The following is a 1153433-nucleotide window of genomic DNA, read 5'->3' as shown; positions in this document are numbered from 1 at the left end:
GGGTATTGAAGACTTTGTCCGCCACCCACCATTTGAAACTGTCTGGGCCATGTTGCAGTTCAAGAAAATGAGCCACAAGAGGGGCTGTCATGGTTTTGCAGCGAATTCTGGAACGATGTTCAACAATTCTTTTATGAACTGGCCTCGATGTTTGTCCCACATAGCGTAATTTACAGGGGCATTCTATAATGTAAATTACGTTGTAGGTCTTGCAGTTAATAAAATGTTTTAATTTCCATTCCTTGTCATTAATCATGAACGAATTCATTTTTTTGGTTTGATTACATGCTGAACAGTTACCGCACGGGTGGTGGCCGTTGATCTCTCTAAGATTCCACAGTGCAGAACGAGTGTTGGTTTTCGTCATTCTGGCATGTGTAAGCATGTCTCTGAGATTCTTAGATCTTTTTAATGCCATCCTAGGTAGTGGTTCCTGTGGAAGGCTGAGCTGTATCAATGGCCAAAATTTACGTATGGCCCCTTTAAGTTTGGTAGTGTTGGGGCCAAAGGTAGTGACACATGCCATAGTGGTTTCTTGTTGGGTGTCTTGAATTTTAGGTGTCAGAAGTACTTCTCTGGGTGTAAATCTCGCTCTTTTCTGTGTATCTCTGAGGAGCTTTCTGGGATAGCCCCGAGCCTTCAAATTAGTCGCAAGGGCTGCTGCATTCACTTTGTATTCTTCTATGTCTGTACAGTTTCTCCGTACTCTAAGAAACTGGCCATAGGGGAGGTTGTTTCTTAGGTTCCTCGGATGATTGCTTTTATAATGCAGCACTGTGTTACGGTCTGTTTCTTTCTTAAACATGGTAGATTCCAAGCTGTTATTCTTAGATTTGATGGTAAGATCCAAGAAATTGATGCTGATGTTACTACTACTTATTGTGAATTTGATCTCATCTGTACGGTCGTTGATCCAACTGAAGAAGTCTGCCAGGGTGCTATTTTCGCCTTTCCAAATGAAAATAATGTCGTCAATGTATCTGTACCAAAGTATAATGTTATCAAGGTACGGATTACATAGATTAAGGACATTATTATATTCATATTCAGCCATGAAAATGACAGCCATACTCGTGTCTGTGAATATGTCTGAGGTGGAGGAGCAGCTGGCAGGTGTGGGGGTGGTGGAGGTGTGGAGGTTGGGGAGGAGAGATGCACATGGGGATGTGGTGTCTACGACTGTGGCAGTGAGGTTTGCGAGAATGGAGTGCCCGGAGGTGGTGGAGATGGGTTATCAGAGGTTCCGTGTGAAAGTTTATGTGGCGATGCCGTTGAGGTGTTATAAGTGTCAGCAGTTTGGACATATGGCGAGAGTGTGCAGAAATGAGAGGCATTGTGGGAGGTGTGGAGGAGATCACGATATTAAGGAATGCAAGGTGGAGACCCCGGAGAAGTGTATGAATTGTGGGGGAGAGCACTGGACTGCGTTTAGGGGGTGTGAGAGCCACAGGGTGGCGAGAGAGGTGGTGCAGGTGAGGGTGGCGGAAGGTTTGTCTTATGTGGAGGCTGTGGCAAAGGTGAAACCGGTACGGGTGGTGAGTGAGGTGTGTGGGAAGGAGCCGGTGGTGGATGGGACTGTGGGAAGAAAGAGTATGGTGGGTGAGGTGAAAGGCGTGAAAATGGTGGTTGTCCCGAAAACTGAGTTTATGTGCTTTATGGTGTGTGTGCTGGAGCTGGTTCAGGGGAATTTGTCTGTCAGTATGTCGGATCTTACGAAAGGAGTGGTGGAAGCAGGGAGGAGGTTTTTGAGTGTTGTGGATGTGTTGGAAAAGGATGTGTTCAGGATGGTTACTAAAGTGTGGAAGCAGAGTGGGGTGTCGGCCTGAGGATTATGCAGTGGAACGCGAGGAGTTTGTTGAGGAATGGGCAGGAGTTGAAAGCGGCACAGTGTGGGGAATTGAATGTTGATGTAGTTTTTATTCAGGAGTCATGTTTAAGGGGTGAACTGAGGTTTGTGATTCCAGGTTTTGAGTTGTTTCGTAAGGATAGGTTGGAGGGAAGAGCGGGGGTGTGGCTCTGGCAGTTCGGAAGGCGTTAGTTGCAAGAGAGATTGTGGTGGATGGAGCAGTGGAGGCTATCGGGGTGGGGATTCGGGTAGGGGGATCAGAAGTATTGGTGTTAAATTATTATAATCCGTGTGAGGTGGTGGAGGTGGGTGTGCTGTCTGGAGTGATAAAGGGACATGTGGGACCTTGTGTTTTGTGTGGCGATTTTAACAGTGCCAACATGTTGTGGGGTAGTGATCGGACAGATGCGAATGGGGATCTGTTGGAGGACATGGCGGATGAATTGTGTCTGTTTTTGATGAATGATGGTTCCGGTACGCGGTTGGATGTGAGGACTGGGAAGTTGTCGTGTTTGGATTTGACCTGGGTGTCTGCTGTGATTGGGGGGGAATGTGATTGGGAGGTGCGTGAGGATGGGGATATGGGGAGCGACCATTCTGGTATTTTGGTGACTGTGAGCGGTGAGGTAGGGATCAGGCCACGGATGTCTGGGAGCCGGTTGAATTTTAGGAAGGCTGATTGGGAGATGTATAAGGGAGTGTGTCGGGAATTGATTGTTCCTCGAAGTAGGGATGGGGGGGGTGGATGAATGGAATGAGCATCTGGTGCAGGGAATGAGAGCAGCGTCTATGGCGGCAGTTCCGGAGATTGAGAAGGGGAAGGGTGGGAAGGTCGAGGTTCCTTGGTGGTCGCTGGAATGTTCGAGGGCTGTGGCGGTGCGTAAGAAGGCTAGGGCCAGGGCAGTGAGATCAGGAATGTTGGTGGATATGGTGGCATATAAAAAGGCTAAGGCGGTGGTGCAGAGGGTAATTAGGGAAAGGAAATGTGAATATTGGAGGGGCTATTGTGGGACCCTGGGGAGTGATTCTGGTGTGGGTGAGGTTTGGAAACAGTTCAAGCGAATGTCCGGATTGATGAGGCCGCAGGGTGGTGTATCAGTGTTGTTGAAAGGGGAAGAGGTGGTCAGTGTGGATGGGGATAAGGCAAATTTGTTGGGGGAGTATTTTGCAGGGGTGCACAGTTCAGGGAACTTTCCAGAAGCAGTGAGGCTAAGTATGGGTGTGGTTAAGGAGGAGATGCGGGAGTTGTTGGTGGATGTTGGGCCTTGGGAGGAGCAGTATGAGGTTCCGTTTTCTATGGTGGAGTTGGATGGGCCAATTCAGAAGGGGAAGTGGTCTGGCCCAGGGGTGGATTGGGTCATGTATGTATTTTTGGAGAAGTTGCCAGTGGAATGTAAGGTAGAGGTATTGGCTCTGTTCAATGAGACCTGGAAGAGTGGAGGTTTGCCGAAGTTGTGGAAGAGAGCGGTTGTGGTGGCGATTCTGAAGGGTGGCAAGGTTCAGATGGAATGTAAGTCGTATAGGCCGATTGCGCTGACTGTTGTGCTGTGTAAGGTTATGGAACTGATGGTGGTTGAGCGATTGGGGTTTTATTTGGAGTCAAATGGGTGTTTGAGTGATTTTCAGAGTGGGTTCAGGAGGAATCGGTTGGTGGCTGATCCGTTAGTGAGGTTAGTGACTGGGGTGGAGGAGGCATTGTGTGATGGGGAGTTGGTGGGAGCGTTCTTTTTGGATTTGGAGAAGGCGTATGATATGGTGTGGAAGAGTGGGTTGTTGGTGAGACTGTTGGAGATGGGTGTGAAGGGGAGGATGTTTCAGTGGATTAGGGCGTTTTTGGCTGATAGGACCTTTCAGGTGAGAGTGAGGCGGGTGTTTTCTGAAGTTTGGAAGATGGAGAATGGGACGCCGCAGTCGAGTGTGATTAGTGCAATGCTGTTTAATGCGATGGTGGATGGGTTGATTCGGGCTTTGGTGGGTTTCGGGTGTCAGGTGGATTTCTTCGCAGATGATGGTGTGGTATGGGTAAGAGGGCGGAGTTTGTTGTTGGTGCAGAGTCAGCTGCAAGCTGCGATAGTGCGTATGGATGAGTGGTGTAGGAAATGGGGCTTTTCCGTGTCTGTGGATAATAGTGTGACTATGGTTTTCCCAAGAAATGGGTGCAACAGGAGTTGAACTTGGTTTTGAAAGGTGTGAGGGTGAAGAGCATAGAGGAGTTTCAGTACTTGGGGGTGATTTTGGATAGGAAGTTGAACTGGAATTTGCAGGTGGATGGTGTGGTGGATAAGTGTAAACGTAGGTTGAATTTGTTGCGGGCGGTGTCTGGGAAAGAGTGGGGTGCGCAGCAGAAGTGTTTACGAATGTTGTATAAGGGGTTGATTTTGAGTGTGATGGATTTTGGATGTCAGGTGGCAGTGGGTTTCATAGCGAGTCAGAAGCTGCGGTTGGATAGGGTGCAGGCGAGGGCATTGAGGGTGTGTTCGGGTGTGATAAGGTCCTCTCCAGTGAATGCGGTGCAGGTGTTTGTGGGGGAGATGCCGTTGGGATTGAGGAGGGATGCGTTTAATATGAGGTGGTGGGTGAAGTGCAGTGTGAAGAGTGTGGCTCATCCGGTGCGTGAATGTTTGAAGTATAATTGGAGGTTTGACTACTATGGGGACCGGTGGAGGAGGAAGGGGGGCACTTTGGGGGAGAATGGGGTGGGAGAAGGGGGTGCAGTGGGGTGTGGGTGAGTTGTTGGCTGTGACGGGTACGGATTTGGTGAGATGGCCGATGTGGACAATGGGGTCTCCAAAGGTGTGTTTAGAGTTGGCGAGTGTGGTGTCGAAGAAGCGGGGTTTGCGGGGTGAGATCAAGACTTTGGGTCAGGAGTATGTGGCAGGGAAGGAAGGATGTAAGGTGTTCACGGATGGTTTGAAAGATCCTATGTCTGGGAGAGTGGGTAGGGCGTATTATCTGGAAAGCACTCGGGAGTATAAAGTGGGGTGACTGACGAATGATGTGTCTATTTGTATGGCTGAGTTGGTGGCGATTGCATTGGCGATTGATAGGGTGTGTGAGTTGGGGTATGAGAAGATGGTGGTGTTCTCGGATTCATTGAGTGGGTTGCAGGCGATTGTGGCAGGGGATGGTGATAGGAAGGATGTGATTTTGGACATTAGGATGAAGATTGATCGGTGTGTGCGTGGGGGAATGGATTTGGAGTTGGCGTGGGTCCCGAGTCACAGTGGCATTTTGGGTAATGAGTTGGTGGATCTGGCGGCGGGTGAGGGTATGAGAAGGGGAGCGGTTGATGTGAGGTTGCCTTTGAGTGTGGATGAGGTGAAGGCTGTGGTGGTGAGACGGGTCCTGGATGAGTGGCAGGAGATGTGGGTGAGTGGGGTGAAGGGCAGGTGGATGTTTGGTGTTCGTGGGAAAGTGTAGGTGAAGGTGGATGCGGGGAGTCTGGAATGGAGGAGGGGGGAGAAGGTGATGCTGAATCGGTTGAGGATATGGCATGTGGGGCTGAATGACTGTCTGTTTCGAGTGGGGAAGCATGAGTCGAGGGACTGTGTGGTGTGTGGGGTGCCTGAGACTGTGGGACATTGTCTGCTTAGGTGTGAGAGACATGTTGAGGAGAGAGAATTGATGAGGGTTCGGTTGTCTGCGCTGGGTGTGGCTGAGCTGAGTGGGAAGGCTTCGCTGGGAGGTGACGGGTGAGAGGCAGGAGGAGGAGCAGTGTGATGTTGGATTTTGTGTGGCAGACGGGGCGGTGGGAGGAGTTGTGAGTTTATGTGAGCTAAGTATTGATTAGTGGGTCTGGTGCACATCATCCTTTAGGATGGGGAAGCGCCTCCGTGGGTCCGCCCATGCATCTGATAATTGAGAAGAAGAAGAAGCTCTCACAGCAACTGTCCACGAATGCTGTTCCGCGAGCCTTCTAGAACTGTGGGAGAGGGCTCTCAGAACAGCAAGGTCCCTACACACTGTACCACTCATGTCTGCTGGGCTGCCACAAAAATAGAAGCGGGACTCTGCTCAGAGCCCTTCTTTCATTTCCATAACAGCCATATTTCGCAAGCGTTTCTTTGAAACAATTGATTGCGTGCTTCAAAGAAATACATTGCTATTAGCACTTCAGGGTGATAACTCAGGGTGCTAATTTAGCCATAACCATGCATGCTGAGGACCGTACCAGGTATTAACATCCAGGGGCCCTGGTTATTAACTTGGCAAAAGTGACATATAATGTACCTTACTGACCTGCTCTTCCTTAAAATATCACAAATCTATATTGTCCTGCAGGATTCATTTAAGTCTCCTCGCCTCACTGTGGCGCATGGTTCACATAGAACTCCAGTAGTTTGTTGGCTGACATGTTACTACACAAAGTCCTTGCCAAACTGCAAATGTACAAACAGTGTATCAGTAATATAGGGCAGCCCCCCATAGGAAGATGCCGTGTTCATATAAGTAGCGATGTTCACAATGGTGCTCCTGAAGTAGTGCTATCATGAAATGTTAGGGCCTGATTCTGAGCTCCAGGTATAGTAAGAAAAGTGTTGTTCTGTGTAAATATAGCCACATAATAAAGAGCAAATATGAAAAGAGCCCTTCCACATACAACGATGTTTTTCTTATTTGGCGCTCACAATTGGGCCCTCAATGTATTGCAAGTCGGCTTACTTCACTTCATATTTAAGGCATACATATTTCGCTCTCAGTGTTTGAGCTATCATAGCCTGTCTGTTTCTGTTTTGCTTCTAGTGCATAACAATAAGGCAGTCACGCATAAAACAGCCCCCTTGCGTCCTTAACCTGCCTGAATTTCCAGAATTTACGTATGAAGATTTAAGAACCCAAAAGAAAAGTATTCAGATGGCATCATCTCGGTTGAAACAAATATTGTGAATTAGATATCAACCAGGAGAGGGCGCTGAAGTACACTAATTGGAAACCGAATGCACAATGTGAAGATAAGAGCTTAGTGTTTCTCCCTACCTACAGTACTGTCAACCGAATCTAGTTTCACATAAGGTGCTGTACTAAGTTAAAACGATAGTCTGTGTTAGTTTGAAACTGAGGATTAGCCGACAAGCAAAGGGGCGAAGTGATGGGTTCGGGTTACGGTACAAAACACAGATGGTCTGATTCTGTACTCTTGGGAAAAGTAGCGTAGAAAGCCTGCATTCTCCCCTCCAGATTCAAGCACCACCTTTCTAAGGTGGGTGGAAAGGGATTGTGGAGGGGAGCTGTTATGCTTTCCAGCTGTAAAAGTGATACATCTTGTTTATTCGTGTTTTCACAGACGTTGAAAATCTGCACTTGGTTTGTGAAGTTTGGGTTGACCTGAATTCGGCCATTTAATGTTGTATTTGTTTTTTAATGTTGGGCACGCGCCCCACTCGTACACAGCCCCACGTCCTACGCCTAATCCCCTATCCCCACATAAGTATAATATATATGTAATTGTCCATTTTGACCAAAAGTGCATAATAAAAGTGCAGACTTTTTTTAGCGAAGTCTTTTGAAACCCATATGATGGAAACCTTTCCTTTTTGGGAGGAGTGTGTATGATTTCTAAAACGTCTGCCAATGTTCTGATTTACTGAGCATCAGTAAATCTGAAAAATGGTGTTGCCACCCAGGGAAAAGCCCAGATTAAAGGAAAGACATGTGTAGAAATGTCAAGGACTCCTTACAGGTGCTCTATAGTAACTCTTTTTTTTTACATACAAAATTAAGGTTTTGCAGAGGAGACTGCCCTTGCGGAGACTGCCCTGCAATATTTATGGCCACTAGGGCCGTTGACAGGCCATAAATCAGCCAACGAATGCGCCATCGCCACAGTCGAGGCTTTGAAGCCAGAAGGCAACATTCGTTCTTTCACAAAATATGGTGTTTTTAAGAAAAGTGTTCTTCCTCTGCAAAAAAACACTTTTTGCGTTTTGCACACATCCCTGAAATGGGCACAGAGAAGGGCAATAGAGACAGGCAGAACGAAAGAAAAAAATAAATCGTTTACATTTGCAGTGTTCTGTTTTGAACACTTTGAACCCCTTCTGTTTTGCATATTTTGAATAACTGAAGTACAGGGTTCACTCTTTGTTGACAAGCAGAATGGGAAGAGACACACCCAACTACGCAATGGCAACAACATTTGCCAAGCTGCTGATAGTTTCCATGACGCTGCCATGCCCATCGTATGCAGATGCTGTGAAAGGGCACTTTGTATTTTTTATTTTCTTTTATTTTGCGTGTGCTTGTTGTGTCCGTAGCACTGGGCAGCTTCTGAATACTTAACATAACAAATGAAGTAAGCCTTAACATTGTTATGGATCGGAAAATTAATTTGACATAAAACTGAGGGAGCGCAAGGAGTTTGACCAAAGAAGGGAGATACTAAGTGGGTTCCTTGACGATACTCCCGGCACTTGGCAACCCACGTGCCCCACTATAAGAGCAAGCACCCTGTATGCCAACGCAACAATCCAATAACATGGTGAACTTTACAGTTCTGTAATCAAATCTTTTTATTAACAGGTTTATGAAATACCTTTTGCATTATATATCTTGCTTACAGAATGTCCAAATGCCAAAGTATAACAACAGGTAAAATATAAAGAAAATATGAACCAATTAAGAACTTAATAAAAGAACCAGAACCAAGAATCTCAACTGAAATGATCAGTGCAATGAGACAAATCCATGGAATCCATGCCCTCTCCCCAACTGGGAGCCACCGCCACTGGGACTTTGGAGGTGAGCCCGCTATGAATAACACCTCCTAGAGGACAGGGAACGTTTTCTCGGATCCCACTAGGGGTGACCACCCTTTTGATGGACAGGCAACCCTTAGTAATGTCTTACTTTGTTATTTGGAAATTGCGCCAAAGTACTGTGGGACTGTTTTACCTGATTTTCTTTGTGACCCTGTACTGTTGCCATCACAAAACCAATGGAGTGCAGTGTTCCATCTCCATCCAGAGATGGATGTAAAGACAACAAAAGACTGCCACGAAGGAGAGGACGAGAGAGAGCTGGAGTGCAGCTCTCAAGCCTGTGGAACCAAGATGCAGAGGAGGGCCCATCCCCTTTCGAGGCAGAGACAGAAAGTAGTTTCACGCGGATGGCATGCACCAAGGTAGAGCGTGGAACCAGGCAACCGGGCAGAGACCTGGAGAAGCTTGGCCTGCTGCACCGAGAAGAGATGCAGCCACCTGAACCGTGGTTGACTGGCACCGGTTGGAACCAATGCCGAAATCCTGTGCGGAACCATGCAGTAGATGAGAGAGAGGCCGGATCTGCGTTTCCTCCTCCCTCGAAGAACATCACCACAGTGGTACAGGTACGCGGTAAGTTCAAGGAACCAGGAGGAGGGAAGACCAGCCCAGGCATAACCCTAACTTTGGTGACAGAACGAAAATGCCAAGAGGGATTGAGGCATCAATTAGCCCAAGACCTGGAAAGAATCTGCATACCCAAAACTAGGGTGAGAGCACGACAGGCCCAAGTGTGGGTAACCCACCATAAAGCCCTCGATGGGGCGAGACTTCATGTACCTTCTTCTGGGGTGAGACTGCAAAGAACCCTAGAAGAGTTGAGGCAAGAAATTGCCAGAGACAGCAAATTCATCTAAATACCCCATGCCGGGGTGCAAGATTGGAAAGCTCTTGAGTGGCTGAGAGCTCGAGAGCCCAAGAGGGGCAGAGGGAGTGGATACCACATGAGGGTTTGTGAAACCTGAGACCCCAGGAACTGAAGGGGTTCTGAAGCAAGCCAAGAGAGGTCCAGCTACTCAAGGACACATGAAGACACTTTGATTTGTAGGTAACTGAGCAACAGGCACGTAGGCCTAGAGGCATTCAATTTTCCTGCATGCCGTGGGCAGGAGAACCAAACAAAACATTTATGTTAGAACTGGAAGACACGCAGAAGCCCCAGGGACATATTGGTTGGTGACACGCTTGGACAGAGCAGCAGGAGTCAGAAACCAGCCAGTTGGTCAAAAAGCTGTTAGGTATTTTTAATTTGTAGATCGTGTTACTTTATAGTGCTAGGAGTATAACAGGATTCTTACTTACCATATCATGTGGAAATGTTTATTATACCAAAAAACATGCCTGAGTGTTTGAGTGTTGGGTGTGAGTGGGAGGGGCACAAGAAGGGGCATACACAGATTTCACAGATCCTCACAGTGTTGGGTTACACTAGAGATCTGGGCCCATTGTGTTCTGTCGTGGTCTAAGGCGCCCTGGCTTTTACTCTGAATCTGAGGTCCTCCTAGTCACAGGGCTTCTCACAATCACATCGTCCTAACGGAACGGAGGATAGCTCAGGGGCAACATGCTCGCCTTGGAAGCAAGACCACACGGAGCAACACAGGTTTGATCCCCGGGTCCGAGGTTAGAAACCTCTGGGTATTAAGCATGTTATAAATAACCTATCATATCAAGGGCCTTGGAAAAAACTTAGATTTTGAACTTTTCTAATTCCGAGGCCCTACTAGTTACAAGGAGGTATGTCTACTACAAGGCCATCCAATTTTGAGAGGCTCTTCTCTTTCCCTAAATCCAAGGGAAAGCTACTCTGGGAACATTATCATTTGCTAGGCTAGTATGAGGCTTCCTGACATTGCAAACCTTAGTCTTCAGGCATTTGGAAACTTTGGATATCCAAATGTTTTGAACCACAACTTGCATCAGCCCTAGCCATCGTAGTTAGTGGGTTGGTATCATGGGAGTCACAGTCCAACACATCTGGAGAGAGGCAGATTGATTGTAAAAAGCTCCTGCTCTGAGCGGCTGACACATGCGCCTAGTTTCTGAAACCCTCCTAGGCTGTGGAGATTTTGTTCAAAGGCCCTTTGACACTTTCCTAGTCAAAGGGACATTAACTCAGGGGCCCTAGTGTTAGTAAAGGTTACGGCTCCGTCTTTGTCCAAAGAGATACGCCTCTGAGAAGGTTTGTCTGTGAGTTGCTCCGACCTTTAGATACTGCTCCTTTGTGTAGCACCGATACTGACACTCAGGGGTGTTGCTAGGTCTGGATAAGATCAGGGGCTAAGCTAATGTCGGGACGTGCGGGATACAAGGCTAGCTATAGCTTTTTGGTTGTGGTCCCTGAGCTTCTATCCGGGGCTACAATCAAAAGACCCGGGACTATAGCCTCCTCAGCCCTGCCATAGCAATGCCTCTGCTGACACTATCGAGACACGTCTAGAGTAAATACCTTGCTTCTTTTAGAGGACATATTTTTGGTTATCTGCTCACAGCATAGTTTTCATTGTGTATAAAGTAGAAATCACGCATGGTGCAGAGTGTAGAACTTGGATAAATATCAACAATGGGAGGTTCAAAGATCAGTGGGTTTTCACGTGTTCAATTTCTCCCTGACTGCAAACTATCTTTCACCAAATGGATGTTTCTATTTACAAGAAGTTAGTGCTGTATTTGCTGAACTTCACTCCAGTTGCTCACATATCCGGGCAGCAGTATCCTCTAAACAGCTAACCATCGTGCATTGTGTTTCATAATTTACCAAAGAAAGCCATAGACAGAATTAGCACCCCAAGAAGAATCCATTTGGCTATTTCGCCTCTGGTCACTGCACCCGTTGCGTGCAGCGTGTCTCTCAAACCCGGGGCCCGCGCAGCCCCCTCCCTTCCTTTTTATGCAGTGTCCCTCTCACTTGCCTTAATTGCAAGCTGCTACCTTCTTTTGGTATTCCTCCTCTTTCTCATGTCACTGGCTGCTATAAGCACAACGGCAGCACAGCGTGCATCTCCACCTACAGTGTCTATCACCTGTTTTCCAACTATTAATTATTCAGTTTGTATTTATTGATTTATTTATTTATTTATTTGTGGTTTGGTTACAGAAAGAAACCTTGACAAATTGTAGACACGAAAAACAATCAGATAAAAAGGTGAACTCATCACATAATACAAACATTAATACATTAATGATTTATATTTATTGAATGTTGTAGTGTTGTTTTGACCAGTGTGAGAAACCTGAGAGTACTCTCACATCTACAACCCAGGGATCCTCTGTTCAGGTGGCCATGGAAGGGCCATCGCTTTTTGATCCAGACCCTGGGTGCAGACAAGTGAGGGAGGATCACCTGAGTAGAGAGTCCTTGGGGATTGGTGAGAGGTTACCTGAGAGTGAGACATGGTGTGCCCCATTTCCTGATAGTAACCTACACTCCCCTCCCTTTGTTTTTATGGGCTATTGTCAGTCCTATTCCTTTATCCCTGTAACTCTCCTTGGAGTACTTGGAAGAAGAAGAGGCAACTAAGAGCAATGCAGATTACCCAATGTAAAAACCACTTTGGTACTGTGACGACAAAGAGAAGTTTAGAGGCTTGTAGTCATCAAGATCAGGCAGGTCACTCTAATAGGTGTTCGCAATGTCTGGCAATTAGGAGTGACTCAAAACACCTGCTGCCCTTTGACATTCAGAGAGTGTATAAACGGAGGAGGTGCAAAGACAGGTGTGAGCAATAGGGAGACCTGGGAGCCGAGGAGCAGCAGGTGACCCATGTATGAAGGCGGAAGTGGTGGTCTAGGAGGAGAAGCCAAGATGCCGGCAAGAGACCCAGAGGACTTGTGGGACCAGAAATAGAGGGGCAGAGGTATTCCCTTGAGCCAGGGAGCCTCCATAGTATTGAGCAGCAGGAACTGCTGGGAGATGCAGAACCCTGAAGCTGTGGTCCACGTGTGAGCATCTGCGCTGGAGATACAGGCTTAAGAAAGAGAAGCTGTGCAGAGAGAGAGAAAAAAGCTGTGTAGCGAGCAAGCGGCACTCGCACCGGTGGGTGTCCCTGCTTCCAGAGAGAAGGAAAGCTGCAGGAAACACTAGAAGAACCGATACAAGGTTGGTGAGTGTTGGGGGGAAGCTTCAGTGTCGGGAAGCTGCCAACAAACTCCTAGTGAGTAATAATGCACAATTAGGCATGTATTGAATACCAAACTAAATAGAAACATTGTATGGAATGAAGCAAAGGGATAATTGAGCATTGAACGTAACAAAGAGCCTGGGCTTATAAAAATGGAATGTTGAGCACATTACGTGAAACCAATGCATTCCTTGTTGACTTTGAGGCAAGAGTGGCTGTCGGGGCCCAAACCAATAGAAACTGCATATTGTACATTTTTCCAACGAGGCACCTCAAGATTGCTTTGAACTGTTGAACCACTGTGCATCAACTGGAGGGACCTCATGGTTGCGTGACCTATAATGGGTGGACTGTGTGGTCTGACAACTGCACGTAGACCAGTGGGTTTTCTTGTGTCAACTTTATTAACATCAAGACTCAATTTACAAGCACAACAGTTGGCCTCTAGTGGGATGACCTGTAATAGGTGGACTGTTTGGTCCGACAACTGCACCAACGAGACAACTCAAGAATGCTTTCAACTGTTGAACCATTGAACATCAGCTGGAAGGAACTCATGGTTGAGTGATCTGTGATGGGTGGACTGTATTTATTTATTTTATTTATTGGGCATTTGTATGGCGACTATACACCAAGTGTTTCCAGGTGCCACAAAACAAGATGGGGGTGGGGGAACCTGGAAATAACAAAGTAGAGCAAAAAAAAAAGAAAAAAAAACAGTTATACTGGCCTTGTACAATACTACCGTGCAAGTGCATGAACAAGGTGGTAAGTGTAGGGGGTAGAGGGAGAAGTGCTGGAGTGGGGTGACCCAAAGGATGCGGGCGGGCAAGTGCCGGCTGAGCCAATTCGGCAAGTGCCAAGGGGAGGAGGGAGGAAGGGAGGATGAGTACAGTGGACAGGGAGGACCAGGTTGGGCTGGTCCAGGAACTGGTGCCCAAGGGCAAATACTGGCAAAGGAAACTGGGGGGAGTGGTAGGAGGTGGTCTGGCCCCTCTATCACTCTGAAGGGACCAGGCTCCAGTCGCAGTGGCAGAGGGAGAGTTAGCACGGGAGGGGTAGAGGGAAAGAAGAGGAGAAAAGGAAAGTCTTGAGAGGTTTCAGAACTTAAGAAGATCTGGCTGAAGTCTGAGGGGACGAGACAGGCAGTGCAGAGGGAGGAACCAGCCAAAGAGAGGGATCTACCTCCCACTCTCTGCTTCAGGAAACTTATAAGCTGCAGAGGGCTGGAGCCAGAGGACTGAAGGAATCTGGCTGGTAGGTATTTAGGGAGGGAAAGCTGAATGTAGAGAGGTCCCAGGCAGCCCTCTGGATGAATCAAAGGGTCTTGAATTTGATCCTTGCGGACACCAGGAGCCAGCAGAGATATTTTAGGGCAGGAGAGATGCAGTCCCTGGATTTGAGGCCAAGGATAAGTCTTGAAGTCCTTTTCTGGATTAGTTTAAGGGGCGAAGGGAGGAAAGAGGCAGAATGAGGCAGAGGCTGTTGCAGTAGTGCAGCCTAGAGATAACCAGAGCTCTGGAGACATTGAGCTTCTGGGTGAAGGTGAGGAAAGGTAAAATGCCCATAAGGAGGTACAGCTGAATGTTGGATTTCTTGGCAAGGTGTGGAGAGAAGGAGAGAGATGAGTCAACGATGATCCCAAGGTTTTTTGTCTCACAAGTGGGTGAGGGGAGTGGACTCAGGGAGTCAGGCCAGAGAGTGGGTAGGGAACAAGGGGCAAGTGTCCCAATGAGAAGGATCTCTGTTTTACCAGCATTAAGCCAGATACTATTGGTATAGCACCATGCCTGAATAGCAGCCAGGCAGTCAGGAATGAGGGAGGAGGCGGAGAAGGTAGAGGATGGCCACTTGGAGGAGAGCTGTGTGTCGTCTACATAACACTGGAAGTGGAGGGAGAAGGTGGAGATCAGGTGGGCCAAGGGAGCCAGATTGACGTTGAAGAGTCATGGCAACATGATAGAAACCTGAGGGATGCCACAGGTAGAGATTGAGATGGAGGAAAGAAAAGTACCCATTTGCAGTTGAGATGTTCTGTCTGATTGGAAGGAGGTAAGCCATGCCAGTGTCCTTTCCTTGTTGCCTAGGGTATCATGGAGACGGTTTTTGAGGATGGAGTTGTTGACTGTGTCAAAGGCAGAATAAAGATCGAGGAGGATCAGAACAGAGAAGTGTTAGAGTCCGGATTAGAGAGTAGTTCTTTACAGGATTTCAGGAGAGCAGTTTCCATGACTCTGGACTCCCTGAAACCGGACTGGTGGTCATGGAGGCAGCAAGCCTTTTTGGTGTGGAGGGTCAGTTGGGGGATGACCAGCTTGTCCATGAGTTCATCCAAAAAAGGAGTGATAGAGATAGGGGAATAGAAAGCTGGGCAAGAAGGGTCAGCAGATGTTTTTTTTCTGAGAGGGTACACAAGAGAGTGCTTGAGAGGTTGGGGAAAGGAGCCAGTGGCAAATGCATACTTGCAGAGGTCAGCCCAGGCTGGCTCGAGAGTGGCAATGTTGTCCTTGATGGTTTTGGAGGAGTAGGGGAGCACCTGTTTAGATGAGATTTTAATAGAGCAGACAACAACAAAAACAAAAACAACAACAACAAACAACACAAATAACAACTTTGAGAAACCAAAGAGAATCATCTAAACGCATAGGTGACAACCGATTGAATAACACTATATCTTGCTGCTGTTGTTCTACTCAGCCATAACAATCCACAAATGACACTACTCAGCAGATCCATTTAGCAAGTTGGAACTTGTGTGGGTTTACACATTTAATAGGCAACTCTGACAATCAATTAAATACCTTTGTTATAGTTGCCCTCCAAGAAACATGGCTCTCTGAAACCCCTTTGTGTGACAATCATCAGATTGCCTTACACCCTGCTAAACATGTGACAAAAGGAAGACCTACATCGGGACTATTGGTGGCTGTGAAAGTTAGCTGTGGGTGGAAACTAGAACCATGGGCTACTCCAAACCAGTATACCCAATTGGTCAAAATAAATTTGAACACTAGAACAATTGCACTTATTAATGTGTATTGGAATTCCATGGGAATAGCTAGTGATAGATTTTTTCATCATCTCAAAACGATCTTCAATCTTATCACACAGTCGCCACATATTACACATACCATACTTGCAGGTGATTTGAATCTGCAAGGCCTCTCAGGGCCTGGGACAATTAAGAAGTAGACTTCTCAACGCTGGATGTCCTTTATGGAACAGGGAAACATTATAATAATTAATGGTTCGCTGCCAGGTAATGGTTCGCTTCCCTCAAAAAGTACATGGTGAAGAGGCTTACAAGAAACTACTATTGACTATATATATATATATATATATATATATATATATATTAGAACCTATTCGCAGAAGCATATCATTTTGAAATTGTAAAGCAAAAACATAATGATCACTGCATTCTAAGTCTAAAATGGTCATTGAGTGGTAGTCTATTTAATGGCTTGAGGAACAAAATGAAGGGCCAAATAATACTCACAGGCAGAAGAAACTGATTTAAATGGTCCACATCTATTTTAAATCATTTGAATATTTATTTTATGCAAGTGTAATATTTCCCAGACGAGCAGACCAACTATGAAGGGAAACATTATGTATCTGTACTACAACTGTTTAAAATTCAGCCATCAAATTTGGAGAAAAAGAATGATAAAAATAAACGTATAAATGATCCACAGCGAAAGGACAGAAAAACAAAATTCCGTCAAGATAAGAGACTGGTCTTACTCCTGCCCCTGAGTGAAAGATCGAGCGCTTTAAAATCCTTAAAAATCAAATTTAAAAATTGGCTCAGAGCCTGAAACATTTTATTATTTCAAAGACAGAGAAATCATGCTGAAAACCTCCAAGAATTCAGCCCATACATGGTCATTACTCAAGCAATCAATCTCGACCACACAGACCTCGATACAAATCAATGGGGTGTCAGAAATACAGTGGGTGGAATATTTTGCAGCTTTATATGCACCATGTTATCCGGTTCCTTTTGTTCATGATAAAACATTATTGAATGAATTTGATCTTCAAATGTCCAAAGAAGACATTTTATATTACATCCTTAAATCCAGCCGATCTCGAGCTCCGGGCCCAGATTGGCTGAGTAACCTGATGTTTAACGAACACCCCGAGCTCTGGGCCACGATTCTTTATAACATGTATCTACATATAATTCAAACAAATTATTTACCAAGCTCGTGGTGACAACTATAGACCTAGAGCCTTACCCGATGCGCCTGGAAAGATCTTTGCTCGCTTCATCAGAAGAGATTTTAATGATTGGCTGAATAACACACATAATCGCGACCCAATCCAAAAAAGTTTTGTTGCAGGATTGGGTGCTTCCATCAATTTAATAACGCTTTCTGCTCTAAAATCCCATTTTCTTGCCCAAAAGCAACCATTATATTTAGCATTTGTGACATTTCGATCCATATTTCACTCTATTTCGTGACCATTACTATTAATTAATCTACAAAAAGCACAATGTTCAGAATCTATTACTACCCTAGTTAAGTTACTACATTCAGACACCTCAATACAGGCGCATCTTAGTCTAGATGGGTTGCTGTCCACTCCAATTACCACCCCTAGAGGGCTAAAACAGGGGTGCATCATGTCATCTACACTCTTTAACTTCTTTAAATTAGATCTAAAAGAACAACCTATAAATATTGTAGTGGATGCACCAAAGCTAGGCACACAACAATATTGTGGCTGCTTTACGCAGACGATTTGGTGTTGTTATCGAAAACCCCCATAGGTCTACAGAAACTCCTAAATGGTCTAGCCTCATATGCAGAAGATTACCATCTAGAAATGAACCTTGATGAAACAAAGGTTATGCAGTGTGGCTTACCTTGATCGGCCAAAAAACCTTACATATGGAGGTTATATGGTAAACAACGCCAGGTAGTCAATCAATATACTTATTTGGGTACAAACGTGAATGATCAGAATGGTGACCACTTATATTTAGATGATATTAAGAATAAGTTCACTACAGCCATATCACAGGCAAAGATTATAGTTGCCAAGTATGGCAAATTCTCATGTGCCCCAGTAATAACTTACTACAACCAAAAAGTAGTGCCTGTTTTGCTGTATGGGCCAGAGACTACAAATATTTTTCGAGAAAGCTTTTGGCATAAAATTGATGGCAATTTCTAGCGACGTATTCTAAACCTTCCCCAGGATGTTCCGATATCTGTGTTCATTTAGAATTGGGGCTACATTCATTATACAGCACGTATACATGGAAGTTATGTGCCCCACTACGAAAATGTATACTAATGCCCAAATTGAACATGTTGCTAAGCATTTTAGCTTCCTATATGTTTACATCTATGGACAAGTTTATAACATTGTGGAAGACCACTATTTTAAAGACTTTAGCGGCTATTGATAAAACATTAGATATTCTGCTAAACAACCCAACATGTCCTAAACAAAAATGAGAGCAATCTGATTGGATAGAAACACAGCAATTATGGCTAAACTATAGTGATTTTAAGAATAACCCTTTTGGTAATAAAAAATATCATGTGCTGGCAAGTTATGTAGCAAAGGCGTTTCGCCCATGCATAGAAACGCTTATCTACGTTTTAGACTCAATTTGTGGCCAACCTGTGATGTGTTGTCTAGACGAGGAATTATTAATAAAGCAAAAAACATATGCCATTTTTGTAAAAGTGTGGACCAATGTGAAACCTTGAGAATTGTAATTACTGAATGTCTTATGCTGAGTGAAAAGCGCAATTTTTATTTGAAAACATATTTTAAACTGTACAGAATTGTCTTTCCAAATATACTCTGGCAGAAAACATTTTCTGCTAATTATACAAGTGTTAGAATTGCGACAGTGACATTCCTGCAAGTAGTAACCCTAAATTGAAACTGGAATGAACTAAACTACCAAATGGCTGATTGCCCTTGTTGCATTTCAGATGATGAAAATGTTTCTATTCTGATAACTTGTTTAAGAATATATACTAGAAATATGAGCACTCGCAAAATCAGAATGTAATTTCTCTATATTCATGCAGTGAGGAATGAGGCAATTGTTTTACCTGGCAGATATGTATATCTGATTTTATATGTCTTGATAATAATTTTGTCGAAATGATCTACGGACAATCGTGACATCTTAGTATTTGTATGATGATCTGTAACTGATTTAATATGTAAATTGTTGTTTTAATTTTGCTGTACGATAACATTTTATTTATTTTGTATATTTGCCGATTGAAAGGTTGAATTTGATTAGCCAAATTAATTTTAAAAAATCTCATCTGGTGCAATGGGAGAGATGGAGGAGAGTAAGGGTGGAGGAGAGGTGAGCCAAGGGAGGCAATAGAAGGGGGGAGAGATGGAGGGAGCAAATGACAGAGAGGACAGGATGTCCAGAGTTTTGTAGGAGAAGTGGGCGGCCAATGCAGAACAGAGGGCATGGGACGAAGGAGGAGAGGAGACTGCAGAAGTATTGGACAGTTCCTTGCAGAGTTCAGCCATGATATTTGTGGCTCCAGAGATGCAGATTTGGACATGAGCCCTCTTCTTGGAGGATATGGCGAGACGATATTGCCTTTGGAGTAGGTGGCATGCCAGTTTGTCAGAGGATGAGCTAGATGCCTACCACTTCTGCTCTGCAGCTTTGCACTTGTGTTTCAAAGCTGCCAAGTTGGAATCATACCAAGAGTTGCATTTGGAGACCGGCTTCATGCGGATTCTCATGACAGGGGCAAGAATGTCGAGAGTGTTAGAGATAGAGGGATTGAGGTTAGCTAGAACAGAATCAGAAGGAGAGTCTAATGAAGGTGGCGGAGAGGGATGAAGGAAGAGGCAAATGCATTGAGTGACACACACTACATTGGTTGAATGATAGAGAAGGAGACTGGCAGTGTGGTGGGTGGCATCATCAGGGGACAGGAGAGGTCAAGCTGCGAAGAGAGGAGAAAGTGGTCAGACCAGGATAGAGGGTTAGTAAGAGTTTTGGAGAGAGGGATGGCAGTGGAGATGAGTGCATCCAAGGTGTGTCTAGAAGAGTGGGTAGGGCCAGGTGGAAGGATAGCAAGGGAAAGAGCGTAGCAGAGGTCGCAAAAGAGAAAAGTAGCCACATCAGGAGAGTCGAGATGGATATTAAAAGTCCCCAAGGAAGATACGTTTTGGGAGGAGGGAAGAAGAGAGGAGGACAGGTTGGCCCATTCTGAGAGGAAGAGGGAGGTAGGTCCGGGGTGCCTGTAGATGATAGCGAGAGTAAGAGAGAAGGTAGGCGAGACAGAAAGTCTTCAGACTGGATTTCAAAGGAGGAGTAGCTTTGAGTGAGGATGATGAAGGCAGGAACCCACTCAGGGAAGATCAGAGTCAATCCACCACAAGGCTGGAACAGGATTTTGTAGCCCTCAGGGAGGAGAGTGTCAAAAGCAGTGATGGATCTGGCCTTGAGCCAAGCCTCAGTGAGAGCAAGGGTGCCACTGTCGAGGTCATCATGGAGGAGACAGATGTCAGAAGCAAAGTGAGGATTGAGGGCAGATAGAAGAAACTGGTTACCCCTTTAAAAGATTTGTAAGAGGAGTACAGGGGGGTGGGGTGAGGGATGGATGGGTGGCAATAGTGGGGGGATTGAAAAGAGATGGAAGACGCCTGTCAAGAAGGAGGGTTTTGGGCTGAGAGCCCTGGGCCATGATAGTGCAATTGGGGTAGACATTAATGGTGCATTTGGACGATGCAAAGTGAGCCAAGATCACTTCCCATCTGGTGCCAGGGGAGAGGACAGAGACCATATGGGAAGTCCATACATAGAAGAGGCAACATCAAAGAAAATGTCAGTGATAGCCTGTCTGGAGGAAACATTGATGTATGTGTCTGCAGTGGGCAGACCAGGGTTGGAACTAAGGAGTGCCTTTTAAAGTTTCTTTCTTCCAGACTTCATGAGAGAGGGAGGATAGCTGATGGAGAAGCAGTTAGAAAGGATATGTGAGACTTAGAACACCATGGGGGCTTAGATAGGTGGGGGGGTCAAAGGATTGCAAAGGAGAGGGTCAGAAGCACTATGCAACAATAGAATATCACCAAGTGGCCAGGCAGACGAAAACAACGAGTGCACTGGGAATGGCCAGATTACACATCATTAAGAAATTGGAAAGCACACCTAAATTCGAATTTTGCTAGAAAGAATGAAAAAAGTTTTAAATAATTTGTTTTATGTCATTTTTCTTTTTTTAAACAGAGTATTAAGAAAGCAGTAGAGAAGCCATCCGTATGTGGAACATTATGATGCAAAGTTTAATTTGTGTGGAGATTTGAGGCAGGTGGGAAATGGAGCAGAAGACAGTTAGAGCAGTCATTGTGTCCGGTGGGGATGGGGGGAGAAGGGTTGACAAAGTGATCGGTATTCCTTACCAGAGCAATTGAAGTCAAGGTTTTGATTGTGTTCCGAGTGAACAGGGGAACAAAGTCAGTGAGAGATTTTCAGAAGTGTTGCCGATTAGCGGCAGGGAGAGGTGCTCCCTTCAGCTCCAGAGAGGGCCAGACAGGGTAGACCATGGACCTTAGGAACAGTGCCTTAGGGAGGGGCCAGGTCACCGCCTGTCGGGCTCCCCTGGTTGAGCCAAGGGAAGCATGCCAACCAATCAGGGAAAGTGGGTGGGCTCAAGCTGCCCACAAAGAAAGAATAAAGTTACAAGAAGTGATGGTGGCCATTTTGAAAAGGTTAGCATGGCTGTACAGTTAAGGGGGCATCAGATGTTGGATATTCTTCACTCTGTAAATGTGCTTCAGCAAGCACTAAAGATGAATTAGCTTGAATGCACGGACAAAGTGGGCAATGAGGCCAATTATTAAATGCGATTTTCTGTGATGCCAGCAATATCCAATTGGAAAATCTGTGTTCTGAGCAAAAATGCACATACGTCCTGGGACTGCAAGAGCTGAGAAAAGAGGGTGCTGCATGCTCAATGCATCTCTGGTGTAAAGTATGGTCTGACAACTATGCCTAGTCCAGTGGGTTTCCCTGTGTTAGCTTTATTAACATCAAGACTTAACTTACAAACACAACAGTTGACCTCTGGTTGCATGGCCTGTAATGGGTGGACTGTGTGGTCCGAAAAATGCGCCTAAACCAGAAGCAACGAAAAAGGTTTTGACAAGTTGCAAGAATTGAAATTTAAAGGAACTATAGGTGAAACTAACCAAAGGAGGGTCGGGTGGATCCAAAGTTCTTTCATGAACTTGTGAATGAATGAGCCTGTGAAGTTGGCAGGTTTTAACTACTGTGATGTAGACTCTTAGGTAAGAGGTCCTTAAGAGGTGAAGTTGGAGAAACATTGTCTTGGGGGAGGGTGCCCCGAAATTACAGTGATGTGTGAATTGTTTGTTACATTTTGAACTTGGGGAAGGGAGACCCCTAAATCCTTGTTTTGATGTGAGTTGTGATATCAGTGAATCCACAGAAGGTGGCCTCAGAACTTCTGCGATCCTTGCTGAGAAGAGATTATATTGGAATAGTGTTGAACTTGAACCAGGAGCTTTATGGGAACGTGAAGTAACATTTGGTGAACATTTGCTTTGGAACACTGACTCAGGTTGATAGCATTCTCCCACTAGTTTTGTTGAAGTTGTGAGGAAAGCATAGTTTTTTTGACACATTCAGACTTTTGCATTTGGACATCCTGACATAGACCTCATTTAGGTTTCACTAGGCAGGGAAATCCTGCAATAGGATAGGGTTAGTTAGGCGTTACAACATCCTGATCATTAATAAAGTTATTGAAATTACATTTTCATTGTCTGTGTCATCTCTCTTGATATCACATCTGTCTCAAATCTGAAATTATTACAATGGAAGAAATACAGCTGACAGAGCCACTCTGAAATTAGGGTGACTTTACAAAAGATAGCGCATTTCAGATCAGCGGTAGTCGGTTAATGAAGAGGAAGGGTAATACTACATAAACCATGTACAGGGATTAAAGAAGAGAAATAATTAATACACACTCTACTTCCTTACTTCCACTATAAACAGTAATATATGCATGTATATACGTAGAATGCATGTCGGGCTTGGTGGGAAAAGGTTTGCTAGAGTAAGTTATTTGGAGTCCAGGGTTGTCTGAAGCCTATTTTCTCACCAGTAAGTGGGGTGAGTCTGATCGTGAAGTGATCGACATATGCGCTTGCTTTGAAGTCATCAGAGAGAAGTTCCAGCGAATAGGACAAGTAGGGAGATGGAGCAGAAGTAGGAGGAGACACGGAGTGGGAGACAGAAAGGTTAAAGAGGATGGAGGGCCATAGATTTCAAGAGGTCGTGCACAGCGAGAAGTGGATAGCAATTTGAGGGGTCAGACTATGTATAACTTTGAAATCTACAAGTAGGAATTTAAAGAGGAGCCCTTTTGGATGCAAACGAGCCATCAAGCACAGTGACAGAGTTTATAGGTGGGGACTAATCTTTTGACTGAGTGCTGGGTGAGATGGGGGGGCAGATTTTCCTAACATTGAGAAGGTTGACGGACATTGTAGTAGTTGCGATGAACTGTTGCAGTCCAAGGTCAATGTCAAGGAGGACTCTAAAGTTGTGCATTTTAGAAGAAACTGCTTGGATGCATGTGATGAAATGACTAATGCTATGTTGGAGTACAGCTATGAGTAGTGGGAAAACTGCCTACTCAGACACGTTGCCAGTAAACAGGCAGTGATCCCAATCATAAAGGTGAAACAGACACAGCACAAAAGGTGTATCTTCTTTTCTGGGTGTGGTAGCACAGCCATGTAATGACTATATGTTCAGGTGGAGGTTTGGCATTATATTTATTTATTTATTGAGCATTTGTATGGTGCCTATAAAGCAGAAAATGCTTCCAGGTGCAACAAGGCCAAGGAGGAGGGAAGGAACTGACGAGGATAAACAACAATATACAGTCCTACTAGTCATTGTGACATGTGGATCATGCAAGTACAGCAAACAGGAAGTGCAAGGGGGGAGGCGCAGGTTAGGGTAAAGGTAAGATAAGGGGAAGGGGAGAGCAGGGCAGGATGTAGGGTGGCCCAAGGTGATGGGTAAGTGCTAGGGGGAGCCCAGAGGGCAAGTGTGCAGGGAGAAGAAATAGGAGTTAACCAGTGCAAGGAGGGGGTGGACAAGATGCAGTAGTCTAGCCAAGGAAGAGTGCCAAAGGTAAGCAAAGGGAGGGACCAAACTGCCAGTAGCAGCAGCAGCAGGGTGCATTAGCAAGGAAGGAGGAGAGGGAAGAAGGAGGAGAACGGGAAGGTCTTGTAAACCTTCTGGAAATTAAGGAGATCCAGCTCAAGTCTGAGAGGGGCAGAGGGGCCATTCCAGAGGGAGGCTCCTGCCAAAGAAAGCCCCCACTCTTGGAGAAACATTGGACCTGCAGAGAGTTAGAGCTAGATGACCATAGGACATTAGCACAAAGGTGTTTAGGGAGGGTAAGTTGGATGTAGTGTGGAACCAGGCCCTAGAAGGCCCTCTGGATGAAGCCAAGGATAAGTCTTGCAGTCCTATTCTTGATTAGTTGAAGAGGGTGGAGGGAGGAAAGAGGCAGATTGAGGAAGAGGCTGTTGTAGTAGTCCAGCCTGGAGAGAACCAGAGCTCTAGAATCATTGGGAAGGTGAGGAAAGAGAGAATGCCTCTGAGGAGGTGAAGCTGAAAGTGAGCCTTCTTGGCACGGTCAGCAATATGAGGCGAGAAAGAGAGAGAGGCGTCGAAGATGAAAACCAGGTTTTTCGACTCACAAGAGTGTGAGGGGAAGGGGATGCAAGTTGGGCAGCCAGAGAGTAGGGGGAAGTAAAGGGGGTATTCCAATGAGAAGGATCTCAGTATTACTGGCGTTAAGACAGAGATCATTAGCAGCACACCATTCCTGAATAGCAATCAGACAATCAGAAATGAGAGAGGGAGGAGAGGAGGTAAAGAAGGGAATCTTAAAGAAAAGCTAATTGTCATCCACATAACACTGGTAGTGAGGAGAGAAGGTGGAGATCAAGTGGGAAAGAGGGGCAATGTAAGTGCTGAAAAATCACAGCCAGAGGCTAGAGCCTGAGGGACGCCGCAAGTAGATAGTGAGGTAGAGGAGAGAAAAGGGCCCAATTGAACCTGGGAAGGCCCATTCAAATGGAAAGAGGTCAGCCAAGAGAGTGCCGGGTCTGTGATTCCCAGGGTATCACTGAGTTGATTTAAGACTGACATGATGGACAGTGTCGAAGGCAGAGTATCGATCGAGGAGTATGAGAAAAGAAGGAGAGTTGGAGTCGTGGTTTGAGACCAAGTCATTACGGGTATTTGGGAGAGCAGTTTCCATGCCGCTGGCTGCTCTGAAGCCAGACTGGTGGTCGTGTAGGCAGTGACCAGATTTAGAGTGGTGGATGAGTTAGGGGATGACCAACTTCTCCAAACGTTTACACAAGAAGGGCGTAGTGGAGGAAGTGTCTGAAGATGGCTTTTTTTAGGAGGGGTGCACAAGGGAGTTCTTAAGAGGAAATGGGAAGGAGCCAGTGGCAAAAGAGAGGTTGCATAACTCAGCTAAAGAGGGAGCGAGGGCGGCAATATTGTCTTTGATAGTTCTAAAAGAACAGAGAAGCACCTGGTTCAACAAGACTTTCATAGAGCAAACAGTCTTGGTGACCTCATCTGGTGCTATGGGTTAGAAGAAGGAGAGTAGGAGGGGTGGAGAGAGAGAGAGAGAGAGAGAGAGAGGGGCCAAGGGATGCCTAAGTGCAGATGGAGGAGGGAGAGGAGTAGAGGATAGTGAGGACAGGAAGTCCTGAGTTTTGGTTGTGAAGTGGGACGCCAAAGCATGCTGAGGGCAGAGGAAGGAAGAGGAGTTGTAAGGACTGTTGTAGGATTGGCAAGTTCCTGATCGATTCTGAAAAGTTAATCAGTGTTGTTGGTGGCACCAGAGATGCAGGCTTCAATATGGGTCCGCTTCTTGACCCTTATTGAGAGTCTGTAATGCATTTGGAGCAGGCAACAAGCCAGTTTGTCAGAGGATGTGCACGAAGCCAACCACTTCCATTCGGCATCTCTGCACTTGCTTTTCAGCAAGGCTAGGTCAGAATCATACCAACTGTTACATTTGGAGGCAGGCTTCATGAGGATCTTCATGGCAGGAGTACATTTGTCAAGGGTGTTGAATCTGGAGAGGTGAAGGTGATAGCAGTAGCAACCCAAAGGTTTCCTAAATAAAAGAATGGACAATCAAGGTACTATAAAATGATGGACTTTTATTTAAACAATGGGAATTCTAAAAAACTAACTAAAACACTAACAGAAAACCACCCCTGTAAAGAAACACAGAAAATGCAGACTATTGTAGCGTGAGACTCTTGGTAGATGGGTAGAGGTGCTGAGGCACTTATTTGGCACATGGTCAATGTTCAAGAATGTCTTAGGAGAAATAGGTAGAGAATAGGGGCTTAAAAGTCACTTTAGTCCCAAAATTAGACCAGGGAACCAGGGGAACAGGGCCTTCTCACAGTACCCAATTTCTTTATCTTGGGCACTCGACAGTGTCAACCCAGGCTTCCATACACATTCCTGTGGACAAGCTGGTGCTGAAACTGGGCTAATCGTGTTGATCCAGCGGTGAGTTGGCATCAAGATGGGTCTCTGTGTGGATCGAATCAGCACTTCAGATGATGCACGTCAATGGTTCCAATTGGTCCCTGGAAATATCCTTTCTATTGATGGATTGAGGCTTGTTCTCTGCATTCACCAGGTTGGAAGGAAGATACCAATACTCTGGATTCCACCCAAAACAGGTATTCAGCATAAGCGATGCAAGCAGTTTAACAGCACTTCTTGCTGTCTGACCTGTGAGATTTAATATGTTTACAACCGTCCCCTGTGGGCTAGATTGTCACTAAAGAAGCCCAAGTTAACACAGATGCAAAAGCCTATAAGCAAGGGCTATGAAGCTTAATATTGGAATATTAGTAGGCAATTGGAAATAACAGGTGCAAAGAAGGACTTAATCACTGTTATAAGGTCTTATGTTGTTTCCCTCTCAACCTTCTGCATACATTCTCAATAGCTTCCCTAGCCAACAATCACGTAGTGGTTGCCTTCCCCTGGCCACATGGGAGAAGGTCACAGCTGGGAAAATAGTGATGAATCCATCAGATTCATCAAAAGGTACAGAGCGTGAATATTATGGTTCCAAAGAGCTATGCATCAGAACCGAAGGTCCAGGTTTGGATCTGCTCTGGGCCGGGGGAAGTTATGACTCCACCTCGTCTCACAAGGGGCAGTAGTGGCCACATCAATAGCAATGAAAGTGGACAGGCTGTATAAACGCCTTGCTCATGAGAACGTTTGGTTTACTGCTCTATCAGATTGTTCTAATCAACTAACCCAAATGGGTGTAAAAGTGGCAAAGTCTATCTCAAAGCAGAGGTTTAAAACATTCTGCTTTAGAAGACTGCATTCTGGAAAACAAATAATCTACTAAGTCTTGCACAAATACATTCATCTGATGTATCTCCAGGCTCAAATGTCACAGATGAGGGACTGGTGAAAGCCAAGGGACTGGTGGCAGTCTACAAGTGCTATAGCTTTGGCATCCCCAATGCACATTTACGTGATAATGAAGTGTCCTTATCAACTGTGGTATTAATGAGGCTCAGTCCAATCATGATGTTTGGACTATGGGCTGCCCTATACCCCTGCAAATGAAAAGATCTGTGACAAGGTGTCCGATAAGAGCCCTACTGCGATATCAATTAAAACCCCAAACAGATTGATTGATAGTCGTGCCTGATTGGTTTCATTTTGCAGTTATAAATAGAGCATTTCCCAGCAGCCATAGAGAAGAGTTAGCAATGGATGAGAATATTTTGCAAGCGCTTAAGTCAGATTGAGTAGGTGCCTTGCACTGAACCAGGCACCGACTCATCATCTAAACTGAAGCGAGCAGACTTAGATATGACATCAAACAGCCCATTACTAAAATAACTGGAGTCAGACAAGATGATTAATAGTGTTATACATGAAGACAAGGCTGGTTGCCAGGGCAGTGCAAAACAATTGGTGAGAGAACAGTTCCAACTAAATCCACTAATACGGCCAACTAAAACAACTGCTAAAACATTGGAAATTGATTTGTCTACCTAAAGTTTCCTTTTCATCTGGTAAAAAGCAAGCTCCCAAAAAGCCTCATGATCCAGTCGGAACTGAAATCAGAGATGAGTGGAGTGGGGAAGTTAGCACAAATGCCTCAGAACTATTGCCTGCAATTTGTGTTCCTCAAACTAAAATGAGTTGATAATTCAGCAAGAAACTAAGATGGTAATTCATAGAATTCAGCGCACAAGTGGCGCACGCGGCTGGCGCAGTGTGCGTGTGCGAATTACTGCGCCAGCCGCGTGCGCTAAAATCCATTTCCGCGCACAGCGTATTCATGGATTTTAGCTTCCAAAATCAGCCGTGGCGCAGAGTGGCGCAGCGACCCTGCAGCAGCGCCAGTTACGCCCCCAACCCCATTCCAATGCACCATGCACAGCGCACAAATCCCGTACATGGTGCACAGGCCCCCAACCACGAAAATGGCTGTAAAACTCCCCGCGCACCCCTCCGAATACACGTACCCCGCTGCACGGGGAGTGTCACACGTGATTGGAGCGGGGTATGTGTATAACAGGGGTTCGCGGGAAGTTTGACACGCGAAATGCCCTGTGCGAGTGGGGTACGTGTATTCCTGGGGTGTACGGGAAGTTTCACACGCGATAGGCCCTGTGCGAGTGGGGTCGTGTACTCCTGGGGTGCGCAGGAAGTTTCACATGCGATTGGAGAGGGGAACGTGTATTTCGGGGGTGTGCGGGAAGTTTTACACGCAAAATGCCCTGTGCAAGTGGGGTATGTGTATTCCTGAGGTGCGGGGGAAGTTTCACATGTGATAGGCCCTGTGCCAGTGGGGTACGTGTATTCCTGGGGTGCGCGGGAAGTTTCACACGGGATTGGAGAGGGGAACATGTATTTCGGGGGTGCGCGGGAAGTTTCACACACAAAATGCCCTGTGCGAGTGGGGTACGTGTATTCATTGAGGTGCGGGGGAAGTTTCACACGTGATAGGCCCAGTGCAAGTGGGGTACATGTATTCCTGGGGTGTGCAGGTAGTTTCACACGCGATTGTAGAGGGGAACGTGTATTTTGGGGGTGCGCGGGAAGCTTCACATGCAAAATTCCCTGTGCGAGTGGGGTACGTGTATTCCTGGGGTGCGCGGGAAGGTTCACACGTGATAGGCCCTCTGCGAGTGGGGTACGTGTATTCCTGGGGTGCGCGGGAAGTTTCACACGCGATTAGAGAGGGGAACGTGGATTTTGGGGGTGCGTGGGAAGTTTAACACGCAAAATGCTCTGTGCGAGTGGGGTACGTGTATTCCTGGGGTGCGCGGGAAGTATCACACGCGATAGGCCCTGTGCGAGTGGGGTACATGTATTCCTGGGGTGCGTGGGAAGTTTCACACGCGATAGGCCCTGTGCGAGTGGGGTATGTGTATTCCTGGGGTGCGCGGGAAGTTTCACACATGATTGGAGAGGGGAACATGTATTTCGGGGGTGCGCGGGAAGATTCACATGCAAAATGCTCTGTGCGAGTGGGGGACGTGTATTCCTGGGGTGCGCGGGAAGTATCACATGCGATAGGCCCTGTGCGAGTGAGGTACATGTATTCCTGGGGTGCGTGGGAAGTTTCACATGCGATAGGCCCTGTGCGAGTGGGGTATGTGTATTCCTGGGGTGCGCGGGAAGTTTCACACATGATTGGAGAGGGGAACATGTATTTCGGGGGTGCGCGGGAAGATTCACATGCAAAATGCTCTGTGCGAGTGGGGGACGTGTATTCCTGGGGTGCGCGGGAAGTATCACATGCGATAGGCCCTGTGCGAGTGAGGTACATGTATTCCTGGGGTGCGTGGGAAGTTTCACACGCGATAGGCCCTGTGCGAGTGGGGTATGTGTATTCCTGGGGTGCGCGGGAAGTTTCACACATGATTGGAGAGGGGAACATGTATTTCGGGGGTGCGCGGGAAGATTCACATGCAAAATGCTCTGTGCGAGTGGGGGACGTGTATTCCTGGGGTGCGCGGGAAGTATCACATGCGATAGGCCCTGTGCGAGTGAGGTACATGTATTCCTGGGGTGCGTGGGAAGTTTCACATGCGATAGGCCCTGTGCGAGTGGGTTACGTGTATTCCTGGGGTGCGCAGGAAGTATCACACGCGATAGGCCCTGTGCGAGTGGGGTATGTGTATTCCTGGGGTGCGTGGGAAGTTTCACACGCGATTGGAGAGGGGAACATGTATTTCAGGGGTGCGCGGGAAGTTTCACACGCGAAATGTCCTGTGCGAGTGGGGTACATGTATAACTGGGGTTCGCGGGAAGTTTCACACGCGATAGGCCCTGTGTGAGTGGGGTACGTGAATAACTGGGCTTCACGGGAAGCTTCGCATGCGATTTTGCTGTCAGAGCGGGGTACGTGAATTTCGGGGGTGCGCGGGAGTCCCACACGTGTATTGGCAGTGTGGGTCCTCGCAGGTGTTCCCTCTACACCCTCCACGGCCCCTGCAGGCGGCCCACACCACAGGGGACTACCCTGCAACCCTGGTCATGTCTCGCAGGCAGCCCATCCACCATGGGCATGCCCCCCAGCCAAGCCACATGTCACCTTGCACTAGTGATCACCAACTCATGTCCCCCAGCACCCCCACCCCCCAGCAGTGAGAGGCACCTGCCAGCAGGCCCCCATTCATGTCCCCCAGCACCCCCACCCCCCAGCAGTCAGAGGCACCTGCCAGCAGGCCCCCACTCATGTCCCACACATGTCCCCCAAGACCCCCACCCCCAGCAGTCAGGGGCACTTGCCAGCAGGCCCCCACTCATGTCCCCCAGCACCCCCACCCCCCAGCAGTCAGGGGGACCTGTCAGCAGGCCCCCATTCATGTCCCCCAGCACCCCCAGCAGTCTGGGGCACCTGCCAGTAGGCCCCCACTCATGTCCCACACATGTCCCCCAGCACCCCACCCCCCAGCAGTCAGGGGCACCTGCCAGCAGGCCCCCACTCATGTCCACCACCCCCCTCCCCCCCAACAGTGAGGGGCACCTGCCAGCAGGGCCCCACTCATGTCCCCCAGCACCCCCACACCCCAGAAGTCAGGGGCACCTGCCAGCAGGCCCCCACTCATGTCCCACACAAGTCCCCCAGCACCCTCAACCCCCAGCAGTCAGGGGCACCTGCCAGCTGGCCCCCACTCATGTCCCCAGCACCCCCAGCCCCCAGCAGTCAGGGGCACCTGCCAGCATGCCCCCACTCATGTCCCACACATGTTCCCCAGCACCCCCACACCCCAGCAGTCAGGGGCACCTGACAGCAGGCCCCTCTCATGTCCCACTCATGTCCCCCAGCACCCACGTTATGACGATCCTCAATCATGGGCCTCATGGCCACCTACATCATACCCCATGCCACCCCAGCCCAAAGACCCAAACAAGTATTGCATCCACCCACAGAGAAATGGCCATTACATGATACAACCCGAAGGCAAGTATGTACATGAACACATGTCCGTCACACACACACAATGGGTGCAAGTGAATGTGAAAACCCATATCATGACATGCATGAAACCAATGAGAGAATACCACACATCGAAGTATGAAACAAAAATGTATTGAACACAACATGAATGTAATGAAGAAAAAAAAAACTCAGTAATGAGAATAAGAAATAAAATGCAGCGTGTCCGGAAAAAAATAAAAAATATGAAATCAGAATCCAAAGAAATCCAAATGAAAATGTGTCCAAAGTCTCAGTCCAACAAAGCAAATCCAAGGGAAAAAAAATATATAAAATCCATTGCGCCATGGTGAAATTAAAATAAAAACGAGAAACATCCACTGTTCAACTATATACAAATCACCAATCCAGGGTCCATGAGCCCAACAAATGAAATGAAACCTACAAAAAACCCTACCTAAAATGAACTATATACAAAAATGTGGTGCATTGTCCAAGTGGCCCAAAATAAACAAAAACAGAAATGAAACCTAACACTATCTAACTATTTACAATGGCAGTGGGCTAGTCCGACGGCTCACTTTTTGATGTCCCGGGCCAGGGCATCATCGAACTGTTCAATGTCCTCGAGGCGGTCCTCTTCCATGGCCCCGAGTGTTCGCAGGGACGACGACATGTTCACCTCCAACTCCCTGCGAATTACCTCGAGGCACTCGGCCCGCCTCAGGGCCCTCCGGATGGAGTTCTCCGCCCTGACCATTGTGAGCCGTGCCTCTTCCGCCCGCTGCCGCTACGCATCTATGGCATGGCCCAACCGCTGCCACACGGAAGACACTTGAAATCCGGGGTCTTCCGGCCCTATGGCCGATGCCTGCCCCTCCGATGTTGAAGGCCCTGAGCCATCATTGCTCCCAACATGTTGCTGCTGCTGTGCCTGTGCCTGTCCCTGCACCCTGGCTCTTGCTGCCTCATGGCTCCTGGATAGCCACATCCGCAGGGAGAGGAAGGTCAGTTGTTGTGCGCTCATTCCCTCCCTGAAAACGGGTCTGGAAGTAGGCATCCCTGCTGGTGCCAGATAATGCAGTGACAGGATCAGGGACAGGATTACACACAGGCACCTCCGCGGCTGCCTGTGCTGCCTCCTGTCCCTGCCCCTGCACTGCACCACTAGCACCAGTGGAATCCCCATCTCCAGACCCCGTGTATGTCCCTTCCGCGGCCTCCTCCTCCACCAAACCCCCCACCAACCTGGATGAGTCTGTGCCATCTTCCTCCATTGGACCCTGTGGGGTCTCAGCTGCGCCTTATGTTGCCGAGGAGTCCACCTCCGACCTCTGCCTCTTGGACCTACCCTCGGCAGCTGCGGCCTGGGACGCGGCACCAGACTCCTCCCTCCCTGACGGGATGACAATCTGGGAGGGGAGCCGGGCCTTGCGTCTCCGGCTGGTGGTGTGATCCCTGCTGCTGTGCTCCACAGCACCCTCTCCGCCCTCTTCATCAGTTGACACTGCAGACATGGAGAGATAAAACACAGACATCAGGGCATTGTACAATGGACTGATACACACATGGCAGTTGCACATGAGTGGCAGTGTCAAACTTTAGACATGGCATCACACTCCATGACACACATGTAATTTCAACTCACATGAGCATTTCCACAGCAGTATTGCACCAGGCAGCAACATCCATACACATACAACAGCATGAACAGCTGAAGGTGAGCCTGAAATCACATGAAACACAGGGAATGCACTAGACATGCACACACGCCACCACACTTACATGCATGTCTACATCTCCTATAACTGTCGCAGTGATGCGATCGCCATACATGTCACATCTGGCTTTCAGCCTTCTACATATCAGTGACACGTGCATCCATGTTTTATCACAGTTGCACACTTGTCAAATACACACACATGCACATGTACACAATGCAGATACATGCACCAGGAACCACCATCCATGTGTGACACCACAACCATGCCAACGTACATACACAGAAATTCAAACATGTGTGCTACCACACCTGCATTTGCACAGCATGCTTACCAACACATACACCATCGATGTGTCTCACACCTAAGAGGACTCACATGTGGCAGCCTCACGGCCCTGTTCATACTCATCCCTACATTGCCCTAAGAAAACACATGTGCAACCTGCCCACTACTGGCACACGCACAATCAGTATGCATGTACACTTACCGCTCGACTCCAGACGGGTCTGCCTCTCAAGGACCTGGACGTGGAGCGCTGGGCATATGTGTTCCAGGACCCTCATCTGGTGGTCGGACAGGTGGCCCCGGCGCCCCTTGGCATCAGCTGCCTTCAAGAGGTGCCGGGCTTTGTTGAGGGTCCTGGACCTGAAGTCCTCCCAGCTCTTCTTGACATGATGTAAGTCGCGGACTGCCACCCCCTCCGCGTTGATGGAAGTCACGATGTCCATCCAGATCCTGATCCGTCCTTCATTCATGCCACCAGCCCCTGTGGTTCTGGGAGATGCAGCTTCCGCATCTGGCACTGGTGCCCGTGTGACCCAGCAGTCCGTTTCATCGACTGCCACGGGCCCAAGGGTAGTGGTAGCTGCAGGTGCAGCTGTGGACACCACCTCCCAGGCTCAGAGTCTGCCAGCGCAGGCTGCGTTGGCACTTGAAGAGCCCTTGGAAGATTTCCAACATGCCAGGAGGGAAACCGTAGGGGCACGCAGGGCTGCCTTGACCAAGACACGTGTCCCTGGGGCAGTTATGTCATCTGCTGCCCCGAACAGCCGGGTGTTGGCAAGTGCAGGGGCAGATGCACCCAACAACACCCCGGTTGTGAGTCTGCAAACCAGGACAGTTGCGGTCAATGACCCTGCCACAGTGGATCTTGCTGCGCAGGGTCCATTAGAGGGCACCCAGCTGCCACTGACACAAGTCAGGCCTTTGGTCGTCCCTCCACCTGCCACTGCCTTGGATCAATCCACCGAACCCACTGGCCATACTGATCAGGGCGGCATTAGCCAGCCAGGGTCTGCGCCACAATCCAAGAGGAGGAAGGTTGCACCTGCAGCACAGGCTGGGACCCCACACACAGCCACGACCTCCGGCACGTCGAGGAAGAAGCCTTTCTGCAAACAGGAACAGGACTTCCTCGTGGACTACGTGCGGGACCACAGCCGTGACATGCTAGTGGGTGCTAATCGTCAGACTACTGCTGCCCACCGTGATACCCACTGGAAGCAAGTTGCGGAACATGTGAGTGCATTCGGCCATGAGGTGCGCACGACGCAAGAGTTCAAAAAGCGTAGGAATGACCTAAAACGGAGCGCTAAGGCTAAGCGTGCCTCATATTACAACTTGACTCTGGTGACTGGCAGCGGGCCTGCACCAGAGGAGGAAGACCTCACTCTGCATGAGTCATTCGTTGTGGAGTTCATACCATCTGAATCGGTCGAAGGAGAGGGAGAGATGCCGGACTTTGATGCCCAGTCCAGTGAGTGTTGATGCGTGTTTGTCAAGGACATGTGTGTTTTACTTGTGTGATGTGTTGTGCATGACTTCCACTACATGTCACGTGTACATGTTTCTGATGTGCAAGTAATGCAATTTTTCCCTGATGCATGTCTACTCTGCTGGATGGTGGATATGTGGAGCAGACGTGGACTGTCTGCATCACCACTATTGCACCCTACTCAAATGCTGATTACCAATATGCCCTCCGGTCCATGTTCCAGCTCACTGGCACTTCTGCATGTAGCAAGGGGGGACCTTCCTCTCAGCCCAGGGACTATGCATAGCATGACTGACGTGCATGTTGTTGGGTGTCCTGACCCACGTTTGAGCTATCATGCTGCAATATTTGGTGCTGTGGGCTTAGAAAATCCAAGATGGCCTAAAAAGCACACATGTGCGCCAGAATCCAGGAGAACCATGCAGTTTGTGCGCACACCAAAATGGTTACCTAACTTGCCACCCACCAGTGTAAAGAAAGATCTTTGTTATCAAAATCCACTGTTACTGATGTCAAAAAGTTGCTGAAATCGTGGCTCATCGGACCACTTTAAAGATTCAACCCTTTTGTGGGGTTCCACATAACCATTTTACTGTAAGGAGCCCCATCAAAACAATGTTAAGCAAGGATTATTTACTACCATGTAAGAACCATTCCTGTTTGGAATGCATTAATCCAAGAAAGATCCCAAAAATGGATGCAGTAGCAACAAAATCCTCAAGGCGGCGCTAGCGGTCCAAACTCTGACAGGAGAACTGAGTGCAGTTGCTGACAAAGGAATTTGACTCAGCTGACTTCAAAGGCTGCATTTTAATCAAAAATTAGCCACCTGCTGTTCCCAGAGGCCAGAAGCCTGGGAAACCCTCTCACCTCAAGAGATTCACACCACAGCCCAGGATATCACATGGTCATAATAACCAAATGCAAAGTGACCCCCTGGTCTGCTGACCTAAGCCTCCTGGAGACCACACAATAGGCTCTTGCACTTGAATAGAAAATGTTGATTTTGACTGTTTCCTGTCAACAAAGGCCTGCATGCCAGCAGAGGCATGGTCACTGACCCACCCAAGTCTTGGAGGCGGACTCCAACACTCTGAGAACTGAATTGAAAGCAAAATATATATTTTACAAAAATACTGATAACTCTTTGTAATCAAATGACAGTAATGTATAACTTTGAGAGCCTTAATTTAAAAAATGTACCTTCAATTCAAGCCCAAACTCCAATTTGTGTGATGTTCAGGGGCAAAACCCTGCTATTTTTTGACACCACATACTTTGTGTTTAAGCTAGCGGCCTGGAAAGTTACTGAGATATGTGTGGGAGGGGGGTGTACATGTGTACAAATCTGAAGAGAAATCCGATGTTGCAAAACCCACTAAAAAGCACAAAATGTTGCCATTTCTGAATGCAAGCCCCCAGGAAGAGCAGAGTTTGAACAGAGTATACCTCATGTGATATGTGATGGGTGCATGTAATTTTAAACAAATGTGTACCTGTGCAAATATGTATTTGGGTAAAATATAGATTTGTGGGCAAATTGACAGGGGAGTATCCTTTCTGCAGACCATAAAACAGCATCACTCTGACTCACATTTCCTTCCCCCAATCATGGGAGAGGGGAGAATTGGGCCAATGACAAGTAGAAAGGGGCAGGCTTAGCTAGGCCCAGGCACACACCCACTTTCAAAACACATAAAAAGAGACTGCTGGGACAGGTAGAGACAGTCAATTCCATTTGCTGCGGAGCACGCTGACCGACGACTTCACATCCAGAGATCCTACACTTAGACTTCCAAGCTAAACAGAGACTACAGAACTTTGAACCAAGAAGGCCCACTGCAAGCAAAAGTATTTGTCAGCAGGCCCAAAAATCATTTGCAGACTATTCACAGCCGGACCCAGCTGTTAATTTTGGCCTGAAACCCTGTGCCAGAAAGATCCAGAAGCAGTGCTGTACCCAGAGAAAGCAGAGCAGTATCCAGAACCAGAGGCCAGAGATCCACAGTGACCCAGACCGCTGTTAGCAGAACCAGAGAGCTGACCCAGATCACTGTGAAGTGCCGAGACCAGAACCGGAGTCCAGTCCAAAACCTGACCAGATCCGTGGCGAGGCCTATTTCAAAAATATATTGTGAGTACCTAGCAGAACTGTGCAGAACCAATCTCTTAGTTAAAATAATCTAATCCAAACTATTTTAATCTAACCAGAACTGCCTCCTAACTGTCACCTGTCATTTGTAAAGCTGCACCACTGTCATTTGTCAATTCTGCAGCTGCAAAGCTGTAACCTGTCGCTTTGAACTTTTAAAATTTCAAATCCGAAAAACAACCTTCACAAAATCGTTCATAACTCCGTAACCGTTTGTGCTAGGAACTTGATTTAACTTTCCTCTGAAAGCTTGGAATCTAACCTTTTCAACAAGCGTAGATCCGACTCCTAATACTTTTTCCGCAATCACGATTCACGCATTCGCGAATTTTGCCGCGATTTGCGATTTGGCCCGATTTCTTTACTTGTAAAAAGATAGCTGATTTTGCCTGAACTGCTAAATTTCGTTTGCCTCTTAAGAACCATCCCTGAATCATTGCTAGAGTGCGCCTGAACTCATATTAACTAGATACCCCTCACCCTGAACCTCCTGAAGGGAAATAAAAGCTTTTTCAGCATATTTCTCACCGCATTGTCACCATATTCAAAGCATTTTGCCTGTGTTTCAAACTCCTATCTGTTGTATAAGCTGCTGGGGGGGAATTGAACTGAATTCTATTTGATTGGATTCCTAAGAACTGTGTGCTCTCATCTTGATCTCCTTACATTGCATAAAGGGGGGGTGAATTGTCCAAGAAAGTGATTACATTGGCCCTCATTACGACCCTGGCGGAAAGTGACTGACCGGACCGCCACAGCGTAAATAGCGTTTCCGCCATTGCACGAAGGAGCAAAGTGCGGCCCATTCCGACCCATCGGGCACGAGCACCACGCCATGGCGGAAGTGCAAAGTCCGCGATGGCGGAAATGACCCCAAAACGGCCCACACCGCCGCCGTACGGCGCCCTAGGTGCAATACCGCCACCCCTCTTAGCGGTCACCGCAGTGTGCGCCTACCGGAAAGTACGGTGACCGGAAATATACGGAAACGGAAGCAAAAACATGGGCCCGGAACGGGAAACATCCCGCCGTACACCTATAAAACCACTAAAACCACACAACCACTAAAATCACTACCCTGAAACACACCCCAACCCGTCATCCACCCTAGCGAAACCAAGAAAAATGGGAAAAGTAGCGAAGAAAGCGTGCGACCGCAAGCGGCAGGTCCACTTCTCCCGTGAGGAACTCACCGTGCTAACAGAGACCCTCCAGGAGAATGCTGCCGTCGTCTTCTCCACGCAAATGACCAGAACGGCACTTGCAAACAAGAAGGCCATATGGGCTCTGGTGGCACAGCGGGTAAGTGCGGTGGGGACCGCACCCCGCACCCCACAGCAATGCCGCAAGCGATGGGACGACCTGCGGATACGCGTCCGCAGCATACTCTCTGCCAACCGCAACATTGCCACAGCCACCGGGGGAGGTCCTGAATCACCCATCAAGTTGACCCCCTGGGAAGAAATATGTGCCTCCACCATCGGAATGGAGAGCATAGAGGGAGTCGGAGGGATGTAGAAAGGAGTGCAGACATCCGAAGAATCAGGTAGGTGGGCCAAATAATACAATGCCAAATCCACACAGTCCATCCATGTGAAGTACCATGCGTCCACATAGTGCAACAGAAACACATGTCCAGGAGAACGTCCACACACATCGGCCTGATAGCGCACGTTAAAACCCACAATAAATACATAAATAATTAAAAACCCCTAAAACACGCACTACACGTGCAGCAGGCACACCCTAACTGCAGGCTGCCAAACAACTGCACCCTCACTCCACACACAAATGAAAGCACCTCCAAGGCCCCGACCCAAATCACCCTCAGGTACCACCCCAATGCATGTGATACAATGCCATTCCAATTCCCACAGACCCATCAATAACCCTCGCCCTCCTTTACTCCACCACAGGGTCCGATCCAAACGACGAGCTACAGGACACCCCTACCAGCACACCTGCAAAGAGGGCCAAGACCAACGGCCAGAGACCCTCCACCTCAGCTGCACGCATCAAGACACGGCAGCAGCACAAATCATGTGGCAGCACAGAGGAGGGAACATCAACAGGCACCACAGCAGCCAGCATGCCCACAACACCACCACCACAGGTCCCCCCAATGGATGCCACAGAAGGCACTGCCTCTGGTGGCAGCAGCACCATAGGTGACACCCCATTGATGGCAGCATGCTCCGACACAGAAAACGGGGATGTCGAAGTCAGATCCATCCATGACCTGTCCCAATCCCCCTGTCTGTCCCATCCCGTACAACATGAGGATACCACGCAGGGGCACCCACAAGACGACGACTGGCCATCCCCCACAAGCCCTGTGGCAAGGCAACATGAGGACAACAGCCCCTCTGTGACACCCCCGCAAATGGCCATGGCCCAGCAGAGGCAACAGTCCCTCGACCAGTTAATCGTGCAACAGCAGCAACTGGCCACGCTCCTCAAGGACCATGCCGATGAATGTGGGGGCACTAAGGCAGACATAGAAACATCAACTGAGACACTTAGGGCAGAAATGGAGAGAGGTACAGAGACGCTAAGGGCACAAATGGAGAGTAGCACCAAGAGCCTGAGAGTCCAAATGGAGAGTAGCACCGAGAGCCTGAGAGTCCAAATGGAGAGAAGCACCGAGAGCCTGAGGGGGGAACTGCATGCGACGTCCAAAGACGTATGTGCCGAACTTGCCGCAGTGCGCCGTGTGCTCACTGAGCTCTCGCAAACCCTTAGGGACATGCATGGACGTGAGCAGGCAGAGACATCATCCGTTGCAAGTTCCGTCCAGGGAAGCCCCCAACGTAGATCTGGGAGGAACCTGCGCTCCACAGGCAGGGGTGCCCCTGATACCCGCAGAGGGGGCTTGCAATAGCGACAGCCCACTGACAATGAGCATCTTTGGACACTGGTGTTCGGGGGGGAGGTAGGAGGGTGGAGGGGGTGTGTTGGGCTCACTTGGGTGGCGGGTCGATAGGGTGTTTAACATGATATCACATATGCCATAAACAGTGCACGATCAACCAATGAGATGTGTGGACATTGATCTTTGTGTACTAGGCCATCATAGGCGTACAGTCCATATTGTGCATGTCCCAGACACACACAGTGCCACGAGTCCCGTGTCCATGTATCAGCCACCAGGCGTGAGTGCTAGAAGCATGCATCAATGAGATGCTGACGAATGTCACGGGCCTCCGGTGCCTCGCAGACTCCATGATGTGCTGCCACATCCCCACCCTCATCATGACCATCATCAGGTGCTTGCAGTTCTGCGTCAGGGGGCATGGGCACATTTCTACGTACGCACATGTTGTGGAGCATGACACATGCCATGACCATCTTTGCAACCTTCACATGGCGGTACAGGAGTGCCCCGCCAGACCTGCTGAGGCAGCGGAAACGACCCTTCAGTAGGCCGAATGCCTGTTCAATGACTACACGGGTACGTGAGTGGGCATGGTTGTAGTCCTCCTCATGCTGGTCCCGTGGGTTCCGGACTGGTGTGAGGAGCCATCTCTTCAGTGGATATCCAGCATCACCTGTATGTGGACGAGAAACGTATAATGTGGAATGCCATTGCTACGTACGCACACCCCCCCCCCTTCCTGCCAGGTCATTGCCAAATCACATACCCCACATAATCATGCATGTAATGAGACTCACCGAGTAGCCAGGATCTGTTCCCTGCGTGTCGCTCCATGTAGCGTGGTATTGTAGAGTTCCTCAAGACCATAGAATCATGGGTTGATCCAGGGAATCGGGCACAACAATGTGTAATGATCCTGTTGGAGTCACACACCATTTGTACATTCAGGGAATGAAATTGTTTTCGGTTGCGGTACTGGGCCTCCATGGCATGTGGGACGACCAATTCCACATGGGTGCAGTCGATGGCACCAATGCAACCCGGTATGCCGGCAAGTGCATGGAATCCCACCTTTGTGTTGGTAATTTCCTGCTCCGAGCGTGGTAGAGAGATGTAGTCGTCTGCGTGCTGCAGGAGGGCATCGAGCACTTGAAATAGTGTCCGTGAGAACAGTGGCTGAGAAATGCCATGCAACTGTCCGACTGTGTGCTGGTAGGTGCCTGTGGCCAGGAAGTGTAGTACAGACACCACCTTCAGTAGGGGTGGGATGGCGGTTGGGCTATCTATCATGCTGACAAGGTCGGCCTGTGTCATGTCCACAATGGCGGTTATGGTGTCCCGGTCCAAACGGTAGAGGGTGTGGATCTGCTCATCAGTGAGGTTGAACGGATGTGCTCGGAGGCGTGGGATTGCGGGCTGCCTGCGTGGTGGTAGTGGCTGTGCTGGCGGCCCTTGCTGGCCCTGCCTTGGCCTCCTCCTCCTCCTGCGTCTCCTCCGTGTGGCCGGTTGTAGTTGGTGTTCGTCTTCTTCTTGGAGTTGGAGTACTTGCAGTGCTATCAGGTCCCCCAGGGCCAACATCGCGAGTCCTGCCGGTAGCATTTCGGTGTGGTTGTGGGAGGAGACTGGCTGTGCAATTTATGTGTTTTCAGGCTGTATGGCCTCCACCTGTGGTGATTCATTCCACCTGTGCAAACTGCTCTCCCCTTTGGCCGGGCACGTCCCGCGCACAACGCTGCAATTCGGGGAATGGCATCTTGCTATTGCAATCATGTATTTGTACCCGATGGCCGTGTAAGATTGTTTGATATGTTCATTCTGCTGTGGTCCCATTGTTTCACATACTATCTGTGCAGTCGCGAACAGACTTGTGAAGGGTCAGTGGAACGTAGTACTCGAGTAACGGTGGGCCCTCATGCATCACTGTACCGAGTTGCAACGACGGGCGGGGCGTCCCATTTGTGGGTGAAGGCAGTTGCCATTTTCACACACAGCCGCACTCGATGGAATAATTAGTGATTTCAAACGGCCACAGATGCCTCTTCGACGTGATGTTGCAAATGAGGAATTCGAAGGGCGGCGCTTTCGGTTTTCAGCTAGCGGCGAGGAAATGCCCACAGGTCTGACTGCAAATATAACGTACTATTGTTCAATGTCCTTGAGACAGGGGCCATGGCGAGGATGCAATGATTGATATGAATAGTTTGGGATGCGCAATTGCGACGTGGGCGGTGAGGCCGGACGTTCCCAAATACATGTTACTTCACTACACTGGAATTCCGGGCTGGGGCACTGTGGATTTTGCAGGCTGCATAACGCACAGACTCAATGGATATTTCTAATGTTATGTGAGTAAATATTCAGGCGTTTTAATCCCGGGATGAGGGAATGATGAATGGATGCATGGGCAGGTGATTTGATACAGAGTTTGCCATGTACAGGGCTTCTTGGGATCTATCCGCCTCCCCTACGCTATGTGATGCAGGGCTGCCATAGTGGGACCATCGTCTATCTGGCCTTGTTGAGCCCTCCCTGTCTCGACGCGCCCTCAGACACTTGTGTCCATGCACGTTAACATTCCCATCTGATGGATTCTGTTTTGACAGACGCATGCACAGGTACACTCGTTTGTGATGGTGTTTGCACCTCGATATAGATGGTTATGAGTCGCAAGTGGTTTTGGGGTGGTGATGATCCTTTGGAGTGGGCTAGCATGCATATGGCTGTGGATTTAGTGTGATCATTGGAGTGAGTTGTTGGAATGTAGTTCTGATGGCCATTCTGTTCTTTTTCTTTTCTTTTGGTTGACAGGTATCTCCTCCCCTTTTGCCACTGCCATCTGTATGCCACTCCTGCAGATGGGTTTTACTCCCGACACCTGCTGCTTCGTGTTAATCAGTGGAGCAGCATTACGATCTTATGGGACGATCGCCAATGGGCCACATGCCCTTACGCAGTACTGGTGGCTCGGAGCAACATTTCGGCCTTTCAGCTGGACTAGTGCCTCCCCATTGGGACGGCCCTGCGGTTCTGTGCGCTTCCATGTTGCCTTTTCGTACGTGAATGTGGCTCTGTGTACCATGATGGAACAGGGCGTCACACAAGTAGTGGCTGGTCATTTCTTGCGGATGCAGCCCACAATGGTGAAAAGTGTTTTGGAGTTCATGGCCTGATGGCTGTATGGGCTTGGTGATTTTGATGTGCATTAAATTTCTATTCTGATTTGGCCCGTGTAGCGTTTTTCTTTGCAAGTGATGTGGCATGTGCCTATTTGGGGGGCGATGTATTGTGAGGAGATCTGCATTGGGTTCCAGCTTCGGAGTTTAGTTGCGTGGTACTGTACTGGGCGCGTTTGCCTACGAAGCCCGTGTGGTCAGGGATGGGGGCTGCCAATATGACAGTTTGAATGTTGTCATGCTCAGGGGCGGGGGATTGGGTTTTGTGTAACAGATGCCGGTCAGCCAGGTGGACTGGTGGAATGATGTGATTCTCGGAATATTGCTGGTCACAGGTGCCTGTGTTTGCGTGCGTTTCTTGGTGGGGGACTGTGGTCATGTCCATTGGGATGGCTTCTGTATTCGTGCCATCTGTGCCCTGCAGCTCCCATTGGCCCCTCTTGTGTTTCTTTTGTTCGTTGGCATGCATGGGTGACTTGTACATTTCACTGGTTGCATTGTGACTTCATTGCACCTACGGGGAGTTGTACTTTGTGGGCAGGGAGCGGTGTACAGGCACTCAGTGGGGCCGTTTACGGTTGATTCGCGATGCCGTACTTCTCACCATGGCGGAATGGTACATTCCGCCATGCTTGATGGCGTTAGGTACATGTCCGCTAGGGTCGGAATTGGCGTACCCTTGCGCCATGGTGGTGTTTGCGGTTTGGCATGGCGCGCGCGCGCGTGCTTGGTGCAGTTAGCGTTGGCGTTCACTACGGTGTCGCTAATGGCTTCGTACTTTGCGGTGACGGGTCATAGTCGCACCGAGCGCTATTCGATGGCGGTATTGCATTTCCGCCATCGTTTTCCGAATTCCGCCAGGGTCGTAATGAGGGCCATTGTCTTTTGCTGAAATCCTATCAAGTTATTTTCTGCACTGCATTTTCATTCCACATTGCATCTATTTGAAACCATAAAAGTATTGTTGCTATCTTATCCATCCTATACCCACTCATCATTGATTATAAAGAAGTGTGCTAGTGCCAGACTATCCATTATTGATTACTGCTCAGATTAAGTGTGATATTCAATTATTAATTTATTATAAAGTGTGATATATATATATATTGTTTACATTCTCAAATAAACCTTTTAAACTTGCAAAACAGAACTACTTCTTGGCTCAGTGGAGTGGATTCTAAGAGAGGGGTGTTATATAGGGGTAGTCATCCAGAACTCATGAACTGGACATAAAGCTATATCAATAAGGGTTTCCATTCAGTATCCCAGACTAGGCATTGACTTAGCTGTAGTGTTGAATTGAATCCTCTTACAAATTGGGGGCTCGTCCGGGATGTCTGGGTTAGATCTATCACTTGTGCAGCTTAATACAGTGTGCTAACTGACGGGATACATACATCCAGTCGGATCACCACGCTGTTTTACGCTGTAAAGCACTCTTCAAAGGGACACTCTAAGGAAAAGGTCTGTTTTGCAAAAATAAAATACTAATTTCTGTAAGTCAGGACAGAGATCAATCTCTAGAATGACGACCTTGGTAGACATGAAAATGGCGAGAGAGCACTTCTTACATAAGCTATTTGTGAGAGGTGAGTGGACTCATCAGGACCAAACGGTCTGGTTGCAGGCAATCGCGCAACAGGTCACTGAAACAGGGTCAGATAAATGGGGAGATCAGGGTCCCCTACATGTGGCCCTGAGTGAACTATATATGGCCCCTAAGGCCAAGGATGAGCACCACAAGATTGCCAGGGTAGCGGCATATTTATATTTACATATGGGAGCCATGCAGGACAAATGTGCTGAAGGCCAAGATCTGGCGAGTAGGCAACTGCTGGCATTACAGAAGGCCCAATCTGATCTGAACTCTTCTGAGCAGAGACTGCACAGAAGCCAGGAGTCTGAAAATGAGAGTAGACAGTACATCATTAAAATAAAGAAGGATATGGATATCCTGCAACAGGAAAAGGCTGACCAGGATACCAGAATTCTGGCTTTGCAGAAGGAGCACCAAGACAGTTTGGACTCCTTACTGCAGTGCCAGAAAAAGCTGGAGAAACAGATCAATTTCAACAGGGCATGCACAGAGCAGGTGCCACCCTGCAAATCCAACTAAACAGAGAAAAAGAGGAGAGCAATAAATTGATTCTGAAAGACCTGGATACCCAGGCAGAGTTTGATCAGGAGCGCCAGAAAGCTGGTGCCTTCCCAAGGCAAAGGGACGACCTGACGGCACAGAAGCAGACTCTTAGTCACGAAAGGGACACCTTAGGCCAGGAAGTCTGCCACTTGAAAAGAAAAATGGAAGAAAATCACCTGGCCCACCAGGGACTGGGTGACCACCAAAAAGAACACCAGGACTTGCTAGAGCACACCAGGAGGGTGGAGGAGGCTATGGCAAGACAGGAGCAGGCCAGTAGGGATGGGATTCAGGAGGTAACTCTCCTGCAGCAAAGACTGGCCCAGTGCTCCAGGACCAATCAGGAAACGCAGAGAGAGAATGAGGCTCTCTGCCAGCACAATGATAGGCTCCAACAACAGGTAGCGATGCAGGAAAGACTGATAGAGTCTAGTAAGGCCTTAACTGACGAACTGAAGGCGCAGGCTCTTGCATTGCAACAGGGAGCAGGGGCGGATAGAGACCAGGTTCGCTGGGAAAGGGAAACTCCTGAGCATAACCTCAGGAGCCCTAGTACCAGAGGCCTTTATCTCTCTCAGTCCCTGGACTCTGCCACCCCCATGTCCCCTGGCGCACATGAGCACCGGGCCACAGGAATGGCAGATTACTATCCAGCCAGAAGCATGGGGCTCATAGGCCAGTACCTCCCAGGAATGGATGGGCAGGCATCCGGGTATGGGCACTCAAGCACAGTGCAATTTAGTGGGGAACCCCAGGAGAATAGGCCCATTAAGGGCATCCTGAAAACTTCTGCCCAGTTAGGTCAGTGGGGGGGGGTACCCATCAAATCCTGGCAGCAAGAAGGAATCTGAAGACTCCTCTGAACGGCGCAGGACACAGGAGACCAGGTCCCCACATTCTGCCAGCCATTCCCAGGCTCGCAGAATCCGGGAAAACCTGGAAGATCAGACAGGAACCTCTGGGAGCAGTGCCTCTGAGTCAGAGGATGAATGGACCAGGGTTACCCAAACCAAAAAGGCCAATAAGGCAAAAAGGGCCTTGCTTAAGGACCCATTGAAACAGATTAAGGAAATCAGGAGTGTCATCACGCCTTATGATAAGAACGCCAAATACTCTGTTTGGGAACACTTGGAGCTCTATGAGCAAATGATGGAGACTTTCCATTTGAAGGACAGCAGTAGCTGCATCCAGTACGTCAAATGGACATTCTCCCCAGAATACTCCAGTTTCTTTGCGGGGCTGGAGGACCAAAATCATTTAAGATGGTCCACCTATAAGGCGGCCATCTTGAAACATTTTTCTGTTCACAGAAATCCTCAAGAGGCTCGCAAGGCAGCCTACAATTTGCAATGTGGGGAGGATCAGGCCCCACAAGAGTTTGTGCAAGAATGAAAGCGTGCTTTTGCGCAGACCGCCAGAAGGGTGCGCACAGACAGCAAAGAGTTTATCAATACATTTTTCCATGCTCTCCCTAAATATATAATGACCCAGCTCGTGAGAGATTTTCATGAGAAAAGATCTTTAGACTGGATCATTCAACAGGCTACCCGGATCTATGAGGTGCATAAGCCTATCGAAAATAAAAATAATGCGCCGAAAAACCCCAAAACCAACAGCTGCTGCCAATGTGGCAGAGGTAAAGGTTGCCCCCGTTTTAGATTTGGAGATGGGGGGGCCTAAAAACCTGCCTGCACCAAATAACTCACAGACCAGAAGGCCCTCGGGCCAGTCACAGACAGGGAGTCGAGGAGGGAGTCGAGGAGGTAGTCCCACAAATGGGGTCCCCCGCTCCCCTGACTATGTAAGTCCCCGCTACAAGGGAAACCGACCAATCCTGGGTTATGTGTGGACTCCTCCAGCCCAAGGGGGGGATCCAGCCAAGCACCTAACCCAGGGAACTTCCCTCCCGACTTCCCCCAGGAGGGCAGAAATTCTCCAAATCCTGGGCAGAACTTTTTCCCCAGGTATCCACCCAATTTCCAGCCCCAAAATCATCCATCCTTCTTTCCCCAATTCCCTGAGCCCAGACAACCTAATCCGGGAGAGGGGAGGCCAAGGGTGGAGGGGGTACCAAAATCTTCCCAACCAGGGGTACTACCAGAGAAGGGATAGCTACCCTTCCCGGGATCAGCCCAGGGGAGAAAATAGAGCCCCGTATCAGCCTGAGCGGGTTTCCCAGTTAGAGCGCCAGGTCCAAAATATGGCACGGGATCTGGGTCACATACTGAGGGCTCAACAGAACCCTCAGATGAGCATGCCACCGCCGAATACCCCAAACTCTGGACCTGGTGCTCCAGAACAATGACGGGGGCAGCACCCCGATAACACACCGGTTCCCAGGGAGGAGGCACAAGGGGAAGGGGGGTGTAAAGCCTTAGAGGAAGCTTCCTTCCCAACTTGTAAACAGCCCCTGGAAAACCAGGAACTGGAAACAAAATCTCCTGCCCCTGAAAGCCTGCCTCCCAAGGGGCAGAGGGGGGGTAGGAGAAACAAAGGACCCAAACAGACCCACTTTGTGGAGGAGGTACAGCTCTTCCACTTTTGAGGGAGAGGGATCCTCAGAAGATCCTGGGAAAAGGATCTTCTCCTTCAGAGATGGGGAAACTCCTCCCAAGGAAAAATGGGTCCCAAGGGATGTCAATTCAGACTGGGGAGATATGGAGACTGAGCTACCGCCGCCCATCATCTCATCCCAGAACCCACAATACCGAAATCCCCTGGTTCAAACCCATCCTGGTGACTGCCTCCAAGAAGGGGGGGCGGCCCAAAACCAGAACCAGGGGAACCCACAGTGGCTCTGATCTCCAGTTGCCAACTTTTTCTTTCAGATTCCCAAGACTCTCCACAGAATTCTACCCACATCTCTTCTCTAGCAATGTCCAAAACCAGAAAGGTAGCCCACCAGTTGTCCAAAAATGTGCATTATCTGTGCCCCCTTGATGAGAAGGAGGGAAGATACAATGCCCCGGTACAAGTACAGGGGCAGGGTACAATTTTGGCACTGGTGGACACTGGATCCCAAGCTACCCTTCTGTCCAAAAGGGCCTTTGAGGAACTAAATGCAGGAAGGGGGGAGAATTACCGAATTCCTCTCACCTCTCTTCCCGGACAACTGCAGAACTTTGACGGGAAGGAAATTCCCGTTGAGGGGACTGCAGTCTTGGACATTAAAATTGGGCGACACAAGGTGAAACACCCGATCATAGTAGTGACTCCAGAGGGCACCGCTTGTTTACTAGGGAATGACCTCCTGAGAAGGTTGTCACCCCTAATAGATTGTGTAAACAAGGTCCTCTGGACCCAGACTAGCCGACCAATAAAATTAAAACAGAGTGTCAACCATGTTAGTTTAAACGGCACCTGCCACAGGGTTGAACAAAAATCTGACCAAGTAGAATTTCACTTCCAGAACAACCAAATTCCAGACGTGACAGTAATAGCAGTAGGACAACAGACTGGTGATGGGGGGTCCTCTCTATTTCTGAAAATCAACCTTCCTTCCAGTTTAAGGTGGTATCCCACACTGGAAGGAAACACCCTGAAATTCTTTACTAATCCACAATCAGAAACTCCCACTCCTATAGTCCAGAAAGATGTGAAATCAGCTGAGAGCCTGGCTGATATTCAGCAAATTGGAGAGCAGTTGTTCATCCCTGTCCAGTTAAATGATGGGAAGGACTCTGTTCTCGCTCGAGTGTGTGTGAACAACGGTAAGAGCTTCATCAGTGAAGCCATGTTCCGCCAACTCCCAAAAGATCCAGCCATTCCCACATTCAAACTGATAGACAAATGGGAAATGGACCTGGAAGCACCTAATTCCAAACAGCTCCTGCCTAGCAGGTGTATGCTCAAAATCTCCATTGGCAACAAGAGCATAGTCCATAATTGTTGGGTCGTGCGAGACGTCACTGCCGCCTTTTACTTAGGCAGTGACATTCTCAATCGCTTTGCCATTAGTTTGGACCTAATAAACTTCAAAGCTTGGTCCCGATTAGCGGATAATCCCATGGGCTTTGATGATCCAGAAAAAGCATTTAGGTCAGCTCAATTGCTACCTTATGCAGTTGAAATTCAGATTAAAGAGGAAGTCACCATCCCAGAAAGGACCCGACAATTCTCCCTGGAAGTGAAAGTTAAAAGAGGACAACATTTGAAAAACCCTGATGCTTACATACATCTAAATGCTTCTCTCCAACAGCAAGCGTTGGGGGTAAACCCAACTCCATTAGTGAACATAGAACATGACACCATTCTAATAGAGGTGGATAACAGTGACTTAAAGAGTATTACTCTAGCCACAGGCACCATTATTGGAATTGCGGTTGATGACCGACATTTTTCCATCGATTTAGGAAATTAACTGTTAGGACCAATCCCCAAGGACTGTTTTGACAGTGACAGTGATGACAATACAACACCAGACAGGATTTTTACCCGGCATGGGGGGAACTTCCTGGTGTACACTTCCTGCCCCTATGGTAAGGAAGATGTGACTTGTGACTTCAGGAGGGATGAGGTGATTTTCCAGGTCCATGAGAGTTGCCTTTCCCACCTGAAGCCTCCAGTCCAAATCAGCACTCTGACCAGGGACTTCTCCACCCTGCTGGAGGAGGCCGCTGAGATAGCCAAACCAGAAGTCTTTCCAGGCTTCAGGCAGATGGTGGAAGAGAGAGTCAACCTAGCTGATGCCTGTGTGACTCTGGAACAGAAGCAAAAGTTGAAGCAAGTTTTCTTGGATTTCCAAGATCTCTTTGCGGTAGACTCATATGACTGTGGTCGCACCGACATCCACACAATCACAATCCCCACGGACCCTGGCATGACTCCAGTGTTTGTGAAGCAATATCGCTTGCCTCTCGCATCAATGGAGTCCCTTACTGAAATAATTAAGAACCTAGAGTGCCGGGAAATAATCCGTCCAATCCACAGCACTTTCAATAACCCGGTGCTGGGAATATTGAAGCCAAACGGCCAGTGGAATCTCTGCGCCAACCTCAGGGAGCTCAACAAACGGGTCCATACTTCCCGATGGCCTCTGCCCTACATTGACCAAGGGCTGGCCCAGATCCAGGGGTCACAGGTATTCACTGCAATAGACCTGACCAATGGATACTGGACTGTGCCTGTCAGTAGGGAGGACCAATACAAGCTGGCTTTTACCTTTGGGGGCCAGCAGTACACATGGACCCGGACTCCCTTTGGATACCTCAACTCCGGCAATGAAATCAACATTTTCTTACACAAGGCCATGCCCGACCTGGGTGCAAGGGGTAACCTGGGTTATGTAGATGATGTCCTCATCAAATGTTCATCTGTGGAGGAACACATAGCGGAGATCCGTTATGTTCTGACCCAATTGAGGGCCGCCGGAGCAAAACTTTCCTTTCAGAAAGCACAGTGGTGTAGAACCCGTGTTAATTTCTTGGGGCATGAGATTACTCCTCAGGGTCTCTGTCCCCAGGAAAAGAAAGTGGAAGCACTTCAGAAACTGAAAGACCCCACAACTCTGCGGGAACTAAGGAGCCTCCTTGGACTGACTAATTACAGCAGAAAGTTCATTGAGGGCGACGCAGAGATCACCAGACCCCTGATTCATCTCCTGAAGGGGGGGTCAAGTGGGAATGGGGTCCAGAACAAGCCAAGGCAGTAAGACGACTCAAAAGAAGCCTCTCACAAGCACCTTGCCTAGCTTACCCTGTCAGAAACAAGGAGTTTTTCCTGGAGACAGGGTTCTCTAATACGTGCTTGACGGCAGTATTATACCAAAAGCATGATAAGGTCAATAAAGTAATCTCCTATGCGAGCAAAACTTTATCCTCTGTGGAGGAAAAATTCAACGATTGTGAGAAGGCACTCCTGGCAACGGTGTGGACATTGAAGAATTACCGCCCGTTTATCCAGGGGGAACACATCATAGTGGAGACTCCACACCAGCCTCTGCAATATCTCCAAAGTGACAGAATCCGGGCCGGAAATGTGAGTAATTCCCGAATTACTTCCTGGATTCTGTCAATGCAAGGCTTTCCTGTGGAGGTCAGATATGGCCAAAACAAGAAGAGTCCCCTCGCGCAAGGTTTGGCTGACTTGCATGATTGTGTTAGAGAAAACTGTCTCGAGGACGAAATTCTAAAAATCAAGGACAACAAGGAGGCATATCTTAATTCCCCACACAAAGTCTTTGAAGAGGACAGGTGTGAGGGAATGCCCACTGTCTATGTGGATGGATGCTCTTACCATGTTGAAAACGATGGGGAGAAAGAACTGGTGGCTGGCGTAGGGAATGCATGGGTGAAGGAGTTCCCAGAACCCTCCGCCGGACACAAAATTGGTTCCCGAAGTAGTCAGGTGGCAGAATTGATGGCTGTGCATCAGGCCATCCTCACTGCTGTCCAGCATCAACTCCACGAACTGGTCATAATCACAGATTCGGATTATGTACGGAACGGGTTCGTGGAGCACCTGGTTAATTGGAAAACCAGAGAAATGTTATGTGCTAATAACAAACCCTTGAAACATGGGAAGTTAATCCAAAACATTGATGATCTGGTCACAACGAATGGGATGACCATCTACTGGAAAAAGATCAAGGGTCATTCCAAAGTAGAGGGACCAGACAAAACTGGAAATGACTTAGCTGATCAGCTGGCCAAAACCGGGGCCATCCAAGGGGATCTAATTGAGATTGAGTCCCTGTTGGGGGAAATCCAGGTCACTGCTATCACTAGGTCCCAGAAAAATGCTCACAATGATCTTTCAATTGCACAATGGAGTAAGGAGACCCCTGATGCTGATTTGATTACCGCTCAGAAGGGGGATCCAATAATTGGTAAATTTTACCAACACATTGAGGACCCTGAGAACTTTCCCCTGACGGATACCGATTACAACGGGAAAGAGGACCTTAGAGTGTTGATGAAATGTCCAAAAATGTTCCGGATCCAAGACGGTTTGTTGGTAAGGAAATCCCAAGCTGGCCATGATCAGTGGGTGGTTCCTACCTCCTTCCGAAGCCTGATGTTAAGTCACGCCCATGATGCCGCTACCACCGGTCATAGGGGGTTTCATACAACACTTGAGATCTTAAGAGAGGTTGCCTACTGGCCGCACTTGGGCCAGGACCTCAACCAATATTTGAAGGGTTGTCTTGTGTGTGCACAATTTCAGCCAACATCCCTCACACACCGGGCACCTCTCCAAAAGAGGGGAATGACACTCCCATGGTCAGATTTGCAAATCGACTTTGTGGGCCCCGTGATTCTCTCCGCTAGGGGGAATAAGTACATGTTGACTGTGACATGCTTGTTTACCAAGTGGGTGGAATGTCTCCCAGCCCCAAACTGCAAGGCAGAAACGGCAGCTGCCTTGATGATTAACCACATCTTTTCCCGTTTTGGTCTACCTCAAAGGATTGAGTCAGACAGAGGTAGCCACTTCACCAGTGAAGTGATGACAAAGATGTGGGAGATACTGGGGGTCAAGAGAAAGCTACACATTGCTTACAGGCCAGCTTCTTCTGGAGCAGTGGAACGCTACAACCGGACAATTGTGAGCATCTTAAAAAAGTCTGTGGCAGATTCTGGGCCAAGTTGGGATATCCGATTACCTCTGGTCCTGATGGCCATCAGATCTACCCCTTCATCTGCAACCAAAATGTCACCATTTGAGTTGATGACTGGACGCAAGATGGTTCTTCCCCAGCATTTACTCTACAGAACCCAAGAGCAAACGTTGATAAATGCCTCCACAACTCATGAGTATGTGGAGAATTTAAGGAAACACCTTCAACATGCTTTTGCCTATGCTCAGCGGAATCTAGAAAGATCAGCCGAGAGTATGAAGACCCACTATGACCTGAAAACTTCCAGGAAGGAATATCAGGTGGAGGACCGGGTCTATTTATTCAATTTCCAAAGGAACCAGGCCAGACAGCGCAAATTCTTGCCTACATGGAAGGGACCATTTGAAATTATAGACAAGATCTCCCCTGTGGCCTACAAGATCCGCATCCCCAAAGGCGGTTTGGCAGAGGGGGAAGACAAGTGGGTCCACATAAACCAGTTGAAGTGTTGCCATCCCAGGCACACTTTGCAGCAACTGGAGGAGTCCTCTGCAATCCCAGAGGGTACCGCTCCAGAGTAATTCAATTCCAACCCTAAAATATCCTGCATATAGCCTATCAAATTCTGTGTTTCTCAAGTTTATGTGTTCCTGTTGCTTAATTTAAAAAAATGTGCATGTTCATATCTGTTGAGTTCTAAAATATATATGCCACCCCACTATATCAATGGTGGGGGAGAAATGTCCATGAATAGGTATTGCCGCTCTTCCTTTGTCGTCCTAGGGGAAAGAAAACCTGGAGATTGGCCAAGGAGGACGATCCGGAGACCGGGAGCAGAGACCCGAGGGGCCCGGGGTGCCGCCCAATATTCCTATGAGGACTGGCGAGGAGAACCGATCGATCAGTACCGGATGGAGGAAAAGATGCTGAACTGTGCCATTTGCAGAATTGGAAGAAGATTATACGGACATACCAGTACGTGGGTCAAAACACTCTTTGCACCCGACTCCCCATCGACTCAGATTTAAAGTACAGTCGGGTGGGGGGGCCTTGTTGGGTGTCCTGACCCACGTTTGAGATATCATGCTGCAACATTTGGTGCTGTGGGCTTAGAAAATCCAAGATGGCCAAAAAGCCCACATGTGCGCCAGAATCCAGGAAAACTACGCAGTTTGTACGCACACCAAAATGGTTACCTAACTTGCCACCAACCAGTGTAAAGAAAGATCTTTGTTAACAAAATCCACAGTTACTGATGTCAAAAAGTTGCTGAAATCGTGGCTCATCGGACCACTTTAAAGATTCAACCCTTTTGTGGGGTTCCACATAACCATTTTACTGTAAGGAGCCCCATCAAAACAATGTTAAGCAAGGGTTATTTACTACCATGTAAGAACCATTCCTGTTTGGAATGCATTAATCCAAGAAAGATCCCAAAAATGGATGCAGTACCAACAAAATCCTCAAGGCGGCGCTAGCGGTCTAAACTCTGACAGGAGAACTGAGTGCAGTTGCTGACAAAGGAATTTGACTCAGCTGACTTCAAAGACTGCATTTTAAACAAAAATTAGCCAACTGCTGTTCCCAGAGGCCAGAAGCCTGGGAAACCCTCTCACCTCAAGAGATTCACACCACAGCCCAGGATATCACATGGTCATAATAACCAAATGCAAAGTGACCCCGTGGTCTGCTGACCTAAGCCTCCTGGAGACCACACAATAGGCTCTTGCACTTGAATAGAATATGTTGATTTTGACTGTTTCCTGTCAACAAACGCCTGCCTGCCAGCAGAGGCATGGTGACTGACCCGCCCAAGTCTTGGAGGCGGACTCCAACACTCTGAGAACTGAATTGAAAGCAAAATATATATTTTACAAAAATACTGATAACTCTTTGTAATCAAATGACAGTAATGTATAACTTTGAGAGCCTTCATTTAAAAAATGTACCTTCGATTCAAGCCCAAACTCCAATTTGTGTGATGTTCAGGGGCAAAACCGTGCTATTTATTGACACCACATACTCTGTGTTTAAGCTAGCAGCCTGGAAAGTTACTGAGATATGTGTGGGAGGGGGGTGTACATGTGTATAAATCTGGAGAGAAATCCGATGTTGCAAAACCCACTAAAAAGCACATAATGTTGCCATTTCTGAATGCAAGCCCACAGGAAGAGCAGAGTTTGAACAGAGTATACCTCATGTGATATGTGATGGGTGCATGTAATTTTAAACAAATGTGTACCTGTGCAAATATGTATTTGGGTCAAATATAGATTTGTGGGCAAATTGACAGGGGAGTATCCTTTCTGCAGACCATGAAACAGCATCACTCTGACTCACATTTCCTTCCCCCAATCATGGGAGAGGGGAGAATTGGGCCATTGACAAGTAGAAAGGGGCAGGTTTAGCTAGGCCCAGGCACACACCCACATTCAAAACACATAAAAAGAGACTGCTGGGACAGGTAGAGACAGTCAATTCCATTTGCTGCGGAGCATGCTGACCGACGACTTCACATCCAGAGATCCTACACTTAGACTTCCAAGCTAAACAGAGACTACAGAACTTTGAACCAAGAAGGCCCACTGCAAGCAAAAGTATTTGTCAGCAGGCCCAAAAATCATTTGCAGACTATTCACAGCCAGACCCAGCTGTTGATTTTGGCCTGAAACCCTGTGCCAGAAAGATCCAGAAGCAGTGCTGTACCCAGAGAAAGCAGAGCAGTATCCAGAACCAGAGGCCAGAGATCCAGAGTGACCCAGACCGCTGTTAGCAGAACCAGAGAGCTGACCCAGATCACTGTGAAGTGCCGAGACCAGAACCGGAGTCCAGTCCAAAACCTGACCAGATCCGTGGCGAGGCCTATTTCAAAAATATATTGTGAGTACCTAGCAGAACTGTGCAGAACCAATCTCTTAGTTAAAATAATCTAATCCAAACTATTTTAATCTACCCAGAACTGCCTCCTAACTGTCACCTGTCATTTGTAAAGCTGCACCACTGTCATTTGTCAATTCTGCAGCTGCAAAGCTGTAACCTGTCGCTTTGAACTTTTAAAATTTCAAATCCGAAAAACAACCTTCACAAAATCATTCATAACTCCGTAACCGTTTGTGCTAGGAACTTGATTTAACTTTCCTCTGAAAGCTTAGAATATAACCTTTCCAACAAGCCTAGAACCGATTTTTTCTTATACTTTTTCCGCAATCACGATTCACGCATTCGCGAATTTTGCCGCGATTTGCGATTTGGACCAATTTCTTTACTTGTAAAAAGATAGCTGCTTTTGCCTGAACTGCTAAATTTCGTTTGCCTCTTAAGAACATCCCTGAATCATTGCTAGAGTGAGCCTGAACTCATATTAACTAGATACCACTCACCCTGAACCTCCTGAAGGGAATTAAACACATTTTAAGCATATTTCTCACCGCATTGTCACCATATTCAAAGCTTTTTGCCTGTGTTTCAAAACTACTATCTGTTGTATAAGCTGCTGGGGGGGAATTGAACTGAATTCTATTTTATTGCATTCCTAAGAACTGTGTGCTCTCATCTTCATCTCCTTACATTGCATAAAGGGGGGGTGAATTGTCCAAGAAAGTGATTACATTGTCTTTTGCTGAAATCCTATCAAGTTATTTTCTGTACTGCATTTTCATTCCACATTGCATCTATTTGAAACCATAAAAGTATTGTTGCTATCTTATCCATCCTATACCCACTCATCATTGATTATAAAGAAGTGTGCTAATGCCAGACTATCCATTATTGATTACTGCTCAGATTAATTGTGATATTCAATTATTAATTTATTATAAAGTGTGATATATATATATTGTTTACATTCTCAAATAAACCTTTTAAACTTGCAAAACAGAACTACTTCTTGGCTCAGTGGGGTCAGGGGGATTCTAAGAGAGGGGTGTTATATAGGGGTAGTCATCCAGAACTCATGAACTGGACATAAAGATATATCAATAAGGGTTTCCATTCAGTATCCCAGACTAGGCATTGACTTAGCTGTAGTGTTGAATTGAATCCTCTTACAATGTGTCCTCTGCCTGAAAGCGGGTACTCAATGTAGGCATGCTCCCTTGCCCCTCAACCCCCCACTCTGCACCCCAATTCCACCTTAGCACTGGTCTGCTACAATATTGCCTTTGGGTACTTCCCTGTTCATTCCTCCTGTGTACATGCTAACATCCAGCGGCCAATCTGCCAGACATATGCTGTGTGGTACATCCTTAGTACTTGATGCAGGGTGTCTCACGTGGACTGTGCAGAGGTCAGATGCCCCGCAGGGACATGAGTGCCCATTCATGCTCATGTGCATTCCACGCATGCCCCTATGTGTCCATGACTGGATGATCACTGTAATACAAGTCCTGGATGACCTACATTGCATGGCATTTCATCTGCCTTCCCATGTCAACTGTGTTCAGTACTGCGTTGCACACATATTTAGGGTCTGACAATCTGTGTGGGTCACAGGCCTCAGCCTGTTTAATGGTCCAACTGGTGTAGTGTCTTCTTCACATGTGGGTGTACTCCAGAGGTTTCATCATGTGTCCTGCTTACTGTCCCATCATCATTTGTTGTGTTGCCACTTGAATCACAAGATGCTGTTGATGCTAGTCAACACTGTCTGTCAATACACAGGTCTATGGTCAGCCTTTTGATACCAAGCTAGGCATCCCTGCTTTTGCACTTGGGGGGAGGGGTGGTTTGCTTGTAGACATGCTACCCATTGAATGCACATTGCACGTGATGCCTGAAGTTGACCTTGCACTGCTTTCACATTTTCTGACACACACCATGAAGTCCTTGTACATGTAGATAGTGAGTAACATACATATTTGCTGCACTGCATAGACCCACTTCAGTGCAAACTGCCTCATTTCCACAGGTCTAATCACAGAAGCAATTTCAAGTTGACCCAGCATGCATGCCAGGTTCTATTTTGTGTGTCACATGTCTGCCTGATGTGTTTGGTGTCGGGGTGTGTGTGTGTTGTGTGCTTCTAACATGTGTAGTGACCTTTTTTCTTTCTATTTTTCAGGTGATGACGAAATGGAGCCGGAGGATGGTGTTGTCATGCCAGGCACAGGGTTGTTATCACTACGTCAACCCAGCACAAGTGGGGGTCGTGGGGTGGTAGGCCACGAAAACCCCCAAGTGCTACAGTCCATCTTGTCTCTGGCTGCCTATGAGTCCAGCCCTGATGAACACTCTGACGACCATGTCGAGTTGGATGAGCATCAGGTCCATATGTTAGGGGTGAGTGATTCTGATGTGGACACTCCTTTGTCCGCGACACCTGCACTGAGGAGTCAGACAGTCTTGGAACCTCCGCCCGTGGTGGAATGGGACGCAGGGTCACCCTCCACACCAGTCACAGATGTTCCTGGGACATCACGTCGATGGGGGCATGTAGTCGTGCAGCCGCAGGCGGTGCCAACACAACGAGGACACCCAGTCCTTTGGTCCCGCAGGGGTCAAGCCCAGCAACGCGGTCGCCCCGCGCAACCGCTGTATACTGAGTGGGAGCAAGACATGACTGCCAATTCTGAACACCAGGGGGCAGCAATGGAAAACATTGCTGAGAGCATGGAGCGTGTGGCCAGATCTGTGCTCCCCCCTGCTAGGCAGGTGCTTCTCCAGCAGCAGGCGGCACGGTCCACGGCCCGCTCGCTCAGGCTGGGCATGGCGGCCTCAGACAGGGCACGCCAGGCTGAAATGTTGTCTCTGCGTCAAGCAATTGCTGCTCAAGCAGAGGCACACATGGAAGGAGTATGCTTCCCTCAGATCCACTCTGGGTGTCCTTCTGATGTCCCAGAGGGAGCGGGCAGAGGAGAGGTTTGCACAGCTTGAGCGTACCATCTCGGCTGAGCTACATGTTTGCCGGGAGGTGCAGAGGTTGTCCAGCCAGGCCTTACAGGATGAACTCTGTGTTACACGTGCTACCTTGCAAGAGGAAGCACGTGTATCACGGGAGGTTCTGCATGCAGACCTACGTGTCATCGCCACACAGAACCAGGCTCAGCCGTCCGGCAGACTTGCTGCCGACGAGGGGCAAGCTGCAGCTAGGCGTGGTCATGCTCCTGTGCCACGTCCTCCTTTCCAGGAAGAGCCAGACTCGGACGACAATCTATCTCCCACATAGGTCAGGCTGTGCAGTCGTTGAGCCCATGGGTTTTTTTTTTTCCTCAGCATCATCGCATGTGGGTGTTGAGCAGCACCCTGTAGCTCCCCCCTCCTGGGTGCCCCCCCTCCCGTGTCGTATGTGGCCATTTTTGATTTTTCTTTTAGTTTAGTTAGTTAAGTTTCTGTTTGATAGTTAGTTTAAATAGGTAATGTAGGTTTTTCATAGTTAGTGTAATTAGTTAATATAGTTAAAATTGCTTGTCTATTGTGCTTTCATGTGACAGTGTGGTGCTTTGTGGCTTTTGAAAGCATCCACTGTCTGTTCCAGCTGGGCCCTTCAAGCTTGTCTTGTGTATGTGTTTGCTGCTTGGGGTCCTTGACTCACATATGCCACTCCTGCTTCCCTTATCCATGGGCTCGGAAGAATGGTTCGGTGTAACAGCCTATTACACAAGGGCTTTGGACTGTCATATATGTGGCATGTCTGCTGCTGTGGAACTTGTGTTGACACCCCTAGTGGGGATGATTGGGGTGTAATTGACCACTGTTATTCTTTTGGTAGATGGGGTGTTTCATAATTCATGTGTACATTCATTGCTATGCATTGTGTAGTATGTTTCTTATCTTTACTGTACATGTGCTTGTTGCAATTCATGCCGTAGATAGTGTGTTCCAAACTTTGGCTGTGAATGACGGACTATTGGTGTGATTTCTGATGTACGTCTCTGACATGGTCCAGTCATGAAATGCCTGAAGAGACACACACAGATGAATCTAAATCATTAATCATGTGTTTCATGACCTTTCTGCAGGGGGATGAGCCTCCAGACCACCTTTGCCAGGAGACATGGGCCATTGGACGTCTGGAATCTGGACACGTTTGGTGGTGCCGACATGCGCATGTGTGCGCAAGCAGTGGCACAGGGATTGTGATCATACATCCGAAAACTGCTGACGTGTTTTAAGGGACTCCAGGTAAGGTGAGCATCACAGGGGGGGTCACAACACAGCAAAAATTCCACCAGGCCAGTTGCACATGCATGCTTAGTAGCAGCACTGATGGTGAGCTTGGACAAATATTGGTGTTGAAGCGCACAATACAGCTTAGATGTGTTAGTGGACTGTTGGCTAGTTGATAGCTAAAGTTGTCTGGGGCACCTGCAGGGGCAGTGGCACATACCCTCCTGTCCACCATGGGCCATTGAGGCACTTGTATTAGCAATGTAGCGTTCCGAGACATGGAAAGAAGCAGCTCATAGGGACAGACAGCAAGGGAAATACTCGGGTGCAGTGCATTTCATTTCCAAGTAGAATTTGAAACATGCACTACCTACTTTATTTTGGTCATGGTGGTACATGACTTGTTCTGAAGTCATACCTTGCTATATGCGTCTGTCTGCTTACCCAGGGAACATTGCATGGTAGTCAGTCAAAATCTCGAAACCAAAATATCGAATACAAAAAGACCGGAAAAAAAAATATCGAAAAAAAAAATATCGAATTTTTTATTTATTTATTTATATATGTTTTTGGGGTCAGGTAAGTAAAAAAAAGGGGTAAAATAAAAAAAAAATGAAAAAAAGGGGGGTTGGGGGGGCAACCCCCCTATTTAAAAAAAAAACACATTGAAAAAAAAATTCGATATTTTATTTTTCGGCCTTTTGTATTCGAGATTTTGGTTTTCGAGATTTTGGTTTTCGATATTATCACTATGAACCATATTGCATGTTGTGTGAATCGTGACACATTGGTGTTCCATTTGCCATGCACCCAGCGGCGCCTGATTTACTGCATTGACTGTGTATGAACCATCACAGGGGTAATGTTACGTATGGGTACGAAGCATCCGCAGAGGATTGTCTGTTTGTAGAGTAGTTTGTTACTTTGGGGCATATTTGGTGGTGTGTTTGTGTGTTTTGGGCATGCACAGATTATTAACTGTGGCTCTCTTTGCAGCATTGAACTGCTCCTGTTACCGGCCCTGAGGGTGCGCAGGCAGGAGGCCAGCATTCACCCCAGAGATAAGTTTCTCTTGGACTTCCATTTGAGTAATTTGCTGCTATGTGCATGATGAACAAGTTTGGTCTAATTGTGTATGTGTTAATGTGAGTACTACATTTTTGTGCATTCCCTACTTTCCCGTGTCAATCCTCCTCCCCTCTCCTGCCCCTCATTCCGGTTATCCAGTATGCCAATGCCTGTCCCGACTGCATATCCCTGACCCTCCTTCCCCACCAGGGTCTGAGAGGCCTGTGTGAGTTTGACCTTGCAGGCACCCAGACCACGGTGGGGGTGGTTGGTTTGTGCCACTCCTGCGCCTGTAAACGGGAGCTGTGACAGTACACATCCGTTCGTGGTGCATCATTCTATGTTATGTACCACACATGGTACACATCTTGTTGTGACATTGTTGTACTGTGCTACCTTGGTTGTTAACATCATTGTGGTAGTACTTGGCCTTTGTGGCGTACTGCTACTTCAAGTCATCTACTGGAGACTGTTCTGGTTTGTTTTCCTGCCTGCATGCTATTTGCTTGGCTTCTGTGTTGGCCTGCTTTGAGTTCTCTTGGATTTGGTGCTTTTGCAAATCAAGGTGGACTCTCAGGGTGCTGGCAACTTTTTACACACAAGGTGGGAGATGGTGACAAAGGGGAAGGGTGATCCTGTGGCCAGGTGAAATTAAAGGATGAGGCTGAACAACCCAGGTGCAGTTGTTCAGTGGTTTGTGGTGATTTGTGAGGGGGCGGGGGAGTTTTGTTGTTGATAGTTGCCTTTCCCTGCTGTGTGATGGGCACCCTAACATTGTAATTGTGGTATCCTATGTACATGATGTATTCTGCTGATCAATGCTTGTTCATGTGTTGTGTTTACCTTTCAGGTGTGAGGGGATAGTTGTGGTTTGACATGCTAGGGTATACACATGGTGAATGTTCACATGTGATGTGTAGAGGACACTGATGGTCACTTGATTGCACATGCACATGTTGAGTGCATGTCCCTACTGACCCACACACTCGCACTATTATCCACTACATGTACAACCACCCTTCCATGTCTACGTGTACACTCTGTTTGCCTTCTGGTGCCCACTGTGTCCCTGCAACACATGTTCTATGAATTTTGTGGATCCTGTACATGCCTAATTTGCTTTTTGATGTAGTTTGTTGCTTAGATGTGATGCTCAGGGTGCGCATCACACACAATGGCTGTTCACTGTGCTGTGCACTGAGCAGTATGTGGTGCAGGAGCTGGATACGGCACCCAGAAGCAGTAGTGTTGATTTTGCAATGCACATTGTGCATGTAGACAGGCATTCATTGTTATGTTACAACCACAACTTTTGGAATGCATTTGGGTATGACTTATTTTGGGTGGGAGGTTGTTGGTCAGTCATTTCATCTGATTCCATGTCAGGCATCATTGTCTGATGCCAATTTACATTTTTCACATGGCAATATGTACCTTATTGGTACTGTGTTGGTGTATGGCTATTGCTTGCCATGTCATGTTGTGGTTTGGGAGGGTTGAGTGACATACCAGTGATAGTCATGGCCTGTTTTGCAGGTCTGTGTGATTCACACCTTGCATGTGTGCCTTTTGGTCACACAGGATTGCTTGTGTTTAAGTAGCCAGGGATGCACACAATGTGGCAATTCCATGGCAACAATCTCAGGGTGGTAAGGTTGTGACAGTTGACTGTGTCTTTGTCATCATCGATTGTCATTTGGTATGTGCCAGGCCTGTGTGCACTCCGCAGGGTTGGGAGTTTAGGTGAAAAATGTGGCCACAAGCTGGGTCTGGGCTGCCTCGCCACGTGCCCTATCCCCTCCCATGCCTCGCCACGTGTCCTATCCCCTCCCATGTGTAGTGCCTGTGCCATGTCCACCGGTACGCCCTGCCGTGTTGCAACATTGTGCAGGACACATGCTGCCACAATGATCCTGCACACTACTGGGGGTCCATAGAGTAGCTGCCTGCCAGAGCGGTCAAGGGAGCGGAAGCGTGACTTGAGCACTCCGAATGTGCACTCCACTATGGCCCTGGTTGCAATATGGGCGGCGTTGTATCTTACCTGGGGTGGTGTGGTGGGGTTCCCGATTGGCGTCATCATGTGGTTGCTCAGAGGGTAGGCACTGTCCCCTGGAGAGGTGACAATGGTTGTGATTATTGGGGTTTGTGTATTTGTGTGTGTGTGTGTGTGACATGCATATATGTGCACAGGCATTTGTACTCACCTAGGAGCCATGTGTCGCCATGCTGCCCAGCTTCCAGGGCCTGGTTCAGGGCGGACATTCTGTATATGAAACTGTCATGGGTGGAGCCAGGGTAGTTTGCATAGACCGAGATGATGATTCCCTTTGCATCGCATACCACCTGTACGTTGATGGAATGCCAGTGCTTGCGGTTTCGGTAGATGTGCTCAGTGGCCCTAGCTGGACGTAGGGCCACATGGGTGCAATCTATGGCACCGAGCACTTTGGGGATGTGTGCCACCCTCTAAAAGTCATGAACAATGGCCTGCCTTTCTGTGGGTGTTCTGGGCATGTATATTTGCCTGCGGACTGAGGGGCGCGCTGTCATAATTGTCAAGACCTGGTGTAGGCAGCGTGACTGCGTGTCCTGTGAGACCCCCCCCCGCTATGTCAGTAGTCCGCTGAAATGACCCAGTGGACAAAAAATGCAGGACATTGCGCACCTTCTCCAAGGGGCTCAATGCTTGGGAGCAGAGGGTGGGGGATGTAAGGTCATCTTCCCACTCCCTGTCCAGGTCTAGGATGATACAGGGTGGAAACCTATACCTTCCATAGATCTGGTCGTCAGGCATCCCAAAAAGGCTTGTCCGTGGTGAAAAAATGCGTGCCCTGTTGTAAGCGATATTCAATCAACACTACAGCTAAGTCAATGCCTAGTCTGGGATGCTGAGGAAACGCCTTATTGATGTATTTTTATGTCCAGTTCAGTACTCTGGGTGACAACCCTTGTATAACACCCCCCTCTTAGAATCCCCATGACCCCACTGAGCCAAGAAGTAGGTTTGTTTTGCAAATTAAAAGGTTTATTTGAAAAATTAACAAGATATATATCACACTTTTATAATAAATTAATAATTGATATCACACATATGGATATAATGTTGATCAACAATGGGTAATCTGGCACTAGCACACTTCTTTACAATCAATGAGGAGTTAGTATAGGATGGATAAGGTAGCAAAAATACTTTTATGGTTTCAAGGGAAAAGCAATGAGGAATAAAATGCAGTACAGAAATACTTGATATGATTTTAGCAAAAGATAAGATATTCACTTTTTCTCTGGCAATTCACCCCCCCCCATGCAATGTAAGAAATGGAAGGAGATGGAAAGAGGAGCACACAGTTCTAAGGAATGCAATCAAATACAATACGAAATTCAGTTCCCCCCAGCAAGCTTAGAGGAAACAGGTAGAAGTTTGAAAAACAGGCCCAAAATGCTTTGAATGTGATGACAATGAAATGAGAAATGTGCTAAAAATGCTTTTAATTCCCTCTAGAGGTTCAGGGGTATGTGATATCTAGTTTATATTAGTTCAGGCTCACTTTAGCAATGCCCTATGAGTAACTAGCAGGTTAAAATGAATTTTAGCAAAGGAAAGCAATGAGCTGCTGATTTTTAAACGTGGCTGAAATTGTGCAAAATGTCAAATCGCGTCAAATTTAATCGCGTGCGTCGAGCGTGATTGCGGAGGCACTATAAGGAGTAGGAAGTCGGTTCTAGGCTCTTTGGAAAGCTTAGAATCTTGGAATCTTAGCTTTAAGATGACAGTTAAAACTCGCTCCTAGCACAAACGGTTCCGGAGACACAGCCGATTTCGTGAAAGGTAGTTTTTCGGATTTGAAATTTAAAAGTCCAAAATGACAGGTGACAGTTTTCAGCTTTAAAAATGACAGAATGACACGATTCTAGGAGGCAGTTCAAATAGGCTAAAATAGTTTGAATTAGATTATTTTAACTAAGAGATTGGTTCTGCACAGTTCTGCTAGGTACTCACAATATAAATTTGAAATAGGCCTTGCCACGGATCTGGTCAACACGTCCAGTGGCGGTTCTCTCTGCTCGGCGGGTCAATCAGGCACCGGTTCTGCTCACAGCGATCCGGATCTCTGGTTCTGCTCAGAGCGGTCTGGGTCTGCGGTTCCGGCAAAAGTTCTTGGCAAAGAATTCAAACAGCTTGCCTGGCTGTTGAATAGTTTGGTTAGGTTTGCTGGATTCTGAAGTCCTGCTGAGAATACTTTTGCTTGCAGTGGGCCTTCTAGGTTCAAAGTTCTGTAGTCTGTGGGTCCCTGGTTCTGGTCTCTGTCTGGATGGGATGTCGGCCATCAAAATGCTCCGCAGAAATGGAAAATGAATGTCTCTACCTGTCCCAGCAGTCTCTTTTTATGTGTTTTGGAAGTGGGTGTGTGCGTGGCATAACTGAGCCTGCCCCTCCCTACTTGTCATTGGCACAGTTCTCCCCTCTCCCTTGATTGGGGAGCTGGGTTGGGTGTCATCTTTATGGCTTACAGAAAGACACTCCCCTTTTCAATGTGCACACAAATCTATTTCTGATCCAAATACATATTTCCCAGATACACAATTTGTTGGAATTACATGTACACATTATATATTCCTTATGGTCCATGCTTGTCCGCCTCTGATCTTCCTGGGGGCTTGCATTAAAAAATGACAACATTTTGCACTTTTTGGTCGGTTTACCAATATCGGACATTTACCAAAAATTACACAAGTGTGCGCAAGGAGTATGGACATTAATTGATGAAGTGTCAGATTTTTAACATGCAGACATTTGGAGTAAGACCCTATTTTCCGCTAGCAACCCCCCAGAATACACCACAGGGTCCTAACACCTCTTAAAATGTGCACGGAAAAATCCCAAGAATAATGATATTATTTATATCATTTTGACCAGTCCGCACTATGAGTTATCTATCTTTTTAAAATTATGCCCTGGTCAAAAAGGGGTGTGGCTTCCCACATCACATGGTGGAATCACTGGTTTATCCACTTCCCCCAAGCTCAGCTTGCTAGCAGAGGCACTGCCCCTCCCAGTTTCCCCCAAGAGGAAGCCATTTTACGACCCCCCAAATATAACATTTGCCTGAGCCCAGGACAGGGCTTTGTTCAACCTCCTGCAGTCTGGAGGTACCCCTCCCTTAATTCAATCAGAGAGGTGTCATCTCCTTTTGGCAGGGGCAGCAGGATGCAGCTAGGCCTGGGAAGAGTGGCTGAGCAGGTTTCTCCTGTCGGGGGTAGTTGTCAGGAAGAATTCAGCTAAATGTCACTTTAGTTCCCAGTTTAAATCAAACTTACAATTTTTACATATACATTAAATAATTACTCCCTTCAAGTCATTTCAGAATATAGTTTTACATTGTATCAACCTCTTAGCAAGTCTTTCCTTGCCTGGTTTCGGTTCCTCTGTTCAGTTTTACACAAAAGTCTGGTGGTTTTAAAACACCGTCTTTCTGATAGTGGTGAGTACCGGTATTGCATCCATTTTTGGGATCTGTCTTGAATTACTGCATTTCAATAGAGTGGTCTTTTGCTTGATAGTATAGGACCCTTGCTTAACATTGTTTTGATGGCATCCTTACAGTAGGGTGGTGATGTGGAACCCCCCACAAGAAGGTTGTATCTTTGGAGTGGTCTTGTGCCAACTGCGCAGTTCTCCTGGATTCTGGCGTGAATGTGGGTGGCGACAGCTCATCCCCACATCCACCCAGTCTATTGATTTAGTTTGTTCTGGGATAGAATAATGGGCGGCGACAGCTCATCCCCACATCTACCCAGTCTAATGATTCAACATGGGTCAAAACCCTTGACAAACCCCCCGCCCGACTGCGCTTTGATTCGAGTCGAGGGAAAGTCGGGTGCCAAGGATGTTTTGAGCCCTGTGCTGTTATGTCCGCATTATCTTCTTCCAATTCTGTAGATGGCACAGTTCAGCATCTTTTCCTCTACCCAGTTGGATCGATCGGTTCTCCTCGCCGGTCCTGATGGGAATATTGGGCGGTACCCCGGGCCCCTCGGGTCTCTGCTCCCGGTCCCCGGTCGTCCTCCTTGGTCAGTCTCCATGGTTTCATCTCTCCTAGGATGATAAAGCAAGAGCGGCAATACACATTCCTAGACATTTTTCCACCACTATTAATGGTGTGGCGAACATGTACATTTTATACATCCGAATGCATTTTGCAGTCTGATTTGAAAAACAATATATAACAGTGAACATTTGCATTACGTTACTATATTTTTGATATGTGGAATATTTTAGAGTTTGAACTGACTTACTCTGGAGCGGCCCCCTCTGGTATTGTAGAGGACTCCTCCAGTTGCTGCAGGGTGTGCCTGGGATGGCAACACTTTAACTGATTTATATGTACCCACTTGTCTTCCCCCTCTGCCGAACTGCCTTCGGGGATGCAGATCTTGTAAGCTACAGGGGAAATTTTGTCTATAATTTCAAAGGGTCCCGCCCATGTAGGCAAACATTTTCGCTGTTTGGCCTGGTTCCTTTGTAAATTGTATAGATAGACCCGGTCCCCCACCTCGTATACTTTCCTGGTGGATTTCAGGTCGTAGTGGGTTTTCATGCTATAAGCTGATCTTTCTAGATTCCGCTGAGCATACGCAAAAGCATGTTGGAGGTGTTTCCTCAAATTCTCCACATACTCATGAGTTGTGGAGGCATTTATCAATGTCTGCTCGTGGGTCCTGTAGAGCAAATGTTGAGGAAGCACCATCTTGCGTCCAGTCATCAACTCAAATGGTGACATTTTGGTTGCAGATGAAGGGGTAGATCTGATGGCCATTAGGACCAGAGGTATTCGGATATCCCAACTTGGCCCAGAATCTGCCATAAACATTTTTAATATGCTCACAATGGTTTGGTTGTATCTCTCCACTGCTCCAGAAGAAGCTGGCCGGTAAGCGATATGTAATTTCCTTTTAACCCCCAGTATCTCCCACATCTTTGTCATTACTTCACTGGTGAAGTGGCTTCCTCTGTCTGACTCAATCCTTTGAGGTAGACCAAAACGGGAAAAGATGTGGTTAATCATCAGGGCTGCTGCTGTTTCTGCCTTGCAGTTTGTGGCTGGGAGACATTCCACCCACTTGGTAAACAAGCATGTAACGGTGAACATGTACTTGTTTCCTCTAGACGAGCAAATTACAGGGCCTACAAAGTCGATTTGCAAATCTGACCATGGCAGTGTCATCCCCCTCTTTTGGAGAGGCGCACGGTGTGTGAGGGATGATGGCTGAAACTGTGCACACACAAGACACCCCTTCAAGTATTGGTCGAGGTCTTGCCCCATGTGTGGCCAGTATGCAACCTCTCTTAAGATTTCCAGTGTTGTGTGAAACCCCCTATGACCGGCGGTGGCCGCATCATGGGCGTGTCTTAACATCAGGCTTCGGAATGAGGTAGGGACCACCCACTGGTCATGGCCAGCTTGGGATTTCCTTACCAACAAATCGTCTTGGATTCGGAACCTTTTTGGACATTTCATCAACACTCTTAGGTCCTCCTTCTCAATGTAATCGGTATCCGTCAGGGGAAAGTTCTCAGGGTCCTCAATGTGTTGGTAAAACTTACCAATTATTGGATCCCTCTTCTGAGCTGTGATCAAATCAGCATCAGGGGTCTCCTTACTCCATTGTGCAGTTGAAAGATCATTGTGAGCATTTTTCTCGGACCTAGTGATAGCAGTGACCTGGATTTCCCCCAACAGGGACTCTATTTCGATTAGATCCCCTTGGATGACCTGGGTTTTGGCCAGCTGATCCGCTGAGTCATTTCCAGTTTTGTCTGGTCCCTCTACTTTAGAATGACCCTTGATCTTTTTCCAGTAGATGGTCATCCCATTCGATGTGACCAGATCATCAATATTTTGGATTAACTTCCCATGATTCAGGGCGTTGTTATTAGCACATAACATGCCTCTGGTTTTCCAATTGACCAGGTGCTCCACGAACCCGTTCCGTACATAATCCAAATCTGTGATTATGACCAGTTCGTGGAGTTGATTTTGGACAGCAGTGAGGATGGCCTGATGCACAGCCATCAGTTCTGCCACCTGACTTCTTTGGGGACCAATTTTGTATCCAGTGGAGGGTTCTGGAAACTCCTTCACCCATGCATTCCCTAAGCCGGCCACCAGTTCTTTTTCCCCGTTGTTGTCAACATGGTAAGAGCATCCATCCACATAGATAGTGGGCATTCCCTCACACTTGTCCTCTTCAAAGACTTTGAGGGGGGAATTAAGGTATGCCTCCATGTTGTCCTTGATTTTTAGACTTTTGTCCTCGAGACAGTTTTCTCTGGCACAATCATGCAAGTCAGACAGACCTTGCGCGAGGGAACTCTTCTTGTTTTGGCCATATCTGACCTCCACAGGAAAGCCTTGCAATGACAGAATCCAGGAAGTAATTCGGGAATTACTCACATTTCCGGCCCGGATTCTGTCACTTTGGAGATATTGCGGAGGCTGGTGTGGAGCCTCCACTATGATGTGTTCCCCCTGGATAAACGGGCAGTAATTCTTCAATGCCCACACCGTTGCCAGGAGTGCCTACTCACAATCGTTGAATTTTTCCTCCACAGAGGATAAAGTTTTGCTCGCATAGGAGATTACTTTATTGACCTTGTCATGCTTTTGGTATAATACTGCCGTCAAGCACGTATTAGAGAACCCTGTCTCCAGGAAGAACTCCTTGTTTCTGACAGGGTAAGCTAGGCAAGGCGCTTGTGAGAGGCTTCTCTTGAGTTGTCTTACTGCCTCGGATTGTTCTGGACCCCATTCCCTCTTGACCCCCCCCTTCAAGAGATGAATCAGGGGTCTGGTGATCTCTGTGTAGCCCTCAATGAACTTTCTGCTGTAATTAGTCAGTCCAAGGAGGCTTCTAAATTCCCGCAGAGTGGTGGGATCCTTCAGTTTCTGAAGTGCTTCCACTTTCTTTTCTTGGGGACAGAGACCCTGAGGAGTAATCTCATGCCCCAAGAAATTAACACGGGTTCTACACCACTGTCCTTTCTGAAAGGAAAGTTTTGCTCCGGCAGCCCTCAACTGTGTCAGAACATAACCGATCTCCGCTATGTGTTCCTCCACAGATGAACTTTTGATGAGGACATCATCTACATAAGCCAGGTTACCCCTCGCACCCAGGTCGGGCATGGCCTTATGTAGGAAAATGTTGAATTCATTGCTGGAGTTGAGGTATCCGAAAGGAGTTCGGGTCCATGTGTACTGCTGGCCCCCAAAGGTAAAAGCCAGTTTGTATTGGTCGTCCCTACTGACAGGCACGGTCCAGTATCCATTGGTCAGGTCTATTGCTGTGAATACCTGTGACCCTTGAATCTGGGCCAGCCCTTGGTCAATATAGGGCAGAGGCCATCGGGAAGTATGGACCCGTTTTTTGAGCTCCCTAAGGTCGGCACAGAGTCTCCACTGGCCGTTTGGCTTCAATATCAAGGTTCTTAATTATTTCAGTAAGGGACTCCATGGATGCTAGAGGCAAGCGATATTGCTTCACAAACACCGGAGTCATGCCAGGGTCAGTGGGAATTGTTGTTGTGTGGATGTCGGTGCGACCACAGTCATATGAGTCTACCACAAAGAGATCTTGGAAATCCAAGAAAACTTGTTTCAACTTTTGCTTCTGTTCCAGAGTCACACAGGCATCAGCTAGGTTGACTCTCTCTTCCACCATCTGCCTGAAGCCTTGAAAGACTTCTGGTTTGGCTATCTCAGCCGCCTCCTCCAGCTGGGTGGAGAAGTCCCTGGTCAGAGTGCTGATTTGGACTGGAGGCTTCAGGTGGGAAAGGCAGCCCTCATGGACCTGGAAAATCACCTCATCCCTCCTGAAGTCACAAGTCACATCTTCCTTACCATAAGGGCAAGAAGTGTACACCAGGAAGTTCCCCCCATGCCGGGTGAAAATCCTGTCTGATGTTGTGTTGTCATCACTGTCACTGTCAAAACAGTCCTTGGGGATTGGTCCTAACAGTTCATTTCCTAGATCAATGGAAAAATGTCGGTCATCAACCGCCATTCCAATAATGGTGCCTGCGGCTAGAGTAATACTCTTTAAGTCGCTGTTATCCACCTCTATTGGAATGGTGTCATGTTCTATGTTGACTAATGGAGTTGAGTTTACCCCCAACCCTTGCTGTTGGAGAGAAGCATTTAGATGTATGTAAGCATCAGGGTTTTTCAATTTTTTATCACCTTTTAACTTTCACTTCCAGGGGGAATTGTCGGGTCCTTTCTGGGATGGTGACTTCCTCTTTAATCTGAATTTCAACTGCATAAGGTAGCAATTGAGCTGGCCTAAATGCTTTTTCTGGATCATCAGAGCCCATGGGATTATCCGCTAATCGGGACCAAGCTTTGAAGTTTATTAGGTCCAAACTAATGGCAAAGCGATTGAGAATGTCACTGCCTAAGTAAAAGGCGGCAGTGACATCTCGCACGACCCAACAATTATGGACTATGCTCTTGTTGCCAATGGAGATTTTGAGCATACACCTGCTTGGCAGGAGATGTTTCGAATTGGGTGCTTCCGGGTCCATTTCCCATTTGTCTATCAGTTTGAATGTGGGAATGGCTGGATCTTTTGGGAGTTGGCGGAACATGGCTTCGCTGATGAAGCTCTTACCGTTGTTCACACACACTCGGGCGAGAACAGAGTCCTTCCCATCATTTAACTTAACAGGGATGAACAACTGCTCTCCAATTTGCTGAATATCAGCCAGGCTCTGAGCTGATTTCACCTCTTTCAGGACTATAGGAGTGGGAGTGTCTGATTGTGGATTGGTAAAGAATTTCAGAGTGTTTCCTTCCAGTGTGGAATACCACCTAAAACTGGAAGGAAGGTTGATTTTCAGAAATAGAGAGGACCCCCCATCACCAGTCTGTTGTCCGACTGCTATTACTGTCACGTGTGGAATTTGGTTGTTCTGGAAGTGAAATTCTACTTGGTCAGATTTTTGTTCAACCATGTGGCAGGTGCCGTTTAAACTAACATGGTTGACACTCTGTTTTAATTTTATTGGTCGGCTAGTCTGGGTCCAGAGGACCTTGTTTACACAATCTATTAGGGGTGACAACCTTCTCAGGCGGTCGTTCCCTAGTAAACAAGGGGTGCCCTCTGGAGTCACTACTATGACCGGGTGTTTCAACCTGTGACGCCCAAATTTAATGTCCATATCTGCCGTCCCCTCGACGGGAATTTCCTTCCCGTCAAAGTTCTGGAGTTGCCCAGGAAGAGAGGTGAGAGGAATACAGTAATTCTCCCCCTTCCTGCCTTTAGTTCATCAAAGGCCCTTTTGGACAGAAGGGTAGCTTGGGATCCAGTGTCCACCAGTGCCAAAAGTGTACCCTGCCCCTGTACTTGTACGGGGGCATAATATCTTCCTCCTTCTCCTCAAGGGGGCACAGATAATGCACATTTTTGGACAACTGGTGGGCTAATTTCCTGGTTTTGGACATTGCTAGCAAAGAGATTTGGGTAGAATTCTGTGGAGAGCCTGGGGAATCTGAAAGAAAAAGTTGGCAACTGGAAATGGTTTCGGGTTCTGGGCCCCCCTCCTCCCTTTTTGGAGGCAGTCATCAGGATGGGTTTGACCCATGGGACTTTGGTAATGTTGGTTTTGGGATAGAATGATGGGCGGCGACAGCTCAATCCCCACATCTACCCAGTCTGTTGATTCGGTTTTAGGTTCCCCTGGTTCCGGTTCTGGGCCGCCCCTGCCGTTTTGGAGGCAGTCACCAGGATGGGTTTGAACCAGGGTTTTTTGGTTTTGTTGGTTCTGGGATAGGATGATGGGCGGTGACAGCTCAATCCCCACATCTAACCAGTCTGGATTGGAATCTCTTGGGACCCATTTTTCCTTGGGATGAGTTCCCCCATCTCTGAAGGAGAAGATCCTTTTCCCAGGATCCTCTGAGGATCCCTCTCCCTCAAATTGGAAGACCAGTACCTCCTCCACAAAGTGGGTCTGTTTGGGTCCTTTGTTTCTCCTACCTCCTCTCTGCCCCTTGGGAGGCAGGCTTTCAGGGGTAGGAGATTTTGTTTCCGGTTCCTGTTTTTCCAGGGGCTGTTTACAAGCTGGGAAGGAAGCTTCCTCCAAGGCTTTACACCCCCCTTCCCCTTGTGCCTCCTCCCTGGGAAACGGTGGGTTATCGGGGTGCTGCCCCCGTCATTGTTCTGGAGCACCAGGCCCAGAGTTTGGGGCATTCTGCGGTGGCATGCTCATCTGCGGGTTCTGTTGAGCCCTCAGTATGTGACCCAGATCCCGTGCCATATTTTGGACCTGGCGCTCAAGTTGTGAAACCTGCTCAGGCTGATACGGGGCTCTATTTTTTCCCCTGGGCTGATCCCGGGAAGGGTAGCTCTCCCTTCTCTGGTAATACCCCGGATTGGGAAGATTTGGGTACCCCTCTACCCTTGGCCTCCCCTCTCCCGGATTAGGTGGTCTGGGCTCAGGGAATTGGGGAAAGAAGGATGGATGGTTTTGGGGTTGGAAATTGGGTGGGTACCTGGGAAAAAAGTTCTGCCCAGGATTTGGTGAATTTCTGCCCTCCTGGGGGAAGTTAGGAGGGAAGTTCCCTGGGTCAGGTGCTTGGCTGGATCCCCCCCTTGGGCTGGAGGAGTCCACACATAACCCAGGATGGGGCGGTTTCCCTTGTAGCGGGGACTTACATAATCAGGGGAGCGGGGGACCCCATTTGTGGGACTACCTCCTCGACTCCCTGTCTGTGACTGGCCCGAGGGCCTTCTGAGCTGTGAATTATTTGGTGCAGGCAGGTTTTTAGGCCCCCCCATCTCCAAATCTAAAACAGGGGCAACCTTTACCTCCGCCACCTTGGCAGCAGCAGGGGTGCTGTTGGTTTTGGGGTTTTTCTCCGCATTACTTTTATTTTCTTCTGCACCTCATAGATCCGGGTAGCCTGTTCAATGACCCAGTCTAGTGACCTCTTCTCGTGAAAATCTCTCACGAGCTGGGTCATGATGTATTTGGGCAAGGCATGGAAAAAAGTATTGACAAATTCTCTGCTGTCCGTGCGCACCCTTCTGGTGGTCTGCACAAAAGCACGCTTCAATTCTTGCACGAATTCTTGTGGGGCCTGATCCTCCCCACATTGCAAATTGTAAGCTGCCTTGCGAGCCTCTTGAGGATTTCTATGAACAGAAAAATGTTTTAAGATGGCCGCCCTATATGCGGACTATCTTGAATGGTTTTGGTCCTCCAGCCCTGCAAAGAAACTGGAGTATTCTGGGGAGAATGTACATTTGACGTACTGGCTGCAGCTTCTGCTGTCCTTCAAATGGAAAGTCTCCATACTTTGCTCATAGAGTTCCAAGTGTTCCCAAACAGAATACTTGGCGTTCTTATGATAAGGCGAGTTGACACTCCTTATTGCCTTTATTTGTTTCAATGGGTCCTTAAGCAAGGCCCTTTTTGCCTTATTGGCCTTTTTGGTTCGGGTCACCCTGGTCCATTCATCCTCTGACTCCGAAGCACTGCTCCCAGAGGTGCCCGTCTGATCTTCCAGGTTTTCCCGGATTCTGCGAGCCTGGGAATGGCTGGCAGAATGTGGGGACATGGTCTCCTGTATCCTGTAACGCTCAGAGGAGTCTTCAGATCCCTCCTTGCTGCCAGGATTTGATAGGTACCCCCCCCAATGACCTAATTGGCCGAGGGTTTCAGGAGCCCTTAATGGGCCTACTCTCCTGGGGTTCCCCACTAATTTGCACTGTGCTTGGGTGCCCATACCCGGATGCCCGCCCCTCCATTCCTGGGTGGTACTGGCCTATGAGCCCCATACTTTTGGCTGGATAGTAATCTGCCATCCCTGTGGCCCTGTGCTCATGTGCGCCAGGGGACATGGGGGTGGCAGAGTCCAGGGACTGAGAGAGATGACGGCCTCCGGTACTAGGGCTCCTGAGGTTATGCTCAGGCGTTTCCCTTTCCCAGCGAACTTCATCTCTGTCAGCCCCTGCTCCCTGTTGCAATGCAAGAGCCTGCGCCTTCAGTTCCTCAGTTAAGGCCTTACTAGACTCTATCAGTCTCTACTGCATCGCTACCTGTTGCTGGAGCCTATCAATGTGCTGACAGAGAGCCTCCTTTTCTCTCTGTGCCTCCTGATTGGTCCTGGAGTACTGGGCCAGTCTCTGCTGCAGGAGGGTTACCTCCTCAGTCCCATCCCTACTGGCCTGCTCCTTTTTTGCCAGAGCCTCCTCCACCCTCCTGGTGTGATCTAGCAAGCCCTGATGCTCTTTTTGGAGGTCAACCAGCCCCTGGAGGGCCAAGTGATTTCCTTCAATTTTTCTTTTTTAATGGCAGACTTCCTGGCCTAAGGTATCCCTTTCCTGACCAAGAGCCTGCATTTGTGACGCCAGGTCGTCCCTCTGCCTTTGAAAGGCACCAGCTTTCTGGCGTTCTTCATCAAACTCTGCCTGGGTATCCAGGTCTTTCAAAATCAATTTATTGCTTTCCTCTTTCTCTCTGTCTAGTTGAATTTGTAGGGTGGCTACCTGCTCTGTGCATGCCCTGTTGAAATTGATCTGTTGCTCCAGCTTTTTCTGGCTCGGCAGTAAGGAGTCCAAACTGTCTTGGTGCTCCTTCTGCAAAGCCAGAATTCTGGTATCCTGGTCTGTCTTTTCCTGTTGCAGTATATCCATGTCCTCTTTTATTTTAATGATATACTGCCTACTATCATTTTCTGACTCCTGGCTCCTGAGCAGCCTCTGCTCAGAAGAGTCCAGATCAGATTGGGCCTTCTCTAACGCCATCTGTTGCCTATTTGCCAGATCTTGGCCTTCAGCACATTTATTCTGTATGGCTCCCATATATAGGTACAAATATGCCGGTATCCTGGCAATCTTATTATGTTCATCTTTGGCCTTAGAAGCCATATATAATTCACTCAGGGCCACATGTAATGGATCCTGATCTCTCCATTTATCTGACCCTGTTTCAGTTACCTGTTGCGCGATTGCCTGCAACCAGACCGTTTGGTCCTGATGAGTCCACTCTCCTCTCACAAATAGCTTATGTAAGAAGTGCTCTCTGGCTATTTTTATGTCTACCAGTGTCGTCATTCTGGAGATTTGAGTTCCTTCCTGACTTACCGAAGTTTGTATTTTATTTTGCAAAACAGACCGTTTCCTTAGAGCGTTCCTTTGAGGGGTGCTTTCACAGTGTAAAACAGCGTGGTGATCTAACCGGATATGTGTATCCGGTCAGTTGGCACACTGTATTAAGCTGCACAAATGGTAAATCTAACCCATAATATCCCGGCTCCGAGCCCCCACTTTGTAAGCGATATTCAATCAACACTACAGCTAAGTCAATGCCTAGTCTGGGATGCTGAGGAAAACCCTTATTGATGTATTTTTATGTCCAGTTCAGTACTCTGGTTGACAACCCTTGTATAACACCCCCCTCTTAGAATCCCCCTGACCCCACTGAGCCAAGAAGTAGGTTTGTTTTGCAAATTAAAAGGTTTATTTGAAAAATTAACAAGATATATATCACACTTTTATAATAAATTAATAATTGATATCACACGTATGGATATAATGTTGATCAACAATGGGTAATCTGGCACTAGCACACTTCTTTACAATCAATGAGGAGTTAGTATAGGATGGATAAGGTAGCAAAAATACTTTTGTGGTTTCAAGGGAAAAGCAATGAGGAATAAAATGCAGTACAGAAATACTTAATATGATTTTAGCAAAAGATAAGATAATCACTTTTTCTCTGGCAATTCACCCCCCCCCTATGCAATGTAAGAAATGGAAGGAGATGGAAAGAGGAGCACACAGTTCTCATGAATGCAATCAAATACAATACGAAATTCAGTTCCCCCCGAGCAAGCTTAGAGGAAACAGGTATAAGTTTGAAACACAGGCCCAAAATGCTTTGAATGTGATGACAATGAAGTGAGAAATGTGCTAAAATGCTTTTAATTCCCTCTAGAGGTTCAGGGTTATGTGATATCTAGTTTATATTAGTTCAGGCTCACTTTAGCAATGCATTATGAGTAACTAGCAGGTTAAAACGAATTTTAGCAAAGGAAAGCAAGGAGCTGCTGATTTTTACACGTGGCTGAAATTGTGCAAAATGTGAAATCGTGGCAAATGTAATCGTGTGCGTCGAGCGTGATTGCGGAGGCACTATAAGGAGTTGGAAAGCTTAGAATCTTAGCTTTAAGATGACAGTTAAAACTCGCTCCTAGCACAAACGGTTCCGGAGATACGGCCGATTTCGTGAAGGTAGTTTTTCAGATTTGAAATTTAAAAGTCCAAAATGACAGGTGACAGTTTTCAGCTTTAAAAATGACAGAATGACATGATTCTAGGAGGCATTTCTAATAGGCTAAAATAGTTTGAATTAGATTATTTTAACTAAGAGATTGGTTCTGCACAGTTCTGCTAGGTACTCACAATATAAATTTGAAATAGGCCTTGTCACGGATCTGGTCAACACGTCCAGTGGCGGTTCTCTCTGCTCGGCGGGTCAATCAGGCACCGGTTCTGCTCACAGTGATCCGGATCTCTGGTTCTGCTCACAGCGGTCTGGGTCTGGTCTGCGGTTCCGGCAAAAGTTCTTGGCAAAGATTTCAAACACCTCGCCCGGCTGTTGAATAGTTTGGTTAGGTGTGCTGGATTCTGAAAGCCTGCTGAGAATACTTTTGCTTGCAGTGGGCTTCTAGGTTCAAAGTTCTGTAGTCTATGGGTCCCTGGTTCTGGTCTCTGTCTGGATGGGATGACAGCCGTCAAAATGCTCTGCAGAAATGGAAAATGAATGTCTCTACCTGTCCCAGCATTCTCTTTTTGTGTGTTTTGGAAGTGGGTGTGTGCGTGGCATAACTGAGCCTGCCCCTCTCTACTTGTCATTGGCCCAGTTCTCCCCTCTCCCTTGATTGGGGAGCTGGGTTGGGTGTCATCTTTATGGCTTACAGAAAGACACTCCCCTTGTCAATGTGCACACAAATCTATTTCTGATCCAAATACATATTTCCCAGATACACAATTTGTTGAAATTACATGTACACATTATATATTCCTTATGGTCCATGCTTGTCCACCTATGATCTTCCTGGGGGCTTGCATTCAAAAATGACAACATTTTGCACTTTTTGGTCGGTTTACCAATATCGGACATTTATCAAAAAGTACACAAATGTGCGCAAGGAGTATGGACATTAATTGATGAAGTGTCAGATTTTTAACATGCAGACATTTGGAGTAAGACCCTATTTTCCGCTAGCAACCCCCCAGAATACACCACATGGTCCTAACACTTCTTAAAATGTGCACGGAAAAATCCCATGAATAATTATATTATTTATATAATTTTGACCAGTCCGCACTATGAGTTATCTATCTTTTTAAAATTATGCCCTGGTCAAAAAGGGGTGTGGCTTCCCACATCTCATGGTGGAATAACTGGTTTATCCACTTCCCCCAAGCTCAGCTTGCTAGCAGAGGCACTGCCCCTCCCAGTTTCCCCCAAGAGGAAGCCATTTTACGACCCCCCCAATATAACATTTGCCTGAGCCCAGGACAGGGCTTTGTTCAACCTCCTGCAGTCTGCAGGTACCCCTCCCTTAATTCAATCAGAGAGGTGTCATCTCCTTTTGGCAGGGGCAGCAGGATGCAGCTAGGCCTGGGAAGAGTGGCTGAGCAGGTTTCTCCTGTCGGGGGTAGTTGTCCGGCAGAATTCAGCTAAATGTCACTTTAGTTCCCAGTTTAAATCAAACTTACAATTTTTACATATACATTAAATAATGACTTCCTTCAAGTCATTTCAGAATATAGTTTTACATTGTATCCACCTCTTAGCAAGTCTTTCCTTGGCCTGGTTTGGGTTCCTCTCTTCAGTTTTACACAAAAGTCTGGTGGTTTTAAAACGCCGGCTTTCAGATAGTGGTGAGTACCGGTATTGCATCCCTTTTTGGGATCTGTCTTGAATTACTGCATTTCAATAGAGTGGTCTTTTGCTTGATAGTATAGGACCCTTGCTTAACATTGTTTTGATGGCATCCTTACAGTAGAGTGGTGATGTGGAAAGGTTGTATCCTTGGAGTGGTCTTGTGCCAACTGCGCAGTTCTCCTGGATTCTGGCATGAATGTGGGTGGTGACAGCTCATCCCCACATCCACCCAGTCTATTGATTTAGTTTGTTCTGGGATAGAATAATGGGCGGCGACAGCTCATCCCCACATCTACACAGTCTAATGATTCAACATGGGTCAAAACCCTTGACACTGTCTATTCTCCTCCTCCTGCGGTGTCCCACGATCAGTGCTGCGACAAATGGGGCATTCATCGTAGCTGTATATACATGTTTGTTGTTTGCTGTTTGTGCACGGGGACGCTTCCGCCTACCTTCGTGTGGCGGACGCTTTGACGCCTGTGTGCGTCTTTTGCCATGCGCGGGTTTCACATATTCGAATCCATGAATACGGGTTGTTCGCGTGCGTGTGGGCGTTCCGTGAAGTTCCCTGCAGTACTTCCCCAGTTACGCCTTCTTTTTCACGCGTTATTCCCCATTCTGCGTGTTACACCCACTGTTCTGCCCACTTTTGTTGTGTGCGCCATGATATGTGCGCTTTTGCTGTGCGCGTAGCACACGCCGTTTGATGACGTGTGTGCCCGTGTGCGCCAAGCACGGATTTGGCGCACAACCAGTGGGAAACAAGCGCAGCACCTTCCTTGAATCGCACACGTGCGCTTGCTTTCTCACGCTTGCGCCACCTTGCGCCTGCTTGCGCTGGGATTTCCGGCGCACGTTTGTTCCATGAATCGGCCCCACTATGAGCAAAGGATTTGGAGACTTAAAATCAAGCTTTAAGGAGCAATATCACTAATCTGACAACCATGGCTACATCCCTAACTGCAAATCAAAGGGGGGGTCTGGGAGTCTCTCTACCAGCACAAACACAGCCCATTGACCTTTTCTTGGGTGGATGGCCCCTGGGAGAGTCTCAACCAAGTCTTGTAGAGAGACACCAAGACCCCCGTTTGTTTTGTACATACCTAACTGGCAGTCTCTTTGTGATAATGGATTTACAGTCAAATCCTTAAAAAGAAACATAGCTTTTATACCAAAGAGCTCTGCTTTTTTTCTTCGGTGAAAAGGGAGGATTTGACTAGAAAAGGGCTGAAAAGGAACACAGAAAATTATAGTCACAGCATTCAGTCGGGTCCTTGGTCACCTGGAACCAAGCCTAAGGAGGGACAACAAATTGAAGGAACAAGACAAAAGCAGGATTTGTCAATATTTTATTAACAGAGTTGAGTAACTTGCCTGCCCCTTACAAATTGACTCTTCTGTCATTACTGAATGGCAGCCTGCATCTTCTCGAGAAGACATAAATGAAACAAAAATATGTTTATCTGAGGAGAACATGAACATGAGGAAACCAAGAGTATGCATGGATTTCTTGCAGGACAAAAGAAACCCTGATCTTGCTTAATACGCCGAATGCAAGTGAATTTGAGAACCGTGAAAAATGGATTGACAGAACCTATAAGTGGTTGAGCATACATTTGGAGAAAGAACAATTATGAGGTCCAACTTTAAATGGATCAAGAGCTACAATATAAGGACCAAGCCCAGATTGGAAATGGTTAGGGACTTCAAACTAGATTCAATTTCTAAGAAAAATAGATTCCTTGACAAGTCCTGACAGAATTATCAGACTAAACTTCCCGAGTGGGCAGACCATCAATACGAAAGAATGCTGCACGGTTAAAGAAAAAGTAGTGAATTCAATGAGCACAAAAAACAAGGAGAGATGCATTTCAAAAAGAGGCAAAACTGCAGTGAGTGATTTTAGTGGTAAAGCATGAGTCCCCATCCAAGAGAAGTCACACAAGTCACCATGTTTAAATCTACCAATAGCATCAAAACTTAAGTCAAATAACTGCATATGAAGTCAGAACAAGGAATGTCGATTTTCCAACTTCTAAAGGTAGAAATATCAATGCTGAATTATCATGAAATAAGGTGAGTAACAATACAACCATTAACAAGAGGTGACCAGGGGACCATCACTTTACCCAGTGTGCTCTTTATCCAGAAATTTGACAAGAAGCCTCACTGATCTCTTGGTGTCGGTAAAAAACAGGGAGACACTGCCATATTGTATTTAATTAAAAAATATGATATAATTATGCTGGATGATACATGGATAACAGAAATGTGGGGTTTAGAGGGCTATCTTAATTTCCAATTTCCAGATGAAAAAGGAGCTCAAGTGAGAAACTCAGGGATCTTGAGGAGTCTTTTTTTTCTCCAGAAAGGTTTAATAAGGCCATCATTCATCTTGGAACAGAGAAAGTTGCAGGGCCCAATATGATTCCTACTGAAACTTTTTAGCATGTTCAGAACCGGTGGATTGAGGTATTCGAAATCATCTTTCCCATATCAGCAGCAATCCAAAATCTTGATTGAATTCGACCATTGTCCTATTATATAAAAAAGGTCCCACCAACATTCCATCTTCATATTGTGGAACGGAAAATTATATTGTGCCTCGTATTGTGTGAATATATGTATATTGGCCTAAGCCAAGCTGCTTATAAGTCGCTTACGGGAAAATCATGTTGCAAGGTCTTGACCTTAGATCAGTGTAAGCCGCCAATTTAGATCTATCTGCCATTTTAGGTTCTCCCTAGTCACCCTGTGTTCTAAGATGGTGGACAATGTCATTCCGAATGCAACATGGCCGTCTTGACCTCTGTGTATAAACTTATGTATAACTTGCCTGCAGGCTACATGTTAAGGTCATGAACTGAGACCTTGTCCTTCGCTGACCTATGTGTAGAGGATTACTTGCGCCAACGAAGCTAATCCATGAGCATATGTTAAACACAATGTATTCAAATACTGAAATGTGAACACTTGCTTGACTACATTGTATACGACTGTTTTAGAAGGTTTAACATGACATCCTAAGATATACTGTTGCTATTGAGGCTGGTTAGTGAATATATTAAAGGTAAACCCTAAATGTACAGATGTACGAACTCGGCACGAACCCTAGATCTGTAATGTATTAACTCATATTAACTGGGAAATGGGTTGAACATCATGATTTCGAGGGTATAAAGAGTGCGACTATTCTAATGTACAGTCCCACTCACTGAGCACACCGAACCACGCTGGAGTTCGCTGTGTTGTACTGAGTGCCGATAGCTATCTGTTGCTTTGTCCTTTGAAACTGTTCAGTATGAAATAAAGATCTTTTGTATGTTCCTTTGTAACCCGTGTTTGGTGTATTTCCTTTTGGGGTACTCAGCCTCAATATCTTCTTTTTGTTTTCACAATATAGACCCATTAGTTTAATTGATATGGACTACAAGATCATCAGCCACCTCATACTCACAGATCTAAATTGCTGGATCATTGCTAAAGGTATTCAGAATATGGCCTAGAGAGGCTTTAGACCTGGCCTCTCAAAAATGGACCAAGCATTCATTATGATGCATCTGGTCCATAAGTATTTACTCTCGTCAAAAACATGTTCTTATACATGCCCTTCTTTGACTTCTCATCCGCTTTTGACCTTCTGTAAAGAGGGAAGCTTTGGAGACAAAACTAGAGATGGGTATGGAAATGAATGTGTTAATTATAATTGTGGTTTATTCAACAACTCGCAGGCAGGTTTGCTTTGGTTGCAGTGGAAAACTTTCCAGGCTGACATCAACTTGGAGGGGAGTAAAACAGGGATGTTTACTTGCTCTCGTCCTGTTGTGTCTATACACATACTGTATGATCCCTGAAGTTCTGGCGGCATCATATGATCTGCCAAATATAGCCTGCCGACCCACCCCATGTTGCTTTATGCTGATGATTCAGCTCTCATTGCAAATGCTCCTAATACCTTAAAGGCTCAGTTGAACACAGTTTCTAGTTACTGCAAATCAAATTCTCTTGTCCTCCATAAGGCCATGTAAAACATGACAGTGTTTCAAAAACAGAGAAGGAGCAGGGATAAACATCACTTTAAGCTGGGTGATGACCCAATTGTGCTTCTTATACTTGTTGAAGTTATGTTAGCAGATATCTCTTCTTGGAAAACCCCACAACTCCATTGTACTGAGGAAGGCTGCAGCAGCAGCTAGAGCCCTAATAAAGTTTATTAGGCATCATAAAAACAATATAGCGCTGGAAGCGGGAATTATCTCCCAAGCAAAATATGGATGCTTTGTTGCTCATGGTGCTGAAATTTAGGGGCTGGACATAAACATCACTAGATCGGCACTAGCAAGAGAAATTGCTGGAAGCAGCTCCTATGTCTACCACATGCTTTATGACTTTGTCGTCAAAATCAGATGTGGGATATTTTCACAAGAAAGAAGGGTGGCAGATTGCCTGGCAAGATATGCCGTCAAAAGACTAACATAGTCTTCAACAAATCTAGTGGAAAGGGCATTGAAAGAACATTTCACCAATCTTGAATGTCCAAATACAGGAAACAATTGACAGAACAACTCGCCCTGCTCGGCTTAAACGGATTTTGGAACAAAACTCAGAAATGTTACCGAATCGCACTACATTGCTCAGGCAACTGAAAATGAAGTAAGATAAGCGGAATAATTACCTAATGGTTGGGGAGGTAGTGTGGCTGGATACTCTTGCTTGTGATGACATCTATGAGGTAACTCTTTACCAGCAAACATATTTGAGAACTCTATCACAACCAAATGATGGAGACCTCTTTGCTTTGGCAAGAGCAGCCAATCAAGCATTTGGTAACAATTTGAGGAGATGGAATAGCTCTGTCGATTCAAACTGCAAGGCATGTCATGGGGAGACTGAGGCTCTTGTGCATTTCTTGCTTCGAAGTTCAGGTTACAACTATCTGCAATTAAATAAAACCACTGCTCTTTTAGAGAGACAAGGCCTGCTGCAGGACAAACATCTGGCATTAATGCTACTCTTGAGCAGGGGTGGACAGGGAAGCAAAGGAGGCCCTGGAAATCATTTTCAAAGTGGCCATATATTACACATGTTCGGCAAGCCCAACCCTTTTCCTATGGGAACATGTGGAAATAAATCAGGTTACCATACAAGAGAGGCCCAGGGTGCAGAGATCTACTGGGAAATCTCCAGCATTCCCTGTAGGCCAGTCCATCCCTGCTCTTGAGGTCTTAGATCCAGTTTTCTTAATTTGTGCCTGGAAAAAAAGAGAACAATTTTGTAGGAGCAAGTCTGGCAGTGTAATTACCTCTCCCCTGATCCAGGCCGCCTTAACAGGAGCCTGAATTAGGTTATGGATGGTATAAATATTTAGTTTAATTGAGATATTGTGTATGTTTCATGGTGGGGTTGTATGGCACAATGTATATAGCACTAATGTATGTTTTATAAGGTCATGGACATAGACATTTTATTATCTTGTTTGTATTTGATTGTGTTACTGTTTTAATTATTGTATATTGTCACAAAACTCTCAAGTAGCTGAAATTGTACTAAATAAAATCACACTAAATCAGTATAGGAATGGTGCGACAAAGTTGTAGGGTGAGTGGTGAACATCCAGCATGCCACATGCATCCATGACCAGAATAGTGATTCATTCTCAGCAGTTCTAGATGTAGATTGGTTGACATGATTCCAAAGTTTGGCTCAAGGTGCTGCCACCTACTAAAGGTCCACCATCCTGTGGAATTAACGCCATACAGTGACCAACAATATCTGCATACTTCGGAGTAGGTTCATGAAAAAAAGTGCCCATATGATATATAGTTCATAGAAATATCACATGGCTGTTGGCCAATGCTAATATGTTGGTGTTATGCATTTAATGCACCCCCAAAGCATCAAATTGTCCATCTGTGCTAATGGCATGTCCTTCAACTGCACAGTTTGAAAGTACCCTTATCATAAGAAATGATGGTTGAAGAACTGTTCACTCAATGCAACAGGTCTCAGAGCTGAAACTGCCAGCTAGTACAGACCTATTTGTAATAAGAACATTAACCAACTGAGCAGTAATATTGTTAAACTTGATCCTATGTGAGAAACCTGAGGTAGTCCTCACATCTACTTGTTAGGGATTTTGTCAGAGGGCTATTACATAATGTGGTGGTATTTTAGTACTGTGGTAAAGATAGTTGTAAAATAGTGGTAACATGGTGGCACAGCATGTATATGGTGATGACCTATGTAACGTGACAAAGCTCCCCTCTGAACCTTGTGTTCTATTTAGAGTTAACTGTAAACACAATATAGAAGACTTAGTACCTATGGGAAATTTACTGTGCTAATTATTATTTCATTCCAGTCACTTATTTATGAAACTGCACTACTGTCTTTGACAGATCTGCTCAGCTGTCAGCATGCATAGCTGAGATATTGCACTCATACAATCTGGCTATCTATGAACCCACAGTAAACAAATGACACAACCCGGGAACCATCAATAATGTATCAAAACACGTGGTAACTTTTTAAATGTGCATTTATGATTGAACTTACTGATTGAAAAACAGCAACATTGCATAGTGACACAAAATAGACATGGGTACATAATTCAGCAAAAGAAATAAACAGCAAGTGAGAAAGTTCACAATGTAAGTTTCACCAACTTCAACCGACCTTGCGTCGTGCACATTTGGGAAGAGCTAAGTTTAGCATGAAATACAATTTCCACAAATCACATTTAAAATGTGCTGGATCATTTTACATAAAAAAATAACATCTCCCTAGCTATCTAATAACACATTTGGAAACACGCGCACCTCAATTCTAAAAATATACTCACATCAAATATGACCAAGGTTCTTTGTTGTCCTGCCAGCATGCAGCAGTATCACGACTCCTGCGCTCAGGCAACCCAAATGTAAAGCCACAAACTCCCTCTGACACAACTTCTCAGTCAGCTGCCTGGGGAATCTTGCCTCACTGCACTGCATTGCTTTGCTCTGCTGACAGCTGCACATCTGGTCTCCACTGGATAGGAAAAGACTGACACACCTCATCTGCCTTCTAAATGTATAGATTAGCTGTGTCACTCAAACTAAATCCAGCCCCTTCTCCTGATGTCTTACATCACCCCCCAACGGATTTTTCTGGAATCATAGCACTTGTTCACTCCGAACACCGCCTCCCAAATATGTTTGCATCCATTGCTTCCTGGAGCATAATAACTCCTTCTAAATGAAACCACAGCCCATGCATTCTGCTTGCATGTTTAAACTTCCACTGAAAAACCAACGGAATCTGTCATCAGGACCATTGGGCACTGCTTTGTTAAAGGGTACACTAATTACTGGGTAGTGTTATTTGCTAGGAAAGTGTTAGATGATTAATTTATGTTAACATATGTATTCAGTGCAAACTGGGTAGGTGGCCCATTCACCACAAAATTGATCAATTTAGTGTGCATGATGTGCATTTCCATTTGCTGTCTTTCATACACAGTGCCACTACAGCATTCAGTGTACTGCCTCCACTGAAAATGTAATGTTCCATACTACATTCTCCCCTTGAATCCCCTTTCCCAGGTTGCCAGGGAAAAGCCATCACTTTTGGATCCAGGCCCTGAGGTTGGAGAAGTAAGGGAGGATCAACTGGGTGGAGGGTCCTTGGGGGTTAAGGAGAGGACGTCCCTGAGGGAGACACAGTATTCTCCCTCCCCATTTCATAAAGAATCCATAATCCCAGAAGCATTTATAGGATGTTGTTACCCCTTTTCCTATGGCCAAGTTAACATCAGGAAGAATTATAAGTCCCAGAGACACAGAAAGAGAGTGAGACAAAAGAGATTGTCCGCAGGTGAAATATGACATACTTCTTTCCCTTTTCATAACCAACCTAACCTTCCCAAAAACTTTTGTAGGTTATTGCAAGACCTCGTCCCTCAATTTTCCCTATTAAAACTTTGTAAGTACTGGGACGAAGAAGAGAAGACTAAGAGGAATGAACACTACAAAATCATTTTACCACTCTGGTACTGGCAAGAGGAAGATGCCTGCAGAGTATGGTGAGAGTCAGGCATGCACCCTTTATTGTGGTCAGGCAGACCTAGTTAAGTATCCACACCTGCAACCTATTAGGGGGTTACAGGTGTACAAAAAGAGAGCCAGAGAACATTGTAGAGAGGAGAAACGGGGAGGACTGTGAGGGGAGGGCCAGCCGAGGAACTGCTTTCATAGGAGGCAGCCATGGTGGGACCTGTGGAGGAGCCAGGACGCCAGCCAGCATCCCAGAGAGGGAGCCTCCATGACACGAGAGCAGCAGCCGGAGCTGCAGAAATATATGAGAAAGCAGGATAACGTCCACGTCCGTCCAGAGGCGGCAGAGCAATCAGCATATGCAAGGCAAGTCCCAGCAAGTGAGCGGGGATTGCAGAAGCTGGTCACTGTCAGGTAATGCCAGAGAAAGGTGAGTGTCAAGGAAAGGCACGTTGTAACAAAGCGTTCAGAGCGGGCTGTAAGTGAGTTACCATTTACCAAAATAAACAAAAACATGAATTTGAGCAAAGTGAATGCATAATATTTACCGAATTAAATGAAAACCTGAAATTAAGCTTAATAAATATATATTGAATACCGAACTGAGTAGAGAGTTGATTTTCAACATATCAAGTGCGAATTAAATTCCGAACCGAGGAAATCTTGAAAGCAAGCATAACGAATATCCATTGAAAACAAACTGAATGAGATCTTGCAATCAAGCTTATTATAATGTGAAATGGAGTAAAATTTACATTGGCAAAATAAAAAACTGCCAAGGAAGAAATACCGATTTGAAAGTTACATATAGAAAAGAGTGCAAGTGTGAAAGAGTGCCATAGAAATGTGGGACATAAACAAAACCACTACAAGGTGAACGTTAAGAGTAAATGCAGTGTGGCAAGGCCAAAGACTGGCAAGTGGTGTGTGACACATTATGGCAGAGCCAAGAGGCTAACCAGGAGAAGCCAGGAAAGTGTGAAGCTGCATTTAAAGCCAAGAGGCCAAAAAAGGCAAGTTAAATGAAAGTAACTCTGCACACAGCAGCAGGTATAGAAGAACCTGTGTGGGCTGAAGAGCCTAGGGATCCTGGTTTGCACGACCTCTGATGGGTGGCTGTGTGGTCGGACGACTGCACCTAGACCAGTGAGTCCGGAACTGTGGACATTAAAGACATTGTGAAATCAATCAAGCAGATATACTACAAGTAAACAGGTGAAGCAATCCAGAAAGTGGGTCGCGCTAACCTTACATTGTGTTGAACCTTTTGAAAGACTGAAAAAATTATGTGTGATTGAGTAAAAGGCTTGGGGAAGGGAACCTCAAGACTTGAGGAACTGCAAGTATTGTCTTGAGATCAGAGTCTCAAGACCCTTTTCCTTGTGAATTGTGTTGTTTGGAACTTGAAGAAGGGAACCCCAAGTATTTTGTGGAGCTGCATTACTTTGAACGTGACAAAGGTAATTTTGAGACTTTTGTGGAACTTTCTTGAACTTGGGGAAGGGGAGCTGAAAAGCAAACTATGAGCTGGAAGAAGCTCAGAACTTTGAGTTGGTCATCATTTCTTTCAATTTTGATATCCCTACACATTGTTTAGCTTTAGTTGTGAGGGCAAGGATAGGTTTTGGACACAGCCAGACTTTTAAGTTGAACTCTTTGACACTGACATTCGTTAGTTTTGTTCAGGTAGGGAAATCCCATCTTAGTATAGGGCAAGTTAAGCCTTTTACCATCCTGACATTTAAGTTACTAAATATCTTTTGTTTGAAATTTGAATCTGTTGCCGGTGTCTTGCTTCATGATGCCTTAACACCACCCACTAGAATAATATAGCCTGAGATTGGGAAAGGTCCTTATCCTGAATGCATTTATAAACCTCCCGTGGTCTATATGCTAATAGCACAGAGCGGTAGTAATAATTTATGTATTGGAGTTTTGGTGGTGAAGTAAACAATTTTACTTTATTGGTGAGCAAAGTAAGAAGACAAACTGAGTTAGTCAATTTAATGTGCTTTTATTTCAAAGTATTTAAACAACAAGGTTGACTTAATATATCAATCATTTTAATTGCTAAGTGGGTTGAACTGAAACAGATTTACATTAGGTGTCATCTCATGTCAACCATGTCATCCTGCTCAACCGTCTTATGATAATCTGGGTATCACCGATCAGGCCCTGGCTTGATTGATTTCTTTCCTCTCCGATCGACCGTCCCAGGTCCAACTTGGGTCCTTCTTCTCCTCTCTCTCTATCTCTAGCTGTGGTGTTCCCCAGGGGTCTAACCTCTCTCCCTGGTTGTTCAGCCAATGGCTGACACTTTTGGCCTACTGCATTGCCGCTCTCTGTCCCAACATTCAGTGCTATGCAGATGACACTCAACTCATTTTCAGGCTCCCTTCCGCCACCTCTTCTCCTTCTCTCATCTCTGACTGTCTGTCTGCTATGCAGGAGTGGTGTGTCACCAATGATCTCTTCGTTAATGCTAGCAAGACAGAGATTCTCCTCATTGGCACAACTTCTCCCTCCTTTCTTGTCACTCTCTGGTCGGCCTCTCTTGGCCCATTCCCAGCTCCCTCCAGTGAGGCTAAAAGCCTTTGGGTCATCTTTGACACCCCACTCTCCTTCTCTGCACACACCTCTGACATTTGTAAGAAGTCACACTACAAGCTGCACCTGCTCAGAGGTATTTGTTCTTTCCTCTCCTTCCCCCAGAAGCTCACTGTCTCCAGAGCTTTTGTTGTCTCTTGGCTGGAATACTGCAACAGCCTCTTTCTAAATCTGCCTGCCTCTATACTCCGCCCTCTGCAACTCATCCAAAACAGGAATGCAAAACTTGTCCTTGGCCTCAAGCCCAGGGATTGTATCTCTCCAGGACTGAATTCTCTGCACTAGCTCCCAGTGGGGGCGAGGATTACGTTCAAAACCCTCTGCATTGTCCACAAGGCCTTCTGGGGGTTGGGGCCTAAATACCTTCAACTCTCTCTTCCTAAATAGATTTCTTCTCGAGCTCTTCGCTCATCCGCCTCAAACTCCCTCAGGGTCAGTTGCTTCTCCAAGCAACAAGTTGGTGGTAGATCTCTTGCTTCTGTTGGGGCCTCCCTCTGGAACAGCCTTCCTGTCTCTCTGAAACTCGAGGAGAACCATCTCCGGTTTCCGGAAGCACCTCAAGAGCTCCAGAAGCACCTCAAGAGCTTCCTCTTTGCGTCTGCTTTCTCCCCTCCTCTCCCTTGCTGACCTCCTGGCTTAACCTGAAACTGCACTGGTTAACTGGCTACCCTCTGATCTCAGTCCCAGGTCCCCTCCCCACCAGTTGCACACCTGCACTGCCCCCCTGGCAACACTTGCACTTGGGGACAGCTTCTCTATCCCTACAGCCGCTACCAGCACCTGACACTCTATGTCTGCGTTTACCCTTGCACTTGCCTCCAGCTGGCTGCACTTTTATTATTTAGTGTCTTATTTATTTTACTGTTATCTTATGCACTGCACTGCCCCTCCCCTTTTCCCCCCACACTTCTCTCCCTCCCCCCACCCCTGCACCTGCGTGATAGCAATTTTACCTGGCCTAGTAAGATCATTGTCTCTATCTTCCCTCTGTTCCCCCTCCCTTGCCTCGTCACGCCTTGAAACACTTGTGTACAGGTGTATTATAAATGCTATATCATACCATGTAAAAGTGAATGGTTTCTCCAATAGAAGGTGAAAGTGTTTTCTCTTTGTGGGTTAAATAGCATGGTGCAGCAGACAAGTTCTCCCGGCTAGGAAGTGTCTTTCTGAATGAAATCTTGGATGGGAATATCATTGTTGTTTCCCGGCCTGCTTTAGAAGACATGATGTTCAGAATGCAGTCAATACTAGTAGTTATTGACTGCACTGTAAACATTCTGATTGACTGAAATAAGGTCAATAACTGTCTCCATGTGCTAATAAATTAAACCTACTTATATGAAATTGGCACTGGTCTGGTGCTATTCTTTATAATCTGTGTTTTCCATACACCATAGTTGGGATATAATTGGCAGCCATAGCACTGTGAAATTGTTCTAAAAAGCCAATTCTCGTGTTCAAATCCAAACAAATTATTTTACAAAAAAAATAAGCAAATTCATTATATTGCAAAGAGCCCTGATTGATTGCTTTAATTTTAGCTCGCAGAATGGAAGTTGTGTCTATTATTAATCCTGATAGCATGGACATTATACTTATGATCTGCCGAGAAAGGGACCTGAATAATGACGATCCGGAAGTCAGAGGTCAGGAGGAAATGGCAGTAAAATAGGGAGGATTAGTCAAAGTGCATTTCTCATTCTCAACACAGAGAGCATATTTTAAACGTTGCTCCTTTGGGATTGCTGTCTGTTTGTCTGATATATTCATATGTTCAATTTACAGAACAGCCCAAAATACAGTTTCCCATAGTTCACCCCATCTGGAAAATAAGAATTCCTCTTAAAAATGTCAACACATGACTTGGCTGACTGCCTTCAAGTGTGTATTTTGGGGATAACAGAAACACGAACATGTGTTGTGGGTGAGTCAATTGATGGGACCTAAGGACTATTAACATTCACCCAAACATTGCTTTCTAATGGGAAACCTGAGCAGCATTGTTAACTCCGTGGGAGATACATGTATAAGTGCGGCTAAGCATGCAAAGCGTCATAATGGACATGAAATATACGTCAGGTGTGGCCCTTACTATGTATGAAATATCTGCGTTGATTAATTGCAGTTTTGCAACGATTTTCGCTCTGCCGGTTACTAAATACCTTTGCTGGTATAAATTCAGCCTGCGTAAGACATGTTTGACAGCTTTTTCAGCAGCTAATCGCACAATGTTGGGTATAAAATGTGACCCCTGTTGTTAAAAAAAAGTATAGTCACATATTGACCTTTCAGGGGGTAGGAATCAAATCTGCCTTCGCATTGCTGAAAGTAGTTGTGGGTTTTGCCCTAGTATGGACCAGGCCATAGGTTATATCATTTAAGCGAACAATGTCCAGTATTTTTGTTATTGTTTTTGTTCTATAATTCAATTATCATTAGTGCTAATACATGTTCTGCCTCCATTCATTCTACCATATGCTGTAACAAGGTGTAAGTAGTATTTTTTTACCTCTAAGTGTTATGTTTCCTTTTTGTAATGGGTGGTATTTTATCACCAGTGGTAGATACCAACATTGCCCTTTTCTGATAAGCAGCCAAAGGATGGCAATACTATCCAAGGTGGTAAGTAGGACATTCCACCAGTAGTATACGAACATTAATTACAGAGGTGCCAAATACCATCAGAGTGAACACTCTGCTGATTACTTTATCAATGAGTTAGAGGTGGTTGGAAAATTATTTGTAAATTGCGGTCAGCAGAAAAGAATGGGACCTACACCCCACCCACACTCAAAGCACTTGAGAAATTACCCAAAGAGAGTGACTCTCTATGCACCTACCCCAGTCTCAACTGAACGGGTGCACTTGATCCTCCCCTCCCTGTGACCCTGTGTGCACATGCACGATCCGTACGCAATGCGCCTGAAGATCGTCTGTCTGTTCTCCCTTGTCTTCACCACTAAATTGCAGTATTAAAATTGCAGAATCGGCCGTCAGGCCTATTTGCTGTCTCCCAAACTGTACATGTATTTTTTACGCACTTACGCTGCCTGTGCAGACTATTATGGCCTCCGAATTTTAAGGGCTCTAAGAGACTGTTTTTTTCCCCATGTTCCCACCCTGCTTGAGCACATTGGAACACTTGCCTGTGTGTAGGTGCTATATAAATAAACCATGCCATACCATACCATACCATACAAGAGACAGGGGCTGGAGCAATCCCTGACCAGCATGCATTACAAAGGGACAGATAGCTTTTTCAAGAATAGTTAGAGAAGTGTCACTGGAGAAAAACACATTGTCATCAGCTGTTCCATCACATACAAATATGTTGTCTTGAAATGGTGGAAATCCCATCTGAAATAACACCAGGGAAAAGCTCATCTAAAACAAAATAATTCTATTAAAATTTGCAATGCAAAATATGTTATGTGATGTCATATAAGACTTTTCTATTCATACATTCATGCTTTTTTTGCGGAAGAGAATCTAGTACTTCCAAATAAATGAAAACACAAGTGATGATAAACCACGCTCACAGCCACACTAATTCTCTCTTCCATGTATTTAGCATCACCAAATCCTCAGGGCATGCTGAAACTTGCCAAGAATCTTTAAAGGCAATAGAATCAGTGAAGAAGAGAGGACAAATAAAGCAATTGAAGCCATTTTCACAACATCTTCTCGTCAAGCAACCAGAAAGCCTGGAGTAAAGACATTGTGACACCTTCAGAGACCACTAACAGACTAGATGTCCATATATCTCCTAAAGTACCTACCTGAGCTAAACTATTTTGCTCAGTCCACCAAACTCCAGAAATGAACAGTATGCTGAATAACAGTTCACAACCTTATCCTAGCAACCATCGGTCAAACCCGCCCCACCAGCAAACCATACTGACACAAGGCCACAACCACAAGTTTACTAAACCCTTCATCACAAGACAACCTGAAACAATGATGATAACTAGAAAGGTGACCCTAACTCCAAGATGAATCTAATCAGTATGGTCAGAAACAATGCCTTAAAAAGGATACTCTGAAGCTGTCGGAAACATGAATATGCAGCCCAAACACACTCTGCAAACCGTCAAGACCCATAATAAAATGGCTGTCACCAGATGGTTGTTGATCACTTCTCTGCATTATCTCCACTTCTCGTGGGACCACACAGATCTACTCTTCATCACTGATAGCGGACTCTCGGATGATCAATCACCAGATACTCAAGAAAGTATCCCCATGCCATATGATTAACATGTGCACATCATGCTAATAGGAAAAGAGCACGGACAGCACTGGTCCAAAGAGATGCATTCAAAGTATCAACACCTACCATCAATGATATCCCAGACTGCCAATCACTTGCCCTTATCTGCTCAATCTCTAAGACATCATCACTAATTCTCTGCCTAGTCTACAAAACCACCATCATAGAGCCCGACCTTTGCCGACAAACTGACAAAAGTGGTCCTCAACCTATCCATGGACTACCAATACATTACATTACTTGGTGAATTCAAAATCTGTCTTGAGCAAGGGAGCACTCCTACTGCAAGGTCTCTTGCAGCAAACCTGCTGCATTATATCTCAAACAAATGGTCATGTGATTTGCCCACATCATTTTTCACACACTAGTTCCCATTTTCTGTATGGATAAAATGTTCATGGTTTGCAAATGTCACCTTACATGAGGGGGTAACTGATCAATTCTTTGTAAAAGACCTAACAATAATTAAGATGAGAGTCAGTAAACGTATATACGCAGAAATGCAAGGTAGATGAAACATATAGAAGCTTGCAATATAATGCAAGTAAAGCTGCCATGATGAAAAGATGGACGTCGGCTCTGTATAAATAATAAGCGAGAAGCCTTGAAGAGAGAGAATGTGGCTGCTGAGCTGACAGGCGCTGGAAAAACAGCTTTGTGCAAAGAACAAATAATATCTGTTGGCCTAGGATCAAGGATACCAGATCAAGAGGTAACAGCAAGGCACAAGGGGAGTCAAAGAGGATAAGCTACATACGCACAACACATTTCTCTTGGATTAAGTAAAGGAGTGAACCTTTGTCGATGTCAAGTATTGGACAATCAGAGATGTAGATAGCATATGTAAGGAGAAGCAACCGAGTCTCCTGAGCACAAGAACACTAATAACACCCAGCACAATTGAATTAAATAGCACTACATTAAAGGTTGAAATGGACAAAATTGTGGTCTCCTCACATATGGTCAAGGCTTAAAAACAAGGCCTATTCATTAAGCTCCAACTGAAGGTAGTGATGTACCTACACTCCCTTAAAAGTCCCAAGGAAGAGAAATGTCAGCACTGAGATGAATCCTTGGCTTGGGACTAACTGATGGGAGATGGTAGGGTGATTGACCAAGTCGGTATTGGGCTGATGTTATTCCCTGCACCTGCCCTTCGTTTTGCTTCTGTGCTGCTAATGAGTCGAATGTCCAAGGTTGGGAGAGAATGCCAACCAATCATGAGAGCCTATGTAGCAGTGTGCCATCAATTTTTGCAGATGCCAAATCCGCTGCTGTTATTCTGCTATTAATCTGTATTATACATAGTTAAGAGGTAGTTCATGGCATGCCTGCCAGATAAGGGGTGGCCAATTATGTTACTAACCCCTAAATAAAGGATAGGTATATATCCAATCCCTCCTTTCAATCGGTTTTTACTGTTTGCCATGTTGGATGACATCATAGGTGACGTACATCGAGGTATAAAGCTTTTGTGTAATCGAAATTTAGATGAGAGTGAGTGAGCTGCAATCTGTTTGTTTACTAGGTTTCCCTACTTCATTTGAGCTGATAATAAAGTAGTACTTTGCCATAGCCTTTCAGTCTGTCCAGTTATTTGGTTTTGAGATTGTTTATTGGTAATTCCATCTGGCACTTGGAATGCTCCAGGTGCTACTGCATATTTTGGTAGCAGAGGATTTGTCTTATCCAGTCTCCCGGGCCCAGATCCAGACTCTCAGATTGTTGACGTCTTCCACCATAAGCCAGAAGATTGCAGAGTTTCCTGTGGAGAATGGAGAAAAGAGAAATGTGTGACAACTAGACGGTCGGCAGGTGCCCCTTTAATGAAACTCTTGTCCGTTCCCGACAGGTCCCCCGTGGACTTACAGTGAAGTGGTAATTTACCGAGGGAATCGAGCTGAGCAACGGATGTAAGTAGAATATTGGAAGTGGCAAACAAAGGGGAGGGATTGCATTGTAAGTGTAAATATATATAGTAACGGGTTCTGGGTTAAGAGAGAGAGAGAGATACTTCTATTCCCGGTTGCAAGGGGACGGAAGGACATGCATTAAACTCCAAGTGGGGTATTTTGAGGGATTCCTGAGGCAAGGCTGTGCTGAAGAATGCATGCCAAACTCCAAAGTGGGGTAAACTAGAGATGAGATACATTTAGTAGAGAACGTATTATTGTGTTTAAACTCTGAGGCATAAAACAATGGTAATAATCTAGCTGGTTATTAGACTTTAAAATCAAGCAATTGACGTCAATCAGAGGATGATAAAAGTCAAGTAAAAATAATAAATGAAAGAAGATTCTTAGAGTGTCGATAATAAAACAGCAGGATAGCAAGAATCGATAGAACTATGAACGAAGGAATCAAGAGAACATTGTATAGGGTTTGAAATTGGTTCAAGAATTGTCTTTTGGTAAGGGGTGATGATTGAAGGTGCTTGCCCGAATTGATTGTTGTCGTATATTGGGTTAAAATAATAATAGAATAAAAAAGTCTGGTAAGTATTGGCAGTCATCATGTGGGACACACCCCTGCTACACTGTGTAAGACACTACTGAGATACACACCCGAGATTAGGAAGTACCACTCTGAATGGATAAAGGGCACGGGTGATAAATTGTATATGCCTTGGCCTCAAGTAGGTTCATTATCGAGAACGGTATTACAGCACATGACAACATACTTACCTGCTGCATATACAGGGAAGAAGTTACAGAAAAGGTTAGCCATTTTAGAACTATGGAAGAAAGGGAGTAAAACGAAAGAGCGCAAAGCGAGGGTGCGTGCAGTTATTGGATTGACCCACGCCTAGAAAGAGGGGTAAAATAGTCTGATTTTGAAGACCGAAAAGAAAAAACACCAGGACCAACACCAAATACTGAACAACCGCAAGCATGATCGCACAGTGCAGGGGATATATCCCCATTGTATTTAAGCAGATTAAGATAATTGCCAAGAAGAAGACAAACAGGCAAAGATGAGAAGTGTAGGTGGGTATGATTGTGGACCAGGATTTACAAAATATATACTGTGACCACAAAGTGTGGGAAAATGGATTTATGAGTTTGAAAGAATGAAAGAGGGAATGACGTTAGCAGCCATCCTAGGAGAGAGAGCTGACGCCATTTGGAGATGAGCAGGGTATGCAAGTGTAGCAGCGCAAAACATGACACACGATGGAGCGCCATTTAATAATTGCAGAGCAGACATATGAAGGGCACTCAGAGTAGAATAACCTGACACATCAGAAATTGGTGCGATTATGATAAGAAAAATGGTGGAAGATGAAGATCCTGTTGTCTTTATTCAAAAGATTCAAGAAGGTTGGCATCTCATGACAATGGACCCATGGGATAAAACGGTATGATATATGATATGATATGATAAGTCAATTATAAGGTGTGTTGGGTATTTTGTGTAGATTTGGGGCCTAGCGGTATTTTCATACCGCCAAAAATAAAAGTAATTTAGCAATAATCACTCCTTACATTTAGATTGGGTTGGTATTATGGTAGTATAGTGGTGAGCATTATTTCAGTACACAGATATATTTAGTTGGTGTGAATTTTTACTTGTGGGCATGATTTCTTTGTTTTATTTGTGGCCTCAACATCCAGATCCCCTTATTTTTGTTTAGAATGTTTGTGTGATCACTAGAGAGACCTCAGGCCTACATTTCAGAAACACCACATTTTCATATGGAGTGCCACCTTGGGCTGTTCTCACTGATTTACCTACACCAGCGAGTTAAATCATGTGGTATATCATTAATTTATTTACATTAGTGAACTATATCCAGAAGTCTCTCTTTCTGCTGACTCATTTACCTCCAGCAGACTATTCCATTATGTTGTGGGATGTTTTTACCCATGCATCCAAGCCCTACAATAAAATTGTGCAGTACTGGCATGGAAAACATCATGATGGCCAGAACTCCCCAGAGAGTGCACAGGGAAAACATTAAGAATAGGCTGCCACCCATGTTGTGAGCACAGGAGGGCACTGCCTAAAACCACCAGTGGGCTACACACACAGTAGCCTGAAACCATTGGGAATGGCAATGATGATTGCAAAAAAAGCAACTCAGAACTTTGGGGAATTCATTTTCGTAATCCCGACAGGAGTTGAAACCTGCTCAGCCACTCCCCTTGCCAAAAGGAGTTGTCACCTCTCTGATTAGATTAGGGGTGGAGCAGCTGGGGACTACAGGGATATGAACAAAGGCCTGTCCTGGACTCAGGCAAATGTTATATTGGGGGGGCGTAAAGTGGCTTCCTCTTAGGGGAAACTGGGAGGGGCAGTGCCTCTGCTAGCAGCTGAGCTTGGGGGAAGTGGATAAACCAGTTATTCCACCCTGTGATGTGGGAAGCCACACCCCTTTTTGACCAGGGCATAATTTAAAAAGATAGATAACTCATAGTGCGGACTTGTCAGAATTATATAAGTAATATCATTATTTTTGTGATTTTTCTGTGAACATTTTGAGAGGCGTTAGGACCCTGTGGTGTATTCTGGGGGGTTGCTAGCGGAAAATAGGGTCTCACTCCAAATGTCTGCATGTTAAAAATCGGACACTTCATCAATTAATGTCCATACTCCTTGCGCACATGTGTGTGATTTTGGGTAAATGTCCGATATTGCAAAACCAGTTAAAAAGCGCAAAATGTTGTCATTTTTGAATGCAAGCCCCCAGGAAGATCAGAGGCGGACAAGCATGGACCATAAGGAATATATAATGTGCACATGTAATTTCAACAAATTGTATATCTGGGAAGGATGTATTTGAATCAAATATAGATTTGTGGGCAAACTGACCAGGGGAGGATCCTCTGACCCATAAACAGACTTCATCATGCTGACAATCCATTTCCTTCCCCCAATCATGGGAGAGGGGAGAATTGGGCAAGTAGAGAGGGGCAGGTTTAGCTAGGCCCAGGCACACACCTATTTTCAAAACACATAAAAAGAGACTGCTGGGACAGGTAGAGACATTCAATTCCATTTGCTGCGGAGCATGCTGACCGACGACTTCACATCCAGAGATCCAGACTTCAAATCCATCAATCTCCAAAGACCAGAACTTAAAGCAAGGGCCTAAACCCACAAACTGAGAACTCTTCTCAGCAGGCCTCAGCATCCTTAAAATCATTTGCAACTATTCCACAGCCGGGTGAGCTGTTGAATTCTTTTGCCAAGAACAATTTCCAGAGACCAGACCAGAGATCCAGAGTGACCCAGATCACTGTGAAGTGCCGAGACCAGAACCGGAGTCCAGTCCAAAACCTGACCAGATCCATGGCGAGGCCTATTTCAAATTTATATTGTAAGTACCTAGCAGAACTGTGCAGAACCAATCTCTTAGTTAAAATCATCTAATCCAAACTATTTTAACCTAAGTAGAACAGCCTCCTAGAAATCGTGCATTTGTCATTTGTAAAGCTGCATAACTGTCACCTGTCAATTCTGAAGCTGCAAGCTGTCACCTGTCATTTTGAGTTTACTTTAAATCCGAAAAACTACCTTTATTTAATCGTCCGTATCTCTGGAACCGTTTGGGGGAGGAACGAAATTTAACTTTCCTCTGAAAACCTAGAATCTCAGCTTTCCAACGAACCTAGAACCGACTTGCTACTCCTTATACTTTTGCCATAATCACGATTCACGCACTCGCGAATTTTGCCGCGATTTGGCCTGATTTCTTTACCTGTAAAAAGATAGCAGCTTTTTGCTTTCCTCTGCTAAAAATGTGTTTGACTCTTAATAACCATCCCTGAATCATTGTTAAAGTGAGCCTGAGCTCATCCCAAGTATCTCTCACTCACCCTGAACCTCCTAAAGGGAATTAAAAGCATTTTCAGCATATTTCTCACTTCATTGCCACCACATTGTAAGCACTTCGGCCTGTGTTTTAAAACTCATACCGGTTTTCTCTAAGCTTGCTGGGGTGGGAATTGAATTTCGTATTGTATTTGATTGCATTCCTGAGAACTGTGTGTGTTACTTCCATCTCCTTCCATTTCTTACATTGCATAGGGGATGGGGGTGAATTGCCAGAGAAAAAGTGATTATCTTATCTTTTGCTAAAATCATATCAAGTATTTCTGTACTGCATTTTATTCCTCATTGCTTTTCCCTTGAAATCATAAAAGTATTTTTGCTACTTTATCCATCCTATACTAACTCCTCATTGATTATAAAGAAGTGTGCTAGTGTCAGATTACCCATTGTTGATTAACATTATATTTATAAGGGCGATATCGATTATTCATTTATTATAAAAGCGTGGTATCTATATTTTGTTTTATTTCTCAAATAAACCTTTTAAACTTGCAAAACAGAACTACTTCCTGGCTCAGTGGGGTCAGGGGGATTCTAAGAGAGAGGTGTTATATAGGGGTAGTCATCCAGAACTCATGAACTGGACATAAAGATATATCAATAAGGGTTTCCATTCAGTATCCCAGACTAGGCATTGACTTAGCTATAGTGTTGAATTGAATCCTCTTACAATGTCCCATTCAAATGTCACTGAGTGGAACCATGCACACAGCTATTTCACTGCCAAGTCTGATTTTTAGCTACCTTGTTCTTTCTGTTTTATCTACATGAAAATTGACAAATGCACTGTCTAAAATCTTCCCCATATTACCAGTGCTATAATGATAGATGCACCAAGAGAAAAAAAAATAATAAAAATAAAAACACACTACCCATCTGTTTTCAGATATTTTAGTGTATTATAAACAATTGCATTTCAACACCATCTTACCCTTTTTACAGAAATAACTGGAAGTTTCACAGCAGTAGAAATATTCACTTTTTATTTTATCTGTAACAAATGAAAAGGAATACAGCAAGAGAACAGTCAATTTGCAACATTAGACATGTTGATTAAATCCAGGAATTTCCTCTTCTACTCTGCCTGAATAGGTTTCACACACACACACACCGCCCCCCGCACTCTGCAATATATTTACCGAGCTTGTGCTGCATGCGAATTCCTCGGGCTGGTCGCCTTCTGGAAATGGCTCAGTGCCCCCTCTTAAATCACCCCAGCGAGGACGTGCATCTGCCATCACTCAAGCCAGGGCTTATTGACTGGAATTTCCCAACCTGCGTAGCAGTGCACTGGGACCTTCTTCTCAATCAGGAAACTCCTCAGCCACACCAGCCGAGTCTTTCTCCCAGCTGTGCCAAATGCCTTCTCCCTTTCTTTCTCTCCGAGATTCATCAGAAAAGCTCTGTTATATCCTACAAAACGAGTTCAACCAATAAAATTCTATCATGTCCTACCCTCCTTCTCTTGAACAATGGCTTACTTTTACAGCAAGCAACTGTAACAAAACTGATTTCCTGCTTATTCAAGTTTTTGCTTCCTGCAAATACTGTGGACAGAGCACAGAGAGAGAAAAATAAATAAATCTGCACACAGTCTAGTGTGAGTTTCAGCCTGCCTCATTTTGCACTGGAGAATATATTACAAAATTAAAAGTTAGAATTATGTTAGTACGGTTAATGGTGTTAATTCATTAATCCTCTAATGTGTCTCCTGCAACAGAGGCATTTCAGATGAGAAAAGAAAAAAAATGTGCATTTTACATGTAAAAAAAATAGTTTGCATTTTAGATGTAGAAATCGTTTTTGACTGAATAGCCTGTCTTCATATACATATCCATGTCACACTGGCAACACATGCCTTGCTGTACCACATTATAGCAATGCATTAAACCCATGCAGTGGTGCTGCGTAAAAAAAGCTAAATAAAATAATCTTACAGGTGCCTGTACACAAGTGTTTCTAGGTGCGGCAAGACAAGGAAGGGAGGACAGAGGGAGGACAAAACAATGATCATACTAGGCCTTGTGTCATTCAGATTGTGCAAGTGTGCGGGGATGTAGGGGGAGAAGTGCAGGGGTTGAGGGGGAATGGAAAGTGCAGGTAGCTCACAAGTGCTGCCGGTAAGTGGCTCATAAGTGCAGAGACTAGGGGACTGTAGGATTGCAGTGTTTGGGAGGCCCAGAGGCAGTGCAACGGCAACTGGACCTGCAGGAGCCTGGACCCGAAGTTCAGTGGTTGGCCAGGTAACCAGTGTACAGAGCAGTCAGGGACATCAGCAAGGAAGAGGGAGAGAGAAAGCGGAAGAGAAAAGGAAGGTCTTAAGTTCGGAGGTGGTCCTGCTCTAGTTTGAAAGAGGCAGAGAGGCTGTTCCAGAAGGAGGCCCCAGCAGAGGAAAGAGATCTAACCCCCACTGTCTGTCTGGAGAATCATATGACCCTCAGAGAGTTGGAGGTGGATGAGCAGAGGGCTCAAGAAGGAAGATGCTTAGGAAGAGAAAGTTGGAGTTAGTTCAGTGCCTGGCCCCAGAAAGCCTTGTGGATGATGCAAAGAGTCTTGAAGTTGATCCTTGCAGTCACAGGGAGCCAGGGGAGGGATTTCAGAGCTGGAGAGACACAGTCCCTGGGCTTGAGGCCAAGGACAATTCTCGCAGTTCTTTTCTGATTAAGTTGTAAAGGGTAAATAGTAGAGGCAGGCAGATTTACAGAGAGGATGTTGCAGTAGTCAAGCCTATCTAGGGCCAGGGCTCTGGAGACAGTGAGCTTCTGGGGGAAAGTGAGAAAAACAAGAATACCTCTGAGGAGGTGCAGCTGATAGTGTGACTTCTTAGAGATGACATAAATGTGAGGAGAGGAGAAGGTAGAGTCAAAGATGACAGCAAACTTCTTAGGCTCACAGGAAGGAGCAGGTACAGGGCCCAGGGTGAGCAGCCATAGTGAGAGTGGAAAGGAGGGAGCAGGTGTCCCATTTAGGAGGATATCAGTCTTACTAGTATTAAGGCAGAGACAGTTGGATGCACACCATCCCTGAATTGCAGACAGGCAGTCCGGTATGAGAGAAGGAGCAGAAGTGGCTGAGGGGAGTCTGACGGAGAGCTGTGTGTCATCCGCTTAACATTGGAAGTTAGTGCAGAATGCAGAGATGAGGTGGGCGAGAGGTGCCAGGTAGTGGTTGAAGAGCCAGGGAGAGAGGTTAGACCCCTGGGGAACACCACCTGTTGAAAGAGAGAGAGAAGAGAGGAAAGACCCAAGTGGACCTGGAAGGTTCTATCATTGAGAAAGGAGGTCATCCAGGCCAGGGCCTAACCAGAGATACCAAGGTTGTCGCAGAGGTGATTGAGCAGGATGGCTTGGTTGACCGTATCAAAAGAAGAGGATATATCAAGGAGAATAAGGACAGAAGGAAGGTTAGAGTCAAGATTAGAGAGCATGTCTTCACAGGAATTCAGGAGAGCAGTTTCTGTGCTTCAGGCTGCCCTAAAGCCAGACTGGTGATCGTGGAGACAACCAACAGATTAATTATGTAGATTAAGCTGGGAGATGGCCAGCTTTTCCAGGAGTTTGCCCAGCAAAGGAGTGATGGAGATCAGGCGATAGTTTGCCAGAGAGAAAGGATCAGTAGAGGGCTTCTTAAGAAGGGGTGCACAAGTGAGTGCTTAAGGGGGAAGGGAAGGTTCCAGTCGCAAAAGAGTGATTTCAGAAATCAGCCAAGGCTGGAGCAAGGGTGTTGATGTGGTCCTCGATGGTTCTGGAGCACCTGCTTTGATGAGCCTTTCATCGATCTGACTTGTCTAGAAACATTGTTTGTCGTGAACAGGGGAAAGGAGGAGAAAGTAGTAGCAGAAATGGCTGAAGAGAAGCCTGGGTGGTAGAGGCAGAGCAAGAGGAAGTAGAGGAAGAGAGTGTGGTCAGGATGTCCTGAATTTTAGTGTCAAAATGAGATTACAGAGCCATGCAAAGGGGCTGGGAGGGAACAGGGGAGGTAAAGACAGCAGCAGAATTAGCCAGCTCCTTGCAGATTTTGAAACATTCAGCCAAGTTGTTAGAGGCCGCAGAGACGCAGGTTTGGATGTAGGATCTCTACTTTGTGTGGACAGAGAGTATGTAATGCCTTTGGAAGAGGAGGCAGGCCAATTTCTCAGAGGGTGCGCTTGATGCCATCCACTTCCTCTCAGGGCCCCTACACTTGCGCTTAAGGGTAGTGAGGTTGGAATCGTACCAAGAGTTGCACTTGAATGCAGGCTTCAAATGGATCCTCATGACAGGGGCAAGGACATCAAGAGTGTCAGAGTATGAGTCGGACAAATGTGTGGGAGGAGGAGAGAAAGTAGCGGCGAATGCCTCCACTGATACACGCTTCATGGGCCAGATGACTGAGATGGTGGGTGGCAGTAGCATTATTCTATCATATTTTATGCCAGGGACTGCCCGAGCAAATGCAGTAGCAGATGAAGAGACAGGTAGAGATGGATGGAAAGCCATACAGTTGACAATTGTACATCATTTGTGAGTATTACATGAGACGAATAAGAAAAAGGCTGAGAGCAGAAAGCTAGAGGATGCAAAGCTAGTTCAGAAACAATTGTAAAGATTCGCCATAGAAGGAGCCTTAGTGACAAGCTCTGCAAGTGTGGCAACACATGATTTACAGTCAGCTCAGCCAAGCAATGCAGGGTATCATATAGATTAAAGGGGGTAACAATTTTGGCCATGAGGTAGAGGGAATATACCTAGAGGAGGATGAGGTGAATTTCAAAACCCACAAGGAGAAGGAGGATTTAATGGAGGACAGTCGCAGCAATATTTGAATTGTGGGGGATAGGCCCAAACGTGTGTAAATAGATTGGGAATGCAGCAGACCTGGCAAATTCCAAGAGGGGGATGGGCTATTCTCCACAGTATAATGCAGATCTGCAAAAATGTTATTATGCCCTCAGATCACACGCAGAATTGGATATGTACACCGCAAATACAGCAAGCGCAGCGAGTTCCATTACAAGCACAGTTGTCACAAGGACAATCACAGGAAGCGCCTATGCAAATGCAACAAGTACAGACCCAGCAAGCACAGGCACAATGAGAAATGGTTCCACAATGGAATGTGAAAACAGGAGTCCCACAAGCATCCACACCCAGGTTAGGGAGTGTGACCTTGGTAGGAGGAAATCCTTTCACAGGAACATGGATGAATTTAGATACATAATAGGAAAGCTCACAGAGCAACCTGATGTGTTCAGTACTATCAATGGCACCAGACTCCCAAGAGGAACCAAGGGTCAGTGGAATAATAGGAGGCAAGACATTCTCGTTTCTTGCAGACACTGGAGCGACTCGTTCCTGTGTTGCAGACAGGGAGTACTCAATGTCTGGCATTGCCATGAATGCGCAGGGATTCTATGGGCCTATGAGTTTAGTTCCTTTGACTGACGAGTAACCAATTTCTATAGGAGAGCATGACAAGTCTATGCCACTATTATATTCTCGGCAGACACCAGTTAACATATTAGGATGTGATTTGATGACAAAACTTTACATGACAATATCTTTTAATGACAAAGGGATAGTGTATTCTAATCCAGGGATAAATGACATGAATGAAAGAGAATTCATATTAGCATTTACAGGACAAAAAGCATTGCAAGGAGTTCCTTTAGATTCAGAAGTATTTTTGCGTGAATTAAATATTTTGTCAATGTGGCTTTGCAGACTGGGAGGTAAATTGTTGAGAATACCTGATGAAATGTTTTTTAGGTCAGAAATACCTTTGGATGATGACTAAGGATAGGTTATCTCTCTAGAACTAAACACAGCAATGGCCAGAGAGGAAAGCTTGGTTTTCCATGGGACAGATGCTGAGGGAAGAGGAAGGAGTACAGTAATAGCACTTGGTGAAGGATATAGACTAACAGATTTCACAGACAAAGAATTGTTTAGAAATTATTATTCAGATGATGAATTAGTATTTTGTATAAGTCTCACTTATTGGGTTAAAGTAGAGAAAAGAGAAATACTGCAGAGAATGGCATTGGTAAAAAGAAAAATGTAATTTTCCCATGTAGATTTAGAAAAGGTGCCAAGCATTCTATGCACTAGTAGTCCATATGACATGGGTCTATTGAGTGGAGAAGGAACAGTTAAAATTAAGCTCAATACGGGAGCAATTCTGCCAAGAGCAAAGCAGTACCCCATGTCCAGAGAATCAGATGGAGGTATATTTGAAACCATTGCTGCTTTAATACGGCAGGGAATATTGGTGCCATCAGAATCCCCATGTAACACGGATGTGTACCCAGTGAAGATATCAACAGGGTGATCATAGAGATTTATTCAGGATCTCTGACCCCTGAACAATATAGTTGAATCAGAGTTTCCTCTGGTTCCGAATCCAGCCATGATATTATGCAATATTCTGACCACAGCCAAGTATTTTACAGTGATAAACTTAAAGAACCTCTTTTTCTCAATACACCTTCATAAGGACACACGCAATTTGACTTCATTTTTGTATAGAAACCAGCACTGGAAACACACAAAACTGCCTCAGGGGTACTGTGAGTCCACCTCGATCTTTAACATGGTTGTCCAAATTGACGTGGGTGACGTACAACTCAAGAGCACAATAATTCATCACAATATCCAATATATAGATGATACATTGGTGTGTAGCAAGACAGAAGATAAGTGCAGAAAAGACTAAGTTCAACTAATGACCATACTAGCAAAGGCAGGTTACAAAGTAGATAAAGAGAAATTGCAATATTGCCAGGAAGTGGTCCTGTACATAGGACAGCTAATCTTTCAAAAAGGGAGAAAGTGACACCTGAGAGGGCAGAAGCAATCATGAAGACTCGTAAAATGGAGACAATGAGGGAAATGCACCAATTATTAGGCCTGTGTAACTATTGCAGGGGCAGGGTGCTTATTTACACCACATATATTCGATCACTTTTAAAAGGACTCAAGGAAGAACAGGTAGGCAAAAGTAATATAATATGGACAGATGAGATGACTGAAGGATTTGAAGGATTAAAAAAGGAAATCTGTACCGCTCATGTGTTAGGATATACAGACTATAACGAAGAGTTTTACTTATTCTCACACTCAAATGGAGAAGTAATGACAACAGTTCTCACAAAGAAGATGACATTAGGACATGGACATAAACCATTAGTTTACTATAGTGGTATTTTAGACCCAGTAATTTAAGGACATTATCCTTGCAAACAAGTGTTGACAGCTGCTGCTTTCACGTTTAACAAAATTGAAAGTATTGCCATGAGGTGTTCAATGATGATAATTGGTGCGCATTCCTTATTTGCCATTTTAGAAAAAAAACAAAAGTACATTGACTATATAAAGAACATCAGGGTATGAGGTAATGATTTTGAATCCAGCTATCAAAATTGTTTGATGTAGAGTAGTGAATCCAGCAAAATCCATACAAGAACCAGTGGGCAAGGAGGACTATGTACATGATCGCACAACGTATTCTGAATTCTATGATGATATTCCGCATGTAAGAGAAAATGCTTTCGGTGGGGACAGAAATTCTGTTAATTGACGGTTGTTCAAAAATTGACCAAACGATGGGGGAAAGGCAGTATCAAAGCTAAACAGGAGTGGTAAATTTAAAGTAGTGACAAGTGCAAGACTACATGCACATTGTTCAGCACATGCTGCAGAATTAGTGACACTTATTACCACACTTCAGAGATATGATGATGGGAAGTGACAGTATACTCTCGCTCCGCATATGTGACGTCAACCATACATTCAGGATTGCTATGCTGGAAAAGGAGGCGTTTCCTCTGTGCAGACGGCACACCAGTGCAATACGCGTCTCTATTGCATAAGCTCATTAAGGCACTAAAGCTCCCACTGGCAATCACCGTGGTGTAGTTCGCAGCCCATACTAAGAGGGCAGACATGATTTCTCGTGGTAATGAAACTGCAGACATTGAAGCGAAAAGGGAAGTATATTTCCCAAACATTTCTGATTTTGAAGTAGAAAGTTTTAAGCAAATGTCAGGACGATGTATGATGGTAAAGGAAGGTTTAAATGTGTTATCCATTGTACAGTTGATTGAGCTACAATGTCGAGCACCACAAGGAGAGCAGGATTTATGGAAGAGACAGGGTGTTCTTGTTCCCCATTGAGGCTCAATGGAGACAAGAAAGCACTGGAAATCCTGTTATGCCTCTAGCAGAATTGAAGGTGGTGCTGGAGCAGCTTCACTACACTGCACACACAACTAGAGAGAATCTTGCTGCCATGATTGCAGAGGACTGGTTCTCACCATATGTATTAGACCATGTGGCACAGTTTATTGTGAACTGCATTGGAAGCCAGAAGTTCACAGCAAGGCACACTTTGAGAACAGTGAGAGACACAAACCCAAGACACAATGTTCCTTTTCAGCATCTACATATAGATTATGTAGATATGATGCAAACATGCAAAGTTTACAGATATATGTTAGTGGTAGTTTGCCCCTTTTCCAGATGGATTGAGGCAGGTTCATGTATGTACTCCGACGCCACATGTGCTGCCAAGTTTCTCATACGCGAGGTGTTTCCTAGATTGGGTGAGTGCGAAGTCATGCGATCTGATAATGGGCTGAATTTTGTAAATGAATTGTTTGAACAGATAACTCTCTTATTATCATAAAGCACAAGTTTTAATTGGCTTATCAGGAACAGGTGAATGGTATTTGCGAGAGATTAAATGGACTTCTTAAAGAAAGGATAGCTAAGAACAAGATAACTTTGAAGAAGGGATGACGACGTTGCCTGCCTCCTGCATTATTTGCACTTAGACATCAGCCTGGCTCAGATCACCACCTGACTCCTCATGAGTTAGTAGCTGAACACCGTATGAGAGTACCTCTTGCTCCTCCCACTCAAATAGGAACTGATGCACACAGTGTAGCAAAAACATTAGTTGATGAGATGCATGATTATTTCACAAATATGACTGCTAGTGTTTCTTTTATTTCTCAATAGATCAAAAATCGGAGCGATGGGTCAATGAAGATTGAAGAAGACAACCACACAGTTGTTCGCAGTGACTTTTTAAAACAACCTACTTTGTACTTTGTGGACCAAGTGCTTGTACAAAGTTTTGTATGCACTTAGAATAACAAAAACAAAGAGGTGATGGCTGGAAGGTTTAGAATTAATCTTAACCACTGGCAATGCTCTGGGCAACCCTCCAGACCACCGTTCTTCGCCTGCCAAGCATTACAGAAGGGAAAGACCATATGCAAATCAGGCTTGGCCCCACCCCAAAAGGGGCAGTCCAGCCCGAACTGCTAGGCCACATCCCTTCTGCACGAGACCACAAGCATCCCCAAACATGTTTCGCCCTTGTTGGGGCTCATCAGTGAGGAGTAGCTTGGGTCTCTAGGCCCAGCAGGCACGGGACCCACGTCTGGGCATACCCGTCCCACTTGGGGTGACATAGCAAAAACAAAGAGGTGATGGCTGGAAGGTTTAGAATTAATCTTAACCACTGGCAATGCTCTGGGCAACCCTCCAGACCACCGTTCTTCGCCTGCCAAGCCATTACAGAAGGGAAAGACCATATGCAAATCAGGCTTGGCCCCACCCCAAAAGGGGCAGTCCAGCCCGAACTGCTAGGCCACATCCCTTCTGCACGAAACCACAAGCATCCCCAAACATGTTTCGCCCTTGTTGGGGCTCATCAGTGAGGAGTAGCTTGGGTCTCTAGGCCCAGCAGGCACGGGACCCACGTCTGGGCATACCCGTCCCACTTGGGGTGACATAGCAAAAACAAAGAGGTGATGGCTGGAAGGTTTAGAATTAATCTTAACCACTGGCAATGCTCTGGGCAACCCTCCAGACCACCGTTCTTCGCCTGCCAAGCCATTACAGAAGGGAAAGACCATATGCAAATATGGGGATGCTTGTGGTCTCGTGCAAAAGGGATGTGACCTAGCAGTTCGGGCTGGACTACCCCTTTGGGGGTGGGACAAAGCCTGATTTGCATATGGTTTTTCCCCTTTTGTAATGGCTTGGCAGGCGAAGAACGATGGTCTGAAGGGTTGCCCAGAGCAATGCCAGAGGTTAAGATTTATTCTAAACCTTCCAGCCATCAACTCTTTTGTTTTGCTATTGTCACCCCGAGTGGGAAGGGTATGCCCAGACGTGGGTCCCTTGCCTGCTGGGCCTAGAGACCCAAGCTACTCCTCACTGATGACGCCCAACAAGGCTGAAACATGTCTGGGGATGCTTGTGGTCTCGTGCAAAAGGGATGTGACCTAGCAGTTCGGGCTGGACTACCCCTTTGGGGGTGGGACCAAGCCTGATTTGCATATGGTTTTTCCCCTTTTGTAATGGCTTGGCAGGCGAAGAACGGTGGTCTGGAGGGTTGCCCAGAGCAATGCCAGAGGTCAAGATTTATTCTAAACCTTCCAGCCATCAACTCTTTTGTTTTGCTATTGTCACCCCGAGTGGGAAGGGTATGCCCAGACGTGGGTCCCTTGCCTGCTGGGCCTAGAGACCCAAGCTACTCCTCACTGATGATGCCCAACAAGGCTGAAACATGTCTGGGGATGCTTGTGGTCTCGTGCAAAAGGGATGTGACCTAGCAGTTCGGGCTGGACTACCCCTTTGGGGGTGGGACCAAGCCTGATTTGCATATGGTTTTTCCCCTTTTGTAATGGCTTGGCAGGCGAAGAACGATGGTCTGGAGGGTTGCCCAGAGCAATGCCAGAGGTCAAGATTTATTCTAAACCTTCCAGCCATCAACTCTTTTGTTTTGCTATTGCACTTAGAATAAGTCTCGCTTTGCAGGTCCATAGCAAGCAGAGGGGGCTACTCCCACTGCAGTGAAACGCATAGGAAGAAGAGCCTGGACTCATCTGAATGAAATAAAGCCTAGAAAAGGAGAAACCCTGACCCAACCTGCACCCTTTGACAGCAAGAGTAGAAGCTCCACGGATGATGACGAGATTGGCAGCCAAGAACCAAAACAAAGACTTATTGAAATAAAGACACTTAGAACCTTTAAAATTCCTAAGTGTAATGGGAAAGGACAAATGACTTTTGCAGACATTCCAGAATGTCTGGAGACAATGTGTTTGTGATCGGATACAAAGAAGAAGCGCACACTACACTTAATGTTGCCTATAACAATAACGTTGCACACATTCTTGCATGATGTTTTCACCTACATACTGCAGTCTTACCAATCCTTAGTAAGAGGAAACACTGATGTTACATTTTTGGGAAATACTAAAACCAGTCCTATTATTTTCAGGATCATCATTATGATAATTTTGCAATTTCTATTATTAAAAAAGTTTGGTTTATAAAAGTGATACAAATGGCACGTTGAATTAAAAATAATGGGAATTTTCCAAGTTACAAGAGAATCCCTGCCATCACGAAGATTGATACGTTTCTTTGGAATACTTCTTATAACCTCATTTTGTACAACGTTTTGTCTTTTCTTGCCTATTATTAAGGCATTTGGTCAAATAATGATTAATAATGCAGATGAAGTATTAAGCAATGAGACATCTCCTTTTATCCCTAACAAAAGCACGGGTAATATTTTCCCTGATATTTCTAAACAAATGACCCGACTTAAGAGAGATCCTAAAAAAGATCATGAGGACATAAATGCATATCTTGATAATTGGGCCCATTTAAAGAATAACATGTGGTATTAGCACACGAAGGAGGTGGGGGAAGACTGTCCCATGAAAGCTGATATGTGTGTTCTCTCATCCCGTATGCCATGAGCACAGCCAGAACATCAGCGTGCACAAGGAGAGCACAATTAGAATTAAAATGGGCGACACTACGATGAAGGTTGAGGAATACATTTCCATATGAAGATGAATATATAAAAATGAAGCAAATGTAAAATACCCCATACTGGAAAAGCAGAATTATCATGTATTCCCTCAGTTGTTTGTCTGGAGACCAGAAATGGATTGTTGAACAAAAGGGACTGGGTTGTGCAGATGCCAGGATTGCCAGGATGCTGGGAAAAACCTCAATTAATAGTATATGGTCAAGTGGCAACCATTAAATGATGGGAAGATGGAATGCTAGCCTGTAGTGTACATCGATTGATGACAGCACCAGTACAGATAGTGCAAGTAGTGAATGAAGAATGTCTGAAATAATGGGCCAAGTATTTAAATTGTTAACATCAGTACAAAATGAAGCAGGACCTGTATCCATACTACCAATGAACAATGCCACAGTGTGATTCAGGGACAGGAGACTGGCTAAAGTTGGAGAAAACAAGTAAAGCCAGCAGATAATTAATGTACCAGGAATGAATGGAGAAACGTCTGCACTAATGGACCTCTATCGGGCCTGTACCAGAGCTTATATGCAGCTGCTTAAAAATTGGGGGGGAATATGCACTATAGTGGTGATACATGTTCCTGCATTGGTGATTCCCCAAAGTGATCTCCATATTGAAGACTTTCCGAAGATGGATGCACACCAATGTAAGAAGAGGGTGCGTAACCACCTCCGGCTGAAGAGAGACAACTATTTCTCAGCAAAATCACTAGAAGCTTATGATGACATTTCAGCTGAGCATAAACTGTTAAGTAAAACCGCAGTGATATTTACAGCAGTATTCATGCCAGGAAATCAGACTGCAGTGAATGCCAAATGGTTTCAAATAACCAGGTGGGCGATGTTACAAACAATAAATATGACAATCAAAGGATTTAATGTGATTCATGAACAATTGAGGACTATCAGACTCATGACGCTCGTGAACAGATAAGTGTTGGACTTGATTGCAGCAGTGGAAGGCGGCATGTGTGCCAAGATCAGACCATCCTGTTGCACATACAAACCTGCCCATGATGGAGAAAACAGAATCCTGACAGAGGCAGTAACTATGCTGTCGACAATGCATAGGAAGATGGAGGAAGAAGTAGACGAGACTGAAGAGGATGACTGCTTCTGGTCCCTGTTCTCGTGGGCTCCAACCTGGCTGTCAAATGTTTTCAAGTTGCTTGGAGCATTACTAGTGTTAGTTTTGCTAGGATTCTGTCTTTTAAGAATAATCATAGGACAGTCCAAGAAGACAGCAAAGAAATATATTGGGATGAAAGAAATACTGAGACTGCCGAGCACATAGAGACTTAGAACCCCTGAAAGGAAGTCCCCTGCAACCCCCAGGAACAATGTTTTCTTACCCTAAGGATCATAAGAATTATGTAGAATGTTAAGTATTCTGTCAGCCAACAGGAGAGTGTTTCCATATGACCTGGAGTGTGGCAGAGCACATTTAGAAGGCAGGTGACCTGAGTGGGATGACAAAGATAAGGATTCCCAAAAAACAAAAGTTTTGAGAAAAGGTTAAGAAGATTAAGGAGGTGGTCGAGGACTCAACCAGAGGAAGACACTGTGCTTGACACTGACAGACTGATTTAGAAGTCAGTGTAAAAATATTAATGTGTTGTTCCAAGCCGGAACAACACATTTCTTAACTGCACCATATGCTGACAGGGAAAGAGTGTGGTGCAGGGACATGAAAACATCAGCTTCTGCATGAGTCTGATGTATGCATTGACAACAGCCATAGCAACCATGAGGATTGCAGTGGAGCCACTTAAAGGATATTCTCCTCCAAGCACCACTGGTTGAGCACATCAATAAAAGGTGTTATGATACATCAACTTGCGGTGCCGTTAAACTCCACCTACACACTTTTCCCCTTTCTAAACATAGCATTTCTTAGACTGCATCGCTATGTTTCTAGTTTGATGAAAATTTAAGAAAACTTTCTTAAATTAGAAAAGTGGCAGGAATGCTTCCAATGCCACTGGAACAAATGTTTCCCCCACAGTGTGTGATTGAAGCAGCTTTTGCTGCTGGAAAACACAACATCTCCCGTCCAATATTTCCACACACCAAAGAATGATGGTGCTGTAAACTGAAGGGGAGAATGTCATATTTCCATGCACTTTTCATCACAAGCTCAGAATCAGATCCCTGGTATCATCCCAATACAGCATCGAGGATACGAGCAATGTTATGCATTCAGACAACCATATTGAATGTACCCTCTCACACACACATGGTGGAAGGATGTCTGCATACACCATTAGACATCGAAGAGCTATAAGTGAAATCAGACCAAAGTAAAGTGATATCATGAAGCGGAGAAACAATGGTGCACTGAAACGATATGCGAAAACCTAAAGAATGAAGATCTAACTGAATTAACAAGAGAAACATGTATGCAAATAAGAAGTATCCATATATACTAAGATAAGTAAGAAGAGAGTCAGTAAATGTATATATGCAGAAATGAAAGGTGCATGAGACATATAGAAGCTTACTGCAGGAGGGAATATAACGTGAGTAAAGGGGCCACAATGAAAAGATGGACGTCGACTCTATAAATAATAAGCAAAAAGCCTTGAAGGGAGAAGCTGTGGATTCTGAGCTGACAGGCGCTGGAAAAACAGCTTTGTGCGAAGAACAAAGAATATCTGTTTGGCCTAGGATCAAGGATGCCACATCAACAGATAACTGCAAGGCACAAGGGGAGTCAAAGAGTATAAGCTGCATACGCAAAAAAAATATTTTAGATTAAGTAAAGGAGTGAACTTTTGCAGATGCCAAGTATTGAACAATCAAAGATGCAGAAAGCATATGTAAGACGAAGCAACCAAGTCTCCAGAGGACAAGAGGAGTAATGGCACCTAGCATAATTGAATTAAATAGCACTAAATAAAAGTTGAAATGGACAAAATTGTGGCCTCCTCACACATGGTGTAAGACTCAAAAACATGGCCTATTCATTAAGCTCCAACTGAAGATACCGATGTACATACACTCCCTTATAGCAGACACCTTGGCTTAGCGACTAAATGATGAGTGATGGTAGGCTACTTGACCAAGTGGTTTTCTGACGCTATTCCCCACGCATGGGTTTAATTTTGCTTACGTGCTGCTAACGAGCCGAATGTCCAAGATTGGCAGAGAAGGCCAACCAATCATGAGGGCCTAATTAGCAGTGTGCCATACATTGTTGCAGAAGACAATCTGCTGCTGTTATTCTGCTATTAATATGTATTATACATAATTAAGAGGTAATTCAAGGCGTGCCTACCAGATAAGGGGAGGCAATTATGTTGCTAACACCTAAATAAAGTATAGGTATATATGTTCCCTTATCCAATCCCTCCTTTTGTTAGGTTTGTACTGTTTGCCACGTAGGATGCCATCACAGCTGACGTACATTGAGGTATAAAGCATTTGTGTAATCGAATTGTAGACGAGAGTGAGTGAGCTGCAATCTGTTTGTTCACCAGGTTTCCCTACATTATTTGAGTTGATAATAAAGTAGTACTTTGCCATATTCTTTGAGTCATTCTGGTTATTTGGGTCTGAGATCATTTATTGGTTATTCCATCTGACACTTGGATGGCTCCAGGTGCTACTGCACATTTTGGATGAAGGAGAAGAACCATGATAACGAGCTACGGTGAAGGAGAAAAACTGTGAGAAAGGACTTTGCCAAAGGAGAAGGACTAGGATGAAGCAATATGATAAAGGACAAAGACTATGATGAAGACTATTGGTGTGACTTACCATGTCATTAGACTGTGCCATCTGAGCATTTGCTTCCGTCTGGTCAGATTACCATTAACAGTTGCCGCTAGGTCCTCACCCCTACTCTCCACTCTTGTGAGACTGCTGAGGTCTGTGGAAGGGTATGATCATGTGACCATCAAGACTACATCAGTGAAATGCAGCATTTGGAGTACTATTTCTGTGACTTACTGTGGTGTGAGAAAGGTCCGGCAGAATGCCTGCCTCCATCTGGACAGATTACCATCATCAGTAACCTCTGAGTCCTCCACTACTCCCTCTCACCGTGTAGGACTGCTGAAATCCGCTTTCTGGAAGAGTCTTGTGACTTGATCAAGTGACCATAAAGGAAGGCTGCATCAGGAAAGGGTGCAGTTTGGTGCACCATTTCTTTGGTTTACTGTAACGTGAGGCCATGTCATCTGAGCATCTGCTTCATTAAGGTCTTCATTATGTGCAAATAACCATCATGAGCGGCCTCTGTGTCTTTTCCTCCTCCCTCCTACCCTTCAGGGACTCCAGATTGGCACAGTCACTTGAGCCAGCCATGTGAACATCAATATTCTATATACTGATAATCCTTTGGATGCCCTGGCCATGGGCATCCTTTGTAAAGGGCCTCTGTTTTAAGGGCAGCATCCTTCCATTTGTTCCTGTTTGTGCTGTTTTGACTGGATATATAGCAACTATTCTAAAGGCATGCTAGTGCAGTAATACTTTCCTTTGCCATAGTACCCTCTAGATAAACCTTTCTTCTGCTGTTGTTTCATTTTTTTCACAGTGTTTTGTGCAGTAGTTTCTGTGTCTTACCCTGTTATTGTGTGTTAGATCATTCTTATCCATTTCTTTTCTTTTTCTTATTTTTAACTGGTGTCGTGTCTTTCTTGCTGTCGTTTGTCAGCTATCTCAACCTCTATTCCAGCCAATTTTCTGCCTCAATCATTGGTGCACTCCACTCATACTGGCAACTTATCTAATATGTCTTAACTTACTAATTTCCCTCATTCCTTACAGTTTCTCCTCATCTTTTTTAGTCTTTCATTTTCATCTTAAATCTCGCCTCCTTTCTTCTTTTTCATAAGTTCTTTTTTATTGTGCTTGGAACTTTCATTGTGATATTTCATTATACTTATTCATGTTTTACGGCACTTTGGCAAAACATGATGTATACATTGAATAAAATACAAAATCAAATGCAATTAAGGAATATATTAAGAAATATGTTTATAGACCATGATGAAGGAGAAGACTATGATGAAAATCTATGACTATGGACTACGATGAAAAACTAGGATGAAAGAGAAACACTACGATTTAGGACTATGAAGTTGGAGAGGGACTATGTGGAAAGGTTTTGAAGAAAGAAGAGGACTGTAACCAAGGTTTTTTATTAAGGCAAAGGTGGATGATGACTAACTATAATGAAGGAGAAGGAGTTTGATCAATGACAAAGATGAAGGAATAGGATGAAGGACTATGATGAAGAGTATTATGATGAAGGATTATGATGACAGAATTTAATGCAGGAGAAGTCTATGATGTAATTATTTTACTGGAGACTTCGATGAAGTAGAAGGACTAGTATGAATTACTATAATGAAGGATGTGGAGTCTGTTGAAAGACTATGGTGAGGGAGAAGGACTATGTCAAATGACTATGCTGAAGAAATATGATGAAAGCGGAGAACTGGGATAAGGGGCATTGATAAAGAAGAATGACTATGACAAAGGACTAAAACAAATGACTATGGGGAAGAAAAAAGGACTATCATGAGGGAGAAGGGCCAGGGCAAAGTATAAGGACTATTGTCATGTACTAAGATAAAGGAGGAATACAACAAAGGACTAGGATCAAGAACTATGATGAACAATAATAAGTGGGATGAGTAGATTTGACAAAGAATAAGGACTTCAACAAAGGTCTACGCCAAAGGACTTTTGGAAAGAAAAATAACTATAATGTAGATGGCCAAGAACAAACGCTAAGGACTGGAATGATTTGCCATAATGAAGGAGAAGGGTTATGATGATGGATGACTATGATGAAGGGTTATGATAAATAACATATACTGTGATGTAGATGAAGGCATAGCTCTCAACTCACCCGCTTTTGGTGGGTGTCACCCGCCTTGAAAGCAGTGGAATCACCCGCCAAGTCCCTCATACGGCCATTCACTTCTATGGGCCTCTCACCCGCCAAAAAGAATATTGGGTGTTTTCACCCGCCTTGCTGACAAAAAAGGTTGAGAGCTATGCCATCTATGATGAAGGAGAATGACCTGGGTGTAGGAGAAGGTTTAGGATGTAGGTTGAGTACAAGGAGGGAGGACAATGGTGAAACAAAAGGCTAGGATGCGATGAAGGAAAAGGTCCAGGTTAAAGGTCAATGATTATGGTGAAGTACCCATGATGAAGAAGAAAGGCTATGAATAAGGACTTCAAATATGGAGTATGCCGAATGACTATGATGAAGGACATGTATTAGGCTGATGACTCTGATGAGAAGAAGGACAAGGACAATGGATTGAGACAAAGGAAAAAAACTATGAAGAAAGTCTATGAAGAAAGATACAGATCCAGTCAAAAGAGACATATTATTTATCAACGATTATGATGAAAGAGAAGGACTATGATGAAGGAAAAGGACAATGCTAAAGGACAATGAAGGGAAGCAGGCAAAGTATTTGATGAAGGAGAATGACTAGGAGTGAGGATTATGAATATGGAATACAATGAAGGATAATGAGAAAGAACAATAACAAAGATGATGAAGTAGGATGACAGATTCTGTTGAAGGAGAAGAACTAGGAAAAAAGATTATGATGAAAGAGAAGGATAGGGCCTCATTACGACCCAGGTGGTAGAGGGTTAATGGTGCCGGTAGAGCTGCCAGCACCGTTAAGCCCCTACCGCCTCATTACGAGGTCTGCTCGTGGGTCCCGCGAGCAGACCAGGATGCTAACAACAGGCCCGTCATTAACGGGCCCGTTGTTAGCATCCTCCCCATTCCCATTGAGCCCTATCAACAAACCTTAAATGAGCCCTTACATTCAATCCCAGCGAAATATCCTTTATGGTCAATGGTGACTAAAATGAAAAGAACTTCTACTAATATGCCCTTGTGTTGTGATATCTTAGTTTTCATCAGTTGAAAGACCAATCATTATACCGCAGAAGTTCCACAACAATTCTGCTATTTTGGTGAAGTTCTGTACCAATATTTTATACAAAAAAGCTTTTGTGTCAGGTTTCGTTTAATAAAATGTTGCCAGTCAAAAACGGTCGCAGCCTCTATTCCCAATTTTGTTTGATTTTCTTAACAGGGTGTCACCCTACTCTCACTCTCTCCTCACCCTCTCGCCTGATCCATACCTGCACCCTCTGTAAGGCCACAACCTGGCTATGCTGGGGGCAGCATTTTGCTAAGCCATATCATTACTGCACCTCCAACTTATTTACAGAAAGGGACTCCTTGGTTCCATGTGTAAAGAGTATGTTCTGGTTTAATTCCTAACACATCAAATGATAATCGGGCAAATACTTGTTTGCAGTGGGGGAAATATGTGTTTAATCTGAAACTGAGAAGGAAATGCAAGTAAAGTGAAGGAGGGTTAAATAATGATGTTATGGCAGAACATTTGACATCTATATCCAGTACAGATTTTTGAAGTATTGTCTCATTATTTACTTTCCATCACAACTGTGTTTGACTATATACACATACATAACCCATGCATACATAAGCAATACATTGATGGATCAAACTTATAAGTCCATTGTAGAGCAAACATTGTATTAACACTTAATGTTGGCTTTTGCTTTCCATAGCTATGATCAAAAACACTCAACGCGCCAAACCCGACTTTGAAACTCACCACTATTACCTTTGTGTGCTTGTTTTGTGTTTCCCCTCACAGCAATGGCTGCAAACCCACAACTCCTCTAAACTGAACGTTTAGCTGTTGTACTCATTTCTGCCTGCCTTCCATTCTACTCCCAACTAGCACTCACCATCCCTCCTTTTAATCAAAGGAACCCCAAGCCTTATTGTTGTTTCTCAGCTTTAACTATATATGCAATATAACACTTAATCCGCCTATTAGATATGATAGTTTATGATATGATAGTTTATTTTTATAGCGCCTACACACAATGTGTATAGTGCTTCAAGGCAAGGGAGGGAACACGGGAAAATACAATGACATTCTTGCAGGCCATGAACAGTAAGGATGTGAAATTAACTCGGCCTGACAACATTTCAGATAATGCAAGAGCTAAGGCATAGATAAGGAATGGAGGGGGAGAGGGAAATGGAAGGAAATGGAAACACACATGCGACTACCATACTAGGGCTGACGACTTTTCAGATAAGATTACTCAAGCGCCATAACAGCTTCCAGGACCTCCACCTGGATCAAGACCAGTTAATGACACAGTGACGACATGGCCAAGCAAAGATGATGTCATCAGGTGAGATCAAGAAGAGGACCCACAGATGAAGGCATAGAATGGAAGGGGGGTAGCACAACAGTCTCACACTAACATCAAACTCTCAGGTTGCTAACCTGACACCCTTGTTTCTATACATTAGCGCACAGCAACCACGCTTCTCCCCCAGCACCTTTTAAACACCTCACAGGGACCTATCCTTGAAGAATGCGAATTATCACACACCCAACACGGCCAGCCTCTCCTTGGCCTTCACACCACACACTGACAAGCATGCCAATTGCCTCTCCGTGATTATTTGCCACACATGGTGGGATGATGCCTCCAGGCACCAATTGATGTCAAACAACCCAACCCCCCAGGGATAATAGCAATAGAGCAAACCAGGTGATTATTGTGCCTCGGTGAAATCTGCCCTGGATTAAGGGAAGGGTTACTCAAAATATAGGTAATGTATTTAGTGTAGACGGACTTCTGCATTTGTGGGCATATAGGAGGTAAGCGCCAAGCCTTAAACCAATTACACAGTCTGTTGCTAAATACACCAGTCACACTGCGCATGTCCTATATAGTCTTTCAGTGTTTGTTTTTGTATTTCTCAAGGAGAGTATCTATGCTTTTTTAACAACAAGTCTTGCCTTCCCAAACAAATCATTGCCTTAGCCAACACGTGTTTCGACCCATGTTTCTGCAATCTGCTTCTAATGACTATTATACTAACAGCAACCTTGCTCTCCTCGCGCTACCCCACTATTTGCCACATCCCTCATATTTGCCAAGATGCCAGGAACCTGGCCAGAGCTGCACTATATGTGACCAACAACCCAGTGCAGCATTGCAGTACCTTTCCAGGTGACAGTGCTACTTTTTACAAGAGGAACCATCTAAGAAGGTTGGAATGTGGAAACAACTTTGCAAATTTGCAGGGATTGGTTGGTGGTGTCACTGTTCAGGATGCACTCAGTGATCATAATGTAGTGGCGCATTTTGGGATACACATTATCATGTTAGGTCTATCCCATCTCTTCATTTCCCTGCTTCCTCCAACAGGGACGAATCTAAGCCTGTGATGCACAGTGGTCCCTACTGCACATCCCTTACAAAGGCCAATGTGGCTGAAACACGCCTGGCATTGCTTACGGGCCTATGCAGAAGGGAGTGACCTATCAGTTCAGCATGGACTGCCCCCTTATGGAGCGGGGTGAATCCTGGTTTTCATATCGTCTTTCCACTTGAATGGCATGGCAGGATGGAACACGATCATCTGGGCGGTTGTGCTGAACAATGCCAGAGGTTATGATTAATTCAAAGCCTTCCGGACATCATCCTTCTGTTTTGCTATTTAGTGTCCATTTTTAATTATGTTACCCATTTTTTGTACAAGACTTAAAATGGATAATAGGCCATTTCACTCAATACTTTGAAAGTCTCAACTGCATGTTATAAAACCGTGGGCCTGTCCTCCTCACTTGATGTTCGTCCCAGTACAGGCCTTGCAGCATCACCGTGGCGCCCCTTTGCAATGCCTGACAGCATTCAGCACAGCTGGCCAGACGAAAATCCGGGGTAAACGCTGCCAACAAATGCTCCACTGTGCTTGAAATATACCTGTTTATGAAGTCTTTCAATGTGGGTTATACATTTCTTACACAAATATTGGTTCAGGCTATAAAAAGCATTTTCTTTTGTGGATCATGTATTTTGGGTGTCCGTGGTTTTAAATACACTGGTATGATTAGTCATGTTTTTTTAGAAAATGTGTTATGCCAGCGGTCATTAAAAAAAAGTATTAGCCTTCACATTGAATTACATACCTTATGCTGAAAGAAATACATGCTTTCAAATAAAATATGCTTTTTATTTCTTTTTTTTTCTGAACTGCAGATGGGAACTTAGAATGTGTAGTTTAGCGTAATACTGTTCCAAAATTGAACATGATCTGTCTCAGCTAAACAATAAACAACAGAGAATGCAGTTGTGGGGTTTGTAGGATGTCAACTGAAATTGATTCCCCTGTGACCTTCCCCCCCTCTCCTTGGTATCTCTAGCTCTGCTTCTGTGACACCTGGTCCAAAAGAGATTGTGAGTGGCACAGAGTAAACGGGGCTATTGAAGGAGCCTTTTGTTTTAACTGCATTCATTTCCCACCCCCTGTTCCTCTTCATCCCACCTATTTGCTACTGAGAGGGCGAGGGAGAAAACAGTGGTGACATCTCCTAATACCGCTCACACTGGGTCAATAGGAAGTTGTTAATATAGTGCAAGCGAAATAGGACTGCACAGTGATGCCAAGCTGAATATTGAAGATCGTGCATGACACCGCTATGGATACTGGCAGAGGTACCGGAAATACATCCAAATTCTCTCCCTGCATGGACCCCGGTCTCCCTAACTCCTTGTTCATCACATCAAGGATGTTCTGTTTAAGAGGGGGCGCTCGAGAGCAAAGCCAAAATGGCCTTGTTTGTCTGAGTTGTGCAAAACCCCCGGAAGATTCTGCTCATAAATCCTGCTGCCAGCATTGTTGGTGTAACTTCTCCATATGGGATGGATGCTGGATGCACTGTGGTGCTGATGGCATGGGTCAATCTAGTGTGTTAGCAGGTGTCAGCATAATCGGCGTGCTTCTTCCCTGAGGTGGAATGCAGCTCTGGAGGCATGGCCGCTCTCTTACATTTGGATAGAAACCTGCTCCCTCTTAGAAAACTCTCGGTTTCCGTTTTGCCATTTACTCTGGCTCTAACGGAGGGAACGCTGCACTGAACGGATTGGGACTGAAGCCCCACTCACTGGACAGCTAGCACAATTGTCTAATGGCCTGGCTGACCGCGTTGCTGGGGCTCGCATTCTCAATGGGTTGTCCAGCCACTTCATTTAGAGCAATGCAGTTCTCAGCGCTCTGTAGAGCGGCCACCACAGGGCAGTTTCCTTTCTGACGTCTAGACTGCGCTGCTGCCTGGGAGTACTGAGGGCCGCAGAGGTGGCGACTTGGAGCATAAATGCAACTCGCACTTGGAAAGAGGGACGAGTGGTGAGTGACTGTGGCGAGAAGTGCAGCGGTTCGTGCACTCAACGGCCTGGGATCAGCAGGACAGACTGAGTCATTTGGTGCTGATGAACCCTAGGCTCTCACTGCTCCTGAGACCCTGGTGAGGAACATAACATAAGAGTGGAGCATAGAAACAGGCATGTGCTGATTTCGGGGCTCCTGCCTGGTGTGTTGTGGGGTGAATGGGGGTGACCATCTTGTGAGTGTGAGACTGCTCTGTATAATTATCTGCTCGAGCCCACTCACAGGGTAGCTAAATGGACTCACTGGGGGTCAATGTGGGTGCCATGTGAAACCAAGTGGACATCAACGAGTTGGATTGACCTTTAGTCCTGTTAGGCAATGGAGTTGGCTCCCATTAGGAAGAGATTGGGGTGTCTTCACCAATGTGGCTGGATGATACACTAGGGCCGCTTGTGGGTGCCAGCCACACTCCAGAGCGTAATGAGGAAAACAGAAAGGCAACAAACCAAGCTTTCCTTCGAAGCAGGTGTCTTAGTGTAAAAAGGGAGAGCTTTGGTAAGGACCTCCAGACCCACAGGTGGGCCCTCAGAATGGAGAGATGGGAAGCATTGGGAATATTAAAGATGCGTTTGTACAACTTTAGCACAGGTTTCACACCCTGGACACCGAAATGGACACTCTCTTACCTGCAAAGTTGAGCGCATGAAAATGCAGCTGGATAAACATGGCGAACATTTGGATGAAGCAGAAAATCGGATATCGGCAGTTGAAGATGGAACAGTTGTGGAACCAGGGGAAATTGAGTGAATCAAGAAACTTTGCAAGAGCTCACAGATAAGCAGAAAGACCTAGAATCACTGTCCTGAAGAAAAAATATGATTGTGGGGATTCCCGAGGCAGTAACATCTAATCTATGGAACCATTTTTGGAAGCGCTCATTAAAAAGAGCCTGGGATTGGATGGCTTCTCCTCAGTCTTCCTGGTCGTACGTGCACATTAAGTTCTGGGCAGACGACATGCACCCGGGGGCTCTGCTATGCGAATAATAGCCCATTTGCTTAATTTCACAGAATGGGGTATGGCTCTGCAGCTTGCACGAGAGAAAGGTCAATTGGTATACTGAGGAGACCAGATCTGTATTTTTCCGGACTTCTGAAACAAATTCCAGGCTGTGAGGACATCAAGTGAGCTATGAGGTTGGGAAGCATACATTTTAATATGATGTTTCTGGCCAACCTTCAGGTGGAACACAACGGAAAGGCCCTGTTCTTCAAAAAGCTGGATGATGCCAGAGACTTCCAGGACTTGCTGCCACCACTATAGACTCAATCACCCAGCCAGGACAGAGCATGTCCATTGCTGCCTGTGAGCCGGATTGATGAAGCTCCTTGGGGTCTGCATGCTCGTTCATGGGAGTCTAATAAATATGTTCTCTTCAATGAAACTGGTTGATTATGCTTTACGGGGGGTGTTGGCCGCTTGCCCTGAGTGACCTCCCGGGTGAAATACATACATGCTGGGGATGATTAATCCTTTAGGGGTCAATTACCAGCAGTTTGAGGTCGGTATTTGGGGCAAGGGGAGGGCATAGGTGTATGGTTAGTATAGAAGTTGTTCTGAATGTTTGTGTGTTTATGACAGCAGGCACGACACATGACCTTCAGGGGAGTTGGAAGCAGAGTGACTGCATGGGGCTTGAAGGGCCTAAATCAGTGAAATTGACTTTAGAGGTGGGGTCTCTAACTGCCATCTCACTGTGGAAAGAACCATTATATAGTAATGCACAGCACTACAGGGATGCACCTCCGCACATGGAATATACACGCTCTTAACTGTTTTTCAAAGGCAAGGAAAGTGGTACTAAACCATGCCAGGCATTGCGCTGATATTGCCTTCCTGCAAGAAAAGCATTTACTCAATGACACAGAAGCACGGGTTGTAAAGCAATGGGGTTGTCATGGCTACTACTGCTCTTACTTATCATTCTCAGGGTGGATGCATTTTGATCCATAAGTCATTTGGGTTTCGTCTCATAGAGGTGGTAATTAACTCCTAGGGTAGGGTGCAGGTAGTTAGGGGTGTGATTTAGAACTTGACTTTCACACTGGTTAACTGCTATGCACTGAATACTGATAATGTGGAATGCTTGGCTTGGATTGAGCAATAGTTGTTTAGGTCTAACGATAATGTGATTAGATGGGGAGGTGATCCTAACATAGTGTTGGATCCCATGGCAAATAGATCAGTGGGTATTCCCAGGCCATTCACAAAGGCAGAGGACGAAATTCTCCAGGCAGGCAGGTTACAAGGGCTGACAGACAAATGGAGGTATAGGCACCGGATTGAGTGGGAATATACCCCTTACATCCTTCAGTGCACCAATCATCCACGTATATAGATTAAATCCTAATGTCAGACCGAGGAGCCAGATGGGTGAAAAACTGAAAACCGGGCACGTACAGTATTTTATCACTCACCTTTGGGTGTGCACTTTGAAGTTCCTGGGAGGCTGGGCGGCACAACGGGCTGGAAGTTCAAATATGAGGCTATGACTGACGGGGTGTTTTAGGCAGAGATTCATGAGGGATTTGACAATGTATTAAGGAAATATGAAGGATTGGTGCCCTCTTCTCTGGTACTGTGGGAAGCCATTAAATGTGTCATCAGGTGGGTCTGTATCGCTAAAGAATGTGGTATACTTAAGACAATTAAAGGGAGCTGAATGAGCATAAGGAAATGCGTAGGGGCTTGAAAGGGATGGGGGAAAAAAGAAAGACCCGGTTACGCAGACCAGGATACACGCTATGCTGGCTCTGTTTAGTGAAATGGCACAAAGGGAGTGTAAATAGCAAACTGCAGTCCAGCAATATGGGAAGGGACAGCGGGCAAGGGAAATGTTGGCTTTGGTAGTGAGAGTGGAAGCACCCAATCCTATGGATCTCTCACTGTATCCATACCTAAATTCCCCTCTCAGGTGTACAAGGAAAGGCAGACGCTTCCTGATCCTGACCTTAGGGGTGATATGCCACAGGAGGATCACCTGGGAGGAGACAGCGCCCAGGGAGGTGTGGGATGAGACAAAGTATTCTCATTTGAAAGGGAATAACCTTTCATACAAACTAACACATACAATGGCTTTTTACTATCATAATGTCTATGATCCCCATACTAAGTTTAGAAATATGGGATAGCGGGAAGCAACATCTTTAAATGTCCCACTTAAGGAGGAACCCATCACACCTGATGTAGTTAAACATCTCCCTTTCTCTCAACGGTATGGAGAAAGAAAATGTGTAAATGATGGCATAAGTGAACTGCCTTTCCCTACTGGGATAAAACATGATGAAGTACTTTTAAAAGTGTGTAAACAAAATAGTTCTAAAGTTATGAATAGTGAATTACTAGTTAGAACTGATTTTGTTGCTTGGGACTCCAAGTCCCATAATCCCAAGAGAACTGGGACGAAGAAGAGGGCTGAAGAGCACTGCAGGCCTGAAAGTCGATCAATTAAGCTTAATAGCCCACGACTGAGGGAGGTTAGGAGGCTTAAAAAGCTTGGAGGCTTAAAAAGCTCTCACAGGTGAAGGAAAGTCGATTCAGTTGTGGTTGGAGCAGTAGTAGCATTTGTAGCAGCAGAAGTACTTTCTGGGCCAGGAGGAGGTGGAAGAAGAAAACACTTTGCTGGCGAAAACCACAGAAGTCGGACGAAAGAAGGGACGCTGGGATTTATCATCTCTTGGTTCCAGTTTCCAATCATGACTTGGTGCTTTTTCCTCAAAGTTTGGATTGCAGAGGTTGCGCAGTGGGAAACGTTAAGTCTGAAAGCTTTCCCCCATGTGAAACTGATTGCAGAGGTTTCATAGTGAGAAGCATGCAGCAGACCGTGCCTGGAGTCTAGCATACTCCAGGGGGTCGTGGTGAGCGGAACACCATGCCTGTGGGGAGGAATCAAAGGCGGTTTGCAAAGAGAAGTGTGCCCGGTCAAGAAAACCCCTCTGATAGAAGCCTTGCAGCCTGTGACAGAAGCTGAGGAGCTGTTGAGTGTTGCCACACATTCCTAAACTCTCAGGCAGTGCAGGCGGAAAAACTGTAACCAGTTGTTGTTCACTTGTATAAGCAAATACGCTGTGGAAGGACATTTTAAACCTTGTTCTTGATACAAAACAGCTTTAACAATATTATTAGTGTGTGGGTGCACTTAAAAATGACTTTAACACAAAGGCCAAGCCTCATTGAAAGCCTGACAACATTGTATCTTGTAAAACCAAGAGCAAAATCTCAAACAAGCTGAACAGGAAAGAACAAACAAACATTACTTTAACCCAAAAGGTGAACAAGGATTGCCCTCAGCCAAAAGAGACTGAAATGGGGGAGTGGCTAAGCGCAGATTCAAGCGGCAGCCTGACTCGCTCGCTCCGGTAAATTACTTAAATCATTTATAAACATAATGAAATCCTCTGTTATGCATGACTAACCTTTAATAAGGTTCAGGATTTTATATATTAATCCTTGGTGGTCCGTGGCGTCTCTGCGAGGTGCTGCCCAACTCGCCTCGCTCTTACGAGGACTTCCATGGGTGAGGCCTATATGACGGTAGAGTCTCGTGATTTATAGAACCAACGTCTCCTGTCAGCTTGTCAGCTGCAGTATTGCGGGGAGGACGCTAACTCAATGGTAGTACGTTTTCTCCATAACACATGTCTTTTCAAGGAAAATACTGTTTAAATACATGCACATGAAACATTTACCTACTATATTAACCCTAAAGCTTATTTTTTTAAGCTTTTTGCACTGTGGCATAAATATATTCAACTTGGCTCCTCCTCCTACCAGAAGACTTTTATTTATATAATCCTCACAGAAACCAAGGAACTCTTTATATAATTATATTTCATAAGAATTATCTAATTTCCATATTACTGTGAGACCGTTTGTTACATATTGTTTGCTGGGGCTAATAGGAGTGGCTTATCTTCAATACCACTAATTACCTTTGCGACCTGTATACTTCACTTTACCGGTACTAATCATTCTACGCACCTAATTACAATGTCATCTAAAAAGGGTCTACAGAAGGAAGTACCAGCATCGCCTTCTAATAATGTCAAGAGGCAAAAAAGTGAGTCACCGCCACCCAAAGAAGAATGCTTGGACCGGGAATGCAAGCCATTCTTAGTGAAATCGGGGCATTGAAAACCTTTATGGAGGATACAAACATTAAATTGTAGCAACTCAATGATAAATTGTCCGCCTTTGACTCAAGAATCACAGAGGTTGAGAGAAGGGTTGGTAACGCGCAAGCTGTTGCTGCCCAAGTCCAAATGTTACCAAGTTCAGTCAAGTTCTTGCAAAAACAGACAGAAAATCTCGAAAAACCATAATAGGAGAAAGAATCTCTGCATTATTGGCCTTTTGGAAGGAACTGATAGAGATAACATGAGCACATTCCTTAATACAATGCTCATTAAACGCTAGGATGTACCAAATTTGACACAACTCAACATTCAAAGATCTCACCGGATTGATCCCATCAATAACATACAGCCCTCCAATAATACCCCCAGAACCCTGATTTTTGCATTACTAGACTACACACGTTACACTTATAATGGAAACTATTGAAGCAGCTCTTCTGGAATGGCAGGAAAAGATACATTTTTCAGGATGTGTCAAATGCTACAGCTGCACAGAGGAAAAAACGACTGTCTTTAGACCAGCATTAAAACATTTAAATGCCAGATATGGCATCTCACATCCACTCACTCTAAAGATTACCCTCAATGGTCGAACGTCCAGCTTTCAGGATCCAGCTGACTTAAGGATCTTTATTCAAAACTCTAAAAAGGATGAAATGGACACTTCAAGGACACCTACCTGACTATTTCAACAGATAAGGTTACTATGATCACAGCATATAACTTCTTCACTTGACCGGAGTGGGGTGCGAAGGAGGATCTCACCTCTGCAGCCTTCTAACCGCCCATCCATTTTTTCAACATTGTTTTTTGTGGCTATTTTTGGTTTGCCACACCTTTTTTCAAGGTTTCTGTCATATATTTCATATATGTCTATGTTGTTTTTGTTTGTCTCCCTACACCCCTCTTGTATCTTCACCTTCATGTTCTTACCCTATGCACAGTTCTATTACTTTGCCCTTACGAATGGTTCACCTATAATAATCCCAGTTGCAATTATACTGATAGCTTCCACCAATTTGACCAATTTTACTATGCTATAATATCACTGTACGTATATCACTCCGTTTTCAATAATAACTCTTAACACCTTGTAATGTCAAAGGATTACATAATCCTGTTAAGAAACAGAAAATACTGTCACATCTCGATAGAACTAAGCCGTCAATAGCTTGTATCCAAGAGACTCGTTTATCACAAACTGAAGCTGCCAAACTCAAACGATATTGAGTTGGGCAAGTTTTCTCCAGTGCAGCCGATGGTAAGGACAATGGTGTGGCAATAGTAAATAAGAGATTTAAGTGCAGCATTGTTGCTAATGAATCTGATGATCATGGATGATGGGTGCTCGTTAAATTGATTATTGAATCTGTTCAATATACTATTTGAAACGTTTATGGCCCCACATTACCACACCCCCTCTTTTGGACACACCTTAGAAAGTATATTCTCCAATCTAACCCTAACAACGTAATTATTTGTGGAGATTGTAACAAAATTGTCGACCCATTTCTGGATAGGAAATCCAACTTTTGTTTCAGGAAAAATAAATCTAAAACACAATTTACTAACTTTATACTTGAATTAGGGATTGTTGATGCCTGACGCATCACTCACCCCACAGACCTAGACAACACCTTTTTTACTAGCCCTCACAAAACTTTTCCAGACTTGATTATATATTTATACCAAAATCCATGACTACTTCCCTATTAAAAGCCAATATTGGGTGTATTATGCTCTCTGATCATGCACTAGTTAATATCCAGCTTGCTTCACTGCAGACTCCTTGTAAATCCAATAGATGGAGGTTCAACTCGTCCCTTTTATTAGATGACTTGTTCACACCTTTCGAAACCCTACAACATAATTGTCACAGCTTCGGCTTCCAGGCGCGGGAGTGGCATGAACCAACCACCCCCACTGCAGTCTTGGTGCCTGCAAGACTAAGCTTACACAGACCTCCGAGACCCCAGCGGGGAAAGAGGGTAAGGATCATGATGGTTGGACAGGTACAGAGCAGAGGATAACCGGAAAGAGGGTTAGGAGAGGGGAAGTGGGCAGGTAAGGGGATACAGGACAAACTTATCAACAATACTCTATAAAAGCACACACATAATACATTCCACAATGCTTTCACACACACTATTAGGGAAAAATAAAGGCGCTTAGCTCTGGTTGTGAATGCTGGCCTCCTGCCTGCGCACTCTCTGGTCCAGTATCAGGAGCATTTCAAATGCTGCAAAGAGAGCTTGAATTAGTGATCTGCGTGCTACTTACACATGGCTCACAAGGTACACTGTGAACATGCATGCAGACTGGTGACACCCGCAGGGCAGGTTAGTGCAGGTTCATGCAACCTAGAACAGCTGTAGTATTAGGACTGCTCATGCAGCTCAGTTTGTGCAACACGTAGTCCGCTGCACAGCTGAATGATTAAAGGAATGTGCAACTATTGTCCGCCACACGTGGATGAAGACTGGAAGTCTCAATGTGCAACCAAAGTTCACTGTACGTGGCTTCCTGTAGAAGTCTCAACGTGTAGCTAAAGTTTGCTGCACGTGGCTATATATGTGTGGTTTGATATAGGGCTGCACGTGGCTAATTTGCATGCAGCATGAGGGAGAAAACCGCTGTCTCAATAGGCGCTGTGAGTGCGTCAAATGCAGTGAAAGTTGGGTGCAGAGCACTTAGCTTTTTACTCTGGGCAGCGGACGTGTTTGGTTTGGGCCGTGCCCCCCTGCACGTGCTCTTCAATGCAAGTGCCTCCCAGGTGCTCCATTTCCCCTCCTGTCTCTGCGCTGCTTCCATGATGCTGCGTGTTAGGATTTAAGCCTTGGTATCTCCCTGCGGCTTTAGCGTTAATTATCTGGTGTAAGCGAGGGGCCTTGCAGCTTCTTCCTCGGGGCGTGGCCCCTCATGTGTATCCACTTGTCAGGAGCTCTGGCTGATGCGTCTGCTCTGGTCGGATGCTTAAGCACAAGCCTCGTGCTTTTTCTCACGTGCATGCGCGCATGTGCCTCACCCAGCGTAGTTGTAGAAAACTAGTTCCCGGCCCAGAGTCTGCTGGGTATTGTTGTTTGTAGGTCTTTTTTCCTGCAGAGAGGACAGAGAAGCCTTTGATAAGGCTGGAGCCTTTTACCTTTGTCCTGTTTTGTTCTTTTATTTGTTGTCCTGTGCTTGGGGTCTGCTGGGGAGCCCTTCCCCCTCCATTCCACACCCTGCACACACACAACCGCACCTTGTGCCCTGACAGTACTCTGCCCCGCATGGTAGGACTTGGGTTTTGGTTTTCCCAGGTGGTTGTCATGGAATGTCTTTACCAATCTTTGGGCATGAACATTGTGCACGGGTTCCCACGACTGGTCTTCAAGACCATACCCCCATCCAGTCTATCAAGTAGTAAAGCCCATCTTTGCGTTGCTGAGAGTTCAAAACAGCCCAGACCTCATACTCTGGATGACCTTATACCAATATGAGCAGTGGTTTCTCAGTACGAATGGAGGGCCAAACTGGTAATAGCAAAGATACGTGGAAGGTGGGATGAATTTTCATTTGCTGGGTAAAACCAGCCTCACTGCCACTGCATTATTCATATCTGACACTGTAAAGGACCCAAGAATCGGGGCTGCAATTTACGGGTCAGTACCATTTGATATTTCGTGTTGACAACCAGAGTCGGTTGCCTTGTTTATACAGGAGTTTTTTACATCTTTTTTTATCTGCATAGTATTTATAGGATTGTTTTGTAGTGTCCAGGTTTTTCTGAATGTCTGCCCAAACTTGTTGCGCATGAATTTGGTGTCCCAACAAAGGGGGTACATTTGTCGAATGGCTACTCGGTGTCGTGGGAACAACCTGAGGATGGAATCCATTTGCTCCAAAGAAAGGGATGTGTTTTGTAGAGCTGTGCACTGTGTTATTATAAACTATTTCAGCCGGACAGACATATTGAACCCATGATGTCTCAGTATTAGCCATGTAGCAACCTAAGAATTGCTCCAGTCCTTGATTCACTTTCTCAGTTTGCCTGTCAGTTTCTGGGTGATATCCAGATGATAGACTAACTTCCATGTCAATCAGTTGACAAAACGCCTGCCAAAAGCGAGAGGTAAACTGTGAGCCTCTGTCTGTGATGACCCGTGTGGGTAATCCATGTAGTTGTTCCACATTGTGTAGGAGGAACCAGCAGTAGGGACGCCAACACACAGAATGAAGTGACTCATTTTGGTGAGGGAATCTACGACTACTAGGATCGAGGTGTACATTTGGACAGGTGGTAGATCCACAATCAGATCCATAGTGACCTTATGCCACGGAGCAGGCAGTGTTGGCAGTGGTTGGAGTAGTCCCGCCGGATTATGATGACTAGCATTTTGCCTACCACAGGTGCTACATTCTGATACATATACCCATACATCCCGAAGCAAGGTGGGCCACCAGAAATGTCGAGCCACATTTTGCTGAGTTTTAGTCTCCCCGGGTGCCTGGCTAAAGAGGCATTGTGACACCATTGCATAACTTCCTTCCTGAGTGCAAGCATGGGTAAGTACAAGGCTTTGGCGTAGTATGGAATACTATTCACCAGAGTATCCTGAGACCCTTTGGAGCACCAATCTTGCAGGTCTTGTGTGGACATAGATTTTAACACATCTTCAAAGGTGTTAGGCCTTCCTACCACCCTGATTGTATGGCTCACCGGAACTATTGGGTGAGCTTCACTTGCAGCCTTATCCTCTGGTTCTGGATATCGCAATAGGATATCTGCGTTCTTGTTGTCCGTTCCTGGGCAATACGTGATAAGGAAGTCAAATTCCGAAAAGAATAATGCCCTGCAGAGTTTGCAAGGCCTGAGTGTCTTTGCTGCTTTGATAAACTGCCAATTTCAGTGATCAGTTATGACAGTGATCGTGTGACGAGCCTCCATGAGGTAGTGCCGCCATTCATCAAATGCTGCTTTTACCGCCAACAGCTCTCAATCAGCTATGGTGTAGTTGACTTCTGCAGGAAGCAGCTTTTGGGAATAATAAGCTACTGGATGTAGCAACCCTGTTTTAGGTTCTCGCTGGGAAACGACCTAAAGCATAGCTTGATGCATCTGTTTCTACCAAAAATGGTTGGGTTAGATCAGGGTGTCTTAGTACTGGTGCAGATGTAAATGCTGATTTTAGTTGCCAAAAACCCTGTTCCGTCGACTTCTCCCATAAGAATGCCTTTCCCTTTCTGGGTAGTGCTGTGATTGGTGTTACTAATTCTGAAAAGTTTTTAATAAAGCGCTGGTAGAAATTTGAACATCCTAAAAATGGATTGCACCTCCTTAACGGACGTGGGGGCTGGTCAGTTTAATACTGCTTGTAGTATTCTTTGATCCATCTCTACCCCAGATGGAGTCAGAAAGTTCACCAAGAACTCCACTGTGGTGCGATGAAATTCACACTTTTACAGCTTGGCAAAAAGGTTATGTTCTCAGAGTCGCTGAAGCACTGCCTTGACATATTTGAAGTGGTCTTGTATGTTTTGAGAATATATCAATATATCATCGACATAAACTACAGCAAATACATCTAAGTACTCACGCAGTACTTCATCAAGGAAGTGCTGAAAAGCCGCTGGCGCTCTGCATAATTCGAACGGCATAACTTGGTACTCATAGAGGCCGAATTTGGTTCAGAACACCGTCTTCCACTCATCTCCGGACAGCCCTGGTACCAGGTGGTAGGCCCCTCAGAGGTCGAATTCCGTGTAGATAGCTGCATCTCGCACTTGATCCAGTAATACCGGGATCAATGGTAAAGGATATCAGTTTTTAACCGTGATATGGTTACTACCACGATCATCAATACAAGTTCTCAAATCACTGGCCTTCTTTGGTATGAAGAAGAGCGGCTTTGAGACTGGCGAGTTTGAGTGCCTAATGGACCCGCTATGTAAGTTTGTTTCAATGTAGTCCTTTAAATGCACTGTTTCATCCTGTGCCAGGGAGCACAAGCTACTGCAGGGCAACACTGCACCTGGCTCTAGGTCGATGCAGCAATTAAATGGCCAATGATGTGGCAATGTCTCAGCAGCTTGTTTACTGAACACATCTATAAACTCCTTGTAATCGGATGGTAGTTCACTCAGATCTAACGTCACTACAGACTTGACGGTAGGTCCCGATATGGGCCCCTGAATCATGGACAAGGTATGTTCAGTTGAGACACAATGAGTGAGACAATGCAATGCAATTAAAGATTATATGCCCTCAGACCAGATCACATGAGAATTGTCCCTATAGAACCATGGCAGCCCCTAGGATAATGCCAAATTGCGGTGCTGCTATGAGGTCAAACTGAATTTCTTCAAGGTGGTTTTGCTGGCAACGCAACATTAGGGTTTGAGTACATTGAGTAATAGGGCCTGAACAGAATGCAGTGCCACCCACAGCTCTCACAGACTCATGATTTTTCTTTTTACACAAGGGCACCCCAAATTTAGCAGCGTTGGCAATGTTCATGAAGTTACCATGGCGCCGGAATCCAGGAGTAGGGTAACCCAAACCTCCTGACCAAGAAAACCCAATAACCCAGACAACGTGATATGTGGAGCATAATTGACAAAACCTATGGCTGGGGTAATTTCCGCTACTTGGCTTGACCGTATTACCCCTACAACCGTTGAGCCGAGGTTTTTCCCTGCACTTTGGGTATGGTGGGACATTCTTTGACGAAATGCCCTTTAGTTCCACAATACAAACACAGACCCTCCTTACGTTGACGCTCCTTCTCATCCTTCGTAAGTGGGCCCGTGTCAAACTGATCTGCATGGGTTTGTCCCCGACTGTTTTTTCAGTGGGACGAGATACCTGTGATTGGTCTAATCTGGCTATCGGGCGCAAATCCCCTCATTTTTGTCCCTGCGCCGTTCCGCCTGACAGTGGTTGAGACGTAATGCAAGATCAATCTGGGGGTCTATCTGTGCTATAAGGTCCTTAAGATCATCACATAGACCTTGATATAAGAGGAACATCTTTTTATCGCATGGCCACTCAGCATCGGCCACAGCCTGTTAAACTGAGTGACGTATGTTACCAGTTCTTTGCTGCCCTGACACAGATTCAGCAACTCCATGTCCTTACACATGGCTGCAGCTCTACGATTGAATATTTATCCGAACTCCAACAGGAATTCGTCCCAATCATATAACACCCTGTCGTCCCGTTGTACCAAAGGATTTTCCCAAGCCGCCGCATCCCCAGTTAAATATGAAATAACAAAGGCCATCCTTGCCTCGGTAGCCCTGAATGCTGGTTGGTGAGAAAATGAAGCTGACATTGAGTCAGGAAGATTGTCACCTGTACCTGAACTGGGGTGGGGGCGGAAGCGCCTCCAGGGAGACGGGCTGTCTGTGCAGTCAAACAGCGCTCTTTGGTTGTCAGGACAGCAAAGTCCTGCCTGGTGTCAGTGAGCTCGGCTTGCAGGTCCTGTAGGACTTTAGTAAGATCCTCCATGGCCTGGCCGGGTCATACCACTCAGGCGCCTGTTGCACGTGGGCTTGTGCTTCTGTCACAGCTTCGGCTTCCAGGCACATGAGTGGCACGAACCAACCACCCAACTGTGGTCTTGGTCGCTGCAAGACTAAGCTTACACAGACCTCCGAGACTCCAGCAGGGAAAGAGGGTTAGGATCACGATCGTTGGACAGGTACAGAGGAGAGGATGACCGGAAAGAGGGTTAGGAGAGGGGAAGTGGACAGGTAAGGGGACACAGGGTAAAATTATCAACAATACTGTATAAAAGCAAAACTTAACACAATGCATTCACACACATTATTAGGGAACCAGAAAAGCATGTAGCTCTCGTTGTGAGTGCTAGCCTCCTGCCTGCGCACTCGCAAGTCCGGTGTCAAGAGCAGTTCAAATGCTGCAAAGAAAGCTTGAATTAGTGATCTGCGGGCTACTTATACATGTCTCACAAGGTACACTGTGTGACAGGCATGCAGACTGGTGAAACCCCCAGGGCAGGTTAGTGCAGGTACATGCAACCAAGAACAACTGTAGTATTAGGACTGCAGCTCAGTTCGTGCAACACGTAGTTTGCTGCACAGCTGAATGATTAAAGGAATGTGCAACTATTGTCACTGCACGTGGCTGAACACTGGAAGTTTCAACGGGAAACCAAAGTTCACCGCACGAGGCTTACTGTAGAAGTCTCAACTGGTAGCTAAAGTTTGCTGCACGTGGCTGTATATGTGAGGTTTGATATAGGACTGCACGTGGCTAATTTTCATGCTGCATGCGGAAGAAAAACGATGTCTCAATGGGCACCATGAGCACGTCAAATGCAGTGTATGTTCGGCGTGGAGCACTTAGCTTTCTACTCTGAGCAGGGGACAGGGTTGGTTTGGGCTTTGCCCCCCTGTGCGTACCCTTCAATGCGAGTGCTTCCCAGGTACCCCATTTCCCCTCCTGTCTCTGTGCCGCTTCCCTGATACTGCACATTAGGATCTAAGCCTTGGTATCTCTCTGCGGCTTTAGCGATACATAACTGGTGTAACCGAGGGGCCAGGAAGCTTCTTCCTGAAGGCGTGACCCCTCGCCTGAATCCCCTTGTCCGGAGTTCTGGCCGATGCATCTGCTCTGGTCGGATGCTTAAGCACAAGCCCTGTGCTTTTGCTTGCACGCATGTACGTGCCCCACCCAGCTTGGGTGTAGAAAAGTAGTTCCCGGCCCGGAGGCTGCTGGGTAAATTTGTTTGTAGGTCTTTGTTCCTGCAGAGAGGACAGAGAATCCTTCGACAAGGCTGGAGCCTTTTACCTTTGTCCTGTTTTGCTATTTTCTTTGTTGTCCTGTGCTTAGGGTCTTCTGGGGAGCCTTGCCCCCTCGACTCCACACCCTGCACACACACACACGCATCATGTGCCCTGACAATAATCAATTCTTTGCGGAAAATAGAACCCAAGATACTTCCGTAAGAAGAATTGGGATTGCTATAAAGTCGTTCTTTGTGGCGCCATTATTTCATTCGCTGCAAGAAAGAAAAAAATACTTAAACAAGAATCGGACAATATCTTTACACAACTCAAAACTCAAGAAAAAAAAAAGAATCATTATATACTAGCACCAACTCAGGAGCTATTCTAAACAATATTATTAAACTCAGAATACAATACAATAAGCTTGTCAGAGAATACTTTTGTGCAATTCTCCGAAAATACAAGCGAAAATAAACCAATCTTCTAACAGGTCTAGCAAATATCTTGCATCATAACTCACGTTAAAAGGGAAAAGGCTACAATTGCAGTAGTTAAAGATCCAACTGGTAATAGGGTCTTCTCGGACAAAGACATTATTGAACTATTTACTGAATTCTATCAAAAGTTATATACATCAGAAACACCCCAAGAAATGCTCATATAGAAGAATTTCTTCAGCGTATACCTCACTCTACCTATCCAAAAACAGACCCACAGATGCTAAGTAATCCTATATCCCTTGATGAGATTAACAAAGCCATCAAAGTTCTCAAAAAGGGAAAAGCACCAGGGCCGGATGGATTTTCCATCGACTTTTTTGCACACTTCAAACAACTCTTAGCGACCAAACTCAATTAGCTTTTTTCACATTTCATTCTAAATAACAAACATAAGGGTCCTTTTCAGAAGCTATGCAAAATGTTTTCCCAAAACCTAATAAAGATCCAGAGCTACCCCAAAGTTATAGGCTTATATCTCTCATTAACACAGACTGCAAAATCTTTGCAAAAGTGTTGTCAAATAGACTTCTTCCCCTATTACCTAATCTGTCATACATGATCAAATGGGTTATAGTAAAGGTAGGCTCTCTTCCTCAAATAATAGACTCTTTCTGAACACACTAGATCATGTACAAATCAAATGATCCATTTGCTGCAATCTCTCTTGATACAGAAAATGCATTTCATTGAGTGAAGTGGAGGTTTATGTTTGAAGCCGAACGTGGAATGGTTTTGATTCTAGTTTTATTTCCCTTTTAAGAATACTCTATTCAAATCCTAGAACTAATATTTTCATGAATGGACAACTATCTCCTTACTTTCTTCTCCTCAGAGGTACACACCAGGGCTGTCCACTCTTCCCCACTTCTCATTTTAGCTCTAGAACCATTTCTAGAGAGTATTAGGCAAGATGAAAATATAATGGGAATAAAATGTGGCAACATACAAATTAAAACTGCAGCATACGCTGATGATATCTTATTATTATTAAAAGACCCCCATCTATCCATACCACATCTTTTGAACAATAATCAGCATTCTCCCTAGTATCAGGATATAAAGTGAATGCTGATAAATCAGAAATGTTACCCCTAAATGTACACTGCACCAAGCATCATACCCTTATATCAAGAATGAAATGGTCCCCTAATGGTTTAAAATATATAGGAATCCCTATTTCTAACTCCATCAAGGATATCATAAAACTAAATACCCAATTTATATTGTCAAAAATCAAAGAACTTACTAACTCTTGGCCCCGCCTATTTCTATCATGGTGGGGTACACTGGAGTCTATTAAAATGATGGTATCTCCTATTATTATTATGTATCTGCTGTATATGCTACCACTACCCATTCCATCCTCATTTTTCAAATCCATAGACTCATGTCTGACAACATTTCTTTGGGGTGCTAAGAAACATAGAATTTCTATATGTAAGCTCAAGTATCCACAAACATCTGGTGGTGTTGGCTTTCCGGATTTTAGGAAATATCCTATGTCCTTTGTCCTGAAACAGTAAAATGTGGTTTATGTGTGACCAATCTATTGATGTACCTCAGTGGCTATGTTTGGAGAGCTATGGCTTCCCCCATCTCTGTGGTAGATTGTTATCTAATTAAAAAAAACAACACATTTATTAAATGTACAAATACTACTTTTTCATCCCGGAACCTTCGGATGTATGTATTTCCTCATATTCCAAATCATAGTAAATTTACCTCATCATACCTTTGGTTAAATCTGCTGATAAAAATTAAAAAATGTTTCCTCTTTTGGGGACAATGGCTCCCTCTAGGCATCAAACAGCTTAATCAGATTTGTGTACAGGTGCTCCAATTACTTTTAATGAACTTGTAACAAAATTTCATATTCCTTCCTCATTTATCCGACAATACCTGTTAATAGTGGATGCAATTATGGATAATTATGATTTTCTTAAATGTAATAATGTAGCTCCTAATATTGATAGACTAAAATCAGTCCATAGTTCTCTTATGACTGCCTCCCTTTTTTATAAAATTCTTTTAGGAGCCTCCTCGATCCACACTATGCAAAACTGATTTCAACTTGGCAAGACTGTGCTCTTCCAGATAATTAACTTCAATGGTCCCCAATATGGAAACATATATCGAGAGTTACCACCTCAGCAAACCTATTAAAAACCTTATTCTTTCTTCATCACAGATCTTTCATTACTCTGCCGCTACCCTACAAATGCGGCGTCTGAATGGATGACAATTGTGGAAGTTGTCTTCAACTTGCTGGAACTTTCAAACATATGATATCTGAATGCAAATATGTTAAACCTTTCTGGCTCAATGTGTGGAATGTACTCAAGAAAATATTTAATTTGCAATGTGATTTTTGCCCTCTTGTTCTCTTTATTGATAATGCGTACTCTGTACTTACACTGAATTTGCACACAAGTAATGTGAGCTTGTTTAACCTTTCAGAGTTGATAGCTATCAAAATGATAACATCCAGACAAACTCCATCTCAAGATATGGTGGAATGCAATATGAAATAAACAAGGATTAGAGAAGTGTAATGCTTATACCCCCCATTAATACAAAAATATGAATCAAAATGGAAACCATTTATTGAATTTTTAACCATAATCACCTCTGATTAGCAAACATACATTTAGTGCAATCTTAGCGCATTTTTCGTACACATCCTTTCCTTTGCTGTTAATCCCACCCATCCTTCTTGTATATAATAGTTATGTCTTGTCTTGTTCGTGATGTATGTCCAGACCCCACCCTTCCCACATATTAAAATGCTTTGGATGTATTATCCCTTTCAGTTCTATATCCATGCACATTTTCTGCTTATCCTAACTGATAATATTACATTATTTTTCTTTCATTGATAGTTGATGTATTCTATCATCATTCTGATGTATGCCTTTGTATGGTCTTTCTTAACAATAAAATAATTAAACAAAAAGAAAAGAGACTGAAATACAGGTTCCTGTGGGAATAACAGTTCAATAGACTTTTATTCAACAAATTGTCATCCAGCCACAGTTACAAATGAAAAACACAGAGTTCACATATAAAATTACACAAGAATACAACAATCTTTAGGTTTAATCATTAATACATTAAAATATAATGGCTTAAATTCATTCTACACAAATTAAAGGTGCCACAAGTGGCATGTAAAACCATGTAAAATGCACCACCTTTTTCATTCTTGTTTAGTCAATCAGGTAATCATGGCCCCACACTACCCTCCTTTAATATTTTGGCCCTGGCCCTCCAGACTTGAGTTAGATAGGTAGCCACACAGTATACCACTTTAATTTCGTCGCATTTTTGGAAAAAGTGGAGTGCAACATCAACATTGTAAAAGCCATTTCAATTCAACATCAGGACTAAGAGCCTATGGGCATGATTACGACCCAGGCGGAATGGGTTTAATGGCGCCGGTAGAGCTGCCGGTGCCATTAAACCCATTCCGCCCTATTATGAGGTTCCCTCGCGGGACCCGCTCTGGGCATCTCGTCAGACCAGACGTCCTTTGCGGGTCCCGCAAGGGGAACAGCATGCTAACAACGGGCCCGTCATTAACGGGCCTGTTGTTAGCATGCTCCCCATTTCCATTAAGCCCTTTCTGGGCTTAATGGGAATGGGCATGGTCCGGGTACCGGTTCCCTGAATGGGGAAATACCGAGCCCCCCAAAGTCGGAATGGCCTGGTATTTCCCCATTCAGGGACCACAGACCCGGACCCGAGTTTGGAGGCAGCCATGCCCTTATTAAGTGCATGGCTGTCTCCAAACTCGTAATGAGGCCCTATGTCTGGCAACTTGATAACCATCACAGAAAAAGAGGAAATGGTACAGCGACTCCTCCGCTAGCAGGCACACTTGGCAAAGACCATTCACATCTGGGACCCACTTCTTTGTGATACCTGCCCAGTTCAAGGTAAACACTCTAACCTTATATAAAGGTTGTGGCAGAATTGATGCTTGACCATATTGAGATTTCAAACTCCAGGCATGTCTTGCTAGCAAGGTACAAGGGACCCCCTGAAAGATGCCTGCACTTGTTCGCTAATTCGGCCTCCATAGGTGACCAAGCGCTATTCTTAGCTTTTGATCAGTCTGCCTGGGTTGGTCTCTGTGGATTCTACCATAGGTGTGACAAACCCAGCTGCCCCAGTAATTTTTTGACATGCTGGATCCATGGCAGGGATCTCCCTCCTTCACCCTCCAATATATGGAGTACAGCTTCTTGGTAACTTTTCAACTCCGGGGTTGACCAAAGCCTTACCCAGAAAAATGCTGGTCTGAAGTTGGCTTCTATCTCTATGGGTCTTAGTCCCAATGTGGTACTTGGTTTGGATTTTGGGAGCCCCAAGAGTTTCTTTAAAATGGCTCTCTCCGCCATGCCCAGTTTGTTACAATCCAACTACCCCAAATGTCAGCCCCCATACATAGCTGCAGAATTGGCCTGAGTTGGCCATGTGATTAAAAAAATCTCACTATCCTCCCCATATGTTTCTAACTGCAAACATGATTTACCCACTTAAAGGGGCCAATTCCCCTCGTCATTAAACCTAAGGCCTAGGTAGTCATATTCACATTCCTGGACTTGCTCGAGGGGGTATTCTTAGTGGGCCACCCCATTTTAGTAGATTTACTGAACTTCGGGCGAAAAGCCCAAACCTTGCTTTTTGCCATGTTGATCTCCAGACACAGCTCAGACCATTTTTCCTCAAAGGCCTCCAGAGTGGTCCTGAGGCCTTTTGGTGATGCGGTTAATATGACTGCATTGTCAGCAAAAATCAGCAATGGGGGGTCCAGACATTTCCATCTAACATGCCTTATCACCTCGCTGATGTAGAACAAGAAGAGGAGAGGGGCAAGCATGCAACACTGCCTTACCCCTCTTGATCCTTTGAAGGGGTCGGTTAGTTCCCCACCCATTCCCCATTGAACAGAGGTAGTGTTACCAGAGTATAACTGTATGAATATCTGTAAGAGGGCAGGCGGAATTCCTCTCTTTACCAAGATTTTCCATAAAGCTGGTCTCGACATGGAGTCAAACACGGTCCTGAGGTCGACGAAGGCATAATATACCTTAATCTTGCTCAGGGCCTTGTACTTCTGTGTTATGACATGCAGGCAAAATGCCTGGTCTAAATTGGAATCCAGCTTGGAGGTGGTCAATGATCTCATTTTGCAAAACCCATTCCTAGAGATGCATGCATATTGCTTTCGCAAAGACTTTCCCGATCCCGTCCAAAACCGAGATGGGCCTAAATTTAAATAGGTCCTCCAACCATTCTTATAAATCGGGATTATGATGGCCGGCCACCAGCAGGGCGGGACCCTGTTTTGTCTGAGGCATGCATTAAAAAGGAGCCATAACATGGGCCCCCAGACCGTTATCTCGTCTTTGAATAAATCTGTTGGGATAAGGTCAGGGCCCGGTGCCTTACCCCACTTTTGTGTTTGGATTGCATTACAGATTTCCCTCAATTCCAATTGAATACACCTGCTGATAACCCCATCCCCCCATCATGGTGCACTTGGGGCAGTGATAGTTCTCCTAAACCTTCATTCCTATCGTAAAGCTCCCAGTAATGTTTAGTCCAGGACTTATTTCAGAGACCACCCCCCTATCACATCATCCTCCAAACCACTCACCAACCTCCAGAAAGTCTGTGAATCTCCCGTCAAACCCAACTCTTGTAAATATTCACATTTTTGCTGGACAAAAGCCTCTTTCTTGGTATTCGTCAGGGTTTTAAATGTAAACCTTAGTGCTCTAAGCTTTTGTTTGTCAATGGGTTGTTTACTGTTTTGGCAGTTTAAAATGGCACTCTTGGCAATTCTACAATCCTTGTAATGGCACACTTTATTATACTCTTACTGGGTTTCGTGACAAGGGTTGAATAGTCCCAACAACTCTATGAAATGTGGGCAACATCTCTTTCTCAGCCATTTCTACCTAGGAGCACTTTCTTATTAAGGGCAAAATAGTGTCGTAGATTTGGTGCCTCGCTTGAGTTAAGTCCAAATCTGCCCATTTTATTCACTATTTGTTGAGCCTTGTATGCAAATGGGTACACTGTTATTAGGGGGCCATTTAAGCGCTCTCTGGGGGCGCCACCCCAACAAATGAACTTTTAAAATAGCGGTTTGTGGTCGCTCGCTCCTATACCCTACAAAAGATAGCTTTGGTGGTTAATCCTTGGGGAAGTGAGCATTACATGCCCTGAGCCCTAATACCAGTAATGTTGTGGCACAACTAAGCGCCGATGGATGGGCTCTCCTCCTAGGTGGTGGGACCAAGGCTGGCATGTCCCATGCCTCATCTCGCTCATCCAATGTGCCGTTCGTGTATAAAAGGTGTTTAATTCGACTATTCAAGTCACCCACACAAATAACACAGTGGTTTCAACTGACAAGGCGAAGCCTAGTCAATTCTAGGTCTCGAGCCAAGTCGATGGCACTGATCGAGGCATTGTGATCTACTCTATTGTGCAAGTTACATATAGAAACTGGTTGGGCACTGTTGCCATTCCACATCAAGTACTGAACGTCTGGCAAGCCGGTTTCTATGAATTCTACATGGAGATCCAGGGCTGTACTGATCCATGTTGCTAGCCCTCCCTAGGGCCGTGCCCTAGATCCCTGTCTAGCCAGTACCTGGAAGGCCTTGTATCCCTGGAAACTAGCTGGTTCCAAATCCTACGTCTCCTGCATATAGATCATATCATAGCCCCTTAACAAATCGCACAACTCATTATCCACCAGATGTTAAGCCCAGCTATGTTCCAGGAAAGCAGGCTGGTGTTTTATTTCTCTTGTCAGAGCCCCTACAACTGTGGCAACATTATGTCAATCATTGCCTCAAGATCTGCATTCATCACTCTAGGGTGGACAGCTGTCTTCCTTGGATCCATTAGGCAAAAAGGGGCATTGGTAGGACATATGTAAATTAGATCGCTTGTCATTCCACTGGCTCCCATCTGTGGGTTTAATCAATATTTGGGAGCCCGTTGGAGGATATGTCCTTGCCTCTATAGACAGAAGACTGTCCCTCAACCACACATTGTTTAGGGTGACCAAAATTCTGTCATCCTCATTTGGGGACGTTTTCTGTTTTTTGCAATCCATTATATCATTTCTAATGATTGATTTACAACCTCTCTTTACCCTTAGATAATGGATAACTTTATTGCTCAGGGCCTCCGAGTTTTCATGTGCCCCTGGGCCTGTTTCCCCACGTTGCACAAGGTGATAGAAGGTCCTGCCTGGTCAGACCTTACAATACGTAGTAAAGGAGTGACTTCCCTGTAATGACTGATCTGATAGCCTCCCTCATGGATGGGCCCGAGGGGTAAGGAGTTTGGGTCAAAGAGCCCTTGTGGAGTGCCCATGGTTTAGTGGGGGGAATGGGATGTACCCATCAGCCACCCTGTCATCTCACGCCACTGTTCCCATGATCTTTGCATGGCTCTACAAATGATGTTTGTTGCACCAAACCCAGGGATGGGCCTTAAAACTCTCATACCTGGCCCCCGGTCAAACCACTCTGGTTGCTGTGTTCGCCCCTAGGTTGTGGGATGGTTTTTACATTTTGGGCTCACAGGTTTTCACTTGGTTTAACCAGAGTTAGCATTTGGGCATTCACTAGGGTCCCATTTGCGCCAGGTACTGGGATCAGCCTGGACTCGATGGACGCTAAGTCTGCAGCAACCCGGTCCAGGTGGCTCTTAGTCAGCTTTTCTACCCAGCCGCATAAGAGGTCCGTCAAAGCCGAGGATTCACCCAGTGCATCCATACAACCCATGGCCCTCCCGAATGCAAGATTGGTGGCGGTTTCTGCCCCTTCAATCTGCGTTCCCGTGTCCACACACCTGCACTCAATGTTATGTTCACACGGTCCATGGGCCGGGGAACGGGTCCCTTTATTCTGTTTGAAAGGGCAAGCAATGGGACCAGGGATAACATAATTTCCTCCCTTGGACAATTCCTCCCCAGGACCAAATCCTATTTCGTGGTGAGCACCATAACAATACATTCCCCAATAATATCATTGACTGTGGTTGCATTAACCTCTGTCCTGACCCCTCCAAGCTCAGGGGCTATACGGGTCTCTTTCGCAGGAGAAGCTAAAGGAGTCTGGAGGATCGGATATTCCACTGAGATACCATCTAGCTCTGTTACTTGTACACATTTTTCCCCTTGTTGGGCGGTGTGGAATATGTCATTCTAGACCCCTTCCTGGCCGTCAAAGGGGCCTATTTTGTATTTTCCCAAGTGGTCCGGGGGTTTCCCCAATCTCTCTGACTAATTGTTTGAACTTGAACTATGGGCTTTAGGATGGGGGCGACACTTTCAAAGAGTATTTCGGTATCTTCAGTGTCCAAGATGCAGTTGGGAGCAGCAGCTGCCTTTTTATTATGGCAGGGCTTTCAGTTTCTTAACCATGGGACCTTCTATATTGTATAAAAGGCCCTTGATTTCTGTAATGAGAACATTAACATCATTAATTGGTTCAAGCATTTTGCGCGCCCTTTTACTACACCCCATCAGTGAGTGGATTGTGCTGCATAATGGGGGGTATGAAATAGGTTTGTTTAGGGGGATTGGGAGCAATGCTAAATATAATTACCGCAAATGAATTAAAACGGTGAAGAAACAAGGTTGTATGCTATTAAGAACACTGTTGTCCTACAAAAACGACCTTTTAAAATGTTTTGAAACATGTAGTTCAGTAAAATGTATGATTAAGTGCTAGTGCTTTTGCAGCTAGTAGCTCACAGTCTAACACAGTCTCTGCTACCACTACCGAAGACCATAGCAAAGTCTGTTGCAGTAGCAAGGAAATGTTAACCCTGGCACATGAATCCAAGCAGCCCAGACGGACAGGCCATGAGGAGGAGTACTCACTCCAAAGGTAGGGGCGGGCAGGACACGCTTTGACAGCTTAAGGAGCTGGCTGAGTCTGACTGCCCCCCTTGACCTGGCCTGGCCTTCCTTCTCACACACACTCTCCACCGGCGACAATGTTAGTTTCCATGCAAGTATTTTCAGAGACGGTGGGGCTACCACTCAACAGCCTCCAGAGGAATAACAACGAGTCAATGCAAAGGAGCATGAGGGTATAATTAGTCATATCCCTTACTTGGACGTGCCTCCAAGGTATACAGTGGAGTATGTTGGAGATGATTAGCCCAACAGCAGCCTATAGTGGTGGAGAAGCAAAGTTAGGTTTAGGCACTCGACTGACTGTAATATGCTGGTGGCAATGAAGGGACTCGTTGGGCCGTAGAAGCCAACGGTTCAACAGGTGATGTCATGAGCATGCAGCTCTCACAGGCACTCCACGGACAGCCACAGACAGGGTCGCCCTTATGCCGACAGGCTTACGCCGCAAGAGTCTTGTGTTAGGGGTTTTAACTCCTCCTCTTCCTCTCCTTGGTGTTGGTGGGCAGGGTAGCCACAATCAGCAGGATGAGCAGCAGACACATTCCGGGACACCCACAGTCACAGGCAGCGTTGCCTTTATGCCGGCGGGCTTACGCCACAAGGGTGCTGTGGTAGGAATGTTATCCCCTCCTCTTCCTCGCTTCGGTGTTGGAGGGTGGGGCAGCCACAATCAGCAGGATGAGCAGATGACAGATCCCAGGACACCCACAGCCACGGACAGCGTCACCCTTATGCCGGCAGCTTACCGTTACTACCAAAGGAAACAGGGCTGATATAACATCTTTAAAGGTAGGTCGTGTACATGAATGCCTATGGTGTGGAGGAAGCAGCTATTGGTCATGAACTCACAGCGTCAAAGCCAATAGAGGTTGAGTTGAAAGTACTTGGTTGGTGACTCAACAAAAGACAAGCATGGTTTCAAGGCGGCCCTAGAAGGAAGGCAGTTTTAAAAGGAGACAAATACATTTTTTGTCTAGCAGAGCAAAAAGGGCATTGGTGAAAATCTTGTCTTTGTAATAAAATTGCACAGAAATGTGGAAAGCTGTTTGAAGTTGAAGAAGTTGTTGTATTTAAAAGCAGAAAAGTGAAAACCTTATGGTATGCACTTGAAGAAGTTTAGTCTGGCAGGAGAGTCAACCAGACAGACAAGCAGAGGTAGAAGACTGGGAGTGGATCACCCCGGTGGAAGTTGAAGTTGTTGTGTTTCATAGTGCCAAGGGAAGAGCACTGTGAGGCGAGAAGGTGAAGTTGTTGTGTGTCATGGTGCCAAGAGAAAGGCACTGTGAGTAGAATCCTATGTTTCATGGTACCAAGAGAAAAGTCCTGTGAAAATAGTTTTGTGTTTCATTATGCCAAGTGAAAATCACTGTGAGGAGAGTCTTGTGTTTCATGGTGCCAAGAGAAAAGTACTGTGAAACGAATCTTGTATTGCATGGTGCCAAGGAGGAAGCACTGTGAAATGTTCTCAGTAGGCAGGAGTGTTTCAGTGTGTCAAGGAGTAAGCCCTGCGATATTTCTGAGTCAGGAAGTTGTTGTGGTACCTGGCACTGCAAGAGAAGCAGTACATTTACTTCCTGGAGGAGAAGGATCTTCTCTGGTTTGAACTGTGAAGTGTTGGATGTTTAATTAAATTCAAATAGATTTGATCAAGAACTGTGTTGGAACTCTGTTTCAACCTTGGATTTTCTTGTTGTTTTGTGCTGGACCTGACTATGAGGCTGGGGAAGGGACATTCACTCAGATCTTTGACATCAACTTTAAAGGTGTTACACATACAAGTGTTTATCTTACAAATTGCCATATACTTTCTTGTTTATGTTACTGTATAGGTGTGAGGGACAGAATTGTTAAGTTAGAGTGTTTTTTCTTAGTTTATTTGGGCAGGGAAGTCCCCATTAGAGTAGAGCTAGAGAGGTGTTGAATTTACAATTTTGGTGTAATAAAGGAGCATTGTTTGAAAAAAACCTATAAAAGGGGGCTGCCTCACATTTCTGACCCTTCACACTACACATATACGCTGTGAAAGACTGTTATCTGTAACTACAGATCACAGATGCAAGTATCATTAAAGTGATTACTGACTACAATGCCGAGTTAGTTACCCACCTCCGTACTGGAGCCTGCTCCGCAGCAAATCGAGGGATATTTGGATACGTGGATATGTTGGTGCAGTATTGGTTCTCCCCTACAGATAGGAAGGCACTCAATGCCCCCATTACGATATAGGAGGTTCAACTTGCAATGCAAGCACTTTCAGTGTGGGAGGGAAGATACTGGGGCCGGACTGGCTGTCGGCAGACTTTTATAAAGTGTATGCCATGAGGATAGCTCCATATCTTCAGGTTTATCAACCTGCCGGAGGGGGCTCACTTCCAGCGTCAAAGAGGGAGGCAATGGTGACTATACTAGTTAAGCCAGCAAAGGACCCGTTGAACTGCTCAGCTTATCAGCAGATATCCATCACAAACACTGAAAATACAATTCCTGCCAGGGTGCTGGCTAATAGAGGGGCACCTTTGATGTCCAGGTGTGTGAAGGCAGACATCAGGCAGTTCCACTTCGTATGAGCTCCGCCAAGTCTTTGGTTTGATTGATGTGGCAGACCCGGAGGTACCAGTGGTGCTGGCCCTCCTTGACGTGGGTAAGGGCTTTTATTTCCATTGAAAAGCCTTTTATGTTTGCTGTGATCAGAAGGATGGGGGCAGGTGCTCTATTTATCTCTCTGGTTTCACTAATGTCTAATCAACCCACTGCTAGGCTGCTTGTTAATGGCCATATACCCGATACAATCCTAATGGTTAGGGGCAAGTGACGGGGTGTCCCCTCTCGCCTTTTCTTTTTGAGCTATTTATAGAGCTGTTAGCAGAGCTGCTTAGGGACCACCATCTGCATAGAGGTGTGCAATTTAACAGACGCAAACTAATTGTTTCATTATATGCAGATGACATGGCTCTCTACATTAAACAATCCTCTGACTAATCTGACAACGGTTATGCCAGACGTTCTGGACTTTGGTCGTTATTAAAGGCCAGGAAGTATGTTCTCTTTCCCCACAAAGAGCGAGTGATGAAATTTCCGGATGGGTTGGAATGTCAGTGGCATATTGAGAGTATGCAATACTTGGGGGTGGAATTGGCTAATAACCCACAAATACTCTGGAGGGATAATTAGGGTAAGGTGCTGGTCAACACGGAAAGAAGAGTCAGTCGGCGGATGAACATGCTGCTATCACTATATGGTAGAATATCCCTCCTTAAAATGATTCTGCTTTCTCAGTTTCTCTGCCTATTCCTCAATGTTAACCTAACGGTTCCAGGGACCCTTTTCAAGAAATTGAAATGTACAACTACAGGCTTTATTTGGGCTGGTAAACATGGGCAGGTTAGCTGCGAGAAGTTGGGTGCCTCGCTTAACAGAGGGGGGGTTATCCCTCTGGTCTTCGAAAAACTATTACCTGGCTCTTCAGGTGCAATTATTAAATCATTGGTATTTCCCAAACCCAGACAGACCTCACGTTCGAATCAAGAGGTCGTTGGCAGCCCTGGCCCTCCTGAGGTGGCAATTCTTAAGGCTCCAGCTAGTGCAACAAGGGGGTGATCGTAGTTGACTGAACCTGTCCAAAATAGCACATAAAACGAGTAAGGTCCCAGGTTTTTTCAACCCTGCTGCCCATTGCCAACATACCAGAGGATCCCCTCACCAGTGAAAGGACCTACGTGCAATGTGTGAAAAAAATGGTCTTATCCAGAATTCAGGACAAATTCCTTAGGGTTCCATTTTTATCTCTTGAGGAGTTTAAAAGGTTGGGGACCATCACAGTGCTGGATATATTTCTTTATTTTAGGACACGTAATGTGGTAAAGTTTTGCTTCTACATTTCCGGCTCAGCCAGACACCATGCATCTATTTCATTATGCTATAGCGGCAACGGGGGAGGGCAGATTGACGTCATACCTATATGCTAAAATAACACAGTAGACAACAGGGTGTTCTGGGTATGTGCAGCATAGGTAGGAGGAATCTCTAGGACCATTCAATCCCAGATAAGGTATGAAGATATTTTTGCATGCAAGCTAGGCAGGTCTCTCACAGCAGTCGGTTCAAATGACAACGCTGTAAATTGAACCAGACATAATATACACCAGCGAGTCTTTGCAAATGTTGTCCGGATGCAACAAATGAATGTGAGCATTGTGCACATGCACTGGACACTTTCTTACATTTAGCTTGGGGATGTAATTCAGTCGCAAGCTACTGGGCTGATGTCTTCCACCCAATTCCGGAAATGGTGGGTGAGACGGTCAGGTTCTCCCCTAGGGTGGCACTGCAGGGTAAACAAAGGAAATCCAAGGGCACCAGAGATTCCTTGTGGGGCTGCTACAAGTTCTAGCTCAGCAACTTGTTGCAATGGAATGGGGGAGGGGTCCCCCACCATAAATGTGCAGGATTTTGTGTACTGTTATGACATGGAAACTGTGATAACTCTGTCGCTTCTCCCATGGTGAGTGCCCCTTCCCATTGGGCCAGCGTGGTGAGGCAGCTAACTAGCAATCCCCCTCGGGATGGTTCTCAGCAGGAAGATCACGTTGGGAGGGAATTCCACCATGGGATTTGGGACAAACTAAAGAGAACGTGGTATCCCTTTAGTATACCTGTCCCTGACCTACCTTCCCAAACCCTTCCCATGGATACCTTTCCTCGTGTTCCTATGTGCTTCTATGAACCCACCAACAGAGGAAGTACTGGGAATAGTCCAGGCAGCTCAAGGAACTCCTATGTATTAAATACTGAGGCGAGGGAGAGCCCATCTGACTCAATAAGAATATTTAAAGTCATTACTGCAACGAAGAAGAGTTGCAAAGGCATGAAGATTACCTTTACAAACAAAAGTGAGCATTTTAGTCATTTACGATCTTCTGTTGGCTATGATCTGATTGAAATAGAATAGGGAAATTCAAAGAAAGAGTTCGACCCTCTCTCAAGGAACCGAAGTGCAGTTTGTGACACAGAAGTGATAAGCTGGACAAAACACTAAAGGTAACAAGCCGTCATTCCAGAGATGAACTTTGAAGAGGAATAGAGGCAGACCAATGCACCCCATGGTCCAGCCAATGCAGATAAGCAGGATGGACTGACTGTGCCACCTCTTAAGTCAACTAGGACTTTGAATCCCCAGAAGCGAGTGGAAGCCATCCACTGTTGGGAGGGACCCGAACATGACCGTAGAAACCCTGACAAGAACTGACCCAGCGTGCACCATACTACAAGGAATGCGGGTTGTAGTCAGAAGGATTGGGAGAGGAAGATAAAATACAAGACGCCATAGAGTGGGGTCTGGGACCCAAGAGAACAGAAAGCACACAAGCGGGTATGGGTCCCGAAGAAAGAATATTGTCTAATGTGGGTCTGGCACACAAAATAAGCTCTTCATATGATACGGGTCGGGAACCTGAGAAATTGAATACTTGGAAAAAGACCCATCAGGAGGGATACCTGACACAATCCTAAACCAGGAAGTAACAGAGAAGCAGTGACATTGGGAACGGGATAACAAATGAACTGTAGAAGCTGGAGCAAACATTAAACAGTAGCTGGCAGGAGAGTACAACAGGTCTGTTTAGTTGGGCATTGATTGAAGCAGAAGTAGAGAACCTGAAAAACCAGCACACCAGGGTTTAGGGCCGATATGAATAGACAGAAAGGGATAATGGGTGCATTGTAAAGACTGGTACAAACTTTACAAAGCATCCTATGTTGAACAGTACACTCTCCTGCTAGGTACTCACACCAGGTCTGTTCAGTTGGACATTGAGTGAAGCAGGGGTAGAGAACCACACAAGCCACACACAGGGGTCTGGTCCCCATATGAAGTTGGGCAAGGCCTAGAAAGAAAAAGCACACAGGTAAAGGACCCATACAAGAGCAAAGAAATGCACAGTCATGGGGGTGATACCCAAAGCAAATCGGGGAAAGCCAGAGAGAATAGAAAAGGTTCTGGGACACACACAAAAGAGAAAGAAGCTATTTTCTGGAATGTTAAGTTATGTAGTCAAGTCTGGCATATTAGTGCACCAGACTTAAAGCTGTGATTTTGAGTTGGAGAAAGAGCATGGGGAAGAGGCCTCCCCCTACCCCCTGAAACAAGAAAAATATGGTGTTGTGATAAGAAGATTAACAGTTGAGTCTGGCAGGATAGTAAACCAAACTTGACACTACATTTGTGAACTAAAGAGACAAACAAGGGGAAGGGTCTCCCCCTCGATACTTGGGAACTGTGTTGAAAGCGTCATTCATCGTGTTTTCTCGTCAAGAACTGTACATTAAAAGTTTGTATCCAGAACGAGAGAAGGCTCCTTCTGGATCAAGAAGACACCTAGTTTTTTTTAGTTTAGAGTAATGGATGGAAATAGCTTTGGATACAGGACGGTGGACACTTTACTTTACATGACACCCTGACAGAGCCATTAGTGTTTTTGTTGAGGTAGGGCAACCCCTCATAGGAATAGGGCAAGATAGCTTTTTCCTATTCTTCACTTTTATAATAAAAGATTGTGCCAACAAGCATGCTACCACTGTGTCAGACTTGTGCTTCTGTACCCTTACAAAACAGAATACACGGCAGGGATACACTTCCAGCAACTTCTAGGCCCAGCGATATCTGGGGCCCATACAATAAAATCTAACAACCATACTGGTTGTACTCAATGTTCTCATTTATGGTATACAATTATACAGTTTTATCAGTAGACATATCATTAAAAAAGAAAAAGGTTCTAGCAACTCACAGTACAGGGAAGTAGAAAGTACAGCCAATATCTAGTATATACAACTTAAACGCCAATGCAACACTCAAGGAAATTGAAGTTGAACTTTCCACAATCTACATAGAGTAAAAATTGCTTTCAATCAAAGGTAACTCATTTATTATACATTCAATATTTCAATGGAATCCTAGTTTATAGGATCTGTAACAACAGGTAATACATTACATAAATCAATTACATTAGGAAACAAATAGAGAGTCAAGCAATACATGCAAGTGTATTCTTCATACAAAGTTTCATTTATGTGGCTTCAAACAACGCACATTTTCTGTAGTTGCTAATTCGAAGGAAAACTTAAAACATACATGTGCTTTATGCAAATCTACGCGTTAAATTTCACCAATTTGAAGTAGTTATGGATTTCATGTCCAACGCATTGTGAAATTACTTTCTTCATTAGGGACAGCCATCACTAATCATTTCTACGAGTAATGAGAACTTGGTTCCTATTAATAGTTAAATGTACACACTTTGAAGGCTCCTAAGAAAAGCCAGGACACTCACCAACAAAATACTAACATTATTGTTTCCTTCACTAACACCTGCAGTGTCACAAATCACAGTCAATGGGGCAGAAACTGTAAAAAAAAAAGAACGAAATCTGTAAGAATATTGTTGTATTCTAGTTAGACTCACACCCCAAATTTTCAAAAAAACATACTTATGGGAAGGAATTATTGGACTTCAATAATCCGCTGTGTCAAAGAAGCATCTTAGCAAAGGACGCAAACACAATCTTCAGGGTCAATGTAGTTGGGCAGATCTACCGAGAGGTAGTAAAATTTGTGCTATTAAACAATGTACAATGTAAGAATTCCAAGAGAACATCAATAATTATCCTCATAGTTACTCCTCTACCAGTAGCGCTGTAGAAAAAGTCCAAACAATACAGTCAAAACCCCACTCCTATTGTTTCTAAAAGAATCCAAATAAAGAATCTAAACCTCAAGCAGCATAAGAGTATTAATTCTATACAAGTACCACAATTCAACTCTAAATTCCAACTGTAGCTTACGTCATTCAAGTCCTAAAACAGGCTCACATGGATCAGCGCTATACACTGATAGGCATCCAAGGTTAGAGGTTTATACCTTGTAGGTCACCAGAGGCTGGAGCACCAGCCATCATGTGACCAAGGGTATAAATGTTGGTATATGTGTATGCAGCACGCCATCTTGGAAGGGAGTTTGCAAACCCAATTTCTATGCAAAACAACAGAACATTAGTTCCTATCATTATTGAAGAAACGTTGTGCAGTCAATAAAGGAATTCAGTTCAATTCTACTTAGATTATTTGTAAGAAAATCAAAATAAAGAGTTTAAGTATTATGACAACATAAACAAATTCATTCAAAACACATACCAACATTTCACCCTAATAACCAACAGTAACTTTCTTCCTAAAAGTCCTACAAATGGATCCCCGGAGCAGCACTATCAACTAATAAATGCCCAAGCTTAAAGTTGTATAGGTCAGATGAAGATGGGGCACCAGACATCATGTGACTATAGGTGTAGGTGTGGGTATAGGTGTAAGCAGCACCCCATTTTGGAATGGAGTTCATAAACCCACATTCTGTCCAAAACAGGTATCAGAACATTAGCTCCTATCGATATTGAGAGCCTTGTGTGGTCAATAAAGAAATTTAATAGAAACCAATTTGTAAAGAGGTAAATAAGTCTGATAATGTGTGTAATTGTAAAGGCTTGCAGAAATGCAAGCAGTAAAACATTTTAATGGATCAACTACACGTCAATACACTATTAGATGCAAAGGTACAAAATTGGACTGTAAGATTGATATCAAGAGCAATACCCTACATTAGATGTTCATACATAGTTGAATGATCACAAAACGTATAACCACCAATATTGGTGGAACCTCTGACATCAAAGTAGATACATTATTCAAAGCATTACAAATCAGAGTTACAGCTTTCACAAGAAACATGTTAAATCACATTCTTGGTTGAGGCCCTTGGGAGAGAGATAATCAAGTCTCTTAATCTCATAAACGTACCTGCATGGTAACAATTGTGCCATATTTCCCCTCTTTTAGAGGTCTTCAAAGATTCCAGAATTACAATTCTTAATTCCGATATAGTATGTCTCCATTCCTTAAAATGCAACGCTATTGGAGATGTCATATTACCAATCCTGATATTAGACTTGTGTTCATCCCATCGCCCCTTAACTCGACGTGTAGTCAAATCTACACAATGGAGCCCAGAGGGGCTTTTGATATCATCATAAATCACACATGGAGGTATGACAATACAATTTGTAGTCCTGTATGTGGATGTACTATGGTCGAACCTGTTATTATATTGTTGCAACTGTTGCAATTAATGCACTGTAAAGTGCCTTTGTAATTGCTCTGTGGGTGTACAGGTTCAGAAAGAATAGCATTTACCAGTCTATCTTTCAGGGAATTGCTTTTTTTATATAAGCAAAAGTTGGTAAATTGGTAAAAAGCTGTTGCACTTCAGGATCAGCTAACAAGATTTTAAAATTTGATTCAATGCAATATCTGACATTTTTACTCTGTTGAGAAAAGGCTATTACAAAGATCAAATTAGGTGGTGACTTCTTTGTTTTCTCCCTCATAGCTTCTGTCCGTGTTATATTCTGAATCTTCTGAGCTTATTCTAAACATTGTTCTGAATGCCCAGGTTCTCTAAATGTGTTTGCATCAGTGGCAATACTAGACAATAGTATACAAAATGGCACTTGAAACAATGCACTTTGTTTTTAAGATAGCCCCTGGTTTCATTCTACCATGCCAATTCAAGAATACCAAGATAAGAGGTAGATCAAATCTAAATAATGGAAGAAACAATAGACATTTAGATAAGGTAAACGGAAGATGCCATGCCAGGCTAATTCAGTTTTTCTCCAATAAGACACATTTCAGTACTTGTTTTGGTTATGTGTTGCTTTATATAGTCTTCTGTAATGAAAAGTCTAAAAATGTGGATTTTGAAATGTTTTAAAGTCATGGCGCCCCGAACCAGGACCTCTCCTAAGAGACATTCGAACAAGGGCTTCATGAGGTTGTATAATTAGGTCTCAGTCTTCCATAAGATGAACACATCTCTAAATATGGCCTGGTAAACCGTGCTTCCATGATGTTGGATATCTAGATACCTGGTCTTCCATAACATGAACAAAAATTCTAAGTCCCAACATGGAGACTTTGAAATTGTTTCAAGTTATGGAGAACTGGTCCAGTAGCTAGCTGCAGAAATATCTGACCGAAGACTCCATCAGGCCAAATAAATGTACTCGTAAGTCCCAGTCTTCCGAGGGCTGCATAAGGCCAAATACATCTGCTAGTAGGCCCCATTCTTCCATGACATAAAAACGCCTTCGTCCATTCACATTTTTTAAAGTTACGAGGGCAATGATATCTGACCTTAAGGAACACTAGCCCATCCACAGAAATATCGTAGTCCGGGTCACTTGCAATACCGCCAATGGTTGTTGTGGTTTTTTATGATTTGAAATTTCGTTTGGACCTTGGGTCCAGTGGCTACTTTGAATGGCAATGGCAATCTTTCTCAACTCTCATGCTGGACTTCCTTTACATCTTGTATTCATGGTGGCCCTGAATCATGCTGTTCCCATCTTCATCTTGTATCCTGGCTTGCAACATAGGGCCTCATTCCGAGTATGGAAGTAATCATGGTGCTATTAGTCCGCCCTTGTTCAATATCAATGGGGACTTACCGGTCTATTACGACCTTTGCGGGACCGGTAAGTCCCCATTGAAAAAGCTATTCCCCATTCCCATTTGAGCCCCCGAAGGGCTCAATGGGAAGGGGGAAGGGGCTAATAACGGTACCACAAATTGCCGTACCGTTATTAGCTCTAAAGTCCCTTGACGGATCCCGTCCATAACGCCTGGTAAAACCAGCCGTTAAGGGAGGGACCTGCTAAGGGAACTCAGAATAGGGCACAAAGGGATTACCGGCACTGCTGTCCTTACCGGTGCCCGGTATCCCTTTGCGCCCAACTCGTAATGAGGCCCCATGTGTTACTACTGACTTCTGCAATTGTATTCACTCTCCCCTCTCCACTCTTTTGACTGCTAACTCTCTGTTCTCTCCTCCTTTCACTTCTCCCTTTTCCTATCTCCTCCCCTTACTTTCTTCTGTGCACTTACTCTTTCAGAATTGTCCCTGGACCTTGTATGATAGCAACCTCGTCTGTCTCCTCCCCTTTCCCCTTACTGGTTTTTTTCCTCCCCACCTCCCCTCCAGCACTATCTGAAATTTCATCAGGCATAGTATGATAGTCACTTGTTTTGTTCCTCCACTACCTTTCTACACCCCTCTTCCTCAACTCTTGTTTTTCTCCGGCTCTACCAGAAATTTCGTCAGGCCTAGTACCATAGTCGCCTATCTGTTTACATTTCCTCTGCACTAGATCCCTCCCTTATCTATGTCTTAGCTCTTGCACTATCTGAAATGTCATCAGGCTGAGCATGATAGTTAATTTCACATCCTCACTGTTCATGGCCTGTAAGAATGTCATTGCATTTTCCCTTCTTCCCTCCCTTGCCTTGAAGCACTTTGAAACACATTGTTTATAGGTGCTATAAAAATAAAACTATCAAATCATATTCATCTATATTGACATCTATATCTATACCTATATATCTATATATGAAATAGTCAGGTGAAAACTGTTTTTTAAAGGGACATTATGAATAGGTTGCCTTTATAAAAAACTAAAATTCTGCAATTTCATTGAAAAATCTTTATTAAAGGGATGTTATCCTTGAAGAGCAAACTGTACAAACCAAAGGAATGTGTCAGATGTGGTAAGCTATGCAACCACCACTCAAACCCCCTCGATGCACTGCTCATACGAACCCACATGACATTACAAATGTCTTCATCAATGACTTAATTGTCACATATCCTGGATAGTTCCTTTTGTTTAATAGCAGTAAGCAGAGGCCTTGACATGAAGGTACTGAATAGAAAACATGCCACGGATTGCTGCAAATTGTGACTGGGTGAGGGATCTGACTCTGTCAAGAGGGGTGGGGACACCTTTCAATCGAGGGAATTAGGCTTACCAGTTTTGGTTTCCAGAGTCAGTCTTGCCCTGAGGCGGGGTGTGGGAATCGGAAGGGCCCCAGTCTCTGTTACTTCTACTTGTGCCTGGTGACAAATGTCAAGTTTCACTTGTTATTACCCCATACCTAGCATAGAAAATGCTTGTCAATGTCTTTTCTTTTCTCTTCTAAGTCCGCAAAATCCAGATGTGCTCATGGCAGAAAAGGGTGTACATGATTCACCAGTGAGAGAGCCACCAGAGAGCAACACGACAGCAGAGAAATACATCCTGTCAACTGGCAACCCATAGGCTCTAAACCATGCACCAATACCTTTTTTTTTTTTTTGAAAACCTTTATTTCTGGTCTTTTCAAACAAAGAAGAACAAAGTTACAATACTCAACTGTGCCACATCTATCCTCTCCCCCCCACCTGTTGCACTTGAGAATATCTTTGGCATGTAGTACATATATAAAGGTTGCTATGTGGGAACAGTAAGGCACTGTGGTTGTAAGTCCTGAAATCGTAGTTTTGTGACGGTGGGTCGCAGCTTAGTCTGCTGTTGTAAAAAAATCATTGATGTAGGGTCCCCATATATCCGGTGGTCTTGTGTGCAAGGGCACGGTTTTGATTAATCTTTTTTCCATATTGTGGCAGTATGCAACGTCTTGTAACCAGCGTTGTGTTGTGGTGGGTGGTCCCTTCACCCACGTCTTGGCTACATCCCTTTGTGCCAATAACAGCAGTAAACCTGCTAATCTTCTCGCTGAGGGTTGTAGTTTCCTGGTGCACCCCAGTACGGTTACTATGGGACCCTGTGTGAGCTGTTCCCCATATCATCGCTGAGGTCTTGACCATCACCTCTTCCCAGAATTGGCTGATAGCCGGGAACTCCAAGGCCAGGTGCAGGAAACCCGCCGGGGTCACACAGCACCTTGCGCAAGCTGCTGTTATGGTTGAGTGTTGTCTATGCAGCCTGGCTGGTGTGTGGTACACCTGGTGGATGAAGTTGAAGTGGATAAGCTTGTATTTCGAGTTCAGAGACACTTTTTGTGTCTGGTGTAAAGCATATGCCCAATCTTCCTCGTCTATAGTGTCCTCCAGTGTTCTTTCCCATCTCTGTTTTGGAGCTAACCGCTGGCTCGTGGCAGAGGAAAGCAAGTCTTTGTAAATGTTGGACACGATCCTCCCCTTGCCTTGTGTTTGGGTCAGACCATGTAAGAGTTGCCAAGTGGGGGGCTGAGCGGGGAACAAAGGGAACGGAGTTCTAAGAGCATGTCAGAGCCCAAAATAGTCAAAGATATCTAAGAGGGAATTTGCACCTCGCTCTCGTGTCTGTAGAACTGTTAGGACGTGCCCATCTACGAACCAGTCATTCAGTGTGATGATCTGTAATTTGTCTGCCCACTGGAGGAATATCTTCTCGGACGTGAGATGAAATCCTGGTATGAACCTTGCCGGGAGAATGGGGGAGAATCTGACAGCTATGTCACTTGCACATGCTATCCGTATCCGTATCTCGTACGTGGTATGTACCACGTCCAGAATTTTTGGTGAAACCTGGCAGTCACCTATGATAGCTGCCTGAAGGAGCTAGGGGGTTATTAGGGCCCTTTCAATCTGGAGGTGTGGGCGGATGTGCTGTGTGGCATACCAATGGCTCAGGAATTGTGCCTGTGCTGCCCATAAGTAGTATTCTAGGTTGGGAAGCGCTAAACCGCCTTTTGAGATTGGTTGAACTAGGGTCGCGTAGGCTACTCTTGCCGGTTTGCCTGCCCATATCAGATCGTGGATTAGGCCACGTAGGCCTTGGAAAAAAGCCCTGTGACAGTAGTAGTGGCAGGTTTAAAAACAAATATAGGAGTTTGGGCAATATGACAATTTTAACGATGGACACTCGCCCCCATAGTGTGAGTGGGAGGTGTCTCCATCTCGATATTTTGTCACTGAACTATTCTATTGCCCTTACGTAGTTGTCTCGGAACAGGTCTTCATGATTTCTGGACATCAACAGCCCCAGGTACCGGACTCTTAGGGACTCCCACCAGAACTCAAAAACGTCTCTAAATTGAGTCGTTTCCTGGGTCAGTTGGAACACGACTGATTTACTGTGGTTTATTTTTAGTCCAGAGAAGGTGCCGAATTTGACCACCTCTCGCCTTAACGGATTTAGGTTTGCCACCGGGTCACTTACGAAACCATGCACCAAGACCTTGAAAAGTGACTGTGTTTATCGCAAGCCACCATTGCAGACCTACGTCGGCCCCATGTTCATAGAGCTTGTGCATATGAACTTTAAGACTGATTATGTGCTTTACTGTCTGCCAATTTAAAACTCAGACAAGCCTATGTTAAAAGGCTATGCACATAAAAACTCTGAAATAGATTGTGTCGTTCATGGACCGCAATTGCCGAACTCCGGCAGACCCACATTGGAGGAGAGGACACGTCTTCTGAGGCATTTTAAAGCCTCAAATGTGAACGCCATGATTCCAGGGGAAAGGGGGGAAAGGATAGCAATTGGTCGGGGGAACCAGCTGGGCTCCAAGACCAAAGGGAGGAGTCAGGGGGGTAAAGGGGGACACAGGGAATAGGAGAGTGTGCGTTGCTCAGGTCAACGAAAGTAGGGGCAGGCAGAGAGACCAAGAAGAGGAAGTACAGTTTAGCAGAGGATATCAGAAGATTGTAACAAATGCCTGCAAGGGGAGGTATTGGTTGGTAAGCTAAAGTGGTACTTGTGTGTGATAGTGTGTGTATGGGGAGTCAACAGAGTGGCTGAGATTTAGAGTAAGAGGAGGGGCTATGTGGGAGAGTGAGTGTACCAAGTAAATGGCAGAGTGAAAGAAGGGTGACTGCAGGAGAAGGAGGGGCAGTGGAGATGGGAGAGGAGTGGAGTAGCGAAAGTAGTAGAGAAGTGGGAGATGGAAGAACATAAGAGGGACCGAGAGAGGGACAGAAGGGGGGCCCGAGGGGAACGCAAAGCGTTTCCCCCCGGGGTGTATTTCGGCGCTGCACATGGCCAGCGAGATGGCCTGTGGGGAGATTGCCTACGGGGGTATTTAAGGGGTCAGGGAAGGTTCGGGAAGCAGGCGAAGGTTGGACATGAGATTGATCAGGCATGGTCCCCTGCTCCTGAGCCTTCCCTGAAGTAGCTGGGCCTAGTGTGTGTGCGAGGTTAGATCAGGTGAGGTAGGGTATGTGTTAGTTATATTGGGTGGTTAGGCATTTAGTAGGTATTTGAATAATATATTGTCAATGTTCATATAGTTAGGAGTGCCGTAGATAAGACACCCCTCTCTGCTTGCCAGAGTGTTCCGGTGGGTCGCATATTTAGCAGCTGTTGTTCTTTGGAGTGGGGCGGGCATCACAGCTCGGTGTTGTGTTGGGGGAAGGTAATTAACTGTCTCCTCCATCGGGCATCCGGTGCCGGGGGAGTGGGGTTTTTTGTTTCTGAGGAGGCGGTTCTGTACGGCAGGAATCTTTGTGCCCCTCGTGTGCGGCTGTATCTCATTCAGCCTTTGTATCTGGCTACTCCGCGTGTGTGCGCGGTAGCATTCACCTTTGTAAGGGGGCACTGCAGTTCCCTTAAAGGGACCGCTTTATTTTTCTGTGCTAGTGCGGTGCGGCCTGCAAGCCTCTAGGGGGCAGTGTAATAAATTTGTTTTTTGCCCCATTTGATCGTGGGCATCTGCTTTTTGGGTGTTTTCTTCACTGGGGCATGTTAGGAGCTAGGGTGGGAGCTTTTAGGGCAGTGGTATTATTGAAAGGGGGGTATAAATAAAAAAAAATAAAAAATTCTGTTAGGTTCATAATTATTTAATCTATTTTATATCTTGGAATTATAGAGTTTAATTGACTTTTCAAGGATATTATCTTTTATAGCCCAATGCTCTTTACTGGGTTTCCCATTCCTAGGGGTATTGTCCATGGGTAGGTGCTGGCTCGGGGGCTTAGTTAGCTAGTGGAGTTGCAAGGGGCATTTTTTTAGTGCACATTCAGAGTATTGGTGCACAATGGTGGGTCAGGGAGCCAGTAAGAAGGTTCTGGTGGATGCTAGAGCTCTGAGGGAGACCCTGGATTTTATTAGCAGGGCATCTAAGGCCCAGTTGGAAGGGGCAGTAGTGGAAGTAATGGGACAGGGGGAGGTAGGTGGGTGTAGGCCGCAGCGTAGAGCAGCAGGGGATTGGCCTCTCGCGGCAGTGGTGGCTTGCACCCCCGCGGCAGGGAGAGGGGAAGTTTGGGAATCCAGGGGCAGGAAAATGAGGAGGGAGACTGACAGGAGAGTGTCCAGGGAGAAATAATTTCAGGTGGGGAGCCAGAGAGGGAGGGAGTTAATAATGACTAGGGGGAATTAGGGGATGTGAGGAGTGTTCAAAAAGGGTAGGTCAAGGGAGCCACAGAGGGGGGGATGATGGGGCGCAGAAGGGGGCGAAAGGGCAGAGGGAAAAAGGGCGTAAATACCTGCGGAAGAGAAGGAGAGAGAGGTCCCCATCAATTGATGAGGTTAGGGAGGGGCGCGGAACGGCCCCCCGGTTAGGAGGAGTTCGGGCGGAGGGCGCTGCGCAGCCCCCGCTGTACCAGAGGATGAATATGGAGAGGGTTTAGGAACGGCCCCTCCTTGGTCAGTGTGAGGAGAGTCTAGAGGGCGCAGCACGGCCCCTATCATTGAGAATCACAGGGTGGAGGAGTGCACACCTCGCCTGAGAGAAGAGGACCAGAAAGGGGTTTCTGTGGCCTCGCCAAGAAGATGTCAAAGGAGTGGCGGGACGGACGCCCCTGGCTCGCAAGAAGAGGATTGACTCAACCCGAGCATGAGCTTGCATCAACAATGGTATTTAAGGGGTGATGAAGCTGGGTTGGAGGATTATGTGGAGCAGTGGGAGGAAGAAGGTTATAGGGCCATAAGGAGGAGGGGGGAGGACAGAAGGATTTTGAGATGGGATTGGGAAAGGCACTAGCAGGGCGGTCGGGGGCCAAGAGGTCAGGGGAACAATTGGCTGGGTGAGACTGCTGACATGTTTTGTCCCCGCGTAGGTGCCTGTTAAGAAAAGAGATGAGGAGCATCGGAGGGGAGGCCAGACCGCAGACAGGCAGTATGGAAAGAGGTGAGCGGGAAAGGGAATGGTTAATTGCATGGCAGAGGGGGGATACAAGAACGGGGCAGGGAATGAAGGGTCTGGGTTGCAAGGGGTAAGGAGAGAGGTTAGCTTACAGGCTATTGGAGCTTTGGTGGATGAAAAGGGCAATTGCTCGGTGGAGGTTCAAACGGACAAGGTGGTGGAGCCATTGGCAGTCGAGGTACAGGTTTCAAAAGAAAAGGAGGTTGAAGGGAAGGGCAAGGAGAAAAAACTACCGTACATGGGTATCACGAAACCTTTGGGGTGCACTTGATGGCAGTGACCAGGGATAAGATTGAGGCGGGGGAATTTGTGGATGTTTTCAAGCTGCTCCATAGAAAAGTGAGAGCAAAGGAGGGGTCTAAGGAAGAAGAGAGAGAACTGGCTTCGCGCCCAAGGGTCCCAGTGACAATTGAGAATTGGACGTCAGCATTTATTATTTACGCCAGTGTCTATTGTGAGAAATTTCCGGAGCGATGCGTGGCTCTGCTAAAATATATGGATGTAATTAGGAAGGCATTTACGATGTTTGGGGGCTTTGCGTGGGTGCGTTACGATGAGGATTTCAGAGCAAGAATGGCTGAGGACAGTCAGGCTGTCTGGGGGGAAATAGACATGGATCTATGGCTGCAATGGATGGCTCCAACGAGGCCTGCACTGACATTGCGCACAGGAAGTGGTCTGCCTGTGCCTTTCCGGCCCTTTCTTGGTCGCTCCGCCCATGAGGGGGTGGGGGGAGAAGGCAGAGGGCAGTCCTCAGAAGCCTGTTGGGCATTTAATAAGGACGGCTGCACAAGGAATTTATTTAGGTTCAGGCATGAGTGTAGCAAATGTGCAGGGAAACACCCTCTCACTCAGTGTTTCCAACAGGGAGACAGGGGGAGGGGGAGAGGATCAGGCAGAGGGCTTGTGTGGACAAGCTTTTACTCCAATTAACTTGGATGTGCTGGAGAAGTGGTTACAATTTTATCCGGACAGGGAAAGGGCTAAGATTTTGAGTGAGGGGTTTTGGCAGGGTTTCATGCTGGGTTATCAAGCCCCAAGGGTGCGTCGCTGGGCGGAAAACTTGAAGTCAGCCAAGGAAAATGTTGAGATGGTAAGACAAAAATTGGGTAAAGAAATATCGGCAGGGAGGATAGTAGCGCCATTTGATGATCAGCCTGGTGGTTTAGTTATTTCCCCACTGGGGTAGGTGCCCAAGAAAGCCCCGGGGGAGTTCAGATTGATTCACCACTTGTCATGGCCCGAGGGCATGTCGGTCAAGGATTTCATTGCCCCAAAACAATGTGGGGTTGTATATGCAAGTGTGGACCAGGCAGTGGATTTGGTGAGGAAAGAAGGGTGCAGGGCCTTCATGGCCAAGTGTGACATCAGGGGCGTTGCTAGGGGGTGGCTAAGGGGGCTATAGCGCCTGATCTTTTGGTTGTAGCCCCGGATAGAATCTCAGGAGCTATAGCCAAAAGACTAGCTAGCCCCCAGTCCCAACAGTTCCGACATCAGCCTAGCCCCTGGGCTTTTCCAGACCTAGCAACTCCCCTGTGTGACATTAAGGCGGCGTTCAGGTTGTTGCCGGTGCACCCGGAGGATTTTTGGCTGTTAGGTTTGCAATTTGAGGACCGCATATACAAAGACAAAGCTTTGCCAATGGGGTGCGAAATTTCCTGCGCTTTGTTTGAGCGTTTCAGTTCCTTCTTACAGTGGTTTTCTTTCATACAGCTCGGGTTGGGAAAGTGTTCTGCATTACCTGGATGATTTTCTGTTCATTAGCGGGGCAGAAAGAGAGAGAGAGAGAGAGAGTGCAAGGAGATGCTAAAGTTGTTTCAGGAGTTGATGGGAGAGTTGGGGGTGCCTCTAGCGGAAGACAAAACAGAAGGGCCGGCAGTGGTGTTGACACTTCTAGGAATTGAACTGGATTCAGTGGCCATGACGTCACGCTTGCCGCACGACAAGGTGAGCGAATTGGTTGGACTGCTGGAGAAAGCGGTGGGGGTCAAGAGAATGATGCTAGTGGAAATGCAGAGATTGGTGGGGCATTTGAATTTTGGATGCAAGGTGGTGGCCCCAGGGTGGACTTTTTGAAGAAACATGGCATGGTCTATGGCGGGAGCTAAGTGCCCACATCATTGGATAAGAGTATCAGGTGCAGTGCGGGAAGATTGTAGAATTTGGCTGCATTATTTTGAGAGATTTAACGGAGTGTCCATGTGGTTGCAGGGAGATCCGTTGTCATGGGAGGTGCAGATATTTTCGGATGCAGCAGGAGCAAGAGGTTTTCAGAGTTTTCTGGGGAGGAAAGTGGTGTGCGGAGAAGTGGCCATCGCTTTGGTTGAAAGAAGGAAGGAGTATAGCATTCCTTGAATTTTTGCCTTTGCTGGTGGCATCAAAGTTGTGGGGGAAGGATTTGCAAAATAAGAAAGTGAATTTCAACATTGACAACGAATGCATGGTTCATGTAGTGAACAAGCAGTCAGCAAGAGATCAGAGGGTGGCGAGACTGATGAGAGAGTTTGTTCTGCGTTGCATGGAATGGAATGTAGTGTTTAAGGCAACACATGTGCCAGGGAAGGATAATGGCATCACTGATGCGTTATCTCATTTTCAATGGCAGAGATTCCGTGGATTGGCTCCAGATGCGGATCAGGAGGGGCAGTAGATTCCAGAGGAGCTGTGGAAAATAGGAAGCTGAGAGTGCTTGCATTGGTGGAGGGTTTGCTTGCCCCGGCATCTAGAGAGGCGTACAGGAGCGATTGAGAGGATTTTATAGTGGGGTGAGCTTGTAGTTGGAAGGGTAGGTGGGGTGCAGAAGAGCAGAGAAGGGATGATGTCACTAACTTCCTCTTGAGGTGCCTGGATAGGGGCTGGTCTAGGGCAACTATATCGGGGAAAGTGCCACGGATTGTTTTCTATGCGAAATGGTTTTGGGGTTGTCAGCCGAGCGGTGGAGAAATGGCAAACAGGATGTTGGAAGGATGGGCAAGGGAAAGTAAGAGGGATAAGGATAAGAGGAGACCGGTATCAGGAAAATTGCTAAGGAGGTTGTGTCAGGCTGTGGGGGGAGGTTTTGCTGGTCGGCAAGGGAAAGGGAGCTGATTGTGACTTGTTTTACTTGGCTATTCTTTAGGGCTATTAGGGTTTCTGAGCTGGTGGGGGGGAAAAAGTGGGATAGGGGACTGCAATGGGAAGATGTTCAATTTACAGAGTTAGGTTTGGACATCAAGATCAAGAGGTCTAAGACAGATCAAAATGGAAAAGGCTCTTGGGTTTTGCTGGGTCGAGGGAGCAAAGATTTATGCCCGGTTCAGTCAGGTTTGGTGTGGAAGGAGCGTTGTGGGGGGAGGAAAGGTTTGGTTTTTCAGCATGAGGATGGTGCGCCGGTATCAGCGGCACGAGTTCTGGGGGTATTGCGAAAGGTGCTCGTAGCTGTAGGGGAAAAGGCGGAGGAGTTTAGAACACATTCCTTTAGGATGGGTGCAGCATCTGAGGGTAGTAGGCTAGGCTTTTTGGAGGATGAGGTGAAATGTTTGGGGCGTTGGAGGTCTGGGAGATACAAAGGGTATGTCAGGGGTTTGGTTAAAGGGGAGGTTTGAAGGAAGGCTTCAAGGGACCTAAGTAGACTGGTATGTGGTAGGATGGTTTAATGTGTAAGTGATTTTGTGATTTATTTTTCAGATGCTGCTTGAAAGTCGGGGGAGATGGCGCAAATCTGGATTGTCGGTCATTCAATTGTTAAGTGGGCGGGGAAGGAAGCAGAGAAAAGGGTTTTTGGCAGGCAAGTGGGTTGCAGCTATAAAGATGTTTTGGTAAAATGGTCCGGTTTAGGGGGGCTTCGCTGGGATCAGTTACTTCCTATGTTGGCTGGGTTGAGGGAACGCTATGGGTCTCCAGATGGGGTGATTATTCATGCTGGGGAAAATGACCTGGTAAGGGTTACGGGTATGGCTCTTCTTAAGAAAATGAAAAGGGATTTGTTATGGGTCCGAGAAATGTGGCCTCAAGCATGTGTAGTTTGGACTAAGTTGTTGCCTCGGAGAGTTTGGAGGGGAGCGAGAAGTGAGGGAGCGATTGAGCGGGCGAGAAAGGGGATAAACAGAGAGATGGTGACATTTTTTGCCTCGGCGGCAGTGCAGGTTTTGGACCACATAGACATAGTTTATGAAGGATTCATGATATTTAGAGAGGATGGTGTCCAATTGTCAGTTATTGGAAATACTTATTATCTGTCGGAATTGATCTGGTTGGTGAGAGATATGTTAAAGAGTTGGAAGTAGGAAGGAATGGGGGGGTGGGGCAGAAAGAACAACATGGCCCTTTAGATGTGGGGGGAGGGAAGCACAATGGGGGAATGGTGCGGGAAAGGATGGGGGTGGGGCTGTTTGCACAAGCGGGCTACCGCGGGGGAACAGGTATTGAACCTGGAGGGGCATGGCCCCGGGGAGAAAGCGGGACCACTTCTCCAGGGACATCTGGAGAAGTGGTAAGGAGACGGTAAGGTGCAAGGGATAGTTAGGGAGGAAGTGGAATTATTTAATTATTTAATTGTGGGGGAAAATGAAAATGCTGAATTATTAATTGGTTGTTTAAAATATTTTGTTAGTCTGTAAGGCTATGGAGCCAGGTAAGTGTTTAATTGTATGCTTTGGCCTGTCACAATAAAGCAACCTTTTTCAGTTTAAATGAGTCTGGGTTTTTGTGCAGTAAACCAAAAGGAGAAGAATGGGAGGAAGGCAAGGGAGGAACGTAGATGGAACGAGATGGTAACCTACTGAGCGAAATGTGCTGCATCCAAAATGATGGCTGTTTCCAAATCCAGCACAGCAAACTAGACAAAGGACTGCAAGGGTGCTGCTGCTAATTAGCCAACTGTACATCGTGAGGACAAGCTCCTTTCATTCTAGTATGATACCATCCTGACAGATAAGGTTGCAAAGTTAACTTTGAAATGTTATGGCACTGTCATACATGTGCATGTGTGAACACTTTGCCATGCATAATTATAACAATGTTAGGGTTTCAGTATTTGTGTCAGCTTCATGTCATTGAGTGATCCAATCAGGAATCTATCAGCACTGCTTGGACCTGTCTTTTCCATAAACAAATCCATGCACGAGCTGCCAGTCTTGGGGACTAGTCACATTGTATGGGGCCAGGGAATTTGGAAGGGCTCAGTCATTCCAAGATTCAACGTTTTTGCTACTTCACCTTTGAATCTGCCCCCTATAAATATTAAGATTTATGGGAATGCAGTCTCCCAATGTGAACGCATACACAGCCTTTAGACCTGATCACAGTTAGAACATTAAAGAGAACTCATTTTTGTAACTCCCAAAAGTCTTTCTGCTTTTCTGGTGCCCCTGTGTGACTGTTAGATGATGGATCCCCCGTCTTTTCAGTTATGTAACGTTCCTTCATTAATTTATCAAGATGGAAAGGGATCCCCATTTTTTCTCATTGGCTGTTACTTGATCGAAAAATGTGTCATTACAGTAGTAGCAGGTTTTTACCATATTTATGTGAAAGGCCATATATACATTAGGGTCTTACGATAGCTTTCACGCCCTGACGGGCGTTGGAAATGGGCTTCAACGGCCCACCAGCCTGAGTTATGGTAGGGCCGAGTGAAGCTCGGGCCTCAGCTCAGGCTGCATGTCATTAAAGCCCATGTTCGCCCCCTGCCAGGGGGTGGAATCTATCCGCACCCCGAGATTTAAAGGGTTGCGGATACTTTTCTTTCTTTTTTCCTTCCGACGGGAGATCAGCTCAGCGTGAGCCCAGCTCCTGTCAGAGAATTGTTTTTTTTTGTATAAATATCTGCCACCATTGAAATGGGAAAGGAACTAGGTCCCTTTACAGACGACGGCGGCCATGGAAAACATGATCCAAAATGGCTGCCCTCATCCGAAAAGGGACCTTGTCCCTTTTCAATTTCAATGGCGGCGGTCAGATGGGTGAAGCTCAGGGACCACAGCTCAAGGCTCTGGTCCTGCAATTAAGCGTGGGGGTGTGAAGTGGAATGGGGTGATTTGAGGGGCTGCAGAGGTAACAGTGAGAGGCTCCTTGTTGCCTCCTCACATACAACAACAAAAAACGAAAACTATAAGCACCACCCAGGGAAGGTTTTCGGGTTGGTGGAACAGTGGGCAGGGATTGTTGATTTACACCCGGTGTTCCGGCCACCTGATTGGTTGGCTCACCCTCTACGGGTGTGGGTAACAGTGATGTCATTATCATTGGTGGTGTTCTGAAGAATTGCATCAGAGCCTCTCAAAAGCCGTTCACCTTAGTAGACTCCACAACACAAATAACTTTGTTTGTTTAGTTCTCAACCATGTGACCCTTCTGATCTGTTTTCACCTGTCTACCTCTGTCCAGTGATTCTTTAGTCAAAATATGTTAGTTGAGTATGTATTTTATATGTGCTCAAATATGCGATATGTTGGAGACTGAATCATACTATGTGAGGTTTGCGTGTGTGCAATGATAGAAGTATTGATGTTTGTAGGTCACAGATAAAACAATCAATGGGACTCAGTTGAAGTGTCACCTGGGTAAGAGATGGGGGAAAGGATGCATCGCTACTGTCTCGCTTTAAACACAAGTCACAAATATATGGTAAGGAGTTCAGGCATTCTTTATCTGTCCCTGCTGACCAATGGGGTTGATTTGAACGTGGCACACATAGCACCTACCTTTAATTTTCAAGTAAAATGGCCACTTTTTTGCTTTTAGATTGTCAGGGCTACAAAGTACTTATCTCTTGCATTTGACAACAACAATTCTAACGCAGGGCATGCACATCTTGTATTAGCATCAGCACTTTTTGACTAATGCAGTTACATTCATTTGATATGTTGAATCCGGGTGGTTTGAGGCATTACCTTTGATGAGCTAATCAAAACTGAGCAGTGTCTAAAGTTGATGGAATGCAATGTTACCACAATTGTATCACTATAGGGCCATGTACTTATTGATGGTAAAGTAAGTACGGTGTTTGCCTTTTGTTGTTGTGGTATCTGTCGGATCATGTTGCGTTTTTCTATGCAGCACTTAGCTCCTAGGAGTCACCAGTGGTCAATTGTTGTGGGTTGATGTTTACAGCCAATAGGGATATGACAACTGAAATCTTGTTTTTTACAAACCTGATTTTGAGGCTTTTATTGTACAAATGAGGTGGATACTGACATCAATGTTAACTTATGACTAAGTTCTCAAAGTTTTGCAAACATTTTAGAACTTGGTAGTAATTCATGTTTGCGCATCGCGCTCTGAAACACTTGTGTACGAGCGCGATATAAATAAATGATCATATCGTATCACAGGGAGATTTGGAGAACCAGGAAGGGATTTCCAAACTAGAATATTAAATTAGGCATATTTCCAGATTGCCGGTAATATCTTGTATTTCCCTTTCTCCTTTCCTTTCAGAGAGCAGTGGAGATGAAATCATGATATGACATTCTGTGTCTTTTTCAAGATGGCTGTCTAGTTTTAAACTATGATATTTCCTTACGAAAAGGGCAAGTTGCAACGTTTCTATATAATCTAAAATGGCAGGTATATTGTTTTAGTGTTCAAATAATATAGCCACATCTTTGAAAAAAGTCTTGTTTTTTTCCTAATAGATGGCACCATTCAGACATGGGTCACATTCCCCTTTTGACACGCATATCCAATTGGTGTTGCCTCTCCAGTATGTGTGGCTCACTTCGGCCCCTACATTGAAGATGCAGTTGACGTCCGGGATTCAGATGATATCTGGGGAGTTAAGGGGCATCTGGCACAATTAATATATGTTGTTCTTCCTTATTATGACATAATTTCGGATTCAATCCTTCTCCACCACTCTGATCTTTAAGTTTCATCTGTCTACACACCCCATGGACCATTTTCTATATTCCTAAAAGTGAAACTGTGTGGGTGTATTTGTGGCTCGGCGTAGTGTAGTTCCTTATATAATTCCATATTGTTTCACCATTCTGCACCAACGTTTGAATGGTTACCTGTTAGGACCCTCTGGACAATACTGGCTACATAACATTTGGACACCCCACCCCTATCCCCGTATTCCACAAAACTCTAAATTTGTTTATTGGTTTGGGGTTTGGCAAAGCGTTGTTCCTTCTGCAATTCCACACCGTTTCACCAAACTGCACCAAATTTTGCATACAAACCTGTTAAGGCCCTCTGGACATTACTGGCTCCATAACATTTGGACATCCTGCCCTGTTCCCTGGATTTCAGCACATTCACACATAAGACAGTTGCCTGAAATTTGCGAAACACCAATGTGGTAGTAGAAGGATCAGTCCCAACTCCAGAATGTATAGTTTCTAGGACATTTGCACCGCAATGCACCACAACAAACTGCACCATACCAGGGTGAGGCAAGTGTGGGGAGGAAGCACAGCAAGTCCAAGTATGGAAGAGCACATCAACACTCGCCCCCCCAAAAATCTGCTCCGGGGTATGGCAGCCAGCCAGCCACACATGCCCATTCTCACTGCAGTTTACTTCAGAATGCAAAGCACATCAAGTGATAAACAAATTGGAACAGCGACCTACACGATCATTGATTTTCAACAATTGATAAGAGTGTTGTCATGTCTGTCCACCGAACCCGTTAGTAAAATGCATACTTTTTGCTAGTCTCTTTACATAGAGAAGTGAAACTTGTGGATATTGTTTGTGCGTTTTTTTCAAAATGTTCAGCATACTTCACAATATGCTTCAAACCTGAAATCGAGCAGGTGGGTAGGGTCCATGGTGTAGACAATGTAAAAAGTATACAAATAAATGTGTCTAATTTATTTTTTAAGGGGCCTGCAATGCTCGGATATGTGTGTGTGTGTGTGTGTGTGTCTGTTCGAAATGTTCAGAATACCTCCCAACATGCTACAAACCTGAGATTTGGCCTGTGGGTAGGTTCCATGGAGCAGACAGTGGAAAAAGTATAACATATAAATGTTTCTAATTTTTGCGGTCTGCAATGCCTGGATACGTGTGTGTGTCTGTTTGAAATGTTCAGCATACTTCCTGACATGGTACACACCTGAGATTTTGCCTGTGGGTAGGTTCCACTTTGCGCCATAGTACTGCTGTAGTTCTACGTTCATTGTTCCTAAAGTTCAGCAGTTCATTAAAACATCACCAGTTCATTGTTCTTTTTTTTTTAAACTTTCCACACTATACGCATTCTAGCTCACATTAGTGACACAATACAGTGCATTTTTAGTAATGCGGGTGACAGGAAACAATGCATGCCACTTTAATTGTGCCAGCAATGACATTGTCCATCACATCATGGCAAATCTCTCATGTTAATGGCAGAAACTTAATTTCCATGGGAAGTTGATGAATCTATGCCATCTCAACAGTATTAAGCTTACATTCTTCAGCCGTACACGTACGGGTATGGCATTTCAAGCTTAAACACTTCAGCCCTTCACGGAGAGCACTTACGTTGAGGTTGCTTCTGCCTCGACTGTAGATTGGGACATCATTATTGTAGCTGCACAATCTCAACGCCCCAACTCAAAGTCGCTGGAACCAAATTATGGGATTCATGCTTTTCTCATGGTCAGCTCCATGTGGCTTGCTCCAGAGTTGGAAACAAAGACAATTTGTTTCCACTAGCTCCTACAGGAAAGACGAGAAATATTGTGTACAAAAAAGCATTGGTTCAGTTCATTAACTTCAAACTAGGACTGAATCAGGAATTACTGTGCGAAGCACGGATACACCTACTAGTATTACATACATGTAGAGTTAAAGAATGCTGAGGTCCTTGAATAGGCATCCATCATGCCAGTTACAAGCCATGTCCCACAAAATCATCCTTCTTCGTGACAAACATGTAACTCTTTTTCACACTGTTCACACCCATTTGCACGGTCATTGCCTTTTTATGGAAAGCTTAATTTCACCACATCTAAGCTAGAACTTTGCTACCGTCTTTCACAATAGTGATGAGGTTGAATCGGTCATTGGCAAAACACAAAGAGGAACATATAGATAAAATGAAACAAATATCAGCTCACTCAACTTGTGATTGGCATGTCACCCAGCCGACACTTATACATATATATGCCCCTAGATGGATTGCTTTTAAATGAACCCTTGCTGTTCAAAGGTACTTTTAATGCTGCTTACTGCTCCTGGTTGAACATAGTTAAGATAGCACTTTTGCTGTTCAACCACATAACAGTTGATGTACATGTGCATTGTGTTGGGGATCTGGAAGCTTTATGTTACATCAATAGACATTTACGTTGGGTCACCCAGGCTGGACATTGAAACAATACATATATGTGGTGTGTGTGGACCTTATGGAAGACATAGTAAAATGTTATTGTTTGGGAAAGTCCACCTGTACTTAAGAGAAAGAAAAACATCTTGGGCAATCATCTTAAACACACAACATGTGCCTCTGAGTATAGCTACTATTAACTATCTTCTAAAACTATGAGTATGATGAACACTAAAAATTAAGGAAATCATCCGAACATAATAATCAAAAATGTACTGCGCTGTGTCGCTCACACAGGCTCAAATGTGTACGTCCCTCCGGTTAAAATATTCCACAGCCGCCACTGGCATCAGACCTTATTTATAACTGAGCACTTTTTATATCATTAAACACTTCTCCCATACCTATTTAAATATTGCAGCGGCCTCCCCACTAATTTCACTGCAGACATGTTACAGTTCTTGCATGGGAGGCTACAGAATTCATCACAGCATGCATGTGCCTTATCCAAAGGCACATTTTGCCATTCATTTGGCCCTGTCCCAAAGAAGCCTCATGAAATGCCTACCTATAGGAAAATACAGTAATCTCAAATTTAACATAACAAGCATATTTGTGAAGCGCACGTTCACCTCTTGGCGCCAATAACACATGTTTATTGTTACCCAACTTAATGGTACTCATTTTATCGACCTTGGAAGAAAGAAGGATTTGAACCCGTGACAATGAGGTCCAACACAGGCCCCCTGTAGTAGATGCATTAGTCAACTGAGCCACAAACCCGGCTAAAATATACATAAGTAAGATGAAAACGTTACCTGGAAGTTGTTCATAAAGTAAGGAATGGCTTACACTTTCATATTTAATTTCAAATACCATGTGGGAAACATGTTATGTTATCCACAATTATAAAGCACATCGGTCGCCCAGAGGCATCATGGCTCTACCAAAAGGTACATGTGCAGACTGCCTCTTCTTTAGTTATCCCAGGCCTGCTTAATTCCAGTGATGCCAGCAGATGAATACAGTATCCAGCGGCAAGACATCTAATCCCCACACAAGCTTTGCAGTATCATTTTACAAATTCTGCAGACACTTCAAGGAAACTGTTGTTGATATATTCTTGTTTGCTTTGCTCTCGCATATGCCTATTATTCATATGCATATGAATAAAATATGAATGTGTGCAGAGCATGAAAAGCCAATATTATATTATGCTTATTTTCAGAAATGTAATCCTGTGTGTAAATTAACTTCTGCCGAGCCATACGAAACAAGGGGCTTCTCCAATTTGCAACACAAGGTGGGGTGATTGCTGCTTTGTCATTTCCACTTAGTCTTTGCTAAGGCTCGTTAACCAGACCCAAATATATTTAAAAAAAAAAACATTATAAATGCTTTGCGCGTGCAATTAATCAAGGATGGTTGAAAAAAGACTCTTAGTACTAAGTTGGGGTGCTGAAGCAACACTGTATGCATGCATCGAATTGCAACACGCCCAAACAAATAACTTTACAGCACATTTAAAACATATATGATTAGGTAGGAAAGGATGGCAATGATTCCAAAGAAACATCACTTTCATCAAAGATATGTCCCACGCAATATAAAAATGAATAAAGAAACTGAAAACTATGATTCCTTAAACACAAGATGACACTATAACTAAAGGGGCACATTAATGGAATAATATGCAACTGTACGCCTCTTTTGGTCGGAGGGGAAGCAATAAAAAATGTTTTAACTAATACATTTGTGATCGAAAGTCCCCAACTGAGCCTCTGGCAAAAGGCTCATATGTTTTTGCTCATTTCTCAGATTGATTTAGTTACTTTTTTCCTCGATGAGTCATCCTCCAAGTCGTGTCCAGTGAAGCAAACCTACAATGCTCCCCTAAGAAACACTCCGTCTTTGAGTCTTAGAGGGCCTCATTATGAGAATCGCGTTAAAAACACAGCCATTACCGGCATGGTGGTATTAGCGTATCCATGCACCCTCAACACTGCTAATAGCGGCTGATTACGAGAGCGCAAGCACGCGCAAACCCCCATGCCAGTAATGGCTGCACCGCCATGTCGCTAAAGGCCCCCTAACCCCCGGATAGCGGCATCATGGAACCCGCTGATACCGCCTCTGCCCAGGAGCAACCCCTTAATAACGGACACAGAAATACCATCATGCAAATACCGGGTTCGTAATACCAGACCCGGAAGGAACGTCATTGCGCCGGAACGGGAAATGCGGTGGCGGCCATCTTCAAAAACACAATCCATTACAATCCTCCGAACACAGCACTGGTACAGAGTGAGCAGGCCCAATCAATCAATAATGTCCAAGGCTACTCAGAAGTCCACCCCCCCCGCATGCGCAAGAAGTGCTTCGCGGACGAGGAGCTGAATATGCTAGCGGACACGCTGGTAGCCCATGCCGATGAGGTCTTTGTAAATTACCTAAAGTGTGCAGCCCAACTGCGCAAAAAAGAAATATAGGAGGAGGTGGCAAGGAAGGTGACTGCAGTTGGCACTACCAATGGCATGGTGAAGGATTGCAAAAAAAGGTGGGACGATCTATGTCTCCGGGTTCGCAACATACTGTCTGCCATCCGCAGGGAGGCCATGGCAACAGGCGGCAGAGACCACTCACCCAACAAACTGTCACGATGGTAGGAGACATGTAGCACCACGATCAATATGGAATCTATCGAGGGCTTTGGAGACATGGAGACGGGTGTGCCGTCATCGGCAGATGGAGGTGAGTGTCCCCACAAACCACAGAGAACCAAAGCATGATGTAGCACAACAGATGTGAAAGTGAACCAAGTCAATGCATGGCCCATCATACACACATATACGGATCCATGTCTAGATGGTGGCCCAAACCCTGTCACAATGATATGCATGCTACGTGCCAGTCCCATTACCAACAGACACCCAACACACAGGAAGAAATCACATGTCTCACATCACGCAAATCGCAATACAAAGGTATGCCACATAGTACACATCAGTCCAGAAAGGAGAGTCCATGACGTAAGCCAAAATGTCCCCCCCATTGCAAGTACCCTGTGTGTCACACCTACAAGAAAGCAATGCATGAAACGTGAACTACTGAACAGCACCAAATCATGCATCTGGCAGGTACCACCATCACTAATGCCCTGCATCTCTTCTTCCCCCACAGTCACAGATGCAGAAAGTGAACGCCAGGAGCCTGACCCAAAGGCCACAACATCCTCAAAGGGATCCAGGGCCAGTCAAGAAGGCACTGGACCTTCCACCTCCAGGGCAACGCCCAGACTGCAACACAGGCCAGACCCAGCTGTACAGGGCAGGCCAGCAGAGAAGGAAACAACCTGTGAGACACCAGCCAACGACACAGCCACAACAGAGTTGTCAACTGTTACAGAGGCAGAGGGTGATGGCACGCAGTCTGCTGCCACCAGTTCCATAGGGGAGGTAGCTGCCACTGCCCCCCTCAGCGATGTGGAGGTCCACGCTGAGGAATTTTTTGACATGGACAACAACCTCCATGTGGTATGTCCTCATACCCCGAGCCCCCAGCCCACCCCCCTGCACTCCACACAGGGCACACCAGTCAGCCCCATGCAAGAACATGGCGTAGTACTGGGGAGTCCACATCTGTCGTCCCCATCAGAGGGCAGTCCAGCATTGGCCCACCCTGCCACTGCACCGTCCACCTCCACAGCCACCACTAACATGGAGGCCCTTTTGACGAGGGTTGAGGCCCACCAGGACAGCATGATCAAGCTGATCTGGCAGTATGTGGCGGAGGGGGAACTGATCCGCCGTGAGATATGTGAAGCAAATGTGGCTACCATCATAGCCATGAACACCAACACCATGGTCAACCGAGACAGTTTAGCTGCAGTAACACAGGTCCTTGACAGGATTGTTGAACATTTGCAGCAACAGCAACCTGCACCGACGGTCGCACAGGCATCCACCTCTACCCCATCCACCACACCTTCCAGCTCGACTCCCGCAAGCCCTGTGCACATGACCAGGCGCAGTGCATGCCACACAGACATGCTGCCCCCAGACCCAAACAGAGGCCACAAACAGCAGGTCCACCCTGCATGTGCTAACTGCCACCTGTGCAAAATCATGATTGGCACATCACGTGTGGAATGACAATGGGTGAGGGGGGAGGTGGTGTTGGGGGTCTTGGGGGGAGGGGGATGGAGATTTTGGGGGGATGGGGGAGATGGTGTTGGGGTGTTGGGGGGAGGGGCAGGTGGTGTTGGGGGTGTTCGTGGGAGTGGGAGGTGGTGTTGGGGGTGTTGGGGGGTGGGGGGAATGGGAGGGTGTGTGTGAGGTCAAGGGTTCAAGCACAATAATGTTGAATATCAAATACACCCGTTGTGTCCAAAATCATATCATGACTGGACATTGTACATTTCGTGTGTGTTTATTCAATTCATGACAGCGCACAGTGCCCAACTCCCCACACACCCTGTGTCCATATGCACACGATCCCAGTGCCCAGTGTAGTACTAACACAGAACGATCAGCATCCCTGTGGATCCGAAGAAATCATCAATCAGTTATTGGCACGCAGCACGGCCATCTTGTGCATTGCGAACTGGCAGGGGTGCTGCATCTCCTCTATCATCATCATCATCCTCACCCGGTGCATGCAGGTTAATGTCAGGTGGCAGTGGTACATTTCGCCGGATGCACATGTTGTGCAGCATGGCACAGACCATGGTGATGTTTCCCACCTTCTCAGGCCCGTAATGGAGTGCTCCACCAGACCTACTGAGGCAGTGGAACCGCGCCTTCAACAGGCCAAAGGTCTGCTCAATCACAACACGGGTACGGGTATGAACCCGATTGTACTCCTCTTCGTGCATGTTTTGCCGTTCCGTACAGAGATAAGTAGCCACGGGATAGCCACCATCACCTGCATGGGAGCACAATGAGGTATGTGTAAGTCAATATCTGACCAAACACCTTTAGAAATCACTGCCATGGCTGCAGCTATTTGTGTTGACATGCACAGGTCCCTGGATGTATGCACACAGGTTCATTTGACGAAATGTGTGTTGTACTATGGTCTGCTGGTGTGCATTGCGTTGTCCAGATGATGCAGGGTGTTCAATTGCATGCTGACGCAGATGTACTGTTGATGCGAAACAATGTTTATCCACCCATATTTGCAAAGTATAGTACTCTGTATGTATTCCCACTAGCAGCATTCAGGTTGGGATGTTCAGGGCAACAGTGTTAGCTGTATGGGCATTGTCCACTCACCACCCAATCTCACCTAGCTGGAGTATGCATCCCCCTCAATCTTACCCCCCCACTGCACTGCCATGGGCCTGTCGGGCAACTTACAGAGCAGCCAGGCACGTCGTCCAGCAAGTCGCACCATGTAGCGGGGTAGCGAGGAGTTACGCAGCACCATGGCATCATGTGTGGATCCGGGATATCAGGCACAACAATGTGTGATGATCTTGCTGAAGTCACATACCATCTGCACATTGATGGAGTGGTATTGCTTACTATTGCGGTACACCGTCTCTATGGCATGAGGGACCACCAATTCTACATGGGTGCAGTTGAGGGCACCGACACAATTGGGAATGCCTGCCAGTGGATGGAAGACAACTTTAGTGGCCAGTCCGTGGTAGGGATATGTGGATGCTTGCGTGCTTCAGGAGGGCATCCAACACTTGGGTCAGCATGCGTGAAAAGAGAGGTTGTGATATGCCATGCAGTTCGGATTTGGAGCACAGACACGACTTTCAGTGGAGGGGGGATTTTTATCACACTGACAATGTCGTCGTGTATTATGTCCACTATGGTGGTGATGGTGTCCTGGTCCAACCGGTACAGTGTGTGGATCTGCACAGGGGTTAGGTCGAATGGACTGGCTCTGATGCGAGGGATTGGTGGCTGCCTACGTGGTACCACTGGCTGCACTGGTGGGACTTGCTGGGCCTGTCTCCACCCTCCTTCTCCTCCTGTATCACCTCTGTGCTGCCTGTTGTTGTTGTTGCTGTTGTTGTTGTTGTTGCTGGTGTAGCAGTACAGGCATGTCCTCCAGCCCCAGGATTACAACAGCAAGTGGGATCATTTTTGATGTAGGAAGGGGTGTGGTGTGTGGGTGTGCTCCTTTTGAGCTGGGACAGGCTCCATTGCCTCCACTTGCGGTGATTGTGTGCACCTGTGTCCAGTTGGCTACACTGCAGGTTGCTATTTACGGGTGATCCGTGATGCCTGTAATACCGCCATTGTGCAGGCCCTATTTACCGCCTTCGGGATGCCGGTAAGTGCATGACCGCGTGACTTGTGATGTCCTCCTGTAAGTGGCATCCCGGTATTGCTGCCACGATGGGGCGCATGTACGCGCGCATACCGGTAAGAAAGGGCACAGTACAGGCGGTGGCGGTATTTCCGCATTGTCGGCTCGTAATGGCCTGCACCAGTAATCGATGCTGGTATTACCATTCCGCCTTCCTCTTTTCCTTACCTCCATGCTCGTAATGAGGCCCAGAGTATCTGCAGGGCACTCTATGCCCTGTCCAAGCCTCATTGTAAAGCTGACTGTTTGCCCTTGATTCGTGGGTTGGAGTCTTTCGTGCATGATTTTAGTGGTGTTTAGCCTGATCGGCTGTGGACATGTTCGTACTACCAGGAACTCTTGTGTAAATCCAGTACAGAGACCAAACAGCGCATGGATCTCTCCTGCAAGGGCATGAGTGGGATTCAGAGGTTGCCAAATATGGCAAAGACTTCCGCCTGCATCAGAGACCAAGAGATCAGTTGCCAGGACTGATAGGCTTGGTTGTTTAATCGTTGTCTGGATTCAACCCTTCATTCTTACTTGGAGTTAAAGCTCAAGAAAAGGATGGGTGTTGAATGTTGCATCCCCCAGCAACCGGAAGGCTGCTGAAAATTTGAATGGAAATGTCTCTGCAACTGGGAGAACACATTCGGCTCCAGGTACCTAGCTTTGTTGGACAAATGGACAAGTCTGTTAGAAATGAAGAAGCCAACTTGTAGAACGAATGTTTTTATTATGTTTTTTATTTTTTATTGGGCTCTTCATCCTTCTAAGATTGTTCTGGTCGCGAAGGTCTGTCAGTTTCTGCAGCATCACTTCTTACTTCCACATATCTTGCTCGTATAGCCAGGTTATAAGCCCATGTGTCTCCTACCACGGTGTGCCTAGCTATTTATTTATTTATTATATTTATTTATTTGTATCTATTTTATTTATTTATCTATTAATCATGCGCCGTAGCCCGCAGGCATCAGGGCGCGCAAAGAACACAGATATCAGCCTATTAAAGAACAGGGAATCAAATTAGCCACTAACAATTAAACAATAATGTTTTTTAAACGCTTACGGAATGCTGTCAGGTTCTCTTCTTTCTGCAGTTCCATTGGAAACTCATTCCAGGCCAAGGCTTCCTGGACCGGGAAAGAGCAGTCATAACCTCTTGCACGCTTGAACCGTGGACAACTCAAACGCATGGTGTTACTTAACCTTGTAGTTCCTGCAGGTTGATGATGAAGAAAATGCTCAGGTAGATATGAAAGAGCCAGCCTGAACAAACATTAGTGATAAACTTGAAGCGAATCCGGTCTGCAACCGGCAGCCAATCTGGTTCTCTTCAGTAATTTGAAATAGGTTGTTTCTTAGAGATGTTTTTAATGTTGCAAACCACATCGTTCTGCAGAATTTGAAGTTTTTGGGTACAGGTTTTACTGGCGCCACTCAGTAGTGCATTACAGTAGTCAATCCTCAGCATTATATTCGCCCTTACCAAGGTCCCACAGTTTTTATTAGAGACATCGGGCCTGACTAATTATAACAATCTTAGATGATATTGAGATTTCTTTACCAAGTTGTCCACTTGGGCATCCGCCCCAAGAGAGGAATCAAAAACAACCACCAGAGTTTTAACCTTGTCAGACACTTCAATGTAGTAGCCATGAATAGAAAAACCTGCATACAGGGCGTGGCCAGGCGACAACAGATGAAGATGTGACTGCTGTAGTTTCCGTCTTGAGGCACCCAGAAACCCTCTAATGTTGCCTTCTTTGGGATGATTTTAAGCAACTCCTTCCTGACTGTGTGATCCCGGCTGCAGCCCACCCTCCTCCTTTCTGAGGCTCTGAAGATCTGAGGCATTGATGACCGCATGAGCCCTCTGCCTGACAAGATGGTGGCATCTGTCCTCCTGGGCGAAATCAGTGGCTGGTGAGGTGCTCCTATGGGCTTGTGCTGCCCTGCGCTGACCCTCCACCCTCTGGGTTTGAATGCAAAGGTAACCGGCTGCCTGCGTGCAGTGCCAACTGAGGATAGAGGTCTATGGTTGCTGGGCCGTAGCGTCCCTCAAGGAGACCAGGCGGCTCCTGCGCACCCCAGCCCATCTGCAACTGAGATTGTGGTGGACTACAGAGGAGGTCCGCTCACCAACCCTGCAAGCGGTGGTGTGCAAGTCTAACCAACTGAGGAGCTGTTGTGCTCCCTCCTGACATCTGTCGGCCCCCACTGAGAGCCCAATGTGTGGACCCGACTGTCTCCCAGCTGCAGGGACACAGAGGCTGCACCATGCTCTCCCAACTTGGAACCTGAGAAGAGCTGGTTGCGACCTGGGTGGCCAGGCCTTGAGTGTGAGAACTGAGAGGAGATCGCCATACCCCACTGTGAAGGATAGCCAGAGGAGCTTATTTAAAGGAAAAGGGCAGTCTGTGAACTCCTGGTGCAGATTGGAGCTCCGGGTGAGATGCTTGGAAAACCCCTCAGTCCCTGCTCTGTCCCTATCAGAATAACACACGTGGTGCCCTTGAGGCTCAACATTAACCCAGGTGTCTTTGCTCAGGAGTAGGGCTGTCACAAGCTGAGGACTTGTTTCCCCGTGTGCAAATAGAAACTGTGCCGGAGCTGCCACCTCCCCTGAGGAGACCAATTTCTATCCTACTAATCCTGTGGGATGAGCTGTGTGCCCCATCCGCAGCCATCTCTGTCCTGGCTTGAGGTCCCTACATGCTACCCATGAACCATCAAGGACCTCCTGGTAATGTGGGGCTCAGCTGCTACCTCCTGCAGTGAACCTGCACGCCTGCTGAAGTTTGGGGAGTGGAGATTAGGAATCTGGGCGGGTGACCCTGAAACCGCTGCTGCACTGAGAGTGGGTGTAGTCGTGCTCCCTGGAATCTAGTGGTGGTCTTTGCAGCAGGCCTGATATCTAGACCGTACTGATCTGATCCGTCATTCCCTTCAAACCCTGATGGCAAAGGGGAGCCTGCTGAAGCATAGGCTTACCTGTGATGACCAAAGTCAGAGCGAAGGCCAAGGTGGGGGACATCAAGGCTCTCCTGATCATGCAGGAATGTAAAGGGAAGTAAGTGCAGAGTTCAAAGCATGGATCCACTCTCCTCTCCTCGGAATGGCCCCTGAGGATCCCTCCTTCAAAAAGCAAGACCTCAAGGACATGTTCTCTACCTTGAGGTAAGATGTCATGCCCAAAATTAAATCCACCAAGCAAGCGGTGACAAGGTCGATTGCAGAGCTTTATTCCCACATATATGGACTGGACTCCCGGGTCGGAGAGGTAGAGGCTAAAGTATGTGACCAATCCCATCACCATGCTGATCAGGCTAAAAGATGGTGGGAATAGAAGAACAGCTGAAGTTAATTTGGGCTAAGCAGGAAGACCTAGAAAATCAAACATGAAGGAATAATATTCTGCTCTTTGGTGTCCCGCATCACATACCTGATCACGAGTTGGCAGATTATGTCCAGAAATTGTTTTGTACCCTACTAGATCGCCCAGAGTCTGCATGCGTCACATTGGATAGAACACACCATGTCTTGTCTTCGTCCCAGCAACGCCACAATCTGGTTCCATATGTATTTTCGAGGCTGCACTATTTTCAACAGAAGCAGGAGATTATGGCAGCGGCCAGAAAGAAAGAGCCGGTGCAATTTCAGGGATACTAGCTTTTGTCATTTAACGATATCTCTCCACTCACTCCAGCCAGCAGGAGGAGTCATTGTGGCTGTGTTTGCAACAGATCCGCTATAGATGGGGGTTCCTATGTAAACTGCTGTTTGAATTCTAAAACTGACACTATAATGATAATGATGTGTTATTTATATAGTGCCTTAATCAAAAGCGCTTTAAAGAGCACATATTTACATACAATATCACCAAACCGAAATTGGTACTCATTTATCGACCTCAGAAGTATGAAAGGCTGATTTGGCCTTGCCAGGGTTTGAACCTGCGACCTGCGGATTATGCTCAGATCTCAGCAGCAAGCACTCAACCCACTGAGCTATCTTACTGGCAATCAGCTCAGAAGACGTGGTGTCAAATTTTATGGAATCCCTGCCAACATCTCGGGAGAAGGGTGGCAAAACTGTGGAGGCGGTCAACCCATCACCTGCTGTTCAGAGCAAGTCCAGAAAGCCCAGGAGGATGTTGAAGATTTTTTGAGGTTATATCAAGTATTTCGTGGTATTTTGTGGTATTTTGCTATGGTGGTATTTTTGTAGTTATGAGACTAATTTCAGAATACTGCCTAATAATTATTTCACCAGGGTCACTAATGGTAAACAAATACTGAATTTAGCACACTCTCAATAAATGGCTCATGCTCTCCTGTGATGTTTTATCTACAACATCAATTTCATGCCTTTTTGGCTGTGTTTTGCAATATATATATAAAATCATGCAAATAAAATACAACATATTCATTCAGCCTCTAAAACGTACTATGACTAACTTTACTTTCACAATTCTTACAACACGGTCTATCTCCCTATGCATGCCAAACCAACGAGACTGAATGCAAAAAAATACAATGAGACTAAATTACTTTTTTGAATTAATATTTTTATTATAAAATAGAAATATGCAAGTTACACAGATTGACACCTGCGCCCACGTTGTCATTCACAACATAGCAAGGTTTTTCATGCAAAGGATTTCAATGCTCGATATGAGATAATGTGTAGATCCCTGCCGGTTATCAGCCTTTACTTCGTAACAAAAGTTGGCATGATCAATACACTTTGACTTGCAGCAAAACTTAGAGAAATACAAACACAGTTTTACATGCCTGTTTGCTAATGCAGCGCCTAAAAATGAATGGAATTATTTAATCTATGCTACGTAGTATCAACATGCACTTCACACGCCCCATACTTAACAACATAATTACCTAGGTTAAGCTGGAGATATTCACTGACTCACCTTGTTAGTGACCCAGGGTCATTCACAGAGAAGGTCGCTCGAGACTGCAGCTTTTCTAAGGATTGACAACCCAGGAGAGAGACAGCCACAGCCCACCAGACAGTCAGCTTAAAAGTACCAGAGAAACAGTCTGCCCAGAAATCAGCACTGCTGCCTCCTTCATCAGTGAGTGGAAGAATTAATATCAGCCCTCTCCCTTCAAACCCTTTTCACAAAACTACCTGTCACTCACAAGCACCTCCCTTTGACAAGATCATCCAACTTAAACAGCACGTGATTTCCTATGTGCCTTTCTGCATTTCTGAATAGAACTTGTTTCATCTCGCCTGCGTTACCTGCCTAGAACAATGTGATGTCTTTAGAAAAATGGATCTTCACATTGCTTATTTTACAACACAGCACAGATCCTGCCAGAACGTTTAAAGTTTATTTTTCTTTCCAGACCACCATGCATTATCTGCTTATATAACAGATTAATTTGCACTAGATGTTATTATGGGAGTCTGTTAAATGTGAACGGGTAAATTATTATATTAGTTTTATGTTAGTATTTTTTTTAATTATTTTTTCAGGCCCTAGTTAAAATTAAAACCCTTGCCTTAAAAGTGATTGATGAAATGCGGAGTCTGGGTGTTGAAATGCAGAGCCTACATTCTTCCTTCAACCCATCCTTTTTTTCTGCTGGGACATCACTGAAATCACTGCAGGAAAAACAAACATTCAATAATTTCAGTAAACCACATCTCTATTCCTGAGCAAAAGATAGAAAAACAATATTTTATTTCTCTTTTTTAGAAGTGTTTTTTAAATCGTATCTCTTGATCACCTTTATCTTGGATCTTCTTTTAATTGGTGATCTATTTATTTATTGTGTTTGGTATTATTTGGAAATGTATTTTTATATCTTTTTGCCTTATAAAATATTAAGGAAAAACATTGTCACTTTCAGAAAACATAAGTCCATAAAATTGTGCCATTGGCCTCAGTCTGATGTAATCAGTTTGTAAACAGAATAAAAATAGTCTTTTTTGTCAATTTAAAAAATCACTCAGGAAACCGTTCTTGGTTAAATGAACCTCCATCCTCTGTAGATGGGACTTCTTTCGGGGTCATCATCTTCTCATCTTTAAGGGTCATCATCTTCACCCCCTTCTTTGGTCCAAAGGAATCCATTCCAGTGGTATCCTCGAGGGATCCGGCACTCCAAGGATCCGGTGCACTGACAGGGAAAACAATTATTTTTATAGAGTAAAAAGAAAAGACAATTTATGAATCAAGTACACCAATCCCTTTACTTTTCCATTTTTAACTCAATATCTGAAATCAAATTCAGTTATGCACACAAATGCAAATTATACCAAATAACATATCACACAGCCAAGTCATCCCCTTAGGACCATCTGAAAATAATACAAATTAAGCAAACTAATACCACCTGGAATTTTCAGGCAACAGTCTCAAACAAAACACTCCTTTCTCTTAGTTACTTATTTACAATTGTGTTCACTAATTTGACATATCGCTCCCATTTTATCTCTTCAAATCCCGTTTTTATACCTTCACACTATTTACATATATTCACCTGCAATGGTAATTCTATGTAATAGTTAAGCGCTTTACTTTTTCACTCTCTGCTTCTCAATTTGCTCTAGTCTTTTCACTTCATGTTTCGGGTGAAAGGACTTAATTTGTTTAACATGGACAAACTGTTGCACTGTTAATTCTCCCTCCTTTTTAGCAATTCTGTAGACCACAGGTGAAATCGTATCTAGAATTCTATATGGCCCTTGCCATGCTGCAGGAAATTTAGAGTGTTAATGCTTACTTTTCCAAAGTTAAACTTATACACCTGGTCTCCTATTTCATATTCTTTCACAGATGTCTTCCTATCGTGATATGCCTTTGTACTGTCAGCAGCGTTTTCCAAATTGTGCTGTGCATATACAAACGAATATTACAAGTACTTTCCCAGTTCTTCCACATATTCATGAATCGTGGATGCATTTACAAGAACCTAATCATACGTTCTGTAAAGTAAGTGTTGTGGCAAAACCATTTTTCATCCTGTCAATGAGATTTGTTGATTTAGGGGGCGTCAACCTGAGAGCCATTAGTACCAATGGAAGCTGAAATACCAACACTGTTCCACTCCGCCTCAAGAGGAGGGCTGGTAAGAAATGTGTAACTTCCTCTTCACACCCAAGATTTGCCACATTTTTGTCATCAATGCGCTAGTGAAATGACTTCCACGGTCTGATTCTATTCTTTGAGGTAAATTAAATCTTGAAAAAATAGGATTTACAAGTAAAGTGGCTGCCGTTTTGCACACTGCAGTCTGGAGCTAGAATGCACACCACCCATTTAAAAATTAGACAAACGACTGTCTGCATGTAACTATTTCCCCTTGCTGATCTCCTCACGGGCACTGCATAATCGACTTGTAAATCAGACCATGGGAGTGTCAACCCTCTTTTCATTAATGGTGCTCGATGAGCTGGTGATGCAGGCTTAATCTATGCACACACTAAACACCCTCAGGTGTATAGCTCAACATCTTGAGGCATGTGCACCGATAGTTGTAATCTTTTTAGATTTCCAAACATTTCCATGCACATCTGTGTCCTTGAGTTATGGCATTGTGGGCATGATGTAGCATCAATTCCTGGAAATGGAAAAGCTACTACCCATTGGATTTGCCCTGTCACAGATTCTCTAATTATCAGTCCGTTTTGTAACCAAATTCTCTTTTTGTTATTTAATAGCACCCTCAAATCCTCTTTCCCTTTGCATTCCTCTTCAGTCAGAGAATCTTGTTCTGCATCTAGAAAATGGTTGTAAAATAAACCTAGAATAAGTTTGTCCTTTTGCGCTTTGATCAAGTCTTGATATGGAGTATCAAAACTCCATTGTGCTATAGGCTGTTCCACTGCTTTTGGAGTTTTCAACGTGTTATCACATCTACCTCTATTTTACCAAGCAGGTGTTCAATAGGAAATAACCCCCCAATACAGCTCCAATTTTGGCTAATTGATCTGCCTTATGATTCCCTTCCTTATCCTCATTTAGTGTTTTCAAATGACCATGTATTTTCCTCCAATAGATAATCAGGTCATATTCTGACACAAGTATTACAGCCTGAATCACCTTGCCATGTATAAGGGGCTTCTTGTTATAGGTGAGCATGCCTTTCAACTTCCAGCCAGGTAATTACTCCACAAAACTATTTCATGTATAATCAGGATCAGTCACTAGAACTATTTCTTTGAGTCTATTTTCTACTGCTGTAGATATTGCCTTATAAATAGCAGCCAGTTCTGCCACCTGACTGCTCTTGGGGCCTATCCTCATGCTCACTCTTGGAATGTTGTCAAATTTAATCCAAACATTTCCTAATCCTGCTACAAGCTCTTTAACAGTATCTTTTTCTACATGGCATGCACATCCATCTACATACACAGTTGGTAATTCCTTACATGTTTCTTTGTTGAAAGCTTTGTGTGGGGATTGCTCAAATTCATTCAAACTTGTCTCTAGCTCTGTGTCATCAGGCGTACAGGCAGCTGCACAATCATGCAACTCTGCTAGTTCTTGAGCAACTGGGCTCATTTTATTTTGTCCATATCTCACTTCTACTGGAAATGTCTGAAGTATTAATGTCCATGAGGTAATTCTTGACTGGGCCAAATTCCCTGATCTGATTCTCTTACTTTGCAAAAATTGCAGAGGCTGGTGATTTGTTTCGCAATCACCCGCTCCACTCGATTTATGGGATGGAAATATAGTAATGCCTAGACTGTGTCAGAAGCGCTTTTTCACATTCGCTAAATGTGGTCTCTACAGTTGAAAATGTTTTGCTAGATATGTAATGGTTGTGTTATTTGCGTCATGTTTTTGATATAACACAGCCGACATACATTGATCTGTAAACCCTATTTCTACAAAGAAAGCCTGGTTTTTCATTGGATTTGCCAAACATGGTTCTTTCATTAGACACTCTTTTAGCATGGCCACTGCCTCACTTTGTTCGTTTTCCCATTAACAGGGTACACCGTGCTTCAGTAATCTTGACAAGGCTTGTGTAACCTCTGCAAAATTTTAAATAGATTTTCTGTTGTAACTTGTCATTCCCAACAAACGCTTTAAAATGTTCAAATTAGTAGGACCCTTTAGTTTATGAATCACTTCCACTTTCGTCCTTTGTGGGTTTAACCAATGCTCTGTCACTTTATGACCTAGGACGTTTACCCATTTTATGTACCACTGTGCTTTCTGTAAAGATACTTTTGTCCCAGCATTCTGTAGCTGACTGAGCACATGTCTAATCTCATTGAAGTGGCTTTTTAGATCTTCATTTTTGATTAGCACATCATCCACATAGACTATTGTTCCCCTTTCAGCTGCATCCAGAAGTGCCTTGCTCAGGAATATCCCAAACTCACTCCCACTATGGACATACCCAAAAGGGTTACGGGACCATGCATATTGTGATTTGTCAAAAGAAAATGCAAATACATTTTGAATATCTTCATCTAGTGGCACACACCAGTATCCAGCTGTATGGTCTAATGTGGTGAACACATTTGACCCGTGAACTTGTGCAAGACCCTGATCAATAAATGAAAGAGGCCACCTTGAAATAGATACCTTTTTGTGTAATTCTCGTAGATCTGCACACAAGCTCCAGTGGCCATTGGGTTTTAGCACACCTAATATTGTTAAACGGTAATTATATAGTGCCTCCTTAGTATTTATATTGGCCTAAGCCTATTCGCGCTACACGGAAAACCGCGTTGCAAAGTTCCGATTTTTGGGTTAACTTCGCCGCCAGTTAATATTCATCCATCATTTTGATTTCCAATTGTGTGTTCTACATTCTAAAATGGTGGACTGTGTTTTTGACTTGCAACCAAGCCTTCCGACCTTTGGGTTCAGTTAATGTTTAGGTTGTCCAAGAGCTGACTGTTTAGACTGAGCAAAGAGACCTTGTGCTTCATATGAACTGTAACCCAAGTGTGGTCTGTGCTCACAAGCCTCATCCTTGTATAAACTTTGGGACAATAAAGAACAAGCTTTGAGCGTATACTTTGGCTGAACTACATTGTGAAGGAACTTAGTACAAGGCTTACCACGGGATCCGAGAACATAGCTCACCATTGTGTGTTCATGGAAATGCAAACCGTTCGCATAATATTGTATAATCTGTATGTGAACTAGGCACGAACTCTAGACCACGAATTATTAACTTGAAGAGAGGGTTGACAATATTGCACGAATTGTATAAAAGCACACATGTTTCGATGTTCATTTCTCTCTCACCTCCCCTTGTCGGCTGGTACACACTGCGAGGTGTTGGGAGCCAGATAACTATCTGTTTTGCTTTGTAAACTGTACAGTAATAAAAGATCTGTGAATCTTTTTAGCCTGTGATTGGTGTATTTCCTTTGTGGTACTCAGCCTCAATATTTCTTTGTTCTTTCAGATGGCGCCTAAAAAGGGACCCTCAAGATTGATGCCACCTCGTTGAAGAGTAGACGTGGCTTTTGGACCGGGATCGGACAGTGAGAAAAGGGGGCCTCTTTTGGATGAGATGCAACACCTCAACAGTACTGCACGATCCGATCGCTGGACGGTGAGCATACGGTCTGAGACGGCATCTTGACAAGGGTCCATATATCGAGGCGGGCAGTTCTAATATGCCTGGGAAATTGTCTGCCTATTTCAGGGAGTTATTCCGCAGAGACAGACAATCGTTGGAATTTGGGTGTCTGTCACCACAGGAGGGGTCAACGGCATGGACTATTTACTGTAAGTATGGCATTGGTAGTATAGTATTCAACGATATTTGGCACAGACAAATTAGACATGCTCCCGAAATTCCGTGGCCAGTCAATGGTGGTTTTGAGATTGCGCGAATAGAGTATTTAGAATCCATATTGTTAAAGAAAAAAGCTAGACCTGCAGCATTGGATGTAATACAAAATTGGAAAACGGAAGCTATGCAGCAGCTTAAGAGTAAAGAGAAGCATGCACATCGTCACATGTCAAATTCCGAAAAGGCATTATTGTATGATCAACAAAAACAGTCAGAGTCTGTTAGAAACATGGATAGAGTTTTTCAACTTGGTATACAGAAAATATATCCGTCTAAAGATTTTCATGCCTCCGATGAGCTAATTGATAAACTCTTAAATGAACGTAGACCTGGTGCCACTGCACCACCTCCTTATGTACCTCTTCCTGCCGTCTTACCTCTTCCTGCTGTCGTTCCTCCTCACATAGCAATTCCTGTTCTTCCTGTTGCTCCCCCGCCGCCAGTTATTGCTCCTCTTCCTGTTGTTCCTCCGACTGTACCTCCACCTTTACCGACTATTACTGTTCCAGTAGATCCGTATTTGTTGCCAGTGGTAGTGTCTCCACTACCTGTTGTACAGGATTTGTCTACTTTCTCTTTTCTGAACGGTTCTGCTCCGCTCGTAGCTGATAAAGGGGCAATTGCTGAATCACAAATTGTAACGCGAAACACAGTTTCCAAAGAGACGGGGAGAAATTTGAATGCATGGGCTAAGCAATGTATAGGGAAAGGTGAACAATCTACTGTCTTAGCTACACTCCTTAATCTAGAAAGTATTCCTGATCAGAATGTCTTTATTGATGAGATGGGGATACATTTGGCTGTAATGTGGAATAGATTCACAGACACAGATGTCCCACAAGGGTTGAGAGATTTGAATGTTTTAGCTTATTCAAGGGATACTGCGGAGAAAATACATGAGCATGTCGAGAGGGTTTTTGAGTTTAGAAGGGAGTTAGAACAGTTACAGAATGATGAAGTAGATGGTGATAGTTTGGATGCTTTTTACATGCAGAAACGATTCCTTCCTCCTTTTAAGTAAATGAGTGAAGAAACGCGAATTTGCGCAAGGGATGCGCTTAGATGGATTTCAGATATGTCGATATCTCCCGTAGAAGTATATGATAAGTATAGTCAGTATACTCAAGAAATACAGAGGAAAGTGTTACAGGTATTGGTAGAATACCTGCAGGATGAATGTATAAAGAAAAAGCTTTGTTGTCCCACAGAATTATTGAATATTTATAAGAGAGCTTTTGCGTCTGATACTGCTTGCACCACTTTAGTGCTCTATTTGGCTCTGTTGCTTAGTAAAAACGTTCAGAGTTGCCTACTTCTCAGTTGCCTATGAGAGAGGTTCCTCTGACATTTGTTCCCAAAGTTGAAATTCCGGCTGATGCTTCAACGGGTGCAGCAGCCATCAATATTGAAGCTCATTTTGTATCACAGTTTGTCCACATCCCGTTTGCAAGACAGGAAGTGAATACTATTAGACAGTGGATTCCAGACATTAGTCAAAATCCAACAGGGTTTTACAAAGAAATAGAATCTGTCTTGCATTCGTCAGTTTTCACTTTGGGTGATATAGGGCCTCATTACGAGTGCTGCGATAAGGGGTTAACAGTGCCGGTAAGGATGCCGGTGCCGGGGGCGTGGCTACGAGGGCCATGTAAGAGGACGCAATCTGGAGGAGCTCCAGAGATCCTGCAACGATCCGGGCAAAAAAGTGCGTGATGACGGGCCGTTGACCGCTGAAAATACACATGCCGGTGTGTGAATGATTGGGCTACGCGAGGTGAACTTCTGGATGGTACAGGAGGAACGGCGGCAGAGATCGGTGCGGAAGAGATAAGGAGCACCGGAGACGAAAGACAACACAAAATGGCCGACCAATGCCCGGAACAAAAGAAGAAGCAGGCCGCACGGTGACCTAGCAAAAGGGGCGTACTAAGTGCACCTTTGTCACTTGTACTCAACACAGGTCCTCTGGGTCATGTCGAATAGGACGGTGAGGCCGAAGGTGAAACAGGCCACCTTAGACGACTTCGCTAAGACGTCCCCTGGTCAAGACATTACCAAGAGCAGGGACAAGCTGCCTGCAAGCGACATGACGACTTCGGGCGCTAACCAAGAAGTCCTGGCTGCGATTGCGGACCTAAGGGCGGCCTGGGAATCTAAACTCGAACTAGCCGTCACTGAACTAAAAACGGCACTGGACCTCAAGGTCGGAGAGGTGCAGGAGGACGTTAATCTACTCCGACAGGATGTCAGGGCCTTGGCGGAGCGCACGGAGTCCATTGAGAAGGAAGTTAGCCCGAATACTGCGGATTGCGCCTCCCATAAAGCCGAATTGCACGCCCTGATACAAAGAGTGGGCAACTTGGAGAGCAGAGCGGAGGAGGCGGAAGGACGAGCCAGACGAAACAACAAACGCATCGTGGGCCTGCCGGAGGGATTGGAGGGCCACGATCCCACGGAATTCATTGAATCCATGCTACTGCAAGAGATACCCGGAGGAGCCCTATCCCAAGGATTTGCAGTGGAAAGGGCACATAGAGCCCTAACAAGGAGGCCGCCGCCGGGGAACCCGCCTAGGCCGGTGATAGCCAAAATTCTTAATTACCGTGACCGGGAGAGGATATTGGAACACTTTCGTAAGGGAGGAACGATCACACGAGGAGCGGCAAACATCACGGCTTACCCGGACTACACCCTGTCTGTGCAGCGTAGTTGCATGAACTTTGGGACGTCAAAGCAGAGATTGAGAGAGGCGGGCCACAAATATATGTTATTGTATCCGGCAAAATTGAAAGTCATTCATAAACATAAAACTTTGTTTTTTGAGACCCCGGAGGATGCCATGGGATGGCTCGATGCGCAAGGATGTCCCCAGGAGTCAGAAGTTCGGACGGAGAAAGAGCTTGGAAGAGATAAGTGATGCACGAAGAAGGTGCCGCAAGATGGCGCGGCACGTGGGACTTGAATATAGTCGCTTGCGCAGCCTTCAGTAGAGAAGGTCAGACTATTGCACTATATGTCATAAGCACTGTGGTTAATGTTGAATTAGCGGGAGCCTTACGGAGCGATTCTCTCTACCCCATAACAGTTTCAGTTAAGTGGCCATTAGGGCGACTTCACCCTACTGAGCTATGTGCATCGTTTAGTGCTTGCAGGGCTAGATGTGGGGGTGCCTGAGCTCCGAGAAGAGAGCTGGGCAGCAGTTGGGGTGTGTGATGTTGGGGAAGGGACGGGTGGGGGGAGGGGAGGGAAGTTGGGGATTTATCGTGTACATAGTTATGGGGAGTTTGAGCTGGTACGAGAAGCTACAAGCAAAAATGGAGGGCTGTATCTGTATCACGTGGGCAAAGGGGAGTCGCTACATGGGAGGCAAGAAGACACTCACAAGCCATGGGAGACCTTAAGATCGTAACATGGAATGTCAGGGGACTTTACAGCTACTTAAAAAGAAACAAAGTCATGATGTACTTAAAAAGACAGAGGATTGATATTGCGCTGTTGCAGGAAACACATCTGACGCAGCAAAAATTGGAACTGGTGGGGAAGAAGTGGAGAGGTACTGTAGTGGGCTCTCCGTACTCTGCCTATGCTAGGGGAGTGCTGGTCTGGGTGGCACCGCATGTTCCGCTCCAACTTACGCAAGAGGTGGTGGACACGGAGGGTAGGTTGGTCATATTAAAGGCCTTTTGTAGAGAATAAAGAGGTGTGCATTATAAATACATATGCCCCCAACCAAAACACTGCTACGTATTTTAGAACCCTATGTACTCATCTGGGCGCCTGTGTGGGGGGAGCGGTTATCTGGGGAGGGGACTTCAACTGTGTTCTCGACCCAAAGGCAGACAGATCTGATGGGAAGATTGATATGCCCACCCCGGCGGCCAGGGTATTGCAGACATTACTAGATGACTTTGGGCTGGCGGATGTTTCGAGACTGAAACACCCTAATGCAACACAGTACTCGCACTACTCAGCTCCGCAGCACCTGCACACGAGGCTGGATTATTTTTTTGCCACACCAGATGTGATGATAAAGACCACCCAAATAGAATATAGAGCGAGGGTCCTGTCGGACCACTCGCCTCTGGTGCTGACCTGGCAGCACTACCGCCCCAGATCGCGGATACCGACGTGGCGCCTCCGGGCGGAGGCGCTCAGAGACCCAGTCTTCAGGGAAGATATCAGGGATGCGATCTCACAGTACTTTGAGGTAAACACAGGCAGCGTAGATTCGGCGTGCACACTCTGGGAGGCCTTTAAGGTGGTGTTGCGGGGTGCCGCTATTGCTAAGTTAAAAGGCCTACAGGGTGGGGTCCTAACAGAACTAGAGAAAGCGGAAGAGAAACTGGAGCGCGAAAGCAATAGGGCAGGAGGGGACGCGGAACTTGTACTCGAGTTGCAGCAGAGGTGTGCGGAGCTTTGGGAAAGGCTCTGCAACCTTAACTACAAAACGTATGTTGAGAGGCAACATGCAGGTGGGGATAAAACTGGCCGCTTGTTGGCGTGGTTATACAAGAGCGAAACCCCCAGGCCCCTGATTAGGATAATAACCAGAGAAGACGGGGAGGTGGTTGACACCCAGGAAGGAGTCAACGAGGCATTCTTGGACTATTATAGAACATTATATGAGGACAGAGGAGGGGACAATCAGGAGGAGATTAGAGAAACACTAAAAGACATGGAATTACCTAAGATTAGTGATGAAGAAAGGGAGGAACTAGACGCACCGATTACCCTGGAGGAATTAGAGGAGGTGGTGAAACAGCTGCCCACCTGCAAGACCCTGGATACGGACGGATTCCCGGCTGAGTTTTACAAAACATATAAAGCAGAAGTACTCCCCCTATGCTAGAGATGCTCAATGAGTCTTTTGAGAAGGGTCGGCTACCAGACACGCTCAGAGAAGCACTAATCGTGCCGCTCCCCAAGCCCAACAAGCCAGGGCATTTCTGCGGCTCCTGTAAGCCGTTGTCAATGTTGAACCAGGACAGCAAGATCTTGACGGCGGTCCTGGCTAATAGGCTGAGAAGGGTCATCAGTAAACTGATACACCCGGATCAGACAGGTTATGTCCCCAACAGAAATATAACCCACAACCACAGGCGACTCCACCGGGTGATTGAAGAGGGAAACAGGAGCGATGGGGAAATGGCGGTGGTGTCCCTAGATGCAGTCAAAGCTTTTGATTCAGTGAGGTGGCCATGGTTGCTGGCGGCCCTGGAAGAATACGGGATGGGGCCGCGTTATGTTATGTGGGCGAAATTGTTGTATAGTGAACCACTGGCCAGAGTACGCACAGGATCGGTGATATCTGAGAGGTGGCAACTCAGTAGAGGCACCAGACAAGGGTGCCCCTGGTCCCCGATGTTATACATTCTGGCCCTAGAGCCCCTGGCAGTGTACCTCAGACAACAATATGACATGGTCGGTATTGAAGCAGGGGGAGAGAAGCACCTAATATCCTTATATGCTGACGATTTGCTACTTTATTTGAAATATCCGGAAGAAAATCTTCAGTATAGTCTAGAGGTCATGGAAAAGTATGCTGAATTGTCCGGCATAGTGGTGAACCCCCAAAAATCGAGCATATTCCCATTGGGGAGCTACATAGGAGCCCCTCTGGAACGGTTGCCAGTGTTGTCCGTACCTTGGGTGGCTGATTCCTTCCGCTACCTCGGAATAGATGTATATCATACTGTGGAGGAGGAACACTTGCATAACACTGAGGTGGCTGTGAAAAAAATCCGCACAAATATGAAGTTTTGGGAGAAGCTGCCGCTGGCGATGATGGGACGGGGGGCGATGCTCAAAATGGTGGTCCTGCCTAGGCTGTTACATTTCTTCAGTAATATACCATACTTGATACCCAAAAAGTGTTTTGTCAAACTGAACAGCATGTGTAGGGACTTCCTGTGGCACGGCACTCGCAATAGAGTGGCGCTATGGAAGCTACAGAACTTCCATGATAGAGGGGGCATCAAGCTGCCGAACTTTGAGGCCTATTATGTAGCCCGTCAGTTGCAATATGTAACCAAATGGCTCTCTGATGAAGAAACTCCTGAATCTAGGCTGTTTGGGCAGGACTGCACCCCGTTTGACCTAAATGAGATTATCTGGGTGACTAGACTTGAAATGAAAGAACGCCCGGGTATGCTGTTGCTTGGGTGGAAGATGTGGCACAGAGTATGCCAACTGATGGAGAACCCATGCCCGTGTTCCCCACAGGTGCCACTAGTTGCCTTAGCTAGGGGAGACAACCAGCTCAGGATGATAATCAGGACCTATTGGGAATCGGTTGGGCTGGTCACATTGGGAGACATATGGCAAGAAGGGGCTATTAAAGAGTTCGAAGAACTGGGAGAAGAGACAGGCTTGCATGGAGGCCAATATGTAACGTATCGTAGGCTAGTGCAGACTATTCGCAAAACCTGGCCAGAGATTGCACTGGCGGAAGAGCCAGACGTTCTAATGGGAACAATATATGATATATCAGAAGGAGGGCACGAGATCTCTAGACTATATGAGATGTTGATGACCCGGGTGGGGAAGGATTTAACTCACCTGAGGCTAGACTGGGAAGCGGAGGTGGGGGCACAGATGACCGATGGAATGTGGGAACGTGCTATAGGATACCACAAGAAAGTGTCCAGAAATGCTAGATTGCACCAGATACAGTTCTACATAACGCATAGAGCCTATATGACCCCGAAGAGAATATCTAAGTTTGCAAACGCAGGAAGACAAGCATGCCCAAAATGCGATGAGGAAGACACAGATATGACACACATGTTCTGGTCTTGCCCAGTGATTGAAGCTTTTTGGGGGGAAGTGGCACGGAAACTAGCGGATAAAGGGGTCTCGCTCAACATAGATACAGCCTGGGCCTGCCTGTTGGGAGGGTTTCCCAGACCACGGAACACTAAACACCTTGGGAAACTGAGGGACCTGGCATATGTGCTTGCTAAAAGAAGGATAGCTATGGGCTGGAAGCAATGCCACAAGCCACGGGTAGAGGTATGGTGGCGGGACTTGCAAAAATGGGCGGAGGCTGAAACGGTGGTGTGGCAGGAGGCATGTAGCAAGTGCGGGGAAGAAGATGTGGGTAACCTGATGGTTTGGAGAATGTTAATAACAGGACTGTTTGGCACAGTAGTGGATCCTGCAGCTTCGGAAGGAAGCGATACCCAGCCACACGCAGCGGATACAGAACCAGAAATGCAAATAAGCTCTTGGGGGGGGGGGATTTGGGGAGCAGTAATGAGCGTTAATTGATGTTCACGAGTTTATTATAAATAACGCTGCAAGTTTGGTTTGTATTGTTTATTTGTTTTCAAAATAAAAATCTTTTTTTTAAAAAAAAGGATGCCGGTGCCGTTAACCCCTTACCGCCGCATTCCAAGGTCCCTTAGCGGGTCCCGCTAAGGACGGCTGGTTTTAACAGCCGCCCTTGGAGGGAGCTGGTAAGGGACCAGGGAGCTAATAACGGGCCCGTTATTAACGGGCCCGTTATTAGCTCCCTCCCCATTCCCATTGATCCCTATGGGGGTTCGAATGGGAATGGGGATGGGTATTTTGAATGGGGTCTTACTGGGTCCTCCAAGGTTGGAATTACCCGGTAAATCCACATTCAAGGAATCCAGACCTGGACACGAGTTTGGAGGCAGCCCTGGCGCTAATAGCACCATGGCTGCCTCCAAACTCGCAATGACAGCCATAGACTTGCTCCTATCTGCTGACCTATGGAAACAAATTAGGATTGTAGATGATCCCGCAAGATTAGGCGACACAATGGTTAACTTGGTTAGGTTAGATGGGGAAAGGACAGCTGGTAAAAAAAGACCACCGCAGGTGATACTGACTTTGCCAGATAGAATAGTAATGAAATTAAAGACTTTAATTCCTGAGAGAAGGATTGTTAGGGACAAACTCACTGCATGTACCCAAGGAAAATCTGGAGGTGCTACCGAATTCTTTAATCGGTTCGAACAAGTATTCTCTGATTTTAGCAGACAGGATTTAAGCACCGAGTCAGGGAAAAGATTGTTTGTGGATAAGTTTGTGCGTGGATTGTTGCCTGATATTCAGTCAAAAATGATGACTTCTGAGAGTGCTTGGCAAGCTAAATCACAGTCCGAAGTATTGCACATGGCTCAGTATTACGAGAATAGAGTCAATAATGCAAAAGAAAGGATCAAAAAGAAAAGGGGAGATTTAAATACCAAAGTATTATTGCAACAGATGGTCAGAAAGCCTAGAGGTGGAACTACACAGTTTAGAGGTCAATTTGTTCCACAAAGTAATGCGCCGTTGGGTCCTGTACACGCAAACCAATGTGCTTATTGCAGACAAGAGGGTCATTGGCGAGCACAATGCCCGATCCTCCTGAAAAGGTTGAATAACACATATGGTGTCTTGGGTAGACGATCCAGAGGCCGCACTGGACTAGGGGGTCCTGGTAGAAGCCAGTTCGCTCAAAATTCTCAGTCTTTTTTGCAAGATAAGCAGCAACCAAGTGTAGATAGCAGAAATATTTTTGATAATCCTTCAACTTCCTATTTTTCTGAAGATCTTGACTTCAATGATATATTGTTTTGTTAGGACAGCCCGAAGCAGTGTCTGGAACCGAGGCCTATTCCCATTAATCAGAAAGGTCCCTACATTGAGATGATGGTGGGGAATAGGAAGCATCTATTTTTGATAGACACAGGAGCACAGAAGTGCTCCATTGATCATTCACAGGTTCCAGACATTTCAGTTGATGGTGAGAAAGCTTTGAAGTGTATAGTCTCCGACTTTGTGTACATTGTGGAGTAATTGAAGAAATTGCAGGAAGTATATGCAGTAGCCCGATTTTACCGGTGTATAAGAAAGGGGATAATGCGATCCCATTCCGTTTCATTATCGATTTACGCGCTATCAATAAGATTGTTGCTCCACAATTTCCAATTGTGCCTGATGTAACGAAGATACTAACAATGATTCCAGCTTCTGCTACTCATTTCAGGGTGGTGGATCTTAAGAATGCTTTCTTTAGCATTCCCATACATGTGGATAGTAGGTATTTGTTCGCGTTCACCCTAGGGGGATGCTCGTTTACATTCACCCGTGCACCACAAGGGTACACGGAGAGTCCGAGCATTTATAGTAGGGCTTTGAAAGAGAAGCTCGATACACTTGAGTTGCATTCTACTTGTACATTACAACAGTATGTTGACAACCTTCTATTAACTTCAAACTCAGAAAGTGCTTGCAAGGAAGGCACTGTGTTATTGCTTATTCATCTAGCAAAGCATGGGCACAAAGCTTAATTGAAAAAGTTTCAGTATTGTCGACAGGAGGTCGCCTATTTAGGCTATCTCCTGTCAAAGGAGGGAAGAAGATTGACACCTGAATGAATTAAGAGCATTTCTCGCATGTCTGTCCCAAATACACAGGAGGAAGTCAGAGCCTTTATAGGAATGGCTTCTTACTGTAGACAGTGGATTCCTAACGTCTCACTAGTGATCAAACCAATGTTGGCATTGACAAAGAAGGGCATTTCTTTGCCACCACCGTGGAACTTGGAACAACAGAAAGCTTTTGATCTGCTCAGGACTGCACTGTGTTCAGCACCAGTTTTGGGCACACCAAATTATGATAAGGCCGTTGTGTTGTATGTGCATGAACGTGATGGATGTGCTTTGGCTGTGTTAACGCAGGGACATGGGGGAAGAATAGACAGTGCGGTTATTTTTCCTCCACACTTGATCCTGTTGCATGCGCTTTGCCGAGCTGTTTGAGAGCTGTCACTGCTCCTGCTGTGTCTGTAAAGCAGAGTGAGGGCATGGTTTTAGGCCATACCTTAACCGTGTTAGTACCTCACTCTGTAGACATTCTATTAAATAGAACGCAAACACAACACCTTACTTCTGCATGATTAACAAGATATGAACTGATCCTATTTGTACCCCATATCCAAATTAAAAGGTGTTGCGTATTGAATCCAGCTGAATTGTTACCTCTTCCACAAGATATTGCTTGCAATGACGAAATGACACATGACTGCCTTTTTACTACAGAGCAAGAAACTAAAGGCAGGATTGTTTTGAAAGATACACCTCTGAATGATCCACAAGGGGAGCTGTTTTGAGATGGCTCCTGCTTCAAACTTCTGGATGGTACATCCACTGCTGTTTACGCCATCACTACACTAAGCACGATCATGGAAACCAAGAGAATTTTGCATAACTCCGCACAGGCCGCAGAGATTATTGCACTGACTCCAGCTTGTGAACTTTCCGAAGGGCTTAGGGTGAATATATATACTGACAGCCAGTATGCCTTTGGGGTGGTTCACAACTTTGGTAGATTATGGGCAGAACAAGGTTTCTTGATCTCACACGGAACGAAAATCCAACATGGCACCTTGATAGTTAAGCTACTCTGAGCACTTGCGCTTCCTACTCAACTAGCAATCATGAAGTGTGCGGCACATCAGAAAGTAGTAGATAATGTAGGGAAAGGGAACGGCTTTGCTGACAGGATAGCTGAAAAGACTGCTACTGATTTCTACTCAGAAATGTATGTTACAAAGGAAGCCAAAAACATTTGTACAGTAGATGAAGGGATTGATTCGATAAAGAATATTCAAGCTGATGCCATTCAAAAAGAACTTAAACACTGGGTTAAGGGTTTGGCAAGGTTGGATGAGCAAGGGTGTTGGGTAGACAGTTGAAAAGGAAGATGGATGCTACCCGATGCATATGTGACTGCTATGATCAAGATGGCTCATGGTCCCACTCACATATGTGCTAGGAAAATCTGTAAAATGCTAGAATCTGTCTGGGTGAATATCAACATCTAAAAACTGCTGAACGTTTTGCCCAAAATTGTATGGTTTGCTTACAGCATAATGCGGGGAAGGGTATGATGACACCGAGGGGGAGTTTTGGTCCCCCCACTGTGCCTTTTGAAGTGATTCATTTCAAGATGGAGCGCTATAATAACTACAAATATGTCTTGGTAGTCATTTGTGCCTTTAGCAAGTGGGTTGAAGCCTTCCCTGTGAAAGATGCTACAGCAATGACAACAGCGAAAATCAAGCTTAAGGAATATTTTCCTAGGTTTGGTTTGCTGAGAGTCATCTGGTCAGATAATGGTCCACATTTTATCGCTGCTGTTATTCTGCAAGTATGCGCGGAATTACAGATCGATAAACGGTTCCATTCGGCTAGACAAGCTCAGGGTGCTGGAATTGTAGAACGCCATAATGGTATCTTGAAGAATAAAATTGCCAAGGTTTGTGCAGCAATAATTTGAAATGTCCAGACGCCTTTCCTATAGCGCTGCTTTCCATGCGGAAAACCCCACAGACTAGAACTGGACTCTACCCCTATGAAATCATAATGGGAAGGCCAGCTAACATTTGGAGCCTGCCAAAACCTAAGAAATTAAAGGATGTAGAGCATTTGCTTCTTTCTGAATACTGTGACCAGTTAACTCAAAACTTGTATTTGATTTATCAACAGGTGCGAGAAGCCCTCCCAGTTAAATACGAGGGGCCAGGTCAAAGAATTCGACCCAGTGACTGGGTGCTCACAAAGTCATTTGAGAGAGCATCCAGCCTCGCACTGTGCTGGAGAGGACCGTTTCAGGTCCTGTTAGCTACACAGACTGCTGTACGAGTAGCTGGTCGACGACATTGGATACACCCTACACACATCAAGAGGATGCCTTTCCCTTTGCCACACGACGGAGAAGAAAAGAAGGAAACTACTTGCTCTGCTTCTGGTGATCAATCGGTCTTGAACAACATCAAGGGTATTTCAGAGACTCTTACTGAGCCTGTGGGGTCTGGGGAGACTGCTGCTTTGTCTCTGAATTATTCTTTGGATCTTTTTGCACCCTTGAGCGACCTTGCCTCTGTTTCACCACTTCCATCAGGAAGCAACAACACACTGTTCGCAGATCAGGCAGTGCCTGGAGTCTTAAGGTACGATCTGCGTCCTCAGCACTAAACTTACAGCACAGCATGGCTGTGCCCACAGGAAACAACTGTTGAGCTTGTCCCTTGCCACTTTTGCACTGAAACATAAGTAAGTGTCTGAGAACAGTAAAAGCTATCTTCAATCAAGATCACGTGGTCGGGAGATCACCAGCAAACGAACTACAGTGTTTATCGCAGAAACTTTTCAGAAAAGAGCTTCGAGGAACAATGCTTGTCGCTATCTCTACTCGTATGGAGCAACCGATCGATTGTGTGGCTAACAAAGACATTGGACAGAAAATTACATGGTCCTTGAGGATGTATTGTTTCCTTGTAATTATGTTAATCGGTGTAACAGTAGTAATTGCTCTTGGGTTTTGGTACATTGAAGGGGGGGCGTCCACTTGAAACTTTTATACCTACTGAGAGTGTCCCCACTATGTCTTCTCCTTTCATGCATCTGCACACTCTATCTCCTAGGGATTCCCAACATAAACAGAGTTATCACAACAATACGCTTTTGTTAATCATGAATGCGACTCACGCGATCTTGAATAGAACTAATTGCTGGATCTGTTTGCATTTGCCACAACACGGGGAAAAAGGGTTGGGCTCATTCATATCCTCTAACTACTGCATGCTATGCCTCTCTAGGGGCATTATTCTTTGGCCGTTGGAATGATAGCATCTCGGAAAACCTTGATGGGACTAATTTAAATGAATTTGAAAGGCGAGTCCTGACGCCTCTGGGATGCTCCCTTTTTGCAAATAGGAGCAAGCTTAATGTTGCTTCTATTAGGCCTTCTGATAGACTTTCCAGGCCTTTCCAATCGCTTATTTCTTTCAAGAATGCTCCCGTAGGCAACCGGGATGCTACACCTCCTTCCTATACTATCAATCACTGCCCCAACTCTGTCTCCTTCTGCATACAAAGGAATGGTTCTCAGTCAAGGGGTACTTTTGAGGGTTGTACCAATATTGCGAACTTGACTAGTGAGGACACACCTTTGTATGTAGGCAATCCTGTTTATTTCATTTGTGGAGATGAAGCTTATCCTTGGTTACCCAAGGATTGGCACGGTACTTGTTATTTGGGTATCTTGCTACCAGCGGTATATGTAGCTAGCACCTCTGAGGTCTCTATGGCTCGTCCAAGGTGGGACGAGAACGGTGATACTCCTTCACAAGTCATGGGTGATGTAGCAAAATCCTTTGTGTCATTTTGGGGACAGATCATGAATTCCAAGTATATTAGGAGACTAGCAAGAGTATTGGAGAGAACCATCAACCGGACCACTGATATACTATACAACATGACGTTAGAACAGAAAGCGATTAGATTAGTGGCTCTACAGAACCGGATGGTGTTAGACGTCATCCTGGCCGAGCGTGGTGCAGTATGTAAATTGAGGGATCTGCTTGTTGTGTTTTCGTACCTGACTCCTCCCTGACCATATTCAAGGCAATACAAAATCTGCATGTCCTAAGTACAGAAGTACATTTTCCCAAGGGAAACTGGGATCTTAGTACTTGGTTCTGGGGCTTTTACGGTCTTGGGGATGGAAACTCTTTTCAGTCCTAATGGTAATCCTTGGCATTCTGCTGTTCTTTTGTTGTTGCATACAATGTCTTTCAGTCATATGTTCGATGTTAGCGGGATGTTGTGCGCAAACTGTAGGAACATTAGGACTGAAAATACACGCACGTGAAAAGATGACTAATGATTTTGTAATGAAGGATATTACTGTCAAAGATCTGATGGCAATTGATACATCTGGTGAATGTGATTCAGGATGTACAGACATTGAAACGTGGAGTTACGAGTAAAGCAAATATTTTTAGTAAGGCCCTTGGCCAAAAGGAGGGTTTGTTAAATGGTAATTATATAGTGCCTCCTTAGTATTTCTATTGGCATAAGCCTATTCGCGCTACACGGAAAACCGCGTTGCAAAGTTCCTATTTTTGGGTTAACTTCACCGCCATTTTAAGATTCATCCACCATTTTGATTTCCACTCGTGTGTTATACGTTCTAAAATGAAAATGGTGGACTATGTTTTCGACTTGCAACCAAGCCTTCCGACCTTTGAGTTCTGTTAATGTTTTGGTTGTCCGAGAGCCAACTGTTTAGACTGAGCAAAGCGACCTTGTGCTTCATATGAACTGTAACCCAAGAGTTGTCTGTGCTCACAAGCATCATCCTTGTATAAACATTGGGACAATGCAGAACAAGCTTCCAGCGTATACTTTGGCTGAACTACATTGTGAAGGAACTTAGTACAAGGCTTACCACGGGATCTGAGAACATATATCATCATTGTGTCTTCATGGAAATGCAAACCTATGTAATCCTTCGCATAATATTGTCTAATCTGTATGTGAACTAGGCACGAACCCTAGACCACAAATTATTAACGTGAAGAGAGGCTGGACAATATTGCACAAATTGTATAAAAGCACAAATGTTTAGATGTCCATCTCTCTCTCACCTTTCCTTGTCACCTGGTGCACACTGCGAGGTGTTTGGAGCCAGTTAGCTATCTGTTTTGCTTTGTAAACTGTACAGTAATAAACGATCTGTGAATCTTTTTAGCCCGTGATTGGTGTATTTCCTTTGTGGTACTTAGCCTCGTTATTTCTTTGTTCTTTCAATATAGGTGCATTTGATGTACTATGAATGGGCCTAATGATTCCTCTACAATCAACATTTTAGATTATTTCAGCTAGTGTTTCCAAGCATGCCAGGGTAACCTATGTTTTCACTCAAATACTGGATCCCCTGCTCCTCTACAATTTTACAAAACTCTGGAAAGCCCTCCAAAGGGGAACCTCTGTACTTTCCTCTAATCGTGTGGCAGTATCTCTCTTGAGAGTTGCTACACTCAAATAATTAGGAACATTGACCTCCTTTTCAATATGCTGTTTTTCTCTTCTAGATTCACCTAATTCAAATAGGATACATGCGTCTGATGAAGGCATGCCATTTCAATTTCACTTGGCTCATAAAACATAGACTGAACTTTAAAGATTTCTTTGGGCTTCGACTCCAATGATTCTTTTAACTCACCCTGTGCAGTCACATAGCTTTCAGGGATGTTCCCGATCACTGGGTTACTGAAATCAGCAGTGTAGTAAAACTTCTGTATTGCCATTCCTATTGCTGAAGTCTCTTCCAAATGAATGTCTTGATACCGTTTATTGTCCACCAGGATTTGAATGGGTCCATCCCCAATCTCTATCAGTGGTGTATATTTGTATTCTAACCCTTGCTGCCTTATGGATTCATTTAGGCATACAAAAGCATCAGAACCTTTCATCTGTTGTCCCTTCCTGTATTTTTATGCTAATGTAAATTGTCTGGTAAATGCAGGAATGGTAACATCCCTTTTCACATGGAGCTCAACTGCATATGGCGCCATTTTGGCACAATGGGAAGCTTGTCTTTTGCCTTCATATTCAGGTGCTGTTCCACACAACCTGCACCAAACCTTTTGAATTAGAATGTTTAATACCATGCACATCATGTGCATGATATCATTTCCCAAATAAAATGTGTTTTGTGTCCGCTCATGATCCACACATTGTGATGAGCCAACTGTAATATTTAGCATGCATCTTCCTACAATTCTTTGTCCCAACTCAGTGTCATCTAGTCCAAAAAATGTGTTGATTCTTTATTCTGAACTTTGGATCGCCTCCTTGTCAATTATTTGGCATTATATATTTTCACAAATCAAACTCCTTTCATGTTCAAGCGCTAACATGGCTTCAATCATTTCGAGATGCCCATTCAGATAGATAGGGATCCATGGCTACCCTTCCCCCATGTGTATCTCTGAGATTGTTGAAATGTGTTTTTCTTTACTTAACTCTGGAGTAATGGCTGGTTTGCATTTTTCTTCATTTAGATAAAAATGCAACGTGTTTTCATCTATTTATGGTTCCTAGTTTGTCTTGGAGTCCAAATAAATCGCCAAAGACTGCTTCCCTTTTTCTCCTTGCATTTTATCCTGACACATGAGAATGACAGTGACATTAGGCACACAGCCATTCTGAAAATATACTTCCACTGAACTTGTTATTTTCTTGTACCTCAATGGGTTTTGGGCTAAGGACCACAATACTCCATTTACCTCATCAATGGGGGGCAATAACCTCTTCAGGCAATTCGACCCTATTAGAAAGGGTATTTCATTAATGGATGTGACCTATACTTCCTGTCTCATCGGATGCTTCTCTATCTTTATGTCAACCTCAGTGACACCTTCGATAGGTATTTCTTCCCCAATGAAATTGTGCATGGGGCATTCATTTCACCTCACCTTTGTTGTGGGGATCTCCCTTCATTGATATTTTTCAACAGTTCTTTTGATATTATGGTTGCTTGGGTGCCTGTGTCAATCACTGCAAATGCATTACATTTTTTTCAATGGTGATAGGAGCATAGTACCTATCTTCAACCTCTTCTAGTACACATACAAAATGAGAATTTTTGCTAATTTCAGGACTTAATTTTCTTAGCTCTTTTTTTACTCTTTGCTAGGCAAATGGGCACATGAAATGATATTTTACCCTCCTTTTTGCCCACTTCATTTCCAATTTCTTTGTCTATTCTCCTGGGCTCAGAACCCATTCAGAGTGTAGCCACTGACTGCCCCTCTGACTTGGGACCACTAGTATTCACATCCCAATTTCTCATTGTGCCTTTCCCATTACCCGGGTCCTCTCTACATACTTCCACAATGCACCCTATTAGCTGGGTATTTTCACAAGTGTCACATGACAGCATGTCAGCTTCTGGAGTATGTCACATGACGCTCATCTGCATTTTGCATGGAGCCTGTCATTTCTGTCCCTTGGAATATCCGTGGTTCAAAATACTCCTCAGGTGACTGACCAGCACTTGCCTTTTGGGCAATTGTTTCCTCTGTGTGGGTATCAACAGTATTTTGATTATCAAGTAAGGATGAGCTATCTGTTGATCCTAATTCTTCATTTTGTCAAAGATCACAAAGCTCCTCTATGTGGACGACATAATTCTCCTGGACCAGACAGCAATCGGATTAAAGTGTCAGTTAAACAGCCTTCTATCATATGTTTAAAAAAAAATTACCTGGACATGAACACCAACAAAACCAAGGTCATGATCATAAAGAAAGCAGCAAAAAAGACAGAAAACCTACGCTGGTTCATTGACTCTGAGAGACTGGAAACAGTAACCAACTTTACCTACGTGGGAGTCAAAATTAACCAAAGCAGAATTGAAATGACAAATGCAGGAGGTTCTTCATGCGAGAACCATTCCCTAGTAGCGCAAGCATCGATCCACGATAGAATATTTGGTAAATTTTCTTTATTGACAGTGATCCATTTTTACAAAGCCAAGGTCACACCTGAAATCACCTATGGTGTAGAGGCGATGCCACAACTTCCAGCTACACTTTGGAACAAACTGGAAGGCCTATTCTGGTGCAAGGTCTTAAAATTGCCATCTTTAACTCCTGCAGCAATAATTAGAAGGGAACTCAGCTTTTCTTCATTGAAATTCGTGACAGACAGAAACAGCTTGCTTTTCCTCAGAAAAATCCAAAGAAAGCCTCGCCATAAAATTCTGGAAATTATCCATAGCGAAATGATGAGCAGGAAAAGCTGGATGCTGATAGCCTGGTTTAAAGAAATGTGGACCTACTTGCGACAATTGGAAGCTCACATGAGGAATTACAATGCATACCGGACAAAGTGAAAGCAAAATAAAAAATCTGGGATTGGATTGAGACACTGGCCAAACCGAACGAATACAAATTGACCGCCCACTTGCCTATGGACATGCAAAAACTGGACGAGGTTCCAAAATACCTAAAATAATTCTCTGACAAAGCATTGCACGCAATATATTTAAGGGCACGACTGAACGTCCTAAAACCTAACGAGGTGTTAGCTATCAGAAACCAATCCTCCAGCAACACGTGCCACTATTGTAAGGACGCAAATCAAGTCGAGAACGTGTGACACTTCCTTCTGTTATGCCCAGGGACAGCAAATTTGAGAACTACTTACCTGAAACATCACTGGCAAGAGTTACACATATCCGAGGAAGAGACCTGGTGGAACAGGATGATTAGTTGAGAGAATACATCTCTGATCATTGCAACTGCAAAGATCCTACAGAGTCTGGACTTAGAGGGCAAAGCACAAACTTAACAGATCATATCCTGAAAACTTAACAGATCATACCCAAGAGAACTAGCTAGACATTGCACAAACAAAAAGAAAACATAAAAACAGACTGAGAGGAAACGGACATTAAGGGCTAATTCCTAACCTCACAAGTACAAGTTTATGATGCACTCATTTTGTAAAAATTGTCAATGTTACAATTATACACAAATAGAAAAAAAAATCTTAATTTTTATCCACATCTGAGGCTCTTTTAAAATCTGCGTCTCTACGCTTTGGGTTTTTCTTGTTAATTTTCCCCCTTTTTTTCTTTATCTTCACACACCTGAATAGTCTGATTCAACTCTAAATTGAACCACACTCCCTTTTTGTGTGTGTTGAATTTCCCTGTCTCACTTTCATTCATTTGTTTTCTCATTTTTAAATCAGCAAGCAATTCAGTAGTTTAATTTAATGTCAATTCATGGGCATCTGCGTTTTCATCAGTGCAGCGGTGATTAGCTGGTCACTTGTTGCTATGCACATGTTCATTGCTATGTCCTTCTGCACCTTCACTTGGCTGTTGCTTTTGGGCTGCTCATAATTTTCCCATCAGTTCAGACAACATTTTGACTTGGGCCTCTAAGCATTGAAACCTGTCCATGTCTCTGAGTTCCTCTCCTTGTGGTAAGGACCGATAATGATTAAACTCACTCTGATTAGGCCTGTTCTGATATCTCTCAGGAGATTGATTTCTATTTCTGTTACCTCTGAATTCACGTGGCACAGGAAGTGAAGAATGTGGAGTGACCATCCTTTGACCGTGGTCGACCAGTGGTCGTGACTGATTATATTGGCTAAGGACATCATTCATATTTTGTCTTTCATTTGGTGGGAATTTTTCCCAATGCTAGTTTCCATTTTCAGTGAATCCATCCACATTTCTTGGTCTTTGTATCGTGGCAAAATCCTACTCTGGGTGAACTACCAAGATATCTAGGACTAATATAAGAAGTCCAATTGCTGGGATCAATAGATTGGAACATGGGAGTTTGGGGGTGATGTCCTCTATGGAGGCATGCACTTTGATTAGGTGTTATGTCATTCTTTGCCTGAGTTTGGGCTGATCCTAGCAGCATCTTTAAAGATTTTACCTCCAAAAATGCTGGTGTGGATTCCTTACACTTTGGTTTTGTCTCTTTACTCTTAGACCCTCCTCTCTCTGATCAAATCTAACTTAATACCGTTTAGTCCCCTGTTTTATTATCCAGCCTAGGGACTTTTCCCTGTCAAATACACAAATTAACTTGGAGACAATTTATTTTTGGAGCCCATAAAAGTATGCAGTCTTAAATTCTAAAGTGTTAAGGTGAAAGGTCATATCAAAGCGTGAAATTGCTCTTTTTTAAGTTTTGAAAGAACTGGAGAGGTGACATATCTTGCTTTGTTGTCATAGTGTAGTTTGCGTTTTTGGTGTCCTCTATAGGTGAGAATTGATATCTAACCTCCTTCTCAAAGTCTGCCAATGAACAATGTTCCTGTTCATTGAGACCACAAATGATACTAGCAGATGCTGCATCTATAGTGAGGTGAAAGTACTGTCTTTATTGTTCCCTATGCATCTGGAGGGCTTTGAATACATCATTAATGGTCTCTAAATGGTCTTCCATGCAACAATCACCTTCCCTTTTGAATGGTTTAATTAAAGTTTTGATGGGTTTCATAATTTTAATAGAACTACTTGGTGCATTCTGGTGTGTGTCATTTTGTCGTTCATTCCTGTTCTCTTGTGGGCAAGAATGTGTGTGAATATTTGTAGGTGATTCGGACCCCACCATTATATAACTAGATTGGACCAAGGGAACAGCTGTTGGTACTTTGTATCCTTGCCTAGGGCTTTGATTGAATTTAGCTTCAGTGAGCGTAGCACCCTGTTGCTTTTCCTGAGATCTGAGATTTGAGATTAAACATTTGCTGTTCCAGATTCTTGCACTGCCCATGAACCTGTTCTGCCTCATGACAGGGATCAGAATTCTTATCCATGACCTTATTGATTATTGCTTGCAATTCATTGACTTGTGTCTGAGAACGATTAAGTGCTTTGGCCTTTTTGTCATGTTCTTCCAGTAATTTAAATATCTCCTGTTCCATAGCATGACGTTATTTATCTTCCTCCCTGCCATCGTCTCTAAGGACTTGCATTTCTCAAACAGCAACATCCTTAACTTGTCTTATATCATCCAATATTGCTTTTAGATGGGTTAATTCTTGCTCACTCTCATTAAGTTGTTTCTCTCTCTGAGCCAATTGAGTAGCAATATGGCTGGATTTGGCTTGCAATTCCGTGTCTACCTGCTTTAATTCTGCTTTTAATTGCTGCACCTGATCACATCAATTGTATAAACTGCACTGTAATTTGCTCATGACTTCACTGTCTTTCTCTTGCATCTTTATTGATCTGTGTAGCTGAAACCAAAGCTTTACGCACAGTCTGATGATGCAGTTTTTCTCAACTGTACGTTCTGTCACTCGGAACAACCTAAGGAGAGACACCTGCACAATGCTTCCTTCAAAAATATTTTTTTCAAATGTCTCCTTTTTTACCTCTGTGGTAATTCTGTTTTTCCATGTTGTCACATTTTCTGAGGACTAAACTGCATGGGCATAAAGCTTTGCCTCGAGGTATTCTGACAATTCAGAAAACTCAGCCTGAATCTGGGACATGGCGGCACTATTGCCAATGGTACTATGACAAGAGTCAACAGAGCACATAGTGCTGCACTACATCACTGCACTACTTAAAGTTATGAGTGGACAATATAGACATGCTTTAGGATGCAAGGCCAAACGCAGTAATTATTTTAAAGTTTCTGGGCCATCGCACACATCTGTTGGAGATTTTTTGGGGTTATATCTGGTATTTTGTGATGTTTTGCTAAGGTACTATGTTAATAGTGATGAGACATTTTCAGTACACTTTGAATGAATGGCTCATGCTCTCCTGCGATGTTTTATCTACAACATCAGTTTTATGCACTTTTGGCTGTGTAGAAAACATTCATTCAGCCTCTCCAATTTATTATGACTAACTTTGCGTTGAGATTTCTTACCACACTTTCTATCTCCCTGTGCATGCCAAACCAATGAAACTGAATGCAGAAAAATACAAAGAGACTAAATTACCTTTTTGAATTAATATTTTTATCATAAAATAGAAATATGCAAGTTACACAGATTGACACCTGCACCCACGTTGTAATTCACAACATAAACAAGGTTTTTCCTGCAATGGATTTCAACACTCTATATGCGATAATGTGCAGAGCCCTGTCTGTTATCAGCCCTTACTTCACTAAAACGGTGGCACAATATATACACTTTGAACTGAGAAATACAAACAGAGTTGTACATGCACGTTTAACTTCTTATTGCTAATGCAGCGCCTAAAAATGAACTGAATTATTTTATCTATTCTACATAGCATCAACATGCACTTCACACGCCCCTCACTTAAAAGCATAATTAGCTAGGTTAAGCTGACGATATTCGCTGACTCTGCTTGGCAGTGACCCATGGTCATTCACAGATAAGGTCGCTCGAGACTGCAGCTTTTCTAAGGATTGCCAACCCATGAGAGAGACAGCCACAGCCCACCAGACAGTCAGCTTGCAAGCACTGGAGACTCAGTCTGCCAGAAACCAGCACTGCTGCCTCCTTTGTCTGTGAGTGGAAGAATGAATTCCCAGCCCTCTTTCTTCAAACCTTTTTCACAAAACCCCCTGTCACTCAAAAGCACCTCCCTTTTACAAGATCATCCCAATAAAACAGCACGTGATTTCGTCTATGCCTTTTGCCGAAACACAAACTGCATTGCTGAATAGAACTTGCTACATCTCTCCTGTGCTTCCTGCCCTGGCACAATGTGATGTCTTTATAAGTATGGATCTTCACATGCCTAATTTTACGACACAGTGCAGTTTCAGCCTGAATGTATAAAGTTTATTTTCTTTCCAGACCATCATGCATTACCTGCTTATATAATGGACTCATTTGCACTAAATGTTATTATGGGAGTCTGTCCAATGGGCAGGGTCAAATTATAATATTAGTTTCATGTCAGTATTATTTTTTTAGTACAACTCAGCCCGTTAAAATAGCATCGTGGAGCAAAGTGTGTTCTGTGCAGTGGCATCTATTTAGATTCAGCCTGAGACTCATACTCTTAAGTCCATCACTGAGTCTGGCACCCTTGGCCCTAGTTAAAATTCAAACCCTCGCCTTAAATGTGTATGATGAAATGTGGAGCATGGATGTTGAAATGCAGAGCCTACATTAGGTGAGGTGTTGAAGACATGTTTGGGTTCAGAAATTGAGGACTTGCCTATTGACCTTGATTGAAATACCTGAGCTAGCTGCTCGGTCGGAACTTAGCTAACTCTTTAAAAGTAATAGCCTCGATTGCTGGGGTATAAAGGAGTTGGGTTTACTGGTTAAAAGTTGCTGTTATGTGATCACTTTACTACTGCAGTCTGGAAGCAGGAATGCAGGGAATCTGTTGCTGGGTGCCCAGGGGTATTGATGCCCATCTATTCCCTACTTGTGAGTTTCAAAATTAGCTTTTTAGCTTATATTGTTTTATATTTGTTGTTCGGGAACTATGTTTTACTTTTAACCACACAACAACGTTCTCTTATGGCTTCACAGTGTTAGCTGCCCAATTGCTTCTCTGCAGGTGCCTCTGGTGGGCTTGGGATCTCAGGATGTGCCTGAAAGAAGGAATGATGAGGACTAACAACTTTTCCTCTGTGACCCTAAGCATGCAGGGGTCTAAATCCCTGATTAAGTGCAGGGTCCTTCTTCACAGACTAGCTGCCCTGGATGCAGCCCTCGTCTTTCTCCAGAAGACCCACCTCTTGCCTACACATGAAGGTCAACTCAGTAATAAAATATATCCCAAAGCCTATTTTGCCTCTAGTGGCCTTAAAAAGCACATAGTCACCATCATGGTTCATAAGGGCACATCCCTGAAGGTGTTGAGGGTGATGAGTGGCGTAGACGGGAGACACATAAACATCACTGTGATCTTGTGAGGAAGTAAAATCACATTGGCCTCCCTCTCTGGCCCTAACGACAAACAAGAGGGGTTCATGGCCTTGTTATCAAAGGTACTGGCTAATTTTGCCCTTGGGGAGGTGATCATAGGTGAGTATTTCAATTGTGTGGTCTATCCGACAATAGACGTATTTCTAGCTCCCAACCCTAATGACAAAAATCATGTTTTAGCCATGACTACTCTCTTCAGGAAAGACTCACTGCTAGGAGCATGGCAGTTTTGCCACCGTGTGGAGAGGGAGTAAACCTTTTTTTGATGGTACACAAGGGGCTCTTGAGGTTAGACATGTTCTTTATAACTTATACATTTGTTCCCGCAATGGTTGTCATAGACATACACCAGAAGGCGTTCTCTGATCACGTGCCCCTTACTCTTGAACTGGCCTTACCATCTCCTCAAAGAAAACCATGCTGGAGGATTAATCACATCCTGGTAAGGGATGTGGCGGCAAAAGCGCACATATCAGAAGCAATATCTAATGATCTCAAAGAGAATGACACAGTGCTCTTGAGTTCCAAACGGTTTGGGACGCAGGTAAAGCAGTGATCCAAGGAGTTATAATTGTGCAGTCTGTACTTTGGGGGTGGGCCAAGAAACTGATTCCATCTCAATTGGAGAACGTCATCCGCTGTAGAGAACAGGAGCAAGCTCACATGTGCTCACACCGCACCCTTTGGGATGTTCAGGATTTTCCAGTGGCCAAGCAAGACTTGGAATCTCATCTTATGGGGAAGGCGGCTCACTATATCCTGCTTACTAAGCAACACTATTACACTAAAGGAAACAAGGACAGCAAACTACTAGTTGCTAAGCTAAAAAAGATAACCACGTATAATATCATTGGAGCCCTGACGGATAGCTTTGGGAGGAAGGAGGTGACAGAATCCGGAAAGATGGGCATAATGGAAGAGTTCTTCTGTTCAGTTACAGCGGAGCACCAAGGGAATCACATCCTCACACAAGACTTTATTACCTGTTCTCTGTTGCCTCGAATCCCACGTGAGTTGCAAGACTTTCTCGAAGCTGACATAACGGCACAAGAAATAGCCTGGCCAATTAAAGCCCTCCCAGTGGACAAAGCTCCGGACCCTGACATGTTTTCCAATACATTTTATACAGTGTTTATGGCTGTCCTGTTCCCACATTTAACCAAGCTTTTGAAATCATACTTAACCTCTGGTAAAGTTACTGACTCCATGGTGAAATCAGTCACTACTCTCATACTTAAGCCAGGGAAGGACCCTGAAAGCGGCTCCTCCTACTCGCCCATTGCGCTCCTAAACACGGATGCTAAGCTGTATAGCAAGATACTAGCTTGTCGCTTGAATGTAGTTCTCCCACACATAATAGAAAGCGATCAGAACGGGTTTATTCAAAATAAGGGAACTTACAATAATATTAGGGGGGTCGTGGACCTTTGGCTCCTCCTATACCAGGGGGTTTGTCCCTGCTCTCATTGGACGCACACCATGCATTCGATAGCATGTCCTGGGAATACTTAAAATTGCTATTGCTGGCTTATGGCTTTGGTACAGTTTTCTAAATTGGTCATGGCAAACTTTCAAATCCCGGCCACATGTATCAAAGTGAATGCCCAGTGGCCCCTGCTGCTTCCATTAGACAGGGGCACCAGACAGTGCTGCCCCATATACCCCCCGGTATTTGTGCTGGTGATAGAGCCACTAGCCCAGAGGATCCGTCTCCATCCTGATATAATTGGGCTGGTTTGTGGGGGATCCACCCATAAGGTGGCATTATACACAAACAATGTCTTAGCACATGTCTTTCCAACCACAACTCATGAAGCACCTCTCTGTGTACTGACATTGGGGATGTGAAATCGACTTTGGCTGGTCATTTTGCACCTCTACCGCTGTACATGGACTGGATTGTCATACCCTCATGAATCGACGTCCAAGGGGTCTTGTCTGTGCTGCAGGATCGTTGAACTGTTTTTTGTTTTTTGTTTCTTTTTCTTTTTCTTTCTTTCTCTCTCCTTCTCTCTTTTTTTGTATTCTATGGGGGGTTTGTTGTTAATTTAAAAATGAGATTTTCAAGTTGTATTAGTGTTGCTTATCCAAATAACTATTTGATGTATTTGGTCCATCATGATTTTAATCAAATATAACTTGAAAAGAAAATCCTGTATATTTTCAGTAGAAATGGATCGTTTGTTAATGGCCTTAGATGACTATAGACATTGGGATCTTAATCAAGCTTTTTAATTAAGGGAGTCACAACCAAATCTTTGTATACTATCTGAGACAATGTTGTGGCAAAAAGTCGCATCAGAGAAACGTGTGAGATATGGACTAAACCACTCATTATTATTTAGTATGCTGTTTGAGGGGATAGGGTAACCCAAACAGATGGGCGGCGCATCTTCCTAAGGGCAAGCGGCATCATGCTCACGGCAATACGTTTAAAAGTAAAAACTGGCCTGGTAGTTTGTAACAGGGGCTTTAAAACTTGTGGCGGATCAAGATTCCCGGTCTGGATCATATTCCTATTGATTTTGAGATGAGCTGACTTAACTTTCTCTGCAAAGGCCCGTTGGACCTCAATGCAGTTGTGGTAGAAATAAATGAATCCAGCTGCTCGCGAGGCTTTTCTAATTTCCTCAAGATATCGAAATGTTTATTTGTTTTATTTCCGAATTCTCCATCTGTGCATTAACATTTTTTTCTTATCCTCATCTATCTCATTTCACCATAACTTACCCAGTGTTTTCTAGATAGCCCCATTTTCTTCAGTCTTGTCTGTTTTCTAAACACATACAGCTCTTCTTTTTTCCTGTTTCCTAACAGATAGTGCAGATGTAAACTAATCCTGGTCGTTAGTTCTTTCTCTTATTTTCTTCAGCTTCATAGGGATTACTTGCTCCTGTAGATTGTACAGCAGTTTATCATATCTAGTTGCAAGGATGTGTGGGGCATCATTGTCTGAAGTAGTATCCATAAGCTTAGTCATGCAAGGTACTACATTTTTGGCCTCATTAGGAGATTGCCCGTCTGGTAGTAACGGCACCGGTAAGCTACCGGACTGGCAAACTACGAGTTCTGCTTGCAGGTGCCTTTCTGCCTGCCAGGTCTGACCTGGAGGGCGTACCGTTACCCACGAGCAGAGCATGTCAGATGCACCGGCACCATTCACGAATGTAATTATTACCGGCACCCGGCAATGGGGATGTACCGGGTCGGCCCGGGCAGGGACGGCTACCTCCAACATCGTAATGAGGCCCATTGAGTGCCAAGTTTGTTTTTATCCTACTGATGATTTGTTTAACACAGTCCTTCTCTCGGTTAACTTAATGGGCAATGTAAGAACACAATCAACACAATAATGATCTGACCATACACATGGTTTAACCACCGGAGAGCTGGGGTGCAGGTTCCTGGTTTCCACCCAGTCCAGTACATTACCTTTATGATGGGTAGGTTCATTGTTGTGAATTATAAATTTAAGGTTTTGAAGTGCTTTTTCTAGTGACTTTTCCTCGGAATCCAATTTATTAGCCAACCATCTATTAAAGTAACCTAAAGAATAGTAGATGTGTTTGGTATGTTCAAGGGAGTTAGAATGTTAGCTACTTCCTCATTAAAAGTAGGTATATCACGTACAGGGCGATAAACCAAGATAAGATTAATGCAATGATTAGGAGTGGGAGTGGTTTTAAGAATCAAGATTTCACATCCCTCAGAAGTAACTTGGACCTGGAAGAGACAAAGCGCTTGTCTAGCTAGAATGGCAACTCCTCCGCCTTTATGATGTTCTCGGTTTTGTCCAAAAAACGTATAACTTTCTGGAGTGGTTAAATCAATATTTGGCCCACTAGAACTTTTCAGCCTCTTTTTGGTGATACCTATAGTGTCAATTTGATAGTCCTGAATGTAGTCACAAATTTTAACAGCATGTTTCTCCAGGGAACGAGCATTAAGTAGAGAGATATTTAAAGTCTGACCTCTTCTGCCGTATTTTTCAAAATTATTCCAGATATGTTATATAACACTGCAATATAATCATGTGATTCAACTGGTAACATGGTATCAGCCATACCAACCTGAGGGTTGTCCAAACTGAAATTCACAGGTATGTCTTTTTTCAGTGCATCTAAGATAGAAGTTGTTTCCACATTCATTTCCTCATCTTTATTCGTCTTTGTCAACAGCCCATTATCACAAAGGCCACCAGAAACACATACCTCCTCTGAGCATGGCAATTCCACTATTCCTGATCGGTTTATAATATCATTTGTATAATAATACAAAATGTGTCTGTGATAGCTTGGTGTGCTAATCTCTGTAATGCAAGTAAAGTATCAAGTCTGGAATTCATGCTCCTGAAGATGGCGAAACTATAATAATAGAAAAAGAACCTACCGGAGCACCGAGGTTGTGGATAGCAGACAATTGGCAGTCAGCGCTGGCGCATCATGCGATAACTTGTGCAGACTTTTTGGACCCTGACGCGCTGGCACTGACACGCCTGGCAATAAATTAATATGTGCCTGGAACTACAATGCTGATGGGTACTGTAGTTCATAGCACACAGTGGGTTCTACAATACCAACAGGGGTTACTATTACTACGATGCACACAAGGACCCTACTTCAATGATGAATACAATTCTCAATTAAAATGCAGCATTACACAAACTCCTATAACATGCCTAAGAAATGCCTAAGAAATGCTAAGAAGTGCAAGTGCAATTAAAATCGAATCTGTCTGGATTTTCAAAAGTAATTTTGCCTGACAGTTTACTGCGACCTAATTTCAGTGTGCTAACGTTCTGTATGGATATTAATTCGTAAAGGGCGGACAACCTGCAAATATGAATACTGGTTAAACCTTCAACAAAGACATGCTTCTACTTTGGAGTATGTGAAGTTGACTGATGTCCGTACAACAAAGGAGACTAGAGAGTGAGAGCCCACATTGTAGCAACGTGTAGGCCCCATCAAAGGGCTTATAGTTAGAGTTCTGGAATGTAGGGACTTTTGGGAACCATGAAGTCAACATGAAGTCAGTTTGTACCAACAAAATCGCCTGCCTTTAATTCATCCAATCCAAAAGTCTGCATATGAGAATAGTGGATTCCTACAGATGACCTCTAACCCCCTGTTTGTCGTGTACCTGTCTAATGTATAATGAATTAGAGATGGCCCTGGTGTATCTTTTGGTATTTCTACCATTGAGTTTTCCTGCTAATGTATACTTATCCTGTATTTACCTATTTACCAATAACAACCCCTGGTGGCATTTCTTTAATGACTCAATATGTGTTTGCCAATGGAGTATTTTATCACCGGCAGTATTTACCAAGGACAGCAGCAATACTGCCAATGACAATGTCCATTTCCAATATGAATGTGATTGATTGCCACTATGTGACTTGGTAGTTTGAGCAGATCTGCTATTTACCACTAGCAGTATTTTTTCGTAATAAGCCCTTGCGAGTCAAAGCAGTGCTGCATATTGATGTGGTAGATGTGGTAGAAGCAGCAGTGGTATTGAATTGTCAGAGGAGCAAATCTGGTTTTGAACTTAGTGTTGTACCTGGAAACTGAAGTAGTGGTAGAGCAGGAGATAGAACTGACTGGGTCACCATTTTGGGGCAACACGGTATTTGTGAAATTCCACACAGCATCTTGCTAGCTGTCCTGTCTGCCTGTTCATCTTCCCTATTCTCTATCACCTGCCATTTCTTCTGTGACCTTGCCCGAGCTGGTTGTAGAGGATGTCTCTAAAGTAAACAGAACATCCTCAAATGTGGGTGCACAGAAGAGAAAAAAAAAACAATTGGAGCAAGGAAGTAGCTGCCTGCTCACCACTGACAATGTCTCAAGGTGCATTGCACTGGATTGTCCAGAGCCCAAGAGAATCCTGGCAGACATGTGGGGACTCAACTTTTCCAAGGACCTGGACAGGCATGTAGGGATGTATTCTGAGATATCATTTTCAAGCAATCTTTTGCTCGTGCCCTTCTTGAGGCAGGAAATAGTCAGCAGTGAGTGCTGGCCAGTACAGCCAAAGTAGCCAGTGTGGCTGCAGGTGTTTGCTACCCTCTGATTTGCTAAATCTCTTGCAAAGTACACTACCGTACCTGAGAGTAACATGTTGACATATCCCTATTTTTCATCACTAGAAAAAGTCACACCATGTTGACACTGCAAGAGAAATGCTTGATTGAATTTATTTTAGTTCATTCAGTTAAGGAAATATACAATAAGGGATCCATTACAGTGCATGCTGTTTTATGGAGTGTAAAGACTACACTGTAGGTACTGGGAGAAAGTCCTCTGTCTTGTTTTAGGGACATCCAGGGAGGTGACTCAGAGAGGGTGCAACCTCCCTAAACGAATGGATGATCAGCTTGGTGGTGATATGGAAAAAATCCCATAGTCAACCCAACATGACTTACGCAGAGTAATAATGACCATTACATCGAGAGTTCTGCAGGAATGTTTAGAAATCTCTTCCACTATGATTCACTGCATTCCCTTGAAGAATTCCCTTGCAGCATTCCCTTGCAGCAACTGCCTTGTTGGCACGAATACAACATTTATAATGACATTACTTTCACAGACCATTCACTCAGCAGAGAGACGCGGCGTGATAGATACAATTCGGGAACCAGTTATAGTAGCCGTGGTCCACTGTCTAATCCAGAAAATTGTTGCAAGTCTAAAATGAGTAGTCTATTATGCAAAAACCAATCAGTTAATAAAGTTCAAACTACCACATGCAGAAACCCTAGAATAAAGACAACCATGAGGGGGATGCAGGGGAGAATCAGCATGTAGCCCTGCGAGGCAGAACATAGAGTTTGGGTGCTTGAAGTAAGGTTGGAGCAGGGTTTAAATCAGGTTGGAGATTTAAGATTGAGCTGGGAGAAGGCGAATGGGGAAGGAGAGGAGGCAATGGAGGAGACAAGTAGTCAGAAGGTAAGAAGGTAGAACAATATATGGTGGCAACAGAAAACATTCAGGTGGTGGTGGGTAGAAAACAACACAATGGGAGAACATCAAGAAGTGGCAAGGAACACAGCAAGAGTTGACAGGAGGACATAATATATTGGTGACCAGAAGGATCTAGCAGGACTAGAGAGTATGGTAAGTAATCTTTCCCAGTGAAGGTAGCAACATGTTGGAACAAATTGCCACTAAATCTACGACTAGTAGAAAACTACCAGAGTTTCAGGAAATTGTTGAAAACCCACCTCTTCCAATGATAATCTTATTATCTTTCCGCAGACCGCCCTCTACAGCATATGATATTATGCGCACTGAATTAGCCCGGACACTCCTGCGCCCTGATGCCTGCAGGCTATTGGTGCGTTATAAACAAACACATAACACATAAGAATATCAATGAACTGGAAGGTTCAGAAACAAAGATGGTTTAATAAAGTGTTAAAAAGAGATGAGACCATGACCTCTCGATAGAGAATTGAGAAAGCCTTGTCATGAATCTAAGGAATTCGTCCTTTCTCCCCAAGTGGGAGCCACCCCTTCTGAGACTTGGGAGGTGAGCCCCTTGTCCAATATACTCCCTAGGGGACAGGGACAGGCCAATCAGGATCCATCCTTATGGGGACAAGACTTTCAAAAGGAAAGATATTTTTATACCTCCCTATTTTGATGAATGGTCATATCTTTGCCTGCCTGCTTGCACGCAGTCCCATCCCTGTCCCTGAGGATTGTGTGCATGCGTTGGCTGCTCACCCCCTTATGGAAACCTTATTATTGCTTCACCCCCTGCTGTAACCCTGCCTGCGACTACTGATTTGGACTTTTCAAAGCCTTGCACTGTCTAGCTTTTCATCTGCCTGTAACTTCTGATTATGACTCTTCACCCTGCCCCCTGCTTATCTTATTGCATCCTCTCCTACCTGCTTCACTGGCCATCTAAATGCTTGATGTAGCCCCATGTGCCATGAGGGATGGCTTTTCCAGACTGCATTCTTGTTTGTCTCTTCTGATTGTCTGCCTTTCCAGAGTGTACTGTACCTACCTGTACCTGCATATTACCTTTACCACCTGATCGTCATTTGCAGCCCTGCACCCTACTTTGCATTGACCTACCTGTGTTCCACTGGACTGATACTCGCAGCCCTGTGCTGCTTTTTTTATTGACCTACATGTTACCACCCTTGTTTTCAGCATGCCATTGCCGCACTTTATCTTTACTGGCACACTCAAGCAGCCCCCTGCACTTATAGGGCGAGCCTTCCCTTGTTGCATTTTACCTGCTTGTACAATACAAGCAGGTAAAATTCAAGGGACCTGGCGTACATGCATAGGTGTTGTTGCCCCTGGGACCCCAGGGTGAGGCATTGCTTGTTACATTGTACCTGCTTGTACATGCATACTTGTTGTTGCCCGCTGCACCTGAGGGTGAGACTTTCAATATTGTATTTGACCTACTTTTCATTCATTGTCGCACCCTGCACAGGGTGATTCTCTCCTTGTTGCATTTTACCTGTGTGTACATGATTACTTGTTGTTGCCCCCTGCACCTTAGGGTGAGACTTTGCTTATTGCATTTTCTCTACTTTTCATTCATACTGGTTGTTGCCCCTGCACCTGAGGGTGAGGCTTCCCAACGTGTGCACCCACTCCAATGTCGTCGTTCAGTTCCAGCCTGTGCCGAGTGTGAACCTGCTTACTTGCACTTAATGTACCCCCACCACTCTCCTGAGCATTAATCCTTCCTCCCCTTCCTGCACTCCCCCCTCTCATTTCTGTTACTGCATTTGCACGATCCAAATCATCGCAGGACTTAGTAGGAAGGTTTTTGTTTGCCTTCCTGCCTGTCCCCCGAACCACTCTTACTGGTTCCCCCTGTCTCCTCAATTCTGTTACTGCACGTGGATGTTCCGAATTGTCTCACAACCTGGTCGGATCGTTATTGTTTGTCTTCTTCCCTGTTTCCCCAACCCATCTCCCCACCACCCCTCATTTTGTTAATGCACTTGCACAATCCGAATTGTCTCTTGACCTACTAGGAACATTACTGTTGGTCCTTCTTTCCCTGTTTTCCCTCCAACTTACACGTCCCCCTCTGCCCCGACCCCCATTCATTTTTGTTACAGCACTTGCACGATCTGAATGTCTGAAGTCCTAGTCAGAACGTTATTCTTTGTGTTTTTTTCTACCATATACCTCCCCCTCCCTTGTCTTGATGCGCCTTGAAACGTTATTATGCTGTATAGGCGCATTACAAATACCCAATGAATAAAATAAATAGATACATCGCAGAAGAACTTTGTAAAAATATACAGGACACGCGTTTGGCTTGGTTTCTGAGCCCAGTACCAATACAGTTCTCTCTCTCTCATAGTAATAGACCAGAGTTGCCAGGAGGACCCAAGGGAGAAGCCGCCACACACGTGGCACTCTTGTGTACGGGGAAGCAGATGCAAAAGAACAGCATCTGACTGGCCAGAGGAACCCCAATCAGAAACCGACAGCAACAATGTCAGACTCGCAGTTCCGCTACCAGAAGATAGGTTGCCTTCCATACGAAGCCTTGCCGCAAGCAGACAGGTATGCAGCTGGAAACTAGGAGTGGGTGGAGGGCCGAAAGAGCCTGCAAGTGCCTAATATGGTGGACTGCCTTGAAGATGCTGAAGCTGCTAAAAACCCACGAGGGATTACAAGTGTGAGTGTCCTGGAAACGGAAGAACCCAGTGGAACAAAAGACCCATGAGTAGGCCAGAATGAGAAGACTACTATGAGTAATGATAGATTACATTGACATTTTATTTCAGTTGTATACACACAGCAGGGCCATGGATCTTCTCAAGGCTGCCATCTTGTCTGTTGGTATTTCAATAATATTCAACATGTCCATGGTTCAAAAAGAGAACACTTCTTTGTCTCAGGGCATTTAATAAAATGGGTTCTTATTACAAAACGCAATGGTACTCAACTCAGCAACCTCTGAAGGATGCTGAGGTGAGTCGGTCCCACGGGATTTAAATCTGTCACTGCAGGTTGCAAATAAATCACTGCGGCAAGCTCTTAACTCACTGAGCTATATAACTGGACGTTTACGACATGTGATTAGTTTTTTTTATTTATTTGTTCTTCTTCTGTTCTGAACATTTAAATTGGAAGCAAAAGGTAGGATGAGTGAGGCTGGCCATGGCTCTGCGTTGAATAAAAGGAAGCTAGGCTGAGTGGTGTCCCTGGCTGCTCTTTACCCAATTTGAATGCAGTTTATGAAACGTGAGGAACACAGATTGGCAATGCCTCAGAGGTGAGTTCAGTCCCGCAGAGCATCTTTTCTTTCAACTGTATTTTTTGAAGTTTGTTAGCTATACACATGGTCTCACTCACTCACTCACTCACTCACTCACTCACTCACTCACTCACTCACTCACTCACTCACTCACTCACTCACTCACTTAGCTCAGCTGGAAGAAATAAGATGTAATCTGAAAGAGTTTGTGTAATTCCAGATTTCTCATGGCTTCCTAACATCCCTTTGCATCATGTGAAATCTATAAAATAGCTTACTTCTGATGTACTCTATGGGAGTTGAACATAATATTGAATTTTAAGAGCATTTCTACATCTTTCTTATTTAATATGACTCCTAAATTGCAGCATGCCCTACAGATATGGTGGATTCGTGCCCTTTAGTGCCCAACAAGCTGACTAAACATGCCAATAAAAATAAGTCATCTAAATGCATCTGCTTTGCTATAGTCTGATCTCCTATCTCTGAGGGCACAGCACTCATGACAGGGCATTGCCATCACTCGGAGGGTGATCTCGAAAGCTCCCTCCCTGTACCACCTCCAGATAGCTCATGGCTTTGTTGATATTGCTCTGGAAGGACTGCTTTCCTGGGCTGCAAAGTCTCCTTAATGCCCTGGGATGGAGTCAGGGATCTGACTTCATCAGATCCACTTCCCCTTTTTATGACATCTAAACATCAGGGTGGATCCTCAAGCCAGTTTCGTGAAAAAGTCCAACATTGGCGTGGTGCTTACACTCAAAAGGTTGGATTGAGTGGATCCGTTGTTGTACAAACTCAGCAGCCACTTTTTAATTCAAGCATGTAGGTCTTTATGTCCAAATAGCCATGTGAGGGGTGCCTGGTGTGATGAAGTCTCCAGCCTGGCTCTTGGGGTAGAGAGTGGGGTGGTTACTGGGCACAGTCCTAACACCTGCTACCTGGTTCATGGCCTTCAGGTAGTGCAGGGAAGGATTCCATTGCAAAACCCCTTTGGCCCAGCCCTTTGGCAAGGCTTATCACCTTTAGCAGGATCATCATGCTGAGTGGCTTTACGAGGAGCGCCAAGCATGGGCAAATCAAGTAAAATGCAAACAATCCTCTGGTAGCATCATGTCCCAAGATTGCTAACTACAGCAGGTGTGGGATCTCCATCTCCTGCAAGGTGCTGGTTTTGGATACAATTCTCAAACTCTGCCAGGATAGCTATGGGGCCACTGGAGTTGAAATGTTTGCCAAGTCTTGTCTGCAAAGATAATAGTGCATCATATATGTTAGCATCTAGCACACATATGGGCCACTGTAAAAAAAATAAAAAAATACTGCTCTCTACAGGCAAACAATGTGCATGGACAACAACACACCACGAGACTGTTCTATTGTTGATTTGCATATGCAGTCTGTGAAAGTGGGACACATAGCTCCTCTGCAGCAACCCTGCACTCAGTGTTCATAACGTGTAATTCCAAGATGGCGGGAGCCTTAACATATGCTCTCTGCAGAGTTCAGTGCAGAGAGGGGCAGGGTCCCGGTGGCAGCTAGGAAGAAACTGCAACCAATTTCCACTTACCCAATCCAGTCATATACCTGAACAAGTGAAATACCTGAATGTGGCTAAGTGAGGGGGCTTGCTGATAGTAATGTTGGTGTTTGGAGGCAGAAGAGGAACTTCAGAGCGCAAGTTGGAGAGGAACAGAAGATTAAGGTGGAGCAGCAGGAAGGAGGCTGAGAGAGGTGGCTGCAGGGCAGGAGAACATGTGGTGAAGAATAAGGAACTGTGAGGATGAACATCAGAAGGATGAGGGGGATTGAAGGACACCTCAGCGAGGAAAGGAAGGTGGAAGGGGCAATAAGGAGGTTGAGTTGGAGGGTGACATCAAGGGAGAGGAGGAGAATTGTATTCAGCAGGAGATAGGAGAAGGCACCCAGGGAAAAAAGGAGGCATGTAATCAGTATAATGTTGCAGGCGGCATCCAGAGAAGGGAGGTGCAGAGAGTAAGGAGGGGGTTCAGAAAAATATATGGAGGAAGAAGTTGGGGAACACAGACGAGGTTGTTTTAGAAAACAACAGGAAGGGTGAGAGGCATATTGCAGAAGACATTTTAGAATAGGCAGATGCAAAGAAAGGGAGGAGGAGTAGAGGCGTATCATTGGAGAGGAGTCTGAAGGGGTTGAGAAGGAGCAGACGGAGCTGAGAAGGGGTGCAAACATGGGCATGTGGCAGATCACGTAGAGTTAAAGGGCGGGGTCATTTGGGAGGAGAGGACAGGGGAAGTAGAAGAGGTCACCATAGGCAATAGGCACAAGTCAGTTGTGACATGTCATGAAGGTAGTCAAGGTGGTGCCCGGTCATCATTTTGAATGCAAAAGGATCGAATGCAATACATTTGAATCAAATGGACCGGAAAAAAAGACTGAATGCCTTTTTTTTATGTATTTTTTTTGTTTTGGTTTTGGTATAGGTAAAATGTGTGGTTTTTGGCCAAAAAACGGGTGTTTGGGAGGGGGGGGAGGGGTCCGGGCTCGGTCCTTTTGTTTCAAAAGTATTGCATTTCGAAACTTTGTATTCAAATCTTTAACTATAAACCAGTCAAGGCTAGATTGTGGGGAAATGAGAGAGGATCCTGAGACAGGCAGGTGGCAAGAGTCTCTCCATAAAGGCTGTGAAGATACTGAATGTGCCTACCTCTTGGTACATACCTGCGATGGGGTTCATTTTGTCATTGTTTTGTCCTGGAGCTGCTTGTCTTGCCTACCATGTATGAGACGTTTGGGGACTAGACAACCGGGTGAGGGATCTCCCTCGAATTGAGGATGGGAAGCAGAATACCTGAATCTACAGAACAAAGAAGCAAAAATGAAGTGTGTGTGGGTACTGAAGCCCCAAAGAGTGTGAATTGATGAGAAGGGAGATTGCCTCCCAGGTAGGTGTCACCAGATTGAGGGTTATAAAAAACAGAGAATTTGTTTTGTTTCACCCAGGGAGAAATCATCCTGATTTCTGTTATAGAGATTATGTTGCAGAGAGACCATTGTGTTGATCTCAGTGTTGATTACATGAGGGCAGACCTCTGGGGGGAAGGGAAGGGTTGCAAGGCATTTATTGATTTTGGACCAATGTTGTAACTATGCTTCTCACATGCTTGTCTATTGTTGCTGCAACTCATTTATTTATGTATGTATTGTTTGTTTGCTAGGCACTTATACAGAAAGTAAATACTGTTTCCAACAGCAAACAGAGAATAGGGAGAAGACAAGGGGATATAAAAATGATCAAAATAAATAACAATATTAATACAGTGGGAGGGGGAGACAAAACTACTATGCCTTGTGTGTGTTTAGAACATGCAATTGCAGAATGGAGAGGGAATGGAATAGGTGCTGTGGTGCTCATGGGTTAGCAACAAAACAAGTGCAATGTAGGGAAAATGTGAGCCTCCAAGGTGGAGGGAAAGCTGTGGCAAGTGCTGAAGATAGACAGAAGTTGGGGGAATTCAGTGTGGGAGGTCAGGGCCACAGGGATGCATAAGGGCCCTGATTACCAAACAAGCAACCGTGAGATTAGCAGAGGAGAGGGGAGGGAAGGAGGAGGTAAAGAGGAAGGTCTTGAGAATTATCCGGAATTTAAGAACATCCTGCTCAAGATGAAGAGGGAGTGGGAGGCTGTTCCAAAGAAGGGAGCCAGCTGAGGAAAGAGAGTGACCTTCTGCCCTCTGTTTAGCAAAACACTTTACACATGAAGATTTGGTGCCAGAGGATTGCAGGGGTCTATTGGGGGAATATGTATTAAAAGAGTTGCAGATAGTCTGGACCCCAGCCACAGAACAGAGGGATCTGAATCTAATCTGTGAAGCAACCAGGAGCCAGCAAACACTTTTCAGAGCAGGAGAGATGCTGACCCTGTGCTTGAGGCCAAGGTAAGTCTTGCTGCCCTGTTCTGGATTAGCTGGAGACGATGCAGAGAGGAAGAAAGAAGATTAAGGAGAATTCTATTGCAATAGTCAAGCCTAGAGAGAACCAGTCGAAGATAACTCCAAGGTTTCTGGCCTCAGAGGAGGGAGCAGGGGGAGAGCCCATTGAGTGAAGGAAAGACATTGGGAGCAGGGGTCCCAATGTGAATGATCTCTATTTTGCTGGCATTGAGGCAGTGATCATTGGAAGTTCACTAGGCATGGATGGCAGAAAGGCAGTCAGGGATGAAGGAAGGAGGGTCAGCAGGAAGTTTGAAGAAGAGTTGTGTGTCATCTGCATAACAGTGGATGTTGGGGAGAAAGAAGAGGTGAGGAATGCCAGCTGAGAAAGGTTAATGTTAAAGAGCCAGAGCGAGAGGATAAAGCTCTCGGGGACACCACAAGAGGAAAAGGAAGTAGGAGAGGAAAAGGTGCCAAGGATGACTTGAGAGGAGCGGTCAGTAAGGAAGGAGGTCAGTTCACGCCCGCTCCGAGATACCAAGGATGTCATGGAGCCTTTGTATAAGGATGGAGTAGTTGACCATATCAAATGCAGAGGAGAGATCAAGAAGGATGAGGGCAGCTTGGGAATTGGAATCCATGGATGCAAGCAGTTCTTCATGGGTGTTCAGAAGAGCATTTTCCATGCCTCTGGATGCTTGGAATCGAGATTCATGGTCGTGGAGACCACCAACAAGTTCAGTGTGAGAGTTGAGTTGGGACAGGGCCAACATCTCCAGCAGTTTCCCCAGGAAGGGGGTGATGGAGATAGGGTGGTAGTTGACTGGACAGCTAGGGTCTGCTGACAGATTTTTGGGAAGAGGGTGCACAAGGGGTGCTTGAGGGAGGAAGGGAAAGAACCAGTAGCAAAGGAGTGGTGACAGAGATCAGCAAGGACAGTGGTAAGAGAGCCAAAGTTGATGGTTCTCGAAGAGCAAGGGGAACCCTGTTTGGAAGAAACCTTCATGGAGCGGAAAACTCTGGTGACTTCATCAGGTGAGACAAGAGTGAAGGAGGAGAAGGAGGAGAGGGGGAGAAGTGTGTGGCAAGTGCATTGCAGAGGGCCTGAGAGAGAGTTTGGGAAGGATGATACTGCAGAAGGGATGGCTAGTTCCCAGCAGATTTTGAAAAGTTCAGCGTGTTATTGGATGCACCAGATACCCGTGCCTGAATGTGAGCCCTCTTCTTGGCAGGCATATTGAGTCTGCATTGCCTTTGAAGCAGGTGGCAGGCCAGTTTGTCAGAGGGTGCGTCTGAGGCTTGCCACTTCTGTCCCTACATTTCAGGGCTGCAAGTTTGGAGTTATACCAGGTGTTGCACTTAGAGGTGGGTTTCAAGCGGATCCTCATGACAGGGGCAAGAATATCAAGGGTGTTGGTGATGGAACTGTGGAAGTTTCTGAGGGAAGTGTCAGTGGTAGACTCTGATTTGGGGCAAAGGGGATAAAGGTGGAAGTAAAGGCAGCAGCTGCCACTGTTTCATTGGGCGTCTGATCGTGATGGAGGCTGGCAGGGATTTGGAGGTGAGATCACAGGGCCATAGGGATCCAGGTGGGAGGAGAGAAGTGAGTGGTCTGACCAAGAGTGAGGGGTGGCCATGGGAGAGCGTAAGGTCAGAGTGTATGGGGGCGTCCAGAGTGTGTCCAGTAGAGTGGTTTGACCAGAAGGGAGAATGGAGAGGAATAATGTGGTGCAGTGGTCAATGAAAAGAGAGCACGCTGTGCCAGGAGAGTCCAATTGGATGTCAAAGTCCCCCAGAAGGAGCAGGTTGGAGGAGGTAGCAAGTAAGGAAGAACAGAAACCAGCCCATTCAGAGAGGAACTGGGAGGTAGCACCTGGAGGTCGATAAATGGTAGCAATTGTCAGGGTGGAGGAGGGAGAAATTACCAACCTACATACAAGGCTTTCAAAGGAAGAGTAGAGCTGAGTGGTTAAGATGGAAGAGGGTATCCACTCAGGGAAGATCAAGGCAACCCCACAGGCAGTACGGTGCAGCTTTGGCTTGCAAATATTTTAAAGCTATCAGGTAGGAGGGAGTCAAAATCAGTGACTGAGCTGGTAGTGAACCTTGTATCAATAAGAGCGAGAATGTCAAGATCTGTGTCTTCAAGAAGGAGACAGACATGAGCAGTGTGTTTGTTGGCTAAATGGGCATTCAGAGTCACAAGGTGGAGGCAATCACTGCTTTTGAAGTTTTTCTGAGGTAAAGTACAGGGGTGTGGTACTTCAGTCAGAGAGAGCGGGACAGAAGATGAAGAGAGGCAGAGAAAGGAGAAAATAATAAAGTTAATGAAGGATGGTAGGATCCTGTCAAAGAGAAGGAGTTTGGCTTGCAGACCCTGAACCAGAATAGTGCCAGTGTGATAGATATTATTGATGCAGCTTGAGGGGAAGATGCTCGCCAAGGGGACTTCCCACTTGGTGCCACCATTAATGGGAGAGGATGAGAAAGGGGAGAGAGTAGAGATGAGAAGAGGCATACAAAGTTCTGGAAAGGGGACAGAGAAGATGACATCCATGAAGATCTGTCTGAAACATGCACTGACATCGGTGTCAGTGATGGGAAGGTCCGGATTTGCACTTAGGATGCCTTGTTGGTGCTTTTTCTGTCCAGATTTCATGATAGTGGGAGGATAGGTGATACTGAGGCAATTAGAAAAGATTGGAGAGGTGGTGAGGGCCATATTGGTGGCAGAGGATAGATTTGGGAAGGAGGAAGGAGGGGTGCTGCACTGCACAGTCCTGGGCAATTACTCACAGGTGGTAAGGACGGCACAATTACAATACAAAGAAAAAGATGAGGTGCAAAAGGAATACAATGCAGTACACAACAAGAATGCAAGATATAAAGCCAAAGTACAGTGAGGTGCACAAAAAATTGATGCAATATGAAACGCACACCCACCTAGATTTGATTTTAAAATGGATTACAGGAAGTGCACAAAATAGGAAGCAAGATGAAAAGCACACCTACAAAGATTCAATGTTAACATGGATTACAGGCAGTGCACAAAAAAGGATGTGAGATGAAAAGCACAACCACCGGTTTTCCATTGTCTGTGTTCCCTTTTAGTTTGATGAGTTAAAGAGCAATGTTTTTAGAAGTTTCCAGAATTTTAGGTGATCTTCTGTTGTTCTTATTTCCCTTGAGAGCGAGTTCCAAAGTCTCAAGGCTGAGCAGGAGAATGCTTGTCCTCTGATTTTGTGTTTTGCGTATTGTTTCTGTTCGAGGTGAATGTCCTTGCTGGACCTGTTTGTGTTGGTTGGTAGATGGAGATTTTTCCTGTATGAATTCCACTCCTGGGCCATGGATTGCTCTGTGCGTTATGCAAAGTGTTTTGAAAAAGATTTGTTTTTGGACTGATAACCAATGTAGTATTTTCAGTGCTGGTGTGTTGTGTTCTCTCTTAGTGAGTCTGAGGAGTAGTCTTGCTGCTGCACTCTGTATTTGTTGTAGTTTTCTCATATGGTATTCTGACTTTCCGTGTTAGATGCGGTTGCCATAGTCTATTCTTTGCAACATTTTCAAGCAGCACTATTGGATGATGCATTGTTGTTATATGTGTTCAAAGCTTCCCAGATGTTTTATTTCAAAATCAACTAGTACTGATTGAGTATGTTGTATTTGGAAAAATATATGTGTGGTCTTGGAAGTGGGGATTAATCTTCAGCATCATCAAGATAGTCACATATTTGGCAGACAGATCTGTTCTTTGCTCTCTGATGACTGCCCACACTTTACTAAACACTTTAGAGTTGATGCTATCATAAGGGCACAATTGATATTTGATTGCCAGCCTGCTACATTTTGATGTGCTAATCAACTGCACATTATCTTCAAAATATAGCTTGAGCATTTTGTCCTTCTGCTTGCTATGGACATTTGTTTGGTTTGTGATTTTCTGAATTGAAATTTGACTATTCCTTTCCAAATTTAGTTCTGTGCTATTGATTGAAGCATCTGTAGATGAAGATATACTTGAACATGTGCTGCTGTACAGAACTGGTAACAGAATAAGGCATTGAAGAGGCTATTATTTTCCACTGTCCTGGGGGTGTAGTGGCAATGAAGGGGGTGGCTGCTGTGCCGCTTGCATGTCTCCATATGGTTATTGAATAGGAGGCCATCTGTTCTGTTACTTTCCTTGGAGGTTACAAGTGAGACCACTCCCTCTCTAGGGATCTGCAATCAATCCAGGATCCACCTTCTATATTTTCCGTATCACCTCTAAAAATAAGCAAGAAGGCATACAATCATGTTCTATCTATATAATCGATTTACAATTGTGACACAGAGGATCTCCTCACATCCAACTATGTGCTAATCCAGTCTTTTATTTCTAATTGATGGTATATTTTGTTGGCCAGAACCAAAGCTTCACAGTCACTTTGTTCTCTAATTGCCTGTCCTGTTGTCACTCACTGGTCTATGTGCACACAAATTAGATAATATTGTTATCATTGCAGACACGCTCTGCATCATATTCACCAGACAATTGAAGGTTAGCAAGCCATTTCATGAATCCCGACTACCTAGGATCCAAAACCTGACATGGATGCACTTGCTTCCACTCTGAGATGGATCACATACTCAATAGCTTTCAGATGTTTTACAAGGAACTAAAACATATATAATGTAAAATTCCCCTATGTGGAAAACTCTTGTATGAGGGTCAGCTGGAGAAGGCCATTTTGAATGTTCAATCTTCAAAGCCTTTTTCATGGCTTTGACAGAAAGGCTGAAATAGTGACACTTAGGAAAACATGGGATTTGGCCCTTTAAAGAAAAATGATTAAAGCCAAAGTAAATGTACACAAGTAGGAAAAAATAAATCCTCCTCTAATAAATAAACATTTTTTAGGTCCTTGGGATTCATTGACCATGAACTTTATCCACAAATCCTAGCTAGTCCTGAAGACCAGATTCTGTAGACCCACAAAAATACAAAACATCGGAGAATTCACTGCACACCTCATATCATCTGCCCCATGCCATCAGGTGAGGTTTAAGGAAAGAACGCAACAATAGCACAGGAGGGGAAGCAGGAGTCCCAAATTCAACCCATACACCTCAGAAAAGGCCCCCAATTTCCAAAATAGAAAAGCAGAAAGCAGGCAATGGACTATGATTCAAGATGGATGTCCTTCTGATATAGCCTTGCCAGGTCAAGGAAGTAACAGGGAGTAGGCAGTCAGCTGAATAACCAACACCCACCCCACAGCAGCAGTTGGTTTCATAGGGAACCTTCTCAGGGGAGGTTTCAATAGAGTATTGAAGGACCTCACCACTCAAACAGTGTGTGAGTCATTGGAGTCTGAGAAGCATGTCAAGTGGAGAGAGCTAGAGCATGACTGATGGAATGGGAGCTATGGCTGGAGGAGGAGACCGGAGGAACGAGTGTGGTAGAGAAGAAATTATAATGAATCGATGAGCAGACGTCAGTGGAGTTTGGAGGAGAATGGAAGGAGTAGTTTAGAAGATCATTAGTGAAGGTTGAAAACAAAGAGTTGGGAAAGGTTTGAGGTGGGATGAAGGGAGCATTGGTGAGAGCAAAAGTGAAGTTTCCAAACAGGGAAAGCCTGGAGGAGAGAGGAAGGAGTTTTTGATATCTTTCATGATGATTGAAACAGAGTGTTAAGAAAGGTTAGACGTGACAGGTAGGGGGAGGGGAAGGACTCATCATTGGAGGTGGAGGAGCAAGAAGCAGGAGGATTTACCAAACCAAGCTGCACACTCAAAGGATGCGTTTGGAAGAGTCTGGGAGAAAGCCATGTGGTTGTGACGTGCCTGCAGGTGGAAGAGAGCTGACGTTAAGATGGGGGGGCATTTCACCTCAGACGAGTATAGGTGAACAGACAGAACAGACAGAATTGAAGGAAACTGCTAAAGGTGTAAGAGAAGGATAGAGCTATGGCCGAGTTTCTGATTGAAAAGTAGAAGATCCCTGCACGGTGGTGACAAATACACAAAGCAGGGCCAGAAAGGAGGTCAGGACAAGTTCAAGTGATCCTACATCAGAACCTGTTATTCAGGCATATATAGTATAGGAGTACTCCATGATCCAGAGACCTCACATAAACCAATCTTGTGGACAGAACAACAATTAGCTCAGGAAAAGGTCTAACCTGATATGTTTGGGCAATCCTGAAACCAGATACCTCCTTTGAATAATCCTATGGATACCTCACAGTAACCCTGCCGAAAGTCTCCTCCCAGGTGGACAGGGGAAGGTAGACACTACCTGTTCACAACCCTGTGGGTGGTGTACTGTGGGAGGATCATCTGAGAGGAGACAAGGCCCATGGTGGTGAGAAGATTATGTGGGGTAAGGCAAAGTATGTTTCCTCTGATAGGAAGGCTCTTCCAAAGGTACCTAAAGAGGTAATAGTTCATTGTGATTGTAATGTCCCTGACTTTTATATTAAAACTATAAACGTGGAAGCAAGTCTTATAAGAATCGCACAAGCCTTACGAAAGGAAAGATCTTTTGGGGTATCCCAAATAAAAACCCTGGTCACTCCCAAGTACACAATGTACAGGAATCTTGAAAGGTTGTCTTTAATAAATGAGATTCCTCTATAACAACTAATTCTAATAGTCATTCTATTAATGAGTTCAGGGAAATTAAATCTACCCATAAAAAGAACTGAAATGTCAGAAGAACTAATTTTGTTGAAAGGAACTACAAGTCCCACAATCCCAGAACTACTGGGATGAGGAAGAGGGCTGAAGATGCAGATGTAGCAGCCAGGCAATTATACCGACTGGCCGTTTCAATAGTTCAATTGAGATTAAAAGTCCTCACCTGAAAATTGTTAATGAACCTGGGAGGCATAAAAGGCCCCTTCAGGAAAGGAGGAGAAGAAGGAGCTGGAATGAGAGATGGAAGGCAGGTTGCAGTAGTAGAAGTAGAGAAGAAGCATTAGACTGGCAAACCACAAAGGAGTGGGTGCAAAGACAGGACACCATAATGTGGAGACAGCAGATTTCACCTTCAAGTTCTGAGAGAGTCATGTTTACCCAAAATCTGAAGTGCAGAGGCTGCACAGGGGAAGCCCCTGATATCAACCTCATTGCATACAGACAGGTACCTATCAAAGTTTTGAGACATGAGTGGGCTTGAATAGAATTCAAAGGATGCAGTACTTAGGGGCATGTATATGTAGCGCACACGGGTGAGAGCATCCTTGAATGGAACCAGCAAGCTGCTTTGGAAATAGAAATATGCCTTGGTAAGCCTGTTCCTGCACTATGTGTGGAGGATTGGGAGCAAATGAGGCTGGAGGGAAGCGCATCTGAGGATTACTTGAGGAACAGATACCCTACCATATTTTTGGACAAGTTGGTTATGTTGCGTGGTTTTTCCCATAACATTGTACTGAAGAGAGGGGCAGTGCCTAAAGCCCAGAAGGTCAGAAAGGTACCGGTGTTGGCTGAAATGTGAACTTACAAAACTTAAGGAGGTGGGGATAATAGAGGCGATTGAGTCCTGGGAATGGTTGCCACATGTGGTTTTAGTGTGAAAACAGGATGGCGGGCTCACGATGTGTGTCGACTTCAGGGAGCTCAATGAGACCATCTGGGTGGATTGGTATACTTTGCTGTTGTTGTGAGTGGGACAGGAAGAGTGCAGTAGTTGTGGAGTTGGCATGGATTAAGGATGGTTTGCGGATCAGCTGGGCGAACATACATGTAAATGAAGACAGTACGGCCTATATGCATATTATCATTGATTTGACTTAGGGTCCATGGTGCATCATGAGAGGTGATAGGTTATTTCTGCCTCTCACTTTGAGGCCCAGGCTTGTTGAGTTGTCACACAATAGTCATGTGGGTAGGTCATTGCCTAAAAGGAGATTGCGAGAATCATACTGGTGGCCAGGAATGGATTAAAAGGTGGAGGTGGCTTTAAAAGAGTGTGTGGCTTGTGCAGCAAGTGATAAAAGCAGGGTGCGATATTCACAGCTGATTTATCCAGTAGAGGTTCCGGGTGAAGTATGATCAAAATTGGTGTTGGACATCATGGGCCCCATGGATGGTCTCGGTGGAGAGTTAAGGATTGCAGTGGTTTTGGTGGATGACACATCATGGTGGGTGGAGACTGCTGCATTGCAAACGGTGACAACTGGGAAGATTATAGAGTTTTTTTTAGCAGGGTGTTTGACAGGGAAAGTGTTCCAACTAGCAATGTAACAGACAACTGAGTTCCGTACATTTCTCTCCACACGCAATTGAATTTGAGCAATCTGGGTATCAGGTATCACATGACCTCGTTGTATAATCCTTCTGCAACTAGATTGGTTGAGAGGATGAATTGATTTGTAAATGGGGCTATTCAACTGGCCATTGCAAATGGTTTTTGTTTGAAGTGGAGTAGTGTTGGAAGCGCTGGTGGCTTATAGATGTACAGTGTTATCCTTTACCGTATGCTCACCGTTTGAACTCATGAGGGGTAGGAAAGCAGGTTGACAATTGAGGATCCCTGCCCTTTGGGGTGCTGGTTTCACTGAAGTCAGTATGTCAGAAGTGTTGGACATAGTATGTGCTCGACAGGAGAGAGCAAGGTTGTAACAAGTAGATAAAAAAACAATACAGTGAAGGTTGGTGTTTGCATGCATGTGAAAAAAAAGAGATTATTACCCCAGGGTGGGAGTGTGTATATGTCCCTGTGGATGATAGTGAAGGTGGGTGCAGACTACGTGCTTCTGGATGACGGGTCGCCAAGAAGCAAGAGGAAGACATTAGTCGAGAGAGGAGCACCTGTTGAGCTGGTTTCGATGGACACATCACTTTTCACATTGGGGCCTACTATGGGTCCTAATTTGAGTAGTTTGATCATTGAGGTGCATGAGGTTCTGCATGAAGAGGGAGTTGTGAGTAGATAGGAAGCTGCATTGCCTGTGGCAGAATGCGTGGACCAAGGGGACAATGTAGTGGATTCTCCGGCTAGTGCGGTTGTAGAACCTGTTAGTAGTGGCCGTATTCCTAGGATCAGGTTTCCTCCAGTCAAATTGAGAGACTATGGCCTCATTACGAGTTTGCCGGTCCGGATACAACGGTACCAGTAAGCTTACTGGTACCGTTGTATCCGGACCGGCAAACTCTGAGTTGTGCTCGTGGGTGCCTTTCATTCCACCAGGTCTGACCTGACAGAATGAAAGGCACCCGCGGGCACACCAGGCCTGTAGCACCGGCATGGTAATCAACCATGCCGGTGCTACAAGAATCCCCATTCCCATTTAGCTCTATGGGGCTCAATGGGAATGGGGACCTACTGGCTCCGGGACCCGCGAAAGGGCAATGACCGGGTCTAGTGGGGCCGGAATACCCCAGTAATTACCCATTCGCGGGTGCCGGACTCTGATGCAAGTTTGGAGGTAGCCTTGCCGGTTTTACTGGCAATGCTACCTTCAACCTTGTAGTGAGGCCCTATGTCTGGTGGGTATAGGAAAGTGAGCATGGCAGGAAAGTGGGCATGACACTGCAGTGGGGCAAGTTGTTGTGGATATTGTCAACCACTGAAATGTATCTGTTTATTGTGCTAACTATGTATCTGTTTATTTTTTCAACTATTTTTCCAACTATTTTCCCTCCCCTCTTTCTTTAAGGTTTTTTGCAATTCTCTTGCTCTTATTTCCTTTAGTGGCATCATTAAGAGGGGTAGAAGTGTTCTTCAAGGGGTGAAAGGTTGTGTTCCATTGCTTCTTGTGATGTCACTTCGGGGTGGGGTCAAATGACATTACTTCCTGTGATGTCATCAGAGGTCGAGGGTCGTCACTCCCGCTCCCCCTGGCATTTTGGTGAAATGACTTCCCTGCAATATAGCAAAGTAAAGTGGGCTAAGATTTGTATCTGCGTATGTTTGTGGAAGGGCATGAACATGGGATTTTGTAGAAGGAAAGAGGATTCTTTGCAGCTGCAGGCAGACCGATGGAAAACACACATTATGCGAATGCCCTCCTTGAATCTATAATGTTACCAAAGGAATGAGCAAAAGTAAAGTGCATAGTGCTCCAGGCCCTATGAGATAAACTCAGCTGAGGTGATTCCATTATAGACTAGGCAGCGAGGGAGGCTGCCCTTTTCTGTGGGTACCTCACATACAAAGTGAAGTCCATTGGTCCGCCTAATTCCGCACTAGATGGATTTACCGAAATTCAGGAATCTGCTCAAGAACATTAAAAATAATTGTGTGGCATAACAGGATGTACCTTTGACTGCAAGGTGATCGCACATAGGTCATTTAGTTGTTCTCAAGGCCCTGTTACATTATTGTTCCTGTGTGCTGCATAGGGTCGCACATATTGCCAAAGGGAATATGGTGATCATATACGAAAAGAATGGGCTGACCAAGGTTTTTCACAGGTGGCAGAACATGTATGCCAGCAGCATTGTGTCGGCCAACAGGGAATGTGGGGAAAAATGTACAACTTTAGCCGGGAGCACATCCAACCTTTGGGCTCCCTTTGGCCAGAAACGATTATATTCTATATACCTGCCAAGAGCAGCAGGTATGCAGTTTTTCCTTGTGCCTTTGACTATATTTATAAAATAGATAGAGACGTATCCGACCCACAGGCTGTGGTGAAGGGTTTGATATGTGATTATATGCCAAACTTGGTAGTGACAGTGAGTATTAACAGGGACTGAGGGATGCACTTCACAGGGAAAGTGATAAAGAAGCTCCGTAAGGCTCTTGATAATAAGCAAAAGATCCACTGCCACTATCATCCACAATAAGCAGGAGTAATGAAAAGACGAAAAGGAATCCTGAAAAATAAGATTTCCTACAGGTCCCTGCCCACCCAGTTGCACACCCACACTGCTTCCCGGCAACCCTTGCACTTGGGTCTGTATCTGTAACCCTACAGTCCCCCCACCTGCACCTTTGAACACCTGCTGTCTGCACTTACTCTTGCACCTGCCACCTTCCGGACGCACTTCTTGTTATTGTTTGGATCCCATACAGCACTCCCCCTCCCCTTTTCTCTGGCACTTTTCCCCTCCCCACTCCCCTGCACTTGCACAATCTCAATGTCACTTGGCCTAGTAAGATTGTTGTCTCTGTCCTCCCTCTGTTCCCCCATCCTTGCATCGTCGCGCCTTGAAACACTTGTCTATAGGCGCGTTACAAATGCCATATCATATTAGCACAGAAACTGAGAATGCAAAACATTGGAGAACCATACTTGCTTTTTGTGGGTGGATGAGTATTCAAAGGCATTTTTAGGCACAGGTGCATTTTGTAAGTAAGAGAGAATAATAAAGCATGAATAAATATACATGTAGAGAGACCAACAACTGTATTCTGTAGGTGGAGAACACCAAGTCAGTGTTAAGCACACATGCATTTTCTAAGCAGGGATAATGCCAAAGCTCTTGGAACACCACATGTATTTTGAAGGCCGAGGAGAATGCCAAAGCAGTGTATATGTGCTTTAAAGGCTCAGAGAATTTCATAACATTGAGAAATACATGTGAGTTCTGTAAGCAAAGGCGAACAATAAGCTTTGTTAGGCAACATTAACACTGTAGGGGGAAAAAGAAGGCCGAAACAGAGTTAGGTGTACATGTATGCAGTAGGTGAGGTAAAATTCCAAAGAAGGGAGAACACAATATGTGTTTTGTAGATGAAGGAGAAGGCCAAAGTCATGTTCAAGTCATGTGTATTTTGTAGGTGGGAGAGAATGCCAAAGTGGAGAGAAGCCCACATACATTTTGTAGGTGAAGGAGAATGCAGGAGTCACTGAAGGGCAGTGGTTAACAAAATTAAAATATACAAATGTATGAAACATGGGGGATTGGCAAGGGGCTGGATGGAATGTATTGCTGGACTCTTATTGACATGCTACAAAAGTAGCTGTATGCATTGGAGAAGTGAAGACAGTATGTGGTTCTGTGCTCCCTCCACACTAATCAATGAATAGATGTAGATGCCTTCTGCTATCTGGTGAACTGGGAATACATGTAATCTTGCATGTACCACTGTCACACTTTCTTTTGAGACAGAGGATGAAGTTCAGGCACCAGCATCTAAGACAAAAGAGGAAAAGATTACATCAGTGCAGGAAAACAAAGATACCAATTACACCAATGGTGAACAAAAGGTGTTTCCTTAAAATTCCTCAGCTCTGATTTCCTTGGAAAAAGACCACAATGAAGAACATAACTGGAATGATGGTCCATTCCCTGAATTAAGACTGCATCTCAGACACATCTTCTTTGTAGATATCACTGTGAGGCAGAGATAATGGGAAAGACAAAGAGTATTCAGACATTGAAGAAACCATGCAATTGTCAAGCACGTTGCACAGGAAGTAAGTTTCAGACTCTCTCCATGTGTCAGTGCACAACATTTTCAAAATTAAAAACAGTTTCAAAAACATGCTAGCTGTAGTACAACATCACAGCTATTTATAGTAACACCACTGTCTCCTCAGTCAACAACATTGACTGCACAGTACTCATAGGAGAGCCCAAGAAGGTGGAAATGTTAGGGCCTTTCTCAGCCCTCAAAATAAATATAACCTGTTAAGTTATTTGACATCAGACAAGCAAAACATGTATCTCCCACGCCCCCCCTCCCCCGAACTCCTCTTTATATATGCAAAACACACCATCCTGTTTCAGGTATTCAGGTAAGCCACAAACCAATTTCAGCACCTCTTTTATGTTGGCTCAAATGAGATGGCATCATCAACATGCTTGGTAAAAGGAACAATTAAGTGCAGGTAATGGACACATTTGCTCCACCATCCCACACCATTACATTAGAGCATCTTGCTGCTTCAGAGTTTAACAAGCCCTGTTTGGACAAGTTGTCTGCCTGCAGATCCATGCTTACAATGTATTTCCCCCTCAATATACCAGCCCTCCATTATTGAGGCTTTTGAGGACACTGTAAAATATCAAAAAAGAAATGAAAAGCTCTGTCTGTTCAATAACAACATTGGTGTAATGGTACCTAGAGATGAATTGCCCTACCATTAATTTGTTCAAAAGCATGGCTTCCGATGTCCCCTTGCTCTCATTGATCCTCACTTCGAGGGTCTGGGTCCAGACTATATCATGTAAGTGACTTCAATCCAGCACTCCAACCAAGTCAATGCTTAGTATGGGATGCCCAATGGAAGCCCTTATTTATATATTTTTATGTCAAAGTTCTTTAAATCTGGATGATGAACCCTCATATAACGCCCCTCTCTTTGAATCCCCCTGACCTCACTGAGCCAAGAAGTAGGTTTGTTTTGCAAATAAAAATGTTTATTTGAAGAATTAAACAATATATATATATATATATCACACTTTTATGAATAAATAATATCGGTATAGGACACTTATGAATATGAACGGTAATCGCCAATGGATAATATTACAGTCTCAACATCTCTTTAATCAGTAAGGAGTAGGAATAGGAAGGATACTGTATCAGAGAATACTGTATATGGATTCAAGGAAATGCAGTAATGGGAAAAATGCAACACAGAAATAAACTTCATATGGTTTCAATCAAAAGACACGATAACCACTTTTTCCCCTGTCACTACTCACTCCCCCCAGTATGCAATATGAAGAGATGGAAATGAGGGCACACAGGTTTCAGGATTACAATCAATAATGCAGCTCAATCCCAGTTCCCCCAGCAAGCTTAGAGAGACACAGGAATGATTTTAAAACAGGCAAATTACTTTTGAATGTGATTGTCATGAAAGGGAAAATATGCTAAACTGATTTTAATTCACTAAAGGATATTCAGAACTAGTGAGAGTTACTTTGGTATGGTTCAGGACAACACTAGCAATGATTCATGAATGATTATCAGATTGAAAACGAAATTCAGCAGTTGGAAACAAGAAACAGCTAATTTGGCATGTGTTGAAATGGAGCTAAATTGCAATTCGCTGCAATTTTTCAGTGTGCGTGAAACGCGATTACGGAAACACTATAATGAATTGGAATGTCGTCTTAGGTTCCTTGGAAAGCCTATGATCTTAGCTTTAAATGACAGTTAAATTCCGGTTCTAGGACGTGTGGTTCATAAGTTACAGAGGTTTTTGTGGAGGTAGATTTTCAGAAATAAAGTCAAGATTTCAAAATGACAGATCGCGCTTTACAGATTTGGAATCAACCGGATGGACACTAGATACTATAATGCAGTTCTGGACAGTTTAAAAGGGATGGAAGAGGATTACTTTAAACTAAGAGATTGGTTATGGACGGTTCTAGACTAGATACTCACTCCTAGGCTTTAGAATGGAGTGGGCCTCGTCAAAGATCTGGTCAAGGGTTTGGCTTCACTCGCCACGGGACAGGTCTCAGGCACTCTGGTCTGCTTTCAGCACTGCACTGCTGTCTGCAGCCTCTTGAACTGGATCTGATTGGTCTGGATTACAGCTCTGCTTTCTGGGTCTGGATCGGGGTTAAAGCACAGGGTTCTTAGCCAGACGCAAACAGCTCAGCCAGGCTGTTGGATTTTGAGATGCCCCTGGGAAGTTTAGGGGTTAGAATCAGGTTGCAAAAGATTCTGAGGCCTGCTGAAAAGAGTTCAGTTGTTGGGATTGGGCCTTTCTGCTTCAAAGTTCTGGAGTCTGGATTCTAAGTTCTGGTCACTGTATCTACTCTGGATCTGGTCTGGCAAGGTGCTTTGCAGGAATCAGTTGAAGAGTGGAAAGGATGTGTCCCTCATCTGTCCTAGCAGTCCTTATTTATGTGTTTCCAAAGTGGGTGGGTAGGCTGATTCTCTATGCCCAACCCTCTAAGGATTTGATAGGTTAGAGAATTCCCTGTGCCCTGACTGGAGAAAGGGTCAGCGTGTCAGAATGAGTCAGAGTGATGCTGTGTTTATGGCTTAACTGAAATCCCTCTCCTTTGCTTTTTCATCGAAACTCTATTTTTCCCAAAAAACATATTTCCCAGATACACAAGTTGTTCATAATACATATACACATCACAGATTAATTAAGGCATGTCTCTGTTCAAGTGCCATGTTCCTACCAGCTTGGGTTCAGAAATGACAACATTTTCCACTTTTGGTGGGTTTCCCAATATTCATTCTGCTCCAAATTTGATACATGCATGCATATCCTCTCTGAGCATATTACTGTAATTTCATATGTTCATAGCAAAAACACTGCAGCTGCAATATTAATAATTCTAGGGTTTGGTCTCATAACATCACACAGTGTCCAGTTCAGTCTTAAATCGTGAGGGAATTTTTCATTTTAAGAACCTCAAAATGTCATATTTTTGTCAGCTTGGTACACTTTGTTATAAGCATTTTTATAAAACATACATTTGTTTTCAATTCAATTCACACAATGGTTTCTCTCCGCCCCCGGAGCTGGCTGTCACATGTCCTGTCTCTCCCAGAGCAGTTGTTGACCAGTTACACCCAAATCAGCATATTCATATTCATCCCAAAGCCTCCATTGTTCCTTCCTCCGGGCTGCAGAGAACATCTCCTCCTCTCCTGATTTACATGTCAATGCAATATCCTCTCCTGTTGGTGGGAAGGCCCAAGGTGTGAAGGGTTCTCAGGAAAAGAAGCCTCTTTAAAGTTGTAAATAAATCAGATTACCTTCTGGTCAATTGCAACATAGTTCCTTGTAAAAAAAAAAATCATACATTTAAAATAAGCAACTTATCTTTAAATCCAGTCTTTTTCCACATTAAATCAATGTGTGGCACTCTATATGGCATTTTGATGGAATTCTCTTCTTTGGCATATTTAACTTCTGAAACACCAGTTCTCCTGTTAGAATTATAAATCGCCAGCACCTGACAGAGGTGAGTAACGGTACTACACCCATTTTGACAGTGTCTTTCCATCAGTTTCTTTAAAAGGGGATTTTGCTCTGAAAGCATATGATTCCTGCTGATATTGTATTGATGTGGATTCTTGCAGTAGAGTAATGTGGAACACCCAACAAGAAGGTTGGATCTTTTCGGTGGTTTTGTGAGCCATGATTTTAGCACATTTTGACACTCAAGAAACAGATTCCCAAACAGCTCTTTATTTCTTTTGGCAATCAGCATTGCTATTTCCAAGTGGTTTCAGGCTGCTTGGTGGATAGCTCAATGGTGGTTTTGGTCAGTGATCTCCTGTGCTCACTAAGATAGGCAAAGGTGGATGGCGGCCTATCTTTCAGATTTTTACTGCGCATTTTCTGGTGATTTCTGGCAAGCAGCATGCTTTCCGGCGGCCATTATGATGTTTCTGCTGCCAGCAAGGCACAGTGATGTTGCAGGGCTTGGATGAGTGGGTTGATACATCCTACAATCATGAGATCGTCAGCCATGGCTACAGACATGTTCTGGAAGCAATGGAAAGAGCACTGGCCACTCTATGTATAGAAATCTCCATGTGACAATACATACATCGACCATTGCTGAAGGTACAGATTTTCTGTCCATCATCAGACCTTGGGGCACCTTTCCCTGTAGCTGTTGCCAGCAACCTGGAATGCCTATCACCAGCAAGCCTCATTGTGTATTGAAGGTTTTGACAGCCAGTCCACATTGGAGCTGATGCCTATGAGAAGGCATGGGGGCTGTGGCCCATTTGGATATTCCCTTTGGTTTACCAGTAGGCTTTAACAGTTGAAAATGGGTCTAGTGTTATAGCTGCCCTTAGAATAGCTAAAACCAGGGTTGTGCTAGGAAAGCTACTAATGCCACATCCTCTCTTACAACTATCTAAAAGTTGCAATGCCAACCCAGTGGAATTCAACACTTCATATACAGAAGCATCAGCTTGAAACGTGCATGTCTGAATACTGAATGGCCAGATCCAGAAACAGGAGGGGGCCTAGATAACATCCACACAGTGGCACATGCTAGACAACGTTTGTTCTTTAACGCAGTATTTTAATGAATGAGTCCTGAGACTGTGTTAATCTTTATGCTACATCACTCAGAAGGTGCTACCAAAGGGGTCTTTGCTTGAATTAGAACTATCCAACATAAAATATGAACATGATATGTCTGGTGAAGCAGAAACAGGGCACCTGACCTCAGCCTTCTGGCAGGAACCATGTATTACCGTGATGAAGAGACACACGTCAACCTTTCTTGACCCACAGTTTGAAGTTAGGGTGGCAACTTTTGAACAATATGTGTGTGAGATTGAAAAAAAAAGCAGGGAATTTTAATGTGCAAGAGGATGTGCTACCCATGTGCAAGGGTGCACTAAACTAATTTTAAAAGCTTGATTGAAAAAGAAGAGAGAATAAAATGGACAATACCAAAACAAGTACATTTTGCAGAGTCTTCTTGGTTCCATAATGAGTGCCACAGGGAAGAGAAAGTTAAAAAAGTATCCCTACATTATAGCGAAGATGGACTATTAGTTACAATTTTAAGAAAATGATAAGGAATTGATAAGTGAAAAAAAGCAAGTTATCTGACAATCACTCAAGGAATTTGGATTCATCATTTTAAACATATAAACCAGCAAGAACATTAACATAAACATTTAGACATTTCAGAAATAATATAACACGAGAGACATACTCGACATTCAGTTAGTCAGAAACCAGCAACCACACTGGCAGTACACCACTGCAAAGAGGTTTATCTCACCGTGCAGACTCATTCTCCTCAATTTCTCACACTAGTTCTGTGGGCACAAGGTCAATAAGGCGTACAGTAGAAAAACAAAAGAATCTCTGGGGCAGACACCTCCCCGAGTTCTCAACATATGTGTGGCCTCCTGTACGTATTCAATTATACATGGATTCCATAAGCTTGCACCCACTAATGTGCCATATGAACGGGTATTTAACACTGCTGGGGCTATTTCTCCTGACCACAACTTACTTTCTTAAAAATGTATGTGCATTGTATTGCTGAAGACTATGTTGGGAGGTAACACAAGACCCATTACTTGGAAGACTGCACAGTATATTCTTTAGATAGCAATGGTCTGTGTGCAAGCAAACTACAGTCACAAAGATGGAGTGCATGGGGGATGGTTGTGATGACTTTTACTCTGAGAATGGAGCTTGATGCAGGTTTATTAATCTCTATATACAGAAATCCAGACCCAAAAGATCTTACTGAACACTATCTTCCAAACCGCTTGAACAGGTGTCATCGTACAAATACTTGGGACTCACGTTTGATGATAAAATGAAATGGGACCTACACTGGTCCGACCTGAAACAGAAATGTATGACATCAGTCAATGCTTTAAGTGCATTTATTGGTCGCAACAATGGCTATTGTGCATTGGCTGTTCTGTCCATCTATAATGCAAATATTGCAGCTATGCTGTCCTACGCAATAGCGATCTGGGGCCATACATTTAAGAAACAGATTATTACCTTTGAAGCAAAACTATTGAGGAAGATATTCCGCCTTCCACAATGTGTAAGCATCAAACACCTTTATCTTGAATTTAATATAAAAGGCGTTTGGAACATCTACACAGCCCAATGCGTATTGTTCTTTGAACGTCTACTCACCGTGCAAACCGACACCATCATGGTTCCGTATATGAAGGCTTTTTTAGGGCTTGTTGATAAAAGTCTGATAGGTACAATCAGTCTCTTAAAACTCACATGTTGCAACATCATGTCCCTGCACACACACATCCAAACATGACCCATTTCACACATGCAGCCAAGTAGCTAACTACCAAGACCCTACGACATGCCCTTTTTTAAACGTGAGTGCATGGCCACTTACCGCTCGACTCCAGACGTGGCTGCATCCTGAGGATCTGGCGGTGAAGCACTGGGCGAATGCACTCCAGGACCCTCATCTGCTGGGTGGTCCTGGACTTGTAGTCCTCCCAGCGCTTCTGGACGTGGTTGATGTCACGGGATGCCACCCCCTCCGCATTGATGGCACCCACTATGTCCTTACAGATGCACTTCCGTCCTTCCTTGTCGGCGCGCGATGGTGTGAAGAGGGCATCATAATGCCCCAGAACTTGCTCCATCAGGATACCAACTTCTTTTACACTGAAGCTGGTAGCCCTCTGCCTCTCTGGCTGGGGGTTGCCACTGGTGCCGCAAGGTGTTGTTTTGGACATGGCAACCCCCGAGGCAGGTGTGCATGGGTAACTGGGTTCTGGGGCTGGGCTGTGGAGTGATGGTACTTCAGTTGGGAGTCTTCTGTTCCAGCAGGGTGGTCACTGCAACTGGACCCCTGCAGATGGCAGATGTGCAGGCACCAAATGGCAGGGCATGGTGGCAGCAGGCAGGCAGGCAACAGCAGATGGCTTGTGGGAGGATGCGTGGGGCACTGGGGGGCAGTCATTCGGCCTTCTGGGCAGGAGCGTGGTCTTCCGTGTGTAGTCACGTGGCCAACTTGATACGGAGTGATTTGGCACGTGAAAAAAAAGCACATCAGCGTGTAATTCAAGGAAAGGCCCTTAGCGCGTAAGCGCATCTGTGACGTAACATGCACGGCCATTTCCCTCGCCACGGGTTGAAGGTCCCATGTGGGTTTCCATCGCTCTGTACGTGTCTTCATGGGATGCGGTACGTGAATTCCGAGGGTGCGTGTGGACTTTTCCACGAATTTTCGCTGGCACGAGCAAGGTATGTGTATTCTGAGGGGTGCGCAGTGAGTTTTAGACGCGTTTTCGCTGGCGCGAGCGGGGTACATGTATGCCGAGGGGTGCGTGTGGACTTATACACGCGTTTTCATGCTTGGGGGGGCTGTATGCTGGTCCCCTAGCCTTTGCGCCATGTAGGAGATTTGTGCGATGTTTTTGGCGCACGGAGTGGGATTGGGGCCGTTAATGGCTCTGCTGCAGGGTCGCTGCACCGCTCTGCGCCACGGCTGGTCATGGATGTTGAAATCCATCAATACGCTGTGCGTTGAAATGGGTTTTGGCACACGCGGCTGGCGCAGACTGCTGCACGCGCACTCTGTGCACCAGCCGCGTGTGCTACTTGTGCGCCGAATTCTATGAATTACCCGCTTTGTTTTAAAAGGAAATACAATGGATTTGAATCCACCAGATTTTAGTATATGAGAATCGAGCTGGGATTTACATTTCATCAACTTGGATTCTGGGCACAACGGCAACTTAATGAAAAGGGTAGTTTTACTAGTTTATTAGGCATTACCCCCTGTCATGCTATACTAATATTGATGTAATTGACGCATTAAAGCCTCAAAAATTAGATAAAGCACCACATTCTCAGGGATTTTTAAAAACATTTCTGAGCTATCTTCCTAAAAACTTGTATTACTGTTTAAATTCTTCTTATACGTTTGCAAAAAGTTAAAGAGGAGGAGACGTGTCCCCCTTTTTTGAAAAGGAAAATAGAGGTGACTCTTAACTCTATAACCTAATTTTATTATTAGATGCCCTGTACAAAGTAAACAGGAATGCTCTATTGTGGGATGATTGGAATCTGGTGTGAACATTTTGACATCTTGACATGTGGGTTTCCATTGGGGAATATCAATCACATACCAGGTGTTTAGACTCAAAATGCTCATGGGAAAGTATCTGGTCTTCGCACGCAAGCACTTTATATGGTCTTTGTTGACCTCAGGGCAGATGTTGACTCCGTAACCCGCAAATAACTTATGGAGAACTCCAAGACCAATTGCTCCATTTGATTTTTTGAAGCATATTGGACCTCATTACATGGTAGGCGGTAGCCATGGCGCTATTAGCGCCATGGCTACCCCTTTGCCGCATCCTGGGTCCGTGTTCCCGGAATGGGGACTTACCAGGTCATTCCGACCCTGGCGGGACCAGTAAGTCCCCATTCCGGGAACCGTTCCCCATTCCCATTTGAGCCCCCATAGGGCTCAATGGGAATGGGGAAGGAGCTAATAACGGGCCCGCTATCAGTGGGCCCGTTATTAGCTCTGAAGTCCCTCAACGGGTCCCTTCCTTAACGCCTGGTAAAACCAGGCGTTAAGGAAGGGACCCGCTAAGGGACCTCGTAGTAGGGTGGTAAGGGATTACCGGCACTGGTGCCCTTACCGGTGCCGGTAATACCTTACCGCATACCGTTAATTAGGCCCATTGTGTATATAATAGCAACTTTGTGGTGGTGTGGTGCTACCCTGAGGGAAAAATAACCCCATTGTTTCCAGTTTGAGCAGGCATCAGGCCGAGCTGCATCTTACCACCATTGCTTTCCTCCCGTGCATTAATCATATGGCCAGTATTGATGCCTGCCTAAAGGCTAGTGCTCCCTCGCTTGGTAGAGAAATGCTTTGAGAGCTTGTATTCATCGAAAACACTGCTTTATTACTAAGGAACCCAGTGGCTTACAATAAAAGGTGGAGCTTTGCTTCAAGTCTGTGTTCAGAGAGTTGTTGGCGGTAAATGCTTATAAGACTAAACGGGCCTCATTACGAACCAGGCGTTAACCATGACGCTATTAGCGCCATGGTTGATGCCGGTATTTTACCGATTGCGCCATGGTGGATGGCGGAATTACCGCCCCATTCCAAGTTTGGCGGGGCGGTAATTCCCCATTCACCATTGGCTCTTCCCCATTCCCATTTTTGCCCCCATTGGGCTCAATGGGAATGGGGAAGGTGGTAAATACGGTACCGCAAAGGGCAGTACCGTAATTACCTCGAAAGTCCCTTTGCGGGTTCCTTCCTTAACGGCTGGTAAAACCAGCCATTAAGGTGGGGACCCGCAAAGGGACCTCGTAATCAGGCGGTAAGGGGTTAACGGGGCCGCCACCTTTTACGGCGCCGTTAACCCCTTACCGCCTGGGTCGTAATGTGGCCCAATGAGTGTTGCATAATGCTAAACACCCACATCGACTCCTCATTACGCTGAATGGTCTTTTCCTTGAAGAAGTAGAATTCTTTGATTGCCTAGGTGTTAGACTAATCAGCAATGTGAAGTGGGGGTGCAAGAGTTTTGTAATGCTTTACGGTGGAAAGGCAATCAGACCTATCCTTGACCTAGCCCTGAGGTTTAAAAATCCAGGCAATGTTGACGGACCTTTAAGGCATGCAGATGTGGGTTTATGGTGATTTATCATCTCTTAAACGGTCCAAAAACAAGTTCCTTAAGAAGTATCTGAGGTTAGATGTTGCAGGTGGGGAGGAGGAGCTTGAGGAGGGAGAGGAGGCATTGGCTGTGCATGAAGAGAGACCGATAGTTCTTACGAAGGCACCAACAGAGCTGAAAGCTGTGCGCACATAGCCTGAAGTGGTGCAGCTGGAAGAGGCTGGTCCTTTGCAGGGGGCAATGTCAGGACACGGAGACCCTGAGCCACATTCAGAGATGTAATGACTCTTAAAAGGTCCATACCTATCAGGAGGAGTTTGTGCTAGCTGCGGGAATATTCCAAGACTTCCTGCAAAACATGGACGATTATATGGACCCTGATGTTTTTGGGGAGGTGACTGAGGTCACTGCACAATTGTCTGGCCATGCAGAGAGCGTATACTTGAACATGTTTGCTCAGGCTTTCCTTAAGAAGGTTACCTCATGCAAGAAGTCTTTCCCACCCAACTGGTCATGGGGTTTGCACTATTACAGATGTAATAGGCTAAGACTTTCAAGGGGAAGAATGAATTGTCATTTGAAACCTATGCCAGAAGACAGTTAAGCATTGTAAAACAAACAGGAATGTCTTGGGTACATCATTGAAGCACAAGCACTGTGTTGTCTGGCACAAGTATGTGTGCAGGATAAGAACATCAGCTACCACTGACGCGCTACTGCAGCACTCTCCTCCAGTAGTGATGGCAAAGAATTGTCAGATGACCTGCCGTTTCATCACTGGTCATGCTATAGCATGCAACTCTCACTCTGCACCAGTCCTAACATCGTTCTAGCATCCTGTGCCTTGCCCAGCAAAACATGACCAACTGGCACCATCCAAACTTCAATGCCACTTTAGCTCTAGACACACTGCAGCATCATGTTGGTGTATGTAGCGTTACTGGTGTGGCACCATTTGTGGATAGGTGGCGAGACAGAGTGATGAGGAATTCATGTTCACACTAACTGCACTGCCTATCACCTGTAAGTCAGGGGGAGCTGGATCTCATAGCAGTAGTGGAAGACATGGACAAGCACATGCTTTGGCACCACCATACAGTATTGGAGGTTACTAGTCAAGAAGGTGGAAAAAGTGGTGGGATGGGCAACAATAAGAGCCAAAACAGTTGAGCTAGACCCTCTTGTTTGTGAGTATCGTACCCAGAGTTGAAAAGTGTCTACATTCGTTGGTAGAGGCTAGCAAATTGAGACACCACAAGCAGGTTGTGAGGGCAATGCTAGGAATTAAGCAGAGCCACTTCTGGTTGATGGAGTTAAGTAAATTGAGGCATAACCTCCCGTTTGTGAATATTTTACTAGGACTTGGAGAGTTCTGATACTTGACATCAATGGAGATGATCTTTCTACTACGAAAGAGTACCTGTACCCTGTACGGGTTCTATAGACAGACATATCAGCATTCTCATCAATTGTTGAAAATCAATGATCCTGTAGGTCGCTGTTCTGAGTCACTTACCACTTGATGTTCTTTGCACTCTGAAGTAAACTGCACTGAGAATGGGTGGATGTTGGCGGACAACCCTGGATCAGACATGGTGGGGATGGGAGAGTTGACATGCTGCAGCATTTTTTGACTTTCAGGGTGCTCTTGTCGCTTGTCGCCTGACCCTGGCACAGTTCAGTGCATTGCAGTGCATTGCGGTTCAAATATCTTTGAAATGGTGCATCCTAGCGCCTTGAAACGTGGTGTTCAAGCCTTTGAGGTTTATTCCTCTCGTTGTGATGCTTAAAATTAGCATTGTCGGGTCCTTCTACGACTGCAGTGATGTTTCACCAATTTCAGGCATCCATCTCATGTGTGAAGGGGCTGAAATCCAGGGAATTCTGTGGGGTGTCCAAATGTCATGTGGCCAGTAATGTCTGGAGGTTCATACAAGGTAACTTGCAATATTTGGTGAAGATTGGTGGAACAGTGTGCAATTGTATAAGGAACACGTTAACATATTTTCTGCTTAATATATATATATAGTTTAGTTTAGTTTAGTTTATTAGATATACATACAGCAACAGCGCTTTGTATTACACATGACATACAATACATCTACAAAAATATTTATATAATTTATAAAAATATCAGAGGGGCATCTCAAAACTTATTGAACACACTTGAAAATTTCAACTAAGTACATATAAAAGTGAACAATTAAATGTATTAAATTTATGTCATTTCCTTGCATAAAAGCTAACCATAAGGAAGGTATTTCATTTGCAGTAGTTGCATTGTTATAGGCTTTAAAAAACTTAATTTGTAAATAATCTAGACATTCACATTCTGTGATCAAATGATAGACTGTTTCATGCACCAGATTGCCGCATAATCGACAACATGTTTTTCCATAACACAATTTATTACTCCAACGCTTAAGTGATAATACTACTGTGACATTATATTCGATTAGTAAATAAGTGCAGAAAATGTGCATGCTGGGATAAGCAGTGATATATGCAGGTTGGGTGGCTGGGGGACATGAGTCGGGGCCTGCCGGCAGGTGCCCGTCAATAGTGGGTGGGTGGGGGTGCAGGGGGACATGAGTCTGGGCCTGCTGGCAGGTGCCATCATTGCTTTTGGGTGGCTGGGGGACATGAGGCTGGGCCTGCTGGCAGGTGCCCGTCACTGCTGAGTGGGTGGGTGGTTGGATGGCTGGGGGACATGAGTCTGGCCTGATGGCAAATGCCCGTCACTGCTGGGTGGGTGGGGACATGTGTTGGGGCCATGTGGGCTGCCTGCGGGACATGGTCAGGGGTGTAGGGTAGTCCCCTGTGGTGTGGGATGCCTGCAGGGCATGGTTAGGGGTGTAGGGTAGTTCCCTGTGGTGTGGGAGGCCTGCAGGGCATGGGGAGGGGGGAAAGGGCACACCCGAGGGCCCACACTGCCAATTTATGTGTAAAAGTCCACGCGCACCCCTCGGAATACACATACCCCGCTCGCATCAGGTAAAATGCGTGTAGAAATCCATGCAAACCCCTCGGAATATGCTACCCCGACCGCACTAGCAAAAATGCATGTAAAACTCCACGCGCACCCCCAGGAATACGCACAGGCAGCCCATCCTCCCTCCACATGCCCCACAGGCAGCCCGTCCACCCTCCCCATGCCCCACAGGCAGCCCAAACCACAGGGGGGAATTTTTCCATGCATTTTACCTAATGCAAGCGAGGTATGCGTATTCCGAGGGGTGCGTGGGGAGTTTTACACACGTTTTCAGTAGCCGGGCGGGGTACGCATATTCTGAGAGGTGCGCATGGACTTTTACACACGATTTGGCAGTGTGGGCCCTCAGGTGTACACCTTTCCCCCCTCCCCATGCCCCACAGGCAGCACATCCACCCTGATCATGCCCTGCAGGCAGCCCACACCACAGGGGACTACCCTACACCCCTGGGCATGCCCCTCAGACAGCCCACATGGCACTATGCACTCGAGAGCACAGACTCATGTCCCACCCTCCCAGCAGTGACAGGCACCTGCCAGCAGGCCCCAACTCATGTCCCCCAACCACCCACCCACCCAGCAGTGACAGGCACCTGCCAGCAGGCCCCAACTCATGCCCCCAACCACCCACCCACCCAGCAGTGACAGGCACCTGGCAGCAGGCCCCAGACTCATGTCCCCCAACCACCCACCCACCCAGCTGTGACTGGCACCTGCCAGCAGGCCTTAACTCATGTCCCCAACCACCTACCCACCCAGAGTGATGGGCACCTGCCAGCAGGCCCCGACTCATGTCCCCCAAAAGCAGCGACGGGCACCTGCCAGCAGGCCCCAACACATGTCCCACCAAACAACATGTCCTAACAAAACTGACCCATGCCCCTAATGCCAACCCTATTACCCCTTGCCCCCTAGTACAAGCATGAAACCACCCACTGCACCCACTGCCAAATTACCCATGCCATGAGAGTCTAAAAAAAACACCATGGCCATGCATAAATGTACAACAGAGACACACAGTGGCAACACATGACTGAATCAATGCTCATAAAGACATGCACAAAACCAATGAGAGTAGACCACACCAATAATGAAGATATATGAAATGCATTAAAAATCGTATTGAAAAAAAAACATATTATGAATGCAAACTTGTAAATAAAGAGAAATCCAATGATAAACAACAGGCAGCCCATCCACCCTCCCTGTGCCCCACAGGCAGCCCAAACCACAGGGGGGACTTTTTCCATGCATTTTACCTAATTCGAGCGGGGTACGCGTATTCCCAGGGGTGCGTGGGGAGTTTTACATGCGTTTTTGGTAGCCGGGCTGGGCACGTGTATTCCGAGGGGTGCACGTGGACTTTTACACGTGATTTGGCAGTGTGGGCCCTCGGGTGTGCCATTTCCCCCCTCCCCATGCCCTGCAGGCAGCACATCCACCCTTACCATGCCCTGCAGACAGCCCACACCACAGGGGACTACCCTACACCCCTGGGCATGCCCCGCAGCCAGCACACTTGGCATCATGCACTCGGGAGCACAGACTCATGTCCCCCAACCACCCACCCACCCAGCAGTGACGGGCACCTGCCAGCAGGCCCCGACTCTTTCCCCCAACCACCCACCCACCCAGCAGTGAGGGGCACCTGCCAGCAGGCCCGACTCATGTCCCCCAACCACCCACCCACCCAGAAGTGACGGGCACCTGCCAGCAGGCCCCAACACATGTCCGACCAAACAACATGTCCTAACAAAACTGTCCCATGTCCCTAATGCCAACCCTATTCCCCCTTGCCCCCCAGTACAAGCACACAATCATCCACTGCACCCACTCCCAAATTACCCATGCCATGAGAGTCTCAAAAGAACCACCATGGCCATGCATAAATGTACCACAGAGCCACACAGTGGCAACACATGACTGAGTCAATGCTCATAGAGACATGCACAAAACCAATGAGAGTAGACCGCACCAATAATGAAGATATATGAAATGTATTAAAAATTTGGATTGAAAAAACATATTATAAATTCAAACTTGTAAATTAAGAGACAATGGGGGTCATTCTGAGGTTGGAGGTAAGGTAAAAACGATGCTGGTGGAGGCAATGGAGTCTGGCACAGCATAAAAGGAGCACACTGACACACCACACCCCCTCCCACACCAAGATGATACCAATAGTAGTAGCATTACTGGAGCTGGAGGCCCTGCTTGTAAGGCAGCAACAACAACAACAGCAACAACAACAACCACAGCCCCCACCACAGAGGATACACAGGAGGAGAAGGAGGGTGAGACAGGCCCAGCATGCCCCACCAGTGCAGCCACCGTTACCACGCCGGCAGCCCCCAATCCCTTGCATCAGAGCCACCCCCTTCAACCTAACACCAGAGCAGATCCACACCCTGTAACGGCCTGACCGTGACACCATCACCACCATAGTGGACTTGATACATGACGACATAGTGAGCCTCATACAAATACGCACCGCCATCCCCCCTCTACTGAAGGTAGTGCCTGTGCTCCACTTCCTTGCCACAGGCACCTACCAGCACACAGTGGGGCACATGCATGGCATTTCACAACCCTTATTTTTCTGGATACTGACCCAAGTGTTGGATGCGCTCCTCAAGCACACAAGGGACTACATATCCCTACCACAGACTCCCGAAGAGATATTTGATACAAAAGTTGCCTTCCATGCACTGGTAGGCATGCCAAATTGTATAGGTGCCCTCGACTGCACCTACGTGGAGTTGGTGCTCCTGCATGCCGTGGAGGTGGCGTATCGCAACCGCAAGCAATACCACTCCATCAACGTGCAGATGGTATGTAATGCCAGCAAGATCATTACACATTGCTGTGCCCGATATCCAGGATCAACTCATGACTCTTTGGTCCTGCAGAACTCCACGCTACCACGCTATATGGAGCGACATGCTGGACGACGTGCCTCGCTGCCTCCAGGTGAGTTGCCTGACTGGGCCATGGCAGTGCATCGGGGTTGTGAGGTGGGTGGCTGCATAGTCCACCTGGGTGGGAAGGGGGGTGCATACTCCACCTGGGTGGGAAGGGGGGGAGATGCATACTCCACCTGGGTGGGAAGATGCATTCTCCACCTGGGTGGGAAGGGGGGGGACGTATTCTCAAAATTGGTGGGAAGGGGGGGAGATGCATAATCCACCTTGGTGGAAATGTTGACGCCAGTGCACGATGTGCACCTCACCGAACACTGTGCCCCAAAGCACATGACTACCAAATCAAACAGTGATGAAATAAGGACGACACCTAACACTACATGATTAACAGGTAACCAGGCCACATCCCACAACACATGCACCACTCATTGGTGGCCCTCACACACCGTAAGGGCATCCTGCACTATGCACTGCATATGCATTATGTCGCTGCCTCCAGCATATAACCACACAGGACAGTCATCCCTGGGAGTGCATTGAAGTGAGCCTAACAGGGATACCACAGCGTGTCACTGGTGCCGCACACCCATAGGAGTGCTGCAAATCACCATGGTACTGATCAGTGCAGAATGACGAATATGCTACTGACTACAGCCAACACTCCCTGCTAAAAAATCTCACAGAACACAACACATCAATGATTTTTTTACAACACTGCTGCATGCATATACGATGCACGTGCAACAAGATGTGAGTGCACACCATAACCCATCTTGAAGATGCTACCCCCTCCATCATTCCATTGCACAGGACACACAGCGGGGCCAGAAATGGGGTCAATGCATCCAGGGACATGTGTGTATGGGCAGAAATCACCTGCTGCCATGTAAGACTAGTACAGTTGTCCACCATGAATGTACGAACACTTACCTTCATTCCCCTCTCATGCAGGTGATGGTGGCTATCCCTTTAAGGAGTCAGTTGCTCTCACTGCGCTTGCAAATCGTCTCTGGTGCACTGTGTAGTGCTAAAAAACACGTGCTAGACCATCTTGGTCGGTGCATGTGTTGGCTGCCGTGCAGATGAAGGGTATATCTAGTTTGAATTGGTCTTCTCTGTATTGGCAGGTGCAGGTTTAAAAACAAGAAAGAGATTTCTTCAATGGGTTTCTCTCTGGAGATTGTTCACCTAAAAGATGAAAGGGACCCCTAGGTATGTGGTCTAGGGGTCCTTTATCGGAACGAGTTGGACCTGTGCAGCTGGTGCTGTGCACTAGGTCTAGTCGTTCTGTAGCCAACCGGTTTCTGTGGAGCACTGCGGGTGTGCCACATTCATCAGGGCTAGGTAGGGGGCAGCTACATGTGTGCCCACTGTGATTCGTCTACATCAGCATGGTCTGCAATACTTGTAGATCTCTCCCTTTAGGGATGACAGGAGGGAGGGGAGAGAGATAAAGCACAGATAAATATCCAATTCTACACCTCAACTGTAGCTAGTTACCAGCTGAGATAATGATAATGATGTGTTATTTATATAGCGTCTTAATCCAATGAGATAGGATGAGGATGAGGCCTGCGTAAGCCAGGGCAACACCAGGACGACGTTGCGATTACCCGCACCTTCCATTTCTTGGGTCCAGGTTGGGAAAACTAGGAGATCAAGTGGACTTGCATCAAAAGAAAGGAAAGGAAGCAAGCATCAAGTCAAGTCAGACAAGTTTATTCGGATAAAAAAATCCATGAAACGACAGAGCAAAAGACACAATGTTACACACAATCAAAGGAACACATAAATCATAAGTGATACCTTAAATCCAATGCAAACGACAATTATGAACATTCTTAAAAAAGAGGCTCAGCAGGATAAAAAAGATACAAATTTCATATTCCCTTGTCCATAAAATCCAATGTTTGTGTGAGCAATAACTACAAAACATGTTAAAAAAAGTAATTCCTCCAGTTTTACATTTCTCATTATTGGCTGCCGTCACCCTGGAGCCTCAACAAACTTTTCCTAAAATACACTGCAGGAAGCAAACATCTAGAATGCCAACCAGGGAGGATCCTGAATCGCAAGATTGAGAGACCCATTTGAAGCAGTGCCAGACCGATTAAGTGCAAATGGAGAGTTGCTTGTTGACTGTATAAAAGAATGGGTGGGGGCTGCTGCCTCCAGACCTCATCCCTTTCCAAGTCTGGAAGCCTTATTATATAATGCAGTAGTAAGAGTGGGTTCTAGAAATTGAACGCTCATGTGCTGAGCTCTATGTGGTCGTAGTTTTTTCTCTGGTGTTTCTTTGTAAGGTCAAAGGGAGGAAGGGCCAAACCCAATGTCCCTTGTGGGAATTTCGTACAAAGGAGTCCTGGTTACCTTGCAGTAAGTTATTAAGGTTTTTTTACTCTTATAAATAAGAAGTATCTCACACAGGTTGCTGTGTCTTCACATGTGGTTTTTATTGTCCAAAATGTGGACTATGGTAACAGGAAGGTGGTCATCCGACACGTGTTTCAACCCATAAGGGTCTTTATCAAGGCAATAGTAGTATATCTGTGGAAATTGTAACCCATCTTGTTATAGCTGCCGGTTCGCACTGTTCCTTATCAAGCTTATAGAGTCCCTAAGGCTGTTGCCATATTGGTGGGGAAAGCTCTTCTGCAGAGTGTTGGCTGACCACCTTCCTGTTACCATATGTCCACATTTTGGAAAATAAAAACCACATATGAAGACACAGCAGCCTGCGTGAGATCCTTCTTATTTATAAGGGTCAAAAAAACGTATTATATAATGCATCTTGCATGTTCAAGGATACAGGTTTAAAAAGTTGCGGACATGGACAAAGAGGGGAGGAGGGAAAGGAAGGTTTACGTTTGTTTTAGAAAAGTTACTGCAATTAAGTGGAAGCCACAGTGCACATATGGGAAAGGAAATCTTATGGTGGAAAGTACTATTCTCTTGAAATTGCATTTACACATATGAATGATGTCAAATTCACCTAGTGGTGAAAGGATTGACTCAATCCGCAATGTTACGTGACATGTGCATGGTTTTAACTCCACTCTGCGAAGGTGGTCAGTCCTACAGAAATTGTCAGACCTATCAGCGGCAGTCATATGCTTACAAGAAGGACACCTGCTAAAGTCGAGTCCCATAATCAACATTTGTGCTAATTCTTTACCAATGGGGGAAGGAAAAGAGGGGTCACTATACTATTGGCTAGTGACATACCTTTCACTAACATCAGAGTCTTAGGAGACCCACAAGGGAGGTACACTTGCATGAAATGATATTTGTATGGTCACAAGATTACTATGGTTTCACTATATACAACTAACAGCAGAAAGGATCAGTGTGTAAGCACCTTCATTACTCAAGCAGTAGTTTTTGCAGAAGGACAAAAAATTTTAGGTGGCGACTTTAACCTATTCCCTAATAGAGATACTGATAAGATAGGTCAACCTACTAGACTAGACTACAAACATGTGATTTCATTTGCTAGGCTGCTAACGGAAGCTGGGGCTGATTGACATTTGGAGACTGTCCAATGGAGATGCCTGGGACTTTTCATTGTTCTTGCATGTCCATGGGGGATATTTTAGGATTGATATCTTATTAACAGCTGCTTTACTAGGCCTTTGCATTCAAAAGGCACATATGGAACCCAGGATAGTCTCAGATTATGCGACCGTCATTGCAACCATGTCAGTCGCTCAATGATCATCAGCCAACCTGTACCCTTGGAGGCTATATGATCCCATACAGAAGGATAGGGCCCTATATCAGGATATATCTGATGCTATCACTAATTAGTTTAGTGATAATCAAGTGATGGACCATCCAATGGCAATCATTTAGGAAGCTCTGAAGGCAGACGTGAGAGGGGAAATAATAATTCACACAGCAGCATATACAAGATCCCATAGGATAATTCAGACCCAATTAGAGGTGGAAGTTAAGTAGACTGTGGAGGAACACAAAAAGACAGCATCTCGGAAGTTCTGCGCAGAATTAACTAATTTGGAGCTGACATCACGAGCTGATCGGTCACTGGGCATTAGTTAATCTCCATTGATGTCAAGGTAATAACCCTCAAATGCATTGATCATCAATCCCTTTAACGGTCGAGAGGTAAAGGGGAGAGAGAGGCGGGACAGATGACCAATTTCTAAAATGCCTTCCCCCTAATGTCTACATAGTCAAACTGAACAACCACCATTAGAATTTGAAGGTGAGCACACTCTCATAAAAAAGTGTTTAGAGGGTCGAGACTAAATCACTTTGATGACTAATATGATGTAGAGTTGTGGGCTGCAGAACATGGAGTATATTTTGGCTACATCACTACAACCAGGCGAGTGGACTATGTATGGCTCTGCTCCTCTGTGGCTTGTTTCACTGTGGGGCCAGGTTTGTTTGCCTATAGTTCACTTGCCTTGTCCGCTTTCTGTGCTGCAGTGAGGCTGTGGCCTGCGAGGAGAGAGTGCAGCACTCTACCTCTGATTGCTCCTCTTTACCATTGAGAGGAGGAGCCATGCTGTAGCAATGGTGCAAATTTTCGCAGTCACACAGGTCTCCCTGCAACCAATTGCAGAGGGGCTAGATAGGTAATTAGGCATAGGGAGCAGGGAAATGCATTCAATATTGCCTTTAATGCTATTCCCTGGTTGGGAAATACAGGTGCAGCTGGGAAGAGCTGGTGGGAAAGCACCTGGGTAGTTGCTGACAATCCTAAGCAATGGGTAAAACACCAGGTAAGAGCATGGCAATCCTTTGAAACGTGCCAGATACCTGGGCAGTTAATGCTATCCCTTAGCAATAGAGCATGATTGAGTGCTTGATGGCAACACTTGGAAATTGAGCATGCACCCGAGCATGCGATTGTATTCATTGGCCACGTTCATTCTATTGGAATGGCTGGTTAACTGGCAATTTGATGAGTATCTTGGCATGTAAGGCAATCCCTGACCATAAGTGAATTCCTGAGTTTAAGCAACATGAAAGGTACTAGTACATGTCTTAGCAATCTCTGGCAATTACACATGTACATGTGCATTTGATGGAGCTCTCTGGCGCGAGTGCCTGGGCATTTTCATGGAAATCCTGGGCAATGTGGCAATACCCGGTCCTTTCTGTCCGGTGACAATGGCCCTGCTTGGGCATTCATGATCACCTTTACTGGTGTTAATCCTTGTCAGTAAGGTATGCATCTCTGGATATGATGGCAATCTATTGGAAAGGGCGAATACCTCTTCATTCAATGGGAATCCCTGGCAATGAAAAGTGCATGTGGATTTAACGGCAACCGCTGGGAGTTCTCTGGCTACCCGAGCTTGCAACGGCAATAACTTGCAAAGGATGCAAGTCATGGATATTTGATAACCATATCTGACACAGCAAGTGGTCCCTTGTTATATTGGAAACAGTATAGTGAGCAGTCTTGTGTAGTACAACTTTAAAACATGAGGCGGTCCCTTAGCACTAATGCTGGCATATCAAGCGAGCACCTGGCATTTTGTGGCAATACACAGCATATTATGTCATCACTTGTATTTGATGGGAGTAAACAACTTGTGATTTGAAAACCTGCCTATTCGATGGTAATACTTTATATGATGTGAGAACCTGGGTATATGGTGTAATCACTGCCAAGACATGAACAATGCAAGAAACGAATTAGGCTTTTCTCTTGCGTGTTCCCCTTGTACACTAACTGCACACTTCTGCAGATAACAGCAACATCCTAAACAGTGCTTTTTATGGTGTAACATAATCAATTATTTGTTAACATGGGACTAAAAACTGATTAGTATTTTATATCAACTGTACGTTTTCTCTGAACTACAATTAAAATATGGATACATCCTAGAAATATTTAAAGTTTTGAAATGTTCTGTCTTGCTTCATATGAATTTATGTTTTCAATCTGTTTCTATTTTGTTATTCGAATGCTCATTGCTACCTAGCCAACATCATCTCTGGTCCCACAACGTTCAATAGGAAGCAAGGAACTAGTCAGATTAGAGCTGCAGAAGTGCAAAAAAGAAAATAAGGCATTTTCAACCTATGTCTCCTGGTTATAGAACCTTATATCCATCAATATTGGACTCACAAACACCCTGATGCTTTCCAGAAAGTAGCTCAACGTCTTCCTTGTCAAGGAGCGCCTTCTTCATATACTGGCCGGCCCCCAGCTCATCTCTATTTACTGCTCCAATTGCTTTATTGTACCCTACTGTAACTTGTGCCCCCCTACCTGTATTCCTAATGACCCATTTTGATAAAGTGGCCCACTCCTTCACACAGCTAGGTCTGTGCTCAATAAATACTCAAAATAAAATGTAAAAACATGAAATAAATCACATTTGATGGATGGGAATTAAAGTTGCGTAAGTTGAATGCTCAGTAAATCAAACAGCTGATTGCCTCAAAATTATTATGGCAATGTCTGTCCTCTTAAATGCATCTACCAGTAAAAAGTTACAGTATTTAAATGACAATTGAGACTCATTTGTGAAAACCCTTCTTTATTTTGAGAGTGACATAGCAAAGGAATGATCTAACGCAAAATAAACCAACCAAAAGGAAATAGGCCATTGGTATTTTATACAATTATCAACAAATGTCTGTCATAAATAAATAATTACATACAAGGAACGTTGTGATAGTACCATCATCATATATTAAATTTCCAGAAATATATCTTTCACATCAAAAGAAGAATGCTTAAAAAATGAAGTTAATGCTTCCTTGCAATTAAATAGCTTAAGAATTCGGAGTCACTGATAAGGCCAGTCGGACATGTCGGAAGGGCAACAATAGGTTCTCAGTGGACCGGACCTACTCCAAGAGCCATGTTTCTACCTCCGCAAGATGGTAGAACATACAAAGTGCTTAGCGCATGTTCCCTGTATGGGAATTAAAGTTTTATACGTGCCTCTGTTCAACAGCTTCAATATTTCACCAGTTGTCCTTGTTTGACATTAACAAATGAAACATTGTGTTTATAAAATCAATGTTGAACTATGTAACAGATAGTTGTGTTACAAAATGGGGTCCTGACTCCTCAAGTAGGTTCTAACATTTACAAACCACATCAAAAGTCATTGTGTCAAACAAGGAGTGAATACAATAAGACAAAATGAGCAGGACACAATTCAAGAAGGAGAAAGAAGTCCCACCCATAAAGAAAAGAAATAGGAGAGTGTGAGGAATGTTGCTGTCCATGGAAGAATTCATAACAACTGATATTGTTGAGGCAGGTACGCAATCACCCCTTCGCATCGTAGAGGCAGAACGGATGCCCATCCTCATATCATATTTGGGAGTTTGGAGAATCTGCTACCTGAAAAACACCAAATCATAAAAAGGAAATTACTTTTTTTTTTAACCAAATATCACAACAATAAAGCATAATTTCAGTGGTGCATATATCAGCAACATGCAATGTCACATCAATCCATTCTTTATCCAATGCCAGAGGTCTGCATCCTGTGGCTCACCAGATGTGTTGGACTATGCCTCTCATGATCCCATACCATTAACTATGCTGGCTATGGGCTGATGGGAGTTGTAGTCGAAAATATCACATCATTACCTTCAATGGGAGTCTCAGGAGGATTCGGATAGGCCACGGAAAATACTTCATTACAAGAAAACAAGCCCTCATTGGGACCACAGTTCCCTATTGCTTAAACGTGTTGTCCCACCTCCAATGTCCTTTGTGTAAAGTTGTATGCAATTGTAATGTCCCTTAGAGTAGAGCACATGCTTTATTTTACAGCAGCAATTTCGAATTTAGCTTTTATTTCTAGGTCTAGATAAACCAGTTTCTGAAATAATTCTACTTTCAAGTTTAGGAGATTTTAAAGAGGGTCCAGTAAAAGGGTCTACTGCACTTGGGCTTTATGTTTATGTTGGAGCCCAGAAGTGACTTTTGCACTAACATTCCAGACTCTCTTGTGCAAACGTCTATTGCAGGGGGGCCCATGTGCATTATTTTATGTAGCATCTTCGGTTTTCAGACCTAATGGTAACTATGGATGAAGCAAAGTTCATTTGCAAGGGCATTGATGCTTGCTTGGAGGATTGCTATCAGTGTTTTGTAGTTTTCTCTAGTTTTGGAGGCCAGAAAGTGCCAAGCAGGATACATTAATGATCACAATCAAAATGAAGCGAGCCGATGCATTTGTAGGCGCTAGGCAGTCACCTATCAATCGTATTCCCATCTGAGGCCTAGCTGAGCAAGGATTCATAGTGCAGTACAATTACACAAGCCCCCCTTCTGAATCAGGGACTTGGATGTACTAATGGCCGATTCACAAAGAATTTACCAGGATTAATGAACAAATCAATTCACAACAAATGTTACTTATAGTAACTCTGACCTACTGCTGCTTAGTCTTCTCTATCCAGTAGGTAGCTAGGGCTCCTCCATATAGCAATATATGTACTCCTTACCGCTGCACATTTATGACTGAGAACAACTGGTCAACCATCCAGATGGATCTATCTTCTAGATGGAATGTAAAGTGGTCTTAACAAAGAGCATGAAGTAGGGCATCTTGTGTGTCTGAAATGAAAATGTGATTTATAACAGCAAAGCAATTGGTTTGTTGAGGAATGCCTTTATTGTGCAAACCTTCGCCATGTACTTTCATGTCTTTTATTGCCAAATATACACATGTATATGAAAGCTGATAACTATATCATACTTTTCCAATTCCATCTGAAATCTCAATGGTATCAATATGGTTTCACCTAGTTTTTTAATCTTAGCTAATCTCATCTTTGCTGCCACTCATTTTTCCAAACATGGTCTACATTTACATTTGAAAAGTAACATACATGCATACCTTTTTTTGCCTTTAACTTTCTCTGACATGGCATGCATTGTCAAAGATCATGAATTGGATTGTTTCTTTCTGACCCTGTGTGTGAACTTCGCTCATCCTGGTAGTTCTTTCTCACCATGTCACACCGGACCCAGAAATGATCAGTAAGCCACCATTCTCTTCAGATTTCTCATAATATGTGTATTCTCTGACCATTTTACTTGCTTCCTGAGCTTATCTTTCTTCTTTGTACATATTTGCCAGTGACATGTATGTACTTGTTGCCGTTTGACATTAATTTGGTAAGATTTCTGAAATCTGTGTATGCTTTTCTTTATTGTTGCATGTTTTCACACTGTGTGTGCCCAATAATTCAATATTAACTTGCCTCACACACACATTCATTTTTCTATTTATACCAATCGAATGTTTAAAATGACATTTAAAGATGTTTGTGAACTATTTTGGAGCTGAAGCATTTATTTTTCTTTACTTATCCATGTGAATAGTACATTGGTTCTTATAAGTGGGAGTAGGCAGGCTTTGCAACAATTTCTGTTGTAATTTAGGAAGAACATATTCACCCACAGAGCTTAAAGTGTTGGGCAATAATGAAGTTAACCTGCACTTCAAATACTAGTTTTTCCAAATACTGGGACCAGACTGACCTTCTAGTCAATGGCCCTCATTACGACCCTGGCGGAAAGGGGTTCACGCCGGCGTAAACCATGGCGCCCCTTTCCGCCTGAGTACGAGTTCCCGTAGCGCCATGGTGATTTTTACGCCTGCTTTTTGCAGGCGGAAAAATCCATGGCGCTACGGGACTTGTTGTTAATTACGCCACCGTAATTTACGGTGGCGTAATTAACGCCTTCCCCACTCCCATTATACCCTATGGGGCAAAAATGGGAATGGGGAAGGGTAAATGGGGATTGGGGACTTACCGCCCCGCCAAGGTCGGAATGGGGCGGTAAGTCCGCCAACCACCATGGCGGAGTTGGCAGCTTAGCGCCATGGACCATGGTGCAAATTGCACCATGGTTCTCCGCCAGGGTCGTAATGAGGGCCAATATCATCGAATGGCACACTCCAAATTATTTGTGATGGCTCTAACCCGCAGGGATTGCTATTTGCAAAGGCTCTATCTTACTTTTCTTACCACTCAGTAAATCATTGCTGATATGGTTTTCCATTTGAATGCAGATATTAGCCTTACAACCTAAAGGAAACATAGCAGAAATATGTATAGAATGTAAATGTGTAACTACCATAAATGGGCGAACATTGCAATGACAGAAAACAAATGCAAAGTTCGTATTGCTCTGATCTCTCTGTTGAAATGCACCAGCTGTTGATTAGTGCCTGTGTATAATCTGATCTTGTATATGACAGATCAACCCACGTGTCTCTTTCCCACCTGTGCCTGTGTCCATGAATCACCAATCCAGTGAGTAGATAGGCAAGGCAAGAAGGAAGCAAACCTACTCTGGGCCAAGATAACAATACCTGCCATCCTGCCTGCAACCTCTTCATATCCCTTGCTGTTAGCATCCAAAAGCATCTGTTCTACTGCCACTCTCTCTCACCTCCTTCGTTACCCTACCCCCCGAAAACAGAAAATGCAGGTCAGGCTGTAAAAGCCTCCTCTGGGCAGGTTGCCATGAAGAACACCTCTAGACTACAACACAATAATGCCTTGTCGCTTTCCAGTGAACCTTTTCAAGGAAGTCCATCAATTATGACAAAACAGTTCCTTGAAGGTGGGAATCTTCAAAGTCTATAATGTAAATATGTTAGTTTGCCTGTCTGCAGACCTGATGTAGCCCCCTGTACCATGAGGTGAGGCTTTACCAGACTGTGCACACCCACTGATGTTGTCCTTTGCTTGTCTGCACAAATGATGTAGCCCCCTGTACCATGAGGTGAGGCTTTACCAGACTGTGCACACCCGCTGATGTTGTTCTTTGCTTTTCTGCACACCTGATGTAGCCCCCATACCATGAGGTGAGGCTTTACCAGATTGTGCACACCCAGTGATTGTGTCCTTTGCTTGCCTGCACAACTGATGCAGCCCCCGTACCATGAGGCGAGGCTTTACCAGACTGTGCACACCCACTGATCTTTTCCTTTGCTTGTCTGCACACCTGATGTAGCCCTCATACCATGAGGTGTGGATATACTAGACTGTGCACACCCACTGAGGTTGTCCTTTGCTTGTCTGCACAACTGATGTAGCCCTCGTACCATGAGGTGAGGCTTTACCAGACTGTGCACACCCACTGATCTTTTCCTTTGCTTGTCTGCACACCTGATGTATCCCTCATACCATGAAGTGCGGCTATACTAGAACGTGAACACCCACTGATGTTGTTCTTTGTTTGTCTGCACAACTGATGCAGCCCCCGTACTGTGAGGCGAGGCTTTACCAGACAGTGCACACCCACTGAGGTTGTCCTTTGCTTGTCTGCACAACTGATGCAGCCCTTATACCATGAGGTGAGGCTTTACCAGACTGTGCACACCCACTGATGTTGTCCTTTGCTTGTCTGCACACCTGATGTAGCTCCCTGTACCACGAGGTGAGGCTTTACCAGACTGTGCACACCCACTGATGTGTTCCTTTGCTTGTCCGCACACCTGATGCAGCTCCGTTACCATGAGGCGAGGCATTACTGGACTGTGCACACCCACTGATTTTTTCCTTTGCTTGTCTGCACACCTAATATAGCCCCCATACCATGGGGTGAGACTTTACCAGGCTGTGCACACCCACTGATTTGTCCTTTTCTTGTCTGCACACCTGATGTAGCCCCCTGTACCATGAGGTGAGGCTTTACCAGACTGTGCACACCCACTGATGTTGTCCTTTGCTTTTCTGCACACTTGATGTAGCCCCGGTACCATGAGGTGAGGCGTCACCATGCTGTGTATTCATTCTGTAACTCTTAAGCGTGTTTTATGCACTTTGGAACTGTACATTGCACTTTCTGTAACTAGTGCGTAGATGCCTGTGGGTTTTGTGTGCTGAAATAAATGCAAAATAAATAAATAAAGGTAGTTCCGTGTGGATTAGTAAGTCTGGACTTCAAGGACTTCAACTCAAGAAGAAAACACTATACAGCTCTGCAGTTAGTTAGGGAACACGCACTGTGTTAGCTCATTGTTTTTCAATGCCTATAGTGGAACACATTACCCATTTGGGTGTCTAGAATTCTTTATAAGATGTACCTACCATGCTGTTGGGAAACCGAGTACATTGAGTGCATCAGCAATACAGAAAAATACTTTGAAATGTACACCCTGGCCAAGGTAAGCAACACTTTGACTGCCAAAAATGCACATCTGCACAATAATAGCTTTAAAGCAGCATTTTACTACAGCAAAAACAAATTCTTTCACTGTGTTTTTGCATCAAGGCCAAGTTTGCCCTAATGTTGAAATGGAATTCTATAATAACTAGCACAAACTTGAACCTGGTGTAAGAGCATTGATCTCATCATGTGTGCTTGCACCAAGGCAGGGATGCACACTTGCTTTAGCTGAGGGGGCTGAATGGGCCGCACATGTATCACCTGGTTGGCTGGAGTATGCACGAGATTGAGCCAATGGTTGTGAATCAGTGCACACATTTGAAAAGGAAAAGAAAAAACATGTTGAGGGGCACAGATGAATTGCTCTGTTTTATTAACTGCAAAACATTAATTATGTATTTAACGTGTTTAACATTTTCTGACAATAATTATTAATATTTCTTCTTCTAATAATAACGAATGAGAAACAAACCAGTAGGACTTAAAAGAATTCAGTGTCATAAACAATTGCAATGTAAACGGCTGTGGGAGTGGGAAGCAGGTAGGTGGAAAATCATGAGCATGTGTCTGATATCAACATAAACACCTGCACATTGCTGCAATTTCCCAACAGTATCAGCACTTCCCATGGGGGATATCCAATATTGATCAGAGTAGTGTTAGTACATCTAACGAAAGATACAACAAACCTCGAGTTTACTTTGAATGTACTGTAATATTTTGCAACGGATTATTTATAACGTGCTTAATACCCAGAGGTTTCTAACCGCAGACAGGGGGATCGAACTTCTCTTGCTCCGCTTCGTCTTGCTTCTAAGATCAGCGTGTTGCCCCTGAGCTATCCTCCCGAGACAAATCTGTGATGTGATGAATCTGGCAATGTCCTCACTTCTTTCCCTGTGGAGACCTCCTGCTATATGGTCAGGGGACGGCAGCTGCTGTCTGACCCCGGGGGCGGCTATATGAAGGAGGACCATCTGGGGTCAGGTACACCTCAGAGAAAGAAGAAGGCGCTGTTGGAGGAAACCACATACCCCCTTTTCATTTCAGGGATGTTCCCTCTGTCCTCCATAAATTAATGGCATACTGTCAAGTCTCCTCCCCAACCTCTATGTCAGTGGTCTTCAAACTTTTTTGGCCTGGGGCCCCCCTGAGCAAAATGTGGGCAGGCCAGCCCCCACCCCAAAAAATGCCAAATGGACAGTATCTATTGCATGCTGTCACGTACCCTACTCCCAGTATAGTCCCCCGGGTCCCCCACCTACTCTCATCACAGTCGCTGGGCTCCCTCATCCCACTCCTACCGAGTCCCTGGTCTCTCCCCACCCTGCTCCCACCACTATCCCATGGTTCCCGTCCATCCTGCTCCCACCACAGTCCCTGGGCTCCCCCAACCCGTTCCCTACACAGTCAAACGGCCAGTGGCGGCTGGTGAATTTTTTAAGTGTAGGGGCAAAACTATTTCCCCCAAATATGCCATAGAGACCGAGCGCAGCGAGGGAGCCCGAACCAATCAAGGGAAGTTTGGAGGGTTTTCCCCCATGACTTTTTTGTAAAATAATGGGTTCAAATGTTGCATTGTAGAGCATACTTTAAAAAGAAAAATGGGTAAATAGCCAAACAGTTCGCAAATGGTGCTGGGAGGTCCAGGGGGCAGGCATGACATTTTTTTTACTGGACATCTATGTTAGATGTCCAGTAAAAAGATATCATCCTTGTCCCCTAGGACACACTGGGCCTAACAAAATCAACATGATTATGTGTTTCATGCAAGGCGCTCGGGTGCCAAGAGGGAAAGCATGGTATTTTTGGCTGAACATCTATGATAGAAAACCAGTTAAAAAATACCATCCCTGGCCTCTGGGCTCCACAGTGCCTCAGAAGAAGAGCTGATTTTGGTAGGTGGGTAGGGGTATTGTGCACCAAAGGTATTTAGGCATTTTTGTTTTTTAAACTTTATTTATTGGCGCACACAATTTTTAAAATGCCTTTGTGTACAACCCTCCTTGCCCCTCAAAATCGGCTCAACGGACCAAAACAAACTAACACACACACACACACATTCATACAGCAATCACTCTATCATTCACACGAGCATCCATCACCAGACACTCACTCATAAGACAAGCATACACGCATCCATACACATGTTTAAATAAAAGAAATAAAAAATGAACATAATTGTACCTTCTGCATTGGCCTGCGTGTGGGTGCTGAAATGCCCTGCTCCAGGCTGCTCTGTCCGTATGTTCGAGGAGGGGCAGGAGCTCAGCCTCACACATACAGGCATTCAGTGCCCCAGCCAGCATTTCCAATGAGCTATGCAATGCTGGCGGAACAAAACGCCCCAGCCTTGCATGGCTCAGTGAGCATATGCGGCTGGGGACCTGAACTGAAGAAGGGAAATGGGGTTTCCCTTTGACAGACAGTTCAGCCAGCCCAGGAGCACTCCCTCAGCTGGAAAAAGCAGCTGATCGAGGGCTCATTGTTTCACTGGATTGGTTCCTTAGCTACTCCATAATGGTTAGGGGGCCACTGGGTGGGTGCCCCCTCACCATTATGAATGAGATGCCAGGTTCACTCTGGCCTACAGGGCAATAGGGCAATGCCTCTACCAAAAATGCAAAATGCTAGTGTGGACCAGTCAAAATGGGCCACATTTCTGGCCAATGTGGGCCAGTTTAATGAGTTACTTCACTATGCAGTTAATAATTTTGACCATTGTTGCTCAATAAATATTCTTTAATTATCACAATTTACTTACATGTTAGCACCCCCTTAGGTACTATTCAAACAGTCTGTGGCTAAAGGAATGAATATCCATTTACCACTATGAGCCACTTTTTCATTGGTACCTGAGACAGTTTCATGCTTTAGCCCGACCATGTGAGCTGCCCCAGCCCATTTCTTCCAATATAAAAAAAAAAAGTTTTTTTACACACTTCATGCTGGGCTCTCACGGCCACACAGGAATGTGGCCGTGGACCTCTGCGGACCACTATGGGGGCACGCCCCACAATTAGAATACTGCAGCTCAATGTAGATCTACTTTTGTTACTCCCAAAACTCCCATGAGGGATAGCATATGGACAACTGGGATGAGGAAGAAGCAGAGAGTAGCGAGGATTACTTCCAAAAAAGTTCAGTATCCACTTCCTCAAAGCCATTTAAGAAATGGCCCCATGACCACTGACTTAAGAAAGAATCATAGAGTAATGAAGATTATGAGACCCGGAAGACCAACGCATCGTCTAGTTGTTGGAAGATGAATAATCAAGCCGGGAAGTTTTAATATGGCCAGCTACACCTGACAGAAAGAAGAAGGAGGGGAAGAAGAGACGAGAGATGCAGAAGCTGAACCGCAGCACAAACTGCAGTAACAATGAATATCATGCTGGGAGAGAACAGGCCACGGCAGGCGAAGTAAAGGCAAATCTGAATGAGGAAAGGTGAAGCCATGATGTGGACAGCTCACTGCCAAAGGAGAGAGTGGTGGGAACTGCGGAACCACTGAAAGAGAGACACAAAGGGTACAGCACTTAACCAGGCACACACAAAGCCAGTACACTGCAGCAGTCAGGAGCAAAGGAGTGCTGGAGGGAACCGGAAAGCACACATGTGTATCTCTCCATAGGAATAACACAGATTGAAGGGAACCAAAGAGAGGGGGGGGCAGAAGTTACCGGTGAACCCTGAGCACACAGGTGGGTTACCGGATAGCCTAATAAAGCTAGACGCTTCTTGAAAACACGAGAGGCCAAAAGCAAAAACACTAAAGAATAAAAAGGATTTGTAAAACAAGTCACAAGTGGGTTATTGAACCCAAGCATTAAAGGGAAGGTATGTGTGTGATAAAGTCCTGGCAATAAAGTATACCAGGTGAAGTTATGTATTTGCAAGACAAAGTCCTGGCAAGAAAGTAAACCAGGTGAAGTTAAGTATTTATGTAATAAAGTCCTTGCAAGAAATTAAACCAGGCGAAGATAAGTGTGTAAAAGGTTCCAGATGGGAAGGTGTATCCAGGTGAAAGTAAAATTAAGTGTTGGTGTAACAAGTCCTGGCAGGAGAGTATACCAGGTGAAGATAAATTACAAAAAATCTGAAGGAAGGTAATACCCTTAGGATTATGAACTATACAGAATCTCAAGGAAGATAATGCACTTGTGATTATGAACTGTTGTGGAAAGATATAAAGGAAGGGAAAGTCCTTAAGAAGAGACATACCCTCAAGATTTGCAATGTGTTAAACGGTCAAGAGAAAGCCTGGGGAAGGGATGTGTTCCCCCAAAAAAGCAAAGATAGCAAGGGGGGAGAGAAATCCTCTTGGAACCTGAATATTCTTTTTGAACTTGTGATATTGGAACAAGTAATCTGGGGAAGGAAGTTATTCTATGGAACTTTGAAAATTGTTAATTGAAACGCTTTTCATTGAATTTGAACTTTTGTGTTGCACTTGTGTATGAGTGCGATACAAATAAAATATCAATATCAATAACTTGAACATTTGGTAACTTTTGAAAAACAAGAGACAATATCCTTCACACCTTAGAGTTTATTTAGAATGTGAGAGCCAGAAGAGGATTCGAGAAGATGGTGCTGTCTTGGGTGTACTACGTCGATGACACTATCTTGCTGGATCGTACCCCAATTGGGTTACAACGATCAATAAATGCCCTGGCAATCTATGCGGGGAAAAATAATGTAATTGTTAACTCATACAAAAATAAAACTTGCAGCCATTAGGGCGTGATCCAGAAGGGTATAGTTTAGATGGTTCATGAATGGGAAGGGCCTGGAAGTTGTTGATGAATATACATATCTTGGGTTCTATATATCTGTGGTTCTCCTACCTCCACATTTTTTAACGATTTTATATGTACACAGATCTTGAAGAAATGGTTCCTTTTTAATAAATTCATCCGTCTAAAGGGAGGAAATAATGTAGAAGGGCAAAAAGCTGCGTACTGGAAGAGTATTATCCCAGGAATCTTATATGGTTTGGCTGCTATTCCTGAACATCTGATGGGTTGGGTGGACGGTCTTGAAGGGAAGATATTGATATCTAATCTGGGGGTCCCAGAGTAGGGGCCTCATTACGACCCAGGCGCTAATGGGTTAACGGCGCTGTAAAAGGCTGCGGCGCTGTTAACCTATTAGCGCCTAATTACGAGGTCCCTTTGCGGGACCCGACCTTAACGGCTGGTTTTACCAGCCGTTAAAGTAGGGTGCCGCAAAGGGACCTTGGTGCTAAGTACAGTGCCGCAATTTGCGGCACCGTACTTAGCGCCTTCCCCATTCCCATTGAGCCCTATGTGGCAAAAATGGGAATGGGGAAGGGCCCATGGTGAATGGGGAATTACCGCCCCGCCAACCTTGGAATGGGGCGGTAATTCCGCTATTCACCATAGCGGACCCCGGCATGGACCATGGTGCTAATAGCACCATGGTTTAGCGCCGGGGTCGTAATGAGGCCCTATGTGTTTGACTTGTGTATATCAATAAAAATCATATATTTTTTTAGTCTGTTGACACTGCCTGTTAATTTAATGAAATAAGGGGCAGACTATCATCCAATAACATTGTTAGTCCTGAGGTTACCTGTGTGAAATGGAATCGAGATGCCCGTTTGACCCTAATGTCGTTTACTAAAGGTTGTTAACGTGTTGAGGGTTGGTTTCCCTTCTACCTCCTTTTTGTGTTGTTGGTCCCAGAGTCTGTGCCAGTGGAGGCCCTTCAATGCAAACTTGAATTGCAATCTGTCAGATCTCGCTGGGCTCACGCCATTTAATAACCTATATATTACGAACTTACTCTCTGCGAACATACCAAATACCCTTCAGTATTATCTAGCGGCCATAAATACACAAGTCTGCAAAAATGAGTTTTTATTGTAACTAGGCAAGACTTCAATGGGCCAGTTTGATGATTTCATTATTTTGTTTGGATGACCTACTGATTCTTCCAAATTGGACCTCTAGCTTAAAAAAGAAGTCTAGAACTTTTATCTTTGCAAAAATGCAGATTGTCTACAATGAGGTTGTATGTGGAAGATAGCACTCACGGTTTCTCTAGGCAGTTGCCCCGTTCGTATTTAAGCAAACTCTGTTCTACTCCTATACGTAGATAAATTATTTATTTGCACCTAGGCATCCTGCCAACTCATGAGCATACAGGGAGATTGAAGAAATTACCCAGAGACAGGGGGAAATGTTGCCTCTGTAATACGGATATTGCGTCAGCGCGACATATTTTGACACAATGCTCAGAAATGCACACTTACTCAATTTTTGTTACCAGCCAGCTAAGTAGAGAAGGCAAACAGTTTTGGAGCAGATTATTAGGAGCCGAATCTGTGTTAATCACGGCCGCTGTTTTTACATATGGAAGATTGCATCTGATCTAATTAAGAGTTTATTTAATGAAAAAAAAGTTACTTTTAAACTTACTTTTAATATTGCTATTTATATCTGTATCAATTATGTTACTATTTACTCCAATTGTTCCTATGAGATTAGCAGTGCTACTATACTGTATGTGACTACAATCTTTATGTTTGATGGATTGTTTTATATGCTTCATGTTGGATTTTAACTTTAGGACTATCGTGAATGTCTGTTGAACTGGGTATAAGGTTTTAAAACCAATGAACGCCACAAGATTATCACAGACACAGGACATACTTTTTGTTGGGCATCTTGACACCTGACAGACCCATTAGTTTTGGTTGAGGTAGGGAAATTCCTCCTAGATTAGGGATAGAGAGTTTTTTATTCAAACCCCCATTTAACGTATTAAATGTTTGTAGCAACAAACATGACTCCTCTGTGCTCATGCCTCACTCCTGGCTCCTCACAGCTGGCACATGTAAGCAGAGCGAAAGTACATGCAACTGTACATTACTATCCCAACTAGCAATTAATACAGAATACAAATTCAGCAACACGTGTGAGGCGTTGTAATGGCATTGCCACTTGTATGCGACTGAAATCATGTTTTTAAATAGTAGTTAAACACTGAAGGATGAGATTTGCCATTTTCCAGCTGAAGCAGATCAGTAAAAGTAGTGGATAACACTGTTTGTGCCAAAGAGAAAGAGAAAGAGAGAGCGAGAGCGTGAGGGAGAGAGAGTGCCCATCCTGTGTTGGAGACAGAGGACCCCAGCACATGACCTATGAACACTTTACACATTATGTTTCTGTCAGCAGTCTACAGCAGGACCCAGCACTGTATGGACAAGGAGAAAGTAAAGCACAAAGAACACCTGAAGGCTTTAGCCTATGACAGATGGGGGTGCAGTACATTATAAAACACATGTGACCTGGAGGGCAGCAAAGTATACCCTGCCACCTGGCCCGCAAGACATATGTTGTGCACCCCTCAACATGGTCATTACTATGCAAACATTGCCCTTACAACAGTGCAAAGGTTCATTAGCATGGCTCCATATATATGATTTAAAATCACGGTTCTATGTTCATTCATCCCTGTTTTTTGTTTTTTTTCTGGCAGAGATTTTTGCAGAAACCTTTTGGCTAAAGAAAATCATCTAATTTTTCATTTTTTTTTTATTTGGAGGGATTTTCCCCCAAACTCCGCTTCCCCTTTTATTTATTCCCAATCCGCCCACTCCCCATTCCCCTTATTTGCCCTTACCCCCGCCGCCATATTTTTCAATTCGTTTTTTTTGGGCAAAATATTTCGGCAATAAACTCTGCAAAATAAAATGGGCAATGAATGAAAGTTGTACCAAAATTGCATATCAATGCAGGATTATCCAGGTAAATTCAATTATAAAGCCTGGCTTCCCATTGTTATGCACTTACTGCGCACAAATCTACGCTCCACATACAAATCTACGATTAATACATTTTATCAAACTATTCAACAACTTTCTGTAAATGTTTACAATGGTGTGTTACTTGTTAAAGATTTCAATGTCTTACTTTATTCCAAATGTGTGCTTTGTTCCTGCCCTGATCACCTTCCTTGCATTATGACTCAAGCACCTAGGACGAAAAGATAGCTCAGCGAGTTAAACTCCTATTGGCAACCCGCAGTCAAGGTTTACATTCTGCCCAGGTTGACTCAGCCTTTCGTCTTTCTGTGGTAGATTAATGGAGTACCACAGGAGTGAGGTATTAATATCATTTGTTTTTGCAGCACCTCAAAAAGTTTGGAATCTGTTCGGAGGTGATCTGTAAAGATGAAAACCTGAGCAAAGGTTTCATAAGAACTGTTTTTGAAACCATTCTTCAGATGTCACGTGTAGGCCCAAATGGGAGCACCCTGAAGTGTACTCAGAATTGCATATTTCAGGCACACTTTTTTCATAAAGGAAAGTTGTGAAATCCCATAACATTTTTAAAAAAATAAAGGAATGCACAATTATCATTTGGCGGGAATCATACAATGAGATTTGAGTTAATATGTGATGAGTGGTTTCAGAAGTATAATTACTTTATTTAACACATAGTATTGCTATTCTTATGATTGAGGAAATGCATGTCTGTCTAGAAGATACCCATGTAAGAAGATTAGCATTAAACCGTGGGATACACAAAGCAGGATTCAAGGAATGGTTTTACATTCTGTAAAGCTATTTCAGTTTGACACATTAAAGATTCAGCTTAGGTTAAAATTGAATATTACAGAGAAGGAGAAAAAGAATTGAAGCGCCAACTCACATTACTTTTTTTGAGATGAAATTAGAATAATTCTATGCTAATAGATTCTCTGCAGAAGGAGAACTGGCAGAAGCGACAACTTTCAATTTGGTGCCATAGTAAATATTGTAAAGTGTTGTTGATATGAGGATGTCGCCACAGACAGAATGCAACGATGCCTCATGAAGATGTGTTGACACAAGTCTATGATGCAAAAGAAGGATATAACGTTAATGTTGTCTACAGTCTTGCACCCTAAGTTGCTATCGCTGGCTATTTTGGTTCTACGTCATTTCGCCTTCACTACCACCCCCGCCCCAAACCCTTCCCCAACCCCCTTTTGCCCCTTATCCCACGAATACCTAATTGCAATTCGAAGTAATATACACAAAGTAAATTACAATGAAGTCATTTATTTCGTGAAAACAACGGGAGACCGTTCTTTTATTTTATTTATTTATTTGAATGCTTATAAAGCGCCGGAAGCCAGCAGGCATCAGGGCGCTAACATAAAACATACATACAACAATGCAAAGTACAAACATGAAATAAACACGGAACCTAAACAATACAGTAACTTAACAATTGTAACACTGGTTACATTGAGAGAACATCTGGGCTAACATAAGAACCAGTGAGCAACATCAGCACCTAAAGAGTGCAAGAGGCTATAATGAGAGACTTCAACATTAGCATGTCAGTGCAATAGAATTCCCAGTTTGGTGGAGGAGGACACATGCTGTGAGAATGAGATTATATTCAAGTACTGAGGAAGGCAACTAGACCACAGCCCACAATACATCAAATGTATACATAAAATAATGGTGCATCATATAGCATTCCAAAAATATGTAATCACGGTAGTGTAATATATGTTCAGTTACAGTAAGCAAGATTGCAATTTACAATAAGGTAGTGTTAAGCTCACTTCTCAACAGAACTGCAAACCCAAAAAGCATGCTTGAATATTCATTGGGGTGCAAGGCTTCAGCATCTGGAATTGTCATAGCCGCCCTTCTTCAAAAAGTACATAAATACCTGCATCTTGAAGGACGCCTTCGAGATAAATACTGCCTCCACCAGGTTCCATGTCTTCAAATCGTGGCAAAAATGGCCGTGAATACAAAATATCACGACAAAAATGCCATGATTTTGCCGCCACAATCATGTATAGGATGCGGGGGACACCCTTGCAGCCCCTGGACCCATTATACCATTTACGGGAAGTGGGGGACACCCCCACAACCCGCGATACCCTTGAATGGTATAATGGGGTACACCTTTACCGTGTCAAACCACTGCATTTGTGCCGTGATTTTTTTTACCGGCGACATTTTTGCCATGATTTTATTACCTGATACCCTCCACCATGAGCATGCTCTTGCCCAGACGTTAGCTGCCTCCACCTCCCCCCCCCAACCGTTCTACTGGTACCAGCTAGAAAATACCCACTCAGAATGGTCACACCATTCTCCTGATGCAATAAAGCACTCCGGCCCATTGCTGGCCTCCCTATCATCAGACACAGAGTGCTACACCGAGGCCGCAAGATAACAAACAAGTACTTTTCAAGACACTTGAATACATAGATATACATAGCAATAGCTTCTCCATTCCTACAGCAATTGCCCCTGATTTATCCATTACCAGACTGAGGCAAATGCCTATGACCTCATGAGTGATGCCAAATGCCTTCATCAGAATCCTGTAACATTAAGAAGGAGGCGTCTAATAGATATCCCTTATTGGTTAGCAAGGCCGAAAGGAAGAAACTAAAGTCTCAGATTTCCAGGGCCCGGTAGCTTTCCATAGAAGCGGTAAAATGCTGCAAGTGTAAAAGATGGGGAAATAGTTCTATAGATTAGAGAATTAGCTTAAAAAGTCCCATATAGCCCTTACTCTAACCCTTCATTGTGTACTTCGACATTTTGCAGATATGGCCATTAAAGAGGAGTTTTTAATAGCCCTACTGTAAAGAGTACATCTGCATCATCCGAAATGGATCTATGTTTACTATGTCCTAAACTTGTTTGGGTGGTTTAAAACGTAGAGTTGCAACCATGACCATTCAGGTATCTCTCTCTTTAAATTATCAGACACTCATCTTGTTCACCTGGACAGGTTGCTTCTTTTAAATCATTGTTAGTATTTTGGGCTGATGCCATTGCTCCCTCATCGGTCAAAGCGCTCACAGCACCCCTGGAACATGCCCTGGAGGGTCAGGGTCATACACAGTCCTCTATTTGAACCTCTGACTATAGTCAACCTGAACTTCCTTACTATTGAAATAAATTATTTGCCTTGTAGCTGTTCCGTAGGCCAGGAGGATCTGTCAGCATCTTGTGATCTCCCCATATTGCACCTCTTATTTCCATCCAGAGGTTCTTATGACGTCCACATGTGCCCGGATATCATCCTCCCTTCCCTAACCTGGGATCTACATGTGGAGGTGGAAATTATCTAGCCTCTTTGTATGTCATGACTGTCATCTTGTCCTTTGTGGACAGTATAGGTGTCTTTCGCTCCAACAACAGTCTCTGCATCACCTTTGGCGCCTTGAATAATGGCCATAAGTCCCCCTGTCTCTCTACTAGTAGATAGATAAAGGACACTATTTCCCTGGCATTCCTGTTGTCTGCACCACACTGACTGGAGAGATTATTGGCTTTACCATAAGGGATATGGCCCACTATTGGGCAGAAACTTGGGGTGCCTCCCTGATTTACACCTGCAGGGCAGCTGTCTGGGCCGCCCACAGCTTGTATATGCACCATTATTAGCGCCATCTCCTAGGCAACACCAATCATTTTTTGATGGTGCAGTCCTTCTGGTTGCTCTCCTGTGAGGGTCAATTCTGGTTGAAGCATATGGTAACAAAGTGCAATGGGTTTCGCGGAATCTACGGAGCAGTCGCTCATTAATAGATTTAGTGGAATGATTTCAGATATCGGCTACACTTTATGAGAGTAAGTACTGGGACGAGTATGGGGGAGCATGGGTAAATGCGCTGATTACTCACCAGTGTTTGTTATTACACCTAGACCTTCTCTTAGTCACAGTCCTGATACCTGCTTCCTTCCATGGAGTGACTGATCGTCCGGATCCATTTGCTATGGGAACAGGAAGATCATCAAAGGATATTGCCTCTTAGATGCAAGCTGGCTGCTAGGGGAGGGGGCGGGATTTTAAAATAAATGAGTCATAAGAATGACTAGGGGCAGTGAAACTACTTTCATGTGAGTAACGACTCTGACGAGGAAAGGAAGGTCTAGTTATGATCAAGATCACCAGTTATTTATTTATTTATTTATTTTTACATTTATTTCAGCGCGCCAAACCCTGGGGCATCTGGGCGCTAGTTACAGAAGTGCAAAGTACATGGGTTGCAGGTTAGTCAATCACAAGATATGTTTGGGTGCATCATTTGGAAAGCCTCACCTCATGGCACAGGGTGCTACATCAAAACATGCAGTTACAGGAAGGTAAAGAGCGACATAGGTTTGGGTGCAGAATTTAGAAAGCCTCACTTCATGGTACGGGGTGCACAATGGGGTGCTACATCAAAACATGCCGTTGCAGGTGGGTGGGAAGCAATCTCAAGCCAATGGCAAGCTAATAGGAAGCATTCTTAACTATCAGGCTCTAATTGTATGTTTGCAGGTTCCAATCAATTCCCTGGATTTTCCAAATCACGTATCATGCCTAAAGCCACAGCTGTGTGAATCTGCTGTAGCTAGTCTCCTTACGCATGCCCTACCCATGCCCTATCATGTACTCCCCATCCAAAGGTCGCCTTTGAGGGGAGTACATGATAAACATAGACTACTTTTATGGTGTCCTAGAATTTACAAATGTACACTAAAGAGAAGATTGGCTTTTCACATGTTCCAAGCATTAGAAAACACTCCTAAGTGGACCCAATGGTGGAGTAAGCTAATTGCCAAGTGTGCCTGCCTGGCAAAAATAAATGCAAAGGAAGGGTTGCCCTGCTTAGTGTGCTAGCACATTTTCAGTTAATATCATCCTCTGGAGCACATTTTATATTGAGGCGTAATGTGAAAGAATGGCGTAAAAACCTTGTTTAAGACCCCCTTCCTTTATCTCCACTGAACAAATTATCCAGCATTTGCGTCGGCATGGATTTTTATGCCTGCACAAATGCTAGAGATCTTTGCCATGCTCAAATGACCAGTAGTATTCAACTGCAACTGTGCATGCTGCCTGCCATGCGAGTACTTCAGGAGGTGTGTATAATTAAAAGTAAATGGTGCTTGGCACGCAAGCATGCCAGGTAACATATTCTCACTTTTCACGCCGGAATGCAAAGGTTCAAGGCAAATGGCAACGTACACGCAATGCATTTACGCCCTCTTTTGACCTGTACATTTGCACTCTGCCGTATAAATGATGAAAATTTGGCGATGGGCTCCTGTCTGCGCCTGAGTGCAAACATACCAGGTCCCCGCCGTCAAATTACAGACAGGAGCAACATGAGATCCTCTGAGTTTATTACCTTTTTCACACCGACTGTTTGATAAATTGAGCAAAATAATTGCATTGAAATATTATGTACTGCAGGGGAATACACCCCACTTTTAAGAATCCAGAGCATGTTTAAAAAAAAAGTGTGCAGAGCACTTAAAACCCCAGAGACTGTGTGTGGCTGCTTTACTGCTGAGAGGGCAGATGTTTTCAGGTGAAAGGGGAAAGTGAGTGCCACAATCCTGAAGGAAAGCTTCTTATTTTTGTGTGCTCTCATTCTCCAATCCGTTGAGTCCCTTCCCTTCACTTTTCTGTTTTTTTAATTTAGATATAAATGAAGATCTTGGCTTTGAGTTGCCTGTTGATCCCTCTGACCTGACACTCTACAATAATGTGAGGCATGGCTACAGAACTCTGGGCCTCATTACAAGTATGGCGGAGCAGCCAAAAATTGGTGGTAATGGAATTACTGCCACTTTTCCCGCTCTGCCATATTGCAGGTATGGTCCTGGAGATCAGGATGTACCACCAACAAAATGCTGGAGGTAAATCCTTCAACTCTCTGGCGAGAAATCAGCAAAATCAGCAGAATTACCATGGCATAATTACTGGCACTGTAATTCCGCCAAAAAAGCCTCATTCCAACTCTGGAGGTCTGGTAAAAAAAAGTGCCAGTATTCATAGATACTGGCACTTTACAAGACTGCCCGACTACAGGTTTGCTGGTGTGGCACCTGGGCTAACTCCAGCGAAAAGCTCGAGTTAAACAAGGCACCCTACTGGCAAAAAAGCCTTGTTACCGACACCAGCATGGCCAGTGCCGGTAATGATGGGAAATCCCCTAATGGAGCCCTATAGGACTCCATGAATGGAGATTTACACCGTCATTCCGCCACTCTTCATCCGGCAGCAATGCTGCCGGACCGAGTGCTGGAAACGGTAACAGCCTTTGCCGGTATACTGGCAGGTTTACAGTCAGGATACCGGCAAGGTTGGAATGAGGCCCAGAGTTCATTGACTCGGAAAAAATGGGAACTTACACCACCACTTGTAATTTGGTTGTAATTCCGCTGGACCAAGTGGCAGCAATGGCAATTCAGTTTGGTGGTATCTGGGTGGATTTACTGCAACCAGTAATTATAGACAGCAGCATACATAGTTTATCTGGAGTGCCCATATATTGTCCAGAGGATGTTTTGCATGTGAGCCAGTGTGCATCACTGCTAAGAATTAATCACATCCTGATGTACTCAACCAGCAGTTTACAATGTCCCAACTCCCATGCTTGTTTAAGGATAAAAAGAAGAGACTTTCAACATGCAATTTATGTGTAGCATTAAAAAGGTTATCTTCATTTTAGACACTGTGACCAAAGACATCAGTGATAATTTGCCCATGATGAGTTGGTGCCATCGGGCAAGCACAAAGTGGGTTCCAGATCCGGACCTCTAATTTATTTAACCAAACATCCAAAGGGGTCAGTCTTAATTCTGTGCCTTATAACAATAGAATTTGCTTGTAGGCATTGATCAAAGGGGTGAGAGAATAACCTCCGTATTCCCTATCAAAATGCCGTATGACTTTAAAGGCAGAATATTATTTTTCTTTTCTCTTTTGCATGTTTCCCACTGGTGGATTTCGTCAGTTTAAACTCTAAATTAAGAAATTCCTTGACTTCCTCTATTGCTTGCTGCTCCAACTTCCAAACAAAATGTGCTCGTTATTTCTATAGTTGTTAATCACATTATTTTAGTTGTATCTGTATTGCTCTCCAGTGAATGTGCCTTTAAGTAAGATTAAATAACATCAAAACTCCTTTTAAAACCACTCCATGTTATGTCCAGCAATACCATATCCTCCACATTGGTGATCCAATGTATATGCTGCTTCCAAATCGTAGGAGGAGGACATTTCCTATTTGCCTTCAGCAACTCGGTTGTTGGGCTTTTCATTTCCCAGCTGTCCAGTGATTTCATATTGAGCTATTTTGGGCGATTGTGCTGATAATTGGGCAATTTTGGGCAACAATGTGTGCCAGCTTTTTGTTATCCTGCGGCTGCCTCTCTACCCCACCCACTTCACTCCCATTCTTTCTACCCCTACCCCCTCTCTCTACCACCACCCAACTCCCACTCTCTGAACCCCAACCCATCTACCCCTCTCCCATGATGTGTTCTGGTTGGGTTGTATATGGCTATTGTGTGCTACTTTTGAAAAGTGCTCTCGATGCTGCTTTGTTCTTCATGTTTTTGGCTCACAACCAACTACTAACCACCCTCCAACCCTACCCACACCCTCTCTACCCTAACCACCCTCTCTATCCCCACCCACTTCACTCCCATTCTTTCTACGCCTATCCCCACTCTCTCTACACCCACGATCTCTACATACCCCACCCTCCCTACCCACACCCACCCAATCCCCATTCTCTCTAGCCTCAACTACCCAATCCTCACTAACTCTACATACCCAAACTCTCTGTTACTCCACTGTATCTCTGTTCTTTCTATCCCCAGCCACCCCCTCTACCCCTACCCAGCATACCCCCACACATGCCCTGCCCCCACTCTCTCTACACCCATCCATCATACCCACACCCATCCACCATAGCCCCACCCGTGCAATCTACCTGCACTCTCTCTAGCCCCACCCACCGTACCCCCACTTCTTCTACACCCACCCTACCCCAACTCTCTCTCCAACCACCCACCGTACCCCTACTCACCCACCCTACCCCCACCCACACTTACCCCACTCTCTCTAACCCCAGCCACCGACCCTACCCCCATACTCTCTTCTGCGACTCAGCCACCTAGCCTTCCCTCACTCTCTACCCACACCCACCCACTCTTCCCTCACTTTCTCTACCCCATCCACCCACTCTTCCCCCACTATCTCTACTGCCCCCCACCAACTCGTCCCCCACTCTCTCTATCTTTACCCACGCTACGCTCACTCTCTCTACCTCTACCCACCCACACTACCCCTCTCTCTCGACCCCCACTCATCCACCCTACCATCAATCTCTCTTCTCCCTTCTACCGACCTTAACTCCTCCCTACCCCACTCTCACTATTGCAAGCCACCGATCCTACCCTCATCCCTAGCCACTGACCCTACCCATAATCTCTCTACCCCTACCCTACCCTCATGCTCCCTACCACCAGCTACTGACCCTAACACAATGCTCGCTACCCTCACCCAATCCCCATACTCTCTACCCCCATACCTGCACCACTGATCGCATCCTCTTTTGAAACTTTGCATTCTCCTCATTGCAGCCTGGTGCCTATAAATGCAAAATGCAAAGGACAGTAGTAAATGCCAACACTATTGGCTTTGCCAATGCTTGTCTACATTATACACATGCCTTTATAGCATGAACTCCTTTCATGACTCCTATGTCCTTTAAGTTACTGAAGCAATCTGAAATTCAAGATCCCTGTTCTCCCATCATTGCATACTTGTTTTGCAGAGAGACACACAGCCATCCCAGTGCTCTCTGCGGTATCTTTCAGGAACATCGTAAAATAATTCATGGCTTTTTGCATTAAAAATTAAGCACATTTTAAACAGACACCACCATGTGGAAAACACTGCACTCATGCAAGCATGTGAAAGTTAAAGCTCGTATTTGTTTAAATATAAATGACTGAATTCTTAATTAATGTGTCCATGCAACCTTTTCCCGAAATGGGTTCAGATAAGATAAGCAGAGAAATCTGTCATATAACTGTAGATATTTGAAATGTTGGACCCTATTTCTTTTCCACAACAACCAATGTCTCGGGGTTGTCTGCAGGAGGTTGATAACTGCTATGAGTTTGTTCAAAGAGCACAGAGCCATTGAGATTTAAAATCACTCAACAGTAAAAATAAAAATAAACCTTCTTCTAAGTGCTTGTTATTCAGAAGGGAAGTGGTAGAATTCACTAAAAATGCAAAGAGATCCTACTAGGAGATGCATCTCATATTTATTATATGGATTTATGTTACTGCAATGTGAAAGGTTATCTTGTTACACCTATACACAATAAAAAAAGATCAACTTGAATCCAATTTAAACTTGAATTTGTATCGCATCTTTTCATACCATGCAACTTTGATTCAACTATTTGCCCATCAATACTATGGCCGGGTCATGCCATGGCTTTGATTTCTCTGATGGTCGTTGCACTTTGTGCCCAAAATGTTAGAAATAATAATCCACTCTCTCACACGAATTGAGACATTGAAGGTATGGAGCACCAGCTGCACCCAGTGGAAATGCACAGTCCTTGATTCCTTCCAAGGCCTGTCACAGATGCCAGGAATGACATCCCCACCTTCTTCCTCCTACTGCTGCAGGTTTGCCATCAAATCTCTACATTCACACTGACTCCCTAGTCGCCAAAAGCTGGCTTCCCAGCAGGGGTGTTGCTAGGTCTGGAAAAGATCAGGGGCTACGCTAATGTCAGAACTGTCGGGACTGGGAACTAGTTAGCCTTCTGGTTGTAGCTCCTGAGATTCTATCCGGGGCTACAACCAAAAGACCAGGGGCTACAGCCCCTTTAGCCCCCCCTAGCAACGCCTCTCCTTCCCAGATTCTCAGTCCGACACTTCCACACTGAATAAAGATGCAATAAACGGCATTGTTTCTTTGCTGATGCCACCCTGACTCCATGCCCCTTTGTGGACCTTCTTCCTAGCAGCCCTTCCTAGTTCCTCTTCTGGTGCTAAACTGGACCCCCTGCCCAATCACCTGTCCATGCTCCATCCCAGCCATACGTGCACTATCTGTTGGGGCCATGTGCGTTTGTCTTCCAACTTCTGAGCCCATAGTTCCACCAAACAGCTCAACTGCCCTTCTGCTTCCAGCCCCGCCAAGACCACTGCACAGTGGATCTGGGCACATCATCACAATAACACAGCCCCTTATGGCTCCACTTGCTTTCAGCATGCACTATTGTGCTGCCAAATACAGACATCTCCAGCCTTGCACCCCGGCCCACAACCGGGGCATTAGCAGGGGCCAAGACAGTCCTTCTGCGCACTCCGGCACTTCTGGGCAAGAGTGTGCTCCCAACTTACCCCTCACATACTCAAACAATAATTACATTTTCCAATAACTCCCCTTCTTTAGGTTACAATTTTATGAATAATATTGTGAAAAGGCAGTTCTGCCCCACATTAGTACAAGGATATGTAATGGCTTAACCCCCTACTCAATCCTCACACTGTTACAAAACTAGCATGATACCAATCAAAAAGGTAACGTAGGCACAGTTGGAAGATATACCTCTTAGCCCTATATATTTAATTAAACATACCATATGCAAACATAACTTGATAGAACAACATTACACAAAGCCATCGCTGAGAAAAGAACACAGATTATGCAAGAAATAGAAAGATTCACTCTGACTAATTAAACATGGATGAAAGGCAATCAATAACCACAATGTTAATGGAAGGCTATATTTGTTATGCTATGTTACTTTGCATTTATATAGCGCCTTATGTACCATTGGTATGGTCTCAAGGCGCTGGTAAATTGAACGCCCTCGGGAACCAAAGTTCGAGTCAGTAGGGAGAGTAGAGAGAGTCAACAAGGTGCTTTTGAGCACCGGATATGTGTGCAGCTGGCGTGGCATTCGTGTGATAGCTGCTTCTTAGCGGTAGGTGTGATGGTTGAGAAATCAAAAGTATGTGTTCGTTCTGGGAGGTTTTTATCCAGACCGATTCTGGCTGCGTTATGCCTGAGGTGAATGCCTAGGATGGAGGGTGGGTAACCAGCAGTGTTTAGTTAGAGTGATGGGGAGTATGAGGCAGATGCTGGTATGAGAACAGCTATACCGAATGGTGTCATAGTAACGCTGTGTTCTAGTTGAGCGGTGGTGTAAAGAAGAGAGTAAGCGTGGAGATGTCATATGGTGGTTTTCTGTAGGTGTTTGACCCCATTCCAACTACATTTTCATTTGATCGATCCACTTTGCCCGTTCTATCCACATACTTCAATCGTTCTATTCAACATATTGACCCATTTAGTGCAAATAAAAGGTGCAAAAGAGGCTTAGCCAGCTTCTAGAGTCCCAACAATTGGACCAGGGGTCGCCGAGCCCTCTTTAGAGTACCATAATCAATTCTTGGCATTTTTATGGCATTGAACCAGGTTTTGTTGTGCTGTGCCAGTGGTCCAAACAGTTTGGATGCAATGAGTCGCAGTGATCCAGATAGGTATCAGGCGTCGAGTCAGGTTTGAAGAGAGGTTCACAGCGGATCAAATTCTACTGCAGTGCCGAGCTTCTGGTTTGGGCTAAGGTGACAACATGCTCAGCTTGCACAGTGCAGAGGCAAACTAATTCAAGGATACAGCAGCAGTGGTCCCTGGAGTTTGAAGAAGTGCCAAAGGCAGAACCACAGCTCCTGTTAGTTTGAATGCATTTGAACTAAGTCAAAATGCAGGAGACAAACTGCTTGACTTTTTCTGTCGCTTTGTATCCCAATCTAGGCGCTGACAGACAAGGTAGGACCTTTTCCCAAACACAGGGGATGATGGCAAACCCCTGCTTGGGTAATTCGCCACCACTGAGGTCCTGGGTACTGGTTTAGTTGGCAGATAGTGCAGGAATTATACAACAGCATTCTGCCCTCAATGTTTCCCATTGTCAATTGTAGCAGAGGGCTTTAAAAAGGATTTCTCTATCAAAAGGAGCCAAATTAATTCTAATGTCCTTAAGAGAGGCAGGTATTGGTCCAGCAGCAGGTCATCTCCGGTGTACCCTCAGGATGGTTAGTGAGCAGAGCTTGCCACTGCCTTGGTCACCTTCTTTCACCTCATAACTAGAGGACTTTTGAAAGAACTGTTGTCCCAGCAGCTTCCAATTAATTCTTCTTGAAGAGTTGCAGTCCAGAGATGAATCAAAGGAGTGGGAGACTGACTCTTTTAGAAGAAAAGGTCAACAGCTAATTGGACAAAATCAACCCTGCTTTATGGGTTCCTATCCCTGTCCTTGAGTCAAGTGGTCTTTGCTTTCTGAAATCCCCAAAGTGTATTCTGCTAACAAAAGCCGAAGGGACAGGAAAGAAAGAGGGGTACAGAGAGAAACAAGATAGTGGAACCCACATCCAAATATCTGGAACTCCCTCTGTCTACAATAACCTTGCCTCTTCTCAGACCCATAGAATCAAAGGCCTTTTGGTATGCAACACCCTCATGTGAGGCTAGTCCTTTTTTATAGGGTGATCCCTTTGATGTTAGTTTCCCAGGGCAACCCGTGCTGAGGGTCTGTCTCCCTGTAGAGATGTGTTGCCCAACCTCATAAAGGATCACAGGAGAGGCACAGTCATTGCATTCGGTTTCTTGCCCTGCTACTGGCAGAGTTAGGCTGTCTGATCACAATATGCACCATCCTTCCGTAGCTGTTCTGGTTCACAATGCTCACCCATGTACGTTATATATCAGATGTTGCTTTAATAATTATGAGAAATACTAGTAGCCATACCCTAAACTCAGGTATGGCTTATATTGAAATTGTACAACTGCTCGAAGTTTAGTAACTCATCATTATGTTGTTTAGGAACAGAGGTTAAATGTAACCTCTCTACTGAAGCAACTTGGCTGTCACGGCAATAGTTAAAAGGGCACCTGTGGCCTCTGAGCCTGCCCTGGGTCACTGGAGAGGAGGTGCTGCAAATCAGGTGACTGGTGCAGCCGGGCACCTGACACTATGTTTCGCATGGGGCGTATGAAAGGGGGATATGGTTAGCATATTGCCCTCTCTGAGAAGGAATTACCAACGAAAATTGTATTCATTAATACAAATGAAAAAGCCAGGACTTCTACAACATTGCCAGATGGCAATTCCTCACAACTATAGAAATAAAATGTAAATAATCAGAGAAAGAGGAAATAAAAGGAATTAATGTACAGCAAACTACACAACAATACATACATCTAGTAAATTGTGTAGTGTAAAACAACAATGAAAAGGCTACGAACAGAGACCAGAGGAAGAGTGACTTCCAACATGTAGTCCACACCAATCAATCAGTACAAATAAATAAATCACACTGTTACAAATCGTCCTAGTGTGGAATAGGAAGAAAGAAACACAGAAGAGGACATGCCCATTTACAAAGGTTTGGAACACAGTAAATAAAGGTAGAGCACAGTTTAACACACTTCTGCAAGATATGCAGACAAGCGGTAACACAAAAAAACATGATCACCACTGAGTACCACAGACAAACCGCTGCTGCACGAATAGTAGAGGAACAAGAGGATTCTTCTAGCATTATCAAAGAAGTGGGGGTCTCTATCAAGCATTGTCGGGCCATTAAAGTGGATACATAGCAATGCATGGTTTGGCAAATAAATTCCATCAGGAAGTTTCTATTGCCTTTTATTGTGTGTGTATATTTCTAGGACTAGACTTGAAATGTAAGTGTTTCTGCTTCGTAGCACCTACACATCTAGCAACTCTGAAACATTTAGCAATCACTTCCTGCGTGCAAGATCATTGGAGCTAGGCCCTTTCCTGGAAGACAAATTATAAATCACTGAGTCCACAGATCAGTAGGGCGGTTTTACACTATAGGGATTGCCTGCAACTACAGGCCATTGCTGCAAGAGAATAGTTTGGCAATAACTATGTGTCCCAAAGAGTACATCATGTCATTGTATGACAATAAAAAAAAATACTAAAATGAGGGCCTGATTTACAAACATGTTTTCAATTGGACTTTCCCATGTTAAAACATTTTAGTAAATCAGGCCCTAAGTATCTTCACAGGCTTCATGTTCGTCTTATATGTCTATCCTGGAGAGGCTGTACTGGGTCTGGGGTTTCAGATAAATGTGTAGAAACAATGACTGGACTCCCAAAGTAACTGACACATACAAATACTGATGCTGATGTTATGTAATGCACACTGGTATAAACAAAAGAAATGTGTAGAGTTGTTGTTTGTGGTGCCCACTACAGAACCATCACAAGCATACATGTCTGTGTAAACAAATGTTTACCATGAAATCAGATAAACCTACAGTATTTTGGCACATTGCCGCGCTCATATAAGCACATACATGACTGTATCGGATGGAAAACACTAGTTTGCATGCATGTGCATATGGAAGATTTTGCAACTGATGCTGCAGGAAACATGATGTTTTGTTATGGCTTATAGGATGCAGAAAATTATGCTAGCACCACAAAAGTCCATTCTTAGCGGGAAGTGTAATGCACAAAGGGGGAAGGAAGACACCTAGCCGAAAAAGCTTGTTGTCCAATCGAGAAATGATTTCTCAAGCCTAGCAATTTCGTCATCTCAATTGTCTTGTGTCCTATCATTTTCATATCTCCATCCACATGTTAGTTTTTATATTTTGTTTCATATACATAAACAAGCTGTTCCCGGCATAACATGCACCGTTGTAGCAAAACTTTGTGGGATGTATTGACCCACTTTGCTGTGCTATGCGGTATCACTCTAATACAGATGGTGCAAGGTACTGCAACAATGGCGGCAAAACCCTTGTGCGTGCCTAAAACCTACAAAAAACCTACAAAGTCCACTCTCAAGCACACAAAAAGATGGATGCAAAACCTGCCCCCCCATGGTGCATGTGTGGTGGAATAGAGCACACACTGCAGAATATGTGCCAGTGGGTTCCATGACCAGCAAACAGAGTGCTGAGAGAGAAGCAGCACTTTGTAAATAAAACTCCAAAATGTACCAACAAATGACATTTACTTTGGTGCTAAAAACTCCAAAATGCTTATAATACAATAATTCTTAACATCCAAAATCTTGCCTGGCGCTAAAGTTCATGTAATCTAATGAAGAATTGCAAACATACAAAGTCCTAATGTGAAGAGCGAAACTTTCTTCAGAAAAACTGGATTGTATGTAAACTGACAGCCCCTGTCAAAATCTGGGTGCAGTACCCTGGGCTACCTGAATGCCAGCTGTCAGATGAGATACTGATGAAACTTTAAAGTGATCTAAACTAAAAAGTCCGACGGATCAGCAAACATACAAAGGATTGTGGCTAGAAAAAAGAATACAGATCTCAGATGCTTTTTATCCCACAGAGTTAAAGCTGAGAAAATAATGTATTCATGTTTGATGCAACAAATGTGGTTTTTCCTGGTATTAATTAAGAATAAATTAGCTTGTCTGTGCTGCAACCCTTTAAAAGTGGACAAACAGGTTTCTCCCAAGAGGAGGGCCTTCCTCTCAGCAGAAACTCACGGGGAGGTTCTAATTGTGGGTTAACCCAGACTCTTGTCTACAAAAAGAGAATGAAAAATAACAGGCCCTTCAGCCCAGGAAACAGAGGTGTGAGAGGGTCGTAAATGGCTCCTGGAAGGAACAAACAAGGAGGGGGATGTTCCTAGACTCCAGGGAGAGAAAAAGGGGCATACCATTTGCTGTTAAGCATGAACAAAGAACAATTTTAATTTATGATTCAAAATGGTGAAAAATATACCATGGACATATCTGTAAGTCTAATTTTTGGCTGCACGTTTTAAGAGGCGGCAGAACCGTGTAACATGTTCAGGACAGGAATGGCAATATATGTGGTTTTATGTGAAATGTATGAATCCTAGAATTGTGAAAATGTAAACACACATTCCTATGTTAAACACAGACATTTGTGGAAATTTGCATAAAGTTTGGAAAGTCTGTTCATAGCAAAAAAGGACAACATTATGTAGAAAATTGAAACAAGACCCCACAGCTGCAGGATTTTCAGGAACAGATGCTACATAAAATATGGCATCTTTGTGTGTGATTTGTGTAAAAGTGACCAATGTAGAAATGTGTATTTAGTATAAAATCTGATTTTGAGACCAGTAGCAAAAGGGAGGTTTCTAAGACCTGTAAAGCAAACCATAAAATGTGACATCATCCGGCCTTGAGCCAATCACTCAAATGCAAGGCGGAGATAAAGTTTTGACCCAATCCCACCTCACAGGGGTAAGCTTAAGTAAACTGGCCCATACACCCATTTTGTGATGTCATTTTAAAGGATAAATTGAGACAGCTGACAACACATAGGGACTGAGCGATTCACTCAATTTCCTGATTCCGGCAAAGCACTCTGATCGAGCATTCTACATCCAGCATTAACAACTTTCCAGATCCAGATGCCAAGACTTTTGCAAGCAGTAGAGAACTATTGACTTTCTGAAAGGTCTAATCCTCAAACTTATTCCCAACCCCCCAGTGAAGCGCTGTGGGATGAGAAGACCTTTTGAACTAGTATCCTGAAATTCTCTGGCTTGTTACCACTAGGCTTGCCTGAGGAACTAGCTCTCCAGCTGATTGAAATATCCAAAGACTAGGAGTGCTGATTCTGTGCAAATCCGGTGACTGGCTTAGCTGACCCGATCCCGTGCCTGATGTGCTGTTCTTCCTAGAATCCAATTCAATCCAATCCTAGATCCAATCCATGACCAGAACTGATGGTCCAATTTAATAACTTATCTTGTGAGTATTAATAGAAAGAACTGTGTCCCATAGTGTATTTTCATTGTCTAATCCCAATCTCAACCCCATCCTATCTTTCATTCAGAACCATAGTGTTGCTAGAACTATCTTTGCACTGACTCTTTTCTCATCTGAAGAAGTAGAGTATCCACAAAAGGCAGGTTAAGCTGATCATGTGACTGTAAGATCCATCTGCGGAATTCACTTTTTCAGAGTCATAATCTATTGTACTCAACCAATCTGTCATTTTCAAAGTGCATTTCTGTTTTACCTTCTCGTGCCTATTTTACAAAAACAACCTTTAACTCCCTCAGTTTTTGTGATAGAAATGCAATTTCAACTCCTACTAGTACCTAACATCCATAGCTATCCATAGAAACAGTGTGATTCTCCCGTTATAGCAATATCGCGTAAGGAAAACTTTGCCGTAATTTTACATTCTGAAATAGCTTTAAATTGTTTCTGACTTGGACTTTGAGATTTCCATTGTTTTCTTTTGACTAAACCATTGCTTGTGATTGTGTGCAACTGTTCAAAGTGGTTCCCATAGGAATTTTTAACAATTTCAGTATTTTCGACCACATTTGGTCTTTTTTGCTAAGTCAATTTCAAAAGACAATTTCAAAGCCATCCTGACAGCTGAAATGTCAATTCCGTTTTTCTCTTGTGTTTGAAGGGGGAAGGTGGGACTGATATTCTGTTTGAGTTGTGCTATTCCTGAATACCTTCTCTCTCCTCCCATCTCTTTACATTGCCCATTGGGGGGTTGAGGGGTTTTGCAGGGGAACTCCTAACCATAGTACCATCTGTCCCACACCAATTCAAAAGTATTTGTTTCTGCGCTGCATTTGTTTTAGTGCTCATCACTTGATTCCTAGTGTATTAAAGATATCATTCAGTGTTCTGTCACCCCATTGGTGATTGTTGTTTACCTATTAAAATATATTGTGATTATATTTTAAATACATAAATAAATATTTACCTTTGCAAACTAGCCTGATTCCTAGAGATCCTTAGATATGGAGGTGGAGATGGGGGGCCTAAAAACATTCCTGCGCAAAATCCCACCAACCAAAGACCCAGAAGGCCCTCCGGTTAAACCCCAAACAGGGAGTCACAGAGGTAACCCCTCAAATGGGTCCACTAACTCCCCTGACTATATCAGCCCCCGTTACGAGGGCAATGGACCCATCCTGGGCTACGTGTGGACTCCCCCAGCCCAGTGGGGGATCCAACCAGGCAAATGCCAACCCAGGAAACTTCCCTTCTCACTTTCCCCAGGAGGGCAGTAATCCCCCAAATGCCAGGTTGAATTTCTTTCCCCGGTACCCGCCAAACCTCAACCCCCAAAACAACCCTTCTTTCTTTCCCCACTTTCCTGAGCCCAGACAGCCCAATCCGGGAGAGGGGAGGCCAAGGGTGAAGGGGTACCAAAACTATCCCAACAAAGGGTTTATGGAAGAAGGGATAGTTGCCCTTACTGTGATCAACCAAGGGTAAACCAGAGGACCCCGTACCAGCCGGAGCGGGTGTCCTAACTGGAGCACCAGGTCCAGAACTTGGCACAGAATATGGTTTGCATGCTGAAGGCTCAACAGAACCCTCAGATGAGCATGGCGACTCAGAACTCAAGGGTCTGGTGCTCCAGAGCAATGACGTGGAGAGAACCCAGACAACCCACTGGTTCCCAGGGAGGAGGCACAAGGGGAAGGGGGGTGTAAATCCTTAGAGGAGGCTTCCTTCCCCACTTGTGAAAAGCTCCTGGAAACCCAGGAACCGGAACCAGAATCTCCTGCCCCCGAAAATCTGCAAACTAGGGAACAGATGGCAGGTAGGAGAAATAAAGAGCATAAAAAGACTTATTTTGTGGAGGAGGTCAGAATCCTGAAGGAGGGGGGTACTCAGAGGGGGGTACTCAGAGGATTCTGGGAAAAGGATCTTCTCCTTGAGGGATGGGGTATCTCCTCCCAAAGAAAAATGGGTCCCAAGAAATTCTGATCAAGACTGGGTAGATGTGGGGACTGAGTTTAAACTGCCCAATATTGAACCCCAGAATGACCAGCAAGAAAGTCACCTTGTTCAAACCAATTCTGGAGACTGCCTCCAAAAAGGGGGGCAGCCCAGAATCAGAACCAGGGGAGCCCAAAACTCCCCCCATCTCCAACTGTCACCTTTTTCTTACAGGTTCCCAAGATCCCAAACAAAATCCTGTCCAAACCACCTCTCTGTCAGAATCCAAAGCAAAGAAATTAACCCACCAATTGGCCAAAAATACACATTATCTTTGCCCCCTTGAGGAGAAGGAGGGAAGATTTTATGGCCCGCTCCAAATACATGGGCAATGTACATTTTTGGCACTGGTGGACACTGGATCCCAAGCCACCCTTCTGTCAATAAGGGCCTTTGATCAGCTGAATTCGGGAAGGGGGGAGAAAAAACATATCCCTCTCACCCCTCTTCCTGGACAACTTCAGAACTTCAATGGGAATGACATTACTGTCGAGGGGACTGCAGATTTAGACATTAAAATCAGGCGACACAAGGTGAACCACCCGGTAATAGTTATGACTCCAGAGGGCACACCATGTTTTCTAGGGAATGACATCCTGCATAGATTGCGTAAACAAGGTCCTCTGGACCCAGACTAATCGACCAATAAAATTAAAACATAGTGTCAACCATGTTAGTTTAAATGGCACATGCCACATGGTTGAACAAAAACCTGACCAAATCGAATTCCATTTCCAAAATAACCAAATCCCTGACATGACAGTAATTGCAGGAGGACAACAAACTGATGATGGGAAGTCCTCTCTATTTCTGAAAATCAACCTTCCTTCCATTCTCAAGTGGATTCCACAATGGAAGGGAATGCTCTGAAATTCTATACAAATTCACAATCAGAAAAACCCACTCCTATAGTCCCAAATGATGAGAAATCAGCTCAAAGCTTGGCTGATATTCAGAAAATTGGAGAGCAGTTGCTCATCCCTATTCAGTTAAATGAGGGGAAGTACTCTGTTCTCGCCCGAGTGTGCGTGAACAATGGCAAGAACTTCATCAACGAGGCCATGTTCCAAAAACTCACAAAGGATCCAGCCATTCCCACATTTAAATTGATAGCAAATGGGAAATGGACCTGGAAACACTCAATTCCAAACATCTCCTGCTTAGCAGGTGTATGCTCAAAATTTCCATATGCAGCAAGCGCATAGTCCATAGTTGTTGGGTCGTGCAAGATGTCCCTTCTGCATTTTATTTAGGCAGTGACATTCTCAATTACTTTGCCATTAATTTGGACCTAATAATCTTGAAAGCCTGGTCCCGATTAGCGGGTAATCCCATGGACTTTGATGATCTAGAGAAAGCATTTCAGGCAGCTCAACTGCTGCCATATGCAGTTGAAATTCAGATGATTGGAAAGGAAGTCACCATACCAGAACAGACCCGACTATTCCCACTTAAAGTAAAAATTAAAAGAGGACAAAAACTGAAAAATCCTGACTCCTATGTTCACCTCAATGCCCATTTTCAACAGCAAGAGTTGGGGTTAAATCCAACAACACTAGTCAATACAGAACACAAAACCATTCCAATAGAGGTGGATAACAGCGACCTAAAGAGTATCACTGTGGGCACAGGCACCATTATTGGAATGGTGGTTGATGACTGACATTATTCCATAGATTTAGGTAACAAACTGATAGGACCGATCCCCAATGACTGTTTGGAGTGTGATAATGACAATGACACAACACCAGACAGGATCTTCACCCAGCATGGGGGGAATTTCCTGGTGTACTTTTCCTGCCCTTATGGTAAGGAAGATGTGACCTGTGACTTCAGGAGGGATGAGGTGAGCTTTCAAGTCCACCAGGACTTCCGTCCCCACCTGAAGCTATCAGTCCAAGTCAGTACTGTGACCAGGGACTTCTCCACTCAGCTGGAGGAGGCCACTGAGATAGCTAAACCAGAAGTCTTTCCGGGCTTCAGGGAGATGGTTGAAGAGAGAGTCAACCTAGCTGATGCCTGTGAGACTCTGAAGCAAAAGCAAAAATTGAAACAAGTTTTCTTAGATTTTCAAGATCTCTTTGCGGTGGACTCATCCACACAACAAAAATTCCCATGGACCCTCGCATGATTCCAGTGTTTGTGAAGCAATATTGCTTGCCTCTTGCATCAGTGGAGTCCCTTACTGAAATATTGAAGAACCTTGAGCCCCGTGGGATAATTCGTCCAGCCCACAACACCTTCAATAATGCGGTGCTGTGGATTTTGAAACCAAACGGCCAGTGGAGACTCTATGCTGACCTAAAGGAGCTCAATAAACAGGTCCATACTTCCCGATGGCCTATTCACTACATTGACCAAGGGTTGTCCCAGATCCAGGAGTCAAAGGTATACACTGCCTTTGACCTGACCAATGGGTACTGGACAGTACCTGTCAGTAGTGAGGACCAATACAAGCTGGCCTTTACCTGCGGTGGGCAGCAGTACACTTGGACCCGGACATCAATTCCAGCAATGAATTTAACATCTTTCTGCATAATGCCATGCCCGACTTGGGGACGGCTGCCAGAGCAAAACACTCTTTCCAAAAGGCACAGTGGTGCAAGACCCGTGTCAATTTCTTGGGGCATGAGATAACTCCTGAGGGTCTCTGTCCCCAGGAAAAGAAAGTAGAAGCACTCCAGAAAATAAAATACCCCACAACTCTGCCGAAACTATGGAGCCTCCTTGGACTAACTAATTACAGCAGAAAGTTGATTGAGGATTACGCAGAGATCACAAGACCCCTGATCCATCTGTTGAAGGGGGCATAAATGGGATTGGGGTCCAGAACAAGCAGAGGCAGCAAGACAACTCAAAAGAAGCCTCTCACAAGTGCCTTGCCTAGCTTAACCTGTCAAAAACAAGGAGTTCTTCTTGGAGACAGGGTTCTCAAATACATGCTTGACTGCAGAATTATATCAAAAGCATGACAAGGTCAATAAAGTAATCTCCTATGCGAGTAAGACTTTATCCTCTGTGGAGGAAAAATTCAACGATTGTGAGAAGGCACTCCTGGCAACAGTGTGGGCATTGCAGAATTACCGCCTGCTTATCCAGGAAGAACACATCATAGTGGAGACTCCACACCAACCTTTGCAATATCTTCAAAGTGACAGAATCCGGGCCGGAAATGTGAGTAATTCCTGAATTATTTCCTGGATTCTGTCAATACAAGGCTTTCATGTGGAGGTCAGATATGGCCAAAACAAGAAGAGTCCCCTCGCGCAAGGTCTGGCTGACTTGCATGATTGTGCCAGAGAAAACTGTCTCGAGGACAAAAGTTTTAAAATCAAGGACAACATGGAGGCATACCTTAATTCCCCACACAAAGTCTATGAGAAGGCAAGTGTGAGGGAATGCCCACTGTCTATGTGGATGGGTGCTCCTACCATGTTGACAAAAATGGGGAAAAGAAACTTGGGGCCGGCGTAGGGAATGCATGGGTGAATGATGCGCCAGAACCTCCGCTGGGTACAAAATCGGTCCCCGAAGTAGTCAAGTGGCAGAGCTGATCGTTGTGCATCAAGCCATCCTCACTGCTGTCCAACACCAACTCCACCTGGTTAACTGGAAAACCAGAGGCATACTATGTGCTAATAACAAACCTTTAAAACACGGAAAATTAATACAAAATATTGATGATCTGGTCACCTCGAATGGGATGACCATCTACTGGAAAAAGATGAAGGGTCATTCTAAACTATAGGGACCAGAAAAAAATGGAAATGACCTAGCTGATTAGCTGGCCAAAACCGGAGCCATCCAAGGGGATCTACTTGAGATCGAGTCCCTGTTGGGGGAAATCCAGGTCACTGCTATCACTAGATCCCAGACAAAGGCTCACAATGAACTCTCAACTGCACAATGGAGTAAGGAGACCCCAGATGCTGATTTGATCACAGCTCAAAAAGGGGATCCAATAATTGGTACGTTTTATCAACACATTGAGGACCCTGAGAACTTTCCCCTGATGGATACCGATTACATTGGGAAAGAGGACCTCAGAGTGTTGATGAAATGTCCAAAAATGTTCTGAATCCCAGATGGTTTACTGGTGAGGAGATCCATATCTGGCCATGACCAGTGGGAGGTCCCTACCTCCTTCCTAAGCCTGATGCCAAGTCACGCCCATGATGTGGCCACAGCCGGTCATAGAGGGTTTCATACAACATAAGAAATCTTACAAGAGGTTGGATACTGGCAACACATCGGGCAGGACCTCGACCAATACTTGAAGGGGTGTCTTTTTTGTGCAAAATTTCAGCCAACGTCACTCACACACCGTGCTCCCCTCCAAAAGAAGGTATGACACTGCTTGGTCAGATTTGCATGTCGATTTTATTGGGCCCGTGATTCACTCCTCTACAGTACATATTGACCGTAACATGCTTGTTCACTAAACGGGTGGAATGTCTCCCGGACCCAAATTACAAGGCAGAAACAGCAGCTGCGCTGATGATCAATCACATATTCTCACATTTTGTACTACCCCAAAGGATTGAGTCAGACCGAGGTAGCCACTTCACCAGTGAAGTGATGACAAAAATGTGGGAGATTCTTGGGGTCAAAAGGAAACTACACATTGCCGACCGCAGTCCTATAGTGGTCGAGTTGAGAGGTACAATAAAACTATTGTGAGCATATTAAAAAAGTTTGTGGCAGATTATGGGCCAAGTTGGGACAATGATTACCCCTTGTCCTGATGCCCATCAGATCTACCCCTTCTTCTGCAACAAAACATTCTCCATTTGAGCTGATGACTGGATGGAGGATGGTGCTTCATCAGCATCTGCTATAGAACCCAAGAGCAGACCTTGATAAATGCCTCCACAGCCCATGAGTATGTTGAGAATCTGAGAAAACACCTTCAACATGCTTTTGCCTATGCTCAGCAGAATCTAGAAAGATCTGCAGACAGTATGAAGACCCACTATGATCTTAAGACAACTAAAAAAGAATATCAAGTAGGAGACCGGGTCTACTTGTACAATTTCCAAAGGAACCAAGCAAAATTCTCCCAAGTTGGCGGGGACCTTTTGAAATTTTGACAGAATCTCACCAGTCGTATACAGAATCCGCATCACCAAGGGCAGTTTGAAAGAAGGGGAAGACAAGTGGGTCCACATAAACCAGCTGAAGAGTTGCCATCCCAGGCAACCTTCGTGGCAAATAGAGGAGCTGACCGGAAACCCAGAGGGGGAAAATCCAGAGAAATAAAAGAATTACTAAATGTTCACTGTGTATGTGCGAAAAGAGTGTTAAGACCATTAGTAAACATAGATGGGGAATATCGTGGACACAGTAGTGGGAACATTTCCATAACCATGATATGTTCTATCCTCTAGCATCTGGACTAAGAATCATCCCAAGAATTACCCAGGAGGACCACTCGGGGCCCGGGAGGAAAGACCCAAGGCTCCGACAGTGCCACTCCATACTATCAACCAGAACCAGCAATACTCCTGACCAGAACCGGCGAGGAGAGCGTGTCGCTCCAGCATTGATGGGAGAAGTGACTGAAATTCTCCAAACGGACAGAAAAAGAACATCCTAATCTCCCGACAACCCCTTGACAGGCGGTCAAAACCAAGTCGGGAGCGGGTGCTCTGTGGGATGTATTGACCCACTTTGCTGTGCTATGCGGTATCACTCTAATACTTGTGGTGCAAGGAACTGGAACAATGGCGGCAAAACTCTTGTGCGCACCTAAAACCTACAAAAAACCTACAAAAAACACATTCAAAAGCGCACAAAAAGATGGATGCACAACCTGCCCCCCATGGTGCATGTGTAGTGGAATAGAGCACACACTGCAGAATATGGGCCAGTGGGCTCCATGACCAGCAAACAAAGTGCTGAGAGAGAAGCAGCGCTTTCTAAATAAATCTCCAAAATGTGCCTACAAATGACATTTGCTTTGATGCTAAAAACTCCAAAATGCCTATATTACAACACTTCTTAACATCCAAAATCTTGCCTGGCGCTAAAGTTCATGTAATCTAATGAAGCTTTGCAAACATACAAAGTCCTAATGTGAAGAGCAAAACTTTCTTCAGAAAAACTGGATTGTATGTAAACTGACAGCCTCTGTCGGAATCTGGGTGCAGAACCCTGGGCTACCTGATTGCCAGCTGTCAGATGAGTTACTGATGAAACTTTAAAGTGATCTAAACTAAAAAGTCTGCCAGATCAGCAAACATAAAAAGGATTGTGGCTAAAAAGAATACAGATCTCAGTTACTTTTTATCCCACAGAGTTAAAGCTGAGAAAATAATGTATTTATGTTTGATGCAACAAATGTGGTTTTCCTGGTTTTAATTAAGAACAAATTAGCTTGGCTGAGCTGCAACAATTTGGAAGTGGACAAACAGGCTTCTCCCAAGAGGAGGGCCTTCCTCTAAGCCAAAACTCATGGGGAGGTTCTAATTGTGGGTTAACCCAGACTCTTGTCTACAGAAAGAGAATGAACAATAGCAGGCCCTTCAGCCCAGGAAACAGAGGTGTGAGAGGGTTGTAAATGGCTCCTGGAGGGAACAAACAAGGAGGGGGATGTTCCCAGACTCTAGGGAGAGGAAAGGGGCATACCATTTGCTGTTAAGCATGAACAAAGAACAATTTTTAAAGACTCATAACTTATGAATGAAAATGGTGAAAAATATACCAAGGACATATCTGTTAGTCTAATTTTTGGCTGAACATTTTAAGAGGAGGCAGAACCGTGTAACATGTTCAGGACAGGTATGGCAATATATGAACACACACATTAGTGGAAATTTGCATAATGTTTGAAAGTGTGTTCAGAGCAAAAAGGACAAAATTCTGTAGAAAGTTGAAACAAGACCCCACAGCTGCAGGATTTTGAGGAACAGATGCTACATAAAATATGGCATCTTTGTGTGTGGTTTGTGTAAAAGTGACCAATGTAGACATGTGTATTTAGTATAAAATCCGATTTTGAGACCAGGAGCTAAAGGGAGGTTTCTAAGAACTGTAAAGCAAACCATAAAATGTGACATCATCCGGCCTTGATCTAATCACTCAAATGCAAGGCAGAGATGAAATTCTGACCCAATCCCACCTCACAGGGGCAAGATTAGCTAAGCCGGCCCATACACCCATTTTGTGATGTCATTTTAAAGGATAAATAGAGACAGCTGACAACACATAGGGACTGATCGATTCACTCACTTTCCTGATTCCGGCGAAGCACTCTGATCCAGCATTCTACAACCAGCTTTAACATCTTTCCAGATCCAGATGCTAAGACTCTTGCAAGCAGTAGAGAACTGTTGACTTTCTGCAAGGCCTAATCCTCAAACTTATTCCCAACCCCCCAGTGAAGCGCTGTGGGATGAGAAGGCCTTTTGAAATAGTATCCTGAAATTCTCTGGCTTGCTACCACTAGGCTTGCCTGAGGAACTCGTAATCCAGCTGTTTGAAATATCCACAGACTAGGAAGGCTGATCCTGTGCAAATCCGTTGACTGGCCTAGCTGACTCAATCCCATGCCTGATGTGCTGTTCTTCCTAGAACAGATCCAATCCATGACCAGAACTGACAGTCCAATTTAATAACTTTTCCTGTGAGTATTAATAGGAAGAACTGTGACCCATAGTATATTTGCATTGTTTCATCCCAATCTCAAACCCATCCTATCTTTCATTCAGAACCATAGTATTGCTAGAACTATCTTTGCGCTGTCTCTTTTCTCATCTGAAGAAGTAGAGTATCCACAACAGGCGGGTTACACTGATCTCATGACTATAAGATCCATCTGTGGCATTCGCTTTTTCATTGTCATAATCTATTGTACTGAACCCATCTGTCATTTTCAAAGTGCATTTCTGTTTTCCATTTTCGCGCCTATTTTACAAAAAAACGACCTTTACTAAAACCTCTATAACTCCCTCAGTTTTGTGATAGAAATGAAATTTCAACACCTATTTGTACCTAATATCCGCAGCTATCCATTGAACCCAAAACCGCATTGCGATTCTCCCGTTATAGCAAATATCGCATAAGGAACCGTTTGCCGCGATTTTATATTCTATGAAATTTTACACGTGTGAAATAGCTTTAAATTGTTTCCAACTTGGACTTTAAGATTTCCATTGTTTTCTTTTGACTAAACCATTGCTTGTGATTGTGTGCAACTGTTCAAAGTGGCTCCCATAGGAATTTGTAATAATTTAAGTATGTTTGACCACAATTGGTGTTTTTTGCTCAGTCAATTCCAAAGACAATTTCAAAGCCATCCTGACATCTGAAAAGTCAATATCGTCTTTGTCTTGTGTTTGAGGGGGGAAAGTGGGACTGATATTCTGTTTGAGTTGTGCTATTCCTGAATACCTGTTCTCTCTTCCCATCTCTTTACATCTCTTTACATTGCCTATTGGGGGTTTAGGGCTGTTGCAGGGGGGATTCCTAACCATAGTGCCATCTGTTCAACACCAATTCACAAGTATTTTTTTCTGTGCTGCATTTGTTTTTGTGCTCATCACTTGGTTCCTAGTGTATTAAAGATATCATTCAGTGCTCTGTCACCCCATTGGTGTTTGTTGTTTACTTATTAAAATATATTGTGATTAAATTTTAAATACATAAATAAATATTTACCTTTGCACACTAGCCTGATTCCTGGTTCAGTGTGAGCGGGGGGGAGGGGTGGCGAAGAAGGGTATGATACGATTGGTATATCGTTCAGATTATTGAACTTATAGATAAAAATAAATAAGGGTTTCAATTGCGCACTACATGCTGGGCTTGACTTGGGTGTGTGCCGGATTGAAATCAGTTCCAGCTTAAATGTCAATAGTGGTCGGTAATTCATAGGGTCACTTCTGTCCCCCTTATTAAATATCAGAATTACCACTGATGCCTTCCAGGAAGGGGGGCATAGGTCCCGATGACTGATTAATGGTCATTGTGTATGGTAGTATAGCTCAGTGGCAGCATCTGGTGTGTTGCTAGGTCTGGAAAAGATCCGGGGCTAAGCTAATGTCGGGGCTGTCGGGACTTGGGGCTAGCTATCCTTTTGGTTGTAGTCCTTGAGCTTTTTTCCGGGGCTGCAACCAAAAGACCCGGGGGCTATAGCCCCCTGACACCCCCCCCCCCCTAGCAACGCCTCTGCCACAACATGCTTGTCTTGGAAGCAAGATGATGCAGAGCAACACAAGTTCGAATCCCGGGTATGTGTTTAAAAACCTCTTTGGAACTAAGCACGTTATAAAAAAAGATTTATAAATAAAATGGCTAAATGTATAGGAGGCTGTCTTCTTTTGAATTAAAAGGCATAAGAATCGAAGATGCTGTGCAGGTTCTTTCCCCATCATACAGTAAATGATGTTTTCCCCTGTATATTGTTAATCATATCAGTGAAGTTGTCACTGTACATGGGCATAAGAACACAGATTAGATCATACAGTGGAGGTTGTGTTACCTTGTATTTGTTTAGCCATGGCACTGCAGATTCTTCTGTGCATAGGCATGTAACCACAGAATTGAATATACAGTTGAGGTTGTTTTCCCCTGTATATAATCACATTATTGAAGTTGCCTGTCTATATAAACACAGAACAGAACAAACAGTGGAGGTTGGTTTCCCATTTCTTTAATCAACCATTCTGTTGAAGTTGCATCTGTACGTGGGCATATAAAAACAAAATAGAAATACACTTTTAGAAAGCATTTTTAGAATGCTATGAATAAGACAAAGAAAGAAGTTCATAAAATGGGCATTCCGAAAAATGAAAATTTAGCAGAGGTGCACTTTGCTATTTGGATAGCAGAGGGCAGCCTAACAACTTACCTGAGCGTTATATATATATATATATATATATATATATATATATATATATATATATGATAGATGGGTTCCATTCCACTATATGCTAAGTGCATGTTTTGTTCTGCATTTAGCTGTTATTTGCTAATAATAAGTTGCACAAATATTGAACATTTTCCTCAAATATAATACGTGTAATGCAAATTGTCATGTTTTATGGAGATGCTCAGTTGCAAAAAACAATGAGTTAAATGATCCTCGAGAAACGAAAGCTAGAGCATATGATACATTTTGGTGTGTGCATTTTTGAAGAACATAGAACAGAACATGAGGATAAACTGTGTATAGCTTAGGCATTGCCGTACAATGGGCCTCGTTATGAATTTAGTGGTATTTAGAAAGGAAATACTGTCAAAGGTGTTTAGTGATATGGCCACTCAATTTTTATGGTAAATCTGCTAGATTATGATTGGCAAAAAGGCTGTGTGGGTCCCCACTCATGGAGTCCATAGGCTTTCAGTAGGGATTCTTTTAGGATTTAACACAAGCACTAGCTCCACCCATGGGAAATCCTCCATTTTCTGAAGGATAAGAGGTGTATTATGATATGATATGATAGGTTATTTATAACGCGCTTAATACCCTGAGGTTTCTAAGCACGGACCCGGGGACTGAACCTGTGTTGCTGCGTGTTATCTTGCTTCCAAGGCGAGCATGTTGCCACTGAGCTATCCTCCCGAGCTAAACTGGAGGTTATTACCTTCGGAGCTGGAGGTGTTTCTGTCATTTGTCGTGTGTGTGTGCCTGTTTATGTGTGTGACACACCTTCTGGACTTCAAGTCTTGCCAGGGCAGTAGTCCAAATGATGCAGAAACATATTTTCAAAAAAATGTCAGGCATGTTCATGGTCTTCAATGTAAACTAGTAGCTGGTACCTTTTCAATGTATTATGCCATTGAAGGGGGAACAGATACATTTCCCTTAGGGTTATGCTGTTGTGCTATTTTCTTTCACTCATCGTCATTCTACATGCAAGACAGCATTCTGTGGTGGAAGTGAATTTACCCGTCTTGACCAAGAGTGGTGAAACCTATGAGTAGCTTCCTTGGAACAACAAAAAAGAATACATCCTATTTTTTTTACTAACCAAAACGATTTACTTCTGTGAAAGTACATTTATCATTACAATAACAATGAAAAGAAATGCTCACCCGCGAAAGCCCTCTCCAGATAAATAGGATCAGCAAGTATTTTGAGTCAGCCATCCTGACCAGCTGTCAATTAACTTGTAGCGCAAGAACTCGCCGGCTCAGAGACCCTTCCTGAAAGCTGCTGAATTTGGCGGAATGTTAATGCAATTCATGAAACTGCTTTGTAAAATGTCCTCTTTCCTAATATACAATCCAGTATTCTTTAATGAATGTTGCTAAAAATAACAAATTCTCCATGATCTAGGATAATAGTGGTATACAGAAAGCTTCTTGAATGGAAGCTCCTGTGCGGCCCACCTTGGGAGTACAGTATGCCTGGAGAGCGTGTTGCACCTCCTGCCTCAAAGCATCTGAACGGCATGTTCTTGACAGGCCCAGTCAAGTAAGACCCTACTATATTTAGCCGATGACACGTATTCTGTACCAAAGTCATTTGTTAACTACAGTTCACAATTAGGAAGAGCGCTCTGGACACACTGTCAAGAACACATTAGCCATTTTGACTATGTGCCCTTGAAGTAGATATGTTTTCAATACCAATTGGACTCTTCACAAAAACAGCAGCAACGCCTGCAGTAATAATCAGTTCAGTTCATAACACTTTATTTCGACAGAAAAAGTCATAAAAGCAAACATCCATTGTAACAATTCATTAAAATAATTCATAATAAGAGGAAAATATGCATCACAAGGAACTAAATAAAACAATCCAATAAAACATTATCAATAAAATAAGATATCCCAAGATCATTCTCACCGGTCCGGCGGTAACCGTGCTGGTGATACCGGTGGGTTACCGGCAGACCGTACATATTTACTGGCACCTGACTTCCCAGTAACACCAGGGGATTACACCCCAGCGGCCCGGAAAGTCAGGCGCCGGTAAAATTTTGTTCCCCATTCCCATAGAGTCCTATTGGAGTGGGGACCAGGGAAGCACCGACACCGTTAATAATGGGGCTGGTGCTTCCGTGAAGGTCTGCCTACCATGGCCGCTGTGCCTGTCAGGGTCAGGCCTGTGGTATGCGGCTCCGGCATGCAGACCTGTAGTATGTCGGTCCGGAAACAACGGTGCCGGTAAGTTTACTGGCACCGTTTTTTCCATACAGGCATGCTTTTAATGAGCCCCATTGCCTTCTTGGATCTTACTCTCCAGACCCACACAAGATATTTACCTGTAGCATAAACTGCAAGCGTATCACTAGGATTCAAACTAACTAACATTGCCTCATCGATTATCTGGCAGCCTCTAGCCAGAAAGAGTGGCCTCAAGTATTGTTTCCTCAGTGGGAGTGTAGCTGGACATATCATTAGGAAGTGAGTCATGTTTTCCTCCATACTACCACACAACAGGTACATAGAAGATACATTATTATTCCATGTAAGGCGCAGGCTTGAAGTGATAATCCCCATCGCATATATTGCAGTGGATGACCATATAATGCCGTTGGTGTCCCAAGGACTTAGCCAAAGTGACCTCAGTAGTTCCCCTCGCTACTTGGTATGCTCAGAGCCTCGCACACTTTGTCTGGATGTTGCCCAGTCTACGTGCAAAGCCATACACATGTCCGCACTCATCCACAGGCGCCATTCGTCGATTCAAGGGCATAGCAACCTTTCTGTAATATGAGGGTTTCACACTCTATCTTTATTATCCAGCTCATCAGCAAAGTGGGACGAACTGTTCTTCATATTCATTGTTAAATAATTTAACAAATTCTTTAAAAAGCAGTGGGCCTAATTACGTACACTGAGGAAATAACTGTGCCGCTCAGTTCGTGTACAAGTTGTGCCATACATTTCTACATTGAAGGCCTGATTCACAGAGTGTTTTCCTATGGGATTGTGCCATTATACAACGCTTCTGTGAAGCAGGCCCCGGGATTTTCGCCTTCAGCCATTTATTTAGTGTATTTGCATATTTGAGCCATGGCTCCCATACTCTGGTGGTATTACAAGACCTCTGCATGGGTGCAATCATTGTCTAAAACCACACAGAGTCGCCTAGAATGTGTTTTCCTTATTGGTATAAAGGTTTGCTGCATAAAGACACAATGCTGGTACAGTGCATTTACCTTCGTGTATTTACAGTAACATTTAACATTGATAGCAATTCCACAATAAGGCTAAGTACATGATAAAAGAACATATCAAAAACATCAGTTAATTATTATGTGACATAACAATGATCTGTAAAAAAACGTAGAAGCGTGACAACAAATAAAACAAGTCGATACTGCTTTCACTGGAAAAGTCTGATATCAGATTAGGCCTATAGATGATAATGTCTATGATACAACTCCTGGTGTGGTGATCCAAAGTTTGATCATTCACAAATTGAGAGCTAATGCTGGAATGTGGCCACTCTCACATCATAATGTATCACCTCAGAGTGTGGCTAAAAACCCAGAATCTGACATGTTTCGTTCCATTAGGACTTTAGAGGAACTTCGCCAACGGGCAGGTGATGTAGTGGACGGACTGTAAGGGATTGATAGCCGAGCATTATGTAGACTAGGTAGGGGCATATGATCAGGTGAAAGCAAGTAGGGAAAAGGTTATGTCCTACCTATTAGGCAAACAATCCTGAATAAAGGTTCAGGCATAGTTAATTTGTTCCCTTTTTGAATCAGGTAAAGATGGGTCGCTGTTTGGAGACATTAATACTTGTATTGATGCAGAGCACACCTAAATAAACCAATGGATGGCAACATTGAAATATAGAGGTATGTATACTAAAAAAGCAAAACATGCAAAGAAGTAACAATATATTTAAATTAATAAAATATTAGAGACGCTCAGAAGTCCCACGGGGCTTTAGTGTTTAAAGGTGTTCACAAAGTGGGGTAGAATTGCCTAAGGGGCGCTGAATGTATTCCCTGAGGAGGAGAACACAGAAATAACTCTTAATGAAATGCATCATGTGATGAGCCATCAATAAGACTGTGATGAGTCATGAATAATAGGACCCAGCGCCATTTCGTCCTACCTTATTGTTATTGTAGTTGCGATCCGTATGTATCTGAATACAAGTAGGAAGTGGAAGTAGGCACTGATGCAATGCGTATATGCACTGGTAAATCTTGCGAAAGAGTGGCAGGATTTGGTTATGACATCATCAAGTGGTGATGACGTCATGATGCCGCATTCAGGTCGCTGCGGACAAGGTAAACAAAGAGATGACATCCCGGCGGACGAGCCATAGACCTGTGGAAGTACACTAAGAATTAATAAATAAAATGTGGAAATAAACCAGGAGGATTATTAAGCGGTAATAATAGTCATTTATGTACAAGATGGTACAAAATGGAGGCCAAAAGATGGAAGAATTGCAAAATGGTCCTAGCGGGTGGGGGCACACAGCAAAAGTGGCCCCAGTGTCTAGAGGAAAATAATATGGAAGAAAGGCTGCTATTCAAACCCTCATAATAATCCTTTCTTCAAAGTTATTAACGTTTATCTCAGGCCTGGCTTTGTCCGGCCATGGGATTTTCTTGAAGACGGTTCATTGAATGTCGTCCTCTCTGTGGTTCGTACTGGTAAAATGGCAAACCAAGGGTGCTGTGGTGGCCGAGTTGCAATCATGGTCTATGCTTGTGCAGTCACATTAGCAGCAGTGCAAACGCATAATAACATTTGCGCATACCCAAAGACGCGGTAATCCCACCAATGGAGTTATTGGAAGAGTTAATTGCAAATTTTAGCAATTCACACTGAGGAGCAGCTGTCAGGAATATAAGATGTCAGTCAGTCTCTAAAGGCAGTGCTTTCCATTTGCCTGATTCGAAATGTGTATTGAAAGCGTTAAGGCGGTATTACAGAACCTCTGCACTGGTGTAAGTGCAAATAGCACTAAGGCTAAAACTGCTGAAGTGCTAAAAAAGTATTATATTAATGCATTGCTGTATTAGCACAATATTTGCTCTATTCTGAGTTCTTTGACCTGCTGCAAAGATGGAGTGAAAGAATGTGTTTTCTTGCACCACAGTACTTTTAGCCCTAGTGCTTACGGCACATTTACTGGCGCAAGGTTTCTGTCACCTGGTGTCATGCACTTGTACAGGGCTTCTCAATGGCTGCCCCTGTTGAAATTGGCCACATTATAAACATGGGTGTGGCTGAGGAAAACACGGGTTGCTCTCGTTTCAGATTACACAAACAAAACTCGCAATGCGCTCTCTCAAAGTACAATATATCCTGCTTGGGCCTAAGGGGAATTCTGCAATGCAAAACATGCGTTGACAGGATTTCCAAAGAAAGGTTACAGTGCCAAATAGCACTACCAGTATTTAAAAATACCCGCAGTCGGAAGCTGGCAGTCGACCAGGCATCTTTCGGAGGTCCACCTTCTGAGGGCAGGAATTATTTCTCAAATGCGGTCATGGTGTGAGGTGAGGTCTGCTGCCTGCAAGCGGATACTCGAGTCCACGGTGTCACGCAGCAGCCTGGTCCAGTATTGCGGTCCCAGTGTCGAATGCTGCAGTGACTGTTCCGCAGGAGGAAGCCGGTAGTCGGCACGTGCAGTGCCCATTAAGAATGTCCGGAGAGGATTAGGACTTATAGTGCGCATGCGCGACGACATTTGTTTATAGTGCATCACGAGATGCGCTGGTGAGGCAAAATCACGCCTCTACATGAAATACGTATGTTAGTTTCCTAATTATAGCACATCTCCCCACTTGTGCCAAAAAGGTGTATCCTCTCCCCAAAAGAAATATGAATGTGCATGTCATAGATGCAAACATTCACATATTCTGCACATTTGCAAAAACAAGGGGGCATTTCTGTGCATTTTAAAGCACATCCCAAATTCACAAATGCATTCCCCTGCTCCAGACTGGAGGGTATGCAACACACGATAGGTTCATTTATTTACGCATTTATATATGTTTTTATTATTTATTTTTAGGGTCATTTCTGACACTCGTGCATTTTAAGTTTGACAGCAGTGGTATGAAACACTACTATCACCTGAGTATTTCCATCCCTCAGAGATAGAAATTATTTTTTTGGGCGTGGGGAGGATTTCCCAATGAAGGACCCTTCAAGGGCCTGTTACTATGAAATACATCCCAAGCGCCCATGTGGGTTCTGGGCACCACATTGTGAATTTCTCAAATTGAAAAATGTTTCTCAAATTGACACAAGTCATAAAGATAGCGAGCATCCTCGTGTTTATTTATGTATGTTTTTGAGACTTTGGCTCATCAGAAATTCTGCTCTACAGTAAAGTGAGGTTTTACTGCTATGAGGACACCAGCATTTAACTTAAAACCTCAGATGTGTAAGGCTGTTATATTTCTGCTGACTATATTGCCCTGTGGGGGCAGAGGCAAAATAGACTGTCTCGCCTTTTGCCTGTCAGGAAATAGTATGGGGATGTGTGTCTAAAGGAGACACGGCTCAAATGTGCATACGTTCCCAACAACAGATCTGCAGGCTTTAGTCAAAGACAAGAACTCGGTTCTAATGAGCTCGCATCTAGGCTCCGCCATCGTTCCTACCCAGCCACTGAGCAGGGATTACACAAACAGCAGGAGAGTCTGCTCCACCAGGCACCATGGCACCGAGGAGTCACCACTACAACCAGTACATGGCAAGGTGCTGCATTCACTCCCTCTGCACTGCTTGCCTTTGCAAAAGGCTTTTCCCATACAGGGTAGGACTGGGCCATGAAATTGTCTCACTATTTGAATAGTACCCATGGAGGAGTTTTTTTGTTGATAAAATTCGATGCAAATTGTGCATTTTAAAGAATATTGATTCAGCAACACTGGGCAAAACTATTAGCCGCATGGTGAAGTAACTCATCAAAATGGCCCACATTGGCCAAAAAAATGGCCCAATTTGACCCAAAAACTGGGTCACAACAGCATTTTGCATTTTTGGTTCGACCATGGGCCTCTTGCCCTATAGGCCAGTCAGACCCTGTTCCCATGTGATGAAAAGGCATGAGAGAATGTTCTACCAAAATTGTCAAGCTTAGTGAAAAGCAGAAATCACTTGACTTCCTTCCACTATCTGCTCTTTTCCAGTGATGCAATTATCCCTCAGCCTTATTGCCGTAGAAACGGGGAAACCCTGAGGCTGTGCAAGTGTTTACCCTGCTCACTGGGGCATTTTAGATACCTCCCTGCCATATTTGTAGCCATAATCTTTCACCAGATATGGACAGACTTGACATTCTTGCCTTGGGGTGAGCACATCTAGCCCTTGTTTGCAATGACACCCTTCCTCCTAGTGCCTTTTGCCATGATCCAGTGTTTAGCTCCTGTGCAGAGATTTCCAACACGATCTGTCAGATATCAGTACTACTAATGGGCCTATGATACGGCGAATTCAAGATTGCAGCATTGAGTGACTGCCATACTAGGCCTGCACCAGCCCCCAAAGCAACTAACAGCCTTTCTTTCACGGTAAGCATGCACCACCCCGGCGTACTGCAGCCGCGAACCCCTCTTTAGGTAATGGTATGTTGCGCCCAATCCACAAACCACCTTTTATCTTGCCAGCTCCTCATCGAGCACCCCATATAAAGACTCTGATGCAGGGTTTATGCATCATTGCCAAACTGAGGTTATGGAGCCACCTCAACAGCAGGTGAGAGTGGGGGGGTGGGGTCATTCATATTTGGCCTTTGCTGCGTGCACTGTTAAAGAGGGGCGTGAAGTATTTTGCAGGAATGGGGGCAGATGCCTCAGAAAAAAAGCAAGGTATTATGGGCCCTTCCCCAATCGTCTGATACACATCTGACAAATACTCTTATTGTCCTGACTAACAACACTTTCTACAGGGTCCACCGAGCCTTGCACAGGATCAGGATAGGGTGAGGTGTGCGGTAACAGCCTGCCTGCCGAGCAGTACACTAAAGACAGTGAAGGGAGTGCCCGGGATTTCGATTTCTCAGGCAGCCCTTTCTCTGAACCTACCCTTCTTGCCTTCCATAACTCTTAGGTTTATTATAAAGAGTGGAGCTTGCAGACTGCAAGCCCCCCACCCCCACCCTCCATATCTGCCACTTTTCAAATTCTTGCTGCGCACAGTGGGCAACATTCCTTTTGGAGAACTGCAGGAGGCAATAAGAGGGAGAGAGAGATGTTGATAGTGGCAAAGTGAGAAAGGGAAATGGCAGCTGTCTGCAAAGGCCATCCTTGCTAGTACATGTTATGCCTTTCTATGTGTGGCTTTATTACACCCTTTGCTAACCTGATCCCCATTCTACTTCTACCTTATACTTCTCCCAGGTGACCCACTGTGCTTCTGCCCAAAAGGATTTGCCCCCGAGTGCCCTGCTGTCCTCCTGGTCCTGTGTGCCTTTCTGTAACTCTGTCCCTAGTGTGCCACTATGATTTCCCCGCCTGGTACAGACTGCAATTACTATCCTAGCATATACTGCTCTCTGATGCCCAATGTAATCCATGTCTGTTAAGATGGATTTCTGAACTCTGACCTGGAGGGGCAGAGGTTCAGAAGGCCAGCCTAGTTTCTTGGAACAGGGTAACCTCTGGACAAGCCAGACCAATCAGGGTAGCGATGGCGGCGGTCAAGACTAAGTCTCAAGAGGGGTGAGAGTGACGGAAAGACCTCAATGAGCACACAAAGCAAGGACACCTACAAATTACTCCAGACAGGTGTTATATTAAAAATATAGACACATTTATTACAAGGCCTTTGTAACATCGACCATAGCAAAGAATCACAATAATCCTAAAGTAAACCAACACATCACAATCAATACAATATATATATATACAAGACCGCGGGGTCTAAGGAGTTAGGAGCACGTAATATGTAGACCACCTAGATGGGGAGGAAAACAGGCAGTGCAAGTAATCATTAGACCCAGTTCGACATCAGAAATACCCCTAACTAGGAGGAAGTCCGAGCCCTACGAAGAGAGGAGCCTTATGCTCAAAAGTACGTGCACGCGCTGGTGCCAATGGACAAAGGAGGGCCTCTTCAAGGATATCAGGCAGTGCAGGAAGGTGAATGACGCAATGCAGAACAAGTCCCCACTACTCAAGCAAGGCCTCCACTGGTGGGCAGAGGCAGGGTAAGAGTGCGGGATAGAGTCGCTATATCGCAACAGCGGTAGTAGAGAAACGGGCTCCTGCGCGAGGGTCCACCGGTTGGGGCATGGACTACTCACCGGTCCCCGACGCAGGCAGACCCAGACTTCTCCAGTTCAGTTCACGTTGCTGGCAGGTTCAGCTGCGATGATCAGGATGTCTTGACACCGTGTAGATTCTGCATAGCAGGATGCAGGGTAGAGGGTGTCCCAAATGCAGCGGACGTGTACAGGTTGTTAACACAGCAGGGCAACACGGCAACCGCGTTTACACTGGTCCGGGCGCACTCGTCTCACTTCAGACCTGGGAATGCCAAGTGTACAAATTCGGTGTGAGGGTGCCGTGGACGCAGAGCAAGCAGTAGACCAAGTTTCGAGGGCTTCCCCAAAATGGCGGCGGTGACAGAGCAAAGCATCCTGCGTAAGCTGGTCAGCCCACTGGTTGGCCCAGGGACACTTCCGAAGAGGCTTACTTGCAGGGTTTGATGAAGGTGCCGGGAATAGTTGATCCCACTATTCCAATGGGTCGAATCGCCTTTGCAGACCTTCTAGGATGATCAGATGCAGAGGGGTCTCGCAGGACGACAGCAGCTCAGGGTGCCAAACCTTCAGTGGGTCACCAGCGGTTCCTCGACTCAGCTTCTTGTTGCAGGATACTTGGCTCCTTATCCCTTGTTCGGTGTGAACTCAGGAGATCGACATGGTAGTGGTGTGTTCAGCCTCCTCTTATCCAAAGTTCCCTTTGCGACAAAACGGAGAGGGCCCAATGGGGGATCTGCTCACAAACACTCACTCCATACGTGGACCTTTCATGGACCACGGTGGTCCCAGGTATTCAGGACACTCTAGGCTCTCTGGCACCCAGGATGTGTATTGGGAACAGACATCCCAGCCCACATCCTGGAGGCATACACAAGGCATGCAGAAGCCCGCGAAAGCGTTGTGTTTCGCGGGAAATAAGGACTGCCCCGGGTCGGCTCGACCTGGGTGAAGGTGACGGGGCAAGACTGTCAGCGGACAGAACAAAGAACCTCGTGGGATGGCCATTTTGGAGCCAGGCCAGTCATTTGTGGCAAACGCGGTAAGCGTGGATAACATGCCAAAAAACGGTTCAAAACACAAGAGAAACGATAGCTGCCACCAGTCCCATCCGTGACACACGTGCACATTTCATAATAAGTCCAGCAAGAGTTTCTAGGGCCTTTGGAATGACTAGAGTCCCAAGAGCGCGGTAATGTAAGTTACGGTGCACTCTTGTTTCATGTTGCTCAAAAGCTGCAACATGAGGAAAGGACTAAGGGAAACAAAGTCTCCCAGTACTGACTGTCTTAAGGGCATGTCAGTTTCCTCAGAAGAATTGAGCGAAAGCCCAGAAGAGTGCGGCAGAAGGCTGCGCTTCTCTGGCAAAGTCTAGATCAGGGTGTAAAACAACAGCAAAAAGTTTGGAGGTTGCCACATGGAGGGAAAATTACATACAATTATGAAATCTTTCCTAACAATGTCAATGGCTGCTAGTTATTTCACCCTGATGCTGTAGCATGCTCGGCCGTTCCTTCGGATCCCAACGGGACTCTGACCTCTTTAGAATCCCTACAGTGTACACAACTAGTGGAACTATTCTCAGGCACTGGCTACTTAGTACCCACTGCTGCATGCTCCTTAGGTTTTGTAAGAGTAAAGCAATCCTCCCTGTGTTCCCTAATTCTCACAAAAGGACAGGTCCCTGCATGCGGTACACTGCCGCAGATACTAAGCCACTCCAGCGTGCTTCAAAGCAGCTCTTCACTACCGAGACGTCCATCATCATGACAACCTCAAATGGATGCTCCAAATTGCTGACCAGGCACTCCACAAACCCCTATGCACTAACTGTCTCAACCTCCCTGCTCACACTCACTGTACACCTACCAAGCATGCCACTCATTTATGTCAATTTAATAACACTCACAACCGACATTCAACAACAGAATCCAACAACTCTACAATCAACTTTCATTTGACTTTACCAGCCAATGCATCCGAGCACCAGAGTGCCCAAGACTCCGGTCTCTAGAGAAATGCTTGTGTGCTCATGAGGCAGGGCACCTAGAAAACAGAACTTCATCTAAAGTTCCGTGTACTTCTGGTCTGCACCCATCAATACAATAGAAAAGTTATCTTACAGTTTCCCTCTTTCTTGACTAACCTATCCCCCTCGCTTTTAGATTACGTACACTATGATTGGCCCATAATTCTATATGTTATGATGAATATACACAATGCAATGGAGGCATTTTACAACAATATGAAATGTGTGTACAGTGAATTAATATCACACAAAGATGAAATTGATAAACTGTTGCTTCGACAAAACTGCCAATAAGCTCTTTGGAATAGAAAGCATAACGTAATCTTTATAGATATAAAGCTGAATGTATGTATGTGTGTATGTTTGTCCGGCTATACACGTCCACAACGTTGAGCCCAGGTCTACCAAATTTTGCATGGGTTCTTCTTTTGTCTGGGGCAAGATTGTAGGCTATGTTTGGATGCAAAAATCGTATATGCAAAAAAATGTTTGGATGTGTGCGTGTATGTTTGTCTGGCCATACAAATCCACACCGTTGAACCCACCTCTCCCAAATTTTGCATGGATTTCTCATTTGTCTGGGCAAGATTGTAGTCTATGTCTGGATGCAAAGAATGTGCTCCGTTGACACCCTCATTTACTGATGCTCACGCTGATTCACTGCAATAGGTACTAGAAGGAGGCAACAAACATTTCAATGTGTTGGTTATTCCTTTGAAATGTATTACTTCTGTATACAGTTTGAAAGTGTTTATTAAAGCATTTTTAAAGGGAATTAAAGGAAAATGTATTTTCTTTTTATCACGCCACTCCAAATATGGGAAATGGCAAGGTTACAGTTTGCTTAAATTCATTCACGGGAAGAGAGCACAATCAGTCAACATTTCTTGGACATTTTCTCAAATGTGCTGAAGTGGGAGAATGGAAAACCAGGCTCCCGTCCTTCACCTCTCGCGCTTGGCCTAGAGGGTCACGACCCAAACACCCGCCACGAGAAGAGTTTGCCCATTTACCAGACGACCAGATACCCTGGTACAGGAACATACGGATGTGTCCATCTGCTTGCCCAGCAGCCCGCACTGGCCATGCCGACACCTGCGGCACGGATCAACTAGACTAAAATTTACACGTCGTTAGAGATGCCATGACGACCTAGACAACGGGAAGCACATCTGTACAAATATACACACTGGACATTCCCACACCAACCTACACGAAGAATATACTCAGTGCTATGACGTAGGCGACAGGCATATTCACGGACGTGCATCTTTATTATTTTTATATAGGCTTTCAGAATGCAGAAACGCAAGACGCGTCATGAACTTTTACTAGCTTGCTCACGCTTCTCTTTGAAATCAGGTACAACGATGAGAAATATAATAAAGACAATACCGATTATGGAATTATATTCTCCTATAACCTAAAGCACCTGTGCACCAAACGAACAACTTATGCACCTGGCCAAAGTAGGCCTCAAACAAGAGCTCCCGTGGACATCAACAAGACAAGAGTCAGTTGCTGATCCTACAGAATGAGCTTGGCGAAGCAACCAGCCAAGGTCGCAATGTTGCAAACCCACGTTCCAAGAGCAAATCATCAAAGGCACGATGTTGCAATCTCGCACTCCGCGCACCAACGTTAAAGTCACACCGACAAATTAAACCAGACGCACAGTAGAAAAACAATATTAATTGTGCAGAATTATGCCTCTTTCACGGTCCCTCCCCACGTGATCAAGCCGAACCTGACGAGATGCCAAACCCGGGAGAACAGAGGCGTCTGGATCCCTCGCTACGAGACACTGGCAGATACACTTGAAAGGCTCAATGGACATCTGCAACAGTGGGAACGGTACCCCGTCTAGCTATGAATAAGTCCTCACATTGTCTGCATGTACCCATAGTGAAACATTGTTGCAACTTACAGGTACACCGAGAGCTGGGAACGACGGTGGTCCCAGGCTGGGAAGCTCACGGGTGCACCAATCAGAACTTGGGGCTCTTATCACTGACGCCAGCACATTTAGCCAATCCTCAGGAGCCTTCATGTAACAATTTTCATGTATCTAATTGTAGGGACAACCCAGATATACCACCTGACTACACCTTATCCACTAATATCTTTCTCTATATGTGTGCTATACTAACCCTACCACTCGAACATCCAATTAAGAGTGGCGATAGGTTTTTTGTTAACTTTCTGAAGTGACGCAAGTAGCGCGTCATAATACAGTAAAAAGGGCCTGCGAGCCCCACAATTGTGTGTGTCAGGACGAACGCGTGTGCTCCTTGACCCATCCCTGCCGTTTTGTCTAATAAACAGCAGAGTCACCTTGCTCCTTGTGTGCGTCTCATACTCTATCTCATCTTATCTGGGATACACACGGGAGGAGTTGGGGCCTCCCTGCCTGGAGGTCTGCGGACGGCCCGGCCGACCCCGGCAGAATTTCCCCCCGACAAGTTGGAGGCACCGCTGAGATCTGTTTAAGATCGACTTTTATTTTTACTTTTTCCAGGCACTCCCGTTGCGAGGAGGCCCGGCGGCGCGGCCCCCTCTGCCGTTGCCCCCTTCTGAGGACTACAGGACCATCGCGGAGCTGCGAGAAGACCGGACAGCGCAATCCGGATATTGGCCCTCGGGAGCCGGTTGAGAAGTATCCCGCCCGCGGTTGGCGAGTGTCCAGACGTGGTCCAGACGAGGGGAGGTGGCGAGCCGCTTGGAGGGGTGCACGCAGTCGAGCGGCCCTGCATCGAGAGAACTTGGTGAGCATGGCACACACAACGAGCAATGCGAAATTGTGAGGGAGGGGGGAGGAATTAAATAAGGGAGGAGGGAGGTGTTGCACAGGTGCGCGGCGAAGGTTTGACAATATAGTGTTGGCAATGGAATGAAAGGGAGTGAAAAGAGTGCGAGAGCAGTGACGTGAAAGAGGGGGGGCGGAGCACGAAACATCACGTGTGGTCGCTCGTAGACACTGATTGGCCTAAATCGCGACTAACGTGTAGGGGTGGGCGTGTGTGGTTTCCTACGATTTGGCATTCATTGATCAATGAGTAGATGAGGTTCCCTATTGTTCGAGCAAGAAACTCGATAGGTAGATGAGGTTTCCTATTGGTCGAGCAAGAAACTCGATAGGTAGATGAGGTTTCCTATTGTTCGAGCAAGAAACTCGATAGGTAGATGACGTTTCCCTGTAGGGGGTAGCTAGTTGCATAGTTGCCAAATACGGAAGATAATTGGCTGGTTAAGCCCTCCTGTTGAGGGGCGTATCACACGCGAGGCGACGCAGCGTGTGCAGTCCAATTATATTATTGATGAGATTACCTTGTTCCAGGAGAGACAGGAAGACAGCTGTAGGGTTAGCGGGGATAAGTTGCAAGTGTATTTTGAAACTAATAATGAGACTGTACTAGTAGCGTAGAGACATCGGTGACGTCACCAGTAGGGATTTTATAGGATATCACGAGCACAAGGAACATTGAGTTTTGAAAGTGGTGGGGAAGAGAAAAAAGATGAGGGAGCGGATAAGAAGATAAACAATAAACAAGTGGATTGGAAAAGGAGAAGGGGAGAGGGGCGTGGCTGAGCACGGAGAACGCCAGCCACGGCAAATGTAAAAGGGGGAGGAGAATGAGGAATAAGGACGACTGTATAAGATCGTCGTAAGGGGTACGCAGTCACAGGGGGCTGCGTGCGCTTCGGCCGCAGGGGGCCATAGGGGAAGGAATATACAATACAAAATTATACATATATATATATATTTGTGTTTTATTATTTCTTGTTTTTTTTATTATTATTGCATACTTTGTAAAGGATTGTCGTAAGTCCCCACACTTACGGGGCCAGGTAAACAATATAAGGTTGTAAATTGTAAACTGATAACGAAGGGAGGAGTAACAAGTAGGGCACAACTATGTCATATGGGACAGGGTCAGGAGGGTGGGGGAACACCCTCACTACCCCACTACAACACATATGCACAACACTGCCACCCCATAGGGAGAAATTAATTAAGTACAGCATAGAGTGGACCCAGGGGACGGATAACAAAATGTTAACACCATGGCCGCCTAATGGTAGTTTCGATCCATATGCCCAACATTCATTGCTAAACCATCTGCATAATACATACAAGGGGAAGAAGTTGGCGAGCCATATGGAGGTGTTTAACTTATGGAGGATGTTCCAGGGATCCCGACCAGGACCAAATGGAATGTTCTCTGTGGGAGAAACACCGGAAGTAAAGGAGATTATGAAGGAGGGAACGGATGGGGAAAAGGGGTGTGAAAGGAAAAAGAATGCGGAGAATAAAGGAGAGGGAAGAGAAAAGATTGACACTTTAGAAGACATAAAAAAGGAACCGAGCAACGAGATACCCATAACACCGGGAGTGAAAACTGAGAGAGAAGGGTTGTACCCTTTAAGAGAACTAGGAGAAATGGAAGGACAGTTAAGGGCGGCTGAAGGATACTCGAACCCGGCTTACAGCCCTCCACCATATGTGGCTCACAGGAAGATAGTGGGGGAGGGGAGGATTGGAGAAGAACAGATTGTAGAGATAGGACATGATGAGTGGGTAGCTGCACAGATATTATTAAAATTACGGGGTTCACTAACGGGAGAAGAAAGGGAGGCTGTAAAGAGAACAGGCGAGGATAGTAGAAGGGAGAGTGAGATGAAGGGGGAGGAGCTACTAATACAAAGAGAAGAGATTTTGGAGGAAAAATTGGCAAAACTAAGGGATGAGCAGAATGAATTACTAACACAGCTTGAGAAGGGGGAAAAAGAGAGAGTGAGGAAAAGGAAAGAGGGTAAAAACGAATTGGACAAATTAAGGGAACGAAATGAGGAGCAAAGGATAGAAGATGGAAGGGTAAGAGCAGCAGCAGAAAGGGTGTCAAGAGTAGTATTGAGAGAAAAAAAGAAGGAAGAAGAGGAAAAGGAAAGGGAATTGGAAATATGGAGGAGGAGGGTAGTATCAGAGGCAGCTAAGAAATATGAAGAAGAGAAAGCAATAGAAAGAGAAAGGGTGAAATGGGAAAGAAAGAAAGAAGATGAAAGAATATTGGAACAGATGAGCAACGAAATGATGGAGGAATTAAAAAGGAAAAGGGAGGAAAATAGTAGGGAAATGGAGGAGAGGAGTGAAGGGGAAAGAGGAGGGAGAAATAAGGAGAGTGAAAAATGGGGGGATGTATATAGAAGTAGAGAAGTAGCGACAACATCAACACCCGGGGGAACAGTTGATAACAAAGGAAGAGGAGAAATGGAGCGAATAGACTTAGAAACAGTAACAGTAAAGGGGAAAAGAACAGAGTGGGGGATACCATCTATGAATGATTTTTGCAGTGAGGAGGAAGAAGGAGTAGAAGGGGTAGGAAGAAAGAGTGAAAGGGAAAGCTTAGATAAGCTGTACCTCACTAGAACCAATATAGACTCGCCATGGATCCGTAAGAGAAGGGAGGAGCTGGAACAAAGTGAGGAGAGGGTGCAACAACTAGTGGAAAAACAAACCCATGAAGCCACACCATCGCCATCTCCATCACGCCCTCCCCCATCGCACCCTACATGTTCAACAACCACACGCACGCTGCGCAAAATAAAGCTTGCGCCATTCATGGACGAAGTGACTCCCTATGCGTGCTGGCTTAGAGACCTCCCTAGCCGCAGGCAAGACAGACAGATAAGCATACCCATATTAAGCACAGAGGATGACGAAACAAGGGGAAGGGAAGGAGAGATAGGTAGGAGGAGGGGTAGCAAGGAAGAATTTGATGTGGTAAGGGAAATAGGGGAGGAGGAGGGGTGTGAGGACTCAATATTATGGAACATAAAGGGTGACACAAGACACAACTTAATGCCACTGTTGGAGAGAGGAGGGGTTAGACCACAGTATGTACCATGGAAGCATACGGATAAAGAAAATATAAAATGTAGGCTCCCATCACTAAGTGGAGGTGCGGGTAAGTGGATATATGAAATGGAAAAACACACCGCAGGGCAAAAACTAGCAGTAGGAGATGTGAAAGGCCTGTTAATATCAATATTAGGGGATAGAGCGGACGACATTTGGAAGAGAGCGGGATTCCATGGGATAACAATAACAAACACATCGCATGATGGGGCGCCATTTGCAAACTGCAGACATGCGCTATGGCAGGCACTGAGAGTACAGTACCCAGACACATCAGATATAGGAGCAATCACTTCCCGTAAGATGCGTGAGAATGAAGATCCCGTTGATTATATACAGGATATTCAAGAAAAGTGGCGCATGGAAACGAGAGAACAATGGGATAAAACACCAGCCATATTTTATCATATACTAGTACAAGGGCTCCCAGAAGGAGTACAGAAACAACTAAAGAAAGTAGTGGGAATGGAAGTAAAACCATGGCCTGAAATACAGCTGACAATAGTACATCACTGCAGGATATGGCAAGGAAAAATGAAACAAAAGGAAGAGGACAGGAAAACGGAAGAGGCCAAACTAGTACAGAAAAAATTAACTAAATATACAATGGAGGGGGCACTAATAACTGCGCCCACAACAATGGCCCAAAGCCCCACGCAAATAGTGGCTGCACAAGACCCAGCTCTAATACCACCTCGACAAAGTATAATACAGCAAATGCCGCCACTACAATTACACGCACAAAACGTGGGAGGAGGGTACCAGATGCAAGGAGCTGGGTATTGTGGGTATAACAGAGGGAGAGGAGGATTTATGAGAGGGAGAGGATACGGATATAATACCCAACAGCAGGTGGGGGGAGTTGGAAGTTCATACCCCACAGGGCAACAGGTATACCAGGACAACACAGGGAGCTTTCCATGGCAAAACAGAGAACCACCAGTGTGTTGGAGTTGTGGACTACTAGGACACATGTCACGCACGTGTAGGGTCAGGCCAGGGACACCAGCATGGAATGAGCAGGCACAACCTAGGCCATCGCAAGAACAGCAGGGCATGCAGCAACAGCAATTAACACAACAACAGCCACTGCAGCAACAGCAATTAACACAACAACAGCCACTGCAGCAACAGCAATTAACACAACAACAGCCACTGCCACAACAGCAAGTAGTGATAACACAACAACCCCAAAATGAACAAACACAATTGGGTAGGGTGACGGTATTGGGACACAACCCTTACACAGGAAATGGCCAATCATTATACCCCCAATAGGACAGCCCACAGACGGCCTTGGTGTGTCCCATCCTGTCAGTAACACCTAATAGTGCGGAGGAGCCACGCATAGAGGTAACGATAGGTGACAAAAAATTATCTTTCCTTGTTGACACCGGGGCAACCCGGTCTTGCATAAGGGAAGGTAAATTTAAGATGTCAGGCGAAGCCATGAACACCCAAGGATTTTCTGGGGCTAAAGGATTGGTTCCTTTTACTGATAACGTTCCCTTATCTATCGGAGATTACGATCTGTCAGTTCCACTATTGTATTATAGTGCCTCACCAGTAAATATACTGGGGAGGGACATAATGAATAGGTTAAATATGACAATCTCCTTTACAGAGGATGGTATAATTTGCTCTACTCCAGGGATTAACATGTTAGCAGCACGACAGATTATGCAAGCATACTGTGGGCAGACAGCGATTAGGGCGGAACCAATAGATGGCGAGATATTCCAGTATGGGACAGACATGGCAATTGCATGGATGCCAGGGATAGAAGGTAAAATATGGAGGAGGCCAGCAGCTTACCTGTTCCGACCAGAAACACCTGTTAATGAACAGGAAGGAAAGGTGTTTGCAATAGACATTGAAAGCATTATTACAACAGCTGAGTATATTGCTGTGCACGCCCAAGACAAAGAAGGAAGAGCATGGAGGGCAGTGATTGCACTAGCAGAAGGATGTAGGTTGACCCAGGTGTCAGATGAGGAACTGTTTTCAGAAGAAAAAGAGGAGGGGGAAATGGTGTTCATGATGAGTGTAGAAATATGGTTACGAGTGGCTCACAAACATATAGCACAGAAAATTGCTATGGCACTTGAGGCACCTGCATGCACCCCAGTCCCCTTCTTTAAGGAGGATATGGCAAAGGTGCCCAAATCATTATGGACCATTAGCCCTTATGACGTAGGATGCATTAAAAGCATAGGGGGTGTACGGATAAAATTGAAAAAAGGTGCAATACTACCAAGAGTAAAACAGTACCCATTGTCAAAAGAGGCAGATGAGGGCATATATGAAACTATAACGGCCCTTATAAACAATGGCATATTGGTCCCCTCAGAATCACCATGTAACACGTCTGTGTACCCAGTGCGCAAGGCTAAAGGGGGGTCTTGGCGCTTCATACAGGACCTAAGGCCCTTGAACAACATAGTGGAAGCAGAATATCCAGTAACAGCAAACCCGGCCACAATATTGTGTGGCATTCCAGCAGAGGCATCACGATTTACAGTAATAGATCTTAAAAATGCTTTTTTCTCAATACCACTACACCCCGACTCACAAGATCTAACAAGTTTCACTTACCGAAATACTAAATGGAAACATACCAGGTTACCACAAGGGTATTGTGAATCACCCTCAATTTTCAATAGAGTTATACAGATGGATTTGGGTAACGTTGAGGTGGAAAGCACAGTGTTACAATATGTGGATGACATAATAATTTGCAGTACAAATGAAAGTAAATGCAGAGAGGACTCGTTAAAAATGTTGACTATATTGGCTGAAAAAGGGTATAAAGTAGACATGGAAAAAATACAATACTGTCAGGAACAGGTACTGTACATTGGCCAACTGATATCCCAATATGGAAGAAAGATTGCACCACAAAGAGCACAGGCCATATCAAGCACTCCCATGCCACAGACTGTGAGAGAACTGCAGCAATTTTTGGGGCTATGCAATTACTGTAGAGCATGGGTATTTGATTACAGCTCATACATAGGACCCCTGCTTGAGGGGTTGAAGGAAGCAAATAAAGGGGAGAAAAGGTTGGGGTGGACTATGGAAATGAGGGAGGCATTTGACGAATTGAAGGACGCGATATCAACAGCTCCAGTACTGGCATCCCCAGACTATGAGCGACGATTTTTTATATTTTCACATTGCGACTCAGCAGTAATGAAAGCAGTATTGGCCCAAAAAACAAGCATGGGCTATAAACCAGTAGCATTTTATAGCGGTCACTTAGACCCCGTGATGTTAGGCCACTTCCCTTGCGAACAAGGCCTCGCTGCAGCTGCTTTTGCAGTAGAAAAGGCATCAGCAATAACCATGGGGTGTCCAACTACACTGTTTGTGGAACATGCATTATTTGCAATATTGAATAAACCCAAGTCCACACTAACGACACAAAGGGCATCAGGTTATGAGATCATTTTGTCTAGGGCTGAACTAGCGATTGTTAGATGTAGCACTGTTAACCCTGCAAGATTTTTAGCAGAAATAATTGAGGAGGGAGATTACGCCCACGACTGCACCCAACTAAATGAAATGTATTCATGTACTAGAAAAGTTGAAGAGAATGCACTAGAGGGAGGTGAGCTTTTGTTTATTGATGGGTCATCAACTATTGATCAAGGAGATGGGATAAGGAGAACTGGGGCAGCAGTGGTAAAAATGATGGAGGCTCCGGTGTGTGTGGCTATGAAATGTGTACAGTTACCACAGCATTACTCTGCTCAAGCCGCTGAACTAGTTGCACTAATATTGGCATTAAAAGAAAGTTTTAACAAACGTGTAACAATATATTCGGACAGTGCATATGTTACATCCACTGTCCACTCAGGGCTAACAAAATGGAGGAGAAGAGGGTTTAGGAGAGCTGACGGCACTCCAGTGCAACATGCCCTCTTGTTGGCTGAATTAATTGAAGTAATAAACGACCCCCAAGAGCTAGCCCTAGTAAAATGCACCGCACACACCAATGGTGAAGACCATGTCTCAAAAGGGAATGCAGCAGCAGACGCACATGCGAAATATGCTGCATACTTTGGTGAGATATGGGACCCCACAGACTCACATAGAGGGAGAGGGAGGGGAATGGCTAGGGAGATGTTAATAAGAGAAGGATATACCCATCTCCCAGCCACACAGATTATGGAATTACAAGCAGCAGCACCAATGGCCGAAAAGGAAATATGGGTAAAAAGAGGATGTACAATGTCACCAACCGACGCACTATGGCGCCAGAGTGGTACTGGGAAAGTTGTAATACCATTGGCACTTTTAAATACCGCCCTGAGCCAATTACATCACCCAGCCCATACAGGCAAGGAAATAATTGCAGCACGAATTAGAGATGATTGGTTCTGTCCCGAGTTAAATTCTCATGTTTCAAATTTTATCAGCAATTGTCTCACATGCCAACAGTTTACGGCCGGTCATACCCTAAAAGTGATAAGAGGTACCATACCCCGGCCAGAAGGACCCTTTCGGCACCTCCACATTGACTATGTTGATATGATCAACATATGTCAAGGTAATAGATACATGATTGTAGTAGTATGCCCATTTTCTAGGTGGATTGAAGCAGGGCCCTGTTCACACCCAGATGCATTTAGAGCAGCCAAATTCGTAGTAAGAGAGGTCTTCCCCAGGTGGGGAGTGTGCGAAGTATTAAGATCAGAAAATAGCCCACATTTCGCAAACGAAATGTTCCAACATATCACAGCCCTGCTGAGCATAAAGCACAAATTTGCATGTGCATATCACCCACAGGCTAATGGCGTATGTGAACGCCTAAATGGCTTATTGAAGGAGGCAATTGCAAAGATACAACAAACAACAAAGAAAAGTTGGTTGTATTGCCTTCCGTTAGCATTGTTCGAGCTGAGGAACAGGCCAGGGTCCGACCACCACCTCACCCCACACGAGGTGGTTACTGGACGTCAAATGCGCCTTCCTCTAACGCCAACGTCAAGGGCATTCACTGACCACGAAAGTTCAGCGAGTATACTAGGTGATGAAATGTATCAATATGTGTCATCTTTGATTACTAGTGTTGTGTTTGTGTCTCAACAGCTCGAGCGCACGCGGGGCGGGTCCACCAGAGATAAAGAAGAAGGCGCCAGTACAGAATTAGAAAAAGAGAACTTGTGCAAAATTGCCAAAGGTGACCACGTGCTACTTCGCAATTTCAATAGAAGATGGAACGATAAAAGGTTCACCGGTCCACATCTGGTAGAAGACGTATCAACAAGAGCAGTAAAACTAAAGGATAAGCGTGCTTGGAACCACCTACATGATGTAAAGATATACAAACTGCAGACCCGCCCCAGCGCCAACGATAGGTCCATTGGAACAACAGCAACAACATCCCTGACAGCGGAAGGAAGTTCTACCACAGACAAAGACCAAATTGTTCCCTTACCTTCTCACTACCCAGACACCCCAGAGACGATAACTGACAAAGAAAGGGGTGATCACTACACTGCCCACCCCATGGTCACACGTTCAAAGAGTAAAAATAATTACGCCATCCCCCCCCCAGGACAGTTGTAAAATAAACTAAAAGAACTTGGTCGCACAAATACACATGTAAACACGTGAATGCTCTCTTTTTCTCTCGCACATACAGGAACTGCGTATTATTGTATTGTTAAGTAGAAAGCTAACTAACAAAGTCCACTGTCCAGGCGTAGATGGTACTCCCAGACGATAACTACCCAGAAGAATTGTCACACCAATTTGTATACGAAATAAAAAGGCCAACATACCTAAAAAGAAGAAGGGTACGTGTTTACTACACAGCCTTCCTCCTGGCCATAGAATATTACATGCCCCACCTCCGCCCATACTTGCCGGTCTTAAGAGACCAATCACTTAGAGTAGCGTGGGAGCAGCTCTTCGCCTGGGCACTGAATGACTATTTGATAGGGAGAGCTTAAACAAAACAAAACTAACATTTAAAACGAGCATTTCTGAGAATTTTTAGGCGGGCAACTTTAACGTCGCAAGAATAAGCTGCCAGGACTGCAGCAAGGTAAGAGCAAAATGCCGGTGAGATTAGCAATTGTAATAAAAATAATAGGGATTTTGATAATCACCGGATTTTTGGCTGCTTCTGTATGGCAGTATAGCTGTGCTATCAATTTTGTTGCTGCACCCAAACCTAATATACCCCCGTTCCTTGCTGCAACAGGTGTTACGTCAGGTGGTAGTAGTAACATTACACCAAAGAAAAATAGAGTTAAACGCAGCACATACTCAGACAATAAAGGTATTGATAATTATGTACAAGATTCAGCACACGTCACAAACAATATATGGTACCAACACATGACCCGCATTGGTAAGCAGACAACTGAGGATAGCTGCTACGTCTGCTCATTAATACCATACGCCATGAGTGCTTCACGAACATTTGTTGCTACAGAAATAAATGAGAAGGTAGCACAGTGCATAATATACTTGGCACTGTTCCAGACGAAAGGAAGATTTCAAGGAACTGTAGTGCACATGACATGGAAAACACGAGACTCATACCCATATGAAAACAACTTCCTCAAGACCTACTTGAGTTATCACAAGACCAGTTTACATGCTGAAGCATTCAAATATATAACAAGTGGCCCTGCAAAAGGAGAAACACAGAAAGTAACACTGAAGTATCTACCATGTGATTGGTACGCCACTGAAATTCCGGGTAAACAAGGATGCTGGGAGAGGCCGCTACTGACGATAACAGGAAAGGTGTATCTGGATAACAGCTGGGAGATAGGAGTGATTGGCAGCAACATGGTAACAAAAGAAACTATCTCAACCATCGAGACACACAATCACCGATGTTGGACGACGTGGATCAAGTATGTACCAATGCTCACATGGGTAGAAGAAGATGAAGACCCAATAACGATACTACCGTTGACTGCGCCCAAGGTATGTTACCAGCATAAAGGAGAGGTGGACGTAGGATATAACACCAATTGCGCAAGTGTGACGGAGTTACCTGAGGGGGGAGCAGGAACAGCAGTAATAATGGATCATTATTGGGCCTGTGGAGAAAAGGCATACCATACACTGCCTCCCCTGTGGAATGGTGTGTGCACAATGGTACACGTCAATGTACCATCACTAGTGGTACCTAAGAAGCACGTCGATGTGGCGAAATTTCCTAGAATGAATGAAGGGGATAAGAGAAGAAAGAGATCTGCACCACTCCAGGAGGAGCAAGGGAACAGGACCAACAGCAATGACACTGTCTTAAATAGAAGAAAAAGACAAGGAGAGCCGCTGACAGGAAATTACCTATGGGGAAGGTCGGAAACGGCACTAACATCAATACCGCCAGAACACAGACTATTCAGCAGAGCAGCAATGTTCTTCTCCTCAATAATACACCCGGGATTACAGGCCTACGCAAACGCAAAATGGCTCCAAATAACTAGATGGGAACTAATGATGACCATCAATTCTACTGTAAATGGGTTCAACGCAATAAAAGAAGAGCTGCGAGCTGTAAGGATGGTAGCACTACAGAACAGATATGTATTGGACCTTCTCACAGCAATGGAAGGAGGAGTTTGTGCAAAGATAGGACAATCATGCTGCACGTTCATACCTGCCAATGATGCTGACAATGGTACACTGACAGAAGCAGTTTCACAATTAGCCCAGATGCACTCCAAAATGACGGATGAAAGCAATGGTGTGAACAAAGATGAGAGCTGGTTTTCACTATTATGGTCATGGATGCCATCCTGGCTGTCAGATGGACTGAAAATAATAGTGGGCTGCACCATATTGGCTGGAGCTACCCTGATCATAATTAGATTTTGGAAGGCACGAAAGGCACGCACTACTGACGAATTGCTGGAAATGGTGGGAATGCACCCCTTGATGCCAGCAGATGACGGCCAGCATACAGGTGTAATTATACAGGAAAGGGAGAAGCTGCGCACCCAAATAATTACCAACCATCTAGACCCACCGTCAGTAAAGACCGAGAACCCAAGAAACCCCAGGAGCTACATAGGAAGATGGGTATATTGTACTCCTGGGGGTACCTGTGAATATATGTATTGGTCATTTGAAGATCATGTAAACCACTATGGACATCTCGGAGGAATAACCAAGATATGGCGAGTAAGAGGAGATAACGAGAAGGATATGTTTGTGGTCGACAAGTCGACCAGAGGGGGGACTGAAGTGGGAGAATGGAAAACCAGGCTCCCGTCCTTCACCTCTCGTGCTTGGCCTAGAGGGTCACGACCCAAACACCCGCCAGGAGAAGAGTTTGCCCATTTACCAGACGACCAGATACCCTGGTACAGGAACATACGGATGTGTCCATCTGCTTGCCCAGCAGCCCGCACTGGCCATGCCGACACCTGCGGCACGGATCAACTAGACTAAAATTTACACGTCGTTAGAGATGCCATGACGACCTAGACAACGGGAAGCACATCTGTACAAATATACACACTGGACATTCCCACACCAACCTACACGAAGAATATACTCAGTGCTATGACGTAGGCGACAGGCATATTCACGGACGTGCATCTTTATTATTTTTATATAGGCTTTCAGAATGCAGAAACGCAAGACGCGTCATGAACTTTTACTAGCTTGCTCACGCTTCTCTTTGAAATCAGGTACAACAATGAGAAATATAATAAAGACAATACCGATTATGGAATTATATGCTCCTATAACCTAAAGCACCTGTGCACCAAACGAACAACTTATGCACCGGGCCAAAGTAGGCCTCAATCAAGAGCTCCCGTGGACATCAACAAGACAAGAGTCAGTTGCTGATCCTACAGAATGAGCTTGGCGAAGCAACCAGCCAAGGTCGCAATGTTGCAAACCCACGTTCCAAGAGCAAATCATCAAAGGCACGATGTTGCAATCTCGCACTCCGCGCACCAACGTTAAAGTCACACCGACAAATTAAACCAGACGCACAGTAGAAAAACAATATTAATTGTGCAGAATTATGCCTCTTTCACGGTCCCTCCCCACGTGATCAAGCCGAACCTGACGAGATGCCAAACCCGGGAGAACAGAGGCGTCTGGATCCCTCGCTACGAGACACTGGCAGATACACTTGAAAGGCTCAATGGACATCTGCAACAGTGGGAACGGTACCCCGTCTAGCTATGAATAAGTCCTCACATTGTCTGCATGTACCCATAGTGAAACATTGTTGCAACTTACAGGTACACCGAGAGCTGGGAACGACGGTGGTCCCAGGCTGGGAAGCTCACGGGTGCACCAATCAGAACTTGGGGCTCTTATCACTGACGCCAGCACATTTAGCCAATCCTCAGGAGCCTTCATGTAACAATTTTCATGTATCTAATTGTAGGGACAACCCAGATATACCACCTGACTACACCTTATCCACTAATATCTTTCTCTATATGTGTGCTATACTAACCCTACCACTCGAACATCCAATTAAGAGTGGCGATAGGTTTTTTGTTAACTTTCTGAAGTGACGCAAGTAGCGCGTCATAATACAGTAAAAAGGGCCTGCGAGCCCCACAATTGTGTGTGTCAGGACGAACGCGTGCGCTCCTTGACCCATCCCTGCCGTTTTGTCTAATAAACAGCAGAGTCACCTTGCTCCTTGTGTGCGTCTCATACTCTATCTCATCTTATCTGGGATACACACGGGAGGAGTTGGGGCCTCCCTGCCTGGAGGTCTGCGGACGGCCCGGCCGACCCCGGCAGAATTTCCCCCCGACAGTGCTGAAGCCATTGAGTGACTGAAAAATGCCGCACAAAAATTAACATCACTTGGAAAAGCTCCATCTGATGCAAAGTGAAAATCAATATCAAGAGCTTCTGAAAAACAACAACTTTCTCCAGGGCAAATGAGATGCCAGAGCATGCTGACATAAGGACAAGAGTAACATCCTCCAGGGCACATAAGACACCAGAGCAAACTGAAGCAAGACTTGCCGACAAGAGGACAAGAGCAACAACCTCCAGGGCACATTAGACACCTCTCGATCAGGACACGGCAACGCCGGGTACCCCAGCTATTTTAAATGATAATAGTCAGATCACACAAACACACACACACACTTTAGTAGGAACGGCAGTGGCCAATAAGTAAAACTGTTTGTTTCTCTGGCTTACCGGGAGAAAACATATTCATTTATGAAAATTGAACATCTATGAACAGTGCATATCTTCATAGGTTGTAGTGAAGATACTGTCAGGGAAAAATGCAAAAGTTTACCTCCCGAGAAAAGGGCATGCATGTGACTCACAACCTACTGAAGGATTCTCTGCTTGACTACACTTGTATGTTATTATTATTTTGCTAGTTTTAGTGTAATAAGGAGGTGATATTAACCAAGGTGGTGTGCAGACCCTGTGGCCCGCCTTCCAAGTAAGGGGTCCAAGCAAAGCGAGAGTCCCGTAACAAGGGCAGCGGTGCCGTTACCGACAGGGTCAGCCCGCTGTCTCAGTTAATATCCCTAATATCAGACAATCCTGTGCAATTATGTGCAGACAATCCATTCCATGCTAATTTCATTCTCTGCATTACAAATTGTAAACAATGCATGGAAATCCAGGTGGACACAGATTTCAATGCATTGTTTTTATGCATTGTAGCACAAACCATCATACATGCCTCCCTTCATGTAGATGCATGACAGCAGGTGTTTAAACAGATTCCTATGTAATCCACCAGTTTCTATCATGTGCTCAACACTGGAGGATTCCATAGGACTTTAATACATATTCTGGCTGCAGAGTTTTTGGTTGGGGAAACTGCCAGACGATAAAACATTAATAGTTACCATGAACATATTTGATGTTTGCAAAAATGCAATTGCTGTCGCAAATCCCAGGTATCTCAGTTAACATTTTGATTGGTAAGGTGTGTTTCAACTTAAAGTACTCCCCTCCTCATAATGAGAATGGGATGTTGTAATTCTATCTCAGGCTGAATTCTACTAAACCTAGATGCCTCATATCTCCTTCAAGACAATAGTCTCTGCTGGATCAGTACAAGTTTACTCACCTTGTTTGTAGGAGCGGGCACACTAGACTCATCCGATAGACAAGTTTGATATTTATAATTTAATAAACTGACAGATTACTTATCACTATAATTTGACAAAAAGTGTTGCCTTCTCCAGGAATCCACTGCTCAACAATTTACTCATTTGCTATTACAAGTATTTAAACAATAATTCCCAATTTGATCTGTTGCAAAATAGAGAAGTTCATTAGAGTTGTTTTCAACCCGGAAGACTATACACAAACAGAAAAATATAAATAACCCAGCCTTATTTTCTAGTTTTAGGATCATACACATGCTGACTACTTAAGTAAAACAGCTGTAGGGTATATTATATCTCAGTATTTCTAAGCATGCTCACTTTGCCAAAAGAATCTAATGTGACACATAATGTGAGTCAATGGTTCAGGTACTTATCCTTCCACATTTTCATGATGTGATGACCTTTTACCCGCCCATCTCAAACTGGGCTTCCCACCTGAGCTTGAGTATTTCATATGTAGAGCATATTCTTCATTCCGTTCCTTTGCCAGATGTTATTTTCTGCTCAGCCCATCTGTCTAACTAATCAGCTTATTTTCCATAAATGCAAACCAACTCAGTTTAGCAGATACCTGTATGAATTGTTATAGTGTTTGCTCTAACATGGAAAGTGCTATACTTTACTACCTTGCATCTTATATGGAAAGTAATCTCTTTTCTGGTCAAACATTCTTCATGCCATAGGAAACTGTGCACTCAGTTATGGTTTCTTAAATATGTGTTAACTTTAAATATTATTGACTCTTCGAAATTACATTTGAACATTATATGAGGACAAAAGTAAGACATTCTGACTAAGAGGAATACATCTTCATAGTGTATTATCCAAGTTTCATACTCCTCAAAACACCAATAATGTTTTAGGTTGAACTGTAAATAACAAGGGGGGTCCTGGAAGGCCCTCTGCCAGACATTAGTCCTGGTTACGAGAGCCTTACCCAGAATGCATATCTATCAATGTCAAATACAATTAAAAAATGTGTTTTGTTTACAGTTCAACCTAAATAAACAAGTGAAAGATCTGTGAAAGATAGTGGGCTAAAGACTCTGGGAAAGTCTCTCGTAACCAGGCCTAGGGCCTCATTACACGGAAGGCGGTAAGGGTTAACGGTCACCGGTACCATTACCGGTGACCGTTAACCCTTACCGCCTTACTACGAGGTCCCTTTGCGGGTTGGTACTTTAACGCCTGCTTTTTAGCAGGTGTTAAAAACCAACCCGCAAAGGGACCAGGGTGCTAATTACGGTACTGCAATTTGCGGTACCGTAATTAGCACCTTCACCATTCCCATTATGCCCTATGGGGCAAAAATGGGAATGGGGAAGGGCAATGGGGGAAGGGAGAATTACCGCCCCGCCAACCTTGGAATAGGGCGGTAATTCCCCTTTCCTCCAAGGCGATGCCGGTATTTTACCGGCATGGACCAAGGTGCTAATAGCACCTTGGTCCTCCGCCTACCGTGTAATGAGGCCGATAGTGTCTGGCAGATAGACTCCCAGTACCGCCCTTGTTTATTTAGGTTGAACTGTAAATAAAACACATTTTTTAATTGTATTTGACATTGATAGATATGCATTTTTGCATTTGAATGGGCACTTCTCAAAGCATATCCAAGGTGAATAGCCGTTCAACACATGGCTAATAACATGTGCTTTCTGAGATTCCGCTGAATGATTAAAGATGTCCAATATTTTCAATTGACAGCTGGGGCTTGAAACCTGCAGCTTACTCAGCCTGCTACATAGACACTTAGCATGCTTTTGAACTCGGGAGCAACCAGCATTGCCTCAATATGGTTAAAATACACCTTCAAGCCATAACTATCCAGGACAATAAATAATGTACAAAAGAATAGTGTACATCCCAACAATGTATTATTTTATTTTTGATGTGGTTTAGTTCTAAAATAACTCTTCACATAATAAATAACATTAACAAAAAGTGGAAAACAGCACAGAAACCAATAGGACATGCAAAGAAAAATCCAACAATTAAAATGAATCAAATACTATTTAAAAATGTCATAATGATATGAGTTTCTGAGCAACAAGCTGCCATACCCTATAAAGTGGCACTTGCAATGGTCTATTTTTAGAGTTAAGACATGTCCAAAAAGATGACTCCTTAATAATGGTAAACCCATGGACAAGCCGCCCCAACAGACACAAATAAGGGGATCCAAAACTCATACATTCTGTCAGCACATGTTTAACAGTTTCTGTAATCGTGTGATCTCCACGGATTCTGCAATATTGTTTATCTGGGAAATTTAAACGCAGGCCCATCAACGGACCATACAGGCAATCGATTTATGCACATTCATAATAGAAACCTTCACAGAAGTGTGGATGGGCAGGGCAATACATAGGGTTGTACATTTTTAAAACTATGTTTTCGTCACACAAGTATAGGTTTTTAGTTTCAATAAATGTTCAAAATAGTGAAGCTAATCCCATCTCTCGGCTTTCTTAATAAATGCTTTTTTCAATGAATACAGATCTTCTACCCAATTGGGATACCAATCGATCTTGTTAAATAATTCAGCAATCATTACTGAATATTCATCAGTCTGGTTCAATCTGATAGCAGCTTCAAGTGTAGACAACAGGGGGCAGCTAGGATCTGTCATATCTTTAATAAAAAAGAACGCCCTGTTTAATATAGCCATTGGTCTCTAAATAGATTAATCTGAGTTCTATTCTCAAGATTGCCATTGGTACACATATTGGCAATCCCAATATTGTCTTCCAATGGTTTCCTTCAATCACCTGATGCCATACACAGGGCATAATCAGTAGTTGTGCACTAGCCCTCAAATGTGGCGGTAACGCTATTATTTAAGAACTGGCCTTATCATAAGTCTGGTGGAAAATGGGAGTTTTACCTCCAGCTCTTTGCTGGAGGTAGACATCTCCATGTTCTGGCTGTTTTCAGAGCTATTAGCACAGCTCTATTTGTGCCAGTGCTAATAGCGCCAACCTGGCCCCATTGGGTCCAATGGGCCCAATGGTGAATGGGGATTTACCGTCTTACCGTTAGTCGTGATCTGGCGCTAATTGCGCCAGACCAAGTAGCGGTAATGCTATTTACGTTGCTGCCATCCTAGTGCAATTAGTGCCAGGATACCACCAATCTCGTGATGGGGCCCACAGTCTCTTAAAATAAGAGCCGGAGTCAAGCCATAGAGAAGCCATAGAGAACATCAGTACAAAAACTTTGTGTATATAACCGAAGAACTCCATCTAAGCCAAAACCAGCCGTTAGCTTAGCAAATGTTTATCTTTTTAGCAGTGATACAATCAAAATTATTATGTCAAATATCTAAATCAACTTCGAAGTATTTGTAGCAATCGATATAATCTATTTTTCCCACAGGAAGCGTGAGCCTCAGTCTTTTAACCGTTTTCCCGGAAAATAGCATAATGTTCGTCTTCTCCCTGTTAATAACCTAATGATTCTCCTCAGCGTATCTCCACAATTCACTAGTGGTTCTGACCAATCAAGTAGTAGTAATAATTTTTATTCAGATATAAAATCCATTAAAACACATTGGGCCTCATTATGAGTGTTGCGGTAAGGCAACAACGGCGCTGGTAGTGTACTGGTGCCTTTGTTACCTCGCTGCACATTCCGAGTTCTGCTCGCGGGTCCGCTCTGTACGTCTGCTCAGACCAGACGCGCAGAGCGGCTCCCGCTAGCAGAACAGGATGGTAGCAATGGTCCCAGTTATTAACGCTACCATTGTTACCATCCTCCCCATTCCCATTGAGCCCTACGGGGGCTCAAATGGGAATGGGGAGTACCAGGTCCGGGTCCCACAAATGGGAATTACCGGGCCAGCAAAGGTCAGAATGGCCCGGTAATTCCCATTTTTTTGGGACCTGAGTTTGGGGGTAGCCATGCTGGTAAAAACAGCATGGCTACCTCCAAACTCGTAATGAGGCCCATTGGCATATACAATTACAACAATAAAAAAGAAATACAAAATTACATCCTAAAATCCTTTAAAAATAAAGAGAAACATTCTTACAAATTCATCATGCCTAAGACCAAAACCGGTTGCCTGCATCCAGGGCTGCCTTAATAAAGTGTTCTAGGTCATAAAAAAACTTCACATCGTCACAGTGCATTACAAAAAACATGCTTTCCTGCTGTGCTCGGATGTTACTCTTAATTAGGTGTGGCCTTTTCTGCTGCCTCCTCAAATTATTCGAGAATCTACAATTCAATAGAAAGTGCACTATGTCTTCTCCACAACCCAGACGGCAGGGACAGAACTCCTCCAGGCCAAACCATGGTGGCCTACCATGGTGGCCTTGTTCTAAATGGCAACACATGTAGCTTGGCCCGTGAGATGTCCGTTCGGCATTCAGAAGTCCTTATTTTGGTGACAGTCAGTGTGTAGCCTGCTTGAATTGGCTTTGGATTATAGTATTTTAAGGAGGATATGTTCCCACATCTCATGAGAAGGGCCTCTAATTCAAGCTCTACAGATCTTTCTTTTAGAAGTGTACTGTTCAGTCTACATGTTTAATATCTCTGAGCTACTGCTTCTTTCAACCCCATTCTTTTCAGGAGACAAACTGCACTATTATACCAGCGCCTTGCGTCGTTACCAGTGTTTTTCATGTAATTTTAATTGTAATTGTTTATTTATACAGTGATTATACACAGGTGGAGTGCTTCAAAGCACTTCGAGGTGGGAAGGGATCAAGGGAGTACAGTAATCATTCTTAGGCCTTGAAGTATCCAAATGATCTTACAGAAAAACTAGCCTACTAGGCCTGATGGCATTTCTCCTAGTGCAAGTTCAAGAAGTATTACAGTTGTGAACCAAGCTAGGGAGGGGGACAAAAAAGGGTACAGGGGTGGGGTGGGGACAGGACAGACACACGTACTAATCCTAGTACATTTAGTTCATGCATGCGTACAAACAGAGGTGCGAGGAAAGGGAGGGTAGGGGGAACAAACACTTTCAGTCCAGCAGGGCCCTGGTTTAAGTGCAGAAATATTGCCCCGCTCATGGAGTATATGCTGAAAGTGCAGTAATGCTGAAACATAGTGCAGCGGCCCGGAGGCAAGTGCAAAAAGGCTGGCGGGAAGCCTGGGACCTGTAAGGCTCTGGAGGTGAACCAGTCAGCAAAAACTGAATAGAGTTAGGGAGGAGAAGGAGGAAGGTGGAGAGAAAAAGAACAGAGGTTATCAGAGGAGATTGAGAGAGAAGGAGGAAGAGAAGAGGAAGGTCTTGAGGAGTTTCCGGAACCTAAGTCGTTTTGGCTGTAGACAGAGAGAGAGGCAGGAGGCTTTTCCAGAGGGAGGCACCTGCAGAGGATGAAGATCTATGCCCAAAGTTTGTGAAAGTGGCTCACCCACAGAAAGTTGGAGGTGGAAGTGGATGAGCGGAGGACTCTAGAGGGACAGTATTTAGCAAGAAGGCATTGTAAATAATGCAGACCCCGGCCCCAGAAAGCCTTATGGATTATGCAGAGGGTCTTGAACTTGATCCTTGCAGCCAGGGGAGCCAGTGGAGGGATTTCAGCATCGTAGAGATGCGGTCCCTGGGCTTGAGGCCAAGGATAAGTCTTACGGTTCTGTTCTGGATGAGTTGTAGAGGACGAAAGTAGAAGTAGGAAGATTGAGAAAGATGTTGTTGCAATTGTCCAGCCTAGAAAGAACCAGGGCTCTCGAGGTGGTGAGACTCTTAGGGAAAGTGAGAGGAGATGCAGTTGGTAGTAGGACTTTTTGGAGATGTCTGAGATGCGAGAAGAGAAAGAGAGAGTGGAGTCGGAGAAGACCCCTGGGAAGATGATCCCATGGTCTCGCGCAAGGCAATCCCAATATTTGGTTTCCCAGAGGTACCCAGTTCTACATAAAGATACAATTCTAAAAACCTCAGCTGGGCTTCCAATGATATACTGACAATCCCCAATCCAAAGAAAGTGTGACATCACAAGATCGTCTACATAAGACAGACAAAATACAGGAGATGAAGCAATCTTCGGGGGACAGTGTGCTAGATAAAAATTAAAAAGGAGTGGTGCCAAGAGATACCCCTGCTTCACTTCCTTACTAGTCCGTACAGGGGCAGCAATATCACCTCTACTATCCAATATAATTTGAACACTGGTTTCATTGTGAAAGATATGCCCCGGACAACAATATTGCATTCGGTTTTGGCAAGGTTTTGCTCTTTCCACATAATCAAAAGTATTTCAAAAGTCAAAGAAAAGGGCATATAGTACTGGAGAATCTTTAATTCTAGCCTTTCCCATCAGCATAATGATTAATCTTACTTTATGAGTGGTAGCCAACGCAACTCTGACACCCATCCAGAATATTAACTAATTCTGACCATCTGTGTAATTTGTCCAAAATGAACTAAACGAAAATCCTACCTGTGACATCTAGCTTTGATAATAATCTATAGTCTGACGGCTCAGATTGCATACCCTTTTTATAAATAGGAACTAAGATGACTTTCTCCATGTCATGGGGATGTTTCAGGCAGTGAAAACATTCCCAATTAAGATTCCCAAGATCTTGGTCCAGACCATGGAGATCTCTTTTAAGAACCACATTTTCAAGGACATTAGGACCTGGCGCTTTGGAAGATTTGAACCTTTCAATATTTAACAACATGTAATCTCTCTGAATCAATAATTCTGGCCAAGATTCATCATTCTCTAGCTCAATATCATTTTTCCCCCTGCTGGTAATTCTGTGCAATATGAGCACTCCACCAGACTTTGTTTATAGAATTTATCACCAGCTCACTTTTAGTTTCATTTGCAGTCCAAATCCCTCTCACATTAAACCCTCTGGTATCCCAACAATCAATTTACTGGAAGGGCAGAAGTAGGGCTGTGCTACACTGAAATATAATACACACATTTTACATATGAAAAGAGGCATAGGAAGTCATGAAGTGTTGATTTTTATAACTTGAGGCTAGATGAGAGTGTTGTTTTGTACCAGGTCCCAGCACCAGTTTAACATCCATACAAAGAGGGCATCAACATTCAAGTAAACATGGTAGTTATAACTGATGCATGGAAGATCTGATATTGTGAAGGTCACATGACCATTTCTGGATGATAAACATTTGAGCAGCTTCCCTGCCTTATTATTTAAATCCAGTACAAATGAAGCAGCTGCTCAATCAGTTATGCTTAAAAAACAACTTGAGTTCTATACATTCATCAAATCCTCCCACCAAAGAGGAACTTCAGCTGCAAAATGTAAAAATGCCTTATGCAGATCAATATGCATGCTTAAGGGGTAGTTGTTTCTACATAACTGATCAAAATTCTCATAGGTCAAATCACATTTATTTGCTTTCAGAGTTTTTAGTATTTCCAGTCAGTCAGAATAAAGTTTATTTGGATATCCATCAAATACAAACAACATTTACAAACTCAAAACCTTAGACAAACAAGTTAAAACCATATGTCTCAAAACAATAAAAAGCGTTTTGAAATCCCCTTTCTCAGGTACTTTGCACTTTACAAATAAAACAAAAGGGCACAGGCAGTCAGGTCTGATTCAGCCATCAAAATGCAGGTATTAGTTATCTTGACCACCTGCAAGACAGTAATTCTTCTAATGTTCCCTTATTCAAGGCAAATAATATAAAGTGCTTTAGGTCTTCCCTTGCTGCCCCACAAACTGGGCAGTTAGGACCAGCCTAGCCACTTTTCCATATTGCCCCTTAACATTAGGCAGTCAAACCTAGCCCTTGTTATAAGCCATCTGTCATTCTTTTTTGTGGCCCATACAAGATACGGCTGAATCTCAGATATCCTGCTGATCAACATGTGTTGGCTTTCACAATAGGTTGCCTGTACTGAGTTGGGCGCTATTCAGCTATCCCCTGATGCACAGCCTGCTTGTACACTCGCAATTGCATGAGGGACAACCCAGCAGTTGGAGGAAAATGAACCTGACTGTTGCTAATACACAAGGACTCCCTTACAAATGCCAACCATGGTATTTTACACCAACTATCCCTGCTCAAGGTACACCTAATGATGAAATGGCATAATGGCATAATGTTGCATTCTTGTTTACCCATAGTCATAGACAAAAGCAGCTAGGGGTGGCTGCCCATTCATACTCTCAGTATTCCATCCCAAGTCCCTGTGATCAGAAGCATAAGAGGGTGAGCCTGGGAGACCCAGAAGCTGTTTGAGGAACTTATTTTATATTCCCTGGAGTTCCATGGCCTTTGTGTGTCCCCACAAAAGGGCCCCATACAGAGTAACCACCTTCTTTTGAGTAACATCGACCTTCAGGACTGGTTTCAGGGGCTGGCCCTTCCACCTTGTTAAAAATGCGATATGCCAGCCGTTTGCGGTCTCATTTTCAAAGATTGTTTTCTGAAACCGCTAGGTAATCAAATTCTTTTACACTCGGGATAGTTTCCCCACTACAAACCATAGGGGGCATCTTGGCAGGCCTCTTCCTTCCTACGCCCCCCATCACTGCAGATTTGGTGGAGTTGATTTTTAACACCAAAGCATTCATGGAGGTTGCGTAGGTGTCGATTAAGACATGCAGGGTCTTTGGTGTTCTGGCCATAAGAACTGGGTCATTGGCATAAGCCAGAACCGGAAAGGCCCTACCGTGCAGACTTAGGTAGGTGATACAAGTTCCCACCAGAGCCTTCGATAGCCCATTAATGTATAGTGTAAACAGTATTGGGATGGGTACACACCGCTGCCGGACCCCCCACCCAACATTGAAACACTCTGTACACCAACCCTCACTATAGCTTGAAGTTTGCCCTAAGGTATATCAAATGGTTTACTACAGAGTAAAAATGTTAACAATAGAGTTATTAGAATTACACTAAAATCAGGGACTAAACATAGTCAACATCAGCATCCATAAACTGCATGCAGCATTTTTACAAAATCTTCATACAGCCTTTAAACATTTCTTAATCTTCTTCTTTTAGGCCCTTTGTACTGAGGGTAGCACCTCACTCTGAGGAGTGATAGAAAGAGAACGAGAAAGCATGCACAAGAGAAAGAGAGAGAGAAAGAGAGAGAGAGAGAGAGAGAGAGAGATAGAGAGAGCAAGAGATAAAGAAAGAATATGGTGCGGGAACATTATAATAAAGATATGTTTTCTTCTGTTTATCACCCGCAAGTAAATGGGATATGTGAGAGACAAAACTGCCTCCTTAAAGAAAGGATTGCCAAGATTAAAATGACTTTGAAGAAGGGATGGCTATATTACCTACTTCTAGCCTTATATGCCCTTCAGAACCAGCCAGGATCAGACCATCATCTCACTCCTCATGAACTAGTGAAAGGGCGGCGTATGAGAACACCGTTGACTCCTCCATTGAGGAGTAGAAGTCATGCCCAGAGTGTAGCTAAAACTTTAGGTGATGAAATACATGATTATTTGACATGTATGACCTCTAGCATCTCTCTCATTTCAGATCAAGTCAAGTGCAAGGGGGGTTGGTCTCAGAATACAGAGGAAGACAATTATCAACTGTTCTCACCAAGAAGAGAGCCCTTATCCAAGCCTGCATCTCTGCTGCATCTAACAATTCGGCCGAACTCTTTAAAATCTGCAAGGAGCTGGCCAACCCTGCTGCAGTCTCTACCTCTCCTGTCCCCTCCCAGGCCCTCTGCACGGCACTGGCCTCTCACTTCATTTCAAAAACTCAGGACATTGTGTCCTCACTCTCCTCCTATCACCTCTCCCCCCTCTATTCCCTGGTCTTCCTCTGGCCCATCTGCAGCCTCCCCTCTTCCCTCCTTCTCTGCCTTTCCCCTTTTTTCTGCTGACAAGGTTTCCAGACAAGTTTGATCTATGAAAGTCTTGTCAAAACAGGTCCACCCCTGTTCCTCCGATCAAGGACCACATTGACTCCCTGGTTCCTGCCCTGGCTGATTTCTGCAATCACTCCTTCACCTCCGGAGTCTTCCCATCTCCCCTTAAGCACTCCCTTGTGCACCCTCTTCTTAAGAAACCCTCTTCCGACCCCTCCTGCCCGGCTAACTATCGCCCAATCTCCATCACTCCCTTCCTGGGCAAGCTCCTGGAGAAACTGGCCATCTCCCACCTTAATCTCCATGCTGAATCTGTTGGTAGTCTTCATGACCATTAGTCTGGATTCAGAGCTGCCAGAAGCATGGAAACTGCTCTCCTGAACATCCGTGAGGACCTGCTCTCGAACCTCGACTCTAACACCCCGTGTGTTCTCATTTTGCTCGATCTCTCTTCTGCCTTTGATACTGTCAACCATGCCATCCTGCTCAACCGTCTCTGTGATAACCTGGGTATCACTGGTCAGGATCTGGCATGGCTGACCTCTTTCCTCTCCAATCGACCCTCCCAGGTCCAACTGGGGTCCTTCCTCTCTGACATCTTTTTCTCTACCTGTGGTGTCCCCCAGGGATCTAACCTATCTCCCTGGCTTTTCAACCAGTATCTGGCACTCCTTGCCCACCGCATCGCCGCTCTCTGCCCCAACTTTCAGTGCTATGCGGATGATACCCAGCTCATTTTCAGGCTGCCCTCGGCCTCCTCTTCTCCTTCCCTCATCTCTGACTGTCTCTCTGCTATCCAGGAATGGTGTGCCACCAATGACCTCTGCCTTAATGCCAGTAAGACTGAGATTCTACTCATCAGCACACCCACTCGCTCCTTCCCTGCAGCTCTCTGGCCGGCCTATCTTGGCCCTCTTCCTGCTCCTACCTGCAAGGCAAAAAACCTTGGGGTCATCTTCGACTCCACACTCTCCTTCTCTCCTCACATATCAGACGTCTCAAAGAAGTCACACTACCAGCTGCACCTCCTCAGAGGTATACTTCCTTTCCTCTCCTTCCCCCAGAAGCTCACTGTCTCCAGAGCCCTGGTTCTCTCAAAGCTTGACTACTGTAACAGCCTTAAGTAGATGTAAATGGCATAGCTCTCTTTACTGCTCCTCTTGCGCTGCCTGCTTCTACTCTCCGCCCTCTGCAACTCATCCAGAACAGGACTGCGAGACTTGTCCTTGGCCTCAAGCCCAGGGACCGTATCTCTCCAGGACTGAAATCGCTACACTGGCTCTCTGTGGCTGCGAGGATTAAGTTCAAAACCCTCTGCATTGTCCACAAGGCCTTCTGGGGCCTGGGGCCAAAATACCTTCAACTCTCTCTTCCTAAATATCTTCCTTCTCGAACACTTCGCTCATCCGCCTCCAACTCCCTCAGGGTCAGCCTCTTCTCCAAGCAACGAGTTGGGGGTAGATCTCTCTCCGCAGCAGGGGCCTCCCTCCGGAACAGCCTTCCTGCCTCCCTGAAACTTGAGGAGAGCCATCTCCGGTTCAGGAACACCTCAAAACCTGCCTCTTGGCTTCTGCTTTCTCTCCGCCTCCCCCCTGGTAATTACTGAAACTGCACTGAATCTGCAACTGGGTTACTCACCGTCTCTGTCCTTGGCCCGGCCACTCTCCCCTGTATGCCTCCCTGGCAACCCCTGCACTGCGGGACTGTCTCTGTATCCCTACAGCCCCCCTTCCCAGCACCTGTCTGCACTTACCTTGCACTTGCCACCAGCGGGCCCTTCTATTTTTTATCTTGCATTCTTCCAACCCTGTACTGCACTTCCCCTCTCCCTTCCCCCTTGCACTTTTCCCTTCCCCTCCACCCTTGCACTTGCGCGATCTGAATGACACCTGGCCTAGTAGGATCGTTGTCTGGCTCCCCTTGTTCCCTCCCCCCCTGCCTCGTCACGCCTTGAAACACTTGTGTATAGGCGCGTTACAAATGCCATATCATATCATAACCCAATTCAATCACTATTGGCACCTAAGTTATATGTTGGAGACCTAGTCCTAATCAAGAATGTTACTAAAAGGTGGCATGAGCAATGTTTTAATGGTCCCTTTTGTATTGAGAATATAACTCCTTCATCAGTAAAAGTCCAAGGGAGACAAGCTTGGATTTACCTAGGGGATGTAAAGGCCGACAAAGGTGAGACCCGACCTCCCACCATTGCCAACCAGAAGCAAGACAAGAAGAAGAATTTCTTCATGTGCAAAGTTGATCAATGACGAAGAAGATGTACGATAAAGCAACCAGCAGGTAATACAGATTTATCTTGGACTGAAATTCAAATGGACACTCCTTATAGATATTTTATCAGTGAGTGAAAAGACTTGCAGCAAATTACAGTAGGCTGAAAATGAACTTTAGAAATATACATTGAAGTATCAGAGTCATGCCTAAACGTCAGTTCTTGATTAGAAATTGGAAACAAGATCAGTATGCAGAATTGTTTAGCGGAGAATACTGGTTCTAAGCAGTTAATCATATGCTGCTCACCGACAGTGACATTCATCGACTTTTGCTTGCTGTCTTTGTGTTTATACTTCAAGCTTACTCTGCTCTTGTAAGAAGAAATGTTGATATTTGTACTTTCTTACAGGATCCTAAAAATGGCCCAGTGATAAGGATGTTCCTTATTGCCATTATCAAGCCGATTTTGCAGTTAAAAGTATAAAATAATTTTGATGAATTGTATTAAAAAATGATTAAAGAAGAAAGTGGCATGTTCAAGGTGAAGAACAAGTGCAACGACTAGTAGGATGGCACAAAAGACGGATGCCTATGTTCTTATGCATAATATATGCTTGTATGATTGTTCTCTTTGTATTTCTCTTCCTCATCTTTCACACTCTCGATAAGGTTGGTACTTCTGCTGAGGGAGAGGTCCCTATGGCTCTCCCCACTATGAGACCTACTTCTGATTTGCTTCATGGGTATTAAACAACCTCTGGGAGACACAGGAGAAATGCAGAGGAAGATAGTGAGGGGATTAATACCTATTTAGTTAATGCAGCAAATTTAGGGAATAACGTGGTATCAGCACATAAGAAAGTTGGGAGAAAGAACATCTAAGGAGAGTTGCTACGTCTGCTCTCTCATACCTGTTGGGTGTTTTGTGTAGATTTGGGGCCTGGCGGTATTTTCTTACCGCCAAAAATAATTTAGCAACAATCACTCCTTGTATTCAGATTGGGTTATGTATAATAATAATACAGTGGATATGCATTATTTCAGTACACAGACATGTGTGGTTGGTATGCGTGGTTGGTATGCGTGGTTGGTGGTATTTTGGTGAGCATAGTTTCCTCGTTTTATTTGTGGCCCCAATATCCAGCACCCCTTATTTTTGTTTAGATTGTTCGTGTAATCACCATAGAGACCTCAGGATTGCATTTCAGGAACACCACATTTTCACTTTTAGTGTGCCACCATTGGCAATTTCTCGCTGTCTTATCTACGGCATCAAGCTATCATGTGGTATTTTTCACTAACTTATATACGGTAGTGAACTATGTCCCGGGTCTCTATTTTTTCTGACTCATGTACCTTCGGCAAAAAGGCTATAACACACACAGTTATTTATAATTGCTCATACTGAATGACATTTGCTCATACTGAATGGCTGCAGCCAAATCTTATTTTTAGCTACCTTGAAAATGACAATTGCACTGTCTAAACATCTCCCCACATCATCAGCACTGTATTGGTAAATATAAAACACACCACCCGTCTGCTTTCAGATATTTTTGTGTATTATAAAGGTTGCATTTAAACACGATCTCACTCTTTACAGAAATAAATGAAATAGCACAGTAACAGCATTATTTGTGATACACTGAAAAGAGAGTGGCGGAGACAAGAATTCAATTTGTAACATTAAACACGTGGGTAAAGCACAGGAATCTCCTTTCCTACACTGACTGAATATTTTCGTACACACTCAGCCCCCACACCTCAGCGAGATAATTACCAGGCTTATTCAGTATGTAACGTCTTTGGCTAGTCGCCTTCTGGAGGGATTCACCTAGCAAGGACAAGCATCTGCTGTCACTCAAACTGGGACTTGTTGACTGGAAAAGCCAGTCTCTGTAACCAAGTTGAATCTGCTTTAGGAATCAGGCATCCCCAGCTGTCAACCTCGTCCTTCTTCGAGCTGTGTCCAGATAGTCTGCCCTCTCCCCCTTTTCAAGATTCTACAGAAAAACTTGGTTACCGAATGCTTGTCCAATAAGATTCTATCATGTCATCTCCTCCCTCACTACACAATGGCTTATTTTTCTTACAGTTGCAACTGTAACAAACTGGTTTCCTGCTTATTCGAAGTCTTTGCTTCCTGCAGTTACTGTGGACAGAGCACAGAAAGGCAAAAGAAAAAAAAAAACTTGAATGTGTGTTTAAAACTGATTTTCAGAGTAGGCCTCATTTTGCAGTGAAGACACATTCTTTTATTAATGAGTTATAATTATTAGTCTTGTTAGTGAGATTAGTTTGTTAATTACCAAATGTGTCTCTTGCAACATAGGCATTTCAGGTGAGAAATGGTGGCCATTTTGAAGGTACAGATGTGTGCTTTTAACTGTGAAAAATGTATTTGCATTTTATATGTAAAAATCGTTTTTGACTGAATAACCTGCCCTTACTTATATGTCCATGTTACACTGGCAACAAATAGCTTGAAACAACTGCATCATAGCAATGCACCAAACCCATGCAGTGGCGCTGCATAAAAATGCTCAATAACACATGTCTTGCTGTACCACATTATATCAATGCACCAAACCCATGCAGTGGCGCTGCAATTCAAAAAAAAAAAAACATGCTATACATTGATCCTGTGCAGTGGTGCTGTACTCTGTGCTCCCAAAACACGCTAAACAATCCTACATATTCTATGCAATGAATACAGTGCCAACTTTAATTGCCAGAGAAGTTGCAGAACACAATGCTAGGTGTGTCAGCCATCTTGCAGCATGAATGACCAGAGGAAAATTTCAAGGAAGTTGTGCCACTTTGCTAAGGGGATCAAAATGGTGGTTTCCATAACGGGATGACTATATTAAGACTACACAGATGGAAAAGGAACCTGGATGGAATAGCAAGATGTTTGTGTATCATGCAACAGGACAGGATGAGGTGGCCATTGAAGAAGAAGAATATTAATTGTTTTTATGTAACAGAAATAGCTGGATCATCTTAGTCTACGGACAAGTGAAATCCAAGAAGGGATGGGAAGAAGGGCTGATGTCTTGTGCAGCTCATCTACTGAAGCCAGAGTATGTACAAGAGGTATAGAGAGTAAATGATGAGTGTTTGAAGTTGTGGGCTAAGCATGCCAAACTGCTGATGGTAGAAGATGAATCAGGTCCCATGACTGTAATCCCTTTGACTAATGTGACTTTAGTCAACCGTTGATAACATTAGTCAAACAGTTGTTGTTTCCAGAATGGGAGCAGGGAAAGCTGTCCTGATTGATCGATATTGGGCTTGTGGGTCTAGAGACTACATGAAGTTGGCCAAGGATTGGAGAAGAACACGCTCCTTTGTGTTCATTCATGTTCCAGAATTAGTGATTCCTCAGAGTGACCTCAACATTAGAGAATATCCAAAAGCAGATGTCCATTTGAGAAGAAGAAGATCGCTTGAGTTTCTCAATTGGACCAGAAGAGAGAATTATCTCTGAGCTAAATCAAAAGAAGCATATGATGCCATGCCGTATGAACACAGGTTGTTCAGCAAGACTGCTTCAATCTTCACAACTATCTTCATGCCTGGGATCCAAACGATGGCCAATGCCGAGTGGCTACAGATCACAAGATGCAGATGATCAATACCACCATAAAGGGATTCAATGCTATCAAAGAAAGGGATTCAATGCTATCAAAGAAGAGCTGAGGGCCATACAACTGATGACCCTGCAAAATAGATATGTCCTTGACATGATCACAGTGATGCAAGGAGGAATTTGCACCAAAATCGGGCCTTCATTTTTCACATTCATACCTTCACATGATGACGATAATACGACCCTGACAGAGGCCATGACGTTGTTAACAAACCTGCATAACAAGAGGGAAGAGGAGACCTAGGACATTACGGATGACAGTTGGTTTCTGTAGGTGTGTTTAGCGTGTTTTGGGAGCACAGAGTACAGCACCACTGCACAGGATCAATGTATAGCATGTTTTTTTTTAAGTGCAGCGCCACTGCATGGGTTTGGTGCATTGATATAATGTGGTACAGCAAGACATGTGTTATTGAGCATTTTTATGTGGCGCCACTGCATGGGTTTGGTGCATTGCTATGATGCAGTTGTTTCAAGCTATGTGTTGCCAGTATAACATGGACATATAAGTAAGGGCAGGTTATTCAGTCAAAAACGATTTTTACATATAAAATGCAAATACATTTTTCACAGTTAAAAGCACACATCTGTACCTTCAAAATGCACACCATTTCTCACCTGAAATGCCTATGTTGCAAGAGACACATTTGGTAATTAACAAACTAATCTCACTAACAAGACTAATAATTATGACTCATTAATAAAAGAATGTGTCTTCACTGCAAAAAGAGGAAGACTCTGAAAATCAGTTTTAAACACACATTCAAGTTTTTTTTTTTCTTTGCCTTCCTGTGCTCTGTCCACAGTAACTGCAGGAAGCAAAGACTTCGAATAAGCAGGAAATCAACTTGTTACAGTTGCAACTGTACAAGAAAAAACATTGTTAAAAGTAGGAGGATAGAACATGATTGATTCTGATTGGAGCACGTCACATCAAGCATCATGTTAGAGGCTGTTACTAGTGCTTTGCTGCAGAATCTGGGGGCAGAAGTCAGAGACATCTTGACACAGCTCGAGGAAGGACGAGGTTGACAGCTGGGGATGCCTGATTCCTAAAGCAGATTCAACTTGGTTGCAGAGACTGGCTTTTCCAGTCAACAAGTCCCAGTTCGAGTGACAGCAGATGCTTGTCCTTGCTGGGTGAACCTCTCCAGAAGGTGAACAGCCAAAGAAGTTACATGCTGAATAAGCCTGGTAATTATCTCGCTGAGGTGTGGGGGCTGAGTGTGTGCGAGAATATTCAGTCAGTGTAGGAAAGGAGATTCCTGTGCTTTACTCACGTGTTTAATGTTGCAAATTGAGTTCTTGTCTCCGCCACTCTCTTTTCAGTGTATCACAGATAATGCTGTTACTGTGCTATTTCATTTATTTCTGTAAAGAGTGAGATTGTGTTTAAATGCAACTTTTATAATACACAAAAATATTTGAAAGCAGACGGGTGGTGTGTTTTATATTTACCAATACAGTGTTGATGATGTGGGGAGATGTTTAGACAGTGCAATTGTCATTTTCAAGGTAGCTAAACATAAGATTCGGCTGCAGCTGTGTGCACAATGTCATTCCGTATGAGCAATTATAACTAACTGTGTGTGTTGTAGTCTGCCGGAGGTCTATGAGTCGGCAGAAAGGGAGTCCCGGGACATAGTTCACTACCGTATATAAGATAGTGAAAAATACCACATGATAGCTCGCTGCTGTAGATAAGACAGAGAGAAATTGCCCATGGTGGCACACTAAAAATGAAAATGTGGTGTTCCTGAAATGCAAGCCTGAGGTCTCTCTAGTGATTACACGAAAAATCTAAACAGAAATAAGGGGTTCTGGATATTGGGGCCACAAATAAAACAAAGGAATTATGCTCACCAAAATACCACCAATCACGCATACCAACCACGCATACCAACCACGCATGTCTGTGTGCTGAAATAATGCATGTCCACTGTATTATTGTTGTACATGGCCCAATCTGAATACAAGGAGTGATTGTTGCTAAATTATTTTTCGGCGGTAAGAAAATACCATCAGGCCCCAAATCTCCACAAAATACCCAACATATTTATGGTGCATTGCTGGCCAGGAAAGTGATCACAGAGCACCTACTGGGCGTGGCAAGTGTGTCTCACACTGCCATCGGTACATTAAAGGGGAACCCATTTCATAATAGCAGTGTGTTACTAAAAACGAATTTCAGAATGTCACAAAGGGAAACCACATTTTCAGACCTAGTGCAATATTTAGAGGCAAAGTTGTTTGCACATGGGACGTGGTCGTCGAACAGTACCTTAGAATGGCATGACCGCATTCAGGGTGAGGTGCAGAAAGAAAAACTAGACAATATTTTTGCAGAAGGCAGCATAATTCAGGTCTGCCTTACAAGATTATTGAATGCAGCCGATAAAAGTGCAGAGAAAGACTGTTTAATACGGCTATGCGGCAAAATATGTTTTTTTTTTAATAGGTCCCTGCGAATGCAGGAAAATGATACCCAGCTAATTAACAGGTTAAAGACTGAATTAGATGGGGCAAGTAAAAATCAGGAAATGTTAAGAGCAGAATTGGATGTATGCCAAAAAGACATGCAATTAAAATGCAGAGACTTTGATGCTCAGTTATCCAAAAGCAAGAAACAATTTGAGGATAGTGAGCAAGAATTGGTACACTTAAAAGCCTTAGTGGACCACATTAGATAGGATAAAGATGAGGTTGTTTCAGAAATGCAGATTTTACAAAAAGAACATTGTGAAAAAGAATGTGATCTCCAGAGTGCAGAACAAGAAATGATTAAAATGACTCAAGAAAGAGACAAGAGAAATAAAGGGTTCAATGAATGCCAAATGCAAATGTGCGACATGCAGGAGGTGATTAATAAGATGAGTGATGAAAACAACTATTTGCAAAATGAAGCAAACAGACTCCTTAAAAAGTGTAAGGACTTAGAACAGCAAATGTGCATTCCCAGGTCCCAGGAGAGGTGGCAGGGTACCACATTCAATGGAGTGGAGGTGAATTCTAGTTCTGGCCAAAGAGCTAGTGCTCCAGTGACTGGGCCGGTGACTGAACTTGATTGCAGCGTCGTTGGGGGATTTGATACTCCCATTGGGGGCAGCCACCAATCTCATACACCTGAAAACAGGATTGAATCACAAAGTAGTGCAATTCCATGCATTGCAACAAGTAGCCCCATAAAAATAATGAAATCTATTAAAGCCCTGATCAAACCATTTAAAAAGGGAGGTGAATGCTGCATTGAGGATCACTTAGAAGCGGTGCATGACATTTTTAAAGCACTCCAGATACCTAAGGAATAGTACAGACAATATTTTCATTTAACTTTAGATGCCCCCACGGCCAGCATCATAAGGGGATTAAATGAACAGCAGAATATGACCTGGGTGGAGTTTGAAAAAGAAATTAGGCGTCATTTTTCTCCTTTTCAGTCATTGCAGGAGGCAAAGAAAGTCGCTTACACAATCACTGCTGGGCCTAATACATCCCCTCGCCAATTTTTACAAGACTTAAAAAGAGCATTTTCTCGCTTTGATGTATCTTTTGACCCAAATTCCAATGAGTTTAAAACTGCATAGTTCTATGGGCTACAGAAAGACATCATATCCCAATTGGTCCGTGAATTTGACCGTGACAAGTCCCTTGAATGGATTGTACACCAAAGCACAAAACTATATGAGGTACTCTATTGTCAGGGTAGAGAAAGTGATAAAATGAAAGATACTAGACCTAAATCTAAAGAACCCTCAGCCACAGTAATGGAAATCAGGTCAGCCAAAATGTCCCTTGAGTCTGCTCAAAGCCAAGGTAAAAATAATGTGACACCTGAACAAAGGGGTAATCCACAAAGATCCCTCTTTCCTGTACCAATGTTCCAATCACATGATCCTAGTAATAGGGAGAGCTACATCAGCCCTAGGTATTTAGGGGACACACCCCGGGTAGGATATCGGCCTGATATGGCAGGTATGAACAATAACCAGAGACAAAATCAAGATCAAAGAAATGATGGTCCCTACCAGTCATTGGGGACACAGAGCAGATTTGATCCCAACACCATGATATATGGTAATCAGGATAGACCCTGATATGTGGATCGATTTACTGATAATGGAAATCAACATAGGGGCCAGTACCCACAATCTGAGAGACAGGACATAAGGCAAAACATGAACTACAATGAATCAAGAGTTCAGAAACCATCCCAACAGACATCAATCACCTGAGAGGTATCAGAATAGATCCAATCAGGGGGAAAACAACCAATATCGACCTAGGACACAGAAAGAGGATTCAAGAGAGATGGAAAGGTTCCAGTGCCTTGAGGCCAAAGTGAAAATGTTAGCTGAGCAAATAGGAAAGCTCTATACAGCACAAAAACAACCATCTAAAGAGGGGGCTGATGGCCCTAGCAATGACCGGGGGCTTCTGAGAAGTGACTAAGTACTTATGACACCTGCAGTACCAAAATGACAGATTGCCCTGATGTAATTTTGCATAATGACTCTGAGATGCCTAATGATTTAAAAGTGAAAGCACCAATAAATGAACATGTAACAGAAAATGCAAATACTTCTAAAAAAGAGGTACGGTTTAACCTAGAACTAAATCAAACATTGAAGATTTGTGCAAATAAAAAAGAAACACCTGGAATTCCAAAAGAACAAAGAGACAGATTTAAGAAAAATGACTCATGCATGAGGAATACCAGTGAACAGGGAGTAAGTGTGGATGCTATAGCTCCTTCACTGGGCAAGCAAAACAATGACCAAACACAGGTAGAAAAAGTAAATACTCAAAAGGAGGGTACGGGTCAATCACCTGAAGAATTCTTTGAGCCACATATTTTTGAAGAGGCTGAAAGGGCTGGTATCACACTACATGATCACAAATGCACAGAATTAAACAATGACAAATTGCTGAATGATGTTGTTACACATGTTCAGTTGGAAGGTTGTAATGTGGTCTCTGATGTTACCCAGATGGATGGGCGAACAGTGGCCACACTCCAAAAAACCTCTGATCATGGAGAAATGAATAAAGTCTCTCGCGCAGAAATGGGTAAAAAGGAGGGAAAAATGTCTTTCCATTTACCAATGTGCTTAGCCAAAAGTGAAAAAGGCCTGAGAAAAGTGAGCCCTGAAATCAGTAAGAATTCACACTTCTTATGTGTATTAGAGGAAGTTGAGGACATATATTATGCACCCATCACTGTAGAAGAAAAATGCCACACATTTGCTATGATTGACACTGGCGCACAGGCCACAATTATGTCCAAGGAGCTGGTAAAGAGTATCAATGAAGGGAGACCCCCACAGAGTCAGATCACGGTGAAGGAAAATCAAGGTCCAGTGCATAACTTTAATGGGGAGGAGGTGCCCATCATAGGTGTAACTGAGGTTGACATAAAAATAGGAAAGCACAGAATGAAACAAGAGGTATTGATCACATCTATTTGTGAAATTCCATTTTTGATGGGGACAGATTGCCTGAAAAGATTGTCTCCTCTCATAGATGGGGTGAATGGAGTGCTGTGGTCCTTAACCAAAAAAACATTGAGGCCTAAGAAACTAAAATCACAAAACAGCAACATAAATGAATGTCACACCGTTGCCAAAACAAATGATGCTTTGGAGGTATATCTCCAGAATAGTTGCATACCTAGTGTCACTCTTATATTAATGTGTCAAGACAAAATGCAGAGCGACAATGAAGGACTACCTGTACAAATCTACTTGGACCCAAGGAAAAATTGGCAGACTGCCATAGATGAGCACACATTACGTTTTTATTTAAAAGAGAAAACAATCAAGCAGAATATTGCTCCTAAAACAGATTCAGAGAAACACATTACCACTCTTGCTGAAATACACATGGAGCATGAGCAAACATGGGTTCATGTTGGTATAAATGACTGTTTGAAAACAGTAAAAGCCACTTTAGCGCTTGAACAGGAAAGGAGTTTCATTAATGAGAAATTATTGCAAAAAATGATGGAGAGGGAGGAGATCCCGAAATTTAGAATTAAGTACCAATATGTCTCTGGTTTGGACAGTCCAAACTTTGAAAACCGAATTGCAGGCAGATGCATGCTGAAAATTAACATTGGACAAAAAACAATTCACCATAATGTGTGGATAGTGAGTGGAGCACAAAATGACTTTTACATGGGCAACGACATCATGCATAGGATGCACATCCTATGCATGATGTTGTTGCCCATGTAAAAGTCATTTTAGATTTCCTTAATCAAAGGATATGGTCACGCCTAGGTGGGCCTCCACCTGAATTTGAAGACAAAAGAAGAGCTTTTCATTGCGCTCAGCTGGTCCCATATGCAGTTGAATTACAGATGAGGAAGGATACTATTATTCCTGCATTCACCAAACAGGTTGCAATAAAACTGAAGTGCAGAAATGGACAGCAGATGAAAGGCTCTGATGCATTTGTATGCCTGAATGAATCCATAAAACAGCAGGGCCTGGATTATGAATACACTCCATTGGTAGATATTGGTGAAGGATCTGTAAAAATTATGGTTAATAATAAAGGTTGTCAGGATATTCATTTAGAGGAAAACCCCCCATTAGGAATGGCCATACAAAAATCACATTATACGGCAGATTTAAATAACATGTTGATTGGAAATATCCCTGAAAAGTATGTAGATGCCAAGGGTGAGTTGCCAGAACACCTGAACTCTCAGCCCAAAGGAATTTTTAAAATTCATTCTGTATATCCTTATGATTCAAATGAGACAGTGTGCTGCCATCAAGAGGATTGCATAATATTTAATTTAAATGAAAATGAAGCAGAAAATCAGCCCATTGAAGTGGAAGCTGATATGCCAAAATATTTAAAAGTGGCAGCTCTACAAAAAGACACAGCCACACAGTTAGAGGAAAGTGCCGAGATTCCCTTACCAGAAGATTTTCCAGAATTTTCCAAAATGGTAGAAGAGCAGATCTCCTTAGCAGATGCGTGTGACAGCAATGGGGATAGAAACAATCTGAGGGAGATATTTATGGAGTTTAAGGATGTATTTGCAAAAGATGCTTATGATTGTGGTTTAACTTATTTACATGTGGCCACACTACCAGAAGGGTGTAGCAGAGGTCCAGTGTTTGGACGCCAGTATAGACTACCGCTGGCATGTTTAGAATCATTGGCAGTGATTATTAAAAATTTGAAATCGCGGGGAATCATCAGGCCCATTCATTGCACATCCAATACACCTATTTTAGGTGTGTTAAAGCCAAATGGTCAATGGCGGCTATGTGCAGACTTGAGAGAGTTAAATAAAAGAGTACCAGTGTCCATATGGCCATTGCCATTCATTGATCAGGGCTTAGCTCAGGTACATGGTTCAAAAGTGTTTACCACATTAGATCTCACCTCTGGATATTGGTGCGTGCCATTGGCAGAGGAGATACAGAATTTATTTTCCTTTACATTTGACAGGACTCAATACGCCTGGCTTACAACGCCGTTCGGGTACATCAATAGTGGGAGTGAATTTGGCATATTTTTGAGAAAGGCCATGCCTGATGCAGCGGAAAGAGGAACCATAGTTCACGTGGATGATGTCCTGATAAAAAATGAAGGCCTGAAAAGCCATTTTGATGAAATAAGACATGTGCTTGGCCAATTGCAGAAAGCAGGCGCCAAAGTATCTTTGCAAAAAGCACAATGGTGCAAGAAAAAAGTGAACTTTCTAGGCCATGAAGTGACTGAACATGGGCTAAATCCACAAAAGAAGAAGATAGAGGCCATACAAAGATTAAAAGATCCTAAGAATGTGAAAGGAGTAAAAAGTTTGTTAGGAATGACAGGGTATCACAGAAAATTCATTGAAAATTATGTTGAAATCACTCAACCATTGACTAAACTGCTTAAACTGAATACTCCCTGGAAATGGGAAAAAGAGAAGTCTGAGGCAGTGGCTAAACTGAAGGAATGTCTGGTAAAGGCACCATGTTTAGCATATCCCATAAAAGGTAGGGATTTCTTTATAGAAATAGTTTTTTCTGAACATTGTATGTCAGCAGTGTTATCACAAAACCATTATTTGAATTACAATACAATTGCCTATGCAAGTAAGGCATTTTCCCAAGTTGAAATGAAATTTAATGAATGTGAAAAGGCCCTATTAAACACTGTGTGGGCGCTACAACATTTCCGCCCCATTGTTCAGGGAGAAAAGGTGATTATTGAAACAAATCATCAACCTTTGCAGTTTTTAGAGAGTAAAAGAATTAGGTCAGGTAATCTAGCGCAGTCCAGAATCACTTCATGGACGCTGGCATTACAAGATTTTCCTGTAGAAGTGAGATATGGACAAAATAAAAAGAGCCCAATTGCTCAAGGGTTAGCTGACTTACATATGTGGATGGTTGTGCTTTTCACATTGAAAATGACAGTAATAAACAATTAGTGTCAGGAATAGGAAATGTCTGGTTGAAATGTGAAGGAGTCCCTAGTATAGGGATGAGGATTGGAGATAGGAGCAGTCAAGTGGCGGAATTGGCAGCCATTTATAAAGCAATTACTACTGCAGTTGATAGAAAGTTCAGTGAAATTGTCCTGGTGACTGATTCTGACTATGCACGGAATAGTTTTGTGGAATATTTACCTGGCTGGAAAGCAAGAGGAATGATTACATACAACAAAAAGCCACTTAAACATGGAAAAATGATACAAGCCATAGACAAATTGGTGTCAGTGAATGATCTAACAATATACTGGAGAAAAGTGTGTGGGCATTTAAAAACACCAGGAGAGGATAAGGAGGGAAATGATAAGGCAGACCACCTGGCTAAAATTGGGGCTGTGATGGGAGAATTGCTACCTGTTGATGATTTACTGGGTGAAATACAGATTGATGCAGTAACACGTTCTAAAGCACCAAAGGAGGTAGATCAACCAGTGGTGCAATGGGGCCATGACACGCCAGACCAAGATTTGATTGAGGCAAAAAAGAATGATCGAATTTTGGGAATCTATTATAATCATTTGATAGATCCTGAACAAAACCCTTTAACAGAAAATGATTGTATGGGAAAAGAAGAGTTGAGGGTACTATTAAAGAATAAAAAACTAATTAGATTACAAGATGGACTCATGATTAGAGAGTCCATAACAGGACAGATACAGTGGGTGGTACCCCTTTCATTCAGAGGGCTAATGCTACAACATGCACATGATGCAATAACTGCAGGCCACAGAGGTTCACAAAAAACATTGGAAATACTGAAAGATTATGCTTACTGGCCACATATGTCCCAAGATGTGGAATTATATGCTAGAGGGTAACTAGTATGCGCCCAATTTAAACCTGCTTCACCAATGTATAGAGCCCCATTGATGAAAAGAGGCCTAACTCTCCCATGGTCAGATTTGCAAATAGACTATGTAGGCCCTTTAAAAAGGTCGAGCAGAGGACACCGTTACATTTTAAGTGTGATATGTTTGATGTCGAAGTGGATTGAATGTATTCCTGCACCAGATTGTAGTGCGCAAACAGCAGCCACATTGCTGGTGAATCATGTGTTCTCAAGGTTTGGGTTGCCACAAAGAATTGAGTCAGACAGAGGAAGTCATTTCACAAGTACCCTAATGAGTAAGGTATGGCAAATACTGGGTGTGAAAAGGAAACTACATATCGCATATCGGGCAGCCTCTTCAGGTGGAGTTGAACGGAGCAATAGGTCTGTTGTGGATATTTTAAAGAAGTTCATGGCAGAAGCAGGTTCCAGCTGGGATTTACGTTTACCGTTGGTTTTGATGCCAATCAGATCAACTCCTGCCAAAGCAACAGGTGTTAGCCCCCATGAGGTCTTGACGGGTAGGAAAATGGTGTTACCACAACACCTACTAAACAGAACACATGAGCAGACACTTGTGTGTGCATCCACAGTTCATGAGTACATTGATGAACTGAGGAAGCATTTGCAACATGCATTTGCTTTTGTGCAGAGAAATCTGAAAAGGGCTGCTGACAGTGCAAAGTCATACTACGATAAAAGAACATCAGTGAGAGAATACAGTGTTGGGGATCAGGTGTACAAGTTTCATTTTGGAAAAAGTAAACAGAAAAATTCTAAATTTCTAGCAGCCTGTCAGTGGCCTTTTCGAATTATAGATAAGGTCTCTCCTGTGGTTTATAAAATTTTGAAAAATGAAGGTGAAACGGCGATAGAGCAGTTTGTCCACGTAAATCAGATCAAGCCATGCCATCCCAGACATGAGATCAGGCAGCTTGAGCATGTAGAAACAGATAAAGTCCCTTAAACACAAAAATGTAAAATAAATGGGTACAGTCAGGAGGCAGTGACAGAGAAGTTAAAAAGTTGATTGTTATAATGGCACATAAACACTGCAATATATGTATATATGTATATAAAATATAGATAATGCAAACACACATTATATTAAAAAATAAATAAATAAATAAATAAATGAATAATGAAAAAAAAGGAGTTAATGGGATTAGTATGCAGAATGAAAATGGATTGAATGTTAAATGTTGTTTTATGTATGCTTGTTTTTTTTTTAACTTGTGTTTAATTTCAGAAGGAAAAAAAAAAAGCGAAATGTTTTTACCAAGCATGTTTTATTTTTGGCAAACGGGTGAAGTTGGCATTGTGCTATGTATTTAATTTGATTCTTTTCTATTTTGATTTAGAAAATTAACATTATTTGATCGGAGGTTCCGGGATCAGAGGCCATGGGAGACGATGGAGTCCTGGAGCCCACGTGGACGGATTCCGGGAAAGCCAGAAGGGGGGTGAAGACCAAGGCTGCAAAGCGATCAGCATTAAAGATGACACCAACAATATGTTTAATGATGATGATATTCAGAGGGATCTTCAAGAATTCAGAAGCACAGGTGGTCATTGAACCTGGACCAGCATCTGGTATCGCGGTGGAAGAGGCACCAGGATTCATCATGAGTGATAGAAGGATGATTTTCCAAAATATCTACATACCATTGAATCCTGAGATTTTTATTGAAAAACATTTGAACAATACCGGAATTAAAATTGAACAGACTAAAGAGTAGCTGGAAATAAGAAAAGAGGACGCTAAGCAGTCGATAAGAGATATATTGATGCAATTGGAGAAAACATTTGTGAATTCAGCAGACATTAAGAAGAGGAGAGGAAAGAGAGGTGCAGTGATGCTCGCGATATCATTGGTAATGTCTATAGTTGGAGCCATAATAGGTACCACAATATCAACAGCCAATGCTATTTCGGTAGGAACACTGAGTACTAAAGCGCAACAACTGAGTATTGACCTAGAAATAATACAAAAAACATTAGATGGGATTAGAGGGGGACTGGATGAACAAGTAAGATTCATAAATGAAACTGCAATCATTCTTAATGAACAAGCGGATGTGATGCAACGGGCAACAAAGCTAATTATTAAGCATGACAGAACTTTAAATGAAATATTGAACATAATGGGCCTCATTACGACCCAGGCGGTAAATTACCGCCTGGGTCGTACCCTTACCACCATGGTGTAAACTATGTCTACACCATGGTGGATGGCGGATTTACCACCCCATTCCAAGGTGAGTGGGGCGGTAAATCCCCATTTCCCATTTATCCTTCCCCATTCCCATTTTTGCCCCATAGGGCATAATGGGAGTGAGGAAGGCGCTAATTACGCCACCGTAAATTAGCACCATGGTCCCTTGGCGCCATGGATTTTAACGCCTGCAAAAAGCAGGCGTTAAACTCACCATGGCGCAAAGGGACCTCGGAATCAGGCGTTAAGTTAACCCATTAAAGCCTGACTCGTAATGAGGCCCAATGAGTCCTGTTGATAGACTATTAACGAATTATATGAGAGAAGTTCAAACTGCAGTTTCACAAATGATTCAAGGACATATCCCCTTGTATTTTGTTTCGCAGGGTATTATTCGTCAAATGATAGAAAGATTGACCAGGAGGGAAATTGATGTGGTACAGGTAAAAATTGCATTTGAAATGGGTAATGCAATGCCATTATATGTGGACTTGGAAAGACAAGAAATTGGATTTTTGCTATGCATCCCATATGTAGCTCCTGAACTTATTCATCAAACGAAGTGGATACACAACGTGGGATTTTGGCAAGAGGACAAATTTATTAAGATTAAGACTCCAGAAGTGGTGGCATTTCAGTCATGGGAACCTGAAGTTTACTTAATACCAAACCTGGAAACATGTGTCAAATTTAAATAACAAAATTATGTGTGTCCAGGTAAACCGTTTGTTCCTGATGCCACAGATGCTATTTGTGGTTTGAAATCTGACCCAAGTATATCAGAGGGATGTGAAGTGATTATTAGCAATATGGGGAGTGAAGAACTGGCACAGGCTAAGATGCTCAGAGGTAAATGGTTGGTCAGCACCTGCTTAAATAACATGACAGTAGTACATTTGAACCATGGAACATACGTGGTTAAATAGGTGAAATATAATGTTTTTATTTACAGGTTCCAAAGGATACAATTGTGTCAATTGGAGGTTTAACATCGTTTCATGTAACAAACGATATTTGGGAAAGCCAAGTGGAAAATATCGATTTTTTTCAAAGGGACACTTTTCCAATAGATCCGGATGTGGAATATTTATTGAATCACAAAGAAAGACATGTTATAAAAATGAATTTGAGAAAAAACAATATTACAGTTAGTAATCTGGGGATAATAGAAGTGGAAAGATTTAATTGAGGAACCTGGGGGGAACGCTCAATAGTGGGTTTGGCTGTCCTGGTGCTAATCATGGGTGGATGGTTGATTGTGCTATCAGTAAAAATAAAAATGTTGCTGATTCTGGTAGCTACGTCAGGAAGAGAAAGATATCCGAATACACATGCATTTTAAAAGAAGGATGGGGGGCAAACTTGTTTTTAGAAATTGGCTTGGATCGTAGCCAAGTTCTAAAAAAAAGGAGGGTATATGTAGGAGTGTTTAACGTGTTTTGTGAGCACAGCGTACAGCACCACTGCACAGGATCAATGTATAGCATGTTTTTTTTTTTAAGTGCAGCGCCACTGCATGGATTTGGTGCGTTGATATAATGTGGTACAGCAAGACATGTGTGTTAAGACGGATTTCTGAACTCTGTCCTGGTGGCGCAGAAGTTCAGAAGGCCAACCTAATTACTTGGAACAGGGTAACCTCTGGACAAGCCAGACCAATCAAGGTAGCGATCGCGGCGGTCAAGACTAGGTCTCAAGAGGGGTGAGGGTGACTGAAAGCCCGCAGTGAGCACACAAAGCAAGAGCGCTTACAAACTACTCCAAACAGTTGTTATATCAAAAATAGATACACATTTATTTTAAGGCCTTTAAAACAATGACCGTAGCGAGAAAATCACAATAACACAGTATTAAGCCAACACATACCAAATCAACACAATATATATACAAATACACAGTCGCAAGCGTTTAAAGCACGAAATATGTAGTCCACCTGAAAGGAAAGGAAAACAGGCAGTGCGATAACGCTTTTGACTCAGTTCGCCTTTAGAGGCACCTAACTAGATGGAAGTCCGAGCCCTGCGAAGAGTGGAGCCTTGTGCTCAAAGTACCTGCCACGCCGGTGCCAACGGGCAAAAGGGGAAGCTCTTCGGAGGAAGTCAGGCAGTTCGGGTTAGTGCACAGCAGAAGGAGAACAGGTTCCGAAACTCAAGCGCAGCCTCCACAGCGAGCAGAAGCAGATCGCGAGTACGGCCAAAAGGGTGCTGTTTTTACACAGCAGGGAAAAGCAATGGGATACTGCAGGAGGGCGACCAGATCCTAGCTAAGCTACTCACCGGTCCCCGAAGCAAGCAGGCCCAGGCTTCTCCACGTTAGTTTCAGCAGCTGGCAGGTTCAGAAGAGCAGGGAACGCCTCGTAGTCGGGTAGAGCAAAAAGAAGTCCCAATCGACGAAACCAGCACAGTTTTGTTGCCGCAGCAGGACAACGGAGCGGCCGTGTGTATTCAAGCCAAATGTACACTCCTCCCTTCAGACTTGGGAACGCCAAGTGTACGAAGCGTGGGAGAGTGACAAGGACTCGAAATACAACACAACCTGGCGGCAGTTACAGAGCAGGACTCCCTTGTAAGCTGGTCAGTCAACTGGATGGCCCAGAGACACTTCCGAAGGCTTACTTGGCAGGAGATGATGAAGTCGCCGGGAATAGCTGTTCCTGCTATTCCAAAGGTCGAAGCACCAGTACAGGCCTTCTGGTTCGATCCAAGGAGGAAAGGGTTTCACAGGACGACAGCAGTGCAAAGGAGGATTCCTTCAGCGGGTCACCAGCGATTCCTCGGTCCAGCCTCTGGGTTGCAGGATACTTGGCTCCTGTATTCCTTCGTTCGTGAGAACTCAGGAGATCGACATGGCAGTGGTGTTTCCAGCTCCCTCTTATCCACGGTTCCCTTCGCGCCAAAACGGAGGGGAGCCAATGGGAGATCCGCTCATCAACACACATACCATACGTGGACCAATCACGGACCACGGTGGTCCCAGGCATTCACACCACCCCAGACTCTCTGGCACCCAGGATGTGTATTGGGACCAGACATCCCAGCCCACACCCTGGAGGCACATAAACGACATGTAGAAGCCCGCGAAAGCAACCACGTTTCGCGGGAAAGTACATGCCCAAATAAGGAAGGCCCCGGGTCGTCTGACCTGGGGAAGGTGAAGGGAGCAAGACGGTCAGTGGACAAGACAAAGGAGCCTCGCGGCCTGGCCATTTTGGGAGCCAGGCCACCATTTTGGGTTCAGTGCAAAAACGTGCTCAGAACGCCAAAAGGAGCTCAAAATAAACAAAACGATCGCTGCCACCATTCGAGTCCCTGAATGACTTGCACCGATCAAATACCATCCTAAAAGAGTATCTAGGGCCTGTAGAAGGCTAGAGACCCAAGAGAGCTGTAACTTAGCTTACAGTGCCCTCTTGTGTCGTGTTGCACTAAAGCTGCGACACGATAAAAGAAACTACGGGAAACCACGTTCCCCGGTACTGACTGTCTTAAGGGCATGTCAGTTTCCCCGTAAGAAAGGAGCGAAAGCCCAGAGAAGTGCGGCAGAAGGCTGTACTTCTCTGGCAAAGTCAACAACAAGGTTAAAAACAATAGCAAAAAGTTTAGGGGTTGCCACATGGAAGGAAAATTCCCTACAATTACGAAATCTTTCCTAACACTCGCCCCTCCCAGACTATGGACAGGGGGAACTAATCCACCCCTGGATGAGTCTCTTGTTCAGGTCGGTTAAACATTCTGGACAACCCATCAGCATTGCTATGTTGGACACCTGGCCTATGCTCAATAGTGAAGTCGAAGCCTTGTAGACTTATGGACCACCTAAGCAACTTTGGATTCTCCCCCTTCATGTTCATTAGCCACTTTAACGGCTTATGGTCAGTCTGCACAGTGAAGTGGGTCCCATAGAGGTAGGGCCTCAGCTTCCTTAGGGCCCACACAACAGAGAAACATTCTTTCTCTACCGTGGACCATCTGAGCTCTCTGTCCTTAAGCTGGCGACTAATAAAACCGATAGGGTGTTCCTTACCCTTCTCATCTACTTGTGATAGTACAGCTCCTATCCCAGTGTCAGAGGCATCCGTCTGCACGATAAAAGGTCTTTGATAATCAGGGGCCCTGAGCACAGGGGCCTGGCACAAGGAGTCTTTTAAGCCATTGAAGGCCTTCTCACACTCGTCGGTCCAAGTTACCTTCTTGGGTTTCTTCGGAGTTGTGAGGGCAGTCAGAGGAGCAGCTATGGTACCATAGTCTGCCACAAAATTGCGATAATACCCCGTGAGTCCTAAGAAGGCTCTCACTTGGGTTTGCGTAGTGGGGGTAGGCCAGTCTTGTACTGCTTGTACTTTACTGGATAGAGGCTGTCTCCTCCCTCCACCTACTTCATGTCCAAGGTAAACCACTGAGCCTTGTCCATTTTGGTGAGGGGCCACTCGGACACCCTCAAAAGAGCTTTCTGAAGGACTGCTTTTGAACAGGTCGGGGAGAGGTTCAGACTCCTCTTCCTCAACGTCTGAAGCCAATAGCAGTGCTGCGATTTCGCCGCTTGGGACGAAAGCCTTCAGCCTATTCACGTGAAACACTTTTGGAGCCTGTCCAGGCCTTCCAAGGTCCACTGAATAGTTAACCTCACCCAGGGGCTCCACCACTGGGCAAGGGCCTGACCATTTGTCCTGTAAAGCTCGAGGCCTTATGAGATTCATGATCAGGACTTGCTGACCAAGTGTAAAGTTGATGAGGGAAGCTTTCTGGTCGTACCGATGTTTCACCAGCGCTTGCCCTGCCTTCAATTTATCACTAGCCAAGCCCACCAGAAGTACCATCCGTTTTCTGAGCCCTAGCACATAATCAACTACCTTGGTAGCAACAGGGGGAGTGGGCATCTCCCATCCCTCTTTGACGATGGCTAAGGGTCCCCGTACGGGATGACCGAACAGAAGTTCGAAGGGGCTGAAGCCAACACCCTCCTGTGGTACCTCTCGGTAGGCAAACAGTAAGCATGAAACAAGAAGATCCCATTTCCTTCTCTGAGGCTCCTCCAGAGCCCCAATCATGCTCGTTAACGTCCGGCTGAAACGCCCCCCCAGACCATTGGTCTGGGGGCGGTATGCAGAAGAGAACCTGTAGGTGTCCCCACATTCTTTCCACATAGCCTGCCTATACTTCGACATAAAGTTGCTGCCATGATCCGACACAACTTCTTTAGGGAAGCCAACCCTAGTAAACATGCCGAGTAAAGCTTCTGCAACTGGCTTGGCAGTTACAGTTGTAAATGGGACGGCCTCAGGATACCTGGTTGCATGGTCGACCAGCACCAGGATAAACCTATTGCCTGAGGATGTTTGCGGGTCAAGGGGACCAACCATGTCGATCCCTACCCTTTCAAATGGTACCCCCACAACTGGGAGCGGTACCAGCGGAGCTTGGATTGTCGCGCCAACCTTACCAGACAACTGGCAGGCGGCACAACTCCTGCAGTGACTTTCTACTTGCTCCCCCATCTTGGGCCAGTAGAAGTGCATGGATAACCTTTGCTTGGTCCTCCTCATACCAAGGTGACCAGCAAGGGGAACTTCATGCGCCAACTGCAGGAGGAAGGGCCTAACAGCAAGGGGAACCACCAACCTCCTATGGTCTCCTTCTGTAGACTCTGTGGGCTCACTATACAGGAGTCCACCTTCCCAATAAATCCTATGCTTCCCAGGAGGTTCACCCTCAAGCTGGGAGCAGGCCTGTCTCCTTAGGCCTTCCAGAGATGGGCACTCACGTTGGCCTTTACTGAATTCGTCCCTATCAGGACCTCCTTCAACTAACAAGTCTTTTAGTTCAGGATGATCGTTGGGGTCGAATACTTCAGGCATCGCCACCTCCTCGTCAGGCCCGGGCGATTGACCAACTTCCTCCACCGCAGTGGTAGGCGAGCTCGGGGGAATATTCTCTTTCCCTCGTCTTGACTTGTAGACTCCTTTCGCCTTGGGTTTCCCCTTCGGCTGGGGCGGCGTATTGGACTTGGCCAATGCTGCCCGTGCTTGAGACCGTGTGTAGGGTCTTTCGGCAGTGTCTCCTACGAGCCCTAAAGCTCTGAGATCATTGCCCAATAAGACCTTTCCCGGGACGTTTCTCTGAATGCTCACTGGAATCCTGACTGCTGTACCATTTAAAGTAAGATTTACAGGGATCACGGGAAACATACGGAGGGGGCCGTCAGCCAACTTAGTGGGCATCAGAGTAGCTCTGGCAACTTCCTCTGAGTCTACCAAGGTAGAATCCACTACAGTTCGACTGCACCCCACTATCCCTAAGAGCTGGAGTATCCACTCCATTGATCAGCACACTGTCTTTAAAGTAGTGCTTGGTATTATCCGGAATCCTAGCATACGCCTCTGCGACTTTAGGCTCCCAGGAACCCAGGGACACTAAAACTACCTCAGCCTCTATTCCGCTGGGAAACGAGTCTGAGGAGAAGGATGCTCCTGTAATCTCTTCTTCCTCGTAGGAGGAGAAGGCCAGATTAGCGGAGTGGACCCCCAAAGGTCTAACCTTACAACGGGGATCCCCCTTCACATGGTCAGTTGCTCCACAAGAAAAACAAGCCCCAGTGGGTCTGTTTACGTAGGGAGGCTTATTGTAACCAGAGTTCTGTTTCGGAGGCGGACCTCCACTACCCTGTGAGTTCTCTTGTGTCTTACCCTTGTTTTTCTTTTTGTGGCCCTTATGGGAAGAAGATTTAGCAGATTCCCCACCCTCCATATCTTTGGACTTTTTCCCTTCCTCCTGCTTACCAGGATGAGTTTTGTCCTTATGGGACACTCGATGTGACACCCATAAGTCTGCTGCAATGGCCAGCTTCTTAGGATCTATCTCCTTCGAATCGGCCAAATGCTGCTTAAGCTCCGGGGAAGAAGAAGCAAAAATGTGTTCCAGCATGACCAGATTGATCATGCCTTCGAAGGTAGAAACCTTATAACCTTCGACCCAGCCAGTTAAGTTTTTCAAAGATTCAGCGACATAAGATACCCAAGTACCACCTTCCTTTTTCTTATACTCTCGAAAACGCTTTAAATATTGGGCCGGAGTCTTCCCAAACTTTAAAATGAGAGTCTGCTTTAACATTGCGAAATCAGCCCGCTCAGCCTTCGACATTTCCATAATGGCACTACAGCCAGAATGGGGCAGTCTACTGAGCAACCACGCAATCTTATCAGCATTGTCAACTTCCTGGACCTCGCATGCATACTCAAACGCATTCAGCCAGTCCATAATGTCATTCCTCTCTTCATACACACTGAGCAGATCTTTTGGAAACCGTGGATGAGAGGAGGCCCCAGACCCATGTCCAGGACCCTTGGATCCATTTGCAACCTGAAGCTTGGCCAGTTCCAACTGGTGATCCCTGTCTTTTTGTTTTTCTGCCTGTTCGATTTTTAGTTTGGCTATGCTGAATTCAAGCTCCTGCTGCCTAAACCGCAGCTCTTGCTTCTTGAATTCAAGCATAGCCTCCCCATCAACACTGGCAGAGGAAACATTAGACATCACATCCTCCCTATCCTCGTGGTCGCGATGGATCAGTGCAGCGGCAGAACCGTCGGTTCTGCCAGTGAGAGCAGCCCCACCACCTTCTGCACTGTCCTCGGAAGTTATAGCATCAAGCTGCGCTTCTTGCCACGCCACGATTCTCTGGATCATTTCCAATTTTGTGCCTTGAGAGGAAACACCTCTCTCCGCACACATCTTTTTCAGCGTTTCTGATTTGGAAGCATTTAAAGTTAACAAGGTATTTGCTTCCATACTGTTTGATAGGACTATGGCCTTTTTAAAGTTATATTACAACAATTCACTACGTGTACTGTTTGGAATAACCTGAAATGCCTTAGTTCGAGCGCAACACTGGATACCTTCAGTCGTATCCCACCGCTGTACACCAATTTGTTAAGACGGATTTCTGAACTCTGTCCTGGTGGCGCAGAAGTTCAGAAGGCCAACCTAATTACTTGGAACAGGGTAACCTCTGGACAAGCCAGACCAATCAAGGTAGCGATCGCGGCGGTCAAGACTAGGTCTCAAGAGGGGTGAGGGTGACTGAAAGCCCGCAGTGAGCACACAAAGCAAGAGCGCTTACAAACTACTCCAAACAGTTGTTATATCAAAAATAGATACACATTTATTTTAAGGCCTTTAAAACAATGACCGTAGCGAGAAAATCACAATAACACAGTATTAAGCCAACACATACCAAATCAACACAATATATATACAAATACACAGTCGCAAGCGTTTAAAGCACGAAATATGTAGTCCACCTGAAAGGAAAGGAAAACAGGCAGTGCGATAACGCTTTTGACTCAGTTCGCCTTTAGAGGCACCTAACTAGATGGAAGTCCGAGCCCTGCGAAGAGTGGAGCCTTGTGCTCAAAGTACCTGCCACGCCGGTGCCAACGGGCAAAAGGGGAAGCTCTTCGGAGGAAGTCAGGCAGTTCGGGTTAGTGCACAGCAGAAGGAGAACAGGTTCCGAAACTCAAGCGCAGCCTCCACAGCGAGCAGAAGCAGAGCGCGAGTACGGCCAAAAGGGTGCTGTTTTTACACAGCAGGGAAAAGCAATGGGATACTGCAGGAGGGCGACCAGATCCTAGCTAAGCTACTCACCGGTCCCCGAAGCAAGCAGGCCCAGGCTTCTCCACGTTAGTTTCAGCAGCTGGCAGGTTCAGAAGAGCAGGGAACGCCTCGTAGTCGGGTAGAGCAAAAAGAAGTCCCAATCGACGAAACCAGCACAGTTTTGTTGCCGCAGCAGGACAACGGAGCGGCCGTGTGTATTCAAGCCAAATGTACACTCCTCCCTTCAGACTTGGGAACGCCAAGTGTACGAAGCGTGGGAGAGTGACAAGGACTCGAAATACAACACAACCTGGCGGCAGTTACAGAGCAGGACTCCCTTGTAAGCTGGTCAGTCAACTGGATGGCCCAGAGACACTTCCGAAGGCTTACTTGGCAGGAGATGATGAAGTCGCCGGGAATAGCTGTTCCTGCTATTCCAAAGGTCGAAGCACCAGTACAGGCCTTCTGGTTCGATCCAAGGAGGAAAGGGTTTCACAGGACGACAGCAGTGCAAAGGAGGATTCCTTCAGCGGGTCACCAGCGATTCCTCGGTCCAGCCTCTGGGTTGCAGGATACTTGGCTCCTGTATTCCTTCGTTCGTGAGAACTCAGGAGATCGACATGGCAGTGGTGTTTCCAGCTCCCTCTTATCCACGATTCCCTTCGCGCCAAAACGGAGGGGAGCCAATGGGAGATCTGCTCATCAACACACATACCATACGTGGACCAATCACGGACCACGGTGGTCCCAGGCATTCACACCACCCCAGACTCTCTGGCACCCAGGATGTGTATTGGGACCAGACATCCCAGCCCACACCCTGGAGGCACACAAACGACATGTAGAAGCCCGCGAAAGCAACCACGTTTCGCGGGAAAGTACATGCCCAAATAAGGAAGGCCCCGGGTCGTCTGACCTGGGGAAGGTGAAGGGAGCAAGACGGTCAGTGGACAAGACAAAGGAGCCTCGCGGCCTGGCCATTTTGGGAGCCAGGCCACCATTTTGGGTTCAGTGCAAAAACGTGCTCAGAACGCCAAAAGGAGCTCAAAATAAACAAAACGATCGCTGCCACCATTCGAGTCCCTGAATGACTTGCACCGATCAAATACCATCCTAAAAGAGTATCTAGGGCCTGTAGAAGGCTAGAGACCCAAGAGAGCTGTAACTTAGCTTACAGTGCCCTCTTGTGTCGTGTTGCACTAAAGCTGCGACACGATAAAAGAAACTACGGGAAACCACGTTCCCCGGTACTGACTGTCTTAAGGGCATGTCAGTTTCCCCGTAAGAAAGGAGCGAAAGCCCAGAGAAGTGCGGCAGAAGGCTGTACTTCTCTGGCAAAGTCAACAACAAGGTTAAAAACAATAGCAAAAAGTTTAGGGGTTGCCACATGGAAGGAAAATTCCCTACAATTACGAAATCTTTCCTAACAATGTGTTATTGAGCATTTTTATGGGGTGCCACTGCATGGGTTTGGTGCATTGCTATGATGCAGTTGTTTCAAGCTATGTGTTGCCAGTGTAACATGGACATATAAGTAAGGGCAGGTTATTCAGTCAAAAACGATTTTTACATATAAAATGCAAATACATTTTTCACACATCTGTACCTGCAAAATGCACACCATTTCTCACCTGAAATGCCTATGTTGCAAGAGACACCTTTGGTAATTAACAAACTAATCTCACTAACAAGACTAATAATTATAACTCATTAATAAAAGAATGTGTCTTCACTGCAAAAAGAAGCAGACTCTGAAAATCAGTTTTAAACACACATTCAAGTTTTTTTTTTCTTTGCCTTCCTGTGCTCTGTCCACAGTAACTGCAGGAAGCAAAGACTTTGAATAAGCAGGAAATCAACTTGTTACAGTTGCAACTGTACAAGAAAAACCATTGTTAAAAGTAGGAGGATAGAACATGATTGATTCTGATTAGAGCATGTCACATCAAGCATCATGTTAGAGGCTGTGACTAGTGCTTTGCTGCAGAATCTGGGGGCAGAAGGGAGAGACATCTTGACACAGCTCGAGGAAGGATGGGGTTGACAGCTGGGGATGCCTGATTCCTAAAGCAGATTCAACTTGGTTGCAGAGACTGGCTTTTCCAGTCAACAAGTCCCAGTTCGAGTGACAGCAGATGCTTGTCCTTGCTGGGTGAACCCCTCCAGAAGGCGAACAGCCAAAGAAGTTACATGCTGAATAAGCCTGGTAATTATCTCGCTGAGGTGTGGGGGCTGAGTGTGTGAGAGAATATTCAGTCAGTGTAGGAAAGGAGATTCCTGTGCTTTACTCACGTGTTTAATGTTTCAAATTGAGTTCTTGTCTCCGCCACTCTCTTTTCAGTGTATCACAGATAATGCTGTTACTGTGCTGTTTCATTGGCTTCTGTAAAGAGTGAGATCGTGTTTAAATGCAACTTTTATAATATGCAAAAATATCTGAAAGCAGACGGGTGGTGTGTTTTATATTTACCAATACAGTGCTGATGATGTGGGGAGATGTTTAGACAGTGCAATTGTCATTTTCAAGGTAGCTAACCATAAGATTCGGCTGCAGCTGTGTGCACAATGTCATTTCGTATGAGCAATTATAACTAACTGTGTGTGTTGTAGTCTGCCGGAGGTCTATGAGTCGGCAGAAAGGGAGGCCCGGAACATAATTCACTACCGTATATAAGATAGTGAAAAATACCACATGATAGCTCGCTGCCGTAGATAAGACAGAGAGAAATTGCCCATGGTGGCACACTAAAAATGAAAATGTGGTGTTCCTGAAATGCAAGCCTGAGGTCTCTCTAGTGATTACACGAAAAATCTAAACAAAAATAAGGGGTTCTGGATATTGGGGCCAGAAATAAACCAAATGAATTATGCTCACCAAAATACCACCAATCACGCATACCAACCACGCATACCAACCACGCATGTCTGTGTGCTGAAATAATGCATGTCCACTGTATTATTGTTGTACATGGCCCAATCTAAATACAAGGAGTGATTGTTGCTAAATTATTTTTCGGTGGTAAGAAAATACCGTCAGGCCCCAAATCTCCACAAAATACCCAACATTTCCCTCCATATGCTCATGGACTATGCAGTGGTTGGCAAACATATTTAAGATCCTTGGAGCGATATTGGTCATGGTGATGTTTGGATTCAGTATGAACAGGATAATAATTGCACACTGTAAGAAAGCAGCAAAGAAGGCAGTAGGAATTAAGATCATGATCGATGTCAAATCAGGATTTGGACCCAAGGAATTGACAGATAAAGATGTCAGAGGCCAGCATTGTAGCACTTGAAGGAACAAAGTTCCTGTATACCCAAGAATCACAAAATGGAACAATGGGTTTATTGTAATCCGAATGGACAGTGCAACTACATGACTTGGAGTATAGAAGAAATTGTTAAATCATCCAGCACCATAGGGGGGTGATGAAGATTTAGACTCCAAAGAAGCACTACTTCAAAAGAAAATACCAAGATGTGGAAACCATTGAAGAGGTGGTCGAGGACTCAACCAGAGGGGGCAATGTGGAAGAGCAGCTGCATGCCTCTGTAGGAAACTACGCCCCCTGCCTCCTATATGTTGGAAGTCGGAGACTGCGCCGTGTTTGACACCAGCAGTTGTGCCAATTCTACAGCGAGTATTTGAGAAAAGGTATCCACTGAGAAAACTCTATCGAATGTATTCCCGAAGAGATGACTATCTGAGGGAGGAAATCCCTGAAGGAATATGAAAAAGAGTGAAAGAGAAGCTAGTGACATCACAAGAGATGAGCGTGATGCTCGGAGAATACTGGTTAAAGAGAATGCATAGATCTTACATAACTGATGACAAAGTAAAGGATCAAGTAAACTTTCATATGCAGAAAAGAAGATTGCACGCATGGAAATGTCCATAGAAATGTAACTGTTCAATGATTGTAAAGAAGCTGAAACGCAAATGTATTATGTGATCATAGAAGCTGGCTATAAATAGTGAATAGACTGCAGGCGAAGCCGCCATTTTATAGAAGTTGGACATCAGTGTTTTCAATTTTAGTAAGCTGAAATCCATGGAGAGGAAAGTCTGAGAATTGTTTCACAGCAACAATAAACTGAGATTGTGGAAGGGCCTGGCAAGGCTGTCTGGCCTGGCATCAAAACAGAAGTAGCCAAGGCTGGTTATCTATTCTTGAAAGAAATAAACGTTAGAAGGATGAATCATCCCTTATCGATGGGCAAAGAAAAAACACCAAGAGTGACATGTTTTATTCATTTAAGACATATAAATGGTGCAGAATAGACCAGAATCATGGTCTCCTGTCATGTGAGCTGAGGATGGAAATAGAGTTGAGCTTGGAGTCCTAGAACAATGATAGTGAAAGCCTGTATTCCCATAGATTCCCACAGACAAGGATACTTTGCAAGGCCAAGTTCAAAAACAATCTGCATGGCAGAAGGCATGAGATGTTGGGCTAATTGTATGGGGAGGTAAAGTCAAGTCCACCTCCTGACACCTGGGTATGAGCTTATGTGCTGCTACGGAAACCGAATGTTCCAGACATGGCACGAGCAAGCCAACCACTTGTAGAGGGCCATATAACTAAGGGCCTTATAGTTTGAGAGCCAATGATATGCCGTGTACTTAACAGTGCTGAAGATGACATGTTGTAGAGGCAGAGATAAGTTTTACACCTGACAGTAGACAGCCAATCACAATCCCAGTCCTTATAGAAAGTATACCTAGATGTTACCCTTGAATGTATCACAATCCCTCGTATGTTTTTCTTATTTGCCACGTAGTATGACATCACTGCTGGTGTATTTTTCGTATATAAGGATGTTTTATAGGACATTTGTTGAGAATTGGGTGAGCATTCGTTTATGTCTGTTGTAACCTCCCTGTTTTAGATAATTGTTAATACAACAGCAAACTTTGCCATCTTCCTGAGTTGGTTTGATTATTTGGACTCAGAGTCATTCTGCGAATCCCATCCATTGCATGCACGATACCAAAGAACCATAAGTTCAACTACTTTGAGGCTACATTTTGCTCAGTGTTTATATCTGTGGCATTTCCATGTTTTATGTGAGACACCTTGACTGACATTTCAGAAGGCGTGGAGTATGAACTGGCCTCAATACTGCCTTTGGTTTTTAGTCACCTTTTTTCAAAGTTGACTATTTCTCTATTTAAACTGACCTTAAATGTAGGAATACAGATGCATATGTTATGATCATGTCCATAACTGCCACCTCATTTCCAGACCAGTGTACTAATTCCACCATCTGCTCTTGAAGCCTGGAATTGGACGAAAATGTCACTTTATATAGCACTTTACAGGAACAGGATATTGTAAATTGTGACTTCTGCCACTTCTCTGCCCGCTCGGTACTTAATTCCCCCGAAAGAGAGTCTCAGAGTTACAGGCGAGAGATGGAGAGGCAATAGTCACCATGAGCATTTGTTACCTGGATATTATAGCAGCTGCAATCGCTAAGGTGGTGCAATTTTAGGAGCATTGGGATAGGGAGACTGGGGGTTGTTGCCGTAAGGGAGCCGCAGGTATGGACTAACTAGTATGGGTTTTTGTGGAGCAGCGGTACTGCTGTATTGAGATGGTTGGCAAAAGTGAAGGGTGAAGAGTGTGTGACTGACAGATTCTTATAGCGGTCAGGCTGCTGCTCTGCAAGGCCATCCCTTTTGCTGGTTGGTCATTATTTACCATTTTGGTAGAGCAGTCCTTTCTCCTGATGTTTTTTGTGGTTATGAAAGATTGATTGTGGTGATGCTGATGCTAGAGGATTACCGTGAAATGATAGAAAAATAAAATACTGACTGCAACATGACCAAATCTTTTCTTAATATTGCGCAATCCCACCCACTTCCCAGTACCTTAACCTATACCCTTACCCCATCGCCATCTAATTTTTATTAAAAATGTACAAAAATTCCTATCAAACTCAACCTAAAAAATTGGTCATCTTGCAGTCGGTATTTTCGAATTTGATCATTTCTGCAGATACCGATGCAAAGAACACAGACTACATAATAAGCCACCACATTCCTAGTTTAAGAAGCACATGAGGCACTCTCTGCTTATTTTGTGATGATGAGGAATCTTATATAACACTGGTCCCACAAAGATCATTTATCTGAGATTTTGGAGACTATCTTGTGCAGGTGCATTGCTGTGATGTCTGAGTTGAGTAATGTTATTCTAACTTTGAGTTAATACGTGTTTTTGATGACCCATTTAAAAAGCTTTACCACAAAGGCATTCTTGCTTATTTCCTGATGTTTTAAGAGTCTGATTCTGATTGCACTGGAACTGCATTGGAAACTCGCACATATCCTGTTGCTTGGCAGTCCGGCTTGAAGGAAATTATCCTCTGCAATAATGTTTGCTGTCAGAACAATTCAATATGCAGTACAACAAATGTGTTCTTCTGATTGTACTGGGATCAGATGGTCAGTCTGGTATGTGACATGCCACTGGATTTCCCACGATGTGAGATGTTACCCTGGGTATGTGGTGATGTTTATTGTTTCTGGTTTGTTATGCAGGGTTATGGTTGTGATTGATCTTTGAAGGAGTTTGGCCTAACATGTGCGTCGCCCTGTGTTCTTTTTTGTTCTAACAACCTAGTATAGAGCCATGGGTTCGGAGGAAAGTTTAAGTGGTATACCAGTATGCAAAGTTGCACTGGCATGTTAATCCAGAAGCTATTGACCATAACAGCAAAAGTGGTCCTCCTTGCAATGTTTTATTGTACCATGACATTATCACTTAAAGTATCTTGCTGGCTCATAGAATCTTGCCTGGGACATATGGGGGAGGGGGGGGGCTTCGTCAAGTTTGTTTAGGAGTGTCTACATTGGAAGGCTCTGCAGGTGATGTAGAGTGTTTGACTTGATTGCATAACTGAATCCTGTATTTGACTGGAAGGACGTGAGTGGTATGGAGTGTCAGGCTCCCATTTTTTCAATATCAGCTGGTGTCTGGATTCAGCATTCTATAACCTTTAAAGACAGGGCAGATACCCTGGAAGGCAGACATAGAGTATGTTATATAGTCCAAACTTTATATTAAAACATGAGCATAAAGGTTTCATGTGGGAATGATAAATATGGCATGATATCTTGCATCGAACATCTGTGGAAGTAAAGGTTTCTGGAAACTATTTTGATCTGTGATTTCAGGTTAAGGGAGTTGGACTTGATGATCCCAATATGTTCGACCATCTTGTTGGGAAGGGACTCCTATTTCCTCCCCCAATGGCTTGATGTGGAGTGTACTGTCCTTGTCAGGCAGATCCTTCTTTCTGTGCTGTCTGGGTTGAGGATATATCTGTTTTTTGTTGTCCAGAAATACATTAGAGATACGCATGTGACAAGGTATAGTTATTGCGTTTCTGACTCTGTGTTTAGTTTAAGGACTATTTGGGTGCTGTCTACATTTTTATATGGCGTTAAGACACGATCTGGCAGGCCAGATCGGGTCTTATTGGCCCAGAGCCTGAGTTAAAGGCCTGAGCAAAGACTATTAGCACCCCAGGTTATCCAAGCAGTAACCACTGTTGCTAAAAAAAGGAACTTTCATTCATTTAACGGGACGCCATTCACGTCCCTTTGTATGAATGAAAATACTGTCTAAATATAGCAGCCATGGAAATGGAAGTCCTGGCTCCATACAAAGCCCCTCTTGAAATGTCCACATAGGAAAGGGAGCGACTGCAGAAACATGGCGGCGGCCACCACTGTTGAAAACTGGTAAGTAGGGCCGGGGGTGGAGGGAAACATTAAAAGGGGTGATGGGGTAAAATGGTGCAGTGGGTGGGGGAGGAAGCCAGTAGGCTGCTCGGACTGCAGGCTGAGATTAGCTGTTTCAGCCCGCGTTTCAAGAAACCTGATTGGTTGGCTCCCCGCCTCGGGTGCTAATATTTTATGAGTCATTGTTTGCTGCTGATGTCCATCAGAAGATTCAAACACATGTTGGATACTCCATGTGATGCTATGAAGGTTAAACTGAATGGTGGAATATCAGTAGTTTTCATCATGTTAGAAACACATTAGTTTATTATGTCCAATACGCTTCGCTCCAGTCCAACTTCAGACTAACCCACATTTTAGGGATAATCACTTCAAAAGAGGCTCGGATTCCCAGGAAGAGGAGGCAGCTTGGAACATTGGAATGGGCATTGTTCTTCAAACTGCCCTATGTCGCCAAGAATGTATATTTGGTTTACCTTAAACCTAGCTTGGTATGATGAAGGATGTTGTTAGAGTCCATGTGGAACAATGGATGTTGCTAGATTCATTTTCACAGGAGTTTTGCTGGTGACCATTCATGATCAGACAATGGTTAACATGGGCGGTGGGGTTAGATTATGCTTCTTTAAAATATGTTGTCATTTAGATGCAATTAATCTCCAACCCTACATAAACGGCCCGACTCACTACAAAGGACACACTCTTGATGCCATCTTTAGCTCCAACTCACTGATTCATTTAAAGCCCCCCACCCCAATCATCTGGTCCGATCACTTCATTCTCTCGTTCGCCATCCACTCACCCGACCCCCCTCCCGTACTTGCATCTGAACCCCCGAATTTACGCAAATGCTGGAAAAAACTAACGATCACCCCGGACCTAGCTGAGGCACTCCTCCAATCTCCACCACCCACCTGCCTTCCCAACAACCAACTAACCCCTGAAGCCTTTGATTCATGGCTCAACGCATCTCTCCTGCGACTCACCCCCCCATGCAAACCATCAACCCGCCGTGGCCCTTTCCCCAGATTGTTCACTCCTGAGTTGAAGACCACTAAACGACTTTACAAATACCTAGAACGCAAATGGCAGAAAGAGAAAACCCATGAGAGCAGAACCACCTTGGCCCGACACGTATATCAATACAAGGCCGAAATCCGGAAAGCAAAAAAAGCCCACTACAACACCCGAATCCTAAACTGCAAAAACCCAAGCAAAGAACTCCACAATATCATCTCAGAATTCACCAATCCATCTTGTAATACAACCGTCCCGACTGCCTCACAATCACTGTGCGACTCGCTCTCCCTCCACTTCCACAACACGGCCATCGAAAGAACAAAAACTCTAAACACCAAACTGGCTCAACTACAGCCACCGGGCAATCCTCTACCCGTACCGGCCAGCCCTTCAGCCGCAACCTCTACACAACCAACATTTGAATCCTTTAGTCCAAAATCACCAGAACAGTTTCTCAAACTTCTATCTGCCTGCAAACCTTCTGGTTCACCACTGGACCCCTGCCCAGCCACAACCCTTAAAGAAATTTTTGCTTCCACCTGCGCAGGAGAACACGCAAGATCTATCATAAATTCCTCCCTCTCCTCCGGTATTTTTCCCGACGCATTCAAAACGGTGCACGTCAAACCTCTAATAAAAAAACCTTTGCTCGACCCTCTCGAGCCCAAAAACTACCGCCCAATCTCAAACACCAGGTTCCTTACCAAACTCATTGACCGAACCGCCTACTCCCAACTAAATGCCTTTATCGAAACCAACAACCTCCTAGACCCCGCCCAATCAGGCTTCAGATCACGTCACGGAACGGAAACCACCCTAACCTCGATCTGGGATGACCTTAAAATGACAGCAGACTCTGCGGGATGCGCCGCACTAATCCTCCTCGACCTATCGACCGACTTTAACACGATCAATCACTCAATCTTCCTAGACCGACTCCACTCCCTAGGAATCCGTGGAACCGCCCTTAAATGGATAGCTTCATTCCTCAAAGACAGGCACCAAATAACGACACTCTCCAGTTTTTACCTCACAAGCCGCACCAGTCGACACGGGAGTCCCTCAGGGAGCATGTCTATCCGCCCTCCTGTTCAATCTCTACCTGATCACCCTCCCACCAATAATTTGTTCACACAACATCCTGTGTTACAACTATGCCAACGACACTCAACTAATTCTAAAATTCCTGAATTAGAAACCCGACTCCCGACCTGACCTGGCATTCTGCCTCCTTAACATAGAACTCTGGATGACCCAAAGCCACCTCCTGTTAAACCCCTCCAAAACTGAAATCATGATCTGCGGCAACCCGGATCTTCTTCCGCACCCCCTACCCTGGCCACCCCCCATGGGCAACTCACCGACACCCTCCAACACAGTGAAAAATCTTGGATGCACCTTGGACTCCGACCTAACACTCTCGCGCCAAGTCAACAATGTCTCAAAATCCGGCCACTACCACCTCAAAAACCTTAGACGCATCCTTCCATACTTCCCATTTCCCAACAGAGTCTCTGCGGTCCAATCAATCGTCATATCAAGACTAGACTACGGAAACCCCCTATACCTCGGAATTCATGCATACCAACTAAACAAACTCCAAAGAGCACAAAACGCGACAGCCAAAATGCTACTTGCGCTCAGTCCAAGAGACCACGTATCCCCAGCCCTTAAGACACTGCACTGGCTTCCAGTAGCCCGTAGGGTGGCTTTCAAAACCTTATGCCTCTCCCATCGAGCACTGCATAAAACTGGACCGCAATATCTTCAAGATAAGCTAATACCTTATCACCCCACTCGCACCCTAAGATCAAGCTCACCCATCCTCCTAGTAATTCCTAAGACAAACTCAGCCAGGTTAGGCGGATCATCATTCTCAGCCCTAGCCCAACCCTATGGAACTCGCTCCCACCCCACATCCGCCTAACTGAAGACTTAACGGCCTTCCGCAAACTACTGAAAACCTGGCTCTTCCCCTAAAACTAACCAGTTCCAAACTAGCTTGATCACAATAACACCGACCCGGCAATTGACCTGAAGCAAGAAATTTACAACTAAATAAAATTGAATGTAAGCCATAAAGACAAACAGTACTAAACGAGCAATGTAGATCAAAACAGTGAAGTGGATAATAGGATTAAATCATCGGAAAACTAGGAGATCTGAATCGATGAAATGATCATAATGAATGAGGAGGGAACGTAATGATTGACATAGATGAAATATCTAGAATGGATGTAGCGTATAGAACAGATGAACACACTGAATGGAAGGGTGTGAGAGTGGTAGAATAGACGACTAGAAAGATCAAATGAATATAGAGATCAGAGGAAATAAACATATTAATACCAATGAGTATACAGAGTGGTTGTGTGTGGAGAATGGACGAGCGTGTAGAGCTGATGAGTATGTGTAGAGTTGACGAAAACGCGAAAACAGAAAAGCAAACAGAACATAGGAGAGCGTAGAACAATCGACTAATCCAAACAGACGGACGTATAGACTGGATGGACGTTTGACCAGACGAATGTGTAAGAGTGAACGAACATGCAGAGAGGACGAGCGAGGAGGGCGGATGAGCGTGGAGAGCGGATGAGCGTGGAGAGCGGATGAGCGTGGAAATCAGACGATTATGGAGAGCAGGTGGGTGTGGAGCATGGAGAGCGAATAAGCATGGAGAGTGGATGAGTATGGGGAGCGGATGGGTAGGGAGAGCGGATGAGTGTGGAGCGCGGATGAGTGTGGAGCGCGGATGAGTGTGGAGAACGGATGAGTGTGGAGAGCGGATGAGTGTGGAGAGCAGATGAGTGTGGAGTGCGGATGAGTGTGGAGAGCGGATGAGCATGAAGAGCATGGAGAGCAGACGAGCATAGAGGGCGGAAGAGCATGGAGAGCGGTTGAGGGTGGAGAGCGACTGAATGTGGAAAAGCACAGAGCGTGTGTGGAGAGCGACTGAGTGCGGAGAGTGCAGAAGCGTAGGATGCAGTTGAGTGTGGAGAGCGGATGAGTGTGAGAGCGGATGAGTGTAGAGAGCGGATGAGTGTGGAGAGCGGATGAGTGCGGAAAGCGGATGAGTGTGGAGAGCGGATGAGTGTGGAGAGCAGATGAGTGTGGAGAGCGGATGAGTGTGGAGAGCGGATGAGTGTCCTGGAACGGACGAACAGGTGTGACGTGGATGAGCTGATGGAGCGGATGATCGTTCGAAAAGGTGAATGTGTGGTGTGGGTGAGTGTGTGGAGCGGATGTTGTGTGTGGAGCAGATGAGTGTTTGGTGCGGAAGAATATGTGGAGCGGACGAGTGTGTGAAGCGGATGAATGTGTGGTGCGGATCAGTGTGTGGAACAGATGAATGTGTGGAGCGGACAAATACACAGTGTGGATGAGTGTCTGGAATGGATGGACACGCAGAGCAGACGAGTAGTATTGTCAAGCCGACGAGTAGTATGTTGCGCTGATGTGTGAGTGGACCGGGTGAGTGCTGTGGACTGAACGAGTGTCTAGACTGAACGAGTGTCTAGACTGGACGAGTGTGTAGACTGGACGATTGTGTAAACTGGACGAGTGTGTAGACTGGACGAGTGTGTAGACGGGACGAATGTGTTGGCCGGACAAATGTGTGGACTGGACGAATGTGTGTAGTGGACGAATGTGTGGAGCGGACGAATGTGTGGAGTGGACGAATGTGTGAAACGGACGAGTGTATGTAGAACGGACGAGTATATGTGGAATGGACGAGTGTTTGTGGAACGGACGAGTATGTGGAACGAACGAGTGTATGTGGAGCGAATGAGTGTATATGGAGCGTAAGAATGTATGTGGAGCCAATGAGTCTGTGCAGCGGACGAGTGTACGGAGCTGATGAGTGTGGGGAGCGGACGAACGCACAGAGCGGATGGATTTGTAGAGCGAACGAGTATGCTGAATGGAGCAGTATGCTGAATGGATGTGTACGTGGAGCTGATGAATAGTATGTTGAGTGTATCAGCGTGTAGTCCGGATGAGTGTGTAGATCATATGAGTGTGTAGATCAAATGAGCATACCAAACAGATGTGTAAAGAGAGCGGTTGAGTATACAGAACGGATGAGTGCGTAGGCAGACAGGAGTACATGCAGTGGGTAGACTGAAGTGCGTGCGCAAGAAGGACAGGAGTGCACACGTATGGAACACATGAGAGCATGCGTGAGACACACCAGAGAATGAAGGACAGTCTTGAGCATGCAAGGTGAACCAGAGTACATGAATATGTCGAGCAGGGATGAATGTGTAGGACAATCTTGAATGCCTGAAATGAACAAAAATGCATAGAACGGACCCACCCGCACGGAACTGCGTGACATACATAATATGTTTTGGAATACAGGGAATACAGGGAACATTCGAAAGAGCATACATCATATCACACCCCACCCTTACTCTCTCCATTACACCACCACTCAACTGGAACACAGTGATACTATGACACCATTCGGTATAACTGTTCTCATATCTACATCTCCCGCTTACTCCACAGCACTCTAAGTAAACATTGCTGGTTTCACACCCCCCAGCCAGGCGTTCTCCTCAGGCCTAACGCAACCACACTTGTCCTGGATAAAGCCGGCCAGAGCGAACAGATACTCCTGATCTCTCAACCACCACACCTACCGCTAAGAAGCAGCTACCACTTGAATTCCGCACCAGCTGCACGCATACCTGGTGCGCACACGCACTTTTTGACTCTCTCTTCTCTCTCTACTGACCGAACTTCGGTTCTCAAGGGCGTTCAACCTACCAGCGCCTTCAGACCATACCAATGGTATATAAGGCGCTATATAAATGCAAAATAACATAACATAACATAACATTAGTGCTAATGAGATGAAGATTTGGGAAACCTCTTGTTGTTTCTCGATAGTTGTTTAGATCCCTCTGCTGCATGGATTCTCATGAAATCCTGCTGCATGTCTGCCTCTGAATAGTGTGAAGTATTCCTGTTTGGTGAATGGATAAAGCAATGGGAAATCTTGGTGGTACAAAAGGTTTGGATGGGCTTGGGTCTGCTCTCATGGTCCCATTTAGTCTGCTTGTGATCGAAGCGCTCGCTCATCCATGTAACCCTTTTGATAAAGGGGGAGAAGATGGTGTTGAACAGATGTTCTGATGGAACTGGTTTGTTACTACAGATGACCAGCTCCTTAAAATCTGCTATCATTTTGAACATTTCCTTTTGTGGACATTGTGTTTGCTCTATTTGGTTCACCGAGATAGCTTTCTTGCTTTCAAGGGTTGAGTCTTATAGATCTCTAGTTTATAATAAGTAATAGTTGGGTTTGTCAGATTTTTTTAATCCTTTTTTCCCCCTTTTTCCAGTTTGTGAAGATTATTTGTGTGCCATCTCGTTTCTTGTTTTTACTCTTCTCTGCCCTTTGAACGGTGCAGGTTATCCACTCATATGGCATATGGATTCTGAAATAACGTGGTACCAGAAACCAACACCCGGACCAGCAGGTAAGTTACTTGTAGGTTTATTGGAAGATATATGCCAGGAAGACACTGCACGTCCCTCCATGCCAGCTTACACTCTCCAACTGTAACTGTTGGAAACCCTGTTCAGAACATAACACATAAGCACTCTACACTCACTGACATCACAGCATTTCAGGGTCAGTGATGTCACCAGCACTCAGAGATACATTACAACACTTCTCCCTCCTTACATTTTGGAAACAAGAAGGATCTCACAACTCTTTTATACTTCCACCCAGAACAATCCCCCATATGTACGTGTGGCCAGCACGTAAATGCACCAACACACCAGACCCCAAATGGACACCACTAATGTACCTAGAAGACACTGTCCACCTGGAGCTCGCTCACAACGCCAACACCAACACAGCATAATACTAAAAGTTTGGATGCCAATCAACCTAAAACAACACTAAAGACAACAAAAACATAACATCCAAAAACATAGACATCCATACTGGCCCGTAACACAGACACACGGGTGCAAACATATATATATAGGCCACAACACACATAACGAGACACCACAAAGACCGGATTACACGATTTGCTCACTATTGTTCCACAAAGTACCAAGTTCTCCTCTTGACGTGGAGCTGCTCCCAGGATTTCACTGACCGATCCAGGACTCCAAAAATGAACACCACAGCTCCAAATAATGTCTGGACGGAGACGCATGTCCACATTCCAACAGAATAACATTGTCCTGAATGCCTTCCGCATCACGTGCCCTGTACGGCAAACACGGCTGGTCACTCGTCCACTGCTTAATGGCATTCCCACGCCTCCACAACATGCCTCTGTCGAAATCAACGTCCCCCCAGTCCAGTTGCTTTCAACAGGCAGGGAGCTCAGCCCACCGGCACAACCCAAAAGCGTGCCGCTCCTCACCAGACACAGGAAGTCATTGCGTCCTTATCCATCACGCACCACACATGTCGTGCAATAAAAATCCCCATGGCCCATCTTGTTGAGTGTACAGGTTATCCACTCATGTGGCATATGGATTCCTTGGTCTGTGTCTGTAGGGCAGCATCTGAACCTCTCTGACTTTGAGACATCTAACGTTCTGAGTAGGGCCTCCGACTGGAGCCTTTTACAATCTCTTCAAGGCATCGATGATGCTTTGACATGTTTAGTAAAATGTAAAGAGAGATGAGGACTGTAAATGGTATTGCATGGCAGCCTCCTGAAGGAGAAAACGAGGGAGGGTAAGATATCCTGGTGAGCTGCTCATTGCAGAAAACTCCATCTAGTGTGTGAGTAGTTCCTTTCATTGGTTCAGGACTGATAGGTTTTCAGAGATGTCTTGGGCTGTGATACTGGATGTCCTCCGCAGCCATTGAATTGAAATCGCCTAACATGGACAGATAATCCAAGTCAACAGAGAGGCTTTTAACTGAACTAAAGAATTTGCCTCTTGTATGGATTTTAAGACACGGGATGATAGATCTGCAGAAGGTTGAGTGTTGCTTCTCTGAGGGCTGTTGCAATGCAACAATAGGTAGTTTCAGCCTGGTGTATCTTTCATTTTTCATTTCCTTGTGGGGATGTATTCCTTGATATTTGGCAATATCCCATCACATCCTCTGTGTTTGATCAACAATAACCATTCTGATAGATTGCTGAGTCACCTCTTGGAGAACAGCGCATAGTCATCCATGAGCTGAGCCTCAGTGGTGAAGTTATGGTCAGTGTTACCCTCCATGAGAAGGTCCTAGATGTCCGAGCTGCATTTGGATATGAATCAGTCATTTATGATTAGGTGGTTGATGTCACTATAGTTGAATCATCTCTCTGATAACCCTGAGATGTGTACTGCAATGGGGAAGTAGCTGGGTACATGTTTGCACTATGTCTGAGTAATCTTCATCTCGGGTTCTGCCTTGATCCTCTTTGGTGTGTACTTCTTCAGCACATGCAAGGACAGCTTTTGGTAAGTATTGGTTCTGCATCAAGAAGGCTTATGGTGTTCTTCATTAGATTGTGAATGCAATGGTGTAATTAGGTGCATGCAGTGCTGCAGTTCAGATATTACAAGTATACAGGCAAGGGCAAGTATTACATGTGTGCACTCATGATAAATATCACAATGATGCAATCAAGAGCAAACATCACTGCGTTGTAATCAGAAGCAAATATCACAATGATGCTGCCAAGGTGGAAATATCTCAAGGCTGCAATCAGCGTCAAGTATCACAATAGTGCACATTTCACAAGTGAGCAGGAAAGGATTAATATCACGAGGGTGCAATCAGAATAAAATATCGCAAGGGCACAATCATGAGCAACTATCACAGGGGCACAGTCACGGAGCAGATAACGTGGTGTGCGATCACGAGCAAATATCACAAGTCCTTTCTAGTGAACTAATTTTACAAAGGACGAGCAAGTAGGAAATATCACAATGATGCAGCATTTACAGCGGCTTGATCAGTAGCAAATATCCCCAGTTGCAGTCAATGTATCAGAATTATAAGGGTATAATCAGAGAAAATATCACACTGGAATTGATCGCATGATGTTGGTCATTTGGCTATTGGACATTGTGGTGGCCCAAGGCCTAAGAGGGGTGGAAGGTGGGCTGCACCTGTGATAAGGCAATCATGCATCATCCTGAGTTACTGCCGGCTCACTCGGCAAGGCTACACTGAGGATCCTAAGAGGGTCTAGGAGGGTAGAGTTCATGTGCTCCTCGACGGTGAGTCAAGCCAGAGGAGAACGAGGGAGCATTGGAAAGAATGGGTGATTAGGTGAAGGGCAAAGAGCCTGGGAATGGTACACTTGATCTTGATATAGGTATGTACATAACTAAATACATGATATAAAAGTACACATTGGGGCTATGCCTTGTTGACCTCGCCTGTTTTTGGAATCTCTCACAATGCAGGCAGGAGGGCCAATGGGGAGCCTTGGTGGCCACAGTCACATGGACATCAACAACCAATAAGGCCTGTGGTATTGATATTGATATTTTATTTCTACCGCGCTCATACACAAGTGTTTCAGAGCGTGACAAGGCAAGGGAAGGGGAACAGGGGAGAAACAAAAATAACCATCTTACTAGGCCCAGTGACATTGAGAACGCGCAAGTGCATGGTAGAGGGGGAAAGGGAGAAGTGCATGGAAGGGGGAACAAAAGGAGAGTGCGGAGCAAAGAGGGAAAATAACATGAATAATAATAAATGAATAAATAAAAAGGCAACAAACAGATGGAGTGCAGCCAGCAAGTGGCAAGTTCTGTGTTTAAGGCAGCAGGCTGGGTAGGTCTGATAAGTGCAGGAAGAAAAACAAAGGGGTGGGGGCTGTATGGGTACAGATACGGATCCCAGTGCAAGGAGTGGCCCAGAGGCAGTGCGTGCGGGTGGCAAGAGAAGCAGGTACCTGGGCCCGGTGGAAAGAGGGTGGCCATGTGCATGGTGCCGAGGGAGAGTAGAATCAGCAGGGGAGTGGGGGGGCAAAGGCAGAAGCAAAGAGGAAGGTCTTGAGGTGCTTCTGGTACTGGAGATGGTTCTCCTCAAGTTTTAGAGTGGCAGGGAGGCTTTTCCAGAGGGAAGCCCCAGCAGAAGACAGAGATCTACCCCCAGCTTATTTCTTTGAGAAACGACTGACCCTGAGGGAGTTAGAGGTAGAGGAGCGGAGTGCTCAAGATGGGAGGTATTTGCAGAGGGATAGGTGAAGGTATGTTGGACCAGGCCCCAGAAAGCCTTGTGGACAATGCAGAGGGTTTTGAATTTAATCCTTGCATCCACAGGGAGCCAATGGAGAGATTACAGAGCTGGAGAGATATGATCCCAGGGCTTGAGGCCAAGGACAAGTCTTGCAGTCCTGTTCTGGAAAAGTTGCAAAGGGCGGAGAGTAGAGGTAGGTAGGTTAAGAAAGAGGTGTTGCAATAGTACAACTTAGAGAGAACCAGAGCTTGGGAGACAGTGAGTTTCTGGGGGAATGAGAGGAAAGGAAGAGTACCTCTGAGGATGTGCAGTAGGAAGTTTGACTTTTTTGATACATCAGCGATGTGGGTGGAGACGGAGAGTGTGGAATCAAAGGTGACACCAAGGTTCTTGTCCTCGCAGGTGGGGATAGGAGGAGGATCAAGGGAGGCCGGCCAGAGAGTGAGGGGAAAGGAAGGTGATGGTATGCCGATGAGGAGGATCTCAGTCTTGCTGGCATTCAGACAAAAATCGTTGGTGGCACACCAATCTTGAATGGCAGTTAGGCAATCAGTGATGAGAGAGGTGGCAGAGGTGGCCGAGGGCAGCCTGAAAATTAGTTGAGTGTCATCCGCGTAGCACTGGAAGTGTGAGCAGAAAATGGCAATACAGCGTGCGAGAGTTGCTAGGTATTGGTTGAAAAGCCACGGCGGGAGGTTAGACCCCTGGAGAACACCACAGGTGGAGAGGAAGATAGATGATAGAATGTTCAGGAGAGCAGTTTCCGTGCTTCTGCCGGATCTAAAGACAGACTGATGGTCATGGAGACAACCAACAGAGTCAGATTGAAGGATTAGCTAAGAGATGGCCAGCTTTTCAAGGAGTTTGCCTAAGAAGGGGGTAATGGAAATTGGGCGATAGTTGGCCGGACAAGAGGGATCCGCTGTGGGTTTCTTGAGGAGAGGATGCACAAGGGAGTGCTTAAGAGGGGAGGGGAAGGATCCCGAGAGCCGGAGCGAGGGTATCAATGTGGTCCTTGATAGTTTTAGAGGAACAGGGATGAATCTGTTTTGACGAGGCTTTCATAGATCAGACTTGTCTAGTGACCTCATCAGGGAAGAAAAGAGGAAAGGAAGAGAAGGAGGGAGGGGGGATGGCTGGAGGAGGGTCAGTGGGTACAGACGGAGAGCGGAGAGGTGAGGGAGTGGAGGAGAGGGTGGACAAGATGTCCTGGGTTTTTGAGATAAAGTGAGAGGTCAGGGCATTGCAAAGAGCCTGAGAGGCAAGAAGAAGGGTAGAGACTGCAGCGGGATTGGCCAGCTCCTTGCAGATTTTAAAGAGTTCGGCTGAGCTGTTAGATGCCGCAGAGACACGGGCTTGAATGTGTACTCTCTTCTTGGTACGGACAGAGAGACGGTATTGCCTTTGGAGTAGGCGACAGGCCAGTTTGTCAGAGGATGAACAGGAATCCCTCCATTTTCTCTCAGCCGCACTACACTTAACGGTTAAGTGTAGCTAGGTCGGAGTCATACCAGGAATTGCACTTGGCTTTGGACTTCAGGCGGATCCTCATGAAAGGGGCATGAACATCAAGAGTATCAGAAATAGAAGAATACAGAAAAGACAGAGCTGTGTCAGGGTGTGAGTCAGCCAGAGGATGTGAGGGGGGAGAGAAGGTGGCAGCAAAAGCCTCGACTGATACACGCTTCATGGGCCGGATATCCTGGAAGGTAGGTGGCAGTGCTGGGATAGGCTTGGCTTGTGGGGAAGAGAGAGAGAGATAAGAGGAGAGGAGGTAGTGGTCACTCCAAGAGAGGGGGAGTGGAGAGAGGGATAGAGAGGGGGGGCTAGTGGAGATCAAGACATCAAGTGTGTGCCCTGCAGAGTGTGTTGGGCCAGAGAGGAGGATAGAGTGGGGAGGGAATCGCAGAGGTCGCGAAAGAGCAAAGTTGAGGGACAGGGAGAATCAAGGTGAATGTTGAGGTCGCCAGGGAGGAGGAGTTGAGTGGTTGAGGCCAGGAGAGAGGAGGAGAGGTCAGCCCACTCAGAGATAAAGAGGTGATCTGATCAGGGGACCAGTAGAGAGTGGTTAGGATAGATTGAGAGCCTGCAGACGAGGCATTCGAAAGAGGAGTAGATCTGAGTGGGAATGATAGTGGCAGGAATCCACTCTGGAAAGATCAAGGATACACCCCCTCCAGGCCGAGTGGACCTAGGTGCGGATAGGATCTTGTAGCCATCAGGGAGGAGAGTGTCAAAGCTTGTGACAGAGCTGGCCGTGAACCATGTCTCTGTGAGAGCAAGGACATCAAGGTCAAGTTCTTCAAGGAGGTTGTAGATGTCAGAGGAGTGTTTGACAGCAGAGCGAGAGTTAAGAGTAGCAAGATGGAGAAGGTTGCCGGCCTTACAGACCTCCCGGGGAGGGGTATAAATCAGAGGTACTCCCTGCAGAGTTATGGAGGTAGCCAGAAGAGGGGCAGAGGAGGGAAGAGTGGGCAAGGTAGCCAAGGAATGAGAGGAGGGGCAGCTGGAGAAAAAAGGAAGTTGATGAGGCGAGGTAACCGCCTATCAAAGAGTAGGAGATTGACCTGGGGACCTTGGACCATGACAGTGCCATTTACATAGACGTTAAGGATGACTATAGAGGAGTCGAAAGAAGCCATGAGGACTTCCCAGCACGAGCAGGAGAGCCTGGGAAAAGAATTGATCAGGTGAATTAAGTGATAGGCGAGGGTTTAGGTATGACATAATTCGTTTAAATATACAAACACTTAAAGGAAGTAATTGCAAAGGAAAATGGAAGCGCTGCTTCATTCCTATCGTCTGTTTCTGGAATCTGGCATATTGCAGACACGTGGGCCACAGTCACATGGCCATCAACAGCCAATAAGGACTGAGGTGAACAGGGGAGCATGGGAAAGAATTGATAAGGTGGGTTAAGTAATGGGTGAGGGTTCCAGTATGACTTAATTAGTTAAAATATACAAATACTTAAAGGAAGTAACTACAAAGTAAAATCGGATCTCTAGTCCACTCACCCCATATTCCGCTGGAGCCTTAACCTAAATCGGTGGGTTACTCGTGCCTAAGTGTTCACAGAAAAACATGTTAATTTCATTATTTCCAAATCATGTGAGAAATGGGGCTGGGAATTGGAGTTAAGTACTGAAGAATTAATTGTTAGCTGTAACTTAATATGGCCTGATTTATCAAGGGAAATCTCAATTACGTACTGGACATGTCTTCATCATGTATGTGCACATGTCGGCCATTTTAGAGGATGCATTGCATTGTCAGTGCCCTGGAGTGGATGAAGGACGCCATAGTTTGTAATTCGTTACATGTAAAACAGCATTTTATTTTAGTATTTAGTACTAGTTGTAATCTGAACTACTTTTCAATTTCTTTGTTTGGAGTAGAGTTTTTACATGCTTAAACTACTTTTGATTTTTCAACAAAATAAATGGCGGCAGCTGCGGACTTGTTAACCATCTGTTAATGAGAGCAATACATTATTACACTCTCTATTTTTGTTTGGCTCAGAGCCACCTATAAGCCCACACTACTGCATTAGAATACAGGTAGGATGGAGATGAAATGTGAGGGACGCACAGCTTGGGGGTGTTATTTGGATATGTACCCCCCTTTTCCCTACGGTCATCCCCACCCACTACCTGTCCCTCTCTGCCCAAAACATATCCCCTTGGGGTCTCTTTGAGAAATATCAAGCAGTGACGTGGCGCTTTAACCCTCTCTTATTTCTAAACAGACTGCTGGGCAGTAATGTCTTCATTGCAGAAGTTAATGGCTGCTGGTGTAATAAAAATGTCTTAATCAAGTGTGTCTTCAGACGCTTCATTTCAATATCTCTCGTGCACTGAAGTACTGTTAAAACATGCACAGACAAGGCAAAGTAAAATTGCCTTCAGGTATTAGATAAGCATTTGCCCGGTATTGCCATAATATGCCAAGGTAACCACTTCATTTTCCAGCAGTTGCAATCCAATGACAAAGGAAAGCCATTATGCCAGTGCCTAGCAAATGTCCATGCCATACCTACCCACAAAAGCCCAAACTGTTGGCTTTGCCTTTGCTTCTTAAGAGTGGAATGGGGTTCACAGCCCAGTCCTGCCGAAAGAGTTGATTGATCGGAAACTTGTCTAGCTGGATTTAATCTGAGTGGGGCCACTGGCAAGGACAGTGACTTGTCATGAGTACCGTTTTAAATTGGGCAACTATGCCAGCCTGTGTGACAATGTGATCAGTCACATTTGCCTTAGAGCTGGTAGTGAAGTGTGACACTTGTGTTGGTTGTGCATGACACGTGAGGCGTGGCATGTCACGCTAAAGAAATATAATGACACGGACGGTGTTTCTAGCAGCCATTCTTTACACGCTGTATCTCGGGCATTTGTTTAATTGCTTAATTAACGCGTGGGAACATTTTGCAAACGTGCTCTGTCCAGTGGGAAAATGAACCTATTACCGTACAGCATGTGCCATTGCATTTATAACGTGTGATTTAAGGTCAAATGCTTACACATGCTGAGTGGAAGTCACAGATTACATTGGTCCCTCCTTAGATGAACGCCAATCCACTGGTAGCTTGACATATTGCCCAATACCCCCCCTTCCCCCCCTTTCCTTGGGCTTGTCATCTAAAAATAGCCCTGGGCTGTCCCAGACATTCCTGTGTAAATACGGCCTCTGAGCAAAAGCAACAATGTTCTTGAAGGTCAGCAATGCTGAAATGTAATGAATGCGGTAATGTCTCCTTTGCTGTCAGTTGTGCTGTACGTCTTGGACTAGAATACAGAAGTGCAGAATATTTCCACAAGTTGGATTGGCATTATGTTTTATGTTTCACATTTAACATACACACATATCATTTTAAAAAGATTAAATAATCTGTATTTCGGTCTGATTACCGTATGTGTAATGTGTTGAATTTACAGAATATGTTGACACGTAGAAATTGTACGCACTGAAGCCTTGATTCGAATTATGCCAGCACTCTTTATAGGCACATGGAGGAGAGGTGGCAGCCAATCAGGTGGCTGGGAATCTGCAGTGCATGCGCGCCAACGGCTCCTCTTCCCCAGGCTGCCATGATTTCCAATCTCTGCTAGCACGCCCGAGCACAGACCCCTGCTGCCCATCTGACCCACCCACTCACACACATGCCTCCTCACTCATGAAACCTCAAGGCCCATCCACCCACATTTTGTGTCCTCTTGTCGCTCACCGTGGCATGCCATTATAGCTGCTAGTGCCAAGGCCAAGGATTTAGAAAAGGAGCCCGTTTACTATGTCATGGTGGCCACCTTAGTTTGTAATTGCTTTAAGTGAATTCAGTTCACACGAGACACGCAATGCCAAATTCCTTTAAAAGAAATAGCTATTAGCACCCTGGCTCACTTTTCCAAGGTGCTAGCAGCAATATATGGTTCTATGTCAGGGACATCACCACTATTTTATTTCATAATTTGGGGGGGTTTCACCCCCCCGCCCCAAGCCACCCCTTTGCTCCCTGCTGCCCCCACACCACCCTCTGCATACACACACATTTTGTCACACTCACGCGCACACACAGACACATACACACACTCTAACCTCTGACTCCTGCAGCTTGTCCTCTCGTCTTGCCGTACCTGTCAGCACCCTCTCAGCGGCTGACAGTTTGATTTAGAAAGAACGCTCGGTGCGGTCACAAAGCAGTCTTTCTAAATTGATATTTTTTCCTTTCAGAAAAAAGAAAAAGGTAATTTGGCCTAATACCCATGATACACCTTGGAAGGAGGGTATTGACAGACGGTAAAATCCCATGGCCTGTGTTAATTTCCTTGCCTTGCTCGGGCCTCTAACTAGGGCACAAGTGCCTTTATAAGCCAATATATACACCCCCCACCTAAGCTGTTTCAGATGAGGAGGCTGCAATCTGCCTATATTGACTAGCTCCCTTACCTAAAGCAGCTAACTTAGCTGCTGCAATCTGTGTACGATCTGCAGGTTCGAATCCTGGCAAGGCCAATTCAGCTTTTCACCCTTCTGAGTCGATAAATGAATACCACATTCGGTTGGGTTATATTTAATGTAAATATGTTCTATGTAAGGCGCTTTGGTGAAAGCGCTACATAAATAACATATCATTATCCTTATACTTCATATTGACAGTATTGAAATTGTTGGATGCCCAGAACCTTAAGTTGTTTTAAATGAAATCTCTGGATTGCAGGTGTCACACCCATTTTATATAACACTTGTAAAAATTACCCATTCTCTGAATAGGTTCTGTGGACAGATATGACAATACTCTCAGAAATTGTTGACAATCAATGATCCTGTATGCTGCTGTTCTGATTTGCTTATCGCTTGCTGTGTGTTGCACTCTGAAGTAAACTGCACTGAGAATGGGCATCTGGCTGGCTTACATACCCCAGCTAAATATCACAAAAAGAAGAAACAGATTACCCCTCTCTCCGCCTATATGTGTAGGGTTGTGTGAGAAATTCACTTATACACTACAAGACATCATACTTTCTTCAAAGCACTGGACTGTATCATAAAAATCACAAACCTTCCCAGGCCATGGTAGAAACACCCGATAGACTACTCTCCACAATTTACTTTATCACAAAATACTTTTTAATCAATCTTTACAAAATATCTTAATACATAAAAACAGAATAATTATTCCTGACAGGTACAGTTAAACATAGTTAAAAACACAGTTAGATCTGTGATGTTTTTTTTTTGTCACAAATACAACACACCACATGTAATTGTAGCAGTTTAGATATAAGACTCAGATTGTTTTTTGGTCTTCTACAATAGTCGACATGTTTCGGCCTTTGGGTAGAGTTGGGCACTATCCCTAGTGCTTGTCGAACCCTTGGTCTTATGGCCTTCTTCAGGACTGGTATATTTCTTCCAAATGTGCTAATTGCTTTTTGTGTCTGCATATATTAGAATAGCATCTATATTCACATATAAGCGTGAGCGCACAGCAGCTTTATTCTCGCTTGTGCTTCTTTCTTAATTTGCAGAAAAAATGGTTCTTCAGTAACCACCACTTCCTGAACTTCGATAAATGTATGAGTCCTCCCGCACTCGAATTTCTTAGGGCATCTGTGTCTAGTACAGATCTTTATGAGTTTAAAACGCAAAAGTTGAGTCCCAGCTCCTATCTAGGGATGGTCTCTTAGTGCCCCACCGGGATGTGCACTGCATCGGTCCCAAAATCAGACTCGATATACTCTCCTTTTGGACGCGGGCTGGAAGATACTGCCGCAGTGTTTTCCGGCGATGAAACAACCGGCTGTGAAAGACCGCAGAGCGTTCTGAATAGGGAGTCTTTTTCGTCCTATGCGTCCTGCGTTTACCGTGGCTGTATCAGGTCCAGAAGAACTCGACTGACATACCCCAGAGCAGACATTGGGGGAGGTGAGAGTTGGTGTGCTACTGCATACTGGGACTTACTGTGCTCCCTCCGCACCTGTTGGCTCACCCTAGCGTGGTGCAGTTTGTTGCAGTCAATTGCAGTGCAGATGTCCCACAAACCATTCATTCTAGGGTTGAGTACCTGTCCTTCTACGACCACATTGATGTTTTTGCAATTTCAGCCAACCGTCTCATGTGTGAAGGTGCTTAAATCCAGGGAAAGGGGTGGGGTGTCCAAATGTTATGTAGCCAATAATATCCTGAGGTTCCTAACAAATGACTATGCAAGATATGGTGCAGATTGGTGAGATGGTTAGGAATTATATACAGAACAACACTTCGCCAAGCCAGACAAGCACAAACAAATTTTGACTTTTGTGATGTCATCTTTGATGTCGTGGGTGTTAGTCTTAGCAGTGCACGGTGGTGGAGCTAGTTATGGTTGCATAGCTTACCATAAATGGCGAATTTCAAGGGTTTTTCGGTTTTACTTGGAACCATAACGTCCCTTTAACAAAGTTTTTTCACTGAATTTCATAGGTTTTTATTAGTGCAACTTAACCATAACGTCCCTTTAGTAGCAAAGTTTTTTCATTAAATTTCATAGGTTTTTATTAGTGCAACTGAACCATAACGTCCCTGTAACACATTCTTTTTTTTTTTTTTTTTTACTGAATTTCATAGGTTTTTATTAGTGCAACGTCACCATAACATGCTTTTCAATAGATGAAGACCACTAGCATCTTAGGTCCTCAAAGTGGGAACCCCGGGTGGTAAAAAAAAGATTTTTCTTCCCAAAACGGGACGCCTGCGGCGTCACGGTGTAGGAAGGAAAATCTTTTACCAAGATGGCCACCATGGAAAGGGAAGGCGGAGTGTATGAAGAGAACACAACAGGGCATCAGCGGCGGGTGGGCGGGAAAAGGAGGGAGACACGGGGCATGAGCGGGGGGTGGGGGAACAGTAGGGAGACAAGGGGCATGAGCGGGGGGTGGGGGGAAAAGTTGGGAGACACAGGGCATGAGCGGTGGGTGGGGGGAACAGGGCACACATAGGGCATGAGCAGGGGGTGGGGGTAACAGGGGAGACAAGGGGCCATGAACAGGGGGTGGGGGGAAAAGTTGAGAGACACAGGGCATGAGCGGGGGTGGAGGGAACAGGGGAGACACATAGGCATGAGCGGGGGGGAACAGGTCACACAAGGGGCATGAGCAGGGGTTGGGGGAAAAGGGGAGACAAGGGGCATGAGCGGGGGTGGGGGGGAAAAGGAGAGACAAGGGGCATGAGCGGGGGTGGGGGGGAAAGGAGGGAGACAGGGCATGAGCAGGGGGTGGGGGGAACAAGAAAGAGACACGGGCCATGAGCGGGGGTGGGGGGAACAGTAGGGAGACACAGGCATGAGCAGGGGGTGTAGGGGAACAGGGGAGACACGTGGGCATGAGTGGGGGGGGAACAGGGGAGACACGTGGGCATGAGCGGGGGTGGGGAGGAACAGGGGAGACACGTGGGCATGAGCGGGGGGTGCGGGGGAACAGGGGAGACACGTGGGCATGAGCGGGGGTTGGAGGGGAAAAGGAGGGAGACACGGGGCATGAGCGGGGGTGGGGGGGAACAGGGGAGACAGTTGGGCATGAGCGGGGGGTGGGGGGGAACTGTGGTAGACACGGGGCATGAGCGGGGAGTGGGGGGTTAAAGGGAGGAAACACGGGGCATGAGTGGGGGGGTGGGGGCAACATGGGAGACACGGGGCATGAGCGGGGGGTGGGGGGAAAGGAGGGAGACATGGGGCATGAGCAGGGGTGGGGTGGAACAAGGGAGACACGGGGCATGAGGGGGGGCGGGGGGAACAGGGAAAACACAGGGCACACACGGGTCATGAGCAGGGGGTGGGGGGAAAAGGATGGAGACACGGGGCATGAGCAGGGGGTGGGGTGAAACAGGGGAGACACAGGGCGTGAGCAGGGGGTGGGGGGAACAGGGAAAACACGGGGCATGAGCAGGGGGTGGGGGGAACGGGAGGGAGACACGGGGCATCAGCAGGGGGTGGGGAGGAGCAGGGCACACACGGGGCATGAGCGGGGGGTGGGGGGAACAGGGCACACACGAGGCAGGGGGTGGGGGGAACAGGGGAGGCACGGGCATGAACGGGGGGTGGGGGTAACACAAGGGAGACACGGGGCATGAGCAGGGGGTGGGGGGTAAAACAAGGGAGACACGAAGCATGAGCGGCGGCGGGGGGAACAGGGGAGACACGGGGTATGAGTGGAGGGTGGGGGAAACAGGGAAGACAAGGGGCATGAGCAGGGGTGGGGGGAAAATGCGGGAGACACAGGGCATGAGCGGGTGTAGGGGGTACAGGAGGGAGACACGGGGCATGAGCGGGCGGTGGGGGGAAAAAGAGAGAGACACGGGGCATGAGTGGGGGGTGGGGTGAATGGGAGGGAGACACGGGGCATGAGCTGGGGTGGGGGGGACAGGGCACACACGGGGCATGAGCGGGAGTGGGGGGAACAGGGCACGCACAGGGCATGAGCAGGGGGTGGGGGGGCCACAGGGCACACACGGGGCATGAGCAGGGGATGGGGGGGACAGGGCTCACACGGGGCATGAGCAGGGGGTGGAGGGGAACAGGGAACACATGGGGCATGAGCGGGGGGTGGGGGGTAACACGAGGGAGACACGGGGCATGAGCGGGGGTTGGATAGAACAGGGGAGACACAGGGCATGAACGGGGGTGGGGGGAACAGGGAAAACACGGGGCATGAGCAGGGGGTGGGGGGGAACGGGAGGGAGACACGGGGCATGAGCAGGGGGTGGGGGCGAACGGGAGGGAGATACGGTGCATGAGCGGGTGGTGGGGGCAACAGGGCACACACGGGGCATGAGTGGGGGATGGGGGGAACAGGGCACACATGGGGCATGAGCAGAGGGTGGGGGGTAACAGGGGACACACGGGGCAGGGGGTGGGGGAACAGGGGAGAAACAGAGCATGAGCGGGGGCGTGGGGGAGGAAAGGAAGGAGACACGGGGCTTGAGCGGGGGTGGGGGAACAGGGGAGACACGGGGCATGAGCTGGGGGTGGGGGGTACAGGAGGGAGACATGGGGCATAAGCGGGGGTTGGGGGGAACGGAAGGGAAACACGAGGCATGAGCGGGGGGTGGGGGGAACAGGGGAGACATGGGGCATGAGCGGGGGTGGGGGGAACATGAGGGAGACACGGGCTTGAGCGGGGGGTGGGGGGAACAGGGCAGACACGGGGCATGAGCGGGGGGTGGGGGGTACAGGAGGGAGACACGGGGCACGAGCGGAGGTTGGGGGAACAAGAGAGAGACACGGACCATGAGCGGGGGGTGGGGGGTAACATGAGGGAAACACGGGCCATGAGCAGGGGTGGGGGGAACAGTGGAGACACGGGGCATGAGCGGGGGGTGGGGGAACAGGAGGGAGACACGGGGCATGATCAGGGGGTGGGGGTAAAGGAGGGAGACACGGGGCAGGAGCGGGGGGTGGGGGGAACAAGAGAGAGACACGGGGCATGAGCAGGGGGTGGGGGGTAACACGAGGGAAACACGAGGCATGAGCAGGGGGTGGGGGAAAACAGGAGGGAGACACGGGGCATGAGTGGGGGGTGGGAGGCAACAGGAGACACACGGGGCATGAGCGGGGGATGGGGGGTGCATGAGGAAGACATGGGGCATGAGCTTGGGGTGGGGAGAACACAAAGGAGACATGGGGCATGAGCGGGGTGTGGGGGGAACACGAGGGAGACAAGGGGTATGAGTGGGCAGTGGGGGGTAACACGAGGGAGACACGGGGCATGAGCGGGGGGTGGGGGGAACAACAGGGGAGACACATGGGCATGAGCGGGGGGTGGGGGGAATGGAGGTAGACACGGGGCATGAGCGAGGGGATGGGGTTAAAGGAAAGAAAAACGGGGCATAAGCGGGGGGTGGGGGCAACAGGGGAGACACGGGGCATGAGCGGGGGTGGGGGAAAAGGAGGGAGACACAGGGCATGAGAGGGGGTGGGGGGAACGGGAGGGAGAAACGGGGCATGAGCAGGATATGGGGTGGAACAGGGGAGACACGGGGCATGAGCGGGGGGGTGGGGGGAACAGGGCAAACACGGGCATGAACGGGGGGTGGGGGTAACACAAGGGAGACACGGGGCATGAGCAGGGGGTGGGGGTAAAACAAGGGAGACACGAAGCATGAGCGGCGGCGGGGGGGAACAGGGGAGACACGGGGCATGAGTGGAGGGTGGGGGGAACAGGGAAGACAAGGGGCATGAGCAGGGGTGGGGGGAAAATGCGGGAGACACAGGGCATGAGCGGGGGGGAGGGGGTACAGGAGGGAGACACGGGGCATGAGCGGGCGGTGGGGGGAAAAAGAGAGAGACACGGGGCATGAGTGGGGGGTGGGGTGAATGGGAGGGAGACACGGGGCATGAGCGGGGGGTGGGGGGAACAGGGCACACACGGGGCATGAGCGGGAGTGGGGGGAACAGGGCACGCACAGGGCATGAGCAGGGGGTGGGGGGCCACAGGGCACACACGGGGCATGAGCAGGGGATGGGGGGGACAGGGCTCACATGGGGCATGAGCAGGGGGTGGAGGGGAACAGGGAACACATGGGGCATTAGCGGGGGGTGGGGGGTAACACGAGGGAGACATGGGGCATGAGCGGGGGTTGGATAGAACAGGGGAGACACAGGGCATGAACGGGGGGTGGGGGGAACAGGGAAAACACGGGGCCTGAGCAGGGGGTGGGGGGGAACGGGAGGGAGACACGGGGCCTGAGCGGGGGGTGGGGGCGAACGGGAGGGAGATACAGTGCATGAGCGGGTGGTGGGGGCAACAGGGCACACACAGGGCATGAGCGGGGGATGGGGGGGAACAGGGAACACATGGGGCATGAGCAGAGGGTGGGGGTAACAGGGGACACACGGGGCAGGGGGTGGGGAACAGGGGAGAAACAGAGCATGAGCGGGGGCGTGGGGGGAGGAAAGGAAGGAGACACGGGGCATGAGCGGGGGTGGGGGAACAGGGGAGACACGGGGCATGAGCTGGGGGTGGGGGGTACAGGAGGGAGACATGGGGCATAAGCGGGGGTTGGGGGGAACGGAAGGGAAACACGAGGCATGAGCGGGGGGTGGGGGGAACAGGGGAGACACGGGGCATGAGCGGGGGTGGGGGGAACATGAGGGAGACACGGGCTTGAGCGGGGGGTGGGGGGACCAGGGCAGACACGGGGCATGAGCGGGGGGTGGGGGGGTACAGGAGGGAGACACGGGGCACGAGCGGAGGGTGGGGGGACAAGAGAGAGACACGGACCATGAGCGGGGGGTGGGGGGTAACATGAGGGAAACACGGGCCATGAGCGGGGGTGGGGGGAACAATGGAGACACGGGGCATGAGCGGGGGGTGGGGGAACAGGAGGGAGACACGGGGCATGATCAGGGGGTGGGGGTAAAGGAGGGAGACACGGGGCAGGGCGGGGGGTGGGGGGAACAAGAGAGAGACACGGGGCATGAGCAGGGGGTGGGGGGTAACACGAGGGAAACACGGGGCATGAGCAGGGGGTGGGGAAAACCAGGAGGGAGACACGGGGCATGAGTGGGGGGTGGGAGGCAACAGGAGACACACGGGGCATGAGCGGGGGATGGGGGGTGCATGAGGAAGACATGGGGCATGAGCGTGGGGTGGGGAGGAACACAAGGGAGACATGGGGCATGAGCAGGGTGTGGGGGAACACGAGGGAGACACGGGGCATGAGTGGGCAGTGGGGGGTAACACGAGGGAGACACGGGGCATGAGCGGGGGGTGGGGGGAACAGGGGAGACACATGGGCATGAGGGGGGGTGGGGGGGAATGGAGGTAGACACGGGGCATGAGCGAGGGGATGGGGTTAAAGGAAAGAAAAACGGGGCATAAGCGGGGGGTGGGGGCAACAGGGGAGACACGGGGCATGAGCGGGGGTGGGGGAAAAGGAGGGAGACACAGGGGCATGAGAGGGGGTGGGGGGAACGGGAGGGAGAAACGGGGGCATGAGCAGGATATGGGGTGGAACAGGGGAGACACGGGGCATGAGCGGGGGGTGGGGGGAACAGGGCAAACACGGGGCATGAGCAGGGGGTGGGGGTACAGGAGGGAGACACGGGGCACGAGCGGAGGGTGGGGGGAACAAGAGAGAAACACGGACCATGTGCGGGGGGTGGGGGGTAACATGAGGGAAACACGGGCCATGAGCGGGGGGTGGGGGGAACAGTGGAGACACGGGGCATGAGCGGGGGGTGGGGGACCAGGAGGGAGACACGGGGCATGATCAGGGGGTGGGGGGTACAGGAGGGAGACACGGGGCAGGAGCGGGGGGTGGGGGGAACAAGAGAGAGACACGGGACATGAGCAGGGGTGGGGGGTAACACGAGGGAAACACGGGGCATGAGCGGGGGCTGGGGGGAAACAGGAGGGAGACACGGGGCCTGAGTGGGGGGTGGGAGGCAACAGGAGACACACGGGGCAGGCGGGGGATGGGGGACCAGGGCCCCACGGGGCATGAGCGGGGGATGGGGGAAACCAGGGTAAACACGGGGCATGAGCGGGGGGTGGGGACCGGGCACACCTGGGGCATGCGCGGGGGATGGGAGGAACAGGGCAAACACGGGGCATGAGCGGGGGTGGGGGGTAACAGGGGACACACGGGGCAGGGGGTGGGGGAACAGGGGAGAAACAGAGCATGAGCGGGGGCGTAGGGGAGGAAAGGAAGGAGACACGGGGCATAAGCGGGGGGTGGGGAACAGGGGAGACACGGGGCATGAGCTGGGGATGGGGTACAGGAGGGAGACATGGGGCATAAGCGGGGGTTGGGGGAACGGAAGGAAACACGAGGCATGAGCGGGGGGTGGGGGGAACAGGGGAGACACGTGGCATGAGCGGAGGGTGGGGGGAACAAGAGAGAAACACGGACCATGTGCGGGGGGTATGGGGTAACATGAGGGAAACACGGGCCCTGAGCGGGGGTGGGGGGAACCGTGGAGACACGGGGCATGAGCGGGGGGTGGGGGAACAGGAGGGAGACACGGGGCATGATCAGGGGGTGGGGGGTACAGGAGGGAGTCCCGGGGCAGGAGCGGGGGGTGGGGGGAACAAGAGAGAGACACGGGACCTGCGCGGGGGGTGGGGGGTAACACGAGGGAACCACGGGGCATGAGCGGGGGCTGGGGGAAACAGGAGGGAGACACGGGGCATGAGTGGGGGGTGGGAGGCAACAGGAGACACACGGGGCATGAGCGGGGGTTGGGGGACCCAGGGCACACACCGGGGGCATGAGCGGGGGGATGGGGGAACAGGGCAACCACGGGGCATGAGCGGGGGGTGGGGGGAACAGGGCACACATGGGGCATGAGCGGGGGATGGGGGGAACAGGGCAAACACGGGGCATGAGCGGGGGGTGGGGGTAACAGGGGACCCACGGGGCAGGGGGTGGGGGAACAGGGGAGAAACAGAGCATGAGCGGGGGCGTAGGGGAGGAAAGGAAGGAGACACGGGGCATAAGCGGGGGGTGGGGGAACAGGGGAGACACGGGGCATGAGCTGGGGATGGGGGTACAGGAGGGAGACATGGGGCATAAGCGGGGGTTTGGGGGAACGGAAGGGAAACACGAGGCATGAGCGGGGGGTGGGCCGAACAGGGGGAGACACGTGGCATGAGCGGACGGTGGGGGGAACAAGAGAGAAACACGGACCATGTGCGGGGGGTGGGGGGTAACATGAGGGAAACACGGGGCATGAGCGGGGGGTGGGGGAAAGGAGGGAGACACGGGGCATGATCAGGGGGTGGGGGGTACAGGAGGGAGACACGGGGCAGGAGCGGGGGGTGGGGGGAACAAGAGAGAGACACGGGACATGAGCGGGGGGTGGGGGGTAACACGAGGGAAACACGGGGCATGAGCAGGGGCTGGGGGGAAACAGGAGGGAGACACGGGGCATGAGTGGGGGGTGGGAGGCAACAGGGCACACACGGGGCATGAGTGGGGGATGGGGGGAACAGGGCACACATGGGGCATGAGCAGAGGGTGGGGGGTAACAGGGGACACACGGGGCAGGGGGTGGGGAACAGGGGAGAAACAGAGCATGAGCGGGGGCGTGGGGGAGGAAAGGAAGGAGACACGGGGCTTGAGCGGGGGTGGGGGAACAGGGGAGACACGGGGCATGAGCTGGGGGTGGGGGGTACAGGAGGGAGACATGGGGCATAAGCGGGGGTTGGGGGGAACGGAAGGGAAACACGAGGCATGAGCGGGGGGTGGGGGGAACAGGGGAGACACGGGGCATGAGCGGGGGTGGGGGGAACATGAGGGAGACACGGGCTTGAGCGGGGGGTGGGGGGAACAGGGCAGACACGGGGCATGAGCGGGGGGTGGGGGGTACAGGAGGGAGACACGGGGCACGAGCGGAGGGTGGGGGAACAAGAGAGAGACACGGACCATGAGCGGGGGGTGGGGGGTAACATGAGGGAAACACGGGCCATGAGCAGGGGTGGGGGGAACAGTGGAGACACGGGGCATGAGCGGGGGGTGGGGGAACAGGAGGGAGACACGGGGCATGATCAGGGGGTGGGGGTAAAGGAGGGAGACACGGGGCAGGAGCGGGGGGTGGGGGGAACAAGAGAGAGACACGGGGCATGAGCAGGGGGTGGGGGGTAACACGAGGGAAACACGAGGCATGAGCAGGGGGTGGGGGAAAACAGGAGGGAGACACGGGGCATGAGTGGGGGGTGGGAGGCAACAGGAGACACACGGGGCATGAGCGGGGGATGGGGGGTGCATGAGGAAGACATGGGGCATGAGCGTGGGGTGGGGAGAACACAAGGGAGACATGGGGCATGAGCGGGGTGTGGGGGGAACACGAGGGAGACAAGGGGCATGAGTGGGCAGTGGGGGGTAACACGAGGGAGACACGGGGCATGAGCGGGGGGTGGGGGGAACAACAGGGGAGACACATGGGCATGAGCGGGGGGTGGGGGGAATGGAGGTAGACACGGGGCATGAGCGAGGGGATGGGGTTAAAGGAAAGAAAAACGGGGCATAAGCGGGGGGTGGGGGCAACAGGGGAGACACGGGGCATGAGCGGGGGTGGGGGAAAAGGAGGGAGACACAGGGCATGAGAGGGGGTGGGGGGAACGGGAGGGAGAAACGGGGCATGAGCAGGATATGGGGTGGAACAGGGGAGACACGGGGCATGAGCGGGGGGTGGGGGGAACAGGGCAAACACGGGCATGAACGGGGGGTGGGGGTAACACAAGGGAGACACGGGGCATGAGCAGGGGGTGGGGGTAAAACAAGGGAGACACGAAGCATGAGCGGCGGCGGGGGGGAACAGGGGAGACACGGGGCATGAGTGGAGGGTGGGGGGAACAGGGAAGACAAGGGGCATGAGCAGGGGTGGGGGGAAAATGCGGGAGACACAGGGCATGAGCGGGGGGAGGGGGTACAGGAGGGAGACACGGGGCATGAGTGGGGGGTGGGGTGAATGGGAGGGAGACACGGGGCATGAGCGGGGGGTGGGGGGAACAGGGCACACACGGGGCATGAGCGGGAGTGGGGGAACAGGGCACGCACAGGGCATGAGCAGGGGGTGGGGGACCACAGGGCACACACGGGGCATGAGCAGGGGATGGGGGGGACAGGGCTCACACGGGGCATGAGCAGGGGGTGGAGGGGAACAGGGAACACATGGGGCATTAGCGGGGGGTGGGGGGTAACACGAGGGAGACACGGGGCATGAGCGGGGGTTGGATAGAACAGGGGAGACACAGGGCATGAACGGGGGGTGGGGGGAACAGGGAAAACACGGGGCATGAGCAGGGGGTGGGGGGGAACGGGAGGGAGACACGGGGCATGAGCGGGGGGTGGGGGCGAACGGGAGGGAGATACAGTGCATGAGCGGGTGGTGGGGGCAACAGGGCACACACAGGGCATGAGCGGGGGATGGGGGGAACAGGGAACACATGGGGCATGAGCAGAGGGTGGGGGGTAACAGGGGACACACGGGGCAGGGGGTGGGGGAACAGGGGAGAAACAGAGCATGAGCGGGGGCGTGGGGGAGGAAAGGAAGGAGACACGGGGCATGAGCGGGGGTGGGGGAACAGGGGAGACACGGGGCATGAGCTGGGGGTGGGGGGTACAGGAGGGAGACATGGGGCATAAGCGGGGGTTGGGGGGAACGGAAGGGAAACACGAGGCATGAGCGGGGGGTGGGGGGAACAGGGGAGACACGGGGCATGAGCGGGGGTGGGGGGAACATGAGGGAGACACGGGCTTGAGCGGGGGGTGGGGGGAACAGGGCAGACACGGGGCATGAGCGGGGGGTGGGGGGTACAGGAGGGAGACACGGGGCACGAGCGGAGGGTGGGGGGAACAAGAGAGAGACACGGACCATGAGCGGGGGGGTGGGGGGTAACATGAGGGAAACACGGGCCATGAGCGGGGGTGGGGGGAACAGTGGAGACACGGGGCATGAGCGGGGGGTGGAGGAACAGGAGGGAGACACGGGGCATGATCAGGGGGTGGGGGTAAAGGAGGGAGACACGGGGCAGGAGCGGGGGGTGGGGGGAACAAGAGAGAGACACGGGGCATGAGCAGGGGGTGGGGGGTAACACGAGGGAAACACGGGGCATGAGCAGGGGGTGGGGGAAAACAGGAGGGAGACACGGGGCATGAGTGGGGGGTGGGAGGCAACAGGAGACACACGGGGCATGAGCGGGGGATGGGGGGTGCATGAGGAAGACATGGGGCATGAGCGTGGGGTGGGGAGAACACAAGGGAGACATGGGGCATGAGCGGGGTGTGGGGGGAACACGAGGGAGACACGGGGCATGAGTGGGCAGTGGGGGGTAACACGAGGGAGACACGGGGCATGAGCGGGGGGTGGGGGGAACAGGGGAGACACATGGGCATGAGGGGGGTGGGGGGGAATGGAGGTAGACACGGGGCATGAGCGAGGGGATGGGGTTAAAGGAAAGAAAAACAGGGCATAAGCGGGGGGTGGGGGCAACAGGGGAGACACGGGGCATGAGCGGGGGTGGGGGAAAAGGAGGGAGACACAGGGCATGAGAGGGGGTGGGGGGAACGGGAGGGAGAAACGGGGCATGAGCAGGATATGGGGTGGAACAGGGGAGACACGGGGCATGAGCGGGGGGTGGGGGGAACAGGGCAAACACGGGGCATGAGCAGGGGGTGGGGGGTACAGGAGGGAGACACGGGGCACGAGCGGAGGGTGGGGGGAACAAGAGAGAAACACGGACCATGTGCGGGGGTGGGGGGTAACATGAGGGAAACACGGGCCATGAGCGGGGGGTGGGGGGAACAGTGGAGACACGGGGCATGAGCGGGGGGTGGGGGAACAGGAGGGAGACACGGGGCATGATCAGGGGGTGGGGGGTGCAGGAGGGAGTCACGGGGCAGGAGCGGGGGGTGGGGGGAACAAGAGAGAGACACGGGACATGAGCGGGGGGTGGGGGGTAACACGAGGGAAACACGGGGCATGAGCGGGGGCTGGGGGAAACAGGAGGGAGACACGGGGCATGAGTGGGGGGTGGGAGGCAACAGGAGACACACGGGGCATGAGCGGGGGATGGGGGAACAGGGCACACACGGGGCATGAGCGGGGGATGGGGGAACAGGGCAAACACGGGGCATGAGCGGGGGGTGGGGGGAACAGGGCACACATGGGGCATGAGCGGGGGATGGGGGGAACAGGGCAAACACGGGGCATGAGCGGGGGGTGGGGGGTAACAGGGGACACACGGGGCAGGGGGTGGGGGAACAGGGGAGAAACAGAGCATGAGCGGGGGCGTAGGGGAGGAAAGGAAGGAGACACAGGGCATAAGCGGGGGGTGGGGGAACAGGGGAGACACGGGGCATGAGCTGGGGATGGGGGTACAGGAGGGAGACATGGGGCATAAGCGGGGGTTTGGGGGAACGGAAGGGAAACACGAGGCATGAGCGGGGGGTGGGCAGAACAGGAGAGACACGTGGCATGAGCGGACGGTGGGGGGAACAAGAGAGAAACACGGACCATGTGCGGGGGTTGGGGGGTAACATGAGGGAAACACGGGCCATGAGCGGGGGGTGGGGGGAACCGTGGAGACACGGGGCATGAGCGGGGGGTGGGGGAACAGGAGGGAGACACGGGGCATGATCAGGGGGTGGGGGGTACAGGAGGGAGACACGGGGCAGGAGCGGGGGGTGGGGGGAACAAGAGAGAGACACGGGACATGAGCGGGGGGTGGGGGGTAACACGAGGGAAACACGGGGCATGAGCAGGGGCTGGGGGGAAACAGGAGGGAGACACGGGGCATGAGTGGGGGGTGGGAGGAAACAGGAGACACACGGGGCATGAGCGGGGGATGGGGGAACAGGGCACACACGGGGCATGAGCGGGGGATGGGGGAACAGGGCAAACACGGGGCATGAGCGGGGGGTGGGGGGAACAGGGCACACATGGGGCATGAGCGGGGGATGGGGGAACAGGGCAAACACGGGGCATGAGCGGGGGGTGGGGGGTAACAGGGGACACACGGGGCAGGGGGTGGGGGAACAGGGGAGAAACAGAGCATGAGCGGGGGCGTAGGGGAGGAAAGGAAGGAGACACAGGGCATAAGCGGGGGGTGGGGGAACAGGGGAGACACGGGGCATGAGCTGGGGGTGGGGGTACAGGAGGGAGACATGGGGCATAAGCGGGGGTTGGGGGGAACGGAAGGGAAACACGAAGCATGAGCGGGGGGTGGGGGGAACAGGGGAGACACGGGGCATGAGCGGGGGGTGGGGGGGAACATGAGGGAGACACGGGCATGAGCGTGGGGTGGGGGGAACAGGGCAGACACGGGGCATGAGCAGGGGGTGGGGGGTACAGGAGGGAGACACGGGGCACAAGCGGAGGGTGGGGGGAACAAGAGAGAGACACGGACCATGAGCGGGGGGTGGGGGGTAACACGAGGGAAACACGGGCCATGAGCGGGGGGTGGGGGGAACAGTGGAGACACGGGGCATGAGCGGGGGGTGGGGGAACAGGAGGGAGACACGGGGCATGATCAGGGGGTGGGGGGTACAGGAGGGAGACATGGGGCAGGAGCGTGGGGTGGGGGGAACAAGAGAGAGACACAGGGCATGAGTGAGGGGTTGGGGGTAACACGAGGGAAACACGGGGCATGAGCGGGGGGTGGGGGGAAACAGGAGGGAGACACGGGGCATGAGTGGGGGGTGGGAGGCAACAGGAGACACACGGGGCATGAGCGGGGGATGGGGGGGTACATGAGGAAGACATGGGGCATGAGCGTGGGGTGGGGAGAACACAAGGGAGACATGGGGCATGAGCGGGGGGTGGGGGGAACATGAGGGAGACACGGGGCATGAGTGGGCAGTGGGGGGTAACACGAGGGAGACACGGGGCATGAGCGGGGGTGGGGGGAACAGGGGAGACACGTGGGCATGAGCGGGGGGTGGGGGGGAATGGAGGGAGACACGGGGCATGAGTGGGGGGTGGGAGGCAACAGGAGACACACGGGGCATGAGCAGGGGATGGGGGGGTACATGAGGAAGACATGGGGCATGAGCGTGGGGTGGGGAGAACACAAGGGAGACATGGGGCATGAGCATGGGGTGGAGGGAACATGAGGGAGACACGGGGCATGAGTGGGCAGTGGGGGGTAACACGAGGGAGACACGGGGCATGAGCGGGGGGTGGGGGGAACAGGGGAGACACGGGGCATGAGCGAGGGGATGGGGTTAAAGGAAAGAAAAACGGGGCATAAGCGGGGGTGGGGGCAACAGGGGAGACACGGGGCATGAGCGGGGGTGGGGTGGAAAAGGAGCGAGACACAGGGCATGAGCGGGGGTGGGGGGAACGGGAGGGAGAAACGGGGCATGTACAGGATATGGGGTGGAACAGGGGAGACACGGGGCATGAGCGGGGGGTGGGGGTAACAGGGCAGACACAGGGCATGAGCAGGGGGTGGGGGGTACAGGAAAGAGACACGGGGCCCCAGCGGAGGGTGGGGGGTAACAAGAGAGAGACACGGACCATGAGCGGGGGTGGGGGGTAACACGAGGGAAACACGGGCCATGAGCGGGGGGTGGGGGGAACAGTGGAGACACGGGGCATGAGCGGGGGGTGGGGGAACAGGAGGGAGACACGGGGCATGATCAGGGGGTGGGGGGTACAGGAGGGAGACACGGGGCAGGAGCGGGGGGTGGGGGGAACAAGAGAGAGACACGGGGCATGAGCGGGGGGTGGGGGGTAACACGAGGGAAACACGGGGCATGAGCGGGGGGTGGGGGGAAACAGGAGGGAGACACGGGGCATGAGTGGGGGGTGGGAGGCAACAGGAGACACACGGGGCATGAGCAGGGGATGGGGGTACATGAGGAAGACATGGGGCATGATCGTGGGGTGGGGATAACACAAGGGAGACATGGGGCATGAGCAGGGGGTGGGGGGAACATGAGGGAGACACGGGGCATGAGTGGGCAGTGGGGGGTAACACGAGGGAGACACGGGGCATGAGCGGGTGGTGGGGGGGAACAGGGGAGACACGTGGGCATGAGCGGGGGGTGGGGGGGAATGGAGGTAGACACGGGGCATGAGCGAGGGGATGGGGTTAAAGGAAAGAAAAATGGGGCATAAGCGGGGGATGGGGGCAACAGGGGAGACACGGGGCATGAGCAGGGGGTGAGGGGAAAAGGAGGGAGACACGGGGCATGAGCGGGGGTGGGGGGAACGGAAGGGAGAAATGGGGCATGAGCAGGATATGGGGTGGAACAGGGGAGACACAGGGCATGAGCGGGGGGTGGGGGGAACAGGGAAAACACGGGGCATGAGCGGGGGGTGGGGGGGAATGGGAGGGAGACACGGGGCATGAGCAGGGATGAGGGGGAACAGGGCACACACGGGGCATCAGCGTGGGTGGGGGGAACGGGAGGGAGACACGGGGCATGAGCGGGGGGTGGGGGGAACAGGGCACACACAGGGCATGAGCAGGGGTGGGGGGAACAGGGCACACATGGGGCATGAGAAGGGGGTGGGGGGAACTGGGGAGACACGGGGGGTGGGGGGTAACATGAGGGAGACAAGGGGCATGAGCGGGGGTTGGGGGGTAACACAAGGGAGACACCAAGCATGAGCGGGGGGTGGGGGGGAACAGGGGAGACACAGGGCATGAGCGGTGGGTGGGGGGAACAGGGGAGACAAGGGGCATGAGCGGGGGTGGGGGGGGAAAGGAGGGAGACACAGGGCATGAGCAGGGGGTGGGGGGAACGGGAGGGAGACACAGGGCATGAGCGGGGGGTTGGGGGAACAGGGCACACACAGGGCATGAGTGGGGGCTGGGCATTAACAGGGCACACACGGGGCATGAGCAGGGGGTGGGGGGAACAGAGCACACACGGGGCATGAGCGGGTGTGTGGGGGGTAACACGAGGGAGACACGGGGCATGAGCTTGGGGTTGGGGGAAAAGGGAAAACACGGGGCATGAGCGGGGGTGGGGGAGAACGGGAGAGAGACACTGGGCATGAGCGGGGGATGGAGGGAACAGGGCACACACGGGGCATGAGCGGGGGGTGGGGGGAAGAGGGCACACACGCGGCATGAGAGGGGGTTGGGGGGAACAGGGCAAATACAGGGCATGAGCAATGAGCAGGGGGTTGGGGGAACAGGGGAGAAACGGACCATGAGCGCGGGGTCGGGGGAAAAGGAGGGAGACACGGGGCATGAGCTGGGGGTGGGGGAACAGGGGAGACACAGGGCATGAGCGGGGGGTGGGGAGTAACATGAGGGAAACACGGGGCATGAGCGGGGGGTGGGGTGTTACACGAGGGAAACACGGGGCATGAGCAGGGGGTGGGGCGAACATGAGGGAGACACGGGGCATGAGTGGGGAGTGGGGGGCAACAGGAGACATGGGGCATGAGCGGGGGTGGGGGGGTATACGAGCAAGACATGGGGCATGAGCGGGGGTGGGGGGAACACAAGGGAGAAACGGAGCATGAGCGAGGGGTCGGGGGTAAAGGAGGGAGACACGGGGCATGAGCGGGGGCTGGGGGGAACAGGGGAGACACGGGGCAAGAGCGGGGGGTGGGAGGTACAGGAGGGAGACACAGGGCATGAGCGGGGGGTGAGGGGTAACACAAGGGAGACACGAAGCATGAGCGGGGGGTGGGGGAACAGAGGAGACACGGGGCATGAGCGGTGGGTGGGGGGATCAGGGGAGACAAGGGGGCATGAGCGGGGGGTGGAGGGGGAAAGGATGGAAACACAGGGCGTGAGCAGGGGCTGGGGGGAACGGAAGGGAGACATGGGGCATTAGCAGGGGGTGGGGGGAACAGGGCGCACACTGGGCATGAGCGGGGGTGGGGGGAACAGGGCACACACGGGGGGTGGGGGGAACAGGGGAGACACGGGGCATGAGCGGGGGTGGGGGGAACACGAGGGAGACACGGGGCATGAGCGGGGGTGACGGGAACAGGGCAGACACGGGGCATGAGCGGGGGTGGGGGTACAGGAGGGAGACACGAGGCATGAGCGGGGGGTTCGGGGAACAAGAGAGAGACACGGACCATGAACGGGGGTGGAGGGAACAGTAGGGAGACACGGGGCATGAGCAGGGGGTGGGGGAACAGTGGAGACACGGGGCATGAGAGTGGGGTGGGGGGAACAGTGGAGACACGGGGCATGAGCGGGCGGTGGGGGGAACAGTGGAGACACGGGGCATGAGAGGGGGTGGGGGGAACAGGGGAGACACAGGGTATGAGCGGGGGGTGGGGGGCAACAGAAGACACGGGGCATGTGCGGGGGTGGGGGGTACATGAGGAAGACACGGGGCATGAGCGGGGGGTGGGGGGAACACAAGGGAGACATGGGGCATGAGCCAGGGGTAGGGGGGTAACATGAGGGAGACACGGGGCATGAGCACGGGGTGGGGTGGAACAGGGGAGACACGGGGCATGAGTGGGGGATGGGGGGAACACGAGGGAGACACAGGGCATGAGCGGGGGGTGGGGGGCAACAGAAGACACGGGGCATGTGCGGGGGTACGGGGTACATGAGGAAGACACGGGGCATGAGCGGGGGGTGGGGGGAACACAAGGGAGACATGGGGCATGAGCCGGGGGTGGGGGGGAAAAGGAGGTTGACACAGAGCATGAGCAGGTGGTGGGGTGGAACAGGGGAAACACGAGGCATGAACGGGGGGTGGGGGGAACAGGGCACACACGGGGCATGAGCGGGAGGTGGGGGGTACACGAGGAAGAACGGGGCATGAGCCTGGGTGGGGGGAACACGAGGGAGACACGGGGCATGAGCGGGGGGTGGGGGGAACACAAGGGAGACATGGGGCATGAGCGGGGAGAGGGGGGGTAACACGAGGGAGACACGGGCATGAGCGGGGGGTGGGGTGGAACAGGGGAGACACGGGGCATGAGCGGGGAGTGGGGGGAACATGGGAAACACAGGGCATGAGCGGGGGATAGGGGGACAAAGGAGGGAGACATGGGGCATGAACAGGGGATGGGGTGGAACAGGGGAGACACGGGGCATGAGCGGGGGGCGGGGGGTGGGGGGGGAATGGGAGGGAGACACGGGGCATGAGCGGGGGGTGAGGGGGAACAGGGCACACACGGGGCATGAGCGGGGGTGGGGGGGAACAGGGCACACATGGGGCTTGAGCGGGGGGTGGGGGGCAACAGGGCACACACGGGGCATGAGCAGGGGGTGGTGGGAACAGGGGAGACATGGGGCATGAGCGTGGGGTGTGGGGTAAAAAGAGGGAGACACGGGGCATGACCAGTGGGTGGGGGGATCAGGGGAGACAAGGGGCATGAGCGGGGGGTTGGGAGGGAACAGGGGAAACACGAGGCATGAACGGGGGGTGGGGGGAACAGGGCACACACGGGGCATGAGCGGGAGGTGGGGGGTACACGAGGAAGAACGGGGCATGAGCCTGGGTGGGGGGAACACGAGGGAGACACGGGGCATGAGCGGGGGGTGGGGGGAACACAAGGGAGACATGGGGCATGAGCGGGGAGAGGGGGGGTAACACGAGGGAGACACGGGCATGAGCGGGGGGTGGGGTGGAACAGGGGAGACACGGGGCATGAGCGGGGAGTGGGGGGAACATGGGAAACACAGGGCATGAGCGGGGGATAGGGGGACAAAGGAGGGAGACAAGGGGCATGAACAGGGGATGGGGTGGAACAGGGGAGACACGGGGCATGAGCGGGGGGCGGGGGGTGGGGGGGGAATGGGAGGGAGACACGGGGCATGAGCGGGGGGTGAGGGGGAACAGGGCACACACGGGGCATGAGCGGGGGTGGGGGGGAACAGGGCACACATGGGGCTTGAGCGGGGGGGTGGGGGGCAACAGGGCACACACGGGGCATGAGCAGGGGGTGGTGGGAACAGGGGAGACATGGGGCATGAGCGTGGGGTGTGGGGTAAAAAGAGGGAGACACGGGGCATGACCAGTGGGTGGGGGGATCAGGGGAGACAAGGGGCATGAGCGGGGGGTTGGGAGGGAAAGGATGGAGACACAGGGCATGAGCAGGGGGTGGGGGGAATGGGAGGGAGACACGGGGCATTAGCGGGGGGTGGGGGGAACAGGGCTCACACGGGGCATGAGCGGGGGTGGGGGGGAACAGGGCACACACGGGGGTGGGGGGAACAGGGGAGACACGGGGCATGAGCGGCGGGTGGGGAGGGAAAGGATGGAGACACAGGGCATGAGCAGGGGGTGGGGGGAATGGGAGGGAGACACGGAGCATTAGCGGGGGGTGGGGGGGAACAGGGCACACACGGGGCATGAGCGGGGGTGGGGGGAACAGGGGAGACACGGGGCATGAGCGGGGGGTGGGGAGGGAAAGGATGGAGACACAGGGCATGAGCAGGGGGTGGGGGGAATGGGAGGGAGACACGGGGCATTAGCGGGGGGTGGGGGGAACAGGGCACACATGGGGCATGAGCGGGGGTGGGGGGGAACGGGGCACACACGGGGGGTGGGGGGAACAGGGGAGACACGGGACATGAGCGGGGGGTGGGGGGTAACACAAGGGAGACATGGGACATGAGTGGGGGGTGGGGGGTACAGGGCAGATACTGGGCATGGGCGGGGTGGGGGGTACAGGAGGGAGACACGGGGCATTAGCGGGGGGTGGGGGGGAACAGGGCCTACACGGGGCATGAGCGGGGGTGGGGGGGAACAGGGCACACACAGGGGGTGGGGGGAACAGGGGAGACACGGGGCATGAGTGGAGGGTGGGGGGAACAGGGAAGACAAGGGGCATGAGCAGGGGTGGGGGGAAAATGCGGGAGACACAGGGCATGAGCGGGGGTAGGGGGTACAGGAGGGAGACACGGGGCATGAGCGGGCGGTGGGGGGAAAAAGAGAGAGACACGGGGCATGAGTGGGGGGTGGGGTGAATGGGAGGGAGACACGGAGCATGAGCGGGGGGTGGGGGGAACAGGGCACACACGGGGCATGAGCGGGAGTGGGGGGGAACAGGGCACGCACGGGGCATGAGCAGGGGGTGGGGGGCCACAGGGCACACACTGCGCATGAGCGGGGGATGGGGGGGGACAGGGCTCACACGGGGCATGAGCAGGGGGTGGAGGGGAACAGGGAACACATGGGGCATGAGCGGGGGGTGGGGGGTAACACGAGGGAGACACAGGGCATGAGCGGGGGGTGGGGGAACAGGGAAAACACGGGGCATGAGCAGGGGGTGGGGGGGAACGGGAGGGAGACACGGGGCATGAGCGGGGGGTGGGGGCGAACGGGAGGGAGATACGGTGCATGAGCGGGTGGTGGGGGGAACAGGGCACACACGGGGCATGAGCGGGGGATGGGGGGAACAGGGCAAACACGGGACATGAGCGGGGGGTGGGGGGAACAGGGCACACATGGGGCATGAGCAGGGGGTGGGGGGTAACAGGGGACACACGGGGCAGGGGGTGGGGGAACAGGGGAGAAACAGAGCATGAGCGGGGGCGTGGGGGAGGAAAGGAAGGAGACACGGGGCATGAGCGGGGGGTGGGGGAACAGGGGAGACACGGGGCATGAGCTGGGGGTGGGGGGTACAGGAGGGAGACACGGGGCATAAGCGGGGGTTGGGGGGAACGGAAGGGAAACACGAGGCATGAGCGGGGGGTGGGGGGAACAGGAGAGACACGGGGCATGAGCGGAGGGTGGGGGGAACATGAGGGAGACACGGGCATGAGCGGGGGGTGGGGGGAACAGGGCAGACACGGGGCATGAGCGGGGGGTGGGGGGTACAGGAGGGAGACACGGGGCACGAGTGGAGGGTGAGGGGAACAAGAGAGAGACACGGACCATGAGCGGGGGGTGGGGGGTAACACGAGGGAAACACGGGCCATGAGAGGGGGGTGGGGGGAACAGTGGAGACACGGGGCATGAGCGGGGGGTGGGGGAACAGGAGGGAGACACGGGGCATGATCAGGGGGTGGGGGGTACAGGAGGGAGACATGGGGCAGGAGCAGGGGGTGGGGGGAACAAGAGAGAGACACGGGGCATGAGCGGGGGGTGGGGGGTAACACGAGGGAAACACGGGGCATGAGCCGGGGGTGGGGGGAAACAGGAGGGAGACACGGGGCATGAGTGGGGGGTGGGAGGCAACAGGAGACACACGGGGCATGAGCGGGGGATGGGGGAACAGGGCACACACGGGGCATGAGCAGGGGATGGGGGAAAAGGGCAAACACGGGGCATGAGCGGGGGGTGGGGGAACAGGGCACACATGGGGCATGAGCAGGGGGTGGGGGGTAACAGGGGACACACGGGGCAGGGGGTGGGGGAACAGGGGAGAAACAGAGCATGAGCGGGGGCATGGGGGCAGAAAGGAAGGAGACACGGGGCATGAGCTGGGGGTGGGGGTACAGGAGGGAGACACGGGGCATAAGCGGGGGTTGGGGGGAATGGAAGGGAAACACGAGGCATGAGCAGGGGGTGGGGGGAACAGGGGAGACACGGGGCATGAGCGGGGGGTGGGGGGAACATGAGGGAGACATGGGCATGAGCGGGGGGTGGGGGGAACAGGGCAGACACGGGGCATGAGCGGGGGGTGGGGGGTACAGGAGGGAGACACGTTGCATGAGCGGAGGGTGGGGGGAACAAGAGAGAGACACGGACCATGAGCGGGGGGTGGGGGGTAACACGAGGGAAACACGGGCCATGAGCGGGGGGTGGGGGGAACAGTGGAGACACGGGGCATGAGCGGGGGGTGGGGGGTGGGGGAACAGGAGGGAGACACGGGGCATGATCAGGGGGTGGGGGGTACAGGAGGGAGACACGGGGCAGGAGCGGGGGGTGGGGGGAGCAAGAGAGAGACACGGGGCATGAGCGGGGGGTGGGGGGTAACACGAGGGAAACACGGGGCATGAGCGGGGGGTGGGGGGAAACAGGAGGGAGACACGGGGCATGAGTGGGGGGTGGGAGGCAACAGGAGACACACGGGGCATGAGCGGGGGATGGGGGGTACATGAGGAAGACATGGGGCATGAGCGTGGGGTGGGGAGAACACAAGGGAAACATGGGGCATGAGCGGGGGGTGGGGGGAACACGAGGGAGACACGGGGCATGAGTGGGCAGTGGGGGTAACACGAGGGAGACACGGGGCATGAGCGGGGGGTGGGGGGAACAGGTGAGACACGTGGGCGTGAGCGGGGGGTGGGGGGAGTGGAGGTAGACACGGGGCATGAGCGAGGGGATGGGGTTAAAGGAAAGAAAAACGGGGCATAAGCGGGGGGTGGGGGCAACAGGGGAGACACGGGGCATGAGCGGGGGGTGGGGGGAAAAGGAGGGAGACACGGGGCATGAGCGGGGGTGGGGGGAACGGGAGGGAGAAACGGGGCATGAGCAGGATATGGGGTGGAACAGGGGAGACACGGGGCATGAGCGGGGGGTGGGGGGAACAGGGAAAACACGGGGCATGAGCGGGGGGTGGGGGGGAATGGGAGGGAGACACGGGGCATGAGCAGGGATGAGGGGGAACAGGGCACACACGGGGCATCAGCGGGGGTGGGGGGAACGGGAGGGAGACACGGGGCATGAGATGAGCGGGGGGTGGGGGGAACAGGGCACACACGGGGCATGAGCGGGGGTGGGGGGAACAGGGCACACATGGGGCATGAGAAGGGGGTGGGGGGAACTGGGGAGACACGGGGGGTAGGGGTAACATGAGGGAGACAAGGGGCATGAGCGGGGGTTAGGGGGTAACACAAGGGAGACACCAAGCATGAGCGGGGGGTGGGGGGGAACAGGGGAGACACAGGGCATGAGCGGTGGGTGGGGGGAACAGGGGAGACAAGGGGCATGAGCGGGGGTGGGGGGGGAAAGGAGGGAGACACAGGGCATGAGCAGGGGGTGGGGGGAACGGGAGGGAGACACAGGGCATGAGCGGGGGGTTGGGGGAACAGGGCACACACAGGGCATGAGTGGGGGCTGGGCATTAACAGGGCACACACGGGGCATGAGCAGGGGGTGGGGGGGAACAGAGCACACACGGGGCATGAGCGGGTGTGTGGGGGGTAACACGAGGGAGACACGGGGCATGAGCTTGGGGTTGGGGGAAAAGGGAAAACACGGGGCATGAGCGGGGGTGGGGGAGAACGGGAGAGAGACACTGGGCATGAGCGGGGGATGGAGGGAACAGGGCACACACGGGGCATGAGCGGGGGGTGGGGGGAAGAGGGCACACACGCGGCATGAGAGGGGGTTGGGGGGAACAGGGCAAATACAGGGCATGAGCAATGAGCAGGGGGTTGGGGGAACAGGGGAGAAACGGACCATGAGCGCGGGGTCGGGGGAAAAGGAGGGAGACACGGGGCATGAGCGGGGGGTGGGGGAACAGGGGAGACACAGGACATGAGCGGGGGGTGGGGAGTAACATGAGGGAAACACGGGGCATGAGCGGGGGGTGGGGTGTTACACGAGGGAAACACGGGGCATGAGCAGGGGGTGGGGCGAACACGAGGGAGACACGGGGCATGAGCGGGGAGTGGGGGGCAACAGGAGACATGGGGCATGAGCGGGGGTGGGGGGGTATACGAGCAAGACATGGGGCATGAGCGGGGGGTGGGGGAACACAAGGGAGAAACGGAGCACGAGCGAGGGGTCGGGGGTAAAGGAGGGAGACATGGGGCATGAGCGGGGGCTGGGGGGAACAGGGGAGACACGGGGCAAGAGCGGGGGGTGGGGGGTACAGGAGGGAGACACAGGGCATGAGCGGGGGGTGAGGGGTAACACAAGGGAGACACGAAGCATGAGCGGGGGTGGGGGAACAGAGGAGACACGGGGCATGAGCGGTGGGTGGGGGGATCAGGGGAGACAAGGGGGCATGAGCGGGGGGTGGAGGGGGAAAGGATGGAAACACAGGGCATGAGCAGGGGCTGGGGGGAACGGAAGGGAGACATGGGGCATTAGCAGGGGGTGGGGGGAACAGGGCGCACACTGGGCATGAGCGGGGGTGGGGGGAACAGGGCACACACGGGGGGTGGGGGGAACAGGGGAGACACGGGGCATGAGCGGGGGTGGGGGGAACACGAGGGAGACACGGGGCATGAGCGGGGGTGACGGGAACAGGGCAGACACGGGGCATGAGCGGGGGTGGGGGTACAGGAGGGAGACACGAGGCATGAGCGGGGGGTTCGGGGAACAAGAGAGAGACACGGACCATGAACGGGGGTGGAGGGAACAGTAGGGAGACACGGGGCATGAGCAGGGGGTGGGGGAACAGTGGAGACACGGGGCATGAGAGTGGGGTGGGGGAACAGTGGAGACACGGGGCATGAGCGGGCGGTGGGGGGAACAGTGGAGACACGGGGCATGAGAGGGGGTGGGGGAACAGGGGAGACACAGGGCATGAGCGGGGGGTGGGGGTAACACAAGGGAGACACGGGGCATGAGTGGGGAGTGGGGGAACACGAGGGAGACACGGGGCATGAGCGGGGGGTGGGGGGTAACACAAGGGAAACACGGGGCATGAGCGGGCGGTGGGGAGTAACACGAGGGAAACATGGGGCATGAGCAGGGCATGGGGGAACACAAGGGAGACACAGGGCATGAGCGGGGGGTGGGGGGCAACAGAAGACACGGGGCATGTGCGGGGGTGGGGGGTACATGAGGAAGACACGGGGCATGAGCGGGGGGTGGGGGGAACACAAGGGAGACATGGGGCATGAGCCAGGGGTAGGGGGGTAACATGAGGGAGACACGGGGCATGAGCACGGGGTGGGGTGGAACAGGGGAGACACAGGGCATGAGTGGGGGATGGGGGGACCACGAGGGAGACACAGGGCATGAGCGGGGGGCAACAGAAGACACGGGGCATGTGCGGGGGTACGGGGTACATGAGGAAGACACGGGGCATGAGCGGGGGGTGGGGGGAACACAAGGGAGACATGGGGCATGAGCCGGGGGTGGGGGGGAAAAGGAGGTTGACACAGGGCATGAGCAGGTGGTGGGGTGGAACAGGGGAAACACGAGGCATGAACGGGGGGTGGGGGGGAACAGGGCACACACGGGGCATGAGCGGGAGGTGGGGGGTACACGAGGAAGAACGGGGCATGAGCCTGGGTGGGGGGAACACGAGGGAGACACGGGGCATGAGCGGGGGGTGGGGGGAACACAAGGGAGACACGGGGCATGAGCGGGGAGAGGGGGGGTAACACGAGGGAGACACGGGCATGAGCGGGGGGTGGGGTGGAACAGGGGAGACACGGGGCATGAGCGGGGAGTGGGGGGAACATGGGAAACACAGGGCATGAGCGGGGGATAGGGGGACAAAGGAGGGAGACATGGGGCATGAACAGGGGATGGGGTGGAACAGGGGAGACACGGGGCATGAGCGGGGGGCGGGGGGTGGGGGGAATGGGAGGGAGACACGGGGCATGAGCGGGGGGTGAGGGGGAACAGGGCACACACGGGGCATGAGCGGGGGTGGGGGGGAACAGGGCACACATGGGGCTTGAGCGGGGGGTGGGGGGCAACAGGGCACACACGGGGCATGAGCAGGGGGTGGTGGGGACAGGGGAGACATGGGGCATGAGCGTGGGGTGTGGGGTAAAAAGAGGGAGACACGGGGCATGACCAGTGGGTGGGGGGATCAGGGGAGACAAGGGGCATGAGCGGGGGGTTGGGAGGGAAAGGATGGAGACACAGGGCATGAGCAGGGGGTGGGGGGAATGGGAGGGAGACACGGGGCATTAGCGGGGGGTGGGGGGGAACAGGGCTCACACGGGGCATGAGCGGGGGTGGGGGGGAACAGGGCACACACGGGGGTGGGGGGAACAGGGGAGACACGGGGCATGAGCGGCGGGTGGGGAGGGAAAGGATGGAGACACAGGGCATGAGCAGGGGGTGGGGGGAATGGGAGGGAGACACGGAGCATTAGCGGGGGGGTGGGGGGGAACAGGGCACACACGGGGCATGAGCGGGGGTGGGGGGAACAGGGGAGACACGGGGCATGAGCGGGGGGTGGGGAGGGAAAGGATGGAGACACAGGGCATGAGCAGGGGTGGGGGGAATGGGAGGGAGACACGGGGCATTAGCGGGGGGTGGGGGGAACAGGGCACACATGGGGCATGAGCGGGGGTGGGGGGGAACGGGGCACACACGGGGGGTGGGGGGAACAGGGGAGACACGGGACATGAGCGGGGGGTGGGGGGTAACACAAGGGAGACATGGGACATGAGTGGGGGGTGGGGGGTACAGGGCAGATACTGGGCATGGGCGGGGTGGGGGGTACAGGAGGGAGACACGGGGCATTAGCGGGGGGTGGGGGGGAACAGGGCCTACACGGGGCATGAGCGGGGGTGGGGGGGAACAGGGCACACACAGGGGGTGGGGGGAACAGGGGAGATACGGGGCATGAGTGGAGGGTGGGGGGAACAGGGAAGACAAGGGGCATGAGCAGGGGTGGGGGGAAAATGCGGGAGACACAGGGCATGAGCGGGGGGTAGGGGGTACAGGAGGGAGACACGGGGCATGAGCGGGCGGTGGGGGGAAAAAGAGAGAGACATGGGGCATGAGTGGGGGGTGGGGTGAATGGGATGGAGACACGGAGCATGAGCGGGGGGTGGGGGGAACAGGGCACACACGGGGCATGAGCGGGAGTGGGGGGGAACAGGGCACGCACGGGGCATGAGCAGGGGGTGGGGGGCCACAGGGCACACACTGCGCATGAGCGGGGGATGGGGGGGGACAGGGCTCACACGGGGCATGAGCAGGGGGTGGAGGGGAACAGGGAACACATGGGGCATGAGCGGGGGGTGGGGGGTAACACGAGGGAGACACAGGGCATGAGCGGGGGTTGGATAGAACAGGGGAGACACAGGGCATGAGCGGGGGGTGGGGGAACAGGGAAAACACGGGGCATGAGCAGGGGGTGGGGGGGAACGGGAGGGAGACACGGGGCATGAGCGGGGGGTGGGGGCGAACGGGAGGGAGATACGGTGCATGAGCGGGTGGTGGGGGGAACAGGGCAAACACGGGACATGAGCGGGGGGTGGGGGGAACAGGGCACACATGGGGCATGAGCAGGGGGTGGGGGGTAACAGGGGACACACGGGGCAGGGGGTGGGGGAACAGGGGAGAAACAGAGCATGAGCGGGGGCGTGGGGGAGGAAAGGAAGGAGACACGGGGCATGAGCGGGGGGTGGGGGAACAGGGGAGACACGGGGCATGAGCTGGGGGTGGGGGGTACAGGAGGGAGACACGGGGCATAAGCGGGGGTTGGGGGGAACGGAAGGGAAACACGAGGCATGAACGGGGGGTGGGGGGAACAGGAGAGACACGGGGCATGAGCGGAGGGTGGGGGGAACATGAGGGAGACACAGGCATGAGCGGGGGGTGGGGGGAACAGGGCAGACACGGGGCATGAGCGGGGTTTGGGGGGTACAGGAGGGAGACACGGGGCACGAGTGGAGGGTGAGGGGAACAAGAGAGAGACACGGACCATGAGCGGGGGGTGGGGGGTAACACTAGGGAAACACGGGCCATGAGCGGGGGGTGGGGGGAACAGTGGAGACACGGGGCATGAGCGGGGGGTGGGGGAACAGGAGGGAGACACGGGGCATGATCAGGGGGTGGGGGGTACAGGAGGGAGACACGGGGCAGGAGCGGGGGGTGGGGGGAACAAGAGAGAGACACGGGGCATGAGCGGGGGGTGGGGGGTAACACGAGGGAAACACGGGGCATGAGCCGGGGGTGGGGGAAACAGGAGGGAGACACGGGGCATGAGTGGGGGGTGGGAGGCAACAGGAGACACACGGGGCATGAGCGGGGGATGGGGGAACAGGGCACACACGGGGCATGAGCAGGGGATGGGGGAAAAGGGCAAACACGGGGCATGAGCGGGGGGTGGGGGAACAAGGCACACATGGGGCATGAGCAGGGGGTGGGGGGTAACAGGGGACACACGGGGCAGGGGGTGGGGGAACAGGGGAGAAACAGACCATGAGCGGGGGCATGGGGGCAGAAAGGAAGGAGACACGGGGCATGAGCTGGGGGTGGGGGTACAGGAGGGAGACACGGGGCATAAGCGGGGGTTGGGGGGAATGGAAGGGAAACACGAGGCATGAGCAGGGGGTGGGGGGAACAGGGGAGACACGGGGCATGAGCGGGGGCGTGGGGGGAACATGAGGGAGACACGGGCATGAGCGGGGGGTGGGGGGAACAGGGCAGACACGGGGCATGAGCGGGGGGTGGGGGGTACAGGAGGGAGACACGTTGCATGAGCGGAGGGTGGGGGGAACAAGAGAGAGACACGGACCATGAGCGGGGGGTGGGGGGTCACACGAGGGAAACACGGGCCATGAGCGGGGGGTGGGGGGAACAGTGGAGACACGGGGCATGAGCGGGGGGTGGAGGGTGGGGGAACAGGAGGGAGACACGGGGCATGATCAGGGGGTGGGGGGTACAGGAGGGAGACACGGGGCAGGAGCGGGGGGTGGGGGGAGCAAGAGAGAGACACGGGGCATGAGCGGGGGGTGGGGGGTAACACGAGGGAAACACGGGGCATGAGCGGGGGGTGGGGGGAAACAGGAGGGAGACACGGGGCATGAGTGGGGGGTGGGAGGCAACAGGAGACACACGGGGCATGAGCGGGGGATGGGGGGTACATGAGGAAGACATGGGGCATGAGCGTGGGGTGGGGAGAACACAAGGGAAACATGGGGCATGAGCGGGGGGTGGGGGGAACACGAGGGAGACACGGGGCATGAGTGGGCAGTGGGGGTAACACGAGGGAGACACGGGGCATGAGCGGGGGGTGGGGGGAACAGGTGAGACACGTGGGCGTGAGCGGGGGGTGGGGGGAGTGGAGGTAGACACGGGGCATGAGCGAGGGGATGGGGTTAAAGGAAAGAAAAACGGGGCATAAGCGGGGGTGGGGGCAACAGGGGAGACACGGGGCATGAGCGGGGGGTGGGGGGAAAAGGAGGGAGACACGGGGCATGAGCGGGGGTGGGGGGAACGGGAGGGAGAAACGGGGCATGAGCAGGATATGGGGTGGAACAGGGGAGACACGGGGCATGAGCGGGGGGTGGGGGGAACAGGGAAAACACGGGGCATGAGCGGGGGGTGGGGGGGAATGGGAGGGAGACACGGGGCATGAGCAGGGATGAGGGGGAACAGGGCACACACGGGGCATCAGCGGGGGTGGGGGGAACGGGAGGGAGACACGGGGCATGAGATGAGCGGGGGGTGGGGGGAACAGGGCACACACGGGGCATGAGCGGGGGTGGGGGGAACAGGGCACACATGGGGCATGAGAAGGGGGTGGGGGGAACTGGGGAGACACGGGGGGTAGGGGTAACATGAGGGAGACAAGGGGCATGAGTGGGGGTTGGGGGGTAACACAAGGGAGACACCAAGCATGAGCGGGGGGTGGGGGGGAACAGGGGAGACACAGGGCATGAGCGGGGGTGGGGGGGAAAAGGAGGGAGACACAGGGCATGAGCAGGGGGTGGGGGGAACGGGAGGGAGACACAGGGCATGAGCGGGGGGTGTGGGGAACAGGGCACACACAGGGCATGAGTGGGGGCTGGGCGTTAACAGGGCACACACAGGGCATGAGCAGGGGGTGGGGGAACAGAGCACACACGGGGCATGAGCGGGTGTGGGGGGTAACACGAGGGAGACACGGGGCATGAGCGGGGGGTGGGATGGAACAGGGGAGACACGGGGCATGAGCCGGGGGTTGGGGGAACAGGGAAAACACGGGGCATGAGCGGGGGATGGAGGGAACAGGGCACACACGGGGCATGAGCGGGGGGTGGGGGGAACAGGGCACACACGGGGCATGAGAGGGGTTTGGGGGTTAACAGGGCAAATACAGGGCATGAGCAATGAGCAGGGGGTTGGGGGAACAGGGGAGAAACGGAGCATGAGCGGGGGGTGGGGGAACAGGGGAGACACGGGGCATGAGCGGGGGGTGGGGGAACAGGGGAGACACGGGGCATGAGCGGGGGGTGGGGTGTTACACGAGGGAAACATGGGGCATGAGCAGGGGGTGGGGCGAACACGAGAGAGAAACGGAGCATGAGCGAGGGGTCAGGGGAAAAGGAGGGAGACACGGGGCATGAGCGGGGGTTGGGGGGAACAGGGGAGACACGGGGCAAGAGCGGGGGGTGGGGGGTACAGGAGGGAGACACAGGGCATGAGCGGGGGGTGAGGGGTGACACAAGGGAGACACGAAGCATGAGCGGGGGGTGGGGGAACAGGGGAGACACGGGGCATGAGCGCTGGGTGGGGGGATCAGGGGAGACAAGGGGGCATGAGCGGGGGGTGGAGGGGGAAAGGATGGAGACACAGGGCATGAGCAGGGGCTGGGGGGAACGGGAGGGAGACATGGGGCATTAGCAGGGGTGGGGGGAACAGGGCGCACACTGGGCATGAGCGGGGGGTGGGGGGAACAGGGCACACACGGGGGTGGGGGGAACAGGGGAGACACGGGGCATGAGCGGGGGTGGCGGGAACACGAGGGAGACACGAGGCATGAGCGGGGGGTTCGGGGAACAAGAGAGAGACACGGACGATGAACGGGGGTAGAGGGAACAGTAGGGAGACACGGGGCATGAGCAGGGGGTGGGGGAAACAGTGGAGACACGGGGCATGAGCGGAGGGTGGGGGGAACAGGGGAGACACAGGGCATGAGTGGGAAGTGGGGGGTACATGAGGAAGACACGGGGCATGAGAGGGGGGTGGGAGAACACGAGGGAGACAAGGGGCATGAGTGGGGAGTGGGGGGAACATGAGGGAGACACGGGGCATGAGCGGGGGGTGGGGGGTAACACAAGGGAAACACGGGGCATGAGCGGGCGGTGGGGAGTAACACGAGGGAAACACGGGGCATGAGCAGGGCATGGGGGGAACACGAGGGAGACACAGGGCATGAGCGGGGGGCAACAGAAGACACGGGGCATGTGCCGGGGTGGGGGGTACATGAGGAAGACACGGGGCATGAGCGGGGGTGGGGGGAACACAAGGGAGACATGGGGCATGAGCCGGGGGTAGGGGGGTAACACGAGGGAGACACGGGGCATGAGCACGGGGTGGGGTGGAACAGGGGAGACACGGGGCATGAGTGGGGGATGGGGGAACAGGGGAAACAATGGGCATGAGCGGGGGGTGGGGGGGAACAGGAGGCAGACACGGGGCATGAGCGGGGGGTGGGGGGGAAAGGAGGTTGACACAGGGCATGAGCACGGGGTGGGGTGGAACAGGGGAGACACGGGGCATGAGTGGGGGATGGGGGAACAGGGGAAACACGAGGCATGAGCGGGGGGTGGGGGGGAACAGGGCACACACGGGACATGAGAGGGGGGTGGGGGGTACACGAGGAAGACACGGGGCATGAGCAGGGTGGGGGGAACACGAGGGAGACACGGGGCATGAGCGGGGGGTGGGGGAACACAAGGGAGACACGGGGCATGAGCGGGGAGAGGGGGGTAACACGAGGGAGACACGGGCATGAGCGGGGGGTGGGGTGGAACAGGGGAGACAGGGGGCATGAGCGGGAGTGGGGGGAACATGGGAAACACAGGGCATGAGCGGGGGTTGGGGGGGCAAAGGAGGGAGACATGGGGCATGAACAGGGGATGGGGTGGAACAGGGGAGACACGGGGCATGAGCGGGGGGTGGGAGGAACAGGGAAAACACGGGGCATGAGCGGGGGGTGGGGGGAATGGGAGGGAGACACGGGGCATGAGCGGGGGTGGGGGGGATCAGGGCACACATGGGGCTTGAGCAGGGGGTGGGGGGGAACAGGGCACACACGGGGCATGAGCAGGGGGTGGTGGGAACAGGGGAGACATGGGGCATGAGCATGGGGTGTGGGGTAAAAAGAGGGAGACATGGGGCATGAGCAGTGGGTGGGGGGATCAGGGGAGACAAGGGGCATGAGCGGGGGGTGGGGAGGGAAAGGATGGAGACACAGGGCATGAGCAGGGGGTGGGGGGAATGGGAGGGAGACACGGGGCATTAGCGGGGGGTGGGGGGGAACAGGGCACACACGGGGCATGAGCAGGGGTTGGGGGGAACAAGGCACACACGGGGGGTGGGGGAACAGGGGAGACACGGGGCATGAGCGGGGGGTGGGGAGGGAAAGGATGGAGACACAGGGCATGAGCAGGGGGTGAGGGGAATGGGAGGGAGACACGGGGCATTAGCGGGGGGTGGGGGGAACTGGGCACACACGGGGCATGAGCGGGGGTGGGGGGGAACAGGGCACACACGGGGGGTGGGGGGAACAGGGGAGACACTGGGCATGAGCGGGGGGTGGGGGGTAACACAAGGGAGACACGGGACATGAGTGGGGGGTGGGGGGTACAGGGCAGATACTGGGCATGAGCGGGGGTGGGGGGTACAGGAGGGAGACACGGGGCATTAGCGGGGGGTGGGGGGAACAGGGCACACACGGGGCATGAGCGGGGGTGGGGGGAACAGGGCACACAATGGGGGTGGGGGGAACAGGGGAGGCACGGGGCATGAGCGGGGGCGGGGGGAACACAAGGGAGACACGGGGCATGAGCAGGGGGTGGGTGGAACAGGGCAGACACGGGGCATGAGCGGGGGGTGGGGGGTACAGGAGGGAGACACGAGGCATGAGCGGGGGGTGGGGGGAACAAGAGAGAGACACAGACCATGAACGGGGGTGGGGGGAACAGTAGGGAGACACGGGGCATGAGCGGGGGTGGGGGGAACAGTGGAGACACGGGGCATGAGAGTGGGGTGGGGGAACAGTGGAGACACGGGGCATGAGCGGGGGGTGGGGGGAACAGGGGAGACACAGGGCATGAGCGGGGGGTGGGGGGTAACACAAGGGAGACACGGGGCATGAGTGGGGGGTGGGGGGTACAGGACAGATACTGGGCATGAGCGGGGGTGGGGGCTACAGGTGGGAGACATGGGGCATGAGCGGGGGTGGGGGGTACAGGATGGAGACACGGGCCATGAGCGGGGTGTGGGGGGAAACACGAGGGAAACACGGGGCATGAGTGGGGGGTGGGGGGAAACACGAGGGAGACACGGGGCATGAGCGGGGTGTGGGGGGCAACAGGAGACACACGGGGCATGAGTGGGAGATGGGAAGACACGGGGCATGAGCAGGGGGTGGGGAGAACACGAGGGAGACACGGGGTATGAGCGAGGGTGGGGGAACACGAGGGAGACACGGGGCATGAGCGGGGGGTGGAGGCAACAGGAGACACATGGGGCATGAGTGGGGAGTGGGAGGGTACACGAGGAAGACACAGGATATGAGCGGGGGGTGGGGGGAACACGAGAGAGACACAGGGCATGAGCGGGGGGTGAGGGGTAACACGAGGGAGACATGGGGCATGAGCGGGGGTTGGGGTGGGACAGGGGAGACACGGGGCATGAGCGGGGGGTGGGGGAACAGGGGAGACACGGGCCATGAGCGGGGGTGGGGGGAATGGGAGGGAGACACGAGGCATTAGCAGGGGGTGGGGGGGACAGGGGAGACACGAGGCATGACCAGGGGGTGGAGGGGAACGGGAGGGAGACACGGGCCATGAGCGGGGGGTGGGGGGAACAGGGGCAACACGAGGCATGAGCGGGGGGTGGGGGGAACGGGAGAGAGAGATGGGCCATGAGCGAGGGGTGGGGGGAAGGGGAGAGAGACACGGAGCATGAGCGGGGGGTGGGGGGAACAGGAGGAACACACAGAGCTTACTGTGCAACGCTCTGATGAACCGATGAACAAACATGGCGGGCGTCTCTCACAATACAACGCACTGCACGCTTCACGGCAGCCAATAGCAAAGCACGTCAGATGTCCGCAGACATCACCCAAGTGCTTGCCCAATTCCCGTCCTGTCCGCGGAGCGAACAGGGAAGTGTGTCCGCGAAGCGGACACAGATATCACTAATTTGTTTCACTTACATTTTTGTCATTTTTAAAAAAATCTACTGAATGGATTTACACCAAATAAAAAAAGTAAGCTTTTGGGACCAAGCCGCCGCTCCCGCCGCAAATTTGGTTTAAATCCGTCCAGCGGTTTGGGCTGTAGGCGTGAGCAAAGTTTTTTCCCATTTTGTCTATGGGAAAAAAAGAAGTTTTGGGACCCCCCTATAACTTTGCCCCCCGTTTACCAAACCTCACCAAACTTTGCAAAAAAATTCAGAGTGGGCCATACACTTTTCTTTGCAAAGTTTGGTGAGGATTCGTCCAGGGGGAGCGAAGTTATAAGCCGCCCAAAAAGTGCTCTTCCTATGGAAACAGCAACTTGACCATAACTACATGGCCACGGTATATCTCAAACACTAGCAAAGTTATGCCAGAAATGTGAAAGCAGAATCAGCAATTTAAGCCAAGGCACACAGAGCACAGCGCCACACAGTAGTCATCACCTCCAGTGCAGAGCCAAGTGGACAATGCATTATGGGTGTGCAAATTAGTCAGATGTCAAGCATTGCTCCTGGAAAATGCACATGTCCATAGGGCAATGCTACTGTATATCTAGCATTTCTCAACCCAACACAGATAGCTATCAAGTATCATTAAATTGGGCACTATGATTAAAGTGGCAAAACTCCATCATACAACACTACATAAAAGGGAGCTTTATGTTTAATAAGGTTTAATAAGGTTATCTTGATGGAGCCATTTGGCTGAGAAAACCTACACGTACAGCCCTTCTGAATCCACTGGCATTGGGGCACAACTCTTAATATAAGCGGGGCTATAAGGGTCAATCAGGGTTTTCTTGTGCAAAAGAAGCACGTTTCACATATGGTGAAGTTCCTTGGAATGGGAATCTTTACCTTGCAAATGTTGACAATATAACTCGCATGGCACACTACAGTTGACTTCAGATATCAGTACCTATCTGAGTATGGAGTGGCATTTGGAGGCAGTGCCCCCAATTTATGATGTTTCTAATGGGAATGTTGCTGGCATAGTATGACTGCATCCATTGCATATCAAGGCAATACCATAGTCAGGAGCTGAAATATATGTTTGTCGTTTTATTAATTTATTTGTATTGTATTTTTTTTGTTTACATCGTGATACCACTACTTGTAAGCAGGTGTTGATACATACCAAGTACAAGGCACTTTTAGAAAAGACCCTGTGGGTTTGCCATCAGTCATATGAATTTTATCACTGACATTCAATTAAAGATATTGGGAACGCTGAGTGTGTGTGTGATGTGGAGTATTAAAAATGGGACATTATATAATTAGAACTTGCTCAAAAAGCACTAGTTACATCAGTGACAACTATTGAATTTAAGTCTTTACTAAAGTTAGGGTCAGCTATACAGCTCTGCCGCCCTCGAACCATGCCCTATAGGCTAAGGGCCTGATTCATGGAATTATTTGCATGGAAAAAATGGTACTTGCGTGCCAAACTGTGCGCAAATTTGCGTTCATCGATTCATTGAATAGAATGCACAGTACTTTTCCTGGACTTGCGTGGAGTTTGCGCAGGCTCGGCATGTCTCTGTGAGCCGTCGAGGGCCTTGAGCAAGACTCCACGCAAAGCATCGGCGTGACTTGTACAGAGGGCTGGGAATGGGGCGAAACACCAGAAATGGGGAAGAACTTGTGAAAAAAGAAGGCGTCCCGAGGGTCGCACAGCCAAATTTGCACGTCACAAGACGTATTCATGGATTCGATTATGCAACCTCTCGGCTGGGAAATTTCCACGCAAGTCTTTCATACTATCCGCCACCCAAAGGCAGGCGTAACTACACTCGTACATAGGAATAGCAGCGTGGCGGTAGGTTTGAATGTTGGATTTCGGGTGCGATAATGCAACCAGGGTTCCGATCCAACTTAGGGGTGCGCGTTCGCAGTGTAGCGGGATGCAGGGATGGTTTACGGGGGTTCACACGCAGATTTCCTGAGATTTCAACCGAGTTACGATTATTCATACACATGTTATCGGGGTGCCAGATACAGTTACGGGGGACCCTGCACAGGGTCCCCGAAATGCATGCCTGCTTGCCGGAGACCCCACGCACTGTTTGGAGGGTGTGTGTATTCACGCTCGGGGGAGCATAAAAAGGTAGCTATTTTTGCTTGGTGGCGGGCTGTGTTGGGGGCGTTCTGGGCGTGACTTGCAAATACGGTTACTTTGCGCAGTAAGTTCCATGAACTTGCACTTTTTTATCTGTGCGCAGGCTCGCGCAGTGTCCTTCTCGGTGCGCGGCCTATGCAGTATTTATGCATATATTTGCATGAATCAGGCCCTAAGAATTTACATAGCAACGGGTAACTTTGCTCTCAAACAAACTTTGTACAGCAAAGACGAACAAGAGCACTCACTGGCCAGCTGAGGATATGATTGTGCTTGATTGACACCCAATTCCCTCATTTGAGTGATTTGATTATGATGCAAACAAACCTCGAGGTAAAGATGACTTTTCTGAGGCTGGGAAAAGTAGTTTGGCAATATTGCCATGGAACAACGTTGGTCAGGCTAGCAACATTGCAGATGAGTAACTGCATTAGCGCCTTCCCTGTGCCAAAATATCTGTTTTCCAGAATCTTGGATTGTTGATTCCATATATAAATCTGAGTATGTGACCTTTGCTAAACAAGCTATTGGAAATCTGAGAGGGAGTTCAACTGGGGGATTGGTGTGTTTGATTTTGGCTGATCCTTCTTCTGAAGCATTAGTGATTCCAATTGATTTGAGAACTATTATGGGAGTAAAACGTACCTTATACTGTACTATTGTTATATTGGTGTTTAAATTGTACATCTGAACTGGAGAAGAGCAACATGTTTATTTTAAAATCTTCCAGGATGATTTAACAGAAATATCCTCAGCTTCTTGTGAAATTAAATTGCTTCATGCAGTAATTTCAATGCTCAATCAGACCTGCTGAAAGAGAGATATATACAAGGAAAAAAAAGAAGCATGGATCAAAACAGATATGCAATAAGTTGATTAGTTGTTGGGTTTACTTGCTCCATGGGGTGTGCCCACACGATGCGCGACATCCTGGTGATGTTTCTGGAAAGACTACTTTTAAAGTGTCAGCAAAAGCAATACATATTGATACTATAATGGCTAATCTTCCCAGCTGGTAATTGATGGATAATCTGCACATGATGAGACATGGCGAGAGTGATCAGGAGCTTCTGCTCTAACCACAAACATTACAACAATGACCTAGCGTAAGCAGGATCAGCACCATAGCATGCAGGGTATATATATATATTTATTTAGGCATTTGTTAAGCGTACCGAACACGGGGGCATCTGACCGATAATAGTACCGGTGCCAATAGCAGCATCTTCTACCAAACACTGCATTCTGTGGTCCAACATGGACAACGTGGTTGCTATTGTTTTGCCTTATAAAGATCTCTTTCCATTGTTTTAGGAATTCTCGCAGTCACGGGGTTACGATTATTTTCTAATTGATTCTTCTAGGTTTGCACAAAAACTAATGAACATCTAGCAAACGTGTTTAAGGCAAATAGCCTAAACGCTCTCATTTTAAATAACTGGTCGAGCAAAGATTGGAAGACTGCCAACATAGAAATAATTGAAACCATTACGAATTGTCCCATTGAGAACTCCAATGAGATAACATGTGTTATAAAGTGGTAGAAGGGTTAGGTTTATGATGAATGTGGGAATAAGGAATGTCCTTTAACTGAGAATGAACATGGTTAAAATCTTTTTTTTTTCTTTGAGATGTTTCCCACTCGGGGGGGGGGGGGGTTCTAGATTCACGTTAGCTCAGTGTACTGTTCACAAAGACGACATATCCATTTGTTGATCAGTCTAGTCCGAACCACAAGGGCACCAAAATGCTCGGCAATTCATCTTTGAAAGTGTACCTACCATCAGCAACCCCAGACAGTTATCTCAGCCTTCATGGGCATCATCAGTGAGGTAGAGATGAGTCTTGCTAAACATAGAGACCAGGGAGTCCCTGTCTGGGTCACCCTTAGTAACCTAGTGTTAAACCCCAAGTTTTACAAAATGTACAAGGTATTAGATCACAAGTAAGAAATGTGAATTCAGACATACTGACTGGGGACTTGATGGACGCACAATTTACCAAGAAGCAGGGAGTTCGTTCTCAGCTAGTGAGTAAGGGTTCCATAACTGATACCAACCCTCACAGTTCAAAATATATCTGAGGAGAGTTGGTTAAACCATTATTAAAGCTGTGGAAATACTGCTTGCATCTGAATCAGAAGTATGAGATGCAAGGCAAATAATGATGACTCGACTTACAATTAATATGGCAAAGAGTACTCATGCTCTAGAAGTGCCAAAATGGAGCAAAGCCATAGGCCTTAATGTTATTATTAGGCAGTCCTTTTTAAATCTAAGGGTGCACTATGGATACCTTTTATTGCCAAACTCTCCAACATTAGAAGTCAAAAGGTAGTCCTTGGCTCTTAGTGGAGGGGGGCTCAGACTGCTCCTATTTAAAAGAAGGGCTGATAATGGTGCACCTTACAAATATTTCACTATAACACTTGTTGACTCATTGTGAAACAAATATATGGTAAAGGCTTACTGTCCCTTCCAGAGTGATAGTGCAGCAACTGTGATGTTCTAATGTGTTGTTTGTCGACATTTTATATCCATGCTCTGCCACATCTTCCACCTTTTATTAGAGAAATATGTTATTATGAGGAGGCATGCAATATATTTGACGTTTGTGGCCTTGAAGTGTTCCTTTCATACAGTACCTTGAGATAAATGGTGGGCTTTCCCCGAGGAGATAACAGTCCCACTTCCTTTCCATGAGGCTGTTCACGAACTGTATTCTGATAACTTTGCAGTAGTGTGCTGGAGTTTAGTGGGTGAGAGGTTCCTCCCTTGCCTGTAAATAATTGAGTGTGGCAGTTGTGCGTGCTGGCCTCACATTTATTTCTCTGTATATTAATGATTCCATTATTTCTTTGGCAAATGTTGTGGTTTTCCCAATGAAGCTGGTATGGAGTGGACCAATTATTTGAAGAGTGCTATTCAAAGTAGAGAGTCCGTGTTCCAGGTTTGGTGAGGGAGAAGTAGTGGGAGAGGAGGGCAAAGTCTTCTCAGAGATGGGGAGGTGCTGAAGAAATGATCAGTGGTAGATGGTTCAATGCAAGTACCGGGTGTTTATGGTAAGAATGGAGAATGATCAGGTGAACGAGAGTCTAACATCTGGAGTAATCCATTTTTCTGCGATTGACTATGTGGATTGATCATCTGTCCCTCACAAGCCTTCCGCTCATCTACCTCCAACCTTCTGCGAGTGAGCCGGTACTCAAAGCAGAAATTTGGAGCGAGATCCTTATCCTCAGCAGGTGCCTCCCGCTGTAGTAGCCGCCCTGCCACCCTCTGTCTTGAGCCTGACCTTATTATGTTCCGGAAACTCCTCAAGACCTTCCTCTTCTCCTCTACCTTCCCTCTACCTCCACCCTGCTAACCTAGCGTGCTGCTCCCTCCGTCTCTCCCTCCCCATCCTTACAGCTTGCTGACTGGCCAACGGGTGTACCTCAGAGTCTTACCGGTCTCGGGCACCCCACCAGTCATCTGTCGCACCTGCCTCAGGGCCCTACTCCCACCCACTTTCACTGCACTTAGAATAACCCAAGAGAGTGGCTCACTCTGCACTCCATCCACCGACTGGGTGCACTTGGACCTCCCCTTCCATGTGACCTTCTATGCACTTGCACAACCCAAATGCAACGTGCCTGATGATCATCTGTCTGTTCTCCCTTATCCTATCCCCCTAATTGCACTCGTAAACTGCAGAATCACTGTCAGGATTATTTGCTGTGTTCCAACTGTTAAATGTATTTTACGCACTTACTCTGCCTGTGCAGACTATTATCATCTCAGAATTTCAAGGGCTCTGAGCAACTGTTGTTTTTCCCCCTTGTTCCCACCCTCCTTGAGCGCTTTCAAACACTTTCATGTATATAGGTGTTTAATAAAAATGACCAATACAAGGCAATTCTATCTGAGGTGTGGGAATCAAACTATTTAGTCAGGAAGCAGATTTACTTAGACAGATTGATCATTCCACAGCCTACACATGAAGCTGATGTATAGGTGGAAGGATTTCCCGAGAGGGAGGAGTGAGGGTTGGATGAGTTAGGAGCAGGTGTGGTGTTGAGGACCAGAATGCGTTTTATGGGAGGTAAAATCGGCAGGGAGGTGACAAGAGCATGGGCGAAACTGTTGAGGGGCATGAAGTGGACGAAGCACCACATGAAGGGTTGCATGAATAAGGGTAGGGTTAGGAACAGGGTGAAGAAGTGGATTGATGGCTGGTAGAAGTTAGGTAAGGTTGGTGGTGGAGTAAAATACAGTGGTGGAAAACAGATAATTGCAATTAAGGACAGTGGCAGGCAATACAAATATAGCATATATTGATTAAAACCAAATAAAGTACAATGCAGACTGAGAGTGACTCAATGATTAGAATTACGGCTGATAGTGACTAAATAAAGTTAGAATCAAGGCCAGTAAATACCAGTGCAATGACAATCAATGCTAAGAATGAGCTAAACCTGCAGCCGAAGGCTGAAGGTGACCAAAACTTAAAATCAAGACCAACAGACCTCAAAAATAAAACACCACCTCAACAAAGCTGGCATTAATCAACATATTACATCAGTAACACATATATAGCCGTCACAAGTGGTAATAGCCAACAAAAAAGCTAAGCTTGTAGTAAACGAAAATTAATAATCAAGTAGTAACCAAAAAGCAACAATTAATGCTGGACAAGTCACACAATTATAATAATTGTTTGTCACACCCAACTAGCTCCAAACAGGCCAGGTAGTTAGCAAATAGTAAAAAACATTGCTGCTAATGACCAACACATTATAAACAAGGCTGGTGATTACCATAATATTACCATCAAGGCCAGTGGGGTGTAGGCAGAATAGATAAAGGGTCAATGGCAGATGGAGTTTAGGGTGAGAAAGATGGGTAGTGGTAGCCTAGTGTGGTGGTTACTGGAGGTCATCTCTGAATACTTTAAAACGGTGATAGCAGCCATTTTGTAGTAATTCCAATGCAGGAGTCCAAAGCAAATAGGCAAACTGGTGCAACACTTATCCAATTCCCCTATGCCTAGCCGCATGATAGCTGCACACCATGGGTAGATTCATTTGAAGTGGGCTCTGTGCCATGTTACTGGTGGGGACCCAATCTGATGCATGGCAGCAGTGCAAAATGTGCACTTGCTCTAATGTGTCACCACAAAGAAAATAGCACTGCCAACAATAATGCATATGGTTTATGTGATGCAGCCCTTGGTGAACAGCAGTCTGTGTGTATGTGTGTGTGTGTGTGTGTGTGTGTGTGTGTGTGCTCGCGCGCGCGCGCGAAAGTGTGTGTGTGATGAACACTAAGTATTGTGTGAACAACAGAAAGATACATGGAGCACCACCACAACATATATGTATGGGTTAAGTAGCTTCCCTTACGTTGACATGTTGGCTTGTGAGTAAAGTTATCATTTGTGACGCTCCCATGATATCATGTATGAGGTCAGGCACGGTACATTGTAAGGGCCGAGTTGTGCTTGCGCGACTCCATTGAACTGTTTTCTGCTTGGCACAAGAATATATAATCCCTCTTATGCGCAAAGTTCTGCCGTTTTACTGCGTTGGCTTTATCTCCTGCAACCAGATGGCAGGAATGAGGCTGAAAACTCAGTCTATGTTTAGAATTATTTTGAACATAACAAGAAATCGTGCTGCTATGTGTGAAGGCATGCAACAAAACATGACACCATTGAAATACATTCCACAGACATTGGCAGCCTGTTTTTTGCAGATTCGCTGTCACTGTCTTACAAGGGAAAATCGGGTAAACCAGCAACGTCAGTTTAAAGTGCAACCCATGCTTTTTAGGAAAATAATTGTACACTATGTTTAATGATTTAATACAATGCTAAAAAAAACTATCAGACATAAAGAGGATGTCATATTGTGTGTGTCTACATGCACTGAAAAGCTACCATTCAAGGTTCACGCCTGGGTTGTTTCATACATGTAATCCTTGTCTACTACTAAAGCATTAGGGCCTGTTTCAGAGCGCTTTATTGTGTTGGTGCAGAGCGCCATCTACATTAGCAGTCCTATGATGAAGGCCAGGGCATCTAAAACGCGTAAAGGACTCCTACAACACCATAGATCCAGGTGGCACCTACGAGGGCTTGTGTGGGGATAACGAGGAAAGTCTTTCCTGGGGTTTCCTGTGGCAGCTTGGCCATGTGTCCTTGCCCAGTGTGTAGACATGGCAAAAGGAAGCTTGCAATGTAGCCTTCCTATTGTCCCCATTCCAAGCTTGCTGATTGGCCAGGGGACTGCAAATGAACTGGAGACGGACAAAGAAGCATCGTGAAATACAGGTTTATGTTAGTGCTGAAAGCCTGTGTTCCACACTTTCTGAAGACATCACAGGGACCTGCAACGTACTGTACTAACAACGAGTGTAACCTTGTTGTATCCCATGTACTACACATGCCAATAACTTCTCAGAACCTTATCTGTATCTCTTGGACTATCTATGATTGTTATGGCTGGCGACTGTAACCTTGCTGAAACTTACAGGCCGATTCATGGAATCAACGTTCGCCGAAAAAACGGCGCACGTGTGCGAAAACGTGCGATTCGCAGTGAAATAGCGAAAATCGCAGTGCAAGTGCGATTATCGCAGTGCAAGTGCTATTATCGCACAGAAAACATTGCACATCAATTCATGGAAGTCCGTGCACGTGCAAAATTTGGGATGTGCGCTGAAAAAGTGCGAGGCGCACTCTGGCGCACGCTGGCGCACAGGTCATTCAACGCCGTGCGATAAGGCCACAGCGAATTCGCACATAGCGCGGCGCACATAACAAAAGTAGGCGTAACACGGGGCGTCACACGCAGAATGGGGAACAACTCGTGAAAATGTGGGCGTCACGGGGGAAGTACAGGAGGCAAGTGCGCAGAACGCCCACACGCTCGCCTACAACACGTATTCATGGAATCGAATAGGGAAAAACAGCGCATGGCCAAAGACGCGCACAGGCCCATACATGTCTGCCACATGAAAGCAGCCGGTAGCGTCCCTGTGCAGGTAAAAAATGTGCGCCAAAGTCCTACACGAGCAAGAAGGCCCACTCGCGATCGTGCCTGGGGGAGCGTGTGCGTGTATTACAGAGGTGCGCGAGAAGTTTCACACGCGATCGGGCCAAGGGGAGCGTGTGCATGTATTCCAGAGGCGCGCGAGAAGTTCCACACGCGATTGGCCTGGGCACGTGTATTCCAGAGGTGCGTGAGAAGTGTCACACGCAATTGGCCTGTGCACGTGTATTTCAGGGGTGCGCGAGAAGTTCCACACGCGATTGGCCTGGGGGAGCGTGTGCGTGTATTTCAGAGGTGCGCGAGAAGTTCCACACGCGATTGGCCTGGGCGCGTGTATTTCAGGGGTGCGCGAGAAGTTCCACACGCGATTGGCCTGGGCACGTGTATTCCAGAGGTGTGCGAGAAGTTTCACACGTGATTGGCCTGTGCGCGTGTATTTCAGGGGTGCGCGAGAAGTTCCACACGCGATCGGGCCTGGGGGAGTGTGTGCGTGTATTTCAGAGGTGCGCGAGAAGTTCCACACGCGATTGCCCTGGGCGCGTGTATCTCAAGGGTGCGCGAGAAGTCCCACACGCGATTTGCCTGGGCGCGTGTATTTCAGGGGTGCGCGGGAAGTTCCACACGCGATTGCCCTGGGCGCGTGTATTTCAGGGGTGCGCGGGAAGTTCCACACGCGATTGGCCTGGGCGCATGTATTTCAGAGGTGCGCGAGAGAATTTCCATACGCGATTGGCCTGGGCGCGTGTATTTCAGGGGTGCGCGAGAAGTTTCACACGCGATTGGCCTGGGCGCATGTATTTCAGGGGCTCGCGGGTGGTTTTACACGCGATCGGGCCTGGTGGAGCGGGGTACGTGTATTTCAGGGGCTCACGGGTGTTTTCACACGCGATCGGGCCTGGGGGAGCGGGGTCTGTGTATTTCAGGGGCTCGCGGGTGGTTTTACACGCGATCGGGCCTGGGGGAGCAGGGTACCACTCACCGTCTGCCTTGCGTGTAGAATAACGCGTAGCCAACACCCACCCGCTGTGAAGTAATAGCGTATGAACGCCCATGCGCGATACGTCACAGACACGCATACGCGCTAAGGGCCTTTGGTCCAATGGAATCGCGTATGCGTGCTGACGCGCTTACGCGCTAAGGGCCTTTCCTCGATTCACACGCTGACGTGCAGAATTTTCATGTGCCAAATCACTCCGTATCAAGCTGGCCACGCGTAAGCACATGGAAGACCACGCTCCTGCCCAAAAGGCCGAATTACTGCCCCCCAGAGCCCCCAGCAGCCTCCCACGAGCCATCTGCTGCTGCCTGCCTGCCTGCTGCCACCGTGCCCTACCATTTGGTGCCTGCACATCAGCCATCTGCAGGGGTCCAGTTGCTGTGTCCACCCCTGCTGGAACAGAACACTCCCGACTGGGATACCATTGCTCCACAGCCCAGCCCCAGGACCCAGTTGCCCACCCACGCCTGCCTCGGGGGTCGCCATGTCGGGGCAAACACCATCCGAGACCACTGGCGACCCCCAGCCAGAGGGGCAGAGGGCCACCAGCTTCAGTCAGAAGGAAGTTGGTGTCCTGGTGGAGCTTGCCCTGGGGCATTATGATGCCCTCTTCGGATCACCACGCGCCGACAAGGAAGGACGGGACAGGATCTGGGACGACTTTGTGGTTGCCGTTAACGCGGAGGGGGTGGTAACACGCAACATCAAGCAAGTCAAGAAGCGCTGGGAGGACTTCAGGTCCAGGACCCTCATAAAGGCCCGGCGCCTCGTGGAGGGGGCCGGGGCAGCATGAGGGTCCTGTAACGCTTACGCCCAGCACTCCATGCCTAGATCCTTGAGAGGCAGACCCGTCTGGAGTCGAGCGGTAAGTGGCCAAGCATTGCTGTGTGAGACAGGGCATGTTGCAGCGTGCTGGTTGTCTGATACTTGCCTGTATGTGTGACATAGGCCATGTACACGGGTGTGGGTGCAGGGACATCATGGTCATGCATGTGAGACCAGTAAGGTGTGAAGCACACGGTTGGTGTATGTGTTGAAATGTAACATGGGGAGCCCTATGCGGAATGGACACATGAGAGCATGTCAGTCTCTGTTCCTGGACATGGGTGTGGGTGAGGGATGGGTGTTGATGCCATGTACATGTATGGTGTCCATGTCTGTGTTTCTGACCTGCGTGTCTGTGACTTGTGCATGCCATGGATGCATGACACATGTCTGTGACAATGTTCAGATTCACTGATGCAGCCTAGTTATCCTTGCATCCACTGTGTCTGGGGTGTACGAGTCCAGATGGATGAAAGTACGTTGAAGTGTGTGCATGTGATAGGCATGACCCATGATGCATGTGAGTCCAAAAACAACATTGTATGATTCAAGAGTCCCTTGGACATGTTTGCTTATGTCCATAGCATGCACCATGCCTGTTACTGCATGTGTTTTGCCTGCACTGACCCATGTGTTGTGGAGGGACATGATGGAAGTGATCTTTGACAGTGCCACTCATCTGCTATTGCTTCCTGTCTAGGGGACCATTGTACAGTACCCTGATGCTTGTGTTCTATGTCTCCCTCTACAGAGCGCAAAGTGAAGAAGAGGGCGGAGACGGCGCTGTGGAGCTAAGCGGCGGGGATGCCCCCACGGCTGCAGCGGAAGGGGTGGGTGAGCCCCCCACAGGGGCTTGCAACGGCGGAAGACGGTGTGGAGCCATCCAGGTTGGTGGTTTCCACAGAGGAGGAGGAGGCCGCTACTGAGCCGCACATGGGGCCTGGTGGGGGCATCCCTGCTGGTGCAAGAGGTGCAGTCCAGGGGCAGGGGCAGGAGGCAGCACAGGTCGCCGTGGAGGTGCCTGAGCATGTCACTGGCCCTGACACTGTGACTGCACCACCATGCACCAGCTGGGATGCCCCATCCCAGGCCCGTCCGCAGGTAGGGGGGATGTCCATGTCATCTGACTCCCCTCCACCTGCGGACGAGGGGACCCGTGGCCATATAGAGAAGGTCCTGATTGGTGTCGCGTTGCGCACGGCTGTCATTTGTGATGAGGTGCGTGCTTCCCAGGGGGAGCACGCACGTCTTCACGAAGAGCACCATGCCAACGTGGCCCAGTTGGAAGCGGTCATGGTCGGGGGTCTCGTACATGTGTCGGGCACTCTGGTGACCCTCTCCTCCTCTGTGGAGGCTATGCGCCAGTCGTACTCCATGTCGTCTTCCAGCCCAGATGCCACCAGGGCCCCCTGTGGACCTACCCCGACCAATGCAGCCAGCTCGGTGGGGATCCCATCCCTGCCACAGTCGGGAGTCGGAGGTCCAGCAGGGGTGGACACACCAGCAAATGGACCTCAGCAGATGGAGGATGTGACGGCATCATCGGGCAGGGCACGTGCACGACGGCATCTGTGGTTTCCATCAGCCTGGATGCCGTCGTGCTGGCACAGGCAGTTGCGTCGGAGGCAGCGGCAGGCTCGACGTGGGAGGCATCATGGCTCGGGGCCATCAACATCAGGGGTGCAGGCATCTGCCGGAAGGCAGGAGAACCCTGGAATGGGAGTGGCTTCCGTGTGGGAGCGGTTGGGCCAGCAGATAGGTGCGGAGCGGCAGCGGGCAGCGGAGGAACGGCTCACAATGGTCAGGGCGGAGAACTCCATGCGGAGGGCCCTGAGGCGCGCCGAGTGCCTCGAGGCAATCCGCAGGGGGTTGGAGGTGGACATGTCGACGGCCCTGCAGACCCTCGGGGCCATGGATGAGGACCGCCTCCGGGACATTGAGCAGGAGTTTGATGATGCCCTGGCCCGGGACATCCAAAAGTGAGCCGTCAGACTAGCCCGCTGCCCTTGTACATAGTTATGTAGGGAGTGTTAGGTTTCCTTTTTTTTTAATTTATTTTGGACCTTTTGGACATTGGCCACATTTTTGTATATAGTTTATTTTATTAGTTAGTGGTGTTAGATAGGTTTCATTTCTTTTGTTGGGATAATGGACCCTGGCTTGTTCGTCTGTACATAGTTCACTGTTGGATTTAATTTTTCTTTCACAATTTACCCATGGAGCAATGGCTTTCAATTATTATTTCCCATTGGATTTACTTTTGTGGACAGTGACTTTGGACACCATTACTTTGGATTATGATTTTTGGTTTTGCTTTTTTTCACAGACATGCTTCTTTTCATTTTTGTACATTCCCATTTCAGTTTCTTTATTTTTGAATCTATTTATGTTTCCTTTAATACATATTTTTTTATCTAACTTCAATGTGTAGTATCATCTCATTGGTTTCATGCATATCATGATATGGGTTTTGAGATTCACTGACACCCATTGGGTGTATGTGAGGGACATGTGTTTGTTTCGAAACTTGCAATTGGTGTTCTGTCATGTAATTGCCATTTCTGAGTGGGTGGATGCAATACTCGGGTGGGTGTTTTGCATTTGGAGGCTGACCATAGGGACCAGGGATCTAGATTGTGATGACATGTTGGCTGGGGAACATGAGTTGGACATGGGTGGGGGCCTGCTGGCAGGTCCCCAAAGTGCTGGGGGGTGGGGGTGGTGGGGACATGAGTGGGACATGAGTGGGGGCCTGCTGGCAGGTTCCCCGCAATGCTGGGTGTGGGGGTGCAAGGGGACATGAGTGGGGGCCTGCTTGCAGGTGCCCCGCAATGCTGGGGGTGGGGGTGCAAGGGGACATGAGTGGGACATGAGTGGGACATGAGTGGGGGCCTGCTGGCAGGTGCCCTGCAATGCTGGGGGTGGGGGTGCAAGGGGACATGAGTGGGACATGAGTGGGGGCCTGCTGGCAGGTGCCCCGCAATTCTGGGGGTGGGGGTGCAAGGGGACATGAGTTGGTGATCATTAGTGCCTTTGCTGGGGGGCATGCCCATGTTGGGTGGGCTGCCTGCGGGACATGACCAGGGATGCAGGGTAGTCCCCTGTGGTGTGGGCTGCCTGCAGGGGCCGTGGAGGGTGTACAGGGAACACCTGGGAGGACCCACTCTGCCAAATCACATGTAGGACTCCCCGGCACCCCTGAAATACACGTACCCTGCTGAAATCGCGTGTAAAACTTTCCGTGCACCCCTGGAATACACGCACATGCTCCCCCAGGCCAGATCGCGTGTGTAACTTCACGCGCACCTCTGATATACACGCACACGCTCCCCCAGGCCAGATCGCGTGTAAAACTTCGCGCGCACCCCTGAAATACAGGTGCCCAGGCCAATCGCGTGTGGAACTTCTCACGCACCTCTGAAATACACGCGCCCAGGCCAATCGCGTGTGGAACTTCTCGCGCACCCCTGAAATACACGCGCCCAGGCCAATCGCGTGTGGAACTTCTCGCGCACCTCTGAAATACACGCGCCCAGGCCAATCGCGTGCGGAACTTCTCGCACACCTCTGAAATACACGCGCCCAGGGCAATCGCGTACGGAACTTCCCACGCACCCCTGAAATACACGCGCCCAGGCCAATCGCGTGCGGAACTTCCCGCGCACCCCTGAAATACACGCGCCCAGGCCAATCGCGTGCGGAACTTCCCGCGCACCCCTGAAATACACGCGCCCAGGGCAATCGCGTGCGAAACTTCCCGCGCACCCCTGAAATACACGCGCCCAGGGCAATCGCGTGTGGAACTTCCCGCGCACCCCTGAAATACACGCGCCCAGGCCAATCGCGTGTGGAACTTCCCACGCACCCCTGAAATACACGCGCCCAGGGCAATCGCTTGTGGAACTTCCCGCGCACCCCTGAAATACACGCGCCCAGGGCAATCGCGTGTGGAACTTCCCGCGCACTCCTGAAATACACGCTCCCAGGCCATTCGTGTGTGGAACTTCTTGCGCACCCTGAAATACACGCACCCAGGCCATTCGCGTGTAATACTTCTCGCGCACCCCTGAAATACACCACACGCTCCCCCAGGCCAGATCGCGTGTGAAACTTCTCGCGCACGCGTGTTCCCGACACCCGTAATATGCGTTCCCCGCTTTGCGTTTGCTGTTTGCCAGTCCGGTAAACTGGTACAGGGTTCGCATAGCCCTTTGCGATGGTTTTGCGATCTTGATGGCTTTTCCTTGCGCGAGGGCGTTCTTGGGGGCGTAACTGCCGCTGCTGCAGGGTCGCTGCGCCACTCTGCGCCACATCTGCTTTTGGAGGTGAGAATCCATGGATACGCTGTGCGCGGAAATTGATTTTATCGCACGCGGCTGGCGCAGACGATCGCATGGGCACGCTGTGCGCCAGTTGCGTGTGACACTTTTGAGAGGAATTACATGAATCGGCCTCTAAGTTTTCTTGTAACCAGCGCCCAGATGGCCCCGGGTTCGGCGTGTTTTATAAATAAATCATATCCTATCTTTTATAACCCCCTCTATAAATCAGGCATGTGCATTTCAGAGCAATTCAAAATGTAAGCTTATTTTTCTAACATATCCATTTCAGTGCACAACATGTGTTTGTATGCAGGCAATATGTCCGTTTCATGACACCATCATTCTTTTGTGTCATTAAATACATCTTTCCAAACTTTCCTCATTATTGCTTCATACCAGGGGGTGTGAAGCTCAATTGGATAACATCCAGTCTGGAATCAAAAGCACTGCTTGTGGGCCACACACTTGGATCCAAGAAAATGAAAAGCATAATGATACACAGTGGTGGCGAGTGGATTTTCAAAGTGATTACTGCAAGCAAAGTGAGCCAATCTGAAACCACTCTAGAAGGTTTCGACCATATTTGCTTCCAGAGAATAAAAACTAAAATAATAATTGGTCGAAAGGGTGCAGCATTCAGCAAAAATTCAGGAGAAATCGGATTTCATTTTTAAAACATGTTTGGAGTGCAACACATGAAATATTGAAATACTATTTGTGCCAGATCGGAGTATACCCCGTTCACCGAATCCAATTTCACCTAATCAGAAATCCTTGCATTTCTTTTTCTTCGAATTGGTTAGTTAAGTAGGTGAATTATAAAACATAGATGGGGATGTGGATAGGGGATAGCATAAGGTAAACAGAAGGGGAAGGGTGAGGAGGGTCTCCCCTGCATAATATAAAATAAATTCTGGAGAAACAAACATTCCAAGATTTCATCTTTAGGTGTAGTGGATTCGGTGAAATCACAGAGATCCGTGCCAGATTACCAAACGTGCACCACGGCATTCCATTGCAGCAAATCAGGTCTGCGACCATCAAACATCGTGGGCTCCATATAAACAATGGATGCAAAGTAGATACATCTATATCTGAGCCATGTAATCACTGAAGTAGGGCCCGATATAGTTACCACTACCACACTTGGGAAACTATTGGTCGAAAATACACCATCTTAAAATAATGAAGGGTTTGGAAGAGCTGTAGCTCAAGCTGCAGCATTCATTACATTTTGTGGAGCAGGGTTATGATTTGAGTTGTTCAAGCAAAGTTACCTTATTAAGCACTTTTTAGAACTAAGGGTTCAACATGTCACTGCACTGGCAATGTTGCATTGGATTCACTAAAGAGCATGAGCTAGCGTTTGAACACTGATTGTGGCTTTACCCTTGTTTCAGACATTTAACATATTTCAGGACTAGTTTTCTTATAAGTGCTGGTCCCGGACACCAGTGATCTTTATACAGAATTATTGTGGGTCTATTTGAGCTCAGAATAATGGCATTCACTATAATTGGTGCCAAATGTGCATGGGGTGGCTACAGAAACAAATAACACTTGGCTATGTCTTGAAAAGAAAACAGCTGCTTATTGGTAGTGTGACTATTTCTTTTTTTGAAAATATATTTTATTATCATAGCATATGACATTTTCCATAGCATCAGTTCAGAAGTACAACATGCAGAGTCAGTCAGATACAGGAGGGATATTATAACAGACTCTTGAGGAGTCACGATCAACATACAGGGTTATCATCATACAACCAATCTGGAGGCAAGAGCCTAGAGTCATTCTCTTTATATCTAGACTTACTCTTGAGATAAAATCTGACTAAATAAAAATTGCTTAAAATCTGCCCAGATATCCCTGGAGAGACGTGTAACAGGGGTTGTTGCTATCAACGTCACTTCCACATTGTGTGGCCACATCATATGCGACAGCCATTGTTGCTTATCTAGGCCCTTGTGTTGCGTCCACCCGTGCAGCACACATCTCTTAGCTAATAGAAAGATGAGGCTTAAGAATGCATACATGAGTTTAGAGACCTTGCCAAATTGACTAAATAAACCAACACTCGGCATCACCTGGAGATGAATGCCGGTGACAGTTTCCAATGTAATATACACATCCCTCCCGAAAGACTTAATTGGCTTCATTCGACATACACCTGGCCAAGTGCCCTCAGAATCTCACCCATAGAGCCATAGCCTGGCGGGAGTATATTGCCATCTATTTAGTATTTTCAGTTGGATCATTCGGAACTTCGAGTTGAAAGAAGCCTATCGGGTCAACTTTCACATTTCCTGCCACATGCCATCCGTAATATCAGTGTTTGGACCTCTGGCCCATTTCTCTCACGGTTTGGATGTCGCCAGCGGAATGTGCTCCGAGAGCATTTTATATAACATGGACTTATCTTTTTACAACCTTCTACACCGGTTCATCAGGGAACGTCGCCACTGTGACTGGAACGCTGGTCGAAGTCTATAATATTGCAATCTTTACACAGGCACCATGCATGTACCCCTTCCAAATTCATAGTCATCCACGAACATCCCATCATTATGCATGTGGCCAAGTGTCATGACGTGCAATCCGGACCAGGTTCTACTGATCCATAAATCAGGTGTAGGGCGGAGGGCTGAGCACCCCTGAATGGGAAGGTTTGCACCGTATGGGCGTTCATCCTGCATCCATTAGAACATTTTCTTACCAGCCAAGTTTGCCGCCCTGACCGGGTCATACAAGCAATCATTGGCGATCGTCAAGGTCAGTAGAGATTACTTTATATCTCCATCACCAGCAGCTCAACGTTCTAGTTTCCTTTCTCATATCTTATAGTAAGAGCTTGCCATTTCATTCGAACAGCCCCGCAGTGTCACGTACATTTTAATATTACTGAATCCCCACCTTGAAGAAGGGTCTCCCTGGCCATATGTGTATATTTTGGAAGATATAATACAATTTTGGGAGTATTACTTCTTCGGTAAAGGGATCTTCCCCACCACCGTGATTGGTAACCGCTCCCATCTGTCCAGTTTAGTGGTAAGGAGTCAGAGGAAGGTGTCATCATTTTCACTGTATAGCGAGTCCCAAGACCTGGAAATCTTATCCTCCAGGTACACTAGCCATGCAAATTACCCTGCATTTGGTGGTCGAGGCGAGGCCTCTGTGTGGGGGAACAGTTTTGATTTGGCTTTATTAATATGCAATCCAGAGTATATCCCACATTTAGCATTTCATGCATTACCAGTTCCAGATTCACATGTGGGTCCCTAATAAATGAAAAGACAGCATAAAGTGATATTTAATCCGGAGGGCCATTATCCTGATTCCCTTGCATTTGTGTTTAAGGCTTATCAGATCTGCAAGTGGTCCCGTTGCTATCGCAAATAGAAGGGGTGATAACGGACATCCTTGTCTGGTGCCCCTCTCTATTATTATTGGGTCATCCATTTTCCCATTAGTTCATACCCTGGCCTGTGGAGATGTACACAGTAAGCGTATGTATCCTACAAATTGAGAGCCAAATCCGCATTGCTCAAGCACGGCATATAGGTACCTCCAGGATAATTGCCGTCTGGGTATTCAATGTGGCGGCAACTGCCTGTACCTCTGGGTCTATTTGTGCCATAATGTCGAGCAACCTGCAGATGTTTAGAATGGTGGAGCAGCCCGGAATGAACGCTGATTGGTCGGTGTGAATTATGTACTGCATAAAGGGAATTAGCCTCATAGCCAGAATTTTGAAAAAGACTTTCATGTCCACATTGATTAGTGAAAGGGGTCAGTAGGAGCCGCATTCGTCTTGGGGTTTACCAGGTTTCGGCAGAACTGTAATAACGGCCACATGTAATGATAACGGAAGTATCTGCTTGTCTAATGATTCTTCCCACATTTTCAATTTTGGGCTTATACTGCTTGTACAACTCAGAATTAATCCCATTCGGTCCCGGGGCTTTCCCCGATGGTATGGTGTTGATTGCACTTAATATCTCTTCTAAGGATATGGGCTGATCTAGCTGGGTGCGGGTATCAATAGATATTTGAGTCAAGGGCAATTCATCAAGGAATTCATGAATGTCTACCTATGCACATGATTCACTTTGTGCAAACAGCCTGGAATAAAAGGTTTCAAACATTGTATTTATCTCTTTGCTGGTAAAACTGTCAGGCCCACCTCATTCTGTATGTGTGAAATACTGTGTCCTCCTCTTTCTTGCATTGCTAAACGATCCAAAGTTTTACCTGGCTTTTCTCTTTCCCCATATCGCCAGACAGCTGCCAGACTCCCCAAGAATGTCAGCTCTGTATCAGCATTGGCTTGAAACTCCCCTATTGCATCTTTAATTTTATCCAGCTATGCTGTGATTGTGTTAGCTGGGAATGTCAGCTCCAGCCTCTGCAATCCCTCCACACTTTTATGGATGTCTCTACTAATAGTGGGAAGAACCCCAAATTCAGTTGATATGGCCACCCCTCTGACATATGATTTCAATTCTTGCCATTGAGAGGCAGTTTCTTTCACTGTGCACATGACTTATTATTTCTTTTTTTTAAAAACTTTTGTTTATTGGCAGAAAGTTAAGACAGGTATAGCACCGTTTTTTTACAGAGATAAACAGAAATCCCCATAGCCCAGTTGGGCATTATAACATACATTTTAAGATAGGTCCCAAATGGGGGGGGACATTGACAACCCCAGGGTAGGCAAGGTGTCCAGTATTTATGGCAATGCGTCGGGCGGACCCGACAGGGGGGGGGTGCGTCTCCACTCCACCACATCTCTATTGTTCAGATAAGTGCAGAATTCCGTCCATACATTCTTTGGACGTGATGGCGTGGGCAGGGATCCGATGTACTCCTCCTCACAGGTTTGCACCCAGGTGATGGCCTTCAACCACATATCAAAGGTGGGGGGAGAGCAACGTTTCCATCTTTGCAAAATACATCTTTTAGCAACAATAGCACATACATTCAGAAATTTTGAATTTTTTTTTGCATTATCTCCGGACCAAATTCCAAACAATAGGGCCAGCGGGACGAGGTCTATTGGGGACCCCACTATCTATGTGAGCGCTCTCGCCACCTCCAGCCAGAACTCCCCGAGCGCAGAGCAGGACCAAAACATGTGCATATGATCAGCCTCTTCAGAGTTGCATTTAGGGCACTTGCGGGTGGGGGAGCGTGTGAAGTTCACTACCCTATACGGTGTGTAATAAAGTCTGTTGAGTAATTTATATTGTATACAGCGGAATCTAGCGCTAAGTGAAACTTTACGCGTATGTGCACACATTTTGCCCCACATGCTATCAGTGATTTCCATCTCCAGCTCTCTGGCCCAAGCTTCCTGTGGTTTGAGGGACGTGTTCTCTCGTTTTGTTAGTTGCATTTTATACAAGGAGGACACTATGCCCCAGCTGCCATTGGAGTTTGTTATGTATTGGAGTTCGGGCGAGTCTGGGGGCTCGTTTGGGTAGGACGGCCATATTGTGTGAACCGCCGCTCTAAGCCTAAAGTATTGCAGTAGCTCAAGCGCAGAGTTGTAATGCTCGGGCCACCATGTTTGGGGGGTGATGAATTTACCATCTGGGAATAGGTCTGTCAGTGCACGATATCCCAAGGCCTCCCAGCGTTGGATAAACAGATGATCGTGTGTGGGGGAGAGTCCTGGCAACTGTCGTAAGGGTAGCCATTTATAGTATAGGTGATGGCCTTGTGTCGGATTCAAGATCATATTCCATGCTCTGATTGTTGTGGCCACAGGGTCTGCAGGGGCGTCTGTCTGGAACGTATGATGTAGTAGCAGAGTCATAATGTTAGTCCCGTCCCCCGCCAGTCTCTCCAATTTGACGTGTGGAGGTGAGTTTAGGTGTGTATACCAGTGTCTGGCGTGTAGGGCCTGTGCCGCAACCCAGTACAGGGTTAGATTAGGGGCTGAGAAACCCCCTTTCTCATAGGAAGGGGTCATATGTAGCCAGTTTTTGCGGACTGCCCCGGAATTCCAGAGGAATTGGGTGAACATCACGTGGATTCTCCTAAAATATTGCTTCCCGGCCACACTGGAACATTAGCAAAGATGTATAGGAGCTTAGGGACCGCAATCATTTTGACTAGTGATAGCCTACCTGCCATGGACAGAGTGAGGTTGCGCCATTTGAGCATCTTGGATTCAATATGCTGTGCCGTTGTATCATAATTATTCGCCAGAAAGGAGGTTTTGGTTAGTGAAACTTGTACCCCTAAGTACTTGATACCTCCTGGGGACCAACGCAGGGGAAATTCACACGTAGGTTGTTGGGTTGCCACAGTGAGAGGGAATATCTCAGATTTAGAGTAGTTAATGGTAAAGCCAGAGAACGTTCCTATTTTGGTTATGTCTCGGATGATCGGGTCAAGATGTGTGGAAGGGTCCCTGACATATAGGAGTATGTCATCAGCATATAATGAGATAATTTCCGGCGTGTCCTTTAGGCGAATACCTTTGCAGGTATGTCGGTCTCTAATGTGGTCTGCCATGGGCTCGATGGCGAGCGCAAAGAGGATGGGGGAGAACGGGCATCCCTGACGGGTGCCCCTGTATAGCGCAAAAGGGGAGGAGACGATGGAATTGACAAGCACCCTGGCCCTTGGATCAGCATATAGCAATTTTATGTAGGAAATCATGTTCAGACCTATTCCCATTTTTCCCAGCACGGCCCATAAGTAATTCCAGGAGACCATGTCAAACGCCTTCTGGGCGTCTAGTGTGACCGCCACTGCATCCGCCTTCGGGTCGATTCTGGACATTACATTGAATAATCGGCGGATATTAAGTGCAGTAGAGCGGCCTGGAACAAATCCACTTTAGTCAGCATGAACCAGATGGGGCATAAATGGGAGGAATCTATTCGCAATTATTTTGGCAAAGATTTTCATGTCTGTGTTAATGAGCGATACGGGCCTATAAGAACCACATTCAACTGGGGGCTTCCCGGTTTGGGGAGAACAGTGATTAGGGCTTCTCCTGGCCCTCCATAGGTGTCATGGTGCTCGCAGCCCGTACGGGGGGAGGGCCGGAGTGACCCCCGTGTCCAGTGGCCCAGGCCACCCCCGATGGCGTCGGGCACCGCCGCCTCCAAGCGAGCAGAGCGGAGAATGGCAAGCGCCGCCAGGGCCAAAGACCCGGGTCAGAGCACAGAACACTGCAGACCGCCGCCGCGCCCAGGAAGAACCAGCAGGTAGTGTTGGGGCGGAGGGCGGGAGTGAGCAGTAGCAGCCTCAGAGGTGAAGCCGGGCCCACAGGCGCCCAGCGAGGCAGCAGAGGGCCGGGGGCACGCTACCCCACCCCCCGGGCACTCACCGTGTCCGCCCGCGACCGGCAGGGCTCGTGGCAGTAGATCAGCGGCATCCACACTGGCGCTTCAGGCCCGCAGCAGGGTCCCCGTCCCACGGAGGCTGCACACCAGGAGGCCCGGCGCAGATCAGGCCTCCGGCCGGGTGTGACGCACCCCGGCCGCCAATGCATGCCTGCCCTCAGAGGTCTAGGAGTAGGGCCCAGCGAGCGCACAGGGCCGGCGAGCGAAGTAGCGCATATGTCGGCCGCCGCTGAGTCTTGGGTGGCGGTTTTGGCACTGTATACGTCCCGCAGCTAGGAGAATCCGTTGATGTGGTTCTCAAGGGTAAAGATGAGCGGATTCTGCCGTTACTCGCAGGTGAAGCTCTGTGGGTAGCGGAGCTCTGTAGCTAGGCGGTCATCTTGTCGGCTGCTCAACAGCGCCCCCCATGACTGATTATTTCTATGTATATTTTCAGTTAGTTACATTTGTGCATGTCATTGCATTATTTACTTTGCATACATATCCCATTCATTTAAGCAACTTTGCTTTTAGTGATGTGGTGCCCTCAGACAATTGACAGGGAATTGGCTATTGGTTACAGTGCCTCTCTCTCTCTTTAGGGAAACATTGTTCAGAAGAATGTTTACTGACACGGGAGAGCAATGAGCACTGTCCATATGGAGGGCTTGTCAAAGGGTCTTGCGGGACCATATCTGGCCTACAGGCCTTATGTTTGAGACCTTTGCTTTAACCACTAAAACAGCACTAGCAACCGATTATTTGTGAATCAATACCACAGCCTTATATGCCAAACATCTCTTGCTTTTATTTTTTATTTTATTACTGTATTGTACAGTTAGCGAATGTCAACCTTTAATACAACTCAGGGCCAATCATAAAAAAATCAAATTCCACTAAAAAAAAACACAATATGCGCAGCAATAAAATAGAGGGTAATAAACAGCATATACAATTGCCTAAATCACTGTACATATGCAGAAAATATAACTGGTAACTATATCACAGTCTCCTCATGGCAATATTTCCAATATAATTGCTATCTTCCGCGAGAAGATGGTGAAAAATATAATGGACGCTTCCTGGTTTCCCCTCATAAACATGCCCCACAGGCCTTCTGCCGAGGCCATCCCCATTAGACCTGCTGCTTTTAAGGCACTCAACCGAAGATTCTGTTTTTCTAAAAGGTATTTTTAATGTTCTCAACTATCATTCTCCATTCATTTATTTTTAATGTCAGTGCTCCTTTTCATTTGTATTAATATCATATCAAATTTTTGTGCATGTTTAATCACTGCATAGTTGTTTTTAAATCCATGTGTGTAATTAAAAAGCCCACGCAAATGTATTCAGAGAAATTCCAGATCTCATACCTTTGAGGTGATTTGGCAGAAATAAAATGTGCACTTGTGTATAGGTGTGTTATAGACGCCATATCATATCATATCATATCATACTAATCTACTTTTTACATTTGGGTAAAGAGATTTTGGTGAATTTGGACTAGAGCTGTGGCGAGGGAGGTAGGATTCAGTTGAGGGAGGGGTAGACAAGTGAAATAGAATACGCCATCTTTTTAAGACTAATAAGGTGAAGAAAATCCAAGTGAAAACATTGCATGAAATATACACACTTCTCATTTCGTTTCAATGATCAGTGAGGAGGATTATCTCCCTGAACTGGTTGTAGGCAAGCAGGAGATTACATCCATTGACTGCAAATACGTGTTATGTTTTTTTGTGATGCAACGCATATACAAATTGCATACAGAAAATCCTAGAATAATTTGGAGACACAGAATTACTCTCAGTGGCTGGCTGTAACTCAGTGTGAAAAACAAAAGAGGTGATGGCTGCAAGGTTTGTAATTAATCCTAACCTCTGCTGTTGCTCTGGGCAACCCTCCAGACCATCATTCTTCACGTGCCAAGCTATTACAAATGGGGAAAGGCCATATGTAAATCCGTCTTGGCTCCACCCCAAAAGGGGAAGTCTAGCCCAAACTACTTCATCACATCTCTTCTGCTTGAGACTACAAGCATCCACAAACATGTTTCAGCCTTGTTGGGGATCATCAGTTAGGAGTAGCTTGGGTCTCTACTCCCAGCAGGCAGAGGACCCACGTCTGGGCATATCATTCCCATTCGAGGTGACTTACGCAAAAGAAACCAGGTGATGGCTGGAATGTTTGGAATTAATCCTAACCTGTAGCATTGTTCTGGGCAACCCTCCAGACCATATTTCTTCAACTGCCAAGCCATTACAAAAGGGGAAAGACCATATGCAAATCAGGCTTTGTCCCACCCCAATTGGGGCAGTCCAGTCTGAACTGTTTGATCATATTTCTTCTGCTTGAGACTACAAGCATCCCCAAGCACTCAGGGTGATTTACGCAAAACAAAAAAGGTGATGACTGGAAGGTTTGGAATTAATCCTAACCTCTGGAAACACATGTGCCATCATTTGTTCTTCTATTACTTGAGAGGAAAACATCCCAGTGTCATCTTATATGACAGACACATGTTACATTTCCTGTCAGAGACTAGCAAGGAGATGAAATTCAAATTCAAAGAATTCAAAGAAGGCTCAAAGGATAGTAAATTAACTGATTGTAATTGAGTGTGGCATCTTTTTGTAATGAGACAAAATACTAGCAAAGAGAATATTGTCGAATTGTTTCAAGGCAGGTAATTAATATTTAGTTATTTTAAATGAGTGTGCAATCTGTGCAATCTGTATGTAACAAGACAGAAGAGCAGCAAAGATAAATTAATACCATTGTTTGGAGGCAGGCGATTACATTCAGTGGCTATAATGTATTGTTTCACACACATGCCAACTACTTGTGGCTACAAGTATGAGGTGTGAGAGAGGCAAAATGACCCCTTGTATGACATACAACATGCAAGAGGAGGCAGACAGCGGACAAACATCAGTGAGGGAATGGCAAGAATACCAGTACCACAACACCTAACAGTGTTTTAACAAGATTTACATGGGGATTTCAAATGAATGTGGCAAAAGGATTACAATAGTATCACGGGACATCTCCTGTCAAGAAAAGGATGAATACTTGGTCTTAGATCAGTCGCTACTGACGCTTATTGTGCTTCCCAGGCCACTAAGAGTCTCTGAGGTTTCCACCTCTGGTAGTTCTCTGCAGTTTTTTGTGGAGTTCTTGTGGCTTGAGCATGAAGTGAGTGTAGGCTCCTACAGGCTCAAACTGGCACCAGTCCCCCACCAGCTTGTACATCTTTGCCAAGAGGAACAGAGCTTTGAACATGTGAGAACCACATTAGTAATCATGTTCACTGATGTTTTAAAGCACTGATCACCTCCCTATCTTAGGGTCCTGGCACTTAATTGCAGCATTCCACTCCTTACTGCCCTGCAATGTGCTACTTCTATAAGGGACCTAATATCGCCTCTTTTCTACTGCCTCCTTCTAACAAGTCTCTCCCTGCACCTACTTGACTCCTCTCCATGAGCTTGTACCTCAATCCATCTCATATTTACATTTCCTGTACTCAATGTTCACCTCTCATCTCCCCATGTATTATCCAAGTCTCAACATGATCCCCTCACCTACCTACGGTCCTTGCTTGCTGATGTTCCTCTGTCTAGCCTTACTTGCTCCACCAACCTCCTCCTTGACTTTCCTCCTTCACCTCTCTACTGTTGTTCCACCTCTCATTCTGTCCAGGTTTTCCACCTCTTACTTGCTCTCCTGCCTGCTTTCACTTCTTTCCAAATTGCCCCAAATGCTATATTGCTCTAACATGAAACAGATGCACCAATTGCCTTCGTGGGCCACCTTCTATATCCCACTGAACCAGGTGCAGACCAATCAGAATGGTTTGATAATTGTGGATGATGTATAAGTGTTTGTTTAAATCAGGTGTTGTTGTTCTTAGTTCAGGTTTCCACCTGCTAATGGACCAAGCCTCTAAATTGGTCCCTGTGTCCCACGTATGTGCACTAAACACGAGTGGAAGGCTCTATAGAGAGAGCTGATGCAGCGTCTGTTGCTGTGGGATCAGCAATCACCCTCCACACTGCCATGCGCCATTGTTTCTTTAATAATAATGTAAACTTCTCATGTGATTTGTGAAGGATTCGGTAACCATAGGCCTTGTATTGAAGGATTTTCGGTACATTGTGCAATAATATGTCTTTCATTTAAATGGCTATCTAGAATGGTGGCACACATGTGGGGATCCTCTGGGCTTTTCCCAGGGATGCCAGAATTTTTTGTGGTAAACTGAACTGATCAATATTGCATTGAGCAGCACCTTCTGACAAAAATACCTCAGGGGTGCAAATTAAAATATGTTCAGGTATTGCCATTGGAAGGGATTTAGTCCACTTTCTCTGTGACACTGTGCAGTGCTTCTTTTGTGCTTTTGATGTGTGTAGTATGGGCTGTGGCAATTGCACACCACGAGAACTACCATCACAAACAGACACACACATTGATCTACAGAATAAGGATTACTTTTCACTTTTATTCCAATAATCCTATTTAACAAGGATTAACATAAGCAAGGTGTTTTCAGTCCAAAATAACAAACTGGACCAAGAACAATTAAAAGAAGAAATAGGTATTGAGAGATATGGACAAGAGAAATTGTGGCAGAATATCAAGGAGAACAGGTGACTGCAAGCTCTTAGGCTAGAGACAAGATCAAGTGTCAGGCCAAGAGGCAAAAGATAGCATCAACCCGGTGAGGAGGAGAGAAAATGGGTATGGGAAATCATATGTTCAGGAGCCCAAGAGTTCAAAATAAATTAATCACATAGACACTGTCTTGGCCAACCACACCTTGTAGAGAAGCTGTGACCTAATAAAACATTTGATTATGATATCGAGCTATTGTCAACCTGGGAAAGACCACTCACCCACCAAGGCATTGTTCAAAAAGCAAGTATTATAATGGAGATGAGAGTTGCACCAGTTCTGGCCAAAGCCCCATTCACTCCTCAGCATGCACAAAAGATAAAGCTGAGAACCAGTCAGTAAAACATCAGAGCCATGTAGTTACCATTGAGAGTAGAAAAGATTGTGTGATACAAGTACTATGATAAGTAGTGTCATTCAAATGAGTAGTAGGTTGCTGAATACACAGGCAGGGAATAATCAAATGATGACACATGTAGACACGAAGAACACATGCATTCAGAAACGAAGAACACTAACATGGTGGAGAATGGACCAGAGTACTGCCATTGCTTGGACCAAACTCTGCTAGACCTCAATTTTGAAATACTGCGGCCTGACATAAAATCACTTAAAACAAGTGGCCAGGCGTCACAATGCTCATATAAGCTCCAGACACCAAGGTTAGTGAATTGAGGGGAGTTCTGCTCAGCAAAGCTGAAACAATACCAGATAACCTTTCCCAGGGCGCACAGCAAACAATTATTAAAGTGAATGAGTTGCTGTTGGTAGCAGTGAGAAATAAACATATCCTTGAATACCAGGTGCTAGTAACGACCATGCCAAGTGATCCTATAACAAATGAATACACAGCACCCTCAGTGGCCACTGAAGGGAAGCACACACACACACAATAGGATAGCTGAAAATTCAACAAATATATGAAGTTGAGCTCTGAACAGTGGTCTTCTACCACATGATCCCAACAATAAACATTAATTGATAAAGCACCTGCCATTTCCATAGCACATCCCGACACACAGGCAATAGCCAAGGCCACAAACAAAGGCTGACAGATTAAATCTTAGGCCTGGGAACAGAGGGGAGTAACTTCTTCAAAACAGGATCATAGCGGTTTGCTCATCTATCCTTGCCATCACATAACTTGGCATGGTGCAAGGTGTTCAAGGTGGGGTGAACAAACAGCCAACCAATGAAATCAATTTCCTCTTATCGACTAGTGTAGCAGAATGTCAACCAATAGCATTTTAGATTTAAATATATTATCTGTAGCAGGTTGACTCTAAGAGGGGGTATTAGTTGTAAAAGGACCAATTTCTAAAAGGGTTCACTTATATATAATGATATGTCCTATACTCTACCAACAAATCAAGTAAGAGAATAGAAGTGTGTTGTGAGAATACTAACGATGACGTCGATATAATGATTTCTTCCTCTAAAGGTTGTTCCTAATGCCATTTTAAGATTGTCCTGTGTAGGATGTCCCAACGGCTGTCTGTATTGGAATAAAGCTAAGATTTCTCATGCACCTGGAGTTCTTGGTTTATTGATTTTTTTTTCCTTTCTATTGGTATATTTGGGTCTATCTTAACACAGCACTGTACACAAGGATATTGTGTATGACATTGGGCAGGGAAGTGGAGAACCCCTTTTCACTTAAGAAGACCTCTTGCTATAGTGACTCATTTAGAGATTCCCAGCATTGTACATAGTCCCAAATAAGCCTTGTGAAATTAATCCTTCTGTTCCTTCCTTTGTGAAATGAAAGGGATGGTCTAGTAAACATTTTTATTTAAAAAATAGATAGGCAACATAAAAAAAAATACTAGCATTCTCCGTTTTAAAACTTCCTATGTAAAATTTTGAGCTATTCAAGCTCAAAATTCGCAAAAGCTAGCACATGGGCGCCTCCATTTTGTGAAAAGGAGGCCCTCCTGTGCTGGCTTTTGCTTTTGCGGCACTAATGAAGGAAAAGCCAGCCGCTGTAGTAAACAAAGGCTACCGCTGGGTGGCTTTCCCTTCATTAGTGCTGTAGGCGGAGGACGGGGACCGGAGACCAGAGCAGGAAAGCTGCAGCTGAATCTCGGTAAGTGCTATTTATTTATTTTTTTAAAATAGGCACTAGCTGCGTTTTTTTTTCTAAGTTTTCCGGGCTGGAGGAGCCCAGAAAACTTAGAAATAAAACCGCAGCTTTAAAAACGTTTTGATGTTTGCGGTCGCTTTTGAAGCGACCGCAAACATAAATACAACGTTGTGTTGGAAAACGCTGTGGTTTTTCTTTCCAAGTTTCTCAGGATCCTCGGGCTCGGAGGAGCCTGAGAAACTCGTAAAGAAAAACCGCAGCGTTTTCCAACACAACCGCGTTGTTTCTGCCTGAATCTGCTTTACCATTTGGGGCTCTCGGGCTCCCGCCTTTGGCCTTTGGTGGGGGCCAGCCAGCATTATTCTTTACTGAAGGGGGGCCTTGACATAAAAAGTTTGGAAGCCACTACCCTAAGTAAACTGAGAGTTAAAAATGTCACTGGGTCAGTCACATACACAAATAATAGTGTGATGCATGCCATACAATGCAAACAAAGCCATGTAGATGGTTTGGGATCAAAAGTGAGTCAAACAATCAGGCTGAAGGTCTGAGACCGTCAAGCTATGTTGAACCCTTGTACATTATGTAAGAATAATTGGGCAGTATGCAATAAATAAATGCAGCCATTTCAAAATAGGTGCAAAATAGGTGCACAATAGGTGAAAAGCAGTTTTCAGTAACAGCCAGCAGGCAATTTTTCAGAGCATTTAGTAAAACGTTTTAGCACATTGTGCTGTCATTTTAAAAATGTGCATATTTTACAATTGGGATGTCTTCATCTGTGTGGAAGTGTATTAGAAATATATAATTAAATAACCCTGTAATAACCGCATTACTAATATATTAACCCTAATCCCTCTAACATTATTAATGCAGTTCCTGTACACAATGAAATGCATTCTATATTTTTTCGATGAAGAGATGGACACTCTGAAATTCATACCATATTAGTGTTTTCCTTGGAAAGCGGAAATATGCCACTGGCAGGAAGGCAAACAGAAACAGTTGCTTTGCAGGGCTGAAATCTTCATTGCCTTGAAAAACAAGGGCTGGTACAGGACACATTCTTTTATTCTGATTGGGTGGAATTGGAGGTGGATGGGCCATGTCAATAGAGGGCTGACCTAGTGGTGATAGACAGGAGGAGTTTTCTTGATGAATAAGGCAGTGGGAAGAGTTCAGTTCAAGCTGAGACGGAGGTACAGACGGTGCTTCGAAGGAAATGTTGCCGGACTGCATGTGGGTGTGAGCACTGGCTACAAACTTAAACAGCTGGGAGCTCCCCACACAAGGAGGTCGAGTTGCAGGCTTGTCTCTCTCTCTCTCGATGTTTAAAAGTGCTGAACACCAAATTCATTTTTTTTACAATGTGCCTGTTTTCTGTTCTCTTTTTTATTTTGTAGGCCCGATGCTGTGACATCATGTGGTAAGATGTAACTATCTTTATAATGGTTGTTTAATACATAGTCTACAAAAAACAAAGGCTGGGGTTTTGGTGTCATTTTAAGCATCTGTGAATCATTTCTACACAAGGGAGGCACAAAGGTTTGATGTTCATACCAGAGCGGTAAAGCATTTGCTATTTGTCCACTGTAGCTAAAGTAGCAAGCAAAGAAGAGTGAATAAATACCTGCAAGGTTGGAAGGTGTGTGTATGTGTTGTGAACGAGTCCTTCTTTGTATGCGGAAAAGAAGGCAGTGTCAGATGAGACACATAGATTAGTTGATGTAAATAAGCCAGTAATACAAGCACCATACGATAGATGGGTTTTCTAAAAGTGTGATAGGTCTAGGGGGTTCTCTACAGGCGACCGAGAGACATTCTAATAGAGAGGAAAGGTTTGTTTTATGATGGGGCTGTGGTATAAAAAACTATGCTCACTACTATACCACAAAAAATAAGATAATTCTGAAAATACCACAAGGTAAGATACCATTAAAATTACCACCACCACAAGCTAACACTATATTATCACCAAAATAGGGTAATACTGAACTATCTCTAAGAGTAAGGCCAGTTTACCACCAAAATATCATGGTAAGAAAATACCGCCAAATCCCAAATTTGCCCCAATAAGACAAAACCTTCAACAAAATGGTGCGATGGGCCTGTGGGAACAGACTGTAGAGCAACTACTGGGCGTGGCAAGTGTGTTCCACACCGCCATATGTGCATTAAAGGGAACTCATTTTGTGAGAGCAGTGTGACACTGAAAGTGAATCTCAGAATGTCTCAACTTGATGCCACATTCACAGAATTGGTGAAATATTTGAAGGCAAAATGATATGCACATGGAACATGGTCATCAAATGATGGCACAGAATGGCATGACCGTATCTATGGGGAAATTCAGAAAGAACCACTGGACAACATTTTTCAAAGAGGTAGCATAATTCAGGTATGTCTTCTGAGATTATTTAATGCTGCTGACAAACATTCAGAGAAAGACTGTTTGATACGACTCTGTGGCAAAACATGGTTCATTTTAAATAGGTCTCTGTGAATGCAATAACATTATCCCAATCTAATTAGCAGACTAAAAATCGAATTAGATGGAACTAATGAACAGGAGAAAAGGTTAAGAGCGGAACTGGAGGTATGTCAAAAAGACATGCAATCAAAGCGTAAAGAATTTAACACTCAGTTGTCTCAAAGGAGAAAACAGTTTGAGGACAGTGAACAAGAATTAAAACGTCTGAAAGGGTTTGTAGGTCATATTAGACAAGATAAAGAGGAGGCTGTTTTAGAAATACAAGTTCTACGAAGAGAGAATCTAGAGAAAGAAAGTGAGCTCCAGACTGTTGAACAAGAAATATCTAAAATGTTTCAAGAAAGGGACAAGCAGGACAAAGAGTTTAATAAATTCAAAAATGCAGTTGACCCATATGCAAAATGTGATTAATAAAATGGGTGATGAAAACACTTCCCTACGTAAGGAGGCAGAACAACTCCTTAAAAAGTGCAAAGATTTGGAACAACAGATATGCGATTTCCAATCTCAGGACAAGCAACAGGGCACCACATTCAATGGGATTAAGTTGAACTCCATCTCTACATGGGGAAATAGCATCCCGGTGGCTGTACCGGTGTCTGGATTTGGTTGCAGCGCCTATGGGTGGTTTTACTCACGCATTGGGAGTTACCACCAATCCCTTACACCTGAGAGAAGGGTTGATCCACAAAGTGATGCAATTCCAAATATAGCGCCAAGTAGCCCTATCAAGATAATGAAGTCAATCAAGGCCCTGATCAAACCGTTCAAAAAAGGAGAGGAGTGCTGTATAGAGGACCACTTAGAAGCAGGGCATGATATATTTAAAGCCCTAAATATACCCAAGGAACAATACAGACAACTCTTTCACTTAACTCTGAATGCTCCCACAGCGAGTATCATCAGAGGATTGAATGAACAGGAAACATGTCATGGGAAGAATTTGAAAAGGAGGTTAGGTGTATTTTTTCTCCATTCCAGTCATTACAGGAGGCAAAGAAAGTTGCATACATGATCACAGTTGGGCCAAATACATCACCTCGCCAATTTCTTCAAGACTTAAAAAGGGCCTTTTCTCGTTTGATGTATCTTTTAATCCCAATTCAATGAGTTTAAAACTGCCTATTTTTATAGTTTGCAGAAAGACATTGGGTCTCATTCCGGGTTTGGAGCTAACCATGGAGTAATTACCGGTCCATTCCAGGGTTGGAGGGACCGGTAATTCCCCATTCACCTTTTGCCCTTCCCCATTCCCATTTCTGCCCCATAGGGCTCAATGGGAATGGGGAAGGAGGTAATTACGGCACCGTAAATTACGGTACCGTAATTACCTCAGAGGTACCTTTGCGGGTCCCGTACTTAAAGCAGGAGGTAAGGAAGGACCCGCAAAGGGAACTCGGAATACGGAGGTAAGGGATTACCGGCATCGGCACACTTACCGGTGCTGGTAATCCCTTACCTCCAACCTCGTAATGACCCCCATTATATCACAGTTAGTCTGCGAGTTTGATCTTGAGAAGTCCCTTGAATGGATTGTGAACCAAAGTACCAAACTGTATGAATTGCTCTACTGTCAGGGTAGAGAGGGTGATAAAATGAAAGAAACCAAATCAAAATCTAAAGAATCCTCGGCAACAGTAATGGAGATCAGGTCGGCTAAAATGTCACTTGAATCCACTCAAAGTCCAGGCAAAAATAATATGACACCCGAACAGAGGGGTACTCCACAGAGGTTTCTGCCCTCGGCACCGATGTTGCAGTCACATGATACTAGTAATAGAGAGAGTTTGTCATGCCTGCGCCGCTGGCGCACGCATTGGCAACCATCATGGACTACTTGGTACTCATTTATCCGCCTAATACTCCTTGAACAACTCCTTTTCACGCCTTGGTCTTTTATTTCCATTTGCTCAACTTTGGTTCTTTCTTATTTTATTCAATTAACTACATTTGCCATAATGCACCTGGCTGCAGTCCTCAATTCCCGGCTATTCTCATTCATCGTTATTGGGACCACAATCCCCAGAAGCCCTAGCGGCCAGTGCTGCTTCCACCTGCTCAGGACCAGAGAGGGAGGAGGCAGATTGTCTTCAGGTGTGCTGCTACAGGTGCTGTCTATTAGCCTGCCTCAGAACAGGGCAGCGATGTATATAAGCAGCTGCCTGCAGGAGCACAGTGTCTTGCATCTTGAGATCTCCCCACTCCTGTTTGCCTTGACCCGCTACTTTGTATGCTGTTCCTGTTGCTGCATTATCCTGTTTTGATCCAGTGCTCTTTCCGGGCTCCCTGCCCTGCAGCCTGCCTCACTCCGGCTGCCTACGGTCCTTGTCCTCTGGGCTCCCCACCCTGCAGCCTGCCTCACTCCGGCTGCCTACAGTCCTTGTCCTCTGAGCTCCCTGCCTACCGCCTGCCTTACTCCGGCTGCCTACAGCCCTTGTCCTCTGGGCTCCCTACCTTGCAGCTTGCAACCTCTGCTGTCTCCAAGCCCTTGTCCTCTGGGCTCCCTACCTTGCAGCCTGCACCTCTTCGCTGCCTACAGCCCTTGTCCTCTGGGCTCCTTTCTTGCAGCCTGCTCCCTCCGCTGCCTACAGCCCTTGTCCTCTGGGCTCCTTTCTTGCAGCCTGCTACCTCCGCTGCCTACAGCCCTTGTCCTCTGGGCTCCCTGCCTTGTGGCTTGCTACGCTCCTCTGCCTTACAGCCTGTACTACACTTAGCTACCTACGGCCCTGCTCCTCTGGGCTCCCTACCTCGCGGCCCTTTTCTTTTGGGGCTCTCTGTCTGTCGCCTACTACTTTCTCTCTGTCCTGTTCTTCTGGACTTCCTGCCTTGCAGCCTACTACAGTCCTCTGCAGTCCACTACAGTTTGCCTGCACCTAGTGCCACTCTTGACTGCAGACCTGCTTCCTACTTTGCAGCCCTTCTGTTTTCCTGACTGCTGCTCCCTTGTTCTCTTCCTTGAGTCCTCTGTACCTTAGGTTATCTACTTCAGTCTAACTGCCTTTCCTTCATTTCCTTCTGCTAGATTGCTCATTGTCTTCCTTTTCGCTGGATATATCTGTTCTTGTCTTCTCATGTGTCTTATGTAATCCCTTTGTACAGAGCTTGCCTGTTGGTTTCCGGCAGGCAACCTCTGCCCCTTCCCTTGTCCCGTTTTCAGTGTTACAGACACCCACTGCTGTTGTTCCCAGCCATGAGCATGCAGCGTGGGCCTCTGTTATAGCAATCTGTGCAGAAGGCTGGAGTTTCCTAAGGTTCGTGGAACACTCTTTCCCATTTCAGCCTACACCCCAAGAGGGAATCCAATTTGTTTGTACCTTTTGTATCTTTTGCCCCTTTTGGCTCACAGCTACAGTTTCCTACTCTTCTTTCTTGTTGAACTTCCTGCTGTGTGTGCTTATCTGCTACCTTACTTTAGCACAGCCACCCAAAACCTACCTGGGTACCCTGTGCCACTCTTGACAGTGTGCCATTCTTGACAGAATGCAAGACCAAAAAGATTCTTGTTCCATAGGCAGGAAGGACACACACAGACCAAAGATGCTTTCTTTTCGGTTCAAGAAACCTCTGTAAAAATCTAAAGTTTTCTTAAGGACTACAAACAAAAACCATAGTTTAAAAGACAGACTCGCCCTAGTAAACAAAGGTTTACAAGCACAGTACTACACTCACTGGCTCGCTGACCCTTCCATGTGTAACTACTATGACATTTGCAACTATGATCCGCAGTCTCTATCTATAGAAGAGCTACAACAAGAAAATGAATTCCTGCAGATTTTGTTAGCCCAACCAGTGGAAAACACTCATGCGGTTTCTGGCATTTTTTCTGACACTACATTTGACATTCAGCCGGTACACAAACCTTGTATTCCTTTATCCCAGGCTACCCTGTCTCAGGACCAATGTCGTAATACTGCTACAGCCAAGGATATTGCACTCATTGTGGCAGACTCTCAACCAGAGTACGCTGTTGCCAAAGTGATATGCTCAAGATCAGCTTGGCAAGCTACACAACCTCCCCTGACTGCTGTAAACACTCATTTAACCGGACAAGGCATTCAGTATCCTGAGGTTAGTGCAGCTGGTCCTGGGTACAAAAGACCAATACTGACCATCAGTTGTCTTAATGCTTCCCCAGTAACTACTAACCATGATAACTCTAAGGTCAGTCTTCCTATTGCAACACCCACATTTTCTGCTGCACCAGATTCTGAAGCTGTAGAACAGGCTTATGGAACATACCTGTTACAAGAACAACTCTTAAGCCTTAAAAGACAAACCAAAGACCTCTATGATGAATTTGTCTATCTGCATTATAAGAATCTAGCTAAGGGACACAATTTACCAGACCATCTGAAACTATGTCCAACACCCGACATTCTGTCTTTAGAGTTTAACAGATTAAGGCTTGTACTGGTAACACAGAAGAGGATGCAGACTTATACAGAGCAGTTGGAAGACCTGAACTTGGCATATACATACCAGTTAAAGCTTGACACCACTCATTCACTTGCTAGCCACAGTAACACAGGCTGTCGTTCAGATAGTGAAGAATGGACTCCTCCAGTGGGCCAGATCGCTCACACGGCCATTACACCAAAGATCAAGTGTAATCATCTGACTGGACATTCTGCTGAGTCAAAGGATTGTTCCATTCTTGCCCTTGATGTCAGTCCTTTACTCCCACTTACAGCCTCTACTGAAGTGACCAGATCTGAGATGTATTCTGCTTCTATGAACATTGGCACTCCTGACGATGAGTCAGATCCTGAAACATACCCAGTACCTGTCTGGAATCCAACTTTGCCTACTGTCAATACCCCAGATCCATGTATCATCTTGGGCACACAAGACTTTGCAGGCCAGCCTTCGGAAGGCTTACCCTTTCCTGGTCCTACATCCACCATGCTACTTGTTACAAGATCTGGTACCCCAATTTCTGCTGTTCCCCCTGCTAGTACTCCTGAATTTGCTACTGATGCCTCATCTCAGATCACTCCTACTGCAGTCGAAGCACCCCCGTCCTCTCTGCCTGCAAGGACAGTACATGTTGCAAAGCCAGTTAAAAGTTCTCCTATTAAGGCTACAGCTCCGGTAGATCCTGTTGGTGCCTCTGCAGCACCTAAACTACCAGTCACAACGCCATCAGTCTCAGTTGCGTCCCTGTCGGCTGGTGCTCCTGTGACACCTATACTTCCAGCTGTTACAGCATCTGAACTTCCTACTGCCATTCCTGATCTTCCTGCAACTCATGGTGTTCCTGCAACATTTGTTACTCCTGAAGTCTCTGTCGCAAATCTTCATGTTGCCATTGCTGCTTCTGACTATTTGGACGACCGTCCTAGTGCAACCAATTCAGCTGAATCTCTGGTTCCACCTTTCAGCACCGCACCATTGCCAGTCCTAAGGAAGACCACTTCTTTCAAAGCAATATATGCCATGGAGTCTGCAGCACATCTCCACAGTTCCTCAGTTCATGAACGCACTGTTGGGTTTTTGGTCCCTGAGAAGTTGTCTTTTCTGAATTATACCTCAAAGGTTCGAAACATTGGTAATGTCTCCTCCCTTCAAGACTCTCACCTTGCAGCATTAAACAGTTTTTGGTGCTTCATGATGTGCCTTTTTGGTATAAGACTCTCTTGCGGTGTGACAGGCCTTGGACGTGCTCTTCTTGTTGGTCAGTCTTCAGGGGTCCTGGAGAGGGGCATGGAGAGGGGCATACTGTCATGCCCGCGCCGCTGGCGCACGCATTGGCAACCATCATGGACTACTTGGTACTCATTTATCCTCCTAATACTCCTTGAACAACTCCTTTTCACGCCTTGGTCTTTTATTTCCATTTGCTCACCTTTTGTTCTTTCTTATTTTATTCAATTAACTACATTTACCATCATGCACCTGGCTGCAGTCCTCAATTCCCGGCTATTCTCATTCATCGTTATTGGGACCACAATCCCCAGAAGCCCTAGCGGCCAGTGCTGCTTCCACCTGCTCAGGACCAGAGAGGGAGGAGGCAGATTGTCTTCAGGTGTGCTGCTACAGGTGCTGTCAATTAGCCTGCCTCAGAACAGGGCAGGGCTGTATATAAGCAGCTGCCTGCAGAAGAACAGTGTCTTGCATTTTGAGATCTCCCCGTTCCTGTTTGCCTTGACCCGCTACTTTGTATGCTGTTCCTGTTGCTGCATTATCCTGTTTTGATCCAGTGCCCTTTCCGGGCTCCCTGCCCTGCAGCCTGCCTCACTCGGGCTGCCTACGGTCCTTGTCCTCTGGGCTCCCTGCCCTGCAGCCTGCCTCACTCTGGCTGCCTACGGTCCTTGTCCTCTGGGCTCCCTGCCCTGCAGCCTGCCTCACTCCGGCTGCCTACAGCCCTTGTCCTTCGGGCTCCCTACCTTGCAGCTTGCAACCCTCTGCTGTCTCCAAGCCCTTGTCCTCTGGGCTCCCTACCTTGCAGCTTGCAATGCTCTGCTGTCTCCAAGCCCTTGTCCTCTGGGCTCCCTACCTAGCAGCCTGCACCTCTTCGCTGCCTACAGCCCTTGTCCTCTGGGCTTCTTTCTTGCAGCCTGCTCCGTCCACTGCCTACAGCCCTTGTCCTCTGGGCTCCCTGCCCTGCGGCTTGCTACACTCCTCTGTCTTACAGCCTGTATTACACTTAGCTACCTACGGCCCTGCTCCTCTGGTCTCCCTACCTCGCAGCCCTTTTCTTTTGGGGCTCTCTGTCTGTCACCTACTACTTTCTCTCTGTCCTGTTCTTCTGGACTCCCTGCCTCGCAGCCTACTACAGTCCTCCGCAGTCCACTACAGTTTGCCTGCACCTAGTGCCACTCTTGACTGCAGACCGGCTTCCTACTTTGCAGCCCTTCTGTTTTCCTGACTGCTGCTCCCTTGTTCTCTTCCTTGAGTCCTCTGTACTCCACCTTAGGTTATCTACTTCAGTCTAACTGTCTTTCCTTCATTTCCTTCTGCTAGATTACTAATTGTCTTCCTTTTCGCTGGATATATCTGTTCTTGTCTTCTCATGTGTCTTATGTAATCCCTTTCTACAGAGCTTGCCTGTTGGTTTCCGGCAGGCAACCTCTGCCCCTTCCCTTGTCCCGTTTTCAGTGTTACAGACACCCACTGCTGTTGTTCCCAGCCATGAGCATACAGCGTGGGCCTTTGTTATAGCAATCTGTGCAGAAGGCTGGAGTTTCCTAAGGTTCATGGAACACTCTTTCCCATTTCAGCATACACCCCAAGAGGGAATCCAGTTTGTTTGTACCTTTTGTATCTTTTGCCCCTTTTGGCTCACAGCTACAGTTTCCTACTCTTCTTTCTTGTTGAACTTCCTGCTGTGTGTGCTTATCTGCTACCTTACTTCAGCACAGCCACCCAAAACCTACCTGGGTACCCTGTGCCACTCTTGACAGAGTGCCATTCTTGACAGAGTTACATTAGTCCTAGGTACTTAGGAGACAGACCCCGGGTGGGATATCGGCCGATATGTCAGGCATGAACAACAATCAGAGACAAAATCAAGATCAAAGAGGTAATAGTCCCTACCAGACATTGGGGACTCAGAGCAGATTAGACCCCAACACCATGATATATGTTAACCAGAACAGACCACGGTATGTGAATCGATTTATTGAAAATGGGAATCAGCATAAGGAACAGTACTCACAAAATGAGAGACAGAACATGAGGCAGAATATGAACTATGCTCCACGTCAAAACAATCGATCACCGCCAACAGCGGATTATAACCAAAGAATAGGTACACCCCGCTTCCCACCTCACATGAATCAAGAGTTCAGAAACAATTTGAATTGGAATCACTCTCCTGAGAGATATCAGAATATATTTAACCAGGGGAAAACAACAAAATACTGGCCTAGGCCGCAAAGAGAAGATTCTAGAGAAATGGAAAGGTTTCAGTGTCTCGAGGCCCAAGTAGAAATGTTGGCTGACCAGATAGGAAAACCCTGTGCAGTTCAAACACAGTCATCAAATGAAGTGGCAGAAGGTCATACAAGTGACCTGGTGGCTTCTGATAATAAGTGACTAAATATTCATAACACCTGCAATGATAAAAAGACAGATTCCCCTGAGACGGTTTTGCATAATGACCCTGAGCTGATTGATGATTTAAAAACGAAAATACCTGCAAATGAACATGAGAAAGGGATTGCAAACACATCTAAAAAAGAGGTTTGGTTTAACCTAGTGTTGAGTCAAACATTGGACATTTGTACAAATAAAAAAGGAAAAGGAGAAAAACATGAAGTTCCAAAGGAACAAAGAGACAGATTTAAGAAAGACAACATATGCACTGATAAAATAATTGATGAGGGAGAAGATGTGAATGTTAGAACACCATCCATAGACAATCAAGATGCTAATAAAATGCAGCCAGGAAGAATAAGTACTCAAAGGAGGGTACAGATCAGTCACCTGAAGAGTTCTATGAGCCACATATTTCTGAAGAAATTAAAAAGACTGATATCATGCCAAATACCAACAAATGTCCAGAATTAGAAAATGACGACCTATCAGATGATGTGTATACGCATATTCAGTTGGAGAATTGCAGTGTGAACTCTGATGATCTCCGGACCGAAGGGCGAACAGTGGCCACACTCCAAATGACCTCTGAACATGGGGAGATGGGCAAGGTTTCTCAAATTCAAATGGAAAGAAAGGAGGGAAAAATGTCCTTTCATTTACCAATGTGCTTAGCCAAGAGTGGGAAGGGTCTGAGAAAAGTGAGTGCTGAAATTAGTAAAAATGCACACTTTTTGTGTGTATTAGAGGAAGTTGAGGACAGATATTATGCCCCCATTACTGTGGAAGAGAAGTGCAACACATTTGCGATTATTGACACAGGTGCACAGGCCACACTTATGTCTGAAGAATTGGTAAAAAGTATCAATGAAGGGAGATCCCCACAGAATCAGATCAAAGTGAGACAAAGTGAAGGCCCAGTACATAACTTTAATGGTGAGGAGGTGCCTATTGAAGGAGTCACTGAAGTTGACATAAATATATTTGTGAAATCCAATTCTTGATGGGAACAGATTGCCTGAAAAGATTGTCTCCTCTCATTGATGGGGTAATTGGGGTTAACCAAAAAACCATTAAGATAGAAAATAAAGTCACAAAGCAACAGTGTAAATGAATGCCATACTGTTGCCAGATCAAATGATGCAGTGGACGTGTATCTCCAAATTAGTTGTGTGCCTAATGTCATCGTTATTTTAATGTGTCAGGACAAAATGCAAAGTGAAAAAGAAAAACAATCCATGCAGATTTATTTGGATCCTAGGAAGAAATGGCAAACTGAAATAGATGAACACACATTGTGCTAGCATTTAAAACAAAAGAAGTACAAACAGAACACCATCCCTAAAGCATCGATTCATATTGGTATAAATAGCCATTCTGAAGTGATAAAAGCCACTTTGGCACTTGAACAGGAAAGGAGTTGTGTTAATGAGAAATTACTTCAGAGGATGATGGAAAGTGAGGAGATCCCGAAATTTAGAATTAAAAACCAATACATCTCTGGATTGGACAATCCAGATTTTGAAAACAGAATTGCCGAAAGGTGCATGCTAAAGATTACTGTTGGACAAAATACCATGTACCACAATGTGTGGATAGTGAGTGGAACACAAAATTGCTTTTACCTGGGCAATGATATCATGCACAGGATGTGTATGGTGTTAGATTTCCTTAACGAAAAAGTATGGTCCCGGCTTATCATTGTGTACAATTGGTGATATTTGCAATTGAACTACAGGTGAAGAAGGATATTACTATTCCTGCATTCACCAGGCAGGTTGCTATAACAATAAAGCACACAAATGGACAGCAAATGAAGGATTCTGATGCATTTGTGTGCTTGAATGAGTCCATGGAACAACAAGGGTTGGACTATGAATATACCCATTGGTAGATATTGGGGAGGGGTCCGTCAAAATGATGGTATATAATAAAGGATATCAAGATGTTCATCTAGAAGAGAATTCTGTGCTAGGAATGGCAATACAAAAATCACATTATACTGCAGATTTCAACAATATGGTGATTGGAAATATCCCTGAGAGATCTGTAGATGCACAGGGTGTGTTGCCAAAGTACCTGGATTCTCAACCCAAAGGGATGTTCAAAATTCATTATGTGTACCCTTATGATTCCAATGAGACAGTGTTCGATCACCAGGAAAATTGGATATTATTTGATTTAAATGAAAATGAAACAGGAAACCAGCACATTGAAAAGGAGGCTGATATGCCAAAATATTTAAAAGTGGCAACTCTGCAGAGAGATACAGCCACAAAGTTGGAAGAAAACACAGGTTCCTCCATTGGAGGATTTCCCAGAATTTTCAAAAATGGTAGAGGAGCAGATTCTGTTAGCAGATGCCTGTGATAGTGAAAAGGATGAATTGAGAAAAATATTTATGGAATTTAAGAAAGGTTTTGCCAAAGATGCATATGATTGAGGCCTAACTGATTTACATGTTGCCACTTTACGAGATGGGTAAGGTAGAAATCCATTATTTGTGCGACAATATCGATTACCACTGGCATCCTTAGAGTCATTGGCAGAGATAATGAAAAACTTGGAGTCTAGGGGAATTATCAGACCCATTCATAGTACCTCCAAAACTCCCATTGTGGGAGTATTAAAGCCAAATGGTCAATGGCGTCTGTGTGCAGAACTGAGGGAATTAAATAAAAGAGAGCCAGTGTCTAGATGGCCGCTGCCATTCATTGATCAAGGCCTTGCTCAGCTGCATGGGTCAAAGGTGTGTGCCATTGGAAAAGACATTCAGAATCTATTTGCATTTGCATTTTATAAAACACAATACACTTGGTCCAGAACACCATTTGGGTATGTCAATAGTGGGAGAAAATGTGGCATATTTTTGAGAAAAGCTATGCCAGATGCAGCGGAAAGAGGGACCATAGTTTATGCAGATGACATCCCGATAAAAAATGAAACCTTAAAAAGTCATTTTGATGAAATTAGACATGTACTTGACCAATTTCAGAAGGCGGGTCCAAAGTATCTTTACAGAATGCCCAATGGTGCAAGAAAAAGGTGAATTTTCTAGGCCATGAAGTAATTGAACATGGGTTAAATCCACAAAAGTAAAAGGTGGAGGCCATACAGAAGTTGAAAGATCCTAGAGACATGAAAGCTTTAAAAAGTTTATTAGGAATGATGGAATATAACAGGAAATGTATTGAAAATTATGCTGAAATCACTCAACCATTGACTAAACTATTGAAGCTGAATACGACCTGGAAATGGGAAAAAGGAGCAATCTGAGGCAGTTGCTAAATTGAAGGAATGTCTCATAAAGGAACCATGCTTGGCCTATCCCATAAAGAATAAAGACTTCTTTGTAGAAATAGGATTCACTGAGCAGCGTATGTCAGCAGTATTATTTCAAAAACATGATTTGAACCATAAAACTATTGCTTATGCAAGTAAGGCATTTTCTCAAGTTGAAACTAAATTCAATGAATGTGAAAAGGCTCTTCTGACCACTGTATGGGCATTGCAACATTTTTGCCCCATTTTTCAAGGGGAAAAGGTGATAATTGAGACAAATCATCAACCATTGCAGTTTTTACAGAGTAAAAGGATTAGATTGGGCAATCTAGCACAGTCCAGAATAACTTCATGGACATTGGCATTGCATGGTTTTCCTGTAGAAGTGAGATATGGCCAGAATAAAAAGAGCCCAATTGCTCAAGGGTTAGCAGATATACATGACTGTGCAGCTGAGTGCGTATCAGATGAGGTAGAGGTGGAGTCCAGTGTACAAGAGTGTGAAGGGTGTTCTTTTCACATTGAAAATGACAGCAATAAACAGTTGGTGTCAGGGATAGGAAATGCCTGGTTGAGATGTGAGGACATTCCTAGTATAGGAATGAGAATTGGGGCTAGGAGCAGCCAGATAGCAGAGTTAGCAGCTATTTATAAAGCAATTACTACTGTGGTTGATAACAAATTCAGAAAAAGTGTCCTGGTGACTGATTCTGATTATGCATGAAATAGCTTTGTAGAATATTTGCCTTTCTGGAAGGCAAGAGGCATGCTCACATATAACAAAAAGCACCTCAAACATGGGAACATGATTCAAGCTATAGACAAATTGTTGTCAGAGAATGATTTAACAATATACTGGAGAAAAATTCATGGACATTTGAAAACACCAGGAGAGGATAAGGAGGGAAATTATAGAGCAGATCCATTAGCCAAGATTGGGGCTATTATGGGAGAATTGTTGCCCATAGAACACTTAATTGGTGAAATAGAAATAGATGCAGTTACACGCTCTAAATCTCCAAAAGAAGTTGAACAACCTGTAGTGCAATGGCGTTATGATACACCAGATCAGGATCTCATTAAGGCACAAAATGAAGATCCAGTATTGGGGATCTATTATAATCATTTAATTGACCCTGAAAAAAAGCCTTTAACTGAAAATGATTGTACAGGAAAATAAGAGTTGAGAGTGTTATTAAAGAACAAAAAACTAATTAAACTACAGGATGGTCTGATGATCCGGGAATCCATAACAGGGCAGGTACCCCTTTCATTTAGAGAGCTACTGTTATACCATGCACATGATGCGATAACTGCAGGACACAGAGGTTCACAAAAAAAGTTGGAGATACTGAAAGATTATGCTTACTGGCCACACATGTCCCAAGATGTGGAATATATATACTAGAGGGTGTCTGGTATGTGCAAAATTTAAACCTGCTTCACCAATGCATAGAGCTCCATTAATGAAAAGAGGTTAACCCTTCCATGGTCGGATTTACAAATCGACTATATAGGGCCTATAAAGAGATCGAGTAGGGGAAACTGATATCTTTAGACAGTGGTGTGTTTAATTTTGAAATGGATAGAATGTATTACTGCACCAGATTGTAGTGCACAAAAAACAGCTACATTTGCTGACATATTTTCAAGATTTGGATTACCACAAAGGAAAGAGTCAGACAGAGGAAGTCATATCACGAGTGCCTTAATGAGCAAGGTGTGGCAGATATTGGGGGTAAAAAGGAAGTTGCACATAGCATATGGGCCCACCTCTTCTGGGAATGTTGAATGTGCAATATATCTGTAGTGGAAATAATAAAGAAGTTTGTAGGGGAGGCAGGTTCTAGTTGGGATTTGTGATTACATTTAGTGGTGATGGCTATTAGGTCAACTCCTGCTAAAGCAACAGGTATCAGTCCTCATGAGGTGTTGACAGGAAGGAAAATGGTACTGCCACAACATTTATTATACAGGACACATGAACAAACACTTGTAAGTGCATCAACAGTTCACAAGTATGTGGAAAAATTGAGAAAGAATTTACAACATGCATTTGCATTTGCACAGCAAAATCTGGAGAGAACTGTTGATAGTGCAAAGTCCTACTATGATAAAAAGACATCTGTGAAAGAGTATGAAATAGGTGATCGGGTATATAAGTTTCATTTCGGGAAAGGTAAACATAAAAACTCAAAATTTCTTGCGGCATGGCAAGGTCCCTTCGAAATAATAGATAAAGTGTGCCCGGTAGTGTACAAAATCTTGAAGACAGAGGGTGAAATAGCTACAGAGATATTTTTTCACGTCAATCAAATTAAGTCATGTCATCCCAAGCCTGATATAAAGAGGCTTGAGCAGGCAGAGACGGGTTAGGTGTAATAACTGCATGGGAAAGAAAGCTAGCAGTAAGGTAACTGATGAAAACACAGTAAGTTTGTATGTTAATGAATGAGTGAAGAACTGTTGACCATATTATGCATGCATAATGAAAATGACAAGTTGGTGTTTTTTCCATGAGAAACTAAAAATATACTAGTATAGTAGTATAGTAGTAAATAGAAAGAAAAATCAATGTTAAAAAAATAAAAATAAAAAAAGAGTGGAACACAGTGGGCCTCATTACGACCCAGGCGGTAAGTTACCGCCTGGGCCGTGACTTTACCACCATGGCGTAAACTACGTTTACGCCATGGTGGTAGGCGGACTTACCGCCCCATTCCAACCTTGGCGGGCCGGTAAATGCCCATTTTCCCATTTTCCCTTCCCCATTCCCATTTTGCCCCATAGGGCATAATGGGAGTGGGGAAGGCGTTAATTACGCCACCGTAAATTACGGTGGCGTAATTAACTCCATGGTCCCTTAGCGCCATGGATTTTAACACCTGCTAAAAGCAGGTGTTAAGTCCACCATGGCGCTAAGGGACCTCGTACTCAGGCGGTAAGGGTCGGCGCTGTTTACGCCGCCGTAAAACCCTTACCGCCTGAGTTGTAATGAGGCCCAGTGTGTTTATGAAAAGTGCTGAGTCAAATCAATCTATTCTAGCACAATGTGATAAAGTTATTATAAATGCAGATCTTTGGAAATGTGTAATAAGGTGGGATATTTATGTTGCTTGTTTCTCTATAACATGTGCTTAATTGCAGGTATTCGAAAGTAAAAAAACATAAACATGCTAAATCTATGGTTTACCATTAATTTAGCTGGTACTGCACACAATCTCATCACTAATTCTGGTAGGTTACTTTGTGGGTCATTATGTGTTTCCCAGTATCCCGCCGGTAATTTTGTCGGGATACTGGTAAACTGACCCTACTTTTTCCTCCAACTGATATCCTGGTATTACAGGGATATTCCAGGTGGCGGACACCTTGATGAATCCCCATTCCACTGAGTCAATAGGATGCCACAGAGGGGATTGCCACAATTTATTACTGGTGCCGGCAACAGCATAATTTTTTGCCCGCGGGGGCCTGATTTGCCGGCAAGTCAGGCCTGGAGTTAGATCTGTGGCCCCCACTTACAAACTGTATTTTCCCGGTTTGGACAAAATGCTGGTGCCGGAATAACTGACAATTATACTAGCATTTTTCCAATCTCGGGGAAATGCATAATGCGGCCCAGATATTAAATAGGTCACTATTAAGTTGTTCGTGAGAACATGATGTTAGAGTTGATATGTGCCTGAAGTAACCAGCGACCAAAATCCACAATTCTACCTCTTGACTTAAGTTTGGTGAAGCCATAGTTATTATTATTATTACTGTTATTAATATTAAGATTATTATTATAATATTATTATTTAGTTCTTGTAGAGCGCAACTCGACCAGGAGCCTCACTGCGCTAAACATATATAACAACAAACAAAATCATATAAACAAGACAGCAATGAATAACTACACAAAAATATAAGTGTCAAATAAATAGGTTTTTACAGCTGCCTTGAAACGGACCAGACGAGGAATGCACCGCATCTGCAGAGCAGAGAATTCCACAGACCTGGAGAAGCATGATCAAAGCATGATCAAACTGGGTGTTAGGGGTAAGTGCAGTCTGAAGTGATTCATCTCAAGACGGTCATTGCCATTTATTTATTTATGTATTTTTTTGACATTTGACGAGCATGCCGAGCCATGGGGAAAATCATGAACCCTGATCTAGACAGATTCATGTTGCTGATCAAATGAGTTCTACATTTGTTAGTGAGAGGTAATGTATTCGATTGTGCTTCAGCCGGGGCAGTTTAAATTGAGCCAGAAACCAAAAAAAATAAATATATGATGGTTAAAAACCAGGGGCCTGATTTATAAAAGTGTTTTACAATGGCGAAATCCCATTGAAAAATACTTTGTTAATCGGGCCCTGTATCTGTTAAGTTAGAAAAACGCTGTTGTCAATTTGTCTGTATTGATTGCCAACAATGCTTCATTGGATCATATAAGCATCATATAAGCAACTGGGTAAAGTAGTCACATTTCAATTCAAATAGGTTGAATCCTTTAATGAAAATTCAATAATATAAAATGAGCATATAATTGAGAACAAAAGCCCCTAGAAAGGGCTTAGGTAATAAAACACAATCATTGAAAATGTGGCAACCTTGTACCTATCAGTTTGCAAAGAATACTGATGTGTTAGCATTATGGTGTATGCATTCTTATGGAGGCTGTTTTGTTGTGATTCTAAGTAATAATTTAGTACATGTTCAAATAAATAAACACATTGTTTGCATGTTGCAGTCTGTGCACAGACGAATCCAGCATTTGAGTGAATCAATACTTTTAACATATTTATTTCAGAGCTTTTTGACCTGTAAACAACTTCAGATAGATTTCGTAATTATGTGATCCCCTCTGTTGCAAATGAAAAAGACCAAATAACCTGTTGTAACAATTGCAGCCACAGCACAATACTAACTATCCTCAACAAGGCAGAAAGAAATTCCATATCTGGTTGTTGTAGTTGGTATTAGTTTTCAGAAGAGAATGTCTTGGTATTTTGAGGATGGACTATCCTAGTTTGGGCTCATCTCTCCTCTAGTAAAGCACAATGAGCTGAAACATGATTGTAGGCTTTATTGAGTAGGCACATCCAACATAACAGGGTGTTTGGCATTGTTCATTATCTGTAGATGGGATCTGACATGTATGGCACTGTGTACATGTATGATTCTTTGCGATACATTATAAGGAATTCTCGAAAGGTTTTCGAATGCACTACAAGGGATGTAGGTTTAATGTTCTTACTCAACCCCTTACCGTGGTCTTACCACAAGATGCACAGCTTTTGTCAAGTTAGCAAATGGCAGACTTAATTGCCTTTGATAATCATACAGCACAACACAATGGCCCTCATTACGACCCTGGCGGATTTTTTCCGCCAGCGACGGACTTTCCGGCCATGGCGCAAAGTCCCTTTACGCCATGGCGGATGGCGGACTTACCGCCCCATTCCGAGGTCGGCGGGGCGGTAAGTCCCCATTGACCCATTTACCCTTCCCCATTCCCATTTCGGCCCCATAGGGCTCAATGGGAGTGGGGAAGGAGTTAATTACGCCACCGTAAAATACGGTGGCGTAATTAACACCAAGGTCCCAGAGCGCCATGGATTTTTCCGCCCGCAAAAAGCGGGCGGAAAAATGACCATGGCGCTCCAGGAACTCGTAGTTGGCGGTAAGGGGTCCGCGCAGCTAACGCTGGCGCAGACCCCTTAGCGCCAGGGTCGTAATGAGGCCCAATGGGTTTTCGATACCGCGCTTATACAAACAATGTTTTCAAAAAGCCCTCACAATATATTTCTTCACAACTTCACAAGACTGTCTTTTATCATCTGTTACAGGTCATTGCATCTGTAGCTCGAATTTTGATGACCATTTCTAGATTAAAACAAGTGTTGGCAAATCTAAAAGGTCTGGCTTTTTAGATGCGCTGTTTAACCTACAGTGATGTAGGTTACTGTGGGTTAAACAAGCTTACATTCTGCATTGATTTTAATCAGAGGTAAGCACAGTAAAAAAATAACTTGACATACATAACTCTTTTTCTTGATTATTTTATTGGCGGCAGACAGAGGTGTTGCAAACAAACTCTGCATAGGGAAACGCATAGCAGCAGCAACACCAGTACTTCATACGGGAGGGAGGAACAATTTACATAAACCATCGTCAGGGGCAGCTCATAGAGAATGGGAAGATGGCTGCTACCCTGCTACCCATCTCCTCATTATGTAGGAGCCTGCTAACCATCTCTTCATTATGTAGGAGCCAATGGCCCTCATTACAACTGAGGTGCTAAGTGCACCAACTTTACCACCATGGTGTAAACTACGTTTACACCATGGTGGATGGCGGATTTACCGCCCCATTACAAGGTGAGTGGGGCGGTAAATCCCCATTTCCCATTTTCCCTTCCCCATTCCCATTTTTGCCCCATAGGGCATAATGGGAGTGGGGAAGGCGCTAATTACGGCACCGTAAATTATGGTGCCGTAATTAGCACCAAGGTGCCTTAGCACCATGGAACTTAACGCCTGCAAAAAGCAGGCGTTAAGGTGGGAATCAGGCGTTAAGGGTTAACGGTGGCGTTAACCCTTAACGCCTGAGTTGTAATGAGGGTGAATGAGTCAAAAGAAAATCAGACATAAAGAAGTACACAGGAGAGCACCATCTCTCCATTCAGGAACTCTGGTATGTTGCACATGCTCAATGGGCCAGGCCTGGTTGAAACACACGGCTTTCCCAGTCAGGTATGGCACATTGGACATGTTGGCTAACATATTGCATGGAGAGGGGTGCTCGCGTGCCTCCTACTTGTCGCCTGGCAGACTGTGGCATTGGGGATCTTAAGTTTTCAGAGCCCCAGATATGCACAATGTTTCAAATAGAAATGATGCACAAAGGAATCAATATATTTGAATATTTTACCGTCATCCCTTCGGTTGGCTGCCTCTAAAATACAGGGTGGATGTCTGAAGGTGAGTAAAGATCTACTCTTTCTCTGTGGGCAGATACTGAGGATCAGACATAAAGTATATTAACAATATGGGCCTACTTTCAAAGCATATGTTTATTGCACATATTTTCATTTGGTACAGAAATGTGTGACATTTCAGTATGGGGGGTTCAGTGGTCAGTTGATGAGGGTAGTGAGAGAGTAGTAGTTGCCCCATTCGTGGCTATTAAGTGGAGCTAAAGTCTAATGTTAAACAATCATACTGATGGGCTGTAGTTAATATCAGGTGAGAAAGTATTCAAGTAGAGGGAAGGAGTGCGGATGATGGAAGGTTTGAGGAGAGAGTATGATTGCAGAGTTGGTGAGGCATGACAAAGAGATGCAGTTAGCAAGGTAGAGGGGGCAAGGACATGGAATTAGTTGTCAACACGCAATAGGAGTGTAAAGAGAATGCAACTAGCATAGTTTCAGTGTGGAGCAGTGGGAGTTAATCTAGGTATATTGCACGAATATTGTGCAGCTAAGTGGAGAACTTTGTTTAGGCAAGGAAGGAGTGTAGGGGAAGGACTGGGAGCAGGGGCAAAGAATAACCAAGTTTACTAAACACAAAGGCAGACAGAGGACCTCATTACGAGGTTGCCAGTCCAGAAACAACGGTACCAATAAGATTGCTGGTACTGTTGTTACTGGACCGGCAAACTCTGAGTTGTGCTCGTGGGTGCCTTTTATTCCGCCAGGCCTGGCCTGGCGCAATGAAAGGCACCCGCGCGCAAAGCAAGCCTGTAGCACCAGCACGGTAATGAACCGTGCCGGTGCTACAGGCATCCCCATTTCCATTGAGCCCTATGGGGCTAAATGGGAATGGGGATCTACAGGCACCTGCAAAAGGGCAATTACCGGGTCCGGTACCAAATACCCCCGTAATTGCCCATTCATGAATGCCGGATTTTCATGCCGGTTTGGAGGTAGCCTTGCTAGTTACCTCCAACCTCGTAATGAGGCCCAGAGTGTTTAATATGTTTTGGGTTAGGTGGGAGCAGATTTTAGGTATATTGACATGTTTAATCCAGGCAGCAGTGGCAGCTATGCTAATGAACTTCCAGAATGTAGGTAGCTGTCAAAGAGGACCCCAAGGCTGTGAGCCTTTCATAATGGAGTGAAACGCGCCACATGCAAGGAGACTGGTCAATGGGGTTAGCATTGGCACCGGGGAGTAACATTAAGTCCATCCTTCAGGAGTTTAGCATCAGGCAGCAAAGCAGCATGGATGAGAGAGAGAGACAGAGAGAGACAGAGAGAGAGAGATAGAGAGAGAGAATTCATGCATGCATGTGTGTGTGTGTTGAAAATATTGCCTGATGAGGGTACTGTGAGAGTACATTGGTGCCTAGGAGCTGAATGTGATGGAGTGTCCGGTGGGTGTTATCTTCTCTGTATTCCAGAGCTTAAGGTGCATGTAATTAGAGGAATACATGAAACTGAAAATTTACTTAAGGCTCCACAGTTATCCATTAAACCTGCCAAAACATTTTCCATGATTTTGCCGAGCAGCGCCCAAGCATCACCACATGGGCAGTAGGGATACATGGGTTGATGATCTGTGAAGACTTTTCTGGAAATCAGAATTTACAGAAGTTGCCTTTGCAGAGTTAGGTTAGAAGCTGATCAATTCACCATGAACTTATCAGCAGAGGCCACCTGCACTAATCCAATTAAGCCACCAGACCTAGCTACCTGTCCTAATTGGCAATGCTGTTCTGTCTCAATTCCCACTCCCAGAACAACATGGGTACTCTAATAAACGAAACTTGCTCTGCCCTAGGAGACTGCAGTGAAGCATGTAATAGTGGATCGACATTAGATGTTTCTGTACCATTAGCAGTCCATCCCTCTCCAGAGGATTTCTTGCTAGCTGCACTCACATTAGTGAGTCTAACTGAAGGACCACTTTTCAATTTTTGCTTTCCATACAACCTGTCCATACATTATTGTGATATCATATGCACTGAAGTTGCTGAGGTGCAGGAAGAGGAAGATAGATACTCAGACTGCACAATTATACATTGACTCCATCTAAATTACTGATGCGGAAACCAGTGTTGTTTGGGTGACTGACTTGATCTGCTCTTTAATAATTGAGTATATATATATATGCCTAAACCAATACCGAAATATATGTGTATGACCTTTGTGTGCCACCCTAATCCCTGGCACAAGTTTGGGAATGTCCAATTGAAAGATAGCACTTGTTTTATTTTCTGTTTGTTTATGATATGATGTGATAAGTCATTTCCCTCAAAGGATCAGAGATTGTGGCAATGTGGCTGTATTGCAACCCAGACTACTCATCAGTAGCTCTCATCCATCCTTAATTTCTTTCAAAACAGCGAGTTTCTATTCAAGTCACTAGCTCTTACTTGCTGTTTCTCAATTAGGTTTATGGTACCTTGAGTCTCACCTTGGATGCCTATGTTAGGGTGTGTTGTCCTGTCTTGTATGTTGGTATGCATAAAACCAATGAGGTTTAAGATATTGGTACCAAGTTCATTGCATTTACAGGTAAGGCTGTCTAATATAAAATTCTTTCATAAAATCAGACTCTTTAAATACATCATTTCCTCCCTTAATTCCTGTATTCATCTCCCCCAGATCAGATGAAGTATACCCTCCTGTCATTTCTGTCAATAAGTTTTCAGATCAAGCATCAACTGAAATTGTAAGATTTGGCTTAGCTGATTTTGTGTAGTTTTCATCAGAGATCTTGGGGCCAGAGGGGATAAAAGGGCACATTGAAGTAAATCTGGCCTTACATTCACCACTGGCGTTTCGTTATTCAAGGAATGGCTCGTCCTTAACAACAAGGTCCACACACCCCACTCCCCTCATACACTGAGACTGGGTGATCTGCTGCCCCTGTTTTCTCTCCTAGTTGCTTGTAGATCCATTGATTGCAAGCTGCCTGCCCCCCATCCCCAGTTGTTAGCTCCCCCCTCCTTTGTATCGCTTCTTCCCTCATCGTGTCCTTTCCCGGATAACCTGTAACGTGCTCTGTTGCTTGTGTTGCTTGCAGAAGCTAGGTCTGGGTTCAATAAATACCATAATAATAATAATAATAATAATAATAATAATAATAATAATAATAATAATAATAATAATAATATTATTAACTCAAATACTCAAATCTATTGAACAGCTAAAAATGTATCATAAAATAATCACATACACATTCAACACTTACTTCCCTATCTCCATGAACTCTACTAGAATCCATGTTTTAGCCATTTGAACAGGTGCCTTGCTTTTTACATTACATGTTTCCTTGATCTTTCTTTTGATAAGTGTCAGATTTCTTCAAAATGTTAAAAGTGGAGTGAGTTTTATTAGTGAAAGGTGCTCTTTCTAATTATTTACATGTTTTTCTTAGGCCAATATCCAAATAGAGGTTTAAGTCAGCAATAAAATAATCGATAGTACCAACTGTGTCATCTAAATCAGTTGTAACAAAACAGTTTCGCAGCTGTGGATTATGGGGAATGTTGGCTTTTCTTTTTGACTTATTCTATAATTCTACCAAGAGCAGCAACCCTGAATTTCAATTGTACTAAGAAAACAAAAAGTTAAATAACAATAAAACAAACCTAAAACAAATGATACGACCTACAAAATACACAGTTTAAAAATCACCAATTGATATGTAAAATAAAAAAGTAAGAAATGTCAAGGAAGAGAGAAGGCAAAAATTAGTGGATCATACTCTCGGCCTCATCTTACTAGGGTTACATCATGTCAAAGTAGACCCATCCAATCACTGACTTGGGAGGCTGATCAATACAGGCACTAATTGAAGACAATTGGCACACGGACAGAAGACTCCTGGCTACATATTCTCTTGAGCTCCCTCAGCTAAAACAGCAGCAGTCTCATTTAATCCATTGGCCCTGGACAGCCATTCGACTCAGCAATGTTTAGGTAAAACAACAGTGATGGGCCACAATAACATAGAAGGTAGAAAAGTAATTAAAACTGCCTCATTAATGTTGTCCTCTGCTAAACAGCAGCCACCCAAATGCAAGTCTCCAAAATCATATATTTCAAGAGTGTGTTGTGAAGTTGTGGTGCAGTATGAGTTAAGTTAAATAAGGTATCTGACAGTGTCAGTGTCGAACTACTCTATGTCAATGGCAGACTTCATGTTGAACTTATCCCACTCAGTTAAAATTTTAAGCCAACCAATCACTTCCAGTTTAATTGAGAGTGATGAAACCAATGTGGTCAGTCAACCAAAGTACTGACTTACTGATGCCCAGCATTTATGCTCTTAGTAAATTATGTTATGTTATGTTAGGTTATGCTATGTTGATTTACGTGGGAGTTAAAGTAGAAATATTCTTTAAGGTGACCACTTCTGATCAAAATGTAGATGAATATGAAGAGCATTTGTAAAATTAAGGGCAACGTTTTATAATTTAGTGCAAAATATAACAGCGATGTATGTTTTCAAAAGCATGCTAACAGGACAGCAGATCTTCCTATAATTCCCAAACATTGCATGTTGAAAAAAAATGTTTTCACAAATGTTTTTGTTGTATTAGTATTAATGGTTTACAATGTAAACCTTTATACTACAATTCATTCAGCTATATCAATACCAACACACATACACATTGACAACAATTTACAAAATACAGAATACTGTAAAATTCATTAAACCATTCCTTAGTCAGTTATAATTACTAATAAACATAAGCCGAGTAACATGTGTGCACCTTTTCACCTAATAGCTCACAGATGATTTGTATAAATGGAAAAGTTGATATCATGACTATTTTGTTACAGTACCATAATATATCCGAAAACACATCCTGTACATTGTGCATACATTTCCTAAGTATATTCAGTTGAATCACAGCTGTTCTTGAACATTCCATAGTAAGATGTTTGAAAGTCTCTGGAATATCTGTTTTCTTGCACAAACAACAACATCTATTCTCCCATTAGCTAGCTCTTCAAATAAGCAAAGAAGTGTAAAGCGAAAACACATGAACATAGTACTGTATTGTCTATCTGGAAAATTAAGATTATATTTTGGAACTGTGCCATATTTTATAAAAACATATAAATATTCCTTACATAATTCATATTTTCTCTATGCACTATTGGGTTTCATATAGTCATATTCCCTTAATTGTTTAAAGGTTATAAAGGTTAACTGATTACTGCTAGAATCAATTTCCTCCAATACAATATTACATTCTCTTACAAATTTCTTAGTGCAGATGATGTTCCCTTCATTAGAATATCATAAAAAAACACATGTAGAGCCCCTTTAAAAGGGTTGACATATTTAGAATCATCCATGTTCTTAAAATAACCATACAATAAATAGGTTGTAAACATAATTCCAATCAAATTAGGGCAACAGGCAAACATAAGGGTGAATGTAAAAATGTGTTCCGAATGCATCAATCTAACATGTTTAGGGCTTTTTTCTTGGGAGAATCTACAACTTCTCCATGAATCATTATTGGAATTCTTTTAGACTCATAGAAATTCAATAGTGGTATCAGTGAAAAAGTAAAATACTGAGATTTTGTTTTTTGCATTTCAGCCAGTAACAGAGGTAATTTAATGGACGAGTATTCAATGTTGTGCTTAATTTCAATAAAGTTGAAATTAAACGTAGAAATGAGGGCTAATAAAGAGTTGATGTCATCATTCACAGGGGTTAGTGTGACTAATTGGCGAGAATGCTTACTATTGCAGAAAAGCCCATGCATCATTTCCTGCACACCAATGTGTGTGGGGATCACAGAACACCCAAAACAGTCTGCCAGAGGCACCAATGTTCTTTTAACACTTAATGGTGGGAGTAGGCCTATCATGATTTCCTATGAAAATTAAAAGTGAACATACTCACCCTTGGCACTTAAGGCATTAAAATCACCCTTTCATTCCATTCTTTCGCCTTATTCTGTAAGTAGTTTCTTATGCTAAAATCTGTCTCTTTCCTGGTCATACAGTGTTGAGTACATCCATGAGTTGCAGTATTTGTAGAATTTGGAAGGTACCATTATTTCTTAAGAGTCAAGGCCAGATATTGAAGCATTTTGGCTTTCGTTTTAACATTTCAACATCTGATATGTCAATTTTATCATATCGAGTTCTGGGTAATATATCATCCACAAACATTGCATTTTATTTTCAGGTTTATAGTTGCTTTGTAAATAACACTTAGTCAATAATTGAAGTATTGAGTGTAGGAGAACCACTGACACAAGGGCAGACTCTACGAAAGGAAAAGACCCATAAACTGAACACAAATGGCATATGCTCATGACTGTGAGGTACTGATGCAGAGACTACTGACAGGCATAAGCTTTTGCCCCACATGGGAAAGGCTCACTCTTACTGTCCTGTAAGCATACATATCCAGAACTGTGATGAAGCCATCACTGCCCCTAATGGGGTGAAAGAAATGTGTGTGACATGCATTAAATATGAAATTTCAGTTTTGAAGTGGTCTTATTATGATAAAATATAGTGGAGCTCACCCTCCAAGGTCCCACTCCACACTACAGTAATTAATGATTCTACTTCATAATATAATAGTGCCTGCGAAGGAGTAGGGAAAGATTCTGCCTCCTCACTACAAGGAGTGACGTCTAACTAAGAACAAGGTCAGTAGTTAGAAAGGCATTATTTTACCCATCCATAAAAATGTCTTTAAAGGAGGTCTAGCAAATTATAGACCTATTGCCTTGTTGGATTTAGTCAAAAGAATACATAACTGGGCACTTTTGATGCACCTACAAGACCCTGTAGCCAGACTAATGCGATCCCTAAAAAACAAACCAGATTAAGTACGAACCAATCTACTATAGATAAATGTATGGCTTAGCAAATATTTTGTGAAAAAAAAAACATAAGCCAAATATCACGTCTACATGCAATATTTGTTGATCTTTCTAATGCCTTTGACTCTTGTGTTCAAGAGTGTCTCTGGTACACATTGACAAGCTCGGGTGTTCCGGGAGCATTGCAAAATTTGAAATTTGAGTTTCCTACTGAGGATTAACATTAAAATGGCCTGCACCAGAGGATTATCATCCACAATCTCAGCTTTTAACTGTGTGAGGCATGGTTGTATCCTAGCTCATTCGCAATTCTCTCTTTATATGTCCAATCAGCATACCGTCTCAAACAAATTTCTCACTTTCTCGCCCAGACTGAGAAAATCACAATTTCACAATTCACAAAAAAGTTAGTTGCTGATGACAGCATACTTCTGAACCAAACTCTTATTGCCCTACAATGCTCTTATAACTGTTTTCAGTCATAGTGTAAAGATAATTATTTGAAAATAGACAAGTTCAAGACAAAAGTAAAACATTTTTATAAGTACCAGTCCATCTGTAGATTGACACAGCATAATCAATCTGTAGAACACAATCTAGTAAAATCCTATCAATATCTACGGCAGAGATTTAATCAAACAATAAGTCAGAGGGAACCTGTAGATAATGTATAAGGTCATGCAAAATAATTAGATGGGAGCTATTACAATTTTACGATGTTTGGTAGAAAGCAAGTTTATTAATGTAAGTTCCTGCCAATGGTATTGTATAGAATAATGTTCCTGAAGAAGAAGGATATTTTTACTATGGACAATGTTGAACCCAGGTTATGGCCTTGGCTACTGCAGGTGAGTAAATCAACTCTGATTGTAGTGATTCAACAAGAATCATGTATTGCCCAGACTTGAATTTAAAGCTTTTGCAGGAGTAATTGAGAGGGACTCCTGTGATACAGTCTTCTATTTCATAAAAACATAATAAGCTGCCCCTCAAGTGTATAAACTTTGTATTTTAGCATTGTTAGAGCAGGCCACCTCAGCCCTGAGTTTGAATGTTGATACCCTCAAATCTTTAGGCTGTTGAATTATGAACTATAACTTAAAAATAGAGCTGAGATGGCAAGCTCCAAAGCGGGTTATCTATGTTTTTCGAAAGGAGATAACCGCCTTAAATAACCTATGTAGAGAGGCATTCAAGTTGTTGTTATTGTTTTATTTGCTTGTTCAAGTGTGTTTGAAAATAGAATTACATAATATCTTAGTCATGGAGGAAATGTTTTTCTGCAATTATATTGTATACATGTTAATTAAATGTGTATGCTTGTATAAAATGTACAGACCGTATAAGCAAAATATTACATTTTAAAAAAACTCTACATAAACTGCAAAAATGTCCTTGTTTATTTGACCTGTGACAGGAAACTCTAGGAGCCTTACCGAGACTTTAGCATTTTGGATACAGCCTCAGTCTTTTTTGGAATGAAGCCAATTTCTTGGTAGCAATGTCTCTTACACCTGGCTTTGCAGCTCATGAAGCTTTACAGTGCATCTGTCACATGCTGCTCTATTTTCCCACTTTCAGTTATTACATGGTTCTCCTGCCTCTCCCTTGGTGAGCGGATTATCCACAATCATATGTGGCTGGTAGAATGTGGCCTTATTGTAAAGGAACACACTTAAAAGGCAATGCTTTAATGGCACAATTTACAAAACTGCATATAAAAAGTACATTTGTATATTATTGTCATGTCTAATGAAATGTAAGTCAAAACAAGAAGCAATCAATTAATTGGTAAACAGGATCAGCACGTTTGCACATCTGTAAAACCATAATAAGACAGCTGTAACGATTCAATGAATCAATCATTAAGATGTATTTTAGATAATATCCTTAAAGCATAACAAACACAATTTTCAGAAGCACAACTCCAGCTATTCACTTTATCAAAAACTGCACTTTCACTTTGATGCGGACCAGTGGTGGCTAAGACTGATTGGAGGGGATCGAACAACGTGGCAAATCGCCTTGGTAAAGATCATCCAAGAAACATTGAAAATCCTGGGCATGGGCCCCTGAGGACTTGCGGATATAAAGGAACAAACATTTTGTAAAATTCCATTTTGGAACAAACACAAATAAAAAAAATAATAATAAAAAAAAAACTGCATTCAACATGGCCTTACCATCTAAACTGTCTTTTCAAATAAGGCTTCCATAAAGTGTTCAATATTTACATGTGTTCAGTTGACCTTCACACTCAATTGGATCATCTTCCAGGAACCTGATCTAATAAACATGTATATATATTAATAATAGCTAATGCTATTTTAGTTTGCACCATGACCTATGTTAAAGAGATTGGTGCCTTATTCGTATTAACATTACATGTTACATGCCATTATTAATGTTAGGAACAGCTCCCCCCAATAAATGGGTACGGTCTCCCTAAGCATAAACTCAATTGAGAAGATGTGAATCAAGCAAAAAAGTGACATTTCATCATAAACAGACTGAAAAAATAAGAGAAATAAGTTCTCATGAAGTCATACAAAATGGAAGAGAAATAAGGAAACATATTCAAGAACTAACGCAGTAAAGTCAGACTCCGATTCAGATTAGCCATTTCATTCCATAAAGTAATTCTAGATCTGCATACATTTTCTTTCCTAGCCCTACATTTTATAGGACACTTTTGCAATTGGGAAATTCTGCAACACTCCTTCAATTTAGGATTCTACCTACAATGCTTCCAGTGAATTCCACTTTAGTATCATCAGGTTTCTAAGCCTCATTGTACTCCACAGCACCCAACGAATGGTGTGCATATCCAAATTCCACATATGAGCTAATAGTCCTGACTATTGTTTATTAAAAACGTAATTTTACATCTTTGCACAAATATGTGTGGCTCATAAGATCCACATACATGGGTGTGTAATCTTCATTAGGGTGTCGAAATCTCCAACAGTACCTCAAATCTGGGAAACCTTTCCTTTGAGGTCAATAGGTCAATGACTCGAGAGGAGAAGCTTTAGTCACAAGTTAACAGCATGCATTTTGGGATTTTGAACATCACCTAGTAGCCTTGGCATTGGCCATTGATGATTTGAAATAGCTTCCTGGTATTATTATTCACAATCTTTGATTTTAAATGTGTTTATGAAATGAAGGATTGCCAATATTCAAGTGTTAAAATCAATTGCAGGATCACTTGGGGAACAAACACAATACAGGTTGTATCTTTTTCTTGGACAATCTTTAATTGCAAGTATATAAGTATTTTGCTATTCTTAACACCACCTGTCAGCCTTATCCAAGGATGACTAGAAATAAATTCCAGCTACTATTGTTCCCAATCTATTGGCAGAGGTTGTCAAAATTAAGGATTTGTATGTTAACGCGGGCACGGGATAACATTTATTGAAGGTAGTTTTGTCACAATCCGTTTTCCAAAAATATGTCCTTAGTTGCAAGAATGTAGCATTCATGATGTATTTCTAAACACCACTCAGTAGCCTGATCCATGGGAAATTGGAAATAAGTTCCTGCTATTTATTTTCCTAATCTATGTTACATCTGCTTATGATATGGAGGTTGTCAAAATCAAGTTTTCATATGCAAAGGTAGATGGGGGACAACATTGTAAGGAAGCTACTTTTTCCCATAACCATATTTAGTTGCACATAATTAGCTTGCATGTTGGCTTTCTAAACACCTCACAGAGAGTTCAAAGGGACACTCAACACATAGGGGCCGATTCATAGAATTCGGCGCACAAGTGGCGCACGCGGCTGGCGCACAGTGTGCGCGTGCGGTAGTCTGCGCCAGCCGCGTGCGCCGAAACACATTTCCGCGCACAGCGTATTCATGGATTCCAGCCACCAAAACCAGCCGTGGCGCACAGTGGCGCAGCGACCTTGCAGCAGCGCCAGTTACGCCCCCAAGAACGCCTTCCGCGCAGGGAAAAGCCATTAAAATCCCCAATCCAGCGCAAAGGGCTGCGCTAACCCTGTACCAGCACGGCAAGCGGGCTACGTGTATTACAGGGGTTCACGTGAAGTTTCACACGCGATTCCAGCAGGGTACGTGTATTTCAGGGGTGCGCGGGAAGTTCCACACGCGAATAGCCTGCGCGCGTGTATTGCAGGGGTGCGCGGCAAGTTCCACACGCGAATAGCCTGGGCGCGTGTATTTCAGGGGTTCGCGGGAAGTTTCACACGCGATTTCAGCAGGGTACGTGTATTTCAGGGGTGCGCGGGAAGTTCCACACGCGAATAGCCTGGGCGCGTGTATTTCAGGGGTGCGCGGGAAGTTCCACACGCGAATAGCCTGGGCGCGTGTATTTCAGGGGTGCGCGGGAAGTTCCACACGCGAATAGCCTGGGCGCGTGTATTTCAGGGGTGCGCGGGAAGTTCCACACGCGAATAGCCTGGGCGCGTGTATTTCAGGGGTGCGCGGGAAGTTCCACACGCGAATAGCCTGGGCGCGTGTATTTCAGGGGTGCGCGGGAAGTTCCACACGCGAATAGCCTGGGCGCGTGTATTTCAGGGGTGCGCGGCAAGTTCCACACGCGAATAGCCTGCGCGCGTGTATTTCAGGGGTGCGCGGCAAGTTCCACACGCGAATAGCCTGGGCGCGTGTATTTCAGGGGTTCGCGGGAAGTTTCACACGCGATTTCAGCAGGGTACGTGTATTTCAGGGGTGCGCGGCAAGTTCCACACGCGAATAGCCTGCGCGCGTGTATTTCAGGGGTGCGCGGCAAGTTCCACACGCGAATAGCCTGGGCGCGTGTATTTCAGGGGTTCGCGGGAAGTTTCACACGCGATTTAAGCAGGGTACGTGTATTTCAGGGGTGCGCGAGAAAGTCTACACGCGATTGGCCTGGGTACGTGGATTTCAGGGGTGCGAGAGAAAGTCTACACGCGATTGGCCTGGGTACGTGTGTTTCGGGGTGCGCGGGTAGTTCCACACGCGATTGGCCTGGGTACGTGTGTTTCGGGGTGTGCGGGTAGTTCCACACGCGATTGGCCTGGGTACGTGTGTTTCGGGGTGCGCGGGTAGTTCCACACGCGATTGGCCGGGGTACGTGTGTTCCGGGGTCCCGTGAACTTTCACACGCGATTGGTTGGGATCCACGTGTGTACTGTCATCACGTGCAATGAGGGATACTCCCTCGCACGTCACGTCACAGACGCGCTCACGCGCTGAGGGCCTTTGGTCCAATGAAAATGCATATGCGTGCAGACGCGCTTACGCGCTAAGGGCCTTTCCTCGAATTACACGCTGACGTGCAGAATTTTCACGTGCCAAATCACTCCGTATCAAGCTGGCCACGCGTAAGCACACGGAAGACCACGCTCCTGCCCAGAAGGCCGAACTACTGCCCCCCAGAGCCCCGAGCACGCTCCCACCTGCCATCTGCTGCTGCCTGACTGCCTGCTGCCCACGTGCCCTGCCATTTGCTGCCTGCACATCAGCCAGGGGTGCTGTTGGTGTGACCACCCCTGCTGGAACCAAAGACTCCCGACTGGGATTCCATCGCTCCACAGCCCAGCCCCAGGACCCAGTTGCCCACCCACTCCTGCCTCTGGGGTTGTCATGTCGGGGCAAACTCCATCTGTGACCACTGACAACCCCCGGCCAGAGAGGCAGAGGGGCACCAGCTTCAGTGCCACCGAAGTTGGTGTCCTGGTGGAGCAAGTCCTGGGGCAGTATGATGCCCTCTTCGGAAGTTGCCGCGCCGACAAGGAAGGACGGACTCGGATCTGGACTGACATCGTGACTGCCATCAACGCGGAGGGGGTGGCAGTCCGCGACTTCCAACATGTCAAGAAGCGCTGGGAGGACTTCAGGTCCAGGACCCTGACCAAGGCCCGGCGCCTCTTGAAGGCAGCGGATGCCAAGGGGCGCCGGGGCCACTTGTCGGAAGAACAGATGAGGGTCCTGGACCACATATCCCCAGCGCTCCACGTCCAGGTCCTTGAGAGGCAGACCCGTCTGGAGTCGAGCGGTGAGTGTACATGCATCCTGATTGTGAGCAGTGCGTGTGGTGATTGTTCAGTAGTGTGCAGGTTGCACATCTGTTTGTATGGGGTCGAGTATGGGTGCGGGTGTACAGGGCCGTGGGGCTGACACATGCGAGGGCTGTAATGTGTGAGACATGGATGGTGCCTGTGTGTGTGGGCTTGCATGCCAAATGCAGTTGTGTGGGCACACAAGTTTGTATGAATGTGTATGTGAGTAGACATGTCCGTGATGTCACGCATGTATGTTGTTTTCAGCTGATTGTATCAGCGCTGTGTACATGTGCATGTGTGTGTATTTGACAAGGGTGCAACAGTGATGCAACATGGATGCATGTGACAGCGGTATGTGGAAGCCTGATTGGCAGATGTGACATAGATGCCCGTCTGATCACTGCGACACTTAGCAGAGGTGTACACATGCATGCAAGTGTGGTGGTTGGTGTGTACATGTGTGGTGCACTTCCTGTGTTGCATGTGATGTCTGGCTCACCTTTGGCTGCTGATGCTGTTGTATGTGTATGGATGGTGTTGGCAGTTGCAACATGGCTGTGGTATGGCTCGTGTGTGCAAGTTGTAATGACATGTGTGTTGGGGATTGTGATGACATGTCTGAGGTTTGCCAATGCCACTCATGTACAACTGTCATGTGTGTATGTGTCCATTGTACAGTGCCCTGATGCCTGTGTTTTTTTTCTCCCTGTCTGCAGCGTCAACTGATGAAGAGGGCGGAGAAGGTGCTGTGGAGCACAGCGGCGGGGATCCCACCGCCAGCCGGAGACGCAAGGCCCGGCTCCCCTCCCAGGTTGTCATCTCGTCGGGGAGTGAGGAGTCCGGTGCCGCGTCCCAGGCCGCAGCTGCCGGGGGGAGGTCCAAGAGGCGGAGGTTGCAGTTGGACTCCTCGGCAGCAGAAGGGGCAGCTGGGACCCCACAGGGCCCAACGGGGGAAGATGGCACAGAGTCATCCAGGTTGGTGGGGGGTTTGGTGGAGGAGGAGGCCGTGCAAGCACCGGAGACGGGGTCTGGGGGTGGGGATCCCACTGGTGCTAGTGGTGCAGTGCAGGACCAGGGACAGGAGGCAGCACAGGCCGCCGCGGAGGTGCCTGTGTGCAATCCTGTCCCTGATCCTGTCCCTGCATCATCTTGCACCAGCAGGGATGCCCATGTCCAGACCAGTTTTCAGGCAGGGGATGAGCTGACGTCAACTGGCCTTCCTCTGCCTGCGGACGTGGCTATCCAGGCCCGGGTTGAGCCTGTCCTGGCTGGAGTGGCGTTGCGTCAACGGGCCATGCGAGGTGACCTGCAGTCTTTTCATGAAGAGACTGCACATCATCTCGAATGGCTCGTTGACCACGTCAGCCTGCTGGGACAGGTCACCCAGGCCGGATTCCTCCGTCTGATGGGGCTTGCCACGACCCCCTCCTCAGCTGGACCCCCTACGCGCCAGTCGTCCTCTGTGCCATCTTCCCACCCATCAGTCACCTGGGTGCCCTGTGGAGCTGCCTCTGACGGTGCGGCCAGGCTGGTGGAGGAGGCATCCCTGCCGCAGTCGGGAGTCGGACGTCCAGCAGGGGTGGCCACGTCAACGACTGCACCCCAGCCGGCGGAGGATGTGCAGGCAGCAGGAGGCAGTGCAGGGGCAGAGGCACAGCAGCAGCAGCACCATGGTGGGAGCCATGAAGGCTCGGGGCCTTCGACATCGGAGGGGCAGGCATCGGCCGGAGGGCAGGAGGACCCAGGACAAAAAGTGTCTTCCGTGTGGCAGCGGTTGGGCCACGCCATAGATGCGGAGCGGCAGCGGGCGGAAGAGGCACGGCTCTCAATGGTCAGGGCGGAGAACTCCATGCAGAGGGCCCTGAGGCGGGTCGAGTGCCTCGAGGCAATCCGCAGGGCTTTGGAGGTGGACACGTCGACGGCCCTGCGGACCCTCGGGGCCATGGAGGAGGACCGCCTCCGGGACATTGAGGAGGAGTTCGATGATGCCCTGGCCCGGCACATCCAGAAGTGAGCCGTGGAACTAGCCCGCTGCCCTTGTACATAGTTATGTAGGTAGTGTTAAGTTTCATTTTTGTTTTTATTTCATTTGGACCTTTTGGACATTGGCCACATTTTTGTATATAGTTTTTTCATTAGTTAGTGTAGTTAGTTAGGTTTCCTTTATTTTGTTGGGATGATGGACCCTGGCTTCTTGCATTGTACATAGTTGTGGACTTGTACATACTTTCTTTTTTGACATTATCCATGGATCAATGGCTTATAATTTTTTTTTCACATTGGATTTTGTTTGGTGGACATTGACTTTGTACTACATTACTTTGGATTTCTATATTCTTTAATTTTTTTTTTATTTTGAACGGACATGCTTCTTTTCATTTTTTTCCATTCACATTTCTGTTTCTTCATTTTTGTTTCTATTCATCTTTCCTTTAATACATTATTTATTTGTTGCACTTCAATGTGTGGTGTCTCATTGTTTTCATGCATTTCATGTTATGTGTTTAGAGAATCACTGACACCCATTGGGTGTATGTGAGGGACATGTGTTTGTTTTGGAACTTGCAATTGGTGTTCTGTGATGTAATTGCAGAATATGAGTGGGTGGATGCAATACTCGGGTGGGTGTTTTGCATTTGGGGGCTGACCATAGAGACCAGGGATCTGGACTGTGATGACATGTTGGGTGGGGAACATGAGTTGGACATGGGTGGGGGCCTGCTGGAGGCTGCCCCTGGTGGCTGGGGGTTGGGGGTGGTGGGAGACATGGGTGGGGGCCTGGTGGAGGGTTCCCCTGGATGCTGGGGGGTGGGGGTGCAGGGGGACATGTGTGGGGGCCTGGTGGAGGGTGCCCCTGCACTGCTGGGGGGTGGGGGTGGTGGGAGACATGTGTGGGGGCCTGGTGGAGGGTGCCCTGCACTGCTGGTGGGTGGGGGTGATGGGTGACATGAGTGGGGGTCTGGTGGAGGGTGCCCCTGGATGCTGGGGGGTGAGGGTGCAGGGGGACATGTGTGGGGGCCTGGTGGAGGGTGCCCCTGCACTGCTGGGGGGTGGGGGGGTGGGAGACATGTGTGGGTGCCAGGTGGAGGGTGCCCCTGCACTGCTGGGGGGTGGGGGTGGTGGGAGACATGTGTGGGTGCCAGGTGGAGGGTGCCCCTGCACTGCTGGGGGGTGGGGGTGGTGGGAGACATGTGTGGGGGCCTGGTGGAGGGTGCCCTGCACTGCTGGGGGGTGGGGGTGGTGGGAGACATGTGTGGGGGCCTGGTGGAGGGTGCCCTGCACTGCTGGTGGGTGGGGGTGATGGGTGACATGAGTGGGGGTCTGGTGGAGGGTGCCCCTGGATGCTGGGGGGTGAGGGTGCAGGGGGACATGTGTGGGGGCCTGGTGGAGGGTGCCCCTGCACTGCTGGGGGGTGGGGGTGGTGGGAGACATGTGTGGGTGCCAGGTGGAGGGTGCCCCTGCACTGCTGGGGGGTGGGGGTGGTGGGAGACATGTGTGGGGGCCTGGTGGAGGGTGCCCTGCACTGCTGGTGGGTGGGGGTGATGGGTGACATGAGTGGGGGTCTGGTGGAGGGTGCCCCTGGATGCTGGGGGGTGAGGGTGCAGGGGGACATGTGTGGGGGCCTGGTGGAGGGTGCCCCTGCACTGCTGGGGGGTGGGGGTGGTGGGAGACATGTGTGGGTGCCAGGTGGAGGGTGCCCCTGGATGCTAGGGGGTGGGGGTGCAGGGGGACATGAGTGGGGGCCTGGTGGAGGGTGCCCCTGGATGCTGGGGGGTGGGGGTGGTGGGAGACATGAGTGGGGGCCAGGTGGAGGGTGCCCCTGGATGCTAGGGGGTGGGGGTGCAGGGGGACATGAGTGGGGGCCTGTTTGAGGCTGCCCCTGCACTGGTGGGGGGTGGGGGTGGGGGGAGACATGGGTGGGGGCCTGGTGGAGGGTGCCCCTGGATGCTGGGGGGTGGGGGTGGTGGGAGACATGAGTGGGGGCCAGGTGGAGGGTGCCCCTGGATGCTAGGGGGTGGGGGTGCAGGGGGACATGAGTGGGGGCCTGGTGGAGGGTGCCCCTGGATGCTGGGGGGTGGGGGTGGTGGGAGACATGAGTGGGGGCCTGGTGGAGGGTGCCCCTGGATGCTAGGGGGTGGGGGTGCAGGGGGACATGAGTGGGGGCCTGGTGGAGGGTGCCCCTGGATGCTGGGGGGTGGGGGTGGTGGGAGACATGAGTGGGGGCCTGGTGGAGGGTGCCCCTGGATGCTAGGGGGTGGGGGTGCAGGGGGACATGAGTGGGGGCCTGTTTGAGGCTGCCCCTGCACTGGTGGGGGGTGGGGGTGGGGGGAGACATGGGTGGGGGCCTGCTGGAGGCTGCCCCTGGTGGCTGGGGGTGCAGGGGGACATGCGTTGGTGGGCAGTAGTGCTAGTTGATATGTGGGTTGGCTGGTGGGCATGGCCATGGTGGATGGGGTGCCTGCAGGACATGTGCTGGGTAGGCCCCTGTGGTGTGAGCCACCTGCAGGGGCCGTGGAGGGTGTAGAGGGTACACCTGGGAGGACCCACACGTGCAATTCACGTGTGCTGCTCCCCGCGCACCCCCGGAATACACGTACCCCGCTCAATCGCATGTGGAACTTCCCGCGCACCCCTGAAATACACGTACCCCGCTCAATCGCGTGTGGAACTTCCCGCGCACCCCCGAAATACACGTACCCCGCTCAATCGCGTGTGGAACTTCCCGCGCACCCCTGAAATCCACGTACCCGGCCAACTCGCGTGTGGAACTTCCCGCGCACCCCTGAAATCCACGTACCCGGCCAAATCGCGTGTGGAACTTCCCGCGCACCCCTGGAATCCACGTACCCGGCCAAATCGCGTGTGGAACTTCCCGCGCACCCCCGAAATCCACATACCCGGCCAAATCGCGTGTGGAACTTCCCGCGCACCCCTGGAATCCACGTACCCGGCCAAATCGCGTGTGGAACTTCCCGCGCACCCCTGGAATCCACGTACCCGGCCAAATCGCGTGTGGAACTTCCCGCGCACCCCCGAAATACACGTACCCGCCCAAATCGCGTGTGGAACTTCCCGCGCACCCCTGGAATCCACGTACCCGGCCAAATCGCGTGTGGAACTTCCCGCGCACCCCCGAAATACACGTACCCCGCTCAATCGCGTGTGGAACTTCCCGCGCACCCCCGAAATACACGTACCCCGCTCAATCGCGTGTGGAACTTCCCGCGCACCCCTGAAATCCACGTACCCGGCCAACTCGCGTGTGGAACTTCCCGCGCACCCCTGAAATCCACGTACCCGGCCAAATCGCGTGTGGAACTTCCCGCACACCCCTGGAATCCACGTACCCGGCCAAATCGCGTGTGGAACTTCCCGCGCACCCCCGAAATCCACGTACCCGGCCAAATCGCGTGTGGAACTTCCCGCGCACCCCTGGAATCCACGTACCCGGCCAAATCGCGTGTGGAACTTCCCGCGCACCCCCGGAATACACGTACCCCGCTCAATCGCGTGTGTCACTTCCCGCACACACCCGGAATACACGTACCCCGCTCAATCGCGTATTTTACTTCCCGCGGCGCCACTTTTTTGATGCACTGGGACTCTACCGCCTGCCTTCGTGTGGCGGACGTGTTTCAGCTTGTGCGCGGCTTTGGCTGTGCGTGGGTTTGCCCTATTCCATTCCATGAATACGTGTGGTTCGTGTGCGTGTGGGCGTTACCTCTGCTTCCGTGCAGTGCATCCCCAGTTACGCCCTTATTTTCGCGTGTTGTTCCCCATTCCGCGCGTTACGCCCCATGTCCCGCCCACTTTCTGCTGTGTGCGCTGAGGTTGTGCGCTTTCACTGTGCGCGTCGCGCACCGTCGCGCACGCCTTTCGCGATGTTGCAGTGACTTGTGCGCCATGCACGGGTTTGGCGCACATCCCGCGGTGAACACGCGCAGGGACTTCCATGAATCGCACGCGTGCGCGTGCGCCTGTTTTTTTCCGCTTGCGCATGCTTGCGCCTAGATTTTCGGCTCACGTTGGTTCCATGAATCGGCCCCATAGGCTCTTGGATTTGAAAATACACCCCTCAGTAAGCCTGCTACTGAAACCGGTCATGAAGGACAAGACCGCCCCTCTGTTACCACCAGTATGTGAGGGATTTCTCAGAACCTTGAGCTCTCTCATGATCCGAGACGGATATCAGCTGGACTTCATGGAACCACCACCGGGCACAGGGGTCTGACCAACTCTCTACCATGAGGCTCAGGGAAACAAGCAGCTCTCATGGAGGAACTGAGGATTATGTGTCTGAAGAGTGCCATTTGAGATGTTCAGCCACTGGAAGAGTGAACTGGACGTTACTCAATTGTATTTCTTGTCCCCAAGCCCTTGGGAAATGTTCATCTACTGATCGACTTGAAGGGGCCAATACTTTTGTGAAGCAGATCCCTTTCAAAATGAAGACAGTCCAATGCATAATTCTGTTCTTCGCTGCTCTCCTCCTTATTTGTTGGTCTTTCCAGAAGCAATTATGTTCTGTGTGACCCTTCATTTAGATCGAACCAGGTAGCCTTGGGCTGACCTTCATACCCTCAGAGCCATACCCAGGACCAGGGCACCGGCAGCCCAGCGTGCTCCGCCATGGCAGGCTGGTGAGAGGGAGAGGCTGGACCCAGCTTAAAGTAGGAGGGATTTTCCACATGCAACCACTGGTGGGGAGACAAGGGGCTGGCACCCCATGGAATGGTCATTCCGACCTGCTGGAGAAACCTGCTCAGTGGAGATGGGGCAAAGGCTTGGCACCGCTGTCCAGGGGGTGGTCAACCCTCATGTGAGGCAGGCACCCAAGGGAGGGAAAGCACCCCTGGCCATCCTGGAGCTGTGGCCAGTGAGCGATAGAATGTTTCTGTCTAGGGAGCTAAGGGGACCCCACTGGTTGTGCCCAGGGACCATTGCTGGGCAGGAGGACGGTCAACCCACATGCGAGGCAGGCACCCAAGGGAGGAGGCAGCACCCCAGGCTCTCCTGGAGCTCTTGCAGCGGCACGTTAGAGTGTTTGCCTCCAGGGAGGGACAGCAATGCTGCTGGTCTGCGACTGGGCAAGGGACAGTCATCCCACATGTGAGGCAGGTGCCCAAGGGAGAAGGCAGCACCTCTGGCCATCTTGCAGCTCTGGCGGATGCTTTAGAGCTTTTCCCTTCAGGGAGGGACAGCAAACCTGGGGGTGCCCTAGAACCACTGCTGGGCATGGGTACAGTTGACTCACATATGAAGCAGGTGCACGATGGAGGGGGCAGCACCCCCAACCATCCTGGAGCTCTAACCATGGAGGGATAGAGCTTTTTCCTCCAGGAAGGGACAGGGACCTTGCTGGGTCACCCCGGGTCGAACACTGAGCAGGGGGATGGTTGATCCAAGTACCAAGCAGGCACCCAAAGGCAGGTGAAAGTACCCTTGGCCATCCTGGAGATCTGGCCGGGGAGTGATAGAGATTTCCCTTCCATGGAGGGACAGGGACCCTGCCGGGGCACTGTGGGACCGCTGCTGGGCCGGGGAACGGTGGACCCACATATGCGGCAGGCACTCAAGGGAGGGGGCAGGACCCTCAGCCATCCTGGAGCTCTGGCCATGGTGAGTTTCAGCTTTTCCCTCCAGGTAGAGATCAGGACCCGGCCGGGTGCTGCGGGATGAGTAGGGAAAGGTCGACCCACATGCAAGACACACGCCCAAGGTAGAGGGCAGCTCCTCCATTCGACCTGGAATTCTGACCGGGGCGCATTATAGCTTTTCCGCCGAGAAAGGGACATGGACCCCATTGGGAACCCTGGGTCTTCTGCTGGACAGAAGGACAATCAAACTGAAAACTAGGCAGGAGCTCATATCTCTCGTCTCTGTTCTCTCGGGTTGGTCTCAGAAGATGATAATGAAAATGCAATGCAGTGACTGGATGAATGCATCTGTAGAGCCAATCAACTTTATGAAATATTCATTCAACACCATTGACCAAATGACAATTGGCCACTACAAATTATCAAACTGGATAGTATGGCCCAAGCTAAACCATCATTCGCCCAGTGCTCAATATAATAAATATTTTATCTATAATCCAACACCGCAGAATACAGCTCAAATATATCAGAATGACAAAAATACTGCCTATAGCTGAAGGAAGATGAATGATGAACCTTCTATGGATCACAGAGTCCCCAACCAAATTCAGTATCAAGTGGAAGAAGCTCGTATGTCTTGCATGAAGTAGTGGTGTGCATGACCTAAAAAGAGGAGACTGGAGGCAAAATTCAATGGTAACTGTATTTCCCCTCTGAAGGATTGACATTGACTTCGGAAAATAATTGTAGAACAACAGAAATCATAATATGGCACATATGGATGTAGTCAATGGACTTTGTGTTGGCCTATCCAAGGAGCCAATGAGCACACTTTATATTCATTCAATGTGCTTGTCTCACGTTTATTTTGCTCAGCATCATTTCCAAAGGCCAAGGATGGCTACTAAGTGTGTGCTACACCCAGGGGTGGATTTATCGGTCGACAGGCAGACGGGGCCCAGCCCCTCCCCTCCCCTTCCCTTCCCTTCCTTCCTTCCCAGTCGCTGGATGTACACAGCAGGCTGGCAGCAGCAGCAGCGCTCATGGGGCCTTCTCGTGGGCCATGCCTGCGAGCCCATTCTACCTGGCTGCCTGTACTGTAAACGGGTGAGTGTGTAGACGTGCGAGTGGATGGATGGCTGAGGCATGTTGTGTGAATGTCTGCCAAGAGTGTCAAGCAAAGATGTTTGACAGGGTGTTTTCGAGGGATGATGTTTCGAGTGGATGTGATGAATGTTGGATGCTGAGCTGTGGGTATGTAAGTGATGGAAGTGAAGGGTGGATGGACAGGTGTTCATAAGGAGTGATATGAGTTCATCAGGTTGTGCAAACTCTCGGTTTTCTCATGGCAATGCATAAGGCCATCCAGTCCTGTTTTTGTCTCCCCTTTGGATTCTGGGAATTGTGTTTTTCTTTCCCATTTGAAATGTAGGAAAACTACAAGTCCCAGAAGTCCAATCAAAAAACAGGAGCAGAGTGCCCTCTCACGCATGGCTACGGGAGAGGTGTGCATGTGTGAGCAGGGTTGCCAGACTGAGTATTTCCCGCAGTTTGGTTACTCAAAATCCATTTGTGTGCAAAATTACAGGGAGTGTGCCGGTTGGGGAATTCTGGGCTAGTTTGAACGGCAATCCTTTGATAATTAAATGTTTGTTTATAATGTTTGCTCCTATACTCACTGCAGAGGTGAAAGTGCAACACAAACCATTAGTACTGTAGCACAAGTTCATTTTCATTTTAAAGAGCGTACCTTTACTTTAAAATGTTACGAAAAACAAGGTGAATTTAGAATGAGCACAGGTCCATGCAACAAGCACTTGTGCGTAGCATGGGCTTGCAGTCGGCACCCCTTAATAATAATAATCATTTAGCCTTTATATAGCGCTATGAACCTTCGGGTATCTGAGCGCTGCTTATTATTACCCACGGTGTGTGGTTCTCATTTATCGACCTCGGAAGGATGAAAGGCTGAGTTTGGCCCTGCCCTACGTCTACACCGATGTCAAAGCAAGCGCTCTACTCACTGTGCTATCGAACCGGCTATCGAACCGGCTTAATGACCTTGCAAACCCATTTCCTTTGCCATCAGTAAACCCTTTCTTATGCGTGATGCACATGACGTTTCCAATGGAAATAGCCAACCCGGCAACAATTAACTAGAAAACATGTGCCAATTTCAACATTAGTTCACATGAATAGAATAAAGTCCCCTTACTTAAAGATGTGTTATATCCATGATGTCTACTAGCATGGTTGGGGAGGGTGGTTTGCTTTATGTCGATGGTTAAATGTTCTTTCAGGATGTGAAAAATTAAATTGCAGTATTCTTGTAGCTTAACATGTTTATATAAGGATTTACATGATTTCGGGTTTCTACAATTTGTGTTTTTATTTATTTATTTGAATTTTTATATACCGCGCCACACGCCCGAAGGCCTCAAGGCACACACAAAACAAACGGCAGGTATAAGGGAAGATGGCCAGGAAAGTATGCAAAAGAGAAGGGCATCATAGCACAAAAATCAATCAGGAGAGTCAGGGGGGAGGTTGAAGAGAAATGTCTTCAACCTTTTTTTGAACTCAGTGGTCATTGTGACAGCTCTAAGGGAATTCGGAAGTACGTTCCAGGCAGACGAACTCAAGACATCAAAGGGACGGCTGCCCACCTTAGCCAACCTAAAGCGAGGCAGCACAATTCTTAGTTGGTTCTGAGATCAGAGGGTACGAGATGGAGCATAGTGTAGGAGGCGGTCAGTGAGATATTTAGGGGCGGTGTTGAGAACACACTTATGGGTCAGAGTAAGAAGCTTGTGGGTAACTCTGTGCTTCACTGGAACCCAATGAATTTCCCTCATGGAAGTGGTGATGTGCATTCATCTAGAAAGAACCATAATGCCACAAACTGCACTGTTTTGGGATCTCTGAAGATGGGCTCGATTAGTCTGAGAACAACCACTCAGGAGACTATTACAATAATCCAAACGAGAGCTAATGAGAGCGGAGGCTAGGGTGGGTGCATTCTCATGTGACACAAAGGGCTGTATGTTACTGAGAAGTTTATTGACAAAACCACAGGTACTCTGAATCTGGGAAACCTGTTGGTTCATAGTTAGCTCCGCGTCCAGAATGACTCGGAGAGTATTCACTTTTTTGGCTACCGGAATAACGGCATTAAGAATTGTGAAGCTAGCGTATTCCTGAGGTAAGGATTTAAGTTTGGGACAGGAAGCCACAATCAGAGATTGGGTCTTTTGGTGTTGCATTATGAATGTTGTTGAGGTCAGCGAGATCCTGTACATACCGGCCTGTGAGTTTCATGACGACCTGAGTGTCATCTGCATAATTTGTAAATTGGACACCCAGGCCCTCTAACAGTCTCAAATGTGGGATGATATAAACATTAAATATGGAGGGTGAAATGCAAGACCCCTCAAGGATGCCACAAGTAATAGGAGCAGGCCTAGAACAAGCCTCCACTGTACAGACTCTGGTGTTACGAGGGCCGAGAAAAGAGGCAATCCAGAGAGAGGCCAGACTGGAGCAGCCAATTATAGATTGCAATCTATCCACCAAAATACTATGGTCCTCAAGATCCAATGCAGAGGAAATGTCCAATAGAATGAGAAGTGCTGGTTGACCCTGAATGAGCTTAGCTGTATTGCATTCTGATGAGAGGAAACCTTATCTGCACAGATGTTGTGGATAGATTGACACCAGTTACTGTTCTTTACTGCGCCAGCGGTGGATGAATGTTTGCGCTTGAGTTCTTTTAAGATGGCAAATAGCTCTTTAGAGCTATATTTCATTTGTAGAATCCTGGTATCATATGCCGCAGATTTTGCTTTTATAATGGCTTCCTTAACCTGTTTGACCAAATGTTTGTAAGTACTCGGAGTAGACGTAGTGGGGTTATTAAGCCAATGGCGTTCAGAAGCCCATTGCAGGTGTCTAAGATGAAGGATGCTGTCGCTAAACCAGCATTTTTCATGTGTTTCACTTTTTACACAACAACTTTTTACAGGGGCTGTAGAGTTAAAAGCTCCTTCCAGTGTGGCTGTAAGATAACAGTCTAGATCATCTGCATTCAGAAACCTATCAATAGCACCCAGCTGAACACTTAGATTGGAAGATAGTTTATCGGAAGAGACTCTTTTCCAGTTTCTGGTTCATATAATTGGTCTGGGGTTTGTATCAAGTCTAACCGGGGGCCGTGGGATATCAACACATAGAGTGAGAAGATGGTGATACGACCACATACAGGGGGAAATGATAAGATTGGAGACCATTACATGATGGGAAAGGACCCAATCAAGGGTATGCCCATTTATGTGAGGAGGTCAGATGCCCACTGCATAACTCCATTGGCCCCAATGGCGCCCAATAGGGAGGTAGTGTCAGTGTCAGATGGGGAGTCAGCCCAATAATTAAAATCACCCAGCACCAAAACCAGGGAGTTGGTCTTGGTGATTTTATTCAAGAGGCTGATAAGTTGTTCTTCAAAGAGTGGCATAAGTCTAGGAGGCCTGTAGATAATAACAATAGAGACTGAAATATTCTCTGAGATCTTTAATTTCATTATAAGGCTTTCACAGTCATCAGGAGCCTCAGGAGGACCAGGGGACAGTGTAATTATTTATTATAGAGTAGGTCTACCCTACCCCCATGACTATCTTTGTGATCATCCTAAAAATTACAGCCATTGGGGGTGGCAAGTAGGGCTTCAGGGGTGCCTTCATTGAGCCAGGGCTCAGTAATAGCCATAAGGTCAGGGCTTGTGACTGTAAGGAGATCCTCAATCTAAGCTGCGTGGGATCGAAGGGAGCGAGTGTTAAGTAGAGCAATTTGAAGCGAAGAACCAGCAGTAGGTATACAAACACTGTGAGACCCAACAGAAGCTGGTTGTGCGGGTTCAATCACTGCATTGGTAGTATGGGAAGTACAGGTATCAGAGTGTATGGCACAGGGCATGTGGGAGAAATCAACAGAATCAGTAAGCGTCATATTCAGAGCATTTACACCCAAAAGGGTGATGGCTAAAGAATTGGTTGTGTGGTCAAAAGCAGGTATTATTAAGTGGGGCAACATGGAAGAAAATCGTTATGGAGAGGGCCATGGGAAGGAAGCTCTAATGGAGAGGCCACATACAAATCGTCATTTTGTGGAGTTACGAGCCTATCTCTGAATACATGAGATTAGATCCATATGTGACATAGTGGATGGGTGCCTTGAAAGCAGATGTCAGGAGGATACTTACAGGGCAGGGGGAAATGAGCCCCAGAGACCGGCAGCACGTCCAGGCACCAGACACAAACCAGCACTAACCGGCTAGTTGCGAACGCACCGGCGTGGACGCACGAGGGGGTTGTAAAAATGCATTCTGGCACTACAAGAATCTTGGGAAATGTAGTTCCACGCCACAACCAGCAAAACGATTTCCTAAATCAAATGAATTCCAAATCTAGATGATGCAATGCAGTTAAAGATGTAAAGCAGTGCTAAGAACCATTAACTCGATTATAAGTTTAAAAACAGCTAATAAATGAATATTTGAAATCATGAACTATAGCTACACAATAAAATAGATAGATCAGGGACTAGCAGCAATGAGAGAGACTAAGTGTGGAGAAGCTTAAATACCAGCACTAACTGGCTAGTCGCGAACGCGCCGGCGCGAACGCGCCTTGGGGCTGTAGAAATGCGTGCTGGGATTACAAGAATCTTGGGAAATGTAGTTACATGCCACAACCAGCAAAAAGATTGACTAAGTAGAAGAGTTTACACAGGTCAAATTAATTCCAAATCTAGATGATGCAATGCAGTTAAAGAAGTAAGTAAAGCAGTGCTAAGAATGATCAACTTGATTATAAATTGAAAAACAGCTAATAAATAAATCTATAAAATCATGAAGTATAGGTACACAAAATAGATAGGAGCAGGGACTAGCAGCAATTTTTTTAAGTAAACTCTATAAAACAGAATTATGTGCTTTGAAATTCTAACCTTACACATTTGTACGAAGTGAAACCTGGAATGTGTGTGGTCCAGTGCTTATATTGCTTAGTGGGTTAAAATCTCTGCTTCACTGTTTAGATCAAGTGTGTGATCCAGGGCAAATACTGTAATCTCGCTCTGATTTGATCACACAAATTGGAATCCTTAAGTGAATAAATGTACTCTGTATGAAACAAGATGACCTAACAATGGAGAAGATGTAAATATGTTGTACGCTCATGCTGCTTTGTTAGAATTTGGGGCTTACAAAGTCCTTTTTAGGCAGCAACAGCACACAGTAAAAGATAGTGTTGATAGCAAAGTCTGCAGTGCTGACGAGGCCCAGCTGTTTCCAGTTAGTCAGACCCCTAGGTAACTGTAATAAAGACAACTTTATAAAAAAAAATAGCTTTTGTCCCTAAAGTTTGCCCTTGTGCACTCGTGACCACAATTACCCCAGCCCATCCTAAGCTCAGCCTCCATGACCTGCCCACCTCAGGCCTTTTGTCAGGTGCTGCCCACTGAGCCCTTTGCCTTAAATCTGTCACTGGTTACACCATGTCTAAAACCAAACACCAGCTTCCACTGAAACCAAAGGCATACTTTGCGACACGTGTTGAGCTCCAGGAGTAAAAGACCTTCATATCCAGAATATCTAGTCCTTTGTGGGAACAGAAATTAAGCTCCATACCTGAAATGACAAGAAACCAAACCATCAGATGCTCAGGTAACACTGAAGACCGACTTCTTCAATGCTTTGCTAGACCGACCGACCCAAAATGTAGCTGAGCACTCTTGCAAATTAAAAGGGTACCAAAATAACAATGTGCATATTGATAACCGAACACCGGGTCATCTAGCTTCCAGCTGACATGGCTCCTTTCTGCATCCCCGGAACCCCTTACTCGCGCGCACAGCAAAAATGCCACAATACTTACAATGCGGCATACCACTCTCCACTCTTCCCTTGCTGCTTGCAGGGTATATGCCGAAATGGCTTGTAGTGGCCTCCTGTTGTCGTTACTTTTAACTGTATAAAATTACTTAAATGAACTAAATAAATACATACTTATGACGAGTGAACTGGTGACAACATTGTTGCTGTATATGTGTCACCATTTAGGAAGCTTGTAGACAACAGGCCTACACTTTCTATATGTCACTTTTTCTTTTTTCCGGCATTTTATTTCATCTAAAATATACTGTTTTTGTTGTTATTCATTGAGCCTTACCTGTTTATTGTGACAAAAGGACTTTGGTTTATTCTAATATGATTCTACATTGTTAGGCTTTTGAAAGGAGCGATTGCCTAACACAAAGTGTATGTTATGCGTCTTACTTAACGACTCTGGGACTGATTCATGGAATTATTTGCACCGGAAAAAGGGAACGTGTGCGCCAAATTGCATTCAAATTGCATTCAAAATCCCATTCATCGATTTGTGGAGTTCACGCAGGCTTGGCACGTCTCTGTGAGCCGTCGACCTCCTTGCGCAAGATACCACACAGAGCATGGGCGTGGCTTGAGCAGTGGGCTGGGAAGGGGCGGAAAAAAGACAATGGGGAAGAGCATGCGAAAAAGTGGGTGTTATGAGGGACAGCCTGCAGGCAGTCCCTCGCACGCCCACAATTGTGTCAAGCAACACGTAGTAATGGAACCACCTGCTCAACCTCTCGGCATAGAAATATTCATGCAAATTCCTAGATCTCTACATCACCCAAAGGCAGGCGTTAAGACACTTGTGCATAGGAATCGCAGCGCAGAGGTGGGTGTTCATGTTGTATGTAGGGGTGCATTTAGGCAACCAGTTCTCTGATCTAACTTAGGGTTGTGCATACGCAGTGTAGCAGAGTGCAAGAATGGTTTACATGCACATTTTCTGAGATTAACCCGAGTTACGAAGTATGATGCGCATGCGTTCAGGGTGCCGGCAACAGTTATGGGGGACCCTATACTGGGTCCCTGAGATGCAGGCCTGCATGCGGGCAACCCCACACACTATTTGAAGGGTGCTTGTATTTGCATCTGGGTGAGCATGCAAAGGTAGCTGTTCTGGCTGTTTATGCTTTGTGTGGGAGCGTGTTGGGGAATTCCCGGCGTGACTTGCGAATACGGTTACTTTGCGCAAGAAAATTCCATGAATAAGCGGGGCGTGCATTTTTTCCTGCGTGCTGGCTTGCGCAGCTTTGTTTTTGGCACGCAGCGATTGCATAAGAAATGCGCACTTTTCCATGAATCAGGCCCTCTATGTTGTGAGGTTTGAAATGATATACAGTTAACATATTGAAGATCGCAAATATAATTAAAGATCATATAATGCCTGTGACACAGAAAGTTATACCAGCCAAACTTCTGTTCATGGGCGCCTACTACTTCGACACAATGGGCCCGATGTATGGAATTATTTGCAGGGTTCAACGTGAATTTGCACTGCTGAAAAGTGACTTTGCACTGTGCAAATAGTTCCGTAAATTGGGCCCAATGTGAGCAAACAGGCTGCTGAAGCTAGCTGGGCTGAATGATCGAGTGTGCCATACTGAAGTGAAAATAGGCGATAACATTTCTCTAAAATTACCTTTTTCCCCGCTATGTTTCGCTTTTCCAAATCTTTAGAGCATGTCCCTCCTCTCTCTTTCAGGGATGCTGTTTAACACCAGTCTTCTTTTTTCACTTAAGCCGCTGATCCTTTGGTAGAACTGCAAACAAATGATATGATATATTAATAACATTATTTATGCAATGATATTGAAATGTATGCATCACTTGATGCGTATACATCTATTTAAAGCAATTGTATGTAACAATATATTGATCACTTATCAGATATCTAGTTGCTACAGATAGTGTATTTCAAATAGCGTAGTCTCTCTTCTCGGGCACAACAAAAATCACATCTATTTTGTATCTGTAAAACGTTCAAGACAGAGCATTTGTCAATTTCACTGGTGGTGTGGGCCTTTCTAGTTTGATGGTAATAGAAATATGCTGGGCCCACAAAGAACAGAAGAACTTATTTTTAATGGCACCCTTTGGGAATCAAGGATGCCAGATAAGAAAATGTGCCAGATATTAGAATATCGTCATGGTGCCTGGAAACAGAGCAGAACGAGTGGGTAACAAGGCCGTCTGGTCTTCTGCTCCACTGGCCATGTGGAATGCTCAGGTATCCAAACTTTGCTATCCTTCGCCCTCTCCATCTCAATACTTCCTCCAGAAGCAAAGCAGGCTTGCGGCGAGCACACCTAACGCAACCTCTGGCCACATACCCCCACCACTCAGCCATCTCCTCCTCCCCTAATAACGTGCCACTGCTAAGAGCCTCATCAGAAGTTGGGCGGTGCAGTAAAGAAGTAGCGGTAGTAGCGTTACTGCTGCATAACCGCTGTGCCCAATCACGAGTATGGGAGAAAGTCGGAGTATTCACCCCCAGCTCTGAGCTGGCAGTGAATGTGCCGACTTTGTTACCATTTTCGGGGCAATTGCTGCAGAGCAATTACCGCCGCAATAACTGCACCGTAAAACCCCAATACAAGCCCATGGCCCAAAAAAAAAAATGAGCCCTTCACTGCCGACCGCCACTTGTGATCTGGCGGGAATACCACAGTAACTAATATTATGTTGGTTGTTACACAGCAGAATTACCGCCAGGATACCGTCCAACTTCTGATGAGGCCCTACGTCTTTCAACATTTTGCACTACATACACATCCCATCCGACAACCCACACAGTCTCTCATTCTAAATGGTGAGTCCCATTTTACTCCTGTCCATAGACACCCCACAAGTCTATCATAGGCTGCCACTCTACGCCTGACCATCAACACCTCACTCCATTCCACCAAGGCTACCCGTGTAACCTTGAGACCGCCCTTATGAATAACATGCCCGGGAATCCTCAACCCCACCCGTACGACCACAGGAGAACCCATAAAAGCACACAGGCAATGGTTTCTGCTTCTTCCTTCCCCGCTATGAACTAACACTCAACACAAGCAGTTTTTAAATGCAGAATCACAGGCAGCAAAGCCACCATCTTTTGGCAGAAGGATGCCATTCAAGAATTGTGACCAACACTTAATCAGACATTTTGTATTAACGGGTGAAATTGCAATTCAGCATAACAATCCTTTGAAAGAAGTGTCACTTTCTTTGCTGGCATGAAACATTACCCTCCCTTCTGCTCGGGACTAGTAGAAAGGGACGTACCATTTCCTTACCCGACAATAGGTCCAGGATCTTATCACTGCTCCAGTAGCAAGCCCAGTTCCCATATGCAATGGCTACATTGCTTTAACAGGTTATTGAGCTGTCTTAGTGAATGGAGACATACCTGCAGCTGAAGCAAGCCTTGGTAAGGCCAACAGTGTTAGCTTTTGTATGGGTATAAATGCTCATTACGTGGTAACATTAGATGGTAACCGTTGCAAACAGTTAAGGTACCAGGCCACATGAAAGCAGTAATTATGAGTGACAAGAACCTGTTCCCTTAGTTCTGTCTCCCATTTATAAATTGCTACTGATCCACCTGGATCTAGACTGAACAGACTCTGCCAACTGGTTGTTAGACAGTTGTCTACCGGGTTTCCTCCTATATACTATGGCACATGAAAGCAGTGCCTGGGAAATGCATGTTTAATACCTGTACACAAAGTAAAACTGTTGGCTTTGGCAATGGTTGTATTTAGCATGATTTCATTCAAGGACCTGAGTACTGTTTATACACCAAGTGGTTGAATGCAATTCACTAACAGGTTTTGTATTACACCAGTAGTGGGTTTATAGCTGCAATTAAGCTAATATCTCACTGAAGACTGCTGTGTAATAGCACTGGAATCGACTTGCAAGACTAAATTTGATCTTACAGCTTGATAAGGCTAGCTCAAAGAGATCCCCAGAGGATGTGTTTTGGCTGGAGAGGTAGTGGTTAGAAATTACCATAAGAAGCCGCATGCCAATAATCAGTGAATGGCTTGGTAAATATCCAAACAACACCCACAGGCTGTGTGTCCCTACTCATATCCACCCCCCACCTCACTGTACTCCAATGCAATAGTTTCAGATATAGATGGCACTTTAGCACACCTACTAGACACAACTAAAAAAGGGGCAATGTATGATTGGTTTGCAGCGTGGCATTAAAATTGCAAAAGAGTCTCACTGAGGCTCTGTTACATTTAAAATAAGGTAAAAACCTGAATTTTATAATTGAACGGTGCACGTGGGTCACAGCCAGTTTAATTTCTAATCTCTTTATAACGTTCAAGTCCTACGTGTGCTGTTCTTTCCCTATCGACAGAGGCCTCCGGGTGTTTTCTAGTTTCTATCAGCATTTAGTCGACACTACACACAACTATTTAAAAAGGATAGTCGGGCTGGGTGTGATTGTCTCCCTCCCTAATATTGTTATGAGATTTGGTGACGCCTTTGGATGTTCAGGATTCACCAAACGCTCTGCAAGAGTTTCCTAGCAACCACACGACAGGTAACAGATGGTCTTACAAGGTTCAGCAGTTCCTTTTCATATAATAACTAAGTGTAACTCAGAGCACAGGACCTGCGACTGAATAAAATGGCGTCTGCCCCAGAGTGAAGCATGTCTGTATTATGACAGACTGGGCTTGTGTGTGCAGTGTGGTTGAAATTGCAGCAGGTGGTAGGCAATTCACACAAGCAGCCAGAAAGGGCGGGGGGGGGGCTGTTGTCATGGAAACAGCTACGGGCAGGATGCAGACATATATTTGGGTACAGCTGGCAGGAGAGAGATGGTTGAATTCCAGACAGAGTTTGAGGCAGTCGGTGATGTGGGATGTCTGAAAGCAGGTAACGGAGCATAACAGCCAAAACCCAGACTTGCCTCCTTTGTTAGGTGTTGGAGGGGTTCAAATGGACTTCCCCCTCTGCAACCAAGGGCCTTGCCCCCACAAATACCCGTTTAGGTAGCAGACCAAGTGGCATGGCACTGGCTATTTCAGATTCAAATATGCGCTGAGTAGGAGGCAAAGGAGTCACTAGGATTCTATGAGACACTCAAAGTCGTCAGGTCCTTTAGGAACACAGGAGAAGGTAAAACAAGCATTGGCAATGCCAACAGTTTGGGCTTTTGTTTAGGCATGGGAAAGGCTCTTGCCAGGCACTTCCATAGTGGTATTAACTGCCCATGCACGGTAGCAGGTGCACAATGGTGCAAATACCTCAGCTTGAGTGAAGGCCATGCATAATGCTTATACATCGAGTGGTTCAAGGCAGAAATGGTTAGCACATTTTTATTACACCAGTAGCACATGTACTGCTTTAATGCTCCATTTAAGTCATTGTGCCTCATTATGACCTTGCCGGTATGGTAAAAAGGTGCTGTTAATTCCATTTACCGGCATGTTATCAAACCGGCATAGTACATTTTTGTCGGTGGGGAAGGCGGAATCACATTCGGCCAAGAGCTGGAGGTAATTCTGCCACCCCACTGGCATAAATAGCCAGTAATACCGGCAAATCGTGGAAGGGGGATTTACAGCCCTTACCGGCACTCATAATCCGGTGGTAATTATGCTGGACTGAGTGCCGGTAACAGTGTGACAGGTTGCCGGTATGCTGGCAGTACCGCCAGGATCCCGGCAACCTTGTAATGAGGACCATTAACTCTCAGAAGAGTGATTTGAAAAAACACAGGCAGGCACTTCAAGTGAAAGGTTTGGTGGTAAGGCGTGATTAAAGCAAGCTCAAAGAGTTCCCATGAGGAGGTATTTTGGGCGGGGAGGGGCAGGAACTGGGTGGAAATGGCCATAGGTATCAGCAAGGCCATGGACAGTGAATGGGTGGACAAATAACCCAACAATACCTACAGGCTTTGTGTCCATCCTCATATGCCATTTTTCCCTATCTGTACTCAAATACAATCGTTTGCTCATAAGCACCATCTAATAGCCCCAAATAAACAGGAAACATCCTGTGTGATATGACTCAAGGGCTTAGCCTCCTGAACATGCCATTATAATTGAATCCCTACATTTTCATTGATGGAAATACAGCTTGTAGGAGGTTCCAATGGCTAGAAACACCCCATATACTCATGTGATATCATACACATGTGTATCATTCTTGTTTGAGGATTTGCAGGTGAGAACACTAGTCTCTTGTCAAATCGGTCTAAATAAACAGGCAGGTGTATACACTCTTGGCACTGGAGAAAGATGACATCAGAAACATGTGGTGAATGGATAGAAATGCACAGTCTATATGTGCTGCTGAGCAGTTCTAATGCAGCTATCTTCATCCACTGGACCATTTTGCTGATTTGGCATTTAGGAGCCAGAAAAAGCCTAGGGAAATCTGCTCAGTTCTACAAGAGGTTTTGCAGCGGCTGAGTTCTACACAGGTCGGGAGGTTCTCTGAGGAACCCTCCTACACCGTTTGCAGGGGCTACTGGCTGGGTCCCTCACCGGAGGGCAACACAGCAGACTCCTCCTGTGCCCCGCAGAAACCTTTTCACCTGGTTAGCAGCATGGAGGACAATACACATGAATGGCCCTCTTCCCTGGTGTTCATGGATGGCCTCACTCCCACCCACCCTGGCAGAATGGGATTCATTGTTGCTATGCATCACCACCCTGACTCTTCCGCACGGTGGGTACAGTTGCCAATGGCGTGTGAAATTGTCATATGAATTGTGCTTTAGCTGAGTGTCCAACTCCAGACCACGAGGGCTGCAAACCTGGCGGCTTTGCAAGATGTGCCTCATTAATATTCATGAAATAAATGTGCATACATTCAGAATCTGTATATTCAAATGTATCTCATGAATATTAATGAGGGTGCTCCCGCCCGTGGGTCAAACATGTTAAACAGCAGCTCAGTGCTCTGGACATGAGCAGTTTGTGGTTAAACCTGATGAGCTTTACTAAAAATAGTAAGAATGAGGTGAAATTGGCAGCCAATTGGGTTATGTGAGAACATCTGGTAAACTCTACGACTAAAAGTAGGGCTGAACTATTTTGGTTTGAAAAGTGATCAGGGATTTGAGCAATACCTTCATTTTATATCCCCAGCATAGGCAAGAACCCTCTTTATGGAAATCAGGGCTGGCACCCTCAAGGTCTTTGAAATATGCCTGCTATGTGACACCGGTGCTGAAACCATTTAGCATTTTTTGCTATTCTGTGATTTATTTGAAAACGTAAGGAGACTGTTTCCTGCACCGCTCCTAACGAAGGCTCGTGTGCATCGAGCAGCGGAAGCTTTGTTGGTGTGCCAAACAACTGAGAATTCTAAAGATGTATATTTGTGGCAAGGTTTATTCACCGGGCATTGGGCCTCATTACGAGGTTGGAGGTAGCCATGCCCTTAATAAGGGCATGGCTACCTCCAAACTCGGGTCCGGCTCCGGGTCCCGCGAATGGGCAATCACATGCCATTCCGACCTGGTCTGGCCAGGCGTGCGGAGCGGCACCCGTGGCAGAACTCGTAATGTGGCGGCCCGGTATGAACGGTGCCGGTGCCTTACCGGCACTGTTCATACCGTGGCCACCACATTCGTAATGAGGCCCATTGTCTCGTAGGAACCATTTGATCCGACGACTGACCAGTGGTTCTTAATTGTACCGATCTCTTTTTATTATTTTTCATTTTAATGCACTTTTCATTAGTTACTTTTGTATTGTGTCTTCTTTACAATACTTTCTAGTACATGATGAATGCAGTGGTCGGAGTGCACGAAAAGAAGCAGTGGTGCTATGTTCTCTGCTGGTCTGCCCCGCTCCCCACAAACCACATCCCTGTGCCCCCATCCCACACACAATCCAAACCCCTCAAAGAAACACACCTGCTATATATGGGAATGTTTAATGGGACCTGAAATGCTTTTTCTTTATATTCTTTTCATCTTCTGGTCATGTATTATATGTATTTCTAGTGTGCTGTATTATTAAGTGTATTCTAAGGACATTTGTGCTGAATGAAGCATTTATGAACTCAAGTGAATTAATGTGGACGCCCTGAACATCTAAAGTGTTTCCCTACTCGAGGCTTAGAGCTGGACAACCCTGCTGGCAGATCCTCTACAATAGCAAACAGCCTCTGATTAGAGTTCTACCAGTAGCTGCTTGCTTGCTCTATTATGATCCTGGGGCCAGTCTGCACATGTTGTCTTTCGTATTTGGTCAGGCAATTCATTTAGATTCTAAGACAAAGGCAAGTTAAGGAAAGAGGTTTCCATCTACACTTGTCTTACATTATAAATGCGCTGGCATGGCCCGAGAAATGATTCGCTCTATGAATTAAAATAATAAACAAATAGCATTGCGCCTTGAAACTCCTGTGTATAGGCGCGTTATGAATGTCAAATCATATCTAATCATGTGTCATTGTTTTTGTTGCAAACTCTGTCTTCAGTCCGTTTTCTATCACTTTCTAAGATACTCAGAATAAAAAAAAAATATCTATTATAATTCAAAGGTTCTCCCACTGAATAGACCAATACATGTTTTTGAATACCCCTCTGCACGCAGCTGAAGACACGTGACAGGCGTGTTCCGAGGGGAGCAGCTGTCGGTGACAGGTTTAGTCTTTTTTCGGATGCACTGTCCTGGTTGGTCAGGAGCAGCTCTGCTGCAGAGTTATACAACCTATTGCTCGCTCTGTAGAGAGTTTTTAAGTGTTCTAGTTCTCTCCGTGCCAAGGAACCATGTAAGATTAATGAGCTTATTCTGTCAGTGGGCGTTTGACATGCAAAAGACAGTTTTTAACTGCTGGATTATCTTTTTTCACAGTTATTTTGTGACCATAATAAACAGAACCAAGTTGTGTCAGCACAGCGCCACAGTGTCATTTAGCGATTATAAACCTTTACTGGAATTTTAAGAGTATTTATTCCTGTAAACAATTTGTTGTAATCCCTACTTCTTACTACTTTCTCTAGTAAGTCTCTTCAGAATTTGACTGGCCGAAGACTGAAACATTCAGTGGAAATACAGCTGGCAGGTCACCCTGACAGTGAGAGTGTGACGCAGCTAGATGTCACTTCCCTTGTGAAAAGAAATCCACTTACGTCACCCCTCTCTCTCTTGGTATAATGGGCAAAACATAGCTCCAATCCGCAGTCTTACTTAGTAAGGAGCGAAGGGCGAGGGAAGGCATCATTCTGTCATGTTCCCAACAAGCAATGAAGTGAGCCATCTACGAAGACAAACACTCTCTTCCTTCCTAAATATCTTCCTTCTCGAGCTCTTCGCTCATCCGCCTCTAACTCCCTCAGGGTCAGTCGCTTCGCCAAGCAACAAGTTGGTGGTAGATCTCTTTCTTCGGCTGGTGCCTCCCTCTGGAACATCCTCCCTGCCTGCCTCAAACTTGAGGAGAACCATCTCCGGTTCCGAAAGCACCTCAAAACCTTTCTCTTTGCTTCTGCTTTTTCTCCTCCTCTGCTGATCTCCTGGCTGTAACCTGAACTGCACTGGCTACCTGAACACCCTCCGATCTCAGGCCCAGGTCCTTCTCTCGCCAGCGCAACACACCTGCACTGCCCACCTGGCAACCCCTGCACTTGGGGACTGTTTCTGTATCCCTGCAGTCTCCCTACCAGCCCTTGACACCTGGTGCCTGCACCTACCGTTGCACTTGCTACTTGCTGGCCATTTACTTATTGTTATCATATTTCCCATCACAACACTGTCCCTGCTCTTTTCCCACGCACTTGCACGATCTGAATGACACCTGGCCTAGTAGGATCGTTGTCCGTCCTCCCTTTGTTCCCCTCCCTTGCCTCGTCGCGCCTCAAAACACTTGTGTATAGGTGCAATTTAAATGCCATATCATATCAGTTGGAAAGTGACAACGTATTTAGAATTTTACATAGAAATGTACTTTAGTTAAAAAAGTGAGGATTATTTGATTTATGACAACAAAACCAGAAAGATCCAGCAGGTGTGGGAAGCGACAAGCATCTTAATTCTGAGCAACCCCTGTTGCTTAGCCCATGATCACATGCATGAGATCACAGACGGGGTCAACAATGAGATACAAAATAACAACTTGATTGACACCTACAAGGGGTGGACCCTGAGGATGTCGTCAGTTTCCACACCCACTGGATGTTCTGCTTTATCCTGGAATAGATTGGATTAACTCTGTTTTTCACTGATTTCAAGGGGTTTGTTAGGCTATATCTTCTCCTCGTCTATGCCCATGGTCCATATCCACTGCCGAGTAGCTTACTAGCCTTCAGACATGCCCACTGTCCACGTTGAAACAATCGGTTCACTGAGCATTGAGCGAGTCCCTCATTTTTTCCCCTCTTCCTCTATTTCCACTGCATTTTTCCCTGGGAAATGCTGGTGTTAACAAACAGCGATCATATCAGTGTCACTTGCTAATACTGTGGTAATCATTCCTGTGGTGGTGGATCAATTGCTGATTGCTATGGCAATGCCAAAATGATAAACAATATAAACGTCTTCCCCATGCTCAACACCACTCTTACTTTCTCCCCCACTGCTTTCTAGGTCCCTCATTAGGCCCAATGTTGTGTGAATCTGCCCTAACCTTCTCCTACTATCCTGTTTTACTTGCCATTTCCAATCAACCATTTTTTTCCGAGCACATCTTGAGATGTTTCCAGAGCAATCCGAGAGATTCCCGCAGCAAGTCAAAAATGTTCTCTCACAAACCGGGCTCCCCAACCGATCCAAAACTCGCCCACTACACATGTGGTCATCTTTCCCCCTCCCTACCTCTACCATATTGGGCAGCCATCCCATTCCCCTTCCAAATCTCATTTTGTGCACTTTGCTTTTTCTGTTTCCCCTGGCATTCCCACGGAAAACACTTGCTTCAAGCCAAAATCAAATAGCTGTGTTCACTTCTGAAATGATCCACTGCAGCAATGCACAACCAAAAAAGTGATGGGTGGAAGGTTTTGAACAAATCTGAACCAAAGGCACTGCTCTGGGCAACCTTCCACACCACTGTTTTTTATCCCATCTGCGCCATTGCAAAAGGGTCCAGCCATATGCAAACCAGTCATGTACTGCCACCAACGGCAGCAGCCCAGCCCGAACTGTTAGGCCAGGTCCCCTATACACCGATCCACACACAGCCCAAGACATGTTTTGGCCTTGCTGGGCCTCCTCGGTGAGGTGCAGCTTGGTTCCCTATGGCGCAGCAAGCAAGGGACTCACGTCCGGGCATACCCTCTCTCTTGGGTTATAGTTTCACTGCTGCAATGCACCATAGGATATATATACAACATTCTTTGACCCAGGGCACTCCCTTCCCCATCAAATTGGTTAAAAACTATTGGACAGATGTATACCAAACCAAAAATAAGCAATATCTGTGACGCTTTATGCCCAGGTGTTTAATGGAAGCACCCTTTCCTCTACGAGAAAATAAATGAGAGCAGTTGGCAATTTATTTTTTAAATTTCTCTTAATTCTTTTAAACCATTTAATACATTTTCCCACAAATGCCATACATTTATTTTGGAACATGTCATCCAAATGTTATATTAGCCTATGCCACACTAAGATAGAACTGTGAAAATTAGCCTGTGCCACACTGATACAGAACTTTGAATATTAGCCTGTGCCACAGAGACAGAACTGTGAATATTAACCGGTGCCACACTAAGATATAACTGTGAATATTAGCCTGCGTCACATCCAGAGAGGATTGTGTATATTACCTTGAGTCACACCAAGAGAGTACACACAAAATGCGTGTGCGTCTCTTCTGACAACAATGCAAATAACCAACCCTACTAAAACCTCACCTCTCGGCATACACCTCTCAAACTCTAACTAAACACAACCATACCTCTAATGCCACAGCAAACCACATGCACTTCACTACACTGCATCAACAAATAAACCATACATAGCCTTACACAACAGCACACAATGGATACTGACCGGATACCACACCAAAAAAGCTCAGCAAAATGTGTTAACTGAACTGAAGCTACCAACAGCACATCACAGCTCCCTTGCTCTTTTGACAAACTTTGTCCTACTAACGTACCCAACAGATCCCCCTTTTTTCCAGATCCACTCGAGCACTAGGGGACCCCTCCGAAGGAGATAGTGCATCGTGTAAATATGCTTTAACATTAACAAATCCATCAGACGAGTCAAAGGATATTAGCAATAGAATGTTGGGAAAAGTTAATGCAAAACAGGCTTTATGTTAAAGCAAATGCTGCCCTATCTTTTGTGCCAGCATATCTTTCACTGTATTGCCCCATATTTGCATGACGTATCCCAACGTTATAACCACATCCTGTTGTGCCTCCTAGCCAGTATTCACCATGGCACTCTCCAACACTGCTAAACATTGAAGTAGAATGTATTGCACTTATCAACAAGGAGGGAAGCATCGGTCAATATTTCAGTTGCCGTTGGCGTGAGAATAGATCATTGCGAAGGAGGTGTTGTATTCGCAATGTAAAAGGTTGGTATTATTTTAATACTTGGGGTAGCATAATAACATATAATTTACAGTTCACAAAAAGCTGGTTCTGGCATCACAACTATTTCAAACAAATATCATTAATAACTGTGATATATTCAAATTGTGAATGAGAAATGCAATTTCACTGTTCTCCCCAGCCAAAGTTTTTGTTGTAAACTGAATCTTCAATTGTTTTCTATTACGGTCTACTGTCTTATGAGTTTAAAAATACATGCTATAATTCAAACTTTCTGTCATTGAATCTATCGATATATGTTTTTATATCTCTCTTTGGAACTTTGCGAGTTTTAATGGCAGTCCATCCCATGCTAAATCCTATCCCAGTCCTGAGTCCATCAATGGCCTGAGGTCTATCCATGCACTGAGGTGTATCCCTAATTTGAGGACTATGTCTGTTATAAGGCTCATAATTGTAACAAAAACCCATCTCTGGTCCTAGGCGCATCTGCTGGGAGGATCATTACTGAACCCCTCACCAGGGTAAATGTTTGCCCCAAGGTCCAATCTCACTCTGAGTTCCTTCTCCTCCCTACTCAATGGCCCATGGCATTCCAAGTCCATCCTTACACCCTAAGGTAATACGTCATTTGCTGCAAAAATTCTGTAATAAAATGCAATCCCACCGTATTGTTATTTTGCATAATTGTCACAGGAGGTGTGTAGCATTTGCATTCACTTTGTTTTGATATAATTAAGAATAACAAAGCCTCACAATATGCATTTGTAGGATATTAAAGGTCACTTTCTCTAACGTTATAAAAATGTTCCTGTAATGTATCTAGAACAGAGCTCATTGTTAACCATAAATATCTTTATGTTGTGCAGATGGGGGTATTCTGTAACAATCGCTCCTGTGTGGTAGGCGTACATGGCCGGTAACAGTCCACCAACCTGAGCCCTGACAAGAGGGTGATAGCTTTTCACATCACAGGGTTAACCCTGGGTGCAAATAGTTATTTTCTTTTTTAAGGGAGATGGGCACTGCGCGTATTGCACATGCCCAATCTCCTGTAAAAAATAAAATGGCTGCCGTCATAGGAAAAGGGAGAAGTGCCGGGGACTGGAGCACAAAGCTACAGTTTGGCAGGTAACTGGGGCTGGAGGGCAGAGGCTGGGAAAAGGGTGTTGACTGCCTTTGGGGGTAGAGGGGTGGGGACGTGGGGAGCCAACAGGGAGAGGATCCCTGTTGGCACCCCAAAATAAAGAGGGTGCAACCTGGGGATGGGCCTCTGGTGGGTCGAACAAGTGGGGGGTACAAAGTGTCTTCTAGCCTGCTTTTACAGCCACCGGATTGACTGAGCGCCCTTCCCCGGGTGTGAATGTAAATTATTTAATAACTTGATGGTAGTATATTCAACATGTTTATCTTGGTATGTAGTGAATTCTTGCATGACTGTCATTTCAGAGACCCCAAACTGTGTCAAATAAGATAAATAGGGCACAGTGATGTAAACCGATTTGCTTTGGCCACATGGTGAACCTGGGATTTCAGCAGAGGTTTCCTGGTTCCATAGTTTCCATGCCAAGCATTAGTGCATTTGTACTCCCTTCCCCTCTTTATTTTTACATCAATGCACACAGATTTCTACATAATGGTCTTTAAACAGCTAAACTAGTAGTCTTTGTTCGATGAAGCTGAATTACAGTGCACCAAACCATATGGCATCTCACCCTGACAATATGTATGAAATATTTAAAGGATCAAGCTTGGCAAAATAAGCAACATCTGCCCTGTTAAGCTGACTGGTTGTTTTAGCCAGGTTAGCTAAGATCATGACTGGAGTATGAAGAGCACCAGAGGCTCAGCCAAAACTAAGCATATGTCATGATGCCTACCCCCGGGGACCCAGACCAAGTCTAGCAACCCCAGAAGCAGGCATCAAGTTACCCCAAGCAAGCCCAACAGCCCCTGCTAGGGGCTATTTGGGTGCAGTCCTGGCGCCTATGGCGGCAGGCTCATATGGAGAGTCAGTCCTGGCGCCATAGGCGTCAGGCTCATAGATTAAAACTTACATGCTGCAAACTTACCTGATGCAGACCATGCTGCAATAGCTCCAAGCCAAGAGAGGCTTGGAAGGGACTATTTTACCTATGGACTATTTATTTACTCGGGTGGGGCTGGGGAGGAATACTTACCTGGGACTACTTTGGAGGCTATTTAAACCATGCCCAAAGAGCAGCACACGCTTTGCGTGATTCTGCATCCAGCAGCGTAACGCTCACCGTGCCTGCTAGTCTGCATCCAGTCTTCTGCCACGCCCGCCTCGAGTTTGGAGCTCCTAGAAAAAGTGAGAAAGAAGGAGAAAAGGTTAGAACAAGAGCAATACCTTTGATCCTTAACTGAAGTCCCGATCCATCGCGCCTTCGAGCTGGAAGAAAGAAATTATTTTATGCGCGTCGCCTGGTCTGCTGCAGCGCCGCGCTGAACTCACCGGCCTTTGCAGCATCTTCACATTCCACCGCATCCTCCTGCATGTTCCTGCCGCACTCCGGCACCTAAGGAGAAGACAGGAACAGCAAGGTGAGCCAAGGGAGTACAAAGAGGAATACCCCCCTTAGACTTACCTGATTTTACCACCGGGGGTACTATTCCTCTTCACGGGTCTGCGCAGCTTCCACTGCATCCTAGCCGAACCCCGGATCCTAAGGGGAAACAAAAGGACAGCAAGGTGAAACAAAGGGACTAACAAGGGGAACCCTCCTCACCACAAAAGACTTACCTGATTTTACCGCCGGAGGCATTATTCCCCGAGACTTCATACTTTCTCTCAGCGCCTGAACAAGGGAGAAAGCAACAGGTTACATATGGACATTATTTTATCAAACTGTGTTGGATAGTACAAATCCTTACCAGAATATTACCGGTTGCCACAAGGAACTCTTCAGTAGGGTCAAGCTGCAACCTGCAAGGAATCGGACAAGAGTGAAAGTCAGGCATTTGAACTCTTGCGAACTACATACTTTCGGGGTCTTGCCGGGAATATCGGAGTCAATATTGTTCTGGAACTCACCAATTCCTTCGAGCCAGTGAAGCAACTGGTTATCTACGCACCCCTGCGCTCAATGCAGAATGGAGAGCTCATCTTTTCAAACCATCAGGTGAGACTATAAGAGGGGACATCAAAGGTGATCAGTGGGCAGAACAGTGGGGTGGGGGGATTTACGCTCAACTCCAAGGGTGGTTAATTCCCTTTCTCCATTTGCAGAAGAATATTCCTAGGGGCCAAGCAAACGAAGCTAGGTGGTCCAGTCCAGTCCGTCATCTCGGCCCTACGCGTCACATTGGTGGAGACCGCAGCTGTCCAGTCCAGATCGATGCCTCTGTGGGAGCCAGGTGAGCGTAACAGCATAGCTGCCTCGTGGTTCCCTCTGCACCGCAAGACAGTTATTAGAGAGCGCTGTCCATTTCATATTAAACATTCCCCCTTCCAAACCCTTGGCACCACAACAGCTGATTGGACCTCATACCTTGTGCTGCAGTCAATAGAGTGCTTGCTGAGCTTCAGTTTCCACATTCACCCTTGCAGACCTTCACCAGCATCCTCAGTGTTGTAGGTTGCTGATGCTTAAAGAGCTCACTGGCATCTTCGACCACAGAGTGAAGGATTGGCAAACCTAGGTGTGTGTGGGGGGGGAGCAATGTTAGGCATTATCTTCACAGATGGTTCATGTTTATGTCCCTGAGCGACATGGAGGGCTAATGGCACCTAATTCCAGGCATTGCCCCACTCCTACGGTGCTAAGGAATTGAGCACCTGCCTCCAGCCTGGGGAAAATCTGAAAGAGGGGCTAAGCAGCAAAGGCATAGAACATCCAAAGAGGAAATGCTGGGTTACCATCGAAATGTGGCACCATGCTGAGAGGAAGCAGAGGTAAAAGGCCGATGCTGGAGTTGTTGCATGGAGAAAAATGGGAGCACAGTCCACCGGTGTGAGCAGTATGAGAAATTCTGAGGGTCTTAGGTGGAGTGCTGAGTCCATGCAGAGGATGAGAGCGAGGTGAAGGCAACCAGTGATACACAGGAAAGCCTGGACATCCTTTTTGGGACACAGGGGACACAAGGTGAGGGCACCCTCCAAGAGATTGAATTTGTGGACACTATCAGATATAAGTGTTCAGAATTCCATCTGTCGGATTGGCTGAGCTATACCCAACATTCTATAAAGGATGCTAAACTGTGGTAATAACCTGAGAGTGTTATCATCATCATCATCATCATCATCATCATCATCATCATCATCATCATCATCTGTCATTTGTATAGTGCCTTTCCCCATTGTTATGGTCCAACATGTGTGGGAAAATCATCAGAGGAGTTTAGAATGCATGTGTGCATTTTAGCCAAAGCGAAGTTGGGTAGGGGTGGCAATGTCATATTGAGCTGGCAAGTGGGTGAGTGCTTTGAAGTTGACAAGCGAGAGTGCAAGGTCAGTAGATTTATTATGTGTCCAGCTAGACCCTGAATTCTTGACGTGTGGGATAGCTGCATTCTAATGGCAGCAGTGATGTGTGATATATCATTGGGAATGGAGTATGATTGCAGATGCATGCGGGTGATTGGTCTTGCCTTAGGCTATCTTCCAAAAGCATGGAGTGTGATACGTACCTGTCTGCAGTTGCTTGTTTCATGGTTTCGTAGTTGTGGCCTGGACTTTCTACTTTCTTCTGCTGGAGATTAGTAGTTTATTAGCTTATTCTTAACATCAATAGGAGAATGTATGGACAATGCTTGACACTCTGGCCTGTCTGGAGTCATTGGCTGGTTCAAGAGGGCTGGGTGAGTCAGGATGCAAGGAAGAATAGCCATGTCCTGAGGGCGCTCTGGAATGCCAAGTGTTTCTCAATGCGGTGGATGTTAAGCCATATTAAGTTCCAAATAGTAGGGCCTTGGACGGAGAAGGTGCAGTCTCCTAGACTAGTTGATTTGAAAGAGGGAATCACAAGGAGGAATGCAGTGCCAGACTGCAGGTTTCTGTTAGGAAGGCAGTGGGTGATTTTCAATTGAAGGTATTCTGGGCTTGTCTTGTGTAGGGCATGGTGAGAGATGCACATGGCTTTGAAAGCTGCCCATCGCCTGACCGGAAGCCAGTGGAGCACCCGGGGGTGGGGGTGATGCGCCGTCTGGGTCCAAGGGCAAAGAGGATCCTAGCTGCAGAGTTCTGGACATGTTGGAGTTTTCTGAGTTCATAGGCGAGGAGCCTAGCTATAGGGAATTGGTGTAGTTTAGGTGTGAGAGGACAATGGACAAGATTGCTGCGACTCTGGGGGGGTAGGGAATACGGCCAGGGAGTGGGTTAAGGAAGGCGTGCTCTCTTTTTCCACAGATTATGATTTCTGTTTTTCTGGGGTTGAGGAGCTGGTGGTTGTCTGTTATCCAATGGTCAATTTAAGTGATTCTTAAAGATGATTTGTGTGTCATCTGCATAGTTTTGGCATGCAAGGGTGTGAGTGGATAAGTGTGAGGAGAGGGCTCATGTAGAGGTTGAATAGAAGTGGTAAGAGGCAGGCACCTTATGGGACTCTGTTATTGACGGGGCAGGCAGATGAGGTGAAGGGAGGGAGTTGGGTTTTTTGGTGTCTGTTGGCAAGGAACGAGGAGATAGTTGAGTCTGTCAATGAGGATGCAGTGCTTGATGGTATCAAGGTCGTAGAGAGATGGAGGAATGGAGTACGCCACGGCTATCAGTGTCTGCAGTGTTTTGAAGTCATCCCATATCAAAGTTAGGGATGATTCTATTCCATGATGGAGTCCGAAGCAGGACTGGGTGGGTTCAAGCTGGTGGTTGGCTTCCGTCAAGGCGCAGAGCTTCGATTAGGCCCTTTTGTCAATGAGTTTGACTAGGATGCGGATGTTAGAGATTGGTTGGTAGTTGGCGGGAGGAGGGCGGTCAAGTATGTTTTTTTAGGAGGGCCTTGACCTGTGATGTTTTGAAAATTGTTGGGAGGATGCCTGAGGTGAGGGAAGTGTTGAGGATGGTTCTTAAGCTACAGCCAACACAGGTTGAGGTGATTTCTTTGAGGCGTGTATGATGGAATGGGTCTCTAGGGGATCTGGACGGGCAGCTGATGGCCAGTAGCTTAAGCAAATTGACTCTGGAAATGGGAGAGAAGTGGTGAAGATAGGGGGTAGGGGCAGATTAGAGGGTTCCCCTGGGGGGGTCAGAGAGGGGTGTGGGAGTGCTGCTAGTGTCTTGCTGATAGGCATATTTCAAGTGCTGTGTTGTAGAAATGATCTGGGAGGGCATTACAGAGGGATTGGGAGATGTGTAAGGGTGTGGAGGAGCATAAAGGGAGCCTGAATTCTGCAAATATGTTGCTACTATTATGGGTGTTGAAGATTATGTTCCTGTAAAAAGAGTTTTTTGGCCTTCTGGATTTTGGCCTTGTACATATGGGGTGCATGGGCGTAGGCTTTTCTTTTTTGGTGCGAGGGGTCATCTCGCCATCTAAATTCCATGGAATGGATAAGTGTTTTAAGGGTTTTGAGAAGGGGCAGAACTGCTTGGCTGATTGGCCTTGTCTGTTGGGATTTGGTCTTGAGGGGTTTAGTGGAAGGAGATCATTGGAGAGCCATTTCTCAAAGTGACTGATAGAAGGCAATCCTTCTTCAACTAGTAATGTCAAGGGTAGCAAGGAGAGCAGGGAGTTGGCCATGTCTGAGTTTATGACTACCTTGTTCCAGAGCAGAATGTGGGTGGATGGTTGGGTGTTCGCCAAACATGGAGGAGGGGTGGGTGACTGGAGTGAGAAAGGGATGGCTCCACGGTCCATTCATATGAGCGGTCATGGCTGAGCAAGGAAATAAGGTCGGTGGAGCTGGAGATTGCATCAAGGAATATCCTGCTGCCTGAGTGTCACTGCTGAATCATGATGGGGGCTTCCAGGTTGTCAAGGATTGGCCATGTCATTGGGTTGTCTGGTGAATCAAAACAAATATTGAGGTCTCTTAGAAGGGTGAGAGCGGGGTGGGAGGTCAGGATGGCCACTAGGGAGTCACTTACGGTGTTAGAGAAGTGTCTGTTGTAGCTGGGGCTCTTGTAGGAAGAGAGGACTCCACATTTTAGCCAACGCTCTGCATTTTAACTAAGGCTCCAAATTTCAATATTCAAGGCAGATCAGTCCATAGCCCTCTAGTGCAGAATATTGGTGCAAAATATTGATGACAACCCGATTCATTTTAAAAGAGAATACCTGTGCAGGATGGAAGCTGTGGTTTCAAGGAAGATTTGAGCTAAGAGAGGTGGAAAGTTACGCTGGTCAAAGAAACTCCATTGTGGTTCTGCGAAATACCAGCGCAGACATGTAACTTTTGCTTCCGTTTTTCTTCTTGCTGCATTGCAGTCAGACAAGCAGGGCTGATCAAGTGTTTTTTAGAACACTCTAGTGAGTTGGTTTGTCAGTTAGAGGTGGTTCTGATTAGCACATGACATCACTTCCAGGGTGGTATTTTCATACATTTTATGTAGGCAAACATACATTCATGGGAGGTCTGAGACAGAGGATTTCAAAAGAGCTGTCTCTCGGCCTTGGGCGCTGTCTGGCTGTGGGTCAATGTGCTGAGTTTGCTGACAGTGTCAAGGCTGACATCTTCTCTTGACCATTCAGAGAAAACCAGATAAACAAATTCTTCAGTGCAGCCTCCATCCAGACAGACAGAAGGGGTCCTGGCTTTGCTGGGCACACACGACCCAATTGTGTTTTTGGTGGGTTTCAGTAAAGTGAGGACTGGAAGATGAATCAATGAATGAATATCTTTATAAGAGTAATTAACAGGCATTTACAGTGTGAAGAATTTTTGATACATTTAACAAACTTTGGTAGTTCATTTCAAGGTAACTGTTACATTTCAAGGGTTTTTGATATTTGCATGTCACAAACAGTGGCTGCTTAGAAATACGCATTCACGTTCTTGATTATAGAGAGCTGTTTTCTATGTGTTTTTGACCTCCGATGTAATGAGCTTCTCATGTAACAGAAGCTTAAAAAGCTGCCAAGGTAAGTACCAAATTCCAAGGTCAGTTTGAGCAGAGCACTTGACATCTTCCACAAGAGAGTGTGTTGAAGCCTATTATGAGAAAAAGCTATTTACTGTGAGGAAAGTTTTCCAATTAAATGTGTGTTTTTGTTTATTTTCATTTTGAATTGCAAGGGGAGGTAATGAGAACAACCTATTGCATTAAATGTTTTATTGTATATTCCATGAATTATAATCTTTTAAAAAGCAAAGAAAAAGCAAAGTGAATCAGTCTCAGACTACTTAATATGTGTCCTGGTCTCTTGTGGTAAAACACGGACAGCAGTGAACCAAGCGGTAGTTGCATATTACTGCAAGTGGTAATTGTGTTTTACCGCTTGTGGTAAAATTCATAACAAAATTGGTCACTGTGAATTTGGTCTATTTCGGTTGCTGTTAATATGAACAACTGCATTCAGGTATCCTGGTAAGTGTATGCTGGTTTACTGCCAAAGTGGTATTGCAGATAAAATACCACAGGATGATGAAATTATGATTTAGAGCGTACCTGGTCCGGTTTTGGCTGACTGTTTATGGTCCCAGTATAAGAACAATATCAGGCAGTCCTGTGTATTTAGGGCTCACCAATATACCAAAAAGCTCACCAAAAATACCACAAACTACCTCCAACATTCTGTAGATATGCAAGAAGCTTTGGGTGTATGAGTGGTTAATTAGACATTTCCATAGGAGTGATTCACTCTTTGCATTGCAGGCCTGTGCCTCCAGTGTGCAATTGTTAGGTGAGGTTTGTAGAGGATGGCAATCCCGCCTGCTCTGCTAGCTCTGTTGTAATTGATGAGTGTGTAGTCAGGGGGAAATATTTGTCCACCATTGTCGGAAATCATCCACAAACCAGGTTTCCAGGATGAACAGGATGTCTAGGCTTTCAGTGGAAATGAACTCGTAAATGTTGTGTCTGTTTTTGGTGACAGATCTGGTGTTAATGGGAATGTATGAGAGTGGGACGGGAGGGTGGGAATGGTTGATCCCTTGGGCAGCAAACAGGGAGGACTGGGGACTCGGAATGGCAGGGTAGAGAAGGCAATCCCCCAATGGAGGTCATACAAGTGGGTGTACAGTGTATAGATAAGAGGGTGCGGATGTAGGGAGGCTGTGGTGTCAGCGAAAGTGACAGTGTGGTGAGTAGGAGTCAGGGAGTTGGGGGAGAGGGGATGTGTGTTAGAGGAAGTGTGGGTATTTCTGTTGTTGTGCTGTGGGGTGGAGACTATGATCGTTATTAGGGTCTGTGGAAAGAAAGTTTGTGATGTTTGGGACTTTGGGGGAAAATCAGGTGTGGTGGGTGCATGAGGGGGAGAGTGTGATAGGGAGTTGCAGGTGGGTGTCCAGATGTGTGTGGGCATGTTGGTGAGTGTGCAGGGTGGTGAATGTTGACCATGGGTGCAGGAGCAGAGAATGGTGTTGGAGTGAGTGATGGGAGTGTGAGGTTTGGACCGATGGCAAGTTTTACATTTCCTTGGGGGTGTTGAGGTTGCTGAGGGGTGTTTGTGCCAGGGAATTATTGAAGAGGGATTTCACGGGATTGAGAGGGTGGTGGATGATGGAGTTGTGAGGGTAAGGGAAGTGGGTCATGAAGAAGGGGGCATGCCAACCCTCTGGCTCTTTCTACACTTCTGCAGGGAGTACTTCTGATTTGTACCCCTCCCCGGAAGTCTTTCAAGAATGGCAACCTTCTCCACCTCAGCACTCTTTCACGAGCTTTGACATCCTCCTACCCGATGGCACAAGATCCTCTGCGTGCCCAGATACCACTATTCTGGTAGGGGTGTAGCCCTAATCTTCCTGGAGTGGATTCCTGCCTCTATCATTCCAATGTAGTCCTACTCCTCGTTCAAATGCCTGGTCTGTAGGCTTCCCCTCTCTCCTATCCACTCTCTCACAGTTGGTACTATCAACCGGCCACCTAGTCAGATCACTTCCTTCCTCTTCGAGTGTGCGGACCTCTCTTCCTCCCTCCTGTCCTGAACCACTCAACTCCTCCTCCTACTTGGAGACTTCAACATTCAACTGGATGCTTCCTGTCCCGCCAAGGGACTCTTTTGCGACCTTTGTGACTCTCGCTCTCTCTCTATTCTACACTGTGGCCTGACTCACTCTGCAGGGCGCACTCTTGATGCTCTGATCTCCTCTAACCTCCCCCTCTCTAACTAGCTTTTGGAATCTCAGAACAGCTATGAAGTATCAGTGTCTGACTAGTGAATGATATTCAAATTTTCAATCTGAGTGATCGACTTCGATTAGGAAAATGTGTGTAGTGCTCTTGGAATCGAGTACCACAAAGTGCAATCAAAAAAGAGAAATTGGCACCAAGTGGGCAAATCCAATGTTAGACTATGGCCCTCATTACGACCTCGGCGGTAGCCATACCGCTATTGGCGGCATGGCTGCCGCTGAAATCGCATCCGGGTCCACAGAATGAGGAATTACCGGGCCATTCCGAGTTCGGAAGGCCCGGTAATTCCTCCCGCAAAGGACCCGGACCCAGTCGTTCCCCATTCCCATTTCAGCCCCCATAGGGCTGAATGGGAATGGGAGAGGGAGCAAACAACGGGCCATTACGAGTTGGCCTGTTGTTTTCTCCCTCTTCCCCTCGCGGAACCCGATAAGCATGCCTGGTTTGACCACGCATTACTTACCGGGTCCCGCGAGGGGACCTCGTAATGAGACGGTACGGGGTTAACGGCGCCGGCACCTTTTACGGTGGTGTTAACCACCTACTGCCAGGGTCGTAATGAGGCCCTATGTCATTTGCTGGCAATGGCCTGGCCACATTACAGATCCCGTGCTGAGTTGGTAACAGTGGTGAATGCACAGCAATTCGTCCTCATAACATTGTCCCAAGCTGCCCATCACTGCACCTATTAGGGGGGTAGGCCCAAATGTTCTTTACAAACCTCCTTTCCGTCTCCATTGGGAGTCGAAAACAGGCTGGAACATATTTCATGCCGCATTTGTGTAGCATTGTGTCACATCAAATGAAAACAGGAAGAGGACCCTCCAAGAAATCCCTACAATGCATTGGGCACACTTCACCACACAAAGTTGACTTTTCTTTATTTTGAATGTGTGTCTTCCGTAACAGTAGCCACATTCTCGTTCAGTCTGTAATACCAAATAGTGCCAACAGTACAGCATATGACACTGATTACTATTTGAAAGTTAGGCTTAATCTGTGCAAGGATTTTTAATTCTAAATGATATATAGGCTAATCCTGGGCTCCAAACTGTACTGATCTAATATGAATACACCCTGTTATTTTGTCCCAGTGTCTTGGAAAATCTTATCAAGAAGAACTCTGAAAATGAGGAGCCTGATTACTAGTTTGGCAGTGGTGATAAAACATCTGTTATTTACCACTACCAGCTATTTAACCACTCTGCCAAACTACGAGTTTTGTTACCATAACTCTTTTTAATGCATACCTTTGTGTGGAGGTAATTATGTCCACACAAAATCATTACAGCATGAGGTGGTTAACACAGGCAGTAAATACTGGACCCCATGGAGTCCTATGGAACGCAAAAATAGAGAACAACGGAGAGGTCCACATGAGACTTTTCCGTGTACACATTATTTACAGCAGACAGTAACAGTAAATGAGCTTGTCTGTATTACCAAGGGTAATACTGCCAAGCTCATAATCAGGGATTAAGTCTTAGAAATCACAAAGGAACTGTAAAATTGGTGCTTGTTAAACTAATTGTGCTCCACCAGGGGTGAATTTGGTGGCCACTCCCTGCACCAGTGACCAACAGGAGATGACCGACAACTCATAAAACATCAAACGGTGCAGATCCCCCACCTAGATGGAAAGACTTCCCATAGTGCTTGATACTCTTGCAGTGCTCTCTTTTCCCTAGATCGTTTACCACACTGCTAAAAACCTCAATAAAAGGAATCCCCCACTATGTTTCCACGTATACCTCTCCACGCCATAACATTTATACTGAATATTGGTCATACTTTACCTCCACCAGAACTTTGATTGATCGGATTTATATTTCAGCAGAGCTTTTTTTGCCGAATGGTAACCTTCCCAAATGTACTTTCTTTCGATTATTTTTTTAAATTTAGTTTTTACCACAGTTGGTAAGAATGGGTAATGTATAGTATAGGTGAAGGTGGTGGGTGTAAGGGGAGGTTGCGGGGGGTCTCCTGCCACTTTCTGTGGTAAAATAGTGGCAGAAATGGTGAAACAAAAACGGCAAAGTCGCATTCAGCAAAAGAAAATTGGCAAACCCTAACAGATCCTTTCAGCATAACACATTTTGGTCAGTTTTGGATGCTCAAGAAATGATGAGGTAAATAATGTTTCTACAATATTCTGTTTGCATTTATTTCTGATAGGCTTTATCCTATATGTTTCCATTTCTGTCTTAAAATTGTCTATTAATGTTCACTCTCGTCAAAATTCCCAAGACCATTCATTTTATATTTGGTGTGTCTATTCATGCATTATTTTCCTTTCATCTATAATACCAGATGAATACCTTTTCTGCATCATAGTTGTATCAAAACTACTTGAAAAAAACATTGAGCCAATTTTCTATATTAATAAATATCAGAACAAAACCTTCAACATATGTGTCCCACATTTTGACGAGCCGTCAGCTCTACAATAGCAAATTTGCAGTCCTTTAACATCCATCAATAATTCTATTGGAGTATTAAAGAATCACAGAAGCCAATACACGTCTTGCTTATCAGGATAATTCCCTGTGCAGACACCAACTTAGTTCTTGTTACCACTTGGAATGACGTCAGATGCCAGGCTATCGGTCATAAAGTGACAGAGATCATCCTTTTTGACCATTCTGATTCCTTTGACAGAGAAGATCATCCACTCCTATCCAAGTAACAGTCTAAAGGACTGAGCAATGGGTCAGATGCACTCCTTGGTGTCAGACTACCTACAAGGTTTCTTTTGCCCCCTACTCCTCGGACCGCCCTGACCAACTACTTCCAAGGGTCTCAACCCTTTCCCCTTCTGTTCCACCTTTAAATTCAACGTATTTCGTGCTCATTGAAATCATCGAGCCAAACATTGCACAGCTATGGAGACTATTCACAAATTATCTTTCAAATCTTCAACTCCTTGGACTCCACCATCAGGGGTTTCTGCCTGCTCCTACTTAAAAAAAAACCTGACTGCAGCATTGCCCACCAGCACCTCCCATGGCTTGTGGAGCTCTAAGCCTGTGTCTCAGAAGAGGGGTGGGCATAGCATGAGGGATGGGTTTTTGGCTCTGGGGCAGAAATAGGTCTCAAAGCAGTGATGGGTCTCAGGCCAAAGATGGGCCTCCGTTAGGAATGTACTTCAGGGTATGAATGGGCATGTCACCTAGTGGAATGATTTGCTCCAGGCCTGTAAAATACTAAATGATGCGGTACTAAGATTTGGTGCAAGTACCCGTCAATACACACATGCAGATGAGGTGCTCCCAGGTGGTGCAGGTTGTTAGGTTATTTCAACACATCCTCCGCCAATCCTGAGCCCTGAAGCCACAGCCGATTCCTGGTGGCTTGAGCGCCCTTGTCAAATGGAGTATGAGCTAAGAAAGATTCTGATTCATTGCTGTTTAAGTTCCCATTTTCTTCTTATAGCACCTATTCAGCACAAACTGCACTCGAGTGAAGATGAAGGCATGCACAATTGCAGAAGTGCAGAGGCAAAAAGCACTGAAGCTTACTGGCTATTTGATGAAGGCCAGTAAGAGGGTGAAAAGGCAAAAGAGAAAGGAGGGCTTTGGAGCCACACGGGTCTTCAGTGAGGCTAATCCTCCTGTGTTTCTATTTCATAATTTAATTCCAAAGCCTTAGCCCTACCACCATATTTCTTTTGCCACCCTCTAAGCAAATGCTAACTTTGAAAGGTAGGGTCAGGGGGCAGATGCAGAAGCACATGCTGTGTCATTGCAGTGGTGTGACTGGAAACTGGAATATGAGATGTCCTGTGATTTCTGCAATTCAGATCTGCGTGAAGTGACCGTGCCTGCATTTCCCGCGACAGAAATGTTCGCATGGGAAATGCATGAACACAAAATGTTCGTACATTTCCCATGCGAACATGCAGAGGTTTCCCACGCAACCCCCACTCACTATACTGTGAAGTATAGTGAGTTGGATGTTGCGGGGGACCCCACCGCAGCCCGCCTTTTTTTTTTACCCCTGTTCTGCTGGGAGAGGTCAGGGGTGTCCCCTGCAACCCCCGCTCACTGTAGTGAGCGGGGTGGTGCAGGGGACACCTCCCCACAGCCCTTAAAAAAAAAAGTTCATACCGACCCCACCAAAACACCTAAACACATACCACGAAAAGTTCAAACTTTTGGTAGTTAGAACTTTTCGTGGTGTGTGTTTTAGGTCTTTTGGTGGGGTCTTTAATTTTTTTCTGGATATTTCGGCCTATTCCTGCAATTCACATGCATCTTCCTACCACTGCCCTTTCTTCAACCTTCTGATTTGGGTTCCTAGTTATGTGCTAGAAAGATCAGTGTCTTGTTTGAGAATAACTGACAATGGATTGTCTAGAGGACATCTTTGTGGTGTAAAGAACAAACTCCTATAAGCAGGACATCATACGTGTCCTTCTCCTCAGGATCAAACATTTGTGAACACCTTCTCCCCAACTCCACAAATGATGAGTGTCCATTCTCATCCACATATGGTGTCCCACAGGAGGCAAAGAAACTAAAGTAAAAAACTATGATGAGTGCCCAAGTAAAGTTGGGGAAAAAGCCGCAGTGACAGGTAATTTGGGCAAAAATCATGCTGTAGTAGGATCTATGGAGGAAGATTCTACCTGCTTTACCCTTCCCAGCTCTCTCATTGTAGAGCCTAACTTCCGAAACCCTACTGAACAACTGGAAAATAAGACTGTAACCCATGTCAACCTGTGACTACATTAGTACTAGGGAAAAATGAGTGCTTCCAGCAAACTTGCTCTATGCATGTTCAAGGGAGACTGCAGCAACAGACATCGCTACTGAAAACAAGAAAGCACAAGGAGAATCAGCATGGGTGATAGCCACAGACAATGCCTATAATTCATATATTAAAACAATGTAATGGTCTAGGTGCCACTATGAACTGTATGACATGTGCGCTGATGGGAGGCACTACAGAACATCCAGCAAAACACTCGTACCTCAACACGGCCCCGCAATTTAAATGTCCACAATCAACAAAAGAAGATCCAAAAAAAAGTCTGATCCAGTCCCAGCCAGGGGTAGGGCAGAAGAAGGAGAAAGCAGGCCTAGGTATCCCAAAAACTGCACAGAACTTGATGATGCCCAAAGAACACCATAGGGGACATGGGAAAATACAAGTCATACAACGGAGCAAATTAAAGATGAAAAGTTAAAAGGCCTAATAGCTGACAAAAGAAACTTTCTAATAAAAAATGGGAATCTTCCTACACAAAGAGAATCCACAGATTACCTAAAAGGAGAGAGGTATCGAATTGGTTTGGATTAACTCACCTTTGTAAAAATGACCAGGTCTGTTGTCAAATCAGTCTTTCACCTTTTAAAGCTCTTGTGAGACACCTTTCCCTTCTTTCTTGAATCCTAACATCTCCAGACTACCATGCCTCTGTTCATCTCCCTTATTGACAATGGTCCACATGTCGACCCCTAGGAAATTATATAAGTAGCAGAAAAGAAGCAGTAATTGTCAGGGTGCTGATTCCACTGGAGGAGGGACCTGTGGTAATTCTTCCAGCACTACTTCCTCTGTCAAAATTAGCCCCAAAAAAGAAAATTTGAAGTCTACATTATTACAAGGTGAAATGGTGCCTAAATACTGCCAAAAACAGGTGGTTAATTCTTCAACATGAGCAATAGACCAGCAGAGAGCCGCAGTGGGGTTCTGTTCAGTGCCTATCAGAAGAGCAGCACCTATTGAAATACCTGTACCTAAGAAACCATGGACAGTAAAGTGCCCATTGAGAAAACCATATCAACAAATGGAACGAAACGAAGATTGTCTGACTACAATCCCTGAAGAAACCAAAAAGGTCTTAATGGAAGACGAATGGTGACGACACAAGAACCCGGACTGACTCACATATAGAAGAGATGATGACCAGAGACTGACGTAAAGAGACGAAACACCATGGACAAGGGACATCAGGGACCGAAAGTGAAAGGACGATGTCAAATGTAAGAAGCTTAAGTTGCAAGCATGATTAATTCTTCAACATCAACAGCTACCTCAACCTGAGAGGTGGTGGGAAATCCAGGTGATGAAAACAAGCCTCTGGTGCATCCTAATGGTAAGGAAGAGGTATTTGGGGCTCACAACTACTCCAAACACACTTCCAAACAACATTATACCCTTGCAGACATGAACAATATCATTCACAACATGTTAAAGTTCTTCGACATGCAGAGGGTGACTAGGCCACTGCAGGCAAGGATGCAGGCACCATGAAGGTAGAGGTGATGGCTGTTGCATAGGACTTCAATACGTCATGTCAATTCTTCCCCTTGGCTACAGATTGATGAAAATATATATTACCTAAACCACGAAACCATTGCAGACCTCCGTACCCTGATTCAGAGAGACCCCCAGAGAGATCAATATCAGCACTCAGGGCCAATGCAAGCACTAGGCAAGGTTAGGCGCTTGCCTTTATGAGAATCTTAGAAAGTGAAAAATGTTTTATACTTTATTCCCAATCCAATCCCTCTCGGCGCTGTGCACTCAGCAATGTCTGCAGCAGGCACCACGAGGTTCGGGTGTGGTGTGTGGGTATGGTGACGCTGTGCCATAACCTGCGCATTGCAAGCCCAGCACTGCGCGCGCCCCCAGCTTGTGCAAATGTTCTTCTTGTTTTGGTCTTGACCATGTACGGGGCCCTGTCTGGCAGCCTGCCTGCAGACTACCAGCACTACCACCCTCAGACAGTTCAGTCAGTCAATACGCTCAGACTGACAGAACGAGGGCACAGGCCAGTGGCGAGGATGGAGGACCAAGGAGTGGACACAGGTGGTGCTGTGTGCCCAGCCCAGATAGTAGTAGCATGTACCAGCAGGACAGTGAATCAGTTTGCGCCTTTCCACTAGGCCTTCAACTAAGAGTTAAAACGAATATCTTCTTGACATGTCAGTCTGCGACTGCCACACTGGACGGTGTGTGGTGGGTACGTGTAGGCCACTGCATGCCCCATTGAATCCCTCAACCCCCTTTGCTGCCTGAGATTGTTGTGCGCACTCTGTCCCACGCTAGGCAGCCGTCCTCTTGCTGAGGGGAGACAGGCACGAATTTTGTATTGCAGGCCCTGATGGGGGTGGTCAGACTGGCCTACAGGGAATTCTAGAGATTTCCCGGGAGCCCGCATCATGGACCTGTTTTCCGTGGTTATGTCTGAACTAGAAGCACTTTTATTTCTGAACTAGAAACACTTTAATGTCTGAACTAGAAGCACTTTTATTTCTGAACTAGAAACACTTTAATGTCTGAACTAGAAACACTTTTAGCTTACATTTATTTTTGAAAGCGCTGTGCGCATTGTCTTGTGTTAAGTCGAGTGTAAACATGCAGCAGTACAATTAGAGGGATTCGAAACTTTGTGTGTGCGCACAAGTCACTAAGTACTGGTTTTAGAATGCAGGGGTTGAGAACTTTGGCTACAAAGATATCTTTATGTATTTAGGTTTGTTTGCCGGTGCAAGTGTTATTTTGGCTATAAAGTGTTGCTAAAGTGGAGAAATATAAGGTTTAATGTATGTAAAATATTTTAAAGGTTTGTATTAAACCAATAAAATAAAAATAATAAATAAATAAAATAAAGTGTTTCTTACTGACTATAACAGTATTTCTTGGGGGAATGAGAAGGGGATGTATGTAGTGAATGGGGCATAATGGGAGAAGGCGTGCCAACAACGTCCAATAGTGTCCAGGGCGAACTGATCAGCAAAATACAGCAGTATCACCAGGGCAGTGTGGTGCATACTGGTACTCGTAGGCTTGCAGGGCTGTCACAACTAAGATTAATGTGTTACTTTTAAACCTGCTGCCGCCTGATTTCCTAACTCTTTTTTGCATCATGATGTGTACAGGGTATCACCACACAAGATTATTGAGTGAGTCGAGATTAGGACTACACCACACCCACCACTTTTCACTAATTCACTGGAGTACAGGGCATACTAGAATCTGGAATGTACAAAAGAAATCCTCTCAAGAGTTCATGGAGTGGGCCCAGGGCAGATGTACTCCGTATGGTGCCTTTGCAAATGCTAGTGGACGTGCTAACACAGGTCTGATCTGGATGCAGAGCAGCATTTACTGACTGGAGACCGAGGTCACACTCTTCACCAGCATTCTAAGGAATACAGACTTTTCACACATGCTCAAACATCACTGCATGGGGCGGCGTGCCTATAACCACATTAACCGGAGTAGTGGAAGATGTGTATATGCAAAAGGAGAGTGGCAAGACAATGGGCCTCATTACGACCTCGGCGGTAGCCATGCCGCTATTGGCGGGATGGCTCCCGCCGAAATCGCGTCCGGGTCCACTGAATGAGGAATTACCGGGCCATTCCGAGTTCGGAAGGCCCAGTAATTCCTCCCTCCATGGACCCGGACCCGGTCCTTCCCCATTCCCATTTCAGCCCCCATAGGGCTGAATGGGAATGGGAGAGGGAGCAAACAACGGGCCATTACGAGTTGGCCCGTTGTTTGCTCCCTCTTCCCCTCGCGGGACCCGGTAAGCACGCCTGGTTTGACCAGGCGTTACTTCCTGGGTCCCGCGAGGGGACCTCGTAATGAGGCCGTATGGGGTAAACGACGCCGGCACCTTTTACAGCGCCGTTAACCCCGTACCGCCAGGGTCGTAATGATGCCCAATATATTCGTTTTTTTGGATACAAGCATTTTCAAGTGGTGTAGTTTAGTATTCCTGGTTCATGGGAAAACTTATTGGAATATTGTGTTTTTTTTCTATACTTTACAACATTTTTAACATTCTCGTTGAGGAATTGCACTTCACCTAGGTCAAGAGGCTCTGTTTGCTTGCCAATGTGATTGTGTGACTATATATTGAGTCTGATGCACTTCACCCCTTTCTCTTCATTGGGGTTCTGATCCCGAGGCTCTGCTCGTATGAGGTGCTGACTAAAAACAGCTTAGTCTGGAGGGTTCACCTAGGCTGATCCGAGTGGAGCTTGCCTTCCCCTTGTCTGAGGGGACCTTACCCTCTTCTGTTCCGATGAAGCTTGGACACCTTCTTATCCGAGAGGTGCTGACACCCTTATAGTACTGGCGGGCTGTGAGCATGATACGCTCCTAGTTCTATGGATACTGACATTTCCCTAGTTTGTGACCCTTGGAATGTAGAAAACACTGGCCCACCCCTCATTATTGATTCTACAGTGTCCGTATCTTCTGCCCAAGTATGAGCTAATACACTGCACCCTAACTACATTTTGGCCCTCATTACGAGGTTGGTGGCAGTCATGGCGCTATTTGGGCCATGACTACAACCAATAACGGTACCGTATCCGGTTTGGTGATATGGGGACTTACCGGTCCAGTCCGACCTTACCGGGACCGGTAAATCCCCATTCACCAAACCATTCCCCATTCCCATTGAGACTCTTTAGGGCTCAATGGGAATGGGAGGGTGCAAATAATGAGCCGGCGTATGTCAAGCCCGTTATTTGTGCCAAGGTCCCTTTAGGGGTCCCGTCCTTAACACCAGGTCAGACCTGGCGTTAAGGAAGGGACCGCTAAGGGACCTCGTAGTAGGGCAGTAAGGGATTACTGGCACCGGTGTCCTTACCGGTGCCCGGTATACCTTACCGCCCGACTCGGAATGAGGGCCATTGACGTTTCATTGTTTTCTTATCCACTGAGGATTTATTTGTAACCATTATCCAGCTCTACCCTTTCCATCAGAAAAATAAGAAATACAGCACCTAAATACTTTCAATTATCAGAAAATATTATTAGTTTCAATTAAGGAGCCCAGATAAAGGAACAGCTATACCTCTGTTGGATTCCGTTTTCCAATTCCACAACATATGGACACCCTGACCTTGAAGAAATGTATTGAACTGGTTCTGTGGCCGATGAAACGCACATGTTCTTGGGCACTGCCCGAGCAGAAGATCTGCGCATTGTAGAATCCGAACACAGGTTTGCTTAGGACGATTGTTATCAAATCTACAGTGCTTTCCAAATGTATATTGACTTCAATGATGAAATTAACATGTTTGGATTCCATGGAGAAATGATTTGACTTCTTTTATTGCAAATTATACTGTGATAGGAGTCTGCTAAAACACTTGCAAATGTGCGCCTGCGTTTGCCAGCTACCTTTTCTGACACCGCTATTGACGAAAGGACGGTTGCAGGCTGGCTAGTAAAAAAACAGGCAGCAGATTCTAAAACAAAAAGCATGAACTATTTTGCAATAAAAAATGGTTGCATCACAAAAAGGCCAGGGTAGTATGTGGTAGAACAGGGATATGTGTAGCCCTTGATATGTTTGTTGCAATATTAGCATGCTGACAGCCTGGGAGCATTTGATAATAAATGTATGTTTTGATGGGGTGCAACCATGAGAGGGATTAGGTATATTTTGAAGGCAGGATAGATGATGAACTGATCAGGGGGTTGTCAGCGATGGCACCAATTTCATGCTTATAGATGTTTCAGCCGAGTATGAATTGATGTACTGTCCTCTTTTTCGTAAAGTTTGGGTTTTGTGTTTTTTGGGTCGGACCTGTTTTGCATGACTGGGGGTCATAGACGCCTAAAGATCCTCTTGACATAGCTGCTACACCAGTGTGTGGTGAGTCTCCATTTCTGTCAAGGATCTGGTCCTTTGCCAGAGCAGGACTTGTGTATAGGGCGTTTCGGACATATTAGGCCCATTTTGCAAACCTGACTCTGTGATCTTTGTGATTTGTTTAGTAATCAGTTTGTCAGTCCCATGTGTTGTGCAGTGCAATAGCCTGACATACCAAGACTAACGCTCTTGTCAGTTGCACCTAATGGCTATGTTGCATGGACACACCCCGGAGTTGGGGGCGCCAATCTGACATTTTGCCTAGGGTAGCAAAATGTCTTGCATCGGCCCTGTCAGCACTGCAACCCCTCCCCTGCTGAAGCTAGTGGCTAATCTGAACCTCTGCCACTGGCACATTTCAGCACACCTTTGGGACGCTGTATGGCATGTCCCAGCCAACCTCCTCCAAACTACTGGTTCCATTGTTGGATGCGCTCATGACAAATATGCACCACGAGTATACCCTAAGTATTGCACATAGGATGTTTGCACATAAACCAGTGCAAAATATCTGGTCTCCAATAGATGGGACTAAAAATGGACAGGACAGCCTGTGCAAGTGTAGTGGAGGAAGAGTAATGGGGATTAGGGAGGTGTGGGTCAGAGGGGAGACGTGCAGAATCACGAGTGGAGGGTGGATGGGGAGTAGGGAAGGAGAAGTGGAGAGGGTTCAGGGGGTGTCCCCCAGGAAAGGACACTAGGGAGATTGGGTGTGATCGGGATGGACAGGGGCACCAGGGATGTCCTCCAGAGAGACAATGGCAAAGGGTTGTGGATGGGGCATAGGAAGCAAAAATGAATTCTTTTTGCAACTCCCATTGCATGAAAGTCTCAGCGCAATAAACGTTGTGAAAATTATATATTTTGCAATAATCTCTTATAACCATGCAAGCATATCCCCTGTACTCCAACCCAGCCCAGGTGCATGCAGCAAAGGCACAGTTCTACATGACAGCACACTTCTACAACATGATAAAAGCATTGGATTGCACAGATGTGGCAATGGTGCCCACAGGCAGTTAAGCAGGTATGCCACAACAGTAAACAGTTATGTTTCATGAAAATACAGACGAATTGCAATGCTGATCTGACCCTCAGCCAATGTTTTGCCCATTTCCTAGGTACCACCCATGACTGGGTTCCTACATAACAGCACCTTGACAGCATACATGCATGCACAGAGGACAGCACACACTGAGCTCGAGTAAGTAGCCAAACTGGCAAAGGAATGGACACATGGAGAAAAGAAGGAAGAAAGGATAAGAGAGGAGGGGTAGGACTGGAGCACTGCAATACCCATGTCATGCATGTATACTCACACCCATCCTTCAGCATGACACACATGGATGCAATAACTCCACTTTATGTGTCCCATATCTTTAACCAACTTGAGTGTTGGCATACCTTCAAATGCCCACAAATACAAAATAACTGATTAAATTACGTGTCCCTCAATCCCTAGTGCAAGATGTTTGAAATAGGCCATGCCCAAATATCACTACCAACTATTAGGTACACGGCAATCTGGCTTCAGACCACTGCACGGCACTGAAACAGCCCTCATTGACCTTAAGACACAAATTGACGAGCTTAAGGACAAAGGTAATACAGCTATGCTCCTCCTCCTTGACCTGTCAGCGGCCTTTGACCTGGTGGATCACGCAGTATTATGCAACCATCTAGCGTCTGCCGCTCACTTCTCAAGTGAAGCTATAGCATGGGTACAATCCTTCCTAGCCAACCGTTCAATGAGAGTGTTCTCCCCTGTAGCAGCAGCGGACCCAATCCAAATCACTTGTGGTGTCCCACAAGGCTCATGTGTCTCACCGACTATGTACAATATCTTCACTAAGCCTCTCTTCGACAAACTTGACAAACTAGGGGTAACCTACACGAATTATGCAGACGATACGCAGATTCTCATACCTCTATCAGGCAACTTTGTCGAAGATACAGCCCTAGTAAACAAAATCTACCTCCTCATTCAGGCATGGATGGCCTCCCACGGCCTCTGCCTAAATGACGACAAAACTGAGATACTAATACTGGGTTCCGACTCCAACCTAAAAAAACTGAGCCCCAACTATCGTAACTTTAACATAGATGGCAATACAATTAAGGTGGCTACCGAGGTAAAAACCTTGGGCTTCTACCTCGACTCCACTCTATCCCTTAAAAAACAAGTCAACACCCTGGCATCCTCTACAGCGTACACCTGCAAACTAATCAGGACCTGCAGACCTTACCTCTCTAAAACCAACTGCATCATGCTTGCCAATGCGTTAGTCATGTCCAAACTGGACTATTGCAATGCCCTCTATGCAGGGGCCAACAAATCCATCATAAATAAAATGCAAATCCTTCAAAATAACGCTCTTAGAGCAGCCCTTGACATACCCCGCAAAGCACATATCTCAAACGTTAGGAAATACCACCACTGGCTCAAAATCAGCGACAGAGTCCTGCTCAAGACACTATCGCTTACCCATAAAGGGCTCAACAACACTGCTCCCCCCTACATCTCAGCCAGACTAACTAGAAAATAATCTAGGCACCATACCAGGGCTACTAACCACTACCTGCTCGAAACCCCTAGATTCAGGCGCTCCAAAACGGGCGGAGCAAGTTTCCCTGTCAAAGCTGGCCAGGCCTGGAACGCATTACCCACTGCACTAAGAGCCAACTTACCCTACTCCAATTTTAGACGCAAGGTAAAAAACTGGCTCTGGACAAATGACAACTAACCCCTGAGGCACCCATGATACCGTTGTCCATAATGACTTCTGTTCTCAGACCTGCACACTCCCTCAAAACTACAATATGCTAGTTTTCTTTTTCTTCTGCCACACGGCAAGTATTGATCTGTCTTACGGTACTGTTATGTTGTTTCTCGCCTATACTCTGTATGTAACCCAAGTTTAAGTAACCTTGTACCTACTGCGCCCGGCTACCCCTGGGTTTTGTGCGCATTATCAAATAAACAATACAATACAATACACTCTTTCCCGGGCACTGAACATCATAGTTGGCCCCCCATTTCTGCATGATTGTCAACACCCCTTACCTTGCATTTTGCAAGCCCTCTGTCACATCCTCTAAGGCATTCAAAGCCAACAATGCACAACACAAGTAGCACAGATTATCAGGGATAGGTTAGCCAATGATGGATTACTATGCAGGATGTGGTACCGGGGCTTAGGCCTGCGAACAGGGATCAACTCCTTAACCATGGAGCAGGATGAAGTGTTTTCTTTTGCAAGGACACAGGTTTTGTAGGATGAGAGCATCCATATGTATAGGAAACATCACAGTATCAGAAAGCCCACTTTTGAACTCCTTAAAAGAAGGTTCCAGATCCTTACACAAACATATGGAGCAGCAGACATGTACAACCTGAAGATTTTGAAGATTGTTTTTGTCTGTATTGCTGCACAACATGGGTGTAAAGAAGAATGCTCCCATGACACAAGATGAGGATACCACACTCACCACTGGATGATGAAGAAGATGTAGGTGACTCACAGGCCACCTTGGGTGGATGTGATGATGGAAAGGAAATCAGAAACGTATTAATAACTAATGTTCTTAATGCACACAGATGCACCTGTCTTTGTACTTTTACACTTTAGTAAAATCGAATCTACTATGACAGACACTAAACGACCACCGGATTAATTGGCTGAAATGTCAATGGGCCTCATTATGAGGCTGGCGGCCGCGGAATGAATGGTGCTGGTAAGGGACCGGTCATTCCGGGCCGCCACATTACGAGGTTTGCAGCGGGTCCCACTCTGGACGCCTGGCCAGACCAGACATGCAGAGCGGGACCCGCTAGCAGTCCAGGATGCTAAGAAAGCATCCTCCCCATTCCCATTGAGCCCTATGGGGGCTCAAGTGGGAATGGGGATGTACCGGGTCTGGGTCCCGAGAATGGAATTACCGGGCCCGCTAAAGTCGGCATGGCCTGGTAATTCCCTATTTTTGGAACCCGGACCCAGTACTCGGTTTGGGGCTACCTCCAAACTCCTAATGAGGCCCAATGTCTTTATTATACAGGCATAGACGCGCAACCTCCCATTATCTCCAAAACCAATGCCTTCCCAGCACCAATGCATTTCCACCACCCTTAACTCCAACACCCACGCCCTCTCGCCACCATCAATCTCAATACCCTTGCCCTACCACCATGCTCAACCCCCAAACCCCATGCCCTCTCACAGCCCTCATGCTCAAAACACTGTAATTTGGAAGCTTCTCCATTCGTCTGCACTTGCTACGTTCCTGTGGTGGAGGAGCAAAGTGCATGCAATACCAATAAGAGCAACTTGGTAGAGTGCTGGCTGTGGAGCCCTGCATGGGGTGGCAGATATTGAGCTGCCAATTAACTCCCCATATATGGCAGAAGATGAGGGTTATTGTCCACATAACGTTTTCCTAGCTAGTGGGCATGCACTTTGCCAACTCCTTACCCCTCTGGCTACCTGCTGCTATCCGCATAATGCCAACACAACTTGTCCAAGGCAGCTTCCACCCACCTGAAGACATCTGCAGTGTCATACTCATCAGGACGTGTGGCAGTGTCCTGTGATGGCGTCACTGCATTGCATGACCAGAGGATAAAGGAGAAAGCTGGTGGGCAGGGGGGAAAGGCTAGGAGTGTAAGAAGAGTCCATCTGTAAGGGACTCACCCTAGACTCTTCAGGAGTGTGTTTGATAGTGCGTATCACAGTTGCAGGGATCGGACAGGTGAAGCAGTGCTCAGCAGTGGATGGGAAAGCAGGCACCCTTGAGCTAGAGGTGCTGTCGGTTGTGGTTACCATAGACTCACAGGACACATAGATGGGCAGTGCCTCACTGGTTGCTGATGCTGCAGTCTCCCAAGAACAAGCAGTAGGGTTCCATGTGTTAATATCCCAGCCAAAATATCACAATACAAAAATACTGCCATATTTTTGCAGCGATATTGAGGCATGGATCATGCAGGTGACACCACTGCAACCGTTGCATTATTTTTCAGTATGCGGTGGACACCCCCACTCCCACAAATTATCCCCCAAAAATATTGCCTATGGTGTTCCTGACGACCATATATACTGCAATATTTTTGGTGGGCATACTATGTAGGGATACCAGCAGTAGTTGCCTCAATATTAGTCAACATAGCTTCAATGGGGACCGGGGTGGTGCATGCTGGCTAGGAGGTTCCAGATGGTGCCTTAAATGTATCCCAAGAATACTTACCGTTCACTATCCTACACCACTGAATAATCCAGTTGTGTCTGGTTCTGTGGTGGTACTCGAAGCTGTGCCAGTCTAATTGTGGCCTCCCTTCCCTTCCTGGCTACTTTGTGGGCCTGTTTGGGGTGATGGGATATGTTGTAATCTGCTTTTTTGGAACGTTGCTTGGCAGCATAACCTTTATGTATTTTTTAACCATCCACATGCAACTGATGGAGAGAAGGGTTGGGACGTTACACGTGGTGAGTCTTGGAATGGTATCAGTGACACATGTGCTAGGTGACAAGTTGGATAATTATTTGTTAGGGCAGGAATTGGGAATCTGCTGAGTGGTTTTATGAAGCTTGGAGCTTAGTCCTGCTCATGGTTGGCCAAAAGCCATCTCTTGACACCTCTTTTCCATTTAGCTTCCTTCAAATGTCTCTCCTGCCTTTCCTTTCTAAAATCTTAGAATGTGCAGTCTATAGCCAAGTATAGACTATTTTATCTTGACCACCAGTCCCTTCTCCCACATACAGTATCTGGCTATTGCCCAGTTCATTCCACCTAAACGGCCAAGCTCTCTTCTTCCAACTCAATTCTGTCCAGTCGCCTCTCAAAGTTTTCTGCGATTCCTATCCGGCTTGAACTTTCAGCTGATTTTGATATAGCTGGTTACTCTACTCTTTCGTCTACTGTACGCTCCATGGGCTTTTCAGGTCCTGTTCGTCAGTACTTTGGGTCTTCTCTGTCTGATCATTCCTTTTCTGTTTCCTGGGGTAGTACAAAGTCCCCTATGTTTCCTCTGGCACACGGTGTTCCCCAGGCCTCTGTCTTGGTCCTTCTCCTTTTTTATCTTTATACGTCCCCCAATATTCTATAATTTTGTTTATTGCTACATGGATGATTCTCAGTTCTGTGTTTCTTTCTCCGCCTTTTCCGATACCCTTCAAACTAATATGTTTGACTGTCTTCTTGATATCCAATCCTGGAGGAACTCACACTTTTTCACATCTTGAAACACTTGTGTATAGGCGCGTTATAAATGCTATATCATATCATATCTTAGTGGTTTGAAAACTGAAATATTTGTCTTTCCTGCTTCTACTATCCCACCTCATATTCTGCCTCCTTCTATTCTTTCCCACCTACTAATTTCCCGTTCTCAACATCTGCTTGTAATGTGGGGATCCTCTCTGATTCTTCTCTTTACACATTTCGAATAATGTCCCTTCATGACGTTCCAACTCTACACCATCCGTAAAGCCCTCCCGTTCCACATTTTTCAAGCCACTACATTGTGTATTACTACATATTTCTTTTTTTCTCGTCTGGACTAGTATTCCTCTCTCCTTTTTGGTCTTCCTGCCTCTCATCCTGCCAACCATCGTTCTGTCTTTAATTCTGTCATTCATGCAATCTGTGGACCTTATCCTTGTGCTTCAATGACTCCTTCCCTCCACTCCCTCTGCTGTCTATCCTTTGATTCTTGTCTACTGCTTCGTTTTCTTTACATGTCTTTCAATTGTCTTCTTGGGCTTTCTCCACCCTATCTTACCTCTTTCCTTTCTTTATATGACTCCTCCCGTTCTTTTCTGTCTCCGTTTTCTATAACTGTGCCCAATCTCATTTTCTTTCTTTCTCTCTCTTAGCCCCAAAACCTTGGAATTGTTTGCCTGATCACATCTGTTTCACTCACATCTGAAAAATAACGTGCTTTCTAAAATGTGCTAAATGTCCTTGCTTTTGGTTTCATATCAAGAATGCAATCATTGTGTAATGATGTCTTTTGTTCGGCACGATGGTGACAGCCATCTACCACATCCCTGCAATTCTGTGACCAATGCCGGGGGGACATTTACCCTGTCTGAATCAAATGTATAATTGTATATGTCTAACCTGTACCTGCACTACTCCTCTAACTAAGTTCTTCAAAAGTAACAACGCCTCGATGCCCAAGGGCTGTTTGTGCGCTATACAAATGTAAAAATAAATAATAATAATAAAAAACAGCGCTCTTTAATTGAATAAATACAAATACAAAATACACACGGTCATCCAGCATGTTGTCAGTGACCTGGGGTGTTGTCACACCTTTGAGAAATTGTTGGACCAGTCGTGGATTGGTCCCTTATTAATGTGGATCACTTCATGCACAGGGATTGCTGCTACTGCTCTTTGTTACATGGATTAAACATGTGTCACACCCACGTGGGTGGGTGGGCATGGCCAGCTGACATATGCAGATCACATGGATCTTTGTCGTAATTAATGTACGAATGGAGTCTCATTGGCCAGCATTCGTTTAGGCTAGATGAGCACGCGGGTTAATGACAATTGTGTCTGGTGATGGCTTGGGAACCAGGGAGCTGCATGTTGCAGAAACATGTTCTGCATTGATGGCATCCTATATTTCATTACTGGGCATCGTTGCAGGGAATCGACAGCCTTGGGTTCTCACTAATGGTCCCACAGTGTGTGTTGGCTTAATTGTGCATTCGCTTTTATTGCCCGCACCGGAGTCTGCAAGCCAAGTGTGCGGTTTGGTATAACATTAGGATGTGGGCTTTTCCTAGGGGCTCTGTGGGCCACTAATCTACTCAAAAGGGATTTCCTGGTTGGCTGCTCACACCTCTAGCACTGCTACACCCTCGAGGCCTGCCATCTGGAGTATGCTGCTTCCTGCTTCCTCCCATTGTGTTGGCTGCAGGGGCTCCACTGCCCCTCCTCAGGTGGCAGCAGTTTCTTTACAATGGTGGGCTATTAGGGTATGGACCCTGGCCTTGAGGTAATTCCACCTTTTGTGTAAGTACTCTTGGTTCCGAGGCACTGCCCACATAGCCCCGCAACCTTTTCGAGTATTTACCTTTAAATGACAGTCCACCACTGGTAGGAGATCTTCTTATTCCAGGCCCCAGAAATTGCATCTGCCTGGGCCATGACCTGCTCAGCAAGCACAGTGAGCTCTTACTCTGTGAATTGGGGCTTTCCCGGCCATATATCAGGCAGCTTGCCTTTGTTTTTTTCTCCTGGCATTATGGGACCTCTTTCAGCTTTGGATGGTACAACTAATTTAATTTTGCAATATGGCCACCGCATAGTTTCCTGTTTTGATGGTGATGCTACTTCAGCTTTTTGCTAATTCTTCCAATATTTAAAGGAACTACCATTTGGTTATTCAGCCACAACCAGCATACAGAAATGGTAATGCCAACGCAAACTACGGATTCAAACCTCTGCTGGATATTTTGGCAGTATGACTTCTAGGCGGAATTACTATTACGCCAGTCTGATTGAGGAGCAATTGTACTAATTCCACCAAACATGCAGGTGGTAATGATAATTCCTTCGGGCAGAATTACAATGCATTTTAGCAACGGACCCGAAACTTGCCATATGACTGGTATGCATGAAGGTGGTGATCAATTGGCAGGAGGATCTCTGCTTACAAGCAACACTTCCAAGGCTCCTTCGCCAAGTACAATATAGTACCAAACCCACGTAGGACACACTCTTCTGCCCATGCACTGTACACCAGAGGTCGTAGTGGGCGGGATCGTTTGGGAGCGATGTTCCTGAACTTTTTAAAATGAACTTTAACCATTCCTATACTTTAATTTATTTTTAAAACCGTCCTGGAAGTATTTCTTTTTAAAATAAAAGTATAGGAAGAAGTTGAATGTTGCACTTGAGTGCACTGCACTCAACGTTCCCTTAAATAGAAAGGATGTTTGTTTTGAGGTTTGTGTTGCACGTGGGAGGGGGCGTGGCAATGGGTTTCGAGGGAAGCGGGGACAGAGGTGCACGGAACATAGTAACACTACTTCTTTTTGTACACTTGGAACACTGCTGTTCACACCAACATCTATGTGTGTGTGTGTGTGCATGCACGAGCAACCCCAGGCACATTCTGGCTAAACCTGGCCTCATAAGATTTAGTAGAGTATTATGTTTTGCAAATTCAAATAGACCTGTAATTATACTGATAATGCTGGTCATGCCCCTTCACACTCAACGCCAACTTGGCAAAATGTCTATTACCTAGAGCCCATTGGCATAGTCAGTTCATCAACAACCTTGCTGGATATTCTAGCTGTAAACAACCGTTGCTTGCTCTGAGAGTCCCCGCTAGCAACAGCGCACCTGTGGCCCTGAGTAAAAGTTCACCTTTGCCTACGACAGTGTTTAGCTTGTGTGCAGAGGTAGAGTGGAAAGATTACTAAGCAATACCCAAAGGTTGGGAAGTCTTTTAAAGACACAGAGTAGTCTGAACAATGCAACTGTGCGGAGAATGAACACCTGGTTGATTAATTCATCATTACTGTTGACAAAACACATATTGCAGGTAAAGCTTGGTGCATAGATAAAAGGACTCCGGCAAGGGCAATGGGCCTCATTACAATAGTGCCGTTCCGGAAACAACGGTGTCGGTAGGCCTAACAGCACTGTTGTTTCCGGACCGGCACACTACAACTCCACGGGCTGTGCCATCCAATCCGCCAGGGTTAGACCTGCGGGCGGGACGGCATCCGCTCGCAGAGTTCTCACGGAAGCACTGGCATTGGTGTTAACAGTGCCGTTGCTCCTGTGTCCCCATTCCCATATAAATGGGGACTAGCAAAATTACCGGCGCCTGACTTCCTGGTCACCGGACTCAGAATAGCCCGGTGGCAACGCAAAGTCGGGCGCCGGTAATTTCTTCCGTGTCCGGTGGTAACTGCCAGACCCATAATGATACCCAATGAGTTTTAAGACGTTGTTATGACCTTAAACCGCCTCAACTCCAGGAAATCCTTTGACATGTGATTGCAGTGTCTATGAACCACCAATTCATTGCTCGAACAAAAATCCCAAACTGTTAACCTCGCCAGTTCTTGCTCCGGAAGCCAAGCATTCAGAGGCAAACCCGATTCTATCTTTGCAAAGCTAACCCTATTAAGAATTGGGGTTATGTCAATACAATGCCCCTCTGACACTAGGATTTGCCCAAGTGAGGCAGATTACTGAAGCTCTGCATGAGGCCTAGCCCAGTGGCCAGCTATCATAGCCAGGGCAGTTTCATGTTTCACCTGAGAGCTTCACTATCCAGCCACTCCTTAAAGGAGCACACCATACATTTTGAAGGATGAGTCTGGATGTGTGAGTGTGTTGGTGTACACACACACATACACAAACGGACACACTATCACGTGTCATGCAATTACATACACTTCACATTCCTTCCAGTGATCCAAAATGCATTAAAAGAACATCTACACATGTTATAGGGCTTGCTGCATGTTCAACACGTTTGCAAAGTTCACCATATATTTGTCCAAGACTTGAATGTGTTTGCATGCCTTCTTTTAAAGAGACATAGAACTGAAAAGATGTTGGTTCTCTCGTACGTGGATACTACCCTTGTATCTTGATGTAATGTTTTAAGGCCCTTAATTCTTTAGATTACATTATACTATACATAGTAAGATTATATGAGCAGCCCTGCTCTCAGCCAACACAAATATCCATTGAATGAACTTAGTTTCCACATTTATTTAGAAATCCCCAGCCAATATAGATAAGGAAACTGCTGGTAAATATAATGACCAAATATGGGTCATAGATTCTGTCTGAATTTCTCATTCACATTCTCCTGAAATAGAATGAGGAAACTATCTATATATACATTATCTGCATTTTATGAAATGCACAAAATGTATGTAGGAAAATGAAAACACTGGCACTCTGGGCCTCATTACGACCCAGGCGGAAAACCATGGTGCTAATAGCACCATGGTCCATGCCGGTAACTTACCGACTCTGCCATGGAGAAAGGGGGTATTACAACCCCATTACAAGGTTGTCGGGGTGGTAATTCCCCCTTTCTCCATGGCCCTTCCCCATTCCCATTTTTGCCCCATAGGGCATAATGGGAATGGGTAAGGCGGTAATTACGGTACCGCAAATTGCGATACCGTAATTAGCACCAAGGTCCTTTTGCGGGTCCATTCCTTAACAGCTGGTAAAACCGGCCGTTAAGATGGGAACCCGCAAAGGCACCTCGTAATCAGGCGCTAAGGGATTACTGGTATGGGTACCCTTACCGGTACCGGTAATCCCTTAGCGCCAGGGTCGTAATGAGGCCCTCTGTCTGCGTCTCGGCGCCTCAAATTCTCATTCCCTCTGCACGGCTCAATTCACGTTCTCCACACCTGTCTGCTTCCTTGTGAGAACGCCATGTTTTTATATGTTCCTTGATTGTCAAGGGATTTCAGGTGGACCCAATAATTCTCAATTGCTTGACTTTGCAATACTTATAAGTGGGACATGCCTGATCCTCATTCCTACATGCCTCTACATCGTTCTACTTCATCCCAGTACCAAAGTGGTTTTTACCATAGTAATCTGCATTGCTCCTAGTCGTCTCTTCTTCTTCACAGTATTCCCAGGGGGGTCTCAGGGGTTAAGGGAATAGGACTGACAATAGCCTATAAAATATATGGAAGGGCAGGGTAGATCACTGTCAGGAAGGGGGGATACCATGTCTCACCCTCAGAGACCCTCTTTGCAATCCCTAAGGACCCTCCACTCAGGTGGTTGTCCCTTGCTTGTCCGCCCCCGGGGTCGAGATCCAAAGCGATGGCCCTTCCCTGGCCACCTGAACAGAGGATCCCGGGGAGTAGATGTGAGCATACCCTCAGGTTCCTCATACTGCATGCCTCAGAAAGTGCATTCAGATGGCACTGTGCACTGCCCAGCAGTATTGCTAGAAAAGAAAAATGAGGGAACACTGCATTGCATGCGTTGCCTCAAAGAATGAATTAATAGGCCCATTCATGGCCATACATGTATCCCCACCAAAACTCACACAGCAAACACTTGCAATGCCCTAAATACTGAGGAGGGTATATACTTATGTGCTCCATGTCGTGACTGACATCTGTGAACATGCATGCAATCATGCCTGTACACCACATCCAATAAGGCAAGTTGAATCATGAGGCGAGGCCTTATCTGCTTTTGTGGTTAATAGCTGTTCTATAGAACACATGGGATAACAACTTTTCAAGGGTATCTCAGGAGATCCCATTGAAGAAGCACATGTTTTCCTACAAATGTGTTGACTTGCACCTGATGGCTACATGTGCTACATGAGTACACCTCTTGACATTCCATATGGTCTACACCACACAGATATAGCTGCCCAGGGAGACAAAGCTGCAGCAGATGAGCCAGGCATGACTCCAATGGAGGGTGCTCACAAAGTTGTGAAGGTGGGCGCAGAACCATCACTCACCCAACGTGCAGGGGCAGCCCATGGCACAGGTGAGGCAGAAACTTAACCCCTACCACAGATCATCAGTACCCATGACAACATAGAACCCCAACTCCAGAACCCACCACATATTGCTGACATACCCCGCAGTAAGGGAAGGATAGCTTCACAAACCATTAGCGCACATGTCCACGCTCATCATGGGAATGTATCAGCGGCCTGCCTGTGCACAGCTGACACTCATCCATAGCACTCCAGGCGTGCCACGAAGCAGGAGGTCAGCGATACCAGGGAGGAACACAGAGCAGCTAAGACTAGGAAAGAGTAAAGATCCATCAGAGAGGAGGTCAGGGCAAACATAAGAGAGTTTCCCAAAATGTGCAATTGCATTCAGTGCACAGCCCATTGGCACATCCACCTCCAAATGCGTCAACATTCTGAGAGCATGGGTATGACAAATCAAAGAGAGATATGTTGCAATGATGCTGACAGGCTGCGGTCAGAGCCCAGCATCCAGCATGTCATCACTTGAGTTCAGGGATGGGTAGCTCTGGAGATTTCCCGGTAGGCCTCTACACCCTGGGCTTCTTTAGTGAGGTAAACTATTTTATTTCCAAATTCCCTTAAGGGAAATAAAATTGGGCTCGGTGAAAATGTGTAATTTGGGACCACGTTGAACATTATTTCCAAGGCCTCTTTAGGTTCCCAGTGCACCCCTGCTTGAGTTGCTCACCCCCTCCTCTGCAGCGCTGCTCAGTACTCCGCCAGCTAAGCAGGCACTTGGAGGCCTGGCAGCCAGCATGGGCACATCCGTAAGACAAAGCAAGTGCCTTGCCGCAAATGACTTCATGTTGTTTTGTGCACATTTCAGTTCTGTGTTAGCTATTTTGTTGCCCATTGCCATGTTTTTCTTTATGTTCCTTTTTCTATGTCAAATACATCTTTGGTTGTTGCAGATGCGGGTTGTGATTCACTTGTAAGCTGGTTATAGAGGATACCGTTGTAATCTATTCATGTAAAAGGTTGTTTATTGGCTAATACATTCTGACGTTCTTTGTAAAGTGAAGTGCATGTTGATGTTGGGGTACAGTGAACATCCTGTGTTCCATCGTGACCTGAGTTGTCCCTACGAAATTTACTTTCAGGTGTCAGACTGGCAGTCAGGGACTGGGATGTGCACTGGCGCAATTCATGTGTCAGTCATCCCTGAGGAAATGTGCACCTCAGAGAAAGTCACTGTCTGTTGGTCTGACCATCTTTTAATGATTCATAGTGAATGTGCTCTGTTGGAGGGCCTGTGCATGATTAGGTGAAGAATCTTGCAACCAGCTGATCTTGCCAGGCTACCGCGTGCCCATCTGTCCGCCAACTGCATCATCTGGGACAACTAGTGGTGGCCACACAACCAACAGATCTCGGTTTGCAATGTCTCAGGGCTAAATTATGTAGAACACCACAGGCAAGCATGTCTTACATGCAGTCAGGGTGGTCATACATTAGCAGATCCCCATAGTGGTCCAGGCACCTGAAGGATGACGTGAGAATGCCAAACGCATACTGAATGAGATCTCTGATGCATATGCATGCAGCATTGTCACTAGCCTTCTGTAAGGGGTGGCAGGATGTGTTCTATGGGGGTACCCCCTGTCAGCTGTGGTTATGACCAGAATCATGAGATGTGTTATTTCATATGTTCAAATGGATATGTGGTATAGCTGAGCAAGGAAGTAGGTTTTCCTGTAATTTCCAGCTTCAAATGATCATGCGATGGCTGGGTGATGGCAAATGTAGCAGTCATTGATTGCTTATGGAAAGTTGCCATTGGCTTTCAAGATGATGTTAGCAGTGTCACACACCATCTGTCTTTTGTCCCTGATCAAGTGTGTTTTGTGAATCTTTGCAACGAGTGCCACATGGGTTTAATTCATTGCATCAGCACCCCCCCCCACACACACCGCCCTGGATACACAGCAATGTCACAAAATGCCCTTGCTATGCCTAACCTTGTGCAGGCATCATGGGTCATGGGTCTCTGTTGCCTGGTATATGAAAGGATCATGGTGAAAATGTGGTATTGTGGCGACTGCTAAATAAATGATGTAATTCCATTGGCCCTCTGAAATGAGCCTGCAGCATAGACTAGCTTCACTATCTGCATTGTAGGTGTGGGCAGACCTCCCTGCCACTGGTTAAACATCTCAAGTGTTAACTGGAATGGGAACTGGTACCTCTGAGGGACCACTTAATCTGCCAGGTGGATTACAGATGATCTCCTCCTATATAGTGTCTCCTTCCTCCTACACAGCAGGCATGGTAGCAGCGTAATGTTCAGGGAGTCAGCAATTTTGGTGATGTGTACATGGATCATTCTGATGGCCACTGTGGGCTCTGATTAGAGTGGCCGATGTCACTTGTTCTCCGGTAGGCAAATCAGTTGCACTCCTTTGCGGGACACTCGATCCGCTCTATGATTGGAGCAATTATTGAAGCCCATTGTTTGGGGCAAATAATGTGCTCAATTTTTGAGAATCACGATTTTGGAGCCTTTTGGAGACGTTATGGTAGGCACTACACTCTTGCATGCTTAAATTGCTTGAAGTGCATGCTTTCTGCAATCTGGACATGTGTGGGACCAATGTTTGCCTCGTTCTTTCCGCGGGCACATCTGTGAGATGCGCATGTCTGTGAATCAGGCGCATCTGTCTGTGGCACATTCCTTGCACATTTCAAGCATATCTCAGGCAAGCACTAAAAAAGGTTGTGATAATCTGGCCCATAGAATTTAGTTTCAGGCATTCTCTCTTCAGATGCCATCATGGATTCATGAAGTTCTATTCTATTATAGATTGGATCTGAACACTGAGGATGCAGGGAATGAACATGTATATTAACAGGTGTGTAACATTACTTGTTAGGCAAGATTGTGTGCGGTATCCTTCGGAAGAATACAGCAACCTTGACCTCCTGGCAATAGGAACCCAACCTTTGGTATAAGTCTGTACTTCACAAGTTGGTAGTGTGGCTGAGCAGTCAGGCTTATCTCAAGAGTGGTCATTGTGAGCAGTAGGGTTGTAACACAGAGTTTCACAGTGACAGTTATTCAAATAAATACTTACACTCAAGGTTACTTGATTAAACAGTTATTAATTTATTTAACAGTCAGTTATGTAAGCCTTCTTCAGAAGGGAGTAAAACATGTAGCAATTATAATAGATCACTGGTTGACCACAAACCACCTCTTGCTAAACCCATCCCAAACTGAAATCATGATATGTGGCAACACCAAACCTCTTCCGCACCCGCTACCATGGCCATCTGCCATGGGCAATTCCCTCGACACCCTCAAATTCAGTAAAAAACCTTGGATTCCCCCTGACTCAGACCTAACCCTCTCGCTCCAAGTCAACAACGTCTCCAAGTCCTGCCACTAACACCTTAAAACTCTTAAGTGCATCTTTCCATACCTCTCCTTTCCCAACAGATTCTCTGCGGTCCAATCAATTGTTATGTCAAGACTGGACTATGCTAACCCCCTCTACCTCGGAATCCAAACATACCAACTAACTAAACTACAAAGAGCACAAAATGCTGCAGCCAAACTGCTACTAGCACTTTGCCCAAGAGATCACATCTTCCCAGCCCTCTAAACTCTGCACTGGCTTCTGGTTGCCCAAAGGGTGACCTTCAAAACCTTATGCATCTCCCAACAAGCAATGCATAAAACCGGACCTCAATATCTTCAAGATAAACTAAAACCCTCCACGCACTCTAAGATCAAGCTCTGCCAGCCTCCTAATCATACCAAAAACCAACTCAGTCAGGGTAGGTGGATCATCATTCTCAGCCCTGGCCCCTAATCTGTGGAACGCACTTCCACCCCACATCCGACTCACTGAGGACCTCATGTCTTTCCACAAATTACTGAAAACATGGCTATTCCCCTAAAATCGACTCTTAACTCAAACTGGATAAGAGCAATCATTGACCTTAGCCCAGAGTTTCTTTATCTTAAATAACAATCCAGCATCATGATCCGAGAAATTGAAAACTAATAACAGCCAATGTAAATTAAAACAGATAATCTGAATAGAACGAGTGAAGTGGATGAAAGGAATAAACTGGACCAAAGCAGTGAAGTGGATAAAACTAAGGAAAGGGATGATATCAATTATATCAATGAAATGGAAGAGAGGAACGAAGTGGACGAGAGGAATAAAGTGGACAAGAGGGTGGAAAGCATGAGTACATGATACGGATGGAGCGGATGAAGTGGGTGGAGCGGATGAAGTGGGTGGAGTGGATGAAGTGGGTGGAGCGGATGAAGTGGGTGGAGTGGATGAAACTGAGGGAGTACATAGAACTGAGGGAGTGCATGCGACAAATGGAATGCATAAGCACCTTCTGAAAACCACCATATCACATCACCACGCTTACTCTCTTCTATACACCACCACTCAACTAGAACACAGCGACTATGACACATTCGGTATAGCTGTTCTCGTACCAACATCTGCCACATACTCCCCATCATCCTAACTAAACACAGCTGGCTACACACCTGCCAGCCTAGGCGTTCTCCTCAGGCCTAAGGCAGCCAGAATCAGTCTGGTATCACCCTGCCAGAACGAACACATATTCCTGATCTCCCAACCACCACACCTACTGCTAAGAAGCATCTATCATACGAGTGCCACACCTGCTGCACACATATCCGGTGCACACACGCACCTTATGACTCTCTCTCTCTACTGACTTGAACTAGGGTTCCCGAGGGCGTTCAACCTATCAGCGCCTTCAGATCATACCAATGGTACATAAGGCGCTATATAAATGCAAAGTAACATAACATAACATATACTTCAAAACACACTCTTAGTTTCTCTAAATCAGATAATACCCATTGGGGATGGCACACAGACACTTCCTACACCCCCAGGTGACTTCAATAGCTAGGACACTGTGGACATTGATTTATCACTGGTACATTTAGAGCAAAACTGAGTTTGTTGCAAAGGTTAGATATGGGAATAAAACAAAGATTAACAAACAATTCCTCAACATGTAAGTACTTTTTAAGCCTTCCAATGTCAAGTAAATTTAACCCTTTCCTGGGGGAAAGGTAAAGGCACAGAGTCAGAGGTACAAAGAGTCTTCAGGGAGCCAGGACAGTCAATGTTAGTTGAGCAAAGTCTAGGGGAGCTGAAGATCTTCTTTGCAGGTAAGTAAAAGTCTCGCACAGTGTTTTTGGAAATGTTTGTAGAAATAAGATTTACTTGAAGGGCCACAAGCTGGGAGACTTGTGAGGGGCAAAGCTGTAAGCAACTCTGTGAGGGCAACCAAGACAAGTCTCAACTGAGAACAAGTAAGTCTACACAACAAAACTTTACAGTACCTTTCGTTAGAAGAAATGGTTCCAGCTGGCTTCTGTTCCTGTACAGCTCTGCAGATCCTGGTCAAGGGGGCAAGAGGATGGACGTCTGGGGACTCCTGCACTGCAATGGAAAGATCAGCGGCAGCTATGGGCAAAATTCAATTCAGCGTTACTTCACAGTTTCAGCTCCTCGAGTCTGACAGCAAATAGCAACAGTGCGGTTCTCAGATACCACTTCAGACTTTCCTTGCATCTGTGGTCCAGCACTCTGTTGAGGTGGCTCAGGCTTGGTCAGTCGTGCTTCAGGGAAGTCTAATGGGACTTCCTGGTGCTCGGGTCTGACTTAAAAGCGATCCACTCAATTTGGTGTTCCTCTCCCTGGCACTTTGGTTGCAGCAGCAGCAGCAGAAGTACAGCCAGCTCTGAGAAGATGTCCAAAGGAGTTCACTTTGGGGTTGATTGGTCCCACCAACCCAAGGGGAGAAGTCATCCTTGCAGGGCTTCTCTAGTCAAAATGAATTCGGAGCTTCAGCCAAGCAGCAGGGCTTCACCGGGCAAACCAACGGTCCAGGAGTTGCAGCAGGCACCTCTTCCAAGTTCTTCTACAGATTCCTTCATCCAGTGGTTGACTGCCTTCCAAGCCAAAAGCCTCGCCTTTTATACAGGTTTCTCCCATTCATGTGCAGCCTAGCTGTCAATCACACAGCAGGGTGGCTGTCCTCCAAGGATAGCCAGCCCTCCAGCCAGTCACCCTTGGGTGCATTCCTGAAACCAAGGAGACTAAGCACAGGGAGCTTCGGCCACCTCCCTCACTTCCTGCTGCCAGACATGCTGGAGCCAGAGGCAGGATTCACTCGTGAATCCTGCTAAAGACAAAGCGAACAAAGGGACCAAACCTGGTTTGGCACGCAGAGTACATCGCAAGAAGGACCTTTCCAACAAGAAATGGTTAAAAACAAAGACCTGGCCATTTGAACAAAATGGGCACCAATGGGTGTCTTACTGCAGCTGCAAACGCAGCCCACGGTAAAAAACACACAATGGTAGTAAAAAGTAAACCACTGCCACCAGCCATACATTGTAGAAAGGGTTACATAAAATCGTTACATGAGAAACTAGACAAAGGGGATACTAAGTAACCCCTCCAGCACCATATTGTAAGACAGTGTGTGCTGGGTCTGGAAAGTTACAACATGTAAGTAAAGTACATTTCACTTCACTGCTCTTGGAAGAAGTTTCACCCAGAGAAGGTATTTAAACCTTTGGGAAATCTAAGAGACTTCCCTGGGCCACTGCACTGAAGGTGCTGTGTGTCACAATGCAAAGATGATGCCTATGGAGTTTGTCAGGCTCCAAAGTCAAAAGAAACATGGAAAACACATAGAATTAAAAGAACAAAGTCCCAAAGTTCAGCAAAACAGCTGGGGGTCTCTAAGGTGGGAGGAATTTAGCACTAAACTGAAAATTCTCCGTAACACTAGTTTTTTTTTTCTAAAACTATTTTTCACAGCTACAATCTTTTTCCATAGAAGGCATGACCAGATGTAGAACACCGAAACCCTAGGTTTCACAAAGCTGCTTGCCTTTTAGACAAATACAGTAGCTAAGGTGGAACCCCAAGGTGTATTAGGTGCAACTGCCGAAACAGGACAAACAACAAATCATTCCAAAAAGGAACTTCAGAACCAGAACAATGCGTGCAACACACACGCACAATGCTACCACATAACTGCATTGTGTTTGCTCATTCAAGTTCTGCTGCTTGATCACCATTTGCCAAAGACTGTTTCAATCAATCTGTCTGCACAGCTGGAAGAGTTAATCTCAGGATTCATTTGCTGATTCTAGAAAGGACAGACATCTTGAGGCCTTCCTAAGATTGATCAATGGCTGCCACCAGCAACAGGTGGACTAAAGAGAGAGAACAACAGTGGGGGTTAACATCTGGTGTCAGCTTTGTGAGTAAAATGTATGCCAGAAAACAACTGGCTGCAAAAGCGGATTCGCTGTTTACCCTATAAACTCATTTTCATTCAGGAAATTAATGAGGTTCTCCAAGGACTTGATCTTCACGTAAGAGAACTGTAGACAGGCAGTGAAGCTGCTCCGGCTGATACAGGGAACCCATTTTTAGAGGCGCTTGGCCTTCTCCAACTGCAGTTATAGATATGTTTTCAGCCGCTGTGCCAGGTCATTTATTGCCAGGGTATTCTTAGTGCCACCGGAAATATTATCTTACTGTCCGGGACATGACTCGGTGAAAAAAATTGTGAGGCAGCCTTTTTATTATAGACACAATTAGACATGTGTCAGCTATCAATTTCAGCTGCCCCGTAAAGCATCAATCATAGGGAAGAGCAGCATCTCTTTGGGATTGCTGCTTTGGAGGTGTTACAATTTAATAACACTTTGGACAGGTTGAAGCTAAACAGACATTCATGAAGGAGGAAATAAAGTAGCCCTGCATTCATGAAATAAAATTAAAAGAGGTCCAACAGTCATGAAAGAGCAACAGAATTATGTTAAATGTGGCCTGGACTCCTTACATTCGGCACAGCACCAGCATGTCATGTAATGTGGCATTAAGCACCCGTTCCTGTGGCTGGAACGGGTGTTAACGGCCTGGCGGCCCAAGTTAAAAGCCAGAGCGAAGCGGGTTCTTGTCACACGGGACCCGGCATTTCACCGGCGGTTCAAGCTTGCGTTCCTAGCCACCTGATTGTTTGCCCCCCACCCCAGGGTGCCAATGTAATGTAAAGTGGTCAAGTATGGTACACCTACGTCCTTTGGTAACGTTGTTCCATTGGGCACTTTAGGGAAAGGTCGGGGTGAATGGAAATCCAGAGGTGTTGATGCATGCAAGCTGGACTTACCCAAGTCCTGAGTGCCAGTATGATTTCATCTGTTCAGTGGCACAGACAGTCGAGTGTGTGTTTTGTGCAGCACGGTGGGCTATAGGTGTATTGATTGGAAGTCAGTGATATGAGTTCTGCGTGGCATGGGTCGGTGTGATAGGTCTCGAGGGCTAGAGAACTGAGTGGTGACATTGCCCCGTTTATGTAGCATTTGTGTGGAAAGTTCCCTGCCGTGTGAGAGAGTTGATTCCGTGGGGAGTGTGAGATGGCAAGAGATGGAGAGGAGAGTCCGTTCGTTGGTGTAGGGCAGGGGTTGGTTGGGCTAGCGGCAAAGTAACTTTAGGTTTAAGACTGTTTAAGGGACATGGAAGACCTTTTGGGTTGCTGTCGCTCAAGATGAATGTGGGAAATCAAATGAGAGGAATACAACAGACCCTGAAACACTCATGATTGTGTTTAGTTGTTCAGCGTCATTTCCGATGGATATGTTTGAGGAGACCGCACCTTCAGAGTGAAGTGCAGTCAACACACCATCTTTCCATTGCCTTTCTTAGTTACTTTTATAAGAGTTGAAATGAAGCAATCATAGAAATCTGAGGTCTTTTCACTGTGAAATCAAGAAGCGTACGTTTGTGTATAGCCCATTTAAAGCTGTATGTGGTCTAGTGAACTGTGGATGCAGGTTGTGAATGATGACTGCTTTAAGCTTCCACATGCCTCTTATTGTCTCAGATAGGAAATGACCTATCCTTTCCCCCTTGAACTGTTCATCCAGAATACAATTCATCCATGTCTCCCTGCAGAATTGCCCCTGGTCCATGTGAGCTGGATCCACAACAGATGCCTTTAAAGACTGAGAGAACAAATCATTCCACTGCGTTCATATCTGTAAGGATTTTTACTGTGAGGATATTATCTACACACTGCTTGGGATTGAGTAGATTTGAAAAGTCCAAGAACCTTCCCGAGTGATCCCTGATGGACTGGTCAGATGCTGTTCTTGGGCAAAGGTAACCGAGAAATCCAAAGTCAAGCTGCAATGCCTCAGTGACGAAGGACTTTGATGCTCTGCTACATGCAGGAAGAAATGTGAGCTCCCCCTGGAAGAAGACCTATGATAATGTTGTGGCGAAGGGAATTACGAGTAATAGAATGGAGGATAGAACAGGGGCAACGCGCTGGACTTGGAAAGAAGACCATTTAGAGCCACAGAGATTCGAATCCCAGATCTGTGCTTAGAAGCCAAACTCAGGTATGGTGTTCGGTGTGTTATAAAAAACAATTAAATAAATAAAACGTCTATTTTTCGTTCCAAAACACATAAAGAATAATAGCACAAGATGCTTTATAGAAAAACCTGGATAGTAAAAAATCAAATTAATTTCCATTAATTCTTGTGTCTGTTGTAACCTGCATACGTGGATCTCATAAACATGGCATCGTTACACCTGCTAGAGTCACCTTCACCTCATTACCCATCTTCTCTCCACTTTGAGCACGCCAAATGCCTGCAACATCTTTAGGTCTTTTACATCCCCCTTCAGTCTTCCAGACCTGCAGCTCACTTGGTGTCCCAATAACAACATCTATTATATCTTGGGTTCTCCGCTGCAGAACGATATACCTACAGGTCTCACATACACAAATTGTGTATGATCATACCTACATAAAGGACTCAGGAACTTTCATCTTGCTCCCACCATCAACTCAGGATTTGGAGCTGTCTGTCTATCCCACTCTTTCTCCCTCAATCCTTTTTTTACATAACCATGTGTGAAGAAGTTGCCAAAACAGCAAAAGTGTGCTATATGATATGCAGTAATGCCCCCCCAAAGAAATGAAAGTGAATTGTTACATTCTCTCTCTCTCTCTCTCTCTCTCTCTCTCTCTCTCTCTCTCTCTTTCTCTCTCTCTCTCTCTCTCTCTCTCTATCTCTCTCTCTCTCTCTCTCTCTTTCTCTCTCTCTATCTCTCTCTCTCTCTCTCTATATATATATATATATATATAAATTAAACAAAGAACACTTCTGTTCTTCAGCGGGGAAGGCGTACACGGAGAGAGAAGAAAACTCCAAGAAGTTCATTCCATAAATAAAGTTGCCAGACTACAGAACCATCCATAGAATCTTCAGATTTCATCAGACATGCAGTCAAATAAAGAAAAGAAATACGGTACAACGCGTTTCGTAGCGCACTCGCTACTTGATCACGAACATTTAGCAGTTCACACAATAACGTTTAAAATACTTCTGGGTCGTCTCTATGGTTTATATGATATGATACGGCATTTATAACGCGCCTAAACACACGTGTTTCTTTCCCATTGTCCTTTTTTCCTTTCTTGGCTTTAGTGTTTTAGATGTTTAAGTCCTTCTTTGTTGTTTTTTGCAGAAAGCCACTTAAAAGAGAGCCATATATTCAATTGTGCATGCAGTCAAATGCAACCAACATTTTGAAGATGTTTCCATGGCAGGAAAAGAATGCAGAAATAGAATGAGGCATTACTAACGATTGAGCTGTGGCAATAATATAGATAAGGTATTACGTGACATGATTAGGTTTGTAATTGCGTCCATATTGTGTGGCGTTTAGGGCAAAAAATGACTTTTTTACAAAATGGCAACCACAATGAAATCCAAATCACTGAAATTGAAATGTTTAATACACATCTTTAAAACAACGGTAATCGAATGTCGATGTAGAGAAGTACCATATATAGAAAAAAAGGTTCCAGTGATATATGCCAGTCACAGCTTATTTCAAAAATGCCTGGTGCTCAGGAAAGTGCACAGTGCATACTCACTCTAGTTCATTGTATGTATTATATATAAACATGTAACTGTAAATTTCCACCATAAGGACTTCAATCTTTGAGAACATGCATTGCAGGACATTATGAGCAAAATGCGGTGTATGCCAAAACTGACATATAAAAAGGATCGAGTGAAGATTGGCATCCAGTTAAGATAACAGAACGTGCTAGAGTAAAGTGCATAATGTAATTCCCTAAAATTAAACAATCATTGTTAGACAATATATAAGATTTTAGATGTTAGACAATATATGAAAGATAAAACCATCCATTTTGAACAATCACATCTTGTTCCAAGTGACTAATGCTTGCAATAAAGGGCATAGTGCATTGTTACCAAGCATGCAATAATAGTTTATCAACTTGAGAACATCATATGATAAGGTTTCCATTGTATTGCATTGAGCTATGTAGCTTGAGCTAAAGAAAGACATGTCATAAAGTGACCTGTGCTCTGGAATAAAGTGCAGAGTGCAATGCCTTAAGCTAGACATGTAGTCAAATATTCAGCATTAGACAAATTAGAGGTGCGGCTAGTAACATGAAGCGGAAATCAACGGAGTTGGCACCTCCAATGTTTTCAAAGCCGCCATCCCCCTGGATGCATGACACAAACTCAACGGATTAGGGACCTAGCTGATGACCATACACTTACTCTCAAGCCGGCGGACAAAGGTGGCGCAATAGTCATTATGGGTACAATTTTATACAAAATAGAATATTTGGCATTACTTAATGACATCAACACCTATGTGTCCATAGATGGAGATCCTACTGCAATGATCATGACTCGGATCCAAAGTACTCTTGAGAAAGATTTCGAGAATGGCTGGATTAACCAAAAAACACAGAGATTTCTGACCAAAACAAATGCCATCACTCAAGTCTTCTATGGACTTCCAAAAATGCATACAAATCTCAATAATCCCCCTCAGACCGATAGTAGCTAGAACTGACAGCATCTTCAACCAATAGTGCAAAAGATGGATACTTATTTCAGAGATGCTACACATTTTTGCAACTCCATTGATGGGCTACATGACCTCAGACATGAAGACCTATTAGCAACCTGTGAGGTGCAGAGTCTCTATAACTCTATCCCCAATGAGGGTCGACTGGAAGCACTTGAATGGTTGCTCTTGAGGGAAGAACATTGCAAAGCATCCAAGGTATTCACGCTCAAACTTTCTAAAATAATTCTATGCAATCATTTCTTTAGAATTCATAAACAGTTTTGTCCACAGGCAGCAGGTTTATCCATGGGCTCAGCCATGGCCCCAGCCCTTCGCAAATCTTTACATGTACTACCTTGAGACCCAATCAATACTTAATCATCCACATTGGGAACACAAACTGATTACTTGGAAAATATACATCAATGATGTCTTTGTTGTCTGAAGAGGGGACAGAAATGAACTTAATGAGTTCCTAATAAACCTGAACTCTGTCAATGACCGCATAAAATTCATGATGAAGGTAGGAATACCTAAATTGTATTACCTTGATGTGAAACTCGAACTCAAGGAAGGCAAAATCATAAATATTCTGTTCCACAAACCGACAGTCAGCATCCAAAACATTTGAGAGACAATCTCCCATAAAGTCAATTCGTTCGGGCTAAACATATTTTACATTGGAATTAGAGAATGAGAAAATGACATCCAAATATACAGAAAGAGGCTATCCGGAACATGTAATCAAAGCAGCCAAAGACAGAGCAAGTCAAATCACACAAGGGCGTGATCTCCTAAAGCGTAAACCCAAAAATCAGGAAATCCCTTTTCTCTACACATTGAAGTACTCAAGCCAAAGCCATCAAATAACCAGGTCCATCAAGAAAAACTGGAGGCTTATTCAATTGGACCCTCAACTCCAAAAACTATTTTCTAAACCTCCCTTTATTGCATGCACGAGAGGGAAAAACTTTAGGGACCTATTGGTAAAAACAGAGAGAGTGACAACCACGAAACAGACCACATTGAAAACAATAAAAACAGACACCTTTGCATGCTTACATTGTAGTAACTGCAACAACATAATGAAAGGCAGTTACGTTAGACATCCTCGCACAGGAGCTAAAATCAAATGAAGAGACTTTGCAACATGTGATACAATATCAGTCATCTATAGATTAAGTCTATAGATTAAGCTGTTCCTGCAGAATATATTATCTAGGACAAACAATGAGAAAGATGAAAGAATGTTGTAACGAGCACAAAAGCAACATTAGGATGAATAATATCCACTCACAAGTGTCTAGGCATTTCATTGAGAAGAGGCATACAGTGGCTCAACTACGATTCATTGTACTTGAAATAGTTCACAAATCACCAAGAGGAGGAGATCATCCGAAGAAGCTGGACCAAAGATAACTATATTGGATCGATAAGCTTGACAGTCTGAACCCCTATGGAATGAATGAAGACTTTCATCTTGAGGCTTTTTTGTAACATCCTCTAAGCACTAAATAAAAAAGGAAAGGGTAGGCATCACCCCCAGCTTGCCTGCCAGTAGAGATTGTATCAAAATACACTCTCCCTTTAAAAATTGTTTTGAACCCCTTGCTCGGTTCTTAAGATAAATGTAATCATTGCTTATGTATTTGCATGCAGTTAAAGTATTCTACAATATCTGATTTCCATACCACTTGTTGTGTACTTAGGATACATTCAGCCATTGCATGTGTATTTACTTACAGTTAGAGTATTCTATAATTTGAGTTTGAGGATTAATTTTGTGAAGAATCCATTGCAGACATTTTACCGCAGAATAGATAGTGACTATATGTGCCTCTTCCAACACTCCCCTGTATAAATATCACTTTGCTTAATCTATTGAACTGATGCATTTGCATACTTATTTATTTTTCCATCATGAGCACACTCTGGAGGCATTCATGTTATTACACTTCTTTTTAGATGGTTTTATATATATATATATGACTACCCATTTCCTCTGCAACACCCAGTTACTACGGGGTCCGCTAAAAATTCCATCATGTGTTGTGTCTCAGCACAGTAACTTGTCACTTGTAAAATGGAATGATCATTAGCATTCAAACACTAATTGTGGCTGACGATCCTACGCGCTTTTCTCACTACCCTGGTTGTGAGTTCTTATTATATTGAAGTGAGCATTTAGATGAAGCCATGGACTGTATAAACCCTAGATTATGTTGGTGTATGTCATGCCTATATCTATTGTTGCTTGGTTTTCCATAGAATATGCAGCCTTATTCAGACATATTATAACTCTGCTCTGGATAATACTTTGCTGCCTGACTCCACGCCATGACGAAACAGAGATGAAAGGATATTACCCCCAATTAGGGAGCTCTCATTTACAGCCGATATCCCTCTATAATTGTATGTAGTATATCTAATTTGATTTCTATATTCTCGCCCTAGGTTTCATCACTTAAGGAAGACGCAGACTTCTACTTAGACATACAGCCACACTCACCCTGTTTACTTTCTACAGGTGAATATTTAAGAGATACGAATGACAGTTAATAGTTCATACAATTTTTTTATTATCTGCAAATAGGCAATATCAGTAATAGTCAGAGACTAGTTAAAACCTTGTTATCTTTGTTATTTTGTCCACTTCTTAATACAGAGCAAGAATAGACTGAAATTTGATGAAAGAAAAACAAATGAAATTATGCTACTGACGAAGGGACCAAAGTCCCGAAATGCATATAGCTCACTGTGACAAAAGTTCTGCATTGTATACTACAATATATGTTTATCAATTGAATTAATGTACCATATGTCATGATTCTGAACATATGTATGATCCATTTCATGTTATGCTATTTTTTTAAATAACATTATTTTGAATTCCAAAAATCTATTCTTGAATTATTAATCTTGTAACTTGATCTCTTTAATTTACCTTAATATACCCTAACTATTATGTGTTGTCACACACATTTCTGGGTGTGCAGGGGACACAAGTGTTCCACAGCTTGTGGGCTCTAGTTTTATTTGTCTTTTGTACCTACAGCCTAGTGCCAGGGCTTCCCAATTCTCCCCGCACGAGCCAGAAATAGATCGAACTAAGTATTCACATCTTGGAGTACACTTAATCCTGTACCAATTTATCACATCAGTCACAAAGGGACCAGTCAGAAAACAAGGGCCTTGGAGCACAGGACATTTCAGCGTGGCCAGTTAGGCACACACCATTATGGCTTGACCGTTTCACCACAGGTCTAGTTTGGGCGCACCAGTTAGATGCAGCCAGTTGGGCGCAGGGACCTCTCGGTTCAAGGATGTTTTGGCCCGAGAGACCACAATTAGCACGACATGAACCTGCAGGCACTTTGCATTTTGCACCTCTCAGCGCAAGGATGTTTTGGCACGAGAGGTCGCAAGTGGCATGAAACTGCAGCCACTTTGCATTTTTTAATATGGATTAAATGTGAAAACATTTATTTACTGTACCATTATAAAACAGGGTGGGACATGTATTACACCGTCTCTCGGCAGCATTATAAAACTGCAAAAAAGGAAATAAAAGTGCTTTTTTGCTGAATGCTGCCTTCGCGAACCCTGGCTTGGAGACATTTGAGACGCAACACTTAAAGATTATGCTACCATGATATCATTGTTTGGATTCTCACAAGTTTCATACTTAGCCTTTTACAACTGGGCATATTAAATTGTACGCTAAGTATAAAATGTATGCACCATGAAGCTCTAAGCAATTGTGGTGTAGTGGTTGACTGCTGGTCCTTGACCTCTGGCAGACAAGGGTTCAAGCCTTTTTTTTCCCTCTCCTCTGATTCTACAATACGTACCTCCTCTTTCAACAACTTACAGATCCTGCACTGTCATTCAACCCAAACAAATAGAGGTGCAGGAGAAATCATAAATATATCCAAGTTACATGTGTTGTACATATTATTATATGCCACATGTCCCTTGTTATTTGGAAGATGATCATTCCAATGTCATTTTTACTTTGCATATTGGGACGTGTAGTACAGGACACTGAATGGACAAAACAAAAAATACAAGTCAAAAAATGCACACAAACAAATAAGAACTGGATGGTCAACTGCCAAATTACATTTAGACATGCACACACACACACACACACACACACACACACACACACACACACACACACACACACACACACAAAGACAGTGACACTGAAAACTCACACTCAACTTGTCACAATGCTCACATATACACATGGGCGCACACGCATGCGCACACACTAACACATGCCATCTCAGAGCCAATGCACACTGCACACACACTCCATCACACACACCTTCAAAAGATGTACATACACACACTCACATACACATGCGCACATCAGACACACACACATTGCATGCACACCCTCTCAGGTGAAATGCACACCGTCACACCACACATCCCCCCTTGCACTGCACATATATTCAAAAAGAAGACTACACCTTCTCTAGGCAACAAAATAAAACAGAACAATTATAATTTAATAAAAATCACATTCATGCTGAACACAGCCATTGGAGAATCCTGGCCTGCAGGATTTTGAGATGCAGTACTTAGCTATTATTCTACAACAATGTTATTGTGTAGATTCTCACAAGTTTCATACTTTGCCTTTTATCCATGAACATATTTAATTATAGTCTACATCTGAAATTTATGCCCTATGAAGCAGGAAGCCATTGTGGGCCAGTGGTTAAATGCTGAGCCTTAAACTCTGGCAGACCAGGGATCAGGGCTGAATATCTTTTCTTATTTAATTTAATGAAAAGAAAAGCAACGCAACTGGGAGGTGGCTAGGTTTTTTGAAGTGCATTTTTCTGACCTTATTTGGCATAAGGGCATTTAGACGTGGCTGCAATGTCAGCTACATCCAAACATCCCTCACACCAACCTGACAGCGCTGGAATGGCTTTTACGCTTAAAAGGGTACACCGAAATGGGTGCTGCAGCAGATGGACGCTGTACTGGAATGGCTGTGCCAAATTGACATGCAGCAAAATGATGGTACCAAAAAGGGGTGCACCGCTTGGAGTACGCTGCTTAACCAAAGTGTGTGGACCATGTCAAATAATTTAGTCTCACTGCACACTGCTAAAAAACATTGTGAGTTCTCAAAGCCTGCAATTCGAAGGTCATGGCTAGTGGTCTGGTAGCATGTTGGTAGCCATGGCTGAAGACCATGCTAGTGGTCTGGATGCATTCTAAAATTCTATGGAATAACCAGACCCTTGACATTCAAGGAAACAACTTTAGTTGTAGGGTCATTAAAGTGAGAATTTAATGTATCCACTGGTAAAGGCCAAAATGTATGGTTGGTAGCCTATTAGTGTTTTAAAATATTTATTGCACATGGATGAAGGCTGTGACCACTGTCCATAACTGAAGCCCATGACTAGTACCCAGCCATATGTTAAAATATATTTGGCCATGCACCCTGACCATGGCTGAAGGCCATGATTAATGCCAGTTACTGTTGTAATCTAATTTGTGATGTCTTCAGTGATGTGGTCTGTGATGTCATCATTGTGGTCATAGGCTGCGCAGCAGGGGGCATGAACTTAAGGTGGCGTTAGCTGAATTTCAAGGGTTTTGTTACGTTAAGTTCTCACCTTAACGTCCCTGCTAATAAAGATTTTTCCTTGAATATATATAGTTCAGTTCTGTTGTACTGTGCTAGCGAAGGGTTGAATAGAATGTTGATCCAGAAGAAAATAATGAGTCGATGCCTAGGCTAACAAAGTCCTTTATTTTGCATATTTGCAAGCTTTCATGGAATGGATCCTCTTCCTCAGGCAGAGATGAAATTAAGCATTTGAAAAACATCACAGCATTACAGCTTACATAGCCCCTCCCGTAGATACCCCCTTATCTTTGACGGTCTGTACCTGATTTGTAGTTTTGCTCAGAAACGCATGTGGATGTTCAACGCGCCCACACATGCAATCTTCAAGGCCTAAATGGTACACTGTGTTAAATAGGGCAAGGTTCAGTGAAAGTGGAGAGCAGGGAAAAGACATGAAAAACAGCCCACCCTGTTAGTATGTTCTCAGGAAGGCAGGAGGGGTTGGTTAGATGTCACTTATTGTATGTGCAGTCTAGTTGAAGTACCATATGTCAGGCCAGACTCTTTACAAGATCAGTGGTAGCACAAACATTAACATATCAGGCTTGTGCCTCTAGCAGTCTGAAAGAGGAGATATACAGCCAGTTTATGTGTTATGCATGTGACCCGTGGAACCAGTGTGGTAACTTTGTGTCAAATACCATATTGGTACTGTGTTAGGAAAGGTTGGGATTTGACTAGGGCAAGGGCCATGACAAGTTTCTGGGAAGCTTTTCGCCTATGCGGCTGGGTTGATGGAGTTTGACAACAATTCATTGCCTTAGAGACGCTAGTGGGGCTGGTGCAGTGCCAGTTGAATGTCTGTGAATGGCTTTGGAAAACATGATGTAAAGTGTCAAGTTGGGATGTTGTGATCCCTGTATCTCTAAGAGTGGTAAAAGTGAAAGTCTGTTAGTTGGAATAGTGACTCATGAAACCACTATGTCTCTTCAAGCCCCCTGCCAGTGTATTGAAATTGTGCATGAATTTGAATTCATACGTCTTTCTTTCTTTTTCAGTCCTGAAATTACCCGGGAGTACAGCAATCTTGAGATCATCAAGGGTATGATTAGCTTCTGAAAATCACTCACCCACTGGACTCTTGTTAGTGCATTGCTTCACACTTTGACGATAGTTTCATGCGTTTATGTAGAGGTTGACTAGTTTCCCCAAAATAGTAGCCATGTTTTGGACATTTCATGCACAAAATCAAGTAAACAATATTACTGGATGCACTTATAAACCATCTCTTAATTTTGTAGTCCTGAACCATGTGGGGTATCTTGATTTTGTCTGAAATGTTTATATGTGGGCAGGATAGGCATCCTTTGTTTCTGCAAGGTACAGTTCCATAATCTGTGCTTTTTGTGTGTAGTTTGCTTCTGACCATCATTCCCTTCAGAATGGCTGGTTGTCTGAAAGCGAGGAGGGGAATCTCCAGAAAAACATCGCTCATACGTTCATATTGTTGCAGGATGGGTTGGAATTCCTTGGCAATCTTGTGGAGGGCTTCGGGCTCTGGATTGTATGTGATGACCAGTGGCACCCATGTTTGTGTTTCTTTCACTCTGTATTCTAAGAGGTTGGTCCGGGGGTATCCGTGTTGCCCCAGATCTGGCTGTCCACAATTATGTGGTTGTATCCATGGTCTATGAAGTCTGATTTCAAACATTAAAAAAATACAAAGGCCCTCATTACGACCCTGGCGGAGTGGGTTTATGCCAGCGGTATTCGCGGCGGACCCGTCCGCCCTACTACGAGATTCCGTAGCGCCATGGTGAGTTTTACGCCCGGTTTTTCCGGGCGGAAAAATCCATAGCGCTACGGGACCTTGTTGTTAATTACGCCACCGTATTTTACGGTGGCGTAATTAACGCCTTCCCCACTCCCATTATACCCTATGGGGCAAAAATGGGAATGGGGGAGGGTAAAATGGGGAATGGGGATTTACTGCCCCGCCAAGGTCGGAATGGGGCGGTAAATCCGCCAACCCCCATGGCGGTATCGGCAGCTTTCCGCCGTGCTCCATGGTGCATATTGCACCACGATTTCCGCCAGGGTCGTAATGAGGGCCAAAGTCTGATTCAAACTTTGTATTTTTTTCATCCCAGTCCCTTGTTCTTGAGCATATTGGATTGCATCTCAATGCTTGGCTGAATATTGTAGCATGTTTTGTGTGCACTGGGTGGAAGCTGTCACTCTTCAAGTAGCTGGCAAAGTCACTTGGTTTGCTATATAGTGTGGTCTGTAGCTGGCCATCTTTTAGTGTTATGGCGGTGTCGAGAAAATGTACTTTTTAAGGAGAGTAGGAAAGTTTGAGATTGATTGTTGAGTGTAATTCATTAAATCTTCTGTGGTGGTTTAGGAGGTCCTGTTCACCAGCAGTCCAGATCAGGAGGCTGTCATTGATGTACCGCAGGTATTTCAAAAGTCTGCAGTCAAAGTTGCCAAGGAAATCCATCTCTAATATTGCCATGAATAAATGTGCATACTGCGGCACCATCCAAGTGCCCATGGCCGTCCCCATCATTTGGAGATAAGTAGCAGAACCAAATGTGAAATAGTTGTGGGTCAGGATACATTCTATGCACTTGCCTATAGTGTCAGCAAGTGGGTTTTGATCACCTAGAGCATTTGTACATGCCTCAGTGCCATTGATATGGGGAATGGTGGTGTAGAGTTACTCAACATCCATGGTTGCCAGGAATGTGCCCCTTGGGAGGGGGCCTAAATCATCCAGTTTGTTGAGTACATCACTGGTGTCCTGGATGTAGCTCGGTGTCACTCGTACCAGTGGTTTCAAGTTGTGCTCGACCCAGCCAGAGATATTCTCAGTCAGACTGCCTGACCCAGAGATGATTGGGCGTCCAGGCTTGTTTCCTTTTTGCATTTTGACGAGCATCTAGAAAACACTGGTTATTGAGTTATCTGGTATGAGGCTCTGAATGTGTTGCTGGAAGTCATTCAGAAGTTTCCTGATGATCTTGTTGAGTTTTTTTTTGTTTGCATTATTTCGTTGGGTATTCCTACAGCTTGTTGCAATATCTTGTGTCAGAGAGTTGCCTGTGAGCCACCTGAACATAGTCACAGGTGTTCATTATGACACCTGCTCCTCCTCTGTCTGCTGGTTTCATTGTAATACTCTTGTTACTGTTTAGAGATTGTATAGCCCCCCCTTTCTGGAGGTGCCAAGTTATACAAATGTTTAATGCGTTTTTCCATTATGGCTGATGTTGCTCTATGCTTCAAGCTTTGAATGTATCGATCCAGTTTTGGGTTGCGTCCGATGTCTAGAGTCCAATTGAAATTTAGTTTTCTGGCTTTGTTTGTGTCCTAGTTGTTGACAATTTCATTGCTGTCCTAGCTGTCATCTTGTTTGTCATGAAATTATTCCTTTAATCTGAGTCGTCTGAAGAAGGCCTCAAGATCAATGCCTAGTTCTATTTTGTCAATGGGTTTAGAGGGGCAGAATGTGAGCCCCCTGGACAGCACTGAGCTTTCTGCCTTTGTTGAGGTATAATCTGAGAGGTTGACAACACAGTCATCTAATTGGAGAATGTCACCTTTCTCTGTCCACACATTGCCAGGAGCTGCTGCAGTGTTTCTCGCTCTCTGTCTCAAAGCTTCAAGATTCTTCCTCTTGTTGTTTAGAAGAGATTATTGAAGCCTTTTTGTAGATACTTGGCGTTCGTTCCATATATGTGTTTGCAGTGTCTCTTTGTCAAGGATAGTTTTTATCTGTTCTTTTGTTGTCCTTCTGGGGTTGTAGCAGCATCTAATAGCCATGTTTGTTGTGAGAATCATGTGCTGTAAGTTCAAACCAGAGGGTTTTTGATGGTCAGTCCCTTTGGTATCAGAATTTGTCTTCTTGCATTTGCTTAAAAAGAAGAGGTTGCTGGCCAACTGTGCTTGTTTTTCCAACAGTCTCTAGAAGTGCGGAATGTATTATATAAAATGTATTGTATTCATTATGTTAATTGCTACAGTGTAAAAGGTAGACAAAGCTCTTCCAGATGCACTTAATAACAAAATAAAAAATAAATAGTTTCTTAAACTCATTTTGGTGCAGTACAATGTGGTATCTTCCATATTTGGAAGGTTTAAATAGATTGTTGATCCAGAAGAAAACAACAAATCGATAATAATGCGGTTAACAAAGTCATTTCTTTTGCATATTTCAAAGCTTTCGTGGAATGTCTCCACTTCCTCAGGCAGAGATTAAATGAAGCATTTGAAAAACCTTAGCACCATTACAGCTTTCATAGCCCCTCCCGCAGATACCCTGTTATCTGTGCCTGTCTGTACCTGATATGTAGTTTTGCTCAGAAAGGCATGTGGATGTTCAACTCCCCACACACTGCAATCTTCAAGGCCTAAATGATATACTGTGTCCTTGATGATCTCAAGATTGCTTACTCCGGGGTAATTCCAGGACTGACAAAGCCAGAAAGACCTATGAATTCAAATGCATGCACAGTTTCACTACACCTACAGGGAGCTTGAACAGACTTCTATGTTTCATGAGTCACTATTCTCACTAACAGACTTTCACTTTGTCCACTCATAGAAATACAGGGATCAAACATCCAGACCTGACACTTTCCATAATTTTCTCCTAGGCCATTCACAGACATTCAACTGGCACTGCACCAGCCACACTAGCCTTTCTAAGGCAATTTGTTGTTGTCAAACTCGCTCCAACCGAGCCACATCTGCAAAAAGCTTTCCAGAAACGTGTCATGGCCCTTGTCCCTAGTCAAACAACACGCTTTCCTCTTGATTGTGATGTAACACGATCCCAATATGGTATTTGACACAAAGTTATCACCCTGGGCTCCACGGCTCACAGGCCTAGCACATGAACTGCATGTATATCTCCTCTTTCAGACATGTGACAAGCCAATGGGTGTCTCACCCGCCAAATCCAGGGGATCTCTCTCTCAGGTGTCCAGGAAACAGCCATCGCCTGAGAATCCAGACTCTGGGGGTGGACCAGTGTGGGAGGATCACCTGGATCAGGGATCTTTGGGGACTGGGGAGAGACAGCCGATCACGAGACATAGTACTCCCCCCTATTTTGTTTATCTAAACCATCCATTATTTTAGGATGCACAAGGTCCCAACCCCTGTGAACGCTTCACATGTGCAAATGAGACATGAGGAAAGGAAGACCAGTGAATGAACTTTGAAGCAAACGGTAACTGCGAGTTCAGTGATACTAAGTAACTGAGTGGTCTGGCGAAAGGAAGTAGACCACTCAAAATTCTCAGTGAAAGGTAAATTGTTCCAAGCAAGAAAGCGAATATACAGAAAAAGTGACCTGGAAAGATTTAACTCCTAGAAAGGGGAAAGTAAAATTTGAACTATATATTTTGTGTCAAAGTGGTCTTGCAGTGGTCTGAAAATGTAGCCACGCACATTCGAAAGGCTTCAATATCCAAAAGTGGTCCGAGCCCGACAGAAAGAGACCTGAAGTGAAGTAAGCTTGGGGAAGGGAGCCCCCCTTGCAAGATTGTGTTGACATTTATGGTGAGAGGTCTGAGCACGGCAGAGGGGGACCTGTGAGAAATGTGTGGTGAAAGGTCTTTGCCCGCCAGAAGGGGGCCTTTGTGAACTTTCTGGTTGAAACTTTATGTTTGGAAGTCTAGACAGCCTTACTCTGTGACGTCTAACGTGGGGAGGAGAGCTAGCCATTTTGATTTGACAGACTCCACCAGGACTGCATTATTTATTGTTTGATGGTCGAGACTACTGCCATCTTAGTTATAGGGTATTTCAATAAAGGTTTTACAAATTGTACCCATTGTGTCAGTGTCATACTTGTGATACCATGCCTCCCCTACAGACGTCTAGAGGCACAAGGGTGATATGTTGAGTATTGTGCTACCACTGATCTTGTAAAGGGACTGGCCTGGCATACCGAGCTTCATCTAGACTGCACATACAATGACTGACACCTAACCAACCCCTCCTGCCTTCCTGAGAGCACACTAACAGAGTGGGCTGCTTTTTCCTGTCTTTTTTGTGCTCTCCACTTTCACTGAGCCTTGCCCTATTTAACAAAGTGTGCCATTTAGGCTTTGAAGATTGCAGTATGTGGGGGAGTTGAACATCCACATGCCTTTCTGAGCAAAACTACAAATCACGTGCAGACAGGCACAGATAACGGGGTATCTGCAGGAGGGACTACGTAAGCTGTAATGCTGTCATGTTTTTTCAAATTTTTAATTTCATCTCTGCCTGAGGAAGTGGAGACATGTGTTGTGGAGGGAGCGAAAGAGGGCATTGCAGGTGAGGAGGCCATCTAGGGAGTGGGAGAGCTGGCCGTTTTTCCGATATTCATGGCTATAGAAATTACAGATAGCAACAGCTATCTATAGTTCATACATAAAATGAGTACAGATTGCCAAGGTTATCTGTAGTTCTGTACCCATAGCGATAGAAACAAAGTAAAAAAAAAAAAAAAAAAATATATATATATATTTGATGTGATGTCGGGGTGAAAAATCAGTGGCCAAAATTGAGATTTTATTTTGTAGGGAATATATCATGACCGATTGCTGGGTTGAAAGGTTGAGCTCCTTTAATACTTTGCCAGCATATTTATTGGAACATATCCCCTCACAGGTTATTTTTGGGGTGTTCATTACTTTTTTGAAAAGTCCAATGCTATTGTTTTGCACACTTTCTTCTAAGAGGAAGGTCAATTGAACTACATTTGTATACTTCACTTTAAGATATATGTTCACTTACTGTGCAAATAGTCATGGGTGCCACTATTGATTTTTGCTATGGAGGCAAAAGTACCTGGACATATGTTATTCTTGCAGGGGATCATTTTTTTCCCTTTTCTGTGCTGCTTAAATGCGGTTAGTTGCGGTTGTGCGATGTATCAGAACAAGAGACCCACCATAAAAGAAGGGGCTTGTAGAACGGTGCTTAACCAAAGTGTGTGTTCCTTTGTAAATAATGTAATCTCACGGCACAGTGCCTAAAAGAATTGCCAGGTCCCAAAGCGTGCCGTATTTTAGACATAACAATGCCGCTTTCAAAACAGGTCAAAATAAATCTGTGATTGAAGAACGTCTTTGAGCGATGGGTTGTAAGTGTTTTAAAATATAGAGAGGGCACAGGCAAAGGTGTTGCCCACTGTCCATGGCCAAAGGTCATGGCTAATGGTCTGGTAGTGTTTTAAAATGCACAGTGGGCACAGTCGAAGGACATGGCTAATGTTCTGATAGTGTTTTTAAAATGGACAATGGGTATGGTTGAAGACCATGGCTAGTGGTCTGTTAGTGTTCTAAAATATACTGTCAGCTTAGCCAAAGCAGAAGGCCTTGGCTAGTGGTCTGTTAGTATTTTAAAATGGACAGTTCAGCCGTGCCCACTGGACATGGCCAGCGGCCATGCCTAGTGGCCTAGTAGAGTTCCACAATAGGCCATGCCCACTGGCCAGTGATGCAGAAAAAATCTAGGGAATAATAAAATCCTCGTAATTCAAGGAAAATTAAGTTGCAGGGACATTAAGGAGTTAATGCAACAAAACCCCTGAAATTCAGCTAAAGCCACCTTAACTTCATGCCCCCTATAGTGCAGCCTATGACCACAATGATGACATCGCCTATGACATCCCTGATGACACCACTAATTACATCATCTATTACATCACTGATGGCAGCACTGATGGAATCACTGATGACATCACCTTTCACACAATAAATAACACCACTGATAATGATCTGTCATGGCACCAGACATAATATCATTTATGACTTAGCTAATAAAAGCTTTGATTAACTAAATAAAAATGTAGGCTGCAGCCTTTGCCATGGCCAAGGCTGTGGACGTAGTGCATGGCTGAAGGCCATGGCAAGTGGCTAGTTAGTGTTTTACAATACAGAATTGGCATGGCCGAAGGCCATAGATAGTGGCCCTTTAATGTGTTACAATATACAGTGGCCATGGCCGAAGGCTGGCACCACTTCCTATGGCAAATGCCATTTCTTGCGGCTGATGAGTGTTGTAAAATATACAATGATCATGGCCGAAGGGCATGGTTAGTGTCCGGTTATGTTTGTGAAATATACGGTGGGAACAGGTGAAAGTAGTGCCCTTTAATGTGTTAACATATGCAGTGAGCACAGTCAAAGGCCTTGGCCATTGACCATAACCAAAGGCCATGGCTAGTGGTCGCTTAATGTGTTAAACTATACAGTGGGCACTGGCCATAGCCGGTTAGTGTAATCTAATCAGATACTCCATCAGTAATGTCATAGATTATGTAATTAGTAATGTCACCAGTGATGCCATCAGTAATGTCATCAGTGATGTAATCTCGGAATGTCATCATTGTGGTAATACGCTGCACAACACGGAGTGAGTATTTACGGTGGCTTGCCTGCATTGTCTGCCAGATTTCAAGGGTTTGGCTAAGTTACATTTTCACCTTAATGTCTCTTTAACTGAGGTGTTTTTCTGTGAATATATTATATATATATATATTTACATAGAGGTATCTAGGGGTGAGACATGGACAGAAGGGGCTAGGCAGTATGGGGAAGAAGAGTGTCATGGGGTGCCTCCCCATTATAGGAATGAAGAAACATATTATATGGTAAAAGTGAAATTCCAGCAGACGAAAAAGTGTACTTTAAAAATTGTGGGGAAGAAACTACATAAAACTGTGCTATACAACACCACTTACATTTCTTAACATCTTTAAAGATGTGTCTGAAGCTTGTCAGGTTCTATAATAATAATAATAATGATAATAATAATAATAATGTATGTCTTATATATCACTAGGCACCCATAGGTCTCGGAGTGCTGAAATGACACAAGGCACTATTATACCACAGAGCAGCCTTCTGGGACATGGGATGGCGTACCAGGAAACCATTCTAAATATTCAACATCTCAATGGATTTGCTACCCTTACGTGGTGTTTGTTACATAGTTTTCTAAGAGAAAAGTCCTCAGCATCTAAGTTCAAAATGTGTGCCAAATTTCAAAGGGCATGCTTAAACTGACCCGCTGGTGGTGGCACCCAAACATTCCTGGTTGTTGCATTTCAAACAGATTGCACACAGGTGTCACCTTACTCCCTTTTTCACTAATGCATTCTTGAGACTGAGCCAAAATGTAGCATTCCATTATCTAACCAGTCCACCAGCATCAGAACTCTGTGAGTGGGATTCTATTGGGAGATCAGAATGCACCATGCCTATTTGACTTGCTCCAGCAACTACAACTCAACGTAGCCATGTTCAGCGAAAGAACTCACCTGCCAACTCTCCCTTCTCTGACATCCTTGCCTCTAGACTCCCTCTCACTCACTCACACAAGGTCTGCATCCTTGGTATTATCATTGACAGCAACCACAAACACCAACAACACATGCCTGCCACATCTGCTAGATTCTGCCTTCTCAATAACTAGAAAACCCACACCTCATCCAACACCCTAATCACCAGCACACTCGACCATTGTTCAAGCATATTGCTAGGACTACCCCTCTATTTGTTCTCTCCCCTTAGAACAGTCCTGAACGTCACGTCTTGCACTCTATCATCTGCCTCCATCTTCCTCCACCTCTCAATAATGCCAACATGCTGGCTCCCTTTCCATGTAATCAATTTCTCGTAAAAAATCGAATTCTCATATTCAAAGCCAACCATGGGGGCACCCTCCCAACCTTGCTGATTGCTGCATTGTATACACACCTTCTCAGACACTACACACCTCCACTTTACTCAAACGCTGTGTCCCATTCCACTTGTGGCCCTTTCCTCTTCTGCTCCTTCTCCCTACTGGCCCCTCTAGACTGGAATACCCTGTGCCTGATATGAAAGCCATTCCTTCAATTGAACAGCTTGAAATGAAGTTCAAACTCTATTTTTGACCAAACAAGCAGTTTCTCCCTTCCTTCCCTCAAAATGCCACCTGTCTACCTCTCCCTTCAGCTCATATGATCCACTTGCAAATAGGTCAGTACATTTAGTAGTGTTTCTGCACTACCTGGCCCATAGTATTTGTTAAATGTACGTCTAATCAATTTGCAAGTCTATGGTTTATGTCTCATCATCCCACCTCCTCAACCAATGGCTACTCAAACTCAAATATATGGATCCTCTTGTTATGGCACCCTTCCCAGGCACTGCCTCATTTTGCCGTAAAGCTCCTTTTGTACTGTATTTCTGTTTCAAATGATACACTTTACTCAATAAATGCAAACAAAAATACACAGCACATCAAGATAGTGATTACACAGTATGAACACTATGGACTTGTCCTAGTCAGCCTTGCATGTTTAACATATTCATATGAATGCCTGTATCATGTCACTGTTCTCTTTATTCCAGCATCCTGATTATTTAACTCTACATTTCGTTAAATGTCTTTTTGGTTTCCAGGTAAGTATTTGAGGCATTGTTGTTATCATGAAATGTTCTCTTCATCATTGTTTTACTCTAACTTGGAATTGATATGTACTTGGCAGCTTAATGAAAAATAGCACAGGACTTCCTTCATTTTGAGGAACTCAGATTGGTTTTCTGGTTTTAATGGGTTTCCAGACCCTCTCGTCCTATAGAACATTGAGATGGCGGTAAACTCCACACCGCAGAATTAATGTTTTTCACAGCAGTTTGCAGAGTCTTCAAAATTCAAGCTTTATGAACCACAATTAAAACAAAAAGTAGATTAAGACATGGCATTTATAAAGGATAAAAAAAAGACGTAAAACATAAGGAAGCAGATTTAAAGAACATTTCATCACAGGATATAGGCCAACAATATGAGCAAAATGTGCAAACCGTAGTTAATCGTCATTGTAGAGACGGTAAGTCCTACATTGATGTGCAGAATACAAAGTCCTTAAATGGAGGTCATTCAAAACAATTGCTTGTCCGTTCTAGGATACCGGCAAAGCTTCTACATCCAAAATGTAAAAAGCCAGCCCATGACCAAAATTCAATATACATCACATTCCGAATGTACCTATACATATATAATCATAACACTTTGTTGTTCTAAGCTCGGAGTTAAAGAGCTGTATAACATTTCCTTACATTCAAAGCTCCCTTTAAAAAAGAAAGCAATGCCCAAGCCACATGCCTTCCAAAGAAAAAATAGGGCGGGTTGACATTGCACGGAATTCAGCTGTCGTAGAACTGGCAAAATTGTCCACTGACTGATGGGCACATAACAAGGACAGAACATTACAAAATGTAAAATGTCCTCTAATTGATAACCACAAAGAGGACAGTAAGAAATGTCTGCATACACCTTCCAGTTTGCAGTAACTGCATTCAACAGCAACAGATTGAAACTGACCCGGTTATTGCCAGCAATCATGTTGGTAGACACCAAATGTAAGATAAAGCTGGATACTATCTACCAAACTAATCACGGCTAGTCTCCTATTAGCGGGAATAAGGAATGCTCTTGCTTTGCGGCATTCCTTAACTTTATTTGTGAAAAACTTTTTTAAACTACAAAACATGAGGAATGGGTTTAGAGTACGTTGCTATTGGCTGCTAGGGAAAATATCAATTAATTTGGGGTATTTTCGATGACTTATAAGCTTACAATTTTACTATTATGGAATTGTATTTGTGTATGTTTAATGATCTGCTGGTTTGGCTCACAATTGTCCCTTTTTGCACCTAGCATTTGCTCATTTTGTTTGTACTGTCTTTTCTTGCATTGTATGTTGTGTATTGTTGGGTTTGGGACCAGTGTGTAAAGTTGGGTTGGGATATACTGTATTATTACACCAATATGAGATGTTTTGATTGCAATGTTCTGCTTTTGCAAGATCCCTCATTGGTTTACTTATGTTACCCTTTCTTTGTTTTTTACTTGTATACAGGACTCTCAGACTTAAGTGTGATTTTTCTCTCCGTTATTTAATTGCATTTTGAAAGTCTTTAATTGCATTGTGAAACCTAAGCCTTTTCCCCACTATACAGGACTCTCAGACTTAGGTGTGTTTTTTCTCTCTGTTATTTAATTGCACTGTGAAGTAGTGCCGTTATATGGTATAGCCTCCTAGCAAAGCATACATCTAGAAACTTTCTACCATCATCTAAGCTCCTGTTGTCTTGTCCAATTGTCTACTATTGTCTCGTCTCTCTCTGTCTCGTCTGCTTCCGTCCTTCCGTAGTGTTCTCGCTGCCTCCTCCCCGACTCCCTTCCCACACCCTTCCTCTTCTCTCCTCTCCCTACCTACTCTATGGTGCTCTATGTCTCTCCTATCTTTTCTAACTGCTTCTCTATCGACTATCCTGCTCTCCTCACTAAATCTGGTAGGAAGAAGTTTAAAAAGAGCGTCCTGGTCTCCAACTCAGGCTCCCCCATCACTGATACATATACCAGTGCTTCCTCCAGGCAAACCCTCATGAAAATCCTCTTTGTAGTTCCCTCGCCAGACCTATGGACTCTACATATGGTCTCTGTGCTCTCTCCTTTCTCTTCTTCGCCCATTAATGGCACCCGGTGGGAGGACCTCCTTCCACTCTTCTAAGGTCATCATTAATGTGTACTTGAATGGTACCATCTTGGTCCAAGGCTCTCAAGCCAACCTTCTCCTCTTTGATAGACGCTTCCCGCGCCTCATCAATTTCCTTTCTTCTCTTGCTGTCCCTTCTTTTCCCTCCACGGCTTCCTTGGTTCCCCCTGCTGTTGCCCACTTGGCTACCTTGCCCTCTCCTCCTTCCTCTTCTACCCCCCCTAAGGCTTCCTCTACACCTCTGCAGGGAGTACCTCTGATTCCCTCCCCGGAAGTCTTTCAAGGACAGCAAACTTCTCCATATTGCCACTCTAAACTCTCGCTCAGCTGTCAAACACTTCTCTGACATCTACCGCCTCCTGGAGGTACTTGACCTCAATGTCTTCAGTGTCACTGTAGCCAGTGACCGCGACCGCTGACAGCTTGCTCTGCAGCGCTCATCCTTCCTTCAACCCTAGCCCCGCACGCTTGCGGTTGACTTAGCGTATTCATCACGCCAGCCTGTTACACCCATAATTTGGCGCGGTAACAGGCCTCCTCAAGGAACAGCCACTTATAGGACCTCGAAAATCATTCAGTGTACTTCTGACACTGCTACTCCCTGAGCCACTGCGCTCCCAAGTTCCGACCTCACAAGATAATTCCTGCTTTGGAATATCTCATCCTGATGAAGGCCACACCATCAGAGCTCATCCAAGCTCACCTTCTGGCCGAAACACTGTTGTGTTGACTGTTATATTGTCTGTGTTGTCCTTGTTCAACCCCACATTGTTTTGATGTATATGTGCTGATTATTACATGCTATCACCTCATCAAATCCACTGGTCTCCTTCCCAAGGACCCCTCAGTGGATGTGTAAGCATTGGAAAGACGTTATAAATATTTGAAATTTGTCACTTACAAACCGGTTACTATACCTGAAAAATGTGTAAATACTGTTGTATCTTGTGTAACTCCCAGTTAAGTGTATCTACAAACACGTAAACTGCAGTTTTATTAAAAATCTGACTGCAGTACTCACAATTGTCCTGATACATTTTTGTCAGAATTCATTTACAGTAACGTGTACACACTTACCAAGGTGTAACCCCCATAGGTGTGTGTTCACCCTTCGTTCATCAGTCAGGAATCCCATGACCTTGCTCATTTTTGCTCTTTAATACGTAACTCTGTGTCACTGAGACATGGTTCATGGCCAGCTCTGTCACGAGCTTTGACACTATCCTCCCTGATGGCTACAAGATCCTCTCCGCACTCAGATCTAACCGTTCTGGGGGGGGTGTAGCCCTGATCTTACCTGAGTGGATTCCTGCCTCTGCCATCCCTATGCAGGCCTACAACTCTTTTGAATGCCTCTATTGTAGACTCTTTCTCTCTCCTAGCCATTCCCTTACTGTGGCTACCATCTATTGGCCACCTGGTCAGATCTCCTCCTGCCTCTCTGAGTGGGTGGACCTCTGCTCTTCCCTCCTGGTCTTGAGCACTCAACTCCTCCTTTTTGGAGACTTTAACATCCACCTGGATGCTTCCTGTCCTTCCTCTGGACTCTTTTGTGACCCCTGTGACTCTCTTTCACTCTCTATTCTCCCCTCTGACCCGGCTCACTCTTCAGAGCACACACTGGATGTTCTGATCTCTACAGACCTAACCCATTCTTGCAAGCTCACCTCTAATCTCTCCTGGAGTGATCAACTTCTCCTTTCCTCCCAGCCCACTCCCTCTACCCCTCAGGCCAAGCCGACTCCAGAACTGCCACCAACCTTCTCGGTTATTTGACCCATTAAGCGTGTGTCAGCTGAGGCTTTCAATGCCACTTTCTCTCCCCCATCCCCCTTCAGCTGACTCACACCCGGACACATCCCTTTCCATGCTCCACTCTTCTATATCTGACACTCTTGATGTTCTTGCCCCTGTCATGAGGATCCGCTTGAAGCCCAAAGTCAAGAGCAACTCCTGGTATGACTCAGACCTCCTCACCCTTAAATGCAAGTTCAGGGTGGCTGAGAGGAAATGGCATGCTTCCTGTGCATCCTTTGACAAACTGCCCAGCCGCCTTCTCCAAAGGCAATACTAGCTCTCTGTCCACACCAAGAAGAAAGCCCTTATCTGAGCCAGTGTCTCTGTGCATCCAACAACTCGTCCAAACTCTTTAAAATCTGCAAAGAGCTGGCCAATCCTGCTGCAGTCTCTACCTCTCCTGTCCCCTCCTATGCCCTTTGTAAGGTCCTGGCTTCTCATTTCATCTCTAAAACTCAGGACATCCTGTCCTCTCTCTTCCACTGCCCCTCCTCCTCCCTCTTCTCCTTGCTCTTCCTCTGATCCTTCTTTGGCCACCTCTCCTCCCTCCTTCTCTTCCTTTCCCCTGTTCTCCCCAGACAAGGTCTCTAGACAAGTCCGATCTATGAAAGTCTCATCAAAACAGGTTCACCTCTGTTCCTCCAAAACCATCAAGGATCACATTGATACCCTGGCTCCTGCTCTGGTTGCCTTCTGCAACCAATCGTTCACCACTGGAGTCTTCCCTTCCCCCCTGAAGCACTCCCTTGTGCACCTTCTTCTGAAGAAACCCTCTGCCGACACTTCCTGCACAGCTAACTATGGCCCAATCTCCATCACTCCTTTCCTGGGAAAACCCCTGGAAAAGCTGGCCATCTCCAGCTTAATCTTCACACTGAATCTATTGGTTGTCTCCATGACCATCAGTCTGGCTTCAGAGCTGCCAGAGTACAGAAACTGCTCTCCTGAAGATCCCTGAAGACCTGCTCTCCAACCTTGACTCGAACACCCCTTGTGTCCTCATCTTACTTAATCTCTCTTCAGCCTTGGACACGGTCAATCATTCCATCCTGCTCAACCGTCTCTGTGATAACATTTGTATCACTGATCAGGTCCTGGCTTGGCTGACTTCTTTCCTCACTGATCGACCCTCCCAGGTCCAACTTGGGTCCTTCCTCTCCTCTATCTCTATTGCCACGTGTGGTGTTCCCAACGGGACTAACCTCTCTCCCTGGCTGTTCAACCAATACCTTGCACTTCTTGCCCACTGCATTGCCACTCTCTGCCCCACCTTTCGGTACTATGCGGACGACACTCAACTCATTTTCAGGCTCCCTTCTGCCACCTCTTCTCCTTCACTCATCTCTAACTGTCTGCCATCCAGGATTGGTGTACCCCCAATGATCTCTGCCTTAATGCCAGTAAGACCATGATTCTCCTCATCGGCACACCTGCTCCCTCCTTCCCTGTCACACTCTGGCAGGCCTCTCTTGGCCCTCTTCCTGCTCCCACCTGTGAGGCTAAAAACCTCAGGGTTATTTTTGGCTCCGCACTCTTCTTCTCTCCTCACATTCCTGACGTCTTTAAGAAGTCACACTACCATCTGCAACTCCTCAGAGGTATTCTTCCTTTCCTCTCCTTCCCCCAGAAGCTCACTGTCGTCAGAGCTCTGGTTCTCTCTAAGCCGGACTACTGCAGCAGCCTCTTTCTAAATCTGCCTGCCTCTACTCTCCGCCCTCTGCAACTCATCCAAAATAGGACTTTGAGAATTGCCCTTGGCCTCAAGCCCAGGGATCGCATCTCTCCAGGACTGAAATCTCTGCACTGGCTCCCAATGGCAGTGAGGATTAAGTTCGAAACCCTCGACATTGTCCACAAGGCCTTCTGGGGCCTGGGGCCTCAATACCTTCAACTCTCTCTTCCTAAATATCTTCCTTCTCAAGCTCTCAGCTCATCCGCCTCCAACTCCCTCAGGTTCAGTCGCTTCTCTAAGCAACAAGTTGGTTGTAGATCTCTCTCTTCTCCTGGGGCCTCCCTCAGGAACAGCTTCCCTGCCTCTCTGAAACTTGAGCAGAACCATCTCTGGTTCCAGAAGCACCTCAAGACCTTCATCTTTGCTTCTGCTTTCTCTCTCCCTCTCCCCTGCTGATCTCCTGGCTGAAACTGACACTGCACTGGTTACCTGGCTACTCTCTGATCTTGGGCCCAGGTCCCCTCCCCGCCAATTGCACACCTGCATTGCCCCCCTGGCAACCCTACCATTTGGGGACTGTTCTGCATCCTTACAGCACCCTTTCAGCACTTGCCACCAGCTGGCCGCACTTTTATTTATTGTCTTATTTATTACTGTCTATCCTATGCACTGCACTACCCATTCTGATCCCCCCTGCACTTTTCACCCTCCCGCCTCCGCTGCACTTGCGCGATCTCAATGTCACCTGGCCTAGTAAGAGTGTTGTCTCTGCCTTCCCTCTGTTCCCCCTCCCTTGCCTCGTCGCGCCTTGAAACACTTGTTTATAGGCCCGTTATAAATGCCATATCATATCATATTATATCATATCATATCACATCATATTATATGTTGTCAACACTGTTGTATACTGGTTTTATTTGATGGATTGAAAATGATAAATTATTAATAAAACTCCACACAAAAAAAATAAAACACACATATTGGACACTTAACAGATTATTTGGCAGAAATAGAGTGGGAAAATTGGACCGAAGCAGAAAGCGTTAATGTACTTAAGCCAAGGAATCCTATTCCAGCCTTCAGCCCCAATATTGGGCATAAAAATATGGTGTGTCAGGGCCGCCATTGGATTAGACCATATCCTTTGCCAAAAAAGAACAGGGGCCAAGAGCCAGTCATCCTCCAGAAACCCAAGGCCTAGTTCTGCGTGTCTAGAATAAATATGGGCTGAACTAGGCATCCTAACAGCTATCTCAGAAATGTATTCTCTCTTGTCTGAAAAGCAGTAACCCCTTCAAAGCCTCACAAGAACACTTCATAATTGGTAGCAGCCTTGGTCTGGGCCATATATACTTTCAAAATCATGGGCAAATGTTGACCAGTGTACATGGTCCTAAAACGAGACACCGCTACCAGTGATTGGCCCATACAAATCTCTTACCTATTATCATTGGAATTGCCTGTAACCGAATGAGAGAACTGAACGCCCAAGTAATAAAATGTGTGCGTCCTAGGAATTGCCTCACCATTACTCAACATTGGGCTCGCCTTCATGGAATTGCCGAATGGGCCACATATCATAACTGCAGAATTACCTTTGTTTATCTTTAGGTCAAGAAAATTAATAAATGCAGTATATTATAAAATCAACCTCTGAAGTGCATTTGGGGTGCGGGCCATCAGAACTGTGTCATCTGTGTGAGGTAATACAGGCAAAGCCCTATTACCCACTGTTAGATAGTCTGCACCCGTTGCCACTATAGCAGCATGGAGTCTGTTGATATACAATGTAAATAGAATGGGGGACAGTACACAACCCTGGTGGCCCAACCACATTTACTTAAAAAAAGGGAGTGCACTGGTCTTACTGTCCATAACGAACACATGCTATATTAACCGTGTGTTTAAGAATGTCAACAATCTCCAAAGGATAGTTCATGGACCCGAGCACCACCCATAACTTTGCTCTAGTGACCTTGCCAAAGGCAGTACTCAGGTCCATAACAGTCAAAATGACTGTTTACCCTCTCACAAAAACTGACCTGGCCAAAAGAAAATACAAATCTGCTGCCTGTCCCGCTGTCTCACTCCAGGCCTAAAGCCCAACTGGATATCAGACAAGATATTATTTGATAAAAATCCGCTGCTCCAGATGACCTAGCAAAACTCACCCAAAAATCTTAAAAGACGTGTCTAACAGATATATCGGTCTGTATGCAGTTGCGGACGCCCGATTGCCCTTTTAAAAAATTGCAGACTAACCAAAATAAGGAAAGCTCACAAATTAGAGACTACCTATCGCATGAAGACTATTTTTACATAGGTTTGATATGCACAGGTCCAAAACACAAACAGAAAGCTATAAAGGGTTTAAAATTGTTATTAAGCACTCCAACAGTGACCCATAGACTATTTTGATCCCAGCATGCTTTAATGTGTGCACTGTTAGTAAAGGAAGTTGTGTATGAACTGGGATGCGTTTGCATTCACTCAGACATTTTTGTGGACGTTTGTTCCATAGGATGTTAAAAAACATGCATCTATCTCTAATCTTTGCTCTCACTAATTAAAGTCCTCTGCTTCACTACCCACACCTGCCCTGATCCTTCCCTACTTCTCCCTACCAACACCAGGCTGGTTAGCTCTCCATGCACAGCAATTCATTATCCTAGTCTACACAACTAGCAATTGTCTTTCTCCTAATTATCTGGCTAACTGTATCTATGGCTAATCACCATCTCACTCCATGCACTCCTCCTCTGAAGTCAAACTCACTGTTCAAAGTTTCATGTGCCTACTCTCACTTTTGCTCTTTTTCTCTACTCACCCAGCTCCACTGAAACGTTGGTCCATCAAAGTCTAAGCCTGCCCAACTGTGTATCTCTCCAGAACACAGCTTAAACTTCCCTGGCTGGCCAAAGACCTCATCACTCCCTCCAGTGCAGCATGATAGTGCAATTGTGTATGTCTGTACAGTACTCCCCTTTAGTTTACAGCAATCCCCCACCCTAGGTTAATGTTACCTTTGTAAGTCACCTGTTGTTTTTGATTTTATCCCTGGCCTCTGACACACTCAGTCCACACCCTCATGCACACAGCCTTCCATGAAATGTCTCAGTCATCAATCAACGTGTTATAGTTATTCTAATACAAATCTAAATACAACACAAAATATTCAATCCTTGACATCTAAAGTTATGGGTCATTTTCCAGCTGCACTACCTTTACATGATGTATGCATTCCAATTGATATTAGATTATAAAACCAGGTTAAATAAACAAGTTGCCGGCTCATACGTTGAATAAGACTGCTAAAATGATAAGAAGTACCTTATAAGAAGAGAATGTGGCAACAGGAGCCAGATAACTTTTCAATTTGTCCATAGAGTGATTTAGGAGATATGCCTATTCTTTAATATGAACAGGACAGCAGGGACATTTCATTCATTATGCATTACAATGATGTTGGTTTTAATAGAGGAACACGGTTAGGGCACTATACCTGTGAAGGCTGGACTTTTTCATGTTTTCTCCTAGTACTACTCACATGAGATTGTCTTTTGTGGCCTCCTATCTACTGGCGATGTGTGTTTGACTCTCTTATGTGGCTTTCATATTGGATTATGTAGTGCCATACATGTTGAAGGATTGTTAGACTAGGTTGAGGGTTTTACTTTTTATGGGTATACTGTTTATGCAGGCAGGCTGTCCACTATTTCTTCTGCCCTATCTCTTATTGCTGTGGCTACCTTGCATACATCTTCTTCTTGAAAAACCATTAATTAGCAGCTAATGGTGTTAATTTCATGTTTAAACAGATTGGTGGCAGTGCTTCAACCTATTCAAACCTATTCTAGAAAATTGTGTAATTAGTGATCTCGGAGTTCCACACACAAACACCAGTGTGCAAGTTATTTTCATTACCTCTATCCAATAATGCACCATCTCTATAATGTTAGTACATTTGCCAATGTTGATCAACAGTCTGCAGAATATAAAATGCGTTGTTGTCATAAATGCAACTTTATAAAGGTGTCTATGATATTTCTGGAAGTCTAGAATCAAAACACTTCCATTTTTGCCCTAAATAAAGGTTGCCCTTGTGTGGCTTTCAATAGATTGCCTTTAGTGGTGATGTAATAATTGTACAGGTAGTGCATGCTAAATGGCTACATTTTGTTGTGTAGGTAGTTGACCCACAGGTGTCAGTGTGACTTGAAAAATAATTTTACCTCCCCAGCCTCCTACATCAAGGCTACGGATTGATGGAATAATACCAATTAGCTTAAACTCAATCTTCGCTAACAACCAACATCCTTTCTGTGAGACACAGGATGAGTTGCCCTTGCTGGATTGAAGTGGTGTATACAGACCCCACAGCACCAAGTTTAACTCCTGATGTGCAAGTTAGGGATCTTTGTCCAAATTTGGATATAGAATTCTAGTAAGTTCCTCGGGTCAGTGCAGTGGTGACTAGCTGTGTCTCACAAAATATGGATTTTATTTTAGGGAGATTTACGACACCCATCAACAACGCCGCTAGTTGCTTGTGAAACGGTTGACATTTTGGACAAAGAACACAGGAAAAATAGGTGAAGACTATCAAACATTCATGTTTTCTTTTATTTATCAGCAAAACTGTGAGGGGAGTCTGACCTTCTGGGGCAAACAGTTCCACAGAATCCTTTCTCAGGTGTTGTAAGCATCTGCCGTGAGCCTCTCAGCAAATCAGCAAATTAAGAATGCAAGCTGTATCTGCTGATGAATGCTCAAATGCTGAATTTCACTCTCCCCTTACATGCTTTGTCCTCCCCTGTCTTCTCCTCCTCCACAAGAACAACGTTCTCTTTTATGACATGTGCCTCTCTTAGACTAGGCCTCTGAATTAAGATTGACTTGGCAGTCCCAGAAATACCATCTGGGAAATATTGTCATGGATTCAGTTGGATGCAGCAGACATATTAATCTGACATTTCTACCAGGATTACCTGAGCACGTCTCGAGCCCATGTCATGTCTTTCATTCCTAGCAGTCCAAAACTGCATTGGAACCAAATTACATATGCTACCTCAACATACATCTATCATTTATCTTGGTTTCTCCAGAAGACAATCAAGTGAAGATGGCCTGACACACATCCATCCTTGCATAAAGCACTTCCAATTGCCCAAATTGCATTCTTCTCTTCCCACCCTCACTCTTGCATTCCTCATTTTGCTCACTATTCCTCAAGAGGATTCATGTCTACAGCACGAGGGTGGTGTAGCAATATGTCACAGACAAAGATCGGCCATTTTGAAACTACTACAGTGATGATTTGGCAGAGTTTAAAAGCAGATTAACAGCAGTGACCTCCTCTAACAGGCCCTTGAACAATGAAGTCATTTTCCTTTCACTGGAAGCCCTTAGTGGTTGTGTACCTGCGGAGCCTCATTTGAGACATTTCTCCTCCTCTCTGGCACATTGGTCCAAATGCCTTGTCATCGTTGCCCATCCCAGGAGGAGCTAGTGGGTGCTTGCAGGTACAACTGCAACACAACATTCATGGAAGGTAATTCAACCGTGGCTGCTCTTCATTTCCACACTGAGCTTGGCTGAGGTATAGCTTGAGGCAGTGGTCGAATCAAGGATTGTACGGGCGTTAAGTCCATTGTATGTTATTCTTTTCATTGCCAGCCCTACTTGATTCCCCTTAACACTCTTGGTGTTAAGGATAAGTGCGTTTGGTTTTCTTTTAGAAAACCTCAGCATGCATGAGGGTGGAAATGTAACTAACACCTTCAACATCATCAGGCTGTTTTAGATGGTAGTGGCACTGGAGGCCATATTAAAGGTCAGGGCAAACCCTATGAACACATTTGTTAATGCGCTGTTACTATCTAATACACCCAATTACTTTTGTTTTATTGCACAACTCAGCTAATGATTTTTGCTACCACAGAGTTGGCATGGTCAAAACTATGATTACTTTTTTGGGGGTATGCAAACAACCTGTACCCTTGACAAACAACTAAGAGCCGTACTGGGCATTATCACACCTAAAGACCAAGATAAAGCCTCAAGTGCATTGAAGGCATTTAACGAGCTTTACAGGCTGATAAGGCCTGGTACAGCCAGAGGTCTGTGTCTATAAAGCTGGTAAATCTAAATGTGTTATTAAAATTAACATGGATATTCATGGATCTGTGCATAGTTTACTAATTGGCCTGTGCGATCAGAGGGAATTGTCGCTGGGTATGCTCCTTGTTGCCGCTGATAGAATTGGAATTGGCATGCTGGACAATCTTCAAGCTATATGAATCTGTGAGCCATACCAACTCACATTGCCCACAAAGTTTCCAATGACAAGACTGAACAAACCTTTTAGGGTTTAAAATGTGCATTACCATGACAAATTATCTCTCTCTAACAAACACAAAAATGCTTACTTTCACTCAGCATGCAAAATTCAGTAGGAGGCGGCTGAGATATATGTTATGTAAGTTATGATAGATACATTACAGCTGCATCTTCTCGAGTGCTGGAAATACCCTCATGGCTAAACTAAGAAATTGACTGCAAATACAAAGGAACTCGTTCTCAGTTATACCTGTCTGGGTAAAAGACAGGCTGGGTTGTGTGGGACGCGAACCTATTACCTCAAACTAGCAAATATTGTGGAAACATGGTCAATAAGCAGAGCTTCATTTGTGGGGGTGTTTGCCAGGGCTGGGCATCAGCACTTATTTCCGAGCACCAGCACTTATTGTCTCAGACTCAGATCAATTATGATGTTATGTTTTGTCAACTGTACTTATTCACCTGTCATTCGGTCTTAGTTGCACAACAAGCAACTGCAGTGCAAGCCACACCAGTTTCATGTATATCAATGAGCTGGTAGGTGACAGCTCTGGCTCCTCTTGCCAGAATACTACTCCAGCCAGCCTCACCAGCAGGCAGCACAGAGAGTGGCTTGGGCTAGGTGTGTGAGCAGAAGCCTGGCAGCCACGGTACTAGGTGAAGCTTACTAGTTCAGTGGGTATGGTAGCACACTTAAATGTGCCAATGTCAGTATGACTCTGGGTTTGCGGCACTTCTGCAGTCAGGGGAACTAAGAGGGCATATTCAGGGTCTGGAAAATATTTGGGCCCTGACACTTATTTATTTACAAATTAAGCACTGTCAATAAGTCAATATTTGAAATTGCACAGTCGCTCTCCAGCACATCAGCCTTCAAACTACACTGTTAAGAAGTAAAGGCACCCACACTTTTCACCAGTGCACATGGGCATGGTATCAGCACTAGGGAAAAGTGTGCCCTATTTTTAAAATACCAATCTGTATTAGCATCAGGGCAAACGTTGCCCTAGCACAAAAATGCATTGACAATGCATCTTTTTTGCACTGGGCAATTTTTGGTGCTTATACCATGCCAAACTGCACTTGTCATGGTGCAAAGGTTTCCTAATATGTCCTGGGGCTTCATTAAAAGTTTGGTGGTCCGGAAATTAGGGTGCCGTTAGCAATTTTCTTGCACCCTTTCCAGACCACGAAGCTAAGAGTCTGCTGGTAGGGGCATGGAACCCCCGACAGGGCTGACCTGTCAGGAGTTCAGGCCAATACCAGAAGGCTTTTCACTGAAGCAGCAGCACCGTTACTAACAGTGCCGGTGCCTCAGGGTTCTCATTCCCATGGAGTCCTATGGGACACCGTGGGAATGGGAAAAAACCGTTCCGCCGATCCCTATGATATCCCGGTCGCAACGGGATGTCAGGCGGCAGAAAAGGTGCTACAGGGTCGGCGGTAGCCAACCACCTACTGACGGGTTTTACTTCCAACCCCGTAATGCGTCCCCTAGTGTTTTTAGAAATAGGGCAAACTTTGACCTAGTGCTAATACCGTGCAAACCTGCACTTGAACTGGTGCAAACTTTCTGTAATCTAACCCCAGTTCTACCTCATCCATTCAGTCTTTTGTCATTTGGTGACTAGGCGTGTCAAAGTATGGATAACTACACAACCAAATAAAATATAGAATTAAAGAAGGAAATGTAAGGTCTGTTGACCATCATGAGATGGTATGGCTTACAGTAGTTCAAACGTTGATAAAGGAGCGGAAGGGTTAACTACCGTAAAAACATACTGTAAACTACTCTGCCTTATGAAAAGTGCACATTTCTGTTCAAAAACAATTTGTATTCCAACAGTGAATACTAAGTTTAAAATGAAAATCCATCCGAATGTATTCATTCTATATAAAAACAGGGGGGAGGCTAGATCCAAACGCTACTGGGAAAACAGCCAGCTTAAAATAAAGAAGAGCTCATTGGTGTTGAGAGCAAGCTCTTTGGAATCCAACCTTTCTGGTTTAAATACACGATTCAGTGTAGTCTCTTGGAGAACAGCCGACGATTGGTTTTCTTGTGTTTGTTTGTTTTCATCCCAGGGAGGTGTAGGCCAGTTTCATTTGATTTATGATGAACTGGTTTACGAATAAACCCGTATTTATTTTCCTGTAAGGAATGGACTTGGTAGAAGAAAGGGCACCCTTATGCATTATAATGCCACTGAAATAACTCTATGAGTTAGTGTCGCGCTGGAACGCTGTAGAGAAAGACTACAGTCTGAGAACATTGAACAAGGGTCAGACTGTGGAAAGGAAGTCAGGGGTGCTTTCATCGACTTTAAGAAGAGAGGGCATCAACGGTGCTGGTCAAATTATCTGACCATTAGATAGGGGCCCCTGTCACATAGACAACAGTGGCCATATTACAGAACAGTTGCGTTGGTTCAAAGGTAATTTAGCACTGTATTAGCACTTGGGGAAATATTGGGCTAAACATTAAGACTCCTAACCGTAAAGATTTGTCTTAATAAGTAGGAGCGGATCATGCGATTTGCAAAATCCACCCATAAGAACAGAAAAGGGGGCAATTCAGCAGGAATTTGTATTAGGGTCATGGTTGCTCTTTGTACACCTATAAGAGATTATGGGCCTCACTCCAAGTTGGGCGGTAAGGGATATCCCGGGCACCGGCAAGGAGACCGGTGCCGGTAATCCCTTACTGCCCTACTACAAGGTCCCTTACCGGGTCCCTCCTTTAACGCCTGGTCTGACCTGGCATTATGGACGTGACCCGTTAAGGGACCAGGGCGCAAATAACGGCCTTGACATATGCCAGCCCGTTATTTGCGCCCTCCCCATTCCCATTGAGGCGTATGGGGGCTCAAATGGGAATGGGGAATGGCATTTTCAATGGGGACTTACCGGTCCTGCAAAGGTTGGACTACACCGGTAAGTCCCCATTGAACTAGACTGGTCCCGGACCCATTATTGGTGACAATCATGGTGCAAATAGCGCCATGACTACCACCAACCTCACAACGAGGCCCTATATTTGTACTTCTATTTATTTGAAAAACAGGGATGCCAATTTCGATCATTAACGACTTACAATAACGTATTTACAAATGGTGGAGGACTTCCCATGAAAGGTGCCTGTACAATAGCACAAAGATGAGAATAAGCAGTGAGACAGTTTACGGTGGTGTAGAAATGTAGGACTTATGTATTGTGGGACTCATGCTGAACTCTTCAAAAACAGAATTCGTCTTTCTTCACGCTTGTAACGCCATCCCTCCCCTACCTCCTTCCCTCCGGACCTTCTTGGTCCCTCACCCGAGGCTTGCAAAATGTCATCTGTACCACCACATCTGCTGCTTGTATTTGTTTGTTGGTGTCTCAGTTTTATTGCCTAATACGGGCACTTCTGGACAACTCAGGATAGACTGTTCATTAGTATCCCCTGAGCACCCTTCAGGAAATAAGGTTTTAATCGCTTTCAATACTTTAGTTGTAATCCCATCTACTTTGTTTATTTTATTTTTTGTTTCTTCACCTTCTTATTATTGGTTGGCACTACCCAATCATCTAGTGTGGGGTTGGTGGGCTTGAGAGGGGTTTCTATAACAAGGGCCGGCTTATGCAATTTCTCCATTTTCTTGGTTGGTCTTTTAGGAGTCGAATTCTCAGCAGGAGCATGGATGGCTACTGTATGTATGGCAAGGAAATTGGGTTCCTTTGTAAGGTGGGTGGGTTTGGGTCTGCCAAGCTCCAGTCTGGAAATTGTTATTAGTGGGGGGACCGGTTCTTCGACAATGTTGGAATTGGCAGCTTCTCTTACAATACAGCCATTCTTACCACTCCCCCCTTGTCTATTAATGTACATTGCTGCTTGTATCAATTTCTTGTTCCGATGTTTCCTAATCTTTTTCCCCTTTCTGTGCCTTCCCCAGATCCCCTCTGCCACAGCATCGCTAGCTATATTATAGCCCACACAGATATCAATTTGCGGGTTCCCAACAGTCGGTGATGACACCCCAGATACGGGCTCCAGTGAGTCAACCACCGGATTAGCTACCTCTGTATTATTTCCTATTTCTCTGCAAGTCTTACATCCTTTTTTAACACTCTTGTATAATAGAACAGAATAGACATCCAACTTCAATTCTATGGTTTCAGATCTATCAACCAACTAAGTGAGCACTCTTTTTAAAGCTTCCCACAGGTCCTCGTTTTTTAAAGGGGCAAAGTTCTTGTTAATACGAGGTTGGGTGCTATTGACTGTGGTGCTGCTAATGTTCATACATGAACACTTTTAGGGTGGTCCACCTTATTTCAGTGTGGAAGCTGATTCTTGCTCTAGTGCCGATTAGTGGATGACCTCAAAGAGCAATATTCACAGAAGGTTCCTCATATTATATGGGGGCTTCTTTCCTTAGGCATGGGGTGTGTGGGGCTTCTGCCCATTTCTGGGGTGACTGTTTTGTTTCAGAGGAATTTGGGGGCAGAGAGGAACTGTTTTATCTTCTTTTAATGACCTTCATAGGAAGTGTGTGGTCCCCGAGTTACAAATTACTCGTTGATGGTTCTGGAAACAAACAAATTGTTCGTAAAAAGTGGTTAAAAACAAGGAACTTCATCCATAGTACAGTGTTTTTATGGTCTAGTTCACAGGGTATCCCTGGTTAATTTCTGAGATATCCTAGGTTAAAAGGTGGTCGACTGGTTTCGATGATGGCTATTTATCATCTTCTTCAGGACCATAATTTTCTTATGTCTCGAGGAGATCAAGGGCAGGTGAGGGGCACATGGTCCGTTGGGACATTCACTTAGGGGAAACAAAAACCAGAGTGGGTTTTGGGTCTTGAGGTCATTATAATTTCTTTTTCATCATCTGAATAAAGGAGTGCTTAAGTTATTTAGAACAAATTAATAGAAATTAGGATTTTCTGAACAGTCTGATCATTCTGGCTATTTTGGACTCTTTTGTTGACACTTTTTTGACATTAATTGTTGGTGGTTACCTTCCAAAAGCTCCGGCGTGTGCAAGCTGTTGTGCCGTCAAAATGGCAGACCGAAGCACACGTTCGAGGATGCTTATTGTCACTTAGGGAGCTACGTGCCCTTTTGGATTGGCTTAAATCATCTTAGTGCTTGCGCTCGCTTGGGGAGCTGCACAAATTTCAAACATGGGAGCCATTGCAAAACATAGCTTGCGTTCGTGTGCGGGCCATATGCATTGGGAGAATCTCTTTTAGTTGACACGTGAGAAATCGCATAGGCGCCACTCACTGTGCTTTCTCGAGCGGCTACTTGTATCTGGCCTCGGGACGCTGCAGTTCTGTTTAGACAACAGTTGCCCGGCAACGGGGACACACATAAGCAGTCCGTTGTTGATGTTGTTGGACATCATTGCCGTCGGCCATTTTGAAGTGGCCTGGGGCTAGCGGTTTTCTCATGCGATAGTATTAATTACCATAGGATTTTCCGGGATGCAGCATCACTCTGTCCCTAGATTTTACAGTACAGATGCAGGTTGGTATTCCAAAACAGAGTCAATCATCGTATCTCATACACATGTATCCGCCCACTTTTTTCGTCAATGGTGCTGTGTTAAAAGGCGAACTACATGTTTTGGTGTTTCTAATTGGGATATAATTTCAGGACCGTGAGTCTAAATATGATACTGGTACATGATCTGATTGTTTTATATTAATGGGGGCACTAACACCATTTGACTGCGGAAAGTTGGTTCCACATGTGCAGGAGATACACTGTTGTCAGGCTGCGGTACAAGCAGTGCTTCTTGGCAGACACATTATATTCATCTCATTAAGGCCAAATTGTTCCACTGGATTTCTTCATTCAATCCAGTTTGTACTGTGTCAAGTCTAAAAATCCAAAATTGTTCTCGTCTGAGAATTGAGGTTTCAGCTAGCTCAGGACTCAGGATTTCCAACTCTTCTGACCTGGAAAGTGCAAGTAGAGACTGCAAATCAGAAACAAGCAACATCAGGGAAGGCTATCATAAATCTATTCCGCAAATACCGGGACAGGTTTCGATCTGAAATTGCAACAGTTTTCAGAGGGACATTTGGCGGAATAGGATGCATATGCGAAGGTCCATTCTGACTTTATCGTCTCTACTTACCACACAGCTTTCCAACTGCGCTTCTCCATGCTGAGGTGGGCTCCCAAAGCTAGCAACGAACAGCAAGGAATTCACTAGCAAAGTATGCTGTGAAAATAGCATCAGCACAGACACATGGCCTGGTAGGCAGGGACTGGGGTGAATGTGTCTCCCAGTCCTTTGTCTCTAACTATAGGATGCAGCTGTGTCAAGGTCTCACATCTCTGGTCCTAGAGCGCATACTAGACACTGAAACATAACACTGGCCTCCTCTAGGTCGATTTTGAACAAGTTAAAAAGAAAGCCATTAAAAAATGCAAAATCGACTGTTGCTGAAGAGTTAGCTGTTCTATCCCAATCAAAGTGGATAGACATGTATTCGCTGTATGGCAGGCACCAACCATACCTGGAATCTTATTAACCCCCAAATAAGACACCTCTTCATTCTCGCCAGGGTAGATGCGTTACCATTAGAAGGTGACAGGAAAAGATGGAACATGGCAGTGAATGCAAAATGTAAAATCTGCGGGGCAGAGGAGGAGAATCAATCCAATGTTCTCCTCCTCTGCCCAGACTGTTAACCCTTGAGGTTAAGCTCAATCTCTCCCGTAACTATGAAGCAAGGTTTCTTGGTCAACGAGGAAGCAGTATTCTCACTGATCATAGAGGACTTTGAGGAGACCATTAAAAATTCAACTGCTGGGCAAGGCAATTGAGTGCAATCTCTATGGGAAAATGGCTGCTATTCATGAAGTTGAAATGTTCACATTTCTACCTCTCCCCTGGAGCAGCATTTCCCAATTAAACTAGTCTTCTTGTTCTTTTGACAGGTTAAGGACAGATTGCAATTAAAATGGTTTAAATACTTACAATGAAATCTGTTTTTTAGCTTCCGTTTTTTAAAGCTGTTGATATTTTATCGTTGGCAAACTATTTGTAGTGTTTAAATCTCTGTCCTGTTTTGTATTCCTTCAGGAAAGGCCTGATTTAGCCGAAAGATCAGTATGCATTTCTCTGGCAGCAGCATGGCCATTCGAGAGGCTTTGAGATTCAGAGGGCTGGTAACTTAATGAATCACTCTGAAATGTGTGTATGTATTGTCTGCTTGTGTTATGGCATTTATAGACTTGTACACTCAGTGTTTTAAACTCAATGTTGAATTATGAGAGTGTATCCGACAGTTTTACTTTTCATGATTATGACTAGGTTTTAATATTGGAATTGCTGTGCAATTTATGTTGTTCTTATATTTTGTGGCTTTGCCGAAAATAAAGTTATGAGTGAACAGAAAAAGTACACGCATTCTGAAAAATACATCATCATGAACGGCTTTGGCGTTTTCCTTATATGAAATTAAATCATTTCTTTGTCAGACCAGCTACTGTAAAATGAAAGAAGAAGATACAAGGCGGGTATCAGCTAACGATCCAAGGAATAATGGGCAAAGTCTCAAAAGCAGAAACTGCACTTCCACATCTGCCACTGTCTTACATCACAAGTCCTGACCACAATAGCTCCCTCTAAAGCTCTCAGCCAGAAGTGAATTGTGGGTTGATTGTGGGTTGGGCACTGAGGCTGTATGACAGAAAATGTGTTTTGGTACATATACAATTTGCATGGTATTATAGCTAGTGCAATATTTGCCCATGTTTGCACCAGGGCAATGATTACCCTTTTGTGACTACAGAATGTTATCAGCAATAGAACAAACCTTGCTCTAGTTGGAGAAACCTATGATTGAAAGAATATGGGCGGTGAAGTGGTGTAACTGAAATTAGCTGCAGGGCAAGCACATTCTTTCATTGCATGCTCGCACCCGGGCAATGATTTCCCTAGTCATAGTACGTTTCCCTGGTGCAAAGATGCATTGAAAGAATATTGTTCTTACTAGGTCAATCTGTGCCCTAGTGATAACTAGGGAATGTTTGCACTGGTTATAATTATGCGTGTTATTGCACTTGCACGGTGCATTGTTTCTCTAAGCAACTGGGAAGGATTGCTGGCAATTCATATATTATAAAGAAGTGGATGGGAAGAGCAAATAGAAGGCAAAATGTGAAGAACTCTACAGTAAACATGAAATTCAAAGCTAAACCTTAGGAGTATTTAGAGGTTTTAATAGACAACAGAAATATCCTCCTGTGAAGAAACAATCATTAAAGGATGACACGCAAATTCGTGAAGCGTTCCATATATATATTCTTTTTTAAATCAATCATTAAAAATTGCTGGGATGATACTGTCAGCCTGGGGGAGAATGGGGGGGGTGTACATGTACATCTGGTAACAGCATTCTGGGATATATTATGGAATTATTAGCACCAACGCAAGATTCAGATATATCAACATTCTCTTAATACTAACAACTGTTCTACGAAGAGGCTGGGAAGCATGAGTCTGGTAGGAAGAAGGTGGGAGTGGATTAAGTTGGGTGAAGCAGTTATTAAGCGTACATATATACAAATAGTCACTTTGCCAGGGCCTATTTGCTTTTGCAACGTCCCAGTATAGTTTTTTCCCATTTCACACAGGTCTTCCTCATTTGCAAGATTCTGCAAAACGCATGCCCCTTTTCTTTCACTTTAAGTCTACATGCCGCTCTTTGCAATGAGGCTTGCATAATCTCCATCACCCATTTGGCCAGTAATATCCAGTTGTTTTCCATTGTTGCAGGATCATTTTCTTGCTGGCCACAATGTCTCTCATTGTCCAGTCTTTGTCACTAGCGGTCACCATTTCTAATGTAGTCATATTATTAAATCAAACCACCCATTTAGTCAAGTGTATAGTTTTTTCTAATATCTCATAAATATAATCACTGAAGCGTTCTCACCAATCTATGATCCTTCTTCATCCCTGTAGCATTTGCGTTAGGTCTCCTTTTTGGGCCACACAATGCCAGCATTTGCTTATTGGTGATAATGCAAGGCTGTGGAATTTAACTGCCATCCAATACAATCTCAACATGTCATTTTGAGTGGCTGGCAATAGCCAAATTTAGACTTACTCCCACAACCTTTATTGTCCTTAATATACTCAGACACCTGATAGAAACTCATGTAACTATTTTTCCCACTCTGTTCAAGTTGTGTGTTCAAGTTGTGTCTAAATTTGCAATACCCACTTCTAAAATAGTATTTTTGATCAGTGGGGTAGATATTCCTACCTCTGGATATCTGATTATCCCCTTCAACAATTGTCCGTTTGTAGGTCAAAGGATCGACAACCAAAGGGTCGAATGGTCAAAGGATCGACACCAAAGGACCGAAAACCAAAGGATCAAATTTTTTTTTTTAACAAGTTTTTTTTTGGGGGGGGGCACCCCTGTTTTTGTGGTAAAAACCACTTTTTGCACTAAACGAAAAGCCCCAAAAAATATATAATTAAAAAAAAAATTCGATCCTTTGGTTTTCGATCCTTTGGTGTCTATCCTTTGACCATTCAACCCTTTGGATTCGATCCTTTGACCAGACACCCAATTCACCAAGTGCAAAGTAGTGACATTTGGTGATTGTTAGGCTTTCCTTGGCAGGGCCTCCCAACGTTGTCAGTTGTCTATTCCCTTTGTGTCCTCAAGATTGGTATGGAGTGCTGCTTACCACAGAGGAAGGCTCACAACCTGGACCTTATTGAATAGTATTAGGAAACGTTCCCCTGTAAACAGCACAACTCCCCAAGTACGCCACGTAATGTATTTTTATACTGTTCAAATATTCATAAGAATTCTTTATTAAAACACAAATAGCAGTGGGTTAGTGACTTGGTGAATTGCTATCCTGACATGTTAGTCTAGTGTGCCGCCAACTCTTATGGCGAAATAGTTTCGCCCATTGGGCTTTCTCAAGGCAGTGAGCAAATAATCCCCAAGGTTACAGGTGGGGAGAGTCAGAGCAGTTGTAGGAATCAGTAGTTTTATACAGTGTTACTTATTAGTCAATTATACAAGTTATGCACATCAGAATTGTTTTTCGATTGGATGAAAAGGGGTCCAAGTTTGGCCAGTTTGAATCAACAAATGGTGAATAAAAACAATAATAAAAGTAATAAACAAACACTAATAAAAAATAATAAAAAAGACAAACGATAAAGACAGATATCATAGTTCAGGTTAGTAAACTGTGTTTACAGTTAAGGATCCTTTGTGAACATCCTTTTGTGAGCATTGCAGTAGGTGGATCGGCCTAGGGCATCGCGAACAGATTTGCATAACTTTGCAGGTGGAGTGTGAACTATGTGAGAAATGTATATAGTTTCATTTTAGGTGATTGGTTTATTCTAGGTGTGGTACCTGGTCTAGATGTACAGTGTCAATATATTGATTTGATATTGATATTGATTTGTTGCTCCCATGCAGTCTGATTATGTTCATTAATTGAATTGTGCTTAAGCAACTGGTGATGTAACATAACAGAATTCTTATAAATATTTGAATAGTACAAAAAACGCATTAAGTGGCTTGTTTGGGGCTTTCCGCTGTTATCAGGGGAACCAGTTCTAACACTAGTGCAAAGTAATCTGACGAAAGATGCAGTATATGTGGGAATAAGGCTCTTTTCAATTGTAAGTATTTTCCTTTTTAATCTGCCAGCAATTCATGTTTGAAGTGCTGGGTTTGGAAAGACAGCAACCATTCATTTTCCATGACTTGGTTTCATACGGTTAGTTGCCTTTTACTCTGGTTGAGCATTTTATCCGGCAGGCCTTCATCATTTAGCAAGAAGATTGACATTATTGGTGAGCATGGTATCAATAGACTGATCACCGTACTACGGAAGAGACACTCCAGAGGCACTATGCCTTTCAGAAGCAGCAATCAGTGCTCACAACCACTCAGGTCCTTACGCCCCACCAATTCAATGTCCAGGACTTTTCACACTTGTCTTGATAAAAACCTCTGATGGTCGAAACACGTGTCTGCACCCACAGTTATAATAAAGAATGAATGACACAAATCAATAACTAGTGGAGTACATTTCTCTACGAACTTTTTGAACCAACACTAGATGAGAATCTTCTACTATAAATCTATCAACTGTGTAGAAAGCGCCAACATCGTAGTAATCCAACATTTTATCTACTGGTAGCAATAGAGGGTGTCGACCAAGCTTCAGAAATATATGTCTATACCACATTCTTAGACACACTATTGGATCAGACAGTGTTTCCCCTGTGGTTTCCCTGAAGAATTGTAAGGCTTTCAGCTGAAATGTATCTTTCTCATAATGTCTCTCTATCATCACCCACATTGTTTCACTGGCTGAAATCTCTCTGGGTCAATGTGTGTGCTGCAAAAGGTGTAGGCCTAATGATATTCTTTGATTTGTGGGAAACAAAATCCTAATTTTCTACACTCAATTGCATCTTGTCTAATGATAAGAGCACTTTGTTCCTTCCTACCCAAACAAAATTAATCAGTATGTTTTCATTTTCTATTTAAGCACAGGGCTTTAGCTCCATACTCAGTGAGCCAAACAAATATAATATCTTTGTGTGAGGATGTATGTATATATTCACCATGTTTACTTTGGCCCATAAACTAATGTTTAATGTGAGCCACTTGTCAATGTTTGTTTGACTTTTCTCCATCGGTCAGTCTAGGTTGAAAGATAAGATATTGTTTTCCTTTCACAGCAGCCGGATTTTCAAGATTGTCACTTATATTGTCTCCCATTTCAATGGAAGCATAGCCTATTCCTCTTCTTTACTCATCATAGAGTTTGCCATCATGCTTGATTTGGACCATTTTATATTAGTACTCGGCGAGGAACAATGAGATTGTAACATGTAATCTCATTGGCCCTCGCCGGGGCTTTACCCGACCGGGAATCCCTCTCCCCCAAAATGTTCCCCCATCTGAGCCACCAGATGGCTGGAGGCTGTGGCTGCCATATGCAATAGCCCCTTTGCAGGGAGGGCTTTACCACTTCAGGCAATGCTCTGGGGCCTTCATTAAGGCCCTCATGTGTAACTATAGGCCCCGGGCATTACCTGAAGTGGTAATGCCCCCCCTGCTCAGGGCCTATTGCTTAATTGAAGCCTAAGAGGAAGCTGAATGTTGCACCACATGTAAGAAGCATCCAAGACAATACAGTCTTGATATAGTGAGTAACATGTCATCTGCATACAAAAGTGATTTACTTACAGCTCTTCCTTGTTTCGATTTCATGAATATAGTTGTCTTCTCTTGTGGTTTCTGCTAGCAGTACTAAGGCACTAGCAAACAGAGTGGGTGGCAAAGGACATCACTGTTTTGTTTGCTTTCTCAGAGCAATTCTGTCTGGTGTGCACCCTTCTGCAAGCCTCTTCATACATCTTAAACAGAAAATCACAGAATTTCTCACCCAAACTGAAATGTCTCAGGTTTTCAAATAGTGATTTCCATCTCACATTGCCAAATGTCTTTTCAGCATCCAAATGCACAAACACGTTTGGACAGTGCTTTTTCATGTCTGATGGATACTTTTGAGGATCTGGCTGATATTGGTGCTCCCATTTCTATCTTTGAGAAAATCCACAGGGTTGAGATGGACTATCTTCCTCCACAAAGTCTCCAAACCTAATTATTGATATATTAGCCCATTTTCTAACAGAACGTTATAAAGTCCATAAAAAAGCAAGAAGTGAAACTCTTTGGGATAGGTATTTTCCTGCTTCTAAGAGCTGTATTACGTTTTTGGACGTTGTCTAATTACACTTTGCTCCACAGATGTTCTCTATCCATGCCTCCTTCCTTTCTTAGGTCAATACCCCCAAAAAGTTTCAATAGCCTCTGTTGATGAAATTTCTTCATTGTAATAGTCTTGAATCGGCAGTTTTATTTCTCTGTTTTTCTTCTGGACAACATTTGCTCAGTCTCTAATACCCAGGATTTTCTCTGCAGAGTCTTTCATTTTCCATTAATTAGTCCGCACATTGTCTGATTTATCGCCACTATCCCAATATATTTGTTATGAATAAGACACACTCTGTTTTTTTAAGAATATTTTATTTAGTTCCTATTTCACTTTCTCATGAAGGGTTTTGTAAACCCTTCTGGTTTTTCTCTTATCTCTAGCGATTTCATTTGCAGTAACAGTTTTCCAATTTCCAACTGTTCCCCTACGGACTTTTTTGGGAGATTCTTTCATCATCTTTCCAGGACAGAAGCAGTTGGAGAGTATGGCTTTGTTTGTCACTCACTTCATGTTTGTTTCCAAGACAAATTGTGTGTTGATCCTAATTATGTTACCTGTTTGTTTTGTCTCACAGAAGACAATCAGCCACAAGACTGGTCCCTTTCATTCCCTAAAGTCTAATTCCATGCACATTTTCACCGATTCATGGTCAGAAAGTAGGACATTTCCTATTTCACTTTAAAGGATTGTTCTTGCAACTTCCCTTTGTGGAAAAAGAAACTTTATTCTCAAATGTGAATGACGTAGAGCTGACCAGTAATTGGTATCCATGTATCTGAAATAGCAAGTCGATCTTTAAAGCTAGCCAGATGTTTTTATCATTGAAGTCACTACCTAAACTTCTACAATGTGCTACAGTCAGGTATTCTATCTTGACATACATTAAAGTCTCTGTTAGGAGTGCTCAGGTTTTGTTTTCAATGCTTATTCTTCTTGTGCTTTGTTCTGTATTCATTGCTTGTATCTATTGCTTATTGCCTTTGTTCCTATGACCACTACATGGAACTTGGTACTAGATGATTCAGGTACAGTAGAGGTTCCAGTTTCCATGGAGTGTCAGTAGGTGTGTATGCAGCTGGAGGTCGCTGCTCGTTTGGACATGGCTCCCTCTACACAAATAAAGCCTTGTCACAAGTCATGCTGCATGCAGACTGTTCATTCAGAAATCTCCCATCAGCAGTTATCTAACAGTCTCCTTCTATAATGACATTGTGAGGAGGTGAGCATTTTTTCTACGTCTCGAAGTGTTTGCTGGTCTCCCACTGGCTGAAGAAACACTTATTAGGATTAAAAATACCTCATTTAATTCCAGGGAAGCTGCCTGGGTCATTTCTAATCAGCACTGCCCATGTAGTGTGTATTTACTAAATGAGGATGCTAGCAGCTCTACTGTGCAATATGTGCACTGTGGTATTCAGCTACAACTTGTTTGTGGCAAGGTTTGCTAGCCTCTACCTGAATCAGATACGTTTTTAATTGGGGCACAACCTCCAGTACGGTAATGTTCTAAGAATCACCTGACTATCTCAGACTTGAGGTGACTGCACCCTACCATATTCTAAATGCCCATTAGTCTTCACAAAAACAAAATCACTTTCAAATGTGATGTTATTAATTTAAGAAATGGTACACTTCCAGGCAGGTTTTCAATGGGCTTGATCCAATCCTATATCCAATCATGAACCAATACCACAAAGAATGTAATTGACATTGTCTTGCTTATGAACCAGGGGCTGCAGGGGTATCAAGAGAGAGGAACAGTTGATCCCCAGCCAATTAATGAGGACTTGAATTACTTGGGTAAGTACATGCATACACTTCGCATGATGCCTGTTAGATCTAATATTTGGATTCTTATTAATAGGACGTACGCACTGCTGTCTAGCTGTGCTGTCTTTTCCCCAGGGACAATAGGATTCTGGCAAAGAAAATCAATGCCCAGGATGAAAATCCGTCAAATTTAGCTAGCGAACCAATTAGGCCGACAGGGGCCTTTGCCTCCAGGACTGTATTTCTGCATGGCGTACCCAAATTGGTCACAAAACGGCTTGAAGTAAGGGAAGCAATACGGAACACATGTTTCCATTGGCTCCACTCAGTAAGGGGCTGTCACTTTTTAAACCGGGAGCAGATTGTACACTTTTTTAAGACTTTAAACCCACGGACGATATATTTGCTCTATTGCGGTAAGGCTTTGTGACACTAATTTGACTAGGGGCATTTTGAATACTGTTAATATGGTTAACCCCCATGTAAGCAGTGCACTGACAGTGAGCCCATCCTCCTGGGGTACAAAGCCACCTGGGAGTTTCACTGGAGCAAATGCAGCCCGACTGGGACAGGGTCTGCTGGGCCTTTTCCATCCATGGCCTATAGCGGTGGACAGGGCTCCATTTAGTCTAAGAATTCACCACATTGTATAAAGAAGTTATTCAACTGCTACAGGCATCTTGCTCCATGTCATCTTACTGTGCCCATGTCTGTAAGGGTTCGGCTAAATATTATTTAAAATGTATGCTGTGTTGTGAATCATTTATTGCGTTAAACCGAAACAAAGTTATGATATCGCTGTCTATGCTGATCATAACTGGGATAGAAAAGTATGAAAGTACAAACTTCTCTACCATGCCATACTACATGGACTTTGGTCCGACAACATGTCATGACCTTCCCAACAGGACATTTGTTCACAGTAAATGGTAGTCATTTAACCTCAGCATAGCTATATGATCTAGTATAACTTCCCATATGATATGGCATTTAAAACGTGCCTGTACACACGTGTCCCTAGGCACGACAAGACAAGGTGGGGGAAACATAGGGAGACAAAACAACGATTTTACCAGGCCCTGTGTCATTCAGATCATGCAAGTGCAGGGAAGTGGAAAGGGAGAAGTGCAGAGGGGGTGGAGGGTGCAGAGAGAAGTGCAGGTAACTCAAAAGTGCAGCCAATAAGGTTCCATACTCAAACATATCACATTTCTATAATGGATCAAAAAGGGTTTACATCTATAAGTGTGCCAATATTCATCAAAATTATTAGGAATAACTGTTGCTTTAATGACTTGAGAAACCGGTTTTACCTTCAAATCTCCTGTAACATTCTTCTCATTTGTGTTAACCATACAATCCTACTTGTGGTATGGAATTGAGACAGTCTTCCAACAGTTCCCCAAAGCTTTATACAAAGATCCAGCTGAGATGAATAAAACAAACACAGATAAAGTGTATAAATGGTTGTCTACACTTTAAGGTGATCTGCACAAAACATCATGCGAATGGGCAACAACCAATTAAAACCCCAGTAAGGGGTTTGAAAACGAAAATCTTGGAAACAATGGGAATTCAAAAAAAGAGGAGGGGAGCACTGTAGCAATTCAGTGATAGGAACTCTAAAACCAGACTTATCCCACTCCAGTAGGAGAGAATCATATGACTCTCACAAGACAGAGAATGTCTGGTAAGCTTTGTGTAGAGAACAAACCACTGATACTGGTGGATAAAAGTAGAAGCAAAATAATTGATGCCGGGTGAAAGACCTCAACATTCCATGGTGCTTTTAAAACACCTGTAAATCCTGACAACTTCAAAAGGCAGGAAACAAGGTAGGAAACCTTTGTCATTCCTTACAACTTCAGGAGGTGGGAGAAGCCTCTTTGAAAAGTGTGTATATCCTGACAAAGCCAAGAGGCAGGAGAAGACTTTGAGAAACCTTTGTTTTTCCTGACAAGGCATAGTCTGGAGAAATCCATATGAAAACAAAGTGTGTCTTGACAAAGCAAAGACAAAGGAGAAGCCTCTGTGAAACCTCTGTGCATCCTGACATAACCTAGAGGGAAGAAGAGCATCTGTCAAATCTTCATATATCTTGACCAGGCAATTAGACAGGAGAAGCCTCTTGTAAGAGTGTAGGGGAGCTGAGGGCTTGGAAAATGGCTCTACCACAACCCACTTACTTTAAAAAACAAATGAGCAAGTACTTGTCAATGCGTCCACAATTCATGGATATGTGGAAGAGCTGAGGAAGCACTTACAACATGTATTTGCATTTGTGCAGTGGAATTTGGAAACGGCAGCTGATGGTGCAACAACATATTATGATAGGAAGGTCGCCTGTGAAAGAATATGAAAGTATGCATTTAATTTTGGGAAGGGGATAGACAAAAACTCTACATGTCTTGCAGCATGGCAAGAGCCATATACAATTATGGATAAGGTTTCTCCTGTGATCTACAGAATTGCTAAAAAGGTGGGTGAATTTACAATCAAACAGTTTGTCCATGTTACTCAGATCAAGCCTTTTCACCCGGAACAAGATGTGGAGATGGCACTGATGGTGAACCGGTAGGAGTTCCCATGGAGTCCTGGAAGGAAGGAGTTCTGCCAACAACGATTTTCAGTGTGTTGGTACCACAAACTCTTATTGACAGAGTCTACTTGGATTACAGACTATTTTCCTACAGGAGGTATTTATTTACAAAAACTCTTATTTCATCACAAACTGATTTTTATTTTTATTTTTACTGGTTTTTGCATTGATTGAATGAAACCGATGTATTGGCTGTATGTGCTCTTAACATGTTAATGATTACATTTTTGCTTAAAACAAATTAGATCACCAATTAAAAAGATCAAAAGACTCAAAAGATAAAAAAGATAAGATCTCATTAAAAAAATGAAAACTCCCAAAATAATAAAAAATAAATTTAAAAAAGTTAAGAACAACAGATCACTAATAAAAAAAAAGATAAGTGATCAAGATAAGGGTGAACAAAATAAGAAGATAAAACTAAAAACAACATTTTTTTTGTTTTATTCCTTTTCGAAGATAGTGTTCTTTATTCTTCTGATTAAGAGTCGTAATTATTTTTTTCAAGTCTGGAAATGTGTACGTAATGTTTATCAAACCTGGATTTCCATTTACGTGCCATTTATTTTCACATGCCTTTTAGAATATTTGTTTTCATTTTTCCTGCAGTGATTTCGGGTGGGATTCCAGAGGTAAAAAAGGAGGTAGTGTTGGAGTGTAGGAGAGCTGGGGACTCTGAATTGCTGGGGGCCCTATATAATTGGAGCTTATTAGTTATGCATGCACATATAGCTTTGGTGTGGGTCTTAGACAGGAAGAAATAAATATAGAAATGCAGAAATGCACAAGGCACATGATTGCCAATGCATAAAGCGCATAATGGAAAGGGCACAGAACACTGATATGCAGAGCACATGCTTAAAGGTGTTTATTATTCCAGGATGGTATTTCAATTGAGTGATTTGCATTTAAACTAATACTAACATTTTAACGTACTAATTCAATCCCATAACATTCAGTACATATCCCATATCCCTAACATTTAGTGTAAGTTAGCCTATATGGAAATAACCTGAATCCAAATTTGTAATGCATGATGTTCTGTTTCAATGGAAAAGTAAACGTGCAAGCTATGTTTGAGCTTGGTGATGAAAATGCGAAGTACGTTCTGCTAAAGAATGTCATTGTGTGAGCAGGAAATACAGGAAGATATGTATCACTTGCTCTCTAACAATGCAACCATGTGCTCAGTGGTATGATCTGGTTGAGGGGAAAGATTTCTTTTGACTGACAGGGACAACTTATTAAAAGGGCTGTGAGTGGGTGTAGTCAGGCCAGACATTCTGGAACACTGCACTGAGAGGGACGTCTGAATTGCAGTGGGCTGACTGGAGGACAGAGTATAGTGCTGGCAAGTTGCTTCGTGCCATGGCAGATCTTATCTGAAGTGGCCAACCCTGAGGGGATTTCCACATTCGGTTGAGCCAAAAATATTGCCAACTTCTAGGCAAATATAAGTAAAGTGAGGGCGTTAGATTGCCTGTCGGTCAGTCACTCAGAGAAATAGTTAATTTCATGTTTAGTCTTGTCAATGTTAAAAGTGCAAGCAATTTCGAAATTAACTGTTGCCCTTGCTGTGTTCTGTTATTTTTCTTCAAAGTGTAACTCTTGACAAATTCCGTGCTTCCATGGACAAGTGGTAAGATTAGTCCCAGCTTATTCTATTTTGAAATGTGCCATTTCTCATTGTAGTACATTCACACTGTTAAACCTGGCATGCACATAACTGTTGCATGTGTAAATTGTGCAGGTATCTGCTATGATAAACCAACACATTACAAAATCACTTGGTGTTCTGGTGCATTTTTGCACGACTAGAAATATCTCAAAATGAAATAACTGCTGAGAACTATCTTGCTAGAAAGTGAATTAATGTGCAGTGCTTCAATTTGTTGTTTATGATTTTGCAATTCAGCCACAAGGGCATACTGCAGTATTGTACATAAAATACTACGAGCAGTGGACATAAGTGATTTATCCTGGGTGTATCAAGTCCAATACCTTGTTACATTTAGTGACCCTAGTAAAAATAATTGTTCGGCAATATTCTGAAAAAAGAACTACCCAAGCAAACTATCACCAGAGATACAACCACTATAAAATACCACTTTCTACTACCATAATAGAAATACCACAAAGTTAGGTATAACCCGAAAGTAAATCCCACACTCTGCAACACATCTTTAATCACGATAAAGCCAAGAGACAGGTACAGCCTCTGTGAAAACTTTGTGTATCCTGGCAAAGCTAACTGGCAGTACAAGCCACTGTGAATGTTTTGGGTATCTTGACAAAGCCAAGCAATAGGAGAATCCTCTCGGAAATCATTGTGTTTCCAAACAAAGCCAAGACACAGGGGCAGTCTTTGTAAAATGTTTGATATTCTAAACAACCCAAGAATCTGGCATAGGCTTTGTGGAATTCAGCAGATGTGGGAACTCATAACCAGCTTCACTTTGCATGCTCTCTTTGATGTCCCCCATAATGGTATGTCCACCATAATGCCATTTTCTATGTCAGTGTGCATCCCTTCTCTTATAATGTGTATGTGCTCATGGGCTTTTCAACAGGAATATGCCGAGTTAAGCTGGCAATGACTTCCCACTTAAGCTGATTTTCAAGGGTAACTCTGCACAAGTTAACTCTGCCTTAACTAACGTTTTGTTCGTGAATTTCAAGAGTTTTGTTGTAGCATAGCTTTGTTTTTAAGCCACTAACCATGGCCTCTGACCGTGTTCACTGTACATGCTCCTCCAATCAGTTTCTTTTGGAACCACTAGGTGTGGCCATGGCCTTCGGCTGTGTTTACTGTACATGTATTTTGGGCCCACTAGCCAGCGCCTTTGGCCCTGGCCAGTGAGCACAGCATTTGGCCATACCCACTGCATATTTTAAAACACTACTGAGCCAGGTGCTATGGTCTTCAGCCATGTCCACTGTACATGTTCACCCAATATGGATCTTTTGGTCCTACTAGGTAGCCACAGCCTTTGGTGTCTTTCGGGCCCACTATACATGTCTTTCGGCCCTGGACGATAAGCATGGCCTTCGGTCATGCCCATTTTATGTTTTAAAACACTATCGGGTCACTAGTCATGGCCTTACGCCATGCCAATTGTACATGTTCACCCAATATGTTACTTTTGGACCCACAAGATGGCCAACACCTTCAGACCAAGGCACTATACATGTCTTTCAGGCCCACTGTATATTTCAAAATGCTACTGGGCCACTAGCCAGTGGCCATGACCAGTGGCCACGGTCTTCGGCCATGTCCATATTCCTCCAATATGTTTATTTTGGACCCACTAGGTGGCTACAGCACTATACAAGTCTTTTGGGACCACTAGCCAGAGAACATGGCCTTCAACAGTGTTTACTGTATATTTTAAAACACTTCATTTCTTTCTTACTCATTAGCCATGACCATCGCCCATGATCATTGGCCCCAGCCTTCGGCCAAGGCCCCTTTACCACAATAGCTTTCTTCTGGTTCCACTAGCCATGGCCTAGGGTCTGACAAACATTTTATTTGCAAAGTATCAGCCAAATCCGTTTTACAAGTCAAATGTTCTTAGTAATTCCATTTTTCAGTTTCCTATGGAACTAGATACTCAAGCTAGCTATTGTGCGGTGACCGTCACACTGTAATATTGTCTGCTGGTCAGACCATTGTGAATGCTGTTCACACAAATAGTGTGAAAGCCCTTTTTGTGGCTCTTTGTGATGTAACTAAATTCGGTGCACCAATTGTGTACCCATCATACAGACTGATAATAATGTATATACATCTATTCTCCATCTGAATAAAAGCCCATCAATGTTAGAAATATGTCAGAAATGATGTGCATATGCGTGTATTTGCTTCCTAGTTCTAATAATCTTACCTGTCTGTGATAAATGATGTTAATGTGACTTTCCTTAGACCCATTCTGCTATCATGACCTTCTTGAGAAATATGTCACTAAAAGACAGTGGGCCTCATTAGGACCCTGGAGTTAACCATGGCGCTATTAGCGCCATGGTTGCCTCCAAAACTTTACCGATTCCGCCATGGTGAATGGAGCAATTACCGCTCCATTCCAAGGTTGGCGGGGGCGGTAATTACCCATTACCCCTGGCCCTTCCCCATTCCCATTTTAGCCCCCATAGGGCTCAATGGGAATGGGGAAGGTGGTAATAATGGTACCGCAAATTGCAATACCGTTATTACTTCTAAAGTCCCTTTGCGGGTCCCGTCCTTAATGGCTGGTTTTACCAGCCGTTAAGGGAGGACCCGCAAAGGGACCTCGGAATAGGGCCGTAAGGGATTACCAGCACCGGTGCCTTTACCGGTAATCCCTTACCGCCCGGGTCGTAATGAGGCCCAGTGAGGTAAAAAAGCATGGATAAAGCATATATCATTATTGTCCTATTACAATTGGTTCTCGAGAAAAAAAAAATCAGACTAGGGGGTCATTACGAGTTGGGCGGCAAGTACCGGTCATTACCAGCACGGAGCAACTACCGTGTCCATGCTGGCAATAGACCATTAAAAGCGGCCTATTACGAGTACGCGGGCACGAGCTTTGCGCCATGCTGGTAATGACCCCACCGCCATGCCGTAAATCTCCCTTTCCGGCATAGTACGAAGTGCAAATAGCTCCACCGGCATCCAAGCCATCAGCAATAGCTAATAAGCGGAACCGGAAGTAGCGTCATCGCACAGGAACGGGAAAGAGCACAGCGGCCATCTTTAAAAACACAATCCATTGCCATCCACCACAACCAGGAGCCATCTGACCCCCAGAACTCTACCACACCTCCACCACTACCTGCTGCATCTTACCATGCCGAAAGCAGTTAAAAAAAGCACAGATCGCCTGCGCAAGGAGCGCTTCTCCCGAGAGGAGTTGACCATGCTGGCGGAGACACTGCAAGAACATGCAGATGTGGTGTTCTCCACCAACATGTCCCGACCTGCACTGCAGCGCAAGAAGCAGATTTGGGCGGAGGGTGCGCAGAAAGTAAGTGCCGTTGTCACCACACCCCACACTCCTAAAGATGTCCGTAAGCGCTGGGACGATCTGCGTTTACTCGTGTGGAGGATCCTCTCTGCCAACCGCAACCTGGGGATGGCGACAGGTGGAGGTGCGGACTACCCCATCAAGTTGCAACCATGGGAGGAGACCTGTGCCAGCACCATAGGGACGGAGGCAATTGAGCGATTGGGGGACATGGAGCGAGGAGCCCCGTCATCGGCTGATGCAGGTAAGTGTCCCAAATGAAACAATGCTAATACCAACACGATGATGTCCACCTGAACTGACAGTGCAATGATGTAGAGCAGGGTCCACCAGGCACATATGTACATGACTGCCTACAGGCAGTGCACAGCATCATCTTGTCCACATGCATAATGCACGCATAAGTGTTTCAACCCAGACGCTTCCATGCATCACCCACCCAAAAGCCAAGCAACCCGTATGTCACTCCCCCAATGTCAATCAACTGCCATTCCATATGAATGCAGCCACCCCAATGCATGCCTGATGCCTGTAGACCCATCACTAACCCTCTCCCTCTATTGGTCCCCCACAGGCACGCATTCAGACAGTGGTGACGATGACACTAGGGAGGATGATGCCACACCACAATAGAAGGCCAGGGGCAAGGAGGGAGAACACCACCCCTCGACTTCAAGGAGTAGAGGCCAACCTGCACCACTGCAGAAGGGCAAGAAAACCCCAAAGGCCACAGCACCAATGTGCACTACGGCCCCCACAACAGCACCCACACCAGCCACCAGCACCCAGCAGCCAGTGGCAGAAGGCACTGCATCGGCTGCCAGCAGCACAGTGGCGGAGACAGCTGCCACAGCAGCCGTGTCAGACAATGAGGCAGATGTTCAGCCGCATGGCGCAACTACTGCCACAGGCCCCCTGCATTCACCACAACTCTCCCCATGCAGTTTGCACAACAGCAGCATGCACGGGCTGTCTCCTCGGAATTCATGGCCCGGCAGTTTCAGCCCCACGCCATGTGTGCATGAGCAACAAACCATGTTGGAAACCCCTCACACATCCACCACTGTTCCAACCAGCCAAGAGGAGATCAGGGCTATTCAGAAGGAGGAGCTCACAGGGCTGTTGACACAGCATATCAGGTAATGTGGCCGGGCAAGGGATGACATTAGGGGATGTGCTGCATCCCTCAAAACAGCAATTGAGACCACCTCGAAGGACATTTGCGGCAAATTGGCAGCAGTGCGGCAGGTCCTCTCTGAAATGGTGGCAGCAATTCAGGCCATGCATCCGCCACAGTTGCCAGAACAACCTGGGACATCTTCCAATGCAAGCTCAACTAGGACCAGCCCCGTGCGTAGGTCTGGCCTGAACCTGCATAGATCGGATGAGGGTGCACCTGGTGCTGGAAGGGGGGGAGGGCTGTAGGTACAGCCAGGCATACTGGTCCCATGTGGACTAATGGTGCACGCCAGTGCACACCATGTGTGGGGAAGTCAAGGGGGAAGTGGGAGGGGAGAGAGGGTGTGTGCGGGAGTTGAGGTGGGAGGGGGGAGAGGGCGTGTGAGGGAGTTGAGGGGGAAGGGGGGAGTGGGTGTGTGGGGTGGAGGGCTTGTGCGCTTTGTTATATTTCTTTAATACACCTGTTGGGAAATCATAGTTCACATGTGCGGACATTGCTTATTGTGTATGTGTGCTTTATTGGTGAACAGTCTACAGTGTCCATGTCCCTGACACACCCAGTGCCCTGCGTGCCACCTCCATGTCACACTCCCCGTCCATGTGTGCTAGAAACGGTTGATCAGAGTCTGACGCATGGCACGTCCCTCCTGTGCATTCCTGCCTCCCTGAAGTGCAGCCCCATCTCCACCCTCCTCATCCTCATCGTCAGGTGGGTGCAGTTCAGCGTCAGGGGGCAGAGGCACATTCCTTCTGATGCACATATTGTGTAGCATGACACATTCCATGACGATCTTGGCCACCTTCTCATGGCCGTACGGGAGTGCCCCACCAGACCTGCTGAGGCAGCGAAACCGTGCCTTCAAGAGGCCAAATGTCTGCGCAATCACCACACGGGTACGTGTATGCACATGATTGTAGTACTCCTCGTGCCTGTTCTGTGGGTTCCGGGCTGGGGTAAGGAGCCACCTCTTCAAGGGATAGCCTGCATCACCTGCATGTGGGCAACAATGTATGTGTGTAAGTCATCACATCATATGGGACCTGTATCAACGAGACCATAGCATGCATTTATTTCCTGATTGCAACCACATGTCCATGCATGAATGGAGACACACGATGTGACTGCTATGTGTGTATTCCTCTTATGGACAGGTGTGCGTGCCATCGTCTAGTGGGCGCAGGGGGGTCCTATTCCTTGTGAGTGCTCATGCACTGTGTTAGTCCACGCCGGTTGTTCCCATGATCTGGCTGATGTGCAGTCATTTGTATGCTTTCATCCTGTCACCATTGATGGCAGCCTCATGATGATCTCACTATGCACAACAAATGGTGAGATGCAGTTTTGTTGGACCTCTGTGTCAGTGTAGTGATGTATTAATGTATGTGGCCCTGATGTGACTCCTTTGTACGCAGTAATGGAGGACTGTCCTTTCTGTTGATGGTATTTGGTGCTGTGTATTGGCCATACTAATTGCTTGTAGCTGCATTGTGTTGCAGGCGATACGGTCTGATTGAGTACAGTGCACATGTTGATGGCTATGGAATGGTTGTAACACTGCATCATTTACATGGTAGGGCAGCTTACATCTTGCATTATTTGGTCAGGTGTCAGGTTTGGTCTGGCCTGCTTTGGGGTATGAGCATGGTCCATTCTCTCAGGCACTCACAGCCAGGTGAAGTATGCACCCCCCCCCCATCTCAGCCAGGTTAAGTATGCATCTCCCCCCCATCTCAGCCAGGTGAAGTATGCATCTCTCCCCCCCATCTCAGCCAGGTGAAGTATGCATCCCCCCCATCTCAGCCAGGTGAAGTATGCATCTCTCCCCCAATCACCTACCCACATCGCATTTCCATGAGCCTAACATGCAATTCACAGAGAAGGCAGGATCTCTGCCTTGCATGTCGCTCCATGTAGTGTGGTATCGTGGAGTCCGCATAACCATTGAATTATGGGTTGATCCGGGTAACCGGGCACAACAATGTGTGATGATCTTGTTTGAGTCACATACCATTTGCATGTTAATGGAGTGGTATAACTTACGGTTGCGGTACGCCACCTCCATGGCATGTGGGACCACCAATTCCACATGGGTGCAGTCGATGGCACCAATGCAATCAGGGATGCCGGCCAGTGAATGGAAACCAACTTTGGTGTTTGAGATCTCCTGGGCTGTCCGTGGTAAGAAAATGTGGTCGCCTGTGCACTTCAGGAGGGCATCAAGCACTTGGTTCAGCGTACGTGAGAATAATGGTTGTGATATGCCATGCATGTGCCCCACTGTGTGCTGGTAGGTGCCTGTGGCCAGGAAGTGGAGCACAGACACTACCTTCAGTAGGGGTGGGATGGCGGTGCATATTTCAATCAGGCTGACAATGTCGTCATGTATCATGTCCGCAATGGTGGTGATGGTGTCCCGGTCCAGACGGTACAGGGTGTGGATCTGCTCAGGGGTTAGGTTGTATGGACTCGCTCTGATGCGAGGGATTGGGGGCTGCCTGCGTGGTACCACTGGCTGCACTGGTGGGGCATGCTGGGCCTGCCTAACCCTCATTCTCCTCCTGAGTCTCCTCTGTGCTGCCTGTTGTTGTTGTTGTCGTTGTTGTTGTTGTTGTTGTTGTAGCTAGTGTTCCACTGCAATCATGTCCTCCAGCCCCAACATTGCTAGTAATATGGGAATCATTTTGGTGTGTGACTGGATGTGGGAAGGGGTGGGGTGTGCTCCTTTTGTGCTGGCCCAGTCTATATTTCCTCCACCTGTGCTGATTGTGTGCACCTGTGGCAGTTGGGAACACTGCACATGGCCGTTTACAGATGGTCCGCGATGCCGGTATGTGCTCCATGACGGTAAGGTACTTTTCTGCCTTCAGTAGGCCGTTATTTGCATGGCCGCCTGACTTGAGATGTCCTCTTGTTTACGCCATGCCGGTATTGCCGACATGAAGGGTCGCGTGCCTGCACCCATGCCGCTATTAGAGGCACCGTTAATTACGGTGCCGCTAATAGCTAATAGCGGATTGGCGGGTTATGATCGTCCGGAGCGGTAAGCGATGCCGGTAACCCTTTTCCGGCATCGTTATTCACTTACCGCCCGGGTCGTAAATGAGGCCCAAAATCTACTGGCCTCAATGGGGAATGGGGAATTCCAAATCCGCCAAACCCGTGATCCAGCGCTAATAGCGCCGGTGGGTTTGGCGGTAGAGCAGATAGCACCAGCTCTATTAGCGCCGGCGTTACCGCCCAACTCGTGATGAGGCCCATATTGTTAGCCTATCACCTGTCAATACACCAGAATAATGCAGTTGTACTAACGCAGCCATTTCTGCTGGATTGAAGCACTTATTGTTAGAAGATTCATCCTTAGTGTAGCATTGGTTGTGGAGAACACAATGTTCATATTGCTCCCCTTTACAGTTGAGCTTATATCTAACTAGATAAGGGCTTTGGTGTCTCGTTGCCGTGGTAACTACTGAAGCCCTCAAGGAATAACGCTATCTGCATGCCAACGAATGTGACATTTGAATAGTTCTTCTATTTATGAATACAAAGAACATGGATACATTTGATATAAATGCCAACTTATTATTTCACGCTCTGCCTAGTGAAATGGAAATGGTGGAAGCAACGTGTACTTCCACTTCATTTAAAGCACCTTGTGCAGTCAACCCATCACGGGTGCAGCTCACGCTTGCCACAGTGTCCCCACGCTGATGGAGGCAGTATTCAGAAATCATTTCCTATCTCTTTACACATCCATCACGTGCCGGGCAACGCCTTTCCTTTTCATTAGAACACAGCTTTCACGCAGTTTTCCAATCTGTATTTAAGGTCCGATTCAAACGGGCCGCAAACCATGCTTTTTCTGAAATACTTTTTTAACATATTGACAATATATCACCCCATACATTAACCATGATTCGGAATTAGTTAACGTTTGACATTCTATGGCCTGTAGAAATGGCACTGATGCGACGCAAGTCAGAACATTCAACATTTCTTCTCAAGTCTCCTGACAGACGTCATGAAGTGGAGGGCCACAGAAAACACACACAAGACATTGGATGTTCTCTTACTGCTACTCAGACCTTTCGTAGTTATCATTCTCAGTGCTGTATAACTGACTTTAAGTGATCTGATGTCAATGAGTCACATTTGTAGGTCAAATGCAATTTTACCTACAAAATCAGGGTAGATATAGGCTATAACAGTTGTATACAGGCGACACATTTCTCTCTTCTGTCTAGAGATGTGCAAAAGAGACTCACACCATATTGAAGCTGATAAATGATAGCCTTTTGAAACCTTAAAGGATCCAGGAAGACAGCAAACCTTTTCGCATGCTTGTCATTCAGTATAGTATTTGAATATTTCCAACTTCATGGCAACCAATCTGTTAATACACAGCAGACATGTCAATACTCCCCATCTTTCTATATTTCACCACTGTATGTAGTAGCTAGGTGAAACTTGGTTTGATATTGGGGAAGGAAGTACATTGGAAGAAAATCCCTTTCTCCATCAGATTTTAAGGCATTACTAGAAGTAAGATTCAAGTTAAAAAAACCTAACTGGACATTGAACTAACATGTTATTTATTAATTTCATTTGTTATATACGCCCAGGACCCAGAGGTATCACAGAGCTAGATTACATACATAGTAAAGCATAGTTAACAACAGTGCAGAGAATAGGTATTTGACGTTCACAGTGGTTTCAGAAGGAATCATGCATATTTGTTAAATAGAGAGGTTTTGATTTGTTTGCGGAACGCAAGGTAGGAAGGTTTGTTCCTGATTGAGGGGGGAAGCGTGTTCCATGATGTGGGAGCGATGACGTGATGCAGGAGCCACCTGATCGTTTTCTAGTGAATCTAGGGGTAGTACGTGAAATGGAGGTGGTGGAGCGCATGTTAACCCCATGTTAACAATATGTGGCGGTGTGGGTTGTTTACACAAATCCTATTAAGACCAGCAGGCTTCAAGTTAGATCTAATACTATGGGAGAAACTACCAAATATTCAAATCCCCTTTCCATATATTAATTAGAACATACATTTGGAAAGTTATTTACAGATATGCCACTGTTTGTGGATCTGAGAACCAGCCTGTCCTTAAGTAATTGGAAAATGCGAAATGAGAGCCATTCTCAAGGTTTTACATTTTGAGAGGAAAATAAGGAATACAAAACAACGTTAACAATGTTAATCTGGTGCCCAGGTTATTATAAAATGCACTTAGGTATTCAAAACTTAAATCTCGGTTGCTATGTACAGAGCTGAACTTTGAGGACACTCGGGTCCAGGAACCCTAAAAATGATTCAAAATCACTTCTTAAGATCCATTTTGGGTCTTCCGTACTGTACTCCTGCGTGTGCAATTTGGCTGGACCTTTGTATGCCTCCTCAGGCCTCTCACTGCGCTGCCGCTCCACTCAGGTATCTTAAGAAATCGGCTGCTGGGTTCCCAAAATGTAATGTTAAAAATGCAGAAAACTAATTTACCCAAGGGGAGTCCATAAATTCCTCTGGTTGGTGGTCACATATCTTAACATTCTGTGTGAGATGGGACATTCAAAATCCGAAGAACCAACCAAATGAAGAGTTACTACAGGATGCACTGGGAAGAATACAAATCGAAGCAGAAGAAGATTGGCGTTAAAAATAGACCTCTTCCTTAAAACGTTTGATTCCAATAAAAGACCCCCTGGTCTCTGAAAATTATTTAAGCTCAATACTCCCCCCAAGTTTTAGGTCTCTTCTAACCTGTGCGCGACTGAATGTACTTCCAACTGGTGACAAATCCTGGACCAACAAGACTAGCCCAGTGGCTGACAAGTGCTGAAACTGTGAAATTGGAGGAAGAGAGGATCTACCTTCTCTTTTACTGTTATTACAAAATGTTTGCTACTAAGAAAAATACTAATTTGTCCACATCTTCTTAGACTGGGAAAAAACACAATAGGGGAACTTTAAATATGATTTTATCAGCCCGTATGATATTACACTTAGCTATGATGTTGCTTGTTATATTAATGCTTCAATATGTTCGGAACCCAGCTAAATAAATAATGGGCATAAATGGGCCAAATAGACTATGTTTTAACCACATTGTATGTATACAATGTTATGAAGGTGTCCAATTCAATCTGTTTTATCTGTAGCACACTTATATATTAAAATATATATATATATATTCAGTGAAAAAACTTTGTTAAAGGGATGTTATGATTAAGTTGCACTAATGAAAATCTATGAAATTCAATGAAAAAACTTTATTAAAGGGACATTATGGTTACAAATAAAACCGAAAAACCTCAGAAATGGGTGAGTTATGGTAAGCTAAGCAACCATAATTCATGCCACCAACGTGCACTGCTAAGACTAACACCCAGGACATCAAAGATGACATCACAAATGGCATTGATGACATCACTGATGAAATCACATGTGATAATATTGATGAAAACTCCCTACAAGGGGTTGTGTTTATAATGTTGGTAACAAGATGTCAGGGGTGATCGGGAGACCTATGGTGAGCTACTTAATTGATTAAAGAATGTACTCATCTAAACAACATTGTATTTGAGTGTTGTTAATACAGGAACCTAATCATATATAAACATAGGCAATGGCTGCAGCATAGAAGTACAACATTTATAATCTTGTAATTTTTGAAAGTGCAATAATGAATGCCACCTTACGTGAGTTTTGAGCAAATGTAATAACCAGCTAACAATTCAAGACTTACTACACTTTTGCTAGTACAAACAATACATATGAAGAACCACAATGCATACAAATCAAAGGCACATACAGGGAAACTAAAGTAAGGAAGAAAGAAACAGCATCATCAGAAAATGTTAATAACATTAAAGTTTATCTTCATGTATACAAATGAAATGTGTGTTTGAGGCCTGCTTATTTCTCCATGTATGTGCACCATCAGTTCAGTCTAAACAATATGGACCGTACTTTAAGAACATATGACAAGGTTAACGTCTAGATACAAAACCACCGGGCCTAGATATGCCAGTGAACAAAAACAAGTGGCCCAGGTATGTGATGTCATCAATGATGTCATTAATGACATTTGTGATGTCATCTTTGATGTCCTGAGCGTTTCATAGGTTTTTATTAGTCCAACTTAACCATAACGTCCCTTTCACAAAGTTTTTTCATTGAATTTCATAAGTTTTTATCAGTGCAACTTAACCATAATGTCCTTTTAACAAAGTTTTTTCACTGAATTTCATAGGTTTTTACCAGTGCATGCAATTTTCCTACAACTTACTAATATCATAATTACCCCAATATAGCAACACTTATGTCCAATGTACAATGTTTCACCTTAAAACTCTGCCATTTCCCACCTTCTGGCATCATTTTTAACTCTTCTATACTCTTTTTGCAACTTTCTCCACTGTTTTTGCATCTGCCGACGTTCGCAAACGTCTGATATCATCACAGACCTTCCGAAAAGTGCCATCTGACCATGCACTCGCACGCAGCATGATGACGTGTCTGCAAAGGCGTCTGCACTTTGGAATCGGGTCTATGCTTGGAAGACTGTTTGGAACTGCTTTTTTCGACTGATCTAGGAACTTTCAAGCTCAAAATGTACCCTTGCACAACTTCTACACCTATACTTACTCGTTATCTATTAACAATCTAGTGCAAAGCACGTACTTGACAGAATATTAGTAAAACTGCTATTTCTCTTAAAAATGGCACCAGATATTGCCCTCCCTCCTCCCCAAGAGCCACCACCACCAGCTCGAGGACCTACACAAGAGAAAAAGCACAGTACTTCCAAAGACAATGAAGAGGACCAAGAAGATGAGGTAGAGGATGGGCCTACCTCTTGCACCCAGAGAGAATCATGGGTGTGGCAGTTCTTTACCACTGTTTGGAGTGTACCAAAGGCTTAATATACCAAAGAGAAATGCACAAAGCAAGAACCTGGGGTGCTAAAAGATTTTCTTCCTACAGCAGGACACCTGCAGCATCCTGCTGTAGGAAGGAAGGATTTTTCTTATTACAGCTGGATGCCTTCGGCATCCCGCTGTAAGAAGGACAATCCTTTTCCAAGATTGCTACCATGGAAAGAGAAGGCGGTGCTCTGTACAGAGCCCCTCTTCCCTTTCTATGGCAGCCTGCAGAACCCTTTGACCATATTAGCAGAAGCAATTTTTTTTCCCTTTCAAACCTATCCTACTTTCGAATAACTTTACCACGTAGCCGGTCCCACGTGGACATGACCACTTTAACACCATTTTTCGTCCGCAACAGGGGATAACAGCCCGGCAGCCCAAGTTTTCGGCCCAAGCGAAGTGTGTCTGTGTGCGCCCTGATGTGTGCGGGCTTTAGCGTATTATGAATAAATAAATAAATAAATAAATATTGAGGACTCTGGACCATTATATTCAATTGCAGCCCCTGCAATGGACGATAAAGGCCATTAGCAACCCTGGTTCCCAAAGCGGGAAGCCGGGGTGCTAAAAAATAGATTTCTCTTCCTGCAGTAGGAAGGAAAATCCTTTTCCAAGATGGCCACCATGGAAATGGAAGTCGGGGCTCCATACAGAGCCCCTCTTCCCTTTCCATGGCAGCCTGCAGAACCCTATGACAATGTTAAAATGAGCACATCTTTTTTCCCTTTCAAAGCTATCCTTCTTTTGAATTCACAGCCAGTCCCAGGTGGACATGGCCACTTTAACACCATTTTACATCCCTCGCGGTCATGGCCAGTAGCCAGATTGTCCACGTCATGACCTTATGCCATGACCCAGACAATCTGGCTCCTGCCCACAGCCACAGGCTATACCCCAGCCACCAAAGGTATATGACTATTTTTGTACCTACATTATGACACTTGTCTAAACATAAAGCATGGGCACATTTGCAAAACCATGCTTCAATGTCCTTGCCAATACTACTCACGAGTTTGCTCGAAATCCACCCATGTTTTATTTTTTTCAAAAGTGTCAATGTATGTACATACAATAGTCATATAACTTAGCCCCCACTTTACAAAATCCATTCCGTCTTTACACAAACATTGAAGGTTGGGTCTATAATCTTTCTCAAAACTTTTGTCCACACTCATCAAATAGCAACAAAGTTATAAGCCATCTAAAAATGTTGAGACCCCCCATCTAATTTCGCCCCCTCTTGAGAAAATCCCACCAAACTTTAGAAAACCATTTATATCTAGATCCAAAATCGTTTTTCCAAATGTGCAGATTCGTCAAATGACACCACGTTTATATGCCTTTACAAGATTTTGGGACCCCCCTAATTTTGCCCCCTCTTGACAGAATCACACACAACTTTGCAAAACCATTCAGAATTAGGTTTAGAATAAAATTGAAAAATTACATACAGTTTCATTGAGTGGCGCTAAAGTTATAAGCCATCCAAAAACTGCTTTTCCCAACCCTGTAATGCAGAAATAGGTACAGATGTCATAGAACATCTGAAGTGTCCGCGGACAGCACAGGACTGCCCCAGGACATCTGGAGTGTTCGCAGACTGTTGGGGGTGAAACAACCCGGTTTTTGGCTTCTTATGGCCACATCCCATCCCATCCTCATCCCCCCATCTCCACAGAGATTGTTTGTTGAGTTTGACAAGTGCAATATATATATTTTTTTTTATTTTTTGCCATGCTGTCCGCAGACCCCAAAAAAGTCTACAAATCCAACATGGCGGGAGTAGCGCGGAAACCGTTTTCTCACTACCCAATCAGCAGCTGCGTCCCGATGTCCACAGACCATGCAAAAGGCTGCACATTTTTCTGGCCCAATCAGAGGCCAGTCTGCAGACCGAACAGGGAAGTGAGTCCGCGGACCGGACATAGATATCACTAATTTTTTTGCCTTAAGTTTTGGTCGTTAAAAAAAAAACTACTGGACGGATTTACACCAAATTAACAAAAGCACGCTTTCCGCCGCTCCTGCTGCAAATTTGGTGAAAATCCATCCAGCGTTTGGGCTTTAGGCATGAATAAAGTTTTGTTCCCATTATGTTTTTTTTCCCATTATGGGAAAAAATACATTTTGGGACCCCCCTGTAACTTTGCCCCCCCTTGACCAAACATCACCAAACTTTGCAAAATAATTCGGAGTGGGCCATATACTCATTTTGCAACGTTTGGTGAGGATTCGTCCAGGGGGAGTGAAGTTATAAGCCGCCCAGAAGGTGCTCTTCCTAATGGTTTAGGAACTTAACCATAACTACATGGCCACTACCGCAGGCCATGTAATATAATTTTTGTGTTGTTATTTATTATAATGGCAGAAGTGGAACACAATTTTGTGTTGTTGTGAAACAGCTCAAGATATTAAGAATGGTATGTCAATACACGGGTCCTCATTACGAGCCTGCCGGTCCAGAAAAGAACGGTGGTGGTAAATCCGCCACCACCGTTCTTTCCGGACCGGCTGATTAAGAGTCCTGCAGGTGGGAGGTGTCACTCCCGCCAGGTCTGACCTGGTGGGTTTTACACCACCCGCCTGGAGGTGGACATGTAAACACCGGCTCTGTCATAGACGGAGCCGGTGTTTCCATGGTCCCCATCCCCATGGAGTCCCCAGGAATGGGGATTTACCGATTTCCGCCTCTGGAATTACCGGGTCACCGGGGTTGTAATGCCCCAGTGATTCCGGCAATCACGGAGGCGGAATGGCCATACGAGTCCGGTGGTAACCTGCTGGAATTTCCGGCACGGTTACCGCCGGACTCGTAATGAGGCCCTTTGACTTTCAACCATAACAGGAATACATAAGTGGGTGCAATTAAGGTAATACATTGCATCTGCCTCTGAAGAAGGGAACTCAGCCGATCAGGTGGCTGAAACAGCAGGCAAGATTACACAATCAACACCCGCGGTCCCAGCTACCCAAGGCCCATCCCCGGGTTTTGTTTTTCTTTTTTTTGTTTCCCATTCCCCCCCCCCTCCCCTCACCCTGAAATGTCCCTCTTCATCTCCCTACACCCTCCACTTAACTTTGGGACTAGAGCATTGTGCTCCGTCCCAAACCCCTCCGTCTGGCTGGCGCAATAAAAAGACAGACCACTTTCATTTGACAATGAAATAATGCTTTATCATATTGGTCATACAAAATAACAAAAAGAAAGTGGTTGAAAAAGAACAAAATGACCCCTGCGAGGGCAGGCACAACCAGATGCCAGAGCATTCTGTGAGGCCTTTGAGTCCAGTCATCAGTTGGGCTAAGCTGTTCTTTTGTGGGTGCTGCTGCATGTCTTTTATTGTCTGTGTCAGGATTTTCTTGGTTATTAATGGCCGTACTAGCCTGTATTTATGGTTCTGTGAAGATGCATTCGTGAACAGATAATTTTGCAGAAGAAAATTGTCAAGAACTTGTTCAAAGTGACACCTTTTTGCAGAGAGAAGGCAACGCTCTCCTCAATCATTTCTTCTGTGAGGCCATGTAAGGCTATGTAGGTCTGCAGGCCATTAGGACTTACCCTATTTTTCACCTCTACAAGACCAACAGTATCACAAAGATACAAAATGTTTTAGTGAAATTCAATAGACTGTGCACTAGAACATTTGTGCACTGTGTAATATGCCTATACTGCACACAAACATAATTTCTGATTCTGTGATGCTGGTGGGGTAACAGGTACAAACCGGAAAGAAACACAGTGTGCCCCATATAAAGGAGTCCAGGATGTTAAAGGAATGATTGATTACAAAAAGGACCATGACATGTATACAGGATTTACTAGGGAGCAAGTGTAATATTACAAAACGTTTGGTCTTCTATGTGAAGCCCAGGAAGTAGTCTGGCTGTGGTGTTTTTAATAAACCTATGTCACCACACGAGTAATACAAGTATCCATTTCTTACTGGCCGGACGCAGTCTCTTTCTCTTCCTCTTTTCATTTCTGCTGCTAAACCTCTCACGTGTGGTGTTCCTCAGGGTTCTGCTCTTTCTCCTCTTCTCTTTAATCTGTGTATTCAGCCTCTTGTTCATCTGATTCACTCTTTTGGTTTTCAGTGTTTCTCTTACGATACTCAGATTCTGGTACGGTTTGACTTGTCCCTTCTGGCCTCTGCCAAGCGTTGCCGTTCCTGCCTCCTGGCGATCCACCTCTGGATGGGAAGCAACTGGCTTTGCCTTAATGGCGATAAAATGGAGGTGTTAGTAGTCGGTTCCTCTTGGGTGTCCTCCAGCTGGTCATCTGCTTTTTTGGTCTAGCGAACTTGGTCCTCTGTCTATACCCTCTTCTATTTTTAAGAACTTAGTGGTCAAGCTCTCTAACCCACTATCTATGCAGAAGAAACAAGTTACTTACCTGTAACTGTTGTTCTCCAGCATGGGTCTGGCATGGATTCACATGCTCATGAATATTCCCCGTCGTCAGGCTGGGAATCCTCGGTAAAGAAAAAAACAGTATCAGTTTCGTTTCTGATCTGTCTTTCGTAGTAGTAACCAATCACTGGTCTCTGCGTCATACTGACCACAGCCAATGACTGCCCTCTACCTAAGCACCGCCTCTGGCAGCCATCTTCAGATTTGGAAGCACGTGAAGTGGCAGTATGACCAAGTGAAGAGCCGCAGAGGGGTAGGCGGGAGGGTTCGCATGTGAATCCATGCCAGACCCATGCTGGAGAACAACAGTTACAGGTAAGTAACTTGTTCCTTCTCCAGCATGGGGTCTGGCATGGATTCACATGCTCATGAATAAAGAATACATAGCAGTACACACATGCACAACCACGGGAGGTGGCAAAGGCTCAACATTAAGCATCACATCAAACTCAACATTAAGCATCTTACCTCCTCACCAGGCTCACCTTAGGCGAACAGGTTGCGCAGCACTGCTTGGCCGACCCTGGACTCCTCCCTGGAATCCCGATCGACGCAGTAGAATTTCGTGAAGGTGTGCGTCGACCTCCACGTAGCAGCCCTACATATGTCCAGCAGGGGCACACCAGAAAGGAACGCTGTGGTAGCTGCGATCGCTCTGGTGGAATGGGCTCTCGGACGGCCAGGCAGCGGTCGGTTTGCCAACCGATGACAGTACATGATACAGCCGGAGAGCCATCTGGAAATGGAAGCCTTCGAGAGAGCCTTCCCCTGATTGACAGGTCCAAAGTTCACAAAGAGTTGTGACGTCTTCCGAAAACACTTTGTGCGGTCCACGTAGAACTTCAGCGCTCTAGCCACATCCAGCGAGTGCAAAGTCCTCTCAGCCGGCGACGAAGGCGACGGGAAGAACACAGGCAACACCAAGGGCTTGTTGAGATGGAAGTCCGACGGTACCTTGGGCATGAAGGAGGGGTGCGTCCTGAGCACTACCCTCGTGTCGTGAAAAGTCAAGTACGGGGCCTTACAGGAAAGGGCCTGGATCTCTCCCACCCGTCGTGCGGAGGTGATGGCCACAAGAAACGCTGTTTTCCACGACAGAAACTTCAACGGGGCCGAGTGCAGAGGCTCGAACAGAGGTCCCATGCGCTTGGTCAGCACCACGTTGAGCTCCCACGCCGGGGCCGGAGCCTTCACCAGCGGGAACGATCTGAACAGTCCCTTCATGAACTCTTTCACCAGACGATGAGACCACAAGGACGTCCGCCCCGTGGTTCTGGGGTATCGGGAGATCGCAGCAAGATGAATCTTGATGGACGCGTGTGCCAGACCAGCTTTGGCCAGCATCAGCAGGTACGGCAGTACCTGAGGAGCCGTAATCCGTAGAGGGTTAATCTTCTGTGCGTGGCACCAGACAGAGAACCTCTTCCATTTGTGTCCGTAGCATTTAAGAGTCGAGGACGCCCTGGCCTTTGCAAGAACCTCTCTGCAGTCGGCCGGTATGTCGTATCCTCCAAACTCTAGCGCTGCAGGAGCCAGGCCTGCAAGTTCAGCGATTTCGGGTCGTGGTGGAGGATGGCGCCTCCTTCCCTGGAGAGTAGATCCGCGTCCACCGGCAGCTTGATTGGCGGGGACGCTGACAAGTCCAGAAGGTCCGGGAACCATATCTGCCTCGGCCAAGCAGGTGCGACGAGGATCATCCTGCACCGTGACCTCTTGAGCTGGTTGACGAGCCGGATTAGCAGTGGCAAAGGAGGGAACGCGTAGAGGAACAGGCCCTCCCAGGGGAACGAGAAAGCATCGCCCATGCTCCTCGCCTGGGGAAAGCTGCTGGCGAACCTCCGGCACTTGGAGTTCGTCGCCGTCGCGAACAGGTCGATCTGGGGTGTGCCCCACCGTCGGAAGAGGCGATCCACTAGATCCTGCCGTAGTTCCCACTCGTGGCACGAGCGCAGCTCCCTGCTGAGTGAGTCGGCGATGGTGTTTTTTATCCCTGCCAGATGAAACGGCACCAGAAACATCCTTTGGGCGACGGCCCAATGCCACAGGTCCTGCGCCTCCTTGGACAGTGCTGTGGACCTGGTTCCGCCCTGTTTCCTGATGTAAAACATGGTGGTGGTGTTGTCGGTGAAGATCCTCACCACCTTGCCCTTGAGGGACGGAAGGAAGGACCTGAGGGCCCAGAACACTGCACGGAGCTCCAGGACGTTGATATGGAGGGACTTCTCCGTCGGGAGCCAAAGGCCTCTCGCGTGCAGATCTTCGGTGTGCGCTCCCCACCCTTCCAGGGAGGCATCCGTGGTCACTGTCTCCTGGTGGTCTGGGGTCTGGAAGTCCATGCCCGCCATCAGATGCGCGCGGGTGCCCCACCACCGGACCGCTCGGCGGAAACTCTCGTCGAGTGTGATCCTCTCCTCGAAGCCGCCCGTCGTTTGGATCCAGCGCGCGTCCAGGAACTCCTGCAACGGGCGCATCCGGAGCCTGCACATGGGAACGAGGTAGATGCAAGAAGACATCATTCCGAGGAGGGACTTGATGGACCTCACCTTGGCCGCGTCGGAAGCCAACATCCGCTGTACCTTGCCCAGGATGGACCTGGTCCTTTCCTCCGACGGGGAGGCCAGGAGGGACACTGTGTCGAGCTTCGCTCCCAGAAACAGTGCGTTTTGCGCGGGTACCAGGTGGGACTTGGCGTAGTTCACGGAGAATCCCAGGTCCGTGAGAAGTTGGACGGTCCTTGCCGTGTGCTCCACGGCGAGCTCCCTCGTCTTGGCTCGGATGAGCCAGTCGTCCAGGTAGGGGTAGACGTGGATCCCCTCGCGGCGCAGCTGCGCCGCCACCGGTGCAAGGCACTTGTTGAATACCCTGGGTGCCGACCGTAGTCCGAAGGGGAGGGCTTTGAACTGGTAGTGACGCCCTTGGACCACAAACCTGAGGAATTTTCGGTGCCCCTTTAGGATGGGAATATGGAAGTAGGCATCCTCCAAATCCAACGACGACAGGAAGTCTCCTTCCTCCAGCTGACCCAGGACGTGCTGGAGGGTGACCATCCGGAACTTCTGCGCCTTGATGAATTTGTTCAGACGTCGCAGGTCTAGGATGGGGCGCCATCCTCCCGTCTTCTTCTTCACGAGGAAGTATCTCGAGTAAACTCCGGAGCCCCGAAGCCTCTTTGGGACGAGTTCGATGGCGCCCTTCCTGAGCATCGCCCTTACCTCCAGGAGAAGCTGAGGGACGTGAAGCTCTTTCCTGGCCACGGGGGGGACGCGCGGGCACCTTCTTTGAAACTCGAGCGCGTGGCCCCGGGCTAAGGCATCCAGCACCCAACGGTCGGTGGAGATGGACTCCCACACGCTGACGAAGCTCGCCAGCCGGCCTCCCACCGGGGTGCATCAGTGGGGGCCCAACCCCACGGTTGGTTCAATCCTGTTTCGACAAGGCTTTGCCGCCTTGACCTCCTTGGCGACGACGGCGGGGTCCGCCAGACTTGCCTCGTCCTCTGTAGGCCTCCTGAGACGACGAGCGGGCCGCTTGACGGTAGGTGGAGAAACCGCCGCCGGAACCTTTGGAGGCGCCCTTGCCTCCGCTGCTCCGAAAGGGCGTCCGTCGTTGCTGCAGAACCCCAAGGGCCCGGGCCGTCTCAGTGTCCGCCTTAATGGCCTGAAGGGAATCGTCAACTGTTTTCCCAAACAGGTTGTTCCCATGGAACGGCATGTCCAGGACTCTGGTCTGTACGTCTTGACGGAAGTCCGTAGCCTTGAGCCATCCACGCCGCCTAAGGCACACGCCGTTGCCCAACTGGCGAAACCCAGTGTCAGCGATATCCGTCGCAATAGTGATGGCGTGGTCCGACGCCACCTCACCTTCCTGTAGGATCTCCAGGGCATCCGCCCTCTTGTCGTCCGGTAGGAAGTCCAGCAGGGGAGCCAGTTTGTACCATAGCTCCCTGTCGTAGCGGGCCACGATAGCCAAGGCGTTGGCCGCTTTAATCGTCGTCGCTGCAGACGAGATGACCCTGCGTCCCATAGTGTCCAATTTCTTTCCCTCGCCGTCCGGTGGGGAAGTCGATGTGGAGGCCGCACCCCCCCCCCGCTTTCTTCCTAGCCGCCGCGGAGACGACGGAGTCCGGGGTAGGCTGCGCCCGGAGGCACAGGGGGGCCGCGTCCGGGACCCGGTACTTCTTCTCGTACCGGTCTCTTCTAGCTGGCGTAGTGGAAGGGTTCTTGAGGAGGGCGAGGCCCTCATCCCAAATGTCGTCCAGTAGAGGCACCGCGAGGACCGTCTTCCTCTTGGCCTCGCGCCGTTGATAAAGGAATCCTTCCTTTTTCTTCTCCTCAGGGCAGAGTTGGAAAAGCTCGGATGCCCTGGCGATCATGGAGTGGAACGAACCAATCTCGTCGGGCGGAGAAGCCCTGGTGGGAGGTGACGACGGTAGATCCTCGTCGTATACGTCGTCGTCCGTACCAGTCGCTGCCGTGTCAGTCCCCGTATCATCCCCTCGGGTGGACGGGGAGGAGGGCTGGACGGTGCGCGACGGCTGAAAAGGAGGTGGAGGGTGAATCCTTCTTTTCTTGGGCGGGGGGACACCAGAAGGTCCCGGTTCAGGATCCCCTGACGGGAGAGGTTCCTCCGTCTGCAACGGTAGTCTCGTCCTTATCTCTGAGCATAAGGACTGTATAGCCAACAAAATGGCCACCGAGTTGTCTTACGGCGCTGGCAGAGGGGAATCCGACGGGCGATCAGGGGCCCCGTCGGCACCCTCGACGATGTCGTCGTCACCTGCGTCGGGATCCATCCCGACGGGCCGGTCTTCTTCCACGCCAAGGCCGTGGCTTAAGACCTCGATCAGCTCTTCCTCCGAGGTTGAAGCCGAATCTACGACAACGCCCTGCCCCCGCTTTTTCTTCCCCGCCGGGGATTTCACGGGGGTCCTATCGATGGGCACAAAAGAGGACTCCCTCCGAGGTGGCAGGGAGACTCTGAGCCCCGAGGTCACCACCACTGGTGTAGCCTCGACAGGCTGAGCCAGGGTCGCCGCGACAGTATCGATAGAGGGCTTGGCCGGATGGATTAAGGCCTTCACCACCTTAGGTGCGCTCACCGCCCTATCCTTGAGGGGGGGGACACTGCCTCGCTCCCCCTCCGATGGGGCCTTCGAGCTCGACCGGGGCCTCTCCAGGAGCTTTGCCGGGTGCTCGCCCTTCCTCTTACCCGACCCAGAGCGTTGGCTCGTGGCTGAAGGTGCCGGGGAGGGTGCGCCCTGCCTGGCGCCCGTAGAGCCCGACCGTTCGGCGCTCCCGGTGCCAGCGGACTCGCGGTGCTTGGCCTTGTGTTGGACCCCCGTCACCGGGGCGTCCTCAAAGGTCTTAGAAGACCGCTCGGATTTCTTCCTCTTCTTCTCGCCTGACGGGCTCTTCCCTCCCAGCCAGTTGGCGAGACGTTGATGGCGGTCCTTCATGGTCCGCTCCGACATATTTCCGCAAAACGCACAGTCCTTCTCCACGTGCGTCTTGTCCTCATGTAAGCAGTAGAGACAAAAGGAGTGTTCGTCCTCCTTAAAGGCGTTCTGCAGCTGGCATCCAGGGCAGACCCTGAACAGCTTTCCGGGCGTCGAGCTTCCCTTCTCCTGGGCCATGTCCGGGCCTGAGAAGCTTCTGGAGTCCTCCAAAAGCATAGCTCGACGAAATCTTCACCCTTGAGGGGCGCAGACGAATCCGACACGGGTCCCCGTTGATCGGATGGAGAGTCGGTGGAGCTTGAGGCTCTTTTGACCGAAAAAACGAAGTTTTTGAGCAAAAAACGTGAAAAAAATAGCACTAACGCTCGAGAGCAATAGCACGAGGATCCCAACACATGAACGTGCGGTAAAAATCTGAAGATGGCTGCCAGAGGCGGTGCTTAGGTAGAGGGCAGTCATTGGCTGTGGTCAGTATGACGCAGAGACCAGTGATTGGTTACTACTACGAAAGACAGATCAGAAACGAAACTGATACTGATTTTTTCTTTACCGAGGATTCCCAGCCTGACGACGGGGAATATTCATGAGCATGTGAATCCATGCCAGACCCCATGCTGGAGAACCAGATTAGTGTGGTCTGTCAGTTGGTTCATTTGAAACACTGCATATTGCGGAAAATCCTCAATTACCCATTCATCTTCGATCACTGGTCGTGTCCTCTCTCACGTCCGGTTCCTTAGATTACTGCAATGTACTGTATCTGGCTCTCCAGGCTTATCTTCTTCAGCGATTGCAAATACTGCAAAATTCTGCAGCCCAACTAGCAGTGGGGGTTCCTCGGCTCTGCTCAACCATTCCAATTCTGTTTAAAATGCACTTGCTCCTAGTGGCCAAGCGTATTAAATTCAAGGTCCTCTGTGTGGTCCATCGGGCTTTTTATGGTGAAGGGCTCGGTCTCCCTTTCCTCTTTTCTTCTTTGGCCTACTCCCGTGATCCTACAGTACCATCATGCCCTATTGGTCTAGGTGTGCTTTATACATTCTTTTTACATTGTGTTACATTACATTACATGCTCAGACACATAGGATTATTGTGCAGAGAAGAGATGGATGCTGAAATTAGAGTCTTTTTTTAGTGTGGCCCAAGAAAGAAAGGATTGTATAATAAGTACTCTAAAAAAAGCAGAAATGTTGACCTGAGCGGTGGTTGACTCTAGACCTTAAAAAAGAGATTTTTAATAGTCTTAAGTAAATTCAAAATCATTGAAGGCGTCTAATTCAAAGTAAGGGATTTCACACATTCAGGCTGCCCCCACTTCTACGACCTCCTTTTTGCCAGACGTGAGTGAGAGGTTGCTGTCATGCATCCAAGAGCCAATTGCTGATATGTTTGAGGAAACAAGTTTAGCCTTATGCAGCCCCCTCAGGAATACCCATATATTCAATTGCTATGTTGAAATAAAGTTGCATTGTTTGTACTCCTGGGAAAGCCAGAGTACCTTCTCAAACATGTCTGTGGATAAATTGGAGGTAATTTTAAATGAAATGCAAATTTCTTAAAGGCGACCACAAACTTTAGTGGATCCGCTGGATGCAATGTTCATCATTTGCAAAGCAGGGTGCAATAATGTAGAGTAAGACATGTCACAATCACCTTTTACACTCCATTTCATAAAAAATAAACGCTGTTTGCAAATTACGTTTTGCTGGCGGCATTTATTAATGGACTAGTGTACAGGCCCATGTACACGGTCCAGAGTGCAGGGTTTCATTGACATAGTAGGACCACTATGTATCCTAAGCCAACAGCTCCCTCTAGCGGTGACAACAGGCAAAGCTTTGTGAATTGGACCAATGTATATCCTATCCTAAGGCAACGGCTCCCTCTAGCGGGGACAACAGGTGAAGCTACTGCATCCGGCAAATATACAAGGACTAGAGATTGCTATGGAATCTGCCTGCTATTTTGCAGGTGCAAATGCGAGGCATAGTCCACAGGAATCCATTGATTTTACAGTGAATGAAAACTTCATGCAGGCGTAAAACCTGGACCTCTTCTCAATATGGGCGAAGAAAGCAAAGCTGAGATGCAAACTCTGCTTTGTGCCTCTCCTCCACCTTGGAAGGGGCCGTAAATGTGGACGAGCATTCAATGCAGATGTGAAGCATTAAACCTCCCTTGTATGCCTCCATTTAACCTACCGCCCTATATAAAACGATGCCCGCTGTATTATACTTTACTAGGACGCAATCAGGGTAACATTTTATTTATGTGTCTCAAGGGTGGGCGGTCATTCCATAGAGTGTATGTGATATAAGAGATACACCGCTGCAGCAAACATCTGAAGCAGAGCTTTGCAGGGTATCTCGAGATCTTCAACCACCTCAGTATACAGCAGTGCAACCAGTTTAGGTTAAACACAAACTCAGAGACATATCAGGTCTATGGCCACATCCCATTTTTTATTTTACTTTATTGCTTGTAGCGCAAACCTAGTTCGAGAGCAGCAGACCGCTTCACAACAGAGGGTGCCAGCATTGCACTTGGCATTTTATGCAAAAGCACAGTACTATTGATGGCGGAAGGGGCAGTATTTCTATTGAAAGGGAGAGGTTTTAGTGTTTTTTGAGGAACTGGAGGATGGCGGGGGTATCTCTGCCGGGTCTGTACTGTGCATGTCACTGAGCTGCATCAAAGCTAGCACCATGAGAGTAACCAACAGCTGCTTCACCTGCAACAGGCTCAAATTGAGGAATCAACCTGGAGGAGAGAAGTCTTCTCTTTAGGAGAAGAAATTAAACAATCACTGACAAAGTCAGCCTTACATCAGAAGCCTGTGAAGTGAAAAGCATCATAGCCGCTATGGGACATCTCTCTCCATGCATCTTTAGGTTATGAGAGGTCGGCCCAGATTTACATCCCTCGCATGGATGGTCTATATGGCTATACACCGCACACAAATGGAACCCAGTTGCTTCACTATGGTATTGGGATGGAAAAATAAACATGATCACAATCAACCCACTTAAGGGCCAATGTGTAAGCATGGAGCAACCTGGAGAATAATGGTGGGCACAATTGTCTGCAGGCATTCTCACTTCATGCCACTACACGAGGTGCATTACTAATGGACATTGGCCATCATTAGGACCCTGGCGTTAAGGGGTTAACGGCGCCGTAAAATGTTGCGGCGCCGTTAACCCCTTAACGCCTTACTACGAGGTCCCTTTGTGGCTCCCGACCTTAACGGCTGTCTGGACCAGCCATTAAAGTAGGGACCCACAAAGAAACTTTGAATGTAATTATGGTACCGCAATTTGCGGTACCGTAATTACCACCTTCCCCATTCCCATTGAGCCCTATGGGGCAAAAATGGGAATGGGGAAGGGCCAATGGTAAATGGGGAATTACCGCCCTGCCAACCTTGGAATGGGGTGGTAATTCCCCATTTAACCATGGCGGAGTCGGTAAGTTACCGGCGTTAACCATGGCGCTAACGCCGGGGACCTAATGAGGGCCATTCTCAGCAATGATTGTGAATTCCTCATCATGAGCAAAAACGACGCAAGCGCAGGACAGATTTAATGAATCAAAAGGTTCAGGTGCCGAGCTTTGAAATGTTTCAATGGAAAACACTGTGCATATTACATTCATTGTGGCCTGCAGAATCCCTGTCTTTTTGATGAACTCTACCCCAAAAGTAAAGGGAGCTTTAATGCGAGTGGTGAGATGAAACATAAGAACCAAGCACATCCATAAGGCCTTGGCTGTGTGTTCTCTGGGCACAAGGTGATGATGGAACAAGCAAGAAACATGCTCATTATTGGGCAGATATGAAACAACTGCACAGGAGGTGGTGGTAGGGCTGTGTTTGTAAGCGCCGAGTTCCCCGAAGAGATAAGTCACAGAGTGTAACAGGGAGCACTTAGTCTGTACCCTACATTCAGACCTGCCAAAGGGTGGTGGAATGAGCCGTGGTGTATGTTTTTCGAATCTTCCTAGAAATAGTCAGATTTGAAGACAATCATATGATACATTGAAAACTGACAAATGTAAATAGGACTAATATACCTAATATGGCCACATTTAACCACGCCCATAAGCGAATGTAAGCACCTGTCATACTAAACCCTGGCATTACGCCTGCGCAGAGCCGTTTTCTAGCTGTTTACAGAGCCCAGACTGTCAGTCTGCTGCAGCTGCGCTGGGAGCGAGGACTGCAGAGGCTTCTCCGCCAGGGGGGTGTGTGCGCTTTCCGACTGGAATCATAAGCAGAAACTATCCAGTCTGGAGGGGCCTGTGATAAACCGCGTTTTTGCAAACCTTCAGTCACCTGCGCTGCAAAAGTCAAAAGAGACTCTCATTGGTCACTTCCTAATCAAGCCCGCCCCAACCCCTGGCCATTGGAAGTCTTTAAATACACTCTGCACTGCGCACCTGCGCACGCACCTGGGGGAAGTACCCGAAGTACGGCTGTTGGCTGGGGATCTCTGCTGTGGAATCTTGCTTTGGCGCTGCTTGCCGTGACTTGAAATCCTTCGCTTTTTCGAACTGACAGGACGTCTTTAAAGGCAACACGGAAGTTGCCTGTCCTTGCTGAACACCAAGTACATACTTTAAAACAACCTGCCTTGTTAATGGTTAAAGGTGAAAGAAAGTAAGCAGTGTGTCTAACCCTCATTCTTTGCCCCTCCTCTTACAGAGACTCTCATTGGTCACTTCCTGATCCTGCCTTTAAATATGCTCTGCACTGCGCACCTGCGCGCGCACCTGGGGAAGTACCCGAAGTACGGCTGTTGGCTGTTTGCTGCGTTGCGCAGTGTGCAGTCAGTAGCATTTTCTTTTTTTTTTGTTTATTTGTGATAAACCGGAATTTTGGAAAAAAATCTTTAGGCAGGGTTGCATGGAAATATAGCCACATGATTGGTGTGTGGTGAAGGAGGCTGGTTTGTGCAAGGTACGTGAAGAGTAAAACTGTGTACCCGCGTATACGAGCGTTAGCTGATACTCCTTTATTTCTTTAGCTTGTTGGTGAAGTAATGAAAAGAAAGCTTGTGAGAGGTAAAAAAGATTTAGCAATGGCAATGAATAATATAAAAACCCGACGCATGAGTATAGCGCATGCTAATGCAATCGCTATGCCATTGCCCTCTGACTCTGATGAGAATCTAATTGAATGCGCCCAAAATTAATCTGCTAGATTGGTTAATAAAAAGAGTGATGATGGAATCCCTGCCTCCTCGCAGTCTCTGTTCAATGAGGAGCCGAGAATGGGAGGAAGTGAGGGGATTGAGACGGGATGGAATGTGGCGAAACAGTCACATCAAGGACAAAATACCGTCTCATTTATAGATACACCTCATATATTTGCTTCTGGAGAAATAACTTTACTGGGAATATCTGAACATTTTGATTCCTCCACACAATGCTCTAACTTGGTGGGTAATATGGTGAATACAGAGGAAGTTCTGAGTGAGTCTAGGAGGATTGGTGATGGGATTCATGTTGATATACTAAAAGAAGTGAAGTCGCAGACTTTTATTCTAAAAGAAATACTGCTTGCCTTGACAGCTTTCCCTGGTATGTTAGCTGAAAATATGACTAAGTGGAAAGTAATGATAGGTGAAGGGCTGCCTAAGACTCCACCTAATACAGCAAGTACTGAGCCACAGGACTCCAGTGAGTCGGATCTGCTTTTGACAAAACCGGCCAATGTAGATAATGAGCAGAGTGTCATTGAGGTACATAGTGCATTAAATAGCAGTAGCTTAGCAGATGATTTGTTAATTCCTGCTGCAGCCAACGAGCCTATCAGGGTGGCGGATATATTTAATGTCAAGATATCCACAAAAAAAATGAAAAAAAATAGACAAAAAACTGATGCGGGATAAAAAGGCCCTGAATGCATCTTCCTTAAAATTTTTGCGGGAGGTTAATATAGGCAACCCTGATGTGGCAACGACAGAAAAAAAAGATACTGAACAGTCGAAAGCTGTAATGGAAGTGTGTGTGGATGATGTAAGCTGGTGAAAAGAGGGACGATGACAATAAGCCCTCTAATAAATCCTGCTGACAAAAAGCAGGAGTGCACTGCCCAGATGGGGAATGATTATGGTAAAAGTACTGAGCCTAGGGCGATCCTGGTGTCTGATATAGGGATAGATAAGGATTTAAAGGAGACTGGTTACTCTGATGCGGTAAATAAACTATCGGAGGCTATTAAGAATAAAATAGTCACCGACAGAATTGATGCTAATCTGAAAAACCTGGAAATGGGCATGCTTGACATTTTTGATCTATTCAAGAACCCTGAAGCACAGATGCGAAAAAAGATCCCTCTCAGTGATACGAGGATGTCTGAAAAATCGAACAAAATTACTGAGAATACCAGTAAGTTAAGGCAAATACATGCAGAGCTAATGGGTGAGCAAAGAGAGGGAATAAGGAGAGAGAGATATCACGAGAGAAGCTCTGAGAGAACTCATAAAGAAGGTACGAGTATAGAGCAGGCGCCGATTTCTAGAGGGACGCAAGTCATCTGTAACACTGTGGAGAGTGGTACGGATAGCATAGTTGGAATGCCGGTATCAGAGATATTGATAAAGAGAAACAATATACTATCCAAAAAAGAGGACAGAGAGGATAAAGAGCGGCCTTTGACAGTGGCAAATGTGTGAGAAATAATACAGGAATTATTGTCAAATAAATCTGGAGGATCGGCGATGATAGAAAATACAATCACCGAGAGTGGTATACGGAAGGATGACATATATAATGAATTTAGTAAAGGCTCCAGCTTGAAATCTAGGCAGGAAGCAAGAGTACCGGTGGTTATAAGTACTCAGTATGATGATGCTCCTAGGGAGCGAGGGGAGAACGCTTATAGAGTGCAAGATATGGCATATGAAAACTATGTGAATGGGAAAAATCAGAGTAGTAACCAATATGATAGAGTGCGGCGGACCAATCGATCTAGTGAACCATGCTTGATTCTATACTATGTGTTCGATGATGGTTACTACCCTATATTAAATAGATCTTATATCTTGAATCTGTTTAGAGAGATACCTGAATTAGCTCTTGTTTCATCTTGTGATATACAGCTAGTGGACTTAATTGACCCAAATAGGTTGGACTTTGTACGCCTAGTGATTGCATCACCAATGGTGAGAGCCCTTATACTTAAGCAAGCTGGGCTTTTGCAAAAGAGGGGGTTTGACACCTATGAGTTTGTGGATTCGGGTGAGAATATGGAAGAGAGAAATGAGGAGCAATTATCTCAAAATAAGAATATAGTAGAGAAACAAAGGGTGATGAATCAAGTAGGGGGTGAGCACTTAACACAAAGTGAAATGGATGAATGGAGAGTAATGGCGGTTTCACTTAGGGATACCCTGGAACAACTAAAAGGTTTGGGTAAATCCCTTCAGTGATGATAGTTTTTTTAACTTGGTGTTGTGGAATTCAAGAGGACACACACATCTGGTACAAAACAAAAAAGTATGTATGAACTTAGAGAAATTCGATTTTGTCCTGTTACAGGAAGCTTGGGCATGTGGACCACTGTTATGGGATGGCTTTGTTGTACTTTGCCTATGTGGTACAAAGGGACAAAGAGGGCGACCTAAGGGTGGCTTAGCGCTTGCGTATCGTAATGATCATGATATAGCATTGATAAAAGAGAGACATGTTCAGGAGTCATGCCAAGCAGCAAATTTCCGAATTGTAACCAATGAGGGGAACACTCATCTGATGATCATTAATATCTATTGGAATGATGCGGAAAAGGATTATTTTATGCTTAAAAAGATGTTGTTAGAGTTGAATACATTGCTAGAAGAGTGGACAGTCTCTAATCCAAAGGGCTTGATAATCTTGGCAGGCGACCTAAATGCGGACTGTGATTTAACAAGTGATGAAAGAACGGCAATCCTAAATGGAGGTGGTAATCAGGGAAGGGGGCCTAATAACAAACAGAATAGAGGAGCGTTATGGTGTAATTTTGCTAATTCTTGGGGCTTGACACAGTTGTTTAATGATTCACCGACATGGAATGCGCGTGGAGTATCTTCTGTTATTGATTTTATCTTTGCTAGTGATCTCCTAATTGGAAATAGGTCAAATATGCATGTGGAAATCAATTTGGTAAGCGATCATGCAATGTTATCTATAAATTTAAATATAAAGAAACAAAATAGGCTTAATAAAGTATATTGTGCGCAAACAATTGTAAATGTTAGAGGATCGAGAATAAAGTGGAATATGAACAAAACAGATAAATTCAATAGCATGATGAGTCATAATTTTGAGAAATGTGCTCTAGAGGTAAAAAAGACTCAATACTCGGTTGATAAATTTGGCGAGTTTTTGGACATAATGATGGACAAGTTAGAGCAACCAACGTCTAGAGTATTGTTAAAAAGGAAAAACCATAGGTACACTTTTGACCTTGAGATCAAGATACAAAGGGCCAGGTTGAATAAGGACCTCCGTGCCATAAAAAAACAAAAGCTACCCCTTGAGGATAACAGAGAGCTATGTAGAAAGAGGCGACAAGCTTACAGGAACTGGGGGCTACATCATCAAGCCTCCTTATTACAGAGGGATGGTGAAAAAATGCTGAAAGCTATGAAGGAAAGTAACTCGAGAAATTATTGGGCCCTAATCAATAGTACCGAGATTACACAAACTCAATTAAACACCAATCCGATAAGTGAAAAAGTATGGTGTGAGCATTTCGAGAAGTTATACACAAGCTCTTGTAATGAGGAGTTTGTGTTTGAAAAAAAGGCTCCCAATTGGACTCTTGATGTATCTGTGAATAAGATACTAGCGATTATAAAGAGAATGAAAGCCTCATGTACTCCGGGTCCCAATAATTTATCTATGGTACTGATAAAGCAAAATGATTTGTTGTGGGCGAAAATATTCCATATGTTATTTAAAAATGTAATTGAGACGCAAACTATGCCAGTATCCTGGAAAATCTCCTATGTAATACTGATCTTTAAAAAAGGTAATCGTCAGAGTACGTTAAATTACAGACCGATTTCTTTAATAATTATTGAAACAAAGATATTTTCAGCTATAATACTTGAAAGTTTACTTGATTGGATGGAGGAAAAGGATATTTTAGATGTCCGTCAGATTGGCTTTCGTAAAGACCTGGGAACCGATGCTGGGGGTCTTATAGTGACTATCTTGCAGAATCAAAGATCTAAAATAGGGAATTGCCCCATATATGCTGCATCTATGGACCTCTCTGCTGCATTTGATATGGTGGATAGGCCACTTCTATGGCAGAAACTGGTAACGTTAAACATAGAGGGGGGCCTACTCGCAATGATTATTCACCTATATTCAAATACAAAGCTAAAGGTTCGATTGAATAATGATGGCCTGATGTCCATGGAAATTCTATCAAAGAATGGCTTGAAACAGGGCTGTGCCTTGGCAGCAATTTTATTCAATCAGAATGTCTCTGGAGCAAATGCTAGACTGGAATCTGCGGGCCTATTAGCTCCCAACGTCGGTGGAATTGCGATTAGATGGTTAGCCTATGCGGACGATTTTATGCTCCTTGATAAAACTAAGATCGGCCTACAGAGGCTTATTGATGCCTTTGTTAGTTTTATTAGTGATTTGAAACTGAAAATCAATCCACATAAAACCGTGGTGATTAACCTAGGGGAAAGCAATAAAAAATCTGCAAATCATGTATGGTACGTAGAGGGAACCGCAGTTCGCCTACAGAAAGCATTCAAGTATCTGGGCTACTCTTTTGTTAGCAACATGTCATATAGCTTTGTGAAACAAAGTTTGGAAGTGAAAGCCATCGATGCAGCGAATCAAATGAGAGTAATTGAAAGCAAATATGGGAAATTCTCCATGAATGCTTGTAGGTATTTCTACAACATGAAGGTGATTCCAAGGTTGGCATATTGTTTGGAACTCTATCCAGAGAAAGACGTATTACAGTTAAAAAGTATTGAATCTAAAATCTGGAAAAAGCTATTATTCTTTTTGCCAAAATGCATACCGATGGAATTAATAAGATACGAGTTTCGTTTTAATTCTCTAAAATGGTCTATGGACTGCAAAAAAGCGATGCTTTATAGAAAATGTGTGCTTGCTAAGCATAATTCAATATATCAAGTTTGTATGAATGACACAGGGAGATATATGCCTGATTTGAAAGCAAAGGTGGAAAAGATGATGAGTAACATTGGGGTGACAATGACTTCCCTCTTGGAAAGACCCGACAAAATCAAAATGATGATTAAAGCTTTCGATTGGCTAGCGAATAATTATGTAATAACGAACTCAAAACTGTATGCACAAGTATTCTCCATCTGGAAATGGTTTCCTGAACCTGAGCAGTATCTGGTAAAATGTCCATCGCGGAAATTGCGTTGTAGTATCATGAGATTTAGATTTAAGGTTGTGAATACTAATGAAATAGGCGCAGTAAGAAAACTGATCCCAGAAAATATGAAAGTGTGCCGATTCTGTATGTATGAAGAATCTCTGGAATCATTGTCACACTTGCTACTTGGTTGTCCTATGTTAAAGGAAGAAAGACTTGCTTACTTTGCGGAATTTGTAACTGACATGTCGTGTGTATTCAGAGAGCAAATATGGTTTGAAATGTTACATGGTCGCAACATCATATTGAAAATAAGGGTGATAGCGTTTTTGGCAAATGTATGCAAAGTTGCATAGAAGGTTTCAAGTCGGTCTTTTTAGGTGAAAGAAATGTATTGAATTGAAGACTTGATTGAGTCTATTTTTAGAAAGAAAATGCTTATGTAGTTGTGGACTAAAAAGAATGTTTATTTGATGTGTAAAATGTTGGTTTAAGATGTTTGTGTTAAATCATAAATGCATTTTTACTATTTTATGCTTTGATAATGAAAATTTGTAAAGGTTTTTTTTAAACCAATATACAATAACAGAAAAAAAAAAATAGGACTACGTGCCAAAACATGTTAGTCTATATTTTTAGGCTTTGGCTTCAAAAGCACATGAGCACGTTTTGACACTGATCCAAGCCTTCACCACAAAGAAACTGTGCAGGGTTTCGGTCACATTCAGAAATCAATGTATGTGGCACGTGGCTTTGTGTGTCAGTAGAGAAGAGTGTGTGTCGTGTTGGAGATACTGGGGTAGAATTGTGCAAGAAAGGTATTGTGGCCCCTGCTCCCATAGTGCAGCAAATTATTTTCTTTGCCCAATGGGTGTTGTCCTGGAGGGCAAAAAATCCAAGCCAGATTATGCCAGACCCTTGGAAATATCCACATGATTATGGAATAGTGTGTTATTGTCATAAACTAGAGCAAACTGTTTGAATATACAATCAATATAGTTAAAGTATATTAAAAGGATAGAAATGAAAGTCACTGCTGCAAGAGAGGATGCACACTTCATTATTATGTGGTCTTCCCATTTTATTCTAATTTATGTATGACAAGGACATGGCACATTTCCAGAAAGAGAAGTAGATAGGAACAGCCATATTATGTGTTTTCATGGTGAATACTCCCATCACTTCATGGCAAAAGGTGATTGCATAATTGCTATTGGTGCTTACATGTACTTATTAATTATTTCCATAAAGAGCATTCACATTCAAAGCACCAACCAATAGACCTGCCAATGTACAAAGATGATCTCTGAACAATATTTGATAATGTGGGGCATAGACTGCCATGGTAAATAAATAACTATTTACAATTCTTTATAGGTTTTGACAAATAGATGTCTGCTCAAGAAGCCCACCTTGGACCCAGATGATCTTTCAAACCACTGAGGAGCACTATCCTCCCAAATAATTGAAAAGTCATTGAGAAGACAGTTGCCAACCTACTGCATGATCGCACTAACCAACATGGTCTTCTCCATGACTACCAATCAGACCAAAATGGAGCAGTGAAAGAGCCCACATCCAGGTCAAATCTGTCCTCAAATCATGGCGAAAGGTGACCCATGCCTCCTGACTCTCCCTGGAACATTTGACAAAGGTGCCACCTGACACTGAGAAGGCTATTTGCAAACAGAATTGTCTTCTCAGACACAGTTAGGAAAGGGTGTTTGCACAGACACCAAGTCATCCATAAGGGTAACTAGAGTTTAGAATACCAGATGCTCACCTATGGAGTGCCACACAGCTTAATATTCTCCACAGTAAGCTTGCATCTTTAAATGGAGCCACTGGGATTACTTCTCAATGACCCCAACATCTCACTCCACCAATCACCAAACAACAACCAAACCCGCCTAAAAGTCTGTTGTACCCCAGACAACTCATGCCCCGGGTATTGCCTCTCCACCATCCAAGCGTGGATGACAATCTTGTACTTGAACCTCGACCCCACCAAGATGGAATTTGGTTAATGCGCTCATCCATCTAAGCAGGATACTAATCAAATCTAGCTAAACAACATGCACATTGATAGCTTTGCCCGGACCCGCATAATAAATCACTTGGATTCACTATAGACAACAATCTCTCCTTTCAACAGCAGAGAAAAACTATCAACAAAAATTCACAAATTGCTGGGTGCCAGGTAATCCTGTTCAGGAAGATACAGCTCTTGCTTGCCCCTGAGGGGATCACTGATTAGCAAAAAACCCTATGCCAAGACATTTTGCGGATATGCCTGACCCCCTTAGGTCTGCCCAACACACTGCGGTATGACTCATAATGGTAAAATAGAAATGTAGCTGTGTTTCTCTCATCATAAAGGAGCTCTGCTGGCTTCCTATCCCAGACAAAATACTCTTTATGTATCCCATAATCTCTGATCCGGCAACCACAGCTCGAACACCTACCCAGCTATCTGCAAAACTCTATAATTCCAATGTGTTCAGCTCCTCCAGGAGCCATCCTATCACAACACGCAAGAAAGAATGGCAAACAAGGAAAAACAGGAAAGCGTTTTTTTTTTTTGTGCTATCCCCTGATTACTGGAAGACCACCCGAGTGGCAATCTGAAATGTGCAAATGTTCCTACAGTTCAGGAAGGAACTAAAAACCTTACTCTTCAGTCAATACCTTGGTGCCAGATAGACTCCTTGCGTTCGTACAATACAACCCATTCCCATTGCTGGGAGATCCCATGACAGATCTTGAAACCCACTTTACCTCATATGTTACCCTTTTGTAACACAACAAGAGTAACAAGCTACCGCGCCTCCTGTTTCTTAAATATGCAACTTTTGAACACTTAGCTGCCAAGATTCAACAACTGCATGCAAATCTCCCACTCTTATGTGAAAATATTAAAAACACAGTGTATTCATTTAATCAAGAAAAACATATATATAGACACATTATAACAACTGATCTAATAGAATAACGCACAGGACATATATATTCAATGTATTAATGTGCAATTGTGTAATGCAGGGTTTGTTTTAAAGTGCCATCCGAGGAAAAACAGTACATTATTTACTTGCCAGCGATTGTTATACTTGCTACACCATAGCAAGACAGGGATCATGGTGATCGTTTCAACAGGAGTAGATTTCTTCTTTTAGAAGTTTCAAATGAGGAATATACAAACCCTGCTGTTGTTTGATCACTGACCAGACATTGGGCCTCGTTACGAGTTATGCCGGTAAGGGAAAAATGGCATTAACGGCACCGTTATCTACGGTGCCGTTAATAGCGGCATAGGCGCGTACACGCACCTCTTCGGGTAGTAAATACCGGCATGCCGGTAATAGGGGGCAATCACAACCCACGCAAACATGCAAATACCGGCATCGCGAACACGGAAATAATGGGCTGCATGATGCTGGAAAAACAGGCATCGCGGACCACCCGCAAACAGCAGCCAAGATACAAGGCAGCTGCCACAGGTGCACACAATCCCCACAGGTGGAGTCAAAGGAGGCTGTGCCAGTATGAACTGAGCACACCCACACACCACACCCCCCCACAGGTGTACGCAATGCAGAGTGGCCCAGTACAAAAGGAGCACACCCACACACCACACCCCACCCTAGGTGTAGGCAATGCAGAGTGGCCCAGTACAAAAGGAGCACACCCACACCACACCCCTTCCTACACCAAAATGCTACCAATTGCATTTGCAATCATGGTGCTGGAGGACATGCCTATACTGCTACAACTACAGCAACAACAGCAACAACAACAACAACTACAGCTGCAAGAACAGGCAGCACAGAGGAGACGCAGGAGGAGAAGGAGGGTGAGACAGGCCCAGCAATTACCACCAGCCCAGCCACCAGCACCTCATAGGCAGCCACCAATCCCTCGCACCAGACCCAGCCCATTCAACCTAGCCCCTGAGCAGATCCACACTCTGTACCGGTTGGACCGTGACACCATCACCACCATAGTGGACATGATACACAACGACATTGCCAGCCACATACAAATACGCACTGCCATCCCCCCACTACTGAAGGTGGTGTCTGTGCTACACTTCCTGGCCACAGGCACCTACCAACACACAGTGGGCCAGCTGCATGGCATTTCACAACCACTATTTTCATGAATGCTGAACCAAGTGCTGGATGCCCTCCTGAAGCACGCAAGCAACCACATAACCCTACCACGGACTGCCCAGGAGATAGCTGAAACCAAAGTAGGCTTCCATGCACTGGCAGGCATGCCCAATTGTGTCGGTGCCATCGACTGCACCCATGTGGAATTGGTAGTCCCCCATGCCATAGAGGCGGTGTACCGCAATCGCAAGCAATACCACTCCATCAATGTGCAAATGGTATGTGACTCCAGCAAGATCATCACCCATTGCTGCGCCCGATTTCCTGGATCCACCCATGATGCCATGGTACTGCGCAACTCCACGCTACCCCGTCACATGGAGAGACATGCTGGACCACGTGCCTGGCTGCTCGGTGAGTTGCACAACAGGCCCATGGCAATGCTGTGGGGTACTCATGTGTGTGGATGCAGAAGAGGGGGGGATAGTACATCTGGGTGGGAAAAGGGGGGGGGATAGTTTACCTGGATGGCAATAGCCAGTGAGTGGAGAATGAATGCAGAGCTAAACACTCCTCACCTGACACAGCCAAACGGAAAATGACACGTCACTGGGCCACATACCACAAATAATGCAAATGGAAGACAACAAGTAAGAGGTACAACCGGGGCACCATGGTGATGGCAAGCAATGCATGACTGAATAGGATGGCAACTGTGCCAATGCGGCCTGTGTGACCATGCATAGTAAAGAGTATACAGCATGAATTGGAGGCTAAACCTTGTCGCACTGCCACAGCACATCTGCCTCAGCATGCATGATTACACCCTGCATCATCTATTCAACCCCATCCAGTGTTCCACACCTCTTTACAGTATACATTCCATATTAGTGACTATTTGGTACACGTACAGGGACATGTGCATGCTCACACCTAATAGCTGCTGCCATGACCGTGCTCCCTGAAGGTGTCAGTTCAGAGTGACACACACCTATTTGTACCTGCTTGCAGGTGATGGAGGATATCCCTTGAGGCCATGGCTACTTACCCCTGTGCGGATCCCGCAGAACAGCCATGAAGAGGAGTACAATTGTGTTCACACTCGTACCCGTGTTGTGATTGAGCAGGCCTTTGGCCTGTTGAAGGCGCGGTTCCGCTGCCTAAGCAGGTCTGGTGGGGCACTCCTATATAGGCCTGAGAAGGTGGCAAAGATCACCATGGCCTGTGTCATGCTGCACAACATGTGCGTCCGAAGGAATGTACCACTGCCACCTGACATTGACATGCATGGCCTGGGTGAGGATGAAGGGGATGGAGACGGAGGTGAAGGAGCCCCCCTGCCAGTACGTGATGCACGGGACGGCCATGCTGTACGCCAAGCACTAATTGACAAATACTTTTAAGATACAGGGACCATGAATGACTTTTGTCAGTCAGACACTGGGCCAATGTGAACATGCACAAAGGGAATGTTGTAATTTGGACATTGAACACTGTAACACATTAAATCAGTGGTCTTCAAACTTTTTTGGCCTGGGCCCCCCCCGAGCAAAGTATGGGCAGGCCGGGCCCCCCCAAAAGTGCCAGATGGACAGTATGTAGAAATCGCTATGAACTTTTGCGCGCCGTCACCGTACCCTACTCCCAGTACAGACCCTGGGCTCTCCCCACCCTACTCCCACCACTATCCCAGTGCTGCTGCCCATCCTGCTCCCACCACAGTCCCATAACACAAGCATACACACATCCATACACATTTAAATAAAAAATAAATCGCCATAAACATACCTCGCTTGGTTGCTAAAATGCCCCGCTCCAGGTTGCTCTGCTTGTATGTGCGAGGAGGCGCAGGCGCACCCCCTCGCACATACATACATACATGCAGTGTCCCAGCCAGCATTTCCAATGAGCTATGCAAGGCTGGCGAAGCAAAACACCCCCAGGGTTGCATGGATCAGTGATCATGTGCGGCTGGGGAAATGATATGATATGATATGGCATTGGTAACGCGCCTATACACAAGTGTTTCAAAGCGCAAACAAAGTTTCCCTTTGACAGTTCAGCCAGCTGGAAAAAGCAGCTGAGGGAGTGCTCAGTGTTTCACTGGGCTGGCTCTTCGGCTCCTCCGTAATGGGTGAGGTGGCCGGTGGGTGGACGCCCCCTCACCCATTATGGATGAGCCGGAAGGATTGGACTGGCCTATAGAGCAATAGGGCGATGACGTACCGAAAATGCAGAATGCTAGTGTAGGCCAGTAAAAATGGGCCACTTTTTTGGCCAATGTGGGCCATTTTGAGGAGTTACTTCACTATGCAGCTAGTAGTTTTGATCATTGTTGCTGAATAAATATTCTTTAAATATCACCATTTGTTTACATTTGAACAAAAAACAACCCCTTGGGTACTGTTCAAACAGTCTGTGACTAAACACTGAATATCCATTTGCAACTGCTGGACATTTTTTCATTGGTGCCTAATACCGTTTTATGGCCCAGTCTGACCATGTGAGCTGGCCCTTCCCAGTTCCTCCAATCTAAAAAAAAAAAAAAAAAAAATTTTTTTTTTTTTTTTTTTTACATTTCATGCTGGGCTCTGGCGCCCCCCCTGGGATGCGGCCGCGCCCCCCTGGGGGGGCGCGCCCCACAGTTTGAAGACCACTGCATTAAATGGATGCACACCAACAATAACAATGTCCAGCCATAGATTGTTCTCCAGAAAACTTGTGTATTATATGAAAGTGCAAAACTGTGCCCACTCCCCCCCTCCCACAATCCCCCAACAAACTCCCTCTCCCACCCCACAAACCCTCAAAACACCCCTGTTAACTCCCTCTCCCACCCCACAAACCCTCAAAACACCCCTGTTAACTCCCTCTCCCACCCCACAAACCCTCACACACCCCTGTTAACTCCCTCTTCCACCCCAAAAACCCTCAAATCACCCCTGTTAACTCCCTCTCCCACCCCACAAACCCTCAAAACACCCCTGTTAACTCCCTCTCTCACCCCACAGATGCAAAGTGTCCCCATGTGTGCAACGGACAGTGCTCCCTTCCACAATGTGTTTTGCCACAATGTCATTGTCTGTGCATTCACTTCTTTTGGACTTTAGTGTCGGGTGGTGCCATGGCCGACTGTCATGCGCTCCTCCTTATGTGACGCACCGGACTGGATTGCGCCGAGGTGGCAGGGCTAGTAGTTGCGGAGGAGTCTATTGTCAATCGACTGTCTGTGTGAAGGTGTGGCCGCTGCATCTGAGCGTTACCTGCAAGGATGGCCTCCGTGAGTGTCCCCATGCACTCCCGGAAGGCACGCGTGGATGCCTCCATTGCTGCAGTATTGGCTGCTATTGCCCTTTCGATGGCATCCATGGCCTCATTGCCTGCTTCCACCTGCTGGCGCATGATCTGGAGCATGTACTCCTGCCTGGCCTCGACCCTTGTCAGGCGGCCATCAAATGAGGTGTCGTCCGCAGGTCTGCAGGTTGCTGGCAGGGTGGAGGAAGGCAGAGTGGAGGAAGGCAGAGTGGAGGAAGGCAGGGTGGAGGAAGGCAGAGTGGAGGAAGGCAGAGTGGAGGAAGGGGCCTGTGCGGAGCCATCCTCCGGGGCACTGTCCTCAAACAGCGCATTGTCTGATTCCCCGAGGTCGGAATCATGTAGACACGGATCATCGAGGCACTCAAACTCCACTAGAGGTTGGGGGCTGGCAATGTGGCTTGGGGTGGGTGTGCCAGGCATCATGTCTGATTCTTCTTCCACCTCTGTGGACACAACATCCCTGTTGGCTGGCGGCAGGGCTACCACTGTTGTGGTTCTTTGTTGTTGGGCAGTGGGTGCAGGTGTCCCCTGCAGGGTTGGTGCCTTGCGTGGCACACTGGCGTTGGCAGGTGTCTTTTCCTTGGCTGGTTGTGTTGGGGTGTCCCTGGTCCCCTTGCGTGCACTGGACGTGCTCGCACCCCTGTCCAGTGGTCCACCTTCATCATCGGTGCCTGGGGGATAGAAGAGATGCAGGTCATCAGTGATGTTGTCAAATGGCAGCTATGTTGAATTGCGGTGGGATATGTTCATGCATTCAGCCATCATTTCATTTCTGGTTTGTTGCTTTAGGTGTACTGAGGGGGTATGTGGGGAATCAATGCATGGCTGGTGGGGTAGCATTAGTTTGGTCTCTGTGTGGTGGGTGCATGGGCATGGTTGGGTCATGTGGAACCTCTGTTGGGATTGGGGTTGTCACTCAGCGTCCATGTGATGCAGGGAGTGACAATGATTATTCTATGGATATGTTGATGCATCACCTTGCCCACTCTAACTTCCCCAGTTGGGCCACGTCATGTGTCGTGATACGTGGTTGTGATGGTACACTCACCTTCCTCTGTGATGATTGCTGCGCCAACCTCCTGATCTCCGATCCCCTCAATGGTTTTGGGGTCAATGAAGCCACTTGCCGTCTCCTCCCATGGCATCAATTGGACTGGGGAGTGTGGGCCACCGCCTGTCGCCATTGCGGCTCTCCGGTTCTCAGACATGATCCTCCGGACACGGAGGCGGAGGTCGTCCCACCGTTTCCGGCAGTCGCGCACACTCCTTGGGGCGCACCCCACTGCTGTCACCCTCTGAGCTTCCTCAAGCCAGACCTCTTTTTTGCGGGTTTGGGCCGCATGCTTTAGGCCTGTGCTGAGTATTACATCTGCATGCTCTTCCAGGGTGTTGGCGAGCATGGTGAGCTCAGCGTCCGAGAAACGCTGCTTCCTCTTCCTCTGTGTGGATTTCCTGCTGGCCTTGGACATGATGATGCTCCTCTGACACACTACGGCACGGGAGGAGTGTTGGTTGTGGAGTATTGCAATGGATTGTGTTTTTAAAGATGGCCGCCGGGCCATTTCTCATTCCAGCGCAATGACGTAAATTCTGGGTCCGGTTTTGCGAACACGGTAATTCCGTGCCGGAGTTACCGTGCCGGTGTTTAGGGGTTCATTGAAGGCGGTTATGGAGTGGACGCAAGCCACAATGCCGGTATAGGGGGTTGGTGAGACGTTACCGGGATGGCGGTTTTTCCACTACCGGCATGGGGGGACGCGCATGCTCGCACACTCGTGATCGACCGCTGGTACCGGGTTCTCGAGGGCACGGACACGCACTTCCCGGCATGCCGGTAATTGGGCCGGATTTTCCAGCCGACTCGTAATGAGGCCCATTGTATTTAATTACCACACTCTATTTTGTTTGAAAACTGGAAAAGGTCCCAACAGGTTCCCTCAGGATTATCATTTCTGAATATCCTGTTTTCTACATTTCTATCTTACAAAAGGATGCATTTTTCATATATTTTCGACACAGATTACAGCCTTTTGCTTTGAGATCCGCCCATCCCATTGCAATTTCTCGTTCTTTCACCTCTACGCTTTCATCAGGACATAAAGTATTGCTTTTAATATGAGATCCAATCTCTTCACTAACCTTATAGGTAATGTTTGTCTTACAATAAAAACATACACACATTGTGAATAGGAGATCCTATCTTTGGCTTTCTAAATCTGCCTCTGCGCAAGCTCTGCAAAGATCCTGATATAGCCATCCACCAATATGCGGACGTAACTCAGTTGTACATGAAAATAAAATGCCCAGAGGACATCATTTGTCTCTGCAAATAACTAGCCGTTATTAAGTCCTGGATGGCAAGTGCCTAACACAAACCTAACCCCAACATGACTGAATGAAGTCCTCATTGGTACCCCCACTAAACAACAACTTGTCCCACAGTGGCTCTATGATATGTCCCTAGAGGGATTTGATCCTCACCATTCAGATTCAGCAAAATCCTTATTTGTTATCATTAACAGCAGCTTGTCTTTCCAGAAACACACAGCGAAGAAGATGCAAATGTTAAGGCTCTAACGCACCACTCTTTGCAAAATTAAACCATGTCACCCTGACGCAGGACTTCTGTATCCTAGTTCAGGCCTTTGTGGGCTTGGGGAAACACATGGAGGTCTCCAGGTTTTGTTGTTTGTATCTGCTTGTCCTTGTCTTAATACCTATGGGCTCTTGGCGCGTTACTATGAATAAACATAAACACCACCCTCCTGACAGAACACACAGTCACTTTCTTAGCTCCTTAAAAGCAGTCGATCACCCACGGAGCACATAATTTGACCGAATGACTCCCATCCTATGCAAACTACATTGTCTTTCTCTCTGGGCTAGGATACTGTTCAATAATGCATGCATTATCTACAAAGCAGTCATGAGAAGCACACCAATGCACCTGGTGGCTAAGCACCACATATCTGATAACTGGTGGCACTCACTCCTTGTGCAGCAAATCGACCAACCAGCTCGAATCACAACTCATCTGCAAAGAGAGGACCCACAAACAATCCTCCTCTTCTCTTTAGTTCCTCTTAGCCCTCCCTTATCCCTGGACTGTATCACTGCTGAAACCATGTTGCCTCCCCTCGCTATGTTTTCTGTGTGTATTGTTATGTGAGCGCCCTGAGGCCTGTGGGCGAGTTAGTGCTTTACAAAAATTTCATAGAATAGAATAGAGTCTTGGGAGGATAGCTCAGGGTCAACGCGCTTGCTATGGAAGCAAGACGCTGCAGAGCAACACAGGTTCGATCCCCAGGTCTGTGCTTAGAAACCTCTGGGTATTGAGCACATAATAAATAACCAATTATAATTATAATTATGCACAATCCCTCTGGAACTCGATCCCAGTATTGGCTTGGAAGGCCACCACAGTTCTGCAATTTTGCAAATCTCTCAAGACATTGCTCTTTCGAGAACACCTGACCAGGAACTAATCACAATTAATGCACAGACGGACACACAGAAAGCAGCTCACAGTATTGCACTACTGTTAAATGATGCCAAACCAAAGGCTGGCTAGCCGCACCATGTGCAACACTCCATTGGTCTCAAGATAGTTCTGCACTTTAAACACTAACATTTGAAAATACAAAACATATATCATGATGATTTGGGAATAAAACATGTCTCTGAAGGTAATACTCCTGATACAAACATATTGACCAAGTGTGCCTTTTAAGGATTGTACACAACCTCTTAGCCTGCAAGCCAAAGATAAAATACTTTGCTGCTGCTCATTTGAGACAGATACATATATTTGATGACATTGTTCTCCTGTTTAATAAGAAAAGTATGTTTTGCTATTGTGTTTAAAATAGGCATGGACACATTTTCTCTGATGTTAGACCACATGGTGCAGTGAAGTAACTTATCCAAAGCAATCTAAAGGAATCCAATACATCCCAAAGTTATCAGAAGTAATCTATATGCAATTCACCATGGTATGAAGCATTGTTAAGTAATGTAACAGCACTGTAAGGTAACCCAACGTAATCAGAAGTCTTCTGGCATTTGCATAGGTTATCTGATTGTCAAATAAAAACCTATATATCAAAAATGGGATCCCATAAAAGACATTTTCAATGCTTTGTAATGGGTCATTTTCTGAAATATGGATTTTGAACATCTGCAAACAACTACCACCTCCCTGCTCCCCGCTCATGAATACACATGCTTAACTCACACGTACATACACACACATTGGGCCTCATTCGGAGTTTGGAGGTAACCGCGCCGCTATTTGCGGCATGGCTGCCTCCAAACTCGTTCCGATTCCGCCCTGGTGAATGGAGTAATTACCGGTCCATTCCAAGGTTGGAGGGACCGGTAATTCTCCATTCACCAGGCCCCTTCCCCATTCCCATTTAAGCTAAAAGCAGGCTTTAAGGAAGGACCCGCAAAGGGAACTCGTAGTAGGGCGGTAAGGTTTTGACGGCACCGGTCTCATTACCGGTGACCGTTAACCCTTACCGCCCTACTCGGAATGAGGCCCATTGCATTTCCTGCAAACACAGATACAGACACACAAAAACCAGTGTATGTTATATGTCCTTGTTCAGAGTAATGATGGAATGGTTTACAGTCCACTAGCCCCATCAGGACTCCTTGTATCAGCTAGCTCCCATAGTGTGTCATGATATCTGCATGCAGGCAGGAATAAGATGAACCTGTCAACCACTCTCCTTGAATTCTACTTTCTGCTTGTGTGCCAGATCTATAAAGATGGCACTCCACAAAGCCTTTAGCAACAGGAATGTTCAAGAGCACCCCATAACAAAATAGTGCCAACTGTACCCCACTAACGTGGGCTGGGTAACTTCACACACAATGGATAAAAAGTATCCTGCAATACAGGCCAACCCAGGAGTTTTCCCTCAATTGCTCACTCTAACTGATCAAGGGATGTGGTTTTACTGGGCATGTTTTGCTGGTTGTTACATAATTGATGTCAGGGGACTGCCCTGTCACCATTTTGGCTGAGACATCATTGGTTAATAATAGGAGCTATTATTACAGCACTTAGAAATTGGAGGAAGCCTTCATGAGCCCTATTTAGGAAAAAAACCTGATATTAGAAAAAACGGATTCATGAAGAAATTGGGGTTTAGAGAAGGTTCAAAAAGTGAGGATCTGTGAAAGGTTGCAGTGAAGATAAAGTCTGGCAAAAATGCAGCAACTGACTGTCTGAAAAAAGGGCACTTGCATAACTAAAAATATCACTCAAAGATTCTATGGATGACTTAAAATGTATATATTTCTCTATTTAAATGTTTTAGTTTGCTTATTATTGGGGCAGCTGATGGTGCACGTGGCATGGGGCTGCAGGGGTCGTGTATGTGGGGTTATAACTTACCACAGGGTGACTATGGAAGGCATAGTATTCCACTGTTAGGGTTGCAATCAAGTCTTGCAGCTCGTACCAGGCGGGCTCTATTTTGTGGTTGGTGACTTCCCCCACGGTAGTGCTCCAGGACTGAAGGTGAGTGTTTCTGATGTTGCTGAAGATCACCTAGCAGAGAATAGAGCCAATGGTGAGGGTGCTAAGGATGAGAGAGCTTGGGCAGAGGAAAGAAATTGAAGCCTCACAAGAGTCTGCCTGTGACTGAGCTTGTCCCTATCTCCTTGCCCAGTGTCCCATGTGTGCACATCACAAGCTTGCCACTAAGAGGAAAAAGTTACAGAATGGGCAAGATAGGCTTGTGCTGTAGGAACCCCACCTTTGATTAAAGTAGTCTGCCAAACCATCACCCCTCCATTTGTACACAAGAAGAATAAGACATGTTTAGTTGGTTAAACTTTAGGTTGGCAGGCCATGTGTGCAATCCAACCCCTAAAGAGCACGTTTCAGGGGATGTACAACATGCACTGAAGAAACCTTGAGATATACCTTGGTTACTTGCAAATTATATATTATATTGACATACACATGTCTCTCCTAATATACTGCACTCTTCAAGTAGCCAAGAGGATTTGGTCCTGGAAGCGGATGGCTCATGCCCTTATTTCCCTGTTCCCTCTCTTCTCTTATATCCCTGAATTCACCTATACATGAGCAGTACTTGGTCCTGACACTTATACCACCTGGTTGCTACTCTTGAGCTACCTCTCTATTATAAATTGGAAGTTTCATATGCATATTCCGGGTAAATATGCATACTTAAAGGATCACTCAAGCTCATCTTGAATCTGTCACATGGCCGAATCTGGTTGCTTCAGCAATGTATTGAAACACACACTTACTAATAATGTTCAAACTTCCAGAGCAAGCGGTAAACTCATCTTTCATGATCAGTGCTTTGTATGATTCATGTCCATGACTAATCATGCACTCATACGTCCACAACTATGCACCCCTCTTTTGCCACATTCCCATTGTTTCTTGGCAGTATTCTGTTGAATGTGTAAGATTTTCCTCTTTTACTTTTCGTTCTCTTCCCCACTTCTACCTTCCTCCATAGATCAAGGTCTGGTTCACATCTGATGGGAGCACCATATGCCACCTTTGCCAACATGTGTCATTGCCATAAGACCCTTCAGGTGGTGTGGGTGCCGGATAAATGTTCAGTAACATAACATGTGTTATGTATTATTGGATTGGATATATGGCTCTCTATTGAATAACACATGGTCAGGGTATTCCTTCGAACTGAATGATCAAGTTATATATACGAAAAAACATCCTGGCCCTCATTACGACCTTGGCGGAGAACCATGGTGCTATGAGCACCATGGTCCATGGAGCTAAGTTGCCAACTCCGCCATGGTGGTTGGCAGACTTACCGCCCCATTCCGACCTTGGCGGGGCGGTAAGTCCCCAATCCCCATTTACCCTTCCCCATTCCCATTTTTGCCCCATAGGGCATAATGGGAGTGGGGAAGGCGTTAATTATGCCACCGTAAATTACGGTGGCGTAATTAACATCAAGGTCCCTTAGCGCCATGGATTTTAACGCCTGCAAAAAGCAGGCGTTAAAATCACCATGGCGCTACGGGAACTCGTACTCAGGCGGTAAGGGTCGGCGAAGTTTACGCCGGCGTAAACCCCTTACCGCCTGGGTCGTAATGAGGGCCCCTGTGTTTTATACATTAACTAGCTGCTGCCCGCAGCTTCGCTCATGTGAATTTTGGTATTTGGTACAATTGTATTTAAAAGACATATGAGTTGTCTGTTCCAAATGTACAACATATAATTTACAGGTTGATGTTTTAACGTAACAAGCAATGTTTATTGCAGACGTTATTCAGGGCAGATTGGCTACAAAATAAAGATAGTTGTTCCATTGATGTGGGTCCAGAAATTATTTCATGTTCTGTTTAAAAACAGACAATGAGACAGACAAAAAAAATAAAATTACTTGTTTGGCGTCTGCAACCTAAAAAAATAACTATGTGAGTACTTCTTTGTAAACTGCATTAGTGATTCACCCTCCAGATGCTAGGATTACCAGAGAGTTAGGTGAGCTCACTCTGGAAGAGTCTATGTAAAACTGCCCATGCGAGAAGCAGTATTCCCTTAGCTCAATCCACAATACCTTTAAAGTCTGCCCCTGAGATTTGTTGATGGTCATAGCAAAACAAACCTTTAAGTGAAACTGCAGTCTTTTGAATTCAAATGGGCCAGGAGAATTTAAAGTGTTCAAGAACTCAACGGGGTAGTAGACTGCGTCATAACTTTGTGCCACTGAGTTTACAGATGTGTTCTCCATTTGGACTCCTCTGTAATAAAGTTTCTTATTGATTGCGGCACCCATGCTGTTCTTTGGCACTGAAATGTCACGCTCACAGAACCATTCTCTAGATGTCTCCATTAGATTTTTTTTATGTGAGGCTACATTTTGAATGTGAGGTCTGATAGGGAATTGACGACTGTGCCTAGGTCCCAGGGATGACAATTTTGCTCTCAAACAGGGGTTACTCTCTGTTACCAATTTTAAGAAGCAGTTCCGAGAACTGACCTGCAGACACATCATTTTGCAAATGAACCCTCATGTTCTTCTTGAGGGACATTGTTTGTATAACTGGCCACAGAATATTAATTTGTTTAGTAATATTAATATCTTGAGAACTACTGACATTACAAGCAAGACATCTGACACGTAAACTTACTTTATAATGAAGATTTTAAATGTCAGTTTTTACTATTCCAACATCTTCAGTTTGTGAGATATGGGCATCCTTCAATATAAATTCACACGAATTTTCCACCTCCCTTAACTGGATTTTTGGAAAATGGTAAAACATATGTTTCTTTATTTTTGAAGAAGAACCTAAGCACCAATTTTCATGTCTATAACATCTTCAGTTTTTGAGATAAAGGTATCCTCATTAAAAAAACACCTTACCTTTTTGTCCACTTAGGGATGGAATTTTCCAAAATCTTCCTTAGTGGGTGCTTACGTCATGAAAACAATGTACCTTCCAAATTTCTTATTCCTCGGTTAAACGGTTTGAGCTGGAAGTTGTTCAGTCAGTCAGGACTTCTTCTTTTATATATATATATAGATGAGAATGTCATGTGATAAGGGAACATGGGGAATTGCACAACTTGATTTTTAAGGTTCTACAAAGCAATGAACTACAGAAATGTATTTCAAATCACGTGCGATCAAGCATTTTAATTAACAAAACAACATATTAGCAGCCATTACATGTAAGAATGGCAAAAGATAGAATATTCTATTAACATGTAACAAAGACGGGCCTCATTAAGAGGTTGGAGGTAGCCTTGCCGGTAAAACCATCAAGGCTACCTCCAAACTTGCATCCGGGTCCAGCACCTGCGAATGGGCAATTGCCGGGCTATTCTGGCCCAGCCAGACCCGGTAATTACCCTTTCGCGGGTGGCGGGCCCGGTACATCCCCATTCCCATTGAGCCCCCTAGGTCTCAATGGGAATGGGGAAGGTGATAGCACCGGTACCATTTGTTAAAACTGATTTCTGAACTCTGTCCTGGAGGGGCAGAGGTTCAGAAGGCCAGCCTAGTTTCTTGGAACAGGGTAACCTCTGGACAAGCCAGACCAATCAAGGTAGCGATCGTGGCGGTCAAGAGTAGGTCTCAAGAGGGGTGAGGGTGACTGAAAGCCCGGAATGAGCACTCAAAGGAAGGACACTTACAAATTACTCCAAGCAGGTGTTATATTAAAAATATATACACATTTAGTACAAGGCCTTTGTAACATTGACCGTAGCGAAAAATCACAATAAAACTCAAGTAAACCAACACATATCAAACCAATACAATATATATACAAAGACAAACGAGTCTAACGAGTTAGACACACGAAATGTGTAGACCACCTAGATGGGGAGGAAAACAGGCAGTGTGAATAATAATTAGACTCAGTCCGCCTTCAGAGGCACCTAACTAAAAGGAAGTCCAAGCCCTAGGAAGAGTGGAGCCTTGTGCTCAAAAGTACCTGCACACGCTGGTGCTAACGGGCAAAAAGGGGAGTCTCTTCGAGAGAATCAGGCAGTTTAGTTCGGTGAACAAATGCAGATGAACAGAGCTCCGCAACTCAAGTGCAGCTTCCACTGTGGGCAGAAGCAGAGCGCGAGTATGGAAAGGCGTGCTGTTAGACACAGTGGGGAAAAGCTATGGGCTCCTGCAGGAGGGCGACCAGTTCCTAGCTATGGTACTCACCGGTCCCCGATGCAAGCAGACCCAGGCTTCTCCGCGTCAGTTTCAGGACTGGCAGGTTCAGATAGGAGCAGGGGACGTCTCGTCATCGTGTAGATTCCGCAGCAGCAGAAGTTGAGTTGAGGATGTCCCAAACGCAGTGAACCCGCACAGTTTGTTACCACAGCAGGGCAACGGAGCGGCCATTTGTATTTCAGCCAAATGTACACTCCTCACTTCAGACCTGGGAATGCCAAGTGTACGAATCGTGTGAGAGTGACAAGGACTCGTAATACAACACAACCTGACGGTGGTTACAGAGCAAGACTCCTGGGTAGGCTGGTCAGTCCACTGGATGGCCCAGAGACACTTCCTAAGGCTTACGTGCAGGAGATGGTACTTGGCTCCTGTATTCCTTTGTTCGTGAGAACTCAGGAGATCGACATGGTAGTGGCGTTTCCAGCCCCCTCTTATTCACGGTTCCCTTCGCACCAAAACGGAGGGGACCCAATGGGAGATCCGCTCATAAAACACTCACACCATCTGTGGACCTCATCACGGAACACGGGGGTCCCAGGCATTCACACCACTCTAGACTCTCTGGCGCCCAGGATGTGTATTGGGACCAGACATCCCAGCCCCCATCCTGGAGGCACACACAGGCTTGTAGAAGCCCGCAAAAGCATCTGTGTTTCGCGGGAAAATACATGCCCAAATAATGAAGGCCCCGGGTCAGCTCGACCTGGGGGAGGTGAAGGGGGCAAGACGGTCAGCGGACAGGACAAAGAGAATCATGGTCTGGCCATTTTGGGAGCCAGGCCACCATTTTGGGCTAAGCGTGAGAAACGCGCTTAAAACGCCAAAAGGAGATAAAAAACACAAGAAACGATCACTGCCACCAATCCCGTCCGTGATTCACTTGCACCTTTCATTTACAATCCAAAGAGAGTATCTAGGGCCTGTAGAAGACTAGAGACGCAAGAGAGCAGTAACTTAGCTTACAGTGCCCTCTTGTGCCATGTTGCGCGAAAGCTGCAACATGATGAAGAAACTACGGAAAACAACGTTTCCCGGTACTGACTGTCTTAAGGGCATGTCAGTTTCCCCGTAAGAATGGAGGAGCGAAAGCCCAGAGGAGTGCGGCAGAAGGCTGCACTTCTCTGGCAAAGTCTAGATCATGGTGAAAACAACAGCAAAAACTTTAGGTGTTGTCACATGGAAGGAAAATTACGCACAATTAAGAAATCTTTCCTAACACTTGCCCCTCCCAGACTATGGACAGGGGGAACTAATCCACCCCTGGATGAGTCTCATGTTCAGGTCGGTTAAACATTCTGGACAACCCATCAGCATTGCTATGTTGGACACCTGGTCTATGTTCAATAGTGAAGTCGAAGCCTTGTAGACTTATGGACCACCTAAACAACTTTGGATTCTCTCCCTTCATGTTCATTAGCCACTTTAAGGGTTTATGGTCAGTTTGCACAGTGAAGTGGGTCCCATAGAGGTAGGGCCTCAGCTTCCGTAGGGCCCACACAACAGAGAAACATTCTTTCTCCACTGTGGACCATCTGAGCTCTCTGTCCTTAAGCTGGTGACTAATAAAACCAATAGGGTGTTCCTTACCCTTCCCATCTACTTGCGATAGTACAGCTCCTATCCCAGTGTCAGAGGCGTCCATCTGCACAATAAAAGGTCTTTGATAATCAGGGGCCCTGAGGACAGGGGCCTGGCACAAGGAGTCTTTTAAGCCATTGAAGTTCTTCTCACACTCGTCGTTCCAAGTTACCTTCTTGGGTTTCTTCGGAGTGGTGAGGGCAGTCAGAGGGGCAGCTATGGTGCCATAGTCTGCCACGAAATTGTGGTAATACCCTGTGAGTCCTAAGAAGGCTCTCACTTGGGTCTGTGTAGTGGGGGTAGGCCAGTCATGTACTGCTTGTACTTTACTGGGAAGAGGCTGTATCCTCCCTCCACCTACTTCATGTCCAAGGTAAACCACTGAGCCTTGCCCAATCTGGCATTTACTAGCCTTTATGGTCAAGTGTTCTTTCTGAAGAGCCTGGAGCACAATCCCGAGGTGTTTCTAATGGTCTTCCCAGAAAACTGCTATATCGTCCAGATATGCAAGACAGAATTTTCAACCCGAATGGTATTACCCTGAATTGGTAAAGGCCGTCTGGAGTAGAAATCGCTGTCTTCTCCTTGGAATGTTCTGCTAAACCTATTTGCCAATAGCCAGCAGTGAGGTCAAACGTGCTGAGGTACTTGGAGGCACCAAAATTATCCACCAGTTCAACTGTTCGAGGAAAGGGGTGTGCATCTGTCTTGGTGACAGCATTCAGAGCCCTGTAATCCACACAGAACCTCAATTCAGAAGTGCCTGCCTTTGGAACCAAAACCACAGGGCTGGACCAAGGACTACTAGAGGGTTCAATCACCCCAAGGTCTAACATCTTGTTGACCTCGGTCTTAATGTAAGACCGTACATTGTCTGACATCCTATATCCCCTACTTTTGGTAGGTACACTATCTCCTGTGTCTTTGTTATGTTTACACCAAGGTGTCAAACCAGGCGACTGTGAAAACAGAAGGGAAAACTGCCTAAGCAAACTTTTCACCTCAGCCTGCTGATTAGAAGTCAGGTGAGGGGCCACTCGGACGCCCTCAAAGGAGCTATCTGAAGGACCGCTTTGGAACAGGTCGGGGAGAGGTTCAGACTCCTCTTCCTCAACATCTGAAGCCAGTGCAGTGCTGCAATTTCGACTCTTGGCACGAAAGCCTTCAGCCTATTTACGTGGAACACTTTTGGAGCCTGTCCAGGCCTTCCAAGGTCCACTAAATAGTGAACCTCACCCAGGGGCTCCACCACTGTGTAAGGGCCTCACAATTTGTCCTGTAAAGCTCGAGGCCTTATGGGATTCATGATCAGGACTTGCTGACCAAGTGTAAAGTTGATGAGGGGAGCTTTCTGGTCGTACCAATGTTTCACCAGCGCTTGTACTGCCTTCAATTTATCACTAGCCAAGCCCATAAGAAGTACCATCCATTTTCTGAGCCCCAGCACATAATCTACTATGTTGGTAGTAACTTGGGGAGTGGGCATCTCCCATCGCTCTTTGACTATGGCTAAGGGTCCCCGTACAGGATGACCGAACAGAAGTTCGAAGGGGCTGAAGCCAACACCCTCCTGTGGTACCTCTCGGTAGGCAAACAGTAAGCATGGTAAAAGAAGATCCCATTTTCTTCTCTGAGGTTCTTCCAGAGCCCCAAACATACTCTTTAATGTTCTGTTGAAACGTTCCACCAGACCATTGGTCTGGGGGTGGTATGCAGAAGAGAACTTGTAGGTGACCCCACATTCTTTCCACATAGCCTGCATATACTTTGACATAAAGTTGCTGCCTCTGTCAGACACAACTTCTTTAGGGAAGCAAACCCTAGTAAAGATGCCAAGTAACGCTTTTGCAACTGACTTGGCAGTTAAAGTTTTCAATGGGATGGCCTCAGGATATCTGGTAGCATAGTCGACTAGCACCAAGATAAACCTATTGCCTGAGGATGTCTGCGGGTCAAGGGGACCAACGATGTTGATCCCTACCCTTTCGAATGGTATTCCCACTACTGGGAGTGGTACCAATGGAGCTTGGATTGTTGAGCCACTCTTACCAGATAACTGGCAGGAGGCACAACTCCTGCAGTGACTTTCTACTTGCACCCCCATCTTGGGCCAGTAGAAGTGCATGGATAACCTTTGCTTGGTCCTCTTAATACCAAGGTGACCAGCAAGGGGCACTTCATGCACCAGCTGCAGGAGGAAGGGTCTTACCGCAAGGGGAACCACCAACCTCCTATGGTCGCCTCCTGTAGACTCTGTGGGCTCACTATACAGGAGTCCACCTTCCCAATAAATCCGATGCATCCCAGGAGGTTCACCATCAAGCTGGGAGCAGGCCTGTCTCCTTAGGCCTTCCAGAGATGGGCACTCACGTTGGCCTTTACTGAATTCTTCCCTGTCAGGACCACCTTCTACTAACACGTCTTTTAGTTCCGGATGGTCGTTGGGGTCAAATACTTCAGGCATCGCCACCTCCTTGTCAGGCCCGGGCGATTGACCAACTTCCTCCACCGCAGTGGTAGGCGAGTTCGGGGGAATGCTCTCTTTCCCTCGTCTTGACCTGCTTACTCCTTTCGCCTTGGGTTTCCCCTTCGGCTGGGGCGGCGTATTGGTCTTGGCCAATGCTGCCCATGTTTGAGACCGTTTGCAGGGTCTGTCGGCAGTGTCTCCTACGAGCCCTAAAGCCCTGAAATCATTGCCTAACAAGACCTTTCCTGGGACGTTTCTCTGTATGCTCACTGGAATCCTGACTGCTGTACCATTTAAAGTAAGATTTACAGGTATTACTGGGAACATGCGAGGTGGGCCGTCAGCCAACTTAGTGTGCATCAGAGTAGCTCTGGCAACTTCCTCTGAGTCTACCAAGGTAGAATCCACTATAGTTCGACTGCACCCACTATCCCTAAAAGCTGGAGTATCCACTCCATTAGCACACTGTCTTTAAAGTAGTGCTTGGTATTATCTGGAATCCTAGCATAAGCCTCTGCGACTTTAGGCTCCCAGGAACCCAGGGAAACTAAAACTACCTCAGCTTCTATCCCGCTGGGGAAGGAGTCTGAGGAGAAGGATGCTCCTGTAATCCCTTCTTCCTCGTAGGAGGAGAAGGCCAGATTAGCGGAGTGGACTCCCAAAGGTTTAACCTTACACCGGGGATCCCCCTTCACGTGGTCAGTTGCTCCACAAGCAAAACAAGATCCATTGGGTCTGTTTACATAGGGAGGCTTACTGTAACCAGAGTTCTGTTTTGGAGGCTGACCTGCACTACCCTGTGAGTTCTCTTGTGTCTTACCCTTATTTTTCTTTTTGTGGCCCTTTTGAGAAGAAGATTTATCAGATTCTCCACCCTCCTTATCTTTGGACTTTTTCCCTTCCTCCTGCTTACCAGGATGAGTTTTGTCCTTATGGGACACTCGATGTCACACCCATAAATCTGCGGCGATGGCCAGCTTCTTAGGATCTATCTCCTTCGAGTCGGCCGGGGAAGAAGATGCAAAAATATGTTCCAGCATGATAAGACATATCATGCCTTCAAAGGTAGAAACCTTATAACCTTCGACCCAGTCAGTCAAGTTTTTTAAGGATTCCGTTACATAAGATACCCAAGTACCACCTTCTTTTTTCTTATACTCTCGGAATCATTTTAAATATTGGGCAGGAGTCTTTCCAAACTTTAAAATGAGAGTTTGCTTTAACATGGCGAAATCCGCTCGCTCAGCCTTCGACATTTCCATAATGGCACTGCAGCCAGAATTGGGCAGTCTGCTAAGTAACCAGGCAATCTTATCAGCATTGTCAACTTGTTGAACTTCACATGCATACTCAAACGTATTCAGCCAGTCCATAATGTCCTTATTTTCCTCATACACACTGAGCAGATCTTTTGGAAACCGTGGATGAGAGGAGGCCCCAGACCCATGTCCAGGACCCTTGGATCCATTTGCAACCTGAAGCTTGGCCAGTTCCAACTGGTGATCCCTGTCTTTCTGTTTTTCGGCCTGTTCGATTCTTAGTTTGGTTATGTTGAACTCAAGCTCCTTCTGCCTAAACCGCAGCTCTTGCTTCTTGAATTCAAGCATGGCCTCCCCATCGACACTGGCAGAGGAAACATTAGACATCTCATCCTCCCTTTCCTCGTGGTCGCGGTGGATCACTGCAGCGGCAGAACCGTCGGTTCTACCAATGAGAGCAGCCCCACCTCCTTCCGCACTGTCCTCAGAAGTTATAGCGTCAAGCTGCGCTTCTTGCCATGCCACGATTCTTTGGATCATATCCAATTTGGTGCCTTGAGAGGAGACACCTCTCTCCGCACACATCTTTTTTCAATGTTTCGGATTTAGAAGCATTTAAAGTTAACAAGGTATTTGTTTCCATACTGTTAGATAGGACTATGGCCTTTTAAAAGTTATACTATGACAATTCACTACGTGTCCTGGTAGGAATAACTTGAAATGCCTTCGCTCGTGCGCAACACTGGATACCTTCAGTCGTATCCCACTCTGTACACCAATTTGTTAAGACGGATTTCTGAACTCTGTCCTGGAGGGGCAGCGGTTCAGAAGGCCAGCCTAGTTTCTTGGAACAGGGTAACCTCTGGACAAGCCAGACAAATCAAGGTAGCGATCGCCGCGGTCAAGACTAGGTCTCAAGAGGGGTGAGGGTGACTGAAAGCCCGCAATGAGCACACAAAGCAAGGACACTTACAAATTACTCCAAGCAGGTGTTATATTAAAAATATATACACATTTATTACACAGCCTTTGTAACATTGACCCTAGCGAGGAATCACAATAAAACTCAAGTAAACCAACACATACCATACCAATACAATATTTATAGAAATACAAACGAGTCTAACGAGTTAGACGCACAAAATGTGTAGACCACCTAGATGGGGAGGAAAACAGGCAGTGCGAATAATAATTAGACTCAGTCCGCCTTCCGAGGCACCTAACTAAAAGGAAGTCCAAGCCCTTCGAAGAGTGGAGCCTTGTGCTCAAAAGTACCTGCACACGCTGGTGCCAACAGGCAAAAAGGGGAGTTTCTTCGAGGGAATCAGGCTGTTTAGTCCGGTGAACAAATGAAGATGAACAGAGCTCCGCAACTCAAGCGCAGCCTCCACTGTGGGCAGAAGCAGAGCGCGAGTACGGAAAGGCGTGCTGTTAGACACAGTGGGGAAAAGCTATGGGCTCCTGCAGGAGGGCCACCAGTTCCTAGCTATGCTACTCACCGGTCCCCGATGCAAGCAGACCCAGGCTTCTCCGCGTCAGTTTCAGTGCTGGCAGGTTCAGATAGGAGCAGGGGACGTCTCGTCGTCATGTAGATTCCGCAGCAGCAGAAGTTGAGTTGAGGACGTCCCAAACACAGTGAACCCGCACAGTTTGTTACCACAGCAGGGCAATGGAGCGGCCATGTGTATTTCAGCCAAATGTACACTCCTCACTTCAGACCTGGGAATGCCAAGTGTACGAATCGTGTGAGAGTGACAAGGACTCGTAATACAACACAACCTGACGGCGGTTACAGAGCAAGACTCCTGGGTAGGATGGTCAGTCCACTGGATGGCCCAGAGACACTTCCAAAGGCTTACTTGCAGGAGATGGTGAAGATGCCGAGAATAGTTGTTCCCACTATTCCAAGGGTCGAAGTACCAGTACAGGCCTTCTAGTTCGATCCGAGGTAGAAAGGGTTTCACCAAGCGACAGCAGTGCAGAGGAGCAGTCCTTCAGCGGGTCACCAGCGATTCCTCGGTTCAGCCTCGTAGTTGCAGGATACTTGGCTCCTGTATTCCTTTGTTCGTGAGAACTCAGGAGATCGACATGGTAGTGGCGTTTCCAGCCCCCTCTTATCCACGGTTCCCTTCGCGCCAAAACTGAGGGGACCCAATGGGAGATCCGCTCATAAAACACTCACACCATCTGTGGACCTCATCACGGACCACGGGGGTCCCAGGAATTCACACCACCCTAGACTGTCGGCGCCCAGGATGTGTATTGGGACCAGACATCCCAGCCCCCGTCCTGGAGGCACACACAGGCCTGTAGAAGCCTGCAAAAGCATCTGTGTTTCGTGGGAAAGTACATGCCCAAATAAGGAAGGCCCCGGGTCGGCTCGACCTGGGGGAGGTGAAGGGGGCAAGACGGTCAGCAGACAGGACAAAGAGCCTCGTGGTCTGGCCATTTTGGGAGCCAGGCCACCATTTTGGGCTAAGCGCGAGAAACGCGCTTAAAACGCCAAAAGGAGCTAAAAAACACAAGAAACGATCGCTGCCACCAATCCCGTCCGTGATTCACTTGCACCGTTCATTTACAATCCAAAGAGAGTATCTAGGGCCTGTAGAAGACTAGAGAGCCAAGAGAGCAGTAATTTAGCTTACAGTGCCCTCTTGTGCCATGTTGCGCGAAAGCTGCAACATGATGAAGAAACTACGGAAAACAACGTTTCCCGGTACTGACTGTTTTAAGGGCATGTCAGTTTCCCCGTAAGAATGGAGTGAAAGCCCAGAGGAGTGCGGCAGAAGGCTTCACTTCTCTGGCAAAGTCTAGATCATGGTGAAAACAACAGCAAAAATTTAGGGGTTGCCATATGGAAGGAAAATTACCCACAATTCAGAAATCTTTCCAAACACCCCCCTGGGGCTCAATGGGAATGGGGAAGGTGATAGCACCGGTACCATTAATAACAGTACTGGTGCTACAGTCCTGTTCCGCTCGCGGGTACTGGTACAGCCACCGGGTCAGACATGGAGGCTGCAAGGGCACCCGTGAGCAGAACTCATAGTATGGCAGTACGGTAGCAACGGTGCCGGTAGCGCTACCAGCACCATTGTTGCCTTACCGCCATACTTGTAATGAGGCCCATTGTCTTACTTTGAAATAAAGAGGTTGGTTTGTGCAGAAGTCAACTAATTTGTGAAGCAGCAATGTCAAGGTCTATTTTCATTACTTGTGACTTCAAATAAACAGTTGGCAAGGGCAGGTTATTGACCCTTAACCTAGGCAGAGCATCAGTTATAATGACAAATGCATATGTTCCATCAAGCTGCCTATAAAAATGATCCCTTTATTCAACAAAATGTTATTGCCATCTTTCTGCTGATAAAATGGGTCATGTGCACATAAGAGCAGGTTAGATAGAATTAATAAGTTTTAAGTGTAAAATGATTAAAAAAAATAGATGTTTGGTGACAACTTTCTAACCCATGGTCCAGTTAAAAAAATTGGTATAGATTTAGATTCAGTAGAAAAACACAGATCACAAGAATATCAAAATAATATATTAAAAGGTCTGATTTATTCATTTTTTGAATTTATTTTAGTGTGCATTTGTTAGGCGCTTATACAACAAGTAAATTGGGTTTGAAAGCACCCACATGGCAAAAAGGAGGGACATGGCATCGAAACAATATAGGATAAAGACGAATCTACTAGGCCTTGTGAGTATTCAGAATGTGCAAGTGCAGAGAGAGAAGAGGGGAGGAGCCAACTGTATAGTAAGTGCTAGGTATCATGGAGCTGCAATAAGGTCGGTAAGTGCAGGTCTACAGTGGGTAGGGCATTGGGTGCCGAGCAATATGTTTAAGCATAAGCTGAGCCATTGGGTGCGGAAGCCCATGGCTCAGACGTTACATAACGGCCCTGGTCTCCAATCATAGTAGCTGTGAGGTTAACAGATGAGGGTAGAAGAGAAGAAAGAAGTGAAAAGTGAAGCCTTGAGGAGCTTCTGGAATTTGAGGAGGTCTGGCTCAAGACGAAGAGGACGGGAGAAGCTGTTTCCCAAGAGGGAGCCTGCTGAGGCAAGAGATCGGCCTTCGGCCCTCTATGTAACAGAACGCTTCACACACAGAGAGTTGGTGCAGAAGAACGTTGAGGTGTTGAGGGAGACTATTTACTGATGTCAAGTGGCAGATAGTGTGGCCCCCAGCACCAGACAGCCTTGTGGATGATGCAGAGAAATTTGAATTTAATATGTGCAGCAACCGGGAGCCAGTAAAGAGTTTTTAGGGCAGGAGAGATGTGGTCCCTGGGTTTCAGACCAAGGATAATTCTTGCTGCCCTATTCTGGATAAGCTGAAGGGGTCGTAGAGAGGAAGAGGGCAGATTCAATAGTAGACTGTTGCAGTAGTCGAGCCTAGATAGAACCAGAGCTCTGGCAACCTTGAGCTTCTGGGGAAAGTGAGAAAAGGGAGAATTCTTTTTAGAAGGAACAGTTGAAAGTTGGACTTCTTGCCAGTGTCCTGAATGTGAGGGAGGAAGGAGAGAGAGAAGTCGAAGATGATGCCAAGGTTTTTGGCTTCGGATGCAGGAGAAGGAGAAGGCCCCATAGAGGATGGCCAGAGTGAGGGGAAGAAAGAGGGAACAGGGGTTCCAATAGGAAAGAGCTCAGTCTTCATGGCATTGAGGCAGAGATCATTGGAGGTGCACCAGGACTGGATAGCAGATAGGCAGACCAGGATGGTGGAAGAAGCAAGAGCATCAGCAGGAAGTTTGAAGAAGAGTTGATTGTCATCTGAAAAGGACTGGAAGTTGGAGAAAAAGGACGAGATGATGTGTGCCAGAGGAGCAAAATAATTATTAAAGAGACATTGGAAGAGGTTGGAGCCCTGGGGGACACCAGAGGTGGAGAAGGATGAAGGCAAGGAGAAGGTGCCCAGAATTACCTGGGATGGACGATCAGTTAGGACAGTGGTCAGCCAGCCAAGTGCCTGCTCCAAAATACCCAGGGTATCATGGAGCAGTTTTATGAGGATGGAGTGGTTGACCGTGTCAAAGGCAGAGGAGAATTCAAGTAGAATGAGGACAGCTGGAGAGTTAGAATCCAGAGATGCAAGCAGTTCTACATGGGTGCTCATAAGAGCAGTTTCCATGCCTCTGGACGCTCAGAATCTAGATGGATGGTCGTGAAGACTGCCAACAAGTTCAGTGTGTGAGGTAAGCTGGGGGGAAGGCCAACTTCTCCAGAAGTTTCCCAAGGAAGGGGGTGATAGAGATAGGTTGGTAGTTAGCTGGACAAGTAGTGTCTGATGAAGGTTTTTTCAGGAGGGGGCACACAAGAGAGTGGAGGAGGGAGGAGGGGAAAGATCCAGTAGCATAGGAGTGTTTGCAGAAATCAGCAAGAGCAGGAGCAAGTGAGCTAATGTCCTTGATGGTTCTGGAGGAGCAGGGGGAATCCTGTTTGGAGGACACCTTCATAGAGCTTGACACATCTGGTGATCTCATCAGGTGTGATGGAAGGAGGAGAGAAAGGAAGAAGGAGGGTGGGAGGCCCTAGGAGGCAGGGGTTTGGGTTGGGGGAGACAGTAGCAAGAGTGTTCAGGATGCCCAGAATTTGTGTGACAAAGTGTGTGGGCAGTGTACTGCAGAGGGCAAGGGAAGGAAGGGGGGGGACTGCAGAAAGGTTGGGTAGCTCCCTGCAGATTTCAAAGAGTTCAGCCATGTTGTTGATGCACTGGATACCCGTGGCTGGATGTGGGCCCTTTTCTTGGCACGGACAGAAAGTCTGTATTGCCTTTGGAGCAGGCGGCAGGCCAGTTTGTCACACGGTGAGCCTGAGTTTTGCCACTTCCCTTGCGCAGCTCTGCACTTGCGTTTCAGGGCTGCACATTCGGAGTCATACCCGGTATTACATTTAGAAGCAGGTTTCAGGCGGATCCTAATGACTGGAGCAAGAATGTCCAGAGTGTTATTAATGGGCAAATGGAGATTGCTGAGAGCAGAGTCAGATGTAGTGTCAGGGGTGGGGGATTCAGGGGGGTGAAGGTGGATGAGAAGGCAGCAGCTGACACTTTTCATCAGACGGATGTTTGTGAACGAGGTTGGCAGGGCTGGAGGAGGTGCTTTCAGAGGACCGAGGGGACCCAGGTAAGAAGAGAGGAAAGAGTGGTCTGACCAGGAGAGAGGTGTGGTCAGAGGGGGGGAGAGTGAAAGGGCAGAGTGGATGAGGGCATCAATAGTGTTTCTTCCCGAGTGGGTTGGACCAGATGGGAGTATGAAGAAGGAGAGCGAGTTACAAAGGTTAAGGAAGAGGATGGATGCTGTGATAGAGGAGTCCAAGTGGATGTTGAAGTCACCCAAGAAAAGATGTTTGGAGGTGGTAGTGAGGAGAGAGGAGCAGAAGTCAGCCCATTCAGAGAGGAACAGGATGGTAGTGCCAGGGGGTCTGTAGATAGTGGCAATGGTCGGAGAGGAGGAGGGAGAGATGACCAACTTGCAGACTAGGCTCTCAAAGGAAGAATAAGACTGATGGGGTATAAGGGAGGCAAGAACCCACTCAGGGAAGATAAAGGCAACCCCACCACCAGCACGGTTAGGTTGTGGCTTGGAGAAGATCTTGTAGCCAACGGGGAGAAGGGAGTCAAAAGCAGTGACTGTGCTGGCATTGTACCACATCTCGGTAAGATCGAGAATGTCAAGGTGAGTGTCTTCAAGAAGGAGACAGATGTCAGTGGAGTGTCTGTTGGCTGAACAGGCATTAAGAGTGGCCAGGTGAAGGAGGTCTCCGCCTTTGAAGGTTTTCTGAGGAGGGGTACAGGGGCATGGTGCTTGAGTCAGAGGGGAAAGGATAGAGAGAGTAGTTAGGGGTGTGGCAGGTGAGGGAAGAAATTTAATGAGGGACAGAGGCACTGGTCAAAGACAAGGTTGGGTTGAGGACCCTGAACCAAAATAGTGTCAGTGTGGTAGGCATTAATGATACAGCATGATAATGAGATTCCCGCCAAGAGGACTTCCCACTTGGCGCCACCATTAATGGGAGAGGATTTGAAAGGGGAGAGAGTAGATATGAGATGAGGAGCCCATAGATCTGGGGAGGGGACAGAAAAGAGGATATCGCTGAAGACCTGTCTGGAAGTTCTGCTGGCATAGGTGTCTGCGATGGGTAGGCCAGGGTTGGCACTCAAGATGCCTTTTTTGTGCTTTTTTCATCCAGACTTCATGGGAGCGGGAGGGTAGGTGATAGTTTAGCAGTTAGAGAAGATAGGAGAGATGGTGAGTGCCATCAGAGTGGCAGAGGATAGCTGAAGGATAGAAGGGTGGCTGCACTGCATTGCTCTAGCCCAAACTCACCAGGCGGCCTAGTAGTAACAGGAGGGACACAAAAATGTAATGCAGAATGTGGGGGCCAAGATGAAACAAACCCACCCACCTAGGTTCGAAATTCAAACAGGTCACAAAATGCAATTCAGAATGAGGGGTGCAAAATGTAACAAACACACAATGCAGAATGTGGGGTGCAAGATGTAACAAACACACACACCTAGGTACTAAATTCAGACAGGGCACAAAAATGCAATGAAGAATGTGGGGTGCAAAATGTAACAAGCACACAATCCCAGGTTTGAAATTCAAACAGGACACACAAATGCAATGCAGAATGTGGGGTGCAAGATGTAACAAACACACAGTGTAGAATGTGGGATGCAAGATGTAACACACACACAATGCAGAATGTGGGGTGCAAGGTGAAACAAACACACAGTGCCCAATGTGGGGTGCAAGATGTAACAAACACACAAACCTAGGTTCGAAATTCAGACAGGGCACAAAATGCAATTAATAATATGGGGTGCAAGATATAACAAAAATACACACCTAGGTTTGAAATTCAAACAGGGCACAGACATGCAAAATGTGGGGTGTAAAATGCAACAAACACACAGTACAGAGTGTGGGGTGCAAGATGTAACTAACACACTGTGCAGAATGTGGGGTGCAAGATGTAACAAACACACCCACCTAGATTCAAAATTCAAACAAGGCACACAAATGAAATGCAGAATTGGGGTGCAAGTTGTACCCAACACACACACCTAGGTTCAGAAATTCAAACAGGTCACAAAATGCAATTCAGAATGTGGGGTGCAAGATGTAACAAACAAACAATGCAGAATGTGGGGTTCAATATGTAACAAACACAAATACCTAGGTTAAATAATTCAGACAGGGTGCACAAAGGCATTGCAGAACGTGGAGTGCAAGATGTAACAAACACACACACTTAGGTACAAAATTCAGAAAGGGCACAAAAATGCAGTGAAGAATGTGGGGTGCAAAATGTAACAAACACACAATCCCAGGTTTGAAATTCAAACAGGGCACAGACATGTAATGCAAAATGTGGGGTGCAAAATGCAACAAACACACAGTGCAGAATGTGGTCTGCAAGATGTAACTAACACACTGTGCAGAATGTGGGGTGCAAGATGTAACAAACACACCCAACTAGGTTCAAAATTCAAACACGGCACAAAAATGAAATGCAGAATTGGGGTGCAAGTTGTAACCAACACACACACCTAGGTTCAGAAATTCAAACAGGGCACAAAATGCAATTCAGAATGTGGGGTGCAAGATGTAACAAACACAAATACCTAGGTACAAAATTCAGACAGGGCACAAAATGTAACAAACACACAATCCTGGGTTTGAAATTCAAACAGGGCACAAAAATGCAATGCAGAATGTGGGATGCAAGATGTAATAAACACACAGTGCACAATGTGGGGTGCAAGATGTAACAAACACACAAACCTAGGTTCGAAATTCAGACAGGGCACAAAATGCGATTAATAATATGGGGTGCAAGATATAACAAACATACACACCTAGTTTTGAAATTCAAACAGGGCACAGAGATGTAATGCAAAATGTGGGGTGCAAAATGCAACAAACACACAGTGAAGAATGTGGGGTGCAAGATGTAACTAACACACTGTGCAGAATGTGGGGTGAAAGATGTAACAAACACACCCAACTAGGTTCAAAATTCAAACGAGGCACAAAAATGAAATGCAGAATTGGGGTGCAAGTTGTAACCAACACACACACCTAGGGTCAGAAATTCAGACATGGCACAAAAATGTAATGCAGAAGAGAAAGATTAGGTCAGGCAGAAATTCAGAGTGAGAAAGAGCCGTCCTCAGCCCAACAGGCCCAGACAGGAGCCTTGGTTACGGGGCCTTAGTGTGAGGGGCCGGCTACCGTCTACCAGTCATCTGATTGGCTCTATGATGCACAGTGTAGACAATCACTGTGGGCCAGCTTGAATGTAGAAGTCTGCTTGCCCAGACGAAACTCTGGCTGCCATTATGGTGTGTTTTCTTTCTTCAGTACAAACACAGTGGGCCTCATTACGGGTCCGGCAGTAACCCTGCCAGTGCTACCAGCGGGTTGCCCTCAGACATGTAATATTTTACATGCGCCTGACTTCCTTGTGCCACCGGCTCATTACGAGTCCAGTGGCCTAGGAAGTCAGGCGCTGACGAATTTTACACCCCCATTCTGAGTGGGGACACAGGAGTACAGGAGCAACGGCACCGTTAGCAACAGTGTCGGTGCTCCCGTGAAAAGTCTGCCTACCGTGGCCGCTGCACATGGCAGGGTCAGACCTGTCGGGCACAGCGGCCACAGCAGGCGGACTCTGAGTTTGGCAATCCGGAAACAGGAGTGCCAGTGAGCTTACCGGCACCCTTGTTTCTGGACCGGTAAACTAATGAGGCCAAAGCACCTGCCGATTACTGAGACAGCAGCCACATATGTGTGAAGCACGCACAACAGGAAACTCGTTGGGTGCAAATTACAGTGAGCTCTTGTCCCTCACAAGTCTCTGCAGTGCCATCAGATGAACAAGCGGAGTGAATTCAGCCCGGACAGGAGCCTTGGTTATGGGGCCGAAGTGTGAGGGGCCGTCTACCACCTACCGGTCATCTGATTGGCTCTATGAGGCAGAGTGTAGCCAATCAGTGTGGACCAGCTAAAATGTAAAAGGCTGCTAGCCCAGACGAAACTGCAGTGGCCATTCTGCTGTGTTTTCTTTCTTTGTTTTAATTTAGTACAAACACAGTGTCTTCGAAGCATCTGCTGCCTTCTAGGAAACCAGCCCCATATGTGTGAAGCGTACACAAGAGGAAATGCCTCAGGTGCAAATTATGGTGCGGTCGGGCGCTTTGCTCGATTTTCCCATAAAAGTTGTGTTAAAGATTTTTAAATGCCAGCAGCCACTGCACAGCCCACAGGGTTTACCTTTTGTTTTTTTTGTTGTTCCAATGGCACCACGCTACACCTGTAGAATGTGATGAAAGAAAGGAGCTCCTGCCCCTCGTGACTCTCTGCAGTGCCAGAAGATGAACCAGTGCATAATATTAATATTTTGCATGTTGTAATATGCATGAACTGACATCAACACAAACAGTATCACCAGATTGCAAGTATTCCTATGAGTCTGATTGTCATTTTCTATAATATTGAATTTCTACATGGAGAATTTTAGGAAAAAATAATATTGCTTTCCCATTTAGATTCCTCATACCGTAAGAGAAGTGTAGCTCATAGCTGACTCATCCCCTCATGACATTGAGAATGGAATGAGCCAAGAGAAGCAAAGAAGGCACACATTGCCGGCAGATCAATGAGTGGAGTGAATTCATCCCAGATCAGAGCCTTAGTTACAGGGCCTTAGTGTGAGGGCCAGCTACCACATACCGGTCATCTGATTGGCTCTATGAGGCAGAGTGCAGCCAATCACTGTGGGCCAGCTTGAATGTAGAAGGCTGATTGCCGAAAGTAAACAGCGGTGGCCATTTTGTTGTGTCTTCTTTCTTTGTTTTAATTAAGTACAAACACAGTTTCTTCAAAACGTCTGCAGCCTTCTGGGACACCAGCCCCATATGTGTGAAGTGCGCACAACAGGAAACTCGTTCAAGCGCTCCGCTCGATTTTCCCATGAAAATTGTATGAATGCCTTTTTTAAATGCCAGCAGCCACTGCTCAGCCCACAGGGCTAACCTTTTGTTTTATCCAAGGGCACCACGCTGCTTCTGCAGCATGCGAGTGAAAGGGAGGAGCTCCTGCCCAAACAAGTCTCTCTAGTGCCAGCAGATGAACAAGTGGATATTATTAATATTGTGCATGTTCTAATATGCATGAACTGACACCAACACAAAAAGTATCATCAGATTCCAAGTATTCCTACATGCCTGATTGTCATTTTCCATAATATTGCATTTTTACATAGAGAATTATAGGAAAAAATAATATTGCTTTCCCATTTGTATTCCTTATACCACATGAGAAGTGCAGCTCATAGCTGACTCGTCCGCTTATGACACAGAGCATTCATTGAGCCAATAGAAGCAAAGAGGAGTGTCAAAGTGGATGTGTAAAAGTGAAGAGAACCTATCACAGGCTCTGTCCAATCCAAACATGCTGCATCAAATGATGCTGCATAGTAGAAGCTTGCTGGGTATTTCATTTTAAACACATATAAAGAAGAGAGAGATTTGGTAAAACAGAAAAAGAAGAGAGCCACCCTCACAGAAAAGGAGTAGATTTGAACTCCAATTGGATGGACTGACAGGGAAATATCCGTAAAAATACCTTTTGCCACTTTTTGCTGAATGCAGAGGTCGATTCCCAAAGCAGGGTAAATTATCTGAGAGGGATCTGGGGAGCAGGTGCAAAGACTGAAAGAAAGCACTTACCTTGTGGAGCTGCCTGAGCCCAGTCAGTGTCCCTAACCGTTTTGGTCATTGAAAGAAAAACACACATGAATACCATAATCCCAAATTATTTAATCAAATGTTCAAAGAATTAATAAATTACCAGATAGAATTCAAAAATATTTCCGGGAACCCTTCTTGAAAGCTATATCACTGAAAGTGGGAATATAGTGCACGATGTGTGTGTTTTGTAATTGATCTTTAAAATTGAAACCTACGAAGTATACTCATAATAAAGCTTTCTCCTGCACTTTGAGATTTCTAGAGGTCTTAGACATCGCAGGCTAAAATATCAAATGACAAGTACTTTGATTAGTTCTGACTATTGTCAATAAAGTAATTGAAATAAATTCCTTAAAGAACACATGGAATAGTGGTTTTGTGAGTGTCAACTTAATTCCTTGAGAATAGTGAGTGAGTTAGGCACTGCTCTCCTAGCATTCCCAAATGAAATACAATTGTATTGTATTGTAGTCGTCATTTATATGGCACCATTTTCCCATTTTTTTGGCCTCAATGTGCATTGTGGTTGGAACGCCCTTGGTGAACGATGTCCCGGTATGGCAATATTCTAAGAGTTTCCTTTAAGATGTGTGCATGCATTCTGCCAGGATTAGGACTTAGGAGGGCTGTCTAGGCTCCAGTAAGCAACCAAGAGGTCGGGTACGTGGGTGGGTGCTGTTGGTGGTTAAGAGAGAGTGCTAGTGCAGGAGACTCAATGTGTGCCCAGCTAGACTGAATGTATCGTAGGTTGTCGCTGTATACTAATGTTTTGAGGCACCTCTGGGGTTTCAGTGTAGATAGCTATGCGGACAGCTAAACCAAATCATTTGATATAATAGTAGCTGCATTCTAGAGTACATGGATGGGGAGTTGTGCCTGTAGCATGTGTCCACAGGCATGATACGATTTATACATACCTTAAACTCAGACTGAGTTTATCTTCGATGTCACTTTCCTAGGTCTCCCAAAGCGATATGCTGGTCATTTGAGTGCATCTTCTGGTGGTGGTTAGCATACTACCATTCGGATGGACCTAGCTGGTGGCATTATTTGAGTGCAAGAGGCAAATACAATAAATAGACATGGCCACCTATGGCCTAAGACCAATGTTATTGTTTCCCATCCCCAAGAGAAAGTACTCTCAAAGTGGAGTGTTCCATATTTGCCCCCCACTCCCTAGCTTCATAGTGCATTGCCATTCCTACCCACCAAAAGCCAGTGAAGTGCATAGTGTGCCCTTAAGCCCATGTTGAACTGGTGCATTTCCTCTCTACCTCCAGTGAAACCTATGGGTTGAGCGGTCAAAGTGCTTGGGTAAGACCCTTGATAATTAGGTAGGCCGGTCCATCTGAGTGCGTGACATATGTCCCAATTCGAATTGGGAAAGCTACAGTTGCTACGTCTAGTGGTCCGTCTAAACAAGCATGCTATCCAGACACTTTTAAGTTGCCATATTCAAGGTAAAATCAGATTTTCAGGTGATGTTGTGTAACCAGTTTGTGCCAGTTCTAGAGTTAGTGGACCAGGCGTGAGGGGTGAGCTGGGGGGGGGGCGTTGATGTGCGATCATCTGTGGGAAAGGAAAGGGTGAGTTTATCATGGTGTGCTGCTGTGAACGCTGCCAGAATCCGCTGTGGTTTAGAATTGTTGGTGTTTTGTTCGGTCTGGGACAGTACCCGTGTGTACGGAGCAATCTAAGTATAATGTGGAAGAGGGATTTCAGGAAGAGGAAGGAAAAGGTGAGGTTTTGAGGGCTTTTCTGAACGTGAGGTGCTTGTCTATGCTACAGATGTGGAGAGGGAGAGAGTTCCAGATGGTGGGAGCTTGGATGGAAAAGGAGGATCCACCCAGTCTGTTGCAGTTAAACTATGAGATAACTAGAAGTGCTGCTCTGGATCTGGGGGTCCTGGATGGTTGGTAGCGTGTGAGTTTATCTTGGAGGAATTTGGGACTGGTGTTGTGGATGGCACAGTGAGTAATTCACATGGCTTTAAAGGTAGTCTGTCGACCATTATGGAGCCAGTGTATGATTCTTAGTGCATGGCTGATGTGTTCTCTGGGTGGGAGGCCAATGAGCAGGTGGGCCACAATGTTTTGTGTTCTTTTGAGTTCCCTAAGTTGGAACGCTGGTGCCCCTAGATAAAGGCAGTTTGCATTGTCTAAGCGGGAGATGGTGATGGTGAGGATGGCAGAGATTTGGTGAGGAAATGTGAGGTATGGTAAGATTCACAGAAGGTTGCATAGGTGGAAGAAGTAGGTTCTGAATACAGAGTTGAAGGGTTGGGAGAGGTATAGATTTGAGTCCAGCATGCATCCAAGGTGTTTCACGGAAGTAGAGGTTGCCATAGGGAAGACTAGTGAGTGAGACCAGAGGATAGGCTGGGGAAGGAGACCAGTCTTTTCACAAACTAGGACTTCTGTTTTTCCAGGGTTGAGGATGAGCTAGTTTGTTGTCATCAAAATGTCAATATCTGAGAGACATGTTGAAAGATCTGGACCGGTGGTGCCTGCCGATTCTAGGATTTTGAGGATGATCTGAGTATGGTATGATCTGGGTATCATCTGCGTAGTTGTAGCAGTTGAGATGGTGGGAGTGGATGAGTGCCGGAGTGGGCTGATATAGATATTGAAGAGGAGGGGGGAAAGGGATGTGCCATTTTAGCACTGGGTGGGATGTGGAGGTGAAAGTGTGAAGGAGTATGATTTGTGAGCAATTAGAGATGAAGGAGGAAATCCATGTGAGAGCAGTGTCCTTGATTCCTATAGAGTGTAGCCTGTCTAGGAGTATGGTGTTGTCAATAGCATCGAAGGCGGTAGAGAGGTCAAGAAGAATGAGTATGTCGCATACTTCCATGTACGCTGTTCTTTTTAGGTAATCCCACATGGACACTAAGGAGGACTCGGTTTCTCTGAGGGTTCTGAAGCTGGATAGGGCAGGGTTAAGAAGGTTGTTGGCTTCAGTGAAGTGGCAGAGTTGCTTGTATGCTTTGTAGTCCATTAGTTTGGCCATGAAACAGGTGTTGAAAATGGGATGGTAGTTCTGGGAAAAGAGAGGGTTGATCATAGGTTTTAAGAGGAGGGGTTTGATATAGTAGGTTTCTAAGGATTCCCAATGTCATGAATTGGATAAGGATTGAGCATGCAATACTGCCTGAGCAGGTTAATGTTAAGATATTTTTGAGTAGAGTGGGTGGGTAAGGTTCTTCAAGAGATCCTGACAGGTGTATTTGTGCTAGGAGCGAGAGGAATTCCTGGTGTGAGAAAGAGGAGAAGGTTTGCATCAGGAGGGAGTTGGGACAGAAGATGGGAGGTGGGCGGGGAACGAGCATGGACATCATTACTATTTTAGAGATGGTGGCACTATGTCTGTCATTAGCAATGTTGTGAAAATGTTCATATAAGGCATTTCAATGGGATTGGAATTTAAGTGGAGGAGGGGTTGCGCAACCATGCGACTTGAATTCAGAGATAACTGTGCAATTATTTGCTTGGGTTGCGAGACTTCAAGATTCTGTTCCCATAGAAGGCTTTTTTGGATTTCATCATTTCCAACCTGTAGGCCCTTGTTCGTCATGTCAGGGGGTGGGGGGTTTGTTTAAGGGTGTTGTGTTGGTTCTCAAGGTCTGTTCCATATGGTGTTTGAGAGTTTTGAGAAATTTGAGGTGGCTGGTGTACCATTTGGGGATGGAGCGTGATCTCTGAGAGGTCTGTGTTGTTAGAGTGAGGGGTATGAGGGTGCTGGATAGCCAGTGATTGAAGAGTTTGATGGGGAGAGGGAGTCTTAGGAGTGAGTTGAGGAGGGAATTGGCTAGGTCCGGGGTGATAATGACTTTGTTCAAGAGTGGAGCGAGGGGGGTTGAGATTGGTGTGGGCCGGCATGGCCCTGGGAGGTGGAAGGGGTTGAAGATGGTAAGGAGAAGAAGATTGCTGAGTGATCTGTCCATATTAGGGGACATGGAGGTAGAGTGGATATGATGTTTGTGGCACTGACAACCACATTGAGGATGTGGCCTGCAGTGTGGTTGGGCAGATAAATTAGTAGTGTCAGGTTGAAAGCTTCTAGGTTATCTGTGAAAGACCGGATCATAGGGTTTGAGGGGAGTCAAACTAGATGTTGAAATCTCCTAGTATGGTGAGCACTGGATGGTGGTTGAAAGTAGATGACTGAGCATTGCTGAGAGTGTCTGCAAAGTTTTTGTTGTAGCCGGGGGGGTCTACAAATGAGTAAAAAGCTGTGGGAGGTATTGGGTGGGAATTGGAATTTTACAAGTCGGAATTCATAATCTGTGGTGCTGGCTTATGTGTTCTTGAGAAGGACTGGAATGTTGTATTTGTGTAGGATGGCTAGTCCTTCACCTCTTCTGCATCTGTCCTGAATAATCAAATGGCAACATGGGAGCAAGGGCTTTTGTGCAATGGGTTCGTAGTCTCAGCGAACCAGGTTTCTGTGATGAAGAGGATGTTTGGGTTTTCATCCGAGAAAGGGGCTGCCTTTAAAATTGTTACAACCCATCCAACATGACTAAAAGAAAACTAATTGTATCTATGTCCAGGCTAGGGACAGTCGTTTGTTACAGATAGTGTCAAGCATTTTAGATTTGAATCAGTCCAAGAACAGGTGAACTATGTTGTAAAGAGCAACGTGTTGCTCAAATTCTAATACTTGTCAAAGGTTTTGGAGCCAGATTGTTTTATTTCAAACTTAGTGACAACTGTTTCACCTTTTTTTTCAGTGGGTAATTTCAGGAAGACAGAATTCTCTATGCTGAATATTGAGGGTTGAAATGAAATTTAAATGCAAGTCAATTTGTGTGCTTATATTGTTAAGTTGTGGAGGCTGCAGTCTAGAATAGTTATGCATAGCATTCTGTTGTTTGTATTTCTGGATGTTTGTGCAAATTGGAATACAAATATTATTGGGCAACAGCAGGCAGGTTGTGTTTCCCGTTCTGTAAACAAGCTGCCTTCATCCATTGTGGGTGGCCTCCCCAGCATTGTACATTAGGAGACCACCTTTGAATACTTGACTTATTATTTTAAACAGAACTAAATATTCTGAATAAAAAACAGCCTGTTTCTTGCCCCAGTTTGTGTGCTGGGATTGTTTCAGCGGGAGGTATTAGATTGGGGATATTTCTCTGTAACGCATCAATCACTAGAAAAATTAATATAGTCCTCAGATAGATGCCATTACACATACCAAGGGTAAGCTTGATCTGGAGCTTATTACAGGTGTTAAGAGACTCCATTCTAAGCTAGATACTTGGCTGGAACGTTGGACAAAAGTGGGAAGAACAGATGGGAAGCATGGAATTCAAGCTTCTATTTGACATTTGAACCAAAGCATACTGCCGTTGTCAATGCTTGTCTTAATGAGACAACTTGGGGTGCCAGAGGGGCACTCCCTATGATTGGCATACTGCTGAGTGACCGCTGCTGGTGTTCTTAAGCATACTTAACTGTAACAATGTTCACCGGCCTCACCACCTCTGGCTAGCAGACCATGCATCTCCAGCCTTTTAGACTAAACCGAGCATCAGCATGAGTTCCCGTTAAGGCATTATCATGTGAAATATGAAATTCCTCTCTGACTTGCCCTCGGTTCCCTCCAGCGTACTGCCTCTGGGGAGCCACTGACAAAAAAGAATGTGTTCATACTTGCATCTGATTTACACGTCATGCATGCATGAATCAATGCGCACGTGACCGGGTGAATCATCTTGTGGGCATCACGCTGCACGGATACTTTGCTATAAATCGACCGCAAGCCAATATGATGATTAAAATCCTAACCCTGATTACAATGCAGCAGGTAAACAGTTAACTCATATAATCTGATAGAATCTGATGAAAATTGGAAAATATCTCCGGAGATGCCAAGTTCACCGCCCAGGAGGATTAGCTGGGGCTTTGCATTGCCTCGCCGCCGAATGGCCTTCCTCGGTCCTCTCCTTGTACTCCATTGAGAGCAGTGCAGATAAGCCCATATTGCCATTCGTATCATATTTCTGAACAGAGCAGACATTTCTATTAAAATCTCCAGGGGTGTTTTATTATTTTGTGTGCAGCCAGAGGATCATGTGGGTTGCTCCAAGACTCAAGGGGATTGGCCTGCCTCATTTGGAGCACAGAAAGACTGCCTATAATGACTGTTGATGTTTTGTAGGGGGGGTGACTCACTGCGATTTTCCACTGGGGATATGAGAGCGACTACTACACATGCTTAGTAAAGCATGCACGCTGCAAACATAACCGCAGCTGTTACATGCTTTCGGGTAGTAATTCCTCTGCATGGCCTGCACACTCGAGGCTTTACTGTTTAGGGTGAGGCACCTGGTGCAGAAATGGGAATGTACGTTGCAGAGTATATTACAAACATATTCCATGTGACTTTGTGTGAGACACTACAGGTACTGTCGACCGATTATGCAAATAAAAATGATTCCAAATACTGCATAATACATGGCAGCCTGCAATATCTGTATACAAGCCTGGAAATAATATCCTTATTACAGGCTAGTTGTGATGTCACAACTGTCCTGCAATAAGTAGTTGACATTACAACTGCTGTGTAATCAGTTATCAGGCTTCAATTGTGACGTCAGAATGCCTGCTGCTTGAGCCCGCACAGGAGAACTGCAGCTGTCACCGCAGCACACAATTAAAGCAGTGACAAGCTTTCCAAATTGCTGGTAAAAGAGCTTTCGACATACTTTGCAGACAGCAATTGACAAGGAACTGTTTAAAGAAGTTTATTTCATCTTTGTACTGTTGGAGTTTAACACGTGATCACGAATCTGCATGTTTTTTACATATTTTAAAGCACAAAAAAGAAAACATGCTTTCAATGTATTTTATGAAACTGCATAAACTATGTTCCTGATCATATCAGAAGCTGCTTGTTATGCAAACACATTCAACATTGATTATATGGGATTGCAAATAGAAGATTTCTTACATTTGATTAAGCAAGAGGCCAGGCAGTGAAGGGGATGACAGTGCGCAGCCATTTACTATATGGAATAAAACACCCCCTACTGCACGTAAACAGGATATTGCAAGGCACTCAGAGTTCCGTGACCTTAACAATTAACTCGGCCTTTCGCCTTGTTCCTCAATTTATCCACGGAACTCCTTTGTGATTTGCAATATCCTTACAGCAACGGCGGGGGTACATTATGCCATATATACTTTTACTATGGCCTCAGCCCAAACCAAATTGGAAGTCGTATTCTACTAGCATGACATCCCGTCCATGCTGTCTATGCCTCCCTCGTTCATTTATTTAACTTCACAATGGTATAGGGTGCCATATTGCAGTGCAATAGTTTCGAAGTGCAGGGCAGGGGATGGGGAGCAGAGGGGAAGAACGCGAGTGTGATTATAGCTCTTCATCACAGAGAAGAATGCATACTACTAATCAACAGGAACATTGCATAGCATGGATCGCAGTACGCAGAGCATATCTGCTCCATAGTCTGTGCATGGGGTCGGAAATGAATGCGGGGAACATGCACATTATAAAAACTGGCGCATTTCACCTGGCGGTTCATGCTGTCACTTGCGACGCTTTGACAGACTAGCTCCTCATCACTGAAAGTTATCATTCAGCAGTTCTGTATATGCTGTGCTATAATTACAAATGCCTTGAAGCAAATACATTCCAAGAACAGCAGGGAGGATATGAGAGCGACTTACTACCGACCGGAATTTCCACACTCTGTTCACTGTTATTATCTGTTTCATTGATACTGGACACTGGAGTTTGCAGGGTGCAAAAACAGTCTTTGCCAGTAACCATTAAGCATTGCTAGCCATGGTTCACTCCTCTACTGCATCCAAATTCAGCTTATTAAACTGAACGTAAACTCACCCGCATCCGCACCGAACTGCACTGGCTAGAGCTTTGAGCATGTATCATGTGAAAGGCAGCCTGCATCACCTACAAAGCAGTCAGAACCGGATCACTACTCTACCTGGCTGCCAACCTCACCCTCCCTCAAAGGTCAGCAGAGCGCTCGAAGCCACAACATGGCCACGCTGGAGAAAGGAAAGCTTGAACAGGAAACCAACCTTTGCCTGCTATGCTACCCCTCTGTAGCCAGGCAGATGGGCCTGTCTCCCTCCATCTTACACTTCAGAAAGGACATGAAGACCCTTCCCTTCAAAGAACATCTGTCTGATCAACATCGGCTCAAATGAACTCGACTTCTTTTACAGCATCTGGAGCCCAGCCTCCTAGATTTAAACCAGAACCCCCTGCTATCCCCACACTCTACCTGTAACCTCCTGGGTGCACCCCCTATTTACAGAATCGTTAGCATTCCAAATCCCATTCCTGGTGACAGATGCTTGGGAATGTGGAGTCCACCCCTTAGTGGAGAGATGTCAGGGACTGTGTTGCATTCTGCTTCTGAACTCTCTGCTTATGTGATGCATTCCCTGTGTTGCCATCAGTTACCGGATCCATGCTGTTGTCCTTCACAGATTGTCAACATAGCCCTTAAAGTGCTGTATTATTTTCAGTTAACAATGATCTTCTCATGCACACACTATCAGTTCATTGAATCTCTGTACCTTTTTTTTTTAATTCAGGGTATTGACCAGGGATGCTTGGAGTGAAATGCATCCATGAAAAGACGTTTTAGCATTTCATATTCCAATATGAATAGCACATATGTCACCGCAAACCCCCCAAATATGATAGTATACCAGTATGGTGACATTTATGTGGCAGCACTTGCTTAGAGCATTCTTTTTAAATACATGTTCTCGACCCCCACTAGATGAAAATGCAGCTTTTGTTGATAGTGAATGTACCTGGTTTGGATTTATATGTATTGAGTTGATATCCTGGTTCAAACATCCGACACACAGAGTGATCTTGCGCAAACATACTGTCATCCTTTGCCTCAGTTGAAAATCCATTGTTGGCTATGTGTACCCTGTTGTTGAATATGTATTGTATTAGGAATAAGAAAGTTCAGGCCGTCAAGTGCTCACTAATGAGAAGTTTGCTTATCCAGCAATTCTCAGGTTGAAATCCAAGCAGGGTCAAGTCAGGCATTAATCGTTCCAAGGCCGATCAAAAAGGTCCACCGTGAAACCCTGAGCACTGTGTTTCAAGTGGTAGAAGAAAATATGTTACTTCAAATATTTGTGCTGAGAGTACAAGGGCAGTTGCACAAAGGAGAGCAAGCATGGATGTGTGAAATATATTCACCACCAATCCAGCCATCTTTGGCCACCTGCTATGTACACTCTAGATTCACACTATTTGACCAGTAGAAGCAGAGGGAAAGAGATTACATAACAAAAAATGAACTATTGGGGGGGCAGTCCTCAACTTAAAAGGGAGGCACAGCAAAAGAGGAATGTGAGGCTAGATAGAGGGAGTATGTTAGATGCTAAAAACTACTTGACCAACATCAAATGCCTTAAGAAACATCTCATCAAATTTGAAATATTAAAAAAAAATAATAATAATCTCAGATATCTAAAATCCACTTAAAACCAGAATTAGAAATATCGACTGTGACCATGCAGGGTAGGACTGACAAATCAATGCAAAAACATTGAGGAAACATACTTATGAGTGGAGCATCTTAAAAATGATATGGTAGGGCAATATGAAGATATCCTCCTGAAGCTATGCCCGTGTTATCTTTCTAGCTGGAAAGATAATACAGGTTTTCCCCAAGGACAAGACGGACATCTCAGTCAAGCACAACTTGAAAGATGAAAAGGAGTCAATTCAAACTAATATTTGTGACATAACTAACAGAGCAAATGGGATCAGCAGTGGTGAGAAGCAAATACCTAAAGATGGATAAGAGATTGTCAGCGCCAAAATGATCCACCATAAATCAGTACTGCATTCAAACTATATCTGGAGCAATTATATATATATATATATAGATGAACACATGCTTAAGACAGAATAATTCAAGTATAAAAACGGGCATCAACATATCAGACCTATCAGGGCAGGGAGTGACCCATGCTTAGATATGTACATCACAGAGATACAGTGGTAGTTTACAATAATATGGATACCTTTAGAAGGAAAGAAGATTAAGGGTGCAGTTAGAAGGACATGGAGAGAAGGTACCCAGAGGATTCCACACACAGGATACAGGTCAAGGAGGGAAAGATAAGCCCAGTCTGTGTCAGGGAGGTGCAGCTGACGTATTGGTCCAGGAGATGTTGTTTGAAGAAAGACATCTTCAGCACCTTCTGGAATTGTGAGAGATGGGGACAGTCTGATGTCAGGTGACATGTTGCTCCAAAATCCCGGTTTGTAGACTGAGAATGATCGCTTCCTGCTATTTTGCTTTTTGAAGTTCGCGGATTGGAATCTGGAGATGTCCAGGCTTCTGGAATTGCACATTCCTGCAGAGATGTTTCACCTTTCAGTGAGCTAAGTTTGGGCATTGGTGGTTAGTAGGTTCTGAGTGATGTAGTCTGTCCCAAAACTCCTTAATGGCATCAGTGCAGCGTTTGTGTCAGTTAAAAGTAGGAAAGGTTAGGTTCAAATTAGTCTCATAACACATTACCCCAACCCATTTTATCCTAACGTCAATGAAATAAGTAACAAGTTTGAACCCTGGTGCAAATGGCTATTACCCACTGTCCCAGGGCAGACGTGGCCGGTAACGGCCCACAGACCTTGCTGTGGTCCTCGCTTTGCTTGGGCCTGCCTAGGTTCTGGCTGGTGGGCCCTTACTATCCATGTCCGCCCATAGACACGGAGGTGACTGCCATATTGTTTTGGGTGTTAATAAAAGTGTAAGATTTCCAAACAGGCCAGGACAGTTGGTCATCTTGAGAGAACTCTCTCTCTTTGTCCGGGATGATGGGGCTGAAGTGTGGATAATAATAAAATAGAGCGCACTCCTGCTAAAGTTTTGCAACTTAAAGACCGGAAAGGCTAGGAAAGAGTGAGCCCATACTTCTGATATCAACAAAACCTGCACCAATGATATGAGCGTTACAAGCTCCTTGTTTTTATTAAATGATTTTTTTTAAAACAGTCTTTCGAAACTTTCATGTATACTCAAATAAGTAAAGCTTGAATAAAGTGATGTTAAAGAAAGAAGGAACATTGAGACCTTTATACATTTCGTGTAAGCTTCACAGTTTCTCTGCAAAGTCACAAAGGCGATTAACAATACTTAGATTTGATAATAATAATCGGGTTATTTTCATAGCACCTTTTACAGGATTCTTCTAGTTTCTAAGAGCTGCAATAATCTGCATCCCAATTTTCAGCCACTCCTGTTTCTCATTTTATCACCCTCAGGAGGAAAAAGTGGTGGGTCGGCCTGAGTGGGGTATTGAACCCATGTTGCACTGGCCTCAGGAGCATAAAGGGGTGAGTCAGCCTGAGCGGGGTATTGAACCCATGTTGCACTGGCCTCAGGAGGAAAAAAGTGTGGGTCGGCCTGAGCGGGGTATTGAACCCATGTTGCACTGGCCTCAGGAGGAAAAAGGGGTGGGTCGGCCTGAGCGGGGTATTGAACCCATGTTGCACTGGCCTCAGGAGCATAAAGGGGTGAGTCGGCCTGACCGGGGTATTGAACCCATGTTGCACTGGCCTCAGGAGGAAAAAGGGGTGGGTCGGCCTGAGCGGGGTATTGAACCCATGTTGCACTGGCCTCAGGAGCATAAAGGGGTGAGTCGGCTGACCGGGGTATTGAACCCATGTTGCACTGGCCTCAGGAGCATAATGGGGTGAGTCGGCCTGAGCGGGGTATTGAACCCATGTTGCACTGGCCTCAGGAGATTAAAGGGGTGAGTCGGCCTGAGCGGGGTATTGAACCCATGTTGCACTGGCCTCAGGAGCATAAAGGGGTGAGTCGGCCTGAGCGGGGTATTGAACCCATGTTGCACTGGCCTCAGGAGCTTAAAGGGGTGAGTCGGCCTGACCGGGGCATTGAACCAATGTTGCACTGGCCTCAGGAGGAAAAAGGGGTGGGTCGGCCTGAGCAGGGTATTGAACCCATGTTGCACTGGCCTCAGGAGCATAAAGGGGTGAGTCGGCTGACTGGGGTATTGAACCCATGTTGCACTGGCCTCAGGAGCATAAAGGGGTGAGTCGGCCTGAGCGGGGTATTGAACCCATGTTGCACTGGCCTCAGGAGCATAAAGGGGTGAGTCGGCCTGAGCGGGGTATTGAACCCATGTTGCACTGGCCTCAGGAGGAACAAAGTGTGGGTCGGCCTGAGCGGGGTATTGAACCCATGTTGCACTGGCCTCAGGAGCATAAAGGGGTGAGTCAGCCTGAGCGGGGTATTGAATCCATGTTGCACTGGCCTCAGCAGGAAAAAGGGGTGGGTCGGCCTGAGCGGGGTATTGAACCCATGTTGCACTGGCCTCAGGAGCATAAAGGGGTGAGTCGGCCTGAGCGGGGTATTGAACCCATGTTGCACTGGCCTCAGGAGCATAAAGGGGTGAGTCGGCCTGAGCGGGGTATTGAACCCATGTTGCACTGGCCTCAGGAGGAACAAAGTGTGGGTCGGCCTGAGCGGGGTATTGAACCCATGTTGCACTGGCCTCAGGAGCATAAAGGGGTGAGTCAGCCTGAGCGGGGTATTGAATCCATGTTGCACTGGCCTCAGCAGGAAAAAGGGGTGGGTCGGCCTGAGCGGGGTATTGAACCCATGTTGCACTGGCCTCAGGAGCATAAAGGGGTGAGTCAGCCTGAGCGGGGTATTGAATCCATGTTGCACTGGCCTCAGCAGGAAAAAGGGGTGGGTCGGCCTGAGCGGGGTATTGAACCCATGTTGCACTGGCCTCAGGAGCATAAAGGGGTGAGTCAGCCTGAGCGGGGTATTGAACCCATGTTGCACTGGCCTCAGGAGCATAAAGGGGTGAGTCGGCCTGAGCGGGGTATTGAACCCATGTTGCACTGGCCTCAGCAGGAAAAAGGGGTGGGTCGGCCTGAGCGGGGTATTGAACCCATGTTGCACTGGCCTCAGGAGCATAAAGGGGTGAGTCAGCCTGAGCGGGGTATTGAATCCATGTTGCACTGGCCTCAGCAGGAAAAAGGGGTGGGTCGGCCTGAGCGGGGTATTGAACCCATGTTGCACTGGCCTCAGGAGCATAAAGGGGTGAGTCAGCCTGAGCGGGGTATTGAACCCATGTTGCACTGGCCTCAGGAGCATAAAGGGGTGAGTCGGCCTGAGCGGGGTATTGAACCCATGTTGCACTGGCATCGAGCTATTGAGTCAGAAGTAGATATGAAAATTATTAAGCAATATATGAAGGATCCAAGGAAAATTGCAATGATTTCATCTTTTTCGTGGAACTGCATGACATGTAAAGCACAATTCAAAAACACAGTAGGCAAGTGAGCTAGTTTGCACTGATCCTTTTCAGATCTAACGTTCTTCCCTGCATAGCCAATCACAGAATTTCTAAAATTAATTACAATGAAAACAGGGCGTTAGGCGTCTATTGTCTAGGATAGGAAAGTAAGAATGAACACAGTAACGCATAAACAGCCAAGCAACATCCAATTGACCTCTCCACCAGCCTCGCCCTCCCCCCTCCACCTCTCGCGTGCTGATTTCATTTGGACTGTGCTCCCAGATCGCCCAGGAACCTGTTCGAGGGGGAATTTCAGATGAACCCGAGTTTCTGAGTCACACAATAAAGCGCAAGTGGCGGTCTTTACATATCTTCCTTGCAATTGACAGTGCTACATTTTCGAGCATGCCAGGGAGTTGCTAAGCAACAGAAGTCACGAGGGAGGGCAATGAAGAGGAGCTCCTTTCTGGACTCTTCTTGAAGCAACATCTGGCAGCGTCCCTCAGCCAGTGAGTACAGCAGGGCAGCATGACAGGAATGTGCACGGCGCACAGCACTTAGAATCATTCTAACTCTGTCCACGGGAAGGCATGGGATACACCCAAGCAGGTGGATGCCTGTATGCTTATTACAATGAGCAGTTGGTACTGCCTTCATTTAGCCTTCGCCAGTCTGAGCTCGTCTCGTATTCTGTTCATTTCCTTTAGGAATGTTAATGCCTCTTACATAACATGGCATACTGTAAAGGCTCCGAATAGAATTTGTTGTTTATGTTGCTAGAGTATGTTTCAATTTGATGGCAAAAAGTGGGTGGGGGGATTTGGCTTGTTCTAGCAATGTGTGCACGCTTCAGAGTAAATAGTGGGAACACCAGTCGAGGTTGATGCTCAAGAGAATGTGTGTTTGTGTGTCACGTCGCAATGTGCCGGCTCTGCGTCTCTATCCCGAGGGTATCATTGGGTCTCTCTGACAATAACAGAGCACCTGATTGATACAAAGATTAAACATGGATGGATCCTGACTTCTTTCTGAAGTGAACGATTTTGGATAGTTGATGATAGGAAAGGCGCGGACATACCGAATGACTCAGAAGATACTAACAGGGTTTCAGAAGACTAAGTGGGACCACTCTGCTAATCTCCCACCTTATTCTTGCTACACCAATGAACATGGTGCACACATTTACGGATGTTTTGATGATACTTTTCCTTGCTTTGTTTGGGCTGATCTCCTTGGAAATCACAATTTTTCCTCCAATGCTTCTGTTGCCATTTCTGTGACAAATTATCGCCTGATTTTCCCTACTCACTTCCAGTCGCAAAGCGCCGCCTCTAATTGAAAGAGTTATTTTATTAAAAAAGACAGCTTGTGTGCTGGGATATGAATGTCTCAATTGTTTTGTCCCTAATTGCTCCTCCACCTGGTGCGAACAGGTTTAGATATGTAATTGAGGACTGCACAACATTATTTATTGTGTCTTGCGGACAATTGATGCGGGTTCCTGGAAGACATGGACCCTTTTCTCTGGTATCTGTGCAATGCCGGGAGACATTGCTCCAAGTCTTTCCTCTTGCCCTGAGCTGGAAGATTGTCATCACCTCTGGTTAATATTCAGGAGAGATCAATGATCGACTACCCGATTCTTTGTAAGTTTAAGAAAGGTGCTTGCCTCGCGCGTGGGTCTAACCTTCAAGTGTGAATTATGTGGCAGGGCCGAGTCAGTCCTTCGTCCTTCTGTGATCAATGCAGTGAGCAACATTATACTCGCTAATAATAAACAGTGCACCCACTACTTTGGGTCAGGAGATTTTAAGCTCCAACTCGGAAAATCCAGGGCGAGGGGGGGTGAGCTGAGACATTGATAACAGGGTCTAAGGAGAGCAAAATCAGAAACATTTCTTAAATGAGCTTTCTTTTGTTGCTCAGGCCCATTGTCTGAGAGAAGAAAACCACAGGGATGTCAGCGGTGTGATGGGAAACAGTGGAAAAAAACGAATACAAAAAAAAGAAGGAGAAATTATCTAAGTTTTTTGACTGAAAAGGGTAGGTATTTTTCTATATGTATAGTAAATAATAGGTGGGGGGTGGCTTAAGGGTATAAGTCAGGGTGAGGGGGGTGAGAGGCGGTGCAGGGGGTACCTCGAAAAAATAAAAAGTAATTTTCGTTTTTCGGTCAAACAAATTGGGTCGTATCTCCATTGAGTTTTTATTATTTTAAATGTTTACGGATACACGTGTGATGGAGGGCCACTAACATGGCACTGTGAAGTCCCCACCTGGAATCACATACTGGGAAGTGAGGAAAGTGTAAGGAATTCTCTAAAGGTTCTTTTGTTTTGCTTAAAACATGATATTCCAACTTCTTTAAAGAAAAAGATGCTTCTTAAGGTGTTTCCTGCTTATATTTGATTTCCTTAAAAACACATGTATAAATATATATTCATTTTAACATGCAACATTTAGAGCATTTACAGGCTGTCAACGTTTCCTAGATAATTGCATTTGTTTTCAAGTCACACATATTTGGCAGACCAAACTCTCTGCCTTACTTTGATGTTTTTAGTGATGCAGGGACCTTTATAGGAAACAGACTTGTGGTGAAATTTTAACAGTGTCAATATTGTGTTCAGTGGGTCAAAGTAAAGTCATGTTCTACAACAGAAAACCACCAGTTGACAAAGCCTGGTGTATGTTTGCTTTTTTGTGGCAATTCAACTTGCATTTATATCATAAATATCACTAAGACACATTGCTGTTGGATGAAGTGACTACGATCAGATGATGTTACAAATGCAAATTAAAGACATCTTTGCTTGGCACATGTGAGATGCTCTATGCGGCCTGGATTTTAGGCTCCCATCGGATTGTATTCTGATACATGTAGTACTGTGATGTATACTGGCAAAAACAACACTACACATACTGTACAAGAATGCAGAAGGATGTGAACAGAAAAGGCCAGAACTTACTTGCCAAATATCCATCCTCTTTCTATAATAACTAAAGGTACAGGCAGTGCCCCAGATAAGATTTTGAAGTGGGAGTGTTTTACTCCCTATTTTTAAAAAAGCGAATACAATGATTTTTCCAGAGTAAAAATGTAGACCCAATTCCCATTGGGAGTATTTTATAAGTAAGTAAAAATATGTTTTAAGTGGGAAATGGAAATGTTTTTGTAGTAATGATTTATTTGCACCTAGTTATTCCTACACATTAAAAGATGCATGTTTACTTTTTCCGATCAGGTAGTTTTAATAGCAATTTCTTCCTGTGGTACTATATTCACTGCTGGTCCAAACATATCCATGGAGTTGTGTGGGTGAAAGAAGGGGCACAAGCTCATATGTGTTTGTTGGGAGTATTTTTACAACCAACTTTAATTTTTTGGGATTATTTTCCTATTTTTAGGGAGTAAAAGTGGCCATTACACCCTTACATGTTGGGCTGGGAACAGGTTGACAGCCTGCAGTGTGAAGCACACATATTTGCACCACTGCAACCATAAAACCTGGGCTCGCATCCAAGCGTCCCCACTTGGCCAATCAATGTGATCTTGGTTAAGTCACCTCCTAAACAGATCTTATGATCTTTGTCTGCCAAAAATACGATCACCTAGAAGTGATTCTGTGAAAGGTGAACAGTACAAAAAGCCTCAACGATACTTTAATAGACAATGGACCCTGATTTTACTAAGCGTATTTCGGTGGAATTTTCCCATTGAAAAATGCTTTTGGAAATCAGACCCAATTGTGTTTTTTTTTCTCCATATAAAACATATATATTTTATTTCTATTGAGCATACTATATTCTGCATTGTCTCTTAGCTTGGCCATTGCTCATGACTCTGTCACTTGTGAGCCATGGTACCCTCCTAATATAAAAGGCAAATACATGAATTGCTACTATGTTGGATTGTTGTGGGGGAGTTCCGGGGCCTTGACTGTGAAAGGAGGAGAGCAGCCTGATTTAATCTTTGCAACCTCATCAGCTTAGGGGCCTTGGACATGGGTTCGCCATTTTCTGCATAGTTAGTGAGTGGGGTAGTGCAGGAGAAGAAACTCATTTTAGGCACGGGACTGCTTAACCAATCCTTAGGCTTGCTGCATTCACACATTGTTCCACCTGCTCTCCCACTTCCAGGACATTTGGATGCTGCAGTCTGCTCCCAGTTTTGCCTTCTGTGGGACTGGTGCCCAATACCAGCTCTGTTTGTTTCTTGCCTATTCCTTCCCATATGGGTGGGAACTTAATGCTTCACATCTTATCATCCTTAGAAGGATTAAATGATCTATTGTCACGCCCATAAGGCACACTTGTGAACCACCGCTTGCACACAGATTGTAGCAGCAGGTGCATTTTGTAAGTGACTTCAATCCAGCAATCCAACTAAGGCAATGCTTAGGATAGGATGTCCAATGGAAGCCCTTATTTATATTTTTTTATGTCAAAGTTCTTTAAATCTGGATGATGAACCCTTATATAACGCCCCTCTCTTTGAATTCCCCTAACCTCACTGAGCCAAGAAGTAGGTTTGTTTTGCAAATTACAAGGTTTATTTGAAGAATTAAACAATATATATATATCACACTTTTATGAACAAAAGAATATCTGAATAGCACACTTATGAATGTGGACGGTAATCAACAAGGGGTAATATTACAAAATTGACAATCTCTTTAATCACTTAGGAGTATGAATATGAAGGATATTATAGCAGAGAATACTTTATATGATTCAAGGAACTGCAATAATGGGAAAGAATGCAACACAGAAATAGACTTAATATGATTTCAATCAAAAGATAATATGGTCACTTTTTCCCCTGTGACTACTCACTCCCCCCCTAAGCAATATGAAGAGATGGAAATGAGAGCACACAGGTTTCAGGAATACAATCAAGAAGGCAGTTCACTTCTAGTTCCCCCAGAAAGCTTAGAGAAACAGGTATGATTTTAAAACAGGCAGAAATACTTTTGAATATGGTTGCAATGAAAGGGAAAATATGCCAAATGATTTTAATTCACTAAAAGAGATTCAGGATAAGTGATAGTTACTTGGAATTGGTTCAGGTCAACACTAGCAATGATTCATGAATGATTATCAAATTGAAAACGAATTTCAGCAATTGAGAACAAGGAGCAGCTTATTTGACAGAAAGTGAAATTGAGCCAAATTGCAACTCGCGGCAATTTTTCCACGTGCTTAAATCGCGATTATGAAAAAACTATAATGAATTGAAATGTCGTTTTGGGTTTCACTTCTAGGACGTGCGGTTCAAAAGATACGGATGTTTTTGTGAAGGTTGATTGTGCAGAAATAAAATCAAGATTTCAGAAATGACAGATGTGCTTTACAGATTTGAAATCAACAGGATGGGCACAAGATTCTATAATGCAGGTCTGGACAGGTTAAAATGGTTGTAAGAGGATTAATTTAAACTAAGAGATTGGTTATTGACAGTTCTACACTAGATACTCACTCCTAGATTTGGAATAGAATGGGCCGCGTCAAATATCTGGTCAAGGGGTTTGGCTTCACTCTCGCCACCGGACAGGTCTCAGGCCTTCTGGGTTCTGCGTTCAGAACTGTACGGCAGTCTGCGGCCTCTTGAACTGGATTTGACGGGTCTTGGATTACAGCACTGCTTTCTGGGTCTGGACTTTGGTTCTAGCACAGGGTTCCTGGCTAGAATAGAACAACTCAGCCCGGCTGTTGAATGTGAGAATCAGGTTACTAGATTCTACAGGCCTACTGAGAAGAGTTCGGCTTTTGTTTAGGCCTCTCTGCTTCAAGGTTCTAGAGTTTGGGTTCTAGAGTTCTGGTCTCTGGATCTAGATCTGGAGTCTCTGTCTGGATATTGTCTGGATCTGGTCTGGCAGAGTGCTTTGCAGGAATCGATGAATAGTGGAAAAAAGAGTGTTCCTTATCTGTCCTAAACAGTCTCTTTTTATGTGTTTCCAAAGTGGGTGGGTAGGCTGATTCTCTATGCCCAACTCCCTAAGGGTTTGATAGGTTAGAGGATTCTCTGTCCCCTGACTGGAGAAATAAACAGCGTGTCACCCGGTGTCATGTTTATGGCTTAACTGAAATCCCTCCCCTTTGCTTTTACAGAGAAAATCAATTGTACCCAAAAAACATATTTCCCAGATACACAAGTTGTTCATAATACATATACACATCACATATTACTTAAGGTACAACTCTGATCTTCCTAAGAGCTTTAGTTAAAAAATGACAACTTATTTGCGCTTTTGGTGGATTTCCCAATATTGGTTCTGCACCAAATTTGATGCATGCATGCAGATCCTCTCTGGGCATATTACTGTAAGTTCTTATGTTAATAGCAACAACACTGCAGCTGTGATATTAATAATTCCGGGGTTTGGTCTCAGAACACCACAAAGCGTCCAGCTTAGTCTTAAATTGTGGGTGAATTTTTCATTTTAATAATCCCAAAGTTTCATATTTTTGTCAGCTTTGTAAAAGTTGTTATACACAATTTTATAAAACATATATTTGCTGGGCCATCTGAATCTACAATGGTTTGTCTCCGCCCCTAAAGCTGGCTTGACTCAGAGGTCACATGTCCTGTCTCTCCCACAGCAGTTGTTGTCAGTTACACCCAAATTTAGCATATTCTATTCAGTTGAAAGACTCTATTGTCTTGACTGAGAGCAACAGGCCGGGGTGCCACTCCCCAGTTCCTGTTCACACCAGCTTGTCAATCTCTTATCCAAAGGCAGGGGAGGCTTCCTTTGTCCAGGGAAAAGGTGTGAAGGGTTCTTGGGAGAAGCAAGCCTTTTGGAGTTTTAACTGCATCAAGTTAATTTCTGATCAATTGTACATACTTCCTTGTGAAAAAATATCACATTTATAAACTTAAAATAAGCAACATATCTTAAATAAAGTTTTTTTCTACATTAAATCAATGTGTGGGATTCTATATGGCATTTTGATGGAATTCTCTTCTTTGGCATATTTAACTTCTGAAACACAGCTCTCCTGTCATAATTGTAAATTGCCAGCACCTGACAGAGGCTAGTAACGGTACTACACCCATTTTGACAGCTGTCTTTCCATCAAATATCTTTAAAAGTGGATATTGTTCTAATAACACATGATTCTTTCTGACATTGGATTTATGTGGATTCTTGCAGTATAATGATGTGGAACACCCAACAAGGAGGTTGGATCTTTTTAGGTGGTTTGTGAGTCATGATTTTTGCAAATTTGACACCAAATAAAACAGATTTTTGAGACAGCTCTGTATTCCTTGGCAGAGATTTTGCTCTGTGAGCAGCCAAAGGATGGGTTTTGGCAGTGGTCTCCGGTGCTCACTAAGATAGGCAAAGGTGGATGGCAGCCTATTTTTCAGGTTTTCACTGCACATTGTCTGGTGATTTCTGGCGAGCAGCATGCTTTCCAGTGGCCATTCTGATGTTTCTGCTGCCAACAATGCCTAGTGATGTTGCAGGGCTTGGATGAGTGGGTTGAGACATCCCACAATTTGCCAAGTGAGGTACCTTACCCAATACTTATGCTGTGAGTTAAACGTCTTGAGGATGGTGAAAAATAAGGGTTGATATAAAAGAACATTCATTCTGGCGAGAAAAGTAGAGTATAATCAAAAAGTAATGCAATGTAATATAACAGGATTTTGGATACAGCAACTTCTTCAACTTGGGAGGCCTTGTTGCACTACAAAAGTGATGGGTGCAGTGCTTTGATGTAATCTTGACCACTATTATTGCTCTGGGCATTGCTCTATACAATTAGGATTAGCACAGATGCCCCATTACAGAAGGCTGTCAGCCAGTTGCAAACCAGTCTTGGTCCTGCCACCAATCTGTAGTGTGTAGTTTGCAAGGTTGCCCAAAGCACGGCTAGTATTGATGATTCATTTAAAACCTTCTATCCATCACTTTTAGTGTAGATGGAGCATCAGCCTATTGTTACCAAACAAGGCATAACCAGTATGTCACTCACATGCATGTGCTTGTGATGTCACATCCCGTGATGTCAGCACATAGAAGTGTTGGATCCTGGCAAACATCACTGTTTTAAGTGCACATTAATTAGGTAAAAGTGGTTGACTGTTGTATTACCGATAACCCTTCTCTGGGGCTAGCAGATCACCCATTCAGCAGTGGCAAACGCTCCCTGGAAGAGCGAGGAATGATTCTCTCTCTGTAAAAATGCACCCAGTGCTTCCGTAAACAGGCTGTTAGAAGGAAGTGGTCGGTATTTCCATAGAATGCCATGCAGTATTCACTGACACTGTATCCTACTATACTAACGACCCCTAGCATACATTACTAGTGTACAAGAACACCCTGGTGATGGTATCTAAGGCTACTAGGTTTCAAATAGAATTATTCCGTCACAGTGACTTGGTCTAGGTTTTCTGAATTCTTCACTAAGACTCCTTGCTCCTCCGTTAAAACTGACTTAGTGATAGAACACAATCTTTCACCCATTGACAAAACAGGAAGTGGCATCACATAACATTGTTTCTAAGTACACTATGAAAAATATGGTTACGATATCACTGTAAAGTACAAGAATGGATCACCATGTGTATCGCTAATATCAATGCGTATACGCCCGTATTGCCAAATTACTGTGAATGCAAGCAGACGTTCAAGGCCAAACGATAATGAAGGGTAATCATATAGCACTTATGCCTTAGCGCTTCATATAGAGCAAATATACACACAATATCACCCAACCTGTGTTGGTACTCATTTATCAACCTCGGCAGGATGAAAGGCTGAGTTGACCTTGCCAGGAGTCTAACTTGCAATCTGTAGATCACACACACATTGCAGGAGTGAGCGCTCAACCCACTGAGTTATCTTACTTACTATAGCTATCAGAAAACAGAAAAACAGCCACTCCAGAATCAAAGAGCCACATGATGCTGGACACAGCATAGGACTCTCAATATAAAACAAAATGTTTTTTTTAAATTTTGTTTAGAGGTAGCAAGGAAGACCACAGGTGTAGCAAGGGAGACCTCAGGGGTCACAGGTGCGACACCTGGCAACCCCAAAATGACGTCCCTGCTCAGACCCCATGGTAATTTGCTAGCCAAAGTTACATCCTATTCACAATATTCCGTCTCCTCAACACAAACTCTTTCACACCTGAATTGTCCTCTCATGTCTTCAATGTCCTTCTGCCAATCACCATTGGTTTGCACTTTGATGCTTAACAGCAAATTATTAAAAAAACCAGCTTACTCCTCACACAATCCTCCATCTCCCATATACTGTACATCTCTTCACCACATTATTCCAGGCTAACAACCTCAAAGTCATTTACAAGGGCAATTCCAAGCTCAATATTTTTATTAACTCCACAGAAATTGAGACCCAAATAAACCTCTTCAATATCCACAAGGTCTGGCCCATGCCTCAAAGAACATGTTGAGTGCAACTTGGATCCTCAACAAGCTGGACCATTGCTCCACTCTCCTTATGGGACAGTCATATAGTCTTTACTCCCTTTAATAACATATTAAACTTGCAACACACACACTAATGTATCTTTAACTTCCCTCTCCCCAGCCTTCCTCCACCCATCGCCACCATGCCGCACAGTTCTGCTTCAAATTCCTTCTTCTCATCTTCAATGAAATTCACTGGTTTCCCCCATGCAGCCAACACTATGTCCTACAGTTCAGAAGCATGCATTATGTTATCCAAAGACCTCTTCAACCTCTCCATTCCTTGCTTATTCTGCACTCTATTCCGCTCCCACCCATTTAGTATCCATGCTTCCTACCACTGGAACTGCCTGAGAAGAAAAGCTGAACATCAGCCCAGTGTTTTAGGTTTGCTTTAAAAAGCACCCCCTCTCTCGCAGGTGGTATCTGAGATTGACGGCGGCATCATCCCGCTGACTTAATCACCAATCCTCCGATATCTTTTTTATAATTGTATAGATATATGAGCTGCCGTACCGCTTTAAATGACCCCCTGTACAGTCCCCCCAGCATATCTCCACCTCAACCCACCTCAAACAGCTTCTTCATGGTTTCCTTCATCCCTGTTCTAGAATTGCAAAAGCAAACACTGATGGGCACATTCCAAGTGTAAGTGATTTTTTTTTTGTCATCTCAACTATACCATTTTTTTGTGCTAATGTCTTCATTGGTTTTTAAATCGTCGCCATTTCAAAAATCAAAGACATATGTTCAAATGACACATACATCTATTCAGGAAACATGTCTGAGGTTACAGATCATCTCACCCCACCCCATCCTCCCCAGAGTACCCACCCCCCTGTCTGTCCAAATATGAACACTCTCCTCTGACTGCTGTATCCCATAGGCCATTGTACATCAAGGGGACACTAAAGGCTACCTAGGCAAGCAAGTCCACCTCCTATTAGTCACTCTTCCCAGTATATAGGCTCCACCACAAGAAAGAACCTATCACTCACAGCGGTGTAACATCAGAGGGGTGAAACAATTTATTTTATGTATTTATTTTTTGCATTTGTATAGCACACATACAGCCGGAAGGCATCGTGGCACTGTTACTTGTGTCAGTCTTAGTTACAGAGAAATTAGATACATACGAAGTTACATACATGTGAATATAAGGGCATAGGAGTGATATAATTCAGGAATACAGAAGTACAGAACAATGACCCCATAAGACAATTCCAGCCCAGTAGGATATCAACGCTAGCACCATCCTTGATAGCCCTAGCTCTCCTCCAAACTGCTGTTTCAGACAAAGACCACATCTTCATCTAGTAACCACTTATCAATCTCATGGCCACTCTCATCTTTCCAGGCAAGCGCAATACTGTGCTTTGCCAACACAAATGCCAGATCCACAAACCTCAGTACATGTTTCAAAACCTTTGAACCCTGCCTAGGGTACCTTCCCAAAATTCAAACCTGCTGTTATAAGGGATAATTCCTAATGTCCAGTGCATGCAATTTTCCATATACTGCCGTCCTAAACATCTGGACTGTCGGGCAACTCCAAAATACATGTGCCATGCCCGCATGTTCTGGCTTGCATCTATAGCACTCAGAGGATTGAGTCGGACATCTTTTTGCCAAATGTGCTGGTGTTAAATAGACTCTGTGCAGCACATTGAATTGAGAACATTTAAACCTCACATTTCTCCAGACCATTTCCAGATATAATAGCATCCTCATCCAGGTCTCTTCATCAATTGAAATTCCCAAATCCTTTTCCCATTGAGCTCCAGTCAGGAACTCCCCCTTGCTCTTTAAATCAATCATCATCCTATATAAATGTGATATTATACCTATACCGTCTGTTCTATCCTAAATCATGGACAACTTCAGGTTCAGAGGGTAGGGATGGTCACTGTTTCCTAGTCATATTAGTCATAGCTGCATTTGTCAGTAACTGCCTCAATCCCAAATCATATCTGCACTTAATTCACTGAAAGGAATCAAGGTTCTGTTATCAAAAACATCCCCCTGTAGAGGAGGTCCCAAATATGGCCTGCACCTCAGCCACCCATGTCGAGATGCCAGAAGCATACTCGCCTAGATTTGTGACGTATAAGGAGCAAATGAACCAACAGAAAGCTACGGTGGGGCTCTGTCCAGTACCCATCAGAAGGACATTTATACCTATTGAAGGGCCAATAACCAGACAACCGTGGGCTGCAAGGTACCCACTGAGACAACCATACCAGCAGCTGACACGAAACGAAGATTACTTATAAACGGTCCCTGAAGAGACCCAAAGAGCTTTAATGGAGGGCAAATGGTGACAACAAAAGAACCCAGACAGACGTACAAATGAACTTAAACGACGAACGAAAACTGACACACAAGGGCGAAATGTAAAGAATAACGATGTAATGGACATAAAAGAAGAAACGATGTTAACGAAAAGAAACGTAACCATGAAGAAGATGAAAATATGCGACTAACCGAATACATGTAAATAGGCTTGAAACGCAAGAATCTAAGATAACGATACTGCTTGCAATGCTTAGTAGAAGATTAGAGCGGCAGGCGCCAATTATATATCTACCTCAATGAAGCACGCTATACAAGTGTGACTCCATTTTGTAAAACAGAACTAAGCCCAGGCTGCGAGGGGCCATCGAGGCTGAGATTCACATTCCAGCTGAAGGCCAGAACGGAAGAGCGGAATCGAAACTCAGCAAGAAGTAGCTCATGCCTGGGAATTCGAGGTCAACTCCAGGAAGGGAGAAGAGCGGCAATTCTGAAGAATTGAAACTTCAGAGCATGACTGCCAGCCAGTGAAGGTCAAGATAAATAGGCCCCAGGCAGGTGGCGAGGCTGAACAAAGAATCAAATATACGAAACGAAGAAAAATGAAGCAGATCCATGGTGAACAGACACATGACCAGCCAAGCACAAGGAGGCACCAACGTCTGATGTTACCCAGAACCCGAGGATGCCATAACTTTCCTTGATAAGAAGCTACAGTTTCGAAGCCATCCTCAGCCAACTAATTGACATATAGCCCTAAAAGGTACTGATTGATGGAAGGGAGGCAGGGTGAATCTTGGGGCACTCCGCATCTGGGTGTCCATTCTGCATGCTGCTAATTAAAGTGGAGATTTATGCCTAGGGGTATAACCCACCCAATCACAAGGGACCAAATAATCTATGGTCCTATAGGTTAAAGAGCCAATCAGATGTCGTAGTTGTAGTGTTGTCAACCACGAGTGATGTAGTGGGATGGGCGTAGACGCCCACCCGATAAGAGTTATCCAATCCGCATGCTCTGTTACCATATACGATATAGCACCTATACTTAAGTTACCTTTCCGACCAATAGAATTGCATGACAAACTTATGAGTTTTACGCGTCAAATGATGATGAATTTTGCCCATAAGAGTTGCTGTCTGAATGAAGAATTTGGGAGTTGAAGCGAGACAGGCGATCGTGACTCTGTTGATTACCATTTGTTTCCCCGTTTTTTGTACTTTTCATTAAACGGACTTCCCTTTTCCAAACTACTGAGTTGTCCTTATTGAATTGTGTCGGAGTAAAAGAATCCTGCACCCCGACCTCCCCAAGGTGCAGCTATCTTGTCTTAACAGGTACTAGAGGGTGAGCGCTGACCTATGAGCCCGTCAGAGGACGCTCCGCCCTCCTGTACACTTGGTAGCGTGAGGATGGTTCGACTATCAACTATGATAAATTAATATTAAGACAACCATAGACCGACGGCACGAAGTAACTCTAGGCCTTCGGCAATATCATGAGTCCTTCGCCATTCGGGTGAGTAGACTGAGAAGCTTCCCGTGGACAATGATAGTATAAATCCATAAAATCTGCAGTGGGTCTGAAGGAACCTGCCTTTCAAAGCATAACCCTTCTCATTCCCACGGGCAGCGAATCGGACGGAAAGACTGCAAGAGGCAAGAAAAAGGAGGGACAGTGATCCCGAAGTTCCAGAGAAGAAAAGATGCGAGCAGTGAGTGAAACAATAAACTCATTACTTTGGCAAATGTCTTGTAGGCAGTAGAACAAGTAAGGGAAGGAAACGGAGGGTGGCAGAGAAAAATAAAAATAGTCAGAAGTAGAGAAGACTGTATATATATAAGGGGTTAATGACTCGAGTCACCGGGACGACACCCGAGATAAAAACTGGTTACTGGGAGGACACCCGAGATAAAAAGTAGGTTTCCGGGAGGACACCCGAGAGGAAAAAGTAGATTACCGGGAGGGCATCGAGAGAAAAAAGTAAGAGGATTCACCTTTTTCCTGCACTTTAATACAGCGGTCAGAAGAAATGTGAACTCAGAGCCCACATAATGGGGGACGATTAGACTATGGTGACGATTAAAGATGGCACTAAAGGGGTTTGTTTAAACCCCATGTCGGGGTATTGATTATAAGGCAAGAATATGTGTGTCCAGCTGGTGTCCGTCTAGTCTGTCAAATGTCTGTCGTGCGTGTCCTGTTGTATGTCAAATGTAAAGAACTGTATCATTAATTGTTTGAAATGAAGTTTGGGCCTTACGCGATTCCGTAACTAAGAGGGAATCGCCAATGGATTGATGTTCTTGAGTAAATTGATGATATAGAATTTTGGCGGGAAAGATTGGATTGGAGCTTGCGTATTTGGTGCTCGCTCATACTGTTGGATGTGTGATAATTGCATAAAATATTGTTGGTAACGAAAGTTGAGAATGGAGGAGTTTACCCCACTTGCCCATTTGTGCAAGCAATTGCCCAAAAACGCACCCAAGATTAAGAAGTATAGTACGGAGTGGGTTAAGTGTACCGCGTAAAAAATGTTTATGCCATGGCCACAGAAAGGGTCTTTATCTAAATCCATCTTACAGCATATGACAACTTATCTACATGCCACATACACAGGCAAGAAACTAGAAAAACGTCTTGCTGTTCTAGAACTGTGGAAAATGTTTGAACAGCCGAAGGAGGAAGAGCCTGCTACATACTGGATACTAAATATATGCACGGAGGGGGGTGAGATACCTACCGCGCCACCAGCCCACCCTGAGCCAGAGATTGAGGGGAGTAAGTCAGAGGGACTCTACCCATTAAGAGAGCTTAAGGCAGCTACGGGATACAGCAACCCTGCGTATGAGTCACCTACGTACATTAGTGACAAAGTCAAGGAGAAGGAGCAGGAAATTAATCTTAACTCCGTAGTCCCAAGGGACAAGGAGAGACGCAATAATGATAGAAAGGACCAGGCACAGATTGGTGCACCTCTCGATAAAGAGAGAGAACGAAAGAAGTGGAAAGGAAGTGAAGACAGAATGGACGAGAGAGCATTCGCAAAAGACGAATGGATGGGAGGACAGATATTGTTGAAACTAGATGGTAAAGGAAGTGATGATGGGAGACTGAGAGAGAGGTCTGATGAGGCACAGAGAAGAGATGAAAGAATAAGAAGGAAAGATAGGCTAAGCCAAGAACAGCTATATCGCGAAGAGCAAAGAAAGCCGATCAGTCGCAAACAGAGTGCAGCCTATTACCAGTACAGGCAGAACCTGGAAAAACTGGAAGAAGAACAGAGAACACATGAAAAAAGAGTAAAAAGACGAGAAGATGCGGAAGCTTGAAGGGCGAATGAACGTAGAAATGAAAGAAGAAAGTAAGAAGATAAGGCCAGAGAAGAGGCGAGGAAGCACAGAAAATCTAATGAGGACATTGAACGTAAGCGTAGACAGAGGGCATGCGATCTCGAATATTTGGAGCGGGAAGTTAAGAAACCCAATCCTGTTGTAGAATGGTGAAATTTTGAAGAATTCTTTCCTGTGTACGACTTAGTACCAGGTTCGAGTGGGGTGACTATCTAAAATGACTTCGACACCAGAAGCATCGGGGAAACGATCGATAAGATTTATGATGAAATGGGGTTGGAGCGGACATCCCACGGGGAAACGGAAGACGAGCGCTTGGAGAGCACTCAGTTGTATGATACAGAGGAGGTCACCTAAAGTAGTGGAAGCGGGAGATTGTCCCTGGACATGCTAGAAATTAGTAAGAACGATGAAGATGCAAGGAGTTGTGTGGGTTCAGAACAATCAATGTCCGACTCCGGTGGGGAGACGGAGGACGAGGCACACAAAGAAAGGAGACGGGGTGAGAAGCAGCTCCCAAGGGACAAAGGGGTACGATGGTCAGACGCCAGTGAATCTGCATCTAGGGCATCAGAGACTGCCACGCAGCTTGGCCGACATAAAGGAACACCCCACAGTCAGAGGGGGTGTCAGCACCTGCCTATGTAGACAGATTGAGGACATTGCCAGGTAGACGGCAATACAGGAATTTTACCCCAGTGTTAGACAGGAGAGCCATGGGGAGAGAGAAGGAAGACAGCACATTCCAATTTCGGCTACTAGAAAGGGGGACTAAGACCACAATATATTCCATGGTCACACATGGACTGAGAAAACCTGAAACACAAGCTTCCAATGTAGACATCGGGAAGTCACTGAAGGCGAGCGGATACATGACTTTGCAAACTACGAAGAATTCTATGATGAAATCCCCAGGGTGACAGAAAATGCCCTGGCAGGTGGTGAGATGGTTTTCATTGACGGTTCTTCAAGAATCGACCAAGAAGACAGAGAAAGATGTACAGGCGTTGCCGTAATGAAACACATAGCAAATAGAGAAATTCAAATACTCGTCAGTGCACGAATACCATCTTAGTATTCAGCGCAGGCTGCAGAGCTATTGGCATTGATACTCGCCATTGAGAGTCACACAGACCAGGAAGTAACAGTGTATAGTGACTCCGCCTATGTGATGTCCACAGTGCACGCAAAGCTTGCGCGCTGGAAAAGGAGGGGCTACCTCCGAGCGGACGGCACGCCAGTGCAGCATGCAGCCTTATTGGACAGGCTGATAAAGGCACTACAGCTCCCAGTGGGCATAGCGGTCATGAAATGCGCTGCCCATACTCACGGGACAGATTTTGTGTCACGTGGAAACCATGCAGCAGACACGGAAGCCAAGCAGGTGGCATCCAAGAGTAAAACGATCATGGAAGTAGAAGTGGCGTGCACTCATGAAAGAATGATGGTATCTTGAGCCACACCGGAAGCCTATAGTAATATGGGGCAGACTCAACTGATGGAGCTTCAAGTGGAGGCACCACAGGACGAAAAGAACCTGTGGAAGCATAGAGGGTGTTCTTTAAACCTCTCGGACGGTTTGTGGAGGCAAGACAGCACTGGTAAACCAGTAATGCCTGTAGCCCTACTAAGGAAAGCACTGGAGCAATTACATTACCCTCTCCATATGACAAAAGAAAATCTAGCTGCAATGCTCACAGAAGACTGGTTCATACCGAATTTAGCTGAGCAGGTTGCATTCTTTATAGTGAACTGCATAATCTGCCACCAGTTCACCGCTGGGCACACATTAAAAGTAGTGAGAGGAGTCATCCCCCGGCCAAATGTGCCATTTCAGCACTTGCACGTCGATTATGTCGACATGATTCAAGTATGTAACGGGCACAGATACTTAATTGTAGTGGTGTGTCCATTCTCCAGATGGATAGAGGGTGGTCCTTGTACACACCCAGACTCAACCTGTGCTGCTAAGTTCCTGGTGATCGAAGTGTTCCATAGATGGGGGGTGTGCAAGGTAATGAGGTCAGATAACGGGGCTCACTTTGTTAATTCAGTATTTGAACAGATCAGCTTGCTGCTTGGTATAAAGCACAAGTTCTCATCAGCGTATCATCCAGAGGGAAATGGCATATGCGAGAGGCTCAATGGCTTGTTATGGAAAGGATAGCCAAGTTGAAGCTTACTCTAAAAAAGGGATGGCTGCACTGTCTACCACTGGCATTGTATGCTCTTGGGAACCAACCAGGCTCCGACCATCATCTTACCCCGCACAAGATAGTCACAGGAAGGAGAATGAGGACCCCTCGAGATAGAGCTAGATGTGATGCTCAGCCAACCCGAGAGGTCCTGGGAACTGAATTATCTGAATATCTGAACTGCATGACATCAAGCCTTCTTATCGTTACAGACCAAGTGCAGCGACGACGAAAAGGGTGCAGCACAACACAAGACCCAGCAGGAAGTGCTGAAACAGACACAGTTCAAGGTCTATGTGCGCCAATCATCTTCCCTGGTGACACAGTGCTGGTGAAAAACCACACAAGGAAAAGGTGGGACTAGCCAAGATTCAACGGCCCGTTCATCATAGAAGACTGCACTCCCTCAGCTGTCAAATTGCAAGGCAGAAGAGGTTGGATCTTCCTAAATGACATTAAAACTTATATCGGTGAGATCCCTTTTGCTGCACCCCACCACAAAGAAACTACAGACAACGGGGAAGAACCTCAGCACGTGCAGATGAGAGCCATGACGAGGAAGAAGGACGCATGAGCATTAAAACCAAGACAAAGAACCTGATTGCAAGTTGTGGCTTAAAACTGGACAGTTCCTCCAAGCAAAGGGGGATAAGGACATAACGAACACTCTGTGCATTCTAGTTGCAGGGTGAAGAGAATTGCGCATCTAAGCCACAACATGCTGATAATATGAATTTTGAAACAAGCCACACTTAAGCATTATTAGAAAGCAAGACTTTGATAGACTGAGAGCAAAGACTTTTTGTTCAAAGAGTACTAAACAGTGTCCTGAAGCAACCAACACCAAGACTTTGTTTTGTAAGTACATATGGTATCTCCCAACAAAAATCTCACATGGGATGTATTGACCTACTTTCAGTTCGTGGTAATTTCATATCCATCACTTATAGGGAGAGTCTCCAGTGTCACAGACTTTATACAAGATCCTGCTAATAAGAAAGTAATCTGGCAACTATTGACTGACATCGCGGAAGCCCTCGCTGAGTTGCCCGAATACAGTACTAAGGACACAAATGCTTCCACCACAAGTGATCATCAATGAACTGACATAGATGCTTTTCTTTCGCATTATAGAGTAGTGCCCAGGACTCATCGGGAGAACCACGGATACACTAACGTACATCAAAGATCCAAGAAACAATGAATATCTGAACCAACTCTGGATCAAGCTAAACTACGTGGTGGTAATCCACGCCGCAGGAAAGTGCGAAGACTGTTCACGTCAAAAGAAAGGCCTGTGACCTAGACCCCAGCCAAGCGGGACAAATGTCCCTGTCACCTGAGGACAGCAGACTGGCACAAAATGTCCTGTTTCCTCTAGATACTGACTATCCAGAAACAGTGGGAAGGCCTGCAGAGGTTGACATCATCACCTTCCTCAGAGATCCAGCTAACACTCCACACATGGGAACACTCCTCCATGGTATCATGCTGCAGGTGGAGCTGTCCAACCTTCAAAGAGAGTACCTAAGGAGATTCCAGTGAAATCTTTCCGCCGAGGGACACATCCAGGAGACAGAGACACAGTTTGTCATATTTCCGCCCAGGGACAGATCGAGAGAGCAGTGACGAGGACTCCACCGTCTATTTTTATGTTTATTTTTATTTTTCCTTTTATTTTTATTTTTTTATTTTATTTTTCGGACTCTGATTTGAAGTGATTGCTGTTCCTTTAGCGTTGCATTGAGTAGAACCCATTATGTCTTCCGGACTAAAGCAAATTCGGGGGGGTGTACTGGGAATGGACCTATTTTGAACATGCATAATGAACGTGCCTCACCAAAGAGATGTTAGTCTAACTTTTTTCCATAGTCTAGCAAGGGACTGCATCCTGTAATCAAAGATAATAGACACCCGCAAGAGGGGGGACATTTACGAAGCACAAGACACTTTATGTTACAGACTTTCTGAGAGACAATAATGGAGTGAGTGAAAAGCATGAATCTTTATCAAGCTATTATGATTGAAATGGGGGGCCAGAACAATAACCTAGTCCTCCCACAGGCAGAGGGGCGTCCCCACTTCCATGGGAGAAAATGCTGCAAATTGTCCTATCGAATGATAATGTGCATATGTATAGTGATTATTATTATTTTCGTGTCACTAACAATCAGAACTGCATTCTTTATTGGTGCACGAAGCGTTCCAATTTCAGTAGACCCACCAGATAATGTCCATACGAATCCCACGAAAGTACCCAGACCCTATATAGTCATCCTGGTTCCAAGAAAACCTGATGGTAAAGCAAACAAACTAAAATTGAATGTAATTAGCAGTGATTCATACACATTTGAGGTAACAAATGAAGAGAAAAGCTGGAGACAGGGTCAGCGCGGAATGAATGAAAACAGTTTTGCCTAATATGATCTCCCTGGCCCTCATTAAGGCAGATAAAAGAAAAAAAACCTGGAAAAGCAGGTTAATATGAAAAATCTAATTAGCCAGGAACTGCCCAAGGGGGGCAGCAACAAAAGTCATAAAGCCCAAAGAACCCAATTTCAAAGACCTTATCACTGCCAGGCTCCTGGGTCATAAAGATTATCCCTGAACTAACAGCTAAAGAACTAAAGACTCTAGATGCTCTGTTAGTGGCAAACCCCACTGCAGATGCTATTTGATATTTTGGGGTCATTACAACTGGAGTGGTCCGGAAATAAGGGTGCCAGTTGCACTGTACTGGCACCCATTGTGGACACCACAGTACAACTTTCCCTGAAGGGCGCAATGGCCCGGAAAGCAGAGTTGCCATGAAAGCACCAGCATCATCAGCAACGGTGCTGGTACTTCAGAGTCCCAATTCCCATGGAGTCCTAATGGACTCTATGGGAATGGGGACTAACATTTCCCGGCACCTGACTTCACTATCTGCCAAGACTTGTAATGTCCCAGTGGCACCGGGAAGTCAGGTGCCATAAAGTGTTACGAGACTGCCGGCAACCCACCGGAAGCACCGGCAGAGTTACCGCCGGACTCATAAGGAGGTCTTGTGTATTGGACAAATGCATTTGTTTTACAGTAAGATTCATAATTTTGCCCATAATTCTTGAACAGAAACTCCTAGAAAGTATTTTTCTTTTGCATTGTTCAGCTGGAAGTGCTCTCTTAGGTGGTAGAAAAAATGAAATATGTGTGAGGTCACTTTCAGAGTGCAAATGAATTAGGAGAATTTGCATTTTGCCACAAAGGAGTGGTGCATGCTAGTGTGTCATATGGCATAGTGTGAGCAGGGACAAGCCTGTCTCTTTGAGATGGAAAACAAAATGTGTACAGAAAAGTATCAATAGGTTATAAGCCAAAATATGTAAGTAGTTAACCATTGGTTCTATCAATATAAAAATAGCACTAATTGATTTGTGACAGAGAGACGAATCTGGTCAGCACATTTTTAAAGTTGTCATATGTATGAAAATGACAAATTTCAGATGTGTCAATATTAAATGTAAGAAATCCCTGAGATGACATCACATTAAATGGGAGAGAACCCAGTTACTCCCATCAGACTTCCTCCTTCATTAATATCCCCAATGACTGCGGACGGGTATGTTTACTGTGATGTCGTTTTGGGACCCTGGACAATCACATACATAGACCAATTAGATAGGGCAAAATATACACACCTCAAAAAGGTGGGGTTACTGTTCTATATAGGATTCAACATGCACTCACTCAGGGACAGACACTGCCAGGCTCACTAGCTCACTCACTCACTCACTGACTTATGGAGAAAAAGAAGAACTGATAAAAACAGGAAAGCGAAGGAATAGGTTGCTCTCCTTTATTACCCACTTTTGATTAAAATCAGTGATTTAAAAGGTAGGCCTAGCAGGAGTTAAAGCCTAAGTCCTTCTTCAGTGGAAGAAATAGCAGACAGGCTGTGGACATCTGTGTTCTGATGCCCACCTGTTCCTAGAGGCGGAGAATCAAACCAGTCCGTAAGGGGGTGCCACCTGCCTGTGATGAATTCCAACAGAAATGCATGTACGAACACAGAGTGAATTCAATGCATGGATACCTATGTTGAAGTGTGTGTTACTAAAGTCTCTATTTCGATAACTGTAGCATTGAAAACTGAGATGACTAGTGTTTGATTATAAGCAGTCACGGATGTATAGCTTATTTATCTTTAAATTGATTCAATTATTTATATTTTGTTAATAAATAGACCTTCTGTGAAACCCTGTGTGTTTCTTATCCTGAAAGGAGAGGGAAGCTGTAAGGATTCAATGTTGTTAAATTGGGGGTACCTGATTCATAAAAAGTACTTGATTAAATAAAGGGAAATTGTGCATGTCTGGTACAGGTGGGTGGAAAGCTCCCCTGAATTATATGTCACCCGATTAAAACATCCTACAAAACCTTAATTGGTTTGTATTTTGCTTATTTTTCAGCATCATCAAATCTTTTTCTCTTAACTGTTTTCTATTTTACTTTTTGTTTTCTGATATCCATATATGCTTTCTCAAGTTAAGCCTAGAGGTTAGCTAAATCTACTTACAGGTGAACCTGTACATCCTGGAGCTCATGGCCCATTACCTTTAGATACAGAGCATAGTTAGGTGCTTGTCTAAGCTTGGGTAGAGCACTTTAGGACTGTTTATACTGTTTCACTATTTGTGCTAGCAATGTTCTCATAAACTCAGACATGACTCAGAATGTGTTCTATTTTGATTTTGGGGTGACATATCAGTAAGTTAGTCAGTCAACATCTATTGCTGCTTTGCCTTTTCAATCCGCCAGCACTATTCTGTTTCACTAGCACAGAATCATTGCTGAAAAACCTACATACTATGCTTCAAAGAAACCGTGTTCCATGAACCTTTCAGTACTATCTCTTAAAGGGAAACAGGGGCATATCGGTGGTGGCTGGATGGAGTGGGCCAAATATGACTTGGAGGCTAAACTCACACAAGTAGAAACTGGTTTTCTGGTTCAAATATTTCTGATTATTACAATTCCATATTGTTATCATATGTTGATGTTCAATGGCTATATGGCACCCATTTGAGGTGGAAAAGTTTTTTATTGCTAATTGATTTAGAGAGTTTATACAAATTCTTTAAAGCTCACTGATGACTTCAGTGTATTGATATCAAGGTAATTTAGAGTGAATTCAAATATTGTGTGAAGCGTTTGTCATTACACTAAATCTGACTGATGAAGACGACAAAGCCTGGACACACCCCACTTCATCTCTCGCCCCCCAACTCAGCAATTGAAAAAAAGACTATAACATGGCATCAATTATATTTGGATTGAGAATGAGGGCTTGTGATGACTGTGTGTTAGGGGATTTGGCAGCATATCCAACTTTTAATAGGGGACATTGATGCAGCCAATCAGATTATATTTTGTTGGATGTAGCCAGTTGAAACAGAATAATCAGTATGATAGAAACACCCATAGAAGAGAGTGAAAATGACCTCACAACTTTGGTTTTCCAGAGGCCAGACTGTAAAACGTGGCAATATAAACATTGCGAAGCCAAGAATGCTGATGTTTAAACAGAGAAACAGGAAGTGGATTGGATGGACAGATATAGATCATGAAGTTATGATTCCAGCCATGTATGGTACCTTAGTGCCCCTGCAAGATAACACAACTGTTGTAGAGACCATAGATTCTCTCAATGTGGAAATTATATATACATCTCTGGTAAAACTATCTCACCTTTTGTTATGAAGTCAGCAGACACACACAGAAAAAGGATTACATCTAGATCTGATTGGTATAATAGAGATTGCCAGAAAGAAAAAAACAACGTTGTTTAAAAAGGTTTCAGTATTTGTGAGATTGCTCGATTAATGTCACAATATAACCAGATCAATCCTGATTGAAAAAATAAGTGGACAAATGTAATTGGGCAACGCTTGTGAGGGCAGAAAAGTAGAAAGACCAACATAGTTTTTGGAGACGTGTGGCTACAGGTTTCCGAGTTCCCATTACTGGAAGTTGAAACCCATATCCTAGTCAGGAAATGAGTTAACTATTTTGGACCCCTTTACAAAAGGAAGCAAAGAAACCTTTTAGAAGACACAATGAGTTTCGCAGGTAGTGATGTAAAATCCCCGTCATCACTTATTTTTAGAGAAAAACTGGTAAATCATGCCTTGGAGACACAACACTCTGACAAGGCACTGGGATTGAGCAATCCGCTGACTTTCAAAGATGACCGTGCCACTTTGGTACTGGTTTCGACCATTCTATTTAATGCTATGGCTTGTCCTAGGCATTACCGAGTATGTGGAAATGTTCGAGGTTCACCTATCGGTCGAACTTTAGGGATCAATGAGGGAAGGCATCGGCTTCCATCTAATGCACAGGGCCCTATAATAAGCTGAACAACCATACTGTGACCGGGCAGGGCCCTGCAGGGCACTGTAGCATGTTCAACAGGACCTTGGAAATAGAATTAAACTCTGAAGCAAATTTAGAGTGAGGCGTGGACAGATTGTGGGGGGGGGGGCATAGGGATGCTTTGCAGGGATAGTAGTGGCAGGGTTCACCCCATAAATGGTGCCCTTTGAACATTAGAGTCTCTGCAAGCTTTTGCATGTGTGGCCCTAAAATATATGCAGACCACTATCCGGGAGAATCACCAGGATTTACCAATGACTGACACTAAACTAAATGCATAATTGCAAATTAGGAGATACTTTTATATTTATTTATTTTTATTTATTTTTATTTTTATTTATTTGTTTTCCTTTTGCTCAGCACTTTCCACTTCGACCCCCATCCCATGCACTTTGCCCTTTCCCTCTCCCCATGCACTTGCGCGTTCTCAATGTCACTAGGCCTAGTAAGATCTATGTTGTGTTCTCCCCTGTTCCCCTCCCTTTTGCCTGGTCGCGCTCTGAAACACTTGTGGACGAGCGCGATACAAATAAAATATCATATCATATCATATCAAACCTTCATAGCACTATTCATATGAAGCCACATTATAACAACGTGAAAAGCTGATTAAACATCCATTATTACTGCCCTTAGATGTGGGAGCAATCCGGCATTAAGAGCTACAGAATATCTTGACATTAATACTGCTTGACATAATGACGTTTCAAGTGCTTAATAAGGAAATCACATTAGATCAAATGTTAGATGTACTATGGAATTCAAGTGATAGTGGAGGCTTGCATGTTCTGCTGTTTTCCCATAAAGCAATGCAATGCAGGCCTGCCTCTGCTAACATGTCCACCCTTCCTATTTGTATCATGGCAAGTTACCAGTAAGTGCATATGTTTGCACCTGACATCGGTAGCTCTTCACACTTCAGTTTATGCCAGGCATGGAAATACCAGCTTCATAATCATGTGAGCTCGACACTGTGGCAGTACAATTATTAAAGGCTTGAAAAAATGTACTTCATGCTTGCGTTTCCAGCAACTGAAACTAGTGTTGTGACAAGCATTTTAATACCAAGAAAATTAGAGCTCTCATTCCGCAGCAGTTCACAGTGTTTTAATGAGCTATTGTAAACTTATTTTTGGAATGGATCATTGTTGTTCGAATCTGTCATAGTTAGCCGTTTGTGACTATATGTTTTTTTTTTCAGGGTAAGGTATTTGAATGAAATTGGTATGTCAGTAGAAAATGAATAATAGAATATGTTACTGTATGTCCGCCATACATGCACAATTAATTTAATATTGAAATTGTAACTTGAGATACACAAATTAATTTGTAGCATTTTGGCATTAAATAAAAAAAGAACGTTTCTGTTTCTACAATACTGTGCTTAATTCCCTGGATATACCTGCCTAGCGAGTCTGTGACTAGTATATTGAATTCAGTAATAATAGTCCACATTTCGAAGGAAACATCTTATGAAACCCCCATTCATAAAGGAATATATGGAACGTGTTTACAGAGTCTGCGCACATGCACTGGCAACCGTCCCCCATATGCACGGTACAGAAAGGAACACAGTCTTGCTTGGAGAGGCCATCTTGGTGTGGGCTTCCATTGCGCAGACCAGGGGCGTTGCTAGGGGGGGGCTAAGGGGGCTATAGCCCCTGATCTTTTGGTTGTAGCCCCGGATAGAATCTCAGGAGCTACAGCCAAAAGGCTAGCTAGCCCCCAGTCCCAACAGTTCCGACAGCAGCTTAGCCCCGGGTCTTTTCCAGACCTAGCAACTCCCCTGGCGCAGACATTTATTCCTCCACAGAAATATCTTTTATTTTTTTATAAAACAATCTGTTGATGTGTCATTTTCACACATGCTTGTCTGACTTGCAAGCAGGCTCCAAGCTGGTGTTTGCCTATGAACTAAAACCACAAACCTCAACTAAATATAATCTGCTGAAAATGGAGGAGTTGCTTCAGTTTTCTGGAAGCCTGTCCACTGTTTTACTCTATAATGCTGTGACCGCGCAACACATGCAGTGGAAATTAAGTGCAAAACAAAAAAAAAAAATGAGGACAATGTTTTATTCATGGCGTGCTCACTCGTCATAGGTAATTGGTGTGCTTTATTGAACGGTCTTCTTATAGTAGTTTCCAAGTCACAGGAATCTTCAGTTCCAAAGTGTGTCCCTGGGGCACGTATGTTCAAGGGAGGGTCTGTGAATGTGTGTGTCAGCCCTTAAAGTTGGATTACACAGGTTACAAAAAAAAGACACTTTGTAAAAGAGGCACGCAATCAAAAAGCAAGTACGCATGGCTTAATTATCATCAACAATCTTGGTGAGTGTGCCTACTCATATGAGTAGAGCTTGTACAAAATGGATCACAGCAAGCTGGGCCCTCCCATATCTACATCAATTTTCTTTAGAAGGGCCCAGTGTTTGCTCGCTGCTATTATAGTACTCCCTGTGGTGGCCAAGGCTCTATGCATTCCCAATGTATTAAGGCAAGTGGACTGAGAAACAGGGAGATAGGGTGATTTGAGCAGGACAGCAGGATTGGTTGCATGTAATAATGTCGCCACAAAAATCTCGCCATGCAATAATATGGGCGAAAATTGGCTGTTTTTTGTGGCGACATTATTGCATGGAACATGCCGGGGGGGGGGGGGGGGGCCGAAAACCCCCAAACTTATTATTTTTTTTTATTTTTTTGCCCCTGTCCCCATATATATGGTCACCCATATAATATCGCCACAACCTTTTCCCTGCAATATTATTTACGGCGACCATATATATGGGGATAATATTACCTGATACTGCAGGATTTTGACCCATGTCTCCTACCTCCACTTTCCACATATTTTTCAACAACAGTAGCACAAAAAATGCCAGAGCAATCAAACGCACTACGAGCCTGCACACCCAAATACATTGCTTTAATGTGCAATACATGTTTCTTTTAATTTGTGTTGATGGTTCTCGCTGTATTTGTTTATGGTGAATATTTTGGGATTGGAACCTTTCATGTCGTCATTCTGCTGAAATCGTGGGGGTCATCACGAGGTTGGCGGTAAGGGGTTAACGGTGCCGGTAATGGTGCCGGTGCCGTTAACCCCTTACCGCCGCATTACGAGCTCCATTAGCGGGTCCCGCTAAGGGCGGCTGGTTTTACCAGGCGCCCTTAGTGGGAGCCGCTAAAGGACCAGCATGCTAACAACAGGCCCGTTATTAACAGGCCCTTTGTTAGCATGGTCCCCATTCCCATTGTGCCCTATGGGGGCTCGAATGGGAACGGGGATGGATTCCTTGAATGGGACAATACCAGGTCCGCCAAGGATGGAATGGCCCGGTAATTCCCCATTCAGGGAACCTGGACCCGGTATGCGGTAATGGGGTAGCCATGGCACTCATAGCACCATGGCTACCTCCAACCTCGTAATGACCCCATGTTTATGTCAGAGTTATGAGTGCAACACAGTGACAAGTCCAAAACGAAAATGAGCCACACTAAGTACAAACAAACATTGCCATAGCAACTTCATTTGTCTTTTAAGTAGACATTTGAAGCAGGGCATTAAAGGAGCAATCGAAAGGAGGCCACCGAAGGAAATGGGCAACAAGCAACGAGGTAAAGACGGCATTGGGCATCAAGGGAATGAGGCACAAGCACGGTGGGAACAAGGCACAAGCACAGTGGGAAAATGTGCTAGTTGCAAGGCACTGTCATCAAATTTGTGTACTGTGTGGGGTAGAGTAGACATGGGAAACTGAGAGTGAGGGAATTAGAAATGGTCAAGTGGGAATTATATTGTCAAAGAGAAATTACAGCAGGACATCCTATCTTTCTACAGATGAATTACATGAAACAACAGATGCTAACTACTACAAGGGTGGGCTATTTCAAGTGGATCCATGCAAGCTTCCACAAAATACAATGCATGTGTGTGTGTGTGTGTGTGTCTATTTTTCTTTTTCAGGGATAACACTTTGTTAAAAGGACATTATCATCGCAGCACAAGCTTTGAAGACTAAAGACATTTGCCAGTTCTGGACAGCTACACATCATCTTAGATTATGCCATTTTAGGATGCTGTCTCTGATGTCATGTGTGTCCGTCTGAGCAGTGCATGGCAAGGTTGCAAGTTTTGGTTGGGTGGCTTACAATATCTGTCAGAGTTCTTTGGATTTTAGATTTTGTGATGCAAACATAACGCCCCTCAACGTTTTCTCTCTGAATTTCAGGGAATTTTTCTAATCTGGCAAGTTGACCACAGTGTTGCCTTAACAAAGTATTTTCTAAGCATAACAATATTTTAACAAAGTTTTAGCACTGAATTTCACAGGTTTTTATTACAGCAACTTAAAAATAATGACCCTTTAAAAAATGGATTCACTGAACTTCACAGGGTTTATTACAGTGACTTAAAAATAACATCCATTTAATTAGGTTTTTCAGTGAATACATTTGAAGATATACTTAATAGTACTTGAGCATCCTATTCAATCAATCAAATTATGTAGTAAGTACATAAATAGTCACGCATGCTCAAGGATAATGACCAGAGCAATTGACATGTATTGTACTAAAATGCACAGGGGAGTTCATGGTCAGTTATTTAAACAGGTTGATGGTAGATTGCAGCCAAATGCATAGAAAATACACATCTGGAAGTCTACTATCATTCATCCACCTTGTAATTCCATAGCACAGTGAAACAAAGGTATTTTATTAATTTGTATTAGCACCCAGGAGGGAGGGGAAGGTGACGTCCCAGCCAATCAGGAAGCTCAGAACGGGGCTTTACCTGAAGGTAAAGCCTACATTCCGGGACTCCTCAGAAGCAGTAGGCTGCCATCTTCCATGCAGGAAAGCAAGGAAAAGCTCACCTTTGCCCATTCCTCCCATCATCCCTTGTCCACCCCCACCCACAACCAACTTACATGTCCCCCTCTGGTAAAACATAGGGCCCGATTCATGGAATAATCTGCACAGAAAAGACGAGACTTTGCGCGCAAGGCCCATCGATTCATGGCAAACAATGTGTGGGGTTTACCCGGGACTTGCGAGGAATCCGTGCCAGTCCACCACATCACTGTGACCTGTTATTTTGGTGCGAGGAATGTTTGGACGTGTCTAGCTTTGCAGACAGGTCTAAATGCCCTCATGCTAAATAAGATCACATGACTGCACTGCAACAAACCTCGCCACCTCACACTTGCATTGCTTTTCTTTTAATTTAATTAGTTAAAGGAAGAAAGAAACATACAACCTTGAACCCTGGCCTGCCAGAGTTTGAGGCCCAGCATTTAACCACTAGGCCACAAAGGCTTATCTCTTCAATGGGCATACATTTCAAACTTAGCCTATAATTTAATATGTTCAATGATAAAAGGCTAGGTATGGTAAAATGTAACCGCAGGTACCGAACTACACATACCCGCAGTTATCTGTAGTCCTTTGTAACCTCAGATATAGCCACGAACATAGGCAAAATCAGCCGCAGACTTTCTGGAGAGTACTCCTATAGGATCACCTCCATGCACCGCCACACCCAATCCAACCACTACAATGCTCTCAAAAAGGTTGTTCCTTTCTTAGCAAGTAGTACGCTGTCTTCCACCAACTCATCTCCCTCAACAATACTGTAACCACATAGCCTACTTCTGTGGGACACAAACTCCCACCAGCTACCTTGGAAGTGATAAAAGAGGCTGTTGATCTATATCTTTCGAAGACAGCAGTTCTCTTTATGTACTGCAACATACCACTCTGCAGGGGGGGAGCAATTTCGAAATGCTTTGAAGCTGTAATCAAGAAGCATGAGAAACACTGCCCCCTACCTTAGATGTAACCACGCACAACATCATCCCCTGTCCACATGTCCCTCTATATTAGTAGTTGGTGCCTCTTCCCTCAGTTCCCTCCCCACGTTACTTTCTGTCCTCTCCTGCAAAAAATAATACATTTTTAAAAAAAGGTTCCTTTAGGAAACACCTTTCACAGTTAAAAAATAGAACTAAAAAATAAGCTTATAGACTCCATCTGCTTTAGATTTTTCTGTGAAGTATTTAGATTTTATATGATTCTCCAACATTCCCATTAGCAGTTTCTACTATGCTAATGGAAATAATGGACAATTGTATACTAGAGAAAAAGAAAAAAGCAGAGAAACAATGTTCTGTCTGACACACTTCTATCTAGTATACAATAAACACCATCATCCATTGTCCTTTATGACTATCCACAGTCTCTGTATTCCCCTGTCTAGTCCATGCCCTATTAGAAAATCCTTATTGCACATTCACGCCATCACACAAGACAGCCCTTCTACTCAATTTACTTTTATGTTTGTAACACTCCCTCATTGCATGCTTTAAACCAATCGCACATATATCCACCAATCACTTAAACACTCTACATATAGCCAAGCAACATATTAAACTTCCACCCACCAACTGCCAATTAATAATGCTCTACAAATCTTTTGCATCTGAATTTCCCACACTTATGCCAAAAGATTATACATAGTGTTCCTATAAATGCACATAAGCATTGTGCAGTGAGAGAACTCTATGGGCCTCATTGCACGGTATGCGGTAACCATGGCGCTATTAGCGCCATGGTTGCCGTGGGTATTTTACCGTGTCCGCCTTGGTGGATGGCGGAATTACCGCCCTACTCCAAGGTGAGTGGGGGCGGTAATTCCCCATTCACCAAGGTACTTCCCCATTCCCATTTTTGCCCCCATAGGGCTCAATGGGAATGGGGAAGGAGCTAATTGTGGTACCGCAAATTGCGGTACCATAATTAGCACCAAGGTCCCTTTGCGGGCCTGTTCCTTAACAGCTGGTAAAACCAGCCGTTGAGGTCGGGTCCCGCAAAGGGACTTCGTAGTAAGGCGGTAAGGGTTTACCCGTACCGGTGCCCTTACCGGTACCGTGTAAACCCTTACCGCATTCTGTGCATTGAGACCCAATGAATTAAAGGGAAAGTATGGATAGACAAGTGCTCATAGGAGCCCAGGAGGAAGGTGCCCATGGATCCCAAAGTGGGAGGCTTGGAACACCCTATATTGGCTGAAAGTGCCACATGCCCCAATAAGTGAATTAGTGTAGGCATTTGTCCTTACTGAGGGCTATGCTCATTGTCCATGCACCAAACTTATATCACTATTTTTTTTGTACTTACATTTGGACACTTTGGAGAAATAAACCATAAAACAGATTTGAAAAAGCATGCTTTCAGGTCCTTACTGATGGTTAACCATGGATGGAAGACCTGACTGGCAATCATGTCACAGGCCATGGCCAGTGATTTTTCACCACCAACACCATAGCTGTAAATATACCTTTTTAAAAAACTGTAACCATGGGTACTAAACTACCCATATCTATTCCTTTATAGCTGTGAATATTGGAAACAAGGCCAGAAAGAAAATGCCTCCCTGCATCCCTAAGCACTAGCCAAGTGCCCCCCACCATCTGTGCTAGATCCCCCCATTCCCCTGATGGAGCCTCACCTCCCCAGCCCTCTCCCTTCCCCCCACAACACATGTTTTTTCTGTGGCGCAGTTTGCTTTGAGATGTCAGCTGTTTGCGACTGTAGCACAGGCTACAGAAAGCTTTGTGTTGCAAACTCAGTCCCTAGAGCCACTCCAATACCACATTTTTCTTGGTGCCTTCTAGCCCCCGACACTTCTAGCATGAAGGCATTTGCATGTTTTTGACCTTCAAATGGCTTTTTCCCAACATTTCTTTTTTCCATATCCTCGGCTATAACCTTGAATATCTCTTGCATCGAGAGAAAAGCAAGATGGAGGCTCTTTCATTTCTAAAACACCCAGTTTTGGGTAAATCCCTGAGATATAACTTTCTATTTTTGAGAAGCGGGCACCCCCTTCTCTGTCAAATATTTAAATAACTACTACACAGAATAACCCCAAACCAATCATGGATTGTGAGTCAATGCTTTGTGCCCAAGTTATTTGGGACCTGGCCCAAATCCATCCAGCGCTTTGTGCTTTGCACTTTGACAAAAATGTACCTAATTCTGGCACTTCCTCAATTGCCGTCAGGCATAATAATTGTAGTCATCTGTCTTTCACATCCACCTGCCCTCTCTCCCCACACCTCCCCCACCCTGTCCCTCCTTATGTTAACTTCTGGCACTACTTCAATTGCGTCAGCCATAGTAATTGTAGCCGCCTTTCTTTCTTCCTCCACCTGCCCTTTCCTCTCCCCTTTTCCTCCCTCCTCTCCTATCACTGTTCATTAGCACTTACTTTATCATTTGTCTCTTGACATTGTGATAGCAGATTGTTTGTCTCTCCCCATTCCCTCCTTGACTTCTCCTCCCCCTTCCCCTTCCAGCACTATTCTGAATTGTCGTCAGGCCTAGTATGGTAGTTGATTGTATCGTTCCTCTCCTTGTCCCCACCCCCAGATCCATATCCCCCTCCCCTTGTTTTTCAGCACTACAACAATTGTCATCAGGCATAGCAATAGAACTGTCTGTTTTGTATCCTTTTTTCCCTCCTCCCCCCTCACCGCCTCCCTTATTGTTCCTTGCACTTGCACTATCTGCAATGTCGACAGGCTGATTAAGATAGACATTTTTCACATTCTGAACTGTTTCAAGGACTTGCAAGAATGTACCTATATTCTCCCATGCTCCCTCCCTCCTTGAAGCACTTTGAAACATATTGTGTATAGGCGCTATACAAATAAACACACAATTAAATTCTTTGTCTATGGGAAAAGGAATGGGAAGTAGGCCTCAATTTTGGAGAAAGAAAATGTTTTTGTCTTTTTTCATAACTTATTTATCAATGTATCTTTATGAAACTTTTCAATCTGTGGGGGTTGGGGGTGGGGGTTGTTCCCTAAACACTTTTGAAATATCGGTCAAATCCATTACTCAAATCAAAAGTTATTTACAATAGAATTTTCAGGGTTGACTATGGGAGTCCGATTCACCTTAGCTATAGGGAGGCTATCAGCGCCTAATAATGCATATACACTAGCTGTTCCTGGTGTATCTTAGAGGTCAATATCAGTCGGTAATTCATAGGGTCACTTCTGTCCCCCTTGTTAAATATAAATATCGGAAATTACTAGCAATCATTTCCAAAAAAGGGGCGTAGGTCCCTGTGACTTAAGAATGGTTATTAAAAAGGCTAAATGTATCAGATGAAATGAGAGGTATGCGCAAAATAAGAACAATATATGATTCATCGATCACATAAGCCTCTATGATGTGTCTTTTTAGATGGGGAATTGTCAACCTTGTTCCATTGCAGGGTCCCAGTGATAGCATAAGATTGCATAGTAGCATATTTCCAGCCCCTACTTTCAATTTTAGCTTACGAGGAGGCATTTGTCCTACAGTATTTTGCTCTTTAGAGACTGAAACGTTGAGCTGATAATTAACTGTTCATTGACACCTGAACTGCTGTGCCCTGTATGAAGAGAAGTGGGGTTGGAAAGAAGTAAATTGAAATTATTCTGAATATTTGTGATAGTGGAATGTGAAGGTGACCGGGTAGAACTGTGCTCATTTTGTTTGTTGAAACTGTAGCTGTTGTTGAAGTGGGTGCACTTTGCCATTTGGACAGCAGAGGGCAACCTAACACTGATAAATTGCATCTGAATGTTGACATGATAGCTGGTGTTGCAGTGGGTGCACATTGCCATTTGGACAGCAGATGGCAACCCTGATAAATTGCATCCAGCGGAGTACGGAAACATACCTAAGAGTTTTATATATGTACATATTTACAGCTCAGTTGGCTTGTACCAAATTAGCTAAGGGTAGTATAATACGTGGTGACCCAAAAAAAGACAAAATAGTGATACATTAATTAGGCTAACAAACCCCTTTATTTGCAAGCTTTTAGATTCTTCCGGTCACTTCATCAAGCATCGGATGAATTAATCTCTTGGAAAACAGGATAGCATGAGAATTTCCCTCTGGAATACCTTATCTGTTCATGTCTGTGTTTCTGATTTGTGGCTCCTTCACAAAAAGAGATTAACTTTAGAAGATAGCCCTGCACCATTGGTGGCTTAAATATTTAAATGGGACACTGCAAACTATATGCCAACGTGGAAGAGAAAGAAGGCTCTGCTTGCCTGCTCTCAAAGAGGCATGAGGGGATCGGGTAGGGTCAGTGTTGGCATGTGCAAACCACCAAAGACCAATATGCTTTAACTAGAGAAGGTTTTGTGTCCATCTCAACTTAGCTTGTTATCCACCATGCCCATCTATGTTTAAGCTTGGGCTAGGACATGAAGTCAGCCAGATATTGGACAATTATATTAAAAGAAATGAATCAGACTGCTGGTCACATTTTTAGTAATGCCTCTATAAGGCTGATCAGACTGCCAAAGACCAAGCCAATTGTCAGGCTGATCCCTTAGCACCATCAGAGGTGGTACAGTCATCCACAAGTAGGGCATGTGCCTCTAGAAGACCAGAAGACAGTGGGATCAGTCAGTAAGTTTTTGGGCCTTTGACTCTTGAAGGATGATGTGAAGTATGTGATCATATACCATATCAAGAGCGTGTTTCTTTACATCTGATTGAAAAAAAGAAAAAAAGACAAGCATGACATGGAACAGGCATAATTACAGGCCTCTGGAAAGCATGTCGGAAGAGGTTTTAAAGCGCTGGAAGGACTTAGATTGGAGTGGGGACCCAGAGCATTGTCTCTGAGAGACTACAGGAGCTGTAGATGTGCCATTCGAAAATCATAGAAAATATTTAAGCAATAAACCCAGAGCATGGGAGCATTACCGGTCATCCCCCTGTGAGCTGTTTATTGCTATTAGCATCCTGGAATGTCATACTGCGATGCTACTTGTTTTTTTGTATTCACTTTGAGAAACTGTAAACACGCTGTTTCTCAACTTGAAAAAAGGTACAATCCAAGAGGACCGCCATGAAAGAGGGATAAGGGAACTACACGTAGTCCCTTCTCCCTTTCGATGGCCACCATTGCAATGACAGGGATGCACAGGACACTAGTGTTCCTGGCATCAGCGAGGGACAAGGGAGCACCATGTAAGTCGGGTGGCGCTCAGGGGGGTTTAAATATGCAGAAGTAGGGGTGGGAGGAAGGAGATGTGTGTGTGGGAGTGCAGGTGAGCCCTTACCTCGGTCCCGGTGGGGGAAGATGGCGGGACCCTGCTGCGAGGAGGCTCAGAACTAGGGCTTTACTGTGTGTTAAAGACCCCATTTTGTGCCTCCTGGTTGGCTGGGATGCCACCACACCCCCTCACCAGGTGCTAACATAGGAAATAACAAGTCCATCTGTTGTGACTTCTGTTTTTTAATGTGTGCTAAGAGTGGGAATTTGTTAATTGGGTTATTGACTCAGGAAGCTGCAACGTTTTTTCAAACCATCTTCCAGTGTATTAACATTATATGCTTTGATGTGTTTTCATGTGCATTTTCTGGTCGGAAGTTACCTTTCAGCACTGTGATTTTATAGTCATCAAGGGTGTAATTTGTTATGGTTTGGATTAGTTGAATTTAACTATTATGAAACATTTGTCACCATTTTTCTGAAGGAGCAGAAAGGCATAGTAACTCTCTTGAAGTGACTCTCATGATAGCAAAATGCGTATGGAAAAAGGTGATGTTATCTAGTGGAAACATTTCCAGAATTCCCTAATGTGCCTGGGGCTGAGAAAACATGAAACTGATAGGTATTTAACACCAGTCAAGGCAGATGCTGTACTCAAGGGAGATGTAAAAACTGGGAATAATACTGTTTGAGCATCAAAGGCAAGAAAAGATATTTCTGTCATAGGACCCTCTGGCTCACAAGATGCAGTAGTTAATGGGGGGTAGCCCCCCAAATTAAAAAAAAAAAACAATGATTTTTTTCGGCAAACATTTTTCAGCAAAAAGAGCAGCGAAAAATAAAAACGTCGAAGCATGAACATAGAGCCTCATCCGCATGGCAAAACAACAATTATGTTTTAGAAAGACTTGCTGTGCATACTCTGATTTAACTCATTTCACATAATAAAGTGAGTGTCCCTCATGAGCTGAATTTTTAGATCCTGATCAAAACAGTTTACATGAGTAATGTGAGATAAGCAAGGTGCTCTCTTTTACTATGGGAGTGACATGGCAGGTAATCAAATGCACATGAAAGAAGAATACAATAAATGTTTCAATCCCAAAAATCATCTCCCTCGAGTATTCTTCATTAGGATAACACATTTAAAAAAAACAATGTGATATTGATCCAGGATCACTGTGGGGAGATCAAACACCAAGGAGTAATGGTGGCCCACTAACAAATTCTGGCAGGGTTTGTGACATGAGTGTAGGACTTACTTAGTCAGTGTTTGCTAGACATAGAGGCTACTAGATAGAATACATGTATTTGGAAATACATATAAACAATTGAATTGCAAGGTTGTGCTCTGCTGCTCCCAATTATTCCGATCTTGTTTACATTGCTTCTGTAACAGCTCTACAGTGATCACATTTAGTGATAGCAAATATGGCTAGATTGGTTCAACCAGTAAAGTCTGCATCTAGAAACCAAGTTCTAAAAATCTTCAAAGTAGCATTCCTTTCTGTGAGTCATACAATATTATCAAAATGTTTGACTGTGATTCATCTTTGTTGGGGAGATACACAATGTTTTAAATGTTACTCTCTTTGAAACATTTGTAAAACGTTGGGAGGGTTTCACTATTTTGTAGGGGGATAAAGCACTCTCTTTGACCCCATACAGGTATCCAGTGAGTGACTCTCTTTTGTGGAGGGGAAAACATGCTATGAGAGAGTGGCTCGCTTCCATTATATTTTGGGGAGTGACTCTCATCAGTGAGAGAGATTATATACCCTTGCTTGACTTAAATTACTCTCCTCTTTTGAATGGCCGAAATACATTTTTGAGACGCAATGTTAGAGCCCTAAACCATTCAGACAGAATGTGTTTTCTCTTTGTGATAGTGTTTTCCATTTTGAGAGTGATTTTCCAGAGCATGCTAATCTATCTTTGTTTCAGTCACCAAAGGTGTTAGTGCTAGAAGAGTTACTACCTCCAATAACATACACATTCTGGAACAATCGTTTAAGTCAACGGGTTAATTATCCTTAAAGCTGGCATTGTGCCTGCTCTCCTGTTGTTGGCTGTTAAGTAGGTGCTTTGTTTTAGCTTGTATTGATGCACTGTTTCTTTGTTTTAGTCATTGGTAATGACGTGCATTTATATAATAATAATTATTAATTTAGCATGTATACAGCACTACGAACCCTCAGGTATCTGAGCGCTGCTTATACCCCGATGTGTGGTGCTCATTTATTTTATCGACCTCGAAAGGAGTTGTTTGGCCCTGCCGGGATTCAAACCTGTGTCAGCAGGCTCTGCACAGATGTCAAAGCAAGCACTCTACTCGCTGTGCTATTGGACCAGCACTATATTGGATATAGTGATTATGCCTAAATGCTTTGCATATATACATACAATATCATCCACCCGGAGTTGGTACTCATTTATCAACCGCGGAAGGATGAATGGCTGAGTTGGCGTTGCTGGGATTCGAACCTGCGACCTGAAGATCTCACACAGATCGCTGCAGCAAGCGTCTCAAACCCGCTGAGCTACCTCATCCGCCATATTGGTAGTTATTCAAAACAGTGTCGCTTTTTCTACTGTCACTTGACAGCACTTACAACTTGTTCAGACTGCACACTATAAGGGGGAAATTAGAAATCTGATTGCCACTGAAACAATTGCTTCAGAACATAAGATTACCCAACGAATATTGTAGTGGATGATTATCCCTTCCCAGTTAGGATGTGTTCAGCAGATAGCCACCCACTATCTGTTCAGCCTTAGGCCTAGCATATGGTGTAGACACTAGAACCTCGAAAAATCCTGACTCAGTCTTGTCTACCATCCTAAAGTGGACAAAGAGGCAGGTACTGCCAGAGGACAATTAATGTGGTAGCTGTACTAAAAAACACATCTGTGGGGATGTGCCAAGTGCTAGCCTTCACTGCATGTTATGTAACAGGTGCCACAGCAGTGCATCCTTGCACATTTTGAATTTGTCATTCTCGATGTATGGGTCCTCTCGTCCTCACCAACATGCCGCCAAAATGAAGCCACATTCAACTTGACACATAGGCCAAGCGAAAGATACTGGTGGTGGCTGATCTGTGTCCCCTTTCATTGTGGCAATGTTTATTCATGATTTGGGTTGATGCAAATTCTCTGACCAGCTGGCCTGCTTCTACCGCAGCAGCTAAACCAAGTCCTCCCATGATTTTGGACCGGTTCAGTTCTAGAAACTCCATTAGTAGCAGCACCTCTTTGAGTGACCCACTGCTTAGGCAATCCTGGCTGGTGGTCACGCATTGTCATACAAGGAAATAAACATCAGGCAATTTCTGCCACTGACTTTGTGTCAAAAATGTCCATTCCAATCCTCAAAGCCACAGTAGGCTCTATCTTATTACATTGGCCCCATAGTTGTGTAGCATAGACAGTGTGGAATTCCATCTGGATGGAAATGCTGCCTTTATCTGGCGATAAGGCATCCGTGTGTTTCTGACAGTGCAACGCCAGATGCAATGTGGATAGATAGGCCTACTCTGCAATGGAAACTGTTTCATCTACAGGCTGAACATGGCCGATAAATGTGTCTCCATGGAGTGTAAGACATGGGTGAAACAAGAGACATGTATGGTCTGACTCGCTGTCATACATGTCTTTGTGTTCTGAGAAAGGGCCTGTGGCAATCAACATAGTCCTTTGGCAATACGCATACACCTATGGCTGCTGCGTGCCTGAATCAAATAAATCAGGGGGACCTCAAGAACAGTGGCAACATGCGGTCTGTGCTTTTTCTGTGGTCTACCTGTGGAGGCGAAGCACAACATTCTGTCCTCATGCGAGTCTCGTGCCTTCCTTACCTCGAGAATAAGATGGATGAACATCTGCACAGTAGCAGAACAGTAATGTTGAATGTGATTTCCGAGTCTTGATCCAACATTCCAACAATCTATATTTATCTACAAATCGAGGTCCCTGCTCACCGCTACTGATAGAATGGCGCTGAGTAGATTCCCTCCATCAAATGACTTGTGATACCTTTGGCTATGATCAGTGACAATGGCCTGGCACTTTGGGGATTCACTCCCGAAGAGCCTGAATTGTATATTCTCTAAGTGGGCAGCAGTGATTAACAACAGAGATCTTTCCCAGAGTGACAGTGTTGCTAGCCCGTTTGAAGATATGCCAAACTTCCTCCTGGCACAGGATGTGATCTATGAAGATCTTGGCACTCCGGAAAATATATGTGTGTGTTCTAGTATTTGTGTGAAATGAAATCTGTTAAGGTGTTTCTGAAACAGGCTGTACACACGTGAATGATCATTTTGAAGTGTGATTATAAAAGCCATAGAGTAATCCATATGGCATTACCCTCATGAGTATTTTTATTTCACTGCTCATTCTGTTTAATTAAACTGGGTGATGTCTGTGTATTGTTTCTCCCTGCCTTTCACTCTATGCAATATGTTCCTCTTCTACTTCTGCAGCATACCAATTGGACTGAACCTACTCTACTGTTAAAAGTCGGGCTCCAAAGCTGGGGCAATAATTACCTCCTCACCTATTATGTATCCCTATACACCACCTCCGACCCCTTATATGCCCTCCCCCGCATGCCCTGATTTTTTTGATGTTTTTTCGGCAGAAAATATTCGGCAAAAAGTGGTGTGAAAAAACACGGGGGATGATTGAACGTCGTACCGCGGATGAAAGGGGCTTTTTTAGGGAACATTGTATGATTACATTTTCATAAGAAGCTTTGTTTGTTGATTTTTTATACTGTTGTCTGTTAGTGTAATTGCATATTTCTAAAAAAAACATGCTAAACTCACAATTACATACCTAAACATGTGTGCTCTTGCACGTATACAGAATTAGTGAAATCATCTGGGAGCATGAATGTTTTCATCAGTGCTTCTGTGTTTGCCCCACTGTATTTTTAATATCAACTGAGAAATGTCACAAAATACAAAACTACAACTGATTACATAAAACATAAACATACCACAAATCAATCGGTTAAGGAGGAGCAATCTCCATGACCTGCATGACCTTTTTTTCACTGTCTATATCAAAGTTGGAAACTGACGCCATCATTGCTAATGCCGTTTTCTGTTGCACATTCCATAAACTCATAAGTCATTACTGCAAAGCACAAGATGCTTGCAAGATTACAAAATAACTAGACCTAATATTTTCCTAAAAGCTGTGTATAATGAAATGTAGACAAAGGATTGGGCACTAGAGGCTGAATCAACTCGTACAGCACTGACCAATTTTTATGCATATTATTGCCAAAAATTTGGTCGGCAGCAAGATCACGGGAGGAGGAGATGTTACCCAAATCTTGACTAGCGGGTAATGGAAACCAGATATCTTGCGCTGAAAGAATACTGATCCTGGTTTTCCAGTTTGATTTATAATTGTTTAACTGGCAGTGTAATTAAGGCAGCCGGCACATGTTTCGACCCATCCAGGTTTTTCTCAAGGCTATTGAAATTTCAGGATACCACGTGTGGTGAGTTGGTGGGTGATGGGTTTTGTCAATCCTTGTTAGGATTACATGGATGGCGGCCCTGTCCAATCCCTGATGTCTGGCGAATTTATTGGTAAGAGCCCTGTTGGGCAAAGGATATCTGGCCTTTCTAATGAGTGTCAGGGCATCGGGGGTCCTTTCGGCTCAGCTGCTAAGCTCTTCTGTGGGACAGAGATTAGCAGCCGAAAGGACCCATGATGCCTTGACACTGCTAGATTGCTTATAAATAGCATGGCTCATTTCACTGATAAAGTAACCATATTCAAACCCTCACAGCATGGCCAAATGTAGACCTGCTTCATAAGTTATTTCCAAATAAGCAACCTAGTAGAATTATAACAAGGAATGTAGGTCTACACCTAGACAAAGGACATCTTGTATGAGAATGTAAGTTAGTCTTGAACGTGTAAAACTGTTGTTAGAGTTTTAAAATTAAGAGGCATCACTGGTGGGACATACTGGACTTAGAACAACACAAATACTCATGTAGACCTGCGCCAGTTAGATTTTTGTCATCAATATTTAATGGAAAAAATCATCTAATGTGTGCCCTTAGTGATGACACGTGTTTCGGCTATCACCTTTTTCAAATCAGGGCATGTAGCATTGTTTGAACTCACAAAAGAAAACTCATTGGTCTTCTTATAATAGTTGATTCAAGTGTCAATTTCAAGGGTTAGATCCAGTTACTCTGCATTCTTTTCCCTGCATTCTATTCCCCGCGTTGGCTTGTTGCTCCTAACAAGCCAGCGCGGTGAATAGAATGCAGAGTAACGGGTTCTAACCCTTGAAATTGACACTTGAATCAACTATTACAAGAAGACCAATGAGTTTTCTTTTGTAAGTTCAAACAATGCTACATGCCCTGATTTGAAAAAGGTGATAGCCGAAACACATGTGATCACTAAGGGCACACTATGATGATTTTTTCAATTAAATATTGATGACAAAAATCTAACTCGCACAGGTCTACATGATTATTTGTGTTGATCTAATTTGTTGTGCGGTTCTTTGGCTTTTTACCGCCTTACTCATTGAGACCCGACAGACAAGAGAATTTATGTACTGCCATAAATTAACGAAACACAAAACAAAATAAGCAGCAAGTAGAAAGGTGTCCGCTAAGCAGACCAGCCTTTACAAAAACCAATACTTTAGTTGTATACTGGACCTACCCTTCACTTTCATAACAATGATCACACAATTTGACGGTAACCCCTCATCAAAGTTTATGTTTTCATACAATATATTCCCTCATACCATGAGGGTTTTGGATAACAGGGGGATCTTGAAAAATGCAATACACCATGAACAACTTCAGGTAGGATATCAAAGGGGACCTCCTTGTCTTTTAGTTGTGAATTGTTTCATTATAATACAGATACAAAGAGTAAAATATCAAATTAATGTGTAAACAAAGTTTTTGTTTTTTTAGAAACTATCAAAATATATTAAAGTTAGGATCTAAAATAATATAGAGAATACATCGAAGTGTTCCACATCATAGATGCCATGACAATGAGCCCTCTATAAGAACATTTTAGTTAGTAGAAGGGAACACTTATTGGCGGCAACTGGAATGATTCACTGAGATTCAGATGGAGTGAAAGATTTGAGGTACAGAGGAGGCAGTAGTATTAGCAATTGGATTAAGGGAGGAAAGGAGTTGGAAGGAGGAGAGTAGCGAGAGAAGACAGTCTGACAGTCAGAGCGAAAGGAAGACATTGGTGTGAAAGAACAAAGACCAAGTCAGGCTTAGTGGCTGGAAGGCACACTCCCCTTCCATTGTAGAACTAACATCATTGATAGTGTAGGGACAACCTAGGAATTCTCTCCATGAATCTAGAGAGATAAGGTGTTTGCCTTTAGGCCCCACTTCTAGAAAAGTCAGATCTTTAGCATACTGAGGGAGAAACAGTCAGTATATACTAACCTGGGGGGTAGGGACACATGTGTTAAGGTGGGAAATGTAACCAGGTGAGAGGGTGGAAGGAGGCTTGAGGGGTGGCCCTTAGCGAGCCCTTTCCAGCCTGGTGGAGTCTATTGAAAATCTACCTGCCATTATACTGAAAGATACAATTGATGAAAAGAGCAGTTGATGCGTGTCATTCTGAAATGCGTTTTCTGTTAATAAAACCCTGACTCTTTCTGGCTTCTCTGTAATTCATTAAGGTAAACTATGACACTGATGGTAGCAGTATGTTACTTTGTTCTAGTGAATTTACCCAAACCAACGCACCTTTTTCAGTAGGCTATTTGATCAAGATCAGAAGATGTGGATCAAATGGAGATACCAGCATTAGAATTCACATCTTCTTGTTTTAGACATGCACACATATAAATAGGAAGAGGTCAGTAGAAATATATGGCAAGAAGGGTGTGAGAAACATATACAATAGGAAGCATGCTATAAATACAACATGATATATGCAATTTAGATGCAATTATGGAATTTTAGATGAAGGGTAGATGTTATTTTAACAGTGGGTCGAGACGCAGCACCGAGGGAAGATTCCCTTACAGAGACATGTCCTCTTGAGGAACTATCAAGTTGGAGCTCCTGAGATTTGTGAGCTCTCGCTTTGGATATATGCATTTTCCTTAAGAATGTTCTTGCATTCTTTCTGGCATGATTTCATTTCCTGTTCTTTGATTTTTTGGGGCCTTTTTTGATGTAAAAGGTGTTGGGGAGAAAGGTGGAATAGCTTGAATGTTAGCTTGTGTATTGATTTCTGCCTCATGTAGTGGGAGGACAGCCGAGCAACTAGCAGCTATCTACACTGGGTTTTGGAAGATACCAGTGCCGGCAGGTAGCGACAGGGGAGAGAGGAGAAGATTATACGGTAAGGCTGCAATTTTCTTCATCCTGCTGATCAAGCCATCCGGTCCCTTCTCCTTAGCCTTTATCAGCTCTTTCAAGATCTGGAACATGATCCTGATTTCACTGAATTGCAGAGTGTGAGGTGAGAGTTTTAATTGTATATTCTCATGTAGGATAACACAAGAGATTAGTACCAGATTTAGGGCTGCAATAGAGGGTGCAGAGAGCTTCACTCTCTCATCCAGATCATGAAGAGTGTGATGAATACCATCAGCTGCCCATTGCGCTAAAGAAGAAATAGAGCTTAGACTCAGATGTTCTGTTTTAAATAATGGCAACTTTTCAATATTCACTGGGAGATCGTCCTGGCCTATAACACTCCCCCCCAAAGTACTGGGGGCTGTTACTAATGAAGTAGGATGAGCCAGAGGTGCCTCTGCATCTGCCATAATAATTGGCTTCAAATGAATTCCATCATTAAGAATGTTAGACTCTCCCTGGTGCACTGCCTTATTCCAGTGTTCACTCAAATGTCAGTACTTGTGCCGGCAGTTGAAAAAAAGTTGAGCATCTTTGTAGTGTGCGAGCTGGGCTTGAGGGTGTGACTTCGGGTTGGTAAACTGTACCCTTCTAAAAAAAACCTAATCAAATTGCTGTTCCAGCTCACTCAGCAAGCTCCTCTCTGGGGCATTAGGGACCATGCCACTCATCCCATTTGACAGTCCTTCTGCGGCCGAGATTGAGGCATCTTTGTTAATTGGAGAGGGAGTGGCTGGGAGCATAAGAGCCGTATCAACAGATGCCTCAGAGGGAGGTGATGGAATCATCTCTGGCACACTTCTCCCCACGCTCTGTTGCATGACAAGCGGCTAAGCATTCAGGGTGTGTAGCATCAGTGAATTTGATGGATTAGTGGTGACCGGAGCCGTGATAAGATGATCCAGCACTGATTTGCTATGTAGATCATACATGGGCGAGGATATTAAATGTTAGGCAAATAGGAAACGGCTGAAAAGTGAATGTAACTTGTGTGGGAAAAAAAACACTTAATGTGAACGTGTTCAATGCCTCTCTGTGACAAAGATGTGACCTCTGCACTCGTGCATGCCATCCACTGACTGTCAAGATTGCAACTCTGCTGCAACTCCACAGCACTCTGCTCAGGGAAGGGGGTTTTAATCCGAAAATCCTCCTCTTCCTCTCAGGTAAAACAGCAAGCACTGCCAAATCCAAGACTGCAACTCTGCCGCAACTCTGCTGTGCTCCATGAAGGGACGGGGTTTAAGTCCCAAACTCCTCCTCTTCATCTCAGGTAAGCCAGCAAGCACTGCCAAATCCAAGACTGCAACTCTGCCGCAACTCTGCTGTGCTCCATCAAGGGAAGGGGGTTTAAGTCCCAAGCTCCTCCTCTTCATCTCAGGTAAGCCAGCAAGCACTGCCAAATCCAAGACTACAACTCTGCCAGAACTCCACCCCCGAATTCACTTTTAGTCCTATAATCTGATTGCATATTGGTAAGGTACTCCCCTCATTTGTATATGGTCTCCAGAGTTACAAATTTGACTGGCCGAAGTTAGACACAATTGAGGGAATGTTTTAGAAAAAAATTGCTGGGTTTCCCTCCAGCCTTGCCCTACTTCCTTTTATGCCATGAGCTGGTAAATGTATCCTGGAGATCATATATCCTATGGGCAAAATTGAAACTATTTTGAAGAACCCTTGACCGGCCACCTCTTGACTCATTATATGGATCTTTAAACCAGGTATTGGTTAGTAAATCATACAAACCATGTTGCACTGGAATGTGATGAATTCCTTTTTGAAATAGACTCACAGACTAACAAATTACAGTGTCAGGTAATATTATCCGCACACATATGGTCGCCATACATTATGTTGCCGGGGAAAAGGTTTTGTCAACATTATATATGGTGACCATATGCATGGGGTCAAGGGGAGCGTGGGATGCAGGGGTCTCCCCGCTCATCTTGAAAAAAATGTAAGGTTTTGGAGGTTCCGGGGGTGTCCCTGCATGTTCAATGTACTAATGTCCCTGCAAAAAACTGCAATTCTTTGGCGACTTTTTTGCCAGGTGACATTTTGCAGGGACATTATTACATGGAATCGGAATTACTGGATAATCCAGCAAGTATATACAAGTTCCATTTAATTAAAAGTTTATTTCAGATCGTTACATCCATAAACCATCACATTTAAACATTCCATAAAATTAGAATATACATCCAAAAAACATGGCATTACACACAAGAAAAATGAATAAATGACAGCTTCATCATACAACAGAGCTCTTGGTTTGCGGGCTGAGCATGTTACTTCATATATGTCATCCCAGCACTGCCCTCCCCAACTGTCCATGTCTTGTCTCCGTCATGCTCTCTGTAGGAAGCAGGCATGACCAAATTATAACACAGCCTTTACTGAGGTGAGCAAAAACAGTAGTGCCACTTGACAGGACCTTATCCTACTCTCGTAAAAACATTAATACAACTTTTGTCTGAAGATCATTGTACGATGGACATACCAACATTCGAAGGGATAAAGTCTCCAACCAGCCACAAATACAGTTGGTAAGACCCCCTCCCCCACCCTGGTTTCAGTTCAAAAACTGACTGTCCCCACAGGCAGTACATTCAGTCTGGTTTTCATCATGAAAGCTCCATGCCCGGATTACGGTCACTAAACACAGAGACTCAGCTAAGCCATTGCAAGGGGCTAGCGGAGAGTAAGCCCTAACCTGCGTTTTCAACAACATTTTGTCTTCCATCAAATGCGCCAACAATTGTGTGGCCCTATCTTTCACCAGCGCCTCATGGAGTCCTTTCAGCTTTCCTGCTTCATAGAAAAAGGTAGCCAGAGAGAGCGTAAGGAGACTATAGTAGGGAGACTATATGTGGGTTAACCAGACAACCTTACAGTATATTTGTTCGGTAATTACATTCATAATTAGGTCTTTCATTAGAGGGTTGTGTGTACCTGCCCATAGAGCGGTCCAAGTTAGGATGGGTAATGGTGTCTGCCAAGTAAGTCAAACCAGTTTCCCAATGCATGGCATACACAGGCGATGAAGGGGGATCCTTAAGCAGCCTTCCTATAAATGCATTATCTGTCCTTTGTAAACAAGGGGCACTTATGTACCTCCATATTTCACACCCAAAGGTACCAGTGGGTATGGCCTTCCCCTTATAGACTTTAATCATGTGTGCCACAGAGGAATTTCCCAGATTCTTTGGTAGTCTAAAAATTCCCCCTGTGGTTTGGATCATTCTAATACCTGATTTGCTAATATGGTCATCCCACTTCAATCTGCTGTTAAACCTTATCCCGAGATAATCAAAAGATGAGCAGCAGTCCACCATATTTCCCTCAAAGCACATTTGCTGGAATCGTTTTGGTTTCTCGAGGACACACATAGTAAAGCCCCTATTGACCCTGAGCACCTGATCCTTTATATATTTGTCATACTCAATCATCAGTGCCTGCCATGCTCATGGGATCTTTGACAGGAGAACAGCATCATCAGCACAGCTGAGCACTGGCAGTCTCCTGGCACCACACTGGGGAACATCGGCATTAGTGAATGACCCCAGATGAGAAGCAACACTGTTAACATATACGTTAAAAAGGATTGGGACGGTTGGCCACCAGGGGGCGCGCGGAAGCAGACCTCCTCTGCGTGAGCTCCCAGTCCCTCAGACCCCAAAAGTGTATTGAGCCCCCGTTTTTGGGACCCCCCCGGACCAGAATTCTGAAATGGTGGCGTGGGAAGGTCGCCCCCAACTACAGCCGAAAGTCCGATAGAAAAATGGTCACAGACTCCAGATGATATTTGCAGTGGCGCCTGGCGCCGAAAACAAAACCAAGGTCGGCCCCGACTCCACGCAGCGTGTGCCGGAAGCAACAGTGACGACTACGCACTTATGAGACACGGCCTGGAAGCTGCTCCCGGGCATTCACACCCCACCGCCCGCAGAAGCAAAGCCCCAACCAGTAGAGCGGTTGGCTGGTCCCGACGGGAGGAGCCGCGAGTGCCCCTGCGGTCCTGCGGCACTGGATCCCTTGGAAGACGCACGGCACCTGGGATCACGGTGCCTCCTCCTCCACCGCCCGGCGGCCCCAGAGACTCCATAACCGCGTCGGCGGTCGAAGGAAACGCACCGATCACCAACGGGCACGGAAGTAAGTGGTACCTCACAGCTGGACCCCCCCCCTGTCTCCATGTCACTCTGGCGGTTTCACCGCAATATCACGGTGTGCCTGAGCACCCCCCAGCTTCTCTGTGTGGTGCACGGTGAGGGGCCCGTGCTGTGCGGCTGAGATTTCACCGGCCTGCACAAGCGAACCTGGGCTCTGAGAGGCACCCCTCGCCCGCGCTCCTGCCCGCGGCCTGTGAGCAAGCTTAGCCGACGAGTTAGCGGCATATCTCTGGAGGTATCCTCTTGCACGCTCACACCCCTTGCCGCCTTGGTCACACGAGAGAGGGTGACAGCACACCAGCAGCCGTTGGACATATGTGGGCTGGACCCATCCACGTGCATTGGATTTCGGAGAAGGGAGCAGGGAGATCGTGAAATTGTCACCCGGCACTGAGGCTGCTGGAGGTGGGGAGAAGCAACGGGAACCACCAGAAGTGATTCGCCTGGGCCTCCTGGACTTAATCCTAATGATATAAGGTCTGTGTCAATTTACCATATGTGTTTGTGTGGAAACGACTCTCAGTCAGAGCGGAGCCCTCCCTGATTCACACCACGTTTGCTCCTACGGCCAGCTAATATTACCCAGCTCACAAAGTCAGACTCTCTGGCATCACTGAGGGAATGGCCCCCTGAGACAGTATTGCCCTCTCTGAATATTATACTGGTGGAGATACAGAGGGAGGGGCGTGTGCCTCCTCTGTGGTGCCGGTCACTACAACACTTTAACGCATTCAAATTCAAGCACGTATATCTCCAGGCGCATGAACCCCCAACAGAAACTAGCCATCTACGCCTACAGTGCACCCTCCCAACCCATCGACTATCCTAAAATGGCGAATTCGATAACTTCAACCCCCGATGTTGATACAGCAGCGACTAAAGGAGACATTGCGGGTTTGCTTGCAGAAATAAGGAGCATGGGTGCCAAAATTGGAGGAAAGATCGATAAACTCACACAACGGCTTGACAACATTGAAGACAGGGTTGAAGGGATTGAGAACAATCAGGCCTCAATAGACACTCTTGAATCACAGCTGACATTGAGGATAACCGAGCTGGAACGAAGAGAACAAGAGTGTAAACTTAAGATGGACGATTTGGAAAATCGAGAAAGGAGAAATAACTAGCGGTTCTTCGGAATTCCAGAGAAAGAAGGGGAAACTGAAGATGACCTGAAAATGACTCTACATGACTTTATCAAACTCCTCGTCGCCGACGACAACATTGACGAGCCCAAAACAGAGCGCATTCACAGGGCAGGGGGGCCACCGGGAGGGCCTCGATCAGTTCTGGCACGATTTCATCGCTATCAAGACAGGATGAGAGTGCTGGAGAAAGCAAGGAGCGGAGGCGCCATCACCTTAAGCGATCCCAAATAACTATTTATCAAGACCTCTCCTCCCTGACCCTGGCCCCGAGGAAAATGTGCAAGCCACTTACTACATGGCTCAAAACCCACGACACGTGATACAGATGGCGATACCCTTTCTCTCTTTCTTTTGAACATGAAGGTTCAAGAATCAAGTTGAACTCTGAGCATGAAATTAAAGCGTGCATCTCCGACCTACTGGGAACACACGCTCCGGAAGATCCACGTGAACACGCACCCGGCGAAGACAGAGAGTGGCGAATACAAGGGCCAAAGAAGAGGAAGGTGAAAGGTTCGAGAAAATACCGCAGGGGAAATGGCTCCCCAGAAGGGGGTAGCTGACATCAACTGGCTACGGTACAATTTGGTTCATCCACACTCTGAGACAAACGAGACAAGGGGATATGTTTAAAGAAATGTTCTTATGACTCCCACCCGTATGCCATTATGATGTTCGTTCTGGGGGGAGGTTTCAGGGGGCTCTTTGGTTATTTTTGATGTTTACTATGCAAGGGGACCATTAGGTAATGGTCTCCACTGGTGGTTCGGTTATGGGCCAGTGCTTCCAACTCGGCTCAATCGGACGCCACTGAACTCAGGGAGGGAGGGAAGGGGATGCGAAGGGGAAAGGGAATGAAGACGATGTTCACTTCAAAGATCCAGTTGAATATTCAACAAGGGAAGGTAGTCTTGTGGTCACTTGAATATCAAGGGAATGAGTTGGAAGGGTCAAAGAGCCCATATGGGCGAGAAAACTACTGTCCCGATGACGGCTGAGTCATGTTCCAGAGGTACCATGAGGGTGGGTACCTTGAATGTTAAAGGCCTCAATTCACCCACTAAGAGATCACTTGTCTATAGGGAATTTCGAAGGTCGGGTTTAGATATCCTTTTTCTGCAGGAAACTAAGTATGTAAGAGGTGAGGAAAGGGTGATCCTGGGAAAGCGATCTGGGTTGGAGTTCTGGGAATCAGGCCCATTGAAGAAGGGAGGGGTGGGAATACTCATCAGGAAAGGAATAGACCTCAAGGTAACGAAGGTCTGGTCGGGCGTGGAGGGGCGAGCCTTACTGGTCTCGGGGACTATTGGGAAGGTGTCCATTAGAGTTGCCATGGTTTACTCCCCCAATGTGGGTCAGATCAGATTCCTTTCTAAAACGATCCCCAAAATTATGCTGGAGGCGACAGGTCATGTGATCCTAGGTGGAGACTTCAACATCTGGGTAGACCCCGCCCTGGATTGGCACCCCGGTAACCCAGAAACTAAAGATAAAGTTACTGGAGATCACGTCCAATTTAAAACGATGATGGAATTGTATGGTTTGATTGATATATGGCGCTGTATGCATCCCATAGATAGACAGTATACCTTTTTCTCAGCTCCACATAACACACATACCCGCATTGACTATCTCTACTTTTCAAGGGACCTATACGACACGGCCTCTAACACGGAAATCATTACAATCTCATGGTCCGATCATGACATGGTGCGTGCTGACTTGGTATGGGGGTCCCTCCCAATTAGAGGCGGAAAATGGAGATGCAATGAGTCATTGTGGAAGGACTCTGTCTTTAAATTAGAGATGGAAACCGCAATAGAGGAATACTTCCGACTGAATGACAATGGTGAGGTCTCCAAACAGGGGGTCTGGGAAGCGGGTAAGGCCACGTGGAGAGGAACCCTAATCAGGGAAGGGGCTAACAAAAAAAGAGAGAGGCTCCTGATTGAGAATAGACTGCGTAAGGAAATCACCCAACTAGAGACTGATGCAAGGACAGGTGATGTTATTGATTTTGAACTAATCATAGCAGCCACGAAGAAAAGGGAAGAACTCCGCCTCCTAGATCATGAACAAATAGCTCGCAAATTGCTTCTCCTGAAGCAAAGGTTCTATGAGAAGGGAGACAAAGCGGACGCGTTATTGGCGGCCAGACTATGTGCACAGCAGGCAGGCTGCGGAGTGCACGAAATATCTGACCAGGAGGGAAAGGGGCTAACCACTATCCCAGAATAATTCGCATATTTTTATGAGGCTCTACATATGCCAGAGGACGACCCTGATAAACCAAGTATCCAATCCTATTTAGACGATGTAGACATGGCCAAATTAACAGACACTGAAACAGAAACCGTAGACACCCCTATAACGGAGGAAGAGGTTCAGGAAGCCATAAAGAGGCTCACACTAGGCAAATCCCCAGGTGAAGACGGGTATACAGTGGGTTTTTACAAAACATTTGCGTCACAACTCACTCCCTTCCTTACTGACCTATTTAATCGAATCCTGGAGACAGGGAACCGCCCAGACTCATTTGTTAAGGCACTCATAACGGTTATCCCGAAAGAAGGAAGGGACCCTAAACAATGTGGTTCGTATCGTCCCATTTCTTTACTTAATTTAGATGCCAAAATATACTCTAGGGTCTTGGCGGCTAGGATTGAATCATTCATCCCCCGCCTTATCCACCCCGACCAAGTAGGTTTTATACTCGGCCGCCAAGGTGCAGACACCATGCGCAAGACCCTACACTTGGTGCATGCTTCCCACAACTTGCACACCAACCCCGCACTGCTTTCCATCGACGCAGAAAAGGCGTTCGATAGAGTAGAATGGGATTTCTTGATGGAGGTACTGCAGAGGATTGGACTGGGCCCAAACCTTAGAAGGGGAATCCAGGCGATTTACTCGACGCCCACGGCATCGGTACTGGTGAATGGGGAATACTCCAGATGGTTTCGATTGACACGAGGCACTAGACAGGGATGCCCCCTGTCGGCCATTCTGTTTGCCCTATCACTTGATCCGGTGGCACGCAATATTAGGAAGGATCCTGCTATAGAAGGTATACATCTTGGACACATAGAGTATAAGTTGGCCCTATACGCTGACGACATACATGTCGTTAACCCAGAGAGTTCCTTCCCTCGAGCTATGCTCCTCCTTGAGGAATATGGTCGCCTATCGGGGTTTAAGATCAATAGTGCCAAATCTGTACTCTTTCCCCTTCAGGGTGACCCAGAGGTCAACATTGCTAAATATTCCTCCCTAGCATTGACGATTGAACATGATACAATGCAATATTTAGGGATACATATTACAAAACACCTAGACTCCCTATGTGAAACGAATTTTCCTCAGCTCCTAGTTAAGCTTCGTACTGATTTGGCCAGGTGGGATAAATTGACGATCTCATGGCTAGGTCGGCTCAATGCCATAAAAATGACCTGCCTTCCAAGGTTTCTCTATCCCTTTCAGATGCTCCCAATCAAAATACCGGAACGATATTTCGTGGAAGTCAAAAGAGAAATTCTAAAATGTTTGTGGCAGGGGAAGAAGGGCCGGATAGCTTACCCCATCTTGACACTACCCAAACATAAGGGAGGAGTGGGCCTACCTGACCTTAGAAAATACTATGCCGCAACTCAGCTGCGGGTATTTGTCCCTCATTTACGTAACCATGGAGAGCCACAATGGGTGGCAATGGATAATCATTTCCTAGATCCAGCGACACTGGGAGAGTGGATGTGGGTCCCACGGAAGTCGGTGCTGAGGAAAACAAGAAATCATCCGCTCTTTGCAACGATTTGGGAGATATGGAAAGATGGCCCAGAGATGAAAGGCATTACAACATGGCCGTCCCCACTAAGCCATCTATGGTCGCCGGGTATCAATAATCACATCCCCAATGTAGAGCGATTTCAGGCGTGGTACGAGGCGGGACTGGAAAGGGTAGGTCAGCTCCTCCGTAGCGATTCTTTCATCACCCTCCCAGAGCTAACAGAGGCCCTAAGCATAGGAGTTCTCTCCATGTTTCACGATTTACAAATTAAAGGGGTCTTGACGAGAACAACCTGGAAGGAAAAACTGAGCAGGAACCTCACCCCCTTTGAGAATATGCTACACTCTAAAACCGATAGGAAGGGATTGATTTCCATAATGTTTAAGTTACTGCTAGAGGGAGCGAATGGGTCTTCGCTCTCTCTCAGAACGTGATGGGAGAAGGACATGGGAGTTGAAATGGAAGATGACTTGTGGGACAATATCTGTACCATGGCCACACGTACTTCGATATCATGCCAATACAAGCTCCACTCCATTAAACTTTTACATCGCTGGCAATATGACCCGTATAGGCTATCAAAGATTCACCTCCCCCCTCTGCTGGCGTGAATGTGGACAGGTCGCAGACTACTGGCACATGTGGTGGAACTCCCCCAAGGTTAGGATTTTTTGGGATGAAGTTTTGGGATGGATAAGGCACACGGACTGAATCCAGAGAACTGCGACGCCGCACCTGGTCCTGTTTAATCTCGAGATGGTGGAGGATGAGTGGACGAGGGTCCAGGGTCTAGCTCCCCACCTACTATTAGCTGCAAGGGCGTTACTAGCCACTAAATGGAAATCACTCATGAACCCGTTTAAGAAAGAGTGGATCAATGTGGCACTAAACATATGTACTATGGAGAAGATCACTGCATCACTGCATGGTAGAGCAACACAATGTGAGCTTTTATGGTCTGACTTCCTAAGCTCACACATGTCTAGTGCAAACTCAAGTCCAAGCGGAAATGAGCCCTCACCTTGAAGAAGCTAAATATGATTAACCCCGATTTGAACACCCAACTACACCTCTCAGGCCCCCTTGTTCCCTCACGTTCCCAATCACACACTGCTTTGCTGCCGCAGATACACCTCCCCTCATGACAAACCTCTGAACAAACCACACTGAACCAGTTTCAACCTTGGCAGTTGATCGTATGACCACGACTCCTTAATCCCTTAGTGACAAGTGTTCTATTCCCAGGGGGAGGGGGGAAGGGGGGAAAGATGTGAATTTATTTAAGGAATGAGAAAAGCATTGATGTCTATTTTGTCGTTCTTTTGTTTTACCATGTGCGCGATAGCGGTTATATGCACTACGCAGTGGCATTATCTGGTTCGAAGAAGGAGCTCGCTTCAAGTATGTACTTCCTATGAGCACACATGTAAATGTTCTTCTATGTTTCCTTATTAATGAGAATGTATACTCTGAAAACCTAATAAAATCAAATTTCACAACAAAAAAAAAAGGATTGGGACAAGGACATATCCTTGCCAAACCCACTTCTTTACAGCTAAATATTCGAAGAGTTTTCTGTGATGGCCATAGCGTACATATACCCTTGTGTTCTGGTGGATTGACTCCAGCAACCAAATTAAGGGGCCATGTAATCCCATATCGCGCATGATCCACGTGATCAAAGGTCAAACTAAAGTCCATAAAATCATAAACATAGAAATTGGTTGTCGGTCACCTTCCTATTAGTTAGATTCCCTATTTTGTTTCCCTTGGTTGCCTGAGTAGGGAACTCTAATTGGCTCAGGATATCATTCATTTTCCAGCTTTACTAGCAATTTGTGACTGTTAAACATTTGACTTTCTATGATTGTTAGTCGTTTTGGTATAAGTATATTTGCTATATGTCTCCTTTAAACATATGAGGTCGTTTAGGCTGTGCTCCGACCATCTCCTTGTACACTTACAACTTATTTTGGCCCCTCCATGTATCCACACAGGCTTTTGCCAGCATTGTCATGAAGAGTAGCCCAGGTAATCTCTGCTGAGATTGTAACCTCTACTGCAGTATTGTCAGATGGCCCCAGAGTTCCCCAATATGTGTGGCTCTCTTACCTCTTTGTGATTCAAAGTAACTGAAATGGCAACACACTAAATGCAGGTAATCATGTATTACTCTGGTCAATTTGTATAAAGAGACTGACCAGTTCAAAGCAGAGTGGAACTGTGTGGAAAACAAACATTTATACAAAGCCAAAAAAAGAGCATAGCAAGCGAAATAGTGTATTAATATTAATTGAAAAATATTCTCAACTAGCTCTCGCCAGTGCTTAATATGTCGATCTGGCTCCCTCTGGTTCACCCTTTTCTGCTCTCTCTGTGTTTCTCTCTATGCCTATCTCTCTCTGTGTGGGTGAGAGATGCATGCTCAGTTGTTGGCTAGCTAGAGCCACCGCAGCTGTTGTGAACAGCAGCAAGATCAGAGCGAAAAAGACAGATATCTTAATGGGGAGTTGTGTCTTTTTATGGTTAAAAGTAGAATTGGAATAAGAGTGGTAGAGGTATTACATGCTTTTGGTTTTTGGAGACATGCATTGTCACCGTGTCTACCCCACAGAAATATCACCTCACTTCCACTCGGTCTCTTGGTGGTTCAAAGGTTATGACAGACCTTGTAGGGGGACAGATTACCAGGTTCTTGGGCCTACACTGGGTTGTTTTATTTAATATATTTTGATAATTATTGCAAGAAGAAACATATGACTGTTTTTTAATCTGAGTGCAACGCTATCGAAGCAGGATATTTTGAGAAAAATAATGGTTTGCATTCTCAGCATAGAAATTAATAAAAACCTAAATGGAAATTATTTAATTGTAAGAACATTGTAAACACACTCTATTAAAAATGCCACAGTGTTCAATTGTAAAGATCGTTTGGGGCATACATTGTTATATTGCTAGGAATGTCATCCCTGTCTTACAGAGAAAAGCACATTATCAAAGCCTATGCTGACCAAATACAATATTTTCTGATAGAAGGTTATGGGATTAAATCAGGTTTACTTTAAACAGATAAAACCATGTATCCATGAAGGCATAATAGAAATAAAGCATTTTTATTGTTCGGACAAAATGGACAACAGAAAACAATATAAGAATACCATAAAACGACCCTTATTCTGAAATATGTCCTTCACATTCATGTATAATGTATTGTCAATTGAATGAGGATCATTAACCAATTTGCTATTCCTAATATAGACATTCTTTTTTTTTTATTTGAACAATTGTTTTGGTTGATAAATCAACCTTTTCAATATAGAGGTTAATTTGTCCAAACGTTACAGCTGCTACAAAAATTCAATACTTTGAATATTAAATCAACAAGGCAGAGTCGGTAAGTATGAACATGTGTGCTCATTACTATGAGAATTTTCACCAAATTGAGTAGATAAGGAATCTGAATAATGGTTAAAAGAAGGAAAAAAGAGACTAGCATGGGTTTCATTCGGAGCACACAAAAATGATCAAAATAACCAGAGTTAAGAACGACACATCTTAACACATTGAAACCAAATAAAGCCAATATATAAAAACTATGTCGAATGATAGAATGTTTTGACCAGTTATGTTAAAAGGATGCCCCATCTATGCATTATCTATGTACAGTCTTGCTGGTATTTTAAACTATAACCATAATCAACCACTGATAAAATCATTAAAAGCGTTTCTCACAACTAATCTTGAAAATCAAAATAATATGATTTAAGAACATTTTAACTAAAAGAATTAAAAGAAGGTGCATGGAGCCAGAATAAAATCAGTATTTAAAAGGGTTTCAATCAAAGTGCTTTTTAGATCAATCATGTCTAAGCATACCTCCACTGTCCATTATATATAAAATAAAAGTACAGGTATTTTTAGGCGATTGCAGTAATAACTTATGTTAGGAATATGAACACATGGTTACAATCTATTCCTTAAAATCAGTAAAAATATTATTAAAAAGCAAGAATTCTCATTTGGGTTGAGAGCTAGATTATCCGTGTAGAATCCTTGGCCTTTATCTGTTTGTTATTGCCCTTGTTTTAAGAGATATACTTTTGTCGCACAAAATCTAGGTAGGAGAGGTTCTAGATAATTAGACTACTTCTCGCTGGTCCGTATTATTCGGGGAGGTGAGATTTAGGGAAACAAGAAATTGGACAGTGGCTATGACCAGTGATATTTCAGTGGTGTTAAGCACTGCGTCCCAGAGTTGTTCTTTTATTGTTAACTTCATGTGTTTAAAGTGTTGGTGGAAATATCTAACTCTCAGGTCTAGTATATCAGGGCATTCAGCTATAAGATGCTTGGTGGTCTCTATGGAGCTTTCAATTTTACAGAATATGCCTACTATAACTATATAAGGAGATTTATCATAATTAGCTTTTCTTACTTTCATCAGGACGAGATTAAGGTGAAATCTCAGGAACGAGTCAGCATAGATCTGATCCGGAAATGTGCTCAAATACTGTGGTACGTCATTCATGGCTTTGGTTAAAAAGGCCCCGCCTTGAATGATGTGTATGTATTGCATTTATCTCAAGTCAAGATCCAATCCCAGCGCCAGAGTTTGTTTTTTGTTTTTTTCAGGATTGTCTAATAGAAACTCGAGTGCAATATCTGCATTTTGTAATAACGTTAGGCATAACTCTTTCCATGCTTGTGTTGGGCCTAAGCATGGGGATTCTAAGAGGTCTTTGAGAACCAGAAAGAGATTGTGTAAATTGCTTGTGGCTAAAAGGCACTTTCTGTAAATTGATAGCATTATCCAGATTATTGTTGCAAAAAGAGAAGTTGGGCCCTATTCAAATCTGGTAATTGCGATTGGTGTGATTATCAGGACGGGCAGAATACTTTTCCAGTAAATGCCTTCTATAGTGTCCCATCTAGGCGCCTCAGGCATTGATTTAGTCTGACTACCATATGTGATTAACAGGACTACTTTTTGTTGGTAGAAGATTCTTGCCAGCAAAATTGAAAATGTCCCATATTTGATATGGAGTGTTTTACCTTGAATCGCAAGGAATCTCATTTCAGCATGAAGTATGGCTTTATAAGGCTGGTCAGAGGGATGTGACTTGGTGTTTACCCCGAGATATTTGTATTGGTGAATTTGAGAGAGAGATGTCTTTAAGAGTTGCCAATTAAATGTATATCCTGTTTTTTTTCAAATAATGTTGAAAGATGACCATATTAGACTTGCTAATGTTAATGGTGAGATTGTTGGCTTCAGCATATTTACTTAGGGCTGATAGTTTCCTTTGACCTTGCGTTAGACCAGTGTTTTTTTTAGAAGCTTTTGACAAAAGTCCTTCCGTCGTGAGTTTCACTTTAATAGAGGTGTTAGAATAAAACTGGTGGATTAAAAAACTGATGTAGGAAGAGCAGTTGGTGTTAAGAAGTTTGGTCCATAAAATCTCACAAGGGACAGAGTCGAAAGCTTGTTTAAAATCTATTAGCGCTAAAGAAAAAATGGTTGCTTTGTTTAGATTGCTTGTTTTCTTATAGCTGATAGTATCATTACATTTAGAGCAGTACCAATACCTGTTAAAAAGCCTGACTGATTTACATTGAGTAGATTACTCTGAGCGAGCCATTTTAAAAGGTCACAAAGTAAATGTCTAGCTAAGGTTTTGCCTGGGGCATCTAGAAGCGCGATAGGTCTGTAGTTGTTGGGTTCATTTTTATCGCCTTTTTTGAAAATCGGAATGATAATAGCTTCTTATCACGACAAAGGAATTTTGCAGTAAGAATGACTTTTATGAATATTAATTCAAGCGCAGAGGCCCAAGCCTCGGGTTGAGCTTTAATAATTGCGTTGGTCAAGTCATCAGGACCAGGAGCTCTGGACATAATTAGCTTTTTTATTATCGTAAGGATATCTAGAAAATCAAAATCAAATTTTGTCAAGTCCGGAGTTTCCATGAATATTGAGGTCGATGGGACATTTGTTTTTTTTTAGCAGCGTTTGAAAATGTTTAATCCATACGGTTTCGCTTATCTTGATTGAAGAGATTTGTGAGCATTTGTGAGTGAATAGTTGATTACACGCCATATGTATCCAGCAGATTTAGATACAAGTGCTTTAAGCATAACTTGTGCATCATATTGTTTATGTACAAGAAGAATCTGTTTGATTTTTGTTTTTGTATCTAGTTTTAAGTATGGACCTCTCTGTTAAATGCGTTACGGGGGAGAGACAACGCAAATCGCGTCATAACTCAATTTGAATCTTCTGAATATGCAACTTAGAATTATATCTTTGCTATCTATGCTTATATATTGGACGAGAGTTAGATTGCGTGATTGATTTATTATTTGTAAACAATCCGTATAGTATGCTTGATTGATTGCGTCTGATCCAGCATTGCATTCAGTAAGCTTATGGATTAAAGAAGCAATGAGCTTTTAACAAACACTAACTAAGGATGTCTTCGCTGTATTCACTGTGCAATAAATCTGTTAAGCTATTTCAAGGAAGAACAGCAGAAGTATTCGAAATAGATGGATTTTGAAAGGAGAAATTGCTTTTTTTTTTTAGATAATCTCTATGGAACTGAGATCTGCTTTTTCATGTGATGATAAGACACGAGTTGACTGCAGAAGTTTTGGGAGATTTCTAAGAAAAGTACTCTCAATCACAGACAATGAAGTGGTGTCTTAAAGCCTCGAAAGATAGCCACATATGCTACTGATGGATGGTTCCATATCATTCCATCGGCAGGTTTTTTATTTTTTTTGTCCGCTGAGTATTTTGCTGTTCATGTTTGGCCAGAAAAACTCACTGATTTTTTTTTTTTATTTTTGTATTGGGAGGCTTCCACAAATCACCCATTCCTGGTTATTTACTACCTATTACCCACAACCCCTGCCTCTTATATCCCTTTACTCACCCCCACCACATATTTTTCAATGAGTTTTTGTTGCCTAAAAATCGGGGGGGAAATTACTCAGCAAAAAGTACCTGGCGATGAATGAACCACTGCTGGCTCCTCACTCTTTGAACAGTAGGTCATAAGTAATGGTTTTATTGGAGGAATCCCTGTGTACTTTGCCAAAAAACTTGCAAAATGTAACTGTTTCATTCTTGCAAACTTACTTCTTACATGGCCATCCCACTTTAATGAGGCATTAATCGTAATGCCTGAGCAATCATAATTCTGGATCCAATGCATTCCTTCACCCTTACCTGTGAATGGGTAAAACTTGTTTTTATATTTACCTAACAGCATTAATTTTGACTTACCAATATTTTCTGTCCATACATTCTACAAAGCAATCACTCAAGATCTGCAGGCATTCGGAGTGCAAATAAAACAATTCTGTATCATCGGCATATGTGAGTAGATGAAGCAAACATATCTCGTCCCGTAGGAGCATCCCCAGCATCAGCAATAAAGGCGTCAAGGTCATTTAAGTGCAATTGCGAGTACGCACCGATGACGCATAGTTCAAAAGGTGAAGACAGATGACCATTAGTAAACACCCAACTCTAGCTTACACATCAAAATGGCATTCTTTCAGAATGTACAGGATAGAGAAAGGTAAGCCATTCTATTAAACAATTTCTCATAATAAATTGTGGTTGACACAATGAAAGGTTTTTGATAGGTCCATCAAAGCCAGAACAAAGGGGGCCCATACCTATGCAAGTATTTATTGAGAAACAAAGACAGATTCAGCAGCTGCTCGACCTTGCCTAGCCCTTCACAAAACCCAAACTGGACTTCCGAGACTGGGGAGAATTGTTTTGCCTTTTCATCAAGTCTCTCAAATATCATTCAACCTACCATCTCAGAGACTGAGACTAACAAAGAGAAAGGACAATAGGATGCTGGCTTTTCCCAATGACCTTGCTTAAAAATTGGAACCACCATGTATGTTTTCAATTTCACTGGGACATTCACATGCTTACAATTAGTGTTAAAAATACATTTTCAGAATCAGAGCCCAAAAAGAAACATTAAGCATGTACATATCTTCTGGACAATAATCAGGACTGCAGGATTAATTGGATGTTGTATTAATCAGTGCTCCCCTTACCTGCCAAGAGGTACAAGTCATAACAGAAACATCTGTACACTAATACCCCTCATGGAAAATAACTTTCATGCGGCCCCTACTACTATCCCATTAACTGGACCCTACAGTGACACAAGATATGCAACCTAATAACATTCAGGCATGAAAGCTTCTGAGGTTTGAGGAGAATAATCATCTGCCAATAAGATTGCAACCCACACCAGAATTGAGTATGTTCTTTATGGGTATCAGCAACATTTAACAACTCCCACGCTCTCTCTTGAGCATTATGTATAGCTGATCTAATAGAATCATTATATTTACTTCAATTTCTTGATATTATAACATAATCCAGAGGAGAGGACTTCAAAGGTTCTAGCAAAAGCTGTTTACCAGTTTCATGTGGCCAATCAAATCATATGAACACTGTAACACAGTTAAACAACTTTTTGCATGGGTTTCCAGTGAAGTTGCAGTGCCATATTTCATCTAATAAGATATCACATTTCCTCAATACCATGCCCTCGCAATCATTGTTTTCGAAGCAACTAACTTCTGTGCTTAAATGCACTGTAATGTGGGGAGAAACCCCCTGCAGCCCCCTCCACCTGCATTCCCCCTCCTTAATTTATTGCCTAACCCAACTCCCTATCTTTTGTTTCGCAGAAATTTGCAAAAATACCGAAAAATGTGATTTAAAAAATGTGCTGTTTTCGGCCTCGTTGTGTTGACATTTGCTTTTTTCAGACTAGAAGCTTATGTGGGTTGTAGACGCTATCGCCAAAGAAAATCACTGCTAGATCTTGTAAGAGGGTCCAGTCTAAGATGAAGACCAAGACATAATCAATATCACTATTTAGCTTTTTCCTTTCCTTGAATGTAATATTCCTTAGGTAAATTGAGGGGACGTAGCCATTCAGTGACCTAAGGTTAGCATTACGAAGATTTGCCAAAAAGGCCTGAACCCGAGCATCTGTTATAGGATCAACCAGGTCAGATTGTGGTATGCCTAGAGATGAATCATCCCCTTGATCGAAGGAGTCAGTCACTGAGCCTGTCTGAGCATTTGTTGATGTTAAATCACCTCAGAATATCATGGAAAACATTTTGAATTAAGCTCTAAAAGTTTGTCCAGGTAGTTCTGAAGGGATAAGAGTGATAACTGGTGTTTAATGGTTTCAATGACATTGTAAAAATGAATAAGAGAATATTTGAATTAAAAAACACAATTCCCCAACAATCAATACATTAGTAGAAAAAGGAACCATATCTGATTCGACATCAAGGCTTGGCCACCTTTGCATCACCCCTTTAAGCCTGCCTCCAGTTTAATATATTAGCAGAAAAATCTGTTTAAGTTGGGAGCAGAATCCAATGAGGTCTACTGGAACAAAAAATATATCAAACAAATGAATTTTTTTTAAAAAATGTCATCTAGCAAACTAGAGGCTAAACAAGCAATGTTCCTGGGATAGATACTGTGAACATTTGGGGATCCATCCTCAGCAGGTGAAGATCTACCAGTATCAATGTAAGCAAAATCCTATGGTATCTGTCATCAGTCATTGTCATTGAGTGAAGGAAGGGCCATAAACCTTCTCAGTTGATGCCATTCAGAGATTTTAAGAGTTCTCTAGCAATGACTGAGGTTCTACAAGTAATGTCAAAGTCACCAACTTCAGACTTTGGACTGTGTCCATCCCATCCCGTTCCCATTGTCATCAGGACGTGCTGCCATGATTCCTGTGGTGAGTACGTTTGAAAATTACAAAAACAAACAGACTTGAATATGAGTGAATATCAATTCCTTTTGCCAGCACTCAGTCTTTAAATCATTACCAAAGATGATGTCTGCAGAGAAGGATACAACACACTGGGCCTTGAGGAAAGTTTCTTTGTACCAGAAATTGAATCTCTGGTTCTCACATTTCTCAGTTGAGCCAATCCTTGCTCAGAGCATCTAGTGTCATCCCCACTATTGATGCTCATGGATCACCAGTGTGGGCATCAGCCACATGCTCAGACAAATATTCAGATGATCTTTCCTCATATCGAGTTTGCCAGGCTATTGTTATTTGGATGACCTCCTTTTCAGCTGTTTCCTTATGGGCAACAAGACATCCATTATTAGGATGATCCAGTGGTACTGACCCTTACCTAATGGGATAGAATGAATGCAGCCAATAGAGCACCGTCCCTCCATTTCTGTTTACTTATATTGAAAATTGATATGATATGTTGAGTCATTTATAACGTGTCTGTACACAAGTGTTTCTAGGCATGACAAGACAAGGAAGGGGAAGACAAACGGGGACAAAACAAACAATCTTACTAGGCCTTGTGTCATTCAGATCCTGTAAAAGGGAAAGGAGAGGAAAAGTGTCTGGGTGAGGGAAGGGGAGAGTGCAATAAGCAAAAGTTCAAGTTACTACTGCCAGGGTGTCCAGCTGTAAGTAAGTTCAAGTAGGCAGGAGACTGTAGGGTTCTAGATACAGTCCCTAATGCACGATAGTCACAGAGGCAGTGCATATTCTTGGAGTGCAACAAAGCAATTTCATCACTCTATCTGTCCAGGGAAACATCCAAGCAGTCAATGACTATTTTTACAATACAGAGTCGGTTTGTGAAAAGGCCAAGCTTTCCATACACTTAATAATCTCTGATATCCTCTGAACATGTAAATCCTGTTGCCAGGCCTCATCCATCGAAGCAGAAGACTTTGGAAAGCAGGAAAAAAATGGGCTGCAATAGTCAAAACCTCAGGTAGTGTGGGGTAGGTGTTTGAACTGTTAGGCTGCATTGTAACCCCATCTGACAGGTTCACAGACTCTTTAAGAAGATTCGACCCATGACCTTGTGCCGGGGACTGCAAAGAAACTGATGGTAACAGAGAAGTTATAATTCCAAGGCGGCCAGTATGGTAAACTTGAATTCTACTCATTTGAAATATGATTGTGAGAAAGGAATACATAGCACTAACAAGGATTATTTGCTGCTTTACACAAAAACAAAGAGCATTTTCAGAGCCTAAGAACAACCATAGAGATGAGGGGCAGGAATAGGAATGAACCAATATCCTTAGAGAATTAGATATGTAGGATGAATTATACAGATAAACAAAATTAGCAAAGTAGGTCCTCTTTTTTGTACAGGGGGCTCTGTGAATGAGGAAAGGAACACTGAGACCAACATGCAGATTCCACAGGTAGCTACCCAGCCTTTACACAACTAGGCCATGGGAACAGCCCTAGTATACATTCTGTACGTCTATGTTAATTAAATTCAATAGTAGTACAGTAGATCAGTCAAATACATACATCACTTTTATTATTATACCATTGTAAAAAACACATCAATAAAAGATAAAAAAGAAGGTAAAAGAATACACATCAGAATCATTGTCCAATCAGATCATGTCCAATTACTGTTTCAGATAACAAGGGGGGTCCTGGGAGACTCTCTGCCAGACATGAGTCCTGGTTACAAGAGCCTTACCCAGAGTCTTTAGCTCACTATCTTTCACAGAGAAGAAATATCCCAAACATATCAGTCTTTGTCCTGCCCTGGGGCAGTCCAGCACCGAAATGCTAGGCAATTCTCCTCTGAACAAGAGTACCAACAGCAACCCCAGACACGTGTTTCGGTCTGGTTGAACCTCATCAGTAGGGTGTAGCTGTGCCTCTCTAAGAATAGTGAGCAAGGGGTCCACGTCTGGATTCCCCTAGTAACTTAGGGTGAGACCCAAAGTTACTTTAAATATGCAGATAACAAGGGGGGGTCCTGGGAGACTCTCTGCCAGACATGAGTCCTGGTTACAAGAGCCTTACCCAGAGTCTTTAGCTCACTATCTTTCACAGAGAAGAAATATCCCAAACATATCAGTCTTTGTCCTGCCCTGGGGCAGTCCAGCACCGAAATGCTAGGAAATTCTCCTCTGAACAAGAGAACCAACAGCAACCCCAGACACGTGTTTTGGTCTGGTTGAACCTCATCAGTAGGGTGTAGCTGTGCCTCTCTAAGAATAGTGAGCCAGGGGTCCACGTCTGGATTCCCCTAGTAACTTAGGGTGAGACCCAAAGTTACTTTAAATATGCAGATAACAAGGGGGTCCTGGGAGACTCTCTGCCAGACATGAGTCCTGGTTACAAGAGCCTTACCCAGAGTCTTTAGCTCACTATCTTTCACAGAGAAGAAATATCCCAAACATATCAGTTTTTGTCCTGCCCTGGGGCAGTCCAGCACCGAAATGCTAGGCAATTCTCCTCTGAACAAGAGTACCAACAGCAACCCCAGACACGTGTTTTGGTCTGGTTGAACCTCATCAGTAGGGTGTAGCTGTGCCTCTCTAAGAATAGTGAGCAAGGGGTCCACGTCTGGATTCCCCTAGTAACTTAGGGTGAGACCCAAAGTTACTTTAAATATGCAGATAACAAGAGGGTCCTGGGAGACCCTCTGCCAGACATGAGTCCTGGTTACAAGAGCCTTACCCAGAGTCTTTAGCTCACTATCTTTCACAGAGAAGAAATATCCCAAACATATCAGTCTTTGTCCTGCCCTGGGGAAGTCCAGCACCGCAATGCTAGGCAATTCTCCACTGAACAAGAGTACCAACAGCAACCCCAGACACGTGTTTCGGTCTGGTTGAACCTCATCAGTAGGGTGTAGCTGTGCCTCTCTAAGAATAGTGAGCAAGGGGTCCACGTCTGGATTCCCCTAGTAACTTAGGGTGAGACCCAAAGTTACTTTAAATATGCAGATAACAAGGGGGGTCCTGCGAGACTCTCTGCCAGACATGAGTCCTGGTTACAAGAGCCTTACCCAGAGTCTTCAGCTCACTATCCTTTACAGAGAAGAAATATAAAAAAACATATCAGTCTTTGTCCTGCCTGGGGCAGTCCAGCACCGAAATGCTAGGCAATTCTCCTCTGAACAAGAGTACCAACAGCAACCCCAGACAAGTGTTTCGGTCTGGTTGAACCTCATCAGGAGGGTGTAGCTGTGCCTCTCTAAGAATAGTGAGCAAGGGGTCCACGTCTGGATTCCCCTAGTAACTTAGGGTGAGACCCAAAGTTACTTTAAATATGCAGATAACAAGGGGGGTCCTGCGAGACTCTCTGCCAGACATGAGTCCTGGTTACAAGAGCCTTACCCAGAGTCTTTAGCTCACTATCTTTCACAGAGAAGAAATATCCCAAACATATCAGTCTTTGTCCTGCCCTGGGGCAGTCCAGCACCGAAATGCTAGGCAATTCTCCTCTGAACAAGAGTACCAACAACCACCCCAGACACGTGTTTCGGTCTGGTTGAACCTCATCAGTAGGGTGTAGCTGTGCCTCTCTAAGAATAGTGAGCAAGGGGTCCACGTCTGGATTCCCCTAGTAACTTAGGGTGAGACCCAAAGTTACTTTAAATATGTAGATAACAAGGGGGGTCCTGGGAGACTCTCTGCCAGACATGAGTCCTGGTTACAAGAGCTTTACCCAGAGTCTTTAGCTCACTATCTTTCACAGAGAAGAAATATCCCAAACATATCAGTCTTTGTCCTGCACTGGGGCAGTCCAGCACCGAAATGCTAGGCAATTCTCCTCTGAGCAGGAGTACCAACAGCAACCCCAGACACGTGTTTCAGTCTGGTTGAACCTCATCAGTAGGGTGTAGCTGTGCCTCTCTGAGACTAGTGAGCAAGGGGTCCACGTCTGGATTCCCCTAGTAACTTAGGGTGAGACCCAAAGTTACTTTAAATATGCAGATAACAAGGGGGGTCCTGGGAGACTCTCTGCCAGACATGAGTCCTGGTTACAAGAGCTTTACCCAGAGTCTTTAGCTCACTATCTTTCACAGAGAAGAAATATCCCAAACATATCAGTCTTTGTCCTGCCCTGGGGCAGTCCAGCACCGAAATGCTAGGCAATTCTCCTCTGAACAGGAGTACCAACAGCAACCCCAGACACGTGTTTCAGTCTGGTTGAACCTCATCAGTAGGGTGTAGCTGTGCCTCTCTGAGACTAGTGAGCAAGGGGTCCACGTCTGGATTCCCCTAGTAACTTAGGGTGAGACCCAAAGTTACTTTAAATATGCAGATAGCAAGGGGGGGTCCTGGGAGACTCTCTGCCAGACATGAGTCCTGGTTACAATAGCCTTACCCAGAGTCTTTAGCTCACTATCTTTCACCGAGAAGAAATATCCCAAACATATCAGTCTTTGTCCTGCCCTGGGGCAGTCCACCACCGAAATGCTAGGCAATTCTCCTCTGAACAAGAGTACCAACAGCAACCCCAGACACGTGTTTCGGTCTGGTTGAACCTCATCAGTAGGGTGTAGCTGTGCCTCTCTAAGAATAGTGAGCAAGGGGTCCACGTCTGGATTCCCCTAGTAATTTAGGGTGAGACCCAAAGTTACTTTAAATATGCAGATAACAAGGGGGGTCCTGGGAGACTCTCTGCCAGACATGAGTCTTGGTTACAAGAGCCTTACCCAGAGTCTTTAGCTCACTATCTTTCACAGAGAAGAAATATCCCAAACATATCAGTCTTTGTCCTGCCCTGGGGCAGTCCAGCACCGAAATGCTAGGCAATTCTCCTCTGAACAAGAGTACCAACAGCAACCCCAGACACGTGTTTCGGTCTGGTTGAACCTCATCAGTAGGGTGTAGCTGTGCCTCTCTAAGAATAGTGAGCAAGGGTTCACGTTTGGATTCCCCTAGTAAACTTAGGGTGAGACCCAAAGTTACTTTAAATATGCAGATAACAAGGGGGGTCCTGGGAGACTCTCTGCCAGACATGCGTCCTGGTTACAAGAGCCTTAACCAGAGTCTTTAGCTCACTATCTTTCACAGAGAAGAAATATCCCAAACATATCAGTCTTTGTCCTGCCCTGGGGCAGTCCAGCACCGAAATGCTAGGCAATTCTCCTCTGAACAAGAGTACCAACAGCAACCCCAGACACGTGTTTCGGTCTGGTTGAACCTCATCAGTAGGGTGTAGCTGTGCCTCTCTAAGAATAGTGAGCAAGGGGTCCACGTCTGGATTCCCCTAGTAACTTAGGGTGAGACCCAAATTTACTTTAAATATGCAGATAACAAGGGGGGTCCTGGGAGACTCTCTGCCAGACATGAGTCTTGGTTACAAGAGCCTTACCCAGAGTCTTTAGCTCACTATCTTTCACAGAGAAGAAATATCCCAAACATATCAGTCTTTGTCCTGCCCTGGGGCAGTCCAGCACCGAAATGCTAGGCAATTCTCCTCTGAACAAGAGTACCAACAGCAACCCCAGACACGTGTTTCGGTCTGGTTGAACCTCATCTGTAGGGTGTAGCTGTGCCTCTCTAAGAATAGTGAGCAAGGGGTCCACGTCTGGATTCCCCTAGTATCTTAGGGTGAGACCCAAAGTTACTTTAAATATGCAGATAACAAGGGGGGTCCTGGGAGACTCTCTGCCAGACATGAGTCCTGGTTACAAGAGCCTTACCCAGAGTCTTTAGCTCACTATCTTTCACAGAGAAGAAATATCCCAATATATCAGTCTTTGTCCTGCCCTGGGGCAGTCCAGCACCGAAATGCTAGGCAATTTTCCTCTGAACAAGAGTACCAACAGCAACCCCAGACACGTGTTTCGGTCTGGTTGAACCTCATCAGTAGGGTGTAGCTGTGCCTCTCTAAGAATAGTGAGCAAGGGGTCCACGTCTGGATTCCCCTAGTAACTTAGGGTGAGACCCAAAGTTACTGTAAATATGCAGATAACAAGGGGGGTCCTGGTAGACTCTCTGCCAGACATGAGTCCTGGTTACAAGAGCCTTACCCAGAGTCTTTAGCTCACTATCTTTCACAGAGAAGAAATATCCCAAACATATCAGTCTTTGTCCTGCCCTGGGGCAGTCCAGCACCGAAATGCTAGGCAATTCTCCTCTGAACAAGAGTACCAACAGCAACCCCAGACATGTGTTTCGGTCTGGTTGAACCTCATCAGTAGGGTGTAGCTATGCCTCTCTAAGAATAGTGAGCAAGGGGTCCACGTCTGGATTCCCCTAGTAACTTAGGGTGTGACCCAAAGTTACTTTAAATATGCAGATAACAAGGGGGGTCCTGGGAGACTCTCTGCCAGACATGAGTCCTGGTTACAAGAGCTTTACCCAGAGTCTTTAGCTCACTATCTTTCACAGAGAAGAAATATCCCAAACATATCAGTCTTTGTCCTGCCCTGGGGCAGTCCAGCACCGAAATGCTAGGCCATTCTCCTCTGAACAAGAGTACCAACAGCAACCCCAGACACGTGTTTCGGTCTGGTTGAACCTCATCAGTAGGGTGTAGCTGTGCCTCTCTAAGAATAGTGAGCAAGGGGTCCACGTTTGGATTCCCCTAGTAACTTAGGGTGAGACCCAAAGTTACTTTAAATATGCAGATAACAAGGGGGGTCCTGGGAGACTCTCTGCCAGACATGAGTCCTGGTTACAAGAGCCTTACACAGAGTCTTTAGCTCACTATCGTTTACAGAGAAGAAATATCCCAAACATATCAGTCTTTGTCCTGCCCTGGGGCAGTCCAGCACCAAAATGCTAGGCAATTCTTCTCTGAACAAGAGTACCACCAGCAACCCCAGACACGTGTTTGGGTCTGGTTGAACCTCATCAGGAGGGTGTAGCTGTGCCTCTCTAAGAATAGTGAGCAAGGGGTCCACGTCTGGATTCCCCTAGTATCTTAGGGTGAGACCCAAAGTTACTTAAAATATGCAGATAACAAGGGGGGTCCTGGGAGACTCTCTGCCAGACATGAGTCCTGGTTACAAGAGCCTTACCCAGAGTCTTTAGCTCACTATCTTTCACAGAGAAGAAATATCCCAAACATATCAGTCTTTGTCCTGCCCTGGGGCAGTCCAGCACCGAAATGCTAGGCAATTCTCCTCTGAACAAGAGTACCAACAGCAACCCCAGATACGTGTTTCGGTCTGGTTGAACCTCATCTTTAGGGTGTAGCTGTGCCTCTCTAAGAATAGTGAGCAAGGGGTCCACGTCTGGATTCCCCTAGTAACTTAGGGTGAGACCCAAAGTTACTTTAAATTTAAGTTGCTAGAAATCTTTGAGTTGGAAGTGAACAGACAACAAGAAGTACCACAATTGGATTACCTACAAAGTAGGACATTTTTCCTGTGCACCATTTCGCTAACACTTTATGAAGCAAGAGGGAACAACTCATGTGCAGAATCCATTACACATATGATCACGTGCAAACGAAGAAACACGGTATAAGTGCAAGGCAAAACCATCTTGATTGTCCTGAAGACAGCTTTGTAGGAGCCCCTAAAAAAGATTGGGTTTGTTTGTTTGTTTGTTTATTATTTGTAATGCGCAACATACCCTAGGGTAACAGGGCGCAGTGGTTACAGGAATATGCGAAGCTTAGTTGCACACAGTAATATACAGATTACATACAGATAGTACATATACGCACAATAATATACAGATTACATACAAATAGATAGTACACAGGTGTATATACATTATACCCAGGGGTGACAGGGCTCTAAATGTACATTTCCAGGTATATGCAACACTGCATACAGGTATATATAGTTAGGTAATATGGTATTAACTAGGCGAGGGCCAGTCACTTGCAGGATGATAGTTTTGAGTGCCAGATGTTAGATTTCAGCCATGTGATAGTGTTGGATGTCAATTTGTGGTATGTTTGGTCTATTCTTAGACTGGGAGGCAGCATATTCCAGAGTTTGGTCGCTTTTACCGGGAAGCTATTACCTCCGATAGTGGATCGTTTATATTTTGGTATGGAAAGTCGATCTCTGTTGGCAGATCTTACAGGTCTAGTAGACGTCTGCTTATGAAACCTTTCTGCTAGGTAAATAGGTGCAGCATTGTTGAGGGATTTGTGAGTTAGAGATAGGGTTTTTAGGAGGACTTTGTCGAGGGTTGGGAGCCAATTATTCTGTCGGCTAGTTTCTGAAATGTGGTCTCTTCTGGATATGCCTAGGGCCGCTCTAAGAGAATTATTTTGGAGAGTTTGGATTCTTTTGATGGTGGCTTTGGATGATCGTAGATAAAGGGTATTACAGTAGTCGAGACGTGATAGGATGAGGGCTCTAGCTAGGGTGATGCAGCTGCTGTCAGAGAAGAATGGCTTGCCAGTGCCTATCAATTTACACTTGTAGCCAGTAGTGGATGCTAGCGAATTGACCTGTCTAGTGAATGATAGGTTCGAGTCGAGGTAAAAGCCAAGAGTTTTCACCTCGTGTTCCACTTTTATGATGTTACCATCGATTATGAATGAAGAGTATTTAGAGCCCAATATTTTTAACTTACATGGGGTGCCCAGAATGATGAGTTCTGTTTTATCATCATTCAGGCATAGACCATGTGTGGCCATCCATGCCTGGATGATGATATACACTCTGTTTACCAAGGCCAAATCCTTTTCGTAATCCCCTGAAAGTGGGAGCAGGATCTGGGTATCATCTGCATAGTTAGTGTAGGTGATACCGAGATGATCCAGATCATCGAAGAGGGGCTTAGTAAAAATATTGTAGAGTGTAGGTGAGACGCATGAACCCTGGGGCACACCGCAGGTAACAGGTGTAGGGTCTGCACATGCTAACGGCGAGTAGACCCTCATTGTTCTGCCGTTTAGGAATTATCTTATCCAAATCATAGCTTCAACAGAGAAGTGTGCTGCAGTATTTAGATGGTTACAGAGGATATTGTGGTCACCTAGATCGAACGCAGCTGAGAGATCTAGGAGGAGGAGTAGTGCTGATTTACCACTGTCTTTAAGCTTGTCGATTTGGGTCATTAGATCGATGAGGACGGTTTCTGCACCATGCTGTGGATAGAAGCCTGATTGCCTGGCTCCTACCAAGTGATGTTGTTCCAGGTGTTTTTGAATTTGAAGGCACGCTACCTTATCCAGAATTTTTAGAAGGAAGGGCACAGTGGTGATGGGTCTATAATTAGTTGGTGTTGCTGGGCCAAGAGTCTTTTTTTTAAAAGAGGGAGTACCCATGATTGTTTGAGGTTACTGGGAATGGTGCCAGTAGCGAAGGACGCATTGATTAGTTTGGTGATGAATGGGGATAGATCACGGGCAGCATCCTTGATGAGCTGCGCCGGGCATAGGTCTCCCTGACAATTCGAGGGTTTAAGGGACAGAATGATGCGTTCCACTTCAATAGTAGAGACTTTGGTTAAGTAGAAATGCGTGGAATCATCTATGATGGTCTTGTGGGTAATGTTAGAGGCAGGGGGATCATTTAAGGCCGTTCTTTTGCATGATATTTTTTTCTGTAAGGTGGCAATTTTGTTGGCTAAGGCGTTTGGATGTTTTCGCACCATATTTTATCTTTCGTACAGGTGTCAGGTAGTGCTACTGAAGTCTCTATTTCTTTGAGAATGGTGAAGAGTTCCTTTGTGTTGGATTTGGCATTTGATATGCGTGTGTCAAAGGATGTTCGTTTTGCTAGGCACATTTCTTTTTGTATATGGAGGACAGTTTAGTAAGTGTAAGCTTGTTGGCTTCCGATTGGTGTTTAGTCCAGGTAGCCTTACAGTTTCTTTTTTGTAGTCTTAAGTTTTTTAAAGAAGGTGTAAACCATTTATTTAGATGAGTTTTCTGCTTGCTTGGTCTTAGTTTTGCTGGAGCAATCTGGTGAAAGGGCCAGACAGGCATTGTGCAGACACTTGCAGGCAGAGCAAATCCCTGAGCAAATCTCCTAGAGAAAAGGGGGTGCACACCAGGTTGGAATTTCCCGGCATTTATTCTGTCCATGAGAGTGGCATGTGCAAAGGGACCTGTGTATGCAGTTGTTTTGAGAAACATCCTGCTCACAAAATGGATGCTTGTGTTCTAAGCAACTTCAGAATAGGCCACTGTGCTGGCAAGACCATGCTGACAAAAACAGACTTGATTTATGACCACCCCTAATAAAACATTGCACTTGAAACCAGATATAAACTAGAGCGATTAAATTTAGAAGGCACAATCGAAAGAGAGGAAAAAGAAACAGAATTGTGCTACAATGTTCCAGGTCTTTATATTTTTAGAAATATAAAGAATATCTGTTTAGTTGAAGGACTTGAACTTGTCATAGAGTAGGATAATAATTCCCGTAATTTTAGAGAAACAAGCATAAATGAGCACACTTGATAAAGACCTCCATTTAAAGGCTTTCCTGACATTGTAAACCATAAAAAGTGTTCCAAGTCATCTAAGCATAAACCAAGATGAAAATGTGCCCATCACTAATCTGTTAACCCCTGGAGAGTGCCTAGACCGCATGGCCACTCCTGATCTCTCTGATATTCTGGGCAGTTCTTGCAAGAGTATCACTTTGGGCATAGCCAGACTCACTGGGGGCTGTGATCCATCAGCCCCTTCTCTGGTGCCCGTTATGCCCTTTATACCCCCTGGGCTGCCAATAAGGCCCACCCTTGGCACTTCTTGCTTGGTCCCTGACCCATGGATGGCACCAGCCATTGAGGTTGTCCACCCTCTGTGTTCTTTTGTCCCCCGTGCAGTGGATCCAATGGACCTGGCTTTGGAAGGATCTTGTGAGGGAAAGCATCATTTCAGTCCTCCCTGCAGCACTTGGAGCGAGTCTATGTCAGCTGCACTTTCGGGGGCCAGCTCCTTCCTACGTTTAACCCCACTTTGGGCGTCCCAGTCCTTTATCCAGGGAATCGGTCCCTGCCAGCTTCATCACCCACAGAACCCAACACTACCCCGGGCTGCTCCTGTGACCAAGTTCTTTCTGAACTGGCCAACATTAAAAAAAGTAGTATTTGCTTTGATTAAGGGTGTGACAGAGGCCAATTGGAGGGAGGGGTGTGGAGGGCTGGAGAGGGTCTGTCACGGGACGTGCTTAGTGGTTCAGGACCAACTGCTGATGTGAGGTCATATCCCCTGTGTCCCCGTCCTTCCTTTGCTTCTGGTGCCCCGAACGCCCTAACCCTGATGAGGCAACCAGAGGCTGATCAATTTCCAAATACAAATGTACCCAGAGAGTCCCCTAAGATCCCTATTTTGGGGTGTGAATCCCCACCTTTGGAGAACCATGCCCCGAAGAACTTGGGTATCAAGCATCCCGTTGACAGGGCAACCAATGCACACAACCCTTGCCCTGGCAGGCTTCTACTTAGGCACAATTCCCACGAATGACCTAGATGAGCTACTGTGTTTTTTCATGGGGTACCGAGATTGTCCCTCGACAGAAGAGAACCAAGAGATGCTCTTCTGAACAAATGCCTCCATTGGCTGCACTCTGTAGCAGACAGTGCTTTTGTGACCAAGGGCGCTATGGAGTGCACTAGATGGACTAATGAGACTCCTGCTGACTCTGTCAAATTGGTCTTTAGGGATGACCTATGGCAAGGGATGTTTTTGAGAAAATGCAATTGGTATGGGCAGACTCGAAGAAGTGGGATTGCAGCAAGGCCTTCCCACAACCCTGGTCTTGCAGCCCTCCCTGGTGTTTCCACTAGCAACGGATTTCTTTCTGGGACGAACCTTAACCTTTTGGGACCCCAGCGATTTGGTAGTTAAAAGGGGCACGGGGTTGGTGGTATTGAATCTTTGAGAGAGATTTGTTCTATGGTGTACAATAAGGGTGTTGTTTTCCCCGATGTTTGCTTCTTTTCTTTTTTGAATTGCTGTAATAACTTTGTAGAAATGTATTGCTAGGATGTACTTTGATGGCCAAACGGCCAAATAAAGTTAATTGACTGACTGACACTAGGTTTCTGAATTACAGTACAAGAAGTGATCTGAATTAATGTGGTATTTTTGCTGTGGCCAAATACAATTTAAATTGACAGGTTTTGTTTTGATTTCAGTCTAGAAATTAGACTATATTGACACTTGTATACTCTTCACCACTACATTCCACTTTTGCACATCTGCTCCCGGTTCCCTCATTCCAGTACAAAGGTATGACATTTCCCACCAACTCTCTTGGGAACTGGTGGCTCGTGTTGGTCTATTGTCTGCTTCATTTGAACCCCAGCTATCATTCTGGGTTCAGCAACCTGCAGTTCTCCAGGTGTTGTGGACTACAACCCCCACACTCCCTCACCATTGACTATGCTGGCTAGAGCTGATGGGAGTTATAGTCCAAAACATATGGAGAGACGACGGTTGCATTTCTACATTTGATTTTATATTATATTTAAAAGCCAGTTCACTTCCGTGATTGGGGCTTTGATAATAACTGAAGGTACTTTCAGAATTGCATATTTTCGTTTCCATCAGCACAGTGCATTATCTGCTGAAAACCTAACGTGAAATATAACCTTATGTATACAAGAAGTAAGAAATAAAATGTTACAAAATTTCACGTCAGTCAGTTCAATGCACAATCCAATTCAACTGGAGGCTTATCGAAAAGAAGTCCAGGCTCAGAGGCTAATTTGGAGAACCTCTGCATTTGGGCAAAACAAATGTGTGCTTCTGGACAGGCACATATATCTCCACGCACCTCAGAAATTAAATATGCATAATGTAGTCTAAGGAGCAGCAGCATATTGCACCGTGTGGCATGTCTCACATGTTTGTTTCAAGCCAGCATATCAATCATATTCACATCTAGGCTCACCCAACCCACACAGTACTTTTGCTCTTCTGCAAAATATTTAGCGCCTCATTTACAAAACGTTTTCCCATGGGATTGTGCCATTGTAAAAGGCTTTCCTAAATCAGGCCCATATTTTTTCAAAACATTGTCCTGGTGCAAAAATGCATAGAAAGGCTACATGTGTTTGCAATAGTGCACGTTTTGCCCTTGTGCCGAATCCATTTAAAATCCAATTTTGGATGGTGCCTGGTTTTCTAACGTCACCAATGGTGGTGCCCTGTTACAGAAAGGACAGTGAGAAGTGGAATTTACCACCAGAGGTAAAATACCACCTATTACAGAAAGAAAACAATTATTTCCACTTGCATTAGAATGACTGCCAGTGGGAAATGTATTAGATCCAGTGGAAAAAAAAACATTAACTTGTTGGGAAAATTCATTACTGCCAATAATCAATCCTCTATGCAGAAGACAACGATGCCTGAAAATAGTGCTAGTTACCACTATAAATACAATCAATAAGATTGAGCATAAACCAATCTTAAAAAGGTGCAAAACAAAATGAGCTGCAGTGACCTCCAGAGTATGAAAGGCTTGGGTCCCTGAAGCATTTTAGGAGAGGTGGGTACCTTATGGTTACTATCCCTGCTCCTGAAATTAATGTATTTTATGGCTGACATTTTATTTATTGTTGACGGTACTTTTGAACTCTGGCACTATTTCTATATCTCAAAAACCATAAAAACATGTGTTTTGCCTGAAATCTATTTTACCTCTGATGGTGATGTCATACCGCCTGCAGTAAATTCTAATTGCAACACCTCTGGCGCAGCACTCTTTTCAGTACAGATGTAATTTACCACTGAGAGCATTTCTTCTGGAAAGGACCCCTTTCTCCTCAATATCAAATGCAAAAAATCAAAACGAATCGGCCGCGTGACTAGCGAGTTTGGCAAAGATATTTTGCACTTGTCTACAAGTTCATATCTTTCAGCTGGAAGTCAGTTGGAATTTCAACACGCCCAGTTAAGTGCTTGCTCATTCACTGCTGAAAATGCTGCCTTGTTTTCAGTGCTGAGTAACACGAGCCCTGCATGGCAGTAAATTAAATGAGCTGGCTCGGAGAGTGGAGTCTCACAAGTGTTTCAAGGAGGCCGCCCTGCCAGGCGATCACCCTAACGATGTGTGTTGTGACAGATTTCGTGAATGAGTTACAAATGGCCGTTGCAATGCATTTGGCACTGGAATCTGGGAGATGCTTCCATGGGCAGCTGGGGCCATACCATTCAGCAACACATGATTGTATCACATAACACGTCCATACACAGCCAACCTGGCTATACAAGGCAGTGTGAATTCAGGGACACACATGGACGCAACTGCTTGCTGAAAGAGAGGCTGCCAAAAGAAGGAATTCTCAAGAAGGGCTCTTCGTGGTACCACAAGTTCAACACCACCACACTCTGTGACTTCATTACCATGTTCTATCTCGTAGATCTGTATGTTGATCAGTGACCATATGTGTAGCGTGTACTTATAGATCACAAGTGAAGTCCTCGCCTCTCGCATTTGGCCAGCCTGCACTTAACAACTTGTGCACAGGCGCGTTATAAATGACTTATCATATATCATATCACTTCCCGCAGTTGGGCCCATTTTAGACTTTCATCCATCTGAGGATGATACAGCGAGTACCAATAAGGGAGGCTAGAATATCACCTGTTATTACATTGATTTTAAACAGGAGGAATCATGGAGGAGGAGGAATCATGCATTAACCGAAATATAACAACACCGTGTATTATTATGTTAGAAGAACACGCAGGACGTAATCTTGGGAAACACCCACGCCCTGTGACCACTGTAGAGGCCTGTTTTAGACACGTTTTTGCTGAAAAAAAGGCCGTGGCCATATCATGTTTACCTTACTGAATTATGCTTGCTTTGATGTTATGACCGCATCATTCTGTAATCATGGCGTCTTATGCTTTTATTAGTTGCCAATAAATTACGACCTTTTTTTTTTAATTATACATATGTTTGTTAAATTTAGTTTTCATGCACGTTTGGGACATTTGGAGGAATGACTTACAGAGAGAAAAAAAACTACCAAGTCCCATTTAAAGAAAAGGTTGTTCTGGTACATTGTGTTTCTTTATTATCTTGCATTGATTGGCATGTGGAGTTTTGTGAGGTTTTGTGATGGTAGTTTGTGGTGACTTAGTGTAACGTGATATGTTATGTATGTTTGCTGCCACATAACATAGGAATGAGCAGACAGAATTATAATAACGGTGAAAAATTCTTGTGAATAGTTTTTTTTGGTTTACTTACACTATTTAACATAATACTTTACTACGCTAATAGTGCAATCCAATATATTTATGATATGATATGATATTTTATTTGTATCGCGCCCGTACACAAGTGTTTCAGAGCGCGAAAACAAAACTCACAATAAATAATAACAGAACTAAGGAACACCATCAGACATGCATAAACAATATATTGTATTTAAGGAAAAATAACTGTGAAACATAACGTGATGAACGTGGTAGAATAAGGTTGCTGCACCAAGATAACAGATATTAGCATAATCACACTCACCCTGCTCTAAGGGGTACACTGATTACTATGCAAAGTAGTATTTAAGCATATACTTCATTGCAGCCTAGAAAGATAGAGTCACCATTAGCCTAAGAATCCCTTCTATTTTGCACTCATCATCTTCCTGACACAGTCAAACCAATGTGGGCAAACCAATCTGAGGTGGACTACATCCCCCACAATGACCTTCTCTCCCAATCAGAAAACCTGGTGTGGATTGGAAAGTTAAATGATCCTTTCAAGGACTGGAAGACCAGGGGGAAGACAATGGGGAAAACCTAACCATCCCAGAGCTCACCTAGCATATTTGCCCGCCCTTCATCAGCATAGCAGGATACCCTCAGCACAAGCAGGTTGGCCAGCCCCTTCATGCACACAGGAGGGCCGAAAGATATGGCTACCAGGATGTGAGAGAGTCTAGCCAATCGCAACCCTCACACTTCTTAGGCTCACAATTTCAAACTCCCAGCCCTAATTCCACCCGGGAAAGGAGACATGTTGTTATGTAGGCCAGGCAGCTCAGTAAAGTCTTGTGTGTGAGAGCAGCCGAAGGCTCTTATTTGTAAAGAATGAAGACTGCTGGAGAGGCAGGAAATTGCTGGCGAAAAGGAATCAGTAGATAGAAGGAGGTGACATCTGCAGGAGAGAAGAAGGTGTTGAGAGTTGGTGAGAGAGGAGGAAGTAATATCTGAGCAAAGGAGGGAGGAAGTAAAACCATGAGTGGAGTGGAAGGTGATAATAAGAATAGAGGAAAGGATGGATGAAGGAAAATTTGAATCAAAAGAGCAGATGAGAGCAGAGGGAATGTTGAAATGATGAAGGAAGTAAATCCCAGAGTGGAGATGATGGAAGGTGTAATATCGGTATGCAAGATAGAGGCAGAAAACCCTGGAGTTGATTGGAAGGTGGTGGCAGTAAAAGGAGGTGAGGAGATGGTAAGAGGTATGGAGAAGGTGTTGGAAATGACAGTAAGAAAATATAGCAAGAAAGTAATACTTTCAAGAGATAAGGTAGTAGCGTCAAGAACAAGCCATGGTGGTAATATTGAGACAATGAAGAAGCAGGAGGTGGGGTGATAGAGATGAGAGTGTAGGGGAGAATTTTTCAGATAAGGAGAGCTGGAGTGAGGAAAAGGAGAGTGAGGATGAAGGGCTAAATGTTGATGAGTGGGGCAGGAACATACAAATAGAATTAAACAAAAAAGATTGGGGATTTGTCAAGTTATTGATTCTGGAGGCAAAGGTTAGGAAGTAGAACAGTTGGCCAAACTCAGGAGGTCTCCGTGGGCCAGGTGAGTCACAAGGGAGGTCTAGAAGTCAGGAGGAAACTTCAGGGGCTTCAGGGTACCAGGTGACAGCTTAGAAAGGCAGTGGAAAGGACATGCTCACAGATGAAGGCTATTGGGGAAAGATTATTTTAACTCTCTCGTGTTTGACCCCAAATCATTGCATAGAAAGACCAGTGCATCCTCCTGTGTAGCAGAAACTACTGTAGTCCTTGGGTACAGGACCCTGTAGAGCCCACCCCTAGGCTCACCTCAGCAGAATTCTGGATTTGGGAGATCATGGACCCTCAATATATGTGAAGTGGGGGTGAAGACCCCTTTGGAACTGGCCAGTACGCTGAGAACTAAGACTGGCTACTCCGGCCGAAGTTTGTAGAGCACGGAAGAGACTGTGGCGGGAAGTGATTGGAAGAAGGCCTTTTGGGGAGGATCCAATTTTCAAATTTCAGTTGCTCCATCACTGTGCATTTCCCTAATAAACAAATTAAAGTGAACCTGTTTGCGCTTGGAATGCTTTTTAGTGCCACATTTTATGGCCTGTTACAATAATCATACTATTTTAGAGAAACAGATGAATGCCAAGCATAGGATTTGCAAGAGGGCTCACAGTTACATCCAATACTGACAACAAAATAATACAATCATTTGTTTCTGTTATAGTGCTTCATGATGGATTGCTGAAACTACTAAGCACTGTCATAAATGATGTTACTATCACACTATTTTATGGTACTCAATTTATCAACTTTGGAAGGATGAATCTCTGAGTCAACCCTGCCACTGTATTCAAGTTGCAAAGTGCAGGCTGGCCTAATGAGTGAGGCTATCGCTTAACTTGTGAGCGACCCACCAGCTTCATGTAGTAGTCACCCAGATGAGCTGCTTGATCAGTAAAACTCATTTAGAGAACATCTATTTATAACAGGAGATATATTTAAGGAAACCTGTTCAAATACAGCAATGAAAAGGAATGAACAACAGCGAACCTACACATTCGAATGTTGAAATAAATCATAACCATCAATATGAGAATCCTTTTCCTTAAGATGTAGACTAACTAACAATAAAGTAAGCACAATAACACTCTATAACTAAGAAATAATATAACCTTTAGACCCGAGGCAGATAGGTCAACAGAAAGAGCTTTCAGTTTAAAAATCTTTGTACTAACATTGCAAAAAGGGACAGCTTAGTAGTGTAACCAATCTTTTCACATATTATGTATTACTATCTACTGTTATGCACAATTCCTGGCCATGTTTTCTTTCAGAATGTTGTCTGTTAGGGTGGGAGCACCAGTCTATCTGCCTCATGGACCTATGGGTTTTAAAAATTTAAGAAACTGACAAAGGACTTCTCAGGAGCATAGTTTTATTTTAAGACACCCATAGGTGCTGCAATTGGGACACCAGTGACCCTTCATTTACTTGCATACCTACCATATTACGCACCCATAAAGGCAGTGAATGGCATGACTACTAATATGTCTATGTGATGTGGGTCCATAACAGGAAATCTGATGAGAACTTGATCCAGTCAGTGGCAGAGGCTCCAGGACACGCCTGTGGCACAATCAATCTAAGAGGATGAATTTGCAAAACAGGAGGAGAAGCATGGCTCCCTCCTCCCAGAAAGGAAAGTAGACATAAATGATGGCCCTACTCCCTGCAACGGCTATCTGAGTTGGTAATATGATGTAATTTGCTTGACATATATTGACTGATTTTATTCTGTGAAAAACAGCTGTTTGAAAAATATGTGAACAAAATTTAGCAAATAAAAGAATATTTTATTAAATTGTAATAACACTTTAAATGCCAGAAAAATGAGTACGGTACTTTGGTGATCTATTTAAGGGGCGCAAGTTGAAGTCAGTCACGCAGCTTCAGAAGGACTACAAGACGTTTTCCATCTGTTCATTTAAGTATATACTGATACTCTTTAGGTGGACAGTTGAGCAATGCAAATATAGTCACTTATGAGTTAATCCTTGATACATTGATCAAAGATTGGTATCTGGTCATTTCATCTAATGCCATTGCATCTAATGCCATTCCATTGAAATGTTTCCATCTAAAAAATGTCCATCTGATTCATGTTTTTGTGGGGTAAAGGGTTCATTTTTGTTCAGGAGCATTTTAAAGGGTAAAAAACGGTGGTTTGGGGGGAGCCCCCCAATACAAAAGAAACAAAAAAAAGAAAAGAAAATGAATGCATTAGATGGACATTTTTTAGATGGAATGGCATTAGATGCAATGGCACTAGATGAAATGACCATAAACCTCAAGATTAGCACAGTGCCTTTGTCATTATCATTTATTTCAGACGTTTTCCTTAAAAAATATAAAACGTTTGCACAAAAGACAATATTCAAATGTTTGCATAGGCTTTAAATTGTCTTCATACAAAAAGGGAATGATGTTAAATATACACCTAGGTAAAGTATCTATACAATCCATAATGCACATTTTGGCAATACAGAAGTAAGTCTCATTCAATCAGTTGCCAACATTGCAGATAAAACATTAAGCAGTCACAATGGTTTCACTATCTAAGCAAGGCCGCTAAAAATACCAAAAGCAGCAAAACAACAAATACATAATATATCAAAACAATTATAGACAATTTGATTTAATATACAGGACACAAAGCAAATATTACTTAGATTGTACAATCCAATCAGTTCTCACACACTCTAAACTCTTTGTCATATAGGACTATTCTACCATGTATTTAATTATAAAAGTAATGGTTAAAAGAAAATCATGTTTAAAAGCCCCTTTGCAAACAGCTACAATACAATCCCCAGTAATTGAAAATCTGTTGGCTTTACTTTTGATTGCTAGTTTAACTTACACACACATATATCCTGTCTTTCACAGTCTTATTTTTATTGGTCCTTTCTTTGAATAAGCAAATTAACAAGGGGGGTCCTGGGAGTTTCTCTGCCAGACATTAGTCCTGGTTACGAGAGACTTACCCAGAGTCTTTAGCTAAAGACTCTGGGTAAGTCTCTCGTAACCAGGACTAATGTCTGGCAGAGGGACTCCCAGGACACCCCTTGTTAATCTGCATATTTAAGTAACTTTGGGTCTCACCCTAAATTACTAGGGGAATCCAGACGTGGACCCCTTGCTCACTATTCTTAGAGAGGCACAGATCCACCCTACTGATGAGGTCCAACCAGACCGAAACACGTGTCTGGGGTTTCTGTTGGTACTCTTGTTCAGAGGAGAATTGCCTAGCATTTCGGTGCTGGACTGCCCCAGGGCAGGACAAAGACTGATATGTCTGGGATATTTCTTCTTTGTGAAAGATAGTGAGCTAAAGACTCTGGGTAAGTCTCTCGTAACGAGGACTAATGTCTGGCAGAGGGACTCCCAGGACACCCCTTGTTAATCTGCATATTTAAGTAACCTTGGGTCTCACCCTAAGTTACTAGGGGAATCCAGACGTGGACCCCTTGCTCACTATTCTTAGAGAGGCACAGATCCACTCTACTGATGAGGTCCAACCAGACCGAAACACGTGTCTGGGGTTTCTGTTGGTACTCTTCTTCAGAGGAGAATTGCCTAGCATTTCGGTGCTGGACTGCCCCAGGGCAGGACAAAGACTGATATGTCTGGGATATTTCTTCTTTGTGAAAGATATTGAGCTAAAGACTCTGGGTAAGTCTCTCGTAACCAGGACTAATGTCTGGCAGAGGGACTCCCAGGACACCCCTTGTTAATCTGCATATTTAAGTAACTTTGGGTCTCACCCTAAGTTACTAGGGGAATCCAGACGTGGACCCCTTGCTCACTATTCTTAGAGAGGCACAGATCCACCCTACTGATGAAGTCCAACCAGACCGAAACACGTGTCTGGGGTTTCTGTTGGTACTCTTGTTCAGAGGAGAATTGCCTTTCATTTCGGTGCTGGACTGCCCCAGGGCAGGACAAAGACTGATATGTCTGGGATATTTCTTCTCTGTGAAAGATAGTGAGCTAAAGACTTTGGGTAAGTCTCTCGTAACCAGGACTAATGTCTGGCAGAGGGACTCCCATGACACCCCTTGTTAATCTTTCTTTGAATAATAAAGCCATCTATATTTCCCTTGGACTTTAAGCTACAGTTCTTTCTTTCCTGGACTAAAATTAGTTTTTCATGGTTTTTTTTGCTTTTTATTTCACCCCTTTGAAAGCAATTTTGCATTTCAGGGCCTCCTTAATATCTGTCACCCGGACGTTCGAGCACATGACCCTATTCTTATTTCTATTCACTGGCATAGCCTTCACTTTGTACACTTTTCAAGATTTGCAGCACTGCTTACAAGGCAATGGTTTTAGTTCAAACATCTTATTTTGTTGAGAATCGGGCTATCTCAGGAGGTGGGAGGCAGACTAGAAGTACCAACATTTTACACTCAGACATTTAAATTTTAGCTATTCTAATTTATCTTAACAGACCCTTCCAGCAACCGCCCCTAGAGCCTGACACTTTCTGCCCTCCTCTATGCCGTTTGCCTATGCTTTCGAAATTCAGGAAGGAATTTAAAAAAACATATTTTTCTATCTGCTTATTCTACATGATCGTATTGGTTTTGTATTGCTGTTGCTAATATAGTAGATTCAGTTTCTGAATTTGTGTTAATTTGAAATACTGTTTCTTTGTGGTAAATATGTTTTAATAAAATTATGCATTTGTTTGGTTATACATCAAATTATCAGGTCTTCAAAACAGGAAATATCCAGCTATGTATTGGGGTCTACCTATAACAAATTGTCAAGGCTTCCAATATGCCTGTGGCTGCCCCAAAGAAGGTTAATAGACTTTCAGGCTGATAAAGTTGTAGGGCAATTTGAACAGTGTGTACATTTAAGATTATGAATAGAGGAAGTAAGCATATTTTTCTAGGTACTCTAAAAGTAGACCAAAATATCATAACACGTTTAATATCTTCTCTTATATTTCCAAAATGACTAGAATACTCTCCAGATATTCTATCACATTTGAATGCAAGAAGAGCTGCAGATGAACCATTTCCTAATATGAATTTCAAAATGCATACTTTGCTACGAAGGGTTCTAAATGATTCACGTGGGGTTTAAAGGCCACAATATTTGGATTTCTAGCTAAATAATGAAACCTGTCACTATTGTTTTGTTCTGTTGCAAGGGTACAGTAGCCCTTCGTCAAATGTAGAAACTAAACCTGTTCTGGAAATTAAATGTGGCATTTTCCAGTATGTTCAAAGTTCCTCTAGCTTTTCATGAACTGCTAAGTGGCTGATATACTTTTTTAATATAATTTATTAATGGCAGGAACACTACAGAAGCATTAATTAAACATACACATCTCTATGATGCACTGACAAGGAAGGATTGCTCCAATTCTCAACACATGGTTCATGGGATTCATTTTCACTTCAAAAGCAACACCTTCAAAACAAGGGATTTTAGAGCAGCATCTCCACTGTGTTCCATATCCATTGACTCTGCCTGTGCCCATAATTGCACCCATGTGAAGCTGCAACTGTCGCAACTATGCTACTCAAACATTAACAGGCACCCTTTGTGGACTCACTGAGGCTCACAATGAATCACCATAATCCAAACTGAACTATGTTCATTCATATATCTACATTTCCATTCTCTTTGGGAGGTAGTGGAACTACCCAATTGGATTACACACAATTCTTCTCTTATAATGCACCTTTTAGCATGTTGGAAAACCTGGCTATTACTATTTAACAGCTGAAGAACTTCAATCCCCAGACGTCGTATGGGACTGCTTTGCACTTTCCAAGTCCCAGAGAGGGGGAAGCTAATTGATGTTAGATGTGATGCTCCAGGTGCAGCTAATGAGCTTGTTTTAGACCAGTGTGTGTCAGTACCTAACCAGCTGTGTGTATGAGCACTTTGTTATTGCATTGTTCTTGTACCCGTACCTTCTTGCTTTGAATTATTGTTTTCTGTCAGGTCTTGTTAAGGATGTCTGCTGTTTTCAAAACGTTCTCCAGTCCCTGCAGTGCACCCTGTGGGTCGCTCATCTCTCTGGATATAAATTGGGATCTCTCAATGTTTCTGCTTTCTCCATTCTGATCCTGTTGTGTGCCCCCTGTCTGTCAATCATTTGCCCCCATGTCTATAGTCTAGCACCTGCCTTGGGTCAAATGGGTCTACTGGAATCTTCTTTGTCAAGGTTTAGAAGCTCACTTGTCGTCTCCTCATCTGGTCTGCCACATCTACCTTATCTCCACCAACATCCCTGCACAGACCTTCTCCTGCTAACCTCTTCTGATCCCTCTCTCTAACCACTGCATCCTGGTTTGGATATCTTCAACGTACCTCCTCCCTCTCTTCAAACTACTCCTACTGAAGTTCTTTTCCACCCACCTCCTCTGTCTACAACCTCCTACATCTGATTTTCTTCTCTACCAATTTCCTTTCTCTGTTCTACCTTCTGCTTCTGATGTTCTCTCCCCACTGCCTTCCCCTTTCCATCAACCTCCTCCATCTGATTTGTTTCTCCGACCTCCTTTCTCTAGCCAACCGCCTTGTTCTGATATTCTTCACCACTAAACTCCTTTCACTGTCAAATCTCCTCCTTTTGGGTGCTCTTCCACCAACTACTTTTCCCTGTCCAATCTCCTTCTCCTGATGTTCTTACCCAGAAACCTCCTCTCTCTGCAAACCCTCTACTTCTAATGTTGTCTACCACCAAACGATATCTGTTCAACCAACCCATTCTGCCCTATCACCTCCTTTGCCACTTCTGGTCTCCAATCTCCTTCCACTCTGCTTTTACCTCCTTCTGCCTCTCTGGTTTGTGCAATCCTCTTCTACATTCCTCCATAAACCTGTTCGTGCTCAACTTTCTTCTGTTGCCTTTCTCCTCAATGACCACCCAACAATTTCCCTCTTCCAAATGCATACGCTAATTGACTGGGAACCTGTTTTTTATATAATGTGGTGGCCCTTCTAATGGGGCTAGGCTATGGTGGAGGGTATGCAACTGTGTGGCCTAATTAATAAAGTACAGTGATTAGTGGTGACTTCACATTCACCTGTTTATAATTGGGCGAGAGTGGGTCAGAGCACACGTTTTTCCGACCTGGCAACTCTCTTGGTTTTTACTCTGGGTCATTCTGAGGGTCGGGTGCTTTCCTCAGCATATGCACCCATCATCTGTATACTACCTAATGAGCTGGCAGCTGTGAAGGGTAAGGAGAGCAGGTCCTGGCTGTAGTGCTGCAGGACTGGGTATTGTGTAACACACTCACGGTTCATTATACCTGTGTGTATTGAGAGGCTAAGGAGTTCATGGGTCACATTGGATTTGGTATGAGCAAGAATTGCGGCAGCCATTAATGAACCAGCCTTCTTGTCTCTTCCTCTGGGGTATGTGGTTCAAGGACCATGCAGGAGAATAATGCAGTGTTTTGGTATTTAGCCTGGAACGTACAGGTCTGGCTTCTGAGAGCATCAGGCTCTTACAAACTCAATGGGAAAAGTTCAGTAGTACCAGTTGACAGAGACCTGCCACCACACGGGGTCTAATGTGGGATGACCATTGGCCTTCCCCATATGTCCCTCTGGTTCATCATTCCCTAGCTTTGGGACATACCTGGCCCATTTGAGCAGTCACCTGGGTACATCTAGCATCAGGCAGGGGACTTCACAGTGATGACATTCAATATGCCAATAGATGAAAAAGTCTCTTTCTCTCCTCCTGCAGCATTTTATTTGCTAGATACAATTTAAATGTTTCTCTGAAAACACCTAACTAATGATTTCCATTGATGCCTAGTAGGAAAAGTGACATTAAGAAATGCACATCTTCTTCTGTCTTCTGTCTGTTATCAAATGTATATATTTAGTATTTCATGATACCTTTTTGTGTCTAGATAACGCTTATGATGAGAGCTATTTGTTGAAAGAAACAATGCATATGCCAATACCCCTCTGTAGATTTTGTATTTCCTTCAAACTTCCTACTGACAGTAACTTAGTTGATATACCCCAGTAATACTGCACTACCAAGTGCTAAGGGTCAACCAAAACTGATCCTCTCAATCCAATATTTAATTCAAGCTGCAAAAGTCTCTCTTAAATACAGGGCAATTGAACGTTGGGTCGTTCTGATGGTCAGTCAGCAGAAAGCCCATCAGTAGGTTAAAGAAAGAACTGTATAGCTCAACAAGAGCTTACAGCTAAAAATGAAATGAATGAAAAGATTGGTCCGGCAACAGATGAACTTTACACCCGCACTCAATAGACATGCCCCAACTCCAGGATTCTGAAATCACTTTGGCTAAGGTGATCAAAGCAGAAGAGGACATACTGGGGCCAGGAACTTGAAGTTGCTAACAAATTATCTCCTCCAACGAGGCATGGCGTTCAGCATAGCAGAATAATCTTAGATGAACTCATACGTCACTGAACAAGTTAAATGGAAAAACACAATGTAGATCGAGGATATCTATTTAAATAAAAAGTATTATTCAGGAGAATGCTCGAAGAAAATGGGAAGGTAATATGGGTCCAGGTTACAGAAATGTTTAACTCGTGCAATGGTACGTTTTCATGGTATTAGCACAAGGTCAAAAATGACCCTAGTGCTAAAAATATATGCTTTCAATGCATTTTGGCACGCAAGCACAATAGTATCTAGAGCTAATAGCATTCCATGTTAGCACTAGGGAAACTTTGCCTGTGTGAAAAAGTATATTCAAATAATATGCTGTTTCCTTGATGCAAACTTTACCACAGTGCTAATGCAGTGCAAATATGCACTTGCACTGGTACACACAGTTTCTGTAATCTGGTCCCAGGAGTGTTGCTGGCTCAGGAATACGAAACAACTTCATTTGTGGTGTCTCTGCTCCTACCGCTGCAATGATTTATTTTTTATTTGGACAGTGTAGCAGGTTGTCTGAAAGTGTATCTTCATTATAAAGCACACTGCCTAAGTTATTCCTAAGTCAAACTTTTTTTGGCCATATTCTATAAGGGAAATAATAAAGGGTGCTTGTCTGGATGTCTTACAAAAACAAGAAAAATACCTCTGTCCAGAATCCTATGCTAACCTGACTTCAGTCTCTACCACTAAAACATAAAACAGCACATTTAACAAAGGTACATTTAGGGGTTATCGCATCCCCACCCTGGTGTATCTTTATCAATACAGGTTCCCTGCCCAGTCCAGCAAGCATACTGACTGTCTTTGTAGTGTTTCACTCCCAGGCCCAGTTCAGACAAGTACGCTAAATGTCTCTCTTCCTCATGTTCCCACTCTAAGCGGTCTCCTTGTGTTTCGTAGCAAGCAAAGTCCTGGAGTACTCTCAACCTGGACAGTTCCTTGTCTTCACCCCATCTTGGGGTCTCACTCTTCTAACCCCACCTTGAACTCTCGTCTCTCTCATTCCACCATTGGGTCAGGTTTCTATCACCGCATTGGGGTCAAATTTCCCTCACCCTGCATTGGGTTCTAGTTTCTATCACCCCACTTGGGGGTCTAGTTTCTCTCAGCCCACTTTGTGGTCTTTTTTCTTTCACCCCACCTTGGGGTATGGTTCCTTTCACCTGCCTTGGGGTTTTATTGGGCCTCGCTGAGCCTCGCTGCCCGCCATTCCTTGGCTTCTTCTTTTCTTGGTGTTCCACATCGGGCAGAGCATGCTCTCTACTCCCGCTGAATTCCAGCGGGACTTCCTCGCCATCTCTTCAGCACACCGGTTGTCCGTTCCTCGAATGGTCTTCTCTCCACAATGTCCTTCTAAGATGGAATATTCTGGCTCCTGGCCTAGCAGAGACCCTGGGCATTCCATGTACTCAGCCATGGCTGGGACTGCCATGCGTGGTGTATGCCTCCTTCTCTTTCCACACCTCCCAGGAGGAGGTCTCCAGGACTTGGCAGCTCTGCTGGTATCTTTTCTCCTCCCACTGAGATCTGATGGGCACTTTATCATTCCCTCTTTTAGGAGGTGGGACTATCCACTGTTCCCTCAGAACAGGAGTACACAGAGGGTTGGAAACCATACCAGTCATTGTTACAGGCAGCTTCAAGTCATCACACACTTTGATTCCTATAGATCCAACAAGCATTGTGATCCTGAGACCAGGGAGGATAGCTGACACCCTTTTCTGGGGATTTCCTGTCCTCTTAGTGGAGGAAGAGGCGGTCACCCCCAGTGGGATTCTGATTGCCTGACCCCTAGGGGGTGTTAAGTTTAGCGGGCTCACCACCCTAGTCCCAAAATGGGTGGCTCACCCTTGGGGAGAGGAGACAAATTCCCTGGAGTCATCACACAACCCAAGATCTGCTCATAGTGCTGACATGATTTGATTGTTAAATGCTCTGATATCAACCCAAGAAACTGAAACACATAACAACTGGGTCAATTGTAAAATATGCCTTAAAATGAGGCTGGTTTACAAAATATGCAACAGATAATTCAGATAGCAAATGTGCCACTACTTGCTGTTTGTCTCAAGAGTGATGTCAACTCTACAAAATGTATTGACATGGTGAAATACTTTCTTAGAAAGATGGCATTCATGATATTGCTAAGAAAACTATTGGCAAAAAAGCATTCCTTGGGAAATGATACAAAGATGAGTGAGATATTAATTAATATTTTTGCTCACAGAATGGTCACATTAGTTTACAGCTGAAGAGTTCTTTTGAACCCAGACAATCCACCGTACAGACACAAATCTTGCCCAAGGCACAATTTAAAAGTTTGAAGATTGCCCTAACTATGCCCATGTCTCTTCTCTAAGCGAATCACTCAAGAGAGTCTATGGGCCTCATTATTAGTTTTCCGGTCTGGAAACAAGGGTGCCAGTAAGCTCACCGGCATCCTTGTTTCCGGACCGGCATACTATGTGTTTGCCTGTCGTGGCTGCTGTACCTGACAGGTCTGAGCCTGCTGGTCGCAGCAGCCACGGTAAGCAGTTCTGTCACGGAAGCACCGCCACCATTAGCAACAGTGCTGGCCCGTTTGTGTCCCCACTATGGGACTCTATAGGAATGGGCACTGACATTTTACAGGTGCCTGACTTCCCAAGCCGCCAGACTTATAATCTCCCAGTGGCACCAAGAAGTCAGGCACCGGTAAAATATTACGAGTCTGGCGGCAACCCGCCGATAGCACCTGCAGGGTTACTTCCGGACTTGTAATGAGACCCAATATCTTACTCACTAATTGCATAACTCCACATAGAATCCGGAGTGTTTTCCATCGTTAAACATGCCTGCTGGCATTTCGAAGCCAGCACCATGCCTCCATAGTCAGCCCAACAGCCTGCCTCCACTCTGTGCGGATTGGCCAAAAAAAACACATTTCACCCGGCCTATGGAACTGGCAGGTAAAGCTGGCCCCAAGCAAAGGCCAAAAACGAAGGCCTAGTTCCACCGCTGTCTGGCACTGTCCAGCGCTGGCAGACGTGCAGACCCCGCGATGAAGATATCCCTAACTCCAATGTGATACTCCACCGTTCAGCACGCATCCGTTCATTACCCCAGTTTGCCACCACCCCGGATTGCTGAGTAACCTCAGTTCATCACCCGGTAAAACGCAAGGTAAAGCACCTGATACGGCTGTGCACCTACTACACGCAGTGCCTAGTACCACTGATGTGCGCCTCTCTATGCCTTCTAACTACCATTGCCTTAGCAACGCCCACACACCCTTTTTCTGACTCAACACCACCCCTCCTCACAACCTTCCACCACCATCCTGCCTAGCAACTACCTTTCTGAGAGCATCCGCTCTAGTACCAGCAGCCCGCACTCCTGCAGACACCTCCACACCTATCTACTACTAGCCATCAAAAACACTTTTACTCCTGTACTGCCCTCCCCTGGGCACCCAAAGACTCTGCAACCTTTGCACTAGACTCAACACAGTTAGTGGTCTTGCACTAACATCCAACCCTATTGTGGCCAATCCAAGACTACTTTGACTCTCATTACGCACTTCCCCTCCCCTTCTCCCCCTCAATACTACCACTAACCCCTCCCAACCAGCCCACCCAGCCCCCTGTCAGTCTATTAAATAGAACGCTGTGCTTAAGTGTGCACTAATCAATTAGCACGATAGAAATAAAATATCAATATCAATATCAATATCCATGACCTCATTCTTGATCGTCACCTCGATATGCTCCCTATGACAAAATCCTGGCTCCATGACATGACGCATCTTGCCTGTGCTCTCACTGGTTATGCCCCCTGTTTACACCACATTCAGAGCAGACTGCTCAGATGCCTTAGGAGGAGGTGTAGCCCTCATAGCTAAAATGTCCCTCAACCTCAGACGCACTCCCACTCTCCCCATTAAGGGTTACAAAACATTGCTACTCAAACTTTTGCTTAACACACAGACCACCTACAACATTCTTCTCCTCTATCACCAACCCAATTCCGCTAGTTCACCCAAATCTGACATCCCCTCCTTATCACTCCTCTCATCAAACCTGCCACGAAATGTATCCTACTTGGCAATTTCGACCTTGGTACAATGACCAATCCAACCTCAAAGCAGCCTCTTTCACACACTCACTCCAAGACATGAGCTTTACGCAATTGATCTCATCCCCTACGTACATTAAGGCTCAGATTCTTGATTGGATCTTGACCACCAACACCACCGTTAATATCTCTCAGATTAGTCCAGTGGCCTGGTCAAATCAACACCTAACTGAGTTCAGCGCGTCCCATGCCCAACCACATCTGCGTCAGACATTCCTGGAAGCTTATGCACGAGATCCTCAAACCCACACTCCTGGATGGCCGCACCTCCGCAACAACCCCTGTGCTGAAATCAGAAGAAATCATGAGCCTCTACCACCAGAGCCTTCTTTGCACTATAAACCTGCACTCTCCCTTGAAACGCAAACTGCCCAAATCACACACACCTGATAATATCTGGTTCTCAAATGAGCTCATCAGCCTCCGCAGAAACAAGAGGGTGCTTAAACATCTATTCAGAAGGCAACCTACACCCATCAATGGTGCTAACCTATCCAATGCTTCTAAGGCATACAAAAAACCCATTACCTTGCACAAAGCAAGCTCGTAAGACACTAGAATCTCCAATGTAAACTCTAACCCTAAGGAACTATTTGTTATCTTAAGGGATTTGGAGAATCCTGTCCCTTCTAACGCCCAGACCAACTCTGACAATGCATGGTGCACCACCATTCTAACCACACTCACTAAGATTGACCTGCTACGCAGCAAAATCAATGCCATAAAACCCTCCTAGCTGCCAAATCCCTACCCTCACCCTCCTTGGAACCCCTCACCACCCAAACCCTGTCCTGCTCAGACTATTTTCTTTTTCACAAATTACCCACACCTTCGAATTGGACATATCCAGTCTCTAAAACCCTCAAATTGCAAGGGCGACTCCTGCCCTGCACTTATGAAACTCTGCGCCCCGCTTTAACTCCGATCATCTCAGATTTTGTGAGCACCTCCTTCAAGACTAAGGTGGTGCCCACTAGTATTGAAGCAGCTTGGGTCACTCCACTTCTCAAAAAGGCCTCTTTGGACCCCTCCCTCTCCACCAACTACCGCCCGATTACAGCCATTCCTTTCCAACTCAAAATCGTAGACCACATTGCATACCTATAGGTACAACATTTCCTTCAACACCATCACCTCCCGGGAGCCAGACAATCAGCCTTCCGACAAAACTTAGCACCAAAACTGCTCTACTTTAACTGAAAATGCAACTCGACAGCATCCACGACTCAGGCAACCTAGCCATCCTTCTTCTCCTTGACCATAACATTCTCTGTTCACACCTCATCTCCAACTTTCAATTCTCCATAAATGTTGTCAACTGGGTCAAATCTTTTCTAAATGATCGATTTTCAAGAGTCTGCATTGCTAACTCTGCAGCTGATCCTGCACCTGTCTCCTTTGGAGTTCCCCAAAGGTTGTGTCTCTCACCCAGATTATGCAACACATATGCTTAACCACTGTCTGACATCCTGGACTCTCTGTACATCATCTACACTAACTTTGCTGATGATATGAAAATCCTTGTCCCACTCACTGGCACTTATCTCAAAGACGCTGTCACAATTAACAATGTCTACAGCACCATCAAAAACAGAATGGCTAACAACAACCTCTGCCTCAACGACGTTAAGAAAGAGCTACTCATAGTGGGCTGCCCCGACCACCTCAAACTGATTGATTCTGTCTCCTCCTCCTTCACCATTGATGGATAAGTTATCAAAGTCCTCAAACAGGTTAAACACTAGGGGATTATCTCGACGCAGAGCGTACCATGTCTAAGCACATCAGACCCCTTGCTTCCTCAAAGGCCTACACCGCCAAGCTCATTGCACTGAGCAGACAATTTCTTCCCACCAATAACTGCCTCACGCTCTCCAGAGCTCTGATACTTAGATACTACAATGTCCTCTTCAAGAGCACGACAGCCACTAACCTCACTAAACTGCAACTTCTACAAAATAAAGCTTGCAGTGCTGCACTGGGACTCCGTCGATCTGATCACATCACGGCAGCATGCAAAGAAGCTCACTGGCTGCCTATCAAAGCCTGTAATGACTTTAAAACTCTTTCCATTGCCCACCACTACATCTATAAAGAACCCCTCCTTTATCTGAACAACAGCATCACCAAGAGAAATCAGTCACGTTTCCTCCACTCATTTAACCACACCTCATTGGTTACACCCGGATACAAACATGCCAGATCAGGCGGCATGAGCTTCAAGGTCACAGCCCATACTCTCTGGAACTCACTTCCTCCCCACATCCAAAATGAGCCCTCCTTTCTTGCCTTAAAGACTCTTGTGAAAACATGGCTGTTTGATAAATACAACTATGCTGTTTATGTCCGACCGCATTACCTGCATTACTTTGTCGTTGCTCCATGATGTAACCTACTGTATATTTGATGCTTGCTGTTTTTGGTCCAAATGCTTTGTTATCCCTGGTTATGGGTGTTACATAAATGTTATAAATAAATACAATATAAATACATACTGATCCCTAAAAATCTCTCCCTCTACACTTGCATGTTAACTCCTATATTTACCCCCCCCACACACACACACTACCAGAGGTTAAGCACATTAGCACATGTAGTAAACGGCCCAGGTAGAAAAGGTGACTCCCAGGTGGTTTGCCAAATACAAAGAGAAAACCTAATTAATACAGGAAACAGGCAGCTAACCGACTTTTTGACATTGCCGTCAAGTTTAAAAAGGAACAATATAAAATAATTATACACAAGTTAACTCTTTTATACATCTCTCATCACTGGAATATGCATATTATGAAGAAATGAAGATCAAATTATGTTCAATATTATATAAAACAAATATAAAGCAATACACAAGGTTTCAAGAAACATAGATGTTGGCAACATTTTGGGAACAACGCTGGTGGAAGCAGGAGTCGAATTTAATGGATATATACCCATATTATGAAACAAATCTGACAAAACTAAACCAACGAAAAGTGTAATTCAGACAGTTGGAAAGATATCATATAAAATAAGCTTGCACAAGAAACAACTGGGTGGTATTTGAAAGGTGTGGGGGTGCACAAATTATTTCCTCTCTCACCAACTAATCAACCTCCACCCTCTCCTCCTACCTTCTGTCCCTCTATTAGTACTTAGCCTCATCATAAATGTAAATTGTTCGCTGTACTGTTTTCTGGTTTAGATTCATTGTTAACTATTGCTTTTTGTATTCACTTGTTCCTCTTGTAAAGCTCTTTGGATTAAGGCGCTATATAAATTAATATAAATACAAATACAAATACACCATGGGAGTTCATTGAGTAGTTAAATATCCTTACTGACAGAACTGTGGAGTTGCAACACAAGCCTCTGTACAGTGAGGGTAAATGATATCTATAGAACACGGATTTACTCTGGCTTCTGGAGATTTGCATCTTTAAAACATTAGTTGAGCAGCTGCCCTTGGTGGTCTAATCTGAGCATTTAAAGGAAAGAACAGCCGTAAGAAAATGTATTGCAAGCATTCTCCATCGACCACACACATATCTAGGGCACCGGGATTTCAAGCACAGTGTCTTCAAAAGGTGTGACTTAAAATGACTTCTAGAATGATATGAGGTTGGTATTTGTGTTATATTTCTGGCAAAAGTAACAGTTCTAAAGGTTACAGAGTTGAATGAACCAATTCAACTCAGATGTTTCTGTTTTAAATCCACCCAACCACTAAAGCCTGATTCACAGAAGCATTTTATAATGGCAGAATCCCATAGGAAAACGTTCTGTGAATCGGGCACTAGGTGATGGGAGTTGAAACTTTAAAATGTAACAAAGATTCTACACAGGAAAACTAAGTGATATATAAACGAAGCTTCTCTGCCTGAAGAGGCAGATACATTCATAAAAGTGCTACAAAATGTTTTCTCAAAATAGGTTTGTGTTTAAGGAGGGAGAAAGAATGATGATATTAAGATGTGATTTTTAAGGGAATTATTCCTCTGAGCAAGCAATGGAATATGAAATATCAATAAAACCACCAAAATGAACTATGGGTTTATGGTATGCGGGGGCCTTGGGGTATTTGGCATGGGATGATGAAAGCAGGGTCTAGGAGCAGCAGATCCTGGGTTGAGCGAGTAGAATTCTCAAAGGAGTAGAGTGAAAATTAAAAATAAAATGATAATGTGCGCAGGGTAATAGAGTTTCGGATGACAGAGATGCAGGGAACAAAAGCCGAGTGACGAAGAAGTGTGAGTAGGAGAGCTTGAAGCGTAAGAGACCCAATGCTAATGCATGTTTTATGTTAGCTAAAGTGAGTAACATAAAAGTATTAACTATAATTGTGAATGAAGTTGCACAAAAAAAGGAAGACCAGACGCATATGTTACATGTTAACAAGAAGCCCACATTATGTATGAAGATAACATCTATTTAAATGTTAGAACGAACACCTGTCTATAAACAGCACAGAGGATTGAAAATAGTACTGTTCAGGATTGCATGCAAAACCACAAGACAACAAAGGATGACCGGCATATGAGAGGAGATGCAACAACTTTTAAGACAAGAGCCTTTTATATCTGTATGCAGTCCATGTAATGATGACTTGAGGTATGGAAGGATCTGCAGCTAAAAAGTGTACACTGGCAGGTCACAGTATTATTTTGGGGGTTTAATGCTTCTCTGCATCATACAGGATATATACACCTATGAGGGTGTGCACAACAAAAGGATATAGATCCCTACATGTTCCACTCCACTGTGCATAGACAATATTAATGGATAGATATTATTTTACATGCAGTATATTAATTTGTAACAATTAGACCAGGGGTCTGCAACCTTTTGCTCTGCAGATGTTTAAAGTCCCATCAGCAAAATCAATGGTAAGAGATCATGTACATCCTATTCCCAAACATCTGGGGAGCTGCAGGTTACAGACCTCAGATTTAGACCATGGTCCATCCTATGACGTCCTCTGATAATTGTATTCTAGAAATTACAGTCTGGACACAAGAATGGAATTTTGTTTAACATTTCACGAAGCAATGCGCTCAGATTGATTTCTTGAAATTATTAGGTAGGTGTTTGCCGAATGCTAACTTCAGAGCATTTATGAAGGTAGAGTAGATATACAAATGAAATTAAAAACAGAACGAAAATTATTGAAGTGCTATTGATTCTGAAAAGGGCTAAAGCCATAGGAGTGTGCAAGGGAAAATAAACAAAACAAATATGAAATGTAAAATTTCAATCTGACCTTGTCATGATGGGTCGGGAACCCCTCTTGGACTGCGCTGTGAGGCCTACCAGGGTGGAAGCCAGATCCAGTCCTACATCAGAGGGGACAGTGGTAGATGAGATGGGCTCATTTCCTGTCCACCTCCCAAGCACCAGTTATTTTATGAATGGTAACATTTTGTATCATCCTATACCTTTGCAAACAAATTCTTGTGAGACCTATTTCTTTCATTGCAGATAACGATAGACACGGGAAATCTGTGTGGGTCACCAGCAAGAGGGTATCCCATCAATGTCTCCAGACCAGACATTTCAGTCAGCAGAATTCTCAGTGCAATGAAAGGAAGGAGAATCAGCAAACAGAGAGATTGAGGATCTCTGTGACCATGAGAAATGCATTGCACTGCCAAGCATTAGCAGCACACGCCGCATCCCGGCAAAAGCGAAGGAGCCCCCTTGGAGAGACTCATATCAACGTGACACAGAGCGCATGCTACAAGACTTACCAATTCTTCAGCAGTTATATCCAGGATGACAGCAATGCAGCACCTGAACATGAAATGGGGCACTCAACAATGTAGGCCATAATTCTTGTAAATCAAGATGAAAGAAAGGGGCAGGACTTGCTCCCCTATTTGTAAATTCTGACCCTTGTAACACCTACTGGGTGCGGAAGACAAAATCAAAGTGGTTAGGGCAAGAAATCTAATAAGGGAAAGCAAGAAATCTAATAGGAGAAGGAGGGTTATTCACGTGAGGAGAGAGGATGAGGTGGAGGCAACCAAGAGACCCACAGAGGGAAGTATGGTGGACTGGAATGGGAAGGCATTGTATTTGTTGGTGAAATAAATTTGTTTGTGTTGTGAGTCTGTGTGGAAGGTGTTTGAGTGAGAGTGTTACTTAAAGAGAGGTTGCTGGGTTGGTGGTAAGTGTTTAAGAAAGTGAAAGGAGAGTGAGTGAGAAGAGGATGCAGTGGGGAAATGGTAGTGTGAAGAAGGGAAAGTAGTAGTGTAAGAGGAGGGAGTGGTAGTAGAGGGGACAAGGGGAAGTTTTAGTAGGGAGTAGAAGGAGGTACAATTGAAGGGTGGAGGTAGATCTAAAAGGAGAGAGAGATCAGAGGGATCAGAGAAGGAAGATGTGGGATGAGAGTGCAGAGAAGGTGGATGGAGCTGGGGGGGAGGGAGTAGCAGGAGGAGGAGAGAAGTATAGGCAGACAAAGTGAGAGGAATATGAGGGCATGAAAGTAAGAGGTCTAAGTGGGGCACATTCCTGCAATCCCTTAAAGCTAACCTGAACAATACGAGTAGGTCTTGCCTAGGAATGCCCTAATGGAGTTTAGAGCACAAATGGGACTGCTTTTAAGTCCTGACTACCAACCATGTAGTATTTAGACATTAGGGTCAATTTGCACTGTATACTAACTGGGGAAAGAGGGACATCCTGGCCAGGATGGAACCTGCTTAATTTAGATGAGGGAGCCAAGGACGGCTATTAGCGCACAGCAAAATATTTTTGTTAAAACCTTGTACCATCACTGGGAGTTGGCGTGTTCTTTAGGCCACCAGTGACAGAATGTAATCTGAGATGTGGAAAACACAGAGAACAATACAGCAACTCCTATAAAATATGGCAACAGAAAAAACGGATTTCAACTAAACCCAACGGAAGATTTCTGATTTCAAACACCTAATAAGAGCTTAAAGTGTGCAAAAGCTAATTGCTACAGCAGCCTCACTCCCTCTTGCACAGTTAATAAAATGTAGTAAAATATGAGTTAAGCTCTGCATTAAACTAAATGTTGAACCATTCATGGGTTTTAATGAAGGGTTACATTCTCACCCATACCTTTGGATGCTCTAGAATCTCCATAAAAAAGCATGTCACACGTAGACACAGAACAAGCGACCCTCCATGATACAGGTTTACAGAACCCCAATGCATGTGACATTGTCAATGATGGAGAATTAACTCATAGTAATACATTGATTATGTTCTGGATCCCAAAAATGCTTGTGTCTACAAGCAAACATTTTGGGGAAAATGTGTGTTCTGCAGGCACATTTTCACATTTTTGGGGGTTCAGCACGTTAATCCATTCATAATCTGAATACACATCCATGCAACTTCAAATACTTCTATTAGACAGCTTTGCCTGCAACAAACTGGGGCATTTGGGAGGGTATACAGTGAAAGTCTCACCATGGAAATTTCAACAAGGAGAATGATATTTACTCATATTTGCAACCTGACTATAATCAAGCACTTTCCCCAAATAGTCTATCACTGGAGTTTAGAATGGTTAAAAGCACCACTACTGGAATAATTTGGATGGCCATTAATTGTATGGCTTTCTGGTAGCTGGAAGAGAAACGGCCTCCCCTGGTGGCATTTTCCAGCCGTTAGGCTGGAAAGAGACACACATTGAAGGGCGGTGTTGTTGTCCCGAAAAGGTCAGTATAGTTGGGACATGCTTTGCTTAACATATATGTGTTAAAGGTGGTTCAAAGTAAACTGCAATTTGCAAGGGCCTGTTACAAATAGTTGTGAATAACATTGATCATACAATCTCAATATATGTGTCACATTATATTTACAAGCAAAAGTAATTCATCAGAAAAGTTGCTCATTATTACCTATCATATATTTAAAACATACCAGACCTGGCCACACCTCAAGCCCTGTTTTATGAGAAACAAAGTGCCCTTCCTTGGAGGAACAATTCTCTTTCCATCTGTGGACATGAGATTGAATACAAACTCTGTGATCATTTGCTTGAAAATTCCAGCCTGACAAATAGTCACATTCTGAAACGGTAGAAGTGATAGCTTTCTGAACAGGCATGTTTCTATGACCTCCTTCAATAATATTCAACATTTGGAACTCTGAATATGTGTGTTGCCTGGCAAATTTATAAAATTCAAAAGGGTGGTTAAGGGGAGAACAACTTTGAATGATTAACTTTTCAGTAGCACTATCAATAGAAAAATGGAAACATCATAAAACTACAGAAAACCAGTTGGAGAATTACATCTTTTTGTAAACTGTCGATATCCTGTTATTGGCATAGGACAACCGAGGGACAGGGAGATAAAGCTCTGCATTTATTAAGGTGTTTTGTAGGGTGCCTCGTGTCACTTCCTGACACTTCAAAATCATTGTCCAGCTTGTGGAAAGTGTAATGATGGAAGTCTGGTATAATTTCATTTCATTTCCATTCCGGTCGCGAAAGCTCATATATATGAGGTCACTCCTGCTGTACATTTGTGCAGACCCTTTGCTTGTAGTCACCCTTCATTTCATTTTTAAGGTGCACAACTTTTGTTTTACATCAAACTTTCTGCATCGCAGTTTCTCCGCGGTGTAACCCATCTGTCACGGTCCTTTGGGCTTCACCCTCTTGCTCTGGTTCTAAAACCCTGCGGGTTGGGGTCGTCTTTGATTTTTTTTTCTGACTCCCCTATTTAGTCTAAACACATGGTTTGAAATAATGTGTTGTTACTGGACAGGTGGCACGTGGTCTAGATACTATTGTTATTAGAGTGAAATTTGGGGCAGGGCACTGCCGCATACTTATGCAGTCTTGCTCTTGCCTTGCAGTTTTTATGACATCTTTCTCCTGATGAAGACGTTGTCCAAAGTATATTCTACATCGAAACTGGTTGAGCCAATTCCTCAGGGATGTGATCTATAAATAATTCTCCTTCTTAGATCCACCCTTGCGATAGATTGTTTTTAATTATTTCTATTGCTGTTTTTGAAAAACTCAAAATACAAAAATAATCAGAATGGACATGGGGAAAGTGTGTATATCCTACCTCCTATTGTCAATTAATTCTGTTATGTTTTTTAGTAATTGTTCTATGGTTGTATGTCATTGAGTGTTGTGTATGGTCTGAATGCTGCACTATGAATGTTCATTGTGGTGGACTATTTTAGACAGTTTTTATGTATACCCTTGCTGTCTTGTTATGTGATATAATAATGAAGTGTATAATAACATGTCATTAACTGACTCTTTTGAATTTTTGTATCATGTTGAATAAAATTTGATACACCATTGTGGTAAACAAAATTCGCCCTCCGCACAGTTTTTTCCGATTTGTGATTCACAGTAATACTCTGGTCCGGAGTATAGAGTCTTCCTGCTTCTTTCTGCAATTTTGATATTTCAGCCCATGGCTGTACAGGTTAGTCCTGCTTTGTAAGTTAATTGTATCCCTCTTCCGAGAGCTACTATTTTCACCTTTCGGTTTTACGGGGTTTTCCAGAGCAAGCTCCGTGACCTCCAGAGTGGTGGCCGTTGGGTGCACTATGGCCGAATATGACACTATTTCCTTCACTGAAGCACAAATAGCAGAATTGATAGAGGGTCCCTCGTTTTTTGACAACCTCCAACTGCCTAACCAAGAGAACAATATTTAAGGCAACGCAGTCCTTAGACTCAAAAAGAAACAATTATGCACGGAAATGCATGGCCATGTATTGAAGGAATACCTCAAGTCAAGTATTATCCCACAAGGTCTACAGGTCAAAATTATCCCTTGTTTATTTCTAGATGATACGAATATCAAGTAGCTTTTAGTCAATTGTCAACCAAGTGTAGTCGTGACTTATTCGTTCTCACGATTACTGCAGCCCAAAGAGTGAGTCAGAAAATTATGGAAACCGTATTCGAATAAGAAAATGTTTTTCTGGCAAATCCTCTTCTTACTGAAGCTAAACAAAAGCTTGAACAAGCAGAAAAATCGTTTCTAGAATTTAAAAATACAACTATAGAAAAAAAGACATTTCTATGTTTAAAAAGGAGATTGTCTATCCATATTTGGCAGATGATTTCAATCCCCAAACGTTTTGGAAACAACATGGTAGCCAGCCTGGTGGGATTGGTAGTAGATGAGGTGTTACTTTTTCAGATAGTTCTTCTAACATTCAGGCAATGAAGATTCTACTAATTTGAATTCAGGGAACTACCTTTTTTGAGGAAGATGCGGTCCTAAAGGCGTAGGAACATCCTGCAAGGCAGAGGTGCATACAGACAGCCTCAAACGCAAATACAGAATGCCCCCCCACAGGGTCAAGGGCATCAGGACTTTCAAACTCGCAACCGGTCATACAGGTGGTAAATGAGATATTACCAATCTTTAATTTTTCATCTTGAGTCCTTAATGAGCCTGAATTGGCTGTACTAAAATGAGGACCCTCGTGTGTCCCCACACAAACACCTAGTGCAATGCACCTCACTATTGAGATCCAACAGTTTTTGTGAAAAATTAGATTGAAAGTATTTTTTTCCGACAAAGAGAATACTAGCAAAATTAACAACTCTTGACTGGCGAAACCTTCCGTTTTTTACACCTAATTCAGCTGAGCTTCCACCGGAAGTTCAAATTTCTGAAACAATTGCCCTAAAGGAATTGGAAAAATGTATGGAACACTCAAGAAATAACACAAGACCTAATCCTAAACTTGCGGCATTTCACGCGATTGATTCTCTAACTCAGGATCTCTTCACAGTGATTAAGGCTGCTGATAAGGGTGGGGGGATTGTGGTTTGGGATGCTGAGCTTTACAATCAAGAGGCTCTCAGATGACTTAACATACTTGGCCACTATCATAAAATGAATAGTGACACTTCCCCATCAATAAAAAAGAAGATACTTGCAATCAGTGAAAGGGCGTGCCGAGAGGGCTACTTGTCCAGTAAGGAATTTGATTTCATCAACTTTTCAGAAGAAAGAACTCCTCTCTTTTACATCATCCCCAAAATCCACAAAGATATTTTGAGACCACGGGGCCGTCCCATTGTTTCTGGTTGCAGTTCTATTTTAAAACCTTTGTCTAAATATATAGATGTTTTCATCAAACCATTAGCAAAGGCCACTTCCACATTCTTTTTAGATTCTAGGGATGTGATTAATCTAGTGGAAGGCCACCCCTTTGATGCCTCAAAGCAAATATTGGTCTCTTTAGATATTGAGGCCCTCTATACGAACATTCCCCAGGATAAAGCTGTTTCAAGTTTGCGTGTCATGTTAGACAGACGACCTCTGCCACACAATGTCCCGACTGAATTCCTTATTAATTGTGCTGAATTAGTTTTGGCCAACAGTGTCTTTAAGTTTAAGGAAACGTACTTCCTACAAACAAAAGGAACGGCGATGGGTTGTAACTTTGCCCCCAATTTGGTGATTATCTTCATGTCTCTGTTCGAGGAAAATAATGTGTTTTCTCAAACATATTAAGTTGTATCGTCGATACATAGATCCTCTTGCTTTGGGAAGGGGATTCTATCACACTGGAAAGATGTATGGCCTTGCTTAATCAGGTGGACCCTAATATAAAATTTACTTTTGAATTTTACACCTCTAGGATATCTTTTTTTGATTTATCCATATTTGTTGAAGAGGGGTTTCTACAAATAGAGCTGTATAGAAAACCCACGGAACGCAATACTACCTTGCAATTTGAGAGTCAACACCCAGAATCATCCTTACGGCATGTTTTTACGGTTACGGCGAAATTGTTCAAGTGTCGCCCACTTTAACAAACACGCAGATGTGTTACAAGCTAGACTTTTACTCTGAGGGTACCCTAAAAAATGTATTAAACACTCAAGGAAAAGAGTGTGATACACCAATCGGGATGCCCTACTAATTGCGAAACCCAAAAGTACAGAAAAAGAACAGATAGTCTGTGTCTCTACATTTTGTAAATATAGCGAGACTATTAAAGGAATTATCCTAAAGAACTGGAGGATTCTGAATTCCACTAGACTTAAGTTGCAAAAAACACTTTTTGCTTTCAAAAAGAGCAAAAGCCTGGCACAAAAACTCTCACGAGTTAATAGATTACCTTTACAACGGAATTTGGTTAGAGACATCAACCTTGAACGAGTGATAGGGCATTACCCCTGTACACATGCACAGCATGTAAATTCTCTAAAAAAATGACACCGTTTTCAAATGATGGCAGGTGCTGGGATTTGCGTACCTTCACTACTTGCAAAAGCAAGAATGTAGTGTACGCTATCCAATGCCCGTGTCAGTTGTTGTATGTGGGAAAGACCTCAAGAGATATCCATGTGCGCATCAATGAACACCGTTCAAAGATCAGGATGCACACACTTACTGCCCCATTGGTTGCCCATTTTGTTGAGATGGGTCATGATACAGACACACTAACATGGTTCTGTATTGAAAAAATTGCAACAAGTGGGCCGGTGCAAACAACTAATAAATTGGCCTATAAAGAACAAATGTGGATCTTTAATTTAAGAACCCTCCACAAAGGCATGAACTCCTTGGAATCATGGGAGTTCAATGCCAGGTAGCCAACTTTAATTTAATTTATTTTTAATTCATTTAATTTCCAACATTCACTTTTAACATCTGTATCCTTAAACACTTTGCATTCAGCCCTCGTTCCCTCCCATTTATTCTTAATTTTTATGATTTCTTTAGGTTAATAGATCCATCCTTCTCTTAAAAGTGTACTATATTTTTTTCAACATCTTATCAGCCGATTCATTTCCGAAGAAACATTTATGTGCGGCCGATCATTCGAGTGTAGGTCACGTGATTTCATTTGTGTATCTGGTGCTGTAGCCGGACTGAGTAATGAGGCCTCTTTCTTTGTTTTTCGGCGTATATTTACTCCTAAGCGTCATGACGTGCTGCTGTACCAGTGACGCATAGCACGTGAGACACCTGGGCCACCTAAGCGTCACAACGTGCCGCCGTAATGGTAACACACAACACGTGATATTGTTGAGTTACTTTAGCCCAATGTACCCACTCCGCCGGTGCAGCATATCACCTGCGTTTTCCGTGATGGACGATTGCAAAACTGGAGCCGCCTGGCTGTGCACGCACTGGTATCTATGTAAGTCCACCTTAATTTTGCTTTCTATAGTGGCAGGTAGTGTGTTTGAGCAGACGCCAGATTGGTATTTTTAGTGAAGCTAATTAATAAATGGCTATCTGAGCTGGGGTCAGGTGATTGTCTTGATCAAACCCGTTTTTGGACTCATTCATAGTTGTGCTGACTTAGTTGACATCACAGTCAAAGTTTTGGTACGCCTGTTTTTAATAATTTATAATGAAGTTGGCTTTCCATTTTGCTTGTTTATTATTTTTACTCATTCATGGACTTTATGTGAACCAGGGTAGTACATCTGGCACCCAATTGGTGTGCCATAAGTATTTTTCAACACAGCTGGTGGCATATTCGGTACCAAACCAGCCAAGTGGGCGTAATTTTCGTCTCAAGTGTTTTTCTGTGTAATCAGTTTATGATAGTTCAATAGCACCATCTTTTGCACATATGAGTTGGGGGTATTTGATTCGTGTTGGTTGGACTTTTGTCTTACAGTGAACCAGTTTATATTATGCTGAAAAGCTGTGTTTTCTGTACAACCTACTAAGTGGACAGCTTTTGATGCCTATTTATGAAGGGCACCGCCCAGAGGAGTGAGACCCAAGGTGTAGGTGAGCACTTCTGTAATATACAGCATATGACACTCTTGCCTAGGATTGTATTTTGCAGCTAGTTTATGCCTGTCTGTTCTCTCTTTTTTTCCCTGCCTCTCCCTCATTTATCCTACTCAAGACTTCAGTGGTCCTTCTGCGGACGGGCAGCAGCCATTCCATTTCATTTCCATTCCGGCCGCGAAAGCTCATATATATGAGGTCAGTCCTGCTGTACATTTGTGCAGCCCCTTTGCTTGTAGTCATCCTTGATTTCATTATTAAGGTGCACAACTTTTCTTTTATCTCAAACTTTCTGCATCGCAGTTTCTCGGTGGTGTAACCCATCTGTCACCCCCCAGCACGGTCCTTTGGTCTTCACCCTCTTGCTCTGGTTCAAAACCCTGTAGTTTGCGGTTGTCTTTGATTTTTTTCTGACTCCCCTTTTTAATCTAAACACATGGTTTGAAATAATTTGTTGTTACTGGACAGGTGGCACGCGGTGTAGATACTATTGTTATTAGAGTTAGGTTTGGGGCAGGGCACTGCCGCATACTTATGCAGTCTTGCTTTTGCAGCTTTTATGACATCTTTCTCTCTCCTAATGAAGATGTTGTCCAAAGTACATTCTACGTCGAAAACGGTTGAGCCTATTCCTCAGGATGTGATCTATATAATTCTCTTTCTTAGATCCACCCTTGCGATAGATTGTTTTTAATTATTTCTATTGCTGTTTTTGAAAAACTCAAAATACAAAAAAAAATCAAAATGGACGTGGGGAAAGTGTGTATATCCCACCTCCTATTGTCAATTAATTCTGTTATGTTTTTTAGTAATTGTTGTATGGTTGTATGTCACTGATTGTTGTGTACGGTCTGAATGCTGCACTATGAATGTTCATTGTTGTGGACTATTTTTAGCCAGTTTTTATGTATACCCTTGCTGCCTTGTTATGTGATATAATAATGAAGTGTATAATAACATGTCATGAACTAACTCTTTTGAATTTTTGTCTCATGTCTAATAAAATTTGGTACACCATTGTGGTAAACAAAGTTTGCCCTCTGGACAATTTTTTCAGATTTGTGATAATGTTGGATGGATGCAGTGATTGTGTGATGAGCTTATGGGTAAATTCAACCTGCATGTGCGAGTCTTTCTTCCATTGGTGGCATCCACTCCTTCATGGGATGGCGAGGTTGTCCTAGTGGTGTTTGCTGTCTGGTTACTGTTATGCTTCAGTTACCATTCCTGAAAATACTAGAATCACTTGGACATAAACATTGCCAGTCCTTGCAGAAAGAGGCAATGTGGAAAATGTCCTAAGTACCATCATGTGTTGCCAAGAACCACATGCAAGCTAGCACTGAAGAAAACGGGGTGTGCCGAGCTCTGAAAATTCTCAGGAGAGAGTTCAGGAAATACCCTCTGAATTGCTCTCTAGGCTCTGAGCAGCAACACAATGTTAGATTATATATTCAGGAAAGATTGTTGGAAATGTCTGCTAAGATTTGTGGCTTCACTAGGAACAATCCACTCATATCATCTGCCTTTAATGTATTGAGACCCTTATGAGCTTAATGAGGTAGCTACATTGGTGTGAGGGGCTACATCTATGTTAGGGTTTGGCTCCTGAGAGCTACAATCATATTCCAGACAGAATTTCACAAGATCATAGCATATCAGGGTGAAGTGAGGAACTGGGAAGAAAAACATGTAACATGGATTCACAGTTGATGAAAGCATGAGCCAAGCAAACTGGCATGTATCTGATTGGTCCCAAACAAAGCCAAAGAGGTATCGGACCCCACTACAAGATTGATACAGGCATATATGATATATGGGTAAATATACTCCATCCTATCAGAGGTAATATCATATCTGAAGTATACTCATTTCAATATTACACATTGTATTGGTATTCATGTTATCATTTTAATCTAAAGAGCTGAGTCAAGAGGATCTAACATGTCTCTCACATGGCCACAACACAACATTTTCTCCCCATTTAAAATACCAAACTCACAGTTACTGTTCAATAGATTAACGGTCAAGGCAGGCACACCAAGCATGTCCCCAGCCAGTCCATCTCAAATCGCCTTTGTACAGTATTGTATTCTATTAATTATTTATACAGCGACCATCCCCCATTTGTAGGCCTCAATGCACTTTGTGGTTGGAATGCCCTCCGTAACTGCAGTCCATGTGTAGGAGGTTCAAGAGTTTAAATTAAAAGAAGCTTGTGTGCATTTTTGCCAGGTTGGCACTTAGGTGTACTGGCTGGGCTCCAGTAAGCAGCCCGGAGATCAAGCACATGGGTGGGTGCTGTTGGTGGTTTAGGATGAGTGCTATTGCTGAAAATTTGATGTGTGCCCAGCTAGACCAAATTTCTTTTGTTGGTTGTCGCTGTATACTAATGGCAGAGGTGTTGGAGTACATCAGGGGTTTCAGTGTGAATGGCTCTATGTACTGCTAGACCGAAATGATATAGCCAGAGCTGCATTCTAGGGCGCATGGATGGGTGGCCATGCCCGTGGCCTGTGTCTACAGATGTGGTGTAAGGTATACGTAACATATGCTTGGAGGGCATTCGACTTTGGTGTTCTTTTTCTTGGTACAGTCAGTTGGCTGGTCTCTCTATTTGTGGTCTCCCTGGAACAAAAGTCTGCACAGTGGGAGAGGGGCCCGGGGGAAGAGGGGGCAGGACATGAAGGGAGGATGATAGTGGAGGACGATAGTTTGTTACAGTGTGCCTCTGCGAAAGCTGCCGGCATACATGAGGTTTTGGTGGTCAGGAGAGTTGTTGTGTTTTTCTGGAGGATGAAAGTTTATTACAGTGCGGCTCTGCGAACCCTGCTGGCATCCTTCGGGTATTGATGGGTAGGAGTGTTGTTGTGCATGGGGAAGAGGATAGTTTGTCACGGTGTGCGGGCGCGAATGCTGCTGGCATCTACGGAGAATTGGTGGATAGGAGTGCTAATGTGTTTGGGTCAGCACTAGAGTTTAGAGAGGGTGAGGGTTTCAAGAGGAGTGAGGGAAAAGCCAGGTTTTGAGAGCCTTTCTGAATGCCAATTGATGGTCGATGTTGTGAATGTGTAGAGGTAGGGAATTCCAGATGATTGGCGCCTGGACAGAGAACGAGGATCTACCCAGTCTGGAGGAGTTGTAAAATAGGACCACTAGGAGAGATGCTGTATGAGATATGAGACTCTGTGAGGGGTGGTTGCAAGTGATTTTGTCTTGAAGGAATTCAGAGCCTGTGTTGTGGATGGCACGGTGGGCGATGCACAGGCAGTGCATCGAGCAATCGGGAGCCAATGGAGTACTCTTAGTGTAGGGTTGATGTGTTCTCTGGGAGGTAGGTTAATGAGTAGGCGGGCTGTGGCAATTTGGATTCTTTGCAGTTTCCTTAGCTAAAACGCTAAAGGCAGTGCATCGAGCAATTGGGAGCCAATGGAGTACTCTTAGTGTAGGGTTGATGTGTTCTCTGGGAGGTAGGTTAATGAGTAGGCGGGCTGTGGCAATTTGGATTCTTTGCAGTTTCCTTAGCTAAAACGCTGGCGTGCCTAGGTAAAGGCAGTTTGCGTAGTCTAAGTAGGAAAGGATGGTGGAGATGATGGTGGAGAAACAGTGAGGATAGGTGCTGTACGGGAAGATAGGCCTGAGGATCTGTAGAAACAGGTTCTGGGTATGGAGTTGATGTGTTGCGAGGGGGATAATTCTGTGTGCATCCAAGGTTTGTCATTGTTGCCGATGTGGGGCATAGGGTTTGTGGCCCACAAATAGGTTTAGGAGCACTGTTTTCCCACAGAGTAGGATTTCAGTTTTCCCAGGATTGAGGGTGAGGTGGTTGGTCGTCATCCAGTAGTCAATATCCGAGAGGCATGATGAACGATCTGGACGGATGGAGCCTGGCGATTCTGGGTGTTGTCTGCATAGTTGTAGCAGGTAAGATTGTGGGAGCGGGTGAGTGAGGGCAGAGGGGTTAGATAGATGTGGAGGAGGGGAGTAGGGGCGCTCCTTGTGGGACACCTTTTGTTTCTGGTCATGAGGCGAGGTGAATGGGTGGAGGAGCATGATTTGTGAGTAATTAGAGATGAAAGAGGAGATCCACAAGAGGGCAGTGTCCTTGATTCCTAGTGTTTGTAGTCTGTCTAGTAGGATGGTGTGATTGATGGTATCAAAGGCAGCAGAGAGGTCAAGAAGGTACAGTGCAGCCTTCTGCATCAGCTCTTCTTTCTAGGTCTTCCCAGATGGACACAAGGTAGGATTCTGATCCTCTAAGCAGTATGAAGCCAGATTGTGCAGGGACCACAAGGTTGTTGGCTTCGGTGAAAAGGCCAAGCTGCTTGTATGCTGTGTGGTCCATGAGTTTGGCTATGAAGTGGGTGTTGGAGATAGGCTGGTAGTTCTGGGGTAGGAATGGATAGAGTATAGGTTTTTCTAGGAGGGGTTTGATGTGTGTCTTCCGTGAAGACTCCTGATGTTAGGCAGTGGTTGGGGATTGAGTGTTCGATGCTGCCTGCACAGGTTGAGGCTAGGATGCTTTTTGTGAGGAGGGTGGGCAGGCAGGGCTTATCAGGGGAGCCTGATGGAGACTTTGTGCTAGCAGTGAGATGAAAGTCTGGTGTGAGATGGGAGAGAAAGAGCAGAAAGTTTGTATGGAGGTGGGGGTTTGATGTGGGTCAGTCTGGGAATAGGTAGGGGGCAGGGGCATACATTTCAATTTAGAGATGATGGTGAGTGTCTGTTGATAGCAACATTGTGGAAGTGTACTGATATGGTGTCACATAGGCGTTGGGAGATGGGTGGGGGTTGGAGCAGGTTGGGGAGTTGAATTCGGAAATGATTCCATGCAGTTCCTTGCTCAGGTTGCAAGTGATTAAGATTCTGTTCCCATGGTTTTTCTGATTTCCAGTCTGTGTGCTCTCGTTAGTCTTGCTAGAGTGTTCTTTTCTGAGCCGTAGGGATGGTGCTCCAGGTCCATTCCAGATAGTCCTTGAGGGTTTTTATTGTTTTGAGGTTGGCAGTGAACTACCTGAGTGTGGGTTCTGATCTCTGAGAGGTCCGTTTTGTAGGAGTGAGCAGTATAAGGGCATTCGAAAGCCAGGGGTCGAAGATTTTGATGGGGGTTGGTCCTTCATGGAGGGAAAGTGTAGGGAGAGAGGTGAAGAGGGAGTTGGCTAGATCTGGGGTGATAACACCTTTATTCCTGAGCATAGTGAGAAGTGTGGGGTTTGGTGATGGTCATGCGTGGCATTGGGCATGGACTGCTGTCGCCAGTGGTACAGAGCGGAAAATTGCTGAGTGATTACTCTATGATAGGGGAGGGTGGGGGCAGTGTGGATATTATTGTGGTGCTGAAGATGGCATTGAGGGTGTGACTGCCAGTGTGGGTGGGTGTGGAGATGTATTGCGTCAGGTTGAGTGCTTCTAGGTTGTCTCTGAGAGATCGGGTCATAAGGTTTGAGGGAGAGTCAAACCAGATGTTGAAATCCCCTAGGATGTTAAGTGTTGGATGGAGGTTGAGGTTGGTCGTCAGAGCTTGACAGAGCATGTCTGTGAAGTTTTTGTTTTAGGCAGGCGGTCTGTAGATGAGTAGGAAGATGTGCAAAGTGGAGGGTGAGATTTGGAGTTTTACCAGAAGTGATTTGTAGTTTGCGATGTTGGTGGAGGTGTCCTTAATTATTAGTGGGAATTGGTGTTTGTGTAGTATCACAAATCCTCCACCCTTTCGTGATCTGTTCCTGACAGTAAGGTTGTACCTGGGCAGGAAGGCCATATGCACATTAGGCTCATAATTGTCAGCAAACCTGGTCTCTGTGATGAAAAGGATGTCTGGATTTTCTTCTGTGAAGAGGTCAAAGATGTGTAATTTATTTTTGGAGTCTGACCTGGCATTGATGAGGGCACAGTAGTGTTGAAGGGGTATCCTTGCAGGTGCTGGATGGGTCGTGTTGGGAATGGTAGCAGGAACTAGAGTGAAGGAGGGGTAGGTGGCCGGGTTTGGGGAATGATATGACCAGCGGAGGGTGTTATGAGAAAGAGGGTGGTCATGGTGGGTAGGGTCAAAGGGGTGAGCAGTGGAGGGTGAGGGGGGAGGCGTAGTGGAGCGGACGTGGACCAGCAGGGATGGCCAAAGAAGGGAATAGGGCTAGGACTGGGTTGGGCACCAGTCAGGAAGTTTGGGCCTTATAGTGTGATGGCAGGGTTTGGGGTCTGAGCTGGAGAATGGGTGATGCTAGGAGGGCCCTTGAGATGGCCTTGGTCTGGGTCTTTCCTTGAATTTGTGGCTGCCCAAGGGGTGTGGGTGAGTGTGGGTGGTTGTGGAATTTGGGGTATTGGCCAGGGCTGCTCTTGCTGCGTTAAGAGAGGGGAAGCATGAGTTGGCGGTGCTATGTTGTTCACAAGAGGTGCAAACAGAGGGTGCAGGTGAGTAGATAGCAGCAGGGGTGGGGTGTGGGGGTTGTTTTGCCTGGGCCATTGGGCTGTCTGAAATGTTCTGGGGAAAAATCTTTACTGCTCCCTCTCTCCATCTTGCTGTTCTTGATTGTGTGGAGAGAGATCTATGTGGAGGGCATTGCAGGTCGGGGAGAGGGGTGTTGGACCGGCGAGGAGCGCGGATAGGTGTGATGTATACATTGGGGTCCTGAAGGGTGGGCACAGGTCTGCGAGATGAGATGAGGGGTTGGAATAATAGACTGTGCTTTGGTTATGGCTGGGTTAAGATGTGGTGGGTCTCGTCAGGCCTACCAGTGCACAAACCCGAGACTCTGATTTGGCCAGTGTGTGGCATGCTGTCTAACCTGTAGGAAGGGTACATCAGGTTATGTGTCTGAGCAGAGGGGGCACATCCAATTGGGGTACAACACTAGATGTGAAATTACCTGGCCTTGGTCACCTGGTCAGGGCAGTAGGGGCACCCGGATAGAGGGGCGGCGGGGGGACCTAACAGGAAAGTAAAACATAGTAGTACTTAGAGTTTTGGAAGAAGGGGGACATCAGCACCTAGATTTTGGGACATTGGTTAATATTTTCCCACCTTTAATGTTAAGGAATTCAATGTTCCTCCTTTCATTATCCTCTTGATGCAAATCTGAGTTAGGCTCACCTGATATGTAATTACTACTGCATCATTTCAACCATCCTTCGAGATGTGCTAAACCAATTTGTACTTTTCCTGTTTAATACTATCTTTCTGAAAGGTATTCATGTTGGCACCCTTATTATGATGAATGTCTGGGATAGGCGCACTTCACATGTGACTGGCACCTGTAGACCTGCCAACCTTCTGGCTGTAATAATATACCCCAATTTAATACTGATCACCTATACGGTGCTCAGTAAATGTCTCTCAATAAGATGAATGGATGAATGATACCTCTCCTAGCATGTGGTGGACTCTAACTCAGCCATACCACCCTGTAATGATGGCTGATTACATAGTATCCAAACCAACGCAATACATTGTACCCTACAAAGAATGGAATGCTGAGTGAGGAGTAAAGCTTGAAATTCAATTGATTCTCCAGTACTCTTACTGGTCTTTCGGAAGTACAGCACTGCTCTGAAATCAGCAATCACTTTATCACATTCAGAAGGATTAAAGCTGCAGTCTTGAACACTTGCCTTGTCCCTGACTCTGCCCCAGTCTAAATGTCCTTTCAGAGGTAGAGGCATGCTACGATATATCCATGTTCATAATTACCTACTTTCGAGTTAGTCTTTATCATACTGAGACTATAAAAGGGTACAAGGGGCACAACTAATTTGCAAATAATGTTTCCTGAGCCCTATCAGCCTTTTACATGTACCAGCAGAATATGTAATCTTCCCATGTTAATATATTCAATGCCAGCTTCACTGTTTTATATCATTGGCTACATTAACGGATGGGTTAGGCACAATTGACATGAACAAGCCTCTTCCCCATTGCTATTGGCCTACCAGGATTGCCGTGTTCGATGGCATCTCCCCATTTAATATTATTCAAATCAATGGTACTCTTTTGATCTCCATCAGGAGGCTAAGTCACACCTGAATATGATTAGCTCTGAGTCAGCAGTACCCTAGTCCCATCTTGTATTGTCAAATTTTACAATTTAGTGCTCCCCTCCTTTTTTTCTGGTTTAACAACCTTCCCAACTATAAATCACTAAGACAGACCCAACTGATTTACAATGCTTCTATACCCAGCTATGCAATTCAGTGATAGTGGCCTGTTAGGAAATCCAGCATACTAATACATCTAGTAATGCTGCTTGCCTAATTTCATACCTATTCATTAACCTCATGTTGCCCCACCCACTTCCACCAATCAACCCCCTGCTACACAACATTATCGATCTCCTCCTAGACCTTCACCATATATACCCCTCTGCCTCTGTGTGAGTGTGTGTTTGTGTACGCTCACACAGACATCCTATTAAATATAAAAGCATCAACGCTATTGGCATTGCCAGTGCTTCTTTTATATTGCAAGCACGTTGTAGGGTATTACCCAAATTGACCTTTTACTACTGACCTTTTGCACAATTTACCTAATTATAGTGGTACTAATTGACCTTCTGCACAATTGACCTTTATATTATTTTAGTTATTTTATATATGTCTTGGGTTGGTTTTGGATTATAAATAATAAAAGAGGATTGGGTGGGGGGGTTGCAGGGGTTTTTGGATTGGGTGGAGGGGTTGCAGGTTGTTTACCCCGCTTATGTTCTAATTGACCTTCTAAATTAGGTCAATTCTCCGAGGTCAATTCTCCCGGGATCAATTGTGAAAAGGTCAATTAGTATACAAACCTTTGAAGGAGGGTTGGATACAGGTGCTGTATATAAAAAAAAGGTGCAGAAAATGTGCAATACAATATATCATTCTTTGCAGGAGAGTGGAACAGTGAGGGATTGGGTCGCTACACTTTTTTGTTTCTTTTCACAAAAGCCATTAGAATGCATGAACATGTACCTTGCATACATATATATCAATGTTCTGAATTCCACTAGCAAATGATGCCACTACAGTATTGCATACAAACTTTTGGAACAAGAGAAATCCTTAAAAATGCATGTTTCTCATTTCCAGAGTTATTTCCTTCTCCCACTTTAATTGTGTAAACCCAGGCACTGCCCTGATGTCACACTCATTAATCTTATACACTTGACAGCTACAGTATGACAGTAAACTAGTAGAAATGGCCATGTGCGATCATTTCACTTCAGGCATCATCTGCATAGTCATGTGCCAAGAAAAGAAAAATCAATTTCACTGCCTGAAAGAGGGAATTACTGGTGCTGAAATAATGAGTGGCCTGGGAGTTTTGAAGAGGATTTCTATAAAAAGAGTGGAACACGGTTTGACAGAAATAACCCCACTGTATGCCCTAGTGTGCTGTGAACATGTGTGCTTTGTGTGGATATATCATTAGTATATCTCTCTTCTCCAGTCATATAATATAGGTCCGTGCGTGTGTGCTTGTGTGTGCCTGTGCGTGTATGTGCGTGCGTGCGTGTGTCGTTTGTTGGATTTCTTGGTAATGCTGTGTTCTATGTTTTTATGTACTCTATCTTTCAAACATTTAAAGTAACTTCTAAACTTCCATTCTTCCATTCTTTTTTCTTCCTGCACTTATCAGACATACTCTGTCCTCTGCCTTAGACCCAGCACTTGCCACTTGCTGACTGCACTACCACTGTTTGTTGCCTTTATTATTTATTTATTTTTAGTTATCTGTTTTCTCATTTGCTCCGCACTTTCCACTTCTCCCCCCCTCCCATGCACTTTTCCCCTCTCTCTCTCCCATGCACTTGCGCGTTCTCAATGTCACTGGGCGTAGTAAGATCGTTGTTTTGTTCTCCCCTGTTCCCCTTCCTTGCCTTGTCGCGCTCTGAAACACTTGTGTACGAATGCGATATAAATAAAATATCAATATCAATATCAATTCAGGATAGCATGACGTGATTTGGTTTTCTTGATTTGAACCCGCTCTTTCCTATTGTCACAAAAATTGTGAATGAATGTGATCAGTGTCTACTAGCTTGTGTTGTATATTTCAGCACTTACCACCATGCATTCGCTATGTCCATGGTATTTCTCTGAAACTAATTCACTGCCATTATTCAGAACGTGGTTGTCCAGTACGAAGGAATAAAGCAGAAAGATAAAGATAGCAAGTCTAAGAATGAGGGCAAGCGAGATAGAGAAAGAAACATTAATCTCACCCAAAGTGACTAGCTAGATTTAATTGGAAATGTATATATTTATTTGTTTATCAGGGTTTTATCAGCGGGCAAACATTCAAGTTGCATGCTAGCCAACCAAACAAATAGTAATTTGCCACCTCAGTTCTATACATACACGCAGCATGCCATTTGTTACTCGCCAAAAGCAATATATTACTGGCTAGTGGCAAAAAAAGGGTGGAAATTGTTCACCCTGGTTTGGTAATGCAATACTATTAGATCCGATTGAGGGAGAAACCAAACTCCCCTTGTAAAAGGAGATGTTGGTGGACTGTCAATGTACACCCCCTTGAGCAATCAGCATCACACACTTTTCCACAAAATTCGATAGGGACGCACTGAAAGGCTCTTGAAGTTAGAGCCTGTGTGCTACTTTGAGGTGGTGATAAGCTGGGACTCATGCTTGATGCACCAAAATAACGGGGAAAAGGATCATTGCCAAAGATTAAAACGTGTACCAATTTTGACTAGCTGTCAAAAGAAGTGAGACATAACAATAGGCATACCAAATCACATCAATGTAGCAATGGGCAGCAAAGAAACCAAAATTATGAAAGACCCCCAAATATTACTCAATCATTATATGGGTCAGCAGACCATAAATGGGACCAAACATGGGACCAAACATGGGTCTCAGAGAAGCAATATGACAACTTCCAATTTAAAAAGAACCACAAGTCATATCCCACCATAGAAAAATCGCAACATATGTCTTCACTCTACAGGAACCTTTCCTAGCATGCACAATACAAGGGATCAGCTCAGAGAAGTGATCAAACATGATGGGCCATACTCCAGTGAGAAACTTATAATGCCAGCAAACATTGGTGACAAACCTAAATGCAAAAGAACACAGCTAAGTACACAGTCCATTTATCTTAGAACAGTGAAGGTCCTGTAAACTCTGCAAGCTGCCATCATAGCTTAGTCAGTTGAGTAGTCATCCTTGTTAACAGCTTTCAGTCAGCAAGACACATGTCTGAACGTCTCCATGGTTGATTCAGCCATCTATCGTCCTGAGTTTGATCTGTTGAGTACCATTAATCTGGATAATAATACCACCTGCTATTGTGGTGCCTATGAGGTATCCAACATACTATAGGCAAAAGGTGGGAATATCTACCCAATCCACATAGACAAATAATAATTCCAGCCAATGTACCCTCTAATAATTATTCAGTATGTGTAACCTTGAAATGTGTGTGTACTTCTCAGCTGTACTTCACCAAGACGTGCAGTGAGTCACTATGGTAGCAATTAGGGTGAGAGTGCTACCACTTTTTAGAGATGATTTTAGTGCAGAGAATTTGAATCAAGTAGTTACTGGAATAGTCTCAGCAACAGAAGGACAAGTAGGAATGTTGATTCTTCTAATATATTTAGATCAACACCTCTGTAATGAGGACACTACTTTAGAATTGAAAGACCTTCCCCTTAAAGAGATCACAATTCATGTTGTAGTCATGAGGGACAGGTTCAGTTCACACAAGAAATGGGGCAATCAAGTATTCCTTGAATGTTGAACACAGAGGCAAAGACCTAAAGAATATTTTCACTTAATGCTAACTTTTCATGGAAGGTTTATCTCTTTGTAAATAGAATCTTGAAAAGCCATCTTGTAATAATGTCTACTACAGTCATTTCCTATATGATGAATTATACATCCTAACATACAATAGAGAGCAATATCCAACCAAGGCATTTAGCACTTCCAATTATGAACGTGGTGATGTAACAAATACAACTACGAGAAACTGAAGAAAGGCTCTCTCGCACTACAGCATGATAAGGAAATACACCCAACTTTCACCATAACCACGCCTCTTCTGATCACAACATAAACCTACAATCTCTCCAATTACACTACTTATTTCCTTACAAGCAAAAGGTTATGAAGTGAGAACACAGAAATTAGAAATGTACCAACAAGGGGACGTGGCTTGGCGCCTACAGAGATGGCCGCCTAAATCGAGCGCTCCCTCTCCGGTGAGATATTATATCTTCTTTGCACACTTTTAAGTGTGCATTACCCTAACTAGTAATGCTTTCCTTACTTGGATAATATCCCTGGTGGTCCGTGGCATAATTCTTATGAGCGAGTGTGACTGTGTCTGAAGTCTTCAGAAGTGTTGGTGGGCTGGGCCTGAAGCCACAGAGTCCTGTGATAACTACGCAATTTTTCCTGTCAGCTGCCTGTATAAAATTGTTAGAAGAGGCACTCTCAATGCTGGGGAAGCACTTTTTTCCTCACAACATGGGCCCAGCTCTCGGACAATGCCTAGAAGCCTCAATTTTCACTAAAAACAAAGGTACTTTCCACTCCTCATTTTTACGCAATATATGAATAATTATTGCCTAACCAAAGACTCCGATTACTGACTGAAAAATAACTTGATAAACCGCTTTTAGACTATTTTGTGGATAGTTATTGGCTACTTGATCTTCACAGCGGAAGCTGGAGAACATTTGTTTTCATACTAAAGGCAGGTACCATTATTCCCTTGCCGCTTAGTTATCAAAACAAGATATACTCTACATGCTATTCATCCGTAAGGGAGATACCAGTTTATCAGTTGATTGTATCAATATACAAAGTGAAGTACCAGTGAATAATCAATCACATTAAGTTCTTCAATATGTTATCAAAAAAAGGTCAAGTTAAAGATGCACCTATATCTCCTTCTAATAAGAGACAGAAAAGTGAATCCCTGACGCCTAAGGAAGACTCTCCTGACCCAACCATGCAAGCCATTCTCAGGGAAATAAAGGCTCTAAAACCTTTTATGGAAGCAGCCAACACTAAATTACAGCAAATTGATGAAAATTGACTGCTTTTGAGGCAAGAATAACAGAAGTTGCGAAAAAGTAAGCAATGCCGAAGATGTCGCAAGCAGAGTACAAGTGCTTGAAAACATAGTCAAATTTTGCAAAAACCCACTGAAAATTTGGAGAACTGCAATGGAAAAAATTACCTATATAGTGTAGGCTTGCCAGAAGGTAGTGAAGGAGACAATCCAATCTTGCTCCTAAACATTTTGCTCACCAAGCTCCTAGATCTACCGACATCAGTTCAATTTAACATCCAAAGAAATCACCGGATCAGTCCAATCAATGCAATGCAGTCATCCAAGTATACATCTAACAACTTATCCAGACCCTTCATATTTGCACTACTTGATTATACACATGTGCTTCTTATATTGGAAAAAGGCAACTTGCTTGGAATGGCAACTTGCTTGGAATGGCAAAATGATTTTCATTACCCAGGATGTATCTAATGCTACTGCGGTCAGAAGAAAGGAATTACTTGCACTTAGACCAGCCTTATAACAGTTCAATGCAAGATACGGCATCATAAACCCTGTCATTCTTAAGGTTACTGTTAATGTTCACACTTCTGCTTTCCAAGATCCAGCTGATTTAAGAAACTTCATCCAAAGCCAGAGGAGAAAGGGCATGGACACGTCAAGACCACCTACTTGAACTTCATTACTTATGCTTCATTCAAATATAACCAATCATCACTACAATGCTTTCTCACCAGATTGGGTGCAAGGGTAGCTGTCTCCTCAGAGGCTCTCCTACCTCCATTTTTCATTTTTGCTCAACATGGATCGGTGTGGCCGTTTCCTGTTAGCCACAATTATTTTTGATGTTTTTCTTTTTAGATATATATCATCCATGTTGATTTTCTTTTTCTTCCAAACTTCCCTTATGTGTCATATCCTCTATGTTCTTGTCAATCACGCTAATTCATTTAACCAATCATTCAAAAAGGTTGTCCAACTCCAGGCTTAAAATTATTCCTATACCCTCTATTGCAGTTACTATTATTGACTTATATTTAAGCTGTGCAGTATGTATGCCATTTTACTGTAATCCATTACATTCAATGTAACCTAGTGTAACGTTAAAGGGTTACATAATGTTGTTAAAAGAAAACAATACTATTACATCTTAATAGAACCAAACCATCTATAGCCTGCATTCAGGAATCCCATCTTTCAAATGCAGAGGCGGTCAAACTTAAACGCCATTGGGTAGGCCAAGTCTTCTCGAGTGCAGCTTATGGGAAGAAGAATGGTGTTATTACTCTAATAAACAGAAAAATCAAATATCAAGTGTTAGCAAATGAATCTGATGACATAGGCAGGTGGGTATAGGTTAAACTGTTAGTTGATTCCATTGAATATACTGTTCTGAACATCTATGGTCCTAAATCGTCAAGACCCCCTCCTTTTGGGTGCAACTTTAAAAACACATCTTCCTCTTTAATATTAACAACTTAATCATTTTCAGTGATTGCAATGAGATTATGAATCCATTCTTTGATAGAAATCCAGTGTGCACTTTAAAAACACCCAATCCCACATGCAATTCATCAAATGTATTTCAGAATTAGGCCAGACACCTGGCGTATCACTCACCCTTCCAACTCAGAATTCACATTCTTTTCCAGCCTTCATAAAACTCTTTTAAGATTAGACTATATATTTATATCTAAATCTCTAATGAGTTGCCTTCTAGATGCCAACATTGATTGTATAGCATTAGCTGATCATGCACTTATTCATATTCAATTCTCCTCTCCACAGAATACTAGTAAATCCAACAGATGGAGATGCAATCCAGCCCTCCTCAAAGATGAGTCATTCACACCCTTCATAACCCAAGAACACAATAATTACTTTTCAGAAAAAACAAGTCAAGCCACTTCCATTACTAACAACTGTGACTGCTATAAAGCAGTACTTAGGGGGCACATCATCTCCTATGCAGTAAGGAAAGAAAAGTTATTTAAACAAGAGTTGGGCAGTATTCTGAGGTGACTTAAAACTCTAGAATTACAATACTCACACACTAATTCTGATGCAATCTTAAATAGCATTATTAGGCTCAGAATCCAATACAATATAATTGTGACACAATATTCTTGTGATAACCTTTTAAAATACAAAGCAAAAATGTACCAACTTTCTAATAGATCGAGTAAGTGCCTGGCTTCAGACCTAAAACTTAAAAAAGAAAAAGCCACAATTGCAGTCATCAAAGATTGCATGGCAATAGAACATTCTCAGATAAAGAAATTATTCAAATTTTCTCTAATTTCTATCAGAAATTGTACACCTCTGAAGCCTCTCCTGATAATGAACATATTCAGAAATGTCTCCAAAACGTACCTCACTCTTCATATCTATTGGTTGACCTACATTCACTCAATGCTCCCATCTCTCTTAGTGAAATCCACAAAGCCATCAAGGACGTTAAAAAAGGGAAAGCCCCTGGATCAGAGGGCTTCTCCAGTGATGTTTATGCACATTTTAAAGACCTTCTAATGCCTAAACGTATTGTACTCTTTTCTCAATTCATCCGAGACGGCAAAGCATGTGGATCATTTCTGGAAGCCATGCTCATCGTTTTTCCCAAACCCGGTAAAGATCCCAAACTACCTCAGAGCTATAGACCCATTCCCCTTATCAACATGGATTGTAACATTTTTGCACAAATCGTAGCTAATAGACTTCTCCCTGTGCTGCCTAATCTAGTAACACAAGATCAAGTAGGTTATACTAAAGGCAGACTGCCTTCCACTAACAGAAGACTGGTTTTGAATATGTTAGACTCCATACATGGCTCCAAAGATCCATACACAGCAGTCACACTAGACACAGAGAAAGCATTTGATTTGGTTGAATGGAACTATATGTTTGAAGCCCTTAAATGGCATGGTTTTGAGTCTCTGTTTCTCGCAATGATCAAAGTTCTATACTCAAATCGTAAGACATCCATTTTCATTAATGGACAATATCAACATAAGTCCCCTTATTCAGAGGCACACGTCTAGGGGAGTCCTCTTTCCCCTCTTCTTTTTATCTCAACCCTAGAACCCATCTTGGACAGAATAAAACAGAATAATAATATAAAGGGCATACAGTGTGGTGAACTACAAATTAAATTGGTGGCGTACGCTGTTGATGTCCTATTACTACCTAAAAATGCTGATACTTCCTTGCAACACATACTAGACATTACTTTGTAATTCTCTGTAGCCTCAGGGTACAAACTGAACTCAGACAAATCAGAAATTCTCCCTCTTAATGTACACTTTATTAAACGCAAGGTACTAACCTTAGGTATGAAATGGTGTCCCAATGGCATCACATATCTTGGTATAATCATTTCCTCCTCTGCCAAAGATATCATCAAACTTAATACTAGCTCTCTACTCTCTAGAATAAATGAACTCCTGATCCTCTCTTTACCTGTCATTGTGGGCTAGATTAGAATCTATTAAAATTAGGATTTCTCCAATTATTCTGTATCTCTTATACATGTTGCCAATCCATCTTCCCTCCCCTCTCTTTAAATCCATAGCCACCTGCCTGGCCACATTTCTTTGGGGGAAGAAGAAACACAGACTGTCTCTATGTAAAATAAAGAAGCCACGTGCTGCTGCAGGGTTGGGTTTCCCAACTTTAAAAAATATCATATGGCTTTTGTATTAAAACAGGTCACAGTTATGGTTTTCCCATGAACATTCTAAAGATGTATTCCAGTGGTTATGTCTAGAGAGAGCAGTGGTGTCCCCTCTAACTCTTGCTGATTGCTATTTCATTAAGACGAAAAACAGATTTGTTAAGAGTACAAGTACCATCCTATCTGCCCGCTACCTCGGAACGTATTTGTTCCCCCTAAATCAAAAGCCATCCCATTACATCTCACCTTACATTTGGTTTAACCCACTAATTAAGATTAAAAAGAAATCAATTTTCTGGAGTCCATGGCTCTCTCTGGGTATCAAATATCTTGATCAGCTGTTTGTAAAAGGTATGCCAGTCAACATTAATGAGCTTGTTGATAAATGTAATGTCCCTTTCTCATTTTTGCAAAACATCCTGTATATTATTGTTGTTATTATGGCAAACTATGACTCCCTCATATGTACAAACACTGCTCCTAATGTTAATAGGTTACAATCCCTCTACAAATCGAATATGACTGCTTCCTTGTATTATAAAACTCTGCTGCAAAACTCTTCTATGCAAACTATGCAAGATTGCTATTTTGCTTGGCAGCACGATTGTGCTCTAATGGATAGTCAACTAGAATGGTCTCAATTTTGGAATCACATATCTAAAGCCACCACATCGGCAAGTTTACTACAGACAACATACTATTTTCATCATTGAATTTGCATTACTCCTTCATTTCTTTTCAAATGTGGCATATGCAAAATGGCAATTTGTTGGAGCCACCTTCAACCCTCAGAGTCTTTTAAGCATATGGTCCCTGAATGTAGATTTGTTAAACCCTTTTGGCTCAGCATATGGAAAACCCTCAAAAGCATCTTCAACATACTAATTTACTTCTGTCCTCGAGTTCTTTTTTCTGGCAGTGTTATTTTAAAAGATGTTATTGGTAAAAAATAAGTGCTTCTTGTTCGACTTGTTTATTATGCTTGCCATTAGAAGTATTTCATCCAACTGGAAAAATGTGGATAAACTTCATTATAAGATGCGGTGGAATGCAATCTGTAACACTCATAGACTACAGAGGTACAATGCTTCAAAGCACTGTGGTGGTGAATGCTGTCCATCATTTACAAAAATGCTTAAGATGATGATGATGAAAGGAGATCACTAATGTTTAATTACAGAAAGGGAAGTTGTGTTGGAATTACATCAGCAAAATGAACATAGTATGAATACACAAAAGGGGTGCACGCTTTTAGTTCCTTGTTTAATACAACACACTAGTTTCAGACTAGTTTTATATTAAATATGTTTGTGATGTTTGTGATGTACGGATGTTTTTACCCTGTGAATTTGAGCCACATATTCATTATTACACTGTATCTGCACAGATGCGCTTTCATTTACTGTGCTTAGCATGACATGTTGCACTGGTTGTATTGGGATGGAGCTTGCCAGCAGAGAAGCTGCTTGACTTGTCCATTCTTGATCTTTTAAAAGGCTCTCTCTTCCTAAATATCTTTCCGCTCAAGCTCTTCGCTCATCTGTTTCCAGCTCCCTCAGGGTCAGTCCCTTCTCCAAGCTGCGAGTTGGTGGTAGATCTCTTTCTTCTGCTGTAGCCTCCCTCTAGAGCAGCCTCCCTCCCTCCCTGAAACTTGAGGAGAACCACCTCCGGTTCTAGAAGCACCTCAAGACCTTCCTCTTTGCTTCTGCTTTCTCTGCTCCTCTCTCCTGCTGATCTCCTGGCTGAATCTGAAACTGCTCTGGTTACCGGCCTACCCTCTGATCTCGGGCCCAGGTCGCCTCCCTGCCAGTTGCACATCTGCACTGCCCCCTGGCAACCCTTGCACTTGGGGGCTGTTTCTGTAACCCCACAGCCTCTACTAGCACTTGCCCCTGATGTCTGTTCCTACCCTTGCACTTGTCACCAGCTGGCCGCTCTTGTTTTTATTGTCTTATTTACTTTTATCCTATGTACTGCACTGCTCCCGCCCCCTTCCCCCTGCACGTTTCCCCTTGCCTTCCCCCCTGCACTTGCGTGATTCAATGTGACCTGGCCTAGTAGGATCGCTGTCTGTCTTCCCTTTGTTTCCCCTCCCCTGCCTCGTTGCGCCTTGAAACCCTTGTGTATAGGCGTGATATAAATGCCATATCATATCATATCACACCACCTAGGGTTCAGTGGGCAAATTATCAACAGGTACCTATGAGAAGAAAGATGGATATGCAAACAACTGGAACCAGTTTCCACAATGTGTTGGACGTGAACCTAACAGAGATCTCAGAGACTTTTTGCCATGGGCCAAGTTGTAAGACAGCAGGGATGTGCAACCATACTTTTCACCTGCCATATTATTTAGTTACCAACAACCTCTCTCCACCAGAAAGTAAGTTCAGCCATGATGAAGCTCATTGAGGATCCTTTTAATACACCTCCATGTACAACAAGCCACACAAAAAAAACACAAAACAAGCATTGGCAAAGGAAATCATTGTTGGCTTTAGCATGGACATTGGAATGTTGGCCTGTAAGTAATATGTAAAGGATGACCAAGGGTCAAAGAGGAGTGGTGAGGAGTGAGGGAAAGTGGAAGATGCATGCAGGAAATGAAGGTTAGTGAGTAGCATGGGAAAGGATTAGAAAGGAGGGAAAGGGAAGAGCTTGCAGGAAATGAAGGTTAGTGAGTAGCATGGGAAAGGATTAGAAAGGAGGGAAAGGGAAGAGCTTGCAGGAAATGAAGGTTACTGAGCAGCATGGGAAAGGATTAGAAAGGAGGGAAAGGGAAGAGCTTGCAGGAAATGAAGGTTAGTGAGTAGCACGGGAAAGGATTAGAAAGAAGGGAAGAGCTTGCAGGAAATGAAGGTTACTGAGCAGCACGGGAAAGGATTAGAAAGGAGGGAAAGGGAAGAGCTTGCAGGAAATGAAGGTTAGTGAGCAGCACGGGAAAGGATTAGAAAGGAGGGAAAGGGAAGAGCTTGCAGGAAATGAAGGTTAGTGAGCAGCACGGGAAAGGATTAGAAAGGAGGGAAAGGGAAGAGCTTGCAGGGAACTATGTGCAGATGAGTGGGCAGGTAGAGGGGTGCTGCAGTACACAGAGTGAGTCAAACATCACCCCTGTAACTTTCTTAATAGCAGGCCCCGGGAGATATATAAGCACCCACATGTCAGCAACTTTCACCAGTGAAAGCCAGTTGGAAATAGTCAACTGGGATTTTCACCAGGGCACCCTGCCTTTGATTGACCAATATGAGGCAGAGGCAGATGATTACAGCAATGCTTGGGCCATCTCAATTGGCTCCTTTTGGAAATGGTTTCTACCATATCCATTTGCTGAGTTATAGGTTGTATCAGACAACCCGGTCACCTATACAAATGGCAGGAACTAAATGGTTTTATGCACCATAATAAATACATTTTGTATTTAATACCTTACATTCATGGTTTCTTAATTTAACAAAGAGTCTAACTAGAACCCTAACCTTAAATGTTCTTTCACAAAAAAGGGTTTGCTTTACCAAACATAATATATAGGAATTCCTTCCATGAATCTTCAAAATGTATTTCAAGACCGGCATAGAAAGGTTCCTATGTGTACATGATTTTTTTAAACACGGACAAAGAAGTGTGGGGGTCATATCCTTAAATGACCAGTGCTTGAAAAAAGTATGTTAGGATAAGTCTACCACTTAGAATTCCATGTGCCATTTCCTAATAAAGAGACAATTATAGGATTAACACAAGTAGTAACCTGTTTAAGTACATTTTCCAAACAGCATCGAAAATGAAGACTGTCAAGCATACATTGTTGTTCAAATAGGTGTTTGTTTTTCCATTTAAAGGGACCGGAATGGGAGACAAAAGGTCCACATCCTTAAAGCCAGCAGAAAATGCAATACATTCCTGGGTCTATAGAGATGTATTAATATTCAGAGGTATTATAGAACCAGGCAACGTTTGTTTGCACTGCATCTGCAGCCCATTAACGTGGTAAGGAAGTTGGAGACGTGCAGGTAAGTCCCTACCAAACAGCAGCCCTCGATATCTTGCACTTGCAAAATCTGAATGACAGCACCAAAAGGCCAATGGCAGAGGCTGCCCGTAGCCTGTGGTGACATGGGGCACCAATGACTACACGGCATGAGTTTGGAAAGCGTGGGGATATGGAAAAAGCACAGACGCGTATATGACATAATCCTGTCAAACTACAGAAGAGCACATGAAGCGGTTTTGACAGGAAAACATCAGAGGGAGGAAGCAGACCCCATACAGGTGGCCACTGTATAAAGTACAATAAAAAGACAGAACATGAACATGTTACATGCAGTTAGTGTTTATGTTTACTTAGCAGGATGAGGAGACAATGGATGATAAGCAAAAAATGCCGACATCTCCTGTTTCTGCACAGAGACATGTCTATGTGTGCCGGTTTATTTCTATGACTAGTCCTTCACCGAAACAGCAAAAGATTGTCCTGGGGCCAGGTCCACATGCAGTATTTCATTGATGAGTTAGAAGCAGTTTAAAGCCCACCAATGAAGGCAGTCGTCCCATTAACAGAGGGCACTGACGTGTCATTTGACACAGCCCAGCAGATGAAAGGAGGCAAACGCAACGTGAAATGGATGCATTAACGAGGCTCCACAGACAGATCTTTAAGGGCACGAAGCAATAAAGTAGAAATTAATGTTGCCTTCTCTTTTCAGCACTTAACTGTCACTCATCCTAAAACCCCTGTCAAAACAACCAGAAGAGCCATTACTTTATTTGAAATGCAGTCCTAAGCTTGACTCAATAAATAGTGGTGTTAATGTAGTTTCTGATCAAGTGCCATTTGATCTGTGTAAACGGTTGCCATGGTAACTATGTTTTGTCTCGAGTAGCAGAATAAATGGTCGCGTCTACCCTATAAAACATTACAGGACAGATTAGTTATTTTTCTCTGTAACGTCATACATAGTTTGATGAGGAGACGCCTGTTTTCTTTCTAAATGCAATCAAGTTTTAACAGTTCAACCACAGAGTTTCCGCCATTTATCATTCGCAACCCAATTCTTACACAGAATGAAGCGCACGTGATTGATTTTTAGAAGAGAAGCAAATAGTCCTTCGTTCTGCACAAAACAGACTCAACGTTATTTTCCAAATCAGCCATGAGAGATTTGCCATTTAGAGAAATCCTCTTTTAAATCTGATCCTTGCTTCCAAGAAGTGTGTACTGTGTTCACTGGCCTACTCATGGGAGTCTGTAAGCCACATTTGTTTTGGCACAAAGCCAGGCTTTTTTAGGTTCATCTGTCCATCCAGTGAATACAAAATCAGGAGTTACGAACAGAACGTGGAACTAGTCCTAGGCGCATTCTCTGCAACAGCAAAGTGTATCTGGATTAAAATGAGCGCTGCTCCAACACAAATTACAGCTAAGTGAGGACATGCAGTGACAAATGCATGCACGTATTGTGCAAGTCAGTGGGAAGGGAACAGAAAATAATATTTATATATGTCAACTATAATTTATACTAATCGGTCAGTAGCGTTACGAATCCTTGAAAAACTCAATATCATTGTTTCGGGTCACTTTTTAAGAACTGGAAAGGGGGAAAAAGAAAAATATTCAGCTTAATCCCATTGTTGAAAATGTATGTTATGCATATATTAGAGCGGTTTATTGGAACCGAGAAGAATATTTAGAATTTGCTCCGGCATACACAGATGCTTGTTGGACAAGGGAATAAAGATTGAGGAAATATGCGTAATAATTAGTAAAGTAAAAAATCATGGGCTTTGATGGAATGGCACCTGCAGTTGTATCTAGTCAGCCATAAGTATGCTCTTGTATTTTAACTTGCTTATTTAAACAAACATTGTATACGTTCAGTGTGATGAAATGACTGCTGCTCTGGGCCTACACAGCCTCACGCTACTAATAAACCAGCAGTGATCCCAATCATAAAAGTGAACCAGGCATAGAGCAATAGGTATACCGTCTTTTGATAACGTGGGCCCAGGGTAGGCTAAATCCTCAGGAGAGGAGTCAGGTGATACAGTTGCAACCCAACACAGCAATAATATTCTGACACTAAAATTAAAAAACAACCCATCAAGGTTCAATGAAAAAAAGTACGGAATTTAATATAAAAAATCAATGCACAAAACTATTTAAAAACACTCCAGACCCCCCCACAACCCACTGTAAGAGCAGCACAGAGAATGCAGACTTTGATGAGAAAGGGCTGTCTGGGCTGATAAGCAGGGGTGTTCGGGCAAATGATATCAGAAGCAAAGTAAAAGTTAAAGAATAAATCTTTAAAAACAAGAACAGGCTTAAAGGTCACTATAGGCCTTTAAAATGGGCCAGGGGGCATGGCCTCTCCAAATACCTTTTTGTTTCTTGTCTTTGGGGATGAACAGCATTGAGCCAAGCTTCTATCTGCTTTCTTAGGTGGCGATTCAGCCTAATGTTTGTGAACTAGTCGACTGGGTCCAACATGCAGTGCAGTCCAAGCAGCAATGTCACATGACGTGGAGAAGTTTGGGACAGGTTGGTGATGTCTGTATCGGTTTAACTCACAACGGGATCAAAACCCGGAGCCAGGGCTCAGGGCTTTTTCCGGAATTCTGGGTAAATGGGAGAACCAGTCCAGAGTCTCTGGGGTAATGGTGAGTCCTTTTTTTGCCCTTGCCAACCAGGTAGGTTTGTGTAGGGCACTTGCAGAGGCTGTGTCATCCCCAGTGGCAGATCCTTTGTAGCAGTGTCTCATTTGAAGTAAGTCTTGTCCACAACAGTGTCTCCCCGTATGTGCCACAATAAGGTGTTAGGGAGCATATATTGCTTCTGACTTGGATGCATTCTGTCTTCACCTCTATGGTGCATGACTTTGGAATAGAACAAAGATCCAGTGAGTCCAAAGCAATCTTGCGGTAAGGGGTCCAATCTAGGCTGTTATGACAAGTGTCTTTCACCTTTTGACATCATACCTAAAGTGCCATTTCTGCTGGAAATTGTGAGGACAGAAGATGTAGAGAGCCCTAGCAAAAACCAAGATGGTGAAAGACCGCTCTCGGCCTACTCTAGCCCTGCACCCACCCGTCCTATGTATGCTGACTTGAAAGGAACTTCAGTGGTCATCATCCTGGGATGTAAGTGTCTTTGTTATGGTAGTCCTGCCTTTGAAGCATGAATGATTATCTGGTGATCTCCTGGGGTGGATTCATATGCCTTGGGAAGAGGGTGTTGCTTTTCCTCCAGGCAGATCAAAAGAAATCTTCCTGGTCACTGTCCCAAATGGCTGTTGTGGATCATTTATCAAATCAAAAAATCTAAGGCATTTACACCATCACATTAAGTTTGCCATTAGATTGGATGGAATTATTAGTAATTCCAGTGATTAAAAGAGGCCTTATGAAGGTCCTAGAAATTACAGTTTACTTTCTTTAACCAACTTATCAAGTAACATCTTGTTTTAGTAATGTAAAAAGAGCCACTTAAGTAGGTGGAGGAAAAACATCTGCTCTCCCCCTCAAAAACATGTTTTAGAAAATGCCTGTCTGCAGTTTATAATGTTTTTTTTTTATTTTTAAATACTAATGATGAGAAACTTGTAACTGGGAAACCCTCCCTTTATTGTTGCTTTCCTTGACTACTCAGAGGTGTTTGACAAAGTAAATTGATGCAGGTTTTAGAAAACATTAAAAGGAAAGGATATTGATTCTGGCCTCTTGAATCTTGTGATGATGTTTCATGTGAACACAGTATTGAGAATTAGGGTGGAGAGTGGAGGCACCTAAACACAATTTATGAAGGTGGCCTGTGGACTGAAGCAATGGAGGTGGCCATTGGAGTGAAGCAATCATATGTTTGTGCACCTCAACTGTTCAATATATTTATGATAACTCTTCCAGAGTGTTTTAAAATTGTGTACACGTGTGCATTCAAAATAGGCTTATTTCAATTAGGTTGGTTAGCGTATGCAGATGACATTGTTCTGATGGATCGAACTCAAATAGGATAAGACAGGATGTTATTGGGTGTAGAGAAACATGCACAAATTAACTTTGAGAGGTGAATCATTCTAAGTGAATGGTGATTGGAATTGAGCAAAACATGCTAAAGAAATAATGTATTTAGGAACACTGTTTGTTTGTGAAAAAAGTCAAAAAACGAATAAACAAAAGAATGTAAACAAAGCTATCAGGATTAATCTTAGCATATAAACAGAGGGTTATCCAGACTATTTATTATGGTTTTCAGACAAGCCTGTGCTGTGTTTGAAAGCTATAATAAATTAGATGATTATGGGAACTGCATTATCATTACTGCTGGGAACCCCTATATGTACATCAGAGTGAATTAGTTTTATTTCACTTGCAACTCGGGCAAGATTTAGGTATGTAGTGTTGTACTTATAAAGCAAGCTTTCTTTACCTGACACAGTCATGGGTACAATAAATTACTACATAAAGATGGTACATTTCTTGGCCCAAACCTTCTTGCCTCGCTTTTGTACAGAGCAGGTCCATAACTTCTTAAAACTGCTAGTGTGGAATATTGCGGTATTAAACAGGAGACTCACCAGTCCTGAATGGTGGCACATTATCAATAAATATCACATTTTAATGTTTCAAGAAACCTGGTCCGTTGATCCTATTTATATCCAAAGATACCTTTCGTATTCCTTTCCAACAACAAGGACCAGCTGTATGTTAAGTTTAGGGGGGTAGCTCTCTGGGTCTGGTGAACTTTTACAATAATAAATATGGAAAGGTTCTATGGCCAATTACACTTCACTTAAGGAAATCATGAATATAATCATGTTACAGAATCTAATTACCCAATAATAATAGGAGAGCATTTTAACCTCAGACTTGGCACAGGGGAGGGGTTTCTGCAAGAAAATGATGAGTAATTACCACTGTGCTAACCCAAACCTAGATTGGCAGACTTGCAAAATTCAGACAGGACACTGTCTCTGTGGGAAATTCTACTTGGAACGGGCTTTAGAGAAATAAATGGGAGGACCAGCTCACTTGTTTCAGGTCATTATAATTTTGAGAGTGGGAGATTCAGGTGTATTATTGATTGTATACTGGTGTCGATCGTTTGGTGGGCTAGTATAAGTGACTTTGAGGTCCACAACAAGAGTGAAAGGGACCACAATCCATTTCAGCTCAATGTGCCTCGGGGGGGGGGAGCAAACACACACAGTTATATGCTTTCCTACAGATATAACTAAGAAGGGTACAAGGATTGTATGTTGGAGGACAGATAAGTAATCCAGTTTACAGACTAGGGTTAATGTCTCCAACAAATTAGCATTCATGAGCCGATGGATATATGTACAGCATTCTCCTCAATATGGAGGATATGCAATATGATTTTTAGACCATCAGGCTATGGTGAAGATGGGTCAACTAAAACTATGAAGACATCTTGGCTATCACAGGCATATAAGGCTAAAAGGAAAGGGCTAATTATAGCTCTTAAGCATCGGTCTCCTGATATTAAGGTAATTAGAGGGAAGCAGAGAGAATATAAAAGTGAACTGGGCAATAGGAGGAGGGAGATTACAACTGACAAGTGGGCTAGCTTATGTGATGCCGCTGGCAACGATGACAGTAGTGTCTTCTGGAACAATTCATATTGATCTACAATTAACATGCTATGTTATAAAAAATAAGGTTTCAGCTAATGAAGTCATGACCCACACCTAGCTTGTTGTACTGTATGTATATGATCACTGCATCAAAATTCATTTGACCTTGCTGCTTCCATCTAAAGATCGAAAGATAGCAGAGAAAAGTTTTTAAATTGTGCTGATCAATTGCATAGTATTTTATATATGTATACACAGAAATAACATTTGTGGATCCTTCTACTTTATCAGTTGAAATGTTGTATCATTAATCAAAAACTTTAAAATATACACGTTTTATCGACACATGTCTCACTGCTCATCTTGGTAGCTTCATCAGGAGGTTAGCAATTGAAATTGTTTTCAATTTGTACACTGAGGTGTATGACAGAATAAGTAAGGAAAGTCACAAAAGAAAAGTATAATAATGTGTGTTCTGTTTTACAGACATAGAATAACATTATAAACATCTTAGCTAATTTAGTATTTCTCTTGATTCTCCTAAATTGATATCTTGTGGTTGTGTACATGTAAGGTATCCGTTCAGAAAAAGGAGGAAAGAGGGGAAAACGTGATTGCTCTGTTTAATTTGTTGTTGATATTTTAGCTCCATTAACATAGTATTTCTTGCACAAATTCATAGGACCAATGCCTGGGTAGAACAAATAAAAGAATGAAACATCAAAGGTCTTCTAAACAATGATGAATACAAATGTTTAGCAATCAGTTATCCAGTGTGGACTACCATATAATGCTGAGCCAAAATATACAAGAAAGATTCCACATCTCCACCAGTTGCCCAATCGTCAACAGCAAAGTATCATTAATAGTGTAGAAATCGTGTTTTTTATACACATATTTTTAAACTAATGATAAATACACCTTAATAATACACTGAAGATACACTGGATGTCACATTCCAACTAGAAAACATACTTTGGGGAATAGGTTTCTTATTGGTGACCCTGCATGTTCCTGCCATCTATGAAAGATCTTGCATGAATTGTGCATAACCGCCACATACAAAAAAACACGTTCTGTGTCATTAGCAGAAACTAATAAAATGCTATTATATATGTTAACATTTGACTCATGGACCCACCTTGCCTTTCTAAATGAATTAAACATAGAGTACTGTGGCATGTATATTGATGGTAGTTTCATGATTTGAAAAAAGAAACCACATCACTAATTATATATATGTAGCCTTTTAGAATGGCAACAATTACAAAATTAAACTGACCATGAAACACGCTGTGGAATAAACAGTGCCCTAGATCTGCAGATCTATATACATGACAATTATCTCTAAATTACACTTTTCAGTAATAGCAAAATGTGTCATCATATGCATATGGATAACAATATCTCTTATGGTAAATTCCTATGTGTTAGATTCGATACTTTTGACCTTTCTAAAATTAGCTGAGGGAGCCTCATTCCCTACAATAAATACAAATTGAGGCACAAGGTCATACAAGAAAACTCCATTTCCTATTATTTATGAGATGGTATGTTATTGAAACATCAAAAGCACGAACCCTCCTGGTGCTGGCATAGGTTAACATAACTTTGATAGTGGACACCCAAGAGTTGTGAAGTAAGAAGAGAAAGAGGTGATTTTTTACAAGCTTCCAGGTGCAAGGTGATCTTCCACAGCCCTACCATGGAGCAGAAGCAAGTTCCAGAGACTGCCTGCAAATAATGAAATAGTTTGGCTGCCTGAGCATGCTCTGATTAGTTTCGGGATTGAGAGAAGCATTAAGCACCTTCCCATCATTGTCCCTTATAGCTTCAAATCAGATAATTTCATGACAATGCTGTCAGAATGCTATGCACCACTCACATTTACATTGACTACTTTATTATGTTGCTCTTATTTTTTTAACATTGATTAGAAAAAGCACCAGAGAACAATAACATTTAATTTAGCTATTTTTCACACCAGTGTAAATAGGTCAGTCACCGTATAGGCTATATGCCCTTGCATATCAAAGGTGTGTAGCATTTGTGCCATTAGTTTGTAGCACTACCACCAAGAATGGAAGAATGAAGGAGGGCCAATGAGACTACTTTATGTGTTCATCAACAAAATACATTTGAAGAGTACAAGGGTGAAGAGGTCAAACTGAGGGCATCTTTAGCCTGCAACAGTGTAGCAGTTTGAGAGTGAAACCATCTTTGTTAGGTAAAATTGATAGTCTGAACCGGAGAATATTAGGGATAACCTTTCTGGGTAGAGTGGAACAGGCCACTTTGTTGTCTCTCAGCCATTCTAGGATGAATTCATGATTAGAAGCAAAAGAGACCACTGCATGGATGGCTGTGTAAAAACAAAAAATGTTGAAGAAACTTCTCGAATGTTTAAACTTCATCTCTTTCGCTATTATGGGTAATTTTATTCCATCCAGTCTCCCGGTAGCTCAAATCTATATGAATTCATGCCAAACCTATTTGCATGTAATGGTATAACACAAAATGTGGGGGCCCCTGTGTGAGCCATGATGAAGGCCCACCCAGCTCCTCAAAAAAACATGGGACATGCCACAGTTCGTGCCAGCCTGAGCCACCATCCATGCACAATGTGCCTGATAATCATGCCTCTGCATGGACATGCACATACTGTGCTAGGTGAAGGATGTAAATATGATTTTTAATCAAAGCAAAAATCTTTCACCCAGCGTAGAAACAAAGGGGAATTGTCTGGCCTCTGGCACGCAAATGTACCGACCAACACAATATTGCCACTAATATGAGGGAGTGACTGTGCACAGAGCGGGATATCGAACCAATGGAATGGTGTTCAGGGGTCAGGGTTCTCGCTCCAAGAAATCTTTTTGAATAATGGGTTCAAAATGTGCATTATACAAAACATTTTATGTGACAAATTAGGTAAACATCCAGACAGTTTGCAATCTGTTTTGTAGGTTAACTCATACCTTTCCCAATACATGTGCATGCCTTTGCCCACATTATATGTCATTATAAAATAAATGTTCATGCTGGCTGTGCAAATACATGTCCATGCTGGCTGCACCAACATATGCCAGTACTCACATATAAGAGCATACTCATGTTTGCTTTGTGAATAATGCCAGTAATAATACTAGAAGTAAACATGACCAAGCTGGTTCTTCCAATATATACCAGTACCCAATGTAAGAACATACTCCTGTTGGCTCCTCCATTGAATATGCCATTCCAGAATTACAAAGCATGTCAAAACTGGTGCCAATGTAGGCCAGTCTAGTCATGTTAGAACACTTATCATTCTTGATTTCTCATACATGCTCAGTAAAAAATGTCACGCCACACTGAGAAATGGCTAGACTGGCTGCACCAAAATGAAAGTCTAGCCACATAATAACACTGATCATGCTTGCTTTATCATAGATGCCTAGTAAGAATATGTCATGCTACAGTAGGAAGTGGTTCGACTGGCTGCACCAAAATACCAGTCTAGCCACATAATAACAGTTATCCCACCTTTATCATAGATACTCAGTACAAAATGTCATGCCACAGTAGGAAATGGGTAGACTGGCAGCACCAAAAGGCTGGTCTAGCCACATAATCACACTTATCATGATTGCTTTATCATAGATGTGCAGTAAAACATGTCATGCCACAGAAAGCAATGGAAAGACTGGCTGCACCAAATGCTAGTCTAGCTCTGTGATAACACTTATCAAGCTTGCTTTATCATAGATGCTCAGTAAAATATGTCTTGCCACAGTAAGAAATTGCTTGACTGGTTGCACCAAAATACCAGCCTAGCCATGTAACCTGATAATCATGCTTGATGTATCATAGCCGCTTGTCTGTCTCATTCTCCTGCCATCCCATCATCCCCTCCTCATCAATGTCAATAGCTCTTACTCTATCACTAATGTCTCCCGACCTGTTTGATAGCAGCTTGTTTGTCTACCCCCCACCCCCCCCCGCGCCCTGCATTTGTTCTCTAGTGCCTCTCCCCCTCCAGCACTATCTAAAATGTCCTCAGGCCTAGTACGATTGTCGCTTGTTTAGTTCTTATCCTTCTCCCTTACTCCAACCTCCCTACATACCCCCTTCCTCTCGTTAAACTCTGGCACTACCTCAATTGTCATCAGGCATTGTAATGTAGCCGCTTGTCGGTCTCATTCTCCCTCCCCCTCCTCATCATTGTCTTAGCACTTGCAGTATCTGAAATGTTGTCAGGCTGATTATGATAGTTAATTTTTTACATTCTGAATGTATCAGGGACTTGTAAGATTGTCACTGTATTCTCCTATGTTCCCTCCCTGCCTTGAAGCACTTTGAAACACAATTTGTATAGGCGCTATACAAATAGACAACCAATTAATCAAAAGATGCTTGCTTTATCATGGATGCCCATTAAAAAGGCAGTGGTACCACACGCCATACTTGCCCACCTCCTGGCCACATCTACACCCTCTGTTGCCCACTCACCAATATCAGCTCTTGGCCCAGCACAAACATAAGCATACACACATTCTCACAAAATTCAACGGCTCATTTACACACCGAGCCACCCATCATCATACACACTCATTCATTTACACACACATTACCTATATAATACATACCCTTGCATACACACTAGCATACATACATACACACATGCAACCCCCTCACACGCACACACACTTAAAAAATGATTTGTTTAATTACATGATTATGTTGCCTGGCCCCTGAGAGACTCCTTTCCAGCAGGCCTTCAGTCCCTGTCAGGTGCTGCATGCAGACCAGAACCAGGGATCTCTCAAGCAGGGGATGTTTAGTGGTTCCTGACATGCGCAGAGGAACCAGAGCATATCCATCTCGCGCTGCACATCAGAAAGAAATTATTTTTTTAGCAGCTCGAGATGGTAGTGCTATGGTGGTGCATTGCCTGGAAAGAATTTTTTTCTGAAGTAATTCAGAAAGAAATAATTTCCTTTGCAGTATGAGATGGAGGTGCTCTGGAGCCAAAGTGCCCCAATCTCTTGTCGCAGAATAAATAATTACTTTCTAAAGTCTCAGTAGTTCAGAAAGAATTGCTTTTGCTGCACAAGATGGAGGCAGAGAATTTCCATCTTTTTCCACAAAGGAATAATTTATTTCTGAAGTCTTTGCATCACATGCAAATCAGGCTTGGCCCCACCCCAAAAGGAGCAGTCTAGGCCAAACTGCTAGCTTCCATCCCTGCTGCGTAAACCCAAGAGCAACCCCATCAATGTTTCAGACCATCATCAGTCAGCAAGCTTGTGACAAACATCTGATCATGCCCATCCATTTTGGTGTGGTGTCAACAAAACAAAAAGGAAATGTCTGGATGTTTTTTAATGATGCATAACCTCTGACATTGCTATAGGCAAGGTGCTACACTGCCTGCCATGCCATTTCAGAATGGAAAAGAACACATGCAAAAAATGCTTGGTCCCACACAAAAGGGAGCAGTCCAGCCGAACTGATAGGTTGCATCCCTTCTGTGTAAAACCACAAACAACCCAAGACATGTTTCTGGCTGAGTAACAACCATCAGTGGGATGAAGCTTGGGTCTATAGGGATAGTAAGCTTGGGAAACACATCTGGGCATACCTGTCCCTCTTGGGGTGACTTCATAAAAACAAAAGGTGGTGGCTGGAATGTTTTGAATGATTCATAACCTTTGGAACTGCTCTAGGCAACCCTCCAGACGATGGATTTTCAGCCTGCCATGCCACTACAAAAGTGAAAAGGCCATGTTTAACTCAGACTTGGTCCCAAAGCGGGTGTTGTGCCTTAGAAAAGACAAAGTGCCACATTAGTCCTCATGCTCATCTCTGTGATCTGAGGTCCGTGACAAGAGATCTAACACCTGCCATTATATAAGCGCACATGCAGTTCACATACCAGTCTCCTGCTCCCATATAACAGTGCATACCAACCCGATAAACATCAGGGCTACAGATTGAACGATGGGTCACCATGCATCTGTGTGAACTATGATGGCATGGAGACTCATTGGTGGTAGCCTGCCCATTCATCCTCCTGCATTATTTTTCACCAAATAAAATATTGGGTATGAGGCATGTAAAATGATGTAAAGAAATGCAAGAATAAGGTTTGATCAGTTCAGACTAGACGAGCAGGTTGGAAAACACAACTTGGAGATAATTACCTTTCACATTGGTAGGAGCTCATTGCAAACAAAGATCAGGATGGCTACACTCTGAGGAGAGGAAATAAAAATAGAACAGCAAATGATGCCCTTGTGTTCCTTATGTGTGAGTAAAGAACAAACCTCCCACGCATTCATAATGTCTATCTGCCTAGAACAAGAAGTGAAGGCAGGTGCTGTAAGGAACAAGTTCGACGAATTAGCCAGGTCAAGTGGATTGTCCTCTGCTGCTGCAAGGCACGATACTCTAAAGAGCAGTTTATACCCCAGGGAACACTTTGTTATTATACTTATTCTTATGCATTGCGATGAATTACAAAACTACACTTTATTTGAAAAATGTGAATGCCTGGTAAGAAAGCTTATGGGGGTTAACTCAGCCTGCCTAGTCTCCAAGGGAAATACAAATGACTGTCTTTAAATTGGTGTTTTCTATATGTATATTTTTCTTATGTTTTTAGTGTTTGGAATTTTAGAAGAGTACATTATACCCTGTTAGTCGCATAGGTATTCTATGTGTAAAGGTTAAACTTACAAGAAGTGTGTGGCTATATGTAAAATCACCATGACTGGCATAACATACGTGTTACACCGGTGTAAGTGCAATTAGCACTCGGGCAAACATTGCTCTAGTGATATTTGCACTTGCACCAGTACAAAGGTTATATAATACCATGTAAATCAGCAAATGTGCGTGTGCAACAGTTTATTCACTGTTCAATGTATCAACAATGCATCTTGCAAAGTACATGTTTGCACTATTAGCCACTCAAACATGAAATGCTGGCAAGAGAACATTTTTGTACGTGGGGTAAAGATAAAACCAGGTCACAGAAAACATGATGTGATGGAGGAGAGGGCTGGGAACAATCAGTAGTCATAATCTTTATTTAGAAACTTAAAAACCACCATAAAAACAATAAAAACAGTGCAACAAATAAATCTAACCTAGCAAAAACGATCTCTCATTGATAATTCTCTTCCAAATAAGTATATAGTTTAGGGGCAACATCTGTTTGGTATGAAATATTATTTTTGCATTGATAAGCAATCTGAGATGAAAGCCCTTAAAATAATAATTACACATATTTTCTCCTAAATAATTTAAATTTAGGGCACAAATGTGTCCCATGCTCAACAGAGATACAATCAAAATATAAGGTGGCAGCAACATAGAATGTCATTTTCAGTTGAGTTACAGAAGCTAGTAGAAGCAATCGATCCTAAAGTTAAACAAAACACCCCACGTACCCAGAGCGACAAACCAACTAATCAACATGCCGGCATACCAATAGCAATGCACCCCTTGCTGGGATAGGGGGTCATTACCGGGGCAGGTAATTTCCAGGGCTAACTTTAAGCCTGTGCTTCGCTCTTGCTTCTAACCTATGCATTGGGTCATTAGCAGGGTGCATCCAGAAGGATGAGAGACCCCAGGGCCATTTTCTGTGATTCTGTGATTGGGAAAGTGAATAACTTTACTTTGTGTGTTGTCCTCACGCTCGAAGAGGCCTCCCCACTTCCTGGTGCCTTAGCCCTCCTCCTAGCCTCGCATATGAACTCCGATTGGTCCAGAGGGCCTGGGCTAGAAGAGCGACATATACCTAGGTATTTCCATTGCGGCAGCCGTTTCAAAGCTGCATCCAGCAGGGTGAAAGCCCCCAAGTGCATTTTCTCTGATTCAATGATTGGGAAAGTGTGTAGCTTTATTTTTTGTGTTCTTCTCACGTTCGAGGAGGCCTCCCCACTTCCTGGTCCCTGAGCCTGCTTCCCAGCCTCCTATCTGTGCTCCGGGTGGTCCAGAGGGCCTGGGCTTAAAGAGGGACATATCCCTCGGTATTTCCATCGTGTCAGCCATTTGAAAGCTGCATCCAGCAGGGTGAGAGCCCCCAGGGGCATTTTCTGTGATTGGGAAAGTGTGTAACTTTACTTTTTGTGTTCTCCTCACGCTCGAGGAGGCCTCCCCACTTCCTGGTCTCTGAGCCCGCCTCGCTGCCTCCCATCTGCACTCCGATTGGTCCTGGCATCACTCTTAAACAGCCTTCCCTGGGCAGCCCTCACGGCTAATTGCCCTTAGGCAAAAAGCAGCTCCCACCTAGGCGGCTGCTGGTGTGTGTCTGCAGGTGTCCGCATGGGATGCTAGCTGCCAGCCACCATCCCTCTGACTTCCCTGCTACTCCCTTCCCCCACCTGTTGATTATAATTTGCACTGTATCAGTACCTAAAATTGCATTGCGAAACCTAGGCCTTTCTCCCTCTATTCAGGATTTTCAAACTTAGGTGGTATTTGTATGTTTTCCCCCTGTCAATTACGTGCAATTTGATAGTTCTAAATCCTGAGTGTTGTCATCTTGTCCTATTGCTCTACCGTCCTACATCTTGCTGTCTCATCTGCCTGCACCCTGCCCGGTGTCCTTCCCTAGTGTTTCCCCTCACCCCTCCCACTCTATGGTGCTCTCTGTCTCTCCTATTTTTTCTAACTGCTTATCTATTGACTATCCTGCCCTCCTCACAAAATCTGGTAGGAATATGTTTAAAAAGGATATCCTGGAGAGGCCACCAGGGGAAGCACAGGCGATGGCTGCCTGAAGACGCTGCTCCCGCCGAAACTGGGCCGTGTTGAGGGATTGAGCCCCCCCGCAACCCTCCACCAAATATCTGTGGTTCTCAGTGGCGGTGAACCCTGGGGAACCACCCCGGGCGAAAGAGTGACGCCGAAGGACCCTCGTGTGCCCGAGAACGAGGCCTCGTGGGCCAACGAGAACATCCACGAGAGGCCCTGCCCACCTCCAGAGATGCGCGGGGAGTCGTGGTGCGCGGTAGCCGTCAAGTCCTGCAAGTGCGCCTGACCTCTCCACCCTACCCTGGTCACAGAGCATGCCGGCGCTCCGGCGGGGGCTCCACCATCGGGGCGCGGCACAGGAGAACGGTACCAGCGCGGAGCGGAAGCCCCAGGCAGTGACTCGAGCCACGGACCCGGACCCGCCAAAGGAGAGGCAGCCCACTTGACCCGAGCTCCCGAACACGGAGCCGAGCAATAGGGGCACCGAGGCCCCATCCAGCAGACCCTGGCGAGGGCCATCAGAGCGGTGGACAGCGGACAACAGCGGGACACGGCTGGTGAGAGGCCCAGGCGGGAGGAGACTTACGCAGGTGGTGGCCCCTGGACTCCTTCCCAGGGCGAGTGCCCACCTGGAGACGAACTCTGAAGTAAACATGGCCGATAGTATCTAACGAGCTCGCCGTGGGCCTAGCCTGGACCCTCATCCGATCACAATTTGACACACATCGTCGCCACCTCCCCACCACAGGGACAGACGACCACAAGCAGCGGGAAAAGGGTGTGTAAAGAATGTGAGGCCCCCGCCGTTGGCCGGTGGGGCGTGTGCCCGCTCAAAGATAGCTCCCCACGGAGCGGTTCCGCCCGAAGGAGAGAGGGTAGTTTCACAGCAGGGTCATCGCTCCTGGCCCCGAGGACCACCGGCCGGAGGGAGAGAAAGGGAGATCGGATGAGCTGGCGCAACACACTCCAGGAGTATCGCTACCAGGACGCCAGAAGGGAGATTAGCGACCCAGAACGGACGACCAGAATGTCCCAGCCCGAGACCTCGCCCCCGCTCACCCTTACATTGGAAAAGGGCTTTGCCTCGGTCCTGCAGGAGATCAGAGACATGCGGGCAGACATTGGCCAGAAAATGGAGAATATGGACCGTAGGGTGGACAAGGTCAAGGACAGACTGTTGCAGCTGGAGACCAACCAGTCCTCAGCAACGACCCAAGAGATGGACATGTCCCTGAGAATAGCCGCTCTAGAAAAAAGAGATGAGGAGAGGGCCAGGCAAATGGATGATTTCGAAAATAGGGAACGGAGGAACAACCTCAGAATCTTTGGGGTGCCGGAGTCGGAAGGAGAAACGGAAAGAGAATTAAACCGGGTGGTGAGGGACATCATTACCCTCCTTTTCTCGGACGAGATGACGACCGAACCAACGTTTGATCGGGTCCACAGAGCGGGGGGCAGAGCTGGGGGCCCCCGGTCAATTCTAGTCTGCTTTCATTACTACACTGAGAAAGCGAAGGTTCTGGAGGAGGCCAGAAAGACACGGGAGATTACCTATAACAATGCACAAGTGTCCATTTTCTAGGACCTCTCTTCATATACGCTGGCCAAACGCAGAATGTGCCGCCCTCTAACACAAATGCTAAAAGGAAAGGGGGTGCGCTATAGATGGGGGTACCTCTTCTCCCTCTCGTTCGAGTACGAGGGTCAACGGTCGACCCTGATTACAGAGGAGGGCATAAGGGGAGCCATCCAAGAGTATGTGTCGGACACGTCCCCGTGAAGAGAACCCACGGGATTCGCAGCGGACGAGCCAGAGAACGCAGGCCACAAGGAGAGAGGAGAAAGAAGACGGGTCCACGGAAATTTAAGAAACTGAACCCGCCGTCCCTGATGACGTACAGGGAGGACGCCGACCCCGGACACGGAGGGGCGGGCCAGTCGGACCTGGGGTAGTCTGGTAGCTGAAACACCAATCTGGAAGTGAAAAATGGGTACGGGGAAACCAGGCAAAGAACTTGGTTCACCAGCACAACGTCCGGCCTGGCTCAAAGATGAGTTGACTTCCAGGACCATGGGGACCAAGGACGTAAGGGGCCTCCCAGAACAGCAAGAATGTCGGCTACCTGGGGGAGGGGGTTTTGGTGGGTGCGGGCGGAAAGGGGGGCTCAAGGAGGAGTGATTTCTGACATTAGCCCAGCCAGAGGCAGTAGGCTGGTGGTCTGGCCAATTACCGGCAATGGTTGTTCAGTTCGGAGGGGAAACCAGGGGGCAGATGGGGACAGGTTTAAGGCCCACCTGGGGGGCGGGGGAGGGGGCAAGGGAGATCAGGTTATAACACAAAAGGAGCAGGAAAGGAAAAGTGCCATGAGTCAGCTATCCAGTAAGATGTTGATCCTAGACAATGGCTGAGGATCTGCCTGCCCTGGACGTGGGTTCCCTTAATGTGCGGGGGTTAAACACCCCAACCAAGAGATCCTTAGTCTGCAGGGAATTCAGGAGGGCAAAGCTTGACCTGCTCTTTCTTCAGGAAACACACTGGGCTCGGGGGAACGAAACGAAATTGCGAGGAGGCGGGATCGGGGAGGTCCTCAGCGCATCCCACAGAACCAAGAAAAGGGGGGTAGCCATACTGCTAGCAAGGGATGTTGGCTTTGAAGTGGAAGCCACGGTGAAGGACCCAGAGGGCCGATATCTGCTGGCAAGGGGCTCCCCTCTGACTCTGGCAGTTGTGTACGGCCCCAATGAAGCCAGGCTCAATTCTGGGACGGAGTGAAGGACAGATTGAAATTGTTTGTTCACGGGATGTTGGTGGTGGGGGGGATTTCAATATGGTCCTAGACCCAACCGCGGATAGAAAAAACTTGGGGCCCCAACCCACTAGGGCTACAGATGAGACCATGGCCCGTACCTTCCAGAGGGTCAAAGCGGAGCTGGGCCTGGTGGACACCATTCCGACTGCCAGGACAGGGCTCCCATCCTTCACATACTACTCAGCAATCCACACATCATACTCCCATATAGACTACATCCTGGTAGACGAACCCCTTCATCCGCATGTCTCTGGCCACAGGGTTGACCCGGTCCCTTGGTCCGACCACGACTTGGTCCGTACCACCATAGTAGGGGGATGGCGGAGTGGCAGCAGAGGGCGATGGAAATGTAATGACACCCTGTTGAAGGACGAAGTTCTGGCACAGGAAGTGCAGGACGCCATCTCGGAGTACTTCGAGTTGAACGACAATGGCGAGGTGGGTACACACGTGCTGTGGGACGCCTTCAAGGCGACCTTACGTGGTGTCCTCATTAGAATGGGAGCCCAGAAAAAGAGGGAGAGGGAGGCCCAGGAAAAGTCCCTGAGGGAAAAGATAGCCCAAGTTCAGCCGGGTGACCTCCCGGAGGCACCCCTGGAAAGGGATCAGATTGCCTCCCTAGGAAATTACAAACTCCACTTGAAAGACCTCCTGCTACATAAGACTGAGCGGAGCCTCCAACTAGTGAAACAGAAATATTATGAGAAGAGGGACAGAGTTGACAAAATCCTGGCCTGGAAACTCAGAGAGATTCAGAGGAACAGAACGGTGAAGGCAGTGAAGAATGATCGGGGATCATTAGATCACGACACCCCAAACATTGGAGCAGCCTTTTGCCGTTATTATGAAAAGTTATACTCATCAGAATATGGCGGGGATGACACCCAGGGTTTCCTGGACTCCATCCAGATCCCGTCCTTGACAGGTGAAATGGCAGAGGGTCTAGAGGGCCGGGTGACGGAAGAGGAGGTGGAGCACGCAATCAGTGGGATGAAGGTGGGAACGTCCCTGGGGGAAGACGGCTTCTCTGTATACTTCTACAAGAGGTTTCGGGCTATCCTAGCCCCACATCTGGTGAGGGTGTTTAACGGGATGTTGGAGGGGGGCTCTCTGCCGGATACCATGATGAGGGCCATAATCGTGGTTCTGCCCAAAGAGAGCAAAGACCCCACTGAATGCTCCTCATATCGCCCTATTTCCCTCCTCAATATAGATGTTAAGATCCTGGCCAAGGTGATAGGCAAACGGATGGAGGGGATAATGCCCAAGATGGTTCAAGGGGATCAAGTGGAGTTCATAGGGGACAGGCAAGGCTCTGATAACATCAGGAAGACGATAGACCTAATCCACCATGCCCAAGAATCAGACCTCGAAGCAAGTCTGCTTTCCCTGGACTCCGAGAAAGCTTTTGACAGGGTAGAGTGGAGGTACATGCAACTCCTCCTCCGTCGAATGGGCTTCGGGGCTCACATCAGGAACTGGGTTTCCGCCCTATACGGTGCCCCAACGGCGAGAGTGAAGGTGAATGGAGAACTTTCAGACTCATTCCCTCTCACGCGGGGGACGCGGCAGGGATGCCCACTCTCCCCTTTAATATATGTCCTGAGGATGGAGCCCCTGGCCATAGCGGTCCGAGCCCACCCCAACATTAAAGGGATTAAAAGAGGTGAGGTGGAGTTCAAGCTCTCCCTGTTTGCTGACGATATTCTAGCATACCTGGTGGAGCCCAGCTCCTCGCTTCCCCCCCTCCTGTCCCTGATGACGGCCTTTGGGCAATTCTCGGGGCTAAAAATGAACGCATCAAAATGTGTTACTCCCTATGAGGGCTCAGGACCTGGGGCTGGACCACCGGGATAGGTGTGCGGGGATTGTGGTGGGGAGGGACTCCATTAGGTATTTGGGTGTGCTCCTCACGAGAGATCTCTCAAAATTGCTTCGGTGAATTATGGGCCCATTATGGCGGAGATTAAATCAGATCTGAGGAGGTGGGGAGGTATGATCCTGTCCTGGTACAGGCGCATGACAGCGGTGAAGATGAACATCCTCCCAAGACTGCTGTATCTTTTCACAGCACTCCCAACGGGGGTCCTTGACCAGATGTTTCGAGACTTACAGAGGGCAGTCCGAGAGTTTGTATGGCAAATGCGGAACCCGAGAATAGGGAAGGCCATTCTAACGTTACCTAGGGAGGAGGGTGGTTTCGGGCTGCCGGACTTCCTTCTCTACCACCGGGCCGCCCAGCTAAGGGTCCTGTTGGAGCATATGAGGGAGGGGATGGGCACCTATTGGTGTTATCTGGAGGACATGGATGCCCACCCTCTGAAAGTATGCGACCTTTTGTGGTTGCCACGTAAACACATCCCAAATAAAGTGCAGACCCACCCAACCCTGGGAATACTTTGGTCGATCTGGAAGGAGGGTCCCACAACTGCACACCTCACTTCATGGCCCTCCCCGATGTGTTCGCTCTGGTGCCACCCGCTCAAACTAGGTAGCAGAGGATTCAGGAATGCCCAGTACTGGTTGGATGGGGGGCTGGAATGGGCAGGGCAACTGTTCAAGGAGGGCGAGTTCCTCGAATACGAGGAGCTGCGAGATGCGCTGGGGCGGGGGTCTCTTTCAGTCTTTGAATACTTGCGCCTGAAGGGCATCCTCTGTGACCAGACTTGGGGCCTGAATCTGCGCAGACAGTTGACCCCCTTTGAAAAGTTACTAGACACGGCCACAACAAGGAAGGGGGTAGTATCCAAAATGTACCAGATATTGAACACTGTTAACTTGGAAGGCAGGAGACGGTTTTGGGAGTTCTGGAATGACTTGGCAGGAGAGGCTCTCTCGGAGGACACATGGTCCAGGGTATTTAAAATAGCATTCCATGGGAACCTGTTTACGTCGGACATGGAGCACAACTTTAAGATCCTACAGGGATGGCGTAGAGAGCCATTGAAGTTATCCAAGATGTTCTCGGGGGTGTCCCCCAGATGCCCAAGAGGATGTAGCCAAGTGGGGACGAGGGGTCACATGTGGTGGTTCTGCCCTAAGCTACAGGGGTTCTGGGAGAAGGTACGGGGATGGATGGCGGAGGTCACCGAGGAACTACTCCGACTTAATCCGTTGACGATGTTGTTGGGCCTCCCACCGGAGGAGGCGGAAATATATAGGTACCCAAGAATGTGGGAGACCATGTTGCGAGCAGGAAGAGTGGCCCTAGCGCAAAGGTGGAAAAGCCCGGAGACCCCCTCTAAGGAATACTGGCTAAAACAACTTAAGAACATGTTCCTCATGGACAAACCGATGGCCATGGTAAACAATGAATCGAGCACCTTCCAGGCAAATTGGTATGGGGTTTACCAGGCATGTGGCTGGGATGCTCACTGACATTATGTGGACAACATGGGGCTTGAGGGCGATGGAGCACAGAGAGTACCACCCAAGGACAATGGTGTAACCCACGGCCCAGGGGACAGCAGATCCGTCTAGGCCAGCATTTACGGGAACGCATAGCACAGCTCCAAGGCACCGAACTATGAGTACTGAGGACGACTCCTGCGATTGGTTTTTTGATGGGACACTGATCTGGGGGAGGGGCAGAGTTGGGGAGGGAGGAGAGGGGAGAAGGAGGGGAAGGAGACCACGGGGGTTTGATGATGATGTTAAATGTGATATTCATATTGCTCCCGGTGTTGTCATTGTTTCTTTTTCTGAAAAATTACCAATAAAACCAAAGTTTTTAAAAAAAAGGATATCCTGGTCTCCAACCCAGACCTCCCTATCGCTGTCACCTATACCAGTGCCTTCTCCAAGGAAACTCTCACCAACATCCTCTGTCGTTCCCTCGCCAGACCTATGTACCCTACATATGGTCTCTGTGCCCTCTCCTTTCTCTTCTTCTCCCATTATTGACGGCACCCGGTGGGATGCCCTCCTGGCCTCCTTCCACTCCTCTAAGGTCATCATTAATGTTTATTCTAATGGGACCGTCCTGGTCCAAGGCCCGCAGGCCAACCTTCACCTCTTTGATAGACGCTTCCCGCGCCTCATCAATTTCCTTTCTTCTCCTGCTGTCCCCTCTCCACCCTCCACGGCCTCCTCGCCTCCCCCTGCTTCCTCCTCCTCGGCTACCTTGCCCCCTCATTCTCTCTCTGCCCCCCCTCGGCCTCCTTCCACTACTCCGCAGGGCGTACTTCTGAGATGTACCCCTCCTCGGAAGTCCTTCAAGGATGGCAACCTTCTCCACATTGCCATTCTTAAATCTCGCTCAGCTGACAAACACTCCTCCGACATCTGCCGCCTTCTGGAAAAACTTGACCTAGATGTCCTCGGCCTCACCGAGATATGGTTCATGGCCAGCTCTGTCACTAGCTTTGACACGCTCCTCCCCGACGGCTACAAGATCCTCTCCGTGCCCAGGTCCAACTGCTCCGGAGGGGGTGTAGCCCTGAACTTCCCAGAGTGGATTCCTGCATCTGTCATTCCTATGCAGGGCTACTCCTCTTTTAAATGCCTTCTCTGCAGGCTCTCGCTCTCACCTAGCCTTTCCCTTACTGTGGCTACTATCTATCGGCCACCTGGTCAGATCTCCTCCTTCCTCTCTGAGTGGGCGGACCTCTCCTCCTCACTCCTGGTCTCGACGACTCAACTCCTCCTTCTTGGAGACATCAACATCCACCTGGATGCCGCCTGTCCACCCTCTGGACTCTTTCGCGACCTCTGCGACTCTCTCTCACTCACTATTCTTCCCTCTTCCCCGACTCACTCTGCAGGGCACACTCTGGATGTTCTGATCTCCTCAGACCTTCCCCTTTCTGTCCCTCTCACCACTCCTCTCTCCTGGAGTGATCACTTTCTCCTTTCCTCCTATCTCACCCTCCCTAGCCCTCAGGCCAAGCCACCTCCTTCACTGCCACCCACCTTCTCGGTCATCTGACCCATGAAGCGCGTTTCAGTTGAGGCTTTCTCCGCTGCTTTCTCACCCACCCTTGCCCCTGGCTGACTCTCACCCTGACACAGCCATCTCCTCGCTCCACTCTGCTATATCTGATACTCTTGATATCCTTGCCCCTGTCATGAGGATCTACTTGAAGCCCAAAGCCAAGTGCAACTCCTGGTACGACTCAGACATCATCACCCTAAAATGCAAGTGCAGGGTGGCCGAGAGGAAATGGCGTGCTTCTTGTACATCCTCCGAAAAACTGGGCCTGCAGCCTGCTCCAAAGGCAATACCGACTCTCTGTCCTCATCATGAAGAGAGATCATATACAAGCCCGCGTCTCAGCGGCATCAAACAACTCCGCTGAACTCTTTAAAATCTGCAAGGATTTGGCCAATCCTGCCACAGTCTCTACCTCTCCTGTCCCTTCCCAGGCCCTCTGCACAGTACTGGCTTCTCACTTCATCTCTAAAACTCAGGACATCCTGTCCTCACTCTCCTCCTTTCCCTCTACTCCCTGCTCTTCCTCTGGCTCTTCTGTAGCTGCCTCTCCTCCCTCCTTCTCTGCCTTTCCCCTGTTCTCCGCTGATGAGGTTTCTAGACAAGTCCGATCTATGAAAGTCTCGTCAGAACAGGTTCACCCCTGTTCCTCCAAAACCATCAAGGACCACATTGACACCCTGGCTCCTGCCCTGGCTGACTACTGCAACCACTCCTTTGCCACCGGAGTCTTCCTATTCCCCCTAAAGCACTTCCTTGTGCACCCTCTTCTTAAGAAACCCTCTGCCAATGCCTCCTGCCCAGCAAACTATCGTCAAATCTCCATCACTCCCTTCCTGGGCAAGCTCCTCGAGAAACTGCCCATCTCCCAGCTTAATCTCCACGCTGATTCTGTTGGTTGTCTTCATGACCATTAGTCTAGCTTCAGAGCTGCCAGAAGCACAGAAACTGCTCTCCTGAACATCCGTGAAGACCTGTTCTCCGACCTTGACGCTAACACCCCCTGTGTCCTCATCTTGCTTGATCTCTCTTCTGCCTTTGACACTGTCAACCATGCCATCCTGCTAAACGGTCTCCATAATAACCTACGTATCACTGGTCAGGACCTGGCATGGCTGACTTTCTTCCTCTCTGACCAACCCTCCCAGGTCCAAATTGGGTCCTTCCTCTCTGATATCTTTTTCTCTATCTGTGGTGTTCCCGACGGGTCTAACCTCTCTCCCTGGCTGTTCAACCAATACCTGGCACTCCTTGGCCACCGCATTGCCGTTCTCTGCCCCAACTTCCAGTGCTTTGCGGATAACCCTCAGCTCATTTTTAGGCTACCTTCGGCCACATCTTCTCCGTCCCTCATCTTTGACTGTCTGTCTGCTATCCAGGAGTGGTGTGCCACCAATGACCTCTGCCTTAATGCCAGTAAGCCTGAGATTTTCCTCATCGCACTCCCACTCCCTCCTTTCCTGTAGCTCTCTGGCCAGCCTTTCTTTGCCCTCTTCCTGCTCCCACCTGCAAGGCTAAAAACCTTGGTGTCATCTTCGACTCCATGCTCTCTTTCTCTTCTCACATCTCTGACGTCTCCAACAAGTCACACTACCAGCTGCACCTCCTCAGAGGTATTCTTCCCTTTCTCTCCTTCCCCAGAAGCTCACTATCTCCAGAGCTCTGGTTCTCTCTAGGCTGGACTATTGAAACAGCCTCTTTCTAAATCTTCCTGCTTCCACTCTCCGCCCTCTGCAACTCATCCAGAATAGGACTGCGAGACTTGTCCTTGGCCTAAAGCCCAGGGATCGTATCTCTCCAGGATTGAAATCTCTGCACTGGCTACCAGTGGCTGCGAGGATTAAGTTCAAAACCCTCTGCATTGTCCACAAGGCCTTCTGGGGCCTGGGGCCTCAATACCTTCAGCTCTCTCTTCCTAAATATCTCCCCTCTTGAGCTCTTCGCTCAACCACTTCCAACTCCCTCGGGGTCAGTCGCTTCTCCAAGCAACTAGTTGGTGGTAGGTCTCTCTCATTGGCTGGAGCCTCCCTCTGGAACAGCCTACCTGCCTCCCTGAAACTTGAGGAGAACCATCTTCAGTTCCGGAAGCACCTTAAAACCTTCCTCTTTGCTTCTACTTTCCCTCCCCCTCTCCCCTGCTGAAGCCCTGGCTGACACTATACTGCACTGGCTGCCTGGCCACCCATCTGATCTCAGGCCCAAGCCCTGCCAGTTGCACACCTGAACTGCCTCCCTGGCAACCCCAGCACCTGTAGACGGTTTTCTGCATCCCTACAGTCCCCCCACCAGCACTTCTTCTGCACTCACCCTGCACTTGCCACCAGCTGGTCGCTCTTTAACTTGTTATTTTTATCTCATGTACTGCACTTTCCCCTACCCCCCGCACCTTCCTCTTCCCCCTTCCCTTGCACTTATGCGATCTGAATGACACCTGGCCTAGTAGGATCGCTGTCTGTCTTCCCTCTGTTCCCCCTCCCTTGCCTCGTCGCACCTTGAAACACTTGTGTATAGGCGCATTATAAATGCCATATCATATCATATCATTACCTGCCTCAGTATCCCCCCCACCTCGGGGTGTATTGCTTAAATAAAAAAGGGGAACTGGGATTCAGTTCCATATAGCATGGACTGGTTGAGGTCAAACAGTGCAATTCAGCACATGAAAGAAAAACCACAAAACTCCAAGGATTCTAAAGTTCAAAACCAGATAATTTGGGTCATAATAGCACAGACCATTTTTAATGTATCAGTTCCTACTCTGAGAAACCTGAGGGTATCCTCACTCATACTCCACCTGGATCCTCTGCTCAGATGGCCAGGAAAAGGTCATCACTTTTGTATTCCGACCCTTGGGGTGGAGAAGGGAGGGAAGATCACCTGGGTAGAGGGTCATTGGGATTTGGAAAAGGTTACCCGCAGGCGAGACATGAAATCTCCCTCTGAAAACCAGCCTAACCTTAACACAGCCTTTATGGGCTACTGTAAAACAGCTCCCCTCAATGTTCATCATCATCATTTCGTCTTAAAACCCAAGTCTACCACGTAAACTTACTAAAGGAATGGTGGGAAAATAATTCGAGTCCCAGGCTATAATACTATCTTGTCTATTACCAGAAGAAAAAACTGATAAAAAAGCTTTAATTTCATCTGACCTCAGTAACAATGAGAAGCAAGACCTGCATTACCTTATAAAACAGTTTACTGTTGTGTTTCCAGAGGAGCCTGTAAGAGTGTAGAATATTTATCATCACATCCGGAATCCCAAGGGAAAGTGGTACACTTGAAACCTTGGTTGTGTGAGGCTTGAAAATATATCATTGTAGAGGAACAGCCGAGTCCCTCTACAGAAAGTTCCACCCTTATTTTGTCTATATGTTGGAAACCGGAAATTGTGGCATGTGCAATGCCAGTGGTACCTATACCATGAAGAATCTTTGAGGCAAGGTATTCGTTGAGAAGACCCTATGTGAGTTATCCCCGAAAGACTGATAGTCTTCTCAGAGAAGTGCCTGAAGAAGTGTGAAGATGTGAAAAGAAGAAGCTGGTGATGTCACAAAAGATGACAGTGACACATTGGCAAGGATGACAAGAGAAGAGAATGCATGGGTGATATAGAACCTAATGGGAAGTAAAGAATCGAGAGGGTTTTTATATACGGAATGAAGATTGCACGTGTGAAGGGGACTGCAGAATACACAAGCCATTTTACAATTGTACAGACACTGCAACGAAAGTAGACTAAGTATTCATAAGGTTGTCTACATGTAGCATATATAGACTGTAGGCGGTGCCACCAAACATATATGTATATAGAGTTCTGGACATCCTATGATACAATTTTAGTAAGTGAGTCTCCATGAAAGAAGGCAGATTGAGAGCTATGCGTGTGTCTCAGCAAAGAATAGGCTTGAATTCAAAGCAAGACCAAGGAGGCTGTCTGACTTGATGTCAAACACTAGAAGCAGCCAAGAACTGGTTATCAGCCTGCGAACAACAGCATACATGAGAAGCGAGGCATTCATTGATAAAGTTGCAAGGAGAGAACACCATGAGTGTGAAGTTTCTTTATTAAAGGCAATTAAAGGCCATAATACAAGCAAATTCACAGTCTCTGATCACGTTAGCTGAGGATGAAAATAGACGATGGGCATGGTGCACCAGATTGAAGATAGCGAGTGCTCACACTCCCTTATATTCCCAGAGGCAAGAAGCTACTACAAGGCTAAGTTCAAAGACAATGTGAATGGCAGATGGCATGAGTGATGAGAGATATTGGGCTAATTGGCTGGGGAGATACAGTCAAGTTTACCCACCAGCACCTGGGGTACTAGCAAATGTTCCAGAAGGGTGCAAGAGTGCCAACCAGTTATAGAAGGCCGTATAAAAAAGAGCCTTATAGTTTGAGAGCCAATGAAGTGTTGTGTTTCGAATTACTGTCGAAGATGACTTGCATTATGACTTGCACTAAGGGAGGGTGTGAGTGCCCACCTTACTATACAGACACAATCAGGATCCTATCCCATATAGAAAGTATACTTAGACATCCCCCTTAAGCCACCCACAATCTCCCATAGGTTTTCTTAGTTTGCCAGCTAGTATGACAACACGTATGATGAACTTTTAGTATCAATGTGTTTTTTATGTAATGCTTCGAGATTATGCTGTGCGATGTCCGTTGATGTCCGTTGTACTCCCTATTTTAGACAATTGTTAATAAAACAGAGTTATTTGTGAACTTCCTGAGTCGGTCTTATTATTTAGTTTGAGAAGTTATTCTCTGTCCCATTCATACTATGATGTGTTACATTGACTAAAAGGGCATGTAGAGTTCACCATCATTCAGCAAGTCAAAAACATGCTAAAGGCTAACATCATCGAACCTTCTAATAGTCCTTGGTCTTGCCCTATCATGTTGGTGGCAAAACCCGATTGAAGTTGGAGGTTTTGTATAGACTTTAGAAAGGTGAACACATCTCGTCCATTGATGCTAACCCAATGCCCTGTATGGACAATCTGATCGACCGGCTGGGTAATGCTGTCTTCCTTTCCACAATAGATCTAATGAAAGTGTATTGGCAAGTTCCTTTACTTGCTCCTGGTAAAGAGAAAACTGCCTTTGCCACTCCCATACGGTTGTTTCATTTTAAAGTCCTGCCTTTTGGTCTGCACAGTGCTTCTGTAACATTAAAGAGATGAATGGATTACATTTTACAGCTATACTCAGAATTTTTCTGAACCTATATAGTCGACATTGTGAAACATAGCAGGACATGGGAAGACCTTTTGTTCCACATTGACACAGAAATGAGAGTGTTAAGAAAAGCAGGGCTAATAGCTAATCCGAGAAAATGCAAACTGGCCCAATCTGCGATTAACCATTTGGGGATCTTTGTGGGTAATGGCACTGTCCAACCACAGTAAGAGAAGGTAAGAGCTTTTTTTGATACCCCTACTCCAGAAACTGAGAAAGATCTAAGGGCCTTTTTGGGACTAATCGGGTACTACCACAGGTTTATTCAAAATTTCTGAAAGCAAAAAATCCAGATTGACAGACAAATTGAAAAATACTGAGCCCCAAAAGATCAGAGGGGAAGAGGAAGATGAGATCTGTTATATGACCTTGAAACAAGCACTATGCCAGAGCCCCATTTTGAAAGTCGCCGATTTTGCCAACAATTCATCCTCCAGACTGATGCTTCCTTAATGCTGTTGGGGGCTGTTCTATCGCAAAACCATGATGGTTTAGAACATCCAATTTTGCACATCAGCAGAAGGCTATTCCCCATGGAGAAGAACTACTCAGTCATCGTGTTAGAGGCACTGGCATCAAGGGGGCAGTACCTCACCTAAAATATTACTTCATGGGTCGCAGGTTTCGCCTAATAACAGACCATTCATTGGGCCTCATTACAAGGTTGGAGGTAGCCATGGCGCTATTAGCGCCATGGCTGCCTCCAAACTCGTTCCGACTCCGCCCTGGTGAATGGAGCAATTACCGGTCCATTCCAAGGTTGGCGGGACCGGTAATTCCCCATTCACCAGGGCCATTCCCCATTCCCATTTGAGCCCCTATATTGCTCAATGAGAATGGGGAAGGCGATAATAACGGTACTGCAAATTGCCGTACCGTTATTAGCTCCAGAGTCCTTTTGCGGGTCCCGTCCTTAACGCCTGAAAAAAACAGGCGTTAAGGAAGGACCCACAAAGGGAACTCGTAGTAGGGCGGTGAGGGATTACTGGTACCGGTGCCCTTACCGGTGCCGGTAATCCCTTACCGTCCACCTCGAATGAGGCCCATTCTCCTCTAGTATGGATTAGTCAGAGGAGAAAATATTCACCCCTCAGGTAATGCGCTTGTTCCTGGACCTTCAACCTTGATGCTTCACAGTAGAACACTGCAAGGGTTGCAAGCTATGTAATGTAGACTTCCTCTCATAGTTTCCCTGTGAAGCACCTGGTCCAACCCACATTGGGGAAGGGTATGTGAGAAACCCGAGGGTATCCCCACTCCTACTTTCCCAGGATCCTCCGCTCAGATGGCTAGGTAAAGGCCATCACCTTTGGATCCCAACCCTGGGGCTCGAGAAGCAAGGGAGGATCACTTGGGTGGAGGGTCCTTGGGGATATGTAAAAGTGTACCCACAGGTGAGACATGGAATCCCCCCTTTCCCTCTGAAAACCAACCTAACCCTGACCCATCCTTTATGGGCTACTGTAAAATAGCTCCCCTCAATTTTCCTCATTCAACCCACTACAGTACTGGGATGAGAAGAGGCAACTAGGAGTAGTGAACACTAATGGGTCATTTCACCACTCCAGTACTCAGATGAGGAAGATGCCTGCAAAGTACTACAAAGTTCAGGCATGTCCCTCTAATTGTAGTAAGTAGTGCAAATTGAAAACTCACACCTGCAAACTGTCAAGTGATTGCAGCTGTTTAAGAGGGGAATAAACCAGCACCATGGGGACCAACAGGGAGGCCTGTATTGGGAAGAACATCACGGAACCCTTTTTGTAAGGAGGTAAACGTGGTGGGGCATTAAGGGAAGCCAGGACGCCGGCAGATGGCCCAGAATCATGTGGAGCCTAGGTCTAGTTGGCCTGGCAGAATTCCACAGGTGTGGGAGCCTCTGTGGTCAGAAAGGAGCAGTTGAAGCTGCAAGCACAGGTAACTAAAGCAAACTCATTGCCCATGTCCACAGAAGGGAAGCGGCTGCCGGGGAGAAGGGAGAAGCATCCGACGTGCGAGCAATTCTTGCGGTGACTGGCAAGACAGCCAGTGGAGCAGAAGTGAGGTGACGCAGCTGCCCGAAGGGAATGCAAAGAACCAGTGACTGAAGGGGAATGTCACTCAAAGCCATGCCTCCTAGGGGCTGTGTGTCCTTGAGAAGTGCTGAATGAAACAAGTGACATATGCAAGTTGAAATAAACCCAAAGCCACAGGTTTAGTGAGGATTAAACAGTGAAACAAATACTTAAGAATATTGAATACCAAACTGAATTAAAACATTATGGGCAATGCTACGATCTAATGAAAGATAAACATGAAAGCTCCCTTTTCAAAATAACATATGAAATAAGAAAGCAAGTGTGGATGTTGTGAACAAATCCAGATCCTACAAAACAATGCTCTCAGAGCAGCACTCAGCATCTCCAGAAAAGACCATATCTCAGACATAAGGAGAGCGAACAATTGGCTCACCACAAAGGACAAAATCTCACTTAAAGTAGCCTCTCTCACACAAGTGCCTCAATAACGCCACCCCACGCTACCTCATAAATAGATTCAAGAGTCATTCCTCCAACCGCCCTACAATAGCTGCCAAATCCAATCTCCTCACAGTGCCCATGTTCTAACTATTCAAAAACTGGATGAAGCACTTTCCTGGTGAGAGCCGCGCAGCTGTGGAACTCCCTCCCTCCCGCCTTAAGGGTAGACCAGACTTACCCACACTTCAGGCACAACTTCATTCACTGGATTAAGGAAAATGACCACTAACACTCTGTTTGCCCCACTCTGACAGCTCCTTACCTTTTATGGCTGCCTCTCCTTGACTGTATCTACTCTCCTATCGTGTTTTCCTACTTTCTGACTATTTGCCTTTCTCTACCTGCTATGCTTATGCCCTGCGTATGTGATCTGTATATATCTGTATATCACTGTACATCACTGTAACCAAAGCTGATAATCTTCTTGCTGCCTTCTGCGCCCTGATACCCTCGGATCTGATGTGCATTATAAATAATAAAACAAACAAACAAATAAAACAAACAAGCAGGACAGAAAGGTGGGGAAGAATGAAAACCACCACGCAATAAATGATGTGCATATATACAGTGCGGCAAGTCCAAAGACTGGCAGAGGATATAGGACACATGGTGGTAAAGCAAAGAGACTAACCAGGAGAAGCTAAAAGAGTGTGAACTTTCATGTAAAGCCAAAGGACGGACAAGGAAGAAACTAAGTGAGGCCGCATCTGTACAGAGGGGGAAATACAGAAGAACCTCTGTGGGCTGAAGAGCACAGGATTCCTGATTCCACAACCTGGAATGGGTGGAACGTGTGGTCTGACACCTGCATCTAGTCAAGGGAACCCTCAACTGTGAAAGCCAAATACATTTTGAAAATAAACCAAGAGGAGACATTTAAGTGAACTGTTACTGCAATCCCAGAGGAGTGTCAAGCGGATTTGAAGTTTTGTTAAACATTGCAAGACTGAAAACAAGTTGACAAGTTGAGATCTTGGGGAAGGGAACCCTGATACTTGATTAACATTAATTCTGTCTTGTGGATGGAGCCCTCAAGGCCCTTTTCTTTGGAACTATATTGCATTGAAATTGGGGAAGGGAACCACAAGGATTTGTGGAAGTGTTTGAACTTGGGAAAGGTAATCTTGAGACTTTTGTCTAACTTTCCTGATATTGAGGAAGGGAAGCTGAAAAAGAAGCGAGGAGTTGGAAGAACCTCAGAACTTTGTTTTGATCACTATTTCTTTTGTTGTTGACATCCCTACACATTGTTTAGCTGTATTTGTTAAGGCAAGGATAGGTTTTGGACACAGACAGACTTTTAAGTGTAAAATTTTGACTCAGACTTTCCTTAGTTTTGTTCAGGAAGGAAAATACCACCGTAGCATTGAGCAAGTTAGGCCTTCAACCATCCTGGTGACATTTGAGTTAAGAAACCGTTTTATTTTGAACTTCGAATCCGTTGTCTGTGTCTTGCTTCATGATGCTTTCACACTACCCACCGCTTTTTTGTTTGTATATGGCTACAAATTCAGAAAATTGAATTTGCAATGCACCAAATCAGAGCTGCCTGTCCTGGAAAGGGAATTCAGAAAAGCAACATGTGTGTTCTTATTTTAAAAGATCACTAAATCCTGCATGTTTTATTAATGTCGTGTTAACGTGAGAAGCATAGCATATTTGCCTAATTGCACTAAAGTCGATTTCATATATGATATTGAATGAAGTTAGGTAGCCCAGAGAAAGTATAAGCTTTTGATCAGCTTCTTCGAATGCAACTAGGATGCTAGAGGTCTATTATCAAGCTGCAGAATGAAACTTCCCTGTGTGGAACCTGGCCTGCAGGGCTCCCAAAAAGTCTTAGCCATCAGTGCTAGATGTTGCAGTAAGGAGAACTCGTTAAAGTGTGTTGCACACTGCAGCCTATAACCCAGTGACATTGGCTAACATCCAATTTGTTTAAAGTGCGTGTGACCAACACACATATTATAAATTCTTGTTTCCATTCTGAGCAAAAAAGGAGGAAAGACTTAACAGACTTAGTTATCCACCATTAATTCACCAGACTGCTATTTTGAGTAAATAAGTAAAACATATCTGCTTCCCCTTTGATGGAGAGATGACATTTGCAAGCCCCACCGCAAATTTGCAAGCTGTTGTAAGTACCTTTTTTCCCACTGGAGACCCTTACTAATCTTTATTATTTTGATGAGCCTCGTACACATCAATCCATTCTTGCACAAACCTCTATAACTGTGCACCTTGATAGTCCAGTGTGTGTGGCAACTCCTCAGCCAGAACGCCGGAATGCCAGAATGTAAATTCATTGGCATGCCAAAACAAAACTGTACACTTTAATTTGACCACCTTGTTGTTCAAGATGGGATGTTAAATGCAATAATGAACATTTGAATCGTGGTATGTTCACACATCGCTGCACTACCTTCCATTTGCATGTTTGCTCCTGGACACTTGAATTTCATCGGCTTTACCTCTGCTCATCATACTCATTCTGATTCTCAGTCTATCTCTATTTTTCTGTCCCTGCCTTTACCTTCTCTTCTTCTCCCCCATTCCCTCACCATACTCAATGCTCTTACACTATCAGAAATGTTACCAGGCCTAGTATGATAATCTATTTATTGTTCCTCACCTTCCCCCCAGGCCCCCATCCTTCCCTAATTTATTGTCGATGCTCTTACACTATCAGAAATGTCATCAGGCCTAGTATGATAGTAAATACTATGTTCCTCACCTCTCCCTCCCACCCCATCCTTCCCTCATTTATTGTCGATGCTCCTGCTCTATCAGAAATGTTGCCAGGACTAGTGTGATAGCTTATTTGCCAATTTTAATGTCTCAAGGACTTGTAAGAGTGTTACTGTATTTTATCCTTGCTCCCTCCCCTGCCTTGAAGCGCTTTGAAACACTGAGGGCCTGATTGATGGAACGTTTTCCTATGGGATTACCCTTTTTGTATAGGTGCAATATAAATAAAATATCATATCATATCATATATCAAGGACAAAAGAAGTGCCAAAATCAATGTGCTGACACAAAAATTGTACGGCTTGCATCCCATAGGTTGCAAGGGTATATAACAATGTTATAATACAAGAGAAGATTGATTTTCTGATTCTCTGATTTATTCTCAATGCCAACATGTGTTTTGACCTATGCGGTCTTATCAAGGCAAGTTAACAGAGTTCATGCCTTAGTTTGTGACAAAACAGTGAAAGTATAATTGAACAAGCCATCTTCATACTAGCATTATATCTTGATGGGTAAAAACAAACCAATGATATCACAAGAATAACGTTAAAGAATGGTGTCCCATACAATTAAGAAATGTTTTATTCAAAATTAGTGCATTATGCCAATAAGATGGTGAGGGAGGAAGATGGGGATGGGTGGAAAAACAAATGTCTAGATACATCTATGAGTATGATAAGTTGTTGATTATACAGTCATCACATTGTTAGCAAAAACCTGTCTCTTTACTTGAATTTGATGCACTTATTTGTGAGTACAACAAGACCCTACAATAACTACATTCATGAAAACACCAAACTGTCAGCTCTGTGTTTATATTAGAGAATTTGTCTCAATTGTAATTTCATTATCCAACATCATCAATATTAGACATTACTTTATCACTATGATCTTAATTGTTGAAAGTACTGACATGACAACAAGAATTCATTATCATGATAACGCTGAGGTATGGGCCTCACTGTGCCTTCCAGGGCCTGAAGCCACATCTTTCTAGGCATTGTATATCCCATAAGGCCCCCACTACTTACCCTAGCCCAATCACTGTCAATCCTCTTAATTCATTGAAGGGAAAGGATAATGGGAAGACATGGAAAAGATTTTTCACGGACTCAGATTCTTAATGTAAACACAATCAGGGATATAACGCCAGCAACGAGGTCAAATGGGAAAGTAAATCCATTAAAGACTATGTGGTGGTCTCCATGCATCTGTTTGAATGTTGTGAGAGTTTAACGGTTAGTGATTTACGTACTAGGGATCACTTCCCACAACAAGTCTCTTTCGTAGTAGGTCGACAAAAGACAAGTGCAACCTACACACAGAAAATAGTAACAAACATGAAAGGTAATCGAGCTGTAAGGTTTACAAGTGAAGGCATGACTCGAATTCAAAATTGGAAGAAATAACGTGCTTGGGGGCCAGACCAATTGGGAAGTTATTTCTGCCCTATGGAGCTTTGTGAAGTTTCTGTGGGACTTGGATGCATCTAGAACCATGTCAAGTATGAAGCCGAGGGAACACCTGCATACATTTGATGAGGAGGCAAATGTGTGGGAAAGAGGATTGAGAAAGGCGATAAGAGATAAACAACAGCAAGGCCAGGTGGACACGATTTCTATTCAGATGAAATGGAAACTACAAAATGCAGACAGAAATGAGTCTCAAAATCACAGAGCTGAACCGAGCTTGTGAGGTGGACAGATGATGCTGGAAGCGGTTCGACCAGGAAAGGCAAGAAGCTTCTGGTCTGTGGTAAACCAACAAGTCTCAATACAGAGTTCTCTACAGTCCATTGTGGTTGCATAGGACGTTTGGGTAAAATACTTTAGTGAGTGGGGTGGTGAGCCATTCCAAAATTGTCCTAGGATATCAGAGGGTAGCTGTTGGAAATTGCATTTTGACAAGGACTCTATCAAAGGACTCATAAGGTAAGCATTTAGGTCTCGAGCAGCAGGTCCGAATGATATGACAAACTGGACCTTAAAAAAAGATATGGATACCTGGGCAAAAATTATTTGAGAATTATTCAAAAACATTATGAAAACACAAAGCTGCCCGGAATCCTGGACCACAGCGATTGTTGTTGCCATCTATAAAAGAGGTGATAGGTCCTCTCCAGCAAATTATCAGCCAATCGTCCATTTGGTTGTGTACAGCAAGATATTTGCTGGGTTGGCATTAAGAGAATTTTGAGCAATGGGCGGAAGCAAATAATAAACTATCGAAACAACAGATAGGCTTCAGAAAAGGATTATCAACGACACTAAATGGGGCTGTAATGACTATAGTCACTGATAGTATGGGGAAGGGAAACGCTAAACCAATTCATGTTACTTGGATAGATTTATCCAAAGCTTTTGAAACCATTGACTGGGGAAGGTGGTGGGAAAAGTTAAAAAGATGGGGATTACCAGAGTATTTACTGGCAATAGTTATATACCGGTACGAAAATACGAGTATTCAAGTTAGACATGACATGCAGGGAAATGTATCCTCTGAGATTCCGATTAGCAGGGGTGTGAGTCAGTGTTGCATGATAGCACCATGCCTCTTTCATCTGTACCTCACTGATTTGGGGGTATCCCTATCAGTTCCTGCCCTGCCCAGTGTTAGGCGGAAACCTGTGCAGTTCCCTCTGGGACCACTGCAAAAGATTTAGGACTACAGGTGTTTGGCAGTAAACCCACTTGGTAGCAGTCTGTACCACACAGATTCACTTGGTAGCTGTGGCTGAGCAGTCAGACTTCCCTCAAGAAGAGTTAGACAGTATGTGGAGTATACAACATAGGGCAATTCTTCACAGTAAGACAAGCAAACACGCAACAAGGCTTCAGTGTAAAGATATAAAGGTATTTATTTATAACGACACATCTATAGAAAACACTCTGGCACTATTACGGCAAACACTTCAATTACAATTACTCTACGAAGAAAAAGATCAATCCCCCTAACAATAGTTCGACAAGTCTAGGTTTTACCAGCATCACTTATTTGCAGACAGAGGTGAATGCTTCAACCTAGATGGCACTCTAGTATTCGTTAGGATGGGAGAGAAAAATAAGCAGGTTACGAAATCAACACGGTTCCAATACTGAACGGACAAATGCAAGGCAAGAAGACAAGAACCACAATAGATCATAAAGTTCAGAGGCCAGGCCCACTCGGAGAGAGGCGAGGCGATATGTCCCAAAAGTATCTTAGTGGAAATGCGTTCGAGTCTTTGTAGCAAATTGTTATCGGCAGATTGGACCAGTTCAGAACAACACGCTAGAGAAAGCTTGGAGGTGACCCTATGGGGAGGCGAGGATTAAGACACCTCACTCTATCCGGCAACAAGGGAAGCCAGGCAGACACAGTACCTTGATTGTGGAGAGACAGCTCCGGCGGGGGCAGTTATTCCTGGCGGTGGGTGCACGTCCGGTCTTTGCCAAGAGAAGAGAGGATCTCGTCGTCGAAGGAAAGTTGAAGATCGTTGCACCACCAGGGAAGAGACCAGCCGCGGAGTGCTCCGTCACAAGGCACCACCTTTTGGTCGCGGTACAGGGGTAGTGGCTATCCGGTTGCCGAGGTGCTCTGCACGGGCAATTCGACCACTGCGTCCTGAGGCAAAGAAAAAGCAAAAGGGACTGGTTGTTCCCACCAGTCAGGGGAAGAGACTCTCCGGCAGGGAAATCTCCTCTGTCGTCGGGAAGTGGTGAGTCGGTTCAGCAGGGCTCCACCGGAGGTGTCGTCGTTGCAGGTCGGCTCAGCTTTACCCTCGTCGGATTCTTAGGTCCTGTGGCGACTTCTGAAGATCCAGTCCCAAAAGCCCTGCTTTTATGCAGAAAACCCCCATTCATTCAGCCTAGCTGTCAATCAACACACGCTAAGTGGTGAGCGGGGAGGCTCACCACTTGGGCCAATCACACCAGAGTGCGACCGGAGTTGGCAAGGCAACTCGGCCCAGGGTGCCTAAACCTCCTCCCACACCCCTGTGGTAACCCAGGCAGAATGGCACCACTTTGGAGGGTCTCTGTACAGAAGCCCGCCAAAAGTGGAACAAAGGGCTCGACCTTTGGTTTAGGAGTCACAGAGACGAACACAGACGCCATTTTAAAAACCGAGTTCTGGCAGAAAATACCAATCCGATAGACTTATTTAAGATAAGTAGACCGGTGGTGTGTTAGAGACTAACGAGAAAAAGTATCAATCTCCAACAATGGGAAGAATCCCATAGGGTTATATTCGGGGTCGAACATAACAAGTAGTTTCCACTGCCATCAGCCAAAACTCGACGAGGGGGGACGGGACAGTGCCCCCTCGAATAACAGACCCAGGAGTAATCGAATTACCCTTACTAGTACGTCCACAATAGGATGGTTTGTACTAGTTTTGTTAGTAAATTTAGGTCTAGTAAAGCCAATGGTGACTTTACATGCCCGGGGAGACAGTAGTCAGTCCCCGGGTATGGAGTCTAGGATGGAGGTCCGCTAGGACGCCCCAGTGTTACGGCACGTAGGGTGCGGTGTAACACACATAGCAAAACATATGAGACCCTATGGAGTAAAGGACCCCATAGCCCATAGAACACATTGACATTCAAAGGAATTACACACATTCATGCCCAAGAGTGGGAGAAAAAGAGTCTCACTCTTGGCAGGATGGAAAAAAACAAACTCCAGAAATCCAGCAAAGCTGCTGGGGGACTCACTAGGTTAGGAAATTCAGCCTAAACAGAGAATTCTCCCTAACACCCAGTCCTAAAATAAGATCATATAAGATCAATTGGTTGGCCTACGCAGATGATATAGTCTTGTTAGACTGTAATTCGGTAGGCCTACAAAGAATGAGCATTGCAGAGACTAATGTCCTAGTAGTAAACCCAGAAAGAAAAAATAAAACAATTACGGTCTAAAAATAGCTTACAAAATGTTCCTCGAGGTTGGGTGGTCTACTACTCCCAGTTAAAAAAGAGGTTAAATATCTGGGCTTCAATTAAGGTAATTACCTTCATTAAAAAAGTTAGAAGAAGAATTGGATGGTAAGGTATCTCAACTGATGGGCCAAGATCATGAACAAATATTGTAGAATCTCTATCCTACCTCTTAATAAATAAAGGGAAAAGTAATCCTGACAATTTTGTATGGTTACGAGTCTAACCTTTTTGCACATGGAGTGAACTGGGTACGTTTGGAGGTGCGCCTGTGGAAGAAGGTGCTGAGTCTGCCGGGGTGCCTTCCAATGTCCCGTTACAATATGAGATGGTATCGCAATCTTTACATGTGTATTTGGATTGGAAGCGGCTTTCATTCTGTAGACAGGTGGTGCTATCAGGAGAGAATTCACTGTATAAGGACTTAAGAAACCACTTGAATCAGGTTCATTGTGATTACTTGGTAGATTAAAAATGATGTATGTGAGATTCTGTTAAAATATGAGCAATTATCCTCATTGAGAATCCAGATAAAGTAAAACATGCCCTATTGCATATGGACTGGATAGAAATGAAATTGTCTAGGGCCCTGTCAATTAGTGATACATGTATTTATTTATTTGTTTATAGTTCTAAAAGAACATTTAACATTTTTTTGGGGGTAAAGGTTCTTTTAGAACTATAAGCAAATAAATAAAAAATGTGTGATAAATCGAGATGGTTTGTCTTGCCATGTATACGAAGATTCCCTGACCCCAGGTGGAGAACAGAACTCCTGAGGTTTTGTCTGAATGTAACCGTGACCAGGGAAATTATGAGGATTCGGCTGATGTTGGAACCTCAGGATGATTACTGTGACCTTTGTGGGGGAAGAAACACCTCAAGACTTGAGAAATTTACTTATGACTTGTAGTTATACCCAATCACTTAAGAAAACATGTCTTGTGTGCTTTGTACATAAAGAATTCCTGAATACTGAAGAGTTCTGGGTGAGACTAACGGCGGGGAAGGAAACCTTTCTGTCATTGGAACTCCTGAGATATCAAATTAATTGAAATTGGTGAAACTGAAGGAACAATAGGGGCTTGTATGTATTGCTCCGAGATAATGTTGTTGCTAGCTATTTGTGTTTGATTTTGTTTTGATATGTAAATTAATTTGTTGTGAAAAGTCATTTGTTCACAACAACACAAATAGGTAATACAAAATAATAAAATACAAAATTACATTTGGAATTAATAATGCAGACAAATTCACTTTTCCCAGACCATCAATTCTTTATTCTGCCATTTAAAACATCTCCTTCTCCATCCCAGGGAGACACAATCAGGGGTGCTTTCTGAGGAGGTGCAGAGTACAAACAAAATGAAAAAATATATAGTTGCAAAACAAAAGATGTGATGACTGGAAGGTTAATGAATCCTAATCTCTGGCATTGCTCTCGGCAACCCTACAGACCATCTTTCCTCAACCTGCCAAGCCATTACAAAAGAGGAAAGACCATATGCAAATCAGGCTTGGTCACACCCCAAAATGGGCACTACAGCCCCAACTGATAGGTCACACCCCTTCTGCACAAGACCACAAGCATCCCCAGACATGTTTCGGCCTCTTTCGGCATCATCAGTAAGGAGTATCCTGGGTCTCTAGGCCTTTACAATTCTGGGTTGCTTTAAAATCCTTGAACTCATGTCAAAACCTTATAGGTGTTTTACCACATACTAATTTCTCCTGCTCTTGAACGTTCACCCCAATAACCTTATGCTATGTGTGTGTGTGATCATTCTTGTCTCCTCTTACCAGCTCTTATTTTGCTCTTTCCCCCTCCTCCTTACTTCCTCTCATCACCTATTCCTCAGCTCTCATCTCCACCTCCTCCTCAGAAATCCAAGCCTGATTCAAGTTCATTGACACATTTGAAACTGTCATGTGAACATGATTCATCACTTATGTTAGGTTTGCTGAGTTGTTGACATTGTAGTGATCTTTCTATTGACTTGTTCAGATAAACCTGTGACTTACAATACAATTGCATTAAAGACCATGTAGCATTATAGGATATAGCACTCAGCATTGTATAAGATGCTAGTTCATGGTTAATATCATGCTATAAACTATTAATGACTTGAAATCACTTGGTCTGTATTAGTTTATTGTTATTTATATTTATGTTCTGGAAAATGTAGTCAAACTAAAACTGGGAAAGATACCATATGCATATTACTGTTTATGAGCCTGAACTGTGCCTAAAGTCCCATGGTACACCTCACTGATTACACCCATCCTTGCTGAGGTCAGTGTTCTCTTTAAGGATAGTTGGGACATAGCAGTTTGGGTTGGACTTTGTCGGTTTATGGGTTGAACTTCGAGGTGACGGCGAGGTATGGCTAGTCTTCTAATTTAGTCATAACCTTTAAGGCATGGTATGACTTGGACAATGGATAGAATTATAAATCATGTGTGCCACAGGAACTTTCTGCCTGAGCTTGCATGCTCATGATTGAATGGTTAATGAAAATGTGTCTTCAAGGCCTGTAAACCATGTGAAAAGGATTCAGCTACGGGAATATCAACACTCTGGTAGATAGCCACAAATCTATACAATAAAGAACACTTGGACACACATTTTGCCCAGTAAGAAGAAACGGGCATGACAGCTGAGAAGATGCAAGCCCTAGACCCCAACTTCAAATCAGCTTGCTGGCCCACAGTCAATCTTACAATATGAGTACTAGTGTAAATGTTAAGAGGTTTACATTTCAACATTGTGCCTGAGATAGGGGACACGTTAGATTGGCTTTATTTAAGCAACATAACCTATAAACAGAAGAGATAAATATTGAAATGCACCTGGATATGCCTGAAAAAATATATGAAAAGGTGGGGCCTACTTATCAAATATATGCAAGTCAGCAACTGGAACCAAGTCACCTACTACATGGGAAATAGTATTATTACAAGTGCAGAAGGGTAAAATGTACAGTACAACAAGAAAGAACACAACAACATTTTTTAAGAACATATTGAAATAGAAATCAAGCAATAACATTTCTAAGTAAATGATGGAAAAGGTGGACCAAGTTAGCTTTGTTAATACTGTAAGTTTTGCTAGAAAGTTGCTGCATATGAGAAAAGGGCAGCCCAACACTGCCAAGACCAAACATAGGGCCTCATTACACGGTAGGCAGTAAGAGTTTACCGGTACCGGTAAGGGCACCGGTACTGGTAAACCCTTACCGCCTTACTACGAGGTCCCTTTGCAGGACCCGACCTTACCGGCTGGTGTAGACCAGCCGTTAAAGTTGGGACCCGCAAAGGGACCTTGTTGCTAATTACGGTACCGCAATTTGCGGTACCGTAATTAGCCCCTTCCCCATTCCCATTGAGCCCTATGGGGCAAAAATGGGAATGGGGAAGGGCCATGGAGGAAGGGAGAATTACCGCCCCGCCAACCCTGGAATAGGGTGGTAATTCCCCTTTTCTCCATGGTGGTACCGGTATGGTACCGGTGGCAACCATGGTGCTAATAGCACCATGGTTTACCGCCTACCGTGTAATGAGGCCCATAGGATGAGTGCCAGTGAATCACACAGATGCAACTTCCTGCTCATTAATGGTAGTAAACACTGGCAGACATTGGGGAAATGCATACTGTCAAAACATGAACACACAGGAGTGGCTGTAAAAGTCACTGGGCCTCATTACGACCCAGGCGGTAAGTTACCGCCTGGGCCGTGACTTTACCACCATGGCGTAAACTACGTTTACGCCATGGTGGTTGGCGGACTTACCGCCCCATTCCGAGGTTGACGGGGTGGTAAGTCCCCAATCCCCATTTACCCTTCCCCATTCCCATTTTTGCCCCATAGGGCATAATGGGAGTGGGGAAGGCGTTAATTACGCCACCGTAAATTACGGTGGCGTAATTAACTCCATGGTCCCTTAGCGCCATGGATTTTAACACCTGCTAAAAGCAGGTGTTAAATCCACCATGGCGCTAAGGGACCTCGTACTCAGGCGGTAAGGGTCGGCGCTGTTTACGCCGCCGTAAAACCCTTACCGCCTGAGTCGTAATGAGGCCCACTATCAGATTTGAAAAAAATATAGTACCACTGTCACAGATGGTCTCAAGAACACATCAACTCTCGCAGACAGTATTCCTCCTTTGTGAAAAGTACAGTGAGCAAAAAGTGATGGCTACGGACCCTCAAAGCGGGAAAAAAAAACAGAACAGGTCATCATGCCATGTTCTTTCTAGAAAGGGGCGCCTGCTACATTTTTGTACTGATGCTGGATACACAGTTCTCTCCTTAGTGCAATGTGTTTTATTTTATTATTTTAATTAAGCACAATATTTTAATTTCCTTTTAAGTATGGACTTGTCCCATCCAGGGAGTGTGACTGAGCACCACCCACTGGACATGCACACTAGGTTTAGTGCTTAGTTTAATTTCCTTTGTGTTAGCTTATCGTTTCTTTCCTTGTATGCTGTCTTCGCCAGCAGAGGGTACCTGGCCTCTCAGGGACTGTGAGGCTCGGACTTGGCTGGATCAGTCCTCTGTTGATTTCTCACCTACATGCACCATCAGTGGCCAGTCCTTCTTCTCTGTCCATTGGCACAGAGAAGGGATTGGCTGCATCAATATAATGTGTCAAATTAGACTCACTCATCCCAGACAGCACAGCGGTTGAGCACAGCGGGAGAGGGCTTGTCTCACCAAAGTTTCACCTAAATTAAGCCCGTCTCGGGACATCTGGGCTAACGCATGGCTAGAAGGTAATATAAACCTGTCACGTGAGTATTTGCTCGCCCGTGCTACCACTGCAGCGATTTTTCCTCCGAACTTTTTATCTATACCGGTAGCTGAGACGATCTCTATGATAGGTAGTCAACATACTATTGCTGCTTCTTTACTTAATACCCGTTCATTGGTTGCTCATGCAATCTCTGTTTACGGCTATCTAGCTGAAACCATTCTCAACCTGTTATACCTTAATGAAACCTGGCTATTGGGCAATGCTGCTCCCACTCTATCCTTAGCCCTTCGGGATGGTTATAAGATTCTGCACAAAGATAGAGTTGCTCTCCATCTTGGGGGTGGCATTGCGATTAACTTTAACTCCTCTCTGTCCTTATCTTGAATTTCTTTTACACCTGGCCTGAAAATAGAAGTAATGTTAGCTTGCTGTACCCTGACGGCCTCCTCGTCTATCTATTTCTTAATAGTCTACCACCCTCCCGGCCCTTAATCTGGACACTTTTGCAGAATTAGTTGCTTCTCTATGTATGAAATACTCTAACTTAATTGTACTGGGCGACTTTAACATTTGTTTTATTCTCCCTCACACACCTGTCCTGACACAGTATTTTTATTCCTTTGCTGATCCAGCCTTACTTAGTTGGTACATGAACCTACCCATTTAAAGGAAGGAATTTGAGATCTCATTTTCTTTGGTTACCATCTCAACTGTTCAACCAATTCTTTGGTCAGATCACTATGTTGTTCCATTTTAGATCTCACTCACGTCAGCTCTTTGTTCTTCTCAAACACTTCTGGCTTGGAAATGGAATTGGCGGCAGGTGGATCATACTTATATATATATTTTTTTATTCAATTGGCTGATAAAACCAACCTTTCAAAAATAAAAATATTTTTCCATACAAATCAACATTTACATTTAAAAGAGGAAAATCCTTCCATCCGTCATATTTCCATAATTATTATCCCAACAGTACAAAACATTGTTCTTATCTCTGTCACAAGTAAACTTGTCATGTATTTCCAATGAAATATTGCCACACAGAAATAGGCATGCTGTGGCACAGTTCAACTTTTCACGGCTATCGGTCGTGGGTTATTATATCCACCTTGGATGGCCTGTTATCACGTTAGTTAGGTGTCCTGTAGAAAGGCGTAAAGTCTCTTTGACGTGGTTCAAGTCCACATCACTTCGGTCCCTTCTCTTCATCATGGCTGCTGACAAAACCTGTAGTCATGATGAACAGTATGTAACGGATCTACTGGTGAGATCGTCCCTCTTCTCTAATGATGGTGAGAGTTCACTGTTAACTAATATCAGCAATTGGGACAAGCTTTTTCAATTGAAGAAAAGATTAATTTGTACTGAGCTCCACAGGACCATTATGCTAGAACATCTGAGGAGTGGGGTATTACCCCAGGGTCTCGTGGTACGAAATGAGCCTAGGTTGTTCCTTGATAATAAGGAGTTTATTATAGGATAGAGCTATATAGCCAACACGTGTGGCAGGGATTGGCTGATCCTTATACTAGACACCGCCAAAGAAATGACCAAAAAACAAGCTCTAGATCTAACTGAATTAGAGGAAGAGATTAAGAAATTGATTCCACATGAGGTTTACACTAAAAGACTGGATGAAATCATTAGAGAAATGAAGGAGTCCACAGTGAGAGATAGAATTAGGCATTTGAAAAAAGACATCACAGACTTCAAACATGAAAAAGCCTTCTGCTAAACTCAAGATGGTTATGTGCCAGGCCAACATTATCTTGGTGGACCGAGAACTAATAAGAAGAGTGTCCGATTCACGAACACTTCATACAGCTCCCATAGCTCTGACGACGTTGGCACTGCAAATTATCCTAATTTTAGGACACAAAGACGTGGCTCTGGCAGAGGCCGGGGGAATGGCAACAACAGACATAGACCACAGAATTCCCGCTCAGGACAACAGGGCGGAGGCCCATCTGCTGTTTTTTTAGACATGGATATGATAGCGTGGCACTACAAACCCCGAGTGACCAGGAGCAAATCCGCTTACTGATAAACCTTTCCTCCTATACACCTTCCAAGGTGGAAAGGTCAGTATTGGAGAAAGGGTTTGGGTTTGTCCCCACTTCTACTTATGATCGCTTCAATTCCCGTCTAAAAGTACAAAGCCTTTTTAGGAAGATCCATTTAAAGCAATATTTTAAGGAGAATCCTTTTGAAATTTAACAGATCAATAACTGCCTCCAAAATCGGTCTAGTTTTTGCCCACCTGTGGCCAGCTTCAGTCCATAATTCGTTTTGGCTGAATTGGAGCAGTTAGAAAGAGCAGATTCTATCAATCGGTTCCACAACTGTTCCAATTCACAACGACAAGCCATTACCTCATTAAAAAATAACAAATCTGTGGTGACCCAAAGCGCGGATAAAGGCAGAGCTATTGTTTTGTTAGATCATGATGATTACATCACAGAGTACAACAGACAGTTGTTAGAAACAAGTTTTTACAAACCACTTGTGAGTGACCCGAAAGCCCCTCTTAATTCTATTATTATGAATGAAGATGAAAAAGCAAAGGAAAGGCGGTGGATCACGAATAAAGAAGCGGAATATCTGGTGAGACAAGAACCTAGTATACCGTTATTTTATATTTTACCCAAGGTACACAAAACCTTGGTCAATCCTCCTGATAGACCCATTGTGTCTGGGACCAATTCCCTGTTAGAACCATTGGCAAAGTTTGCCGAATCATTTTTGAAGGGATATGTGAATGAAATGACCTCCTACATACAAGATTCAATGAGTGTCATTAATCTCATTGAAAATGTCCTGTTTGACTACAGAGAAGATATATTGGTAACTAGGGATATCGTTTCATTGGATACGAAGATTCCTCAGACGCCCACACTGGATGTGATAGAAGATCTATTGCTCACCAAGAGGACACCAGGTATTACGCCCAATTCCTTTATACTGTTTTGTACTATGTTGTCTCTAACAGAAAACTATTTCAAATTCAACAACCAGTTTTTTCAACAAATCCATGAGACGGCCATGGGGTCAGCAGTGGCCCCGTCTTTGGCCAACCTATATGTTGATTTTTTTTAACAGTTCAGCATTTACAGAGACATTAATGTATTTCGACACCATCAAACACTGTGGAAGAGATACATTGATGATGTGCTCATGATCTAGCATGGAGATGAAGTACAACTGTTAGCCTTTTCTGATTGGTTGAATGGGATAAATCCTTTTCTAAAATGTGCAATCTACTATAGCAGGCAGCAGATTGATTTCCTAGATTTGACTGCAGAAGGATAAAATGTACATTACAACAAGACAGAACACAACAACATTTTTTAAGAACATATTGAAATAGAAATCAAGCAATAACATTTCTAAGTAAATGATGGAAAAGGTGGCCCAAGTTAGCTTTGTTAATACTCGAAGTTTTGCTAGAAAGCTGCTGCATATGAGAAAAGGGCAGCCCAACACTGCCAAGACCAAACATAGTATGAGTGCCAGTGAATCACACAGATGCAACTTCCTGCTCATTATGGTGCTCCTTGTGGCACGTGTACGTGTTGCACTTTTACAGAAAGAAGTACCAGTGTTGACATTGGATTAACCAGACAATGGGAACAGAAGTCGTTTACCAATTGTAATACGAGTGGTGTAGTGTACGCCATTTGGTGCCCTTGTGCTACATTATATTTTGGGAAAACTGACGAAAAATTAAAGTGCGGATTTGTGACATAGGAGCTTTATTAGGAATAAGATCCTAACGGCTCCCATGGTTGGACATTTCGTAGCAAACAACCACAGTTGTGATGACCTTAAGTGGTCAATCTTGAAAAAGCTATGCACTTCTAAAAATTACATTACAGACCAAAGAACTTTGCTGAAAGAGGAAATGAGGCTTATATTTTTCACAAAAAGCCACCAGGTCGGTCTAAATGAACAGTTGGATTGGGAAGTATAATTACATTGCTATACGTCTATTGCCATCTGTGTGCCCTATGCAAATTATTCATTCATTTTTTTACGGGTGCTGTGCACGTGACGGTTCCGGTATCTAGCATATAAACCGGAGCATTATATATTCTCCAACCGGTGGCATAGGAGCAGTCCGGTGTTGCCCCACGTTTTAGTTATTGCTCTTTGTAGGATCGAGCTTCCAACATGGCCGACTGGTGATTTGGTTCAAGTCTGTTCTATTTATCAGGATGTAGATGTCTATTTAAAGCACACTTTGAGTCCGTTTTTTTGTTCACCTTGACAGACATTGAATCACCGGAGCAGCTGGCATTCGTAAATCTCCCGCGGTAAGCCAAGATGCATGCAAGGTTTCATTAGTAGTGGTAGACAGTGTAAGGGTGTATGTCCCGTAACAAGAAGTGGCTAAGGGAAGGTTTTGTCGTTAAGCTGTAGCTAAAATCTATTGATGTCGCTGCAGGGTAATGTTTTCCACTATAGTAGGAACAGGCTAATAGGGAGACACAGTAGTTATTACGAAGTCCTTTTGGCTCAGTGATTTGGTCACGCACACCCCAGGACCGGTAGTTGTTACTGGTGCCTGTTTTTTCATATATTAAAGAAAACTGTCTTTTTGGTACACGTGATTTGAATGTTGGCTGTATTTTGATTTTATTCAGCGACGTGTTCACGTTGGTGCAGAGAATGCGACAGACGGTTGATAAGTGGTGCCGTTACGACGTGGATCAGTCAAGCTCCATTTCTTTGCCAAACCCTCAGTTCTGCTTACAAGTAAGTGTTGGATGAATAGTGTGTACATAATTCTGGGGTAGCATTAAGAATGCACGATTACTGCTGATGGGTGAACTGGTCCCCGTTTCTGCTTATTTCACCTTCTTTTACCAGCCTTTCATTTTTGTTTCTGTTCCTGTTCCACTGGACTTCTTTGCTATCCAGTTTGGATGAGGTTTTTACCTTTGTATAATGAGACTACATAGTGTGGACAGGCGGTTTGCCTGACGGCATTTTACATGAATTGCTACTCACTACAGGATTTTTTAACTAAATGACACAGTGCCATTAGAATGAATTAAATAAAATGATTCTGTTTTATATCCAGTATGACCAGTAAATAGTCTATTGGTCCAGTGTGGATTTACAAAGGTCTTTTGAGCTTCTGCACCTGACCCAGAAATAGAGTCTTGTTTTGCAGACCGAGTTAGTTTAAATAATGTACTCCTTGCAACTCAGTAACGTATGCTTATGTTATATATATAGGTGATTTTCCAAGGTAGATTAAATCGGTGTACAGCAATGACTAAGCATTGCTTTCCCTTGAAGACTTTGGACCAAATAGCCCCTGAAGAATTTCCACATAACAGACTTCCTTGGATATGGAAAGAAACATGTTGGGCCTTGTCGTTTCCATTATGTATAATGATGAAATATGTATATTAGGAAGTGATTGGGTAGTCTAGTCACTGCAACGATCACACTGAACTGTTTTGTGTTTTTGGCCCATTCTATTTAATATTTGATTTATTAACATGTATTAAACAGTCATGTGTTGCACTGGGTTCCTATTTTTGTATGTGAAGGGATTTATGATTACAGTATGGTGTATGAGTGCAGTATGGTCTGAGTGTGCTTTGAGATGTTTTCAGTTCTTGTTTGGGTTTGATGTACATGTTAATCTAAGTTATTATTGATTTACTTTTGTTTCATTGGAATTATGGTTAGTTTTGTTCTTGGCATATTTGTACATTTGACATTTTGTCACAGATTTTATAATCCTTTTTTGGATTTTGTATGAATGAATACATTTATAACAGTGATTTCCAGTTTTCGGGGTGAATATAATTTTTTCACATCTTTAGGTTTGTGCATTTCGGCAACGTAATGTTTTTGTGATGATGTTTTAGTGAAGTTTTGCTACCTTGGAGCTTTAACAACAGAAGCATACGTATTCCGCCCTTATTGTTTCCTCAAATATTTTGGTGCTTTCCAGGTTTGACCGGAGTACAGATATACGTGGTTTCCCCGTTGTTTTGTTCTTGACAGTTCAACTTTCCACAAACTCGTTTATATTTTTTCCAAATTCCATGTATTCAAGGAGTGTATCACTGCCAATCTTAAAGATATTTGGTTGCAGTTGATCAGTAGCTCTGACATTGCATCAGCTGTTAGTTGATAGTAATGGCCAAGTAGATGGTAAAAGTACCATTTTTCTCAATTCGGCTAATTCATTGCGTTCAGTTAGCAAATGTTTTGAAGTTTCAATACTAGCTTTATCCTTGCAGAATCGACTGGTTGCATCCCCATCTTTGGTAATTCCCCACCTGTGGGTTAGCTCCTCAGTATGCCATATACCCAATTGATATCTAGGTATTGATACTTTGGCACTAGGGAACTTCACCATGTAGGTTTCTACAACGTGTGATTATGTTCTCAAAATCGTTTTCATTTTTCTCTGTTTAGGATCCAATCCCAATGATACATCTTTTTTTATAACTCTATATAGGTTGGTTTCTAAATCATCATTGGAAAAATTCACATCTTTTAGAATTTGTTTGATTTTTGTTAACCATATTCGCATTTGCTTACTTGATGGATTCAATACATGGTTTGCAACAACACACATAATTGATTTATTATTTGCTGCTAACAGACATTTCCGGTAAAATGCAACCATTTTCCATTTATATCCCATACTCAGGGATACCAGGCCCAATTTGTGTCTAATAGTCGATATCGATTGGCCTTGTGGTAGCATTAATACTTTTCTCCAATAAATTCCCTCTAGTCTCGTCCAAAAGGGATCGTCTCTCCATGGTCTAGTCTCTACACTGTATAATAATATCGGTGTCACTTTTTGCTTATAAAAGTGCAACGTGGATAAGAAGGATAATGTTCCATATTTGCCTATTATTATACATGCCTGGGATGTGGCAGTTTTGACTTTCTTCTTAAGTTCTTCATAATATGGAGTGTCAGAGGGATGATCATTTGAGTTGACCCAAGATATTTATATTTGTGGACAATGTCCACGATGTTATTCTGTAGCAGCCATCGCGGCTGCATCTTTACTTTGGTTCATGAGTTAGAATGAACCGAAATTTGACATTTTTCCTCATTGATTAATACATGTTTTTTCTCCACATATACATTCAAGTGGTTTAATAGCATTTGCAATCCCCTGGGAGTCTTTGCCAATAACACAAGATCATCAGCATAGAAAAACCAGGGTATGCAATGAATGCACATTTAATCTTGTGGGATCAGATTCTCCAAATGTGTGCCTCATGTCTGAAACAAAGAAGTTAAAAACTGCTGAGGTGAGAATACACACTTGTTTTAGGCCTCGATGGGTAGCTATTGGGGCTGTCAAATTTCCATCAATGACAATCTAACTTGAATTGTTGTATTTGTATGCAGTTGTTTAATCCAATATAATATTGGAGCCAGATATGCTGCTTTTGTAAGTTTGTCTCACAGCAATTCCCTCGTCACAGAGTCGAAGAAGGCCATGAAATCTATAAACACCATGTAAACAGCCTGCTGCCTCTCTTTTTCTAGAAGCTTGTTAGCATACAAGGTCATAATGTTTACATGTGTTCCCATCCCGGCCACAAACCCAGTTTGAAATGGGTCCGCTATATCTGTTGCTCTAACCCAAGATGTGGAGTATTTGAGCATTTGAGTATTTGAGCATGTATATACATACTTATATATCATCTTTGATCAATGAGAAGTGCACGCTGGACCCAATGGTGTACTTAGCCTTCCTTTCTAAGATGCTGCTGTTAGTGGCTGACCAGGTTGCACCCATGAAACGTTTCTGCGGTAAGAATCAGCACTCGGCCCAGTGGTACAGTATTGAACTTAAATCTTTAAATCTGAAGTCCAGACAAGCTGAACGAAGATGGCGTCAATCTTATAATCCTTACTGTAAAATCCTTTTTCATCCGATCATTCTGCATTACCATGTAGCAATCAAGGCTGCAAAGCAGAGTTTCTTCACACAGAAAATTGAATCTGCATTTAACAAGCCTAAGGAACTGTTCTTTGTGGTCACCTCTCTCTCCTCCACAGTGTGCTTTGCCTCTACTGCAGTACCCTCTCAAAGATTATATAAATCCCTGTCATGTTTTTTTCATTATTTAAAAATGATATTAGTAATTGCAACACTCATACCCCCTCCTCAATTAATTTGGAGGGGCCCCACGTCTCTTCATGTGTGTGGGCTTCCTTCCCAGAGTCCTCTGAGGATGTCTTGCCAGCAGTGAACCATCTAAATTCTTCCTCTTCCTTATATCCAAGGCCTTTGGGGCTAATGCAAGAAATGATGCCTTCCATTCTACATGGTTCACTAAGGAGAAAAACCGGTCCTGACAGACTGCTACCATCCTGCCTGCGCTGAAAAAAGCCACTGTGATCCCTCTCCTGAAAAAACCTTCACTGGATACTTTGCTTCTATCTAATTACTTTCGTATTTCTCTACTCTATTTTACGATGAAACTTCTTGATTCCTTGCTGTCCGTTTCTTCTCCTCTTTCCTAGAATCATCCTATTTTCCTGACTTCTTTCAATAGGGTTTTCGACCCAGGCATGGGACCGAGAGTGTTCTCGTATCAGTTTTGGATGATCTTACCATGCTGGCAGATAAGAGTGATGTAAGTGCAGTGATTTTACTTGATCTTATGTTGGCTTTTGATACTGTCAACCACTCCACCCTTTTGTCTCGCATGGCAGCAGCCGGCCTATCTGGTCCTGTTCTGTCCTGTTCTCTTCTTTTTAAGAGGATATATCTCAATCTCTTTTGCTTCCCTCCTTTTCTTTCCCCCACCCACTCACTGTCCTGTGGTGTCCCTCAAGGTTCTGTTCTGTCCCTGTTCTTTTTAATATCTACATGTAGCCATTGTTGGAACTCATCCGCTCTCGTGACTTTCGGTTATATGCATATGCTGATGACACCCAGATCCTAGTGCGTTTAGATCTTGACCAGGCAGGGATGTCCCCACCTTTATACGAATGTCTGGGAGCTGTGAAGAGATGGATGGACCTTAATTGGTTCAAATGGAATGGGGAGAATACTGAGATTGTGGTGGTTGGTTCTGCTTCTGACTTTTTTGTGCTCTCCTCTTCTTTCTGGTCTCAGTCAGTGGTTGACCCTGCTCAGCCAGTTAAAGAAGTACAAAATCTGCAAGTGATATTCGGGGCCTCTCTCTCTATGCCCTCTCAGACTGGTGCAGTATGAAAAACCAGCCACTTTATCTTGAGAACTCTTCGCAAGATATTGCCTTTTATTCCTGCCCTGGTTGTGGCCTCTCTCATCAATAGTCAGATCGATTACTGTAATGTCTCGCAATATGGGGGGAGTTGCATATAGACTTTTGAACCACAGGCCCAATAGTGGCCTGTCAATACAGTTGTACCTACTTGCATGCCTGGTACGTCAGAAATATGCCTGCACTCTGGGCTTGTTTCAACACACACTGTGCCATTATATCTGAAGCAGAGGGTGGAATCTTTCAAAGGTATTATGATCATTGGTCCTCTTTTTTCTTGTAGCCAGGTGAGCAATTTGGAATATTTTTGGTCAGTCCTCAAGGCATACTTTATTCGCATTTTGCACAACATCTTCAGGCTGTTCCAGGAGTGCTAATGCTTTGCATCCTATTAATCCTTCCCCACATCCTTCTGCCATATGTATGTGCCCCTTTATTTGTAACTGTTCCAACAACCAGGTATTTCTTTTCCTTGCAAATCATTACACTGCAGCATTTTGTGATCTTCTATTTTAATTCCTCCCCCATTCACGCCTACTGACAGGTATTTCACTACTTTGCGTTGGGTAAAAGCATTTATCATGGTGTTCTTTTATTTTTTTAAAGTATCCTCCTAGGGAGAATTTGCTTTTGTCACCCACTCTTTGGAAGCTGCTGTCCGACCCTGGAATTGTTCTTGGGTCATAAGTAGTGCAAGGTGTGTGAGGCACTGTGCTGTGTTTGCGGGTACTTCTGTGGTTACAAACATTGTGGAGGCACTGAGGGTACAGGGGATGAGGGAACACACAAAACAACTCTCATCAGACGTCTCTCTCCCCACTCTGCTCATGTGCTTGTATCACAAGCTATTGCAAACTTGAGCAGAATCATCATTATATTTACTCAGATGCCTTGTGTCGTCTAACACACTACTTTTTTCTATTTTCTCTTGACTGCTATGGTTAGGATATTTCCATGGGGCTGTTTATTTCGGAATGATTATCTATATTGTACTGGTGTCGACATCATGGAGAACAGTAAATTATGGTTTCATCGGATGATAGGGCTATAGTGTTGTAAAGCAAAACATTAAATTAAATATAATCAAAGAAGGGAGAAAAAGGCTGCTCCTGTCATCATGGCTACAATGTCTCTCTTTTAGTAATGGGTGTGGGCATTTGGCCTTCTTGATGCTAAAGTCAGGGAAAACATTTACTTTTGTCTTCCTTAAAGAGCCTTTATTCACAGAAAGAACCTCGTTAGTACATAAGCAAAATGTCTTTCTAAAAGGATGTAAGTCAATACATTGAACAGTAATACAGTGATAAGGGCAGTATGATTGCCTTAGTGAGTAACGTTTCTCACCTGTGCAGTATTGGGCTGGGGGAGGGTAAGATGCTATGGATGATGTATTAATCTTCCTCCAAACATTCCCCCATCTGGTCGAGTCATTGACCACAAACTCCTTTCTATTCTTCCACATATAGGGCTCTTTGGCTATCCATTTCTTAGTCACCCTCCTCAAGCTGCCTGCATGTCTGACATGCTCATCCACACTCCAGGTCATGTAGCCGGATTCCCCATTGGAATCACAATATATCCAGTGCTCGGTGCAGTTGAACAGGGTCCTGGGGACAAATAAATAGGGATGTCCATTGTTTGATTACAGGGAAAGTATTTGTTTGTGTATACTCATGCACGTGAGCCTCCAAGTTTATTACTATTTTAATCCTCACTGCCATTTTAGCTGTCTTTTCACATTGACTTATTGCAATTCTCAGAACACAGAAAGATAATAGTACTAGTACCAGTATGGCAACTGTTATTTTTAATGCATTAGCCAACCAGTAGGTATCCGTGAAAACAGGCATTTGATACAGTCATCCTCTATAATGTCTTCAACCTCTTCCACCATTTTTGTTTGTATTCCTGTCAAGGTGGCTATGGCCTCTGTGAAAGTCCCATTTTCCACATCGGGTGTGGGTAGGTACATGCAGCAAAAAGGTCAAATTTGTGTGCATATGCCCTCGTTCATGGCCGTTAGCAGATCGAGGACATATCTATTGTGAAGTGTCATGAGCCTTATTGCTCGCAGCTCTTTCTTTATGGGATCGAAACCCTTCATAGTTGTGTTCATTGTCTGCAACAGTTCCCATTGCGTTATTTGCAGCCATTTAGCATTTTTGTTGGCTTGCAACCCGGAAGTAAAGAAGGATTTAAATAACATCTTTGTTCTACTGAACAATGTATGCTCATCCTGTATTTCATCATATGCCTTTGCCATTTTTGTTGAATCATAGTTGCCCCTTTTTGTGTGCTTAAGGCTCTGAGACCTTTTAGGTCTTATGTGTGTGTTCATCCTGGGGAAATTACCAATCTGCACCTCGCTTTGGGGCACTACTAAGGCTGGTGCACTTATCATCAGGAAGCACTAGTCTCCCAATATGGGTGGAGTTGGACATAGGCTTTTGAACCACAGGCCCAATAGTGGCCTATCAATACAGTTGTACCTACTTGCATGCCTGGTATGTCAAGAATATTCCTGCACTTTGGGCTTGTTTCAACACACATCTGAAGCACACGGTGGCATCTTTCAAAGGTATTGTGTGTATTGGTCCTCTTTCATCTTCTACCCAGGTGAGCAATTTGGTTTATTTCGGCCATTCCTCAAGGCATACTTTATTAGCATTTTTCACAGCATCTTAAGGCTGTTCTAGGAGTGCTTTGCATCCTATTAATCCTTCCCCCATCCTTCTGCCATATGTATGTGCCCCTTTATTTGTAACTGTCCACTGTTCCAACACCCAGGTATTTCTTTTCCTTGCACATCATTACACGGCAGCATTTTGTGATATTCTATTTTAATTCCTCCCCCATTCACACCTACTGACAGGTATTTCACTACTTTGTGTTGGGTAAAAGCATTTATCATGGTGTTCTCTTATTTTTTTAAAGTATCCTCCTGTTGAGAATTTGCTTTTGTCACTCACTATATGGAGGCTGCTGTCCGACCCTGGAATTGTCCTCGGGTCATAAGTAGTGAGAGGTGTGTGAAGCACTGTGCTGTGTTTTCGGGTACTTCTGTGGCTACAAACAGTCTGGATGCACTCTGGGCACAAGGGATGAGGGAACACACTAAACAACTCTGATCAGAAGTCTCTCTCCCCACTCTTCTTATGTGCTTGTACCACAAGCTATTGGAAACATGACCTGAACCAGAATTACCAGGTTACTCACCGTAGTGACCACCTTACTCCTAGTCCATAGTCCCCTTTCCTCCATACTTGTGGGGACATCTCTCCGTCCTGTGGGACGGGACCGGAGCACTTTGTAAAAAGCATCCACATTTTTCCAAAAATGTGTCCTTCCACTCTTTCCTGCGTGGGGCCTGGCACGCGGCCGTAACCCCGCTCACCTTGGCTCCGCCCCGCGCATCGCCCCTCAGTCCTTTTCTTTGCCAGGTCAGAGACCCATTACCAATAACAGAGTAACCTTATTAGAGGGGACGGCGGGTGGGCGTATGGAGGAAAAGGGACTATGGACTAGGAGTAAGATGGTCACTACGGTGAGTAACCTGGTAATACTCCTACGTCCTGTCCCCTTTCCTCCATACTTGTGGGAGATTCCCAAGCACTCCTTACAGGAACTACGGGTGGATGGAAATACCCCTTACTGGAAAATGTTCTTCAGCACAGCTTGACCAAACTGAGCATCAGCTCAGGAACTCATATCGAGGCAGTAATGCTTACAGAAAGCAGATGGAGAGGCCCAAGTAGCTGCCCTAGTGATGGACTCCCAGGGAACATACTTCTGAAAAGCAACCGCACCTGCCTTGCCCCGCACCAGGTGTGCATGAATACCTTTAGGAGGTTTCAGCTTTTGGACAGTGAAAGACTCCATGATGCAGGCGGCAATCCACCTAGAAATAGTTGCCTTAGACGCCTGCTTGCCTTGAGGGTTGCCGAAAGTCACAAAAAGTTGAGAAGAACTTCTAAGCTCGGAAGTCCTATCCAGGTAGAACTTAAGAGCTCTTTGGACATCAAGACAGTGTAGAACCCTCTCCGCCTCAGAGGCGGGGTTCGGAAAAAAGACAGGTAGGGAGATCGATTGATTCAAATGGAATTCGGTCACTACCTTCGGCAGAAAAGCCGGATTAGTTCGAAGGACTACCTTGTCCTTGTGAAAGACCAAGAAAGGATGCTCCACCGACAATGCCTGGCGCTCACTCACTCTCCTTGCCGATGTGACGGCGACCAAAAAGGACACTTTCCAAGACAAGTACTTGAGGTCCACAGTAGCCATTGGCTCAAAGGGTTTATGGCACAGTGCCGTCAGGACAACATTCAGGTCCCATGGCGGGTGCGGATTACGAACTGGAGGGTAAAGGTGAGTTAAACCAGCGAAATGCCTCTTTACCACTGGGTTATTCAGAGAATACGAACACTGATCCATAGAAAGATAAGCGGAGACCACTGAAAGGTAAGACCTACATGACAGAACATGAACCCCTGACTCTGCTAGGGAGGACACGAAGGACAACATCGTGTCAACCGTAGCCCCCCTTAGATCCAATTTCTTCTCTAGACACCAATGACAGAACCTGAGCCATTTACTCTTGTACTGAGATCTGGTCGAGGGTTTTCTGGCTGCCTGGATAATACGCATGTTATCCGCAGACAAATTCAGATGCGCTAAAGACCTGAACTCAGGCACCATGCCGCCAAGCTGAGCGATTGTGGGGAGTGGTGCGACAGCTGCTGCTCCCCCTGGTGGAGAAGATCGGGAGTTACCGGTAACCTGATCGGCGGATAAACCGACAGGTGTTGTGGAGTTCTGAGAACCAAAACCTGGCCGGCCACCACGGGGCTATCAGTAGAGAACAGTTCACCGAGTTCTTCAAATTCCAAATTGCCCGGGGAACTAGAGGCAGAGGCGGGAAGGCGTTAGCTCTCATGTTGTGCCATGGAATCTCTAGAGCATCCCCCAGAGAGGAGGCTCCCAGCCCCGCTCTGGGGGCATACAGAGGAAGCTTCTTGTTCGCTGCCGTCGCGAAGAGGTCCACCTGCGGTGTGCCCCAGCGCGAGAAAATCCCTGAAAGGACCTCCGCCTTCAACTCCCACTCGTAGCTGACCACTGTCCGCCAGCTGAGGGCATCTGCTGTGACATTCAGCTGACCCGGGATGTGCACTGCAAGCAGCCAGACACCATGAAGCATGGCCCACTCCCAAATCTGGATGGACAGGTCCACGAGGGGGAGGATACTTCGTTCCCCCCTGCTTGTTGATGTAATACATTGACACCACATTGTCCGTTCTTATGCGGACCACTTTGTTGACAATGACCATTCTGAATGCCCTGAGCGCCAAGAAAATCGCCAGAAGCTCCAAATGATTTATGTGCAGGAGCTTGTCCTGAGGCGACCAGAGGTCCGAGACTTGAAGGAGATCTAAATTCGCACCCCACCCGAGGAGGGAGTAGTCCGTCGTGATCGTCACCATAGGGACCGGGTCCTGAAACCCCGCGCCCCCAGACAGATTGCTGAGAGATGACCACCAGTCCAGGTCCACTCTCATGGAATCCGGAATCATTATCCGCATGGGGTCTGGGTCCACTGCCTGACGCCATGAATTCCGAAGGGCCATTTGGGTCTGTCTCATTTTGAGACGAGCAAGAGGAAGAGCCAGCACACACGAGGCCATGAGGCCCAGAAGCCTCTGGAACCACCAGGCCGACATGCTCTCTGACTGCGCAAACATCTGACACGTGGCCAACAGATCCTCCATTCTGTCCCCGGTCAGGTATACTCTGCAGTCGATCGTGTTCCAACGGAAACCCAGAAAAATCAGGTCCTGAGAGACCGTCATGGAGGATTTCCGCCAGTTCACCGACAGCCCAAGATGGAACAGGAGCTGAAGAAGAGACTGGAGGTTGCCCGCTGCCGCCAGCGGACAAGGGCTGCGTAAAAGCCAATTGTCCAAATAAGGATACACAAGGATACCCTGAAGACGAAGATAGGCCGCAATCACCGACATCATCTTCTTGAAGACACGCGGCACCGAGCTGAGGCCAAAAGGAAGCACCCGAAACTGGAAGTTCTCCTCTCCCAAAGAGAAACGGAGGTACCTCCTGTGTGGAGCCCAAATCAGGATATGCATGTACGCGTCCTGAAGATCCACTACGCTGAGCCAGTCGCCCATCTGCAAAGAGCAGCATATCTGGCTGGGCTTGATCAACTTGAATTTCTCTTGGGGTAGAAAGAGGTTGAACTGGGAAAGGTCTAGGATGGTGCGCAGGCCAGCCTGGTTGGGTTTGGGCACCATAAACAGTCGGGAGTAGAAGCCTTCCCCTCGCTCCCCAAAGGGAACGGGTTCCACAGCCCTGAGGTCCAGGAGTTTCTGAACCTCGGCGCTGAGGGAGGGCAAGCCCAATGGTTGAAAAGGAGGGTTGAGGGGTGGGGTAGGTGGTAAAGGTAAGCGGAAGCCCGCCTGAGCGACTGACAAGACCCATCTGTCTTCTGTGGTGGTCTGCCACACCTCCCAATGAGACGCAATGTGCCCTCCCACCGGGGTCTCGTGCAAGCGCGGAAAACCCTCATTTGGCAGGTTTATCGGTGGCGGTGCCACCTGAAACTGATGAAGAGGCTGAGGAGCGGGAGAAATATCACATACGCTGTTGTCTACGGCGGTTATTCCCCACGGGAGTATCCACTCTGCGCGATTTGCGGTCGAGAAAGCCCCTGAAACCAGAAGAAGGTCGACTCTGCGATAACGGTCTCTGAGGTTTGTTGAAAGGAGCTTTAACCAGAACAGACAATGGGCCTCATTACGACCCTGGCGGATGGACCATGGTGCTACTAGCACCATGGTCCATCCCGGTAACTCTCAGACTCCGCCATGGCGGAATGGGGAATTACCACCCCATTCCGAGGTTGGCGGAGTGGTAATTCCCCCTTCCGCCATGGCCCTTCCCATTCGCATTTTTGCCCCATAGGGCATAATGGGAATGGGGAAGGCGGTAAGTACGGTGCCGCAAATTGCGGCACCATACTTAGCACCAAGGTCCCTTTGCGGCATGGTTTTTAACGCCTGCAAAAAGCAGGCGTTAAAATCACCATCCCGCAAAGGGACCTTGTAATCAGGCGTTAAGGGTCGGCGCCGTTTACGGCGCCGTAAAACCCTTAACGCCTGACTCTTAATGAGGTCCAATGATTTAGCCGTCTGAGTGGTATCCTTGGTTTTGGTGAGCTCTACATCAGTAGAAGAATGAAAAAGCTCCTTACCATCGAATGGAAGGTCCAATACTTTGTCTTGCACTTCCTTCGAAAACTTAGTGGTATGCAACCACACTTGCCTTGAGGTTTCAACCCCGAGCATCATGCCCCGAGCCGAGGTGTCTACGTGATGAGCCGCAGCCTCCAGGAGATCCTGGGCCAAGACCCTGGCATCGGAAAGGCCACCTCTGAAGTCTTCCAACTTCTCGACCGGAATGTGCTCCTCAAACTCCGACAGACCTTTCCACATCCGAATGTTAGCTCCCGCCAAAATCAATTCGGCATTGGCATGCCTGAGCTGCAAGGCCGAATTGGCAATGATTTTCCTCCCTAGGGAGTCAAGGAGCGTGTCCTCCTTTCCCAAGACCTGAGTAGCCATCGCAGAAGAGGATGCTGCAGGTCTGGACTGCAACGTGGCCGCAGCCACCACTGTGGAGGAGGGAGGCGGACAAGACGACAAGGCCACTTCCTCTGAAGAGTGCCGCCTGTACCTCGCGTCAATCTTTGTTAAAGTCCTGAGTGTGCCTTCTCCCAGACTCTTCGGACCTCGGCCAAAACGTCCTTCTGCAGGAAAAGGCCGGTACGCTCCAAAGGAGACAGGGTGAACGCGCCAGAAAGCATGCCCTCCTGTGGAGCAGATGCCTCGGGAACCGGTACATCTAAGAAATTCATCATGTCCAGTACCCGGTCATGAAAAACTCTAACAGAGCGGGGAAGGTCCTCGTTGTCCTGCTCGCCTTGAGGGTCATCTGACAGGTCAGGATCCTGCTGAACCGTGTCAGGCACTGCCTTGTCCACTGGGGACAACGTTGGCAAAGGCGGAAGAGCAGGGGCAGGCACCACGGGCGAAGGAGGCGCCGGCGGAACCACCAGAGGAACGAGTAAATTTCCTTAAAAAGCCCTTTGAAATACTCCCTCATGGGGTCGGTACGCATAAGCGCTTGAAATTTACCGAAAAAAGCGTCCTCAGGAGATTGCTTCAGAACCTGAGGAGGCCTCTCATGAGGTGGACAAATCCAGGGACGTAACGGAGAAGGGTGCCACGCCGGGCCCTCTGCCGACGTATCCACATAAATCAAAGGGGCCGCCCCTGCAGGCAACGAAACATTGTGCGGAAGAGGAATCCGGGTGTTCCAATCATAAACGGGCCGTTAAGGATACACACATGTGACCTTAGGTTCACCCAAAGGACCGAACCCTACACCAGGGGCCAATGGTGTAGTTGTAGGGGTAGTACCTAAAATGGCCACCGTGATCGTGGCGGGAACGGCCACCATTTTGTCTTCATCTGAGGGGAACTGCGGCACGTGAGGAGGTGAGGCAGGGGTCCCCGTCGATGGATCAGGGGTCTTAATTTTAGCCTTAACATAAGGAACCTCGGCAGAGCCAATACTATGAGGCCTGGAATGTTTCTGCGACATACCAACCACCAACTGAGCCTTCGAAGGAAGGACCTCGGCACTGCCAGTAAAAGAAGAACCTTGCTTCTTTGCCCCCTCAACAGATCTGGTATCACCACAAGAGCGGGAACGGTGAGAAACTGCTTTCACCGACAGGGCCCTGCCTCAGAACTGTTGGTAGCCTTAGCCTCTGTACGAGGGACCTCGGGCCTAGGCCTGGTAATAGCCTTATCGGCACGGGCCTCGAACATCCGTTCGGTAAGCACAAGCCCATCCAAGGCCTCGGGGCGCACCCCGGTCTTGTTTTTGAGGGAAGCCGAAAGAGAGGCCTCAGAGCAAGCTCCGGTACCCTGTGACTCAGCAGACTGGGTCTACACACAGCCCCCACAGGAGGGGCCTCGGAGGTTACTCTAGTGTACACAGGCCCCTTACGGAGACCCTCGGAGAAAACTGCAGTAGAATTATTAGGCCCGACAGGCACCTCAGGGCGAACCCCGGTGACAGAGCGATCAACGCCCCTCCCGGCTCGAGAGGAGCCCAGGAAGGCATCCCCCGGCCGGGGTGCTCTGAAAAGTAAACAACTTACCGGGAGTTTCTTCTTCTCGTCGATGAACGCCTGAAAATGAGATGGGGGAGTGCGTCGGAACACCTCCTCCCACCGTTCCAACCGACGTTGAAGAGTCTGGACCGAAAAGGAGTCACAGTAAAAACAGGAGTCCCAACGGTGTTCCGGACCCAAACACTCTAAACAAAGAGGATGGGGATCCGCCCTCGCAAAGCGACGATGACACGAAGAACAGTCTGGAAAGTCTAATTTAAAAGACATAGACAGACCAGAAGACGAACGCTAGCGAGAGCCAGAGAGGGAAAACAGGGAAGAAAATCTTCCGAGGATGCAAGTGCGTCCGGCCCCGATCGAGCAGAGAAAAGGACTGAGGGGCGATGCGCGGGGCGGAGCCAAGGTGGGCTGGGGTTACGGCCGCATGCCGGCCCCAGCGCAGGAAAGAGAGGAAGGACAAATTTTGGGAAAATTTTGGATGCTTTTTACAAAGTGCTCCGGTCCCGTCCCACAGGACGGAGAGATGTCCCCACAAGTATGGAGGAAAGGGGACGGGACGTAGGAGTAATATATTTACTAAGATGCCTTGTGTCGTCTAACACACTATTTTTTTCTATTTTTTCTGGAGTGCTATGGTTAGCATATTTCCAGGGGGCTGTTTATTTTGGAATGATAAACAAAGAAGAGGAGAAAATGTTGCTCCTGTCATCATGGCTACAAGGTCTCTCTTTTAGTAATGGGTGTGGGCATTTGGCCTTCTGGATGCTAAAGAAATAAGAAATATATCTTATCCCATTGAAGGAATGCATATTTTAGTCAGGGGAAACATTTGCTTTTGTCTTCCTTAAAGAGCCTGTCTTCACAGAAAAAAACGTACTGAGAGAAAATGTCCTTCTAAAAGGATGTAAGTCAATTCATTGAACAGTAATACAGTGAACTAAATGTTATCCAGTGTTCATTTGTTTGGTTTATCATCAGTTTACCCAGGCCTGTGTAAGAAGTCGGAACAATGGTCGCTATATGGACATTTTTCCAGTGGAGTTTGGTGTTGTAGTAACATTTCAGCCATGAAATAGTTTTATCACAATCCCAGACTCTTTCAGCAAGAGGTACAAGAGGTGTGACAAAGGAAGGTTTGAATTCGCATTGCACAATTACTGATGATATAACATAGAATAATGCTACACCATGGTATAGCATGGATTGAGTTGCAATGAAGACTAATAAATACTGACCATTGATATACCCTAATTTACTAATCTGTAATTCCTTACTAATATTGAAGGCAGCTCAATCGATAGCTCTTTGGTGCAAAATATTGGTACAAGCTGGCTCATCATATGAGATGGCAAGTACAGGCTGTGCAATGTTGCTTGGAAAATGCAAGAAATAAACATGCAGAATTCAAGCTCTTTTGCAGTCAAGACGTGACAAGTTGAAGGGCATGGAATGTGCAAGTTCATGTTGCTCAAAGCAAGCTTATTGCTCAAAACTTCCAGCGAAGAAAGCCAGTGTAACTTATTGGCATCCGTTTGCTGCTTTGAATCTCTTTCAAAGGTGATGGGCTAGACACATGTTAACTGGAGGATTCTAGAGGTTTGGTCAGAGGAGGTGGTGTCTGATTGACATGTGACATCAGAGTCCGGGGCAGGCAATTCTTACACTTTCCATAGGGGAATTTACAATACGGGACAGGTGCAGGAGAGAGCTTTTAAAAAGGGAAGAGCAGAGAGAAAAGAAAAGAACTGTCTCTCAGCGGACCAAGCTGTCTCTGCTGACTGTGACTGTTTTCTGGGTTTTCTGCCTTCCGTCTGCGAGCTGGGGGTGGCAGGAGAGAAGCATGCTGCAGAGGAGTGTGTGCTGAGGGCGACACAGCCGAGCTGGGACCAAGAGCACACTGAACCGATGCTTTGCTGACTTTGCTGGTGTGAATATTTCAAGCATTCTTCAGGTGAGAAAAAATTACAAGTGAGGTGTGTGTTGTATGATTCCACATAGTGTAATTGTATATTGTGTGCAGCTGCAAATGTTTGCACTTGCAAACATAGATAGCTATTTTCATGAGTTTTTCTTTACCAACCAAGAAGCAGATCTCCAATTTAATTGAAGGCTTTAAACTGCCAAAACCAATGCTGTGTTTCAAGGCCATTAGATAACATTGCTTTGAACTGCAAAACCAAAAGGGTGATTAAAGTTCATTTTGGGAATTTTTTTTACTGCAGGCTAAGCATTACCATGAAATGTGCTCATCGTTATTTTTTAGCCAGAAGAATAAAACCTGTTATCATTGCAAAAGGGAAACACGAGGTTGAGATGTGTGCTTTCATTCTTGAATTACATAGGTCATGTTAAACTCAGTAAATTACTCGTCATTTTTTTTATTACTCATAAACCCTCATTGCTTATGAATTACCTGAAAAGAATTAGTTCAACTTTGGTCTATTTGTTGTGTGTTCTTGTTACTTGTGATAGCATATAGACAGGCACAAATCTATAGAGGCATTTTTACTACAACTGATGGTAAAAAGCAAGATTCAGCAAAACACTGTGAACTGGGGCGAATCATAAAGAGCTGATTCTCCATATCATAGTCTTCAGGTGATCTGGTAAGTCTATGCAGAGATTCTATACCATACCACCATTGAAAAACAATCAATGAAATACCACTATAGTGGAAAATTGGGTACTAATCTGCACCATGTCTGTTTTTTAGCTTGCCGCTCATTATCCCAATATAAGAATTACACCAGGTAGCCCTGTGGCTTTGGGTCTGATGAAATACCCCAACATATTTATGGTGCATTGGCCAGGAAGTGGTAAACCAATTACTGGCCGTGCCTGTGCATAGTATAGCATAATTATATTGTCTGCTCATTCCCTGACCTGCAGCAGTGATCATGCGGTGTGCACGCTAAATTTATTTTTTATTTTGTTGGCATTGTATTCTGATATTTCAGAAATAGAAGCTGGGTTTTCTTACCTGGCTGATTACCTTGAGACAAAACGTTTTGCTTTTGCTACCTAGTCATCTGAAGATGTGATAGGGGGCTATTGTACAAAGGTGTCTTTTCAAGCAAAAGAAGCAAACAAGAGGTTGACTGTATTATCCGGTTGAATGCCAAATTGTGGTTTTCCTTGCGTAAGCTTATTAAGCTGCGGGAAAAGATTCTGATGTCATTGCTGAGTTACAGTGCAGTTTGGATACAGAACATGAACAGTTGATACAGATGGAATCAGATTTTAAACATAGAGTTCGACATGCAGCTTCAAACTAAATGTAGCGATCTAAGTGCACAGTTGATTCAGCAAGACAAACAGTTTGCAGAGAGTGAGGAAGAATTTATACATTTGAAAAAGGTGCTAGATAGTGTTTGGAAAAACACAGATGTGGCAATTTCAGAAATTCAAACACTTAGGAAGGATGGCAGTGAGAAAGCTAAGGAATTGCGAGAAATCGAGAATGAAATATTTAAGCTATTGGAAGAAAATGATGGAAAAAACAAAACATTTGATCATTACCAGACACTAGTTAATGAACTGCAAGGGGTCATCACCGAAGTGAGGAGTGAGAATTCTACTATTTGTCATGAAGCCAGCTGATCCATGCTCAGTGCAGAGAAATGAATCCCAGGAAAACTGACAGTGGACCACATTCACTAAAGCTGAATTTAATCGCAACTCTAGTCAGGGAAATTTGCCAGCATCTGTCCACTCGACAAGGCCTGGCTATGGTCCAGAGTTAAAGGCTAAATCACATGAAACTGCTCACCCACATGCTCACCAACAAGAGAACAGGGGGGGGGGGGGTGGCACATACCACAATGCACCATGTAGTGCATTAAAGATAATGAAGTCTATCAAGGCCTTGAACAAACTATTCAAAAAGGGGAGATGGATTATCGAAGATCATCTTGTAGATGTATCTAATATTTCTAAGATGATTCATAACCCTAGGGCCCAATATTGCTGCTATTTTCATCTTACATTAGACTCTGCCTCTGCCAATGTTATGTCTTGGGAGGATTTTGAGAAAGAGATTAGACATCAATCCTCAACCTATCATTCCATTCAACAAGTAAACAAGGCTGCTCATAACATGACAGCCCAGCTGAATGATTTGCCTCGCAAATGTTTTCCAATCTTAAAAAGGGCATTCTCTCGATTTGATGTTAATTTTAACCCTCATTCAGTTGAATTCAAGACTGCTTACTTCTATGGCCTTCACCAAGATATTGTATCTCATCTAATCCATAAATTCAAAACCACTGAATTATACAATCACACTGCGTGTGTATCCTTGAGTTAGTTTAATGCAACTGAATAAAGTTCATCTTGTTTAGACAAGCCGACATGTGTTTCGAGCTCTGCTCTTCTTCGGGGCTTACGCTCCCTTGTGTGGAGGATCCTAACTAATTGATTTCAAGGCAGGTGCAATCACCCATCACATATCCTATATTACCTTGCAAGTGTGGCACTGTGTATCACTTAACACAGGCTTTCGGCAGCAAGATCCGAATGGGGTCCTACACACAAGGGATTGTAAGCCCTCGAAGACGAGCAGAGCTCGAAACATGTGTTGGCTTGTCTAAACAAGATGTGCTTTGTGCAGTTGCATTAAACTGACTCAAGGATACACGTGCAGTGTGATTGTATCATTCAGTGTTTTTGTTTCTAATTGTTGGAGACCTGACCAGAGGCTCCACGACCAGAGACATTCCCCTGCTGCATGTGTATCTATGATTGGATTGCACATAATTAATGCCATTCTATAAGCGCTGGGTTTCCAGTTCTCTTCTGCTCTTTGGATAGTAAACCATAAATTCAACAAAGAAAAAACACTAGAATGGGTCATTGAACAGGCAACTAAAATCTATGAGGTAAAATCTAATGGGACGAAGGAAGAGTCAGCTAAGAGTAGAGCACCTAAATCAAAAGCTAAAGAATACACAACGGCAGTTCTAGAGATAAAGTCTGTAAGGATGACACGAGAAACAGCCCAAATGAAGGCAAAGAATGACACGCTACACAATCAAAGGGGTGTGGCTCAACAAAGGGCACCACACCAATCCCCTGTGTTCCAATCCATAGATTCCAGCGACAGAAATACATACATTAGTCTTCTGTGACTTGGAATGCTCCAAAGGCAGGATTTCGCTATGATATTCCAGGGCTAAATTACGCCCAGAATCAGCTGTACAACGGGTCATTTCAGGCATTAGTGGACCAGAGTAGATTTGACCCTACCACTATGATGTATGGCCATCAGGAAAGACCATGGTATGTGGATGTGTTCATTGAAAATGGGAATGAGCAGTGGGAACAATTCCCACCACATGAAAGACAGAATGTGAACTATGCACCTCGCCAATATAGTCGGTCCCCAACACAGGTTGTCCACGGTCAAAGGATGGTCGCCCCACCTCATGCGACATGGGAATTCAGGGGAAACACAAACAGAAATCAATCTCCTGGAAGGTACCAGAACAGGTCTAATCAAGGTGAATTCAACCATTACCGACCTAGAGCACAGAGGGAGGAGTTTAGGGACATGAACAGGTTCCAATGTTTCGAGGCTCAGGTTAATATGTTGTCTGAGCAAATAGAGAAATTGTATGGAGTATAAAAACAACAGCTAAATGAAAATGAAGAATGTCACAGGAGTGATTTTACACGCAGTGACAACAAGTGGCAAGTCATTTTTGCCATGATGGGAACACAAATGATCATGAAATACCTTTGAATGAGAACACTGATTTGCTTAGCAATTTAAAACCAAGAAAACAAATGAATGAAAGTGAGACAAGAAACAGTAACACACACAAAAATGGACTGTGGTTTAGCTTAGATTTGAACCAAACCATTCAGGTGTGTGAAAATGAGGAACAGGAAAAAGAAATGAACATGAAAAATCTAAAGATCAGCGTGATAGATGGCAATTTTAAAAGAATGTGCAATATGAAAATGATTAAACACACGCCGTCAAACATATAATGGTGTGTGACAAAGTGAATCATTGCAGGGTTAATGTTACACTGAATATCTCAGCAATGATGAATGACGACGAGAAAGGAGCAAGTGACCTATCCTTATCCGATAATCAAAATACTTTTCATGCTTTCGCAGAAATGAATATTCCCCAAGAGAGAGGTGCAGGTTAGTCACTTGAAGATTATTTTGAGCCACAGATATTTCAGGAGGTGACAATGACAGGTACCGTACAAAGTATAGGGACGTTTCACACAGAAGAAACTCACATGCTGTCACATGGCACATGTGAAAATATAGATTCAGTGGGTTCCAGAATGTAGGTTAATGGAAAGCACCCAGGCATTGAGGAAAAAGCAGTAGAAGAAAGGAGGATGAACACTGGTGGTCCCAAGACAGCGGGGCATTCCGTAGCTGTGCTGCAAACAGGTTCTGAGCCCAGAAAGATAAAGAGATACAAAAGGAGATGGGTAAAAAGGGTGGTAAAATGTCATTTCACATGCCCCTTTGCTAAACAAAAAGTCAGGCAGGACTAATGAAAGTAAGCCTCTGAAACCAGCAACAATTCACATTTCCTTTGTATACTAGAAGAATGTGAGGACAGGTATTTTTCCCCTATTGCTATTCCACAGAGGTGCAACACACACAGGACCTGCTGATATTGGGGCAGATTGAAGGCTCCATACATAATTTCAATGGGGTAGAAATACCAGTGGTGGGTGTCACGGATGTTGACATCAAGAAAGGAGACATAGTTTGAGACAGGAAGTGGTGGTGCCACCCATAAATGAGATACTATTCCTTATAGGAACACATTGCCTTAGGAGGCTGTCACCTCTTATTGGTGAGGTAAATGGTTTATTGTGGTCTTTGTCAAAAAAACTCTGAAACTTAAAAAGGTAAAGAGCCAGAGCAAGAGTGCAGAATGTCACACCATTGCTAGATCAGAAAGTGCAGAGGAAGCGTATCTCCAAAATGGCTGTGTACCTAGTGTCACTGTCATTCTCATGTGTCAGACTAAAATGCAAGGGGAAAAGGAAAAGCAATCTGTAGAGATTTTTCTGGACACCAAGAAAAATTGGCAGACACAGATTGATACAAACACATTGGGCCTAATTCCGAGTATGGCGGTAGGGGGTTAACGGCACCGGTAAGGATGCTGGTGCCGTTAACACCCTAACGCCATATTCCGAGGTCCCTTAGCGGGGCCCACCAAGAACACCTGGTCTAACCAGCCATTCTTAGCGGGACCCATTAAGGTACCATGGAGCAAATAACGGGCCCAAAATTTGCGGGCCCGTTATTAGCTCGTTCCCCATTCCCATTGAGCCCTATGGGGACTCAAATGGGAATGGGGAATGGTTTTCTGAATGGGGACTTTCCGGGTCCTCCAAGGTTGGAATGACCCGGTAAGTCCCCATTCAGAGACACCGGACCCGGACCCGGGTTTGGAGGCAGCCTACCTCCAAACTCGGAATGACCCCCATTGTGTTTTTATCTAAATGAGGAAAATTGTAAATCAAAGGTTGCTGCAGAGTCAGATCAGAAAAAATATATTTCAACAATTGCAGAGATACACATGGAAGAAGGGCAGGCCTGGATCCCTGTGCATGTGAATTGGCGTCCAGAAATGATTGAGGCAGGGCTGGCCCTAGACCAGGAAAAGAGTTTTATTAATGAAAATATGCTGAAACAAATTCTTGACAGAGAGGAAATGCCAAGTTTTCAAAAAAGAAATCAACACATCTTTGGTCTGGACGACTCTGAATTGGTGGCAAAGAATTGTGGGAAGGTGCATGTTGAGAATCACAATTGGTTCCAAAAGCATTCATCACAATGTTTGGATTGTAAGTGGAACAAAAAATAAATTATATCTGAGAAATTACATCATGCACAGAATGTGTATGGTTTTAGATTTCTTTAATCAAAAGGTTTGGTCTAGGCTGGGTGGAGCGGCACCTGAATTTGAGAACAAAAAACAAGCTTATCAATGTGCCCAAATGATGCCACATGCAGTTGAGCTTCAGGTTCAGGTAAAGAAGGATGTCACTATTCCTGCTTTCACCAGACAATTTGCAATAGCATTAAAACACAGAAAGGGACAGCAGATGAAAGGACCCGATGCATGTGTGTGCCTCAATGAATTCATGTGACAGCAAGGGCTAGAATGTGAATATACACCAGTATTAGAAATTGGGGAGGGCCCCTATCAAATTTTGGTGAATAACAAGGGATGCCAGGACATTCATTTGGAAGAAAATATAGCATTAGGGGTGGCAATGCAGGAATCCCACTACTCTGCTGCTTTAAACAACCCAATGATCGGGAAGATCCCTGAAAGCTATGAAACTTCACAGGGTGGATTGTCTGAGTCATTGGATTCTAAACCAAAGGGGATTTTCAGGATCTAGGCTGTTTACCCTTGTGAACCAGAAGAAGCGATAAGCTGTTATCAAGAATATTGTATCCTATTTTAAGTAGGTGATTCTAAAAGAGAAAAGCAGCAACGTGAAACACAGAGAATTGAGATGGAAGCTAATGTGCCAAAACATCTGAGGGTGGTGGCTCTACAAAGAGACACTGCCACACAACTAGAGGAAAGCACAGAAGTTCCTACTTTGGAGAATTTCTCTCAGAATTTTCTAAAATGGTAGAGGAACAAATCCAAGCTGCAGATGGTTGCACAAATGAAGAAGAGAGAGCTCACTTTAGAAAGATATTTATGGAGTTCAAAGAGGATTTTTGCCAAAGATGCCTATGATTGTGGGCTGGTCGATTTACATGTTGCTACACTACCTGAAGGGTATGGTAGGGAGCCAGTTTGTGTGCAATAATATGGGTTACGTCTGGCCTGCATGGAGTCCCTGGCGGAAATAATAAACAATCTGGAATCAAGAAGCATTATTAGGCCCATTCACAGTACCTCAAATGCTCCTATTTAGGTGTGCTAAACCCCAATGGCCAATGGTGCTTGTGTGCAGATTTGAGATAACTAAAGAGGGTACCTGTTTCAAGGTGGCCTCCCCCATTTATAGATCAGGGTCTTGCACACGTTCAGGGATCAAAGCTATTTACCACTCTGAATCTTACGGCTAGGTACTGGTGTGTGCCATTGGCTTCAGATATACAAAATCTATTTGCCTTTTCCTTTAACAGAATGTAATATGCATGGTTCCAGACGCCCTTTGGCTATATCAAAAGGGAAGTGAGTTTGGGACATTCCTAAGTAAAGCACTCCCTGATGCAGATGAGATAGGAACTGTGAAGACTTAAAAGATCACTTCAATGAAATTAGACATGGGCCTGGTCATTTGCAAAAGTATATTTGAAGAAAGCAAAGTGGTGTAGAAAAATGGTAAACTTTCAAGGGCATGAGGTAACAGAGCATGGGTTACATCCACAAAAGAAAATGGTGAAATATATTCAGAAACTAAAATATCCCAGCAATTTGAAAGGCCTAAAACATTTGTTAGGAATGACATGTTAGAACAGGAAATTCATTGAGGATTATGCAGAAATCACACAACCTTTAACTAAATTACTGAAGCAAGGGGTACCCTGAATGTGGAGAGAGGAACAAAGTGAGTCAGTAGCCAAGTTAAAGGGTTGTTTGATGAAAGTCCCATGTTTAGCTTATCCAATAAGGAAACAGGATTTCTTCATTGAGATAAGTTTCACAGATCAATATATGTCTGCAGTCCTGTACCAAAAACAAGATGTAAATAACAAAACCATTATATATGCCAGTAAGACATTGTCATAGGTAGAAGCTAAATTCAGTGAATGTGAAAAAGCACTTTTGACCACTGTCTGGGCATTACAAAAATTCTACCCCATTATTCAAGGGGAACGGGTGGTTGTTGAAACAAACCACCTGCACCTGCAATTCTTACAGAGCAAAGGAATCAGGTCAGGGAATTTGGCCCAGTGAAGAATCACATCAAGGACCTTGGCATTGTAGGGATTCCCAGTGGAAGTGAGATATGGACAGAGTAAAAAAGAGTCCAGTTGCCAGGGACTGGCAGACTTACATGATTGTGATGTTCCAAAGGTAAGCATTAGATTGGGCCCCAAAAGCAGTCAAGTTGCAGAACTGGTTGCCATGTATGAAGCAATATCCACTGCAGTAGAAAATCAATTCTAAGAAATTGTTTTAGTCACTGATTCTGATTATGCCCGAAATAGCTTTGCGGAATATTTACCTGGTTGGAAATTGAGAGGAATTATCATTTATTACAAGAAACCTTTCAAACATGGCAAAATGATTCAGTCCATAGATCAACTTATTTTAGAAAATGACAGGATCATTCATTGGAGGAATATACGAGGCCCTATGAAAATGCCAGTGGAATACAAGCAAGGAATTACATGGCAGATCAGTTAGCCAAGATTGGAGCTGTGATGAGGGAGTTGTTTCCTATTAAGCACCTGCTTGGTGAAATCCAGGTGGATGAAATAACGCATTCCAAAGCTCAGAGAACAATTGATCAGCCGGTGGCACAGTGAAGTGATACACCTGATCAGGACTTGTTCAAGGCATAAAAAAGAAGACCCCATTTTAGTCCTGTTATATAATCATTTGCTTAATTCAGAAAAAAATCTTCTCACTGAGGAGGACTGTGAAGGAAAAGAAGTACTGAGGGTGTTGTTAAAGAGCAAAAATAGAATTTGAAAGCAGGATGGACTGATGATTCGGGAATCTGTGCCAGGCCAAAATCAATGGGTTGTACCATTGTCATTTTGGGGACTGATGCTACATCATGCACATGATGCCATAACTGCAGGCCACAGAGGTTCCAGAAAACTTTGGAAATTTTGAATGAATATGCCTATTGGCCACACATGTCACATGTTGTAAAGCTATATACAAGGGGATGCTTGGTGTGTGCACAGTATCAACCAACTTCCCCAACACACATGACACCATTAGGGAAAAGAGGTCTGACACTTCCATGGTCAGATTTGCAAATCAATTTTGCAGGTCCTTTGCAAAGGTCTGCACGGGGAAAGAGGTATTTGTTGACAGTCACTTGTTCAATGTCCAAGTGGCTGGAATGCATTACAGCACCTGATTGTGGTGTACAAACAGCAGCCACTTTGTTAGTCAATCATATTTTCTCTAGGTTTGGTTTACCTCAGAGGAAAGAATCAGACCGTGGAAGTAACTTCACCCTTGCAGTGATGACAGAAATGTGGCAAATATTAGATGTAAAAAAGGAAACTGCACATTTCATACCGGCCCTCTTCTTCTGGGGCTGTGGAATGTTGCAACAGTTCAATTGTTTATATTTTAAAGGAGTTTGTAGCTGAGGCAGGGTCCAGTTGTGAATTTGGTACTCCCTCTGGTACTAATGGCTACTAGATCCACAAACCTTAGTCCACGCAAGATTCTAACACGAACGAAGATGGTTTTGCCACAACATTTACTGTACCGAACCAATGAACAGGTCCTGGTAAATGCAGCCACAATTCACAAGTATGTGGATGAGCTGAGAAAGAACTTGCAAAATGCCTTTGCATTTGCACAGCGGAATCAGGAAAAAAGCAGCTGACAGTACAAAGTCATACTATGGCAGGAAGACAACTGTGAATATTAAGTAGGTAGCCAAGTCTATACAATGCTAAATTCCTCGCACTCTAGTGTGGACCATTTACAATTGTTGATAAGGTTTCACCTGTGGTCTAGCGGATTGCTGTAAAAGAAGGAGGCTTAACTGTAGAACAGTTTGTTCATGTTCCCCAAATCAAACCATTTCACCTGAAGCATGAGATGAGAAGCCTTGAACAAATTGGAGAATAGTAGGGAGTAAAAGGTATAGCACTTTTCAGGAAGATGGAGCACTTTTATCTTGAAGAGATTCACTGTAGCCGGTAAGTAGGTGTCAATATAACTATCAAGACTTTAGTGGGAAAAAGGAGGGTGAAAACAGGTGAGTAAGTGTATGAAGAGGTATCAAAAAAGAAAAAAGTATGTAGATGTGAGATGTAAAAAATAAAAGATAAAAGAAGGATCAGACTTCCAAGATGATAAGTGCTATTCATGTGGTCATTTGAAGTAATAAAAAATGATATAGGTTGTATGTAATACTGCTTTCATTTTTAACATATTTATATTTCCAGCCATTTATCAAAGAAAATGTAATAATGGTATGGTTGCCAAGCTTAACCCATGCGATTATTCCTAGCTAGCTATTAAAGAAAATATTACTGTTATGTCATTGTATGTTTAACAAACGTGTTTATTTGCAGGTTATTATAAAAGGATCAGTATTTTGTATGTTATGTTGCTTAATTCACTCCGGAGTCCTCTGGATGGATGGAAAAACCCCTGGACCAAAGAAGGGGGAAAAGATGTACGACTAGCGGACCCGAAGGAATCCCCACTTTCAGAGGAAGGAAGCTTGCTTCACAGTAAGGAAAGCGGTGGCATGTACACAGTCCTGTCTGAAAATTCAGCATTAGGCGTTATGATGGTCACCACCAAGTTAGCAGAACTATTGACTTGCACTTGGTATCATGCATCATAACATATTTTTTGTTTTGATTCATCTGCATTTAACGAACAATTGAAGGTGGAACACTAATATTGGGAGTACTTTATTTTCAACAGAAACATTGATTTCAGTGTATTTATTTCTTGGGTTGGACTGAAGCAGCTATCCAGTCATAGAAAAGACAATATAAACAATATGGACAAAACTGTTTTAATGTTTAGATTTTCTTTCTAGAAAAAGGAATAGATATTACTTGCCCGATGATTATTTATTTGTGAAAACTCAACGAAAAAACACAGGATCAGAAAAAAACAAGAAGAAGGTGATCAAAAGAAAAGAGAAAACCAAAAGAAAAAGCATAAAATAAATCTCCAAAACAATGTAATTTAACAGATTCGAAAAAATATGTTTCAAAACATTTTTTTATCTATTTGAAGATTTTGGATACACATTAAATGATATTTGATAATATGGAAATTCATAAATTTGGTGTACATTATCCTGAAGTCAAAGTATGAGAATTGTGTATCTTCTTATTACATGGACAAGATCACGCATTTGGATGAAAGAGTAGCTGATATTGCTGGTTGTTTCTGCAGAGACTCTTAGGCAGGTCACGACAGAAACAAAAAGGGGTGAGCATGTAGCAACAAAAGAGGCTCTGAATTTTAGCCAGAAAAGAGTTGTATCAAAAGCCCAGACTATGAAAGTAAGAGGTGCAAGAAGTTTGAGACTGGTGTGAGACAAAAGGGTAAAGAGGGGGTGGGGGGGGTTGAATTTGGCATTGCATAATGACTGATGATATAACATAGCATAATGCTACACCATGGTATAGCATGGATTGAGTTGCAATGTAGACTAATACATACTGACCATTAATACCCTAATTTACTAATCTCTAATTCCTTATTAATATTGAAGGCAGCTCAATCCATAGCTCTTTGGTGCAATGTATTGGTGCAGATCATTGGTACAAGCCGGCTCATCTTATGGGATGGCAAGCACAGGCTGTGCAACGGAGCTTGGAAAATTAAAGAAATAAATGTGCAGAATTAAAGCTGTTTTGCGGTGAAGACGTGACACGTTGAAGGGCATGGAATGTGGAAGTTCATGTTGCTCAAAGCAAGCTTATTGTTCAAAACTTCCAGCGCAGGAAGTCAGTGTAACTTATTGGCATTCTTTTTCTGCTTTGAATCTCTGTACGAAGGTGACAGGCTAGACACGTGTTCTCTGGAAGATTCTAGAGTTTGGTCAGAGGAGGTGGTGTCTGATTGACATGTGACATTGGAGTATGGGGCAGGCAATTCTTACACTTTCCATAGGGGAATTTACAATAAGGTGCTGGTGTAGGAGAGAGCCCTTAAAAAGGGAAGAGCAGAGAGAAATGAAAAGGCTTGTCTCTCAGAGGACCTGACTGTCTGTGCTGACTGTGACTGTTTGCTGGGTTTTTGCCCTCCTGTGTGCGAGCTAGGGATGAGAGAAAAGAATCCTGCTGCAGAGGAGGGTGTGCTGAGGGGGAGACAGCCGCGCTGGGACCAAGGGCACACTGAACCGATGCTTTGCTGACTTTGCTGGTGTGAATATTTCGAGCATTCTTTGGGTACGAAAAAAATACAAGTGAGGTGTGTGTTGTATGATTGCACATAGTGTAATTGTGTATCATCAGCATCTGCAGGCTCACTAATATTTGCACTTACAAATGTAGATAGCTATTTTCATGTGTTTTTCCTTACCATCCAAGAAGCAGATCTACAATATAACTGAACGCTTTAAGCTGCTAAAACCAATGATATGTTTCAAGGCCATTAGATAACAGTTTTCACTGCAAACTAAAAGGGTGGTTGGGGTTGATTGTGGGAAAAGCTTTTACTGTGGGGGGAAGCATTACTATGAAATGTGCTTGATGTTATTTTTTAGCCTGAAGAATAAAATCTGTTATCATTGCAAATGGGAAACACGAATTTGAGATGTGCGCTTTCATTCTTGAATTACATAGATGGTCATGTTAAACTCAGTAAATTACACATGTTGTTTTTTTTTATTACTCATTGCTTATAAAGTACCATAAATAAATTAGATCAGCATTGGTCTATTTATTGGGACTTCTTGTTACTTGTAATGGCATATAGACAGGTACAAAGCTAAGGAGAAATGTTTACTACCGCCTACGGTAAATAGCAAGATTCACCAAAACACTGTGAACTGGTGAAAACGATAAAGAGCTGATTCCCCATATTACAGTCTTCAGGTTACCTGGTAAGTCTATCCAGAGTTTCTACACCCTACCATCAATGAAATAACACCAATTAAATACCACTAAAGTGGAAAATGGGCTCCTGGTGCGCACCAGGTCTGGCTTTAGCTTGCTGCTCATGATCCCAATATAAGAATATTAACAAGGGGGGTCCTAGGAGTCCCTCTGCCAGACGTTAGTCCTGGTTACGAGAGACTTACCCAGAGTCTTAAGCTCACTATCTTTCACAGAGAGGAAATATCCCAAACATATCAGTCTTTGTCCTGTCCTGGGGCAGTCCAGCACCGAAATGCTAGGCAATTCTCCTCTGAACAAGAGTATCAACAGAAACCCCAGACACGTGTTTCGGTCTGGTTGGATCTCATCAGTAGGGTGGATCTGTGCCTCTCTAAGAATAACGAGCAAGGGGTCCACGTCTGGATTCCCCTAGTAACTTAGGGTGAGACCCAAAGTTACTTAAATATGCAAATTAACAAGGGGGGTCCTGGGAGTCCCTCTGCCAGACATTAGTCCTGGTTACGGGAGACTTACCCAGAGTCTTAAGCTCACTATCTTTCACAGAGAAGAAATATCCCAAACATATCAGGCTTTGTCCTGCCCTGGGGCAGTCCAGCACCGAAATGCTAGGCAATTCTCCTCTGAACAAGAGTACCAACAGAAACCCTCTGATAAAATACCCCAACAGTGTGCACATGGGCTGGCGCCCATGATTCTTAGTCTGTAGTTAAACAGTCTCTATCAGCACTTACTGAACCATACTCTAGATGTTCCCAGGATGGAAAATAGAGTGTTTTCTGTTGCTGGCGTACCCAGATGATACTGTGCTTATTGCGCGTATGCCAAGGTAATTACAGAAACGTATCAGAAACAGAAACTAGGTTATAGATGATCTGGATCTCAGTGTAAATGCTCATAAATCAGCTGTTATGGTCTGTTGTCATAGGAGAAATTCACCAGAATTTCCAGTTATGTTGAGTAAGGGTATTATAATCCGAATGGTCATTGAATTCGAGTATCTGTGGATTGTTTTTGATTCAAAATGTTCATCGGAACCACATGTAAAAGACAAACTGCATTGGTTTAAGCAAGCCACACTGGGAGTGGTTAGATCACTGAAAACCTTTAAGGCCAAACCGGTTTGCATGGCCTTGAAATTTATAGGGGCAAGGCGGTCTCAGAGGCAAACTTTGGGATGGAACTGCGAGGATATCGGAATGTAAACACAAGCCAGATAGTGGGAAAAAATATGTAAGCGGATGTTGGGTCTCCCATTCTCTGTCCTAATTATGGAGGCAATCTAGAATTGGGCTGCAATTGTACTGCAGATACATTATTATTGCAGCCCATACTCTACTGGTTCTGTTTATGGAGTAATGTCAAGGCTAATTTGACTCATGATATTATTACGTTTTTAGCCTAAAAGGACCTGCAATGCTGGATATCATGGTTGGCATTTGTGAAGTTCAATTTGATGCAACTTAATGCTGCATCATGTTTCCACTTGCCACTTGCCCGATATTATGCCTGTTAATGTGGTTTAAGTTCTAAAGTCTAGATTTTGCGTCCTTGACTGTTCAGTTGGACATTGGTATATTGGTATGTATACATGATTTGCCCATATTGATAGTCCTGAGGCTATGTATGGAAATCTCTGGGGGTCATTACAACCCTTGTGGTAGGGGGTTAACGGGCCGGTAGAGCTGCCGGTCCCGTTAACCCCATACCGCCTCATTACAAGGTCTCCTCGCGGGACCCGCTAAGGACGCCTAGTTTTACCAGGCATCCTTAGTGGGTCCCGTGAGCAGACCAGCATGCTAACAACAGGCCCGTCATTAATGGTCCCGTTGTTAGCATGCTCCCCATTCCTTTTGAGTCCTATGGGGGCTCGAATGGGAATAGGGATGGGTTCCTGGAATGGGGAAATACTGGGCTCTCCAAGGTCGGAATGGCCCAGTATTTCCCCATTCCAGGAACCCGGACTCGGTACCCGAAATGGGGATAGCCATGCCGCAAATAGCGGCATGGCAACCTCTAGTGTTGTAATGACCCCCTCTGTCTATGTACAAAGACTTATATGTTTACAATGGGAGTTGGGTCTGTGTAGAGATGGTGGAGCATATCATAATACCATAGCATAGGCAACCACAGGGAAATACAAACTCTAAATTAACAAGCATTGGCAAGGCCACCAGTTTGGGCTTTTGTGTAGGCATCAGAAAGGAACTTGTCAGACAAAGCCTTAGTGGCATTGACTGGCCAAAATGGTACAGATACCTGGGCTCTAATAGTAGTGCCTGGCAAATGCATAATACTTACACACACACCAAAACTGTTAGCTTTGCCAATGTTTGTTTTTAACAGGACATCAGTGAAGGACACATGGGTGCTTATAAACCGAGTGACACGAGGCAGACTTGGTTAAGGCATTTGTATTACACCAGTTGCGGGTTTACAACGCCCATTAAGTCGTCTCTCTGAAGACTGTCTTGAAAAAAACACTTGCATGTACTTTGAGTGCAATGTTTGATGGTAAGGTTAGATTAAAGTGAGTTTCCAGAGTTCAAGCTGTGTGTCCCTCTACACAAGCTGGTTCACCCTACATGTGCTCTAAAGCAACAGTTGCGGCTTATAGGTGTCACAAGCGATACCTTCTAGCCCAAAGTAAAAATGACAAAATAAATAGAAGATAAATATGCTTTATGCAAACAATACACAGAAAACGTTGTAATCCCTCGCCATTGAGTAATGGCTGATGGGACTTCTAGTCCTCAACATCTGGAGAGCAAAAGGTTGCAGACCCCTGATATAATTTAGTGCAACTCTGAACTGGACCAACCCAAATGTTTTCAAGACTGAAAGCAACTTTCTGTCCCTTGGGTCAGAAAAATGTTACAAAATAAAAATGTAAGGAAGTATCTCATGTGACAAAAACGCCAAAAAAACATTAAAATGTACCCCTGTTCCCAAAGTTTCCCACGGCTCAAAAGATGCATATTCGTCTCCAATCGGCCTTGGTCGGCCTCTCCTGACAGTTCTCACATTTGGATTAGTCACAAAGGGGACCTTTTATAATCACTTAAATCAAATACCACGCCGCAATGTAGGCTTAATGGACGTATGTCAGATGTATCAATAGCATGTCTGCAGTCATATAAATATTGGTGGCTTAATTCATCAGAAAGTATGAATAAAACATACTATGCTGGGCAGTTAATCAGAGCAAACGTCCTGGAACCACGAGCATCCAAACAGGGTTTTGCTTTCCACAGTTTTGTAAAGGGACAGAATAGCACCAGTGAATTCTATCACTTGAAAACTTAAAGCCTGATTTACAAAAGCATTGTACAATTGTGCAATCCCATTGAAAAAGATTTTGTAAATCAGGGCCTTAGATTCATTCTATGTGTTGTCCGATTTCCCTTTCTTAATAATAATAATAATAATTTAGCATTTATATAGCGCTACGAATCTAGGTATCTCAGCGCTGCTTCTTATTACCCACAGTGTGGTGCTCATTTATCGACACCGGCAAGATGAAAGGCTGAGTTTGGCCCTGCTCTGCACGGATGTCAAAGCGAGCGTACTACTCGCTGTGCTATCGGACCGGCTTAGGAACATTAACTCAAGGTAATCATACTCAACTGTGTCCAGTTCAGTGCTGTTCACAGGGATAGTTTTATTGGGCCGTCAGATGCTTATTTAAACTGTTTGGTATCATCACACTTTTGGGACAGGAAAACGCCTTTGTAAATCAGGCCCAGAGTATTTAGTTATTTAGTTGCCCATTTTCCACATTCCATTAATCCACAGATTTCCAGATTTAGTTTCCAGATTTCCTACCAATCTCATGTGTTCTTCCCGCAATCGTCTTCAGGGAGGATTGTGGGAGTTTGGAAATATGAACATGGGTATGTCACCTCGAGACATGAGCATGTGGTGAAACATTAAGAGAGGACATGGGGTACAGAAGCCTAGCTAATGCGAATAGCGTATGAATGCGCAGGACTCATGAGTACTTCATGTGGATTCCCCAAAGTCTCGGGTCGAAACTCGAAATGGCAGCACTCCTGCGCGGCAACAAAGGATTGAGCTGGACAGACCACTGGGCGGCCAAGGGACACTTCAGAACAAGCTCACTTGCAGGGTTGCCAGGAGATTTCGAGAGTGATTAGTCCCACAGAATCGTACACTAATGCAAACAGTGTATGAATGCAAAGGAATCGTGGTACTTGGAGAGATGCTGGTAGGAGAGGCACTAGAACAGTAATTTGTGCCCTAGGCATCTGGCTCATGGAAATTGAACGGCACAGGGGTACGCTGAAAAGGCAAATGCATCCAAAAATATATGTTAAACTCTTTGAATGCGCCATAAGTATGGTTGATGGGACGTAAGTGCCTGTATTGTGCTTGAAGTAACACATGTGCAATTGCCTGGCTCCAGGACCAACAGACTACAGAACGTAGTGCTCAGGGCACATGGTACTGGAAGTGAGTGCAGGATACACTTCTGCCAGAAATTATGAGTGCCAAGCACACACAACTGTTTTAATGTGCATTCCAAATGTTTGCTTGTGTTCGATGGCAATCAGTAGGTCCTTAGTGAAGACGTGTGTGATTTCATTAGTGATGTCTTTGATATTCCTTCTATTTATGTCACGGTGGCTCCTGATTGTTGTAAAGTTATACAAAATGGCACTCTTATAGAAGAGAAATGCAAAAAAGAAGACATGTAAAGTCTAGGAGCCATTGCCTCAGCTGTGATTGGTGCACTTTCTCCACCAGAGGAGTGAACATATTTAAAACTAAGGAGTGTGTGAAACTGAGTGCAGCAAGGGTGCCCAAACCACCTCAGGGTGATTCTTGGGAGGTTGCATGCTGGTGGTGCCTAATAATGTAAGTATTTCTATTGTACGAAGACGTTTTCCTGTTGACTGTGCCAATATATGCCAGTATTGCTACTTTAAAATCACGATCACGTTGACTGTGCTCATGTTTGCCAGCATTGCCACTGTACGTTTATATTTTCATGCTGGCTTTGCCGGCATGTGCAAGCATTGCCCTGTAAAATGTTGTCTGTCAGTCAATGTCAAAAACAAGCATTCATTGCTCTGTAACGCGTTGATTTACAGCCAGGGCCTGATATGCTGAGATTGCCATTCTGAAATAAGCTCTGATTGAGCCAGTGCCTACCCTCCACTTCACCTTCTCGCCCTTCCAAATATACATCCATATGCACAAATCTACTTAAACATCCACACAAATACAGACACATGAGCATGCATGCATACACACACCCGTTCACACAAACACATCAGGTTTTTTGTACGAATAATTATTCTGAAGATCCTGCGCCTGGTCTCTTGAACTCATAAACGTTCATCCGCGTGCAGCAACTGGAGGCAGTTAGGAAAGTTGGTGACCACCTCCCTCACTGAGTCGTGCCTCCCTAAAGCCCATAGGAAAACATGATTGTTAAGATGGATTTCTGAACTCTGTCCTGGAGGGGCAGAGGTTCAGAAGGCCAGCCTAGTTTCTTGGAACAGGGTAACCTCTGGACAAGCCAGACCAATCAGGGTAGCGATGGCGGCGGTCAAGACTAGGTCTCAAGAGGAGTGAGGGTGACTGAAAGCCCGCAATGAGCACACAAAGCAAGGACGCTTACAAATTACTCCAGACAGGTGTTATATTAAAAATATAGACACATTTATTACAAGGCCCTTGTAACATCGACCATAGTAAAGAATCACGTTAAAACTCCAATAAACCAACACATCACAAGCAATACAATATATATACAATTACCAAGGGGTCTAAAGAGTTAGAAGCACGAAATATGCAGACCACCTAGATGGGGAGGAAAACAAGCAGGGCAAATAATCGTTAGACCCAGTTCAACATCAGAGGCCACCTAACTAGAAGGAAGTCCGAGCCCTACGAAGAGTGGAGCCTTGTGCTCAAAAGTACCTGCACACGTGGGTGCCAAAGGGCAAAGGAGAGTCTCTTCAGGGAATTCAGGCAGTTCAGAGAGGTGAACAAAACGATGAACAGTTCCCCGCTACTCAAGCGCGGCCTCAGCTTGTGGGCAAAAGCAGGGCGTGAGTGCGGAAAAGGGTTGCTGTTTACGACAGCGGTGGAGAGCCACAGGCTCCTGCAGTAGGGCAACCGGTTAGGGTATTGACTACTCACCGTTCCCCGATGCAGGCAGACCCAGGCTTCTCCGGTTCGTTTCGGTACTGGCAGGTTCAGATGCGATCAGCAGGATGTCTCAACGCCGTGTAGATTCCGCAACAGCAGGAGTCAGGGTCGAGGGTGTCCCAAATGCAGCAAACACGCACAGGTTTGGTACCACAACAGGGCAACTCAGCAACCACATGTATTCCGGTCCCAAAGCACACGTCTCACTTCAGACCTGGGAATGCCAAGTTTACGAATCGTGTGAGAGTGCCGAGGACACGGTATTAGCAGTAAGCCAGACGGCGGTGACAGAGCAAGGTTCCTGTGTAGGCTGGTCAGTCCACTGGAAGGCCCAGGGACGCTTCCGAAGGCTTACGTACAGGATTTGGTGAAGATGCCGAGAATAGTTGTTCCCACTATTCTAAAGGGTCGAAGCGCCAGTAAAGGCCTTCTCGTTCGATCAGAGGCAGAGGGATCTCACAGGACGACAGCAGTGCAGGGTGCCAAACCTTCAGCGGGTCAGCAGCGATTCCTCGACTCAGCTTCTTAGTTGCAGGATACTTGGCTCCTTATCCTTTGTTCGTGAGAACTCAGGAGATGGACCTGGCAATGGTGTTTCCAGCCTCCTCTTATCCAGAGTTCCCTTTGCGCCAAAACAGAGAGGACCCAATGGGAAATCTGCTCACAAAACGCTCACACCATACGTGGACCTATCACGGATCACGGTGGTCCCAGGCATTCAAGACACTCTAGACTCTCTGGCACCCAGGATGTGTATTTGGAACAGACATCCCAGCCCACATCCTGGAGGCACACACAAGGCATGCAGAAGCCCGTGAACGCGTTGTGTTTCGCGGGAAAGTGCATGACCAAATAACGACTGCCCCGGGTCGGCTCGACCTGGGGGAAGGTGAAGGGGCAAGACGGTCAGCGGGCAGGACAAAGAACCTTGTGGCATGGCAATTTTGGAGGTCAGGCCACCCATTTGGGCCCATTTATGTGGAAAACTTTTGGAGCATGTCCAGGCCTTCCAAGGTCCACTAAATAGTTGACCTCACCCAGGGGCTCCACCACTGTGTAAGGGCCTGACCATTTGTCCTGTAAAGCTCTAGGCCTTATGGGATTCATGATCAGGACTTTCTGACCAGGTGTAAAGTTGATGAGGGAAGCTTTCTGGTCATACCAATGTTTCACCAGCACTTTTCCTGCCTTCAACTTGTCACTAGCCAGACCCATCAGAAGTACCATCCATTTTCGGAGCCCTAACACATAGTCTACTATGTTGGTAGTAATAGGGGGAGTGGGCATCTCCCATCCCTCCTTGACTATGGCTAAGGGTCCCCGCACAGGGTGACCAAACATAAGTTCAAAGGGGCTGAAGCCAACACCCTCCTGTGGTACCTCTCGGTAGGCAAACAGTAAGCATGGTAAAAGAAGATCACATTTTCTTCTTTGGGGTTCTTCCAGAGCCCCAATCATACTCTTTAACATTCTGTTGAACCGTTCCACCAGACCATTGGTCTGGGTGTGGTATGCGGAAGAGAACTTGTAGGTGACCCCACATTCTTTCCACATAGCCTGCATATACTTTGACATAAAGTTGCTGCCTCGGTCAGACACAACTTCTTTGGGGAAGCCAACCCTAGTAAAGATGCCATGTAACGCTTTTGCAACTGACTTGGCAGTTACAGTTTTTAATGGGATGGCCTCAGGATATCTGGTAGCATGGTCGACCAGCACCAGGATAAACCTATTGCCTGAGGATGTTTGCGAGTCAAGGGGACCAACAATGTCGATCCCTACCCTTTCGAATGGTATTCCCACAACTGGGAGTGGTACCAATGGAGCTTGGATTGTTGAGCCACTCTTACCAGATAACTGGCAGGAGGCACAACTCCTGCAGTGTCTTTCTACTTGCACCCCCATCTTGGGCCAGTAGAAGTGCATGGATAACCTTTGCTTGGTCCTCTTAATACCAAGGTGACCAGCAAGGGGCACTTCATGCGCCAACTGCAGGAGGAAGGGTCTTACAGCAAGGGGAACCACCACCCTCCTATGGTTTCCTTCTGTAGACTCTATGGGCTCACTGTATAGGAGTCCACCTTCCCAAGAAATCCAATGCTTCCCAGGAGGTTCACCCTCAAGCTGGGAGCAGGCCTGTCTCCTTAGGCCTTCCAGAGATGGGCACTCACGTTGGCCTTTACTGAATTCTTCCCTGTCAGGACCACCTTCTACTAACAAGTCGTTTAGTTCAGGATGGTCATTAGGGTCAAATACTTCAGATGAATTCGGGAGAATATTTTCTTTCCCTCGTTTTGGTTTTCTGACTCCTTTAGCCTTGGGTTTCCCCTTTGGCTGGGGCAGCTCACTGAGCTTGGTCAGTGCTGCCCTGGTTTGAGCCCTTGTGCAGGGTCTGTCGGCAGTGTCTCCCACGAGCCCTAACGCTTGGAGATCGTTGCCCAACAAGACCTTTCCTGGGACGTTCCTCTGAATGCTCACTGGAATCCTGACTGCTGTACCATTGATAGTAAGATTTACAGGTATTACTGGAAACATGCGAGGCGGGCCGTCAGCCAACTTAGTGGGCATCAGAGTAGCTCTGGCAACTTCCTCTGAGTCTACCAAGGTAGAATCCACTACAGTTCGACTGCACCCACTATCCCTAAGAGCTGGAGTATCTACTCCATTGATCAGCACACTATCTTTAAAGTAGTGCTTGGTATTATCTGGAATTCTAGCATAAGCCTCTGCGTCTTTAGGCTCCCAGGAACCCAGGGAAACTAAAACTACCTCAGCTTCTATCCCACTGGGGAAGGAGTCTGAGGAGAAGGATGCTCCTATAATCTCTTCTTCCTCGTAGGAGGAGAAGGCCAGATTAGCGGAGTGGACCCCCAAAGGTTTAACCTTACACCAGGGATCCCCCTTCACGTGGTCAGTTGCTCCACAAGCAAAACAAGATCCATTGGGTCTGTTTACATAGGGAGGCTTACTATAACCAGAGTTCTGTTTCGGAGGCTGACCTCCACTACCCTGTGAGTTCTCTTGTGTCTTACCCTTATTTTTCTTTTTGTGGCCCTTTTGAGAAGAAGATTTAGCAGTTTCTCCACCCTCCTTATCTTTGGACTTTTTCCCTTCCTCCTGCTTACCAGGCTGAGTTTGTCCTTATGGGACACTCGAAGTGACACCCACGAATCTGCTGCAATGGCAAGCTTCTTTGGATCTATATCCTTAGAATCTGCCAAATGCTGCTTAGGCTCAGGGGAAGAAGATGCAAAAATGTGTTCCAGCATGGCAAGACTTATCATACCTTCAAAGGTAGAAACCTTATAACCTTCAACCCAGCCAGTTAAGTTTTTTAAGGATTCGGTTACATAAGATACCTAAGTACCACCTTCTTTTTTCTTATACTCTCTGAATCGTTTTAAATATTCGGCAGGAGTCTTTCCAAACTTTAAAATGAGAGTTTGCTTCAACATTGCAAAATCTTCCCGCTCAGCCTTCGACATTTCCATAATGGCACTGCAGCCAGAATGGGGCAGTCTGCTAAGTAACCAGGCAATTTTATCAGCATTGTCAACTTGTTGAACTTCCCATGCATACTCAAATGTATTCAGCCAGTCCATAATGTAATTCTTTTCCTCATACACACTGAGCAGATCTTTTGGAAACCATGTCCAGGGCCCTTTGGATCCATTGGCAACTTGAAGCTTGGCCAGTTCCAACTGGTGATCCCTGTCTTTCTGTTTTTCTGCCTGTTCGATCTTTAGCTTGGCCCTATTGAACTCAAGCTCATCAAGCATGGCTTCCCCATCAGCACTGGCAGAGGAAACATTGGACATTTCATCCTCCCTGTCCTCATGGTCGCGGTGGACCAGTGCAGCGGCAGAACTGTCAGTCCTACCAGTGAGAGCAGCCCCACCTCCTTCTGCACTGTCCTCGGAAGCTATAGCGTCAAGCTGAGCTTCTTGCCACGCCATGATTCTTCGGATCATTTCCATTTTTGTGCCTTGCGAGGAGACACCTCTTTCAGCACACATCTTTTTCAATGTTTCGGATTTAGAAGCATTTAAAGTTAACAAGGTACCTGTTCCCATACTGTTTGATAGGACTATGGCCTTTAAAGAGTTATACTACAACAATTAAAGAGTTATACTATGACAATTCACCACTTGTCCTGTTAGGAATAACTTGAAATGCCCTCGCTCGTGCACAACACTGGATACCTTCAGTCGTATCCCACCGCTGTACACCAATTTGTTAAGATGGATTTCTGAACTCTGTCCTGGAGGGGAAGAGGTTCAGAAAGCCATCCTAGTTTCTTGGAACAGGGTAACCTCTGGACAAGCCAGACCAATCAGGGTAGCGATGGCGACTGTCAAGACTAGGTCTGTCACGCTCACCTGATTCCCACGGAGGCGCAGGTCTGGCTTCGAGTGCTGATGCTTCTTCTATGGTGAAGCGCAGGGCTCTGAAGATGGACTCTCTGGCTCGCAGGAATATTCCCCTGTGCGTGAAAAGGGAGTATTACCCACTGACGGAATAATGCTCAAGCCTCCCACTCCCTTCCAACCCTCCACGATACCCTTCCTCGATTCCCCGTGAAGTCTCACCTTAGGGTCTGGAAGGATGAGTTCTCCATCCTGCTTCTGATGCAGGGGCGCGTTGAAACCCAGTTACTTCACTGGATTGAGGTTTGATGGGAGTTCAAATAAGCTTGACTATTCAGGTAAGGCGCTGTAAGAGTTCTGTAGCAAGTTCAAAAGTTCAAGCTTAATAATATTGTTCATTGTCTTATTGCAGCAAGCGCTAACGCTTATGTCTTTTTCCCCTTAGGGGCCGGGGTTCGGAATGCCAGAGATATGGTGCCGACCCGAAGTGAAACGTGCAGTTCCAGTAAATGACAGGCAAGTTCTGGATGAGCGTTCGGGTAATGTCTTTGCATTCGCTCATTCAATGTCTTTGTCTTTTTTCCCCATAGGGCCGGGGTCCGGAATGCCAGGAAGCGGCAGGACCCGAAATGAAATGGGAATGACCCAACAGGTAAGTCTTAGAAGGAAACTGAGCTTTTCCTATTCCCTTCCTTCTCTCAACTTGTGTTCTTGTCTTTTTCTCTCTAGGCTCTGGGAAGTGGCTGCAGATCCGGATGATCGCTGCTGAAGATGGAGGTGCCCAGGAAAGGTAAGTGAAATGCAGCGCTGCAGCAATCGAAGCGAAATGCTTTTAAAATGATGTCTTCCCTTTCAGGATTGTCGGAGTGATGTCTCCGTGATGTAGCTTTAGCAGGTAAGGTCTTCTTTCTCTCTCCAATTCTCTCTTAGCAGGTGACCCAGGATGCTGACAGGCGTGGCTGAAGTCCAGATGCAGGAGCTGACACGGTGAGCGTCCAGCTGCGAGGAGCAGAACAACGCGAAGCGTGAGTTGCTGATCGGGCGTGGTTTAAATAGCTTTGGAAGAAGTTCCAGGTATGTATCCTTCCACCGATCAGGTATGTATCCTTCCCCGACCACACCCAGGGGAAAGTAGTCCCACAGGTAAAGTAGTTCCATTCAGGCCTCAAGAGGGCCTGGATGTAGCAGCATGGTCTGCATCAGGTAAGTGCACATTAAAACACTTGAACACTTGTCTAGCTTTATGAGCCTGGCGCCTAAGGCGCCAGGACAGGTGTCCAACATGAGCCTGGCGCCTAAGGCGTCAGGACTGTGTCCAAAGGGCCCCAGCTTGGGCCCGCTGGCACTTCCCTGGGGGGAATGATGCCTGCCTCTGGGGTTGCTGGGTCGGACCTGGCTCCTTAGAGGTAGGCATCATGACAGTACCCCCCCTCAAGGCCCTTCCCAAGGTTGTTCCCTCCGGGGGTCTTGGCTTGTTCGGAAATCTCTGATGGAACCTTTGTATTAATCGAGGTGCATGAACATGGTTACTAGGCTCCCACGATCTCTCCTGAGGTCCATATCCCTTCCAGTCAACAAGATAAAAGAGTTTGGACTTTAACACCTTGGAGTCTAAAATGTCTTTAACTTCGAATTCTAATTCCCCATCAATTTGAACTGGGTCTGGAGGCTTGGACAGTCGGGTCCCTGGTTGTACTGGCTTCAAAAGTGATGCATGAAAAACTGGATGAATACGCATGTTAGACGGTAAATCCAGTTTAAAGGCCACGGGATTGATATAGCCTTGATGGGATAAGGTCCTATGAATCTGGGATTGAAGGTTCGCGGGCCCTTGAGGGGTAAATGTTTCGTTGCTAGCCATACCTGGTCTCCTACTTGGTAAGGAGGAGTTTTACTTCGGTGCAAATCAGCGTTTTCTTTATACTTTTTCTTGGCTTGCTGTAGATGAGTTGCAGCTTCTTTGAAGGCTCGGGTTATTGTGGAATGCAGATGATTTACTGCGGGCATTTCCAGGGTCAGAGGTGGATCTAGATCAGAGGTCCGAGGATGGTGACCATACAAACTATAAAAAGGAGTTTGTCCGGTTCCAGAATGCACTGAATTGTTGTATGCATATTCTGTGATCCAAAGGATGTCTTTCCAATTTAGCTTGGATTGGTGTAACATGCCCCGAAGATATTGCTCGAGAGTCTGATTGGTTCTCTCGGTTTGTCCGTCGGTCTGGGGGTGGTGGCTGGTGGATAACCGCACATCTATTTGTGCTAGTTGGCAACACTTCTTCCAAAAATGGGAGATAAATTGACTTCCACGATCCGAGACTAATATGGAAGGGAAACCATGTATGCGAACTATATTCTCCAGAAATTCCTTGGCCAAGGTGGAAGCTGAAGGCAAACCTTTTAAAGGGATAAAGTGGGCCATTTTGGAGAATAGATCCACAATTACAAGGATAGTGTTGTAACCAGCACAAGGAGGCAGGTCTGTTATAAAGTCAATTGACAAGGTGTGCCATGGTGCCGGTGGAATATCCAAGGGTTGAAGTAGGCCGGCTGGCCTTTTCTTTTGACCCTTGTTTTGGGTGCAAATTCCGCAAGACAATACAAAAGACTTTGTGTCTTTTCTCCAAGAAGACCACCAGAAGTGGCGTTTGATTTTCTCCTCCGTTTTAGCGATACCAGGGTGTCCTTCCATTAATTATTCATGATGATGGGCAATAACAAGTTCTTGCAATTCTTTACTAGGCAGAAACAACCGCTCCTGGAAGTAGGGTAAGTCATCCTTAACGGTGTAATGAGGACCCTTTTGACTCCATTCCAGTAAGGCTGAAGAGTCTAGAAGTTGTTTTACTTGCGTTTGGATGTCCTCAATAGTTTGCAATGAAGTTAGGCCTAAGATTCTTTGTTCAGGTATGATTGGCACAGGTTCTAAACTCGAATTGGGTTCTTCCATGCCAATCCGGGATAAGGCGTCCGCTTTACCATTCTTGCAGCCAGGGCGATAGGTAATTACAAAATCAAATTCCGCAAAGAATAGAGCCCATCGGAGTTGTCGTGAAGATTGAGCTTTGGCCGTCTTTAAATACTGTAAATTTCTGTGGTCCGTAATTACGGTGATGGTGTGTCTTGCCCCGAGAAGGTAGTGACGCCAAGCCTTGAAAGCAGATTTAATAGCCAGTAACTCTTTGTCGGTAATTGCGTAGTTGATTTCAGGAGGAGAAAATTTCCTGGACCAAAAGGCCACAGGGTGTAGTTGGTTAGTTTCTGGCTCTCTTTGCGACAGGACAGCTTCCATGGCCGAACTGGATGCGTCGGTTTCCACAATGTAAGGGAGATCTTGGTGCGGGTGCTTCAATGTAGGTGCAGAGGTGAATTTGGTTTTCAGGTCCTGAAAGGCTTGTTCGGCCTCAAGAGTCCATTCAAAGCGTTTGTTTTTCTTTAGGAGAGCTGTGATGGGTTGGACTGTTTGGGAAAATTCCTGGATGAATCTTCGATAGAAATTGGCGAAGCCGAGCATGCTCTGAACTCCCTTCACCGAGCTAGGAGATGGCCATTTGAGGATGGCGTCCACCTTTCGCGAGTCCATTCGGACTCCTTGAGGTGTCAGGATGAATCCGAGAAACTCCACTTCTGTGGTATGAAAAACGCATTTTTCGAGCTTTGCAAATAGTCTGTGCTGGCGCAATTTCTCAAGAACTGCCCTAACATGTTTTCTGTGATCGGATTCTGAAGAAGAGTACACCAGGATGTCGTCAATATAAACAACGACACAGACGTCGATAAGTTCCCGAAGAACATCATTCATAAAGTACTGAAAGGCGGCAGGTGCATTGCACAAACCGAAGGGCATCACCTGATATTCGAGAGCCCAAATTTGGTGCGGAATGCAGTCTTCCATTCGTCGCCTTCTTTTATACGCACCAGGTGATAAGCTCCTCGGAGATCGAACTTGGTGTACACACAAGCGTCTTTCACCTGGTCGATAAGCTCAGGGATCAAGGGCAGAGGATAACGATTCTTAATCGTTATTTGATTTAGGGCGCGATAGTCTATACATGTTCTAAGGTCGCCCTGTTTTTTCGGCACGAAGAACAGAGCTGAGGAGACAGGAGACTTGGACGGGTGAATAAAACCATTAGCTAGGTACTGATCTAAATACTGACGCAAATGTAGGTTCTCAGGTTTCGTAAGAGCATAAATCCTACTACAAGGTAGTTGAGCATTGGGTACCAGATCGATTTGGCAATCATAAGACCGATGGGGAGGTAACGTGTTAGCCTGTTCTTTCTGAAAAACGTCTTGGAATTCTTGGTATTCTGACGGTAGCTGTACAGGGGTGGAGGTTGCTGAGGCTAGACCCATAACTGAATTTCTTGGGTAACAAAATGGTTCACAATCAGGAAAACTTACCTTCTTTGCTCGCCAGTCAATTCTGGGATTATGTGTTTCTAACCAAGGAATTCCAAAAATTACTTGAAATTGTGGGGCCTTGATCACATCAAACACGATTGCTTCCCGATGTCCATCCTGACCCACCAGTGTCATTTCAACAGTGGAATGCGTTACAGGCCCTGAGGCTATTTCGGTTCCATCTACTGTAGTAATGACATCTTGGGTTACTTTCGGGCGGAGAGGGAGCTTAATCCTAGAAGCCAATTCACGGCCTATGTAATTTCCAATAGCTCCACTGTCGAGGTATGCTTTTATAGCACGCAACAGCTGAGGCTGTTTTGGGTCCACAAGCACCATTGGCATGACAAAATGCGAGGTCAAAGAGTTTGTTTTCAAACTCGGCAAGCGGACCCCTACGCTTGTCGGGCTAGGTCGTTTCCCAAATCAGGTGTCAAAAAATCATTATCAGTGGCCCCAACCACCTTCTTAGGTGGTTTAACCGGACAATTTCGAAGAAAGTGACCGGAAGTCCCGCAATACAGACAAAGTTGCATTTGCCGCCTTCTCTCTCGTTCCTTCTGCGTTAATGGTCCTTTAACACCGCCGATTTGCATAGGTTCGGATACGTCGGTACTCTTGGAGTTAGCGTGGATTTTGATCGGTACTCAGGTTTCGTGCTTGAACCGATCTGCTTTTCTATTTTGAAGTCTGTGATCAAGTCGAACCACCCAGTCTATGTAGTCTGCGCAGACCTGGTATGGATCTACTATCTGAGCTAGAACATCCTTAAGCTCTCCGCGCAGGCCTCGATGAAACAATGTGATCCTTTTGTTTTCTGGCCATCCAGTTTCCACAACCAGTCTATTAAAGGTGGCAACGTAGGACAGGAGATCCTGATTACCTTGTCGTAAGGATAGCAGTTTGTTATCAAGGGCCAGTCCTTGAGAGCGTCGAGCAAACAATCTTTCCATGCTGGCCTGGAAACCCTGAAAATTCTGGAGAATGGGATCATCCTGATTTACCAATGGAATAGACCAATCGGCAGCACTGCCACTGAGGTAAGATAGTATAAAGGCTACCTTGGTCTGGTCGTTAGGGAAGGCCCCAGGTCTGCATAGAAAGTGTAAACAACATTGGTTTATAAAGACGGCATATTTCTTGGGATCCCCCGCAAAACGTTCAGGCGGGGCCAAAGGCATGTGTCCAGGTAGATTGATTTGTACCGGGTTATTCAAACCCATTGATGTGGAAGTACCTCTGGAATTAGGTAAAGGAGTGTGCCCTGCCTGGGCCTGCAATAACCTTTTGGCCAAGTCATCTGTTCTTTCCTTGGATAGGATCAGTTCACTTTTGAGAGCGTTAGTCTCCTGGCGGGCTGAGTGCACTTCTACCCGTAATTCCCCCAAAAGCTGGGCCAGCTGATCTGTCTCGGAAGTCTCCATAGCGCCCGGGTGGGAAATTGTGGGTAGGCTTCGCATTCTGTCACGCTCACCTGATTCCCACGGAGGCGCAGGTCTGGCTTCGAGTGCTGATGCTTCTTCTATGGTGAAGCGCAGGGCTCTGAAGATGGACTCTCTGGCTCGCAGGAATATTCCCCTGTGCGTGAAAAGGGAGTATTACCCACTGACGGAATAATGCTCAAGCCTCCCACTCCCTTCCAACCCTCCACGATACCCTTCCTCGATTCACTGTGAAGTCTCACCTTAGGGTCTGGAAGGATGAGTTCTCCATCCTGCTTCTGATGCAGGGGCGCGTTGAAACCCAGTTACTTCACTGGATTGAGTTTTGATGGGAGTTCAAATAAGCTTGACTATTCAAGTAAGGCGCTGTAAGTGTTCTGTAGCAAGTTCAAAAGTTCAAGCTTAATAATAATGTTCATTGTCTTATTGCAGCAAGCGCTTACGCTTATGTCTTTTTCCCCTTAGGGGCCGGGGTTCGGAATGCCAGAGATATGGCGCCGACCCAAAGTGAAACGTGCAGTTCCAGTAAATCACAGGTAAGTTCTGGATGAGCGTTCGGGTAATGTCTTTGCATTCGCTCATTCAATGTCTTTGTCTTTTTTCCCCATAGGGGCCGGGGTCCGGAATGCCAGGAAGCGGCAGGACCCGAAATGAAATGGGAATGGCCCAACAGGTAAGTCTTAGAAGGAAACTGAGCTTTTCCTATTCCCTTCCTTCTCTCACCTTGTGTTCTTGTCTTTTTCTCTCTAGGCTCTGGGAAGTGGCTGCGGATCCGGATGATCGCTGCTGAAGATGGAGGTGCCCAGGAAAGGTGAGTGAAATGCAGCGCTGCAGCGATCGAAGCGAAATGCTTTTAAAATGATGTCTTCCCTTTCAGGATTGTCGGAGTGATGTCTCCGTGATGTAGCTTTAGCAGGTAAGGTCTTCTTTCTCTCCAATTCTCTCTTAGCAGGTGACCCAGGATGCTGACAGGCGTGGCTGAAGTCCAGATGCAGGAGCTGACACGGTGAGCGTCCAGCTGCGAGGAGCAGAACAACGCGAAGCGTGAGTTGCTGATCGGGCGTGGTTTAAATAGCTTTGGCAGAAGTTCCAGGTATGTATCCTTCCACCGATCAGGTATGTATCCTTCCCCGACCACACCCAGGGGAAAGTAGTCCCACAGGTAAAGTAGTTCCATTCAGGCCTCAAGAGGGCCTGGATGTAGCAGCATGGTCTGCATCAGGTAAGTGCACATTAAAACACTTGAACACTTGTCTAGCTTTATGAGCCTGGCGCCTAAGGCGCCAGGACAGGGGTCCAACATGAGCCTGGCGCCTAAGGCGCCAGGACTGTGTCCAAAGGGCCCCAGCTTGGGCCCGCTGGCACTTCCCTGGGGGGAATGATGCCTGCCTCTGGGGTTGCTGGGTCGGACCTGGCTCCTTAGAGGTAGGCATCATGACAAGGTCTCAAGAGGGGTGAGGGTGACTGAAAGCCCACAATGAGCACACAAAGCAAGGACGCTTACAAATTACTCCAGACAGGTGTTATATTAAAAATATAGACAAATTTATTACAAGGCCTTTGTAACATCGACCATAGTAAAGAATCACGGTAAAACTCCAATAAACCAACACATCAAAAGCAATACAATATATATACAATTACCAAGGGGTCTAAAGAGTTAGAAGCACGAAATATGCAGACCACCTAGATGGGGAGGAAAACAGGCAGTGCAAGTAATCGTTAGACCCAGTTCGACATCAGAGGCCACCTAACTAGAAGGAAGTCCGAACCCTCCAAAGAGTGGAGCCTTGTGCTCAAAAGTACCTGCACACGCAGGTGCCAACGGGCAAAGGAGAGTCTCTTCAGGGAGTTCAGGCAGTTCAGAGAGGTGAACAAAACGATGATGAACAGTTCCTCGCTACTTAAGCGCGGCCTCCACTTGTGGGCAGAAGCAGGGCGCGAGTGCGGAAAAGGGTTGCTGTTTACGACAGCGGTGGAGAGCCACAGGCTCCTTCGGGAGGGCGACGGTTAGGGTATTGACTACTCACCGGTCCCCGATGCAGGCAGACCCAGGCTTCTCCGGTTCCGTTTCGGTACTGGCAGGTTCAGATGCGAACAGCAGGATGTCTCGACGCCGTGTAGATTCCGCGAAAGCAGGAGTCAGGGTTGAGGGTGTCCCAAATGCAGCGAACACGCACAGGTTTGTTACCACAGCAGGGAAACTCGGCAACCGCATGTATTCCGGTCCCAAAGCATACGTCTCACTTCAGACCTGGGAATGCCATGTGTACGAATCGTGTGAGAGTGCCGAGGACACGGTATTAGCAGTAAGCCAGACGGCGGTGACAGAGCAAGGTTCCTGTGTAGGCTGGTCAGTCCACTGGATGGCACAGGGACGCTTCCGAAGGCTTACGTACAGGATTTGGTGAAGATGCCGAGAAAAGTTGTTCCCACTATTCTAAAGGGTCGAAGCGCCAGTACAGGCCTTCTCGTTCGATCAGAAGCAAAGGGGTCTCACAGGACGACAGCAGTGCAGGGTGCCAAACCTTCAGCGGGTCACCAGCGATTCCTCTACTCAGCTTCTTAGTTGCAAGATACTTGGCTCCTTATCCTTTGTTCGTGAGAACTCAGGAGATCGACCTGGTAGTGGTGTTTCCAGCCTCCTCTTATCCAGAGTTCCCTTTGCGCCAAAACAGAGAGGACCCAATGGGAGATCTGCTCTCAAAACACTCACACATACGTGGTCCTATCACGGACCACGGTGGTCTCAGGCATTCAAGACACTCTAGACTCTCGGCACCCAGGATGAGTAATGGGAACAGACATCCCAGCCCACATCCTGTAGGCACACACAAGGCATGCAGAAGCCCGCAAAAGTGTTGTGTTTTGCGGGAAAGTGCATGACCAAATAAGGACTGCCCCGGGTCGGCTCGACCTGGGGGAAGGTGAAGGGGCAAGACGCTCAGCGGATAGGACAAAGAACCTCGTGGCATGGCCATTTTGGAGGCCAGGCCACCCATTTGGGCCAAACGCGGGAAGCGCAGTTACCATGGCAAAAAGGGGTTCAAAACACAAAGAAACGATAGCTGCCACCAGTCCCGTCCGTGACACACTTGCACATTTCATGATAAGTCCAGAGAGAGTTTCTAGGTCCTTGGGAATGACTAGAGACCCAAGAGCGTGGAAATTTAAGTTACGGTGCACTCTTGTTTCATGTTGTTTAAAAGCTGCAACATGAGGAAAGGACTGAGGGAAACAAAGTCTCCCAGTACTGACTATTGTAAGGGCATGTCAGTTTCCCCGTAAAAATGGAGCGAAAGCCCAGAGGTGTGCGGCGGAAGGCTGCGCTTCTCCGGCAAAGTCTAGATCAGGGTGTAAAACAATAGCAAAAAGTGATGAGAGCAATTAAATAGACAACCTCAAGGCCTTCTCTGGGTTGTGCTAATTGATCCCTTTTTCTTCCCGCAGAGAGAGAGGGGCTGATTCAAAGAGAGTGTTCCTATGGGCTTGCACCATTATGAAAGGCTTCTGTGAATCAGGCCGAGAGACTTTGCAGGACACAACCTGGGGCACCAGCACACATGTGGGCATGCAGGCAGTAGGTAATTACTCAGTCATGCACAGTACCACTGGAAGGCACTGCTTAGCCGGACAAAATACGTGAAGGTCGGTGCATAATGCAAAGTGCTGCATCACACCGCTTATGATTGAGGCGCTGCTACTTACTGCCTTGTCCATTTCTCATGTTCTATCAAAATATGCCTCTGATTAACTAATGACGGTTCCACTCCTAAATGGAAATGGGTGGAACCGGACTGGACTGCAAACAGAGAGCATGTAGGAAATGGTGCATGGCAGAAGTTAAGAAAGGTGATCAGCATGCACAGATTTCCAAAGATATTACTGGCTGTGTGTGCTGCATAAGCTACACATCTTGATGTGCCCCAGGTGCTGTCTGTATATAGCTATGCAGGTGCTGCCAGCATTCATTTCTTCAGCTGAATCTGAGAGATACGTGTTGCAGTTTGGCTCTATTGAGCACTTTACACAAGTGTGATTTAAGATTCGTACATATGTGTGCATGATGACGAATGATATTAGTCGGGCCTATAAAAACCTATAAAATATCACAGTACTGCTATCTAGAGTGCTCCAGCTTTAATTGAGGCATTCTAAAAAAGACACTAGTTTTGGTAACCATAATTTTTCAAGCACTCAAGGCACTTATTTTATTAAAACGGGAATCTTCTGGATTGGGAATAACTGTATGAGATTAATTTAATGTTTCTACATTTCAAACTACAGCAATACTTTTTTGTGTTCCGTAAACCAATAACAAGCAAATACAGTAAAGTCCTGGTTCCCTAAAACCGCGAAACCATTCTAAAAATAAATAATGAATAATGATTAAGAAATCATAAATGACTCAAATACATTAAGACAAATCAAGAATGACTTGACGATATAATCAGAAGCAACACTAGGGCTGTGTGGTGGAAACTGAATTCCAACCATGTGAGTCAGGTGAATTTAAAGCCTTTGTGTGCTGCTGAAAATGAGTGGGTTGACCCCTTTTCGGATATCTTTGGGGGAAGGTGTTATCAATAGATCCCCGACTCCTTTGTATAAACAAGGTAGGTGGGATTACGAATTCAACAAAGATGACATCACACTCACGATTGAAAAAGAAAAAATTCGAGAGCTAATGGAGCTGATGGCATGTTGAACTCCTTGTTAAAAAAGAATCCCGTTTTATGGCGCAACATTCTTTTTCGTCTGTTTACTCCTTTTTTTTTTTTTATTTGAAGGAATGTGTCCTCCTTTGTGCCAGCAAGCAATTGTTGTTCCTATTTTTTAAAAGAGGTTTTAGAAACAATCCGCCGAGTTGTAGGCTTAGCTCGCTAATTGATGTTTCTTCCAAAATATTAGCAAACATTATACTTAAGGATCTAACAAAATGGGTGGAGAATCTAGAGATATTCTAGGTAAGATAGCTCAGCGGGTTGAGCGCTCGCTGATGCGATCTGAGTGTGATCTCCAGGTCGCTAGTTTGAATCCCAGCATGGCTAACTCAGCCTTTCGTCCTTCCGCGGTCGATAAATGAGTACCAATTTTCGTTGGGTGATATTGTATGTAAACATGTGCTCTGTAAAGCGCTTTGGGTTAAGGCGCTCTATAAATAATATATCATTATCATTTACAAATGTGTTACAGGAAAGGCATAGGCACGGCAATGAATGGGTTTGTTGTATCCTCTTGTTTGGCTCAAGCTGGAAATGACACAAGAAGATCATTATTTGTGGCATCATCACTACAACTTTCCTTGTTTTTGATACCGTAGACGGCAACATTTTATGGGAAAAATTGTCTAAGTGGGGCAACGGTTTGTTAAGAATGTTACTAATCTTTTTTCTAGCAATACCATAAGAGTGAGCATACATATTGAGGGAGATCTCTCAGGAAGCATTGGGGAGAATAAAAGAGTGCGGTGTCCGGACATTTCGTCGAAAGTCATTTCGTCGAAAGACATTTGGTCGACGTAATTTGGTCGAAAACCAAATGGTCAAATTTTTTTTTTTTATCTATATATTTTTTAGGTTGTAGTTTAGGGAAAAAAGGGGTTTTTTTTTAGAAAAAAAAGGGGGTTTGAGGGGGGACCCCCCAAAAAAATAAAAAAAATTGTGAAAATAAAAAATAAAAAAAATTCGACCATTTGGTTTTCGACCAAATGGTTTCGACCACCAAATGTCCTGTCGACAAATTTTTTTCGATTAAATTTCTGGCAACCAAAGAGTGCATCAAGGGTGTGTGCTCGTGCCTACACTTTTTGACCTCTATGCTTCGGATCTGTGGGACAAAAGTAAAGAACAGCTGGGCTACCCTCCCAGGTGCTGCACTTAAAAGACCAATTGTATTGCTTGTGCTGATGATTTAATTCTTTTAGATTTTACCCCTGCGGGACGACAACGTTCCTTGGATGGAGTAGCTCACTACTTGGAACAAAATAAACTTTTCAGTAATCCAACAAAATCTAGGCTGATGACAATTCCAAATAAACGTAAGGGAAAAGGATAAACATGGACAATTCATGATATACGTCTGGAGGAAGTGGACACATTTTGTTATTTAGGTTATTTGTTTTCTACCAAAAAACTTCAGGAAAGGCCGACAAGTAAAACAGAGGTGAATGCTAAAATGTGTTCCTCCCTGGTGAAATTGGTTAAGGTGAGGTTGTGTGCCTTTTCTCTTACCACAATGACTGACTTCTACAGAATGAAGGTGTCACCTCTAGATTTGTATGGAATAGAACTACTTCATCTCACAAATAGGAAATAGTTGTATTCTGAAAGAAGTATTAAGAATTCCTACATCAGTACCTATTAGTATCATTAGGCTCGCGTTAGGTCTACAATTTTGGTGATCCCAATATCTGTCTAGAAGTATCTCATTTTATACAATGCATGCTGCTGAGGGTGGCATTTTTACACCTGTGATAAATATGTTGAGTCCGAATTTTAACTCTTTTTGTTGTCATTTTGAGAAAAATTTAAGAATGTCTTGAAGGAAATTGAAATTGATGGTTGTGTGCCCCATTTGGTATTGAAAAAGACAATAAAAAGATGGGATAAGATCACCGACTCTGAGGATCTGTTAAGACTCAAATCATACGGTGATGTCAGGGTTTTCCACTTCTTGAATGGGTAAACCTGAGTGTATTTGAAAACATTTCCTTCACAGCATGCGCAACATTGGTTCTTAAAGTTCCGACTGCACTGCTTGCCGACACTGGAAATTATGGCACCAGGTTTAAAGATTCGGAAAGAATTAAGGATATCTAGATTACGTTAAAAGGGTTGCATGGACTTGCTTGCTTTATCATTTAAAAATGGAATGCAAGGAAATTTCGGAAAATAGGCTAAAATGTCTACGTACTTTTGTTCACTCTACTTCGGCTGTGATTAGCAATGATCTTTGTTATACATTAATTATGGGTAATCAAATCTCTGTATCTCTTATTTATTTATTTTAGTAATTTATAACGCACGCCGAACCAGGGGCCATCTGGGCGCTGGTTACAAGAGGTTCAGTTACAGCAAGGTTACATTTTACAGTCGTAAAAGTCATTTATAGGACAGGAGATACGGGTATGGTTCAAGGCAGTTATCGGTGTGGGTAGTATCTGTGGTACCACAGGTTATAGTCGTCGTTAGTACAGTATGTTGCAGGTGCACTGTGGGTAATAAAGGCAGGGTGGAGTGGCACAGCTTCAGGACTGAGTTTGAGGGACGATGTACAGTCATTTGTTGGTTTTGGATGTCTTTGGAAAAAAGCCAGGGTTTGAGTAGCCTGCGGAAGGACCAATAGGAGTCATCTGATCTTAAGGCCAGTGGGAGGGCGTTCCAGGATTTGGCAGCGATCACAGAGAAGCTGTTACCTCCTGATTTATGACATCTATATCTGGCGGTGACGAGTGAGTGTGAGTAGGCAACTCGGGTGGGCGTGGTTGATTGGGCCTTCGAGAACTTTTTGGATAGGTAGACGGGGGCCAGTGTTGGCACATTTGTGGGTTAGTGCTAATATTTAGAAAACTATGCGTTCTCGGATGGGGAGCCAGTGGTTGGTTCATCTGGCTGTGGATATGTGGTCTTGTTTGGCGATGTTTAGGGGAAATTGGGGACATTTCTTATCAAGATTTGTTGTGCATTATGCACAATGTTGGAGCAAGGGAAGGCACTTCTTGCTCGTGTTTTATTAATGATGTTCAGTGTTTTCTATAGGGTGTTATTAATACGAATCAAAGTTATGAATAGAATGTAAAGGGTTTAGAATAAGGAATGGATATGATCTAATCGAATTTGTGATTGTAATGTCTGTATGACATGTAGTGTTGTGCAATCTTAGGAATATTAGTGTAACTGAATGTTGATTGAAAGTTTTGATTGATGTTGTGTAAGGTATATCTTTTGTAACATAAACGCAATAAAACAATTTAAAAAAAAAAATAAAAACATAATAATGCCTTCATGTTTCTGACATCTGGACACAGTTCTGTTTTTCAGAGTTCAATCCGCCAGTTCTTTCTCTATTTTTCTTCGTTCTCTTTCTTCAAAGTACTTTGGGAACAATATATTTGAATGAAGAATCCGAAGGTGTCTTTCTTTCTGACCCTAACTATCCCGCTTCTTAGATTCATATGTAAGCAGTGAAGCCTTTTGCTAAGAAAGAATATGGGCAATGATATGACTTGAAGTCTGATTTATGTGCGCAGTCAAGGGCTGCTTAACTAACCATATTACCCAGCAGCAATGGCTTTTGGAAATATTAGCACCCAACCTCAGTATGATGCCTGGGTATTAACCTAATGTATAAAAGGAGAGCTGAAAAGCAAGAAATACAATTTCAAGTGGGCTGCGTAACAAGTGGTCCCCGGGCACAATGCCAGCATAGTCTGTTCTCGCTTTGTAGCCCCAGAAGAGGAAATATCGAGGCACTGCGGTGGCAGGTGAGGTGGTGGGCAGAGGACATTCTATGAGGGCAAGGTAAGTGCTGAGAATGAGGAGTGAGATTGTTAGCACCCGGAGCGGCAAGTGGCATCCTTACAGCCACCAGGAGCCATGGTCATTGCAGGGATTATTCTCCAGAATGACTATGGGCCTCATTCCGAGATTGGAGGCAGCCATGGCGCTATTAGCGCCATGGCTGCCTCCAATACCGGGTCCGGGTCCGGGTCCGGTCTAGTTGGATGGGGACTTACTGGGTCATTCCGACCCTGGAGGACCCGGTAACTCCCCATTCAACCAGCCATTCCCCATTCCCATTTGAGCCCCCATAGGGCTCAATGGGAATGGGGAAGGCGGTAATTACGGGCCTGCTAATAGCAATAGCTAATAGCAGGCCCGTAATTAGCGCCCTGGTCCCTTAGCGGGACCCGTAAAGGACGTGTGGTCAGACCACACGTCCTTTACGGTTCCCGCTAAGGGACCTCAGAATTGGGCGGTAAGGGATTACCGGCACCGGTCTCCTTACCGGTGACCGGTATCCCTTACCGCCCAACTCATAATGACCCCCTATGTCCCGATTGGCTGCCAGGATTAAAACTTCTCACTCTGGACGATAACAAAAAAATATGACAGGGCTTATCAAGACTGCATTTCAAAATGTTGTCTGCTGTATAATTCCCTAATGGATTTGAATTTTTGCAATGACTGCACAAGAAAATGTGTTTTGTTTAGATAGTTCTCCCATAAAAAAAGACTCCATATAGAAGTAGCAGTAGTAGTAAAAGTATGTATTAAAATCAAAACTTCTCATTGGCAATCCGGTATCAAGGCGCTAGACATCAAGACTTACATAAAATGCACAACCCCGTTAAATAGCAATGCAAATAATACAGCATAAAACAAACTCAAGGCTGACATACATAAAAGCAGCATGTCTAGCATTCCCAGCATGCTAACATGCTTGATTTCCTATATCTATGTATAATAAAGTGGTTTCGTTTATTGTACCCGTCTTTATCTGGGCGTGTGTGTGTGTGATATTACAATTTGAGTGCGGATCAATATATACATGCCTTGAAGAGCCAATACTGTATGTGCTAAATACATTAACGCTGATACACAAATAATATCAATGGTAACACATATGTTGCTCCAATTTCAATGTCTGATATAACAGCAAGGAGAAAAATGTAAAATCAGAAGAGGAGGCATGCACAAATGAGTTCATTCGCTTGGCTGTTGACAGCCAAAGCAGCAAGGCATCACATTTTTACAGCAACACACTTTAGCTCTGATTAACACACAGAGCATAACGTTGCAAGGAACAGCATCCTTCTGGTTAAGGAACTGGAGAACTGTTTCCTGATGGCAAGAAGGTCAGGAAGCTTAGTTACCCAGCCGCTCTGCTCTGCTTTCCTGTTATCTGCCTGTGCGATAGCTGGCATTTAGTATTTAGTTACCTGGCCTATAGAACACCATTGGGTTCCTATTGGGGGCAGGGAGGATAGCTGCACTTGCACGATCTGAATGCACAAGGCCTAGTAGGATTGTTCCACCCTCACCCCTTGCCTTGTTGAGCCTTGAGACACACATGTGTTGAGCCCCTTCTTTGGTTTGTTAGAAACAAGCATTGGCAAAGCTAACAGTTTTGGCTTTCCGGTAGGTGTGGGATAGTTATTTGCCCGGTACAGCCAAATGGTACTACCCAGCCATAAGAAGACAAAAGTGGGGGAAATGGTTTAACCCGGCCATTTGATAACATTGCCAGGCAAACAACTACCTAATCCCAAAACACAAGACAACAGTGTTGGATTTGCCTATGTTTCATTTTAACAGGATTTCAGTGCTAGGAACAGATGTGGGGACACACTTCCTGATTTGACATCAAGTAGCTGGAGGCACAGATGCCTAAGACATCAGTATTACACCAGTAGCACATTTGCAGCTGAATATAAGTCATTCACTCTCGGATGACTGCTTTGAAACAACACTGTCAGGCCCTTGACAGGAGAAAGTTTGAGGCTACTGTTTGATACTGCTAGCTCAAAGAGATCCCAGGAGCAGCGAACGGAGGGATGTTGGACCGTAAGAGGCGGGTAGTGGAAATGGCCACATGCACTAGCAAGGCCATGGGGAGTGACAGGGTGGGTGAATAAACAACAGCACTAGACGTGCTGTCCCTGCTCTGCCTCCTATTTTACTCTACCGCGATAGTTTCTGCAGATAGTTGGTGCTTAATTGCCACCTAAAAGGCTAAACTAAATGGTGAATTACTTGAATTGATTTGCAATGCAGCAGGGGTCTTCAACCTTTGGCTCTCCAGATGTTTTGGACTACAACTCGCATCATTCCTAACCAGCATAGTCAACAGGCAGATATCATGGGAGTTGCAGTCCAAAACATCTGGAGAACCAAAGGTTAGAGACCCCTGCTATACAGCATCACTGTGGTAAACAAGGGGATTCGGATACAGCGCAAAGAAGTGTGATCTTTAGATGAGGCCGCTGGGTTCGGGAAATGTAGTCCCAAAGCAGCACCAGCAGCAGGCCCAAAGGCTTCACTGTCCTGGGAATGATCTGTACAGAGCCTCCTCGTCCAGAAACCAACCCTCCAGTGCATCTCTCGGGGTGTGTGTGACTCTTGCCTTGGAGCTAGCGTGGGAGAAACACTTCGGCTCTCCCTCCATCTTTTTGGAGGCCATGTAAACGGAGCGTGGTGGCGACCGATGCCTTCTGCCCGTCACACTCCGCCCACTGGGCTGTGATGCAGCCAGGGAGAGGATTAGGAGATTTGCTCGCAGAAATCTGAGCTGGGATCTGCCAAAGGCTTTGACATTCATTGTGCTGGAAGCGGGAGGGGGTTGGGGGTGAAAGTTATGGGCAGGGGTGTTGCTAGGTCTGGAAATGACCTGGGGCTACGCTAATATTGGAACTGTCGGGACTGGGGGCTAGCTAGTCTTTTGGTTGTAGCTCCTGAGATTCTATCCGATGTGTTCGGAGGAGACAAATCAGCGTTCACACCTCTTAGCACGAGAGCTGTCAAATGGGTCAAACTTGTGTGCGCCAACACTTGATTTTAGCGTGTGGAAGGTCGCTGTGTTTACATTAAGCATCCTCCATTTTGTGGGTAAAGTTGATAAGAGTGGGTGACTCTGTATGTATGGCGTACGCCTCGGGAAGTACATGTACACATAGAGTGTGCCTTTTTTCTGAGTGTTTGCTGACAGCGGTCATTTAAAGGATTGACCAGTTTCAAGAAAAGCATCATTCCCGCCGTGTGCTCGCACGAAATTCGATTTACACTGTCGAATCGCCTTGGTTCCGGTTATCAACAAGCAGGAGCAGCATGGAAACCCATACACGGATGGCACAGGCAGGGTGCAGCGAGAAGAGATGAGATGTGGGCGGGCAGGGTGCAGCGAGAAGAGATGAGATGTGGGCGGGCAGGGGGCGTGAAAAGACACCTCCAGTCTCCCATGAACTGCAGGCCCGCGCCTAAACATATATGCACGCTACCTGTAGGCATGACAAGGTGCCAAGCCCTATCAAGCATTACAGCTTCATCTCAGTGGCATAATGAAGTGTACCCAGGCCTCGGTGGCCGGCGCTGGCAGGCACTGATGTGAGTTGAAGCGAGATCGATTTTCGCTGCAGTCCCTGCTTGGTGGCTTTAAATAGAGCGCGGGCGCTGTTTTCATCTGTCTGCACCCTGTAAAGCTGCCGGTCGTGTTTATCCTATGAGAGGGCAGTCTATGGTTGACCTACTTTTCAAAAAAAGTATTGAGACACGCACTTGTTGGCTGTCACCTGTTGTACACTGGCTCGTTTCCAGCCCTGGGCAGTGTGCAACAATCGTCGACATCAGTCACATGGTTTGGTCTTCCTTGTTATGTCGATCCAGGTCCTTTACTTTACTCGGACCTTTATGTGTTGGCACCTGCAAACTTATTTAACTCAAACCTATTGGTTACACTTCTAAAGCCATTTGATTTCTCGATAGGACACTGTTTTGCTTCTTGTCATTTCCAGCTACCCCAGTTGGGCTTCTGTGTGCAGACCAAGTCAGATAGAAGAGCGCTCGCTTTGACATCCGTGCACAGCCTGCTGACGCAGGTTTGAATCCCGGCAGGGCCAAACTCAGCCTTTCATCCTTCTGAAGGTCCATAAATGAGCACCACACACCATGGGTAATAATAAGCAGCGCTCAGACACCTGAGCGTTCGTAGCGCTATATAAATGCAAAAAAAACAACACAATACCATTGTTGTTGGTATCCATTTCATGTATCAAGACAGTGATAATTTAATTTCCACACACAGACCAAAATCTGCCATATTGGAATGGGCAGTATTTCTGAAAATGCTGTAGAGTGGCCCCTTTTTCAGTGTGCTTCCCCCAATTACAAAATAACAGGTGGGCAATAAAAACAAAACGAAAAACTCCTGGAGGTACAGTCCAACATTTGAAAACGATGCTCGCACTGAAAACTTTTTGCAGGAAAATGAATATTTACATAATGCCCACCTGACTTTAAATCTGCTCATGGTTTCCCCTGGTGCACTCAGAAGATATTTGAGGGCATCCAATGTACTAACCACTCTTCCAAACCTCCCAGTACCACACACACCCTGAGGCCCAGCCAACTTACACACGAAACACACAAAACACTCCTCCAACATAACAAACATTTGCACACAGCAAACAATCCCAGACAATGGGCATTACCCCTGTGGATACAGCAAGCCAGTGCACACAATGAAACTCACTTAGCTGGCACGTGCAGAAGCCAGTTTCTCTTGGTTCTGCAACCCTCAACAGTTGAGCACAACCTCTAGCCTATCCCTCTTCCCCCACTAACTTGGCCCACCCTCTTTCTTATCGAGCCATGTGAGCACCTGAAGATCATGCTATGGTACCGGTGCACGGTATAAGTCAACGTAACATAGCATAACAAAAATGTAACCATAGAACTTAGACCATTCCATTGCTTTCCTTCTGTTACAAACAACATTCCCTGTTCTATACAGAGCATTCTTGACTATGCCACTCTTTGCTCAGGCTTGTCCATCACAGAGTTAACATTCGAGAGTTTGGCCTTTGGTGCAATGTGTAAAATTCCCGGGCAAATAAGTGCCAGAACATCCAGGATTGCCTGAGACATTGTCTAGAGTCCCTCACGCATCCAACATTTATATTTTACACTAACTTACAATTCTCCATATCTGCACCTTGTAAACAAAACCCAATTATTCCAACAGTTAGGGACATATCCACCTCCTGCCTTTTTCAGAAAAATAGTCCACCTCATGGTACACACCCATGCTATCACAAAGATTCTTCCCTGTTGCATCCTTCCCTCCTTGTGGCCCTGATCCGTGGAATTAGGACCTGTGTGTGTAGCATCTATCCCCCTCTTATTTTGCCCCAATGAATTTCTTTCCTTGAACAGGCTAAGTTCTGGATACCCCTAGAGGGATGTGGACCCCCACACTTTGGCACTCTGTGGAAAAAGCCCAGTGCTCTGAGACTACTACAGTGGTGATTTGGTCCAGTATAAAAGCCTATTAATACACATAACAATGCACGGTTGTGCAATTATTGAAAGTATGAGTACGCTGTCTACTTGCAGAGTCAATGACTCAGATCTTTTTGACAACAGCAAAACCAAAAGTTGATTGCTGGAAGGTTTTGAACAAATCATAACCACAGGCAAATCTCTGGGCAACCCTCCGGACCATCGTTGTTCAGCCTGCCAAGCCTTTACAGAAGGGGAAAGACCATATGCAAATCAGACTTGGTCCCACCCCAAAAGGGGCAGTCCAGTCCAGACCATTAGGTCACATCCCTTCTGCACGAGACCACAAGCATCCCCGGACATGTTTCGGCCTTGTTGGGCATCATCAGTGAGAAGTAGCTTAGGTCTCTTGGCCTAGCAGGCTCGGGACTCACATATGAGCATAACCGTCCCACTCGGGATGACTACAGCAAAAATAAAATTTGATGTGGCTGGAGGGTTTTGAACAAAACATAACCACGAGCACAGCTCTGAGCAACCTTTGAGACAATTGTTTTTCAGCCTTCCCAGCCATTACAGAAGAGGAAAGACCATATGCAAATCAGGCTTGGTCCCACCGCAAGGCACTGTGGCCCGAACTGCTAGGTCACATCGAGTTCTTTTCAACCCATGGTCAACATGCTAATGCAAACGCATAGTTTCATACTATGTTGGCGAGGCTTGCTAGACATTCATTTTCCAACCAATATGAGAAATATCTTAACGTGGTAGGCAAAGCAAAGTTACAAACCTCCAGTTCAAACATTCTTCTAAAGAACACGCTCCAGAGTAAAAGAATGTTTGGTTTCCCTAGTTTTAAGTCAGTAGAGTGTGGTTGTTTTTGACACAGGAGCACTCACCAAAATCTGAGACAATTCTTTGATAATAGGCACAAGCACATACATATTGTCGATTTTTTTTTTTACAGTGAATCTATTAAAAAAAATCTGAAAGATATTTGCTGAGAAGAGAGAATTGAATATAAACCACCAACCTTTCAAGCTGACCGGCAGATTGCTCGAGGTTTGGGCATCTCGCAAAGGAGGCTGGCGTGCATGGTCGTCGAAGGTGGGAAAGCGTTGACCGCACTCCATTGGCTCAAGAGTTACAATAAAAACTTGAGAAATTCGCCCCCAAAGAAAGGAAGACATTCTCCACATCCAGTTGCCAATCCGTAGGCGACGCCAAGGATTGGCGCGCATCTCCATCGCCTGGGACCATCCCACGCCCGCTGTTAACAGGGAACTACGAACTGTACAAAATCCATGGCACGGACAAAAAGATGCCCCCCAAAAAAAAATTGGATCAAAGGGGGCGCCCAGCGCTCTGAAAATGGGCCCGCTTGTTTGATAGTGAGATCAGAGGTATGCGCTGAATTCCAAGAAGCAGCTTCGAACAACTGAAATTGGTTAGGTACGGATTAACTCCAGATCCCCTCACCCAGGAGGAAATGTGTTCTATGCAAGTCAGCCGAATATTGCCCCAAACGTCAGACTGGGATTTCTAGGGTGAATGCAAACAGTGGAGCTTTTATTGCGCTTTGCGCCCTAGGTGGCTCACTCCATACCAGCTTCCATCTGTGCATCAGAATGAATGCACAGCTCCAGAGCGTGCCGTAATATCACGGTGTGGAACACACAAACCAAAAGGCCAAGTACAACTAAAGTAACGTACCAACACCAAACCACTAAGTAAAAAAACAAAAGGGCCCAACTTTCCCTGGGGCCTGCTTTGCTGTCTATGAAAAGAAAGAGCCCTGAACTTTAAGGAATTCTGGACCAGTCAGCTCTTTAATAAAATATCTTCGTAAGGAAATATATCTACAATATTTAATAAATTAAGGCTCACATATATAAACGTACAAGAATGTCTTTTGTGTTCAGAAACAATGGTTTCCCTCTAGAATAAAAAGCACCAAAATTCACTGCACATACTAGAGAAACCATTTTTCTTTTTTTTTTGTTCACGATAAGTGTAACGCCCGAAAATAGTTAAGTCAACGTACTGGACATTTTAAGTGCTTTAGTGACAAAAAATTCACACAAAAAATAATAACCCTTATGGGTGTTCACCTGCATGTCAGTATGAGTGCGTGCGTGTAGTCTGTGTGTATATTTACACATGTATATGCATATCTATATATGTAATATATATATAGATAGGCGTATACATCTATAGTAGTATTTAGTTACTTTCGAACTACAGTACAAAACAAAATCCATTCAGTCGCCACGAAAATATCCTCTTCACACGTCACTTGTTTGAGCTCAGAACTGATACCTGACACCCCAAATGTGTTTGCGACAAGGACGGCACCCGTGCCTCCTGCAGAGTACCTCAGCCGTTTACGTTAAAAAATAAATTAAGTATCTTTATGCCACGGGTGTGGGGGGTCAGGGGGGAGTGGATCTCTCCGGGGACCTCGAGGTTTATAAAATATATGCATGACTCGAAATACTGGTTGGGGAAGTTTTACAAAAGAAATGTCCCCAAAGAAAACACTGTGCAGCTGCTACCTCTAGAGGGCGCTCTCTCTAGTGTCTGTTTACAGTGCCTTTTACAAGTCCGTCTCCCTGCTGGTGTCCAGGCACAGGGCGTAGAGGGACTTGCGCAGGTCCACGTTGCTCTTGGCCTTGAGGTTGGTCTTCTCCAGGGAGCCCGTGCCGTTGTTAATGCCCTCCGTGGGGTCCGTGTGCAGGCCGGGCTTGCTCAGGGAGCCCCTGCTCGGGCTCTTCTTGAGCTCCTCGGCGCAGCTGCCCTGCCCGCTGCTGGGCTCCTCCTTGAGGATCACCTGCTCCTCGTGGTCGGTCTCCCGGTGGTAGAAGTAGTTGAAGTTGGAGACTATGACGGGCACGGGGAGGGCGATGGTCAGCACGCCGGCGATGGCGCACAGGGAGCCCACGATCTTGCCCCCCACGGTCACGGGCCTCATGTCCCCGTAGCCCACTGTGGTCATAGTCACCACGGCCCACCAGAAGGCGTCGGGGATGCTGGAGAAGTGGGACTCGGGGTCGTCGGCCTCGGCGAAGTAGACGGCGCTGGAGAAGAGGATGACCCCGATGAAGAGGAAGAAGATGAGGAGCCCCAGCTCCCGCATGCTGGCCTTCAATGTCTGGCCCAGGATCTGCAGCCCCTTGGAGTGCCGGGACAGCTTGAAGATGCGGAAGACGCGCACCAGCCGGATGACCCGGAGGATGGCCAGGGACATGGCCTGCTGCCCGTTGTTGGTCTGCTGCTCGGCCAGCTCCGTGCCCAGGGTGATGAAGTAAGGGAAGATGGCCACGATGTCAATGATGTTCATGATGTTCTTGGAGAACTCCGACTTACTCGGGCAGGCGAAGAAGCGCACCAGCAGTTCGAAAGTGAACCAGATCACACAGGTGGTCTCGATGATGAAGAAGGGGTCGGTCAGGCTGCTGGGGGGACCCGAGGGGACCAGCGTTCCGTTCTGCGACTTGCTCAGGGACTGAGGCTGGTCGCTCTCGTCCCGGAACTCGGGCAGGGTCTCCAGGCAGAAGGTGATGATGGAGATGAGGATGACTAGCACGGACACGATGGCGATGCCCCGCGCCGAGCTGGAGCTCTCCGGGTACTCAAAGATAAGCCACACCTGCCTCTGGAACTCGTTCTGGGGCAGGGGCTTCTCCTCCTCCTTCAGGAAGCCCTCGTCCTCCCGGAACCGCTCCATCGCCTCTTCGCCCAACTCGTAGAAGCGGATCTCGTCCGCGAAGACATCGATGGACACGTTCACGGGCCGCCGGATCTTGCCCCCGGACTGGTAGAAGTAGAGGATGCCGTCGAAGCTGGGCCGGTTCCGGTCAAAAAAGTACTCATTCCTCAGGGGGTCGAAGAAGCGCATCCGCTTCTCGGGGTCCCCCAGCAGGGTGTCCGGGAACTGGTTGAGCGTGGAGAGCTGGGTCTCGAACCTCAGGCCGGCGATGTTGATGATGACCCGCTGGCTGCTCTCGTGGTCCATGATACCCATATCGAAGTGGTGTTCCTCCTCATCGGGGTGGTGGTGCAGGTGGGCATGCGAGTCGTCCTCCTCCAGGCGGATCACCGTCTCGACGGCATTCTGGCTGCCAGGGTGGTTGAACATCCTCTCGCCCACACCACAACCAGCGGCGGCGGCGGTGGCACCACCTCCTCCTCCCCCCTCCCCCCCTCCCCCGATCCCCTGGGTCTGCTGCTGATGCTGGCACAGCCCCTCTTCTTCGTCGTCTTTGCTGTAAACGTTCAGCCAAGATGGTGCCGTGGGGATCTGAAGAAGGTCCATCCTGCCGGGCGCCCTCCCTGCCATGGCATCCTCCCTGTCGCTAGCGGCCCGCGCCGTGCCAGCCCCTCTGCTCTCCAGAGTCACCAGCGCAATCTCCATGCCGGCTCAAGCAGAGACCCTCCTGCCATGGGCATGCTGCTGGGTCAGCGGCCGTCCTCCTCCCACGGCTCCCCAAGCTGGCACTTCATGGACCAGTCACAGGTGGCAAGGAGGGGGGAGGCAAGGCTGAGCTGCCTGCACGGCCGCCGAAATCGAGAAAACGGCAGCAAAAAAGTAGGACTCGCTCAAGCCCCTAATGTTTACGAGCACCAAATCAGGCGAGGAGAGGAGGGAGAGGGGACCCGGATGAAAAAGCAATCATCATTCCTGACGTCAAAGAGGCGCTTTCCCTCCATCCATAGTAACCAGGCATCCCTTTGAAGCAGACGCATCCCTCTCCGGCGAGCAATCTGTTCACCTCTATCTCCCGGCGGCTTATCCTCCGCCCACTGCCACCCCCTCCTCCTCCTCCAGGGGCAGAGCCGGCGGCTGGGCTGGGCAGAGCGAGCGGCGCTGCCGCCCTCCAGGCAAGGGCGACAGGTACCACCAGGGTGGGGACCACGGAGGGGGAGGCGGGGCACCTCCAGTCCCAGACTACGGGTGCAGTGCCGAGGTAGGGTCTATGGTGGGGGGCTGCCTTCAGGATACGGGTACCAGGGTTCTGTCCAAGGAGATGGAGTGGGGAGCTGCCCTCAAGGGCGACAGGTACACGGGTGGGGTCCACGGAGGGGGAGGCGCTGCTTCCAGTCACAGACTCTAGGTGAGGTACCGAGGTAGAGACCAGTGATGTGTTCGGGGTCGGAGGAGGTGGACGCTGCCTTCAGGCAACAGGTACCAGAGTGGAGTCCAGGGAGGGGGAGGTGGGGAGCACACGGAGAGTTCAACATATATATAACACATCGGTGGTGTGCACTGGTAGATCCCAAGCATCACATGTCTTGCACTCATGTTCGCGGGGCACACATCGGGAGCCAGGGGCGCACATAGATCTTCCCATGGCACACACTGAGAGTATCGTGCAACACACCGGGGGCCAAGCAGCACACGCAGAGCTTGACGTGACCTGCACGTATCCTCACACAGGCCAGACACCGAGCTCAGCGTGTAACACTTTTGATGCCAAGCTTCGCGTGTCTTGCACTCATTTTCATATGGCACACAAAGGGAGCAAGGGGACACCCACCGAGCGTTTTAATGAACGCCACCCATTGTCAGCTGCCATACACCCGGCATCAAAGGGCCTTTGCATGGCACACACTGAACTTCGCATAGTGCATACTACGCGTGTCGCATGACTGACAATTGAGCATCATACGGGCTACACCGGACGGACGCCCCCACCGTGACAAGCAAAGACCTTTTCCCAATTCACACTGACATTAACATAACACAAAAAAACCTATCCTGGCCGACACTGACCGTTTATTGGCACCACGGAGGGCCACTTTGCACACACTGGGGATAACCTTGCCTGTGCCAAATGTAACACACCAAAATGCTGATATAACATAGCAGTGCAGACACTGAACACTGCGTGGTAATTACTCGGGGTCACGTTACAGGCAGTGTGAACGGCTCTCACTCATCTCGTGCTAACATGCCAGGCACTCAGCGTCCGGGTACACCTTAGGCCTCACACAGCGAGGGCCTGAGTCACAGAAGCGTTTTATAAAGGCGAAAACGCTCTGTGAATTAGGCCCCTCGGCCTGGCGAGGCAAATACCCTCCACATGGCACCCCGCGAGCCTCACATAGCATACCCCCATCTTGTGTACGAACACGCCGTGCCTCATATGACACACTGCAAGCTTCGCTTGGCTCACACTGATGCTAACAGGACACGCGCTTAAGGTTATTCCTAGTATGGATGGAGCACTCTGGCCCGCGTAAGGCAGCACCGTGGTCTGCGTGGCACAGGCGATTGTTATTTTTGCATATACTAAAGCCTCGCACAGCACACACTGCTGTCCTCCGCGGAACTGCGTCAGACATAATAGGCCGGGCACCCCAATGGAGGCAGGAAGTCAACAGAACCTCCTTTCACATAACAGAGACTGAACTATGGGTGTGCTTTTTTCGGACCTACACCCCGCACCTCTGAAGGGATTGGACCACGAGTCGTTTGGGTTTTGCCAGCCTCCCTTTTAATTACCCCTGCGATGTAACACATCCAACCATAACCGACTAGAGACGCATATTTGTGCTCCCTCCGCCCCTCACCCATTCTTCACAAATCAGACTGCAATCGGAACATCATTTTATGTTCCAATCCCATTCGTGTCTGTCTGCTCTTTAACCCGATCATGGTAAATGTTGTACTGGTTGCCATGGCAGTGCCATCCTCCGCGGTGTATTTATAAACGCAGCATAGGGTCCCGTGTAGCAAGGCACATTTCTCTCCATTGCTGGGAGGGAATCTGCGTTCTTGACCCAAGACACCGCGGCATCGCCTGCTGCGATTCCCAGGGAACCGGCTTACCCCCAGCGGACCCGGGGCGCGTCCCATGCCCGCGTGAACGAAGGCGAAGGCCGCAGCGCGCGGTTATCTGGTTACCGGATGCAACGCAACACCGGAGCACAGGTGTGAACACAGCTATGTTTTATTCATAACCGTGCACAATCAGTGGAAACAACGGCACCTGGAAACACAACCCCCTTCCCCTCGCCACTTAGTCTCCACGCGCCGCTGGGGTGTATATTTAGACTGCGGCCTGTTCATAGGTTGCGCACGTGCAAACACGGAAAAAAGCGACATCTGTGAACTAAAGTTGCTTATTCATAACGGTGTAGTTTTGCAATGCACTAATAAGTGACTGCTAAATGGAACAAGGAGCCGAGCTTTGTGTGCGGGTGTGGGGGAGGGGCTGTGTTTCTTAGTAAACTCATCCAGGCGTCGCTGACTTTAAATTTAGCGCGGGGACCGCAGCTTTCCCTCAGGATGTTCGCCCTCTTCAGCGCCAGTCCACACATGGCGAGCACATTGGGCTCATTGGCAAGCGCGACGGTTTTCCGTGGTGTGGCAGTGCGCACTTCCATAATTACGAATATCACCGTGACTCCCCCCAGACCTTACACCCCCGTTGACAGGCGGGGCCTTCAGGCCGGGCTCCCGGTGTCACGCGGGCTTCCGGGATGACAGGCGTGACTGCGTCCCCTGAATCAGCGAGTGGCGCTCCCCTGACGAGACGTCCGAACCCTGCACCCCTCCTGGGTGGCCTGACGGGAGCTGCCTCCGGCATTCTAGGTGTCTGGACGCGACGGCGCGCGAGGGGGAAGGGGTTCTGAAGCACACCACTAGGTCGCCGGATGCTTTTCATCTCCTCGGGCGTCCAGTCGAACACATTCCCAAAAGATGGCGCCACAGAGCGCGGCGCCCGGCGCCTGACACCACCCCCAGCTCGACCGAGCGCGGACTCCCATTGACACCTGTTGTGTGCTCTGAAATGTGATACAAGTGCGCTTCCCATCGGCCGGAGGCCGGAAATGCCGGACCCGCGGGCACAGCTACAGCGCCTTGGCACGCACGGGAGCGGCAGGCTGATGCCGCGCACGCACGCACACACACACACAGCCTGGCCCCCATTCACCCCCGTGGAGCCCACTCACTTACGGACCCCGTTTTACAGTATATCAGGTGCAGGCAGCTGTGCCCGCCCTATCTCCCACAGCAGCCGTGCGCGCGCTGCATTCAACACCTGACGCAGCACGCCCTAACTTGCGCCACAATACAAAACAAATCTATTGTATTAGGGCATTCCATTGGGGTCGAGCTCAAGCGCCTCATGGCCCCATAGCTGACATGCTTTACCTCCATACCACTAATTTATCCTGATTTACCTGCGCCTGCCCCTTCCTACACTTCTGGCTCCCCTACGTGTTTCTGCAGCTACATAATTCTTTTATACACCTGCTCTTCCAACACGGCGTTCAATTAATCCAGTGCATTCTACATTCCACTTGGTATTCCATTCATGGTTGCTCGTTGTAAAGCCCCAGGCTCCCGATGCTTTCGACTTCAACTCCCATCAGACCTAGGCATGCGAGCTGGGGCCAAAACAACTGGAGGGCCTCATAACGAGTAACCATGACGACAGCACTCGTCTAAATAGTATCGGCAACCGGCGCGGACATGATAAAATCCCAGCAGAGCTGAAAAGTTACGTTCAGACCCATTCCCTTATGCAATAGCAGCACACAACACACTACAGCGCTTAAAGGCAGGAAGAAATGGCAAGTCGTGCTATATGATGATTATTGCCATTTCGCCACCTGGCTTTTCCAATCAGCACGTTTCGCTGCATGGAATGTTGCCACTTCCTCCCACGTACTTGTGAAGCATCTCATGGCAAAACTTGGTAGGGTTGGCAGTGTTCAGATATACTTACATTGAAATAAAGCCAATACCCTAACAGACATATCAACTAATCCTTGAATGCACTGTTTATAATTCTTGTCTGTAGCTAAAAAAGCAAATGTACTACCCCTGTAACTAAGAAGTATTCTGTAACAAGCGCCACAATGCCCCCGGTCTGTTTGCGCGCTCTACAAATGCGAATAAATAAATAAATAAATATCAGGCCGATTGATCATGCAAACGAAGGCGTACCTGAGCAGAGACCGTTTAGGCAGAGACATGTGTTTACATATGTAGCAATCACGAAGCGGAATGTATATTCTATTGAAAGTCGGTGGACGCCTATTTGTGATCTGGAAAGCAGACTCTTCAGTGCAATACATGTAAGCCCCGTTGTTGTCGTAGTATGATAGGCTTTCATGCTGCGCCAGCGGCATACGGAACCGTGTTTCTCTAGTAGGTTCTAGCGTAAAGGAACACGAGGCGTTGCTGTCAGTGACACGGGCGGGGATGCCAAGGGTTAACCCAGAATTCGTCCCATCACTCTGATTATCACAGGGCCGCGTGATCGCCTCCTTCCCCGTGTCCCGGCGATTCAGGCCACATTCTGCAAGGGGCCTTTCCGCTGTAGCGGGCAGCCCCGCAGGGAGACACCGATTCCCTCCCGAACACTCCCACTTCCTGCTGGCACAGATTAGATGCGCTCTCATTGACAAATTGCAGTGCAGGAAGCCGCCAGTGCCCACCGCTAATCCCCGAGGCAATTGATTAATGAGCGCAGTGTAGCCAACGCACCCTACCCACTGTCCACGCACTGGTGATTAAAAATAGAATGCGGCCCTGCAGGGCGCAAAGTCACCCACGTGCTGTATTATTGTTAGTGTTCTTCTTGGCATGTCTTGGCATCATACAGTGCATCACAGGTACTGCTCCTTCAGGCTCCACTGAGCTTCAGTAAATCTCAAAGGTAAACCTAATGTGAATACATTGGGCCTGACTCATGGAATTTTTAGCCCAGTGCAAAGTGACTAAACTGGTGCAAAGTGACTCTGCACTACAAAAATACACTTTGCACTGCTCCACGAATCAGGGTGATTGTCTTTATTACACACTGCCCTTTGTATTCTATCTCTAGATATGTCTTTATTTATTGTTAACGCATAATGCGCCTACTGCAATCAATATATGTTGCTTCTTGCTACCATATCTTATTAACAGAGTCATCACAAAAAGCATAACAGACAACTGGTTCATCTTTATTTATAAAATAGCATCGACAAATAGACACGTGCGTGACGCGCGCACCCACCGAGTCTACAGTCTTCACTACCCCCCATCATGGCTTCCACCTCCACCCAGTGCTATGCCCTTACTTATTCTACCAGCATCTAATCTCTGAGAGCCGTGTTCACTCTACAAAAATAAAAGAAGAGCTATGAAGGACATCAGTACGGTTAAATAGGGGAAAGAAGAAAGGAGTCAAGATTGGATTGATGAAAGGAGTGGTACACATGGAAAATGTGAAGGGATAATTAAGGAAAAGGAGGGAAGCAGTACAGAGAATCAAGGTTGGGGGGAGTAACGAAGGGAAGAATTAGAGCTGGGTGCACCAGGCAGGGCTCTCCTTTCAAAACCAGAGCTCTGTCTTGACCCTGCTTTTTCCTGCCTAAAAACAGGGGCCAACCATCCGCCCCACCAGCTGCCCTCCTTTCCCAGAATGAATAGCAAATCACACGCTCCTGACATGACAACAATGCGCACAGGAGCACCGTCATCCAACTTCCTGCCTTGACAGTGGTGTGTTTAGGCTTTCTGCTGCCCTAGGCCCAAATAAGTGTATGTGCCCCCCTCCACCTTTACTTCACGTCTGCCAGACTCTGCACCTTCACCAGATCCCACCCCTTCAACAAACCCTGTCCTTGTTGCCCCAAACAACGCCCCTTCACCCTAATTGTGCCCCCCATTTTGGCTCCTTAACATAATAAGGACGTTTTTAAAGTTGCAGGGATTGCAAGGTTATTGCTTTCTCTGTAGTAATTCAAGCCTGCCATCTTCATTATGTTAGTTGAAAGACTTTTCAGATCTCTGCAGCCCAAGATTTGGAGAAGGCAGTGTGCTCTACTAATAATAATAATAATAATAATAATAATAATATCTTTAATGTGTTTTAGTTTAAATAATAAACTTTACACATATGCATTTTGATAGCGTACAATCTGAAATATACAGTACAATGCAATTAAAAAGAAAAACATTGTCCAAAACAGTATAAAAAGAATTTAAAAACCCTACATATAAGTCAATACAGTATAGTTATATTCAAATATATCATTCATTATCTCTTATGTTATTAACAATGTAAGATACACATACTATTCTTTATAATCCAATAAACATAACACTTTAAATTGCGCGGTCTGGCCTCCTTGACACTGACTCAATTTCCTATGGAACCCGGGTCTAGCCGAAGACTAGCTTTCCTCATATAGATATGCCCAATTTGTCTTCCACTCTTAGCCAGATAGAATATAATGCAGTTAACAAACGCATACTATTGGTGTTAACACAGTAGTTCCAAAACAGCATCTTCCCTATGGTTACCTGATTATGCACAAACTTTCCCAAGTGAAATTTTATATCATCATTCATAACCTGGCATTCAGTGAGGACGTGCTTGGCTGTCTCGGGAAATTCCTGGTTCTTACAAAGACGGCAGTAGCGTTGTTCTCTGGGTGTCTTATCTATTACACCCGTAGTCATCATTGTAGGGAGGTATTCTATTCTCAATAATAATATAAACCTCCTGAGCCTTTGGGACGGACAGATCATCAAATATTTCTGTGGTTTCTTAAACGTAAATAATCTGTTTTGCACAAATTTATACCTTTTTAATTTGCGAAGATGTTCATAGTTCTCAAGCCAGTCCCAGAGCTCTACCCGTCTCCCCATACAAGACTGCATAGCCTCCGTATAAATCCCTTCACGTTGTTTCCACTAAGCAATTGTTCCATTTGTTTTTTGAATTCACTAATGGTACGATCTTCATTATTACGCAGGGCAAATGTCGTTAATAGAGCATTGCCCGTATCGTTCATCATTTTTAGGTAAATCCCGGCTCTCTTCCTTAGTATCTGTGCTTTTAATGATATTAGCCCCAGCTCTAGTCTTAACAGAGACATAGGGATACATGCCGGAAGTCCCAATATCTTTCTCCAAAATGTTCCCTCAATGATTTGTAACCAATTTAAGTCCATCTTAGTCTAGTGTGCTCTACAGTTGAGTGAACTATATGTCATTGTTATGGCCAATTGTCGACTTTCAGTTAAGTCCTAAAACAATATTTTAGAGGAACTGATAAGGGCATACACTGTCTGCCAACAAGAAACAAGTGAGAGAAGGTTGAAATGAGGAGCTTTGGTTTCAAAGCTAATATCTAGTTCTCTCACAAATTGCCTGCTTTCACTATGAAAAACACCCAGACTGGTCTGTAAAATGAATGCAACATAACTACCTTTTTACATCTAGTCTTGTCAAATGGTAAAGTTTACATATGAAATATATGCAAGTGGTACAGGCATATTTTAGGAAGGCATGAACCCGAGGGGCTCTTTAAGATGAGGTGGCATTCTTATTGGAAGGATGGGGGATGCAGAAATTACTCGAACATCAATAATAAGGTTGACTCAGGAAGTTAGCAAAAGGTACGCTGTTTTATTAACAATTATCTAAAACAGGGAGTACAACAGACATCTACGGATCTCAATAGATTGTATGGAAACGCTAAAGTATCTGCCCTGAGGTACAAAAAATCATTGCTTCCCTTAAACCCCCAAGGTGATAGCTGCCCAGCGCAAATAATCGAAGATGCTGCCAGAGATCTGGTACCGTTCATATCTAAACTAATCAATGCTTTATTCACTTCAGGTATAGTACCTAGTAACCTAAAGTAATCATGGGTTCTAACCCTCCTTAAAAAAGAAACTTTGGACGGCACCATCTCCACAAACTAAAGACCAATTACCACAGTCCCATTTTTATGGAATATACTTGTCAGGGTAGCTTATCTACATATCCAGGATTATCTAGAGTTCAACCACCTTTTAGGGACGCACCAATCTGGATTTAGACTCCAACATGGGACCGAAACAGCATTGATCGACCTAAAAGCACAGATTGACAAACTTAAGGACAGTGGCAAAATTGCCCTGTTACTATTTTTGGACCTATCGGTGGTGTTTGACCTGGTCGACCACAAAGTAGTATGCCATCACCTCGCTTCAGCAGCCCATTTCTCCCGGAACGCCGTTACTTGGATACAATCATTTCTAAATAATAAGACTATGAGAGTCTTTCTCCTTCAGCAGCAGCTGATCCCATCCCCATTAAATGTGGATTACCCCAACTCTCCTGTGTATCACCCACATTGTATAACATCTTCATGAAGCCCTTATTCGATGATGTGGACCATCTGGGTGTCACCTACAAACATTATGCAGATGACACCCAGATCCTTCTTCCTCTAATGGGTATATATGACAGTGATGTATTACTAGTGAATGAAAAGTATCTAATCAATTTGCATGGATGGCCACTCACAGCCTCTGCCTGAATGACAACAAAGTTGTTGATAGTGGGATACTCAGCTAACCTGAACAAACTGAGCACAGACTATGCCTCATTTAACATTGATGGCAACAAGATCCCAGTGGCGAAAGAGGTCAAAACACTAGGCTTTTATCTGGACTCTACAGTGAATCTACATAAACAAGTGAACGCCACAGCCTCGGCTACTTCCTATATGGGGAAAGTGATCAGGGCATGCAAACCTCTGCTCTCCAAGGAGAATTGCATTACCCGTGCTAGAGCACTAATACTGTCCAATTTGGATTATTGTAATGGACATTACTTGGGGGCAAGCAAATTTGTTCTCAACAACCTACAAATATTGCAAAATAATGGTGGTGTTTGACCTGGTCGACCACAAAGTACTATGCCATCACCTCGCTTCAGCTGCCCATTTCTCCCGGAACGCCGTTACTTGGATACAATCATTTCTAAATAATAAGACTATGAGAGTCTTTCTCCTTCAGCAGCAGCTGATCCCACCCCCACTAAATGTGGATTACCCCAACTCTCCTGTGTATCACCCACATTGTATAACATCTTCATGAAGCCCTTATTCGATGATGTGGACCATCTGGGTGTCACCTACAAACATTATGCAGATGACACCCAGATCCTGCTTCCTCTAATGGGTATATATGACAGTGATGTATTACTAGTGAATAAAAAGTATCTAATCAATTTGCATGGATGGCCACTCACAGCCTCTGCCTGAATGACAACAAAGTTGTTGATAGTGGGATACTCAGCTAACCTGAACAAACTGAGCACAGACTATGCCTCATTTAACATTGATGGCAACAAGATCCCAGTGGCGAAAGAGGTCAAAACACTAGGCTTTTATCTGGACTCTACAGTGAATCTACATAAACAAGTGAACGCCACAGCCTCGGCTACTTCCTATATGGGGAAAGTGATCAGGGCATGCAAACCTCTGCTCTCCAAGGAGAATTGCATTACCCGTGCTAGAGCACTAATACTGTCCAATTTTGGATTATTGTAATGGACATTACTTGGGGGCAAGCAAATTTGTTCTCAACAACCTACAAATATTGCAAAATAATGCTCTTAGATCAGCTCTAAGTATCTCAAGGAGGGCTCATATATCCGAAACAAGAAGACAGCATAAATGGCTATCTATCAATGATAAAATCCAACTAAAAAATATGACCCTCACGTATAAATCCCTGAACCAGGCGGCCCGGCCCCTTTATACCTCACAGAAAAATTAAACCTTAAATCATCAAGTTGAGTCACTAGGTCATCTAATACCTTCTGTTGATAGTCCCTAGATACAAACTTCAAAAATCAGGGGGGGCTAGCTTCCCAGTCATGGCTGCTCTGCTGGAACTCACTCCATTCCTCCCTAAAATGACTAAGTAATTTTCCAACTTCAGAAGTAATTTGATCAAATGGCTTACCAAGAAGTACTAAAACTTCATAATACAAAGAATGTAAACTTCACTGCCATCTAGCTTTCCTATCTCATACGATTATTTATTCCTGAACTTCCAATGCAACCCTGGACTCTTCAGTGCTTGAGATTACCTGTTGTTATAATAATAATAATAATAATTTGGCATTTATATAGCGCTACAAACCCTCAGGTATCTGAGCACTGCTTATTTTTACCCACAGTGTGTGGTGCTCATTTATCAACCTCGGAAGGATGAAAGGCTGAGTTTGTCCCTGCCAGGATTTGAACCTGCATTAGCAAGCTCTGCACGGATGTCAAAGCGAGCGCTCTACTCGCTGTGCCACTTGACCGGTTATTATTATCTGATTGTATGTATTTGTAATGCAATATTCCATGACCCTATTGTTAAGCGGCTTTACTTCAACACTGCACAAGTGATAGATCTAACCCAGAATCTCCGGCTATGAGCCCCCACTTTGTTAAGCGGCTTCACTTCAACACTACAGCTAAGTCAATTCCTAGTCTGGGATGCTGAGGGAAACACTTATTGATATATTTTTAGGTCCAGTTCATGTACTCTGGATGACAACCCTTATATAACACCCCTCTCTTAGAATCCCCCTGACCCCACTGAGCCAAGAAGTAGGTCTGTTTTGCAAACTTAAAAGGTTTATTTGAGAAATATAACAATACATATCTATCACACTTTTATAATAAATTAATATTGGATATCACACTTAAAGTATGACAGTGATCAACAATGGATAATGTTCTACTGGTAAACTGATTTGGTTACTTAGAAGTAGTATAGAGGATGAGGTAGCTGAAATGCTTTATGGTTTCAAGGAAATGCAAGGTGGAATAAATGCAGTACAGAAAATAAACTGATATGGTTTCACAAGAGATAATATGTTCACTTTTCCCCTGGTGGCAATTCACCCCCCACCCCATATGCAATGCAAGGAGATGGAAGTAACACACACAGTCTTCAGGAATGCAATCAAATACAATACGGAATTCAGTTCCCCCCGAGCAAGCTTAGAGGAAACAGGTAGAAGTTTGAAACACAGGCCCAAAATGCTTTTAAATGTGATGGCAATGGATGGGAAAATGTGCTAACTGATTTTAATTCCCTCTAGAGATTCAGGGTGAGTGAGAGATGCTTGTTGGTATTAGTTCAGGCTCACTTTAGCAATGCTCTATGAGTTATTACCAGGCTGCAAACTGATTTTAACAAAGGAAGGAATGGAGCTGCTATTTTGACAAGTGGAGAAATTGTGCCAAATCGCAAATCGCGGTAAATTTCACGAGTGCGTAAATCGCGATTGTAGTAAAAGTATAAGGAGTAAGAAGTCGGTTCTAGGCTTGTTGGAAAGCCTAGATTCTAAGCCTTCGGAGGAAAGTTAAATCTCGTTCCTAGGACAAAAGGTTCCAGAGATACGGACGATTTAATAAAGGTAGATTTTCGGATTTAAAGTAAAACTCAAAATGACAGGTGACAGCTTGCAGCTGCAGAATCGACAGGTGACAGTTGTGCAGCTTTAAAAATGACAGATGACACGATTTCTAGGAGGCTGTTCTAATTAGGTTAAAATAGTTTGGATTAGATTATTTTAACTAAGAGATTGGGTTCTGCACAGTTCTGGCGGATACTCACTCCTAATTTTGAAATTAATGGGCCTCGTCATGGATCTGGTCAACACGTCCAGCGGCGGTTCTCTCTGCTCGGCGGGTCAATCAGGCACCGGTTCTGCTCACAGTGATCCGGGTCTCTGGTTCTGCTCACAGCGGTCTGGGTCTGGTCTGCGGTTCCGGCAAAAGTTCTTGGCAAAGAATTCAAACAGCTCGCCCGGCTGTTGAATAGTTTGCAAAAGATTTTGAGGCCTGCTGACAAATACTTTTGCTTGCTGTGGGCCTTCTTGGTTCAAAGTTCTGTAGTCTCTGTTTAGCTTGGAAGTCTAAGTGTTGGATCTCTGGATGTGAAGTCGTCGGTCAGCATGCTCCGCAGCAAATGGAATTGAATGTCTCTACCTGTCCCAGCAGTCTCTTTTTATGTGTTTTGGAAAGTGGGTGTGTGCGTTGGTCATAACTAAACCTGCCCCTCTCTACTTGTCATTGGCCCAATTCTCCCCTCTCCCATGATTGGGGGAAGGAAATGAATTGTCATCATGATGAGGTCTGTTTATGGGTCAGAGTATCCTCCCCTGGTCAATTTGCCCACAAATCTATATTTGATTCAAATACATATTTCCCAGATACACAATTTGTTGAAATTACACGTACACATTATATATTCCTTATGGTCCATGCTTGTCCGCTTCTGATCTTCCTGGGGGCTTGCATTAAAAAATGACAACATTTTGCGCTTTTTGACTGGTTTACCAATATCGGTCATTTACCAAAAATTACACACATGTGCGCAAGGAGTATGGACATTAATTGATGAAGTTTCAGATTTTTAACATGCAGACATTTGGAGTAAGACCCTATTTTCCACTAGCAACCCCCCAGCATACACCACAGGGTCCTAACACCTCTTAAAACGTGCACAGAAAAATCACAAGAATAATGATATTACTTATATAATTCTGACAAGTCCGTACTATGAATTATCCATCTTTTTAAAAATTATGCTCTGGCCCAGATGGGTGTGGTTTAGGTTCCAAAGCACATGGGGGAAGCTTCTATCTGCCCCCGCCTCCAGCTCGGGTGGCTCCCAGAGGCACTTCTCCTCCCACTTCTCCCAAGAAGAAGCCACTTTACGGCCCCCCAATATAACATTTGCCTGAGTCCAGGACAAGGCTTTGTTCAACCTCCTGCAGGTGCCCCTCCCCTAATCTAATCAGAGAGGTGTCAACTCCTTTTGGTGGGGAAGCAGGATGCAACTAGGCCTGGGAAGAGTGGCTGAGCAGGTTTCTCCTGTCGGGGGTAGTTGTCAGGCAGAATTCAGCTAAATGTCACTTTAGTTACCAGTTTAAATCAAACTTACAATTTTTACATATCCATTAAATAATTACTTCCTTAAAACCATTTCAGAATATAGTTTTACATTGTATCCAACTCTTAGCAAGTCTTTCCTTGGCCTGGTTTGGGTTCCTCTGTTCAGTTTTACACAAAAGTCTGGTGATTTTAAAACGCTGGCTTTCTGATAGTGGTGAGTACCGGTATTGCATCCATTTTTGGGATCCGTCTTGACTTACTGCATTTCAATTGAGTGGTCTTTTGCTTGATAGTATAGGACCCTTGCTTAACATTGTTTTGATGGCATCCTTACAGTAGAGTGGTGATGTGGAACCCCCCCCCCAGGAAGGTTGTATCTTTGGAGTGGTCTTGTGGCAACTGCGCAGTTCTCCTGGGCTCTGGGATGGAATGATGGGTGGCGGCAGCTCATCCCCACATCTACCCAGTCTATTGATTCAGCATGGGTCAAAACCCTTCACAAACCCCCCCCGCCCAACTCCGCTTTGATTCAAGTCGAGAGGAAGTCGGGTGCAAAGGAGGTTTTGAGCCCTTGCGCTGGTATGTCCACATTATCTTCTTCCAATTCTGTAGATGGCACGGTTCAGCATCTTTTCCTCCAACCAGTTGGATCGATCGGTCCTCCTCGCCGGTCCTGATGGGAATATTGGGCGGTACCCCGGGCCCCTCGGGTCTCTGCTCCCGGTCCCCGGTCATCCTCCTTGGTCAGTCTCCATGGTTTCATCTCTCCTAGGATGATAAAGCAAAGCGGCAATACACATTCCTAGACATTTTTCCAACACTATTAATGGTGTGGCGAACATATACATTTTATAAAACAGAAGATATAGCATTCCAATTTTGAAAAACAAGATATAATTTAGAGACAGTGGCTTACAAGCGTCATAATATTTTAGAGACTAAATGTGGGATATTTTAGGGTTGGAACTGAATTACTCTGGAGAGGCCCCCTCTGGTATTGCAGAGGACTCCTCCAGTTGCTGCAGAGTGTGCCTGGGATGGCAACACTTTAGCTGATTTATATGTACCCACTTGTCTTCCCCTTCCGCCAGACTACCTTTGGGGATGCGGATCTTGTACGCTACAGGGGAGATCTTGTCTATAATTTCAAACGGTCCCTTCCATGTAGGCAAACATTTTCGCTGTTTGGCCTGGTTCCTTTGGAAATTGTATAGATAGACCCGGTCCCCCACAGTATATTCCTTCCTGGCGGTCTTCAGGTCGTAGTGGGTTTTCATGCTATCAGCTGATCTTTCTAGATTCCGCTGAGCATAGGCAAAAGCATGCTGAAGGTGTTTCCTTAAATTCTCCACATACTCATGAGTTGTGGAGGCATTTATCAGTGTCTGCTCTTGGGTAATGTAGAGCAGATGCTGGGGAAGCACCATCTTGCGTCCGGTCATCAACTCAAATGGTGACATTTTGGTTGCAGATGAAGGGGTAGATCTGATGGCCATTAGGACCAGAGGTAATCGGATATCCCAACTTGCCCCAGAATCTGCCACAAACCTTTTTAAGATGCTCACAATGGTTCGGTTATATCTCTCCACTGCTCCAGAAGAAGCTGCCCTGTAAGCAATATGTAGCTTCCTTTTGACCCCCAGTATCTCCCACATCTTTGTCATTACTTCACTGGTGAAGTGGCTACCTCTGTCTGACTCAATCCTTTGAGGTAGACCAAAACGGGAAAAGATGTGGTTAATCATCAGGGCAGCTGCTGTTTCGAATTACAGGGCCTACAAAGTCGATTTGCAAATCTGACCATGGCAGTGTCATCCCCCTCTTTTGGAGAGGCGCACGGTGTGTGAGGGATGATGGCTGAAATTATGCACACACAAGACACCCCTTCAAGTATTGGTCGAGGTCCTGCCCCATGTGTGGCCAGTATGCAACCTCTCTTAAGATTTCCAGTGTTGTGTGAAACCCCCTATGACCTGCGGTGGCTGCATCATGGGCGTGACTTAACATCAGGCTTCGGAATGAGGTAGGGACCACCCACTGATCATGGCCAGCTTGGGATTTCCTTACCAACAAACCGTCTTGAATTCGGAACCTTTTTGGACATTTCATCAACACTCTTAGGTCCTCTTTACCAATGTAATCGGTATCCATCAGGGGAAAGTTCTCAGGGTGCTCAATGTGTTGGTAAAACTTACCAATTATTGGATCCCCCTTCTGAGCTGTAATCAAATCAGCATCAGAGGTCCCCTTACTCCATTGTGCAGTTGAAAGATCATTGTGAGCATTTGTCTGGGACCTAGTGATAGCAGTGACCTGGATTTCCCCCACCCAACAGAGACTCTATTTCGATTAGATCCCCTTGGATGGCCCCGGTATTGGCCAGCTGATCAGCTAAGTCATCTCCAGTTTTGTCTGGTCCCTCTACTTTGGAATGACCCTTGATCTTTTTCCAGTAGATGGTCATCCCATTCGATGTGACCAGATCATCAATATTGTGGATTAACTTCCCATGTTTCAAGGGTTTGTTATTAGCACATAACATGCCTCTGGTTTTCCAATTGACCAGGTGCTCCACGAACCCGTTCCGTACATAATCCGAATCTGTGATTATGACCAGTTTGTGGAGTTGATGTTGGACAGCAGTGAGGATGGCCTGATGCACAGCCATCAATTCTGCCACCTGACTACTTCGGGGACCAATTTTGTATCCAGCGGAGGGTTCTGGGGACTCATTCACCCATGCATTCCCTACGCCAGCCACCAGTTCTTTCTCCCCGTTGTTGTCAACATGGTACGAGCATCCATCCACATAGATAGTGGGCATTCCCTCACACTTGTCTTCTTCAAAGACTTTGGCCCTCATTACAAGTCCGGCGTTAGCACCATGGTCCATGCCGGATTCCGCCATGGTGGATGGCGGAATTACCGCCCCATTCCAAGGTGAGTGGGGCGGTAATTCCCCATTCACCATTTGCCCTTCCCCTTTCCCATTTTTGCCCCATAGGGCATAATGGGGATGGGGAAGGCGCTAATTACGGCACCATAAATTACGGTGCCGTAATTAGCACCAAGGTCGCTTAGCGCCTTGGACTTTAACGCCTGACTTGTAATGAGGGCCTTTGTGTGGGGAATTAAGGTATGCTTCCATGTTGTCCTTGATTTTTAGACTTTCGTCCTCGAGACAGTTTTCTCTGGCACAATCATGCAAGTCAGCCAGACCTTGCGCGAGGGGACTCTTCTTGTTTTCGCCATATCTGACCTCTACAGGAAAACCTTGCATTGACAGAATCCAGGAAGTAATTCGGGAATTACTCACATTTCCGGCCCGGATTCTGTCACTTTGGAGATATTGCAGAGGCTGGTGTGGAGTCTCCACTATGATGTGTTCCCACTGGATAAACGGGCGGTAATTCTTCAATGCCCACACCGTTGCCAGGAGTGCCTTCTCACAATCATTGAATTTTTCCTCCACAGAGGATAAAGTTTTGCTCGCATAGGAGATTACTTTATTGACCTTGTCATGCTTTTGGTATAATATTGCCGTCAAGCACGTATTAGAGAACCCTGTCTCCAGGAAGAACTCCTTGTTTCTGACAGGGTAAGCTAGGCAAGGCGCTTGTGAGAGGCTTCTTTTGAGTTGTCTTACTGCCTCGGATTGTTCTGGACCCCATTCCCACTTGACCCCCCCCCCTTCAAGAGATGAATCAGGGGTCTAGTGATCTCTGCGTAGCCTTCAATGAACTTTCTGCTGTAATTAGTCAGTCCAAGGAGGCTCCTTAGTTCCCGCAGAGTCATGGGGTCCTTCAGTTTCTGAAGTGCTTCCACTTTCTTTTCTTGGGGACAGAGACCCTGAGGAGTAATCTCATGCCCCAAGAAATTAACACGGGTTCTACACCACTGTGCTTTCTGAAAGGAAAGTTTTGCTCTGGCTGCCCTCAACTGCGTCAGAACATAACGGATCTCCGCTATGTGTTCCTCCACAGATGAACTTTTGATGAGTCCATCATCTACATAAGCCAGGTTACCCCTCGCACCCAGGTCGGGCATGGCCTTATGTAAGAAAATGTTGAATTCATTGCCGGAGTTGAGGTATCTGAAGGGAGTCCGGGTCCAGGTGTACTGCTGGCCCCCAAAAGTAAAAGCCAGTTTGTATTGGTGCTCCCTACTGACAGGCACGGTCCAGTATCCATTGGTCAGGTGTATTGCAGTGAATACTTGTGACCCTTGAATCTGGGCCAGCCCTTGGTCAATGTAGGGCAGAGGCCCTCGCGAAGTATGGACCCGTTTGTTGAGCTCCCTAAGTTCGGCGCAGAGTCTCCACTGGCCGTTTGGCTTCAATATTCCCAGCACCGGATTATTGAAGGTGCTGTGTACTGGACGGATTATTCCCCGGGACTCAAGGTTCTTAATGATTTCAGTAAGGGACTCCATGGATGCGAGAGGCAAACGATATTGCTTCACAAACACTGGAGTCATTCCAGGGTCCGTGGGAATTGTTGTGGTGTGGATGTCGGTGCAACCACAGTCATATGAGTCTACCGCAAAGAGATCTTGGAAATCCAAGAAAACTTGTTTCAACTTTTGCTTCTGTTCCAGAGTCACGCAGGCATCAGCTAGGTGGACCCTCTCTTCCACCATCTGCCTGAAGCCTGGAAAGACTTCTGGTTTGGCTATCTCAGCGGCCTCCTCCAGCTGGGTGGAGAAGTCCCTGGTCAGAGTGCTGATTTGGACTGGAGGCTTCAGGTGGGAAAGACAGCCCTCATGGACCTGGAAAGTCACCTCATCCCTCCTGAAGTCACAAGTCACATCTTCCTTACCATAAGGGCAAGAAGTGTACACCAGGAAGTTCCCCCCATGCCAGGTGAAAATCCTGTCTGGTGTTGTGTTGTCATCACTGTCGAAACAGTCCTTGGGGATTGGTCCTAACAGTTCATTTCCTAGATCAATGGAAAAATGTCGGTCATCAACCGCCATTCCAATAATGGTGCCTGCGGCTAGAGTAATACTCTTTAAGTCGCTGTTATACACCTCTATTGGAATGGTGTCATGTTCTATGTTGACTAATGGAGTTGGGTTTACCCCCAACCCTTGCTGTTGGAGAGAAGCATTTAGATGTATGTAAGCATCAGGGTTTTTCAATTTTTGTCCTCTTTTAACTTTTACTTCCAGGGAGAATTGTCGGGTCCTTTCTGGGATGGTGACTTCCTCTTTAATCTGAATTTCAACTGCATAAGATAGCAATTGAGCTGACCTAAATGCTTTTTCTGGCTCATGAAAGCCCATGGGATTATCCGCTAATTGGGACCAAGCTTTGAAGTTTATTAGGTCCAAACTAATGGCGAAGCGGTTGAGAATGTCACTGCCTAAGTAAACGGCGGCAGTGACATCTCGCACGACCCAACACTTATGGACTATGCTCTTGTTGCCAATGGAGATTTTGAGCATACACCTGCTTGGCCGGAGATGTTTTGAATTGGGTGCTTCCAGGTCCATTTCCCATTTGTCTATCAGTTTGAATGTGGGAATGGCTGGATCTTTTGGGAGTTGGCAGAACATGGCTTCGCTAATGAAGCTCTTACCGTTGTTCACACACACTCGAGCGAGAACATAGTCCTTCCCATCATTTAACTGAACAGGGATGAACAACTGCTCTCCAATTTGTTGAATATCAGCCAGGCTCTGAGCTGATTTCACATCTTTCTGGACTATAGGAGTGGGAGTGTCTGGTTGTGGATTGGTAAAGAATTTCAGAGTATTTCCTTACAGTGTGGAATACCACCTTAAACTGGAAGGAAGGTTGATTTTCAGAAATAGAGAGGACCCCCCATCACCAGTCTGTTGTCCTACTGCTATTACTGTCACGTCTGGAATCTGGTTGTTCTGGAAGTGAAATTCTACTTGGTCAGATTTTTGTTCAACCATGTGGCAGGTGCCATTTAAACTAACATGGTTGACACTCTGTTTTAATTTTATTGGTCGGCTAGTCTGGGTCCAGAGGACCTTGTTTACACAATCTATTAGGGGTGACAAACTTCTCAGGAGTTCGTTCCCTAGTAAACAAGTAGTGCCCTCTGGAGTCACTACTATGACCGGGTGTTTCACCTTGTGTCGCCCAATTTTAATGTCCAAGTCTGCAGTCCCTTCAACGGGAATTTCCTTCCCGTCAAAGTTCTGCAGTTGTCCAGGAAGAGAGGTGAGAGGAATCCGGTAATGCTCCCCCTTCCTGCATTTAGTTCATCAAAGGCCCTTTTGGACAGAAGGGTAGCTTGGGATCCAGTGTCCACCAGTGCCGAAATAGTACCTTGCCCCTGTACTTGTACCGGGGCATAATATCGTCCCTCCTTCTCCTCAAGGGGGCACAGATAATGCACATTTTTGGACAACTGGTGGGCTAACTTTCTGGTTTTGGACATTGCCAGCGAAGAGATTTGGTCAGAATTCTGTCAAGAGCCTGGGGAATGTGAAAGAAAAAGTTGGCAACTGGAAATGGTTTCGGATTCTGGGCCGCCCCCCCTTTTTGGAGGCAGTCATCAGGATGGGTTTGAACCAGGGGATTTCGGTATTGTGGGTTCTGGGATGAGATGATGGGCGGCGGTAGCTCAGTCTCCATATCTCCCCAGTCTGGAATGGAATCCCTTGGAACCCATTTTTCTTTGGGAGGAGTTCCCCCATCTCTAAAGGAGAAAATCCTTTTCCCAGGATCTTCTGAGGATCCCTCTCCCTCAAATTGGAAGACCTGTACCTCCTCCACAAAGTGGGTCTGTTTGGGTCCTTTGTTTCACCTACCCCCCCTCTGCTCCTTGGGTGGCAGGCTTTCAGTTGCAGGAGATTTTGTTTCCGGTTCCTGGTTTTCCAGGGGCTGTTTACAAGTTGGGAAGGAAGCTTCCTCCAGGGCTTTACACCCCTCTTCCCCTTGTGCTTCCTCCCCGGGAACCGGTGGGTTATCGGGGTGCTGCCCCCGTCATTGTTCTGGAGCACCAGGTCCAGAGTTTGGGGCATTCTGCGGTGGCATGCTCATCTGAGGGTTCTGTTGAGCCCTCAGTATGTGACTCAGATCCCGTGCCATATTTTGGACCTGGCGCTCAAGTTGTGAAACCCGCTCAGGCTGATACGGGGCTCTATTTTCTCCCCTGGGCTGATCCCGGGAAGGGTAGCTATCCCTTCTCTGGTAGTACCCCTGGTTGGGAAGATTTTGGTACCCCTCCACCCTTGGCCTCCCCTCTCCCGGATTAGGTTGTCTGGGCTCAGGGAATTGGGGAAAGAAGGATGCATGATTTTGGGGCTGGAAAATGGGCGGATACCTGGGGAAAAAGTTCTGCCCAGGATTTGGAGAATTTCTGCCCTCATGTGGGAAGTTGGGAGGGATGTTCCCTGGTTTAGGTGCTTGGCTGGATCCCCCCCCTTGGGCTGGAGGAGTCCACACATAACCCAGGATGGGTCGGTTTCCCTTGTAGTGGGGACTGACATAATCAGGGGAGTGAGTGACCCCATTTGTGGGACTACCTCCTAGGCTCCCTGTCTGTGACTGGCCGAGGGCCTTCTGGGCTTGGCATTATTAGGTGCAGGTAGGTTTTTAGGCCCCCCCATCTCCAAATCCAAAACGGGGTGACCTTTACCTCTGCCACCTTGGCAGCAGCAGGGGTGCTGTTGGTTTTGGGGTTTTTCTGCGCATTATTTTTATTTTCAATGGGCTTCTGCACCTCATAGATCCGGGTATCCTGTTCAATGATCCAGTCTAAAGATCTTTTCTCATGAAAATCTCTCACGAGCTGGGTCATTATGTATTTGGGTAAGGCATGGAAAAACGTATTGATAAATTCTCTGCTATCCGTGCGCACCCTTCTGGTGGTCTGCGCAAAAGCACGCTTTAATTCTTGCACAAACTCTTGTGGGGCCTGATCCTCCGCACATTGCAAATTGTAGGCTGCCTTGCGAGCCTCTTGAGGATTTCTGTGCACAGAAAAATGTTTCAAGATGGCCACCCTCTATGTGGACCACCTTGAATGGTTTTGATCCTCCAGCCCTGCAAAGAAACTGGAGTATTCTGGTGAGAAGGTCCATTTGACGTACTGGATGCAGCTACGGCTGTACTTCAAATGGAAAGTCTCCATCATTTGCTCATAGAGCTCCAAGTGTTCCCAAACAGAATACTTGGCGTTCTTATGATAAGGCGTGATGACACTCCTTATTGCCTTTATTTGTTTCAATGGGTCCTTAAGCATGGCCCTTTTTGTCTTATTGGCCTTTTTGGTTCGGGTAACCCTGGTCCATTCATCCTCTGACTCAGAAGCACTGCTCCCAGAGGTGCCCGTCTGATCTTCCAGGTTTTCCCGGATTCTGCGAGCCTGGGAATGGCTGGCAGAATGTGGGGACCTGGTCTCCTGTGTCCTGTACTGCTCAGAGGAGTCTTCAGATCCCTCCTTGCTGCCAGGATTTGATGGGTACCCCCCCACTGACCTAATTGGGCAGAGGTTTTCAGGATGCCCTTAATGGGCCTACTCTCCTGGGGTTCCCCACTAAATTGCACTGTGCTTGGGTGCCCATCCATTCCTGGGAGGTACTGGCCTATGAGCCCCTAACTTCTAGCTGGATAGTAATCTGCCATCCCCGTGGCCCTGGGCTCATGTGCGCGAGGGGACATGGGGGTGGCAGAGTCCAGGGACTGGGAGAGATGAAGGCCTCTGGTACTAGGGCTCCTGAGGTTATGCTCAGGAGTTTCTCTTTCCCAGCGAACCTCATCTCTATCCGCCCCTGCTTCCTGTTGCAATGCAAGAGCCTGCGCTTTCAGTTCCTCAGTTAAGGCCTTACTAGACTCTATCAGTCTCTCCTGCATCGCTACCTGTTGCTGGGGCCTATCATTGTGCTGGCAGAGAGCCTTATTCTCTCTCTGTGCCTCCTGATTGGTCCTGGAGTACTGGGCCAGTCTTTGCTGCAGGAGGGTTACCTCCTGAGCTGTGTCCCTATTGGCCTGCTCCTTTCTTGCCAGAGCATCCTCCACCCTCCTGGTGTGCTCTAACAAGTTCTGGTGTTCCTTTTGGAGGTCACCCAGTCCCTGGAGGGCCAGGTGATTTTCTTCCATTTTCCTTTTTAAGTGGCAGACTTCCTGGCCTAAGGTATCCCTTTCCTGACTAAGAGCCTGCATCTGTGCCGCCAGGTTGTCCCTTTGCCTTTGGAAGGCACCAGTTTTCTGGCGCTACTGGTCAAACTCTGCCTGGGTATCCAGGTCTTTCAAAATCAGTTTATTGCTCTCTGTCTTCTCCCTATCTAGGTGGCTTTGCAGGGTGACTACCTGCTCAGCACATGCCGTATTGAAGTCTAACTGTTGCTCCAGCTTTTTCTGGCTCTGCAGTAGGGAGTCCAAACCTTCTTGGTACTCCTTCTGCAAGGCCAGAAATCTGGTATCCTGGTCAGCCTTTTCCTGTTGCAGCACATCCATATCCTCCTTTATTTTAGTGATGTACTGTCTGCTGTCCTTTTCTGACTCCTGGCTCCTGAGCAGCCTCTGCTCAGAAGAGTCCAGATCAGATTGGGCCTTCTCTAACACCATATGTTGCCTATTTGCCAGATCTTGGCCTTCAGCACATTTGTACTGCATGGCTCCCATATATAGGTACAAATATGCCGCTATCCTGGCAATCTTATTATGTTCATCTTTGGCTTTAGGGGCCATATATAGTTCACTCAGGGCCACATGTAGGGGACCCTGATCTCTCCATATATCTGACCCTGTTTCAGTGAGCTGTTGCGCGATTGCCTGCAACCAGACCGTTTGGTCCTGATGAGTCCACTCACCTCTCACAAATAGCTTATGTAAGAAGTGCTCTCTGGCTATTTTGATGTCTACCAGTGTCGTCATTCTGGAATTTGAGTTCCTTCCTGAGTTACAGAAGTTTGTATTTTATTTTTGCAAAACAGACCATTTCCTTAGAGCGTTCCTTTGAGGAGTGCTTTACAGCGTAACACAGCGTGGTGATCCGACCGGTTGTATGTCTCCTGTCAGTTAGCACACTGTATTGATCTGCACAAGTGATAGATCTAACCCAGAATCTCCGGCTATGAGCCCCCACTTTGTTAAGCGGCTTCACTTCAACACTACAGCTAAGTCAATGCCTAGTCTGGGATGCTGAGGGAAACCCTTATTGATATATGTTTAGGTCCAGTTCATGTACTCTGGATGACAACGCTTATATAACACCCCTCTCTTAGAATCCCCCTGACCCCACTGAGCCAAGAAGTAGGTCTATTTTGCAAATTTAAAAGGTTTATTTGAGAAATATAACAATATATATCTATCACACTTTTATAATAAATTAATATTGGATATCACACTTAAAGTATGACAGTGATCAACAATGGATAATGTTCTACTGGTAAACTGATTTGGTTACTTAGAAGTAGTATAGAGGATGAGGTAGCTGAAATGCTTTATGGTTTCAAGGAAATGCAAGGTGGAATAAACGCAGTACAGAAAATAAACTGATATGGTTTCACAAGAGATAATATGTTCACTTTTCCCCTGGTGGCAATTCACCCCCCCCCCATATGAAATGCAAGGAGATGGAAGTAACACACACAGTCTTCAGGAATGCAATCAAATACAATACGGAATTCAGTCCCCCCCCCAGCAATCTTAGAGGAAACAAGTAGAAGTTTGAAACACAGGCCCAAAATGCTTTTAAATGTGATGGCAATGGATGGGAAAATGTGCTAACTGATTTTAATTCCCTCTAGAGATTCAGGGTGAGTGAGAGATGCTTGTTGGTATTAGTTCAGGCTCACTTTAGCAATGCTCTATGAGTTATTACCAGGTTGCAAACGGATTTTAACAAAGGAAGGTATGTCTCCTGTCAGTTAGCACACTGTATTGATCTGCACAAGTGATAGATCTAACCCAGAATCTCCGGCTATGAGCCCCCACTTTGTTAAGCGGCTTCACTTCAACACTACAGCTAAGACAATGCCTAGTCTGGGATGCTGAGGGAAACCCTTATTGATATATGTTTAGGTCCAGTTCATGTACTCTGGATGACAACGCTTATATAACACCCCTCTCTTAGAATCCCCCTGACCCCACTGAGCCAAGAAGTAGGTCTATTTTGCAAATTTAAAAGGTTTATTTGAGAAATATAACAATATATATCTATCACACTTTTATAATAAATTAATATTGGATATCACACTTAAAGTATGACAGTGATCAACAATGGATAATGTTCTACTGGTAAACTGATTTGGTTACTTAGAAGTAGTATAGAGGATGAGGTAGCTGAAATGCTTTATGGTTTCAAGGAAATGCAAGGTGGAATAAACGCAGTACAGAAAATAAACTGATATGGTTTCACAAGAGATAATATGTTCACTTTTCCCCTGGTGGCAATTCACCCCCCCCCATATGAAATGCAAGGAGATGGAAGTAACACACACAGTCTTCAGGAATGCAATCAAATACAATACGGAATTCAGTTCCCCCCCCAGCAATCTTAGAGGAAACAGGTAGAAGTTTGAAACACAGGCCCAAAATGCTTTTAAATGTGATGGCAATGGATGAGAAAATGTGCTAACTGATTTTAATTCCCTCTAGAGATTCAGGGTGAGTGAGAGATGCTTGTTGGTATTAGTTCAGGCTCACTTTAGCAATGCTCTATGAGTTATTACCAGGTTGCAAACGGATTTTAACAAAGGAAGGAATGGAGCTGCTATTTTGACAAGTGGAGAAATTGAGCCAAATCGCAAATCGCGGTAAATTTCACGAGTGCGTAAATTGCGATTGTGGTAAAAGTATAGGAAGTCGGTTCTAGGCTTGTTGGAAAGCATAGATCCTAAGCTTTCAGAGGAAAGTTAAATATCGTTCCTAGGACAAACGGTTCCAGAGATACGGATGATTTAATAAAGGTAGATTTTCGGATTTAAAGTAAAACTCAAAATGACAGGTGACAGCTTGCAGCTGCAGAATCTACAGGTGACAGTTGTGCAGCTTTAAAAATGACAGATGACACGATTTCTAGGAGGCTGTTCTAATTAGGTTAAAATAGTTTGGATTAGATTATTTTAACTAAGAGATTGGGTTCTGCACAGTTCTGGCGGATACTCACTCCTAATTTTGAAATGAATGGGCCTCGTCACGGATCTGGTCAACACGTCCAGTGGCGGTTCTCTCTGCTCGGCGGGTCAATCAGGCACCGTTTCTGCTCACAGTGATCCGGGTCTCTGGTTCTGCTCACAGCGGTCTGGGTCTGGGTCTGGTCTGCGGTTCCGGCAAAAGTTCTTGGCAAAGAATTCAAACAGCTCGCCCGGCTGTTGAATAGTTTGCAAAAAATGTTGAGGCCTGCTGACAAATACATTTGCTTGCAGTGGGCCTTCTTGGTTCAAAGTTCTGTAGTCTCTGTTTAGCTTGGAAGTCTAAGTGTTGGATCTCTGGATGTGAAGTCGTCGGTCAGCATGCTCCGCAGCAAATGGAATTGAATGTCTCTACCTGTCCCAGCAGTCTCTTTTTATGTGTTTTGGAAAGTGGGTGTGTGCGTTGGTCATAACTAAACCTGCCCCTCTCTACTTGTCATTGGCCCAATTCTCCCCTCTCCCATGATTGGGGGAAGGAAATGGATTGTCATCATGATGAGGTCTGTTTATGGGTCAGAGGATCCTCCCCTGGTCAATTTGCCCACAAATCTATATTTGATTCAAATACATATTTCCCAGATACACAATTTGTTGAAATTACATGTACACATTATATATTCCTTATGGTCCGTGCTTGTCCGCCTCTGATCTTCCTGGGGGCTTGCATTCAAAAATGACAACATTTTGCGCTTTTTGACTGGTTTACCAATATCGGACATTTACCAAAAATTACACACATGTGCGCAAGGAGTATGGACATTAATTGATGAAGTGTCAGATTTTTAACATGCAGACATTTGGAGTAAGACCGTATTTTACGCTAGCAACCCCCCAGCATACACCACAGGGTCCTAACACCTCTTAAAACGTGCACAGAAAAATCACAAGAATAATGATATTACTTATATAATTCTGTCAAGTTTGTACTATGAATTATCCATCTTTTTTAAAATTATGCTCTGGCCCAGATGGGTGTGGTTTAGGTTCCAAAGCACATGGGGGAAGCTTCTGTCTGCCCCCGCCTCCAGCTCAGGTGGCTCCCAGAGGCACTTCTCCTCCCACTTCTCCCAAGAGGAAGCCACTTTACGGCCCCCCCCAATATAACATTTGGCTGAGTCCAGGACAAGGCTTTGTTCAACCTCCTGCAGGTGCCCCTCCCCTAATCTAATCAGAGAGGTGTCAACTCCTTTTGGTGGGGAAGCAGGATGCAGCTAGGCCTGGGAAGAGTGGCTGAGCAGGTTTCTCCTGTCGGGGGTAGTTGTCAGACAGAATTCAGCTAAATGTCACTTTAGTTCCCAGTTTAAATCAAACTTACAATTTTTACATTTCCATTAAATAATTACTTCCTTCAAGTCATTTCAGAATATAGTTTTACATTGTATCCACCTCTTAGAAATTCTTTCCTTGGCCTGGTTTGGGTTCCTCTATTCAGTTTTACACAAAAGTCTGGTGGTTTTAAAACGCTGGCTTTCTGATAGTGGTGAGTACCGGTATTGCATCCATTTTTGGGATCTGTCTTGAATTACTGCATTTCAATAGAGTGGCCTTTTGCTTGATAGTATAGGAACCTTGCTTAACATTGTTTTGATGGCATCCTTACAGTAGAGTGGTGATGTGGAACCCCCCCCCCCCCAGGAAGGTTGTATCTTTGGAGTGGTCTTGTGCCAACTGCGCAGTTCTCCTGGACTCTGGGATGGAATGATGGGCGGCGGCAGCTCATCCCCACATCTACCAAGTCTATTGATTCAGCATGGGTCAAAACCCTTCACACTATGTCTATGTATATTTGTAACTTTGTATTCCATGACCTTACATCTGTAACACCTGTAACTCTTGAATGCGCCCAGATACCTCCGGGTTAAGGTGCTCTATAGAAATAAATAAAACAAACAAACAAACAAACAAACAGTATCAAGCTCAAAGATTTTCACAAAAACACTCTTTTATACTAAAACCTGTCATCATTGACATCATGCTACGTGGTAAATTGTAAAAACGTAGGTGGGGCTGTGGTTGCGTAATGGGAAACATCTAAATATACTTTCTATGGGGTTTCATGTCGTGATTGGGTCTCCACTATCAGGCAGGCAACTAAACCCCACTCTAGTGGAAGTCATCCTCATCGTCACAAAATACATAACAATCTATTGGTTCGGGCGTGGCGAAATGGCCGCGTGAGAGGACGTGTCCGTGAGGAGCTCCCGCAGATTCGACATCGATCCGCAGGAAAAACGAAGTATCCAGTAGACAATGCACGCCGGCAGCATTTCCGTGGGTGCATGAATATCTGGTGCATAATCCGAGCGCTTAGAGGGCCCGAGTGGTAGCAGGAACGGGAAGTTACTGCCATCGATGAGAAGACGGGTGCCCGTGACTGAGAGACTGGCAAGATGGCGGACAGAGGACAAAGGGCCATAAACTGACCGCAGTGCCGTGCCGGGAACATAAGACGGTGCGGCCGTGATTAAGCCCGCAGCGGCCGTACAGAATAACCGATGCCCAGCCCGAGAGCAGACTAGCAGACCCAGCCGGAGGGGGGCCTGCTGGACCAAGGGGCAGACACCGAAGCCCGCAACCAGCACAGGAGGGATAAGGGATCTCTGCTAACACGGACCACAGGACGCCGCGCAGGGCTGGAGCCGAATGCCCCCGGATGCGCTGATGCCATCGAACGCGGCGGGTGAACCAGCTGGTGCCGTGCACCCAGAGCCCTGCTGGTGGATCTGGGGGCTCCTGGAGGAGCGGAGACCCCCGAAGTGCCTGGGCCCGGGGGGTCTGGACGAGACAGAAGACGCCGACCTACACAGAGATCCAGACCACCATCGGGAGGGTGCCGGAGCCTTCCCTGCACTGCCGCGATGGGATCTACAACAGCTAGAGTAAACAGGAGCTAAGAGTGGCTGTGTAAAGACCTGTTACACCGGGGAACCAGACAGTGGAAGTGCAGGAGGGCCTGGAGGGGAGATCTCCCCGGGATCTTTCGGACAACAGGAGTGCCCTGAGGGTGGCACCCAGCTGGTCCGCCGCGGAGCACCCAGTAAGAGTGCAGGAACGCGTACCCGGTCCTGGACATACGTGTGGGCACAAACCCCCAACTAGACACAACAACCGCAACAACCGAATGGTTACCGACTCCAAGCGCAGGCTGGGGAGAGAACGCCTGAGTGCCCAGGCCTGGGGACGGACGAGGGGTGCACCGGGGCCGGTGAAGCATGTGCAGAACACCGGGTGGCACCTGAATGCTCAGCCTGTTAAGACCTGCCAGACACGACCACCTGGTGCCGGAGCCACCACGTAAACAGCCACAAAAAAGAGACAGATCAACGGGCCACCGTGACAGGGTCCCGGTAAGGAGAGAAAACTTGCGAGGGCACCTTAAAGACGTACGTAGTGGCAGCACACAAGCCCGTAGAGCCACACTAGCATCAGGCAGAACGCCTGGGGATCCGGATCGACTAGGGCAGGAGCCTGAGACCCGTGGGGAAGGAATGAAACTACATGGTTACGTGGGAGGACACAGTCCACTCTGGAAGTGAGATAAATAGCCGGAGGACACTCCCAACACGATCGGGCTGGGTCCTGACACTTTGGGCAACTTAGCACACTCGAAAAGAGGGCTGCATGCGGTGGAGCCGGCCCACTTGTCCCTGACACATCAAGATGTCCAATAAACCCATCAGGCAGAAAGGCGAGCACCCCACAATGGATGATTTTGCCAAAACACCACCAGGCGCTGAAGGGGCCAGGAAGAAAGACAAGATCCCCGACAGGGGCCCAGACACTATGGGTAACCGGGAGATATTTGCGGCGATAGCAGACCTGAACGTGGCCTGCGAATCTAAACTGGTCCTGGCAGTGACCAAACTGAAAGCTGCACTTGAGCTCAAAGTCGGAGCATTGCAGGAGGACGTAAACCTTCTCCGGCAAGACGCAAGGTCACTAGCTGAGCACACAGGGGACCTGGAAAAAGAGGTGGCCCTGAACACGGCAGCCTGCGCGGCCCATAAATCGGGACTTCACGCCCTGGTGCAACGTGTGGGCAACCTGGAGAACAGGGCGGAGGAGGCAGAGGGACGCGCCCGAAGAAACAATATTTGCATTGTCGGATTGCTAGAAGGTGCTGAGGGTACTAAACCATGGAATACATCGAGTCCATGCTATTGCAGGAGATACCTGGGGGAGCCCTGTCCCAGGGGTTCGCTGTACAGAGGGTGCACAGGGCTCTGATGAGGAAGCCGCCGCCGGGAAACCCACCTAGGCCGGTGTTTGCTAAGATCCTAAACTACCGAGATCGAGAGAAAATCCTCGAACACTTCCGGAAGGGTGGCACGATACAAAGGGGGCCAGCGAACATATCAGCATACCCGGATTATACCTTGCAGGTACAGCGCAGCCGCATGAATTTTGGGTATTTGAGAAGAAGATTGCGGGAAGCGGGCTACAAGTACATGTTGCTCTACCCAAAGAAACTGAAGGTATTCCACAAGAGCAGAACCCTGTTTTTCGACACCCCAGAGGAAGCCATGGGATGGTTGGACGCGCAGAGCTGCCCCCAAGAACCGGATATCCAGGGACACGAAGGCGGAAATAAGTAATATGCGTCTGGAGCACCCTAGATGCTGCAGTTTATGACAATGGGACTTGAATATAGCACTGCATATAACCGGCGGGGGAGTATGCTTAGAGCTACAGTTATAAGTATGATCCGGTGGCACTGGAAACTTTGACATTAACATGGGAGCTGAACGGAGCTTGACCTCACACCCCCATAACGAGAAGTTTAGTTAGGTCACTGGTAGTCCAGTGACACCCTGCTGGGCTCTGGGCCTGGGCTTTCTAGGGCAGAAGCAAATGCAGGGGGGGCTGAGATCCAGGGATGGAGCTGGGCATTTGTTGGCATTGGGGTCGAGGCTGGGGGGCAGGGGGGCAGGGGGGTGTGCAGTGGTTTGAAGTTGGGGAATGGGGTGTTGGGAAGTGGGCAGGGGGAGTTTAATGGGAGAAAAAGGGTAATGAGCCAACACGTGAATCTTAACAGGCGGGATAAAAGTCAGAGAAGGAGGGTGGGATACCGTAGTTATGGCGCCAGGGTGCCTTAGAGTGGTCACCTGGAACGTCAGGGGCCTCAACAGCTATCTAAAACGTAACAAGGTGATGATGTATCTGAAAAGGATGAGGATTGATATAGCGTTATTACAAGAGACCCACCTCACCAGGGAGAAATTTGAGGTGGTCAAGAAGAAATGGAGGGGGTGCCTGGTGGGAGCCACATACTCGGCCTACGCTAGAGGAGTTATCACCTGGGTGGCACCGCATGTACCATTTCAGCTGCTTCAGGTTACGGGAGACCCAGACGGGAGACTGATCGTTATGAAGGGAATATTGGAAAACCGGGAAGTGTGTATTGTAAATTTATACACCCCTAACCAGGACACAGCGGCTTACTTTAGGACTCTGTATGGTAAAATCACCCCCCTGCTGGGTGGCGGGATCCTGTATGGCGGAGACTTTAACTGCGTACTTAATACTAAGGTTGACAGATCGGATGGTAAGATAGATAAACCCACCCCAGCAGCAAAGATGCTACAGGCCCTCCTAAGAGACTTCGACCTAGTTGACGTCTGGAGGCAGCTGCATCCTGTAGATAGGCAAAACTCGCATTACACGGCACCGCACGACCTTCACACAAGACTGGACTACGTGTTCGCCACCATGGAGTTGGCAGAAAAGATGGAAGTCGCAGAATATAAAGCCAGAGTGCTCGCAGACCGCTCCCCCCTGGTCCTGGAGTGGCAACACAAACCTCCCAGGGCGTGGATTCCCACTTGGAAGCTCAGAGCCAAGGCTCTGCAGGACCTGGGATTCCAGGAGGGTTTAAGGGAATCAATCACTGAGTACTTTGAGATCAATACTGGCAGCGTTAGCTCTATGGAAACCGTGTGGGAGGCGTTCAAGGTGGTTTTGCGGGGGTTGCCATATCGAAATCTAGGGGGCTCCAAGGGGGCATAGAGCAGGAGTTGAAGGGAATTGAGGAGGAGCTGGAGGAAATGATGCGTAGTTCGAGGCACCTCTAATGATGATAGAGATAGGATAAGGCAGCTACAACAAGCTAGTGGGGAATGCTGGGATAGGTTATGTAAAATAAGCTATAAGAAATATGTGGAGAGATAGCACACAGGGGGAGATAAGCCGGGCATGTTGTTGGCCTGGCTATACAAGAGCGAGATGTCGCGATCGGTGATCAAGGAAATTAAAGGGGAGGGAGGGCGGACCCAGAATACCCAGGAGGAGGTGAATGAAGAGTTCCTGAGATACTATAAACACCTCTATGAGGACCCAGGTGGTTCAAGAGACTACGAAATCCAGGAAACACTGGAGGATATGGGCCTACCCACCGTAGATGATGCAGAACGCGCAGACCTGGAAGCCCCTATTACAATGGAAGAACTCGAGCTAGTGGTTCAGCACCTGCCCACCTGTAAGGCCCCTGGGTCTGATGGGCTTCCGAGTGAATTCTACAAAACTTATAAACAGGAGTTGCTTCCCCCACTGCTGGCCATGCTTAACAAGTCGTACGAGCAAGGCAGGCTACCAGAGTCCCTACGGGAGGCTGTGATTATTCCGCTTCTAAAGTCGGGCAAGCCTAGCACGGACTGTGGATCGTACAGACCCTTATCGATGCTTAATCAGGACGGTAAAATCTTCACTGCTGTGCTGGCAAATAGGCTTAAGGCCGTCATTGGTAAACTGATACACACCGACCAAACGGGCTACGTCCCGGGCAGGAACATAACTGATAATCTCAGAAGATTGCATCATATCATTGACCAAACAAAAGAAGACCCCAGTGAATTGGCAATAGTTTCACTAGACACGGTCAAGGCCTTCGACTCAGTAAGATGGCCCTGGCTGATCGCGACCTTAGAGGGCTATGGAATGGGGCCGGGGTACCTCAGGTGGGTGAAAATGTTATACAGCTCCCCGATTGCCAGGGTTAAAACGGGCGCTATCATATCGGATAAATGGCAACTAAGCAGGGGCACTAGACAGGGCTGCCCGTGGTCGCCCATGTTATATATGCTAGCGTTGGAAACATTGGCCATCTGTCTAAAACAGCAATACGAGGAGATAGGTATCCGCACTGCGGGTGGTATGCATCTTGTCTCTTTATATGCTGACGACATACTGTTGTATCTGCGCTACCCAGAAGAGAACCTGCAATACATTCTGGACGTGATGGAGCAATTTGCGGCCCTTTCCGGCATAGCGGTTAACCCCAAGAAGTCTAGCGTGTTCCCCCTGGGGAGATACAGGTTTGTCCTGCCCGGGAGCTTGCCAATATTACCAATACCCTGGCTCATCAAGTCGTTCCGATACCTCTGAATTGACATATACCATACGGCAGGAGAAGGACATATACACAATACAGTAAAGGCAGTAGAAGGAATTAAAAATAGCATGGGACTTTGGTCCAGGCTACCCCTGGCTATGATGGGGAGAGCTGCTCTGCTTAAAATGGTAGTCTTGGCCAGACTGTTGCATTTCTTTGTTAATATCCCGCATGTGATCCCGAGGCGCTTTTTCGCTAGTCTCCACGGCTTGTGCACGGTCTTCATTTGAAACAACTCCAGGAACAGGGTGGCCCTTTGGAAACTACAGAACTCGTGTGACAGGGGAGGGATAAACCTGCCGAATTTTGAGCTATACTATTTGGCAGGACAGCTACAGTATGTAGCGAGATGGCTGTCCGATGAGGAGACCGCAGAATCCAGGCTGCTGTGCGGGGTACCGGCTCCCTTCTTCCTCAGAGAAGTGGTGTGGCTGTCCAAACCAAGGGTCCCGGGGATGGCGGTGCTGCTGGTACTGGGCTGGGAGATGTGGCATAGAGCGTGGCAGATAGTGGGATACCCTGTTCCGTACTCTATGCAGGTGCTGCTAGCAGCACTATGTGGAGAGGATCCCCAGCTGATACAAGGGGTCCGCAGGTACTGGGAATCAGTGGGCCTGGCCACCCTAGGAGACAATTGGCAAGAAGGGGAGGCATTGGAGTTCCCGAAATTGATAGACAACATTGGGGTGCATAAAGGGCAGTATATAACTTACACTAGAATTGTTAAAAGAGTGTGAGTGAAGTGGCCAACAGCGGTGCTCACTGAACAACCGGATGCCACCATGGGGACAATATATGATATTTCAGAGGGTGGGCATGAGATTTCCCGCATATAGGAGCTGTTGGGGTCTAAGGTGGGGAAAGAATTGACCCAATTGAGACAACTTTGGGAAGAAGAGGTGGGAGAGCCCATGTCGGATGGGCTCTGGGAAAGAGCCCAAAGATATCATAAAAAAGTGTCCCGGAACGCAAGACTCCAGCAAGTCCAATTGTATGTCACACACAAAGCATACCTCACCCCCAGTAAGATCACCAGGTTTGGTGGCCAGACGACTCAGACATGCCATAGGTGCGGGGAGGAGGAGGCTGGGCTGCTACACATGTTCTGGGCCTGCCCGGAGGTGGGAAGGTTTTGGTCAGAATTGAGGACACGCTTAGCAGGAAACGGTATTACACTGGAGGTGGAATCGGCCTGGGCATGCATGTTGGTGGGTTTCCCTAGGCCACGCAACTTAAGGCACATACGCAAAATGAAAGACCTAGCAAACATCCTGGCCAAACAGAGGATAGCAATGTGCTGGAAGGCAGCCCAGAGACCAAGGATAGAGTTGTGGTGGGCTGACCTCTTGAAATGGGCAGAGGTAAAAACGGCTGTTTGGTTTGATACGGTCTGTAGGGGAGGGGAGGAGGAGGTAGGACCCCTAATTGAATGGAGGCAGCTGGTAGCTACTATGAGAGGCCCCCCCAGTCCGATCAGAGTGATGCTGAGACCGATAACAAGACGACGATAAACCCGCCTGAAGAATCACAGGCTGATGACATGGTCATATTGGCTCAAGTTGGGGGGTGGGGGGAAGCAGGACTGAAGAACGCTGTTTGTAACGTTATGATGTTGAATTGAATGCGGAAGTCCCAAGTATTGTAATGTTTGGTGTGGTGTTATATAAAATAAAAACAGTTTTATAACAATCTATTGGTTCACAAACTTTAGGGCTCTTTGCTATGTGGCCCTCTATCACCCGTTGGCATGCCTGTACCCTTCTGAAATATTCCACTCGCTATCAGCACACAAGCTGGTACTCCAGGTGCGGGTGGGTTGGTCTTGACCATACCTCCCCACCCAAATAGCCCAACATCTATCATCACACAAGTTGTCTGTCATATAATTAGCCTCTGAACATGGCCATGCAGGCTCCACAAACACCTGGGAATTATAAGGGAGTATAGGTATACTTGCATCTTCTCGCCTCAACGTTACTGCTCAAGTCTATTTCAATCTAGGTAACATGTCTGAAGACCACGATTCGAGCTTCAATTCAATATTAAATGGTATTAAAACAAATAAAACTTGGCACTCATTGTCTCGCAGCTGTACCTTTGCAGTAGCTTCACTTGTCTCTTGTATTAATTGAAACCTTTGAATAGACAACCAGTTCTGGCACTTGCCTTCTTGACAGTGGGCCAGACAAGCCTCCTTGATTCTTTCTTGCTCATCAGCTAATGTTTGTTAACTGCGACACACTACCGCCTTCCTGCTCATGAGATTTCAGTTTGCTAAAATATGATGTGGAATATCCAGATTTCTTATGCTTATATATATATATATACCTTGGTGGCACCACCTGCAGTCTATTTGCATTGCTGGCTTTGTAGATGTATAAAACGATTTGCATTTTCTCCCATGCTCTTCACACATGCAATCTTCATTTTACACATAACAGGTTTCTCGATTCTTTACTTTGCCATTGGATTCTATATGTTCTCTTTACGTGGTTCACATTATCTCTTCTCAGTGTGTCACGTTACATCATGTGACATCACGAGTCTGCTCTTTCAATCATCTTCTCCTGCTCTTCGGGGATCTTCCCCAAGGGACTGTCAGCTCTTTGTGGATACATGCAGAATGGCTTTCTTAATGGGTACTTTGCTTCCAAAGCTGCTTGTGTCATTGGCATCATTACTGGTGTCATCTTCGTCACTATCTCTGGTTCCCAATAAATAGGCAGGTTAGGGGCGGGACTTCCGGTAGAGGCTTTTGGCTCCTCCTCTACGATGTGTTTAATATTGCTAAATGATGCATAATTTTTAACCGTTACCCTAATTTTTTCAGCGGTTTAAAAAATGCATGTTGTGTATTTGAAAAGAAAAGTGCTTAACACAGTGTATGTGTGCATTGATTAGAAAGATCTCCAAAGATAATGTGAAGTGTCACCAATAAAACCAATTAGGTTTTAGCTGTTTTGCATATTAACGAACATTTTGGGAAGATAAGAATGACCAAAGAGCTTTATTTCTTTCATTTATGTCTTTGAAAGTTGTATGAATGAATCAATAAACACATGAAAGCACGCTGGGTTTGGTACGAGTTTCCTTTCCTTTAAAAAAAAAAAAAATGAAACAAAAGTCACCCTAACAATAAATCTTTTGCAAATATCAAACTTATATACAAGTTTGGCCACCAAAGTCTTCAGCAGTCGGGTGCAATCTATCTATCTGTCTATCTATCTGGATTTTTGTATTGTAACACCGGATAGACTGCACAGAGACTGAGTCAACTACCCCAGCCATCCACGGATAGACTGCACAGAGACTGAGTCAACTACCCCAGGCAACCACAACAACACTTTCGCCCTCCCTGTAGTTTCCACCAGGTACCACAGTGTTGTGGAACTGTCGAGATATTGGCAATCACCACTGTGATGCTGGAAATGCATTGGCGGGACAGGGCCTCCCTGTCCTTGTCATGTAGTCCTTTTTCATTGTGTTATGTATTGTTTTCTGCCCAGGAGTCCATGTGGGACACCTGGCAGTGCAGCTCTTCCTGTTTTTGGTTTGGTGTACAGACCCATGAGATACCCGTATGGCACCCATGGGTGGGGGTACAACCCTGTGCCCTTAGTGTATGTTTCTGGCCACCTGTGGGTGGCCCACAGAGCAGGGTATGGACTGGTGGCAGCTCCATGCTGAATTTGACAGGTGCTCTGAATATCCTCCATTTTGGGATACCCAGGCCCTGCCATTGGAATCAGTTGATTCCTGATGGAAAAAAAGATGGCCCCTGTGGCCTCTTGCTTTCTATTGCCTGTTACCTTGTTTTCCCAAAGTCCTGGGAAGTCCTGACTCTGTCCCTTCCCCCTGACTGGCCGTTGGGTGGAAGTTCCATATATGGTGTTGTTGTGAAGTCCAGTCCAGACTGGCCGGAGCCTTCCCAGTGACTGTATGTTGTGGGTACACCCTGTGGGTGGGACCTGGGTGAATGGAGTGTGTGACCAATATGCACTTCTTGTTGTGTCTGTCTGGTTTCTGGTATGAGAGACAAAGACTGAGACAGCCCTGCCCGAAACTGGCCTGAATGCAGTGTGTAGTGTTGAATGGCTGGGTACTTGTCCCAATCCACATTCCTTGTTGTGATTGTCTGAGAGGGAGGAGGATGGCCTGAATGCACTGTGTGCCTGATTGGCTGACTGACTGCATGAATGCCCTTCTGTATGATTGGCTGCTGAGTGTGACCCAGCAGTGTGGATGAGAGACAGGATAGTATATCTGGGGACCTCTCATCACTGGAAATTGTTCAGAAGCTGTGTCTACACTTGAAGAGTAACTGGAACTGCTGATCCTCGACGCCCAGCTGGAAGAAGAAGACTTGCTGTTACATTTGCTTCGACCTGATCTGAAAGCTGATGAATTTGTCGAAGACTGATCCGAGAGAGGACCTGGTAAGGCGCCCTCCTCCCCTGCTCCGAGAGACCATCGAGCACCGCTAACCTTCGCCGAAGCTCCCTGGAAGTCAGACCCTCGAAACGCTGCCGACCGGAGACGGGGACCGCTGATGATAACGAAGTGAAGCACCAGGACTTTGCCACTGTCGAAGTCCATTGCCGTCGACCAGGGTTCGCAGGTTTGTGTAACCGCTGGAGGCACGTCGAAGTTGTGTTGCCCAGACGCGGGGACCACTTGACGCTGTGCCGCTAATGACCAGAGCTGCCCGCTCCTTTGGCTTAGAACATGGGTGCACAACATACGGCCCGCGGGCCAGTTGCGGCCCGCCATGCCCTTTTGACCGGCCCGCGAGGCACAAAAACTTTCCTAATGGAGGGCGGCCCGCGGCCACCCTCCATTAGGAAAGTCTTTGTTGTCTTCCGGGCTGGTGAAAACACTGGCCCTCATTGGCTCAGCACACACACGCATCACGTCGCTCCTACGAGCCACGTAATGCGTGTGTGCTGCACCAATGGAGGGCCAGCACTACGGCTGGCGTGGTCCATAAGGCTTGATGCCGGAAGGCATTTCAGCCTTGGACCACGCCAGCCGTAGTACGATCACAGCGTTCCAGCTTACCTGCCGCTTACCTGCCTTCCAGCACGTCTCCGGTAAGTGGTCTGTTTGTGTTTGTGTGTCTGGTTTGTTTTGCTTTATGTTTGTGTGTGTATGTTGCGGGGGGGTTGTGTGTCGGATGTGTATGAATGTTTGTATTTGAATGTATTTTGTGTGTATGTTGAGATGCAGGGGTGGGGGGGTGTGTCGGATGTGTATGAATGTTTGTATTTGAATGTATTTTGTGTGTATGTTGAGATGCGGGGGTGGGGGGATGTGTCGGATGTGTATGAATGTTTGTATTTTGTGTGTATGTTGAGATGCAGGGGTGGGGGGTGTGTCGGATGTGTATGAATGTTTGTATTTTGTGTGTATTTTGTGTGTATGTTGAGATGCGGGGGTGGGGATGTGTGTCGGATGTGTATGAATGTTTGTATTTGAATGTATTTTGTGTGTATGTTGAGATGCGGGGGTGGGGGGGGTGTCGGATGTGTATGAATGTATTTGAATGTATTTTGTGTGTATGTTGAGATGTGGGGGGGTGTGTGAATGTTTGTATTTGAATGTATTTTGTGTGCATGTTGAGATGTGGGGGGGTGTGTGAATGTGGGGGGTTCGGGTCTGTATGGGTGCATGCTTGAGTGTGTGTGTGCTGAGTTGGGGGTGGGGGTTTGGAGTTGGGGGGTGGGGGGTTCGGGTCTTTATGGGTGCATGTTTGTGTGTGTGCTGATTTGGGGGGTGGGGGGTTCGGGTCTGTATGGGTGCATGTTTGTGTGTGTGCTGAGTTGGGGGGTGGGGGGTTCGGGTCTGTATGGGTGCATGCTTGAGTGTGTGTGTGCTGAGTTGGGGGTGGGGGTTTGGAGTTGGGGTGGTGGGGGGTTCGGGTCTTTATGGGTGCATGTTTGTGTGTGTGCTGATTTGGGGGTGGGGGGTTCGGGTCTGTATGGGTGCATGCTTGAGTGTGTGTGTGCTGAGTTGGGGGTGGGGGTTTGGAGTTGGGGGGGTGGGGGGTTCGGGTCTTTATGGGTGCATGTTTGTGTGTGTGCTGATTTGGGGGGTGGGGGGTTCGGGTCTGTATGGGTGCATGTTTGTGTGTGTGCTGAGTTGGGGGGTGGGGGGTTCGGGTCTGTATGGGTGCATGCTTGAGTGTGTGTGTGCTGAGTTGGGGGCGGGGGTTTGGAGTTGGAGGGGTGGGGGGTTCGGGTCTTTATGGGTGCATGTTTGTGTGTGTGCTGATTTGGGGGTGGGGTGTTCGAGTCTGTATGGGTGTATGTTTGTGTGTGTGCTGAGTTGGGGGTGGGGAGGTTCGGGTCTGTATGGGTGCATGTTTGTGTGTGTGCTGAGTTGGGGGTGGGGGGTTCGGGTCTGTATGGGTGCATGTTTGTGTGTGTGCTGAGTTGGGGGGTGGGGTGTTCGGGTCTGTATGGGTGCATGTTTGTGTGCTGGGGTGGGGGGTTCGGGTCTGTATGGGTGCATGTTTGTGTGTGTGCTGAGTTGGGGGCTGGGGGTTCCGGTCTGTATTGGTGCATGTTTGTGTGTGTGCTGAGTTGGGGGGTTTGGTTGGGGGTAAGGGGGCCATGGGGTAGGGGGTTTGGTTGGGGGTGAGGAGGCCATGGGGCATAGTGTTTGGTTGGGGGTGAGGGGGCCATGGGGCATAGTGTTTGGTTGGGGGTGAGGGGGCCATGGGGCATAGTGTTTGGGTGGGGGTGAAGGGGCCATGGGGCATAGTGTTTGGTTGGGGTGAGGGGGCCATGGGGCATAGTGTTTGGTTGGGGGTGAGGGGGCCATGGGGCATAGTGTTTGGTTGGGGGTGAGGGGGCCATGGGGCATAGTGTTTGGTTGGGGGTGAGGGGGCCATGGGGCATAGTGTTTGGTTGGGGGTGAGGGGGCCATGGGGCATAGTGTTTGGTTGCGGGTGAGGGGGCCATGGGGCATAGTGTTTGGTTGGGGGTGAGGGGGCCCTGGGGCATAGTGTTTGGTTGGGGGTAAGGGGGCCCTGGGGCATAGTGTTTGGTTGGGGGTAAGGGGGCCCTGGGGCATAGTGTTTGGTTGGGGGTGAGGGTGCCATGGGGATTAGTGTATCTAGGGTCAATAAAATATATATAAGTCAATTAAACAGGCGAGATACAATAACTAAATAGAAATAAATTATAACAATGGAAAATGTATAGTACAAAATGTAAGTTTGAAATGCAAATAAAAATCGTTACCCCTCAAAAGCATTCTTTTTCCATGTGTTTAGTACAAATTGGGGGTTTAAAAAGCCTCCTGCCACGCCCCGCCTACCGCCCCGCCCACATTTACTTTTCGGCCCACTATAGCCCTCATGTAAGGTACTTTCGGCCCTCTGTCAAAATCAGTTGTGCACCCCTGGCTTAGAACATTTGAATCGAAGGACTCCCTTGTCCGCAACATCGACCGCTTTGTCCTGCCAGAGAAAGTCAAGGCCGCCGACACGCCGAGGAGAATCCGCCGGTGCGTTTCCCGCCACCTGAAGGCCACAACGACTTCGACGACTCCCGGCACTTGTTGGGACTGTGGGGCTCTGGATCACAAGAGGGGTGACTCCAAGTGTAAAGGTAAGGCACTTGGAGTACAGGCTGTCAGCCTGACCTACCCTTACCCCATGTCTGAGGTGGAGGCCACTGTCCTCCCCTCCTCTACAGGGATCACATTTGGTGCTCCTGTAGAGATTTCCTTAGTGTCCCTTGGGGCCTGGGACCAGTACGCAGAAGTACTGGCGACTATCCCACAGAACACACGTAGATTTTTTAGAAGTGTCCTCTTGAATCGCCAGCCTTCTACTGGTTTGAGAGACACTGGGGCAAGCATGACAGTGGTGGACAGGACCCTGCTCAAGCCAGAGGACTATGTAGGTACTCCTCTGAGAACCACCAGGTTAGCTGGTGGGCCTCCCAAATTATCGCCTGTAGCCTTAGTCACACTCATAATTGGAGACAAGACAGCAAAGCTTCCTGTCCTGGTTCAGGACAATGTCCCTGCTAACATTTTGTTAGGTAATGATCTAGTAGAGTTGGGGTTGATCTCGGATGGTCTTCCCATGACTGCTGCTTCAGTCACTAGGTCACAGGTGACGCAGGGTCTGGCTGTGAGTCAGGTACCCGACCCAAAGGCGAGGCCTAAGGCAAGACGAAAGAAGAACAAGAAGGCTACCTCTGTGGGGGGAGCTCCTTCTCTTCCTGCTGTTCCTACAGCACCCATTGGGACCCATGCGCCGGACGGGCTGAATCCAGTGGTAAACCCCGTCTCAACTCCTGGGGGAGAAGAGCCAGAAGACTCTCCTGTGGGAGAGGTTCTCAACCCGGAGGATCATCCCGATCTTCAAATCTTGTTAGCTGAAGGGGGAACCTCCCGGGCCGACTTCTGTACGGGACAGAGAGAGTGCCACTCTCTCGAGGGTCTGAGGAAACAGGCCCTGTCCCAGGCACAAGGAGAAGTGTCTAGGACATTCCGGATTTATTGGGAGGGTGAGCTCCTTGTTACTGGGCCCACTAAGCCTGAACCTGGTGCCCTCAAGAGGTTGGTGGTACCCCAGGTTTACAGGCCCTTCCTGCTGCAGTTGGCGCATGAGGTTCCCTTGGCTAGTCATCTTGGTAACAAGAAGACTAATCAGAGGCTCTCTACCCATTTCTACTGGCCTCGGATTGGGAGTAGAAGTGGAGTCCCACTGCAGGACCTGCCCAACTTGTCAGTTGTCTGGCAAGACTGGAGGCAGTGTCATTGCCCACTGCAGCCATTGCCAGTGGTTGACACACCATTTGAGAGGGTGGGCATCGACATCGTCGGTCCCCTGGACCCTCCCACTTCAGGTGGACATCGGTTCATCCTGGTCTTGGTTGATCATGCCACCAGGTACCCTGAGGCAATACCCCTTCGGACTGTTACTGCCAAGGTGGTTGCCAGGGCTCTCCTGGGCATTTCCACCCACGTTGGATTCCCTAAGGAGGTTGTCTCTGACAGAGGATCCAACTTAATGTCTAGTTACACGAAGACGATGTGGAAAGAGTGCGGAGTAACCTACAAGTTCTCCACCTCTTACCATCCCAGACCAATGGTCTGGTTGAGAGATTTAATAAAACTCTCATGGGCATGATAGGTGCTTTGGAAGAGCCCCTAAGGAGGAAATGGGATCTCCTCCTGCCATGCCTGCTGTTTGCTTACAGAGAGGTACCTCAAGAGGGTGTTGGTTTCAGCCCCTTTGAGTTACTCTTTGGACATCCCGTGAGGGGGCCCCTTGCCTTGATCAGAGAAGGTTTGGAAGCCACCCCTCCAGGTCCCGCCAAGCAAGTGGGGGACTATGTGTTGGGCCTCAGACAGAGGATGACACTGATGATGGGTCAAGCAACAGCGAATCTCAAGGCCAGCCAGGAATTGAACAAGTACTGGCATTACTTTAAAGCATTGCAAGTGGATTGGACTCGTGATGGAGCCTACCAAGCCTCGGGCATTGGCAGATAAATGGACTGGACCCTTCAGGATAATCTCCAAGATGGGCGAGGCCAATTATCTGGTTGACATGGGAATCCCAGGGCTAGTCCGCCAGGTATTCCATGTTAACAGGCGCAAGCCTTTCCACAGGCGAGCAGAAGTCTCATGTCTCTTGCTAGCTTCAGAGCAAGAAGAGGATGAGAGTGAGCCCCTTCCTGATTTGCTGTATAGCAACCCTCAGGATGGCTCAGTGGAGGGAGTACATCTCTCTCCAGATTTGACAACAGAGCAGCAGAGGGCCTGCAGGACTTTGCTCCAGCAGTATGCATCTCTGTTTTCACTGACGCCAGGCCTTACACCGTGGTGTAAGCACAAGATTCATACTGGTGACAGTGTGCCTGTCAAAAGCAGGAGCTACCGTATGTCAGATACAGTTAAGAACCACATCCAGGCTGAGGTCACCAAGATGTTGGATCTGGGTGTTATTGAACCCTCAACCAGTCCCTGGTCCAGTCCCGTGGTCCTTGTCCCCAAGGCAAGTTCCCAGGCAGGTATCAAGGATTGGAGGTTCTGTGTGGACTACAGAAGAGTCAATGCCGTCACCAAGACTGATGCGCACCCATTGCCCAGGTCTGATGAGCTTGTGGACACCATAGGTGCTGCCAAATTTGTGAGCACATTTGACCTCACCTCAGGCTATTGACAAATAACTCTGACGGACCATGCCAAGGAAAAGACGGCGTTCTCAACACCAGAGGGACTCTACCAGTTTAGGATCATGCCTTTTGGGTTGAAGAATGCCTCTGCCACCTTCCAGAGATTGGTCAACCATGCGCTCAGTGGGCTGGAAGCCTTTTGTGTGGCTTACCTAGACGACATTGCCATCCACAGTTCCACCTGGGAAGAGCATTTGACACATCTGGATGAGGTGTTGCAGGCCTTGAAAAGGGCTAACCTCACTATCAAGGCCACCAAGTGCCAGATAGCTCAGGGGAAAGTCACATATCTTGGTCATGAGGTAGGAGGCGGTCAAATCCAACCTCTCCCCAGTAAGGTACAGGATGTACAGGACTGGGAGACTCCCGCTGCTCAAACCCAGGTGAGAGCCTTTTTGGGTTCACTGGGTATTATCGCAATTCCATGGCAGACTATGGAACCATAGCTGCACCCCTGACAGCTCTCACTTCACCCAAGTGACCTAGGAAGGTTAATTAGACTGAAGACTGTCAGAGGGCCTTTGATGGCTTGAAAGAAAGACTGTGTAGGGCACCTGTGTTGTGTGCGCCTGACTACAGCTGACCCTTTATTGTCCAGACGGATGCCTGTGACACCGGAATTGGAGCTGTCTTGTCCAAGTTAGATGACAAAGGGAGGGAACATCCTATCATCTTCATCAGTAGACAACTCAAGGGTAGAGAACTTAGGTGGGCTACTGTTGAGAAGGAATGTTCCAGTATAGTTTGGAGCCTTAGGCGTTTTAGGCCCTACCTTACGGAGTCTACCTTCAAGGTTCAAACAGATCATAAGCCCCAGAAGTGGCTTATGCAGATGAAGGGTGAAAACCCAAACTGCTCAGGTGGTCCATTAGCCTGCAAGGGCTAGACATCAACATAGAGCACAGACCAGGGAACAGTCACGATAATGCAGATGGCCTTTCGAGAAGGTATGTTGACCGTCAGGATGAGGGTGTCTATCTCGTGGGAGATTAGGAACCCTAACCTTAATCTGGGGGCTGTGGGGGGGCAACTCTGATGCTGGAAATGCATTGGAGGGACTGTGAAGTTAATGGTGCTTGCAAGGTAGTGAGATTGTAAGTCCCCGAACCAGACCGAGCCCACCTGTCGAAGTGAGATGATGAAGTGCTCTCCTTCCCGGTGACCCAAAACACTCCCCATTCCCTGGTCCTATCAGCACTCAGATGGGAGCGGACTAGTGACACTCAACCAATCCCTTCTGCGGGAATCATGATACGTTAGTGATGTCTTCTGGCCTATAACTACGCTAACTTGCCTCAGAGCCGGCCTTTTCCCACTAATCCCATGAGGTGATGTGCTGCTAAATCTGGAGAAACATCCCAACAGGGGGAGGCCTAATCATGGAGTGGAGAGAGGAGCCAGGAGATTAAGAAGCTGACATGGGACCCCTTGGAGGACTCAGCAGAGACCATGAATGGCCTCTTTTTACTGTCCTAGCAGTACCTTGATGCTCCCCGATGTTCAGCCCAGACCTCTTCTGTAAGTAGAACTAAAACCCCAAAAGCCATATAGTGCGTAGATCCTGTATTCTTGTAGAATTGCCTTAGATAATTACCGATTTGCCTGTGTAGATCCTTAGCCTATTTATCAAAGTAAATCAATTAATTCCCCCATTTAAATTCACAGGATCTGTATTGTTGGCATTCAAAACTAACAATCAGTTCCCACATGTAGTGTGAGCCGGTATAGTCCTAAAGATTTGCAAAAGAATTGACTTCAAAAAGCTCTGTCTCCATGTGTGTCCCATTGTAAGGTGCAAAACAAAATTGTTCCATTCTTCCCATTGTAAGGTGCAAAACAAAATTGTTCCCATTTTCCCATTCTGTCCCTATTTTCCCATGGTAAGGAAAAAACGAATTTCCATTTGACTTTCTATCTCCCCTTGCCCTTGTGCTAAACATCCCAAAATTGATGTTCCCAAATTGCCCCTATTTTCCCATTGTAAGGTAAAAACACATTTTCATTTGCATTTTCTTTCCCCATTGAAATTGTGCTAAACATCCCAGCATCGATTTTCCCATTATGTTCTGATAATAAACCTGAAGCCCTGTGGGTTATTGTGAGGTGTGGCAAAACAGATGTTTCCCATTGCATCTCTGTCTCCTCTATTGTTTTTGTGATCAAGTCTTCCAAAATCCCATTTCTCCATTGTGTGCTGACTCATAATCTCTAACGTCCTGCTTTTCTTTTAGTGTACGAAAAATGAATTCCCCTTCTTTCTCTTCTTTCCCATAGCAGTTGTGATAAATCATTTAAAAAACAATTTTACCACTGTGGTGCAAAATTAATGTTCCCCTATCCTTTCTGTCTTCTCTATTGGTTTGGGACCCAGAAGTCCAAAATCCGATTTTTCCCTTGTGTTCCCCACTCATGCCACTGCCTTCCATTCAAAGAAATCAGGTCAATTGATGTTTGGGGGTGAGGGCTGCTGGGTGGAAAGCTTATTCATTTTTCTATGGTTGTGTGTTGAATTGTGCTACTTTGTGGGATGCATTGACCCACTAGGCTCTGCCCTGAGACATCACTGTGTGCTGCTTTCACCAGAAACAACAGAATGGCCGCCAAAAAGCCCTATGCGCACTACAAACCTCTGAGAAGTGTGCAGGGAAACCGGAAAAATAGGCTGCCAATCTACTTTGCCTGTTTCAGTGGTAGAGACCACACTGCCAAAACCTGCCATTGGGCTGCCCACAGAGTGAAATGGAACTACCTGAAAAGGCAGTGCTTCATTGCCAGGAAAACCCAGAAGTGCTCTAAAATCCATTTTTCCTTGGCTGTTGAAATTGTAAAATAATGGTTCCCAAATATCAGAAAATATCCAACATCCTTGTTGGGTGTTAACCATCACCATATCTAAGGAATCCCCATAAGCACAATGTCAGGAGAAGCAGATTTCATCACAAGAATATCCACATTAAAAAAAAGGCTTGCCTGGAAAGATCTGTCAGAATATGGGCGCAGTACCGCCGCCTGCCTGTATCAAAGCTGTCATTTACTTACACTGGGAGTTTAAACTTGCACATTAAAATCAAATTGTTGAAAAGAAGAGGCTTGCCATCAAAAGCAATATAGGTTGCTACTTTTCAATTTCTATGTTTTAAAAAGACTGGAATTAGAGATCTCTGTGTCTACTTTTGAAAATGTAAAGTCTATTTTAGCAAAGACAATTTAAAACAATGGGCCTCATTACGACCCTGGAGGACGGGTTAAACGGTGCCGTAAAAGGTGACGGCACCGTTCAACCCGTTCCACCACATTACGAGGTCCCCTCGTGGGACACGTTAAGCACGCCTGGGAAAACCAGGTGTGCTTACGTTGTCCCGCGAGGGGAAGAGGGAGCAAACAACGGGTCATCTCGTTATGGCCCGTTGTTTGCTCCCTCTCCCATTCCCATTCAGCCCTATAGGGGCTGAGATGGGAATGGGGAAGGACCGTGTCCTTGAGGGAGGAATTACCGGGCCATCCGAACTCGGAATGGCCCGGTAAGTCCTCATTCCGAGGACCCGGACACGGATGCGATTTCGGTGGCAGCCATGCCACCAATAGCGGCATGGCTACCGGCCGAACTCGTAATGAGGGCCGAAGTGTGTTAAAGTGAACTGATGCCAGCCACAGAACTTCAAAGGCAAATTCCCAAAACAAAGGTGCCTTCTTTTTGCTCTCTGCCCAGGAACTCTCAGTTAGATGCTAATGAAAGGAGGAGGAGATCTTGCTCTGCTTCTCTGGGGAGTGACAATAGGCTTCCTGGACTGAAAGGGAATGCAAATTCAAGTGTCAACAGAAACTACTGCCAGCAGGAAGAGAGGCCTGGACTGCTCTTGACCCAGCAAAACCTTGGGGGTGGTCCAGACAGATATGTGTATCTGTCAACCACAAGAAAGTAACTTTTTGAAAAAGACTCACAGAGAACTATGCAACATTTGTAAAAATCTGTAAAATATAGGGTTGTTAACATGAAAAATCTGCTCACAGTTTGAAACTACTCTGGACTCTGTGCTATGTTGAGGATGGGACTACAGAAATTGTGATTTTGTAGCAATTGTGATGATGCTAGAAATATGAAACTTCACAGGATTATGCCCAGATGTCATGTGCAGATATGTAGAAAAATGTGGACAAATCTGACATTGGGTACCCAACCAAAAGCGCGAAAAACTGTCAAATCTGAACTAAATCTCTCACTGAGATGGGACAAGGACGGATACTTGCTCTACTAAATCTGTGATGTAAATATGTATTGCTAGCAAGTTGGTTATATTGTAAATATGCTTTATGTGAAAAATAGATTTACTGTACAGAAACAAAGAGGAGGTACTTGTCATGATTCCTGCCCCTCATGTCCCCAGCCCTCCAAGATGTCAGGCTGGAGCCAGGCCACAATCACCTACATGGCCCTCAAGGGCCTCTCCATCCCTCCAAAGACCCATTTGGAGGCAGACTTGGCGCTTGTGGCACCAGACTCACTCACTCCCATAGGATAACATTGGGGAATGGACTTGTAGTGCATTGATGGGGACAAGATGGATGCCCCCACATATATCGGTTCCCAGAACTGCATGTGCAGTCTAGTCTTTTGGGTGTGGTTCAGCCCAGAGGCACCTGGGATACACAGAAACTATTTAAGCTGCATGCTTTGCGTTTTCTGCACCTGCAGCGTGACACTCACCATGTTCGGATCAGTCTCCAGTAGGCCTGCATCTTTCTTCTGCGCTCAGCTCCTGCAAGAACAAGAACACCGTTAGGAACAGCCTTACCTTGCAGCACTTCTGCCCATCAGTCATCGCTCCTTCTATTCTGCGGCATTTTCGGCGGTGCCATTCCCATCCCGGCACGCCGCTTCCTAAGGAAAAAGGAAAAGAACAGAAAAAAGGCATTAGTAAGAATTCTGCAAATCTTCGCTTATTTTTAAAGACTGTACGAGCTTCAAACGCTTACCAATCCCAGCCACTCTGGGGGAACTCTGTCTCCAGAACTTCTCATCCATCTGCAAGAGGGAAAAGACACTCCAGGTTAGCGTGGAAACATCTAGAGGCGCCGCATACCATGCTTACCCACCGCATTTGTTCTTCATAACTGGCATCCACGCTGAAAACGTTGCAGCACCTAAAAGACACAGAAAAAGAACTCAGTTCAATGCAAATATGAAAGGGGTGCATCGTGCATCACGCTCTCACTCACCTTCAGCGCTACTCATCTCAGCATCACGCCGCCATCCCCGGACGCCGGCCATCATCTAAGGAAGGAAAGGAATGAAGTTAGAGAACTGTTCAAAAGACTCATTATACTTATCTGTCGGACTCTTGCCAGTGAAGTAACTAGGCAGCAACGAGCCGCATCAATCAACGCGCTTCTGCGCTGAAGGCCGGACGCAGAGCACACTATCCAAGAAAAAAAGGTGAGCTGTGGATCAAAGGGAAGGGTTGGACCCCGGGGAAGAAGGGGTTCAAGCACACAGAGATAATAGGGAGTTAAACTCTACCAATCCTGTGTTTCAGGCCCAGTCTCCAGTCGAATAGCCTCCAGGGAAGGGTTCGAGGTCATAAAAGGTCAGAACAGGCTGAGTGATGTCCCCGTGGATACCAGGTGAGCATTACAGTACACCCTGGATTGTAAAATACAGCATCATCATGGCACCAGAGCTCCGTCTCAAATCAGGAGAGAGGACAGACCCTAACCAATAGGATTCCTACAGGGTGTGCCTAGTATAATTCAGCCTACCCACCCCTTAGGCAAATACATAAATAGAGACAGCTTAGGACCTAGGGACACACACAGATTCACCTATTAACTGATTACTGGTGAAGCACTTTGCAGGAGAAACCCATATCCAAGACTCCAGAACTTTGAAAGCAGAAAGGCCCAATTCCAAAGCTGAACCCTTCTCAGCTTGGCCTTTAAAATCTAGAAACCTGATTTTACCCCCAGACTTCCAAGGCGCACAACAAAAAGAACAGCCTGGCTGTGCTGATTCTGCTTTCTTGCTAAAGAATTCTTGCTAGAATCCAGAGATCCAAACCAGTAGAGCAGTGATGTAACCAGATAGCTGCAACACAGAACCAACCCGCCAGATCCAGTCCAGAGGCCGTGCTGTGTCCCGAGTGCCGTGCTGAGTCCAGAACTGAGCGCCCTGAATCCTGTCCGGTGGACTAGCAGAATTCCAGTCCAGAAACCTTTGACCAGATCCTTGACCGGCCTATTCCTAACAGTAGTTGTGAGTATCTATAGCATAGAATTGTCCATAGCCAATCTCTTATCCTTAAGTATTCATATCCAACCCATTCTATCATATCCAGAACTGCATTGTAGAATATCTTTTGTCTTTCATGAATCCTTCTCTCCTCCCTATAGTCCTTTGATAATAGTACGTTTAAATTATCTTTGTGCTAATATATTTGCTGAAGAAAGACAAGTGTCTCGGCGATCAAAAGTCAGACAGAGGCGTCACTGATCTGGTGGCTGTACCGTTAGGTATCTTGTATCTTCATAGACTCCTTAGTGTAAAGAAAATCTGTTTGTTGTAGTTTCAAAAGCGCATCTTTGATTTGAAAATCTTGACTCTTTCAGAAAAAAAACGACCTCTACTAAAACCTTCATAACTTACGTACCGTGCATGCTAGAAACGAAATTTAAGTGTCAAATTGATGCTAACATCCTCAGCTTCGGGATGTGGCTTGAGCAGCCATGGAGTAGGACGTTTTTCGCGTGTAGCTCCGGAGGATCCGACAGATGATACGTGAAAACTACCTTTGAAAGTGCGCCATTGGTTCCAGAATTGATCACACACGCGCGGGAATGTATGCTCTGCTCATTGTATGAAGATCGAGAGAATCGTAAGCGGGAATCTGGAGGAATTGCTCGACGAACCACACGGCTGTTCGGTCCATTGTCACACAAGATGGCCGACGACAAAGGGAATGAAACTAGGGCACCGAAGAGGACAAATAGAGACAGCGGCCACGAGGAAAGAACCACGATGGGCCTTGGGTCGCGGAGGCTTGGGAGCTGGCCCGGACGGCAGGAGCCCGAGGGCAGCAGAGGTGTTTAAAGGCAGGCCGCTCCACGACAGGCACGAGAGGCGCTCGCTCGACATTGATGAGCAACTAGCAGCGGTGAGAGGAGGTGGATGTCGCGGCTGCCCGAAGATCACCACAACAGCCGATAAGAGCGGAAAAGATGGTTGGGAGACACGCGGACGCTGAATCATAATAAGGAGGCCCAAGGAAGGCAGGAAAATGGCGACACGAGGGGCTGTGGGCAAGAACAAGAACAAACAACCCACACTGGATATTTTTGCGAAAACATAACAGTCTCCTGCGGCCATCGCACCCAAAGGCCCGATGGCACAGGCTTAGGGCATCACAGTGGCTGATAATTAACAGATTTTAGAAGCCATTACGGAGCCCAAAGAATATTGGGGGGTTACGATGTCGGACCTGCGCACTTCCCTGGAGGCTAAAATTGAAGCAGTGGGCATTGAAGTCTCCCTGCTGAGACAAGATGTCAGGGGACTGGCATAACGCACAAGCAGCCTGGAAGGTGCGGTGAAAACTAACACAGACACCAGCACCAACAATGCAAAGGAGATCCATTTCCTGAAGCAACAGGTGGCCAACTTGGAGGCTCGAACAGAAGAAGCAGAAGGGAGAGCGAGGAGAAACAATATCCGCGTGGTGGGTTTGCCGGAGGGTGAGGAGGACCAGGACCCAACTGATTACATTGAGAACTTACTCCTACAAGGAATTGGGGCCGGCACACTCCCGCAGGGATTTGTAGTGGAGCGCGCACACAGAATCCTCATGAGGAAGCTGAGACCAGGGGCCCCTCCACGAGCGATAATCGCCAAAATACTGAACTACAAAGACCGTGAGAAAATACTGGAGTACTTTCGAAAAGGGGGAACAATCGAGAGGGCCTCGAGCACTATCACGGCATACCCGGATTATACTATGCTGGTCCAAAGGCAGCGGTACAGCTATGTAACCATCAAAAGGAGGCGGCGGGTGGCTGGAATAAAATATATGTTGCTGTACCCTGCGAAACTGAAGGTGGTGCATAAGAGCAAAATGCATTTTTTTGACACTCCAGAAGAAGCAACAACATGGCTGGATCTGCAGGGCTGCCCGAAACAAGACACGGAAGAGACCCAAGATGGACGCAACAAGTGACTAAAATACGGTATGCATACTGTTATGGCGGCGTGTGAACATCCAAAGGGCGCCTAGGCGAAGGCTAAGAACAATGGGCCTGGCTGTAGGAGGCTGATATTCGATAAAATACCGCTGATTGTGAGAGACTTGATGGACTGGAATATAGCGGCGGATATATATATTTGAATTGTATGGCAAGGTGTAGTTATCTGATGTGCTATGGGAGTGGCAGGGCGAAAGCACCCTACCCCCCGAATTATAGTTGTAGTTGTAATAGGTTGGCCACTAGGGCGGCCTCACCCTGCGGAGCTTCGAGTACAGGCGAGAGCCGGAAAGAGCTAGATGCGGGGGAGCCTGAGATCCAGGGATGGAGCTGGGCAACAGTTGGGGGGGTGATGTTGGGGAAGGGATGGGAGGTGGGGGGAAGAGGGAGGGGTAATTTTGGTGTGTTTTTGGTTAAAGGGGATTTAGAATGGGATGCAAGCCTGTACAGATTGGATTGGAACTCAAAGTTAAACTGCACCTGGAGGGGAGGGAATGGGATTATATCAGGCCATGGGGGGACCTTAAAATACTCACATGGAATGTGCGGGGGCTTAATAGCTATTTAAAAAGGAACAAGGTTATGCTGTATCTACAAAGGCAGAAAATAGATATTGCATTGCTGCAGGAGACCCACCTTACACGTGAGAGGATGGACATGATTGCAGGAAAGTGGAAGGGGGTGTTGGTGGGCTCATCGTACTCGGCCTACGCAAGAGGAGTACTTATATGGGTGGCGCCACATGTCCTGTTTCAGCGATTGCAAGTGGTGGCTGAGAAAGACGGGAGGATGGTTATGCTGAGGGGACTAGTAGAGAACAGGGAGATAAGTATTGTTAACACGTACGCCCGAACCAGAACACAGCGGCGCACATTAGGACATTGAGTGCAATCCTGAGCGTATGTGTGGGAAGCGCGGTGATCTGGGGAGGGGACTTCAACTGCGTATTGGACCTGAGGGTGGATAGATGGGATGGGAAACTGGATAGACCGGCCCCTACAGCCAGGGCGCTACAGACACTGCTTGATGACTTTGGGTTGGAAGATGCATGGAGAGTGTAGCACCCCCGGGAAAAGGCAATATTCACATTATTCTGCCCCACAGCAGCTATCAACGAGGTTGGACTATGTCTTCGCATCGCCTGAAATGATAGCGGAGATTGCACACATAGAGTATAAGGCCAGGGTCCTCTCGGACCACTCGCCCCTGATTCTTGTGTGGCAATACTGCCCCCCCGATGGCGAGGATCCCGACATGGCGCCTACGAGCGGAGGCATTGCGAGACCCCTTCTTTAGAGAGGATTTGAGGGAGGAGATTGTAAACTATTTTGAAACAAATGCTGGAAGTGTGGACTCGGCGGGAACACTATGGGAGGCCTTTAAAGTTGTCAGGAGGGGTACGGCCATAGCGAAATCCAAGGGCCTACAGGGTGGGGTTTCGGCCGAACTGCGGGAGACGGAAGTAAAATTGGAAGAGGCCTTAAAAGCCGGAGACGATACAGCGGAGAAGCTAGAATTGATACTTAGGCTACAGCAAAAATGTGCGGAATACTGGGCGAGGTTGTGTAACCTTAATTATAGAAAATACATAGAGAGACAGCATGCGGGAGGTGATAAACCGGGAAGACTTTTGGCGTGGTTATATAAGAGCGAGACCCCCAGAGCCACAATTAGAACTATAGAAAGAGAAGACGGTAGCATAGAGGACACTCAGGAGGGAGTTAACCATGCGTTTGTGGATTATTACAAAGTGTTATACCGAGAAGATGGGGAAAGTAGCCGTGCAATGATAGAAGAAACGCTTGAGGTTATGGGGCTGCCCAAGATAAGCGAGGAAGAAAGAGAGGAATTGGACACCCTGATTACTCGGGAAGAACTGAGGGAGGTGGTGAGGCAGCTGCCTACTAGTAAGACCCCGGGGACAGATGGGCTCCCGAGCGAATTTTACAAGGTATACAGAGAAGAGGTCCTCCCCCCGCTGCTAGAAATGATAAACGAAGCGTTCGAGATGGGATGCTTACCGGAGTCACTGAGAGAAGCTCTCATAGTACCTCTCCCTAAACCTAATAAACCTGGGCGTAGCTGTGGTTCCTTTAGACCCGTGTCGATGCTGAACCAAGACGGCAAGATATTAACTGCTGTCTTGGCCAATAGACTGAAGAGGGTCATTAACAAATTAATACATCCGGATCAAACGGGCTATGTCCCCCATAGAAACATTACCAATTATCATAGGCGACTCCAGAGAATCATTGAGTTTGGCAGAGAAAATGATGAGGAAATGGCAATCGTGTCCTTGGATGCGATCAAGGCCTTTGACTCCGTCAAGTGGCCATGGCTGCTGGCGGCCCTGAAACACTACGGGTTAGGGCCTGGCTATGTAAGGTGGGCGAAAAATTTGTATAGTGAACCGCTGGCCAGAGTTAAGACAGGATCTGTGATATCAGAGAGGTGGCAGCTTATTAGGGGTACTAGACAAGGATGCCCGTGGTCTCCTATGCTCTATATACTGGCCCTGGAACCTCTCGCGATTTATCTGAGGCAGCAATATGACACCATAGGCATCAAGGTGAAGGGGGAGCGGCATTTGATCTCCCTATATGCAGACGACATGCTGCTGTACGTGCGGTTCCCAGAGGAAAACCTCCAGTACATTTTGGAAGTGCTCGGGAGATACGCTGTGCTGTCCGGCATAGCGGTGAACCCCAGAAGTCTAGCCTGTTCCCGCTGGGGTGGTACACAGGGATTCCAGCAGAGAGGTTACCAGTATTGCAGGTGCCGTGGGCGGTTAGTACTTTTCGGTACCTGGGGATAGACATATATCACACCGTGGAGGAGGAGCATAGGTGTAATACAGAAGTAGCTATCAAAAAAATTGAGAAGTGCATGCAGTTTTGGGCAAAGCTGCCTTTGGCGATGATGGGGCGGGCAGCGATGCTAAAGATGGTGGTCCTGCCGAGGCTCCTACATTACTTCAGGAATATACCGTACCTGATTCCTAAGGGGTTCTTCACCAAACTGAATAGCATGTGTAGGGACTTTTTGTGGCATGGCACGCAAAACAGAGTGGCATTATGGAAGCTTCAGAACTTCCATGACAAAGGGTGAATAAAGCTGCCTAACTATGAGGCGTACTATGTGGCAAGCCAGTTGCAGTATGTTGCCAAATGGCTCTCTGATGAAGAGACCTCTGAACTTAGGCTGTTTGGGCATGATTGTGCACCTTTTTATTTGAAAGAAGTGATGTGGGCACCCAAGGCGGAAATGATGGGGCGCCCTAAAATGATGCTACTGGGGTGGAAGGTGTGGTGCAGGGCACGTCAAATGATGACCCGTCCCCATGCTCACCGCAGATACCATTGGTTGTATTGACAGGGGCAGACGCTCAGCTGCGAATGATACTCCGGACCCACTGGGAACCGGCTGGGGTGGTAACGATGGGTGATATCTGGCAGGGGGGGCTCAAGTGTTACTTTTAAGGGGCTGCGGGAAGAAGCTGGGTTGAACGAAGGCCAGTACATTACGTATCACAGAGTGGTACAGAGGATCAAGAGAACATGGCCTGAAACTGTGTTGGAGGAAGAATTGGACGCCACCATAGACGTGATATATGACATAGCTGAGGGGGTTTACGAGATTTCCAGATTGTATGAGATGTTGATGTCTAAAGTGGGGAAGGAGGTCACGCAGTTGAGACTAGACTGGGAAATGGAGGTTGGGGCCCCAATGGGAGATGGTATGAGGGAATGGGTGCAAGGGTATCATAAGAAGGTGTCCAGAAACGCGAGGCTGAAACAGATACAGCTAAATAAAGTACCTCAGACAAGATACTTGGGAACAATCATCAGCTCGAGTATTAATGATGAGCCGATGACCAAAAAGCTCTTAAACAGCTGCAAACAATTGATCTCACAAGCCATCATAATTCAAAAAAGGTATGGGAAATTTTCCATTGAACCAGTAAGAAAATTTTTTCAGAGCAAAGTATTCCCGATCTTAACCTATGGTGCAGAGAACATGTTCGGGTGCGACCATAATCTATGGTCGCAATGTGAATGATTATTCTGGAAGAAGGTTCTTCAGATTCCACAAACTACGCCCAAAGCAAATGTACTATACGAAGTAGGGATTACAACACTTAACGTGAGAATCACATGGAATAAGTTGGCCTTGTTTAGGAAACTACACGAAGATGCAAACCTCCCTCCTCTTATAATCTTGACAGCTGAGAAGACGCAAAGAAAATCAGCGTTAAACGAATAGAAACTACAATGCACGGGGATCCTAAACCAATTAGGAATGGATGAGCAAGTACTATGGTACAATCCAAATTTAGTAAAAAGGAAATTGTTAGATTTGGATTGGATCGACATAGGAGAGCAAAGATCAGCGCATAAATCCATGCTAAATGCACCACCTGAAGCAAAAAAAGTAACACACTTTCAAAATATCTAATGTTATCACCTTGTAGCCGTTTGAGAAGGCTGTTTCTAAAGTTCTTTCTAAATATCTTTGAAATGAAAGACATTTTAAGACATTGACGGATGATTCCTGAAAGTAATGTAAAGTGCAGATTCTGTGGAAAAGAAGATGAAGATCTAAAACACCTGGTGCTGTCTTGTACAGAACTGAGAGTGCAACGCAAGAACTGTTTGGGGAAGGTGAAGAGTTCATTCCAGTCATACAAATCTGAAGAATGGTGGAAACATCTTCACATTGGCGAAAGCAAAGCGCTGATGATTGGCACGATGAGACTCTTAGGGCATATTCATATCCAATTAGAGAAAAGCCCTTATACTTGAACAGTGAAACTTGAAACTAAGAGGGAAAGGAACTATGAAGATCTAATGGAAGGAATCAAGAGTCATTTATTAGTGCAACATGGAGTAGAATGAATTGAACATTTTAAAGGTTAAAAAGTAGGACAAAAAGTGACAAATAGTTTTATTCTATGTTCTTTTATTTTTTTCCTTCTTTTTAAATTTTCAAAAAGTTTGTATAAACTAAATGAAATTAAAAAAAAATTTAAAAAAAGAAACAGATACAGCTGTACATAACACACAGGGCTTATATGACGCCTTGGAGGATATCGAGGTTTGAAAATGCAGGACAGCAAGCAAGCCCCAAGTGTGACAAAGAGAACGCGGGCATGGTGCATATGTTCTGGTCATATCCGATCATAGAGAGGTTCTGTAGGGGGGTGAAAGAAAAACTAGAAGAAAGAGGGGTCAAGATAGTGGTGGATACTGTGTGGGCCTGTCTGCTGGGGGGGTTCCCCAGACCACAGAAGCTCAGGCATGTAAGTAAGCTGAGGGACCTGGCTTATGTGCTAGCAAAAAGAAGGATTGCCATGGGATGGAAGTCATGCCATGTGCCGAAGATAGAGGTGTGGTGGAAAGACTTGCAAAAATGGGCAGAAGCCGAAACCATGGCATGGCAAGAAGCGTGTAGCACTGGGGGGGAGGAGGAGAATGGGTCCCTGATGGCCTGGAAATCACTGATAGCCGAACTGTTTGGGTCATTAGCTGACCCAGCTGAGCCTGTGGAGGAGGAGACCGAACCACAGGATGCGGAAACTGAAGGTTTAACGTAATAGACTAGCAAGGGGGGTGGGTTAGAGGGAGTAGTGGTTAGGAATTAAGGAAAGTGTAATGAATCTGTTGGAACAAGCACTATTTGTTTGGTTTTTATTGTTTGTTTGTTTGTAAAATTTAATAAAAAACTTTAAAAAAAAAAACATCCTCAGCTTTCCAACTCCTTCTAGTTATTCCATAATCTCATTTCTCGCGCACGGAAAGGTTTGCCGCAAATTGTTCGTTTGGCTCAATTTCATTATGTGTAAAACAGCTGTTCTTTGCATCCGACCTCAAAATTAAGTGTTTAATCTGCTAGTTACTCAATAATCATTGCTAGTGTCTATCTGAAACCATACAAACCCTACCATACAAAGCAGCTCCCACTAGTTTTGAATCCAATTTAGTGAATTAAATCAATTTTTCAGTATTTTTGACCATTCATTCAAAGCCACATTCAAAAGCATTTGACCCGTTTGCAATCATTCCTGTTTCTCTCTCTATGCTTGCTGGGGGAATTTGTGATTGAACTGTATATGTTGAGTGTTATTCCTGAAACCTGTTTTGCTCTCCTTCCCTCTCTTTATACTGCATATTGGGGGGGATTGAGTAGTGTGCAGGGGAAAGAGTGACATTGCATTTCACTGAACCCACACAAAGTATTGTTCTATGCTGCATTATTTTTCCTATCCATACTCCTTCTGATTAAAGAGATTGTTGATTGTAACATCACCCCAATGGGGATCCTTGTATAGATATTAAATAGTGTGATATATATATATTGTGCAAATCCATAAAATAAATCTTTTAACTTTGCAAAGCAGCCTGCTTCCTGGTTCAGTGAGACCGGGGGGATTCAAAGAGAGGGGCGTGATATAAGAGTACATCATTCAGAAATAAAAGAACTTATAGACACAAATATATAATTAAGGGTTGCAGCTGTGCATTACACGCTAGGCATTGACTTAGGTGGAGTGCCGGGTTGAAATCACTTACATGATTGGGGGCTCGTCTCGGCATTTCTGAATTAGATATACCACTTGTGACAGTCTAATACAGTGTGCTAACTAACTGGGTACATAATCCCTATTGGGCTACCACGCTGTTTTACACTGTGAAAATCACCCCTCAAAAGGAACGCTCTAAGGAATCGGTCTGTTTTGCAAAAATAAAATAAAACATCTGTAAATCAGGAAGGAGATTAATATTTCCAGAATGGCGACTTTGGTAGAAATGAATATTGCTAAAGAACACCTATTGCATACATTATTTGTAAGAGGTGAATGGACAGAGCAGGATCAGAATGTGTGGTTGCAGGCAACCACAGAACATATCACTGCAATAGGGTTAGACAGATGGCAAGACCAGGGTCCATAAACATATGGCCCTGAGTGAATTATATATGTGTCATGAAACACCACGGTTCATCTTTCTGCCGTGTTTCTCGCTTCCCAGCATCTCCGTTCTGGCAACGCTGGAGGTTACCATGGAGACATTGTCTCTCAGCTGCCCGAGTGCCGGGTAGTCACATGACACGGCAGCCACGCGTACGGCAGAACGGACTCCGCCACGCATTTAAATACAGTTGCCAGAGCCTGAAACGCTACTTCTAATTAGCGTTAGTTTGTAATTTTGACCTCATCCGGATTGCTTTCATCTCTGACCTTGGTACGTTATACGACTTCTCTTATTGCCTTGTCCTTGGATTGTTGACTCGAACCTTCGGCAGCCGTTCTGTCGGCCTGCTGAAACCCTGCGCTTCACAGCAAACTCTTGTGCTTTTGGGACTACTTCTATTTGGAAAACCTTTGGAAAACCTTCGGCAGCTGTTCCGTCGGCCTGCCGAACCCCTGCGCTTCACAGCGGACTCTGTCAAATCAGCTGCCGTTCTGTCGGCCAGCCGAACCCAAGCTCTTCATAGCAGTATTCTGTCACTGCTGTTTGGTAATAACGCTGAATCTACAAACTACTTGCTGATATTTTCCACGCAGCCCACTTCCTGTTCCTGAAGACTTAGACCTTCCTTCAGAACAGATTGATCCAGATTCCTTCATATGTGAGGTGATTCCGTTTTCTCCTGTAAACGTAAGTCTTCTATTCATGTGTTGACTTGGATTGAACTGTTGAACTATTTTTCTGTGTTCTACCACCTTTGACCTTCAGGCATATTTACTGGGAACTCTTGTGCTTTTGGGGCTACTTCAATTTGGAAACCTGGACAACTACTGAGCATTTCTGAACGCTTCCTGAAACGGTGCACCATCCCGGGTCTAATTGCGTTCAGGGTAGTTCCCTATACTTACTTCCCATTTTGTTATTTTTTCCTGTCGTTGTTTTCTCTAAACTCTGCCAAAGTATTGTTTGGGTAAGCCTTTGACGATTTATATATTATTCCTTGGGTATTGGTAGGATACTAGTTTCATCTATCCTTTTCTTTATTCCCAGTATTCCTTGGTCCCAGACAAACGCCCATACTTACCATACAGCACTACCAAGCCTTTTTTCAGGTATTTCCTTTTGCTTGGTTTAGTTTATACAGGGGTGTCTTTCATCACTGATGTATAACTGTTCTTTTGTTTATTTCCTACAGCCTTGGTGTGGCGGTGTGGATATCCCCGCTCTTTAGGTTAACCAATTCCTCTGATTGTATTCTTTAACAACAAAGGGGTGTGTTGCTTTAAAGAGTTCCTCAAGTTGAGAAAGTCTGGTTCTGGCTCGTACCACCGGTACAATCCAGCTTAGACTGAACACTTACCGGAGCAGCTCCCTCTTCGCTAGTATCCCAAGGTTGAGCAACGCCCCGACCTGTTCAGCTACTGGTGAGTAACAATATGGCCCCTAAGGCAAAGGAAGAGAAAAGCAAGATTGCCAAAATAGCGGCATATCTATACCTACATATTGGAGCAATACAGGACAAATATGCCGAGGAACAAGATCTGGCAAACAAGCAACTGCAGGTATTAGAAAAGGCCCAAACAGATCTGGACTCTGCTGAGCAGAGGCTACAAAGGAGCCAGGAATCAGAAAATGAAAGTAGGCAGTACCTAATCAAAATAAAAGAAGACATGGGTATCCTGCAGCAGGAAAAGGCTCAACAGGATACCAGAATGCTGGCCCTACAGAAGGAGTACCAAGAAAATGTGGACTCTCTACTGCAGAGCCAGAAAAAGCTTGAACAACAAATAAATTTCAACAGGGCAGGCACAGAGCAGGTGGTCACCCTGCAAAGCCACCTAGATAGAGAGAAAGAAGAGAGTAATAAGTTAATCCTGAAAGACCTGGATACCCAGGCAGAATTTTATGAACAGTGCCAGAAAGCTGGTGCGCTCCAAAGACAGAGCGACGACCTGGCTGCACCGAGGCATGCTCTTGCTCAGGAAAGGGACACCTTAGGCCAGGAAGTCTGTCATTTAAAAGAGAATATAGAAGATAATCACCTGGCCCTTAAGGGACTGGGTGATCTCCAAAAAGAGCATGAAAAACTGTTAGCGCACACCAGGAGGGTGGAAGATGCTTTAGCAAGGAAGGACAAGGCCAGTATGGACAGGACTCAGGAGGTAACCCTCCTGCAGCAAAGACTGGCCGAGTACTCTAAAACAACACAGGAAGCACAGAGAGAAAATGAGGCTCTCTGTGAGAACAATGACAGGCTCCACAGACATGTAGCCATGCAAGAGAGATTGATAGAAACTAGCAAGGCCTTGATTTAGGAACAGAAAGCACAGATTCTTGCATGGCAACAGGGAGCAGGGGCTGAGAGAGATGAGGTTCGCTGGGAAAGTGAAACACCTGAGCATAACCTCAGGAACCCTAGTACCAGAGGCCTTCATCTCTTCCAATCCCTGGACTCTGCCACCCCCATGTCCACTGGTGCACATGAGCCAAGGGCCACGGGGATGGCAGATTTCAATCCAATCAGGGATATAGGGCTCATAGACCAGCACCTCCCAGGAATGGATGGGCGGGCATCTGGGTATGGGTTGCCAAGTACTGTAAAATTTAGTGGGGAACTCCATGAGAGTAGGCCCACTAACGGCATCCTGAAAACCTCTGGCCAGATAGGACGGGGTGGGGGTACTCATCAAATCCTCGGGGCAAGGAGGAATCAGAAGACTTCTCTGAGCTCCCCAGGACACAGGATACTAGGTCCCCACATTCTGGCAGCCATTCCCAGGCTCACAGAATCCGGGAGAGCCTAGAAGATCAGACGGGCACCTCTGGGAGCAGTGCCTCTGAGTCAGAGGAGGAGTGGACCAGGGTTACCCGAACCAAGAAGGCCAATATGGCAAAAAGGGCCTTGCTCAAGGACCCGTTAAAACAAATCAAAGCGATAAGGAGCAGCATCACACCTTATCATAAGAACGCAAAATATTCTGTTTGGGAGCACTGAGAGCTCTTTGAATAGATGATGGAAACTTTCCATTTGAAGGACAGCCAACGCTCTATTCAATATGTGAAATGGGCCTTCTCACCAGAATACTCCATCTTCTTTGCGGGGCTGCAGGACCAAAATCATTTTAGATGGTCCACCTAGAGGACGACCATCTTGAAGCATTTTCCGGTGCACAGAAATCCTCAGGAGGCTCGCAAGGCAGCCTACAACTTGCAATGTGGGGAAGATCAGGCCCCACAAGAATTTTTTCAGGAATTAAAGCGGGCCTTTGCGCAGACCACCAGGTGGGTGCGCACGGACAGCAAAGAATTTGTGAATACTTTTTTCCATGCTCTCCCCAAGTACATCATGACCCAGCTAGTGAGAGATTTTCACAAGAAAAGATCACTAGACGGGGTCATTGATCAGGCCACATGAATGTATGAGGTGCAAAAGCCCATAGAAAACTAAAATAATTCAAAAAGCCCCAAACCAACCAACACCCCTGCTGTTGCTAAAGTGGCAGAGGTGAAGGTTGCCCCCATTTTAGATTTGGAGATGGGGGGCCTAAAAACCTAACTGAACAGAATCAGAATAATCCCAAGCCCAGAAGGCCCTTGGGCCAGTCACAGACAGGGAGCCACGGAGGTTGTCCTACAAATGGGATCCCTCAATCCCCTGACTACATAAATCCCAGCTACAAGGGGTATAGACCTATCCTGGGTTATGTGTGGACTCCTCCAGCCCAAGGGGGGGATACACCCTCAGCAGCTAACCCAGGGAACTTCCCTCCTCACTTCCCCCAGGAGGGCAGTAATTCCCCAAATCCTGGACAGAACTTCTTTTCCAGGTACCCGCAAAACCTTCAACCCCAAAACAATCCACCATTCTTTCCCCACTTTCCTGAGCCCAGACAACCCAATCCGGAAGAGGGGAGGCCAAGGTTGGAGGGCTACCCACATTTTCCAAACCCAGGGTATTTTCAGAGAAGGTATAGCTACCCTTCCAGGTATCAGTCCAGGGGAGACAACAGGACCCCATATCAGCCTGAGCGGGTGTCACAACTAGAGCACCAGGTCCAAAACATGGCACAGGATCTGGGTCGCATGCTGAGGGCTCAACAGAACCCTTAGATGAGCATGCCGCACGCATAATGCCTCAAACATCCGCACCTGGTGCTCCAGAGCAATGACGGGGGAAGAACCCCGACAACCCATTGGTTCCCAGGGAGGAGGCACAAGGGGAAGGGGGGTGTAAAGCCATGGAGGAAGCTTCCTTCCGCACTTGTAAAAAGCTCCTGGAAACCCAGGAACCGGAACCAAATCTCCTGCCCCTGAAAGTCTGCCACCCAAGGAGCAGAGAGGGGTAGGAGAAACAAAGAACCCAAACAGACCCATTTTGAGGAGGAGGTACAAATCTTCCAATTTGAAAGAGAGGGATTCTCAGAGGATCCTGGGAAAAGGATCTTCTCCTTCAGAGATGGGGGAACTCCTCCCAAAGAAAAATGGGTCCCAAAAGATCCAAATCCAGACTAGGTAGATGTGGGGCCTGAGCTAGCGCCACCCATAATCCAACCCCAGAACCAACAGCATGAACAGCCCCTGGTTCAAACCCATCCTGGTGACTGCCTCCAAAAAGGGGGGGCAGCCCAGAACCGGAACCAGGGGAACCCAAAACCTCTCCCATATCTAGTTGCAACCTTTTCTTTTCAGATTCCCAAGACTCCCCACAGAATTCTGCCCAAATCTCTTCTCTATCAGTGTCCAAAACTAGAAAACTAACCCACCAGTTGTCCAAAAGTGTACATTATCTATGCCCCCTTGAGGAGAAGGAGGGAAGATTCTATGCCCGGCCCAGATACAGGGGCAGTGTACAATTTTGGCACTGGTGGACACTGGATCTCAAGATACCCTTCTGTCAAAAAGGATCTTTGATAAAAAGAATTCGGGAAGGGAGGAGAATTATCAAATTCCTCTCACCCACTTCCTGGACAACTTCAGAACTTCGACGGGAAGGAAATTCCCGTTGAGGGGACTACAGATTTGGATATTAAAATTGGGCGACACAAGGTGAAGCACCGGGTCATAGTTGTAACTCCAGAGGGCACCCCTTGTTTACTAGGGAATGACCTCCTGAGAAGGTTGTCACCCCTAATAGATTGCGTAAACAAGGTCCTCTGGACCCAGACTAGCCGACCAATAAAATTAAAACAGAGTGTCAACCATATTAGTTTAAACGGCACGTGCCACATGGTTGAACAAAAATCTGACCAAGTAGAATTTCACTTCCAGATCAACTAAATCCCAGACATGACAGTAATAGCAGTAGGACAGCAAACTGTTGATGGGGGGTCCTCTCTATTTCTGAAAATCAACATTCCTTCCAGTCTAAGGTGGCATTCCACATTGGAAGGAAATACTCTGAAATTCTTTACAAATTCACAATCAGACATTCCCACTCCTATAGTCCAGAAAGATGAGAAATCAGCTCAAAGCCTGGCTGATGTTCAGCAAATTGGACAGCAGTTGTTCATCCCTATTCAGTTAAATGAAGGGAAGGACTCTGTTCACATGCCCAAGTGTGTGTGAACAACAGTAAGAGCTTCATTAGTGAAGCCATGTTCCGCAAACTCCCAAAAGATCCAGCCATTCCCACATTTAAACTGATAGACAAATGGGAAATGGATCTGGAAACACCCAATTTCAAACATCTCCTGCCAAGCAGGTGTATGCTCAAAATGTCCATAGGCAACAAGAGCATAGTCCATAATTGTTGGGTCGTGCGAGACGTCACTGCCACCTTTTACTTAGGCAGTGACATTCTCAATCGCTTTGCCATTAGTTTGGACCTAATAAACTTCAAAGCTTGGTACCGATTAGCGGATAATCCCATGGGCTTTGATGACCCAGAGAAAGCATTTAGGTCAGCTCAACTGCTGCCTTATGCAGCTGAAATTCAGATTGGAGAGGAAGTCACCATCCCAGAAAGGACCCGACAATTCTCCCTGGAAGTGAAAGTTAAAAGAGGACAGAAATTGAAAAACCCTGACGCCTATATTCATCTAAATGCTTCTCTCCAACAGCAAGTGTTGGGGGTAAACCCAACACCACTAGTAAATATAGAACATGACACCATTCCAATAAAGGTGGATAACAGCGACTTAAAGAGTATCACTCTAGCCGCAGGCAGCATTATTGGAATGGCGGTTGATGACCGACATTTTTCCATAGATTTAGGTAATGAACTGTTAGGACCAATCCCCAAGGACTGTTTTGACAGCGATAGTAATGACAACACACCAGACAGGATCTTTACCCGGCATGGGGTACTTCCTGGTGTACACTTCCTGCCATTATGGTAGGGAAGATGTGACCTGTGACTTCAGGAGGGATGAGGTGATCTTCCATGTCCGCGAGGACTGCCTTTCCCACCTGAATCCAACAGTACAAATCAGCACTCTGACCAAGGACCCCTCCACCCAGCTGGAGGAGGCCGCTGAGATAGCAAAACCGGAAGTCTTTCCAGGCTTCAGGCATATGGTTGAAGAGAGAGTCAACCTAGACGATGCCTGTGAGACTCTGGATCAGAAGCAAAAATTGAAACAAGTTTTCTTGGATTTTCAAGATCTCTTTGCAGTGGACTCATATGACTGTGGTCGCATCGACATCCACACAACAACAATTCGCACAGACCCTGGCATATCTCCAGTGTTTGTGAAGCAATATTGCTTGCCTCTCGCATCAATGGAGTCCCCCTTATTGAAATAATTAAGAACCTTCAGTCCCGTGGGATAATAAGTCCAATCCACAGCACCTTCAATAATCCGGTGCTGGGGATTTTGAAGCCAAACAGCCAGTGGAGACTCTGCGCCGACCTTAGGGAGCTCAACAAACGGGTCCATACTTCCCGATGGCCTCTTCCCTACATTGACCAAGGGCTGGCCCAGATCCAGGGGTCACAGGTATTCACTGCAATAGACCTGACCACTGGATACTGGACTGTACCTGTCAGTAGGGAGGAGCAATACAAGCTGGCCTTCACCTTTGGGGGCAGCAGTACACATGGACCCGGACTCCCTTCGGAAACATCAACTCCGGCAATGAATTCAACATTTTTCTACATAAGGCCATGCCCGACCTGGGTGCAAGTGGTAACCTGGCTTATGTAGATGATGTTTTAATCAAAAGCTCAAATGTGGAGGAACACATAGCGGAGATCCGTTATGTTCTGACAGAGTTGAGGGCCGCCGGAGCAAAACTATCCTTTCAAAAGGCACAGTGGTGTAGAACCCGTGTCAATTTCTTGGGGCATGAGATTAATCCTCAGGGTCTCTGTCCGCAGGAAAAGAAAGTGGAAGCACTCCAGAAATGGAAAGACCCCACAACTCTGCGAGAACTAAGGAGCCTCCTTGGACTGACTAATTACAGCAGAAAGTTCATTGAGGACTACGCAGAGATCACAAGACCCCTGATCCATCTTTTGAAGGGGGGGTCAAGTGGGAGTGGGGTCCAGAACAAGCCGAGGCAGTAAGACAACTCAAAAGAAGCCTCTCAAAAGCGCCTTGCCTAGCTTACCCTGTCAAAAACAAGGAGTTCTTCTTGGAGACAGGGTTCTCTAATACATGCTTGACTGCAGTATTATACCAAAAGCACGACAAGGTCAATAAAGTAATCTCCCATGCGAGTAAAACTTTATCCTCTGTGGTGGAAAAATTCAACAATTGTGAGAAGGCACTCCTAGCAACGGTGTGGGCATTGAAGAATTACCGCCCGTACATCCAGGGGGAACACATCATAGTGGAGACTCCACACCAGCCTCTGCAATATCTTCAAAGTGACAGAATCCGGGCCGCTGTGAGTAAATCCTGAATTACTTCCTGGATTCTGTCAATGCAAGGCTTTCCTGTGGAGGTCAGATATGGCCAAAACAAGAAGAGTCCCCTCGCGCAAGGTCTGGCTGACTTGCATGATTGTGCCAGAGAAAACTGTCTCAAGGACGAAAGTCTTAAAATCAAGGACAACATGGAGCCATACCTTAATTCCCCACACAAAGTCTTTGAAGAAGACAAGTGTGAGGGAATGTCCACTCTCTATGTGGATGGATGTTCCTACCATGTTGACAACAATGGGGAAAAAGGACTTGTGGCCGGCCTAGGGAATGCATGGGTGAATGAGACCCCAGAACCCTCTGCTGGGTACAAGATTGGTCCCCGAAGTAGTCAAGTGGCAGAGTTGATGGCTGTGCATCAAGCCATCCTCACTGCTGTCCAACATCAACTCCACGAACTGGTCATAATCACAGATTCAGATTATGTACGGAACGGGTTCGTGGAGCACCCGGTTAACTGGAAAACCAGAGGTATGTTATGTGCTAATAACAAACCATTGAAACATGGGAAATGAATCCAAAATATTGATGATCTGGTCACCTCGAATGGGATGACCATCTACTGGAAAAAGATTAAGGGTCATTCTAAAGTAGAGGGACCAGACAAAACTGGAAATGACCTAGCTGATCAGCTGGCCAAGAAGGGAGCCATCCAAGGGGATCTACTTGAGATCGAGTCCCTGTTGGGGGAAATCCAGGTCACTGCTATCACTAGGTCCCAGACAAATGCTCACAATGAACTCTCAACTGCGCAATGGAGTAAGGAGACCCCCAGATGCTGATTTGATTACGGCTCAGAAGGGGGATCCAACAATTGGTAAGTTTTATCAACACATTGAGGACCCTGAGAACTTTCCCCTGATGGATACCGATTACATAGGGAAAGAGGACCTCAGAGTGTTGATGAAATGTCCATAAATGTTCTGAATCCAAGACGGTTTGTTGGTAAGGAGATCCCTAGCTGGCCATGATCAGTGGGTGGTCCCTACCTCATTCCGAAGCCTGATGTTAAGTCATGCCCATGATGCGGCCACATCTGGTCATACAAGGTTTCATACAACACTTGAAATCTTAAGAGAGGTTGTATACTGGCCACAAATGGGACAGGACCTCGACCAATACTTGAAGGGGTGTCTTGTGTGTGCACAATTTCAGCCAACATCCCTCACACACCCTGCGCCTCTCCAAAAGAGGGGGATGACACTGCCATGGTCAGATTTGCAAGTCGATTTTATTGGGCCCGTGATTCGCTCCTTTAGGTGAAATAAGTACATGTTGACCGTGACATGCTTGTTTACTAAGTGGGTGGAATGTCTCCCGGCCCCAAATTGCAATGCAGAAACAGCTGCTGCCCTGATGATCAACCACATCTTCTTGTGTGTTGGAATACCCCAAACGATCGCGTCAGACGGAGGTAGCCACTTTACTAGCAAAGTAATGACAAAGATGTGGGAGATACTTGGGGTCAAAAGGAAATTACACATTGCCTACCGGCGAGCCTCTAGTGGTGCAGTAGAGAGATACAACAAGACAATTGTGACCATATTAAAAAAGTTTTTGGCAGATTCTGGGCCAAGTTGGGATATTCAATTACCTCTTGTCCTGATGGCCATCAGATCTACTCCTTCATCTGCAACTAAAATGTCACCGTTTGAGCTGATGACTAGATGCAGGATGGTGCTTCCTCAGCATCTGCACTACAGAACCCAAGAGCAGACATTGATCAATGCCTCCACAACTCATGAGTATGTTGAATATCTGAGAAAACACCTTCAACATGCTTTTGCCTATGCTCAGCGAAATCTAGAAAGATCTGCAGACAGCATGAAGACCCACTATGATTTAAAGACTACTAGAAAAGAATACCATGTAGGAGTCCGGGTCTACTTATACAATTTCCAAAGGAACCAGGCCAAACAGCACACATTTTTGCCTAGCTGGAGGGGCACTTTTGAAATTGTAAACAAAATCTCAACAGTCGCCTACAAAATCCGCATCCCCAAAGGCAGTTTGGCAGAGGGGGAAGATAAGTGGGTCCATATTAACCAACTGAAGTGTTGTCATCCTAGGCACACTATGCAGCAACTGCAAGAGTCTTCTGGAACCCCAGAGGGGGTCACTGCAGCTCCCTAGAATTCCAATTATAAAAATATTCCATCTATATAGTCAATAAATTGCCAATAGAAAAATGTGTCCTGATATGTCAAAATGTATGTGCCCACCCCACTACATTAATAGTGGTGGGGAAATGTCTACAAATATGTTTTACTTGGTCATCCTAGAATTGGAAACAATGGAGAGTAAAACCAAGGAGGACCACCGAGGGACCGGAAGCAAAGATCCAAGGGGCCCGGGGTATCGCTCCATACTCACATCAGGACTGGGCGAGGAGAACTTGTCGATCCACCCCTGATTGGAGAAGCTGATGAATTTTGCTATTTGACCCAAAAGAAAAGATGATGAATTTTACCCTTTGAACCAAAAGAAAAGAAACTGATCATCCCAGTCTCGCGACTTCTCTTGATGGATGTTCAATGCCAAATCACGAGGGGGGGCCGGTGGGATGCATTGACCCACTATGCTCTGCCCTGCGACATCACTGTGTGCCGCTTTCACCAGAAACAACAGAATGGCTGCCAAAAAGCCCTATGCATGCTAGAAACCTCTAAGAAGTGTGCAGGGAAACTGGAAAAATAGGCTCCCAATCTACTTTGCCTGTGTCAGTGGTAGAACAGGAGACAACACTGAAAAAACCTGTCATTGGGATGCCCTCAGAGTGAAATGGAACTACCTGAAAAGGCAGTGCTTCATTGCCAGGAAAACCCAGAAGTGCTCTAAAATCCGTTTTCCTTGACTGTTGAAATTGCAAAATAATGGTTCCCAAACATCAGAAAAGATCCAACATCCTTGTTGGGTGTTAACCATCACCTTATTTAAGGAATCCCCATAAGCACAATGTCAGGAGAAGCAGATTTCATCACAAGAATATCCACATTAAACAAAAGGCTTGCCTGGAAAAATCTGGCAGAATATGGGCACAGTGCCGCCGCCTGCCTGTATCAAAGCTGTCATTTACTTACACTGGGAGTTTAAACTTGTACATTAAAATCAAATTGTTGAAAAGAAGAGGCTTGCCATCAAAAGCAATATAGGTTGCTACAATTCAATTTCTATGTTTTAGAAAGACTGGAATTAGAGATCTCTGTGTCTACTTTTGAAATTGTAAAGTCTATTTTAGCAAAGACAATTTTAAACAATGGGCCTCATCACGAGTTGGGCTGTAGCCCTTAAATGCGGTGGTAACGGTATTACAGCTGCATTTAAGGGCTGGCCCTATCACGAGTTGGGCGCTAAATGGGCTGTTTTACCTCCAGCCTTTCTCTGGAGGCGAAAATCCCCTGTTTTCGGCTGTATTACCGCCGGCTGTATTAGCCCGCATAATTAGCGCTGAAAATACCCCATTGAATCCAATGGACCCAATGAGGAATGGGGATTTACCGTTAACACCAACTCGTGATCCGGTGATAATACAGCCGGTCCGGTCGGTGCTAGGGCTATTACAGTCGGTGGTATTACAGCCGGGAATACAGCCCAACTCGTGATGAGCCCCAATGTGTTTTAAAATGAACTGATGCCAGCCACAGAACTTCAAAGTCAAATTCCACGGCGTGCTCCAAACAAAGGTGCTTTCCCTTTGCTCTCTGCCCAGGAACTCTCAGTTAGATGCTAATGAAAGGAGGAGCAGATCTTGCTCTGCTTCTCTGGGGAGAGAAAATAGGCTTCCTGGACTGAAAGGGAATGCAAATTCCAGTGTCAACAGAAACTACTGCCAGCAGGAAGAGAGGCCTGTATTGCTCTTGGCCCTGTAAAACCTTGGGGGCGGGTCCAGACAGATATGTGTATCTGTAAACCACAAGAAAGTATCTTTTTGAAAAAGACTCACAGAGAACTGTGCAAAATTTGTAAAAATCTGTAAAATATAGGGTTGTTAACATGAAAATTCTGCTCCCAGTTTGAAACTACTCTGGACTCTGTGCTATGTTCAGAGACAGGACTACAGAAATTGTGATTTTGTAGCAATTGTGATGATGCTAGAAATATGAAACTTCACAGGATTATGCCCAGATGTGATGGGCAGATATGTAGAAAAATGTGGACAAATCTGACATTGGGTACTCAACCAAAAGCGCGAAAAACTGTCAAATCTGAATTAAAGCTGTTACTGAGATGGGACTCGGATGGATACTTGCTCTACTAAATCTGTGATGTAAATATGTATTGCTAGCAAGTTGGTTATATTGTAAATATGCTTTATGTGAACAATAGATTTACTGTACAGAAACAAAGGGGAGGTACTCCCTGGATTGTAAAATAGAGCATCATCATGGCACCAGAGTTCCTTTTCAAATCAGGAGAGAGGACAGACCCTAACCAATAGGATTCCTAGAGGGTGTGTCTAGTATAATTCAGCCTACCCACCCCTTAGGGAAATACATAAATAGATACAGTTTAGGACCTAGGGACACACACAGATTCACCCATCAACTGATTACTGGCGAAGCACTTTGCAGGAGAAACCCATATCCAAGACTCCAGAACTTTGAAAGCAGAAAGGCCCAATTCCAAAGCTGAACCCTTCTCAGCTTGGCCTATAAAATCTTGTAACCTGATATTACCCCCAGACTTCCAAGGGGCACAACAAAAAGAACAGCCTGACTGCGCTGATTCGGCTTTCTTGCTAAAGAATTCTTGCTAGAATCCAGAGATCCAAACCAGTAGAGCAGAGCTATAACCAGATAGCTGAAACACAGAACCAACCCCTCAGATCCAGTCCAGAGGCTGTGCAGTGTCCTGAGTGCCGTGCTGAGTGCAGAACCGAGCGCCCTGAATCCTGTCCGGTGGGCTAGCAGAATTACAGTCCAGAAACCTTTAACCAGATGCCTATTCCTAACAGTAGTTGTGAGTATCTATAGCATAGAATTCTCCATAACCAATCTCTTATCCTTAAGTAATCATATCCAACCCATTCTATCATATCCAGAACTGTATTGTAGAAAATATGTTGTCTTTCCTGAATCCTTCTCTCCTCCCTATAGTCCTTTGATAATAGTAGGTTTAAATTATCTTTGTGCTAATATATTTGCTGAAGAAAGACAAGTGTCTCGGCGGGCAAAAGTCAGACCGAGGCGTCACTGATCTGGTGGCTGTACCATTGGGTATCTTGTATCTTCATAGACTCCTTAGTGTAAAGAAAATCTGTTTGTTGTAGTTTTAAGAGCACATCTTTCATTTGAAAATCTTGACTCATTCTGAGAAAAACTGACCTCTACTTAAACCTTCATAACTTCCATACCGTGCATGCTAAAAAAAAAATGTAAGTGTCAAATTGAAGCTAACATCCTTATCTTTCCAACTCCTTCTAGTTATTCCGCAATTGCGTTTCTTGCGCACGGAAAGGTTTGCCGTGAATTTTTCATTTGGCTCAATTTCATCACGTGTAAAACAGCTGTTCTTTGCATACAACCTCTGAATTAAGTGTTTAATCTGCTAGAGACTCAATAATCATTGCTAGTGTCTATCTGAAACCATACAAACCATACCATACAAAGCGGCTCCCAGTAGTTTTGTATCCAATTTAGTGAATTAAATCCATTTTTCAGTATTTTTGACCATTCATTCAAAGCCACATTCAAAAGCATTTGACCCGTTTGCCATCATTCCTGTTTCTCTCTTTATGCTTGCTGGGGGAATTTGGGATTGAACTGTATTTGTTGAGTGTTATTCCTGAAACCTGTTTTGCTCTTCTTCCATCTTTTTATACTGCATATTGGGGGGATTTAGTAGTGTGCAGGTGGAAAGAGTGACATTGCATTTGACTGAACCCACACAAAGTATTATTCTATGCTGCATTATTTTTCCTATCCACACTCCTTCTGAGATTGTTGATTGTAACATCACCCCAATGGTGATCCTTGTATAGATATTAAATAGTGTGATATATATATTGAGCAAATCCATAAAATAAATCTTTTAACTTTTCAAAACAGCCTGCTTCCTGGTTCAGTGAGACCGGGGGGGGATTCAAAGAGAGGGGCGTGATATAAGGGTACATCATTCAGAAATAAAAGAACTTATAGACACAAATATATAATTAAGGGTTCCAGCTGTGCATCACACGCTAGGCATTGATTTAGGTGGAGTGCCGGGTTGAAATCACTTACATCTTCTGGCTTGTGATTAAAAAGGAATTAATTGTGACAGTATATCTCATCCTTGTCGCTTTACAGAAATCATTGTGTTTTTGTGTTGCCACAACATTGGTGGCTGATGTAAGCTGTTTATCCTAATTTTACATACATAATAAATTAATAAATACCTTCTTAGTACACACCAGCCTGGTTCCTAGTCCATTTGGGAACTAGGTATTCGCTGGGGTTGTGTGCGAGATGAGTGAAGGCCTTCTCAAAAAGGACTTGAATTGTAGAAATAAACACGTTTTATTGTGTGCCAAATTCATTGTAGGGGAAGGAAATTGCCGACTTGTTTGTGACCATATAATAAACCGCTACACCTGCCTCTGTCCTACATTCCACCTAGGAGAGAGGGGACTGCACTCATGGCATTTACATGCAGCAACAAGATCATTGCCGTTTTAAGATGGCCACCGCCATCATTGTGAATCCAGCACTGACTTTGTGCTGGGAGGAGGGCCTCTTCATTGCACCCTTTTTGGTCAAGATTGCAGCCTTTCCAGGCCTCCCCACAGCTGGCAGGCAAAGCCGGTTAATTTTGTCAAGGAAGGCATTTGGGAAAAGCTTCTAGCCTGTCCGTGCCTGTGCCTGCATCCTTCCTCCCTTCCACCTAGAAGTGAGGGGAAGCACTCATGTCAGTTGCATGCAGCAAAAAGAAGATGGTTGCCATTCTAAGATGACCGCTGCCATCATTGTGAATCCAGCCTCTGTATCTTGCCTTATAGTAACCCTCACTTGTTACCTAACAGCCATCTGCATGCCTGCTAAAGCTCCTCCTGCATTGAGGCAAGGCTTTTCCAGTCTGAACTCACCCATTGCTACTTGTCTTTCTATTTGTCTGCATGTCTGATGAAGGCCCTCATGCCATGAGGTGTGGATTTTCGAGTCTGCACTCATGCTTACCTACTTGTCATATTGCTTGCCTAGCTTCAAAGTGCATTTGCCTACTGCTATTGCATATTATGTAATTCTCTGCACCTTGAGGTGAGACATTTAATTCTGCTTTACCTACTTTTACCTGAACTTCTCCACTCCCCCTTCTTCTTGTTCAGCACTTGAACGTTCCAAATGTACCATTGCCTAGTAGGAATAATTTTTTGGTTTTTCCCCTCATCCTTGTTCCCTGCATTTCTTGTCTTGATGCCTTCTTATTATATCACTTGCACAATCCGAATGTCTCAAGGCCCTGTAGAAAAGTTTCTGTTTTATTTTTCCTCCCATGACCCCCCTTTTTTGTCTTGATGCCCTTTGAAACACCATTTGGCTGGATAGGCGCATTACAAATGATCACTAAATAAATAAATAAGATCCCTCCCCTAAACATCTCTTGAGGGAATAGAGGGAGATATCAAATTGTGGGGTTTAATCAAAGCCCCCAAACCCACAGAACTGAAGGGCCCACTGAAAACAATGACCTGACAGCCTTCATAAAATAAACTTCACACTGAAAATGGGCCTATTAAGGCAGACGCTGGGGTTTCAGCAAGTAACACAAGGAAGGACCATGTGATAAAGACCTACCGTTAATTACAAAAGGAAAAGCAGCATTTTAATTCACAAAGGCACAAGAAATTCAAATGCCCGTTTCACGTGGAAATCAGGATTTTCAAACACTGACACCAAAAATGACCTTGCATGGGCATTTGCAGTTTAAAGCAAGACATGAGAAAAATGTTCCCCCGCTATCACACCAATATTAGGGAAAATACTAAGTGTCTGTTGACAAGGTGGGTCACATGAACATTTCCTGTGGGCCCCAGCCAGACCCTTTTGTTTGGTGTTGGGTAATCTTTGAAAAGGACTCCTCCACTAAAAGCCTGGCTTGCATCCCAGCTGTTTACAACTGCAATAAAAGGTGGCCACTAAAGGTGTTGAAAACAAACTTTCTATTGACTTGGTGTCTCTGAAAGCTAATTTATGTGCAGGGCAGATCGTCTAGCCAGTGCATGGCCAGAATGCAGGGGAGGGGGGCGGTGAAAACTGGAGCTGCATTCAAGACTGAACTCTGAAAAAAATACAGGCTGATTGGTCACAGGCTGGCCAAGAGTGGCAAATATCATGGAGGCAGGAGAGCAACAAGTTGTATAATTTGAAGATTTCCTATTTGTTTAAATGGACTATCAAAATTGTCGCAAATGTGTCCACCTGTGACTTAGGGAAATGTAATGGTGTTCCTAAATGTGTTTGTAACTACTCCGAACGTGTTCCAAATGTAGGAGTTGGTGAACTGGTGGATGGCAAAATTAGGCATTTGGAGAGTAAATTGCATGTGCATAATTATTATGCTTTTTGTAAAAATGTCTGAAAATTGCCAAATGTGCACGCAACATAGTATGGACCCAGTTGTCATTTTATTTAATTGCCCAGGATTAGCTGAAAACAAAATATGTACATTATGGCAGTTACTAGTAAATCGCACAGTTTTTGACACATAACTTCATTATTGCCAACAGTTGACATGAAAACACAAGGGGATTTCAAATGGGAGTTGCCATATTTCAACTCTAGACTCCTAATCCAATCCTGGGAGAGAGGCTGGACTGGGGGGAGAGAGAAGAGTAACTGTCCAATCCTGTTTGTGGGAATTCTAGCAGTGCACTGCCCACAATTGAAATCTTGATGGTGTCATCACTGGTATATAAAGGGAATGCACTATGAGAGAAAGGGAGAGCTGCTAAAAATTACCACCCAACAGCCACAAGGAATCACCAAAGCAGATTGCTGAGATTTTATCTGGGTGAAGAGGTCTAATGCTGGGGATGCCCAAACCTGACTGGGCCCTATGGTGAACAGCTGGCGACCATCCTTGAGAGTGAAGTGACCAGACCCCTGTCGTGTCTTGCAAGAGGGTCCTGAAATAAATACAGCTGGTTTTCCTGAACTTTAAACAGAGGTTTTAAATGTAAGAAGAATGAGCAATTTGAAACCAAAAGGTGGGGGAGTCTGCTTTACTTAAATCATTTCCCTTTATAGTGGGCGGAGGAGGAGGGGACAAATCTGTGTAGATCCTTAGCTTATTGAACTTAAATAAAAATATTAATTTTATTAGTTTCCCATTTCCTTGAACACCACTGTTTTTTTTTTCTTAAATTTCAAAATTAACAAATCTCATTCCCAGTTTGCACTGAAAACTATAGCTTGTAATTTAATCGGGTAATCATTCTGTCCAGCTTCTTCAACACAGGCCTTTAAGTGGAGAGGGGGTCTGAAATCTAAAATTCCCCAAATCATCTCAATTTTTCTTTCCAGCTTCCCCAACACAGGCCTTTAAGTGGAGGGGGATCTTAAATCTAAAATTCCGCAAATCAACCCAATTTTTCGGCCCAGCTTCCTCAACACAGGCCTTTAAGTGGAGAAAAGTCTGAAATCCAAAGTTCCCAAATCAATCAAATGTGTCTGTTCACACAGACCAAAATAGTGGAGGTCTGAAAACAAACTGATAAATCAGTATGTGTTTATTTTAAAGCAGAAGTGTGGGTGGAATAAAAGTTGCCATATGAATGTGTACTAATCTGTTAACCAAACTGCTATCCTGTTAAGCGTGCAGAAAAATAGAACCTGCACAGCACTACGTATGATCTTTGTGCTCTTACAGAGACATGGGGAACTAAGGCTGCGGCTGCCTCCTTGAACTTAGCTATTCCAGTCGGCTATACCATGATTAGGAAAGATAGGGTGGAAGGGAGAGGAGGCGGCATGGCTTTCATTCTAAAGGATGCCTTAACAGTCTGGTAAACAGCTGGGCTCACCATTGAGGGGATAGATTCCATCCACATAAAAATCGGCATGAATGCAGAAGCCACTGCCAACTTTGTCCTAATCTATCTTCTTCCATCATTAAAAATTGACCTATCTGAGGCAATTAGTAATTACCTATTAACTCAGCTTACAATCACTTCAAAATACATAATTTTGGGATATTGTAATCGCTGGTTAGGTTATAGTCATAACCAGGGGGCCATTGATTTACAACTGTCACTAAGTAATGTAGGATTCTCCCAACACAGGATGTCCCCAGCTCATGCTCTGGGTCACATATTGGATTGGCTCTGTGTTTTAACTACTACCTGTAGCGAGGTGAGTACTAGTATATGCCCATGGTCGGGCAATCTTTTGTAAACTTCTCCATAATGGTACCTTTTATAAATAAATAGAACCACAAACTACTGCGAAGAATATCTTGCAACCCAAAGCAATTAACAATTGCTAATATCGAGCCACTGATTGGTAATCTACTGGATTTCTCATCAGAAAAAGACCTGACGGCTCAAGAAATGGCCATAGCATTAAGTCATAATTTGACTAGCATATTAGATAAATTAGCCCCACTAAAACAGAAAAAGGTATGCAAAGATGAAAATAATAAAAAGAGTTGGTTCTCAGAACAAGTGAGAAAACTAAAATCGGCATCGATGAAAGATTTTTATGTTTGGAAACGCACATTTAATCCAGATTCACTAGCCATATATAAGAAAGCAGTCATGGATTATAAAAATGCCATACTCCAGGCGAAGAGAAACTTTCATAACACCCATATAAGTAATGCTGATTCTGACACTAAAGAATTGTTTCAAATATTAAAGGAACGGGAAGTCACGCCGGCTCCATCGGGCCTAGTTGAAACAAATGACAAGCAGTGGTGTCAACTTATCCAAGACGGTCTGCTAAATAACTTGCACAATATCTGATCAATAATGCTTGAAAGAAAGAAGCAGAATTCTGCGTCTTTGGATATTATTCCTCCCAAAGTCTTTAAAATGAACATAGATATTCCTACTTTTAACTTTCACCCAATAAGTGAACTGGAATTAGAAAAAAAATTATTGGGCAGATGAAACTATCACAGTGCAGAGGAGATGTTTGTGCATGAATGATAATTAAATCCTGTGCTCCATCTTTAGTAAAAGCAGTCTACACCTTCGTTAATGCCTCACTTATGGAGGGTAAAATGCCAACGGAATTAAAACAAACTATGGTTACTCCAATTATCAAAACATGTGTCATGAGTCAAAACTTGTCGAAACATGTGTTGGTAGCAATCAATCAAGACAAACAACTTATTAAAGACATTTTTGTTTTGATAATATTTATTCAAACACAATTTTTTCAGTGACTCATGAGAAATTACAGGGCATAGCGTGCATGGCCAGCTCTTGTAATTGAATTGGAAATTGGGCTGAAAAAAAAAAACTGACATTAAGCAGTTTATTTTGAGGCACCTGGCCTGGGGAGGGAAGGAACACCCTGTGTTGCGAGTGGCCTCTCAATGTGTTGAGGGTAGCCTCTCAATAAACCCTTACAAACTGAGGCTGGGATTTGGCTGGCTAGTTTTGACTCATGACAAGTGCATTGTGACAGACTATTCATTTTGAAGTAATTGCATTAAGGCGGAGTGAAAGTCATGTTTGTTTTGTTAAAATGCAGTGTGGATTTGACCCGTATGTTCCAGAGAGGTGTATAAGTGAACAATTAAGAATGGGTAAGATTTGATTTTTGATTCGGCATTGTGAGTGGAAATTAATTGCCCCTACACAAAGGAAAGGCTACAAAAAAATGTCAAAACGGCAATTTAAAAAAAAGAATGCAATTGAATTAGAAGATGCCAGGAGACATTTCCTTTCTAAGCTGTTCATTCATGGTGAGTGGACTGAGGCAGATGAAGGGAGCTGGCAAGATAAAATGATGCAAGATGTTACATCAGAAGGAATTGACATTTAGTGTGGAGGTGGGATACGGCACAAAGCAGTAGAGGCATATATATGACCCAAAATGCTCAAGAAGAATTGAGTCAAATGGCTCAGCTCACAGTTTATCTATACTTCCACCTGCAGTTAGTGGAAGAACGAGTGCAGAAGAGTGAGGCCTGTGTGCAGACTCAGACTTAAATTCTAAAGGAGGTGCAGAAATAACAAACAGCGAGAAGATGAAGCACAGCAGAGCCATGTTTTTGAGGTAAAACAAGAAAGCCTCATGGAAGATGAGTTAAAAACCCAGCAGCAAGAGAGTGCAAAGCATGAAACATAGTTTTCTGCACTGTAAGGTGCACATAAGGAGTGTGTGGAAAATTTGAGCACACTGCAACATAAGATCAATGATCAGACTACTTATAGTAGAGGGATGTTAGATGACCTTATGGCCTTTCAATTATAACTAAATGAATTGAAAAATTAGAACAATCATTTAATTATGAAAGGGGTTGATTCCCAGATATTTCTGAAGGTACTTAATTTAAAACGACAGACAATTCAACTGAGGAAGGTAAGAGGCCTCTTGAACCAGGAGAATATTGTCATTGCACAGTAGGTTCATCAGTTGAAAATGGATGCAGAAAACAGTTAGTCAGGTTCTCAGGAACGGATTGGAAATAGGCAAGAAAATGTAGAACTCATGGAAAGTGTGAGGCAAGCGGAAGCTGACGTGTTGTTACAGGTGACACAGTGTAGAAACATGCAAGAGAAAGAGATAGGTCTTTTGAAAACAAACCACTTTGAATATGCACACACAATGCAGGCCTCACAAAATGAAAGTGAGTCAAATAACAATGAAATTAGAGAATTGAAAGATCGATTCAATGCCCAGAGTAAAGTGCAAAGGCCAATCAGGCCTGCTGTTGGAGTTAAAAAGCCAGCTCTCCGAACACCATTAGAAAATAAGGACAGAGAGAAGCAGGTGTGAGAGTTTGACAAATGAAATTGAAAATTACAAACAGGCATTGAGTCACCCTGACTGATCAGGGTATGGGAAAAGGCCCTCTTATCGGCTAATGCCCTCCCCATCCGAAATCACATGCAAGTTAACCACAGCCATCTATGACCCAACTGTGACTCACCTAATGCGTTCCACTTATAAAGCCCAAGGAAACATGAGGCACCTAGACCTACCCAGGCCTACCCAGACTGATCCAGAAGGGCAGTCCTTATCCGAGATGGATGAGTACTCACCTCTACCACACAAAAGGGAAAATGATAGTACCTGTGTACCCTGGAAGTTAAGAATAATCCAGCAAGTTCTTCAGACCATGAAAACTCCCTTGAGAGAACATGAGGGAGATGGATGTAAAACAAAAGAGATCACAGGTGGACCACTAAGCTCGCTTTACTGGAGAAGAGCATTCAAAGCTTCAGCCCAGGATGGGCATATTAAAAATCTCCTTACATTTGGAGCAAGGTGTCAATTTACCCAGACTATCTGGGATGGGGGAGACTGCACAGTTGAGTCACTCTGAGGAGGAGACTGATTATTATCCTGTTCCAAGTTTGGGAACATTTAGATTTGTATGAACAAATGATATCCTCATTTGGAATGAGGCGGAAATCGGCGGAAAAGTGAGGATGAATGTTATGAGAGGACACCTGAGCTTGCCAGGAAAGGTGGCGGTTTCCATGCTGCGGATACAAATCAAGATGTAAAGTAAGTTGTCAACAGAGAAAGGGCACTTGGAGTCGCGCTTCTAATCCTGTTCTACCCACCAGATGTATCTTTTGAAACCGACGAGGAAAGCGAGCCTGCAATGGCAGACAAATAGCAACAGGCTGAGAACAGTGGACCGGCATGCAGCGTCTCGAGCCGCGGGTTGAATTAGTCTGAAATTGAGAAGACAGAGTTAGATCTTAGAGAGGTTAGATTGGAAGAACAGAGGAGGAAGCCAAAGCCTAGATTATCACACTTACGGAGTGTTGTCGGAAGAGAGTAGCAACGAATCCACACGTTGTAACTGCAGGTTGATATGCCATGCTCTGCAGAGGGGGCGGAGCCACAACAACCTCAGAGAAACGGGAGATTGTACTGCAGCAGGCAACATGTGTCGCCATCTTGGGAGTAAAGATGGCTGACACCCATCTGCGAGACCACTGATGCCAAAGGGACTACCGGTTCCTGAAAGATGTTACAGAGTCTTCTACCCATGAAATGTTACAACCCAAAGAGCAATGGGTAAGTAGGAGAGGCCAAAGAAGAACCCACTTTGTGGAGGAACTCCGGATCATCCCCTTTGAAAGAGAAGTATCCCCAGAGGATTCAGGTAAGGACATCTACTCTTTCAGGATTTGGGGGATCTCTCCCAAGAAAAATGGGCCACAAAAGACCCTGAATTGGACTCGGTAAGTATGCAAACAAAGCCAGATCAAGAAACTATTCTACCCCAGAAATGTGAGCCAGACAAGGCAGAAATTGAGGTGTCCTTCTCCCAAACCGGTTCTGAGAACTGCCTCCAAGTAAATGGGGACAGCAAAGAATCGGGGCAAAAATAGGGTTCCCCAAATCCACCCATTTCCAGTTGTAAGATTTTCTTTATAGATTTACAAACTCAAACACAAAATATTGCCCAATACCACATGGCGTCGGAGTTCAACATTAAGAAAATGATCACCGGCCTGGCAAATAACATGAAGAGATAGAAGGCAGATTTTACACACCGGTAAGGGTGTTGGGTCAGTGTGAATTATAAGCTCTGGTGGATCCCAAGCCACCCTCCTGTCCAAAAGGCCTTTGATCAACTAAAATAAGGACAGGGGGAGGGCCACAAAATTCCCCTCACAGCACTTTCCAGACAAATCCAAAGTTTCAACGTGAATGACATTTCCATCTAAAGGACTGCAGACCTGGAACTCAAAATTGGGTGACATAGGTTAAAGCATCCAGTGATAGAAGTGATGCCACAGAGTACACCTTGTTTACTGGGGAACAATCTCCTGAGGAGGTTATCACCTCTGATCGACTGTATAAACAAGATCCTCTGGACCCAGACTAACCAGCCTATAAAGTTAAAAGTGAGTACCAATTATGTAAGCATTGATGGTACCTGTCATTTTATTGATCAACTTTAAGAGAAAGTAGAATTTCATTTCATGAATAGCCAGGTCCCAGACATCACTGTCAGCTCTGTAGGAGAAGAAACTGGTGATGGGAATCCTTCTCCGTTCTTGAAAAATCAACCCTACTCCCAGTTTTAAGTGGCAAACCACACTGGAAGGGGATACATTGCATGTTTTGTTTATTTTTCCTGAAATGGGCAGATGCCGAGACTGTAGCATGGCACGAGGCAGCCAGCAGAGAGGAGGATGATGAAGTGGGACCTCTGATAGCATGGAGACAAATGGTAGCCACATTGTCGAGACCCTCCCAAGACAATTTTAGCGAACATGACACATCTGAGAATGGCGAAGGGGATTAACCCCAATAGAAGGGAAATCCGAGGAATTGAGGTGGAAGTTCAAGTTAAAGAGGGGTGTGGGGGGAAGACAGTAATACATAACATGCAACTGTACGCTAAGAATCCTGTACCTAAAATGTTGGGTGTGATGGTTATGTTTTGTTTGTTATAAAAATCAATAAAAATTAAAACAAAAATACAAAAAGCATACAATATCATACACAATTCATACAGTTACAGAATAAGACCAATAGCATGGAGAACACGAACCAGAGCAATGAGTAAGGATACATTTTCGACCCCCATAAGTCTCAACCATAACAATTCCTTTGAATAGTCAGAAGTAAAAGTGTCCAGTTCCATAGAAAAGGAAATAGTTCTGATTGAAGTCAGAGCTTGGCAGTCCAAAATCCAATGTCTTAAAGTTTTAAAACCAGTCTGAGCATTAAAAAAAACTCAAGTCAAGAATGAGTCATCAGATGGAGCCGTGGACCAGTGTTTAATTCTCACCTTAGTGTGAAACTGATTCAATTTGAATCGCAAGTGCAAGTTACAAAACTTGTTACATGGAAATCGTCTCAAATACACTGGTAGTTGGCCTCTCCTAAGTCGAAACCTAGCATACTAGAGGTACGAACAATATGGGGATAGGGCTTCGAGAGTCAATCTCCAATCAACCCAGAGGAGTTTAGATATTGCCACATCGGTGTTGGACATTAGCTCCAGCTCCGACGAACCAATTTCGTCCAACAGATTGTGCATGTTGTTCATATACTCAGTAAATGATTTAACAGAACAATCCTCCAATATCTGATGCAAATCATTGAAAAGAGAGTTGGGCTGGGGGACAAAAACATGTGAAAGATCAACAGTTGCCGTCATTGATACCGAGCCTGTAAAGATGTTGAATTCAATTCATGGTGTAAAATACAATTTGGAATGGATGTCAAGAGCCCCAGAACACTCTTTGAAATAAGACCCAGGAAGGAGTGAAGATATAGACCCATGTTTATAGACGTCATATTTACCTCACACAGTAGAACTGGCTCATTTTTACCCAGATAGTAATTTAGGATAGGAAGAATGTAAAATCTACTCAAATTCCCCAAACAACTGTTTCATGTGAGGTAGCAGTGGTGAAAGCTTATCCTTCAAGACTGCCTTCCACATAGTTATGTAGGAAATGTTCATTAAGTTGTAGCCTAGGTAAAAAAGAGATGCCACCAACTCAACCCTTTTCTCCCCCACAAACCACCACATGGTTTTAGGTTTCTTGTTCTTGGAAAAGATTACACCTTAGATTTGGTGCCATTGGCCACCAAATTATTCCTTTGCGGTATAGGAGTGAAAAATATTATGTTTTTGTTGGAGACCACAGAGAGTCCTAGCTAGCAGTATAATATCGTCTGCGAATGCCAACCAGTGAATTTTCAAGTGACACAACCTTACAGGTACCATATCATGGGTATGCCACTAGTCTTCTATGCCACTTAGGTAGATGTTGAAGAGTGTGGGTGCCAGGATACAGCCCTGTCTAATACCAAGGCTGACCGGAATAGGCCTAGATACCACCCTTCCCTATTTAAACAAATTCTCAAATTGGAGTTTTGATGTAAAAGTTCGATCAACTGAACTAATTTAGGTGGAACCTTGTATTTGAGCAGTTTGTCCCATAACAGCTTATGAATAACACAGTCAAATACTGACGGTAGGTCCAGCAAGCCCATATGGTTGTTGCCACCCTGATTGGAATGTACATTATACAATAGATGTTTCAGTAAGGTGGCATTAAGGGCATTGCCCCTGTTTTGCCGAAAGCCCACCTGAAAACAAGATAAGGTGTCGTACTGCCTCATGAAAGTGTTTAGATCTCTCAGCAACAGAATGTTAAAACCTTACTTACTGAGTCAATCAAGGTGATAGGCCTATAATTGCCCGGGTCACTTGTGTCTCCCTTTTTGTAGATGGGAATGATAATAGACTGGGACCACGAGAACAGAACTCTGTGTGATGCGTAAATAAAATCAAAATGTGTTTTTGGAAAGTAGGCCCAATGAACAGGGTCCTTTTTCAATAGGAAGGGAGGAAGACTGTCCGGGCCAGGGGCCCTAGACAGTTTGAGTTTGTTTATGATATGTTATGATATGGCATTTATAACATGCCTATACAAAAGTGACGAGGCAAGGGAGGGGGAACAGAGGGAAGACAGAGACAACGATCTTACTAGGCCAGGTGACATTGAGATTGTGCAAGTGCAGGGGAAGGGGGAAGGGGAAAAGTGCGTGGGGCAAGAGGGTGGGGAAGTGCAGTACATGGGATTGACAGTAAAAAAAATAGAATAAATAAAAGCAATAAGTAAAAAGTGCAGCCAGCTGTTGGCAAGTGGAAGTGCAGACATCAGGTGTCAAGTGCTGGTGGGGGACTGTAAATATACAAAAAATAGTCCCCAAGTGTAGGGTTTGCCAGGGAGGCAGTGCAGGTATGCAACTGGTGAGGGAGGGGACATGGGCCCGAGATCAGAGAGTGGTCAGGTGACCAGTGCAGTATCAGATTAGCCAGGATTTCAGGAGGTGAGAGGAGGAGAGAAAGCAGAAGCAAAGAGGAGGGTTTTGAGGTGCTTCCGGAACCAGAGATGGTTCTCCTCAAGTTTCAGAGAGGCAGGGAGGCTGTTCCAGAGGGAGGCCCCGGCCAAAGGAAGAGATCTACCACCAACTCTTTGCTTGGAGTAGCGACTGACCCTGAGGGAGTTGGAGGTGGATGAGCGAAGAGCTTGAGAAGAAGATATTTAGGGAATGAGAGTTGAAGGTATTTAGGCCCCAGTCCCCAGAAGGCCTTATGGACAACGCAGATGGTTTTGAACTTAATCCTCACAGCCACTGAGAGCCAGTACAGAGATTTCAGTCCTGGTGAGATATGATCCCTGGGCCTGAGGCCAAGGACAAGTCTTGCAGTCCTGTTCTGGATGAGTTGCAGAGGGCGCAGAGTAGAAGCAGGCAGATTTAGAAAGAAGCTGTTGCAGTAGTCCAACCTAGAGAGAACCAGAGCTCTGGAGACAGTGAGCTTCTGGGGGAAGGTGAGGAAAAGAAGAATAGCTATATAACCCAAGTTATATCCTCAATATCCCAGGGACAAAAGCTGTGGACAACAGAGCTACCAAAAGGATCTGGGAAATTCATGAATTTAGCCAGAATGCTAAATTTCTTAGAAAACAAAGACACTGAGGTGTGTTCTTGGATGGCATTGGCGGCGGAAGAAATGCTAGCTTCATTTGTGTTGCTAATGCAGGCCCAGAATTGTCTAGAATTAGATTTTAGTAAAATCCTCAACATGGATTGATTATCTCTCAAATAGAGATCATACTTTAAGGATTTGACAGAATGTCTGTGCTACTAGCACACAAGTTTCTTTTAATTTGTATACTCAACCACACAGATATGCTTCCCCTTTAGAAGCTTAATGTCCAATCGCTTTTGCCCCTTAAAAGCTTTGATCCTAGGATCAAAGTAATGCAGTTATGTTTTTTGTTGATACTCCAATCTCAACGGATACATTTTGATACTTTCTAGAATGCGTGTATCCAAAGGTTTGAAACCACTTGGTCATGAACCCTAATCAAAATCACTGGATCTTCACAATGTTGCATATCCCCCTGGAATAAAAGGTTAATTAGCTTGTTGTACGTACTCCCATCCAGCGACAGGACAGGCCACCCCTAGCAGATGTAACCGGGACCAACATAGGCCGTACTTCATGCTTTGAGATTGATAATTTCAGAGAAAAATGTATCATCAGATTGATCATCAGATGATCCCATACATGGGGATCAACAAAAGCCAATTTACTACACATAGATTACAAGGTTGAAGAGACTAAGAAATAGTCAATCTAAGATACAGCGGAGCCCCTATGCCAGGTGTAAGTAAATACATTTGTGGACTCTATGGTGTCTAGTTGTTGCAAATCCCAATATGTCATGAACGCATCCCATGCAAGATCCCACGTAAGATTGTTATTGTAAACTCAAAGGACATTTTACACCAGTCCAAAATTAGAAGAAACCTTGAGTGCCATGGAAACTGACAAGGAAGAACCTTCTCAAAGTCTGACAGACATTCTGAAAAAGAGTGAACAGTTGTTTTTCCCTATTCAGTTAAATTAGGGGGAGGAGCCAGTGCTCGCCAGAGTATGCCTGAATAATGGAAGGAGCTTCATCAGTGAAGGATTATTCAGGAAACTCCCAAAAGATCAGACCATTTCCGCATTTGAATTGATTGATGAATGGGAAGTAGGTCTGAAAACTCCAAACTCCAAACATTTCCTGGCTAGCAGGTGTATGCTAAAAATATCCATTGGCAACAAAAGCATAGAACATAATTGTTGGGTTGTGAGAGATGTCCCTTCCACCTTTTATCTGGGAAGTTTTGCAATCAATTTAGACCTAATTAATAATAAAGCCTGGTCCCAACTGGGAGGTAACCCCCTGGGCTTTGATAACACTGAAAAAGTATTGCGTTCAGCCCAATTACTGCCTTATGTTGTTGAATTTCAAGTGCAAGAAGAGGTTACCATCCCAGGACAGGTTCTAGATTTTACTATTCCCCTCAAAACTAAGCGAGGACAGGACATCATACATCAGGAAGCCTATAAACATTAAAATTCCCACCTCTAAAAACCAGGTTTGTATTTAAATCTGACACCTCTAGTAGACCTAGAACACAACACCATTTGAATATTGGTGGATAACAGCAACCCTCGAAGTATCACTTTGGGCATAGACACCTTTATTGGAATTGTGGTTGATGCACAATGTTATTCCATTGGTTTTGGTAATGAAATCATGGGACCAATCCCAAATGACTGTTTCGACATCAGCAACTATATTCCTCCAGAAAAGGCTTTTACTAGGCACCAGGAGAATTTCATGATGTACTCTTCCTGCCTCTACGGGGTGGAAGAGGTGACCTGAAGTCAGAAAGGAGGAGGTAGTGTTCAGAGTCAAGAACCACGAGCTCCAATCCTTGAAACCTACTGTTCAGTTCAACACCATCAAAAGAGATCTCTCCACCCAACCGGAGGATACGGGTGAAATTGCAAAGCCCAAGGTCTTTCTAGGTTTCAAGCAGATTGTCAAGGAAAGGATCAATCTTGCTGGTGCCTGTGAGACTGAGGAGTAAAAACAAAAGCTGAAACAGGTCTTTGAGGCATTCAGAGATATATTTTCAGTGGACTCATATAACTACGGATGCACCTTTATTCATTCAACCACCATACCCACGGATCCCGAGATGGCTCCTGTATTTGTGAAACAATACTGGTTACCCCTCGTGTCCATGGAATCACTCACCAACATTATTAAGAATTTACAATTCAGTGGGATAAATCATCCAATCCACAGTACCTTCAACAATCCGGTACAAGGGATACTCAAACCAAACGGTCAATGGACACTATGTGAAGACCTGAGCAAGATGAGCAAAAGGGTCCATGTTTCAAGATCGACACTTCCATATTTTGATCAGAGGCTGTCACAGATCTAAGAGCCAGAGGTGTACACCGACATTGACCTGACCAATGGCTACTGGACAGTACCCATGAGTATGGAAGACCAGAACAAGCTTTCCTTTACCTTCGGGGGCAGCAATACATGTGAACCTGTACACCCATTGGATGCATAAACTCCAGCAATGAGTTCAAAATCTTCCTACAGGAGTCATGCCTGACCTGGGCAAAAGCGGAAGCCTGTCCTATGTAGATGATGTTCTGATCAAGAGCTCAACTGTGGAGGAACACATAGCCGAAATCTGCTATGTTCTAACCCAGTTGCAGAAAGCTGGAGCAGAACTGTCCTTTCAGAAGGCACAGTGGTGTAAGAACCGAGTGAACTACTTAGGGCACGAGATCACTCCTGAGGGTCTTAATCCCCATGCAAAGAAGGTAGAAGTCTTCATGAAATGATAAGACCCTACCATTCTGCGATAATTAAGAAGCCTTCTTGGACTCACTAATTATAGTCGGAAGTTAATTGAAGACTACGCAGAGGTCACTCGAACCTTGGTCCATTTATTAAAGGCCGTTGTCAAGTGGGAGTGGGGTCCGGAGCAAGCCGAGGCAGTTAAACAACTGAAAATAAGCCTTTCCCAGACTCCTTGTTTGGTGTACCCCGTAAAGAACAAGGAGTTCTTCTAGGAGACAGGGTTTTCAGATACTTGCCTAACAGAGGTGTTGTATCAAAAGCACGACATGGTCAACCAAGTTATCTCATGCGTTACCAAAACATTGTGCTCTATGGAAGAAAAATTCAATGACTGCAAGAAGGTACTCTGGAAATGGTGTGGGCGTTGAACAATTACTGCCCATTCATCTAGTGGGAACATATCATTGTCAAGATTCCTCAACAACCCTTGCAATATCTCCAAAGTAACCGAGTCAGGGCAGGGAACGTCAATAATTCCAGAATTTCTTCCTGGATTCAGTCCATGCAAGGCTTTTCTGTGGAGGTCAGATATGCCCAAAACAAGAAGAGTCCCCTAGTGCAAGGGTTGGTGAACTTGCATGATTGTGTTCAAGAAAACTGTCTTGAGGGTGAAAGTCTAATGACCAACAACAACATGGAGGCATTCTTAACTTTCTCGCACAAGGTCTATGAAGAAGACACATGTCAGAGGATACCCAGCGTATATGTGGATGGGTGCTCCTATAATGTTGATAACATCATGGAAAAATAACTAGTGGCTGGCATTGGGAATGCAAGAAGAAAGCTACCCCGGAACCCTCTGCTGGTTATAAAATAGGACCCCAAAGTAGTCAGGTTGCAGATTTGAAGGCCGTTCATCAATCCATCCACACTGCAGTGCACCACCAACTCAATGATCTGGTCATAATCACTGACTCTGATTATGTCAGGAATGGGTTTGTGGAGCACCAGATTAACTGGAAGAATCGAGGCATACTTTGTGCCAACAATAAACCCTTAAAGCATGGCAAACTGATCCCCTCAGCTATTTGGTGAACTCCAATTACATTACCATCTATTGGAAGAAGATAAAAGGTCATTCCAAAATAGAGGGGCCAGATAAGACTGTGAATTACCTGGCTGACCAGCTGGTTAAAACCAGAGCCCTGCAGGGTGCTTTCATAGAAATGGAATCCCTGCTGGGGAAAATCCAAGTTGCTGCTGCTAATAGTGAAGTCTTGATTGCCGAGTGGAGTAAAGATACCCCAATGCAGATTTGATCACTGCACAGAAAGAGGATCCAATAATTGCAAAATTCTATCAACACATTGAAGACCCCATGAGTTTTCCCCTAACAGTCGGATTATACCAGTAAGAGCATATCTAGGTGTTGATGATGTTTTCCAAGGTGCTCCGGATCTAAGCCAGTTTGTTGGTATGGAGAACCCTATCTGACTGTGACCAGTGGGTGGTACCTACCATATTACGGAGCCTAATGTTGAACCACACCATGACACAGCCATTGCCATTTCTTTGGGGGTTTTACCCGACATTATAAATCTTGCAAGAGTTTACCTACTGGCCACTCATGGGCCAGGAACTCCCGTCCACTCACACAAAATGCTAACTGACAAAAAAGAAGAATGACACTGCTTTGGTGAGATTTGAAAGTTGATTTCATCAGGCCAGTGATTCACTCCTCCAGTGGAACCAAGTACATGTTGACTGTGACATGCTTGTTCACAAAGTCAGTAGAATTTCTTCCAGCCCGAACTGTAAGACGGAGGCAGCTGCTGCCCTAATGATCAACCATATCTTCTCTTGTTTTGCCCCCCCAAAGGATTGAGTTGGATTGAGGACACCATTTTATCAATGAGGTGATAGCAAAGATGTGGGAGATTGTAGGGGTAAAAAGAAAACTCCACATTGCCTACCGCCTGGTCTCAAGTGGGGGGGGTGGTAAAGAGATACAACAAGACAATTGTGAGTATCTTAAAGAAGTTTGTGGAAGGCCCTGAACCCAGTTGGGATATCCCATTACAGCTTGTCCTGATGGCTATTAGGTCCACACCATATTCTGTAACAAAGATGTCTCCATTTGAGCTTATGACCGGACAAAAAATTGTGTTACCTCAGCATCTGCTCTACAGAACTCAGGAGCAGACATTGATAAATGCATTCCACTACTCATTATAACACTGAAAATGTAACAAAGCAACTTCAGCACACTATTTCTTATGCTCAATGCAATTTCTTAAAGTCGGCTGAGAATGAAGTAGGTGACATGGTTTACAGGTACAATTTTCAAAGGAATCAGGACAAGGAGCAGACATGTCTTTCTCTTGGCATAGTGTCTATGAAATTGTAGATAATATATGCCGTGTTGCCTACAAGATCCACATCCAAAAAGCAGAACAAACAGAAGAAAAATGGGCCCACGTCAATCAGTTGAAAATATGTCATCACCGACAAGCTTTGTGACTGATTGAGGTATCTAAGAAGCCTGAAGGTACTCTCACATCTACTCCCCAGGGATCATTTGTTCAGGTTGCCTGGGAAGGGCCATCTCTTTTGGATCCCAACCCTGGCGGTGGACAAGTGAGGGAGAATCACCTGGGTGTAGGATCCTTGGAGATTGGAGACAGGGTACCTTAAGGCGAGACATAGTATACCCCTTTCACTAACACTGACCGACCTGACCCTCCCACAGTTTTCATGGGATATTGTCAATCTTATCCCATTTGTCCCTGTAGTCTCCCACTAAGTACTGAGAAGAGGAAGAGACAACTAAGAGTATTGCACACTTCCTATTGCAAAAACCACTCTAGTACTGAGACGAAGAAGAGGGGCCTAGAGGCATACAGTAATGAAGATCAGGCATGCCACACTAACAGGCTTATACAAGGTCAGGAAACTGAGTCTAACCGACTTCACCTGCAGCGTGTTAAGAATTGGAAAGAGCATTAAAGGTGGAGCCCAAGATCATATGGCAGGAGGAGAAGGCGAAAGGATGCTGAGCGAGTGAGAGAGAAAGAGAGAGAGAGATACAGAGACAGAGACAGAGACAGAGAGAGGAGAGAATCCCCTGTGTTCGAACATGACCAGGAACCAGAAAAGCCGCCACAATCCCGGGAGACCTGCTCAAGGAACTTTTCAGGAACTCTCTTATTGGAAGACAGACAGCAGGTGCTTCCATACAGCAGAGGTGGAGCAGAGCACAGAAGCGTGCGTGTGCGCAGCAACGTAGCTGGCGAACTGGTGGTGTGTTTCCTGTCCGGGAAGAGCCGCCAACAAAAGCAGCTGCAACAAATCAGTAAGTGTCAGAAGAAATTGGGGAGACCGGAGCGCTCCGAAGGGACCGCCAATAAGTAAGAGTTCACAAACACAAGTAAATGTTGCATCTATTGAATACTGTACTGAAAGAAAGTTCCTATTTATGTGAGCACTAGTGAATACCGCATCTACTGAGTAGCAAACTCAAATAAAGGTGCTATTTGAGTCAGCATAAGCAAAGGCTGCATTTATTTGTATACCAAACTGAATGAAAGTTGCTATTTTAATTAGCACCAGTGAATAGTGCATCTATTGAATATCGAACTGAAAGAAAGGTGCTATTTGAGGGAGCACAGGTAAATGCTGGATTTATTTGAATCCAGATCTGAAAGAAAGATGCTATTTGAGTGAGCACAAATGAAGGCTACATATATTGAAAATCTAACTGAAAAAAACTGCTATTTGACTAAACTCTTATGTGCTTAATGGTGAATGAACACTCTAACCCAAATAAATATATCAAATGACACATTGCTAGTAAAACACAATATGAACAGGATCAAATAACTGTTACGTTCACCTGGCTCCCACAGAGGCGTCCATCTGGACCGGACTGCTGCGGTCTCCACCAATGTGACGCGTAGGGCCGAGATGACGGGCTGGACTGGCCCACCTAGCTTCCTTCGCTTGGCCCATAGGAATATTCTTCTGCAAGTGGAGAAAGGGAATTAACCACCCGTGGAGTTGAGCGTAAATCCCCCCACCTCGCTGTTCTCCCCACTGATCACCTTGGATGTTCCCTCTTATAGTCTCACCTGATGATTTGAAAAGATGAGCTCTCCATCCTGCATTGAGCACAGAGGTGCCTAGATAACCAGTTGCTTCACTGGCTCGAAGGAATTGGTGAGTTCCAGGACAATATTGACTCCGATATTCCCGGCAAGACGCTGTAAGTATGTAGTTCGTAAGAGTTCAAATGCCTGACTTTCACTCTTGTCTGATTCCTTGCAGGTTGCAGCTTGACCCTACTGAAGAGTTCCTCGTGGCAACCAGTAATGTTCTGGTAAGGATTTGTATTATCCAACACAGTTCGATAAAATAATGTCCATATGTAACCTGTTGCTTTCTCCCTTATTCAGGCGCTGAGAGAAAGTATGAAGTCTCGGGGAATAATGCCTCCGGTGGTAAAATTAGGTAACTTTTGTGGTGAGGAGGGTTCCCCTTGTTAGTCCCTTGTTTCACCTTGCTGTCCTTTTGTTTCCCCTTAAGGGCCGGGATTCAGCTAGGATGCAGTGGAAGCTGCGCCGACCCGTGAAGAAGAATAGTACCCCCGGTGGTAAAATCAGGTAAGTCTATGGGGGGTATTCCTGTGTGTATTCCCTTGGCTCACCTTGCTGTTCTTGTCTTCTCCTTAGGTGCCTGAGTGTGGCGGTAACATGCAGGAGGATGCGGTGAAATGTGAAGATGCTGCGAAGACCGGTGAGTTCAGCCCGGCGCTGCAGCAGGTGAGGCGACACGCATTAAATAACTTCTTTCTTCCAGCCCGAAGGCGCGATTGATCGGGAATTCAGGTAAGGATCAAAGGTATTGCTCTTGTTCTAACCTTTTCTCCTTCTTTCTACCTTTTTCTAGGAGCTCCAAACTCGAGGCGGGCGTGGCAGAAGACTGGATGCAGACTTGCAGGCACGGTGAGCATTACGCTGCTGGATGCAGAATAACACGAAGCATGTGCTGCTCTTCGGGCATGGTTTAAATAGCCTCCAAAGTAGTCCCAGGTAAGTATTCCTCCCCAGCCCCAACAGAGTAAAAAAATAGTCCCTAGGTAAAATAGTCCCTTCCAAGCCTCGTTTGGCTTGGAGCTCTTGCAGCATGGTCTGCATCAGGTAAGTTTGCAGCATGGTCTGCATCAGGTAAGTTTTAATCTATGAGCCTGGCGCCTATGGTGCCAGGTCTGACTCTCCATATGAGCCTGGTGCCATAGGCGCCAGGACTGCACCCAAATAGACCCTAGCGGGGGTTGTTGGGTTTGCTTGGGGTAACTTGATGCCTGCTTCCGGGGTTGCTGGACTTGGTCTCGGTGCCCGGGGGTAGGCATCATGATAGAACTCCCCCCAGGGCCCCTCCTAAAGTCATTCTTCCCTGTGGTTTCGGTTTGTCTGGGAAATTTCGGTGGAATTTTTTCACCAATCGGAGTGCATGAACATGGTCACTAGGTTCCCATGACCTTTCCTGTGGTCCGTAACCTTTCCAGTCGATTAAATAAAAAAGTTTTGACTTTATCAGCTTGGAGTCCAGGATGTTCTTAACTTCAAATTCGGGTTCTCTGTCTACAAGGACGGGATCTGGTGGCTTGGTTAGTCTTGTCCCTGGTTGTACTGGCTTCAAAAGTGACACATGAAAGACGGGATGAATTCACATATTAGCAGGTAAGTCCAACTTGACAGCCACTGGGTTGATAATGGCCTTAATAGAGCAAGGTCCCAAATATCTGGGGTTGAAGGTCTGTGTTCCCTTTAGAGGTATATGTTTTGTGGCTAACCATACTTGGTCCCCTATTTGGTATTGTGGAGAATCACTTCTATGCCGATCAGCATCTTTCTTGTATTTTTCTTTCGCTTGCTTTAAATGTTTAGTTGCTTCCTTAAAGGCTTGTGTAATCATAGCGTGCAGATGGTCCAGTGCGGGCATTTCTAAGTCTTGGGGTGAGTCAAGGTCTGAGGTTCGAGGATGGTGCCCATATAAGGTATTAAAGGGGCTTTGTCCAGTTCCAGAGTGTACTCAATTATTGTATGCATATTTGGCGATCCAAAGAAGGTCTTTCCAATTACTCTCTGTCTGATGTAACATACAACGCAGGTATTGTTCGAGAGTCTGGTTGGTCCTCTCCGTTTGACCATCGGTCTGGGGGTGGTGACTGGTCGATAACCTCACATCGATTTGTGCCAATTGACAGCATTTTTTCCAAAAATGTGAAATGAATTGACTGCCCCGGTCAGAGACCAACACGGACGGAAATCCATGTATGCGAACAAAGTTTTCGAGGAATTCTTTGGCCAGGATTGAGGCTGAAGGTAGTCCTTCTAAAGGAATAAAGTGGGCCATCTTGGAAAAAAGATCCACAATAACTAGAATGGTGTTAAACCCATTACAAGGAGGTAGATTGGTAATAAAGTCTAACGATAGGGTGTCCCATGGTGTAGGCGGAATGTCTAAAGGTTGTAAGAGTCCAGCTGGTTTTTTCTTTTGACTTTTGTTTTGGGCGCAAATGCCCCAAGACATCACAAATGATTTAATATCCTTTCGCCAGGTGGGCAACCAGAATTGTCTTTTAATTTTAGCTTCAGTTTTTGCAATACATGGGTGCCCCTCCATTAGGGTATCATGATAACGGGAAATTACTAGCGCTTGTAGTTCCTTGTGTGGCAGAAATAGCCACCCTTGGTAATAAGGCAGATCATTGGTGACAGAGTAGTCTGGGCCTTTCTTTACCTAGTCCTGCAGGGCTGTAGGATCAAAGAGTTGCTGGATCTTTACCTGAATGTCCTCTAGTGTCTGTAGAGTAGTCATGCCAAGAATCCTTTGTTCGGAAATTATAGGTACTGGTTCTGGGTTCACTTCTGCCTCTCCCATCCCTATTCGGGATAAGGCGTCTGCTTTACCATTCTTACAACCTGGTCAGTAGTTTTATCACGAAATCGAACTCGGCAAAGAACAATGCCCATCGGAGTTGACGTGACGATTGGGCCTTGGCTGTTTTTAAATACTGTAAGTTCCGGTGATCGGTGATCACAGTAATGGTATGCCTGGCACCGAGAAGATAGTGCCGCCAAGCCTTGAAGGCGGATTTAATGGCTAATAACTCCTTGTCGGTAACCACATAGTTTAACTCGGGTGCCGAGAACTTTCGGGACCAAAATGCTACTGGGTGAAGCTGGCCAGTTTCAGGGTCCTTTTGAGACAGGACAGCTCCCATGGCTAGACTGGATGCATCTTTTCCCACTATGTATGGAAGTTCAGGGCGCGGGTGCTTTAATACAGGTGCAGACGTGAATTCCGCTTTCAGCTCTTGGAAGGCATTTTCAGCTTCTTCAGTCCACATAAAGCGTTTATTTTTTCGCAAGAGTGCTGTGATGGGATGTACAACATGTGAAAAATCTGGGATGAATCTGCGGTAGAAATTGGCAAAGCCGAGCATGCTTTGTACTCCTTTAACTGAACTTGGTGATGGCCACTTAAGGATTGCATCCACCTTTCGTGAGTCCATTCGGACTCCCTTTGGGGTCAGGATAAACCCAAGGAATTCAACTTCTGTGGCATGAAAAATGCATTTTTCTAGTTTTGCATATAGTTTGTGCTGGCGCAATTTCTCAAGGACTGTTCGGACGTGCTTCACATGATCAGATACTGAAGTGGAGTATACTAGAATATCATCGATATACACGACAACACAAACGTCAATGAGTTCACGAAGGACATCGTTCATGAAGTATTGGAAGGCTGCTGGTGCATTGCACAACCCGAAAGGCATCACCTGGTATTCGAATAACCCATACTTATTGCGGAAAGCAGTCTTCCATTTGTCGCCCTCTTTTACACGTACCAGATGGTATGCCCCCCAGAGATCTAATTTAGTGTATATACAAGCGTCCTTCACTTGGTCTAGTAGTTCAGGGATCAAAGGCAACGGGTATCGGTTCTTAACAGTTATCTGGTTCAATGCGCGGTAGTCTATGCATGTTCTGAGGTCACCTTCCTTTTTGGGTACGAAGAACAAAGCTGAAGATGCAGGGGACTTGGATGGGCGAATAAAGCCATTGGCAAGGTACTGGTCTAAGTATTGTCGTAGGTGAAGGTTCTCAGGTTCCGTAAGGGCATATATCCTGCTACAAGGGGGTTGTGCACCGGGTATGAGATTGATTTGACAATCGTACGATCTGTGAGGAGGTGAGGTGTTTGCCTGCTCCTTTTGGAAGACATCCTGGAATTCTTGGTATTCTGGAGGTAGCTGCATGACTGCTGTGGTTACTGTGGCCAGGCCTGCGTTCTGATTTTTCTTTGGGTAACAGGTTTGTGCACAATCCGGGAAGGTTATTCTCTTCTCTCACCAATCAATACAAGCATTATGTGTTTCCAACCAAGGTATCCCCAGTATTATTTGGAACTGTGGGGCTTTGATTAGATCAAACACAATAGTCTCTCGATGCCCATCCTGACCCAATAGTGTCATCTCTGCGGTGGAATGAGTTACAGGCCCAGAGGCAATTGCAGTTCCATCGACTGTGGTGATGACATCTGAGGTGGTTGTTTTCAGCAGAGAGGTAGATTCATCCTGGAAGCCAATCCATAGTCCACATAGTTTCCTATGGCCCCGCTATCAATGTATGCCCTTACTGCGTGCATACGCGATGGCTGCCCTGGATCTATGAGGACCATTGGTATGATGAAATGCGAGGTCTGAGTATCCTTCTTCAAGCTCGGCAAGCGGACATCTATGCTTGTCGGGCGTGGTCGTTTCCCGAGTCTGACTCCATATGGCTCTTATCAGCAGCTCCTACCACCTTCTTGGGTGGTTTTACAGGGCAATCCCGTAGAAAATGTCCAGAAGTTCCACAATATAGACACAATTGCATTTGCCTTCTCCTTTCTCTTTCCTTCTGGATTAAGGGTCCTTTAACACCTCCGATTTGCATGGGTTCTGAAGCATCTGCTCCTTTGGGGTTAGCGTGGGTTTTAACCAACACCCGATTCTCAAACTTGGCTCGATCAGCCTTTCTGTTCTGAAGTCTAGGATCTAACTGGACCACTAAGTCTATATATACAGCGCAGTCTTGAGGTGGGTTCACGACTTGAGCCAAGACATCCTTGAGTTCTCCTCGAAGCCCTCGATGAAATAACGTGATTCGTTTTGCCTCAGGCCATTCAGTTTCCACTATTAACCTATTAAAGGTTGCGATGTAGGATAGAAGGTCCTGGTTACCCTGTCGTAGGGACAAAACTTTGTTATCCAGGGCCTGTCCTTGGGAGTGCCGGGCAAATAGTCTTTCCATGCTAGTTTGAAAGCCCTGAAAATACCGAAGAATTGGGTCATCCTGAGTAACTAGTGGAATTGACCAATCAGCTGCGCTGCCGCTGAGATATGACAATACAAAGGCTACCTTGGCTTGATCGTTTGCGAAGGCTCCAGGTCTGCATAAAAAGTGCAAGCGGCATTGGTTCATAAACACGGCAAACCTTTTGGGATCTCCGGCAAAGAGTTTGGGTGGGGCTAATGGAATATGTCCTGGTAGGTTTATTTGCACAGGGTTACTCGATAACACAGGAGGCGGATTTCCCCCGGAAGCAGGTAGGGGTGCTTGTCCAGCCTGGCTTTGCAATAGTTGTCTAGCAAGATCATCAGTTCGCTCCTTTGACAAAATCAGTTCTCTCCTAAGATCATTGGTTTCTTGACGGGCGGAATGCACTTCAGCCTTCAGTTCCCCTAGTAGTTGGGCCAATTGGTCAGTCTCTGAGGTATCCATAACGCCCGGGTGGGAATTTGTGGGTAGGCTTCGCGTTCTGTTACGCTCACCTGGCTCCCACAGAGGGGTCGATCTGGACTGGACTGCTGCGGTCTCCACCAATGTGACGAGTAGGGCCGAGATGACGGACTGGACTGGCCCACCTAGCTTCCTTCGCTTGGCCCATAGGAATATTCTTCTGCAAGTGGAGAAAGGGAATTAACCACCCGTGGAGTTGAGCGTAAATCCCCCCACCCCGCTGTTCTCCCCACTGATCACCTTGGATGTTCCCTCTTATAGTCTCACCTGATGATTTGAAAAGATGAGCTCTCCATCCTGCATTGAGCGCAGGGGCGCGTAGATAACCAGTTGCTTCACTGGCTCGAAGGAATTGGTGAGTTCCAGGACAATATTGACTCCGATATTCCCGGCAAGACGCCGTAAGTATGTAGTTCGTAAGAGTTCAAATGCCTAACTTTCACTCTTGTCCGATTCCTTGCAGGTTGCAGCTTGACCCTACTGAAGAGTTCCTCGTGGCAACCGGTAATGTTCTGATAAGGATTTGTATTATCCAACACAGTTCGATAAAATAATATCCATATGTAACCTGTTGCTTTCTCCCTTATTCAGGCGCTGAGAGAAAGTATGAAGTCTCGGGGAATAATGCCTCCGGCGGCAAAATTAGGTAAGTCTTTTGTGGTGAGGAGGGTTCCCCTTGTTAGTCCCTTGTTTCACCTTACTGTCCTTTTGTTTCCCCTTAGGGGCCGGGGTTCGGCTAGGATGCAGTGGAGGCTGCGCCGACCCGTGAAGAAGAATAGTACCCCCGGTGTTAAAATCAGTTAAGTCTATGGGGGGTATTCCTCTGTCTATTCCCTTGGCTCACCTTGCTGTTCTTGTCTTCTCCTTAGGTGCCGCAGTGCGGCGGTAACATGCAGGAGGATGCAGTGAAATGTGAAGATGCTGCGAAGGCCGGTGAGTTCAGCGCGGCGCTGCAGCAGGTGAGGCGACGCGCATAAAATAACTTCTTTCTTCCAACTCGAAGGCGCGAATTCAGGTAAGGATCAAAGGTATTGCTCTTGTTCTAACCTTTTCTCCTTCTTTCTACCTTTTTCTAGGAGCTCCAAACTCGAGGCGGGCGTGGCAGAAGACTGGATGCAAACTTGCAGGCACGGTGAGCGTTACGCTGCTGGATGCAGAATAACGCGAAGCGTGGGCTGCTCTTCGGGCGTGGTTTAAATAGCCTCCAAAGTAGTCCCAGGTAAGTATTCCTCCCCAGCCCCACCCGAGTAAAAAAAAATAGTCCCTAGGTAAAATAGTCCCTTCCAAGCCTCGTTTGGCTTGGAGCTCTTGCAGCATGGTCTGCATCAGGTAAGTTTGCAGCATGGTATGCATCAGGTAAGTTTCAAACTATGAGCCTGGCGCCTATTGCGCCAGGACTGACTCTCCATATGAGCCTGGCGCCATAGGCGCCAGGACTGCATCCAAATAGCCCCTAGCGGGGGTTGTTGGGTTTGCTTGGGGTAACTTGATGCCTGCTTACGGGGTTGCTGGACTTGGTCTGGGTCCCCGGGGGTAGGCATCATGACAGACCTGTGATGAAATTGAAGAGTTATTTTGAACATTACAAGTACCAAGATAAGAAAGGCTGTCAATTAGAACTGCAAACGTGGATAAGAGTCGCAGGTAGTTGACAAGCCAAGAACTGGTCAAAAACAATATTACAAGGAATTTAAGTGTGGAAAGTGAAAGCCCAAGCAGAAGTGCTAGGAGGGGCCCAACAGCTTTGGGGAGATTTTTGGTTGGACGACCTGTGATGGGTGAACCGTGCAGTCTGACAACTGTGCCTGGACCAGAAAGTCTCCCAATGTTAAAGTTTCAAACATCAAGAATCAAGACAAAGACAAAGTAGTACAGGGTTGCTTGTTAAGTGACCTGTGATGGGTGGACCGTGTGGTCTGACAACTGTACTTAGACCAGAAAACCCTGAATGGTGAACAAAATGTAAAGGAGTGTGAAGTCATGTGAAACAATTGGTGAAGCAAACCAGAAGGTGGATCAAACAGACCCAGTGTTTTCTTTAGAAATTTGAATAGATTAAACCAACGTAAGTGCTAAGTTAAAGTCTTGGGGAAGGGAGACCCAGGACCTCCATTTTGTTTGAATTGTGATACATTTGAACTCTTGTGGAAGGGAGACGCAGGACCTCAGTGTTGCGTAAACTATGCTATATTTGAACTCTTGGAGAAGGGAGTCCCAGTACCTCCGTTTTGTGTGAACATTGCTACATTTGACCTTGGGAAAGGGAACCCAAGGCCTCCTCTTTATGGGAATTGTGGTACACTTGAACTGGAGGAGGTAATTTCAGAACTTGAGCAAACACTACTGAAGTGAACCTCTATTGGAACTGCATTGAACTTGAGATAGAAAACTCAAGATGACCTTCAACAGAAAGTAGCTTCCCCTTTACTTCTGAACACTTAAATATTACTGATAAGATCCCCTCACCATGTTTAGTTATAGATGTGAGGACAAGTGTAGGTTTTGACAAAGGCAGACTGTTGTTTTGGACTTATAGACACAGACTTTCCTTAGTTTCTTTAGGTAGTGAAAATCACACTTTATTATAGGGCAAATTAGGCATTATAACAGCCTGATCATTAATAAAGTTTTATTTAGAACTGCACATCTGTTGTCTGTGGCTTCTCTCATGATATCCTGGTATCTCAGATATGGTGTCAGTGTAGGATACAGCACAGTCAATACAAGTTGGGGATTCCACCAGAATAAGGAACAACATCTGTGAAGCATTTACCCCCTTTTGAAAAGACCGAGAGAGGAAACAACCAACATCATCCTCTCTGCCAGTAGATCAGTTACCCGTAAGAAAGAAAATGACCCACCTGACAAATGCTCAAACTATGAGACGGGAGTTACATTTCATTTTTGTAAGCCCACATGCTATTCTTTCTGAAAGGAAAATGATTGAAGAACATACCTATTACCTTTTATGTCCCCAGGAGAGTATTGTACTGCACAGGGACAGGATGCTACTTTCTTTACATTTACAAATACGTTTTCCCTCCAATATTGATATCTATGTGGTAAACGCCAGAGAGAGAGAATTTAAAATGCTATCCCTTCTTTCCTATGGAGATGAACTAAGATTTGTTCTACTCAATGTCTCTTCCACTCCCATAGAAATCAACAGAGTTGAGATAATAGGATATCTGATAAATGAGATACTGTGGAAGCTACCCATTGGGGAAGCTAAGGAAGAACCTGGGGGAACACTGCCTCTGAAACATTTGTTTTCTCCATAATAACGGAAAAGAAAGGGACCTCAGTTCCAAAGAAACATCTTTATGGGAAGTAGACCCTAGAGGACCCCAATACATTATCCTCCGAATTACAGCCTCCTTTACCACAATCAGCAACTGTCTCTCTTATCCAAATAGTAACAACAATAGCTCAGGAAGTCCTACTGGACCATCCTACATCTAAGTCCCTATTGAAGCAGATAAGGCTCAAATTGGTCTATGTGTTTTCTAGTGTCTCCCTAGAAGAAATAGATTCCTCCTGCTTTGAGTGTTGCTTGTTCTGTGGAAGATGGGGCTATATCATGGAGTCCTGTCCTGAGAATTTAGAGGAAGAGCTAATGGACACAGAAGAAAATGTTAACACTTTATGGGAACATTTCAATCACCCTATTCCCTTAAGTATCAGTATCCTCCCTCAAATACTCTGTAAGTAACCTGGAGTCTGAACATGAGGTCTTTTTAGATGATGAGAGAGACTGAATAACAGATGTTTCTCGGGTGCCATCTAATGAAGAATATCCCCATTGTTCAGAGGGAGAGTGTAACTACTCTAGCAAAGCATGTTATTTGAACCTTCAAATACTACCTAGTTTTCAGATGCTAGAAAGAACAGGTACAGACAATTTAGTGGTAGAAACTGGATATGGAGACATTCCATCCTCTCTGTCCACATCTTCAACTCAAGATCAGATCCAGTATACCCATTCCCGGGATATAGTATCTTCACGAGACATTCAAAAGGAAATAGTACTTGCTGCCCAAAACCAGCCATGCTATTCTTGTAAAGAAATTGTTCATCCCCCAAGATATTGGGACTCATTCCGAGTTTGGAGGTAAGTAACCGTCCTTACCGGCATGGAGCAAATACTGTGTCCATGTAGTAAAGAGCCCGCTAATAGAGGGCTGTTACGAGTTTGCGTGCACAAGCTTTGCGCCATGCCGGTAACGACATTACCGCCATGTCATTAAAGTCCTAAAAATGGCCCTTAGCGGCATCATGTAAAGCGCAGACAGCACTACCGGCATCAATTAAAACGGCAATAGCGGTCACCGCTAATAGTGGACACTGCTATTAGCGGTGACTGCTATCAGCGGTGACCGCTAATAATGGTCACCGTAAATAAGCGGAACCGGAAGTAGCTTCGTCGCACAGGAACGGTAAAGAGCACGGCGGCCATCTTTAAAAACACAATCCATTGCCAACCTCAGCACCCAGGACCTGGAATATATTGCTGTGTACCTACATCAACCCACAACAACTATATAATGCCCAAGGCAGTGAAAAAAAGGCGCCTCCCACCAGCGCAAGGAACGCTTTAATGAAGACGAGCTCACCATGATGGCTGAGACCCTCGCTGAGAATGCCAATGTTGTATTCGCTCACAGCCTCAAGAGGGAGGCAGTCATCAAGAAGAAGGAAATCTGGGCACTAGTCTCACAAAGAGTCAGCGCGGTAGGCAACACCCCCCGCACAAGGATGTCCGGAAGAGGTGGGATGACCTGCACCTGCGAGTCAGGAACATCCTGTCCGCAAACAGGAGCCAGGCCATGGCAACTGGTGGAGGAGCAAGCTCACCGATAAAGCCGAGCCAGTGGGAGGAGATATGTGCCAGCACGATCGGCATAGAGGCCATCGAAGGCGTGGGTGACATGGAGTGTGGCGCCACATCATCGGTGGAAGGAGGTGAGTGTCCTAAGAAAATACTGCAATGCAAGTTCTGATGATAGATCACCAATTTGTCTGTCTATAGAGGCAAGCCATGCCCCAATACAAACACATTACCAACCTAGTTGTCGTCCAGAGCACAGACACATGCAGATGCCTGCAGCAAGGCAATGCCATACCTGACACACACCACACTAAGATGTCAATGGCATAAGTCACACTGCACGCAGGCCACAACAGATATGCATGTCACATAGCATACATCTGCCCCAACATGAGTGACCCCGACGGATGCCTGCATTACCCACCCACATAGAAAGCAACGTGATCATCCAAACTCTACTGCGTATTCCCCTCTATTGTGTAGATGAGCAATTATACAAATGTATGCATGATGCTTGTCAAACCATCACTCATGACGTCCCTCTCTTCGACGCTCACAGGATCATATCCTGACAGCCAGGCCCGAGACTCACCCCACAACCGACTACAACCCGGAAGAGGGCCAGGGATGAAGGCAACAGGTCTTCCACCTGTAAAGCCCCACACAAGCCACGACAGGCACCGAAGAACAAACCACCCCAGGATGCCACAGCACTGGTGCCGCCAAGGCTAATCACCACTGTACCCACAACTCCTGTGACACCTGCTCAGGAGACAGTTGAAGGGGCACTCTCTGCAGAGAACAGCTCTGTCGGGGAGACGACAGCTACAGCACCCCTGACTGATGACGGCATGCTTGGACAGGTGTGGGTGCCCGTCGAGGACGACTCCTCTGACCTACCGGCTACACCCTGTCCGGCACCATGCCCCCAGCTCACATCTGTCGACTCCAACCACGGCACCACCCTGGAGCAGTCTGGGGGGGAGTACATCTGAGGGAGCATGAGTCCCATAGAGGACCCAAATGCATTTGAGCATGACACACAAGCACCCTCCACCGGACTGGTGTACTGGTGGTGGTGCAGTAGGCAGGGCACACTTGCAGTGGCAGGAGGAGCTAACTGCCCTGGTGAGAGAGTTTGTCACAGATAGTGCCCAAGCAAGGCAGGAGTGGCACGAGAACACCGCCTCCCTGAGACAGATCATCGTGGATAGCACCAGTAGATTGTGCAAGGAGGTGTCAGCCCTGCGGCAGGTCCTCAGCCGCATTGCTGATTCAATGGAGGCTGAACATCCGGCCCCCAGAATGGAGCAGGTGGCCATCCCATCTTCCTCAAGCTCCACACAAACCAGCCCCCTACACAGGTCGGCGCGTACCCTGCGCTGCTCGGACATGCAGCCACCAAGTTCAGGGAGTGGCAGGATGTAGACTGGCCAGCCTGATGAAGGCAATAGACAATTGCTTGGACACCATGTGTGGGGGAGTTGTGGGGGGAGGGGGAGGGTTAAGGTTGTGTGGGGGAGTTGTGTGGGAGGGGGAGGGAGGTGAGGGTATGTGGGGGAGTTGTGGGGGCAGGGGGAATGGGTGAGAGTGTGTGGGGGAGTTGTGGGGGGGGAGAGGCGAGAGGGTGTGTGTGGTGGAGCGTTTGAGCACTTTAATCGTTATTTGACATTTAAATGCACGCGTTGTGTGAAAGAAATATCTTGAGTGGACATTCCTCATTGCATATGTGTCATTTATTCATATAAAGTGCATAGTGTACATGTACTCCCACACCCAGTGCTCTCTGTCCAACTTTCATGTCAGCCTCTGCACCCATGTGTCAGAAATATTGTGCTATCACTGACTGATGCACAGCACGTCCCTCCTGTGCATCGGCACGGCGATGATGTACAGCCACATCTTCCTCATCCCTTCATCATCACCAGGTGGTTGCTGTTCAATGTCAGGGGGCAGGGGAACGTTCCGTCGGATACACAAGTTGTGCAGCATGACACATACCATGATGATCTTGGCCACTTTCTCATGCCTGTAGAGGAGTGCCCCACCCAACCGGCTAAGGCAGCGAAACCGTGCCTTCAACAGGCCAAATGTCTGCTCGATGACCACACGGGTGCGGGTATGGGAACGATTGTAGTCCTCCTCGTGCATGTTTTGTGGGTTTCGGACAGGGGTGAGGAGCCACGGCTTCAAGGGATAGCGACTATCACCTGCATGAGAGGCAATAAAAGGTATATGTCAGTTGATTCATGATGGACAGCTGTAGTAGTCACACATGCCTGCAGATTATCGTTGGTCACATGCACATGTCCCTGGTTGTATGCACACAATTTTCATGCCCTCAATGTGGTCTATGCCATGGACTTGTGGTGTGGGTTGCATCTCCAAGTTGATAGAAGGTGTACACTGCCCTGATGTTGCTCATGCATTGTGGACGCATACCGCAGTGTTTGTGTCAAATTTGTGATGTGTAGTGTTCTGTCTGATTTTCTAACTTAAAGCGTTGTCAGTAGGCTCTGCAATATTAGGAAGCAGTGCTGATTATTACGATGGTGACATGCTGCACTTCATTGGTGGTGGCGGCCCTGTGACAAGCAGTGGATTCCCTTGGTGATGTTCTTCAGTGCACTCAAATGGATGCTTGTCCTGTGTAGTGCTTTGCTGCAGTCATTTACATAGTGAATGTTCACAGCATGTTCCAGGATTATGTTACAGAGGATGAGGTACTATGATGGGTGGTGGATGTGTTGTGGGCTGTTGGGTGTTTTTAAGTTTGGCATGTTGTGATAGGTGTCCAGCTTACTTCATTGCTATGGGATTTTGTCGTCATGTTCAGTTTTGGATGCTTTGGGGCACAGTGTTTTCTGATGTGCACATCGTGCTGTCACATCAACAATGCCCCATGGTGGAATGTGCATCTATCCACCCATTTCACTGCCATGTGCTTGTCATGCAACTTACCAAGCAGCCAGGCACGTCGTCCTGCATGTCGCTCCATGTAGCCTGGTAGCGTAGAGTTCCGCAGGACCATTGAGTCATGTGTTGATCCAGGATATCGGGCACAACAATATGTGATGATCTTGCTGGCATCACATACCATCTGCACAATGATGGAGTGGTATTACTTGCGGTTGCGGTACACCACCTCCATGGCATGCGGGACCACCAATCCACATGGGTGCAGTCGAGGGCACCTATACAATTTGGCATGCCTGCCAGTGCATGGAAGCCAACTTTTGTGTCAAAAATCTCCTGGGGAGTCCGTGTTAGGGATATGTGGGCCCTTTTGTGCTTCTGGAGGGCATCCAGCATTTGGTTCAGCATGCGAAAATAAGGGATGTGAAATGCCATGCATGTGCCCCACTGTGTTCTGTTAGATGCATGTGGCAAGGAAGTGGAGCACCAACACTACCTTAAGTAGAGGGGGGATGGCGGTGAGTATTTCAATGATGCTGACAATGTCGTTGTGTATCATGTCCACGATGGTGGTGATGGTGTCCCGGTCCAGACGGTACAGGGTGTGGATCTGCTCAGGGGTTAAGTTGAATGGACTGGCTCTGATGCGAGGGAGTGGGGGCTGCCTGCGTGGTACCGCTGGCTGCACTAGTGGGGCATGCTGGGCCTGTCTCAACCTCCTTCTCCTCCTGCGTCGCCTCTGTGGTGCCTGCTGTTGCTGTTGTTGTTGTTTCTTGTTTAATAATGCAAGCATGTCCTCCATCCCCAGTATTGCTACTACTAGTGGAATCATTTTGGTGTGTGAAGGGGTGTGGTGTGCGGGTGTGCTCCTTTTGTGCTGGCCCAGACTCTATTGCCTCCACCTGTGCTGATTGTGTGCACCTGTGGCAGTTGGGAACACTGCACATAGCATTTTATGGTTGGTTTACAATGCCGGTATTAACAGCATGCCGGTATTCCCTATTAGCACCTTCATGATGCCGGTATTTGCATGTCCGCCTGACTTGTGATGTCCTCCCATTAGCGGCATACCGGTATTGCCAGCACGATGGGCCACATGCCTGCGCCCTTGCCGCTATTAGTGGCACCGTTATTAACGGTGCCTCTAATACCAGGGTCTTAGGTCGGAATAGCCCGGAGCGGTATGCGATGCCGGTAATCCTTTACCGGCATTGTTTTTCCATTACCTACAACCTCGTAATGACCCCCATTGTCATTTAAATCAAAAGGATGCCCCTCCTTTAACATCTAGGAAGAAGATATATGAGAAGGGACCAAGTAAGACAGAAAACATTGAACCCTCCTACAAAGAAATCCTCTATATCCCACCTAGAGAGATAGCTAAAGAAAAGTAAGATGACCAGGTGAAAACTCTCCCTAAAAGAAGGAAAAATAAGAACGAAAGTAAAACCCAAATGTGTGTATATGCTGGGAATAAAACCATATATAGAATCCCAACTATCCTAGAGGGAAAGATCCTTTGGGCACAGTTTGACATGGGAGTGCAAGATGTACAATAAGAACAGATCTACCACCCCAGGGATGGAATAATATTGGGAAAGAAAAAGTGTGTTGTGTCCATGGCCATATAGAAAGATATCCTCAAACCCAAATTTCTGTTAGAGTTTTCAGCAAAATAATCAATTTTACAATAGCCGTAATTTCCAATTTAGCAGCTCAGTTAATTCTGGGAAGTGGCTTACCACAATTTGATTTGTGGGTTTCAAGAATAGCCAAAACAAATTCTAAAATTCCTGCACTTGGGTCTTATGTCCCATCGTAAGTAAAATCTCCTGAATTGGAAAAAAAGTCAAGAATCCCACTAAAAGAATATAGCCTTAAAAGGACTGTTGACCTGCTGACTCCACAAAAGAACCTTGAGGGGACTGAAAACAAGATAAGGTGTGCACTAGGACCCCAACCGGCCTATAAAGCTGGGGGTTGCCCAATGACACTTTAAGATGAAGTAGCAGCATCCGTGAGATGGATGGGGATGCAGATTAATACTGTAGCATCAAATCAATAATGACAACTCAACGGTTTGACAAAGGGAGTCTGTTTAATGACAAGTACAAAAAAACAGGGAGTTTCATGAATATCAGCAGTTGCTAGATCTACCTTCTCACTTCACAACTCCAACGAACTTCATAAAAACACATAATGCATACTAAAAACTTGTCATCGCTGACGTGTAATGCTTAAAATGTTGCATGCAATTCTATTGGTTCTGGGAAGGTAACTTTAATTTAGGTACTATATCTGTATATGGTAACGGAGAAAGGGGATTGGATAAACACTGTCAGGTGGGCGTCTAAGCCCCACCTTAAAAATTGCTACTGTAGACGTCACTAAAAGTATGACGTCCCATTGGTTCTACTAACTATAGGACCCTAGATTACTTGGTCCCCTATGATTGGGTTGGCACCAACCCCACTCATACTTTTCCACTTTGCCTAGCAGCATTCAGAATGGTTCGGCCAGGTGCAGGGTGCACATCAGCTCCTCCGGCCTTTCTCCAATTATTGCTACAATCAATCACATCCAGTGGTCATGTGTCAATTATTTCAATGTGGTTGGCCTTGAGGCTGCATCTCTGTCTGGAAAAGTTCTGATATGTTTGCATGGCACTCCTGCATGCGTAGGTGTGAAAGTCCACCTTCTTCTTGCTCGGCTTGTCACATGATTCAGACACCGTAAAATCACCTTATTCTCCATGTAATTCATGCATTTGATTTTCATTTTGCCCACCACCTGCCTTCTGCTTCTTATCTTGACCTTTCTGAGCAGGGAATTCTGTTCCTTGCTTCATTAATTGTAGCTAATGTTCGTCTATTTTAGCTAATACGACCTTGGCTTTTTGGCATGATTCATCTTTGTCTGAGTTCCGCTTCTGACTTTTATTCTTGATTTGTTAACTATGAAACTCTCCTCATGCGCCCTCTAGTAACCTGTGGTTGATGCTGCCCTTGTGCGTAGTGGAAGTATACTTATATAACATGCTTCTATTGAGGTAGATATGTGTAGGTGGCGCTTGCCGCAATCTATCTTACTAATAAGCATAGCCAGCCTCCCGATTTTCTTAGCTTTCTTGCGGTTCCAAGCATATGTACACATGTAAACTAACTGAACTCTTCGCCATGCTCATGGCATAACCTTCTCACATTTAACATTGTCTTTTCACTTTAAGTTTGTGATGTCCCTTATCCATGGCATTTCATCTCCATTTGTCATCTGCAAGTCGCCATATCTTCTATATGTGAATCGGTCCGGGTTCTTGTGGCATCACCATTCGTATTCCTTCAGTATCCTTTTGGCTTCTTCAGTGACTGTACTTGGACAATCTTCATTCTGTTTCATTTGTTGATATGGTTTTCTCAATGCATACCTTACTGTCTTGGTTTTCTTAGGTGTCGTTACCTCAATAGGTGCGGTTCTTCTGATGGGTACTGGACAGAGCTTCACTGCGGCTCTCTGTTGGTTTATTTGCTCATCTTATGTCACATACTTCGGTGTGAACATTCCTGGTACTTCAAAATGGATGGTTGGAGTGCGTACCGTCTTTGGGACCTCCTCTACACTGCCTCCTCTGGGCAATTCATCAACCACTTTTATTTCTTCCTTTGTATCCATCGTCTTTGGATCCTCTGTATTCACTTTCACTTCATCTTCTGGGTCCATTTTTTCTTCATCTTCTGGGTCCACAGATGACGGTCTGAAGAAATTTCTCTTTGGGGTCCATATCATTATGACTCCTTTTAGAGTTCCTGCTGTTCTTACATGTTAATCTTTCTTCCCTGTCATTAGTTGACACTGTCCATTTGGGCTGCAATAGATCCATCTTCCCACATAATTTCTATGTTTCCTGGGATGTCGAAACTTTTTCTTCCTTCAGTTGCATGAATGCTGGCTTGCACAAAGTCTCTTATTTCTTCATCAGTCAGGTCTTTGGGCTTCCATCCTGGTTCGACATCAATGATGATCTTCATCCCTATAGCCTTTTTCACAGTTTTCTGGTACTGAGAGATTATTATCTTGATAACACAGAATCCGAACAGTATCATCATTAGCAGGCTCCTAGGAATTTGAATGCATCTGCCATCCTTTGTAGAACCCATGAGAATAGTGATCCAAACCAACTGTTGTTGTCCACTTCATCAGTTGCCTCAATCATTTGGTTCTGTAGTTTGGTCAGCATACCTATGGCTTCTGTTAGAGTTCCATTTTCTTCATAATAAGAAGGTATAAATGTGCAATATGATTCTCCTATTTTTGCACAAACACCTCCATCCATTGCTGTGATCATGTCAAGGACATATCTGTTCTGGAGAGTCATTAGTGAAATCGCTCTTAACTCTTCCTTGATTGTGTTGAATCCCTTTATGGTTGTGTTGATGGTCTGCAGTAACTCCCATCTGGTTATCTGCAACCATTTAGTATTTGCTCTAACTTGAATTCTTGGCATGAAAATGGTCATGAACACTGAGGGAATAAGACTGAATAGTCTATGTTCATAAGGGATAGCATCAAAGACTTCTATGGATTTAGCAGAAAAGTAATTCTTTCGCTTCATTGTGTTCATCAATTCCACAGATCTCTTCTTCCTCAGGTGAGCATCTCTATTCGGGAAACTGCTAATATTCAGGTCACTTTTCATAATCACCAATGCTGGAAGGTGGACATTCACTATTGTGCATATACCTCCGCAGTTTCTCAGCAGTCTGATATATGCTTTGTATCCACATGCCCAATAATGGTGCATGATCACTGCAGTACCGTGTACCATTCCTGGAGCGTCAAAAACTCATCCACAGTTCTGATTCTTCCCCATCTTCCTTGTACCATTATTCCTGAAGCAGAATTTTGGACTTTCCAATGGCACTATCTGCAAGGGTTCTCCTCTGTTTCGACCCATCTTAGCAGTTTTGCAAGCTTTGGCCACAATGGCTTGCATCCATTTGGTACTATGTCAATGGTACCTTGGTAAAGACCAAGGACCACCCATGCCCTGCATATCACTACTCCTTTCTCCCATCTGTCAGGTGAAAGCACTGTTCCCCAAATTTGAATATGGCCTCTGTTCTTCCACTTTCGAGCTTCTTTTGGCGTCCTCCCTTGAATGTTTAGTTTGTGATTTGCTTCTCTTCTGATTTCTGCTCCTTTAACTCCAGGCTTCTAATTTCTGATCACAATGTGTTTTGTCTTTCCATAGTTTCTTGTCTTTATGTCCTGGACAAATCATCTTCATTTGGATCAGTTGCTTCAGTTGCCCATTTCAATGAGGCATCACTTCCCATGAACTGGCCTTTGGTTGTTGACAATGCTATGTGTGATAGACAGTATGCTGTCTGGACATCAATTTATACAGCTACAAATATATTTGACTTCCCCATGCTGTAAGGTAGGGGTGCACAAACAAAGCATGCCCCCTCTGAATTCTGTCTTCCATCTTCTTTCATATGCTGGTACCATATGTTATTTCCCAAAAGTGCTGTGCTGTCCAAGTAGTAATTTAGTTCACTGTCATCTCCTTATATGCTTCTCTTTATTCTCAAGGTTTTCATGTAGTTTGTTATAACTACATCCTTGAACGCATCCGTATGGCTTCTTCTTGCTGGAGGATTCTCAGGTACCTCAATCCATGGTTCAGGTCTCTTCATCTGGACCAATTGGGTAGAAGACAGTCTGGCAATTCTTTCCTTGTCCTCTTATCTTTCCCTAGCTCTGGTTATGAATGACCATATTGATTCTGCTATCATCTGTGCTTGTGGGATTTTCTCTGGGCTTGCACTTGCCTTTTTCAGTACTGGATCAGGGGTGTTCATTAATGTTGTTTCTGTTGGCTTCCTCTCCAACTCCTTTTGTCTCTTCACTATTTCAGCTTTATTCATTTGGCTTTTAACTTCACTTATAGTTGAGCTTCTCAATGTTGGTTGTCCAACTTTCCTGTTGTCTTTGGCTTGTGGTTCTGTAATTATTGACACTAGACCTGGTGTGTGTGCATTCATTGTTTGCATCCATGTGGTTGTCAGTAACCTTCTTTCATTCTTACTCTGCTGACCCTGTCTCCGGGTTTTTTAATTTGTTTGTTACTGCATGTGTGTCATTGCTAATCACATCATTCAAGTTCACTCATTCCGCTATCAGATCTTCTAGGGACTGGAATGAATATATAAGTTCTGGGTGCCTTTGTGGGTTTCATGTGTACATCATTAGCTGGGTGCACTGGAATCGAAACATATTGTGCACTAATAAAAAGTTCTAATCATCAGTAACAGTAAAACAATGACAAATACAATGCAAAGGTACATGATTCCTCTATGGGTCAATCTACAACACTTAGTTCCGGGACAATACAAGCGTCTCCCCTCCTGAGGCATGACAACATTGCTACTTTCATTGCCCATCTCGATCATCTGAGGAAAGAAAACTAACTTTTAATGCACTCTAGCTAATATTATCTCTGGATTCTGCTGTTTCTGCTTGTGGGTTGCAGGTACTGAAACAATTGTCCTTCTTTGCTTGGACACTGGATTGTCTATTGTCTCTGGATACAGTTCTCTTGTTCGGTTATAAAAAATATCAAATACGGCAATATGTTCAGCAAGTCTCTTTACTGTGCATGCTCAAAGTACACGAGCTCCCAGTCAATGCCTCTTACTTGCTTCACTCCAGACAACATGTCGTGTCCTTGTCTGCATAACAAGAGTGAAGTCTCTGGCAATACCTTCTCGATCTGTCCCTCAGCGGAAAGTTTAAAATCTTCTTAGGTAATTCGGTTGATGGTTAGAAAGTTCAACCTGCATCACAATACTATGCAAGAGCATGCTCATCTGTGTAGAATTAGCTGGGTCTCTGATGAATTTGAGGATGTCAACACCGGTGGGTCTCCCCACAAATTCTGGAAAATCCTCAATTAGGCGAAAGAAGATGTTGCTTGCCAATCTGCTATCTTCTGGTGACAGGGAAATTTGTCCTGCCCTTGCTAAAGTTTGGAACTGTTTGGCCCTCACTCACTGTGAGCAGTTTCTGCAATCTTGATGTGTGTGCAGAGCAACTTGGATGATAATTCCGTTCAGGATTATAGTTAAATGTTCTGTGTTTGCTGGATCTCAAAGAAATGTCAAAATGTCTGTGGTTCTCCCAACAAGATCTGGACAGTCTTCAATTAAGCAAAAGAACAGCACATTGATAAGCCTATTCGCTTCTTCTTCTACTTGGGACATTTTGTTTTTTCCTCTCTGTACTCCGGAAGCAGGAGGAACTGCTCGGCAATCACAGTGAGCAGCCTCCTTATTGTATTTTTGTTTTTGGGATCATGATGAAATTTAGTGATACTGGTGAGCCTTCCCACCAATGATGGGTATGATCTCAATACTAGCTCGAAATAGATTAAAATGTCTTTAGTGATGTCACTGCTGCGGGGCACCATAAGTGAGTTTGAACAATATTTCCATGTAGAATGAGTCTGGATGCTGTATTTTCTTCCAATTTGTGTGTCCTCGATCAAAATTTGGCATATCCTTTTCTTATCAAGGCTTCAGCATGTCTAGTCCAAAGTTTAAAGTCAACAGACTATGTTGTGGCTTATACGTGCAATTTTCTTCTTCACCCTGCAACTAGGATAGACAGAGTGTCCGTGTTTAAGTCCTTATCCCCTTTCTGCTCAGAGGAAATGTCTAAAATTAAACCACAACCTTGCACAAAAAGTTATTTCCTTTGCTATGCTGGTCATGCATCCTTCTTCCTCGTCATGGATCTCGTATGTACGTGCTGTGGTTCTTCCCTGTTGTCTGTAGTCTCTACACATTGGGGTGCAGGCAGGGGGCCTTCTCCGATATATGGCTTGATGTCACCCAAAAAGATCCAAGCTCTTCTTCCTTGTTGCTTGACTGCAGAGGGAGTGGCGTCTTCTACTGTAAAGGGACCATTGAACCTTGGCTCTTCCCACTTTTTCCTCGTGTGATTCTTCACCAGGACCGTGTCACCAGGGAAGATCGCTGGTACACATAGACTCTGAACTGGGTTTGCAGTTGTATCTCCTTCTGTGTTCTGCGCTGCCCTGCACCCTTTTCGTCGTCGCTGCAGCTGGCCTGAAATTACAGTAAGACAAGATGTCATGCAATTCAAGTAATTTTGCATTTCAGACCCTAAGATTTCTCCTGTTGGCTGGGAATCACTTCTAGGTCTGTCTCAGGGTGTCAGGGGAGTGTGCATCCTTCTGCCTGTTGTTATTTCTTGCGGCGTAAGATGATTGTCAGAACCAGGCTGGTTTCTGAGTGCAGACAGGGCCAAAGGAAAGCAGTGTAACCATCCCTTCCTTAGAGTAAGCTTCAACTTGGCTATCCTTTCCTTTAACAAGCCATTGAGCTTCTCACATATCCCATTACCTGCGGGTGATACGCCGATGAGAACTTGTGCTTTATACCAAGCAGCAAGCTAATCTGTTCAAATACTTTGTTAACAAAGTTAGCCCCATTATCTGATCTCATAACCTCACATACTCCCCACCTGGGAAATACCTCTCTCACCAGAAATGTGCCCGCACAGGTAGAATCTGGGTGTGTACATGGACCTGCTTCTATCCATCTAGAGAATGGACACACCACAATAATTAGGTACCTGTACCCGTTACATACTTGAACCATATCGCCGTAATTGATATGCAAGTGCTGAAAAGGTCCATTGGGCCTTGGGATGACTCCTCTAATTACTCTTGGTGTATGCCCAGCCGTGAACTGCTGGCAGATTATACAGTTCACCATAAAAAATGCAACATGCTCTTCTAGGTTTGGTATGAACCAGTCTTCAGCGATCGTTGCAGCGAGATTCTCTTTTTTATCATGTGCGCTGGATAGTCCAACTGTTCCAATGCTAATTTTAACAGGGCTATAGGCATTACTGGTTTACAAGTGCTGTCTTGTTGCCACAAGCTTTCGGAGGGGTTTAAAGAACACCATCAGCAATTCCAGAGGCACTTCTCCTTCTCTGGTGCCTCCGCTTGGATTTCCATTAACTGGGTTAGCCCCATGTTATTATAGCTCGCAGTTTCACTTTGTGCGACAATCATTTTTTCAGGTACATAGGTTATTTCCACATCCATTATGGTTTCGTCCTTGGATGCCATACGCTTGGACTCTGTGTCTGCTGTTTGATTTCCTCATGAGATAACATCTGTCCCCTTCGTGTGGGCGGCGCATTTCATGACCGCTATGCCCACTGGGAGCTATAGTGCCTTAATGAGCCTTCCAATAGGGCTGCGTGCTGCACTGATGTGCTGTTTGCTCGATGGTAGCCCCTCCTTTTCCAGCGTGCTCGGCTTGCTTGCACTGTAGACATCACATAGGCGGAGTCACTGTATACCGTTTCTTCCTGCGTGATTCTCAATAGCGAGTATCAACAACAATAAGCCTGTGCTGAATAGTGAGATGGTAATCGTGAACTAATGAGTACACACAATTCTCCATTTGCTGTGTGCTTCACCACAGCAGTGCCTGTATATCTTTGCCCATCGTTGTAATTGATTCTCGAGGAACCGTCAAGAAAGACAATTTCTACTTCTGCCAATGCATTCTCTTTCACTCTAGGAATCTCATCATAAAATTCTTCATAATTCGCACAGTCATGTATTGGCTCTCCTTCTGTGACTGGCTCTGGTATGAACATAGCTGGGTTTACTATCTTACATCAAATTATTTTGATTGATGGATTTGATATGATCACTTCATAAGCCGAAACTCTGAGCGATGTCAATGTGCCCTTTGATTTAGAATGGCAAATAGCACCTGCTCGACATACAACGTCATGGAGCATTCTATCACAATGGTTGTAGCTTTCTCTATGGCGAACGCTGCGGCAGCTAAACTTTTTTTGCAAGGGAAGTGGCCTCTCATCACTGGGTCCAAATTCCCACTGTAGTATGCCAGGGGCATACCCCAACGTGGTTCTCTGTGTGAGCACTGCCGGCATAACGCTGCCATACGTGTGGGAAAACAAGTAGAATTCCTCTGCATAATTAGGAATCTCTAAAACTGGCGCTGTGCAAATCGCTCTCTTGAGTTCAGCAAACCCATTTTCCATGGTCTGAGACCATTCAATTTTCCCTCTCGTCACCTGTGCCTTCTTTAGGGCCTGTAACAAGGGCTTGGTATATGAGCTGTAGTCAAAGACCCATGCCCTGACATAATTGCAAAGACATAAAAAACTCTACATCTGTTTTATCATGTGTGGCATAGATGTGTTCAGTATGGCTTCAGTCCTTTCAGGGGTAACCTGTTTCCCCTCATGCAAGATCAGTTGGCCTATGTACAGCACTTCTTGCTGACAATATTGTAACTTTTCTTTGTCAACTTTATATCCTTTCTCAGCCAATATAGTCAATAGCTGAACAGAATCGTGTCTGCATCTTTCCTCTGTCGTGCTGCAGATTAAAATTTCATCCACATATTGCAAGACAACAATCTCTAATGTAATATTGCTTACGTCCATCTGTAGGACTGTTTTGAAAATAGAAGTAGACTCACAGTACCCCTATGCAAACTTGTGCTTTTCAGACGCAAATCTTGTAAGTCTTGGTGCAATGGGATTGAGAAAAATGCATTTTTCAAGTCAATCACTGTAAAATATTTTGCCTCAACAGGTATATTTCATAAGATTGTAGCCGAGTTAGGGGCTAAAGGGAACTCAGCTTCTGCAATATCATTTATTCGCCTTAAATCGTGGATTAAATGGAAAGACCCTCCCTTTGATTTTTTGATAGGGTACACAGCAGTATTGCATGATGACTCTGATGTCACTAAAATGCCCTGTTCCATCATAACTGAAATTGTCTTGAAAATTCCTTCATCTGCGTCCCTAGACACGGCATACTGTCATACTTTGTGTAAAATTGCTCCTGGCTTCAATTTAATCCTTACTTCTCTGACTCCTTTCAATAAGCCTATGTCATAGTGGCCTGTTGTCCATACTGAGACAGGCACCTGGGCCATGTCGTCCTCAAAATATTCAGGACGATTCTGTGCCAACATCATTCTCTGAGGCACTTCTCTTTTGATCATTTTCACCCAGAAAGTGAGATTTACCTCAACTGTTGTTTCTTCTCCATCTGCTTGCTCGTGAAACAGATCGTCAACAGTGACATCAGTCAATCTGTACCCTTCTCCAATGGCGATTACTGTGCACCATTGTCGGCCTTCATCATCGCAACCATCGATCAAAGCCATTTTTCCTCGCACTATAGCTGTGTGTATCGCCAAGGGAAATACTTGTCCCTTCTCCTCGTGCATAGGTATTCTTGGCCTAAATAGAAACTCACCTGGAGTCCTCATGGTTTTGTCTGCAAGGCCTGGTAGCCCTGCCATTAACACGCGTATTTCATACGCAAATATTTCTGGCTCTAATGGGATTGCTCTCATAGCTGTGTGTCACGCGTATGCTCTAATTATCTCGCATACATTCAAATAATGCATTCCTGGAGTTGAACATATTATGCCCTTCTCCGTGAACAAGATTGTCATGCTTAACTTTGTCATTAGGTCTCGCTCCAAGATATTTACTGGGGTCTGTCTCGAATATAACAGAGGTAGATTCATATCACGTTCTCCTATAGAGAACTGGAAGTGTATCTGTAAAATGAACACAACCTGTTGCTCCTGTGAAGCCCTGAGTATTTATAGCATCAACGGACAAGGAAAACTTGCCTTCACGTATACACAAGCATGTTGCACTCGTGTCAACTAAGAAGAAATAGTCTTTATCCCCTCTAATGACATCCACCCTTGATTCCTGTTGAGGGTCTGGTCGCGGAGGGGGTGGCAACCCGCAACATCAAGCAAGTCAAGTCAAGTCAAGAAGCGCTGGGAGGACTTCAGGTCCAGGACCCTCATAAAGGCCCGGCGCCTCGTGGAGGGGGGCCGGGGCAGCATGAGTACCATCCAGCTGAGGGTCCTGGAACGCGTACGCCCAGCGCTCCATACCCAGATCCTTGAGAGGCAGACCCGTCTGGAGTCGAGCGGTAAGTGGCCAAGCATTGCTGTGTGAGACAGGGCATGTTGCAGCGTGCTGGTTGTCTGATACTTGCCTGTATGTGTGACATAGGCCATGTACGCGTGTGTGTGTGCAGGGACATCATGGTCATGCATGTGAGACCAGTAATGTGTGAAGCACACGGTTGGTGTATGTGTTGAAATGTAACATGGGGAGCCCTATGCGGAATGGACACATGAGAGCATGCCAGTCTCTGTTCCTGGACATGGGTGTGGGTGAGGGATGGGTGCTGATGCCATGTACATGTATGGTGTCCATGTCTGTGTTTCTGACCTGCGTGTCTGTGACTTGTGCATGCCATGGATGGATGACACATGTCTGTGACAATGTTCAGATTCACTGATGCAGCCTAGTTATCCTTGCATCCACTGTGTCTGGGGTGTACGAGTCCAGATGGATGAAAGTACGTTAAAGTGTGTGCATGTGATAGGCATGGCCCATGATGCATGTGAGTCCAAAAACAACATTGTATGCTTCAAGAGTCCCTTGGACATGTTTGCTTATGTCCATAGCATGCGCCATGCCTGTTACTGCATGTGTTATGCCTGCACTGACCCATGTGTTGTGGAGGGACATGATGGAAGTGATCTTTGACAGTGCCACTCATCTGCTATTGCTTCCTGTCTAGGGGACCATTGTACAGTACCCTGATGCTTGTGTTCTATGTCTCTCTCTACACAGCGCAAAGTGAAGAAGAGGGCGGAGACAGCGCTGTGGAGCTAAGCAGCTGGGATGCCCCCACGGCTGCAGCGGAAGGGGTGGGTGAGCCCCCACAGGGGCTTGCAACGGCGCAAGACGGTGTGGAGCAATCCAGGTTGGTGGTTTCCACAGAGGAGGAGGAGGCCGCTACTGAGCCGTACATGGGGCCTGGTGGGGGCATCCCTGCTGGTGCAAGTGGTGCAGTCCAGGGGCAGGAGGCAGCACAGGTCGCCGTGGAGGTGCCAGTGCATGTCACTGTCCCTGACACTGTGACTGCACCACCATGCACCAGCAGGGATGCCCCATCCCAGGCCCGTCCGCAGGTAGGGGGGATGTCCATGTCATCTGACTCCCCTCCACCTGCGGACGAGGGGACCCCTGGCCGTATGGAGAAGTCCTGATTGGTGTGGCGTTGCGCACGGCTGTCATTCGTGATGAGGTGCGTGCTTCCCGGGCGGAGCACGCACGTCATCACGAAGAGCACCGTGCCAACGTGGCCCAGTTGGGAGCGGTCATGGTCGGGGGTCTCGTACATGTGTCGGGCACTCTGGCGACCCTCTCCTCCTCTGTGGAGGCTATGCGCCAGTCGTACTCCATGCTGTCTTCCAGCCCAGATGCAACCAGGGCCCCCTGTGGACCTGCCCCGACCAATGCAGCCACCTCGTTGGGGATCCCATCCCTGCCACAGTCGGGAGTCGGAGGTCCAGCAGGGGTGGACACACCAGCAACTGGACCCCAGCAGATGGAGGATGTGACGGCATCATCGGGCAGGGCACGTGCACGACGGCGTTGGTAGTTTCCATCAGCCTGGATGCCGTCGTGCTGGCACAGGCAGTTGCGTCGGAGGCAGCAGCAGGCTCAACGTGGGAGGCATCATGGCTCGGGGCCATCAACATCAGGGGTGCAGGCATCGGCCGGAGGGCAGGAGAACCCTGGAATGGGAGTGGCTTCCGTGTGGGAGCGGTTGTGCCAGCAGATAGGTGCGGAGCGGCAGCGGGCAGAGGAGGAACGGCTCACAATGGTCAGGGCGGAGGACTCCATGTGGAGGGCGCTGAGGCGGGCTGAGTGCCTCGAGGGTCTTCGCAGGGAGATGGAGCTGGACACTGCATTATCCCTGCGGGACCTCAGGGCCAGGGAACATGCCCTCCTCCAAGCCATTGAAAAGGAGTTTGATGATGCCCTGGCCCATGACAACAACCAGTGAGCCGTTGGACTAGCCCGCTGCCCTTGTAAATAGTTATGTAGTTAGTGTTAGGTTTCCTTTGCTTTTTTATTTATTTTGGACCTTTTGGACAATGGGCCACATTTTTGTATATAGTTTTATTTTTTCAGGTAGTATTTTTATGTAGGTTTCATTTCTTCAGTTGGGATCATGGACCCTGGTTTGTTTATCTGTATATAGTTGACTGCTGGATTTTTTTTTTTTTTTTTGATTTACCCATGGAGCAATGGTTTTCGGTTTTGGTTTTACCTTGGATTTACTTTCTTGAACTGTGACTTTGGACACCTTTCCTTTGGATTATGATTTGTCGTTTTTCATTATTTTTCGGACATGCTGCTTTTGGTTTTTGATTCCCATTGTCATTTGTTTATTTTTTATTCCATTTATGCTGTTTTTAATACATTTTTTTCATCAAACTTCAATGTGTAGTATCATCTCATTGGTATCATGCATATCCTGATATGGGTTTTGAGATTCACTGACACCCATTGGGTGTATGTGAGGGCCATGTGTTCATTTCCAAACTTGCTATTGGGGTTCTATCATGTCATTGCCATTTCTAAGTAGGTGGATGCAGTACTCGAGTGGGTGTTTTGCATTTGGAGGCTGACCATAAGGGCCAGGGATCTAGATTGTGATGACATGTTGGCTGGGGGACATGTGTGCGGGCCTTCTGGCAGGTGCTCCGCAATGCTGGGGGGTGGGGGTGCAGGGGGACATGAGTGGGACATGAGTGGGGGCCTGCTGGCAGGTGCCCCGCAATGCTGTGGGTGGGGGTGCAGGGGACATGAGTTGGTGATCAGTAGTGCAAGGAGACATGTGCCTTTGCTGGGGGGCATGCCCATGTTGGGTGGGCTGCCTGCGGGACGTGACTAGGGATGCAGGGTAGTCCCCTGTGGTGTGGGCTGCCTGCAGGGGCCGTGGAGGGTGTACAGGGGACACCTGGGAGGACCCACACTGCCAAATCACATGTAGGACTCCCCGGCACCCCTGAAATACACATACCCTGCTGGAATCGCGTGTGAAAATTCTCGCGCACCCCTGAAATACACGTACCCTGCTTAAATTGCGTGTGAAAATTCTCACGCACCCCTGAAATACATGTACCCTGCTGGAATCGCGTGTGAAAATTCTCGCGCACCCCTGAAATACACGTAGCCTGCTGGAATCGCGTGTGAAAATTCTCGCGCACCCCTGAAATACACGTACCCTGCTGAAATCGCATGTGAAAATTCTCGCGCACCTCTGAAATACACACACACGCTCCCCCAGGCCCGATCGTGTGTGAAACCACCCGCGAGCCCCTGAAATACACACGCCCAGGCCAATCGCGTGTGGAACTTCTCGCGCACCTTTGAAAAACACGCGCCCAGGCCAATCGCGTGTGGAACTTCTCGCGCACCTCTGAAATACACGCACACGCTCCCCCAGGCCCGATCGCGTGTGAAACCACCCGCGAGCCCCTGAAATACACGCGCCCAGGCCAATCGCGTGTGGAACTTCTTGCGCACCCCTGAAATACACGCACACGCTCCCCCAGGCTCGATCGTGTGTGGAACTTCTCGCGCACCTCTGAAATACACGCGCCCAGGCCAATCGCATGTGGAACTTCTCAGCACCTCTGAGATACACGCGCCCAGGCCAATCGTGTGTGGAACTTCTCGCGCACCTCTGAAATACACGCACACTCTCCCCCAGGCCCGATCGCGTGTGAAACCACCCGCGAGCCCCTGAAATACACGCGGCCACTCCAATCGCATGTGGAACTTCTCGCGCACCTCTGAAATACACGCGCCCAGGACAATCGCATGTGGAACTTCTCGCGCACCTCTGAAATACACGCACACGGTCCCCAAGGACCGATCGCGTGTGAAACCACCCGCAAGCCCCTGAAATACACGCGCCCAGGCCAATCGCGTGTGGAACTTCTCGCGCACCCCTGAAATACACGCACACGCTCCCCCAGGCCCGATCGCGTGTGGAACTTCTCGCGCACCTCTGAAATACACGCGCCCAGGCCAATCGCGTGTGGAACATCTCGCGCACCCCTGAAATACACGCACATGCTCCCCCAGGCCCGATCGCGTGTGAAATCACCCGCGAGCCCCTGAAATACACGCGCCCAGGCAAATTGCGTGTGGAACTTCTCGCGCACCCCTGAAATACACGCACACGCTCCCCCAGGCCCGATCGCGTGTGAAACCACCCGCGAGCCCCTGAAATACACGCGCCCAGGCCAATTGCGTGTGGAACTTCTTGTGCACCTCTGAAATACACGCGCCCAGGCCAATCGCGTGTGGAACTTCTCGCGCACCCCTGAAATACACGCACACGCTCCCCCAGGCCCGATCGCGTGTGAAACCACCCGCGAGCCCCTGAAATACACGCACCCAGGCCAATCGCGTGTGGAACTTCTCGCGCACCTCTGAAATACACGCGCCCAGGCCAATCGCGTGTGGAACTTCTCGCGCACCCCTGAAATACACGCACACGCTCCCCCAGGCCCGATCGCGTGTGAAACCACCCGCGAGCCCCTGAAATACACGCACCCAGGCCAATCGCGTGTGGAACTTCTCGCGCACCTCTGAAATACACGCGCCCAGGCCAATCGCGTGTGGAACTTCTCACGCACCCCTGAAATACACGCACACGCTCCCCCAGGCCCGATCGCGTGTGAAACCACCCGCGAGCCCCTGAAATACACACACCCAGGCCAATCGCGTGTGGAACTTCTCGCGCACCCCTGAAATACACGCACACGCTCCCCCAGGCCCGATCGCGTGTGAAACCACCCGCGAGCCCCTGAAATACACGCACCCAGGCCAATCGCGTGTGGAACTTCTCGCGCACCTCTGAAATACACGCGCCCAGGCCAATCGCGTGTGGAACTTCTCGCGCACCCCTGAAATACACGCACACGCTCCCCCAGGCCCGATCGCGTGTGAAATCACCCGCGAGCCCCTGAAATACCCACACCCAGGCCAATCGCGTGTGGAACTTCTCGCGCACCTCTGAAATACACGCACACGCTCCCCCAGGCCAGATTGCGTGTGAAACGTCTCGCGCACGTGTGTTCCTGACACCCGTAATATGCGTTCCCCGATTTGCGTTTGCTGTTTGCCAGTCCGGTAAACTGGTACAGGGTTGGCGCAGCCCTTTGCGATGGTTTTGCGATCTTGATGGCTTTTCCTTGCGCGAGGGCGTTCTTGGGGGCGTAACTGGCGCTGCTGCAGGGTCGCTGCGCCACTCTGCGCCACGTCTGCTTTTGGAGGTGGGAATCCATGAATACGCTGTGCGCGGAAATTGATTTTATCGCACGCGGCTGGCGCAGACATTCGCACGGGCACGCTGTGCGCCAGCCGAGTGCGACACTTTTGAGAGGAATTACATGAATCGGCCTGTTGGTGTCTAGTAAAGCTCATTCTGTGCAGGACAGGAATGTAGGGTGGAGGTGTGATAACAGAGTCTTCGATCAAGGCTGATTTCTGAAATAAATACAGGAAAATAGAAGCTTTCCAGATCATAATGGTGGTCCTGGTAAAATAAGAGGACAGGATGCCAGATGTCTACATGGCCTCGTGATTTCACAAGGCCGTCCTAGCTCATAATCTGTAGTAGAGGATCTCTGTGTTGGCCGGTGTAACCCAAGTGTTTACGATCTACAGCCTACCAACTTCAGGCAACAAACAGGCTAATAAAAAAATAAAAATAACTCTGATCATGGCTGATCAAGAATGGCAAATAGCCTGAAGACAGGAGAACTACAATATGCATAACTGTAACGCTCACCTGGTATCCACGGGGACGTCACTCAGCCTGTTCTGACCTCTTATGACCTCAAACCCTTCCCTGGAGTCTACTCGACTGGAGACTGGGCCTTGTTTTCTTGGAAAGTGTGCTCTCCGTCCTGCTTTCAGTGCAGGGGCGCGTTGATTGATGCAGGCTCGTTGCTGCCTAGTTACTTCACTGGCAAGAGTCCAACAGGTAAGTATAATAAGTCTTTTGAACAGTTCTCTAACTTCATTCCTTTCCTTCATTAGATGATGGCCGGCGTCCGGGGATGGCGACATGCTGCTGAGATGAGTAGCGCTGAAGGTGAGTGAGAGTGCCATGCGCGATGCAACCCTTTCGTATTTGTATTGAACTGAGTTATTTTTCTGTGTCTTTTAGGTGCCGCGACGTTTTTAGCGTGAATGCCGGTTATGAAGAAGAAATTCGGTGAGTAAGTGCGGAATGCGGCGCCTCTAGATGTTTCCACGCTAACCTGGAGTGTCTTTTCCTTCTTGCAGATGGATGAGAAGTTCGAGAGACAGAGTTCCCCCAGAGCGGCTGGGTTTCAGGTAAGTGTTTGAAGCTCGTACAGTCTTTAAAAAATAAGCAAGGATTTGCTGAATGCTTACTAATGCCTTTTTCTGTTCTTTTCCTTTTTCCTTAGGAAGCAGCGTGCCAGGATGGGAATGACACCGCCGAAGATGCCCGCAGAACAGAAGGAGCGATGAATGATGGGCAGAAGCGCTGCAAGGTAAGGCTGTTCCTAGCAGTGTTCTTGTTCTTGCAGAAGCTGAGCGCAGAAGAAAGATGCAGGCCTACTGGAGACCGATCCGAACACGGTGAGTGTCACGCTGCAGGTGCAGAAAACACAAAGCATGTTTCTCAGCCTGGGCGTGGCTTAAATAGTCTCTGTGTATTCCAGGTGTCTCTGGGCTGAACCACACCCAAAAGACTAGACTGCACATGCAGTTCTTGGAACCGAAATATGTGGGGGCATCCATATTGTCCCCATCAATGCACTACAAGTCCAATCCCCAATGTTATCCTATGGGAGTGAGTGAGTCTGGTGCCACAAGCACCAAGTCTGACTCCAAGAGGGTCTTTGGAGGGATGGAGAGGCCTTTGAGGGCCACGTAGGTGATTGCGGCCTTGCTCCAGCCTGACATCTTGGAGGGCTGGGGACATGAGGGGCATGAATCATGACAGTACTCCCCCCCAAGGACCCTCTCAAGGTGGCTCTTCTGTCTGGTCCTGGTTTGTTTGGATGGTTTTGATGAAATCGTCTAAGCAAGGGAGGGGCATGGATGTACTCACAAAGCTCCCATGTCCTGTCTTGTGGATCATACCCCTTCCAGTCTACTCGGTAGTATAATTTGGATCTGACGTACTTTGAATCCAGGATGTCCTTGACTCTGAATTCTGGCTCCCCAGCGACTACTACTGGCTGCGGTGGCAATGCTACCCGGGACCCTGTTTGAACAGGTTTAGGGAAAGACACATGGAACACAGGATGAATCTGCATGTTTGACCGAAAAGCTAGTCTGACCGCCACAGGATTTATCATGGAGGTGACGGTGAATGGACCCAGGTATCTTGGACGGAAAGTTTGGGTTCCTTTAATTGACACGTGTTTAGATGCCAGCCAGACTTTGTCTCCCACTTGGTAGTTGGGGGCCTTTGCACGGTGTTGATCAGCAAACTTCTTTTGGCGATTCTTAGCTTTGTGGTGTGGTAGGTGTTCAGCTGCCCTTTTAAAGGTTTGAGAAATGGTCGTGTGCAAGGTTTTGACTGCTGGCATTTCCAGGGTTGTAGGAACGTCCAACTCAGAAGTACGTGGGTGCCTGCCATACATGGTATAAAAGGGTGTCTGCCCAGTGCTGGTGTGTAGGGAATTATTATAAGCATATTCAGCTATCCATAATAGGTCAAACCAGCTTCCTTCAGCTTGCTGTAACATGCAACGCAGATACTGCTCGAGCGTCTGATTTGTCTTCTCAGTTTGACCATCCGTTTGGGGATGGTGACTGGTGGATAGCCAGATGTCGATCTTGGCCTTAGAGCAGCATTTTCTCCAGAAGTTAGATACAAATTGAGTACCTCGGTCTGAGACCAAAACTGAAGGAAACCCATCGAGCCGTACGATACCTTCAAGAAATACCTTTGCAAGAGTGGAAGCATTTGGGAGCCCCTTAAGAGGAATGAAATGTGCCATTTTTGAAAATAGGTCCACGAACACAAGAATAGTGTTAAACCCTTGACTGTGTGTTAAGTCAGTAATAAAATCGAGGGACAACGTGTGCCAGGGTGCTGGTGGGATTTCCAATGGTTGTAATAGCCCATCTGGTTTCTGCTTGGATGACTGGTTTTGAGCACACAAACCACAAGATAGGATGAATTGGATAATGTCATTATGCCACGTGGGCCACCAATAATTTCATTGTATCTTGGCTAGGGTTTTAGCAATTCTGGGGTGGCCCTCGATCAAGGAATCATGATAACCGGACATGACTTGTTCTCGTAGTTCTTGGTTTGGTAAGAATAAACGATTCCTGAAGTAGGGCAACGGATCTTTTATCATGTACTGTTCTCCTTGTGCACTCCACGCTTGTAATTGCTCCGGACTCATCAGGTTTTGGATTTCTTCATGTAATTCTTTCTGAGTTATGGTTGCTGTGATTCCTAGGAGCTTGTCACTCTGGATGATTGCTATTGGGTCAGGGGTCTGATTCCCTTGCTCTTCCACCTCCATACGGGAAAGGGCATCGGCCTTCCTGTTTTTCACCCCTGGTCGAAATGTAATCACGTAGTCATATTCAGCAAAAAAAAGATCCCAACATAGTTGTTGTGAGGATTTGGCCTTTGCCGTTTTTAGGTACTGGAGGTTCCGGTGGTCAGTTATTACAGTGATTGTGTGTCTGGTGCCCAAGAGGTATGCCGCCATGCCTTAAAGGCTGAGTTAATGGCCAGGAGTTCTTTATCTGTGATAGCGTGATTGAGTTCAGGGGGTGTGAATTTACGCGACCAGAAGACAACAGGGTGTAACTGGCCTGTTTCGGGGTCCTTTTGTGAGAGGACGGCTCCCATAGCCATGCTTGAGGCGTCCTTTTCCACCAGGTATGGGAGATCAGGGCGAGGGTGGCGTAAGATTCGGGCAGATGTGAATCTTGCTTTTAGTTCCTGGAAAGCTTCCTCGGCTTCTGTTGTCCACTGGAACTTTTTGTTGCTTTTCCGTAGCAATGACGTGATGGGATGCACGATTTGCAAAAATCCTGGGATGAACCGGCGGTAGAAGTTTGCAAAACCCAGCATACTTTGAACCCCCTTGAATGAATTTGGGGATGGCCATTTCAGGATAGCCTCTACCTTGTGTACATCCATTTAGATTCCATTCGGGCTGAGAATAAAGCCCAGGAATTCCACCTCGGAGACGTGGAATGAGCACTTTTCGAGCTTGGCGTAGAGCTGGTGTTGACAGAGTTTCTCCAGTACAGATCGGACGTGTTTAACGTGGTCCTGCTTTGATGCAGACTATACTAGAATATCGTCGATGTACACTAGAGCACAGACATCAATCAATTTCCATAGGACATCGTTCATGAAGTATTGAAATGCTGCATGCGCGTTGCAAAGGCCAAAGGACATTACATGATATTCGTACAAGCCGTATTTGGTGTGAAAAGCGTTTTTCCATTCTGTTTTATGCGAACAAGGTGATATGCCCCCCTCAGGTCTAGTTTTGTCTAGATTTGGGGATCTTTGACTTGATCAAGCAATCCAGGGATCAGTGGCAGGGGATAGCGTTTTTTTACGGTAATCTGGTTCAGTGTGCGATAGTCGATGCACGTTCTCAAGTCCCCCTCCTTTTTCGGTACGAAGAATAGAGGACTGGCTGCTGGAGACTTCGAGGGACGGGTGAACCTGTTGGCCAGGTATTGGTCAAGATAGGCCTTCAGGTGCTCGTTGTCTGGTTCTGTGAGTGCGTAAATTTGCCCACAAGGGATTTGTGTACCGGGTATCAGGTCTATTTGGCAATTGTATGGTCCATGCGGTGGCAGGGTATTAGCCTGTTCTTTCTGAAAGACATCTTGAAAGTCCTGGTATTCACTTGGTAGGGTGCCGATTGCCACAGTCGCAAGTGTGGATGTTCTGGTGTCTATTGATTGTTTCCCTTGGCGATAACATGTGTGGGTGCAAGTCTCAGGAAAGGCCAATTCTTTTGCTCGCCAATCGATTCGAGGATTGTGAGCTACCAACCATGGCATTCCCAAAATCAACCAGAACCGTGGTGCTTTAATGAGGTCCAAAACGATAGATTCTTAGTGTCCATCCTGGTACAGAAGGGTTAAAGCTGCAGTGAATTGGGATACTGGACCAGAAGCTATTTCCGTGCCTTTGACAGTGGTAACAGTGTCGGTGGTTGATTTAGGGTGTAACGGAAGCCCCATCTTTGCCGCAAGATCCTGGTCGATGTAATTCCCAACGGCTCCACTGTCAATGTACGCTCTTACTGCGTGCATCTGAGATGGTTGTTGGTGAATGATCAAGACCACAGATGCAAAATGGGAGGTCTGGAGTTCACTTTCTTCGCTCTACAAGTGGACACCTACACTTGCCGGGCAGGGGTGTTTTCCGATTCCTTGATGGTATCTTCCTTGTCCATGGCCCCTACCGTCCTCCTCGGTGGCTTCACAGGGCATTCTTTAAGGAAATGACCTGACCTTCCACAGTACAGACATAACTGCTGCTGTCTCTTTTTATACCTTTCCGCTTTAGTCAAGGGGGATCTGACCCCCAGGATTTGCACTAGTTCTCCTGAAACTTCCGTTGTGTGGGCAATATTGTCCTTTGAACGCACATAGATAGGGCGAGGGTCCGGTCTGGTTCGATATGCACTTCGGTCCTGCAACCTATGATCCAGTTGAACAACAAGGTCAATGAATTCTGAGCAGTCTTTCGGGGTGTTCATTACTTGTGCGAGAACATCCTTGAGCTCCCCCCTCAACCCCCGATGAAATAACATGGTTCTCTTCACCACTGGCCATTGTGCTTCAACTACGAGTCTATTGAATGTGGCTATGTATGTTAATAGGTCTTGATTCCCTTGGCGTAGGGACAGAAGTTTGTTGTCTAATGCCTGCCCATGAGTACGACGGGCGATCAGCTTTTCCATCTCCTGCTGAAAGCCCCTGAAGTCATGCAGCAAAGGATTGCCTTGGGCCGCAAAGGGTACAGACCAGTCCGCGGCGCTACCACTCAGGTAGGATAGCACAAAAGCGACCCATGATTGGTCATTCGGAAAGGCCCCTGGTCTACAAAGGAAGTGCAGGCGGCACTGGTTCATGAAGGTTGCAAACCTCTTGGGATCCCCCGTAAATCGTTCAGGCGAAGCCAAGGGAAGCCCCAGGAACGGTTATCTGAACGGGATTGGCTGATGGTGCTGGCATTGAAGGCAGGCTTCCAGGCAATGGTGCATGCCCTGCTTGTGACTGGAGAAGTTGCCGGCTGAAATCATCAGTGCGTTCTTTGGCTACTATCAGCTCTCTCCTCAGGGTGTTGGTTTCCTGCCTGGTTGCATGTACTTCGGATCGTAGCTGGCCCAACATGTGGGCTAACTGGTCGGTTTCTGACGTTTCCATGACGCCCACGTGGATTTTGATGTGAGGCTTTGTGTTCTGTAACGCTCACCTGGTATCCACGGGGAAGTCACTCAGCCTGTTCTGACCTCATACCACCTCTGGAGTCTACTCGACTGGAGACTGGGCCTTGTTTTCTTGGAAAGTGTGCTCTCCATCTGCTTTCAGCGCAGGGGCGCGTTGATTGATGCGGGCTCGCTGCTGCCTAGTTACTTCACTGGCAAGAGTCCGACAGGTAAGTATAATGAGTCTTTTGAACAGTTCTCTAAGTTCATTCCTTTCCTTCATTAGATGATGTCCGGCATCCGGGGTTGGCGACGTGCTACTGAGATGAGTAGCGCTGAAGGTGAGTGAGAGCGCGATGCGTGATGCGACCCTTTCGTATTTGTATTGAACTGAGTTCTTTTTCTGTGTCTTTTAGGTGCCGCGACGTTTTCAGCGTGGATGCCGGTTATGAAGAAGAAATGCAGTGAGTAAGCGCGGTATGCGGTGCCTCTAGATGTTTCCACGCTAACCTGGAGTGTCTTTTCTTTCTTGCAGATGAATGAGAAGTTCCGGAGACAGAGTTCCGCCAGAGCAGCTGGGATTCAGGTAAGCGTTTGAAGCTCGTACAGTCTTTAAAAAATAAGCGAAGATTTGCTGAATGCTTACTAATGCCTTTTTTCTGTTCTTTTCTCTTTTCCTTAGGAAGCGGCGTGCCAGGATGGGAATGACACCGCCGAAGATGCCCGCAGAACAAAAGGAGCAATGAATGATGGGCAGAAGCGCCGCAAGGTAAGGCTGTTCCTAGCTGTGTTCTTGTTCTTGCAGGAACTGAGCGCAGTCGAAAGATGTAGGCCTACTGGAGACCGATCCGAACACGGTGAGTGTCACGCTGCAGGTGCAGAAAACACAAAGCATGTTTCTCAGCCTGGGCATGGGTTAAATATTCTCTGGGTATCCCAGGTGTCTCTGGGCTGAACCACACCCAAAAGACTAGACTGCGCATGCAGTCCTGGGAACCGAAATATGTGGGGCATCCATCTTGTCCCCATCAATGCACTACAAGTCCAATCCCCAATGTTATCCTATGGGAGTGAGTGAGTCTGGTGCCACAAGCGCCAAGTCTGACTCCAAGTGGGTCTTTGGAGGGATGGAGAGGCCTTTGAGGGCCATGTAGGTGATTGTGGCCTGGCTCCAGCCTGACATCTTGGAGGGCTGGGGACATGAGGGGCAGGAATCATGACAATAACATGAAGATTTTCTATTAGTTTAAATTGACTATCACAATTGTTACATTTTTGCAGCAACCACAAGTCACACTGCATAAATGTATGTTTCATTTTTTAGAAAATTTCAAGGCAATTTGCTTAAAGAAAATGCGTCCACCTGCAACTTCCGGAAATGTAATGGCAAGCTGAAATGTGTTTCTGGCTGCTCGGAGCAGTTTCAGAATTTAAGAGTTGGAAAACTGGTGGAGGGTAAAATTTGGCACTTGGAGAGTACATTTGCGTATCTAATATCTTTTTTGTGTAAAAACAGCAGAAAATTGCCAAACGCCTCTGCAACAGAGTGCAGACTCGGCTGCCGCTTTATTTTATTCCCCTTGATTAGCTGAATCCAAAAATATATACATTATAGCAGTTAGGAGTAAATCACAAAGTCTTTGACACATAACTACATTTTTGCCAAAAGTGTACATGGAAACAAAGGGGATTTCAAATGGGAGTTGCCATATTTCTGCTCTAGACTCCTAAACCAATCCTGGGAGAGAGGCTGGACTGGGGGGAGAGAGAAGGGTAATTGCCGATCTTGGTTGCATGAATTCATGAAGAGGACTGCCCAAAAAGGAAACATTGATGGTGTCATCAGTGGTATATAAAGTGGATGCACTATGAGAGAAAGGGAGAGCTGCTAAAAATTACTATCTGACAACCACAAGGAAACACCAAATGAGATTGCTGAGATTGCATCAGGGTGGACCTGTCTGTTGTTGGGGAGGCCTAATCCAGACTGGCCCTAAGACGAACAGCTGGGGACCATCCTTGAGGGTGGAGTAACCATAACCCTGCCCTGTCTTGCAAGAGGTTCCTGAAATGTAGCTGGCTTTACTGAACTTTAAACAGAGGTTTTAAATGTAAGTAGAATATAGCCATTTGATACCAAAATGTGTGGGTGTCTGCTTACCTTAAATCCTTTCCGTTTATATTGGGGAGTGGGGGTCAAAGCTGTGTAGATTCTTAGCCTATTGAACTAGAAATATTAATTTAATTAATTATCCATTTGGCAGAACACCACAGGGTTATTTTTTAAACATTTGAAATTAACAAAGCTCATTCCTAGTTTGCGCTGAAAGCTATAGCCTGTGATTTAATTGGATCATCTTTCTGGCCAGCTTCTCCAACAGAGGCCTTTAAGTGGAGGGTGGTCTGAAATCTGAAATTCCTCAAACTCATCCCAATATTTCAGTCCAGCTTCCCCAGTGCAGGCCTTTAAGAGGAGGTGTGTCTGAAATCAAAAGTTCCCAAATCACTCCAAGTTTTCATTCCGACTTCCCCAACACAGACCAAAGTGGGGAGGAGGGGGTCTGAAAACAAACTGCTAAATCACCCTGCATTTATTTTAAAGCAGAAGTGTGGGTAAAATAATTTAAGACATATGCATTTGTACAAATCTGTAAAACAAACTGCTAGCCTTTTAAGCGTGCAGGGAAATCGAAATTGCACAGCACTGAATATGTAAATTAATTAAATTGTCTTATCATGTATGGGATTGACTAGGTTGAGAACTAGATACTTGGGATGTTATAATGAGGCAAAAAAACATATATGATAGACAAATGGTGGGTTATGTTTTTGATGGGACAAAACTTCAAATACATTTTTCAATTGATAACATTTTACATGAGGTTTTTAACTAAAAAGACACTAATTAGATGTGTTTTAAATTAAAGTTTGATGGATTTTAAATATTTAAGTGAAACACAGATGTATTTTATTCAAGTGCAGGACATTGTATTGATAATAATGACAAATACTATTTGTGGTTATTGTTTTGAGGATTATGTAGGTAAAGATTTGTAATAAATCATATGTTAAAAAAATAATAATTTAGTTCACTGATCTGTGTTGATTATTCTTGAAGTAAACTCTGTAGACAGTAAAGTATGGTGATTTGTGTTTTCCCAACCAATTTGTGCAATTTATTTCTCTAACAAGAAGTTTAATTGTGACCCACAAAGAAGGTGGCGTGTGTCACTTTAGTGTGACCTCCATGTTCAATTATTCAAATAAATACAAATATATTTCCTGTACACCAGCCTGGTTCTTGGCGCATTGGTATCTCAGTGGGAGATATCCAAGGGGTATATGATGAATTGGAAATAGGACTGGATAAAGAACTGACATTACACAGTTTATTGTGCGGCACCTGGCTTGGGGAGGCAAGGAACTCCCTGTGTTGAGGGTGGCCTTTTAATAAATCATTACAGAGCACAGATGACCCTCCTACAGCTCCAGAATCAGTACCCAGTCAGTGCACAGCGTGCCCTTGTAGGCTCTGCAGCAAGCTTCCTAGGTGGGAAGTGCCAGAGTGTCTCTGAACCAAACCAAGGACAGGTCAGCTGCCTGCAACACTCTACTCAGCTTTGGACCTTCTGCCTCAAAGGACAACACAAGCCCAGTGAAGAAGCTAGGAGGAGTGCATCAACAATCATCTACTGACATCCACCTGAAAGGACATTTTCGAGCCACTGCACTGCTGACTGTTGTTACACCGCAGTTGCTAAAGCTGTCCCAGATGTCTCAACCAGTGCTTCAGAACCACCCCCAGTACTGAGACAAAGAGTTTTGACCCTGTTCCACCATGTAGTCCAGCATACAGCCATCTGTCCGGCTTTGGTCGACGAACTGCCTGTCGCCTGAAACCCGCAGCTGTCTCCCATCTTGAACTCCTTTGCAAAAGCTGCAAAGCACCCTGAAACCGCCTCGACCCTGTCGAGCACCAAGAACACCTACAGCACAAGGTACACAGTGGTAGTAGCACTACATGTTTTGGTGTTGAAGTAAAAATGTTACATTAATAGAGAGTAAATTAAATAGATAAGTTCAGTTAGTAAACTAAATGTGGTTATATTTTGTAGTGTTTAAATAACAAGGTTCTCTTCATAAGTTAAGTGTTTTAATTGGTGACTTAGTTATACTGGAGTTGCATTATATAAAAGTAAACAGTTTATCTATAAGAAAGTGAAAGCATATTCCAATGTTTTAGCTTGCTCTCTGGTATGTTAAAAAAGATGATGTTGAGAGAAAAAAAAAGATCCTCCTAGAAAGGAATTGTCTTGTTGAAACAACTTTGCCTGAAAACTGCATCATGGTTTCCCTGTCTGCATTTAAAGTGAGAATGTTCAGAATTCTAGGAAAAGGACCAATGCTGAATAGCCGTCGGTGTGGGATGCACACCCTAAAGATCTCAACGTGGTTACATGGTCATGTAGTCTTGGTTTGAAGCTGTATAGCTTTCAAAAAATTCTCAAAAAAAGATGATAGTTTGTGATCATTTTAATGTGTCTGAACAGTTAGCAGATGTGTGTAGGCCAATGCATTTTCAGACCCATTTGGTCCTTCATCAGGTCACAACTCTTCAATATGAAGCAAACAAGGAGAGTCTAGAAACAATCAAGTGTCTACAAATGTTTATGTCAGTTTCAATATCAAGTTATAAGTTGACCCCCATGTGCATCAATACCGTCAAACCAATATTCATGTTAATGTTCAAAAGTTTGCACAAAATGTACATGTAGACCACAAAAATGGTCCCCTGAAATAGGTCATTCATAAATAAATTGAGTGGAAATCAAAAAACATAAATCAATATAACCAAAACAAAATCATAATAGGAACATAAAATCATAATCAAAGCATAATGGAAACAACAGTAAGAAAACACATGTTTAGGCCACAGATGAAGAGACGAACACACATAGAAAATATAGAAAATATATATAAGACCACCATCAGTAAGAGGTATAATGAGTATTTCTCAGGGTTATATAGACTGGTAAAAGCATGCACGCATGCACAATGGATCAATGCATAAGGCTATGATCAAAGGAAACATGCAGGTACAATGGATGGGTGAATGTGATTAAAAGCTCCCATGACAGGTGGATACTATGATAAAAATCTAATGTATCACAAGTGTGCTGGACATATAGTTATACTTTGGTAACACACAAAGTGCAGCTGCGTGTGAAAAAGGGGCAGAGTACTGAAAAAAATAAAGCCTGCGTGAATCAGTATTGCAACTCAAATGATCACTGCCACCTACTCAACATACTCATCAAACTTCAAAAACAAGTACTGAACAATCAACATTGGTTTGTGCACAATGTACTTATAATATTAGGAAGTACCATGGACAATGCATCTCCCTGTCCCAAGACTTCCACCTGCTCTTGGGTCAATTAAGAATAGTTTTCGGGTAGGTGTTGTGTTCCAAATGGAAGTCTTAATTGCATACTCAATTTCATATCACTGAATTTCTACTTTCAATACAACAATCAGTTCTTCATGCAAACATCTGGGACATCCATAGGCGCCAAAATGGCCACGGCATATACCAACTGCTTCATGTCTAAATGTTTAAGTTCGAAAGCAGACACATACTATAGCACACTGTGTGGTACAAATACCTAAAGACATGGGCCTGTTATATTGATGACGTTTTTGCAGTACAGTACGATCATCTACCCATATTACAAGATTTTCTAAAGTACATCAATGCCATTGACCATCACATTCAGTTAATTGCTGATATAGCCAACCCTAATGTCAATTTTCTGGTTTTACAGATTCTCGTAAAATACTACACTATCTCCTCTACAGCATATGCAAAATTGAGTAATATCATAATGAATTCCTTTGCTGCTCCAATGGAGTTTACCTGTAGCACTAGCCACTCTAATGCCTCCTGTCCTTGGTCATGTGGGATACTGGTTTAAAGACTACTAACATCAACCATGAACAAAATGTCTTCCTCAGTAAGGCTGATCTTGTCCAGTATTTGTAAATTTTTAGTGGTGTCTTGATGTATTTGGGCTTTTTCTGGATCAGGGGCTGAAGAAAGTGGTCTATATATGCCCTGAGTGGTTGTATTATGCCACCATTTGCTGCCACAATGGGACAAACTGGTGGATTGGCCCTACTCTTAGGTATTTTTGGTAGAAGGTAAACATGAGGAACTCAGGAATACTGTGTGAATAGGTAAGTTCCAGTCTTCTCAGAGGTCTATTCCATCTCTAGTACCGTTTTCAAGATGTTGTCACAAACTTTACTGATCTCTGTAGTGGAGTCATGATCTAATAATGCATAAACGTTGGTGTCACTAAGCTGTCTGCAGCATTCTTCCTCGTACTTGCTCATACTGTGGAAGAAGCTGAGCAAAGAATACTTTGAGTTTGAGCTTTCTAATAAATTTATTGACAAACTAAATATTATGTTTGATAATCTGAGGAGGAGGAATTGAAAACTTTGGTTGAACATTCAGGAACTGAATATTTAGTTTGAACATCTAAGGAATCAAATACTATGCTTGTACATTAAGGAACTGAATATTTTGTTTGAATATCCAAAGAGCAATTTTACAATGAGGAACACTATGCTTGATTATTGAGGAATTGAATATAATGTATGAACATTAATAGCAAATGTGTAATATAAAACAAACATCCACAACCATTATGCTTGAGCATTAAACAGCAAAATTTAAAAAACCAGAATAGTATATTTTACCTCTTATGTTTGCCTTTGAGGAATACGCCACACACCCGATTTTCAAACCACCTTTGTGCTGAGCGCAGAAGCACTGATCCACTTTGAGTTTAAGGTAAAACTATATGTACACCACACCTGTGATACATTAGATTTCTATCACAGTATCAACATGTCATGGGAGCATTTGATAGCATCACCCACTCTTTGTACCTGTATGTTTCCTTTCATCATAGACCTATACATTGATCCATTGTGCATGTGCGTATGCTTTTACCAGTGTAGAAAACCAAGAGAAATACTCATTATACATCATACTGATGATGAACTTTTGATTATATCTTCTATGTGTGTATGTCTCTTTGTGACCTAAACATGTGTTTTCTTATTATCATTTCGATTATGCTTTGATTATGATTTTATGTTCCTATTATGATTTTGTTCTAGTAATGTTGATTATGCTTTTTGATTTCCATTTCAAGAGTTTTCCCTGATGAAGGACCACATGGGTCTGAAATGCATTGGCCAAGTGGCATCTGCTAACTGTTCAGAGACATTAAAATGATCACAAACTATCATCTTTTTGGAGTATGTTTAGAAAGTTATACAGCTTAAAACCAAGACTAACAGACTATACGACAATTTAACGACTTAGTCGTCTTTAGTGTGTGCAGCTCTCACCGACGACTATTCAGCCTTGGCCCTTTTCCCTTCATTCTACTTTAGTGTCCAGTGTGGAGACACTTTTCTAAGGGTTTGTCCCCACTCACATTAGTTTATGTGTTGATATTACAAAGTATTCGAGCTGCATGCTATAGCTGTGCCCACTCACCTAATATACAAGAAATGTTTAGAATGCAGTAAATACCAATACTTACTGACTGTGTTCTGAACATTCTGATTAGTTGAGAGGACATCATTAAAAATCTCCATGTGCTAATAGACAATAGCATGTTTTATACTGTGGATTGACCGAAGCCATATAGAACAAACAACAACGAGGAAAAGGATAATTGACATAATTAGTGTATCTAATTCTGTCTTGATATATGATGTTTATACTATGGACAGACTGTGCCCTCATAGAACAGAAAACTTTGAGAAAAAGTTCAATGAGATCATTAAGTTTTAAACATAACAAACACATAATGGATATCAACCATACACATTTCAGTTCAAGGTACTTTTAAGTGTGAATTTAAAGTATATAAAAACATACAAAACCAGATTGATTAGTTTATTACTATTTGCTAGTCCCTAAAAGGTAATTGGACAAAAATAATATTTGTATTAATTTATTTCAAAGAATTATATAGGAACTGAAAACTAAATTTAAAATCCAAAAGACACATCATGTTTCGTCCAGAAGAGCTTTCACAAGGTAACAGAAATATGCTTTGAGATTCAGAATTAAATTTAATTCAGCACATTTGTTTTTTGGTGGTGTGTTGAGTACTATTGCACAGTTGTGTGCACTGTACTTATTTTGTCTCGCTACTACAAATTTATCAAAGCATAAAACATCATATTACTTTTCAATTTTGCACAAACATTCATACATGTGTATGCACATATTATGCTCATGTATTTTACAATGCAATTGCAATGGCTTTCAGAGAGTTTCTGGACAATGATAGTGGTGTGCCTCCAAAAATGCACTGGTGGAGAAAGCGAGATGAATGGGTTACCTGGGATTCCTTACAGAATGCACATTCCAGGCAAATCAAATTGAATGTAAAAATGAACTCTGGACTCCTGAAATAAATAACGATATGACACATGAATAGAAATAAGAATACCTGTTAGTGACAGGTTTTCACAAACAGCATAGGAGATCCAATTTTAACAGAGTAAACAGATCTGCATTAGTATTTAATGCAGGAACAACAAAGCAATATATGGTATTCACATGCAATTTACAGTATTTTACAGTTCAAGGCCTATTTACAATGCAAAATTAACAGTAACAGTGTTTCCATTATAGCAGCTGTAATGCATAATATTTTCACCCTTTTCCTTTCTGTACTTAGATGACAGAAAAGTAAAGGCAAATGAAGACCGCCAATATCTAAAGCTAGAGGCAATGAAAAGTTGTACTACTTTGTCAGGTGTGACATACATGATTCAATTCTTTGGAGAAATATATTTGTGTTTCGTTTTGATGTCTTCATGATAGCCTTAGCTCTTTCAGGGGTCATATTCTTTCCTTCCTTCAAAATAAACTGGCCTATGTACAACACTTTTTCCTGACAATACTATAATTTCTCCTTATCTACTTTGTATCCTTGTTTGCCAATATAGTCATTAACTGAAATAGTCATTAACTGAACAGAGTCTTGTCTACATTAATCTTCTTTTTCACTGCAAATGAATATGTCATCTATGTATGGAGTTACCACACTCTTGAGTTTAATGTTACCTAGATCCATCTGTATGACCCTGTTAAAGATCGATGGGGACTCACAATACCTTTGAGGTAAATGAGTAGGTTTTAGTCTCTTTTGTCTGAACAAAAAGGAAGTAAGGTCCTTATGTAACGGGATCGAGAAAAACACATTTTTCAAATTGATCACAGTGAAATACTTAACTTCAACTGGGATACTACACAATATTGTCAAAGGATTAGGAACTAATGGAAAACTCAGTCTCTACAATCTGATTAAGAGGGTGCAAGTCTTGGATAAATCTCCATGACCCTCCTTTAGATGTTTTAATCAGATATACCGCAGTATTGCATGAGGATTCAGATGGCACTAGTATTTCTTGATTCATTAGTGTTGAAATAGTCTAAAATTTGCCTTCATCAGCTTCTTGAGACATGGGGTACTGTTTTGCTCATGGCAACATTGTTCCTGGCTTGAGTTTTATGTTAACCTCTCCTATTGCTTTCAATAGGCCAATATCACAGGGACCTGTAGTCCAAAGGACAGTTGGCACCTTTTCTAAGTCTTCCTGAAAGAATGCTGGTTGCTGCTGGATTATTGCCATTCACTGTGGGACTTTCCTTTTCTGAATCTTTATCTAGTATGTAATGCTTATAAAAAACACTACCTCGTCATCGATGCATTCATCTCTCAACATATCTTCATCTGTTATGTCAGTCAGTCTGTATCCCTCTTCAAGAGGTATCACTGTCCACCATGCTCTGCCTTCATCATCTATTCCTTCAAGCATTGCTATTTCTCCTCGTACTATATCTGCTTCCAATTCTATAGTTTGTCCTTCTTCCTCATCCATGGGTTCTTGTGGTCTGAATCAAAACTCATCACACTCTTCCCTACTAATCCTGGTAGCCATGTTAATAAAATGCTCCCCCCATACATAAAGACTACTGGATCTACCGGAACTCCCCATAGAGCCACTTGCCCTGTAAATGCCAGTATAAACTCTCCCACATTTAAATAGTGTATTCCTGGAGTGGACCACACTATTCCTTGATCAGTGAATGAAATCCTCATGTTAAGTTTTGTCATCAAGTCTCTTCCCAAGACGTTAACTGGCGTCTGTCATGAATATAGCAAGGGGACAGACATGTAGCATTCCCCTATAGAAACAGGTAATTTATTAGTAAAAGGAAATACATTTGTAGCTCCGGAGATCCCTTGAGCATTCGTGGCAATTACCTGACATTTGATATTTTCCCTATCTTATACAAGAGCGAGTCGCCCCAGTGTCCACAAGAAAAGAAATTGATTTGCTCCTATCGTCACATCAACCCTTGGTTCCTCTGGGTGGTCTTGTGTCACGGATACTACTGAACACATCAAGTCATCCTGTGGGTATAAATTCATCCCCATCCCCATAAAAGGGTTTCCTCCTACCACAGTGACACCCCCTATCCTAGGTGTCAGTATTTGTCCCATGGTCGCATTCTATTGGGTTTGCATAAGTGCTTTTTGTGATTGCCCTTGTAGTGGGTGCATTTGTGATGGCCCCTGCAGTTGTGCCTGCTGTACTTGCAGTGCCTGTGCCTGATAGGATGTGTGATCCTGGACAAAGCCCTCTCTTGTTTGTGTACTATATGGTGGTGGATAAGCTGTCCCTGCTCTTGAAATGTATACATTTTGTCGAGCTTCCCCTCGGCTCCTACATAGGCAATATGCCCTCTCATCCCACAATTCAAACATACTGGGGGTGGCCCTCTGGCAAACCCTCCTTGAGTATTCTGACTTCCATTCTGAGTATTTTGAAATCCACCCTGGGCATTCTGAAATCCACCTCCTCTTCCTCTGAAACCTACACAACTACCTCGTGACCAAAACCCATACCCACCTTGATCCATTGGGTGTGCATTATTCACCTGTGACGTACCCATTATTTCTTGTGTTCCCACACCTTCTCCGCTTGTCAATACTGCCCCTTCTATAGCAAACTTCGATCATTTCTTATGAACTAACTTAGCTTCCTCAATCTTAAATAGTTAACTGTATCTCAGTCCATGGCTTCGTTCCCATCCCCACTTCTTTTTTCATCTGTCTCTGCACGGGTTCTAGCAATCCCTGACACAAAATATGATAAAATAGTGCCGCTGTTTTTCCCACGGTTCACGTGTTTCAAGCTGCCATTTCTCGTAAATATCCAAAATATAAGCAGTAGGGTATTCATCTTCCTTTATCTTACGTGTTATAATTGCACCCATATCTGGTGTATCAGGATACTGTACCCTGAGAGCTCTCCAAACATCTGCCCTGCAAAAATTAAATGGCGCTCCATCATGTGCTGTGCTTTGTGCTGTCACACCCGCACATCCCACTCGGCTCCAAATATCGTCAGCTCTCTCCCTAAGAATAGCTGGCAATAGACATTTTATGTCTCCTATGGCCAGTGTATTTCCTCCTGTCATTTTCTCTAATTCGTTTCTCTATTTCCCAGCCCCAGATGTCAAACTAGGGAGCTTGCATTTTAAGTTATCCTTATCCATCTGGAGCCATGGAATATATTGCGGTCTTGCTCCCCCTTTTCTAGCAAGGGGAACTGTGAGAACCCCATCCCACAGTCGGCTCCCACTACTCATTTAACTATGGCAAAGGTAATTATCCCTATTCGTCTTTGTGTTGGTAATGGGCTTAACTTACTCACATACATGGAAACTCTCTTCTCTCACTACTCAATCGTCTTCGGAGAAGCTCAGGATATGGTATAGGATCCTACCATCTTACCTCTTATCAATCTTTTGACCTCCCATCTCCCTCTGTCTCACAACCTGACACTCTTTCTTCGTCTGACATTGCTAGACCCCAACTAGTGTGACTATCATCCTCTTCTTCTCTGTCTAAATTCAGTCTGCTCAAAGACAGTGCTCGATGTTCATCACTAAACATGTTTTCCTCCTCATTCTGTAGTTTAGGTATCAGGGATCGGCTACTGCTTCCTCAATTTCCATACTTGCTGTCCTGCCTTATTTGTTGATATATCTTATCAATCTTTTCTCCAATATTTTCTTCATCATATCTTTCCTCTTCCTGTGCCACTGGAGGTATTTCTTGTCTCATTTCCCTCACCAGGAGAACATCACTTATCTTATCCCATTGCCCCTGTATTTGATCACTTGGTCTTATTCGTTCTTTAAGAATAAGGCTTGCATCAAGACCTTGCTGCCTTCTTTTTGTTTTATCTCTTTATCCACTTGTCTTAGGTTATTGCATCCCTTCTTGCTCTTTCTTCCTCTGGCCTTAATTCTTCCCTTTTCACTGCCTGTCTGTAGATTCTACACCTGAGCCCTTGGAGGTGACTCCTTCCCTTCCCTGCTGGCCTTCCCAAGGCATGGTGGATGCACCCGTTCCTCTGCAACTTCTTCCTGCAACCCAACACGAGGTATGATGTGCCGCAACCGAAAAGAAAGTGAAACAATGAAAACAAGAGCTGATTTGATGGGTTATCAGACATTTGGTTGAAAAAAATTGGTCGACCAGACAAATGGTCGAACCAATTTGGTCGAAAACCAAATGGTCGAATTTTTAATTTTTTTATTTTCTCCCCTTTTTTTTTTTTTTTGGGGGGTCCCCCACCAAACCCCTTTTTTTTCTAAAAACCCATTTTTCTAAAAAAACGAAAACCCGAAAAATAAATATATAATAAAAAAAAAAAATTCGACCATTTGGTTTTCGACCAAATTGCGTCGACCAAATGTCATTCGACCAGTTTTAGGTCGACCAAATGTCTGGACACCGATTTGATGTATATTTAAAATCAAAGAAAATATAATTCCGGAGCGAATCTGATTTTAAATGTCAATATTTAATTTAATTTAAAGCAGTCCGCCTTCCCTTCAGGTCGCCCTTGCCTTCCTTGGGCAGATAGTTTCATAGGCTGCAGTGTGTTTTAATTTGTGAGGTCCTTTTCTCGCCTGCATCAATGCAATATAAACATGGCTGCTGCATCTCCCAACCACTAAGTGGCTTTCCTGTGCACTCTCCATTTACCTGCCATTGGCTGCTGGCACAACAAATCCGGCCTATGGGTGACCGACTGGCTATAGCCAGCCCAACTTGCACTTTCTAGGCCTGTTGTAGCTGCTGTTCTCCATTGTACACCTGATACCTTGGAGTTGACTCCTTCCCTTTCCTGCTGGACTTCCCGATGCATGGTGGATGCACCCGTTGCTCGGCAACTTCTTCCTGCAACCTAACATGAGCCGCGACTGAAAAGAAAGTGAAACAATGAAAATAAGAGCTGATTTGATGTATATTCAAAATCAAAGACAATGGGCCTCATTACAAGTACTCCGGTCCGGAATTAACACTGCCGGTAAAACCATACCGGCACCGTTTCCATGTCCGCCCAATCATGACCCGCGGCCCCGGTAATAGCACCACCCTCAACCGCCACCGCGGAAATAGGGGTCCCGTTAAGTCCGTCTGCACGGAAACACCTCCGTTACCGTCAACACGAAACACCGTGAGCATCACAACTAGCGTGGACACGGAAATACCGGGACAAAAATGGCGTAAAAACCGTGATCACGGTGGCGGAACCGCCGCCCACGCGAACATGGCGTTATACACTTCCCGCTGAACTGAATCAGGGCACAGGTGCACCAAATCAACCCAGCTGGACCAAGCAGGCCACTGGGAGCCCACAAAAGGGCCACACCCAGCCCAACACAACATAGAACCATGCAGGCAGAAGGTCTAGTAGCACTGGGACTGGACCTACTCAACCAACAGGCAGCACTGCATATGGTGGCAGTAATGGCACAGAGGAGGAGGCGTAGGCAGAGGAGGCTCAGGCGGCAACCAGCCAACCCTGCAGCTATGGCAAACCCCATTGCCCAGCCAGCCCGACCCCGCCGCCAGCCACCAATACCACGCATCAGGGCCTCACCATGGAACCTCACCCGAGGACAGATCCACACACTATACCGGCTGGACCGTGCAACAATCCTGCACATCACCGCCATGATTGGGGACAACATCAGCAGCCAAATTGACACCCTCACCGCCATCCCCCCCCTCCTGAAGGTTGTCTCAGTACTGCATTTCCTTGGCACTGGCACCTATCAACACACGGTTGGTGAGCTGCACGGCATATCACAACCCTGTTTCTCAAAAATCCTGGTACAGGTACTGGATGCCCTGTTGCGCCATGTGTCGGAACACATAGCCCTACCCCACACCCTCCCCGAGGTCATTGCCACCAAGTTGGTCTTCCATGCCATAGCAGGCATGCCAAATTGCATAGGCGCTGTTGACTGCGCCCACGTTGAGGTGACAGTACCACGTGCAATTGAGGCGGTGTTCCGCAATAGGAAACAGTATCACTCTTTGAATGTCCAGATGGTTTGTGATGCCATGCAACTGATTACACACTGCTGCGCATGTTTCCCAGGATCATCACATGACTCAATGGTACTGCGGAATTCCACGTTGCCACGGTACATGGAACGCTATGCCGGACAAAGCACATGGCTATTGGGTGAGTACAGCTGACGATGCCACAACCCTGTCGAAGTGGTGTGTGTGTGTGTCCACAATGAGCATTGTGAGTGTGTCGCTGTGACCGCACATGCATCACCCCCCTTCCATCTACCAAATACACAGCATATGCCAAACATCATGAAGGAAGACATGACAGGGCACCACAATGTGCCCGTGCACACGCTGGCACAGCCAATCCCGTCACTGTCCCATGAACCTTGTGCCACTGCAGACACCCACCCTCAATTGAAACACTGCCTCAAAAGGCACGAGAGGCGTGCAAATGAGACGACGTGTATTTACTACTTCCGTACAGTGAAGTCACTCTGCCATGTGTGGACAGCACTGCACTGTGACATGCACACAAACAAATGTTACCCGCAGGGCACAGTAAACATGCAAGTTAATGTGTAGGCCCATAGCCAGTTAGCGACATACATCGTGATGCCCAAAACATACCTCCATACACTGCATGGTACATATGCATGAATGAATGATGACACAAGAATGCACAGCAGCAGATGAGGACATGATGCCACAAACACTGACATGTTCCCCCATCTACATCCCATGTAGGTGATGCGGGATATGCACTCACGCCATGGATGATGACACCTGTACGGAGACCAAGGAACAGGCATGAAGAGGCATACAATAGGGCACATATCCGCACACGTGGAATGATTGAGAGGACATTTGGACTGCTGAAGGCCCGTTTCCGCTGTCTGAGCAGATCTGGCGGATCACTGCTGTACAGCCCAGTGAAGACGGGTAAAATCACGCTCGTATGTGCCATGCTGCACAATATATGCCTGCGCAGGAACATCCCAATGCCCCAGACGCAGATGAGGAAGATGGGGATGGGGATGGGGATGGAGATGGGGATGGGGATGGAGATGGGGATGGAGATGGGGATGGGATGGCACCGCCTCCCCCTGGGGGTCCACATGATGGGCAGAGAGCACGGGATGCCCTTATTCGCATTTACTTTTGAGTCACAGCACATTCACAGAAATGCACGAACATGCTGACGACAATGAATTAATAGTGGCACTGCAAAATAAATGATCAATGTCCACACATGTATGTCTTGATTGGAAATGGTGATGTATTGATGTAATAACAACAGGGAAGGAGGTGCATTGGTTAGGGAAGCTGTACACCCGGGGCCACCCACCACCCAAACGTGCCCACCCCCACCCAGGACCCATTGTTCAAACCCCCAAAACTACCTACCCCACCACCCAAACTTGCCCACCCCTCTCACACCCTTGTAGTCCACATGTGTCCTGCACTGCCCCACACACATGCCATCACTTCCGTGTGCACTTCTGTGCCTGTGCCACCTTGCCCGAGGGACACGTTAGCCTACTCGAGCGCCTCCTTGGACTGGCAGTAGTGGAGCTGGATGGGGTGGTTGTGTTTGATTGCGCAGAATCTGGGATTGAGGGCATCCGTGCCAGATTTGCCTGTTGGCCAACCAACATGGCCTCTACAAGCCTGGAGGTGTGGTCGTTGCCCTCCCGCACATGGCGTGCAAGGGTTACTATAGTGCTCGCAAAGCGTCCGATGGACCTCGACAGGCGACGCACTGAGGCGCTGTAGCTCTCCCTCTGCAGCCTGGATTCCTCTAGCTGCCTCTCCACCAGCTGGGTGAGGGTAGCCTGCTGGTCCTCCATCCGCTGCATGCGGGCATTCAGTTCGGCCATGGATGGGGTGGGCGACCTCATGGGACTCCCCAGTGATGTGGGGCTGAACCCCAGCTCATGGAAGGAGCCCAGGTCTTCAAATGTGGGCATCTCCCTCTGTGGCCCCGTTTCCAAGTGCTCTTGAGGGGCACTGTTATCACTGCAGGCCGCCCCCTCTGCAGTGCTGCTGCCTTCGGTGTTGTGTTGGGTGGCCATGATAGGTCCCCGTGGCACCTGTCTAGACTCAGGCAGTGTGGAGACGGTGGGGACGTCGGTGGTGGTGGTGGGCGGCACATCTGTAGTGGCTGGTAATGTAGCCAGAGGTGCAGAACTGCAGGCAGCATCCTCCTGTGTGGTGGCGGTGGCTTGTGTACTTGCCGGTGCAGATTGGCTGGACTCTTATGCAGTGTCACTGTCACTTGAAACGGCTGTGGGGACACAAAGGGCATGCAATTAGTGTTGTGGTGGCAGATGGGTGCATCACATGCGTCATTAAGATTGTACATTGAATAGTGTTAGTCACATGCATCTGATTGCTGGTGTATGCATTCTGTGATATTGGTTGCCATGCAGATCATGATGGGTCCTTTGGCCCACACATGCACTGCCTGGGGGGGGGGGGTTGTCAATGGGTCCTTTGGCCCACACATGCACTGCCTGGGGGGGGTTGTTAATGGGTCCTTTGGCCCAGTACTCACAACTGCATATTTACATGTGGCATTCATGTTTGGGCACTTACCGGCATCTGCAGGTGGGCTCACTCCTGCCTCAGCCTCCCCGATCCCATGGATCCCCTCTAGGTGGAGGACGCTGCTGCAACGCTCCTCCCATGCTTGCAGCCTCAGTGGGGAAGGGGGTCCTCCGCCTGTCCCACTGCTGCGTTGGCGGTGCGTGGAAATGAGGTTGTGTACCCTCAGCCTCAGGTCGTCCCACCGCTTGTGGCAGTCCTTCACACTCCTCACTGCCACGCCCACAGCGGTGCACTTGCATGCAGCTTCGGCCCACACCTCCTTCCTCCGATGCTGTGTGGCACGCCGTTGGTTGGCGCTGAACAGCATCTCCGCATTGTCCACAATGTGCTCCACCAAGACGGTTAGCTCCGCCTCGCTGAAGCGCTGTTTGAGCTGCCTCTGAGCAGGAATCCTGGCAGACATGCTGGTGGTCCCTTTTGGCTTCTCAGAGTTAGGATTGTGCTGGCTCTGGATGGCAATGGATTGTGTTTTTATATGATGGCCGCCTCTCTGTTTCCTGTTTTGGCGATCATGGTATTTCCGGCTCCGTGTCCGTGGCGGCGGAGTCGGAAACGGGTTTTGCGCCACTTGTGGCTGCGTTATTTCTATTTCCGTGGGGTTTTCCGTGACGGCGGTAACAACGTTTCCGAGTCCGTGTGGTGCGCGCGACCGACAGCGTGTAATCGGACGGTTTTTCCGCAGCCTTGCGGACACGGAAACGTTTTTACCGCCGTCGCGGATTTTGCACGGTCAAGGACTGGCAGGTTGTAATGAGGCCCAATATCCTTGTGGAGCAAATCTGGTTTTAAATTTTAATATTCCATTTAATTGTACGCAGCCCGCCTTCCCTGTAGGTTGCCCTTGCCTTCCTTGGGTGGCTAGTTTCATTGACTGCAGTGTGTTTTACTTTGGGAGGCCTTTTTCTCTCCGGCATCGCAGCAATTTAAACATGGAGGCTGCATCTCCCAACAACTAAGTGGCTTGCCTGTGCACTCTCCATCTGCCTGCCATTGACTGCTGGCACAACAAATCCGGCCTGTCGTGGACCGGCAGGCTTTAGCCGGCCCACCCCCAAAGGCCCACTTTCTAAGGCACTGTCTGCTCCTTGTCCGCTGCTTGGCCGGGTCTGGGGTTCCTCTTGCACCCCTGTAGTTGTACATGGAGGCTGAGGTGAGCTCCATACATCCTGGTCACCTGAACTCAATGGAGCCTCGACCTTTATCCCTGTAGGTTGTTCCCTCAACTTCTTCATCTATCCTCTTCACCATCACATGTGACTGTCCCACTTCGCACTCCCAGCTGTCGCTTTGTTTCTTTCACCGTGTCAAGCCAATCTTGAACTTTGAACTAAGTTGTGCCCTTGGCCGCATTGCATTTCTTTCTGCCTGTTTAATTTTGAACTTAGTTGTGCCCAATGGCTGCATTGCATTGGCTACATTGAATTTTCATCCTGTCCGTTTAATTTGAACTTAGTTGTGCCCAGTAGCCAATTTGCATTTTTATCCTACCTGTTTAATTTTGAACTTAGTTGTGTCCAGTGGCCGCATTGCATTTTTTCCTGCCTGTTTAATTTTGAACTTAGGTTGCCCAAGAGACTGCACTATGTCTCTTTCTGTCCTGCTGTTCCTGTCATGTTTGTCTCCTCTGCTTGAACCCCCCACTCGTGTCCTCTCCCAGTATCTCCACCCCCCTTCGTCCCCCTTCTGGTCCTCTCTCTATCCCTACTCACCCACCACTCACCCCCCACTCTCCTCTTCCCCCTATTCCACATCACCCAAGGCTCTCTCTGTCTCTCTTATCTTCTCCAACTGTTTCACCATGGACTATCCCACTCTTCTCACTAAGGGGCCGATTCATAGAACAAATGTGCGCCGAAATCCGTGGCGCAAGCTGGCGCAAGCATGAAAAAGCAAGCGTGCGATTCATGGAAGGCCATGCGCGTGTTTTCCCGGGATGTGCTCCAAATCCACGGGTGGCGCACATGGGCACACACATCATTGCAACATCCAGAACGCCGTGCGCATCGCACACAGCGAAAGCACGCAATGTCAGCACACACACCAAAAAGGGGGTCGAACACGGGGCGAAACATGCGGAATGGGGAACAACACGTGAAAAAGAAGGTCTAACTGGCGAAGTTCTGCAGGGAAATACACGGAACGCCCACACGCACGCAGACCACATGTATTCATGGAATCAAATACGGGAAACCTGTGCACGCTAAAAGACATGCACAGGCGTAAACGCGTCCACCACATGAAGGCAGGCGGAAGCGTCCCCACTCAGTATAAAATAGAGCGCAAACAGCAAACACCTATACACAGCTACGATGAGTGCCCCATTTATAGCAAGATCTGATCGTGGGACACCGCAGGAGGAGCAGAATAGCCAGGCCCCACATTTTTTTGCCCAGGACCAGCCTTTTTGGGATGCCTGAAGACCAGGTCTATGGCAGGTATAGGTTTCCACCTCGTATCATCGTAGACCTGGTCAGGGAGTGGGAGGATGACCTCACATCACCCACCTTGTGCTCCCAAGCACTGAGCCCCTTGGAAAAGGTGCTCAATGTACCGCATTTTTTGTCCACTGGGTCATTTCAGCGGACAACTGTCATAGTTGGGGGCATCTCACAGGCCACGCAGTCACGCTGCCTACACCAGGTGTTGGCAATCATGACTGCGCACCCCTCAGTCTGCAGGCACACATACATGCCCAGAACACCCGCAGAAAGGCAGGCCGTGGTCCTGGACTTTTACAGGGTGGCACACTTCCCCAAAGTGCTCGGTGCCGTAGATTGCACCCATGTGGCCCTACGTCCACCTAGGGCCACTGAGCACATCTATCGAAACCGCAAGCACTGGTCTCCATCAACATGCAGGGGAGGTGGATGGGCAGGGGAAAGTAGGCAAAACACAAAATCCCACTATTGACAATTACACATACTCAATCAGAGAAACCATGTTCCTCATGCACATTGTACAAAATGGCTCAAAGCCAAGACAAAGAGAGACTTATCTCTGGGGTGAGTGCTGGCCTCCTGCCTGCGCACTCTCCGGTCCGTTAACAGGAGCACTCCAATGCTGCAAAGAGAGCATGAGTTACTATTCTGTGTGTGTTTTCCTCACACACATAACATCATTCATGCCTCAAACTTAGTGACTCCTCCCCAAACAAGCACTCTTGTCTGCTGCTTCATTCGTATCCTCTTGCTTGCGCGCCCGTGATGCTTCATACACTGTTAATGCGTTATGGCAGTGACACGTGGCCCCACGGTAAATGGAAGACCATGTGGTAAGAAACACACATGATAGAATGGTCCTTGGGTGAGCTGCTAGACTCGTTTGGGAGGTGCGACTTCAGTACAAGTTGCGTTCTGCCAGCCGTGGATTTCTATAGGTAGCGTATGTGGCAATTTGCATATGCTAATGATATGCACTGCACTCGAGTTTGTGCGGTGCTGGGTGCCCCCCTCTTGCGCTGTAATAGTTTGCATCTTGAACGCTACTGCGCCAATAACATAGCTTCAATGGAGCAGATTGGACTCGAGGATAAGGCTGACGGCCCCTGCGTGTGCCCTTGACAACTGGGAAAGCTCCTTGGCATTTTGTCCTCAGCGCAACTTAGCTGTACGCTGCGCATATTCCCCAATGCCTGGCCAACCTCCCCAGCACTGATGCAACTTATCTTGTATGTGTGAGGGGCCTGGAGGAAGGTCGGCTGGGGTATGGCCCCTTGTGCTGTTCACCTTGCTTGGAGTTCCTGGAAACACGTCTGCTTCTGTTGGACGTCTGCTGAGCACAAGCCTCGTGCTCCTGCTTGCGCGCGCATGCGCACGTGTGCCCCACCCAACGTGGCAAGGGTTTAGTAGTTCTTGGACCAGTGTCTGCTGGCAAAGGTAGTCTGGATGCTCGTTTTCCTGCAGAAAGGGCATAAAAGGCATCAATAAGTATTGAAAGTTTTCTGTATGTGTCTTCATGCTGGTTGTCAATGGGCCATGTCTGAGACCTACATCGCACCTCCTCCCACACAACCCCAGGTTCTGTACCTTTACAGGTAGAGCTGGAACTTGAGTCAAAAATAACCAACAGGATGGTTGCCCTGAAACCCAATCATTCATAGATAGTGTGAACAAAGAAAGGCAGAGACAGCAGAAGTCTTGAAAGGCACAGAGAATGTGAGATAGCCGGAAACAGCTGACAGCAAGTCAAGAGCCACAACAGTCGAATAGCATTGGTAAAAGCCAACAGCCAACATAAAGGCATGGATGTAATAGATGAAAGACAGGAGGAGTGACAGAAAGATGCTGTTGAACAGAATTCTACAGAGACAAACCTAGGCAGTGTAAGAGTATGTGGAAATAACACCCTGACAGACAGGTGGACAGATCTGCATCAAGGACAGTAGCAGGAAGAAGAACAGGGACTAAAGGAACCAGAGTGTGAAAAACAGGTCAAAGAGCAGTAGTCCAGTAGGAAAACTGCGCCCTCAGGCAGCATCAAAGTCCAAGAGGGAAGATGGACACAACGTGATGTCAGGGAAGAGTTTAGTAGTAGAATAGGCAGACATCTCAGGTGAGGACTGGACCCTGACTTGTGCCTCTTGGGTCACATTCCTAATGCATCCTCCTTTGCCACAATCCCCAGGGGCTGAACTCAATATGCACCAACATCAGGCTCCTTCCCACCATCAGTGTGACTCTGACAGGCAAAGGCTGCAGACTACTGTCTACAGCATGAAGTGCATCAAGCACATCTACTTGCAAGAAAATAACATACATCACAATCAACATCAATAAATGGACATTTCAATAATGTACTCACAAAAATTGATTGCAGACATGCCGTGGAGAAAACATCCATAATCCCCACTAGGGGTGTTAACACAAGTAGTACAGCAGCAGACAGGACACAGACATGATGAAAGTCTAATGCCCTTGTGTAAATGGTTGTAACACCGAACCATCCTTGCAAGCCCATGGACAGGGGCATATGTGAGTCAGGACCCCAAGCTGCAAACACATACACGAGACAAGCTTGAAGGGCCCAGCTGGAACAGACAGTGGATGCTTTCAAAAGCCACAAATCACCACACCATTACATGAATGCACAATTGTCACGATGCCTGCCCCCGGAAAGCCAGACCAGGCCCGGCAACCCCGGAAGCAGGCATCATGCCACTTGAAGCATGCCCAAAAACCCCAGTTAGGGGCTCTTTGGCTACAGTCCTGGCGCCTATGGCGCCAGGCTTAAAAGAATAAAGTCAGTCCTGGCGCCATGGGCGCCAGGCTCATTACAGAAATCTTACCTGTTGCAGAACATGCTGCATACCTACCTGATGCAGACCATGCTGCACGAAGCCACAAGCCTAATGAGGCTTAAAGGGACTACTTTACCTCAGGGACTCCTTTCCTCTCGGGTGGGGCTGTGGAAGAATACTTACTTGGGACTTCTTCCAAGGCTATTTAAGCCACACCCAGACAGCCCCACGTGCTTCGCGTTATTCTGCTTGCTGCAGCGTAACGCTCACCGTGTCTTCAGCAGCTCCAGTCTTCAGCCACGCCCGCTTCAGCCCTGGAACACCTGGAACAAGAAAAGGAGAAGGAGAAGAGGTCAGAACAAAACCCTTACCTGAATCCTTGATCCAGCACATCATTGATCTGGAAGAGAGAAGCCTTCTCAGGTGTATTGCCACGCACCTCGCAGAGCCGCGCTGAACTCACCAACCGGGGCTGCATTCCTTTACTCCATCGCGAATCCAGCATCTCCAGGCCATTCTTCAACACCTGGGGGAGACAAGAACAGATAGGTGAGCAAGGGCAATACAAACCACCCCCAAAGACTTACCTGATTTACCACAGGGGGGTACTCACCTCATTTCGGGTCGGCACAGTTAATTCTGCATCATCGCTGTACCCCGGCCCCAAAGGGGAGAACCACAATAGACTTACCAGGATCTTACCAATTGCCACTTGGAACTCTTCTGGTGGTTTAAATCCGCAACCTGCAAGGAATCTGGCAGAGTGAAGATCAGACTTTTGAACTCTTATGAACAATTGGACTTAGAGTCAATAGTGGAACTCACCAATTCCTCCACGCCAGTGAAGTAACTGGTCGTCTACGCGCCCCTGCGCTCGACGCAGGATGGAGAGCTCATCTTTCCAAATCTTCAGGTGAGATTTAGAGGGAACTTCAGGAGTGTTCTGTGGGCAGACAAGGGGAGTGGGAAGGCGGGTTAACGCTCAGATTACGGGAGGTTAATTCCCTTTCTGCATTGCAGAAAGATATTCGTACGAATCCAACAAACGAAGCTAAGTGGGTCTGTCCAGTCTGTCATCTCGGCTCTACGTGTTACTCTGGTGGAAGCAACAGCGGGCCAGTCCAGATCGACGCCCCCGTGGGAATCAGGTGAGCGTAACAGAAAGCGAAGCCTACCCACAAATACCCACCTGGGCATCATGGAGACCTCGGAAACCAATCAGTTGGCCCAATTATTAGGGGAACTAAGGGCCGAAGTGCATTCCGCCCGCCAGGAAACCAATGCCCTCAGGAGGGAATTGATAGTGTCAAAAGAACGAACTGATGATTTGGCCAGACAGCTATTACAAAGCTAGGCTGGACAAACACCTCTACCTGGACTCGGGGCCAGCCCAGCTCCGGTGCCACCGAGTAACCCGGTGCAGATAAACCTTCCTGGAGCCGTTCCCTTGGCTCCACCTGAACGCTTTGCCGGAGACCCTAAAAGTTTTGCTATATTCATGAATCAATGTCGCTTACACTTTTTATGTAGACCTGAAGCTTTCCCAAATGATCAAGCCAAGGTAGCTTTTGTACTGTCATATCTCAGTGGCAGTGCAGCGGTCTGGTCCATTCCGCTAGTAAATCAGGATGACCCGATTCTTCGAGATTTCCAAGGTTTTCGAACTAGCATGGAAAGACTGTTCGGCCGACATTCCCAAGGACAGGCTTTGGATAACGAACTTTTATCCTTACGGCAAGGTAATCAGGATCTTTTATCTTACATTGCAACTTTCAATAGATTAGTTGTGGAAACCGAATGGCCTGAAGCCAAGCGAATTACATTATTCCATCGAGGGCTTTGGGGAGAACTCAAGGATGTTTTTGCCCAAGTCGTGAACCCGCCTTTAGACTGTGCTGAATATATAGATTTTGTGGTCCAGTTAGATCACAGACTTCAAACCAGAAAGGCTGATCGAACCAAGTTTGAAAACAAGGTCTTGGTTAAAACCTACGTACCCTCGAAGGGGGTAGATGCCTCAGAACCCATGCAAATCGGGGGGGTTAGAGGACCCTTAACCCAGAAGGAAAGGGAAAGAAGACGGCAACAGCAATTATGTTTATATTGCGGAGCTACTGGTCATTTCCTTCGGAACTGCCCTGTAAAACCACCCAAGAAAACTATAGGAGCAGCAGACGAAAACCACTTGAAACCTGACTCGGGAAACGATCACGCCCGGCAAGCGTAGAGGTCAGCTTGCTGAGCTTAAAGAAGGACACTCTGACCTCGCATTTCACCATTCCCATGGTCCTTATAGATCCAGAGCAGCCATCACGCATGCACGCGGTAAAGGCGTACGTAGATAGTGGAGCCATAGGAAACTATTTGGACTACGGATTGGCTTCCAGGATGAATCTACCTCTCACCCGAAAGACCACAACTGATGTCGTCACCACTGTTGATGGAACTGAAATTGCCTCTGGGCCCGTAATTCATTCCACTGCAGAGATGACACCGAGAGGTTATGGTGTTTGATTTAATCAAGGCTCCACAGTTTCAACTGATACTGGGAATCCCTTGGTTGGAAAAACACAATCCCTGTATTGATTGGCGAGAGAAGAGACTAACCTTCCCAGAATGTGCTAACACCTGTTACCCAAAGAGAACTCTAAATTCAGTACTGGCCCCAATAATCCCAGCTGCCATACAATTACCTGCTGAATACCAAGACTTTCAGGATGTCTTTCAAAAGGAGCAGGCAAACACCTTACCACCGCACAGATCGTATGATTGTCAAATAGATCTCATACCAGGAGCACAACCACCTTGCAGCAGAATATATGCCCTCACGGAACCTGAAAATCTCCACTTGGCCAGTACCTAGACCAGTATCTCGCTAATGGCTTCATCCGCCCGTCCAAGTCCTCTGCATCTTCCGCTTTGTTCTTCGTGCCAAAAAAGGAAGGCGACCTTAGAACATGCATTGACTACCGCGCGCTGAATCAGATAACTATCAAGAATCGGTACCCATTGCCTTTGATCCCTGAACTACTAGACCAGGTAAAGAACGCTTGTATATACACAAAACTAGACCTTCGGGGGGCATATCATCTGGTACGCGTCAAAGAGGGTGACGAATGGAAGACTGCTTTTCACACTAAGTACGGATTATTTGAGTACCAGGTGATGCCTTTCGTACTGTGTAATGCTCCAGCAGCCTTCCAGTTCTTCATGAACGATGTCTTCCGAGAGCTCATTGATGTCTGTGTAGTCGTTTGCATCGACGATATCTTAGTATACTCCCTATCAGAATCCGATCATATAAAGCACGTCCTAGCAGTCCTAGAAAAGTTACGCCAGTATAAGTTATACGCTAAACTGGAAAAGTGCATCTTTCACACTATGGAAGTATAGTTTCTTGGATTTATTCTGACCCCAAAAGGAATCCGGATGGATACACGGAAGGTGGACGCAATTCTTAATTGGCCTTCTCCAAGCTCAGTCAAAGGAGTTCAAAGCATGCCCGGCTTTGCCAATTTCTACCGCAGGTTTATCCCGGACTTCTCACACATTGTACATCCCATTACAACACTATTGCGAAAGAATAAACGCTTTACATGGACAGAAGAAGCCGAGAACCCCTTCCAAGAGTTAAAAAAGAAATTCACGTCCTTTCCTGTATTAAGACACCCGCGCCCAGAGCTCCCTACATAGTGGAAACAGATGCATCCAGTTCAGCTATGGGAGCAGTGCTCTCCCAAAAGGATCCCGAAACTAACCAGCTGCACCCAGTGGCGTTTTGGTCAAGAAAGTTTTCGGCTCCCGAATTAAATTATGCTATAACCGACAAGGAACTGTTGGCCATCAAGTCTGCCTTCAAGGCTTGGCGGCACTATCTGCTGGGTGCCAGGCATACCATTACGGTCATCACTGATCACCGTAACTTACAATACCTAAAGGTAGCCAAGGCCCAATCTTCACGCCAACTCCGTTGGGCATTGTTCTTCGCCGAGTTTGATTTTGTAATAACCTATCGACCAGGTTGTAAAAATGGAAAAGCTGACGCCCTGTCCCGAATAGGAATGGGAGAAACAGAAAGAGCTTTAGAACCTGTACCCATAATTCGTGAACAGAGGATCCTTGGTCTGACATCCATACACTCTCTGGAGGACATTCAAGAAAAGGTCCATCAACACTTTGATTCCGATGCCTTACAGGGCTGGGCAAGGAAAGGCCCAGAGTATTCTGTCACCAACAATCTACCTTATTACCAAGGCCGGCTATTTTTGCCACTAGAGGAACTACAGAAACTTGTCATTTCTCATTACCACGACACCTTGATGGAAGGACATCCTGGCATTGTTAAAACTGAAGCCAAAATCAAGAAACAGTTTTGGTGGCCCACCTGGTGAAAAGATGTCAAGTTGTTTGTCATGTCTTGCGGCATTTGCGCTCAAAATAAAGGGGAAAAGAAAAAACCCGCTGGATTATTACAACCGTTAGACATACCACCTACTCCTTGGCATACCTTGTCATTAGACTTTATCACGGATTTACCCCCGTGCAAAGGTTATAACACCATTCTAGTTATTGTAGATCTTTTTTCTAAAATGGCCCATTTCATTCCTTTAAAAGGAATACCTTCAGCTTCAATCCTGGCCAAGGAGTTCCTTGAAAATGTTGTCCGTCTACATGGCTTTCCTTCCGTGTTAATTTCAGACCGGGGAAGCCAATTTATTTCACATTTTTTGAGGAAGTGCTGCCAGCTGGCACAAATTGATGTTAGACTTTCAACCAGCCACCATCCCCAGACCGACGGTCAAACTGAGAGAACCAACCAGACTCTTGAGCAATACCTACGTTGTATGCTACATCAATCTGAGGAGGATTGGAAAGACATTCTTTGGATCGCTGAGTATGCATACAATAATTCTGTACACTCAGGAACTAAACAAAGCCTTTTTTTTACCATATATGGTCACCATACATGAACCTCAGACTTAGATTCTCCCCAGCATTTAGAGATGCCTGCGGTGGACCATCTCCACGCTGTTATCACACAAGCCTTTAAAGAGGCGACTGCAGATTTACAAAAGGCTAAGGATAAATACAAGAAGGATGCTGATCAACACAGCAGTGAAGCACCGCAATACCAAGTAGGGGACCAAGTATGGTTAGCCACCAAGTACTTACCACTCAAGGGAACATGGACTTTTAACCCCAGGTACTTGGGACCTTATTCTATTAAGGCTATTATTAATTACCCAGTGGCCGTCAAGTTGGACCTGCCTGGTCATATGCGTGTTCATCCTGTTTTTCACGTGTCTCTTTTGAAGCCTGTGCAACCAGGAACTAGACAAACCACCCCACCTGAACCTATCCTCATAGACGGGGAACCCGAATTCGAAGTCAAGAATATTTTGGACTCTAAAAGGGTGAGATCAAAACTCTTTTATCTCATTGATTGGAAAGGTTATGGTCCTCAAGAAAGTTCTTGGGAGCCTAGTGACCATGTGCATGCACCTCAATTAGTGAAAAGGTTCCACCAAGAATTTCCAGACAAACCAAGGCCGAGAGGGAGAACAGCTTTAGGAGGGGCCTTGAGGGGGAGTGCTGTCACGATGCCTGCCCCCGGAAAGCCAGACCAGGCCCGGCAACCCCGGAAGCAGGCATCATGCCACTTGAAGCATGCCCAAAAACCCCAGTTAGGGGCTCTTTGGCTACAGTCCTGGCGCCTATGGCGCCAGGCTTAAAAGAATAAAGTCAGTCCTGGCGCCATGGGCGCCAGGCTCATTACAGAAATCTTACCTGTTGCAGACCATGCTGCATACCTACCTGATGCAGACCATGCTGCACGAAGCCACAAGCCTAATGAGGCTTAAAGGAACTACTTTACCTCAGGAACTTCTTTCCTCTCGGGTGGGGCTGTGGAAGAATACTTGCTTGGGACTTCTTCCAAGGCTATTTAAGCCACACCCGGACAGCCACACTTGCTTCGCGTTATTCTGCTTGCTGCAGCGTAACGCTCACCGTATCTTCAGCAGCTCCAGTCTTCAGCCACGCCCGCTTCAGCCCTGGAACACCTGGAACAAGAAAAGGAGAAGGAGAAGAGGTCAGAACAAAACCCTTACCTGAATCCTTGATCCAGCACATCATTGATCTGGAAGAGAGAAGCCTTCGCAGGTGTATTGCCACACACCTTGCAGAGCCGCGCTGAACTCACCAACCGGGGCTGCATTCCTTTACTCCATCGCAAATCCAGCATCTCCAGGCCATTCTTCAACACCTGGGGGAGACAAGAACAGATAGGTGAGCAAGGGAAATACAAACCACCCCCAAAGACTTACCTGATTTACCACAGAGGGGGTACTCACCTTATTTCGGGTCGGCGCAGTTAATTCTGCATCATCACTGTACCCCGGCCCCAAAGGGGAGAACCACAATAGACTTACCAGGATCTTACCAATTGCCACTTTGTACTCTTCTGGTGGTTTAAATCCGCAACCTGCAAGGAATCTGGCAGAGTGAAGATCAGACTTTTGAACTCTTACGAACAATTGGACTTAGAGTCAATACTGGAACTCACCAATTCCTCCACGCCAGTGAAGTAACTGGTCGTCTACGCGCCCCTGCGCTCGACGCAGGATGCAGAGCTCATCTTTCCAAATCTTCAGGTGAGATTTAGAGGGAACTTCAGGAGTGTTCTCTGGGCAGACAAGAGGAGTGGGAATGCGGGTTAATGCTCAGATTACGGGAGGTTAATTCCCTTTCTCCATTGCAGAAAGATATTCGTACGAATCCAACAAACGAAGCTAAGTGGGTCCGTCCAGTCTGTCATCTCGGCTCTACGTGTTACTCTGGTGGAAGCAACAGCGGGCCAGTCCAGATCGACGCCCCCATGGGAATCAGGTGAGGGTAACAACAATAGACAAGCAATTTTAAACTATATTAACTAATTAAACTAACTATAAAAATCAAAAAAGGGCCACATGCGACCCAGGGGGGAAGGCACCCAGGAGGGCGGAGGTACAGGGTGCACCTCAACACCCACATGCGATGATGTTGAGATTAAAAACGCACGGCCCGACCTGTGTGGGAGATAAGTCGTCGTCCTCATCACCCTCTGACTCAAAAGGTGGACGTGGCACAGTACCCTGACCACACCTATGCGCAGCTTGCCCCTCATCGGCAGCAAGTCTGCAGGACCGGTGAGCCTGGTTCTGTGCAGCGATGACACGTAGGTCAGCATTCAGAACCTCGCGTGATACTCGTGCTTCCTCTTGCAAGGTAACACGTGTAACACAGAGTTCTTCCTGCATGGCCTGGCATGACATCTGGAACACCTCCCGGCAAGCACGTAGCTCAGCCGAGATGGTATTTTCAAGCTGTTCCGACCTCTCCTCTCTCTGCTGCCTCTGGGACATCAAGAGCACACCCAGAGTCGATCGGAGGGAATCATGGTCTACCCTCAGGGCCTCCATGTGTGCCTCTGCGTGACCAGCAATTGCTTGATGCAGAGACACCATTTCAGCCCAGCGTGCCCTGTCTGAGGCCGCCATGCCCAGCCTCAGACAGCGGGCCGTGGACTGTGCAGCCCGCTGCTGGAGATCCACCTGCCTAGCAGGGGGGAGCATGGATTGGGCCACATGTTCCATGCTCTGAGCTATATTATCAATTGCTGCCCCCTGTTGTTCAGAATTGGCAACCAAGGCTTGCTCCCACTCAGTATACCCAAGTGGCGCACGGCCACCACGTTGCTAAGCTTGACACCCGCGGGACCCAAGGAGCCATGGTCCTTGTTGGGTTGGCACCGCCCACGGCTGCTGGACTACATTCCTCCGTTGACGTGATGCCCCAGGCACATCAGCAACTGGTGTGGAGTGTGACCATGCGTCCCGATCCACCACAGGCAGAGGTCCCACCACCGACTGCCCCCTCAGTGCATGTGTCACGGACAGAGGATTGTCCACATCAGAATCACTCACCGTTGATGAATGGACATGACGTGCATCCAACTCAACATTGTCATCAGAGTGATCATCTGGGCTAGACTCATTGCCAGCCTTAGACACGATGGTCTGGAACACAAGTGGGTTCTTGTGGCCTATCACCCCATGACCCCCACTTGTGCTTCGTTGCTGGTGTGATAGCAACCCTGTGCCTGGAATGACATCACCATCCTCTTCCTCCATCATCTGAAAAGTGGTGAAAAAAAACATGAGTACACATGTCAGAAGCACATAACCCACACACACATAGATATCACATCGACAGCCAACACATAAAGCAGACCTGTCACACACAAATGAGAATCTGGCATGCATCCAGTGGCATTGATATGCAAACACATCCCAATAGCAGAAATGGATGTGTCTAAATAGCAAAGACTACACAAGTACAAAATGTAGTATATCACCTCCATTACACCACCTCTGTCAGGCATATGTCACAAGCAGAAATGACAGGTGGCAACAAAGAGATGGCACATACCAAAAGCCTGTCTGAACTGCTAAATGCCCACACCTGCAAGTGAATCCAAACACACAATGACATACGTAATATGCATGTACACATGCATCACTAAACCATCATCACCAATATAGCTTCATGCATCTGCAGATCAGCCCATACCGGGCGTCATGGGCCATGTAGATATGGTGAATGTCCCAAGCAAAGCCAGGGCCTGCAACCAGGCATGAGGGACCATAACCTCCAGTACAGTCCGAGCTGCAGGCCATGAAGCCTCCAGAACACCGCTCAGGGCCTGATTGAGCAAACTGTGCTATGAATGTGCCCTATTCCATTATTCTGTGTGTAAATTCATCACGGCCAGGCCCCACCATATTAGCTTAGTGGTACTGGGTGTACACATACTGCACAACAGTGCACCTTCAGGATTATGCCAGTTGAACATAATGGGTGCAATGCTGAAATCTCACCAGCATAAACGTCAATCAACTACATATTAGTCAACCAAAAAGCTGTGGAAGACACATGTGCAAATGAACACTTTCACACACACATAAGTGAGTAGCCGCAATGTTGCACTACACATCGTAGAAGCTGCTTGCATATGTACATGTGAAAGTTTGCAAAAACACCCCTTTCCCTAAACACCTGTATTGTGAACCTGAACAGCATCAATACAGCAAAGCAAGCAGCTACAATGCTGCTTGCTTTGATGTATCTTAAAGTGTACACATACACACGTGAAGGCAGCTCCACAGTCATTACAACCCGATTGGCAGGCTACAATCAATCTGTGCCCTAAACCTATTGGTATAGGCCACAGATTGAACAATCAACTTTGCTAAACACCTGCTAGGGTGTTCCAATACTGAGTACATGTGTCACAGGATGCACGTGTGCCCGTGGCATTCCTGACAGTAAAGGTATGAAAATCTGACCATACATGACAGGTCCCTTTGACATTGCAGCAGTGAGTAAGCATGTAGAATGGTGTAAAACGGCCCAGAAGTGGGTTGATGCACTACAAAACATGTGTATGTTACCCACTATCTACATGAACAAGTACATTATGATGTCAATTAATAAACATGAAGGCAGTTTAAGGGCAAGTTCAGGCATCACGTGTAATGTGCATGCAATGGGTTGCATGGCTACAGGTAACCCCCCCCCTTAGGTAAAATGCATGGAGGCATTGCATGGCAGCGGCGAAACCGTGACCAGAGAACTGTGTATTGGCAGACAGTGTTGACTAGCGTCAATTGCATCATCTGAGGCAACTGACAACACAGCAGATGAGAATGGGACAGTAAGCAGGACACATGATGAACCCTGAGTAGTACACCCATGTGTGCAGAAGCCACTACACCAGTTGAACAGAGTCAGGGGGCCTGAAACAGGGGGAGGCCTGTGCCCCACACAGACTGTGGGCCTCATTACGACCCGGGCGGTAAGGGATTACCGGTACCGGTAAGGGCACTGGTGCCGGTAATCCCTTACTGCCCAGTTCTGAGGTCCCTTTGCAGGTCCTCCCTAAACGGCTGGTTTTACCAGCCGTTAAGGACGGGACCCGCAAAGGGACCTTGGAGGTAATTACGGTACCGCAATTTGCGGTACCGTCATTACCGGCTTCCCCATTTCCATTGAGCCCTATGGGGGCAAAAATGGGAATGGGGAAGGGTCAATGGTGAATGGGGAATTACCGCCCCGCCAACCTTGGAATGGGGCGGTATTTCCCCCATTCACCAAGGCGGAATCGGTAAGGTACCGGTGTCAACCATGGCGCTAATAGCACCATGGTTAACGCCTGGGTCGTAATGAGGCCCTGTGACACCTAAACATGTGCGTGATGCAGGACTGAGCCAGAGTGGGCATGGAATGGATGATCAAATGCCATTAAATGTATGTCATCCTGTACAGGTACTACAATGATCATCCGGGCAAGGACACATAGGGGCATGCATGGAATGCACATGGAGCATGAACGGCACTCATGTCCCTGTGGAGCATCTGCCATCTGCACAGTCTGAGTGAGACACCCTGCATCAAGGACAAAGGATGCACCCCACTGTATGTGTCTGGCAGATTGGCAGGGGGAAGTGTGCATGTACACAGGACCGTTGAACAGGCCATTGCAGTACTCCAGCATGATACCCACCAGTGCCATGGTGAAATGGGGGTTGAGGGGGGTGGAGGGGTAAGGGAGCATGCCTACATGGAGTACTCGCTTTGAGGCAGAACCCACATGCACGTCAGTTATGCGATGACATAGTCCCAGTGCTGAGTGGAACGACACCCCAGGGTACATGCAGAAGGGCCAGTTATCTGGAACATGGACCGGAAGGGCTGCCAGGTGACTAGCATGTGAGCAGGGTGCACGTGTGGTGATGAGGACAGTCCCTGTCTCCTCCACATGTCCAGCATGCTGCACAGCAGGCACGCATCAGTGAAGCATTGCATGGCTCGCACATGAGAACCATGTACACATAGCATGTAGTGGCAGTCAAGCACAACACATCACACAAGCAAACCACACATGGTCTGTACAAACACGTGACAACACTCACTGGACGGGGCATCAAAATCCAGCATCTCTCCCACTACTTTGTACAAATCTGGCGGTATGAACTCTGCATTGACTGACTCGTGCATAGTGAGATCTTACTCCTCAGGTGGTGGCCCACTGCCAGTCAGCAGAGTCATGTTGTAATTAGAGGCACGCTTTAGCTTAGCAGAGTGTCGGAGGTCATCCCAATGCTTTTTGCACTCCTGAGCTGTGCGCACCTCCTGGCCAATTACACTGACACCCTCTGCAACATGCTTCCAGTGGGACAAACGCTGGGCAGCCGTAGTGTGACAATTTGGGCCCACTAGCATATCACGGTTGTGTCCCAACACGTAGTCCACAAGGAAGTCCAGTTCCTGCTTGCAGAAATGCTTCTCTCTCGACATGCCGGAGGCCGGAGCTGTGTCTGGGGTCCCAGCCTCTGCTGCAGATGCAACCTTCCTTCTCTTGGACAGTGGTCCGCACCCTGACTGGCAAATGCCGCCCTAATCAGTATGGGCGGTGGCGCTGGTGGATTGAACTGAGGGAGTGGCAGGTGGAACAACGACGGAAGCTGCTGGGTGCCCTTGACTTGACCCTGTGCAGTAAAATGTGCTGTGCCAAGGTCATTGACCGGGACTGTCCTGGATGGTAGACTCACAGCCGGGGTGGTGTCGGCTGCATCTGCCCATGCACTTGCCAACACCCGGCTGCTCGGGGCATCAGATGACAATACTGCCCCAGGGACATTTGCTTCGGTCAGGGCAGCCCTGCGTGCCCTTACTGTGTGCTTCCTGACCTCCTGGAAATCATCCTGGGACTCTTCAGGTGCCAACGCAACATGCACTGGCCGACCCTGAGCCTGGGTGGTGGTGTCCACAGCTGCACCTGCATCTACCACTACCCTTGGGCCCGTGGCAGTCGATGAAACAGACTGCCGGTCACATGGGTGCCAGTGCCACATGCAAGAGCTTCATCTCCCGGAACCATACGGGGTGGTGGCATGACTGCGCCAACACATGGCACAACATCGTGCCGAAGTGGCGCACCCCTGCCTCTGCAGCCACCCTGGAGAACCTGGAGTCCCCCTACTCCCTGCTCACCCCGGCCACGTCCTTGACCACGCCCTTTACATGGAGAACGCCCAGCTGAAGCTCCCCTCACCTTTCGTGGCCTCCCAACCATGGCACAGATGTAGTAGTGCCGGCACAGATGTAGTAGTGCCAATGGGAGGTGTACACGACAATTGTCCTAGGCAATTGGGGTGAAAGGGGTGGGATACAAGATGTTAACAGCACCCCTCTGCACCTGCAAGGCTGTATGTGACCCCAGTGATAATGTGACGGGTCCCGCAACGCTCAGGCACCCCAAAACTGCAGTAAAACCATGCATGCAACCCCTGGTAGCCCATGTGTGTGGAATTAACCTCCCGCAGTACGCGCGGGTACCCAGGGACACGAAAAACACGTACGCGTGGACACCCAGGCTACTATGACCTCGCAAATGGGTACGCGATACACAGTGGGACCCACAGTGGGAAAAATAGCATGCGCGACTCACCGTCTGACTAGAGTGATAATGAAAAATATGTGTAGCCAATAACCCTGCCAAAAGAAGAGATACGTACTTGATCCGCTGTGAAGTTGTGATTGCGTGCGAAACAACCAGAAGTAGCAACAGACGTCGGTCTCCTTCAAAAGGCACATACAGCGAACTGCTGGCCCCGCTCTCCTTTAACCCGTGCTGAGGGAAATGCCCGCGCGCATCACGTCACTTAGGCGCTTAGTCCCTTTCCTCGAATTACATGCATTAACACGCGGACGTGCTGTTTTTCCACATGCAGAATCACCATGCAGCCATGACGAGGGAAACGCCCACGCGTATCACATCACATACGCGCTTACGCGATAAGGGAATTTCCTCAAATTACACTCTGACGTGCTGTTTTTTCACGTGCCAAATCACTCCGTATCAAGCTGGCCACGTGTCAACACACGGAAGACCATGCTCCTGCCCAGAAGGCCATTTTGCTGGCCCCCAGAGCCCCTAGCAGACTCCCACCTGCATTCTGCTGCTGTCTACCTGCCTGCTGGCCACGTGCCCTGACATTTGGTGCCTGCATTTCAGCCATCTGCAGGGGCCCAGTTGCTGTGACCACCCCTGCTGGAACAGAAGACTCCCGACTGAAGTTCCATCACTCCACAGCCCAGCACCAGGACCCAGTTGCCCACCCACACCTGCCTCGGGGGTTGCCATGTCTGGGCAAACACCATCAAACACCACTGGCAACCCCCAGCCAGAGAAGCAGAGCTTTACCAGCTTCAGTGCCGCAGAAGTTGGTATCCTGGTGGAGCAAGACCTAGGCCAATATGATGCCCTCTACGGAAGAAGACGCGCCGACAAGGATGGATGTGAGGGGATCTGGAAGGACATTGTGGCTGCCATCAACGTGGAGGGGGTGGCAGTCTGCGACATACAACACGTCCGGAAGCGCTGGGAGGACTTCAGGTCCAGGACCCTCAGGAAGATCCGGCGCCTCTTGTCAGCAGCGGGTTTAGTGAGGCGCTGGGTCCACCTTACCACCGACAACATGAGGGTCCTGGAACGCATTAACCCAGCGCTTCACTGCCAGATCCTCGAGAGGCAGAGCAGTCCGGAGTCGAGCGGTAAGTGTCAATGAGTACTTCTTGGACGCAGTGGCTGTTGAGTTGTGCCAGGAGTGTGCAGCTTGGACATATGTCTGAAAAGGCCCATGTATGGATGCGTATGTGCAGGGACATGACTGTGCTGCATGTGAGTCCTGTCATGTGTGATGCACATCAATGGTGTATGTGTTTGAAAGCATGATGCACAACTGCATGTGGAGATGCACACATGTTTGCATTTCTGTGTATGTACCATGACATGGTTGGGGTGTGACACATGTATGCTGGTTCCACCTTCATGTACATGCACGGCACACATGTGCGTGTGTGTTTGACATGTGTGTGCCTGTGAAACGCCATCGATGCATGTGACACAGACATGTAGGAACACAATTGGCAGATGTGACATAGTTGCCGATGATTGCACCGTGACAGGTGGTGGATATTTACAGATGCATATCTGTCTGTTGGCGCGTGTGCATGTGTTCGGCACTCCCCATGTTGCTTGTGACATCATGCCAACCTTCGGATGTTCATGCCTTTGTGTGCATATGGATGCTGCTGCCTGCTGCACAATTCCTGTCAAATTCTGCATGTGTGTGGGTTCAAGTGATATGAGTGTTGGGGAGTGTGATGGCATCTGTGAAGTTTGACACTGCACTCATGTGCAACTTTGACTTTGTATCCGACCATTGTACAGTGCCCTGATACCTGTGTTCTGTCTCTCCCTGTCTACAGCATCGACTGATGAAGAGGGCGGGGACGGTGCTGTGGAGCACAGAGGCAGGGATCCGACCTCCAGCCGGAGACTCAAGGCCACCTCTCCTCCCACGTTGTCACCTCTTCGGGGAGTCGGGTGCCACATCCCTGGCCGCAGCTACCGAGGGAAGGTCCAAGAGGCGGAGGTTGGAGGTGGACTCCTCGGCAGCAGTAGGGGCAGCTGAGCCGACCCCAAAGTGGCCTACTGAGGAAGATGGCAATGAGTCATTCAGGTTGGTGGGAAGTTTGGTTGAGGAGGAAGCCATGGAAGTACCACACACGGGGCCTGGAGGGGGGCATTCCACTGGTGCTAGTGGTGCAGTCCAGGGACAGGAGGCAGCACAGGCCTCCGCGGAGGTGCCTGTGTGTAACCCTGTCCCCGATCCTGTGACTGCATCATCCTGCACCAGCAGGGATGCCTTCATCCAGACCCGTCTTCAGGGAGAGGATGCGCGAACAACAACTGGCCGTCCTCTCCATGCGGATGTAGCAATCCGGGACCGGGTTGAGCCTGACCTAGCTGGGGTGGCGTTGCGTCAACGTGGTATTCAGGATGATGTGCAGGGTTCTCGTGAGGACAATGCACATCATTTTGAATACCTCATTGACCACATCGGCCTACTAGGACGGGTCACCCAGGCTGGGTTCCCCCGTGTGCTGGATCTTCTAGCGAACCCCTCCTCAACTGAACCCCCTTTGCAAAAGTCATCCTCCCTGCCATCTTCCTGTCCAAGTATCACCTAGGCACCCTGTGGAGCTGCCCCTGATCCAGCAGCCAGGCTGGTGGATGACACATCCCTGCCACAGTCGGGAGTCAGAGGTCCAGCAGGGGTGATCAGCCCAACAACTGGACCCCAGCAAGAGGAGGACGTGCAGGCATCGACAAACAGGGCACATGCACGGCAGCAGCAGGCTCAGGGTGGAAGCCATGATGGCTCAGGGCCTTCAACATCACAGGGGCAGGCATCGGTCGGAGGGCAGGAGGACCCTGGATTGGGAGTATCTTCCACGTGGCAGCGGTTGGGCCAGCGGATAGATGCGGAGCAGCGGCGGGCGGAGAAATCCATGCGCAGGGCATTTTGGTGGACTGAGTGCCTCGAGGCAACTCACAGGGAGTTGGAACAGGCCTTGACTACATCCCTGGCCCCGACTCATGTCCCCGACCCACCCACCAGTGACGGGCACCTGCCAGCAGGCCCCGACACATGGCCCACCAAACAACATGTCATAACTAAACAGACCTATGGCCATAATGCCAATCGCAATCCCTGCTACCCCACAGTACCAGCACGCAACCATTCACTGCGACCACTCCCAAATTAGCCATGCCATGAGAGTTTCAAATGAACCAGCATGGCCATACATGAGTGTACAACAGAGCCACACAGTGGCATCACATGACTGAGGCAATGCTCATAGAGACATGCACAAAACCAATGAGAGTACACCACACCAATAATGAATGAATATGAAATGTATTGAAAAACGTAATGAAATTACTAAATGAAAAATCAATTGTGCTAATTAAGAAATAATTAAAGGAAAACAAAGACATGAAAAATTCAAATGTACAACAAAAGTCCACAACAGGAAAGTACAAAAGTGTCCATTGCCATCGTCCATATAACATTAAAAATAATGAAAACCATTGCTCCATGGAATGTCCAAAGAAAGAAAGTATGTACAAGTCTGCAAGTATTTACAATGGAAGTCCAAAGGGTCCATGATCCAGAAACAAAAGGAAACCTACAAAAAAGTCCTATGAATAAAAAACGATATACATAAAATAGGCGGGGGACCCAAAAAAAACCATTTAAAGTGGACTCTGCAGCGTCGGATCCACCCCGCGTAGAAGGGACGGATCCGACGCTGCAAGGTAAAAATATGCACAGATGGCAAAAAGGTAAGTCGGAGGTGGTTTGGGGGCTGTGTGGTGGTGGTGGGGGATTTTAATTAGGGCCATTTTGGCCACGGCAAAATGGCTTTGGGGCCGAATTGACCAAGGTCAATTTGGCCGCAAACAATTGTGCCCCGGCCAAACCATATATATCCCTGGGGCCTGCACTACATCCAACTTTCTCTTCCTAAACACCTTCCTTCTCGAACCCTTCGCTCAGCCACCTCCAACTCTCTGAGGGTTAGACGCTTCTGCAAGCAGAGATGCGGGTAGATCTTTCTCCTCTGCAGGTGCCTCCCTCTGAAAATGGCCTCTCTGCCATTCTCAAACTTGAGCCAGACTACCTGAAGTTCCGGAAGCAGCTCAAGACTTTTGTTTTCGCTTCTGTTTTTTATCTCTCTCTCCCCTGTTGACCTACCTATCTGCTGCACTGACTGTTTGCCTGGCTACCCTCAGAGTCTCACTAGTACCAGACTCCTCACGACCAGTAGCCCCTGCACTGCCTCCGGGCCGACTGTGCTCTTAGGGGCTGTATGTGGAACTCTACATTTCCCTGCCTCCTTGCACTTACCAAGAGCTGTGCTGTCCTGGCTACACTTACTTAGAGCATTGCTGCCCTGACTGCACTTCGTTTCCCCCACTGCACTTTTGCGTTTCGCACTTACACGATCTGAATGACACAAGGCCTAGTAAGATAATTTGTTTTGTCCTCCCTCTGTCTTCCCTCCCTTGTCTTGTTGCGCCTAGGAACACTTGTGTACAGGCCCGTTATAAATGACGTATCATATCATATTCAATAAAAAAAATACTACAGGATAAAATTATTTTGTGCCTATCTTTTAACATAAGAAAATCAGTACTTCACAATTCACAGCCAAAAAGCACGTCAATCGAGTCAGTTAAAACTATAGACGATTCATCTAAATTATCCAATACATTAATTAATGGCAGCAAAATGATGTCCCTTATAAGTGCATACATGGATTCATTATCCTTAGCTTTTTACTGAACAGTGTTGTTGTTCTGCAGCATCAACATGGCTATAGTGCAGAATACCTTCTCTTACCATGAGCTAACACGACATACCTTCAGTTACATCACTGAAACCTCACCATACATGTAAAAGAGGACATTTAGAAAAAACGGGAAGTTTCAAATTACCCCATATCTACCATACCTCTCAAAAATAATAACATTAGCACTATAGGGGGCACTCAGAAACCAAGTAAGACAGCTTCAAATAACCTGATAATCATGTGTGCACAGCATGCTCAATAACGCCAGTACACAGGACTTGCATCAAGCCAGGCTAGGAATGACCTATAGGGCAATAGGCCCATGGCTGAACCAAAAATGCAAAATGCTGCTGTCAGGCAGTTTTTTGGGTCAAAGTGGGCCACGTTTTGGGACAATGTGGGCCACTTTGATGAGTTAATTCACTATGTGGCTCATAGATTTGACCATTGTTGTTGAATAAATATTCTTTAAAATGCACGATTTGCATCACATTTTATCATAAATTCCACCTGGGTACCATTCAAACAGTGTTACAAAAAAAATGAATATCCATTTGCAACAGTGGGCCACTTTTTCATTGGTGCCTGAGACCATTTTATGGCCCACACACAAAAATTATTACACAGAGGTTTTCATCCTAGGTAGCAAATTGTAAAACCTATTGATGGGAGGGATTGGTTGGGGGAATATATATACGTATAGAATACATGTGGATTAGTACTTCATTGGCTGTCTCTTATCTGTAAAACATGCCTTGAACTACCTCTAAATACATAGAATACGGATTATAGCAGGCAAAATGACAGTGGATTGGTCTATGCAGTATTGTAAAACAGGTTGCCCCATAGACCCACTGATTGGTTGGCATTCCCACCCAACATTGGACTTTCAGCTTGGCTGGCAGCATGTAAGTGAAATGAAAAGTGAGGTGCTTGAGTCACGTCAGATTACTCAACCACTTTCCCAATTAGTCCATCATCTCTCATCAATCTGGCCATAAGCCGGATTTTTCGGTTTGTAGTTGACCTTGTAGCCTGCTCTCTGTTCTGGCACATTCAAGGGAGTGTAATCACATCACTATCTTCATCCACACCTTAATGAATAGCCCTTGTTCTTGACTTCTGGATCATATGTGAGGAGACCGCAAATGTGTCAATTTCAACCTCCTATTTAATGCTATTTGTTTAATTATGCTGTATGTCATTGCTCCCCTTGGCCTCTAGATACTCGCCCACTCCATCTTGTAGGAGTATTATTCATTGTTAATTGTCTTACATTTTGGCTCTTCCAAATGTTTTCTTCTTCATTAATCTAAGAGAAATATGTCTCACATCCATGGCTTATCAATTTGCCTCCCTTTGTGCTTTGCAGATATTCCTTGAAACAGCATCCTTGAACCCAGGCCAACATAGACTCCTCTTCGTTTTGCACACAAAGCTAATTCTCCAACTGCTCTTGACTCTTCAGCCCTGGTCTGTTTCTGAGGTAGCTGAATTGAACCTTTACACAAGTCGGCGTCCATTTTTCTTTCATGGCTGTGCTTGCCATGTTATATTGTTCTCTATAGCAAGCTTCTATGCGTCTCATCTACCTTGCGTTGTGGCATATTTACACGTATTGGTCAACAAGTTACTTCATTCTTCTTTGTGTATATGATTAATTTATAGTTTCTTACATGTTTCTCTTATCACTTCAGTTACATCATTACTCTTCAGTATTTTCATATTGTTTCAGTATGTCCTCGTATAGCTTCTTTATGACATCACTCTACCTACGTCAGATTTCACTCTACACTACATGATATCCAGTGGTTTGTGCTGACATCCCTCTACACAACATCCTTCCACTCCTTCAGTGTGAGTATACATTGAATCTGTATGTCTGAGTGCATATCTTCTCTGGTACACTCAATGTGGTATAGTCATAACACATGGCGTCCCATATAGGGCCCCTCCCCTACTGTTCCAGTATGATGGCGGTGAGGGAGCGGGAGTTAGGGATAATATGTCCACCTGCCCCTCTACATTCCCCCCTTGTCAAGTCCTCAACCACATTCTTCTCTACATTCTCCTTTATCATTTCTTCATACCGTTGTTTCTTTGGGACCCATATCTTTGTCACCCTGGTCAGGTGACCTACATTCTTTATATGTTCATCCACACTCCAGGACATGTGGCAGCAGTCTCCTGATGGTAGACAAAATATCCAACATTCTACATATTTTTTATGATCCTTGGGATAGTAGAACTTAATTCCTGGATGTACAAGTGTACTATCTTTATATTCTCACAGGTACTTTCTTCATTTTGCATCTACTCACTGGTTCCTGCATCTATGTCAAATATTATTTTCATCCCAATAGCTTACTTAGCTGTGTTATGGCACTGTCCCAAGATGATCCTTATAAGACAGAATACCAGCAATACCAGCAGGAGTATTGCTCAGAGTATTTTGAAAACATTAGCCAGCCAGGTTGGAAATCATGACAATACGATTGAGAACTAGTCATCTCCTGCTGTCTCATCAGATTCATCTTCCATCTTTGTATGCAGGGTTGTCAGCATAGTTATTGCATCCGTCAGGGTTCCATTTTCTCTATCATGGGATGTGTGAATGTACAGCAAGAAGGACAGACCTTGGCACACACGCCTCCTTCCATTTCTGTAATTAACTCCAGGTCATACCTGTTTTGGAGAGTCATCAGCCTGATGGCTCTCAATTCATCTCTGATTGCATTGGCTCATTTTATTGTTGCATTGATCATCTGCAGCAGCTCCCATCTGGTGATTTGCAGCCACATGGCATTCATTGCAGTCTGGAGTTCTGTAATAAATATAGATGTTGTTACCATTGCTGTTTTGATGAACAATTTGTATTCATCTGGAATGTCTTCATAAGCCTTTATTGATTTTGATGAAAAGTAGTTCTCTTTTTTTCAGGCGGTGAAAAATAAGTGATCTCTTCCTTCTGTTGTGGTCAGTCATCTTTGGAAATTCATCAATATTGAGATCACTTTGAGGGATCCCTAATACTGGAAAATGTATTAATACAATGGAACATATTCCTCCCCAATTTTTAGGCAACTGCATCTAAGCTCTGGATCTACAGGCCCAATATCGGTCCATCAGTAAATCAGCTCATTCATTCATCCCTGGCAACTTGAGTATCTGTCCACATCCTTTTCTCTCTCCAACTAGTATCGAGCCTCCATTCTTGAAGCATGTTGTTAAATTCTTCAATGTTATTATAGAAACTGGTCCTGCTTCGTTGTTGAGTCGTGTTAGTAATTTGGGATACTTGGCCCATGATTCTAGGCATCTCACATTCACAATGTGTATTATGGCTAATGATTCTTTCTACAATAAATGTGCAAGGCAAGATAATAGTCCATCTTCCCATCTGGTAGTGGTGGCAACATGCCCATATACAAAGCCGGTGTGTGGCTCAGTGGACTAATGAATCCACTACAGGGGCCTGTGTTTGACCTCATGGTCACAGGTTTGAATCCAGGCAGGTCCACTCAGCCTTTCATCTTTCCGAGGTCAATAAAATGAGTACCATTAAGTTGGGTAACAAAAAACATCTGTTATTAGGGCCAAGATTCCCCTTTGGGGGTGAACATGAGCTTTACAAATACACCTGTTATGTTACAAATAGCTGACATCTTTCCTAGCATCCTGTCTCTCCTGACCTTTCAGTAATGTCTGAGCAATCCATCCTCTTCATTTTGACAGTTTTTTATTTGTTTTCCCATCTGGAATGGATACATAGGTTTTTTACTCGCCCACCCCATCCCATCTTCCATCCTTTTTTTCTTTACATAATTATCATCATATGGAAATATTCCTCTTGGTTGCCATCGTAAAGTTGCCCATTTTCCTTCAAATTGTCCTCTGGTTGTAGATGCTGCTAGATGGTTGAGACATATTGCATCTTGTGCAGGCCTCTTTTTGGCAATAAATCTACTTACTGCATTCATGGCATAAAGTATTAAGGAACATCCATAGTAGCTTTCATCTGACGTTCTACCTCCCACCTCCTTCACATGCTGATACCACAGGTTATTCTTTAAATTAGCCGAATTTTCAAGATATGTTTATATCTTCATGATCTTTCCCAATATCCCTTTAAAATTGAATATTTATTTCATGTATTGGACATTTGTATGGCGAATATACACAAGTGTTTCCAGGCACCACAAGATAAGTTAGGGGGGGGCATAGGAAAACAGCAAAAACGGTTATATTGGCCTTGTGACAATCCTATAATGCCAGTACAAGACAAGGTGATAAGTCCAGGGGGAAGTAGAAGTGCATGAGTGGGGTGCCCAATTGTGGGGTGGGTAAGTGCTGGGGCAGCTAAGAAGGCAAGTGCCAGGGGAAAAGAGAGGGGGGAAGAGAGGGTGAGTGGGGTGAACAGGGTGGACCAGGTTAGGGCTAGTCCAAGGAAGGAACCCGAGGGCAAGTGCTGGCAAGGGATGCTGCGGGGACTGGGAGGGAGGTGATATGGCCCATGTATGTCTATGAAGGGACCATGCCCCCGTCACAGTGGTAGAGGGAGCATTTAGCATGGTAGGGGGAGAGGGAAGGAAGAGGAGAAAAGGAAAGTCTTGAGAAGTTTCCAGAACTTGAGAAGATCCGGCTAAAGTCTGAGTGGGGTAGGGAAGCCATTCCAGAGGGAGGAATCAGCTGAGGAGATTATCTACCTCCCACGCTGTGCTTGGAGAAACATTTGACCTGCAGAGAGTTGGAGCCAGAGGACCGAAGGACTCTGGCAGGGAGGTATTTAGGGAAGGAAAGCTGGATGTAGAGAGGTCCAGGCTCCGGACAGCCTTGTGGATGATGCATGGAGTCTTGCATTTGACCCTTGCAGTCACTGGGAGCCAGTGGAGATATTTTAGGGATGGAAAGAGGCGGTCCCTGGGCTTCAGGCCAAGGATAAGTCTAGCAGTTCTATTCAGGATTAGTTGAAGGGGCGAAGGGAGGAAAGAGGCAGATTGAGGAAGAGCCTGTTGCAGTACTCCAGACTAGAGAGAACCAGAGATCTGGAGATGTTGTGCTTCTGGGGGAAGGCAAGGAAAAGTAGAATGCCCCTGAGGAGGTGGAGCTGAAAATTGGACTTCTTGGCAAGGTCTGTGATGTGTGGAGAGAAAGAGAGAGGAGTCAAAGATGGTCACGTGTTTTCCCTCACAAGTGGGAGAATGGAGGGGACCTAAGGAGATTGGCCAGAGAGTCGGTGTAAGCCAGCTGTAGGCATCCTAATGAGAAGGATCTCTGTTTTACTGGCATTAAGGCAGAGATCATTGGCAGAGCACCATGCCTGAACAGCAGTTAGGCAGTCAGGTATGAGAGAGGAGGGGAGGCGGTAGGATATGGCAGCTTGAATGAGAGATGTGTGATGTCTGCATAACACTTGAAATGAGGGGAGAAGGTAGAGATCAAGTGGGCCAGATGGGTCAGGTAGATGTTGAAGAGCCATGGCAATGTGATAGAGCCTTGAGGGACACCACAAGTAGAGAATGAGATAGTGGAGAGAAAAGGACCCATTTGCAATTGGGAGGGTCTGTTTGAAAGGAAGGAGGTCAGCCACTCCAGTGCCCGGTCTGTGATTTCAAGGGTATCATGGAGAAGTTTTATGTGGATGGAGTAGTTGACTGTGTCAAAGGCAGAAGAAAGATTGAGGGGGTTTAGAACAGAGGGTGTGTTTGAGTCCAGGCCTTCATGGCTGTTAAGGAGAGCAGTGTTCGTGCCTCTAGATGCCCTAAAACTGGACTGGTGGTCATTGAGGCAGCCAGCCAATTCGGTGTGTAGGGTCAGTTGGGAGATTACCAGCTTCTCCATGAGTATGCCCAAAAAAAGGGTGATTTATATAGAGCAAAAGTTAGCTGGTGTCATGCCTGCCATGCATGCCCACGTTCCTTCTTCAGCTGCTACCCCTGGTATGTCCAAGAAAAGAGGTCTGCTTACAGACGTGCGTCGCAAACTGCAGTTTGCACAAAGAACGGCGAGACCAGTCTACTCCCGCTGGAAGCTCACTTGGAGGTTTCCATGGAGATGGCGGGTGTTTCTAGGACGCCGTTCTCCATGTCCATATGTTTCCTAAACAGCCGTCACATGGCTTGCATTCTAATATCATGTGACTGTGGGCGTTTCCTAAACTTATTAAACGCTGTCTTGGTGGGAGCCAGTGCTTCTGATTATCGTTCTTTTCCCGCTGAAGATCCGGGTGTTTCCACCTCCTGCTCACCACATTGTTTCTTGTGGCTTCCCTGGTTCCTTTCCAGCATTCTCTGCCCTCCCAACGGCATTCCTTCTGCTCTCTGATTCCTGGTATTTCGACTTCAGAGCATTTTAAGGTATTGGTGTGATCTATTTCTTTTGGCATTACGACTGATGATTGATATCTCCGACTAACGGTTTGTTTAAAGGAGTGCTTTTCCACTTCCATTGCTTGTCAAGCCTGCATACGTTGCTTCGGGAATATGGTATTCTGACCCCTACACTTTATAGACTGTGCATTCACATTAACTTTGGGCTCCTGCTGTGACACGCACATGCTTTTGTCATTCGCATTCTCTCCAGCTCATGTGATATTATCATTTTTGCTGCCTACACAAAGTGCTGCAGTAGGAGCATCTGCTCCTCCCTTTGTTATCCTGTTGTCTTCAGATTCTACAGTGAACCCTCAGTGTTACCCTGATGTCCTCTGTTTGGAGGACTTTGAATTACACATGCAGGAGACTCATAAGGCACTCTCCAGTGGATCATTCTGTGCACCAACTCGGCCCTAGTGCGTCCCTCGTGCCGTACGGGTATTAGTACCTTACTAACCTTCCCTTCCTTTTTCATTTGTTCTGGAACTACTTCTGGATCATCTAGAACTTCCTTTCTCCAAATCACGGTAAGGGAAACATTCAGGGAACTAGGCATTCAGGGGTTACAAGGGAGGTTGGTGGAGAAGGTCTGACGGGGTTCTATTCTGATCTGGGTTTATTGCCTACCTGGGAGAGACAGGGGCTGGATAACCACCTCATCAGAAGTGGACCACTACTCCTTCAACCGGGTCCCCTGTGCAGGGATCTCGCCGTTTCTGGTGATTCACTCATCTAGCTTTAGTATTATCAGCTAGTGAGGTAGATCATCTGGAAGGTCTTTTTTACTTAAATCTCCACATATTGAACAAGGGTACATCAGGACTAACCAGGCTCTGTGCTCCCTTCCCGGTGAGTCACTATCTTCCTTATTGACATTCCTTGTTGGCTTCTTGGTGACCAATTGTGACAGCTGGGCAAGAAGGATCATGAGACAGCTTTTTTAGGATAGGGGACACAAGAGAGTGCCTAAGGGTTTGTTGGAAAGGGCCAGTGGCAAAGGAATGGTTGCAGAGGTCAGCCAAGGCTGGAGCGAGAGAGGTAATGTTGTCCATAATGGTTCTGGAGGAGCAGCGGAGCACCTGTTTAGAGGAGACTTTCATAGAGCGGACAACTGTAGAGATGTGGTCTGTTGCAATAAAAGAGAAGGAAGAGAGTATGAGAGTAAGAACATTATCGCTCCCACACCGTATTTCACATACATCTCATACGCCGGCATTCCCACCGGTGGTGCGACCTGGCCAGTTTACAAAGATTTTCCGCCGCAGCGGAAAAAACCCGCTAGAGTGGACAATACCCCAGGAATGATTTAACCTTACCCTTGGCTAATCAACCTTACTCTGGGTGTTTGATTTTGCAAAATCAACTCTCAAACAATATCAGGATCACTTTTGAATCAGGGCACGACTTACCTGATCAGTCAAGATGTCTTTTCAAGACACAATTCGTCCGTATACTGACACAACCAATGACGTCGTGTCTGTGTATCTTGGCTCACTCTGCCTTGTTTCGGGAACCTCGCCTCCTTGTTCTCTGGCCGGGCATGTTGATCAGGGATCAGATGTGTGCAGATTTGCATAGGAGTCTCATCGCTTACGCAGGGGCGCCCCCGATCACCTCTTGATCTGGGCTCGATCGTTCCGTTCTCGCCGTTCTTTCCGCGTTCCTTATCTTTCAACGTACACGATGGAACAAGTGGGGGAGGGTCCCTATTCGAGCGCCATCTTGAAGGGGCCCCTGAGGGACCCTCGTTTGTGGAAACAAGGCACAATCACCACACATAAACTGATACACCAGACACAAGGTTATATTCCCAAAATCTAGGGTTTATTGCAAAACAAATAGTCTCAGTTGGCCAACTGGTCCCACGCCCGCCGACGTGTGTCTATCAGACCTCGGGGGACGCAAGAGAACGAAATTCATACAACAGTTACATATATACAAAACAAGCATCTAGTAATCAGTAGTGTCACAACTTATACCACCCCTATTGCATTTCCTTTGAACTAGGCACGATGATTGACAATGGTGATGAGTTTGACACCTTCAAACATTCATTGTGTAACAGTTTGCAATCTTGTAAGCCCACAGACATTAAGTTTGTGTTTTAAAGAACACAATGCTTCTGTTTTCTACAAGCAAGCTGTGCGTAGGGAGAGACACATTCCAGGCCTTGCTATCTCCTAGTTTCTATTCGTGCGCCGGGGGGGGTCAACTTGCTCTCCAGGGCTGTACCGGGCTCAGGGAAGGGGGGCCGCAAAGAAGAGCATAATTCAAGTCATTTAATCTTCGCTCTAGCGTTTCCATACATGCCAACCCTCCCGATTTAGGCGGGAGACTGACGATTTTTGGATGAAAAATATTGCTATTTTTCACGGTCTCCCGCCAAAAATAACTGTAGCCCCAATGCATTCCTATAGGGAATTATGCGTCTCCCGATTTCCCTGTGAAAATCTCACTCCCATGTGCATCTGAATGTTGGCATGTATGTGTTTCTTCTGTGCTTACCGAGACTAGCTGGCACCTGCTGTACTGATTAGAATGCCTTGCTGCTCACTCTCCAAGGATATGCGAGGGAGGGGACCGGACATTTCTGTCTGAGTTACTGCGTTATGTTTCAACATGCCACTCGCGGCCTGCACTGCACCAGTGAAGCAGAATAACATTTCAGCAAAGCAGTTTTACATGAGGCAAAAAGCAAATGTTAGAGAAAAACAAAATGGCGATTTCATTCGTTTTAAAATGGCTGCACCTTAGTCAAGCTTATGGCTATATATTTCTAATACTAGATGCATGAGACGGTTGGTCTTCCGCCAACATAATACATAGCCTTATGATCGAGGGGTGTCTACTTTTCTAGATCGACACTAAGAGAGACAAGAGGGGGGTGGGATTGGGGGCAGAGCAGATGACAGTGAGGACAGGATGTCCTGGGTTTTGGAGGAGAAATGGGCGGTCAGTGCAGTGCAAAGGGCCTGGGAGGGAAGAGGAGAGGAGGAGACTGCAGTAGGATTGGCAAGTTGTTTGCAGATTTTAAAACGTTCAGCCGTGTTATTGGTGGCTCCAGAGATGTGGGCTTGGGCATAATACCTCTTCTTGGAGCAGATGGCAAGACAATATTGCCTTTGGAGTAGGCGGCAGGCTAGTTTGTCAGAGGATGAACTAGATGCCTGCCACTTCAGCTCAGCAGCTTTGCACTTGCATTGCAAAGCTGCCAAGATAGGGGCGCTGTTGCACAGCAGAATGGTGTAGACTGTTTTTCCCCCAGCTCAGATGTGGTAGGCTTTTGGCAGGGCCATACACAGCCTCCAGACTGCAAACTACTGTGGCTGGGAGCGGGGAACAGTGCGGGAACTACTATGGTGGTATCCAACCACTAGCAAGAGAGTGGCAACTGAAGCCCCGGGGATATAATCCCTGCCGCAAGACTAGCGGCAGCGGCAAGGACATGGAAGCCATGATTAGCAACTAAAGAGGAGGAGGGACGCACCAGCAGTCTCAGGGGAGGAGGAGGAGGGTGAAGCCTGATCCTGGAGGGCATGCTCAGCCCCTCCTCACCTGACAACCTGCCTGGCAGGCCGCCCAGGTGCATAGGAAATCTGGGTGCGGCAGATAGATAATGGAGAAGACCTGCTTGAGACGACAGGGAGTGGCACGAAGAGCAGACCGTCAGCAAAGGTAGGTGGCCCGAACCTACCAGCAACCTCGCACAAGCAGCGGGGCAGAAGGGCAGAGACCAGCACTACAGTAGTACCAGGAGGTACTAGAGGGCCTCCCACCGCACCCCCATCACACACCAACAGGCCCAATAAAGTTAGAGAGATGCCTGGTGAACACCAGAAAAGAGTTTAGAGGGAGGAGGTGACCAGAGAAGGTCCCCCCGGGAGAAAACAGAATGTATTAGCGAGAGCTGTTATCCCAACTTACGATCCGGAACACTCTTTACTTAACTACAGGCCACCAACACAAGCAGCATTCAAGAAAACAGACAGAACCGGTGGCCACAACCACTTCAAAGCTTCATCAGCTAATTCTACTGAGGGCCTTCAATGACCCTTGTGGTTCAGAATCCAGCCCCTGGCCGGACGTTATGAACAACTTGTAACACATTCTACCAGCGAGAGGTCTTAAACAGGGAAAACAACATATACCAGACAAGCAACGCCAACACTAGGCCCACCGAGTTGCGTAAGAAGAATGTCACCCCCAGATAGCAGTTGACAGGGTCCCACCAGACGGGACACCCTGACCAGCACACGTACAGCATAACCAACAGCCCACTGCTGCAAGCAAGACAGGCAATTGTGGGGGCAGTGGAGAAAGAGAGTAGACACTGTAGGAGAGTGGGGGCCAAATGACAGAAGCCAGAGAGCCATACAGCCAGAACAACACTTGCTGACAGTAAAAGTCAGCCGACATGGCTAAATAAAAGGCCAGGAAGTCCAAGCTGCAGGCCAAAATTGATGGCTACACGGTCATCCCATGGGGGCAGTGACGGATAGGGGGAAAAGCAAGGTGGCTATGCAGGAGGAAGGACAATCGTCCCCCTCATCCCAGTACATCCCCATGGAAATCCAGGAGTCTAAAGTGGCACTGGAGCAGAAGATGGACAGTATCTGGGAAGTGGTCACTCTCCTGAGGCAAGATCTGTGCAACATGGCCATAAGAGTGGGGGATGCCGAGCAAATAATATCTGAAGCGGAAGTCTCAATGGGCCTGGTCCAAAAGGATATGGCAGAGCGCAAGAGTAGAACAGTGACCTTGGAGTTGGGGGTGGAGGAGGCAGAGGGGTTCGCCCGCCGCAACAATATTTGTATAGTGGGCCTTCCCGAGAGAAGTGAGGGGCCCTCAATGAAACTATACCTGGAAGACTGGCTGAAGGGCTTGATGGAGACGCACGGGTTCTCACACTTCTTCTCGGTGGAGAGGGCCCATCAGATCCCTAGTAGAGGATGGCCGCCCAGAGTGTAACCCAGACAAGTTATTGCAAGACTCCTTAACTACAGGGATCAGGAAGCCATTCTCAAGGCAGCTAAGAAGAACGCCCCCACCCAGGTAAATGGGGCAAATGTGTTGGTGTTCCCTGACTTTACAAGGGCCATTCAGAAGGCGAGGCAGCCATTCAATCTGTTGAAGAAGATGCTGCATCTCACAGACTATAAATATGCCATGCTCTTCCTGGCTACTCTCAGAATAGTGGGTCCTAAAGGGGCGCAGTTCTTCACTGACCCAAAAGAGGCGTGGGACTGGTTGGACAAAGAAGGCCGGCCCGCCAGAGGCCCATGGTGCAGGGGAAAATAAATGTCCCCATCAGAATAAGACTGCCCTGAGTGGCTCAGCCAACACAGACACTTAGAAGAACGAAGTACTAGTTGACTGGGGAAATTTGCCTTGAAAGAAAAAACTGCAAGCATAGGTTCCTGCCAAAGCAGAGTGGTGCCTCAGGTCTTGCACAGACCCTCTCCTTGACGTGCATCCAGGTTTTTTTTGCACGTGAAGTTCAGTTAATAGTTTGGTTTAAGGGTTTAAGGGGGGCCGACAGATGCATCAAGTGTACGTCAGAGGTACGAGGGAAGCAAAGGCTTCAGTTCAGGGAGGGGTCGATGGGGAGTTAAGGTACAGCCAGAGGCAGATCAATGTGAGTGCTGCGATGGGAGGGGGCCCTCTGGGGGTCCACCATCCAGAATAGCCAGAGTATGGAGCACTTAACAGTGGATTGGGGGGACAGAGGCTCTTCAGCTGACTTACATGTCATGGAACATCAAAGGGCTATAAGAAAAAAGTCAAGCAGGGGTTGGTCTCCAACTTCCTTACGCTCCTCGAGCGGAAATAGTGTTCATGCAAGAAAAATATTTACTGGAGTCGAACTGTGCTTTTCGGGAACAGTCAAAGTTTGCAGTGGTGAAATATGCAGGGTTCACGGTGGTAGAGAAGGTGGTATGGGATGAGGTTAGGAGTTTGCAGATGGTCACAGGGCCACTGCGGGGGAGCCAGTATGCGTAGTATTTCCCGCCCCTCATTAAAGGCTGACACATATATCTGCGTGCAATCCCAGCTCGCAATCCATGTGGGGGATCTTACCATACTGGGAAGCAACTTCAACAAAATGATCACACCCAAGTGGGATAGGTCACCACGCATGGCGGGGGCAAGGTAGACACACAAGGCTTCACACCTTCATAAATAAAAACACTGGGACCACGGGACGGTTAGTGGGAGTTACATCCAGCAAAGTGGCGATTCTCTTTCTATTCTAATGCATATAAATCGTTCTCAAGAATTGGTTACCTCTTAGTACCAACCACCAATATAAGTATGGCTCTCAAGGCTACCTTTCTGGTAACGTGCATCTCGAACCATTCCCATCTGATGGTCATGGTGAAGGGAAGGGCGAACCGACCCCAGGGAAGTTGAAGACTAAATGCATATCACTTACGCCATCCTGAAATAGCGGAGTGGATTGCTAAAGCATCCGAGGAATAATATGCACATCATGAGGGATCGGTGGATATCCCCCTAGTACCCTGGTCATCCTATAAAGTGGTGATGTGGGGGAGATCTCTTCGGTGGTGGGGCACCATAAGCGGCTCAGGAGACTCCAGGTAGCAGAACGGGAGGAAGAGGTGGTCGCGGCGAGGCAGTCCATGTGGAGCACCCCTCAGAGGAGAATATGAGAGCCATGCTCAGGATGACCCTTAGATTCTGGAGGTTGGCAAGCGATGAAGCTAGGGTGACCTACTTGGACAGAAAAACCAGAATGTGCGAGAAGGGGGATGAATGCAGAAGGATGCTAGCATTGTTGGAGAGGAGGGATGAAGGTTATTGAGGGTTCAGAGAAATACGGGACGACAAAGGGAACACTCTAACACAAGCAGCGGACATAACAGAGGCTTTTGTAATGTATTACAAGACCCTGCGCAGGGAATGAGGTGGGAAAGGGGAGGTGGAGGAGACGGTGGCCTACCTAGAGGCCATCAACCTGTCCTCATTGGGAGACTCAGAGAGGGCGGCACTGGAGGTAGAACCGACCCATGAGGAGAGCTCGCTATTGGGCAGCTGCAAATGGGCAAGACCACATGACCAAATGGCTTTCCCGTAGAATTCTGGAAGGCAGGGGGGACATGTTAGAGATGTACTGGAGTAGCCAAGAGGCAGGACAGCTGCCAGAGGACCTGCGCTAGGCCACTACAGTGGTAATACATAAGAGAGGGAGACCCCCAGAAAGCTGTGGGGCCTAGAGGACCATCTCGCTACTTAACAGATAATTCAAAATACTGGCTAAGGTGCTGACCAATAGACTCCTGGGAGTCTTTGGAAAACTGATCCATACCAACCAATGTTGTTTCCTAGCAGGAAGGGCCATGAGGATGAACCTCCGCAGAGTGCCTTGGGAATGATGACTAGGCTGGAAGGGCTGCACTAAGGCCTTTGCTTCAGAGAAAGCCTTTGACTCCGTCCAATGGGTTTTTCTGTGGGCAGTCCTATACAAGATGGGCTTCGGTCCTGATTTACAGAGCTGGTTAAAACTACTGTATGCTGGGCCCATGGCCAGAATCAGGGTGAACAGGGTGATGTCCCAGGAATTCCCACTACAGTGGGGCACTAGACAGTGTAGCCCCTGGTGGCCAATATCTTGGGGGACCCCAGGATCAGAGGATTCAGATAGTCGGCAGAGAGGGAGGAACAGGTTTCCCTACGCCGATGACATTTTCATCTATTTAGGGGGCTCAGGGTATCAGGCCCAGCGGTAATGGAACTAAAACGGAAATTCAGGGACTTCCGTTGCCTACGGGTGAACTGGGAGAAATCAGAATTACTGCCGGTAAGGGGTGGGCTGGAGGTAGTACCAAACAAAGGTCCACTGAAAGTGGCTCAGGGAACGGTCAAATACCTGAGGATCCACATAGGTCTGGATGAACACACCTTCCTCCGGATCAATCTGGACCCAATACTGGCCAGAGCTAAGACAGATGTCCCGCACTGGAACACCCTCCCAGTGTCAATGCTGGGGTGAGCAAATTTATTCAAGATGCAGACTCTCCTGAGGATGCTATACGTCCTCTAGAATATGCATATGAAGATCCTGGCCAAAATGCTTTGAACCAATCAGGGAATTCAGAGAGAGGCGATATGAGGCAATAAAAAGCTGGCACTGTCCACCCTGGTTAGGCCGGTCTGGGAGGTGGGATAGGACTACCGGACATCAGGAAATACTACTGGGCTTCACAGCTAGTGGCAGTGAACAAATGGTTATATGGCGACCGAGGGACTTCACATATCCAGGTGGAGAAATATACTATGGGCTATATACTGCCCTGTGGCTCTTCTGCTTTATGGGCACCCGTGAAGGGCCTTACTGCCGCTGCCTGGCATCGGCGTGATGGACACGCAGACTGCAGCCCTATGGCCAATGGGATGGGGGTGACAAGGGAAGCATACATTTGGGGAAACAAAGACCTCCCCGAAGTGAGAAAATTAGGCGCAACAAATGAAACATCATTGAAAATCAATGTGTGTCCTCTTCTGCTGGTTACAGGATTCTGATGGGCTAGGGGCTAACGAGCAATTCAACTACATGCAGATACACCATGCTTTAAGTCACGAGGGTAGGGGGAGTGGAACCTCCCTGAGTGATCCCTGCTGAAGGCTAATCTGTTAGATGGTAAAATGCTAGGGAAAGTGATCACCACAATATATATCAGGCAATCAACAACTTCACCGCCACTCCCATGAGCAAGCTGAAGGAACACTGGGAAAGAGATAAAGGCACAATCGAGGAGGAGGATTGGGTGGGGGTGTTGGGCTCGGCAAGGAAAGCTGGAATCTCTAGTAGATTAAGGGTGGATTCATTTAAGGTCATACATAGGGCATACTTTACCAGGTTCTGGCTTCACAAGATGGGGAGGGTGATGGACCCCAATTGCCTAAGGTGCAGGGAGGATGTGGGCACCTTTCTTCATACTATATGGACTCGAGTACAGCGGTTTTGGGGGAGGGTGTAGGAATCAGTTGGGGAGGCGGTGGGGAAACAGATAGGTTTTGTGTGCAGCACATATGGGGGGTAGACAGACTTCATCAGCAAGGAACTATGCTTGATAAGGACAGCATTGATGGTGGCCAAGAGGGACATTGCCGCAAACTGGGGAAGTGGGACAGCCCTGAGGTTTTCAAACTGACTGGAGGGAATGGACTATTGTAGTAATATGGAATTAAGGGTGTATAGAGACAAAGTATGCTCCTGAAAACATAAGCAAATCTGGCAGAAATGGCATGAGACGAATGGATAGGGGCAGAGGGCACTTCACACGGGAGGTCGGGGGGATTGGGATTGCTTTGCAAGTTGTTCTGTATTTATTATTTTTTGAAGAATCAATAAAAAATGTTTGTAAAAAAAAAAGCTGCCAAGTCCGAGTGATACAATGAGTTGCATTTGGAGGCAGGTTTCATGCAGATCCTCATGATGGTGGCAAGGATGTCCAGGGTGTTAGAGATAGAGAGATGGAGTTTATCTAGATCAGCATCAGTGGGAGAGTCAAATGAAGGGGGTGGAGGAGGTATGAAGGACGAGACAAATGCAGCAACTGACACATGCTTCTTCGGTCGAATGACGGAGAAGAAACTGGCAGTGCGGGTGGAGGCATCATCAGGGGAAAGGGGAGGTCAAGGTTTGAGAGTGGGATTTCTGCTGAGATGAGAGCATCCAAAGTGTGTCCAGCAGAGTGGCTTGAGCCAGAGGGAAGAATCGTAAGGGAAAGAGAGTCACAGAGGTCATGGAAGAGTACAGTAGACACACCTGGAGAGTAAAGTGGATTTTAAAGTCCCCAAGGAAGATATGTTTGGGGGAGGAAACAACAAAAGAGGAGTGCATATTCACCCATTCTAAGAGGAAGAGGGAGGTCAGACCGGGGGGCCTGTAGATGGTAGCAAGAGAAGGTAGGCAACACAGATAGTCTACAGACTAGGCTTTCAAAGTATGAGTATGTTTGAGTGGGGATAATGAAGGCAGGAACCCACTCAGGGAAGATCAGAGCCACTCCGCCATCAGGCCGGGAGGTCCTTGGCTTGGACAGGAATTTGTAGCCCTCAGGGAGGAGAGTGCCAAAAGCAGTCGCAGAGCTGGCCTTGAACCATGCCGTGAGAGCAAGGACATCGAGATCAAGGTATTCAAGGAGGCAACAGATGTCAGAGGAGTGTTAGACAGCAGAGCAAGAATTGAGGGTAGCCAAGTGAAGCCTGTTACCCTCTTTAAATGATTTACAAGGGGTGGCACAGAGGTGGGGTGCCATCACTGGGGGAGAGGGGAGATGAAGGATGGAAGGGTGGCAGGAGGGGGGAGTTGAAGGGAGATGGGAGATGCCTGTCAAGAAGGAAGAGGTTGGGCTGAGATCCCTGGGCGATGATAATGCCATTGTGTTATACATTAATGGTGCATTTAGAAGATGCAAAGTGAGCCAATAGTACTTCCCATCTGGTACCAACAGTAAAGGGTGAGGAAGAAAAATGGTAGAGGACAGAGATCATATGACCATATGGGCATACCATAGGGCAGAAGCTGGAACAGCAAAGAGAAGGTCAGTGATACTCTGTCTGGAGGAAGCATTGATGTAGGTGTCTGCAATGGGCAGACCAGGGTTGAATCTCAGGAGTGCCTTTTTAAATGTCTTCCTTACAGACTTTGTGAGAGAAGGAGGATAGGAGATGGAGAAGCAATTAGAATAGATAGGAGAGAAAGAGAGTACCATGAGGGAAGGGTCAAAAATCAACAGATAGCAGGAGAGAGGGTTAGAAGCACTATGTAACAGTAGAATCTCACCAGGCGCCCAAGCAGACAAAAACAAAGAGCATACTAGAATGTCCAGAATCAAAGATCAATTAGCAAAGTAAGAACTAAGAAGCAGTACAAAAGGAGGATGCACAGTTGGAAAGCAAACCTAAATTTGAATTAGCTATTAAGCACTAAGAAGCAGTACAAATGGAGGATGCACAGTTGGAAACAAACACCTACATTCGACTTAGCCAGTAAGCACTAAGAAGCAGTTCCAACGGAGGATACAGAGTTAGAAAAACACACCTAAATTTGAATTAGCAAGTAAGCACTAAAAAGCAGTACAAATGGAAGATGCACAGTTGGAAAGGCCACCGAAATTCGAATTAGCCAGTAATGGAGGAAGCACAGTTGGAAAGAACACCTACATTTGAATTAACAAGTAAGCACTAAGAAGCAGTACAAATGGAGGATGTGCTGTCAAGGGTACACCTGAGAATCAAAATTGTGAATACAATTTTTGAAGCAGGGCATTAAGAAAACAGCAGTGAGCTTTTCAGAAAGAGGCACAGCAAGATGTTTATTTCAATAGGTGTAGAGTATGGAGTTTATAGTTAGGCAGGTAGGGAAAGGAGCAGGGCAACCAAAAAAGTCAGAATGTCCAAGGGGGGTTTGTGGTCCAGGTCAATGTGATCCATGTTTCTTACCAGATCAATTGTCAGAACAGGATTTTTCAATTGTGGGTAGTGGTACCAAGCAGTGTGAGTCAATTAGGAATTTTGGCAAATGTCAAGAGAACATGGTGTAGTGGCAGGGAGAGGTGCTCCTTCCAACTCCGGGCAGGTCCAGACACGGGCCTTAGGAGTGGGCTTTGGTAGGTGGGCCGGCTCTCTCCTGCCGGCTCACTGATTGGCTATAGTATGCAGATCTGCCAATCAAACAGCAGCCACAGATGATGGTAGATGAAGCACTTTTGTTCTTGGAAGCACTGCAATGGTGTCTGCCATATTTAAGAGAGAAAAAGGCCTCAATAGTAAACAGCCCCACTGGGCAATGAAGATAATCTGACTACAGGGCTGACTCCAAAATTATGTCTTGTAAGATTATAAATGATACAGTTCGTGCTTTCATCAGGGGCAATAGTAACTGTTTATTGTTCCCCTCCATGTCTGTATCATTTCTTATAACATGTCTAAATGCCACAAAGATCAGGAGGAAAATACAAATCATAACACAGAATGACATCACAATTATTAGTCCACAAAAGGTTATCGACTTTCTTGATGGCAATGAGCGTCTTATATTCTGAAACCTCCCCATTTTGTTTTATTTCTGAATGTATATATGACTCTGTAATTCTTTATGGGTCATACTTTTAGATCAAACCTGCAAGATGATTGCTATGATTATTCTGAAAATAATTAATTGTTTTTAGGATTGCCAAAAAACATCACTATATTTATATATCTTCTTACTAAAGCAGGATGAGACAGTAATATGTATGTAAAAACAGCATACAAGAATGTGTGTATTGTTAATATAATGGGTAACATAAAAATAAATTGTGCTTATCTTCTTTGAGCTCCGGTAATTCAACGCACTGGGCCTCATTACAACCTTGGCGGAGGACCATGGTGCTATTAGCACCATGGTCCATGCCGCTAAGGTTGCAATTCCGCCATGGTGGATGGCGGAATTACCGCCCCATTCCAAGGTGAGTGGGCCGGTAATTCCCCATTCACCAATGGCCCCTTCCCCATTCCCATTTTTGCCCCATAGGGCATAATGGGAATGGGGAAAGGCGATAATTACGGCACCGTAAATTACGGTGCCGTAATTATCGCCAAGGTCCCTTTGCGGCATGGCTTTTAACGCCTGCAAAAAGCAGGCGTTAAACAGCCATCCCGCAAAGGGAACCTTGTAATCAGGCGTTAAGGGTCGGCGCCGTTTACGGCGCCGTAAACCCCTTAACGCCTGAGTCGGAATGAGGCCCACTGTTCCTTTAGCCTATCTAAAAATGTTCCAGGATAACTACAAGTCTGTTTATTCCTTGTCAAATGTTAAAAGATATTGGCCTTTAATCTAACATGCTGCTGTGTTCTTCATTTTCCTTGCCTTTACTCTTGGCCATAGAACAAGTCTGTATGCATGGAACTTTTAACTTGGGAGCTGTAAGGGTAACTTCTTCCACCTCATATGAACCTTCAAAGCGGGGCGTGATTCAAGTGTGTACAAACATTCATACCAGCACCTGGTCCCCTGGGTATAGGCTGGGTTGTTTTACCAAATCTTCTGCTTCAGTAGGTTGATCGTCTTTGTCACTTCTCTTTGACCCCTCACTTCAGTTTGTGAGCTGTTGAGACATGAAAGAAACACTTGCAGTAATTGTTATTAGGTAATCATGCATCTCATCACCTAATGTTTTTGCTACACTATGGACATCAGTTTTTAACCTAGTTGGAGGAGCAAGGGGGGTTCTCATGTGGTGTCCAGTCACCAACTCATGAGGAGTTAGATGGTAATCTCAGTCAGGCTGGTTTCTTAGGACATATAGGCAAGGGATAGGCAAAATAGCCATTCTTTCTTTAAAGGCACATTTAATTTCACAATCCTCTCCTTCAGTAATCACTTTAATCATTCACAGATGGCATTCATCTGTGGGTGATAAGCAGAGGAAAACTCACACTTTATGCCTAATGAAAGGACTATTAGTTCGAACAGCTCATTTAAAAAATGCGGTCCATTGTCAGACCGCAAAACCTCACACACACACCCCATCTTGGGAACACTTCACACACAAGGAACTTGGCAGTGCACGCGGCTTCAGGGTGTGTGCATGGACCTGCCTTGATCCATTTAGAAAAAGGACATACCACAACCAGAATGTACCTGTAGCAGTTGCATGTCTGCAGCATATCCACACAATCTATACGTAGATGCTGAAATGGGCCATTGGGTCTAGGAAATACTCCACTCACTGTTCACAAAGTGTGCCCAGTAGTACATTTCTGGCACACAATGCAATTTACAATAAACTGTGCCACATGTTCTAACAGATTTGGCGAGAACCACTCTTCTGCTATTGTAGCAGGTAGACTCTCTCGAGTCACATGCGCGGGGTAATGGAGCTGCTCCAATACTAACCTCAATAATGGTAGAGGCATAATACCCCTGTTTTTTCCATAATTCTATCTCTTCTTGTGGTGCACAACCTTGTATCACAATTAACTCCATCATCTTGTCATCTCTTTAACACTTTTTATTCAAAATTAGAAATGATTGGGAAATAGGCTGCCTGTTTGGCTTCTATGTTTGCAGCTTAGTTTCTGCTGAAACTCTGTCTTCTTTTTTAGTATGGGCTGTGCATTTTACAACTGCTAGAGTCAATGGGAGGGCTAGCACTTCATTAGGTTTGTCCACAGTGTTACTTCCTCATCTTTGAATCTCTGAACTGCAGCGATAAGCATCACTTATTCTGCAGCCTGTGCAAGCAATTAGAAGGCAATCTCATGCTTGTCACTACCTCAACTTGACCCTCTTGTTTCAGCTTTACTACCACTGATACAGTATGCCTTTTGCCAGTCGTTTGAAGAATATTTGAAGAACCATCAATAAAAACAACCCCCCCTCCAAAGGCATTTTCTCTAGTTTAGATAAATTAATTATTGTTTTCAGTATATGTTGTGCAATCGTGTACACAATCATCCTCACCTACTGGTTCAGGTTCAGCTATGAACGTTGCTGGATTCACTGTTTTACATCTGCTAATTTTAATCACAGGATTCAATATAATTACCTTGTATCCTGAGGCTCTTTTTGTAGTCAATGTACTTTTAGGCTTCTCTAAAATTGCAAAGAATGCATGCTCTACAAATAGAGTTACTGAGCACCCCATCGTTATACTTGAATCATTTTCAATCACAAATGCAGCAGCAGCTTAAGACTGCTCAGAGGTATAATGCCCTTTCATAACCGGATCTAAAATCCCACTATAATAAGCTAATGGTTTGTGTCCAAGTCCTAATGTTGTTTTCTGTGTAAGGACTGCTGTCATGATGTCTCCATTTGAATAAGAAAACAAATGCAATTCTTCATTATAATCTGGAATTCCTAAAACAGGGGCTTTATTGATTGCCTTTTTCAATTCTTCAAATCCTTCAGTCATGTTGTCTATCCATATTATTTTGCTCTTGCCCACCTATGCTTTTTTAAGTCCTTTTAAAAGTGGTTGGATATATGTACAGTAATTGAAAACCCAGGCTTGCAATAGTTACATAGTCCTATAAATGGTTGTATTTCCCTCACTGTTTTATGTTCTGAGGTCTTCATAATTGCTTCTGCTCTCTCAGGGGTCACTTTCATCTCCTCATGAGAAATCAACTGTACTACATACAAAATCTCTTCCTGACAGTATTGTATCTTCTCTTTGTCTACTTTATATCCTTTCTCTGAGAGTATGGTAATAAGCTTAACCAAATCTTCTCTGCATCTTTCTCCTGTCTCACTACACTCCAAAATGTCATCCGCGTATTGTATGTAATATTGCACTCCTCTTCTGTCAAATCTGGCAGCCTGTATCCTTCACTGAGGGGTATCACTGTTCTCCATCCTCTTCCCTAATTCTCTGTCCCATGAAGAACCACCCTTTCTTCTCTGACCAGTGTTGCTTCTAACTCCAAGGGGATAATCTGCCCTTCTTCATCATCCATAGGGATTTCTGGTCTGAACAAAAAGTCAGCAGGTATTCTTAATAGTTTACCTATTAATCTTGGTAACCACGATAATAAAACAGTCCCTCCATACACAAATACATCTGCACCTAATGGAACTCCTCATAATGACTTCTGGCCTGTAAAGGCTAGTATACACTCTCTCACAAATCTATAATGTATCCCTGGAATGGAATACACTAATCCTTCATCAGTAAAGGATATTGTCATGTTAAGTTTCATCATTAAGTCACAAGCCAATATGTTAACCAGCGTTTGCCTAGCATATAATAATGGCATTGACATGTCATGTTCTCTTATAGAGATTGGTAATTCGACTGCAAAAGGAACTAAACTCATTACCCCAGAGAATCCCTGTGCATTCATTGCAATACCTGACATTGGATATTTACCCTCAGGGATACAGGAACGAGTTGCTCCAGTGTCCACAAGAAATGAAAATGTATTGCTTCCTATCGTCACCTTGACCCTTGTTTCCTCTTGGGGGTCTGGAGTTAGAGATGATAATGAACACATCAGGTCACTCTTTGGGCTGTACTATTATGGATATACATTCATCCCTATACCTGTGAAGGGAGTTCCTCCTTCCACAGTCACACTCCCCAATTTAGCTGCATTTGCTTGCTGAGCTCCCAGCACCATAGCCTGCTGTGTCTGTGCTTGCTGAGTTTGTACTTGTTGTGTTTGCATGGGACTTGCTGCAATTGTCCTTGTGGCAATTGCATTTGTGATGGTGCTTGATGCATTTGCTGTGGTCTAAGTGCATATGTCTGAGCCTGTGGGTGCTCTTGGGCATAATATTCCAGAGGTTCTGCATTATATTGTGGAACATAGACCATTCCCCCTTGGAGCTTGCTAATTTTGTTGCATGCCTCCTCTGCTTCTACATGTTCTCGCTATGTGTCCTATTCTTCTGCAATTCCAACATTGTTGTGGCTGTCTGCCATTAAATCCTCCTATTCCATGAGGGTTGTGAAATCCCCCTCATCCTCGTCCTCCTCTCGGCCCATTTCCTCTTCCCCTTGGCTAAAAAAAAGTTGTCCACTCTGATCTGTGGGATACACTACGTTGTTTTGCTGCACTGATTGCATCTTCTGTGTCACCTCAACTTCATTACTTGTCAATACCGCTCCCTATATGGCTATTTTTGACAACCTTTTCTGAACTCCTGCTTTCTACTCTCAGCTTTCTTCTTATTCTTCTCCTGCATCAATCAGCCACTGTGCATGACCGTCGATTGTATTTCTCCCCATGGCTTCGCCTCCATTCCCACTTATTTCTTTCTCTGCCACTGCACTGGCTCGGGCAGTCCCTGGCACAAAATGTGGTAAAATAATGCCACTGTTTTATCCCATGGTTCATGCATTTCAAGGTGCCATCTCTCTTGAATATCTTGAATATAAGCAACAAGTACATCGTCCTTCCCTATTTCATTAGTCATAATCACACCCATATCTGATGTATTGGAGTATTGTACTCTGAAAGCCCGCCATACATCTGCTCTACAATTATTGACTGACGCTCCATTGTGTGTCATGTTTTGTGCAGTCACAGCCACATATCCTGCACATTTCCAAATGTCGTCAGCTCTCTCCCCTATAATGCCTGCTAGCAAGCCTTTTACGTTATTCCTGATGTCATTCTCTCTATCTCATAAATCCATTTTCCTGCACCAGAAGTTAAACTTTGTAATTTACATCTTAAATTATTTTTATCAATTTGTGGCCACAGTATATACTGTGGTAGTCCTCCCTCTTTCTCTAATAATGGGAATTTTGAAAATACTGGTCCATAATCATACCTGCCTACAATTCTTGTTTTCCCGGTGGGTTTAGTCTCGCCCATTTGTCTCCCCGTCCTGGTAGTGGCCTTAATCTGCTTACAGAAGGAGGGGATACGTCCCCTGTACTGCACGATCATGCTTTTGGTCGCTCAGTGTATGGTGCCGGTTATAGTGTTTTCTCTTTTCTGTCCTCTAAATCAGACCATATTACCCCTTTTTCATAAATTTGATTCTCATGAAAATCTGCATACACCCTCCCTTCGCACTCTCTTGTTTTCTTCCCTTTCTTCGCCTGACATCATTTTGCCCCGGCTTGTATGACTATTATCTTTACATACGTTGGAAGTGGCTGTATTCTGTGAGAGATCTGAAACACAGAGTGCCGCGTGGCTTGACGTGTTTAGGTGCTTTCTTCTAACAGCAGGAGGAACAGCTGCTGCTGCCAGTGGAGCCATTGTACGTTTTGTGTTGTGCTCTCAAGCTCACGATCCCCACTGTTGAGCCCCCGAACCCTGTCAAGCTTGGAACGGAGGTTATGGAAGGTGAACCCCCTTCCTTCATTGGCAGCACACAGTAAGCAGACAGTGTGCATTCCCTAGTGCGGCTGTGTACTGGAGCTGAGCTGAGGCACTTAGCTTACCTCAGAGCGGCTATTTACTAATTGCTAATTCCAATGACATCCAGTCCTTGCCTCTCCTCCCCATCTCCTCATGCCACCCCCATCCCATTCCCTACCCCTCAGACCTGTGGTCTTTAATGGGAGCCCTCGGCTAAGTTCCCAGTGGGGTATGTTTGCTCGGTCAACCCGGGACATACTATCTGGCTATTGAGTGGAACAGAGCGCTTTATAGTAGCTCACTTTCTCACTCCACAAGAGGACCTGGGGACTAATACGGTGCCAGTGGGTGACTGAATCTGGAACGCTTAGGGCCCTCCTGGACGTTCTTCTGTGGGGCTGAAATTGGGCAAGCTCAGTCACATTCCCTGGATTAAAGAGGGTGGGCCTCTGATGTGAAGTGGCATCTTGGAAATGCTGGTAAATACACGTATGCGCACATTGGCTGGGCACAAGGCTAACCGTAAAAACAACAAAATGGCAGAAAATGCTGTAGGCATGCAATCTGGTAACAACCTGGAGGGGATCCACTCTAAGGCTCATCTGACTGAAGCCCCCCAGGGCTGATAACATCTTTCTTTCCCATCACACGGACCGACATGGTGGCGCAAATCAAGAACATTGCGCATGAGCCCCCAGACCTGCCGTCTCTACTGATGCCATAGAGCTGGAAGTTAGCTCTAACATGAGCAACATAGACAACAACTCCCTCCTGGACCTTTGCTACTCTGTCCGGGAGTGCCTCCTGGGGTACGTGAAGCGGAAATTCCCCTGCAACACTACCTTGGCTCCAACCTATGATCCCACTCAAATGGATCAGGCCTCAGATGTCAGGCTCTCGAATTTCCCTAATATGTGCCCTGATGTGGATGGTTCTGTGTCCTTTTCCACACATTCTGTTCATAACGATCAGTCTACTGAGATCCAGTCCTCTCCGTCTATTCTGCAGTTCAGAATGAAAATTCTGCTCAGGCTTTGTGGCTGTATAAATGCCAATCAGATGGGGCAGAATGTGGGGAGTACTGCCCCTGCAAGTGCTGGGCACCCTGTTCTCCCACCCCGCCCCTCCCAGTAATGCCACCTAAAGTACTGCTGAATCATGGCTATTCAAATGATAGCCCTAAAGTAAAAGACACTGGCCAGGGTGCCACAGGGACAATTCTGAGAATTCTCCTATCTACCAGACTCGCAGAGAAAAGCGACTGGCTGGAAAAGCTTCCTTAAAAAAAATCCTGTTGTCAAAAAAGGCTGGGTTTGCCACCAAGGAGTCTTCTACCCAGGGGAAGAAAATCAAAAAAGTCATGGAAAAAGTGCGCCCGTCAGAAGGGACGGACGAGTAAAAGGACTGGAACGCTCACCAGCTGGATCTTGCCCAGCGACAAGTCACAGAATGCAGCGATTTGGAAGAACACTCTGTGGCTGTAGCATAAACTCTAACTGTCAATAGGCACGGTGAGGGGAGGCTGATTTCCTGTTAGACTCCTGAGAAACCGAAGCCCGCTGCTGCACCTTGTCTACCTCCCAGGCCGGCTGTAGTCCTGGCGAACCCGTGAGGGAAGCCCGATCATGACCCGTCTATCTTCACTATTAAGCAAATCCATCAGCGGAAGAGAGATAGGTGGGTCAATTGCTCTGAGCTGCTCTCCTTGTTAAATCAAATACCTTCGTTGAGGGTTCTAGTCTCTGAAGACATTGCCTTTGTTGAACCCCTTAAATGCCTCAATGCCAACATCTCCAGAATCCACTGCAGGGTCTCTGATTCAATCTTGCTGATCTATAATCATAATTATCAACTGTACAAACTCGGCATTGACCTGGACATTGACCCTAACCCTGCTCTTCCTATGCCAGGGAGCAAAATCTCTCCCATCAGATAACTAAGCAGACGTCGGACTTCGGTTGGAGGGGGAGGGTAACATCGATGAAATACAAAGAGTCCTACGATGGCTAACGGCAGCCCTACCTGCAATAACTATGAAGGATCAATGAAGGCTCTCCATCTGCTCCTGGAAGAACAGGCATCAGTCACCTGACAGGCACTGATGCCTCAGTGCATTATTTGGCTGACAACCACATAGACATGCTGCAGGAGACATGGTTGCGGGACCCCTATTATATCGACGGTTTTGATGCCATCCAGGTCATTGCTAAAAAAAGGGGTGCATGGACGCCCATATGGTGGCCTTCTGGTGGGGCTTAGACACCCCCTGAAACTGCAAGATCTGTCCAGACTGATTCTATTTACTTTATTTTGGTGGCAGAATGTGTGCTTAATGTCGGGATCCCTGAGGCTCCATCATTGGTGGTCTGCCTGTATGACCCTCCCCGTGGGGCATACAAATAGATGGAATACAGAAATCTTTAGCCAATGTATTTTCCCAATGGCTATGTGGAAATGGGGGTGGTTTCATCATCATCTGGGGGGACTTTATTGCCCTTTGTAGATGCCCCCACAGTATTGATCCTAGCACTAATGTGGCCAGCATTTTTTAAATGTCCTTACTTACCCAAAATGCACAGGGAGTTAAATGGTTGAACTTTCTCTCTGACTGGAATTTGCATATGCTAAACGGTCACTCGAAGGGGGGATTCCGGGCTGGCCTACATGGAAAGAGAGTAATAATCAGGCTATGCTTGATTATTTCTTTGTCAATCCAACGCTCCCTCCAGATGAGAATACAGTCCAACGAGTGTAGTGACCATGCTACACTATCTTTAGAGGTCGATTTGAATGTGTAGACCATTGTGTACCCCCAGTTAGGGAAGTTACGGGTCAACCATGCTGGCAACAGAGTGAGCTGGTCAGACAAAAACATTCAGCTTGCAAATAAACTCTTCTGCATCGGCCACAATATGACCTCTGTTAACTTAATGACTATGGCTCGTTCTCGACTATGATTCTAACCGCAGTAAACGAGAGATCTCTTTGCTCAGCACTCCACTCTATCAAATGCCACCATTATGACAAAAGGATTAGAGACACGGAAAATGGAAATGAGAAGGGAAATTCGAGAGGCTAAAGTTCATTTTTCTGTAAAGAGACTCCCTGACCACCACAAAATGATGAAAAAACTGGTATCGACACTGGGTCAAATGGTGGTGCTATTCCCTAAAACAAGATGGTTGGTGAAAAAAATGGCTGCAGTGCACTGCTCGCGTGATATGAGGAAGATATGGCAAGCCCTGGGGGAGGATAAAGGCAGCTTGGCTGAAAAAGTTATCAATCCTGTGAGTGAAGCACAATGGATTGCCCACATTGAGACAACCACTCCTGTACAGAATCAGGTCAGCATTGGGAATTGGGAAGATGGTCAATTTAGGATTCATCGGGAAGCCATCTCCCTTAAGATCAGGAATCTTAAATCTTCTAAAGCCCCCGTCCCTGATGGCCTGGCAGCCGTGGTGTTAACAAATTCTCCTGAGCACTGGGTGACAATTCTGGAAATTTTGTTGAAGGAGGTGATGTGGGAATGTAAGATCCTGATCTCCTGGCTATCAGTAATACATATCCCTGTGTATAAGAAAGGAGACCGACAGCTACCGGGTAACTATCGTCTCCTGGCTATGCTAGATGTTCCCGGTAAGCTGTTTGCCTCCTTCCTATTGGTCACCTACAGACATGGTCAGATTCCAATAGGATCCTGCATCGTTTCTAGATGGGCTTTTTCCCCCGCGGCTGCTCCATTATACATAATCTAAGGGCTATGGATTCATTAATTGAGTGTACAAGAAGTAGGGGAGGTCATGGTCTGTATACATTGTTTAGGGACTTCACGTCCGTATTTGATTTGGTTCCCAGGGAGAGGCTCTGGGCTAAACTAGCAGCCAGAAGTTGTCCACCTGTATTATTACACTTTCTAAAACTGCTTCACTTTGATAATACTGTGTAAGTGAAACCGGACAACGAAGGAACACTATAAAGTCCTATAGCCAGTTCTAGAGGGGTTAAACAGGGGTGTAGATTGGCCCCATTCTGGTTTAATATGTATTTAGCTGACCTCCCAGAATGTCTCAAGAGGCTGGACACTTGCCCGCCCAGGATTGGCTCAGCCCCGGTCAAATAACTTGCTTATGCTGATGACCTGGTCCTTATGGATATGAGAAAGCTAGCAGAGGGGCTGTGGAGCTATGCATATGAAAACAAGCTAGTCATCAATAAGTAAAAGACCCAGGTTATGCTCTTTACTCAAAAAAGAGTAGCCCGCCCGGCCCTTCTGATGGAGGGCACATGTGTTGAATACGCTGAGAGCTATAGGTACCTGGGGGTGGAGTAAGAGAGTATCATATCAAGCTGCCAGAGGAGGGAAGGCAATGCAACTAACAGCGTTGATTGCTGCCTTCAGTAAAATGTCTGAAGGGTTCAGCCTTTATGGCATTCTGAAGCAGTACAAACAGTGTTCTGCCGGCTGTTTTATATAGTTTGGAATCTCTATCCCTGGATGATTTGTTTTGGGTTGCCAGGGATGAGGCCTGCTTCTGACGTTGAATACTGTGCCCCCCCCACTGTATCGCGATGGAAATCATTTGCCTGGAATTGAGCATTTGCTCGATGTCTAACACGCTCTTACTGAAACGTGGCCTACTATACTTGAAGTCCTTTACCAATCCACAGAGTGACCTATTACAATTGTTGGGCTCAGACATGGTAAACAAAGTACAGTCGGGCTTTCTTAAGTACACTTTAAGTATTTTCAGCACTCTCGGATGGGTCCCTGACTGGGAACATGGATACCCAGAACTCCATAAGGAATTCAAGGGAAAAATGCTGGATTGGGACAGCCAAAGGATCATGCCCATCTTCAGACCGTGAATTCTTATGGGTTTACATCTTTTGTTCTATATACCCCTGGGAGAGCGCAGAGCTATCTTATGTTGTGTCCCTTGAAAAATGTCTGCATGTTTCTACTACTTTTCTGCATAAACAGATTGCCTGTCCTGACGAACACTGGGCCTGCCAAGAAATTGAAACGGCCCAAAAGATTTTGTTATTTGTGCAAAAACCATGATTGTCCTGAAACTGGAAAGCACATATTGACAATGTTCCAGTATGCTTCCCATGATTGAGCGAAATTTGGGTGCTTATGTCCACAACTTGGCCTCACTCATTGAGAGGGCCTTTTGGCTACGGTGTCTGAATACGGGAAACAAGAGCCTGCAGTTTGCCCTCTATCATGTTTGAATATCTTTTGAACAGCTGGTGGTGTTTTATGTAGAACCTTAACATGGGCAGGGTCATTTCCGCCGATGAGGTCTGTTCAGGTAATTCTGCTGGCATGTGTGGGATTGTATTGCCAGGGTGACTCTCTCTCCTGTCTGGCTGCTCGAAATTCTAATTTTGCCTGTCTGCCTGTCTGAATATTTCGCTTGCGTGCCTGGAGTTGCAACAAATATAATGTTGGATGAATTTCTGAATCTCTGAATATTGAATTTCAAATTCTGAATGTTATTCTTATTCTGTATCTTACATACTTTATGAAGCAAGAGTCTTGAATCTTGAATCTGGAATTTTGAACTTTGCACTCTGAACTTATACATTTTTAATTGTACTGTATTTTAAATCTTTGTATTTTGTATGTGTATTATTATTATATATTTGTATTTTCCTTTATGTGAAAAGTCTTTGACTTTATCACATTAAACTAAAAATAAAGATCTTTTTCCATGTTATCAATATCTAGTCTACATAAAGACAGCATTCTGTGATAATCTGTCATAATGCCATCTAGCCTTCCTTCAGTTTCCCTTGCTAGTTATCCTTCTTTATTCTCTTGTGTGTGTTATGCCCTTTTTTAGTCCTCATTTGCCTATGTAAATCCCCAAGTCGTTTCTCTATGCCTTCTGTATCTCGCACATCAGTCCATATTGGTATTCTTGGTACCCCTTGCAGTTCCCTATTGGTCTGTTTTGACCCTCTTTCTTCCTCAAGTCGTTCTTGTGTTTTGGTAGGCACTATGTTTCTATAACAAAGATACTCTATTTTGTGATCTTTTAGCCACCTACTTCTTTTCATTTCTTCTTCCCTTCTCCTTATCGATCTTATTCATTTTCTTCTCAGCTTCTTTGCAACCTAAGTTCTTTTTTTCTTTGCGTCCTCCTCTTGTCTCTTGTCTTCCAACCTCTCCTTTTCTTCCCTCGCATAGTAAGGTCTTCGTTCTTCCCTTTGCTAGCATTCTGTGTCTTTCTCTTCTTTATATGCCGTCTCTTCTTCCGTTTCTTTCTTCTCTCGCTCATTTCTCTCTTCTCTTTCTCAAACCTCATCAACGCCCTTATAATCTAGCTTGAGAAATATTTGTCCTCCGATCCATTGATTCTGTATTATTGTCATTCCCTTAGCTTTGTCCTTTCTTTCTTTCTGTTTCTTTGCTTCCTCCTCTATCTCCATGTCTCTATCTTGAATGTACCTTCCATTCATAATGCTGTTAACTTTCATAGCGTGTCGAGACATATTTGCATTTTCTGCTTTTACTCTCTTCCGCATTGTCCTCACTGTTATAAGCGGGGAACTCATATGTCGGATTAACGTACCCCACTGCTGCTTTCAATTCCTTTAAAGGATAATATCCTTTCTCCTCTGTGTCTATACTCTTATTTCCAGGAGGGCAAAGGGGAGCCGAAGTCGTTACATCCTCCCCTTTATGCTAATTAAGCATCCACTCCTTCTCAGCTGTATCTTCTTTCTCACTCTGATACATTTTCCATAACTCTAAAATAGCCAACCTTTATATGTGGCATACAAATATGTCACAATATGTCCTAATACTGTTTTGACAACACACCCTGCTGTGGCCACGGCATAAGTGTCTTGTTAGTCAGTCCTCAAACCCACTCTCAATGATACTTCCTTATTTTAGCTGTGTATTTTAGCAATGTTCTGCATAATTGTAAAAGAGGAGTTTCTCCCATGATGATGATTCGATCTCGACTGTCTTAACTTAAATGACCTTTTATTCTTTTTTTATTCAATCAAATATACCACATTGGTCAGTTCGGGCAGGCACCTTCAATCGCTGCTTATTTATCCAAAAAATCAATTATATATATGTACAAAAAAACCTTGTTACATAGATTTATATATGTATAAATCTATGTAACAAGTTTTTTTTGTTCCTTCGTTTACACTTTCTATCAACTTTTAGTATCTTATTGTTTTACCATTGATATTTTAAGAGTCTCTTCTTTATTTATTTATTAGTTTACTTTGACTTTAATTCTTCTGCTTGACATCAATCTCTTGATTAAAAAATGTAATAATCACCTTAATATTTGTACTATTGTTTTATATGTATTAGTTTAAACACAACAAAAGCTTTACACTGATATATTTATAACCCCACAAGTGCACTTTTTTTCTGCATATACCTTCCTTTACTATCTTTAGTAAATGTATCTCATCTCATTTTTGCTCCATTTTGGAGCTTGATATGTACTCTAATTGTTGACCTTGCCTCAGGAATCCTTAACACTCCTATTAGGATTCTTTTTCGTGTGTACGCTTTCGTCCCTTAAGGGAACCAGGAACAGAGGTATCTACTTTTCTTCTTTTTAATCCCCCCAAATCTCGTTACTTTTATATTTATTATTTACAACATAGTCCCTCCCCCTCTTTTTCCCACTTGTAAAGTTCTACTTACATCCGTGGCTCAGCTCAAGTCCCTCTTCATTGACTCCCCCTTAACCAAGAGTTTGCCTTCCATCCAAGGGGCACCTGAGGGGACCAGACAGGAATTTCATCAAAGAGGGATTTGCCAACTGTATCTTCGAACACGTGTTTTGCTGCACACTGTTCTACACAGGAAGTTCCACTGTCTTCTGACTAATGGTGGGAGCACTTGAGTGTCCGTAGGTCTGGATTTCGGCCTAGGTCGATTACACCTGAACCATCCGCACCACTGCCAAAATGCACTCTAGCACCTTGAAGAGTCTCTTGTGCTATATGGGATTACCAATAAATATCTCAGACCAAATACTGGACAGACTCAATGAATATGGAAAAATACTAATTTATTCTCAATTTAATAAGCAGGGTCAGCTGGCAGACATTGGACTGATGCATGCACACTCACACACAAACTTGATTACACAGTGGTTTAAAACCCCAATTTGCATCATCCTACATGGCAAACTGTAAAATCCATTGATGGGAGGGATTGGTTAGGGGAACATATTTACTTATAGAATACATATGGGTTAGTACTTCATTGGTTGTCTCCTACCTGTAAGACAAACCTCAAACTACCTCTAAATAGCTAGAACAAAATGACAGCAGATCGGTCTATGCAACAATGTATAGCAGGTTGCCCCATAGACCCACTGATTGGTTGGCATTCCCATCCAACCTTGGACTTTCGGCTCGGCTAGCAGCAAGTAAGCAAAACGAAACGCAGGAGCTTGAGTCATGCCAGATTACTCCCCATGTTCCCAATTAGTCAATCATCTCTCATCAGCCATGAGCCAGAGTTTCCCACTTGTAGTTGACCTTGTAGCCTGCTCTCTGTTCTGAGACATTCAAGGGAGTGTAAGCACAACACTATCTTCATTCAGAGCTTAATGAATAGCCCTTGTTTTTGACTTCTGGATCACGTGTGAGGAGACCGCAAATGTGTTAATTTTCAATGTCCTACTTACTGCTATTTAATTTAAATATGCTGGCGGTTATTGCTTCTCTTGGCCTCTATAGACTTGCTCACTCCATCTTGTAGGAGCCTTATTCATTGTTAATTGTCCAATACTTTGACTCTTGCAAATGTTTTCTTCCTCTTTAATCTAGGAGAAATATGTCTCACGTCCATAGTGTATCTGTTTGCCTCCCTTTATGCTTTGCAGCTATTCCTTAAAATAGCATCCTTGATCCCAGACCAACATAGACTTATCTTTGTTTTGCACACAATACTAATTCACGAACGCCTCCTGACTCTGCAACTGTTACGCTCACCTGACTCCCACGGAGGCGCTGGCCTGGTTTGCGCTGCTGTGACCTCTTCTAAGGTGATGCGCAGGGTTCGGAAGACGGACAGGACCGGGCCCCCAAATCTGGCTTGTCTGGCTCGCAGAAGTATCCTTCTGTAGGCGAAAATAGGGGATTAACTGTCTGCGGGGTAATGCAATCGGCCTCCCACTTTCCCCTCTCACCCTCCTTGAAACCCTTCTGTGATTTCTCGTAGCGTCTCACCTTAGGGTCTGGAAGGACGAGCTCTCCATCCTGCTTCTGATGCAGGGGCACGTTGGTATCCAGTTACTTCACTGGATTTTCGGATTGGTGAGAACCAAACTTGCTTGGCTTCCAGGTAAGTTTTTGATAAGAGGTTCCCCTTGTGTCCATGCATTAATGTACTAATGCTAGTGTCTTTTTCCCCATAGAGGCCGGGGTACGGAATGCCGGGGAACAGGCACCGACCCGAGATGAGAGGTGAAATCCTTGTAGAAATCAGGTAAGTCTTTAATGAGCGTTTTTTGGTAATGTATTTTCATTTGCTCATTAACGCTGATGTCTTTTTCCCCTTAGGGGCCGGGGTCCAGAAATGCCAGGATGCGGCGCGGACCCGAAATGAAGAGGGAATGAATCAACAGGTAAGTCTTAACATGGAGATTTAGCTTTCCTTATTCCCTTCTCTCTCTCACCTTTTGTTCTGGTCTTTTTCTCCCTAGGCGCTGGGGCGTGACTGTGAATCCGGATGATCGCTGCTGAACATGGAGACGCCCTGTAAAGTTGAGTGGAATGCGGCGCTGCAGCGATCGACGCAATGAGCTTTTAAATTAAAGTCTTCCTTTTCAGGATTGTCGGCGAGATGTCTCCGGGATGCGGATTTAGCAGGTAAGGACTTTTCCTTCTTCTGTTCTCTTCTTCTCTTCCTTTGCAGGTGATCCAGGATGCTGGCAGGCATGGCAGAAGTCAGGATGCAGGAGCAGACACGGTGAGCGTCCAGCTGCTAGATGCAGAACAACGCGAAGCACGTGTGGCTGTTCGGGTGGGGTTTAAATAGCTTTGGAAGAAGTTCCAGGTATGTATCCTTCCTCCAATCAGGTATGTATCCTTCCCCGACCACGCCCGGATGGTAAATTAGTCCCACAGGTAAAGTAGTTCCTTTCAGGCCTCAAGGAGGCCGGGATCCTGCAGCATGGTCTGCATCAGGTAAGTGCACCCAAGCATTCCCATAATGAGCCTGGCGCCTATGGCGCCAGGACTGATGTCTTTTATGAGCCTGGCACCATAGGCGCCAGGACACTGTCCAAAGGGCCCCTATATGGGGTTGCTGGGTCCTTCCTTGGGGACTGGATGTCCGCTTTTGGGGACGCCGGGCTTGAACCGGCTCCCCGGGAGCGGGCATCATGACAGCAACCCTGGTCTGTTTCTGAGGTAGCTGAATTGAATCTTTTCACAAGCCCGCGTCCATTGGCCATCCTTGCGATGCTATATTGTCCTCTATGGCAAGCTTCAATGTGGCTCATCTACCTTGCGTTGCTCTGTATTTACACTTATTGGTCAACAAGTTAATTAATTATTTGTATATGTGATTATTTTATCGTTTTGTACATGTTTCTTTTATCACTTCAGTTACACTATTACTCTTCAGTATTTTCATATTGTTTCAGTATGTCCTTGTATAACAGCTTTATGACATCACTCTGCCCACCTCAGATTTCACTCAGCACTACCTGATATCCAGTGGTGTGTGCTGACATCCCCCTACACAACAAACTTCCACTCCTTCAGTGTGAGGATACATTTGATACAATTGTCTGAGTGCATATCATCTCTCGTACACTTGATGCAGCATAAGCATAACATAACACATGGAGTCCCATATATGGCGGTGAAGGCACAGGAGTTTGGGATAATATGTCCACCTGCTCCTCTACACTAACAATTAATTTTTCACACAAACTGAAAGCACAAGTTGGTTTAGGATAACACATATCACAGACTCTTTAACCCCACAACATGTACAGTTTTACTTCTTTGTTTATGTCCACCTTGGTTACATAGAACACAGGTCTATAGAATATTCGGATACCTTGGTCACTCACAAAATATTCTTAATGTACAGAATTGTGCAGCACCCTGGACATGACGGAACAATTTAAATTCACAGTATACTTTGCATGGGGTTTACTTTATAACGTGTAGCACCTTGAAACCTGACCGGATGATACGCTTGGTAATACACTTTACATTAAGTTTAATTTGAATAAAATGCAACACTTTTCTATTGGCAACAGCAATTTCACACATGCAGCGCTCTTTATTTTATTTGTTTTATCTCCCTGTGCACTTGGTAATACTAGAGTCTTGGAGCACAACATATGTTAAACAAGAAACTTTTAATTCATATAGGGATATATAAGTAGACACTTTCTCACTCTCAGTAGATGGTATGCTTTTAATTAGAGACTTCACTCTAATTAATGTGGCAGGACATTTTTGTGCCCCAGCACAAACCCAGATGATCAGTTTACTTTGGAAACCACTCTGATTGAAGCCAGGGCCTGGGGAAAAGGGAGCAGTTTGGAATGTTATTTTTATGCACCCATCCCTTTAGGGAATTTTGGGGTTGGCAAAAGAAATAGGAGTATCTAATTACTTTAACAGCCTATAATGTTATCCACAGTGGAAGCAAAGTTGTTTATTTCAAATTTCAACAGAATCACCCCATGTCAGTTGGCTATAGAGAATTAATAAAATGATTATTTGGCAAACATGCTAAGTATCTACTTGGTCTGCCCACCCAACCAATTATGGTAAATATTAAATTAATCAGACCCACACAAGACTTAGTTTGGTTGGACAGGTTACTTAAATAGAATATCTCTGGGTTTGTGCTCAGGAAAAGTCACCAGGGCAACTGAATCATCTCATGGGCCACATAGATGTTTGGTTAGATTCCTCTCCAGGTTCAGTCATGGATACCTCCAGAATCCTCCCTTTATTTTCCTCTCTAGGTTCCCTCAAGATTTAAGTCTTCTTCCTGGTCTAATCCATCTGTCAGGCAATGTTGGGTCTCCAGCAATTTTTCAGTAGTCACACTCAGATCATAGCAGACAGCTCTCCCCTTTTCCCATTATGCATCCCCTTATTAATCTTTAAACACTCCCAAAATTATCCAAATTAGGGTGTGTCAGCTGATTTGCTAACTATTCTGGTTGGACATCTATTGTGCACCCCCATTGCAATGATTGGTTCCTTTAGTTACTAGGCATCATCCCCGTGAGTTATAACTTCATCTCTTTGAAATTGCATTGTTATCCACTTCAGCTATAACCTTAAAAACTTCAACATGGCAACATTTTTTAATTTAGAAATAACAGTCACAAACTCTATGTTCCTGAAATGGTCTAATCACACCAGACTTAATGAAGTGTGTCTCATTTTGGCACAAAGTTGCAGGTTTGAATGGCAGATATATTTAATTTTTTTCAACAAAGACTAGAGTTATCAACACAAGATTTGCTATACCGATATCTAATTGAACAAGTTATCATCTCCATGTATCTCCACTTGGTAACATTTTCTGGGAATCTATCATCACATTTCAGCTTACAAATGTATTTATCGGGGTCAAATTTCCATCAAACGGATAGGGCTTCTAGTAAGCTGTTTAATGATATTTGAACCATTGTTGTGTGAATTATGGTGCCTGAGATAATGCCCAAAGTATGATCCTTCATACAATCGTATGTAAAAATCAATGACATATTTTTCCCTTCAATTAACTTGCATATTTATGTTCCCAACATCTGTATGTAGGCCTGGTCTCTGGCCTTTGTTGGCCCAAACTTGCCATCATAGCACCTAACATTTATTTCTCCCGGGCCTAATGCCCATGTGTCCTTATCTTCCTTGAGTAGAGCGTATAACTCTGCCCCCTCACTCATTTGGCAGTCTATTGTAACTTGTCACTTGTCAGTTGGATCCTGGACTTCACCAACAATTGAATTTTAATTCCATGATTTTTTAAGAATTTACCTCCATTAACTGGGTCTTTTGCTTTCACAGTGACCATCTGTTCACTTCATAAACCTTAGTCGGGCACAAGCTTTGTCCCTTTTCTTGGCTCTGTGAACTTCATTGACATTACCTGATATTCGGATAAGTGTAGGAGAGAGGTATGCCATGCCTGAGCCTTGGAATCTACAATTTGGCTAAGCACAGTTTTTCTACATGCACAGAAAACAGGTATTTTGGAATGTCGCAATTCCTTTACACATTGGCCTGCTTTAATATCTCGCATCTGTAACGCTCACCTGATTCCCACGGAGGCGCGGGTCTTGGCAGGAAGCTGTGTGTGACTCGAAAAGTGATGTGCAGGACTCGATTGGCTTCTGGGGTCGAACCTCTTCGCACTGTGTGTCGGACTCGAAGAGTGAGGTTTCTGCAGGTGAAAGAATATGGGGGTTAATGGTCTGGGTTGTTGAATGTCCCTCTCTCTCTCTTCCTAGCTTTTTCGTAGAGCCCCCAGGTCAACGTGCTCACCTTATATAGGTGAATGCTGGGCTCTCCATCTGCGTCTGGTGCAGGGTGCCGTTGCCAGTTCCTTCACTGGTGAAACACAGGCCTCTTGAATTCAGAGGATGGTTACCGTCGTTATCTGCACGAGCGGTGAGTTTCTGGACACCTTTTGTCTTTATAGTCTTTACATGCTTGGCACGTTTATATGCAGACTCTGTATAATGCTTTTCCCTTATGTATTGCAGGGCTCTTGAGATGAAAGATGAAGTGAAGCGCCTGGAAGTTCGTAAGTATGGCAAGCGCTCTAACTGTCTCTTTCCTTGCAGCTTAGTTCATGTTAAAGAGACGCCGGAGTATTCGCAGGCGTTTTATTGCGACGAGCGTGATGGACGTAAGTAAATACCTGCTTAATGTCTTTTCCTTTGCCTTTCAGATGTTGGGTTGCAGGGCCGGAGTCCGCGGAATGCCAGTAAGTTGTTAACGATACTTTGTCTTCACAGGCAGCGATGTAGAACGAAGAAATCCGGAATTCACAGCGTGCCGGTAAGTATGGCAATGCTTTTGTTTTTGCAGGTGGAGATGCGGCGTGAAGAAACGGTCGCAGCCGATGGATCAGGTAAGTAAGCACTGCGTGTAAAGTTCGCGTTGCTAACCTGTTGTTTCTGTTCTTTGCAGGTGCTGATGATGTCTGGATACTGAAATGGTAAGTAGGATTCTTGCAGGTCCAGGAGCGGAAGAAGAAAGGCCGGAGCAGACTCGGTGAGCGTTCTGCTGCAGATGCAGAATAACGCGACGCACGCTTCATCTATCGGGTGTGGTTTAAATAGCCTTGGAGTGATGAGGCGTCTTCTTCCACGGCCCCGCCTAGGTAAGAAAAGAGTTCCAGTTTCCAGAAGAGTTCCAGTGCTGTATCCAGGGAGTGGAGCTGCCCCACCCAGGTAAGAAAGTAGTTCCTGTTCTCAGATGGCTTCTAAGTGGCTGGTAAGTAAGCAGCATGGTCTGCTGCAGGTAAGTCCACCCAAGCATCTTCACACCTATTATGAGCCCGGCGCTTCCAGTGCCGGGACCAATGGTTTTGATGAGCCTGGTGCCACCGGCGCCAGGACAAGGTCCAAAAGGTCCCAGTGGGGACCGGCTGGTGCTTAGGATTAGGGTTAGGGGCCTGTTTCCAAGGACGTTGGGCTGGTCCTGGCTCCTTGGAAGCAGTGATCATGACAGCATCATGCCATCAATATACAACTTCACATTATAATATACATTTGAATGGTTCAGGCCAAGGAGTTTCCTCTGTAAACAGTTCCTTTCTAACCAAACTGCAAATTCTATTTGGGAAGAATGCATTTCAGTGTCTCAATATCCAGTAATTGAAGGCAGCACTCATTTCTTTTCAGCCTTGTTGTTCACACACGGCACACTTCATTTTAGCCTTCCCATTTCTAACAACACTGTTGGTGTATTTGGCATTGTTGAAAGGTCCATTCTGGCCCTCCGGGCTAACAGTCAAAAGTGTGCTTTCAAATTACAGGAAAATATTTCTGCATTTTTAGGCCCAACCTGGCCAGGGGCAGTTCATTTGTGTCTTGGGGCTGCATTTGAACCCCAACCCTTCATATTTCAATCCCTCAGGGTGTCCTTGCTTTGGGCATCTTCATTGAATGGCGTCAAAATAAAGGGGTCTTTCTCACCCTGTTTGTTCCTGTTTGCACTGTGTGAGATCACCCATCCATTCATCCATTATTTTACCATCTACTTTCTGCGCTTACTCATCATTAAAATTATTTCTCTCTCATATCATATCCGTCTTTTAGCCTTATCCTTTTTTTCTATTCTCATTGCTTATATCTTTCCCTATCCCCTCTTTTTTCTTCTTCACGCTCTTTTCCCCCTTTGCCTCCTCACCTTCTGCCCCCCCTAAATCTTATCTATCCTCATGTATATTCTTCTGGTACTCCTATTTTGTATTGCTGGACTCTGGAATGCTCGTTCCATATGCATCAAGTCCCATTAAACCCTCAATCTGTTCTCCGGTCATAATCTACAATTTCTTTGCCCGACAGAAACTTGTCTCACTTCTCATAATACTTGTATCTCTGCTTTTCTCTCTACCCCTCTACTAAATTCTCCAAATCACCATTGCCTATGGGTCACAGTGGTGACACTGCCATCTCTTACCATTCTTCTTGGACTGCTTCTTCTCCTCCCTCAAATCTTTCTACCTATTACTCCTTTGAATATCAGTTTTCTTCTTTATCAAAGCCTTATACCATTACATTTCTCACTATCTATTGACCTCCTGGTCCCGTTAACATGGCGCGCTATGATCTAGACTCTCTTCTATCCTCTCTTCTTCCTTCTCCTTCTCCTTTCTTTCTATTAATCGATTTCAATCTTCTTCTCTCTTTGACCCATCTGTCATCCCTTCTTATCCCTCTTCTTGAACCTTACTCTCTACACCAACTTCCTATCCCACCTTCCACGTCTATGGTTCATCACTAGATTTGATATTCTCTTCCGTTACACTCAACTTCTCAGTCTCTTTCAATACATTGTTTTATTCTGATCACCTTTTAACAGTCCTTCCCATTTTCTAACCCCCTACTCCTTCTCTCCATTCTCCCGATACCACTTTTTATTGCCATTGCCTTCATTCCTTTACTACTGCCTCCTTTCTCTCTTCTCTTTCCATCACCCTTCGCCCCTCTCTAATTTTTCTACACTCCAAGTTGATGTTGCTTCTACTAGTCTCCATAATCATGTTTCCTCTACTCTCAATGCACAAACTACCCCTCTGAATCTTTTCTTCCTTCTCGCAAAAATCCACAACCATTGTTGACACCTGACATTTGCTCTATCCGCTCGCTTAGCATTATGGTGCAGTGCCATTGGAAAACAAAACACTCTCCCTCTGATCTCTTCTTTCCATTCTCCATTCTTTGCATGATGCTTCTATCCTTGCCACTAAAAAACAGTACTTCTCTTCTCTCACCCCATCCCTTTCACGTCACCCCCATCTCCTTTTCCAGGTTATCAACAAAATGCTTTGTCACCCTGCATCTGGCCTTCTGCCTCGTCTCTTTACCCTCATCTGACTGTGACAAAAGTCACTGCTTTGTGCTCTTCACTAGCGCACTCTCCTCCTGTTCCTCCTCCAGGGCCCTCCCACTCATCCTCCTCTTCTTCTCTCATCTCATTCCTATCTGTTAATGATTTGGACACTGCATTGTCTCTTGCACCTGCCAATTCCATGGCCTCTACCTTCTCTTACACATGCTGTCTACCCCTTGATCAATCCTTTTCTGATGTCCCTCTTTAAGCTCTCGTTGTCCTCTTCTACTTTCCCTCTCTGTTTTAAGCACACCCTAATCCTCCCTTAATCTCTATGCAATCTCTATCCAACTATTGCCCTATCTCCCTCCTCCTATTTCTCTTCAAACCTCTTAAACAGGTTGTGTACTCTCAAATCTCTTCCTACCTTAACCTCCAATCTCTTCTTTCACTGACCTAATCTGTTTTTCGTCCTGGGCATTCAATGGAAACAACGCTTCTCTGTGTCACTAATTTACTCCTTAATGCACGTCATAATAAATCCTCCTCTATTCTTATCCTCCTTGATCTATCAGCGGCATTTGACATGGCTGACCACTCCACATTACTCTCTGCTCTCAACTCTCCTGGGTTTTCTAGTTCTGTCACTGACTGGTTCTGTTCCTATCTTTCTAATTGCTGGTTTTCTGTGTCATAGGCTGGCCGCACCTCTTCTTTTCCTCAACCCTTTCCTGTATAGGGTCTCTCTCAAGAATATGTCTTGTACCCCCTACATTTATATATATATTCTAATCTTGTAGTCTCTATTATTAAAATGTTCAACTACTACTCTTTATGCTGACAATTCTCACATCTATGTGTCCTCTCTACGTTGTCTGACTCTCTCCATGCCTCTGTATCATCATGCCTTTCTACCGTCCAAGGCAGGATGTGTTCTCATTTCCTTCATCTCAACCTTTCAAAAACAGAGATTATTTACTTTCCACACACCTCTCCTACAACCCCCCCCCAGCCTTCTCTTTCCATCCTTCCCTCTTCTATCCTTCCTTTTCTTCTTCTGCCCACAATCTCAGCATTATTTTGGTACCTTTGCTATCTTTCTCCACCCAAATATCCTTAACTGCTCACACCTGTCAGCTACTTCTCTTTAATAGTCACAAAATGCAACCCTATCTATCCTCTCATGCTGCTAACTTTGTTGTCACCTCTTCTATCCTTTCTTTTCTTGACTACTGTTCAGCGCTACTTGTTGGAATCTTCCCATCTTACTCCTCTTTGCTATGTATTCAATTTATATTGTATTCATTTATTTGTTGTACATTTGTATGGCACCTATACACACGTGTGTCCAGGCACAACAAGACGAAAATGGGGGGTCATAGGGAAAAACCAACAGTAATGTTCATACTAGGCCTGGTGACATTTTGACCATACAAGTGCAGAGACAGAAAGTGCAAGGGTGGGAGGAAATAGCGGGAAGGGCAGTGGATGGGACAGGGTGGGGAGTAGAGGGGGTGAAAGGTAGGAGTGGAGGGCCCATTCGGCTGAGCAAGTGCTGAGGGGAGCCACAAAGGGCAAGTGCAGTGGACGTGGGAAAGGGAGAGTGCAAAGCAGAGGTGGACCAGATTCAGGCTAGTCCGGGAAGGGTGATTGAGGGCAAGTGCTGGTAGGGATGCTGTGAGGGAATTGGCCAAGGAGGGCCTGGCCCCTGTAAAGTCTCAAAAGGGACCAGGCACCAGTTGCAGCGGCAGCGGGGAATTAGCATGGGAGGGGGGAAGGAACGAGGGGGAGAAAAGGAAAGTCTTGAGAAGTTTCAGAACTTAAGGAGATCCAGATCAAGTCTGAGGGGGCAGGGAGGCCCTTCAAGAGGGAGGGTCCTGCTGAGGAAAGGGCTCTACTTCCCACTCTCTGCTTGGAGAAGCATCTGGCCTGCAGAGAGTTGGAGCTAGGGGACTGAAGATCTCTAGCAGAGATGTATTTAGGGAGAGAAACCTGGATGTAGAGAGGTCCCAGGCCCCAGACAGCCTTGTGGATGGTGCAAAGGGTCTTGGATTTGATCCTTGTGGTCACCGGGATCCAGTGGAGAGATTGTACAGCTGGAGAGATGCAGTCCCTGGGCTTGAGGCCAAGGATAAGTCTTGCAGCCCTATTCTGATCAGTTGAAGTGGGTGAAGGGAAGAGAGAGGTAGATTGAGAAAGAGGCTGTTTCAGTAATCCACAATACAAAAAAGGTAGCAGGCGCCCCTCTCTCGAAAGAACAAGGCATGATAACCTGTTCAGTGGTTATTAACCACATTGAGAGTTCGCAGCCATTGCTTTTTGCTCACTGTACCTTCACAGATGGGAAATATCCATTTGCATATCAGTCTTTGTCCCGCCCACAAGGGCAGTCCAGCACCGAAATGCTATGGCAATTCCTCTCTGAACAAGAGTACCATCAGCAACCCCATACACGTGTTTCAGCCTTGTTGGGCATCATCAGTGAGGTGAAGCTGAGCCTCTCCAAGCACAGTGAGCAGGGAGTCCACGTCTGGTTGCCCCCAGGTAACCTAGGGTGACCAACCCCAAGTTCCTTTCAAAAATACAAAAAAGGTAGCAGGCGACCCTCTCTCGAAAGAACAAGGCATGATAACCTGTTCAGTGGTTATTAACCACATTGAGAGTTCGCAGCCATTGCTTTTTGCTCACTGTACCTTCACAGATGGGAAATATCCATTTGCATATCAGTCTTTGTCCCGCCCACAAGGGCAGTCCAGCACCGAAATGCTATGGCAATTCCTCTCTGAACAAGAGTACCATCAGCAACCCCATACACATGTTTCAGCCTTGTTGGGCATCATCAGTGAGGTGAAGCTGAGCCTCTCCAAGCACAGTGAGCAGGGAGTCCACGTCTGGTTGCCCCCAGGTAACCTAGGGTGACCAACCCCAAGTTCCTTTCAAAAATACAAAAAAGGTAGCAGGCGCCCCTCTCTCGAAAGAACAAGGCATGATAACCTGTTCAGTGGTTATTAACCACATTGAGAGTTCGCAGCCATTGCTTTTTGCTCACTGTACCTTCACAGATGGGAAATATCCATTTGCATATCAGTCTTTGTCCCGCCCACAAGGGCAGTCCAGCACCGAAATGCTATGGCAATTCCTCTCTGAACAAGAGTACCATCAGCAACCCCATACACGTGTTTCAGCCTTGTTGGGCATCATCAGTGAGGTGAAGCTGAGCCTCTCCAAGCACAGTGAGCAGGGAGTCCACGTCTGGTTGCCCCCAGGTAACCTAGGGTGACCAACCCCAAGTTCCTTTCAAAAATACAAAAAAGGTAGCAGGCGCCCCTCTCTCGAAAGAACAAGGCATGATAACCTGTTCAGTGGTTATTAACCACATTGAGAGTTCGCAGCCATTGCTTTTTGCTCACTGTACCTTCACAGATGGGAAATATCCATTTGCATATCAGTCTTTGTCCCGCCCACAAGGGCAGTCCAGCACCGAAATGCTATGGCAATTCCTCTCTGAACAAGAGTACCATCAGCAACCCCATACACGTGTTTCAGCCTTGTTGGGCATCATCAGTGAGGTGAAGCTGAGCCTCTCCAAGCACAGTGAGCAGGGAGTCCACGTCTGGTTGCCCCCAGGTAACCTAGGGTGACCAACCCCAAGTTCCTTTCAAAAATACAAAAAAGGTAGCAGGCGCCCCTCTCTCGAAAGAACAAGGCATGATAACCTGTTCAGTGGTTATTAACCACATTGAGAGTTCGCAGCCATTGCTTTTTGCTCACTGTACCTTCACAGATGGGAAATATCCATTTGCATATCAGTCTTTGTCCCGCCCACAAGGGCAGTCCAGCACCGAAATGCTATGGCAATTCCTCTCTGAACAAGAGTACCATCAGCAACCCCATACACGTGTTTCAGCCTTGTTGGGCATCATCAGTGAGGTGAAGCTGAGCCTCTCCAAGCACAGTGAGCAGGGAGTCCACGTCTGGTTGCCCCCAGGTAACCTAGGGTGACCAACCCCAAGTTCCTTTCAAAAATACAAAAAAGGTAGCAGGCGCCCCTCTCTCAAAAGAACAAGGCATGATAACCTGTTCAGTGGTTATTAACCACATTGAGAGTTCGCAGCCATTGCTTTTTGCTCACTGTACCTTCACAGGTGCTGGACTGCCCCTGGGCAGGACAAAGACTGATATGCAAATGGATATTTCCCATCTGTGAAAGGCACAGTGAGTAAAAGCAGTGGCTGCGAACTCTCAAGTGGTTAATAACCACTGAACAGGTTATCAAGTCTGTTCTTTCGAGAGAGGGGCGCCCGCTACCTTTGTAAAACTATTTTTCAAGGAACCTGGGATTGGTAACCCTAGGTCTCCTGGGGGCAACCAGACGTGGTCTCCCTCTCACTGTGCTTAGAGAGGCATCAGCTTCACCTCACTGATGATCCCCAACAAGGGTGAAACACGTGTATGGGGTTGCTGGTGGTACTCTCGTTCAGGTTGGAATTGCCATTGCATTTCGGTGCTGGACTGCCCCTGGGCAGGACAAAGACTGATATGCAAATGGATATTTCCCATCTGTGAAAGGCACAGTGAGTAAAAGCAGTGGCTGCGAACTCTCAAGTGGTTAATAACCACTGAACAGGTTATCAAGTCTGTTCTTTCGAGAGAGGGGCGCCCGCTACCTTTGTAAAACTATGTTTCAGTAATCCAGCCTAGAGAAAACCAGAGCTCTGCAGGCATTGAGCTTCTGGGGAAGGCGAGGAAAGGGAGAATGCCTCTGAGGTGGAGCTGAAAGTTAGAAAGTTGGAATTCTGCAATAATTCTTATTATCTTACTTCCTCCTCACTCCTCTATTTAGGCCTCTCTCCTTTCCATTTCCTTTCTTCCCTATGATGCTCATCTTCTTTTTCACTTCTTTGTATAATCTTCAAGTGCTATCATGGCCTAGCTTCACCTTATCTCGTGTTACTTTCACTCACGAACCCTCCGCTCCTAGAATCTTCATCCTTTCTCCACCCCTAAGCCTCCCTTTGCTCCTTATTGATTTTGCTCATTTACTCTCACTACCCTGCAACTTTGGAATGCCCTCCCACCTGATATTAATTAATTAATCTTTTCTAACACGCTTTATACCACAGACCAGCCTCTAGGCAGGGGACTGGGTGTTCTGTGATATTACTACTTGCTAGTTTCATTTTTCAGTGTTTTCTAAAGGCCTAAATAAATAACTGTATTTTTATAACTGACAGGACAAGAAACAATAGTTCCGCTTAGACAACGTGGACTCATTGAGGATCCCTGACCAGGCTCACACTCTCCTGAGACAAAGCCTTGACAGCAGTCAACACTACATGGATTGGGTTTCTGCTAAACTTCCTCACAACTAGGATGGCCTCTTAAAATCCTCCCACCAGGGTTGATTTATAGAAATCCATCTTAACACTCCTTACTTACACGATATGTCACATGTACGTGGGCAATATTGTCACTGAGATTCTTTAGTGACTAGTTCTAGCAAGAAAAGGATGACACATTTGTTACACTCACTGAAGGGTAATCTCCTATGCAAATCAATTCTGATATTGTCTCCTCCACAGACACTAACTAGAAATGTCCAGCACATTTATATCATGCAAAGAGATCTCTGAGATGCTCATCTCTCTAGTACTAACCACCTAAAGATGTCAACTTTAGCTCCATCAGTTACAGCCAGTGAATTGTGATATCCTGCCTCCAATCAATGGTGAAATGTTCTTCCTTCCCCTAGTCAATGACACAAATACATATGGCATTCAAGGCGGATACTAGGATATTATCCTCCCTAGTAATATGCTCAAAAAGATGACATATGTTTTGCACACAGAGTTGCAGCCAATGCTTGGAAATCACTTGGCTCTTAACAACTCCGAAATGTTCTTGGGGTACATGTTGCTCTGTCACTTGATGATACCGTTCCCTTTGGTTCTGTTTTCATTTTGTCATTTATGCTCCATCTTGACTTTGTATTGTTGATGTTTACTATAAAGCGTTTTGGGCCTGATTCATGGAAGTGTTTTATAATGGCGCAATCCCATAGCAAAACGTTCCATGAATCTATGTCTTAATATATGAAATCTTCTTTTGCCTAATCAATTTTTGCAGTTATTAAATGGTAAACTCCAACAAAATCTGTGAGTTTCAAAAATGAACCAACCTAACCTATTTCCTTTTTCTCCCTCTCCCCCAACTAAATTCTCCCTCTCCCTCAAGTAAATCTGATTTCAATGTTATAATTCTCCCTTCAACTTCTCTAGCAACTGTCTGCGGCTCCTTCCACCAACAAGATTGATTAGGAATTCGAAGACTAATGAGAAACTGATCACAAACTCAGTCTGATCATGCATGGTTTCTTTAGCATGAGAGGCTTAAGTTCACGAAAGTACTGTCTTGATGAATTGGTGACCATTCGGCTGAGTTGGAGGTTTGCCTGGGCTTACCCGACAATTCCTCTTGAGACTCTAAATCAGTGTGTGGTATAAGCCCTTATATCAGTCCCGATGCTGACATTTTAAGTTATACATTCTCTGCAGTGATTGTGCCCTGTTGTGGGATACAATATGGGAGACTGAATGTGTTAACTGATTGAACATCTAAGACCATGTGGAAGCAAATTGCTGATAATTTGTACGTAATGTAATTCTAAAAATTACAATAAAAGGAATATTTAAACATTTTAAAAAAACAAAGTTTGTCAGTTGCAAGGTTGCTAGCACCTAACCCCCCCCCAAAAAAACGAGCATCTACACATATACCTCAATTAAGTTTTATTTAATTCAATATTCCAGATATTCATCATCCAAAGGTGTAGGATAGCTGTATCTATCCTTGGGACAATTAAGTTGCTTCAAACCCGGGTTTCAATCTAACAATTTTAATACGGGTTTCGTAACAAGTAGCACATTGCTCAGACCTGTCCCCCATGCCCACTAATCCCTTCCCCTTGCCACTTCTGATCAGCTCCACCTTCCCCTCCTATTTACTTTTCAGTTTGCAGCAGTGCTGCTCCTCAGATACTCTCAGGCTGCCCTGGAAATAGAAGAGGGGCTAGCCATGGATCTCCACCTTCCATTTTAATGACAGCCACGCTGGGTAATTATTTGTTTTCAAGAGTGGGTTGCAGGAACTGAGCGACCAGTTTTTACTAACAAATCCTTTGCTCTCAGCATCTCGCTTTATAAACCCGGGTGCTTATAGCAATAATCATCCCAGCCCATGGATGTCATATGTCTGTAACAGCTCCAGGTCAGGACGCAATGAAACCTACATTTCGGGGGGGTGGCTAAGTGGTGATGGAGGGGCCACTTCAGAAAATAGGTGGGGCAAACTTGAGGCTCCACCCCACTGTTCTACCCCCATTCCATGGTCTGGTGTGGGGCCAACTATCAAATGGTATATTTTAAAGCGCAATGTGCAGAGAGGCGATGGAAGTCTTTCTTGAAAGCAGCAGCTTTAAAGTTTCACTACATTTGTTCAGGTACATTTTTCTGAACAAACACAGTAAAACTTTAAGACAGCTAGTTTCTGGCAAAGGCTTCCCTCACCTCTCTGCCTAACAAAATGCAAGTGCACACATCCAGGGGTACACCTAGGCTAAAATCTAGGCAGGGACTAACCCTTCAAATGTTGGGAGAGATACTAACTTCAGAGACGGTGGCGGAGTGGCAAACGTACTTGTGTAGGGGCATCTAACTTTTTTGTAATGAGAATTTTCTAGTGCAGCTTCAATGTACCAATCAGTTAACTCTCTCCTTTAAGTCTGAAAACACACACTTCTTGCAGATCTTCAAGGTCCTAGAAAGTGTGAAAATGGCAGGTGGTGTGCAGTGAAAGACTCAATATCATAACAGGACATGGCAGTACTCTGGACGGCCCAAGCAACTTCAGTGGCTGGGAGCAACTGGGCAGAAAATATAATTTTGGTTCTACCACAGTTAGACCGCTATACTAGAATCTCTGGTGCAATGACTGGCTGGTGAGACTATGGGCCTCATTACAACCCCGGCGTGGTGCGGCTGCGCCGGAGTTGCATTTTTACAGGCACCCGCGAAACGGTCATGCCGAGTCTGCCGGATAAGGGACTCCCCATCCCAATTCGGCCCCATAGGGCTGAATGGGAATGGTACGTCAGATGCACCGGCACCATTCAGAATGGTGCCAGTGCATCGGACGTGCTTTGCTTGCGGGTGCAACTCTGCCCGCCAGGTCAGACCTGGCGGGCTGACAGGCGCCCATGAACACAGCTCTTAGTATGGCAGTCAGGGAACTATGGTACCGGCATGTTTACTGGTACCGTAGTCCTTGGACCGCCACAGTGGTAATGAGATCCTATGTCTGCCTGTCAAATCAAGTGATGCAAGACTGAGGGAGGGTCAGTGAAGCAATAATGCAATTCTATGTGACCATATTGGATCCACAAGCAGAGCACCAGGGTGCACCAATGTGTCCCTACACATAGTAAAACTTTCCTATAGTAAGGTTGTACAAATAAATACTTATAAGCACTCCAATTTTTGCAGTGGCAGTCAGGGTGAGATGTGTGCAGTGCATTTAATGGCGCCAAACAGAAGTCCCTTTCACATGAATAGCAAGATTTTAAAAACTGAAACAAAAATGGCCTGGCATTTGTTTTTGTTTTTCAAGTAAAGTTAAAGAGCCATGTGTAAAGGGGCCTAAATGTCATCGCCAATGGATAAGCAGCATTTTAATTTACAAAAGAAGGTGGAATCAAAGATGCCTGTGACATGGAAAACAGGATTTTTAAACATTGAAAACAAAAACGGCCTGCACATGTGTGTGTGCAAATTAAAATGATTTTTTTAAAAAAAGTTAAAGTGAACAAAATATCACTGCTCACAGAAAAAGGTCAGGAAAACAAAACATGATGTGCAGATCGACCAAAAGCAATGTATATTAGTTTTCACCTACCAAAACTCGAGTGACATTTGAAGAGCCACTTTGTCTTCATGGAAAATGTCGGCTCAAGGCAGACATTTTTTCTGGCTGTTGGCAAAACATCACAAGGACATCTCCCACTTCCAGCCTCGATGGCACATCTCCCATCTAATGATGGAGAAAACTGCATTGGTTGCCTGTGAAGCAACGGATCATACACAAGATCCATGCTCTGACGTTTAAATGTCTGAATTCAGCTGCGCCTCATTATATATCTGATCGGATTTCTCATCCGACAAAAAACAGAACATTGTGATCTAATGATTCCCAGACTCTTCAGCAGCCCCGTTTTAAACTAAAGTCCATTAAAGACTCTATTTAAAGAATTTAATTCCGGTTGCCCTCAAAAGTGGCACATCACTAATTAAGTTCAAGAAAGCCACCAGTACCCTGCTGTTCAATCTGCCAATTTAAATCCTTGTCACCTCTGCTGTTTGGTGATTCGTCAGGACAATCTTCAGGATTTATGTTGTCTAGTTCGCCTTGTTGATTGTCCGCTTTAAGGCCCCTGAGTGAGTATAGTGTGATAAGAAATATAAATAAATAAATAAATGACCAATCACAATAAAAATGTCCTGCTAAAGGCGTCAACATTCACTGTTCTCCAAACCTTCTGGCTTAGAAAGCATGAAAAGTCATCCTTGGCTGGAGCACGACTAATATGTGTGAAAATCGGGGCACCCACTTCAAAGAGCAAGCTTCCAACACAAAGGGATTGATTTAAAACAATTGGGAACAGGCTGCCCCAGTGCAAACAAATGGCCGGAAGCAGGAGCAGGACCATTTGTCCCACAATTTATTTAAAAGGACTATTATCATTTAGGGCTTTTTCTCAGACATCATAAGACCGTCAAAAAGGGCCTGTGACAAAATAATCTCAGAACCGGGAGAGGTCCACCAAATTTCACTCGCACCACTTCCCATACACCTCCAGATTTTTGACGGGAATTATATTTCCATCGAAGGGACTGTGGATCTGGACATAACAATTGGACCCCACTGGCTGAAACATCAGGTAATCGTTCTGGCTCCATAGGGAACACCTTGTTTACTGGGGAACGATCTCCTGAGGAGGTTATCACCTCTGATCGCCTGTGTGAACAAGGTCCTTTGGACTCAGAATAACCACCCCATCAAATTAAAAATGAGTACCAAGTATGTAACTCTGAATGGTCCCTGTCAATGTCACGCTTAACTGAGTCTCTGCAGGAGCAATGGAGTTCTCCGGTCCCTTTTCTGGTTCTACACCACCCCTCGGTTAGTGGGAAGTCGGGCCTGCCAAAAGAGTGAATGGTTAGGATTGTTTTAAAGGGGTTACCTGACCCTCCTCCTCCCCCAACCCACTTAGATGCCTAATTTGTGTGTTTATTTTGGTGCGCACTCCATTCTGCTCGTGCAGGGGTGCTATTTTCTGGGTGGTGCCTCGGGTGTTGCTGTTCTTGAGAACTGCCTCCAGCAGTTCGCTGTTTACGTTCAAAGAGTTTGTGCAAACCCAGTTGCTGCACTGGATTGTTAGTTCCGGTAAGTTCAGGTAAGTGGTATTGTAACACCACTAGTGCTAGGTTTGTAGAGTCACCAAGTCCGTGACTAACCAGTTACCTAGGGCTATTCAATGAAATATTTCAGTTCTGCTGTATCGCTTGCTGGCTTGCGGCCAGTTACAGCAGTGGACTGAAGCAATAGCTGTGAGTGGAGACTGCGATCGGAGGAGTTCTAACTGCTTTCCTCTTTCCTTGCAGGGTTCCTGGAGTCGGGGTGAATTGTGCGAGAAATTATGGAAAAGCTGGTTCCTCCTCCGAGCGATGCGTGAGGTAGGTTTCACAGTTCTGCCTTAAAGCGCGCTGCAGCAGAGATGTGCATTCGCATGAAACTCACTGCAAAACTAACTGATTTCTCTCTTCTTCTCATTTCAGGATCAGAGCCGATGATGTGAGCGTTGACTCTGGCCGAAGAAAAGAAACTCAATCAGGAAACTGAAGGCTGAAGACTGGGCGGCGGTAAGCGTGTCCTCTTAAGCTTACAGAAAGCACATGAAGCACGGGCTGATCTCCGCACGTGGCTTTTAAAGGCTGCCACGCCCAAAGACTAGAATGCGCTGATTGCTTCAGAATGTCACACAATGTCCATATTGGAGTGGCAGGAAGTGAATTAAAAGCATGGTTGAACAGAAAACAAGGTGTGCAACTTCTTATGTGATGGGAGTGTTAGTTCCAATTAACTGATGTGAGTGTTTTAACTGCCAAGCTTTCACCCAGAGGGCCCCTACCTGATTTCCCCACCTGCCTCCACGCGCTTGTGCTAAAGGGGAGAGGGGTTTATATGGGAGTCTGAGGTTAGTAATCATGACAGTTCTCCACCTCAAGGCCACTCTCAACGATGTGTTCCCTGGTCCGGGTTTCGTGGGATTATCTTGGTGGAATTTTCGTAATAACCGAGAAACATGGATATTTGTGCTAGGTTCCCACGATCTATCCTTGGACCCATATCCCTTCCAGTCTACTAGAAAGTATAGGACCTTTTTTACCTCTTTGGAATCTAAGATGCCTTTAACCTCAAATTCTGCTTTCTTTTGCCATTGGGTCTGTGGCTTTTGGTAACTGAGTCCCTGGGTGTACCGGCTTTAGTAATGACACATGGAATACCGGGTGAATGCGCATGTGAGGTGCTAAGGTTAATTACATGACCACTGGAGAGATCACAGCTTCTATGGTGAATGGATCGAGAAATTTGGGTTAAAACATTCTAGGGCCTTTCAATGAGATGTATTTGGATGCCAGCCATACTGAATACCCTACTTGATTACTTGGAGCCACTTTTCGATGACAATCGGCATACTTCTGTGTATCTTTGGCTGCTTGCAGGTGTGCTGCTGCATCTTTGGCTGCTTGTGTAATACGTTGTGCAGGGTTTTGACCGCTGGCATTTCAATTGTTTCTGGTGGGTCATAGACAGATGTCCGAGGATTTCGTCCATATAACGTATAGAAGGGGATTTGTTGTGTGGATATGTGCAGTGCATTATCATATGCATATTCTGCCATCCATAAGATCTCTACCCCGTTGTGGTCCATTTGGTGTAGGAGACAGCGAAGGTATTGCTGCATGGTTTGGTTTGTGAGCTCCTGTTGTCCATCTGTTTGTGGATGGTGACTAGTGGACAGGCGGACTTCCATTCCAGCCAGAGAGCAACATTTCTCCCAAAACTGCGATACAAATTGACTGCCTCTGTCAGAGACAACCACGGAAGGAAACCCATGTAGTTTCACGATGCGATCCAGAAAGACTTGTGCTAGTACTTGAGCTAAAGGAAGTCCTTTTAAGGTGATGAAATTAGCCATTTTAGAGAAAAGGTCAACCACCACTAAAATGGTAGTATAACCCGAACTGGATGGTAAGTCTGTGACGAAGTCCATTGATACTGTGTGACATGGAGCGGGTGATATTGTCAAGGGTTGTAGCAATCCAGCTGGTTTCTGCCGCAATGCTTTATTTTGAGCGCAAGTACCACATGTATTAACGAATTCTGTGGTGTCTTCTCGCAAAGATGGCCACCAATAGGATCTTTCAATTTTCTTGAGTGTCTTAACTATGCCCGGATGACCTTCTACAGGTGAACTGTGATAACTGATGAGTACTCTTTCTTGTAAAGCACGTGTCAGAAGGTATGGGCATTTTCGATAGAATGGGAGACCGTCTTGAATGGAATAGTGCAATCCTTTTATGTCCCATGTTCTTAACTCTTCCGTGGGTAAGTCTTGTCTGATTTCATCTTTGAGCACGTCCAACGGCAACGGGTTATTCCTGCAGAGTCCTAAGATCTTATTGCACGGAATGATGTCTACTGGATCGGGTTTGTTAAAGGCTTCTTCACTCTTTCGTATGCAGAAAAGAGCATCGGCTTTACCGTTTTTTAACTCTGGATCGGTAGGTCACTACAAAGTCATATTCCATCAGGAACAGAGCCCTGCGAAGCTGTCGGGATGAGTGAGCCTTGGCTGACCTTATGTATTGTAAGTTCCGATGGTCCATTATGATCGTAATGGTATGTTTGGCTCCCAGCAAGTAGTGTCTCCATTCTTGGAGGGCATTTTTGATTGCCAGCAGCTCCTTTTCCGTTATTGAATAATTAAGTTCAGCTGGAGAGAATTTCCTCGACCAAAATGCCACTGGGTATAAATGACCTGTATTGGTATTTCTCTGAGATAAAACCGCTCCCATGGCTACCCTCAAGGCATCTGTTTCAACGATATAAGGGAGATCTGGTTGTGGATGTTGGAGCACCGGAGCTGAGGTGAACTTGTCCTTCAGGGCACGGAATGCTTCTTCTGCTGCATATGACCATTCACATTTTTGATTTTTGCGTAATAAAGATGTAATCGGGTGCACCAGATGTGAAAAGCCAGGGATAACGTGCCGATAAATGTTTGCAAAACCGAGAAAGCTTTGTACTCCTTTTAGTGATGCGGGCGATGGCCAGCTGAGGATAGCATCCACCTTTCTATTGTCCATTCTGATGCCTTGTGAAGATAATATGAACCCTAAAAACTCCACTTCGGTGACATGGAAGAAGCATTTTTCGAACTTAGCGTATTGGTGGTTCTCACGCAGCTTGTGGAGTACTGCCAGCATGTGTGATACATGTTCTTGTATAGTTGCAGTGTAGATAAGTATATCGTCAATATATACTATTGCAAATACGTCAAGTAATTCCAGTAGTACATCATTCATGAAGTGTTGGAATGCCGCCGGAGCATTGCAAAGCCCAAACGGCATCACTTGATATTCGTACAGGCCATATGTGGTGCGGAACGCGGTCTTCCATTCATCACCCTCCTTGACGCGCACTACATGACAGTACCCTCGGAGATCGAACTTCGTGAAGACTTGCGCTTGTCGTTCCTGATCCAGCAGTACCGGAATTAACGGTAGCGGCTATTTGTAACCCGATTTAAGGCTCTATAATCGATACATGTCCTGACATCTCACTCCTTCTTGAGTGCAAAGAAGAGGGGAGAGGCAGCGGGTGACTTCGAGGGACAGATGAAACCATTTGCAAGATATTGTGCCAAGTATTTTTTTAGTTGGGCTTTTTCTCCTTCCGTTAAAGGCGTAGATACGACCACATGGTACTTGTGCCCGAGGTATTAGATCAATTTGGCAGTCGTATAAGGCGATGTGGGGGAAGTGTGTTAGCCTGTTCTTTAGCAAATACATTGTGAAACTCTTGATATTCGGTGGGCAGAATCCCTATTGCGTTTGGTACTGAATTCAAGGATGCGAGTCGCGGGTGTACTGAAACTCGGTCTTTAGCATAACAGCGATTGCATTCACTTGGGAAGGTCAAGGTTCTAGTACGCCAGTCTATCAGTGGGTTATGTGTTTCCAACCAAGGCATTCCGAGTATCATTTGGACTTGTGGAGCTGTGATGAGGTCAAACGTGATTTCCTCCTTATGGTCATCTTGTCTTCTGCCATGCGTTGAGTAAATGGACCGAGAGTAGCTGCGTGCCATCCACTGTGGTTACATTGTCTGCAGTTGTCTTGGAGCACACTGGTAACCCCATTCTGCCAGCAATTTCCAAGTCCATGTAGTTACCTATGGCCCCACTGTCCACAAAGGCCTCAAGTACATGCATCCTGGAAGGATATTGTGGATCACTGATGACTACTGGGATAGCGAAACGTTATGTCAAATGAGTTTTTTCCACGCTCAACAGACCGACCTCTAGGTCTGCCGGGCATTGGAGTTTTCCGACTCGGCTGTCTCTTTACTCCCATCCATTGCTCCAACTGTCTTTCGTGTGGGTTTGGCAGGGCAACTATGAAGGAAGTGACCAGATTATTCACAGTATAGGCATAGCTGTTCTTGACATCTTCTGCCTCGCTCCACCTTTGAGAGTGGTCCCCAAACTACGGCCAATTGCATGGGCTCGGCATGTGTTTCAGTAGCCTGACGTGCAGGCATTTCCTTAGGTTGCACGTAAAATGTTCCGTTTTCAGAACGGGCGCAATACGTTTTCCAATTTTGCAGTCCATGATCAAGCTGAATGGCTAAATCTATATAATCTGCACAGTTATCTGGTGGATTCACTACCTGTGCCAGTAAGTCTTTAAGCTCCCCTCATAGGCCTCTATAAAACAGTGTGGTTTGTTTCTCTTCTGGCCAATTCACCTCTGCCACCAAATGTTTAAATATAGCTACATAAGCCAGGAGATCTAGGCTGCCTTGTTTGAGGGATAAGAGCTCGACGTCTAAGGCCTGTCCCTGTGTGCGATGGGCAAAGAGTTTTTCTAATTCACGTTGGAAACCTGCAAAATTACAAAGCAACGGGTCGTGCCTATTCACTAATGGGACGGATCAGTCCGCTGCATGTCCCCCCATGTATGATAATACAAAGACAACTTTCGACTGGTCTGGAGGGCAACAAACCGGGTTTGCACAAGAAGTGCAAGGGACACTGATTCATAAAGGCACTGAACCTTTTAGGATCCCCTAAAAACCTCTCCGGTGACGCTAATGGAATATTCCCAGGGATCACCACCTGTACAGGAGCAACGGGTGGAGGCTGTGGTATTGTGGCTGGGATAGCTCCACTAGGTAAAGGAGCCACACCTGCTTGTGTTTGCAGTAGTTGCCGGGCTATTGCATCAGTCTTGTCCTTATTAACTATCAGCTCCCACCTCAACGCATTAGTCTCAGTGCGGGCTGCATGGACCTCTGCTCTCAAATCCCCTAGTAACTGGGATACCTGATCCACATTGTTAGTGACTCCAATTCAGCACTCCAACTAAGTCAATGCCTAGTCTGGGATGTCCAAGGGAAGCCCTTATTTATATATTTCTATGACAAGTTCATAATCCTGGATGATAAACCCTTATATAACGCCCCTCTCTTTGAATCCCCCTGACCTCACTGAGCCAAGAAGTAGGTTTGTTTTGCAAATTAAAAGATTTATTGAAAAATTAAACAAGATATATATCACACTTTTATGAATAAATTTACATTTGATAGCACACTTATGAATATTATGTAGATCAACAATGGATAATATTACACTAGCACACTTCTTTAATTACTTAGGAGTTGGTATAGAAAGGATAAGGTAGCTGAGAATACTTTTATGGTTTCAAGGAAATGCAATGATGGAAAAGAATGAAGCACAGAAATAAACTGATATGGTTTCAACAAGAGATAATATGATCACTTTTTCTTTTGACAATTCACTCCCCGTTATGCAATAAAAGGAGATGGAAGGGGAGCACACAGTTTTCAGGAATACAATCAAATGCAATACAAATTCCAGTCCCCCCCCCTAGCAAGCTTAGAGCAACCGGTATGCTTTAAAACAGGCACAAATACTTTTAAATGTGATTTGCAATGAAGTGGAAAATATGCTAAAAATGATTTTAATTCCCTACAGGAGATTCAGGGTAGGAGATAGCTACTTAAGATTGGTTCAGGTCAACACTATCAGTGATTCATGAATGATTATCAGGTTAAAAACGGAGTTCAGCATTTGCAAGCAAAAGGACAGCTATTTTTGACAGGTGGAGAAATTGAGTCAAATTGCAATTCGCAGCACTTTTTCTGAGTGCGTCGATCGCGATAACGGAAAAACTATAAGGAATAGAAAGATACGGACAATTTAGTGGAGGTAGATTCTCAGAAATAAAGTAAGATTCAAATGACAAATGACAATTTCACAGGTTTGAAATCACAGAATGGACACACGATTTCTATGCAGTTCTAAAAAGGTTGAAATGGATGGGATGAGATTATTTTAGACTAAGATGGTTCTGCACAGTTCTGTCTGGATACTCACACTATAAATTTTAAATAGGCCGTCAAGATCTGGTCAACAGGTTTAGACTGGACTTCTGGCGGGTGGTTCTGCAGTCACAGCTATCTGGGTCAGCTCTGCTCTGCTGGTCTGGATCTCTGGTTCTGGCAAAAGTTCTTGGCACTACACAGCATTCTGGTCTGGTCTGGTCTGCGGTTCTGGATACAGCTCTGCTTTCTGGGTCTAGTTCTGGCACTGCGGTCTGGTCTGGGTCTCTGGTTCCGGCAAAAGTTCTTGGCAAAGAGGCAGAAACAGCACAGCCCGGCTGTTTTATTCTGATGTGCCCCTTGGAAGTCTAGGGTAAAATCAGTTTGCAAGATTGGAAGGCCAAGTGAGAAGAGTTCAGCTTGCAGTAGGCCCTCTGCTTCAAAGTTCTGGAATCTGGAGTCATCCGTCAAAGTGCTTTGCAAGAAATCAGTTTGAAGTGGGAAGTGACTGTCCCTACCTGGGTCTCAGTGGCTCTTTTTATGTCTTTGGAAAGTGGGTGGGAAGGCTAACTTTCTATGCCCAACCCTCTAAGGATCCTGAGAGGTTAGAGGATTTTCTGTCCTTTAACTGGATAACTGAGTTGTGAGTCACAGTGATGCTACCCTTTTACAATCTATTGAAGAAACGCCCCTTTGCTTTTACTTAGAACCCAATTTTTCATAATCAAACATGTTTCCCAGATACACAAGTGGTTCATAATACATGTACACATCACAGACAAATTTAAGACAGTTCTCTGTTCAAGCCCCATGTTCCTGAGAGCTTGGGTTCAGAAACAACAACATTTTGCGCTTTTAGTGGGTTTTGCCATGGTCGGTTCGGCATGAATTATCCATATTTTTAAAATTATGCTCTGGCCCAGATGGGTGTGTTTAGGTCCCAAAGCACATGGGGGAATTCCTTGTTCGTCCCCGCCTCCAAGCTCAGCTGGCTCACAGAGGCAGTGCCCCTCCCAGTTCCTTCCAAGAGGAAGCCATTTACGACCCCCTGATTTAACAATTGCTTTGAGCCAAAGGAAGTTTATTGTTCTGTGTCCTTGCAGTCCCAGGTACCCCTCCCCTGATTCAATCAGATAGGTTTGATCTCCTTTTGGTGGGGCAGCAGAAGGTTTCCCATGGACAGAGACCGCCTGAACTTTTAATTAAATCAGACTGCCTTCTGGTATAGGGCCTGGGAAGAGTACGTGTTAAGAATTCTAATTGGCCAGCAAGCCTTTGAAGTCCCAGCTAACGCAGGTTCCTTTTCAGCTCCTGAAATACAGGTCTCCTGTCAGAGTTTAGATCACTGTCGCCGGTCAGTGTCAAGTACCAGCTGTCTTGAAATAATACATTTCAAAAAGGGGATTTTACTTGATAGCATATGATCCTTGCTAACATTGTATTGATGTGGATTCTGCAGTAGAGTAATGTAGAACACCACACCAGAAACTGGATTTTTGTTTGGTGGTTTCGTGCCCATGATTTTAGCAATGTTTGACATCCATTAAAACGGATTTTGAACAGCACCATATTCCTTTGCACTGGTTTTGCTCTGTGTGCAGCCAAAGGATAGGGTCTGGCAATGGTCCCCTGTATTAACTATCTTGCAATGTTTGAAATAGGCATTTTGAGCTTGCATTCAGAGAAACAAAGGTGATTTCAAAGCGCTTTTTGAGCTAACAGGCACTGCTGTTTCTCGTTTCGCCTCACGTTTCACTAATGGCGCTTCTGGCCCATCATGCTCACACTGGTGGGTGGCAGGTCAGGCGACCATTTTGGTGTGTGCAAAAACTGTGCGGTTTTCCTGGATTCTGGTGCAAATGTGGGCTTTTCGGCCATCTTGGATTTTCTAAGCCCACAGCACCAAATGTTGCAGTATAATACTCGAACAGGGTCAATACACCTGACAAGCCCCCCACCCGACTGCGCTTTGATTTCAAGTCGAGGGGGAGTCGGGTGCAAAGGATGTTTTGATCCACGCAAAGAGGGTCATCTGCTTCCTCTCCTCGGTGCTGGATCATCTGGTTCTCCCAACCGGTTCTGACTGGGAGTATTGGGCGGTATCCCGGGCCCCTTAGATCTTTGCTCCCAGTCTCTGGGTCATCCTCCTTGGGCAGTCTCTATGGTTTATCTCTCTCTCTTCTCACCTAGGATGACAAACCAAAAGTGGCAGAAACATATTCGTAGACATTTCCCCACCACTATTAATGTAGTGGGGTGAACATATATAATTTATAAATCAGGAGACATTTGCATTCTTATCATAATATTTTAGAGACTATATGTGGGATATTT

General features: G+C 45.7%; 1 protein-coding gene across 1 annotated transcript; it reads right to left on the bottom strand.

The window, feature by feature from the left end:
- Positions 1-262134: 262134 nt before the first annotated feature.
- LOC138513460 (potassium voltage-gated channel subfamily A member 2-like) lies at positions 262135-926043 on the bottom strand. Its single transcript, XM_069628328.1, has 3 exons — positions 922224-926043; positions 506452-506572; positions 262135-262969 (listed from the first exon to the last, which is right to left on the bottom strand). Exon 1 carries the CDS (start codon positions 925602-925604, stop codon positions 923787-923789), a length of 1818 nt encoding a protein of 605 aa, XP_069484429.1. The 5' UTR covers positions 925605-926043; the 3' UTR covers positions 262135-262969; positions 506452-506572; positions 922224-923786.
- Positions 926044-1153433: the final 227390 nt, after the last annotated feature.

The sequence above is a fragment of the Ambystoma mexicanum genome, chromosome 12 (genome assembly GCF_040938575.1).
Source record: "Ambystoma mexicanum isolate Mex_15411 chromosome 12, UKY_AmexF1_1, whole genome shotgun sequence".
NCBI lineage: Eukaryota > Metazoa > Chordata > Amphibia > Caudata > Ambystomatidae > Ambystoma > Ambystoma mexicanum.
This window is presented reverse-complemented; position numbering and strand designations above follow the sequence as displayed.

Bases quoted from the DNA above. Each gene is read 5' to 3' on its own strand.
- LOC138513460 (XM_069628328.1), bottom strand. From the start codon at position 925,604: ATGGAGATTGCGCTGGTGACTCTGGAGAGCAGAGGGGCTGGCACGGCG.